Source organism: Oncorhynchus keta, chromosome 17, assembly GCF_023373465.1.
Source record: "Oncorhynchus keta strain PuntledgeMale-10-30-2019 chromosome 17, Oket_V2, whole genome shotgun sequence".
Taxonomy (NCBI): domain Eukaryota; kingdom Metazoa; phylum Chordata; class Actinopteri; order Salmoniformes; family Salmonidae; genus Oncorhynchus; species Oncorhynchus keta.
The window spans coordinates 41,361,204-42,416,731 of NC_068437.1; the positions used below are offsets into that span (position 1 = coordinate 41,361,204).

The 1,055,528-nt window shown below is 43.9% G+C and overlaps 25 protein-coding genes, 5 long non-coding RNA genes, 42 other non-coding genes and 2 pseudogenes across 167 annotated transcripts; 53 read left to right on the forward strand and 21 right to left on the reverse strand.

The window, feature by feature from the left end:
- Nucleotides 1-11,184: 11,184 nt before the first annotated feature.
- LOC118395850 (RAD51-associated protein 1-like) lies at nucleotides 11,185-45,490 on the reverse strand. Of its 9 annotated transcripts, none has more exons than XR_004828073.2 (6): nucleotides 15,998-16,199; nucleotides 15,702-15,748; nucleotides 15,470-15,593; nucleotides 14,960-15,127; nucleotides 14,700-14,834; nucleotides 11,185-12,007 (listed from the first exon to the last, which is right to left on the reverse strand). XR_004828073.2 is itself a non-coding variant. In XM_052466071.1 (6 exons), exons 1-6 carry the CDS (start codon nucleotides 44,992-44,994, stop codon nucleotides 11,880-11,882), a joined length of 717 nt encoding a protein of 238 aa, XP_052322031.1. In that variant the 5' UTR covers nucleotides 44,995-45,490; the 3' UTR covers nucleotides 11,185-11,879. The 9 variants fall into 9 exon arrangements, 5 of the variants coding, with proteins under 5 accessions (XP_052322031.1, XP_035645727.1, XP_035645725.1 ...); XM_052466071.1 differs by lacking the exon at nucleotides 15,998-16,199 and adding an exon at nucleotides 44,861-45,490 and having other exon boundaries at nucleotides 15,489-15,593; XM_035789834.2 differs by having other exon boundaries at nucleotides 15,489-15,593.
- On the forward strand, nucleotides 16,428-30,157 carry LOC118395855 (protein C12orf4 homolog). The gene is made up of 7 exons (XM_052466072.1): nucleotides 16,428-16,524; nucleotides 24,707-24,892; nucleotides 25,025-25,170; nucleotides 28,673-28,854; nucleotides 28,978-29,077; nucleotides 29,832-29,938; nucleotides 30,139-30,157. Exons 2-6 carry the CDS (start codon nucleotides 24,715-24,717, stop codon nucleotides 29,832-29,834), a joined length of 609 nt encoding a protein of 202 aa, XP_052322032.1. The 5' UTR covers nucleotides 16,428-16,524; nucleotides 24,707-24,714; the 3' UTR covers nucleotides 29,835-29,938; nucleotides 30,139-30,157.
- LOC118395849 (solute carrier family 45 member 3-like) lies at nucleotides 44,911-119,327 on the forward strand. Its single transcript, XM_035789831.2, has 5 exons — nucleotides 44,911-45,046; nucleotides 84,625-84,973; nucleotides 95,296-96,102; nucleotides 107,274-107,539; nucleotides 117,049-119,327. Exons 2-5 carry the CDS (start codon nucleotides 84,826-84,828, stop codon nucleotides 117,481-117,483), a joined length of 1,656 nt encoding a protein of 551 aa, XP_035645724.1. The 5' UTR covers nucleotides 44,911-45,046; nucleotides 84,625-84,825; the 3' UTR covers nucleotides 117,484-119,327.
- Nucleotides 119,328-122,776: 3,449 nt separating this feature from the next.
- LOC118395857 (fibroblast growth factor 6-like) lies at nucleotides 122,777-132,770 on the forward strand. Its single transcript, XM_035789838.2, has 3 exons — nucleotides 122,777-123,544; nucleotides 124,077-124,180; nucleotides 128,879-132,770. Exons 1-3 carry the CDS (start codon nucleotides 123,235-123,237, stop codon nucleotides 129,053-129,055), a joined length of 591 nt encoding a protein of 196 aa, XP_035645731.1. The 5' UTR covers nucleotides 122,777-123,234; the 3' UTR covers nucleotides 129,056-132,770.
- Nucleotides 132,771-133,175: 405 nt separating this feature from the next.
- Nucleotides 133,176-143,799, forward strand: LOC118395856 (fibroblast growth factor 23-like). The gene is made up of 3 exons (XM_035789837.2): nucleotides 133,176-133,711; nucleotides 139,478-139,581; nucleotides 139,743-143,799. The coding sequence occupies exons 1-3, from the start codon at nucleotides 133,504-133,506 to the stop codon at nucleotides 140,118-140,120; spliced, it is 690 nt and encodes a 229-aa protein (XP_035645730.1). The 5' UTR covers nucleotides 133,176-133,503; the 3' UTR covers nucleotides 140,121-143,799.
- Nucleotides 143,800-144,728: 929 nt separating this feature from the next.
- Nucleotides 144,729-150,246, reverse strand: tigara (TP53 induced glycolysis regulatory phosphatase a). Of its 2 annotated transcripts, none has more exons than XM_035789839.2 (6): nucleotides 150,113-150,246; nucleotides 149,404-149,441; nucleotides 148,908-149,029; nucleotides 148,663-148,740; nucleotides 148,376-148,486; nucleotides 144,729-147,802 (listed from the first exon to the last, which is right to left on the reverse strand). In XM_035789839.2, the coding sequence occupies exons 1-6, from the start codon at nucleotides 150,142-150,144 to the stop codon at nucleotides 147,434-147,436; spliced, it is 750 nt and encodes a 249-aa protein (XP_035645732.1). In that variant the 5' UTR covers nucleotides 150,145-150,246; the 3' UTR covers nucleotides 144,729-147,433. The 2 variants fall into 2 exon arrangements, with proteins under 2 accessions (XP_035645732.1, XP_035645733.1); XM_035789840.2 differs by having other exon boundaries at nucleotides 149,820-150,242.
- A 4,929-nt stretch (nucleotides 150,247-155,175) lies between these two features.
- Nucleotides 155,176-437,186, reverse strand: LOC118395861 (G1/S-specific cyclin-D2-like). 5 transcript variants are annotated; one of them, XM_052466070.1, is made up of 7 exons: nucleotides 437,083-437,177; nucleotides 319,645-319,788; nucleotides 279,482-279,532; nucleotides 187,773-187,988; nucleotides 183,367-183,526; nucleotides 169,773-169,921; nucleotides 155,176-159,040 (listed from the first exon to the last, which is right to left on the reverse strand). In XM_052466070.1, the coding sequence occupies exons 3-7, from the start codon at nucleotides 279,509-279,511 to the stop codon at nucleotides 158,855-158,857; spliced, it is 741 nt and encodes a 246-aa protein (XP_052322030.1). In that variant the 5' UTR covers nucleotides 279,512-279,532; nucleotides 319,645-319,788; nucleotides 437,083-437,177; the 3' UTR covers nucleotides 155,176-158,854. The 5 variants fall into 5 exon arrangements, with proteins under 5 accessions (XP_052322030.1, XP_035645736.1, XP_035645737.1 ...); XM_035789843.2 differs by lacking the exon at nucleotides 319,645-319,788 and having other exon boundaries at nucleotides 437,083-437,186; XM_035789844.2 differs by lacking the exons at nucleotides 279,482-279,532; nucleotides 319,645-319,788; nucleotides 437,083-437,177 and adding an exon at nucleotides 227,466-227,858.
- LOC127908285 (uncharacterized) lies at nucleotides 162,894-166,486 on the forward strand. The gene is made up of 2 exons (XR_008066624.1): nucleotides 162,894-165,078; nucleotides 165,900-166,486. It is a non-coding gene; the product is annotated as an uncharacterized LOC127908285 (long non-coding RNA).
- A 2,908-nt stretch (nucleotides 437,187-440,094) lies between the features above and the next one.
- Nucleotides 440,095-490,877, forward strand: LOC118395862 (lysine-specific demethylase 7B-like). Of its 6 annotated transcripts, none has more exons than XM_035789845.2 (21): nucleotides 440,096-440,624; nucleotides 458,664-458,749; nucleotides 461,264-461,381; nucleotides 467,439-467,599; nucleotides 473,068-473,209; nucleotides 474,113-474,299; nucleotides 474,519-474,681; nucleotides 474,966-475,100; nucleotides 477,619-477,706; nucleotides 480,951-481,057; nucleotides 481,153-481,244; nucleotides 481,496-481,582; nucleotides 481,852-482,097; nucleotides 482,310-482,434; nucleotides 482,726-482,934; nucleotides 483,019-483,113; nucleotides 483,207-483,349; nucleotides 483,524-483,672; nucleotides 483,791-483,849; nucleotides 488,072-488,360; nucleotides 488,491-490,877. In XM_035789845.2, exons 1-21 carry the CDS (start codon nucleotides 440,521-440,523, stop codon nucleotides 488,568-488,570), a joined length of 2,865 nt encoding a protein of 954 aa, XP_035645738.1. In that variant the 5' UTR covers nucleotides 440,096-440,520; the 3' UTR covers nucleotides 488,571-490,877. The 6 variants fall into 6 exon arrangements, with proteins under 6 accessions (XP_035645743.1, XP_035645738.1, XP_035645739.1 ...); XM_035789846.2 differs by having other exon boundaries at nucleotides 481,855-482,097; XM_035789847.2 differs by having other exon boundaries at nucleotides 481,861-482,097.
- Nucleotides 490,878-498,167: 7,290 nt separating this feature from the next.
- Nucleotides 498,168-528,436, forward strand: LOC118395864 (CCR4-NOT transcription complex subunit 1-like). 20 transcript variants are annotated; one of them, XM_052466049.1, is made up of 48 exons: nucleotides 498,168-498,366; nucleotides 499,213-499,320; nucleotides 499,535-499,633; nucleotides 499,800-499,868; nucleotides 499,985-500,039; nucleotides 504,479-504,682; nucleotides 504,817-504,985; nucleotides 505,105-505,231; nucleotides 505,339-505,449; nucleotides 505,540-505,710; nucleotides 505,850-505,977; nucleotides 506,089-506,449; nucleotides 508,418-508,549; nucleotides 508,660-508,811; nucleotides 510,491-510,662; nucleotides 510,832-511,033; nucleotides 511,124-511,261; nucleotides 511,839-511,963; nucleotides 513,162-513,448; nucleotides 513,573-513,650; nucleotides 513,811-514,048; nucleotides 514,464-514,604; nucleotides 514,735-514,914; nucleotides 515,017-515,133; nucleotides 515,277-515,387; nucleotides 515,984-516,061; nucleotides 516,154-516,367; nucleotides 516,635-516,786; nucleotides 516,857-517,153; nucleotides 517,249-517,389; nucleotides 517,505-517,609; nucleotides 517,746-517,865; nucleotides 518,004-518,198; nucleotides 518,337-518,479; nucleotides 518,593-518,701; nucleotides 518,868-519,037; nucleotides 519,428-519,659; nucleotides 524,435-524,569; nucleotides 524,912-525,160; nucleotides 525,378-525,541; nucleotides 525,655-525,772; nucleotides 525,870-525,971; nucleotides 526,060-526,233; nucleotides 526,340-526,552; nucleotides 526,751-526,931; nucleotides 527,024-527,156; nucleotides 527,277-527,411; nucleotides 527,617-528,436. In XM_052466049.1, exons 1-48 carry the CDS (start codon nucleotides 498,265-498,267, stop codon nucleotides 527,693-527,695), a joined length of 7,416 nt encoding a protein of 2,471 aa, XP_052322009.1. In that variant the 5' UTR covers nucleotides 498,168-498,264; the 3' UTR covers nucleotides 527,696-528,436. The 20 variants fall into 20 exon arrangements, with proteins under 20 accessions (XP_052322009.1, XP_052322019.1, XP_052322016.1 ...); XM_052466059.1 differs by having other exon boundaries at nucleotides 526,340-526,489; XM_052466056.1 differs by having other exon boundaries at nucleotides 516,656-516,786.
- A 28-nt stretch (nucleotides 528,437-528,464) lies between these two features.
- Nucleotides 528,465-533,815, reverse strand: LOC118395865 (N-lysine methyltransferase setd6). Of its 2 annotated transcripts, none has more exons than XM_035789870.2 (9): nucleotides 533,755-533,815; nucleotides 533,276-533,347; nucleotides 532,975-533,119; nucleotides 532,756-532,897; nucleotides 532,463-532,657; nucleotides 530,026-530,149; nucleotides 529,745-529,925; nucleotides 529,481-529,623; nucleotides 528,465-529,108 (listed from the first exon to the last, which is right to left on the reverse strand). In XM_035789870.2, the coding sequence occupies exons 3-9, from the start codon at nucleotides 533,078-533,080 to the stop codon at nucleotides 528,788-528,790; spliced, it is 1,212 nt and encodes a 403-aa protein (XP_035645763.1). In that variant the 5' UTR covers nucleotides 533,081-533,119; nucleotides 533,276-533,347; nucleotides 533,755-533,815; the 3' UTR covers nucleotides 528,465-528,787. The 2 variants fall into 2 exon arrangements, with proteins under 2 accessions (XP_035645763.1, XP_035645762.1); XM_035789869.2 differs by having other exon boundaries at nucleotides 533,640-533,808.
- Nucleotides 533,816-534,880: 1,065 nt separating this feature from the next.
- On the reverse strand, nucleotides 534,881-551,509 carry LOC118396040 (cytochrome P450 2D6-like). Its single transcript, XM_052467013.1, is given in 4 exon segments — nucleotides 534,881-535,687; nucleotides 535,775-535,916; nucleotides 548,922-549,023; nucleotides 551,489-551,509. Coding segments are annotated over 4 exon segments (438 nt in total). The 3' UTR covers nucleotides 534,881-535,514.
- Nucleotides 551,510-557,383: 5,874 nt separating this feature from the next.
- Nucleotides 557,384-566,407, forward strand: LOC118395866 (transcription factor E2F4-like). Of its 2 annotated transcripts, XR_008066627.1 has the most exons (11): nucleotides 557,384-557,822; nucleotides 558,620-558,729; nucleotides 559,130-559,290; nucleotides 559,712-559,756; nucleotides 559,878-559,942; nucleotides 560,600-560,897; nucleotides 560,995-561,150; nucleotides 561,345-561,392; nucleotides 561,600-561,644; nucleotides 564,379-564,454; nucleotides 564,923-566,407. XR_008066627.1 is itself a non-coding variant. In XM_052466074.1 (10 exons), exons 1-10 carry the CDS (start codon nucleotides 557,667-557,669, stop codon nucleotides 565,036-565,038), a joined length of 1,200 nt encoding a protein of 399 aa, XP_052322034.1. In that variant the 5' UTR covers nucleotides 557,385-557,666; the 3' UTR covers nucleotides 565,039-566,407. The 2 variants fall into 2 exon arrangements, 1 of the variants encoding a protein (XP_052322034.1); XM_052466074.1 differs by lacking the exon at nucleotides 564,379-564,454 and having other exon boundaries at nucleotides 557,385-557,822.
- Nucleotides 566,408-576,909: 10,502 nt separating this feature from the next.
- LOC118395867 (engulfment and cell motility protein 3-like) lies at nucleotides 576,910-624,603 on the forward strand. 2 transcript variants are annotated; one of them, XM_035789873.2, is made up of 21 exons: nucleotides 576,910-577,116; nucleotides 579,440-579,548; nucleotides 580,490-580,530; nucleotides 580,628-580,700; nucleotides 585,754-585,804; nucleotides 585,990-586,159; nucleotides 586,959-587,058; nucleotides 587,386-587,537; nucleotides 587,789-587,867; nucleotides 591,134-591,184; nucleotides 591,378-591,500; nucleotides 591,709-591,831; nucleotides 592,018-592,122; nucleotides 592,306-592,414; nucleotides 596,586-596,722; nucleotides 610,945-611,108; nucleotides 616,321-616,433; nucleotides 616,627-616,731; nucleotides 616,882-616,961; nucleotides 619,027-619,107; nucleotides 619,351-624,603. In XM_035789873.2, exons 2-21 carry the CDS (start codon nucleotides 579,474-579,476, stop codon nucleotides 619,561-619,563), a joined length of 2,145 nt encoding a protein of 714 aa, XP_035645766.1. In that variant the 5' UTR covers nucleotides 576,910-577,116; nucleotides 579,440-579,473; the 3' UTR covers nucleotides 619,564-624,603. The 2 variants fall into 2 exon arrangements, with proteins under 2 accessions (XP_035645766.1, XP_035645767.1); XM_035789874.2 differs by lacking the exons at nucleotides 576,910-577,116; nucleotides 579,440-579,548; nucleotides 580,490-580,530; ... (10 more) ...; nucleotides 592,306-592,414; nucleotides 596,586-596,722 and adding an exon at nucleotides 607,752-608,048.
- Nucleotides 624,604-634,975: 10,372 nt separating this feature from the next.
- Nucleotides 634,976-636,856, reverse strand: LOC127908286 (putative nuclease HARBI1). 2 transcript variants are annotated; one of them, XM_052466080.1, is made up of 3 exons: nucleotides 636,220-636,368; nucleotides 635,829-635,940; nucleotides 634,976-635,734 (listed from the first exon to the last, which is right to left on the reverse strand). In XM_052466080.1, the coding sequence occupies exons 1-3, from the start codon at nucleotides 636,286-636,288 to the stop codon at nucleotides 635,430-635,432; spliced, it is 486 nt and encodes a 161-aa protein (XP_052322040.1). In that variant the 5' UTR covers nucleotides 636,289-636,368; the 3' UTR covers nucleotides 634,976-635,429. The 2 variants fall into 2 exon arrangements, with proteins under 2 accessions (XP_052322040.1, XP_052322039.1); XM_052466079.1 differs by lacking the exons at nucleotides 634,976-635,734; nucleotides 635,829-635,940 and adding an exon at nucleotides 636,002-636,150 and having other exon boundaries at nucleotides 636,220-636,856.
- On the reverse strand, nucleotides 636,625-639,094 carry LOC118389112 (uncharacterized). 3 transcript variants are annotated; one of them, XM_052466077.1, is made up of 8 exons: nucleotides 638,922-639,094; nucleotides 637,942-638,012; nucleotides 637,678-637,854; nucleotides 637,526-637,587; nucleotides 637,343-637,443; nucleotides 636,988-637,271; nucleotides 636,873-636,908; nucleotides 636,625-636,774 (listed from the first exon to the last, which is right to left on the reverse strand). In XM_052466077.1, the coding sequence occupies exons 1-6, from the start codon at nucleotides 639,077-639,079 to the stop codon at nucleotides 637,229-637,231; spliced, it is 612 nt and encodes a 203-aa protein (XP_052322037.1). In that variant the 5' UTR covers nucleotides 639,080-639,094; the 3' UTR covers nucleotides 636,625-636,774; nucleotides 636,873-636,908; nucleotides 636,988-637,228. The 3 variants fall into 3 exon arrangements, with proteins under 3 accessions (XP_052322037.1, XP_052322036.1, XP_052322038.1); XM_052466076.1 differs by having other exon boundaries at nucleotides 636,873-637,271; XM_052466078.1 differs by lacking the exon at nucleotides 637,942-638,012 and having other exon boundaries at nucleotides 636,873-637,271; nucleotides 638,922-639,070.
- A 4,778-nt stretch (nucleotides 639,095-643,872) lies between these two features.
- On the reverse strand, nucleotides 643,873-666,747 carry LOC118395868 (cyclic nucleotide-gated cation channel beta-1-like). Of its 11 annotated transcripts, XM_035789876.2 has the most exons (23): nucleotides 662,733-662,931; nucleotides 659,813-660,100; nucleotides 657,023-657,056; nucleotides 655,984-656,710; nucleotides 654,826-655,003; nucleotides 654,684-654,701; nucleotides 654,148-654,180; nucleotides 653,365-653,463; nucleotides 652,873-653,027; nucleotides 650,898-651,065; nucleotides 650,214-650,422; nucleotides 649,999-650,049; nucleotides 649,508-649,594; nucleotides 649,175-649,239; nucleotides 648,840-648,962; nucleotides 648,609-648,750; nucleotides 648,238-648,397; nucleotides 648,034-648,131; nucleotides 647,848-647,931; nucleotides 647,562-647,680; nucleotides 647,302-647,448; nucleotides 647,039-647,216; nucleotides 643,873-646,941 (listed from the first exon to the last, which is right to left on the reverse strand). In XM_035789876.2, the coding sequence occupies exons 4-23, from the start codon at nucleotides 656,222-656,224 to the stop codon at nucleotides 646,717-646,719; spliced, it is 2,580 nt and encodes an 859-aa protein (XP_035645769.1). In that variant the 5' UTR covers nucleotides 656,225-656,710; nucleotides 657,023-657,056; nucleotides 659,813-660,100; nucleotides 662,733-662,931; the 3' UTR covers nucleotides 643,873-646,716. The 11 variants fall into 11 exon arrangements, with proteins under 11 accessions (XP_035645769.1, XP_052322033.1, XP_035645768.1 ...); XM_052466073.1 differs by lacking the exon at nucleotides 662,733-662,931 and adding an exon at nucleotides 666,728-666,747 and having other exon boundaries at nucleotides 655,984-657,056; XM_035789875.2 differs by having other exon boundaries at nucleotides 655,984-657,056; nucleotides 662,733-662,936.
- Nucleotides 666,748-667,723: 976 nt separating this feature from the next.
- Nucleotides 667,724-691,020, reverse strand: LOC118396180 (uncharacterized). 2 transcript variants are annotated; one of them, XM_052466075.1, is made up of 13 exons: nucleotides 690,965-691,020; nucleotides 688,094-688,178; nucleotides 687,912-687,942; nucleotides 687,723-687,771; nucleotides 687,508-687,610; nucleotides 687,358-687,377; nucleotides 687,094-687,196; nucleotides 672,813-672,837; nucleotides 672,610-672,694; nucleotides 672,281-672,372; nucleotides 670,060-670,114; nucleotides 669,861-669,949; nucleotides 667,724-669,507 (listed from the first exon to the last, which is right to left on the reverse strand). In XM_052466075.1, the coding sequence occupies exons 2-13, from the start codon at nucleotides 688,175-688,177 to the stop codon at nucleotides 669,479-669,481; spliced, it is 765 nt and encodes a 254-aa protein (XP_052322035.1). In that variant the 5' UTR covers nucleotide 688,178; nucleotides 690,965-691,020; the 3' UTR covers nucleotides 667,724-669,478. The 2 variants fall into 2 exon arrangements, with proteins under 2 accessions (XP_052322035.1, XP_035646182.1); XM_035790289.2 differs by having other exon boundaries at nucleotides 688,094-688,212; nucleotides 690,965-691,019.
- A 52,652-nt stretch (nucleotides 691,021-743,672) lies between these two features.
- LOC127908525 (matrix metalloproteinase-16-like) lies at nucleotides 743,673-744,644 on the reverse strand. The gene has a single exon (XM_052467068.1). The coding sequence runs from the start codon at nucleotides 744,220-744,222 to the stop codon at nucleotides 743,854-743,856; it is 369 nt and encodes a 122-aa protein (XP_052323028.1). The 5' UTR covers nucleotides 744,223-744,644; the 3' UTR covers nucleotides 743,673-743,853.
- A 3,912-nt stretch (nucleotides 744,645-748,556) lies between these two features.
- Nucleotides 748,557-752,378, reverse strand: LOC118377949 (uromodulin). The gene is given in 10 exon segments (XM_035764879.2): nucleotides 748,557-748,723; nucleotides 749,043-749,148; nucleotides 749,690-749,864; nucleotides 750,068-750,116; nucleotides 750,119-750,309; nucleotides 751,202-751,359; nucleotides 751,578-751,786; nucleotides 751,868-751,975; nucleotides 752,068-752,110; nucleotides 752,229-752,378. Coding segments are annotated over 10 exon segments (1,182 nt in total). The 5' UTR covers nucleotides 752,253-752,378; the 3' UTR covers nucleotides 748,557-748,604.
- A 466-nt stretch (nucleotides 752,379-752,844) lies between these two features.
- Nucleotides 752,845-761,267, reverse strand: LOC127908462 (matrix metalloproteinase-14-like; annotated as a pseudogene).
- Nucleotides 761,268-765,491: 4,224 nt separating this feature from the next.
- Nucleotides 765,492-769,332, reverse strand: LOC127908289 (uromodulin-like; annotated as a pseudogene).
- Nucleotides 769,333-782,418: 13,086 nt separating this feature from the next.
- LOC127908287 (uromodulin-like) lies at nucleotides 782,419-786,248 on the reverse strand. The gene is made up of 9 exons (XM_052466081.1): nucleotides 786,101-786,248; nucleotides 785,940-785,982; nucleotides 785,740-785,847; nucleotides 785,450-785,658; nucleotides 785,074-785,231; nucleotides 783,944-784,186; nucleotides 783,566-783,740; nucleotides 782,919-783,024; nucleotides 782,419-782,597 (listed from the first exon to the last, which is right to left on the reverse strand). Exons 1-9 carry the CDS (start codon nucleotides 786,122-786,124, stop codon nucleotides 782,479-782,481), a joined length of 1,185 nt encoding a protein of 394 aa, XP_052322041.1. The 5' UTR covers nucleotides 786,125-786,248; the 3' UTR covers nucleotides 782,419-782,478.
- A 6,351-nt stretch (nucleotides 786,249-792,599) lies between these two features.
- On the reverse strand, nucleotides 792,600-795,148 carry LOC118377950 (matrix metalloproteinase-14-like). Its single transcript, XM_052467014.1, has 3 exons — nucleotides 794,785-795,148; nucleotides 792,944-793,449; nucleotides 792,600-792,815 (listed from the first exon to the last, which is right to left on the reverse strand). Exons 1-3 carry the CDS (start codon nucleotides 795,146-795,148, stop codon nucleotides 792,624-792,626), a joined length of 1,062 nt encoding a protein of 353 aa, XP_052322974.1. The 3' UTR covers nucleotides 792,600-792,623.
- Nucleotides 795,149-799,377: 4,229 nt separating this feature from the next.
- Nucleotides 799,378-803,200, reverse strand: LOC127908290 (uromodulin-like). The gene is made up of 9 exons (XM_052466082.1): nucleotides 803,074-803,200; nucleotides 802,913-802,955; nucleotides 802,714-802,821; nucleotides 802,424-802,632; nucleotides 802,048-802,205; nucleotides 800,913-801,155; nucleotides 800,535-800,709; nucleotides 799,878-799,983; nucleotides 799,378-799,556 (listed from the first exon to the last, which is right to left on the reverse strand). Exons 1-9 carry the CDS (start codon nucleotides 803,095-803,097, stop codon nucleotides 799,438-799,440), a joined length of 1,185 nt encoding a protein of 394 aa, XP_052322042.1. The 5' UTR covers nucleotides 803,098-803,200; the 3' UTR covers nucleotides 799,378-799,437.
- Nucleotides 803,201-809,063: 5,863 nt separating this feature from the next.
- Nucleotides 809,064-809,134, forward strand: trnag-gcc (transfer RNA glycine (anticodon GCC)). Its single transcript has one exon. It is a non-coding gene; the product is annotated as a tRNA-Gly (tRNA).
- Nucleotides 809,135-810,200: 1,066 nt separating this feature from the next.
- On the forward strand, nucleotides 810,201-810,271 carry trnag-gcc (transfer RNA glycine (anticodon GCC)). Its single transcript has one exon. It is a non-coding gene; the product is annotated as a tRNA-Gly (tRNA).
- Nucleotides 810,272-812,781: 2,510 nt separating this feature from the next.
- On the forward strand, nucleotides 812,782-812,852 carry trnag-gcc (transfer RNA glycine (anticodon GCC)). Its single transcript has one exon. It is a non-coding gene; the product is annotated as a tRNA-Gly (tRNA).
- A 1,014-nt stretch (nucleotides 812,853-813,866) lies between these two features.
- Nucleotides 813,867-813,937, forward strand: trnag-gcc (transfer RNA glycine (anticodon GCC)). The gene has a single exon. It is a non-coding gene; the product is annotated as a tRNA-Gly (tRNA).
- A 1,435-nt stretch (nucleotides 813,938-815,372) lies between these two features.
- Nucleotides 815,373-815,442, forward strand: trnag-gcc (transfer RNA glycine (anticodon GCC)). Its single transcript has one exon. It is a non-coding gene; the product is annotated as a tRNA-Gly (tRNA).
- Nucleotides 815,443-816,041: 599 nt separating this feature from the next.
- trnag-gcc (transfer RNA glycine (anticodon GCC)) lies at nucleotides 816,042-816,111 on the forward strand. Its single transcript has one exon. It is a non-coding gene; the product is annotated as a tRNA-Gly (tRNA).
- A 682-nt stretch (nucleotides 816,112-816,793) lies between these two features.
- trnag-gcc (transfer RNA glycine (anticodon GCC)) lies at nucleotides 816,794-816,863 on the forward strand. Its single transcript has one exon. It is a non-coding gene; the product is annotated as a tRNA-Gly (tRNA).
- Nucleotides 816,864-817,868: 1,005 nt separating this feature from the next.
- Nucleotides 817,869-817,939, forward strand: trnag-gcc (transfer RNA glycine (anticodon GCC)). The gene has a single exon. It is a non-coding gene; the product is annotated as a tRNA-Gly (tRNA).
- A 1,711-nt stretch (nucleotides 817,940-819,650) lies between these two features.
- Nucleotides 819,651-819,721, forward strand: trnag-gcc (transfer RNA glycine (anticodon GCC)). Its single transcript has one exon. It is a non-coding gene; the product is annotated as a tRNA-Gly (tRNA).
- A 675-nt stretch (nucleotides 819,722-820,396) lies between these two features.
- trnag-gcc (transfer RNA glycine (anticodon GCC)) lies at nucleotides 820,397-820,467 on the forward strand. The gene has a single exon. It is a non-coding gene; the product is annotated as a tRNA-Gly (tRNA).
- Nucleotides 820,468-821,484: 1,017 nt separating this feature from the next.
- trnag-gcc (transfer RNA glycine (anticodon GCC)) lies at nucleotides 821,485-821,555 on the forward strand. The gene has a single exon. It is a non-coding gene; the product is annotated as a tRNA-Gly (tRNA).
- Nucleotides 821,556-823,254: 1,699 nt separating this feature from the next.
- trnag-gcc (transfer RNA glycine (anticodon GCC)) lies at nucleotides 823,255-823,325 on the forward strand. Its single transcript has one exon. It is a non-coding gene; the product is annotated as a tRNA-Gly (tRNA).
- A 1,637-nt stretch (nucleotides 823,326-824,962) lies between these two features.
- trnag-gcc (transfer RNA glycine (anticodon GCC)) lies at nucleotides 824,963-825,033 on the forward strand. The gene has a single exon. It is a non-coding gene; the product is annotated as a tRNA-Gly (tRNA).
- Nucleotides 825,034-826,689: 1,656 nt separating this feature from the next.
- trnag-gcc (transfer RNA glycine (anticodon GCC)) lies at nucleotides 826,690-826,759 on the forward strand. Its single transcript has one exon. It is a non-coding gene; the product is annotated as a tRNA-Gly (tRNA).
- Nucleotides 826,760-828,398: 1,639 nt separating this feature from the next.
- On the forward strand, nucleotides 828,399-828,469 carry trnag-gcc (transfer RNA glycine (anticodon GCC)). Its single transcript has one exon. It is a non-coding gene; the product is annotated as a tRNA-Gly (tRNA).
- Nucleotides 828,470-829,799: 1,330 nt separating this feature from the next.
- On the forward strand, nucleotides 829,800-829,870 carry trnag-gcc (transfer RNA glycine (anticodon GCC)). The gene has a single exon. It is a non-coding gene; the product is annotated as a tRNA-Gly (tRNA).
- A 949-nt stretch (nucleotides 829,871-830,819) lies between these two features.
- On the forward strand, nucleotides 830,820-830,890 carry trnag-gcc (transfer RNA glycine (anticodon GCC)). The gene has a single exon. It is a non-coding gene; the product is annotated as a tRNA-Gly (tRNA).
- A 936-nt stretch (nucleotides 830,891-831,826) lies between these two features.
- On the forward strand, nucleotides 831,827-831,897 carry trnag-gcc (transfer RNA glycine (anticodon GCC)). The gene has a single exon. It is a non-coding gene; the product is annotated as a tRNA-Gly (tRNA).
- A 935-nt stretch (nucleotides 831,898-832,832) lies between these two features.
- trnag-gcc (transfer RNA glycine (anticodon GCC)) lies at nucleotides 832,833-832,903 on the forward strand. The gene has a single exon. It is a non-coding gene; the product is annotated as a tRNA-Gly (tRNA).
- Nucleotides 832,904-834,423: 1,520 nt separating this feature from the next.
- On the forward strand, nucleotides 834,424-834,494 carry trnag-gcc (transfer RNA glycine (anticodon GCC)). Its single transcript has one exon. It is a non-coding gene; the product is annotated as a tRNA-Gly (tRNA).
- A 935-nt stretch (nucleotides 834,495-835,429) lies between these two features.
- On the forward strand, nucleotides 835,430-835,500 carry trnag-gcc (transfer RNA glycine (anticodon GCC)). Its single transcript has one exon. It is a non-coding gene; the product is annotated as a tRNA-Gly (tRNA).
- A 1,331-nt stretch (nucleotides 835,501-836,831) lies between these two features.
- trnag-gcc (transfer RNA glycine (anticodon GCC)) lies at nucleotides 836,832-836,902 on the forward strand. Its single transcript has one exon. It is a non-coding gene; the product is annotated as a tRNA-Gly (tRNA).
- Nucleotides 836,903-838,371: 1,469 nt separating this feature from the next.
- trnag-gcc (transfer RNA glycine (anticodon GCC)) lies at nucleotides 838,372-838,442 on the forward strand. Its single transcript has one exon. It is a non-coding gene; the product is annotated as a tRNA-Gly (tRNA).
- Nucleotides 838,443-839,395: 953 nt separating this feature from the next.
- On the forward strand, nucleotides 839,396-839,466 carry trnag-gcc (transfer RNA glycine (anticodon GCC)). The gene has a single exon. It is a non-coding gene; the product is annotated as a tRNA-Gly (tRNA).
- Nucleotides 839,467-840,781: 1,315 nt separating this feature from the next.
- On the forward strand, nucleotides 840,782-840,852 carry trnag-gcc (transfer RNA glycine (anticodon GCC)). The gene has a single exon. It is a non-coding gene; the product is annotated as a tRNA-Gly (tRNA).
- Nucleotides 840,853-841,781: 929 nt separating this feature from the next.
- trnag-gcc (transfer RNA glycine (anticodon GCC)) lies at nucleotides 841,782-841,852 on the forward strand. Its single transcript has one exon. It is a non-coding gene; the product is annotated as a tRNA-Gly (tRNA).
- A 936-nt stretch (nucleotides 841,853-842,788) lies between these two features.
- trnag-gcc (transfer RNA glycine (anticodon GCC)) lies at nucleotides 842,789-842,859 on the forward strand. Its single transcript has one exon. It is a non-coding gene; the product is annotated as a tRNA-Gly (tRNA).
- Nucleotides 842,860-843,793: 934 nt separating this feature from the next.
- On the forward strand, nucleotides 843,794-843,864 carry trnag-gcc (transfer RNA glycine (anticodon GCC)). Its single transcript has one exon. It is a non-coding gene; the product is annotated as a tRNA-Gly (tRNA).
- Nucleotides 843,865-844,482: 618 nt separating this feature from the next.
- On the forward strand, nucleotides 844,483-844,553 carry trnag-gcc (transfer RNA glycine (anticodon GCC)). Its single transcript has one exon. It is a non-coding gene; the product is annotated as a tRNA-Gly (tRNA).
- Nucleotides 844,554-845,171: 618 nt separating this feature from the next.
- trnag-gcc (transfer RNA glycine (anticodon GCC)) lies at nucleotides 845,172-845,242 on the forward strand. The gene has a single exon. It is a non-coding gene; the product is annotated as a tRNA-Gly (tRNA).
- A 618-nt stretch (nucleotides 845,243-845,860) lies between these two features.
- Nucleotides 845,861-845,931, forward strand: trnag-gcc (transfer RNA glycine (anticodon GCC)). The gene has a single exon. It is a non-coding gene; the product is annotated as a tRNA-Gly (tRNA).
- A 935-nt stretch (nucleotides 845,932-846,866) lies between these two features.
- Nucleotides 846,867-846,937, forward strand: trnag-gcc (transfer RNA glycine (anticodon GCC)). The gene has a single exon. It is a non-coding gene; the product is annotated as a tRNA-Gly (tRNA).
- Nucleotides 846,938-847,555: 618 nt separating this feature from the next.
- trnag-gcc (transfer RNA glycine (anticodon GCC)) lies at nucleotides 847,556-847,626 on the forward strand. Its single transcript has one exon. It is a non-coding gene; the product is annotated as a tRNA-Gly (tRNA).
- A 1,314-nt stretch (nucleotides 847,627-848,940) lies between these two features.
- Nucleotides 848,941-849,011, forward strand: trnag-gcc (transfer RNA glycine (anticodon GCC)). Its single transcript has one exon. It is a non-coding gene; the product is annotated as a tRNA-Gly (tRNA).
- A 935-nt stretch (nucleotides 849,012-849,946) lies between these two features.
- trnag-gcc (transfer RNA glycine (anticodon GCC)) lies at nucleotides 849,947-850,017 on the forward strand. The gene has a single exon. It is a non-coding gene; the product is annotated as a tRNA-Gly (tRNA).
- Nucleotides 850,018-851,888: 1,871 nt separating this feature from the next.
- On the reverse strand, nucleotides 851,889-854,783 carry LOC118377947 (uncharacterized). Its single transcript, XR_004824364.2, has 3 exons — nucleotides 854,452-854,783; nucleotides 852,421-853,349; nucleotides 851,889-852,327 (listed from the first exon to the last, which is right to left on the reverse strand). It is a non-coding gene; the product is annotated as an uncharacterized LOC118377947 (long non-coding RNA).
- Nucleotides 854,784-865,416: 10,633 nt separating this feature from the next.
- Nucleotides 865,417-869,221, reverse strand: LOC118377948 (uncharacterized). Its single transcript, XR_004824365.2, has 3 exons — nucleotides 869,076-869,221; nucleotides 868,927-868,980; nucleotides 865,417-868,508 (listed from the first exon to the last, which is right to left on the reverse strand). It is a non-coding gene; the product is annotated as an uncharacterized LOC118377948 (long non-coding RNA).
- A 76,060-nt stretch (nucleotides 869,222-945,281) lies between these two features.
- c17h15orf61 (chromosome 17 C15orf61 homolog) lies at nucleotides 945,282-946,742 on the reverse strand. Of its 2 annotated transcripts, XM_035767753.2 has the most exons (3): nucleotides 945,956-946,742; nucleotides 945,626-945,663; nucleotides 945,282-945,462 (listed from the first exon to the last, which is right to left on the reverse strand). In XM_035767753.2, the coding sequence occupies exons 1-3, from the start codon at nucleotides 946,311-946,313 to the stop codon at nucleotides 945,442-945,444; spliced, it is 417 nt and encodes a 138-aa protein (XP_035623646.1). In that variant the 5' UTR covers nucleotides 946,314-946,742; the 3' UTR covers nucleotides 945,282-945,441. The 2 variants fall into 2 exon arrangements, with proteins under 2 accessions (XP_035623646.1, XP_035623645.1); XM_035767752.2 differs by having other exon boundaries at nucleotides 945,282-945,663.
- Nucleotides 946,743-999,244: 52,502 nt separating this feature from the next.
- Nucleotides 999,245-1,005,706, forward strand: LOC118379421 (60S ribosomal protein L4-B-like). 2 transcript variants are annotated; one of them, XM_035766446.2, is made up of 10 exons: nucleotides 999,245-999,411; nucleotides 1,000,045-1,000,216; nucleotides 1,000,427-1,000,533; nucleotides 1,001,023-1,001,161; nucleotides 1,001,507-1,001,631; nucleotides 1,001,846-1,001,975; nucleotides 1,002,365-1,002,521; nucleotides 1,004,378-1,004,461; nucleotides 1,004,803-1,004,923; nucleotides 1,005,500-1,005,706. In XM_035766446.2, the coding sequence occupies exons 1-10, from the start codon at nucleotides 999,409-999,411 to the stop codon at nucleotides 1,005,635-1,005,637; spliced, it is 1,176 nt and encodes a 391-aa protein (XP_035622339.1). In that variant the 5' UTR covers nucleotides 999,245-999,408; the 3' UTR covers nucleotides 1,005,638-1,005,706. The 2 variants fall into 2 exon arrangements, with proteins under 2 accessions (XP_035622339.1, XP_035622340.1); XM_035766447.2 differs by lacking the exon at nucleotides 999,245-999,411 and adding an exon at nucleotides 999,437-999,652.
- On the forward strand, nucleotides 999,809-999,907 carry LOC118379425 (small nucleolar RNA SNORD16). The gene has a single exon (XR_004824624.2). It is a non-coding gene; the product is annotated as a small nucleolar RNA SNORD16 (small nucleolar RNA).
- LOC118379428 (small nucleolar RNA SNORD18) lies at nucleotides 1,000,281-1,000,349 on the forward strand. The gene has a single exon (XR_004824627.1). It is a non-coding gene; the product is annotated as a small nucleolar RNA SNORD18 (small nucleolar RNA).
- LOC118379424 (small nucleolar RNA SNORD16) lies at nucleotides 1,000,783-1,000,881 on the forward strand. Its single transcript, XR_004824623.1, has one exon. It is a non-coding gene; the product is annotated as a small nucleolar RNA SNORD16 (small nucleolar RNA).
- LOC118379426 (small nucleolar RNA SNORD18) lies at nucleotides 1,001,704-1,001,773 on the forward strand. The gene has a single exon (XR_004824625.1). It is a non-coding gene; the product is annotated as a small nucleolar RNA SNORD18 (small nucleolar RNA).
- On the forward strand, nucleotides 1,004,201-1,004,268 carry LOC118379427 (small nucleolar RNA SNORD18). Its single transcript, XR_004824626.1, has one exon. It is a non-coding gene; the product is annotated as a small nucleolar RNA SNORD18 (small nucleolar RNA).
- Nucleotides 1,004,542-1,004,609, forward strand: LOC118379423 (small nucleolar RNA SNORD18). Its single transcript, XR_004824622.1, has one exon. It is a non-coding gene; the product is annotated as a small nucleolar RNA SNORD18 (small nucleolar RNA).
- A 1,133-nt stretch (nucleotides 1,005,707-1,006,839) lies between the features above and the next one.
- LOC127908292 (uncharacterized) lies at nucleotides 1,006,840-1,008,085 on the reverse strand. 23 transcript variants are annotated; one of them, XR_008066655.1, is made up of 5 exons: nucleotides 1,007,839-1,008,085; nucleotides 1,007,635-1,007,694; nucleotides 1,007,349-1,007,408; nucleotides 1,007,221-1,007,280; nucleotides 1,006,870-1,007,068 (listed from the first exon to the last, which is right to left on the reverse strand). It is a non-coding gene; the product is annotated as an uncharacterized LOC127908292 (long non-coding RNA). The 23 variants fall into 23 exon arrangements; XR_008066653.1 differs by having other exon boundaries at nucleotides 1,007,779-1,008,085; XR_008066663.1 differs by having other exon boundaries at nucleotides 1,007,221-1,007,260; nucleotides 1,007,369-1,007,428; nucleotides 1,007,615-1,007,694; nucleotides 1,007,779-1,008,085.
- Nucleotides 1,008,086-1,015,099: 7,014 nt separating this feature from the next.
- rab11a (RAB11a, member RAS oncogene family) lies at nucleotides 1,015,100-1,042,729 on the reverse strand. Of its 18 annotated transcripts, none has more exons than XM_052466087.1 (8): nucleotides 1,042,547-1,042,729; nucleotides 1,037,141-1,037,336; nucleotides 1,028,700-1,028,893; nucleotides 1,027,915-1,027,995; nucleotides 1,023,278-1,024,089; nucleotides 1,021,584-1,021,736; nucleotides 1,017,043-1,021,484; nucleotides 1,015,100-1,016,658 (listed from the first exon to the last, which is right to left on the reverse strand). In XM_052466087.1, exons 1-5 carry the CDS (start codon nucleotides 1,042,584-1,042,586, stop codon nucleotides 1,023,953-1,023,955), a joined length of 648 nt encoding a protein of 215 aa, XP_052322047.1. In that variant the 5' UTR covers nucleotides 1,042,587-1,042,729; the 3' UTR covers nucleotides 1,015,100-1,016,658; nucleotides 1,017,043-1,021,484; nucleotides 1,021,584-1,021,736; nucleotides 1,023,278-1,023,952. The 18 variants fall into 18 exon arrangements, 13 of the variants coding, with proteins under 13 accessions (XP_052322047.1, XP_052322048.1, XP_052322045.1 ...); XM_052466088.1 differs by lacking the exon at nucleotides 1,021,584-1,021,736 and adding an exon at nucleotides 1,022,911-1,023,112; XM_052466085.1 differs by lacking the exon at nucleotides 1,021,584-1,021,736.
- Nucleotides 1,021,243-1,022,689, forward strand: LOC127908293 (uncharacterized). Its single transcript, XR_008066664.1, has 3 exons — nucleotides 1,021,243-1,021,391; nucleotides 1,022,354-1,022,535; nucleotides 1,022,609-1,022,689. It is a non-coding gene; the product is annotated as an uncharacterized LOC127908293 (long non-coding RNA).
- A 224-nt stretch (nucleotides 1,042,730-1,042,953) lies between the features above and the next one.
- Nucleotides 1,042,954-1,043,025, forward strand: trnaq-cug (transfer RNA glutamine (anticodon CUG)). Its single transcript has one exon. It is a non-coding gene; the product is annotated as a tRNA-Gln (tRNA).
- The last annotated feature ends 12,503 nt before the right edge of the window (nucleotides 1,043,026-1,055,528 follow it).

Consider the following 1,055,528-nt stretch of genomic DNA (forward strand, 5'->3'; position numbering starts at 1 on the left):
ATATTCAAGGTCGGAACCATCCAGTGTGGTGATGCTCATCGGGCATGCTGGTGCAGGCAGCGATCGGTTGAAAAGCATGCATTTGGTTTTACTAGCGTTTAAGAGCAGTTGGAGGCCACGGAAGGAGTGTTGTATGGCATTGAAGCTCGTTTGGAGGTTAGATAGCACAGTGTCCAATGACGGGCCGAAAGTATATAGAATGGTGTCGTCTGCGTAGAGGTGGATCAGGGAATCGCCCTCAGCAAGACCAACATCATTCATATATACAGAGAAAAGAGTCGGCCCGAGAATTGAACCCTGTGGCACCCCCATAGAGACTGCCAGAGGACCGGACAGCATGCCCTCCGGTTTGACACACTGAACTCTGTCTGCAAAGTAATTGGTGAACCAGGCAAGGCAGTCATCCGAAAAACCGAGGCTACTGAGTCTGCCGATAAGAATCTGGTGATTGACAGAGTCGAAAGCCTTGGCAAGGTCGATGAAGACGGCTGCACAGTACTGTCTTTTATCGATGGCGGTTATGATGTCGTTTAGTACCTTGAGTGTGGCTGAGGTGCACCCGTGACCGGCTCGGAAACCAGATTGCATAGCGGAGAAGGTACGGTGGGATTAGAGATGGTCAGTGACCTGTTTGTTGACTTGGCTTTCGAAGACCTTAGATAGGCAGGGCAGAATGGATATAGGTCTGTAACAGTTTGGGTCCAGGGTGTCTCCCCCTTTGAAGAGGGGGATGACTGCAGCAGCTTTCCAATCCTTGGGGATCTCAGACGATATGAAAGAGAGGTTGAACAGGCTGGTAATAGGGGTTGCGACAATGGCGGCGGATAGTTTCAGAAATAGAGGGTCCAGATTGTCAAGCCCAGCTGATTTATACGGGTCCAGGTTTTGCAGCTCTTTCAGAACATCTGTTATCTGGATTTGGGTAAAGGAGAACCTGGAGAGGCTTGGGCGAGGAGCTGCGGGGGGGCCGGAGCTGTTGGCCGAGGTAGGAGTAGCCAGGCGGAAGGCATGGCCAGCCGTTGAGAAATGCTTGTTGAAGTTTTCGATAATCATGGATTTGTCGGTGGTGACCGTGTTCCCTAGCCTCAGTGCAGTGGGCAGCTGGGAGGAGGTGCTCTCGTTCTCCATGGACTTCAGAGTGTCCCAGAACTTTTTGGAGTTGGAGCTACAGGATGCAAACTTCTGCCTGAAGAAGCTGGCCTTAGCTTTCCTGACTGACTGCGTGTATTGGTTCCTGACTTCCCTGAACAGTTGCATATCGTGGGGACTGTTCGATGCTATTGCAGTCCGCCACAGGATGTTTTTGTGCTGGTCGAGGGCTGTCAGGTCTGGAGTGAACCAAGGGCTGTATCTGTTCTTAGTTCTGTATTTTTTGAACGGAGCATGCTTATCTAAAATGGTGAGGAAGTTACTCTTAAAGAATGACCAGGCATCCTCAACTGACGGGATGAGGTCAATGTCCTTCCAGGATACCCGGGCCAGGTCGATTAGAAAGGCCTGCTCACAGAAGTGTTTTAGGGAGCGTTTGACAGTGATGAGGGGTGGTCGTTTGACTGCGGCACCGTAGCGGATACAGGCAATGAGGCAGTGGTCGCTGAGATCCTGGTTGAAGACAGCGGAGGTGTATTTGGAGGGCCAGTTGGTCAGGATGACGTCTATGAGGGTGCCCTTGCTTACAGAGTTAGGGTTGTACCTGGTGGGTTCCTTGATGATTTGTGTGAGATTGAGGGCATCGAGCTTAGATTGTAGGACTGCCGGGGTGTTAAGCATATCCCAGTTTAGGTCACCTAACAGAACAAACTCTGAAGCTAGATGGGGGGCAATCAATTCACAAATGGTGTCCAGGGCACAGCTGGGAGCTGAGGGGGGTCGGTAGCAGGCGGCAACAGTGAGAGACTTATTTCTGGAGAGAGTAATTTTCAGAATTAGTAGCTCGAACTGTTCGGGTATGGACCTGGAAAGTATGACATTACTTTGCAGGCTATCTCTGCAGTAGACTGCAACTCCTCCCCCTTTGGCAGTTCTATCTTGACGGAAGATGTTATAGTTGGGTATGGAAATCTCTGAATTTTTGGTGGCCTTCCTGAGCCAGGATTCAGACACGGCAAGGACATCAGGGTTAGCAGAGTGTGCTAAAGCAGTGAGTAGGAACAGAGAAGGAGTAGTATGAGGGTGCGGCTAAAGGCTATCAAAACTGGTCGCCTAGAGCGTTGGGGACAGAGAATAAGAGGAGCAGGTTTCTGGGCATGGTAGAATATATTCAGGGCATAATGCGCAGACAGGGGTATGGTGGGGTGCGGGTACGGCGGAGGTAAACCCAGGCACTGGGTGATGATGAGAGAGGTTTTATCTCTGGACATGCTGGTTGTAATGGGTGAGGTCACTGCATATGTGGGAGGTAGAACAAAGGAGGTATCAGGGGTATGAGGAGTGGGACTAGGGGCTCCATTGTGAACTAAAACAATGATAACTAACCTGAGCAACAGTATACAAGGCATATTGACATTTGAGAGAGACATACAGCGAGGCATACAGTAATCACAGGTGTTGAATTGGGAAAGCTAGCTAAAACAGTGGGTGAGACAACAGCTAATCAGCTAGCATAACAACAGCAGGTAAAATGGCATTGACATGGCGACGGGGCCGACAGATAAAACAAACAAGCAGAATGGAGTACCGTGATTTCCCCGGCAGTTCCTCTCGGTGTAAGTTGGTTTTGTGAATGAAGAATTTGTCTAATATATTTATTACAACAGGATTTCTCAAGTAAGCCTACGCCTTCCAATCTGAGTTCTGGATAAACTTTGTGATCATTACCAAATCTGAGTTTTCATTAGTGTAGTTAGACCACTGGGAATGGCTTTGATCACCAAAATAAACTCTCTGAAAGGTATTGGAAACTCTTTCAATGTTATAAATTATTCATACGTGAGAATATTACCCTTGTTGTCGAAAACATCAAGAACAAAGTCAATATTCCTCTCATGCTAGCTGGGGTAGAACTTATTCCTTACAGTTATGTCTGAATTATTCCACAAAATAGCTTTATGTGGGGAAAAATTGTGCAGGAAACATATTTTCCAGGCCATTAAAGCTTGTTGGTGAAACCTAGTCAATTTAGCAGGTAAAGTTTCAGGAATATAATTACATTTCAGTAAAAATTGAAGACCTCCCAACTTATTAAACACATTATTTGGAAAACCATATTGAATCAGTATTGATCAAACATCTTTTCAACCAGTTTATCTGGAAAGTGTTATTTATGTCAAGAAAATCCAACACTTCTAGACCACCTTCAGCTCTTTTGTTAGAAAGGACTGACTTTTTTAGTTTGTGAGACTTATTTTTCCAGATGAAGTCAAGAAAGGTCCTATTGATCTCTTTACAAGTAGCAGGATTTACACATAACAATAATAAGGGGTACACAAAATGAGACAGTCCCTCTACCTTGGACAGAAGTACTCTCCCAAGTATAGAAAGGTCTCTTTGTAGCCAATTATTGAATATATTTTTGGTTTTCTTAATTTTAGGAGAGAAATTCAAATGTTAATCTGACTAAGTGTTTTTTTGACAGATGCATTCCTAAATATTTAACAGTCCTTTACAGGAATATTTTCTATTTCTTTATCATCAGAGTCAAATAAACATAAGATTTCACATTTAGAAACATTCCGTTTTAATGCTGATGCAATAGAAAATGCAGTTATAGCATTAAGGGCATGGGCGACCTAGTCTTTGTCTCTTAATAAAGAAAAGAGTAGCTTCATCAGCCAGTTGGTAAATTTTGATTTCTTTGTTAAAAATGGTTAAGCCAAACAAATGTGCATTATTCACAATATCTAGAGATAGAAGTTCCACAACCAAAATGAATAAAAATGGCGAAATTGGGCATCCCTGTCGTACACTTCTGTTGATGCTGAATCTTTTGGAAGAATTAAGGTTAGTTATTTATCTCCGGTAATGAACATACTATTCTCTGTCTTAAATTTGATCGTTTATTTACATATTAGGGTACCTGAGGATTGATTAGAAACGTTGTTGAATTGTTTGTACGAAGTTTATTAGTAAACTTTGGGATTCATTTGTATGCATTTTGAACGAGGGAAACTGGTGGATTACTGAATCAAGCACGCCAACTAAACAGACTTTTTTGGGGTATAAAGAAGGACTTTATCGAACAAAAAGACCATTGTTATGTGGCTGGGACCCTTGGGATTGCAAAAAGAGGACGATCTTCAAAGGTAAGTGAATTACTTTATCGCTATTTCTGACTTTCGTGATGCCTCTGCATCTTTGGAAAATGTTAGTAATGCTTTTGTACATGGGGCGCTGTCCTCAGATAATCGCATGGTATGCTTTCGCCGTAAAGCCTTTTTGACAAAGCGGCTGGATTAACAAGAAGTTAAGCTTTTAAACAATGTAAGATACTTGTATTTTCATGAATGTTTAATATTACGATTTTGTATTTTGAATTTGGCGCTCTCCGATTTCATCGGATGTTGTCGAATTTGATCCCGGTAACGGAATTTCCGCTCTAAGAGGTTTTACATTTACATTACATTTAAGTCATTTAGCAGACGCTCTTATCCAGAGCGACTTACAAATTGGTTTTAAAGAGCAATTGTCCCTAAAAACCGACTACTCATTTAGAAAACAGCCTATATGGCATTGATATGAGTCAGAAACATTTTTTTCTGTCAAAATTCACTAAAGTGTAAATAATTTTGGTCATAAAGTCAGTCTCGTCCAAAACAGAGTTTTGTAAGACTTGTGGTCTTGACTGCATCACAACATAAATGAAGGTTGGATTTGTTTCAATCCCGCCCACATGCACACGGTTAGGGGCACACAAGTAATCACCAATTCAGAGTGCAGCTGCACGCAACCCAAACATACACTACCAGTGACAGTTTTAGAACACATACTCATTCAAGGATTTTTCTTTATTTTTACTATTTTCTACATTGTAGAATAATAGTGAAGACATCAAAACCATGAAAAAACACATGGTACCATGTAGTATCAAAAAAAGTTTTAAACAAATCAAAATATATTTTAAATTCTTCAAATAGCCACCCTTTGCCTTGATGACAGCTTTGCACACTCTTTGCATTCTCTCAACCAGCTTCACCTGGAATGCTTTTCCAACAGTCTTGAAGGAGTTTGCACTTGTTGGCTGTTTTTCCTTCACTCTGCGGTCCGACTCATCCCAAACCATCTCAATTTGGTTAAGGTCGGGTGATTGTGGAGGCCAGGTCATCTGATGCAGCACTCCATCACTCTCCTTCTTGGACAAATAACCCTTACACAGCCTGGAGATGTGTTGGGTCATTGTCCTGTTGAAAAACAAAGGATAGTCCCACTAAGCCCAAACCAGATGGGATGGTGTATCGCTGCAGAATGCTGTGGTAGCCATGCTGGTTAAGTGTGACTTGAATTCTAAATAAATCACACACAGTGTCACCAGCAAAGCACCCCCACATCATAACACCTCCTCCTCCATGCTTTACGGTGGGAAACACACATGCAGAGATCATCCGTTCACCCACACCATGTATCACAAAGACATGACGGTTGGAACCAAACATCTCAAAGGACAAATGTCAATTTCTTGTGTTTCTTGTCCCAAGCAAGTGTATTCTATTACTGGTGTCCTTTAGTAATGGTTTCTTAGCAGCAATTCGGCCATGAAGACCTGATTCATACAGCCTCCTCTGAACAGTTGATGTTGAGATGCGTCTGTTACTTGAACTCTGTGAAGTATTTATTTGGGCTGCAATTTCTTAGGTGCAGTAAACTCTAATGAACTTATCCTCTGCAGCAAAGGTAACTCTGAGTCTTCCATTCCTGTGGCAGTCCTCATGAGAGCCAGTTTAATGAGAGCCAGTTTCATCATAGCGCTTGATAGTTTTTGCGACTGCACTTGAAGAAACTTCCAAAGTTCTTGAAATGTTCCGTATTGACTGACCTTCATGTCTTAAAGTAATGATGGACTGTCATTTCTCTTTGTTTATTTGAGCTGTTCTTGCCATAATATGGACTTGGTATTTTACCAAATAGGGCTATCTTCTGTATTTCACCCCTACCATGTCACAACAGCTCAAACGCATTAAGAAGGAAAGAAATTCTACAAATGAACTTTTAACAAGGCACACCTGTTAATTGAAATGCATTCCAGGTGACTACCTCATGAAGCTGGTTGAGAGAATGCCAAGAGTGTGCAAAGCTATTTGAAGAATCTCAAATATAAAATATATTTAGATTTGTTCAACACTTTTTTGGTTACTATATGATTCCATATGTATTTTTTCAAAGTTTTGATGTCTTCACTATTATTCTACAATATAGAAAATAGTAAAAATAAAGAAAAACCCTTGAATGAGTAGGTGTTCTAAAACGTTTGACCTGTAGCGTAATACCTGCAGTAATTTTGGGTTGATATCCCTATAGGGTTAGTTAGGGACCATCGGTAAATTACACAATGTATATAGGACAATGTGTTAAAATTCCAATAGCTCCAAATGTCAATGACTTAAAAACCTTAAACCAACTATAAAAAACGTAAACCAACTATAAATGAATATGCAAATAATAAAAGCATTTAATGATAAAACTAAATGGTGTGCAACATGAAAACATTGTCTCAATTACATACATGTAATTTAATGTCGGTCCCTAACTAGCCTCAGTGGTGACAGGCTAGTTAGGGACCAATTTTGTCACGGTCTACAATAGCCAGCTGAAGCTAATTGGCTAAATACTTTGTCTAACTCTTCCCACCTGCGAACACACACAAGAGACACCCATATTAAACCACACCCCAAAACCAAGTCACGTTTTAATTCAGTCATGGTGGCTGGCATTTTTTAATGATCCAAATATTAAACGAGGCCAAATCAGGAAGTGCAGTCACCCTTTAAAGGACTTGACTGTAGCAGCATATTGAAGTTACCATATTTCTTCTGTGCCTTTGGACTTGGTGAATTGTCGTGTCCATGAACACTTGCAATATTCTTTCCATATTGTGGCAATCTGACAGGTTACATTTAATTTATGTTGAGATGGAAATTACATTCTTAACTTAACCACTTTTAAACACTCATCCAAAAGATCTCCTGTCTCTGCTGAAATCATACTTCAGAAGCTACCTCGTCTTCATTTTCCTTCATTCTTCCATGATTACCTTGTTTTCAGTCTAATTCCAGACTGACATCCCGTTGAGGTAGTTATAAATAGACCCAGTCGCAGGTAGCATGGAAGCCACTTCCTGTTCTGTCTCATTTCAAAGGCAATTAGTCATTCCTGCTTGCCGGAGACTGTCAATTCCCATGGCAGTTGAGTGGCCTGTATGAAAAATGTATCAACGGAGAGCGGAACCAGAGGGGCCACACTAATCTCCCTGAGGCCCTGGGAATGGGTCAGCTGGCCCATACTAGGTCACACTCACACCTGCACTGCTGGAGCTCTCAACAGAAAAATGGTAGGCTACTGTACCTAGAGCCCTCTTTTGAAATACTGTAGAAGGCTCTGACTGCACCAATAATGTGGCCCAGATTTGATTGATCCTAATGTTCCTGATTTTATAATAAGTCTAAGTTTAGTCTGACGAATGCATACAGGGTACACCTCTTTCACATTGTCCTTAAGAGCAATGTGATTTTTTTTGTAATAAGAGTTCTATGATCATGTAATAACAGTGTTCAAAAACACATGTCTGGTTTACTTTGGTTTCTGGTGACATGTACACAAGTTGACATTCAAAGAGAGTGCAGAGAGGACCAGTCAGTTGGGCAGCAGGCCTGGGGCACTCCTGATAGCACATGCTCAGTGAGTGTGGAGTGCACAAAAGTCCTGCAACCTTCCTTCCAGCCCAAGGGACCAAGACTCCACAGACACAAACAAAGAATTTGTTCCTGGATAAAGCTAATGGGACCCTTGGAAATAAGTGAAACACCATTTGCTTTGGGGTGCTTTGAGCAGAAACAACCTACTGTACTGAAAAATAGAAATGGCAGACTTACAGGCCAAATTTCTGATAGCGTTTTTGTCCTACCTTTTTCATCAGTGGGAGGGAGGCACCCGTAATCAACTTTATCTAGCTTGTTCTTCATTGCATTCCTGTCAAAAACCCACAATATCATGTGCCATAAGATATTCAGATGGTTTAATAGCCTCGTTTATCTCAGAGAAGTTGATTGTCATGGTTTTCCAATTAGTTTGTTTTAGAAGGGTTGCTGTTTTCTTGGTTTGTCTAGGCTGAGGTACAGAATGGTAAACTACTGACCCTCAATGGCAAAAACCTGCTTCAAAATAAAAAATAAACATGATCCACCTTTCTCTATTCATATTGCTCTGTCACAAAGTTATGCAAAAATAGTGAATTATACTATCAACAAACAAAAGTGAAATATACCTGACATGTAGGCCTAATTCTAGTCAATCACATCATATAACATGTCAAAACATTTTGATAGTGGGCTATTTGTAGGAGAGTGGGCTAGCTAACCTCTTCTCCTCGAAATTCACTATGATAAAAATCAGATTACTATGCTGTCACGATCACGCCTGACTGACCTCCCGGAATACTTTCTCAAAAAACGCTGATAACGACCGTATGGGTCCCGCAGCGTGTTGTAGGCTATCAATATAGCTGATCTGTGGGGAGTTTACGCGCCTACCACGCTTCAACTGTGCAGCACATTTATGACGCTCTCTCAGTAACTAGGGTAATTGCTCAGTACTCTAAAAGCAATGGATCGGATGGCGTCACAGTTACACTAGTTCTCTAACATATATTTGCTCGAATTCGGGTCAGATTCATTCTTGATTTTGTGGTTATCTGGTCTGGACCATGAAGTGTGACCCAAATAAAAAGGGATGTTTTTGTTGTAATTTGCAATCTAACTGTAGCCTAGAAGACCATATATGTATCTACAACTATGTCTGCTGTGATTTTTTTTAATTTTACCTTTATTTAACCAGGTAGGCAAGTTGAGAACAAGTTCTCATTTACAATTGCGACCTGGCCAAGATAAAGCAAAGCCGTTCGACACATATAACAACACAGAGTTACACATGAAGTAAAACAAACATACAGTCAATAATACAGTAGAAAAATAAGTCTATATACAATGTGAGCAAATGAGGTGAGATAAGGGAGGTAAAGGCATTAAATAGGCCATGGTGGCAAAGTAAATACAATATAGCAATTAAAACACTGAAATGGTAGATTTGACAGAAGATGAGTGTGCAAAGGAGCTAAATTAATACATACAGTAGGGGAAGAGGTAGTTGTTTGGGCTATTTATAGACGGGCTATGTAACTTTATGATCTTCACACATTCATGTTTGTTGTTATTAGGAAATGTGCTAATTGTCACTGAGTTTACTCATCATCAGCCAACAGTCGAATAAGCTACTTGAACAATTCCACTGAATGAATCAATACCCTTAAGTTGCAACTCAAGATATTTCCAGATTAAATTCAGTGAAAACCATGTAATGCTTATCATGTTGTCACTGCAATAAATGAAACATCCCAAATAATTCTGGATAATAGTAGGCTATTTGAGAGACTTGCTAAATTCAACCTACATGTGATTTGTGACTGAAAACTGTCATCCAGGAAGGAGAGAAGTGTAAGAAAAGAAAGAAAGAGAAACCTTTGGAAAATAAGACTTTCTTTCACTGAAAGTGACTTCTGTTACTTTTCGCACTACATAACTTAACCATAAAGCTCAAATAGATAGATCAATAAATTGTAAAATGACTAATTGAAGAGCTTACTTATGAAACCTTACCAAAAAAACAAACAAAAAACACTGCAAGATTGCTGATTTGGAAAATTAACCGATCTATAGACATTGGTACACTGACCAAAAACAGTTTTTTTTGTCTCTCAATAACCAGGTTTCTGTCCATAGTTTTTATGCGAGTAAATTCATATTGTATTAAAAAAAATAATGACAACTGTGACGGAAACAGGACATTTCGGTGTAATTTTATGTAAATGCCGACAGATAGTTTGTCATTTGTGTCGGTAAAATTAATTATGCAGGAAATATCGGTGGAAACGCCTTTATGCGCAAATATTGATATAACAAAAAGTACAGTGCATTCGGAAGCTATTCAGACCCCTTGACTTTTTCCGCATTTTATTACATTACAGCCATATTCTCAAATCGATTTTTTTTCCTCATAATGACAAAATGAAAACAGGTTTTTAGATTTTTTTTTGCGAATTCATACATTTTTTAAAACCAGAACTATCTTATTTACATGAGTATTTAGACCCTTTGCTATGAGACTTGAAATTGAGTTCAGGTACATCCTGTTTCCATTGATCATCCTTGAGATGTTGAGTCCACCTATGTTAAATTAAATTGATTGGACATGATTTGGAAAGGCACACACCTGTCTATATATTGTCCCACAGTTGACAATGCTTATCAGAGCAAAAACCAAGCCTTGAGGTTGAAGGAATTGTCCATAGAGCTCCGAGACAGGATTGTGTAGAGGCACAGATCTGGATAAGGGTACCAAAACAGTTCTGCAGCATTGAAGGTCTCCAAGAAGAGTGGTCTCCATCATTATTAAATGGAAGAAGTTTGGAACCACCAACCTAGAGCTGGCCGTCAGGCCAAACCGAGCGATTGTGGGAGAAGGGCCTTGGTCAGGGAGGTGACCAAGAATCCGATGGTCACGCTGTGGAGATGGGAGAACCTTCCAGAAGGACAACCATCTTTGCAGCACTCCACCAATCAGGCCATTATGGTAGAGTGGCCAGACGGAAGCCACTTCTCAGTAAAAGGCACATGACAGCCCACTTGGAGTTTGCCAAAAGGCACCTAAAGGACTCTCAGACCATGGGAAACAAGATTCTCTGGTCTGATGAAACCAAGGTTGAACTATTTGGCCTGAATGCCAAGCGTCACATCTGGAGGAAACCTGGCACCATCCCTACAGTGAAGCATGGTGGGGGCAGCATCATGCTGTGGGGATGCTGCAGGGACTGGGAGACTAGTCAGGATTGAGGGAAAGATGAATGGAGCAAAGTACAGAGAGATACTTGATGAAAATCTGTTCCAGAGCTGGTGTGCCAAGGTTGTAGCGTCATACCCAAGAAGACTCGAGGCTGTAATCACTTCCAAAGGTGCTTCAACAAAGTACTGAGTAAAGGGTATGTAAATGTGATATTTCCATTTTTTATTCAATACATTTGCAAAAAAAATATAAAACCCATTTTTGCTTTGTCATTATGGGATATTGGGTGTAGACTGAGGGAACAAAATCTGTCATCACACGTTTTTTTTTATCCACATCAAGTCCATTTGGTAGAAACATACTGTACCACTGGTGGGTACATTTTCTTTATGCGGATTCTAGAATATTCACATGACAATATCTTGCCAATTGGATGGAAACCTAGCTACTGTTCACAGTTCCAGAAGATTTTGAAATATCCCTTTCTTTATTCCTCAGTGTTTCCTTCAATGGGAAACATTAAATTAATGTTCCAGCAGGGGGATAGCTGGATCAAGCAAACTTCTATAGTCTGAGAATGGAAATAACCATGATGGACATTAGTGAAATCCGAGTTAGAACCAGAGTAAATACCGTACCACCAAAAGAATTACACCTGTATGCAAAGTATCAAACACTTGTTAATTTTTTTTAAAATACTGGACAATTGCAGGCATGGTAAGAAACAAATGTTTAAAAAATAAACATTTTGATGAATAGCAATCACTAGATACAACATTTAAACAAAAATTATTACAGAACTCCAATATTAGCAATGCAACACAAGAGTAACAGGCTAAACACACAGTACACCAAAGAAAAGGAGATTCTGACTTCACTGTTTAATAGGGCAAGAGTCAGTTACCACTAGCAGTGGGGTGCAGAGGTTTGACCCTTGCTAAGCGGGACAATCCCAGTCGCAAGCCTTGTCCCGGAGACTTTGTGGTGAAATTCGGGGTTGAGTTGGGGCTTATTCCACTCTGTGCTAGTGATAAAGAAGAGAGAATTGAATTAAGACCGATAAATATACATATTTGGAGAATCTCAATTGGTTTTCCTCGCCTCTGGCCTCTCCTCGCCTACTTTTGAATAAGTTCAAGGATCGAGGAGCAGAGGCGACGAAACATGGACACAAATGCGCTTGTATGAAATGAGACTCCTCTACTCATGCGCCATCAGGCAAATTACATTTACAGAGGTGGAATCCCCAAATAAATGTGTAAAGTGATCAAATCAAATTGTAGCTTGTTGTGCAATACATTTTACCTTTATTTAACCAGGTAGGCCAGTTGAGAACAAGTTCTCATTTACAACTGCAACCCAGCCAAGATAAAGCAAAGCAGTGCGACAAAAACAACACAGTTACACATAAACAAACATACAGTCAATAACACAGTAGAAAAATCAATGTACAGTGTGTGCAAATGTTGTAAGGTAAGGGGGGGTAAGGCAATAAATAGGCCATAGTGGCGAAATAATGACAATTTAGCATTAACACTGGAGTTATGGATGTGCAGATGATGTGCAAGTAGAGATACTGGGGTGCAAAAGAGCAAAAATAAATAAATAACAATATGGGGATGAGGTAGTTGGGTGTGCTATTTACAGATGGGCTGTGTACAGGTACACTGACCGGTAAGCTGCTCTGACAGCTGATGCTTAAAGTTAGTGAGGGAGATATGTCTCCAGATTAAGTGATTTTTGCAATTCGTTCCAATCATTGGCAGCAGAGAACTGTAAGGAAAGGCGACCAAATGAGGTGTTGGCTTTGGGGATGACCAGTGAAATATACCTGCTGGAGCACGTGCCACAAGTGGGTGTTGCTAAGGTGACCAGTGAGCTGAGATAAGGCGGAGCTTTACCTAGCAAAGACTTATAGATGACCTGGAGGCAGTGGGTTTGGCGACAAAAATGTAGCAAGGTCCAGCCAACGAGAGCATACAGGTCACGGTGGTGGGTAGTATATGGGGCTTTGGTGACAAAACGGATGGCACTGTGATAGACTACATCCAATTTGCTGAGTAGAGTGTTGGAGGCTATTTTGTAAATGACATCGCCGAAGTGAAGGATTGGTAGGATATAGTCAGTTTTACGTGGGTATGTTTGGCAGCATGAGTGAAGGATGCTTTGTTGCGAAATAGGAAGATGACTCTAGAACTCATTTTGGATTGGAGATGCTTAATGTGAGTCTGGAAGGAGAGTTTACTGTCTAACCAGACACCTAGGTATCTGTGGTTGCCCACATATTCTAAGTCACAACTGTCCAGAGTAGTGATGCTGGACTAGCGGTCAGCAATCAGTTGAAGAGCATGCATTTAGTTTTACTAGTATTTAAGAGCAATTGAAGGCCATGGAAGGGGTGTTGTATGGCATTGAAGCTCATTTGGAGGTTTGCTAACAGTGTCCAAGGAAGGGCCAGATGTATAAATAATGTGGTTGTCTGCGTAGAGGTGTATCAAAGAATCACCAGCAGCAAGAGCGATATCATTGATATATACAGAGAAAATAGTAGGTCTGAGAATTTAACCCTGTGGCACCCCCAAAGAGACTGCCAGAGGTCCGGACAACCGGCCCTCCGATTTGACACACTGAACTCTATCGGAGAAGTAGTTGGTGAACCAGACAAGGCAGTCATTTGAGAAACCAAGGCTATTGAGTCTGCATAAGAATGCAGTGATTGACAAGAGCCAAGGATGGATATTGGTCTGTAACAGTTTGGGTCTAGAGGGTCTCCCCTTTTGAAGAGGGGGATGACCGCTGCAACTTTCCAATCTTTGGGGATCTCAGATGATCCGAAAGAGAGGATAAACAGGCTAGTAATAGGGGTTGCTACAATTTTGAAGGATAATTTTAGAAAGAGAGGGTCCAGATTGTCTACCCCTGCTGATTTGTAGGGATCCAGGTTTTGCAGCTCTTTCAGAACATCAGCTATCTGGATTTGGGTGAAGGAGAAGCGGGGGGTGCAGAGCTGTTGGCCGGGTTAGGGGTAGCCAGGTGGAAAGCATGGCCAGCCGTAGAAAAATGCTTACTGAAATTCTCAATTATAGTAGATTTATTGGTGGTGACAGTATTTCCTAGCCTCAGTGCAGTGGGCAGCTGGGAGGAGGTGCTCTTATTCTCCATGGACTTCACGGTGTCCGAAAACTTTTGGAATTAGTGCTACAGGAAGGAATTTCTGCTAGCTAGTCTTAGCTTTCCTAATTGACTGTGTATATTGGTTCCTGACATCCCTGAAAAGTTTCATATCGTGGGGGCTATTAGATGCTAATCAAGGCAGTCATGTCTGCAGTGAACCAAGGGCTATATCTGTTCTTAGTTCTACATTTTTTGAATGGGGCATGCTTATTTAAGATGGTGAGGAAAGCACTTCTAAAGAACAACCTGGCATCCTCTACTGACAGGATGAGGTCAATATCCTTCCAGGATAACTGGGCCAGGTCGATTAGAAAGGCCTGTGTGGCGGATTTTAAAACACTTCCACGCTAGCCACCAGGAAGATACTCTTGTGCATCCTTTGCTGAAGTCTGTAATCGAGGAGGGAAGCATACTCCTCAGTTTGCCTACTAACGAATTGACTCTCCCCTCGACCACTTATCGGTTTCCGGGTCGCGAAGGAGTTAAGTAAAGGGCAGACTTTTGTCCAGTAGAGAATCTCCAATTGTGTCACTGAGCCTCACCTGGTGGATTCCACTTTAGAAGCCTGCCACCTACTGGGCTGATAGGGGATGATCTAACAGGTAAAGTGGGAGTGTAAGCAAGCTTCCTCTGAGTTGACACAGGCTTTGATGTTGCTGGAGTCGGACTACAACTCTCTGTGGTGGGAGTAACAGAGGAAAGCACGGAGAAATGTAATATCAGCATAATATACTTTACATCCATTATAATTGTGTGAACATTTCTTATTGAGGGCATTAACGTGATGACAGATGGTGGTTACGTGGTATGCAGGTAGACTGGTAATCCTTATCCTCCCGCCCACTCTCAACCTGGCTGATCCTCTCCACTTTGAGTATGGATCTCTGTTGATCTTTAGCTTTGACAGCTGCCCATCTTTGGCTGGAGGGGTTGACATTGGATCCTCTCTCACTTGTGACCTCATGAAGTTCTAGGAGAGAGGGAAAATCATTAGAACAAAGAGACTATAGGCAGGGTTTATTGTTAGTGTTGTGATTTACAGCATGTTCAATTATGCCTGAGATGTAATACAGTAGGTTTGGCATGTTTCCCTAAATAATGAATGTTCATTAAGGCTTTATAAAAGGATCTTTGTCATCTAAAGACAATCTGAAACCCATACACACACACACAAAACAGTGACTACCAGCCAACCTGCACACTAATCAAAATAGTGTCGGACTTTGTTGGCAGTGTGTGAAGATGTTTTTCTGATAGCTATAAAACATATGTAACAATAAGTTTTCTATTAAAAAAAAAATGATAGGCCTACGTGTTCTTTGAATCCTGACCGAAAGATTTGCTTGATTGATGCAGACCCTTGTCTCTCTGTGGTTCTTTGACAAGGACCCGAGCTTTCTTGCTGGAAGGCCCTTTCATACAGGCGAAATCTTCATCTGATTGAACAAAAAAAAGACAAAACATTACAAAAAGCAGGCGGATTAACATTATGACAACATGTAAAAGTTGAGAATGTCCAAACAGTTGACATCATCATCACGTACCATCATCAAGCTCCATCAAGTCTGAGTAATTCAATTGGTTCTTGGCTCTTTTGACGAGAACAAATAGTCATCATTCATCACACTAAAACAAAACAGTTATCATGATCTTTGCAGCTACTGTCAGCCTGCTACCTGTAGATCAGTGGAGGCTACTGAGGGGAGAACGGCTCATAATAATGGCTGGAACGAAGCGAATGGAATAATTCTGCTCCAGTCATTACCCTTGAGCCCGTCCTCCTCAATTAAGGTGCCACCAACCTCTTGTGCTGTAGATTAGTTTAAAGAACGTTACACACCTTGTGGGTCGAGCCATAATATCGTATTCAGCCAGCTTGAGAAACCAAACGCTACTAGTAGCTAGTTACTTAATGACGTAAATTAAGTATCTTAACAGTGTCCAAACTAGAAACAAAATGAAATACTGAATAACCTAGATAAACGACCACATTGAAATAAAACAGTACAATTTTGAATGTTGTTTATTTCAAGCTATCCCGCGACAAATTGAATATTTCACATGTATATCTTGGGTTTCTATTTAGGGGATTCGTTCTTTGTGTAACTTTACATTGGCATAATGTTAAAATATGTATTATTAATTACTCAATACCATTATTCTACGAATAAAAATGTACAAATCCACATGCTTCCACTTTACTGTCCTACGTGTAGATTGATTTGATGTATTACTGTTTTGAAAATAAAATCTGACGAAAGTTGTATTTAAAAAGCACAGCTAGCTCAGCTGTGTCCATCAGCTGGTTGTCCAAACAAGGGAATGAACACGGTCGTCCTTTTACATCCACAAAATACGAATGTACAGGTAAAACTAGACTTCTACGATAATCTTTATTATTCTGAAGCAAATGTATCCCGATTGCAGTATGACTAGTGTCAATATTGTTGTTATTGGTTGCACTAAGTAAGCTAGGCAGCGACCACTGCAATATTAGCAACCATTGCTAACAATGCTAAATAACTAGCGATTTAGCTAGTACGGCTGGCTGCCTTCAACGAAACACCGTAAGTTAGTGGAACGTTCAATTAAACCGAAACGGTGCTGTTCTGAACGATCAGGGATGTATTCATTAGTCTGATTCCATTGGAAAACGTTTGGTCTATTGCCAAACGTTTGGCAACAAATTGTTTACTCCAAACAGAAAACGTTTTGCAACGAAAACTATAGTTTATATTGGACAAATGTAGGTGGGCCCCTCTCCGTTCCGTTTGCTTCCATTTGGTTCATATATTAAACTGTGAAAGGTTTCCGTTGCGAAACGTTTTGCCACGGAATCCGACTAATGAACACACGCCGGTTGAAGAAGGCTGTCAGCATAGCGACTTCCATTTAAACATGCCACCCATTGCTTCAAGCCACACCTACCAAATAGAGCAAACCATGAGGTTGGTGGCACCTTATATGGGTATGGGATGGGCTCGTGGTAATGGCTGGAGCGGAATGGTATCAACTACATCAAACATGACTGGTCCTGTATCCCCTGTATATAAGCCTCGCAATTTTTATTTGACTTCTGCTCTAATTATTCGTTACTTTAGTTATTTTGTATTTTTTGGGGGGGTATTTTTCTTAACTGCATCGTTGGTTAAGAGCTTGTGAGTAAGCATTTCACTGTAAGGTCTACCTACACCTGTTGTATTTGGCGCATGTGACAGATAACATTTGATTTAACATGGTTTCCATGTGTTCCATGCCATTCGCTCCTTCCAGACATTATTATGAGCCAGCCTCCTATGGCGCAAACGTACCTCAGTCTGTGCAAAAACGTTGAACATTTAGTTGGAAACGTGTTGTTCAGTAGAAACCGTTATGCAATGTAGCAAACGTTCAATAAAACTGACTGCATCCCAGCCCTCATTGAAGGGACCAATTATTTCCATTAGACAACACAGCCACAAAGTCAGAATTGTCTATATTGTAAAACTGTATGAAAACAAAAATGTGCTTTTTGGTCTTAATTTAAGGTTAGGACCAGGCATTCGTTTAGCAGTGTGGTTAAGGTTTGCATTAGGTGTAAAACCATATTTTTGGAAGAGAAATTGTAGAAATAGGCACATTTATTACTTTCTGGCTAGGTTAACTAGTGATGACCCCACATTTTAATGTCTTGTTTTTAATCTATTCATCTATCTGTCAGCAATAATCTGAACTTCACAAGCCTGGTAGCTAGCTATTAGTAGTAGTCTATTTCCAATTAAAGGCAAACTATGACTATAATTTCTGTAGAAGCTCAGAATGAGATGCACCCGTTCTGCCATTCTGTTAAAGGTCCCCAAAGTACACACATCCCTGGGTTGCTCGTCTTTTCAGTTCGCTGCAGCTCGCGACTGGAACGAGCTGCAACAAACACTGAAACTGGACAGTTTTATCTCAATCTCTTCATTCAAAGACTCAATCATGGACAGTCTTACTGCTGACAGTTGTGGCTGCTTTGTGTGATATTGTTGTCTCTACCTTCTTGCCCTTTGCTGTTGTCTGTGCCCAATAATGTTTGTACCCTGTGCTGCTGCCATGTTCTGTTGCTACCATGTTGTTTTAATACCATGCTGTTGTCTTATAGGTCTCTCTTTATGTTGTGGTGTTTTGTTGTGATGTGTGTTTTGGCCTATATTTTTATGAATGTATTTTAATTTTAATCCCAGCTCCCATCCCCGCAGGAGGCCATTTGCCTTTTGGTACCCCCCCCTGCTCCCGCTCTCCCCCGGTCTTCCTGCTCCCGCTCTCCCTGCTCCTGCTCTCCCCACTTCTGCTACGCTCCCGCTACCCCCCCACTCCTGCTCTCCCCACTTCTGCTACGCTCCCGCTACCCCCCCGCTCCCGCTACCCCCCACTCCCGGTCTCCCCCCACTCCCGGTCTTCCCCCCCCACTCCCGGTCTTCCCCCCACTCCCGGTCTTCCCCCCCACTCCCGGTCTTCCCCCCACTCCCGGTCTTCCCCCCACTCCCGGTCTTCCCCCCACTCCCGGTCTTCCCCCCACTCCCGGTCTTCCCCCCACTCCCGGTCTTCCCCCCCCACTCCCGGTCTTCCCCCCACTCCTGGTCTTCCCCCCACTCCTGGTCTTCCCCCCTCCCGGTCTTCCCCCCCCACTCCCGGTCTTTCCCCCACTCCCGGTCTTTCCCCCACTCCCGGTCTCCCCCCCCACTCCCGGTCTCCCCCCCCCGGTCTCCCGGTCTCCCCACTCCCCCCACTCCCGGTCTTCCCCTGGCACTCGAGGGCGCCAGGCTGCCCAGCATTACTCATTCCTGCCAGCATCATTACGCACACCTGCTTCCCTCGTCACTTGCATCACCAATCATTTGGACTCACCTGGACTCAATCACCTGTTATTTCCTTCCCTTTATCTGTCTGTCCTCCAGTTCTGTTCCCTGCTTCCACATTAACGTTCGTATGTTGTTTTGTTACCCATGTGCTGACGCTGTTCCTGTCTTGTTCCTTATTAAATGTTTGACTCCACGTACCTGCTTCTCGACTCCAGTGTCGGTCCTTACACCCACCATCTGATTGTTCTGAAATCATTTCTGTACTTAGTAACAGATACAATTAGTATTCCTGAAACATTATTTTGTTGAAATATAATTTGATCTCTGAGAAATTAAGCTAAATCATTGCACTGAAATTGGCAATTTGAATGTATAGGATTCAGATTGTATTCAATAAATGTAGTACCCAACATCTGATTTGGGCCAAAGGTTCTTCCTACTAATGAGTAACATGAGAAATCCCCCAAAATATGTCGAAAGCCACCCACGGACCCCCCGCACCCCATGGCAATCCCACCCCAACAACCAGTATACAGTATCAGTTCTCTGTTTGGCAAGTATTATGAAGCTGTGGCTTGGTGTATTGCTTCTCCATACCATGTAACATATTCCCTGTGAATCTGGTGTTTTTTTCCCTCCTTTTCAGATCCATTTTTAATTGAAGTCGCTTCCAGTATTTACCATAAAGTAGTGTGAAAATACCAGGTTTTGACCATTCGATGCCGCTGTTTATGCTATACCGCCACATTCGATTATCCAGTCTCTTGTGTTTATTTAATACAGTACCAGTCAAAAGTTTGTACACACCTACTCATTCAATGGTTTTTGTTTATTTTGACAATTTTTTACATTGTAGAATAATAGTGAAGACATCAAAACTATGAAATAACACATATGGAATTATGGGGGGTGCTTTGCTGGTGACACTGTCTGATTGATTTAGAATTCAAGGCACACCATGACTACCACAGCATTCTGCAGCGATACGCCATCCCAACTAGTTTGGGCTTAGTGGGACTATCATTTGTTTTTCAACAGGGCAATGACCCAACACACCTCCAGGCTGTGTAAGGGCTATTTGACCAAGAAGGAGAGTGATGGAGTGCTGCATCAGATGACCTGGCCTCAACCCAATTGAGATGGTTTGGGATGAGTTGGACCGCAGAGTGAAGGAAAAGCAGCCAACAAGTTCTCAGCATATGTGGGAACTCTTTCAAGACTGTTGAAAAGTCATTCCTCATGAAGCTGGTTGAGAGAATGCCAAGAGTGTGCAAAGCTGTCATCAAGGCAAAGGGTGGCTACTTTGAAGAATCTCAAATAGAAAATTCATAGTTTTGATGTCTTAACTATCATTCTACAATAAAGAAAAACCCAGGAATGTGTAGGTGTGTCCAAACTGTTGACTGGTACTGTATATCACAACATTTCCTTCGCAACTTTGGTTTTCTACCCAATAAATTTGTCTCATCATGAAAATAAATTGTGTGGTCATCCTAACAATTCAAGCCAGTCCTCCATGAAAGCAATTGCGTTTGTCATAATAGTAACCTAATGCTTCAACCCAACTCTGCTTGAATAGTCCAACAAGTGGCCACTCTCTGGGAGAGATATTTCAATGCAAGACTTTTCCTACAAACTTTGATGGAGAAATGGGCTAGGGACTAAAATGTTGTGACAACCCTAATAATATAATGAATTGCATGGCAGTCTTGTGTTTTTCAATACAATTATCAGGAAACAGCTCTCTCTATATGTAATGTGATTGGTGACATTTACTATTAAAACCAAACCAAAACCATTACAATTGCAAAACACTTTACAGTGTGTGGTTGGGACTTTTACTATTGAAGACCATTTGAGACCTTAACATTGAAACCATTAGAACTACTGTAGCCTAATGGTTTGCTTGTTCACCAGGAATGGTCAAACCGTAGCTAATCCAGACTTTTTTTTTTGAAGGGAATGAACCACACACAAAGGGTATGTTACATGGACACAGATTAAGCGTAAAAGAAGGTCAAACTAATCAAATCAAATCAAATGTATTTATATAGCCCTTCGTACATCAGCTGATATCTCAAAGTGCTGTACAGAAACCCAGCCTAAAACCCCAAACAGCAAGCAATGCAGGTGTAGAAGCACCTGATTTGCTTTCATGGAGGACTGACTTGAATTGTGAGGATAACCACTCACTTTATTTTCATCATGAGCCAAATCTATTGATTTTTCTACCCAAAGTTGCATAGAAAATGTTGTGATCTATTTGGTGTCTTCACTGCCATTGTCAACATGTCCCTGATTTAAGTCTGTAATACCAACATGTATCAAGCAGACCACCATAGTCTACTACCGCATGGCAAGCGGTACCGGAGTGCGAAGTCAAGGACAAAAAGTATTCTCAACAGTTTTTACCCCCAAGCCATAAGACTCCTGAACAGGTAATCAAATGGGTACCTGGACTATTTGCATTGTGCCTCCCCCCAGCCCCTCTCTTATGCTGTTGCTGCTCTCTGTTTATCATATATGCACAGTCACTTTAACTATACATTCATGTACATATGTACATATCTCTTCAACACCATTCTGTATACTTCTGGCCCTTCTTTGGACACTGTTTTAACCTCTCTAAGGTAGGTGGGACACTAGCGTCCCACCTGGTCAACATCCAGTGAGATTGCAGAGCGCCAAATTCAAATACAGAAATACTCATAAAAATTCAGAAAAGATACAACTATTTTACATAGGTTTAAAGATTAACTTCTTGTGAATCCAACCACTGTCAGATTTTAAAAATGCTTTATGGTGAAAGCATACGTTACAATTATTTGAGAACATAGCCCAGCAGACAAATCATTACAAACAGTAACCAGACAAGTAGAAGAGTTACACAAGTCAGAAATACAGATAAAATTAATCACTTACCTTTGATGATCTTCATATGTGTGCACTCAAGAAGACATTCATTTATTCAATAAATGTTCCTTTTGGTCGATAAAGTCCCTTTATCTGAAAATCTCAGTTTTGTTTGCGCGTTTTCAGTAATCGACAGGCTCAAACGCAGTCACAACAGGCAGACAAAAAAATCAAAATTGTATCCGTAAAGTTCATAGAAACATGTCAAACGATGTTTATATTCAATCATCAGGTTGTTTTTAGCCTAAATAATCAATAATATTTCAACCGAACAATAACGTTGTCAATATAAAAGGTAAACAAGAAAGGCACTCTCTCGGTCGTGCGCATGAAAAAGCTCTGACACGGCAGGGTCCACTCATTCCGACTGATCTTACTCCCTCATTTTTCAGAATACTAGCCTGAAACAATTTCTAAACACTGACATCTAGTGGAAGGCATAGGAACTGCAATTTGAGTCCTAAGTCAATGGATACTGTAATGGCATTGAATAGAAAAAAATAAAAGATCCTACTTCCTGAAGGGATTTCTCAGGTTTTCGCCTGTCAAATCAGTTCTGTTATACTATTTTAACAGTTTTGGAAACTTGAGTGTTTTCTATCAAATCTACTAATTATATGCATATCCTATCTTCTGAGCCTGAGTAGAAGGCAGTTTAATTTGGGCATGCTTTTCATCCAAAATTCCAAATGCTGCCCCCTACCCTAGAGAAGTTAAAAACCCTCCAGATGAGCTTCAATGCCTTACAACTCTCCTTCCGTGGCCTCCAACTGCTCTTAAATACAAGTAAAACTAAATGCATGCTCTTCAACCGATCGCTGCCTGCACCTGCTGCCCGTCCAGCATCACTACCTTGGACGGTTCTGACTTAGAATATGTGGACAACTACAAATGCCTAGGTGTCTGGTTAGACTGTAAACTCTCCTTCCAGAACATCTTCAAACCAAAGTCAAAACTAGAATTGGCCTCCTATTTCGCAACAAAGTATCCTTCACTCATGCTGCCAAACATACCCTCGTAAAACTGACCATCCTACCGATCCTCGACTTTGGTGATGTCATTTACAAAATAGACTCCAATACCCTACTCAATCAATTGGATGCAGTCTATCACAGTGCCATCCGTTTTGTCACCAAAGCCCCATATACTACCCACCACTGCGACCTGTACGCTTCATACTCGTCGCTAAAACCACTGGCTCCATGTCATCTACAAGACCCTGCTAGGTCAAGTCCCCCCTTATCTCAGCTCGCTGGTCACCATAGCATCACCCACCTGTAGCACGCGCTCCAGCAGGTATATTTCTCTGGTCACCCCCAAAACCAATTCTTCCTTTGGCCGCCTCTCCTTCCAGTTCTCTGCTGCCAATGACTGGAACGAACTACAAAAATCTCTGACACTGGAAACACTTATCTCCCTAACTAGCTTTAAGCACCCGCTGTCAGAGCAGCTCACAGATTACTGCACCTGTACACAGCCCATCTATAATTTAGCCCAAACAACTACCTTTTCCCCTACTGTATTTATTTATTTCATTTATTTATTTATTTTGCTTCTTTGCACCCCATTATTTCTCTCTAATTTGCACATTCTTCCACAGCAAATCTACCATTCCAGTGTTTTACTTGCTATATTGTATTTACTTCACCACCATGGCTTTACCTCCCTTATCTCACCTCATTTGCTCACATTGTATATAGACTTATTTTTATACTGTATTATTGACTGTTTGTTTTACTCTGTGTTGTTTTATGTGTCAAACTGCTTTGCTTTATCTTGGCCAGGTCGCAATTGTAAATGAGAACTTGTTCTCAACTTGCCTACCTGGTTAAATAAAAGGTGAAAATAAAAAACTGGCCCGACCAACCAGTTCTCCCGCACATTGGCTAACCAGGCTATCTGCATTGTGTCCCGCCACCCACCACCCCCTCTTTACGCTACTGCTACTCTCTGTTCATCATGTATGCATAGTCACTTTAACCATATCTACATGTACATACTACCTCAATCAGCCTGACTAACCGGTGTCTGTATGTAGCCTCTCTACTTTTATAGCCTCGCTACTGTTATAGCCTCGCTACTGTTTCTCACTGTCTTTTTACTGTTGCTTTTATTCCTTTACTTCCCTATTGTTCACCTAATAGCTTTTTTGCACTATTTGTTAGAGCCTGTAAGTAAGTATTTCACTGTTGTATTCGGCGCACGTGATTTGATTTAATAACCACGAGACCAGCAAAATAGATGTGTCCGTATAGCAGCAACACCGACATCTAGTGGTCAAACCCCAGTACTCTCACACTACTTTATGGTATATAATGCAAGCAACTTAAATTACACATTTCTCTGAACAGGGGAAAAAAACATTACCAGATTCTGAGGGAATACATTACATGGTATGGAGAAGAAATACTTCAAGCCGCAACTTCATACTACTTGTCAAACAGAGAACTTCTACTGTATACTGGTTTGGGGAAGGATTGGCATGGGGTGTGGGGTCTCCGTGGGTGGCTTTTGACATGTTATTTTTATTCCTCGTGTCTTACTCATTGGTAGGAAAAAGGTTGGTGGAAATCGGATGTTGGGTACTATATTTATTGAATATGATCCAAATACCCTAAATTAAAATGGCCAATTTGGGTGCAATCAATTAGCTTAATTTGTCAGAGATTAAATTAAATTACAGAACAATCTGAGATGGTTGGTGTCATGGCTTGCTGAAATGACATGGAACGATTCGATTGCATTATCATTACTGTACAAGTAGTCAGTATTCAGTATTCTAAGTCAGTATTCAGTATTCTATCTGCTTTCAGCTGAGAAAATGAAGAAAAGCAAGGGAAAGGTGAACACCACTGAGAAGGAGTTTGTGTTTGGGTTCAGGGCAGGGAGGAATGACTGTGTCCTCAAAGTACCTCTGCAATTCCCTGTCCAAGAAAATGTCAGTGACCTTCATGGACGACTTATGCTGCTGCACAATATACCTTGCTTTGTTGAGAATGGTAATGAGATTTCCAATAAACTAAATGTAATTAAATTCAAAACCAAGCACATTGATATATTCAACAACTTTGTCTCTTTTATTCATCCATACATGCCTTTTGGTACAAATACTTTGATGTATCTTGGTTTAGAACTGAGGAGCACACTGTCCATGTTTATTGAGAGCGAAACCATCCAGGATTATGACAGAGAAGCAGATTTGGCCCTACAGAGACTGACAACAGGAGAGGTGGACATCAACCCACTTACAAACACATGGGCCAAGACCTACTCAGAGGTAAAATCATTACTCAAAACCAAAGACCATGTTACAAGCATTTTTTCGTATAAACCTTCGCCCGAAAGCAGAATTTGGCCCGTGGGTGATTTTATTTGCCCGATTCTTGTCATTCTCCTTTGACCTCGCTCATCAACGAGCTGTTTTCGCCCACAGGACTGCCACTGACTGGATGTTTTTTATTTGTTGCACCATTCTCTGTAAACCCTAGACAATGTCGTGTGTGAAAAGCCCTGTTTCTGAGATACTGGATCTGGCGCGCCTGGCACCGACAATCATACCATGTTCAAAGTTGCTTAAGTCAGTTGTTTTGCCCATTCTAACGTTCAATCGAACAGTAACTGACTGTCTCAATGCCTGTCTGCCTGTTTTATATAGTAAGCCACGGCCACGTGTCTCCCTGTCTGTAGGAGCAATCCATTTTCGTGAACCGGATGTTGTACCTAATAAACTGTCAAATCAAATTTTATTTGTCACATACATATGGTTAGCAGATGTTAATGTGAGTGTAGCGAAATGCTTGTCCTTCTTGTTCCGACAATGCAGTAAAACCAACGAGTAATCTAACCTAACAAATTCATAACTACCTTATACACAAGTGTAAAGGAATGAATAGTATGTACATAAAAATATATGAATGAGTGTAGTAGGTGGTATCGAGTACAGTATATACATATGAGTAATGTAGGGTATGTAAACATATAAAAGTAGCATTGTTTAAAGTGGCTAGTGATACATATATTACATCAAGATGGCAAGATGCAGTGGATGGTATAGAGTACAGTATATGCATACAGTGGGGCAAAAAGTATTTAGTCAGCCACCAATTGTGCAAGTTCTCCCACTTAAAAAGACGAGAGCCCTGTAATTTTCATCATACGTACACTTCAACCACGACAGACAAAATTAGAAGAAAGAAAATCCAGAAAATCACATTGTAGGATTTTTAATGAATTTATTAGCAAATTATGGTGGAAAATAAGTATTTGGTCACCTACAAACAAGCAAAATTTCTGGCTCTCACAGACCTGTAACTTCTTCTTTAAGAGGCTCCTCTGTCCTCCACTCGTTACCTGTATTAATGGCACCTGTTTGAACTTGTTATCAGTATAAAAGACACCTGTCCACAACCTCAAACAGTCACACTCCAAACTCCACTATGGCCAAGACCAAAGAGCTGTCAAAGGACACCAGAAACAAAATTGTAGACCTGTACCAGGCTGGGAAGACTGAATCTGCAATAGGTAAGCAGCTTGGTTTGAAGAAATTAACTGTGGGAGCAATTATTAGGAAATGGAAGACATACAAGACCACTGATAATATCCCTCGATCTGGGGCTCCACGCAAGATCTCACCCCGTGGGGTCAAAATGATCACAAGAACGGTGAGCAAAAATCCCAGAACCACATGGGGGGGACCTAGTGAATGACCTGCAGAGACCTGGGACCAAAGTAACAAAGCCTACCATCAGTAACACACTACGCCGCCAGGGACTCAAATCCTGCAGTGCCAGACGTGTCCCCCTGCTTAAGCCAGTACATGTCCAGGCCCGTCTGAAGTTTGCTAGAGAGCATTTGGATGATCCAGAAGAAGATTGGGAGAATGTCATATGGTCAGATGAAACCAAAATATAACTTTTTGGTAAAAACTCAACTCCTCGTGTTTGGAGGACAAAGAATCCTGAGTTGCATCCAAAGAACACCATACCTACTGTGAAGAATGGGGGTGGAAACATCATGCTTTGGGGCTGTTTTTCTGCAATGGGACCAGGACGACTGATCCGTGTAAAGGAAAGAATGAATGGGGCCATGTATCGTGAGATTTTGAGTGAAAACCTCATTCCATCAGCAAGGGCATTGAAGATGAAACGTGGCTGGGTCTTTCAGCATGACAATGATCCCAAACACACCGCAATGAAGGAGTGGCTTCGTAAGAAGCATTTCAAGGTCCTGGAGTGGCCTAGCCAGTCTCCAGATCTCAACCCCATAGAAAATCTTTGGAGGGAATTGAAAGTCCGTGTTGCCCAGCAACAGCCCCAAAACATCACTGCTCTAGAGGAGATCTGCATGGAGGAATGGGCCAAAATACCAGCAACAGTGTGTGAAAACCTTGTGAAGACTTACAGAAAACATTTGACCTCTGTCATTGCCAACAAAGGGTATATAACAAAGTATTGAGATAAACTTTTGTTATTGACCAAATACTTATTTTCCACCATAATTTGCAAATAAATTCATTTAAAAAATCCTACAATGTGATTTTCTGGATTTTTTTTTCAAATTTTGTCTGTCATGGTTGAAGTGTACCTATGATGAAATTTACAGGCCTCATCTTTTTAAGTGGGAGAACTTGCACAATTGGTGGCTGACTAAATACTTTTTTGCCCCACTGTATATGTATGTATGCATTTCGCTACACCCGCAATAACATCTGCTAAGTATGTGTATGCAACCAATAACATTTGATTTATACAGTGCAACCTGTATTCTTATGCTATTGAAAAATCAAATTATCTCAAAGACGAGCTCGAGAAGTGTTAGCATACTGTGCACATTGAGGATATTATCTTCAGTGTCTGAGCTGTAGTCATAGATCATTATGTTGATACAGGAAGTCAGTAAGTCAGACAGTTGACTGCTCCTTAAGTTTGGAACAATGTATTAAACATTTTTTGCCAACAGTTGCCTGGAGTTGCCAAGTTGTAGTGTTTGACTTTGATAAGTTGCAGCTCATCGATTTTTATACACTGCAGGGAATGTTGCAATTCCAGACCTGCATCATCTGTCTGACAGTCTGAAGTGTATATTGTATATCATTAAAACAGCTGTGGTCTGATGAGAGATATTAATAGACATGGCTTTCAATTTAAATGGATCAAAAAGCAGACTCCTCGTGAAAAAAATCCCTTTGAAACAGAATATCTTCCTTATTTTGTTTTTTAAGAAGGTCAACGAGATCATCTGCTTCATGCACTTCAAAGCTCTGGACTTTAAATTCTGCTGCCACTTGCTCAAGCACTTATAAAAAGAAAGAAGGCTGCCCCTCCTATAAAGCTCTGTTGGCTCACTGCTGTGGTGCATAAAGGATTACCATTAACATTTTTCTGCACTAGCACAGAAGTACTCATAGACAATGTCCAGTGTATTTTAAGGAACTCCAAAGGTCTTTTAATGTCTATCATGTTTGTTGCATAAAGATTCCCAGACTTGTATTAATGGAGGAAGTTCACACTCTAAATACTTTTCTATACATTCTAAATATGACAGAAGTATGAGGTCGCTCTCTTAGCTTTGCCTCTATTGGGTTTGTTTAGGGAAACCATATAATGCTTTTCAGTCAAAATAGTTGCCTGTGTCTTTCATACTGTGCTGTGTCACTCACTTCTGCACTTCCTACAATGTCCTGTGATCTACTGAACAACGTCTTCCTGTGATTTTCCTTCGCTCTCAGAAGGTTACTCCCACACCAATGGCATTATTCTCTTTTGCTTGTTACTCTTTAGACTACACTGGAACATGCTCGTCCTGAGGAGCCCAGCTGGGATGAGGACTTTGCAGATGTTTACCACGAGCTCATCCATTCCCCGGCCTCTGACACTCTGCTCAACCTGGAACACAACTACTTTGTCAGTGTCTCAGAGCTCATCAGTGAGAGAGACATGGAGCTGAAGAAGTTACAAGAGAGGTTGGTATGACCATAGAGATGAGTCCTCAAGTGCAAAGTAGCCAATTAAATCATCGTAATTGAAGTTACTGTCATATAACAAATGCCTAAAGTGTTTTGCATTGTTCCCTTTTCAACTCCCAGGCAGGCAACAGAGATGGACAAAGTCATGCAAGAACTAGGAAAGACCATGACTGACCAGGATGTAAATGCAGTTGCATCTCAACACTTCGATGCCCAGCAGGTAAGACACAGAGCCAATCTGGTTGGCCATTTAAGCTACAAGCATTGTAATGCTCTATGTACAAAGATACATAGTCATAGAGATGTACGATTGGTGATTCTTCTGTCTGGTCAGGTGCTGGAGAACAAGTGGGCCAATGAACTGAAACAGGTGACTCATATTCAGAAGCAGGAGTATCAGGAGTGGGTGATCAAACTGCACCAGGACATGCAGAACCCCAATAACAGCACTAGTGTGTGTGTGTGTGTGTGTGTGTGTGTGTGTGTGTGTGTGTGTGTGTGTGTGTGTGTGTGTGTGCGCTTTTGAATGCATGTGTGCAGAAATGTACTCAATTGTTTTCTAGGGGGATGTTCCTTGAAATCTCACTAATCCTTCACCTTCTTACAGTGAAGCAAAATTGGTTAAATCAGATAATGAATAGACGAGTCATGTGCTTAAATGGGAAAGAAAGCTTGCAGACACAGTTGAATGAAATTTGCACACAGCAGCACTTTCAAGAGGCATTGAAATGGCATACAAGCTCAAATAAATGTTTTTTCTTTTGCTATATATGTCTTAATTATTTTTTATGTACAGTGTAGTTTGTCAGTCCCAATGTAATTCATCTGGGGTTGGTTTGTGTCCGTTCATCTTCCAGCCTGGTTCCAGATCTGTTTGTGCTGTCTTGCCAACTTCTATGCTCATTGGCGTGGGCAAGACAGCACAAGGCATCTTGTGAACCGTATCCTTTACAGTGTGATGTTGTGTTTGTCAGTGAGGAGATCAAGGTGCAGCCGAGCCAGCTGACAGAGGAGTCTGAGCCTGGGGTCAGGCTGTATGAGGAGCAGCGACAGCTGGAGGAGAGCTTCACCATCCACTTAGGTACTATACTGTCTGTGTCCCCATGGAAACACTGCTGCCTGGTCCAACATGCCCATGATAAAAATAAACCTTGATGACAGCTAATTAATTTACACTGAACTTCCTGACATCGTAAAATGTAAAGACATCCTGTACATTATATATTTTTGTGTTTGTTTCCGTATGTATTTTGATGGTGTTGTTGCTGTGGTGTTGTCCAGGTGCACAGCTGAAGACAATGCACAACCTGCGACTAGTGCGGGCGGACATACTGGACTTCTGTAAGCACCGTCGCCATGGCAGCAGAGGGACCAAGCTGAGGCGGCTGCAGACTGCTCTGTCGCTCTACTCCTCGTCCCTGTGTGGCCTGGTATTGCTGGTGGACAACAGGGTCAACTCATACAGTGGCATCAAGAGAGGTGAGAGGTCAAGGGCCAAATGTCAGGGGCCAACATAAAGCAGTGGGACCACACTGTTAGACCCTGTTAGTTAAGTGAGAGGATGAAACACATTTAGAATCTTATTGCCATGACCACATTTGAAGGTGTTTTTCTTTGGCTTTATGGCACCAGTGAGTTAGATGTTTTAGCATGATTTAGCATTTTAGCATGACAATAGCTCATAAAGGTTTTGTCACAGTAAAAACATTCTCCAACCCCAAAACCTCCGTAACCATTGTGAGATTATAATTAATCAATGTAATGAATCCTCGTCATCATGTGTTTATATGTTTTCCCCAGACTTTGCCAGTATCTAAAGAGTGTACAGACTTCCACTTCCCTCGGCTGGAGGAGCAGCTGGAGGTTGTCCAGCAAGTGATGCTTTATGCCCGGTCTCAGACCAGCAAGCACAAAGACCAGCCTGGTGAGTCAATCACACACACCAGCAGCCCACCACTGGCGAAAAGTCAATCATACTTCTGAGAGTGTTTTTTAATCATTATACTGTGTATATCCAATAGCTGCAATGAGAAACTGCCAATTTTCCAGCCATTCTCTATATAACTTGCAAAAATGGCCTTGTGGTATCACAGTGAAAACGTCTGAACAAAGATGCGTTAATTCACTTGTATTTCTTCCCCAGACTCTGACTTCAATTACATGATGATTGAGATGAGTGTTCTCTGTAAGAGGACTGGATAGACCATGATAATGTAACTATGAAATACAGGTAACTGCCAAAATAAAGGTAACACCAACATCGTGTCTTAATAGTAGTAGGGCGTTGAGCCACCAGAACAGCTTCAATGCGCCTTAACATAGAATCTACAAGTGTCTGTAACTCTATTAGACGGATGCGACACCCTTCTTCCACAAGAAATTCCATAATTTGGTGTTTCCTTAATTTTGGCAGTTATCTGTATACAAGGTACAGTTAGAACAATGTTAAAGATCCTGCTGGCCCAGTAAAGTAATGTTTGTTCAATGTTCGAGCAAGGGAAAAGTCAGTGGCTTGTTGGGGATTATGTCAGGACGGAAGGGACAATACTTTTTTGACATCATCGCCAACGTGTGTTGTCGGAAACCTCAGTCAAGATCCTTATTACAATGAATCCCCATTGAATGGTTGTTTAAGTGGAGAGAAAAGCTGAGTATAGAAACATTCCTCCTAGCTATCAGGCTTTATACGGATGGACTTATGACCTCTGTTGTAGCTATTGTCATCTATTTCCTCAGGTTATCTTTGCACAAGTTTTGCATACAGGAAATGCAGAAGTCATCTCTTGTTTTCCCATTGACAGAGGTTCCTAGGAATGGAAGTAGTTGTGAAGATAAGAACCAAAATGTGGAAAAGAATTCTTCCAATACCAGGTAAAGTTGACTGAATGTGGTTTTATTTTGGCCTAAGTCTTTAAGGGGCAAATCCTAACTTTGTGCATTGATGTCAATGGGAGACTAGGTGAACATTTGGCTTAAGTGGAAGAAAGGATTCACTCCTAAATGAAACCAACCTTATTAGAAATAGGCTAAGTCATTTCTAAACGTTCTTCTTCTATCATCCTCTCCAGGTGAATTCTACATCTCCCGCCACTCCAACCTGTCTGAGGTCCACATAGTGTTCCACCTGTGTGTGGATGACAACGTCCGCTCAGGTAACATTACGGCCCGGGAACCTGCCATCATGGGCCTGCGCAACATCCTCAAGGTCTGCTGCACGCATGATGTCACCAACATCACCATCCCTCTGCTACTGGTCCACGACATGTCAGAGGTGAGAGAGCCTTATGTTATATATGTGTAAAAGCAGAAGGTAATATATATATATACCTCGAGGTCCCGAGATTCATAATGCATGTACAACAGTACATTATTTACAGGTGAGAGATGACAGTTAGTTATGCTTATGCTATGCTGTATGTGTAATTGGTTCAGGGCTCGACATTAATGCTTCTCCGCTTGCCCAGGGCAAGTAAAACAAATTGTCGGACAAGCAGATTATAGGTTTAAGTTGTCTGACTTGACAAAAACATCTAAATATCAAACAATTAGGCTACTCTGATCAGAATTTGATCAAAGTCTCCTGCGATGTGTTGCGCACTGTCCTCCGAATCTCTGCAGAGCGCATTGGAGTATAATTATTGGAGGCTCGCTTTGACAGGCATGATCGGTCTTTCAATCATGCAGTCGGGAGATGTGTTTTTGAGATAATTGAAAGCGAAAGGGGGATACCTAATCAGTTGTAAAACTGAATGCATTCAACTGAAATGTGTCTACAGAGAGGTGTGGGGGGGCTACCTTAATCGACATCCACATCATCGGCGCCCGGGGAACTGTATGTTAACTGCCTTGCTCAGCGGCAGAACGACAGATTGTTACCTCGTCAGCTCGGGATTCGATTAAGCAACCTTTCTGTTATTGGCCCAACGCTCCTACCCGCCAGGCTACCTGCCGCACAGTGTGCACATTTGTTGATATTAATTGCTAGCTAGTGACTTATTTGCCCAGTTATAGCACATTTTGGGTCAGCAATGAAAATCCTGGAAAAGTCATGGTGTGTGCATCACCTGCATGTGTTCCAGTCCGAGTGGGCTATTTCCAGAGGAGAGAGAGAGAGAGACATTGCGCAGCAGGTAAAACTAGATAACCAGCCAAACTACACTATGTTTTGAATGGCTAGTTAACTATTACCATGTATTAATGTCATTGTCATGTCCGATGTCCTAAAATAACTTTCCACCGGCAAAGTATAACCGCCAATGGCCGACACGTAGCTGAAATGGGTGCGCAAATGCTGCATACGCCGGCTGTACTTGGTACTTCCGGCGCCGACTGAGATGGCCGCCTCGCTTCGCGTTCCTAGGAAACTATGCAGTTTTTTGTTTTTTTACGTGTTATTTCTTACATTAGTACCCCAGGTCATCTTAGGTTTCATTACATACAGTCGAGAAGAACTACTGAATATAAGATCAGCGTCAACTCACCATCAGTACGACCAAGAATATGTTTTCCGCAAAGCGGATCCTGTGTTCAGCCTTACAAACAGGACAACGGAATGGATCGCATGCAGCGACCCAAGGAAACGACTCCGAAAAAGAGGGAAACGAGGCGGTGTTCTGGTCAGACTCCGAAAAAGGGCACATCGCGCACCACTCCCCAGCATTCTTCTTGCCAATGTCCAGTCTCTTGACAACAAGGTTGACGAAATCCGAGCAAGGGTGGCATTCCAGAGGGACATCAGAGACTGCAACGTTCTCTGCTTCACGGAAACATGGCTTACTGGGAAGACGCTATGCGGTGCAGCCAACGGGTTTCTCCACGCATCGCGCCGACAGAAACAAGAGAATTATCTTCCAAGAGAATTCTCTTCGATTATAATCACAGCCGTATATATCCCCCCCAAGCAGACACATCGATGGCTCTGAACAAACTTTATTTAACTCTTTGCAAACTGGAAACCATTTATCCGGAGGCTGCATTCATTGTAGCTGGGGATTTTAACAAAGCTAATCTGAAAACAAGACTCCCTAAATTTTATCAGCATATCGATTGCGCAACCAGGGGTGGTAAAACCTTGGATCAATGTTACTCTAACTTCCGCGACGCATATAAGGCCCTGCCCCGCCCCTTTCGGAAAAGCTGACCACGACTCCATTTTTTCTGATCCCTGCCTACAGGCAGAAACTAAAACAAGAGGCTCCCACGCTGAGGTCTGTCCAACGCTGGTCAGACCAAGCTGACTCCACACTCCAAGACTGCTTCCATCACGTGGACTGGGACATGTTTCAGATTGCGTCAGATGAAAATATTGACGAATACGCTGATTCGGTGTGCGAGTTCATTAGAACGTGCGTCGAAGATGTCGTTCCCATAGCAACGATAAAAACATTCCCAAACCAGAAACCGTGGATTGATGGCAGCATTCGCGTGAAACTGAAAGCGCGAACCACTGCTTTTAATCAGGGCAAGGTGTCTGGTAACATGTCCGAATATAAACAATGCAGCTATTCCCTCCGCAAGGCTATTAACCTCATAGTCCGCCCCATCCCGCATGCGGTCGCGTTACTACAGCCTCAAGCTCATTACCATAACGCAACGTTAGCGATTTCTAAAAATCGCAAATGAAATGAAATAAATATGCCTGCTCTCAAGCTTATCCTTTTCTTAACAATCCTGTCGTCTCAGATTTTCAAAATATGCTTTAGAACCAGAGAAAATCAATAATTTGTGTAAGAGTGGTGATAGCTAGCTTAGCATTTAGCGTTAGCATTTAGCACGCAACATATTCAGAAAAACCAGCAAAGGGATCAAATAAAATAATTTACCTTTGAAGAACTTCAGATGTTTCAATGAGGAGACTCTGTTACATAGCAGATGTCCAGTTTTTCCTGAAAGATTCTTGTGTAGGACACAACGTTCCGTTTTGTTACTATGCATTTGGCTACCGAAACTAACCGAAAATTCAGTCACCTACACGTCAAACTTTTTTCCGAATTAACTCCATAATATCGACTGAAACATGGAAAACGTTGTTTGAATCAATCCTCAAGGTGTTTTGTCATATATCTCTTCATTGAAATGCCGTCCCTGGAAGCCTGCATTCTTCTCTGATTCGGATGGAAAAATACTGGTAGCTGACTTTTGCGCACCAATTTCCACGCAGACACCGTGCGGGACACTTGGCAATTGTAGTCTCTTATGGTCAATCTTCCAATGATATGCCTACAAATACGTCACAATGCTGCAGACACCTTGGGGAAACAAGAGAAAGTGTCCGTTCATTCCTGTCGCATTCACAGCCATATAAGGCGATCATGGAAAACGTAGGCTCAGAAATCCTGTTCATTTCCTGGTCGGTCAAACATCTTGGTTTTGCCTGAAGCATTTGTTCTAGGGCACTCGCAGTGAAAATCTTTGCAGTTCTGGAAACGTAAGAGTGTCTTCTTTCCAAAACTATCAATTATAGTCTACCAAGCATAGTCGAGCATCTTTTCGTGACAAAATATTGCGCTTAAAACAGGCACGTCTTTTTATCCAAAAATGAAATACTGCCCCTATAGGACTAACAGGTTAAACAAGCTAAGCGTCAGTACAGAGACAAAGTGGAATCTCAATTCAATGGCTCAGACACAAGAGGCATGTGGCAGGGTCTACAGTCAATCACGGACTACAAGAAGAAACCCAGCCCAGTCACGGACCAGGATGTCTTGCTCCCAGGCAGACTAAATAACTTGTTTGCCCGCTTTGAGGACAATACAGTGCCACTGACACGGCCTGCAACGAAAACATGCGGTCTCTCCTTCACTGCAGCCGAGGTGAGTAAGACATTTAAACGTGTTAACCCTCGCAAGGCTGCAGGCCCAGACGGCATCCCCAGCCGCGCCCTCAGAGCATGCGCAGACCAGCTGGCCGGTGTGTTTACGGACATATTCAATCAATCCCTATACCAGTCTGCTGTTCCCACATGCTTCAAGAGGGCCACCATTGTTCCTGTTCCCAAGAAAGCTAAGGTAACTGAGCTAAACGACTACCTCACTTCCGTCATCATGAAGTGCTTTGAGAGACTAGTCAAGGACCATATCACCTCCACCCTACCTGACACCCTAGACCCACTCCAATTTGCTTACCGCCCAAATAGGTCCACAGACGATGCAATCTCAACCACACTGCACACGGCCCTAACCCACCTGGACAAGAGGAATACCTATGTGAGAATGCTGTTCATCGACTACAGCTCAGCATTCAACACCATAGTACCCTCCAAGCTCGTCATCAAGCTCGAGACCCTGGGTCTCGACCCCGCCCTGTGCAACTGGGTACTGGACTTCCTGACGGGCCGCCCCCAGGTGGTGAGGGTAGGCAACAACATCTCCTCCCCGCTGATCCTCAACACGGGGGCCCCACAAGGGTGCGTTCTGAGCCCTCTGCTGTACTCCCTGTTCACCCACGACTGCGTGGCCACGCACGCCTCCAACTCAATCATCAAGTTTGCGGACGACACAACAGTGGTAGGCTTGATTACCAACAACGACGAGACGGCCTACAGGGAGGAGGTGAGGGCCCTCGGAGTGTGGTGTCAGGAAAATAACCTCACACTCAACGTCAACAAAACTAAGGAGATGATTGTGGACTTCAGGAAACAGCAGAGGGAACACCCTCCTATCCACATCGATGGAACAGTAGTGGAGAGGGTAGCAAGTTTTAAGTTCCTCGGCATACACATCACAGACAAACTGAATTGGTCCACTCACACTGACAGCGTCGTGAAGAAGGCGCAGCAGCGCCTCTTCAACCTCAGGAGGCTGAAGAAATTCGGCTTGTCACCAAAAGCACTCACAAACTTCTACAGATGCACAATCGAGAGCATCCTGGCGGGCTGTATCACCGCCTGTTACGGCAACTGCTCCGCCCTCAACCGTAAGGCTCTCCAGAGGGTAGTGAGGTCTGCACAACGCATCACCGGGGGCAAACTACCTGCCCTCCAGGACACCTACACAACCCGATGTTACAGGAAGGCCATAAAGATCATCAAGGACATCAACCACCCGAACCACTGCCTGTTCACCCCGCTATCATCCAGAAGGCGAGGTCAGTACAGGTGCATCAAAGCTGGGACCGAGAGACTGAAAAACAGCTTCTATCTCAAGGCCATCAGACTGTTAAACAGCCACCACTAACATTGAGTGGCTGCTGCCAACACACTGTCATTGACACGGACCCAACTCCAGCCACTTTAATAATGGGAATTGATGGGAAATTATGTAAATATATCACTAGCCACTTTAAACAATGCTACCTTATATAATGTTACTTACCCTACATTATTCATCTCATATGCATACGTATATACTGTACTCTACATCATCGACTGCATCCTTATGTAATACATGTGTCACTAGCCACTAACTATGCCACTTTGTTTACTTTGTCTACATACTCATCTCATATGTATATACTGTACTCGATACCATCTACTGTATGCTGCTCTGTACCATCACTCATTCATATATCCTTATGTACATATTCCTTATCCCCTTACACTGTGTATAAGACAGTAGTTTTGGAATTGTTAGTTAGATTACTTGTTGGTTATCACTGCATTGTCGGAACTAGAAGCACAAGCATTTCGCTACACTCGCATTAACATCTGCTAACCATGTGAATGTGACAAATAAATTTGATTTGATTTGTAAAACTGTCACTCAAACACTCAAAATTGTCTGTTGAGAAATAATTCTGACACCGTTGGAAAGGAAGGATTCCCCTCTACTCAATACTGGTCAGGTAATTCTGACAAAGTAAAAAAATATTCTTATAATAGCCTAATTGACAAGTAACTCCTATGCTGTCAAGATCTCCCCTGAACACAGAATATTTTAGCCTTACATAAACATGTCCTTGTTAGCTACCTTGCCCATCTTAGCCATTTGATCACTGTTTCATTGGTTGTAATTGTAATGTTGCAGGGTGGCCAACCATCCTCCAGGAGAGCTACTGAGTGTGCAGGATTTTGCTCCAGCCCTGCATGAACACACCACATTGTAAAGAAAAAAATAGGTGCTCAAGGTGACCTTGATAAGCTGACTGGTGTGTTTGCGCAGGGTTGTATCAAAAGCCTGCATACCCAGTAGCTCTTTGGATGGAGGGTTGACGGACCACATGTGTTTTATACAGTAACCTATAAATGCAGTATTTGACCTTGTTGGGGGTTAAGTACCTTGCTTAAGGCTACAACGGCAGGAGATATAATGCATTGGATCAGAGACCAGGAGTGTTTCATTGTCAATACCAGTGATAATAATGAATGTATTTTATGAAGTGGCTCCTTGCATCATATCATTTTCAGTCATGGTTTTGGCAATGGTGATGTTTTGTAGAAGAAAAGGGGTGTGTGAAAATATTTGATAACTTTGACTGTACAGTTAGATAATAAGTAATCACAAGCTCTAAAAAAAATATCAATGTAGCCTGAAATGATTGAATCACCCAATTTTATATTTAACTTTATGGTGTATGATTCAGTTGTTTTGTGAGTAAACCCAGTGAACTGAACTGACCACTCGTCATTCCATGGTTAGATGATTAGTAGAGAAAGGAGAAATGGATGAAAAATGGACTGACGAAGAAGGAGAGGAGGAGTAATGAATGTGTCCTATTTCCTGCCTTAGGAACTGATTTGTCTTTGAGTGCCGCTATGCCCCGATAGGGCTGTTTACTGCCCCCTCTGGAGTAATTGCGTGCCCATAGTAAACAGAATTTTTTTTGTCAAAAGTTGCTAATATATGCAAATAAAAAATATTATTGAATAGAAAACTCTAAAGCTTCTAAAACCGTTTAAATTATGTCTGTATGTAAAGCAGAACTCTCAGGGCAGTCATTCTCCCAAACTCTCTCTTGTCATCAGAAAAGTTGGCCCAACTTTGACGTCAACTTTGACGTCTTTGACGTTGGCCCCCACCCTTCCAAAGCACTTACAGGTCTGGGAACAGTCTCTTTGTCTTCAGCGCGATGTCTGCTTCCAATGGGGCTTCTCATTGTGAGAATTGCGCACTCACGAGAGTTTTGGCGGTCCGAAACCTTTCGGTCACACGAAAAAACAGGTTACTCTCATGCGCGCTCTGCTCCGGTCCTGTCTTTTTTCCAAGATCGATTAAACAATGCGTGTGTTTCTGTTCGTCCTCACGATTGCTGTACATCTTTATAATATGTTAAAGCTTGATTATGAACATAGTTTGACAAGTTTAGTCGACATATAATATGTAATTTCGACATTTTGGTGCGCATCCACTTGACTTTTGGCTGCATTTCAACCGAAATGTGTCGTGTTTGAGAACTGAAAGACACAGACTGCAAAACTAAATGCTGTTTTTGGTAAGTATAATTCCTTCCAGGTCTTCTGATGGAAGAACAGCAAAGGTAAGGGAATATTTATGTGGTAGCTGACGTTATCTGCCGGAGCTATCGTCATTTCTCAGGACATTTGAGTAGCATTTTTTGAATGATGCATCATTGTAAACAGAGATTTATGGATATATATAGCATATTATTGAAAAAAACATAAATGTACTGTGTAACATGTTATATTACTGTCATCTGATGAAGATTTCAAAAGGTTAGTGAAATTATTTTTCTTTTAATCCTGCGTTTGTTGAGTGCATATTTTTTTCAACTTGGCTATGCAAATTAGCTGTGTCTTCGGTGGTGGTTTGACATAAATATGTGCTATGTTTTCGCCGTAAAACATTTTAGAAATCTGACTTGCTGGGTAGATAAACAAGGTGTTTATCTTTCATTTGAGCCATTGGACTTGTTAATGTGTGGAGGTTAAATATTTTTTGGAATATTTTTGCGTTCCATGCGCCACCTTCCAGCTGAACGTGGGGGGGGGGTTCCCAAATGGGAACCATAACCCCCTTCTGGTTAAACAGTTGTGTTTTTCGTCAGTCTGTTGTCCTCATCCCCAGTGTCATCCTGACATGTTCCTACCCTGTCCCATGGCACATTCACAAGCCTTTGATACTGTGTCCCTTAATGACCTCCTCCTCCACATCTCTACTTGTTCATTCAGTACAACCAAACCTCAGCAGTGCTCTTAGCATTTCCTCCATTCAGGAGTAGAGGAGGGAAAAGTGGAGAGTCTTGAACTGTTGTGTTTACTCAAACTCTGAGTATACAGTGCACGGTACACACAGGGTGGGGGGACAGCGGTAGCATTGATAGACAGCAGCACTCCTGAGTCCACATGGAGGCACCCAGAATTAAAAAACAACCATTACTCAACAAGCTGCTGCCTGATGTAGAGTAGACCTCCTCACTGTAGTCTAGAGAGTGCTCTGTCCTTATCATGCCACAACAATTCAAAGCAGGAGCTCGCTCACAAATGTACTCTGTGTGGTGTTCTCGCTTCCTAAGCTGCAGGAACCAAAGAATCTTAATTATCTGTCATTTTATAATTTAAAAGCATTTCTGTCTGGAGTCTTCTTTTCCAGTGCTTTTTTTCCCAACTGATGGATTGTACTTTTGCCCAACTCAGGCCTATATACAGAAGCATAATGACCAGCATAGTTGGTCAAAGGAGCCATAGAATGCAATGAGCTCTACACCCACAGATTTCTTTCAAGGAACATTACTTTTATTCTCTATGAAAAGCTGTTGTTTGACAATGTCAGGAAGGCAGAAGAGAAGGGAACAGTGAGGGGATGACAGAGGATAGAAGGCTCATGTTCCACCATCCTGTGGCCCGACTGACTCCTTTTATTCTCTCCCTTGCAGGAGATGACTATCCCATGGTGCCTGAGGCGGGCTGAGCTGGTCTTCATTTACATTTACATTTAAGTCATTTAGCAGATGCTCTTATCCAGAGCGACTTACAAATTGGTGCATACACCTTATGACATCCAGTGGAATGTGTCAAAGGTGAGAGAGTAAGATGTACCAGTGTAATTTTCCCCTCTTGTGTTACCTCTGAGACCTCTCAGTCCTAACTTAAGATGTTTCCCTCTACAGGTTTCATGATGGAGATGGCATCGTGGGATGGAGGGATCTCACGGACAGTCCAGTTTCTAGTTCCACAGGTAAGAAAACAGGTCTGGCTGGCTGCTGCTGATCTGGTCAGAACCTAATTGACTCACACATAGTATGCATTGTATTGCGGAATATATATTTTTAGCAACATTATTTAGGTTTAGAACTGTATCACTACAGTTGAATGTACACAACCAGACAGGTTAGATGTCTCTGACAAGGACTCAGAAAACAACACCAAAGCATTGTCAGTATTCACTATTCAGGCCTGATTAGTCTTTGACACCACTCATATAACTAGTATTATAGGTTGATTAAGTGTTGCCTGCCAAATGTGATTTAGTGAAGCCCCAGAATGAACCCTATTTGAAGCAAAAACAAGTACTTGAGGAAAAGATTCTGATCGTATCTTTCGGAACAGGAAGTTATACACACTTTGGAGTTGGAGCTATTGCTTGTCCCAGCCGTTCAGCATCCAACAATAGTACCCCTGTACAGTATGTCTCACAAAGGCACAGCTGGTCTTATGTACTCTCCAAATACACTGCGGAGTGTACACAGTGTACCTACATTCAATTTACCATTACAAAAAAAGATTCCCGGAAGCTCAACATAAAACATATGTAACTTGGTCTCAGTCTATAGTGTCACTGTGTGATGAAAATGTTATGACATTAATTATAATAATAATACGTTGTTTAGGTCAAATAATATTATGCTGACTGCTCCTATATGTATTATTTTGTAAATACATTCTGTTAATAGTTCAGTAAAGTTTAAAAGCAACGTACTGGCAGTCTACATCTCATCCGAGAAATTATATTCTGGAGCACTCTTATTTCTCAATAAAAGCATCCCCCTTCATGGCTCTGTTACAGCTTAGTTATACAAGTCTTTGGTTACAGGCATGGGTGAAATTGTGTCCCTGTAGAGAGGGTCACCTATAGTATGATTATATGTTGACAGTCTCGGGATAAAACCAGAATCAAAGGCCCCTAACAGCATTTACGGCTGCAAAGATTTTACGCTCCAACACCATTCAAAATAGCACCTCTAAAACAGCTTTGTTGTACACCTCAAACAGACACGTAGATCTAAATACACAAGCAGTAGACGAGTTGTGAGGGGAGACATTAATACTTAAAATGCTTATTTGAAGGCCATGCTACCTATTAAAGGGACAGCTGTCAGAGAGCGCATAATTTCAGCATCTTGACTGGTCTCAAGGGAAATGGGGCATTGAGCTAAATGTCCCTGCTTAGGTGGTCGTTAACACTTACTGTTGTACAAGCAAAACAATATATGTTGTGAATTTGAATGTTAATAATTTCCCCCTAATAGATGTCTTACATGTTAGTAGTTTGTGTCTTTGTCTGTGTAGGCTACTCTATCTTGGAAAGCGGCCGTTCCATATGTTCATCCGTTCCAATGTGCATTAAACGTTGATATTTGTCTGTGTTTTATTGACAGAGTATCTCTGAGGAGATGTTCTACCAGTTGAGCAACATGCTGCCTCAGATCTTCCGTGTCTCGTCCACCCTCACACTCACCTCCAAACGCTGACGGAGACACAGGGCCAATCATGGAGGCTTGGCAACTGTCAACATCATGCTGTTTTTAACAGACATATTCTATGGCCTCTTCCTCATCATGCTATAGCAATTAGCATTTTAGTCTTGCAGTCTGTGGTTAAGTCAGAGTTGAGTCTACCATCATGAAAATAAACTAACCAAAGGAGTGACTGTACTCTCAGATTGTTACAGCACTCCAGTCAAAAGTATGAGATTCAGTGCTTTTGTATTGCAATGATTTTACAATATAGAGAGGGGCCTCAAGAGTTTTGATAATTGAGTTCCCTCTAACCTATTTAAATAGTTGCATTTTACAGAGGTTAGTGTGATGGATGACTGTCAATTGATTTAGCGATGCCTGCATAATTGGCAAGGTGAAATCATCTTGGCCCAGCTTCCCAAAAAAGATGGATTGTGTAGTTGCCGAGGCAAGCATTATGCAGGTGTGTGTGTACTGCATTGCAGTGAGAACTTTTTGTCATCATCTCACTCCACCCCAGTAACAGCAGAGGGCACTGTTCTCAGAGATAAAGAAGCACTCTTGATGTTTAATCTACTCTGTGCCAAAACATTGATTTAAACATTTACTATGAGACACAGAAAGTTTGTTTCTTATGTTGTTGCAGCCTAAACTCTATAGCCCATACCCCTGAATGTTTGCCCAACACATTTTCAGCACTTCAACTCATTTTTGATGTGGCATTCCAATTAACTGATCACAACTTACTGTGCACTGATCATAATGTACTGTTTACACACATCTTTACTATATGTTTAGTCGAAATGTATGTAAAAAGTGTTTAAACAATGTGAATATATCCTGAATCTTCTCTTTGTGAAATAATGTTTCAGATTTGACATTTGATAGTTCTTTTTTACTGGGCCTGTAAACATTGGAGTATAGCCTACTCCATATTGCAGTTTGTGCACAATATAATTTACTGTTTGAGTAGTCCACGATCGACTAATCTACCTGAAGCTAATATGACATGGTAATTACATTCTTCCATGTCTGTTTGAAGTAAGTAATTTTAGTTGGATGAAATAATTGATGCTTGTCAGAGGTTTGCCTGCTATGATGAACAGCAACAGTATTAAAATGATTAAACAGATCAAGTGCACCGTGAAAAACAGATGGCTGTGGCCATTCTCCTCAGAGCTCCCAAGTCGGTGTTGCGTTAACCTGCTGTACTGTTTATACCGTACTGCAGTGGTGAGAACCCGCAAAACCCTACGGAAATGTGTGGCATTCTTGGCATTGGTCTCGGTGGCCTTAAGTATTGGGTTCCCTGGGGCAGAGGGACCATGGTGCCGACTCAGCAGCATCATTCCCCGGCCGGACCCCGTGCCTGTCCCCCCTCCCTAGTGTTGTGTGCAGCAAGGCAGCTTGGCCGTCAGAGCAACACACACACACACTCACAGGTCCTTTGACGAGGACAGCAAATCCCTGGAACAGCTGACCCCCTAGGGGGCTGATTGGCTGATCAGGTTCCTGGGTTCAGGTACACACAACAGTGAAACCTACAGTACAGGGCCCTATTCAATCAAAGCTGCAAATAATTGTTTCCGAAGACATGATTCCTCTTGCACAGCAAGAAATGCATGAATCTGAGATTATTTAAGTTTCACACTTGATTGATGGGGAAAGTGGGGCTTCTTCTCTACCAATCAGGATTCATATTTAACTCCTGAGAATGAACTTGTACTGTATCTTGAGCTTATCTTTATTAAAACAATGTAATAATTGCTTTGTTATTGTGTAGAAATTGAGTTTAGGGGTTATTGTTAGTACAAGTTGAATAAGGATCATTCAACAATGTGTTAATACAATGTTATTCCTATTGAATTACTACACAGACATGAGCTACTCAGTGAAGTTGTACCCCCTCTGAATAGCACAATACATTGTCTCCAGAAGAGACTCCTATTGGCTCAAAGAAGCCAACAACAGTGTTTTGTGTTCTGTTACTGTGCCCATGTGGATGCTTGACACAAGCTTATGATGGTCATGCATATAAACTATAAGAAACTAAAACAATTATACAGTGAAAATGAATTTTAATGGAATGTTCCCAACCTCACTAGCTTGTCATTGAAGTCTAGGGAATGGCCTCCAGGGGGCTAGATGTGACTGCATTACACAAAGCATGGAGGTGACCACAAGGCTATTCAACTCTGTCTGCATTGGCTTCCTAGAAAGCCACAAATTCCCTGTTGTGTTCAACACACATTTGACCCTCAAAATAAAGTGATTCAACTGTCCATGTTACATTGAGTCAGTATCTGATAATACATCGTATAATTGATTGTTGATACATCGTGTCATCATATTACAAGTGGAGCGATAAACAAACAGGAGGATACTTTGTAGAAAAAATATCGGCTTCATAAAATCCAGAATGAAGTCTTACCTACCATTGAGCGTCTCGGCATTCCTCCCGAAAACAGTCGCCTCCATCCTCCCATAATCTCTCCTCGCTCCATAGTATTCCCGAACGTCACAGCAGAGTCCCAAGTTCCATAAAGTTGGGAAACGACTGAACATCAAGAATAGTGGACAAGTTGCTGCATAGATTTACGGGAGTTTTATAGAAAAGGTAGGCCGAAAGTATTTCGCTATTCTATCTAATAATTTGCCGTTCTTGTATTTTTTTTGGTGTGCCACATACTTTCCGCTTGTTTCCAAATGTAGCGCCGCAGCTCGCTATAACTGGACTACTAATATGTAAATCGTATTTAATGTATCTTTATAACTTCCGCTTTATACAACGTTAAATGCGCCCACTGCATGAGTTTGCTTTTGAAAAACATAATGATTTGAAGTCCTCTCGCGGTTATGGTCTGTCTATCGTACCTAAATCAATGTGATAATGATGTTCCAGTCGAAATGATCACGACGTTGTGGCTTTTGACGTCCTGATGTTTTATACCGGCTGAGTTGCCATATAGGCTACTTTGATTTATATGAATTGATATTGTGCCATGGTAACAACGATTGCGTACATTTTGTCTTCGCTGTAAACATTTGGCCCTGTTGGTGAGAACCCTGCTGCTTTGACACATTGGTGAGGGGGAGGAGCCATTTGGAATTACACTATGTATACAAAAGTATGTGGACACCCCTTCAAATTAGTGGATTTGGCTATGTCAGCCACACCCGTTGCTGACAGGTGTGCACGAACGAGCACACCGCCATGCAATCGCCATATACCTACATTTACAGTAGAATGGCCTCACTGAAGAGCTCAGTGACTTTCAACGTGGCACCATCATAAGATGCCACTTTTTCCAACAAGTCAGTTCATCAAATTTCTGCCCTACTAGAGCTGCCCCTGTCAGCTGTAAGCGCTGTTATTGTAAAATAGACATTTCTAGGAGCAACACAGGCTCAGCTGTGAAGAACAGAACCACCGAGTGCTAAAGCGCGCAGTACATAAAAAGCGTCTGTCCTTGGTTGCAACTCTCACTACCAAGTTCCAAACTGCCTCTGGAAGCAACGTCAGCACAACAACTGTTTGTCTGGAGCTTCATGTAATGGGTTTCCATGACCGAGTTGCCGCACACAAGCATAAAATCAACATGTGCAATGCAAAGCGTCGACTGGAGTGGTGTACAGCTGCCATTGGACCACGGAGCAGTGGACATGCGTTCTCTAGAGTGATGAATCACGCTTCAACATCTGGCAGTCCGACAGACGAATCTGGGTTTGGTGGATGCCAGAAGAACGCTACCTGCCCCAATTAGAACACGTATGCGGAGTTGAGCGGTTGGAAATCCCGCTCATTGGTCACCTGCGCTCCTTGTCCTTTCCTAAAAACCGCTCCGTGCTCACAGGAAAAAAAACTCCTGCCCCAAATTCGCTCCATTCATTAAAATCACAATTTAACCAACACCCATCTATTTTTGTGACTTCCTGGACCTACCAATTGTTTTTTAAGTATTGATTTTAATTAAACGTATTTTAATAAACATGAAAAGGTGAATGTTAGAAGTGAACATAATTTCAAATAGCCTACATGTCATATTAAACCGCATATAAACACTTTAAATAGATGAGGAGCCAAACAGGGAGCCTGAGAAGGAACGAAAATGAATTATTTATGCTATATTATTTAAATGATTTCAAGACTATACGTTAAAAAGAAATACACTGTGAAGCATTTGCGAGTGCGACACAATAGGCTGGTGTGGACATAAAGAGCTCAGCATTTAATTAAACAACATTTCATTGTATTAAATTATTATAATCTATACATTGCGCATAAAGGTTGTGACTTACTTAGAATTAAATACAAATGAAACATGAAATGACTTAGTGCCTTTGAATTCATTTTTAGAATACATTTTTAGAAAAACGAGTCTGGCCAATCTGTGGCTTCTGGCTCCTGGCTCATGTGATGGTGCCTGGACAGCAGGCCAGAAGCGGAGAATATCCTCTCCACACTTGCAAAGCAACTGGGGATGATAAACACCCCGTTGGCCATTCTTGCCAGGCTGGGCAGAGAGGCAAAGTTTTTTTAAACAATTGGTGTATATAGGTAGATGTTTTTAGGCAAAATATCCCAATCAAAACGGAAAGCTCCTTGAACTTGGGAATATGCCAGGCCTATTGGGCCAAAATCAATTATGGCCCATTGTATAGATAATAAAACGAAGATGAACGAAACTTTTAAAGAGATCAGATTTTTAGTTTATAAATACTTTGCTACAATGACACACTTGGTTAACGACCCACATCGTTACTTTATTTTAGCATGGTGCACGTAGTAAGTACACCATAATGCTTTTGGGATAAGTGTCTTCAGATTCCATAATGATTAGTTGTCGACACTACATCACCGCACTCTTCCTCTTGGTTCTCATCTTTGTAAGTCACCTTGATCTAGTAACTGTGTTTTACCAGTTTCTGTATGAAAATATTTAGCGAACTCCATGACAATAACTAAAGCATGGGGCGGGTATGACCTGAGCTCGTGAAGTGAGCACTACTAGAGAGAAATTGGAACCGGCAAGAAGGCGAAAGCTCCTATACCTTTGAGAATCTCGCTCCACGCTCCAGTCAAATTAGGCACACTCCACTCTTCGCTTCGCTCTGCTCACATGCTCTGGCCACAATGCATAGTGCCAAAAACGTATGGATAAGAGCATCTGCTAAATGACTCAAATGTAAAATGTAAACTGTAAAGTTTGGTGGTGGAGGAATAATGGTCTGGGGCAGTTTTTCATAGTTCGGGCTAGTTAGTTCGAGTGAAGGGAAGTCTTTTACTACAGCATACAATGACATTCTAGACAATCCTGTGCTTCCAACTTTGTGGCACCAGTTTGGGGAAAGCACTTTCCTGTTTCAGCATGAAAATGCCCCGTGCACAAAGCGAGGTCCATACAGAAATGGTTTGTCGAGATCAGTATGGAAGAACTTGACTTGCTTGCGTAGAGCCCTGACCTCAACCCCATTGAACATCTTTTGGATGAATTGGAACGTTGACTGCGAGCCAGGCCTAATCGCCCAACATCAGTGCCCGACCTCACTAATGCTGTTGTGGCTGAATGGAAGCAAGACCCGGCAGCAATGTTCCAACATCTAGTGGAAAGCCTTCCCAGAAGAGTGGAGGCTGTTTTGCAGCAACAGGCAAACCAACTCCATATTAATGCCCATGATTTTGGAATGAGATGTTCCATGAGCAGGTGTCCACATACTTTTAGTCATGTAGTGTATTTTGAGTTCATAGAGATACAACGTTTTCAAACGTCACTCATTGGCAAAGTCAAATACGGTATTCTAACACAGTAGTAGACCTATTATTAGAGTATTTTCCAATTACGAGGAATACTTCTAAACATATTTCCATATAGGCTTAATATAATACAAAATAATTCACCAGGCAAAGTAAATTGTATACCAGTGCCACATGACACAAATGTCCCAAATCAGTTCTACCCCATAAATCTGTAGATAACTTCACATTTGTAATGTTCGACCTGCTGATGCAAGACTGTAGGCTACAGTGTTACCACTTTTTTCTTATTTTATAGTAAGCCACAATAACTGACCTTTTCATACTTATGCCCTCCTATTTTACCTTCATCAAAAGTAATTCTGTCCAATTTCATACGTACCTGGAGATCAAACATAATGTTTTGATGGTGGATCTTAGACATTCAATCCACCTGTTGATGCTTAGGCCTATAGTTTCAACTCAGTGACTGGAGTGACACATTTACTCTGTTTGAGATTTGAGAGAACTGCTCCCATTGCTACATATAGGACTGTAGAGTTATTAGTCAAATGATCTGTGTTTTTTTCTCTGTTTCTATTAAAACTTTCCTGTCCAAAGGACAAAGTAACAAAATAACAGGAACTGGGTTTTCCATTAGGCTCATTCTATAAACAGAGGTTGTCACAATACATGCATACAAATGTCAATTACAGCTAAAAGTTTCCAAGGTTTTTTTCTAGGCTATATCAGATGCTTTGCTCTTACCAGGAACTGAATGGCCAAACCAACAGTAGTTACAAAAAAACTAACAATTTTAAACAGCTTCAAATCATGACAAAGGGACTTTTATTGTCTATGTGGTCATGATTCTACCTACATACAAAGGCCTCTTTCCCTCTGCAAAATTGAGTGTGTTATTAATGTTTCAGCGAAATACAGAATTATTTTTGGTCCTATTGCCAGGGTCTATCTCTCCTCTTCTGTCCTTATCTGTTTTGCTCTGTTCTCGGCTAGTTTCTGTACAGTCCAGTTATAACATCATCAAATTAGCATCTCACTTCCCAACCTATTCTTCCTAACATTTAACAAGTATTGAAATTAACTAGGGTTACGTTTTATGATCCTGTTATTAACGTGTATTAGTCTAAGAATCAACATCCAAGAATCACTCAGCCTGCTCAGTAATAAGCTGATAATCCCTTCGTAATAACACATTGTAAAAAGGGATTTTTATAAATTCCTATTCTGAATATGCCTGCAGGGCCTACACTCTGTATGTATGAAACACATTGGTAGACACTGACAGACACAGTATGTACAGTACCCTGGGCCATGGTTGTTCACTGAGCCTGTAGCAGCCAGTCAGAGAGCCTTGGGTTGATCTCCTTAGGGCCACATCTGCTCCATCCTGGGGCAAAAATGTCCTTCACCCTGAATGCTCCTGCTAGACCAGCTGAAATCTGCTCCCTAATGCTGTAGAGAGCAGAAAAATCACACCCCACCCGGCAAGCTACTTAAAGCTACTCAAGACCTTTAAACACACACATACATATTGGGCTAGCCCTAGGCCTGTATCTTGTGCTACTCCATGATGTTAACTGTAGCCGCATTTATTATTGAAGTCTGGCTCTAAGATAAGTTTAGCATGACCCCTGTGAGGGAAATTAGCTCAACGACTTTCACTAAGAGCACCTGAAAAAGGTGCTGTAGTAGCTAAGAAGCTATTCATCCACTAAGCTCTTCTTCCTGTTTAAAGCCTTGTATGCTATGCTCATATCATACACTAAATTGCCAAAAGTATGTGGACACCTGCTCGTCGAACATCTCATTCTCAAATCATGGGCATTAATATGGAGTTGGTCCCCCTTTGCTTCTACTCTTTTGTGAAGGCTTTCCACTAGATGTTGGAACATTGCTGCTGGGACTTGCTTCCATTCAGTCACAAGAGCATTAGTGAGGCCGGGCACTGATGTTGGTCGATTAGACCTGGCTCGTAGACGTCTTTCCAATTCATCCCAAAGGTGTTCAATGGGGTTGAGGTCAGGGCTCTGTGCAAGCCAGTCAAGTTTTTCCACACCGATCCCGACAAACTATTTCTGGTTGGACCTCGCTTTGTACACAGGGGCATTGTCATGCTGAAACAGGAAAGGGCCTTCCCCAAACTGATGCCACAAAGTTGAAAGCACAGATTAGTCTAGAATGTCATTGTATGCTTTAGCGTTAAGATTTCCCTTCACTGAAACAAAGGGTCTTATCCCAAACCATTATTCCTCCTTCACCAAACTTTAGAGTTGGCACTATGCATTCGGTCAGTAGCGTTCTCCTGGCATCCGCCAAACCCAGATTCATCTGACGGAATGCCAGATGGTGAAGCGTGATTAATCATTCCACAGAACGCATTTCCACTGATCCAGAGTACAATGGTGGCGAGCTTTACACCACTCCAACCAGGGGCAGGTGTTTAAATTATGCAGTATTAGCAATAGCAAAATAAGAGTCTGGTAGTAGTAGTTGTGATGTGTGTAGCGTGAGTGTGTGTGTAGCACCATTTCAAGTAGATGTCCTGGATGGGTGGGATCATGGCCCCAGTAATGTACTGGGCCATCATCACCACCCGACTGGCTCCAAGCAGCAAAGTCTAGGCCTTTATCCTTTGTCAATGTGTGAGTTAAACTCTTAGGCTACATAGCGTGAGTTCATTTCTTTAATCAGTGGAATATTCTTAGTTATCTTTGTCTTTGAGCAAACAGACCAATTAGGCTCCATGCTTTCATTGCTGAGTTGGATGTCCCTTCAGCTGTAATCATAATAAACATAATGACATTATTAAGAGTGGTGAAACGCACTGTAAAAGTTAAATGTTATGGCAAAAACGAAGTGTTGTATTCTCTCGTTATTTCTTGATGTTTTGCCCCTAGAGGGTAACAATCCTCAAACCACTTCCTGCACCGTAATTGAGGAAGCCGTTGTGTTCTGGAATGCACATTATTGGATCACCATCCATAACTCACAGCAGGGTCGTCTGGTCCATGAAATCTCCTACTGGACCATTCATTATGAGGAGCTGATGAGCACAAAAGCATTTCTCAGTCCTCTCCAGTCCTCAAGGTCAGAGTCCACACAGCTTCCCTCTAATAGTCTGCTGTGGCCAGCTGGGATGAGGAAAATGCAGTCTAGCTGTGGCTTCTCTAATCGGCCAAATCAATAAGCCAGATGACAGCTAACCTAGCTTGGAAAGTCTCCTTTGTGTCCCACCTGATAGTTCTACATCGTCTTGTTTTATGTTTTCTCCCTTTTTTTGCTGACTTTTCAGGATTCTTGAAGGTGTTAGAGATAGGAAGAAGAGCTATATGTACATTTTGTGTTTACTCTGGTATCCAGAGGATGAGACACATAAGTGGGGTTTGATGCACATGGGTGAACACCTCACAGCGTGTATGACCTCCGACTGCTTGTATTTGTATTGATTTATTTCACCTTTATTTAACCAGGTAGGCCAGCTGTGACCTGGCCAAGATAAAGCAAAGCAGTGCGACAAAAATAACAACACAGAGTTACACGTAAACAAACGTACAGTCAATAACACAATAGAAAAGAAAAATAGAAAAATCTATGTACAGTGTGTGCAAATGTAGAAGAAGGAGGTAAGGCAATAAATAGGCCATAGAGGCAAAATAATTACAATTTAGCATTAACACTGGAGTGGTAGATGTGCAGATGAGGATGTGCAAGTAGAAATACTGGGGTGAGCAAGATAATTATTTATTTTTTTTACTTTTATTTAACCAGGCAAGTCAGTTAAGAACATATTCTTATTTTCAATGACGGCCTGGGAACAGTGGGTTAAATGCCTGTTCAGGGGCAGAACGACAGATTTGTACCTTGTCAGCTTGGGGGTTTGAACTCGCAACCTTCCGGTTACTAGTCCAACGCTCTAACCACTAGGCTACGCTGCCGAGTTGGGTGTTCTATTTACAGATTGGCTGATTACAGTGATCGGTAAGCTGCTCTGACAGCTGATGCTTAAAGTTAGAGAGGGAAATATAAGACTCCAGTTTCAGAGATTTTTGCAATTCACTCCAGTCATTGACAGTAGAGAACTGGAAGGAAAGGCGGCCAAAGAAAGTGTTGGCTTTGGGGATTACCAGTGCAATATACCTGCTAGAGCACGTGCTACAGTTGGGTGTTGCTATAGTGACCAGTGAGCTGAGATAAGGCTGGGCTTTACCTAGAAAAGACTTATACTTTCTTAGTTCTAAAAAAAGGGTAGAACTAAGAACAGATATAGCCCTTGGTTCACCCCGGACGTGACTGCCCTTGACCAGCACAAAAACACCCTGTGGCGTACTGCACTAGCTTCAAATAGTCCCGCGATATGTAACTTTTCAGGGAAGTCAGGAACCAATATACACAGTCAGTTAGGAAAGCTAAGGCTAGCTTTTTCAAACAAAAAAGTTTTGTGACACTGTAAAGTGTCCCCCCCCCCATTTCTCCATCACCCAAATCCCTACAAATCAGCTGGGCTAGACAATCTGGACCCTCTCTTCCTAAAATTATCCGCCGCCATTGTTGCAACCCCTATTTAACCTCTCTTTCGTATCGTCTGAGATTCCTAAAGATTTTAAAGCTGCAGTCATCCCCCTCTTCAAAGGGGGAGACACTCTGGACCCAAACTGTTACAGACCTATATCCATCCTGCCCTGCCTTTCTAAAGTCTTCGAAAGTCAAGTGAACCAACAGATCACCGACAATTTCGAATCCCGCCGTACCTGCTCCGCTATGCAATCTGTTTTCCGAGCTGGTCACGGGTGCACCTCAGCCACGCTCAAGGTCCTAAACAATATCATAACCGCCATCGATAAAAGACAATACTGTGCAGCCGTCTTCATCGACCTGGCCAAGGCTTTCGACTCTGTCAATCACCACATTCTTTGTGGTCCCTGTGCTTGTGTTAAAAATAACCACCCCGATATGTAATTAATATATATTTTTAGTGGTTGGGTAGCTAGACAATATTTTGATTACACACAGTGGTTAATGATATGGTTCTTCACTAATGTTATAAGCATACATAAGCAGAACCTAATTATGTATCCATTGAAAAGCTATCTGTCTCTCCCTCACGATCCCCCAATGCTTTTGAGAGTAGGCTGAAGTACTCACACAACAATGCTCACTTCCTGGTTGAGAGAGAAATCAAAACCTAACTATTCCTCGTGCCTCATTGCAGTCTTACACCCCCTCTCTCTGCATAATTCAATTTAGTGAATTTACTCAATTTCGCCCACTTGGTAAAGTGTGTTCATGGGCTTGACATCTGAGGAGACTGAAGAGAATGCTGCAGGCATTCTCTCACGGAAGCAGGGAGGGGAGGGTACAAGGCACAAATTCCCCAGTAATGAGAAGCACATCTTCAGTCTGATGCTGTTCAAATCAAACCCCACACCACTGTCATGGCTGTCATGGTGTGTCAAACTGAGACTGGGCCTCATAGCTAGGATAACACAGAGTCTTGTCCTCCGATCTTTTCCCATGGTGATAAGAACTTGGCCAGATGTTTGCAATACACACAAAGCCCCAGCCACACTACTTGAGTGAAGTGTGGTAGAAGGGGCTATACAGTAAGAGTACTAGGGCTGACCCCATTTAGTCGACTGGTAGATTGTTTGGTCGATAGGCTGTTGGTCGACCGAGATTTCTTTAGTCGGGCATTCACAAAAAAAAATTCATGGAGCACAAGACATCTGTCTGATTCACGCCTGTCTCAGTAGACTAATTCATTGCGGAGGCCACGGGGATGGCACAATCCATCACTCTGAGACATGATACTGACTCAATTAATTTGTAACAAATGCGCCTTCTCCTGTGTTGAATATGGTCGCTGTCCGCGGTTCTGAAACATAATCTTCAGTGCTCTGTAGAATTGGCTCCTTTCCCTATGATGCTATGTGCATAATTGCAAAATGAACCAGCATATTGGGATCGAGAACAATGTGGTGGAAGCAGCAGCAGCAGAGACGAGGAAACAGCTCTTGTTTTAAGCCCTTTTCGGATGGGATTAGTTTTACTGGGGGTGGTCAGGTAATATAATTATGTGCACAAGCACAATACACCACATCTGTCAATTTTGTTCCGTCCGAATCTGCCATGTCAGTAATCTGTACATGGCAGGAGAGTAACAATTCCAGACAGAATAACTCCAAGGTCCTCTGATAATACTAGTCCTGTGCAAATCGACATCCCTGTGTTCTGGGAGAAATGTCTATGTTTGGCAGGTGTTGCTCAAGGTTTCAGCACGAAAACAATATCTGATTCGATACATTGAAAGAAGTTTTACGAATAGCCTATATATGAACGGCCTACATGTATCAACTTTCCCAGTGAATGCTTTTGTTCATATGTTTTGTGCGTATGAGTTGAATATTTTCAAATGCATCAGTATAAAACATTGTGCCTATTTATTGTAACCCTTGCTGTTAATAGATCGCAAAGCAGCATACAACTGACCTAAACATTTGGAAATTACAAGCTCACTTTCACATCCATTGCCTTAAAACACATCTCAAGTACAAGTGCACTGTTTAGCTCACATCTGAAGGCTTGGAGGCATTTAGGATGTCTACTGTGGATTGTACACTTCCTCAATTCAAATATTATTGCGACACTATACCAAAGATGGTTAGGTATTGTTTAGAAATTCGGGAACCAAGCTCAAGCCTCCCCAGCTTCTCCTTAAACCAAATCCAGATAGCAGATGTTCTGAAAGAGCTACAAAAACCTGGGCCCATACAAATCAGCTGGGCTAGACAATCTGGACCCTCTCTTTCTAAAACTATCCGCCGCTATTGTTGCAACCCCTGTTACCAGCCTGTTCAACCTCTCTTTCGTATCGTCCGAGATCCCCAAAGATTGGAAAGCTGCCGTGGTCATTCCCCTCTTCAAAGGGGGTGACACTCTAGACCCAGACTGCTATACACCTATATCTATCCTGCCCTGCATCTCTAAAGTCTTCGAAAGCCAAGTTAATAAACAGATCACTGACCATTTCGAATCCCACCTTACCTTCTCTGCTGTGCAATCCGGTTTCCGAGCTGGTCACGGGTGCACCTCAGCCACGCTCAAGGTTCTAAACGATATCTTAACCGCCATCGATACAAGACAGTACTGTGCAGCCGTCTTCATCGACCTGGCCAAGGCTTTCGACTCTGTCAATCACCATATTCTTATCGGCAGACTCAACAGCCTTGGTTTCTCTTAATGACTGCCTCGCCTGGTTCACCAATTACTCTGCAGACAGTGTCAAATCGGAGGGTCTGTTGTCCGGACCTCTGGCAGTCTTTATGGGGGTACCACAGGGTTCAATTCTCGTGCCGACTCTTTTCTCTGTATATATCAATGATGTCGCTTTTGCTGCGGGTGATTCCCTGATCCACCTCTACGCAGACGACACCATTCTGTATACTTCCTTGGACACTGTGCTAACTAACCTCCAAACGAGCTTCAATGCCATACAACACTCCTTCCGTGGCCTTTCAACTGCTCTTAAACGCTAGTAAAACTAAATGCATGCTTTTCAACTTTTCGCTGCCCGCACCCGCCTGCCCGACTAACATCACCACCCTGGACGGTTCTGATCTAGAATATGTGAACTATAAATACCTAGGTGTCTTGCTAGACTGTAAACTCTCCTTCCAGACTCATATTAAACATCTCCAATCCAAATCTAGAATCGGCTTTCTATTTCGCAACAAAGCCTCCTTCACTCACACCACCAAACGTACCCTGGTAAAACTGACTATCCTACTGATCCTCGACTTCGGCGATGTCATCTACAAAATAGCTTCTAATACTCTACTCAGCAAACTGGATGCAGTCTATCACAGTGCCATCCATTTTGTTACCAAATTACCTTATACCACCCACCACTGCGACCTGTATGCTCTTGTCGGCTAGCCATGGCTACACATTCGTCGCCAGACCCACTGGCTCCAGATAATCTATAAGTCTATGCTAGGTAAAGCGCCGCCTTTTCTCAGCTCACTGGTCACGATAACAACACCCACCCGTAGCACACGTCCCAGCAGGTATATCTCACTGATCATCCCCAAAGCCAACTGTCACGCCCTGGTCGAAGTATTTTGTGTTTTTCTTCATGTATTTGGTCAGGCCAGGGTGTGACATGGGTTTTTGTATGTGGTGTGTAGCTTAGTGGGGTCGTAGCTTAGTGGGGTGTTCTAGGAAAGTCTATGGCTGTCTGAAGTGGTTCTCAATCAGAGGCAGGTGTTTATCGTTGTCTCTAATTGGGAACCATATTTAGGCAGCCATATTCTTTGGTTGTATTGTGCGTGATTGTCCTGAGTGTCTTGATGTCCTTGTTAGATGTTAGTTGACACATGTATAGGCTGTTTCGGTTTTCGTTTCGTTTATTGTTTTTGTAGTGTTCGTGTTTAGTCGTGTTTACGTTTGTCTAAATAAACATGGATCGCAATCGACACACTGCAGTTTGGTCCGACTCTTCTTCACCATATGAAAACCGTGACAGAATCACCCACCACAAACGGACCAAGCAGCGTGTCAACAGGCAGGAGCCACAGGAGATGCAACAGAGGCAGGAGCAGCAGCAGCTGCAGTGGGAGAGGCTGCACTACCTGGAGAAATGGACTTGGGAGGAGATTCTAGACGGGAAAGGACCCTGGGAACAGCCTGGAGATTATTGTCGCCCCAAAGCCGAGCTGGAGGCACCAAAAGCAGAAAGGCGGCATTATGAGGAGCTAGCACGGCAGAGCGGATGGAAGCCCGAGAGTCAGACCCAAAAATTTATTGGGGGGGGGCTCACAGGGAGTATGGCTACGCCAGGTAGGAGACCTGAGCCAACTTCCTGTGGTTACCGGGGGGCTAGAGAGACCGGGCAGGCACCGTATTATGCAGTGGTGCGCACGGTGTCCCCAGTGCGGGTGCATAGCCCGGTGCGGTATATTCCTACTCCTCGTATCGGCCGGGCTAGAGTGGGCATCGAGCCAGGTAAGGTTGGGCAGGCTCGGTGCTCAAGAGCTCCAGTGCGCCTGCACGGTCCGGTCTATCCAGTACCACCTCCACACCCCAGCCCTCCGGTAGCAGCTCCCCGCACCAGGCTTCCTGTGCGTGTCCTCGGCCCAGTACCACCAGTGCCAGCACCACGCATCAGGCCTACAGTGCGCCTCGCCTCTCCTGCGCTGTTGGAGCCTCCCGCCAGTTCAGCGCTATCAGAGCCATTCTCCTCTCCTGCGCTACCGGAGTCTCCCGCCTGTCCGGCGCTGCTGCCGGAGTCTCCCGCCTGTCCGGCGCTGCTGCCGGAGTCTCCCGCCTGTCCGGCGCTGCTGCCGGAGTCTCCCGCCTGTCCGGCGCTGCTGCCGGAGTCTCCTGCGCTGTCGGAGCCTTTCTCCTCTCCTGCGCTACCGGAGTCTCCTGTCTGCATGGAGCAGTCAGAGCTGTCAGCCTGCATAGAGCAGCCAGAGCTGCCAGTCTACATGGAGCAGCCAGAGCTGTCAGTCTGCATGAAGCAGCCAGAGCTGCCAGTCTGCAAGGAGCTGCCAGTCTGCAAGGAGCTGCCAGTCTGCAAAGAGCTGCCAGTCTGCAAGGAGCTGTCAGTCTGTAAAGCGCTGTCAGTCTGCAAGGAGCTGTCAGTCTGCAAGGAGCTGCCAGTCTGCAAGGTGCTGCCAGCCTGCATGGAGCAGCCAGAGCTGCCAGCCTGCATGGAGCAGTCAGAGCTGTCAGTCTGCATGAAGCAGCCAGAGGTGTCAGTCTGCAAGGAGTTGCCAGTCTGTAAGGAGCTGCCAGTCTGCAAGGAGCTGCCAGTCTGCAAGGAGCTGCCAGTCTGTAAAGAGCTGTCAGTCTGCAAGGAGCTGTCAGTCTGCAAGGAGCTGTCAGTCTGCAAGGAGCCGCCAGTCTGCCCAGCGCCGCCAGTCTGCCCAGCGCCGCCAGTCTGCCCAGCGCCGCCAGTCTGTCAGGATCAGTTAGATCCGCCAGTCAGCCAGGATCCGCCAGTCTGCCAGGATCCACCAGTCTGCCAGGATCCGCCAGAAGTGCCAGTCAGCCAGGATCTGCCAGAGGTGCCAGTCAGCAAGGATCCGCCAGTCAGCCAGGATCCACCAGTCAGCCAGGATCCGCCAGTCAGCCAGGATCTGCCAGATCCGCTAGTCTGCCAGGATCCGACAGTCAGCCAGACTCTTCCAGATCTGCCAGAACTGCCAGTCAACCAGGCTCTTCCAGATCTGTCAGTCAGCCAGATTCTTCCAGATCTGCCAGTCAGCCAGAATCTTCCAGATCTGCCAGTCAGCCAGAATCTTCCAGATCTGCCAGTCAACCAGGCTCTTCCAGATCTGCCAGTCAGCCAGACTCTTTCAGATCTGTCAGTCAACCAGGCTCTTCCAGATCTGCCAGTCAGCCAGAATCTTCCAGATCTGCCAGTCAACCAGGCTCTTCCAGATCTGCCAGTCAGCCGGGATCTGCCAGAACTGCCAGTCAGCCAGGATCTGTCAGTCGGCCAGGATCTGCCAGTCAGCCAGGATCTGGTAGATCCATCAACCTGCCTGAGCTTCCTCTTACTCCTGAGCTTCCTCTTACTCCTGAGCTTCCTTTCACTCCTGAGCTTCCTTTCACTCATGAGCTTCCTTTCACTCCTGAGCTTCCTTTCACTCCTGAGCTTCCTTTCACTCCTGAGCTTCCTTTCACTCCTGAGCTTCCCCTCAGTCCCGAGCTTCACCTCAGTCCCGAGCTTCACCTCAGTCCCGAGCTTCACCTCAGTCCCGAGCTTCACCTCAGTCCCGATCTGCTCCTCAGTCTAGTGGGGTTCTGGGTGAGGACCATTAGGCCATGGTTGGCGGCGAGGTTGGACTATCCAGGGACGCAAGGAGAGGGGACTAAGACATTAACTGAGTGGGGTCCACGTCCCGCGCCGGAGCCGCCACCATGGACAGACGCCCACCCGGACCCTCCCTATTGATTTGAGGTGCGTTCGGGAGTCAGCACCTTAGGGGGGGTCTGTCACGCCCTGGTCAAAGTATTTTGTGTTTTTCTTCATGTATTTGGTCAGGCCAGGGTGTGACATGGGTTTTTGTATGTGGTGTGTAGCTTAGTGGGGTTGTAGCTTAGTGGGGTGTTCTAGGAAAGTCTATGGCTGTCTGAAGTGGTTCTCAATCAGAGGCAGGTGTTTATTGTCTCTGATTGGGAACCATATTTAGGCAGCCATATTCTTTGGTTGTATTGTGGGTGATTGTCCTGAGTGTCTTGATGTCCTTGTTAGATGTTAGTTGACACATGTATAGGCTGTTTCGGTTTTCGTTTCGTTTATTGTTTTTGTAGTGTTCGTGTTTAGTCGTGTTTACGTTTGTCTAAATAAACATGGATCGCAATCGACACGCTGCAGTTTGGTCCGACTCTTCTTCACCATATGAAAACCGTGACACCAACACCTCATTTGGCCGCCTTTCCTTCCAGTTCTCTGCTGTCAGTGACTGGAACGAAATGCAAAAATTGCTGAAGCTTGAGACTTATATTTCCCTCACCAACTTTAAACATCAGCTATCTGAGCAGCTAACCGATCGCTGCAGCTGTACACAGTCCATCTGTAAATAGCCCACCCAATCTACCTACCTCATCCCCATACTGTTTTTATTTACTTTTCTGCTCTTTTGCACACCAGTATCTCTACTTGCACACCATCATCTGCTCGTTTATCACTCCAGTGTTAATCTGCTAAATTGTAATTCTTCGCTACTATGGCCTATTTATTAACCTACCTCCTCATGCCTTTTGCACACACTGCATATAGACTTTATTTTTTTCTACTGTGTCATTGACTCCCTCTGATTGAGAACCACTTCAGACAGCCATAGACTTTCCTAGAACACCCCACTAAGTTATTGGCTTGTTTATTCCATGTTATTCCATGTGTAACTCTGTGTTGTTGTCTGTGTCACACTGCTTTGCTTTATCTTGGCCAGGTCGCAGTTGTTAATGTGAACTTGTTCTCAACTAGCCTACCTGGTTAAATAAAGGTGAAATGTTTTTAAATCAGTGTAGCCCTGTTATCGCCTGCACTTGTTGAAATATCTTCACGCCTAGAAAAAAACCTCCAGGCTTCCATCATAACTCAATTTATTGGAAAAAAAGAAAGAATTACAGGGGTCAGTTTGGTGCAAACGAAACCCGTCCAAATCGTCCTCAGGTACAGTATAACGAACATTCTGGGGTAACAATTACGTAACCCATGTTCTCTAGTAATACTCGTCCCGTGCGATTAGGGACTTTGCCTAATTGTTTAATAAAATTGCGGAGAGAGCAAACCCCAATTTAATTAGGTCTATAATCAACAGCCTAACTGTTAAATGTGACTGGCTTTATAAATCATCCATATACAGTGCATTTGGACCTCTTGACTTGTTCCACATTTTGTTACATTACTGCTTTATTTTAAAATATATATATATTTTAAAACCTCAGCAATCTACACACAATACCCCATAATGACAAAGCAAAAACAGGTTTTTAAACATTTTTGCAAATGTAGCGATTGCAGCGATTACAACCTCAAGTCTTCTTGGGTATGACTCTACAAGCTTGGCACATCTGTATTTGGGGAGCTTCTCTCATTATTCTCTGCAGATCCTCTCAAATCCTCTCAAACTCTGTCAGGTTGGTTGGGGAGCGTCACTAAACAGCTATTTCCAGGTCTGTCCAGAAATGTTCGATTGGGTTCAAGTTCGGGCTCTGGCTGGGCCAGTGTTGTCTTAGCTGTGGGCTTGGGGTCATTGTCCTGTTGGAAGGTGAACCTTTGCCCCAGTCTCAGGTCTTGAGTTCTCTGGAGCAGGTTTTCATCAAGGATCTCTCTGTACTTTGCTCCGTGCATTTTTCCCTCGATCCTGACTAGTCTCCCTGCCCCTGAAAAACATCCCCACAGCATGATGCTGTCACCACCATGCTTCCACGTAGGCAGGGTGGCAGGTTTCCTACAGACGTGACGCTTGGCTGTCAGGTGAAAAAGACCAGAGAACCAGAGAATCTCAGTTTGGCTGGGCGGCCAACTCTAGGAAGAGTCTTGGTGGTTCCAAACTTCTTCCATTTAAGAATGATGGAGGCCAATTTGTTCTTGGGGACTCTCAATTCTGCAGAAAGTTTTTGGTACCCTTCCCCAGATCTGTGCCTCGACACAATCTTGTCTCGGAGCTCTATGGACAATTCCTTCGACCTCATAGCATGGTTTTTGCTCTGACATGCACTGTCAACTGTGAGACCTTAAATAGACCGGTGTGTGCCTTTCCAAATCATGTCCAATCTATTTCATTTACAATCAAGTCGTAGAAACATCTCAAGGATGATCAATGGAAACAAGATGCACCTGAGCTCAATTTCGCATCTGATAACAAAGGGATACTTATGTAAATACATTTTCTTATTAGCAAAGATTTACAAGAAACAGTTTTCGCTTTTTCATTATGGGGTATTGTGTGTAGATTGAAGAGGTAAACAATTATTTAAACTATTTTAGAATAAGGCTGTAACGTAAAAAAATGTAGAAAAAGTGAAGGGATCTGAATACTTTCTGAATGCACTGTACATCTACAGAAATAAGACAGATCTTGCTTCTGTTGCCTGTTAGAGTGTTTGTTTAACAGCCTACTGATTCCGTGAGCACCCGTTTCGAGTTTGTTTTTCACATCCTCCGCATCCATTTTGCTGTCGATATTACTGTGTTCGGAGTTTGTTATAACCTATTTATTGATGTGATTATGATAGGCTATAGGTTAGGCCCTATTGGTCACATGCATGCGATGCTTACATGTTTCACGTAAAGAGAGCAAGGGTTGAGGGAATAGGGAATGTTTTTTCTAAACAAATTAGGGATTTCGGTAACAGAACTTTTCAGCCAGAAACAAGTTAGAAACTAAATGGCTGTAATGATGTTGCAGCTTCCTCATGGACAGCCCAATAAACGCTTGCAGTGCTGTGGTGCTTTTCCACTGCAGTAGGGTGGAGAGCGAGACAACGTGGGCCAGTCACACGGGCACTCGCTGTAAAAACATTTAACACAGTGTGACCATCGGGCTCTTTCTTGAGTCATTTGTATGTCTTAATAATTTAAACAATCTGTGTGTTTAAAGCATCAGACAAGCTCAGTGCATATGTAGTTGGTTTTATTCAAACACATAGGGTATGTCTGTCTCTATATTTCTATATGTCTGTCTATACATTTAGACCAATCGATTGGTCGAAAGAACCGGACAAATCTCGGTTGACCAAGATTTTTTCTTTAGTCGGGAACAGCCCTAAAGTGTACCAAGTATGGATGCCACTGCTGCCAAGCTAGCTCTTTATGAATGTGCCAGGAAGCTACCAACTAAGTAAAACGTGTGTGATTGTCACGACTTCTACCGAAGTCGTTGCCTCCCCTTGTTCGGGCGGTGCTCGGCAGTCGACGTCACAGCCATCATTGATCCATTTTTCATTTTCCATTGTCTTGTCTTCCCACACACCTGTTTTCAATCCCATTCATTACATGTTGTGTATTTAACCCTCTGTTTCCCCTCATGTCTTTGTCAGAGATTGTTAAATGTCAAGTGTTGTTTTATGCTGTATAGGTGCGCGACGGGTCCTCGTACCCATGTTCGTTTATGTATGTACGTATTTAGTGTTTGGAACATGTTAAGTGAACTTATATTAAAAGACTCCATTTACACTCCGTTTTGACTCTCCTGCGCCTGACTTCCCTGCCACCTATACACACGACTCTGACAGTGATTTAGCTGCACTTCTGTGAGACATTGAAAAGTATGAGATACCACCGTATTGTTTTTCATGCCGTGAGCTGAAAGAGATTCTAGGCCAGTGTTTGAGGGGAGTGTGAGAGACCTTTGATATATGAGAACCATATACCCTCTGAAAGGATCAAGACAAAATGATTTAAGTCAATATATGTGTGACTGCTTTGATGCCTGTTTTAGCTGGAATGGACTCATTTTTTTGTCAGAAATGGTTTCAAACCAAAGGCTTATGGGATCTGCCCTGAATCCGATGATGGGTCAGTAAATGTCTGAAAATAATTGTTTTATATTATATATATACAGTGAGGGAATAAAGTATTTGATCCCCTGCTGATTTTGTACGTTTGCCCACTGACAAAGAAATGACCAGTCTATAATTTTAATGGTATGTTTATTTGAACAGTGAGAGACAGAATAACAACAACAAAATCCAGAGAAACGTATGTCAAAAATGTTATAAATTGATTTGCATTTTAATGAGGGAAATAAGTATTTGACCCCTCTGCAAAACCCTTGTTGGCAATCACAGAGGTCAGACGTTTCTTGTAGTTGGCCACCAGGTTTGCACACATCTCAGGAGGGATTTTATCCCACTCCTCTTTTCAGATTTTCTCCAAGTCATTAAGGTTTCGAGGCTGATGTTTGGCAACTCGAACCTTCAGCTCCCTCGGCGGATTTTCTATGGGATTAAGGTCTGGAGACTGGCTAGGTCCTCTCCAGGACCTTAATGTGCATCTTCTTGAGCCACTCCTTTGTTGCCTTGGCCATGTGTTTTGGGCCATTGTCATGCTGGAATACCCATCCACTACCCATTTTCAATGCCCTGGCTGAGGGAAGGAGGTTCTCACTCAATATTTGACGGTACATGGCCCCGTCCATCGTTCCTTTGATGCGGTGAAGTTGCCCTGTCCCCTTAGCAGAAAAACACCCCCAAAGCATAATGTTTCCACCTCCATGTTTGATGGTGGGGATGGTGTTCTTGGGGTCATAGGCAGCATTCCTCCTCCTCCAAACACGGCGAGTTGAGTTGATGCCAAAGAGCTCCATTTTGAAATCTTTCTGATTGAGAGGGGGTCAAATACTTATTTCCCTCATTAAAATGCAAATCAATTTCTAACATTTTTGACATGCATTTTCTGGATTTTTTGTTGTTATTCTGTCTCGCACTGTTCAAATAAACCTACCATTAAAATGATAGACTGATCATTTCTTTGTCAGTGTACAAAATCAGCAGGGGATCAAATACTTTTTTTCACTGTATATGCATTAAAATTAAAATAATGATGAGCGAGCGTTGCACCTTTTCCTTTTCAGTAAATGTCTGACCAGTGAGTGAATCACCAACATGCATGTGTCAGTATAAATCAACTACACATGCACATACAGTGGGGAGAACAAGTATTTGATACACTCCCGATTTTGCAGGTTTTCCTACTTACAAAGCATGTAGAGGTCTGTAATTTTTTATCAAAGGTACCCTTCAACTGTGAGAGACGGAATCTTAAAGAAAAATCCAGAAAATCACATTGTATGATTTCTAAGTAATTAATTTGCATTTTATTGCATGACATAAGTATTTGATCACCTACCAACCAGTAAGAATTCCGGTTCTCACAGACCTGTTAGTTTTTCTTTAAGAAGCCCTCCTGTTCTCCACTCATTGCCTGTATTAACTGCACCTGTTTGAACTCGTTACCTGTTACATGGTCCTTCTGTAGCTCAGTTGGTAGAGCATGGCGCTTGTAACAACAGGGTAGTGGGTTCGATTCCTGGGACCACCCATACGTAGAATGTATGCACACATGACTGTAAGTCGCTTTGGATAAAAGCGTCTGCTAAATGGCATATTATTAAAAGACACCTCTCCACACACTCAATCAAACAGACTCCAACCTCTCCACAATGGCCAAGACGAGAGAGCTGTGTAAGGACATCAGGGATAAAATTGTAGACCTGCACAAGGCTGGGATGGACTACAGGACAATAGGCAAGCAGCTTGGTGAGACGGCAACAACTGTTGGCGCAATTATTAGAAAATCGAAGAAGTTCAAGATGACGGTCAATCACTCTCAGTCTGGGGCTCTGTGCAAGATCTCACCTCGTGGGGCATCTATGATCATGAGGAAGGTGAGGGATCAGCCCAGAACTACATGGCAGGACTTGGTCAATGACCTGAAGAGAGCTGGGACCACAGTCTCAAAGAAAACCATTAGTAACACACTATGCCGTCATGGATTAAAATCCTGCAGCGCACGCAAGACCCCCCTGCTCAAGCCAGCGCATGTCCAGGCCCGTCTGAAGTTTGCCAATGATGATCCAGAGGAGGAATGGGAGAAGGTCATGTGGCCTGATGAGACAAAAATATAGCTTTTCTGTCTAAACTCCACTCGTCGTGTTTGGAGGAAGAAGAAGGATGAGTACAACCCCAAGAAAACCATCCCAAACGTGAGGCATGGAGGTGGAAACATCATTCTTTGGGGATGCTTTTCTGCAAAGGGGACAGGACGACTGCACCGTATTGAGGGGAGGATGGATGGGGCCATGTATCGCGAGATCTTGGCCAACAACCTCCTTCCCTCAGTAAGAGCATTGAAGATGGGTCGTGGCTGGGTCTTCCAGCATGACAACGACCTGAAACACACAGCCAGGGCAACTAAGGAGTGGCTCCGTAAGAAGCATCTCAAGGTCCTGGAGTGGCCTAGCCAGTCTAAAGACCTGAACCCAATAGAAAATCTTTAGAGCGAACTGAAAGTCCGTATTGCCCAGCGACAGCCCCGAAACCTAAAGGATCTGGAGAAGGTCTGTATGGAGGAGTGGTCCAAAATCCCTGCTGCAGTGTGTGCAAACCTGGTGAAGAACTACAGGAAACGTATGATCTCTGTAATTGCAAACAAAGGTTTCTGCACCAAATATTAAGTTCTGCTTTTCTGATATATCAAATACTTATGTCATGCAATAAAATGCTAATTAATTACTTAAAAATCATACAATGTGATTTTCTGGATTTTTGTTTTAGATTCAGTCTCTCACAGTTGAAGTGTACCTATGATAAAAAATTACAGACCTCTACATGCTTTGTAAGTAGGAAACACTGCCGATTTTGCAGGTTATCAAGTACTTGTTCTCCCCACTGTACCTGGACTTTTTGTTACTTTCACACACAGAAACTAGTTTTGCTACTATAAAAATGATTCATACTCACCATTGATTGTCAGAAAGACCAGTGAATGACAGCGGTTAAGAGTGGAATGCAAAGGAATTATAATAATTTGGTTGTTGTTACATTTTATGTGCTGTGCTGGATTGAGCAAGATCATAGATCTAAAGAAATGTTCTTGCTTACGTGTTCCTGACATGTTTTTCTCCTGTATTAGACCTGTAATTCCCCATCAGAAATTGGATGAATGGCCATTGTGCTCCTGTGACACATGGCTTCTGCTCCTTCTCACATTCTCATGTACCTGAAATGGAAGGGAATTTCTGTACTTGGTGAACCATGAGAGAGGCCTATTTAGTGAGGTGATTTGAAGTCTTTCTTTATAATAAGTTTAGGCCTAGTGATGGGATTTCTGCCAATGCCAGCAATAGACAATTTGATATGAACTTGACCATTTGATGTCTTGTGTAGTGTCTGTTTGAGAGTGTTTATGAGAGGCTAATCAAAGTAAAGGAAGGAAATCTTTAACTTGGTTGCTTTTTCCATTCTGTGGATGTCTTTTGTGTGTTGGAGCTGACGATTGACATGCCTTATGTCCCACCCGACTTTGACTTCTCCGCTGTATCTCTGTTATGGGTTGGGCTCACCATGCCAGTTATGTTTCAAAGGCTTTTTTCTCCTTTTGATTTTGTGTTGTAATGACTTTATGTCTGTATGTGTGTGAGGGAGTGGTGTGATGAGAACGCTGCTGCTAATAAACACACAAAGCAATTGTGTGTCGTCTGTACATGAATATCCATATGGGGCAGAGCATCCGTTCCTGGGTCTCACCATCTGGTTCTGTGTAGCGTTTGACTGAGGCGTTAATCATTGGGTCATAAGGCTCTCTGCAGTCTGACAGCAGCTGGAGACATGGACCTGTGGATGTCCCACCAATATCGAGCCACAGCCAAACTCTGGGTCCCTCTGGTTCTGAAGACAGATCTGTGTGAGGTCGTGGCCCTACACTCCCAGCATACTTAACAGAAACATCTAGAAGGGTTACACATGTGCGCCACGACTCCCAATCCCAGGAAATTCACACAGATCCCGGCAAACACATGTTGAAGTGTTCCCCAATGCATCAGAGATATACAGATTTCATTCAGCAGTGGACTCTTATGAATGCATCTCTGGTATAGGCCCATGAGTGCTGTCTTTTGGGTCTGTTGGGTCTGTAATTGTCACACCCTGACCTTAGAGAGGATTTTTTATTCTCTATTTGGTTAGGTCAGGGTGTGACTTGGGTGGGCAAATCTATGTTTCTATTTCTTTGTTGGCCTAGTATGGTTCCCAATCAGAGGCAGCTGTTTATCGTTGTCTCTGATTGGGGATCATGCTTAGGCAGCCCTTTTTCCCACCTTAAGTTGTGGGATCTTGATTTTGTTAGTTGCTGTATAGCCTGCAGAACTTTACGTTTGTTTATATTTTGTTGTTTTTTGGTGTTCATCAAAATAAAGAAAGATGTGCACTTACCACGCTGCACCAAGGTCTCATTCCAACAACAGACGTAACAGTAATAGGTAGTGAGTTATCAAAATGGTGGCCTATTTTTTCCCAGCAGCTTAACTAATGTCGTGCAGTGAGGCTCCTTTTCACAGAGAAATCACACTAATAAGTGTTGTCTTTCCCTGGGGCCAACAGTACTCCTTCATTGTCACAGTCTCTCATGAGCTCTCCCAAACTAATAAGCTATCTATTTAGAGCAAGCAGAGAACAATATAGCTGGTTACTTGCAAGGAAATCTCTAAGAATGGAAGCCAGGATCTGTGCTTAAGCTAATGAATGTGCAGAGCTGCGTTTTAGCATCAGAATCATGTATTTAACGTAGGTTAATTTGCTATGGGAACACACAATGAGTGATTGATCCTTCATCTGTCCAGCGACTCATCTATAATGTGGGTGAAATGTAAGTTTTATTGGGTCCTTCCTCTCGATGCCAAGAGGAGTAGCTCTTCTAGTCTATTTCTGACATGGTCACCTTTGTCTCCTCCTCAGTTATCAAAGTGCAGAGAAGTCTTATAATGCACTCTCTGGGTTTGGCTTTAAGTCCTGGAGCAGGGTTTGCAGAATACTCAAACCCATGTAGCCTAGCCAGGTGATATGTCATCAGCCAAGACCCGCTGTAATGAACCATGAACAACTTTAATTAGACTAGATTAACATCTACACTTAAAGACCCAGCAACTTGGATGGCGCCAACAGAGATGGTTGCCTCGCTTCGCAGTCTTAGGAAACTATGCAGTACTTTTTTAAATGTATTATTTCTTACACTGTTACCCCAGGAAATCTTAAGTCTTATATCATACAGCCGGGAAGAACTATTGGATATAAGAGCAATGTCAATTTACCAACATTACGACCAGGAATATGACTTTCCCGAAGTGAATTTGGACCACCACCCTGGACAATGGATCGGATCCCAGTAGGCGACCCAAAACAACGGCGCCGCAGAAGGGGCAGACAGAGCGGTCTTTGGTCAGACTCCGTAGACGGGCACTTTGCTCACCTCTCCCGAGTATAATACTCGCCAATGTCCAATCTCTTGACAACAAGGTAGATGAAATCCGAGCAAGGGTTGCCTTCCAGAGAGACGTCAGAGATTGTAACATTCTCTGTTTCACGGAAACATGGCTCACTAGGAATACCTTAAAAGAGTCGGTAGAGCCACCCGGTTTCTTCACACATTGTGCCGACAAAAACAAACATCTCTATGGTAAGAAAAAGGGCGGGGGTGTATGCCTTATGATTAACGACTCATGGTGTGATCATGACAACATACAGGAACTCAAGTCCTTTTGTTCACCTGTCCTAGAATTCCTTCCAATCAAATGCTGACCGCATTATCTACCAAGAGAATGCTCTTCGATTATAATCACAGCCCTATATCCCCCCCAAGCAGACACCTTGATGGCCCTGAAAGAATTTCATTGGACTCTATGTAAACTGGAAACCACATATCCTGAGGCTGCATTTATTGTAGTTGGGGATTTTAATAAGGCTAATCTGAAAACAAGGCTCCATAAATTTGATCAGCATATTGAATGCGTGACCCGGGCTGGCAAAATTCTGGATCATTGCTACTCTAACTTCCGCGACGCATACAAAGCCCTCCCTCGCCCTCCTTTTACGTGGACTGGGATATGTTCTGGATAGCCTCAGACAGCAACATGTTGTAGGCCTGATTACCAACGATGACGAGACGGCCTACAGGGAGGAGGTGAGGGCCCTCGGAGTGGGGTGTCAGGAAAATAACCTTACACTCAACGTCAACAAAACAAAGGAGATGATCGTGGACTTCAGGAAACAGCAGAGGGAGCACCCTCCTATCCACATCGACGGGACAGTAGTGGAGAAGGTGGAAAGTTTTAAGTTCCTCGGCGTACACATCACGGACAAACTGAAATGGTCCACCCACACAGACAGAGTGATGAACAGCGCCTCTTCAACCTCAGGAGGCTGAAGAAATTTGGCTTGTCACCAAAAACACTCAGAAACTTTTACAGATACACAATCGAGAGCATCCTGTCGGGTTGTATCACCACCTGGTACGGCAACTGCTCTGCCCAGAACCATAAGGCTCTCCAGAGGGTAGTGAGTTCTGCACAACGCATCACCGGGGGCAACCTACCTTCCCTCCAAGACACCTACACCACCCGATGTCACAGGAAGGCCGAAAAGATCACCAAGGACATCAACCACCCGAGCCACTGCCTGTTCACCCCGCTATCATCCAGAAAGCGAGGTCAGTACAGGTGCATCAAAGCGGGGACCGAGAGACTGAAAAACAGCTTCTATTTCAAGGCCATCAGACTGTTAAACAGCCATCACTAACATTGAGTGGCTGCTGCCAACATACTGACTCAAATCTCTAGCCACTTTAATAATTAAACATTGGATGTAATAAATGTATCACTAGTCACTTTAATCAATGCCACTTTATATAATGTTGATATACTCTACATTACTCATCTCATATGTATATACTGTACTCTATACCATCTACTGCATCTTGCCTATGCCGTTGGCCATCGCTCATCCATATATTTATATGTACATATTCATATTCATTCCTTTACACTTGTGTGTACTGTATAAGGTAGCTGTTGTGAAATTTTTAAGATTACTTGTTAGATTTTACTGCACGGTCGGAACTAGAAGCACAAGCATTTCGCTACACTCGCATGAACATCTGTTAACCATGTTAATGGGACCAATACATTTTGTTTTGATTTGATATTACAGTGGGGAGAACAAGTATTTGATACACTGCCGATTTTGCAGGTTTTCCTACTTACAAAGCATGTAGAGATCTGTAATTTTTTGATCATAGGTACACTTCAACTGTGAGAGACCGAATCTAAAACAAAAATCCAGAAACTCACATTGTATGATTTTTAAGTAATACATTTTCATTTTATTGCATGACATAAGTATTTGATACATCAGAAAAGCAGAACTTAATATTTGGTACAGAAACCTTTGTTTGCAATTACAGAGATCATACGTTTCCTATAGTTCTTGACCAGGTTTGCACACACTGCGGCAGGGATTTTGGCCCACTCCTCCATACAGACCTTCTCCAGAACCTTCAGGTTTCGGGGCTGTCGCTGGGCAATATGGCTTTTAGCTCCCTCCAAAGATTTTATATTGGGTTCAGGTCTGGAGACTGGCTAGGCTACTCCAGGACCTTGAGATGCTTCTTACGGAGCCACTCCTTAGTTGCCCTGGCTGTGTGTTTCGGGTCGTTGTCATGCTGGAAGACCCAGCCACGACCCATCTTCAATGCTCTTACTGAGGGAAGGAGGTTGTTGGCCAAGATCTCGCGATACATGGCCCCACCCATCCTCCCCTCAATATGGTGACAGTCGTCCTGCCCCCTTTACAGAAAAGCATCCCCAAAGAATGATGTTTCCACCTCCATGCTTCACGGTTGGGATGGGGTTGTACTCATCCTTCTTCTTCCTCCAAACACGGCGAGTGGAGTACCCCCCCCCTCCTAAAAAGATTTAGATGCACTATTGTAAGTGGCTGTTCCACTGGATGTCATAAGGTGTATGCACCAATTTGTAAGTCGCTCTGGATAAGAGCGTCTGCTAAATGACTTAAATGTAAATGTAAATGTGAGTTTAGACCAAAAAACTTTATTTTTGTCTCATCAGACCACATGACATTCTCCCAATTCTCCCCTGGATCATCCAGATGGTTATTGGCAAACTTCAGACGGGCCTGGACATGCGCGGCTTGAGCAGGGGGACCTTGCGTGTGCTGCAGGATTTTAATCCATGATGGCGTAGTGTGTTACTAATGGTTTTCTTTGAGACTGTGGTCCCAGCTATCTTCAGGTCATTGACCAGGTCCTGCCGTGTAGTTCTGGGCTGATCCCTCACCTTCCTCATGATCATTGATGCCCCACGAGGTGAGATCTTGCATGGAGCCCCAGACAGAGGGTGATTGACCGTCATCTTGAACTTCTTCCATTTTCTAATAATTGCGCCAACAGTTGTTGCCTTCTCACCAAGCTGCTTGCCTATTAGTGGCAGGATAGCCTAGTGGTTAGAGCGTTGGACTCGTAACCAGAAGGTTGCAAGTTCAAACCCCTGAGCTGACAAGGTACAAATCTGTCGTTCTGCCCCTGAACAGGCAGTTAACCCACTGTTCCAAGGCCGTCATTGAAAATAAGAATTTGTTCTTAACTGACTTGCCTGGTTAAATAAAGGTAAATAAATAAAATAAACATTTGTCACATCCCAGCCTTGTGCAGGTCTACACAGCTCTCTGGTCTTGGCCATTGTTGAGAGGTTGGAGTCTATTTGATTGAGTGTGTGGACAGGTGTCTTTTATACAGGTAACGAGTTCAAACAGATGCAGGTAATGAGTGGAGAACAGGAGGGCTTCTTAAAGAAAAACTAACAGATTTGTGAGAGCCGGAATTCTTACTGGTTGGTAGGTGATTAAATACTTATGTAATGCAAAAAAATGCAAATGTATTGCTTAAAAATCATACAATGTGATTTTCTGGATTTTTGTTTAAGATTCCGTCTCTCACAGTCGAAGTGTACCTATGATAAAAAATTACAGACCTCTACATGCTTTGTAAGTAGGAAAACCTGCAAAATCGGCAGCGTATCAAATACTTGTTCTCCCCACTGTATGTCTTCTTTAACTCTGTGGCACACTAAAAGTCTTTTACGTTCTGCTTTTACTCTGTTAATGAATAGCAAAAGAGGTGTGTTTAGACTAACTAGCGTTCAGTCGTATAAATATCTCATGCTTATCTCATGACTGGGGACAGAATTATTTTGTTCTGTTGTGTTAGCCCAATGTATCTAAATGGGAAAACGATACTAGAGAAGAGGCTTTTGATAGTCAGGAAACGGTCTTCTAACAAGCTCACATCATTCCCTAAGCTGTGAGCTCTCTAAAGCTCATCTAATTTGATGCAAGCCACTCTTGCGGGAAAAGGGAATTGTTACTAGCAGACAATTGCTGCCCTCTGTCTTCATATTGATCTGCCCCTGGTCCACAGGCTGCAGGGATGGAGATTCCTTAAACTACAGGCATGCTCTAATGAGTTACTGTCTCTGATTCCACTCCACGCAGCTCCACTTCTCTTGTCGTTTATCAAATTAAAAGGTTTCTGTGGGGGGTAGAGCCTGCCTGCAGGCGTGAGGAGCAGACATGTCAGCAGCCAGGGGGTTAGTGGAGTTAGTGTGTGTGAATGGACCTGTGACTGAGGCAGGGGTATGGATTAAGGCTAGGAAGGGGTGAGAGGTACGATCCCTGATAGGCTATTTAACATGATACAGGGCCAGGGGATTTTGTACTAACTTTTTGGGGGGAGGGGAAGTGATTGCATGTGTGTGCGTGTGCGTGTGTGTGTATGTGTGTGTGTGTGTGTGTGTGTGTCGGTTGGTTATTCTATAGAATGTTCCTTGTTTTACTGTCCTTGTGGGGACATTGGGAGATTTTATGTCCCAACAAGGATAGTAAAACAAGGAAAATTCTCCCTCCTGGGGACATTGGAAATGTCCCCATGAGGACAAAGGCTTTTTTAAGGCTTAGGGGCTAGGTTTAGGGTTAGGGTTACACTTACTGTAGGGTTATAATTAGGGTTAGGGTAAGGTGTTACTAATTAGGTTTATCTTAAGGGTTAGGAATAGGTTTAGGGAAAATAGGATTTTGAATGGAAATTAATTGTAGGACCCCACGAGGATAGGTGTGTGTGTGTGTGTGTGTGTGTGTGTGTGTGTGTGTGTGTGTGTGTGTGTGTGTGTGTGTGTGTGTGTGTGTGTGTGTGTGTGTGTGTGTGTGTGTGTGTGTGTGTGTGTGTGTGTGTGTGTGTGTGTGTGCGTGTGTGTGTGCGTGGTGAGTAATGAGTAGGTGTGTGGGTTTTAGGACAAGGACAAGGTTTGAGCCAGTATGTTTTCCACGAGGAGAAGATTCCTGAAGTGCTCTGGGTTTTTCCACCTTACAGGCTGGGACAGAGAGAAAGAGTGAGAGAAAAAGTATGAGAGAGAGAGTGAGAGATAATAGAGGGAGGGGCAGTAAGAAGGCGGAGACATAGGGAGAGAGCAGAAAGTAGATATTCACAGTTTGGCTAGGTACTCAGAAGAGGGATCTATGTAGCTGTCCTCTAGTGGCAGTGGAGTATTGGTAGGATAAGGTGGGCATGCACATATCCAGTGGTCTGTGTGTGTGAATGGCGAGGGGACAAGACTGTGATGGTCAGATAGCGGCAATGCAATTGTCTTGGTCGTCAGCTGTACTACTCTACTTTACATAGTAAGTCAATTTTACTACCCATTACTATGAATTATGATAAAGTTTCCTAATTGAATGCGCTAACTGGTCAGAACCATCAGACTGTGAATTCAAAGATGCAAATACTGTTATTATATGATCCTTTTGTAAGTGTGACAGTTATCAAACAGATATTCACTCAGTTGTGTATGTTAATTGACTTTTGTTTTTTTTACATTATTGTCAGCCATGCATGATGCCAGTCCACGCAGTGCTCATTGTTGTCAGCCATGCATGATGCCAGTCCACGCAGTGCTCATTGTTGTCAGCCATGCATGATGCCAGTCCACGCAGTGCTCAATGTTGTCAGCCATGCATGATGCCAGTCCACGCAGTGCTCATTGTTGTCAGCCATGCATGATGCCAGTCCACGGAGTGCTCATTGTTGTCAGCCATGCATGATGCCAGTCCACGCAGTGCTCATTGTTGTCAGCCATGCATGATGCCAGTCCACGCAGTGCTCATTGTTGTCAGCCATGCATGATGCCAGTCCACGCAGTGCTCATTGTTGTCAGCCATGCATGATGTCAGTCCACGCAGTGCTCATTGTTGTCAGCCATGCATGATGCCAGTCCACGCAGTGCTCATTGTTGTCAGCCATGCATGATGCCAGTCCACACAGTGCCTAAACATTTAGGCTTAAATGCAGGGTTTGACCTCTCAATTAACTTTGTGCAAATACATATGTTGTTGTTCTTTTGAAAGTCATTGAGATGCAATTTACTCATATTAGTCATTGCAGCTTTACATAATAGGCTTTGAGGCACTGAACGGCAGGGGTCCTCAGGGATGTTATCAGGCATTGATTCACAAAAGGCTAAAGGACTGGACTCTGTGGCAATCCATTTTTGTGCTATTTGTATGCCAAGACGGATAAGAGTCCCCTCCCAGATCTCTTACTATCTCCAATCAGAGGGGTTGGGTTAAATGCGGAAAACACATTTCAGTTGAATGCATTCAGTTGTACAACTGACAAGGAATCTCCCTTTCAACAGTTTGAAAGGACTGGGAGAGGTGTTCATCCTCCTCTCCTCACAGATCAGTTATCCCGAGCGTGCATTCTTCTCCTCTGGGTCCACCTGGTAAGTGTCTGTGTGTGAATCCCGTGTCTGTCCATCTGTCTGTCAGATAGGCTAACCAGCGCTGCTTCCCCGGGAGGGTCGTGATAAAATAATTGATATGTTTAAAGGTAATACCCTGAAACGTAACCATTAGGGAGTATAGTTTATGTAGCATGTATAAGGAATAATTAAAGTATTAAACATAAGTTCAATTAGGTTGGACTGGGAGAGAGAGAAATGTCTGTGTGCCTAAGAAAATACCGAAGGACAATTAGGTTGGACTGGGAGAGAGAGAAATGTGTGTGTGCCTAAGAAAATACAGAAGAACAATTCAACTGTTTGAACCGACCTGGCAGGAACTCTGAGGAACCTATGAGAGCATAGGGAGTACTTCTTAAGGTTTCCCTAATCTCGGGGGAATGGAACTGTCGGCTGGGCAGTGATACACAGTGGTGAGAACTCTGGAGAAGGATACAGCTCACCTACTGTTTGGGTGGAAGTATGTGCGTAGGATACCTACTGTTTGTGTGGAAGTATGTGCGTAGGATACCTACTGTTTGTGTGGAAGTATTTGCGCACCTATAAAATGGATGTGTTTGTATAATGGACTTCAGAACGTTCTCTGAATAAACTGTACTATCTTTTTGCATAAGCTGAGTCTTTGACTAATTATTATTAAACCCATGGTCTTACAGATCTCGGGGATTGGTCAGAGCTATTGATTGTCAGTTATTATCATTGGGATTGAAAATTCTCGTGACAGTTGACAGCTCTGCCAGGACTCCGAAAGGAGAGCTGATTGGGTTTCAAGTTCCCTCAAAAGTGTAAAGGACAATTGAATCTGTATTTTCAGAAAAATAAACAAATATATTTTCTTTTATTGTTATTTATTGCGTGAATTGTATATGTTACAACTTCAGTTTCATGACGGACTTAATACACAACCATGGAGAAAGTTTAAAAATAATTAATAGCTCTAATTAATTGCCAAAAATGTTACATTAAGGTTAAACATCAGCTTCATATTCAACTTACTTCTGAGATGAATTGTGCTGAGACATTGGCTTAATTATGTAGATGGAGAGTGCCATGGCCAAATGTATGATTAGACTCTCCAGAAATTAGACTCTCCTCAGACCAGACAGAGGTCTTTCAGTCAACTGATCAACAGCCAGGTAATGTTCACTAAATTTGGTAAATCTGACCACAACTCTATACTCCTGATTCCTGCTTACAAGAAAAAATGAAAGCAGGAAGCACCAGTGACTCGGTCTATAAAAAAGTGGTCAGGTGAAGCAGATGCTAAACTACAGGACTGTTTTGCTATCACAGACTGGAACACGTTCCGGGATTCTTCCGATGGCATTCAGGAATACACCACATCAGTCACTGGCTTTATCAATAAGTGCATTGAGGACGTCATCCTCACAGTAACTGTACGTACATACCCCAACCAGGAGCCATGAATTACAGGCAACATTCACACTGAGCTAAAGGGCAGAGCTGCCGCTTTCAAGGTGCGGGACTCTAACCCGGAAGCTTACAAGAAATCCTGCTATGCCCTGCGACGAACCATCAAACAGGCGAAGCGTCAATACAGGGCTAAGATTGAATCATACTACACCGGCTCCGACGCTCGTCTAATGTGGCAGGGCTTGCAACCTATTACAGACTACAAAGGGAAGCACAGCCGTGAGCTGCCCAGTGACACGAGCCTACCAGACGAGCTAAATCATTTCTATGCTCACTTCGAGGCAAGCAACACTGAGGCATGCATGAGAGCATCAGCTGTTCCGGACAACTGTGTGATCACGCTCTCCGTAGCCGACTTGACCTTTAAGCAGGTCAACATACACAAGGCTGCAGGGCCATACGGATTACCAGGACGTGTGCTCCGGGCATGTGCTGACCAACTGGCAGGTGTCTTCACTGACATTTTCAAAATGTCCCTGATTTAGTCTGTAATACTAACATGTTTCAAGCAGACCACCATAGTCCCTGTGCCCACGAACACAAAGGCAACCTGCCAAAATGACTACAGACCAGTAGCACTCACGTCCGTAGCCATGAAGTGCTTTGAAAGGCTGCTCATGGCTCACATCAACACCATTATCCCAGAAAACCTAGACCCACTCCAATTTGCATACCGCCAAACAGATCGACAGATGATGCAATCTCTATTGCACTCCACACTGCCCTTTCCCACCTGGACAAAAGGAACACTTATGTCAGAATGCTATTCATTGACTATAGCTCAGCATTCAACACCATAGTACCCTCAAAGCTCATCACTAAGCTAAGGATCCTGGGACTAAACACCTCCCTCTGCAACTGGATCCTGGACTTCCTGACTGGCCGCCCCAGGTGGTGAGGGTAGGTAACAACACATCTGCCACACTGATCCTCAACACTGGAGCTCCCCCAGGGGTGCGTGCCAGGCACGACTCCAACACCATCATTAAGTTTGCAGCTGACACCACAGTGGTAGGCCTGATCACAGTCAGCGACTAGACAGCCTATAGGGAGGAGGTCAGAGACCTGGCCGGATGGTGCCAGAATAACCACCTATCCCTCAACGTAACCAAGAGTAAGGAGATGATTGTGGAATACAGGAAAAGGAGGACCGAGTACGCCCCCATTCTCATCGACGGGCTGTAGTGGAGCAGGTTGAGAGCTTCAAGTTCCTTGGTGTCCACATCACCAACAAACTACAATGGTCTGAACACACCAACAGTCAGTCGTGAAGAGGGACCGATAAAGCCTATTCCCCCTCAGGAAACTAAAACGATTTGGCATGGGTCCTGAGATCCTCAAAAGGTTCTACAGCTGCAACATCGAGAGCATCCTGACTCGTTGCATCACTGCCTGGTACGGCAAATGCTCGGCCTCCGACCGCAAGGCACTACAGAGGGTAGTGCGTACGGCCCAGTACATTATTGGGGCTAAGCTGCCTGCCATCCAGGACCTCTACACCAGACGGTGTCAAAGGAAGGCCCTAAAAATAGTCAAAGACCGTTCTCTCTACTAACACATGGTAAGCGGTACCGGAGTGCCAAGTCTAGGACAAAAAGGCTCCTCAACTGTTTTTACCCCCAAGCCATAAGACTCCTGAACAGCCATAAGACTCCCCCCCCCACCCCAACAACCCCTCTTTTACGTCACTTTAACTATACATTCATGTACATACTTCCTCAATTGGCTCAACCAACCAGTGCTCCCGCACATTGGCTAACCGGGCTATCTGCATTGTGTCCCACCACCCGCCAACCCCTTTTTACGCTACTGCTACTCTCTGTTCATCATATATGCATAGTAACTTTAACCATATCTACATGTACATACTAGCTCAATCAGCCTGACTAACCGGTGTCTGTATGTAGCCTCTCTACTGTTATAGCCTCGCTACTGTTTTTCACTGTCTTTTTACTGTTGTTTTTATTTCTTTTCTTACCCATTGTTCACCTAATACTTTTTTTGCACTATTTGTTAGAGCCTGTAAGTAAGCATTTCACTGCTGTATTCGCGCCACGTGACAAATAAACTTGATTTGATTTGATGTGATGGAAGTCCAAGGCTCCGAGCCCAAAGAGAAGGCCTTTCACTTCTGAGTTCCTCCCCAGCCTGCCCAACCTCAACTGGAATCCATCTGGAATTCACTGTCTGGATGACTGGAGGTTAAAGCCACACATGCGGCCTGCTGTTGTGGACACGGCTCTGTTCCTTTAACTCCTGCCAGCAAAATCCCTGAACAGGAACACAGAGGGGGAGAACTACTGTGCTGCAGGCCTGGAGACATTCAGAGTGAGCCAGCACACCACAAGAGTCCTTGTGGTTCTGATGTCATATCGCAGCAATTTTCCTGCTCCTCTCTCTCCAGTTGATGTTTTTTTTTATACCATTTTATATGAACCCCCATATTAATAAAAGCTTAAAAAAATAGATCAAAGCGCTACTACTCAGATTGGCTCAATGTACACAAAGCCGGTTTAGTGTTGTCTGGGCCTGAATGGGCTTGGTAATGGCACAAAGGGAGAGCAGGGCTGTCATGACAATATCACCTCTTCCCCCTCTACCTCCCATCTCTTCTCCCCTCAGCCACTTCTGTGCCCTTGTGCCTAGGCCCAGTGTGTATAATCACTCCAGAAGACTCTGAGATGCTCTGATTAAGTACTGATTATGGCTGACGATCGATGGGCATGACTGGAATATATTGTGGAGCCAGAGGTGTCATTAAACTTGTGTGGAATGGCTGTTGTGTGGGTTGCTGTGTGCACCTTGTCTCCCTCACTCTGCTCCGTCTAGGAGTTTCCCCCTAGAACTCTGCGCCGTGCCATGTTGATGTTATTTTCGAGGAGAGCCAGGTTTGAACCAAACACATTTGTGTTTTATTTTACATATAATTCAGGGTTCGCTAAACCTGCTGATAAATTCTCTGCACAGTAGTCTCTCTAGTCTCTACTCCCTCACATCCCTCCTCACATCCCTCCTCTCATCCCTCCCCACCTCAGGCCAGTGTGGCCACCAATGCTTAGGTCAATACCTCTGCAGCCATTCCATTTTCTAACCCTGGAGTCTGTCTGACCTGCACAAAACAAGATTCTTTATCTGTTCATGTCAAGTGGGACTTGCGGTTTCAGTGAGAAAGTCTGACTGGGACTGGTAAAAGAGGGCATTCAAACTGTGATTGAGAGTCATCAAAAAATAGCCAGTCGTGTGCAGAAATGTCAGAAGTCCTCTTAGAATTCTAAGACTACAGGTCAGCCCTGAAGGTGACCTTGGAGCCAAAGAGTGTGAGGATGGAGAGAGGATGGTTTAGGGAGGGGAAAGAAGACAGGTGTACGGGGGGGGCACTGGGCAGGCACTGGAGGTGCTGACTGGTCTCCTGATGGGCTCTTTTCAGGGTATTTGAGTCTGGTGGGAATGGGATTTGACGAGTGTGAAAGTCCCCTCTCTCCTCCATAGGAGTGACCCAGGACCCTGCTGGCCCCAGGCTGCTAAAGCATTTGCTTTGTCCCCCTTCTACTCTCACGTTGCTCACTGACACTCCGCTCACGTCTGTCTCTCACAGTCCTCTCACGTCTGTCGCTCACAGTCCTCTCACGTCTGTCTCTCACAGTCCTCTCACGTCTGTCTCTCACAGTCCTCTCACGTCTGTCTCTCACAGTCCTCTCACATCTGTCTCTCACAGTCCTCTCACATTGCTCACTGATACTCCGCTCACATCTGTCTCTCACAGTCCGCTCACATCTGTCTCTCACAGTCCTCTCACGTCTGTCTCTCACAGTCCTCTCACGTCTGTCTCTCACAGTCCTCTCACATCTGTCTCTCACAATCCTCTCACGTTTGTCTCTCACAGTCCTCTCACGTTGCTCACTGACACTCCTCTCACGTCTGTCTCTCACAGTCCTCTCACGTTGCTCACTGACACTCCTCTCACGTCTGTCTCTCACAGTCCTCTCACATCTGTCTCTCACAGTCCTCTCACATTGCTCACTGATACTCCGCTCACATCTGTCTCTCACAGTCCGCTCACATCTGTCTCTCACAGTCCTCTCACGTCTGTCTCTCACAGTCCTCTCACGTCTGTCTCTCACAGTCCTCTCACATCTGTCTCTCACAATCCTCTCACGTTTGTCTCTCACAGTCCTCTCACGTTGCTCACTGACACTCCTCTCACGTCTGTCTCTCACAGTCCTCTCACGTTGCTCACTGACACTCCTCTCACGTCTGTCTCTCACAGTCCTCTCACGTCTGTCTCTCACAGTCCTCTCATGTCTGTCTCTCACAGTCCTCTCACGTTGCTCACTGACACTCCTCTCACATCTGTCTCTCACAGTCCTCTCACGTTTGTCTCTCACAGTCCTCTCACGTCTGTCTCTCACAGTCCTCTCATGTCTGTCTCTCACAGTCCTCTCACATCTGTCTCTCACAATCCTCTCATGTCTGTCTCTCACAGTCCTCTCACGTTGCTCACTGACACTCCTCTCACGTCTGTCTCTCACAGTCCTCTCACGTTGCTCACTGACACTCCTCTCACGTCTGTCTCTCACAGTCCTCTCACGTTGCTCACTGACACTCCTCTCACGTCTGTCTCTCACAGTCCTCTCATGTCTGTCTCTCACAGTCCTCTCACATCTGTCTCTCACAATCCTCTCATGTCTGTCTCTCACAGTCCTCTCACGTTGCTCACTGACACTCCTCTCACGTCTGTCTCTCACAGTCCTCTCACATCTGTCTCTCACAATCCTCTCATGTCTGTCTCTCACAGTCCTCTCACGTTGCTCACTGACACTCCTCTCATGTCTGTCTCTCACAGTCCTCTCACGTTGCTCACTGACACTCCTCTCACGTCTGTCTCTCACAGTCCTCTCACGTTGCTCACTGACACTCCTCTCACGTCTGTCTCTCACAGTCCTCTCACGTTGCTCACTGACACTCCTCTCACGTCTGTCTCTCACAGTCCTCTCACGTTTGTCTCTCACAGTCCTCTCACGTCTGTCTCTCACAGTCCTCTCATGTCTGTCTCTCACAGTCCTCTCACATCTGTCTCTCACAATCCTCTCATGTCTGTCTCTCACAGTCCTCTCACGTTGCTCACTGACACTCCTCTCACGTCTGTCTCTCACAGTCCTCTCACGTTGCTCACTGACACTCCTCTCACGTCTGTCTCTCACAGTCCTCTCACGTTGCTCACTGACACTCCAATCGCCTATGATGATGACATCAGTAATGGTATCCAATGCTGAATAGAACATTTTATAGAACTACATTCCCCACTCTACAAATTGGCTTTTGTTTTTCTGTTTCTTCACAACTGATCATTGTTGCTGAACTACTAAATACTCACTACTGAAAATATTTCCTGGAGGAAATAGACCGTCATTGTAAATATGAATTTGTCCTTAACGGACTTGCCTAGTTAAATAACGGTTCAATTTATTTTTATTTTTATAAAACCTTACCATGTAAATGCAGCCAATTAATTCCGTGCACCTGAACAGTAGTTAGTTACTGTGCTCTGTTGTGCTTCATTACTATCTAGTCTATTATTGTAAATGACATACAGTTGAAGACGGGAAGTTTACATACACCTTAGCCAAATACATTTAAACTCAGTTTTCACAATTCCTGACATTTAATCTTAGTAAAAATTCCCTGTCTTAGGTCAGTTAGGATCAGCACTTTATTTTAAGAATGTGAAATGTCAGAATAATAGTAGAGAGAATGATTTATTTAATCTTTTATTTCTTTCATCACATTCCCAGTGGGTCAGAAGTTTACATACACTCAATTAGTATTTGCTAGCATTGCCTTTAAATTGTTTAACTTGGGTCAAACTTTTTGAGTAGCCTTCCACAAGCTTCCCACAATAAGTTGGGTAAATGTTGGTCCATTCCTCCTGACAGAGCTGGTGTAACTGAGTCAGGTTTGTAGGCCTCCTTGCTCGCACACGCTTTTTCAGTTCTGCCCAGAAATGTTCTTTAGGATTGAGGTCAGGGCTTTGTGATGGCCACTCCAATACATTGACTTTGTGGTCCTTAAGCCATTTTGCCACAACTTTGGAAGTATGCTTGCGGTCATTGTCCATTTGGAAGACCCATTTGCGACCAAGTTTTAACTTCCTGACTGATGTCTTGAGATGTTGCTTCAATATATCCACATCATTTTCCTACCTCATGATGCCATCTATTTTGTGAAGTGCACCAGTCCCTCCTGCAGCAAAGCACCCCCACAACATGATGCTGCCACCCCTGTGCTTCACGGTTGGGATGGTGTTCTTCGGCCTGCAAGCCTCCCCCTTTTCCCTCCAACATAACGATGGTCATTATGGCCAAACAGTTCTATGTTTGTGTCATCAGACCAGAGGACTTTTCTCCAAAAAGTATGATCGTCTCGTGCAGTTGCAAACCGTAGTCTGTCTTTTTTTATGGCGGTTTTGGAGCAGTTGCTTCTTCCTTGCTGAGCGACCTTTCAGCTTATGTCGATATAAGACTCGTTTTACTGTGGATATAGATACTATTGTACCTGTTTCCTCTAGCATCTTCACAAGGTCCTTTGCTGTTGTTCTGGGATTGATTTGCACTTTTCGCACCAAAGTATGTTCATCTCTAGGAGACCGAACGAGTCTCCTTCCTGAGCGGTATGACGGCTGTGTGGTCCCATGGTGTTTATACTTGTGTACTATTGTTTGTACAGATGAATGTGTTACGTTCAGGCTTTTAGAAATTGCTCCCAAGGATGAACCAGACTTGCGGAGGTCTACAATTTTCTTTCTGAGGTCTTGGCTAATTTCTTTTGATTTTCCCATAATGTCAAGCAAAGAGACACTGAGTTTGAAGGTAAGCCTTGAAATACATCCACAGGTACACCTCCAATTGACTCTAATGATGTAAATTAGCCTGTCAGAAGCTTCTAAAGCCATAACATGATATTCTGGAATTTTCCAAGCTGTTTAGAGGCACAGTCAACTTAGTGTATGTCAACTTCTGACCCACTGGAATTGTGAAATAATCTGTAAACAATTGGTGGAAAAAATACTTGTGTCACGCACAAAGTACATGCCCTAACCGACTTGCCAAAACTATAGTTTGTTTACAATAAATTTGTGGAGTGGTTGAAAAACAAGTTTTATAATGACTCTAACCTATGTGTATGTAAACGTCCGACTTCAACTGTATGTGGCGACGTGGAAAATGCACCCACTTGGCACTATCTTTCCCTCTCTGTTTTCTTAAGGCGAAGGAGGGAGGGAAGGAGGGAGCTCATAACAAAAGTGGTGGTTGACAAAGAAAGAGAAAGAGCGAGAGAAACAGTCCAGATGAGCTTTCTCTCTCAGCAGGTGGGAGTAGGTGGGGTCTGGGGCCAGCACTCCACATCTGGTGGCTCTGTCATTAAACTCTCCCATCCAGGCCTGATTACACCATACCAAGTCAAGAGGCTCCTAACAAGGAGAACATCACTCTCATTTTCACCCATTGTTCTCCTGGATCGCTGCTAATGAGCCCATTTCTACCAAAGAAATCAGCCAAGACCTCAGAAAGAAAATTGTAGACCTCCACAAGCCTGGTTCATCCTTGGAATCAATTTCAAAACACCTGAAGGTACCACGTTCATCTGTATGAACAATAGTACGCAAGTATAAACACCATGGGACCACGCAGCCGTCATACCGCTCGGGAAGGAGAAGCGTTCTGTCTCCTAGAGATGTAGATGAACATACTTTGGTGCGAAAAGTGCAAATCAATCCCAGAACAACAGCAAAGGACCTTGTGAAGATGCTGGAGGAAAAGTACCTGGATCCACAGTAAGACTTCGGCTCCTGAACTTCGGGTGGCCTTGAGAAGAATGCTGTGTGCCTGAGCTGCCCAAAAAAACTTTTTCGTGCTTAACAGTCCCTGTCCCTGTCTCTACATGTTGGAATCCTCGTCCTTGTCTTGTGAGAAAGGCTGACCACCAGGTGCTTTAGCCTTAGAGGGACCTGTCTCGGCCCTTTTCTCTCCCAGCTTCCCTCCCTCCTCAGGCCGGTCTTAGCTATCAGCCTCCATGCGTTCCAATGTGAGTCAATCTGTTATTTTGTTTTTCTCAACACCTCTCTCCTAGGTTCTCTTCTTTCAGATCCAGAATGCTGAAGCCAGGATGGATCCTACAGGTCATCTGAGATGGTCCGCGTGTTCTCCCTGTGCTCCATCTGCGACGGCCCCCTCATCCCAGAGCCTCGTCCCTCGGGGCCCCATCTGGCTCTCTGTCTTCCGGCAGCAGCCCCCAGTTGCAGAGTAGCAGTGGAAAGGCGACCCTGTAAATATGTGTGGATGGAGGTCTCAATGGCGTCTCGTCCTGCTGAACTCCCTGACCTGCGGCCTGGAGATTTGCGTGGCAGCTGGGATCACGTACGTTCCCCCCCTGTTGCTGGAGGCTGGGGTAGAGGAACAGTACATGACTATGGTACTAGGTAAGCCAGCTCTGATTACTCCCCCCTTGTGCACTCTATCTGACAGGACATTCAATAGACATGAAAGAGTCTTCATCTAAAGGGAAGATGAGAGCCCCCCCCCCCGCCCCATTAGCTATATATCACCCACACACACACACACACACACACATGCACACACACACACACACACACACACACACACACACACACACACACACACACACACACACACACACACACACACACACACACACACACACACACACACACACACACACACACACACACACACACACACACACACACACACATACACACTCCCTTGGGGAGAGAAACTGGAGAATAGGATTCATCCGTCTCTTCTTTTGTTCTCTAGCTGACCACTTGATGGATTGTTGGGTGCCAACTGTTTCCCATTATTTAATACATTAGACACTTCTCTCTTTTCCCAGTGTTTCTGCCGTGCCTTTTTCATGTTTATGGTAGAAAATATGATTACACCCCATCGCATAATTATTATGTCCCTTTTTATTGCAGTTAAACTGTCTGTAGATTGCAGTGTCAATCTAATGTGTAACTCATATGAAAGCCAAACAAGTGGAAATGTATTCTGCAGGTTGATGAACAACTGTATAGCATATGTGAATGATTTATCAGTTGTTGGTGGCTCAGACTTGATATTCAAATTGATTATATCCTCTGTAGGAAGGGTAAAGGATAGGAGACAAACCTCTTATTAAAGTGCATGTGTGTGTGTGCTTGTCTGTTTGCGGGCCTGTGACTGTGTGTGACTGTGTCTGGAAGATAGGGTTGGGCAGGGTCACAGGTCTCTCGTTATTAGTCCGTTTCCCACTGGCCTTGTAGGCGTCATTGAGGCCGTTACCTTAATCAGAGGCCAAATCACCTGTTGCTTTGTTCAGGTCGTAATCAGGTGCTAATTGAAAGGCAGTGGGAGACAGAGAGCTGGAACTGCTGGAGGCAGCAGCCCTCCGTTTCACAGGCCTACTTTTACTCTTTTATGAGTTGCACTTCAGAACGCAAAACTGAAATGAAGCAGGTAATTTCAGATGTGAATATGAACACGTTTCCATTTGCCCTTTCACTTCTCATGCAGTCTCTGTTTTTGTTATGGATGTGTTTGTAATGTCTCTGCTAGTTTGGCTAATTTCTCGGAGCGTTGCTGCATTGTGTTCTATAATGTTTTCATTGCTGTGCAGCTAGGGCTTTTACTGGTGAGGGTTGTCAGAGGGCTTAGTGTGGAGGTACAGAGGCCCAGTGCTCTGGAGGGGTCCTGTCCTAATGGCAGTCGACAGGGCAGTGCCCCAACAGCCCGTTAGAAAATGTATCTACAACAGCTTGCTGGCTGCTGGCCTGCTGGCACAGGACCACATTTCCAAAAACATACTCACTGTCTTGTCCTCCTGATGGAACAGGCTCATTTTTGATCCCCATAGTTGAGTTTCGAATGTGGTTCTGGACTGTGGCTGCGGGTTTGTTCTACACTAACAACAGCAGCCTACTCTTACCAATAGATACAAAGAGGGGTTGTTGTTGTTGTTAGACCTCATTGCCTGCAAACTGTGGCATGCTCTTACATTTGACCTAACATTAATGCTGAATTAAATGTTTAGGTTTAAAATAGACACCACACCACTGGCTCTATGTACAATTGAAGTCAGAAGTTTACATATACTTAGGTTGGAGTCATTAACACTCGTTTTTCAACCACTCCACAAATTTCTTGTGAACAAACTATAGTGTTGGCAAGTCGGATAGGACATCTTCTTTGTGCATGACACAAGTAATTTTTCCAATAATTGTTTACAGACAGATTATTTCACCTTTAATTCACTGTATCACAATTCCAGTGGGTCAGAAGTTTACATACATACACTAAGTTGACTGTGCCTTTAAACAGCTTGGAAAATTCCAGAAAATGATGTCATTGTTTAGAAGCTTCTGTTAGGCTCATTTACATAATTTGAGTCAATTGGAGATGTACCTGTGGATGTATTTCAAGGCCTACCTTCAATCTCAGCCAGGACCTCAAAAAAAATGTGTTGACCTCCACAAGTCTGGTTCATCCTTGGAAGCAATTTCCAAATGCCTGAAGGTACCACGTTCATCTGTACAAACAATCGTACGCAAATAAACACCATGGGACCACGCAGCTGTCATACCACTCAGGAAGGAGACACGTTCTGTCTCCTAGAGATTAACGTACTTTGGTACGAAAAGTGCAAATCAATCCCAGAACAACAGCAAAGAACCTTGTGAAGATGCTGGGGGAAACAGGTAGAACAGTATCTACAGTGGGGAGAACAAGTATTTGATACACTGCCGATTTTGCAGGTTTTCCTATTTAAAGAATGTAGAGGTCTGTAATTTGTATCATAGGTATACTTCAACTGTAAAAGATGGAATCTAAAACAAAAATCCAGAAAATCACATTGTATGATTTTTAAGTAATTAATTTGCATTTTATTGCAAGTATTTGATCACCTACCAACCAGTAAGAATTCCGGCTCTCACAGACCTGTTAGTTTTTCTTTAAGAAGCCCTCCTGTTCTCCACTCATTACCTGTATTAACCTCTAGCGACGAGCAATCCCGTATCCGGGAGCGTAATCATAGCCTCAAGCGCATTACCATAACGCAACGTTTCCTATTCATGAAAATCGCAAATGAAATGAAATAAATATATTGAAACACAAGCTCAGCCTTTTGTTAACAACACTGTCATCTCAGATTTTCAAAATATGCGTTACAGCCAACGCTAGACAAGCATTTGTGTAAGTTTAGCATGGCATAATTCTATGCTAGGCTGTGCTGGCAGCAGGCAACATTTTCACAAAAATAAGAAAAGCAACCAAATTAAATCATTTACCTTTGAAGAACTTCAGATGCTTTCACTCAGGAGACTCCCAGTTAGATAGCAAATGTTCCTTTTTTCCCAAAATAATATTTTTGTAGGCGAAAAACGTTGAAAGTCGACCGAAAATACTTCAACTATAACGCCAAACTTTTTTCATAATTTGCTCCATAATATCGACAGAAACACGGCAAACGTTGTTTAGGATCCATCCTCAAAGTGTTTTTAACATATGATTCAATAATATATCCGTGGAGGCAGTTGGTTTCTCATAAGAAACTATTGGAAAAATGGCTACCTCAGTATTTTATGCAACGTTTTCTCCGGGAGACACCATGCGTCCACTCGCCCTATATGGTCTCTTACAGCCATTCTCCAATGGAAATGCCTAAAAAGACGTCACAATGCTGCAGACACCTTGGGGAAAACGTGGAAAACGTAAGCTGACTCCTAGCTCCTTCACAGCCATATAAGGAGTCATTGGCATGAGGCTGTTTCAAAAAATGCGGCACTTCCTGATAGGATTTTTATCTGGGTTTCGCCTGTATCATCAGTTCTGTGGCACTCACAGACAATATCTTTGCAGTTTTGGAAACGTCAGAGTGTTTTTTTTTCCAAAGCTGTCAATTATATGCATAGTCGAGCATCTTTTCGTGACAAAATATCTTGTTTAAAATGGGAACGTTTTTCATCCAAAAATTAAAATAGCGCCCCTATATCCAAGAAGTTAACTGCACCTGTTTGAACTCGTTACCTGTATAAAAGACACCTGTCCACACACTCAATCAAACAGACTCCAACCTCTCCACAATGGCCAAGACCAGAGAGCTGTGTAAGGACATCAGGGATAAAATTGTAGACCAGCACAAGGCTGGGATGGGCTACAGGACAATAGGCAAGCAGCTTGGTGAGAAGGCAACAACTGTTGGCGCAATTATTAGAAAATGGAAGAAGTTCAAGATGACGGTGAATCACCCTCAGTCTGGGGCTCCATGCAACATCTTACCTCGTGGGGCATCAATGATTATGAGGAAGGTGAGGGATCAGCCCAGAACTACACGGCAGGACCTGATCAATGACCTGAAGAGAGCTGGGACCACAGTCTCAAAGAAAACCATTAGTAACACACTACGCCGTCATGGATTAAAATCCTGCAGCGCACGCAAGGTCCCCCTGCTCAAGCCAGCGCATGTCCAGGCCCGTCTGAAGTTTGCCAATGACCATCTGGATGATACAGAGGAGGAATGGGAGAAGGTCATGTGGTCTGATGAGACAAAAATAAAGCTTTTTGGTCTAAACTCCACTCGCCGTGTTTGGATGAAGAAGAAGGATGAGTACAACCCCATCCCAACCGTGAAGCATGGAGGTGGAAACATCATTCTTTGGGGATGCTTTTCTGTAAAGGGGGCAGGACGACTGCACCATATTGAGGGCTTTTTGGTGTAAACTCCACTCGCCATGTTTGGAGGAAGAAGAAGGATGAGTACAACCCCAAGAAAACCATCCCAAACATGAAGCATGGAGGTGGAAACATAATTCTTTGGGGATGCTTTTCTGCAAAGGGGACAGGATGTATCGCAAGATCTTGGCCAACAACCTCCTTCCCTCAGTAAGAGCATTGAAGATGGGTCGTGGATGGGTCTTCCAGCATGACAACGACCCAAAACACACAGCCAGGGCAACTAAGGAGTGGCGCCGTAAGAAGCATCTCAAGGTCCTGGAGTGGCCTAGCCAGTCTCCAGACCGTAACCCAATAGAAAATCTTTGGAGGGAGCTAAAAGCCATATTGCCCAGCGACAGCCCTGAAACCTGAAGGATCTGGAGAAGGTGTGTATGGAGGAGTGGGCCAAAATCCCTGCTGCAGTGTGTGCAAAACTGGTGAAGAACTACAGGAAACTTATGATCTTTGTAATTGCAAACAAGGTTTCTGTACCAAGTATTAAGTTCTGCTTTTCTGATGTATCAAATACTTATGTCATGCAATAAAATGCTAATTAATTACTTAACAATCATACAATGTGATTTTCTGGATTTTTGTTTTAGATTCCGTCTCTCACAGTTGAAGTGTACCTATGATAAAAATTACAGACCTCTACATGCTTTGTAAGTAGGAAAACATGCAAAATCGGCAGTGTATCAAATACTTGTTCTCCCCACTGTATATCCACAGTTATGGCCAAACAGTTTTTTTTTTGTTTCATCAGACCAGAGGACATTGCTCCAAAAAGTACGATCTTTGTCCCCATGTGCAGTTGCAAACCGTAGTCTGGCTTATTTATGGCGGTTTTGGAGCAGTGGCTTCTTCCATGCTGTGTGGCCTTTCAGGTTATGTCGATATTGGACTCGTTTTACTGTGAATATAGATTATTTTGTACCTGTTTCCTCCAGCATCTTCACAAGGTCCTTTGCTGTTGTTCTGGAATTGATTTGCACTTTTCGCACCAAAGTACATTCATCTCTAGGAGACAGAACTCATCTGATTCCTGAGCGGTATGACGGCAGCGTGGTCCCATGGTGTTTATACTTGCGTACTATTGTTTGTACAGATGAATGTGGTACCTTCAGGCATTTGTAGATTGCTTCCAAGGACGAACCAGACTTGTGGAGGTATACAATTTATTTTCTGAGGTCTTTGCTGATTTCTTTTGATTTTCCCATGATGTCAAGCAAAGAGGCACTGAGTATGAAGGAAGGCCTTGAAATACATCCACAGGTATACCTCCAATTGACTCAAATGATGTCAATTAGCCTGTCAGAAGCCTCTAAAGCCATGACATCATTTTCTGGAATTTTCCAAGCTGTTTAAAGGCACAGTCAGCTTAGTGTATTTAAACTTCTGACCCACTGGAATTTTGATACAGTGAGTTATAATTGAAATAATCTGTCTGTAAACAATTGTTGGAAAAATGACTTGTGTCATGCACAAAGTGGATGTCCTATCCGACTTGCCAAAACTATTGTTCGTAAACAAGACATTTGTGGAGTGGTTGAAAAACGAGTGTTAATGACTCCAACCTAAGTATCTGTAAACCTCCGACTTCAACTGTATATATAGCCACTGTGCTGCACCACTGGCTCTGTGTATATATAGCCACCGTGCTGCACCACTGGCTCTGTGTATATATAGCCACCGTGCTCCACCACTGGCTCTGTGTATATATAGCCACCGTGCTCCACCACTGGCTCTGTGTATATATATCCACCGTGCTGCACCACTGGCTCTGTGTATATATAGCCACCGTGCTGCACCACTGGCTCTGTGTATATATAGCCACCGTGCTGCACCACTGGCTCTGTGTATATATATCCACCGTGCTGCACCACTGGCTCTGTGTATATATAGCCACCGTGCTGCACCACTGGCTCTGTGTATATATATCCACCGTGCTGCACCACTGGCTCTGTGTATATATAGCCACCGTGCTGCACCACTGGCTCTGTGTATATATATCCACCGTGCTGCACCACTGGCTCTGTGTATATATAGCCACCGTGCTGCACCACTGGCTCTGTGTATATATATCCACCGTGCTGCACCACTGGCTCTGTGTATATATAGCCACCGTGCTGCACCACTGGCTCTGTGTATATATAGCCACCGTGCTGCACCACTGGCTCTGTGTATATATAGCCACCGTGCTGCACCACTGGCTCTGTGTGTATATATAGCCACCGTGCTGCACCACTGGCTCTGTGTATATATATCCACCGTGCTGCACCACTGGCTCTGTGTATATATAGCCACCGTGCTGCACCACTGGCTCTGTGTATATATATCCACCGTGCTGCACCACTGGCTCTGTGTATATATAGCCACCGTGCTGCACCACTGGCTCTGTGTATATATATCCACCGTGCTGCACCACTGGCTCTGTGTATATATAGCCACCGTGCTGCACCACTGGCTCTGTGTATATATATCCGCAATGCTGCACCACTGGCTCTGTGTATATATAGCCACCGTGCTGCACCACTGGCTCTGTGTATATATAGCCACCGTGCTGCACCACTGGCTCTGTGTATATATATCCACCGTGCTGCACCACTGGCTCTGTGTATATATAGCCACCGTGCTGCACCACTGGCTCTGTGTATATATATCCACCGTGCTGCACCACTGGCTCTGTGTATATATAGCCACCGTGCTGCACCACTGGCTCTGTGTATATATATCCACCGTGCTGCACCACTGGCTCTGTGTATATATATCCACCGTGCTGCACCACTGGCTCTGTGTATATATAGCCACCGTGCTGCACCACTGGCTCTGTGTATATATATCCACCGTGCTGCACCACTGGCTCTGTGTATATATAGCCACCGTGCTGCACCACTGGCTCTGTGTATATATATCCGCCATGCTGCACCACTGGCTCTGTGTATATATATCCACCGTGCTGCACCACTGGCTCTGTGTATATATCCACCGTGCTCCACCACTGGCTCTGTGTATATATAGCCACCGTGCTGCACCACTGGCACTGTCTGTATATATAGCCACCGTGCTGCACCACTGGCTCTGTGTATATATATCCACCATGCTGCACCACTGGCTCTGTGTATATATATCCACCGTGCTGCACCACTGGCTCTGTGTATATATATCCACCGTGCTGCACCACTGGCTCTGTGTATATATAGCCACCGTGCTGCACCACTGGCTCTGTGTATATATATCCACCATGCTGCACCACTGGCTCTGTGTATATATAGCCACCGTGCTGCACCACTGGCTCTGTGTATATATAGCCACCGTGCTCCACCACTGGCTCTGTGTATATATAGCCACCGTGCTGCACCACTGGCTCTGTGTATATATAGCCACCGTGCTGCACCACTGGCTCTGTGTATATATAGCCACCGTGCTGCACCACTGGCTCTGTGTATATATAGCCACCGTGCTGCACCACTGGCTCTGTGTATATATAGCCACCGTGCTCCACCACTGGCTCTGTGTATATATAGCCACCGTGCTGCACCACTGGCTCTGTGTATATATAGCCACCGTGCTGCACCACTGGCTCTGTGTATATATAGCCACCGTGCTGCACCACTGGCTCTGTGTATATATAGCCACCGTGCTGCACCACTGGCTCTGTGTGTATATATAGCCATCGTTCTGCAGTGGATGTTTTGTGTAGGCGATGTAAATAGTTGCATCATCCTGTTGCCCGCAAATGGCTTCTAGATGGTTTGCTGTAAAAGCATTTCTTCTCTCTCTCAGATTATCTTGTGACCAAACGGATTGAGATTGTCCCTCCAAAATGTGCATATGGCAATTACAGCTCCAGTGGACGGATAATATGAGGTGTCTTAACGTACACTCCCCTCTCCCTCTCTCTAAACAGCTGCACGCAAACAGGAGAAAAAAATGTATTTGTATCGTTCCCACACAACCCGTAAACCTGATCAGGGAATGGCACAAAACCTCATTCACTTTCTGCTTTAGCTTCTTCTAACGGAACGGTCAAGTGTTAAGTGAATGGAGATGGAACTTGTGTCCTGGAGGCTTATGTCTGGTTTTCCTAGCAGTAATGTCAGATTCTCAGATGCAGTCCATCTACTTTATCTAATGGCTACTTCTCTGGATTTATACTTCCCAGTTGCCTCTCTTTAATTCTTTAATCTACTCTTCTACTCTGCTTTCTGTAGTGGCTCAGGGGCATGTCTTATGTTAGAAAAAACACATTATAGTGTGTGTCCTGTATATGAGTGCAAAGCACATGGTGGTGTGTTTATACTGCTAATAAGTTAGAGATCACATGGTGGTGTGTGTATACTGCTTATAAGTTAGAGATCACATGGTGGTGTGTGTATACTGCTTATAAGTTAGAGATCACATGGTGGTGTGTGTATACTGCTTATAAGTTAGAGATCACATGGTGGTGTGTGTATACTGCTTATAAGTTAGAGATCACATGGTGGTGTGTGTATACTGCTTATAAGTTAGAGATCACATGGTGGTGTGTGTATACTGCTTATAAGTTAGAGATCACATGGTGGTGTGTGTATACTGCTTATAAGTTAGAGATCACATGGTGGTGTGTGTATACTGCTTATAAGTTAGAGATCACATGGTGGTGTGTGTATACTGCTTATAAATTAGAGATCACATGGTGGGGTGTGTATACTGCTTATACGTTTGTGATCACGTGGGTGTGTGTGTGTGTGTGTGTGTGTGTGTGTGTGTGTGTGTGTGTGTGTGTGTGTGTGTGTGTGTGTGTACTGTATCAAGTTTAAAAGCACATTGCTGTGTGTGTATTCTATATGAGAAAGTACATTGTGGTGTGCATACATACTGGGATTGTATGTCAAATCATATTGACTGGTCACATACACTTATTTATCAGATGTTATTGCGGGTGTAGCGAAATGCTTGTGGTGTGTGGTAAGGGAAAGAGAGCTCATATTTAGCAGAGTAGGACTGTGTAAGTGAGAGTTCAGACTGTACCATCAGGCTCTACACACTGGATTGTTATGATGGGCTTCCACAGCTGCGGCAGCCAGGCAGAAATGTGAGTGAGGGTCTGACTGCAGTGACCCATTCTGTATGTCTCTGTCCCTGGCCTTCCGTCCGCCTGTCTGTTCGTCCGTCAGTCTGTCTGTAGGGCTGCTCCACCGAGAGCCTGTCAACATGAACTAAACCCCCAACCGACCACATTTTTTTTTACCTCAGGAAATGTTTTCCTGGGAACCATTACACAACTTAATGCCAATAAAATAATATCTGGTTTCTTTCATTTCATTGTGTAACAGTTTCCAACAAAGTGTTGTTGTCAGATATCCATCCAGGTAGAAAAATCCCAAACATAAAAGGTAATTGTCTGGGAATGGAATAATGGAATATTCATTATACACTCCAGTCTCCACACATATTTAATCAGAATGACACTTGTGGCGTCCCTCATGTGGATCTAGTTAATATGTTTTATTTTTTATTTCGATGGAATTTGAACCATGTTTTCAAAAGAAGCATTCCGTACGTGTTCCCACTGTGAAACCAGAGGCATACATCTGGCCATTGTGGGTAATGTGAGCCGAATGTGAGTCGTGTTGCTCCACAAGCAGCCTTTGTCATGAGGTGTTCCAATTAGCCCAAGCTAGCAGTGGGGAGCAGTGTGGAGCAGTGGGGAGGAGAGGGAGGTTGACTGTGAGTTAGCTCGGGGCACAGAACCATCTTTAGGCATCCTTCACAAGCACTCAAAGAGATGGATGTAGCAGTAAAGGGGCCAGTGGCGCCACAGAGCCTACCTCCAAGCCCTGTCAGCACGGGGAAGGTAGTGCAATAGTAAGCTGGAAGATACCAGAAAACATCAGATGCAGCCAGGACATTTGTTGGATTGCACATTTCCCAGTTCACAGGTAAATATTGTGGTAAAACTCATATCCAATAACTATTATGTTGGCTTTGACTTTGATACTGACAACCAATGAATCAACCTCACTACTTCCCTTCTTTCTGTTCCCAGGTATCGGCCCAGTGTTAGGTCTCATCTTCATCCCTCTGATTGGCTCAGCCAGTGACCATTACAACAGCAGCTACGGCCGCCGCCGGCCCTTCATCTGGCTGCTGTCCCTGGGAGTCCTCTTAGCCCTCCTCATCATCCCCCATGCCGACCTGCTGGCTGCCTACTTCTCCTGGGGCGGATGCGCCCTGCAGGTGGCCTTCCTCATCATTGGTGTGGGCCTGCTCGACTTCTGTGGCCAGGTGTGCTTCACGCCGCTGGAGGCGCTCCTGTCTGACCTGTATCGCAATGAGGAGGACTGCAACCAGGCCTTTGCCATGTTCTCCTTTATGGTCAGCCTGGGAGGCTGTGTGGGCTACCTGCTGCCTGCGCTGGACTGGAGCCGGGGCCTGCTGTCAGTCTACCTGGGAGGCCAGGCAGAGTGCCTCTTCTTCATGCTCATCCTCATCTTCGTGACCAGCGTGCTGATCACCATGAGGGTGTCGGAGGAGCCGCCGTGCACCGCGGCCCTGGAGCCTGGTCCTCTCTTGGAGGCAGGTCGCTGTGGTGTGCCGCGCTCCTGCTGCTACCTCCTCAAGTCGGTTCCGCTACAGTGCCTGCTGAGGAAGTGCTGGCCCATGACTCCGGCCATCTACCGCAGCTACTGCCACGTGCCCCGGGTGATGAGGCAGCTGTGCATGGCCCAGCTCTGCAGCTGGATGGCCGTCATGTCCTTCATGCTCTTTTACACAGACTTTATGGGGGAGGGGCTGTACGAAGGCATGCCCAGCGCCGCCCCCGGGACCGCCTCCAGGCAGCGCTACGAGGATGGTAAGTTGACTCTTTTTTTGTAGATATACTGTGTGACTCTATCACTAACTTTGGCAGGGCAAGCTTCAGAGTGCCTCTCAATCTCTCATGTAGACACTATTTGATATTATCACATAAACACTTGGGCTCGGCAAGCTCTGCTTCATTGGGACTATAGATCCTTGATATTTGATGGATTCACAATCAGAGAACCCAAAGTTCTCAAGTGGCCAATAGAGCAATGGTGTAAAGTAACTAAGTAAAACAAAATTGGAGTACTACCTAAGTCTTTTTTTGGGGTACCTGTACTTTACTATTTATATGTTTCACAACTTAAAATTTTACTCCATTACATTCCTAAATAAAATATGTACTTTTTACTCCCATACATTTTCCCTAACACCAAAAAGTACGTGTTGCATTTCGAATGCTCAGGCAGGACAACAATATGGTCCAATTCACGCACCTAGCAATATAACACGTTGTCATCCCTACTGCCTCTTATCTGGCAGACTCAGTGTTTGTAAATTATGTCTGAGTCTTGGAGTGTGACCCTGGCTGTCCATAAAAATAAAAATAAATAACATTGTGCTGTCCGGTTTGCTTAATATAAGGGATTTGATGTATAGCATTTACTTTTACTTTTTACTTTTGCTCAAGTATAAAAATGTACTACTTTTTCCACCACTGTACTTAAGTACATTTCAATCCAGATACTGTATGTGCTGTTACGAAGAAGAAAAAAACATATATGCTATGAAGATTACACGTTTATAGTAGTAGCTACATCCATCGTAACAAGAAATAGTTGACAATGGTGGTAATTTCAGCTCGTTGTATTTTTTTCCAATCTCTATGACTGATTGGTGGCATATTCCAATAAGACAGTTTGCTCATAGTTGTGAGTTTTAGTCCCACGAGGCAGATATATATTTTTCTTCAAATCCTTTCTTTACAATATTCATTCATTTGCCACACACTTCTAATTCTGAAAAGTGAAAGCATACCTGTGAGAGGAGTTGCTCAATGCATTCTTACCTACAACGCTCTTATTTACGGTGACACTGCCTCTGCAGAAGTCAGGGCATTCATACTTCTTGCGCTTCGCAGAGCAGCGCAGAGCTGTTGTGCAGAGCTGTTGTCAAGGAAGTGAGTTTGTGTTTATACAGAACCTCTGAATCACCTACCATCAACCAATCATGTCAATGCAGAGCTATAAGTAGCTATATGGAGCCCTCCGCATTGTTAAAAAATGTGGGAGGCGCGCGGCGATGCAATATGGAGCTCAATTTGGCCTCTGCATGCCTCCAGAGGAGGCCTCCATACTGTAACGGTTTTGACTTGAGGTTATTATTTATAGGGGTGCCAGGTAGGTTGTGCCTACCAGAGAAAACATTGGTTTCTCCTATTAGTTTGGGTGGGAATGAGTCCCATCTGGTCCGTCAAGTCTACACCAATACAAAGGACGTATGTAAAAGTCAGGATGGAAATAAACTTTTCATAAACCCTTAAAACATTGAAAAGAACTTCAAAAACAACTATATTCTGTTGCGTGGGTTGTATTAGCAACAACAATGATTACACACACACATATAATAATATCACAATGAGTTCTGGTTCCTCCAGAAATGTCCTGTACCTCGGGCCTAAAAAGAGTCCTGCCCGGTAGAGTTCAGGGAACTCAAGTGACTTCTGTCACACGAAGTTTGTCCTTTCATTCAGTGTAGCGTAAACCCAGTATTAAACATACCATCAATATAACAATAATTTTACCACAGAACTTTAAAGCGTATCAACTCTTACTAAGTCCTCAACTACAACTAACTCCATAAATCATCACAGTATACCTCACATCAAAACAAATGAAATACCGTATACAAAAAGGTTGTAGTCAGTCGGTCAGTCAGACAATCCAATCCGCCAACAGATCTCCAGCGGAGAAAGGCCACGAAGAACAGAGGTGTAGTCCACGGACGCAAAGAGTGGATCCGATCCTGGGAAAACTTTCTTAGGCTACAAAACACACGTTTAACGGCAACAAAACAAACGGAATAGTGAAGCTTCGGGAACTGAGGGTTGAACACATCCTCAGTCACGTCTCCATCACAACCCCCCTTTCGCGCAGCTGATGCTGGCTATTTAATTGGGAATTAAAGGGAAAGCGCCCTATTGGAAGGAGCTGCACTGAGACGGTTCAGAAAAATTCAGGGCCGTCACACACCCCCTCCCCTGGAAAAAGCCGACCATTGCCCTGGAAGGCACATCTTGGTCGGGGAAACCGAGAAAGGTCTCCTCATCACTTTCCTCTACAAAAATATTCATTACTTTTTGGAGCTCACGCTCCTCAGCTGAGGAGTCACAGGCCTTAAGGTGCGAGACTTCTGGGTCTGGGAATCCGAGAAAAGTCTCCTCACTTTCCTCTTCAAAGATATCCAGGACCTTGCGGCGCTCAATCGCCTCAATTCCTCAGCCGAGGGTAACAGGCCTTAAGGCGTGAGACATGAACAACGCGCATATCTTCACCTGTGTCCTCTTTCACCACTCGGTAGTTCAAAGGGCCCATCTGCTCCACAATCCTATATGGTCCTTGCCATTTAGGAGCGAGCTTGGCCGAGAAGAATTGTTCAGCTTTCGAGTAAGGATGAGAGCGAAGCCACACCCGATCACGAAGCTGGAACTGCATGTCTCGTCTGTTCTTATCATAATTTCTCTTCTGCTTGAGTCGAGCCTGGATCATGTTCTTTGAGACAAGAGCTCTCAAGTCATGGAGATGTACTACCTGGTCATAGCAAGCAGAGTCTGGAGTAAGCTGCTGGGGCTGTAGCACCATATCCAAGGGTCCTCGGAGAGGACGACTTAGGTTCAGCTCTGCAGGTGTGACTCCAGTGGACTCTTGCACAGCAGAATTCAGGGCAAATCGAAACTCGTGAAGGTGCTTGTCCCAGTGTTTGTGCTGGGTCCCTACATAGGAAGCAATCATTGTCTTCAAGGTTCGATTTACTCTCTCAGTGAGATTGGTCTGTGGGTGATAGGCCATGGTCAACTTCTGTCTCAGGTTCCATCTTTGGCAGGTCTCCTCAAAGAGATCAGAGACAAATTGGGAACCTCGATCAGACAGGATGTAATCAGGCACTCCCCAGCGAGTCAGGATCTCTTTCGTAAGGATGTTAGAGACGGTCCTTGCTGTGGCCTGACGCAGGGAAAAGAGCTCCACCCACTTTGAATAATAATCAACAAAAACAAGCATGTACACATTCTGATTGGAGCTTCTAGGAAATGGACCCATCAAATCCACTCCTAACATTTCCCAAGGTCGGGTAACCACCGTTTGCTGCAACTTGCCAGCAGGCTTTCTACCTTCTGGTTTGTACATTTGACAAACCTGACAATTTCGGATGTGTGACTTCACATCCATGCTCAGATGTGGCCAGTAGAGTAACGCTTGCAACCGCTTGTAGGTTTTGAACCTGCCCAAATGACCAGCTAATGGGTCTTCATGGAAATGTTGAAGCAGTTGTAGGCGTAGAGTGTCCGGTATGTACATTTGGTAGAGTGTTCTGTGAGGTAGTTGTACGACTCGGTAGACTTTATCTTCAATGATGGTCAGCTTTGTGGTAGGATTGAACATCTTTTCTCCATCTTCCAGGATAGTCTGGTACAAAGCCTGTACTTCTGGATCATCCTGTTGAGCTTTCCATATGGCCTCATCAGAGATGGGAAAGTCCGTTTTGGGCGAGTCTCAACTGCTTGACCGGACAGTAGCACATGGAAGATGAGGGCCACCGTTATCACAAGTAGGAGCTCTGGACAAGGCATCTGGAACAGTGTTGTATTTTCCTTTCCTGTATTCTACTGCAAATGTGAACTCTTGCAACCGTAGAGCCCATCTTATGAGTCTGGTGCTTGGTTTGTTGGTCTTGAACACCCACACAAGGGAGGAATGGTCAGTGACCACAGTGAAGTGTCTTCCCTCCAAGTAGTACCTCCACTTTTCCAAAGCCCAGACCACTGCAAGGCACTCTTGCTCTGTTGTGGAGTAGTTCCGTTCTGCTCCATTCAATGTCCGACTGGCGAACGCTAGCACTTCTTCAGTGCCAAGTCCAGGATGTTGGACTAGGACAGCACCAAGTCCAACATCACTTGCATCAGTGTAAACAACAAAAGGGCAATCAAAGTTGGGATGACCTAAAATGGGAGGTGTGACGAGATGTCGTTTCAGGGTTTCAAAGGAAGTCTGGCACTCTGCCGTCCATTGGAATTTCGCTCCTTTTCGCTTCAACGCGTTGAGGGGTTCTGCCACCTGGGAGAAGTTCGACACAAACCGATGGTACCATCCAGCCATACCAAGGAACCGTTGAAGGGCCTTGAGTGTGGTTGGCACAGGGAAGTCTTGTACAGCCTTTGTCTTTTCAGGATCCACATGAATGCCGTCGAAAGACACAATATGGCCAAGGAACTTCAGGGAGGTTTGGCAGAAGTTGCTCTTCTTCATATTTAAGGTCAGACCAGCTTCTCTTAGCTTGTCCAACACTGCTTGAAGATCTTGAAAGTGTCTTTCTCTGTTCTGAGAGTAGATAATTATATCGTCCAGGTAGACGAAACAGATCTTCCCTTTGAGCTCACCTAACGCAATCTCCATGAGTCTTTGGAAAGTGGCAGGGGCATTCTTTAATCCAAAGGGCATCACCTTAAAGGAAAACAAGCACTCGGCACAGACAAACGCAGTCTTGTCATTGCTTTCCTGGTCCATCTCAACCTGCCAATAACCACTATTGAGGTCAAGGGTAGTGAACACAACAGCGCCAGACAATGACTCCAGGATCTCATGGATGGTGGGAAGAGGATAGGCATCAGTCTGGGAAACATTGTTGGTCTTCCTATAGTCCACACAAAATCTAAGACCACCAGTCTTTTTTGGGATGAGGACAACAGGAGCAGCCCAGGGAGAGGAGGAACGTTCTATTATATCTTGGGTTAACATATCATTTATGAGTCCCTTTTGGATGATTAGCTTCGCTGGGGACAAACGATATGGCTTTTGCTTGATCGGCATTCCCTGTGTAAGGAATATTTTGTGCTTCAGGAGCCCGGTGCGTCCTATCCTTGAAGTACATACATCAGCATTATTCTGCAGCTGCTCCAACAGCCTTAACTCCTCTGGCTGTTCCAGCTGAGCTCTTCTCACAGCCTGTAAAAGGAGATCATCAGAAGGATTATCAAGGGTTAGTGGTACCGGAGCAACGGCAGAGAAGAGTGCCACATTTGAACCCCAATCATGTAACTTTTTAGCTTCTGATTGGTGCGGTATTAACTGAAAGGAAGGGGATGTCGATGGGGGGGGGGGGCGTAGGCAGTGACTCTTGGGGTTTCAGCTCTGGTTAAAGCACCCAGAGAAGGATGGTCATTCCTGCGAAGAGAGTTAGGTGTGTTGGCCTGTTGTGATTTGTGGTTTCTGGAAGGGTTTACTTGATACGGTCTTGGACATGTAGCTGAAGAATGTCCCTTTTGGCTACATCTCCAACAGAACATGAGAGGGGTCTTGGCTGGAGACTCTGGCTGTTGTTGATGGTCTGTCTTGGGTAACTGTTTGGGTGTCTTTCTTTCTCTGGTCATATTGCTGTTGGCATTCTCTGTCCTTCTCAAACTGCTGTCCCAAGCGAACCAGTCCATGGACAGTGGTGACTCGTTCTCGGAGTTGACTGGCTAGTAGTGGGTTGATGTTCTTCAAGATCAATTTAATGACCTCTTCCTCCTCAATGCCAGGTTTCCACCTTCTGCACAGGGAGTGGTAACCGTATGCAAAGTCACGGATACTCTCTTTCTCTCCTTGTACTCGATTTCTGACTCTGTCTGCCAGCTCATCGGAGTAGTCCTCAGACAGAAATGCAGAGGAAAACTTGGCCTCAAAGTCAGCTCAGGAGGTAGTGGTGAGACGTGCCACATCCCACCAGTCTCGAGCTGTTCCATGCAACACATTCCTCAATGTGGCAAGGAGTTCTTCGTCAGCCAGGGGATTGAGGGCAAGAAAGTCACGACATCTTTCTAGATACATTATCGGATCAGGACTGTCATCTTTTTTTCCCAAAGGTGGGAAATTGCAATTTAATGGGCATCGCCCCCACATGACGTCTACTCAAATCACTATGAACAAACGAGCTAGGAGGGATTGAGGAAGTAGAGGGGGAGGGAGTTATCGGACCATGAAAATGACCACCAGGATGCATGGTGGATTGCATCCTGCAAGGGGTGGCTGTAGCATGGCCTGGTCTTGGCTGTTCAGAGGTGCCAGCTTGGCCCTCAGTGGTCTGAACAGAAGTGGACACCAGAGCAACTCTGTGTAAGGAGTTGTGCCTAATGGAGGCCATGTCCACAGACACGTCATCCAACATTTTAACACAATTAGAGAGTTCTGTCTGCAAGTGGCCTACAGTGTTAACCATGGGAGAAAAAACAGAATTAACGTCCTTGAGGACCTCAGTGTGGTGATGTTGCAGGCACCATTGGAGAGTGGCAGTGAGTTGGTTTCGTTGGTAGTCAAACTGCCTGTCCATGGCACCAGTCATTTCCCGTCTTCCACTCTCACTGAGCTCTGTCAGCGTGTGGGTTAGAGTGCTCAGTGAGTTTCTGAATTCCATGGCACTCTGTTGTTGCTCTTCCCTCAGACATTGGAAATTATGGTGGATAAGAGTTTGGAGATGTTGTTGAGTCTGACGAATATCAAGGATGTCACCTTGAAGTTGTAAGACTACAACCTCTGGAGATAAACCAGACAATGGAGGAAGGTTGGGTGTCAGAGGGAGGGCTAGCTCAGTACTTCCACACAGATCCATGTCAATAAGTGAGTAACTGGTTAGACCTCCTGTGGCCTGTGGCTCAGGCCGAGCATTCCGATTCCCAGGGCTCTGGCCCAAATCAACTCCATTATCTCCATTCACATTATGATTTGTATTGTCAGCTTGATGGTCAGAATGGCCCTGTGTATTCCCATTGACAGGTATGACATGGATGAGCACATTATCTTGTGGTGAATCCATTGTTTTAATTCCACACAAAATATTTGCTTTGGTTAGTTCTCAATGTTGAGCTGTCCCATCTGGGGTGCCATTTTTTATGTAACGGTTTTGACTTGAGGTTATTATTTATAGGGGTGCCAGGTAGGTTGTGCCTACCAGAGAAAACATTGGTTTCTCCTATTAGTTTGGGTGGGAATGAGTCCCATCTGGTCCGCCAAGTCTACACCAATACAAAGGACGTATGTAAAAGTCAGGATGGAAATAAACTTTTCATAAACCCTTAAAACATTGAAAAGAACTTCAAAAACAACTATATTCTGTTGCGTGGGTTGTATTAGCAACAACAATGATTACACACACACATATAATAATATCACAATGAGTTCTGGTTCCTCCAGAAATGTCCTGTACCTCGGGCCTAAAAAGAGTCCTGCCCGGTAGAGTTCAGGGAACTCAAGTGACTTCTGTCACGCAATGTTTGTCCTTTCATTCAGTGTAGCGTAAACCCAGTATTAAACATACCATCAATATAACAATAATTTTACCACAGAACTTTAAAGCGTATCAACTCTTACTAAGTTCTCAACTACAACTAACTACATAAATCATCACAGTATACCTCACATCAAAACAAATGAAATACCGTATACAAAAAGGTTGTAGTCAGTCGGTCAGTCAGACAATCCAATCTGCCAATAGATCTCCAGCGGAGAAAGGCCACGAAGAACAGAGGTGTAGTCCACGGACGCAAAGAGTGGATCCGATCCTGGGAAAACTTTCTTAGGCTCCAAAACACACGTTTAACGGCAACAAAACAAACGGAATAGAGAAGCTTCGGGAACTGAGGGTTGAACACATCCTCAGTCACGTCTCCATCACAACCCCCCTTTCGCGCAGCTGATGCTGGCTATTTAATTGGGAATTAAAGGGAACGCGCCCTATTGGAAGGAGCTGCACTGAGACGTTCAGAAAAATTCAGGGCCGTCACAATACCACATTTTCAGTTCAAGCATAAATTGGCTTTTACCCTTTAATAGTGTGGTTCCTAATCCCCTACACTCTTAGAAAAAAGATTGATTGCAGATAGAACCCTTTTTGGTTCCAGGTAGAACCCTCTGCGGAAAGGGTTCTACATTGAACCCAAAAGGGTTCTACCTGGAACCAAAAATGGTTCTTCAAAGGGTTCTCCTATGGCAGGGATCTGCAACAGGCAGCCGGTGGGCCAAAACCAGCCCGCAAGCCAATTTTTTATGACTAGAAAGATTACTAAAATCGAAGGAATTCAGCAAAAAGAAATCTGTTCCTAAGTAAACCCACAAATAAAAAAAAGAGATGTGATTGTGTCTCAATGTAATCAACGTGTTAAATTATTGTTATTTTCAAATACAACCTTTTGTTGGTCTGTGTACAAATTATAATATTTATTCTCCGTCCCCCCGACCATTCACGCCAACAAAAATCGTCCTGCGGCTGAATCTAGTTGCCTAATAGCCGAAAAACTCTTTTAGGTTCTTGATAGCACCATTTTCTCTAAGCGTGTAGAAGATTGCATAGCTTTATTGGATGAGAAGGGGAAGGTCACTGTAAAAGGAGAAGAGCATTGTCAGTGTCTTTGACCTTCAAACTACATTAAATCTAAATGGCGGATCACACAGCAGCCTTGGTTGGGGGTGACCTGTGTGAGACAGGCATAGTATCCCAGACTCCCAGCAGAGAGAGGTGAGAGACAAAGAGAGACAGACCCAGAGCAAAAGAGACAAAGTGAGAGAGAAACCGAGAGTGAGCGCCCTCCAGGTCTCTTCTCTGTGTGTAGTGGAGCTTTGCAATGCTTCCTGCTTCTACCTCCCTCTCTCTCTCCCATGCCTGCAGGACCAGGAGGAATGTCACACTCACAGTGCATTAATGTCATAATCAGTGCACAAAGAGCATGTTCATTCAAGTTCAGGACAGGCCAAGCACAAATGTCTGAAGCCTGACATCATATTTATTGAAGTTATAACAAAGCATGTATTATTAAATCAAATCAAACTTTATTTGTCACATGCGCCGAATACAACAAGTGTAAACCTTACCGTGAAATGCTTACTTACAATACAAGCCCTTAACCAAGAAGAAGAGTTAAGAAAATATTTAAAGTAAAAAATAATCAAAAGTAACACAATAAAATAACAATAACGAGGCTATATACAGGGGGTACCGGTGTTTGGCCACGCAGTCTTGGGTGAACAGGGAGTTGAGAAAAAGTTCTCATTTACAACAGCGACCTGGCCAAGATAAAGCAAAGCAGGGCGACACAAACAACAACACAGAGTTACACATGGAATAAACAAACATACAGTCAATAACACAATAGAAAAAAAGTATATATACAGTGTGTGGAAATGAGGTAAGATAAGGGAGGTAAGACAATAAATAGGCCATAGTGGCGAAATAATTACAATTGAATATTAACACTGGAGTGATTGATGTGCAAAAGATGAAGATAGTTGAATTCTTTGGAGCATTTGCAATATCCTACCTGGAGTGCCAGACAGGCAGGGTTTTCAGTTTTGGGACTATTCTATTAGTCCATTAAGCCAGGCAAGTTCAATCAAGCACATATTAAGTATTTGAAAAGATATCAAATAGTTTTTTTTAACCCAGATCTGGTAGAACTTGAGCAAGAGCTACCACCTCAGCAAACATGTCAATTTGGTCTGTGATGGTTTCCGATACAGTCCAGTCAAACTGTTTGCTGACTAAACTGTTTCCTGGTCTTTAAATTCCTCACTGAGCAGATATCTTCTGTGTGTTGATGGCGTATGCAAACAGAATTACAAAACACATAAAGAACCATTAATGCAGCTATAGGTTAATCTGTGGTAAAGTGTATTTAGACGGGTTGAAAGTATGGCGTGAAATGGAAAAAACACACTTAGAACACAGATCATAACCTGGATCCTACAGTTGTAGTTTTGAATACTTAGTGTCCGGATGAGGCTACTGGGTGTATTTTACATTTGCAACCACTGCAGGTTGTGGTGTATTAGTATTGTGTTTGACCTTGGGTTGTTCCTGTTTGTGTATTGTCACACCCTGATCTGTTTCACCTGTCTTTGTGATTGTCTCCACCCCCCTCCAGGTGTCACCCATCATCCCCATTATCCCCTGTGTATGTATACCTGTGTTCTCTGTTTGTCTGTTGCCAGTTCGTCTTGTTTGTTCAAGTCAAACAGCGTTTTGTGTCTCAGCTCCTGCTTTTTCCAGTCTCTCTTTTCTCGCACTCCTGGTTTTGACCCTTGCCTGTCCTGACTCTGAGCCAACCTGCCTGACCAGTCTGCCTGCCCCTGACACTGAGCCTGCCTGCCGACCTGTACCTTTGCCCCCCTCTGGATTACCGACCTCTGCCTTACCCTGACCCTGACCCTGTGCCTGCCTGCCGCCCGGTACCGTTGCCCCACCTCTGGTTTACAGACCCCTGCCTTCCCTGACCTGTCTATTGCCTGCCCCTGTTGGAATATTAAACTATTGTTTATTTGATGTCGTCTGCATCTGGGTCTTACCTTTATACCTGAGGCGATTAGCAATCTAATGGCTAGCTTACTAACTAAAATTAGAATAATGAAGAATTACTGTAACCAATAACCATTTTTTATATATATGTATATATTTTTTAATTGAACCTTTATCTCACTAGGCAAGTCAGTTAAGAGCAACTTCTTATTTACAATGACGGCCTACCAAAAGGCAAAAGGCCTCCTGCGGGGACAGGGGCCTGGGATTAAAAATAAAATAAATAAAATATAAATATAGGACAAAACACACATCACAACAAGAGAGGCAACACAACACTACATAAAGAGAGATCTAAGATAACAACATAGCAATGCAGCAACACATGACAACACAGCATGGTAGCAACACAACATGACAACAACTTGGTAGCAACACAACATGGTAGCAGCACAAAACATGGTACAAACATTATTGGGCACAGACAACAGCACAGAGCAAGGGCAAGAAGGTAGAGACAACAATACATCACACAAAGCAGCCACAACTGTCAGTAACTGTCCATGATTGAGTCTTTGAATAAAGAGATTGAGATAAAACTGTCCAGTTTGAGTGTTAGGGCATAGAATTAATATAACATAATATTTTATCTTAATTTGTTGCCACAATTTCAATCCTGTCTTGCAGGCATCCGTATGGGCAGCCTGGGCCTGTTCTTTCAGTGTGCTACCTCAACCGTCTTCTCCCTGCTCATGAGCCGACTGGTTCGCCATTTTGGCTCGCGCCGGGTCTACCTGAGCAGCATGGTGAGCTTCACCATCTCTGCCCTGGTCATATGTATGTCCAAGAGCGTGGTCCTGGTCAGCCTGATGTCAGCTCTGACAGGCTTTGCCTATGCCACGCTGCAGACGCTGCCCTACACCCTCACATGTCACTACCACAAGGAAATGGAGGTAAGGACTGAAAGGCACACTTACATACAGGACTCTGCACTGTGAAGAGTGTATATGGGTCTTTCTATAAATTAGGGAACCAGTGAGGATTTCTTACAATTAACAGCTTGTTACAGCTGTTGATAAGTCATTGATAATGCATTTTTCCTGTTATTACATTGATATAAGGGGGGTCATAGCTATATTCAATCAAATTAACAAGTTTATATTTTACCCTTTATCATTGTTGGTGTCTTGACAGATTTGCCCAAAATCATGTGACATAAAACATAACTTTTCTGTTCTTGCATTTATGGCAATGTAAGTTGTTCTTATATACAGTGCCTTGCGAAAGTATTCGGCCCCCTTGAACTTTGCGACCTTTTGCCACATTTCAGGCTTCAAACATATAGATATAAAACTGTATTTTTTGGTGAAGAATCAACAACAAGTGGGACACAATCATGAAGTGGAACGACATTTATTGGATATTTCAAACATTTTTAACAAATCAAAAACGGAAAAATTGGGCGTGCAAAATTATTCAGCCCCTTTACTTTCAGTGCAGCAAGGATCTCTGAATGATCTCTGAATGAGATAGAAACTCTGGAGAGAGTTTTATATATTTCTGTTTGAAGCCTGAAATGTGGCAAAAGGTCGCAAAGTTCAAGGGGGCCGAATACTTTCGCAAGGCACTGTATGTTAAGCATTAGTCAGTTAAATTAGACATTGAACTTGAACCCTGTAAGAATCCTGGATCGAGCTGTCGGAACATGCAGTGTAAGTACAGGTACATTTAGGGTCTGCTTATGTTACTGGTGAAAACAGTATTCATGGGCACACAAATTCCAAATAATGTATGCATTGCAAAATCGAATGCTTCTAATCGATAGAGTCACCTTACCTTGATAGTTAACACCTAAATTGATATTGTTATTAACGTGGTTCTTCAATAATTATGCACAATACTTGTTGGATGAGCATTTGGTGTCCAGCTGATTAGTTATGCCGTGATATTTTCACACATAATCTGATCCAGGAAGGAATTTTACGAATGACAGTCAAGTGAGGAACAGCTGTTGTGATAGCACATGCCATGCAACAGCTGTTGTGATAGCACATGCCATGCAACAGCTGTTGTGATAGCACATGCCATGCAACAGCTGTTGTGATAGCACATGCCATGCAACAGCTGTTGTGATAGCACATGCCATGCAACAGCTGTTGTGATAGCACATGCCATGCAACAGCTGTTGTGATAGCACATGCCATGCAACAGCTGTTGTGATAGCACATGCCATGCAACAGCTGTTGTGATAGCACATGCCATGCAACAGCTGTTGTGATAGCACATGCCATGCAACAGCTGTTGTGATAGCACATGCCATGCAACAGCTGTTGTGATAGCACATGCCATGCAACAGCTGTTGTGATAGCACATGCCATGCAACAGCTGTTGTGATAGCACATGCCATGCAACAGCTGTTGTGATAGCACATGCCATGCAACAGCTGTTGTGATAGCACATGCCATGCAACAGCTGTTGTGATAGCACATGCCATGCAACAGCTGTTGTGATAGCACATGCCATGCAACAGCTGTTGTGATAGCACATGCCATGCAACAGCTGTTGTGATAGCACATGCCATGCAACAGCTGTTGTGATAGCACATGCCATGCAACAGCTGTTGTGATAGCACATGCCATGCAACAGCTGTTGTGATAGCACATGCCATGCAACAGCTGTTGTGATAGCACATGCCATGCAACAGCTGTTGTGATAGCACATGCCATGCAACAGCTGTTGTGATAGCACATGCCATGCAACAGCTGTTGTGATAGCACATGCCATGCAACAGCTGTTGTGATAGCACATGCCATGCAACAGCTGTTGTGATAGCACATGCCATGCAACAGCTGTTGTGATAGCACATGCCATGCAACAGCTGTTGTGATAGCACATGCCATGCAACAGCTGTTGTGATAGCACATGCCATGCAACAGCTGTTGTGATAGCACATGCCATGCAACAGCTGTTGTGATAGCACATGCCATGCAACAGCTGTTGTGATAGCACATGCCATGCAACAGCTGTTGTGATAGCACATGCCATGCAACAGCTGTTGTGATAGCACATGCCATGCAACAGCTGTTGTGATAGCACATGCCATGCAACAGCTGTTGTGATAGCACATGCCATGCAACAGCTGTTGTGATAGCACATGCCATGCAACAGCTGTTGTGATAGCACATGCCATGCAACAGCTGTTGTGATAGCACATGCCATGCAACAGCTGTTGTGATAGCACATGCCATGCAACAGCTGTTGTGATAGCACATGCCATGCAACAGCTGTTGTGATAGCACATGCCATGCAACAGCTGTTGTGATAGCACATGCCATGCAACAGCTGTTGTGATAGCACATGCCATGCAACAGCTGTTGTGATAGCACATGCCATGCAACAGCTGTTGTGATAGCACATGCCATGCAACAGCTGTTGTGATAGCACATGCCATGCAACAGCTGTTGTGATAGCACATGCCATGCAACAGCTCAAGTGCTGGAAAAAGAAATGCAAGGAATGTCCAGAATATTTTGGTGCCTCGTTCATTTCACCGGTGAAGACCGTTGTGCCTGCATCCATATTGGATCTAATATCCCTAGCGAATTGATGTTGATCATCTGTTGTTGTCTGCTTGATTTCCAGCAGGGTCTCCTTAGATTTAAGAGAAAGAATCAAGGTAATGAGTTCATGTTTTCATGTGTTTTTGTGCCTCGGATTGGACACAGCCTACAATTGTGTACAACACCCAATGCTCTTCTATAAATTATTTAAGATATAATGAAAACAAATTACATAGACTAGTGGGTTTATTCACAATATAACCTGGTAAATAAATAACATGACAAAAGCATTTTGTTTTCCATTTAGACCTGCAATTTTAAAGAATATACAAGGGACTTGAAGTAGCTTACTTGAACTGGGAGCTCAGAAATTCAAGTACTGGAATCAGCCTACCTTGAAAATCAGACATGTCCTCAATTTGGTACATGAAAAGTTATTGTAGCCAATTTATGTTTTCCTGCTCCCTTAAAAAATGTTGTGAGAGATGCCGCCACTCGTTTATTTCCCTCCACTTCAATTGAAGGGTGTTGCGCTACTCTGTTGCTGTAAAACCACATGCGGTTATTATGAGGACGACATCTAATCTTGGCTTTCCATACAAATCCTTCCATTAGAAAAGGAACCTGTTTTTGGGTCACTTTCTCATTACTTAAACAGTGATGGTGAGATGAACGCTAAAGCTATTCATTACTTTGTGGGACTCTGTCTGCCCAAAAATCACCATTCATGGATCCAGTCTATTCAAATCAGGAATTGTCCTAATTATTCACACATATTTTAGAATGTAATAATACTTTGAATATCAATGCATTGGCAAGGCCTAAAATATAAATTATTCTGCAAGGGGTAATGACCACTTTTTTGCATGCTATTTGGGGGGATGAGTGGTTCTACAGTGGGGCAAAAAAGTATTTAGTCAGCCACCAATTGTGCAAGTTCTCCCACTTAAAAAGATGAGAGGCCTGTAATTTTCATCATAGGTACACTTCAACTATGACAGACAAAATTAGGAAAAAAATTCAGAAAATCACATTGTAGGATTTTTTATGAATTTATTTGCAAATTATGGTGGAAAATAAGTATTTGGTCAATAACAAAAGTTTAACTCAATACATTGTTATATACCCTGTACGGGTATATAACATATTTTTAAGTGGGAGAACTTGCACAATTGGTGGCTGACTAAATACTTTTTTGCCTCACTGTATATTAGGCGCAGGGTCTAATATACAGTGATGTACAATTATATATGTACAATTATATAACTTTGAGATCCTTGGAAAATTACAATGAAGTGCTTGAAAAAGTCCCTGAAAGTCCTTGAATTTGACTTGCCAATGTTTGTATGAACCCTAATGAAAGGATGTATAGTCCCAGACCTATGTTGTTGTGTAGGTGGAGTCATGAACTGGCTCGAAGTTCGTGACAAAAAAAGGGAGACAACGTAGAGATAAGGAATAACAATATATTAATTAATTAACTAATATATTAATTAACTGAACTAAATACAATTAACAATGGTGTGTGTGTAGGCAGTAGTGTAAGTGAGTGGTTGCGTGCATAAATGTGATAATGAGGGGTATTGAAAAGGTGCCAAAGCAAACAAAACAGCCACAACCAAAATCTAACAGTGTCTGCATGGAGAGATTCTCCTCAATGAATGGGGAAGAGGTGTATTTATCCCGGAACACAACCGAGCCCAGGTGTCCAATTTCACTGACAAGCCTCCCAGCTCTACCCACTGACATCCTCTTAAGGAAAACAAGAGCAAAGAGAGAGAATTTGGCAGACAGAGTGGGAGGGTCATCACCCCCCTCCATAAAACTGGGGACCAACAAGGACCTCAGAACATCATACCAGTCACAAACAAAATATTGACCTGGATCCTAATAGAAGACCCAGCCTGCGTCCCAAATGACGCAGCCTGCGTCTCAAATCCATGGGGGCACATGTTCAAACTTTCACTTGCCCCAACCAACCTCGTCCTCCCCAGACCTCAGCAACCGTTACGCACAGGAAGCAACCTTTAAGAGGAAAGAAGAAAATGAGACCAGAAGGGAACAGACAGGGGCGATAGAACAGGACAACACAAAACAGTGGTCAGTCACGTGGACATTCAGGAACAGGGCGCACAAGAGAGCAACGACATTGTCAATCCCCCTGATGTGCCGCACATCCAGATGGTTTTTATTTTTACAAGCATTCCATCTCATTATCCTCTGGTTAGGACACATCATGGACCTCAAGGTGAGAGGGTTATGGTCGGTGTAGACCACAATAGGTACTACTCCCCGACATACACCTCAAAGTGTTGTAGCGCCCATGTGTGTGCTAGCACTTCTTTTTCCATGACCGAGTAGTTCAACTGATAATGGTTAAACTTTTTGGAAAGGAAACTAATAGGTCTCAACACCAAACACATCTGCACCCGCCCCCACATGACTAACATCCACCAGCAAAGTAAATGAAAAATCCACACAAGAAGCAGCCAGCACTGGAGTTGAGGTAAGCAACCTCTTTGCATCTTCAAAAGCTTGTTGACAACAAGACCAGACGTAAACAGCCTTAGCGTTCAGCAAATCTGTCAAGGGAATGACCACAGTAGAGAAGTCCAATAGCATCAAAAAAAGCATAAATAGCTACCACCTTAGCCCAAACAGGACGCACTTCATCCTGCTCAACCACCTTTCCAAGGTATGTAACGGTCGCCTGAGCAAACTCACATTTAGCCAGATTGCTCGTGAGGCGACCAGCAGCTAGGTGGTCAAACAAGGCTTGAATACGGGACAGATGTTCCTCCCAAGTATCTGTATATATCACTACATCGTCCAGATAAACAGCGCACCTGGCCAGACCGGAGACAACCCTGTTCATAAGTCGCTGAAAAGTGTCAGGTATTTTACACAGGCCGATACTCATAACCGAATGCGAGTACAGACAAGAGGGTGTAATAAAGGTAGAGATTTCACATGCCCTACTCGTCAGTGGCACCTGCCAATAGCCCTTTAACCGGTCAAATATGCTCACAAACTTAGATGATCAACGCAGTCCTCCATCCGAGGAAGAGGATATGAATCTGGCTTAGTGACACTGTTTACCTTACCGTAGTCCGTACAAAATCTGTTTGTCTCATCCAGTTTACTGACCAAGATACAGGGAGAAGCCCAACTGGAGAAAGCTCTGCTATATCTCTCCAGCATGTACCTGACCTCAGCATCCAGACAACGCTGTTTCTCTGAAGAAACTCTATAGAACCTGACGAATGGGGTCAGCATCCAACGTCAATATCGTGTTCTATTAAGTTTGTAGGTGTAGGCGTATAAGAAAACAAACCTGGAAATCTCAGAATCAGACCGACCATCTCTTCCCGCCCATCAACAGGTAGATGACTGAGAAGGCTGTCTAAAACATCCAGTGTCTGAATTTTTTCAATCTACCCTGCAGTATGCAATCATCGGGACCAGGAACATCTTCCTCCCCATGCACGGACCTAGCATGACAAGAACCCAGCTAAAATAACGGTTTCAGACAAAATGACAGGTTCTACCGTCCTCTGTAGACTCCCCCTGTTCAGCCTCAGAGGAACATGCATAATAGAGATAACAGATTCACATGGCACAGTTGGTGTGCTTTTGTCCGTTCTGGAGTGGCAACTAGATAGTTTTGCTCAGTGCACTGGCGCACAACCGTATATGAACCTTGAAACTTAGCTTGAAAAGGAGAACCAACAATTGGCAGCAGAGCAAGAACCTGGTCACCTGGACTAAAGTGACGAGGCTCAGTTCACCGATCAAATATGCCCTTCCTCCTCTCCTGTGAAGATGATAGCTTCTCTTTAGCCATCTCACCAGCGGCGTACAGGCGTCGCCGGAAATTACACATAAAATAACAGGGACTGAGGGGCTCGGGAGACAGTGATTCCAAACAGTGAGGAACTGAGTCAAAGCTTTTAGCACAGACTTAGTCGTGATAGACCGGAGGGGATGGGCAGCATAGTGGTCTGACATCACAGTGAACAGGTAACTACTACCGTTTTTAGAGCGAGGCAGAGGACCAACAGTCAATAATCAGATACTCAAAAGGTTGGCTGAGTAAAGGAATAGAAAACAGTGGTACCTGCTTAATAGCTTGACCAGTTATTTTTTTTTTTACATTTTATACCTTTATTTAACTAGGCAAGTCAGTTAAGAACAAATTCTTATGTTCAATGACGGTCTAGGAACAGTGGGTTAAATGCCCGTTCAGGGGCAGAACGACAGATAATGTCTCAGGGTCCTTCTCATTAAATTTTGGCAACTAAGTTTCCAACCATATCAAATGTGTCCGGGGCACGACCGAAAGAGGAGCGACTCCGAGGTAAATATGGGTCACCTTCCCAGAGCACACTCTCCCCTGAGAGCTTTCCTTCCCTAACCAACTCTAGCCGCTCTTGTTGCAGCTTGATTTTAGCATGCTCCAAATCCTGTTTAAATTCCAATTCCTTTTCATACTCTAGCTGTAACAGAAACAGTTCTTTCTGCTGTTCAAAAAGAAGACTACTAGGGCTAACAGATGGAGCATCTATTGTAACGAAACGGGGAGATGGCGAGTCCTCAGCAGAAGCTGCCCCCGTGGTAACGTCTATATCACTCTCCATCAGATTAGCCTTCAAGACCAACCTAACATTTTTTTTTTAACGTTTATCACTAATTTCAACCTTGTAGTGTTCGGCCATCTTCAACAGCTCTTCTTTAGTACATAAATCTAATCGTTCCTCTGATGGAAAACGAATTAACTCATGTACGTAGACGCCATAGTCAAAAGTAAATACAAAAAAAGAAAATCTCGCTCTTCCCCTCTGCTGAGCACACCAGACCACAACCAGAGAAATGACAATCACACTGGGCATCACAAGAGAGATGATATATGTGGAGCTTCCCCAATACCTAAAATAACTCAACCCTAGTCTTCGTGCGGATTTGCGGGAGGTAATTACGCACTGTAGCCCGCTGGCAAGGGAAGGGGGCACACTGGCAGAATCCCCTAAGCCACAGATGTGCTTTAAGCGTCAGCTATCTGAGCAGCTTACCGATCGCTGCAGCTGTACACAGCCCATCTGTAAATAGCCCATCCAACTACCTACCTTATCTCCATATTGTTTTTAAATTAAATTTTTGCACATCTATCACTCCAATGTTAATTTGCTAAATTGTAATTACTTCACTACTATGGCCTATTTATTGCCTTACCTCCTCACGCCATTTGCACACACTGTAATAGACTTCTATTGTGTTCTTGACTGTACATTTGTTTATTCCATGTGTAACGGTTGTTTGTGTCACACTGCTTTGCTTTATCTTGCCCAGGTCGCAGTTGTAGGCCAGTTGAGAACAAGTTCTCATTTACCTGGTTCATTTTTTTGTTTTTTTTAAGTGCCCCCGAGACAACTGCTCAGTCCAGACACCATAAAAATAACAAAACAAAGTAACCATGCCCAACATATTCCAAAGTGAAACACATCGCTAAGTCTAACAGGGGAAAAAGAAAGGCTATAGCTCCGGGTAGCAAGTTTCACTACCGTACCCAAATCTCCCACTGAGGTACACAGCCGACTGTACTCACCTCAGACCGATGTCCCAACAGCGAGTAGAGCAAGTGTCTCCAGCCTGGGCAGGGGCCTGGAAACTAACCAATGTACTCTCTCCAATGCAGCGCACAACCAACTATCCACCGCAGTGGCAAGTTTACCAAACAAAGGCAACCAACTCTGGGCACCAAACATTACAACTCAAAAAAGCTGTAACAAAAGATGCAAACAAAGCACCTACAGAGTTTAACATGAACTCCAACACAATACACATACTAGTAAGCCAAACGATACTAGTATTAGACCTTCATAATGCAACAAAGTGCTATACACCAAAATCTCTAGGAACCAACCTTATGATCCCGGACAAGCCCCCACTTGTCATGAACCGGCTCGAAGTTCATGACAAAAAGAGAGACAATGTGGAGATGGGGAGTAACAAAATATATTTATTATCTGAAGTAAACTAAATACAATTAACAATGGTGTGTGTGTGTGTGTGTGTGTGTGTGTGTGTGTGTGTGTGTGTGGTCAGTAGTGTAAGTGAGTGGTTGCATGCATAAATGTGATAATGAGGGGTGTTGAAAGGTGCCAAAGCAAACAAATAAAATGGCCACAAACAAACTCTAACAGTATGTCTACATGGAGAGAGTATCCTCAATGAATGGGGAAGAGGTGTATTTATCCCTGACCACACCCGAGCCCAGGTGTGTCCCATTTCGCTGACGACCCTCCCGGCTCCGCCCACCGACATCATATAAAGGAAAACAAGAGCAAAGAGAAAGAATTCGGCAGACAGAGTGGGAGAGTCGTCACTGTGGAGTTATGGGCCAATTTGCATATTATGGGCCAACTGTGCAACTGCATGAAAATCATTTTTATTTTTGTTTCAAATAATTTTGACATTTTTGGATCCCAATGTCACACATTGGCCCCATTATTTATAGAAAGACCCATATGGGATCATATTCTAACCCTGATACATTTCTGTTGACTCCTTTCGACGCTATAGGATTCAACAGCCATGTATCGGCTGAGTCAACAGCCATGTATCGGCTGAGTCAACAGCCATGTATCGGCTGAGTCAACAGCCATGTATCGGCTGAGTCAACAGCCATGTATCGGCTGAGTCAACAGCCATGTATCGGCTGAGTCAACAGCCATGTATCTTACTCATATTCCAATACAAAAACAAACGCTCACATCTTGCGCATAATTTTTCTAGCTCTCTCCTGACACATATTCATATCTGGCCCTACACACACAAACTCCCTTGCACACACTGCCTAGGCCTAGACTGTATATTGAATGTACTTGTATCTCTCTGCATTTCAGGTATACATGCCAAATAAGAACACCAAAAAGAATGGGATTGCGGCCAAGCGGGACTCGATCACTCATTTGACAGCCATGGACGAGGAGGGGGGGCTGACCCACAAACTGGGGGACACCAACGGGCATGCCATCTTCAGCCAGGAAGACTCAGACTACTACCCCCCTCCCCACGACCAGAATGGATCATCCCTCAGCGCCACGGCCCCCGAGCAGGATGAACCGGAGGGCTACGAGAAGCGCGGTGTAGGGTTGGACTTTGCCATCCTGGACAGCACCTTCCTCCTCTCTCAGGTCTTTCCCACTCTTTTCATGGGCATGATCGTTCAGTTCACAAAGTCCGTCACTGCCTATATGGCCTCCTCCGCCATCTTCGGCATCATCGCCATTTATCTGGCCAACCAGATCATCTTTGACCAAAAGGACCTCAATAGCTGAAAAATTCAGTAACCAGGAGTGAAGGAATGCACGACTGCTTCCAGCATGCAACACTCCAGTGTCATCGCTGGCCGTTGCTATGGCTTTACCAACACATTGCAATGAGGCAGCCTGTCTGTACGTTTGTATGTATGTGTGCTGCAGAATTAAAAGAAAATGTAAACCTGTGACAATTGTTACCTCCAGAGATTACTGCAGGCAGTTACTATGGCTACAAGAGAGAGACGCTGGCATTAGCTGGTCTGTTGACACTGTCTGTATACTTAAGAATGTTTCTCACCTTGTTCCCCTCAGTCACATAGAAGACCGCTCAGATAGGTCCCTTCACCTTCTCCTCAGGTACAACTAGCTACACAGCTTGATCAGACTCCATCAGACCTTAGACAACTGAAATTATGTATTACCATTTTACTCTCATCTATGTGTGAAGTGGTGGAGTTTGTCAATGCTATATCTTTAAAATAGTCTGCTTTTAGTCGAAGTCAACAGGAGATTATTGGTCAGTTCTCATGCAGACTGGTCGCGGGAGATAGGAACAAGTTAATCTGGAGAGCCCATTACCTGCCTGGGAAATAATTTCTGTCTGTTTGTTGTTATCAGCCAAGTTGAAATATTGGGAATGTTAAGTGTCACTGGCCCCAATGTTGGATGTTTTTTGGGAATTAACGGGTTTATCATATATATTTTGTATATGAATACAGTACATATATGTATATCCCTATGGGAATTTATTATGCGACCTGTTTGGGAGAGGTCATCTCTGAGGTAATCTGTGTAACTGCATTGTTGTTAGGATGAAGTGGTTCAAAGCTTTCATTGGAATTTTTTTCTCCCTCTTTTCAAGAAATATCAGACAGTGCCATATAGTGCCATTCATTACATAATATCTACTGCCATTATCATCCCATGTTCAACCTCATGACAATCTAGGAAAGTAAATGAGGTGAATTATCCAACACTTTAAAAATCCAGGTACACTTATTTTCGGAACTCAAATTAATATTCCAATGAGAAAAATAGCAAAAAGTCATATTAGCAACACTGCAGTGATACTGTGAACTGGGTTCCTGAAAATAGTTTTAGTATGATGACAGTTCTCTGTGTTCTGTTACATTTTTTATACTTTACTCTGTGTACCATAAGTGTGTGTGTGTGCATGTGCGTGTGTGCGTGCGTGCGTGCGTGCGAGAGAGAGAGAGAGAGAAAATTTCAAAGTGCAAGTGTGAGTGCCGTGAAGAGAGCAGGGCAACATGGTATGACTTTGGATAAGTGCATTCTCTCCTCACCTAAGAGAATACTGCAGTCTTTCTATATCTCATCTGTTACTGTATATTTAAATAATAGTTTACGTTTTAGCAGACACTCTTACCCAGAGTGACTTAAAGTAGTGAGTGAGTGCATACATTTTCATAATCAAAATATAATAACCAAACATCATTGCATAAATGGACTATTCAATTATGAGGTTGCTAAATACAGTTGGCACTATTGGATATACAGTGCATTCGGAAAGTATTCAGACCCTTGACTTTTTCCACATTTTGTTACGTTACATCCTTATTCTAAAATTGATTGAATTGTTTTTTCCTCTCATCAATCTACACACAATACCCCATAATGACAAAGCAAAAACAGTTTTTTAGAAATTTTAAAAATGTATTAAAAATATATTTTTTAATGTAAATATCACATTAACATAAGTATTCAGCTCCTTAACTTAGTCCTTTTTTGAAACATATTTGGCAGTGATTACAGCCTTGAGTCTTCTTGGGTATGACGCTACAAGCTTGACACATCTGTATTTGGGCAGTTTCTCACATTTATCTCTGCAGATCCTCCCAAGCTCTGTCAGGTTGGATGGTTGGATGGAGAGCGTTTCCGCACAGCTAGATGTTCAATCAGGTTTAAGTCCGGGCTCTGGCTGGGCCACTCAAGAACATTCAGAGGCTTGTCTGGAAGCCACTCCTGCGTTGTCTTGGCTGTGTGCTTAGGGTCGTTGTCCCAGTCTGAGGTCCTGAGCACTCTGTATTTTGCTACGTTCATCTTTCCCTCAATTCTCACTAGTCTCCCAGTCCCTGCCGCTGATAAACATCTCCAAAGCAAGATGCTGCCACTACCATACTTCACTGTAGGGATGGTGCCAGGTTTCCCTCAGACGTGATGCTTGGCTTTCAGGCCAAAGAGTTCAATCTTGGTTTCATCAGACCAGAGAATCTCGTTTCTCATGGTCTGAGAGTCTTTAGGTGCCTATTGGCAAACTCCAAGCGGGCTGTCATGTGCCTTTTACTGAGGAATGGCTTCCGTCTGGCCACTCTACCATAAAGGCCTGATTGGTGGAGTGCTGCAGAGATGGTTGTCCTTCTGGAGGTTCTCCCATCTCCACAGAGGAACTCTGAAGCTCTCTCAGAGTGAACATCGGGTTCTTGGTCACCTCCCTGACCAAGGCCCTTCTCCCTCGATGGCTCAGTTTGGCCAGGCGGCCAGCTCTAGGAAGAGTCTTGGTGGTTCCAAACTTTTTCATTTTATAATGATGGAGGCCACTGTGCTCTTGGGGACCTTCAATGGTGCAGACATTTTTTGGTAACCTTCCCGAGATCTGTGCCTCAACACAAATCTGTCTCGGAGCTCTACGGACAATTCCTTCGACCTCATGACTTGGTTTTTGCTCTGGCATGCACTGTCAACTGTGGGACCTTATATAGACAGGTGTGTGCCTTTCCAAATCATGTCCAATCAATTGAATATAGCACAGGTGGATTCCAATCAAGTTGTAGAAACAACGCAAGGATGATCAATGGAAACAGGATGCACCTGAGCTCAATATCGAGTCTCATAGCAAAGTTTCTGAAAACATACACTACCGTTCAAAAGTTTGGGGTCACTGAGAAATGTCCTTGTTTTTGAAAGAAAAGCAAAAAAATTGGTCCATTAAAATAACATAAAATTGATCAGAAATACAGTGTAGACATTGTTAATGTTGTAAATGACAATTGTTGTTGGAAACAGCTGACTTTTAATGGAATATCTACATAGGCGTACAGAGGTCCATTATCAGCAACCATCACTCCTGTGTTTCAATGGCACATTGTGTTAGCTAATAAAAGTTTATCATTTTAAAAGGCTAATTGATCATTAGAAAACCCTTTTGCAATTATGTTAGCACAGCTGAAAACTGTTGTGCTGGCCTTCTTTAGACTAGTTGAGTATCTGGAGCATCAGCATTTGTGGTTTCGATTACAGGTTCAAAATGGCTAGAAACAAATAGCTTTCTTCTAAAACTCGTCAGTCAGTCTATTCTTGTTCTGAGAAGTGAAGGCTATGCCATGTGAGAAATTGCCAAGAAACGGAAGATCTTGTACAATGCTGTGTACTACTCCCTTCACAGAACAGCGCAAGCTGGCTCTAACCAGAATAGAAAGAGTGGGAGGCCCCGGGGCACAACTGAGCAAGAGGACAAGTACATTAAAGTGTCTAGTTTGAAAAACAGATGCCTCACAAGTCCACAACTGGCAGCTTCATTAATTAAATAGTACCTGCAAAACACCAGTCTCAACGTCAACAGTGACGAGGCGACTCCGGGATGCTGGCCTTCTAGGCAGAGTTGCAAAGAAAAAGCCATATATTGGACTGGCCAATAAAAAGAAAAGATGAAGATGGGCAAAAGAATACAGACACTGGTTAACTTTTTAAAAATAACAGATTTACTTTTTGGAAATTCCCCCCACACTCAGAAAATACTCATCTGAGTTACTGTAGAACATAAGGACATACTGCCAGACCGCTTGGAAAAATAAGTCAATTTTGCAAGTGCCTCTCTTAAAAATGTCAGTATTTTTTGTACATATGTCGGTAGTTATTGTTCTTTTAAAAATCATAAGCACATATTAAAGTATTTTGCCTTCTTTTCATTGCATCTGTCAAAGGTGTAAGGTGCAAAAGCTATTTTTGTGAAAAAAATGATGAATTATTATTTAGTATAGATGTGGTATAAAGACATCTTCTGCTCTATAATTTATTGGGATATTCTTCCATCCCACTCTTTCATCATTGGCTGCTTACTTTCAGATAGTTTATTGATCTCGACTGCTGTCACAAAGTTAATGATTTCCTGGTTGATCATGCAGAATAGTACACTCATGATATTTAAAAATATGGTTTTGTTTGCTTTAAAGTTAAATATATATATTCATTCCTCCTGACCATTTCCTGTATTAGTTCTGGTTTTAAAAGAGCAACTTTGCTGAATGTGCATTTCCTGATGATGACTAATGCCTGTGCAGAATATGGTAAACGCATCGTGTATCATTATTTATTTGTAAATAGGAAGTAGTCAATACTGTTGCATCTGGGTCAACTATAACCATTGTTCCTCTGTTTTGAGTTCCCCCCATATTTAGTTTTGTTGATATTTCATAGACATAAGTAACCATTGAATTTCAACAAGTTAACAAATGTTTTCGTCCTTTATTTGTCCAAATGCCCAGTGTTTGGGTTAGTTGTGCTTCATGATAGCAAGTGCCAAGGACCTTCACATTGGGCCTATTTGCCGATGACTGTATGATTATGAATCTGCTATTATGTCCTCAGTTTTCACTGATGCTCCGAATGTGTTGTCCTTGGTATTTTCAGCCTTCATAGAAATCGAATCATTTTTATTATAAATCCAGATTGGGTATCAATGTGCAGTCACCAAATATATTTGTATACAAATAAATGTACTGCATTGTAAAATGCTTGTCTGAGATGTTGTATGTCACTAAGAACAACTTTGTACAATTTGTGAAAATGATTTGAACTATGGTCAATGGCGGTTGCGTATGAAGCACAGTTATTAAAACCTTTGGAAATAGCGCCTTCCATCGGAATTTCCAACCAAATGGATGACGTGTTAAGGGGTCCGGTGGAAGCGCGCAACTGTATATAATCAATTGACGTATAGGCATGCTCCGTGGTGGCATTACAAAGAAAATATGATATGCTTTTATGTTTCAGGCAAGGGGAAGGAATAGGCTATGAGAGACGTTTCGGGGTAACCGAATTGCGCACTAGGCCCAGCCTTAATAAACAAGCAGCATAGGATGTGGCCTGCAAGGGTGCCATTGCTCTCCGGTGACAAGTGGACTGTTTTTACACCTTCCTTCTAAATAAGGAAGCAGCCTGTCAGACATATGACCGCCGACCCAATTTGGGAGCTGCCAAAGTGTCCACCATGTCCCGCAGTTGCTTAACGCCACCCAATGAGGTCTCTCCCTTCCTTGGTTTCACGGGCGCTGTGACAGTGTTCCGTTGAACTCTCCACAGACAAGGCACTGCAGTTCAGCGAATCTTTTCTTGCTTGCTCGCAACTTCACTCTCTCCATCCTCGGCCCTTGTATTGTTCGACCGGGCAGCGGTGAAGTCAGCATGACGTCATCTAGATATGCGATAGCCTGGCAAGGTGAAACAGAGTTTTGGTGAGTGGTTTTCTCCACGGCCTGCGTTGCCTACAGAGAGAGAGAGGCGCGGAGCTGCAAAACATGGTAATCATCACCGCCACCACCTCAAGCTCTGCCGCGCACTCTCCTATTTCTACCCCTCTGCACCGGGGCTCTTGTTTCATACCCAAAGTTCAGACTTGCGTTCCAAAAATAATCCACTGCCAGCATGCCGAAGGAAGAAAAACAAGAAGAGTGGTATTTTTAGGGCCATTAATTTTGACCACGTGCCCCGAAGGTAAACCGGAAGGCCATTACCCAAAGGCTCCTCATCAGTATGTCCTACGAGGCCAGCACGCACTGGACGTTGACTGCGATTGTTCTCTTGGGGTACCTAGTCGGGATTGTGTCATCATATCCTATTCCAAGCAGGACAAATGCAACTTTATTGGAGAAAAGATGGGAGACCCTCTTCTCCCGCTCCATTCTGGGCATCTCGGGGGAGAGATCGGACCTGAACTGGGAGAGTGACTATTTGCTAGGTATCAAAAGAGTGCGGAGGCTCTACTGCAACGTGGGCATCGGGTTTCACCTCCAGGTCCTCCCAGACGGCAGGATAAATGGTGTACATAATGAAAACCAGTACAGTGAGTTGCTTCCACAGATGTAATGCAATAGACATCACATAAAGGGGTCGTCAATAATTATGCATCTAACAGAGCCTATAGCCCATATTTTGCATGATGTGTCATAAGACGCGAAGGGAACATTGGATGACTTCTAGAGCAAAGACAGATCTATTAAAAACACTATCCACCAGTGCTAAATATCTCCCTAAGCTCAAACATGACATGAATGTATGGACGTATTTAGACAACAACTTATTTTTACACTGGCTCCTACAGCGGCCCAGAAACGAACAGTCACCGACACCGCACACGTCCAGAAGGGACTATTATTACACTATAGCCTAAACTGAGCAAATATCGAACATTGAATGTGGGAATGTATATAGAACAAAGACTCAGCATCATGCGTAGCAACCTGCAAGGTTACACCCACAGACGTAGAGCACATCCTAGCTATAGCCTAGCCTACAACCATTTCGAAACATATTTTGTGCCAATCTGATCGGATGTGTTTTTCCAATATCTAATATTTGGTATTTTGTTCAATTAGGTCTATTAGAGATCTCAACGGTAGAGCGAGGAGTGGTTAGCTTGTATGGTGTGAGAAGTGAGCTGTTTGTCGCAATGAATGGCCGAGGAAGGTTATACGGAACGGTAGGTATGCTCAGTATTACATTTATTGTCCTGCAATATCTGTTTGAATGGTTCCGCGTGGCATTTGCTATTTTGACTGATCGGGTTTTATTTGCATGTAATTTAAAGATATTGGGTGTGCCTATCTTAACATGTGCTGTGAATTATGTGATAAGACATATGCTTGTGGAATGCTATTGGTAATGGTATTTTTTATGGTTAATTATATATATGTTTACCCTTATTATGCGTTCGTATTTAATTGTAGGCAGCAAATGAGCTAGGGGCCTGTTCATGGTCGACTTGCCTTGGGCAATAATGATGAGGTTAACAGACGCATCATTTTGTCACGCTCTGTAATATGGCCCTGCGTGCGGGGGAAAGCCCCCAGACACTCCATAACCTGCCATCGTGACTTGGGACCATATGAAATTCGTCCATTAAATATGAATATTATTTACATGTTAGGTTACATTTGTAGGTTATGCCTATCACTGAAGCCCCGTTTATACCTGGTGCTAATATGGGACCTTTGTCCTGATCTTATATACATTCTGATTGTGCCCACATTTCCAGAAATGTGTGTACACATTATATTAAAATGTGTCTTATCTGTCCACTGTGTCTGCATTGTGACCAGATTTGCTGGTCCCTTCACTTATGCAAATGATTTCACAGCTATTATTTCAAAATAATATTTCTTTATTTTTAAGACACATATTGATGTAATCAGTTAATGGTGCCTCCTGTCAATGATTTTAGAGGGCAAAATAATTAGGATTTAAAATGGTTTCTCTGTCCAGATCTGTCTACACTTGTAAGATATCCAGACACAATGTGTGACTGACTACCTCCGGAGGTGGGCAGGATGATCTGACCACAATCAGATCACAATGTGTCTTTTGATTGTCTACACCTGTCTACAAATGTGGGCAAAATCAGGACAAAAAATGCAAATTAGAACCAGGTATAAATGGGGCTTGAGTGAAGTGCATCCTCTGACTATGGATGTTGAACAAATAGTTTTGAGTTAGGCTTGAGTTAGTCTCCAACAGGTCAATCAAGAGCTACCAGTAGCTCACTGCCCACCTGTGAGTAGCTCACCAAACAATTCTGAAACTACACTCAACAAAAACATATGCTAGAATTTCAAAGATTTTACTGAGTTACAGTTCATTTAAGGAAATCAGTCAATTTAAATAAATTCATTAGGCCATAATCTATGGATTTCACATGACTGGGAATACAGATATGCCTCTGTAGGTGACAGAAAGGTAGGGGTGTGGATCAGAAAATCATTCAATATATGGTGTGACCACCATTTGCCTCATGCAGCGCAACACATTGCCTTCGCATAGAGTTGATCAGGCTGTGGATTGTGGCCTATGGAATGTTGTCCAGCTCCTCTTCAATGGCTGTGCGAAGTTGCTGGATATTTTCCTGGAACTGGAACACGATGTCGTACATGTCGATCCAGGGCATCCCAAAGTGCTCAATGGGTGACATGTCTTGTGAGTATGCAGGCCATGGGAGAACTGGGACTTTTTCAGCTTCCAGGAATTGTGTACAGACACTTGCTACATGGGGCCATGCATTATCATGCTGAAACATGAGGTGATTGCGGCGGATGAATGGCACGACAATGTCCTCAGAGTATTGTGGTGGTATCTCTGTGCGTTCAAATTGCCATATATAAAATGCAATTGTGTTCATTGTCCAGTAGCTTCACCCTGCCCATACCATAACCTAACCGGTTATGATGCCGAACTGCAGTCAGGACAATAAGCACCCAGATTAGCTTCCCTGAGATGGATTTTGACAGTTTGTGCAGAAATTCTTTGGTTGTGCAAACCCACAGTTTCATCAGCTGTCAGATGGCTGGTCTCAGACAATCCTACAGATGAATAAACCAGATGTGGAGGTCCAGGGCTGGCATGGTTGCACGTGGTCTGTGGTTGGAGACCTGTTGGATATACTACCAAATTTTCTAAAATGATGTTGGAGGCGGCTAATGGTAGAGAAATTAACACTCAGTTCTCTGGCAACAGCTCTGGTGGACATTCCTGCAATCAGCATGCCAATTGCACGCTCTCGCAAAACTTGAGACATCTGTGGCATTGTGTTATGTGACAAAACTGAGTGGTCTTTTATTGTTCCCAGCACAAGGTACACCTGTGTAATGATCTTGCTGTTTAATCAGCTTCTTGACATGCCACACCTGTCAGGTGGATGGATTATCTAGGCAAAGGAGAAATGCTCACTAACAGGGATGTAAACAAATTAGTGTACAACATTTGAGAAGAAGATTTTTATGTGTATGAAAAATGTCTGAGATCTTTTATTTCAGCTCATGAAACATGGAAAAAAGACTTTCCATGTTGCGTTTATATTTTTGTTAAGTATACATGCAATTTTCACGTGTTCTCACAAGTATCAGACACCGCAAGCTCCCAGCTAGCCTACTATCTAATCAACGCAACATTGACATTATCCCACCCCAGGTTAGCCACTATTGGCCAAATCTAACACAATATCTGCCAATTAATTTCCAGCAATATTGCCCCTGTCTGTCTGTGGTGCGCGCGTTTGTCTATCACTCCGTGTGTAGCCAGTTGACGTGATTTTGACAGAAATACTTTCCCCAAAACCTTCTCAATTAAATGTTAACGGCAAAGTAGAATTATCTGGTAGAAGTATATCATGAGTAAGTATTTGTATCTATTATGTGTTATTTGCAAACTTTGCAGCAGCAGTACATAACCATGCTAGACCGGCTCGTTAGATGACACATCCCTCGCTTGCCAGATGCGTAATTAAAGGGGCCAGATGCGCAATTAAAGGGGAATTACACTCGAATCAAAATGTGTTCGTTTTCTACTAGACCCCCCCAAAATTGTCTTCTGATGTGATTCAAGCATTAACATGGACTCAGAACGTTCCAATTTTGTTGGTTCTCTATGAACAATTGTACATTTGAGAGTTAAAAACAAAAAACATCGAAAACCAGGAAAAAGAAAACTGAGAAAAGATAATTTGGAAAAATATAAAGCAGAATTGGAGAAAAAAAATACAGATTTTATAGGGCCCCCTTAGAGTTGTTGATGAACTATTATTCTTCCAGGTATATTGACAGAAAACAATGCACTACTTTCTCTTGTACCCCAAGGACCCAGAAAGAGTTGCAGAGAGAAGGAAAGAATGTGCCTATTTGAAAGCTAGACATTTTTTATTTTTATTAGCTCTTGAAGGTTGGAGACCACTGTAATTAGGGTATCTGACGGACTTCATCAGCTCCCCGTCTTGTCGATAGTCCCAGCACATGCTATCTTTTCACAACTTATTATTGCAGAAATTGTCAGAAAAATAATACTCTGAAAAAGATTATTTGTGAAATGTTTATCAGGATAGACAAATACGATTCACAATGAACAACTTGCAAGGTGAGCAAAAGAAGGTCCATACAGCTTTCCAATTGCGCATCAATGAGCATCACCAAAAGGATACAGTTACATAGTGCATGCAATTAACAACACAATTACATTTAAGACATACTCTGGTATTTTGGTAACTAATAAAGTATTTTTTACACCTCTCGCTTTGGGCTGGATGTGTCAATGTGTAGTTCATGCATGCATAATCTATGATCAGAATTACTGCCTTACCTCAATTAGCCACGAAATCCCTAGTTTGAAAGTAACTGTTTTCTTGAAGCTGTGTTGTGCCATTTTCCCTACATTTCATGCAATGTAGGCCAGCCCCCCAGCAATTCGAGTTTTAACCAATGAGCTTCAGCCCCTCAAGCATTTGATTGACAGCTAGCAAGAGGACTGCCCAGCGTTATCCAATGAGGTTGCACAGCCCAGTGGACACAGTAGAGAGAGAGAGCGCAATTACATGGTGCACATGTGTGACGTAGTACGCAATTTTAAGGGACCACTTTTGGTTCGTGAGTGATACATTCAGAACTACTGGCTAAAAAGTATACAAAAGTACTAGATAATTTCTTTAATTATTGCACTAATAATTCATTGGTTAATAGGCTAATTAATTACCCCATATGGGTGAGAAATCAGTTGTACAGCAGTGCTACCTGTGTGTGATACACATTCATTGATGTTTTAAAAGGCTAGTTCACATTTACTTATTACTACACATAAATAAGTCTATAGACCTGTAGTCTATAAGAGTTAGTAAACCAACATTTGTTTTTGTTCAGTTAGCTGCAGCTTAGTATTGTCTTCATCAGCACAAACTATGGGAGTGGTAGGTAAGGTCCCTGTTAGCATGCTCCCTCCAAAACAGCAACATGCACAGTGCATTTTTTGTTGTCTGATTCTGATATTTCAGGATTATATCAGTCAATTTCAATTTTTTTATTGTAGTTTTCAATAAAAAAGAGAACATGCTGCAATTTTGGTTAGATATCCCCTCAAGAACATACATGATAAACAATTTAGTTTATTATGAATTTTGGATGGAGCAAGATATGTGCTAGTCTTCAGAGACAAAGGTTTACAGGTTCTTCCATCAACCCCAAATTTGCTACAATATGTTAGTGCATGGCTCCCCTACTATACATGTGAACTAATTCTGGGTGAGGATGAAATGTATGCATGGCATGTATTTTTCAGTGCAACTTGTACAACTGGATAAAACTGGTAACTGAAACTTAACTTGGCCATACATTTTCTTTGACCTTTTCTCCTTTGTTATTTTCAGACAGTCTTCCATGATGAGTGCAAGTTCAGAGAGAGCATGCTTCCAAACAACTACAACGCCTATGAGTCTTCCGTTTACAGAGGCTCCTACATTGCTCTCAGCAAACATGGCCGTCTGAAGAGAGGCAAAAAGGCCACCACTGCCATGACTGTGACACACTTCCTCCCCCGAATATGAGCAAAACTGGCAGGCAATAACTCACTTATTTGCACATGTGGATTGTTGTCCAGGTAACATTATACTGTATACACCAATACAAATGGATTGAAAAAGAGAGAAATACCACTATATGATAGTATTTATTCAGTCTTTATATGTATATTTCGGTAGCTTACTTTGTATTAGAACTTACGGATATGCCATTAATTGCTGCTTATTATTTTATCAGTATTATATAAGGGGTGGAGAAGCTTCATCTGTCCCCTTCACTTTGAATGGGTGCTTGCCATACATAAATGGTGGAGACCTTGCCCTGTCAGTAGATGACAGCTCATCTCAGCATCTAGAAGTGAAATGGATACTTTTTTATTACCTCAAAGCGCCATTTCCCAAATGAAATAATGTGTGCATGATATTTCTACTGAGAAGAATGCCTGTTTACTTTGAACTTTTGTCATTATCCATCAAGAACTAAACATTTTCCATAATCTGTGTCAACATTATATCATTGTCTAGTGAGGGCAACTAGAGCACTCACCAAATATTTGTTTCCTTGCTTTGTGATGAGGGGGTGGTTGCCTTTGATTCCTACTTGTGGCTTCTTCCCTTGCATGTGAGAAACGCTCCCCTCAGTCAGAAATAGGGATGACACGCAAGTCATCACTCCCTCAGTGACTCCGGGGGGCTTTAGCCCAATTCCTAGAGGGCCAAAAGTATCTTCAGTTTATTTTCTTTCCAAATTTAGATCAGTTAAGTAATTGAGACTGTGTTGGACAGGACGGACCCCTCAGGAGCTCACAGCCATTGATGTGGGAAGCTAGAACTGGAGACCCACCATGCTAGGAGAACTTTGACAATCCTGTTTTTTATGAGGCTGGAGGGTTTTATGAGGCTGAGTGTGAAATGGCTGGATGTTTAGACCAGATTGAAATGTGTGTGTGTCTGGTCTGGACTAACTGGGAGACTGCTGTATCGATCGATCAAACAGTTTGATTCGTTTTTTAAACTGATGAGGGTTGAAACCTTAACTTATCTGCCGGTTTGAATTTTTTTTTTAGCACTTTTACAGTATCTCCATTTCTGCAGTAAATGTTGAGCTGCATAAATAGTGCTTGTTTTCACGTTCAATCTGTAAATGAGGGTCTGCTACATTAATTCGAAAAATATGTAAATATTCCTATTACATTTTTTGAGAAGGGATCATTATTTCACGCAATTAAGATGTGCTAACAACATTTCAGGTATCACAATCTGGCTATTATGTCTAATATCTGATATTTAGATAATAATAAGGATTGTACTCATATGTACCTGTTTCTCTCTTTTATTGTTTAAACTGGTTATTAATTTGTAAGATCTTGTGTGGAAGAAAAACAGAAGCAATGTCTCAAAGCAATTCACCAAAGGCTTACAGTAGTGATGTTTGAAGTCAATGCTTGCTTGCTCTCCTCCTCGAATACTGTACCTGAGCAGACCCCCCTTGGCCAGTTGACACTGTAAAACCCTTTGTTCAACAACAGTCTTGAGATTCCAAAAGTATCCTTCCTCTCCCACCCGAAGCCATTTTAGTACAAGGTCAGAGTCATAGACCTCTTTCACTGTGTCTAAGCACATGGTGTTCAGGTTCACCAGTGTCACTTTGCCCCTTTGACGCCTCTTTGCCCTACGTTCGCTCCGTTATTCCTTTATTTATTTATGAATGGTGTGTAGCTCAATGAAAACCTTGCATGAATGATATAAGGTGATTTTTGGTTGTAAGTGGTTTGATTCTGTATCTCTCTTTGACTGGTCGCCAATGAGCATGGATTTATTGGGAATGGAGTGGCATAATCTGATTTAAAGATTTACCTTTGGCTATTACAATGCTATAAGTATGTTTGGTGTGTCTGAGTAAAATACACAGGAAAGGTCATCTTTGACCTCTTTTACCAAACTTTAACTTCACGCCTGTTAAATTCTACTTCCAACACAGCATTGGTAGCCCACTGTAAAATGGATGTGAGATGGTACTTACCCACACACAAGTACTTACAGTAGTAAGGAGACAGGCTGAGGCTTGACGCAGTGTCTGGTTGTGATGGAACACAGGAAGCATCTGTGTCAAATCAAATCAAATTGTATTGGTCACATACGTGTTTAGCAGATGTTATTGTGGGTGTAGCGAAATGCTTGTGCTTCTAGCTCCGACAGTGCAGTAATATCTAACAAGTAATATTTGACAGTTTCACAACATATACCCAAAATACACGTAAATCTAAGTAAGGAATGGATTAAGAATATATATACATATATGTCAGTGAGGCATTGGACTAAGATACAGTGGCATAGTATAGAGTACAGTATAAACATATTTACAAACATTTACAAACATATTTACAAACAAAGTGACTAAGATACCGTAAAATAGTATAGAGTACAGTTTACACATATGAGATGAGTAATGCAAGATAAGGAGACATCATTAAAGTGGCTAGTGTTTCATTTCATTGTCAACAGTCATCATACTCCATATTTGCCACAGCCAAAGAGAAAGCAAAGTTCCAATCACATCAATTCACCAAGCTGAAATTGTATTGATGTGCTAGCTAGGCGCTATTTCAATCAAGGAGGATGGCAGACAATGAAAATATGTAACACAAAGGCTGTTTTGGATTTAAACCGTTATGAGACAAAACACGATTTTATATGGATAACTAGTAGTGCTGTTGCTTGAACAATCGTGCTCCCAGGAGATATAGCTACTGCAAGTTAAAAGTGTTTTTCAGTCTGCCAAGTAGAATCATCTCTACAGCTAGCACCAGATCAAGCCCACTTTCATTGTCACAATGGAACTGAAAAATGTCTTCACCACCACCTACCTATTCAGGATGATGATCAGTAATTGAGGAATGAATGAAAACAAGCTTTTCCACTGTCTTGCATGTGTTCGTCTGGGATGATAACAGCAGGATTCATGGTTTATTGAATTTGGATGGTGCAACATCTTATCTTCCATCCTTTCTTCTCCCCACAATGTCGTCATAATAAGACATGAAATGTGAATGTTCATGAAGGTGAATAATATTTGTTTTGATAAAAACATCCTTATCATTCTTTTTTTTCATATGGGCAACAGGACACTATCATGACAACATGCAAATACGTGAACTGAAATAGATATTTGGAAGTGTGAGAATTGTGCCTCTGTCACAATGGCTTCTCATGTCATGACTGGCACCTAGTTCAGTGTCCACCTGTTAGTCCTGACCATAGGTCTTTGTACCAAATGTATTAAAGCTGCTTAAAGAGTGTTAGATACTCAAATGGTGTTCAAGCCTACAGTAACTTACAATACAGTGCGTTGCAGGCTCTCCAACTTGTGAAAAGGTGCTATGGGTGGTAGTGGATAAGGGAGTGGTGGTAGCGATTCAGTGTGTGTCCCTGTGTATCGGCAGCCTAAGTTTGAGTTCTCTCAGTTTTCTATTCCTGCACTGAGGGGAGTGTGCTTCCTTCTGAATCCCCCTCCTCTTTTTTAACATATACCTCACCTTCTGCCTTAGTTCCGATTTATTGAAATGATTGTAAATTAGTTTGAAATAACAGACTTCTCCAATCATTTGTTTCTTAAAAAAATATGATGACGAGTAAGAATGCTAATATACTAAAAATGGTTTTCCTTTTATTTTTGTACGTATGTGCTGTGCACAGCAGTCAACTGTATTCCTGAATGAATAATAAAACATGTTTTATATGGGTTGTTATTGTTGTTGTTATTTTATGCCTGTGGTGTATATCAATTGTGAACTGGATTTAGAATGATTTAACCTCCTATGTGTTGATTTGGTCAAGGCCACCCTGAGTATTTTATATTGAGAAGTAGGTAGGTAATACAGTACTCAATACAAAATATGCCAGCGGTTTACATGTTTATTTGTGGCAGTTGATAAATAAATGTAACTATTTCAACGACTATACTGCAATTCTCAACATACTCAAATTCCTTTGATATATGTGAAGCTGGGGCTCCCCCTTCTGGCAAAAAAATAACTATGGCCACGTTTTGGGAAGAATATGGTTCACCCAAACCACCGTGAAGGCGATTATCAGAGAGCTGGAATGGCATATGGGCCAGTTACCTTTAACCTTTAAAGTGAGGGGCGGTGGTGAAATTCCCTGGAAATGTAGGCTACACGATTATATAATACATACATAATTTCCCGCACATACAATATTCTGTAGAGCTTGACACCTGTTTTTTGTATAGGTTAGAGCGAGCATAATGTATTGTTAGCCGTGTTATTTAACCTCAAACTTTTCATGAAACTCAATTTCACATCCGGTCAGCCAAAAAAGTCTCGACAGGGTTGGGCCAGTTACGGAGCTGTCAGTCTTCAAATTTAATCTGTGGCCTCTGTTCCCGTCAATTGTGTTTAACACTGCACCTTGAGCACCTCAGGATTACCGTGTGAACCGGCACATTTCCCAACATGCAACCGGCTCTCGTCGTGATCTGGCTGGCCGCTCTACAACAATCCATTCCGGTCAATTGTTTCCCTGTACACCTAGACCTGTCGCCGCCGCACAGGACAATCAAAGGAATCCTCGCGCGCTCCCAGTCTGTCGATACAGGACATTATTTATGGAATGTGAATTTGAATGGACATGTAAAGAAAGCCATCTTCACAAACTCTCTCGGTAAGTGTATTTTTCTTTAACTATTTTCATACTACCCAGCTAGCACATTTGGTTCCTTGGAAGTTGTGGGAATGTACATTTTTGGTTCAGATGTAGCACCATCGGTTCTAAAGTGGTGTGACAAAAGTATTGCGTGTCTTTTCAGGGGCCTGGAGTTTTTCCTGATCTCATGACTTGGGCCTGGTTTCCCGATAGTGATAAAACATTAGTAAGCCTAGGTTTCAACAATGCATATTTCCTACTGCATGCGTTTCCCAAAACACCACGCAGAGAGCATGTTCGCTAAATGTGTTGATACTGATAGGATCAGAAGAACGAACACTGCTCTCGGATCTCCCTTTCCAATCTTAGCTCAATATTTGAGTTTTCCACAATACTGATGACATAACAGCTCCTAGAGATATCACATATGACTACAAATATTGAGGCGGCCTTATTCTTATGCTTTCCCTATAACAATGCACTACATCCAGATTTGGCACACGTTACACCATTAAATATATGCAGGCCAACATTACAGAAAGTAGTGTACAAATAGTTAAATGAAACTACATTTCATTAACATAAAATGGATTTCAATATTATTCAAATACATAGGTCTATGTAGCCTATACTTTATTACTTTTAATACAGCCATCTGGGTTTTCATTTAAAGTGTCTTTATGTCCTTCACTTGTTTTGCAAAGAAATGGGCAGCTTTGTATTTGTAGTCACTGTCACATTCATTCTAAAGTTAATCGGCAATCACATAAAGACAAACATCTTGATTTTGTGTTTAACTGAGATCTTGTGTATAAAGAGACGCAGAAAGGCAAAAAGGCATTCACAACGTACTTAGCTGTTCGAGTAGTCTGAGGCGGTCATTAAATAACGAGTGTTTTTCAAGAGCAACTTTAGTAACGTTGGTTTTAGGAAACGGCTCAGAGATCTAAGGATGCTCCTATGACGGTTCTAATGATGAACGTAGCCTTTAAATGCGTTTGGGAAACTGGGCCCAAGTCAGGTAAAATTATGGGTCCTATTCGTAGGTTATGTCAAAATATTATTATTATAGATGACGTATCTTCCCAATTAATCTGTGCTTTGACTATGGGACTGTGCCATACACATTTAGCTAGCTGAATGCATTCCACCGAAATGTGTCTTCTGCATTTAACCTAACCCCCCCTGAATCAGAGAGGGGCGGGAAGCCTGCCTTAATCGAAGTCCATGTCAAATCAAAAGTTATTTGTCACCTACAGATGTTAATGCAGTGTAGCGAAATGCTTGTGCTTCTAGTTCCGACAGTCCAGTAATATCTCACAAGTTATCTAACAATTCCCCAACAACGACCTAATACACACACATCTTAAGGGGTGAATGAGAATATGTACATATAAGTATATGGATGAGCGATGGCCGAGCGTCATAGGCAAGGTGCAATAGATGGTATAAAATACAGTATATACATGTGATATCGGTAATGTAAGATATTTAAACATGATTAAAGTGGCATTATTTAGAGTGCATTGTATAAATTGACTAGTGATTAATTTATTAAAGTGGCCAGTGATTGGGTCTCAGTGTAGGCAGCAGCCTCTCTGAGTTAGTGATTGCTGTTTAGCAGTCTGATGGCCTTGAGATAGAAGCTGTTTTTCAGTCTCTCGGTCCCAGCTTTTTACTGACCTCACCTTCTGGATAGTAGTGGTGTGAACAGGCAGTGGCCCGGGTGGTTGATGTCCTTGATTATCTTTTTGGCCTTCCTGTGACATCGGGAGGTGTAGGTGTCATGGAGGGCAGGTAGTTTGCCCCCGGTGATGAGGTGTGCAGACCGCACCACCCTCGGGAGAGCCTTGCGGTTGAAGGCGGTGCAGTTGCTGTACCAGGCTGTGATACAGCCCGACAGGATGTTCTTGATTGTGCATCTGTAAAAGTTTCAGGGTTTTGGGTGACAAGCCAAATTTCTTAAGCATCCTGAGGTTGAAGAGGCGCTGTTGCGCCTTCTTCACCACACTGTCTGTGTGAGTGGGCCATTTCAGTTTGTCTGTGATGTGTACGCCAAGGAACTTAAAACTTTCCACCTTCTCCACCACCCGGGGAGCAGTTGTTGTTGGGGGTTAACTTCCTTGCTTAAGGGCTTGCTAGGCTACTAAAGCTACTAGTTTTTACATTTACATTTAAGTCATTTAGCAGACGCTCTTATCCAGAGCGACTTACAAATTGGTGCATTCACCTTATGACATCCAGTGGAACAGCCACTTTACAATAGTGCATCTAAATCTTTTAAGGGGGGTGAGAAGGATTACTTTATCCTATCCTAGGTATTCCTTAAAGAGGTGGGGTTTCAGGTGTCTCCGGAAGGTGGTGATTGACTCTGCTGTCCTGGCGTCGTGAGGGAGTGTGTTCCACCATTGGGGAGCCAGAGCAGCGAACAGTTTTGACTGGGCTGAGCGGGAACTGTACTTCCTCAGTGGTAGGGAGGCGAGCAGGCCAGAGGTGGATGAACGCAGTGCCCTTGTTTGGGTGTAGGGCCTAATCAGAGCCTGGAGGTACTGAGGTGCCGTTCCCCTCACAGCTCCGTAGGCAAGCACCATGGTCTTGTAGCGGATGCGAGCATCAACTGGAAGCCAGTGGAGAGAGCGGAGGAGCGGGGTGACGTGAGAGAACTTGGGAAGGTTGAACACCAGACGGGCTGCGGCATTCTGGATGAGTTGTAGGGGTTTAATGGCACAGGCAGGGAGCCCAGCCAACAGCGAGTTGCAGTAATCCAGACGGGAGATGACAAGTGCCTGGATTAGGACCTGCGCCGCTTCCTGTGTGAGGCAGGGTCGTACTCTGCGGATGTTGTAGAGCATGAACCTACAGGAACGGGCCACCGCCTTGATGTTAGTTGAGAACGACAGGGTGTTGTCCAGGATCACGCCAAGGTTCTTAGCGCTCTGGGAGGAGGACACAATGGAGTTGTCAACCGTGATGGCGAGATCATGGAACGGGCAGTCCTTCCCCGGGAGGAAGAGCAGCTCCGTCTTGCCGAGGTTCAGCTTGAGGTGGTGATCCGTCATCCACATTGATATGTCTGCCAGACATGCAGAGATGCGATTCGCCACCTGGTCATCAGAAGGGGGAAAGGAGAAGATTAATTGTGTGTCGTCTGCATAGCAATGATAGGAGAGACCATGTGAGGTTATGACAGAGCCAAGTGACTTGGTGTATAGCGAGAATAGGAGAGGGCCTAGAACAGAGCCCTGGGGGACACCAGTGGTGAGAGCGCGTGGTGAGGAGACAGATTCTCGCCACGCCACCTGGTAGGAGCGACCTGTCAGGTAGGACGCAATCCAAGCGTGGGCCGCGCCGGAGATGCCCAACTCGGAGAGGGTGGAGAGGAGGATCTGATGGTTCACAGTATTGAAGGCAGCCGATAGGTCTAGAAGGATGAGAGCAGAGGAGAGAGAGTTAGCTTTAGCAGTGCGGAGCGCCTCCGTGATACAGAGAAGAGCAGTCTCAGTTGAATGACTAGTCTTGAAACCTGACTGATTTGGATCAAGAAGATCATTCTGAGAGAGATAGCGGGAGAGCTGGCCAAGGACGGCACGTTCAAGAGTTTTGGAGTTTTTTGTTAGCTAGCTATAGATTGGATCATTCTAGCTAGTTTTGGAGGATGACTAAACTGCTTTTATTAACACATACCTTGATTTCCATGAACATTTGTGTTCGTTCATGAGGCAGGCAGGAGAGGGACAGTCATAAGTTAACACAGCCAGAAAGTTATAAACTCCGCCTATTTCAAAAATGTCTCATCTTAAATCAGATTTTAAACCTAACCACACTGCTAACCTTGTGCCTAACCTTAAATGAAGACCAAGAAGCACATTTTTGTTTTCATAAATTTTTATGATATAGACAATTTTGACTTTGACAGTATTATCTAGTGAAAGCCCAGGAGAGGAGCGAAGGAAGAAATCAAGTGCTGGTGTAATCAAATGTAGTTGTCGGGAGACATGGTTGATGAGACGCTGTAGCTAGGAGACCACTGTGACTGAACCCACCTGTTGCCGAGAGTGTGGGGGTTACCACGTGAAATCTCAGTGAAATCTCAGTGAAATCTCAGGGACATCTCAGGGACACTTGACAAAACCAAGGAAAACAGGCTTTAATTAGGGGTGGTACTATGTCAACTTGTCCAATAAGAAACGCCTGCTTTCTTTTCCGTTGCAAAACATTTTCTACTTTTTTCTATGGCGTGAACAAAAGAATATGGTAAACTTGTTCGGTGCTGCTGCTTTGAAAGTGTTGCCCCACCAGATTGAAAAGGCAAATGCTGTCTCGCCACATGTTTTCGGGCAGCTCTGTTTGTTTCACAGGAACGAAGCCATATGTTTTCTGACCGGTAAAACACTTTTTTTTTTACATTCTGAGAGCAGAAGTAAAAATGGACTGTTCTGGGAACGTTTATTTTTAAGTTGCAGGAAGGTTCTGAGAACGTTTTACTCTTGTTCCTTAAACCTTTTCCTGGGAGGTTTTATTAACGCTCTGAGAACGGAAATTATAGGTTAATTAGGAGTTTTCTTAATGTTTCAATAAGACCATAACACTGCTAGCTTATTTGGGGTTTTAAAAAAAGCACAAGATAGGACAATGGAAATTCCTTTCCTTAAGCATTAATCATGCAAACACATAATTTTTTTTTGTTGTGACAAGGCAGCTGTGAGATTCTAACCTATAATCTTCTGTTCAATATCCATGGAATTAGTTCACTACGCCACCAGGATGGAGCTAGAATGTCGTGTTTTCTTACCAATATAAAGCTGTTATTTTTAGTCTATTCAAACAGACCCTATTTCAAAGGAAACAAGCACTCATTAAGATCAGGTGTTGCCAATTTAGTGGGCATGGCCAACACACTTAAGATAGAGGATGGAGAGTTGTGTTGATGCTGAGAACGGAGTGTATGTTTTTCAATAACAATCTTAGAATGGTCTCTCTGAACATTACTAAAGTTTGCTTGCGGTTTTTATGGAAAGTTTTCTTGACCTTCTCGGAACAATTTGAGAACATGATTTTAAATAGAACCATTAGGAAACCTGTAGGAAACTTTATCCTTAAGTTCTGAAATCCCCACAGAAGAATGTTGTTTCTGAACTGTTAGAGTATATTCCAAGTGTGTGTGTTGAGAATGTTCCAAAGGGAAGCAACTATCCTGTAGGGGTTGATACCAGTATTGTGACACTCATTACTATCGCGTCAAGGACACAAAACACGAAGCGTCTTTAACTTATTTAGGAAAACTGCCCTAATGTTGGAAAAAAACATTATGTTGTCATCCAGAGGCACATTTTTATATTTTCAAGCCATAGCACACAGTATTTTACATACAGCAGGTTTTTAAAGAGTGTTGCTCTGCGTTTTCATTTTTGCCATGGAAAAATAAATATTATGATACTGGTATCATCCCGGCCTTACTATCCTGCACCATTCTCAGAAAGTTGTGGGAATGTTGTATGCAAAATAACCATAGGACAGCCACGCTCTCACCAAGCTCTAAGAAACATATGGTTCTCAGAACGTTATGTGCTAGCTGGGTATGCTTTATTTTATAGTTAATTTCACATGCAGATTTCATTCAAGTTTTCACACTCAAACTAAAGCAACTGTACAGATAATGTCAAAATCAACTAATTCAACAAAGTGCCTTATTTAGGATTGTTTAATCATTTACCAAAAGGAATCCATTGTCTGTCTCTATGTACAGTATGAAATTGTGACATGTTTTTTTTTATTTTTCCATAGTTGTCCTCCCAATAAGAACAGAAACAAGTGACTTTGTGTCAATATTGGACTTGAAAAGTAAACGTTTCTTATGTGTCGACGTCGAGGATAAGTGGTTCAGTTCTGTAGGTATTGCATGGCAAGTCATCCATGGATGGCCACTCTGGGAACAGTCAAATCTGCTCTCCCAAATCACTTCACATTCATTGTGTAATTAATTTCCGTAGAATCACTTTACCTATTCATGTGACATTCAAGTTGTGTTTCTGTTGTCACTCCCTACCAGATGATGTTCAGCAGGAAAGAGTGCCTTTTCCAGCACAGGCGGATGGAGAACCATGTTGACGTGTTCTATTCATCCAGCAATGGACTGTTGCTCCTACTGGAAGGGGCTGAGATCCCTGTGAAAGGGTATGACTTGTTAAAGAGACTCATGGTTTACAGAAGAAAGAGGAGCCAACAGGAGAACCCAAATGTAGACTCCATGGAGGATCAGGACCTGGCTATGCAACAGGACCAAGAACGAGCTGGAGCCATTTCCAAGGAGACCATCACTTCTTGTGACGACCCTTTGCGGGTGTTGCATTCCAATAGCCCAGGCAGTCCTACCAAAATGGCTGTGCAAAAGGCAGACAAAGTGGCCCAGGGTGGTCTAGCGGTCTAAGCAGATGCCTCCGGCACACATCTACGGTGTTGTCAGGTTTGAATCCAACCTACTGCCTTCTCTCTTTCCCTACTATCTTCCCTACTATCATCCTCTCTCTTTATCTTAGGGGTAAGCAACCTTGTTCCTGGAGTGCTTGCAGGATTTTGCCCCAACTTGGCATCACACCAGACCAAATGAGCAAATTGACTAAATTCAACACACCTGGTCTTCCAAGTTGGTTATATCAAAAACAAGTCCTTGCGTCACTCCAGAACCAAGGTTGCCTAGTCCTGCTCTAACTGTTCAATAAAGTCAGAAAATAGCTTAAAAATATATTTAAAAAATGGAAAATGCAGATAAAGAGTGAAGCATTGGCCAATGGCTTGACTCGTAAGGCCAGAGAAATGAGCTTTGAATTTGAAGCTTGTCTGGAAAATGTTTAAACTTTTTGCTAGATAACATTAAGGGATATACAGTAATGCCATGCACCAGTCAAATCAAATTCAAATCAAATCAAATGTATTTATATAGCCCTTCGTACATCAGCTGATATCTCAAAGTGCTGTACAGAAACCCAGCCTAAAACCCCAAACAGCAAGCAATGCAGGTGTAGAAGCACCAGTGCCTCAATCCTCATGAGTTTGTGGTTTTGCAATCGTAGTCTGGATGTAGGGGTCACAATACAACTTCAGAAGGAGCACGTTAGATTGAAACAAGGAGGTGAATTAGAAAGCTGATCAGTGAGCATCATGAGAAACAGTCTTACATGCTTCTATGCTGAGGTAGTGCTTCTTAAGGTCATTAATGAGTGGATGAGAATGGGTAGATGAGACCATGTGTATAGTGCAGTGAGAAGCCAACCCTTTGGTTATGCAAGGGTGTGATGCACTTTTTCACTGGGACCAGAAATCAGCCCTGGCATTTGTAACACACCGGCCCATTTCTTTCCTCAAGGCCCAGACAGCGACCATTTTTTTTTTCTCCCCCTTGTGGCCCCCATTCTTAGCCTGATGATGATGATGATCATTTTGCACAACAAAAAAAACAAGTTAGGCAGGCCCACGAGGTAAACAATCAACCCGGCCCATCTGGAATTTTTCACGAAATGCCTGATGGCCAGTCCGCCCCTGCACTTTTTAAATATTTACATTACAAAACACTTTCAAACAGTTTGGACTTTCATCCTTGACACAGAGAAAACCAATCAAATCATCCTGAAAATATGCAGACTCATTATGAAATGGGCACTTCTTGTTTTTATAACAGCGAATAAAAAGTTGAGTCACCCATTTCCTTTTCTACATTACTTAGAATCATATATCAATTCATACAGAGAGACGTTTGAGTAGCAGTTGATGAGGGGCCTGTTTGGCAACATTAAACATAATTTGTCCTTTTTGGGTAACGCCTGGGTTGAACCAGTGTCATGTTGTCCTTTTAACTCCCTTTAAAAAGTACCATTTTAAACTGGTTTGGCATTGAGCCTGATGTTGCAATAATTTGTTTGCATGAGATTTTGCTATGTATGTCAAAATGGACCAACATTTCTGTATGAATTATTGTAATTGACAAGTAAATATTAATTGATACAATATTGCATTAATGCATTGTAACTTCTATTAATTGAAGACCATTTTTCAATGGATGTGTTATGGTATTACTATATGTTGTCAATCTATAGGTTGTGGTGGATGTTCACAATGTTTAAATATGGTAAATACACTATATATAAAAAAGTAAGTGGACACCCCTTCAAATTAGTGGGTTCGGCTATTTCAGCCACACCCGTTGCTGGCATGTGTATAAAATCGAGCACACAGCCATGCAATCTCCATAGACAAACATTTGCAGTAGAATGGCCTTACTGAAGAGCTCAGTGACATTCAACATGGCACTGTCATAGGATGCCACCTTCCTAACAAGTCAGTTCATCACATTTCTGCCCTGCTGGAGCTTCCCCGGTCAACTGTAAGTGCTGTTATTGTGAAGTGGAAACGTCTAGGAGCAGCAATGGCTGAGCCGCGAAGTGGTAGGCCCCACAAGCTCACAGAACAGGACCGCTGAAATGCGTAGCGAATAAAAATTGCATGTCCTCGGTTACAACACTCACTACCGAGTTACAAACTGCCTCTGGAAGCAACGTCAGCACAATAACTGTTCATCGGGAGATTCATGAAATGGGTTTCTATGGCTGAGCAGCTGCATGCAAGCCTAAGTTTACCATGCCAAGTGTCGGCTGGAGTGGTGTAAAGCTTGCCGTCATTGGACTCTGGAGCAGTGGAAACGCATTCTCTGGAGTGATGAATCACACTTCACCATCTGGCAGTCCGACAAACTAATCTGGCTTTGGCAGATGCCAGGAGAATGCTACTTGCCCCAATGCATAGTGCCAACTGTAATGTTTGGTGTAGGAGGAATAATGGTCTGGGATGGTTTTTCACGGTTCGGGCTTGGTCCCTTAGTTCCAGTGAAGGGAAATCTTAACACTACAGCATTTTGTATTTTTATTTATTTATCCTTTATTTAACTAGGCAAGTTCGTTAAGAACAAATTTTTATTTACAATGACGGCCTACTCCGGCCAAACCCTAACGACACTGGGCAGAATGTGCGCCGTCCTATGGGGCTCCTAATCACAGCCGGTTGTGTTACAGCCTAGAATCGAAACAGGGTCTGTAGTGTCGCCTCTAGCATTGAGATGCAGTGCCGTAGACCGCTGCGTCACTCGGGAGCCCATACAATGACATTCTAGACAATTCTGTGCTTCCAACTTTGTGGTAACAGTGTGGGGAAGGCCCTTTCCTGTTTTCAGCATGACAATGCCCCTGTATACAAGGCGAGGTCCATACAGAAATGGTTTGTCGAGATCAGTATGGAAAAACTTGACTGGCCTACACAGTGCCCCGACCTCAACCCTATCAAACACCTTTGGGCTGAATTGGAACGCCGACTGCGAGCCAGGCCTAATTACCCCACATCAGTGCCCGACCTCACTAATGCTCTTGTGGCTGAATGGAAACAAGTTCCCACAGCAATGATCCAACATCTAGTGGAAAGCCTTCCCAAAAGAGTGGAGGCTGTTTATAGCAGCAAAGGGGGGGGACCAACTTTATATTAATGCCCATGATTTTGGAATGAGATGTTTGACGAGCAGGTGTCCACATACCTTTGGTCATGTAGTGTATATCAATGTTGTGTTTTGCTGTCATTTGAAACTATACCAAATGTTAGCTGGTGCTGGACACCATTAGGAAAAAGCAATGAGCCATCACAATATAATATGTATTTATTCAAATGTATTCACATATTGTTATTTATAATGTGTAATATTTTGTATGGATGCTTATTGTCTTATCATAAAATATATACACTGAACAAAAATATAAACAACATGCAACATTTTCAAAGATTTTACTGAGTTATGGTTCAAAAAGTAAATCGGTCAATTGAAATAAATAAATTAGGCCCTAATCTATGGATTTCACATGACTGTGAATACAAATGTGCATCTGGTCACAGATACCTTTAAAAAAGGTGGTGGTGTGGATCAGAAAACCAGTCAGTATCTGGTGTGACCACCATTTGCCTCATGTAGCGTGACAACTCCTTCACATAGAGTTGATCAGGCTGTTGTGGCCTGTAGAATGTTTTCTCATCCTCTTCAATGGTTGTGTGAAGTTGCTGCATAATTAAATCACATTTTATTTGTCACATACACATGTTTAGCAGATGATATTGCGGGTGTAGCGAAATGCTTGTGCTGAAACATGAGGTGCTGGCAGCGGATGAATGGCACGACAATGGGCCTCGATCTCGTCACGGTATCTCTGTGCATTCAAATTGCCATCGATAAAATGCAATTGTGTTTGCTTTCAGTAGCTTATTCCTGCCCATACCATAACCCCACCGCCACCATGGGGCACTCTGTTCACAACGTTGACATCAGCAAACCACTCGCCCACACGACGCCATACACGCGGTCTGCCGTCTGCCTGGTACAGTTGAACCGGGATTCATCCACGAAGAGCACACTTCTCCAGCATGCCAGTGGCCATCGAAGGTGAGAATTTGTACACTGAAGTCGGTTACGACACCTAACTTCAGGTCAAGACCCTGGTGAGGATGACGCGCAAGCAGATGAGCTTCCCTGAGATGGTTTCTGAAATTCTTTAGTTGTGCAAACCCAGTTTCATCAGCAGTCCGGGTGGCTGATCTCAGAAGTTCCCGCAGATGAAACCAGATGTGGAGGACCTGGGCTGGCATGGTGACATGGTGACGTGGTCTGCGGTTGTGAAACCTATTGGATGGACTGCCAAATTCTCTAAAATAATGTTGGAGGCAGCTTATGGTAGAGAAATTAACATTAAATTATCTGGCAACAGCTCTGGTGGATATTCCTGCAGTCAGCATGCCAATTGCACGCTCCCTCAAAGCTTGAGACATCTGTGACAAAACTGCACATTTTAGAGTGGCCTTTTATTGTCCCCACCACAAGGTGCACCTGTGTAATGATCGTGGCATTTAATTAGCTTCTTGATATGCCACACCTGTTCGGTGGATGGATTATCATGGCAAAGGAGAAATGCTCACTAACAGGGATGTAAACAAATTTGACATAAATATGCTGTTTGTGCATATGGAACATTTCTGGGATGTTTTATTTCAGTTCATGAAACATCGTACCAAAACTTTACATTTATATTTTTGTTTAGTGTAAACGGAAACAGATCTAAATATGACTAATTCTGACATATTACTAATGTACATAGCATTTGAAAGAATTGTTTCACACTAGGTTCATAATCACACCTTGTTCGTACTGCTTTCAATGCAGCTCTAGGTAACACTTTACATTAGTAGTAATGCTGTAATTACTACAGTCACAACATTGTTGTTTTCTAATAGCATAGTAATGGGGTTGAGTGGTTTTCGTTATTACGCCAGTGGAAGGAAGAACGGTCCATCTCCCTCTTTTGTAAAGGCAAAAACTCAATTACTATGCAATTAAAATGCAATTATCCTACTCTCCTGCCTACTATGTATTACTGGTATAATTACAGTATTATTACATATGTTTAGACAACTTAATATAAAGTGTTACCCAGCATTCATTCATTAACATTGTGGTTGGATTCCAAGAGGTAAAACTGGTCAATCACAAATAGCCTTTCATGAGCATGAAGTTCTGTTTTTCAAGACAACAACTGATAGAACATGATATGAGTAGTTGCAAGAAGGAGATGTGATGTTATAAGATGTATAAAGAAATACATTAAACCAGCCAAAAGTTTAAGTAATAAGAAATGGCATTGTGCCTGGATAAACAAGTCTGTTTTTAAAATGTTTCTTAAAGAGTGTTCTTTATTTATCAGCATTTTTTTTATTTGAACATTTATTCTACATAAGCCAAACGTCCACATTTCACTCACCAAATCAAACTACCGGTAACATAGAGAACATTTAGATGGTGTCAAAGAATATTAAATTTGAATTTCAAAGACAGTGCTGTAGGTTTTTAACAAGTCAGCTGGTTATGCACGGTGCAGTGATGCGAGGGAATAGGAGAGCTTCAAAATATGATTGTTTATTTTCTCAATCTTCATTGTGTTGCATAATGTACATTAAAATACTATCAGACAAATACATATACACTACCGGTCCAAAATTATTTTAGAACACCTACTCATTCAAGGGCTTTTCTTTATTTTTGATATTTTCTACATTGTATAATAATAGTGAAGACAAAAGCACGATGAAATAACACATATGGAATCATGTAGTAACCAAAAAAAGTTTTAAACAAATCAAAATATATTTTATATTTGAGATTCTTCAAATAGCCACCCTTTGCCTTGATGATGATAGCTTTGCACAATCTTGGCATTATCTCAACCAGCTTCCCCTGGAATGCTTTTCCCGCCAGTCTTGAAGGAGTTCCCACATATGCTGAGCCCTTGTTGGCTGCTTTTCCTTCACTCTGTGGTCCGACTCATCCCAAACCATCTCAATTTGGTTGAGATCGGGAGATTGTGGAGACCAGGTCATCTGATGCAGCACTCCATCACTCTCCTTCTTGGCTAAATTAATCACAGACAATGTCACCAGCAAAGCACCCCTACACCATAACACCTCCTCCTCCATGCTTTACGGTGGGATATACACATTTGGAGATCATCCGTTCACCCACGCCGGGTTTCACAAAGACACAAAAATCTCCAATTTGGACAAATTTCCACGGGTATAATGTCCATTACTCGTGTTTCTTGGCCCAAGCAAGTCTCTTCTTATTATTGGTGTCCTTTAGTTGTGGTTTCTTTGCGGCAATTCGACCATGAAGGCCTGATTCACACAGTCTCCTCTGAACAGTTGATGTTGAGATGTGTCTGTTACTTGAACTCTTTGAAGCATTTATTTGGGCTGCATTTTCTGAGGCTGGTAACTCTAATGAACTTATCCTCTGCAGCAGAGGTATCTCTGGGTCTTCCATTCCAGTGATGGTACTCATGAGAGCCAGTTTCATCATAGCGCTTGATGGTTTTTGCGACTGCACTTGAAGAAATTTTCAAAGTTCGTGAAATTTTCCGTATTGACTGACCTTCATGTCTTAAAGTAATGATGGACTGTCATTTCTCTTTGCTTATTTGAGCTGTTCTTGCCATAATATGGACTTGGTCTTTTACTAAATAGGGCTATCTTCTGTATACCACCCCTACCTTGTCACAACACAACTAATAGGCTCAAACGCATTAAGAAGGAAAGAAATTCCACTAATTAACTTTGAAGAAGGCACATCTGTTAATTGAAATGCATTCCAGGTGACTACCTCATGAAGCTGGTTGAGAGAATGCCAAACGTGTGCAAAGCTGTCATCAAGGCAAAGGGTGGCTATTTGAAGAATCTCAAATAGAAAATGTTTAACACTTTTTTGGTTACTACATGATTCCATATGTGTTATTTTATAGTTTTGATGTCTTCACTATTATTCTACAATGTAGAAAATTGTTTTTAAAAAAGACAAAAAAATAAAGAAAAACTCTTGAATGTGTAAGTGTTATGAAACTTTAGACCGGTAGTGTATGCCTTTTAAATAACACAACCAGATTCCTATATGGAGTCTGTGTATATCTTAGTCAGCCCGATTCACACTCAAGAGGCCAAGGCGAGTCAGGCCAGCCCAGTACCACTTTGTCTATCTACCATAGTTGCTGGAACCATGCTAGAAAGGACAATGTGAAAAGAAAATATCCTAAACAGCACAATACGGTTCTAGTCGGCCCTATAGTGTGAACCAGGAGATTATTTCCTTCAACCCCCTCCACTCTACCCCTTCTCTTAGATGTGCTCGCACCTGTTGATGAAGACACAGCGGATGGCTGAGAGGGTGACGCCCGCATCCCCTTTTGTCACAGTGAAGATAAACCGACATATGCCCGTGTTGGGACAGAGAGCGATCACATGGGACATGTCCAACCCCTGGGGTAAAGGACACTTTAGCTCATCCACAAGGTAGCGCATGGCCACACGTATTAGGGCCCCATGGCTGACCACCAGGGCATGGGCAGGAACATCTCTGGTCCCATCATCTGGCTTGCCTGCAAGAGCCCCCTCTGGCATCCCTGTCTCCCTCTGTCCTGGTCTGCAGTGGTCAGCCACCATGCGCTGGAACAGGTGCTCCAGAAACTCTTTGATCCGCATCTTCATCTAATACAGAACAAAGCACTCTTATTCACAACACATACTCATCCTTCCCCTTCCCTTCCTCCACCCACACAACAGACTGGTTGACACCATCCTGATGGAGGGGCCAACAGCTTGTCCTGTGTGGCTAGAGTGTTACTGGGCCCGGGGGCCATTCTGTCACATAAACTAGCTGTTGGAACACACTGACACTGAACGTGTGACCTGCAAGCTGAGTCCTAATTGGCAAGTCAATGTACGTTCTTGGTCTCAATGGAACATTCCCCCACACTTTAAATGAGTTTCTCCAGCTGAAGTAGCGGTCATTGTGTGGCACCAAAGGCCTATGTACTTTCATCCCCACTTCAAAAGCATCAAGCAGACAAACCTCAATCAAATTCATTTGATGAAGGGACCTGTTATGCAAAACATGTATTGGACATCTTCAGAGTCAAGGATGGATTACCCTGTGTAAAGCATGCCAAAGGTGCCATCTAGTGTTGCTAAAATGTATTGCATCTGGTCACCCATCAGTAGTATTTCAGAGAGAGTGAGATAGAGAGAGCAATGCCCTCAGGATCCCCCAGAGTGAATCACCTGTTCTATAGTCTCTCCCCCTGGAGGAGTGAAGTCCAGCCACGATTGACCAGCCGCTGTAGCCATGTTCTTCATGTCCACCACCAAGCCCCCCTCGGCACTCCCAAAACTCTGAAAAATAACAGGCTCTTTACTGTATGGCCTTGAGTACAAAAACACACAAGGTCATAGAACAAGGTCATGTATAACACACACACCCTCACGCGCAAACAAACACACACAGAATGAAAACTGCATCTATGGAAATAAGATATTGACAACCTTTAGCCCAGAGAAAGGGTACTCACCCTCTCTTTAAGTGATGGATCGGTGACAATTTCTAGGCCAGAGCAACTACTGTTGTGTTTTACAATTGCTTCGCAAGTCTGTAACAAAACAGACAAAACAACCATTCACATACAGGAGAGATTTTTTTCATAAACTTCTACCTACACAATCAAATCTAATCCGCGGGCCATCCCAACACATAATAATGGGGTCCAATTATATTCTAAAAGATGCTAAGGGGTCTGTGATCATCATCACCACTCACCTGACGGGCACGGGCCATGTCACTGACAAACACGTTGGTGAACTTGACGTCCTTGAGATATTTTCCTGCAGCCTCTGCCTGCTGCATCCCTATGTCTGATAGAGACGAGTCTATCGCCTGGCCTGGGGGATTGGGAAATGCCCAGGATTGGCGTGATACTTTAGGCCACAGTGATATGCCATTGAAACATGAAATCTAGGAAATCTATTGGGATGATCTGTTCCAAAGCTATAACTTTGTGCATTTCATCCAAGAGTCTTTCTAATGCAGTGGTTCCCAACCAGGGGTACTAGGACCACAGGTGTTACTTGAGAAGGCTCATGAGACCATAGGCTTACTGGTAAATGTAAGAGGGGGGGGTATTTCAGGGGTACTCCGGGGAGAGCAAAATTCAGTTGGTGGTACAGTAACCGAAGAAGGTTGGAAACCACTGCTTTAATGTATCCAAAACAGTATCAAAACAAACACACAGATGTGCTTTTACAGTAAATCATACCTTGTAGGAGGCCTTTTTTATTCCATTCTGTTTCACCACTGGGGGGAAAAAACTATGTATAAGCATGTAATAAGACAATAATAACATAGAATACAATTCAATACCGAACTATCTATAAGCATGTAATAAGACAATAACAGAATACAATTCAATATAGAACTATCTATAAGCATGTAATAAGACAATAACAGAATACAATTCAATATAGAACTATCTATAAGCATGTAATAAGACAATAATAACAGACAGCCCCATCTAATGAGAAATATATCTAAATGGATGGTTTAGTTAGTAGTAGGGTATTTCTCTTTAATAAAACTGTATTACTATTGAAGCAGTGATCGACTTGAACAGGACTGCTGTAACTCCTTGACATTTCATGAGAAGCAAGGCTGAAAATTCGCACTCAGTCTGACCTTTTTCTTGACGTTCACTCCAGCCGCTGGAGACTGGAGTAATGCGACACCAGCTCAGCGTAATGCGTCTGTGCGGTGGCCATGCACTGATATCATGCAAGCCATTCAAATTCTAAATTGTACTTTGATAAGCATTTATCCGTTTTTGACGCACAACTTGTCAATAACCATTCACTCACTGTATGTAGCAACAGTATCGGGCTACAGTCTACAGTTGCTTTGCAAATGGAAACACACATACACTGAATAGTAATGAATAGACCGCTAGTATCTTCTGAATAATGCCCACTTACTGTCGAACTATCGTTATGCCAAATGTAAGCATTGTTATCCTTTTAAATTTGAGGTAGTTGATTATCCTTAAATCGCAATTCTTCAATATGAACTTTCTTCCTGTCACCTACAAAACACAGCACGAGCACGTCTGTGTATACGGTAATGACGTAAAGACGTTCTGCAATATGATAGGCCATGTCCCTTCTAGTACAGGAATAACATTAAAATGGTAAGATAGCATTTATATGGTGTATTTAATGTAAAATGCAGTAAAACAAATTGCCTATGCATCATTAGCGTTTCAGCGAAGCTGTGAAACCTATTGTTATTCTTTAAAAAACATATTTTTCCATAGTCAAATCCCTCAAGCATAGATTGGTAACTTTTTTTCTTCTAATTTGGCACACAGAAACCAGAAGCCATGAGAAACTTGGTCAAGATCAACGGCACCGATTGGCCTATAGGTGTCGCTGCTATAAGTGGTCTCACTAGAAACAGTCATATCTGCAGCCCCGTTTACCTCGAGACTTGAAACTTTGTGTGTAGGTGTCTTTCCTCATGCTGAACAAATTTGTCTCAATGACCCAAAAGGTCCGTCAGGATACATTTTCCTCAATTTTGGACATTTTGGAAAACTGCTTCTCATGAACCATAAATCCAAGCTACGCAAACCGGGATTGATTAAGAGATGGCTGAGTTATTGATAAATCAGGATATCTGATGTTACGTGTCCATTTAAATCCTTTCTAAATCCACTTCACAGTGGCCTATCATCTTGTCATTGCTATCATGGACGTACCTAAGATGAACCACACTGATTTTTTAAAAATTAATAATTTTTTAACACAAGGGAACTATTAATAACTTATTCTTTGCATATGTAACGCTAATGCTCAAAATCATCTACTACTTATGAACCATACATCAGATTCACTAATAGGCTAGGGGGCAGTATTTTAATGTTTGGATGAAAAACGTGCCCAAAGTAAACTGCCTATTCCTCTGGCCCAGAAGCGAGAATATGCATATAATTGGGAGATTAGGATAGAAAACACTCTAAAGTTTCCAAAACTGTGAAAATATTGTCCGTGAGTATAACAGAACTGATATTGCAGGCAAAAACCTGAGGAAAATCCATCCAGGAAGTGTTGTTTTTCTGAAACTACTCTTTCCATTGCAAGCTTATCCTCCATTTAAAGGGATATCAACCATATTAATTTCCCTATGGCTTCCACAAGGTGTGAGCAGTCTTTAGACATAGTTTCAGGCTTTTATTCTGAAAAATTAGCGAGAATGATCCCATCGCGTCAGTGGATAGCCAGATGTCCTCAGATTTGTGCATGCGCGCACGCTCTGGAGTGAGACCTTTTCTTTCTCTCTTCTAATGAAAAGGCTACAGTCCGGTTGAAATATTATCGATTATTTATTGTAAAAACAACCTGAGGATTGATTATAGAAAAAGTTTGACATGGTTCTACGAACCTTACGGATACTATTTGGAATTTTTGTCTGCCTGTCGTAACCGCACGAGCCTGTGGATTACTGAACAAAACGCGCCAACCAAATGGAGGTTTTTGGATATAGAGAGTATCTTTATCGAACAAAACAAACATTTATTGTGTAACTGGGAGTCTCGTGAGTGCAAACATACGAAGATCAAAGGTAAGCGATTAACTTCTTGGATATAGGGGGCGCTCTTTTAATTTATGAATAAAAAATGTTCCCGTTTTAAACAAGATATTTTGTCATGAAAAGATGCTCGACTATGCATATAATTGACAGCTTTGGTAAAGAAAACACTCTGACGTTTCCAAAACGGCAAAGATATTGTCTGTGAGTGCCACAGAACTAATGCTACAGGCGAAACCAAGATGAAATTTCATACAGGAAGTGCCCCAGATTTTGAATGTGCTGTGTTCCAATGTCTCCTTATATGGCTGTGTATGGGTCCGTTGCAATTATTGCGTAATCTCCAGCTGCGTGTATTTTTTGTTTGCTTCGAGAAGAAACACAGCTGCCACGAGTGATTTATCATCGAATAGATATGTGAAAAACACCTTGAGGATTGATTCTAAACAACGTTTGCCATGTTTCTGTCGATATTATGGAGTTAATTTGGTAAAAAGTTTGGCGTTGTAGAGACTGCATTTTCAGATTTTTTTCTTAGCCAAACGTGATGAACAAAACGGAGCGATTTCTCCTACACAAGTAATCTTTTTGGAAAAACGGAACATTTGCTATCTAACTGAGAGTCTCTTCATTGAAAACATCCGAAGTTCTTCAAAGGTAAATTATTTTATTTGAATGCTTTTCTTGTTTTTGTGAAAATGTTGCCTGCTGAATGCTAGGCTTAATGCTATGCTAATGCTAGCTATCAATACTCTTACACAAATGCTTGTGTAGCTATGGTTTTTTATTTATTTTATTTTTTATTTCACCTTTATTTAACCAGATAGGCTAGTTGAGAACAAGTTCTCATTTGCAACTGCGACCTTGCCAAGATAAAGCATAGCAGTGTGAGCAGACAACACAGAGTTACACATGGAGTAAACAATTAACAAGTCAATAACACAATAGGAAGAAAAAAAGGGGGAGTCTATATACATTGTGTGCAAAAGGCATGAGGTAGGCGAATAATTACAATTTTGCAGATTAACACTGGAGTGATAAATGATCAGATGGTCATGTACAGGTAGAGATATTGGTGTGCAAAAGAGCAGAAAAGTAAATAAATAAAAACAGTATGGGGATGAGGTAGGTAGAAATGGGTGGGCTATTTGCCGATAGACTATGTACAGCTGCAGCGATCGGTTAGCTGCTCAGATAGCAGATGTTTGAAGTTGGTGAGGGACCTGCTGGAGCGCGTGCTACGGATGGGTGTTGCCATCGTGACCAGTGAACTGAGATAAGGCGGAGCTTTACCTAGCATGGACTTGTAGATGACCTGGAGCCAGTGGGTCTGGCGACGAATATGTAGCGAGGGCCAGCCGACTAGAGCGTACAAGTCGCAGTGGTGGGTGGTATAAGGTGCTTTAGTGACAAAACGCATGGCACAGTGATAAACTGCATCCAGTTTGCTGAGTAGAGTGTTGGAAGCAATTTTGTAGATGACATCGCCGAAGTCGAGGATCGGTAGGATAGTCAGTTTTACTAGGGTAAGTTTGGCGGCGTGAGTGAAGGAGGCTTTGTTGCGGAATAGAAAGTCGACTCTTGATTTGATTTTCGATTGGAGATGTTTGATATGAGTCTGGAAGGAGAGTTTCCATTCTAGCCAGACACCTAGGTACTTATAGATGTCCACATATTCAAGGTTGGAACCATCCAGGGTGGTGATGCTGGTCAGGCGTGCGGGTGCAGGCAGCGAACGGTTGAAAAGCATGCATTTGGTTTTACTAGCGTTTAAGAGCAGTTGGAGGCCACGGAAGGAGTGTTGTATGGCATTGAAGCTCGTTTGGAGGTTAGATAGCACAGTTGAAAAGCATATTTTGAAAATCTGAGATGACAGTGTTAACAAAAGGCTAAGCTTGTGAGTGAATATATTTCTTTAATTTCATTTGCGATTTTCATGAATAGTTAACGTTGCGTTATGGTAATGAGCTTGAGGCTATAATTACGCTCCCGGAAGCCTTTTTGAAATCTGACACGCCTGCTGGATTAACAAGTTAAACTGTGTTTTGGTGTATTGCACTTGTGATTTCATGAAAATGAAATATTTTTAGTAATTTAATTTGAATTTAGCGCTCTGCAATTCACCAGATTTTGACAAAAATGATCCCGCTAAAGGGATCTGAGCGGAAAGAGGTTTTAAGAGAGAATTCCGATATGATAGAGTGCCTGCTTTGTTATCCAACTCATCCTGTGAACCATGTTTATATCTGCTTAAAAAATGTTTTGCTTTAAAGGCCCAATGCAGACCTTGGTATTTAAATATAAAATCATTTATGGGTAACAATTAAGTATATTACTGTTGTTTTTGTCAATATAAATAGTCAAAAAGAAACAGAGAAGCAATTTCTCAATCAAGAATTTAGTTAAGACTGTCTGGGAGTAGTCTACGTGACCTAATTGGACAAGCCTAATAGGAGGGATATTTAACCTGAAAACCATCTATTATTGGCAGAGAGGTTCAAAACTCTTTTATTGGTCTATTAACTTATATTGCCTGGTGATGTCGCCAGGCAGGCCATCCCACCAAAACATGCTGAAATTTCAGGTGGTCTTTTCAAACAGCTCTTACACAAAAAAATGGCATTATCATAACTTTTCACAATTTCGCAGTATTATTCCAACTTCAGTGTGGAAATACATATAATCACGTTTTTGACTGTACTGGGCCTTTAACAGTTTGCAATAAAAAGGTCCCTAAAGAGTGAGTCAGAGAAGATTTTATTAGTAAGATAAAGCAATTTGTCAAAATCATAAAAAGAGCAGGGACAATGGATTTCATTCATGGTGAGTTTATTGATCATACAGCGTGCCTTGATCCTTAACAACACTTTAACTGATCCTTTCAAACAGACCAATATAGAGCTGATTAATCATGAACAGAAGTTGTCAATACAGAACTTTGAAACCAACTTATTCACTTACTAGGCCTACATGATCCAGCCCCAAAAAAAAAAAAACAGCCTCACAAGCTGTATAAGAGTGCCTTAGGGTCCCAGAGTAAGAGGACAAACTCAGACACAAATCCCCCACTTGCCTGAAACTGGACTGATTAGAGTGTGTTTAAAAGGATGTCATACAGGGGAAGCAATAGAAATAACCACAATCACCTCATTTGTTTGTCTACCATCCAATTGATTTAAGCCGTCTACGTTCTTAATGGGAGATTTTGGTTCAAGCAGGGGGTAAACATGATGTCCGTCATCTTAGCTTTTGTTTTTAAAACAAGACTGCGGCCTGCCACACAATCTCAGCTCCACTCCACTAACATCTCCCCAGTCCTCTTGGTTTCATGACTACAGCAACCTCTAATGTTCACCTCACTGTCTGTTCACAATCACATCTCACAATCTGCTCCACTAACCATAATGACATACAAAAAGAAAACAGAAGTGAGAATAACATTGGACTGATATGGTGTCACACTCTTTAAAGCAGAAGTTTATTGAACAGCGGTTGTGCAACAGACATTTCTGAGGTACATGATGTAATTTATAGTGGATGGGGACAACTAAAAACAAATCCACGCTGTTGAAACACACTTCCTCATGTCAGATACAGTATGTGGTGAGGTGTTTGATTGATTGGTTTAGCCATTTTGTATACGTTTTCCAGACAATAGAACCTGGCACATACCAACCAGATCAACTAAGCTCATCAAATTAAGTTTAGGAACAGAAATCTATTGACATTCAATGTAATTGGTACAAGCCATATACTCAAGACATTTTCACATTTGTCTTTGTAATGAATGTCACATTTAGCACCACAATGAACATGGTATCACTTTAAACTGACCGAGGAAGTGGTGACTGGTTGTTGTGTCCCATCCACTAGGGTTTAAGTCCAGGTGGGAGCCTTGCATGTGTGCCACCCAACACGGTCAGTACATTTCACAACAGACAAACTACTGTGCTTCCTACTGTACTGTTACCCTTCCCAGGCTCCCTAAAAACTGTAGAGTTGTGAGGTATTGAGATATTATTTTTTTTGTCCAGTAAACCTGAGGTATAGAGATACCGCATTTGCAGAATGTGACAGAGAAAGAGAGCAAAATAGATCAAAATGAAAAGAAAACATGCTATCTAAGCAACCTGTACAAAGAACATTTCCAGTCGAATACTTATTTCATGTTCTTCTATTACCATCTACTTCAGTATTCTGAATGTATCTCTTAAGCGGTAAAATAATTATATTATAATACAAATGTTTATAAAATAGCAGCACACTCAAGTGACATCACAACTAAGTCATGTTATTTTTTTATATATAAGAATGAAACAAAATCATAGCTTTTAGCAGCGCAAAAAGACAATAATAATAACTCAATACAAATATTGACACTTTATGATGTCTTCACACCACCTCCATCTCTCTTCACTTTGGAATACAGTATCTAACCCCTTACAAACACTCCACAAACTCCATTAGGTCTGGACACCCCATAAAATAAAACAAACACAACTTTGAGGTGTATTTACAAATTCAAACCTAACAGTCCAAAAACTAAACAAATCATAATCTTTGCTCAGAATAGAGCTTGCAAAAAAAACAAAAAAAGGCTGACATTCTTGGCAATGATGAACAGGGGCTAGTTTTGTTGAGAGGTTGAAGATGGCCTGGTTTATAAGATTTGTTTCTTGAAAACATTAGCCTGCTAAAACACTGAATCCTCAACTTCCCCTCATACCTACCTACCACACACATACTCACGTACACACAAACAAACACTCAAGCACACACATGCGCACACACACCAAAGCCCCCTTTAAATGTAGCATTGAGAATTTTGTGTGAGTCAAAGGAAAGCTACCTTGTGTTGGCGATGTACGCTGTTGTCAGTCTTGGAAGTGAATTTGTTGAATTCTGACGTTTGGGTAACTGATTGAACCCCATGCCAATGAAGTGACTGAAGCAGCAATCACTCGGAAGGAGAGGGGTTCACACAGAGACAGCTACACAGGGGTTTCCCCATAGACAATAGGCCAGGTTCTACGAGTAAAACTATCAATAAGGTAGCCTTGAATATAGACTAATTAATTTGTTTGAAAGAAAACCTCAATTGCCCTCAGAACATGTGCAAAAATCTGATGTTATGGTGACATTTTCTTTATAGTTCATCACCCATTTGACTTTTTTTGTTGCTGTGAAGCAGATCAAATAGAAAATTCAAGTATAACAAATATTTCATAATGTGATAACTTCTAAAACAAAATTATAAAACTGAAATCAATAAAGGTCTCTAGAATCTTTGAAATTGGCATTAATTATTTGCTAAAACACATGAAATGGTCAGATGGCCCTTTCATCTTGCACTTTTCGGAATGTTTTTAGATCGGAATGTCCTCATATCGTAAGGTGTTAGGCCTCAATGTGGGGAAACCAGCCCTACAAATTAAATCAAAGAAAAAGATCACAAGAAAACAGAAAACATCCATAGACTCCCACACCGTAACCATTTAATTTGTCCCTTGGGGAGCATGTTTTCTAAGTGCATTGCTGTTGAAATCATAGGCGTGTTGAAACAACTATGAGGGACTACAGATGCAATGATCACAAATCGTCCCCTGCTCCAATACATTTCTCTGTCCTCTAATGAACCAATAAAGTTAATTCTCAAATAATGAGCTGGCAGCGTAGTCTGGTATTCATCCTAATTCGTCATCCGTGGCCTCGATCTGCCCAAAACGCAGAAATCTGATAGATATCATTTGAGGCCATTAGACTCCTCTGCTGTATCTTACAGCAACTCACCTACATTTCCTCCCTCTACACAGCAGCTTGCTTCTGCAGCGCAACAAACCCTTTCTACACCTGTTCACCCCCAACCCCTTCCATCCACCACAGGGATCCCTCCTCTCCTCTCATCTGAGATACTAGGGCACCTCTTAGAGAGGCACACACTCCTTACCGACACTAAGCAGCCTGAAGCTCCTTCCATAACTCCAAAAGAACAAAACAATAACATGAAAATACAAACGCTATCTGGCAATATTTGATTGGTATGTTGGCAGTGAAAAACAAACACCTCAAAATGAAACTTCTAAACAGAGGGTCCACGGCTGACTCTTCTAGACAAAACGAAGGAGCACAGCCACCCCTCTCTCCATCCCTTTCACCGTTCCGCAACCCACTAAGTGGACTCAGATCCCCAGATTTTTGTTGGCCGACAACACATATTAACTGACGGCAGTGATATAACATAGATGCCCTGCAAATAATCCCTGTCTCCTGCCTGTTCCATAGTTTATCACCAGTCTAGTCTTCCCACTCAAGTGCCAAGCCATATAACGCTCCAACACACACACACGCACACACACACACACACACACGGCAATCACACCAACCCACTCATACACACAGAGATGCATGCCCACACCCATACGAACAAGCAGCCTGACAAAAAGAGCTTATTGACGTCTATTACTCTTCATTCACGAACATGTTTCTTAATAATAATAATAATGTAATTCACTATTATATACTTGGCTGTTCCCTGGATTTGGGACCCTTCTTGTCTCTTTCTTAGCACAATACTCTGCAATTCATGCAAAGTGCTCCCCTTATCACCAACACACAGCCAAACCATGTCATATTGAGCCCTGCCATTCACGGTCAGTGTAGCCCATATGGGGCTCCTATCTCAGGCAGACCAACATTTACCAAAACAAAAAATACAAAACAAAACAGAAAAATCTTGCCCCAAATGTGATCCCATATATGCAAGCCTTGAATGGACTCACCACTACTTTTTAAAAAGCCTTATTTAGCTATTGGTTTCTTATTCAATATAACTTTATTATGATTAAACAATCAAAAACAGAACTCAAAATATGATTGGCTTCCCTTCTGTATATCTGAGGCACCATTGAGCTTTCATGTATCAAGTCAGAGCTTTTAAAGGATATCTATTTTATATCTAAAAATAGCTTTGATTTCGTAAAATACATGGGCGTATGTTTTTGTGTTATAAAATAAAAAATCTCTACAAAAACTCTCTACAAAAGCCCTTTTTTCAAGGGGTAGTTTGTTTTTTGTTGTTTTTTTATGTTGATTTGTTGCTTATTTCTGATGCGCTACTGCTTCTTGCAGGCTCACAAGTTGATGTCGCGAACGTCTGTTGGGGTGCTTGACTGATCCAGCTCGTCCATGGTCTTACTGCTGGGGCCATGCTGGACCTGCTGCTGATGCTGCTGCTGTTGTTGTTGCTGCTGTCGCCCCTCGCGCAGGCTGCTCACCAAGACCCTCTCAATCTGCTCCTGACACTCCTTCAGACAGTCCTGCAACACACAACCAAACAGACATGTCCATAAATATAGGAAGAGTGCACAGTACACAAGGAGATGGAAATAAACATGTAAATAAAGTCAGACTCTGAGAAAATGACACGTGTGTATTTACATATACACATACATAAATATTACATTTTTTTTACATTTACATTTGAGTAATTTAGCAGACGCTTTTATCCAGAGCAATTTACAGTTAGAGCACTCATCTTAAAATAGCGAGGTAAGACAACCACATATCATAGTTGTAAGTATAAGAAGTTATCAACAGAGGAGGGGGGGGATGACTGAGATGTCAGTATACATTTAATACCTTCCAAGTTACAGCCAAAGCAAACAATGGAATGTTTTCTAGATTACTGGATTGATATATTGTGTCACAGCCACTTACCTGCCTGATATTTGATAAGGTTACATATCCTTTCCATAATCCATAACCCCAGACCAGTTTTTTTGGTCCCCCATATATGCATTTATTTTTTGGTTAGAAAATACTGTAAAATCACCAGGAATTAAGCAAAAAAAATGTTTAATTGAGGAAATCTGAGATATGTGAACATGTCTCAGTGTAATCAAGGTATTAAATTATTATTTAAAAAATACAATCTCTTTTCAGGCTTAGTTGTGGTCAATTTGCAGTGTACAATTAAATGATAATGCCCTCGAAGCCAGTGTTTGGAAGATATATTGGCACGTGTGTTGGGAAACCGTGCCGATATATCCTCCAAACACCGGCTTCGAGGGCATTATCATTTTTGTACAACATGTTACCAACATATTCAAATAACGATTGAAATATTTTCATTCCAAAAAATATTTTGATGAATTTATTCATACTTTCCACAAGTGTAGTCCCAACACAAATCTAGGGTTTCTACTCAAGCCGGCTGATCGTTCTATCGTTTCAGTTGCCAGAGACGAGACCCAGTCATTCAATCTTTTTGTTCTCTATATATGGATGCGACCCAGTCGTTCTTTCTAAATGTTCCATTGCCATACTGGCTGGCAACATTCTTATCCCTTGCTTGGTAGCTAGCCAACTACGGATAACTTACTTGTGTTCCACCCCCCCCACAACCATCAGCTCCGATTCTATAGTTGCCTACCCCTGATGTATATAAACCCTGGATTTATGATGCTATGTAATGGCCAATGAGAGGCTGTGAAGCCACCGATCGGCCATATTGGCACTACTCAGAAAAAGCAGTCCTCTATAGGAATGAATGGAATTTTACAGTATTTTAATTAAACGTTTTTTTTTTTAAATAAAATAAAATATCTATTTAAGTATTCATTTTTTATATTGGGGACAGTAACATTAGAACTTTCAAAAAAGTATACTTTAAGGAAAAAGTTGTATTTTTTCAATTTTTATATATTTACATTTACATTTAAGTCATTTAGCAGACGCTCTTATCCAGAGCGACTTACAAATTGGTGCATTCACCTTATGACATCCAGTGGAACAGCCACTTTACAATAGTGCATCTAAATCTTTTAGGGGGGTGAGAAGGATTACTTATCCTATCCTAGGTATTCCTTAAAGAGGTGGGGTTTCAGGTGTCTCCGGAAGGTGGTGATTGACTCCGCTGTCCTGGCGTCGTGAGGGAGTTTGTTCCACCATTGGGGGCCAGAGCAGCGAACAGTTTTGACTGGGCTGAGCGGGAACTGTACTTCCTCAGTGGTAGGGAGGCGAGCAGGCCAGAGGTGGATGAACGCAGTGCCCTTGTTTGGGTGTAGGGCCTGATCAGAGCCTGGAGGTACTGAGGTGCCGTTCCCCTCACAGCTCCGTAGGCAAGCACCATGGTCTTGTAGCGGATGCGAGCTTCAACTGGAAGCCAGTGGAGAGAGCGGAGGAGCGGGGTGACGTGAGAGAACTTGGGAAGGTTGAACACCAGACGGGCTGCGGCGTTCTGGATGAGTTGTAGGGGTTTAATGGCACAGACAGGGAGCCCAGCCAACAGCGAGTTGCAGTAATCCAGACGGGAGATGACAAGTGCCTGGATTAGGACCTGCACCGCTTCCTGTGTGAGGCAGGGTCGTACTCTGCGGATGTTGTAGAGCATGAACCTACAGGAACGGGCCACCGCCTTGATGTTAGTTGAGAACGACAGGGTGTTGTCCAGGATCACGCCAAGGTTCTTAGCGCTCTGAGAGGAGGACACAATGGAGTTGTCAACCGTGATGGCGAGATCATGGAACGGGCAGTCCTTCCCCGGGAGGAAGAGCAGCTCCGTCTTGCCGAGGTTCAGCTTGAGGTGGTGATCCGTCATCCACACTGATATGTCTGCCAGACATGCAGAGATGCGATTCGCCACCTGGTCATCAGAAGGGGGAAAGGAGAAGATTAATTGTGTGTCGTCTGCATAGCAATGATAGGAGAGACCATGTGAGGTTATGACAGGGCCAAGTGACTTGGTGTATAGCGAGAATAGGAGAGGGCCTAGAACAGAGCCCTGGGGGACACCAGTGGTGAGAGCGCGTGGTGAGGAGACAGATTCTCGCCACGCCACCTGGTAGGAGCGACCTGTCAGGTAGGACGCAATCCAAGCGTGGGCCGCGCCGGAGATGCCCAACTCGGAGAGGGTGGAGAGGAGGATCTGATGGTTCACAGTATCGAAGGCAGCCGATAGGTCTAGAAGGATGAGAGCAGAGGAGAGAGAGTTAGCTTTAGCAGTGCGGAGCGCCTCCGTGATACAGAGAAGAGCAGTCTCAGTTGAATGACTAGTCTTGAAACCTGACTGATTTGGATCAAGAAGGTCATTCTGAGAGAGATAGCGGGAGAGCTGGCCAAGGATGGCACGTTCAAGAGTTTTGGAGAGAAAAGAAAGAAGGGATACTGGTCTGTAGTTGTTGACATCGGAGGGATCGAGTGTAGGATTTTTCAGAAGGGGTGCAACTCTCGCTCTCTTGAAGACGGAAGGGACGTAGCCAGCGGTCAGGGAAGAGTTGATGAGCGAGGTGAGGTAAGGGAGAAGGTCTCCGGAAATGGTCTGGAGAAGAGAGGAGGGGATAGGGTCAAGCGGGCAGGTTGTTGGGCGGCCGGCCGTCACAAGACGCGAGATTTCATCTGGAAAGAGAGGGGAGAAAGAGGTCAGAGCACAGGGTAGGGCAGTGTGAGCAGAACCAGCGGTGTCGTTTGACTTAGCAAACGAGGATCGGATGTCGTCGACCTTCTTTTCAAAATGGTTGACGAAGTCATCTGCAGAGAGGGAGGAGGGGGGGGGGGGAAGGAGGATTCAGGAGGGAGGAGAAGGTGGCAAAGAGCTTCCTAGGGTTAGAGGCAGATGCTTGGAATTTAGAGTGGTAGAAAGTGGCTTTAGCAGCAGAGACAGAGGAGGAAAATGTAGAGAGGAGGGAGTGAAAGGATGCCAGGTCCGCAGGGAGGCGAGTTTTCCTCCATTTCCGCTCGGCTGCCCGGAACCCTGTTCTGTGAGCTCGCAATGAGTCGTCGAGCCACGGAGCGGGAGGAGAGGACCGAGCCGGCCTGGAGGATAGGGGACATAGAGAGTCAAAGGATGCAGAAAGGGAGGAGAGGAGGGTTGAGGAGGCAGAATCAGGAGATAGGTTGGAGAAGGTTTGAGCAGAGGGAAGAAATGATAGGATGGAAGAGGAGAGAGTAGCGGGGGAGAGAGAGCGAAGGTTGGGACGGCGCGATACCATCCGAGTAGGGGCAGTGTGGGAAGTGTTGGATGAGAGCGAGAGGGAAAAGGATACAAGGTAGTGGTCGGAGACTTGGAGGGGAGTTGCAATGAGGTTAGTGGAAGAACAGCATCTAGTAAAGATGTGGTCGAGCGTATTGCCTGCCTTGTGAGTAGGGGGAAGGTGAGAGGGTGAGGTCAAAAGAGGAGAGGAGTGGAAAGAAGGAGGCAGAGAGGAATGAGTCAAAGGTAGACGTGGGGAGGTTAAAGTCGCCCAGAACTGTGAGAGGTGAGCCGTCCTCAGGAAAGGAGCTTATCAAGGCATCAAGCTCATTGATGAACTCTCCGAGGGAACCTGGAGGGCGATAAATGATAAGGATGTTAAGCTTGAAAGGGCTGGTAACTGTGACAGCATGGAATTCAAAGGAGGCGATAGACAGATGGGTAAGGGGAGAAAGAGAGAATGACCACTTGGGAGAGATGAGGATCCCGGTGCCACCACCCCGCTGACCAGAAGCTCTCGGGGTGTGCGAGAACACGTGGGCGGACGAAGAGAGAGCAGTAGGAGTAGCAGTGTTATCTGTGGTGATCCATGTTTCCGTCAGTGCCAAGAAGTCGAGGGACTGGAGGGAGGCATAGGCTGAGATGAACTCTGCCTTGTTGGCCGCAGATCGGCAGTTCCAGAGGCTACCGGAGACCTGGAACTCCACGTGGGTCGTGCGCGCTGGGACCACCAGATTAGGGTGTCCGCGGCCACGCGGTGTGGAGCGTTTGTATGGTCTGTGCAGAGAGGAGAGAACAGGGATAGACAGACACATAGTTGACAGGCTACAGAAGAGGCTACGCTAATGCAAGGAGATTGGAATGACAAGTGGACTACACGTCTCGAATGTTCAGAAAGTTAAGCTTATGTAGCAAGAATCTTATTGACTAAAATGATTCAAATGATACAGTACTGCTGAAGTAGGCTAGCTGGCAGTGGCTGCGTTGTTGACACTACACTAATCAAGTCGTTCCGTTGAGTGTAATAGTTTCTACAGTGCAGCTATTCGGGGGCTAGCTGGCTAGCTAGCAGTGTTGATTACGTTACGTTGCGTTAAAAGAACGACAATAGCTGGCTAGCTAACCTAGAAAATCGCTCTAGACTACACAATTATCTTTGATACAAAGACGGCTATGTAGCTAGCTATGTAGCTAGCTACGATCAAACAAATGAAACCGTTGTGCTGTAATGAAATGAAATGAAAATGTGATACTACCTGTGGAGCGAAGCGGAATGCGACCGGGTTGTTGTGGGAAGTGGGAAGTTATATTCGGTAGACGTTGGCTAGCTGTTGGCTAGCTAGCAGTGTCTCCTACGTTAAGGACGACAAATAGCTGGCTAGCTAACCTGTATAGCTTAATTTAAAAGTATGCATTAAGGTGTCTGTGATATAATAAATGTGGCAAAAACAACTGTAGACATTTAACAAATTCATTTCTATAGCTTCCAAAATATTATTTCACGTGGCTTCAACACAGCTCCCCTGTCAGTCATCTAGTGTATATATAATTTTGCACGCCCAATTTTTCAGTTTTTGATTTGTTAAAAAAGTTTGAAATATCCAATAAATGTCGTTCCACTTCATGATTGTGTCCCACTTGTTGTTGATTCTTCACAAAAAAATACAGTTTTATATCTTCATGTTTGAAGCCTGAAATGTGGCAAAAGGTCAAAGTTCAAGGGGGCCGAATACTTTCGCAAGGCACTGTAAATCATTGGCTCTGACACAGACCTGCAGTTTCCTGACTGTACTGTGCTTTTCTATGGGAACAGCGCCCATGCAGAATTTGGATGACCGCTACCCTGACTGCCACCCCCACAGACAGAGAGCTACGGCTGAGCGGTGATTAGGACCAGGTCAAGCATTACCTCAGCACTAGGGCCCAGCACTGAACACCCCCCGCACTCACACACCTCACCAGTAGCCTTGACAACAGTGAAAACACAGGTATAGGCCCTAGTACTGAAGCTAAGCTATGTTAATTACATCCACGTCCTGTGGGAACACAAAGGTGGTGCTTTTTTAACGAGCCAGTCTCTGCCTGTAGGGAATCCACCTGAGAGCGGGCCGATCGGGTTTCAGCATCAAAGAGAGCTGGAAGTACCTGAGAATCTTCCGGAGAAAGCAACCTCTCAACACCCCTAAGCCTCCCCGTCTCAGACCTTGTATCCGCCACGATGGGGAGATGATGTAGGGGACATGAGGAGACGAAAGGAAAGGAAGAGAGGAGGACTGACTGATTTGTTTTTACACGATTGGGATTTAGGAATCTGCCTCAAAGGGTGTGGGACAGAGGAAATATCCTGTAGTTCAGCCTGCTGTGGCCCCAAGATTCATTTCTCAGGTTGGAAGTATTAGAGAGGAAGAGTTCTGATCTGACTATTTTAATTTTATTTTTTTATTTTACCTGTATTTTACTAGGCAAGTCAGTCATGAACAAATTCTTATTTTCAATGACGGCCTAGGAACAGTGGGTTAACTGCCTGTTCAGGGGCAGAACGACAGATTTGTACCTTGTTAGCTCGGGGATTCAAACTTACAACCTTTTGGTTACTAGTCCAACGCTCTAACCACTAGGCTAAATATTAGTGCCCTGTAATAACTATGCTTATGGCTTGCAGTGTATGACAGTGCAGCCTTCTGGTGGTATACAACAGTAATTCACCCTTAGCTCTGTTGGAACAGCCGGGCGGCTGTGGGAAATAAGAAAGAGAGCCCTCAAGCCAGAAGCTTTAGTCTTGTGAGGAGGGGAACATTCCTTAGACATTTACAGCTAATTTAAACCTGATGGGCCATGGTTTGAACCTGTGTAATGGCTTCTGGGCAAGTGTTGCCTGCTGCATTGGTGAAATGAGAACAGAGGCCTATCACATAGGAATTGCTCCTTAGGAGTTGAACTGAGCAGAGTTATGAAAGGTCACTGTGTCAAAGGTCACAATATAAAAATCTCCAGGAAAAGCCTTGAAATGAATACTAAATAAGAAATGCACTACTTAGGCTAGATATATGATCCTAGTGAATTACTCTGTAAATGAATTAATTAATTACTAATTCAATCATTCAAATTCTGTATTTGGGCTCAATCGAGGACGAGCCAAATGTATCTGATAAATGGACTCACTTCATATTAAATAACTCAATATTTATTCTGTATTCTACCTATAGTGGCCCTGGATGTGGACAGATGTGAGAAGGCTGTGTGAGGGTTAGGGGGCCTAGGAATAGGGCTGGAAGAGCACTAACATGTGGAGGAGCCTCAGGGAGGGCGTCTCCCATGGTCGCTAACTGGCTGCGCTGACGTGGAGTAAACACGACCGTCGCCCAGCGTCCCAATTTTCTGCTTCAGAGGTCCCCAACTTCCCACCAACATGTGCCATGTGCTCCAAAAATCTACTCCTCTGAGATTAACTAAAGCACAAAACATGTAAAGGAACTGCCAGTGTCTTACCGCAAGAATGCAGGCCGTAACATCTTAAAAGACATTCCCCTGTACGCTGCTCTTTATAACTTCAGTTTGGATCCCATGCCAAGGCCCACAGGCTTAATTTGAGAACCTTTAATGGCTTCAATATGACTATTGAATACACCAATATGGTTTTCAGATAGGGTTTTTGGTACTTAGATACTACGGAAGGCAGCACTTGGAATACACTGGGAATGAAGTTTGGGAATTTTGTATCCAATCCTGAGTCCCCATTCCCCCACTCTTACATCTTAAAAACTCTACCCAAATAAATAAAAATGTATTACAATTATTTTGACAATTCAATCAACAGTATGAGGAGTAACCACAAGACAAACACTGCATCCATTGTTACATCATAGAGCCTCAAGAAGGAAGTTGAGCAGACAGACAAAACCATGGAATTCTTTAACTACTGTACCACATGGCAGTGCTACTCTGTGCAGACAGCATGGTCTGTCAGTGTGTGTGCGCGTGTGTGTGAGTGTGTAAAAGCGTCTGCTAAATGGCATATATTATATATTAAGTGTGCGCGTGTTCATGTGCGTCTGTGTTTAGGAGGGGGATCATGCCATACCCTGGAGTTGGTCAGAGCAACCCATGACCCCATGTACACAAGCTCAATGTGAGCTCAAATGTGATGCGTCTATGTCTCTCTGCTTTGAGCAATGTCATGTTTGAGCATCACAAGGAGCTATACCATTCCCTTTGGCTATATTTCTGTGTTACACCCAGATTATTACACACATCATTGCTCAATAGACTAAACTTCCAGATGAAATTAGAAACAACTTTGGCTAAAAGAAGATCTCAATGTGAGTAAGGAGGGGTGGATGATGAGTGGAGGGATGCAGGAAGGGAAGAAAAGGGAGAGAGGGTCAGGGGAGGAATGAAGGGGGTGTGGAGGACAGGGGCGTGTGTATCTGGTGTCCTGTGAGCTACTCCGAGAGTAAAGATGAACGGGAGAGAGTGAGAGTGTAAGCTCGCCAAGCAAAGCAGACAAAAACGTGGAAACAGTCTTCTAGCCCCTTCCTCTCTTCCTGTTTCAGCCTGATCTGTGTTATAACAGCGAAGGACCTTCTGCGCAGTTAGCTTCAATGGAAGGTTTCACATTTGAGGAGCTACATTACTTTTTATGTCAATCCACTTTCTATCGTCCTACCTTTCGCTGGCAATGCTTTTGGCTTCTTGGATGTTGAGAATCAAAACAGAAGCAGCAAACAACCAACAGTAGCCCAGCAACAGAGAATCCCTTTGGTCTTACAGGAATCACAACCAATCGAAACCTCCTCGTAACAAAGTTTTAATTCTTCCTCAGCGCCAGCCTCTCCCATCATGGCTTGGCCTGAAGGCTCACTGACCGGGCTGCTGTACCTGACTGACCACTCTCTGTGCCACACCAGGTGTATCTAAGGCTATATACACATTCCCCGGGGCGGCGTGAGACGGTGACTTGGCCCTATCACATGTCCTCTCTGAAAACCACACACTCTGGATACCAAATATGCCAGCGGGATGCCAGGGGTTGGTGTTGGCATCAGCAGCCGGGCTGGCAAGAGTTTACTTTACTTCATATTTTGCCTGGCCATCTCCATCCCAGCTCCGTGTCAACTCCCCAGCCGGAGCAACAAACCAAATGTGTGTATACTCTCACTCTGTTTCATACCAAATTGACGACTGCGTTCAAACTGATATAATTGAGGTGGTTGTAGCCATTAGGTGTGGGATTGACATTAAGTGGCTGAGCTTTGAATTTTTGTAATTCATTATTACAATTTCATTAAACCTATATTTAACTAGACAAGTCAGTTAAGAACAAATTCTTATTTACAATGACAGCCTTTCACACTTACCCTTCCTTTTCCAGGAAGGGTAAGTGTGAAATGACACACCAATTCCTCTTTTGCTTTTATAGCGAGAAAATAGACAGAGCAGTGCTAACCCACTGGGCACAGACGTCATTTCAACATCTAGTTTTGATTTACATTTGGTTGAGTTATCAACTAACGTGAATACAATGTGAAATCAACAAAACATTTATTTGGATTTAGATTAAAAGTTTTGTGGGAAAAAATGACAAAATTCCCTTGTTGTTGACGACTTTTAGCAAATCCAATCAGTTTTCCATGTTGATTCAATGTCAACACAGATTTTTCTGTTGTTGAAATGACATGGAAACAACACCGATTCAACCAGTTTTCGCCCGGTGGGAAGTAATCATCAAGCATCCTCTTCACAAAAATTCTGCTCTGGCAGGCAAGTTTACTGTAGCAGAGGGCCTGTGCTGCTCAGGCCAGCCATTTGTTGTTTATCGGCTATGGAGCACAACGTCACACACCACACACAGAGGAGGGAGCCTCTCCAGCAGAGATGCATTATGGGGCATGAGAGCGAGAGGGGGTAACCATCACAAAAGTGAGGCGGGATACTGGCTATGCTCCCCTGGTGTCCCTTTTCACACTTCAACAGCTTTCTCCCACCTCTCCTATCCTCACCCACAGCGGGACAGGCTTTGTGAAGCTCGGAGTCTGTCTCTTGCTCTGTCTGGCAGTAAGTTTAGCAGGAGAGAGCCAGAACAGAGGCCAATGTAGCTCAGGCAGCCTCAGCCCCCCACCCTCATGCCCCCAGGTCTCCTCTCCCCGCCAGCCACAGCAGGGTCGACTGGCCTTACAGGTCAAAGGACTCTGGTCAGGCCAGGAAGCCCTCAGGTCACACAGTCCTGCCTCAAATGAGGAGGAATGCACATGACCAAGGAATATTAGGAATCTACCAACAGAATGGAGGTTAGCGCCTGCCACCAGGGAATTTTAAATGACAGCACTATTACCACACCCCTGTACACCCGCGCTCCTTCACCTACCCCACCCCTGCTCCCCTCCTGATGAAAGCCAGGTGTGGGAACCAGCTGTGGCCCAGCCTGCCTGCCTGTGTTTGGACTGAGCTGAGCACCCCTCCACCTCGCCACTGCACTGCTCTACCCCCCAGAACCACACAGAAGGGCCGCCTGGCCTGGCTCTGCTTCCTCAGTTTGCATTTGAGCACCACATTCTGCCTGGATTAACAGATATTTTATGTCGGGGACCTGCAAGGCCCTGGGATGCTGACTGGGCTGTGGGAAACTAACCTGGGTTGAAGGGGGAAATCACAGGATGATATTTCACTACCTTTGCATAGCAGCTCCACGCAAATGTTAGGTGGAATATACTGCCACAGGGCAGTAGGGAACTATGGAAGGGTTGGAAAAGAGACATTGAGCTACATTTAGATTGACAGACCCAGTCAAATGCTGTCTATCAATCATAATCAGTGGTTGAGGTATTTTTGTATGGGCTGGTTTTTCCAGATAGGCTGACTGACTCACATACAGGCCTTGACTCAAATATTTTAAATGAACTTTACTGCAAGTGCAGGTACTCAGATATACCTAAATTAATAATGCTTCTGTGAAAGATTCTGTGTAGACATCAACCTCTGCTCTTACTCATACTGATTAGGCTGAGAAAATAACCAGAAAAAAAAACATTTGAAGGAGTTCTCTCTCAAGTCAGAATTGACCAGAAAGACAGGTCACTCACCACTTCTGTGTTTGTGATTTTGGCCAGCAGGTCTGTAAGACTGTCCCCCCACTGAGACTGGTCACCCGAGTCCAGCTGAAGCCCACAGATAGCCGCTCCAACACTGCCCGTGGCGATCATCGATGGGGGGTACATTGCGAAATTGAAGTCTGTGGGAGGACAAAAAACATGCTGAAGTCATATGACTTTCTAAGACTACATGGCTGTAATGGAGGACACACTTGTCTGTCTGATCAGTCAAACTGATTTTAAAAAGGTACCCAGCAATAAAGCTATAAAACATGTCAATTTTCATGAGCATATATATATATATATATATATATATATATATATATATATGCTCAACAGCAAAGGCCTCTACATTTAGTGAGTGAGTGAGATGTGAATAGTTTTCTTATGTTCACAATTGACACAATAGGGGTACAGACAGACACGTTCCCCCTAGAGACAATCTCATAGGCTAATCTGGTGGTCATAAATAATCGCCTTTAGCACTGGCTCCCACTAATGACTAGGACCCTGGGTAATGAGGGTTCACTTGGCTTGTAAAGGAGCTGAAAGGCAAACCCTTCCACCCCGCTGCCCCTCTACCCCCCTGTCCCAGTCAACCTCCCGGTCCGGCCCCTTTTCTTCCAGCTCCTGAGTAAACCGTGTGCTGTCTGAAAAAAGCCCCATAGCGCTTGGAAAGGGTGGAATAAAGAGCCACAGTCCCTCTGCCAATGCTCACTGCTGTAGGTCCTTTTCCACGTGTGGTCGCAGGCGTGCGTCTCAAAGACCAATAACCTTGTTAGCTCCCCTCACTGTCATTCATAATGCAAATAAGATAGCTTGTGAACAGGCCACTGGCCACCAGGAAGGCCACTGGCAGAGAGGAAAAGATTTTAAAAACTCCTAGGTTAAGACTCCTTCAGGGTCATTCCACGAAAAGAGTGCCTTTTGCATCCCTTTGATATTTTAAGTAGAAATGGTGCACCAATATTTCATTTTAAAAGCCTGTTATATTAAACAAAGATTCCTTTAAAGTGGAACTGACAGCATTTTAGCAACATGAAAGATGATTACAATCTGTTCATATACACCCCCTGGAAGACTAACACTTTTTGAAAATATTTTCTGACATGTGACCACTTAGATATGGTCATTTTCCCATTTTCATCAATTCTTAGAATGTTTTGCAATTACGTATAGTTAAGGCATTTGTGAAAATACTATAGCAATATAGAGTGGGAAAGTAACCATGTGTTTGGACAATTAATAGACACTGCAGTAAATAAAACCTAATAAAAACATCTGTCTCGTCCTGGACCGGAGTCTACGCAGATCGCTGCGCTATAGCCAATCAAAAATACACTCTTAGAAAAAAGGGATCCAAAAGGGTTCTTTGGCTGTCCCCGTAGGAGAACCTTTTTTGGTTCCAGGTAGAACCCTGTTGGGTTCCATGTAGAACACTCTGTGGAAAGGGTTTTTACATGGAACGGAAAAGGGTTCTTTAAAAGGGTGTCCAATGGGGAGAGCCAAAGAACACTTTTTTTTTTTTTTTTTTTTACAAGAGTGTACAAACAACCATGAAAAGGTAAGCGCTCTCTCCCTCAGTTATGCACATCAACAACAAGATCAACAACTAATGCTCGCCAGAGCAAGATGATCTAACATCTAATGGAACATTAGATAAACCCTCTCAAACTTTTTCTGCTCGTTGGCCATCAAAATTGCACTGATAAATGATAGGGAATAGTAACTTCATTGCCCTTACAGAGCTGGTTAGGCAGTTTGCATGTTATCTAGAGTGTTCGTGACTAACTATTACTTTTTTGCCTTGGTTTACTGAGACCGGTCCTATTCAGCAGGTGTTGCATGTTCATTAAGTGATTTTGTGCTCTGGCACACTCAGACGAGAGTGCTCTGAAATCAGAGTAGATAGCCTGAGCGAATTTGTAAATGCAAGAGATATGCTAACTGGATAACAGTTGCTAGCTAACCAAATGACACTTGTGTCTCTAGCTGTGTAGCCACCAAAAAAAGTAAGTTACTCACCTACTCTTCCAATGACATGATATCATGACATGATAACATTAGGCTTTGTACTTTTAGCTTGCCCCCTAAATAAATACGCTAGCCTACTAGCAACGTTATGACTGACTTGTGATCATTGACCTTGCTAGTTTGAATGTATTGACATTCCTAGTCTTCGTTACATTCGTCCGGTTTTGTAAAAAATATTGTGTAATTGAAACTGAAACAAATGTATTGTTGAATTATATGAATCATGCATTGAACAGCATCTATCTATTCTGACAACAATGCCTTAATGAACGTCATGGAATGTTGAGTCAACCGATTTTAAAAGCTCTTATAAAGTTGGTTTTGTAGCATAAACTGGGAGTTTGATATTTTTGACTGATATGAATGACTTTTTCCAAGTTGTTAGATGCTATTTCAATTTTAATATAGACCACATGGAGAATTCAATAAATCAGATGTTTTATATGAATAAAGACTTTCTAAAGTCCAACAATTGTGCATTTTGACATGGCTCTCTGTGCACCCCTCTGTGCACCCCTCTGTGCCTTCTAGGAAGATTTCAACCCACTTTACCCCAGAATGTCTCCAAGTTTTCACCATCATTTTAAAGCCCTAGTTATTTTGTTGCTTTGACAAAGTTATTTCTGAAGATGATTAATTATTTCATATGATTAGTGATTAATATACGTCTGTCCCTCATTTTAAGGTCAACCCAGTTATGTGAACTGAATTCTCGTTTTGTGGTAAAGCATAATAATAATAATAATAATAATATATGCCATTTAGCAGACGCTTTTATCCAAAGCGACTTACAGTCATGTGTGCATACATTCTACGTATGGGTGGTCCCGGGGATCGAACCCACTACCCTGGCGTTACAAGCGCCATGCTCTACCAACTGAGCTACAGAAGGACCATAACACTGTTACCCATATATAGACTAGAAATGTTTTAACAATTAACATTTTCCTGTGAAGCTTGGGTTCAATTTTCACTCCCTGTTGCACAAGAAGCTTTCATTCCCCATGTAACAAGGGGATTAATGGCTGATTTAAGATTAAATCGTCAACCCTGTTGCAGCCAACCCTGTTACTTTAACAGCCACTTACTATAGTAATATTCTGAGATGGGAAAACAAGTTTTTTTTATGATGAATGTGTGCTCTTTATGGCAGAATGTAAAAATGAGGTGAAATCAACCGTTGTTTCTTTTACCAAGTTACACTTCTCAGAAGTCCCTGAATTGCTTAAACAACTGTTCTACTCCTTTAATTTGTCTGTCTGCTCTCTGCCCCCCCTTTCCACATTTTCAATACCTTCCCCCTATTGCTCCACTCCCCCTGTCTCTCTCTGTCTCTCTCACTAATCTTTTACCATATTTTTTAATATATATATATATATTTTTAGAAACAAGCTCCTCTGAATGGCACAGATGCCCAGCTCTTTGTTGCAGCCAGTGATTTGTATTTGCGACAATTTTTTGTGTGCATATTAATTGGGTGCAGCCAGTAGCTGAGAGAGGATAAGCAGGAGAGTGTGGCTCCATTGTCTGAAGTCATCACCTCATTTCACCCAATTGAGAGACCCGGCAACAGACCCTCTCCGCTGATACCAATTCAATCCGACAACTGTACAAAGAGCAGTAGAGGGGGGGACTGTGGTTCTGGGGAGAGTAGGGACAAGGGGGCGAGAAGGGACAAGGGGGAGAGTTGTGGGTGGGGGGCATTGCTCTGCTGCACATCGCTCTCTAGTCTGTGTCCAGACCCTTCTGAGTTTTTGGAAGAAGAAAAGAGTCGGTCTCCCTCCCACGTCCTCACACCTCCATCCACAGCTATTCCTCTGTAGCTGTGCCACCTTTGGGCTTGAGGAGTGGACAGAGCCATAGAGAAACAGCCGATGCATTAACATATTGCCATATTCAATAGCAAAAGCAAACTGTGTGTGCAATGGCTCTGAAGGGGAGTTTCTCTTTTTCTCTCTCCAAATCAAAGAGGTAGGTCCTTTGAGAGCTGCTGGAGCAGCCCCTCGCTGCCTTTTTAACATGCAGAGCCAGAAGCGTTCTCATCTTGTGGCTCAGTGTTGACAAATAAATGAACTTATTATACACCCCTGTGTTAGCTGCTGGTCGACTGCCACGGGCTGATTTATTAATGACAACCTCCACAAAACAGGAAAGAGGGCACAGAGCCCTGAGCACCACATCAGCACTTTACCAGCACAGCTTTTTATAGTGAAAAAGGGACAAAGACATATATGTGTATACACACACACACACACACTAAGCCTAAGTTGAGCAGTAAGCTGAATTTTGGCCCCGGAGGACAAGACAGGTCTGTTGCAGAACAAGGGTCATCGACGGAGGCTGCCACTCTGGGGCTGGTGGGCCAGTGGTGAGTGCTGTGTATGGGGGGGAAGAATGGCTGTATTTCAGGCTAGCCTAATTGATATTCATGCTGAGGATAAAATGTGTATGTAGCCGAGTGGGGACGCCTGCAATGGAAAGCTCACTGTGAGTAGCGGCTGACTGGCCCTGCCTGCAGGTCTCTCACCCCCTTCAATGCCCCCCCCCATCCCCTCCAGAACATCCATCCCCAGGCCTCCACTCCACTCTGCTCACCCAGCCTGCCTGCCTGCCATGCTCACCAGGGCCAACTCCTGGGTGGGTGAGATACACTGTATACACATTTAACTTGTAAATTTATAAAAGCTGGAAACTTGAGTTTTTTTTCTTGTGCAATAAATCAATAGACTGTTCTATACAGATGCAAAGTTTGTGTGTTTTTCACTGGGTTCCATTTTGAGGACCTGGGCCGTGTTGATTGATTAAGGTCATAGACAAACATCATTTTGAGACTGGCATTATGCTGTTTCTCACCACTAATGGAGTGGACCAGGTAGTCAAAAAACAACATTTACAGACGTAGCTTACAGTCTGGCTAAACCGCTCTCGGTCAGAGAGGAGAGGCACTACAAACATCTGTGAACCTCCTGACTTTTATTGCAGTATGTCTTACTACTGTTGCATAGAAAGTGAGAGTTAATTTTCTAGGAAAGAATCATCTGACATTCTTATCTTGGCAGGTTTCTTAACTTTGCTTATTCCATAAGAACACATCTACTCCAATTTTTTAGAAGAAATGGTTTGGGTCACCACGGCACAGCCTCAAAGGCACATTGATTTGCCAGAAGCAAAAACAGGAATCCTCCTTAACGGTTGGATCCTGTAACAACTTGCTTCAGTGTTGCACCACCGAGACCCAGAGACTTGAGCAACAGCACTCAGGCCTGGCGTGGGAGGAAGCAGACCCCTCTGAACTGGAAGAACATGAATTGGCAGCTTTAGTTTGGAGCCCAGTTAGAATCCCTCATCCATGACTTTCTGTAGTTGAGTTTCGTTTCCAGACAGTATTTGACCGATAAAATTGTATAAACAGCTGAGGAATAGCCGACCGACGCATCTTTACCTAGAAACTCCAGCTGTGCTCAGGGAGACTTCTTGTGTTATGAGAACATCATTCATGTCAAACTCAAAACCCACCAGCCACTAACATTTACTTTACTTCCAAACCTCAGATGTTATTTTCAGTGGTTAATCTGTGCCCTTAGAAAATCACTTCCTGTTGAGACAACTGCAACGTCCACACATTCATTGTTTGGCTTTATGGTGGATGTTAAAAAGGCCAGCCCTTACGGTATGTTTCGACCAGAAGTGGTGCCTCCGCTTGACATCACTACAACTCCAAAAATTGGCAGCTTCGTGGGCGTGGGTCTAGGCGTGAATCTATTCAAGTAAATAATTATTAAAAATGTATTAGCTAGCTACATGAGACCACAGTGTGTAGGCTAATGAACTGATCGTTAGCTAGCTAACCAACTTTACATACTACAGCTAGTTAACTTCATATTAGCTTGTTATCATGGTGTAAGCCTATTTATCATTGTAAATTAAAAACTTGTGCTCCAAATGTGTTTGTAGATAACAGCAATGGAAGAGGGTGAAAGGATTTTCTGCTCCAGCTTTCAGAAAAGGGAGTAGGTATACTAGTTAGATAGGGCAGGTTGTGCGATGAGATCATTTTTTATTTTACCTTTATTTAACCAGGCAAGTCAGTTAAGAACAAATTCTTATTTTCTATGACGGCCTAGGAACAGTGGGTTAACTGCCTGTTCAGGGGCAGAACGACAGATTTGTACCTTGTCAGCTCGGGGGTTTGAACTTGCAACCTTACGGTTACTAGTCCAACGCTCTAACTACTAGGCTACCCTGCCGCCCCGGCAAATATCTCTAGTTGATGCAAATATCTCTAGTTTTAATCCCTAGACAGGAAAACTATGAAAACAGAAAGAGATAATAGTCAGGGCTATCTAATTGTAATACAATTATGCCTTTTTCTTTGTGATGTCTGTCCTCAGATAAGGAGAGCTGTGAAAGCCTGTCTGCAGATGAGGTCCCAGTGAATGTCCCAAGAGACTGCTGGCACATCCTTGTATGTCAGGGGCTGAATGTGTACTTATGTTAACAAATGTTGTATACAACAATACAGTTAAAAGTCACACACAAATTATAGGCTACAAACATATTACAACTGTAGCAGGCCAATCCTTCTTCTGCAGGTACACTGTATGCTGGGTGTGCAGACTTCTGTTACAGCCCGACACTAACACACCTGATTAAACTAATCAAACCTAATGAATTGATCATGTGTATTATTGATGGGCTGAAATAGAAGCCTGCTCACCCAGTTGATCAGGGAGTAGAGCAAGGTTGCCAACTCTGGTATAAACATTTTGGTTCACCTGAAATTATGCTTGTGTCATAATAGCCTACTTACTAAGATATCTAACATTTCCAAAAGTTAGATTATTTGTACATTGAAATTATATTTTGATTCACTCAATGTTGATTCATGGAAGTGAAGTGTTTAAACTTGTTTAAAACATTATTCAAGATGAACTAGTGTCAATGTTCATTCATCACAGATCACAATTCTGCAATAAAAAGGTATGAAGGGGATCTGTCTCTAATTTGTGTTTCTATGTTGCTTTCTCAAATGAACATTACATTCTTGTCCAGTTGTGAGCCCTCTAATTTAAAATGGTACCAGTAGATAATGTATATGAGGCTAACCACAAGACAGATTTTCTACCACATTCTGACATGAAATTGTTTAGTGCAAATCCAACCCTTCCATTTTAGGTACTGTAAATGAAAATACAGAGCTGACAGTTTGTAGGCTACTTAAACTAAAAAAGTTAACTAATGTGGAGTGTTGTAATTCTACCTTGTGTATTTGCTGAGAATGATTTTGAAATACAGAGACAAAATCAGAATGTCAATGGGATGGAGGAGGATCGCAGAGATGTTGGTGTTGATGGTGGGTAAAAGAGAGATTTGCACGACAATGTTGGCAAGTCAACGCCACAATTTCCTTTTCCCAAAGTACCCATTCATGTGCATTTAGGCCTATGTATTTTACAGGAGGTGAGCTAATCATAATTGTCATGACACCAGTATAATTAAAGAGCCATAAACTATACTATATGAGAATCAGAATGTTAAGATACCATAATCCAATTGGTAGCATATTACATGGGACATTCATGCTTAGTGTATCATTTACAATGTTATAATGTGTGCTACTGGTGAGTTCTAACCTTTGGTAGGCACATTTCACAATACAATTTACTCAACACATTTACAAAATGGTGGCTTTGATCACAGTTTTGAGGTTTGGGTTGCTTCATGTTCATAGCTAGCTTAGCTAGCAGCACAAGCACACATCGTTGGGCAAATCTCTCTTCACCTACCATTAACACGAACAATTCACTACAATCCTCCATGCCATTGACCTTATTTTGTCTCTGTATTCGAGCAAAGTAAAATCATATTGAATTGGAAAAACAGACAGCGATGATTGGCTTTCCTACACCTTTTTTTGGTTGTACTTGCCCGGAACTAATGACAGACGCAACAGTGTTTCATGAAAGGAAGATTTTCCTCACATGATTGGTTAACGGCAGTGGTGGCCGCATGCAATTTGCATAAAGTAGAGCAGAGCTGAACCTTTTCTATAGCTCCGCTCACCTTCCCACAATCCTCTGCGCATTGCTCCACGTGCTCCCATTGAAAAGGAATGGGGTGGAACTTCGTCTGGTGAATTGGGAAGTGGTGGAAACCCTACCTTCGTCTGCAGTTTCAGCACCCCTGAACAAGGAGTTTGTTGTACTTACCCAACACCGCTTGTTTTCTTATTAGTGGTAGCTACAAGCCCCCCCCACTTGTATCAGCCAATCACAGTTTGCCGAAGCCCTGTGTAGCTCACTAAACCCCGCTTCTGCCGTCAGAGTGAGACAGACAGTGGTCAGAAGAGAATTAACTGTTTCTTAAAAGCATATGTATTTGACCTGTGTTTAGTGCGTGCATCTAAGTGTAAGTACTGTGACATGTCATGCTAGCCCGTTATGTTGTTTACCACATGCAGTGGCCACCCGTCATTCAGGGCAAAGCCTACAGCGCTCTGCTAGTGCCCTGTTCTACATGGCCCTCCCGGATCAGCCTGGAGTATTTTTCAGTGGAAGTCTGGCCGCCCCCAGGTTCTGATGTGGTGTTGATAACCACAGTGAGGTGAGGCTAGTTCAGGACATACCATTCTATGACACACCGTGTATCACATTCCTGTGTGCACACTGTGAGGAAGCTTCCTCTAGCCTCATGGATGGATGCTGCAGATTAATCAGACATCAATGGAGTTGGAGCGGACGGAGAGAGGAGGTTCATTAGTTGGAAGAGGAGGAGGAATCATTTGTGGAAGCTCTGACTAATCAAATCAGAAGCTTTCTCTGTCAACAAACACGGGTATAGAATTAAAGACCTACGCCATGCAGTCCCAGTGGATTCTGATTCCCACCTCTAGTAAAGTAGTCAGATGGAGCTGATTATTAGACAGGTTCAGGCCTATCTGCTTCGTTCCCTAACTAGTGATGCGCGGGTTGACTCATAACCCGCAGTACCCACGGTTATATCCATGTGGATGAAGGGAAAGTGGGTGAAGGGCGGGTTGAATACAGAGAAAACAATACCTTAAAAAAGCCATAAATGTCATTCTTGTGCAATTTATATCTATAGGCTACATTGAGGTTTTCTTTAATTATTTTAGGCTGTCTGGCATTAGTGCATAAGCTTAAGATTTAGCGCCGAAAAGACTGCACGCCAATCGCCCAAAGGTTTTGGGAACGGGCAGATAAAGTTCCCATCAATCCACAGAGGCAAAAATAACAATGTCGGAAAAGCTGTGAAAGGAGGGTTGAAAATAAATGTTTGGGCTTTCCCATTTGGCTATGTTATGTGTGATGATTGTGAGGAGCTTTGCAAATTTGACAGTCACAAAACCGGGACATGTCAAGGGAACTGTAACCTACTGTTCAGATGGGTTAAATGGCAAATGAAATCTGGACACTGACTGTAGGTCTATAACCTCTCACATAGCCTTAATATTAACTTCAAAATACACAAAATGTGGGCAAGATTTTGACCTGGGAACTGGTGTGGAGAAATATGATTTTTCTTTCAGCCTCTTGAGAATTTGAATGCCACAGAGGTACTATCTTTATCAGCATCATAAAACTGATAGTATTTCAACCACATAAAATATGCATCCAAGCCGAACTGAAAACTTACCAGAAACATGTTGGGTTGTTTTCACAGCTTTATATTTCCTTAAAGGTAAAGGCTAGGTAAAGTCCCCCTTATCTCAGCTTGCTGGTCACCATAGCATCACCCACCTGTAGCACGCGCTCCAGCAGGTATATCTCTCTGGTCACCCCCAAAACCAATTCTTTCTTTGGCCGCCTCTCCTTCCAGTTCTCTGCTGCCAATGACTGGAACGAACTACAAAAATCTCTGAAACTGGAAAGACTTATCTCCCTCACTAGCTTTAAGCACCAACTGTCAGAGCAGCTCACAGATTACTGCACCTGTACATAGCCCAAACAACTACCTCTTTCCCTACTGTATTTATTTTATTTATTTATTTTGCGCCTTTGCACCCCATTATTTTTTATCTCTACTTTGCACATTCTTCCACTGCAAATCTACCATTCCAGTGTTTTACTTGCTATATTGTATTTACTTTGCCACCATGGCCTTTTTTTGCCTTTATCTCACCTCATTTGCTCACATCGTATATAAACTTGTTTATACTGTATTATTGACTGTATGTTCGTTTTTACTCCATGTGTAACTCTGTCGTTGTATGTGTCGAACTGCTTTGCTTTGTCTTGGCCAGGTCGCAATTGTAAATGAGAACTTGTTCTCAACTTGCCTACCTGGTTAAATAAAGGTGAAATATATATATTTTTTAAACGGTCAAATTGATCGTTCCAGTCTTGTTTTGTTTTCGAATTGCATTTTCTCCCTGGCCGCTAAACATCTTTGCTCCCTGAAAGAAGATGACAGAAAAGTTTACCGATGTCAACTAGATTGAAGCATTCATTCTATCGATGTATGACATTCTGGTGAGCAAGGGTTTATTTAGTCTTCTTAGGGTAACATGCACTGAGTATACCAAACATTAGGAACACCTTCCTAATTCGTTGGGATATGGACTCCACAAGATTTTGAATGTGTTCCACAGGGGTGCTGGCCCATATTGACTCCAATGCTTCCCACAGTTGTGTCAAGTTGGCTGGATGTCCTTTGGGTGGTGGACCATTCTTGATACACACAAGAAACTGTTGAGCATGAAAAACCCAGCAGCATTGCAGTTCTTGACACAAACCGGTGCACCTGGCACCTACTACCATACCACGTTCAAAGCTACTTAAATATTTTGTCTTGCCCATTCACCCTCTGAATGGCACACATACACAATCCATGTCTCAATTGTCTCAAGACTTAAAAATAATTTTTTAACCTGTCTCCTCCCCTTCATCTACACAGATTGATGTGGATTTAACAAGTGACATCAATAAGGGATCATAGCTTTCACCTGATCTTTGTACACTCGGTGTATAATGACAGAAGAGAAGCTGCATATATCTAATTATAGACAAGGGGACTAAGAAATAGTCTACCAAAATGTTGCAAATTATAAGCAGAAACATATCTAAAAAAAGAGAACAAAAAATCCTGCACCCTCACTCAAAAAATCGTTCCACCGTCTTTGACTGTAGCCCAAAAATGTTTTCATTTTTGTAGGTTTGGGTCGGGTGTGGGCCTTTCACTTTATCACAAGTCGGGCAGTTGCGGATTGGTTATTAGGAATTACGGGCTGGTGCGGGTGAACCAACAGCTGACCCGCGCACCACTATCCCCAACCCCTCCTTTACCTCTATTGAAAGAACGGGACAGGAGACCAGGGGGAAACAAGTGGACAAGAAGTGCTTGATGTCTCTGTGGAAGAAGGAGGCCATAATCTCCCTTAATGGGCTTGTTTCTCCACCATTATCCTGTAGGCTTCCCTGGGGAGACGTTGGTGATTCCTATGGAGTGCCCCCGCTGTGCTGACCCTTACATGCCTCTGCATATGAAATGTAGAGCAGGCTCTTTGTCTCCTTTCTCCCAGCCTGTAGCCGAGCCCTAGACCATTTGCATAGTGCTGAATGGACCCTCCCTCATTATTAATTAATACTAAACCAGCCTGCGCCTCCAGGCCCACAGCCACCTGACCAAATCCCCACAAAGTGCCTCAAACAGAACTTTTCCATCAAAAGAGAGGAACCATTAAAAATTAGAGCCTTTTTTTCTCTCCACCTCTCCTCTCTCTCACTTAATCAAATACAGAAGGGTTGGTTTATGCACATTTTCCAAGAAGAGGTTGTGGAGGTGGGGGTGAGTTGAATCACTTCTATGCATGAAATACTGAGACCCCAGGAGATCTGTTGTCAACTGTCTTGCAAATAGCAAAGCCCTAGAAACTTCCTCCTCCAGCTTCACCTTCTAAGCATGTCTGGAGGGAGATTCTCAGGGAGGAATCTCACAAGATAGTTGAGTTGATTTATGTCTGGGAACATTGCACAAAATGGGTTTTGAATTCCCAGAGATCTTCAGATGCACCAAATTGTTCAACATGCTCTTTGCCTACATATGAATCTGAAATCTGAGGAGTATGAAGACAAAATAGCCTGCTGCTTATCCTAGTTATCTGCAACAAGGCTTCCTTCTACAAGACATCTCCCTCCACAAGACTCATAAATGTATATCCACTGCCTCACTGAAGCAATTGTGGACCAAGTGCACTGGGAGCATTGTGCAATGTTGCTTTGGGAATAGGTCTAATCACTGACACAGTCGTTCCCTTACATTCATCTCTCCAATGGCACAGAACATAAAGGAGAGCATGAAGAGAGAGCAAAAAAGGGAGAAAGAAAAAGAGAGGCACAGAGAGACAAATGGAGAACAATGGGGCCAGTTCCCATGGAGACCATCAATGTGCTCTGTCTTTCACAACATACAATATCAATTGCACAATCAGAAAATGGATTCTACATCAAAAGTAGCAGTGTTTAGAGACCTGTCACCGTAACTCCCATCCATCCATACACACACACACACACTTCTACCACCACATGGATCTCACCCATAAGGGAGTGTAGGGGGCATTCCTGTGGGGCCAGAGGTGGGACCCTGGGGTGGAGTCCAGAGGAGCCAGGGAGGGAGGGGGGGCCTTGCTGCAGCTCTGGATCCCATTACCCCCCATACTGCTGGGCTGTGTGCTGGGAGAACCTGCCCCACAAACACACCCTGAACATGGGAAAGTCATCATGCCCTCAAGCAGTAGGGAGGCGTAAGAGAGGGAAACGGACAGATATGAAAACATGACAGGCCTCACTATGCGGGACTGCAGGAACAATATACTCCTCCTCATCTCTTTCTTTCTTTCTTTCTTTCTTTGCTCTCACCCTCTTCCAGATTTTCAGATCATATTTAGAGAATCTCCTCTCACAACTTGATTTTTTTGTTTGATCTTGAAGAAACAATCCACCCTGGAGAGCGGAGGGGACAATGCCCAGTCCCACCCCCATCAGGTCCTCCCTTGGTCCCAGAGCACACAGGAACACAGGAATGTCCTTTAAACCAGGCTTCTGTCCTTTGAAGCGTCACTCTATTCCCAGATAGCCACTGATATGCCTCCAGAACATGACCGTACCAGCCGCCACAGCTGGGGGAAACATGATGGACGTGGACATGACTCTCACAGAGAGACGTCCTTCCATGACACATGCTTTTCTAAGCCCCACATATTTTCACATTGAGGCCCACAAAGCTACCTGAATGGGGTCTCCGCCAGTCATTGTTGCTCAGAAAGGATATTTTGATTTTGTGTCGAAAGAAGGGGAGACAAGGATATTTTGATTTTGTGTCGAAAGAAGGGGAGACAAGGATATTTTGCAACTATGTTGACGCAAGACATCAGCACCTAATTGACTTGGCAGCACATCCATTATCGTTTTGACTTACAAAATCCGGCATGGGAGCCAAAAGTGATATCAGATGGCAACCCACATTGGCTCATCTTCTGATGACATAAACATCCACCAGTGAGACTTTAGTATCAATAAAGGATGCAACATACCTGTGGCACAGAGGGCGATGAAGGTCTGCACATGTTTACGTATGAGCGCCAGCTTGTCCTCGGGCAACGGCAGCTTCCTCACAATGTGTTCGATGAAGTCGTTTGGTGTGACAGCCGCCAGGTTCCACTTCAACTTCCCCAACACCACCAGCTCCCACTCCTGAAACAGAAAGCGAGAGAAAGAGAGAGAAAGAGAGCGAGAGAGCAAAAGAGAAGGCAAAAGAGAGAGAGGAGCGAGAGCGACTGTTTTAGGATGAGAGCGGCAACAAGGCTAAACATACTGTATATACATGGCACCAGCCTAGCTGAGACTGAGCCAGGTTGGATGGGGGAGGAGGGGGAGATAGGGACTCTAAAACTAGCTCTCACTAACATGCTCAAGCCAACAGAGGCAATGAATAGGTTCTTATATGGTTGATCATTTGGTCAACAATCTATTTAGATTTTTTTTTTAATAATTATAATACATTTACATTTAATAATTTAGCACATGCTCTTTATCCACAGCAACTTACAGTTAGTGTATTCATCTTAAGATAACTAGGTGGGACAACCACATATCACAGCAAGTACTTTTTTCCTCAATAAAGTGGCGGTCAGCAAAGTCAGCTAGTAAGAGGAAAATTAGTCAAGTGCGTGTGTTAGTTCACAAAATGCTTATTTATTTATGGGGGCGATTATCTAAAATAGAGGGCAGGGTTTCAGATGTTTTTGGGAGATAGGCAGGGACTCTGCTGTCCTATCTTCAGGGGGAAGCTGGTTCCATCATCGGGGTGCCAGGACAGAGAAGCTGCCCTTTGGCAGGGGTGGTAGAGCCAGGAGACAAGAGGTGGCAGAACGGAGTACTCGGGTAGACAGGGGCAATTTCTCTTGCTGCTCCGTAGGCAGCAAGAAGTACCATGGTCTTATACACAGTATCGATTATACAAGTACAAATGCAAGACAAAATGCACCGGAAATAGGTTAGCACAGGATAGCATAATTTAACCTTTGTCATAACCTGTTGGAAGCTATTAAGTTACCACAGTTAGGACCTGTTTTGCTACTTTGAGCACCTAGCTAAATTCAAATTGACACCTTCTCTGAAATTCGATCGATAATGTTAAACAGATCTAATTTACAACGATTTTACAGCTCACCTGGCACACAGACAAAACAAGTGTATACCTAATGTTTGATGTGAACAGCATAAAAGGAGGCTAATAAAAAATATCCCCACCAAGCAAAACTATAAACAAAATGACAGTTTCACTAAAACTATTCAACTTGAACTTGTTCAATCGTGAGCAGTATCCTCAACTGCACAATCCCAATGTCTATCAGCAATAGCCAATGACATTTAGGCCTATCTTAAATCACATGGTTTTATTTTTCTTGGGGGGTGGGAGGTTGTGTTTGAGTTATACGGTTGTCCATGTTTCTTTGAGAAGAAAGGATGAGTAACGGAAGGAGCTGGTGACTAATTTGGGAGGAATTTTGTGGATTGCGACTGTCCTTGTGCATAGGACCTGGGATGCTAGTGATTTCCCCTACAGAGAGTCACATGGTTCTTAGTCATGAGACAACGCAGGTCCAGTATGGCAGGCATTAGCTGCCTTTAAAACAGGTGAACTGCATCTCTCTCTCTGACCACACACTATGATACATCCCTATGATATCCCCACTTCAGTTTCACAGGGTGTTGTGTTTCCCTATCAACTTACAAAAACAGTAAAACAAATAAAATATACTGCTAAGGTTCAGTGAGTCACTCCTTAAGAATGCCACAGATACCGCTGAGAAATAGGCCGTTGACAAATGTGATGCTGCGGTTAGAATTCAAGGAATCAATGAGGAATCGTATAGATAGATGGCCCTAACTCTTGTCCACACTCTGCAGTGTTTCCCCTCTATCATTAGAGGTCTGCTTTCTACTGTAGAGAGCGAGAGAGAGAGAGAGCGAGAGCGAGAGCGCGAGAGAGAGCGAGAGCGAGAGCGAGAGCGAGAGCGAGAGCGAGAGCGAGAGCGAGAGCGAGAGCGAGAGCGAGAGAGAGAGCGAGAGAGAGAGAGAGAGAGAGAGAGAGAGAGAGAGAGAGAGAGAGAGAGAGAGAGAGAGAGAGAGAGAGAGAGAGAGAGAGAGAGAGAGAGAGAGAGAGAGAGAGAGAGAGAGAGAGAGAGAGAGAGAGAGAGAGAGAGAGAGAGAGAGAGAGAGAGAGAGAGAGAGAGAGAGAGAGAGAGAGAGAGAGAGAGAGAGAGAGAGAGAGAGAGAGAGAGAGAGAGAGAGAGAGAGAGAGAGAGAGAGAGAGAGAGAGAGAGAGAGAGAGAGAGAGAGAGAGAGAGAGAGAGAGAGAGAGAGAGAGAGAGAGAGAGAGAGAGAGAGAGAGAGAGAGAGAGAGAGAGAGAGAGAGAGAGCGAGAGCGAGAGCGAGAGCGAGAGCGAGAGAGAGCTGTGGCAAAACCTTGCAACACACCCTCCATGCAGGCACCCACTTCCTTCTGCTGGTGCCTCCGGTCCCACCTTCTGGGTGACATTGTGGTTTATTTTACAAGAAATTGTTACCAAAGATGGGGACAAAAAAACGATCACATGGGCCGAGCAGCTGATCTCCTGTTTCCAGTATCTGTCAGCCAAAAGATTGCCTTAAAGAGAAGCTATTTGTGAACACGACCAGGCAACCCTCATGAAACCATCTCAGAAACATGGTACTCCTCTGACCCATGCCTAAACAGCATGTATGGGTGGATACAGCTCAGCCCAGTCCAGCCCAGTTCCCAGCTAAATATGAATCTTCACCTGATGTTGATCATGCTTCTGTCAGCAAGTAATACAATAACAACCAATGAGAGATAGGAGGAGGGACAGACTCAGCCCCCAAGACCACTGATGCAGGACCTGTCATCACAGGGAATGGCTGGCCTCTCCAACCCATACATATTTAGTACCACAGCATTGGGATCAGCAATCAACTGAGGAGGTGGGTCAGGCCCAGACAGCCCAAGCTCTCAGCTGAATAATATGCAGCCTCTTTCACAACATGGGTGGGATTGACTATTGTTTACTAAAGAATGTTTATGTTGGGTCGCAGAGGAAATACATTTGATGTGAGAAACTGACTATTTAAATGTTCACCACTACTTGGGTCCACCATGACCCTATGAGATTGCCAAAGGCTCTAACTTTGGGGTACCAATGACTGCAGCAAAAACCCTAACCAAGACAAGCAGAATGTACCCACACCAGGTCAAGTGAAACCTCGTTGTGAGCGCCTACAACCAAGACATCCAATTAGTGAACTAATCCAATGCAAAATTGTAATGTACTGTATGCAAGTAATAAGCATTGTTTTCTAACACATTGGAAAAAGTACTTTTTGAAGCAGGATCTACAAAAACCTGTAAGTGTCCATTCTTTGAGGACATCTATGTCAAACCTTGAGTGGAGCAAACTGGAGGTCAAAGACACAATTTTGTTTGCCAGGACCATCAATATGGGAGACTTCCTTTCTGTAGACTGAAGTCTCTAAAGATCAATCACTCCACGGATCTAAACCTTGGCTTCAGTTCAACGGCTGACCTCGTTCTACTACAAATATTTGCCACTAGATGGTGATGGAGACCACTGTACAAAAACCTACTGTACAGTCAAATATACAGTTAACTGCCAAAATAAAGGAAACACTTGAGTAAATCAAAAATACAAAGTATAGTGAAAGCAGGTGCTTCCACACAGGTATGGTTCCTGAGTTAATTAAGCAATTAACACCCCATCATGCCATAATTTTGACTACCATGGCTAGAAGAGTTCAGTGACCTTGAAAGAGGAGTCTCAAAAGACCATAGGGGGTTTAAAGGGTGTGTGTGTGTCTCAGTCACCAGATCTCAACACAATTGGACACTTATGGGAGATTCTGGAGCGGCACCTGAGACAGCATTTTCCACCACAATCAACAAATCACCAAATTATATAATTTTTGTGGAAGAATTGTGTCTCATCCCTCCAATAGAGTTCCAGACACTTGTAGAATCTATGCCAAGGTGCATTGAAGCTGTGCTGGCAGCTTGTGGTGGCTCAACGCTCTATTAACACATTTAATGTGGGTGTTTCCTTTATTTTGGCTGTTACCTGTAGTACAGTATAACTCTTGGGGGACAAAGCACTCTGGGTCATTCCTAGAGTGATGGGGCCAAACATTTAATCTAGGTTGGCTGATGATTTCAGTAAATTATATTCCATAATAGTTTATCCTTAGAGAAAATGGACAGTAGCATATATAATATGAATAAATATAAAACATATATATGTAGGTGGCTTTTGGCCCATAACATAAACATTGACAAATAGCCATGAGTTTCATATTTGACAAAGCCAACAATAACAATCTGAAATGTAACTGGTCATTTTGCTGGCAGAAACCAACTGTTGCTTACCAGCAGCTCCTGTGGTCTGATGGAGTTATCAGTGTAGATGCAGAGTTTGTCTGCAGTTAATGGACGAGTTTCTTTCAACTTGGATGCAAGGAACATGCAAACTGCTCCAAGAAGTTGCAGATCACACTTTCTGGTTGGAACCACAGCTAAAAATCTGTCTAAGTAGTTCATTGCCAAGGGAAAAACCTCTTCCTCACACTTCTGTTCTTCACAAACCTAGAGAGAGAGGTGACATGTGACAATGTGCAGAAATTGGCATCATCAAATTCCAGTTATTTCAATTACCTATAATGTGTTCAATACATGTGAAACATAAACATGATAACGAAATTAAGGAAATAATGTAACAGCCAGATATGCATATACATTCGTCGAAACCCTTTGGGACCTGGCCAATAATTGAGCCCCACCCAGAGTTGTTGCGACATCATCAATAAATTCTAAATAAGATTATTTTAATGTTTGAAAAAGCTCTCAGGCACAGGCTGTCAATAGAATCACATTCCTTCAGTAAGAAATGAATTCAAGACACAATTACCCCAGCCAAAAAACACCCATGCAGCACAGTACGGAACCTCTTTTTTTCCTTCGTCATATTTTCCTAAAATATTTAAAAATATAAATAAATTGTCTACACCTATAATTTTCACATCATAATGAACACCAATGTCTTTCACATCAGACCCGACAATTGATAAACATGTAATTTGAAGATAAATGCAAAATAATGGTCAAATATAAAACGAAGTAGCATGTGGCTGTTCTCGAGTGCGTCACCGCAAGGTCGAAATATATTTTCAAAAATTAATATAAAATATTTCATGAATGTCAGTAAAATAACTCTTCCATGAAAATAAAGCTCTGGCGGTCAGGTTTCTATTCAGACAATTCCCAACATATTATGTCAAACAAATTGTAAAAAATCTAACTTAATTCCTGGGTGACGGATTTCAATGAGGAGACCAGAGGGACAAAGGCCCGCACCCCTTCCGCGATCCAATATTTAAAAAATAAATAGAAAATGTTTGATCAATATTTCGCATTAATTTCAATGATGACTATGTAGTTTAGACACTGTTCTTTCATTTCTGCCACGTATCAACAACAGGTATAACGTTTATGATCTGTAAAATCGTCAGAAAAACTGCAACAGTTCCTGAAAAAACAACATGGCGTTAGAATATAGGCTAGAATAGGGCTAGCATTGAACTGCATACGTGTGCATGGACATATTTAGGCAATTTTAAAATATATAACAAATAATCCCGTGCACCTTTCCTAGATCCGACCTATGCAAAGAAAAGCTTTATCTGGTGAAAGACTACACCACTGTAACCACCTGTCAATGTATCTGAGACGTAATCGTCAGTGACTTGGTTCAAAAAAATCAAACCATATTAATAAAATAAACGAATAATAGGCTATCAGGATTGTATATTCGGAAATGTGATGTGCAACCCTCCTCTTTCTCACACCATGCAAACTGGACAAAATGACAGAGCGATAGGTCCGATTTGAGTGTGTTTTGATATGAGTCGTGAGCCTACAGAGTATTTCGGTACAAACCTCCAGCATCCAAGTAGCAACCATCCTCCGCATAAATGGCTGAATATCTTTCTGAACGCACTTGAAATAAGAACATTGGGGAATAAATCGTTCTTCAATGGTCAACAGGCTTTGTAATACCCTATCATCACACAGAATATTCGGATCAGGACGAGCTCTTAAAATGGTGTCCATTTCGAGGCAAAGCAGCTCCATGGTCGTTTCAGTTTTTACAAAGCCGGATTATTCTTGTGATAATACTAAACAATATTGCTAGATGCAAAGAAACTGGAAGGAAAGTATTTTGGAGGCATAAAAGTGAGACTGCAGGGCTCCCAAGAGTAGTCCTGCCTCTCCTTGCGAACTTTTTCCTCTCCCCCTCAGTTCGCTTCTACTTTCTTCTGGCGTTACATTTTAAGCCTGCCTTTTCCGACCAAAGTGACGCGAGCAGCAGCGCAGACCACACTATGTTGAGCAGTTACTCAAACATTTGTTCCTCTTTTCTCTCCACTTTTAGATGACAACTTCATACTTCATATTAATTTTATTTTATCATGGCAATATTACCACAATTAAAACCCCAACCATGCGTCACAGGAACAAATTGGGAAAATGTACTCGGATAATATAGGCTATATAACTGGAACAATTTATCCATTTAGCAAGTGTTAGGGATGTAGCCTAGGGCTAGGCTATGAATGCAGGAATAGCAATGTACCCAAGTTGACAACTTCATAAACATGCATTAGGCTAATTTTATTTCTGTATTCCAGTTTATCAACAAAACAACGTATCCTTGTTGATTTGCTTGCTCCCCCACACACACACACACACACAACAAAGGTCTACCATAACTATCTTTTATATAGCAACAGCTCGCTTGTGGTTGAATGAGATAGCTTTCTAGGAAATGCAATGCAGCATAAAAAAGCTGTTGCGACAAACTTCTCTTATAGATAACACCACGATGACAGCCTATGCTCTGTATTGGACAACTGCATGTATTCATATATAAATATAATCCATGTGGTTGAGGTTGTGATCATTACACTCATATGCAGAACGATACACATAGGACCCATGTCCAATATTTAATTCTAGGTATTATGCCTTGATAAAGGTCTCTTAAATATGCTACAGTGTAATGTTGGAGGAGCTTAAAGCCGAACTAATAGTTTGCCAAAAAAGCTTAGTCTCTAATAATATTCTACCCCCAAAGATGAGTCAACTAGACTATCCTGCATGGATTGTCTTTCATATGCAGAGGGGGCAGTCTTCCGCTGCGCTCAAAGTTGTTAAATTCCATTCGAGTGGGCGTCTCTATCGTTCTGAATGGCAACACCTTTGTTCTTGTACTTGTGAGAGAAGTGGGAAATGTCTCTTTAAAGCATTTTTTGTCTGAAGATAGTTTCCTCCCCATGTCACAATTTGCATATAGCCAATAGGTCTTCTGCGCGTGACCGAGGCTTGCCGATTGTTACTGGGCAGAATTCTATTGCATAGGCTATATTCGGAGAACCAGGGCGGTCCAACTCCTACAATAACCAACTATTTATCAATTCACACGATTAGCTGATGTTATTCCCCCCTAGCATAGATAGAAATCGTAAAATTGCATCCAACAACAAGCAATTAAGACATGGCAAAGCAACACATTCCAAATGGATGAAACCTCCACATCACACACGTTTTTAAGTTTTAACTAAAAAACAGTTAGACTTTTAAAAGTAAGAAGTTCGACAAGCAGACTAAGCTACTACAATAAAGATCAACATTCCTATAACTTGTTTATTATACGCAAAAATGTGAGAAATATAGCCTAGGCTGAGGCTATAACTGCTTCTTAATTGGTTCCATGATAACCTAATATGTTGTTATGACAACCACAAATATTACAACTACATGAATGAGGCACTGAGTGATTACCCCCCTTCTGTCAGAATGTTTTGGACGACAAGAACGACTACATCAAAGACAATAAGGGATGTTTTTCAACGAACAATAGTATAGACTACTAGCCTACACATCCAGAAAGTTGCTCGTTTTGTGGCAGTGTATTGGGGGAGTTCCCCCAGATATTTATCGTGTCCCTGACGCATTTCAATGAATTATTTTGGGATAAATAATTTCCCTCAGAGAAACAGAATAAACAATCAACATTCTACAATAGTGCAAACCCATCTGTGCCATAATGACTGATCTTAAAGGCTCACACATAGAATGCATAAAACGATGCAGTAGTAGACTACATTGAGCCAACATGCGCACAATCATGTCCAATTGAAGTTTCTACTTTGCCAGACAGATACGCTTGTGAAGCGCCTTGATGGCCATGCTTCTCCACCACCTCCTCGGGTGTCAATGTGCATTTGTTATAATATCCATTAATTCATATTTCAACCTATATATCATATTTCGGCTTTCAAAATGGGGACTTATTTTAGGCTGTTCGTGTTCTGATTGCCTCTGCATCTCGTGACTTGCTCATGCACCTGTCACTGCCATCAGAAAGGACTTTTTTATGTCCATTTCTTGGACAGCATGTTAAACAAAGTGAAAAATAAAGACAGCCCAATAAGCCCATTTGTGTTCTTACCACCAACAAAGACAATCGTTTTGCTGCAGATATTATCAAATGTTTAAACTCTCTTGGGAACACAACACAACACTTTGAACATTAAGATCCCCAATCCCCAAGTTATGGTAGATTTCTTATGATGCTAAGGTTAAAGTTTACAATGTCATCGAACAAATGCAAAAATCTAATCAGCAAACACATACCATTCGAGAATCATTCTAAGACTACAGTAGCGGCTCAGCACTGTAGCCTGAAAGAACCATGCTGTATTTTCGCGGAATAATGACGTCACCGCAGGCTCTGAGGAGAGTCAAACGCAGCAGAGGCGCTACATTATTTCCCAGATGCACGCAATTAACATGATATCCAATGGGACACAAACTAAAGAATATTGCAACATTTGTTTCAAACTTTATTTTGATTTGATAGGGAAGTTTGAAAAGTTATCTCACCTCATATCTGACTCGTGACTGCAATGGTTTGTCTCAAAGTTTACTCAAAGTGGTATGAAACAGCCTACATAAGGTTTTGAAATAACGGGAAGATAATGCAAGTGTGGGGTAAGCAAGGCAGCATACTTAAGGCACAAGTAGGTTGCTGACATCAAAAAACGAATTATGATGTTTTCAAAATGTGTCAAATTAACAGAGATGGGAATTTTGGAAGGAACTTTATGAGTTTAACGTTTCAATGTTCTACAAATGACAGCAATAGACTATAAACAATATAAAGAAAAATAAACCTTTTAACATTCTAAATTCTGAAAATGTACATATTTGAACTGAAAACCATCTAGAATGTCTATACCAACAAACATAGCTGGTACTTTCAAATTCATAAATGTTGATAATTTCCCAACAACTGTTCATAGTATATTTCTGAGAAATATTGTTTATCCTCCCTTTGAGCATGTTTACATATACATTATACATCAAATTAAACAACCATAATGTGTTCATTGGGCTGCTACATGGAACTGTATTTGAAACTATTACAAAATAATTATCAAAGAGGTTCAAAAAGGAATTCTGAAAATATGCCATTTCCATAATGTTACTAAATTAGGTTGTTTGAATGTTGGCTGATTTCTAGATAAACCCAATTATGGCAGGTGATAGAAGTATGCTTTGAAAACACATGGAATGTTGCTTCCTATAGATCATTCTAACACACCTGCAGCCGAGTGCCACAGCTGCAAGCTGGTATTAGGGCAGTTCTGCAATGAAATAATAACATCTTTCTAACCAGATAATTAACATAGGCCTAGATGAAAACACAAAAACACAGTTTGTTATTCACTTACACATTAAAAATCTAATGAACAAGTAACTAGATGTCTCACAGACCATATTAGAGGGCAAAAGGTAGAAAGAGGCAAATCCACTCTGTAGGTTCTTGGTTTGAATGACTTCATATAATTTCAGACTGTATGCACCAATATATATTATGTTTGTCCTTTTATTAAGGTTTATATTTGAAATTATTTTTAAAAGACTGTTAACAATAACCTTGTTAATAGTGTTTAAAGAATGGGTTGATTAAATATAATCAAATTAAACCATTCAATTATTTATACCATAACAACATTAATAAAGTTCACTATTTCATTTCCTAAATTAATATATATACACTAATGTTATTTATAGAAATAGCGTTTGTTCTCTTATTCCATACTTTTCACCTGGGGGTGAACATTTTAAAAGCAGCAATTGAAACCCAAAGAGTGTTGTGTTAGATGTGATAACTGTGAAAAGCGGAGGAAATATTCCTTAAAAATGACCAAATAAATACAACATATTCTTGACGTAATAAAACATTAGAATAAATCAACCATGACAGGATCAGAAGTTTTGTATGACAAAAAACATGTGCATACAGTGTTAATGACAATTGATAGGAGGTCAAACTAGTGACTCCACCCCACTCTGTGTTTACATGTGTTCACCATTCACTAACTGCCTCATTGGCTGACTCCAAACACTGCAAAGTAATGTACTGGTGTAACAAACTCACCATTCACTAACTGCCTCATTGGCTGACTCCAAACACTGCAAAGTAATGTACTGGTGTAACAAACTCACCATTCACTCTTACGGTAATTCAAAGAGTCAATTAAGACGTTTTAACATTAAGAACTCCCCTGACATTGTCATCAAAAAATATATTCTATGGAGTATAAAGCAGAACCTTGTCAGGCAAGTTATGTGGTTGACACTTACAAAGCAATGCAAACTCTATTTCCTGCATTACCCTGAGCTTGGACATCTGTTGTAACTCACAAGTCTCCTTAGCTTGTCACACACAAGCATAAAAGAGATTACGTTACTACTCCATGTAGTAACAACCATGTAGTAAGACTGAACATTAGGCAGTCATGAGAGATCAGTTGCTACCATATATGCTATCAATAATATACACTAAATGTTTCCGTTCAAAACATCTTATGCATGTTTATAATTTGCTTATTTCACACATGCTCATAGCCTATAACAGCATTTCTGTTATTTTGTTGTGGTTGAACAACTGCAGATGTCTGAGTAAAACAATAACAAAACAGAATTAACTTGTCCATCCATATCACAATACCAGGCTGTTTGTAATGCTCCATTGGTTAGACTTATTTACATAACAGTAATGTTTTAGCTGATATCAACAAAGAAGTGCAAATACAACGGTGTAATAATAGTGTCCTGTATCCCTCCTAATCAAAGAGTGCAGACACAGTACAGTCTGTTGGCTATCTGGACAATAGAGAGAACCAGAAAGCCAGTTAGCCATAGCTTAGTCTGCATAACCACCAAACACTGCGTATTTCACACAATCCAAATTGTCTGCTTGAAACACAACACGTTAGATTAGGAACACATACATCCATGTTTTATTCAGCCAAACAGATTCATTTGATTCGATTATAATATGTTTCGACCACATTTCTCAAAGGTGAAGTGAATAATATCACAGCAAAAGAGACCTGAGTTTGGTCTACACTCTTAGAAAAAAAGTGTTCTCCTACGGCTGTCCCCATAGGAAAACCCTGTGAGGAACCCTTTTTGGTTCCAGGTAAAACACTATCGGGTTCCATGAAGAAATCTTTTGACAGAGGGTTCTACATGGAACCAAAAAGCGTTCTCCTATAGGGACAGTCGAAAAACCCTTTGGAACCCTTTTTTCTAAGAGTGTACAGAGAGCAATGGATAGTAAAAAGCTATCCAGTAAAAGCTATTGTAAACCACACACATGGAAAGATAATAGGAGGGATATCTAGGTAGCCAGCTCATTTGACTATTTAGTTAAAGTAACTATGTGTAATGGGCTGATTAAAAATAATCTAATCAAAGTTTATTGCTCGAATACACAGATTTGCAGATGTTATCGCAGGTGCAGCGAAGTGCTTGTCTTTCTAGTTCCAACAATGCAGTAAAAATACAGAGCAATACACAACAATATGCACATAATCCAAAAGGTAAAAATAAAGAAATTAAGAATAAATTAAGAATAATTGAATGCTACAGGCTACATTCTAACCCCCTTTCCATTCTCTGATATGTTTTAGAAACAAACTTACTAAATTCACGAGGGTTGTCCCTGGAAGCTCATGCACCTGTGGGATGTTTTTATTCTTTATTCTCACCATTCTATTATTGATGTTACAATGCAAATTTGGCACCAATGACCAGGGCTGTGGACTCACAGCCAAACTCCCTCAGACATTTTGTATGCAAAGATGTCCTCTTGCAATTTCTGTAAACTTGTTTTTATCTCATTAAGTCCAAAAACAAGGGAGAGAGCAAAATATCTATGTTTAATGGTCATCTCCCAACATTTCGGGGGGCGAGGGGTGGGCGTCTGAGGGAGCAAGGTGAATACCCTCCCTGTTAGAGAGATGAATTGATGATGCCGACAAGAGGTACGTACGTACGTACATGCTTCACACAATCTCATATGCTATGTGAGGGTGGTTACAATCAGTTACAAAGTTGCAATAGTCTTGTATCATATGACTGATATTACAGTATTTGCAGGTGCATGCCACAAAAACCTTGGGAACAGATGTGATCTAGACACAGACAAAGATAAATTAATAACACATAGCTGTATTCTGGTTGTCATGCAACACATCTTAAAAACACCAACTTCAGCCACATTTCTTCCCATATGTTTTTGAAGCAAATCAGTAGAATCAATCCAAGAAATAGCTCTTGAAAAGTAAAACAAAAATACAAGTTGAAGCATTTATAACTAAAAGCAATCTATCAAAGGGGTTGCTAATAGCACATTGAGAGATGTATGGGTCTCTCCACAGAGAGGACATAGTTGATGTTGTTCTACCTGCATGGGACATACAATAAGGATGTCTGTAGAGTACCAACGAGACAAACCCTCCCTCTGCCAACAGAGAAGAGCCAGTCTGCTATTCATTTACCTTTATTTACTCTTCCCTCCTCTCTCACATGCTTGACCCTGCCTTTTGAACTCTACCAACAATCTTTCATGAACTCATCAGAGGAGAGGAAATGAGAGGAGAGGGAAGATCTGGGGCACAGCTTGCCAAGGATAGGAACTATTCCCTTGCCCATCCGGAGGATACTTAATGTAGGTTTTCCTTTCTTCTCACATTTGTCGGATAACACAACTGCACATTTTTGAGCAGAGCAGGTCAGCTGCTGTTGTGTCTTCACCCCACTGCTTCTCTAGGATTTTCCAATGTTCTTATCGGTAGCCCTTAAGTTTGTCACTCATGCAACAACTGCTTACCAATATCATACCAGAGCCTAAGATTTTTCCCCTTCCTTTCCTTTGCAACCGACAAGTAAAAACAAAGGTATTGTTGGTCCAAGGGGCTTTGCAAGGACTCTCGGGGGGCAGGTTGTGTCCTCATGGTGTAATTCTGCACAAAAGGCACTCCTGATTCCTGGTCATTTGAAACGTTGATCCAGAGGGAGCAAAGACACCCTGAAGACTTCCACCCACATGTCCAGACCAAATGTGCATCATCACAACCTTTTATTGTACTGCAAGACAGTCCAGTGGGCAGTGTTCATAAGGCACCAAACAGAAGAAATCTGACCCAAACAGGGAGAGACCACCTGGACCTTAAAAACATTTGATGTTGTGTGCCCTAATGAACTGATGACTCTGATGGCTAGTTCCTAAAGAATGTGTTCCCTTCATCGAAAACATTGTATGGGCTTCAAACTTCAGACTTTAATTTATCCTCAATATGTTCTCTCAGACAGATGACAGTTTGAGACAGATAGAGAGACAGATGGAAGTCAACCTATCCCCTGGGATGTTCAATGACATTTTGTCTCTGAAGATCAAGACATAGAGTCATGTCCAAAATGATTGTCACCCTTGACTAAGATTAAATCAAATAATTAAAATACTAATACAAAAATATTACATATTATATTATATGCTCAGATTTTTTTTATTATTATATTATTTTATACTTGGAACTGTATATTAAACAATAAAGTACTTTGGCATTCATTGACGGGAATGCTTCAGAATCATCCAAAGGAACAAATACATGGATTGATATTTGTCTACACGTCAACTGTAATCGCCCAGAGAAAGAAACACTGCCTCTGAGTGAGGCATTCATACAAATCATGCTTAATGTATGATTCATGCACCTCTCCCTGTTGGGAACAAAGAAAATGTTGCCTTTTTATTTTTTTATTTTATTTCACCTTTATTTAACCAGGTAGGCTAGTTGAGAACAAGTTCTCATTTGCAACTGCGACCTGGCCAAGATAAAGCATAGCAGTGTGAACAGACAACACAGAGTTACACATGGAGTAAACAATTAACAAGTCAATAACACAGTAGAAAAAAAGGGGAGTCTATATACAATGTGTGCAAAAGGCATGAGGAGGTAGGCGAATAATTACAATATTGCAGATTAACACTGGAGTGATAAATGATCAGATGATCATGTACAGGTAGAGAGAGATATTGGTGTGCAAAAGAGCAGAAAAGTAAATAAATAAAAACTGTGGGGATGAGGTAGGTGAAAATGGGTGGGCTATTTACCAATAGGTTATGTACAGCTGCAGCGATCGGTTAGCTGCTCAGATAGCTGATGTTTGAAGTTGGTGAGGAGATAAAAGTCTCCAACTTCAGCGATTTTGCAATTCGTTCCAGTCACAGGCAGCAGAGTACTGGAACGAAAGGCGGCCGAATGAGGTGTTGGCTTTAGGGATGATCAGTGAGATACACCTGCTGGAGCGTGTGCTACGGATGGGTGTTGCCATCGTGACCAGTGAACTGAGATAAGGCGGAGCTTTACCTAGCATGGCCTTGTAGATGACCTGGAGCCAGTGGGTCTGGCGACGAATATGTAGCGAGGGCCAGCCGACTAGAGCATACAAGTCGCAGTGGTGGGTAGTATGAGGTGCTTTAGTGACAAAACGGATGGCACTGTGATAAACTGCATCCAGTTTGCTGAGTAGAGTGTTGGAAGCAATTTTGTAGATGACATCGCCGAAGTCGAGGATCGGTAGGATAGTCAGTTTTACTAGGGTAAGCTTGGCAGCGTGAGTGAAGGAGGCTTTGTTGCGGAATAGAAAGCCGACTCTTGATTTGATTTTCGATGGGAGATGTTTGATATGGGTCTGGAAGGAGAGTTTGCAGTCTAGCCAGACACCTAGGTACTTATAGGTGTCCACATATTCGAGGTCGGAACCATCCAGTGTGGTGATGCTCGTCGGGCATGCGGGTGCAGGCAGCGATCGGTTGAAAAGCATGCATTTGGTTTTACTAGCGTTTAAGAGCAGTTGGAGGCCACGGAAGGAGTGTTGTATGGCATTGAAGCTCGTTTGGAGGTTAGATAGCACAGTGTCCAATGACGGGCCGAAAGTATATAGAATGGTGTCGTCTGCGTAGAGGTGGATCAGGGAATCGCCCGCAGCAAGACCAACATCATTGATATATACAGAGAAAAGAGTCGGCCCGAGAATTGAACCCTGTGGCACCCCCATAGAGACTGCCAGAGGACCGGACAGCATGCCCTCCGATTTGACACACTGAACTCTGTCTGCAAAGTAATTGGTGAACCAGGCAAGGCAGTCATCCGAAAAACCGAGGCTACTGAGTCTGCCGATAAGAATCTGGTGATTGACAGAGTCGAAAGCCTTGGCAAGGTCGATGAAGACGGCTGCACAGTACTGTCTTTTATCGATGGCGGTTATGATGTCGTTTAGTACCTTGAGTGTGGCTGAGGTGCACCCGTGACCGGCTCGGAAACCAGATTGCATAGCGGAGAAGGTACGGTGGGATTCGAGATGGTCAGTGACCTGTTTGTTGTCTTGGCTTTCGAAGACTGTAACAGTTTGGGTCCAGGGTGTCTCCCCATTTGAAGAGGGGGATGACTGCAGCAGCTTTCCAATCCTTGGGGATCTCAGACGATATGAAAGAGAGGTTGAACAGGCTGGTAATAGGGGTTGCGACAATGGCGGCGGATAGTTTCAGAAATAGAGGGTCCAGATTGTCAAGCCCAGCTGATTTATACGGGTCCAGGTTTTGCAGCTCTTTCAGAACATCTGTTATCTGGATTTGGGTAAAGGAGAACCTGGAGGGGCTTGGGCGAGGAGCTGCAGGGGGGGCCGGAGCTGTTGGCCGAGGTAGGAGTAGCCAGGCGGAAGGCATGGCCAGCCGTTGAGAAATGCTTGTTGAAGTTTTCGATAATCATGGATTTGTCGGTGGTGACCGTGTTCCCTAGCCTCAGTGCAGTGGGCAGCTGGGAGGAGGTGCTCTTGTTCTCCATGGACTTCACAGTGTCCCAGAACTTTTTGGAGTTGGAGCTACAGGATGCAAACTTCTGCCTGAAGAAGCTGGCCTTAGCTTTCCTGACTGACTGCGTGTATTGGTTCCTGACTTCCCTGAACAGTTGCATATCGCGGGGACTGTTCGATGCTATTGCAGTCCACCACAGGATGTTTTTGTGCTGGTCGAGGGCAGTCAGGTCTGGAGTGAACCAAGGGCTGTATCTGTTCTTAGTTCTGCATTTTTTGAACGGAGCATGCTTATCTAAAATGGTGAGGAAGTTACTCTTAAAGAATGACCAGGCATCCTCAACTGACGGGATGAGGTCAATGTCCTTCCAGGATACCCGGGCCAGGTCGATTAGAAAGGCCTGCTCACAGAAGTGTTTTAGGGAGCGTTTGACAGTGATGAGGGTGGTCGTTTGACTGCGGCACCGTAGCGGATACAGGCAATGAGGCAGTGGTCGCTGAGATCCTGGTTGAAGACAGCAGAGGTGTATTTGGAGGGCCAGTTGGTCAGGATGACGTCTACGAGGGTGCCCTTGCTTACAGAGTTAGGGTTGTACCTGGTGGGTTCCTTGATGATTTGTGTGAGATTGAGGGCATCTAGCTTAGATTGTAGGACTGCCGGGGTGTTAAGCATATCCCAGTTTAGGTCACTTAACAGAACAAACTCTGAAGCTAGATGGGGGGCAATCAATTCACAAATGGTGTCCAGGGCACAGCTGGGAGCTGAGGGGGGTCGGTAGCAGGCGGCAACAGTGAGAGACTTATTTCTGGAGAGAGTAATTTTCAGAATTAGTAGTTCGAACTGTTTGGGTATGGACCTGGAAAGTATGACATTACTTTGCAGGCTATCTCTGCAGTAGACTGCAACTCCTCCTCCTTTGGCAGTTCTATCTTGACGGAAGATGTTATAGTTGGGTATGGAAATCTCTGAATTTTTGGTGGCCTTCCTGAGCCAGGATTCAGACACGGCAAGGACATCAGGGTTAGCAGAGTGTGCTAAAGCAGTGAGTAAAACAAACTTAGGGAGGAGGCTTCTGATGTTGACATGCATGAAACCAAGGCTTTTTCGATCACAGAAGTCGACAAATGAGGGTGCCTGGGGATATGCAGGGCCTGGGTTTACCTCCACATCACCCGCGGAACAGAGAAGGAGTAGTATGAGGGTGCGGCTAAAGGCTATCAAAACTGGTCGCCTAGAGCGTTGGGGACAGAGAATAAGAGGAGCAGGTTTCTGGGCATTGTAGAATATATTCAGGGCATAATGCGCAGACAGGGGTATGGTGGGGTGCGGGTACGGCGGAGGTAAGCCCAGGCACTGGGTGATGATGAGAGAGGTTTTATCTCTGGACATGCTGGTTGTAATGGGTGAGGTCACCGCATATGTGGGAGGTGGGACAAAGGAGGTATCAGGGGTATGAGGAGTGGGACTAGGGGCTCCATTGTGAACTAAAACAATGATAACTAACCTGAGCAACAGTATACAAGGCATATTGACATTTGAGAGAGACATACAGCGAGGCATACAGTAATCACAGGTGTTGAATTGGGAAAGCTAGCTAAAACAGTGGGTGAGACAACAGCTAATCAGCTAGCATAACAACAGCAGGTAAAATGGCATTGACTAGGCAACGGGGCCGACAGATAAAACAAACAAGCAGAATGGAGTACCGTGATTAATGGACAGTCCAGCGTGCATCAGCTATGTAGCCAAGTGATCAGAGTCCAGGGGCAGCGGTGGATGGGGCAGGGGGGCTGGACTGGCGAGTGTTATCCAGGTTAAAAAAAAATAACAATGACTAAATAGCTTGTAGCTAGTTAGCTGGTTAGCTTCTGGAGGTTCTCAAGTGTGTTCTAAAAATTAAAAATAATAGCGATTCCGTATCACATTGGGTGAGGCAGGTTTCCGGAAGTTATAAACAAATTTTAAAAATAGGGAAGAGATAGAAAGTACATATGGGCCACTGCGATGCAGACGGTTAGCAGGCCTGTGCTAACAAGCTAACAGATTAGCAGGCCGGGGTAAACAACGTAGTAGTTAGCGGACCTGGGCTAAACAAGCTAGCAGTTAGCATGCCGAATTAGCAAGCAAGGAGATAGCGAGGGCTAGAGAGTTAGCCTTTGGAGGACGTCGCGATGGGGTGAGTCTGTTTATTCCTCTTCATGCAGTGATATCGATAGACCGGTCGTGGATCCGGGTATAGAAGCCCAGGAGTATGCTAGGAACACAGGAGCTCTGGCCGGGCTATCTTCAAGCTACGTGGGTGGAAACGCTAGCCAGGAGTAATCAACCAGGGTTGCGGTTTAGCTCGATAGCTAGTTGTGAAGATCCAGCTGAAAAAAATGTTCCGTTTGCGGAGGGAATCCGGGGATAAAAAATAAATAGGTCCGTTATGCTCTGGTTAGCGTCGCGTTGTTCGAACTGGCGAGAGCTTTCCGAGCTAAAGGTTAGCTGATGACCGGTTAGCTGAAGACCGCTAGCATAGCTGGTGGTTAGCTGGCTAGCTTCAGTTGAGGGGTTCCGGTTCCGAAGTAAATATAAATACTTTAGGAAAAGTAGCTACATTGGGTGAGGCGGATTGCAGGAGAGTATTTAGAAGCTTAGGTTTAGCAAAATGTTTTTAAAGATATGCGAAGAAAAATATCTTAAACGAAAAAGAGACGATATTTACAGATATTTACAGAGAGACGATACCACAGGATGACTTACTGCTACGCCATCTTGGATCTTGGAATCTATTGACATTATGTTTGTCAAACAGAGACCTTTCTGCCTGCAGCTGTATTTAAGATGCTCTTCTACTGACTTTGAAACCCAGAAAAATGGACAGGGTTTCAAGGCTTGATGTGCTCATTGTTGTGTCATTGCAAACACCTGCATTTTGCACGCGCACATGCACAGTGCGTAAGGGCTCCATATTCCCTGCAGTGTGTGTGGTTAGGTCAGGGCCCCGAAGGTCTCCAGCACAAACAGATGTTACATGAGATCAGAATCTGGGTATAGTAAAGATAAACTAGATTACTTAAACAATTATACCACTCTAATATTCCATCCATACCCATCAGGTGTTGACTCATCTGGTATATCTAATATTAACATGGAACAGTGTTAAAAAAGGACCATAAAACACATGTTGCTGGTTGAACACAAACTGACACAGATGTAGAGTTGACACACACACACACACACACACACACACACACACACACACACACACACACACACACACACACACACACACACACACACACACACACACACACACACACACACACACACACACACACATGTCTAGCAACTCAAATGAATGTCAAGCAACTCAAAGGTTGTGAGTTCGAATCTCATAACAGACAACTTCAGCATTTTACTTAATTGGCTACTTTTTAACTTTTTAACTACTTAATTATTTTTAGCCACTTCAAATCAAATCAAATTTTATTTGTCACATACACATGGTTAGCAGATGTTAATGCGAGTGTAGCGAAATGCTTGTGCTTCTAGTTCCGACAATGCAGTGATAACCAACAAGTAATCTAACTAACAATTCCAAAACTACTGTCTTATACACAGTGTAAGGGGATAAGGAATATGTACATAAGGATATATGAATGAGTGATGGTACAGAGCAGCATACAGTAGATGGTATCGAGTACAGTATATACATATGAGATGAGTGTGTAGACAAAGTAAACAAAGTGGCATAGTTAAAGTGGCTAGTGATACATGTATTACATAAGGATGCAGTCGATGATGTAGAGTACAGTATATACGTATGCATATGAGATGAATAATGTAGGGTAAGTAACATTATAAGGTAGCATTGTTTAAAGTGGCTAGTGATATATTTACATAATTTCCCATCAATTCCCATTATTAAAGTGGCTGGAGTTGGGTCAGTGTCAATGACAGTGTGTTGGCAGCAGCCACTCAATGTTAGTGGTGGCTGTTTAACAGTCTGATGGCCTTGAGATAGAAGCTGTTTTTCAGTCTCTCGGTCCCAGCTTTGATGCACCTGTACTGACCTCGCCTTCTGGATGATAGCGGGGTGAACAGGCAGTGGTTCGGGTGGTTGATGTCCTTGATGATCTTTATGGCCTTCCTGTAACATCGGGTGGTGTAGGTGTCCTGGAGGGCAGGTAGTTTGCCCCCGGTAATGCGTTGTGCAGTCCTCACTACCCTCTGGAGAGCCTTACGGTTGAGGGCGGAGCAGTTGCCGTACCAGGCGGTGATACAGCCCGCCAGGATGCTCTCGATTGTGCATCTGTAGAAGTTTGTGAGTGCTTTTGGTGACAAGCCGAATTTCTTCAGCCTCCTGAGGTTGAAGAGGCGCTGCTGCGCCTTCTTCACGACGCTGTCAGTGTGAGTGGACCAATTCAGTTTGTCTGTGATGTGTATGCCGAGGAACTTAAAACTAGCTACCCTCTCCACTACTGTTCCATCGATGTGGATAGGGGGTGTTCCCTCTGCTGTTTCCTGAAGTCCACAATCATCTCCTTAGTTTTGTTGACGTTGAGTGTGAGGTTATTTTCCTGACACCACACTCCGAGGGCCCTCACCTCCTCCCTGTAGGCCGTCTCGTCGTTGTTGGTAATCAAGCCTACCACTGTTGTGTTGTCCGCAAACTTGATGATTGAGTTGGAGGCGTGCGTGGCCACGCAGTCGTGGGTGAACAGGGAGTACAGGAGAGGGCTCAGAACGCACCCTTGTGGGGCCCCGTGTTGAGGATCAGCGGGGAGGAGATGTTGTTGCCTACCCTCACCACCTGGGGGCGGCCCGTCAGGAAGTCCAGTACGCAGTTGCACAGGGCGGGGTCGAGACCCAGGGTCTCGAGCTTGATGACGAGCTTGGAGGGTACTATGGTGTTGAATGCCGAGCTGTAGTCGATGAACAGCATTCTCACATAGGTATTCCTCTTGTCCAGGTGGGTTAGGGCAGTGTGCAGTGTGGTTGAGATTGCATCGTCTGTGGACCTATTTGGGCGGTAAGCAAATTGGAGTGGGTCTAGGGTGTCAGGTAGGGTGGAGGTGATATGGTCCTTGACTAGTCTCTCAAAGCACTTCATGATGACGGAAGTGAGTGCTACGGGGCGGTAGTCGTTTAGCTCAGTTACCTTAGCTTTCTTGGGAACAGGAACAATGGTGGCCCTCTTGAAGCATGTGGGAACAGCAGACTGGTATAGGGATTGATTGAATATGTCCGTAAACACACCGGCCGGCCAGCTGGTCTGCGCATGCTCTGAGGGCGCGGCTGGGGATGCCGTCTAGGCCTGCAGCCTTGCTAGGGTTAACACGTTTAAATGTCTTACTCACCTCGGCTGCAGTGAAGGAGAGTCCGCATGTTTTCGTTGCAGGCCGTGTCAGTGGCACTGTATTGTCCTCAAAGCGGGCAAAAAAGTTATTTAGTCTGCCTGGGAGCAAGACATCCTGGTCCGTGACTGGGCTGGGTTTCTTCTTGTAGTCCGTGATTGACTGTAGACCCTGCCACATGCCTCTTGTGTCTGAGCCATTGAATTGAGATTCCACTTTGTCTCTGTACTGACGCTTAGCTTGTTTAATAGCCTTGCGGAGGGAATAGCTGCATTGTTTATATTCGGACATGTTACCAGACACCTTGCCCTGATTAAAAGCAGTGGTTCGCGCTTTCAGTTTCACGCGAATGCTGCCATCAATCCACGGTTTCTGGTTTGGGAATGTTTTTATCGTTGCTATGGGAACGACATCTTCGACGCACGTTCTAATGAACTCGCACACCGAATCAGCGTATTCGTCAATATTTCCATCTGACGCAATACGAAACATGTCCCAGTCCACGTGATGGAAGCAGTCTTGGAGTGTAGAGTCAGCTTGGTCTGACCAGCGTTGGACAGACCTCAGCGTGGGAGCCTCTTGTTTTAGCTTCTGCCTGTAGGCAGGGATCAGCAAAATGGAGTCGTGGTCAGCTTTCCCGAAAGGGGGCGGGGCAGGGCCTTATATGCGTCGCAGAAGTTAGAGTAACAATGATCCAAGGTTTTACCACCCCTGGTTGCACAATCGATATGCTGATAAAATTTAGGGAGTCTTGTTTTCAGATTAGCTTTGTTAAAATCCCCAGCTACAATGAATGCAGCCTCCGGATAAATGGTTTCCAGTTTGCAAAGAGTTAAATAAAGTTCGTTCAGAGCCATCGATGTGTCTGCTTGGGGGGGGGGGGATATATACGGCTGTGATTATAATCGAAGAGAATTCTCTTTGCAACTAAACTCAGCAGAAAAAGAAACATCCTGTCACTGTCAACTGCATTTATTTTTAGCAAACTTAACTTGTGTAAATATTTGTATGAACATAACAAGATTCAACAACTGAGACATAAACTGAACAAGTTCCACAGACACGTGACTAACAGAAATTGAATAATGTGTCCCTGAACAAAGGGGGGTCAAAATCAAAAGTAACAGTCAGTATCTGGTGTGGCCACCAGCTGCAATAAGTACTGCAGTGCATCTCCTCCTCATCGACAGCACCAGATTACACCAATCTTCCACCAAGGCACCTGCACATTCCCGGACATTTCTGGGGGGAATGGCCCTAGCCCTCAACCTGCGATCCAACAGGTACCAGACGTGCTCAATGGGTTTGAGATCTGGGCTCTTCGCTGGCGATGGCAGAACACTGACATTCCTGTCTTGCAGGAAATCACGCACAGAACGAGCAGTATGGCTGGTGGCATTGTCACGCTGGAGGGTCATGTCAGGATAAGCAGGAAGGGTACCACATGAGGGAGGAGGATGTCTTCCTTGTAACGCACAACATTGAGATTGCCTGCAATGACAACAAGCTGAGTCCAATGATGCTGTGACACACCGTCCCAGACCATGACAGACCCTCCACCTCCAAATCGATCCCGCTCCACAGTAAAGGCCTCGGAATAACGCTCATTCCTTTGACAATAAACGTGAATCCGACCATCAAAACCCTGACTCGTCAGTGAAGAGAGTTTTTTTCCAGTCCTGTCTGGTCCAGCGACGGTGGGTTTGTGCCCATAGGCGATGTTGTTGCCGGTGATGTCTGGTGAGGTCCTGCTTTACAACAGGCCTACAAGTCCAGCATCTCTCAGCCTATTGCGGACAGTCTGAGCACTGATGAAGTGATTGTGTGTTCCTGGTGTAACTCGGCAGTTGTTGTTGCCATCCTGTACCTGTCCCACAGGTGTGATGTTCGGATGTACCGATCCTGTGCAGGTGTTGTTATGCGTGGTCTGCCACTGCGAGGACCATCAGCTGTCCATCCTGTCTCACTGTAGTGCTGTCTTAGGCGTCTCACAGTACGGACATTGCAATTTATTGCCCTGGCCACATCTGAAGTCCTCATGCCTCCTTGCAGCATGCCTAAGGCTTGTTTACGCAGATGAGCAGGGACCCTGGGCATCTTTCTATTGGTGTTTTTCAGAGTCCGTAGAAAGGCCTCTTTAGTGTCCTAAGTTTTCATAATTGTGACCTTAATTGCCACAGGTGCATGTTCATTAATTCTTTATGCTTCATTGAACAAGCATGGGAAACAGTGTTTAAACCCTTTACAATGAAGATCTGTATAGTTATTTTTAGGAATTATCTTTGAAAGATAGGGTCTTGAAAAAGGGCCGTTTCTTTTTTTGCTGAGTTTACTTAGCATGTAAGCAAACCAATCCCCCAATCATAACATTAACCCCTTTAGCTAACCCTTCCCCTAACCCTAACCCTTTAACCTAACTCCTAAACTTAACCCTAATCTTAAACGTAACTTAAACCCTAACCCTAACCCCTAGCCTAAATAAAGTTAGTCAGCTAGCTAACATTAGCCACCTAGCCTCCTAGCTAGAATTCGTAACATATCATACATATTGCAAATTCATAACATATAGTACATTGCCAAATGTGTAACATATTGTATGTTTTGCTCATTCGTAACATATCATATAAATTCTAATACGTAACATAAGACACGAAATGGGTGATGGAATCCACAAATTATTACATACAGTGGGGCAAAAAAGTATTTAGTCAGCCACCAATTGTGCAAGTTCTCCCACTTAAAAAGATGAGAGAGGTCTGTAATTTTCATCAGGTACACTTCAACTATGACAAACAAAATGAGAAAAAAAATCCAGAAAATCACATTGTAGGATTTTTTATGAATTTATTTGTAAATTATGGTGGAAATTAAGTATTTGGCCACCTACAAACAAGCAAGATTTCTGGCTCTCACAAACCTGTAACTTCTTCTTTAAGAGGCTCCTCTGTCCTCCACTCATTACCTATATTAATGGCACCTGTTTGAACTTGTTATCAGTATAAAAGATACCTGTCCACAACCTCAAACAGTCACACTCCAAACTCCACTATGGCCAAGACCAAACAGCTGTCAAAAGACACCAGAAACAAAATTGTAGACCTGCCCCATGCTGGGAAGACTGAATCTGCAATAGGTAAGCAGCTTGGTTTGAAGAAATCAACTGTGGGAGCAATTGTTAGGAAATGGAAGACATACAAAACCACTGATAATCTCCCTCGATCTGGGGCTCCACGCAAGATCTCACCCCGTGGGGTCAAAATGATCACATGAACGGTGAGCAAAAATCACAGAACCACATGGGGGGGACCTAGTGAATGACCTGCAGAGAGCTGGGACCAAAGTAACAAAGCCTACCATCAGTAACACACTACGCCGCCAGGGACTCAAATCCTGTAGTGCCAGACGTGTCCCCCTGCTTAAGCCAGTACATGTCCAGGCCCGTCTGAAGTTTGCTAGAGAGCATTTGGATGATCCAGAAGAAGATTGGGAGAATGTCATATGGTCAGATGAAACCAAAATATAACTTTTTGGTAAAAACTCAACTCGTCGTGTTTGGAGGACAAAGAATGCTGAGTTGCATCCAAAGAACACCATACCTACTGTGAACGATGGGGGTGGAAACATCATGCTTTGGGGCTGTTTTTCTACAAAGGGACCAGGATGACTGATCTGTGTAAAGGAAAGAATGAATGGGGCCATGTATCGTGAGATTTTGAGTGAAAACCTCCTTCCATCAGCAAGAGCATTGAAGATGAAACGTGGCTTGGTCTTTCAGCATGACAATGATCCCAAACACACCGCCCGGGCAACGAAGGTGTGGCTTCGTAAGAAGCATTTCAAGGTCCTGGAGTGGCCTTGCCAGTCTCCAGATCTCAACCCCATAGAAAATCTTTGGAGGGAGTTGAAAGCCCGTGTTGCCCAGCAACAGCCCCAAAACATCATTGCTCTAGAGGAGATCTGTATGGAGGAATGGGCCAAAATACCAGCAACAGTGTGTGAAAACCTTGTGAAGACTTACAGAAAACGTTTGACCTCTGTCATTGCCAACAAAGGGTATATAACAAAGTATTGAGTTAAACTTTTGTTATTGACCAAATACTTATTTTCCACCATAATTTGCAAAATAAATTCATTAAAAATCCTACAATGTGATTTTCTGGATTTTTTTCTAATTTTGTCTGTCATAGTTGAAGTGTACCTATGATGAAAATTACAGGCCTCTCTCATTTTTTTAAGTGGGTGAACTTGCACAATTGGTGGCTGACTAAATACTTATTTGCCCCACTGTACCTTACGAAATGTAACATGGCATACTAAATTGAGAGTCACCGGATTTACGTACAGAGTCATACGAAATGCTTTGAGACCAGGTTGGCACATCAGGGGTTGGAACTTAATTATACCTATGGAGGAGCTGCTTCTATGGAGGAACTTTTTTCAATTGTAATATTAAAACATACAATCTACTTGTAGTGAAGCTGCTCAACATTTACATTACATTCAGTCATCTAACAGACCCCCATCCAGAGCGACCCATAGAAGCAACCAGGATCAACGCCCTGCTCAAGGTCAAAAACGGGGACCCGAACAAGCAACCTATCAGCCCCCAACTATCCAAGCCCCCAAAAAAAAAAAAATATATAATAATTAAAAAATAAATAAGAAATCCACGTGCCTTGTTAAAAGTTAATATGTGGAATTTCTTTCATTCTTAATGCGTTTGAGCCAATCAGTTGTAACAGGTGCGTGTTGGTGGTAGGGAAGTCAGGCACAGGAGAACTAATTTGGTATAAACGGAGTCGTTTAAAACTCACAAAGCTCACAAAACTTAGAAAACCAAAATATACAAAATAATAAAAGTGGGTACAAAACCCATCGCACACCAAAACATAACTTGCACATACACACAATCAAACATTCTCCGACAAGGACATGAGGGGAAACAGAGGGTTAAATACACAATATGTAATTGATGGGATTGGAACCAGGTGTGACAAAAGACAAAACCAATGGAAAATGAAAAATGGATCAGTGATGGCTAGAAGGTCGGTGACGTTGACCGCCGAACACCGACCGAACAAGGGGAGAGGGACCGACTTCGGCAGAAGTTGTGACATCAGTTATGTTGTGACAAGGTAGGGGTGGTATGCAGATGATAGCCCTATTTGGTAAAAGACCAAGTCCATACTATGGCAAGAACAGCTCAAATAAGCAAAGAGAAATGATAGTCCATCATTACTTTAAGACATGAAGGTCAGTCAATACGGAACATTTCAAGAACTTTGAAAGTTTCTTCAAGTGCAGTCGCAAAAACCAAGTGCTATGATGAAACTGGCTCCCATGAGGACCGCCACAGGAAAGGAACCCCAGAGATACCTCTGCTGCAGAGGATAAGTTCATTAGAGTTATGTCATGACGTGGCCCTCTTTGGGTACAGCGAGCACCATCCCCCTCTCTCTCACCACCGCTCTCTTCGCCCTACACCCAGGCTCTGTTAGGCAGGTCATAAATTCCTAGAGGAGTTTCTCTCCTCATGGCCAGAGTATATAGAGAGAGCGTTTCACAGGAGAACAAAGGAACCTCTTCCACATCACAGAACTTGAGAACTGAACAATGTCCATGTTTTGGAGAATGTGTACACTGTCGGGAAAGAATCAAGCTACGACTGGTCCATTTAGTGTAACCTCTTGCGACGAGCAAACCCGTATCCGGGAGCTTAATCATAGCCTAAAATGCATTAGCATAACGCAGCGGACATAAACTTTTCCTATTCATGAAAATCGCAAATGAAATGAAATAAATTTATTCAAACACAAGCTTAGCCTTTTGTTAACAACACTGTCATCTCAGATTTTCAAAATATGCGTTACAGCCAACGCTAGACAAGCATTTGTGTAAGTTTATCATGGCATAATGCTATGCTAGGCTCTGCTGGCAGCAGGCAACATTTTCACGAAAATAAGAAAAGCAACCAAATTAAATCATTTACCTTTGAAGAACTTCAGATGCTTTCACTCAGGAGACTCCCAGTTAGATAGCAAATGTTCCCTTTTTCCAAAAATATTATTTTTGTAGGCGAAAAAGCTCCCGTTTCTTCATCATGGTTGGCTGAGAAATCGACCGGAAAATGCTGCAACTATAACGGCAAACCTTTTTCAAAATTTGCTCCATAATATCGACAGAAACATGGCAAACGTTGTTTAGGATCCATCCTCAAGGTGTTTTTAACATATATATTCGATAATATATCCGTCGAGGCAATTGGTTTCTCATAAGAAGCGAATGGTAAAATGGCTACCTCAGTATTTTACGCGAGATTTTCTGCAGGAGCCACCCGGCGGTGATACAATCTTCGGCAAAATCATTCGCAAGGAGATTCCTGCAAAAATATTATTTGAAGATGAATGCTATATTCATCTTCATGCTATATATGGTCCCTTACAGCCATTCTTCAATGGAAATGCCTAAAAAAATGTCATAATGCTGTAGACACCTTGGGGAAAACGTGGAAAACGTAAGCTCATTCGTAGCTCATTCACAGCCATATAAGGAGTCATTGGCATGAGGCGGTTTAAAAAAATACCGCACTTCCTGGCCTGTAACATCAGTTCTGTGGCACTCACAGACAATATCTTTTCCGTTTTGGAAATGTCAGAGTGTCTTCTTTCCATAGCTGTCAATTATATGCATAGTCGAGCATCTGTTTGTGACAAAATATCTTGTTTAAAACGGGAACGTTTTTCATCCAGAAATTAAAATAGCGCCCCCTAAATCCAAGAGGTTAATGTTTGTGAAACTCATGAGAGACAATACAGCCACATTACCATAACTCTGTTTATACAAGAGTCTCAGTTGTGAGGCTTGCATCTAATTGTTCTATAAAATGAATGAGTAAAGATGAAACAATTTGTGAAATGATGTAATGTGATTATAAACTGTTTAATGAAGGAAACTCCAATTCCCTTTGGAGTTTAAATAGGTCATATGCCTGCCCCAAGAACACAGGCATTGACCTGGCATCATGGGACAGCCCTCTTCTGCTGATACGAATATAACCCCCACCTGAAGGATTTCCCTTCAGACCAGCTTACCTCGATTACCACGAGAGGGCAAAGGTTTGAGACCAGACCAGTACCTCTTCACAGAGGGAGCTACGGTTTGAGTAGATTGCTGAATCTTTTAACCATACCACGTGGTTAAACTCTGAGACTATCGATCCGACAGAATAAAAGCAAATCTTTGATACTAATTACTAGTCTGCAGCTAGGAATTCTATACCATTGAATGAGAAAGTTGACAACACCTATTCTATAACAACATTTCTGAATGTTACTCTGAAGTAGCCATTCTAATGAAAGACTCCAGGGACGCAGAGAGAGGTGCGGATGATCTTCCAACAGAGATCACAATGACACACTGAGCATAATGATTGCAATTATTCCCGAATGAGTGAGCGTTCATGTGCAAAGGATTAGCATTTCCATGGTTATAATTATCAACTTTGTAGTGTCTTTTATCTTTCGCACCCTTCTCAGTCCCTTTGTCTACCAAGCCGCGATATCGGTATAGCACACCAGGGCACATCCCCTATCATTTCCATGTAACCATATCTACTTTGTTTGTTTGTGCATTTCTGTGATTATTTAGTTAGTTAATAAATAAATGATTGAGACAATTGATGTATGGATGATTCTTAGTGAAGACTGGGTTCGTGCAGATAACCAACACTTTACGACGTTTGGAATGTGACTAACATGAGGTAAAGAATAATTCAATAATTAGAAGACGAATTGATCAGATATTAAAACATCTGAAAGTTATATTCGGAAAATTATAACTTTGTAATCTGAATATTTTCCTTGGTGCCCTGACCTCCTGGTTAATTATATTGACATGATTAGAATAATCACGTAATAATAATTAAATAGAATTGATTTTAAAAACGAACAGTCCTCAGTTTTAATGATGCCAAAGACACGACAGTTAACAGACTAAGAAATTGCAGCCCAAATAAATGCTTCACAGAGTTCAAGCAACAGACACATCTCAACATCAACTGTTGAGGAGACTGCCTGAATCAAGGCTTCACGGTCAAATTGTTGCAAAGAAACCACTACTAAAGGACACCAATAAGAAGAAGAGACTTGCTTGGGCCAAGAAACATGAGCAATGGACGTTAGACCGGTGGAAATCTGTCCTTTGGTCTGATGAGTCCAAATTTGAGTTTTTGGTTCCAACCGTCATGTCTTTGTGAGATGCAGAGTAGGTGAACGGATGATCTCTGCATGTGTAGTTCCCACTGTGAAGCATGGCAGAGGAGGTGTGATGGTGCTTTGCTGGTGACACTGTCTGTGATTTATTTAGAATCCAAGGCACACTTGACCAGCATGACCAGCATGGCTACCTACACCACCCGATGTTACAGGAAAGCCATAAAGATCATCAAGGACATCAACCACCCGAACCACTGCCTGTTCACCCCAGGTCAGTACAGGTGCATCAAAGCTGGGACCGAGAGACTGAAAAACAGCTTCTATCTCAAGGCTATCAGACTGTTAAACAGCCACCACTAACATTGAGTGGCTGCTGCCAACACACTGTCATTGACACTGACCCAACTCCAGCCACTTTAATAATGGGAATTGATGGGAAATGATGTAAATATATCACTAGCCACTTTAAACAATGCTACCTTATATAATGTTACTTACCCTACATTATTCATCTCATATGCATACGTATATACTGTACTCTACATCATCGACTGCATCCTTATGTAATACATGTATCACTAGCCACTTTAACTATGCCACTTTGTTTACTTTGTCTACATACTCATCTCATATGTATATACTGTACTCGATACCATCTACTGTATGCTGCTCTGTACCATCACTCATTCATATATCCTTATGTACATATTCCTTATCCCCTTACACTGTGTATAAGACAGTAGTTTTGGAATTGTTAGTTAGATTACTTGTTGGTTATCACTGCATTGTCGGAACTAGAAGCACAAGCATTTCGCTACACTCGCATTAACATCTGCTAACCATGTGTATGTGACAAATAAAATTTGATTGGATTTGATTTGATTACCACAGCATTCTGCAGCAACACGCCATCCCATCTTGTTTGCGCTTAGTGGGACCAGCATTTGTTTTCAAACAGGACAATGACCCAACACACCTCCAGGCTGTGTAATGTTTATTTGACCAAGAAGGAGAGTGATGGAGTGCTCCATCAGATGACCTGGGCTCCACAATCACCTGACCTCAACCCAATTGAGATGGTTTGGGATGAGTTGGACCACAGAGTGAAAGAAAAGCAGCCAACAAGTGCTCAGCATTGACTGGTACTGTACACTGAACCAAAAATATAAAATGCAACATGTAAAGTGTTGGTCCCATGTTTCATGAGCTGAAATAAAAGATCCTAGAAATGTTCTATTGGAACAAAATTATTATTTCTCTCAAATTTTGGGCCCAAATGTGTTTGCATTCCTATTAGTGAGCATTTGTCCTTTACCAAGATAATCCATCCACCTGACAGGTGTGGGCACATCAAGAAGCAGATTAAACAGCATCTTCTGTTCTTTCGACCAATCGACTGGTCAAATATTGTTTTTCCATATATAGACACACCCAATGTGTTTCAATAAAAGCAATTACTGTATATGTAGGCTACTGAGCTTGTCTGATGCTTTAAACACACTGTGAATAAATTAATAAGACACACAAATGACTCAAGAGAGACAGAGATCAAGATAGCCTAACCAGAAGAAAAAAACCTGTTCCTGAACCTTCTACCACTGCTGCTGGCCTTCGCAGATTCTGCCATTACGTTCCCGAAGTTGCCAATAATAGGCTACTCCAGGGGTCGGCAACCTTTTCCATTTGGAGTGCCAATTTATTTGACTATTTCTACCGATCTGCGTGCCAGTTTTTATTTACATATGCACATTTTTCTGGAACAGTTTCATTTATTTTACAATAAAGTCCTCGTATCTCAAAGTATTGTCATGATCATTTTTGTTATTCTATCTAAATCTAAATGAAAATTATATAAATCTAAAAGTAAGTTATATTGCCATTGCCAACTATGTAAAACTAGCCTACATTAAGCCAACAAATAAAAACATTGCAGCCTGGAGGTAGAATATACACTGATAACAAAAATCACATTGGCTACGCATAGATTGTCTGCAATGAACTTGAAACATTTGAACAACTATCAACCTCATCCAGCCCAAAGCTTGAGCTAATAAAATATTCTGGACCCTCAGAGTTTCACGTGCCAGTGAGTTCTGGACAGACACAGACAGCTGTAGACTATTTGCGCAAGGGATAAGAAGTAATCAGGTACAGTAGGCGTATTTTATGATGTTTCCACCAGATCAGAGCATTTCCTTTTTTTCCCTTTCACACTGAGTGGTTATTGAAAGGGAGAGAGCTGGAAAGATTTTTCAAATAGGTTACATTGAGGAACCATTGTCATTCTCAATGGATGTAAAAACAGACTTTACTTGCTGTTTGAGTTGAAGAATTTTTTTATTTGAGAAGCTCCACAGCTCATTAGTGGTGGTGAGTTAAGACAATCTGAAATACTATCAGATCCCCAAATGGTACATTTATTAGCTTACATTTGCGCACAGGCCAGGTAGCCTAGGCCTACTTCTATGCGTAATCAGGTACCTGTCTTTACTCAACATTGACAGGAGCGCCCCAAAGAAAAAGCTATTAATAAATGGACAATTTGTAAATGGAGTAAAATAAACCAAAACTTGTTTCTCACAAGTGTAGCCTAGGTTGTGCACTGCAAACATCATGTCCACTCCGACAATGAGAACTGTAAAACTGTTCGCTGCTCTGGCCCCCCAATGGTGGAACAAACTCCCTCACGACGCCAGGACAGCGGAGTCAATCACCACCTTCCGGAGACACCTGAAACCCCACCTCTTTAAGGAATACCTAGGATAGGATAAGTAATCCTTCTCACCCCCCTTTTAGATTTAGATGCACTATTGTAAAGTGACTGTTCTACTGGATGTCATAAGGTGAATGCACCAATTTGTAAGTCGCTCTGGATAAGAGCGTCTGCTAAATGACTTAAATGTAAATGTAAACTGTAAAAGACAGTAATAATAATATATTGAATGCATTAATAGAAATTACGATAACCAAACAAACATTGTAGATTAGAAATTATGGGAATTAATTAATGGTAAATGTACTACTGATGATACTTATGTGCCACCCCCGTGCCCTTCGCAATGGATTAGTCCACTGAGGCAGGCATCAATCAAGACGTGCCATATTTATTTATTTATTTTGCAACTGCCTGACCAAACAATTGACCAGTCGACTAAATGGGGTCAGCACTACAAAGAACACAATTGCATTTTATTGATGGCAATTTGAATGCACAAAGATACCGTGACAAGATCCTGAGGCAAATTGTTGTGACATTCATCCACCGCCATCACCTCATGTTTCAGCATGATAATGCATGGCCCCATGTCTCAAGGATCTGGAAGCTGAAAATTGCCCAGTTCTTTCATGGCCTGCATACTTACCAGACAAGTCACCCATTGAGCATGTTTGGGATGCTCTGGATCGATGTGTACAACAGCGTGTTCTAGTTCCCGCCAATATCCAGCAACTTTGCACAGCCATTGAAAAGGAGTGGGACAACATTCCACGGGAAACAATAAATAGCCTGATCAACTCCGTGTGAAGGATATGTGTCGAGCTTGCGTGAGGCAAACAGTGGTCACACCAGATACGGACTGTTTTTCTAATCCACACCCCTACCTGTTTTTTTAGAAGTATCTGTGACTAAAATATGGATATCTCTATTCCTAGTCATATGAAATCCATAGATTAGGGTCTAATGAATTGACTGATTTCCTTATATGAACTGTAACTCAGTAAAATCTTTGACATTTTTGCATGTTGCGTTTCTTCAGTATAATAAGAACACACCTTCTTATCTTCATTGTATCTGATCAGGACAAACGTGAGGCCCATTGCCTGGCCTCCCTCCCAAAACTCTGGACCTCTGCAATGACAAATCAAACTCCCTTCATCATAATTACAGCACCACCCATCAATTCACTGCACCATCCCACACTTGGATCAGCCTGCAATAATCAAATCCTTTTGGAAAACTGGAGTGTCAGATGGTAATTTCTAAACAATATCTATCAAGTTGTTCTTTTGACCCGCTGGTGAAGTCAGCTCTGTGGGCTGCAGAGCTGCTGTGTGTGTTTAATGGCAACATGTGTTGCTCACTATCTCGTTCTCCAAGTGGCACAAAGGTAAAGGGAAGGTTAACAGCGTGGGAAAATGCTGAACAGTGTGAAATTACCTTGATCCAAAGATTCCTGCCGCATACCAGCACAACGAATCCGTAACAGCACAGGCACTAACTCAGTCAGCCTGGCCGAGAAAAGAACAGCTGAGAGAGAGAAGTTGAGAGAGATAGAGGGAAAAAAGAGAGAAAGAGAAAAAGAAAGAAAGAAAGAGGCCTCTCGGGTAATATCCTGCAACAGCCAGAAGTCTATATGTATATCCCATATTATAATTTTTTTCTTAACCTTTATTTAACTAGGCAAGTCAGTTAAGAACAAATTCTTATTTACAATGACAGCCTATCGGGAACAGTGGGTTAACTGCCTTGTTCAGGGGCAGAACAACTGATTTTTACCTTGTCAACTTGGGGATTCGATCCAGCAAACTTTTGGTTACTGCCCCAATGCTCTAACCACTAAAGTTGTATATTATAGGTCTACATCCAATTCTAATTTTTTAAAACATTTTTATTTAACCTTTATTTAAGTAGGCGAAAGGGGTATCTATCTACTACAGTGCATTTGGAAAGTATTCAGACCCCTTGACTTTTTCCAGATTTTATTAGGTTACAGCCTTATTTTTAAATTGATTAAATCATTTTTTCCCGCATCAATCTACACACAATACCCCATAACGACAAAGCAAAAATTGGTTAAGACAATTTTGCTAATTTATTAAAAATAAAAAACAGAAATATCATATTACATAAGTATTCAGACCCTTTACGAGGTACTTTGTATATGCACCTCTGGCAGCGATTACAGCCTTGAGTCTTCTGTGGTATGATGCTACAAGCTTAGCACACCTGTATTTGGGGAGTTTCTAAAATTCTTCTCTGCAGATCCTCTCAAGCTCTATCAGGTTGGATGGGGAGCGTTGGTGCACAGCTATTTTCAGGTCTCTCCAGAGATGTTAGATTGGGTTCAGATTCTGGCTCTGACTGGGCCACTCAAGGACATTCAGAGACTTGTCCCAAAGCCACTCCTGCATTGTCTTGGCTGTGTGCATAGGGTCGTTGTTCAGTTGGAAGGTGAACCTTCGCCCCAGTCTGAGGTCTTCAGCTCTCTGGAGCAGGTTTTCATCAATGATCTCTCTGTACCTTGCTTTGTTCCTCTTTCTCTCGTTCCTGACTAGTCTCCCAGTTCCTGCCGCTGAAAAACATCACCACAGCATGATGCTGCCAACACCATGCTTCAACATAGGGATGGTGCCAGGTTTCCTCCAGACGTGATGCTTGGCATTCAGGCCAAAGAGTTCAATCTTGGTTTCATCAGACCGGTCTGTGAGTCTTTAAGTGCCTTTTGGCCTTTTACTGAGGAGTGTCTTCCATCTGGCCATTCCACCATAAAGGCCTGATTGGTGGAGTGCTGCAGAGATGATTGTCCTTTTGGAAGGTTCTCCCATCTCCACAGAGGAACTCTCGAGTTCTGTCAGAGTGACATTGGGTTCTTGGTCCCCTTCCTGACCAAGACCCTTCTCCCCCGATTGCTGAATTTGGCCGGACGGACAGCTCTAGGAAGAGTCTTGGTGGTTCCAAACTTCTTCCATTTAAGAATGATGGAGGCCACTGTGTACTTGGGGACCTTCAATGCTACAGAAATGTTTTGGTACCCTTCCTCAGGTTTGTGCCTTGACAATCCTGTCTTGTAGCTCTACGGAAAATTGTAGCTCTACGGATAATTTCAACTGTCGGACCTTGGGCCTCCCAAGTGGCGCAGCTGTCTAAGGCACTGCATCACAGTGCTAGAAGCGTCACTACAGACCCGGGTTTGATCTGTGAAGACCCATGAGGCGACGCACAATTGGCCCAGCATTGTCTGGGTTAGGGGTGGGTTTGGCCGGCCGGGATATCCTTGTCCTATCACACTCTAGTAACTCCTTGTGGCTGGCCGGGCGCATGCACGCTGACTTCGGTCAACAGTTGTACGGTGTTTTCTCCAACACATTGGTGTGGCTGGTTTCTGGGTTAAGTGAGGATGCATGGCTCTTGACCTTCGCCTTTCCCAAGTCCGTATGGGATTTGCATCAATGGGATAAGACTGTAACTACCAATTGGGGAGAAAAAGGGGTAAAAAGTAAAGAATATATGTACGTACGTACATATACCTTAGCCAAATACATTTAATACTCAGTTTTTCACAATTCCTGACATTTAATCCCAGTAAAAATTCCCTGTCTTAGGTCAGTTAGGATCACAACTTTATTTTAAGAATGTGAAATGTCAGAATAATAGTAGAGAATTATTTATTTCAGCTTTTATTTCTTTCATCACATTCCCAGTGGGTCAGAAGTTTACATACACTCAATTAGTATTTGGTAGCATTGCCTTTAAATTGGTTAACTTGTGTCAAACGTTTCGGGTAGCCACAAGGTTCCCACAATAAGTTGGGTGAATTTTGACCTACAATGTAAAATATACCATGTAAAAAATAGTAAAAATAAAGAAAAACCCTTGAATGAGTAGGTGTTCTAAAACGTATGACCTTTAGTGTGTATACACTTCTTGTAAATGACTATTGTAACTGGAAATGGCAGATTTTTGATTGAAAATCTACATAGGCGTACATAGGCCCAATATCAGCAACCATCACTCCTGTGTTTCAATGGCACGTTGTGTTAGCTATTTCTTTTCTTTTTTTTCTTGAATTTTATTTAACCAGGTAGGCCAGTTGAGAACAAATTCTCATTTACAACTGCGACCTGACCAAGATAAAGCAAAGCAGTGCGACAAAAACAACAACACAGAGTTACACATGGGATAAACAAACGTACAGTCAATAACACAATGGAAAAATATATATACAGTGTGTGCAAATGTAGTACGATTAGGGAGGTAAGGCCATAAATAGGCCATAGTGGTGAAATCATTTCAATTTAGCATTAACACTGGAGTGATAGATGTGCAGTTGATGATGTGCAAGTAGAGATACTGGGGTGCAAAAGAGCAAAACTAAATAACAATATGGGATGAGGTAGTTGGGTGGGCTATTTACAGATGGGCTGTGTACAAGTGCAGTGATCGATAAGCTGCTCTGACAGCTGATGCTTAAAGTTAGTGAGGGAGATATAAGACTCCAGCATCAGTGATTTTTGCAATTCATTCCAGTCATTGGCAGCAGAGAACTGGAAGGAAAGGCGTCCAAAGGAGGAGTTGGCTTTGGGGATGACCAGTGAAATATACCTGCTGGAGCACGTGCTACGGGTGGGTGTTGTTATGGTGACCAGTGAGCCGTAATAAGGCGGGGCTTTACCTAGCAAAGACTTATAGATGACGTAGAGCCAGTGGGTTTGGCGACAACTATGAAGCAATGGCCAGCCAACGAGAGCATACAGGTCGCAGTGGTGGGTAGTACATGGGGCTTTGGTGACAAAACAGATGGCACTGTGATAAACTACATCCAATTTGCTGAGCAGAGTGTTGGAGGCTATTTTGTAAATGACATCGCCGAAGTCAAGGATCGGAGGATGGTCAGTTTTACGAGGGTATGTTTAGCAGCATGAGTGAAGGAGGCTTGTTGCGAAATAGGAAGCTGACTAGATTTAATTTTGGATTGGAGATCATTTTTTAAGGCTAATTGATCATTCGAAAACCCTTTTGCAATTATGTTAGACATTTACATTTGTCATTTAGCAGACGCTCTTATCCAGAGCGACTTACAAATTGGTGCATTCACCTTATGGCATCCAGTAGAATAGTCACTTTACAATAGTGCATCTAAATCTTAAAGGGGGGGGGGGTGAGAAGGATTACTTATCCTATCCTAGGTTAGCACAGCTGAAAACTGTTGTTCTGATTAAACTGATTAAAGAAGCAATAAAACTGGCCTTCTTTAGACTAGTTGAGTATCTGGAGCATCAGCAGTTGTGGGTTCGATTACAGGCTCAAAATGGCCAGAACCAAAGAACTCCTTCTTCTGAAACTCGTCAGTCTATTCTTGTTCTGAGAAATTAAGGCTATTCCATGCGAGAAATTGCAAGAAACTGAGGATCTCGTACAACGCTGTGTACTACTCCCTTCACAGAACAGCGCAAGCTGGCGCTAACCAGAATAGAAAGAGTGGGAGGCCCCGGGGCACAACTGAGCAAGAGGACAAGTACATTAAAGTGTCTAGTTTGAAAAACAGACGCCTCACAAGTCCTCAACTGGCAGCTTAATTAAATAGTACCCGCAAAACACCAGTCTCAGCATCAACAGTGAAGAGGCGACTCCGGGATGCTGGCCTTCTAAGCAGAGTTGCATAGAAAAATACATATCTCAGACTGGCCAATAAAAAGTAAAGATTAAGATGGGCAAAATAACACAGACACTGGACAGAGGAAGATTGGAAAAAAGTGTTATGGACAGACAAATCTAAGTTTCAGGTGTTCAGATCACAAAGAAGGACATTCATGAGACGCAGAATAAAAAATGATGCTGGTGGAGTTTTTGACTCCATCTGTCAAGCATGGTGGAGGCAACGTGATGGTCTGGGTGTGCTTTGGTGGTGGTAAAGTGGGAGATGTGTACAGTGTAAAACGGATATTGAAGAAGGAAGGCTATCACTTAATTTTGCAACGCCATGCCATACCCTGTGGACGGCACTTAATTGGAGCCAATTTCCTCTTACAACAATACAATGACCCAAACCACAGCTCCAAACTATGCAAGAACTATTTAGGGAAGAAGCAGTCAGCTTGTATTCTGTCTATAATGGAGTGGCCAGCACAGTCACTGGATCTCAACTCCATTGAGCTGTTGTGGGAGCAGCTTGACCGTATGGTACGGAGAAGTGCCCATCAAACCAATCCAACTTGTGGGAGGTGTTTCAGGAAGCATGGGGTGAAATCTCTTGAATGAGAAAGGTCTGTAAAGGCTGTAATTTCTGCAAATGGAGGATTCTTTGACGAAAGCAAAGTTTGAAGGACACAATTATTATTTCAATAAAAAAACATTATTTATAACCTTTTCAACGTCTTGGCTATATTTCCTATTCATTTTGCAACTCATTTCATGTATGTTTTCATGGAAAACAAGGACATTTCTAAGTGATCCCAAACGTTTGAATTGTGGTGTATATATAAATAAATACATGTAGACAGATGTGTGCCTTTCCAAATCATGTCCAATCAATTGAATTCCCCACAGGTGGACTCCTATCAAGTTGTAGAAACATCTCAAGGATGATCAATGGAAACAGGATGCACCTGAGCTCAATTTCGTCTCATAGCAAATGGTCTGAATATGTATATAAATAAGGTATTTCAGTTTTTTGTTTATAATACGTTTGCAAAAAATTCTAAAAACCTGTTTTTCCTTTGTCATTATGGAGTATTGTGTGTATTTTGCTGAGGAAATTGTTTTATTTATTCCATTTTAGAATAAGGCCATAACGTACCAAAATGTGGAAAAGGGAAAGGGGTCTGAATACTGCATCTACAAATAAAGTAAAGAGCTCTTCCGCAAAGTGAGTGAATCGATTGGCGTGTCCACAGCCAGGCCTGTGACGTGGGTTCATTTCCAGGGGAGGACAGGTCGTTATGGTTGGAATGCTGTTGTGTGAACGATGAAGAGAGCATTCAGGTGGGGTGATTGCTGCCTGTACTTCAGTCACAACAGCAAGGGGCTAACTGCAACAATAGCGGATGTAATCTGTAGGCCGGAGCAGAGCAGAGAGTCAAACAATCCTCCCTGCTGCCTGCATTTCCTCTCTGCCACCTACTGCCTTCTGAGATGCCATTTTGATAAGTAAATCTTTAACCTTCACAAAACTAACTGCTGTGTATGTATGTGTATGCTTTTGGTTTGTTTTGTCACTCTGCAAACACAAAGTCTTCAATGATTCAATGTACAATACCCGTTTATCTTATGTATGAGAATAGGGTTCTATTTAGTATATTTTTTTATTTATAAGACAATTCCCTTCACCAAAGAAAAAGTTAAATGCAAAACTGCAGATGAACAAATGCCTTGAAGTGCAATGCCGCGCACATGAAATGCACCTCTACAGTTCTTGCTGCACCCTATAAAAACATCAAACATTGATCACAGACCGAGGGCCACACACACACACACACACACACACACACACACACACACACACACACACACACACACACACACACACACACACTTCCATGTCCCATTTTCACCTAACGTGCCTGAATAAGTTTCTGTGGCCCAGAGGGATGTATTGTCTTTGGTCCCCTGCCAAGTGTCAGTAGATATTTATCAAAGGATACCTACATTCACAGGGATGCAGTACTGTTTTCTCTACCTCTTTTTTCCTGGGAACATTCTCTTTGCATTGCTTCATCAAGATACTACAGAACATGGAGGCGGTGTAGGCAGAGGTGGATAGGGTCTCCTCACACCTGCCATACTGTAGCTTCACCAGACAACTGTCTCAGCCATGACAAAAAGGCATTCAGCCCAGCTCCCAGGCTGCCTTTCACAATGAGTCCAACATAGCTCAGTTCTATGCCATGCTGATCATGCTGGGTTCATGCAGTCCTCTCTATGAGCAGACACTCAGCAACCAGGCTGACAGTTCAGCACAGCATGCTTAGCAGACCAGTCATGCAACACTACAGGGACAGAGTTCATCACGGTGCAGTATCGGTATCTCACACAAGAACAGGCATCAGAACCGGATCCAATGTCGGAGAGGTTTTAAATGCAACACAATCTATCAATGATTGTGATCATCTACAAAAACATACAGTTGTTTTCCCGGGAGAACTGATATGTGTCACGAGAATTTTCACTATAAGGGAGAATGGTAGAGATGCCAGTTTACTGAATCAGATTTGTAAATGGGGGATGATCTGATCCCCTGCATGGCTCTGTTGAGAAGTGACTCTGGTGACATTGGGTCTGTGTTGATTGACTTGGAACCATTTCAATCACTATCTGGATGCTTCACAACTTCTCCCCTCACCTTGGGAAAACACTAACTGGCATTTATAATTTACCAAGAACGGTCATAATTAGTTTGATTGGCCCACTGACAACTATATTTGTTATTATTCGATCAAATGCCTGTGTCTTGAGGTTGAGGGACAGGGACAGGCAGGATGATAGAGGAGAATGGGTAAGATGAGCCAAAAGGGAAAGTTGAGACACTCTTGTTTCTAGGAAACCATACACAACATGTATAATTTGTTCTAAATATTCAGGGAGAGGTCATCATTTCATGGTGATAAAGACAAAGGAGATGATTGTGGACTACAGGAAAAGGAGGACCGAGCACGCCCGCATTCTCATCGACAGGGCTGTAGTGGAGCAGGATGAGAGCTTCAAGTTCTGTGGTGTCCACATCACCAACAAACTAACATGGTCTAAACACACCAAGACAGTCGTGAAGAGGGTACGACAAAACCTATTCCCCTCAGGAGGCTGAAAAGATTTTGCATGGGTACTGAGAACCTCAAAAAGGTCTACAGCTGCACCATCGAGAGCATCCTGACTGGTTGCATCACTGCCTGGTATGGCAACTGCTCGGCCTCCGACCGCAAGGCACTACAGAGGGTACATCACTGGGGCCAATTTTCCTGCCATCCCTAAACATTGTCAAAGACTCCGGCCACCCTAGTCATAGACTGTTCTCTCTGCCACCGCACGGCGAGCGGTACCGGAGCGCCAAGTCTAGGTCCAAAAGGCTTCTTAACAGCACATATTACCTCAATTACCTCAACTAACCGGTGTCCCCGCACATTGACTCTGTACCGGTACACCCTGTATATAGCCTCGCTATTGTTATTTTACGGCTGCCGTTTAATTATTTGTTAGTTTTATTTTCCATTTTTTACTTAACACTTATTTTTCTTAAAACTTCTTAAAGCATTGTTGGTTAAGGGCTTTTAAGTAAGCATTTCACTGTAAGGTCTACCTCTTGTACTTGAAGGAAGAAACCACATGAAAAAAGTGGTAAGCAAGTTAGGTTCAAAAAACGAATATATTGTGTTAGAAGTTTCATGATGCTTGCTTCTAAACTAAAGTAGATCATTTAAAGATTGTTCTATACATCAGTTGTAATCTCAATAAACCTATCATAAAAGTCCTTGTAGCCTTGTGGGCTAATATACACTGCTCAAAAAAATAAAGGGAACACAATGTAACTCCAAGTCAATCACACTTCTGTGAAATCAAACTGTCCACTTAGGAAGCAACACTGATTGACAATAAATTTCACATGCTGTTGTGCAAATGGAATAGACAACAGGTGGAAATTATAGGCAATTAGCAAGACACCCCCAATAAAGGAGTGGTTCTGCAGGTGATAACCACAGACCACTTCTCAGTTCCTATGCTTCCTGGCTGATGTTTTGGTCACTTTTGAATGCTGGCGGTGCTTTCACTCTAGTGGTAGCATGAGACGGAGTCTACAACCCACACAAGTGGCTCAGGTAGTGCAGCTCATCCAGGATAGCACATCAATGCGAGCTGTGGCAAGAAGGTTTGCTGTGTCTGTCAGCGTAGTGTCCAGTGCATGGAGAAGCTACCAGGAGACAGGCCAGTACATCAGGAGACGTGGAGTAGGCCGTCGGAGGGCAACAACCCAGCAGCAGGACCGCTACCTCCTCCTTTGTGAAAGGAGGAGCAGGAGGAGCACTGCCAGAGCCCTGCAAAATGACCTCCAGCAGACCACAAATGTGCATGTGTCTGCTCAAACGGTCAGAAACAGACTCCATGAGGGTGGTATGAGGGCCCGACGTCCACAGGTAGGGGTTGTGCTTACAGCCCAACACCGTGTAGAGAACACCAAGATTGGCAAATTCGCCACTGGCGCCCTGTGCTCTTCACAGATGAAAGCAGGTTCACACTGAGCACATGTGACAGACGTGACAGTCTGGAGACGCTGTGGAGAATGTTCTGCTGCCTGCAACATCCTCCAGCTTGACCGGTTTGGCGTTGGGTCAGTCATGGTGTGGGGTGGCATTTATTCGGGGGGCCGCACAGCCCTCCATGTGCTCGCCAGAGGTAGCCTGACTGCCATTAGGTACCGAGATGAGATCCTCAGACCCCTTGTGAGACCATATGCTGGTGTGTTTGGCCCTGGGTTCCTCCTAATGCAAGACAATGCTAGACCTCATGTGGCTGGAGTGTGTCAGCAGTTCCTGCAAGAGGAAGGCATTGATGCTATGGACTGGCCCGCCCGTTCCCCAGACCTGAATCCAATTGAGCACACCTGGGACATCATGTCTCGCTCCATCCACCAACGCCACGTTGCACCACAGACTGTCCAGGAGTTGGCGGATGCTTTAGTCCAGGTCTGGGAGGAGATCCCTCAGGAGACCATCCGCCACCTCATCAGGAGCATGCCCAGGCGTTGTAGGGAGGTCATACAGGCACGTGGAGGCCACACACACTACTGAACCTCATTCTGACTGGTTTTAAGGACATTACATCAAAGTTGGATCAGCCTGTAGTGTGGTTTTCCACTTTAATTTTGAGTGTGACTCCAAATCCAGACCTCCATGGGTTGATAAATTTGATTTCCATTGATAATTGTTGTGTGATTTTGTTGTCAGCACATTCAACTATGTAAAGAAAAAAGTATTTAATAAGAATATTTAATTCATTCAGATCTAGGATGTGTTATTTTAGTGTTCCCGTTTTTTTGAGCAGTGTAGTACAAATGTTTGCCTAGGGGTAGTTTAGCCAATGGCAAGTTGAACAAATTGAAGTGTTTTCTTCCCAGGCATAATGCAAGGCATTATCTCTGGGATATGAGGTAACTACAGTGTCTGGCCTATGTTAAAAGTGTTTTAAAAACTACAAAGTGTTTGTTAGGCGTTAAGCCTTTGTTAAAAGTTGCTTAAAATTATTAAAAAGCTAAACGTGATTGTGATTGTGCTGAATTGTTTTGGGGAAATAAAGATCGACATGGTATTACAAATGAGGTGGTAATATTTAATTCTGTACAGATATTTGTAGGCTGCTTAATTTACCATACCATACCGTTAATTGTGCCAAGAGACCACTTTTCTTTGGACAGGTTTTGTGTTTTCAAAACTGTAATGTTTACATGAATTGAATTCTGATTATTTCCAGGGATACAGAACATCCTGAAATATATGTAGATATCTTTGTTAGAAAGAAAACTATATTTCCCTTGACGGAATGATGGTTAATGTAAAAAATGGTTCAACATACCCCACTCTCCCCTAACTGGTTCTTTGCAGCGTCCCATTATAACACTGAGGAAGAGGTGAGGTGGGTGCTCTGGCTCCACCTAGATCCTCCTGCCCTGCTCCTGCCCCGTCATGGCCGCCCAGTCCACCGCCTGTCTCCATCTACTGAAGAGGCTTCCATTAATGATCCTTTACCTGTGGAATTCCAGCAGCGGAACAAGGGAGCAGGGCCACATCACAGACCTGCATTCACCTTTCAATCACAGGGGCCGCTGTAATCATGTTAACTCATATATAATCGTCTTTCAAGTACTGACAGGAGTGTGACCCGTGCCGTCCACCAGACTAATCTAATACATATGTTTCCTCAAAGATAGAGGGACGGGTTGTTTTGGGGGGAAGGGAAAAAAGCAAAGAAGAGAGATCTACCTACCATTCTGTGTCATGCCATGGCTATAAAAAGGGATGCTGGCATTCAGGATTAATCAGCCTGTGAACTAAACATCTATTTTTAGCCTATGTAAAGAGCAAAGAGTACTACGTGTAAACAGTCCCCAGGGCTTGGAGCTGCTCTGAGCTCGGGGGGAGACAGAAGGAGAGGGGGGTGACTAAAAGGCCCTTCTGGGTGCTTGTCTGTCTGTCTGTCTGTCTGTTGGGGCTGAGCTGCCTGCTGCTGAGGGGCCTCTGGAATCCTACCCTCACAGGGGCTCCAGGGTCAGCAGAGTGGGGAGAAAACACCAGCATCGCTCTCTCTAGGTTGTAAATCCATCTCTCCCTTCCTTCCTTCCTCCCTCCCTCCACCCATCCCTTTTCCCTCCCTAATCCCCTGCTGTATCTCTTGCTCTCTCTCTCTGCCCCCCTCTCCCCCTCTCTCTCTGTTCTTAGCAGGCTCACTCTGTGCTGCTTGGTTATATGCTGTGCCTGTGCCATTTTTACAGGGCAATTCGTGTACATGCTAGCATCCCATTCATCATGGAGAAAGGCTGTGTCCCAGGATCTTAAATGCCTAGGACCTCACAGGTTCACCATGGTGGCATCCTGCTCTCTCCCAGCAGGTCAGAGGTCAGAACCCTAGATCTCCTGATTGATCACTACCCCTCTTCTGTTGCCATTTCCCTCTCCCCTCTTCAAGATTCCTTCCCTCCTCCTCATGCCTATCTCTTCTCCTCCCTCCTGCCACCTCGTCAAGATCCACTCTCTCTCCCCTTTCCCTTCTCTCACTGCTTCAAGATCCCATCTCCCCTTATTCCACCCCCTTCTCCTCTCCCTCTCCCTACCTCCCACCTCCCTCCTCCATCCCCCCACTATCCCACTTCACATTAATGGCTAACAGCCTTGACTTTCCCTAAGCAGCCATACAATGCGGGTTGTGAGAATGAACTATCCAGAGGAAAAAGTGCATTCCTAGCATAGGGTGGTGAAAGGAAGCAGCTGGTTGGTCAATTCATGTCAAGCTGTGTTTTATGTCTTTGTTCTCCATACAGGAATAGCACATTTCCAGGAGATGATATAGTGGAAGGTAATGAATTTTGGTGCTCCCTCTGTCATGCCACCTGAGGTTGTCCTCAGTGAATCAGAGCTTCTCTGGTCCACCGTGGACCAGCACAAAGGAGGGATTGAAGACTCAGGTCAGGGCAAGAGGTCACTGAAGGAGCATCCACTCTGGGTCAAACAGTATTTTCTTAAACTCCTTTCACATGTCCAATCAAAAGCATCTCACAGATAATGTGGTTACATGTACGTAACCGATTGGTGAAATTAATTAGCCAGCTTGCTGCCATGGGGTTCACGTAAACAGCCGACCATGGGTTTACTATAGCATGGCTAAGCATTTGTGGCATAGGAGTGCCGTGGGGAACTCCAAACAAGTACATCATGTAAGCAGTCAAGACAACACACCAACAAACATACCAACCTTTACGATACTAAACAAACAAACAAAATTTTCGGATTTAATTTTAGCCAATATTTTCAGAAGCCATATCAACCTAAGGGTTAAAAACTAAGTTTCCCCTGCTTCATGTTTAGAGGCAGTATATTTTTGTAAATATCTTGGCTCCAGGGAGCCACCAGCCAGGCAGGCGAGGTGAGGGGAGCATGAAGCCAGGAAGGCAGGGGAAAGTAAGGCATGTACAGGCCCTCCGTTCTGCTAGTTCCTAATTACTCCCAATTACACCTTGAACACAAATGGGCTGCTGTGGACGTTTCTCAGGGTGTGAGGCCAAGCATTTCCTGAGTCTGGGAATGGCTCACGTCGGGGATATTGTCTTGCAGACGAGGCTCCCTCCCTCTCCCTCTCTTCTTCTCTCCCCCTCCACCACCAAACGTCCACCATTCATTCCAAAGGATGATAGGATTTTAAAACCTTGGACACTCTTGCTGGACCTCTCTCTCTGGCTGCAAAACACACATACAAAATATGCATGTTGCTATGTATTAATATGCATGTTGTTGATTTGTATTAAAGCGTTCACACACAATTCTAATATATTCATTCAAGTATTGGGGTTGTGATTAACTGGTCCCAGTTTTACAAAAGTAATCTATCTGGATTTCGCCTATCGGATAGGATTAACTTCTTCGAGATAGGGGGCGCTCTTTTAATTTGTGGATAAAAAACATTCCCGTTTTAAACAAGATATTTTGTCACGAAAAGATGCTCGACTATGCATGTAATTGACAGCTTTGGAAAGAAAAAACTTTGACGTTTCCAAAACTGCAAAGATATTATCTGTGAGTGCCCCAGAACTAATGCTACAGGCGAAACCAAGATGAAATTTCATACAGGAAATGGTCCAGATTTTGAATGCGCTGTGTTCCAATGTCTCCTTATATGGCTGTGAATGCGCCAGGAATGAGCCTGCACTTTCTGTCGTTTCCCCAAGGTGTCTGCAGCATTGTGACGTATTTGTAGGCATATCATTGGAAGATTGACCATAAGAGACTACATTTACCAGGTGTCCGCCCGGTGTCCTCCGTCGAAATTATTGCGTAATCTCCAGCTCCATGCGCGTTTCCATTTTCTTCAGAGGAGAAATTCAACTGCCATGAATGATTTATCATCGATAGATATGTGAAAAACTCATTGAGGATTGATTCAAAACAACGTTGGCCATGTTTCTGTCGATATTATGGAGTTAATTTGGAAAAAAGTTTGCGTTGTAATGACTTAATTTTCGGGTTTTTTTCTTACCCAAACGTGATGAACAAAACGGAGCGATTTGTCCTACACAAATAATATTTTTGGAAAAACTGAACATTTGCTATCCAACTGAGAGTCTCCTCATTGAAAACATCTGAAGTTCTTCAAAGGTAAATTATTTTATTTGAATGCTTTTCTTGTTTTTGTGAAAATGTTGCATGCTGAATGCTAGGTTTAATGCTATGCTAGCTATCAATACTCTTACACAAATGCTTGTTTAGCTATGGTTCAAAAGCATATTTTGAAAATCTGAGATGACAGTGTTGTTAACAAAAGGCTAAGCTTGAGAGCTAATATATTTATTTCATTTAATTTGCGATTTTCATGAATAGTTAATGTTGCGTTATGCTAATGAGCTTGCAGCTATAATTACACTCCTGGATACAGGTTTTTTTCGTAGCCAAACGTGATGAACAAAACGGAGCGATTTCTCCTACACAAATAATATTTTTGGAAAAACTGAACATTTGCTATCTGAGAGTCTCCTCATTGAAAACATCTGAAGTTCTTCAAAGGTAAATTATTTTATTTGAATGCTTTTCTTGTTTTTGTGAAAATGTTGCCTGCTGAATTCTAGGCTTAATGCTATGCTAGCTATCAATACTCTTACACAAATGCTTGTTTAGCTATGGTTCAAAAGCATGTTTTGAAAATCTGAGATGACAGTGTTGTTAACAAAAGGCTAAGCTTGAGAGCAAATATATTTATTTCATTTCATTTGCGATTTTCATGAATAGTTAACGTTGCGTAATGGTAATGAGCTTGAGGCTATAAATAGGATCCCGGATACGGGATTGCTTGTCGCAAGAGGTTAAATGCATATAAATATAATGATCTGTCAATTCCATTGATTCTATTTCTATGCATTAATCCTATCCGATAGGCGAACTCTGAAATTTGTATTCATTATTTTCTTTTATTACTGTATCCTATTTCATCTCCTCCAAGTATCCTATTGGCACACAACCCATCTATACAAACAAGGTGGTTCTGTCTGTGTCCGGTTTGTTAAGGATGTTCCCTCTTGTGTGCCAAATAGGTTTTCCCTTTTTATGCATTGTTTCCTCTTATTAATTATAATACACCTTAAGCTTGATCTAGTTCCTATATTTGTTAATTGGAGATGTAATCTTCAAGTCTAGTGAGAACAGTGTGAGGCACTACTTCCCCCAGCAGAGAATCACCCCTGCTGAGCTGAACCAGAAAGCAGCCTCAGTCACAATGGTAGTGTACCAATAGGCTCTGTTCCCACACCCAGTAGAACAAATAAATACTCCATAATCACTGCCTATCACAACACGCAACACAGGCTAAACCGAAAATGTGCATTCCATGGGAAATCCATAGCGGACAAGTACATGCTCGCTCCTCCACACTGACATTTCAGAGACACAAGGGAGAGATTTGCGGCACATATGGGACGGTCAGAAAGCAGGATGAAAGACGGTCTGGGGAGATGGGGTTTAGGTCCCTTTTAAGAGAAGAATAGGTGGCCATTTTAGATCAGCTAATTTAAGTGAAGCAAGCGTTTAAGTAAAAATATATTCTGGTGTAGAGTGCAGTCAAATAATGTGTTGTTTTCTGGTAAGTATAGTTGTTTTTGTGTGCGTGGTCTGAGTTCAGTCAATTGTCCAGCTATTTTCATATTTCCAGAGTGATGTAACAAGGGACAACTGTTCCATGAAGGATGCAGCAGTTGTCTCTAATAAAAAAATACATGTTTTATTGTCACATAGGTGCAGTGAAATGTGTTGTTTACAAGGTCAGCCATAGTAGTACAGTGTCCCTGGAACAAATTAGGGTTACGTGGCTTGCTCAAGGGCACATGGACAGATTTTTCACATTGTCGACTCAGGTATTTTAACCAGTGACGTGACCTTCCGGTTACTCCTCCAACGCTCCAACCGCTAGGCTACCTGCCACCCTACTCACCTTCACTTTCAAAACACAAGAAGAGAAATGTATCCTCAAGTAGATAAACAAAGGAAATCCTCTGAAAGGGAGTCTCATTGTTTTTAGGTGAACAGAGAAGCTCATTGGCTGAGAGGTGTACTTTGAACACCCCTTTTTCTGCCTTCCAGACGCCACCCCCCGCCCACCCACTCGCCCACACATGGTCTGCAATAGCCCCCGTGGCCACCCGCCCTCCCCACCAGAGGAGATTGAGTTACAGTTATGATCTTGCAGTCTGCCCTGCCAGAAAGACAGGAGTGGAAATAAATACAAAAAAGGGAAAAGAAAAAGGACCAGGGAAAACTTGCTATTTTAAATGCTGAGTGGAGGAGTTTGGATAATATTGTAAAAAAACAACAAAGAGCCCAGATATGAGAAAACTGAAACAGTCCTGGACACTGTGCCAAGTCCTGTCTCAGCTCAGCTGTTGTTCCAGCCCCTGCATCTATCATGCAGGCATTTCCCCAGCAAGAGAATACTTAGGATGCATCCAAAAAGGCACCCCATTCCCTATATAGTGCACTACTTTTGAACAGAGCCTTGTGGACCGTGCTCAAAAGTAGTGCACTATAAACGGAAAGGGAGTAAGATGCCGTTTGGGATCAAATCAAATCAAAGTTTATTTGTCACGTGCACCGAATTCAACAGGTGTAGACTTTACAGTGAAATGCTTACTTACAGGCTCTAACCAATAGTGCGGAGAAAAAAAGTATGTGTATATGTGTGTGTTTGTAGGTAAGTAAAGAAATAGAACAACAGTAAAAAGACATTTGAAAATAAGAGTAGCAAGGCTATATACAGACACCGGTTAGTCAGGCTAACCGGATGTAGCCTTTCACAGTCACTCAGAGGCAGTATGTCCGTCAAGCCAACTTTCCAGACAACCCTAACTGCCGGGGAAGTGCAGGTCCGGGTCCCAGAATGGGATGAAAGGGAACCTTGTCCAGTGGGCTGTCTAAGTGTGGCTCTAAGTGGCATCTCAGTTCAGGTAGAGCGAATCCTAAAGAGAGACAAACTACCTGGCAAATATTTGTGTATTGAATTCGCATTCAGGGCCACATCAAGGAGGAGAAAGTGAACTTGGTGGAATATGGCCTAAAGCTATCCCACACACTACTTTTCCTCCTTTACTTTTCCTTCCTTCTTTACCTTGGAAAGAAAATGAGAGAGGGAGAAAGACGGAGAGACCAAGCTAAGGTCTTGTGTTCAACATGTCAATAGCTAACAATTATAAAAAAGCTTTTCCAGATTTTCACCATTTCTCACTTTTATGAACAGCAGAGTAGGAAATTGGGTATTTTCGGTTGTTTGGCCAGATAATAAGCTTACTGAAAATTGTTTCATTGTTTCAGATGACCTCTCAGCACCATCCTCATATGGACACAATCGAGCCGCACTCCGCCAGCTCCTAACAACCCAAAATCAATCGATGAAATGGGAAAAGGGGGAGGGAGCACAGGAGTCTGGATACAAGGTAACGACATCCGCTGTCTGGATACAAGGTAACGACATCCGCTGTCTGGATACAAGGTAATGACATCCGCTGTCTGGATACAAGGTAACGACATCCGCTGTCTGGATACAAGGTAAGGACATCCGCTGTCTGGATACAAGGTAAGGACATCCGCTGTCTGGATACAAGGTAACGACATCCGCTGTCTGGATACAAGGTAACGACATCCGCTGTCTGGATACAAGGTAAGGACATCCGCTGTCTGGATACAAGGTAACGACATCCGCTGTCTGGATACAAGGTAATGATATCCTCTGTCTGGATACAAGGTAACGACATCCGCTGTCTTAATACAAGGTAACGACATCCGCTGTCTTAATACAAGGTAACGACATCCGCTGTCTGGATACAAGGTAACGATATCTGCAGTTCCAGCATGAAAGTGCTGGAACTGCTCTCAACCAATCAGAATGTAGGGCTGAGAAGGGGGTGGAGGGAAAGAGAGTCACAGTCTGGCGCCTGTTATCAGCCCATAACGTTCAGCTCAGACCCTTATTTCAGCAACATGGGATTCAAGTCATATGTAAATGTAGGCTTTGTTTTGGAAGTGGGGGACTGGATGCCCCTAAGACAAAATACTAGATAAAACTGATTGGGAGACACATTCCTTCATAGGACGATGAATATCCAATGAAATGCCATTGAGGGCACTCTACCAGTGTAACGATGTGCGCTGAGAGTCGGGAAGCAAGTTCAGGGAGTGAGTGTTTTAATAAATAAACATAATACAAAAATAAGAAACATGAACAATGTACAGAACTGACACAGGAACATAAACAATGACACCTGGGGAAGGAACCAAAAGGAGTGACATATAATCCCTCTTTCCACTGGGATTCTCTGCCTCTAACCCTGTCACAGGGGCTGAGTCACTGGCTTACTGGGGCTCTCTCATGCCGTCCCTGGAGGGGGTGCGTCACCTGAGTGGGTTGATTCACTGTTGTGGTCATCCTGTCTGGGTTGGCGCCCCCCCCCCCCTTGGGTTGTGCCGTGGCGGAGATCTTTGTGGGCTATACTCAGCCTTGTCTCAGGATGGTAAGTTGGTGGTTGAAGATATCCCTCTAGTGGTGTGGGGGCTTTGCTTTGGCAAAGTGGGTGGGGTTATATCCTTCCTGTTTGGCCCTGTCCGGGGGTGTCCTCGGATGGGGCCACAGTGTCTCCTGACCCCTCCTGTCTCAGCTTCCAGTATTTATGCTGCAGTAGTTTGTGTCGGGGGGCTAGGGTCAGTTTGTTATATCTGGAGTACTTCTCTTGTCCTATTCGGTGTCCTGTGTGAATCTAAGTGTGCGTTCTCTAATTCTCTCCTTCTTTCTTTCTCTCTCTCGGAGGACCTGAGCCCTAGGACCATGCCCCAGGACTACCTGACATGATGACTCCTTGCTGTCCCCAGTCCACCTGGCCATGCTGCTGCTCCAGTTTCAACTGTTCTGCCTTACTATTATTCGACCATGCTGGTCATTTATGAACATTTGAACATCTTGGCCATGTTCTGTTATAATCTCCACCCGGCACAGACAGAAGAGGACTGGCCACCCCACATATGCTCTCTCTAATTCTCTCTTTCTTTCTCTCTCTCGGAGGACCTGAGCCCTAGGACCGTGCCCCAGGACTACCTGACATGATGACTCCTTGCTGTCCCCAGTCCACCTGACTGTGCTGCTGCTCCAGTTTCAACTGTTCTGCCTTATTATTATTCGACCATGCTGGTCATTTATGAACATTTGAACATCTTGGCCATGTTCTGTTATAATCTCCACCCGGCACAGACAGAAGAGGACTGGCCACCCCACATATGCTCTCTCTAATTCTCTCTTTCTTTCTCTCTCTCGGAGGACCTGAGCCCTAGGACCGTGCCCCAGGACTACCTGACATGATGACTCCTTGCTGTCCCCAGTCCACCTGACTGTGCTGCTGCTCCAGTTTCAACTGTTCTGCCTTATTATTATTCGACCATGCTGGTCATTTATGAACATTTTAACATCTTGGCCATGTTCTGTTATAATCTCCAGCCGGCACAGCCAGAAGAGGACTGGCCACCCCACATAGCCTGGTAGCCATAGGTGGTGGCACAGAATTCAAATAGTCCGGGTAGCCATTTTATTACCTGTTCAGGAGTCTTATGGCTTGGGGGTAAAAACTGTTGAGAAGCCTTTTTGTCCTAGACTTGGCACTCTGGTACCGCTTGCCAATGTGGTAGTAGAGAGAACAGTCTATGACTGGGGTGGCTCGCTCGGGTCTTTGACAATTTTTATGGCCTTCCTCTGACATCGCCTGGTGTAGAGGTCCTGGATGGCAGGCAGCTTTGCCCCAGTGATGTACTGGGCAGTACGCACTACCCGTTCTAGTGCCTTGCGGTCGGAGGCCGAGCAATTGCCGTACCAGGCATTGATGCAACCAGTCAGGATGCCCTCGATGTTGCAGCTGTAGAACCTTCTGAGGATCTGAGGACCCATGCCAAATATTTTTAGTTTCCTGAGGGGGAATAGGCTTTCTTCACGACTGTCTTGGTGTGTTTGGACCATTCTAGTTTGTTGGTGATCTGGACACCAAGGAACTTGAAGCTCTCAACCTGCTCCACTACAGTCCAGTCGATGAGAATGGGGGCGTGCTCGGTCCTCCTTTTCCTGTAGTCCACAATCATCTCCTTAGTCTTGGTTACGTTGAGGGATAGGTTGTTATTCTGACACCACCAAGCCAGGTCTCTGGCCTCCTCCCTATAGGTTGTCTCGTCGTTGTCAGTGATCAGGCCTACCAGTGTTGTGTGATCTGCAAACTTGATGATGGTGTTGGAGTCATGCCTGGCCATGCAGTCGTGGGTAAACAGGGAGTACAGGAAGGGACTGAGCTCGCACCCCCGAGGGGCTCCAGTGTGGAGGATCAGCGTGGCAGATGTGTTGCTACCTACCCTCACCACCTGGGGGTGGCCCATCAGGAAGTCCAGGATCCTGTTGCAGAGGGAGGTGTTTAGTCCCAGGATCCTTCGCTTAGTCTTCACAAGGTCCTTTGCTGTTGTTCTGGGATTGATTTGCACTTTTCGCACCAAAGTACGTTCATCTCTAGGAGACAGAATGTGTCACCTTCCTGAGCAGTATGCCGGCTGCGTGGTTCCATGGTATTTATACTTGCGTACTATTGTTTGTTCAGATGAACGTGGAACCTTCAGGCATTTGGAAATTGCTCCCAAGGAGGAACCAGACTTGTGGAGGTCTACTATTTTTCTTCTGAGGTCTTGGCTGATTTTTTTTGATTATCCCATTATGTCAAGCAAACAGGCACTGAGTTTGAAGGTAGGCCTTGAAATACATCCACAGGTACACCTCCAATTTACTCACATTATGTCAATTAGCCAATCCAAAGCTTCTAAAGCCAGGACATCATTTTCTGGAATTATCCAAGCTGTTTAACCTCTCTGGGATAGGGGGCGGTATTTTCATGTCTGGATGAAAAGCGTGCCCAAAGTAAACTGCCTACTACTCAGGCCCAGAAGCTAGGATATGCATATTATTAGTATAGAAAACACCCTGAAGTTTCTAAAACTGTTTGAATAATGTCTGTAAGTATAACAGAACTGATTTGGCAGGTGAAACCCCGAGCACAATCCATCCAGGGATTTTTTTTTTTTAGGCCAATCTGTTTTCCATTGGATTCCTATGGCAAGCCCGTTTTAATAGAAATATGCTTACAGTTCCTATAGCTTCCACTAGATGTCAACAGTCTTTAGAAATTGGTTGATGTTTCTCTTTTGAGAAATGAAGAAGTAGCCATTTCCTTTCTGGGTGTATAGCAAAGTGTGCTCTTTTGTTTGGGGTGCGGGACCTGAAGCTCGCTCCACTTTCATTTTATCCTGTCTTAAAATGTAGCGGTTATTTTCGTTTTAAAATACTTAACGTTGGATTAGGAAAGTTGTTTGACATGTTTGGATTAAGTTTACAGGTAACTTATTAGATATTTTGTAGTCATGCTGGGTGAGTTGGAACTGATTTTTTTCTGAATCAAACGCGCCAAATAAATTTACATTTTGGGGATATAACGACAGAATTATTCGGACAAAAGGACCATTTGTGATGTTTATGGGACATGTTGGAGTGCCAACAGAAGAAGCTCTTCAAAGGTAAGGCATGAATTATATCGTTATTACGGAGTTTTGTGTCGCGCCTGGCGGGTTGAAATATGATTGTCATGTGTTTGTTTGATGGGGTGCTGTCCTCAGATAATCACATGGTTTGCTTTCACCATAAATCCTTTTTGAAATCTGACACGGTGGCTAGATTAACAAGAAGTTAAACTTTAATTTGGTGTATTGCACTTGTGAATGTATGAAACCTAAATATTTCTAATATATATATTTTTTCATTTGGCGCTCTGCCATTTCACCGGATGTTGTCAAATCGATCCGATTAACGGGATTTGATGCATAATAACTTTTAAAGGCACAGTCAACTTAGTGTATGTACACTTCCGACTTCAACTGTATATACAGTCACCTTTACGGTGGGTACTTACACTTAATGCAGCATGCAGGTAATGTTTTCACATACAATTTAAGCAAAGAAGAAAGAATAAGATAGTCAGCTCTCTGGGTGCAGCATGCATGTTTTAGAGAATAACCCAAAACAGAGAGCTAATAGGTAGAATGGGCATTCCACCAAATGAGTACCTTTTGCATCCCTTTGATATTTTAGGTAGAAATTGTGCACCAATATTGAATTTTAAAAGACTGTATTAAGTGAAGTGCCCTTTAATACAGATCGCATGAAAAATTCAATAAATCTGATTTGTTTATATGAATAAAGACTTGCTTGCTAAAGTGCCAAAATTCAGGATTTTGACATATCCCTCTGTGCACTCTAGGAAGATTTGACCCCACTCTTCCCCAAAATTTCTCCAAGTTTTCACGATCATTGTAAAGCCCTAGTTATTTTGTTGCTTTGACAAAGTCAAGTCTGAAGATGATTATTTATTTCATGCGATTGTTGATTAATCTAATCACATAAAACGTCTGTCCCTCATTTTAAGGTTAACCCTGTTATGAGAACTGAACTCTCTTTTTAATATGGTGAAACTATTATTTTTTAATTATGTATTTCAAAAGAAACATTGAACATCTAATAATCAAATCATAGTGTTAAATCAGGTGAGCTGGTTCTATACTTTTTGGCCATTTTCAGGTGTTTTGTGGTGTAAAACTAAGCGGGTCAAGCATAACACAGCAACCCTGTTACCCATAGACAGACAGGCTAAAGCAGTTCTCCTTTGCCAAGATAATCCATCCACCTGGCATGTGTGGCATATCAAGAAGATGATTAAACAGCATAATCACTACACAGGTGCACCTTGTGCTGTGGACAATAAAAGGCAACTCTAAAATGTGCAGTTTTGTCACAACACAATGACACAGATGTCTCAAGTTTTGATGGATTGTGCAATTGGCATGCTGACTGCAGGAATATCTACCAGAGTTGTTGCCAGATAATTTAATGTTCATTTCTCTACCCTAAGCCACCTGCAACGTCATTTTAGAGAATGTATCATTCCATAGGCCACATTCCACAGGCCACAACAGCCTGATCAACTCTATGCGAGTGAGATGTGTCGCATTGCACGAGGCAAATGGTGGTCACACCAGATACTGACTGGTTATTAAGGTATCTGTGACCAACAGATACCTTATTCACAGTCATGTCAAATCCATAGATTAGGGCCTAATGAATTTATTTCAGTTGACTGATTACCTTATATGAATTGTAACTCAGTAAAATCTTTGAATCAATCTACACTTTGATATATGCAAACAATAACATAGTTGTCATATTTTACCAGTCCTGAGACAGTGATTCCCATATCATTCACTATTACTAACCCCATAGACAGTATACTGTACATATACAACCCTGAATTAACCCCACATCCAATCCTCCCGTTCCCTCTCATCTTTTGGTTTCTTTATCTTTACAACATCCTCCTGATCAGTTTCCTCCTCCGTTCTTTTATGGTAACCTGCACCCTTCTTCCCTGTCTTGTAAACTCTCACCCACAGGGGGATCCTCCAGGCAGCAGACTACTACACCCCCACTAGGGGGTGAGGTGGGGGGAGTGCACGGCTGGTTTGGGGGGAGAGCTGGAAGTTGGAGTCGGTCCCCGCCACTGGAGGTGTTGGGCCCCAGATGTCTCTGTCTGGTGCATCTGCTACACCATATATCTGTGACCCAAGCTGACTGACAGAGCCTCTTTGCCCCTAAGCCAGGAAACACAAGCTAGCGTACCACATCCCAGCAGTGCTATCCCTCTCTTTGTGGTCTTGAGTTATGACGTGCCACAATCATTTGCCACTCGCAGACAGCTGCCCTGACAATTGGTGACAAGTGAGGCAGTGTATGAAGGGTTGGCATGGCTGGTCATCACTGGACAGACCAGAGTGTGGGGTCACTGGAGGCAGATAGAAGAGAGTCAGACAGACACAGCACGTTGGTTAAGTCTGTAGAAAATAACAGTTAACCATGAAACAAAGACTACTGAGTGTTGGGCACTTGTTCTGTCAGCAGTCTTCTGTACTAGAGCTCAGAGCTGTCCCATTTGTGAAACGAGGCATATGTCGCACGTCACTACTTTGCAGGAGAGGAATTTCTAGGTTTTTAAAAATGTATTTTTAATCAAAAGGTCCCTCGCCTCTCCTGAGCCCGTTAGGGATTTGCAGCGATGAGACAAGATCTTAACTACCAATTGGATATCACGAAATTGGGGAGAAAAAGGGGGTAAAATTAAAAACTAAGGCCTCTCCAGAGGGAGAAGAGTTCATCTATGTTCATCTAAGGTAGACTCTTGTGTAAATAAGTCTACCTACATTTTCAGATATTATACGTTTCTAATTTTGTCCAAAAGTCATTTTCATTGCAAGTTAAAGTGTACAAATAGCTAACTAGCTAACATTACGTGTATGATCTGTGTAGTAATATTATTTGTATCTCAGAAAGCAATTTGCATGGCTAGTTATAGCCTAATGTTAACTAGCTAGCAAACATTAAACCTAGTTGGTTAGCTATTGCTTCCTGCAGATTCATGCATGGTAGAATTGCCCCATTCAAAACGGCTGGGAACGACTGGGAAAATACGAGGTCAAATCATGACGTCAGTGATCTTCAGGTCGGAAAGTCGGCGCTCTAGAAAGAGGCCAGAGTTCCCGAGTTGGAATTCCGAGTTGGATGACCGTTGAAATCGATTTCTCCCAGTCGGAGCTCATTGTTCTTTTTTTTCCGAGTTCCCAGTTCTTTTGAAAGCTCGGAAGTCAGAGATTTCCTAGTTCTCAGTTGTTTTGAATTGTTTTTGCATTAGAGTTGGGATTATGGTTAATTGTTTAGCTAGGTAGCTAATGCACCCTAGCCTTGTAGCATAGCATTACTACGCTAATACTGAATAAAAAGCATTAGCAAAATGTTCAATGCAAAAAGTACTAATCACACAATGCACAATTTATGTTCTTTGCATATGAGGACTCCACATCTTGTATAAGAAACAACCAATTAAAAACAATAACAGATAATCGATCCAAGAAATTAGTTGGTCTAGTAAGTTTGCGTGACTGTAAACAACTTGGTTTACCAAGTTTAGTTTAATGAATGATGAACTGCATGCTGTCCAATGCAATTAGGGTAATTAGTCAATCAGAGACACTTGAGCCCCTACTAGCCTGTTACTTTGTTACAGTACATAGCTGGGAGAGTGAAGGTCACATAATAACTGCAGCTTACTCTCTTCAATACCAGCAAGGGGCCCCTGCAGCTTACTCTCTTCAATACCAGCAAGGGGCCACTGCAGACAGGAACTAGAAAAAGAGGCAGCGAGGGAGGAAGAGAGAGTTGAAGAGAGAGAGAGAGCAGGAGAGAGACAGGGAGTAAGGAAGTGGGAGAAGAGAGAGGAGGGTTCTCTGCACAAAAGAGAAGCCTGAATTAAGTCATGAGCAGCAAGCGACATAGGTTGAATTTTTAATGAATGAGATCACATCCTCTTCCCTAAATAGTAGAGGAACTCATTCTCAGTCGGACAGTGGTGCGCCAAGCAACAAAGGCTGTGGACATCCACAGTGGCATGCAGACGTGCAGCAAGCAGGGCGGTCAGATCCACCACACGTCAGCAGTCAGTACAAGTGGGACAGACATCCATTGTGCAAGAGAAAGACAGAGTTTGTGTGTTTGTATTTGTGCATGCATGTGTCTACACATGCATGCATGTGCGTGTGCGTGGATGCACGTGTATGTGTTTGTGCGTGTGAGTGTGTGAGACTGAGTAGGTGGGTGATGGGTGTTTAACCTGTGGGGGTCTCAAGGTTACATCACTGAGAAGAGGGGCCCCCTGCACTGTTCCATATGGGGGCACCAAAGCTTTCTCTCTCTTTCAACAAATCCCACCTTGAGACCAATACGCCATTGTTGATTCATATGGACGGAACACTAAGGACAGATTCCAGGGAGAACGCAAAGTAGCATGATATTGCAGAATGTTTTGGTGTGTCAAGGCTTCCTTATAATCTATAGATCATAACATAACTAACTACTATTTCATGATATCATTAGATCACAGAAACAATCTTGATGACGCAAATCAAATTTGATACATTCTGAAGTTGCATTCCGTTGCCTATTTTTTTAGAATAAGTAATTTCAATTTAAAGATGCATTATAAAAGTTTTGTATCATTTCAGCCAGTAGTTTTAAAAGTAGCACTCACAAGCCAAAATAAAATTTCCCGGAAAATTGCCAATCACCGAAAATTGTGCACAGTTGTGTACAGCGTCATCTGTTTCGAGATGCTATGAATTCCAATTCGTACAATATGTTACTAATTTGCAAGTGCTTAAGATCCCGTTCGATCTCTTTAAGGATGAAAGTACCGATTTGGATCAGGTGAATAATATTGATCCAAATAGTATTCCTTTATCACACTTTGTGAGAATTGAATAAGGAAACAAAAAATGAAGTTAAGTCTCTGGAACAGAAGTGGAATGCAGTTCTAATCGAGATCGATGTTGAGGAAATCAAGGGAAGGAGGGAGGGGTTTGACAACTTGTGTGATAATTCAAGCACGGTGAAAGTGTTGACCCACTGTTCACCTGTCTAGGAATACCTGATGTTCAAATGCCAACCCTTCTACCCAGGGACAGACTGGGAGTAAAAAACGGCCATGAACTTTGATCCAGACCTGGCCACTAGAACCGGCCCATAAACTCCACAACAGCCTCCCTGCTAATGCACACACGCACACACACGGCCAGCCCCTAATACAACCAGCTAGTGTACTTCCGGCCCCGACACAGATGACCGCCTCGCTTCGCGTTCCTAGGAAACAATGCAGTTTTTTGTTTGCTTACGTGTTATTTCTTACATTAGTACCCCAGGTCATCTTAGGTTTCATTACATACAGTCGAGAAGAACTACTAACTGATAAGATCAGCGTCAACTCACCATCAGTACGACCAAGAATATGATTTTCGCGAAGCAGATCCTGTGCTCTGCCTTTCAACCAGGACAACGGAATGGATCCCAGCCGGCGACCCAAAAAAACGACTCCGTAAAAGAGGGAAACGAGGCGGTCTTCTGGTCATACTCCGGAGACTCGTGCACCACTCCTTAGCATTCTTCTCGCCAATGTCCAGTCTCTTGACAACAAGGTTGATGAAATCCGAGCAATGGTAGCATTCCAGAGGGACATCAGAGACTGTAACGTTCTTTGCTTCACGGAAACATGGCTCACTGGAGAGACGCTATCGGAGGCGGTGCAGCCAGCGGGTTTCTCCACGCATCGCGCCGACAGAAACAAACATCTTTCTGGTAAGAAGAGGGGTGGGGGCGTATGCCTTATGGCTAACGAGACGTGGTGTGATCACAGAAACACACAGGAACTCAAATCCTTCTGTTCACCTGATTTAGAATTCCTCACAATCAAATGTCGACCGCATTATCTACCAAGAGAATTCTCTTCGATTATAATCACAGCCGTATATATTCCCCCCCAAGCAGACACATCGATGGCTCTGAACGAACTTTATTTGACTCTTTGCAAACTGGAATCCATACATCCTGAGGCTGCATTCATTGTAGCTGGGGATTTTAACAAGGCTAATCTGAAAACAAGACTCCCTAAATTGTATCAGCATATCGATTGCGCAACCAGGGCTGGAAAAACCTTGGATCATTGTTATTCTAACTTCCGCGACGCGTATAAGGCCCTGCCCCGCCCTCCTTTCGGAAAAGCTGACCACGACTCCATTTTGCTGATCCCTGCCTACAGACAGAAACTAAAACAAGAAGCTCCCAAACTGAGGTCTGTCCAACGCTGGTCCGACCAAGCTGATTCCACACTCCAAGACTGCTTCCATCACGTGGACTGGGATATGTTTCGTATTGCGTCAGATAACATTGACGAATACGCTGATTCGGTGTGCGAGTTCATTAGAACGTGCGTTGAAGATGTCGTTCCCATAGCAACGTTTAAACATTCCCTAACCAGAAACCGTGGATTGATGGCAGCATTCGCGTGAAACTGAAAGCGCAAACCACTGCTTTTAATCAGGGCAAGGTGACTGGTAATATGACCGAATACAAACAGTGCAGCTATTCCCTCCGCAAGGCAATCAAACAAGCTAAGCGTCAGTATAGAGACAAAGTAGAATCTCAATTCAACGGCTCAGACACAAGAGGTATGTGGCAGGGTCTACAGTCAATCACGGACTACAAGAAGAAAACCAGCCCAGTCACGGACCAGGATGTCTTGCTCCCAGGCAGACTAAATAACTTTTTTGCCCGCTTTGAGGACAATACAGTGCCACTGACACGGCCTGCAACGAAAACATGCGGACTCTCCTTCACTGCAGCCGAGGTGAGTAAAACATTTAAACGTGTTAACCCTCGCAAAGGCTGCAGGCCCAGACGGCATCCCCAGCCGCGCCCTCAGAGCATGCGCAGACCAGCTGGCCGGTGTATTTACGGACATATTCAATCAATCCCTATACCAGTCTGCTGTTCCCACATGCTTCAAGAGGGCCACCATTGTTCCTGTTCCCAAGAAAGCTAAGGTAACTGAGCTAAACGACTACCGCCCCGTAGCACTCACTTCCGTCATCATGAAGTGCTTTGAGAGACTAGTCAAGGACCATATCACCTCCACCCTACCTGACACCCTAGACCCACTCCAATTTGCTTACCGCCCAAATAGGTCCACAGACCATGCAATCTCAACCACACTGCACACTGCCCTAACCCATCTGGACAAGAGGAATACCTATGTGAGAATGCTGTTCATCGACTACAGCGCGGCATTCAACACCATAGTACCCTCCAAGCTCGTCATCAAGCTCGAGACCCTGGGTCTCGACCCCACCCTGTGCAACTGGGTACTGGACTTCCTGACGGGCCGCCCCCAGGTGGTGAGGGTAGGCACCTCTCCAAACATAGAAGGTAACCTGTAAGTGAACAGCACAAGCCATCATGAGTCATGATTCATCTACATCACATGAAGCCTGGAGTGTAAAAGAGATGCTATAATATCCACAATGCTCACTGAAACAGAACTGTCTAACTGCTGATCAGGGTCAGCTGGATGGCTTCAATCTGTCAAAGTACTGGACAGAAATATTACAGACAGGAAAAAGAGACATTATAAATATAGGAGTAAAATAATGGTAAGTAAGCATATTATATCAAATAGGTCGCAACTACCTTATTGGAGGAGCAATTTTCTCAACAACTCTATCAATCACCATGTCAGTATCCAGGGCCATTATGATGTCCTCCTCGGTAACCATGTCAGTATCCAGGGCCATTATGATGTCCTCCTCGGTAACAATGTCAGTATCCAGGGCCATTATGATGTCCTCCTCGGTAACAATGTCAGTATCTAGTGCCATTAGGATGTCCTCCTTGGTAACCATGTCAGTATCCAGGGCCATTAGGATGTCCTTCTCAGTAACCATGTCAGTATCCAGGGCCATTAAGATGTCCTCCTCGGTAACCATGTCAGTATCCAGGGCCATTAGGATGTCCTTCTTGGTAACCATGTCAGTATCCAGGGCCATTAGGATGTCCTCCTCAGTAACCATGTCAGTATCCAGGGCCATTAGGATGTCCTCCTTTGTAACCATGTCAGTATCCAGGGCCATTAGGATGTCCTTCTCGGTAACCATGTCAGTATCCAGGGCCATTAGGATGTCCTCCTCGGTAACCATGTCAGTATCCAGGGCCATTAGGATGTCCTCCTTGGTAACCATGTCAGTATCCAGGGCCATTAGGATGTCCTTCTCGGTAACCATGTCAGTATCCAGGGCCATTAAGATGTCCTCCTCGGTAACAATGTCAGTATCCAGGGCCATTATGATGTCCTCCTCGGTAACCATGTCAGTATCCAGGGCCATTAAGATGTCCTCCTCAGTAACCATGTCAGTATCCAGGGCCATTATGATGTCCTCCTCGGTAACCATGTCAGTATCCAGGGCCATTAAGATGTCCTCCTCGGTAACCATGTCAGTATCCAGGGCCATTAGGATGTCCTTCTCGGTAACCATGTCAGTATCCAGGGCCATTAGGATGTCCTCCTCGGTAACCATGTCAGTATCCAGGGCCATTAGGATGTCCTCCTCTGTAACCATGTCAGTATCCAGGGCCATTAGGATGTCCTTCTCGGTGGCCATCAGCATCAGCAAGGCCTCTAGGTGTTCTGTGAGAGAGTGCTCCTGAGTCTGCTCTTGATATACTTTAAAGTAGAGAAACTTGGCTCACAAGCTACGGTACCTGGGTAACTGAGAGGGTGAGTAGGAACTTGTATCTAAGGCCAAGGATATGGTATGCATCAGTTAGCAGGTTGTACCGTCTCAGCATCTGGTAACAACACAGTGGACATTCTCTGTAGGATGATCAGCATTTATTCTTAATTTCCACCTCATCTTTATCTCTATCAGAGCCATCCTTCACTGTTCTGGTCATGTATTCCTCCAATCCTGAACTTTTCAGTCTTTTCCACTGTACAGCGAGGCTCTTCAGCTCACACTGCAAATTGTCAACAGTTGCTCCGCTATCAAATCAAAGCAAACATTTACTGAGCTCTTGAAGGGCTGTCTCTGGAAGACCCTTGGATGTTATTTGGGAGAAGTTTCTAGGGTCCAGAAGGGCAAGGTCAGCATATAGAGTGCCATGAGACAGTATCCACAGGCGATTTCTATCTGTGAATGTATACATAATTTGATTGTAGACTTGAACTTTATAGGCACTCTGCCTCTTTCAAAGCTTCATCTTGAGCAGTCTTTCCAAACATGATTTTCTTCTTTCTTGCCCTTTTCTGTGGCAGAGTGGCTTCCACCTCCTCCCGCTCTGTGTCATCCTGTTCTTTGATCTTCTTATTTGCAAACTAAACAAATGTTTCTGTAGTTGCCTTAATGGTGTCAGTCTCTTGACATGCCATTAAGTGTTTCCTGTGTAGCCACAACCATTCGATGGGCAGACAGGATGTCCATCCCACTTGTCTGCAGGTATTTGGACAGGGGTGACGGGTTCTCAAATATCCGAAGAAATATTTGAGCTGTCAGTATCGTCTCATAACGGAGAAGAGCCTCTGTAAATCCTGTTGTGTGAGGAGTACTTCAACATAGAGATCCTGGTCTGGTTTTCCAAAGGATCCAAAGACCTTCTTCAAAGCACTATCCTTAGCACACCAGTGTGTTTCTCCGATTGGAAATGTCCTGGCTCTTCTTCTCCCACATCCATCCTTTGGTAGGATTCACGGAGTAACACAGCTATGTTGTTAAGGAGAGCAAACAGTGACCCACTTTCTAAGACAACTTCAGTTGTTGTCAGACAAACCAGATTAAGGACATGTGCATAGCACCATACATGTACTTGATTGGGGGACTTTGAGGATAACAGAGTAGAGAAGCCCTTATATTTGCCCAGCATATTAGATCCATCCGTAGCATTGCCAATGCACTTGCTCATGTCTAATTTTAGTTGATCCACGACATCTGTCAACAACTGGACAAAGTACTGTCCAGTGGATGCCTCACACTTCACAGTCACAAGCCTCTCTTGTACGTCTGTCACGTCTCACAATGACAGAGCACTGGTCTTGAGAAGTAATTTCCTGAGTTGTGCCGATCTGGACAGAGAACATTCCAGCTTGCTCAATTTCATTTGACATGGTCTCTTGGATAATGCTCTGAATTGTGTGAATGACGGTGATGACAGAATGTTTTCAGAGGAGTGTGATTAGAGAACCTTTGCCACAATATTATCATCTCCAAGAAATGACCGTGATGGATACTGGTGTCCTCTAATGTATACCCATCCTCAGACTGCATCCCCCTGTAACTGAGCCCCCTCTTGTCAATGACTTTCACTCTATGATACGTTCCAGCACCTGCCTTCCCCTGCGTACCTGCTCTGTGTGGGCAGACACCTGCCTTCCCCTGCGTACCTGCTCTGTGTGGGCAGACACCTGCCTTCTCCTGCGTACCTGCTCTGTGTGGGCAGACACCTGCCTTCTCCTGCGTACCTGCTCTGTGTGGGCAGACACCTGCCTTCTCCTGCGTACCTGCTCTGTGTGGGCAGACACCTGCCTTCTCCTGCGTACCTGCTCTGTGTGGGCAGACACCTGAGGACCTTAAAAAGTATGCCTCAGCACTACTTCTGTGCATGTTGCTCTTCTCGTGCTCTTCTCCCCTTTGGTGAACATGTTTCCAATCCGTCATTCCACTCATAAAAGTACTGCTGTCAGTAGGCTTTGCAAATGCCATACAAATTGAACAGTATTACACAAGGCTTTCTTTATTGTATGACAGCCATTTCCGATTGGTGCCGTCTTTAAAACAGAAGCCCCTCTGTACCACAGTTTTTTTTTGTTATTCCTGCATAGGGTAGAAGCCCTCTTTTAATTTTTTAATTTTTTTTTAGGTCATCTGACTTCGGTCTCTTGAAATAACCAAAAGTTGTTCTCTCTTCTACTGAAACTGGACTGGGCCTGTCATCAACCCCAAAGATCCTCACTTCTACTGAAACTGGACTGGGCCTGTCATCAACCCCAAAGATCCTCACTTCTACTGAAACTGGACTGGGCCTGTCATCAACCCCAAAGATCCTCACTTCTACTGAAACTGGACTGGGCCTGTCATCAACCCCAAAGATCCTCACTTCTACTGAAACTGGACTGGGCCTGTCATCAACCCCAAAGATCCTCACTTCTACTGAAACTGGACTGGGCCTGTCATCAACCCCAAAGATCCTCACTTCTACTGAAACTGGACTGGGCCTGTCATCAACCCCAAAGATCCTCACTTCTACTGAAACTGGACTGGGCCTGTCATCAACCCCAATGCTCAATTCCACTGGTTTAGCACTTCAATGTTAGCGTCGGTGGCACTGGTACTACTACTACCGAATAAGTCATTTAGTTTTTTACATTTACTTGCATTTGAGGGAAAGACTTTTGACTATTTTGTCTCTTAACTTTTCAGCCACTCTTACGTTTTTTTACTCTGCTTTTCCATTTTCTATTGTAGCTAGTTTTCGAGCTGTCAGTGTCAATGTGTGTGTGAGTGAGACAAAGGGGGTGGGGTGAAGGGTTGAATAGACGTTCGTTTGGAATAGACCAACATGCCTGGGTGGAAAGAGGGGGTTGGCCCGTGTCGCTCAACCTTCTGCAACTTTTTTATTAGTAGTAAAAAATGTATAAGGCAGGCGGCCCACCGGCCCACAGGTTGACCAGCCCACTGGGAATTCTCCTGGTGCTCCCGGTGGGCAGTCTGCTACTGCTTCTACCTCCCGAGGGAGTTTTCAGCTGTTATCGTGACTGCTGTATACATTCCACCAAAGGACAATAAAAATAACAAGCTGGCACTTAACGAACTATACAAGGGTATAAACAAGCGGGAAACCCTACACCCAGAGGTTGCCTTTCTGGTTGCCGGCAATTTAAATTTGTCGTCACTAAGACACTTGATGCCCAACTTCCATCAACACATCTCCAACGCCACTAGGGGCGATAGTCTACCCACAAGCAAGCATACCCACAAGCAAGCATACAAGGGCAAGGCCCTCCCTCTTCCACCATTCAGCAAATCAGATCATGACTCCATACTCCTGCTTCCTGTTTACAAGCAGAAGCTGAAACAAGAAGTACCCACGATTCACTCGGGTGAGAAATGGTCACCAGAATCAGAGGGTATGCTACAAGACTGCTTTGCTAGCGCTGACTGGAATATGTTTTGAGACTCCACCGATAACATCCGATGAGCTAACCACCTCCGTTACCGGCTTCATTAGAAAATGCATCAGCGGCATTATACCCACAGTGAGGGTTCGCTGCTTCCCCAAACAAAAGCCCTGGATTAACACAGAAGTTGGCGCTAAACTAAAGAGCAGGGCTACCGCACACAGAGCTATCGTAGACAACCCTAATGCTAAGGCCGAATACAGGAATAAGTACAAGAAGACCCACTATGACCGCGGCAGAGTCATCAAATGAGCAAAAGGAAGACCCAACCATGATCTGCCCAACAATACCCTCTATCAGATGAACTCAATGCATTTTATGGACTCTTTGATAACAACTACATTGAGCTGGGTGTGATGGCCGTCACCGACCCAGAGGACTGGGTGATCTCGCTCCTCGAGGCCGACGTGAGAAGGATCTTTAATCAGGTCAACACCGGCAAGGCCGCGGCCCCCGACGGTATTCCAGGATGCGTTCTCAGAGCATGTGCAGAACAGCTGGCAGGCATATTCACGGTAATTTTAAACCTCCCCTTGTCCCAGTCTGTAATCCCCAGATGTTTAAGACAGCCACAATCATTCCTGTTCCTAAGAACTCTAAGGCATCATGCCACAATGACAACCGCCCTGTAGCACTGACTTCTGTAATCATGAAGTGCTTTGAGAGGCTGGTTTTAGCACACATTAAATCCACCATCCCATCCACCATAGAACTACTTCAATTTGCATACCACCCTAACAGATCCATAGACAACGCAACCTCAATTGCTCTCCCCATTGCCCTCACCCACCTAGATAAGAGGAATAGGGCTCCGGGCAGCCGAGCGGAAATGGAGGAAAACTCGCCTCCCTGCGGACCTGGCATCCTTTCACTCCCTCCTCTCTACATTTTCCTCCTCTGTCTCTGCTGCTAAAGCCACTTTCTACCATTCTAAATTCCAAGCATCTGCCTCTAACCCTAGGAAGCTCTTTGCCACCTTCTCCTCCCTCCTGAATCCTCCCCCCCCCTCCCTCCTCCCTCTCTGCAGATGACTTCGTCAACCATTTTGAAAAGAAGGTCGATGACATCCGATCCTCGTTTGCTAAGTCAAACGACACCGCTGGTTCTGCTCACACTGCCCTACCCTATGCTCTAACCTCTTTCTCCCCTCTCTCTCCAGATGAAATCTTGCGTCTTGTGACGGCCGGCCGCCCAACAACCTGCCCGCTTGACCCTATCCCCTCCTCTCTTCTCCAGACCATTTCCGGAGACCTTCTCCCTTACCTCACCTCGCTCATCAACTCATCCCTGACCGCTGGCTACGTCCCTCCCGTCTTCAAGAGAGCGAGAGTTGCACCCCTTCTGAAAAAACCTACACTCGATCCCTCCGATGTCAACAACTACAGACCAGTATCCCTTCTCTCTTTTCTCTCCAAAACTCTTGAGCGTGCCGTCCTTGGCCAGCTCTACCGCTATCTCTCTCAGAATGACCTTCTTGATCCAAATCAGTCAGGTTTCAAGACTAGTCATTCAACTGAGACTGCTCTTCTCTGTATCACGGAGGCGCTCCGCACTGCTAAAGCTAACTCTCTCTCCTCTGCTCTCATCCTTCTAGACCTATCGGCTGCCTTCGATACTGTGAACCATCAGATCCTCCTCTCCACCCTCTCCGAGTTGGGCATCTCCGGCGCGGCCCACGCTTGGATTGCGTGCGTCCTACCTGACAGGTCGCTCCTACCAGGTGGCGTGGCGAGAATCTGTCTCCTCACCACGCGCTCTCACCACTGGTGTCCCCCAGGGCTCTGTTCTAGGCCCTCTCTTATTCTCGCTATACACCAAGTCACTTGGCTCTGTCATAACCTCACATGGTCTCTCCTATCATTGCTATGCAGACGACACACAATTAATCTTCTCCTTTCCCCCTTCTGATGACCAGGTGGCGAATCGCATCTCTGCATGTCTGGCAGACATATCAGTGTGGATGACGGATCACCACCTCAAGCTGAACCTCAGCAAGACGGAGCTCCTCTTCCTCCCGGGGAAGGACTGCCCGTTCCATGATCTCGCCATCACGGTTGACAACTCCATTGTGTCCTCCTCCCAGAGCGCTAAGAACCTTGGCGTGATCCTGGACAACACCCTGACGTTCTCAACTAACATCAAGGCGGTGTCCCGTTCCTGTAGGTTCATGCTCTACAACATCCGCAGAGTACGACCCTGCCTCACACAGGAAGCGGCGCAGGTCCTAATCCAGGCACTTGTCATCTCCCGTCTTGATTACTGCAACTCGCTGTTGGCTGGGCTCCCTGCCTGTGCCATTAAACCCCTACAACTCATCCAGAACGCCGCAGCCCGTCTGGTGTTCAACCTTCCCAAGTTCTCTCACGTCACCCCGCTCCTCCGCTCTCTCCACTGGCTTCCAGTTGAAGCTCGCATCCGCTACAAGACCATGGTGCTCGCCTACGGAGCTGTGAGGGGAACGGCACCTCAGTACCTCCAGGCTCTGATCAGGCCCTACACCCAAACAAGGGCACTGCGTTCATCCACCTCTGGCCTGCTCGCCTCCCTACCACTGAGGAAGTACAGTTCCCGCTCAGCCCAGTCAAAACTGTTCGCTGCTCTGGCCCCCAATGGTGGAACAAACTCCCTCACGACGCCAGGACAGCGGAGTCAATCACCACCTTCCGGAGACACCTGAAACCCCACCTCTTCAAGGAATACCTAGGATAGGGTAAGTAAGGGTAAGTAATCCTTCTCACCCCCCTTCTCCCACCCCCCAACAAGATTTAGATGCAAGTGGCTGTTCCACTGGTTGTCATAAGGTGTATGCACCAATTTGTAAGTCGCTCTGGATAAGAGCGTCTGCTAAATGACTTAAATGTAATGTAAATGTAAATGAATAACTACAGTTGAAGTCAGAAGTTGGAGTCATTAAAACTCATTTTTCAACCACTAATTTTTCAACCACTCCGCAATTGTCTTAACAAACTATAGTTTTGCCAAGTCGGTTAGGACATCTACTTTGTGCATGACACAAGTAATTTTTCCAACAATGGTTTACAGACAGATTATTTCACTTATAATTCACTGTATTAAAGGTCTACAAAAAATTGCAGACCTTCACAAGTCTGGTTCATCCTTGGGAGCAATTTCCAAACGCCTGTACAGATGTTTGTACAGATGAACCAAGTTCATCTGTACAAACAATAGTACGTAAGTATAAACACCATGGGACCACGCAGTCCGTCATACCGCTCAGGAAGGAGACGCGTTCGGTCTCCTAGAGATGAACGTACTTTGGTGCGAAAAGTCCAAATCAATCCCAGAACAACAGAAAAGGACCCTGTGAAGATGCTGGAGATAACAGGTAGAAAAGTATCTATATCCACAAAACGAGTCCTATATCGACATAACCTGAAAGGCAGCTCAGAAAGGAAGAAGCCACTGCTCCAAAATTGCCATAAAAAAAGCCTGACTACGGTTTGCAACTGCACATGGGGACAAAGATCGTACTTTTGGGGAAATGTCCTCTGGTCTGATGAAACAAAAATAGAACTGTTTGGCCATAATGACCATCGTTATTATTAGGAAAAAGGGAGAGGCTTGCAAGCCAAAGAACACCATCCCAACCGTGAAGCACGGGGGTGGCAGCATCATGTTGTTGGGGTGCTTTGCTGCAGGAGGGACTGGTGCACTTCACAAAATAAATGGCATCAAGAGGTAGGAAAATTATGTGGATATATTGAAGCAACATCTCAAGACATCAGTCAGGAAGTTAAAGCTTGGCCGCAAATGGGTCTTCCAAATGGACAATGACCCCAAGCATACTTCCAAAGTTGTGGCAAAATGGCTTAAGGACAACAAAGTTAAGGTATTGAAGTGGCCATCTCAAAGCCCTGACCTCAATCCTATAAAAAATGTGTGGGCAGAACTGAAAAAGCGTGTGCGAGCAAGGAGGCCTACAAACCTGACTCAGTTACACCAGCTCTGTCAGGAGGAATGGGCCAAAATTCCCCCAACTTATTGTGGGAAGCTTGTGGAAGGCTACCCAAAACGTTTGACCCAGGTTAAACAATTTAAAGGCAATGCTACCAAATACGAATTGAGTGTATGTAAACTTCCGACCCACTGGGAATGTGATGAAAGAAATAAAAGCTGAAATAAATCACTCTCTAATATTATTCTGACGTTTCACAGTCTTAAAATAAAGTGGTGATTCTAACTGACCTAAAACATGGAATTGTTACTAGGATTAAATGTCAGGAATTGGGAAAAACTGAGTTTAAATGTATTTGGTGTATGTAAACTTCCAACTTCAACTGTAATTGAAAATGCTGTTCATTGACTACAGCTCAGCATTCAACGCCATTATCATTTCCAAGCTCGTCACCAAGCTTAGGACTCTGGTTCTAAACACCTCCCTCTGCAACTGGATCCTGGACTTCCTGACGGCCAACCCCAGGTGGTGAGGGTAGGTAGCAACACCTTCACCATGCTGACCCTTAACAATGTGTGCTTAGTCCCCTCCTGTACTCCCTGTTCACCCACGACTGTGTGGCCACGCACGACTCCAACACCATTATCAAGTACGCTGATGACACGACGGTGGTAGGCCTGATCACCGGCGATGATGAGTCAGCCTACAGGAAGTCAGTAACAGGAGGTTGAAAAAGTTTGGCAATGGGCCCTCAAATCCTGAAAAGGTTCTACAGCTGTACCATTGAGAGCATATTGACTGGCTGTATAACTGCTTGGTATGGCAATAGCACCACCCTTGATTGTATGGTGCTACAGAGGGTTGTGCGGACAGCCCAGTACATCAATGGGGCCGAGCTCCCTGCCATCCAGGACCTCTCTATCAGGTAGTGTGAAAAGAACTCAACCACCCAAACTATAGACTATTTTCTCTGATGCCGCACGGCAAGAGGTACCAGTGCATCAAGTCTGACACCAAAAGGATCCCCAAGCAATACGACTGATAAATAGCTCACAAAATAGATACACGGACTGAGTTGACCTTGTATCTTTTTTTACCGTTAATTTCAAGATTTGCACACTCATAGGGCCCTACACACTCACACACACTGTCACTCCAACACACACTCCATCATTTGTTCACTCACACATAATATGCACATACATTTATACTGACTCTACAAACCCGCACACCCACTCACATACAAGCTACTACTACTCTGTTTATCTTATATCCTGTTGCCTACTCCCCTTACTTCCTATTACATATCTACATCCATCACTCCAGTATCCCTGCACATCCAAATCTGGTATATTTCTTGTATATAGTGTGCTTACTTACTTATTGTGTTCTTCATATTTCTTGTGAGTTTTTTTCTAGTATTACATTGCTATTGATTATTGCATTGTTTGGTTTTGAGTTAGCAAGAAAGGCATTTCACTGTACTTGTGCATGTGACATTAAAACTTGAAACTACGTAAAAAATTCTAACACTTAAGGATGGTGTCCCAGATCCAGTTTAAGCCTATTCCTGTACTAAAAACGTACTTTTACAAAACTAAGATGATCAAATGAGCATATGTTGACACAGGTAGGCTTAATCTGGGTCTAGAAAACTGGCTCTTAAAGAACAGCAAGACCTTGGATTGTGTGCAGCAGAACTGTGCTTTTTCGCCCCTCCCATCTCGTCCCCAGACACAGACATGACCCTATGTCTAGAGCCTAAAGGGTGGGGTAGTGAAATTCTGGACTGGTGAGCTGAGTGGAGATGGTGCACAGATGGAGATACTCTCCTCTTACAGACTCAACACCGTAAAGAAATTAAAGATCCAAAGAAAAAATGAAGGGGGATAGCCCCCCAAAAAAGACCACAGTGTGTTATGGGAATTTTCCTTCCTTCCTCAAATATTTCCTACATGGACCAGTTGCCTGTTATTCATTCATTCTCTCTCTCCCTCTCTTTCTCAGCCCCCCAGCCTCTCCTCTCCAGACTGGCTTTCACTTTGGGGGGCCCTCAGCCTCCCTGTACTGACCAGGGAGCTTTCAAGATACCCTGATGGATGCTAATGCCAGACTCTTTCAGATCGTTTTACAGGGAGACCCTTTGATGTGCCAGCAGGCCTCTCTCCCTCTCTTCTCCCTTCTCTCTCTTTTTCTCTCACCCTCTCTCTCCCTATCTTTCTCACAAAAAAGACATGTTGATTCCAAACGGGGTATAACTTTCGATGAGGAAGTGTTGAAGAGAGAGTGAGAGGAGGAGAGACCAAGTGAACAACAAAGAGAGAAAAGGAGATAGAGACCGATAAAACAGAAACATTGAGGACATGCAGAAGAATGGAGGAGGTGGGGGAAAGGTTAAAATGATAAAGAGAGAAATAGAGAGGCAGAAAGAGGAAATAGAGAGGGGAGGGGGGAAAATTAGAGGAGGCAGGGTAGAGCACTTTGGGGAGGAACAATGTTGGCGAGGCAGTTTGGTCACAGCCAGGGGCGGATGTGTCTGTGCAGTTGAGAATTTAGGAAGGAAGAATTGAAGAAGAAAGTCCGGTGAAGGATCTCCAGTCAGTAGCAGCAGTGGCCACAACAGAACTCTGAATGGTGAGGGTGCCGGGCGGACAGCTGGAGGAAGCTGATTGGCTAAGAGGCTGTGGAACTCAGGGCTGCTGCTGCTTGCTGCGGCCAGCTGCTGTGCACAGGGCTTCCAATGACAAGGCTTATAATTGATAACTAGCTGGCAGTTCAATGAGGTGGCCCGAGTGCACAGCACAGAGACAATAAAGTACTGTACAGAGGGACTCACTGTATCCTCTTTTCAGGAAAACAAAGAGAGTGAGAGAGTGAGAGATTCCTCGTCGGCCCTCTGTGAGATCACTCTCTCTGGCTGCTCCGGTAGCTTGGCCATGCATGTGCTCAGACCGCTCTCAGCCAGGCAGGCTTTTTTCTTCCTCGTTCCCTTCCTTCACCACGCCAGTGTTTTTCTCCCTCATTCTTTACCTCCAGAAAACGATATGAAAGTGCATTGAAAAGTGCTTGACATCAAAGCTGCTCAGTGAAGGTATATGAATGGCTTGCAGGTATTGCAAACAGAGAAGGTTTGCATTGCTGGAGAATGTAGAGCTTCCTGTGTGCAGCCAGCAGCGCATGCTGCTAGCCCTGGGCCCCATACTTACTGCAGCCAGATATAAAGAGCTCTTGTGAGGCAAATTCAGCTCAGGCCCTAATTAACTTTATTAGTTTCATCGTTTGTAAAGGGGGAAAGTATCATGTGTGTTTCTAAAATAAAAAATATAAATATTTCCTGGAGGCAGAGCAGACGGACAGGCTGATTATAGCATTCTGGAGGCCCAAGGCTGGCCTGACTAAGGGAATGCACCTCTGCTGGGGTAATTCTCCTGTCTATTTCCTTCTCTTACCCTCTCCCGCTCTTCTTCCATCCCTCCCTCCCTCCCCTCTCCCTCCCTCCCCTCTCCCTCCTTGACACACAGGCATGACATCATCACTGTGGTTCCAGGAGGAGAGCAGGAAGCAGAGCGGTCCTCCTCCTTGTTGCTTTTATACAGTAGCAGCATCCCCCTCTCTTCCCCTCTCCAGGACAGATCCGGCCCCCAGGGGCCTCTCACTATATCAGGGGGAAGGAAGCAGCATCTCCAGTCTCTAGCCACCGGAGAGGAAAATAAGTATCAAAGGCTTGTCTGAGCTGGAGCTGATCCACTTCACTGAAGCCTCTCACTATAGAGAGACTGATTGTGTGAGAGGTGACACAGTCAAGCAGGAGGAGTGAGTGGGTATGTGTGGCTCCACACAAACAACCGCAAAGAACAGTAGAGGACAGATAAACATGTTCATGTTAGAAAAAGTGCTAGCTACTGTTTGTTTGAAAAATGTCCAGTCCATCAAATAAAACATTTTGTTCAGTACATTGAATGTGTTGTGTTATGATTGTGACTGACACACTGTTTCTGTGGCTGAAATATCCTCTCAGGGCTCCTGCTCCATAAGTCAAATGTTAGCCAGACAGTAACAGCTTACCTCAGTGGAAATTTCTGAGTCATCTGAGTCATCACTTTGAATGGCAGCGTTGAACAGGGACGTTTTCTTCGAACAAAGCCCTGTCTCCACCTACACCTATGTAATGTAGCGATCTCAAACTAGGCTTTGCACCCGCACCTCCTGAAATGAGGTAAGCATAAATACATCACATGTTATGTTTGCTTCTCAAGAAGTTGCTACCTAGGCGACAACACAGGAAACACTTCTAACACACTGTGTAGCTTTGTCGATTTGAAGTAACACCTCTAAAACAAAAATGAACACATTCAAAAGCTTGCGTCTGTCTGTCACAATTCTCCACTTCTGCAAAATGAGAAAGTAAGAGAGAGAGAAAAGACTGTGGTCAAGAATGTATCTATTTTCTTTCCCTTGGCTTTGTCGTTGAAGTGCACAGATGAGTAAGTGAATTGGAGAATAAGCTGGAAAAAGGAGTTTCCTAGTGAGAGGCAGTGGCTATGTCCCAAATGGCACCCTATTCCCATATAGTGCACTACTTTGACCAGAGCCATACCATATAGAGCCTTATGGGCCCTAGTCAAAAGTAGTGTGCAATAAAGGGAATAAGATTCCATTTGGAACGCACTCTCAGTGAGAACAAAGGGCAGGTTGTGCATTCACTGCCAGGCCGAAAGATGCATGCTTAGCCTCGGTCCATAGGCCAGATCTGTTTCTATAGGCATGGTGTTTGCAGGCTGCAGCTGAAGGTACTCCTGCTGGAAGGAGTCCAGGTAGGGAACACTCCCATCTTGCATGCTGCAGAACCTGGCCCTCCCCACTCCATGGTCTTGGGCCCCATTGCAAGACAATACAGATACTGCATACAGTACTTCAAAAGAATGGAGCCGTCTATGAGGGATAAGTCATATTGATCACATCCAACTACTAGCTCTATAACACCACTCTCCCATATGTCTCAAACCTGTTTCTACATAGGAATATCCCATAGTAAAAGTTGACAAGTAACATTGGTTCCATACCAAGAATGCCAGATAATCTGTGCTGTAAGAGAGAGAGACAGCATTCTTTCCCTATACTATAGTCTGCCAGTTACAGTTAATGTGAGGCTACATCATTCCATCACTTCCTATATTGAGTCATTACCGTTTTATTTATTATTTTTTCCTTTTTTTGTGTGTGGTATTTTCTGCTGATAAGACATGGTTTTACAGAGGCACACCCTTGCCTGCTCTTGTTCTGCGACTAAAAATAAGCAGGGAAGTAATGTGAAAAACTCTATTTGCATTCTGGTGAGTTTGGGCTGCAGAAGTGCCGTCTCTGTTGAGACGTAGAATCTGTGCTAGATGACTTTGAAAGAATTGCACTCTGGCTGCACTGTGCAAGCAAGCAGGCAAGAGACACAGAGAAAGAAAAAGAGAGAGAGAGACACAAATAAACCTTGAGAAGACAGAAAGAGGAACACAGAGAGAAACGGAGAGAGAGAGAGAACGAGAGGAACACATACGGAAAGAGAGAGAAAGAGAAACACAGAGACAAACAAAAAAGATAAATAAAATACATTTGTATTTGTCACATGCGCCGAATACAAGAGTTGTAGACTTTACTGTGAAATGCATCTTACGTGCCCTTTCCCAACAATGCAGAGTTAAAAGTAAGAACAATTAGCTAAAATAAAAAAATAAATTGTAATACAATAAAATAATAAACAATAAACAGACTTTATACAAGGAGTACTGGTACCGAGTCAATGTGCAGGGGTACGAGGAAGTTGAGGTAATTGAGGTAATATTTACATGTAGGTAGTGATAAAAGTGACTAGGCAATCAGGATAGATAATAAACAAAGTAGCAGCAGCATGTGTGAAGAGTGTGAAATTGTGTGTGTCTGTGTGTGGCGTCAATATGTGTGTGTGTGTGTGTGTGGGAGTGTCAGTGTGTGTGTGAGTGTGTGGGTAAGTCCAGTGAGTGTGCATAGTGCCAGTGCAAAATAGTCAATGCAAATAGTCCGATTAGCCATTTTATTAACTCCGCAGTCTTATGGCTTGGGGGTAGAAGCTGTTCAGGAGACTTTTGGTCACAGACTTGACGCTCTGGTATCGCTTGCCATGGGGTAACAGAGAGAACAGTCTATGACTTGGGTGACTGGAGTCATTGACAATTTTTAGGGCCTTCCTCTGACACCGCTGGGTATAGAGTTCCTGGATGGCTGGAAGCTTGGCCCCAGTGATGTACTGACCCTCTGTCAGATGCCAAGCAGTTGCCAGTCAAGATGCAGCCAGTCAAGATGCTCTGAACGGTGCAGCTGTAGGAATTTTGAGGATCTGAGGGCCCATGCCAAATCTTTTCAGCCTCCTGAAGGGGAAGAGGCATTGTTGTGCCCTCTTCACGTCTGTGTTGGTGTGTTTGGAGCATGATAGGTCCTTAGTGATGTGGACAGCTAGGAACTTGAAGCTCTCAACCCGCTCAACTACAGCCCCATCAATGTGAATGAGGGCATACTCGGCCCTCCGTTTCCTGTCATCTACGATCAGCTCCATTGTCTTGCTGACATTGAGGTAGAGGTTTTTCTCCTGGCACCCCACTGCCAGGTCTCTGACCTCCTCCCTATAGGCTGTCTCATCGTTGTCGATGATCTGGCCTACCATCGTCATAATGATGGTGTTGGAGTTGTGTGCAGCCACGCAGTCGTGGGTGAAAAGGGAGTACAGGAAGGGACTATTCTCGCACCCCTGAGAGCACCCCGTATTGAGGGTCAACGTGACCCTGGGGAGGCCTGTCAGGAGTTCCACGATCCAGGTGCAGAGGAAGGTGTTTAGTCCCAGGGTCCTTAGCTTATTGATGAGCTTGGAGAGCAATATGGAGTTGAACACTGAGCTGTAGTCAAGGAACAGCATTCTTACGTAAATAATAATAATATAATAAATAATAACGTAGGTGTTCCTTTGAATCCAAATGCCGATATACGTAGGTATAAAATCTGTCTCACAGGGAATTAATCACGTACCCCCCTCCACCAAACACACACACTCAAAAACATAAAAGGGGCATGTTTGTGCATATCTACAGGGAGATAACTAAAATTGGACTCTGGGGCCGGGCATGAAAGGGATGGTATTGCCCAGGAGATCATTAGCGCTGTCCCCCGACACGCAGCCTGCCCCTGCTGGGCCCTGGTGGAATGCGGAAGGTGGGCATGGAAGGCACACTGCCCTGGGTGGGATCCCCGTTTGGACCTCGCACTGGGACTGGCCCCCATCAGCCTGGTATGTCAGTATGCATGAGGAAGATGCTCCTAGGTCCATATGAGGGGACTCTGCCCAGCGAGCCAGCTGAATGCACATTTGTCTGAAGGAAATCAAGCAAACACAACTAAATGTAAACTAGTCCTGGGGAACTGGGACTGCAGCTGGTCCTGTTGGCCTGGTTAAGTCTCTGTGTTTTGTGTCTGTTCCTCCATGTTTCCTTTTCACCGGGTGGGTAGTCAGCCAAAACACTCTCAGTCCCTCTCTCACAATGCCCTGCCCCACTACCAGTGGCGTCCGTCTCTCAATATTTTCCCAGCATATGTTTTTTTCCCCCATGGTCACTTTTCAGGGAATCTACAGTATTTAGGCAGTCTATCAAACAAGGCTGAAAAAAGTATTTCAGAAAATCTGCAATAGGTCATTTTCACTGGTGTAAATCAGTCATCGATTAAGCCCACCCTAATTTGACATATTAATGAGTTGATTCTAAATCTGCACAATGGTTCTCCACTTCCTCAATGGTTCCGCTTTCAGCAAGTATTATTATCCAACTCATATATTGTTATGAATAGGACATTGAACCGAGTCAACTCACCATTTACATGATGAGTGCTACAGTATTTCCTGTGCATTCAGGGACAATAGGCAGTTTGCACATCCTTTCGTGACCAGTGTATTGGAACAATGGTAGATGTCAAGTAATGTACAGTACCAGTCAAAAGTTTGGACAAACCTACTTATTCAACGGTTGTTCTTGATTTGGACTATTTTCTACATTGTAGAATAATAGTGAAGACATAAAAACTATCAAATAACACATATAACACACACATACAAAAAAGTGTTAAACAAATCAAACATTTTATATTAGAGATTCCTACAAGTAGCCAAGTAACACTCTTGGTATTCTCTCAACCAGCTTCATGAGGTAGTCACCTGGAATGCATTTCAATTAACAGGTGGACTTTGTTAAAAGATAATTTGTGGAATTTATTTTCTTTTTAATGCATTTGAGCTAATCAGCTGTGTTGTGACAAGGGAGGGTATACAGAAGATAGCCCTATTTGGTCAAATACCAAGTCCATATTATGGCAAGAACAGCTCAAATTAGCAAAGAAACAACAGTCCATCATTACTTTAAGACATGAAGGTCAGTCAATACGGAACATTTCAAGAACTACAAGGAAGACCCAGAGTTACCTCTGAAGCAGAGGATAAGTGCATTAGAGTTACCAACCTCAGAAATGGCAGCCCAAATAAATGCTTCACAGAGTTCAAGTAACAGACACATCTCAACATCAACTGCTCAGAGGAGACTCCATGAATCAGGCCTTCATGGTCGAATTGCTGCAAAGAAACCACTACTAAAGGACACCAACAAGAAGAAGAGACTTGGTTGGGCCAAGAAACACGAGCAATGGACATTAGACAGATGGAAATCTGTCCTTTGGTCTGATGAGTCCAAATATGAGATTTTTGGTTTCAACCTCTATGTCTTTGTGAGAACCAGAGTAGGTGGAACAGATGATCTCCGCATGTGTGGTTCCCACCATGAAGGATGAAGGAGGCGTGGTGATGTGGCGGAGCTTAGCTGGTGACAATGTCAGTGATTTATTTAGAATTAAAGGCACACTTAAACAGCATGGCTACCACAGCATTCTGCAGCGATCCCATCTGGTATGCGCTTAGTGGGACCTTCAATTTGTTTTCCAACAGGACAATGACCCGACACACCTCCAGGCTGTGTAAGCGCTATTTGACTGTATATCTGAGACAGGTTCCTCACCCTGGCTCCCATCGTGTCATTTAGTGTCAGAAATTGTCCCAGAGCTGCAGGGCTCGATGTGACGTCACAGCCCAACACAAACCCACAGACACATGTTAAAGGTCCGGTGTCCGTTTGTCCCTGATATAGGCTACAACTTATGTGTGTCACACATTGTCAACACATACTCACATAGTGTGGTACGAGCAACATGATGTACAGCTCACTGGGCTGCACAGAAAAGGAAGGAGACAGGGAAATGTATTGTCGCTAAGATCTCTTTGATTATGTATCAAGAGGTTCTCACAACAACTCAAATGCTGTAACACCGCTGGCTTATCAGAGGCAATATTAATACTATGGGACCTCAGGGAACAACGACTCTGTCCCCCTTCCTTGAGAAAGAAGAAGGAAGTCATTTATTCTATGGACTTTATCCATCATATTACTGGGACCACCCATAACCGTGGCTATATTCTGGACCTGGTTATTACCAAGGGCCTTCTATTGACATCCTCTGTTGTTGATGTTGTTTAATCTGATCACCACCGTGTATTTTTTACTACCTTGTTGCCCATATCACAGGATAATACTGACCACATTATTAAGAAATGCTATCTGACCTCTGAAATTGTTACATATTTTATTGAGTGTATGAACAATATTCCATCACCTATTCTGCCTTCCTCTTGAGAGGATTTAGTTGATAGCTTTAATAGCAAATTAAAGGCAACCATTGATACCATAGCTCCAGTAAAAGTTTAAAAAAGACCACATCCAAACAGAGAGCCCCTTGGATTGAGGAAACTAATCAATTTAAGTGAAATTGCAGGAAGGCAGAGCGGAAGTGTAGAAAGTCAAAGTTGCAGGTTCATTATGATATTCTGAGAGAGCAACTTGGCATATCTAACAAGGCAATTAGAAATGCCAGACAGGCACATTATTCTAACTTGATCACTATTAATCTGAAAAATTCGACATTGCTCATCTCGACCATTGATGGCCTGATAAATCCTACCCCTGAAAACCTACAGTATGTGAACTTTCCTCCACATCTAAATGGGATGAGGTTGCGGCATATTTCAGAGATTAAATAACAAACATTAGGCTGGGTATCAGTCAAGCAAGCCTTCTGCCTGCTTTCTCGATCTTATCCCCACCACCTTCTTTAAAATAGTTTGTAATTGCATATCTGAAGAAGTGTCTCACTCTGTTCACAGGCACTTTCCCTACTGCACTAAAAACTGCTAAGGTGAAACCCCTTCTGATGACAAGTGTACCATGTTATGTACTGGAACATTAAAAAAAGAGTGTTTACACTACATTGTAGTTTACCAATAAAATGGGCGGATGGTGAAGTGGACATTCTTTGTCTTCACATCTCAAAAAATATTAATTAATTCTTTAGAAAGTTTGCAAAAATAGATAACATTCTGCAACCATGGAGAGGTAAATACTTGTTTATTTATGGAAAAATCCAATTGATTAACTCTGGTTGTATCACAGTTTACCTACGGCACTGCCTACTCCAGACGGATCTCTGGAATGCTCAGCCAGACAAAATTAAACGTGCCTATTTAGGAATGGAAATGGAATTTATAGAATATGAGTTTGGGGGGCTAAAATGATTAAATATTAAAGCTTTAAACCTCTCACTAAAAGGTTCACTCATAAGTTATACTTAATAATTTACTGGGGAACCATTTTGGGTTAAAGCTCATCCTTTTGTCACGGGCGTCCTCCTCTTCATCTGAAGAGGAGAAGCGAGAAGGATCGGAGGACCAAAATGCGGCGTGGTATGTGTTCATGATGAAATTTAATAAAGAAAACACTGAAAACTGAAACACACTATACAAAAACAAACATGAAGCTAATGAGAACTGTGCTGACACAAGCAATCAACATAGACAATCACCCACAAACAAACAGTGAAACCCAGGCTACCTAAGTATGATTCTCAATCAGAGACAACTAATGACACCTGCCTCTGATTGAGAACCATACTAGGCCGAAACATACACATCCCCAAATCATAGAAAAACAAACATAGACTGCCCACCCCAACTCACGCCCTGACCATACTAAATAAATACAAAACATAGACTGCCCACCCCAACTCACGCCCTGACCATACTAAATAAATACAAAACATAGACTGCCCACCCCAACTCACGCCCTGACCATACTAAATAAATACAAAACATAGACTGCCCACCCAAACTCACGCCCTGACCATACTAAATAAATACAAAACATAGACTGCCCACCCCAACTCACGCTCTGACCATACTAAATAAATACAAAACATAGACTGCCCACCCAACTCACGTCCTGACCATACTAAATAAATACAAAACATAGACTGCCCACCCAACTCACGCCCTGACCATACTAAATAAATACAAAACATAGACTGCCCACCCCAACTCACGCCCTGACCATACTAAATAAATACAAAACATAGACTGCCCACCCAACTCACGCCCTGACCATACTAAATAAATACAAAACATAGACTGCCCACCCAACTCACGCCCTGACCATACTAAATAAATACAAAACATAGACTGCCCACCCAACTCACGCCCTGACCATACTAAATAAATACAAAACATAGACTGCCCACCCAACTCACGCCCTGACGATACTAAATAAATACAAAACATAGACTGCCCACCCCAACTCACGCCCTGACCATACTAAATAAATACAAAACATAGACTGCCCACCCAACTCACGCCCTGACCATACTAAATAAATACAAAACATAGACTGCCCACCCAACTCACGCCCTGACCATACTAAATAAATACAAAACATAGACTGCCCACCCCAACTCACGCCCTGACCATACTAAATAAATACAAAACATAGACTGCCCACCCCAACTCACGCCCTGACCATACTAAATAAATACAAAACATAGACTGCCCACCCAACTCACGCCCTGACCATACTAAATAAATACAAAACATAGACTGCCCACCCCAACTCACGCCCTGACCATACTAAATAAATACAAAACATAGACTGCCCACCCAACTCACGCCCTGACCATACTAAATAAATACAAAACATAGACTGCCCACCCAACTCACGCCCTGACCATACTAAATAAATACAAAACATAGACTGCCCACCCCAACTCACGCCCTGACCATACTAAATAAATACAAAACATAGACTGCCCACCCAACTCACGCCCTGACCATACTAAATAAATACAAAACATAGACTGCCCACCCAACTCACGCCCTGACCATACTAAATAAATACAAAACATAGACTGCCCACCCAACTCACGCCCTGACCATACTAAATAAATACAAAACATAGACTGCCCACCCCAACTCACGCCCTGACCATACTAAATAAATACAAAACATAGACTGCCCACCCCAACTCACGCCCTGACCATACTAAATAAATACAAAACATAGACTGCCCACCCAACTCACGCCCTGACCATACTAAATAAATACAAAACATAGACTGCCCACCCCAACTCACGCCCTGACCATACTAAATAAATACAAAACATAGACTGCCCACCCAACTCACGCCCTGACCATACTAAATAAATACAAAACATAGACTGCCCACCCAACTCACGCCCTGACCATACTAAATAAATACAAAACATAGACTGCCCACCCCAACTCACGCCCTGACCATACTAAATAAATACAAAACATAGACTGCCCACCCAACTCACGCCCTGACCATACTAAATAAATACAAAACATAGACTGCCCACCCAACTCACGCCCTGACCATACTAAATAAATACAAAACATAGACTGCCCACCCCAACTCACGCCCTGACCATACTAAATAAATACAAAACATAGACTGCCCACCCCAACTCACGCCCTGACCATACTAAATAAATACAAAACAAAGGAAATAAAGGTCAGAACAAAAATTGACATCCAAATAAGGAAAACCAGAGCAAAGAGAGAGAATACGGCAGACAGAGTGGGAGGGTCGTCACACTTTATACAGATTATAACTTCTAATTTCCGACTATTTGAAAATGAAATTATGTTTAAAGTATCGGCCTTTCTTTAACAAGCCATACTGTCACGCCCTGATCTGTTTCACCTGTCCTTGTGATTGTCTCCACCCCCTCCAGGTGTCGCTTGTTTTCCCCAGTGTATTTATCCCTGTGTTTCCTGTCTAAACCAGCGAATTTCCCGTTCCCCTGCTTTGTACTTTGTACCCGCCTGCCTGACCATTCTGCCTGCATTGACCACGGGCCTGTCTGCCAATCTGTACCTCCTGGACTCTGGTCTGGTTTTGACGTTTTGCCTGTCCATGACCATTCTCTTGCCTACCCCTTTGGATTAATAAACATTGTAGGACTCCAACCATCTGCCTCCTGTGTCTGCATTTGTGTCTCGCCTTGTGCCTTGATACAAAGCTGGTTACAATTTCAGTTTTATCCTCCAGAAAAGATATAACAAATGTTATGGTTAAACTAAAATTTACTGATTAATAAAAAAACATTCTTTATGGAATAATAAAAACAAAATGTGTTAATGATATTATGAATAGAAACGGAGGAGTTATGTCATATATGCAGCTATTGAAAATATGGGAATATCTGCTCAATCCAAATTTACAACCAACTGATTGCAGCATTACCACAAAAATGGAGGAGGCAAGTGGAAAAGGGAGAAGGTAGGGAACATCTTTGCCTGCCATATATTAAAGATACAAATTGGCTGAAAGGAATTGGAATAAATAGAAAAAATATACCAGTTTCATTTGAGGACAAATATGTTGAAAGCTGCACCATACAGGTAAAAAAAAAATGGGAAGAGGCCTAGAAGGCCAGCATCCTGGAGTCGCCTCTTCACTGTTGACGTAGAGACTGGTGTTTTGCAGGTACTATTTAATGAATCTGCCAGTTGAGGACTTGTGAGGTGTCTGTTTCTCAAACTAGACACTCTAATGTACTTGTCCTCTTGCTCAGGTGTGCACTGGGGCCTCCTACTCCTCTTTCTATTCTGGTTAGCGCCAGTTTGCGCTGTTCTGTGAAGGGAGTAGTACACAGCGTTGTACGAGATCTTCCGTTTTTTGGCAATTTCTCGCATGGAATAGCCTTCATTTCTTAGAACAAGAATAGGCTGACGAGTTTCACAAGAAAGTCCTTTGTTTCTGGCCATTTGAACCTGTAATTGAACCCACAAATGCTGATGCTCCAGATACTCAACTAGCCTAAAGGACAGTTTTATTGATTCTTTAATCAGAACAACAGTTTTCAGCAGTGCTAACAGTTTTCAGCTGTGCTAACATAATTGCAAAAGGGTTTCCTAATGAACAGAATTTGTTCTTAACTGACTTGCCTAGTTAAATAAAGGTTAAAAAAAAAGAAGTGTGATAAATGTCAGGCTGCGCAGGGTACACTACTCCACTGCTTTGCCCTATGCTCTAGCTTGCATGGTTATTGGTGTGGAATTTTTGGGATCCCCTCTGAAGTTTTGGAGACTTCAATAGACCCAGACCCGCTTCTGATAATCCTGGGAGTGTCTGAGTCCCTAAACGGATTAACCAACCCCCAAAAACAACTCATCTCTTACGGTCTCATTTCAGCAAAAAAAACTAATCTTGTTGTTTTGGAAAATGAGGGAAGCGCCCTCTACCAATTTATGGCTCAGTGAATTGGCAAACACTGTACACTTAGAAAGAATTAGATATATTCTGAACAATAAATTATCAACATCTGATCAAATCTGGCAGCCTTTCCTCTCCTACTTGGACGAGTCGGAGCTGTGAATTTGTACTTATTAACGCACTCTCAATTGTAATATTTTAATCTACCTTTGGGCAGCATGTGCTGGCCCTGCCACCTGAGCAGTTGGGAGGGGGGGATAAGTGTGGGGGGGGGGTGACATCTACCCTCTTTCTTTCTACATGTCTTTGTTCTGTATGTCGTGTTTTGTATTATTTGTTCTGCACCCAGAACTCTGGGTCTTCTTGTTCCTGTCTGCTCTTTTATGTTTAGATAAGAATTGTATACCTGTCTTGTATACCTATACACCATTCTTGTGTGTGTTCAATAAAAAATATTTGAAACTGAAAAAGCTAGCCTTAGCTGTCCTAACTGCCTGTGTATATTGGTTCCTAACTTCCCTGAAAAGTTGCATATCACGGGGGCTGTTCGATGCTAATGCAGAATGCCACAGGATGTTTTTGTGCTGGTCAAGGGCAGACAGGTCTGGAGTGAACCCGAGGGTTATATCGGTTCCTGGTTAAAAAAAATGAATGGAGCGTGCTTATTTAAGATGGTGAGGAAGGCACTTTTAAAGAATAACCTTTTAAAGAATAACATTTTAAAGAATAACAGGATACCCCAGCCAGGTCGATTAGAAGGGCCTGTTCGCTGAAGTGTTTTACGGAGCGTTTGACAGTGATGAGGGGTGGTCATTTCACCGCAGACCCATTACGGATGCAGGCAATGAGGCAGTGATCACTGAGATCTTGGTTGAAAACAGCAGAGATGTATTTGGAGGGCAAGTTAGTTAGGATGATATCTATGAGTGTGCCCGTGTTTACGGATTTGGAGTTGTACCTGGTAGATTCATAGATAATTTGTGTGAGATTGAGGGTTTCAAGCGTAGATTGTAGGATGGGGTGTTAAGCATGTCCCAGTTTAGGTCACCTAGCAGCACGAGCCCAGAAGATAGATGGGGGCAATCAATTCACATACGGTGTCCAGGGCACAGCTGGGGGCAGAGGGTGGTCTATAGCCAGCGGCAACGGTGAGAGACTTTTTTACGGAAAGGTGAATTTTTAGAAGTAGAAGCTCAAATTGTTTTGGTACAGACCTGGATAGTAAGATATAACTCTGCAGGCTATCTCTGTAGTAGATTGCAACACCGTCCCCTTTGGCAGTTCTAGCTTGGTGGAAAATTTTATATTTAGGGATTTTTGGTGGTTTTCCTAAGCCAGGATTCAGACATGGCTAGGACATCCGGGTTGGCAGAATGTGCTAAAGCAATGAATAAAGCAAACTTAGGGAGTAGGCTTCTGATGTTAACATGCATGAAACCAAGGCTTTTACGGTTACAGAAGTCAACAAATGAGAGCACCTGCGGAGTAGGAGTGGAGGCACTGCAGGTCCTGGATTAACCTCTACATCACCAGAGGAACAGAGGAGAAGTAGGATAAGGGTACGGCTAAATGGCCGTCGAGCACGTTCGGAACAGAGAGTAAAGGGAGCAGGTTTCTGGGCACGATAGCATAAATTCAAGGCATAATGTACAGACAAAGGTATGGTAGGAAAAGAGTACATTGGAGGTAAAACTAGGCATTGAGTAATGATGAGAGCGATTTAGTCTCTAGAGACTTTTAAACCAGGTGATGTCATCACATATGTGGGAGGTGGAACACCATGGTTGGTTAAGGCATATTGATATTAGGGAGAGGCATGCGTAGCCAAGTGATCGTATGGGTCCAGTGAGTGGTTAGGCTGGCTGGGGACACGGCGATTCAGACAGTTAGCAGGCAAGGCTAGAAAGCTAGCAGTTAGCAGGCCGGGGCGAGCAAGCTAGCACAAGGGCCTTCGTGATGGGGGAAAATCTGTTCATGCCTCCTCGTGCGGTGATGTCGATAGACCAGTCATGGAATTAGTAGGGTTCCAAGTAGCAGAGGGGTCCAAGTCCAATTGGCAAAATGGGTATAGTGGTCCAAGAAACTGGCCGATGGATCAGCTAACAGTCCAATATGCTCTAGATAGCTAGCAGGCCGCTGTTAGCAGAATGGGACTTCAGGGGACGTCGCGCCTGAGGGGCCTGTTGGGATCCTTGGGCAGATTATGTCGTTATTCCAGTCGTGAAGGATCTTCGGGGTTCCGTGCCCCATACCGGCAGTAGAAGGGGTCCGGATATTGTAGCCGAGGAGTGGGCTTCAGGAGTAGCCCAGGAGCCCTAGCTGGGAGATGGGTCTAGCATGGGCTAGCTCCAGGCTAGTTGGTGCTAGCTCCGGGACGGAAACGTTAGCCAGGAGTAGTCAACCCGGGTTGAGGTTAGCTAGCTGTGATGATCCAGGAATCCGGGGATATGGAGAGAAAAATATGTCCGGTATGCTCTGGTTTGAAACGCGTTGTAAGAACTGGCGAGAGATTTCTGAGCTAAAGGTTAGCTGATGACCGCTAGCAGTGGTTAGCTGACTGATAGCTGATAGCTGGTAGCTAGTTAGCTAGCTAGCTTCAGTTGATGTATTCCAGTTTGGAGGTAAATAGAAATAGTTTAGAAAAAAAACAGATCCACAACACATTAGGTGAGGTGGGTTGCAGCAGAGTATTTTAAAGTTGAGGTTGAGGAAAAATATTAAAAAGAATGCGAAGAAAAATATATTAAAAGATATATACATGGGACAAGACAAGACAAAGACAAATACGTCTGACTGCTACGCCATCTTGGGTTCGAAAATGTGTAGCAGAAAAGCGTTCCACAAGGTTCTTGGGTCCTTTACTGTTCAGTATATATTGTATATGTTACCCCTTGGCAGCGTTATCAGACAGCACAGCATTGATTTTTACTGCTACGCAGACGATACACAACTTTACATTTCAGTGTCTCTAGAGGATTTTAGCTCCACAGATCAATTATTAGACTGTATTAGTGATTTAAATAATTGGATGGCTCACAACTACCTCCAGCTAAATCAAGACAAAACCAAGGTACTTATTGTTGGAGCCAAAGCACAGAGAGAATCTAGCTGCACATTTTAATTCACAGGCAATAAGACAAAACAACAGGTAAGAAACATAGGTGTTATTTTAAATTCTGAAGTAAATATCAAATCTCACATTAGGAATGTGACCAAAATACCTTTTTACCACCTGAGGAACATTGCCAAGGTGTAGACGTTTCTCTCTCAGGCTGATACAGAGAGACTCAACCATGCTTTTATTACAAGCAGGCTTGACTACAGTAATGCTCTCCTGTCTGGTCTACCCATAAAGTCATTGGTCAACTGTAAAACATACAGAATGCTGCAGCACGGGTACTGACCAAGACCAGACGGAGAGCACAGATTACACAGATTTCATGGTCTCTGCACTGGCTGCCTGTGAGTTTTAGAATTCATTTTAAGATTCTTCCATTGGTTTTTAAATCGATCCACGATTGTGCACCCCAATACATGTCAGACATGCTTTTAAGTTATGTACTCTGTAGGTCCCTCAGGTCCTCTGGCACTGGCCTTTTAACTATCCCAAAGCCTAGGACTAAGAGGCATGGAGGCAGTCTTTAGTTATTATGCCCCCAGCCTCTGGAATAGCCAGAGAACCCGAGGGTGGCCGAAATTGTGGACATATTTAAAAGAGATCTTAAAACACATATATGAACTTTTCCTTACGGTGCTTTTTATTTGTTCAGTTTGTGTCATTCTTTTGTTTTTTTATCTTATGTTTGTTGTGTAGTAAATATTTTTGCTTTTTTATTAGTTTTTTCCTGTAAAGCACATTACGTTGCATTCCATGTCTGAAATTAGCTATATAAATAAAACTTGATTTGATTCCCACCACAATCTCTGGGAAGGACAGATCTTGCTTTTCCCTTTTGGTTGACAGGTCTATTATTTTAAAGTCTGCGAGAGAGAGTGCTAGTTAACCCACACTAGTCTATTTCTGTGTCTGTCTGGATGAGGAGACAGCATAGGTCCAAGAGAGGCCTCTTTTATGGCCATTCTTTCCCGGTATCGTGACCTCTTCCCTGGGGATCATTCTCACAAACGCTGTTTCTGTGCTCGATACCTCCATAGCCCCAGGATGTAATGTATAGAACAGCCCAGTGACCTATATGTTCTGCTTCACCCAGGTCATGTGGAAGACATGTCATATTCATGAGCTAGACGTTTATTATTAGCTATGACATGTTACAGATATCCATGACAAGGATCTGTGACAACAATAGCTGATCTATGGTTAGGGAAAGGGGGAGAGGGATACCTAGTCAGCTGTACAACTGAATGCCTTCAACTGAAAAATCTCTTCGGCATTTAACCCAATCCCTATGAATCAGAGAGGTGCGGGGGACTGCCTTAATCAACATGCACATCTTCGGCGCCCGAGGAACAGTGGGTTAACTGCCTTGCTCAGGGGCAGAACGACTGATTTTTACATTGTCAGCTCGGGGATTCGATCAAGCAACCTTTCGGTTACTAGCCCAACGTTCTAACCGCTAGTTAGTTATCTATCTGAAGTCACAGCTTGACAGGTTTGGGTAATGGCTCTATGTTTGAGATGTATGTTTAACTAACCAATTAGCCTCCTGAAAGCTTGTGGAACTGTCTCAATACAGCTGTACTGTAATTCTGCTATTGCAGAATATTCTAGTGTCCAGTTCAAATCTGTGAGCGCTTCCCTCTGTCAGTCTACCTGTATCTTAGCTCCCTGTCCAAGGTGCACTGGGATGAGTCAGCATTATCTACCCCTTCTTCTCTCATTCTCTCCTCACACTCATTGAATGGGGGATTTCCGCTGTGAGAACCAATGTTTGATGGGAGCCCCCCTAACAATTCAAGATACACACCAAAACCCGCACTCACTTAAATGTATGCACGCAAGCACAGCTGAGTGAGCACAACCGCTTGGGCTAGGGTTAACAGTAGTACACATATGAGGCACATCTTTGCTGAGAGAGAGAGAGAGAGAGAGAGAGAGAGAGAGAGAGAGAGAGAGAGAGAGAGAGAGAGAGAGAGAGAGAGAGAGAGAGAGAGAGAGAGAGAGAGAGAGAGAGAGAGAGAGAGAGAGAGAGAGAGAGAGAGAATTGATCCAGGTGCGGCAGCTGTTATGGTGGGGGGCAGAGAGACTGAGGGGGTGGTGGTGCTGGAGGCTGAGACGGAATGAGGGGGAGACCGCAGCTGAGCGACGTGCACAACGAGCTGCTCTTCCTCCTCCAGCCCAGGGCCAGTCTGTCTGGATCTAGTGCAGCCAGCAGCGCTGCAGAGGAGCAGATGTTTCCTTTATTTAGCAACCGAGCTACAGACAAACTGGGGGCTAACAGCGACTCACTGCACAGAGGGGCCTTTGCTGTGGAAGCCCTAAACAACAGAAAGTACTCTGAGTGGAACACTGGATCCCAGAGACATGAGTGAGATAACCAGAGAAAGATAGACAGTGAGGGAGACAGTCAGGCACAGTGGACTGGGGGGGTTCCAGCACCCTGAGCTCCACCTCTGTTCTTGAGCCCCGGTCGGTCAGCTGTGGGGAGGCAGCTGCTACAGAGACTAATCCAAAAATGAAACGTATCTGAGCACAAGTGTGCTAGCACATGTTAAAAGTGTCGAGTCACCCTGAGCAGATCCACTTCACTGAGGAATGCCCTGACACACTGGGTGCCTGTGCTGTGCCTCCATCCATATTCCCTTCCTCTTCGCGAACAAGATACATCTGGTGGAAAAGACTCAGGCAAAGGTGTGATACTAGGAAAGTGTCTGTCTCTGATGTAATGAGCCTCAATTTACTCAGTTTACTGCCTATCAGTTTGACACGAGTGAATTATTTTGTGAGTTAATTATTTTATTTTTGACAGTTAAGTGGATGGTCCTTGATACATTGAAAATACTCTACAGTTGTTTAAAATAAGTTAAAATCATCATGAGATATGAGAGTGCTGGATGGGAGAGAAACCACCTGACCACCATTTACAGGAATTTAAGCCTGTGGAATTTCGGTGGTAGAGAAAGAAAGACACAGTGCTGGTATCAGATCATTTGTTATGGTGAAAATGACAGTAACATATGTGACCACTAATAGATTCACATACGACCTTTACCTTCAAGGTGGTCACCGGCTCCAATACAGCCTTGATGAATCTGTGTACTGTCATTGATCAATTTACCAAAAATAATAGAGTATGTGTAATTTTCTGCAATGGTTTGATATTTATTTTTATTTAACCTTTATTTAACTAGGCAAGTCAGTTAAGAACAAATTATTATTTACAATGATGGCCTACACTGGCCAAACCCAGACGACACTGGGCCAATTGTGCGCTGCCCTATGGGACTCCCAATCACAGCTGGTTGTGATACAGTCTGGATTTGAACCAGGGACTGTAGTGACACCTCAAGCACTGAGATACAGTGCCTTAGACCACTGCACCACTTGGGAGCACTGGTATAGTTACGAGAATTAGATACCAGTTGGTAGATTGATTGTGTTGAAATATTGTTGTTGACCCATTTACAGTTCATAATACAACATTTTGCAAACAGCCCCCACCACCTCACAGAGAAGTACATAGACATGTGAAATAGATATCTACTAACAGTGACACCTGATGCACAGTGACTATGAGACTCGAAATTGAACTCAGGTGCATCCTGTTTCCATTGATAGTCCTTGAGATGTTTCTACAACTTGATTGGAGTCCACCTGTGGTAAATTCAATTGATTGGATATGATGTGGACTGGCACACAGTTGACAGCGCATGTCAGAGCAAATATGAAGCCATGAGATTGAAGAAATTGTCCGTAGAGCTCCGAGACAGGATTTTGTCAGATCTGGGGAAGGGTACCAAAAACATTCTGCAGCATTGAAGGTCCCCAAGAACACAGTGGCCTCGATCATTCTTAAATGGAAGAAGTTTGGAACCACCACAACCTCCTAGAGCTGGCAGCCTGGCCAAACTGAGCAATCAGGGGAGAAGGGCCTTGGTCAGGGAGGTGACCAAGAACCTGATGGTCACTCTGACAGAGCTCTAGAGTTTCTCTGTGGAGATGGAAGAACCTTCCAGAAGGACAACCATCTCTGCAGCACTCCACCAATCAGGCCTTTATGGTAGAATGGCCTGATGGAAGTCACTCCTCAGGACAAGGCATGACAGCCCACTTGGAGTTTGCCAAAAGGAACCTAAAGACTCTCAGACTGGTCTGATGAAACCAAGATTGAACTCTTTGGCCTGAGTGCCAAGCATCACATCTGGAGGAAACCTGGCACCATCCTTACGGTGAAGCATGGTGGTGGCAGCATCATGCTGTGGGGATGTTTTTCAGCGACTGGGACAGGTCAGGATCGAGGCAAAGATGAATGGAGCAAATTACAGAGAGATCCTTGATGAAAACCTACTCTGGAGCACTCAGGACCTCAGACTGGGGTGAAGGTGCAACCTTCCAACAGGACAATGACCTAAAGCACACACCTAAGACAATGCAAGAGTGACTTCGGGACAAGTCTCTGAATGTCCTTGAGTGGCCAAGCCAGAGCCCGGACTTGAACCCGATCGAACATCTCTGAAGAGACCTGAAAATAGCTGTGCAGCAACGCTCCCCATCCAACCTGACAAAGCTTGAGAGGATCTGCAGAGAAAAATTGGAAAAACTCCCCGGGTACAGGTGTGCCAAGCTTGCAGCATCATACCCAAGCAGGCTCGAGGCTATAATCACTGCTAAAGATGCTTCAACAAAGTACTGAGCAAAGGGTCTGACTACTTATGCAAATGTGATATTTCCAGGTAAATTAGCAAACATTTCTAAAAGCCTAGTTCTGCTTTGTCATTATGGGGTATTGTGTGTAGATTGATGAGAAAAAAACTAAAATGTGATACATTTCTTGACAAACAGAAGGAAAAGCAGTCTTAGAAAACATCCACCAGAAAAAGTCTTAAAGGCATTACAAATACATCAAAAAACAATAATGTTGAACTAAAGACCCCCGCCAACTAATATCAACACTTATATTTAGTTTTGCTAGGAAAAACATTAGCACCATTAGATGCAGGAACTCGACATACCCAGTTGCGACTCACTTTTTGGAAGCGAACCACTCAATTTCATCCCTACGTTATATCGGCATCGAACACGTCACCCTCCCTAGGAGAGGTGAACTCGACGATTTATTGTTCAAATGAGAGGCTGTCTGGATCTTTAATTTAAAGACCCTTTTTTCCTTCGGTCTCAACGTAGACTTTGATCTGAAGCCATTCTTGTGATGATTGTGATTTTGCTGTTCATAGTAAATGTTTGTAGGCCTATGTAGCCAAATTGTATCTTTGATCGTACGCTATCATTCATGTTTTTTGTATGTTCTTTTTATATCTAAGAATTAACCATTGATATCAGGCCAAACCCGGCCATGATTACAGACCCCTGTGTGAGTTCTTTGACACTATATAAACTAGTGACCCACAGTGTTTGTCATTATACCCTGATGAAGACAGCTTGTCTATCGAAACGTTGGATATTAGGTTATTCAATTAGGTTATTGGATATTAGGTTATTCAATTATTTATTTTTCAAGGAAAAACAATTCTGTCTTCTGTAAGTTTTCAAGAAACATTGCCTTGTGGATTGAAATTCTGTTACCAAAAACCCATATATCTTTAAGATATTTTCTAATTTCTCTACCTCATGAGGAGGGAGGATAATGAACGTTCACAGAAGTAACAAGTAAAGGTTAACCTCTTGAAACTAGGGGGCACTATTTTCATTTTTGGAAAAATAACGTTCCCAAAGTAAACAGGCTATTTCGCAGGACCATATGCTAGAATATGCATATAATTGACAGCTTAGGATAGAAAACACTCTAACGTTTCCAAAACTGTAAAAGATATTGTCTGTGAGTATAACAGAACTGATATTGCAGGCGAAAGCCCGAGAAAAATCCAATCAGGAAGTGACCCTTATTTTGAAACCCCTGTCTTTCTATGCATCCCTATTGCCCATTGAAAGGGATATCAACTAGATTCCTTTTCTATTGCTTCCCTAGTGTGTCTACAGCCACTAGACATAGTATCAGGCTTTTATTTTGAAAAATGAGCGTGAACGACAACATTGCGTCAGTGGTCAGGTTGTGGCTCTCAGAGTGATTTGTAGACAAAGGTGGCCATTGTTCCTCTCGCTCCTACTGAAAAGCCAATTGTCCCGGTTGATATATTATCGAATAGATATTTGAAAAACACCTTGAGGATTGATTATAAAAAACGTTTGCCATGTTTCTGTCGATATTATGGATCTTATTTGTTTTTTTTGGCATTGTCGTGACCGCAATTTCCGATGGATTTCTCAACAAAACGTGGACAAGAAACGGCGGTATTTCGGCTATAAAAATAATCTTTATGGAACAAAAGGAACATTTGCTGTCTAACTGGGAGTCTCGTCAGAGAAAACATCCGAAGATCATCAAAGGTAAATTATTTAAGTTGATTGCTTTTCTGATTTTCGTGACCAAGCTTCCTGCTGCTAGCTGGACATAATGCTATGCTAGGCTATCGATAAACTTACACAAACGCTTGTCTTGCTTTGACTGTAAAGCATAATTTCAAAATCTGAGATGACAGGGTGATTAACAAAAGGCTAAGCTGTGTTTCATTATATTTCACTTGTGATTTCATGAATATGAATATTTTCTAGTAAAAAATTTTGACCTTGCACTATGCTAATTAGTGTAGTTGATGACAATTCTCCCGGATCCGGGATGGATAGTTCTAAGATTAACCTATAACTGATTTATAGTGTTCTTACTGATATACATTTTGTTAATTCATTATTAAGTGACTAAAACTTAAAATTCTGATACCAAATCAGTAACAGACTTCTGAAAAATCTGTTATGAAATTTCTGCAATTGAGTTGGCTAGTAGTAGTAGTCACAAATCACTGCTGGGTCACTTACTACTGTCCTGCCTTCCACTGGCATACTTTTATGTTCAAAGCAAGAGTGTGAAATTCTGGACAACCCCTCCCTCTCTCTCTCTCCAATTAATGCCAACTCTCCGGGCTGTTATCCATGAGCCCCCTCTCTTTCCATTTACTGTAACCATTATCCTCACCCACTGAGCACTGACTGAAACTGTTAGATGGACGTTGAAAAGTAGGTGCAATTCCGTTCTGTTTACAGGGAATAGCCACTATTCTTTATCATTTACACATCTTGTATAATAGAACAGCCTATTGTTTCAGGATATTCTATTTCTCAAATGCTAATCAAATCACCAGAGGGAATCTGCAGGGACAGGGAATGTCTTCTATTCCTTCCTTACAGTACAACACATGCAAATCTACAGTAATCTGTTTTAAAAAGCCCAAGCTCTTGCTGTGGTAAAATTTCTTCATTGATAACAAAGAGGGGAATTCAGTAGCCTTCCCATGTGAAAACAGCAGCTCACATGTACAAAGTAAACCACGGTAGCTAAAGTCTTACCTGAGATGAGCCATGCCCAGCCAAGACCATTCCTGAAACGCTCAGATGCTCCTAGAACAACAAAAACAAAGACACAATTAAATAAACTGAGTGATTGATAGCCATCTTATCAACTCAAAGAAAGTACTGCTCAAACGTAGTTTACTGTTCTCAAGATGATGATGATGATGATGATGATGATTGCATGGAAAGTACTATTCCTCTTCAATAAAATTTACCTTTCTAACTGGAATTCCCCTGACAGTAGTTTCCTGACAATTCTGATATGAGATAAAAACAAATGCAACTTCAATTGAACAGTCACTTATCCTACAGACTTGTAAATTCCCTCTGTGGGTGACTGGGAGCCAACTGCTTCGTGTGTTCACAAAATCACACAATCTCGATCTGAAGAATAATAGTTTGATCATGTGTTACTGTGATATGGCTGAAAGCTCAAATCTAACCCATCTGGTTTAGTTTTTAAATGAGCCATCAATTTATGCAAGAATGGGGGGGGGTATTCACAAGGTGGCAGATAGTCTACCGGTTACGTTGGGCCAGTAATGGAAAGGTCGCTGGTTCAAATCACCGAGCTGATGTGCCCTTGAGCAAGGCATATAAACCTAATTGCTCGCTGTGGGTAAGGTTTACTAAATGACAAAAAAAATTAAAATGTAAGCAACAAAATGAACTGAAACTACCTGAACTTATAAGAAATGCTTATTTTCATTTTACATTAGTGCCCTATATGAATTTGATCCTGATTCAGAAGAACAAGCCATCACACAAGCCATACCTTCAGTTGAAATCATAGTAAAGCTCATGACGTAACAGGTAACAAAGAAGCGAAGGATACAATTCAGAGGTTCCTTGAGCTGTTATCACTCACAATTATAAGGATGAGAGGGGTGATTATTCCACAAAAGCATGTGTCAGTGAGAGTTAAGTCTTCTATCAAGACTTCCCCAGAGAGATCAGTTTATCTGGGCCAGCGAGGCCTCAGGCCCTCCAACCAAAACAAGTCTGAGAGCTAACGTTACTTCCTAAAGTTAATGCCCCCAATCCATCGCAGGAGGAGGAGGAGTATGAGGAGGAGCAGCTTCATTTAACAGTAAGACAAGGTTCAATTCACCTGGAAGGAATGCAAGTGGGAGAGGATTTCTTACGGAAGGAGGGAAGAAGGGAAGTGAGGGAGGGAGGGGCGCTGTATCATGAAAGTCAGTGAGATGTGAAGTTGTCAAAACACACATTTATTTTCAAACAAAGTAAAAGTAGTGTGAATACAAAGCACTTCAATGTGCAACTGTCACAAGTAGATCCCACAAGTCAGGAAATGGGATAAGATAAATGTTGAGGGGGACATCTAGGATTTAAGTCCCTCCATTGTCCCAAATCTCTTTTTAAAACGTCTTCTATTATTTAGAAATTTCTTTGAAATCTGAGCACTTGGCAAAGCAGCCCATTGTTTATCATGCACCTGTCTGTCTTCCCCATTTCTGTTAAGCCGTGACTGTAAGGATTCTCTTGATAGGCAAATAACAAATAGAAAAAAATCATTATTAAAATCAATGGAGTACGCATATTATCTGATCCATTATTTATTCTGCATTATGGCAATACAAGCCTAAGTTGTTAAATTAAATCATACAGGTTTCAAGACATTCATCATGCCCATAGATATTAAAAACAAAAATGATGTATTATGTGAGAAGTAGGCATTGGTTTGAAGCCGAAAAAGAAAGGAAATACGCATGAGCACCACAATGCCTATTCACCCATGCTCTACTAAGGTTTTGACCTACTACAGTAGCTATGTTGGTCTATTGTACTTCAAACAATATCGTTTGCAGGTTGCTTAGAATTCAAACCTTCAGGTGCTCCCATAATAATGTGATTTGTACCGCATACAAGATGAAGTATTGGATTCTTGTCATGACTTCCGCCGAAGTCGGCCCCTCTCCTTGCTTGAGCGGTGTTCGGCGGTCGACGTCACCGATCTTCTAGCCGTCACTGATCCATTTTTCATTTTCCATTGGTTTTGTCTTGTCTTCCATCACAACTGGTTCCAATCCCATCAATTACATGTTGTGTATTTAACCCTCTGTTTCCCCTCATGTCCTTGTCGGTGATTGTTTGATTGTATGTTTGTGCAAGTTATGTGCTGGTGCGCAACGGGTTTTGTACCCACTGATTATTTTATGTATTTTGGTTTTTGGAGTTTTGTTAACTTTTATTAAATGACTCTGTTTATACGAAGTTCATTCTCCTGCGCCTGACTTCCCTGCCACCAACACGCACCCATTACAGAATCACAGACCCTTCTATGGAATCAGCAGGAGAAGGTACCCTGGCCATAGAGGTGGAAGAGCGCGTCCAGGAGCATGCAGTGATACTTTATCATCTTGGTGCCGCTATGGACCGCATTGTCCAGACAATGGACCACTGGGAGATGACAGGGAGTTCTTCCAGCGCCTCCACCAGCACAACCAGGGTCTCCCCTGAGCGCCCCTTTCCCGCCTGAACCCAGTGGGATCCATCTCTCCTTGCCCCAGGAGTACGACGGGAGTGCTGCCAACTGCCAGGGGTTCCTCCTTCAATTAAACCTCTATCTGGCCACGGTCCACCCAACTCCATCGGACCGTGAGAGGGTGTCCACCCTCGTCTCGTGCCTCGCCGGGAAAGCTCTGGAGTGGGCCAACACCGTATGGAGAGAGGGAGATGCGGCGTTGGACCCGTTTGAGGAATTCACCCGCAATTTCCGGGCATTGACTATTTGAAGGTTGTATAACTCAGCCATGACAGGAGGTTGGTGGCACCTTTATTGGGGAGAATGGACTTGTGTTAATGACTGGAGCAGAATAAGTGGAATTGTATCAAATACATCAAACATGGTTTCCAGGTGTTTGATGCCATTCCATTTGCTCCGTTCTTAGCTTTATTATGAGCCGTTCTCCCCTCAGCAGCCTCCTGTGTCAGTAATAGATACTAAACAAAGATATCCCATGTACACTGGAGCCACATCTTTATTGTGCCTTTTACAGCTTGTTACTAGCCTGAAGCGTTGCAGAGTTATGCATCCTATACATTTGTATAATCCGGTATTGGGGGGTCATTAGCCCCCTCCCCCCACCCCTAGTGCAGTGCCAGTGGAATGGCCGTTCACAGAGGTTGTTGACAAATATCCAACAGATAGGCTAGTCCAGCATCCAGATCGGAGATGTAAAATACAGTCAAGATGGTCAAATGGCAGAGTTTGGCACTGTTGATTCGCACACATTTCGATTAAAATGTCAAGAAAACAGAAGGAGGATTGGTCGAAATGTTTACACTTGATTGAATTTCAATACATGGATGTCTCATATGCTGTGAGATGGCATGAACGAATGAATGATTGATTGACTGATGTAGTAGCCTATATATTGAAATATAGGCCTAAATAAATGACGGTATTAAGACTAAACAGGAGGCACTCCTAGGCCTACAGCTCAATGGTGGTTATACAGGATACTGTACAAAGACTACTAATGATAACGACATTACTTATTATCATAATTATCATAAAAATAATTGTAATAATAACAATAAGAAGGAGATCAAGAAAAAGGAGGGTATAGGAGCGAGAGCTGCGGACATATTGTGTGAGACAAACAGGTGCTATTAAATCAAATCAAATCAAAGTTTATTTGTCACGCACGCCGAATTCAACAGGTGTAGACCTTACAGTGAAATGCTTACTTATAGGCTCTAAACAATAGACAATAGTGCGGAGAAAAAAAAGTGTGTGTGTGTGTGTAGGTAAGTAAAGAAAGAAAACAACAGTAAAAAGACATTTGAAAATAAGAGTAGCAAGGCTATATACAGACACCGGTTAGTTAGGCTTATTGAGGTAGTATGTACATGTGGGTATGGTTAAAGTGACTATGCATATATGATGAACAGAGAGTAGCAGTAGCGTAAAAAGAGGGGTTGGCGGGTGGTGGGACACAATGCAGATAGCCCAGTTAGCCAATGTGCGGGAGCACTGGTTCGTAGGGCCAATTGAGGTAGTATGTACATGAATGTATAGTTAAAGTGACTATGCATATAAGATAAACAGAGAGTAGCAGCAGCATAAAAGAGGGGTTGGGGGGGCACACAATGCAAATAGTCCATGTAACCATTTGGTTACCTGTTCAGGAGTCTTATGGCTTGGGGGTAAAAAACTGTTGAGAAGCCTTTTTTGTGCTAACTTGGCACTCCGGTACCGCATGCCATGCGGTAGTAGAGAGAACGGTCTATGACTGGGGTGGCTGTGGTCTCTGACAATTTTCAGGTTGGGTTTTGAACTGTTGTTGCTAGCTAGCTTCTTATGTTTTGTGCAAAAATGTAGGACTGGCATTTGGACATGAGCTAGATACCGTTAGCTAGCTAGCTACCTACCCCAACCCCGGCACACAGCTCTGCACCCCCTGCAGCAAAATAGCCTCCAAAACTCTACTCAGCCCCACCTTATCTCAGCTCACTCGTCACCATAGCAACACCCACCCGTAGCACACGCTCCAGCAGGTATATTTCACTGGTCATCCCAAAGCCAACACCTCCATTGGCCGCTTTTCCTTGCAGTTCTCTGCTGCCAATGATTGGAACAAATTGCAAAAATCACTGAAGCTGGAGACTTAAATCTCCCTCTCTAACTTTAAGCATCAGCTGTCAGAGCAGCTTACCGATCACTGTACACAGCCAATCTGTAAATAGCACACCCAACTACCTATTAATCTTTTTGCTCTTTTGCACCCAAGTATCTCTACTTGCACATCATCATCTGCACATCTATCACTCCAGTGTTAATGCTAAATTGTAATTATTTCACCTCTATGGCCAATTTATTGCCTTACCTCCCTAATCTTCTACATCTGCACACACTGTACATAGATTTTTCTATTGTGTTATTGACTGTACGTTTGTTTATGTGTAACTCTGTGTTGTTGTGTTTGCTTCATCTTGGCCAGGTCACAGTTGTAAATGAGAACCTACCTGGTTAAATAAATAAAGGTGAAATTTAAAAAAGAACAAAACCTAGGTAATCAAAATATATGTTTGCACCTATTGATTAACCTCAGGTTGAATACCACCATATAGCTAGCTTTGTTAAAACCACATTCCAGCCGGTGTCTATTCCACAAGTTACCACTGGCTAAATCTATGACGTTAAAATGCCTATTTACTCTGTTTCATTTGACTGCGCACTGTCCACTGTCTCATCAGCCCAGTCAGACATCTCACATTTCTTTTAGACCAACATTGGTTTTCAACTGCAGAGATTTGTATAAACCCTGCTGTCTGTCTCTCCAGCATTTGCAACATTGTTTCAATATTCAAATTCGTTCTCCAGCTGAAACATAGTAATGAACGTGTAATGAGTAGGGACAAGACAAACAGTTTGACGTTATTGTTGGCTAGCTCCTCCGAACAACAATGTTCTGATGAGAAAGCACATTTTCTATTCCAGACGAAATCACGCCTCATTAGCTCATTGTTAGGTTAGGGATGCATCCAAATAATTGTCACTAGAAAATCAAATCAAATCAAATGATATTTGTCACATGCGCCAAATACAACAGTGAAATGCTTACCTACATTGACTTAACTAACAACGCAGTTTAAGGAAAATACCTAAAAAAAGTAGGAGATAAGAATAACAAATCATTAAAGAGCAGCTGTAAATAACAATTGTGGGGCTATATACAGGGGGTCCCGTTACAGACTCAATGTGTCAATGTGCGGGGGCACCGATGTCGAGGTAATTGAGGTAATTATGTACATGTAGGTAGGGTTATTAAAGTGGCTATGTATGGATAATAACAGAAAGTAGCAGCAGTGTGTGTGTGGGGAGGAAATGCAAATAGTCTGGGTAGCCATTTCATTAGCTGTACAGGAGTCTTATGGCCTGGGGGTAGAAGCTGTTTAGAAGCCTCTTGGACCTAGACTTGGCGCTCCGGTCCCGAATGTCTTGCGGTAGCAGAGAGAACAGTCTATGACTAGGGTGGCTGGAGTCTTTGCCAATCTTTAGGGCCTTCCTCTGACACCGCCTGGTATAGAGGTCCTGTATGGCAGGAAGCTTGGCCCCGGTGATGTACTGGGTGGTACGCACTACCCTTTGGAGGCCAAGCAGTTGCCATACCAGGCATTGATGCAACCCGTCAGCATGCTCTCCATGGTGAAGCTGTAAAATCTTTTGAGGATCTGAGGACCCATGCCAAATCTTTTCAGTCTCCTGAGCGGAAATAGGTTTTGTCGTGCCCTCTTCACGACTGTCTTGGTGTGCTTGGTCCACGTTAGTTTGTTGGTGATGTGGACACCAAGGAACTTGAAGCTCTCAACCTGCTACACTACAGCCCCGTCGGTGAGAATGCGGGTGTGCTCGGTCCTCCTTTTCTACAATCATCTCCTTAGTCTTGATCACGTTGAGAGAGAGATTGTTGTCATTGCACCACATGGCCAGGTCTCTGACCTCCTCCCTATATGCTGTCTCATCGTTGTTCGTGATCAGGCCTACCACTGTTGTGTCATCAGCAAACTTAATGATGGTGTTTGAGTCGTGCCTGGCCGTGCAGTCATGAGTGAACAGGCAGTACAGGAGGGGACTGAGCACGCACCCTTGAGGGGTCCCAATGTTGATGATCAGCGTGGTGGATGTTTTGTTACCTACCCTTACCATCTGGAGGCGGCCCGTCAGGAAGTCCAGGATCCAGTTGCAGAGGGAGGTGTTTAGTCCCAGGGTCCTTAGCTTAGTGATGAGCTTTGAGGGCACTTGAACACTGAGCTGTAGTCAATGAATAGCATTCTCACATAGGTGTTCCTTTTGTCCAGGTGGGAAAGGGCAGTGTGGAGTGCAATAGAGATTGCATCATCTGTGGATCTGTTGGTGCGGTATGCACATTGGAGTGGGTCTAGGGTTTCTGGGATAATGGGGTTGATATGAGCCATGACCAGCCTTTCAAAGCATTTCATGGCTACAGACGTGAGTGCTACGGGTCGCTAGTCATTTAGGCAGGTTACCTTAGTGTTCTTGAGCACAGGGACTATGGTGGTCTGCTTTAAACATGTTGGTATTACAGACTCAGACAGGGAGAGGTTGAAAATGTCAGTGAAGACGCTTGCCAGTTGGTCAGCGCATGCTCGCAGTACACATCCTGGTAATCCATCTGGCCCAGCGGCCTTGTGAATGTGGACCTGTTTAAAGGTCTTACGCACATCGGTTGTGGAGAGCATGATCACACAGTCGCCCGGGAACAGCTGATGCTCTCATGCAGCTGATGCTCTCAGTGTTACTTGCCTCAAAGCAAGCATAGAAGTTATTTAGCTCGTCTGGTAGGCTTGTGTCATTGGGCAGCTCTCGGCTGTGTTTCCCTTTGTAGTCTGTAATAGTTTGCAAGCGCTGCCACATCCGAAGAGTGTTGGAGCTGGTGTAGTACGATTTGATCTTATTCCTGTATTGACGCTTTGCCTGTTTGATGGCATAGCGGGATTTCTTATAAGCTTCCGGGTTAGAGTCCCGCTCCTTGAAAGCGGCAGCTCTACCCTTTAGCTCAGTGCAAATGTTACCTGTAAACCATGGCTTCTGGTTGGGCTATGTACGTACAGTCACTGTGGGGACATAGTCCTCGATGCACAGCTTTAACAAATGCAAATGCAGCTACTATTGTTATTATGTCTGCACTGTTTGATATGACTGTAAGTTAGCCGTAGTTGGCTAGCTAACAAGCAAGGGATAAGAACATTGCCAGCCAGTATGGCAATGGAACATTTAGAACGAACGACTGGGTTTCGTCCATAGATACTGAACAAAAAGACTAAAATGACTGGGTCGCATCTCTGGCAACCGAACCAATAGAACGAATGATCAGCTGGCTTGGGTAGGAACCCTAGATGTGTGTTGGGACTATATCTTGTGGATGGATGAAATAGTATGAATAAATGCATCAAAATAAAGTTTTTCATTCAAGTATGTAAATTATTATTTGAATGTGTTGGTAACCCGCTGTTTAAAAGTGATAATTCCCTCGAAGCTGGTGTTTGGAGGATATATTGGCACGGTTTGCTGGCCGTCGACGGCCCCCGTCTCGGGGCTAAAAACACCCGTGCCAATATATCCACCAAACATCGGCTTCTCCGACATTATCACTTAAATCTGCAATTGCCTAGGTTTGTTCTCCATTTCCTATAGACTGGCAGTAGCAGCTGTTTGGTTGCCGAGTAACCAAGTTGCTCGACCCCTTTAGATAGAACTCTGAGATTCGGCTAAAAAGATGTTAGCATTGTCGTTGGTTCTTAATGGTCGTAAATGTGTACGTGACAGCGATAAATTATACATTTAATAAAAACTGTTGCACCTACAAATTTAGTCAATCTGAAATGTTTTTAGTCCAATGGTCACTTTATGGAGTCTGTAGTCTCGTTTTAAACCAACGTCTAGAGTTTGAGCTAGGTAGCATAGAAAATATATATCCGGGATGCAGTGGTGGAAAAAGTATCCAATTTTCATACTTGAGTAAAAGTAAAGATACCTTAAAAGAAAATGACTCAAGTAAAAGTGAAAGTCACCCAGTAAAATACTACTTGAGTAAAAGTCTAAAAGTATTTGGTTTAAATGTACTTAAGTATCGAAAGTAAACGTACACATCATTTAAAATGCCTTATATTAAGCAAACCAGACGACACAATTTTTTTATATGTTTTTTAAAATTTACGGATAGCCAGGGGCACAGACATAACACTGAGACATAATTTACAAATGAAGCATTTGTGTTTAGTGAGTCTGCCAGATCAGAGGCAGTAGGGATGATCAGGGATGTTCTCTTGATAAGAGCTTCAGCCAACACATACAATATAATACAGTATCATGCACTATGATGTTTTGCTTGTATCACTCTATGCACATAACAATCTGGGAAGCCTAAGAAAGTGCACAATCTCTCTCTCTCTCTCTAGCTCTCTCGTTCTCCCCTCCTCTCTGTTTCTCCCCTAGGTGTGTGTGAAAGTTCTGCTCGTTTTTCCGCAGGTGCTATCGCTTTTCAGGTCCCTGTCATGTCATGAAACGCAGGCCTCTGCAGGGACAAGTCACCATGAAAGCAGAGGAATTCCTTAGTGCGAGGAGACAACACAGGAAAGAGAAGCTAGCATTGTGAACAATGCTATACTCATCCCCAATCCTCCTTCTCTGGGCCCCTCATCTCTAAAGGACAAGATAAAGACAGCTCTATTTTATCAGTGTGACCGGAATGTCGTTATTTATTGTTTTGTGTGTGTGTGTCTAACGCAATGCCAACATGTTACCCAGGTGGATGTCAATAAAAAACCCAAGCTACAGGTAGAACACCCCACCCTTTCTGGGACCTAATCTCTCCATTGAAGCAGCTGCTTTGATTTGTGATTAATACAAAGGTTGAGCAAACAGCCTGGCCAACGGCACCAAAAGAAGGACTGGAAGTGACTTCCCAGTCAAGTACTTTAGTCTCCTTTAGGATTTGTTTGGAGGAGGGTTTACCTATCCATTCAGCCCTAGCTAACTGGCTGCATCAGTGGATTAACAGAGTTCTGGATCCCCTCTCTATCTTTGTTTCGGCCCTGTTAGAATTCCCCCTCTGTGTTTGTCCCTGTCCGCCGTTGTCAAGCAGATGTTCTCTCACTGTGATCAGGAGACACACTGAGACAAACACACTGACGCACAAAAAGGCACACACAAACACACAAAGACACACACACAAAGACACACACAGACACACTAAGACACCCATTAAGACACACATACACACTGAGACCACATTGATGGAGAGGTTTCAGCACATCAAGGAGAAAAACAGATGGATGACAAAACAAATGACAGGAGAAAGAGAAAGGTAGATTAAGGTAGAGGGAGGTAGATTAAGGTAGAGGGAGGTAGATTAAGGTAGAGGAAGACAGAGGAAGGTAGAGGAATATAGAGATAGTCAATGAGGATAGGCCACATTCTTTTCCTGATTTTGCAGTCTCTTATAGTTCTGGAGGAGTGAGCAGTGAGCGTTGACCCTGGGTGAGAGGAGCCACATGTTCTGGTCAGTCAGAGAAAAGGGGGAGAGATAGAGAGACAGTGGGTGTATAGAGAGAGAGAGAATAGAAGAGATAGAGAGAGCACTGATCGGAAAGAGAGAGTGGAGGTGTGGAGTTCTGATCTCTGGCCTCACAGAGAGTGCCAGGCCTCCACTAAACCATGCAGCCATCAACATCCCTCACAGCCCACTTAGGCTGGCACCTGCACTGACAGCTCTTTCAACTAACTACACCCCTGAGGGTGGGAACACAGGCAGAGACAAGAAGTGGACTGTCAGACAGGTCAGGGGGTCAACGGAGGTTAGCAGATACAATGTCTATGAATATGTCTCAGTGCATGAAACATAGGTGGGTATTGAGTTATTTAAGATGTTTTGACAGGCATCAGGTTGGAACACTTGTTGGGTTGGGTTCATTTGTCCCTCATTATTTCCATGCTTTTACATACTGTCACACACATCTGTACATCAGCAGGCAGGTGCAAGGTAACCAAGATGATACTACTTCACAACTACTGATATGTTAGATACTTCAAAAATGTTTTATTGCATAATAGGACTGAGCATGACCCTCCAGCGCCTGCAGTACATACTACAGGCTATTACTTCCGGGTTGGAGTGAGCTGTCGCATCCGCATTTCGGTCCGCAGGTAGTATAACTTTTTCATTACATTTCATTATAGTACAACGGTTTGATTTGTCTAATCTTAGCAATTTCTTCTTAGCTAGCTACATAGCCGTCTTTGTATCAAAGATAATTGCGTAATTATCGTATTTCGTCGTCCTAACGTAGTCTTCACTGCTCTGCCCAGCAGCTAGCCAGCTAGCAAACGTCCACCGATTAGCAGCACTGTAGAAACTATTACACTCAACTGAACGACTTGATTAGTGTAGTGTTAGCTAGCTACATAGCTGTCTTTGCTGTCTTCGTATCCAAGATAATTGTGTAGTCTTAGAGTGATTATCTTAATTTACCGAGGTTAGCTAGCCAGCTATTTGTCGTCCTTAACGTAGGAGACACTGCTAGCTAGCCAACAGCTAGCCAACGTCTTCCGAATAGAACTCAACAACCCGGTCGCATTCCGCTTCGCTCCACAGGTAGTATCACATTTTCATTTAATTTCATTACAGTACAACGGTTTGATTTGTTTGATCGTAGCTAGCTACATAGCTAGCTACATAGCCGTCTTTGTATCAAAGATAATTGTGTAGTTTAGAGCGATTTTCTAGGTTAGCTAGCCAGCTATTGTCGTTCTTTTAACGCAACGTAACGTAATCAACACTGCTAGCTAGCCAGCTAGCCCCGAATAGCAGCACTGTAGAAACTATTACACTCAACGGAACGACTTGATTAGTGTAGTGTCAACAACGCAGCCACTGCCAGCTAGCCTACAAAGTCAACAACGCAGCCACTGCCAGCTAGCCTACTTCAGCAGTACTGTATCATTTTAATCATTTTAGTCAATAAGATTCTTGCTATGTAAGCTTAACTTTCTGAACATTCGAGACGTGTAGTCCACTTGTCATTCAATCTCCTTTGCATTAGCGTAGCCTCTTCTGTAGCCTGTCAACTATGTGTCTGTCTATCCCTGTTCTCTCCTCTCTGCACAGACCATACAAACGCTCCACACCGCGTGGGCGGCCACCCTAATCTGGTGGTCCCAGCGCGCACGACCCACGTGGAGTTCCAGGTCTCCGGTAGCCTCTGGAACTGCCGATCTGCGGCCAACAAGGCAGAGTTCATCTCAGCCTATGCCTCCCTCCAGTCCCTCGACTTCTTGGCACTGACGGAAACATGGATCACCACAGATAACACTGCCACTCCTACTGCTCTCTCTTCGTCCGCCCACGTGTTCTCGCACACCCGAGAGCTTCTGGTCAGCGGGGTGGTGGCACCGGGATCCTCATCTCTCCCAAGTGGTCATTCTCTCTTTCTCCCCTTACCCATCTGTCTATCGCCTCCTTTGAATTCCATGCTGTCACAGTTACCAGCCCTTTCAAGCTTAACATCCTTATCATTTATCGCCCTCCAGGTTCCCTCGGAGAGTTCATCAATGAGCTTGATGCCTTGATAAGCTCCTTTCCTGAGGACGGCTCACCTCTCACAGTTCTGGGCGACTTTAACCTCCCCACGTCTACCTTTGACTCATTCCTCTCTGCCTCCTTCTTTCCCTCCTCTCCTCTTTTGACCTCACCCTCTCACCTTCCCCCTACTCACAAGGCAGGCAATACGCTCGACCTCATCTTTACTAGATGCTGTTCTTCCACTAACCTCATTGCAACTCCCCTCCAAGTCTCCGACCACTACCTTGTATCCTTTTCCCTCTCGCTCTCATCCAACACTTCCCACACTGCCCCTACTCGGATGGTATCGCGCCGTCCCAACCTTCGCTCTCTCTCCCCCGCTACTCTCTCCTCTTCCATCCTATCATCTCTCCCCTCTGCTCAAACCTTCTCCAACCTATCTCCTGATTCTGCCTCCTCAACCCTCCTCTCCTCCCTTTCTGCATCCTTTGACTCTCTATGCCCCCTATCCTCCAGGCCGGCTCGGTCCTCCCCTCCCGCTCCGTGGCTCGACGACTCATTGCGAGCACACAGAACAGGGTTCCGGGCAGCCGAGCGGAAATGGAGGAAAACTCGCCTCCCTGCGGACCTGGCATCCTTTCGCTCCCTCCTCTCTACATTTTCCTCTTCTGTCTCTGCTGCTAAAGCCACTTTCTACCACTCTAAATTCCAAGCTTCTGCCTCTAACCCTAGGAAGCTCTTTGCCACCTTCTCCTCCCTCCTGAATCCTCCTCCCCCTCCCCCCCCTCCTCCCTCTCTGCAGATGACTTCGTCAACCATTTTGAAAAGAAGGTCGACGACATCCGATCCTCGTTTGCTAAGTCAAACGACACCGCTGGTTCTGCTCACACTGCCCTACCCTGTGTTCTGACCTCTTTCTCCCCTCTCTCTCCAGATGAAATCTCGCGTCTTGTGACGGCCGGCCGCCCAACAACCTGCCCGCTTGACCCTATCCCCTCCTCTCTTCTCCAAACCATTTCCGGAGACCTTCTCCCTTACCTCACCTCGCTCATCAACTCATCCCTGACCGCTGGCTACGTCCCTTCCGTCTTCAAGACAGCGAGAGTTGCACCCCTTCTGAAAAAACCTACACTCGATCCCTCCGATGTCAACAACTACAGACCAGTATCCCTTCTTTCTTTTCTCTCCAAAACTCTTGAACGTGCCGTCCTTGGCCAGCTCTCCCGCTATCTCTCTCAGAATGACCTTCTTGATCCAAATCAGTCAGGTTTCAAGACTAGTCATTCAACTGAGACTGCTCTTCTCTGTATCACGGAGGCGCTCCGCACCGCTAAAGCTAACTCTCTCTCCTCTGCTCTCATCCTTCTAGACCTATCGGCTGCCTTCGATACTGTGAACCATCAGATCCTCCTCTCCACCCTCTCCGAGTTGGGCATCTCCGGCGCGGCCCACGCTTGGATTGCGTCCTACCTGACAGGTCGCTCCTACCAGGTGGCGTGGCGAGAATCTGTCTCCTCACCACGCGCTCTCACCACTGGTGTCCCCCAGGGCTCTGTTCTAGGCCCTCTCCTATTCTCGCTATACACCAAGTCACTTGGCTCTGTCATAACCTCACATGGTCTCTCCTATCATTGCTATGCAGACGACACACAATTAATCTTCTCCTTTCCCCCTTCTGATGACCAGGTGGCGAATCGCATCTCTGCATGTCTGGCAGACATATCAGTGTGGATGACGGATCACCACCTCAAGCTGAACCTCGGCAAGACGGAGCTGCTCTTCCTCCCGGGGAAGGACTGCCCGTTCCATGATCTCGCCATCACGGTTGACAACTCCACTGTGTCCTCCTCCCAGAGCGCTAAGAACCTTGGCGTGATCCTGGACAACACCCTGTCGTTCTCAACTAACATCAAGGCGGTGGCCCGTTCCTGTAGGTTCATGCTCTACAACATCCGCAGAGTTCGACCCTGCCTCACACAGGAAGCGCCGCAGGTCCTAATCCAGGCACTTGTCATCTCCCGTCTGGATTACTGCAACTCGCTGTTGGCTGGGCTCCCTGCCTGTGCCATTAAACCCCTACAACTCATCCAGAACGCCGCAGCCCGTCTGGTGTTCAACCTTCCCAAGTTCTCTCCACGTCACCCCGCTCCTCCGCTCTCTCCACTGGCTTCCAGTTGAAGCTCGCATCCGCTACAAGACCATGGTGCTTGCCTACGGAGCTGTGAGGGGAACGGCACCTCAGTACCTCCAGGCTCTGATCAGGCCCTACACCCAAACAAGGGCACTGCATTCATCCACCTCTGGCCTGCTCGCCTCCCTACCACTGAGGAAGTACAGTTCCCGCTCAGCCCAGTCAAAACTGTTCGCTGCTCTGGCCCCCAATGGTGGAACAAACTCCCTCACGACGCCAGGACAGCGGAGTCAATCACCACCTTCCGGAGACACCTGAAACCCCACCTCTTTAAGGAATACCTAGGATAGGATAAGTAATCCTTCTCACCCCCCCCCCCCTTTTAAGATTTAGATGCACTATTGTAAAGTGACTGTTCCACTGGATGTCATAAGGTGAATGCACCAATTTGTAAGTCGCTCTGGATAAGAGCGTCTGCTAAATGACTTAAATGTAAATGTAATTCAGAATGTATTCAGACCCTTTGACTTTTTCCACATTTTGTTACATTACAGCCTTCTTTTTTCTACATTCCCTCATCAATCTACACACAATACCTCATAATGACAAACATAATGACAAAAAATATATATATATATCACATATACATAAGTATTCAGACCCTTAACTCAGTACTTTGATGAAGCATCTTTGCCAGCGATTACAGCTGTCACATTGGTATGAATAATTTGGGAGACAGACGCCGGAATGCGTAACAGTTTTTTTTATTGTACCCAAATTACGGCGTGCCGTGTAAAGGCAAGGGGACGAAAACCAAACAAACACATAACAAAACACAGGATAGAAACCCAAAACAAAAGAGCCAGGAGTACCTCAAATAAATACACAAACACACAATGATTATCACACTGGACGAGTGATCATCTGCGCAAAGACAAAGGACACTAAAGGGCACACTTATACAGGTACTAATCCGTGGGAATAGGGGACAGGTGTGCGTGATGAAAGTTCCAGAGGGATCCGTGACAACAGCCTTGAGTCTGCTTGGGTATGACGCTACAAGCTTGGCACACCTGTATTTGGGAAGTTTCTCCCAATCTTTTCTGCAGATCCTCTCAATCTCTGTCAGGTTAGATGGGGAGCGTTGCTGCACAGCTATTTTCAGGTCTCTCCAGAGATATTAGATCGGGTTCAAGTCCGGGCTCTGGCTGGGCCACTCAAGGATATTTAGAGACTTGTCCCAAAGCCACTCCTAAGTTGTCTTGGCTGTTTTATTTATTTATTTATGTTTCACCTTTATTTAACCATGTAGGCCAGTTGAGAACAAGTTCTCATTTACAACTGCAACCTGGCCAAGACAAAGCAAAGCAGTGCGACAAAAACAACAACACAGAGTTACACATAAACAAATGTACAGAAAAATCGATGTACAATGTGTGCAAATGTAGAAGATTAGGTAGGGAAGGCAATAAATAGGCCATAGAGGCAAAATAATTACAATTTAGCATTAACACTGGAGTGATAGATGTGCAGATGATGATGTGCAAGTAGAGATACTGGGGTGCAAAAGAGCAAGAAGATAAATAACAATATGGGGATGAGGTAGTTGGGTGTGCTATTTACAGATTGGCTGTGTACAAGTACAGTGATCGGTAAGCTGCTCTGACAGCTGATGCTTAAATTTAGAGAGGGAGATTTAAGTCTTCAGCTTCAGTGATTTTTGCAATTAGTTCCAGTCATTGGCAGCAGAGAACTGGAATGAAAGGCAGCCAAAGTATGTGTTGGCTTTGGAGATGACCAGTGAAATACAGTGGGGGGAAAAGTATTTAGTCAGCCACCAATTGTGCAAGTTCTCCCACTTAAAAAGATGAGAGAGGCCTGTAATTTCCATCATAGGTACACTTCAACTATGACAGACAAAATTCGGGGAAAAAATCCAGAAAATAACATTGTAGGAATTTTAATGAATTTATTTGCAAATTATGGTGGAAAATAAGTATTTGGTCAATAACAAAAGTTTCTCAATACTTTGTCATATACCCTTTGTTGGCAATGACAGAGGTCAAACGTTTTCTGTAAGTCTTCACAAGGTTTTCACACACTGTTGCTGGTATTTTGGCCCATTCTTCCATGAAGATCTCCTCTAGAGCAGTGATGTTTTGGGGCTGTTGCTGGGCAACACGGACTTTCGTCTCCCTCCAAAGATTTTCTATGGGGTTGAGATCTGGAGACTGGCTAGGCCACTCCAGGACCATGAAATGCTTCTTACGAAGCCACTCCTTCGTTGCCCGGGCGGTGTGTTTGGGATCATTGTCATGCTGAAAGACCCAGCCTTGTTTCATCTTCAATCCCTTGCTGATGGTAGGCTTTGTTACTTTGGTCCCAGCTCTCTGCAGGTCATTCACTAGGTCCCCCCTTGTGGTTCTGGGATTTTTGCTCACCGTTAATGTGATAATTTTGACCCCACGGGGTGAGATCTTGCGTGGAGCCCCAGATCGAGGGAGATTATCAGTGGTCTTGTATGTCTTCCATTTCCTAATAATTACTCCCACAGTTGATTTCTTCAAACCAAGCTGCTTACCTATTGCAGATTCAGTCTTCCCAGCATGGTGCAGGTTTACAATTTTGTTTCTGGTGTTCTTTGACAGCTCTTTGGTCTTGGCCATAGTGGAGTTTGGAGTGTGACTGTTTGAGGTTGTGGAAGGTGTCTTTTATACTGATAACAAGTTCAAACAGGTGCCATTAATACAGGTAACGAGTGGAGGACAGAGGAGCCTCTTAAAGAAGAAGTTACAGGTCTGTGAGAGCCAGAAATCTTGCTTGTTTGTAGGTGACCAAATACTTATTTTCCACCATAATTTGCAAATAAATTCATTAAAAATCCTACAATGTGATTTTCTGGATTTCTTTTCTCATTTTGTCTGTCATAGTTGAAGTGTACCTATGATGAAAATTACAGGCCTCTCTCATCTTTTTAAGTGGGAGAACTTGCACAATTGTTGGCTGACTAAATACTTTTTTGCCCTACTGTATACTGTACCTGCTGGAGCGTGTGCTATGGGTGGGTGTTGCTATGGTGACCAGTGAGCTGACATAAGGTGGGGCTTTACCTAGCAAAGACTTATAGATGACCTGGATCCAGTGGGTTTGGCGACGAATATGTAGCGAGGGCCAGCCAACGAGAGCATACAGGTCACAGTGGTGGGTAGTATATGGGGCTTTGGTGATAAAACGGATGGCACTGTGATAGACTACATCCAGTTTGCTGAATAGAGTGTTGGAGGCTATTTTGTAAATGACATCGCTAAAGTCAAGGATCGGTAGGATAGTCATTTTTACGAGGGTATGTTTGGCAACATGAGTGAAGGAGGCTTTGTTGCGAAATAGGAAGCCGATTCTAGATTTAATTTTGGATTGGAGATGTGAGTCTGGAAGGAGAGTTTACAGTCTAACCAAACACCTAGGTATTTGTGTTGTCCACATATTCTAAGTCAGAACTGTCCAGAGTAGTGATGCTACTGAATGTATTTCGGTGTAAAAATGTTAATACATGTGCAAAAATGTCTAAAAACCTGTTTTTGGGGCCTCCCGGGTGGCGTGGTGGTAAAGGGCGCTGTACTGCAGCGCCAGCTGTGCCACCAGAGACCCTGGGTTTGCGCCCAGGCTCTGTCGTAACCGGCCGCGACCGGGAGGTCCGTGGGGCGACGCACAATTGGCCTAGCGTCGTCCGGGTAAGGGAGGGCTTGGCCAGTAGTGATATCCTTGTCTCATCGTGCACCATTGACTCCTGTGGCGTTCCGGGCACAGTGCACGCTAACCAAGGTTGCGAGGTCACAGTGTTTCCTCCGACACATTGGTGCGGCTGGCTTCCGGGTTGGATGCGCGCTGTGTTAAGAAGCGGCTTGGTTGGGTTGTGTATCGGAGGACACATGACTTTCAACCTTCGTCTCTCCCAAGCCCGTACGGGAGTTGTAGCGATGAGACAAGATAGTAGCTACTAACAATTGGATACCACGAAATAGGTGAGAAAAAGGGGTAAAAATTCGAAACAAAAAAAATACCTTTGCTTTGTCATTATGTAGTATTGTGTGTAGATTGATGAGTAAAAAAAATTATGTGATCAATTTTAGAATAAGGCTGTAATGTAACAAAATGTGGAAAAAGTCAAGGGGTCTGAATACTTTCCGAATGCACTGCATATCTTACAGTCTTTTAATCAAGATGCATCCATTCCATCCACACACAGGCATGCACCCCCACATACAAACACATGAGATGAGCAAGCATACACACACACACACACACAAGTTCAAACACAAACACACACACAGACACACAGAACTAATTATAAGCGAGCACACACATTTTTTTAAAGCACCAAAGCTTTTGCGTCAACATGAGGAGTAAGCTAACTAGCCAAGTCTGGGGGTGTACATTCTTGCCGTCTCCTCACTCACTGTGAGCACAGCACATGGCCCTCATTGCATGTGCTTCCCTCACCGACTGCTCCTTTTAAGAGTGTTTAATGGGTCACATAGTACTTTCTGTTACAGAGCAGTGAACCTCCTGTGAGGGGAGCTGCCGTGTCACCTCAGATTCAGGTGGAGGGGTATGAGGTGATACCCAGGATGGATTTGGGGTAATGGGTCGACAGGGCAGGTCCGAGCAGGCCCCCCTGTCCCCTCTGACTGGGCTGGGGCCACAAAGAGTCTGATCCTCTCAGACCCGGCCCCTATTCATTCGGGGATCATGGAGGATGTGACGGGAGAGGACAGGGCTCATTCACAAGGTCAAACACTCCACAAACACATGAAAGAGGCATTGTCGGTTCAGGCCCCACCACCACCGTCACCCCCAACACTGAACCAATGCACAGTCCAGCACTACATAGCATGCCTTGGCCTCCCTCTCCCCCTTCCCCACGCCCCCTCCTTAGTTCTCCCTCTTCCCTCTCTCTCTCCAGCTCTGAACACCCTGAGTAGCCCTGGCCTCCAGGCCCCAGCACACACGGCCCCAGCCAAGCAGGCAGCACACTGAGGGTCACCCAACAAGGAAATGTCCTACAGTGGGGAACAGCTGCATGGGCTGGCCTGGACTGGCCCCAGCCACCCCTCAGTCACAAAGGGCTGCTTGTGCCCCGACAGGGTGGAACATAAAACATCAGAGATAAGCTTAGCGACAGTGTTTGTCAGGACCAGTAGACCTCCCCAAACAGGAACCGAGTGCAAGTGACTGACACACACACAGAGCAGGGTCACAGAGGGGCACAAACAGGCTCGCCCCCTATAACCCCTGAGAAAGGAGTTGCACTCGTGTCTTTGTCTGGGGCTTCCAGTGGGAGCTCCATGGAAGGGGTCAGGGGTGATGGTGCGAAGGGGGTTAAGAATTGAGGAAAGAGGGATGTGGAGATGTGTAAAAGGAGTTGAGGTCTGCTTTCCCATGATCATCCTTTCTTTGAAAAGCCGTCCTTCTTCAAGTTCCTAAAAAGTTACTCCTTCTACCACAAATCACTTATTATAAAGAGTACATTAGTTGGAGAAGACAGGCTAGTGTCACTCTCTGGCAGCAATGTTTGTCACTGTGCGTAGCACTGAGTCATCCTCAGTCCGTCTGCGTCGCTCATCACACACAACCATGACACAGCACTGGCTGTGTGTCCAGTCAGTCCGGGCTCAAGGTCCAACCAGTGTGGGAGGGGAATCCTCGCAGAACATGACTGCTCTTTGTCTTAATCTCTGCCCTTCTTGCCCACCAAATTTATGTCCCTATCCCCCTCTCTCTCAATTTCTGGCTCAATCTCTTTCTTGCTCTCTGTAAATACAGCATTGTGTGCATGATACAACACATTCATAAAAGTCAGATCCCTCATATTCTTCCGGGGCTGATTGCATGAATCAACTTGGCGACCTTTGCTGTTTTAAATATTTATGTCCATTACGTCAACAGGGTGTGCTTCTCTGAGGCCAGATGTGTGAGGCGCGACTAGAGTCCTGCAGAATAAATGGAGCATCACACGCAGTTTATTTTAATAATTTCCCCCTCATCCTTCAGCTGTCTGTGCTGACCACTCGGCCACACAGCTGTAGGCCATTCATAACCCTAACCCCCCCCCTCTCCTTCTCCCCACACTGCTTGGCTCACCCACACCGACCCGGAACTGACCCCTCTCTGCAGGGCACCACAACACACAACCCTACTGCTAGATAGATACAGAGCTCCAACATGAATGAAGGTGCTTACACAACACAGACAGGGACACATACACACAGCCACACAAAGACACACACACAGACACACAAGCACACAGAGTCACACAGACACACACACCATACTCCAATCTGAGGAACAGTGTCAAGCAGATGATGTGACAACAGGACCTTTAAGGGTGTTGTCACATATAGTTCTCTTTAAAACAACCAATCTCAGTCCTCTTTAAAGTGAACTCTGGGGTAAAAAAAAAAGCTAAAGAACTCAGTTCACTTTTTGTATCCACACCGCCCTTACCTTTGAATGAGGATTCAACTCTTTTGCCAGTTCACTTCACCTATTTTGTAGTCCAAGCCCTCTTTGCATTCACATTGCAATGATAAGAAAGTAACCAGTATATTTTTCCAACATTCACTAATGCACTTTTACAAAGTGCAGGACACGCCATTCCATCAGAACATGTTATCGGACAGCTAGACAATATACCTACTTACATATTAGAAGCAAATAGGTTGCATTTATTTAAAAGATGAGACATAATAATTGTAATTAGAACATAATATTAACATGTAAATATTATTGGTAACAGAATGAATAGAATGTTATTGGTAACAGAATGAATAACTGCAGATGAAATAATGCTGTAATTGAAAATTGTACACCCAATGTAGGCGACTGCCCCTTTAAGAGCTATAATTGATTTTGTACCCTTTGTTGTGATTCTTACTAAACATGTTGTTTTCTTCTCCCACTATTTAAATCACACCATCGAACAGTGCATGAAGCTCTCTTAACCTATATATCACATATTGCAAACAAATCATCTGAACAAAGTATTTAGGAATTTCTGTGCATCCAATCGCTAATCAATATCCAAAAACAGCACGACGGTGTTGCAGTCGTCAATGTGAGGGGTTATGGCAGGGAAAACGGTGTTGCAGTCGTCAATGTGAGGGGTTATGGCAGGGAAAACGGTGTTGCAGTCGTCAATGTGAGGGGTTATGGCAGGGGAAATGATGTTGCAGTAGTCTAGTGTGAGGGGTTATGGCAGGGAAAACGGTGTTGCAGTCATCAATGTGAGGGGTTATGGCAGGGGAAACGGTGTTGCAGTCGTCAATGTGAGGGGTTATGGCAGGGGAAATGATGTTGCAGTCGTCAATGTGAGGGGTTATGGCAGGGAAAACGGTGTTGCAGTCATCAATGTGAGGGGTTATGGCAGGGAAAACGGTGTTGCAGTCGTCAATGTGAGGGGTTATGGCAGGGAAAACGGTGTTGCAGTCATCAATGTGAGGGGTTATGGCAGGGGAAACGGTGTTGCAGTCGTCAATGTGAGGGGTTATGGCAGGGAAAACGGTGTTGCAGTCATCAATGTGAGGGGTTATGGCAGGGAAAACGGTGTTGCAGTCGTCAATGTGAGGGGTTATGGCAGGAAAACGGTGTTGCAGTCGTCAATGTGAGGGGTTATGGCAGGGAAAACGGTGTTGCAGTCGTCAATGTGAGGGGTTATGGCAGGGAAAACGGTGTTGCAGTCATCAATGTGAGGGGTTATGGCAGGGGAAACGGTGTTGCAGTCATCAATGTGAGGGGTTATGGCAGGAAAACGGTGTTGCAGTCGTCAATGTGGGGGTTATGGCAGGGAAAACGGTGTTGCAGTCGTCAATGTGAGGGGTTATGGCAGGGAAAACGGTGTTGCAGTCGTCAATGTGAGGGGTTATGGCAGGGAAAACGGTGTTGCAGTCGTCAATGTGAGGGGTTATGGCAGGGAAAACGGTGTTGCAGTCGTCAATGTGAGGGGTTATGGCAGGGAAAACGGTGTTGCAGTCGTCAATGTGGGGGGTTATGGCAGGGAAAACGGTGTTGCAGTCGTCAATGTGGGGGTTATGGCAGGGAAAACGGTGTTGCAGTCGTCAATGTGAGGGGTTATGGCAGGGAAAACGGTGTTGCAGTCGTCAATGTGAGGGGTTATGGCAGGGAAAACGGTGTTGCAGTCGTCAATGTGAGGGGTTATGGCAGGGAAAATGATGTTGCAGTAGTCTAGTGTGAGGGGTTATGGCAGGGGAAATTATGTTGCAGTAGTCTAGTGTGAGAGATTATGGCAGGGAAAACGGTGTTGCAGTCGTCAATGTGAGGGGTTATGGCAGGAAAACGGTGTTGCAGTCGTCAATGTGAGGGGTTATGGCAGGGAAAACGGTGTTGCAGTCGTCAATGTGAGGGGTTATGGCAGGGAAAACGGTGTTGCAGTCGTCAATGTGGGGGTTATGGCAGGGGAAACGGTGTTGCAGTCGTCAATGTGGGGGTTATGGCAGGGAAAACGGTGTTGCAGTCGTCAATGTGGGGGTTATGGCAGGGGAAACGGTGTTGCAGTCGTCAATGTGAGGGGTTATGGCAGGGAAAATGATGTTGCAGTAGTCTAGTGTGAGGGGTTATGGCAGGGGAAATGATGTTGCAGTAGTCTAGTGTGAGAGATTATGGCAGGGAAAACGGTGTTGCAGTAGTCTAGTGTGAGGGATTATGGCAGGAAAACGGTGTTGCTGTAGTCTAGTGTGAGGGGTTATGGCAGGGGAAACGGTGTTGCAGTCATCAATGTGAGGGGTTACGGCAGGCGAAATAATGTTGCAGTAGTCTAGTGTGAGGGTTTATGGCAGGGGAAATGATGTTGCAGTAGTCAATGTGAGGGGTTATGGCAGGGGAAATGATGTTGCAGTAGTCTAGTGTGAGGGGTTATGGCAGGGGGAATGATGTTGCAGTAGTCTAGTGTGAGGGGTTATGGCAGGGGAAATTATGTTGCAGTCGTCAATGTGGGGGGTTATGGTAGGGAAAACGGTGTTGCAGTCGTCAATGTGAGGGGTTATGGCAGGGAAAACGGTGTTGCAGTCGTCAATGTGGGGGGTTATGGCAGGGAAAACGGTGTTGCAGTCGTCAATGTGAGGGGTTATGGCAGGGAAAATGGTGTTGCATTCGTCAATGTGGGGGGTTATGGCAGGGAAAACGGTGTTGCAGTCGTCAATGTGAGGGATTATGGCAGGGAAAACGGTGTTGCAGTAGTCTGGTGTGAGGGATTATGGCAGGGGAAACGGTGTTGCAGTAGTCTAGTGTGAGGGATTATGGCCGGGAAAACGGTGTTGCAGTAGTCAATGTGAGGGGTTATGGCAGGGGAAACGGTGTTGCAGTCATCAATGTGAGGGGTTATGGCAGGCGAAATAATGTTGCAGTAGTCTAGTGTGAGGGTTTATGGCAGGGGAAATGATGTTGCAGTAGTCAATGTGAGGGGTTATGGCAGGGGAAATGATGTTACAGTAGTCTAGTGTGAGGGGTTATGGCAGGGGAAATGATGTTGCAGTAGTCTAGTGTGAGGGGTTATGGCAGGGGAAATGATGTTGCAGTCGTCAATGTGAGGGGTTATGGCAGGGAAAACGGTGTTGCAGTCGTCAATGTGAGGGGTTATGGCAGGGGAAATGATGTTGCAGTCGTCAATGTGAGGGGTTATGGCAGGGAAAACGGTGTTGCAGTCATCAATGTGAGGGGTTATGGCAGGGGAAATGATGTTGCAGTAGTCAATGTGAGGGGTTATGGCAGGGAAAACGGTGTTGCAGTAGTCAATGTGAGGGGTTATGGCAGGGAAAACGGTGTTGCAGTCGTCAATGTGAGGGGTTATGGCAGGGGAAATGATGTTGCAGTCGTCAATGTGAGGGGTTATGGCAGGGAAAACGGTGTTGCAGTAGTCAATGTGAGGGGTTATGGCAGGGAAAACGGTGTTGCAGTCATCAATGTGAGGGGTTATGGCAGGGAAAACGGTGTTGCAGTCGTCAATGTGAGGGGTTATGGCAGGGAAAATGGTGTTGCAGTCGTCAATGTGAGGGGTTATGGCAGGGAAAACGGTGTTGCAGTCATCAATGTGGGGGGTTATGGCAGGGAAAACGGTGTTGCAGTCGTCAATGTGAGGGGTTATGGCAGGGGAAACGGTGTTGCAGTCATCAATGTGAGGGGTTATGGCAGGGAAAACGGTGTTGCAGTCGTCAATGTGGGGGGTTATGGCAGGGAAAACGGTGTTGCAGTCGTCAATGTGAGGGGTTATGGCAGGGAAAACGGTGTTGCAGTCGTCAATGTGAGGGGTTATGGCAGGGAAAACGGTGTTGCAGTCGTCAATGTGAGGGTTATGGCAGGAAAACGGTGTTGCAGTCGTCAATGTGGGGGTTATGGCAGGAAAACGGTGTTGCAGTCGTCAATGTGGGGGTTATGGCAGGAAAACGGTGTTGCAGTCGTCAATGTGAGGGGTTATGGCAGGGAAAACGGTGTTGCAGTCGTCAATGTGAGGGGTTATGGCAGGGAAAACGGTGTTGCAGTCGTCAATGTGAGGGGTTATGGCAGGGAAAATGATGTTGCAGTAGTCTAGTGTGAGGGGTTATGGCAGGGGAAATGATGTTGCAGTAGTCTAGTGTGAGAGATTATGGCAGGGAAAACGGTGTTGCAGTCGTCAATGTGAGGGGTTATGGCAGGGAAAACGGTGTTGCAGTCGTCAATGTGAGGGGTTATGGCAGGGAAAACGGTGTTGCAGTCGTCAATGTGAGGGGTTATGGCAGGGAAAACGGTGTTGCAGTCGTCAATGTGGGGGTTATGGCAGGGGAAACGGTGTTGCAGTCGTCAATGTGGGGGGTTATGGCAGGGAAAACGGTGTTGCAGTCGTCAATGTGGGGGGTTATGGCAGGGAAAACGGTGTTGCAGTCGTCAATGTGAGGGGTTATGGCAGGGAAAATGATGTTGCAGTAGTCTAGTGTGAGGGGTTATGGCAGGGGAAATGATGTTGCAGTAGTCTAGTGTGAGAGATTATGGCAGGGAAAACGGTGTTGCAGTAGTCTAGTGTGAGGGATTATGGCAGGGAAAACGGTGTTGCTGTAGTCTAGTGTGAGGGGTTATGGCAGGGGAAACGGTGTTGCAGTCATCAATGTGAGGGGTTACGGCAGGCGAAATAATGTTGCAGTAGTCTAGTGTGAGGGTTTATGGCAGGGGAAATGATGTTGCAGTAGTCAATGTGAGGGGTTATGGCAGGGGAAATGATGTTGCAGTAGTCTAGTGTGAGGGGTTATGGCAGGGGAATGATGTTGCAGTAGTCTAGTGTGAGGGGTTATGGCAGGGGAAATTATGTTGCAGTCGTCAATGTGGGGGGTTATGGTAGGGAAAACGGTGTTGCAGTCGTCAATGTGAGGGGTTATGGCAGGGAAAACGGTGTTGCAGTCGTCAATGTGGGGGGTTATGGCAGGGAAAACGGTGTTGCAGTCGTCAATGTGAGGGGTTATGGCAGGGAAAATGGTGTTGCATTCGTCAATGTGGGCGGTTATGGCAGGGGAAATGATGTTGCAGTAGTCTAGTGTGAGGGTTTATGGCAGGGGAAATGATGTTGCAGTAGTCAATGTGAGGGGTTATGGCAGGGGAAATGATGTTACAGTAGTCTAGTGTGAGGGGTTATGGCAGGGGGAATGATGTTGCAGTTGTCTAGTGTGAGGGGTTATGGCATGGGAAATGATGTTGCAGTCGTCAATGTGAGGGGTTATGGCAGGGAAAACAGTGTTGCAGTCGTCAATGTGAGGGGTTATGGCAGGGGAAATGATGTTGCAGTCGTCAATGTGAGGGGTTATGGCAGGAAAACGGTGTTGCAGTCATCAATGTGAGGGGTTATGGCAGGGGAAATGATGTTGCAGTAGTCAATGTGAGGGGTTATGGCAGGAAAACGGTGTTGCAGTAGTCAATGTGAGGGGTTATGGCAGGGAAAACGGTGTTGCAGTCGTCAATGTGAGGGGTTATGGCAGGGAAATGATGTTGCAGTCGTCAATGTGAGGGGTTATGGCAGGAAAACGGTGTTGCAGTAGTCAATGTGAGGGGTTATGGCAGGAAAACGGTGTTGCAGTCATCAATGTGAGGGGTTATGGCAGGGAAAACGGTGTTGCAGTCGTCAATGTGAGGGGTTATGGCAGGAAAACGGTGTTGCAGTCGTCAATGTGAGGGGTTATGGCAGGGAAAACGGTGTTGCAGTAGTCAATGTGAGGGGTTATGGCAGGGAAAACGGTGTTGCAGTCGTCAATGTGAGGGGTTATGGCAGGGGAAACGATGTTGCAGTCGTCAATGTGAGGGGTTATGGCAGGGAAAACGGTGTTGCAGTCGTCAATGTGAGGGGTTATGGCAGGGAAAACGGTGTTGCAGTCGTCAATGTGAGGGGTTATGGCAGGGAAAACGGTGTTGCAGTAGTCAATGTGAGGGGTTATGGCAGGGGAAATGATGTTGCAGTAGTCAATGTGAGGGGTTATGGCAGGGGAAATGATGTTGCAGTAGTCAATGTGAGGGGTTATGGCAGGGGAAACGGTGTTGCAGTCGTCAATGTGAGGGGTTATGGCAGGGAAAACGTTGTTGCAGTAGTCAATGTGAGGGGTTATGGCAGGGGAAACGGTGTTGCAGTCGTCAATGTGAGGGGTTATGGCAGGAAAACGGTGTTGCAGTAGTCTAGTGTGAGGGGTTATGGCAGGGGGAATGATGTTGCAGTAGTCAATGTGAGGGGTTATGGCAGGGGAAACGGTGTTGCAGTCGTCAATGTGAGGGGTTATGGCAGGGGAAATGATGTTGCAGTAGTCAATGTGAGGGGTTATGGCAGGAAAACGGTGTTGCAGTAGTCAATGTGAGGGGTTATGGCAGGAAAACGGTGTTGCAGTCGTCAATGTGAGGGGTTATGGCAGGAAAACGGTGTTGCAGTAGTCAATGTGAGGGGTTATGGCAGGAAAACGGTGTTGCAGTCGTCAATGTGGGGGGTTATGGCAGGAAAACGGTGTTGCAGTCGTCAATGTGAGGGGTTATGGCAGGGAAAACGGTGTTGCAGTAGTCAATGTGAGGGGTTATGGCAGGGAAAACGGTGTTGCAGTAGTCAATGTGAGGGGTTATGGCAGGGGGAATGATGTTGCAGTCGTCAATGTGGGGGGTTATGGCAGGGAAAACGGTGTTGCAGTCGTCAATGTGAGGGGTTATGGCAGGGAAAACGGTGTTGCAGTCATCAATGTGAGGGGTTATGGCAGGGGAAATGATGTTGCAGTAGTCTAGTGTGAGGGGTTATGGCAGGGAAAACGGTGTTGCAGTCATCAATGTGAGGGGTTATGGCAGGGGAAATGATGTTGCAGTAGTCAATGTGGGGGGTTATGGCAGGGGAAATGATGTTGCAGTCGTCAATGTGGGGGGTTATGGCAGGGGAAATGATGTTGCAGTAGTCTAGTGTGAGGGGTTATGGCAAGGGAAATGATGTTGCAGTAGTCTAGTGTGAGGGGTTATGGCAGGGGAAACGGTGTTGCAGTCGTCAATGTGAGGGGTTATGGCAGGAAAACGGTGTTGCAGTCGTCAATGTGGGGGGTTATGGCAGGAAAACGGTGTTGCAGTCGTCAATGTGGGGGTTATGGCAGGGAAAACGGTGTTGCAGTCGTCAATGTGAGGGGTTATGGCAGGAAAACGGTGTTGCAGTCGTCAATGTGAGGGGTTATGGCAGGAAAACGGTGTTGCAGTCGTCAATGTGAGGGGTTATGGCAGGGAAAATGATGTTGCAGTAGTCTAGTGTGAGGGGTTATGGCAGGGGAAATGATGTTGCAGTAGTCTAGTGTGAGAGATTATGGCAGGAAAACGGTGTTGCAGTCGTCAATGTGAGGGGTTATGGCAGGGAAAACGGTGTTGCAGTCGTCAATGTGAGGGGTTATGGCAGGAAAACGGTGTTGCAGTCGTCAATGTGAGGGGTTATGGCAGGAAAACGGTGTTGCAGTCGTCAATGTGGGGGGTTATGGCAGGGAAACGGTGTTGCAGTCGTCAATGTGGGGGGTTATGGCAGGAAAACGGTGTTGCAGTCGTCAATGTGGGGGTTATGGCAGGAAAACGGTGTTGCAGTCGTCAATGTGAGGGGTTATGGCAGGGAAAATGATGTTGCAGTAGTCTAGTGTGAGGGTTATGGCAGGGGAAATGATGTTGCAGTAGTCTAGTGTGAGAGATTATGGCAGGGAAAACGGTGTTGCAGTAGTCTAGTGTGAGGATTATGGCAGGAAAACGGTGTTGCTGTAGTCTAGTGTGAGGGGTTATGGCAGGGGAAACGGTGTTGCAGTCATCAATGTGAGGGGTTACGGCAGGCGAAATAATGTTGCAGTAGTCTAGTGTGAGGGTTTATGGCAGGGAAATGATGTTGCAGTAGTCAATGTGAGGGGTTATGGCAGGGGAAATGATGTTGCAGTAGTCTAGTGTGAGGGGTTATGGCAGGGGAATGATGTTGCAGTAGTCTAGTGTGAGGGTTATGGCAGGGGAAATTATGTTGCAGTCGTCAATGTGGGGGTTATGGTAGGGAAAACGGTGTTGCAGTCGTCAATGTGAGGGGTTATGGCAGGAAAACGGTGTTGCAGTCGTCAATGTGGGGGTTATGGCAGGAAAACGGTGTTGCAGTCGTCAATGTGAGGGGTTATGGCAGGGAAAATGGTGTTGCATTCGTCAATGTGGGCGGTTATGGCTGGGGAAATGATGTTGCAGTAGTCTAGTGTGAGGGTTTATGGCAGGGAAATGATGTTGCAGTAGTCAATGTGAGGGGTTATGGCAGGGGAAATGATGTTACAGTAGTCTAGTGTGAGGGGTTATGGCAGGGGAATGATGTTGCAGTTGTCTAGTGTGAGGGTTATGGCAGGGGAAATGATGTTGCAGTCGTCAATGTGAGGGGTTATGGCAGGAAAACAGTGTTGCAGTCGTCAATGTGAGGGGTTATGGCAGGGGAAATGATGTTGCAGTCGTCAATGTGAGGGGTTATGGCAGGAAAACGGTGTTGCAGTCATCAATGTGAGGGGTTATGGCAGGGGAAATGATGTTGCAGTAGTCAATGTGAGGGGTTATGGCAGGGAAAACGGTGTTGCAGTAGTCAATGTGAGGGGTTATGGCAGGAAAACGGTGTTGCAGTCGTCAATGTGAGGGGTTATGGCAGGGGAAATGATGTTGCAGTCGTCAATGTGAGGGGTTATGGCAGGGAAAACGGTGTTGCAGTAGTCAATGAGGGGTTATGGCAGGGAAAACGGTGTTGCAGTCATCAATGTGAGGGGTTATGGCAGGGAAAACGGTGTTGCAGTCGTCAATGTGAGGGGTTATGGCAGGAAAACGGTGTTGCAGTCGTCAATGTGAGGGGTTATGGCAGGGAAAACGGTGTTGCAGTAGTCAATGTGAGGGGTTATGGCAGGGGAAATGATGTTGCAGTAGTCAATGTGAGGGGTTATGGCAGGGGAAACGATGTTGCAGTCGTCAATGTGAGGGGTTATGGCAGGAAAACGGTGTTGCAGTCGTCAATGTGAGGGGTTATGGCAGGAAAACGGTGTTGCAGTCGTCAATGTGAGGGGTTATGGCAGGGAAAACGGTGTTGCAGTAGTCAATGTGAGGGGTTATGGCAGGGGAAATGATGTTGCAGTAGTCAATGTGAGGGGTTATGGCAGGGGAAATGATGTTGCAGTAGTCAATGTGAGGGGTTATGGCAGGGGAAACGGTGTTGCAGTCGTCAATGTGAGGGGTTATGGCAGGGAAAACGTTGTTGCAGTAGTCAATGTGAGGGGTTATGGCAGGGGAAACGGTGTTGCAGTCGTCAATGTGAGGGGTTATGGCAGGGAAAACGGTGTTGCAGTAGTCTAGTGTGAGGGGTTATGGCAGGGGGAATGATGTTGCAGTAGTCAATGTGAGGGGTTATGGCAGGGGAAACGGTGTTGCAGTCGTCAATGTGAGGGGTTATGGCAGGGGAAATGATGTTGCAGTAGTCAATGTGAGGGGTTATGGCAGGGAAAACGGTGTTGCAGTAGTCAATGTGAGGGGTTATGGCAGGGAAAACGGTGTTGCAGTCGTCAATGTGAGGGGTTATGGCAGGGAAAACGGTGTTGCAGTAGTCAATGTGAGGGGTTATGGCAGGGAAAACGGTGTTGCAGTCGTCAATGTGGGGGGTTATGGCAGGGAAAACGGTGTTGCAGTCGTCAATGTGAGGGGTTATGGCAGGGAAAACGGTGTTGCAGTAGTCAATGTGAGGGGTTATGGCAGGGAAAACGGTGTTGCAGTAGTCAATGTGAGGGGTTATGGCAGGGGGAATGATGTTGCAGTCGTCAATGTGGGGGTTATGGCAGGAAAACGGTGTTGCAGTCGTCAATGTGAGGGGTTATGGCAGGAAAACGGTGTTGCAGTCATCAATGTGAGGGGTTATGGCAGGGGAAATGATGTTGCAGTAGTCTAGTGTGAGGGGTTATGGCAGGGAAAACGGTGTTGCAGTCATCAATGTGAGGGGTTATGGCAGGGGAAATGATGTTGCAGTAGTCAATGTGGGGGGTTATGGCAGGGGAAATGATGTTGCAGTCGTCAATGTGGGGGGTTATGGCAGGGGAAATGATGTTGCAGTAGTCTAGTGTGAGGGGTTATGGCAAGGGAAATGATGTTGCAGTAGTCTAGTGTGAGGGGTTATGGCAGGGGAAACGGTGTTGCAGTCGTCAATGTGAGGGGTTATGGCAGGGGAAATGATGTTGCAGTAGTCTAGTGTGAGGGGTTATGGCAAGGGAAATGATGTTGCAGTAGTCTAGTGTGAGGGGTTATGGCAGGGGGAATGATGTTGCAGTAGTCAATGTGAGGGGTTATGGCAGGGGAAATGATGTTGCAGTAGTCAATGTGAGGGGTTATGGCAGGGAAAATGATGTTGCAGTAGTCAATGTGAGGGGTTATGGCAGGGGAAATAATGTTGCAGTAGTCAATGTGAGGGGTTATGGCAGGGGAAATTATGTTGCAGTAGTCAATGTGAGGGGTTATGGCAGGGAAAATGATGTTGCAGTAGTCAATGTGAGGGGTTATGGCAGGGGAAATAATGTTGCAGTAGTCAATGTGAGGGGTTATGGCAGGGGAAACGGTGTTGCAGTCATCAATGTGAGGGGTTATGGCAGGGAAAATGATGTTGCAGTAGTCAATGTGAGGGGTTATGGCAGGGGAAATAATGTTGCAGTAGTCAATGTGAGGGGTTATGGCAGGGGAAATTATGTTGCAGTAGTCTAGTGTGAGGGGTTATGGCAGGGGGAATGATGTTGCAGTAGTCTAGTGTGAGGGGTTATGGCAGGGGAAATGATGTTGCAGTAGTCAATGTGAGGGGTTATGGCAGGGGAAATGATGTTGCAGTAGTCTAGTGTGAGGGGTTATGGCAGGGAAAACGGTGTTGCAGTCGTCAATGGTGTGGGAAAAATGACAAGCAAACCTGGGGAGCTTTGTGTTCACATTGATTATGGCAGGGGAAATGATGTTGCAGTAGTCTAGTGTGAGGGGTTATGGCAGGGGGGATGATGTTGCAGTAGTCTAGTGTGAGGGGTTATGGCAGGGGAAATGATGTTGCAGTAGTCAATGTGAGGGGTTATGGCAGGGGAAATGATGTTGCAGTAGTCTAGTGTGAGGGGTTATGGCAGGGAAAACGGTGTTGCAGTCATCAATGTGAGGGGTTATGGCAGGGGGAATGATGTTGCAGTAGTCAATGTGAGGGGTTATGGCAGGGGGAATGGTGTTGCCGTAGTCTAGTGTGAGGGGTTATGGCAGGGGAAATAATGTTGCAGTAGTCTAGTGTGAGGGGTTATGGCAGGGAAAACGGTGTTGCAGTAGTCAATGTGAGGGGTTATGGCAGAGGAAACAGTGTTGCAGTAGTAAAAGTGAGGGGTTATGGCAGAGGAAACAGTGTTGCAATAGTCAATGTGAGGGGTTATGACAGGGGAAATAGTGTTGCAATAGTCAATGTGAGGGGTTATGGCAGGGGAAACAGTGTTGCAGTAGTAAAAGTGAGGGGTTATGGCAGGGGAAATAGTGTTGCAGTCGTCAATGTGAGGGGTAATGGCAGAGGAAATAGTGTTGCAGTCGTCAATGTGAGGGGTAATGGCAGGGGAAATAGTGTTGCAGTCGTCAATGTGAGGGGTAATGGCAGAGGAAATAGTGTTGCAGTCGTCAATGTGAGGGGTAATGGCAGGGGAAATAGTGTTGCAGTCGTCAATGTGAGGGGTAATGGCAGGGGAAATAGTGTTGCAGTCGTCAATGTGAGGGGTAATGGCAGGGGAAATAGTGTTGCAGTCGTCAATGTGAGGGGTAATGGCAGAGGAAATAGTGTTGCAGTAGTCAATTTGAGGGGTAATGGCAGGGGAAATAGTGTTGCAGTGGTGTGGGAAAAATGACAAGCAAACCTGGGGAGCTTTGTGTTCACATTGACCAGGCCGCAGAATTTCACCTCCTGAGATGGTTAAACATGTTTTTAGAAAGTTGAACATGTGCTCTTTATGACAGAATGTTAAAGTTAGGTGAAATCAAACGTTTTTTGGACCAAGTTACACTTCTCAAAAGGCACTGAATTGGTGGAACGACCCAACTCTCAAAATTGAAGCGACTAGCTCTATTTCAAAATGTAACTTTTTTCAAGAATAAACACTGTTCCATGAGCTCCACATGTGAGCATGCTGCAGACTGAATAAAAAAACATATATAATTATTCTCACCCTTCTATTACACACAATACCCCATAATGACAATGAGAAAACATGTTTTTAGAAATGGTTACTCGTTTATTGAAAATGAAACAGAAATATCTCATTTACATAAGTATTCACACCACTGAGTCAACAATTTGTAGAATCACCTTTGGCAGCTAGCCAGTGACCAAAAATTTCAATTTAATCCATTTTAAAGTCAGGCTGAAACGCAACAAAATGTGTAAAAGGTCAAGGGGTGTGAATAGTTTCTGAAGGCATTGTAGCTTACAGCAGGGATGGCGAACTCCAGTCCTCGGAGGCTGGAGTGGTATCACTCTGTTTCCCCACCCCTTGCAAACACAGCTGATTAAACTAATTGCATTCTAAACTGAAAATCATGATTGGTTGGTTATTGGAGTCGGGTGCGTTAGCTGGGGCTGGGGCAAACGTGTGACACCTATCAGGCCGCGGAGGACTAGAGTTGGCCATCCTTACCTACAGTAACGTAAACAAATGAAAATCCTATTGTGTTCTTTGAAAAAAATATTTTTCGTATTGTAATGTTACCCAAGACCTTCATAAACACAACCGAAGGATTATTTTCCCATAGCATATATGACATGTATTTATTAGACTGTTACAACTTTGCAGTCAAAAAGGCTGCTCAGTGGAGTAGTAAGGGGGTCGCAAGGCCCGGCCGTTTAAATATTAAACATCTGTCTATGCAAATGGACTGAGAGGAGGACACTATGATGTGAAACACCTGGCACCTGTTCCCTTCCACTTCCACAGCATGGTCATGCAGCCTTACTAACATACATTGCTTTGAATGCCTTATCTACATCCACAATCAAACATTATGGGTGCAAAGAACCCACATTTTTTAGCAGTCAGAGTACAGATTATTGTAATTGGTGCAATTTGAATGGTATTCTTATAAAAATGTGCACACACACACAATCAGGTGACCATTCAAAATGAAGGCTGCTGCCTCAGAAGTTTCTGGTATTTGGCATGCATCACAACAGCCTGGTGACATCCCTCCATCCCTCCTCCTTACTGGTTGATCTCAATACAGGGTTATTTTTGATGGATAACTGGCATTCATATCAGTCAGCAGACTAGACATATTTATGAGGCTTCTCAATAGACAGTATTACTGAAAGTTGCATTCCGACACTGCACCAATTCTGACAGTATCTAAAGCTTCAACAAAGGGTCTACAATGAAGGGGTCTGCCAAGCTTCCTGCCATCCAGGACCTATATAATAGGCGGTGTCAGAGGAAAGCCCCAACAATTGTCAGAGACTCCAGTCACCCTAGTCATAGACTGTTTTCTCTGCTACCGCATGGAAAGCGGTATCGGAGCGCCAAGTCTAGGACCAAAAGGATACTTAACAGCTTCTACCCCCAAGCCATAATACTGCTGAACAATTAATCAAATGGGTACCTTAATATTTACATTGACCCCCCCTCCATTTGTTTTGTGCACTGCTGTTACTCAAAGTTTATTATCTATGCATAGTCACTTCACCCCTACATACATGTACAAATTACCTCAACTAACCTGTACCCCCGCACACTGACTCAGTACAGGTACCCCCTGGATATAGCCTCGTTATTGATATTTTATTGTGTTAATTTTTTTGAATTTTTTACTTTAGTTTATTTGGTAAATATTTTCTTAACTCTTCTTGAACTGCACTGTTGGTTAACGGCTTGTAAGTAAGCATTTCACGGTAAGGTCTACACTTGTTGTATTCGCACATGTGACAAATAAAGTTTGATTTAATTTGATTTTACATGACTGGCATAACCATGTGTAAACTATTATGGAGGAAATGCTACCATAAGTTTGTTAAATTGATCAACATCAGCTGTTTGTAACAGAAATTGTCAAGCGAAGATATGAATCCATGAATTGCAATATACATAATTCCATAAGTGACCTGTTATAATTATATATGGAAGCAAATGCAGTGTTCAGTAGGCACGCGGATGGTGAAATCATGTGATGATAAACCATAAACCTGTACTGAAAAATGAGATTGAGTGAGATTGCTTTATATAGGACTGTGATACTGATGAATGGACTTGAGGTTGGGTCAAATGTGTACTTTCAGATTACACTCATTCATGTTGTTTAAAGTAGAGAAGTTCAAAAATGGGAAGTTGTACCAAAAGGGAATGCACCACTGATGCTGCACTGATCTGTTCCCTAAAGTTAACTTTTAGAACATAGCCCTTAATGTTTGAGCCATAATGTCATTACTAATGGAGTGAGTCTGGGCTGGGACACACTGGGAGAAAGCAACAACATTCTCTAAACGACTTTCTGATTAAAGCTAATTCAGATGTCACCGCTCTGTGTCCTAAAATACCACAAGTTCCCTGGTTCTTTTGGAGGAGGTATTTGCCTGATTTCTCTCCATTTAGCCCGAAAAGGCCCGTGATTAGTCTAAGTGGAAGGTCCTTGCAAGAATTCAACTCCACTCCAGCCATGCTGCTTTCACTCAGTGAGATCTGACTTTACTTGAACTGTTGCCAGGCAAAAAAGAAGAAGCGCACATGACAGTAGGAGTCATTCCCATGTGATTGGTTGATAATTGCCATGTTTGGAATGATGGGAAATTCTTTGGGATCTGTGCCGGTCAGTGCTATCCGGGATCCATGGGAAGTTGCTACTATAAACCTTCAATTTAAACTCTACACTTACCCTAACCATAACCATAACTATTATCTAACCCTAACGTTAACCCTTACCTTAACCATTTTAAACGTCAACTTCAATGAGGTAGGGACGTCCCCAGTGGCTGGCTTACCATTAAGCAGAAGAGGCAGTTGCCTCAGGCCTCACATCATTAAGGAGCCTCATAAGCTGGGCATAAAAAAAAACAATTTAAAAAACTGCTGTACAGTTATGACTGTGGTTTACCATTCCAATGCAACACCAACACGTAGGCAATGTTCTTAAAATGGTATGTCCTCGAGGGCAACACATTTTAGAAACTGTTACAGTATACTGCTATCAATAGCTGAAAAACAATGTTGCTATAGTTATGGTACATCATGCTCCTCCCATGTTCTAACAAACAGAATTTTTCAGTGATGCTGACTCAAATGATGAGGAGGAAATGAAAAGTGTGACCTATAACCCACCCCTCCCCCTACCTGGCCCCTACCCCCCACTGCCCCCCCTCCCCTCCCCTACCCCCTCCCTTGCCCCTGTTGCCCCTGTCCTTGGCCCTGCTCCTGCACAGGTCTGTGTAGCTGAACAGCGGGAGAGTATCTACTTCCTGACTCAGCTCCTCTGTCTGTCTGTGTCCTACCAGGCAGCCCTGACAGCGTTCAATAGAGAGCTCCAAAGGCAGGCTGCAGCTCTGTGGTCGGGGCGCTCCCCTGCATCTGTTTCTGCCTTGCTTATGAACAAACTTGGTCCTGGGGCCCCCCCGGTGAACGTTTTGTTTTTGCTCTAGCACTACACAGCTGATTAAAATAAGGAAAGCTTGATGATGAGGTGGTTGTTTGAATCCGATGTGTAGTGCTAGGGGAAAAACTAAACGTCCTGGGCAATGTTCACTCAAATCTTCTGCTCAATGGACTGCTTCACCAGCAGCTGCAGCAGCAGTGCTGCCCCCTTTAAACAGCTGCTCTGCTATACCACTACTATACTGACAAACAAAACTACACAGGAGTTCAGTTTGTCATTATCATTAATTCAGTCATATAACCTTTTGATTTAAGTTCTAATGTAGCTTGGCGAGTTTATGATCATTCATGATATACAGCAGATAAATGCAACTTTATAATTTGTAAATTGATGGTAAATGGTTTGTGATTAATGCTACTTTTTTATTAATATATCAAATAAACTCAGTGAGCAGACCATGGGCTTCACTCACACGATTTAAACCAAAACTTCACTTTTTACAAATGTCATCTTCCCTTCGGTATTGTTTGTGTGTGTGTGTGTGTGTGTGTGTGCGTGTGTGTGTGTGTGTGTGTGTGTGTGTGTGTGTGTGTGTGTGTGTGTGTGTGTGTGTGTGTGTGTGTGTGTGTGTGTGTGTGTGTGTGTGTGTGTGTGTGATCGGCTCACCACTTGTATAGTGGAGCTAAAAGGTAATTGTCAGTCAGCTGTAGGCTCCAAATAGGTTCCGCATCTCTCCAAAAGTACAGCAACACACAAAGACTGACGCCAATTCATTTGAATACTAAAAAGTGAATTCAAACTTCCATACCACCTTTCTGGGCTAGATGAATATACAAATCACCTTATGAGAGGATAAACACAGTCTAGTAGGTGGGGAAAGTCACAAAACAACTCTCTTCATATAAATTTGCTCATTGTGAAACCTGATCGTTTTGGAAATGTAATTGTATATGCATGATTGCACATTTATGGGACAATATGAAGGACAATCTTAAGTGTTACCATGAGTGTTAAATCATGGTATTTAGGCAAGTATTTATAGCTTGGTGATAGTATGAAGAATCTTGAAAGAGTCAAAAATGTCCAGAAAGCCCCTTGTTATTACAAGTAATAACTTTGAAGATCAACTATGACTTTCCAAAGATGATCCAATAACATGAGTTAAATAAGTCTTCAATATGGGACATGGAAATCACAAGGCTTGTATCAACATGACTGTCCCAGAGTCTGTCACGTAACAAGCCACTCATATCTCCATCTCCCTCTTCACTCTCCTTCACATGAAAACCGGCTCACTTGGTCCATTATCTCAACCTTTCTGACTGACAGTCTGATATAAACCTGTCAGTATCCCCTTTAAATCCCCCACATGCTCTCTACCTCTAATAATAGTTCTAACATGAGAGCCAGAGCAGTGTGGTTGTTTTGTGGAGAGATGGTTGGTGGTGGTAGGGCTGGAGATGGCTGGGGCAGTGTCCTCTATCTCCTTTGCCTCCTGGACAGGGCTCAGTGTTTGGCTGGGCCAGCCAGGCCAGATAAAAATTAGGGCTAGTCTAATCTTATCAGCGTCAGCGTTGGTGTTATTTCCGTTGGCACCCGGTAACACTGCTGTTTGCTCTGGAATGGCCTCTCTGCTACCACACGGCTGGGGGGCCACTTATCAGTGTGAATAAAGTGCTTCAAACGAGAACGTGACCACCCAGCTGTCCGGTCGCCTCCATGAAAAACATGGAGACAGCAAAAAAATCCCCCCTCAACAGTGCCAGAGCGACTGCCGGGCGGCATAAAAAAATATTTTAAAAATGTGCTCATTGTCACATTAGTGCAGAGAAATGTGTTGTTTTACAGGGTCAGCAATAGTAGTATGGCGCCCCTGGAGAAAGTTAAGGTTAAGTGCTTTGCTCAAGGTCACATCCACACATTTTTCACCTTGTCAGCTAGGTTACTCGAACCAGCGACCTTTCAGGTAACTGGCCCAACGCTCTAACCACTAGGCTACCTGCATCACCAGAGCATGACATTACTGTACAACAGTACAGTACAGACATTACACACAGTTAATGAACTGTCATGTAGAAAGAGAGGGAGTGCCTATAGTTTATAGACCTTTCCGTTCTCTCCTTCTTGGAACTACAGTAGATTTATACAAGACACTAGAGAGCAGGACATAGATTCATTTTATTTAATAGAGTGATAAAGCAAAAATGTCTAATTCATCAAGCATATGTAAAATATAGTTATATCACATATAATCATACATGACATAGCTTTACTTCAAAAGTCAAACCACCCCTGAAAAATGACCAACCCAACTCAACAGTATTGTTGGCCAAGCGGATCCTAACAGTTGACAGGCTGACTGCTGTGTTCCCCCGATGTGAGTCATTCTTCATGCGTGCCTCAATAGCCTCCACAGAACCCCAGTCCCCAGTCCGGCCCCAGACCCAGACGTCTGCTCTAGGCTTCTTCTCCTCTCTCTGACTAACGGCAGCCAGGGTTCAATTGAAACAAGGGAAAACAAGCAGTCCTGTGTCTGTAACAGGTACCATCTGCCTTTGGTTACCCAGCAGTGGGGGCTGTGCAAGGGATGCAGACCAACCTCCCCTCCAACCTCCAAATAAGGGGTCAGGAACAGCCTCCAAGAGCTGAGAGTCCAACACATAAGCATGCACGTGCATACGCACAGTCTGGAAGTGTGACTGTCTCATGTTTCTGCCACCTTGAAGTTTGAATTATACTGTTAGGTTACTTGAGCTTGAGTTTCCAATAAAATCTCTCAGAATCCATCAGTAGAATGGCTATGACAATCAGTAGATCAACATAGTGGATCAGATCAATCAACCAGTAAATAGTGTGTTTTTAAGTTTGTAACAAAGGAATTAGAAAATGTTGAGACTGTCTCCAATCACCATCTTGTTGTAGCTGGAATTTGGAAGCTATTACAATCACAGTGAGTGCTTGGAGTCATGGTCAGCAAATGTCTATCAAGTTGATGGATTTTGACAATATGGCTTGTTTAGCAATTCTAACCGCACTTCACATTTCTGTGACCTGTTTTCATTCCTGCTTTGATTTTGCACAGACCCCGGGCGGGTTTCAGATTGTATGTAGACAAACATTTGTTGACCATTGCAAAAGTCAGTCGGTCTTTACACATGTATACAAGTTCTGCCTCATTATCATGCTTTGACAGAACTCTGCATTGAAACAAAAAGAGAGAGAGAGAGGAGTGGCTATCCTGGCCACCACAGCAAAAATGTTTCAGTCTCCCTGATTAGAGAACATGTCCAATGCTGCAGCACCTTATCTCCAAGTCATGTTACTGGGTGACCTACTGTATGAGGAATGGCCTGGAAAAAAGTGATAACACATTCCCTCATGCTGAGGTTATTTCCTGGCCCCATCATGCAGCAGGGTCTGGATCTGCCTATGGACCAGTTTAGGGGAGATGGGAGATGGGCTTGAAACATACCGCTATGGTAACACAATGGCAGTCAAGAGCATTATCACACAGAATGATCCACTCTAGAAAGGAACTGTGCCATGGATCTTCTCACATGACCCTAAAGGCACAGTGCTATCAAAACCGTGATTTCCTGTGTTTTTTTATATATATATAACTTTTCCAACAATTTTTTACAGACAGATTATTTCAATTATAATTCACTGTATCACAATTCCAGTGGGTCAGAAGTTTACATACACTAAACAGCTTGGAAAAAGCTTCCAGAAAATTATGTCATGGCTTTAGAAGCATCTGATAGGCTAATTGATATAATTTGAGTCAATTAAAGGTGTACCTGTGGATGTATTTCAAGGCTTACCTTCAAACTCAGTGCCTATTTTGCTTGACATGATAGGAAAATCAAAAGAAATCAGCCAAGACCTCAGCAAAAAAATTGTAGACCTCCACAAGCCTGGTTTATCCTTGGGAGCAATTTCCAAATGCCTGAAGGTACCACGTTCATCTGTAAAAACAATAGAACGCAAGTATAAACACCATGGGACCACGCAGCCGTCATACCGCTCAGAAAAGAAAAGTGCAAATCAATCCCAGAACAACAGCAAAGGACCTTGTGAAGATGCTGGAGGAAACAGGTACAAAAGTATCTATATCCACAGTAAAACGAGTCCGATATCAACATAACCTGAAAGGCCGCTAAGCAAGGAAAAAGCCACTGCTCCAAAACCACCATAAAAAAAGCAGACTACAGTTTGCAACTGCACATGGGGACAAAGATCGTACTTTTTGGAGAAATGTCCTCTGGTCTGATGAAACAAAAATATAACTGTTTGGCCATAATGACCATTGTTATGTTTGGAGGAAAAAGGGGGAGGCTTCCAAGCCAAAGAACACCATCCCAACCGTGAAGCACGGGCATGCAGCATCATGTTGTGGGGGTGCTTTGCTGCAGGAGGGACTACTGCACTTCACAAAATAGATGGCATCATGAAAATGATGTGCATATATTGAAGCTACATCTTCATGAAGTTAAAGCTTGGTCGCAAATGGGTCTTCCAAATGGACAATGACAGAAAGCATACTTCCAAAGTTGTGGAAAATGGCTTAAGGACAACAAAGTCAAGGTATTGGAGTGGCCATCACAACGCCCTGACCTCAATCCCATAGAAAACTTGTGGGCAGAACTGAAAAAGCGTGTGCGAGCAAGGAGGCCTACAAACCTGCTTCAGTTACACCAATTCTGTCAGACTTAAACAGTATATACGCATAAAATACCAGTCAAAAGTTTGGACACACCTACAAATTCCAGGGTTTTTCTTTATTTTTACTATTTTCTACATTGTAGAATAATAGTGAAGACATCAAAACTATGAAATAACACACATGGAATTATGTAGTAACCAAAAACGTGTTAAACAAATTAAAATCTATTTTATATTTGAGATTCTTCAAAGTAGCCACCCTTTGTCTTGATGACCACATATTGTGAAATGCTTACTTACAAGCCATTAACCAACAATGCAGTTCAAGAAAGAGTTAATAAAAGATTGACTAAATAAAATAAAGTAAAAAATAAAATAAAAAAGTAACACAATAAAATAACAATAACGAGGCTATAGACAGGGAGTACCGGTACCGAGTCAATGTGCGGGGGTACGGGTTACTTGAGGTCATTTGTACATGTAGGTATGAGTGACTACGCATAGATAATAGTCAGCGCATAGCAGCAGTGTAAAAACAGGGGGGGTCAATGTAAATAGTCCAAAAGGCCTTTTGATTAATTGTTCAGCAATCTTATGGCTTGAGGCTAGAAGCTGTTGAGGAGCCTTTTGGTTCTGGACTTGGTGCTCTGGTACCGCTTGCCGTGCGGTAGCAAAGAGAACAGTCTATGACTGGGTGACTGGAGTCTTGACAATTTTTGGGGCCTTCCTTTGACACTGTAAATAGGTTCTGGATGGCAGGAAGCTTGGCCCCAGTGATGTTCTGGGCTATATGCACTATCCTCAGTAGCGCCTTATGGTCAGATGCCGATCAGTTGCCATACCAGGCGGTGTTGCAACTGATCAGGATACTCTCGATGGTGTAGCTGTATAACTTTCTGAGGATCTGGGGACCCATGACAAATATTTTCAGTCTCCTGAGGGGGAAAAGTTGTTGTCGTGCCCTTTACGTAACTGTCTTGGTGTCTTTAGACCATGATAGTTCATTGGTGATGTGGACACCAAGGAACTTGAAGCTCTCGACATGGTCCACTATACGCCTTTTCCTATAGTCCACGATCAGCTCCTTTGTTGCTCACATTGAGGGAGAGGTTGTTGTCCTGGCACTGGTCTCTGACCTCCTCCCTGTAGGCTGTCTCATCGTTGTTGGTGATCAGGCCTGCAACTGTTGTGTCATCAGTCGTGGGTGAACAGGGAGTACAGGACAGAACTAAGAATGCACCCCTGAGGGGTCCCAGTGTTGAGGATCAGTGTGGCAGATGTGTTGTTGCAAGGGGGCTGCCCATAAGGAAGTCCAGGATCCAGTTGCAGAGGGAGCTGTTTAGTCCCAGGGTCCTTAGCTTAGTGATGAGCTTTGTGGGCACTATGGTGTTGAACGCTGAGCTGTAGTCAATGAACAGCATTCTCACATAGGTGTTCCTTTTGTCTAGGTGGGAAAGGGCAGTGTGGAGTGCAATTGAGATTGTGACGTCTGTGGATCTGTTGGGGCAGTATGCAAATTGGAGTGGGTCTAGGGTTTCCGGGATGATGGTGTTGATGTGAGCCATGACTAGCTTTCAAAGCACTTCATGGTTATTGACGTGAATGCTATGGGGTGGTAATCATTTAGGCAGGTTACCTTCACTTCCTTGGGCACAGGAATTATGGTGGTCTGCTTGAAACACGTAGGTATTACAGACTCGGTCAGGGGAAGGTTGAAAATGTCAGTGAAGACACTTGGCAGTTGGTCGTGGAATGCTTTGAGTACACGTCCTGGTAATCCGTCTGGCACTCTTTTAATCACTGCATTCGTATCGGCAGACTCAACAGCCTTGGCCTCACCTGGTTCACCAACTACTTCTCATATAGTTCAGTGTGTCAAATCGGAGGGCCTGTTGTCTGGACCTCTGGCAGTCTCTATGGGGGTGCAGCAGGGTTCAATTTTCGGCCTGCTCTTGCTGCTGGTGATTCTCTGATCTATCTCTACGCAGACGACACCATTCTGTATACATCTGGCCCTTCTTTGGACACTGTGCTAACAAACTTCCAAACAAGCTTCAACTCCATACAACTCTCCTTCTGTGGCCTCCAACTGCTTTTAAATGCTAGTAAAACTAAGTGCATGCTCTTCAAACGATTGCTGCCCGCACCCTCCTGCCCGACTAGCATCACTACTCTGGACGGTTCTGACCTAGAATATGTGGACAAATACCTAGGTGTCTGGTTAGACTATAAACTCTCCTTCCAGACTCACATTAAGCATCTCTCTAAAATTAAATCTAGAATCAGCTTCCTTTTTCGCAACAAAGCCTCCTTCACTCATGCTGCCAAACATACCCTCGGAAAACTGACTATCCTACCGATCCTTGACTTCGGCGACGTCATTTACAAAATAGCCCCCAACACTCTACTCAGCAAACTGGATGTTGTCTATCACAGTGTCATCCGTTTTATCACCAAAGCCCCATATACTACCCACCACTGCGACCTCTATGCTCTTGTTGGCTGGCCCTCACTAAATATCCGTCACCAAACCCACTGGCTCCAGGTCATCTCTAAGTCTTTGCTAGGTAAAGCCCCACCTTATGTCAGCTCACTGGTCACCATAGCAACATCCACCCGTAGCACGGGCTCCAGCAGGTATTTTGCACTGGTCATCCCCAAAGCCAACACTTCCTTTGGCTGAATTTCCATCCAGTTCTCTGCTGCCAATGACTGTAATGACTTGCAAAAATCTCTGAAGCTGGAGTCTTATATCTCCCTCTACGGAGAGTGTGATCACACAGTCGTCCGGAACAGCTGATGCTCTCATGCATGCTTCAATGTTGCTTGCCTCGAAGCGAGCATAAACCAATAATAAAGATTGTTCCAAACCTCTCTGCCAATAACAGCTCATTTTCATTTTTCCCCTCCCCACTCAAAACACTGAGTATGTTTACATGCACACTAATAGTTCGATATTATACTGAATATGGAAGAAGGCCGAGTATGGCATTAGTCATGTATAGGGTTGCAAAGGGTCGGAAACATTCCGGTAAATTTTCCATGGGAAGTTAAGCCTGGGAATTTGGGGAATTTTGCTCGAATTCATCAAAAAAGTTAGATTATAACAGTGCACCTTTTTTTGTGGGATACACATAAGGCAATTCTAGGTCTTGTGGCATATTTTGGTTAAACTATCCCCAATTCAATGGAATTGCAACCCTCTGCATGCACAGTGCACTCTTCCATCACATGTACAGCTGATTCTCAAGACCATGCACCCTAATGAGATGCTATTGAGCCTACACTACTACACTGTCTGAGCCAAGGACTACATGCTTTCTGGTAAGTTTTGATTACAATACTGGGTGGGGTGAATATTTTTTAAATGACATACATGATTTCTTGTTAACTTGTAAATAGTAGACAACAGCAAAGTGGGTTTAAATAATTTGTAACTTGTTAACAATTTCTTCTAGTTAGTTTTTGCTACCATGTGGGTTTTAGCTTGCTTGAGCCTGCTAACCGAGTGTTAATTCACCTGTTCCCATACATGTTTCATTTAAAAAATGCTTAACTATTTATCTGTACATGGAATTTTATTTTTATTTTTTTTACAAAAGAAATTTGAATCTTCACAGGAAAATGCCAGGGCAACTATCTGATGTGTGGAGACATTTCACTGCAGATAATGTAGAAGGAAAAGCTGTGTACATTTGCAACAAAAAGCTGTGAAGAATGCAACAAAAATGCAGAATCACCTGGCCAAGTTCGTAAAGTTCCCTCAGTCCTCACAACAAGCAACCTCTGACAAAAGTCCCTCTGATTCAACATGTTCACATCTAATTAAAGTAGACACCTTATTGATAGCAACAGCTTATGCTCCCCCTGGAATCAGAAGTTTTTTTTGACTCAATGGAGGAACATAGTCAGAGAAATGTAAATTAATGTCTTGCTCGAGCTGTGTATGCAACTGGTTCACCACTGATGATCACAAACAATGTGTATTGGAAGAGATTTTTGAATGTTCTTCGCCCAGCATACTCCCTTCCATCCAGACATGCTTTATCTACTCATTTGCTGGATGCAGAGTTCAACAGAGTTCAGGTGAAGGTCAAGCAAATCATAGAGAAAGCAGACTGTATTGCAATCATCTCTGATGGGTGGTCGAATGTTCGTGGGCAAGGAATAATTAAGAACATCATCTCCACCCCTCAACCAGTATTCTACAAGAGCACAGACACAAGGGACAACAGACACACCGGTCTCTACATTGTAGATGAGCTGAAAGCAGTCATCAGTGATCTTGGACCACAGAAGGTATTTGCACTGGTGACAGACAATGCTGCAAACATGAAGGCTGCTTGGTCTAAAGTGGAGGAGTCCTACCCTCACATCCCACCGATTGGCTGTGGTGCTCATGCATTGAATCTGCTCCTCAAGGACATCATGGCACTGACAACAATGGATACACTCTACAAGAGAGCCAAGGAAATGGTTAGGTATGTGAAGGGTCTAGGTGAAGAGTATAGCAGAAATCTACCTCACCAAGCCAAGTGAGAAGAATAAGAGCACCACATTGAAGCTGCCCAGCAACACCTGTTGGGGTGGTGTTGTCATCATGTTTGACAGAATCCTGGAGGGGAAGGAGTCTCTCCAAGAAATGGCAATATCACAGTCTGATGATATGGACAGCCCCATCAAGAGGATCCTCCTGGATGATGTATTTTGGGAGAGAGTGGTAAGCAGCCTGAAACTTCTGAAACCTATAGCAGTAGCCATTGTACGGATTTCAGGAGACAATGCCATCCTGTCTGATGTTCAGACTGCTTGCAGAGACAAGAAATCCGTACTGCCCTGCCCACTTCACTGCTGCTCCATGCAGAGGAAACTGCAGATCTGAAATACATCAAAAAGCATGAAGAATTCTGTCTGAAGGCCATACACGCCACAGCATACATGTTAGGCCCCAAGTATGCTGTCTCGCCACCTTGGCCTGGATGAGGGCAAGGTTCTTGGCAGTCTGGCGAAGTACACTTCCAAGCAAGGGCTTTGGGATGGAGAAGAAATATGACAGTTGTGCCAACATATCTCATCAGCCACCTGGTGGAAGGGACTTTGTGGACAGGAGGCTCTTTCCTCTGTTGCTTCCATCATCCTCCAAATCCCGCCAACATCAGCCACCTCAGAGCGCAACTTGTCCTTGTTTGGGAACACACACACCAAAGCACGCAACAGGCTGACCAATAAAAGGGTTGAAAGTTTGGTGGCCAGCTGGGCAAATTTGAGGCTTTTTGAGCCTGACAATGAGCCATCTCAACAAGGTTGGAAAGTGACAGTGAAGATGAGCCCTCAGTCTGATGTTCAAGAGGTGGACATTGAGGAGGTCCAGGGAGAAGACATGGAAGCCTGAGAGGAAGACAACTAAAGCCTTTGTTTCTAGACTACCGTAATTTCTGGACTATTAAGAGCACCTGAATATAAGCCGCACCCACTGAATTTAAAAGAAATATGTATTTTGTACATAAATATGCCGCACATGTCTATAAGCCGCAGGTGCCTACCGGTAGATTGAAACAAATTAACTTTACACAGCCTTTAAACGAAACACGGCTTGTAACAAAAATAAATAGGCTTTTAAACGAAACACGGCTTGTAACAAAAATAAATAGGCTTTTAAACGAAACACGGCTTGTAACAAAAATAAATAGGCTTTTAAACGAAACACGGCTTGTTACAAAAATTAATAGGCCTTTAAACGAAACCTGGCTTGTAACAAAAACAAATAGGTTTTAAAAGAAACACGGCTTGTAACAAAAATAAATAGGCTTTAACGAAACACGGCTTGTAACAAAAATAAATAGGTTTTAAAAGAAACACGGCTTGTAACAAAAATAAATAGGCTTTAACGAAACACGGCTTGTAACAAAAATAAATAGGCTTTTAAACAAAACACGGCTTGTAAGAAAAATAAATAGGCTTTAACAAAACACGGTTTGTAACAAAAATGTAAAAAATAGCAGTAAACAGTAGCCTACCAAGAAAGTCATTGGTCACTATCTTCCTCCTCCTGTGCACTGAAACCACTGAAGTCATCTCCTTCGGTGTCGGAGTTGAATAGCCTCAGAATTGCTTCATCCGATGTTGGATCGTTTTCATTGTCGCTCTCGTCACTTTCATCCGGAGGCAAATTCCCCGCTGAGCTCATGCTGCCCTCTTCAACACGCAGCAGTCCAGCCTTTCGAAACCCGTTGATGATAGTGGATTTTTTGACAATGCTCCACGCTGTCAGGACCCACTGGCAGACTTGACCATAAGTTGCTCTTCGCACGCGGCCCGTTTTAGTGAAGGATTTCTCCCCACTTGTCATCCAAGCCTCCCACTGAACACGGAGCGCCACCTTAAATGCACGATTTACACTGATGTCCAGTGGCTGCAAATACTTTGTTGTGCCCCCAGGAATCACAGCTGGAATTGAGTTTGTCCTCTTGATGGCTTCTTTCACAGAATCTGTTATGTGGGCCCTCATGCTGTCCAACACGAGCAATGCCTTGTTCTTGTGAAAGAATCCTCCCGGTCGCTTGCCGTAACACTCCGTATGCCATTCATGCATTAGGCCTTCCGTCATCCATCCTTTCTTGTTGACTTTCATAACAATTCCTCTCTGGAAGTTTTCTTTTGGCATCGTCATGTGTTTAAAAGGAAGCTTTTCTCCCGATGCCGTGCAGCTCAGAACACAGGTGAAGTGCGTTTTTTCATGCCCAGTTGTTTTCAGCGTGACGGATGATTCGCCTTTCCTGTTGACAGTCCGAGTGAGAGGCAGGTCAAACGTCAGAGGAATCTCATCCATATTTATGATGTCGTGCGGGCCGATGGAATGCATCAGTGAATTTGCGGAAGTTTGAAACTTTTTCCTCGTAGTCGGGAGGGAGCTGCTGACACAGACTCGTCCATACCCTGATGGACAGGCCTTTACGTATCATAAATCTTAGACACCACGATGGTCCACCTCTAAAGTCCTCAAACTTCATTGCGGTGGCGATTGTTTTGTCGTTCAGCCGGATCTGCACAGTTGAAACACCTCGGCCGTCTGCTCTCCCAGTCTTCAAGCTCATTTTCTAGTTTGGGCCATCTGCTTTTCTTTGCCATGATGAGGGTGACAAAATGACTACCGTAATCAGAATGATGGGAAGTTTGAGCGCACTCGATTTACGTCACATTATGTGACAGTGCTCAGTTTTTTAGCGGCATGAATCTTGTGAAAGCGGGAAAAATCCATAAATTAGCCGCGTCATTGTATAAACCGCGAGGTTCAAAGCGTGGGAAAACAGTAGCGGCTTATAGTCCGTAATTTACGGTATCATTTTATAGATGTATGTTTAAAACATTTTTAGGAGATGCGATGGATCATTGGGGATCATTCAATATTCCCAATATTCCCCAATACTCCCTCTTTTGTTGTTCAGTGAAATCATCCCATGTTTAGAGTCAACTCATTTTAATAAAGTAACTCAATTGTTTTGTTGGAAGGATTTAATAATTTGCAATTATGTCTACTTATGATAAGGTAAAAGATGTATGTTTCTGTCTCCACATGGTAAAAATATCCAATGCAAAAAACATCTACATTTAAATGGTATTAATATAAATGTGCATATATTCCTGTTAATTCCCATATTCCCATTAATTCCCACTAAAAGTTTCCACCTCTGAATATTCCCCAAAATGTGCAACCCTAGTCATGTAAACACCTTACTCTACTTATCTTAAATCAGTGCAAGGTCATAATTGTAGTAACCATACGCTGATTAAAACACCTGGTTTTCTGAGCAATCTTTTAAATTATTAGGACAAATGATTCAACAGCTAAATCGGTATTCCAGCTATGTATTTGATCTGTGCATGTTCCAGCAGTGAGTTCGGAACAACTGAAAGTATGCATCATATAAATAGCTTTCACATACAAACTTTATATTTCCGAACTCAGAATCAAAAAGTATTCGCAAAAATAAAATGTTCACTGTGGTAAAACGTTTATTTTCATTGGGTATTTTCTGCATTTAACAAACGTCCCATCAGTAGCCTGATTATAGATGTGTCCATGTAAACAGTATTGATTATTAGGAGAAACTTTCTTCTTACAAAGCATGTAAATGTTTAAACAAACTATTATATTAAACTGACTATCCACTCTCAGAAAGTCCTAGAAAAATTATTGCTTGAGAAATTGCTAAAGTTATTTTTATTAATTTTTGACCATTTTAATCAAAAACAATAAGGTAACAGTAAGGTACTTAATTGTTACACCGAAATATTGATTGATATTGAGATGAACCTTTAAGACACCTACAGTACCTGAGACATTTTACACTGTCTGATATGCAAAATAAATCTAAATAAGTAGAGGTGCAGCGGGGAGAGGAAAGGAGTTATTCCATTCTCTTATAATAATTAGGTGCGAGATTGAATGAAATGGCAAGACAGAGAGAAAATCTCCCAATCAGAAACACAATAAGTAAAATAATATCTACTGTCTTTTTGGGTTCAACTCTCTCTTCACTTGCGTAATGGGAAGGGAACACACTAGTGTTTATATTTGTTTTGGGCAAAGAATGTAATCAATCATGGTGAATTTACTTGTTGTATAGCAGCAAGTGTTTTTAATTTGACTGAAATTGGGTAACTGGATTTATATTCATTATTCAGGAATGCAACATAATAACCCAGAAGTCCTTGGGAATCTTAGGAATCGCCAAACCGTGAGAACCCCCTCAGTGATCTTCCAGCAGAGAATCTGCTGGGTAGCAGAAATGTAATGGTGGATTCTAAATAGAAACTGTTTAAGACTATGTCTAAGATTTTTTTAAACACTGTCTAGAGCCGGATCAAGAGCTACAATTTAATACAACTTCAGGCACTTATAAACCACACTCACAGCATCATTGTTTCCATCTTTTTAAAGGCAGTGCAGCATAATAAAAAATAAAAAAAAATAAAATGTATTTATATGGCCCTTCGTACATCAGCTGATATCTCAAAGTGCTGTACAGAAACCCAGTCTAAAACCCCAAACAGCAAGCAATGCAGGTGTAGAAGCACGGTGGCTAGGAAAAACTCCCTAGAAAGGCCAAAACCTAGGAAGAAACCAAGAGAGGAACCAGGCTATGTGGGGTGGCCAGTCCTCTTCTGGCTGTGCCGGGTGGAGATTATAACAGAACATGGCCAAGATGTTAAAATGTTCATAAATGACCAGCATGGTCGAATAATAATAAGGCAGAACAGTTGAAACTGGAGCAGCAGCACGGCCAGGTGGACTGGGGACAGCAAGGAGTCATCATGTCAGGTAGTCCTGGGAGCATAACTGCCCTTTGCCCAAGGCTGATGACTAGCAGTTTGCCTCTTGCAATGTCTGCAAACACATTCCCACTTGCAGAACTCTCCTCTCATTCAACCATGTGGGTCAGTCTTTTCAGTGAGAAGAGGGAGGGCCTGCTACTGGCTGAGCTCAAGCAGACAGGCACAAATAGGACCACACTTCCTGACACAGCCTTGCCTCTTCTCTTTGACCATCATATGGTATTGCATCACATGCCGCGCCACACAACACACGAATCAACAGCCTCCATCCACTGTTACCACAGATCCCAGGGATCGCAGGGCCCCGGGTAAAACAACAATAACACATCATCATGTGTCTGGTTACTCATTTGCAGAAAGCAAGGCAGTCAGAGGGCTACATTTAGTTGATGTAAAAAACAAAGCCTCGTGAGGATTTTTTGTCTTTACTCATGCTGAGCCAAGCAGACAGGAGGCCTGGCACTTATTTTCACAATGGACCTTTGGTATAAGAGATTGGACTCACATGATGTTGGAGTGTTGTTGTTTTTCATAACAGCAATAACACCTTTGATTGATTTTGATTAGGCCTATAGAGTGTGATCTCTCTTGATCCCCTAAACATTTACCATTCAAGTTCTATTGCTGAGCTCCTACATACCTTTCCATGGTGGAGTGCTTTCAGAAAGTACTCACACCCTTTGACTTTTTCCATATTTTGCTGTGTTCCAGCCTGAATTTAAAATGGGTTACATTTATATTTTTTGTCACTGGCCTACACACAATACCTCAAAATGTCAAATTTGATTTATGTTTTTCAAAATCTTGACAAATTATTTACAAATTAAAAGCTGAAATGTCTTGAGTCATTAAGTATTCAACCCCTTGTTCAGAAGCAAAAATTAGCTTAACAAGTCGCATAAGTTGCACGGACTCAGTCTAATGACTACCTCATCTCTATACCCCACACATACAATTATATGTAAGGTCCCTCAGTTGAGCAATGAATTTCAAACACCGATTCAACCACAAAGACCAGGGAGGATTTCCAATGCCTCGCAAAGAAGGATATCTATTGGTAGATGGGTAAAAATAAAAAAGCAGACACTGAATATCCCTTTGAACATGGTGAAGATATTAATTACACTTTGGATGGTGTATCAATACATCCAGTCCCTACAAAGATACTTGCATCCTTCCTAACTCAGTTGCCGGAGAGGAAGGAAAACGCTTGGGGATTTCATAATGAGGCCAATGGTGACTTTTAAACAGTTACTGTACAGAGTTCAATGGCTATGATAAGATAAAACTGAGGATGGATCAACAACATTGTAGTTACACCACAATAGTAATCTAATTGACACAGTGAAAAGAAGAAAGCCTGTACAGAATAACATATTCCAAAACATGCATCCTGTTCGCAGCAAGGCACTAAAGTAATACTGCAGCAATGTGGTAAAGCAATTAACTTTTTGTCCTGAATACAAAATGCAATACAACACATTACTGAGTAGCAATCTCCATATTTTCAAGCATGATGGTGGCTGCATAATGTTATGTGCAGGGTTGGGTAGGTTACTTTCTAAATATAATCCATTATAGTTACTAGTTACCTGTCCAAAATTATAATCAGTAACGTAACTTTTGGATTACCCAAACTCAGTAATGTAATCTGATTACATTCCGTTACTTTTAGATTACTTTCCCCTTGAGGCATTAGAAGAAGACAAAAATGTACGTTACCAATTGAATGACATCTATTGGAGAATAAATCAATGTTAAAGTTTACATAGCTGGCCATATATATGGGTGTTCAATTTTACTTAATGGGTTGGTTATGTAGGCTTCTTCTAACCCATCTCTTTCTACTACATATAATAATATGATATCTTTACATTAAAATCAAAGTATATGATAATTCCAGTCATTGCAATAAATGTTATACCTCTTAATCTTCAAGAATAGGACTTGGAAATATGGAAGTATAGATTAGTCAAATTGTTTACCTGAGCATGACCCCAAAACTAAGGATTTAATAGCCAGCCCTACTCTGTTGTTTATGATTTTGTTGTCATGGAGGACTGATCGGACTCATTGATTCGAGATGAAAAGTAAATGCTGAGCTCATGGAATGGCATGCTTTGAGCACTACTAAAAAGTGCTATTTACATGTGAAAAAGGAATGCCATATGCTGCATTTACCTTCCTTTTCGTGACACTTTGATATCCTGATAATATGCAGCTGTTTAAAGAGCAAATCCACAGATGAAACAATAACAAAATGGGCGCCCGCTTCTGTTTTGGTAAAAAAGCTGAGGGATAGGCCTGGAGAAATATAACCACTCACATATTAATAGACAGAGCTATAGGTGCAAGGATTGACCATCCATGATATCAGCCATTGAAAAATGTGCTCTTGCAACATCTGCATAGTGCGGATCCAAGCCTTTGGAATAAAAGTGGGGCTTTCATTGTTCAAACTAATTCATGCTGATGTAAAATATTATCATATGCCTAATGGACACATGCTCAAACTTACACACTTTTGTTAGACTTAAAGGGCAGCAGGTAGCCTAGTGGTTAGAGTGTTGGGCGAGTAAAGTTGCTGGATCGAATCCCCGAGCTGACAAGGTAAGAAACTGTTGTTCTGCCCCTGAACAACTGTTCCCCGGTAGGCCGTCATTGTAAATAAGAATTTGTTCTTAACTGCCTTGCTTAATAAAAAAAAGGGTCAATCTGTAGTTGCTACATCCATTTTTGCTGGCCTTCTACGCAGTGTTGCAAAGAAAACGCCATATCTCAGACTGGCCAATGAAAAGAAAAGATTAAGGTGGGCAAAAGAACAAAGACACTGGACAGAGGAACTCTGCCTAGAAGGCCAGGATCCCGGAGTCGCCTCTTCACTGTTGACGTTGAGACTGGTGTTTTGCAGGTACTATTTAATGAAGCTGCCAGTTGAGGACTTGTGAAGAGTCTGTTTCTCAAACTAGACACTAATGGACTTGTCCTCTTGCTCAGTTGTGCACTGGGGCCTCCCACTCCTCTTTCTATTCTGGTTAGAGCCAGTTTGAGCTGTTTTGTGAAGGGAGTATTACACAGTGTTGTACGAGATCTTCAGTTTCTTGCCAATTTCTCACATGGAATAGTCTTCCTTTCTCAGAACAAGAATAGACTGATGAGTTTCAAAATACATTTCTTTGTTTCTGGACATTTTGAGCCTGTAATCGAACCCACAACTGCAGATGCTCCAGATACTCAACTAGTCTAAAGAAGGCCAGTTTTATTGCTTCTTTAATCAGAACCACCGTTTTCAGCTGTGCTAACATTATTGCAAAAGCGTTTTCTAGTGATAAATTATCCTTTTAAAATTATAAACTTGGATTAGCTATCACAACGTGCCATTTTAACACAGGAGTGATGGTTACTGATAATGGGCCTCTGTACGCCTTTGTAGATATTCCATAAACAATCTGCCGTTTCCAGCTACAATAGTCATTTACAACATTATCAATGACTACACTGTATTTCTGATCAATTTGATATTATTTTACTGGACAAAAAATTTGCTTTTCTTTCAAAAACAAGGAAATTTCTAAGTGACACCAAACTTTTGAACGGTAGTGTGTAAATATATATATTTTTTACAAATGTTAGAATTCTTCTTCCACTTTGCTATTACAGAGGATTCTGTGTAGATAGTTGACAAAAAAAATACAATTACATCAATTTAAATCCTACTAGTGTAACACAACAACATTTTGAAAAAGTCAAGGGGTGTGAATATGTTGCACTGTACCTTGGGACACTGCAACGTGAAGCAACACAACAGGGTGAGACGTCCAATGTTCAGACATGAATGGCCGTGATTGGCTTAAAAGAGAAAAGGGCACTAAGGAGGGTGAGGATGATTCCTCTTTTGTTCCTTCTCTGTCACCTAATCAATTTTCTTTGGCATGTGCTAAATAAAGTCATAAAGTGGTACTAATGTTTTAATACAGTGCCATGTGTCTGTGGCACGATTATGTCCCCCGTCCCTGGTATCCCCCGCTGGCACCCCTCATCAGCCAGGCAGAGGACAAACAGTTTCTCCAGAAAGAGTAGAGAAGAGACAAAAAAGAGAAGGGGAAGGAGGAGGGAAGGGCAGGTGGCGGCAGAGAAGAAGAGACAAGAAAGGAGGACAACATGGCAGAAAGACCCTTCAGTCAAACACTTCTCCCAAGGTGCCTCTATAACAGCCACACTCTCCCCTTTTAAATCCCCAACGCCACAAGAAAGCATCCTGGAGGAAAGAAGAAGAAACAGAAGAAGAAGAAGAAGGGGTGTTAAAAGTCTCCCCAACTGAAGGACTGCTGGGCTCAGCAAGTTAGAGATTACTGATTAGCCAATTGGATCCTGCAGTGTGGGGAGGCCTGCCTGTCTGTCTTTGACTTGGGAAAACAACATGAAAGGGAGCTGGCTGTTTTGTGAGAGGGACTTGAAAGCACGCTAGCTATCGGAAACAATAGCCTTATCAATGGCTGGTGCACAAGAACCAAGCTATATGAAGCAACAAGGGCACAGGGTTCCTAGCAGGGAGATGACACATTATATGGTCAGGAGGAGGGGCAATATGGAATCATAATAAAAAAAGAGTTTCAAACTAGCTGAGCAGGGCGAGTGCCAGGCGAGCTCCAAATGCCAGCCAGTCACTATGGCCTGCCTATCTGGTGGGACGGGCACAGGACTGCTGTGACTGGTGATACAGATCTGTCACATCTGCTAAGCCGGGCTGTCCTTGGGCGGCACAACAGATCCTCTCCAGGAAAATAACTTGCTAACTCTGACTGCATCACTTGGTATACAGCCTGGTCAGAAGCTCTCTCACTCTCTTTGTCTCTTGAGCTCTCTCTAACTGAAACATGAACATGACACGTCTATCTTTTACAGTTTATACACTCACTGCTGATCGGGGTAGGGGCTTGGGTCAATAAGTGCAAATAGATCTTTCAATCATTTAAGAGACCACCATGATACTGTGGGATAAATCCTGTGTCGGGGAGTTAAGGGAGAGTTTTCCATTGGGCTCAAACCACCCGGCTAATCTGGTTAACTTGGGTCAAAAAGTCAGGTCTACAGGGGAGAGAGAATGAGAGTGCATTTTGATAGCGACAGAGTGACACATGCAACAACATTCTGAAAAGCCCTGTTACTTGATAGATTTAATTTATTTAACAATTTGTCAAATAAATACATAAGGGAACTCCAGCTGGTGACTCCTCCACATACAATTTAAGAAAATCATCAAGGGTAACACAATAAATCTTAACAGCTTATATCCATTGTGGTCCTTTTGAAGAGGGAAGGGGGAAGGGGTACCATTCCTTATCATGTGTTCTGTACAGCCAGGAGAGGCAAAGTCAGTCACTAGCATGGTAGCCTGTAAACACTGTCCATGTGCTATTAAACTATGACACTGTATCACAGTCACCTGGCCATGACATAACATACTGTACAGTCACTTCTCTGTTGCAACCACATAACATCAAAGCAGTCAATGCTATGGCTTGCTACTGTACATGTACACAAATGGGGCTAGGATAACCTGAGAGAAAATTAGCTCATGTAAAGCAAGGTAAAAGGTCGCTTGAACAGCTTAAAACTGATTGGAACAACAGACTTTATTCACATCAGGAGTTTTGAGCACCGCTACACATCTTGTGCCACTATTTTTCTTATGTTAGTCAACATATTCTCAGAAATTGAATTTTTGAAATAAATGTAAAGGTTGAACTTGAGGAGAGTTTTTTGGTTTTCCGTAATCAGTTGAACATTTCCATGAGGTCCCGCCACTTAAATAAAGATCAATAAGATCAAAAAGGAACAACATCTGCCATGAATTCCCTGGTCACTGAAAACAATGTCTTAATCACAATGTCACACTGAGATCCACAGGTTGCCTGTGATGTTTGCTGTATTTGCAGTGCACAAACATCTGGATCAAAGTGCAACAAATGAGCAGAACTCCTCTCCTCTCTTGCCATCACCACCTTCAGCGCTTTTTCTCTCTCTCAGCTGACTAGTTGGTACACCTTAGAGGGTCCAAAGTCCAGAAGCAGAAGAAAAACACATCCAAGGTCCTAGACTGCAGTACCTTCTAACCATACAACTGAAAAGCTCTTCTCTGAGCATGAGAAAACAAGTGAGGGCACTCAGCAGCCTTTGATTGCCTTGGACCTACAACGGGATCATATCCACATCCTGTACTAGGTGACTCAGTAGAAACAAAGTATTGGCAGTAGGAGTCAGACCTATTTATGCTCTCATTATCAAAGGCATGTATTTAAAAAATAACTGCCTGGCCATCCTAGAGCTCCAACCTCTCCTACTGTACTCCCTCTCTTTGAGGCCCTCATTCACTTATTTGCACATGATTTGGATTTGTCTTAAAATGTGGATTTGTCTTAAAATGTGGATTTGTCTTAAAATTACATCATGAAATGATAAACAGAGAGAAATACCTCCACATCATGTGGTCCTGATTCGATTTGACGCCAGTCAGTTACGTTGTACAGTATGAGAAGTACAGCTATACTGAGTGCTGAGTGTGGTGTTGGGAGGGACCGGGGCAGGCAGGGAATAGGGGGATCAGAGATAGGAGTTCAAAGCAGACGTCGCCATCCCTCCATCCCTGAAGGGGAAACGAGAACACTTTGTTTGTCATTGATGTCATCGCAAGTCACCGCACTTAACTTGTTTTAGGCAGAGGAGATGCACTCCACAGTGATTTATTTGTTCAAGCCGTGCACCCCACGTGTGCCTCTCCGCTGACACTGTGCGCTAATGGCTCCCATATCAGGCGCATGCACTCAGTCGCCTCGGTCACATATGACTGCCATGCTTCCCCATCCATGTGGCCTGGCCTCCACAGGGCCAGTCAATTAGTAACTAACTAGCAGGGGAAAGGAGAACAGGCTTCCGAGGGGCTCCCAGCAGGGTGCCTCTAACAGATTGGCTAGGGAAATGGATCTGTATTTACTAAAAGGTACATTCGGCAAGCACTGATGGCAATCTGACTTTAATTGAAGTGGTAAAGTGGGGATGTATGGGCTGGTTGGTGTGTGCGGGGGGAGTAGAGGAGCGGGGATGGGGGGGTCGTAATTGAGACCATATTTCAGAAGCAGACCCATATCTTGACTCAATCACTTCGTTCACTCCAGAGTATCAGGCCCCAGATCATTATTTCACTGTTTAGTACAGCTTTGTGTTCAGGGGGCGTTCACATGGATACCAGAGGAAAGAAAGGAAACTAGAAATGTTATTAGAGGGAAAAATAAATGAATACAACTGTTGGACCAGGCATTGTGTATGGCTGTGGATCGTACATTGGTGAGATGCCATCCTCCTCATTCCTCAAATTCTCTCCCAATCTGATGTTCTCTGGTTGGAGATGGAAGTGTTTGATAAGCAATTAGCTAGCCATATAGGTATATACCAGATAGATATCAGTAGATGGATTTGTTACTACCCCTCACTAAAATGATTAATCTGTGATCTCTCTCTGTGATTTAGGCTATACTGTATTTGATAAACTAACACTCCCACAGATCTAATCTGAGTAACACATTACAGTCCTGCAAATGCACTTCTATGGTTTCTCGAGACAATGTGCAATGAGCAGCATATGGAGTTGAGATATGGACATTTGGAAAAGCACAGCAGGAAATGTGATGAGGAAGTATTCTATTGAGCCCCATTCTCCGCCGTGGGGGGCCACATGGAAGAGGATATCAATGGTGGTCCGCTCAGCTCAGCTTCAGTCTACAACCACAGTCGTTTGGCTGCCTTCATCCCTTACAGGCACAAACATCAAATTGTACTTAGTACAGTCAAACCGCTAATACCGTAACTTACACAGAATGTATTTTTTATGATTGTTTTCTCTTAATGTAAAACAGCCTGTCGACTTTATTGCCTTCCTGCGCATTTTATTTATTTTTAAATTTTATTTTACCTTTATTTTACGGGTCCAACGCTCTAAACACTAGGCTACCCTGCTGCATTGACGTCTATTTATGTTTCCTATAGCATTCTTGCTAAATTACATGATTACCTTATCTGTCTTTTTGACATTGTTCAAAAACAAAGACCCACAAACTTCTCTGTTCCAGCCATGTTTTCCAATAGCATTCACAATAGCATGTTCAAATGGAATTTGGGTAACACTTGACTTAAAGCCTGCATGTATTGCATGTATAATACTTTCTGACTTGTTACAATACTGTATGAGCCTTTATAATACGGTATAGTAAAGTGTTACCGGGATGTGCAAATACTGTAGAACACTGTAAGTATGTAGCCTATGTACATATCCACTCTGGTAACAGCTACAGCTGTATCTATCCACAGGAGTAGCCCTACCACAAGTGGAAAAAATAAACACATATTGTATTTCAAAAGCCAAATATTTGAGTCTTTTTTAATACTCTATTTGGTCTAAGATGTCCCCACATGTTGCTAAATCTGTGAAAGTAATGTGCATGTTTTTTCTCATCTTGATTCCCATAGACCTGTAATTTGGAATGCTCCATCCGCTACCAGAAACATCCGGGGGAGGAAGGCCATGAGATGAGCCCAAAAAAGAGAGACAACAAGTGCCAAATGCTCTAAATGGTTGGAATGAAGTTCAACCTCAAAGAAAGCACCTTTACCAGAACAGTCTGTATTGACTTTTGTTAAGAGCCTTACAGTGCATGGGAGACGGCCTTGAATTCCAATTCCATGTACCTAGGTCACCAAGACTGTCTGTTGAGTGACAAGTCTGAAATAAGAGGGGCTAACCAGACAGAATTCCAAATATTATGTTGTGGTATTGTGTCAGTGTTAAGGCTGGTCCTGAAACATTGGAAAAGCTCTAATGAGGCAGTGCTCACAGAGTGGATGAAAATGTTGGTTAAAAACAACAAGGTATGAAATAATGTTAACAAAGAGGCTGGAGAAAAATAATACGGACTCCAAAAACATATGGGAACAATTCTTGTGTTTCCTTAAGGCCACATACAATTATATCATGTCCATGAAATAGAATATCATTTGTATTTATTTGTGTTTTCTATTTCTGTGTTTTTGTTCACAATGTTGGTTGTTGTTTTTTGTTAAAATAATAAATCATTCAATAAATTGTCAATCCATACAACAATATATTAATCATTTCATTCTCACCCAGTAGTCTGCGCTGGACAGAGTCCACATGGGAGTAGACTTTGACAGTGGATTTCACACATTATAAGTCTAGGAGGTGTGGTGGGGAAACGATTATAGAGCCTGGGAGCTTCGAAAAACCTTTAAAATGCAGAAAAGTAACATATTCAACAATCATAAAAGTGCAAATGCTGAAGCTACTGTTCAAGTCTCACCAACCATGCTGAGCACTTGAGCAGTGAAACATGGAAGTTTCTCCTGCCGCCATACTTGTGTGTGTCTAGTTAGTCTGTGGACTACTGCTGCTGTACAATAAATGGCTAAGGACCGAAAAAAGTGAGGAGAAAATGAACTGCAAATCAACTCAAACTCATCCCAGAAACCTGCTTGCCGGTTTCAATTGAATAGGCCATCCAGCCCTAAACATTTTACAGGACATCCAAAAAGCCTACAGAAAAACACCTGAATATAAGATCTATGTTTTTCATGTCAATGAACACATGAAAATATATATTAGCAAATGGCCATAACGTCAGATTCTGAGTGAAAATAGAGTAACATCCTAGATACAGTGCCTTCAGAAAGTATTCAGACCCCTTGACTTTTTCCACATTTTGTTACGTTATAGCCGTACTCTAAAATGTATTAAATAAACACAATTCCTCAGCAATCTGTACACAACACCCCATAATGACAAAGCGAAAACAGGTTTTATTAATGTTTGTAAGAAACATTTATGAAAAATAAATGTCTGGAGGAAACCTGGCACCATCCCTACGGTGAAGCATAATGGTGGCAGCATCATGCTGTGGGGATGTTTTTCAGCATCAGGGACTGGGAGACCAGGCACGATCAAGGCAGATATGAACAGAGAAAAGTACAGAGAGATTCTTAATGAATCTCAATTCTTAATGAATCTCCAGAGCACTCAGGACCTTAGACTGGGGCAAAGGTTCACCTCCAACAGGACAACGACCCTAAGCACACAGCCAAGACAACGCAGGAGTGGTTTTGGGACAAGATCTCTGAATGTCCTTGAGTGGCCTAGCTAGAGCCCGGACTTGAACCTGATTGAACATCTCTGGAAAGACCTGAATATAGCTGTGCAGCAACACTCCCCATCCAACCTGACAGACCTTGAGAGGATCTGCAGAGAGGAATGGGAGAAACTCCCCAAATATACAGTCCCAGTCAAAAGTTTGGAAACACCTACTCATTCAAGTTTTTTTTACTATTATCTACATTGTACAATAATAGTGAAGACACTAAAACTATTAAATAACACATATGGAATCATGTAGTAATGATGACAGTTTTGCACTGTCATCATAAAAATAAAGAAAAGGCCCGGAATGAGTAGGTGTGTCCAAACCTTTGACTGGTACTGTAGGTATGGCAAGCTTGTAGTGTCATACCCAAGAAGACTTGAGGCTGTAATCACTGCCAAAGGTGCTTCAACAAAGTACTGAGTAAAGGGTTCGGATACTTCTGTAAATGTGATATTTCCGTTTTAAATTTTTAATACATTTGCAAAAATATCTAAAAACCTGTTTTTGCTTTGTCATTAAGGGATATTGTGTGTAGATTGATTAGAGGGGAAAACAAATCAATCAATTACAGAATAAGGCTGTAACGTAACAAAATGTGGAAAAAGTCAAGGGGTCTGAATACTTTCCGAATGCACAGTATGCCATGCTCTTTACTCTCTCTCAAGACCTTGACAGCAGTAGAGAACGAGGTGTAGATCAAACGCGGTGGCCTGTGGTGGATTATATCAGATTCCACTTTGTTACGAAGGCCTGGATTCATTTTGTAACATTTACAGTCGAGGCCCAGCCCTTGTTGAGGCCCCTCAGGCTCAGGCTCTCGCAAACCTATCAGCCGACGGGAAAAAAACTCAAACTGAGAGCATCTGACTTCCATTGCCCAGCTCGGCGTGTGTGTTCCACTTAGCCACTGGTATTTCGAGGAGGCACACGGCGCAGTTTCCAAATCCTGCGCTGAAAGGCACATGATGTCATTGAGGTTCAATCATTACAAGCAGCATATGATTCGCCTCTGGATGGGCCGGGTCAGTTCCCACGCTAGTTTGGCAAAGTGCACTTTGGGAGTAATAATGCAAAGAAGCTTCTGGACAAGATTAAAGATTGGAGAGGGGGACGAAAGGAGGAAACCATAGAGAGGAAGAGAGAGACAGAGAGAGTGAGAGGACTTTTACTGAGGACTTCCTGTTTTTTTTAATGGCTCTCGTGTTACATTCCATATTGAGCATCTGTCTAAGAGGCCCTCTGCACTCAGTCCTCAGAGAAGTCCCAAAGGCAGAAGGAAAACAAAGACCAAATGAACTAGTTCCTGTGGAGTCTCTGCCAAAAGAGTGAGTTCTTTGGTGACAGCCCACATTTCCTTATACTTCAACATTTGCTGCAGTAATGAAAGGTGAAGGACACATGTCTTTGCGTTTTAATTATGGTTGATCGAAGACAGAGATATGGAGAGCAAATTTTCAACTCTGTTCGTGATGATGGTAATCTGACAAATTGTGTGTGGTGATCAGCCCTGCTGGTTTTTACTGCATGGCATACTCTCTATGACAGGTTTCGTGTGTGGATGTTACTGTGCATTCAGATACTCTACTGCTGTACAACGTGGATGAGGAGTATCTTACTTAACACATCAGAGAGCTTTTTTGAAAGGAATTCTTCTGTGACTAGGGTGGGCATTCTAGTTTCTTTATTTCTATGTTTTCTGTTTCTATGTTTTGGCCGGGTATGTTTCTCAATCAGGGACAGCTGTCTATCGTTGTCTCTGATTGGGAATCAAACTTAGGCAGCCTGTTTTGCCTACTTAGTTGTGGGTATTAGACTTTGTTAGTTGCATGTATAGCCCTAGTAAGCCGCACTGTCGTTTTTGTTGTTTCTTGTTTTTGTTGGCGACATTTATAAATAAAAAGAAATGTACGCTCACCACGCTGCACCTTTCCCGGATGACGTTCGTGACAGAACTACCCACGACAAAACGGACCAAACGGCGTGGCCGGGAGGAGCAGCATTTTCTGGAAGAATGGACATGGGAGGACATCCTGAATGGGAAATGATCCTGGACGTGGGAGGAGATCCTGGCAGGAAAGGATCGCCTGCCGTGGGAGCAGGTGGAAGCAGCGAGGAAGGCGGAGGCAGCGAGAAAAAGGGCCCAGGATTACACAGGGTCACGGCTGGCACGAAAGCCCGGGAGGCCACTCCAAAAGTTTTTTTGGGGGCGGCACATGGGGAGTGTGGCAGAGTCCGGATTCAGACCTGAGCCAACTCCACGTGCTTACCGCAAGGAGCGTGGTACTGGTCAGGCACCGTGTTATGCGGTGGAGCGTACGGTGTCTCCAGTGCGCATTCACAGTCTGGTGCGCTACATTCCAGCTCCCTGCATCGGCTGGGCTAGACTGGGCATCCAGCCAGGACGGATGGTGCCGGCTCAGCGCATCTGGCCGCCAGTGCATCTGCACAGCCCAGTTCGTCCTGTGCCAGCGCCCCGCCTTTGCCGGGCGAAGGTAACCCTCCAGCCAGGACGGGTTGTGCAAGCTCTACGCTCAAGACCTCCAGTGCACCTCCACGGCCCAGTGTATCCGGTGCCTGCTCCAAGAACCAGACCTCCAGTATGTCTCCCCAGCCTGGTGAGTCCTGTGCCTGCTCCCAGAACCAGGCCTCCTGTATGTCTCCCCAGCCTGGTGAGTCCTGTGCCTGCTCCCAGAACGAAGCCTCCAGTGATGATCCATGGCACGAAGCCTCCAATGATGATCCATGGCACGAAGCCTCCAGTGATGATCCATGGCATGAAGCCTCCAGTGATGATCCATGGCACGAAGCCTCCAGTGATGATCCATGGCACGAAGCCTCCAGTGATGATCCATGGCACGAAGCCTCCAATGATGATCCATGGCACGAAGCCTCCAATGATGATCCATGGCACGAAGCCTCCAGTGATGATCCATGGCACGAAGCCTCCAGTGATGATCCATGGCACGAAGCCTCCAGTGATGATCCATGGCACGAAGCCTCCAGTGATGATCCATGGCACGAAGCCTCCAGTGATGATTCAGGACACGAAGCCTCCAGTGATGGTCCATGGCCTGGAGCCTGCAGTGAGGATCCATGGCACGAAGGATCCATGGCACGAAGCCTCCAGTATTGATCCGCGGTCCGGAGCCTGCAGCGACGGTCTCCAGTCAGGAGCCTCCAACGAAGGTCTCCAGTCAGGAGCCTCCAACGACGGTCTCCAGTCCGGAGCTTCCAACTACGGTCTCCAGTCCTAAGCATCCAGCGACGGCCTCCAGTCCGGAACCTCCAGCGACGGCCTCCAGTCCGGAGCATCCAGCGATGGTCCGGAGCCGCCAGCGAGGGCCCCCAGTCCGGGGCCTGCAGCGAGGGTCCCCAGTCCGGGGCCTGCAGCGAGGGTCCCCAGTCCAGAGGCGACACCAAAGTGGGGGGAGCCAGAGGTGGACCCGCACCAGAGCCGCCACCGAAGTAGATGCCCACCCGGACCCTCCCCTATAGGGTCAGGTTTTGCGGCCGATGTCCGCGCCTTTGGGGGGGGTACTGTCACACCCTGGCCATAGAGAGGCTTTTATTCTCTATTTTGGTTAGGCCAGGGTGTGACTTGGGTGGGCATTCTAGTTTCTTTATTTCCATGTTTTCTGTTTCTATGTTTTGGCCAGGTGTGGTTCTCAATCAGGGACAGCTGTTTATCGTTGTCGGAATCATACTTAGGCAGTCTGTTTTTCCACCTTAGTTGTGGGTAGTTGACATATGCCCCGTTCCCACCACCACTCACACAGTGAATAATAAATACAAAGCGTCCAATCAAATTGTACAAAGTCAGAGGAGATAAAGAGAAGCAATAAAAAAAGGAAACAATCTGGAACTTTGACACCACAAGTGCTGCAGAGGCAGGAATGTGCTCTTTGAACAAGCTTTATTTAACGTTGGAGCAGCATGCACACGCTCAGCACGCCCTACCTCTGCCTCATAACAGACCCATAGACCCATTCACCCCCGGCCTGGGCACGTCAGACTAGGGCCACCGGGTCAGGGAGCTGGCATCTCACCCCTGGCACAACTCGTTTCCCTCAGGGGCGAGACGCTGACACTGCGCTCACGGGCAGCCCCAGACAGACAGGGGCCTACCAAACAGCTTGTGACCATAACCAACAGTGGCAGGAACAATGAATGCAATTATTTACCAGAACACAGTCCAAGTCTCAGAGTCCTCTCCAGTCCCATCAAGTCTGTTAACTCTGAGTCTTTCATGGCGGGGCACTGACCTCCAGAGTCAGCAGGCCTTTTCAACTCTTGAGTCCAGCTGGACTCTTATTAACCAAAAGTTCACTTTTTTCCAACGAACTCCATCAAAATAAGTCAAGGCGAGAATAAGGCCAATTGTGTTCAAATAAGCCCCAGTCAAGGGGTTTTCTAAAGCACAATGCTGAGGTAAAACGGAAAGATTTGCCATGGTTCAAACAATATGTGGTGAATCGCTGCTTTCATGGGCCAGTCAAAACTGGGCCAGTCAAAACTGTTCGCTGCTCTGGCCCCCCAATGGTGGAACAAACTCCCTCACGACGCCAGGACAGCGGAGTCAATCACCACCTTCCGGAGACACCTGAAACCCCACCTCTTCAAGGAATACCTAGGATAGGGTAAGTAAGGGTAAGTAATCCTTCTCACCCCCCTTCTCCCCCAACAAGATTTAGATGCAAGTGGCTGTTCCACTGGTTGTCATAAGGTGTATGCACCAATTTGTAAGTCGCTCTGGATAAGAGCGTCTGCTAAATGACTTAAATGTAATGTAAATGGAATGTATTTCTACTGCCTTTAACTGCAGAGAACCCGGGGTGAGCCTGGAGAGACACGAGAACCCGTGGTGAGCTATGAGAACCCGGGGTGAGCCATGAGAAGCTGTCAGCGGTGGCGTCTTAAGAGTTGGGGTGTGGCCTAGTGTATATCATTACCTGTTTAGTCAGAGCCAGTGCCACCAGGCTCACCTACAGGTGCGTCCCCACTACAACACCTCTCCCCTAGGGAAAGACTGCTCTGAACCCTCCTTCCCCTGTGCGCTCCAGCTGAGCAAACAACAATGTGGAAGTTACTGTGGACCAGTGGGTGTAATATACTAGAAAATATCTCCAGTTACTCCAGCACAGGTCTTACATGCTCTTTCGCCTCCACTCTATTGATAGGCAAGACAGCACCTGTAACTCCTTAAATCCGGAGCCTCAAAGCCCTTGACTGTCCTCTTTTCAGGAAGATGAAGAGAGCATGAGTGTGGTGAAGAGTCTTGCCATAAACAATAAACAGATATCTTGTGTGCGTTTGTCTGTGTCAAGTGGCACACAAAGCCTAGCTGAGCATCTGAGAGGAGTCTGCTACTTTCTTCCGCCTTTGGTCTCCTGTCTCTGAATTGCATTTGCATTTGAAAAATCTGTGTGTGTGTTTGTCTGTGTGTGCAGCAGGACTCCACTGTATTGTGTTCTGGAGCTGAATTAAAAGGCACAATTAAGAGTGGCGGGGGAGTGGGGCAGAACTGCGGGGAGGGCGCTCTCCCAGATCCCAGCTGCCCAAGTCTGGCCGAGAGCTCCAAGCGAGTGCCAGCCTTCCATGGCCCTCATGGAGGAGGGCCAAGAAGAGTGGGAGGAGTGTAAGGTAAAATGCCAAAAATAATGTCTGGGCTTATATAAAGCAAACCTCATGAGACGGACAATGCTGAGTCATACAAAAGGAAAACACATATGCAGGGGAAACTTTCATAGGGCAAAAAATATATACATTTTTCATAAAGAACAACAAAGCAAGTGTTCAAATAATAATTTGTTCTATAAGTTGTTCCTTTTATGATACACTGGAATTCACTAGCAAGAGACTTCCTGCATCACCTAGTGAAGTGGTCTTTAGCATCTTTGTCCAAAGGCCTATCTCTAGTAGTGTATAAGGGCCAGCAGCACTGAGCAGAATCCAGTTTATATGGAACTGTTCAATGCATTATTTGTCTAACAATCAAGAGGGAGAGTTTATTTTGCAGATAATCATAGCTTTTGTTGAGTTCGATGGCCAAGATAAGCCAGAGTTCCGAACCATTAAGTAGTGTGCTTATTCTGGCAAGGTCTAGCTCAGAGTTTTCAACGCAGTGCGCACCCAAAATGCTGACTGCTAGAGAACCCTGACACAAAGGGATAAGACTTTGTACAGTGCCCTTCGAAACCTGTTCAAGCAACACAGTTTGGGGCTTCAAACTGATCTACACTCATATTCCTGGCTAGACCCATTCCATTCATACAGTACTCATCCTTTCATGCTATGCAAAAATGCAACAATTCAATTTCAAATACAGGACTGTGAATGGTGACATTGCTACCCTACTCTATACCTTTGTACAGTTTCCAAACCAGAGCCTAGTGAGTGAGGATTATAAAGTGATAATGCTGTTAGTAATAATAGCCCTGCCTGGCTGATGCCTGTGGCATTCCCCCTACTGCCCTTGGTGTTGACCCAGGAATGGGCCGGGCTGGTGATAATCATGGCCCCTTGGCAGAGCCCAGTGCATTTCCAGAGGTCCAGGGAGAATGGCCTGCCTTCCTCTGGAGCCAGGTAATCACAACAAGAATGCATCCAGCTGCAGCCAGTGCTGCTCTGTCCACTTCAGAGAGAGAAACTATTTCAGGTTGTGTGCTCCGGCAACAACCAGTGTGTCACCCTGCGCAGTGCTAATGCACTGTCCTAATGTGGGCCGTTTGTTCCCACCCAGGTCCCAGGGACAGGAAATTTGACTCACTATGACGAGGGACCAACTAATTTAAATCTACAAGCTGACCCCCCTATAATATTATCAGCATACATACAATGCAGAAAACAATTGCATCAAGAGCAAGGTGGGCTTTAAATATTTTTCTTAGAATTCTATAATGTGTCCAATCATAATGTTCCTAGATTATACTTTAGTACAGTAGTACCACGTGCAGAGAGCTTCCTACTTTAATGGGGCCCAGACGAGCTGGCCGTGAGGTCTATCTGTCTATCTGTCTGTCTGTCTGACCTGCAGGGCTCTACCTCTCCCAGAGTTTTTCAAAGGCTATCTATCTGGATGTCGCCTATTTGATAGGGTTAAATGCATAGATATAGAATGAATAGAATGGACGAATAATTGACTTGAATGGGGACTCCCGTTCTATTAATTCTATATATATGCATTTAATCCTATCCCATAGGCAAAATCCAGATAGATTACCTCTGGTAGAGGTAGGGCCCTGCCTGCTCCTCTATAACCTTAATTTCCTGGGCCTCACATTCACAACTGGACCTTTGACAAGCAGGTCTCCACGTTCACTTCCTGCATCAGAGTTATGACGTATTCCACCCCTGTGTATTTCTGTGATTGGATCTTTCCTTTGAACACCTGGACTCTATTTGTCAGGCAGTATGTGTCCACGGACGGCCATTTGGAATATATTAATTACAATTAATGACATACTGTCACCCTAGTATTACCCCTACTAGCTTCATTAGAGACTGGTGCAGTGGGATGTCTAGATGTGTTGGCGTCAGGTAGCCTAAGAGCATTGGGCGAGTAACTGAAAAGCCGCTGGTTCGAATCCTCGAGCCAACTTGAGCAAGGCACTTAACCCTAATTGCTCATGTAAATCGCTCTGGATAAGAGTGTCCAAAATGTAACGTGTTGTACTGAAGAACAGAAGTACTTCACTGTCAAAACACTGGAGAAGTATCTCTATAATCATGACTACATTTCTGGCACAGAAGCAATGGAGTGAGTGATTTCCCTGTACTCTCCACATTAGATCAGATCATACTATTGTGATATTAGGATAAGGTGAAACTGCCTGTGACTATGAACCATTAACGTGATTAGATCTGCAAATTGAAACAGGGAGCCACTTCAGTGCAGCTAGCGTTTGTAAGGGGACATGGGTATCCTGCCTTCAAGGTAGAGTGCCTTCAAGGTAGAGTACTGGTGGACAAATGTGTGTAATTCTCATCTCAGACCAACCATTGCATCACTGATAGCAGACATTTGATCACTTTCATCTTTTACCCCTACCTTTATAATGATCTTTTCGGCAGTTGTGTATGAAAACAAGTGTTTCAAAACTCAGTTATCATGTTGTTTATTGTCATGTGTTCAGTGTGGTTTTATATGATACGAAGGCTCCTTCGTATCACATAAAACCGCACTGAACACATGACAATAAACAACATGATAACTGAGTTTTGAAACACTTGTCTACATACACAACTGCCATTCATTGACTGTCATAGCAGTGTGTGGCCAGACCTAGGCCAGAGGGCTGACCGTCTCTTCCATTTCACAGCTTCTAATGCTCTCCTCCTCTCTTCAGAGAGAGAGGGTAGACCTTGGCACCATGGTCTGGCCTGTGTATGGTATTTGATCATCTCCCTCATTATTAATGATCTCTGCAAGATAAGAACATGAAAACCATTTGGGGAAAAGGAAGAGAACATTGTTTGGATAGAAAAGTGAATAGTTTTTGCCCTGAGTAACATTTTCTAGTTAGAAAAGATCAATCCAATGTATTTTCAATATTATTTTTGTGAATGTATCAATAAGACTGTGTTTTTCATTAGCGCCTGCTTTCGCGTAATTAGCCGGTTACAGAATAATTTTCAGCCAGCTACATTTTCCACTTCATATTAACTAGGCTAATTTTCATTTAAAAGCTTCAATTCGCCAGTCCGTCGAGCCCTCCGGCTAGAATGGACGACATGCATATTCTAGCCAGAAACTGATAGGATAGGTGCCTGTCAGTCACAAGAGAGAAGACTGGGAAACGCAGCAGAGAGGAAGAGGCAAAGCAAGAGGTTTCACTCTCATCAAAATCTGTCCAAAGTACGTTTCTATGGGCCTTTTTTGGACCTAAACTTGTCGCCTGCCTCCCATTGTTAGGGTGGAGACATGAGCATCTCGTCATTATATACAGATCTTGGTTGCTGTCGAACTTATTCACACCGAGGAGGGAGAGTGCATGCTGTTTGTGAGTTTGCACGTCCCATGTAATGTGGTAACAATAAATCGAAGTCCACGATTTAGGCTAATTATTGTTTTCTGACAGATTACATGAATTTTCTTTCGCATGTTTCACATAGCCAGCCAGGCGGAGTCGGGGCGCACAGTAGACTATTGACAACTAAAACAAGTGTTTACTAGTTTATAAAAGGTGTCAAACTGACTGAATTAAAGTCGACCTATATCGCTTTGTAATTCATTAATCATGCCACGTGATTATATGTCCATGGTATCACATTGGGCCATGTAAAACAAAGGATTTCCTAGGTTTCCTTTCGTAGGATGTCGGAGCTTGCCAGACAGTGACGCTGAAGTGAGTGACTCATCTCGTCAATCAGTAGCGACAGTGCATTCGGAAAATATTCAGACACCTTTTACTTTTTAAAATCATTTTATTACATTACAGCTTTATTGCAAAATGGATGAAATGTGTTTTTTCCCTCATCAATCTACACGCAATACCCCATAATGACACAATGAAAACAGGTTTTGAGGAATGTTAGAAAATGTATTTTTAAAAAACAACGAAATACCTTATGTACATAGGTATTCAGACCCTTTGCTATGAGATTAGAAATTGAGCTCAGGTGCATCCTGTTTCAAATCAAATGTTATTTGTCACATGCACTGAATACAACAGGTGTAGTAGACCTTACTATGAAATGCTACTTATAAGCCCTTAACCAACAATGCAGTTTTAAGAAAATATTTACTAAAAAAACTAAAGTTAAAAAAATAAAATAATTACACAATAAAAAAACAATAATGAGGCTATATACAGGGGGTGCCAGTACAGAGTCAATGTGCAGGGGTACAGGTTAGTCGGGGTCATTTGTACATGTAGATAATAAACAGTGAGTAGCAGCAGTGTAAAAACATAGGGGAGGGGACCCTAAATGCAAATAGTCCAGGTGGCCATTTGATTGAATTGTTCAGCAGTTTTATGGCTTGTGGGTAGAACCTGTTAAAGGATAATAAAACATTTAGCAGATTTTCCAGAGACCTCAAAAGTGGTGTCCTGATGTGGTTGAAGCATTGTTGTGGACTTAGAACATTAAATTGTGTTGTTCTTCTCTTTAAAAAGTGATTTTGATCATGAAAACAAAACCTTTAATTTTTCAAGATAATGTGGGCTATTTACTTCATTTTTCTTTTTTAATAAAAAAATATTTGAAGAACAAACATTGTGGCAATTCATAACTTCCAGTAAAACTCTAAATAAGACTTTAATCTCAAGACCGGTTAAATGGTTTAATGTTATCTTACTTAGAAAATAACCCTGATCATATAGGCTTAGACAATATCCAAAACAACTAAAAATACACTGAATTTATACATTTTCAGTTATTTAAATTGTTAAGTCATGTCTTTCAACACAATTTCACAACCAATTTTTCCAATCCGGGAGGTAAACTCTATAAAGTATTCAATAAATTCACTGTGTATTTCAGATAGAAACAAGGCATTATAATGTACCAGAGGCCACCAAAATAGAGCGCCTTCGACAAAACATTTCCAACCCAAGGGGGGAAACCCCCCGGCCCACCTGGCTATTTTTTCTATTCCGCTGGTATACTTGTGAAAAACAATGAACATTATCTACACTGATCCAAAGTAACACTAAGTGATCCAGTATGCCAGGTACTGTAGAGACAATTGATATTACTCTGAGCCAGACATGGGCTGGCCCAGCTGGCCTGAGCCCCAGGTAGGGGAGATGCTCATGATCATGTTATTTCAAGGCTGTTCAGGATTAAAATGAGAGCGGGAGAACATTGCCCCTTCCTGTACCCAAGGGCACTCCAGGGAGCCTCCTGCATGGCCACAGCAGAATGTGGCATAAATAATTTGGCCTGGCAAGGCTTTCACTGGTATAGGCAATACATAAGTCTCTCAAACACGTATTTACCGTCACGCCCAAGTATTGTTCAATGTTCATTTCACTTTCCTTTAGGAATAGATTGAGGTTGAAATGACTTATTTGAAAATTAGAAGACTATACATACCTAACAAAATAATTTTGTTTTTTTCAATGTCTCTGTATTCAGAACTTGAGCCATATCATTGCATCAGCAGTGATGGAAACCTCTTTGCACCATCACTGTGTCTCAAGTTACTAATTGTGAAATACAATGTTAATGAAATGTCATTGTTGCTGTGTGTGTGTTTGTGTCTCTGTGGGAGTGGGTGTGTGTCTACTTAGTGCCCCTCTCCTTCTGTGTTGTGGACTGTTGACTCCCAGCATGTTGCAGGCTCTCTGAGCCAGACCCACCAAGCCTTTGCCCACCGTGCTGCTGTCACTGGCACAGCAAAGCTGAACATTATTATTTACCTCACTGCTCTTACTAGCAAGCTGACGAGCTGGGCAACATGTCTGGCTAATTTGCTCACTGAAGAGAAAAAAGTTGTGGGGACATCCCTGTATACCTCCAGATGATGCAGAGAAACAGCAGAATAAGAGCCAAGTTCAACATTAAAATAGAAACTGACGATTGTTTGCTTTGTACTTTTTAAAACTAAAAGAATATACTTCAAAATCAAAACGGTATCATCAGCCCTGTCAGAGATGTGGATCAAACGAGTCAACAATAACATTTCCAATCAGTAGATCTCCAGAGCAGAGAAATTATGACTAAGCTCCCAGTTTGGGGCAAGCTCGTCACCAACAGTGTCCCCGACTCCTCCCACGATCATGATGTGGTCTCCTCATATACATGTAACGCCATCCTAAACACTGACTGTTATTCACCCACTGGCATCGTCACTAGCAGGCTGGCTGCACCTTTCCTTCGTGACTCATCTCAGACTGATGTTGTGGATAGGGAGTGCCTGTAAATGGCTTCTGAAAGCAACAAGATGCAGATAATGAGAGCTGTAACACAGATGGTGCTGTTAGGTTAACCTCTTGGGGTTGTTTTGCTCCCTTAACCATGAGTTTCCCTCAACAACTCCATCAGCTGTTGGTCTCTACTCTTGACTACTGCTGTACAATTGAACCAAAATAGCTTGTACTGTACTCAAATAACACTAGTTGTACCCAAACATCTAAAACCGGCCTAATGTTCTTTGAAAGACCTGACAATAAGTCTAGTTAACAGTTTCGTTCTCTGGTGAGAACTGAGTGGCTCTGTCTTGACCTCCATTAATTTCAGTCCGATAACTCATAGGAGGATGTACAAAGTGACAACATCCCACACAGACAAAGGTCAGGCCAGCCGACACAGACTAATGGAACTGAGACAAGACCTGTTCAGGGGCCATCCATCCACAGCAAGAGAGCATTCTGGGTGAGGACAGAGGGACGTGCATTGGGGCAATGGAGAGAAAGTGCTGGGGAAGAGAGGAGCAGCTGGAGAATTGTAGAGGGACTCCAGTACACAGCGTAGGATAGGGAGTCAACAACAGACCATTCAATCTCTATCCAAAAATAATGCGGCCATTTTGACATGGTGCACAGTTAGGTCAGGTCTAAACTGGGAAAACTCTGGAAGAACTTCTGTCTCGATGGTGTCATGGAACACATTCCAGTGAGTAGTATCCATTGATCCAACAAACTACCCTTAGGGATGGACCAATGTAGCCCACTGCCCAAGGTTTGCCAATGCAATGGAATGGTCAATAAAAAAATGCCCACAATACATAAAGGGGCCAGAGGATTTGATAACCCATGTAATCTCCAGTAAGAATCTCTTAGTTTAGACATCAAAGCATTCAAAGTCCCACTTGACTCGGCTTGGACCAAATCCTAGAACTTTTCAATGTCAACAAGACAGGCTGCTCATTGAAACAAACACTTTCCCCTTCATGGCTCAAGTCTCATGTTCACACAATAACCAATACATGTGTAGCAAAACAGTGGACAGCAATTAAGAGGATCAGACCCATGAACGGGAATCATTCATGAATTATCAAAGGGGTTCCATGATGCAAAACATCCAAATGAAATAACTCGAAGTTGTCAAATACTGAAATATTTGGGAGTATTTCTCTCTTCCATTTATGCCCTTCTGAACTTAAATCACATTCTTAATAAGAGAAGCAACAAGAGAAGCAATTCAGAACATCTGATGATACGAAAAGCATCTTCTTCGTAAAAAACTAAAGCCTGTGGATGAGTTGGAGGGGTTAATGGTGGGTTGTATAACAGAGGTCTCCTGCTGTGGGGTGTTGGTCAGTACACAGGCTGTTCTCCCCTGACTCACCCCTCTGTGGACATGGGGTGCAGCGGCACCAGCCATGGCTTAGACCTGTAGGGCACCTCGGTCCCACTGACCATTTCTAAACTCATCCCATAGCCAGAGCACTGGAGGCTATCCACTTGGCTAGCTACCTCCCATATAGAATATTAAAACAAGCCCTCTTCCTCTCGGCAGTGGCAGCATTGTCAGCTGTTGTCCTGATAACTCTCAATCACTGCTAGCTACATCCCCTCAGTGGCAGTGTTGTCAGCTGTTGTCCTGATAACTCTTAATCACTGCTAGCTACATCCCCTCAGTGGCAGTGTTGTCAGCTGTTGTCCTGATAACTCTCAATCACTGCTAGCTACATCCCCTCAGTGGCAGCGCTGTCAGCTGTTGTCCTGATAACTCTCAATCACTGCTAGCTACATCCCCTCAGTGGCAGCGTTGTCAGCTGTTGTCCTGATAACTCTCAATCACTGCTAGCTACATCCCCTCAGTGGCAGCGCTGTCAGCTGTTGTCCCGGCAACCCTCAACCACTGCTAGCTACATTCCCTTGAGTGGCAGCGCTCTCAGCTGTTGTCGTGACAACCCTCAACCACTGCTCACTACATCCCCTCAGGTGGCAAAGCAGAGTAATCCTATTTACTCTCTCTCTATCCTTATCACTATTTCTATCGCTCTCCTTCTATTGATCTTCCTCTTTCTATTGATTTTCCTCTCTCTTTCAATCGTTCATTCCATCTTTCTATCGCTCTTTACATATTTGTATTGCCCTTTTTCTCTTTCTTTCCTGCGCTCTTTCTCTCTTTCCATCACTCTTTCTCTCTATTACTCTTTCTATCACTCCCTCTCACTCTCTCTCTCCTTGGCCCACAACACCATCATTAATGGGTGTCATGACGATTTGGTCACATGACAAGCCTGGATTGTCTTTGATAAACTAGAAGTACAAAGGGACAAGGAGAGGAAGAAGAAAGGATTAGGGATTAATGCAGTATTGCGCAGTAAGGTGTCAGGTTGGGGGCGGACACAACACAAATATGTCACCATATTTGTACAGGTCCCAAATACCTAAACTGAGAACAATTGGGAAATGATGGCATTTCAAAACAAATGTATTTATATAGCCCTTCTTACATCAGCTGATATCTCAAAGTGCTGTACAGAAACCCAGCCTAAAACCCCAAACAGCAAGCAATGCAAGTGTAGAAGCACGGTGGCTAGGGAAAAACTCCCTAGAAAGGCCAAAACCTAGGAAGAAACCTAGAGAGGAACCAGGCTGTGAGGGGTGGCCAGTCCTCTTCTGGCTGTGCTGGGTGGAGATTATAACAGAACATGGCCAAGATGTTCAAATGTTCATAAATGACCAGCATGGTCAAATAATAATAATCACAGTAGTTGTCGAGGGTGCAGCAAGTCAGCACCTCAGGAGTAAATTAAATTGTAATTCAAAAGGCTGAAACAGGAAATATGTGGTCTGAATCAGGCTAAAAGCATCCTCCTAAATAGATAAGCCAACCTGTACATTTTACATCCCAAAATTGTGTGATTTGCATAAAAGAAGGGCATTTTAAATCTGTCTTCGCTTTGCAAATGGATGATCTTTTTGTTTTGCCACTCCTTAGAGCACATTTTCCCTTGCAGTTAAAACTGTGGTGGGAGAGGACGTACATTAATATGATTTAGTGTCTGTCTCCTCTCCATGGATTCCTTCTTAAACAGTTAAAATGCAAGGCAAGCGTATTCCAAGCCCAGTCAATAAGAGTCTGTTCTAAATCATCAACAGCGTTAGTTAATTTGTCAGGGAGCTGCATTGTTTTCTGTAATCACATAATGAGGGAACCCAGTATGAAATTTGGGGATAATTTTCCTTTGTTTATATATATATTTTTCTGCTCATATTATTTTGGCTCGTTCTACAAATGCTGCCTCACTGCATCACACATGAAACACAGAAAAATAGGAAACAGTGACTTCTTTATTTAGTCCCCCTTCGACTTCTCCAACTTTCCTACAAGCACTGGAGACAAAGCCTAGTGCATAAACCAGAGCCATTGACTACTTGCTTGTATGCACAGGACCAGATGTCCAGGTCTAAATGTGAGCCGTTTTACAGTGGTTTGCGAAAGTATTCACCCCCTTGGCATTTTCCTATTTTGTTGCCATACAACCTGGAATTAAAATATATATTTTTTTGGGGGGGGGGGGTTCTATCATTTGATTTACACAGCATGCCTACAACCTTGAAGATGCAAAATATTTTTTCTTGTGAAACAAACAAGAAATAAGACAACTTGAGCGTGCATAACAGCAATGACAGATGCAAGTCTCTTGGGGTATGTCTCTATAAGCTTGCCAAATCTAGCCACTGTGATTTTGCCCATTCTTCAAGGCAAAACTGCTCCAGCTTCATCAAGTTGGATGGGTTCCACTGGAGTACACTAATCTTTAAGTCATACCACAGATTCTGAATTGGATTTAGGTCTGGTCTTTGACTAGGCTATTCCAAGACTTTTAAATGTTTCCCCTTAAACCACTCGAGTGTTGCTTTAGCAGTATGCTTACTGTCATTGTCCTGCTGGAAGGTAAACCTCTGTCCCGTCTCAAATCTCTGGAAGACTGAAACAGGTTTCCCTCAAGAATTTCCCTGTATTTAGCGCCATCCATCATTCCTTCAATTCTGACCAGTTTCCCAGTCCCTGCCGATGGAAAAACATCCTATCTGCATGATGCTGCCACCATCATTGCCTCACTGTGGTCATGTTGTTCTCGGGGCAATGAGAGGTGTTGGGTTTGCGCCAGACATAGTCTAGTCAGATGAGACTAAAATTGAGCTATCTTCTTCCATATGTTTGGGGAGTCTCCCACATGCCTTTTGGTGAACACCAAACGTGTTTGCTTATTCTTTTCTTTAAGCAATGGCTTTTTCTGTCCACTCTTCTTAGATAAGCATGCTCTGTTCAAAAAATGCAGAACTAAGAACAGATATAGCCCTTGGTTCACTCCAGACCTGACTGCCCTCGACCAGCACAAAAACATCCTGTGGCGGACTGCAATAGCATCGAATAGTCCCCGCGATATGCAACTGTTATGGGAAGTCAGGATCCAATACACGCAGTCAGTCAGGAAAGCTAAGGCCAGCTTCTTCAGGCAGAAATTTGCATCCTGTAGCTCCAACTCCAAAAAGTTCTGGGACACTGTGAAGTCCATGGAGAACAAGAGCACCTCCTCCCAGCTGCCCACTGCACCGAGGCTAGGTAACACGGTCACCACCGATAAATCCATGATTATCGAAAACTTCAACAAGCATTTCTCAACGGCTGGCCATGCCTTCCGCCTGGCTACTCCAACCTCGGCCAACCCCCCCCCGCAGCTACTCACCCAAGCCTCTCCAGGTTCTCCTTTACCCAAATCCAGATAGCAGATGTTCTGAAAGCGCTGCAAAGTCTGGACCCATACAAATCAGCTGGGCTTGACAATCTGGACCCTCTATTTCTGAAACTATCCGCCGCCATTGTCGCAACCCCTATCACCAGCCTGTTCAATCTCTCTTTCATATCGTCTGAGATCCCCAAGGATTGGAAAGCTGCCGCAGTCATCCCCCTCTTCAAAGGGGGAGACACCCTGGACCCAAACTGTTACAGACCTATATCTATTCTGCCCTGCCTATCTAAGGTCTTCGAAAGCCAAGTCAACAAACAGGTCACTGACCATCTCGAATCCCACCGTACCTTCTCCGCTGTGCAATCTGGTTTCCGAGCCGGTCACGGGTGCACCTCAGCCACGCTCAAGGTACTAAACGATATCATAACCGCCATCGATAAAAGACAGTACTGTGCTGCCGTCTTCATCGACCTTGCCAAGGCTTTCAACTCTGTCAATCACCATATTCTTATCGGCAGACTCAGTAGCCTTGGTTTTTCTGATTACTGCCTTGCCTGGTTCACCAACTACTTTGCAGACAGAGTTCAGTGTGTCAAATCGGAGGGCATGCTGTCCGGTCCTCTGGCAGTCTCTATGGGGGTGCCACAGGGTTCAATTCTCGGGCCGACTCTTTTCTCTGTATATATCAATGATGTTGCTCTTGCTGCGGGCGATTCCCTGATCCACCTCTACGCAGACGACACCATTCTGTATACTTCCGGCCCGTCCTTGGACACTGTGCTATCTAACCTCCAAACGAGCTTCAATGCCATACAACACTCCTTCCGTGGCCTCCAACTGCTCTTAAACGCTAGTAAAACCAAATGCATGCTTTTCAACCGTTCGCTGCCTGCACCCGCACGCCCGACTAGCATCACCACCCTGGATGGTTCTGACCTTGAATATGTGGACATCTATAAGTACCTAGGTGTCTGGCTAGACTGTAAACTCTCCTTCCAGACTCATATCAAACATCTCCAATCGAAAATCAAATCTAGAGTCGGCTTTCTATTCCGCAACAAAGCCTCCTTCACTCACGCCGCCAAACTTACCGTAGTAAAACTGACTATCCTACCGATCCTCGACTTCGGCGATGTCATCTACAAAATAGATTCCAACACTCTACTCATCAAACTGGATGCAGTCACTAAAGCACCTTATACCATCCACCACTGCGACCTGTATGCTCTAATCGGCTAGCCCTCGCTACATATTCGTCGCCAGACCCACTGGCTCCAGGTCATCTACAAGTCCATGCTAGGTAAAGCTCCGCCTTATCTCAGTTCACTGGTCACGATGGTAACACCCACCCATAGCACGCGCTCCAGCAGGTGTATCTCACCGATCATCCCTAAAGCCAACACCTCATTTGGCCGCCTTTCATTCCAGTTCTCTGCTGCCTGTGACTGGAAGGAATTGCAAAAATCGCTGAAGTTGGAGACTTTAATCTCCCTCACCAACTTTGAGCTTTGCAGCTCCTTCAGGGTTATCTTTGGTCTCTTTGTTGCCTCTGATTAATGCCCTCCTTGCCTGGTCCGTAAGTTTTGGTGGGCGGTCCTCTCTTGGCAGGTTTGTTGTGGTGCCATATTCTTTAAATTTGTTAAATAATAGATTTAATGGTGCTCCGTGGGATGTTCAAAGTTTCAGATATTTATTTATAACCCAACCCTGATCTGTACCTCTCCACAACTCTGTCCCTGACCTGTTTCAAAGAGCTCCTTGGTCATTATGGTGCCACTTGCTTGGTGTTGCAGACTCTGGGGCCTTTCAGAACAGGTGTATATATACTGAGATCATGTGACAGATCTTGTGACACTTAGATTGCACACAGGTGGACTATATTTAACTAATTATGTGACTTCTGAAGGTATTTGGTTGCACCAGATCTTATTTAGGGGCTTCATAGCAAAGGGGGTGAATACATATGTACGCACCACTTCTCCGTTTTATTTGTTTTTGAATTTTTTTAATTTCACTTCACCAATTTGGACTATTTTGTGTATGTCCATTATATGAAATCCAAATAAACATCTATTTAAATTACAGGTTGTAATGCAACAAAACAGGAAAAACCCCAAGAGGGATGAATACTTCTGCAAGGCACTGTACCTCCCAATAACATGTTTACATGATGCAAAGCTCTCTTAGTCAATATGCCCAGACTTGCCATACTCTGTCCTCAGCCACACTAGGGGCAGATGGGAGAGATTTGTGCATTTATGTAAGGCCTTGGCAATGAAGACTATATAACGGGTAGGCAACTAGATTCAGCCGTGGACTGATTTTTGTCGGAGCGGATGGTCGGGGGTCCAGAACATAATTAGTACACTGCAAAATGACTACAACAAAGCCCAAAGAAAGATTGTATTTGAAAATTACAATCATGTCATACCTTGATTACACAGAGACGTTCATATCTCTTTTTATTTGTGGGAATTCTTTGAAATAGATTTTCGAAATATATGTATATTGTTGCTGAATTCCTGGTGATTTTACAGACTTTTATTTTATTTTTTACTTTGGAGGGCCCAAAGAAAATCACTTGCCAGCCGGCCCGGTTTTGGCCTGTGGGCCGGCTGTTGTCGAGCCCTGCTATATAAGGGCGTTGTGTACAGACACGCTAGCCAAAATGAGATTTAAAAAAAAATTGTCAGGTCTAATCGGTAGGTACCTGAAACTGACGAGGGTCAAATTTTCGAAATGATTAACAGGCCAAAGAAGACATTACACCTACAAGTACACAAGCTAACCTAAGCACATAAGTACTAGGTTTGATAGAATTTAACATAGCTTCTATGTCGGTGTGTTGCAGTGAGCAGCTGCTTGTCAAAGTGTGCCAACAGAAATGCATCACACATCCACTGTCTCCAGAGCGGTCCGTGAGCTTAGCTAACTCTAGGCAAAGTGTCCACATCACGTCTAAGCTGACAGGCTCGGTCCCTGTCCCCACAGTCCAGACACTGAGGCCTGCAGGATTGGCATTGCAGGCTTTGTTCTCCCTGTTACCCCCAGAGCAGCAACTCATCTGGCCCTGCTGTCAGGGAAGAGAAGAAACCCCTGGTCACAGACAAAGACCTCCACATACACTCTGCTGCTGTCTCAGCTCGCAGCCCCTGCATCTGCCCTGCCCCACACACAGGAGTCTGAGGGAAACGGCAGTACACCAAGCTCACAAAGAACAGAGATGGTTGAAACATGCTCTACAATCTGCACCAAATCTGCCCGGTCAGCTTTTTCTGTCTTTTGTTATCAGCGTTGGGACTGGTGAATGACGAGGGGTTACAAGGGTAAGACTTATTTTCCTGCATCTCTTCAAAGGGGGTTGAGAGCATGGTGAAGCCCGGGGGCACCCCCCCCATTGATATTTTTAGAGTATTATTTTTATATATTCTTTACTTTTCCACTTTCACTTTCCTCTAAAACACCTCCCCCATCAATCCCTCTTGTCGGAGGGAGGCCAAACCTCTTCACAGACCTCCAGAGTACCCTGTACTTTCAGCAACACATGCACACAACTCCCCTATAGTCACACCAACCTCTGCCCACTAGCCCACAGAGAGCTGATTTCAAACAAAACAATGTAAAATTGCCATAACCCAGACAGGTAGGAGAGTGAATAAAAATTGTGAACGCAGGGAAAGGATAGAGGGTAAAGAAGGAGCATGCAGAAACAAGACACCAAATGGTCCTGGGTGGCTGTGGCAGAACAGAGTGATCTACAAAGTCCCCGACTGTGGTAGGTTCTCTTTCTCCTTTGTATTTGTGCGCACCAGTACCAGCAAGAGGATGCCGTTATCAGAAGCAGCGAAAAGACACGGAAGTAGATTAGTAACAACACGTTTTTTAATAGAACCAAGAAACGCATGTGCACGCAGGTAAGCACACACACATAAGGAACAGAAAGGGAGCAATCCTGCAGGATACCACAGTGGGAAGGGGTTACTCTACTGGTTCAGACTTGAGTAATGAACAGTTTATTCAGTCCTTGTATTGTTCTATTGCATAAGTGACCATGACTAGACAAACACTGTGGACAAACAATGAAGAGCACATGTAAGAACCAAACAGCATTGGGTCGTCCCTTCATGGTCACCATCAAAAACAGCAAGACAAACAACAACAGATAACCACAATAAAACAGCTGTGAAATGAGACAGTTCTACAGTATGAGCATGATACAAAAGTATAACAATTATAACAAACAACAATTTACCATATGTTTTGGAGGGAAAGGTACAGAATAATCAAGACCACAGTAAAGGGCTCTCTATTTTGGTCTGTTTTGGCAGCTAAGTGAATTTCTCAGAACTCTGACTACAACCTGGTGATACTGCCATTCTATGAGAAATCCTCAGCCAGCCCAAGACTGGAGAGATAGATGTGGGCTTGGAAAACATGTACAGTTGGACCCACCCATTAATTGGGAGTGCCAAATGGAGCTGTATCTCAGGCTGATCAGAGGCCCAGGGGGAAACCTGCCACTTGCACTGGGTGACTGGGTGTGTGATCTGCATATGGCTGAGGTTTTGATGCATCTGGAAACGGACGTAGAGTCACTAGAATTGGGCTCTCTCAGTGATTCAGAACCCTTCCAACCCACAGGCTCATTAGAGTGTGCTCATTCGCAACCTCTGTAGACAAATGCTCTGGAAGTTCATTTGAACTCTGGCCAAACCAGGGCAATCAGACTTCAGACAAGATGGGTGGATGGTCTGAAGGTCTGGAGTTATGGGGATTGTTGATGTTGGGATGTTGTTGTTGTTCCTGTGGGGCAGACAGAAGTTTCCTGTATGACTCTACACATTGTCTACATTGGTGTAGGGCAGTCTGCTCTGGGCTGACGAAAGCCCCAATCGGAAGCAGGACATGGGGGATTCATCCACAGGGTATCAGCCAAATGTAGACCCAATGAAAGAGAATCACTTGGGCACAGAAAGAAATGAGAGAAATAAGCAAACAGAAAGCGGCTAACAGCTGCAAGCATTTTCCATTTGAAGTTCAACATTCCAGTGCGCGGCCCTCTCCACTCTAGCGGGTTTCCTCTCGTTTCCATGTGGTATTTGTCCCAAGCTGAGATCCAGATACTGAGAGCCGAGTTGCAAACTTTCCCAAGGATACCATCCAACCACACGCCGCTGCTCTCCCCCTTATACCATCCAACCACACGCCACCGCTCTCCCCCTTGGCTGGCTGCTCTGCCCAGTCCCGCACCTTCTGAGCTGGAACCCTCCCTCACCGACAACACTCTGCATTTGTCTCTGAAATGTCAGACAACTGTTCGCGTTTCCCTCAAGAACATTTAGCCATTTGTGGTCCTTGTCCTTATCCAAACTTATCCAAACGTAAGTCACTTCTGCCCTGTGTCACCTCCACCTCTTTCAGTAAGATCACTGCATTGTTTTTACTGTGTTGGTCTATTTCCGGTCATTGACATAAGCCCAGCTTTTACATGTTATTGAGCGGCAGCATCATGTGTTTATATTTGTACCTGTCAAACGTTTGAACACACCTACTCATTACAGGGTTTTTCTTTATTTTTACTATTTTCTACATTGTAGAATAAGAGCGAAGACATCTAAACTATTAAATAACACATATGGAATCATGTAGTAACCAAAAAAGTGCTAAACAAATCAAAATATATTTGAGATTCTTCAAAGACGAGCCGGCTGAGGCACGGAAGCCCGATGAGCCAACGTTTGGAAACCTGTCGAGCCATTTGAGGCATGGGAACCTGACGAGCCAACCGAGGCGTGGACACCTGTCGAGCCAGCTGAAGCTTGGGAGCCTGAAGAGCCAGCTAAAGCATCCCCGGTTGCGTCGGCAGCGGGAAGTACAGGGAGTGAATTTAATAAATAAACGAACATGGAACAAAACAAGAAACACGAGTAGAGTACAGAAATGAAACAGAAGCAGAAACAATATCGCCTGAGTAAAGAACCAAAGGGAGTGACAGATATAGGGGAGGTAATCAGGTGGAGTCCAGGTGAATCTCATGAGGCGCAGGTGCGCGTAATGATGGTGGCAGGTGTGCGTAATAATCTGGAGATGTCAAGCGCCGGGGAGGGGGAGCGGGGGAAGGTGTGACATATTTTGAATTGTTTAACACTTTTTGGGTTACTACATAATTCCATATGTGTTATTGCATAGTTGTGATGTCTTAACTCTATTATTCTGTATTGTAGAAAATAGTACAAATAAAGAAAACCCTGGAATGAGTAGGTGTGTCCAAACGTTTGACTGGTACTGTATATATATATATACAGTGCCTTGCGAAAGTATTCGGCCCCCTTGAACTTTGCGACCTTTTGCCACATTTCAGGCTTCAAACATAAAGATATAAAACTGTATTTTTTTTGTGAAGAATCAACAACAAGTGGGACACAATCATGAAGTGGAACGACATTTATTGGATATTTCAAACTTTTTTAACAAATTAAAAACGGAAAAATTGGGCGTGCAAAATTATTCAGCCCATTCTAGTGGGTCAGAAGTTTACATACACTAAGTTGACTGTGCCTTTAAACAGCTTGGACAATTCCAGAAAATGTCTGAAAATGGTCATGGCTTTAGAAGCTTCTGATAGGCTAATTGCTATCCTTTGAGTCAATTGGAGGTGTACCTAACTTCAAACTCAGGAAAAAATCTAAAGAAATCAGCCAAGACCTCAGAAGAAAAATTGTAGACGTCCATAAGTCTGGTTCATCATTGGGAGCAATTTCCAAACGCCTGAAAGTACCACATACATCTGTACAAACAATAGTACGCAAGTATAAACCCCGTGGGACCACGCAGCCATCATACCGCTCAGGAAGGAGACACGTTCTGTCTCCTAGAGATGAACATACTTTGGTATGAAAAGTGCAAATCAATCCCAGAACAACAGCAAAGGACCTTGTGAAGATGCTGGAGGAAACAGGTACAAAAGTATCTATATCCACAGTAAAACGAGTCCTATATCGACATAACCTAGGCCGCTCAGCAAGGAAGAGTCCACTGATCCAAAACTGCCATAAAAAAGCCAGACTACGGTTTGCAACTGCACATGGGGACAAAGATCGTACTTTTTGGAGAAATGTCCCAGAACCGGGCTCTGATGAAACAAAAATAGAACTGTTTGGCCATAATGACCATCATTATGTTTGGAGGAAAAGGGGAGAGGCTTGCAAGCCGAAGAACACCATCCCAATCATGAAGCATGGGGGTGCAGCATGATGTTGTGGGGGTGCTTTGCTGCAGGAGGCACTGGTGCACAAAATAGATGGCATCATGAGGATGGGAAATTATGTGTATATATTGAAGCAAAATCTCAAGACATCAGTCGGGAGTTAAAGCTTGGTCGCAAATGGGTCTTCCAAATGGACAATGACCCAAAGCATACTTACAAAGTTGTAGTAAAATGGCTTAAGGAAAGTCAAGGTATTGGAGCCCTGACCTCAATCCCATATAAAATTTGTGGACAGAACTGAAAAAGCGTGTGCGAGCAAGGAGGCCTATAAACCTGATTCAGTTACACCAGCTCTATCAGGAGGAATGGGCCAAAATTCACCCAACCTATTGTGGGAAGCTTGTGGAAGGCTACCCAAAACGTTTGACTCAAGTTCAACAATTTAAAGGCAATTCTACCAAATACTAATTGAGTGTATGTAAACTTCTGACCCACTGGGAATGTGATGAAAGAAATAAAAGCTGAAAGAAATCATTCTCTCTACTATTATTCTGACATTTCACATTCTTAAAATAAAGTGGTAATCTTACTGACCTAAAACAGGGAATTTTTACTCTGATTAAATGTCAGGAATTGTGAAAAACTGAGTTTAAATGTATTTGGCTAAGGTGTATGTAAACTTCCGACTTCAACTGTATATATATATAAAAAATATAAAAAAAAGGGAACACTAAAATAACACATCCTAGATATGAATGAATGAAATATTATTATTAAATACTTTTTTCTTTACATAGTTGAATGTGCTGACAACAAAATCACACAACAATTATCAATGGAAATCAAATGTATCAACCCATGGAGGTCTGGATTTGGAGTCACACTCAAAATTAAAGTGGAAAACCACACTACAGGCTGATCCAACTTTGATGTAATGTCCTTAAAACAAGTCAAAATGAGGCTCAGTAGTGTGTATGGCCTCCACGTGCCTGTATGACCTCCCTACAACGCCTGGGCATGCTCCTGATGAGGTGGTGGATGGTCTCCTGAGGGATCTCCTCCCAGACCTGGACTAAAGCATCCGCCAACTCCTGGACAGTCTGTGGTGCAACGTGGCGTTGGTGGATGGAGCGAGACATGATGTCCCAGATGTGCTCAATTGGATTCAAGTCTGGGGAACGGGTGGGCCAGTCCATAGCATCAATGCCTTCCTCTTGCAGGAACTGCTGACACACTCCAGCCACATGAGGTCTAGCATTGTCTTGCATTAGGAGGAACCCAGGGCCAACCGCACCAGCATATGGTCTCACAAGGGGTCTGAGGATCTCATCTCGGTACCTAATGGCAGTCAGGCTACCTCTGGCGAGCACATGGAGGGCTGTGCGTCCCCCCAAAGAAATGTCACCCAACACCATGACTGACCCACCGCCAAACAGGTCATGCTGGAGGATGTTGCAGGCAGCAGAACGTTCTCCACGGCGTCTCCAGACTGTTACGTCTGTCACATGTGCTCAGTGTGAACCTGCTTTCATCTGCGAATTTGCCAATCTTGGTGTTCTCTGGCAAATGCCAAACGTCCTGCACGGTGTTGGGCTGTAAGCACAACCCCCACCTGTGGACGTCGGGCCCTCATACCACCCTCATGGAGTCTGTTTCTGACCGTTTGAGCAGACACATGCACATTTGTGGCCTGCTGGAGGTCATTTTGCAGGGCTCTGGTAGTGATCCTCCTTGCACAAAGGCGGAGGTAGCGGTCCTGCTGCTGGGTTGTTGCCCTCCTAGGTCCTCCTCCACGTCTCCTGATGTACTGGCCTGTCTCCTGGTAGCGCCTCCATGCTCTGGACACTACGCTGACAGACACAGCAAACCTTCTTGCCACAGCTCGCATTGATGTGCTATCCTGGATGAGCTGCACTACCTGAGCCGTCTCATGCTACCACTAGAGTGAAAGCACCGCCAGCATTCAAAAGTGACCAAAACATCAGCCAGGAAGCATAGGAACTGAGAAGTGGTCTTTAGTCACCACCTGCAGAACCACTCCTTTATTGGGGGTGTCTTGCTAATTGCCTATCATTTCCACCTGTTGTCTATTCCATTTGCACAACAGCATGTGCAATTTATTGTCAATCAGTGTTGCTTCCTAAGTGGACAGGTTGATTTCACAGAAGTGTGATTGACTTGGAGTTACATTGTGTTGTTTAAGTGTTCCCTTTATTTTTTTGAGCAGTGTATATACTGTATATAAAACAGATAACAATTCAGCAACAATTGATTACATTTCAGTGATACAAGTAATTCTGCCTCTGATACCCTCTACTAACCAAGTACAGGTAACTTCCAAAATAAAGGAAACACCAACATAGTGTCTTAACAGGGTGTTGGGCCACCACGAGCAAGAACAGCTTCAATGCACCTTGGCATGGATTCAACAAGTGTCTGGAACTCTATTGGAGGGATGCTACACGATACTTACAGAAATTCCATAATTTGATGTTTTGTTGATGGAAAACGCTGTTTCAGACGCCGATCCTGAATCTCCCATAAGTGTTCATTTGGGTTGAGATCTGGTGACTGAGACGACCATGGCATAAGGTTTACATCGTTTTAATGCTCATCAAACCATTCAGTGACCACTCGTGTACTGGGGATGGGAGCATTGTCATCCTACGGAGGCATAGCCATGAAGCACCTGCTTTCACCCACTATCCCTCATTTACCCAAGTGATTCCATTATTACCTGTATGTTTTCAGCTGGATATCAAATCAAATGTTATTTATCACATGCACCGTATACACCAGGTGTAGACCTTACTGTGAAATGCTTACTTACAAACTTAACCAACAATGCAGTTTTAAGAAAATAGTGTTAAGAAAATATTTACTAAATAAACACAATAATAACACAATAAAATAACAATAATGAGGATATATACAGGGGATTGGCTCTCCATTGTGAGTGTAATGTAATGCCTTTGACTCAGCCAGGTGCTACACATTGAACAGCACAATCGCAGACACAAAATGGGAGAGTAGGAAGTGCTTGTGTCACCAGCTGGCTCTATGGCTGGGCTAGAGCGATCGCTGAGACAGGAACCCGTGGGTGTACATGTGAGCTGGGGTGGCTGCACTGCGCTCTGTGCTGAGGCCCATGGAGTGTGAGGCCTTTTATTCTCCCAGACAGCACATGAACTACCTCCACTGTTAGGCATTTATGACCTACAGCTTGTTTGTTTGTTTGCTTTGCCTTCCGGGCGGACACCGCCGCCAGAGGACAGCTCTACACTTGTTGTTGTGTTGTCTTTGGTCTGATATGTCTCCTGTGCCAATGTTACACCCATTGGAGAACCATCAGCCGTGTGAAGAGGTAAATACTTTGCTGAGCCGCGTCTCAAAACGACCTCCGCTTATTTGTCTAGTCGTCTCTAGAGGATTTAGAGAACCTAGGAGTGGGGGGCTTTTCAGTTGAGGATACGACCATGAGAGTTGCAGACCCAGTAATACTAAACTGAAAACACACAATTCCCGTAAAGTACATGAATTCCCCTCACAGTTGTTGTGTGAGGCCTTGTGGTGTTAGTGAGGTCACAACTCACACGTTTGACTGCGGCATCTCTAAACTGTTACATATAAACATTGAAAGAGAAAGTTGAATATTACAAAACCTTGAAAATGTTTACGGTTAGCACTTCTAAGAACTGCATGAATAACCTTTTACTGCAGTGGGATCAATCAGGCTCACACAAAGTGTTTGTTGGTTGTCTTAAACACCTCACACACATGGTTATGAGCTTACAAAAACAAGACACATGTACCATGTCAGACATAAGAGTTGAAATGTATTTCATTTTAAGTTTGCACAATATTACACATCACAGGAAACTGAAATATAACACAACTGTTGGACATAGAAACACTGGAGTTTCAGCATAAAATAAATAAATCCTATTTATTAATTATGAAATTATCATTTTTTTTTATAACATTCCACCCATGATGCCACTAGTACTTTGACTGCAGAAAAGGTCTACAGATATGTTTGAGAACACATTTCCTGAGCTCGGCTTTTTAAATGATTTTCTACTGTATATATATTCAAATCTGGGTCCATAAAAAGTACAAGGCCTAACCTTCTCTTCATCAACCCTCCCTCTCTTGGCAGGAGGTATTGTTTTTTAAAACAGCATGATTGTGACAAGGCAGACAAACAAACGGCCATGTTCTGAAAATCTGCCATCGGCGCTTCCTCTTTTATTGGCCTTATGATCTTCAAGTTTGGTCATGCCACGCCACACTGCATCATGGCTAGGAGGAATACAGATCTTGTCAAATTAATTTAATTTCTTCATTTTAGCTAACCCTTACCCTTTTCCTAACCTTAAACAAATTATCCTAAACCTGCTATGTTAACTATCCTAACCTGCTAGTTCTCCTAACCTGCTTTGAAAAGTCAAATCTGACAAAAGCTGTATCTAGTCAAAAACCCTTTAAGACGGGGCAGCTCTCTCCAGCAGTCACTGAAGACGAGTTATATAACACGCCCCCCTCTCCTCTGCACATGTCTCAGAGTGTGACTGCCATGATGTAGTCACAGAAGAGGGGACAGAGGGACCCTCTGAATGTAGAACACTGGAGGGAGTGGTAGGGGAGAGGAGCCATGCTGCCTCACAAGAACATCACTCTCTCCCACCCCCAGCCTCCCGTCGCTACATCATAGACAATGGGACTGTTCACCCAAAATAGTACCTTCCTTCACTGAGGCTTCCTGCCTGTATCCTGGGTTTGCTATATTTATTGCCTGGTATCAAAAGGGGATTCCAGTGGATTTATATCTCCATATGGAAAACCTCTGCTTCTGCCTTTGACCAAGTTGACAAGGCATGCTCAGTTGAGGTTCTTTCTCAGGCACCTGCAGGCACTGCTCAGAGGGGCTGTGGAGCTGTTGAGATATGGGCCTAATCGTGACAGAGACAACTATCAGTGACTATCGGATCACAGCCACCAGAGCAGTATCTACATCACCCTGCAGACCTCAGAGCAGAGAGAGAGAGAAAGGAAGAACAAGAGAGTGAGAGAATGAGAGAGAGAAAACACAAGAGAATAAGAAAGAGAGAGTGTGTGAGTGAGAGAGAGAGTGAGAGAAAGAGACAGTGAGAGAGAGAAAGAGAGAGAGAGTGGGTGAGAAAAAGTGAGGGGGGGGCTGAGAGTAACAGAGTCGGCACACCAGGTCTCTGTTCACCAGCCCAGTCTGTGTGTCCGGGTGCACGTGAAAGCTGAAATCTGAGGGACAAACTGACTTTGTCTTGCTCTGTCAATTCACACAGCTGGCCAACAGACAATAAAAGATTAGTCGAGTTGAACAGAAGAAGACTACATGGGCAGGCATCTATGTGGCAAGATAGCAATCAATCGACAAAACAACAATCGACAAACACCCCAACAACCATACAAACACAAACATCTTTAAATAGGCTTGGTGATTCAGAATTCCCCTAAAACTTTTGCTTGAAGTGAAAAGGAAGTACAGCCTATATTCAAAAGGACTGAAAAAATAACATTTGCATATGCTCTACAAGTACGTTGAGCAAACAGTGAAAGCTCACTTAAACAGACATTAACTGAATTTATTAAAATCATCATAAAACACTAGAAAACTTAGCTTAGAATATGGACAATAACTATTGCTTCCACTTTAAGAAATGCTACATGACTACAACAAATGGTAAGGACCATTACCTTGCAAAGAAATTCTCATTATTGCTTTGACATTTAGATAATAATATTTCTATTGATATTGCTACATTATTATTAGCTGGAAGACCATCGCTATCTATGAATTATTAACATGATAATGTGTACATGTCCCTCATTGCTCTTTTTTCCATTTAATAACAATTGAGGTATGAGAGCTGTTCACTTCAGGAAAATGTCCTAAGAAAAACAAATGATGTGCTCATGAATTCAATATCAAATAATTACCTCCATGTTGACTTGGGAAAATAAAACACTTAAAACAACTTATCTAGTTCACAAATCAGACTTATTTATGTATTTACTTCTAATAATTGAAACATTGAGTTGGTCTATATCAGTGTAATTGCAATGTCTGGATATGTTATCGTTTAAAAAAACAGTGATTTGTTTTTACTCAATAGTCATATTTGCGTAATTTGGCTCGCAGCTAAAGGTTTAATTGCAGACATAGAACAGTCCAAATTCCCCCCCATTACTGTTCTGTATGGAGCAATTGTTATAAGCACTCCATTGTATTAGTTCTTATCTGACATGGCTCTGTATGATCGCCGCCCCAGCGCCAGTCATTTGAAGTGTTCTGAGTGGACAATTGACCTTTTCAACCCTATTTAGTAGTAACTAATTGGAGCTTTTCATTGGTCAACATCATTCTCATCCACTTCCATCATGCAGTTATGGTCCTAACAAAGCATATCCTGAATGAGTGTCTAAGGTTTGAACACAAGACATAATTTGTTTCAAACCTTCACAATTGCTTCCTGATTCACATTCAAAACATATGATAAAACAGTGGCATATAAAAGGCAGCGATGGGAGTCATTTCTGTTGCAAAAATTATGCAAACAATATATAAAAAGCTATAAAAACCACATAAAGGCAACAGTATGGCATCACTCTGAAGGATTCTTAGAACAACAGGCCCTGTCCTCTACAACATATTTCTGTAGAAATACCAAAAGAAACGGGGGGGCTCAGTTGGGGTATCAACTTACTGTTGAGTGTTAGAATAGTACAATACACAAGGTGCAATTTCCACATTTGGATGTGCACCAGCAGATTTTCTCTTGTTACATTGGATAAGTCTAGCGGCTAGCTATCTAAACTTGCGGTCATCATTGTCGAATGACCAACCGAGGGGAGCCCCATTGAATTGTTAGTTACTCTCAGATATCACATTAAAAACTGTAAACATTTCTCTCCACCCCATGGCAAAATAAATAGAATTGCATGAAATGATTCATAATATTGCAAAATCTTATCTCCGCCCCATGGCAAAATGTGTAGATTTGCAGCAAACTTGCTTTAAAACGGCAAAATGTTCTCTATGCCCCATGGGAAAATGTATAGAATTGCAGGAAATTAACTCTTATAACATACATCTGTTTTCTCCTCTGTCAAGGGGGGGGCCACTAAAACATTTTGGTCGCAAGGTGGGGGAATCAACATTTTGCTTAGGGCCATCAAAAGGCTAGAGCCTGACTACATGTGTGGGTATGGATGCAGACCGGTGAGCCACTGCAGCATCCCATGAGGAGTTCTGATTATTTTGTGGCCCACACCCCCATCAGAGTTGCATATTCCTGGTATAGACTATGTTAGAGTTGTCTAGCTCTGTGTTACTGTCAGTTCCTGCTTGAGGGCCTCATTCATGGGGCTGGAAATATGACGTGGTAAGGAGAGGTGAGCCAGTACATATGGAGTTGTACGTATAGCCCTGTTCCCGGTATCTGAAGTGCATTCAAACAACGTCTTGCAGAGAGACTTATTTTTCTGCACTCAGATTTTTCACTTTAAAATGTATGTCACACAAAATTCATTGATTTCAAAATTTAACAAACCATACAACTCTATGCACAAGGACTACGTTTAACAATTTACACAGAAAATTGTACAAAAACACATTTACGGCACCAACAGCACAAACCGTCATTCTGTTACCAAACTTTGCATCTGCACTGTTCTTCAAGAAAATGTGTTTTTGTAAAATGTTCTGTCTATATTGTTAAAATTAGTCCTTGTGCATAGAGTTTTATGGTTTGTTAAAGTGAAAAATCTGAGTATCAGCCTAATTCTGTAATCATAAAATTGCCCTGTAGCATTGTTGAATACAGAAACAGTCCGGTAACACAGACTACTGGCCTATACTGTACAACACTTCCTGCAGACAATGTCCAAATCGGTGGGATTTGAATATGCAGGCTGAAAACACATGATCAGCTAACATCAGCTGACAGATCAGCTAACATCAGCTGACAGATCAGCTAACATCAGCTGACAGATCAGCTAACATCAGCTGACAGATCAGCTTCTCACATGTGAGGTTCCCAGAAAAAACTATGAAAAAGGAAAAGAAAGAAAGTGTTACGTAAGTGTTACGCTTATCTTGAATCAATAACAAGTAACACCTAGCTACCTGTTGCACTTGGATAGAATGCGGGTCCATATAGCCACAACAACTGAGTGCATTCCCAGAAGGATTCACAGACAAAAGTGCCTCCCGTATCAATATTGTCCTGTGAATACCCCCTGAATACCTCCCCCGCCTGCAGTGGTGCAGTATTATATTTGTGTCTCTTTGTGCGGAGGGGGATTTCCAGGCGGTGAAACAGTGAGCTGGTTGGGAACGCTGGGAATGGGCACCTTTCCTCTGGGCAGTGTTACCGTGGCTCTGTGGGAACCAGGGGAGAGTAGACCCAGTGTGGGATGGATTGTAAAATAGGTGACATGCTGGATGAGTCGGACACAGCTGGTTGATTATGTGAAGGGGAAGATAGATTCTTCCTCAGTGACATCAGGGAACGGTGGCTCCTGTTTTCTTGTCCCACTTCTAGCCATCAGTCAGGGGGACACTGTCTCCCTTTTGGGGGTGACGGGCCGAACAGGTATGTGAGATATAGGCCTATTGTGTGCTAATTATGGGTACAGCTAAAAGACAAGGGCAGGCACTCGAAAGCATTACATAAGAAGAGCTTCTTGTCAAAGAGTAACTTACATATAGAAAACCCACCGTCACATTCAGAATCAACTGAGAATGAATCTAGTTAAAGCAGCGAGCACCATCTGTGGTGTGGAAAATCTATCTTACAGTGGGAGAATGTGGTAGTTACTATTCACGTGTGTCTGTTTGTCAATGTGTCTCTATGAATGTGTGTGTGTGTGTGTGTGTGTGTGTGTGTGTGTGTGTGTGTGTGTGTGTGTGTGTGTGTGTGTGTGTGTGTGTGTGTGTGTGTGTGTGTGTGTGTGTATGCTTGTGTGTGTTTTGAATGTACTGCCATTACAACACAGAGCATCTTTCACATATGTGTAACTTTTCAACACTGGCCTTAACACATTGCTGATTTATGTCCTGTGTCTATAAACACGCCTCTTCACAGACGCCACACAAAGAAACAGGGACGCCTTGTAGTGTCTGGAGTTCAGGGAGAATGACAGAGAGGGTCCTGCTCTGCCTGGTGAATCTGCAGTCTGTCTGTATGGCTGTTCATGAACACTGTGGGACTTTGGGACTGATTCAAGTACAACACTAACAGCAGGGAGCCAATAGAGGCTGACATGTCCTTCTCACCATCTCAAAAACCAGACCCCCCAGGCCCAGAGCCCTTGTCTTCTAACTTGACTGAACGTTTAACTACACACGCACGCACGCACACACACACGCACACACACACACACACGCACACACACACACACACACACAGGAGGTGAATAGCGGTGTTTCCTCCAACACATTGGTCCAGCTGGCTTCCGGTTTAAGCGGGTGGTTATTTATTAAGGACCGCGGTTCTCCCCAGCTCGTTGGGGAGTTGCAGCGATGAGACAAGATCATAATTGAAATTGGGAGAAAAAAATAGATAAAATACAAAAAAATATTCTAGATGAATTATTGTTATCATTACGACTCACCTGCGCGTCATCAGACTCACCTGGACTCCATCACTTCCCTGATTACCTTCCCTATATATGTCACTGCCTTTGGTTCCTTCCCCAGGCGTTGTTTGTTTCAGTTTCATGTCTGTGCGTTGTTCGTGTTTCTTGTTTTGTGTTATGTTTTGTTCATTCATTATGTATTCACTCCCTGAATTTGCTTCCCGACTCCCAGCGCACATGTTACAATTATACTATAATGTGACAAATTCTTCACATTCTTTAATATAGGTGGGAGTTAGAATATACTGTGTTTGCATAGACAGAGAGTGATAAATCATAAACTAATGGGTCTTAAAATCTTGGTTTGATATGTAGATTTGGGAGTGTATGACGACCACCCATTTGATATGGAAAACATGATATACATTACCGTGTGAACGCCCTCCGTTACCGTGTGAACGCCCTCCGTCATACTGACTAGGCCAGACCATATCAACTTTTTCAATCATTCAAGCAGAGAGAGATAGGGACCATTCTGACAACAAAATACTCAGGTGGTGACATACTTAGGCTATAACACAAACGTTATTTGTATATCACTGAAAAAGTAACGTCTGGCCAGCAGTAAGCAGACATTATGCTAATTAGATCTCCCCGATAAACTTAGGGATTGGGAACCCAGTGAAATAGACCCATTCTTCCTTAACAGAGTTTTATTGAACTGAAAGAATTCATGTTTGCGTGTACAGTACTCCAGATTAATGGCTTTTGTTCAGGTTGCATGGAGTCTTGTTCAGTCTCAATGCTACTCAGACAGGACAAAGAGCGGCCAATGTACAAAACATTAGGTGCACCTTCCTAATATTGAGTTGCACCCCCTTTTGCCCTCAGAACAGACTCAATCTGTTGGGGCATGGTCTACAAGCTGTCAAAAGTGTTCCACATGTTTCTAATGTTTTGTACACTCAGTGTATATCTCCATGTTTTTCACACTGACTCCACTGGGCTATGAGGACTCTGTGAGACAGGTCAGTAATGCCCCTGTACTTCTATGGAGCCTGTGGTCTTTAGCAGCACCCTACAGCATTCTCCAGACAGATAAAATGCCAGACTGTGCCCTCTGTGACTCTGAAGTCAGTACTGTTGGGGCTGTACTGCAGGACTGCAGCTCATTGGCTTGCCTTTGACAGGTAAGCCTGCTGCAATCTGCTCTGGACTGTCACCCTTCAGCCAGACTTGTCATGAGATCAAGACCGGCCTCCCACCTTTCACTTTGCGTCAGCCTCCCGGCTTGTGGACGTCCAATTGCCTCAGCCCTTTTTAGAGCAGCCGCCGAATGAAAAGCTCTCTAAATATGCCACTATCCACATGACTTTCGGCTGACTTTCTCACAGAACTTAAACCCTATTTTCTTTGAATGAGAGTCTTCCTTTGTTGTGTGAATTGTCCATCCAGACCCTAGCAACTTCCCCAAATCGGAATGCCACTGGAATTCCAGGCTCGGCTGCCAACTCTGGCTACCTGGTAAAAGGGATTAGAGCAGCTTTATCCCTTAGTCAGGAATGTGGAATGGCCGAACTTCTGACCAAGTCAGACAAGGTTGACATTTAATGCGCCCATTCCAAGGGGATGCTCCAGCTTCTCGTGCTTAACTGCCGGCAGATTGATAAGATTGATCAAAGTATCAATGCATTTGTCACTTGTCAACACAAACAACCCTTGGCAAATAATGTAGTGGCAAATTCCATTGTAAATGCTGGCTCTTGTCTTAACACAGCAACGTTTTGGCAATGGACCCTGACCTTTGGAGGAAACAAATACAGTTCCAGTGAATAACTATTAATCGAGTACACACTATTCTTACGTGTCTCATGCCTCCGTTTATCCTTCAGGCTATAATTTGGAAATAGCATTTGTTCGATAACACTTGAATGAGTAAGTGTCCACACTTTTTACTTGTACTGTAAATAACAGGTCAACCTTACAATAAGAGCATGCCATGTTGCTAGACCATCAAATCATTAAAAAGGTAAATGGGGAAGAAATTACATGAATATGAAATATTCTATTAGTATGTCTATGTTACTGCTTTATGACATTAACGTCACATGGACACATCAAATACACTTTACATGAATTCCTGTATGAATGCAGCTTTTCAATGTGAGTGACATTTGTTGGGGGGGATAACTAAAAGTGGCATGGCATAGTGAGCGAGTCATAGGAAGTGGCACATACTTTGTTGCATGCCAGAGCAGGAGTGTACACAGGCCGTGCTGCAGCTTGTAACAGGGCCCTTTCCTCACCCCATAACCCAATGCTTACACTGTATAGTCAGACCTCTGGGAGGGAGTACAGGTTAGTCTGGACTTCTTGTTCTTCTGTAATTTGCTGTAAGTGTTCAAACTCGAAAGTGCTTTTTTAACAATTAACATGGCTGAGCTCTTATCCTACGATACATGTGAGGTTATTGAATGTCTAAAAGACATTTATGACAGGATAAAGCAATATCATTATCACATAAGCTGAGACAAGGGTAAGTCAAACCAAGAGTTAAGTCAAAGCCACTGATATAACTTTCATACAGAGGATGATGCTTACGGAAAGTCAAGTGAAATTCTAAGAAATTGTTGTAAGGCCACAGCCCAAAATAAGAACAAAAGCAAACCATCATAGGTGTGTACACATTTTGTGTTTATATCCTAAGTCAAAGCCGATAGGTGCTTTTCAAGGCGTACCGTTTGTCTCATGCCACATGAGAGAAAAGCAAACACATGAGAAAATGAAGAAATCTCAGAAAATAAGGTGTGACTGCAACAAAGTCTTAAAGCACCCTAAAATGCACCAGTTACATTTCTATCGGTCTTTGTGTTATGTGAGAAGGACAGAAAACTCTAAATACTAAGTAAGAATAAAGCATCATTTACACACAGTACAGTATTGTGAAGATCAGTTTGTACATTTACAGTGGGGCAAAAAGTATTTAGTCAGCCACCAATTGTGCAAGTTCTCCCACTTAAAAAGATGAGAGAGGTCTGTAATTTTCATCATAGGTACACTTCAACTATGACAGACAAAATGAGAAAAAAATCCAGAAAATCACATTGTAGGATTTTTAATTTATTTATTTGCAAATTATGGTGGAAAATAAGTATTTGGTCAATAACAAAAGTGTATCTCAATTCTTTGTTATATACCCTTTGTTGGCAATGACAGATGTCAAATGTTTTCTGTAAGTCTTCACAAGGTTTTCACACACTGTTACTGGTATTTTGTCCCATTCCTCCATGCAGATCTCCTCTAGAGCAGTGATGTTTTGGGGCTGTTGCTGGGCAACATGGACTTTCAACTCCCTCCAAAGATTTTCTATGGGGTTGAGATCTGGAGAATGACTAGGCCACTCCAGGACCTTGAAATGCTTCTTACGAAGCCACTCCTTCTTGCCCGGGCGGTGTGTTTGGGATCATTGTCATGCTGAAAGACCCAGCCACGTTTCATCTTCAATGCTCTTGCTGATGGAAGGAGGTTTTCACTCAAAATCTCACGATACATGGCCCCATTCATTCTTTCCTTTACAAGGATCAGTCGTCCTGGTCCCTCTGCAGAAAAACAGCTCCAAAGCATGATGTTTCCACCCCCATGCTTCACAGTAGGTATGGTGTTCTTTGGATGCAACTCAGCATTCTTTGTCCTCCAAACACGACGAGTTGAGTTTTTACCAAAAATTTATATTTTGGTTTCATCTGACCATATGACATTCTCCCAATCTTCTTCTGGATCATCCAAATGCTCTCTAGCAAACTTCAGACAGGCCTGGACATGTACTGGCTTAAGCAGGGGGACACGTCTAGCACTGCAGGATTTGAGTCCCTGGCGGCGTAGGCTTTGTTACTTTGGTCCCAGCTCTCTGCAGGTCATTCACTAGGTCCCCCAGTGTGGTTCTGGGATTTTTGCTCACCGTTCTTGTGATCATTTTGACCCCATGGGGTGAGATCTTGCGTGGAGCCCCAGATCGAGGGAGATTATCAGTGGTCTTGTATGTCTTCCATTTCCTAATAATTGCTCCCACAGTTGATTTCTTTAAACCAAGCTGCTTACCTATTGCAGATTCAGTCTTCCCAGACTGGTGCAGGTCTACAAGTTTGTTTCTGGTGTCCTTTGACAGCTCTTTGGTCTTGGCCATAGTGGAGTTTGGAGTGTGACTGTTTGAGGTTGTGGACAGGTGTCTTTTATACTGATAACAAGTTCAAACAGGTGCCATTAATACAGGTAATGAGTGGAGGACAGAGGAGCCTCTTAAAGAGGAAGTTACAGATCTGTGAGAGCCAGAAATCTTGCTTGTTTGTAGGTGACCAAATACTTATTTTCCACAATAATTTGCAAATAAATTCATTAAAAATCCTACAATGTGATTTTCTGGATTTTTTTTCTTCTCATTTTGTCTGTCATAGTTGAAGTGTACCTATGATGAAAATTACAGGCCTCTCTCATCTTTTTAATTGGGAGAACTTGCACAATTGGTGGCTGATTAAATAATTTTTTGCCCCACTGTATGTTGTACATAAATTGGCATATTTCATCGTGAGAGAGGAGCTAGCCAGAGCAGGGGTGGGGTGGGCTGGGGAGCTGGTGCTGTTATGCCCTTCACTGGGGGAAGAGAGGCACCTGTGAGGGGGTTGCTGCTGTCGGCCTTGCCGGCCTTGCTCTCAGCTACAGAGCCCAGCTATGTCTTCTCACAGGGCCAAGCTAGCAAGGTTAATAACGGCCAGGCATGCCAAAGTGGAGAATGGATTTCAACCTCCTCGGTTCAAACACTTTGCAACACATACTCTATAGTTGCTTCCTAACACACCACTCCCCCTTCTCTGCCAAATAAATATTGTTGAGTGGCACATAAGTCAGTTTTCACCCGCTGCCATCTCACTCTTGATTCAGTCAAGGATGTCTTACTTGCGTGCTCTTTCCTAGAAGACGCAGAGTCAAGCAATGGGGGGAGGGATCAAGCTTGATGTCGGCTTCCCCTGGCACCAAGAGCCACTGAAAGATTCCTTATGACTCTGAAAGCAGCCGGCAGCCCGGAAAGTTCAAAGATTCCGGAATTCCAGACCAGCTCTCAAAGGAGGGTTAATTTATGGACTACCACACAGGGCCAAAAAGCTTGAGGTCTAAAGTTCAATATCAATGAAGATATTTCAGATGCTAGTGAAGGTAAAAACAATGTGAATGTAAAACCAATAGATGCCTCTTTAAACTGGCAAAGTTTTTAATTACAGAAGTAAAAAGCGGAAGCAAACAAAGGTAGCCTAAAGTAACTGGGACAAAGTTGGTGTGGCAGGGTAGGGGGGGCTGTCCAGATGGACTCAGGTTTGGTGAGTACAGAGCAGGGTCATAACAGAAACCAGAGAATCAAAGGAGAGAGGCCTGCTTCCCGAAATTTGGCACCTTCAAGTAGCACTTATCTGGGGGTATCAGATAAACGTAACCCTGCTGTCAGAATGGCTGCTCGCAAGGAAATGAGGTGAAGGTCAGGACCTGGAAAGCACAGGTCAAACGTCGCAAGGCCGCCACTCACACATATTCACAAGGTAAAGCCGCACTGCCTCTGCAATGGGCGACCAGATGGCCATAAAATCTGACCTGACGACTGATGGAAAAGCAGGCCAATCTCTGAAGACCAATGTCTCGGCCGTCTGAAGCAGAAGGATACATAAGTAACTGGGAAACTGTCACAGTGGGACCACACACTGCTGAGGCCCAAATTTCTACTAAATCCCAAAACTCATAAATGTCCAAATTAAAAAGAAAGAGAGAAGAGAACAAAACTTAGTTAACAGAAACATTGAGCCATATGTTTTCTTACAGCTGAGAAGGGTTTTTTAACAGTAGCTTTTTCTCGCCTTTTATATCCTATTGGTTTTGGGGGGGGTTTGTTAACTTTTTTTTCTTGGTGACACACATTGTTCATAAAAATGGAACCAGAAGCTTGGTAGATAGTTCCATTGTGTTTTTTATATTTGGTAGAAAAGCCCCATTCAGCACTGGGATAAATAGTGTTTAATTCTAATATATAGATATACTATAAATTAGATTTCAGAATACCCTGATCAGTAAAGATCAGTGGTTTTCATTCCCATGTCAGAGATTAAACTTCATATGTTTCTCTCTCAAACCTAAAACCAATCTGCGTAGGCTATATAACACCCTGTGGAGGCAGAATTATGTCATTAACCACAATGAACATTACCATGACTTGTGAGGCATCTACAGGTGCTGCACTAGTGAAGTAAAAAAGCAAATGATAATTTTCAGATTACAAAAGATTGTCATGCCCTGACCTTAGAGATCCTTTCACATCTCTATTTTGGTTTGGTCAGGGCGTGAGTTGGAGTGGGCGTTCTGTTGTGGGTTCATGTTTTCTATTTCTGTGTGTTTGGCCGGGTGTAGTTCTCAATCAGAGGCAGCTGTCTATCGTTGTCTCTGATTGAGAACCATACTTAGGTAGCCTTTTCCCACCTGTATGGGTAGTTGTTTTCTGTTTTGTGTCTTTCTGCACCAGACAGAACTGTTTCGTTGTTGTTTTTTTGTTAATCAGTGTTCAGTTCAAGTAATAAAGATGAACACCTACCACGCTGCACCTTGGTCCTCCACTCCTTCCAACAGCCGTTACAGAACTACCCACCACCAAAGGACCAAGCAGCTTGGTGAAAGGGACTCCTGGACAGGTGAGCAGCGCTATTTGGACTATGAGACAACCTGGGAGGAGGTAGAAAGGTGGTCGGTCGACCCAGGGAGAGTGCCGGAGCCCACCTGGGATTCTCTGGAACAGTGCGAGGAGGGATACCAGAAAATGGAGTTGGCAACATGATCACGGCTGACAAGGAAGCCCGAGAGGCAGCCCCCCAAATTTTTGGTGGGGTGCACACAGGGAGTGTGGCAGAGTCAGGTTGGAGACCTGAGCCCACTCCCCGTGCTTACCGTGGCGAGCATGGGATTGGTCAGGCCCCGTGCTATGGGGTGATACGCACTGTGTCTCGGCCGAGTATTCACAGGCCGGTGTGCTCGGTGCCAGCATCCCGCATTTGCCGGGTGGAAGCTGGCATCCAGCCAGAACGGGTGGGGCCAGCTCTGCGCTCGAGACCGCCAGTGCACCTCCACAGCCCAGTGTCCGGTGCCTCGGCCAAGGAGGAGGCCGCCTGTATGTCTCCCCAGCCTGTTGCCAGAGTCTCCCGCCTGTCTGGTGCTGCCAGAGTCTCCCGCCCGTCCGGAGCTGCCAGAGTCTCCCGCCCGTCCGGAGCTGCCAGAGTCTCCCGCCTGTCCGGAGCAGCCAGAGTCTCCCGCCTGTCCGTAGCAGCCAGAGTCTCCCGCCTGTCCGGAGCAGCAAGAGTCTCCCGCCTGTCCGGAGCAGCCAGAGTCTCCCGCCTGTCCGGAGCAGCCAGAGTCTCCCGCCTGTCCGGAGCAGCCAGAGTCTCCCGCCTGTCCGGAGCAGCCAGAGTCTCCCGCCTGTCCGGAGCTGCCAGAGTCTCCCGCCTGTCCGGGGCCACGTCCCGCACCAGAACCGCCACCGCGGATAGATGCCCACCCAGACCCCCCCTATAGGTTTAGATTTTGCGGCCCGGAGTCCGCACCTTTGGGGGGGATACTGTCACACCCTGACCTTAGATCCTTTTATGTCTCTATTTTGGTTTGGTCAGGGCGTGAGTTGGAGTGGGCATTCTATGTTGTGGGTTGTGTTTTCTATTTCTGTGTGTTTGCCCGGGTGTGGTCCTCAATCAGAGGAAGCTGTCTATCGTTCTCTGATTGAGAACCATACTTAGGTAGCCTTTTTCCACCTGTGTGGTGTGGGTAGTTGTTTTCTGTTGTGTCTTTCTGCACCAGACAGAACTGTTTTGGTTTTGTTCGTGCTCTTCGTTGTTTTTTTGTTAATCAGTGTTCAGTTCAAATAATAAAGATGAACACGTACCACGCTGTACCTTGGTCCTCCACTCCTTCCAACAGCCATTAAAGATTTAATGAACACTTCAGAAGTGTAAATAACATTTTAATTTATTCATATTTTCCAAATGTCAATAACTAACCTAAATACAGTAGGATTGAAATAGCCTCCAAGAAAAAGAGCTGTTGAGTGTTATTTTTTTTAAATCCCTCAAAGTTTAAATGTTTCTTTATTACAAATGACTACATCATTTATCTTCTGTAGATCAGGTGAGTGGTTTCTGTACGCAATTCGTTTTTACTGAGAGCCTTCGCAATTGAGAGTAAATGACTTTTAATTACTGTTTTTGTTAGGTCCCTGAGTGACATGTAAGGATTACAGGGTGCTCTGACATCACCTGTTCAAATTCTAGGCTGAGATTGGAATGGGTCAGACTGTCTTAAGGACGGAGCAATAATGTTGTCACAGAGAAAAGCCACCTTTCCCTATATTTTTCGGAACTGTCTATTAACCACCACAAACCGATGCTGGTACTAAGACCGCACTAGGCGAGCTGTATAGGGGCCATAAGCAAACAAGAAAATGCAGGGAAAATGAAATATTTTTTACCACACTTTTATCAGCATGTCACCTGTGCAACTAGAAGCAATAAAACTCTAGATCACCTTTACTCCACACACACACAAACTCATACAAGGCTCTCCCTCGCCCTCCCTTTGGCAAATCGGACCATAACACTATCCTCATGATTCCTGCTTACAAGCAAAAACTCAAACAGGAAGTACCAATACGGAAGTGGTCCAATGAAGCAGATGCTAAACTACAGGACTGTTTCACTAGCACTGGAATATGTTCCGGGATTCATCCGATAACATTGAGAAGTTTATCACATCAGTCACTGGCTTCGTTAATAAGTGCATAACTGACGTCGCCCCACAGTGACCATACGTACATATCAAATCAAATTGTATTTGTCACATACGCCGAATACAACGTGTGTAGACCTTACAGTGAAATGATTACTTTCAAGCCCTAACCAACAATGCAGTTTAAAAAGGTTTAAATATATATTTTTAAAGAAGAATAAGAAATACAAGTAAGAATAAGAAATAAAAGTAACACATAATTAAAGAGCAGCAGTAAAATAACAATAGTGAAGCTATATACAGCGGGTACTGGTACAGAGTCAATGTGCGAGGGCACCGGTTAGTCGAGGTAATTGAGGTAATATGTACATGTAGGTAGAGTTATTAAAGTGACCATGCATAGATAACAACAGAGAGTAGCAGCAGTGTAAAAGAGGGTGGGGGAACGCAATGCAAATAGTCTGGGTAACCATGTGATTAGATGTATTTAGATTAGAAGCTATTTAGAAGGCTCTTGGACCTAGACTTGGTGCTCCGGTACCACTTGCCATGCGGTAGCAGAGAGAACAGTCTATGACTAGGGTGGCTGGAGTCTTAGGGCATTCCTCTGACATCGCCTGGTATAGAGGTCCTGGATGGCAGGAAGCTTGGCCCCAGTGATGTACCCTCTGTAGGGCGGTCGGTTGGAGGCCAAGCAGTTGCCATATCAGGCAGTGATGCAACCAGTCAGGATGCTCTCCATGGTGCAGCTATAGAACATTTTGAGGATCTGACAACCAATGCCAAATCTTTTCAGTCACCTGAGGGAGGATAGGTTTTGTCGTGCCCTCTTCATGACTGTCTTGGTGTGCTTGGACCATGTTAGTTTGTTGTTGATGGGGAAACCATGGAACTTGAAGCTCTCAACCTGCTCCACTACAGCCCTGTCGATGAGAATGGGGGCGTGCTCAGTCCTCCTTTTCCTGTAGTTCACAATCATCTCCTTTGTCTTGATCACGATGAGGGAAACGTTGTTGTCCTGGCACCACACGGCCAGGTCTCTGTCCTCTGTCCTCCTGCATTGAAGTCCACAAGCGATGGGACAAGATGAGAAGAGGAGAGCGCACACATGCGAGAAGGTATACAACGTGGCCGCTATGAAAGTGAACTGTTTATGCGTGATCAGGGCTGTATTCATTCCGGCAATTCTGTTGAAAAACGTTTCTTCAATGGAAGCAAACAGAACAAAATGGGGAAAAGCATACCTGAATTTGTCGAATTGAAATTGCAACTGTTGGACTAATGATTACACCCGATATCAGATAGATGCAGGCAAGAGTTTGCAAGGTGGTATTGAATATAAACACTCTCACCTCAAATTTCTCTCAACCTGTGTGCGCCTACATTCTAAACTTTCATTCATAGGCTAGGTTGTAGCAACCTCATGATGGGTATAGGGAAAATTTGAGTATCATGTAATAGCCTAAACCTATCGCTGTTACATTGAACTGGGTGAATGGAATATGAATGACAATCATCCAATATGCTGTAATAGAAATAAGTCCATGTTCTAGGCCCTCTCTTATTCTCGCTATACACCAAGTCACTTGGCTCTGTCATAACCTCACATGGTCTCTCCTATCATTGCTATGCAGACGACACACAATTAATCTTCTCCTTTCCCCCTTCTGATGACCAGGTGGCGAATCGCATCTCTGCATGTCTGGCAGACATATCAGTGTGGATGACGGATCACCACCTCAAGCTGAACCTCAGCAAGACGGAGCTCCTCTTCCTCCCGGGAAGGACTGCCCGCTCCATGATCTCGCCATCACGGTTGACAACTCCATTGTGTCCTCCTCCCAGAGCGCTAAGAACCTTGGCGTGATCCTGGACAACACCCTGACGTTCTCAACTAACATCAAGGCGGTGTCCCGTTCCTGTAGGTTCATGCTCTACAACATCCGCAGAGTACGACCCTGCCTCACACAGGAAGCGGCGCAGGTCCTAATCCAGGCACTTGTCATCTCCCGTCTTGATTACTGCAACTCGCTGTTGGCTGGGCTCCCTGCCTGTGCCATTAAACCCCTACAACTCATCCAGAACGCCGCAGCCCGTCTGGTGTTCAACCTTCCCAAGTTCTCTCACGTCACCCCGCTCCTCCGCTCTCTCCACTGGCTTCCAGTTGAAGCTCGCATCCGTTACAAGACCATGGTGCTCGCCACGGAGCTGTGAGGGGAACGGCACCTCAGTACCTCCAGGCTCTGATCAGGCCCTACACCCAAACAAGGGCACTGCGTTCATCCACCTCTGGCCTGCTCGCCTCCCTACCACTGAGGAAGTACAGTTCCCGCTCAGCCCAGTCAAAACTGTTCGCTGCTCTGGCTCCCCAATGGTGGAACAAACTCCCTCACGACGCCAGGACAGCGGAGTCAATCACCACCTTCCGGAGACACCTGAAACCCCACCTCTTCAAGGAATACCTAGGATAGGGTAAGTAAGGGTAAGTAATCCTTCTCACCCCCCTTCTCCCCCAACAAGATTTAGATGCAAGTGGCTGTTCCACTGGTTGTCATAGGTGTTTGCACCAATTTGTAAGTCGCTCTGGATAAGAGCGTCTGCTAAATGACTTAAATGTAAATGTAAATGTAACAATATCAATAAATAACATTGTAGTTAAAAAATAAAAAATTTGAAAAAAAAATAGATTTATTTTAATTTTATTTCACCTTTATTTAACCAGGTAGGCTAGTTGATGAACAAGTTCTCATTTACAACGGTGACCTGGCCAAGATAAAGCAAAGCAGTGCGACACAAACAACAACACAGAGTTACACATGGAATAAACAAGCGTACAGTCAATAACACAATAGAAAAAAAGAAAGTCTATATACAGTGTGAATGGCGTGAGGAGGTACGGCAATAAATATGCCATAGTAGCAGAGCAATTACAATTTAGCAGATTAACACTGTAGTGATAGCTGATGTTTAAAGTTAGTGAGGGAAATATAAGCTTCAGCGATTTTTGCAATTCGTTCCAGTCATTGGCAGCAGAGAACTGGAAGGAAAGGCGGCCAAAGAAGGTGTTGGCTTTGTGGATGACCAGTGAGATTGTTACGTTCCCCAGTTTATGTGTTGTAGTTTGTGTATTTGCATGTGTTTATTTCAGGAAATGGCTTCCTGAAATCCCTCAAGCAGCTGATTAGTCGACTCCATGGCTAATTGGAGAGCTGACCCCGCCCCCTCGTCAAGACTCAGCTGTCTCCAGTTACACATTCATTCTGAAGCTATATAAAAGCCAGTGTTCTGTTCAGGAGAGAGATTTTGCTGGAGGTAGATTTGCTAGAGATTTTGGAGGTAGGGATTGCTGAGAGAGATTTTTGCTGGGAGTTTTGCATAGAGTCATTGCATAGAGATGGCTGGGAGGTCATTGCAGAGAGATTTTGCTAGAGGTTGATTTTGCTGGGAGTTCATTGCTGGGAAGTTGGTATGTTCAGTGAGTTTGTTTGCTCAGATAGAGCTTATTTGATGTCCTTTGTTTCTTAGTTTGTTTGAGAAATTATTTGTTCTCCTGTTTCATTTGTTCCCAGGGGAGAAGGGGAAGGCACCTAGGGAGTGCTTAGGCAAGAGGCCCGCGGGCATACATATACCCGTAGCATATACGCTGTCTAGGCACATTAGGTAAGACCTGGGCGGACCACCCCCTGTATTTTGGTTAGGGCACCAGGTGGTGCTAAATTAGGTAAGTAGTGGGTAGGCAGGTAAGATAGGAGAGGGGGGGGGGCTTTGAGATTTACTTTCTTTGCTTTGGTTCTGTCCAGCCCCTTTTCCCCATATTACTGTGTAAAGGAATAAAGTCCTTGTAAACGGTACCACATTCTGCCTGTTGTCATTCTTACTTGCACCTACAGTCCATACCTTTTTCACTTCACGGAGAGTTTAGTTGTAGCAGGGTGTTGCGTTCCCTCTTCATAGAGGCGTGCGTAACAGAGATATACAGTGAACGGTTGAAAAGCATGCATTTGGTTTTACTAGTGTTTAAGAGCAGTTGGAGGCTACGGAAGGAGTGTTGTATGGCATTGAAGCTCGTTTGGAGGTCAGTTAACACAGTGTCCAAAGAAGGGCCAGATGTATACAGAATGGTGTCATCTGTGTAGAGGTGGATCATGGAATCACCCGCAGCAAGAGCGGCATCGTGGATAAATACAGAGAAAAGAGTCGGCCCGAGAATTGAACCCTGTGGTACCCCCATAGAGACTGCCAGAGGTCCGGACAACAGGCCCTCCGATTTGACATACTGAACTCTGCCTGAGTAGTTGGTGAACCAGGTGACGCAGTCATTTGAGAAACCAAGGCTATTGAGTCTGCCAATAAGAATACGGTGATTGACAGAGTCAAAAGCCTTGGCCAGGTCGATGAAGACGGCTGCACAGTACTGTCTTGTATTGATGGCGGTTAAGATATCGTTTAGAACCTTGAGCGTGGCTGAGGTGCACCCGTGACCAGCTCGGAAACCGGATTGCACAGCGGAGAAGGTACGGTGGGATTCAAAATGGTCAGTGATCTGTTTATTAACTTGGCTTTCGAAGACTTTAGATTTGCAGGGCAGGATAAATATAGGTCTATAGCAGTTTGGGTCTAGAGTGTCACCCCCTTTGAAGAGGGGGATGACTGCGGCAGCCTTCCAATCTTTAGGGATCTCGGGCGATACGGAAGAGAGGTTGAACAGGCTGGTACTAGGGGTTGCAACAATGGCGGCGGATAGTTTTAGAAAGAGAGGGTCCAGATTGTCTAGCCCAGCTGATTTGTACGGGTCCAGGTTTTGCAGCTCTTTCAGAACATCTGCTATCTGGATTTGGGCGAAGGAGAAGCTGGAGAGGCTTGAGCAAGTAGCTGCGATGGGTGCGGAGCTGTTGGTTGGGGTAGCCAGGAGGAAAGATTGAATTTAATGTTATTAAACATAAAACAACAATTACAGTTACTATGCCATTCACACTGTCACTCGGCATTAGTTAGACCAGGGATTTGCAAACATTTTCCTGGAGAGCAACTGTCTTGTAAGTTCTCACTCCAACAGGTGAGCTTGATTAGGGTTCAGTTGGATTAATAACATATAGGATGGTAGCTCTCTAGGTCCAGGCTTTGAGAACCATGGGTTATGCATAACACAGGGAAGATCCCAATTGCATACTCTTTGCCTCCTCATATCCTTCTCCTCTGGCTTTCTCATCCAATCGGTTTTGAGAAGGAGCTGAGTGTGGACGCGAGGAGTCTGCATTTAAGATCTTCTGACAGAATCCTACTCATTACTCCATGTGCTGGCTCACACTGGGGAGGCAGCCCAGTTCCAAAACTTCACCCGGTGTAAAACACGCCTACTCCGGGAGCCCGGGCAAGATTAATCGAATCCCTCATTGAATAGAAATGGTGTTCCCATTCAAGACAGTGATGGCATAATGTGTGGACTGCCGGCCATTGCAAGTGTACCCATAGGAGCAAAGCAGCAAGTAAAAGCATAAAGTTAAAGCAGGAAGTGTACCCATCAATCTGTGCTGTGATGTGTTGAATCAACTCAAATTACAAAAATACATTCCATTGGATGAGCGACATCAGTTAGCATAATTTGAATGAACATTACCATGGAAATGATTGCATGATGCACGGCAAGAAGTACCGATGCACCAAGTCTGGAACCAACAGGACCCCGAACAGCTTCTACCCCAAGCCATAAGACCGCTAAATAGTTAACAAAATAGCTACCCGGACTATCAGACGCAGCAGATGTGAAACCCTCTGTCATGGCATTGAAAAGCCTGCTCAACAAAACTGCCGACACGTACCGTGGGGTTAAAACTTGCGAAAGTACTCTACAAGAGGCTGAACAAGCAAGTCGGTGGCATTCTCTCTGAGCCTCTTTTTTATGTCGCCACCATGCTCGATGCTAGGTACAAGGACCACTACTTGGATGCAGACAAGAAACAGGGTTTACGTGAAATGTTACAGACACAGCTGGACAAGACAGACGGAGTTGAATCTTCACTGCTTGACATATATGATGAAATCCTGGTTGAGACTGAACAAATGAACAACGAAACAGCACAGCAAGTAAGTGAAAGAAATAGGCTTTAATTATGTTTTACTGGGAATGGGGACATACGTAAATGCCAACAAAATAACTTTTTGGTCAGTATGTGTGTGTGTGTAACTATTTATATCAAGGCACAAGGTGAGACCCAGATGCAGACACAGGACGCAGATGGTTGGAGTCTTACAATGTGTATTAATCCAAAAGGGGTAGGCAAGAGAATGGTCGTGTACATGCAAAAGGTCAAAACCAGTTCAATAGGTACTGAAGACTAAACATACAAGATGAACTGGCACAGAGAGACAGGAAACACAGGGATAAATAAGCGACACCTGGGAGGAGGTGGAGACAATCACAGGAACAGGTGAAATAGATCAGGGTATGACCCCCCCCTCACTGTGGTTACCAGAAACCCGTAATTGAACGGGCACAGTACGAGAGCAGCCGTCCAGTGCCCTAGCATCCATGGGAACAGAGAGAGGCTGAGTGGGAATACCGAGCTCCGAAGCAATAGTGGCATCCATAAGACATTCATCAGTCCCAGAGTCCATGAGCACTCGGAGAGACTTAGATTGGTCTCCCCTCAGCACAAAAAAGGGTGTGCGGGTGATGGGAATTAGGGAACTCCCAGTCTGACTCACCATAGTACTGGTACCCACTAGAGACAAGGGTTTCCTAATAGGGCAGGTAGGTATAAAATGTCCTGCTCCTCCACAGTACAGACGACAGATACTATTCATCCTACGTGAGCGTTCCCCAACTGATGACCTAGCTCTTCCCGACTGTATAGGCTCTGGAGTATGCAACTCACCCGTCGTAGATTCATGAGAGTGCTCGAGTGGCTTCGAATCCTCTCGCAAAAGCTTCCTTTGGAAACTTCCGGATTCCGTCGGAGGTGAACGAACCATAGCGGGTGTATGAGTGTGCCCGAGACCAGACCTCCTCTCACTCCTGCGTTCTCTTAGGCGTCCATCGGTTTTAATGGTCAGAGAAATAAGGGAGTCAAGGTCCACCGGCAGTTCCAGAGCAACTAGCTCATCCTTTACCTCCTCAGATAATCTGTGCAGAAAAGTATCGAAAAGAGACCTCTGATTCCAGGGACTCTCGGTGACCAACGTGCGAAAATCAACCGCTGCCACACAATGGGACTTTTGATGTAAGTCAAGCAGTTTACTGGCCTCCTTTCTCCCAGATACCGGAGATTCAAATATATTCTCACCTCTGCCATGAATTCCTACAGATGACCACAAATGGCAGATTGTTGCTCTCCTATAACTGCAGTAGCCCAGGAGAGTGCCCTTCCTGACATTAACGTAATAATATACGCCAGCTTCGATCGGTCTGAAGGAAACGAAGATAGCTGTAGCTCATAAATAAGCGTGCACTGAGAAAGAAAACCCTGGCAGGTACCAGGATTCCCCAAATATCGCTCCAGAAGAGGTAAGCAGGGCTCTCGGGGAGCTGGGATAGGCTGTACAAACTCACCACAGATAGAGAAAAAGTTACTGGGTGATTGGGTTTTTTCAGAGGTGGCAGGCAGCCTCTGAGCTAACTCCTTGATTTGCTCCATAATAGCCTTTAACCCATGGCTGTGGCGTTCCGTCAAGGAACTGAGCCCTTCCTAAAGGCTCTGTAACAACTCCTCATGTCTCCCAATGGTGGCGCCATGCAGGGAGACAGCGTGGCGGAGATGGTCCAAGTCTGCTGGGTCTGTCATGGCCAGTTCGAACTATCAAGGCACAAGGCGAGACCCAGATGCAGACACAGGAGGCAGATGGTTGGAGTCTTAAAATGTTTATTAATCCAAAAGGGGTAGGCAAGAGAATGGTCGTGTTCAGGCAAAAGGTCAAAACAAGTTCAGAGTCCAATAGGTACCGAAGGGCAGGCAGATTCAAGGTCAGGGTAGGCAGGATGATCAGGCAGTTGGGAAAGTAGTCCAGAGTTAGGCAGTGGTTAAAAACGGGAGGACTAGCAAAAGACAATAGAAAAGGAGTACAGGGAAAACACGCTGGTTGACTTGACTAAACATAAAAGACGAAATGGCACAGGGAGACAGGATAAATACACTGGGGACAATAAGCGACACCTGGAGGGGGTGGAGACAATCACAGGGACAGGTGAAACAGATCAGGGCCTGACAATTTAACTGTACTAGAATGCTTAAAAGGCCGCAAAAAATGTAAATATCGGTTATCTGTATCGTGTTTTTTGTCAAGGAAAATATCGGATATGGATATCGAGCAAAAATGGCATATCGGTGCATCCCTACTTTGTTTACTTCCTTTCTTGAAGACCAATAGTAAGAGTGATCATTCGTCTCGCATCCTGTAATTATAATTATTAATTTTAGAGGCACGAAGAAGAGTATCTACTGGATTACAGACTATATGGAAGACCATTGCGCTAGCACAAAGTATTTTTTATTATTTTTATTTTTTACATTAAACAACACATTTGTTTGGCAATTCAATGCAGAGACACCAAGTGTTGTTTATGTAACAATAAATACACATTGTTTAATACATTTTAGGTAATATCGGACATTTTGCCTTTTGATATAAAAGTACAGAAATCTAAATATACAAACAATAGACCTAAAAACGGGCTGACAAACAGCCAGACAGGTGGTCAAAAAGGGCCCCGAAGTGTTTTTGGGTGAACTTCCCCTTTAAGTGCCCTGTGTGCTCTGCTGAAATACCTGGAAGAGGTAAAGAGGGGCATGTTTACCGAGTCACCTCTCCAGTTCTGGCAGGCAAGGATGACTGTTTATCCAAAGCTGTTTCCTGTGTCACTGGATCTGGTTTCTGCCCCTGCATCCCAAGCGCTCGTGGGGAGAATATTCTCTGTCTGTGCACAACTGTCATCAGGCTTGAGAAACCGAACTAACACCTCTCTGGAACATTGAGTCTTCTTGAAGATAAACCAGAAAATCTTGTTTGGTTGAACAGAAACACACACACAAGCTGGCTGTGAACTGATAGATTTGTGAAGAACTGATGTATTGCTTATATTTTTTTCTGTTGTTGCAGCTGTTTTTATTAACTGTATTTGAAGGGGTTAGTCAATGATACATGTTTAATATGACATAAACATAACAGGTCAAATGTGCCATGACTTCATCTGTTGTTTTTCCCTCTCTCTTTCTGTCAAATAAAGGTAAAGGTACTTGATTCTTCTTACAACTATTACTAAAGTTAAAAAACATTGGATTGGTGTAAAAATGGGCAAGAGTTTCCTCCTTATTTCTTGCACCAGTCTAGGCGCATATCCTTTAAATCCAAGTCACATTAGGCTCGATTAATAATTGAAACCTAACCAAACCTATATCATGGGCATGGAGTTATATGGAGTCCTCTAGTGGCCAAAAGCCTGTGTTTGCATGGGCAGCGCCATTGAGGACTTTCGCCATTTTGACAACACATAAATCGCTCCTAGCCTCCCACGCATAGGCTACTTTCTGTCCCTAACACTAAAACTAAAATTGAAACTAACTAATATAAAAATTTAAAGGTTTTTAGTAAATCATGTCTGAAAAATAACAAAAACTAAACTGAATTTCAAATACAAATCTACAAATTAATAGAAATAAACACTAATATTAAATCACAAAACGGTAATAAGTTTGCTTATACCGAAGTTGTTTCACTGCATTTTTGGACAAAGGCTCTTAGAAATGTAAAGGGAAAGGAATGGATAGACAGTACTGTAGGTGCTCTAACTGGCAAAGTGCAGAGGCAGACATGAACACACACACACACACACACACACACACACACACACACACACACACACACACACACACACACACACACACACACACACACACACACACACACACACTGTATACATCAGCCAAACCCTTTCATCACATACTGAATACCATAGTTTTGATTGGACTGCATAAACCCTCAATATGTTTGAGCTAATTAAGACCAAAGATTTATAACAAAATAAGATTGGTCTGATGCCCAAAATAACTTGATATATACGTGCTTGTATCACAACTTCCTATCTGATTCAAGGAAAATTGGTGTAAAATGGACAGAAGAAGATGAGCAATAAGGACACTAGGACAGGTTTTCCCTAGTTAGATTACTTTGGGATTGCGGTTGATTAACAAGAATGAAACAATTCAACAATTCCTGTGTTTCTGACCTCCAGGTTTTAGTTTCTAAGTAAGAAAAAATATAAATGCAGGACAATCACAAAACAGGCTAATTTATATGTAATTATAATTAATTTTCTTCTTTCAAAAGTCCTTTAAGATGTAAAGGACTAACAAAATTATCAGAAAGTAACACAAGACAATATCACTATTGTCAACAACTTTGTCATGAATAGGAACTATAATTGAAATAATTTTGTTTGCAAACAATTTCCTGTGTAACCTATTTTTGTGTCCTCTGTTCTGAATATTTCAGATTATAATAAAAGCAAATTCTATCCTGTCAAACAATTACCTCCAACAGTCAACAGACATTGATTCGCTGTTTTCCATTCTGGCTACTAGATTAGCATGTTAATATTGACCTGTTTTAGTGACTGACAGTTCCAATACAAACAGCCTGAAATCTGAGTCATGAAATTCACATAAATTCATCCTTCCAGATTAGGGATAAAGATCTCATCCTTCAATAGAGATAAACATAGGATCCCACACCTGCTCTGCTACTCAGATTTAACATCTGCTCTCTGCCGGAAGTAGTGGGCTAGCTAACTCCTGTCCTGTAAAATGTTCTGTTAACAAAAGCCAGTTAGGGACACACTGTTGCTTAACAGGTTTATTGTGACATGCTCTGTGCAGGACAAAGTGCGATAATGACAGAGTGTGTAGTATGGTGGTACTTAGTTGTTCACCGAATAAAGAGAACAAAAAAAGAGAATGTTAAGCAGGAACTTTTAAAAAAACACAAAAAAGAACTGTCTAAACATAGATTGCCTCCCATTCCTAAAACTCTTCTCAAGAAAGAAACATAGAATACCAAGAACCAGACGAGCATGCAACATTTGGTTCAATCACTGTGTCAGCCAATTCTAAATAGGAATGTAAATGCCACTCAGGTATCGCACTATAGAGCTGAGGTGCAAATGATTGTGGGTAGGCTACCTGTGGAGGTCAAAAAATGGTAAATGATTGATTATGCCCTGAGAATGCTGTGGCAGCTGTGTCTGGTCTGAATACATTTATGTGACCTGTTTAGCTGCAACATTAATAAGATGGAGAACTGTCAACAATGAGTAGTATCCCATTAGCTGGTTGGTGAAGACATACGGTACAATCATCATTAGTGTTACTCTCGAGCCTTCAAAGGATCTGTAGCCGTGGCACAAATCATGTTAGCACTTGACAATGTGCGTTCTAATGAAATGTGTGGTTTATAAAAAGGAAACTAGCTTGCTCTGCACCTAGCCCTGCAGTATGGATGATTGTACATCCAAACAAATGCAGTTTAGAAAAAGTCTGTGTTTAATAGCAGGAGTTGCCCCTCCTCCAGAAGTCTGAGAATTGTGAATTTTTCAAACACCTGAAGCAGCTTTTTCCTGCAATCTAGAGCCATAATCATTATGCATAGATTATCTAAGCATACATCTTTACCTGTTCAACTGCCATTTTAATTAATGATGCACATATTCGTTAAAAACTGTTATCCCTTATGAATTTAGTACAACTTCCACACTGGTATACAGTGTTGCACAGTATACCGAAACTTCAGTACTTTTCGATACTAGAACATGAAAAACGTTTCGGTACTAGAATTTTTGTAACTTTTGGTACTTCTATCATATGTGTCTCATGGATCAAGCCTGTCTTGCAGCACAGCCGACCCTTTATTATAGTGGGCACCGTGACTGCTCCACTTACTCACTGCCATCCTACACTGGGAGTCTGGGCTGCATCATGTTAGTTCCTTACTCATGCTTCAGTGAAGATAAAACACTTGAATAATAAGACACTAAATGTAGAAATGTTGAAACTTAATTCCTGTTCTCAAAACAATGTCCATACAGGCTATAACACAATTCTATCGAAGAAGATACAGGTAGCTTCCAGCTTTGTAGGCTGCTCTGCTAGATTACAGCTGAAGCTAACATCAATGCACTACCCTAGTACTTTGTTGTGGAAGGCAAACCATAATTCAAAAAGGGAGACAGATTGTTTGTGATCTGTAGCACCATGAAATCAGCCAAAACAAGCTCAATAAATCAATGCATGCACAAACTCCTATTGAATATGCATTCACCTGTATTGTGGATACATTTTTTGCATTATGTTATGTAGTTAGAATGGTAAAAACAAAGTCAAATTGATTGTATAATTAATTAATTAATGCATTCATGGCTGTCTATGATAAATGTTTAATGTAAAAGCAATTCAAATGTAATGATATTGAACTCAAAAGATGCCCAACGATTGAACAAAGCAGTAACTGTGTTTATCTGTCTGAATCAAGTGCCATTCTGTGACTTTGGCTAGCATACCTTATTTTTTTGCCATGGTATCGAGTATAGTGATGGTATCAAGTATAGTGATACTAAATCTGGTATCGAAGTCAAACTTCTGGTATCATGAAAACACTACTGGTATATAGTATCATAAAGTATTTTAGCAACCTTGCCAACAGGCATGCCAGCTAAAATAGACAAGCTACTCTAACTTGATTGACAGCCTGAAAAGGCTTGGTAGCTAGTTATGAGTTTGGGAGATTGAAAACCTATCTAGCTGGCTAGCTTTTTATTTTTATTTCACATTTATTGAACCAGGTAGGCCAGTTGAGCACAAGTTCTCATTTACAACTGCCACCTGGCCAAGATAAAGCAAAGCAGTGTGACAAAAACAACAACACAGTTACACATGGAATAAACAAACGTACAGTCAATAACACAATAGAAACATCTGTATACAGTGTGAGCAAATGGAGTAAGGAGGTAAGGCAATAAATAGGCCAATAGTGGTTAAGTAATTACAATTTAGCCATTTACACTGGAGTGATAGATGTGCAGATGAGGATGTGCAAGTAGAAATACTGGTGTGCAAAAGAGTAGAAAAACAAAAACAAATATGGGGATGAGGTAGGAAGTTGGTTGGATGGGCTATTTACAAATGGGCTGTGTACAGCTGCAGCGATTGGTAAGCTGCTCTGACAATTGATGCTTAAATTTCGTGAGGGAGATATAAGTCTCCAACTTCAGTGATTTTTGTAATTCGTTCCAGTCATTGGCAGTAGAGAACTGGAAGGAAAGGCGACCAAAGTAGGTGTTGGCTTTGGGGATGACCAGCTAAAGCCAACTTCATAAGATTTACAGAGAAACAAGAAGGAATCAATAGGCTACATAGCTTGATCAAATTAATTTACAAACATACCTCCTGCTTGTCCTGCTACAATCAACTCAACACTCTCTCTGCTCCTCCATTGACGATACTGTCTGCACACACTAGAGTATTTAGCGTCTTGCCTAGCATATCTTTACATCGTGGTCATCTTGCAAGGAACCACTTAGGGATGGATTGAAATTCACAGAATGGTTACCTGGAGGAAAATGGGGGAGGGTCATGCTTTTCAATTTCAGTCAAAGGGAGTGTTGAGTAGAATTTAAATCTAGTCCAGGGGAGTCTCATGTGATATGTAGTTGATGAAATGTCAATGTTGTTTAGAATTACTTGCTTATTAGTTGCTATATACTTGCTATATATTGATGTGTGCCTGATGCTGCCCCTGCTGTGTAGTGCTAAGGTGGCAGTTAAGGAGGAGATCAAATGCTTTCTTCAGATGTATTTAATTTATTAGGCCTAGTCCAAAAACATTCACGATCTTGCGTGTGACCTAGCCTATGTTTTGTTCAATTTGAGAAGGAGCAAGCGAAGAAGGAGGACCGGAGGTCAACTGATCGCTTGCGACCATTATAATTGATTTTATTCAAAACAAGATGTTCCTTGCCCATAATGTAGTTTTTGACCTCACAATAACCCAGATTTTTAGTAATTTACATTGTGGTCCTGAAACTTGAAGCAACAGCCGCTGCGAAATCAATCGGAAAAGGACAGCTCATGGTTCTGAAAGTAGGAACATTTGAGTAGGCATAATTAATTTCAACCATCATTTTAATTAGACTTTACTAAAAACAAGAGGACATTGTGTTGGAGCCTATTTCTTCCTATTTAAGAAATAAGAGGTAGGTCTACCTGTTTGACAGATTAAATTAGGTCATAGGCTGCTATATCAATAGATTTTAGTAAATAAAATGGGAAAACATATTTGAAAGAAAATAAAACGGATCTGATTATATAAAGTGATCTATAACAGCGCTTTGGTCCGCAAAGCTTAATGCTAGAAACAAGCTGTAAAATATCCGGGAAAGACATGACACATGCATATGGGGATATCATTATTTAGTTTCTTTGACATTCAGAGGCTTACTTTGCTTGGGCAGTAATTGAATTCTGTCACTATCAACTGATTATGCTATTCACTTTCTGTACAATACAAGATGTTAAAACCTAGACAGTTTTTAGGGAAACACTTGTGACCTCCTCTCGTTTGATTAAGCAACAAGAAGAAGAATAGCCAGGAGATAAAGCTTACATTTTTCTGCGTCGGTAGGCCTGCTCTTTTGGTAGGCCTAACTTTTCAAAGTACCATGCTCAGATTCCTAATGACTTCTCAGATTTAATTATTTGCAAACAGGGTTAGTTTCATTGCAAACAGTACACACTGATTTGGCATTAGAGAAATATGATAAGATGAACACATATGCCTATTTCTCCATTCATTCTTAGCCTATAATATCAGTCATTTGTGTGGTATAAAAAAACAAATCTGGTATGTAAAATGACATAGAACTGCATCAAATGTTTATAAAAGGCAGTCGGGGTGCCAGGCAAAGAGTGGCAGGTAGCCTAGCACTTAAGAACGTTGGGCCAGTAACTGAATGGTCGGCAGTTTGAATCACCCAGCAGACTAGGTGAAAAATCTGTCAATATGCCCTTGAGCAAAGCCCTTAACCCTAATTGCTCTGGATAAGAGTGTTTGCTAAATTACTCAAATGTAAATCCCTCTGCAAAATACTTATATTATTTTTTAAATAATTATGATATATGATTTATAAAAAGGGTTTAAAAATTAAGTTCAGTAATTCATTTAATAACAGAACATATCTGAGGAGGCACGTGCCCTTGTGCCCCCTATGGGCATGACGCCTCTGTAAACAAGCACATGCGCACGTGCGTACACACACACACACACACACACACACACACACACACACACACACACACAAACACACAAACACACACACAATTCTATACCCGCATCACCATACCTGTGGTACACAGCAACACTAAGTCTCACAGACACTGCCAACTGTCTCCACTTTCAAACAAAGTGAAAGAGAGAGATAGAGAGGGATGCCACCAGATCAAAGTGTGTGATTGGTTTGCTGACAGCCTGTTATCTAGGAAGTTGGTTCAACGGTTGGGACTCCAGATGGCAGCACACCTGTAGGGCTCAGCTCAGACAGACAACCCTCCAGGCCTCTACAAGCATCCACATTTCCTTGCCTCTCTCCCTGAATGGCGTCCCCTCTAACAATGTCTCCAACTGTTCAGACCACTTCCTCTGACAGACAGATGTGCCACTACCAACTTCAATGTGTTCTTAATTATTAGTTAGGCCTACTATAAAAATGTAGTCCAAGTTTTTTTGTAGCTATTATAAATTGGGATTCATTTCAAAAAGTTAATTAAAAAAATTGGCAATAACGCAGGTGTTCAAGTTGATGAAATATAATATAAAATATAAATATAGGACAAAACACACATCACGACAAGAGAGACAACACTACATAAAGAGACCTAAGACAACAACATAGCAAGGCAGCAACACATGACAACACATCATGGTAGCAAAACAACAAGACTCAGCCACGTTTCATCTTCAATGCCCTTGCTGATGGAAGGAGGTTTTCACTCAAAATCTCATGATACATGGCCCCATTCATTCTTTCCTTTACACGGATCAGTCGTCCTGGTCCCTTTGCAGAAAAACAGCCCCAAAGCATGATGTTTCCACCCCCATACTTCACAGTAGGTATGGTGTTCTTTGGATGCAACTCAGCATTCTTTGTCCTCCAAACACGACGAGTTGAGTTTTTACCAAAAAGTTATATTTTGGTTTCATCTGACCATATGACATTCTCCCAATCTGCTTCTGGATCATCCAAATGCTCTCTAGCAAACTTCAGACGGGCCTGGACATGTACTGGCTTAAGCAGGGGGACACTGCAGGATTTGAGTCCCTGGCGGCGTAGTGTGTTACTGATGGTAGGCTTTGTTACTTTGGTCCCAGCTCTCTGCAGGTCATTCACTAGGTCCCCCCGTGTGGTTCTGGGATTTTTGCTCACCGTTATTGTGATCATTTTGACCCCACGGGGTGAGATCTTGCGTGGAGCCCCAGATCGAGGGAGATTATCAGTGGTCTTGTATGTCTTCCATTTCCTAATAATTGCTCCCACAGTTGATTTATTCAAACCAAGCTGGTTTCCTATTGCGGATTCAGTATTCCCAGCCTGGTGCAGGTCTACAATTTTGTTTCTGGTGTCCTTTGACAGCTCTTTGGTCTTGGCCATAGTGGAGTTTGGAGTGTGACTGTTTGAGGTTGTGGACAGGTGTCTTTTATACTGATAACAAGTTCAAGCAGGTGCCATTAATACAGGTAACGAGTGGAGGACAGAGGAGCCTCTTAAAGAAGAAGTTACAGGTCTGTGAGAGCCAGAAATCTTGCTTGTTTGTAGGTGACCAAATACTTATTTTCCACCATAATTTGCAAATAAATTCATAAAAAATCCTACAATGTGATTTTCTGGATTTTTTTTCTCATTTTGTCTGTCATAGTTGAAGTGTACCTATGATGAAAATTACAGGCCTCTCTCATCTTTTTCAGTGGGAGAATTTGCACAATTGGTGGCTGACTAAATACTTTTTTCCCCCACTGTATATGTACCGACATTGGTTGTTTCTCTAAAATCTGCGATCGTGACACAAGGGGCTGTATGAATTACAACTGTCTCATTGACAGAACGCCGATCCCTAAGAAGTCCTATAAGGCAAATCTGAATGGTAAAAAAACAGTTAGCCGCTCGAGAGCACCCGTACCAATCTATAAATGATGTCTCCATTATCTAGCATGGGTAGGATGGTCATCTGAATCAGGGTTAGTTTGGCAGCTGGGGGTGAAAGAGGAGCGATTACGATAGAGGAAACCAAGTCTAAATTTAAATTTAGCCTGAAGCTTTGATATTTGTTTTGATATGTGTGCTGAGAGAAGGATACTGTAATGTCTAGCCATACTCCTAAATACTTGTATGAGGTGACTACCTCAAGCTCTAAACCCTCAGAGGTAGTAATCACACCTGTGGGGAGAGGGGCATTCTTCTTACCAAACCACATGACCTTTGTTTTGGAGGTGTTCAGAACATGGTTAAGGGTAGAGAAAGCTTGTTGGACACTAAGAAATGTTGTAGAGCATTTAACACAAAATACAGGGAGGGGCCAGCTGAGTATAAGACTGTATCACCTGCATATAAATGGATGAGAGCACGTCCTACTGCCTGAGCTATGTTGTTGATATAAATTGAGAAGAGTGTGGGGCATAGGACTGAGCCTTGGGGTACTCCCTTGGTGACAGGCAGTGGCTGAGACAGCAGATTTTCTGATTTTATAAACTGCACTCTTTGAGAGAGCTAGTTAGCAAACCAGGCCAAAGACACCAATACTCCTTAGCCGGCCCACAATAATGGAATGGTCTACAGTATCAAAAGCTTTGGCCAAGTCAATAAAAATAGCAGCATCAGTATTCAAAACACTCTTCCTTAACCACACTTTCAATTGATCCATTTGAGCTAATAAGCTTCTAATGTGCAGAAAAACCCAGGCTTTTACGAAAGCAAAAATCAGTGAAGCAGATATCAAAGCACAAGTCAGAATTGGGGCTAGCTATAGTAGATGTGCCAGGGTGTACATGCACATTTCCAGATATCATCAACAGTAATACAATCAAGGCACGGCATAGGACAAGGAGAGCTCTGCAGTGCTGATTTATGACATCTGAATGTGCATCAAATGGCAACAAGATCCTATTGTACAGCAATTTCATCAGGTAACATGAATACAAAGCCGGCAAGAGGTGATTAGAATGGAATGGGAGGCCAAAAGTCTGTGTAACCAATAGAGAGTCAGAGTCCCGAGTGTGGGTACAAAAAGTCTGTCCCACGGTTGGGTAAAGAAAGTTTGTAGTCAACATGCAGGAGTCATGAGGCAAATAGCAAAATGCACAAGAAAAAAATAAAATATATAACGACTTGGGGTTAGCCATTGTAAGATCAGAGTCACTCGCCCCAACAGTGCCTGTGCGGCGGAGGCAAGCGATGGAGTAGGTGTCACACCCACTTGGGAGAAGCTTTTATTTCTGGAGGCAGATTTCTTGTAGAAAATGCCAGTGGCTGGTCTCTGAACAGCAGGCGCCGGCTTCAAGACCTGTGGATTTGGGTGGGGTAGCCTGTCAATTGTTGGGCTCAAAGGCTTCGACACGTCAGTGCTAATTGAAGTTGTATCTCTTTGTCCCAGCAAGCTTGGTAGCCTTAGCAATCAGTCCTTAAAAAAGTCTAATGTATCATTGAAATGTATTTTTCTTCTCTTCAGACTAAGCATTACTCACTCAGTTCCAGGTTGGATGGTGTTTTCAGGTTTCTGTTTGTTTGCCAGAGCATTTGCTGTATAGTTTGGGAATAATAATCCTTGGGTGTAGGAAGCATTCTAGGTAATTCCAAGTAATTCCGTCCAAAATCAGGTAGCAGGTTTGCAGTTTTGATTAGGAGTGAAGGTTATGTTATGTTGTTTTGGGTAGCATCCTGTAAAAACAAATCTTAGTTTGTCTAACTCTAAATCTATCTATTTTTTTTAAAGATGCTGAAAAATGTGGGAGCTCATCTGCTCATGACCTCTCTGTAATGAATTTCCTCCTCTTCTTCCGAAGAGGAGAGGCGAAACGGATCAGAGGACCAATACGCGGCGTGGTAATTGTCCATGGTTCTTTTTTAATGCGTAAAGGTACACATGAACAAACTAACAAAAAAACAAGAAATGTGAAAACTCAAAACAGTCCTATCTGGTGCACACACAGAGACAGGAACAATCACCCACAAACACACAGTGAAACCCAGGCCACCTAAGTATGATTCTCAATCAGAGACAACTAATGACACCTGCCTCTGATTGAGAACCATACTAGGCCGAAACATAGAAATAACCAAAACATAGAAAAACAAACATAGACTGCCCACCCAACTCACGCCCTGACCATACTAACTAAATACAAAACACAGGAAATAAAGGTCAGAACGTGACAGTACCCCCCCCCAAAGGTGCGGACTCCGGCCGCAAAACCTTGACCTATAGGGGAGGGTCTGGGTGGGCGTCTGTCCGCGGTGGCGGTTCTGGCGCGGGACGCGGACCCCACTTCACCATTGTCTTAGTCCGCTTTATTGTCCGCCTCCGTGGCTTTCTCACCATGGCAACCCCTCTCAATGACCCCACTGGACAGAGGGGCAGCTCGGGACAGAGGGGCAGAAGCTCTGGACAGAGGGGCAGGGGCTCTGGCGCCTCTGGGCTGAGGGGCTCTGGCGCCTCTGGGCTGAGGGGCTCCGGCGCCTCTGGGCTGAGGGGCTCCGGCGCCTCTGGGCTGAGGGGCTCCGGCACCGGACAGGCGTGACGCTCCGGCAGCGGCGCCGGACAGGCGGGAGGCTCCGGCAGCGGCGCAGGACAGGCGGGAGCACCTGCAGGGAGGAGACAGAGAGACAGCCTGGTGCGTGGAGCTGCCACAGGAGGCAGCGGCGCCGGACAGGCGGGGACGCTCCGGCAGCGGCGCCGGACAGGCGGGAGGCTCCGGCAGCGGCGCCGGACAGGCGGGAGGCTCCGGCAGTGGCGCCGGACAGGCGGGACGCTCCGGCAGCGGCGCCGGACAGGTGGGACGCTCCGGCAGCGGCGCCGGACAGGCGGGAGCACCTGCAGGGAGGAGACTGAGAGACAGCCTGGTGCGTGGGGCTGCCACAGGAACCACCAGGCTGGGGAGACCTTCAGGAGGCTTGGTGTTAGGAGGAGCCTGAAAGACCGGGCTGTGGGGAGCACTGGAGCTCTGGTGCGCAACCTTGGCACCACTTCCCCAGGCTGGACAACTACTCTAGCCCGGACCCTCCAGAGTGCAGGCACAGGTTGAACCGGGCTGTGGGTAAGCACGGGAGATCTAGTGCTTACTACACGCACCTCTCCCCTTGGCTCCACTCCCACAGTTGCCCGGTACGAGCGGAGCGCAGGCAGAGGACGCACTGCACCCTCCCAGCGCCCCGGAGACACAGCACGCAGAGCCGGCGCAGGATAACCTGGACCAAGACTGCGTACCGGCGACCAGACCCGCTGAGCAGGCACCATACGCCCTGGCTCAATGCCCACACTCGCATGGCACTTTCGAGGGGCTGCCCTATAGCGCACCGGGCTATGGACACGCACTGGCGACACCGTGCGCTTAACCGCATAACACGGTGCCTGACCAGTAATGCACTGCTTATCATAAGCACGAGGAGTGAGCTCAGGTCTGCTACCTGGCTTAGTACCACACCTTGTGTGCCCCCCCCCAAAAAAAAAATTTGGGGCTGCCTCTCGTACCTGTCGCACTGCCGTGCTGGCTCCTCATATTGCCGCCGCTCAGCTTTCGCTGCCTCCAGCTCTGCTTTGGGGCTGCGATTTTCCCCAGCCCGTGCCCAGGGTCCCTCTCCGTTCAGTATCTCCTCCCATGTCCAGGAGTCCTGTGATGGTGGCCTCTGTTGTTGATGCTGCTGCTGCTGTCGTCGCTGTCCTTTACCACGCCGCTTGGTCCGATTTTGGTGGGTGATTCTGTAATGAATTTCCTCCTCTTCTTCCGAAGAGGAGAGGCGAAACGGATCAGAGGACCAATACGCGGCGTGGTAATTGTCCATGGTTCTTTTTTAATGCGTAAAGGTACACATGAACAAACTAACCAAAAAAAAAACAAGAACTGTGAAAACTCAAAACAGTCCTATCTGGTGCACACACAGAGACAGGAACAATCACCCACAAACACACAGTGAAACCCAGGCCACCTAAGTATGATTCTCAATCAGAGACAACTAATGACACCTGCCTCTGATTGAGAACCATACTAGGCCGAAACATAGAAATAACCAAAACATAGAAAAACAAACATAGACTGCCCACCCAACTCACGCCCTGACCATACTAACTAAATACAAAACACAGGAAATAAAGGTCAGAACGTGACACTCTCCCTCTGGGTAATACTAATAACTTCCTAGTATTTCCAACCATTTATTGAATGGAAGAAACACGGAAAGAGAAAGTAATTTAAAGCATTTATCTCCCAGCAGCAAGAGCAGTCACTCAGTGCTTTACTCATGAGGCATGAGTGTACAGTAAAGTGTCATAGTGTTCTAGTGATAGCCATCTATTGTCTATTTGCTGAGTGCAGAGGCCTCCACTCAGATTTTGTGGCATGTGATAGTCTGCCAGCCAGCCCCGGAGATTGTCATGGTGAAATGTAGGGTTAATTATTTTCCCGGTATTTTACAAATGTTGCATCCCGAGAATAAATCACTTTGTTTCTGAAATATAATAGAGCCTATTTGTATAATTAGTAGGCTTACACATATATACTTTCCAGAATATTTCCCCTAGTGTTATCAGCCTACCTCCTCTTCCTCTCTGTTGCTTCATTCCTTCTTCGCTTTCAACAGTTAAATAAAAAAAGTTTCATTGTCCTTATCATCATCATTCTAATGTCATCCTTGAATTATATACGACTAGAATTAGATACAGATGGCTTTCACTTCTCTTTACGAATATTGAATAGTTACGGGTCTGAATAAATAACTGATACAGCCTACTGCCATCACGCATTCACTCTTCTTTCAAACTACCCAGGACCTCTATTGGCTGCTGTATTTAACATTGAGCAAACAAGAGCTTGCGTCTCTCTTCAAATAGTATATTGGTATATTATAGTCTAGCTTTTCCTGCATGGGACTCCAAGAGCTAAGGGGCATTTCTTGAGGAGAGCGGCCAGCGGAGCAGAAGGAAGTTTACATACACTTTGGCCAAATACATTTAAACTCAGTTTTTCACAATTCCTGACATTTAATCCTAGTAAAAATTCCTTTTCTTAGGTCAGTTAGGATCACCACTTTATTTTAAGAATGTGAAATGTCAGAATAATAACAGAGAGAATGATTTATTTAAGCTTTTATTTCTTTCATCTCATTCCCAGTGGGTCAGAATTTTACATACACTCAATTCGTATTTGGTAGCATTGCCTTTAAATTGTTTAACTTGGGTCAAACGTTTCGGGTAGCCTTCCACAAGCTTTCCACAATAAGTCGGGTGATTTTTGGCCCATTCCTTCTGCCAGAGCTGGTGTAACTAAATCAGGTTGGTAGGCCTTCTTGCTCGCACATGCTTTTTCAGTTCTGCCCAACCATTTTCTATAGGATTGAGGTCAGGGCTTTGTGATGGCCACTCCAATACCTTGACTTTGTTGTCTTTTTTGCCACAACTTTGGAAGTATGCTTGGGGTCATTGTCCATTTGGAAGACCCATTTGTGACCAAGCTTTAACTTCCTGACTGTAGTCTTGAGATGTTGCTTCAATATATCCTCATAATTTTATTTCCTCATGATGCCATCTATTTTGTGAAGTGCACCAGTCCCTCCTGCAGCAAAGCATCCCCACAACATGATGCTGCCACCCCCATGCTTCACGGTTGGGATGGTGTTCTTTGGCTTGCAAGCTTCCCCCTTTTTCCTCCAAACATAATGATGGTCATTATGGCCAAACAGTTCTATTTTTGTTTCATCAGAGCCCGGTTCTGGGACATTTCTCCAAAAAGTACGATCTTTGTCCCCATGTGCAGTTGCAAACCGTAGTCTGGCTTTTTTATGACGGTTTTGGAGCAGTGGCTTCTTCCTTGCTGAGGGGCCTTTCAAGTTATGTCGATATAGGACTCATTTTACTGTGGATATAGATACTTTTCTACCTGTTTCCTCCAGCATCTTCACAAGGTCCTTTGCTGTTGTTCTGGGTTTGATTTGCACTTTTCGCACCAAAGTATGTTCATCTCTAGGAGACAGAACGTCTCTCCTTCCTGAGCGGTATGACGGCTGCGTGGTCCCATGGTGTTTATACTTGCGTACTATTGTTTGTACATATGTACGTGGTACCTTCAGGCGTTTGGAAATTGCTCCCAAGGATGAACCAGACTTGTGGAGGTCCACAATTTTTTTCTGAGGTCTTGGCTGATTTCTTTTGATTTTCCCATCATGTCAAGCAAAGAGGCACTGGGATACATCCACAGGACATCCACACATCCACATACATCCACAATTAGCCTATCAGAAGCTTCTAAAGCCATGACATTATTTTCTGGAATTTTCTAAGCTGTTTAAAGGCACAGTCAACTTAGTGTATGTAAACTTCTGACCCACTGGAATTGTGATACAGTGAATTATAAGTGAAATAATCTGTCTGTCAACAATTATTGGAAAAATGATTTGTGTCATGCGCAAAGTAGATGTCCTGACCGACTTGGCAAAACTATAGTTTGTTAACAAGAAATGTGTGGAGTGATTCAAAAACTAGTTATAATGACGCCAACCTAAGTGTATGTAAACTTCCGACTTCAACTATATATAGTTGAAGTCGTAAGTTTACATATATATATAAATATATAAATATATTTATATAAATAAATCTAGAATAGGCTGATCTATTTTGGATGCAATTTGAATGGAGTTGATGGAGAGAGAGAAATCAAAATCTATTCAAATTGTATTTGTTACATCTGACGAATACAACAGGTACAACAGGTAACCTGACCATGAAATACTTATTTACAAGCCCTTAACCAACAATGAAGTTCAAGAAATAGAGTTAAGAAAATATTTACTAAATAACCTAAAGTAAAAAAATGGAATAAAAAAATAATTAATGTACAGGGGGTACCGGTAACGAGTCAATGTGCGGGGGCACAAGTTAGTAAAGGTAATTTGTAAAGCAACTCTGCGTAGAGTTGGGGGTCAAGGTAAATAGTCCAGGTGGCCATTTGATTAGTTGTTCAGTAGTTTTATGGCTTGGGGGTAGAAGTTGTTAAGGAGCCTTTTGGTCCTAGACTTGGCGCTCCGGTACCGCTTGCCATGCGGTAGCAGAGAGAAGAGTCTATGATTTGGGTGACTGGAGCCTTGACAATATTTTTGGGCCTTCTTCTGACACCGTCAAGTATATACACTGCTCAAAAAAATAAAGGGAACGCTTAAACAACACAATGTAACTCCAAGTCAATCACACTTCTGTGAAATCAAACTGTCCACTTAGGAAGCAAATTGACAATAAATTTCACATGCTGTTGTGCAAATGGAATAGACAACAGGTGGACATTATAGGCAATTAGCAAGACACCCCCAATAAAGGAGTGGTTCTGCAGGTGGTGACCACAGACCACTTCTCAGTTCCTATGTTTCCTGGCTGATGTGTTGGTCACTTTTGAATGCTGGCGGTGCTTTCTCTCTAGTGGTAGCATGAGACGGAGTCTACAACCCACACAAGTGGCTCAGGTAGTGCAGCTCATCCAGGATGGCACATCAATGCGAGCTGTGGCAAGAAGGTTTGCTGTGTCTGTCAGCGTAGTGTCTAGAGCATGGAGGCGCTACCAGGAGATAGGCCAGTGCATCAGGAGACGTGTACGTATGGTCACTGTGGGGACGGCGTCGTCGATGCACTTATTGATGAAGCCGGTGACAGAGGTGGTACACCTCATTTCCATGGGATGAATCCTGAACATATTCCAGTCTGTGCTGGTGAAACAGTCCTGTAGTGTAGCATCCGCGTCATCGGACCACTTCCGTATTGAGCGAGTCACTGGTACTTCCTGCTTTAATTTTTGCTTGTAAGCCGGAATCAGGACGATAGAATTATGCTCAGATTTGCCAAATTGAGGGTGAGGGAGAGCTTTGTATGTGTCTCTGTGTGTGAAATAAAGGTGGTCTAAAGTTTTTTTTCCTCTGGTTACACATGCTGGTACAAATGAGGTGAAACATATTTAAGTTTGCCTACATTAAAGTCCCTGGCCACTAGGAGCGCCGCTTCTGGATGAGCATTTTCTTGTTTGCTTATGGTGATATACAGCTCGAAGAGTGCGGTCTTAGTGCTAACTTTGTGGTGGTAAGTAGACGGCAACAAAAAATATCGATGAAAACTTTATTGGTAGATGGTGTGGACTACAGCTTATCATGAGGAGTATTTCTGTCTGTAATAAAACCCTTTTGTGGGGAAAAACTCACTCTGATTGGCTGGGCCTGTGTCCCCATTTTGTTCAGTATAATGTATTATAATTTACCGGTTTCTCACAGTTAATTATCCCGGGAGTGTTTTTGCGCTGTAAATTCCAGTAAATCTCAGTAACTGGGTTCCCGCCATTCAACCCGAGTGCTGTCATTGTAGCATGGTACAAATGATAACCTTTAGACCATGTTACTAATGTAACACCAGATCATGCATGTCTCATTAGTGTTCGTGCCTTCAGGTGACTGGAATTTATTTTTCTATCTTGTATTATTAGTATGGCTTCTCCACTCTAATTCTGGTAGACAGTGTATGTGCCCACCACGCTGTGTGTATACGACCACAGAGAGATGCGGCAAACCAGAAAGAGCTGTCTAAAAAATGCATCAGTTCCATCTGAAGGTCATGCAGGGTACTGCATATCCAACAGACATTTTGCACAGGCTTCTCTCTTCGTCATTGTGTGGACATACTCCTTTGTTCCAACAAGAGGACATTCATTAAATGTTGCACTGTATCCTCAGTGGAATGATAGAGAAGTATGTCGTTATACTTAGAAAATCCCCATCAATGACTGACCATTCAGAGACTTGTCCTCAGAGGAATTTAAAAAGGGCTGCATGTCATTGACCAGAGGTCCTCCGTGCTATGAATCCAGTTTGTTTGTTGTGAATAGAATTTTTGGTTTGAGAAGCAGCTTTGTTGTTGGCGGACACGTCTTTCACATGCACACACATGCGGCACCAGTTGGGGTGGATGTTCAAAGTGCCTGGCACCTGATCAGATTGATTCAGACTGATTTTCCCATGAAGCCAATTGTGAGGTAAAGTGACTTGAATTGATTGTCGGGTGATAAGTAGCCTAAGCAAATAGCCGTTTCACTGTAACAAGGAAAAGAGAGCAATTACAACAGACTGGAGGTCTTCAATACCATAACCCCAGATAAAGCATGTTGATAAGAGCTGAAAACAGGTCTTTCTTGAATGCCATGCCATTCTACAGAAATGGGGCAGAATAACATGCAAGGCTGGCATGTGTCCTGGGGTTCAGCAAGTCAAACCCAGCTCCATGGAAAACTATGACAATCACCCACATCTCCTTCAGACATATTTTCTGTAAATGTTATAACCTTGTATTGCCACCACTGTATCATCAAATATATTATCTAAGTGAGTTTCAGAGATAGTCAGAATATGATTGTCATCCATTACTAGATTTCATTAACCTTGTTTCTTAAGCTACATATGTTAATGTGGGCTATTTTGAGCACTTTTATTCTGGGATGCTTACTTGTTTTCATTGCATAATAACTGGGAGGTTTAAGAGAAGTAGATATGCTCATATAATTTATGTTATTGCCAGGTGAGCTGCACACAGTGGACTTCAGTGCTCAGTGCTAACAGTACAAATCTGGTTCATAGGCACATTATTACTGCATACAATAGCTGTTGGATCAGCAGAGGACAGTTAGAGTGTCACGATCATTGGAATAAATGGACCAAGGCGCAGCGTGCGTAGAGTTCCACATGTTTTAATAAATGAAACTCACCAAAAACAATACAGAACAAACGAAACGTGAAGTAAATGCAGTGTTCACAGGCACTACACAAAAACAAGATCCCACAAACCCCCCGTGGGAAAAAGCTGCCTAAATATGATCCCCAATCAGAGACAACGATAAACAGCTGCCTCTGATTGGGAACCATACAGGGCAACATAGAAAACAAAAAACACCTAGATAGGAACACCACCCCCCCTCCCTAGTCACACCCCGACCTAACCAAAATAGTGAATAGAAAAGGCTCTCTATGGTCAGGGTGTGACATAGAGGGACATAAATTAGGTTACTTACATCTACCAACGCCCCTGGAGTAATGTGTATTTGCTGAAGCATTATAACAACTCTGCTTCACGATGGTAGGGATTAGCTAAACTGGGCTTGGGTCATTCTGTACAAACCGTGAGGCATTCTGAGAGAGAGTTTGCTGTGCAATCCACATGCATTTCTTCCAGTTGAAATTGGGAGCAGGAGAGTGTAGTTGGGGAGGGAGAGGTGCAGTACAGTACATCCCAATGTTCCAACAGCTGACAGCTTTACAGTTCACAATGCACAGTATGTAAAACAGCCTTCCGCACCAGTTAATGGAGGATGCCTGGGACACCACTGCCAGCAAACAGCCACCTCTCCACACAGACACTGGGCCATCGTGTGTACAGTAACAGGATTCAACAGGGGAGAGATACTGAGCACAGCACAACAAGCTTGTCTATTTTTTCACCATGACAGGAGCTTTAGAGGTTTCAACTCAACTGTTCCAATATGTCTGAACTACAAAGCTCCCTTGAAAAGAGGGAATGTGAGGCCCAGGGGCTGCAAGGGACTCTGGAACAGCTGGCCTGGTGATGGGGCCTCCTGTTCCCTTGCTCTGAAGAGCTAGTAGGGACAAGACAGATATGTCTGGCTGCAGGGAAATGGGTGGGGGGAGGAGTGTGTGCTGGGGCTGGCTGGCTGGAAGTTCTCAGCTCTGGGAAGCAGCAGCTCCACTTTGCCTTGATGACATAGTTTCAAAGTTTCTGGTTTCTTGGATGATGGCGGAGCGTTACACAACATCTCCAATAGGGAATGGAGCAGGTCCGAGCCCTTCCGGGAAATAGGAAGTGAAGACAAAATTCATAATGCTATGGATTATATAACAGAACAGTCATATCTCTATCTGCTTGAGTTGTGCCCTTGGAGAAATGGAAAATTACAGAGCAAAAATAAAGTTGGCTTCTATCCAGACTTTGGTTTCAAAGAACCGTGACTTTAAAGGAAGGGGGAAAAGGCACAAAACTATTTTTGAAAACACTCAGAACAGCCCTGAAAAAGAGAAGAAAAATATAACAATGAAGGATGCCTATGTGAATCCCAAATGTATCTATTGGATCTAACTGTTTCCTGGTCATATGCACAAATATGACACTGAGTTTTCCCAACAACATTCAACAGGCATCTAGGAAGAAACAGGAGTAATATGAGAAAATATTTTATAGATATGAGCAGTATTCCCTTGTCTGTGAATCTATTCACTAGAAGAGCCACACACACACAGGGATGGAAATGAGTGCTTGGTTCTCCTTTCCAATGCCATGCAGTACCCTGGCATCATACAGGCGATTGAAAGGGACATTAAACAGCTACATATGGATATAGAAGAACCCAAATTACTAGCTGCAATGGAAATCTAACAGAATTCAAAGAGCAAAATCAAGGCTAACATTCAATGTAAACCACCATACAGTAAATGTAACCAAATGACGCAGAGGATTCCATGGAGGGTTCTGTTGTTCATTGGGCAATGCTCGAGAATCTCAATGTAAATTGTATTGTTACCCTTTTATTGGTGTTTGTTTTGTTCCACGCTTTCAGGGTATTTTCATCAGCATTAATCGGACACATATGAACTGCAGCACCCTTTGCAGACACGCACAGGCATCATTCCTGTTTGAAAACACCAAGTCAACTCTCAAACAGCAAAGTCAAAGAAAAGCATCCCCAGTCAAGGAAAAGCATCCCCAGTCAAGGAAAAGCATCCCCAGTCAAGGAAAAGCATCCCCAGTCAAGGAAAAGCATTTAAGGAGAGACTGTTTTACAGGAGTTTCCAACGACTGCCGTCTGGAGCACTGACCCAGTCTGTGTGCTTTTAAAACATCATAAAGCTCATTCTTTGGCCGGTCTAAAAAGGCACCCGACTAAGATTAGAGGGGGTCTCAAAATGGGATCATAATTGTGTCGAGTTGTAATTATACAAAGGCTGAATGGCCCTCTTCTCTTATACTAGGCATCTGCTCGTCAAAGCCGCAATTAAATATGACATACAACATAGGTATGTTGATGAGGAAAGTGTAGCAGTCTGTATTGTTATCATATCCTTCACATTTGCCACCTGGGGTAAAGGGTGACTATGGTGTCATTATTCACATGGCTGTACTCTATGACAAGGTCCCCCCCCCTGAAAATCAGGTGTGTCAGATTAGGGTAAAATGTGAAACTGAAGTCCCATATGGGATAACCATGGTGGTTACATTTTATGGTCCTTGCTATCCTTGGGATGTCCCAAGTCTGAAGTCGCCCTATTGAAGTTGACCTTTAAATGGTTAAGGAAAGGGTTAAGGTTAGGGCTAGGTAAGGGTTATGGTTATGTTTAAGGGTAGTGAGATCCCAAGGATCCCTGATAGCACTGACCACAACATGTGCACTGTACATGTCGTAATTCTAATCAAACCGGAATATAGGCTACAGTACTAATGTAACACATTTCCATTATACATACAGTACTTGAACATTCCAATTTCATACATCATGTTACAGTTAAATGTATGATCAAAAATACACTTACAGGTCAAATTCTACATTGAGATCACACATTGGTCTACTGTAGATCACCCACTTTTTGTAATTCTTTGTTAAAACCTCATGTGGGGTGGCAGGTAGCCTAGTGGTTAGAGCATAGGACTTGTAACCGAAAGGTTGCAAGATCAAATCCCCGAGCTGACAAGGAAAAAAAATCTGTCGTTCTGCCCCTGAACAAGGTAGTTAACCTAATCCTAGGCTGTCATTTAAAATAAGACTTTGTTCTTAACTGTGCCTAGTTAAATAAAGGTAAAGTAAATTTGTACATATAGGCTGCTAGTATTTTTTTAAAAATGCAAATAAGTGTGTATTCAAAGTCAAGCAGCAAGATAAAAATGACATTTTCATTAGGGGAATGAAAATACATATATTTTGTGTTGTCGTGATTGGCATAATGGTATGGAAATACCTCAATCATCTCTCCTGTGGATACGTTCAAAATGGTCCCTTTAAAACTCAAGACGCAAGTAATGTACTTACTCCTGATATGTATAATGTGAACATTAAGTGGGACAAAAGTATTCATTTCCTACGTTTATTATTACACACAAACTTACAAAAAGAGAGTAATCTTCCACAATTTAGTTATGTGGGAGAAAAAAGGCCCTCGGAATGGAAAAGGACATTTAGAGAATCACAGGAGTAGTGCAGTGGTTGCTAATGGAAGCCATCTCTGTAATAACAGCTGTCCCTTTTCATTAGATTTCTAGCTGGAACGTCAAGATGAAAAATAAAGACTCTACACAGTTTAGGTTTCCAGCTTGGAGACTGAAGGAGCTATGGGCATGAAACGGGAATGAGACAGGGAAGGAAGAGTCATTCTGTCGGGATCCTATTGGGGGTTATGGGAACCAAATGTGCCAAGCAGTACTCAACATATCAATGGATGGAGGAAACTAAGAACCATGTCTTCATAGGTATTGAAATAAAAGGTCTTAATGATTCATGTGATTGTAAGCAATTACATGAAGATTATAATGAAGGTGAGAGCATCCAACAACTCCAATGACCCCCCCTCCCCCATCTGCTGATGCTTACAGAAACAGTATAAGAGTATAAGAGTGAGGTCTCAGAGAACGCACCGAATGATTGCAAACTGCTTTCAATAGATCTACAGTTTCATCCAAGAGTCATATAGGCCTACATTTACCTAGTGACTGGAGTAACAGAGACATTTGGTAACCCCAAAATCATCTCCAGAGAAAACAGGAATAACATGACAATCCAAGCCTAAGTGCAATGTCTGTTAAACATTATCCTTAAAAGTTCTCCTTGATATTCTCTCAACAACCCAACATTTCTGAATCTTTTGGCCTTATGTCTTCCCAGCAGACAGTTGTTCATCACAGGACAAGTAAACACAAGCTTAATGCATGGAATTCTAAAAATTAACTAAATACCCCATGCCTCTGTGTGTGTGTGTGTGTGTGTGTGTGTGTGTGTGTGTGTGTGTGTGTGTGTGTGTGTGTGTGTGTGTGTGTGTGTGTGTGTGTGTGTGTGTGTGTGTGTGTGTGTGTGTGTGTGTGTGTGTGTGTGTGTGTGTGTTTCCTTTGGCTAGTCAGCCTGACTGTAACCTGTGGCACACGCCAGCCATTCCTGGTCAGATGACTCACATGACGTGACATGTGCTTGGTGTTTGCCACATTGTTACTGAGCAGGGGTGACCTAACAGTTACAATAATGGAAGGAAAAGGGACAAAAGAGAAAACCATGGAAAAACAATACCATAACATTAGGCGTGTGTGTTCTGTGTTTTTCCTTTCAACACAATGGAACGACCTCTAACACCAGCTAAGGACAACTCTGACAACTTCCTGGGCTGCTTCACCTGAGGAATAGGCTTAGGAACGTCATATAAACAAAAATAGAAATTAAATGTTGAGGGAGGACATTACTACAGCTAGTATTGTCTGCAGTTGCGCATTCATTACAGGGAGAGAGAGACACTTGAAGAGTTCCACCTCCCAACACGGAACAGCCTCAGGAATGCTTTTCTTCAGCCCGTAGCCCCACAGTACTGTAGACGCCCTCTCTGCGGGGTGTGTTTAGCATGCAAAGCAGGGCGCAGATGCTGTCCATGGCTGGAGGTGGTGATGGGGACACGAGGCCCATAGACCGGCCGCCCAGCATCGATTGCCCCTCGGCTGCCCCTCCATCGCCGGCCGCCCCTCCACCCTCCAGCCACACGCAGCACTTGTGTCCCGGGAAACCAGCGCTAGCCATATGCAGGGCAGGGGCCCCGCTGCTGCACTCACAAGACCCCCCTCCAGCACTGTCTGCAGTCTTTCACACAAAACATTGCAAATGAAATAGGCCAGGGATAGAGAGCTTTTGTACTGTCTATACAGGAGTGTGGATGTGTTTCAGTGAGAAAGAGTGTGTGTGTGCTAATTTCTGATAGGACAGCCAAAGTTCCCATTGTACACAAATAAATATATTTTCGATGAGAAGAAGAATGATGAACGAGTCTAGAAGATATGATGATACCGCACGAGAAGACAAGCAGGTGGCTGGGACTGTCATGGAGAGCCGAGAGAGAAAACAATGATGATCAATAAACAAACAACATGCTACAGGAACACATCAGGCAGCCTGAGCCGGCCTGCTACAGTAACTTCTCCTGCATCCTCTTCTTCGCAACTAGAATGACACAATGCCCTTTTCCATTCTAGCCACTGGGCCCGGCCTGCCTGCCTGAGTGTGGTGGCGTGGGGCCCTGCAGGGTGTTGTTGTTGCTTTTATAAGGTCTGGCAGAGAGAAATTAGTCTGGCTGACACTGAACTCGAAGTCCTCCTGACTTCAGAGTCTGGAAAGGCTATTTTGATAATTAAGGGGATATGCTTTTTTTACTGATTGAGTGAGAAAGACACAGAGGAGAACCAAACACCCACCTGGACAACCCCACACAGCTCCTGAGCGCCACCCCCTTCCAAACAACGTGAGGACTCAACCCCCCTCAGAAAGAAAAAAAAACATTTGAGAGAACCAATCAAAGCTCAGTACATTCAGGAGCACATTTCTGTGCAAATACTGCATTTTCAACGATATCCTGTCCAGACCAGTGTGTCACAGCTATCTCTCCCTGTGAGTCACATCAGCCAGGCTAGAGAGAAATGGGCCCACTTTGGATTGTGACATTTTTCATTTTGTGTTGTTCTCCCTCGGAGAAGTTGCCAGGCAGGTTTTGGGTGAAGGCCTTTGATAAAATGATTATGTGGCCTTTAAGCGTGCTAGAAATTGTTAATATGTCAGGGATTACAGAAATTAGAGTACATGTGCAAACCCTGGATTATTCCAAACACATTTCTGCTAAAACAATCCTGCATCTAGCAGAGCTATCCTCATCTAATAGCTGTTGAAGTATGTAAAGACGTGCCATGTTCAGCAGGGACCAAAACAGGAGTTCTAGTCAGTTTGAAGTGGTCCTGCACTTCAAACTGGGGTAGTGGATAGGGGTAGTGGATTTCACATGGTGATACTGTGTGGTCAGTTGTACAGTAATCTGTTAGCTACACAGTCACATGGTTGTGGTGGCATCATCCATTTGGTTCCAACTTCACAAAGTGTCAGGAGTACAGTAAAACTCATCATCATGTTCTGCTCACAAATTTGAAAGATGCATAAACATGCATTTCCATGTGGAAGGAAACAAAAGCCCTAAACAAATTCAAGGCTGATGCTTTCAGTGAGAGAATACGTCCCTGAGGCCGGCAGATGGAGATTGATGTGTGGTCAATGCAGGAGTCCGTGTGGGCCTCCCTGTCTCGCCTCCCTTGATGTAAACAAAGCCGCTGTGCTGTGCCTGCTCTGCTCTGTGTGGCTAGTGGGCCTGAAGCAAACACACGGGTCAGGAGGCATTAAGCGCTGGAAGTCTCCACGCTCCACTCCGGCATTTGGAACCACTCTGAACCTATCACAAATTCCTCAGTCTTGGCAGCCATTCAGTTTTACCCTGCGCTCTCTCTCTTTCTCCAGCTCTCCCTCTCCCTTCTCTCTTTTCATCAGAGCTGGCAGTAGAACTGTAGTCTGCATTCTGCACTAATTAACAACCTTCAGAAGAAGACCACCAAACTGGTGAACTGGCACACTCTAAGCACACTTAGATTTCTTTCTCCATCCCTCCCCCTTCTTCCAAGCCCCTTATAAAGTGTATATCAGACAGACTGGACAGCCTCAGAGGAGACGGAACTCCACATACACTAAATCCCCACACACACAGCTCTCTGTGCTTTCTAGAGTCACCACACCGCTGCTAACTCTTAAAGCTGGGTGGAAAAGCCACGGACGTCAGAGAGGTGAGCCAGCTCACATCAGAAGTACCCAGTGTGTGTCAGCCAATCAGGAGTGCTCATTGTGTAAGGTTGAGCTAGATAGCATCTCTCCTGACGAGCCATTAGGTCTGTGAACTTAAATGGAGTCCCAGTCCGAGGTCACCTGAGAGAAGAGCATAAGGCGACTGTGGGAATGAACTTGGACCAGGGACATAATGCATCCATGGACAACGTGTTGCTCATTAAAATAATCCATCTCAATTTCTCAGGCCGTTGACAATCAGCTTCTTTTCACATCGATGACATGTGAGGCCCTATAGGGTGCCCCCTCTGAATGGATCCATCACCTTTTCCATGTCTATCCCAGTCAGACACATGTGTCCCTGCAGGACACGTCCATCTCCCTGCATCATCCATCATCCCAGAAAAACAGCCATACAGACGGGAGACACGGGGGCTCGTCCAACAGACCCCTGGTCTCCATGGTGACACGTTCCAGAACACGTACATATTCATTAGCATAATTATTTTGTCTAATTGGCCAGGGCGCCATGCAGCCACTACCAAAGGGGACATCTGAGAGGTGGAAAGACTGGGGAGGAAGAAGAGTGATGGAGTTGGTCTTTTCCATTACGCATTGTCCCATGCCGACCAGTGTCTCCTGCATGCACAAACCACAAGACACACACTAACCCTTACATGGAAGCTCTGAGGTCTGTGGGATCAATCAAGGCTCTGTTCACTCACCCCATCCCTGCTGCCTTCCATCCTTAACTACCAGCATTCACACCACATAATGTCATACAAGAACAGAATTCAGACCAGAGCTCTTCAAAGAACCAGGCATTAAAATTAGCATTTCCATCACCAACCAACCAACCAAGCAAGCATACTTCTCTCACTCTCAGGGAGCCAGTAGGCACAGAGAGGGCATTTCATATGCTCTTTGTGACTCTTTATAAAGTTAATGTATCCAACTCCCAGGCTGGAGTGGACATGTACAGTAGCATTAATTCATGCTCTGTGCTAGTGTTTTCTCAGGATCTCAGTAAAAGTGAACAGCATGGAGAAGCTGCAGAGTAACTGGTCACTCTCAACTCTCCCCTGATTTATTTATTAGGGATGACCATACCATTTAATGATCACGAGGAACCCGGCATGAAATGCACATAATTAATCAGTCATAACAGCCAAACTATGGAAGGTAACATCTCCAGCTGTAAATATAATTCCCCTTAAAGAAGCTGAAAGATATTGATACAGGAGGTATGAAGGAATGCCAAGTAGACAATCAGTAAGAGCTGTTTGCCTTGTATCCCTTTCAGATGATACAGGCGACGAGCCACTGCAAATTTACTTTGAAAAGTCTGCGGTAGGGAGAATAGGACAAGATGGGACAACAACAAGTGTGTTGGAGTGGAGCTGGGTAAGTGGACCGGGACGGTGCATTATTTTAGAGGTGGGCAGCAGGAGGCTATCTGGAGCTGCTGGGCACGAGGCGAACCGCTAGCCACGTGCACCTCGCAGAGGCCGCCATTAATTATTACATTTCATTCTAATATCGTGGGCATGCTTCATTATGCCCCAGGGGTCCGGGACCGCCTCACACCCGCAGATGCAGAGAGAGAGAGAGACCCCGGCTCCCGCACTCTTCACTGAAAAGCAGGATGAGGGACAAAAACACATTGTGCGTGGCTTTAAAAAGGGGCTTACAGCTGCTATGGAAGAAAAAAATCGCGCTTTTGGGGAAGAAAATAATGAATCCGCCTGCTGATACACCCTCAATGAGATCAAGAAGAGCACTGTACGCCAGCGCACCAATAGAAAGAGGAGAGGAAGAAAGGGATGAAATCAGAGGCAAATGACACTTGAGTGTTTGAAATAACGGACAGCTGCACAATAGAATAGCAAAAGCGACTACAATCTGCACGCGGATAACTGAGTGAATAGACGGTTGAAAAGGACTAAATACATACACACGGATACAGTCAGTAAAAAAAAAATATATATATATATACACTGCTCAAAAAATAAAGGGAACACTAAAATAACACATCCTAGATCTGAATGAATGAAATATTCTTATTAAATACTTTTTTCTTTACATAGTTGAATGTGCTGACAACAAAATCACACAAAAATTATCAATGGAAATCAAATTTATCAACCCATGGAGGTCTGGATTTGGAGTCACACTCAAAGTTAAAGTGGAAAACCACACGACAGGCTGATCCAACTTTGATGTAATGTCCTTAAAACAAGTCAAAATGAGGCTCAGGAGTGTGTGTGTCCTCCACGTGCCTGTATGAACTCCCCACAACGCCTGGGCATGCTCCTGATGAGGTGGCGGATGGTCACCTGAGGGATCTCCTCCCAGACCTGGACGAAAGCATCCGCCAACTCCTGGACAGTCTGTGGTGCAACGTGGCGTTGGTGGATGGAGCGAGACATGATGTCCCAGATGTGCTCAATTGGATTCAGGTCTGGGGAATGGGCGGGCCAGTCCATAGCATCAATGCCTTCCTCTTGCAGGAACTGCTGACACACTCCAGCCACATGAGGTCTAGCATTGTCTTGCATTAGGAGGAACCCAGGGCCAACCGCACCAGCACATGGTCTCACAAGGGGTCTGAGGATCTCATCTTGGTACCTGATGGCAGTCAGGCTACCTCTGGCGAGCACATGGCTGTGCGGCCCCCAAAAGAAATGCCACCCCACACCATGACTGACCCACCGCCAAACCGGTCATGCTGGAGGATGTTGCAGGCAGCAGAACGTTCTCCACGGCGTCTCCAGACTCTGTCACGTCTGTCACATGTGCTCAGTGTGAACCTGCTTTCATCTGTGAAGAGCACAGGGCAACAGTGGCTAGTTTTCCAAACTTGGTGTTCTCTGGCAAATGCCAAACGTCCTGCACGGTGTTGGGCTGTAAGCACAACCCCCACCTGTGGACGTCGGGCCCTCATACCACCCTCATGGAGTCTGTTTCTGACTGTTTGAGCAGACACATGCACATTTGTGGCCTGCTGGAGGTCATTTTGCAGGGCTCTGGCAGTGCTCCTCCTGCTCCTCCTTGCACAAAGGCAGAGGTAGCTGTCCTGCTGCTGGGTTGTTGCCCTCCTACGGACTCCTCCACGTCTCCTGATGTACTGGCCTGTCTCCTGGTAGCGCCTCCATGCTCTGGACACTACGCTGACAGACACAGCAAACCTTCTTGTCACAGCTCGTATTGATGTGCCATCCTGGATGAGCTGCACTACCTGAGCCACTTGTGTGGGTTGTAGACTCCGTCTCATGCTACCACTAGAGTGAAAGCACCGCCAGCATTCAAAAGTGACCAAAACATCAGCCAGGAAGCATAGGAACTGAGAAGTGGTCTGTGGTCACCACCTGCAGAACCACTCCTTTATTGGGGGTGTCTTGCTAATTGCCTATATTTTCCACCTGTTGTCTATTCCATTTGCACACCAGCATGTGAAATGTATTGTCAATCAGTGTTGCTTCCGAAGTGGACAGTTTGATTTCACAGAAGTGTGATTGACTTGGAGTTACATTGTGTTGTTTAAGTGGTCCCTTTATTTTTTTGAGCAGTGTATACACACACACACACACACACACACACACACACACACACACACACACACACACACACACACACACACACACACACACACACACACACAAATGACATGAAAAGATAAAGCTGTGCACAGATAAACAATCTAACAAAGAGATCACTGGAGCCATATACTTGCCTATGAGCAGGCCTACTATGATTGACTAGGGACATAACTGCCAACAATGCCAAACAAAATCAACACAAGGCATTCTTTGAAACTTCACCATGAAGGGAATGTTGTAGCTGTTGAGTTGAGTAGAAACATTGTGTTATTATTCAGTGTTCAGGTTGTACGCTCAGGTTTGGAGCATGATGCTTCAGCAGCTGCTGAGCCAATTTTCAGCCACTGATGTAGGGCTTACGGTGACAGTCGGGAGCATTCCACAGTACAGTAACCGATAACCACGCAGCCTCAGGTCTACATACAATACCCCATAATAACAAAGTGAAAACAGGTTAAAGACATTTTTGCAAATTTATAAAAAATGTAAAACTGAAATAGCTTATTTACATAAGTACTCAGACCTTTTGCTATGAGACTCGAAATTGAGCTCAGGTGCATCCTATACCATTGATCACCATTGATCATCCTTGAGATGTTTCTACAACTTGATTGGAGTCCACCTGTGGCAAATTCAATTGATTGGACATGATTTGGAATGGCACTCCCCTGTCCATATAAGGTCCCACAGTTGACAGTGCATGTCAGAACAATAACCAAGCCATGAGGTCGAAGGAATTGTCCGTAGAGACACAGATGAGGGGAAAAAGTAATTTAATCCAATCTGATTCACGCAGTGTCCTCTGAACAGATGTTGAGATGTGTCTACTTGAACTCTGAAGCATTTATTTGGGCTGCAATTTCTGAGGCTGGTAACTCTATTGAACTTATCCTCTGCAGTAGTGGTAACTCTGGGTCTTCCTTTCCTGTGGCGGTCCATAAGAAAAACCTTGGTGTAGGTGTGTCCAAACTTGACCGGTACTGTGTGTGTGTGTGTGTGTGTGTGTGTGTGTGTGTGTGTGTGTGTGTGTGTGTGTGTGTGCACGCACAAGTGTGCCTGTGCATATTGCTGCAGCTCCGTCCAGGCTGTACGTGTGCTATAGGTGGCTGGGGAGCAGATGCTCCTTGGTCTGAATGTGTTTCTTGTGCTCGGCGGTGTGGAGGTGACTGGGTATCAGGACACACTCCTCCTGCTGCTCGCTACATAGCGCAGACATTTTCCATTCTGTCAGAGCGAGCACACTGGCTTCTTCCAAACTCAGCGCCACTTCATTAAATGACTTCAGACTCTTGGCAGAGGCAGTGGGAAAAGTCTATGTTAACTGTGTGTGAGATCCACTGGGCGGCCAACAAAGGCCATAGTTGTTCCCCTGCACTGGGTGCTGCTGAGGGGGGATTTCTGGGACTAGCGCAGGGTAAACCTGGGCCTTGCACCACGGGCGACTCTGCTTCCCCACACCCCTGTCCTATCTCGCCGGAAGCATGGTCAGAGCTGTGACCTAGTAAAGTGATTCTGTGCAACACCTGGTCCAGCTATGTATTGGGGGGCGCAATGGCTGTGTTGAGAATCTTGCCGATTAATTGCACCATTTACTCAGCTCATTTAGACGATTGGGGCATTAAAAAGAGGTCTGCAGAAAACATGCTGTAGGTACAGAATGGGCCGCACGGGTAAGTCAGCATCAGCTGCTCTATACGTGTTTCTATAGCCAATTCATATACATCTGCAACCACATTGTTTTCCCTTAAATAAAAGACTACATAAATATTTTATATTACTGCATTACTCAGATTATCAGTGTATTAATTCCAGTCTGGATCATAAATGACATTAATGCCCATTATTAACCAGCTCAGCCCATACATGTAAGTGTATTAGCATGCTGATGTAAGAAGTGTACACTTGATGATGATGGATCTATGAGCCTTACACACCTGAAACCTTACACACCTGAGTCCCATTGCAAAATGTAAAGAAATTTAGTCATTCTTATTCTTCGAGGGCATACTTTTAACCCTCTCTCGGCTGGAGGTCGACCGATTATGATTTTTCAACGCTGCTACCGATTATTGGAGGACAAAAAAAAGCCGATACTGATTAATCAGCCAATTAAAAAAAAAAATGTATTTGTAATAATGACAATTACAACAATACTGAATGGACACTTATTTTAACTTAATATAATACTCAAATAAATAATGAAACATGTTCAATTTGTTTTAAATAATGCAAAGACAAAGTGTTGGAGAAGAAAGTAAAAGTGCAATATGTGCCATGTAAGAAAGTTAACGTTTAAGATCCTTGCTCAGAACATGAGAATATATGAAAGCTGGTGGTTCATTTTAACATGAGTCTTCAATATTCCCAGGTAAGAAGTTTTAGGTTGTAGTTAATATAGTATTTATACAACTATTTCTCTCTATACCATTTGTATTTCATATACCATGCAGAGCAAGGGGAACAACTACTCCAAGTCTCAGAGTGAGTAACGTTTGAAACGCTATTAGCGCGCAGCCCGCTAATTTTGACATAACATTGAAGGTTGTGCAATGTAACAGCAATACTTAAATAAAGGTGTAAAAAAATAATAATTGGGGGGCAAAATCGGCATCCGAAAATACCGATTTCCGAATGTTATGAAAACTTGAAATCGGCCCTAATTAATCGGCCATTCGATTAATTGGTCAACCTCTACTCTCGGCCATATATCATGGATTGGGGGCTAGACTAAGCTACTTCAACAAATCCTAGTTATACAATGGTAACCTTCTATTGCAAAGTCGACATCAAGGGCATTTACATTTTATTTTTCAATGCAGAAAAGCAACTGTGGTGTCATGATTTACTGCTTGTTTGGAAGAGGTACTGTAAAAGTGAAATGAGGAGTGTTGCGGTGCAAGGCGGTCAAGGCAGCCAGGCCGCAGACAGGCCGGGGGCAGCAGTGAGAGATAGAGCTCTCCTGGGTCAGGTATCCATCACTTTCCACAGGTTCCCAGTCTGCCCTGTGGTTCCCACACCCCTCCTCCTCCCCCCACTACCTGGCATCTCACACTGAGCAGGCACTCTCTGAACATAAACACACACACACACACACACCAGAATGGAAACATTGGCGTTAAGAAGAGATGCAGCCTCTCCTAATGCACTACACAGCTCAGCGTCACAGCCCAAGTGTTGAGAGAAGGGGTGAAGAGAGAAAAACGAGAGAGACACAAAAATGTTGGACAGAGAGAGGTGTTCCCCTCTAGCAGCCGTCATGTTGTGTGAGTTTTTGAAGGCTCCATGTGACAGCTGTCCTGTGCCGTGACCTTTCCCCAATCGAGTCAATTTATTTGTTCTAATTAACCTAGGTTGGGCCCAAATTCCTTCACTAATTATGCTATTCATCTTCCTGTGTCAAGGCAAAAAGGCAAGGCAACTTATCCACAGGAAGGTTTCTGGTCCCCTCAATGCAGGAAGGTGAGGGGTATCTCAGTGAGGGTTAACAGAGAGCACACACACACAGAGCGAGAGAGAGAGGGAGACACGCACACAGAGGGCCAGGGTGTGGGATTACGGAGGAGAAATAATCAGAGTTCCTTGCCCTCTTTTTCCAGGCTGGCGGAGAAGCCCTTTCAATGAGCTGGTTCAGCCCAGACAAGCTCCAGCCAGCTCCAGCGTCTGTTTATGTAGACATTGTGGACTAATTTCAAGCCCTGAGCCATGCAGTATTTTGCTGGGATTTATTTTCACAGGGAATGTGTACATCACGAGCTTACAGACCTGAGCTCCACACTCTGGGGTTGTTTCGGCCAGGAAGACAAGCGGGCAGAGAACTAACCAAACTCCCTACCTGGAGTCACACAGAAGGATTAAGAGCAAATAATGAAGGATAACACAACAACAAGAGCACAGTTCTTCTCACAGTATAGTTTTCGCAAATTATTTCAATATGTCGCATGGGAGAAAATAATGAAGCAGTGGCAAATGACTGACTCACAATCATTACTTATTAAGTGTCAAATGGTGCTCGCCACACTTCTTCAGAATTTGAAAACATAAATTGTTGCATCAGTGCCTATCAAAGTCCGCAATAATCGTTGATAAAGTTGCAAAGCGGTGAAATTACATAGTGTGGTTGGTAATAGATAAAGAGATTATACTTTACTCAGTGTTAAGTAAACATGCTTGAGGTTCATATCTTTTCACAGCCATCAATATATTTAGACTGCATTATGTTGTGTATTGGTAGAACTTTGCTGCCACCCAGTGGTAATGAGTATGCATGTTTGAAAGAGAACTGAATACAGTTTAAGTGATGTCCTATCCTTTCAAGAAGGCTAACAAACAGCTGAGGAAAGAGAAGTGCAAACATACAATGACACTGTCTGCTGTGTAACATGCATTACCAATAATAATCACTTTCACATGGACATTAAACACCATTAATTACCTTACATAAAGATATACATGTAACTGCCAAAATAATGCAAACACTTGAGTAAATGAGGGATACAAAGTGTATTGAAATCAGGTGCTTCCTAAGTTAATTAAGCAATTAACCTCTACGGGATCGGTGTCGTCGTCCTGTGGCAAGTAGTTTTGTGGTTGTGGACATTAGTTTTTGTCAGTAGTTGTGTGGTTGTGGTCAGAAGGTTTGTGGTTCAGTAACTGTGATCAGTAGTTGTGTGGTTGTGGTTAGTAGTAGTGGTCAGTAGTTTTATAGTTCAGGTCATTAGTTGTGTAGTTCAGTAGTTGTGGTCAGAAGTTGTGGCCATTAGTTGTGTGGTTCAGCAGTTGTGTAGTTCAGTAGTTATGTTGAGTTATGTGGTTGTGGTCAGTGGTTGTGGTCACTTAATCCTCATCATCATTTTTGCCTACACTGCCACATGTGCTCCTCTGCATTTAAAAAATATATACAATATTTTACCTTTATTTAACTAGGCAAGACAGTTAAAAACAAATTCTTATTTTCAATGACGGCCTAGGAACAGTGCGTTAACTGCCTTGTTCAGGGGCAGAACGACAGATTTGTACCTTGTCATCTGTGAGCATCCATAACAACGGCTCCATTTGGGCTGCTCAATGATGAGACACTTAGCTAACTTTTTATCAATCTAAATTCTGAGAAACAGCTGTAAACTTTTATTGGTAGAAGATATCTGTTCCAATTTTTTATTTGAAAAGCAGAGAAATAGAGGAAGGTTTCATACGCTCTAAGGTTCTGTCTTGCTGGGAAAGTGGTACAAATGTCCATTGTTTATAAATAAAGTTACAGAAAATGTTGATGCAGTTATTAAAACAGCTGTAATTTTGTATCAGAATGAGATATTTTTGTTCAAATGAAAGATTTGAATAGCAGAGAAGCTGATTTGTGTCAAAAGTTACAATGTTGCATTTGCAGTGAATGGAATGTCGGAAGTGATGCTATCACAATGGGGCATTTATAATCTTGAGGAAATGCCATGAAAGTGAATGAAGATGGATTTAAAAAATGACAAAGTTTAATATTTTAAAAAGTAAAAAAGATGAAAAAGTTGTATTCGAGCACATTATTCCAGACCATTTATGACTTTTCTAGCTTAAATGTTGAAGGAGGAGTAGCGTTACAAATAATAATAATACTATTTAGAATGGGACGTATGACAAACGTTTGCCTCGCAAGTCCCATTAATAATTTATCTTGAATTAAATCCCATCTGGGCTATGTTTTAGCACTGCTTCAACACACAAGAGAAATACTAAATAGACAGTTGAAGGCATTGGTCAAAATATCAGCTAAGGAAACAAAATAAACAAGACTACTGTTACAAGTTTACAAAAAAATCAGCACAGGATGGTTTTGAGTTTTGATAGAATTACCAAAGACTATCTCTGAGTAAACCACAACCATCTGAAAAATGACATGACAAGAGGTTAGGGGAATTGGCTGGGCTTACACCACATACATACAGACGGGCAAAAAAGTATTTAGTCAGCCACCAGTTGTGGAAGTTCTCCCACTTAAAAATATGAGAGAGGCCTGTAATTTTCATCATAGGTACACTTCAACTATGACAGACAAAATGAGAAGAAAAAAAATCCAGAAAATCACATTGTAGGATTTTTTATGAATTTATTTGCAAATTATGGTAGAAAATCACCTTCCACAATAAGTTGGGTGAATTTTGGCCCATTCCTCCTGACAGAGCTGGTATAACTGAGTCAGGTTTGTAGGCCCCCTTGCTCACACACGCTTTTTCAGTTCTGCCCACAAATATTCTATGGGATTGAGGTCAGGGCTTTGTGATGGTAACTCCAATACCTTGACTTTGTTGTCGTTAAGCTATTTTTCTTACAACTTTGTAAGTATGATCGGGGTCATTGTCCATTTGGAAGACCCATTTGCAATCAAGCATTAACTTCCTGACTTATGTCTTGAGATGTTGTTTGAATTTATCCACATAATTGTCCTCCCTCATGATGCCCTCTTTTGTGAAGTGCACCAGTCCCTCCTGCAGCAAAACACCCCCACAACATGATGCTGCCACCCCCGAGCTTCATAGTTGTAATGGTGTTCTTCGGGTTGCAAACCTTTTTCCTCCAAACATACTGGTTATTATGGCCAAACAGGTCTATTTTGTTTCATCAGACCAGAGTACAGATCTCCAAAAAGTACGATCTTTGTCCCCATGTGCAGTTGCAAACCGTAGTCTGGCTTTCTTATGGCGGTTTTGGAGCAGTGGCTTCTTCCTTGCTCAGCGGCCTTTCGGGTTATGTCGATATAGGACTCTTTTCACTGTGAATATAGATACGTTTGTACCTGTTTCCTCCAGCATCTTCACAAGGTCCTTTGCTGTTGTTCTGGGATTGATTTGCACTTTTCACACCAAAGAACGTTCATCTCTAGAAGACAGACTGCGTCTCCTTCCTGAGCGGTATGACGTCTGCGTGGTCCCATTGTGTTTATACTTGCGTACTATTCTTTGTACAGATGAACATGGTACCTTCAGGCGTTTGGAAATTGCTCCCACGGATGAATCAGACTTGTGGAGGTCTACAATTGTTTTTTCTGAGGTCTTGGCTTATTTCTTTAGATTTTCTCATGATGTCAAGCAAAGAGGCACTGAATTTGAAGGTAGGCTTTGAAATACATCCACAGGCACACCTCCAATTGACTCAAATGATGTCAATTAGCCTATCCAAAGCTTCTAAAGCCATGACATCATTTTCTGGAATTTTCCAAGCTGTTTAAAGGCACAGTCAACTTAGTGTATGTAAACTTCTGACCCACTGGAATTGTGATACAGTGAGTTAAAAGTGAAATAATCTGTCTGTAAATAATTGTTGGAAAAATCACTTGTGTCATGCACACAGTAGATGGCCTAACCGACTTGCTAAAACTATAGTTTGTTAACAAGAAATTTGCTGAGTGGTTGAAAAACGAGTTTTAATGACTCCAACCTAAGTGCATATAAACTTCCGACTTCAACTGAGATATATATATATATATATATATATTGGTAGAATATATATACGAGAGTTGAAGTCGTATGTATATATACATGCACACGCGCACACACACACACACACACACACACACACACACACACACACACACACACACACACACACACACACACACACACACACACACACACACACACACACACACACACAGTACCGGTCAAGTTTGGACACACCTACACCAAGGTTTTTCTTATTTGGACCGCCACAGGAAAGGAAGACCCAGAGTTACCACTACTGCAGAGTATAAGTTCAATAGAGTTACCAGCCTCAGAAATTGCAGCCCAAATAAATGCTTCTGAGTTCAAGTAGACACATCTAAACATCTGAAGTCATTCAATGAAGTGGTGCTCAGTTTGGAAGAAGCCAGTGTGCTCGCTCTGACAGAATGGAAAATGTCTGCGCTATGTAGCGAGCAGCAGGAGGAGTGTGTCCTGATACCCAGTCACCTCCACACCGCCGAGCACAAGAAACACATTCAGACCAAGGAGCATCTGCTCCCCAGCCACCTATAGCACACGTACAGCCTGGACGGAGCTGCAGCAATATGCACAGGCACACTTGTGCGTGCACACACACACACACACACACACACACACACACACACACACACACACACACACACACACACACACACACACACACACACACACACACACACACACACACACACACACACACACACACACACACACACACACACACACACACACAGTACCGGTCAAGTTTGGACACACCTACACCAAGGTTTTTCTTATTTGGACCGCCACAGGAAAGGAAGACCCAGAGTTACCACTACTGCAGAGGATAAGTTCAATAGAGTTACCAGCCTCAGAAATTGCAGCCCAAATAAATGCTTCAGAGTTCAAGTAGACACATCTCAACATCTGTTCAGAGGACACTGCGTGAATCAGATTGGATTAAATTATTTTTTCCCCTCATCTACACACAATACCCCATAATGACAAAGCAAAAACAGGTTTAGAAAGTTTTGCAAATATATATTGGGGAATTCTCAGCACTACCACATACGCATCAGTAGCATTTACAAGAAAGAGAAAAAAAACTATGAGCCACTCCTTAAAGCAGCTGCGATGACTGCCACACACACACACAAACATTTACTGATCACTTCACAACTTACTGTACCCTGTCAAAAAGCTTTCTGGCGTATTGCTCTGAACAAATGAAAATATGAGTATTTTAGGCTATGTTACAAATTATAACTTGAAGCTGTCACAAGTACAACATGTATAAAAAAAATAAAAGACCCTTTAATGTTTGAATACTTATTTCTGTGTCACTGCGGTGATATCTCTTTGTTGGGATTTGAGATACGACAGGAAATGGTGACGTCAATCTGTTTCTACTAAAGCAGTTTGATATCTGAAGGGCAATTACACAATAACAGACGAGACTCAGATTATTCACTTCAAAATGTATACACATTTACTTGAAGAACTGTGTAGATGCAGAGTTTGGTAACAGAATGACAGCACAAACCGTCACTCTGTTACCAAACTTTGAATCTGCACTGTTGTTCAAGTAAATTTGTTTTTGAAAGGTTTTAGATTGTTAAAAGTAGTCTTTGGTTTTGTAATCATTGGTTTTTGTTTGACAAACATTTTAAATGGAAGATCTGAGTCTCAGCATCATTCTGTTACCATGGAATTGCCCAACATTGACTTATGAAAGTGAAAAAATGTGTCATTTCCTTCTTGAAAAAAAGATTCCAGATAATGCCATTTCTGTTTGCATCACTGCAAAGTTGTGATTTCACACAAAGAAAAAACATTCCTGTGAATGATAATTTTTGGGTTCGAGCTGCTGAACAAGTATAACAAAGGCATTCTAAGGGAAATTATTTTGGTGATTGTAAAATAGAAAAATATATTCTCCACATAGCGTTGTATGAGATCTTCAGTTTCTTGGCAATAGCCTTCATTTCTCAGAACAAGAATAGACTGACGAATTTCAGAAGAAGGTTATTTGTTTCTGGCCATTTTGAGCCGGTAATCGAACCAACCAATGCTGATGCTCCAGATACTCAACTAGTCTAAAGAAGACCAGTTTTATTGCTTCTTCAATCACAACAGTTTTCAGCTGTGCTAACATAATTGCAAAATGATTTTCTAATGATCAATTAACCTTTTTGAACTGATAAACTTGGATTAGCTAACACAATGTACCATTGGAACACAGGAGTGATGGTTGCTGTTAATGGGCCTCTGTACGCCTATGTAGATATTCCATAGAAAATATGCAGTTTCCAGCTACAGTAGTCATTTACAACATTAACAATGTCTACACTGTATTTCTGATCAATTTGATGTTATTTTAATGGACAAATAAAATGTGCTTTTCTTTCAAAAACAAGGACATTTCTAAGTTACCTCAAACTTTTGAATGGTAGTGTATATATATTCCAGACTGACATTGCTTGTTCAGATGATTTTTTATTATTTTGGGGATTTGTGGGTATTGTTTTGTATTGTTAGTGTATTCTCATCGATGGGCTGTAGTGGAGCAGGTTGAGAGCTTCAACTTCCTTGGTGTCCACATCACCAACAAACTATTATTGTCCAAACACACCAAGACAGTTGTGAAAAGGGCCAGGCAGGGACACGTCATGTCCCCAGCCCCCGCTGGTCCTCAGAATACCGCACTGCTAGAAACATAAGTATATCACTGCATCTTCAAATACATCTGCAAAATATGTGTTCGCATCCATTCAAATTTGATATAATCTACTGTATATACTAGAATCTCAGACACACCTCTCACTGTATTCTGGCTCTAATATATAGTTGAAGTCGGAAGTTTACAAACACTTGTTTGTAAACTTGTTTTTCAACAATTTCACAAATTTCTTGTTAACAAACTATAGTTTTGGCAAGTCGGTTAGGACATCTACTTTGTGCATGACACAAGTAATTTTTCCAACAATTGTTTACAGACAGATTATTTCACTGTATCACAATTCCATTGGGTCAGAAGTTTACATACACTAATTTGACTGTGCCTTTAAACAGCTTGGAAAATTCCAGAAAATGATGTCATGGCTTTAGAAGCTTTGGATAGGCTAATTGACATCATTTGAGTCAATTGGAGGTGTACTTGTTGATGTTTTTCAAGGCCTACATTCAAACTCAGTGCCTCATTGCTTGACATCATGGGAAAATCAAAAGAAATCAGCCAAGACCTCAGAAAAAACATTGTAGACCTCCACAAGTATGGCTCATCCTTGGGAGCAATTGCCAAATGTCAGAAGGTACCACATTCAACTGTACAAACAATAGTAAGCAAGTATAAACACCATGGCAACACGCAGCCGGCATACTGCTCAGGACGGAGACGCGTTCTGTCTCCTAGAGATGAACGTTCTTTGGTGTGAAAAGTGCAAATCAATCCCAGAACAACAGCAAAGGACCTTGTGAAGATGCTGGAGGAAATGGGTACAAAAGTGTCTATATCCACAGTGAAATGAGTACTATATCGACATAACCTGAAAGGCCGCTCAGCAAGGAAGAAGCTACTGCTCCAAAACCGCCATAAGAAAGCCAGACTACGGTTTGCAACTGCACATGGGGACAAAGATTGTACTTTATGGAGAACTGTACTCTGGTCTGATGATACAAATATAGAACTGTTTGGCCATAACGACCATCAGTATTTTTGGAGGAAAAAGGGGGAGGCTTGCAAGCTGAAGAACACCTATCCCAACCGTGAAGCACGGGTGTGGCAGCATCATGTTGTGGGGGTGTTTTGCTGCAGGAGGGACTGGTGCACTTCATAAAATAGACGGCATCATGAGGGAGGAAAATTACGTGAATATAATGAAGCAACATCTCAAGACATCAGTCGGGAAGTTAAAGCTTGATCAAAATTGGGTCTTCCAGAAGAACAATGTCCAAAGTTGTGGCAAAATAGCTAAAGGACAACAAAGTCAAGGTATTGGAGTGCCCATCACAAAGCCCTGACCTCAATCCCATAGAAAATTTGTGGGCAGAACTGAAAAAGCGTGTGCGAGCAAGGAGGCCTACAAACCTGACTTAGTGACACCAGCTCTGTCAGGAGGAATGGGTGAAAATTCACCCAACTTATTGTGGGAAGCTTGTGGAAGGCTACCTGAAAAGTTTGACCCAAGTTAAACAATTTAAAGGCAATGCTACCAAATACTAATTGAGTGTATGTAAACTTCTGATCCACTGGGAATGTGATGAAAGAAATAAAAGCTGAAACAAATCATTCTCTCTACTATTATTCTGACATTTCACATTCTAAAAATAAAGTGGTGATCCTAACTGACCTAAGACAGGGACTTTTTACTAGGATTAAATGTCAGGAATTGTGAAAAACTGAGTTTAAATATATTTGGCTAAGGTGTATGTAAACTCCCAACCTCAACTGTAATTCTACAGGGGACACCAGTCAAAAGTACCCGTCAAAAGTACTTAAAACTACTTATTCAAGGGTATTTAATCAAAACTATTAAATCATACATATGGAATCACGTAGTTACCAAAAAAAGTGTTAAACAAATTCAAATATATTTTATATTAGAGATTCTTACAAGTAGCCACCCTTTGCCTTGATGACAGCTTTGCACACTCTTAGCATTCTCTCAAACAGCTTCATGAGGTTGTCACCTGGAATATATTTCAATTAACAGGTGTGCCTTGTAAAAAATTGTCATTTTAATCCATAGAGACGTGAAGGAGAAGCTCGTCGGATGTTGATCTCTTCTCGGCTGGGTCCTCATTGGGACCAAAGTTCCTTGTTGTTAAGAGACTCTTTCTGCTCTTGCAGTCGCTAAATACAGAGGCCAACAAGGCAGAGTTAAAAAGTTAATTTGTAGAATTTATTTCCTTCTTAATGTGTTTGAGACAATCAGTTCTGTTGTGACAGGGTAGGGGTGATATACAGAAGATAGTCCTATTTGGTAAAATGTCAAGTCCATATTATGGTAAAATACCAAGTCCACGGCTCAAATAAGAGAAATGACAGTCCATCATTATTTTCAGACATGGTCAGTCAATGCGGAACATTTTAAAAACTATGAATGTTTCTTCAAGTGCAGTCACAAAACCGTCAAGCGCTATGATGAAACTGGCTCTCATGAGGACCACCACAGGAATGGAAGACCCAGAGTTACCTCTGCTGCAAAGGATAACTTTTAGAGTTACCAGCCTCAGAAACGCAGCCCAAATAAATGCTTCACAGAGTTAAAGAAACAGACACATAACAACATTAACTGTTCAGAGGAGACTGCGTGAATCAGGCCTTCATGGTTGAATTGCTGCAAAGAAACCATTACTTAAGGACACCAATAAGAAGAAGAGACTTGCTTGGGCCAGGAAACATGAACAATTGACTTTAGATCTGTCCTTTGGTCTGATGGGTCCAAATTTGAGTTTTTGGTTCCAACCTCCGTGTCTTTGTGAGATGCAGAGAAGGTGAACGGATTATCTCTGCATGTGAGGTTCCTTCCGTGAAGCATGGAGGAGGCGGCGTGATGGTGCTTTGCTGGTGACACTGTCAGTGATTTATTTAGAATTCAAGGCACACTTAACCAGCATGGCTACCACAGCATTCTGCAGCGATACGCCATCCCATCTGGTTTGCGCTTAGTGGGACAATCATCTGTTTTTCAACAGGACAATGACCCAACACACCTCCAGGCTGTTTCAGGGATAATTGACCAAGAAGCATAGTGATGTAGTCGATCAGATGACTTGGCCTCCAAAATCACCCGACCTTGACCAAATTGAGATGGTTTGGGATAAGTTGGACTGCAGAGTGAAGGAAAAGCAGCCAACAAGTACTCAGATATACAGTTGAAGTCCGAAGTGTACCGTAGCCAAATATATTTAAACTCAGTTTTTCACAATTCCTGACATTTAATCCTAGTAAAAATTCCCTGTCTTAAGTCAGTTAGGATCACCAATTTATTTTTAGGATGTGAAATGTCAGAATAATAGTAGAGAGAATAATTTCTTTCAGCTTTTATTGCTTTCGTCACATTCCCAGTGGATCAGAAGTTTACATACACTCAATTAGTATTTGGTAGCATTGCCTTTAAATTGTTTAACTTGGGTCAAACGTTTCGGGTAGCCTTCCACAAGCTTCCCACAATAAGTTGGGTGAGTTCTGTCCCATTCCTCCTGACAGAGCTGGTGTAACAGAGTCAGGTTTGTAGGCCTCCTTGCTCGCACACGCTTTCTCAGTTCTGCTCACAAATGTTCTATGGGATTGAGGTCAGGGCTTTGTGATGCCCGCTCCAATACCTTGACTGTGTTGTTCGTAAGCAATTTTGCCACAACTTTGGAAGTACGCTTGGGGTCATTGTCCATTTGGAAGAACCATTTGCGACCAATCTTTAACTTCCTGACTGATGTCTTGAGATGTTGCTTCAATATATCGACATAATTTCCCATCCTCATGAAGCCATCGATTTTGTGACGTGCACCAGTCTCTCCTGCAGCAAAGTACCCACACAACATGATGCTGCCACCCCGTGTTTCACGGTTGGGATGGTGTTCTTCGGCTTGCAAGCCTCCCCCTTTTTCATCCAAACATAACGATGGTCATTATAGCCAAACAGTTCTATTTTTGTTTCATCATTTGTTTCATCAGAGGAAAATTTCTCCAAAAAGTACAATCTTTGTCCCCATGTGCAGTTGCAAACCGTAGTCTGGCTTTTTTATGTCGGTTTTGGAACAGTGGCTTCCTCCAGCATCTTCACAAGGCCCTCTGCTGTTGTTCTGGGATTGATTTGCACTTTTCACACCAAAGTACGTTCATCTCTAGGAGACAGAACGCGTCTCCTTCCTGAGCGGTATAACAGCTGCGTGGTCCCATGGTGTTTATGCTTGCGTAATATTCTTTGTACAGATGAACGTGGTACCTTCAGGTGTTTGGAAATTGTTCCCAAGGATGAGCCAGACTTGTGGAGGTCTACTATTATTTTTCTGAAGTCCAGGCTGATTTCTTTAGATTTTCCCATGATGTCAAGCAAAGAGGCACTGAGTATGAAGGTAGGCCTTGAAATACATCCACAGGTACACCTCCAATTGACTCAAACGATGTCAATTTGCCCATCAGAAGCTTCAAAAGCCATGACATAATTTTCTGGAATTTTCCAAGCTGTTTAAAGGCACAGTCAACTTAGTGTATGTAAACTTCTGACCCACTGGAATTGTGATAGAGTGAATTATATTTGAAACAATTGCCTATAAACAACTGTTGGAAAAATCACTTGTGTCATGCACAAGGTAGATATCCTAACTCACTTGCCAAAACTATAGTTTGTTAACAAGACATTTGTGGAGTGGTTGAAAAACTAGTTTTAATGACTCCAATCTAAGTGCATATAAACTTCCGACTTCAACTGTATGTGCAAACTCCTTCAGGACTTTTGGAAAAGCATTCTTCATGAAGCTGGTTGAGAGATTGCCAAGAGTGTGCAAAGCTGTCATCATGGCAAAGGGTGGCTACTTTGAAGAATCTCAAATATAAAATATATTTTGATTTTTTGGTTACTACAGGATTTCATATGTGTTATTTCATAGTTTTTATTTGTTCACTATTATTCTACAGTGTAGAAAATAGTAAAAATAAGTCTCCTGCAAGATAGACACTACTATATAACTATAAATAACTAGGCCTACACACAGACCTCTCCCTCCCTGCCAGAAGACAAAGTGTTCCAATCCTGAGCCCTTCTGACAGGAAGCTTTAGCCCTCCCCCCAAAATCCCCCGTCCTTCACTAGATGTGGCGTACCGAATATGTACAGTGCCTACAGACGTCACGTTGTACAATGAAGGCTGTGCCCACATCCTTTGTTCTAGCCCCAGACCTAAGATGGCTTCTACATCTTCCCAACTCCCCACTGGTGTCTGTAGCAGAGTAACGACAGGAAGAACAATTACCTACTAGAGCTTTTCTGTTCTGAACTAATAACTTGAAGTAGAAAATCACACCAAGTTTTCCTTTGGTATTTTACATCTTTGAACTGTGGAGTTGTTGTACAAATCTCTCCTCTGGGACCCCCAGCTGTTCCATGTGTTTTGACTATTCCACATCTAGCACGCCTGATTCAACTTGTCAGTTGAGGTTTCTAACTTGCAAATGTTCTACATAGTTTGAGCAGAAAACTTGGTAATTAACTAGAATTACCATAATCTATTGCATGGTAACTTGTCTGGTCTGTGTTTCTTTTAAGCCTGCTATGTAAGAGAGAAGAATGCTTGATCAGGAGGGGAGACATACATATAGCAGTTTCTTCGCAAGGTATCTCTACCTGAAAATACATGACCTAAGTGAGTGATAGCTGGTATTCAGCAGTCATAAAAGTATGCCTTATTTACTTTGAAAAACTACTAAAATAGTGATTTTGTCAGACAGCATAATAAAGTCATCAAATAAAACAAATGTAATATACATATCAACTGAAATATTTTCTTAAAGTAATATGAATAACTGATCATTAATAAATGATAAGCTGTCATGGGCAGTCACTACCATAATGGGCCTTTTATTAATTGTTTTATTCTGTCATTACAACATTCAACATAGTGCATTTATTGTTGAAAAAAATAATTGAAAATCATGATTATTTTTTAATAATTGAACCAAACCTGAAGCACTACTAATAGCCTCCCTATTGTTCCTTCCATTTGTTAACTATGAATTCCATCAAGAAATATATTAGGGAAATAGACACATCCAAGTAGCCTAAGTCAGTCTCCATTCAAGCAAGACTCCATTCAAGTAAGACTCCATTCAAGTAAGACTCAGATGTTCAAGTCCATCTTTTTTATTTATTTAATAAAGTAAGTTAAGAATAAATTGTTATTTACAATGACGGCAGTAGGTTAACTGCCTTGTTCAGGAGCATTACACCAGCTCTATTGTCACGCGCATCATTTGGACTATGCAGGCTGGTTCACACAATCTGAACACATCTGGAACAGACCCACAAACTTTCTCAATTTCGAAAAGCATTTAACGCTGCATTGGATTAATGGTAAAGTAACTTTTATATTGTTACAAAAAGCGCCGTGGCTGATGAGCAGCAATGGACTTGTGTGAGCCACAGCTGTAGCGGACACCTACTGTACAGCCACACATTTGACAGTCGTAACAAAGCAGCGAGATGCAGAATCTTGCGTAGCCTCTTCCCTCCAGCAGCGGGAGAACTACAGATTTGCGCAACAATGGGCTGGCGATTATCGCGACAGTTTTGTGGTTGGTTGTTATTGAAGAACAATCACAGCTGAAAATGTAGCTTTGGGACACAACATCGAGAGTCTGTGCTCCCGATGTTGTATCCCAAAGCTACTGAAAACATGTTTTTTTTTGTGTTACAATAGTGAAAAAGGGGACATTAATTGAGTAATTTATGCTGTTCACGGAATTTGTTAACTCTCACCGGATGTCTGCCAAAAATTGTACTTGCGCTCGAGCTCAATCCATCAACAGCCAAACGTTATTACTATCAGCCTACGATTGATGTAGAAAGATATATATTTTGTAGAAAAATGTTTTGTGACAAAATATACCCTCGTTTTCCCTTAGTCTTACCTTAGTGAAGTCTTCAAGTCCTGCGTTGTTTCCAACGATAAATCTCTTTTGTAATGATAAAATAAATTGTTTTTCACACAACGTGCAAGACTTGTTTACAAAGTTTCTGCCAGATCTCCGATTGGTCCCCGTAATATAAAGGCAACGCCCCAACTCCGTCACTGTCGGAGAATTACTATAGCCTAAACTGTTTCATCAAAATTACGCTAGGTGGTGGTCTTTACCCAAAATTGAAGAACAGTATAGTGGGATACCGTTAATGGTTTATAAATATAGCCTAAATCCACTTACAAATAGTTGTGCATCCCAATATTGCAACCTAACGCCCCCTATCTGAGATATCTACTGCAGCCCTTATCCTCCACATGCAACACGTGTTCTGACAGTCACATTCTGTTAAAGGTCCCGAAAGCAAACACATTCCTGGGTCGCTCATCTTTTCAGTTCGCTGCAGCTAGCGACTGGAACGAGCTGCAACAAACACTCACACTGGACAGTTTCAGCTCAGTCTCTTCATTCAAAGACGCAATCATGTACACTCTTACTGACAGTTGTGGATGCTTTTGCGTGATGTACTGTTGTCTTTACCTTCTTGCCCCTTGTGCTGTTGTCTGTGCCCAATAATGTTTGTACCCTGTTTTTTTGTGCTCCTACCATGCTATGTTGTTGTCTTTAGGTATCTCCTTATATGTAGTGTTGTGTTGTCTCGCTTGTAGTAATGTGTGTTTTGTCCTATATTTTGAATCATGTATTTTTATTTTTAAACCCAGACACCGTCTCGCAGGAGGCCTTTTGCTAGGTGTCATTGTAGGTAAGAATGTGTTCTTAAATTACATGCGTAGTTAAATAAAGTTTAAATAAATCAAACATAATAAAGGAATGCTAATATAACGACCTGCTTTATATGTACATTAGTTGTATCCTGCCATAGCCATATCTTTAAAGCAATCTGCAATATTGTGGCCTAATTTGGGGCGGCAGTTAGCCTAGTGGTTAGAGCGTTGGACTGGTAACCGAAAGGTTGCAAAATTTCATCCCGAACGAACAAGGCAGTTAACCCACTGTTCCTAGGCCGTCATTGAAGATAGGAAGTTGTCCTTAACTGATTTGCCTAGTTAAATAAAGGTAAAATATATGTATGTGCAAATATATTAGCTGTTGCTCAATGGTTATTTAAATAAAATAATACATATTTTACCCTCATAACCTAGACTAAGATGTGTTTTTACAAACAATGTAAAACATTGTATATTGTAACTTCAAAGTGAAAAGCCATGGATCATTCATTGCACCCCTGAACCCCTCTATTACATTTCTCTAGCCCCATCCTCAGCAGTTGGTGGGGCTGCCATTTGGCAGAACATTTGATTAAAGAGATTCTCTGGTACTTTTGTATACTTTTTAGCCAGTAGTTCAGAAGTAGTGCTCCTGAGCCAGTGCTCATGAGCCAGGTCCCTGAAAATTGGTATTACATCACATAAACTACATTACCAAATGTATGTGGACACTTGCTTGTCAAACATCTCATTCCAAAATCATGGGCATTAATATGGAGTTGTTTCCGGGAAGGCTTTCCACTAGATGTTGGAACATTGCTGCAAGGATATGCTTCCATTCAGCCACAAGAGCATTACTGAGGTCGGGCACTGCTGTTAGGCGATTAGGCCTGGCTCACAGTCAGTGTTCCAGTTCATCCCAAAGGTGTTAGATGGGGTAGAGGTCAGGGCTCTGTGTACGCCAGTTAAGTTCTTCCACACCGATCTCGACAAACCATGAAAAACAGCCCCAAACCATTATTCCCCCCCCACCAAACTTTTTGTCCGTCAGACTGGCAAATTATGTTATTCTCTATGCATAGTCACTTTAATAACTCTACCTACATGTACATATTACCTCAATTATATCGACTAACTGGTGCACTCGCACATTGAATCTGTACCTGTACCCCCTGTATATAGCCTCGTTATTGTTAATGTTATAAGGCATTTTTAAAAAATTGTTTTTTTTTTTACTGTACTGTCAGAGTGACAGATGGTGAAGAGTGAATCATCACTATTTCCACTACTTAGAGTCCAATGGTGGAAAGCTTTACACCACTCCAGCTGATGTTTGTCATTGCACATGGTGATCTAATGTGACACAACAGAGCAACTACATGCTCTGCCATGTAAACCCATTTCATGAAGCTCCTGACAAACAGTTCTTGTGCTGACACTGCTTCCAGAGGCAGTTTGGAACTTGATAGTGAGTGTTGCAACCGAGGGCAGACAAAACAAAATGGACTTGCTACGGGGCTTCAGCACTCAGTGGTTCCATTCTGTGAGCTTGTGTGGCCAACGATTTTGTGACTGAGCCATTGTTGCTCCTATACGTTTCCACTTCACAATAACAGCACTTACAGTTGACTGCGGCAGCTCGAGTAGGGCAGAAATTTGACGAACTGACTTGTTGGAATCCTATGACGGTGCCACGTTGAAAGTCACTGAGCTCTTCAGTAAGGCCATTCTACTGCTAATGTTCGTCTATGGAGAGTACATGGCTGTGTGCTCGATTTTATACACCTGTCAGCAATGGGTGTGGCTGAAATAGCTGAATCACTCATTTGAATAGGTGTCCACATACTTTTGTATATGTAGTGAATCTTGTCATGGCCCCCATATCATCCCGTTGCTGAGGTGATCTCAAGACTGAATAGATCTGAATAGGTCTACCATGCCATTAAAGGTATACTCAGCGAAATGATGTTGCTACAAGCAACACCACAGATATTGGTTGTGTTCCCCTGCTCAGACTTTGCGTGCATCAACCAATGGTTGCGTGCCACATCATAAACTGTGTAATCGACTGACATGTTGCTATAGCATATTACGTGGTTAGCTGATATGTAAAATACCTATCCAGGCTTTGTAAGATCTGTCAGGCGTCAGCAACGCCTGGGCATAGGAACGTGCCCATTCATGCGCGCCATACAAGACTTCGCCCTTACACAGTATCTGTACATGTGTATGGGTTCGCTTCACCCTGTTAACGAGTGGTAGCCAGGGGACCAAGACCGAAATTGACCCATTATGCTGTTTACGTCCTGCATCTATGTCTTATCGATGAGTCTACCTTTAATTTACAATTTGGAGCACCTGGGGCCAATAGCTCTGGCATGTTACACTATGAAGCAAACAAAATACTTTCTTAAAGTTTAGGACAACATATAAAGTGCATGCACGTGTATACATCCGACATTATGGTGTTGCATTCGTAATTTGGGTTTAATAGTATTATTATAGATGACTGATTGTCATAAACACATGACGTTTTAGACTGAGTGGTTATTTTTTTGTCTTCTGAAACGTTTTCGTAATTTATCGTTTCGCATTCGGCTTTTTCCGTGTGTGGTGGACATAGTCCCCGCCCAACTTTCTGCCTGCGTTGTTTGGGGACACTATGAAGATGGCGGCAGCCTCGCTGTATTGTGTCTGCCAGCAGTCGTATGATGTTAGCCGGTTTATGATTGAATGCGACATTTGTAAGGACTGGTTTCATGGCAGGTAAGGAGCCGACATATTCCTTAATTACATGTACGAAAATTACATAAGTACGTGAAGTTGTATTGCGATGTCAGTCTGTGGTTCAATCAAGACAGCGCAGCGCGAGCACCCAGTGTGAGCGAACGGATCTCCGCGGAGGTCCAACTCGGTTACTCTTACCCTTAACCCCAGCCAGTTTCTTGTATGCCTACAAACGACGATTCGGTAGTTGACATCGGAGTAATGAGATTGCTAGCTATTTCATAGTCTTTGATTAAGAGTTGGACAGTTGGTTTGTTAGCCAATTGTACTTTATTAGCCATAGATGAAGCTTTGTCAGAAACTTTCAATCAAGCATAACTACTGTTAGTTGCTCTGTTGTCAGTAACTAGTGCTTGTCGAGTTGGCAGCCACCCTGAACCTTCACCAGCTGTAGTTCTGGCGCGACGATGTCAGATTATCCTGATTACCCTTTTTCAGAGAAGGTTGACTTTCGGTGGTTTGGGGGGGGGGGGGGGGCAATAAACAATTGGCGAAATAATGAGTTTTGCTGTCTACTCTTTGCCAGTAGAGGAAGTAGCCTGAATTATAGTGACATTATTTTGCTGTTGGGCAATGTTCGTCTCATCAGTGAGAAATGGACCAAAAAGGAGTGTAATGTTAAAGTCGAGGACAGGAAATTTAAATGACCCAAATGAACAAATACGTGCACATGGTGAGAGCCATCTAGGGTTAGAAAGAAGAAACACATTTTAAAGGAAAATGCACATGTTTGACATCCCTCAAACATCACATTTTTTTCTAAATAGGAAAGTTGACATCCTCAAACTCATAGTTCCCAATGGGGCAAGGATAAGACATTGCAATAAATTATTTCAGCCAAACTGCTTGGTTCATGCCAATGAGGCCACTCATCATGCATATCAGAGGTGGTCCACAGTACACCCATATCAGTGTGCATTCTGTGATGTTTAGCTTTACAGAAAACAACATAACATTTTGGGCTTATGCAACTATGAAGTGTGGTGCCAGAAACTGAGCAAGGAATTCAAGGTGTCTGTCTGCTCCCTAAAATGGATCAAGGCATGAATGCTGCACTACAACTAGAGTGTTTGTGTGTGTGTATGAAAATGTGTTTACTGAAGGCTCTCTCAACAAAGGGATCGTAGTCAGGGGCTTGTCTGTTACGCCCTCCATTCCTCTGTGCCCCCAGGTCTGGATGGCTCCCCAGCATGGTAGATTATGTGGGCCCAGCCGCATCCCTTTTTGGTGGGGTTACCTTGCCTGAGCCTGTGTGTTGTCTCTATTGTTGGGAGCCCTCTCTTCCTCTGTAGTGTTGCCTGTCCCAATAGGATTATTCTGTCTAGCCGGTAGGCTGTGTTATTATCAGGCACTGAGCACACGCCAGTTGGGGAGCTGCAGGGGCGAGTGCTCAGGGGTGTGTTTTTTATATTCATGCCAGACATTAATCTTAAACTCTTACTGATTTGTACCATGCTTTACCCATTCCTGGATCTTTCTTCAGAGTTTCTCTCTCCTGGAGAATGTTGCTTTCCTGCTTCCTTCAGTCAGTGCCATCGAAGATACAAGTATTTAGATGGCTTCCTAGAATTCTGACTCTCAAAAGTGTGTGTGTGACTGACTGACTGACGAAGACTGATAGCACCTCCATTGGCCTTAGGCAAGTTCAGTGTTCCATTTATCAATGTCCCTCCAGGATGAAAACACCAGGGAGAGATGTATGGCCCATGTGATTAAATCCTTAAGTGTTTTAGTATGATTGGTCTGGTGGTTTACTCTATGTAGGCCACTACTATGTCATTATGATAGCTCTGGGATGAGTGATATTATTTTAATGGTGTGTGTCTGTCCACATGTGCGAGAGGCTGACATATCATGTAGATGTTATTGCTTTACCTCTAATCATCCAGTGTTGCGCAGCCTTTCAACTCCAGTAATTGGTTTTGTGAGTCCATGTTTTATAGTAGCTATTGGAATGGTTTCAGTGTTAGTCAAATTATATTAATCAAGACCATATCAATGGTTATTAAATAGGGAATATAAATCAATCTGAATTAGGCTTACTGCCCATTACATTTTATGAATGAAGCACTGGGAGTAGATTGTCACTGGCTGTAGTCAATTTCAGTATGGGCTTGGATAATACACATTTTAAAAGACTTGATGGCCTTCATTCAGTGACACTCATGAGAACTGTATTTTTTTCCTTCTCACTAAATGCATTGTAGCCCACTTGGTGTCTGCCTTGGGTTGTTTATGAAAATAGGACATTGAAGAAGCCTTGTTGAAGCATAACTTGTAAATGATGGGACACACCATCTATGAAATACTTTATACATGTGGTTCTGGAGTTTATCCTGCTCAGGTCACAGGGTGAGGAATAACACCTGCCATCAATCATGTTTAGGCTGTAGTTGGGTCCAGGATTTCTGACCAATGGGCACTGACCTATAAAAACTCAGGGCCCAATAGGCTAATCATACAAGGGGTTTGTTGTGTGTAGCCTATGTTCTCGACTTGCATCCTGTCACAGGAAGTTGGCCCTGAGAGGCAGGCAGGACAGTGGCCTTGTCAGCATAGGTGGCCAGAGGGGGCTGCTTCCTCTGACGTGGGGACTACACTTCCTACAATAATTATTCTTCATGGCCCTTAAGTAGTCTCTCTGCTGAGAAAGGCTGCAGCCTGGCATGGTTCAAACAAAGAGTGACACAAACCGGGGATGAGGGGGAAGACTTACTTTATTTTTCCTGTCCTTCTCTTCGCTACGTTTCCTGCCTCCCGGCTATGTGTTGAGTGAAGTCTTTTGTGAGAGGTTGTTCTCCCAGACTCCTGTCCCGCGGCAAGTCTTTGTTTCTGAATAACGTTAAAGTTGGTGACTGGTGAACTCTGAGTTCATAGCCAGGTGCCTATCTTGACTCCCAGCTCAAATTCAAATAAAATCCATCAAATTGCATTTGTCACATGGGTTGAATGTGTAGACTTTACCGTGAAATGCAGTTAAAAACCTCATAAGGATTGGACTCTTCATCTCAATTTCTGCCTAAAATGACACCCAACTCTAACTGCCTGTAGCTCAGGACCTTATCCAAGGATATGCATATTCTTGATACTATTTGAAAGGAAACACTTTGAAGTTTGGAGATGTGAAATTAATGTAGGAGAATAACACATTAGATCTGGTAAAATATTTTTTGAAACATGCGTTTCTTATTTTTGTTGCATCACCTTTTGAAATGCAAAAGAAAGGCCAAACATTGAGATAGGAAGCTGGTGATCATTTAGAAGTTGTCCACAACATGGAAACAGTGTGTGTGAAAAGTTTCAGACTGATACATTCAAGAATGAGAGAGATACTAAATATTATGTATGACGTCTCCCGGGTGTCGCTTACGAGTTTGTCCAAATGTACCCAAGTGGCCGACTTGGTCAATTGATACATTTTCAAGTACGTAACTATAGAGAACATACATTTTTTATTACCATAGCTTTTGTGTAAGTTTACACACCCATAAAAGGTACTAACCTTCACACCTCTAGATGACCGGGTGGGGGTGGAGCCAGAGATGGCAGAGGGGTCAGACTGGAGTAACCAGTTCCTATATTTGAATGCGTGGGGGATGGATGACTTGAATGTTGTCTCTATGGAGTTTGCTCCAAAGGTCACCTGACTCTCTACCACTTTTGAGGATTTAAAAAAAATTCAGAACTCAAGTTTACTATTACTTACATTATTTAACCTTTACTTTAGCATGGGGTGAACCCTGCATCAATACATCAAATACACATACAGTACCAGTCAAGAGTTTGGACACAGCTACTCATTCAAGGCTTTTTATTTATTTGTACTATTTTCTACATTGTAGAATAATAGTGAAGACCCTGTGGCACCCCCATAGAGACTGCCAGAGGTCTGGACAACAGGCCCTCCGATTTGACACACTGAACTCTACCGGAGAAGTAGTTGGTGAACCAAGCGAGGCAATCATTTGAGAAACCAAGGCTGTTGAGTCTGCCAATAAGAATGTGATGATTGACAAAGTCGAAGCCTTAGCCAGGTCGATGAATACGGTTGCACAGTAATGTCTCTTATCGATGGTGGTTATGATATCGTTTAGGACCTTGAGCGTGGCTGAGGTGCACCCATGACCAGCTCTGAAACCAGCGGAGAAGGTACGGTGAGATTCGAAATGGTCGATAATCTGTTTGTTAACTTGGCTTTCAAAGACCTTGGAAAGGCAGGGTAGAATAGATATAGGTCTGTAGCATTATGAGTCTAGAGTGTATCCCCCTTTTGAAGAGGCGGATGACTGCTTCAGCCTTCCAATCTATGGGAATCTCAGACGGTACGAAAGAGGTTGAACAGGCTAGTAATAGGGGTTGCAACAATTTCGGCAGATCATTTTAGAACGAGAGGGTCCAGGTTGTCTAGCCCAACTGATTTGTAGGGGTCCAGATTTTGCAGATCTTTCAGAACATCAGCTATCTGGATTTGGGTGAAGGAGAAGTGGGGGAGGTTTAGGCGAGTTGCTGTGGGGAGCGAAGGGCTGTTGACCAGGGTAGGGGTAGCCAGGTGGAAAGTAAGGCCAGCCATAGAAAAAAGCTTCTCGAAATTCTCCAATTATTGTGGATTTATCCATAGTGACAGTATTTCCTAGCCTCAGTGCAGTGGTTGATATATTATCGAATAGATATTTGAAAAACACCTTGAGGATTGATTATAAAAAAAACATTTGCCATATTTCTGTCGATATTATGGACATAATTAGGATTTTTTTTCCGGCGTTGTCGTGACCGCAATTTCCGGTGGATTTCGCAACATAACGTGACCAACAAAAGGAGGTATTTTGGGTATAAAAATAATCTTTATGGAACAAAAGGAATATTTGCTGTCTAACTGGGAGTCTCGTCAGTGAAAACATCCGAAGATCATCAAAGGTAAACGGTTAATTTGATTGCTTTTCTGATTTTCGTGACCAAGCTTCCTGCTGCTAGCTGGACATAATGCTATGCTAGGCTGTCGATAAACTTACACAAACGCTTATCTTGCTTTGGCTGTAAAGCATCATTTCAAAATCTGAGATGACAGGGTGATTAACAAAAGGCTGTGAAGCAGCTGTGTTTCACTATATTTCACTTGTGATTTCATGAATATGAATAATTTCTAGTAATATTTTTTGACCGTTGCGCTATGCTAATTAGTGTAGTTGATGACGATTCTCCCGGATCCGGGATGGGTAGTTCCAAGTTAATTAAGTGTGCCTTGAATTCAAAATAATTCACTGATAGTGTCACCAGCAAAGCACCCCCACACCATCGCTCCTTCTCCATGCTTCACGGTGGGAACCGCACATGCAGAGATCATCCGTTCGCCTACTCTGCATCTCACAAAGACAATGTTGGAACCAAAAATCTCAAATTTGGACTCATCAAACCAAAGGACATATTTACTCCGGTCTAATGTCCATTGCTCGTGTATCTTGTCCCAAGCAAGTCTCTTTTTCTTATTGGTGTCCTTTAGTAGTGGCTTCTTTGGAGCAATTTGACCATGAAGGTCTTCACGCAGTCTCCTCTGAATAGTTAATTTTGAGATGTCTGTTACCTTTCCTGTGTCGGTCCTCATGAGAGCCAGTTTCATCGTAGCACTTGATGGCTTTTGCGACTGCACTTGAAGAAACTATCAAAGTTCTTGAAGTGTTCCGTATTGACTGACCTTAATGTCTTATTTTTTTATGGCTGCAGGGACAGTATTGAGTAGCTTGGATGAAAAGGTGCCCATTGTAAATGGCCAGCTCCTCAGTCGCTAATATATGCATATTATTATTATTAGTATTGGATAGAAAATACTCCGATGTTTCTAAAGCTGTTTGAATTATGTCTGTCTGAGTATAACAGAACTCATATTGCAGGTAAAAACCTGAGAAATTCCACTTCCTGTTTGTATTTTTTCTGGGGATGGAAGATTTTCAACCAAGCTCTCATTGAAATTACAGCGAGATATGGATGAGTTTTCATTTCCTACGCCTTCCACTAGATGTCAATAGAACGTTGTCTGATGACTAATGTGAAGGGGAGTCGAATGAGACAGGAAATAGTCACCAGTGCCACAAGTTGACCATTCTTTCACCATGCGCGTTCACAGGGGAAGGACCTGCGTCCCACCGGTCATCTGAAGTCATTCTAATTCTCCGGTTGGAACGTTATTCAAGATGTATGTAAACAACGTTGATTCATACATTGATGTATGTAAACACATTGATTCAGTACATTGTTTGACTGTTATGGAACTTTTGGACATTTCATCACGTTATTTATTTTATTTTTATTTTATCTTTATTTAACTAGGTAAGTCAGTTAATTACAAATTCTTATTTTCAATGACTGCCTAGGAACAGTGGGTTAACTGCCTGTTCAGGGGCAGAACGACAGTGGAAAATCACTTGATATTTTTGGAACTAGTGAATCTAATACGCCAATGTAAACTCCGATTTCTTTATATAAATATGAACTTCATCAAACAAAACATGCATGTATTGTGTAACATGATGTCCTATGAGTGTCATTCCATATATGGAATCATTTCATAGATGTGATGTCTTATTCTACAATGTAGAAAATAGTACAAAAAAAGAAAAACCCTTGAATGAGTTGGTGTGTCCAGACTTTTTATGGGTACTATCTATACACATTTTATAGTATATAGAGTATGAGGAACACAATCACTATAATATGTGGACCAATAGGCAATAAGACACTCAAAAGCCACATCATGTGGTCCTGAATGATGTCATCATTGCCCTTGATTCTAAGCAATATTGTGCTGCTATTTTTATTGACTTGGCCAAAGCTTTTGATACGGTAGACCATTACATTCTTGTGGGCCGGCTAAGGAGTATTGGTGTCTTTGAGGGGTCTTTGGCCTGGTTTGCTAACTACCCCTCTGAGTGCAGTGTATAAAGTAAGACAATCTGCTGTCTCAGCCACTGCCTGTCACCAAGGGAGTACCCCAAGGCTCAATCCTATGCTCCACGCTCTTCTCAATTTACATCAACAATATAGCTCAGGCAGTAGGAAGTTCTCTCATCCATTTATATGCAGATGATACAGTCTTATACTCAGCTGGCCCTCCCCAGATTTTGTGCTTGACGCCACCCATCCCGGTACCGGGATAATTGTCATCAGCAACCGCTGAATAGCATAGCGCCACAGTCAAATAATATTACTAAAAAAGATTCATATTCATGAAATTACAAGTGCAATATTGCAAAACACAGCTTAGCCTTTTGTTAATCCACCTGTCTCAGATTTTGAAATTATGTTTTACAGCGAAAGCAATCCAAGCGTTTGTGTAAGTTTATCGATAGCATAACATTATGTACACTAACCATTAAGTAGCTAGGTCACGAAAATCAGAAAAGCAATCAATAAAATCGTTTACCTTTTGTTCTTTGGATGTTTTCACTCATGAGACTCCCAGTTACACAACAAATGTTCCCTTTGTTACATAAAGATGATTTTTATACCCAAAATACCGAAGTTTGTTTGTCGCGTTATGTTCAGAAATCCACAGGAAAGAGTGGTCACGACAACGCAGACATATATTCCAAATAATATCCATAATGTCCACAGAAACATGTCAAAAGTTTTTTTATAATTAATCCTCAAGTTTTTTAAAAAATATATTCAATAATATATCAACCGAGTGTGTAGCTTTTTCAATAACAGCGGGAGAATCAATGGCCGCTTTACTCAGTTGCGCAAAACTCACTCCGAGAGCCCCCACCTATCCACTTACGCAATGTGATCCTTCACGCTCATCTTTTTCAAAGTAAAAGCCTGAAACTATGTCTAAAGGCTGACACCTTAGGGAAGCCATAGAAAAAGGAATCTGGTTGATATCCCTTTAAATGGAGGATAGGCATGCATAGGAACAGAGGTTTCAAAATAAGAGGCACTTCCTGATTGGATTTTCCTCAGGCTTTCGCCTGCAATATCAGTTCTGTTATACTCGCAGACAATATTTTTACAGTTTTGGAAGTGTTTTTTTTATCCTAATCTGACAATTATATGCATGTTCTAGTTTCTGGGGCTGAGAAATAGGCCGTTTCAAATGGGTATGTTTTTTTAGACACAAACTAAAATCCTGCACCCTACACGCAAAAGGTTAAATGCTCTACAACAAAGCTTTCTTAGTGTCCAACAATCTTTCTCTACCCTTAACCTTGTTCTGAACACCTACAAAACAAAGGTCATGTGGTTTGGTAAGAAGAATGCCCCTCTTCCCACAGGTGTTATTACTACCTCTGAGGGTTTAGAGCTTGCGGTAGTCACCTCGTACAAGTACTTGGGAGTATGGCTAGACGATACACTGTCCTTCTCTCAGCACATATCAAAGCTTCAGTCTAAAGTTAAATATAGACTTGCTTTCCTCTATCGTAATAGCTCCCCTTTCACCCCAGCTTCCAAGCTAACCCTGATTCCAATGACCATCCTACCCACGCTAGATTATGGAGACATAATTTATAGATTGGCAGTTAAGGGTGCTCTCGAGCAGCTAGATGTCCTTTACCATTCGGCCATCAGATTTGCCACCAATGCTCCTTATAGGACACATCACTGCACTCTATACTCCTCTGTAAACTGGTCATCTCTGTATTCCCATCGCAAGATCCACTGGTTGATGCTTATTTATAAAACCCTCTTAAACCTCACTCCCCCCTATCTGAGATATCTACTGCAGCCCTTATTCTTCACATGCAACACCTGTTCTGCCAGTCACATTCTGATGAAGGTTCCCAAAGCACACACATCCCTGGGTCGCTTGTCTCTTCAGTTCGCTGGAATGAGCTGCAACAAACACTCAAACTGGACAGTTTTATCTCAATCTCTTCATTCAAAGACTCAAACATGGACATTCTTATTGACAGTTGTGGCTGCTTTGCGTGATGTATTGTGTTGTCTACCTTCTTGACCTTTGTGCTGTTGACTGTACCCAATAATGTTTGTACCATGTTTTGTGCTGCTACCATGTTCTGATGTCATGTGTTCCTGCCTTGCTATGTTGTTGTCTTAGGTTTCTCTTTATGTAGTGTTGTCTCTCTTATTGTGATATGTGTTTTGTCTTATATTTATTTATTTTAATCCCAGGCCCCCACCCCCGGAAGAGGCCTTTTGGTAGGCCGTCATTGTAAATAAGAATTTGTTCTTAACTGACTTGCCTAATTAAATAAATAATAATATAATAATAATATATGCCATTTAGCAGACGCTTTTATCCAAAGCGACTTACAGTCATGTGTGCATACATTCTACGTATGGGTGGTCCCGGGAATCGAACCCACTACCCTGGCGTTACAAGCGCCATGCTCTACCAACTGAGCTACAGAAGGACCACAAAAATAAAAATGTCATAGCCAACATACTGTAACTGCATTAGCATGAAGAGCAAAAACATGTTTGACTTACTTTAATATAATTATGTTTTCCTTCCAAAAATCTTTGTTGAGCGCTGGAATCCAAACGCCTAATGTATTTGTTCTGTGTCACTCTCCCGGTCAATTTCTGCAATTTCATCCAAGACTTCGATTTAGCCATGTTGTACTTTTTCAGTTTTGAGAAGTTTATATTAGGCAGTGAACCGCTGTGTAACGTAAACGTCCTGCCGATTTTTTTAATTTATTTTTAAAAAAAAATATGTTTTTTAAATCCTCCAAATTGGGAATGAACCGTGTTACGCAGAGATCCAGCATAACAGCCGTTTGTCATACAAATGGCGATCACATAGCCAATGAGCTTGGCTTTTCATGAGTATCTAGCTAACTGTGTTTCAAAACGATAGGTGGTCATTGGACCACGACACTGTCAATCAAGTGATCACCACCCGTCTCATTGGTGATGGTGCCGACAGATATGGTCGCCTCGCTTCGAGTCCTTAGGAAACTATGCACTATTATAAATAAATAAATTGTTATTTCTTACATTGTTAGCCCAGAAAATCTTAAGTCTTATTACATACAGCTGGGAAGAACTATTGGATATAAGAGCGACGTCAACTTACCAACATTACGACCAGGAATACGTTTTTCCAGAAGTGGATCCTTTGTTCGGTCCACCAACCAGGACATTGGATCTAAATCCAGAGGCCGACCCAAAACAACGTCGCCGCAGACGAAGCAGCCACCTGGTCAGGCTTCGAAGGCGTGCACACCTCCCACCGCTTCCGAGTATACTACTCGCCAATGTCCAGTATCTAGACAACAGGGTGGATGAAATTAGGGCAAGGGTTGCCTTCCAGAAAGACATCAGAGAATGTAATATTCTTCATGCTTCGCGCTGACAGAAATAAACCTCTCTCTGGGAAGAAGGGCGGGGGTGTATGCTTCATGATTAATGACTCATGGTGTAACCATAACAACATACAAGAACTCAAGTCCTCTGTTCACTCGACTTAGCATTCCTTACAATCAAATGCCGACCATATTATCTCCCAAGAGAATTCTCGTCAGATATCGTCACAGCTGTGTATATACTAGAGGTCAACCGATTAAAACCTGTTAAGCCTACCCCCTACTTTTTCGAACATTCTGTTTAAAAATCGTGCAACATTTCAGCGTCCTGCTACTCGTGCCAGGAATATAGTATATGCATATGATTAGTATGTGTGGATAGAAAACACTCGGATGATTCTAAAACTGGTTAAATCACGGCTGTGACTATAACAGAACGTGTGTTTCATCGAAAAGCGGAAGAAAAACTGATCACCAAAATCTGGAAAAAATATCAATCCGCCACTTGCATGTATTGTCTTTGGGAAAGCAAATTACATGGGGCTGAGATTGCAAGTCCTACAGCTTCCACACGATGTCGCCAGTCTTGTCAATTGCCTGGGCTTTGTTTCTTGGTCAAACGAGTAAGAGAGAGCCCATTCCTTCCGGTCTCCGACAGGATGTTTTGGAGGAGAAATTTACGAACATGATTTGAAGACGTGGAGCTATTCAATACACATCACCCCGTGATCAATTTGATAGATTATTAACGTTTACTACTACCTAAAGTTGGATTACAAAAGTATTTCGAAGTGTTTTGTGAAAGTTTATCGTAGACTTTTTTTAATAAAAAAAAATGACGTTGCGTTTTTTAACGCTGTTTTATTCCTGGATCACACACTTTTCATAGATCGATATTTAGGGTATATATGGACCGATTTAATCCGAAAAAAGACCCAATAGTGATGTTTATGGGACATCTAGGAGTGCCAACAAAGAAGCTTGTCGAAGGTAATGAATGTTTTATATTTTATTTCTGCGTTTTGTGTAGCGCCGGCTATGCTAATGATTTTGTTTACATCCCCTTCAGGTATTTCGGGGTGTTGCATGCTATCAGATAATAGCTTCTCATGCTTTCGCCGAAAAGCATTTTAAAAATCTGACTTGGCTGGATTCACAACGAGTGTAGCTTTAATGTGTGTGTGTTTTAATGAGTGTGTGTTTTAATGAACGTTTGAGTTTTAACGAGTGCTATTAGCATTTAGCGTAGCGCATTTGCATTTCCAGATGGCTAGATGGCACGCCTGCGTGTCGGGTGCGCTTAAGAGGTTAATCGGAATGGCCGATTTAACCTCTTACCTCTGGCTCATCCTTGGGAGCAATTTCCAAACGCCTGAAGGTACCATAATAGAGGGACACCTGTATTATTATTTTTCTCATTCTTTTGTTTTTTACAACGCATTTGACAAATCACATTTGATTTAAATTGTTTTTGACATAATTGAATTTGAACATTTTTGAATTGTCCACTAGCTTTATCCACCAACATTCAGCTTTCTCTAGAATACTGGTATGGTGCAGCGGAATGGGGCTGCAGCTTCAGTCAGCCTGTATAGGTGTGTGAGCAGAGGTGTTGTACAGTAAGACTCTGAACGCTGCCAGTGTGTCTGCTGTCACCATGGAGACATCTTTGTTGTGCCACCATAAGGCTAGGTGATGCACAGGGCAGCCTTCTGCCTCTGACTGATTTATTTGTTTAGACTCGCTTCTCAATGCGGAAGCCAGGGGGAAATATGCAGTGAAAATGTTTTGACATCAGGCCAGCGGGGGCTGGATTAGGGTGGCCATTGGTGCTTCATAAGTGAACCCACCCAGGTGTGTGCACATTCACAATGCTAACCTGATGACCCCCACTAACCCTGCTCTCCAAGACTCTCTTGTGCACCATCTGACACAAACCCGTTTCTTCGAGCTGAATTTTGGAACCATTTCCTCATGGTTACTACTAATAAAGACAGACACAATGAACCTCTGGCTGCACATCTGACTAATGAACTACACCACTCACACAACGGCAGGTCTCTTTAGTGTGGAGGCAATGAGGCGACGGATTGTCATTCTATCAGTGGGCTCTTGTGCAGAAGAAGAGGATTTCACCCTCATTGGCTCCCTATCTATCTCTGGAGTGCTGCTTAGTTATGTACCTTGCTAGGGCTGCTTGAATCCACCCTCTCTTGGCAGGCAGTCCCCCATTATCTCCTTTTCATGCACCGACCATCACACTCTGGAGGGATTTAGGCATTTTAAGGCATGACTCGTGTAGCCAGGGGTCAACAGTAATGCACTTGTTTCTGTTTTCTCTCTGGCTAAGATTGCTATACATGAGTGTTTCTTGAAATGTAATCTTTATCCTTGGTATTTCATCAGTATTTTAATTTTATTTTAATGTGATCATCCACTAGAACACCCCTGCTTCTCATTCAATTCAAAATAATACTGATGCGCAGCCAGGACTGTTTTTGTGTCATCTCTAGTCTTTGTTTTTGCCAAAGATGATCTCTCCCTCCCACAACCACAATGGTGCAATACAACTGCAACCACCATGCAAGGTGCAAATCCAACAGACTGTAAGTGGGAGTAAGAAGTATCTGTGTTTATAAAGGATATTCAAATCCTGTTTTGTACCTGGTGCGTCTCTCACGATGATGATGAAGATGATGATGATGAGCAGGCTAGACTCCCAGGAATGATCATATATTGAGGGTTTAATGAACGGGAGAGACTGGGGGTAACCATGGCGCCAGAAAAGAGCAGAGCTCACCACTGGATCCCCATCACATGCTCATTGCTCCCATCATGCTCCATGCTTTGTCTGCCTATGTAAGCTCTCTGATTACTCCCTCTGACTGAGGTAGTGATCTAGCTGTGTGTTTGGCTTCCTGCCGCTAGAGCATCCCAGCCACAGGAGTGATCTGCATGTCCTCACTGAGAAAGTTTGCATAATGTTACTCCATATCCGAAGAGGAGATGAGAACAAAGGTGGAATGGTATAGCCTAGTAACAGAAGCACCTCACTAGCTCTGGTTGGTGGTGAGCCAGACAGGGTGTTGAGTACAGTATTGTCTGTGGTTGCGGTTTATTTATTCGCCCCTTACGGTGGGAAACCATATATCCTATTTTGATTTGTTCTGTTGCTCTTCTTGTAGGATATAGGTCTACTCTTTCTACTCTGTTGCTTAGCCAAACTGCCTTGTCTTCTCCCCTTTCATAGTACAGTAAAATTGTTAGTTTTCCTCTTATGCCCAGCCTAATACTTACTCATTGGGAGTAAGATCCCCACTTCCTCCATTGAACCAGCCTGAATGTCCTACACTAAGTCAGGAATTCCTTTCACTGTGACATACATACCTACTGGTGGCCTGGTGACTTGTGCGTTTCCTGAGAGAGTGGTGGTTATCATTAGCCTGCTCCGCAAACAATCTGAGCTGTGAATTGTTAATAGCTCTGTGTCTTTCTCAATCAAAGTGTATTTGTCACGTGGGAAAAAAGGTATATGTGTGTGTGTGTGTGTGTGTGTGGGGGGGGAAGTAAAGAAATAAAACGACAGTAAAAAGACATTTGAAAAAAGAGTAGAAAGGCTATATACAGACACCTGTTAGTCAGGCTTATTGAGGTAGTATGTACATGTAGGTATCGTTAAAGTGACTATGCATATATAATGAGAGAGTAGGAGAAGCGTAAAAAGAGTGGTTGGCGGGTGGTGGGACACAATGCAGATAGCCCGGTTAGCCAATGTGCAGGAGCACTGGTTGGTCCTCTAACACCTCCTAGAGGTCCTGGATGGCAGGCAGCTTTGTCCCAGTGATGTACTGGGCCTTATGCACTACTCTCTGAAGTGCCTTGCGGTCGGAGGCTGAGCAATTGCCGTACCAGGCAGTGACGCAACCGGTCAGGATGCTCTCAATGTTGCAGCTGTAGAACCTTTTTAGGATCTCAGGACCCATGCCAAATCTTTTTAGTTTCCTGAGGGGGAATAGGCTTTGTCGTGCCCTCTTCACAACTGTCTTGGTGTGTTTGGACCATTCTAGTTTGTTGATGTGGACACCAAGGAATTTGAAGCTCTCAACCTGCTCCACTACAGCCCTGTCGATGAGAATGGGTATGTGCTCGGTGCTCCTTTTCCTGTAGTCCACAATCGTCTCCTTAGTCTTGGTTACGTTAAGGGATAGGTTGTTATTCTGGCACCACCCGGCCAGGTCTCTGACCTCTTCCCTATAGGCTGTCTCGAAGTTGTCGGTGATCAGGCCTACCACTGTTCTGTCGTCAGCAAACTTAATGATGGTATTTGAGTCGTGCCTGGCCATGCAGTCATGGGTGAACAGGGAGTACCGGAGGGGACTGAGCACGCACCCCTGGGGAGCTCCGCAATAGAGTGATTGGAAGTAGTGGAATGAAAAATATAGGGCCCACTGTTCTGATGCATGACTGCAGTCATAACGTAAGGAGAAGGGGTGTGGGTCAACAACACACACTGTCACTGTATGATTAGTTACCCGTGTTCAGGGGGCAAGATGTGGACTAGCTGAAATAAGATGACAAATTAGTGGTGTTGTCAAGACACTCACTCTCTCTTTTTATAGCATCGTTAAAACACACTAAATCAAGTTTATTTGTCACGTGCGCCGAATACAACAGGTGTAGTAGACCTTACAGTGAAATACTTACTTACAGGCTATAACCAATAGTGCAAAAAAGGAGTTAGGTAAACAGTTAGGTAAACAGTAAAAAGACAGGCTATATACAGTAGCGAGGCTACATACAGACACCGGTTAGTCAGGCTGATTTGAGGTAGTATGTACATCTAGATATGGTTTAAGTGACTATGCATATATGATTGACAGAGTAGCAGTAGCGTAAAAGAGGGGTTGGCGGGTGGTGGATGGGACACAATGCAGGTAGCCCGGTTAGCCAATGTGCGGCAGCACTGGTAACCTTTATTGATATTACAGGTGAAGTGGGTTAAAAAAAAGCGTGGGTGAGGCCTAAATCCTATGGCCATCCCAGAGGCAGGCTGCTTTTCTGACATAATGGTTCTGATTTGTTTACAGCTTCCCTTGTTTCCTGCAATCTTGCAATCATGCTCAGATCAAAGCAGATATCAGCTAGAGCTGCTCCCAGGCCCTCTCTTCTCGGGCGCTGCTCCCAGGCCCTCTCTTCTCGGGCGCTGCTCCCAGGCCCTCTCTTCTCGGGCGCTGCTCCCAGGCCCTCTCTTTTCGGGCGCTGCTCCCAGGCCCTCTCTTCTCGGGCGCTGCTCCCAGGCCCTCTCTTCTCGGGCGCTGCTCCCAGGCCCTCTCTTCTCGGGCGCTGCTCCCAGGCCCTCTCTTCTCGGGCGCTGCTCCCAGGCCCTCTCTTCTCGGGCGCTGCTCCCAGGCCCTCTCTTCTCGGGCGCTGCTCCCAGGCCCTCTCTTCTCGGGCGCTGCTCCAAGGCCCTCTCTTCTCGGGTGCTGCTCCCATGCCCTCTCTTCTCGGGCGCTGAGCAGAAGCTGTTTGTTTTCAGCCTGTCGGCCGGTCCTCTTCTCCCCCCTAACCTGTGCTCCACTCTCGGTGGCTTCATGGATGCCCCCTTACCACCATTGCCCCAGGCTATGCCAAACACAGCCCTCAAACATCTGGAGCCACAACTCAGCCCGTGTCTGAGGTTAAACCACAACACCATGTGGAGGACCACTCCGTTATTCCCAGAGCATAGGAAGGTAACTCCCGTCTAAACTCAACGATTCACGATGGAGTTGAGCGGTGACTAGAGTGGACGTCACAACTTCATTTTATCAAAAATGACTGATTTCAGCACCCAAAGAATAGCCTGTAATTACACACATTGTCGCTATGACGTCAGAGCTCCAGTCCGCCCACACTAGTCGCCGCTCAACAAATTTTTTTGTTTTGTGACTTTTCAATGTCCATATATTCCTGCTATTTTAGGTTGACGGGGCTCAGGGGGCCTGCCTGTGTTGCCCTCAGCGTTGTGAATGAAAGTCTTCCGTTCTGTTCGTTTCATGCTTGCTGCATTGCATAGCGCTGCTCTGGAAGTGATGGAAATTCTTCAGCTGAGTGAGTGGCATAGATCTAGGTCTCACTTTGCACTGAGGGGGTTGAAGTTATCTTTAACTTCCCCTTGGCAACCGTTTCCATAGCTGAAGCCAGTGGAACCCTCTGGAAATCATTACTCTGCAGGCTTATGAGGCTCTGAGGCAAGCTGGTTTAACACTTAAAACGGCTCATTTCTTTTGAATGGTGCCTAAGGTAGCCTAGTCAAAATGACTTGAGGAATATGATGTCCTTATGTGACATTGGATTGGGATGACAGTATATGCATATGAAAGGAAGTGAGCTGAAACCTTTTTTTTTTAATTGATTCTCTTTATGTGATTTGGAGAAAGCCCTGTTAGATTTGGATTCCCTGCATTCCTGAAGCAAAACACAGCTCACAAGTTCAAATAAGACAACTTTGACACTTCCCCTTCGTCCCTCTCCCTGCCTACTACAGATGGCTGTTGATGTGTTTCGTAGTTGGTTGACCACTCGGCTGGATCCCTTTTTTAGGGGAAGTATTCATAATTTGCAACAGTTATGTATTTACAATATCAAAGGGACAGCTAATGACAAAGAATAATAGGAGTGTTGAGGGTGATGTTGGATCCCTTCCTAACTTTAAACTATACTTAACATAAATATAAACGCAACATGGAAAGTGTTGGTCCCATGTTTCGTGAGCTCAAATAAAAGATCCCAGAAATGTTTCATATGCACAAAAGCCTTATTTCTTTAAAATGTTATGCACATATTTGTTTACATCCCTGTTAGTGAGCATTTCTCATTTTCCAAGATAATCCATCCATCTGACAGCTGTGGCATATCAAGAAGCAGATTTAAACAGCGTTATGATTACACAGGTGCACTTTGTGCTGGGGACAATTAAAGGCCACTCTAAATGTGCAGTTTTATCACACAACACAATGCCACAGATGTCTCAAGCTTTGAGGGAGCGTGGAATTGGCATGCTGACTGCAGGAATGTTCACCAGAGCTGTTGGCAGAGAATTTAATGTTCATTTCTCTACCATAAGCCGCCTCAAGTTTTTTTGGGAGAGTTTGGTAGTATATCCAACCGGCCTCACAACCGCAGACCACATGTAACCACGCCAGCCCAGGACCTCCACATCCGGCTTCTTCAATTGCGGGATCGCCTGAGACCAGCCGATGAAACTGAGGAGTATTTTTGTCTGTGGGGAGAGACTCCATTCTGATTGGCTGGACCAGGTCACCCGTGGGCGGGCCTATGCCCGCCCATGGATGTGAAATCTGTAGATTAGGGTTTTATTTCAATTTACTGATTTCTGATAGGGCTCCTGAGTTGCGCAGCGGTCTAAGGCACTGCATCTCAGTGCTAGGGGCTTCACTACAGACACCCTGGTTCGCTTCCAGGCTGTATCACAACCGGCCGTGATTGGGTGTCCCATAGGGCGGCGCACAATTGGCCCGGCGTCATTCGGGTTTGGCCTGCTGCAGGCCGTCATTGTAAATAAGAATTTGTTCTTAACTGGCTTGCTTGGTTAAATAAATTAAAAATAACTCAGTAAAATCTTATAAATTGTTGCATGTTGCGTTTTATCTTTGTTCAGTAAATGTTTTCTAGAGATGTGGAATTTTGTGTTGAGTATGTGCTTATTTCCTTTTAACTGAGTCTAAAATGTCTCCTTTTTCTCTTCTTGCCCCAGCTGTGTCCAAGTGGAAGAGCACCATGCCGTCGACATCGATGTTTATCATTGTCCCAACTGTGATGTCCAACACGGACCCTGCTTGAGTAAGTACCACCCCACTAGAGGTCGACCGATTTAATCGGAGGGGCAGATTTCAAGTTTTCATAACAATCGGAAATCTGTATTTTTGGACACCGATTTGGCCTATTTATTTATTTATTTTTTTACACCTTATATTTATCCTTTATTTAACTAGGCAAGCCAGTTAAGAACACATTCTTATTTTCAATGACGGCCTAGGAACAGTGACTTAACTGCCTTGTTCAGGGGCAGAACAACAGATTTTTACCTTGTCAGCTCGAGGATTCAATCTTGCAACCTTACAGTTAACTAGTCCAACGCTCTAACCACCTGCCTCACATTGCACTCCACGAGGAGCCAGCCTGTTACGCAAATGCAGTAAGAAGCCAAGGTAAGTTGCTAGCTAGTATTAAACTTATCTTATAAAAAACAATCAATCAATCATAATCACTAGTTAACTACACATGGTTGATGATATTACTAGTTTATCTAGCGTGTCCTGCGTTGCATATAATCAATGCGGTGCGCATTCACGAAAAAGGACTGTCGTTGCTCCAACGTGTACCTGACCATAAACATCAATGCCTTTCTTAAAATCAATACACAAGTATATATTTTTAAACCTGCATATTTAGTTAATATGCCTGCTAACATTAATTTATTTTAACTAGGTAAATAGTGTCACTTCTCTTGCAACAGAGTACGGGTATATGCAGCAGTTTGGGCCGCCTGGATCGTTGCGAACTGTGTGAAGACTATTTCTTCCTAACAAAGACAGCCAACTTCGCCAAACGGGGGATTATTTAACAAAAGCGCATTTGCGAAAAAAGCACAATCGTTGCACGACTGTACCTAACCATAAACACCAATGCCTTTCTTAAAATCAATACACAGAATTATATATTTTTAAACCTGCATATTTAGCTAAAAGAAATCCAGGTTAGCAGGCAATATTAACCAGGTGAAATTGTGTCACTTCTCTTGCGTTCATTGCACGCAGAGTCAGGGTATATGCAACCGTTTGGGCCGCCTGGCTCGTTGCAAACTAGTTTGCCAGAATTTTGCGTAACTATGACAACATTGAAGGTTGTACAATGTAACAGCAATATTTAGACTTAGGGATGCCACCCATTTGATAAAATACGGAACGGTTCCGTATTTCACTGAAATAATAAACGTTTTGTTTTCGAAATGATAGTTTCCGGATTCGACCATACTAATGACCAAACGCTCGTATTTCTGTGTGTTATAATTAAGTCTATGATTTGATATTTGATTGAGCAGTGGTAAGCAGCAGCAGGCTCGTAAGCATTCATTCAAACAGCACTTTGGTGTGTTTTGCCAGCAGCTCTTCGCTGTGCTTCAAGCATTGAGCTGTTTGACTTCAAGCCTATCAGCTCCCGAGATTAGGCTGGTGTAACCGATGTGAAATGGCTAGCTAGTTAGCGGGGTGCGCGCTAATAGCATTTCAAACGTCACTCGCTCTGAGACTTGGAGTCGTTGTTCCTTTTGCTCTGCAAGGGCCGTGGCTTTTGTGGAGTGATGGGTAACGATGCTTTGAGGGTAGCTGTTGTCGATGTGTTCCTGGTTCGAGTCCAGGTAGGGGTGAGGAGAGGGACGGAAGCTATACTGTTACACTGGCAATACTAAAGTGCCTATAAGAACATCCAATAGTCAAAGTTATATGAAATACAAATGGTATAGAGAGAAATAGTCCTATAAATACTATATTAACTACAACCTAAAACCTCTTACCTTGGAATATTGAAGTCTCATGTTAAAAGGAACCACCAGCTTTCATATGTTCTCATGTTCTGAGCAAGGAACTGAAACGTTAGCTTTCTTACATGGCACATATTGCACTTTTACTTTCTTCTCCAACACTTTGTTTTTGCATTATTTAAACCAATTTGAACATGTTTCATTGTTTATTTGAGGCTAAATTGATTTTTATTGATGTATTAAGTTAAAATAAGTGTTCATTCAGTATTGTTGTAATTGTCATTATTACAAATACATTAAAAAAATTGGCCGATATAATCGGTATCGCCTTTTTTCGGTCCTCCAATAATCAGTATCGGCATTGAGAAATCAAAATCGGTCGACCTCTACACCCTATCACCACGCACTCTCACCACGCACTCTGTCTCTCTCTGTATTACTCCAGCACGGTTGATTTTAATTGCTATTTGGGGAATAGTTGGCTGTCAAGTAGACGTCTACCCTTTTTTCTCTTTATGGTCTAAAGTGGGTCTGACCTCCCAGAGCATACTGATGGGGGCATTATTAAGGTAATTCAATGGTGGGGTAATCATCAAATTGAGATTGAACATGGCCCTCGTTCGTCTGCGGAGGACGTGGGCTTTATGGGCTTGTGAAACGGTTTATGGAGACGATCCATAACTCACGGCTTTCATGTTCCTCAGACACTTAAGTAGCTGGTCTAGCCCTGCTAGGTCTGTGTAGTATTTACTGTGATCACGGAGTCTCTGAATGTTCAAGAGTTTACCAATTATTTGTTTGCCTTATCTTTACAGTGAAAAAGCGTATCAACTGGCACCGGCACGACTACACAGAGCCTGACGATGGCAGCAGGCTGGTGCAGGCGGGGACCTCTGTGTTTGTACGAGAGCTGCAGAACAGGCCCTTTCCCAGGTACTGAAGGAGCCAAGATACCAGCCACCAGCAGGCCTGACACCCCTGTGACCAAGCCACAGATGCACACACAAGTCACCACATAGCAGTGAGTCCCAGGTTCACACCCTGAGTTGAAAACCAGTGTTTTCCTGGGGTGGTCTGGGCATTGCACTGAACCACCATGAACTGGGCTCTTGCCCCTTAGTGACACATTTCAAATACAAACTCAACTCTTACAAAAAATGCAAGAGGCTACGGATCTGTAGTTAACTTCTTGACACACCCAACCCCTTAGCAGAATCATTTTCATCAACACCTGCTGAATTGGTTACGTGTCAAATTAAATTACTAAAAATATTTAATTTTCATGAAATCACAAGTGCAATATAGCAAAACATAGCTTAGCTGTTTGTTAATCCACCTGGCATTTCAGATTTCAATACAGCTTTTCGGCGAAAGCATAACAAGCGTTTATGTAAGAACATCTCTCTCAGTAGACAAAATATTACAAACACTAGCAACCAAGTAGATTGGTCACGAAAGTCAGAAAAGCAATAGATTAAATCGCTTACCTTTGATGATCTTCGGATGTTTGCACTCACGAGACTCCCAGTTACACAATAAATGTTCCTTTTGTTCCATAAAGATTATTTTTATATCCAAAATACCTCAATTTGTTTGGCGCGTTATGTTGAGAAATCCACAGGCTCGAGCGGTCACGACATCGCAGACAAATTCCAAATGGTATCCGTAATGTCCACAGAAACATGTCAAACGTTTTTTATAATCTATCCTCAGGTTGTTATATATATATATATATATATAGATATCTCAACCGGGACTGTCGCTTTTTCAATGGGAGAGGGAGAGACGATGGCTGCCCCACTGTTGCGCAAGCAAAACTCTGCGAACACCCAGCTATCCACTGACGCAATGTTATCTTTCTCGCTCATTTTTCAAAATAAAAGCCTGAAACTATGTCTAAAGACTGACACCTTGAGGACGCCATAGGAAAAGGAATCTGGTTGATATCCCTTTAAATGGAGGCAAGGCATCCAATGGAACAGAGAGCTTTCAGGAAAAACAGCACTTCCTAGTTTGATTTTCCTTAGGTTTTTGCCTGCAATATCAGTTATGTTATACTCACAGACAATATTTGGACAGTTGTGGAAACTTTAGAGTGTTCTCTATCCTAATCTGACAATTATGCATGCATATTCTAGTTTCTGGGCCTGAGAAATAGGCCGTTTCAAATGGGTAAGTTTTTTTTCGCCAAAAACGAAAATCCTGCCCCCTACACTCAAGTTAAACACCCCCGTCCCACCACCCTGGATTCCTTTTCCCCAGAGCCAAAGATCCAAATCCCGTTCTGCCCATGTGTTTCTTTACCTCGACTTTACGCACACATTTTTGTGGTCACGGTCCCTTCACGTTTCTCACTGTCAATCGTGATTGATAATTCTTTACGTTTTTTACCAGTGAAACGTCCATGCAGTATGCATGCCAACCATGCAATCATATTCATATGCATTTTAGATCTTCTTGTGTCTTAGTGGTGTTTGGAATTATGTACAGTGAGAGAATTTAAGGGCAGATGGTGATAACAAACTGTAGCATAGCCTACCTGTGTTTAGTTTCGAAGCACATATTTTGGCTAGTGGTGCGCACTGTTGGGTTTTGGCTACGAGAGAGAAATGTGACCATTATAACAATCATCCTAAAATCTCAAAAGGAATGAGGTGGTGTTTTTTGGTCTTCAAGTAACATACTATATGCTATTATATTCGGTTTTATTGTGTAGAATACTATCATTGTGATCTTGCAGACATTGATTCAGCTTTGATCAAACTTTATTAAGCAAGCACCATTCACCAGAGTAGCCTGTTCTCTATGAGTAGAGCAGAGACTGAATCCTGCACATGCGCAGAAGCTTCGGGACCTTTAGCTGTAGGGAAGAGGGCTCCAGAAAAGTTGGATCCTCAGCTGCATCTAATGTTGTGTTCGTAACCAAGTGGGAGGTGGGAATTTACCAGTTGGATGCATTTACGTTATTTTTAAACTCGTTGAGAAATGCCTCAAGCTGCATAAACCATGAACTGAAAGTACAACAATCATGCTTGTTTACAAATTAGTGTTCAACATATTAATAGATTGCTTTTTATAAATAATGTTTTGTTGCATTTAACTGCCGAAGATGCTATTATCGAGGTAATTTCCTTAGTAGGTGAGGTCAGAGGTCAGCATGTGGGAGCTCAGGATGATGGACAAGTTTTCCACTAGTAATTACCTGTTGGAGGGCTGTTCAAGTGGATTTTTCAGTCGTATGTGGTAAATTCCCACTTCTCACTTGGTTATGAGCGCAGCATAAACACTGCAGTGGTGCCTACTTTGACAGCTGTAATAGGTCATAAAAAACTATGACAACAGACCAACCATCAACAGAGACTACCTTCATGTATTCAGCCTGTGACCCTTGAATGTGAATACATGAAGGATGATTGGTCAACACACTCCACGAATGCATCTACTTAAAAAGAGTCAAATCAGGCTGTACCGGAGCGCAAAGTCTGTGAACAAAATGCACCTGAACAGCTTCTTCCCCCAAGCCATAAGACTGCTGACAGTGAATCAAATGGCTACCCGGACTATTTGCATTTACCCCCTTTTTATTTGCACTGACTCTCTCTTGCACCGGCTTTATGCACACTCACTGGACTTAGCCACACACTCACACATACTACACTGACACTCCAACACACACGTGTGTAAATATATACCCACACACTCTTACACACACACATGCATATTGATGGCCCCCCCCCACACACACTTTCACACTCTTCACATGCTGCTACTGTTTATTATCTATCCTGATTGCCTAGTCACTTTTACCCCTACTTACAGTGCCTTTGGAAAGTATTCAGACCTCAACTTTTTCCACATTTTGTTACGTTACAGCCTTATTTTAAAATGGATTAAATTGTTTTTTTTTTCCCTCATCAATCTACACACAAGACCACATGACAAATCAAAAATAGTTTTTTAGAAATTGTTGCTCATTTAAAATGATCACATTTACCTAAGTATTCAGATCCTTTACTCAGTATTTTGTTGAAGCACCTTTGGCAGCAATTACAACATCAAGTCTTCTTGGGTATGATGCTACAAGCTTGGCACACCTGTATTTGGGGAGTTTCTCCCATTCCTCTCTGCAGATACTCTTAAGCTCTGTCCGGTTGGATGGGGAGCGTCGCTGTACAGCTTTTTTCAGGTCTCTCCAGAGATGTTCGATCGGGTGCAAGACCGAGCTATCGCTGGGCCACTCAAGGACATTCAGAGACTTGTCCCGAAGCCACTCCTGCATTGTCTTGGCTGTGTGCTTAGGGTCGTTGTCCTGTAGGAAGGTAAACGTTCACCCCGGTCTGAGGTCTTGAGCACTCTGGAGCAGGTTTTCATCAAGGATCTCTCTGTACTTTGCTCCGTTCATCTTTCCCTCAATCCTGACTAGTCTCCCAGTCCCTGCTGCTGAAAAACATCCCCACAGCATGATGCTGCTACCACACTTCACTGTAGGGAGGGTGCCAGGTTTCCTCCAGATGTGATGCTTGGCATTCAGGCTAAAGAGTTCAATCTTGGTTTCATCAGACCAGAGAATCTTGTTGCTCATGGTCTGAGAGTCTTTAGGTGCCTTTTGGCCTACTCCAAGCATGCTGTTGTCTTTTACTGAGGAGTGGCTTCCGTATGGCCACTCTACAATAATGGCCTTATTGGTGGAGTGTTGCAGCGATGGTTGTCCTTCTAGGAAGTCTTGGTGGTTACAAACTTATTCCATTTTAAGAATGATGAAGGCCACTGTGTTCTTGGGGACCTTCAATGCTGTAGACATGTTTTGGTACCCTTCCCCAGTTCTGTGCCTCGACACAATCCTGTCTCTGAGCTCTACAGACAATTCATTCGACCTCATGGCTTGGTTTTTGCTCCGACATGTACTGTCAACTGTGGGACCTTCCATAGATGTGGACATGATTTGGAAATGCACACAATCATTTGAATTTACCACAGGTGGTCTCCAATCAAGTTGTAGAAACATCTCAAGGATGATCAATGGAAACAGGATTCATCTGACCTCAAAGGGAATACTTATGTAAATAATGTATTTCTGTTTTTAACCTGTTTTCGCTTTGTCATTATGGGGTATTGTGTGTAGATTGAGGATTTGTATTTATTTATTTATTTATTATATTTTAGAATAAGACTAACTTAACAAAATGTCGAAAAAGTCAAGGAGTCTGAATACTTTCCAAAGACACTGTAATTATCTCAAGTTACAAATGCTGGTAAACACTGAAATATATTTAACTTACATTTTTTCACAAAAATATTAGTCGTGGCCAAAAGTTTTGAGAATGCCACAAATATAAATTTTCACAAAGTGCTGCCTCAGTTTGTATGATGGCAATTTGCACGTACTCCAGAATGTTATGAAGAGTGATCAGATGAATTGCAATTAATTGCAAAGTCCCTCTTGAACTGAACTGAATTTCCACTGCATTTCAGCCCTGCCACAAAAGGACCAGCTGACATCATGTCAGTGATTCTCTCGTTAACACAGGTGTGTTGAGTTCAAATAACAGACTGGAAGCTTCAAAAGGAGGCTGGTGCTTGGAATCATTGCTCTTCCTCTGTCAACCATGGTTACCTGCAAGGAAACATGTGCCGTCATCATTGCTTTGGACAAAAAGGGCTTCACAGGCAAGGATATTGCTGTCAGTAAGATTGCACCTAAATCAACCATTTTATCAGATCATCAAGAACTTCAAGGAGAGCAGTTCAATTGTTGTGAAGAAGGCTTCAGGGCGCACAAGAAAGTCCAGCAAGCACCAGGACCGTCTCCTAAAGTTGATTCAGCTGCGGAATCGGGTTACCACCAGTACAGAGCTTGCTCAGAAATGGCAGCAGGTAAGTGTGAGTGCATCTGCACGCACAATATTCTGCAAAAGGTACAGGGATTGGACTGCTGAGGACTGGAGTAAAGTCATTTTCTCTGGTGAATTCCCTTTCAGATTGTTTGGGGCATCTGGAAAAAAGCTTGTCCTGAGAAGACAAGGTGAGCGCTACCATCAGTCCTGTGTCATGCCAACAGTAAAGCATCCTGAGACCATTCATGTGTGGGGTTGCTTCTCAGCCAAGGGAGTGGGCTCACTCACAATTTTGCCTAAGAACACAGCCATGAATAAAGAATGGTACCAACACATCCTCCGAGAGCAACTTCTCCCAACCATCCAGGAACAGTTTGGTGACGAACAATGCCTTTTCCAGTAAAAGTGATAACTAAGTGGCTCGGGGAACAAAACATCAATATTTTGGGTCCATGGTCAGGAAACTCCCCAGACCTTAATCCTATTGAGAACGTGTGGTCAATCCTCAAGAGGCGGGTGGACAAACAAAAACCCACACATTCTGACAAACTCCAAGCATTGATTTATGCAAGAATGGGCTGCCATCAGTCAGGATGTGGCCCAGAAGTTAATTTGACAGCATGCCATGGCGGATTGTAGAGGTCTTGAAAAAGAAGGGTCAACACTGCAAATATTGACTCTTTGCATCAACTTCATATAATTGTCAATAAAAGCCTTTGACACTTATGAAATGCTTGTAATTATACTTCTGTATTCCATAGTAACATCTGACAAAATTATCTAAAGACACTGAATCAGCAAACTTTGTGGAAATTAATATTTGTGTCATTCTCAAAACTTTTGGCCACGACTGTACATTGGGCCTTTACTGTATTAGCGGACCGATTATAGACATCTCCATCGCGGGCACAAAAAAACATCTGCAAAAATTGCAACACCCCCACCCCAACTACTTCCTGCAGACATGGTTATTGTTATTTTATTGTGTTAACATTTTTTTTCATGTAATAGTATTTTTCACTTTGGTTGGTTAAGGGCTCGTGTTGTAAGCATTTCACGGTAAAGGCTACACCTGTTGCATTTGGCGCATGTGACCAATAAAATGTTTTTTGATCAGATGTATTCTTATATATGACCCCTCTTTCCTTTGTTGCAGTGCGGCTGAGATCCTGGTGCAGATGCAGGGACATCAGGTAACACAGAAGTACCTGGAGAAGCAGGGCTTCAACTACCCCATCGCCGTTCCCCAACTAGGCGGACTGGGTCTCAAGCTGCCCCCCTCCAGCTTCTCTGTCAGGGATGTGGAGGAGTATGTTGGTAAGAAAACATTTTAAGAATCAATCAGTATGTGCTGTTTAGATCACTCGGTCAGTGTGCTGTTTTGGTGCCTTTGTTTGCTTTGTGTACATTAACTGTACCATATTTCAAAACTGGCCCATTTTCAAAGGAATTGGGTCAGTGTGCTAATATATTGTAGCGACCCGCACAGACAGCTGTGTGTTGTGTGTTAGGCTTGTAGGTGGTTGTTGTACTTACCAGTACCCAGTGTTCGCGGGGTCCGATATGCCAATCAACCTGCTATCTGCCAATCACGGGAATGCCTGGAATGTTCTGATGCCGGGCATCTTGGCGGAGTGGTGTGGAGGGGGGTTGGGCAGGGGGATGGAGCATTGGAAGTTAAGACCATGTTTAGCCTTTGTTCTCTCTCTTACGTCTGGCCTTCACAAGAGAAGCTCACGGTTGGTTTGTGGGGTATCTTTCATTTATTTGGTGTGGGCTACGGCCAAACAGTAGCCTGTGTAAAGTTGGGTTAATAAACCGTCAATTCGTAAACTCAAGCCTCAGTCTGGACAATTGTTCCTTTATGATCTAGTCAGGTCATTACATTGGTGTCAGAAGTAAAAACCATTGATAAAAGTTAGTCAGCTAGCTACCATAGGTGAGAACGGGGTTGAAAATGCGTCGAGGGAATCCGAAAGTGAAGGTGGAGGTAGGGGACGATTATGGCCAAGGAGGTGCGTGTGCATGGACATCGTAGGATCTGGCTGAGGAGAGCGCCAGGGCGTCGGAGCCTAGAGGCCGCTTGAGGGAGGACGTTAGAGTGATGGCAGCTGAAGCGGGCATGTATGCCCCGTCGACTGTGCTTCGCACGGATTCTTTGTGGGCGGACCGAAGGGGTGACGTCGAACGCGGCAAGACGAGGAATCTGGGGCTCAGGATGTAAACAAACATGGCGGCGCCCAGTCCCGGCTGCGTCCTTATCTGTTAAGACCCTGAAGTATTCCGGTAAGGCGGATTGGGACGCTTTTCATGCTCAGTTTGAACTGAACATTTTAGGGGGTGGTTGAATGAAGATCGGGCACTGCAGTTGGCTTTATGCCTCACGGATGATGCTCTGGACTGTTTGATATTGATTAGCCCCGAGGACCGATGTGATTATGGTGCTTTAGTGGGAGCGCTGAGGAGGCGCTATGGACAGTGTGTACAGCCCGGGCTACTGCGCTCCGAACTGAGTAATAGACGCAGGCAGCCTGGGGAGCCTCTACGGGTGCTAGCTAATGACATTGAGAGCCTCTCTCGGCGGGCATATGCTCACATGCCCCCCTCTGTGCAGAGCGAGCTAGCACGGGACCAGCTCATACAGGCGCTCTCTCCTACGGAGCTGCGCATACAGACCCAGCTGGCTCATCCTGAGTCATTTCAGATAGCCTTGAAGATGGCTTTGGAGAGGGAGCTGGTGTGTGCTGGGGCTTCAGCTGGGGCTTTGGTGGGGGTGCAGGGTGACAGACCCTCTGTGTGGGCTGATGGGCAGAGCAGCCCAGAGCTGGAAAAGCCTGCATGGGTGGCTGAAATGACAAAACTCATTCGTGCTGTGTCGCTACCGGCGGCACAAAACACACACCCTGGTCCCAGAATCTGCTGGGGTTGTGGCCAGCCAGGCCATCTGCGCCGGGATTGCCCATGTCCCCCAGAGCTCAGGGAAACGGCTCGGGGTCCGCATAGACCTGGTAGTGCGGACCCCTGGTTTTCTATCCCAACCACCATCTTCTTCAGGACGAGCCCACCGGTACAAGTGAAGCAAGGCTCCACTTCCCACAGAAGCAGACGAGGGCAAGCGGATTGAGCCTGTTGTGGTGGGGCGGACCTGTGTTGGGGACTTTTGTCACGTCACTGTGGAGGGGGTGCCCTGCTCTGCCCTGGTGGACACTGGGTCCACAGTAACCCTGGTGAGGCCAGATATTGTGCCAGGTTGGACTCAGTGTGAGCCCACAACTGTGCAGCTCCACGCAGTCACAGGTGAGCTGGCACCCATGAAAGGGAAGGGAATAATGACTGACAGTAGGGGGCAGGTCTGTGCGTCATCCTGTGTGGGTGGCGGCTGTGCAGGACCCTTGTATCCTGGGGTTGGACTTTTCTAGGAACACAGGCTGCCAGTTAGACCTAAATGGGGGCACACTGAGCTTCCAGGGAGGGCCGGCAGTCACCATGGTCCCCCCTAATGTCACATTCCCTCAGCTCATCAAACCCTTTAATCCAACAGTTGAAGCAGCAGAGACTCATGGCTGCCCCCCCTCCCCCACATCTGTGTGTGTGACTTTTCCCCAGCCCCCCTGTCACCTACGGCTGTGTGTTACATTCCCCCAGCTACCTCCATGACACAGCCCTCTGTGAGCCCGGGCCGCGCCCAAAGCCCAGCTACCCCAGACGGGAGAGGAGGACACTGTCTGCAGTGAGGGAGATATGGGGGAGGAACTGTGTTGGCCTTGACTCTGAGCAGCAGGAACGGTTGTGGCAGTTGCTGTTTGAGTTCAGAGACAGCTTTGCACTGAGTGAGGAAGAGGTGGGTCAGACTCATCTGGTGCAGCATGAGATCGATACAGGTGATGCTCGACCCATCAAGATGCGTCCCCGCCGTATCCCGCTGGCACGCCAGGAGGCGGCAGACAAGGCTGTGTTGGAGATGCAGCGGTCAGACTTCATCGAGCCCTCAGACAGTCCCTGGGTGGTGCCAGTCGTCATGGTTCCTAAGAAGGGGGCAAGCTGAGGTTCTGTGCGGACTACAGGCGTCTGATTGAGGTAACCAGGAAGGACTCATACCACGTATCGATGAGTCGCTGGACCTGGTTAGGGGGTCCTCCTGGTTCTCCTCACTAGACCTCCGCCGTGGCTACTGGCAGGTGCCCCTCTCCCCAGAGGCCAGAGCCAAAACTGCATTCTCCACTAACAGAGGACACTGGCAGTTCAAGGTCCTGTGCTTCGGCCTGTGCAACGCTCCAGCTACTTTTGAGCGTTTGATGGACAGGGTGTTGGATGGCATCCCCTGACAGCAGTCTGGTATACCTCGATGACATCCTGGCCCATGGCAGCTCCTTCCAGTCAGCCCTGGGGGCGCTACGGCGTGTGCTGGAGAGGGTGGCTACCGCAGGTCTGAAGATCCACCACGAGAAGTGCCACTTCATGAGGAGAGAGGTGTCGTCCTTAGGCCACCGAGTGGGGAAGGAGGAGATCAGCACCATGGAGGACAAGGTGGGGGCTGTCAGAGACTGGCCCACCGACCAGCGTCAGCTGAAGAGCATCCTGGGCCTGGCCTCGTACTACAGGAGGTTTGTACGGGGCTTCTCAAGTGTCGCTGCTCCCCTGAACCGCCTGCTGCCGAAGGACAAGGATTTCACTTGGACAGTGGAGTGTGAGGCATTCAACACCCTCAAACGTGCACTGATCGAGGCCCCCGTGCTCCCCCCCCTGACCAACACACATTTCATTCTCATTGAACGTCAGTCTAAGAAGCTGTATATCTGTTCTATGTGCGTTATTCTATGCTTCCCATTCTTAAGTTTTGTTTTTGCATCTTTTACTTTTGGTTTTGTACACCAGCTGAAAATACAATATTTTTGGTTAAAGAAAATATATTTCACAGCGGTTTAAATGGTACAATGATTGTCTACACTATACTTGATTGTTTTGTTTCACATAAACTGCATTTAGGTGAACTATTAAAATTTTAGCAATCAGGAAATGGCGGTGCGATTTCTGCATAGTGCATCTTTTAAGCTAAGGTTGTGGTGTTAAGGTGTCAACCTGACAGTCAAATCCAAATGTTCCAGTCAATGAATGGCCGTATTCATGTGTGGGTCTCTTTGGGGGTAGATTAGTCCCAAAAAAAATTCTGACATTGTTCATATTGACATATATATCTTTTTTTAAAGAGACTTTGAGATTCTGTTTAATGAAAAGCGCTATATACATGTATTATTATATTCACATGAATGTTTAAATGCTTCACAACAACCCAAGCATTCACTAATCAATTTAGCTCAGTGGGCACTCTGACTGCTAACCTGTAAGTTATTGTATTGAAAAATGTGTTTTGCATGCCATCTCTCCATTTTAGCGTAATGGCAAACCTGTTGTAAATCAGCTATTGCCCTTTTCGGAGCATGGTTGTTACATCACACTATCCACGCACTTCAGACCTGGAACTAAGAAAGACCCATCTATTCTCCAGGAAACCTGTGCTTCTGGTCCCTGACTGTCACTGGATGGAAAGATTGATGAAAGGGATTATAATTGCTTATATGAGGACCATAAATATTTGCCTAGGACATTTGTGGCTGGAGAGATTTATTGCCCCCACTTGTCGTTGGTCATACTACGCCCAGGCAGCGCCCTTCCCCATTTGTACACAAGTGTTCTCCTGGCTGTTCTGTATGTGAGGCTGCTCTGCCTTTAGCTGTTCCCTGACATCAGGAGGTGGCCAGTGGGTCCAAATGGGGATGGGCTTGCACAACCACCAGCTGTCCTGGTACTGCCCCATGTTAATGGCAGGTCTGTTCACCCCTCCGCCATTTTCTATTTGCCGTTTGCCAGTTGTATACAGGTGAGGTTATTTACACACATGAAAGACATTAACCAACTCTTACTAGGTCCCCTCCAAGCCTTCCCTCCTCCTGTTGCTGCCTTCATCACTGAGAGTACAGTAATTGGATCTGGAGAGATTGCTTTGGATGTTTCAATGCACCTCCTCCAGTGGGGAGACTGCAGCAGCACTGAGGTTTCCATCAGAAGTAGTAGGGGGGTTATGAAAGTGTCAGCAAGCTTAACACCTTGCAACCTTCATCAAATCAAATGTATTTATATAGCCCTTCTTACATCAGCTGATATCTTAAAGTGCTGTACAGAAACCCAGCCTAAAACCGGATAAAGTACTCCAGATATAACAGACTGACCCTAGCCCCCCGACACAAACTACTGCAGCATAAATACTGGAGGCTGAGATGGGACGGGTCAGCCGAGATACTGTGGCCCCATCCAATGATGCCCCCGGATGGGGCCAAACAGGCAGGAAATAACCCCACCCGCTTTGCCAAAGCACAGCCCCCACACCAGTAGAGGGATATCTTCAACCACCAACTTACCATCCTGAGACAAGGACAACTACGCTTGAGAACTCTAGTGGCTCTGACTGGCCCCGTGGCTGGGCTGGGGGAGAGGGCAGGGATTGGACTGGTTTGATTATGTTATACCTGGTATAATTCAAAATGTTCTTTTTTTAATTAATTGTTTTAAAGCAGAGCTTAGCATTTATCAGTCTGCTGTTCTGTGATATTCCATCATGAGTCACACCTAATAATATGGCTGTAATATAATTTAAAATCCATCTGTCACCTGTCCTTGCCTAACATTCTACATTCAAGTGTTAATGCATGTCCTTTCCTAAACTGCCCTTTAGGCTGAACTCCCTCCCACATGGCATAAATCATCTGATCTGACACATTCTCTTGCAGGTGGTGACAAAATCGTGGATGTCATTGATGTTGCCAGACAGGCAGACAGCAAAATGAAGCTTCGAGAGTTTGTCAAGTATTACTACAAACCTCATAGGCCAAAGGTGCTGAACGTGATCAGTCTGGAGTTTTCAGACACCAAGTAAGTATTGGTTACTTTTCGCAGTTAACACATGTCCTGTTGCTGCTTTGATCAATGTATAATTTGGATTGACTTTAATGTTTTCTGGCTTCACTAAATATTCACCATTATAATTATAATATTTGTAGCTAAAAGCACTTAATTGTTATAGATTACCTGCTATAATTTAGTGAATACTCCTGTGATTCAGTGAAATTGTAGGACTATAATTGGGTCTAAATGTATATTCCCCATGCTTGCAAATATAGAAGTGAGATGAGCATTGCACTCCAAACAGCAGGGATGCAAATTCTTGCTGAGTTCAGAAGTACAGCGTTGACGGCACTATTGAAGATATGCTGTCTACTACAGACAAGCAGAAGGGATCCACTGCCAACAGGCACTTTGCTTACAGCCTATTTAGAGAGACGGAAAGGTTTAGAAAAAAATAAGAGACTGAGCTTTGATCCTTCATAACTGAGCATCAATGTTCTACCAGGCTTCACAGTGGAAATGATCATTTGAACGGCTGTATTGTTTTTAGAAAATGTGTATTGTCATCTGAAAAGTTGTCCTCTGGAGGAACCCTATTAGGGCCGACTGATTTAGAACCATCAGCTCTGCCTGATTAGCAGGCAGGGGACGATGAAGCCAATCCCCCTACGATAAGACGAGGCCTCAACTGTTGGTGGGCGATCTGTAAAACAGAAAGTGAAAACGGCAAAGAGGTCGGGAGAAATGCATTATTTTAAATGAATCTCATTGGTCAATGCCTGGCTGAACAGTGATCTGAAGGTGCCGCATGACGGAACGATTTAGCCTTATTAGTGCGCAATGATGGATGTATTGAAAGATGAGTTGTGTGACAAACGACTCTGCCTTACTGGTAGAACATCACTAAACTCTCATTTTGTATTCTCTCAGGATGGCAGAGCTGGTGGTGGTGCCTGATATCGCTCAGAATATGTCCTGGGTGGAGAACTACTGGCCAGAGGACTCCTTCTTCCCCAAGCCCTTTGTTCAGAAGTACTGCCTGATGGGGGTGAAGGACAGCTACACAGACTTCCACATAGACTTCGGAGGCACATCTGTGTGGTACCATGTACTCTGGGTAAACTGTGGAATTGCTGTGCTCAGCATATTGTATATCTTCAGACCGCAGCATATCCCTTTTGAAATATGTGCTACGGTTAGGCTTCAGAGTTGTTCAAGTCTGTTTGCTTTGGCTATGTTGTCTGACAGCCCAGCATGATTAACCACAAATATTCCCCTCAGATACGCTACTGTACATTTATGTTAGTAATTCAAATGTTTAATATTTGTCCTGAAGGGAGAGAAGATTTTCTACTTGATCAAACCGACACAGGATAATCTTACACTATACGAGGTGTGGAGTTCGTCCCCCAACCAGAGCGAGGTGTTCTTCGGGGACAAGGTGGACCAGTGCTACAAGTGTGTGGTGCCGCAGGGAACCACCGTCCTCATCCCCACAGGTGAGGAGAGACTATGTTTCTGCAACTGTCTCTGTTCACACCTCAGGACAAAATGTGTTAATTTTTTATAAGGAACTTGTCTGAGTTCAAAGTGTTCAAATTTCTCTACTGTTTCAAAATGCCTCATATACAGCACTATATTTCCAAAGTTCTGCTTCAGGGCATTAAAAAACACAAGAGCCATAATGAGCTGTAGAGCTGTTTTTCTACTTGACACTGAGCGGGCCAGCTAGCCTTTGATGGTGTCTCACAGGAAGGCCTATGTGATTGTGTCTTCAACTAAGCGCCGAAGGGCCTGAGTGAACCACTTTGTCACCGTGGACACCAGAACCACATGCCATCTTCCTTCCGTCAACTGTGGTTCACAGAACTTCCTCACGTCATATGGTCCTCACCACATCATATGGCAAGTCAAATAGGTGATGCTTTATTTATATACATACATGCATACACACACACACACACACACACACACACACACACAGTGGCTTGCGAAAGTATTCACCCCCTTGGTATTTTTCTTATTTTGTTGCCTTACAACCTGGAACTAAAATGTATTTTTTTATTAGGGGGTTTCTGTCGTTTTGATTTACACAACATGCCTTCCACTTTTTTGTGAAACAAGCAAGATATAAGACCAAAAAAAAACAGATCTTGAGCGTGCATAACTATTCACCCCCCCAAAGGCAATACTTTGTACAGCCACCTTTTTACAGCAATTACAGCTGCAAGTCTCTTGGGGTATGTCTCTATAGGCTTGGCACATCTAGCCACTGGAATTTTTGCCCATGATTCAAGGCAAAACTTCTCCAGCTCCTTCAAGTTGGATGGGTTCTGCAGGTGTACAGCAATCTTTAAGTCATACCACCGATTCTCAATTAGATTGAGTTCTGGGCTTTGACTAGGCCATTCCAAGACATTTAAATGTTTCCCCTTAAACCTCTCGAGTGTTGCTTTAGCAGTATGCTTAAGTTCATTGTCCTGCTGGAAGGTGACCCTCCATCGCAGTCTCAAATCTCTGGAAGACAAACAGGTTTCCTTTAAGAATTTCCCTGTATTTAGCACCTTCCATCATTCCTTCAATTTTGACCAGTTTCCCAGTCCCTGCCGATGGAAAAACATCCCCATAGCATGATGCTGACAACACCATGCTTCACTGTGGGGATGTGTTCTTAGGGTGATGAGAGGTGTTGGGTTTGCAACAGACAGCTTTTTCCTTGATGGCCAAAAAGCTCAATTTTAGTCTCATCTGACCAGAGTTCCTTCTTCCATATTTTTGGAACAACAAAATAGGAAAAATGCTAAGGGGGATGAATACTTTTGCAAGGCACTGTGTATGATTTTGTATGTGTGTATGTATGTATGTATGTATGTGTTTTTCACTAGATGGAAACCGCATGGCTTCCCAGTTGGTGGGCTGGGGCGTGTGAAAGCTCTCTGGGCTGATGATGCTAGCAGACACTAAGATTACGAGTGGCTCCCTGCTGGGAGAGCTGCCCGGCCCTGGTCTATATTGGGTCACGCTCATGGTCCCTCTACACCAACCTGTCAAATCGCTCCCACAGGCCTCCAGTACACACACACGGGCCCTCCATATATAAACGGACACAAACAGCATTCTTTAATATGCAAACAATGTTAATCCCCATGTAAAGACATTGTTTATCAATGACACTCATAAATAAGGTAGCCATGAGGCAGCAGGTAGCCTAGCACTTAAGAGCGTTGAGCCAGTAACTGAAAGGTTGCTGTTTCGGATCCCCGAGCCGGCAATGTGGAAAATCTGTCTTTCTACCCTTGAGCAAGGCATTTAACCCCCAACAACTGCTCCCCGGGTGCTGACGATGTGGACGTCGATTAAGGCAGCCCCCCGCACCTTTCAATTTTAGAGGGGTTGGGTTAAATGCCGCGGATGCAACTGACTAGGTTTTCCCTTTCCCAATCTCGATGTGCATTTGGGTGGGCTTTCCAGGGTGTTGCAAGGTAAGGATGCTTCACAATTTTTTTCACAATTTTCCCCAGGGAACAATAATGTGTTTCTAAGTGCATAGAAATATATTTGTTGTATTAGTCTATCTCCTGACATTGTAGATGAATGTAACTGAAAGAACAGTTCAGCTAAAAATAATTTTAAGAGTGGGGGATTGTGCCAAGAGTGTGCAAAGCTGTGATCAAGGCAAAGGGTGGCTATTTGAAGAATCTCAAATATAAAATATATTTAGATTTGTATAACACATTTTTTGGTTACTAGATGATTCCATATGTGTTATTTCATAGTTTTGATGTCTTCACTATTATTCTACAATGTAGAAAATAGTAAAAATAAAGAAAAACCCTTGAAGGTGTTCTAAAACTTTTGACCGGTAATGTATGTTGTAACATAAACCATTTCAGACACTTTAATTGTCACGGGAAGCCAAAGGTCCCCTGGTAAGTAAGGTCAGTGTTGGGCTATTGAAGGCTGGTATGTAGACGACCTGCAGACGGGCAGTGGTTGAGAGAGAACCCCATCTGGTTTCAGCCATCCATATAATCTCTTGAGCGCCTACCATCCTCTCTGCTGGGGGCACAGCAGCTCCATGTTCACCCTCCATGACAGAGCATTTATTATGTTTAGGGTCCACCGGCACAGCATTGGCACACCTGTTTGGCTGCACTGCTGCCAGATGGAAGGATATATCCTCTGGTGTAATAATACAATCCTTTCCTAAACCCTTTGTGTCTTAAACATATACAGCTGTAAAACAAGAATTCCAAAATGTTCCAAAAGTAAATGTTTAAATATATTGCATGCCAAGCAGAGTTCAGAGAAACTTGAAACTGGAGAGGGTGATGGATTGATTTTCAGTTGGCAGGCTGTTTTTGCCTCGTGCTTACTAGCCTTTTGCTCCACATCGGTAGCCGTTGATTTGGTCCATCATCCTCTGTGTTCCCCAGGATGGATCCATGCTGTTCTCACCTCTCAGGATTGCATGGCGTTCGGTGGGAACTTTCTCCACAACCTCAACATAGGCATGCAGCTCAGGTGAGCACCTGAAAAACTGCCCCACCTGGCCTATGCGTATTTTATTAACTGTCCTTATTGGTATTAACCTAAGTAATAACATTATGAAATTAATGGCCAAATACACCGCTGTTATCTTATTTTTAATGGCCAGTGATGAAGTAGTGGTAGAATGTCTGTATGGTTTGACCGTGATCCCACTTGGCACAAACTAGATGAAACAATGTTTCCACTTCATTTTAACAACAACAAGAAAATGTGTTGAATCAATGTGAAAAACTGATTGGATTTCAGGAATGTGTGTGTGTACTGAACAAAAATATAAACTCAACATGCAACAATTTCAACATCCATATAAGGAAAATATGTCGATTTTAAATACAATCATTAGGCCCTAATCTATGGATTTCAAATGACTGGGCAGGGGCGCAGCTTTAGGTGGGCCTGGGAGGGCATATGCTCACCCACTTGGGAGCGAGGCCCAGCCAATCAGAATTTGTTTTTTTCCCCACCTAAAGGGCTTTATTACAGACAGATACTCCTCGGTTTCATCAGCTGTCCGGGTGGCTTGTCTCAGATGATCCCGCAGATGAAGAAGCCGGCTGTGGAGGTCCCGGGCTGGCATGGTTACACGTGGTCTGCGGTTGTGAGGCTGGTTGGATGTACTGCCAAATTCTCTAAAACAACGTAGGAGGCTGCTTATGGTAGCGAAATTAACATTCAAGTCTCTGGCAACAGCTCTGGGGGACATTCCTGCAGTCAGCATGTCAATTGCGTGCTCCCTCAAAATTGAGACATCTGTGGTGTTGTGGGACAAAACTGCACAATTTAGAGTGGCCTTTTTTTGTTCCCAGCACAAAGTGCAACTGTGTAATGATCATGCTGTTTTATCAGCTTCTTGATATGCCACACCTGTCAGGTGGATGGATTGTCTTGGCAAAGGAGAAATGCTCACTAACAGGGATGTGAAGAATTTTGGGATTTGGGATGAGTTGGACCGCAGACCAACAAGTGCTCAGCATATGTGGGAAATCCTTAGACTGTTGGAAAAGCATTCCAGGTGAAGCTAGTTGGGAGAATGCCAAGAGTGTGCAAAGCTGTCATCAAGGCAAAGGGTGGCTACTTTGAAGAATCTAAAATATATTTTGATTTGTTTAACACATTTTTGTAGAAAATAGTAAAATAAAGAAAAACCCTTGAATGAGTAGGTATGTCCAATCTTTTGACTGGTACTGTATATTCTCAACATAACCAAACGTTTGTGGACATTTGCTCGTTGAACATCTCATTCCAAAATCATTGGCATTAATATGGAGGTGGTCCCCTTTGCTGCTATAACAGCCTTCACTCTTCTGGGAAGGCTTTCCACTAGATGTTGGAACATTGCTGCGGGGTCTTGCTTCCATTCACCCACGAGCAATAGTGAGGTCAGGCACTGATGTTGGGGCGATTAAGCCTGGCTCGCAGTCGGTGTTCCAATTCATCCCAAAGGTGTTTGATGGGGTTGAGGTCAGGGCTCTGTGCAAGCCAGTCAAGTTCTTCTACACCGATCTCAACAAACTATTTCTGTATGGACTTCGTTTTGTGTTCCACACTGCCCCTGTGCAATCTGCAGAATTCACTGCAGTTAGATGTGTTAGTGCCACTCAGGCAGTTTAAATGATTGATTGAGGACCTCTATGCAGTTGAATGTGATTGTTTTTATTAAATATGTTTATTGTGTGCTGAATTATATTGTTTTATACATGTATGTTCTATTCTGTTTTTATTGTAATGTTATACAAGGCAAAATATATATATATTTTTTAATCTGTGTGACTCCCTGTTTAAATAAAGGCTGAAACAGGGAAAGGGCCTGTCACCACAAAGTTAGAAGCACCGATTTGTCTAGAATGTCGCTGTAGCATTGATTCCCTTCACTGTAACTGAGAGACCTAGTCCTAACCATGAGACAGCCCCAGACTATTATTATTCCTCCACCAAACTTTACAGTTGGCACTATGCATTGGGGCAGGTAGCGTTCTCCTGGCATCCGACAAAGCCAGATTCATCGGTCAGACTGCCAGATGGTGAAGCAGTCACTCCAGAGAACACGTTTCCACTGCTCCAGAGTCCAATCGCGGTGAGCTTTACACCACTCCAGCCAACGCTTGGAATTGTGCATAGTGATAGTCAGTTATGAACAAATTCTTATTTTCAATGACTGCCTAGGAACAGTGGGTTAAGTGCCTTGTTCAGAGGCAGATTTCTACCTTGCCAGCTCGGGGATTCGATCTTGCAACCTTTCGGTTACAAGTCCAATGCTCTAACCACTGCCGTCTACCTGTGCGGCAGCTCGGCCATGGAAACCAATTTTCAAGTTACTGCCAAAGTTCTTGTGCTGATGTTGCTTTCAAACTTGGTAGTTAGTATTGCAACTGAGGACAGGCAACAACAAAAATTTAGGCACTTCAGCACTCTCAGTCCTTTTCTATGAGCTTGTGTGTCCTACCACTTCGCAGCTGAGCTGTTGTTGCTCCTAGACATTTCCACTTACAGTTGACCATGGCAGTTCAAGCTGGGCAGAAATTTGATGAACTGACTTGTTGAAAAGGTGTCTTCCTATGACGGTGCCACGTTGAACGTCACTGCGTTATTCAGTATGGTTCATTCTACTGCCAATGCTTGTCTATGGCGATTGCATGTCTGTGCACAAGATTTTATACACCTGTCAGCAACGGATGTGGCTGAAATAGCCGAATCCACTAATTTGAAGGGGTGTCCACATGTAGTGTATAATTTTTTCTTTTTTAAAATCTAAACTAGACATTGAACTGACATCTGTGCCCAGTGGGATGGGTCTCTGTTAGGGTGACCACATGTTCTGGACAGTCCCACATTTAGTCCCGAATTTAAAATGCCACTAATTTACAAAAATAGTTTGTTTTGTCATATATTTCAGTCAGAATTCCTATTAATTTTATGTGAATTGACATTCCAACCCGCTTATGACAAGACATATAACATAGGAATGTGTTACTGGTGATGTTAAACACTTTTAAAATCGTTGTTGAGATCTGATATTCTGCGCAGTGCAAGAAAAGACATAGGTCAATGTCTTATCGTCAACCAATCACGTACTTAAAAATATTAATGGAGGCTAGCTACTAAACTGTCCCGTAAAATCATCCCGTTGTCCTGCATTTGAGTATATTAAATGTGTTCAGCCTAGGTCTCAGCCCTGTGGAGCTGTGTTTGATCTCCATTGCTGCATCCTCAACTACAGGTGTTATGAAATGGAGTGGCGGTTAAAGACTCCGGACCTCTTCAAATTCCCTTACTTTGAGGCAATCTGCTGGTATGTGGCCAATAATCTACTGGAGACTCTAAAAGGTGAGAGAAATACCACTCAGCGGAGGAGTTTGTTGATGTTTTGGTGATGTGACTTTCTGTCCTTTTTTTCAACATCCTTCTCATATGATTCTCAGAGTTACGAGAGGATAACTGCCAGCCCCCAGTCTACCTAACAGATGGAGTGAAAGCCTTGATTAATGCACTGAAAAACTGGCTGAAACGAGAGGTAGGATACTACAGAAAAACAGATTCTCGATGGCAAATTGGCTTCTTTTGTCTGTGCAACATCTGACTCTACAGAATTGGACATTTGGTCACAATATCTACATTCTAATGTAATCTACATTGGGCTCCTTCAAGGCCAATGGTGGGCAGGTTGTATCCGGTGTGATGGTATGATCTGTCTGGGAAACTAACCACCATCTGCAGACAAGACAGTACAAGCCCCTCATTGTCCCCCTGCTTTCTGCCTCTCAGGTCACAGAGCAGGCCAGCGATGTCCCGGACCATATCAGACCCAACCATCTGATTAAAGAACTCACAAAGGAAATCCGCTACCTGGAGGTAAGGCCCAGCGTGGAGACAGGAAGGGGAGAGAGGGCATCAGGCTGTTATGTGAGAACATAAAGGAGAAGAAATTCTCTGACTCACAAGGACACTGACGCTTCCTACTTGGAGCTGGTTGTAAACATTTGTGCTCATTGAGTAAAAGTTGGCTGTCCCTGAATATTTTCCTTTCTCTTTTTATAAATACCAGGTCAAAAGCACTGTTTCTTTGAAGCTGGATATTGTAGCATTGTGGTTCTGTACTAACTAGCATCTCTTGACCACAGGAGGAGGAGGAGGAGGAGGAGCAGCAGAGTGGAGGTAGCAAGCCAGTGAAATCTCAGGGATGTGGACCATGCCCACTGACGCGGTCGACTCTTGACAAGGCTGGACATCATGCTCGCAGGACAGCCAGACGGCTACGGCACCACCACCACCATCACCATGCGCCCAAGACCCCCTCCAACCTGGAGATCCTGGAGCTGCACACGCGACAAGTGCTCAAGAGGCTGGAGGTGGGACCCTTTGAGGAGGTGAGGGCATTGACACACGACCCTCTCCCCCATGATGCTTGTGTAACCCATAGTTTTTAAAAATTATTTTATTTAACTAGGCAAGTCAGTTAATAAATTCTTATTTACAATGACTACATTTCTCCTGGTTTATCCATGTCTTGGAGGACATGCACTGAGGCTAGGTTAATTATACATTTTTGTTAAAGTAAATCTCTTTTCCCTTTTCTCAGGATGTTCCATTCAGCTCCACGGTGATGGCCAAGTTCAACAAGACGTCCATGGCGTCTGCTGCAGCGGTGGAGAGGAGCCTGGACAACAACCTCCTTCTGGTGATGTGCAATGGCAGGATTATTAGGTGAACTGGAAGAACTCACCACCTACTCAACACCCAACACCTCCAACTGGCTTTAACGATGCTCTGCACTGCTCTACTTATTGGCTGGAGCGGTTTCATGTTACAACTCAGAGCTGCCGTTGTAACAACCTTAACATGTTAGGATGTACCACCTGCGCTATGCGATCTTTACATGTTTCAACTCATCACTTAAATAAACTTGAACCTAAATAATAACCTAAATGCCATATGCTGTAATTTGTTTGCCTCTAGGCTTTTTCTCCTCTTACTATTGTGTGTATGTGTGCACAGAGATGAGCGTCGTCATATAAGTGTGAAGAGTAGTCCGGTGCGGGACGGTAAAAGGACTGGCGACCACCAGAGGGAAGGGGTCCTGGTGAAGACCGAGCTCAATGACAGCAAGCTGGAACAGCACCAAGACCACGAGAGAGAGGAGAAACCCAGCCCCCTCAGCAGTGAGTCTAACTGGTCAAGTCACCAGCTGTCAATCAACTGTTTAGGTGGGCTCATCTTTGAATGCACCAGAATTTCACCTAACATTTAGGTGCAGATATTTAATTCATCCTTCTCTTGTTCCTACTCAGACTATTTCGAAAGAGTGAATTCCGATCTCAGGAAAGGAGCCGTAGTGTACTCCGACATTTCAGACTCTGAGTCCGAAGAACGTTGCTCTTTGCAGGTAGCTAATCCCACTTCCTCCCCAAGGCCCTGTCTCTCCTTCACACAGAACTGTTTAAGTTATAAATGCTGACACATCTGTGTGACTGTGCAGACAAAGGACTCCTCGGGGGAAGATTCGGGGAGCTCCGAGGAGGAAAGGGAGGATAAGGAGCATTGCAGGATGGCGCGAGGCAGTGTGAAGGACCTACACCAGGCCAGCCAGGCCCTTCACCACTTTCACGAACTACTCAAAGGGTACAGGAAGCATGGATGAATGGACCAAGTGGCATTCTTGTTCTAAGGATTCTGTATGCATCAATCCAATGCATTACAAATACAATGGGGGAAATTAGTTCATACAGTGCATGATTAATTCATTATCCAGTTGAGTTAAGAGATTCATTAAGTTGTTCCTACACTTGTTTGCAGACAACGCCCTACCTCTCCAACCACAGAAGAGGAGGCTGTTGAGGGCATGCTGTCCATGGCAGGGCTGCTTTATCCTCAGCGACCAGAGGAGAGCGGCACTGCCCAGGAGCCCTGGTGGTCCAGCCTGGCTCATCAGTCCCCCGACAGTGGTACACTCCAGTCCTGAAATGCTTATAAACTTCAAGATTTCAATTTGACTAAGCCCCTAATTCAATCAATTTCAGATTGATTCAGATTCAGTCAAATTTCTCTGTGTTTGTCCTGTAGGTGGAAAAGAGCCTGTATCAGGGGATGATTCAGACAGCAACTCCACACTGACCCGTCAGGTAATAATTATAATCAAGAGTGAATGGGTCATGCCTGCACATGCTGAGACTGAGTCTGATGTCTCTAATTTGAGACTACATCAGAATCACTCTCTGTATTCCTGCTGATCCGTCCGCTGGGTCCAAGATGGCGTAGCAGTCAGATGTATTTGTCCTTTGTTTTGTCGTGTCCCATGTATATATATTTGTATATATTTTTCTTCGCATATCTTTAAAAAAAAATCTAAACCCTTACTTCAAAATACTCTCCTGCAACCCGCCTCACCCAATGTGGTGTGGACCTGCTTTTTCTCTAACGTATTTTTCTTTGCCTCTATTACTGGAATCTCTCCAACATAAACTAGCCAGCTAACGGTCATCAGCTAACGGTCATCAGCTAACCTTTAGCTCAGAAAGCTCTCGCCAGTTTGAACAATGCGATTCAACCAGAGCATACCGGACCTATTTTTCTCTCCATATCCCCGGATTCCTATCGCAAGCTCTGAACCTTCTCATCTTCCGACCTTTGCAGCTAAGGTCCCCTGAATGCTAGCTGTCTAGAGCACAACGGACTGTTGGCTTACGAGGCCCATCGAATACATTCCGAAGCCACTAGCTAGCAGTCAGCTATCCTTTGCTAGCGGTCATCAGCTACCTTTATCCCGGACAACTCTCGCCAGTCTGTACAGCGCGACTCAAACCAGAGCTAGTCGGACTTATTCTTCTCCATATCTCCGGATTCCTACCGCAAGCTCTGAACCTATTTTTTAAAATATATTTTACATTTTTTTAATGATTATTATTATTTTTTTCACCTGGAATTATAGCAGCTAATGACCCCTGAACGCACAGCTGCTTATCTGCGGCCTGCTAGCTATCTAAAGCATATTGGACTGCTGGCTTAAGAGGCCCTTCGGACATACGTCTTCGGCCACTATACATATTTTGCCAATTGGCCTGGTTTACCTCACGGAGCCCTGCTGGTCTGTCCGTTGATGTAACTGCACGAGGGGACCACAACAGACTTCCCTACATCGCGTCATCCCTCTAAGGCCTTTCTGTTATCCTGCTAGCCCCGTGCCGCTAGCTGCCTGAAGCCACGCACTGGACTTGTATGATCACCCGGCTATGCATGCATTTCCCTAACGTCACCATGCCGTGTCGATTGCTGTTCTGGTTTGTAACTATTGTTTTATTTCACTGTAGAGCCTCTATCACTGCTCAACACGCCTCAGCTAACAATTTAGTTCCACCCCCCACACATGCAGTGACATCACCTGGTTTAAATGGTATTTCTAGAGACAATATCTCTTTCATTATCACAATATGCACAGGTTTACCCCCACTGTATTCACATCCTACTATACCTTTGTCTGTACATTATGCCTTGAATATATTCTACCGTGCCCAGAAATCTGCTCCTTTTACTCTCTGTTCTGAACGTACTAGGCGTCCACTTCTGTTAGCCTGTAGCCGTACCCTTATCCTACTCCTCCTCTGTTCCTCTGGTGATGTAGAGGTTAATCCAGGCCCTGCAGTGTCTACCTCCACTCCCATTCCCCAGGCTCTCTCATTTGTTGACTTCTGCAACCGTAAAAGCCTTGGTTTCATGCATGTTAACATTAGAAGCTTCCTCCCTAAGTTTGTTTTATTCACTGCCCTAGCACACTCAACCAATCTGGATGTCCTAGCAGTGTCTGAATCCTGGCTTAGGAAGACTACCAAAAACCTTAATTTCCATTCCTAACTATAACATTTTCCGACAAGATAGAACTGCCAAAGGGGCGGTGTTGCAATTTACTGCAAAGATAACCTGCAGAGTTCTGTCTTTACTATCCAGATCTGTACCCAAACAATTTGAGCTTCTACTTCTAAAAATTAACCTTTCCAGAAACAAGTCTCTCACTGTTGCCGCTTGCTATAGACCTCCCTCTGCCCCCAGCTGTACCCTCGATACCATATGTGAATTAATTTCCCCCCATCTATCTTCTGAGCTCGTGCTACAAGGTGACCTAAACTGGGACATGCTTAACACCCCCCGGTCATTCTACAATCTAAGCTTGATGCCCTCAATCTCACACAACTTATCAATGAACCTACCAGATTTAACCCCAAATCCATAAACACGGGCACCCTCATAGATATCATCCTAACTAACTCACCCTCCAAATACACCTCTGCTGTTTTCAACCAAGATCTTAGCGATCACTGCCTGCATCCATAATGGGTCTGCGAGCAAACGAACACCCCTCATCACTGTCAAACGCTCCCTAAAACACTTCTGCAAGCAGGTCTTTCTAATCGACCTGGCCGGGGTATCCTGGAACGACATTGACCTCATCCCGACAGTAGAGGATACCTGGTTATTCTTTAAAAGTGCCTCCCTCGCCATCTTAAATATGCATGCCCCGTTCAAAAAATGTAGAACCAGGAATAGATATAGCCCTTGACCAGCACAAGAACATCCTGTGGCGTTCTGCATTAGCATTGAATAGCCCCTGTGATATGCAACTTTTCAGGGAAGTTAGGAACCAATATACACAGACAGTTAGGAAAGCTAAGGCTAGCTTTTTTAAACAGAATTTTGCATCCTGCAGTACAAACTCAAAAAAGTTCTGGGACACTGAAGTCCATTGAGAATAAGAGCACTTCATCCAAGCTACCCACTGCTCTGAGGCTAAAAAACACTGTTACAACTGACAAATCCACTATAATTGATCATTTCAATAAGCATTTCTCTATGGCTGGCCATGCTTTCCACCTGGCTACCCTTACCCCGGTCAACTGCCCGGCACCCTCCACAGCAACCCGCCCAAGCCCCCACCATTTCTCCCTCACCCATATCCAGATAGCTGATGTTCTGAAAGAGCTGCAAAATCTGGACCCCTACAAATCAGCCGGGCTAGACAATCTGGACCCTCTCTTTCTTAAATTATCTGCCAAAATTGTTGCAACCCCTATTACTAGCCTGTTCAACCTCTCTTTCATATCGTCTGAGATTCCCAAAGATTGGAAAGCTGCCGCGGTCATCCCCCTCTTCAAAGAGGGAGACACTCTAGACCTAAACTGCTACAGACCTATATACATTCTACCCTGCATCTCTAAGGTCTTCGAAAGCCAAGTTAACAAACAGATTACTGACCATTTTGAATCACATCATACCTTCTCCGCTACGCAATCTGGTTTCCGAGCTGGTCATGGGTGCACCTCAGCCACGCTCAAGGTCCTTAACGATATCATAACCGCCATCGATAAGAGACATTACTGTGCAGCTGTATTCATCGACCTGGCCAAGGCTTTCAACTCTGTCAATCAACACATTCTGATTGGCAGACTCAACAGCCTTGGTTTCTCAAATGATTGCCTCACCTGGTTCACCAACTACTTCTCTGATAGAGCTCAGTATGTCAAATCGGAGGGCCTGTTGTCCGGACCTCTGGCAGTCTCTATGGGGGTGCCACAGGGTTCAATTCTCGGGCCGACTCTCTTCTCTGTATACATCAATGATGTCGCTCTTGCTGTTGGTGTTTCTCTGATCTACCTCTACGCAGACGACACCATTCTGTATACTTCTGTCTCTTCTTTGGACACTGTGTTAACTAACCTCCAGACGAGCTTCAATGCCATATAACTCTCCTTCCGTGGCCTCCAACTGCTCTTAAACGCAAATAAAACTAAATGCATGCTATTCAACCGATCATTGCCCGCACCTGCCCGCCCATCCAGCATCACTAATCTGGACGGCTCTGACTTAGAATACATGGATAACTACAAATACCTAAGTGTCTGGCTAGACTGTAAATTCTCCTTCCAGACTCACATTAAGCATCAAAAATGTCATCTTGAATCGGCTTCCTATTTCGCAACAAAGCTTCCTTCACTCATGCTGCCAAACATACCCTCGTAAAACTGACCATCCTACCGATCCTAGACTTCGGCGATGTCATCTATAAAATAGCCACCAACCCTCTACTCAGCAAACTGGATGTAGTCTATCACAGTGCCATCCGTTTTGTCACCAAAGCCCCATACACTACCCACCACTGCGACCTGTACGCTCTCATTGGCTGGCCCTCGCTTCATACTCGTCGCCAAACTTGTTCTCAACTAGCTTACCTGGTTAAATAAAGGTGAAATAAAATTAAAACAATTGAATTACTAATATTCCTCTTTAGGTAACAAGTTGGGATTTTGTTCAAAGAACAGCAGATCCAATGTAAAGTATAGTCTCCCCTTCCTTTAGGATGAGCGGAGGGCACAGCAGCATGTGCGTAAGGAGTGTCGAGCCGAGCTTAGCCAGAGGATCCAGGAGAACAAGAACTTCATGGCCAATCAGAGCAGTGGGAGTAACAGTAACAGCAGCGAGGCCTGGGGTGACCAAAGCCCCTCTCAGGCTGCCTCTAGCCCCCTCCGCCTGGACCCCAGCTCAGGGACTGACAACCAGTACAGTGAGACTTCCCTGTCACCCCCCCGGCACCCCTCCAAGAGGCCCGCACCAAACACCCCACCCATCAGTAATCAAGCTACTAAAGGTTTGACTCCATATTTATATATTTTATCTAGCTAATCTATTGGAGTAGTAGCTGGAATTAGCATAGCTTTATTCCTCTCTCGCTCATCCTTTTTTTTTTATTGATCTCTGTGCAATGTTTTTCTCCTCAGGAAAACATCCTAAGGCCACCGCTAAGCAGAGACTAAGGAAGATTCTCAAGCTGAGCAGGAACAACCACTTCTTGCTATAGCACCCAAGACCCTGATGTCTACAGAAATAACTTTGAGAAGGGACAACTCGCCCCCCTGACCATATACTCTTTCGGTTGTGACTCACATTTTACAAGAATCATTGCTTGGATGGATTGACCTGACACATTAATGGCCACATGCTTGATGTGGAAGTATTGGATGGAGGGCTTTCAGAGTTAATCAGTTAACCTGAGTTAATTTTAGTGCGCTCATTTTATTACATTTTTTTGTGTGATTAATCGCATTGTCTGAAAGCGTTCAAAATAAACTGAAACATACAAAATACATAATCTATACAGATAAAAACAACGATGCAATGTCCAAACAAGTTGACATTTAGGTTAAAGAAAGTGTGCTTTATCAATTTACCTGATTTGGCTAACCGTTACTTTGGACAAATTCAAGACTTCAATATTCTTGTAATGCTTTTCATGTAAAAAAATATAAAATTACAGCTCAATTTGAGCATATTCTGAATTTGCGATTTTAATCATGATTAATCACAGTAAATCCTGGAATTAACTCAATTTATTTTATCGTTTGACAGCCCTATAATTGGATAACAAGATAATTGATTTACAGAAGAAAGCACACAGTTTCCCATGGTGAAGTGATGGTGCGCTGTAAAAAGAAAAAAGAAACTGCATGGATCCTCAGCAATGACATTTGATTGTATATGATCTGGCCATCGAGCTATACAGTAAATATGGCTTTGTTTCAGAATTGAAGCACCGCAACAACACAAGATTGTACAAAGACGCATGACATTGGGAATTTAAATGGCGTTTGATAGAACAACATTTGCATCTGAGCCACGTGCTGTCGTATCTATTTTGGCTGTTGCTTTTTACTTTATGCTTGCACTAGCCCTTCCAACCAACACTAGTTATTATGCCACAACAAGCAAATGTTGTTGTTTAAGCCAAGAATTTAAGCCCATTTTTTTCTACTGTGTTATTGACTTGCTAAATTGTTTACTCCATGTGTAACTCTGTGTTGTCTGTTCACACTGCTATGCTTTATCTTGGCCAGGTCGCAGTTGCAAATGAGAACTTGTTCTCAACTAGCCTACCTGGTTAAATAAAGGTGAAATAAAAAAAATAAAAATAAAAATAAAAAAAAAGAATGGCAAGTGAAGAGGCTGCTTTCTGCTTACCAGAGTTTATCACCACTCTTTGGGACATTGTCATGTGTTGGTTTGGTCTGACTTGAGATCAAGAATGACGCTATGGTGTTTGAACTCATTTTAAATGGTGCTGAAGTGCATATTCATGTTATCCTTTTGTCTACCCTCTTGTTACAATCACCAGTGATTGAATTTGAGAGGGGGGTATATTTTGATGCAGCACTCCAGGCACCTCAGCCTCGCAGTATGTAAAAGCTATCTGTCGCTAATGCATTAAGCCATTCCAAGAATACCTCTCCCAACGCATTAAGTTTACTAGTTCTGTTTACTGAAGGGGTTATGACTCCTCATTGCTCTATAGTTGGATCACTGACCATATCAAATGTGTTCCTTTGGTGCCACCTATTGGTCAAATGAGGGCAGGACCTTGAAAGTGCTGTTATTATGAAAGGCTTTTGAAATTGCAAAAATATATAAAGTTGCAAATGTACAGAATGTATTTACAGAAAATATATGTTATTGTTAATTTATTTAACTTTCTCTTTTGGTGTTTGTGTTTTATTGTTTTTCTTTTGCTGGTATTGAATTATGTATTGTGAAAAAAGTTAATGGCTTTGATATGACAATCTTGTTACAATGGTTGATGTAACGGGTGTGTGATTTATTTTTTATATATTCGCAAACCGGTTGTATTTGTTGCCTCTATCACATTTGTATTGGGTGGATTTAAGCCAAAATCTACTAACAAGTGGACCTAAATTAGATTTTAAATGTTTGGGAGATCTTCTAGGTCGGCAAAGATTGATATTATCAAAGAATATTTGTCTTACTCGTTAGTATGAATTTGATTTTTTTATATAAATGTGTCTTAAGTGAAACTGATCATTTTATAATTGTACAAAGTGTAATTATGGCTACTAATCTAGTTAATGTATGTTTATTTTCCCTATCACTATATCCTTGGCTTGAAAGACCTCAGTTGGAATTGGTCTTTTTTTGTTGGTGATAATGCCAAAAATGAATGGGTGAAGTGAGAGATTGCTCCTGTTGGTGTCTTTCTCAGGGACACATTCTCTTTCTTAAATGTTTTTTTTTTCATAAGCAACATGAAATGACCCATCATCGTTGACACTTTCTGATCATTGATTTTATTTACATTAAAAAAAAAGGTGCATTGGTATTACGAGTGTTACTAGGAAACCCCTTTAGTTGTGAGCTTGACTCCTGCCTGTCTTCCCAACTTTTATTGGGAAGTTTGTTCATACATGTTGTCAATCGTCGTCACTTCAATAAGTGAATGGTGGACTGCGGTACTATATTACAACTGCTCAGGGCTCTTTGGTGGTGGCTGTTTCTAGACTAAGAACTTTGAAATATTTATTTTGTGGACATTGTGCTACAGAGTGGTTCTGTAGAGTGGTTCAAAAGAAGCAACCGCTTGAATACAAATCCTATTTCTGCATTTAGTAGAAATGCAGATCCTATAATACAAATCCTATTTCTGCATTTAGCAAAGAGCATGCCAACAGAGGTGACCCCACGTGATGTTGAACCATCTACTAAATCCTCACCATTCTTATATGCTATCTGCCAAGGCATATTGCACTAACTTTCAGATTTAAGCATATCAAATAGCTTTAGATGCCCCCCTTCAAGTATTTGTGACAACTGAGTTCCCATCATGAATTGACTTTTAATCCACACCCTCATGCTCATGGTGCCATCTGCCTGGCTCCCTACTGTATTTAGCCATTGTGCTTGAGCTCCAAAAGTATTCGGACAGTGAATTGTTTTTCTTTGTTTTGGCTCTGTACTCCATCACTTTGGATTTGAAATGATACAGTAACTGAGGTTAGTCAGCTTTAATTTGATGGTATTTTCATCCATATCGGGTGAACCGTTTAGAAATTACAGCACTTTGTGTACATGGTCCCCCCCCCACCCACCCACACACACACACACACATTTTTAGGGGATCAAAAGTATTGGAACTAATTCACTTGTGTATTAAAGTAGTCTCAAGTTTATTTAGTCCCATATTGATAGCATGCAATGATTACATCAAGCTTGTGACTACAAACTTGTTGGATGCATTTGCTGTTTGTTGTTTGTGTTTCAGATTATTTTGTGCCCAATAGAAACTAATGCTAAATAATGTACTGTCATTTTGGAGTCACTTTTATTGTAAATAAGAATAGGATATTTCCAAACACTTCTACATTAATGTGGACGTTACCATGATTACGGATAATTTTGAATGAGTGTGAAAGTCAGACGCACATATCATTTACCCATTAAGATGGTGAAAGGTTAGCATGTCTTGAGGGTATATTATTTGTGCATCTAACTTTCTCACTCTTCATAATTCACAATTCATTCAGGAATATCCGTAATCGGGGTAGCATCCACATTAATGTCCCATGTTTCATGAGCTGAAATATAAAATCACAGAAATGTTCCATACGCACAAAAAGCTTATTTCTCTCAAATGTGGACCACAAACCTGTTTGCATCCCTGTTAGTGAGCATTTCTCCTTTACCAAGATAATCCATCCACCTGAAAGGTGTAACCACACCAGCCCAGGACCTTCACATCCGGCTTCTTCTCCTGCAGGATTGTCTGAGTGGGTGATGAGTATTTTTGTCTGTAATAAAGGCCTTTGTAGGGAAAAGCAAATACTTATTGGCTGAGCATGGCTCCCAAGTGCGTGGGCCTATACCCTCCCAGGCACATCCATGGCTGCGCCCAGTCATGTGAAATCCATAAATAAGGGCCTAATGAATTTATTTCAATTTACTGATTTCCTTATATGAACTGTAACTCAGTAAAATCTTTGACATTGTTTTGTGTTATTTTTGTTCGGTATGGAAGTGTTTAGAAACGGTCAATTCTTATTTACAATCAAATGTATTCTAAAATGACACTACATGATTTACCATTCATTTCTTTTGGGCACAAAATAATCTGAAACATAAACAAACAGTAAAAACATCCAACAAGTTTGTAGATTCACAAGCTTGATTTAATCATTGTGTGCTAGGAATATGGGAGCAAATACTAAACTTTTGACTTCTTTAAAACATGTGAATTTGTCCCAATAGTTTTGGTCCCCTAAAAATGGGTGGACTATACACAGAAAGTGCTGTAATTTCTAAATGGTTCACCCGATATTGATGGAAATACCCTAAAATGAAAGCTGACAGTCTGCACTTTAACCTCAGTCATTGTATCATTTCTGGAGTATAGAGCCACAAGATGCTGAGGAGAGATTCATTCAGAGAAGCTTGACTTCCAATTCTATTCCCAGGCCCTGTAAAACCACAATAACAAAAAGTCTAAGCTTCTGAAAGGGTGAAGCTCATGAGTTGCTTTTTAGTTACTCTCAACAAAACAGTTTCACTTTTCATCGTCCCAACATGTTTGATCATGCATGGCATTACTGGCCTTCTGGCAAAGTCTTGTTCTCCAGTAGACTACTGTTAATTGTACAGTATTTAACTGAATTTTAGACTATTTTTACATTTGTGGGAAGTGTTGGTTATGGGGTCTATTTCCAGTCTGCTGTTTGGTTGAATGTCTATAATAGTTTATTTCAATCATTGAAAACATTAAGCTTGTCTTGACACTAACCCATTGCAATGACTCTTTGAATGTTTATTTCTGTATCCCAATGTGGCTTGTAAATAATGACATATTTTAAAGTGATGTTTTCCTTATTCTCAACCACTAACCTGCATCATTAAGACTGGGTAAGATATTTCCTTGACAAAGGCCTTTGGTGCGGTAGCTAGGCTTGGATCACATGAATGAACGTCTGTCACCAATGACTACTGTGAGAGCTAATGTAAAGCAAGAATTTTTTAACATTTTATTTCCATCTACAATGTTACAATGTGCTTGGAGATCAAACAGTGCTAGAGGTTTTCATAGTACCAAACTTACATATAGCAGGTTGGTCATCATTACGCAACAGTGCACAAATGTAATGTGCCTTGTGTTGGAGTTCCATATTTCAGCAGTAGGGGGACACAGAGACCCAAGACACTAAATTGTTGCTGTGCCCCTTTTCTCAATCTCTTCCGTGCTCACTGATTTGAAAGGCATGGAGTCTGGACAGCCTTAAAACAGTTCATGACTGGTGTAAGCAATATGTCAGAAGCTGTTCTCAGCCCAACCAAATGGGGCCATCTCCAACCCATCTGTAATTTCAGAGCTGTGAACAGTGACACTGACGGAGTATGAACTAGGGGGGCCTGGAAACCAAACAATATACTGTTATTATAGTCCTCTTTTAGAAAAGATCATCGTGAAACTAAATATACAGAGATTACAATGAAGTTGCCATATGATCAGAATCAGCCCTATGGGTATATCTACATTGACTGTTGTTACATTCAAACTATTTTTGGTGGATGGTATTAGGTGCATGGCCCAAGTACATTTAGGATAAATGTATTATCAATTGATCTCGTTTTCTATTTAGCTCATGTGGAAGGAAGCATGGCATGCACAATTATAGTGACGCGAGCCCGGGCTCGAGCACTAAAGTGAAAACTGCACTGTGTGCGCGCGGGGATGACAGTCGCCATTTTATTTTGAAAAATCAAACCGTACTGGAAGGCGAGCAACCCAAAAGGAATGAATATCACAAATACATTTTGGGAACCATGGTACGTTTTTTTTAACATATTGCAAAGAATCGGCGATATTTAAAAAATATTTAGGACACATTAGTAAGCTAAAAAGTGTGCGACTACCCGTTAGGCGTCGTAGTTTACGTGAGCAAAGACAAGCTAGCGTACTTACTACAAGGAACAGTTGGATGGTCCCATCTCAAAGTAGAGTTGGTTAGTGAAAATGACCATCTAACGTTTAACATGGCTTACTCATTTCGAGTTTGTGGATGCTGTAATCCGAGAACATTGTCATGCTAACGTTTTTATATGAACTAGTCAACGTTAACTAACACTAGTTGGCTAGTTACGGTACCTGGTCATTCATTCACACACACACACATAGTTAAATTACCTAGCAGTTAGGTTAGCTAACGTTAGCTAGTTACTTTGTTGACAATGTATTTCCATTGACAACGTGACTAATCGATCGCTAGTCCCTTGACCAGCTTACTAGTGTTTATATAATTGTTGGCTTTGTAACGTAAACAAATGTAACTAACGTTAGCTTGTTTTTCTGTCGTTGGCTAACTAACATATGGCCTTCTGAGCGTTGACGTTAGCTAACATTAGCTGGCTGACGTTTGCCACATCTGCTAATTAAGCTAGCTAGCTGGTGTTGGCAAACGCAATGTGCTTGCTTATCCGGCTAGCTAACGTTAGCTGGCTAGCTCTTTGTCTCAATGGATAAGATAAATGTAAATGTAAATAAGTTGACTTGTAACAAGTAACTTCATGTCAGATGATTAACGTTATGTAACTAACGTTAACGGACCAAGTTGGTCAGTTGTGTTCTGTATCTAGCAAACATAGCTATCGTTGATATTATTAGCTAACGTAAGCGAAGTTTGCTAACTAACAAGATGTTACCGAAGATTGAGTGAACAGATGCTAACGAAGTAGGTTTACGTGGACTATAACACATTTAATGGTTTTTTAGATGAGACACACACAACAAATATGCGAACGTTAACTTAGTTGCCGTTAGCTAACTAACTATAGTGAGAATACTAACGTATAATTTGCATTATTACTGGGACACTGAAATCATAGCTAGCTACCTACGTGAGAAATTAATATAACTCGCTTTAAGTATCTAAACGACTTTGGCTTGGTTATTAATTGATAAACCACGTGTTGTCAGTGTAGAAGGGAAATATAGGTAATCATCCGTATTATCAGCGCACACGATGCTGATTGGACTGGTAGTAAATGTTAAAGGGTGTGTGTGCATCAAGTCAAGGCCCAATTTGGTAGTTTTACTAGACCGACGTTGTGGACATTGATAACATCGATAATTTGTTTGGGCAAACGTATAATTTGTTTGGGCAAACTTAAACTTAGTTCTCATTTACAACTGCGACCCGGCTAAGATAAACCAAAGCAGTACGACAAAAACAAGAGTTACAAACGTGCAGTCAATAACACAAAATAAAAATCTACAAGTTAGTGTGTGCGAATGTAGGAAGTGACCATCGTTATAACTCGGTCATGGTGACTTTCTACCTGTAAATTGCGAAGTAGCTGATTAACTAGCTAGCAAGTTGTTGCTGTTTTTTAGTTCGCCTACTACCCTACTCGTCTACATTTGCACACACTGTAACTTACATAGATGTTTATATTTTTATTTTGTGTTATTGACTGTACGTTTGTTTGTAACTCTTGTTGTTGTCGCACTGCTTTGCGTTATCTTGGCCGGGTCGCAGTTGTAAATGAGAACTTGTTCATATTACATTTAAAGTGTTTTGTTCTTTTGTATTGCGGTGGTGTGTGAATCAGGATTATACCAGGCGAGTAGTAGGCCTACCCCTTTATTTTTTGTGGGCAATGAGGCTCTCTTCCCATGGCAGTTGTGTTGTACACTGCACTTTTGGTATTTACAATCCCAGTTTATCATATATATATATATTGCTCAAAAAAATAAAGGGAGCACTTAAACAACACAATGAAACTCCAAGTCATCACACTTCTGTGAAATCAAACTGTCCACTTAGGAAGCAACACTGATTGACAGTAAATTTCACATGCTGTTGTGCAAATGGAATAGACAACAGGTGGAAATTATAGGCAATTAGCAAGACACTCCCAATAAAGGAGTGGTTCTGTAGGTGGTGACCACAGACCACCTCTCAGTTCCTATGCTTCCTGGCTGATGTTTTAGTCACTTTTGAATGCTGGCGGTGCTTTCACTCTAGTGGTAGCATGAGACTGTGTCTACAAACCACACAAGTGGCTCAGGTAGTGCAGCTCATCCAGGATGGCACATCAATGCGAGCTGTGGCAAGAAGGTTTGCTGTGTCTGTCAGCGTAGTGTCCAGAGCATGGAGGCGCTACCATGAGACAGGCCGGTACATCAGGAGACGTGGAGGAGGCCGTAGGAGGGTAACAACCCAGCAGCAGGACCGCTACCTCCGCCTTTGTGCAAGGAGGAGCACTGCCAGAGCCCTGCAAAATGACCTCCAGCAGGCCACAAATGTGCATGTGTCTGCTCAAACGGTCAGAAACAGACTCCATTAGGGTGGTATGAGGGCCCGGCGTCCACAGGTGGGGTTGTGCTTACAGCCCAACACCGTGCAGGACGTTTGGCATTTGCCAGAGAACACCAAGTTTGGCAAATTCGCCACTGGCGCCCTGTGCTCTTCACAGGTGAAAGCAGGTTCACACTGAGCACATGTGACAGTCTGGAGACGCAGTGGAGAACGTTCTGCTGCCTGCAACATCCTCCAGCATGACCTGTTTGGCGGTGGGTCAGTCATGGTGTGGGGTGGAATTTCTTTGGGGGGCCGTACAGCCCTCCATGTGCTCGCCAGAGGTAGCCTGACTGCCATTAGGTACCGAGATGAGATCCTCAGACCCCTTGTAAGTCCATATGCTGGTGCGGTTGGCCCTGGGTTCCTCCTAATGCAAGACAATGCTAGAACTCATGTGGCTGGAGTGTGTCAGCAGTTCCTGCAAGAGGAAGGCATTGACGCTATGGACTGGCCCGCCCGTTCCCCAGACCTGAATCCAATTGAGCACATCTGGAACATCATGTCTCGCTCCATCCACCAACGCCACGTTGCACCACAGACTGTCCAGGAGTTGGCGGATGCTTTAGTCCAGGTCTGGGAGGAGATCCCTCAGGAGACCATCCACCACATCAGGAGCATGCCCAGGTGTTGTAGGGAGGTCATACTGGCACATGGAGGCCACACACACTACTGAGCCTAATTTTGACTTGTTTTAAGGACATTACATCAAAGTTGGATCAGCCTGTAGTGTGGTTTTCCACTTTAATTTTGAGTGTGACTCCAAATCCAGACCTCCATGGGTTGATAAATTTGATTTCCATTGATCATTTTTGTGTGATTTTGTTGTCAGCACATTCAACTATGTAAAGAGAAAAGTATTTCATAAGAATATTTAATTCATTCAGATCTGGGATGTGTTATTTTAGTGTTCCTTTATTTTTTTGAGCAGTGTACTTTAAAACATTTTATTTAACTAGGCAAGTCAGTTAAGAACATTAAGAACATTCTTATTCACTCCCTTGTTCAGGGGCAGAACGAAAGATTTTTACCATGTCAGCTCGTGGATTCGATCTAGCAACCTTTTGGTTACTGGCCCAATGCTCTAACCACTAGGCTACCTACTATATAGTATTTGCTCAATGAGCTTGTACTGTTTTCATGTGCATCTGTGTTAACTAGTTTTCTCTCTTGGTTATTTTCAGATTCTGAACTTGATGTCGCACTGAGGGACTTTACCTTGTATCAAGATCCACTGATAGAAGTAGCTTGCTGTAAAACATTTTCACACCTTGGGGGCAGAAGTAACTTATCACTGAAGTGACTAAAGGGGAATAATGGTGATTTTGCGCCGGGCACGGCCGCCTGCTTCCGCCCCGACCAGCAATGAATCTTGACTCGCTCTCGCTGGCTTTGTCTCAAATCAGCTACTTGGTGGACAATTTAACTAAGAAAAACTACAGAGCCAGCCAGCAGGATATACAACATGTGAGTAGCATGTGGTATTATGCTCACGAATGGTCTTTTTTTTTCTAGTTTTGCCACAAAAGCAGTACACACACTTTCAGACGTTTGAAGGGCTAAAGCTAAGTAGATTTTGAAACGTATATTCATTCAAAATTATCTTTTTTATTTTACCTTTTATATAACTAGGCAAGTGAGTTAAGAACAAATTCTTATTTTCAATGGCGGCCTAGGTACAGTGGGTAAACTGCCTTGTTCAGGGGCAGAACGACAAATTTTTACCTTGTCAGCTCGGGGACTATCACAAAAGGATTGTAAAAACGAATATGATTCTAGTTTTCATAGGCTTTTTCTGTATAATAAATGGGCATAAATGGTGGGGGTGGCAGGGTGTGTAGCAATGTCGGGATGGCTGAATTTAGTTAGGGTCTTGGTTAAAACATTTTTTGAAGGCAGATGGCTTAAACTGCAAAATGTTAATATTTTGCAGTTTAAGCTAATTTCCTGCAATTAAAAAAAAAATGTTCTTATGATCAGTTATTGTAACAATCAATACTCCCGAATTCATAGTTTTTGTCTAGCTTTTATTTTAGTGATAGTTCTCAAATATTTAACAATATATAGATCATCTTTTTTACGTTCTTTATATCTGGTTTTAGTAGTTTAAGTTTACACTGAAAATATTTTTCCACCCCGAAAAATGTATTTCACTAAAAACAATGTTTGGATATAGGTGGCCTGAATAAAAAATATGTTTCTATGCGGAAAAAAACCCTGGGTTTAGAATTGCATTAGGTCTGACAATTATATTGTGGCTCTCACTGCTGACCTGTTATTTGTTCTTTTGTTGAATGTGTTCTGTCCCAACAGATTGTGAATCGTCACGGCCCTGAGGCAGACAGGCATTTGTTACGCTGTCTTTTCTCCCATGTGGATTTCAGTGGCGATGGTAAAAGCAGTGGCAAAGATTTCCATCAGGTAATTTCTGATTAATAATACTCATTTACACCAGTTGCTAAACAGATTTTAGCAATGAGGATTAAGGGTTTCTTTAAATTTCCTTATCATCATTGGTATTGTCTATCTTGCCTTTATTATTTTAGAAAGTGACTCTGCTTTCCTATTTTGTCCTTAACCTGTTCTGTTATGTTCCCTCTTCTCCCTTTTACCTTCGTTTGCCCACTTGACCAAGACACAGTTTCTGATCCAGGAGTGTGTTTCGCTGATTTCAAAGCCAAATTTTATTTCAACACTCTGCTACACAATCGACAATCCCTTGCACTACCAGAAGGTAGGAGACATGTTTATTTTCATATCTTTGTAAAATAATTTTGTAATTATAAATATTATTGTACCTTTTCTGCAGTAATGAAGTGGGTCCACGTTAGACCTCTCATGTGCCAAAATTACTGTTTGCATCAGAATAACTAATGTTTTCTAACCTTTATCATTTTCAGAGTTTGAAGCCTTCCACCCACTTGTTTACTCAGTTGAGTAAAGTTCTCAAGCTAAGCAAGGTTCAAGAAGTAAGTAAAGTAATGTAGAAATGTATGTTGTCAGATGGTGGTTTTTATTGTAGTGTTTAAAAATAATATGCCAAACAATTTGAGATTCTACATAAATCTTTATTTTTTTCCCTAAGGTTATATTTGGCCTTGCTTTGCTGAATTCGTGCAACGCAGACCTTCGTGGTTTTGGTAAACTCAGTTTTATATTTAATCATTTGACTATACCTGCTGATTTGAAACCACGCAATGTTTTATCTGTATGGGGGGTCACATGAGCTATTCTATTATCAATGTGTCCAAGTGTAGCACATGGAAATGTGTGAAACTCACTCCATAGCCTGTGTCCCTACATAGGCTGAAAAATAGCTAGCTTTTCGCGTGTCACAACTGTTAAAAAGATGCTTCGCAAGGGCCAGTCACGTGTGCTAAAAAGGCAGAGGTCCTGTGTTCAAGCCTCTGAGCTGAATCAGGAGGAAGCTGTTTTCTCTAAGAAAGAAACTTGACATCCGTTATACAAGTCTAGAGATGAAACGGTATGAACATTTCATATCACAATTATAGTGACCAAAATTATCACGGTATTGTTAAAATGTGCTGGTAATGTTCAAAAAGTACTGATACACATACTGAAATCATTTCACCAAGTTTTATATTGAAAACAACAAATACAATTAGCAGGACTGTACTTTTTGTGTCCATAAACTTTAAAAGAATAACATTAAAGATGGCACCATGTGGCGATGAAGTAAGCTTCCCTAGTGCAGGTTTAAATGAACACAACCTTAAGTAAGCAAATCAAATAAACAACCAAATTAGCAGCACTCACTTTGTAGTCAGGCACGGCAACCTTTATCAGCCTCCGTAAGCCAAGCCTCTCAACAATTTGAAGTGGCACCATGTCCTTGGCAATGTAATATGAAAGGGCTGGAGTGAGGTCTTGAGCATTTTTTGATGTGGGTGCATAAGCACCCTGCCTTTTTTAAATGCTTGCTTGATTGTCTTTGTCACAACTAGATGAGGGACCAGGTGCATCACTGGGTTTGCCTGCGGCACGCCCACTCTGTAAACAAGGGAATAGTAAATGTAGTCTTATTATTATTATTGGCATTTTATTATTATTCACTTAAGACTGTATATCTTCTGTGTTGCATTTGAGTATATGCAATGGCCCCATGCGCAATTTACAGAAATACAAATGAGTCTTAACTTTGGCATAGGGGGTGGTATTTTGACATCCGGATGAAAAACTACCTGCTACTCAGGCCCAGAAGCTAGGATATGAATATAATTGGTAGATGTGGATATAAAACTGTTCTAAAGCTGTTAAATAACATCTGTGAGTATAACAGAACTGAAATGGCAGGCTAAACCCAGAGGACAAACCTTAAAAATAAAACAAATTCAGCATACCACTGATGTCAATGTCTGGCACTTTTATAATAGTGCGAAATCGTCCCCGATTGCAGTTCCTAGGGCTTCCACTAGATGTTAACCTCATAGTCCGCCCCATCCCGCATGCTGTCGCGTTACTACAGCCTCAAGCTCATTACCATAACGCAACGTTAGCGATTTCTAAAAATCGCAAATGAAATGGAATAAATATGCCTGCTCTCAAGCTTATCCTTTTCTTAACAATCCTGTCGTCTCAGATTTTCAAAATATGCTTTAGAACCAGAGAAAATCAATCATTTGTGTAAGAGTGGTGATAGCTAGCTTAGCATTTAGCTTTAGCATTTAGCACGCAACATATTCACAAAAACCAGCAAAGGGATCAAATAAAATAATTTACCTTTGAAGAACTTCAGATGTTTCAATGAGGAGACTCTCAGTTACATAGCAGATGTCCAGTTTTTCCTGAAAGATTCTTGTGTAGGACACATCGTTCCGTTTGTTACTATGCATTTGGCTACCGAAACTAACCGAAAATTCAGTCACCTACACGTCAAACTTTTTCCGAATTAACTCCATAATATCGACTGAAACATGGAAAACGTTGTTTGAATCAATCCTCAAGGTGTTTTGTCATATCTCTTCATTGAAATGGCAGTCCTAGAAGCCTTCTTTGTTCTCTGATTCGGATGGAAAAATACTGGTAGCTGACTTTTGCGCACCAATTTCCACGCAGACACCGTGCGGGACACTTGGCAATTGTAGTCTCTTATGGTCAATCTTCCAATGATATGCCTACAAATACGTCACAATGCTGCAGACACCTTGGGGAAACGCTAGAAAGTGTCCGTTCATTCCTGTCGCATTCACAGCCACATAAGGCGATCATGGAAAACGTACCTTCAGAAATCCTGTTCATTTCCTGGTCGCTCAAACAACTTGGTTTTGCCTGAAGCTTTTGTTATAAGGCACTCACAGTGAAAATCTTTGCAGTTCTGGAAACGTCAGTGTCTTCTTTACAAAACTATCAATTCCAAGCATAGTCGAGCATCTTTTCGTGACAAAATATTGCGCTTAAAACGGGCACGTCTTTTTATCCAAAAATGAAATAATGCCCCTAGAGGACTAACAGGTTAAGAGTCTTTCGAAAGAGTTTCGTGCTGTTATTTTTTTGGAAAAATGAGGGAGAAGTTGTAGTTTTTCTAAGTGGCTCCCATTTTGTCTAGTGTTTCCAAGCGCATGGCCGAGAGAGTGCGTTCTTTTTTTTTATCTCCGGTAAAGACTAATGATTCTCAGTCTTAAATTTAATTGTTTATTTGCGTATTAGGGTACCTAAGGATAGATTACAAACGTTGATTGACTTGTTTGGATAAGTTTATTGGTAACGCTTGGGATTCATTTTGTATGCATTTTGACGGAGGGAAACGAGTGTATTGACTGAAGCGCGTCAGCTAAACTGAGTTGTGGATATAAAGAAGGAATTTATCGAACAAAAGGACCATTTGTAATGTAACTGACTTTTTGGAGTGCCAACAGAAGATCTTTAACGGTAAGGCATATATTATATCGCTATTTCTGACTTTTGTGTCGCAACTCCCTGGTTGAAAATGATTGATGCATTTGTGCTGGACGCTGTCTTCAGATAATAGCATGGTTTGCTTTTGCCGTAAAGCCTTTTTGAAATCTGACACCTTGGCTGGATTAACAAGTTACGCTTTATTTTGATGTATTGCAGTTGTGATTTCATGAAAGATTAATATTTATAGTAATTTGAATTTGGCACGCTGCCATTTTACCAGATGTTGGCCAGGTGGGACACTACCATCCCACCTATCCATAAGAAGTTAAGACGGTGATGGTAATTGCAATGAGCCCAACATTTGACAGAAATAGTACAGTCTTTTATAGGAGTGTAAAGTGTTTCTCCTGTTGGAACACCTTTACAACCAAGTCGACAACTGCCAGATTTTAAATGAACAAAATAGATTGGTTGTGTGACTAAACTACATAACATGTTATCGTGTGCAATGGACGAGTAGTCTGCAGACACATGACACATACAGCAGCAGAACGTGTAGTGTTTTTACAAGGGTAGTGAACACTGAAAGCTTCAGTTTACATTATTGACAAGCTATTAGCAAGTTACAGACAAACCATGACGTTTTCCCCCACATCATGCATTGAGCTAAAAGTTAACTTCGCTTGTATTCGCGCTATAAAGTAGTGGTTGGTGGTCATGAAGATGACTCAAAAGTTTTGAAGTGTTAATGTAAAGGAGTACCTGGTATTGTGTAGGTCAGGAGAACTGTTTTACATACCAGGTGGCTATCTCTCGGTTATTGTCCTCAAATGGGGCCTTCAGTATGTCAATTGCTACGGTGTGGCAGGGGTAGTCAGCAAAGCAGAACACATCTGGGCTCATGAGGGAGTGCTGGATGAATGACAGCTGGAAGAGAGTGATAATGGTCAAGAGGGCTGAGGAGAGGAGTTCATTGATGTGAATGAAGGAGTTTGTTACCTCTGGAAATAAGACCAAAGTGTTGTGTCTTGACATAAACCTGGCCCAATCTCCTCCTAACCTGACCCATTCTCCTCCTTACCTGTCCTTCAGCATGCTTCCAGGGCCGGTAGATTAGGTCGACAGGGAACACCTCCATGCCCAGGCCCCTCTGGATCCCATACACCACCATCTGGTCTACCTGGTCATTAGCTCAGTTGGTAGAGCATGGCGCTTGTAACGCCAGGGTAGTGGGTTCGATTCCCGGGACCACCCATACGTAGAATGTATGCACACATGACTGTAAGTCGCTTTGGATAAAAGCGTCTGCTAAATGGCATATATTATCTGCAGTCCCTTGCATGTTCTGCAGACAGTGTGACCATCTTCGATTAAGCTTTCCGCAGCACTCTTGTGAAACCCAAAATACTACCACACTTCAGATTTGGTCCTCTTAGAAGGCTGAAAAATCTCCCGAGCGCTGTCACTGCATTCTGCCATGTTTTCACACAAAACAAAACCCATGCTGCATGCTGTGCCTGCATCAGACTGTTGCTAACTTTGGTCGATGCAGGACAGTATTTACTATGAATTCTTCAATCCGTGGTAATCAAACATGGTTTTAATGATTAAAATGGTAATACTAATCGTTGGGTATTTTACAGTGGTTTATTGTGAAACCGGTGACCGTTTCATCCTTTATACAAGTATTTATTTGAAATATTTCCCCATTTGTCTTTAGCCGCGCAGTTCGTCAAACAAAGGCTCCCGGACCTCCTCCGCTCGTACGTGGACGCGGACCTTGGAGGAAACCAGGAAGGTGGCTTCCAAGATATTGCCATAGAGGTCCTGCACCTGCTCCTCTCTCATCTTCTTTTTGGACAGAAGGGAGCCAGCGGGGTCGGACAAGAGCAGATTGACGCGTTCCTCAGGACCCTGTGCAGAGGTGAGGGGCATAGACACACTACTTGAAAGGAAATGTTAATTATTTCTAGAAGTAACACAAACTCTGATTCCTTCATTCACAACAATCTGGTCGTTTTGTACATGTTGCCCCATCAATTAAATATTCTGGTTCAGATTTCCCGCAGGAGCGCTGCCCTGTGGTGCTCTCACCACTGCTATACCCTGAAAAACGGGACATTCTGATGGACAGGATTCTGCCAGACTCGGGAGAGTTAGCCAAGACCATGATGGAGAGTTCTCTCGCAGAGTTCATGCAGGAAGTTGGCTATGGCTTTTGTGCAAGGTGACTGTTATTTAGCAATTGAAGTGCAAATTACAAATCGTTTTTGATGTCATGCTTGACCACTAAGGAATTCAATGTCCGTTACCCCTGTTAATGTATTGTCTGTCTTTCATTCTAAGTCTCGATGAATGCCGCAACATAATCCTACAGTATGGGGTGCGAGAGGTTACTGCCAGCCAGGTGGCCAGGGTCCTGGGGATGATGGCTCGCACCCACTCTGGCTTGTCTGATGGAATCCCCCTACAGGTGAGGGTTGACCTGATGGTAACTTACTGAAGCTCTGTTAAAAAAATACATGTAAAAAATGACATTGCGCTCTAAGTATACTATTGTTTTTCTTTTTTCTTCCACAGTCCATCTCGGCTCCGGGCAGTGGCATTTGGAGCGATGGAAAGGACAAAGGTGATGGCTCTCAGGCGCACACCTGGAATGTAGAAGTTCTAATTGATGTGGTCAAAGAAGTTGTAAGTTATAGTGGAATTACATGTTATTCCCCTTCAGTTTGCCATTCATGTCTTGCACTTTGTACAGAAAATGTCCTTTTTATATTTTAGAACCCCAATCTGAACTTTAAAGAGGTGACCTATGAGCTTGACCACCCTGGCTTCATAATCCGGGACAGCAAGGGACTGCAGATGGTGGTGTATGGGATCCAGAGGGGCCTGGGCATGGAGGTGTTCCCTGTCGACCTAATCTACCGTCCCTGGAAGCATGCTGAAGGACAGGTAAGGAGGAGAATGGGTCAGGTTTATGTAAATTTGAAGACACAACACTTTGGTCTTATTTCCGGTGGTAACAAACTCCTTCATTCACATCAATGAACTCCTTTCCTCAGCCCTCATGACCATTATCACTCTCTTCCAGCTGTCATTCATCCAGCACTCCCTCATGAGCCCAGATGTGTTCTGCTTTGCTGACTACCCCTGCCACACCGTAGCAATTGACATACTGAAGGCCCCACCTGAGGATGATAACCGAGAGATAGCCACCTGGTACGTAAAACAGTTCTCCTGACCTCCACAATACCAGGTACTCCTTTACATTAATTATTAGAACAATGTCATGCCATTTGATATCATTTATTTGTGATTATCGCCTCACAGGAAGAGCCTAGACCTGGTGGAAAGCCTCCTGCGCCTCTCTGAGGTGGGCCAGTACGAGCAGGTAAAGCAGCTCTTCAGCTTCCCCATCAAGCACTGTCCTGACATGCTGGTGCTGGCGCTGCTGCAGATAAGCACCTCCTGGCACACCCTGCGCCACGAGCTCATCTCCACCCTCATGCCAATCTTCCTGGGCAACCACCCCAACTCTGCTATCATTTTACACTACGCCTGGCATGGACAGGGCCAGTCCCCCTCTATCCGTCAGCTGATCATGCACTCAATGGCTGAGTGGTACATGAGAGGGGAGCAGTACGACCAGGCCAAGCTCTCCCGCATCCTGGATGTGGCCCAGGACTTGAAGGTAGGGAGGGGTTCATGTTTTTTTGTTTTTTTCAGGAAATGTGGTTTCGTTTTGTGAAGGTATGGTGTTCACCCATTCTGCCCAGTGGGTTAAAATGCATTTTGTTGATGGCATTTCACTTCCTTATGTTATAAAATACATATTTACCAAGACAATTGATTCTTCATGTTCTGAATTGTTCAGCCTGGTGTTTCTCTAACATATCGTTAGCATTATATTTAAAAAGTCGGGTATTGTAACCTAATACATCCGACAATAAGCACCAATCTCTGTTGAAGGAGCGGTGCAGCTTTATCGCCTAAACGTTTGAGGATTTTATATTTTGTGGTCCTCGTCTTCCAAGTTGTTTCTGTGGGTCGCAAAATTAGCATGACCCGAGCTGAAATAAATGTAAAGGTTTTGAAAATAAAAAGCTTGGGGTACACTCAGTGCTCTGGTGACATTTCATAGATACTCTTTGTGAGAAGTCTTAAAATGACAGGAACTTCGCATGAAAAGGAACAGTGTATATTAAAATAGGAAAATACTACATGTCATGCCATGTCTAAAAATGAATGTCTCTTACCTCAATTGTTTTTACACTTGTAGGATGGTTGAAATTAGGGTGACTAAATCAGTGGAGACTGGGGGTCAGGAAAATAGCACTGTCAGCTCGCAGATACAATGTCATTGTGCTAACACTAGTTAGCCTAGGCTTGCGAAACTACTTCAAACTTTCTTCATACTGGACACGGACATATACAAATGGTATCCACAAGTTCATCTGATTGGGGTAGTATACTGAACAAAAATATAAATGCAACAATTTCAAAGATTTGCGGCGTTACTTTTCATTCATATGAGGAAATCAATCAACTGAAACAAATTCATTAGGCTCTAATCTATAAATGTCATGGGTGGGCCTGGGAGGACATAGGTCCCATCAGTTTCATTCGGTTGCTGGTCTGACTATCCCGCATGTGAAGAAGCTGGATGTGGAGGTCCTGGACTGGCGTGGTAACACGTGGTCTGCGGTTGTGAGGCCAGTTGGGCATACTGCCATATTCTCAAATTATGGGGATGGGTTATGGTAGAGAAATTAACATTCAATTCTCTGACAACACCTCTGGTGGACATTATAGCCTCCAATACCCTACTCAACAAATTGGATGCAGTCTATCACAGTGCAATCCGTTTTGTCACCAAAGCCCCATATACTACCCACCATTGCGACCTGTGCGCTCTCGTTGGCTGGCCCTCGCTTCATACTCGTCGCCAAACCCACTGGCTCCATGTCATCTACAAGAAAGACCCTGCTAGGTCAAGGCCCCCCTTATCTCAGCTCGCTGGTCACCATAGCATCACCCACCTGTAGCACCTGCTCCAGCAGGTATATCTCTCTGGTCACCCCCAAAACCAATTCTTTCTTTGGCCGCCTCTCCTTCCAGTTCTCTGCTGCCAATGACTGGAACGAACTGGAAACGCTTATCTCCCTCACTAGCTTTAAGCACCAACTATCTGAGCAGCTCACAGATTACTGCACCTGTACATAGCCCACCTATAATTTAGCCCAAACAACTACCTCTTTCCCTACTGTATTTATTTTATTTATTTATTTTGCTCCTTTGCACCCCATTATTTTTATTTCTACTTTGCACATTCTTCCACTGCAAATCTACCATTCCAGTGTTTTACTTGCTATATTGTATTTACTTTGTCACCATGGCCTTTTTTTGCCTTTACCTCCCTTATCTCACCTCATTTGCTCACATTGTATATAGACTTGTTTCTACTATATTATTGACTGTTTGTTTTACTCCATGTGTAACTGTGTCGTTGTATGTGTCGAACTGCTTTGCTTTATCTTGGCCAGGTCGCAATTGTATATCAGAACTTGTTCTCAACTTGCCTACCTGGTGAAATAAATAAATAAAATACTTTGCAAATATTTTTTTTTGCCATATCCAAACTGTTCCTCTTGTTTTTCAGTCTCTATCTATGCTGCTTAATGGTACTCCATTTGCCTTCGTTATCGACCTTGCTGCACTTGCCTCTCGCCGTGAATACCTCAAACTTGACAAATGGCTGACTGACAAAATCCGAGAGCATGGGGTGAGTGGTGTGAGTTGAGCCTTTAATTTACAGAAATTTCAACCACTACATACATACACTTTGCTATAAGAAGTTATAGGGATCTAGTACATGAGTCATTGACCTGTTTGCTGTTCTAGGAGCCCTTCATCCAGGCGTGTGTTACGTTCCTGAAGAGACGTTGTCCCTCTATCATTGGTGGTCTGGCCCTAGAAAAAGACCAGCCCAAAAGCGCCCTCCTTCCCCCGGAAACGATGGCTACCATGCTGGGTTGTCTGCAGTCCTGTGCAGGGTGGGTTTACCTATCAGAGCTCAAATCATGGGGCCTATGATCAAATTAGCTCTTTCATTACTCAGTCATGTTGTATGGTGCTTTAAGGTCTAGTTTCATAATTCATTTAATTTCAACTTATTTTGTATTATCTACAAAGATCATATTCATCTAGAAATGTTTGTTTTTATTTTTTATAAAACTCAGCCAAGAAAGAAACATCCTCTCACTGTCAACTGCATTTATTTTCAGCAAACTTAACATGTGTAAATATTTCAATGAACATAAGATTCAACAACTGAGAAATAAACTGAACAAGTTCTACAGACATGTGATTAACATAAATTGAATGTGTCCCTGAACAAAGGGGGTGGGGGGGTCAAAATAAAAAGTAAGTCAGTATCTGGTGTGGCCACCAGCTGCATTAAGTAATGCAGTGCATCTCCACCTCATAGATTGTACCAGGTTTGCCAGTTCTTGCTGTGTGATGTTACCCCACTCTTCCACCAAGGCACCTGCAAGTTCCCGGACATTTCTGGGGGGAACGGCTCTGATCCAACAGGTCCCAGGCGTGCTCAATGGGATTGAGCTCCGTGCTCTTCGCTGGCCGTGGCAGAACACTGACATTCTTATCTTGCAGGAAGTCACGCACAGAATGAGCAGTATGGCTGGTGACATTGTCATGCTGGAGGGTCATGTCAGGATGAGCCTGCAGGAAGGGTACCACATGAGGGAGGAGGATGTCTTCCCTGTAACGCATTGCGTTGAGATTGCCTGCAATGACCACAAGCTCAGTTCGAGGATGCTGTGACAACACCGCCCCAGACCATGATGGACCCTCCACCTCCAAATCGATCCCGCCCCAGAATACAGGCCTCAGTGTAACGCTCATTCCTTCGACGATAAATGGGAGTCTGACCATCACCCCTGGTGAGACAAAACCGCAACTCGTCAGTGAAGAGCACTTTTTGCCAGTCCTGTCTGGTCCAGCGACGGTGGGTTTGTGCCCTGTAGGCGACGTTGTTGCCGGTGATGTCTGGTAAGGACCTGCCTTACTACAGGCCTACAAGCCCTCAGTCCAGCATCTCTCAGCCTATTGCGGACAGTCTGAGCACTGATGAAGGGATTGTGTTCCTGGGGTAACTTGGGCAGTTGTTGCCATTCTGTACCTGTCCCGCAGGTGTGATGTTCGGATGTACCGATCCTCTGTAGGTGTTGTTACATGTGGTCTGCCATTGCGAGGGCCATCAGCTGTCCGTCCTGTCTCCCTGTAGTGCTGTCTTTAGCATCTCACAGTATGGACGTTGCAATTTATTGCCCTGGCCACATCTGCAGTCCTCATGCCTCCTTGCAGCATTCCTAAGGCATGTTCACGCAGATGAGCAGGAACCCTGGGCATCTTTATTTTGGTGTTTTTCAGAGTCAGTAGAAAGGCCTCTTTAGTGTCCTAAGTTTTCATAACTGTGACCTTAATTGCCTACCGTCTGTAAGCTGTTAGTCTTAATGACCGTTCCACAGGTGGATGTTCATTCATTGTTTATGGTTCATTGAACAAGCATTGGAAACCGTGTTTAAACCCTTTACAATGAAGATCTGTGTGAAGTTATTTGTATTTTTACAAATGATGTTTGAAAGACGTGGTCCTGAGAAGGGGAAGTTTCTTTATTTGGTGTATGTATATGTTAAATGTTTTTTTTCAGGAGCGTCACTCAAGAGCTCTCCGAGACTATCTTGACCATGGCTGCCAACTGTAGCAACGTCATGAACAAAGCCCGCCAGCCACCACCAGGGGTCATGCCAAAGGGACGTGCTCCCAGCACCAGCAGCCTAGATGCAATTTCCCCTGTGCAAGTGTCGGTGTCTCCTCTCCAGGTGAAGAGCGTTTTATCGAACACTGTTTATTTGGGGGAATGTGTATCAGCTAGAAGCATTACTTTCATCATCCCCTAAATTTGATTCAATTGTTTTGTCTTATAACACAATTGTGAACATTAGCCTGAAAGACAGGTTTCTCAACCTGGTGCTCCATTCTGTGTGTTAGATGGATCCCCTGACAGCCATGGGCTCCCTCAACCTGGGCAGCTCTGCCACCTCTCACACACAGAGTATGCAGGGCTTTCCCACCCCGCTGGGCTCTGCTTTCAGCAACCCCCAGTCCCCAGCTAAGGCCTTCCCTCCACTGTCTAACCCCAGCACACCATTTGGGGGGATTGGAAGTCTCTCTTCACAGCTAGGTAACCCAGGTATGAGGAGAGAACGTGCCATAGATATTTGCATAGTGTTTTGATTACACTATATGGAGGACTGAAGTGGGATGTTTTTCTTTTGTCTAGGTCCGCTGGGATCAGGCATTTGCTCTGGTATTGGTTCTGGTCTTGGAATGCCAGCGGTGAGCAGTGATCCGTTTGGGACAAGGAAGATGAGCACACCAGGCCTGAATCCGCCCACCTTTCAGCAGAGTAAGATGGCCTGTAAGTGGTGGTGTGACTGAGTGTATTTCCTCTGAAAATGTTCTTAGTATCTCCTAATAGCCTCTTGAAGTAATGAGGGTTTACTTGACTCAAATGCTTTAACAGTTTTCATCTAAAAAAAATATTGAGTACGAGCTGGGAAGAAACTGTCTTTCACACATTGAATCAGAGGAAATACAGGTTAGTCATCCATTAAATGCAAATTATTATGCTTCTAATTGAATGTTTATTTGTCTGTTTATTGCTTTGATAGTGTAAAGTCTTAAGGTGAAATTGCACTATAAATAGTTAGCCTAGTGGTTAGAGCATTGGACTCGTAACCGAAAGGTTGCAAGTTCAAATCCCCGAGCTGACAAGGTACAAAATCTGTCGTTCTGCCCCTGAACAGGCAGTTAACCCACTGTTCCTAGGCCGTCATTGAAAATAAGAATTTGTTCTTAACTGACTTGCCTTGTAAAATACATTTAAAAATTTGCTGCAGTCCATCACAAAACCCTTCAGAATCATTTCAAAAATGATTCTGAGGGGCTTTCTTCGGCAGTATTGTTTGATTTGGTCTATCGCCTTTTTTTCCCAGCTGACCTATCTCAGGTGTGGCCAGAGGCTAACCAGCACTTTAGTAAGGAGATTGATGATGAGGCTAACAGCTACTTCCAGCGCATCTACAACCACCCCCCACACCCCACCATGTCTGTGGATGAGGTTAGTTTCTGAATAAAATGGTCTGCAGTAGTGTTGCACGGTACACTGAAACTTTGGGCATTTTTCGGTACTATAACATGAAAAACAGTTTAGTTCCAAATGTTTGGTTCTTTGGTTAAATGTGTCGTACACTGACTGACAGGATAATGTCTGGTAATTTGTCGACTGGGCCAGTAACTCCTCAGCGCATTGATTGCGTTTATATGCTCTGTTGCAGTCTGCTGTAGAAAACTGCTGGTGTCATAGTGAGTTTACCCGCACAAAACTCATGCTATATTTGAGCAATATGATTGGCCGTTCATTCAAGCACCCACTCTTCACTTGACCGAGCTGATGCATTCACACAGCACACACGAGCTGTGCAAACTATTAAAAAGCTCTCATCAATCCACTTGCTGAGCTTATTTTTTTCTTTTAGGGAAATTTATTTGCTAAAGTCAACTTTCAATAGTGAAAATAGTAGCAAATTAGCAATAGGCTACTGTTGATAGTTTACAAAAAGAAAGCTCTACAAAAAGACATCTAGCATTCGTATTGGCTACTGTAGCCGGAACTTTCTCAAAAGAGGCTAGCTTAAAGGGTCAACATTCTATTTTTAACATTGATATAATTTGGCCATAGATAAACACATTTATTCTATGTATCCAATTTTATTGTATTATTTTGTATGCTGTCTTATATGGTTTTGTAGAAGGATTTTAGGCTGTCCACATTTGTTATTTGTTTCTCTTATTTTAACTACAGAAGTCAAGTGGCTAATACGCTATATTCTTTTGCATCTGTATCGTTTTGTGATTAGAGTTGTCGCGATATGACAACCTGATTTTCCATGTCAAAAAGGAAAACACAAAGCAGGCTGAACTCCATTGTCCTTTATTAAATCTAATGTATGCAAAATAGTGGTGCTATAGCTTGGATAAGAAATGTGATTTTGGTTGACAACATAAGGCTGCTTGTTATCAACGTTAGGACTGTTTTCCTCAATTTGTCTGCTTTATGTTGTTTCCTTACCACAACACCGCTGAGTGTCAATACTGGTGTCGTGAAAACCCTAATTGTGATACTAAACCTGGTATTAAAGTCAACATTCTGGTATTGTGACATTTCTAGTCTGCAGGGTGTTGCAGGCACTTATCCAGTGACCGTGTTTGTCAAACTTGCAGATGCTAAATCCTTGGCGCCTGTCTCTCTCTGGCAGGTGCTGGAGATGCTGCAAAGGTTCAAGGACTCCACCATCAAGCGAGAGCGTGAGGTCTTTAACTGTATGTTGAGGAACTTGTTTGAGGAGTACCGCTTCTTCCCCCAGTACCCTGACAAGGAGCTACACATCACCGCCTGCCTGTTCGGGGGGATCATTGAGAAAGGCCTTGTCACCTACATGGCCCTCGGACTGGCCCTTCGATATGTACTCGAAGCCTTGAGGAAGCCATTTGGGTCCAAAATGTATTACTTTGGAATCGCTGCTCTAGATAGATTCAAAAATAGGTATGGACTATTATCTGTCTTCGAGTGCTTAATGGAATTCCACACTGAATATTTGCATGTTGCGCATGTGTGATTCAAATGATCTGTGACTGCTGTAGGGCTAATTTGATCTTTCCCTCTCTAGACTGAAGGACTATCCCCAATATTGTCAGCACTTGGCCTCAATCGGCCACTTCCTGCAATTCCCCCATCATTTACAAGAGGTAATTGGATTTCCTGTATATTTGTGACACAATCGGTCATTCTTCATCTGTACATGTATCTTCCTTGTTTTTATACTGATATCCGTAACATCTTAGCCAGAGGTGCGGATCCTACTTCACGATAAATAAGTCTCTCGCTCTGGCACTTTCGAATATCCTGTGCGTGCAGTATATTGAGTATGGCCAACAGTCACGGGACCCTCCGGTGAAGATGCAGGGATCCATCACCACCCCAGGAAGCCTGGCGCTGGCGCAAGTTCAGGCCTTGTCTCAGCCTCCCAAAGCCCCCCAGCCTGGACAGCCCAGCACCCTGGTCACCACAGCTACCACCACCACCACTGTCGCCAAAAACACTACCATCACCCGGCCTACCCCTGGCTTCAAGAAGGATGTGCCGGTGAGTACCTGGGGAAAACATCAAGGACTTGCACCATATATATGCCAACGTTTTTCTCTGGTCATGTAAAATGACTCTTGCAAACCAGTGCATCAGTTTTCCTGCGTTGCCATAGTTTGTGTCAATGGCAACATTCTGAACCTTTCTATGAGGAACGCTCTCTGGTTTTCACATTTGAAATGCTCATTTTAGTTTACAAAGACTAAAGGAATGTAAACACCAGGAAATATTTAGATTTTTAACAAATGTGTGACAAGCCTAAAATAATGAGTTGGTTGAAGCTATGTCACTGAAGAAATTCTCCAGTAGTGGAGTTGTTTGGCAAATATGCGCTCACTAAGAATTGAAGTTTCCCAAGAAGAGCTTATAATATAGAATTGCAGCATTTTGTTTTGAATGTATATTGTAATTTCAGCCTTCCATCAACACCACAAACATCGACACACTTCTAGTAGCAACAGACCAAACCGAGAGGATTGTGGAACCCCCAGAAAATGTTCAAGAGAAAATTGCTTTCATCTTCAATAACCTGTCACAATCCAACATGACACAGAAGGTCAGTCATAGATATATTTTTGTTTACTACCTGGTGTTGCAAAAGCATGCTATATTGAGGATCTTGGTTTTGGCCAAGGTTTCTACTATTACTTCTACTAATACTTGTGTACTTTCATCTTACTCTCAAGGTTGAGGAGTTAAAGGAGACTGTCAAAGAGGAGTTCATGCCCTGGGTCTCTCAGTATCTGGTCATGAAGAGGGTCAGCATTGAGCCCAACTTCCACAGCCTGTACTCCAACTTCTTGGACACCCTGAAGAACCCAGAGTTTGTCAAAATGGCCCTGAATGAAACTTACAGAAACATCAAGGTGAAGAGTTATTCACTTAATCAATTTTTATGGACAATAGTTTGTAAACTCATCAGATAAAGATATATTTCATTGCTAACCTTTTCTCTCTCCCTGTGACAGGTTCTCCTTACCTCTGATAAGGCAGCTGCAAACTTCTCTGATCGATCCCTACTGAAGAATTTGGGTCACTGGCTTGGTATGATCACTCTGGCTAAAAACAAGCCCATCCTGTACACAGTGCGTAGATTTCCTCATTTTTAAATGTTGGCCTGTATTAAACTTTCCATTTTGTTTTCCTCCCAACAATTAACCAAATGTTCGTAATTGTGCCCCAAGATGATATTTTGTGTTTAACCTGTTTTTAATTTTTTTCCTGTTAGGATTTGGAGGTGAAATCCCTGTTGTTGGAAGCGTATGTCAAGGGGCAGCAGGAGCTACTCTATGTGGTCCCGTTTGTGGCCAAAGTCCTGGAATCCAGTTTACGTAGCGTGGTAAAGCCACATTCTCACCAACATTTTTAAGTATATCAATATGCATCTGGATTCACATTTTAATTTCTAGGAAAACTTTTACATTGTTGACAGTGCGAATTGTTCAGTGAGCTTGAGCCCAGCACAGACTGAGCCATCCCCGGCAGGCAGGAATAGCGAGACGGCCAACACAACAGACAATATTTGGGCCTGGAGTATTTCCCCTGACTACGGCCTGCCTATTACTAGACTAGTTTTTCTTGGGCAGGTCGCATGGTCAAGAGAAATAATGGGCCCTAAGACTGATCCACAGAAAACGAAAGTGAGCCAGTTCCATCAGGCAGAGTACCTACAGCAGCAGACAGGGAGCCAGTCAGAGCTAGATGACGTAGACAAGTATAGACCGCATTAAAGCCCACCTCCAGAGGAAGCAAAGAGGTGCAGAGTATGTGCGCAATATTTTTGTTTAAAAAACGTTTTGGTTAGGAGCCAATAGCTCTCTAGGTAATTTATTTTGACTTGTTAGCACTGGGTTTGTGTATTGGCACATTTCCTATCTATTATGCCTTCAATGTTTTTAAGAGCAGGTTGACTTAAAAGCCATTTAATATCCTCAGATTTTTCGACCCCAGAATCCCTGGACGATGGCCATCATGAATGTTCTGGCAGAGCTGCATACAGAGCATGGCCTCAAGGTCAGGGAACCCCTTCTCTTTCATCTACCAGTCACATCATGTTTCTAAAAGTTTTCAGGTACTGATTTGTCATTGTGCTTTTCTCACTACAGCTGAACTTGAAGTTTGAGATTGAGGTGCTGTGTAAGAACTTATCATTGGACATCAATGACCTGAAGCCTGGCACCCTTCTGAAGGACAAAGACAAGTTGAAGAGCCTGGAGGAACAGCTCTCTGCACCAAAGAAAGAGGCCAAGCCCCCTGAAGAAATGCTCCCTGTTGTTAGCACAGGTATCCAGCACTTTCAAATTGGGATGCCCCTTGTCGGTGTGTGAATATCTTTCTAACAAATGTATTTGAATGTTTGTTTCATCTGATTGTGATGTTGGTCCCCATGTGTATATTGAAATGGAAATATTTCATAATTTATTGAATGATTTTAGCTCATAATACGATCATTTCAATTTCAATAACCTACATTTGTTCAAGTGTTTTGCCAAGAACATTTAACCCATTGCTTTTTTTTATTTGTTCTGTTCATCGAGCTGCTGCTCGGGCTGTATTTTAATCAAAATAGCATTTTGTAACCAACAGGAGACTTTCTTCCATTTGCAGCTGCGCCATCCACTCCTGCCGCAACCACCACTTGCTCAGCTACTGGTCCCCCTACCCCACAGTTTAGCTATCATGACATCAATGTGTACGCCCTTGCAGGGCTAGCCCCTCACATCAATATCAACATCAATGTAAGTAGCACTCTCACTCAAACACCTGGGTTGTGACCTACACATGGTACTAAGACTTCTCTCCCTGCAGATCCCCTTGCTCCAAGCCCACCCTCAGCTTAAGCAGTGTGTGAGACAGTCCATTGAGCGGGCCGTGCAGGAGCTCGTCCACCCTGTGGTGGACCGTTCCATCAAGATCGCCATGACTACCTGCGAGCAGATTGTCAGGAAGGACTTTGCCCTGGACTCCGAGGAGTCGCGCATGCGTGTGGCTGCCCATCACATGATGCGTAACCTGACCGCCGGCATGGCCATGATCACCTGCCGGGAGCCCCTGCTCATGAGTATCGCTACCAACCTGAAGAACAGCTTTGCCGCAGCCCTCAGAGTACAGTCGCCTTCATTCACATCCACAAAGCACTATATAAAATAAGTCTTATTAGTGTTCCTTTTGCTTATAGCTTTGGTCCTGTCTCCCTCCAGGCCCCCACCCCCCAGCAGAGAGAGATGATGGAGGAGGCTGCTGCTAGGGTTGCCCAGGACAACTGTGAGCTGGCCTGCTGCTTCATTCAGAAGACTGCAGTGGAGAAGGCTGGCCCAGAGATGGACAAGAGACTGGCCACGGTTAGTGGTTATGGGCTCATCACCATATTGGCACTGGGATGCTGCTCTTGTCTGTATACTGTCCACAACTTTTGTATGATGGCTGACTTGTACCTTTACGCTTTCTCTCCTGTAGGAGTTTGAGCTGAGGAAGCACGCCCGTCAGGAGGGTCGTCGCTACTGCGACCCTGTGGTGCTGACCTACCAGGCAGAGCGCATGCCAGAGCAGATCAGACTCAAGGTGAGCACACCTAGTTTTTGGCACTCTACTTTCTCTCCTATTATCGATATAGTCAAGAAAACGTAAATTAAAAAATGTTTTTATCAAAGACTGCGTTTGCATCTGGACTATTTAATGAGCTAAATTTCTACCATAGGTTGGAGGAGTAGACCCCAAACAGCTGGCGGTGTACGAGGAGTTTGCCAGGAATGTTCCAGGCTTCCTACCCAGCAACGACCTGTCTCAGCCCACTGGATTCCTTGCCCAGCCCATGAAGGTAGACTCTCATACCACTGGAAGAGAGAACTCCCTGAAATTGCATTTTCTGCTGTCTTTGACATAACCCAATCTGATTTTAAGCTTAAGAACTTTACTCAAGTACCATATAAATGTCTCTGTCCTGTGTTTATTACAGCAACAGGCATGGGCCACAGACGATGTGGCTCAGATTTATGACAAGTGCATGGCGGACCTGGAGCAGCACCTCCATGCCATCCCCCCAGCGCTGGCCATGAACCCCCAGACTCAAGCCCTGCGCAGTCTGCTGGAGGCAGTGGCCCTGGCCAGGAACTCCCGGGATGGCATTGCTGCTCTGGGCCTGCTGCAGAAGGTTAGGGACTACTCCGCACACAACAACACTAGGAAAACATACATGGATAGAAAAGTTGTTTAGTTGTCTTTATGAATACACCGGTCTCAGTAGAAAAGATCTCTTCCAGTGTCCCTCATCTCTCCTTCCTTGTTCTAGGCTGTGGAGGGTCTGCTCGATGCCACCAGTGGTGCCGATGCTGACCTGCTCCTGCGGTACAGAGAGTGTCACCTGCTGGTGCTCAAAGCCCTCCAGGACGGACGGGCATACGGACCACAATGGTGCAACAAACAGATTACCAGGTTGGTATCCCCTTAACTTTCCTGTTGGTTGGGTTAAGTTTTTTGCTCGAATGAAGAGGGGAAACTAAATCCACTCGTTAATTTAATGTTTGTGATATCTTTACTTGTTCCAGGTGCCTGATTGAGTGCCGTGATGAGTACAAGTACAATGTGGAGGCTGTGGAGCTGTTGATCAGAAACCACCTGGTCAACATGCAGCAGTACGACCTGCACCTGGCACAGGTAAACACCACTACACACCTTTTATTAAGCATTGAGATATTCTAGTGTGAGCAATGCCATCTGTCAATAGTCCATCTTGATTCTATACAACGGAATAATGGGCATGTGGTGTATTCCGTCCCTTTGTCACTATCTTAACCCCTGTGTGTATGTTTCTCTTGTCTAGTCTATGGAGAACGGTCTGCACTACATGGCAGTGGCATTTGCCATGCAGCTGGTAAAGCTGCTGCTGGTGGATGAGCGCAGTGTGAGCCACATCACAGAGGCCGACCTGTTCCACACCATCGAGACTCTGATGAGAACCAGCGCACACTCTAGGGCCAATGCACCCGAGGGGTGAGTCCTTTTCTGTCCTAATTTAATTAGGATTTTGGGTTGTGTTCATTAAGACACACTGTAAAATGGGTGTTAATATACTGAACAAAAACATGAACGCAACCATTTCAAAGATTTTACTGCGTTGGTTCACATGAGGAAATCAGTCAATTGAAATACATTTATTATGCCCTAATCTATGGGATCTTTTTTTAATATCAGCTCATAAAACATGGGACTAACACTTTACATGTGGCGTATTTATATTTTGTAGTTTAGGCTGTCGTTATTTTCAGTTCGTTGTCTTCCATTTGGTGCACAATGAATAACACCTTGGAGATGTGGAGTTTATTGGGGTGTTGGTGTACATATGTTTCGTTTTCTAACTGATTTGTGTCCTGTGATCCCCAGGCTTCCTCAGCTGATGGATGTGGTCCGCTCTAACTACGAGGCCATGATCGACCGGGCCCATGGAGGACCCAACTTTATGATGCACTCTGGCATCTCCCAAGCGTCTGAGTACGACGACCCGCCGGGCCTGAGGGAGAAGGCGGAGTACTTGCTGAGGGAATGGGTCAACCTGTACCACTCTGCAGCCGCTGGCCGGGACAGCACCAAGGCCTTTTCTGCTTTTGTGGGCCAGGTACAGCACACACACTTGTCTTTTAACCGTCTTTGCCTTATGATAGGTTCCTCCAAGGCAGTTACTTGGTTTGCCTTAAAATACACAGCACAAGTCATGACCTTGACAGAGTGGGTCTTAGTGCTCATGGTAGCAACCCCATTATTTTGGAACCCACTGCTGTGCTTACCAAGCAGCAGTGTTACTTATGAAACTGGACATTTATACTAAAATCTTAGTAATTTGTGTTCCTGGATCCATTCACAGCATTACAAGGCTATGTTGAGACAATGACTTATCAATGACCCAAGCCCAGCTCAGCTAACCCCTACCATTTTGACGCTGAGTTGACATTATGCTTCAGCAAATGAACATTACACGGTGTTGGTAGACACAATTTAACTTAATTTATGTCCCTCTGAATGCCTCTGCTGATCCTACAGCTATTGTATGCAGTAATCATGTGCCTATGAACCAGAGTTATAACTGTTCCCACGTTAACATATGTAGTAGCTTATGACACAAGGTTCATGAAATTTAATAACTCGCTAGTAACAGATATTCATATTCTATCTCTGAAACTCACTTGAATAATACCTTTGATACAGTGGTAGCAATACATGGTTATAAAATCTACTGAAAAGACAAATGCCAATGGCTGAGATGTTGTTTTTATATTCAGAACCACATTCCTAAAAAGCTTTGAAGATCTCATGTTAAATACTGTTGAAGGAATACGGCTACAGGTTCATCTGCCTCACCTATAGCCCATTCTGGTGGCAAGCTGCTATAGACCACCATGTGCTAACATTATCTGGATAACGTGTGAAATGCTTGATAATGTACAGTCGTGGTCAAAAGTTGAGAATGACACAACTATTAATTTCCACAAAGTTTGCTGCTTCAGTGTCTTTAGATATTTTTATCAGATGTTACTATGGAATACTGAAGTATAATTACAAGCATTTCATAAGTTTCAAAGGCTTTTATTGACAATTACATGAAGTTGATGTAAAGAGTCAATATTTGCAGTGTTGACCCTTCTTTTTCAAGTCCTCTGCAATCCACCCTGGCATGCTGTCAAATTAACTTCTGGGCCACATCCTGACTTATAGCAGCCCATTCTTGCATAATCAATGCTTGGAGTAAGTCAGAATTTGTGGGGTTTTGTTTGGGATTAAGGTCTGTGGAGTTTCCTGGCCATGGACCTAAAATATCAGTGTTTTGTTCCCCGAGCCACTTAGTTATCACTTTTGCCTTATGGCAAGGTGCTCCATCATGCTGGAAAAGGCATTGTTCATCACCAAACTGTTCCTGGATGGTTGGGAGAAGTTGCTCTTGGAGGATGTGTTGGTACCATTCTTTATTCATGGCTGTGTTCTTAGGTAAAATTGTGAGTGAGCCCACTCCCTTGGCTGAGAAGCAACCCCACACATGAATGGTCTCAGGATTCTTTACTGTTGGTAGTGCTCACCTTGTCTTCTCCGTACAGGGTTTTATCCGGATGCCCCAAACAATCGGAAAGGGGATTCATCAGAGAAAATGACTTTACCCCAGTCCTCAGCAGTCCAATCCCTGTACCTTTTGCAGAATATCAGTCTGTCCCTGATGTTGTTCCTGGAGAGAAGTGGCTTCTTTGCTGCCCTCGACACCAGGCCATCAAATTCTTCGCCTCCCTGTGCGTGCAGATGCACCCACACCTGCCTGCTGCCATTCCTGAGCCAGCTCTGTACTGGTGGTGCCCCGATCCCGCAGCTGAATCAACTTTAGGAGATGGTCCTGGCGCTTGCTGGACATTTTTGGGCGCCCTGAAGCCTTCTTCACAACAATTGAACCACTCCTTGATGATCTAATAAATGGTTGATTCAGGTGCAATATCCTTGCCTGTGAAGCCTTTTTTTTGTGCAAAGCAATGACTGCACGTGTTTCCTTGCAGGTAGCCATGGCTGACAGAGGAAGAACTATGATTCCAAGCACCACCCTCCTTTTGAAGCTTCCAGTCTGTTATTTGAACTCAATCCGCATGACCGTGATCTCCAGCCTTGTCCCTGTCAACAGTCACACCAGTGTTAACGAGAGAATCACTGACATGTCAGCTGGTCCTTTTGTGGAAGGGCTGAAATGCAGTGGAAATGTTTTTAGGGATTCAGTTCATTTGCATGGGGAAGAGGGACTTGGCAATTAATTGCAATTCATCTGATCACTCTTCATAACATTCTGGAGTATATGCAAATTGCCATCATACAAACTGAGGCAGCAGTGAAACTTCTCAACTTTTGGCCATGACTGTATGTGATATCAACAGCTGTATATTTTCTGGGTGATTTTAAATATTGACTGGCTTTCATCAAGTTGCCCACTCAAGAAAAAGATTCAAACTGTAACCAGTGCCTGCAACCTGGTTCAGGTTATCGGTCAACCTACCAGGGTAGTTACCAACAGGAATGAAATCATCATATATTGATCACATCTTTACTAATGCTGCAGAAATTTGCTTGAAAGCAGTATCTGGATGTAGTGATCACAATATAGTAGCCATATCTAGGATAACCAAAGTTCTAAAGGCTGGGTCTAATATAGTGTATGAGGTCATACAATACATTTTGTAGCGATTCCTATGTTGATGTAAAGAGTATTTGTTGGTCTGTGGTGCCGCTGGACACATTTATGAAATTGCTTATTCCAATTACTAATAAGCATTCACCCATTTAAGAAAACGACTAAAAATGGTTAAATCCCTGTTGATTGAGGAATTGAAAAATTGTATGGTTGGGAGGGATGAGGCAAAAGGAATGGCAAATAAGTCTGCCTGCACAACCAATTGGCAATGGTATTGAGAAATAATGATTAAACAATCAAATAAACTGTACTTTTCCAAGTAAAACTGACCAAATTATGAAAGACAAGCGGTGTAATTTTGAATTCTGTGAAGTGAGTGTGGAAGAGGAACAAATTGTCTATCAATAATGACAGGATACCGGGGTCAGACAACTTGGATGGAGAAGTACTGTGGATATTAAGACGATATTGCCACTCCTATTTGCCATATTTTCAATTTAAGACTACTAGAAATTGTGTGCCCTCAGGCCTGTAGGGAAGCGTAAGTCATTCCGCTACCTAAGAATAGTAAAGCCCCCTTTACTGGCTCAAATAGCAGACCAATCAGCCTATTACCAACCATTAGTTAACTTTTGGGAAAAAATGGTTTGACCAGATACATTATTTTACAGTAAACAAACTTTCAGCTGCTTATAGGAAAGGACATTCAACAAGCACAGCTGTTACACAAATTACTGTTTGGCTGAGAAATTGATAAGATTTTTTATTTTTATTTTACCTTAATTTAACTAGGCTAGTCAGTTAAAGAACAAATTCTTATTTTCAATGACAGCGGGTTAACTCCCTGTTCAGGGGCAGAACGACAGATTTGTACCTTTTCAGCTCGGGAGTTTGAACTTGCAACCTTCCGGTTACTAGTCCAATGCTCTAACCACTAGGCTACCCTGCCGCCCTGTTAAATTTCAGTGTCGCTTTTGACATTATCGATCATAGTCTGCTTGTGGGGACTTTATTTGTATTTTTTATGGCTTACACCCCTGCTATATTGTGGGTAAGGAGTTACCTGTCTAACAGAACACAAGGTGTACTTTAATAGATGCCTTTCTAACATAATCCAGGTAGAATCAGGAATTCCCCAGGGCAGCTGTCTAGGCCTCTTTTTTCCTAATGAGTAAAGCCAGTGTCTGTATGCAGATTTTTTTCTTTATTATTTATCTGTTATTTTACCAGGTAAGTTGACTGAGAACACGTTCTCATTTGCAGCAACGACCTGGGGAATAGTTACAGGGGAGAGGGGGATGAATGAGCCAATTGTAAACTGGGGATTATTAGGTGACTGATGGTTTGAGGGCCAGATTGGGAATTTAGCCAGGACACCGGGGTTAACACCCCTACTCTTACGATAAGTGCCATGGGATCTTTAATGACCTCAGAGTCAGGAGACCCGTTTAACGTCCCATCCGAAAGACGGCACCCTACACTGGGCATTGGGATATTTTTTTAGACCAGAGGAAAGAGTGCCTCCTACTGGCCCTCCAACACCACTTCTAGCAGCATCTGGTCTCCCATCCAAGAACTGACCAGGACCAACCCTGCTTAGCTTCAGAAGCAAGCAAGCAGTGGTATGCAGGGTGGTATGCTGCTGGATGACCTCACCTATACTCGTCAGCGACTGAAATGACTGCACCACTTAACAAAAAGCTACAGTTTCAGAATGGGTGGCAAGGAATAAGTTAGCCCTAAATATTTCTAAAACTAAAAGCATTGTATTTGGGACAAATCATTCACTTTAACTTCAAATAAATATTGTAATGAATGTGGAAATTGAGAATGTTGAGGTGACTAAACTGCTTGGAGTAACCCTGGATTGTAAACTGTCATGGTCAAAACATGTTGATACAACAGTAGCTAAGATGGGGAGAAGTCTGTCCATAATAAAGCGCTCCTCTGCCTTAACAACACTAAACAAGGCAGGTCCTACAGGCCCTAGTTTTGTCGCACCTGGTCTACTGTTCAGTCTTGTGGTCCGGTGCCACAAGGAGGGACTTAGGAAAATTGCAATTGGCTCAGAACAGGGCAACACGACTGGCCCTTAAATGTACACGGAGAGCTAACATTAATGATATGCTTGTCAATCTTTCCTGGCTCAGTGGTAGAGAGTGACTTCATGACTACTTGTTTTTGTAAGACGTGTTGACAAGCTGAATACACCGAGCTGTCTGTCTTTAAACTACTAGCACACAGCTTGGACACCAACGCATACCCCACAAGACATTCCAGAGGTTTCTTCACAATCCCCAAGTCCAGAACAGACTGGGAGGCGCACAGTACTACATAGAGCCATGACTACATTGATCTCTATTCCACATCAGGTAACTGATGCAAGCAGTAGAATCTGATAAAAATACACCTTATGGAACAGCGGGAACTGTGAAAAGATTCACAGCTACCGACACATGTGCAAGCACATTGTGTTATCATACATTTTGTGTTGTGGATATGTGGTGTTCTATGATGTAATGTAAGTGTCTTGGTGTGTTTGGACCCCAGGAAGAGTAGCTGCTTCCTTGGGATCAGATAATGAATCCCTAATAAAATTAAAATACACAGTAGCTGTTAATTTCAGGAAAAAATAAACAACAATTCTAACTACATTATGGAAGACGGTAGAAGCGAATGGCAATTCTCACTACTGTACTTACTGTCCTCCCCAGATGCACCAGCAGGGCATTCTGAAGACCGATGACCTGATCACACGTTTCTTCCGGCTGTGCACAGAGATGTGTGTTGAGATCAGCTACCGCGCCCAGGCCGAGCAGCAGCACAATCCTGCGGCCAGTGCCGCCATCATCAGAGCCAAGTGCTACCACAACCTGGACGCCTTTGTTCGCCTCATCGCTCTGCTGGTCAAGCACTCTGGAGAGGCCACCAACACAGTCACCAAGATCAACCTGCTCAACAAGGTAAGAATTAGGAGGATGCTCACCATGGAGGCTGAATAATAAGCTTTCTGCTTTGTAAAGATCTCTCAAAGACAATCTTACATTTGAAAACCTCAAACTGCAATATCAACTAAATGTTTTTTTTGTTGTTTTTTTCATACACCTCAGATTTAAGATAAGAAATGCTCTTGATGTCATGATTACTGTGCTCATTTGAATGCCCCTTGACTGGTCTCAGGTTCTAGGTATTGTGGTTGGAGTGCTGATCCAGGACCATGATGTAAGACAGACAGAGTTTCAGCAGTTGCCTTACCACCGCATCTTCATCATGCTGCTGCTTGAGCTCAATGCCCCCGAGCATGTGCTGGAGACCATCAACTTCCAGACCCTCACCGCCTTCTGGTAAATGCTGCCATGTCTTGACAATCAGTGATCAATATTGTCTAACAGACATCTTAAAGGTTACTTTCCTCAACTCCGTATGATGTATATTTATTTTCCCCTTATATCCACAGCAACACTTTCCACATCCTGAGGCCTACCAAAGCCCCTGGCTTTGTCTACGCTTGGCTGGAGTTGATCTCTCACCGGATCTTCATCGCCAGGATGCTGGCACACACCCCACAGCAGAAGGCAAGGACAAGTCACTAACGTGTTAATGCAATGTCTGGGTGGGTGTTTTTGCTGCTTAAAAGCAACCATTGATAACCTTTGCTTTCTTTTCTCTTAGGGTTGGCCCATGTATGCCCAGCTACTCATTGATCTTTTCAAATACCTAGCGCCCTTCCTGCGGAATGTTGAGCTCAACAAACCTATGCAAATCCTCTATAAGGTATGTAAACTGCTCTGAATGTTTTTGTTTTTTTTCCCCCTTGAAATGACTAGTAACCTGACTGACTGGATTTTTCTCCTGTCCTCAGGGTACCCTGCGTGTCCTGCTTGTCTTGCTGCATGACTTCCCAGAGTTCCTGTGTGACTACCACTATGGCTTCTGTGATGTCATCCCGCCCAACTGCATCCAGCTCCGCAACCTGATCCTGAGTGCCTTCCCACGCAATATGAGACTTCCAGACCCCTTCACTCCCAATCTGAAGGTAAAGCTGAATGACAGACCCTAAATACATTATTACACAGGAAATGGTCTTCTGTAACTTTTAAGGTTTAGTCAATATTTTTTTTGTTTTACTTTTTCTTTACTAGGTTGACATGCTCAGCGAGATCAACATTGCTCCACGCATCCTCACTAACTTCACCGGAGTGATGCCCTCTCAGTTCAAGAAGGATCTGGACTCGTACCTGAAGACGCGCTCCCCTGTCACCTTCCTCTCTGAGCTCCGCAGCAATCTGCAGGTAGGGGGCGCCACTCTGGGTCCCTGGAAGTATTTGCAGCACAACGACACATCTTTAGACCAGGTTAAGTTTTGACTGAGTGAATATTCAAATGTGGATTTTTGTCATGTGTTGTTTCTGAAGTATCATCATACATGGGGGTTTCATTGCGTGTCTGTAGATCTAAGCAATGCTATCTGGAAACAAAACTAGTCTCCTTCCATTGCGTAGTGTTGGTTTTACATTTTTGTTCTCCCTTTTTACCCAACAACCCTCTTCTAGGTGTCAAATGAGCCAGGCAATCGTTACAACATCCAGCTGATCAATGCACTGGTGCTGTATGTGGGGACCCAGGCCATCGCACACATCCACAACAAGGGCAGCACTCCCTCCATGAGCACCATCACTCACTCAGCCCACATGGACATCTTCCAGAACCTGGCTGTGGACCTGGACACTGAGGGTAAGACACACACACACACACACACACACACGAAAGCAAACTTTTTTTTGTTTTTTGTATACAGTGGTATTCTCTCATTCCTTTGTTCCCAGGGCGCTATCTCTTCCTGAATGCGATTGCTAATCAGCTGCGCTACCCAAACAGCCACACCCATTACTTCAGCTGCACCATGCTCTACCTGTTTGCTGAGGCCAACACGGAGGCAATCCAGGAGCAGATCACCAGGTAAATGTTCTCTACAAAAAGTTATTGCATCTGAAAACCAGGCATTGCAGAACTACCTGCATTTCACGGATCTGTTTCCTTTCCAAGTGTATTTTAAGTAGCTTTTGCTCCTGTCTGCAGGGTTCTTCTGGAGAGGCTGATTGTGAACAGGCCTCACCCCTGGGGACTGCTCATCACGTTCATCGAGCTCATCAAGAACCCTGCCTTCAAGTTCTGGAGCCACGACTTTGTGCACTGTGCCCCGGAGATCGAAAAGTATGTGCTCATTCACTCTCTACCAGAGTTGGCTTCTAACTCAGCTGAGATGACTTCACCTGCAGAGTAGATGCTGGAGGATAACCAGTTAGCAGCATGTTGTGTTCATGCTCTGCTTTATTCAACAACAAAGAAATATCATTCTAAGATAAGATGCAATGGAAGGACTTGGATTAAAAGCCCTCCGCTGTCTTCTCTCTCTCAGGTTGTTCCAGTCAGTGGCTCAGTGCTGCATGGGGCAAAAGCAGGCTCAGCAGGTGATGGAGGGCACTGGTGCCAGTTAGTCAGCCAGCCTGCAGGAGAGATGCTAGGGCCAAACCCTCAATCCCTGGACCTACCCCACAGATTGCCCCCCTCCCCTCCCCTCCCCTCCATTACTGCTAGCACTGGATGAACTGGAAATGCTGATTTGAAGTTTAAGGACTGCTGCTCATGGATCTGAGTTTTTTGGGGGGAGGGGGCCTGGATATGGAGAAGTTGAATGCTGTTTAATATAATTTTGATGTAAATATTAAAAGGGAGAGAGCTCCATGTCTGAAAGGAGTGTCCAACAAATGATCTAACGTGTAAAGATACGTGTACAGACACATTCACTCACTACCAAAGCCCTGTTTTGTCTCCCTCCTACATTGTTCGTTTTACATATTTCTTGACTGATTTATTTGCGTTGAGGCTTAATGGATAGTGGATTTAATAAAAAGCAGCCTAATTTGATTTGAGTGTGAAGAAAGGCAGTGCACTAGATTCTCCTGGGTTCACTCCTTTATCTGCTTGGGGTGTGGTGGGGGTCAATGGTCTTTCCATTTTAAAGTGTGTTAGGTTCTCCCCAGCACTTGGAAAATTTGAAATGACTAATTGAACCTTAATTTGTACAAAGATCCAAATTGTGGACCAATACAGCCCATTTTGTAAGGATTTTGAATGTTTTGTAAATGTATTGGTCTGTGTATTTTGTAGTCCTTTAGTTCTTGCTACTTATTTCCTGTATGCATACTGTAGTTAACTCATTAAACAATTCAACTGCATTTGTTTCCCTCAGTGATAACAAATGGAGACTGCTGTTTGTTTTATTATGCAAAACATGATAGCAGTGTACATTACGATCAAGCAGTTCAACTCGACAGCTGCAGCCACCGGTTTGGGTCCATTGCCGGTTTGGGTAACTTATAGTGACTCATGAAGGACCTTGTATGGCGCAGTACTTCAGTCTCAAAGAAGCCATTGATCATCAGTCACATACAAATTCACAAGGATATACAGTTAAATCAGTTTTCCAAATATGTTCAGTTACAATAGGCCTAAAGCTGGCCACTGGCTCTAACCCTTTAGGCTTGTTTTGAGTGGAGATCATAAATCTGTGTGCTTTTTGTGGCAACTTATGGTTTGGTGAGCTCCAGAAGCTGATGCAGGATAGTCTTCTGTCCGTAGCGGACCTGGAGTGCTCTCCTCTGCCGGCTGCTCAGTTTTGCATAGCCATCTTCATCCTCCAGCAGCACCTTGTCTTTCAGCATGTCCTCCCCATAAGAGTCCAATGTGAAGCGGACTGCAGCGTGCACCAGATGCCTCCAGAGAGGGGGCAGACTAGGCAGGCCCTCGTTGGAGAGTGCCTGCAACATTTTCTCCTCGTCATCATCTGCCTCCTCCCAGCCTTCGTTCTCTCTGAAGTCCTCAAACTCCTCTACTGACATGCACAGGATCTAGGGAGAGGCATACAATGTATTTTTTAAATTTTACCAGGCAAGTCAGTTAAGAAAAAATTCTTATTTTCAATGATGGCCTAGTAACAGTGGGTTAACTGCCTGTTCAGGGGCAGATTTGTACCTTGTCAGCTCAGGGGTTCTCTAACTACTAGTCTACCCTGCCGCCCCAGTAGTATACTGGATAGTCTTGATTATGAACTGGGTGGTTCGAGCCCTGATATATCGGACCACATACCACTTTTTTACAGCAATTAAGGCACCTTGGGGTTTTTGATCTGGCCAATATACCACGACTAAGAACAGCCGTGGTGTAAATACCCCACCCCCTCATTGCTTAAATATTCAATTATGAGCTCTTAATATGGTTACCTTGAGTGTTGTGTACATCTCTGTGTCAGTGAGGGACCCTGACTTTCCGAAGATAAACACTCCCTTGTCTCCAACCATCTCCATCTCACACAAAAGACTCCACTTCTCCACAAGGAGGCGCTGTTCGGCTTCAGACCGAGTCACTGAGATGTGGAAGAGGATGGAACGGACGTGAATTTGTCAAAACCATAAGGACAATTTAGAAATCTGGTCTCTAATTTGGGTTGATTCAGTGTGTGTATTAGTTGTCGGATCAGTAATCACCTTGCACAGCTGCTTTGTATACATTGGACATGGGTATGTCTGCCGTGTCGTTGCTATTACTTTGATATGGCTCGGCAAAGCCATACATGTGTAGGAGCTGCCAGTTGGCCATCTGACCATATGTGTTGAACACTTCCTCTCCTTTCTGGATACTTCGCACTGACACCATCTTCAAACACTCCTGTGAATGCAGAGAGAAAAAGGACATATTATATTCTTGCTATACACCCACTATATAGGATTAGTGAACAGAATGTCAACTGTAGGGGGGTTTTACTCACGGGTGTGTATTCCAGATTGGCGTTGTGATTTGACACATGGTTCAACATGTCCGCAATGGGCACCATCATGGGAGGATTGGGGTCCTTCTCATCCTCATCCTCCTCATCCAGGGGCTCCTGGAAACTGCAGAGGAAATGAGAAATAGAGTGGATTATGGGATTGTATTCAGAGCCAAACAGCAAACTGATCAGCACTTGAGTATCAGTAGCACTACAAAAGCGTCAAACACTCCAGCCGTTCCATCAAAATGGACAACATACTGAAGAAAGACAAATCCTTGACAGGTAAATCACCTCCAAAGCTTGATGGACCATGAAGCTGGACACAAGTAATGAGGGAGAAGCTGGACACAAGTAATGAGGGAGAAGGTGAATGTTTAAACAGCCATGAAGTTTTTCCTTATAGTACTGTATAGTAAGACACTGGTCTCACCTGGGGTGTAGCCTCTGCCGAGTCCCCAACAACCGGATGTTCCGGTTTTCAGGGGAAATGGGAAAAGAGCCTGTGATGAGTCACGCGACTTCCACTTTTGGATTGTAACACTCCACTCCATCTTAACTCCTCCACATTTACTGAATTGGTTGAACAGTGCAGAAGAGAACCCCTCGACAGTGTTTTTTCTTCTCGTCAAGAACAGTATGTAGGGGAACTAGTTTTGTGTGTTTCTTTCACACCTGCTATGTTAGGTCACCTGGGATGTGGTGTGTGTAAATCATCCAATCACACAAGAGGGGTGTGTTGTGTGGAAATCATCACCCAATCACAGGAGTGGCTTTTGAAGGAATATTGCAGAGAATCTGGGTTGAACGTATGCTGCCAGAAACAAACCTGGTTCCCCAAAACACATCAGCAACATTTTAATTTGCTGTTCCTTAGCTTGGTTATCCAGTTACACTTCAGCTTTATCAATGATTTGTGTGAAATGAACAATACAAATATGGGCTTAAATTGTAAATACAAAGATATTGACTTATACATAGAAGTACTATCAACTTCTGTAACTGTTCAATTATGCACCTTTGAAGTGTAAGCGATTGCTTTGCAGTAGCGGTCTTCACGGGTCCAACAATTTTCTAACTTGTATTTATTATCATTTGTTTTATCATCATCATTATTATTATTGTAGGCATATTTAAACATCTAAGCCAGTTCTTTATATATGCAAAAAGTATAGTTTCATTTTGTTGATACATTTAAAAAAAATTGTGTTCGAAATGTCTTTTTAATTTTGTTCTAAGTATTTAGTTGAAGGTTGGTTAAAAAAAATAGACCTGTTGTAAAATAAATAGCATTAGCCTATTGATGTAATTTGTTGGGTAGGTCTGCGGTAGGCACCTGCTTTGTTGGTAATTTCAGCAAGCTAGGCCTGTACAAAACTTTTGTTTAGGTTTAAACCAGTTCTTTAAATAGGATATGCAACACGTGTTTTGTTTAATTCTGTTGAGACAGAATGCAATATAATAACCTGTTCATATTTTCCCAATAACATGACTCAGGCCTACTTTTGATATTACCCTAATAAAGATACGAAACGTTTGTGAAGGTTTAGTGTGTTATGGCTATTATTAGGCTTAGCTATGAAGGCAGTGCACATCAGCATTTCAACTGACTCCTGAACTTGAGGTGCGGAAGACTGTTTTAGGCCCACCAGTTACTCCTTTAAATCTAACAATATTATGCTTATCTTTGTAAAAAAAAATATTCTGATGGAAAATGAACAAATTTGCCCCCTTCTTTACGACTATATCTCTATAGCGGTAGTTAACTATCTGACAAGCATAAAGAAATGCATGTCGATGTTGGGAACATGGCGCTGGCACTCCTCGATCTTTCTCTTGGTCTCTCTTGAGCTAGGTTTCTCTTGCTTTATATTTTAAATATTAATATCATACAGTGGCGCTGAGGCCTATATAAATACAATGCTTGATGTATTTAGCACTCAAATTTCTGACAGCTGAACATTGAGGTGGACAAACAATAGGATAACATTTTGAATATGCTACACATCGATGATTTTTGTATATATTTTTTTATTGGGTTATAGGCAGTTAAGGACACACAACTGTGTATCATTTGGCCAATATCGCTCATTTATTGATGGCACTGGTAGCGGCCGGTCAGAGGTTTCTTTCTCGCTCTTTCTTCTCCCGGATCCGAAACGGCACGGTCTATTTGGATCTGTTTTTCCACAGGCCTTTTTGGGAACTGGTCTGATTGTTCTCAGGTCCATTCGGAACAGGTCTTGGTTTTAAAATGTTTTAATTTATGCACATCTGGTCAGGTGGGAAAGCCATGGACCCAGTTCGGAACAGGTCTAACTTTTTGAACCCGTGAAGACCTCTACAATATGTTCCAAATGTACAAGCAGCTTAGTAGAAAGCCTGTCACCCCACTCCTCCTCATGCTTTCCTTGGTGCCTGAGCCATACAACCTCACCTGTAAGCCATGACAAAAGCCACCAGGCTTCTGTAGAGGTCCAGTGTATGTCTCTCTGGGTCCCACAGGTCAGGGTGTAACGTAATGAAAGGTAGGACGATGTCTTTGTACTCTTTCTGGATGTTGGTGAGGTCAGTATCCACCGCCTCTGGGATCCCTGTCCCCTTCAGGAGTCTGTCCCGCTCATCCTTTGGCCTACAAATCACATCCACAAAATACAACTCAGAATACTCAAATGCAACAGTTTACTCAACTCAAGAATATTAGAACATACTGTATGTGTTTGCACTTACCAGAACATGGGGTGATCCAGAGCTGTGAAGTCAGACCAGAGGGATAGGTAAGGCCTCCAGTGGGACTGGGAAGATGTGTACTCATACATCAGTGCCAGGAGGAGGGGCACCCATCCAGACGTGTTCTCCAGAGATGCTTTACCTAGGGAGGAACAGATGTTTTCTTTGGGGGCCTCCAACAAGAGGTAGGTGTGTGTGTGTGCGTGTGTGTGGTCTCACCCTCCTCAAGCACAGCCAGGACTTTGGTGGTGCCTTGGTGCAGAAGAGCCATTCTGGGTATAGTAAAGAGCAACTCTCCTTCATCTATGTCCTCCTTAGCCAGCATGCCATACTCTGCCACTGTGCCCTCATTGCTGATGTACACCTTGGAGAATGAATACAACTGAATGACCATTAACACAGAACCCACAGCAATAGTCTGGTGAGTTCCACCCCCAATACTCCTGTAGGTATGTGAAATACATGGCATTTTACAAATTGCAGACAATGTCTTTGTACGCTTTCTGATTGTTGTGATTACCTTGTTGTTGAGTTTCAGCCCCACTCCTTCACACCACTGTAGGAAGCTCTGGAGAGGGTCGCTGCCCTCTGTCTACACAGGAAACAAGGATCATCATACCATCAGACTCCCATGACCAAACAATAATCAATGATGCAGACTGGTAAGATTAAACATATTGACACGTGCAAAAAAAACACCACTATCAAAGATTCTTATTCGCATGGTTTGCTAGTTATTCCTACGGGTTGGTAACTTTCAAGCTAGCTAGCATTCATAACTTGAAATCGTGAACCCATGAGCTAGCTAGCTAGTCGCATCACTAACAACAACGCGTTTTCCAACATACAAGTATGAAGCTTAGCAAAATAAACCATATCTCTACCTTGAGTCTTTTAGCATCGGTTGCCATGCTGTGCAAGAAATTGTGCTGTTGTACAACTCAAATATTAGTGCAATTCACGAATAATTTAATACAAAGTAGATTCCAGAAAGCTTACGCTATTGGTATGTGTTCATTTCCGCAAACCACGTGTGTCGCATCTTTGACGTCATGTCGCAGTACTACATGGTCATGTCAAAACATAATACAATATTTATTTCATTTTTAAAAGTTTCTTTCGGTATGGTTGGTCATTGTGATTACATTTTAATTTCCCCCTTAATTTTTAAAATAATTCTGGCTGTGTTTATTATTGAAATACACTGCTCAAAAAAATAAAGGGAACACTTAAACAACACAATGTAACTCCCAAGTCAATCACACTTCTGTGAAATCAAACTGTCCACTTAGGAAGCAACACTGATTGACAATACATTTCACATGATGTTGTGCAAATGTAATAGACAACAGGTGGAAATTATAGGCAATTAGCAAGACACCCCCAATAAAGTAGTGGTTCTGCAGGTGGTGACCACAGACCACTTCTCAGTTCCTATGCTTCCTGGCTGATGTTTTGGACACTTTTGAATGCTGGCGGTGCTTTCACTCTAGTGATAGCATGAGACGGAGTCTACAACCCACACAAGTGGCTCAGGTAGTGCAGCTCATCCAGGATGGCACATCAATGCGAGCTGTGGCAAGAAGGTTTGCTGTGTCTGTCAGCGTAGTGTCCAGAGCATGGAGGCGCTACCAGGAGACAGGCCAGTACACCAGGAGACGTGGAGGAGGCCGTAGGAGGGCAACAACCCAGCAGCAGGACCGCTACCTCCGCCAGCAGCAGGACCGCTACGTCCACAGGTTGGGGTTGTGCTTACAGCCCAACACCGTGCAGGACGTTTGGCATTTGCCAGAGAACACCAAGATTGGCAAATTCGCCACTGGCGCCCTGTGCTCTTTACAGATGAAAGCAGGTTCACACTGAGCACATGTGACAGAAGTGACAGAGTCTGGAGACGCCGCGGAGAACGTTCTGCTGCCTGCAACATCCTCCAGCATGACCGGTTTGGCGGTGGGTCAGTCATGGTGTGGGGTGGCATTTATTTTGGGGGCCGCACAGCCCTCCATGTGCTCGCCAGAGGTAGCCTGACTGCCATTAGGTACCGAGATGAGATCCTCAGACCCCTCGTGAGACCATATGCTGGTGCGCTTGGCCCTGGGTTCCTCATCATGCAAGACAATGCTAGACCTCATGTGGCTGGAGTGTGTCAGCAGTTCCTGCAAGAGGAAGGCATTGATGCTATGGACTGGCCCGCCCGTTCCCCAGACCTGAATCCAATTGAGCACATCTGGGACATCATGTCTCGCTCCATCCACCAACGCCACGTTGCACCACAGACTGTCCAGGAGTTGGCGGATGCTTTAGTCAAGGTCTGGGAGGAGATCCCTCAGGAGACCATCCACCACCTCATCAGGAGCATGCCCAGGCGTTGTAGGGAGGTCATACAGGCACGTGGAGGCCACACACACTACTGAGCCTCATTTTGACTTGTTTTAAGGACATTACATCAAAGTTGGATCAGCCTGTAGTGTGGTTTTCCACTTTAATTTTGAGTGTGACTCCAAATCCAGACCTCCATGGGTTGATAAATTTGATTTAATTGATAATTTTTGTGTGATTTTGTTGTCAGCACATTCAACTATGTAAAGAAGAAAGTATTTAATAAGAATATTTCATTCATTCAGATCTAGGATGTGTTATTTTAGTGTTCCCTTTATTTTTTTGAGCAGTGTACATTATTTTATCATTTTTATATTGGTCAAATATTTGGGGAAGCCTGGCTTCCCTTGGCATCCATGAAAACATGCCACTGCTCCTAACTAGTTCCTTACATCAAGTCTGTAGGGTTTGGGGGACAGAGTAATACCAAACACAGGGGTATAGTCAGGTACCCCTGCGTCCTCAGGCCAGACCAACTTGAACCATCACAGTAGAGTAACCGTGATGAGGAAGAGCTCCATGCGAGCGAGTCCTCCAAGATACATTTGTGGCCCTGCAACAACAACAAACTGCATTACCTCTTTACTTCCTATGCAGTCAACAACATCAGTGATGCACCTTGTGTTGTTCTATCCCTCACCTGCAGAGAACGGCATGAAGGCCTCAGGCTTCTCAAACTCTCCCTGCTCGTTCAGGAAGTTTAAGGAGTTGAACTCATGGGGGAACTTCCACTGTCCCTCTTCGTACAGCACAGACGTGAGGTTTGTAATGATAAGAGTGCCCTAAAATAAGAGAAGAAAGAAGAAAGTGCAAAGCTGTCATCAAGGCAAAGGGTGGCTACTTTGAAGAATCTCAAGTCTAAAATATATTTTGATTTGTTTAACACTTTTGTTACCCTTGAATGAGTAGGTGTGTTCAAACTTTTGACTGGTACTGTATTTTCATGATTTTTAAATAAAATAAAAATGAACTAGAATCATAGTTTCAGGTGGTCTTCACAGAAAATCAAAGATTCATAATTGCTAAATTACTGAAATGTGTTTTCTTGATTCCAACAATAGTATAGTTTTTGATGCTATTTCTTCCTTGTAAGGCATGGCAAAGTCCACACCCTTGGTGAAGTAATGACAATGTTTGGAACAAATAATGTAACTGATTTGAACACTGACGCCATTGATTCTTGATGCTATTTGATGCATAAAAATTGTACCATCTCAAGAGCTATCAAAGGATTCCCCAAACTCAGATGCAGCAGATTCCCAAATATTGGAATGGGTTGTGGACCAGGAGAAAAGCTTTTGGGTCTATTAATCTTCAGGATGAAGAAGAGGCAGATGCCTATGCACAGCAGAACGAACGAGCCAAATCAAGTCAAATTTTATTAGTCACATGCACCGAATACAACAGGTGTAGTAAACCTTACAGTAAAATGCTTAATTTCAAGCCCCTAACCGGCAGTGCAGTTTCAAAAAATATGGATAAGAATAGTAGATAAAAGTAACAAGTAATTAAAGATGATGATCTGTTGTTCTGTTCCACACTGCACACTGCTCTTCATACACACACAGGACATTCACACACGGGTCTACAACTGTTTACACACTGGCTATTGTGTAATAAAGTAATTGCCATTGCGGGATGTAGGCCTATGCTTCTCGGTATGATAAACATTTGTGAACAAAAATAAGAAAACAAAACAGGCTGCTGAATTGAAGTTATATGCGACAATATAAGTTTGTATCATTCTTGTTATTCTCTAACTATAAATGTATGTACTAATAAAACCTTTTGGTAAAGGCTTTATTAGGTATATGCACTTTAAGACTTGTCATAAGCATGTATGACCACTTTATGTCTTATCATCTCACAATGATCTTGATTAAATAACAGCCATTTTGAGCCAGTTATGAATTAGAGGTATAACTTGGTCCTTGGCACGCAACCCTGGCCATTTCCACATTTCCGTCTCTATTAGGGCTTCAAGACCTATTGGCCTGCACAGAAGAACAATGTCTGGATATTGAAATCATGTCATGTTTTACTTACAGTTGAAGTCGGAAGTTTACATACACCTTAGCCAAATACATTTCAACTCAGTTTCACAATTGCTGACGTTTAATCCTAGTTAAAATTCCCTGTCAGTTAGGATCACCACTTTATTTTTAGAATGTGAAATGTGAGAATAATAGTAGAGAGAAAGATATATTTCAGGTTTTATTTATTTCATCACATCCCCAGTGGGTCAGAAGTTTACATACACTCAATCAGTATTTGGTAGCATTGCCTTTAAATTGTTTAACTTGGGTCAAACGTTTCGGGCAGCCTTCCACAAGCTTCCCACAATAAGTTAATATATATTATTATTATTATTATTATATTATTATTATTATATTATATTATATTATTATTCCCACAATAAGTTGGGTGAATTTTGGTCCATTCCTCCTGACAGAGCTGGTGTAACTGCTGGAGTCAGGTTTGTAGGCCTCCTTGCTTGCACACACTTTTTCAGTTCTGCCCACAAATTTTCTACAGGATTGAGGTCAGGGCTTTGTGATACCTTAACTTTGTTGTCATTAAGCCATTTTGCAACAACTTTGGAAGTATGCTTGGGGTCATTGTCCATTTGGAAGACCCATTTGCGACCAAGCTTTAACTTCCTGACTGATGTCTTGAGATGTTGCTTCAATATATCCACATAATTTTCCTACCTCATGATGCCATTGATTTTGTGAAGTGCACCAGTCCCTCCTGCAGCAAAGCACCCCCACAACATGATGCTGCCACCCCCGTGCTTCATGGTTGGGATAGTGTTCTTTGGCTTGCAAGCCTCCCTGTTTTTCCTCCAAACATAACGATGATCATTATGGCCAAACAGTTCTATTTTTGTATCATCAGACCACAAGACTTTCTCCAAAAAGTATGATCTTTGTCCCCATGGGCAGTTGCAAACCGTAGTCTGTTTTTTTATGGCGGTTTTGGAGCAGTGGCTTCTTCCTTGCTGAGCGGCCTTTCAGGTTATGTCGATATAGGACTCGTTTTACTGTGGATATAGATACTTTTGTACCTGTTTCCTCCAGCATCTTAACAAGGTCCTTTGCTGTTGTTCTGGGATTGATTTGCACTTTTCGCACCAAAGTACGTTCATCTTTAGGAGACCGAACGAGTCTCCTTCCTGCGCGGTATGACGGCTGCGTGGTTCCATGGTGTTTATACTTGTGTACTATTGTTTGTACAGATGAACGTGTTACCTTCAGGCCTACAATTTACCTACAATACCTAAAAAAAAATTCTGAGGTCTGGCTTATTTCTTTTGATTTTCCCATGATGTCAAGCAAAGTTTGAAGGTACGCCTTGAATTACATCCACAGGCACACCTCCAATTGACTCAAATGATGTCAATTAGCCCATCAGATGCTTCTAAAGCCATGACATTATTTTCTGTAATTTTCCAAGCTGTTTAAAGGCACAGTCAACTTAGTGTATGTAAACTTCTGACCCACTGGAATTGTGATACAGTGAATTATTAGTGAAATAATCTGTCTGTAAAGAGTTGTTGGAAAAATTACTTGTGTCATGCAGAAAGTAGATGTCCTAACTGACTTGCCAAAACAAGACATTTGTGGAGTGGTTGAAAAACAAGTTTTAATGACTCCAATATAATAAATATAATATAATAATACAACCTATGTGTATGTAAACTTCCGACTTCAACTGTACTTTCAACAGTGTCATCATTATGTCAATATTTACAGGTCTGATAAAAGCCTATCAGGCTTATTGGAAGTTATGTTGTCCTATTATTAACTGACCATGAACTGTGTGGATGGAATGTGTGTCATGACTCCTACCGAAGGTGGCTCCCCTTCCTGTTCGGGTGGCACTCGGCAGTTGTTGTTACTAGCTGCCACTGATCCCTTTTCCCCCTTTTCTGTTTATTGGTTGCACCTGTGTTTAGTTTAGGTTAATTGGTTGGGCTTTATTTACCAGCCGGCCCGCCTGCTGGTTGTGCAGGATTATTTTCAGTGTACATGTGTACACGGCTGTATGTCACGGTTGTCCGTGTGTTTGGATTTTGCTGGACTGTTTAAGTGCCCCATGTTTGGGACATTTGTTTGGGTTGGCGTCTGTTCACCGTTGTGGTATATTAAAAAGTAGCGCTACCCTGAACTCTCTGCTTCCTGCGCCTGACTTCTTCACCCCGGGCGTTACAGAATCCCGCACCCTTAAAAAATGGAGTCAGCAGGAGCAGCAGCCAACCCCCTCCCATCGATGGAGGAACGTGTCCTCCACCATACCAGCGTCATCCATCAGATAGGATCGGCGATGGACCAGATGATGGAGAGAATGGACCGATGGGAGAGGAGTGGTCTCCTCTCTCCACCTTCGGTTCCTCCAGCTCTGGATCCCCCTTCTCCTCCCTCCCCCTCCAGCTCCGGCGCTCTCCGTCTTGCGCTCCCAAGGGACTATGATGGAGCGGCGGCGGGGTGTCAGGGGTTCTTGCTCCAACTGGAACTGTACCTGGCGACCGTGAGGCCCACTCCCTCGGGAGCGGAGAGGGTGAGTTTCCTCGTCTCCTGCCTGATGGGTCGTGCTCTGGAGTGGGCAAACGCGGTCTGGAATGGCCCAGACTCGGCGAAGGAGCACTACGCTTTTGTGCCTTGTTTGATCACCCTCCAGAGGGCCGAGCGGCGGGTGAGCGACTGTTCCACCTTAGGCAGGAGAAGAGGAGAGCACAGGATTACGCGTTGGAGTTCCGGACCTTGGCCGCTGGGGCTGGGTGGAACGACAGGGCCCTGATAGACCACTACCGGTGTAGTCTCCGGGAGTACGTCCACAGGGTGCTAGCGTGTCGGGACACCACTCTCTCCCTTGATGAACTCATCGACATGTCTATCTGGCTGGACAATTTGCTGGCTGCCCGCGGGCGTTCGGAGAGGGTCCTGTTCGTTCCACCACCCAGCACTCCCGCTCCCATTCCTATGAAGTTAGGGGGGACCGTGCCGAGGGGTACCGGATGAGGAGGCTCCCCCTGCACCAGCTGTGGTCAGAGAGGACACACGGCCGATCAGTGCTGGGGGGGCCCGTCTGGGAGTCGATGGCAGGCGGAACGCTTCTCGGTCACCCCAGGTGAGTCGGCACCAAACTCACCCAGAACCCCCTGTTGGTCACATGTTTGACTTGATTTTGTTTCTTGATTTTTTCCCCCCTCTTCCCAGCATAAGGCGCTAGTCGATTCAGGTGCAGCTGGGAACTTTATGGATCGTGGACTCTCTATCAAACTGGGTGTTCCGCTCGTGCCGATTAATTCTCCCTTCCCCGTGCACTCCCTAGATAGACGGTCATTAGGGTCAGGGTTGGTCAGGGAGGCCACGGTTCCACTGGACATGGTGACGCAGGGGAATCATAAGGAGCGGATTAGTCTCTTCATTATCGATTTGCCTGCGTTTCCAGTTCCAGTGCTGGGGATTCCCTGGCTGGCTAGTCATAATCCTAAGATTTTGTGGAGACAGAGTGTTCTCCAGGGGTGGTCAGAGGAGTCTGGGAGTTTCGGTGCCACATCGGTGGAGAGTCCAGACCAGGGTTCCACGGTGCGCATCCCCCCCTGAATATGCCGATTTGGCATTCGCTTTTAGTAAGAAGAGAGCGACTACATTACCACATCATCGACAGGGGGATTGTGCGATAAATCTCCAGGTAAACGCTGCGCTTCCCAAGAGTCACGTGTACCCATATTCCCAGGAGGAGACGTTGGCTATGGAGACATATGTCACGGAATCTCTGGGGCAGGGGTACATTTGGCCCTCCATCTCACCCATCTCCTCGAGTTTCTTTTTTGTGAAGAAAAAGGAGGGAGGTATGCATCCATGCATTGATTATAGAGGTCTAAATGCCATCACAGTGGGGTTTAGTTACCCACTACCTCTCATCGCTACGGCGGTGGAATAATTTCACAGAGCACAGTTTTTCACAAAACTGGACCTCAGGAGTGTGTATAGTCTGGTGCATATTCGGGATGGAGACGAGTGGAAAACCGCGTTTAGTACCACATCGGGCCACTATGAGTACCTTGTCATGCCGTATGGGTTAAAGAATGCTCCAACCGTCTTTCAATCCTTGGTAGACGAGATTCTTAGGGACCTGCACGGGCAGGGCGTGGTTGTCTATATCGATGATATTCTGATCTATTCCGCCACCTGCGCCGCGCATGTGTCTCTGGTACCCAAGGTGCTTGGTAGACTGCTGGAGCATGACCTATACGTCAAGGCTGAGAAGTGTGTGTTCTCCAAATGAGCAGTCTCCTTCCTGAGTTATCGCATTTCCACATCAGGGTGGTGATGGAGTGTGACCTCATTAAGGCCGTGCGTAATTGGCCGACTCCTACCACGGTGAAGGAGGTGCAGTGGTTTTTGGGGTTTGTCAAGTACTACTGGAGGTTTATCCGGGTTTTGGCCAGGTAGCGGCCCCCATTACCTCACTTCTGAAGGGGGGGGCGGTGCGTTTGCGGTGGTCGGCAGAGGGACCCCTCTCTAGCATTCATAGTGGAGGTGGACTCGTCTCAGGCTGGGGTGGGTGCCTTGCTATCACAGCGCTAGGATACGCCAACAAAACTCCGCCCCTGCGCTTTCTTTTCGAGGAAGCTCAGTCCGGTGGAGCTTAACTATGATGTGGGGGACCTGGAGTTGTTAGCAGTGGTCAAGGCCCTGAGGGTGTGTGTAATGAGTCATATGTTACAAATCATTGGAGGTCGGTGACGTTTAAGATGAGGGAGGATAATAATAATAATAATAATAATATATGCCATTTAGCTGACGCTTTTATCCAAAGCGACTTACAGTCATGTGTGCATACATTCTACGTATGGGTGGTCCCGGGAATCGAACCCACTACCCTGATTATTTCTTTTTGTAGAATGGCCTTATTTCAATTACAGCATATTGGATGAATGTCATTCATATTCCGTTCACCCAGCTCAGTGTAACATCGATAGGTTTAGGCTACTACATGATACTGTAATTTTCCCTATACCCTTCATAAGGTTGCTACTACCTAGCCTATAAGTGCACAGGTTGAGAGAATTGTTTTATTAATCCAGGTGTCAGAACGTGACACATTCAATACTGCCTAGCACACTCTTCAATGCATCTAGCTGATCTAGGCTGTAATAGAGGTTGACCGATTAGGATTTTTTTTTAGCGCCGATACCGATTATTGGAGGGCCAAAAAAAAACAATACCGATTAATCGGACAATTTTTATATATATATATTTGTAATAATGACAATTACAACAATACTGAATGAACACTTTTATTTTAACTTAAAATAATATATAAATAATATCTATTTAGTCTCAAATAAATAATGAAACATGCTCAATTTGGTTTAAATAATGCAAAAACACAGGGTTGGAGAAGAAAGTAAAAGTGCAATATGTGCCATGTAAAAAAGATAACGTTTAAATTCCTTGCTCAGAACATATGAAAGCTGGTGGTTCAATATTCCCAGTTCTTCAATATTCCCAGTTAAGAAGTTTTTATGTTGTAGTTATTATAGTAATTATGATGCGTCGACTATTTCTCTCTATACCATTTGTATTTGATATACCTTTGACTATTGGATGTTCTAATGGGCACTTTAGTATTGCCAGCCTAATCTCAGGAGTTGATAGGCTTGAAGTCATGCACAGTGCTGTGCTTCAAGTATTGCTAAGAGCTGCTGGCAAACACAGTAAAGTTTCAATGAATGCTTACGAGCCTGCTACTCAGTCAGACTGCTCTATCAAATATCAAATCATAGACTTAATTAGAATATAATAAACACAGAAATACGAGGCTTTGGTCATTAATATGGTCATATCTGTAAACTATCATTTTGAAAACAAAACTTTTATTCTTTCAGTGAAATAAGGAACTGTTCCGTATTTTATCGAATGGGTGGCAACCCGGTCTTCTAGCCATCGTCAGCAGGAGCAAGTACCCCGGTTACAAGAGTCGAGTAGCGCGTCAGAGAACATGCGGCGATGCTACAACATCTTGGCATCGCGATGGACTGCGTCGTTCAGACCATGGACCTCTGGAAGAGACAGGGAGTCACTCCAGCGCCTCCACCAGCACAACATGGATTCCCACTACTCGTCCTTCCTGTACCCGGTCCCAGTGGGATGCGTCTCTCCCCTCCCGGGGAGTATGCTGGGACGACGGCACAGTGCCAGGGGTTCCTGCTACAGCTGGACCTATACCTGGGCACCGTTTACCCGGCTCCCTCGGGAAGAGAGAGGGTGTCCGCCCTCGTCTCATGCCTCTCAGGGAGAGCTCTGGAGTGGGCTAACGCCGTGTGGGGAGAAGGAGATGCGGCGTTGGACGACTTCACGGAGTAGTCTTCGACCACCCGCCCAAGGGTAGAGCGGCGGGTGAAAGTCTTTTCCAGCTGAGGCAGGGGGCGAGGAGCGGGCAGGAGTTCGCCCTGGAATTTCGGACCCTGGCCGCAAGAGCGGGATGGAACGACAGGGCCCTTATCGACCACTACCGTTGCAGCCTGCGCGAGGATGTCTGTCGGGAGTTGGCCTGCAAGGATACCACCCTCACCTTCGACCAGCTGGTGGACCTGTCCATTTGGTTGGATAACCTCCTGGTCACCCGCGGACGTCCAGAGAGGGCTCTGTCGATTCCCTCTCCCAGCACCACCGCTCCGGTGCCTATGGAGCTGGGAGGTGCTGCGCTTAGGGTGGCCGGAGGAGGGGCTTTCACGTGTACCATCTGTGGCCGCAGAGGTCACACTGCTGGTCGGTGCCGGGTTGGTTCCTCTAGGGCTCGAGGCAGCATGCACCACTCTCATCCAGAGCCCTCTGTTGTACACCTGTTTGTGCATGTTTACTTTCCTGAGTTTTCCCCGCATTCCCAGCATACGGCACTCGTCGATTCAGGCACGGCTGGGAATGGTATCGACAGAGCATTCGCCCATAGGTTAGGGAACCCTACTGTTCCAGTGGTTAGGCCTTTCCCAGTTCACGCTCTGGACAGTCGACCATTAGGGTCCGGGGTAATTGGGGAAGCTACCATCCCCCTGGGCATGGTGACACAGGGGATCATGAGGAGAGAATCATTCTCTTCCTCATTGACTCTGCTGCGTTTCCCGTGGTACTAGGCCTTCCCTGGTTAGCTGGTCATGACCCCGCCATTTCATGGCAACAGAGGGCTCTCACGGGGTGGTCAAGAGAGTGCTCAGGGAGGTCTTTAGGGGTTTCCGTTGGTGCTACTACGGTGGAAAGTCCAGACCAGGTCTCCACCGTGCGCATCCCCCCGAATATGTCGATTTGGCTCTCGATAAATCTCCTGGTAGACGCTGCACTTCCCATGAGTCACGTGTATCCCCTGTCACAGGCGGAGACGGCGGCTATGGAAACATATGTCTTCGAATCCCTGCGTCAGGGGTACATTTTTTGTGAAGAAGGAGGAGGGAGGTCTGTGCCCGCGTATTGACTACCGAGGCCTAAATCAGATCATGGTGAGGTACAGTTACCCGCTATCTCTTATCGCCACGGCGATTGAGTCAATGCACAGGGTGCACTTCTTCAACAAACTAGATCTCAGGAGCGCTTACAACCTGGTGCGTATCAGGGAAGGAGACGAGTGGAAGACGGCGTTCAGTACGACCTCAGGGCATTATGAGTACCTCGTCATGCCGTACGGGTTGAGGAATGCTACATCAGTCTTCCAAACCTTTGTAGACGAGATTTTCAGGGACCTGCACGGGCAGGGTGTAGTGGTGTATATTGATGACATTATGATATACTCCGCAACACGCGCCGAGCATGTGTCCCTGGTGCGCAGGGTGCTTGGTCGACTGTTGGAGCATGACCTGTACTTCAAGGCTGAGAAATGCCTGTTCTTAAACAGTCCGTATCCTTCCTAGCGTACCGCATTTCCACCGCAGGGGTGAAGATTTAGAGTAAACGCATTTCAGCCGTGCTTAATTGGCCAACTCCCACCACGATAAAGGAGGTGTAGCGGTTTCTATGGTTTTGGCTCCAATTACCTCACTGCTAAAGGGGGGACCGGTGCGTTTGCAGAGGTCGGCTGAGGTGGACAGGGCTTTTGGTCACCTGAGGGCTCTGTTTACCTCGGCTCCCGTGCTGGCCCATCCAGATCCTTCTTTGGCGTTCATAGTGGAGGTGGACACGTCCGAGGCTGGGATAGGAGCCGTGCTCTCTCAGCGCCCGGGTATTCCACCGAAGCTCCACCCCTGTGCCTTCTTCTCGAGGAAGCTCAGCCCGGCGGAGCGAAACTATGACGTGGGGAACCGGGAGCTGTTGGCTGTCGTCATGGCTCTGAAGGCGTGGAGACATTGGCTTGAGGGGGCTAAACACCCTTTTCTCATCTGGACTGACCACTGCAATCTGGAGTACATCCGGACAGCGAGGAGACTGAACCTCGCCAGTCAAGATGGGCCATGTTATTCACCTGTTTTGTTTTCACACTTTCTTACAGACCAGGTTCGCAGAACGTGAAGGCAGACGCACTGTCCTGGCTGTATGACACAGAGGAGCGTCCCATGGATCCAACCCCCATACTCCTGGCCTCCTGCCTGTTGGCACCAGTAGTATGGGAGCTGGACGCGGACATTGAGCAGGCATTACGTGCAGAGCCCGCTCCCCTCCAGTGTCCTGCTGGGCGTCTGTATGTTACGTCTGCTGTCCGTGATCGGCTGACCTATTGGGCCCACACGTCACCTTCCTCTGGTCATCCAGGCATCGTCGGTCGGACGGTGCGCTGTCTGATTGGGAAGTACTAGTGGCCTACTTTGGCCAAGGACGTGAGGGTTTATGTTTCAGTGTGCGCTCAGTGTAAGGCTCCTGGGCACCTGTAAGGCTCTTGGCATCAGAGTCAGACCGAGGCTCCTGCGGTGGACGACTGGTTCAGTCGCCGCTCATGTTCACCTTCAGCGTGCCGTGCTGCGCCAGAAAGCCAGTGCAGACCGTCACCACAGTGAGGCCACCGGGTCTGGCTCTCGACCCGAGACCTGCCTCTCTGCCTGCCCTGCTGGAAGCTGGGTCCACGCTTTGTGGGGCCATTTAAAGTCCTGAGGAGACTGAACGAGTTACAGGTTACAGCTTCCCCCGATTAACTGCTCATTCCATGTGTCTCTCCTCAGGCCGGTGGTGGCTGGCCCACTCCAGGCGTTTGAGGTGATCCATACTGGATTCGAGGCGTCGGGAGAAATGCTGTGTTCCGGTGGAGGACGTGTTGGACCCTTCTATGCTGCTGAAGTTCCGGATTGGATCCGTCCGGATCACCCTGCACCTCCCCCTCCAGGTCGTCCTCGAGGCCGGTGTTAGCACGCTGCTGGAGCCGCGCATCACCTAGTTAATATTGCCTGCTAACATGAATTTCTTTTAACTAAATATGCAGGTTTAAAAATACATACTTCGGTGTATAGATTTTAAGAAAGGCATTGAGGTTTATGGTTAGGAACATTTGTGCAGATTGTGCTTTTTTTCGGCAATGAGCTTTTGTTAAATTATCACCTGTTTGGCAAAGTTGAAGTAGGCTATGATTCAGTGATAAATTAACAGCCACCACATTGATTATATGCAACGCAGGACAAGCTAGTTAACCTAGTAATATCATCAACCATGTGTAGTTAACTATTGATTATGTGAAGATTGATTGCTTTTTAATAAGATAAGTTTAATGCTAGCTAGCAACTTACCTTGGCTCCTTGCTGTACTTGCGTAACAGGTGGTCAGCCTGCCATGCAGTTTCCTCGTGGATTGCAATGTAATCGGCCACAATCGCTGTCCCAAAATGCCGATTACCGATTGTTATGAAAACTTGAACTCGGCTATGCCGATTAATCAGTCGACCTCTAGGGTGTAATCATTAGTCCAAAATAAAAGGTTTCCAACAGAATCGGCTGAATGAATCCACCCCTGGTCATACGCAAACACAGTTCAATTTCATAGCAGCCACATACAAACAGCATGATAATTTTGCTCATTGTAGAATTTCTTCTCACATCTACTTGCTCTCCTCCTCTCACCTTTTCCCTTCACTTGTAGACTTCAGTGCACAACACATCAGCTGTCTGTGACCAGGCGGGAAAAAAACGTTCCAAGCCAAACCTTCGTATCATTACCGCTACACACAGCCTACCTACATCGTCGTAGCTACAAGAACTAATGCATCAGCAAGCAGTTTATTAGTTACAAAAGCATGGAAGAGTTCCAGTGTTGGATAGCCATAGCCAGATAGCTAAAATAGCATCCCACTGTGTTTGAGTCGGGTGTTTGAGAAGGCTAAACTACCTAGCTGCATTCGCTAGCTATGTAAAAAATACAATGAAATATAGCTAGCTCCCTCTTGCCTCTCCTTCATGTTTAAAGAAATTAATTTGTTCAAAACTGTTCACAATTGTCTTTCTCTGTTTGAGTCAACTACTCACCAAATATTATGCACTGCAGTGGTAGCTAGTACTGAAGCTCATGCTTTCAGTACTATATTCATTCTCTGATCCTTTGACCGAGTGGACAACATGTCAGTTCATGATGCAAGAGCTCTGATAGGTTGGAGGACATCCTCCTGAAGTTGTCATAATTACTTTGTAAGTATATGGAAGGGGGTGAAAACCATGAGCCCCATAGGTTTTGTATTAAAGGCAATATACCCAGAGGAGGACAGAAACTAGCTGTCCCCGGCTACACCTTGGCGCTACCCTACCAGGTGCTGTTGAGGCTACTGTAGACCTTCATAGCAAAACAGTGTGTTTTAATCAATTATTTGGTGACGTGAATACATTTAGTATAGTTTTATCTCAAAAGGATAACTTTCACTATTTTTATGAAATTTACTGAGGAGGATGGTCCTCCCTTTCCTGTTACATATACGCAAATCAAAAATAAATAAATATGTAAACCCAAATTTACATATTAGATTACATCAATCCGATTGAACCTCTGTCTAGAATATCCCCTTAACTTGTTTTCTCTGTCAGGGTGTGATTAGGGTGGGCATTCTAGTTTTTCGTTTCTATGATGGCCTGGTATGGTTCCCAATCAGAGGCAGTTGTCTATCTTTGTCTCTGATTGGGGATCATGTTTAGGCAGACTTTTCCCACCTGTTTATGGGATCTTGTTTTTTGTGTAGTGTCTGTGAGCACTACATTTGCGTCACGGTTCGTTACTGTTTTTTGTGAGTTTCATTTAATAAACATGTGGAACTCTATGCACGCTGCGCCTTCGTTTGTTAATTCTTTAGGCGATCGTGACAGTATGGTTTTGGGGACATGGTTGCACCAAACACAAGGGTGTAGTCAGGTTCCCCTGCGTCCTCAGGCCAGACCAACTTGAACCATCACAGTAGAGTAACCGTGATGAGGAAGAGCTCCATGCGAGCGAGTCCTCCAAGATACATTTGTGGCCCTGCAACAACAACAAACTGCATTACCTCTTTACTTCCTATGCAGTCAACAACATCAGTGATGCACCTTGTGTTGTTCTATCCCTCACCTGCAGAGAACGGCATGAAGGCCTCAGGCTTCTCAAACTCTCCCTGCTCGTTCAGGAAGTTTAAGGAGTTGAACTCATGGGGGAACTTCCACTGACCCTTTTCAGACAGTACAGAGGTGAGGTTTGGAATGATCATAGTACCCTACAAGTTAAAAATGGAGAGAGATAATGAAACAGATAAGGTGAAGAAGAAAGAACATTAGGTAAGAGATTTTGAACACATTTTAGATACATTTGAGATGTATGTAAATACATAATCTCAAATGTATTTCCACTTCTCACCTTTGGGATACTGTAGCCCATCACCTCAGTGTCTCTGTTGGTGCTATGAAACACACTGAGAGGGACAGTACTGGCAATGCGCTGAGCCTCGTGGGTCACTGCCTGTCCTCAAAGAGGCATGTAGTATCTTTCCCTCCAGAACCGTGTCAATTTCCTGCTGAAACCTCTTTGAGAAGAGCAAAGGAGGGGGGGGGGTGTACTTGGCAAAGTTTGTGGGGTTATATCCTTCCTGTTTGGCCCTGTCCGGGGGTATCGTCGGCCGGGGCCACAGTGTCTCCCGACCCCTCCTGTCTCAGCCTCCAGTATTTATGCTGCAGTAGTTTGTGTCGGGGGGCTAGGGTCAGTCTGTTATATCTGGAGTATTTCTCCTGTCTTATCAAATCAAATGTATTTATATAGCCTTTCGTACATGAGCTGATATCTCAAAGTGCTGTACAGAAACCCAGCCTAAAACCCCCAACAGCAAGCAATGCAGGTGAAGAAGCACGGTGGCTAGGAAAAACTCCCTAGAAAGGACAAAACCTAGGAAGAAACCTAGAGAGGAACCAGGCTATGAGGGGTGGCCACTCCTCTTCTGGCTGTGCCGGGTGGAGATTATAACAGAACATAAACTACTGCAGCATAAATACTGGAGGCTGAGACAGGAGGGGTCAGGAGACACTGTGGCCCCATCCGGTGATACCCCCAGACAGGGCCAAACTGGAAGGATATAACCCCACCCACTTTGCCAAAGCACAGCCCCCAGACCACTAGAGGGATATCTTCAACCACCAACTTACCATCCTGAGACAAGGCCGAGTATAGCCCACAAAGATCTCCGCCACGGCACAACCCAAGGGGGGGCGCCAACCCAGACAGGAAGATCACGTCAGTGACTCAACCCACTCAAGTGACGCACCCCTCCTAGGGACGGCATGAAAGAGCACCAGTAAGCCAGTGACTCAGCCCCTGTAATAGGGTTAGAGGCCGAGAATCCCAGTGGAGAGAGGGGAACCGGCCAGGCAGAGACAGCATTGGCGGTTCATTACTCCAGAGCCTTTCCGGTCACCTTCACACTCCTGGGCCAGACTACACTCAATCATATGACCTACTGAAGAGATGAGTCTTCAGTTAAGACTTAAAGGTTGAGACCGAGGCTGCGTCTCTCACATGGGTAGGCAGACCATTCCATAAAAATTGAGCTCTATAGGAGAAAGCCCTGCCTCCAGCTGTTTGCTTAGGAATTCTAGGGACAATTAGGAGGCCTGCGTCTTGTGACCAGAGCGTACGTGTAGGTATGTACGGCAGGACCAAATCAGAAAGATAGGTAGGAGCAAGCCCATGTAATGCTTTGTAGGTTAGCAGTAAAATCTTGAAATCAGTCCTTGCCTTAACAGGAAGCCAGTGTAGGGAGGCTAGCACTGGAGTAATATGATCAATTTCTTTGGTTCTAGTCAGGATTCTAGCAGCCGTATTTATCACTAACTGAAGTTTATGTAGTGCTTTATCCAGGTAGCCAAAAAGTAGAGCATTGCAGTAGTCTAACCTAGAATTAACAAAAGCATGGATTCATTTTTCTGCATCATTTTTGGACAGAAAGTTTCTGATTTTTGCAATGTTACGTAGATAGAAAAAAGCTGTCCTTGAAACAGTCTTGATATGTTCGTCAAAAGAGAGATCAGGGTCCAGAGTAACGCCGAGGTCCTTCACAGTTTTATTTGAGACGACTGTACAACCATCAAGATCAATTGTCAGATTCAACAGAATATCTCTTTGTTTCTTGGGACCTAGAACAAGCATCTCTGTTTTGTCCGAGTTTAAAAGTAGAAAGTTTGCAGCCATCCACTTCCTTATGTCTGAAACACAGGCTTTTAGCGAGGGCAATTTTGGGGCTTCACCATGTTTCATTGAAATGTACAGCTGTGTGTCATCTGCATAGCAGTGAAAGTTAACATTATGTTTTCGAATTACATCCCCAAGAGGTAAAATATATAGTGAAAACAATAGTGGTCCTAAAACGGAACCTTGAGGAACACCGAAATGTACAGTTGATTTTTCAGAGGACAAACCATTCACAGAGACAAACTGATATCTTTCCGACAGATAAGATCTAAACAAGGCCAGAACTTGTCCATGTAGACCAATTTGGTTTTCCAATCTCTCCAAAAGAATGTGGTGATTGATGGTATCAAAATCAGCACTAAGGTCTAGGAGCACGAGGACAGATGCAGAGCCTTAGTCGGATGCCATTAACATGTAATTTACCACCTTCACAAGTGCAGTCTCAGTGCTATGATGGGGTCTAAAACCAGACTGAAGCATTTCGTATACATTGTTTGTCTTCAGGAAGGCAGTGAGTTGCTGTGCAACAACTTTTCTAAAAATTTTGAGAGGAATGGAAGATTCGATATAGGCCGATATCTGGTGTTCTGTGTGATTTTAAGTATGCTCTCTCTAATTCTCTTTCTCTCTTTCTCTCTCATTCTTTCTTTATTTCTTTCTCTCTCTCTCTCTCTCGGAGGACCTGAGCCCTAGGACCATGCCTCATGACTACCTGACCTGATGACTCCTTGCTGTCCCCAGTCCACCTGGCCCTGCTGCTTCTCCATTTTCAACTGTTCTGCCTGCGGCTATGGAACCCTGACCTGTTCACCGGACGTGCTACCTATCCCCAGACCTGCTGTTTTCAACGCTCTAGAGACAGCAGGAGTGGTAGAGATACTCTGAATGATTGGCTATGAAAAGCCAACTGACATTTACCCCTGAGGTGCTGACCTGTTGCACCCTTGACAACCACTGTGATTATTATTATTTGACCCTGCTGGTCATCTATGAACATTTGAACATCTTGGCCATGTTCTGTTATATTCCCCACCCGGCACAGCCAGAAGAGGACTGGCCACCCCTCATAGCCTGGTTCCTCTCTAGGTTTCTTCCTAGGTTCTGGCTTTTCTAGGGAGTTTTTCATAGCCACTGTGCTTCTACACCTGCATTGCTTGCTGTTTGGGGTTTTAGGATGGGTTTCTGTACAACACTTTGTGACATCAGCTGATGTAAGAAGGGCTCTATAAAAAGTGCTAAAATCAAAAGGGATTATCAAAATTGCCTGACACCTTTGTTCTTGCAAAATAATCTACAACAACTGTAGAAGTAGAAAGACACAATTTGAATGTAAACATTCAATGGGTCATAAGGTAGAGGAATACAGTGAGCAGTGTCTTGGAGGTGGTGTCTGTTCCAGCAAAGTGAAAGTTCAGGAGGTAAAAGATGAGTTGGGCCTCTGAAAAATATCCATCATCTCCTCTCTGCTGGGGAGAGTACAGCTGTGACAGTGATTTTGAAGACATGGTACTAACTTATCATAACAATAGATGATGTGGTCTATACCTCTCGTCCCTCTCGTCGCACTTAAACTCCCATAAGCAAAACTGACACTTTTTCTAGTTCATCCAGGTAGCAGTCAATTAAGTCTCTTGGCTCCCCAGGAATCCTGGTTTCTTTATGCTGAGTGATAAGTCATCTGAGGGATAAGACATCTGTTTGTAACTAACTACATTTTTAAAGTCCTTCTGGAATGGCAAGGGAATGTGTTGCAGCATGGGCACTGTGTCGTAAAGCTGTGGAGAAACTCCCAAGTGAAGAGTCAGAACTACTATTTCACCAATCAGTGATCTAACACCCATATCTGTTTCATGGATTTTTCTGTGGAAAAATAACAATATTACCCTTTTTTATAAGAAATATGTTAGTTCTCTTTGAGAAAAGGGGTAATCTGTATAAGGACATCAGTAAAAAAGGCTAATATGTTACTTTCTTACAAAAAAAAAATTTTCTGTTCCACTTTCGTACCAATGCTTTTCTCCAAGGGTGCAATGATGTGTGATATCACACCAAGAATCCTCTCCTCCATGGACTGCTTTCCCAGTCCAACGTTTCTCAAGGTTATCAGGGCGAAGCGACGATGCTCTTTCCAGCAGGAGCTGTAGTCCATAAGAATGACACCGAGGTGAGTTTATTAGAGTCGGTGAGTATTTATTGACATATCAAATTATTGTTATGTTTTTAAGGGAGAAAAACTGTTATAGAAAGAAAATATACACTACATGACCAAAAGTATGTAGACACCTGCTCGTTGAACATCTCGATCCAAAATCATGAGCATTAATATGGAGTTGGTCCCCCCTCTGGTCCTATAACAGCCTTCACTCTTCTGGAAAAGTTAACCACTAGATGTTGGAACATTGCTCCGGGGATTGCTTCCATTCAGCCACAAGAGTGAACTCAGGCAATGGTGTTGGGAGATTAGGCCTGGCTCGCAGTCGGCGTTCTAATTCATCCCAAAGTTGTTCGATTGGGTTGAGGGCAATGCTCTGTGTAGGCCAGTCAAGTTCTTCCTCACCGATCTCGACAAACCATTTCTGTATGGACCTCGCTTTGTGGACGGGGACATTGCCATCCTGAAACAGAAAAGTGTCTTCCCCAGACTGTTGCCACAAAGTTGGAAGCATAGAATCGTCTAGAATGTTGCTGTAGTGTTAAGATTTCCCTTCACTGGAACTAAGGGGCCTAGCCCGAACCATGAACAACAGTCACAGACCAGTATTCCTCCTCCACCAAACTTTACAGGTGGCACTATGCATTCAGGCAGGTAGCGTTGTCCTGGCATCCACCAAACCCAGATTAGTCCGTTGGACTTCCAGGTGGTGAAGCGTGATTCATCACTCCAGAGAACACGTTTCCACTGCTCCAGAGTCCATTGTTGATATATATGCATTATAAGGTTTAAAATGGTTCGACAGTTATTTTCAGTCTCCTCCTCTTATAAAGAAACAGTCTGAGAGATGTGTGAGTTATTGCAGTCAAAACAGGGTGTCTGTGAGAAAGCGCCTCAAGGCTAAAAGAGATTCATAGACACAGAACCCTGCAGGGGAGTGAAAGAGATAAGAGACTAGTCAGACATACCACTATAAAGCAACTTGGGGAGTGGAAAATTACTGCTGAGCCCTAGAAAACACTGGAACTATTGTCTCTCCTGCAAGTGTGTAAAACTGTATATGCATGGTGTGACGGCCCTGAATTTTTCTGAACGTCTTAGTGCTTCTCCTTCCAATAGGGTGCTTTCCCTTTAATTCCCAATTAAATAGCAAGCATCAGCTGCGCAAAAGTGGGGTTGTGATGGAGACGTGAATGAGGATGTGTTCAACACTCAGTTCCGAAGCTTCTCTATTCCGTTTGTTTTGTAGCCTAATAGAGTTTACCCGGGATCGGATCCACTCTTTGTGTCCGTGGACTAGACCTCTCTATTCTTCGTGCCCTTTCGCCGCTGGAGATCTGTTGGCGGATTTGATTGTCTGACTGACCGACTGACTACAACCTTTTTATATACGGTATTTCATTTGTTTTGATGTGATGTATACTGTAGTTAGTTGTAGTTGAGGACTTAGTAAGAGTTGATACGCTTTATAGCTGTGTGGTGAAATAATTGTTATATTGATTGTATGATTAATACTGGGTTTACGCTACACTTGAATGAACAGACAAACATTGTGTGACAAAGGTCACTTGAGTACAGGACATTTCTGGAGGAACCAGAACTCATTGTGTTATAATAGTATATGTGTGTGTAATCATTTATGTTGGTAATACAACCCACGCAAAAGAATAGTTGTTGTTGAAGTTCTTTCCAATGTTTTGAGGGTTTATGAAAAGTGTATTTCCATCCTGACTTTTACATAAATCCTTTATTGGTGTAGACTTGACGGACCAGGTGGGACTCCTTCCCTCCCAAACCAAAAGGAGAAACCAATGTTTTCTCTGGTAGGCACAACCTACCTGTCACCCCTATAAACAATAACCTCAAGTCAAAACCGTTACAATGGGCTTGGTCTCATGAGCAGAAGGTATGTAGGCAGTTACATCACTAGGGGTTGACTGCAAGCATATTAAAAGCAACTTGGACTTTTGCTATTTTGCAGTACTCAGGAGAGACATCAGTTGTATGTTTGATGAATGATATTTGACTTCTGTCTACAGCTGTATGTTGATTTAAAATTGTTATGATTTATAAGTGCACATTTAGAGTATTCCTTATTTGTTAAGTAAATAACGGAGCCCAGAAAAGTGGAACCAACACAACCGAGGACAGGCGTCTTTTACACGTTACGCGCTTCAGCACTTTGCGGTCCTGTTCTTGTGTGGCTGAGTTGTTGTTGCTCTGATACTCACATTTTAAAATGTTTATTTATATTTTATTTAACTAGGCAAGAACAAATTCATATTTACAGTGACGGCCTACCCCGGACAACGCTGGGCCAATTGTGCACCACTTTATGGGACTCCCAATCACGGCCAGATGTGATACAGCCTGGATTCAAACCAGGGACTGTAGTGACGCATCCTGCACTGAGATGCAGTACCTTAGACCGCTGCGCCACTCGGGAGCCTGAAGGGCCATGTTCGAGATCATCAAAACGACTATAGGCGACTGCCGACTGACTGATCTACAAATCACCTTGCATCACAAATAACAACCCATTGCTATATCAGTCAGAATTTACGCATGATACATTGCGATGTTGATCCTCTCAGACACAGCCATTGACTTGATCTTAGAAGGCAGTGTGACAAAAAACACATCTAATGACCGAAGGAAATGAATTTAAACCTGATTTGACATTTTGTGATATTTATTTGAGATGCTTTGTTTTCGGTGGATAAAATACCCAATTGTCATACTTGAGTAAACGTGAAAGTAACTCAGTAAAATACTACTTGATTAAAAGTCTAAAAGCATTTTGTTTTAAATATACTTATTAAGTATCACAAGTAAAAGTATAAATAATTTCTAATTGCTTATATTAAGCCATTTTTAAAAATGACATTTTTTAAAATGTGTAAGGGGCAAACTCCACCACTCAAATCATTTACAAACGAAACATTTGTGTTTAGTGATTCCACCAGATCAGAAGCAGTACGGATGTTCTCTGGATAAGTGCATAATTTTGACCATTTTCCTGACCTGCTAAGCATTCAAAATGTAACAAGTACTTTTGGGTTTCAGGGAAAATGTATGGAGTAAAAAGTACATGATTATCTTTAGGAATGTGGTGAAGTAAAAGTAGTCAAAAATATAAATAGTAAAGTACAGATACCCCCCCAAAAATAATTAAGTAGTACTTTAAAACCCTGGAAATTGGGCGAACTATTAGAAATTTAGCTGCCAGGAAATGGCGGAGCGATTTCTGCATATTGCACCTTTCAATGATGATCACATTTTTTGGTTGCACCTCAACTCAAATTGGTTTGAGTTTTAGCAACATTTAATCTTAAGAAAATTGCTTTATTAGTGGTTGTACCTATCTTTTTTTACACAGTTCCTTTGGAGAATGACCGCCATCCCTGCAGTTAAATTCTTACACACACATATGTATATGTAAAAAAATATATATATTTTTTCATCTGGCCCATTTAAGAATATAGTTTAATAGCCCGGGCCTAGAGATTACATGCGACATAAACCTTTCATGTCCAAGAGACATGTTACTCAATTTTAGGTTTATGTGCAAAGGTTGCTTTGAGGAAAGTATTTCATAGATGCTTCATATTGCAAGGAAGACTTACAGTAGGCTATGGTTTTTTAATCTGACACATCAAGTATTTATTGATTATTAATGAAAGTTAGAAGAATAGCATAATAATAGAGTTGTATACAAGACCTACCATCTCCAGGTCTTTCACAAGATTCCCAAATATTAGAATGGGTTGTGGACCAGGAGGAAAGTTTTTGGGTCTATTAACCTTTCGGAAGAAGATGAGGAGGTAGATGCATATTCACACAGAACAATTGAACACACCATACATGTTGTTCAGATCCAACCATAGTGACAGCACTCTGCGCTCCTCTTCTCCAAAGTGACAGACATAGGCGTACACGCATGCGCACATTTGCACAAACAGTGTTCTGGTAAATATAATTTGCCATCTATAATTCTCTATTTATTACACAGTCATTGTCACTAGCGTGACCATAGCTTTTTTGTCATTACCACTGAGATTTTCTTCATGTATGCGATATAATGAGTATGCAATGAAAGAAAAGTAGTAATATCAGACAAAATAGGCACCACATATTCTCATTTTTAATTTCCTGGTACATGAATTGCAATTGATTAAGCATTTCTCAAACTGTAAAATCCTAAAGATTTAGCCTAAGCATATCCTCGAAAAATGTATTATATTATTTGACTGTAAAGTGAAAATAGTTAGGGCATGTAGAAAATAGAACTGTCCCTAAAGGGCCACATTTGCAGTCCAATCTATAATAAACAAACATTTAATGATCTTGTGATTTAGCATATGTGATGAGGTAATATCTAATATTGCGAAATGCTTTACTAGCAACAGATGACTTTCTTGTCAAGTAAAACGATTACAATTTATAGTGTACGCTTTTCATAGTATCTCATGTTTTGCAGGTGGCCCCTTGGCTTCACAAACCAAACCATCCCAGCATACCTCGTGTGTCCAACTGCTTCGGACCGTATGCTCGTTGAAATATTTTGCAGGCCTGTTTAAAAAAAATTATCAGGTCAATAATCTGGACCGGACCATATTGGATTATCCTACAATTGGTACCATGCAAAGTATTTTATATAGGTAAATTGCACTTTAGCACGGCGAATGTAAAGGGGTTTCTAGCTAGCAAGTGAGTTTGGGGCCGGCTAGCTAACGTTACTGTTGTACGGATTCGAACAATAATTCCTAATCATGGAGCTGGAGTCGGAAAGAACCGAATTTGGAGCTATGGGAGACTCGCTTCAACCTCAAACCCCAAGTCGACACGAGAAGAGTCTAGGATTGCTTACAACCAAATTTGTATCTTTGCTACAAGAGGCCAAGGATGGAGTTCTAGACCTGAAAGCAGTAAGCATGCCTTACTCTTTGTTGTTGGCACGCGGATGTAAATGTAGCTTGTGGCTTGCTACTGGTAGTAAATCTAATTCAAGGTTTTCGCTAGCTAACATTAGCCATCAGCGTGATACGTTGGGTCAAGTGTTTTTTTTCTTCTGTTTATGTGTTTGAATAGTTCAATTAACTCCCTCGTTTGTTACAATTTGCCCGTACACTGAATGTAGGAAAAGTTGGCTAGCCAGTTGCCAAGTAACGTTACTTCAACTCCTCTGTTGAGGTCATACAGTCATTGGTTGAGGTACTAAGCAGCAAGCTAGCCAGCTAACTTTATATATTCTGCCCCCTGCAGCCGCAATGAAGACAAGCACGGAAGGCTGCACATTGTTGTTATGAACTGGATCTGGCAAAACAGTTAAAACCCGAACCCGGTTCAGAGTCACACACCCTTTTATGTAGCTAGAAAATAAATAAATCCGCAAGTCAAAATTATTTATTGGTTAAATTATGCTGACAATATGTTAGGTTTTGTTTAGGCTGGGCGTGACTGACCACAATAGAATATATGTCATCCCATTGCAGTAATGAGGATTAACCCATCGTAGTTATCAGCACTAGCCATATGTTTATTGCTGTAAGTGCTTGTTGAAGACTCAGTTATGTGTAACTTTGAAGCCCATGAATAGCTAAGCTTCCTCAACGTTATAGAATCTACCAAGCTATTTGTTTTTAGCTGTGGATTTGTTCAATGGACCCCCAAACTGCTCTACACCAATGTATAAATAACATTGACCACTCTTTCTCTCCCACAGGCAGCAGACACCCTAGCTGTAAGACAGAAGCGGCGCATCTACGACATCACCAATGTGCTTGAGGGCATCGGACTGATCGAGAAGAAGTCTAAGAACAGTATTCAGTGGAAGTAAGTGAAGGGCATGGCGTTATGGGCTCTGTTAGTAAATCTTGGGTGACACCCTCTCGCCATTCAGAAACTACAAGTGTGCTAGCTGTCTGTTATGTAAGTGAGGTCAGATAAGGAGAGGTGTCTTAACTGTGTTCCTACCAATGCCTTGCCGTTGACTGTTGTGTGTTATCCAGAGTCATATATTTAGAGAGTTGGGTCAATGGGGTTTCTGTCTGAACATTCCGAGAGCGCCACTTTTTCCTCCATAGCCGTTCCTAAGTGATAACACTTCCTGTGTTGTGCTCCATTTCTGAAATAGATTTTGAAAACTATAAACATTTCCTGTGAAAGTAGATATGCAAATTGTTGATACCACAACACGGTACATTTCTTTGTGATACCTGTTTCCTGTCCCCAGGGGTGTTGGTCCTGGCTGTAACACACAGGAGATAGCCGATAAACTCATTGATCTGAAGGCAGAACTGGATGATCTGGACAAGCGGGAGCACGAGTTGGATCAGCAGAGGGTCTGGGTCCAGCAGAGCATCATGAACGTCACAGACGACTCACAGAACAGCCCATATCCTCAACTACAATCCCTCTGTCTAGTAGTCACTAAGCTTAGCAGATCTAGCGTGTTAGTTACTAGATATTTGTATTTATTTATTTCACCTTTATTTAACTAGGAACGTCAGTTTAAGAACAAATTCTTATTTACAATGACGGCCTACCCTGGCCAAACCCGGACGACGCTGGGCCAATTGTACGCTGCCCTATGGGACTCCCAATCACGGCCAGATGTGATACCGCCTGAATTCGAACCAGGGACTGTAGTGACTTCTCTTGCACTGAGATGCAGTGCCGTAGACCGCTGCGCCAAAATGGGTTAAGGTCACCCCAAGATGCTTTAGATGGTAGTGATCAGATTTTTAACTCAATGCTTAGTTCTTAAATTCATGTTGCAGTAGTAAATAAACTCTTGACCCTTAACACAAGCACACTATGGCTTATGTAAAACATGAAGACCTCTGTAGTGCTTTCAAAGGTACGTTTCTCTCTTATATTTTTCTGTGTTCTTCAATTACCTGTTGGTTCTACCTATTTAAAAAAATAAATTATAATAATAGTTTAAAAAATCCCACTCACCCCATCTCTGGCCTCCATAGGTGACACTCTCCTAGCGATCCGCGCTCCCACAGGCACACAACTGGAGGTGCCCATACCTGAGTCGGTAAGTGTTTGTACTGTTAGACCCAACTACTCTCCCCTTTCTATCTCACCATCCTCAGACCAGGGGTCTCCAACTTGGATTCTGGCGAGCTGTTGGTTGTGCATGGCCTGACGACACACCCTGAATTTAATTCCTCTTCTCTATCGATTGCTACATACATTCAGTCTGAATCAGCAATCCTAGAGATCGTTTGTGTGACTTCAAAATGGGCGTTGTACAAAATAAATCAATCAGCGATTGGATCGTCTGAAACAAATTTAACCAATCAGAATAGCAAAGTTGATAAGGTCATTATGTAGGCTGGCTCTTGCCCAACCCTTCGGTATCTGGGACCAATCAGAACGGTCAGAATGTGTTCGTATTCTAGAAATCATAGCGAGAGGAAGGCAAATCTAGACTCACTGTGAAGAAGAAACTTCAGTTTGGCTGGAGCGATGTGGATGGTAGCCAGTCACGGTTGTGCAGGCTTCTGTTCCAGCCTAGCACTAATTCTACTTTTAAAAATAAACGAATCGCAGTCTGGACAACGATTTATACAATTATATGAATCAACTGTGTCAGTGCTGGGTTGAGACCAAGGCCTACACGCAGCAGCTCTACAGAATCTGAGTTGGACTTCCCTGTGCCATGACCGTCTGACTGAGTGATTGTTGGCAGGTACTGATTGGACAGAAGAAGTATCAGATCCGTCTCAAGAGCTCAGCAGGACCCATTGAGGTTCTCCTTGTGAACAAGGACCCATCCAGCCCGTCTCCAGTGGTGCTGTCCGTCCCCCCACCCGAGGACATGCTCCAGAGCCTTCCAGTGCCTGCTGCTGCTGCTGCTGCCAACACAAAACAGACACCTACTGCCCCCTCACAGCCCAGCCAGCCTCTGGCCCATTCCTCCAACCCCAGTCCTGCCACACTCTTACCTGCCTGCACAGCTACTTCGAATCAGGCAGTCACCACTGCAGGTACGATTTTGGTCTTTATCTGAGCAGCGTAGTTATTACGTGATGAAATGAAATTGCAGAAAAAGATGTCACTTATATCACCATCCTTCTTTTACAGTGTCCAGCACACTGACTGTTTCCACACCCACTACAAACACAAATGCCCAATCGACTCCCCTGTTGGACACCCAGCCTCTCCAGTCCTCTGCCTCATTGGATGGCTGCTGTTCTTCTTCAGCAGTCTTTGAACCAATCAAGGCTGACCCCTCAGAATGTAAGTGTCATCTGCTCTTTCCCTAAGATCATGATGCTTCTCTATCCTGGTACAAATTCATACAAGGGGGATACCGCATAACTATTAAATTTACATCAGTCTAGGTTTATTTAGTGTGTTTAGATACTCTTTGTATCAATCGTTTTTGGGAGTTGTTGAGTGAGTGACTAATGTTTTCTGTCTTCTGTTTGTAGTGCTGTATTTCCCCAAAGAACTTTCTGACATGTTTGACCCGACTAAAGGTAAAGATCACCTCAAAATAGTATGAAGTCTATTGAAGGAGTTGACATGTGTAACCACTGTATGAACATGCTATTACAGATTATATCAATGTATAGACAATAATTTGAAATTATAGATACCAGAATAGATGTTGTATATCTTTATTCTAACCCCTCATCCTCATTTCCCATATCTCTCCCTCTCTTTCACACCATTTCTCTGAGTAGAGATCATGAGTGCAGACCTGTTGGAGGAGTTGATGTCTTCCGAGGGTAAGTTGACATTTATAAACTGGGTGGTTCGAGCCTTGAATGCTGATTCCCTGACAGCCGTGGTATATCAGACCATATACCACGGGTATGACAAAACAAAACTAATTACATTGATAACCAGTTTATAATAGCAATAAGGCACCTCTGGGGTTTGTGGTATATGGCTAATATACCACGGCTATGGGCTGTATCCTGGCACTCTGCGTTGTGACGTGCATAAGAACAGTCCTTAGCTGTGGTATATTGGCCATATACCACACCACACAACAGGCCTTCTTGCTTAAGTATACAGTTCTGCTGACGTGGATCAGCAAAGATTTAGTTAACCTATCACAACTAAAAGAGGATTGTCTTTTAATTTTAATTAGGAATGCACAATATATCGGTGAACATCGGCCGATATTAGCTAAAAATGCCAACATTGGTATCGGCCCAATGTCTAGTTTAACGCCGATGTCAAAACTGACGTGCATACCTATATAACGTAATGACGCCATGTAAAATGTTGCGCTACATGTGTAACACAGCATTCCTAACCTAGCCCACAATGTCTGCTGTGTGGATCGAGCAGTCATTTGAAAGAGTAAGAACAATTCAGCGAGACAACTCAAAGGCAAAATCCATTAACGCCAATATAATGGAATTCATTGCCCTTGACAATCAACTATTCTCTGTCATGGGTGATGTTGGTTTTCGCCGACTGGTCGAGCACAGTACACACAACCAGATGTTGCCCTACCGGAAGTTACACAGTAATAGCGTCCCTGCTATTAGCTTCACGACATACGATGGAATGCCGTTTGGGTCTTTGCGTGTCAAAAAAGATACACGTCAAATAACACTTCAACGTTAAATAAAGCTTTTAATTTGACATGTAAAATAACAGTATAATAATATAAGAGTTCTATTATAGAATGTTGTGTGTTTTGAATTTGCATGTGCACGCCAAGTGCCACCACTACTATCAGTAGCACTGTCAAAGCTGTACAAAAAAGGTCTGCAAACACCGGCCACAAACGACGTGTTTACAATACCGCGTTGGTAATAAAGCATTATTTGTCCGACCGCAACTTCTGGGGTAGCTTGGTACCTTGCTAGCACCAATACAACCAGCCTACAACTGCAGTCATTTTCATTATTATTAGAAATGATTTAGGAATCCTTGTGAGTAAGTATTAGCTAGGTAGCCACTTATTGTTCGCCCATTGAAATTGAATTTACCGTAAGTAGCTAGCCAGCTAGTTAAACCTGTTGCCCAAAGCTAACATTATAAGCAGCCAGCTAGCTTCATCTGGCTAGTGAGGCTCGACCAGACTGGGTTATGTGTTGTGAAGCAAGCCACAATAAGGATTTGACACAATAGTGGAATTTGCGGTTTGCCTTCAAAATAAAAGTACCTCTTTGAAAGTGATGTAAAAGGTTAATTGGTGGAATCTTGCCATATTTAGACTAGATAATGTTAATGGAATGGATTGGAATGTGAAGCAATGAAATTGGGTATCTGTCTACTCGGTGACACCCACAGAACACAACTGAAGAGTTTATGCAAATATTAACATTGTAGCTCTTATCGCAGGACTGTGACTGTGTGAAAGCACCTTCCCAGTTAGCCTATTGTGTGTATTGACATTCATATTGCACTGTACAGCTTTACCTAAGGATTAGGGATCAATGAAATGGGGTATCAGTCTACTCAATACTCAAGATATTTTTTATCAGACTCCAAAACATCCACGTAGTATTGTTTTTCCTCAGGAATAGTGTTCAATACACACAGGTTGACAATACATTTGTCTCAATTAACATGTTTCAGAGTCCTGCAATAAGAGCTATGATGCTAATGTTCTCTGGGTGTCACTGAGTAGACTGATACCCCATGTCATTGATCCACAATCCATAGGTAAGGTACATCCAGTGTGATTTCAACAGATTTTTGTCACATTAACAAATTATTGTCTTTTGTTGATTTTCTATAACATTCCAACCTCATTTAGCATGATCTATTCAATACTGGCAGAATTATATTATTTGTATTCATTTGCATCACTGTCAATTACAAACTCTTATTTTGAAGGCTAACCGCAAAGTCAACAATTGTGGCTAATCCTTATTGTGGCTAGCTTATAATATAATAATATATGCCATTTAGCAGACGCTTTTATCCAAAGCGACTTACAGTCATGTGTGCATACATTCTACGTATGGGTGGTCCCGGGAATCGAACCCACTACCCTGGCGTTACAAGCGCCATGCTCTACCAACTGTGCCACAGAAGGACCAGCTTCACATAGATGGGTCCGACCACCATTAATCAAATAAGAACTGTCTTATAAAGTAGGGTTATTTTAGATGATGACGCCTAGCTATATAATTAGCTAGCTAACTATAGCTACTGAAACAGATTGTCGTTTTGCTATACTTTTGGGGAAGAACATTGTTTGCATCCATGAGCGAGCTAGCTAGCTTTTTTTTATGACCAGCACTGTAGGTGCGCGAGACAACTTTACCAGCATCATAGCATATGTATTGATGAATCGTTGTGATATATGAAATACGAGTGATATATGAAATACGAGTGATAGTGTAATCAATGTGTAATAACTACGTACAAAAATTATGAATGCGTTAAATTATTATGTGACGTGCAGTCATATTCAGGTCCTGATTGTTCAACAAGCTTATTTAACACGTCAAATAGTGTTATTTGACGTGTATCTTTTTTTGACACGCAAAGACCCAAACGGCGTTCCATAGAAATCCTGGTTAAGAACGAAACGACTGAACAAATGAACAACGAAACAGCGCAGCAAGTAAGTGAAATAAATAGGTTTTGATTGTTTTACTGGTAATGGGGACATACGTTAATGCCTACAAAATAACTTTTTGGTCAGTGTGGTGTGTGTGTGTATGTATGTGTGTGTGTGTGTAACCTTTATTTAACTAGGAAAGTCGGTTAAGAACAAATTCTTATTTACAATGACGGCCTATCCCGGACGAAGCTGGTCCTGTTGTGCACCGCCCTATAGGACTCCCAATCACAGCCGGGTGTGATACAGCCTGGATTCGAACCAGTGACTTATGTGACGCCTCTTGCACTGAGATGCAGTGTTTTAGATCTCTGCGTTCGTGTGTGTTAACTGTACTAGAATGCTTGTACATTTTTCTTATATCGGTTATCGGTATCGGGTATTTGACAAGGAAAATATCGGGTATCAGCCAAAAATGGCATATCGGTGCATCACTACTTTTAATCTCTTATGTCCCTCTCTTTTTCCTAGTGTTCTCTCCACTCCTCCGTCTATCTCCTCCTCCGGGTGACCACGACTACATATATAACCTGGACGAAACCGAAGGCCTGTGTGACCTCTTTGATGTCCCGATTCTTAACCTTTGACCTCTGAGCTGAGTTCCCAAAAATGTATTATGTAAGGAAATTGAAGAATCATTTTTACCATTTTCTATGGAAAAAAACAAATGTGTGATTCTATTTTTGGATCCTGGTGTATCATAAGATTTTTCTGTGTAAACAATTAAGTGTTTTGATGTCGTACCCAAATATTTCCACTAAACATTGGCAGCAAATGTTTGAGGGCATAGTGGCTTTAGGTTAGATAAAAAGGGGTATAGTCCTCTCCAATCTCAACGGATGATCTCTCAGGTGAAATACCTCGCATTCATGCTGACCTGTGATTAACTCTATTCCCTCATTTATCTATGTTTGAAATATATATGTAACAAACTGGCAACAGCAGTCATCATCACACTCTGATCCTCATCAACTCGGTGTCAACAGATTCAAAGACACCTAGGCAGCTGCATACACTCGGACAGTACGCACGAATGTGTACAGATACACAGCTGATCAAAGTTATGCGCTTTTGTTCTGTATATAGAGAATATTTATATTTTGTATTAAGAGCCTTTGTGGAGTTGTGTATAATGAACTACATGTGAAATACATTGAGACAGCAGTAGTGAACTAGGGTGCCAAACAAAGACAGAGAAAATTGAAGTGTTTCAGATGTAGCTCGCATTGAATCAACTGCTACACTTTGGTCCCCTTGCGTTGTTTTATTTCTTACTCATTTCATTCACTTTTCAACATGGTCTGTGGCTCTCTTGTTTTTTCTTGCAATTATGTATATGAATATTATTTTATTCAGTCTGTTTGTAAAGATTTTTTTTTTTTTTTTACAGATACAGTAATTAGTTCCTATGAAGTAGGGGTTAGTGCTTTGAGAGCTGGTCTGTATATGTCGCTCAGATCTGTGTTCAATACAAAAACGTTCCCCAACATGCTTTCACCGTGACTATGGAAACACAAATGTTGACTTTGTTCTTTTTGTGAGAGAATATTTATTTAAATTTTCCTTCAGTTTTCATTCATTCCCAGAATACATTGTTTCCCTTGTATTATAGAAGTATATATAAAAAATGCTCATCACTATACAACACTACCGTTCAAAAGTTTGGGGTCACTTAGAAATGTCCTTGTTTTTGAAAGAAAAGCACATTTTCTGTCCATTAAAATAACATCAAGTTGATCAGAAATACAGTGTAGACATTGTTAATGTTGTAAATTACCATTGTAGCTGGAAATGGCAGGATTTTATGGATTATCTACAGAGGCCCATTATCAGCAACCATCACTCCTGTGTTCCAATGGCTAATTGATCATTAGCAATTATGTTAGCGCAGCTGAAAACTGTTGTCCTGATTAAAGAAGCAATAAATCTGGTCTTTAGACTAGTTGAGTATCTGGAGCATCAGCATTTGTTGGTTTGATTACAGACTCAAGATTTCTTCTGAAACTCGTCAGTCTATTCTTGTTCTGAGAAATTAAAGCTATTCCATGCGAAAAATCGCCAAGAAACTGAAGATTTCATACAACGCTCTGTACTACTCCCTTCACAGAACAGAGAAAACGGCCTTTGACCAGAATAGAAAGAGGAGTGGGAGGCCCCGGTGCACAACTGAGCAAGAGGACAAGTACATTAGTGTCTAGTTTGAGAAACAGATGCCTGAGTCTGGCCAACAAAAACAGAAGATTAAGATGGGCAAAGTAACACAGACACTGGACAGAGGAACTCTGCCTAAAAGGCCAACATCCCGGAGTCGCCTCTTCACTTTTGACGTCAAGATTGGTGTTTTGCAGGTACTATTTAATGAAGCTGCCAAAGATAATCATGAAAGCGCTGCAAAGCTCCACAGCGGAGATTGGAGTAGCTGTCCATAGAACCACTTTAAGCTGTACACTCCACAGAGTGGGGCTTTACGGAAGAGTGGCCAGAAAAAAATAAGCAAACTTGTTTGGCGTTCGCCAAAAGGCATGTGGAAGACTCCCCAAACATATGGAAGAAGGTACTCTGGTCAGATGAGACTAAAATGTAGCTTTTTGTCCATCAAGGAAAACACTGGTGCAAACCCAACACCTTTCATCACCCCAAGAACACCATCCCATGTTTTTCATCGGCGGGGACTGGGAAACTGGTCAGAACTGGAGGAATGATGGATGGCGCTAAATACAGGGAAATTGTTCGTGGAAACTGGGACGGAGGTTCACCTTCCAGCAGGACAATTACCCTAAGCATACTGCTAAAGCAACACTCAAGTGGTTTAAGGGGAAACATTTAAATGTCTTGGAATGGCCTAGTGAAAGCCCAGACCCCAATCCAAGAATCTGTGGTATGAATTAAAGATTGCTGTACACCAACGTAACCCATCCAACTTGAAGGAGCTGGAGCAGTTTTGCCTTGAAGAATGGGGAAAAAACCCAGTGGCTAGATGTGCCAAGCTTATAGAGACTTGCAGCTGTAATTGCTGCAAAAGGTGGCTCTACAAAGTACTGACTTTGGGGGGGGGGGTGAATAGTTATGCACGCCCAAGTTCAGTTATTTTGTCTTATTTCTTGTTTGTTTCACAATAAAAAAAAATATTTTGCATCTTCAAAGTTGTAGGCATGTTATGTAAATCAAATGATACAAACCCCCCAAAAATCTATTTTAATTCCAGGTTGTAAGGCAACAAAATAGGAAAAATGTCAAGGGGAGTGAATACTTTCACTAGCCACTGTGTGTGTGTGTGTGTGTGTGTGTGTGTGTATATATGCGTGTGTGTTGAAAGCGTTCCACAGTGATGATGGTCCATGTTGACTCAAGCTTCCCAAAGTTTTGTCAAGTTGGCTGGATGTCCTGTGGGTGGTGGACCATTCTTGATACACGTGGGAAACTGTTGAGCGTGAAAATACCAAGCAGCGTTGCAGTACTTGACCCAAACCGCTGTGCCTGGCACCTACTACCTACTCCTAAACTAGTGTTTTATTGCCCCCCCACACAGGTTTTCTGAGCAAAAGAAAAAGTTGAATTTCCATTGTTTTCTATTAAAAAATGAAAAAACACCAGGAAATCAGCTCCAATTTATGTTAATTTGGGAAATCTGTTCCTATGTATTTCCAAACATAATAGAGCGACACGTGATCATATACAAATGTAAGCAAGGTTTGAAATAATCTTTTAATAAAATATGTCTGGGCTTCTTGTCAATTTGTAGGCTACAAATGATTAGTTATTATGTTCCGGCCCCCGACCATCCGCTCAAGAAAAGAAATCAACCCGTGGCTGAATCTAGTTGATGATCCCTGCCCTACACTGATCGAAGTTGATTTAAGAAGTTACAATAAGGCATCATAGCATTCACCTGGTCAGTCTTTGTCATGGAAAGAGCAGGTGTTCTTAATGTTTCTATACTCAGTGTATATCTGTCAGATATATTACTAATTTGTGGTTATGGTGTATGAAATATATTGACAAAACTAGCATCTGTATCAAACTTCTCTCACATCATTGCACTTTACATCACTCCAACCCGTTAAGATTGCACCATCCGTCTGGGTTGGGTGGTGTTGCCAGTTCACTGAAGCCTTCATTGTCCAGGGAATTGAAGCTAAGTCTGCTTACATGTAACATTGGATGTGTTAAGAGGCTCAGAGGATCTACAGTATCATTCCATTTGTAATAATAGGATCATGATGACTAAACTTGAGTTACATCACACATGAAAGGAATATATATATTTTTTAATATGTATTTGTAACTTTGCATAGTTTTTTTATATATATTTTTTAATATGTATTTGTAACTTTGCATAGTTTTTTTATATATATTTTTTAATATGTATTTGTAACTTTGCATAGTTTTTTTCCGTTTTTGTGTTGTCTTATTGTTGGCAGAGAAGGCCAAATTGCAGGTAATGCAATGTTAGAACTTACTATGGCTAAAGAACCCGATATACAACTGTGATGACTGCATGAATTGGATTGCAAAACATGTAGCATTGGCTGCTGCACAGCTCTGTAGGTAGGTTATCCAAAATCAAGATAATATAATCTGACAATATTTATCAGACCAGATTCATATTTATGGATTAGTAGTAGCCTATATAATTGTAATACCATATATATTTGAATGCGGACAAGGATCACATCATTCCCCCCCAAAATGTATTACATTTTTAAATACTGAATGTGGAAAATAATATGTGCCATATTTTAGTGTATTCTAAACCCACCTATACTAATTTTGAGCACTCTGTAGGTGTTTCACTGAATTTCCCCTTGAAATGAAGACCTACTGTAATGTTGGAAAAGTTGGGACAGGTCTATGGTCTACAACAGGGTGGCGGGTGGCCTAGCGGTTAAGATCGTTGGGCCAGTAACTGAAAGTTCACTGGTTCGAAAATCAGCTGATTAGATTAAAAAAACTCTGCCCTTGAGCAAGGCACTTAACCCTAATTGCTCATGTAAATAGCTCTGGATAAGAGTGTCTGCAAAATACCTAACATGTAACATGGATGGGCAACTCCAGTCCTTCGGGACATGATTGTCACACTTTTTCCCCAGCTAACACCTGAGTCCAATAATCAAGTAATCATGATCTTCAGTTTAGACTGCAATTAGTTTAATCATCTGTAATTGCTAAGGATGGGGGAAATGTGACACCTTTCTAGGTCTACAACAATGATTTATATATACTCACACTAACTCTTTAGACCCCAATAGAATGATGCTGTAGATTACTGAGAATCTTCACGCATTTCAAACAAAGACATAGCTAAAAAAAAAGACAATTACAAGTTAACTTAATTGTAATGAGCACCACCTTTTCTTTAATATGACACTGCATTCATTGTACATAGGAATAACACTCATTTTGTGTAGACAATCACTATCAAAAAATACTATCTCTCAACACAACAAAGAACCCTAGAGTATTTCAATTGACATATATTTGACTAAATTACTCACTCAAAATATATACAGTACAGTCAAAAGTTTGGACACACCTACTCATTCAAGGGTTTTTATTTATTTTTACTATCTTCTACATTGTAGAGTAATTATATACACTGCTCAAAAAAATGAAGGGAAACCCTAAAATAACACATTCTAGATCTGAATGAATGAAATATTCTTATTAAATACTTTTTTCTTTACATAGTTGAATGTGCTGACAACAAAATCACACAAAAATGATCAATGGAAATCAAATTTATCCACCCATGGAGGTCTGGATTTGGAGTCACACTCAAAATTAAAGTGGAAAACCACACTACAGGCTGATCCAACTTTGATGTAATGTCCTTAAAACAAGTCAAAATGAGGCTCAGTAGTGTGTGTGGCCTCCACGTGCCTGTATGACCTCCCTACAACGCCTGGGCATGCTCCTGATGAGGTGGTGGATGGTCTCCTGAGGGATCTCCTCCCAGACCTGGACTAAAGCATCCGCCAACACCTGGACAGTCTGTGGTGCAACGTGGCGTTGGTGGATGGAGCGTGATATAATGTCCCAGATGTGCTCAATTGGATTCAGGTCAGATTCCTCTTGCAGGAACTACTGACACACTCCAGCCACATGAGGTCCAGCATTGTCTTGCATTAGGAGGAACCCAGGGCCAACCGCACCAGCATATGGTCTCACAAAGGGTCTGAGGATCTCATCTCGGTACCTAATGGCAGTCATGCTACCTCTGGCGAGCACATGGAGGGCTGTGCGGCCCCCCAAAGAAATGCCACGCCACACCATGACTGACCCACCGCCAAACCGGTCATGCTGGAGGATGTTGCAGGCAGCAGAATGTTCTCCACGGCGTCTCCAGACTGTGACGTCTGTCACATGTGCTCAGTGTGAACCTGCTTTCATCTGTGAAGAGCACAGGGCGCCAGTGGCGAATTTGCCAATCTTGGTGTTCTCTGGCAAATGCCAAGCGTCCTGCACGGTGTTGGGCTGTAAGCACAACCCCCACCTTTCGATGTCGGGCCCTCATACCACCCTCATGGAGTCTGTTTCTGACCGTTTGAGCAGACACATGCACATTTGTGGCCTGCTGGAGGTCATTTTGCAGGGCTCTGGCAGTGCTCCTCCTGCTCCTCCTTGCACAAAGGCGGAGGTAGCGGTCCTGCTGCTGGGTTGTTGCCCTCCTACGGCCTCCTCCGCGTCTCCTGATGTACTGGCCTGTCTCCTGGTAGCGCCTCCATGCTCTGGACACTACGCTGACAGACACAGCAAACCGTCTTGCCACAGCTCGCATTGATGTCTCATCCTGGACGAGCTGCACTACCTGAGCCACTTGTGTGGGTTGTAGACTCTGTCTCATGCTACAACTAGAGTGAAAGCACCGCCAGCATTCAAAAGTGACCAAAACATCAGCTAGGAACTAAGAAGTGGTCTGTGGTCACCACCTGCAGAACCACTCCTTTATTGGGGGTGTCTTGCTAATTGCCTATAATTTCCACCTTATGTCTATTCCATTTGCACAAAAGCATGTGACATTTATTGTCAATCAGTGTTGCTTCATAAGTGGACAGTTTGATTTCACAGAAGTGTGATTGACTTGAAGTTACATTGTGTTGTTTAAGTGTTCCCTTTATTTTTTTGAGCATTGTATATTTGAGATTCTTCAAAGTAGCCACCTTCTGCCTAGATGACAGCTTTGTACACTCTTGACATTCTCTCAACCAGCTTCATGAGATAGTCACCTGGAATGCATTGCAATTAACAGGTGTGCCATGTTAAAATTTAATTTGTGGAATTTGTAGGGGTGGTATAGAGAAGTTAGCACTATTTGGTAAAAGACCAAGTCTTATTATTGGTGTCTTTTAGTAGTGGTTTCTTTGCAGTAAGTCAACCATGAAGGCCTGATTCACGCAGTCTCCTCTGAACAGTTGCGATGTGTCTGTTACTTGAACTCTGTGAAGCATTTACTTGGGCTGCAATTTCTGAGGCTGGTAACTCTAATGAACTTATCCTCTGCAGCAGAGGTAACTCTGGGTCTTCCTTTCCTGTGGCGGTCCTCATGAGACGCAGTTTCATCATAGCACTTGATGGTGTTTGCGACTGCACTTGAAGAAACTTTCAAAATTCTTGAAATCATCCGTATTGACTGATCTTCATGTCTTAAAATGGACTGTTGTTTCTCTTTGCTTATTTGAGCTGTTCTTAATATGAACTTAGTATTTTACCAAATGGGGCTATCTTCTATACCACTCCTAACTTGTCACAACACAACTGATTGGCTCAATGCATTAAGAGGGAAAGAAATTCCACAAATTAACTTTTAACAAGGCACACCTGTTCATTTAAATGAATTCCAGGTGACTACTTCATGAAGCGGGTTGAGAGAATGCCAAGAGTGTGCAAAGCTGTCATCAAGCCAAAGGGTGGCTACTTTGAAGAATCTCAAATATAAAATATATTTTGATTTGTTCAACACTTCTTTGGTTACTACATGATTCCAAATGTGTTATTTCATAGTTTTGATGTCTTCCCTATTATTCTACAATGTAGAAAATAGTAAATATAAAGAAAAGCCCTTGAAAGAGTATTTTACTACCTTTCAAACGTTTCAGTAATTTTATTTATTTATTGGCCAGTCTGAGATATGGCTTTTTCTTTGCAACTCTGCCTAGAAGGCCAGTATCAAACAGAAGGGGAAATTAACAAAGATTCACTGACAACAACCAAAACAAAACAGATGGGTTCTGAAAGTTAACTAGCAACAACAACTGGGACCTAAAAGACATCCACCATGAGCGTCCCCTAAATTTGCCCACTGAGATACAAACAAAAGAAAAACCCATACTAAACTTAAAAACAGAATGCAAACCAAAAAGTTGAACAAAACAAAAACAGGGAAGATCAGACAAAGGAATGTTTTTCTAGAAATCTACGGGTCAACTAATGGTGTTGACTCTTCGCATCTCTCAAGACAACTGGAGCACTGGGCCAGCCACTCTTAAATATCACTTGGGCCAGCACTGGTGAAACTCCTTCTGAATAACTATATAGACAAGCCAGCACAGGTGTAACACATATTGACTAATGAGGTGACACAAATCGGTGCTCCCTACGAACTAATGTGCTATACGTGCTAAAAGTCCAACCTCATGCACAGACAGAAAATGGTGTACGTGCTGTATTTCCACCATTTTCTGCCAGTGCGTCCAACATTATAGTTGCTCCTGAGCTGGTCAAGATGGTCATCCCCGACCATTTTCTTGTTGTAATTCATTACAAACTCTGCAAAAGATATACATTTGTTCTGCCTGAACTTAAGACAATGGTTTGAGGATGTCCTTCACTGAGCTGTTTGTGGACAGAAAATACACGTCTCTTTTGTCCCTCCAGCGACATGATCTACTGACCATTTCACACTGACCTCTCTGGAGCTTGCCCTCCATAATGGCCTTGGGGAAGTTCTTACGATTGGGCCTTACTGTGCCACAATAATATGTGTTGGTGTCAAGCAAGTCTCTCACCAGAGGAATGGATTTGAAAAAGTTGTCTGCGTAAAGATGGTGGTGTGACAATAAGTAGCCTCTCATGAGCTCCATTACTAGGTCAGTTGCTTCACCCTACCCCACCCCCACCCTCCCGACCTGTGTGCACATTGAAAACAAGGCAGTAACCAGTCAATGAGTCACACAGACACCATATTTTAAACCCCCACTTCATTGGGTTCTTCAGCATGACCTGTTTCCATAAAGAGTCTACTGTCAAATTGGATCATTGCCTCATCCACAGAGAGGGCTTGCAAGGGATGAAATCGTTTGGGGAAGTTGTGTTGCAAAATGTGGATGAAAGGCCTAACTTTCTACAATTTGTCTGTCTCATTTGTTAAATTTGGATCCAAAAAGTGCATGTACCTACATAGCTGCGCAATGCGTTTGCGTGCCATTTTACTAGCTATGTATGTGTACACTGAGGGCTGCATCAATGGACCAGTACCGATGAGAGAGGGTAGGCGGTGGATTCCCATGAGAGTATTGATGCCTATGAAACTTTTCAATTACATATTCAGACTCAGGGGAGGATGGCCAAAAATCCACAGTTTTATTTTATAGTATTTAGTTTTTTATTTCAATCTTCAATGCTGTTACACAAAGCGTACAATGAGTATGAAAATGATATATTCTGAATTGGGGAAGGATGGACAAAAATCCACGGCTTGTTTTTGTTATCTAGATTTTTTTGTTGCTTTCAGTCTTCTAAGGCTCTTTCTGTTTAAGGAGCAGGTTGTTGGGGTGGGAGGAGGGTGATTAATGACCTGACAAAGATTCAACTCAGATCAAGCTACCCAGAAAAAGGGCTGAAAATAGCCCATATTATGACATCTATAGCAATGTGTGGTTTTGGTCATGAGGTTAGGTGAAACACGAACAAAGTAGAATAAATATGTGTGTATCACAGTTTAGTGTGAACCCTTTTTACTCCACTCAACACAGGATTTAATATTATCCAGCACACAATCCCAACAAAGAAGACCAGGACAGGTAAGTATGCTCAAGGTAAGTTTTATTTTAAATTCAGGGGTTAACATGGATCGGACCCCAATCCCACATCGGGCATGCAAAGGTGACACACTGCACACTGATATGGCACTGCAACAATGTGGTGAAAGGCACCACAAATCTCACTCTAATGCACACTGTGAATTATTCTGATATGGCACTGCAACAATGTGGTGAAAGGCACCACAAATCTCACTCTAATGCACACTGTGAATTATTCTGATATGGCACTGCAACAAGATAGTTATTCAAAGGGATGGCACTGCAAACAATATGGTGAAAGGCACTACAATCTCGCTCTAATGCTGCACACAATATAGGACCCACCCGTTGCACACAATATGGGGCCCACCCTTGACCCTGCTCTACTCTGCCAACCCTCTAACGGACTCTACTGCTACGGGACAAAATATGGAGGGGGAAAGACAGACAAGACAACATATAGAAAGGGTGGGGATCGGTTCATTTTCGAACCCGAGTGTAAATAGAGATGAATATACTGATAAAAGTCACCTTGTCCAAGAGAGATTTAAATGGTTATCAAAACGCCACGCCAGGGTAAGCCTACATGAAATACAGGCCTTATTTTAAGTTTATAAAATGATGGAAAAACAATTGGAACCATTTCCCTGTTTGAAAACTAGGTTTTAAGGGTATTATGACCTCTCCACTGTGGGGCTCTATTGGCCAGTACAGAGAATAAAGTAAACCCACAAGTCCAAATCCTTATCTCCATCCATAGCTAATTTTTGTCAATTACACTTTGCTCATGATGTGAGGTGAATACAGGCGAAAATATTGAGAGATTTATACCGTCATCAAAACGGCATGCCTACATGAATCACAGCCCATACTTTAAGTGTTTCTAAAATCCACAATGGATCAAACTATTAGCGGAAAAATTATTGGAACCATTTCCATGTTTGACCTCGAGGTGAAAGATTTTTATAACTATCCCAAGATAGACCTGGGTTTTATGAGCATTATGACTCATACACAGTGGTGTAAAGTACTTTTAAAAAATACTTGAAAGTGCTACATAAGTCGTTTTTTGGGGTGTCTGTACTTTACCATTTCTATTTTTGACAACTATGACTTCACTACATTCCTAAAGAAAATGATGTACTTTTTACTCCATACATTTCCCCTGACACCCAAAAGTGCTTGTTACATTTTGAATGCTTAGCAGGACATGAAAATGGTCTAATTCACACACTTATGAAGAGAACATCCCTGGTCATCCCTTCTGCCTCTGATCTGGCGGATTCACTAAACACATGATTCATACTGTGGTAGACTATGGAGGACTGCTCCTTCTGGGAGTGCCAATACGGCCGACCGGTGTCTCCATAGCACTGAGGTATAAGCCTCTCACTACATAGCTCAGCATTCCAGGGTTTATATCCAGCTCCACGGTGGAGGTGTCATAATACCTGAGGCTCCCGAATGGCGCAGCGGTCTAAGGCATTGCATCTCAGTGCTGGAGGCGTCACTACAAACACCCTGGTTTGAATCCAGGCTCTATCACAACCGGCTGTGATCGGGGGTTCTATAGGGCTGCGCGCAATTGGTCCGGCGTTGGCCAGTGTAGGGCGTCATTGTAAATAAGAATTTGTTCTTAACTGACTTACCGAGTTAAATAAAGGTTAAATACTTGTTGTTTTTCAATATTTTTGTTTGACATAAAGCCAAGTGGTCAAACAGGGAAATGGTTCCAATCATTTTCCACCATTCATTTTAGAAACACTTAAAATAGCTTACACTGGCGTGACGTTTTGATAACCATGTAAGTCTCTATCTGACAAGGTGACTTTTATCAATATATTCGACTCTATTTACTCTCAGATTCGAAAATGCTAATTTTCATTAAAGTAGACATCATGCAAAACTATACATCCCTGCAAGCTCCTGCATTTCATCTCTAGCTGACACCTTTGCTAACAGGAATTGTGTCAATTTAAAACTTGCACAAGACAGTTCACCGAATTGTCAATTTAAAGAAATGTTGCACATTTATTCATAACTACATTTAGATAACATAGTTAATCCAGATATGTTTTTACTTTTGCCTCGATTCGGCAGTCTCGTCCAAATCATCATGGCATTTGTATTTCTTTATGATAGCCATATTAGCAGCTAATTAGCATTTACATTTTTGGGGGTAAATACAGGCGAATATATTGATAAAAGTTACCTTGTCCAAGAGGGATTTACATGGTTATCAAAACGTAACAGCACAGTAAGCCTACACAGCCCTTATTTTAAGTGTTTCTAAAATCTTCTACGGGAAAAATGAATGGTGTAAAAACGATTGGAACCATTTCCCTGTTTGACCACTAGGTTTTATGGGTGTTATGATTCATACTGTGGTACTCCATACCTTCTTTTCACTGTCTATGGTCGACACACAGTGCTTCCTACAGGGGGCGGGTGACTAAACTCAACCCGGAACTTTGCATGGTCAATAATTTTGGGAAACCTCTCCACCTAGGCACATAGGTTCTCCAAAATAGTTGAAAATATAATTCACTCTCGGATTATTGTCGTCCTCTCTAGGGAGAGATTTCAAATGCTTCCAGTCCCGATCTCGGCGCTTTCGCGAGGACAGTAACTTTTCTTTTCAAACAGGTAGGAGCCAAATAAAAGTGCAACTCAACCAGATATTTTCTTTGATTGTTCGCGATTGTTGCGATCGAGAATGAACAAATCTGTTTCGTGAACCTGATACAAATGGCCCCCGGGTCTCAAGTTCAGCATTACCTGTCTCTTTTTAACGTTACCTGTTTCGTCCTTTTTGTTGTGTCTATGGCGAACTAGTAGGATACACGGGCTGAGGAGCGTTGACATCATCAATAGTCAGTCACCCTAACTTTTATATATGAATGAAACAACAACTCGAATCAACCTACATAATGAATAGTTTAATTCATTGGTTGGTCTTTTTTAAGTCGTTTTCAGTGTATGCTAGCTGTGAACTGTGAAATGGCTTACTGCAAAGAAAATAGTTTCCATTCCATTTTTGTAAAGTGTCAGGTAACAAGCAATCCTCAATGTTTCGACATACATTTGCAATTAATCACGACAGAAAAGGGCTGGCTCTCGAGACATGGATCAATTTCACTAGTGTGTCGACAACTGCCATTAACAAAGTTCTACTCAGCACCCAGAATGTAAAGCCTCAGGCACTAATAACCCCTCTCAAGTGGTGGTGCAGATGACAACAGACTTCAAAGTGTGTGTGTTTGTATGTGTGTGTGTGTGTTTGTGGTGGCAGTTGTAGGTGGTCTGTCAGGATTGGAATTCCAGGGAGCCGAAGGACAGCTCCTCCCCACCCCCTAAGGGGACAGGCGGTGGGATGGTTATTACAGCGTCAAGGGGCATGGCACAGTGTTAGTTCTGCAGGCTAACAGAAGGGATACGGGAGGATACACATTTATGCGTAGCCCTATATGGTCATGGGCACTATTACTATATGGTTCACTGTAATCAAATCAAGCTTTATTTATACAGCACATTTCCAACATGGAATGCAACGCAATGTGCTTCACAGGAAAAAACAAAAAATTATGAAACTAAAAAGTAAAATATTTACTACACAACAACCATAAGAGGAATGAACAGTAGTTATACCATTCATATACAGGATTTACAAATTCAGAGACACTGATTCACACTTTACCTCTACACTCATACAACACATTATTATTATTATATTATATTATTATTATTATTACATTCTCTTTTTCTCTCTCTCGCACCTCTTCCTCTTGCAGTAGTAGCAGCGAGAGGGTGCAGCCCAATGCATGCTGGGACAGGCAGGGGAGAGAGCCTAGGAAACCCAAACACTGCTCTCCCTGCCAGCATGTCATATAGCCTACATTTAGCATTTTAGTAATTTAGCAGACACTCTTATCCGGTGCGACTTACAGTTAGTGGATTCATCTTAAGATAGCTAGGTGGTACAACCAAATATCTCAGTCATAATAAGTAGCATTGTCCTCAATAAAGTAGCTATCAGCAAAGTCACTACTAGTAAGAGGGAAAAAAGTAAAGTGCGAGTGTTAGTTCACAAAAGGATTATTATTATAATTGCCTTGCATTAATAGTAGGCTAGTATAGTAATGTTTGGGTCGAAGGAGCATTCTCTTTCACAAGGCTTCAAGAGTATTAGTATATGAAGTGAGTGAGAACATTTTCAGGTTAGAGTTTCCATCTGTTCTGCTTTAAATGTGTCTTAACAAAATAGCAAGGCTGAAGAGTTTATGACATTCCAGTAATTACAGTGTTATGTGATCAGCTATCAATGTAGGCTACAAGTTAACATCTATTGACCTACTTGGGATGACATAGGGCTACTGAAATGGAAGGGTTCTAGAAAACTATGTGTAGTTTGTCAGGTGAAAGAGGAAGTGTCCATGTTTTGAAGAAATGGCACTTAAACACTAATAATAAAACATAACATATTTTTTGTAGGTTCGTTCCATTGACCTATTAATGGGAGACACACACACATATATTTCCCTTTTCATCAAGTGAAGCATGTGCAGAATTGTTTAAAAAACTTTAGTGTTTCCATATGTGCTGGAGAGAGTATGAAAAGAGCTTGACTGTCCTCTCCTCTGGGACTCCCATCTGTGAGCTGAGGAGGAAATGGATGTCTATGTGTGCCATGGAGGTTGTGTATGCATGTCTGTCTTTGTCTGGCCTTGTATTTAATTGTATGTAGTCCTATGCACAGAAAGGGCTATGTTTCTGTACACACTGAAGCAAATGTAGACATAGTACCTTAAAAGAGGAAGATATAAGTTCAGCAAATTCATTTGGAAAATGAAAGCTCCAATGACTCGAGGGCAGGGCCAATCTGGTCAGGCAAGAAACGTACAGAAAAATACTAATTTACTGTCTGAATTATTTGATAGTGATATTAACCTCATTTGACCTTATCTCTCAGAGTCTTAGGAGGACACACATAAACACACTTCAAGATGCCCCAACAGGATATTGTGAAGATTGCCATCCAGATGCCAGGAGCATACCCTCAGCTCATTCAACTGGACCAGGTAAGCATCAGAACACAGGAGTGGAGCCTGAGTCAGAGAGTTTAGAAAATCTACTGTACTATCAACGCCTAAGTGGAAAGTTACAATAGGAATCCGTATTGCAGCCTGTGGGTTGTAATAGAGCTGTGGTATATGTAGCAATACTGAGCGGCGATGGGCAGGATAATAATGTTTTATATGAAGGGCTGATGCACCTCGGCATTACAATGACGGCCCACCCCGGCCAAATACTAACCCAGACGATGCTGGGACAATTGTGTGCCGCCCTATGGGACTCCCAATCACATCCGGGTGTGATACAGCCTGCAATCGAACCAGGGTCTGTAGTGACGCCTCTAGCATTGAGATGCAGTACCTTAGACCGTTGCGCCACTCGGGAGCTAATGTGCTGGGTGTTTAGGATGTCAAACTGTTAATAGACCAAGGCCATAATTAAATAAAAGGTTTTAGTTCGATATGAGTGCCTGTGAAGTTTGAACAAGCTGCTTCTGTAGACATTTCATGGGAGAAAAAAACTACCGGCAAGTCCCTCAGAAGCACTCCTATTGGACTACCAGACCTCACCAAAAACCTCTGATTGGTTGACCCCCTACAGACCACAAATTACAGGGCAGTGATAGATCTACCACAGTACACAAACACTTTTGATTGGTTGACCACCATGTATACCACAAATGACAGGGCAATTGAAGTGTAGACATTAAAGTAGTTTGTCTCAGTTTGTCTTATTTATTCACTCTACCGAATGTCCCTGTTGCCTCATAAGTCAACAGCATAGAGGAAGTAAAAGCTTTGAGTTTATCTTGGATCAGCAGTCTCAGGGTCATAGGACCAGTGTACTATAGTTAATCCACCATGGTTTCCAAAATGAAAGCATGATATCTAAATCAGTTCTTACCTTCTGCTGCTTATTGACCACAACTATGTTTTTCTCCCGACAGAAAAAGCCCCTTTCTGCTGTAATAAAGGAGGTTTGTGATGGGTAAGTGTCTGTGTGTGTTCATGTTATCCTTGTAGAGTTCAAGCAAATACTTTGTCCACTTGCAGTAGTTACAGTGCCTATGATGACTGGGTTTTAGGTGGAATCTTCCAGGCCCTGATAACTATGCCCTCCAGTATGCCGACGGTGTTCAGACCTACATCACTGAATCTGTGAGTTGATTATCTTTCTTTTCAGTGAACATGGAGGCTGTCATAGGTCTTTCTGTCTGTCCAGTGTGTGACTTCAATACTTTAAGTTGACAGTAGAGGGTGTGGTGTCCCTGTCATGCCAGTGATGTCTGAAATGTCATCAACGCCAGTGGCCTTGGTCTGGGTAGCTGTTGGAGCTAAACTAAGCTTGTGACTTTTGAAAAGGCCAAACACAAACCTCTACCAAGGGGTATGCTGTGGCTGTGTTCATTGTTATTCCACTGCGTGTGTGATGAGCATGGGGTAATAGGAGGGCTGGTTGGCACTGTTACAGTTGTGTGTCTGAGGAGAGATTCCAGCTATTTCCTGGGCCAGTGCAGGCATGAATGACAAATTAAACTAAACCAACTTAATTTCTTGCTCTCTCTCGCTCTCTCTCTCTCGTCCCCCTCTCTCCTTTCCCCCCTTCTCTCTCTCCCTCACTCTCTTTCTTTCCCCCCTCTCTAATTCTACTGAACAAAAATATAAACACAATATTAAGCAGATCTACTGTATATAGTTATAGCGTACCTACTGTATATAGAATGCCTACTGTATATATTTATAGCAGACCGAATGTATATAGCTATTGTAGACCTACGGTATGTAGTTTTAGCAGACCTAATGTATATAGCTAATGTAGACCTACTGCATATAGTTATAGCAGATCTACTGTATAAAGTTATAGCAGACCTACTGTATATAGAATGCCTACTGTATATAGTTATAGTAGACCTACTGTATATAGTTATAGCAGACCTACTGTATGTAGAATGCCTACTGTATATAGTTATAGTAGACCTACTGTATATAGTTATAGCAGACCTACTGTATATAGTTATAGTATACCTACTGTATATAGTTATAGCAGACCTACTGTATATAGAATGCCTAATGCATTTAGTTATAGCAGACCTACTGTATATAGAATGCCTAATGCATTTAGTTATAGCAGACCTACTGTATATAGTTATAATAGACCTACTGTGTATAGTTATAGTAGACCTACTGTATATAGTTATAGCAGACCTACTGTATGTAGAATGCCTACTCTATATAGTTATAGTAGACCTACTGTATATAGTTATAGTAGACCTACTGTATATAGTTATAGCAGACCTACTGTATATAGTTATAGTAGACCTACTGTATATATAATGCCTAATGCATTTGGTTATAGCAGACCTACTGTATATAGAATGCCTACTCTGTATAGTTATAGTAGACCTACTGTATATAGTTATAGTAGACCTACTGTATATAGTTATAGCAGACCTACTGTATATAGTTATAGCAGACCTACTGTATATATAATGCCTAATGCATTTGGTTATAGCAGACCTACTGTATATATAATGCCTAATGCATTTAGTTATAGCAGACCTACTGTATATAGTTATAATAGACCTACTGTATATAGTTATAGTAGATCTACTGTATATAGTTATAGCAGACCTACTGTATATAGAATGCCTAATGCATTTAGTTATAGCAGACCTACTGTATATAGAATGCCTTATGCATTTAGTTATAGCAGACCTACTGTATATATTTATAGTAGATCTACTGTATATAGTTATAATATACCTACTGTATATAGTTATAGCAGACCTACTGTATATAGTTATAGTAGACCTACGGTATATAGTTATAATATACCTACTGTATATAGTTATAGTATACCTACTGTATATAGTTATAGCAGACCTACTGTATATAGAATGCCTAATGCATTTAGTTATAGCAGACCTACTGTATATAGAATGCCTAATGCATTTAGTTATAGCAGACCTACTGTATATAGTTATAATAGACCTACTGTATATAGTTATAGTAGACCTACTGTATATAGTTATAGCAGACCTACTGTATGTAGAATGCCTACTCTATATAGTTATCGTAGACCTACTGTATATAGTTATAGTAGACCTACTGTATATAGTTATAGCAGACCTACTGTATATAGTTATAGTAGACCTACTGTATATAGTTATAGCAGACCTACTGTATATATAATGCCTAATGCATTTGGTTATAGCAGACCTACTGTATATAGAATGCCTAATGCATTTAGTTATAGCAGACCTACTGTATATAGAATGCCTAATGCATTTAGTTATAGCAGACCTACTGTATATAGAATGCCTTATGCATTTAGTTATAGCAGACCTACTGTATATATTTATAGCAGACCTACTGTATATAGTTATATTAGACCTACTGTATATAGTTATAGTAGACCTCCTGTATATAGTTATAGTAGATATACATTATATAGCTATTGTAGACCTACTGTATATAGTTATAGTAGACCTACTGTATATAGTTATTATAGACCTACTGTATATAGTTATAGCAGACATAGTGTATATAGCTATAGCAGACCTACTGTATATTGTTTTTGTAGACTTGCTGTATATAGTATAGTATACCTATTGTATATAGTTATAGTAGATCTACTGTATATAGTTATTGTAGACCTACTGTGTATAGTAATCGCAGACCTACTGTATATAGTTATAGTAGACCTACTGTATATAGTTATAGTAGATCTACTGTATATAGTTATTGTAGACCTACTGTATATAGTAATCGCAGACCTTATGTTTATAGGATGCCGACTGCATATAGTCATAGCAGACCTACTGTATGTAGTTATAGTAGATATACTGTATATCGTTATAGTATACCTGCTGTATATAGTTATAATATACCTACTTTTTATAGAATTCCTGCTGCATATAGTTATAGCAGATCTACTGTATATAGTTATAGCAGACATACTGTATATTGTTATAATAGACTTACCGTATGTAGTTATACCAGACCTACTGTATATAGAATGCCTAATGCATTTAGTTATAGCAGACCTACTGTATATATTTATAGTAGATCTACTGTATATAGTTATAATAGACCTACTGTATATAGTTATAGCAGACCTCTGTATATAGTTATAGCAGACCTACTGTATATAGTTATAGCAGACCTACTGTATATACTTATAGCAGACCTCTGTATATAGTTATAGCAGACCTACTGTATATAGTTATAGCAGGCCTACTGTATATAGTTATAGCAGACCTACTGTATAGGGTTATAGCAGACCTACTGTATATAGTTATAGCAGACCTACTGTATATGGTTATAGTAGACCTACTGTATATGGTTATACTAGACCTACTGTATATAGTTATAGCAGACTTACTGTATATGGTTATACTAGACCTACTGTATATCGTTATACTAGACCTACTGTATATAGTTATAGCAGACCTACTGTATATAGTTATAGCAGACCTACTGTATATAGTTATAGCAGACCTACTGTATATGGTTATAGTAGACCTACTGTATATGGTTATACTAGACCTACTGTATATAGTTATAGCAGACTTACTGTATATGGTTATACTAGACCTACTGTATATCGTTATACTAGACCTACTGTATATGGTTATACTAGACCTACTGTATATAGTTATAGCAGACCTACTGTATATAGTTATAGCAGACCTACTGTATATAGTTATAGCAGACCTACTGTATATGGTTATAGTAGACCTACTGTATATGGTTATACTAGACCTACTGTATATAGTTACAGCAGACTTACTGTATATGGTTATACTAGACCTACTGTATATCGTTATAGCAGACCTACTGTATATAGTTATAGCAGACCTACTGTATATGGTTATAGTAGACCTACTGTATATGGTTATACTAGACCTACTGTATATAGTTATAGCAGACTTACTGTATATGGTTATACTAGACCTACTGTATATCGTTATACTAGACCTACTGTATATGGTTATACTAGACCTACTGTATATAGTTATAGCAGACCTACTGTATATAGTTATAGCAGACCTACTGTATATGGTTATAGTAGACCTACTGTATATGGTTATACTAGACCTACTGTATATAGTTACAGCAGACTTACTGTATATGGTTATACTAGACCTACTGTATATCGTTATACTAGACCTACTGTATATGGTTATACTAGACCTACTGTATATAGTTATAGCAGACCTACTGTATATAGTTATAGCAGACCTACTGTATATGGTTATAGTAGACCTACTGTATATGGTTATACTAGACCTACTGTATATAGTTACAGCAGACTTACTGTATATGGTTATACTAGACCTACTGTATATCGTTATAGCAGACCTACTGTATATAGTTATAGCAGACCTACTGTATATGGTTATAGTAGACCTACTGTATATGGTTATAGTAGACCTACTGTATATGGTTATACTAGACCTACTGTATATAGTTACAGCAGACTTACTGTATATGGTTATACTAGACCTACTGTATATCGTTATAGCAGACCTACTGTATATAGTTATAGCAGACCTACTGTATATGGTTATAGTAGACCTACTGTATATGGTTATACTAGACCTACTGTATATCGTTATAGCAGACCTACTGTATATAGTTATAGCAGACCTACTGTATATGGTTATAGTAGACCTACTGTATATCGTTATACTAGACCTACTGTATATGGTTATACTAGACCTACTGTATATAGTTATAGCAGACCTACTGTATATAGTTATAGCAGACTTACTGTATATGGTTATACTAGACCTACTGTATATCGTTATACTAGACCTACAGTTTATGGTTATACTAGACCTACTGTATATAGTTATAGCAGACCTACTGTATATAGTTATAGCAGACTTACTGTATATAGTTATAGCAGACCTACTGTATATAGTTATAGCAGACTTACTGTATATGGTTATACTAGACCTACTGTATATAGTTATGAGTTATCTGTGACCAACAAATACATATCCATAGATTAGGGGCTAATGAATTTTTTTCAATTGACTTATTTCCTTATTTGAACTGTAACTCAGTAAAATCTTTGAAATTGTTGCATGTTGCATTTATATGTTTGTTCAGTACATGTTCCTCAGTGGAGTGTGAAATTAGTAATCATTGTGTGTATGACTATATTTGTTATTGTGTCTGCTCTGTGGTCTTCATGTTCTAGAACCGTCTGGACATTAAGAATGGCTGCATTCTCCGTCTGACCAAGGCACCGGTGAGTTTGCAAACAAGAGCCTAACAAACCAACCATGCATGCTCTGTTCCTTACATAATCCCCTCTTGGCTCTGTGTGTGTGTGTGTCTGCACGCTATGTAGGCCTATTGTAATTGTATTACATAATGGGTATATCTACTTCATCCATCCTCTGTCTGTGTGTTTTTATGCTGTGTGTGTTGTAGGGCCGTTGTGCCGAGGACCTCTACAAGGGCATCCAGAGCTCAGACTCAGGTGTGCGCTGTGATTCGCTGAAGCAGCTGGCCTGCGTGTCCACTGACGTCACTTTTGCCCAAGAGTTTATCAGCCGTGATGGCCACTCTCTGCTGGTGAAGATCGTAGAGGACGCTGACGAGTCAGTTCCCTTCTCTGTATCTCTCTATATGTCTATGTGTCTCTCATAATGTCACTATGTCTTTGTGTGTGTCTCTGTCTCTCTCTACTCTCTCTTCAACTAACCTTATATAGCAGAGACAGCAGACTCACATAAGTGAGCGCTTCTCTGTCTGTCCTGTTCTCCTAGCAGACTGTGTGGTTATTTTGGGGGATGGGGGAAATGCAGTGCAGTAGTGCATATTTCTGCTGGCTGCAGTTGAAAGCTGTGCTTTGATAGATGCTGCTGCAGAGATATGAGACGATTACCTCACGTGGGAACACGTCCCTGGGTGAAGTATGGGCTGAGTCTGGCCTTCCACTCATACTGTTAGCATAGTTACTGTGGAGGAATTCAAGGATGCTGTAGTTGGGTTCGTCTGTTGAATTCTAGAATAACATTGAGTTGGCATGGAGAATTGGCTAGGAAGAATATGCAGCTGTGTTGCGTAGTTAGTGATTTGGTTAGTTTGATCAAAATCAACATGGGATGGAGAGATCCAAGGATATGAGTCTGACCTCATGCTTTTGAAGATGTAACATGTCTTATAGTCCCAAATCAATTATACCTCTATTATACCACTTGAATCCCAGGGAAGGCATGAAACACATTCCTACCAAACCTGAGAACATTTCAGCCTGGTATAGTCTAGTCTCTCCTAATCTCGCCACATAGAACCAAATCAGTGGAAATACTCAGTGGCGTCTGTGGTTTTCTTTGTCAATGTTGTATTTGCTGAAGTTGTAATATTCTGTTCTGAGTTGTGTGTATTGTCTGTTAGGGCCCCTCTGATCATGACCCACACACTGACAGGCTTCATGGAGTTGATGGACCATGGGATTGTATCATGGGAGAATCTCTCTGCTGTCTTCATCAAGAAGGTAGGTTCCTAAACTATTGGCTTCTTTAACCTAAGTGGAGGAGGAGAAATAAAAATATGTCAGGAGTAAGAAAGTAAGGCATTAGACATGTAGGGTTGGTTCCAAGGACTAGGCTTAATCTTTGTCTGGGAAACCGTCCCATAATGTTAATGTGTGTAATGTTTGACCATGAGAAATGTCTGATAGGAGCTCTGGTGACCACTAGTCATGGGACTGACTCTCCGCACTCAGTTTCAACCTATTATATCCCCATCGCATTCTATCCCTCTGCTATCTGTGCTCTTCTATACTAACTGTATCCTGTGTCTTTTTCCTGGTACCTGTCAGATTGCTAACTTCGTCAATGCCAAGGTGCTGGACGCGTCCATCCAGCAGGTGTCCCTGGCCATCCTGGAGAGCATGGTGCTGAGCAGCAGCAGCCTCTTCCAGCAGGTCAAGCAGGAGGTCACTCTGGAGAGACTCCTCTCACATCTGCAGGTGTAAGTGTGTGTCATCTATGGATAGAATTGTGGGAAAAACCTGCATTACCTCCAATGAATGAGTGTGCTTATACCTGCTTACACACATAGACCCTCATCTCTAAATCATATTACGGTTAAATGTACCTCAGGAAAATGTCATGATAAGCTTGTCCAGGGTCTGAAGTCTACAGTTCATCTAAGAAATACACACACATACTACTCTCTCCCATCTCTCATTATGCCCACCCATACGCTCTCTTTTATTCCAGGACAAACCAACAGATTCAAACCAAAGCCATGGCCCTCCTCATGGCTCTGCTACAGACTGCTGGAGATGCAGACAGACAGGTAAGAATGGTCTCTATTTCCCCACTCTCTCTCTCTCTCTCTCTCAATTTAATTTAATTCAATTTGCTGTCTAACAATGTACATATTGCTTACTTTGGAGATGTACAATATTAACATAATTAATAATAATAATCAATATTCTCAACGGGACAACAGTAACAACAATAACCAAGGGTCAAAATAACCAGACATTGGACAATAACAATAAACATAGAGGACATGTGCAGGTTGGTTGGTCTGTCAGACACTGTCCCTCATCTTATGGCAAGCAGCAATGTAGTGTGCTGCCATCCCACAGCTCTCTGCGTTCTCCCCCAACAGGACAGATAGCCTATCCTCATCAGAGAGGTCTTTGAAACCTTGAATACAGGTTTTTGTCAGGAATTGCATCTCTGTCTTGGGTTCTGCTGTGGTGCAGTGGTTGCACAGCCTTTCCTCTACAGGGAGCCATGTTTTCCTGTGTCTACCCTTCTCAATGGCAAGGCTGTGCTCACTGAGCCTGTACTTTCTCAAGGTTTTTCCAAGGTTTTGATCACTAACCATGGTTGCATAGTTTGCCATGGTGTACTGTCGATTTAGGACCAGATAGCACTGCATTTTGCTTTGTGCTTGTGTTTGCATTTCCCAATAGGTAATGTAGTTTTGTTTTGACTGTGTTGTAATTTGGTTTGATCTGATTGATTGGATGTTCTGGTCCTGATGCTTCAGTGTGTTAGTAGAGGCTTGAGTGTGTTAGTAGAACAGGTTTGTGAACTCAGCCCCAGGACCAGCTGGATGAGGGGACTCTTTTCTTTGCTCAGCTCTTGGTATTGAAGGGTGTGGTAATGATATGAGAGGGGATCACTGTATTTGAGATGTTTCCAAAACTTAATTGCTTTTTAAAAAGTTTTTATTATTAGTGGATATTGGCTTAATTTTGCCCTACATGCACTGTTTGTAGTTTTCTTCTGGACATGTAGGAGAATCTTACAGAACTCGGAATGCAGGGTTTCAATGGGGGGTTTGTCCCATTGGGTGAAATCTTGTTTTTCAAGTGGCCCGCACTCCTCGCTGCCATAAAGTGCAATTGGTTCAATGACACATTCGATTAGGTATTTCAATTTGAATTTGTTTTTTAATGGCGTAGAATGCCCTGCTTTCTCTCTCTGTCTCTGTCTCTGTCTCTGTCTCTGTCTCTGTCTCTGTCTCTGTCTCTGTCTCTGTCTCTGTCTCTCTCTCTCTCTCTCTCTCTCGCTCTCTCTCGCTCTCTCTCTCGCTCTCTGTGTATCGCTCTCTCTCTCTGTCTCTTCTCTGTGTATCGCTCTGTCTTCTCTGTGTATCGCTCTCTCTCTCTCTCTCTCTCTCTCTCTCTCTCTCTCTCTCTCTCTCTCTCTCTCTCTCTCTCTCTCTATCTCTCTCTGTGTATTGCTCTCTCTCTCTTTGTCTCTTCTCTGTGTATCACTCTGTCTGTCTGTCTGTCTGTCTGTCTGTCTGTCTGTCTGTCTGTCTGTCTGTCTGTCTGTCTCTCTCTCTCTCTCTCTCACTCTCTCTCTGTGTATTGCTCTCTCTCTCTTTGTCTCTTCTCTGTGTATCACTCTGTCTGTCTGTCTGTCTGTCTGTCTGTCTGTCTGTCTGTCTGTCTGTCTGTCTGTCTGTCTGTCTGTCTGTCTGTCTGTCTGTCTCTCTCTCTCTCTCTCTCTCTCTCTCTCTCTCTCTCTCTCTCTCTCTCTCTCTCTCTCTCTCTCTTTCTCTCTGTGTATTTCGCTCTTTCTGTCAATTCAATTCAAGGGCTTTATTGGCATGGCAAACATGTGTTAACATTGCCAAAGCAAGTGAGGTAGACAACATACAATGTGAATATATAAAGTGAAAAACAACAAAAATGAACAGTAAACATTACACATACAGAAGTTTCAAAACAGTAAAGACATTACAAATGTCATATTATATATATATATATATATATATATATATATACAATGTACAAATAGTTAAAGGACACAAGATAAAATAAATAAGCATAAATATGGGTTGTATTTACAATGGTGTTTGTTCTTCACTGGTTGCCCTTTTCTCGTGGCAACGGGTCACAAATCTTGCTGCTGTGATGGCACACTGTGGAATTTCACCCAGTAGATATGGGAGTTTTTCAAAATTGGATTTGTTTTCGAATTCTTTGTGGATTTGTGTGATCTGGGGGAAATATGTATCTCTAATATGGTCATACATTGGGCTGAAGTGCAGCTCAGTTTCCACCTCATTTTGTGGGCAGTGAGCACATAGCCTGTCTTCTCTTGAGAGCCATGTCTGCCTACGGCGGCCTTTCTCAATAGCAAGGCTATGCTCACTGAGTCTGTACATAGTCAAAGCTTTCCTTAATTTTGGGTCAGTCACAGTGGTCAGGTATTCTGCCGCTGTGTACTCTCTGTGTAGGGCCAAATAGCATTCTAGTTTGCTCTGTTTTTTTGTTAATTCTTTCCAATGTGTTAAGTAATTATCTTTTTGTTTTCTCATGATTTGGTTGGGTCTAATTGTGCTGTTGTCCTGGGGCTCTGTAGGGTGTGTTTGTGTTTGTGAACAGAGCCCCAGGACCAGCTTGCTTAGGGACTCTTCTCCAGGTTCATCTCTCTGTAGGTGATGGCTTTGTTATCGAAGGTTTGTGAATCGCTTCCTTTTAGGTGGTTGTAGAATTTAATGGCTCTTTTCTGGATTTTGATAATTAGTGGGTATCGGCCTAATTCTGCTCTGCATGCATTATTTGGTGTTTTACGTTGTACACGGGAGGATATTTTTGCAGAATTCTGCGTGCAGAGTCTCAATTTGGTGTTTGTCCCATTTTGTGAAGTCTTGGTTGGTGAGCGGACCCCAGACCTCACAACCATAAAGGGCAATGGGCTCTATGACTGATTCAAGTATTTTTAGCCAAATCCTAATTGGTATGTTGAAATTTATGTTTCTTTTGATGGCATAGAATGCCCTTCTTGCCTTGTCTCTCTCTCTGTCTCCCACTCTCTGTCTGTCTCTTTCTTTCTTCTCTCCCTCGCCTGCTCTGTTTTCCAGAGGGAGGTACACGTTAATCAGTTTAACCAGCCTGAGTGAGTCTGTTCAAAACAAAGGGTTTTGTTCAGATTTATGTGACCATTACTGGTGGCAGAGTCCTGACCTGATTTGTGACTGTATCGCTTTTACCGCCTACTTATGGGGAAGTAGTGTCACTGCATTTCAGTAATAACTGATATAGCCAGTGGTAGTTATTTGGTGATGACACACATGATATTGGTTTTCAGGAGCTGTTTGCCTTCTTAGGAATGAAGAATCTTCGACAGTACATCTATAAGGTAAACCATCTTGAATGTTCAAGATTGAGGTACAAGGGCACCTTACTGTCATTGCATCCAGTAGAATGTCAAATTGGGGAAATGCAATTGTCTTTCATTAAATGTAGCAATTTTTTGGTCTTCCAGTCATTTTATCCATAGTAAATACTCTACTGTCTTGAACCTATGTCTCATGGTTTGTTGTGACCCACAGAACATTATCCATAGTTCTGCCTCCGTGGGGGATGAGATGGCCCACTACCTGTATGTCCTCCAGTCTGTCACTCTGAACCACCTGGAGCCTCGCATGAGGATGCCCCTGGACTCCTACAACCAGGTGAGATAGATGACCTCCCTGACTTCTGACCCCTCCCACACCTGGAAACCACTGCCTCTTCGCACCCCAGGAGAGAGTGCTGACTAGTGCTTACTAAGTATCCTTGAAATCCACTTAGTCATATAGTACCATACTCCCTTATATTGGACCATTGTGTCTATCTACTGTTATCTTTCCATCCTTCCCCTTCCTCCCTCTCCTCCCACAGGACCAGAGGGAGATTCTACACGGCCTGCGGCAGGCAGCCTTCGAGACGGAGAGTGAGAACAGCTTGAGTCATGAGCGACGGCGCTCTCTCTGTGCCAAGGAGTTCAAGAAGCTGGGCTTCTCTGTGAGTCTACTCTATGGGATTCTACTTACCACCACCTCAATCAGTCACTCTCATTCGGCCTCTGTGTGTCCTACATATACTGTACATATTAATAAACTTCTCTGAGTCTTGCTCTTGTCTATCCAAACCATTGTCTCCCTCCATACAGAGTGTGTTTAATTCCTGTTCTGTCTTCTCTCTCTAAAGAACAACAGTAACCCAGGTCAGGACCTGCTGCGGGCCCCTCCTGGCCTGCTGGCTCTGGACACCATGGCCTACTTCGCCTCCCGCTACCCCGATGCCTACAGCAGGGTGAGCAGAGGGAGGGGAAAGGGAAGAACGGGGAGGAACAGAGGGCGGGAGGGAGTTAAAGGGACAATCGTGAGTTTTTGTTCGGGAGAGGGTTAAGTATTTGTCATCCTCTGACTATTTATTTCTCTCTCGTTTTATTTCTCTCTCTGTCTCTCTCTCTCTCTGTCTGTCTCTTTCTCTCAGTTTGTTCTAGAAAACAGCAGTAGGGAGGATAAGCACGAGTGTCCATTCGCCCGCAGCAGCATCCAGCTGACTCTAATCTTGTGTGAGATCCTACGCATCGGAGAGCCCCGTAAGTCAACCTGAGCTCGTACATGTAGGCCTACATGTATTTAAGACAGGTTAAGCCAGGTCTGGCTTTTTTCCCCCACTGATGTCAGGCATGTTTCCTCTACTTATGACTTTCAGCTGTTAGTTGTCTACATGCTGGTGTGAGTTCACACAGTATGGATACGTCTGTGTATGGGTGCATTGGGTCTGTACTGGAAACATACAGTACCAGTCATGAATTTGGACACACCTACTCATTCAAGGGTTTTTCTTTATTTGTACTATTTTCTACATTGAAGAATAATAGTGACGACATCAAAACTATGAAATAACACATATGGAATTATGTAGTAAACAAAAAAGTGTTAAACAAATCCAAATATATTTTGTATTTTATATTCTTCAAAGTAGCCACCATTTGCCTTGATGACAGAATGCACACTCTTGGCATTCTCTCAACCAGCTTCACCTGGAATGCTTTTCCAACAGTCTTGAAGGAGTTCCCACATATGCTGAGCACTTGTTGGCTGCTTTTCCTTCACTCCAACTCATCCCAAAACATCTCAATTGAGTTGAGGTCGGGTCATTGTGGAGACAGGTCATCTGATGCGGCACTCCATCACTCTCCTTCTTGGTCAACTAGCCCGTACACAGTCTGGACGTGTGTTGGGTAACTATTTGTTAACCTCTCTGGGATATTCGGGACGGTAGCGTCCCACCTCAACAACAGCCAGTGAAAGTGCAGGGCGCCAAATTCAAAACAACAGAAATCCCATAATTCAAATTCCTCAAACATACAAGTATTTCACACCATTTTAAATATAAACTTGTTGTATATCCAGCCACAGTGTCTGTTTTCAAAAAGGCTTTATGACAAAAGCACACCAAACGATTATGTTAGGTCAGTACCTAGTCACAGAAAAACACAGCCATTTTTCCAGCCGAAGAGAGGAGTCATAAAAAGCAGAAATAGAGATAAAATTAATCACTAACCTTTGATGATCTTCATCGGATGACACTCATAGGACTTCATGTTACACAATACATGTATGTTTTGTTTGATAAAGTTCATATTTATCAAAAAATCTCAGTTTACATTGGCGCGTTACGTTCAGCAGTTCCAAAACATCCGGTGATTTTGCAGAGAGCCACATCAATTTACAGAAATACTCATAATAAACATTGCTAAAAGATACAAGTGTTATGTGTAGCATTTTAGATCCACTTCTCCTTAATGCAACCACTGTGTCAGATTTCAAAAAAGCTTTACCGAAAAAGCACACCATGCAATAATCTGAGTACAGCGCTCAGACAACAAAGCAAGCCATACAGATATCCACCATGTTGTGGAGTCAACAAAGTCAGAAATAGCATTATAAATATTCACTTATCTTTGATGATCTTCATCAGAATGCACTCCCAGGAATCCCAGTTCCACAATAAATGTTTGATTTGTTCGATAAAGTCCATAATTTATGTCCAAATACCTCCTTTTTGTTCACGCTTTTAGCCCAGTAATCCAAATTCATGAGGCGCGAGCAGATGAAAAGTCAAAAAGTTCTGTTACAGTCCATAGAAACATGTCAAACAATGTATAGAATCAATCTTTAGGATTGCCAGCAAAGCACCCCCACACCATCACACCTACTCCTCCAATGCTTCACGGTGGGAACCACCTACTCTGCGACTCACAAACGGTTCGAATCAAAAATCTCAAATTCGGACTCATCAGACCAAAGGACAGATGAGTAGGCCCTCATTGTGAGTAGGCCGGAGTAGGCCCTCATTGTAATTAAGAATTTGTTCTTAATTAACTGACTTGCCTAGTTAAATAAAGGTTAAAATATTTTCCATTGCTCGTGTTTCTTGGCCGAAGCACGTCTCTTCTTCTTGTTGTTGTCCTTTAGTAGAGTGTTGAATGAAGGCTTGATTCACACAGTCTCCTCTGAACAGTTGATGTGGAGATGTTTCTGTTACTTGAACTCTGTGAAGCATTTATTTGGGCTGCAATTTCTGATGTTGGTGACTGTAATGAATTTATCCTCTGCAGCATAGGTAACACTGGGTCTTCCATTCTTGTGGCGGTCCTCATGAGAGCCAGTTTCATCATAGCACTTGATGGTTTTTGCGACTGCACTTTCATTGATTATTTGAGCTGTTCTTGCCATAATATGTACTTGGTCTTTTACCAAATAGGGGTATCTTCTGTATACCACCCCTAGCTTGTCACAACTGACTGGCTCAAACATATTAAGAAGGAAATAAATGCCACTTTTGAACTTTTAACCTTTCTAGCTCAGGCGTTCCACTAGCAGAACCCCTCGACAACATTCCGCTGGAAAGGCAGTGCGAGAAATTCAAAAATATATTTTTGAAATATATAACTTTCACACATTAACAAGTCCAATACAGCAAATGAAAGATAAACATCTTGTTAATCTACCCATCGTGTCCGATTAAAAAATGCTTTACTGTGAAAGCACAACATATGATTATGTTAGGTCATAGCCAAGTCAAAAAAACACAGCCATTTTCCCAGCCAAAGATAGTCATAAAAGCAGAAATATAGATCAAATTAATCACTAACCTTTGATGATCTTCATCAGATGACACTCATAGGACATCATGTTACACAATACATGTATGTTTTGTTCGATAATGTGCATATTTATATCCAAAAATCTCAGTTTACATTGGCGCGTTACGTGCAGTAATGTTTTGATTCCAAAACATCCGGTGATTTTGCAGAAATACTCATAATAAACATTGATAAAAGATACAGCTGTTATTCACATAATTAAAGATAGACTTCTCCTTAATGCAACCGCTGTGTCATATTTCCCAAAAACTTTATGGAAAAAGCATAATCTGAGAACGGCGCTCAGAGCCCAATCCAGCTAGAGAAATATCCGCCATTTTGGAGTCAACAGAAGTTAGAAATAACACTAGAAATATTCACTTACCTTTGATGATCTTCATCAGAAGGCACTCCCAGGAATCCCAGTTCGACAATAAATGACTGATTTGTTCCATAAAGTTTAATAAAGTACATCATTTATGTCCAAATAGCCACTTGTTGGTAGCGTGTTCAGCCCAGTAATCCATCTTCATGAGGCGCGAGCACTTCGTTCAGACAAAAACTCGAAAGGTTCCGTTACAGGTCGTAGAAACAAGTCAAACGATATATGGAATCAATCTTTAGGATGTTTTTAACATAAAACGTCCATAAGCTTCCAACCGGAGAATTCCTATGTCTGAAGAAAAGCACTGGGACAAGAGCAAACTCTGTCGGGAGCGCACGTCACGAGCCTGAGATACTCTGCCAGACCACTGACTCAAACAGGTCTCATGAGCCCCTCCTTTATCGTAGAATCCTCAAACCAGTTTCTAAAGATGGTTGACATCTAGTGGAAGCCGTAGGAAGTGCAACTTGACTCCATAGACACTGTGTATTCGGTAGGCCAAGCTTTGAAAAACTACAACCCTCAGATATCCCACTTCCTGGTTGGATTTTTCTCAGGTTTTCGCCTGCCATATGAGTTCTGTTATACTCACAGACATCATACAAAGAGTTTTAGAAACTTTAGAGTGTTTTCTATCCAATAATAATAATAATATGCATATATTAGCATCTGGGACAGAGTAGGAGGCAGTTCACTATGGGCATGCTATTCATCCAAAAGTGAAAATGCTGCCCTCTATCCCAAAAAGGTTAACAAGGCACACCTGTTAATTGAAATGCATTCCAGGTGACGACCTCATGAATCTGGTTGAGAGAATGCCAAGAGTGTGCAAAGCTTTCATCAAGCCAAAGGGGGGCTACTTTGAAGAATATAAAATATGTTTTGATTTGTTTAACACTTTCCTGATTACTACATGATTCTATTTCTAAATATTCTAAATATGTGCTATTTCATAGTTTTGATGTCTTCACTATTATTCTACAATGTAGAAAATAGTAAGAATAAAGAAAAACCCTTATGCATATGTATATGTGTACAGTATACAGTATGTCTTAAACTACTGATTAAGAATATACTGAAGCTATGTGTAGCTCTATAAAGTTACACTGATACAGGGTTGTGTTTATTAGGGTTTGCAACGGAAAACATTTAAAAACATTTTGCAACAAAAAACTCAAATTAACGTTTCTTAAAGGTCTCATATTGTTCCTCTCGCTCTCTCTCCCCTAGCCTCAGAGACTGGTTCAAACTACCACCCCATCTTCTTCTCTCAGGACCGGCTGCTAGAGGAGCTTTTCTGCGTCTGCATCCAGCTGATCAACAAGACCTGGAAGGAGATGAGAGCCACGCAGGAGGACTTTGACAAGGTAACACAGCCTGTGTTACCCATCATACACCTGTCTGTGTCTCACAGCAACTTTTTTCTCACTCTTTCCCCATATCTAACTTTCATCTATGAGTACAAGCAACCGCTTCTTAGATAGTAAGAATTTGTGTGGCAAAGCAGTAATCTAATTTAGAAAATCTAACTTCAAAGCAGTCCATGGCATCTGGAGTGGACACTGTCTATTTGACTGCATACACTACACTGAAAACAATAACAAGCGCTCTGTGTCCTATGAGCCACCATAAGCCACTACAGTATCCAAGAACAGTATACAGGACAGTGACAGGCAACCCACTGGGGTATATTAGTCAGACGGAAATGTTAGAACGGAACATTGATTAGTCAACGTTTAGATAGTAGACACGGATGTAGAGCTATAGCCTTTGAAGCGTTTTTATTTCCCAATAACCATCCCTAGGTGATGGCCATCTCCTTTCTAATACTAACTGCACTGGGCTCCCTCAGACAGAACCATTCAAGAACACTCAACAACAACAAAACAGCCTCACAACAGGGCCATGTTTTACAAAGGAGTCATTCCATGTCATTTGAGCAAGCCATGACACCCACCATCTCAGATTGTTCTTAAATTGTTTCTGTAGTTAGAAACAGGTAAGATTGTCATTCCTGAAACATTATTTTGTTTAAATGTTATTTTATATATGAGAAATTAAGCTAATTGATTGCACCCAAATGGGCCATTTTAATTTATAGGATTCAGATCATATTCAACAAATATAGTACCCAACGTCTGACATTTCCTAGCCAAAGATTAAGCGTAAAAGAAGGCCAAACTGATTTGCTTTCATAGAGGACTAGCTTGAATTAAGAGGATGACCACAAAATATATTTTCATAATGAGCCAAATCTATTGGTTTTCTACCCAAAGTATAGCATGAACTGTGGCATCTAGTGGTCAAAACCTGATACTTTCACTCTACTTTATGGTAAATAATACAAGTAACTTCAATGACTAATTTCTCTGAAAAGTTCCATTTAAATTGTTTTAATTACCTGGATTTCTGCATAAAAATCATGAAATTTGATCTCATCTTCATCTAAGTCACAACAATAGACAAACACAGTCTGCTAAAACTAATAACACACAAACAATTATGCGTTTTCATGTCTTTATTGAACACACCATGTAAACATTCACAGTGCAGGGTGGGAAAAGTATGTGAACCCTTGGATTTAATAACTGCTTGACCTTCCTTTGGCAGCAATAACCTCAAACAAACATTTTCTGTAGTTGCGGATCAGACCTGCACAACAGTCAAGAGGAGTTTTGGACCATTCCTCTGTACAAACTGTTTCAGTTCAGCAATATTCTTGGGATGTTTGGTGTGAACCGCTCTCTTGAGGTCATGCCACAGCATCTCAATCGGGTTGAGGTCAGGACTCTGACTGGGCCACTCCAGAAGGCATTCTGTTGTTGATTTACTTCTGTGTTTTGGGTCATTGTCCTGTTGCATCACCCAACTTCTGTTGAGCTTCAATTGGCGGACAGATAGCCTTACATTCTCCTGCAAAACGTCTTGATAAACTTGAGAATTCATTTTTCTATTGATGATAGTAAGCTTTCCAGGCCCTGAGGCAGCAAAACTGCCCCAAACCATGATGCTCCCTCCACCATACATTACAGTTGGGATGAGGTTTTGATGTTGTTGTGCTGTGGATTTTTTTCTCCACACATAGTGTTGTGTGTTCCTTCCTTCCAAACAACCCAACTTTAGTTTAATCTGTCCACAGAATATTTTGCCAGTAGCGCACCTGGAACATCCAGGTGCTCTTTTGCAAACTTCAGATGTGCAGTGTTTTTTTTGGACAACAGTGGCTTCTTCTGTGGTGTCCTTCCTGAACACCATTCTTGTTTAGTGTTTTATGCATCGTAGACTCGTCAACAGAGATGTTAGCATGTTCTAGAGATTTCTGTAAGTCTTTAGCTGACACTCTAGGATTCTTCTTAACCTCAGTGAGCATTCTGCTCTGAGCTCTTGCAGTCATCTTTTTTTTGTGTTAATTAATATAAACATTTTTTTTTTTTTGGATTTTTACATTTGCAAAAATATATATATATAATTTACCCCTCCACCATGTTGCTTGTGAGCTCAATATAATATTCTATATATTTTCAAAAAAGTTGTGGATCATCATTATTTGGCCCATATAGATGATTTAGCCAGATCTGTTTTTGGTCCAATAGCATATTTAAAATAATCCATCTTCCTTGAGGATCTGTTTGCACAGTTTGCACAATCGGATCAGAATGTGTATTAATTAGTATAATCACTCCTTTTGAGTTTCTTTGACCATGACAAAAATATACATTCTCCCTCCCAGTACTTTTTCCACCCAACCCGATCTATTTTTGTAGAATGAATTTCCTGTAGACAATATATATTATATTCTTTCTCTTTTAACCATGTAAAAATGTATATTCTTTTTTATGATCTGCTAAGCCATTACAATTATATCTTGCTATACTTATTTCCCCACTTACCATAATGATACCCAAGTTTCAATTATACTTACCACAACCAATGTTTGTAAACTTATCATTATAAAGCACCATGATGATTAAGTGTCCATATACAGTGGGGCAAAAAAGTATTTAGTCAGCCACCAATTGTGCAAGTTCTCCCAATTTAAAAGATGAGAGAGGCCTGTAATGTTCATCAGAGCACCGTCTGAACAGGGAGAGGAGCCACCTTCGGTGGAAGTCGTGACAGTACCCCCCGACGCGCGGCTCCCACATTGCTCCGACGCCGGCCTCGAGGACGACCCGGAGGACGAGGCTCAGGGTGATCCGGATGGATGAGGTGAAACACACTCAGCATGGTTCCAAGATGTCCTCCACCGGCATCTCTCCTCCGGACCGTACCCCTCCCTATCCACGAGGTACTGCAGGCCCCTCACCCGACGCCTGGAATCCAGTATGGACTGTGTACGCCGGGGCCCCTTCGATGTCCAGGGGGGCGGAGGGACCTCCCGCACCTCAGCTCCTTGAAGCGGACCAGCTACCACCGGCCTGAGGAGAGACACATGAAACGAGGGTTTAATACGGTAATAAGGGGGAGCTGTAACTTATAACACACCTTGTTCATTCTCCTAAGGACTTTAAATGGCCCCACAAACCGCAGACCCAGCTTCCGGCAGGGTAGGCGAAGGGGCAGGTTTCGGGTCGAGAGCCAGACCCGGTCCCTCGGTGCGAACACCGGTGCCTCACTGCGGTGGCGGTCAGCGCTCGCTTTCTGCTGCCCTTCGGCCCATTTCAGGTGTCCGTGGACGGCCTCCCAGGTCTCCTTCGAGCGCTTCACCCATTCCTCCACCACAGGAGCCTCAGTCTGGCTCGGATGTCACTGTACCAGGACAGGCTGATATGCACTGAAAGGGCGAAAGGTTAGTTGAGGAGTGGCAGAGTGAGTTCTGGGCCATCTCTGCCCACGGAAGTACCTCACCCACTCACCTGGCCGGTCCTGGCAATACGACCGCAGAAACCTACACACATCCTGGTTTACTCTCTCCACCTTCCCATTACTCTCGGGGGGAAAACCAGAGGTCAGGCTGACCGAGACCCCCAGACGCTCCATGAACACCCGCTAAACCCGGGATGTGAACTGGGGACCCCGATCAGAAACTATGTCCTCAGGCACCCCGTAGTGTCGGAAGACGTGCGTAAACAGGGCCTCCGCAGTCTGTAGGGCCGTAGGGAGACCTGGCAAAGGGAGGAGACGACAGGACATAGAAAACCGATCCACAATGACCAGGATCGGGGTGTTACCCTGGGATGGAGGAAGATTGGTCAGGAAGTCTACCGACAGGTGTGACCAAGGCCGTTGTGTAACGGGGAGCGGTTGTAACTTCCTTCTGGGCAGGTGTCGAGGAGCCTTGCACCGAGCGCACACTGAGCAGGAGGAGACATAAACCCTCATGTCCTTAGCTAAAGTGGGCCACCAGTACTTCCCCCTAAGGCTTCGCACCGTCCTATCGATACCCGGGTGACCAGAGGAGGGTAACGTGTGCGCTCACCAAATCAACCTATCACGGACACCAAGCGGGACGTACCTCCGTCTAGCTGGACACTGAGGTTCAGTAGGCTCTGACCGAGATGCCCGCTCGCTGTCCGTGTCCACCTCCCACACCACCGGCGCCACCAGAAAAGAGGCCGGAAGTATGGGGGTGGGATCGATGGACCGCTCCTCTGTATCATACAGACGGGACAATGCGTCTGCTTTAGCGTTCTGGGAACCTGGTCTATACAATATCGTAAATCTGAATCTGGTGAAAAACATGGCCCACCTTGCCTGGCGAGGGTTCAGTCTCCTCGCCGCCCGGATGTACTCCAGATTACGGTGGTCAGTCCAGATGAGGAAAGGGTGTTGAGCCCCCTCAAGCCAATGTCTCCACACCTTCAAAGCTTTTACGACAGCCAGCAACTCCCGGTCCTCACGTCATAGTTTCGCTCAGCCGGGCTGCGCTTTCCCGAATAGAAAGCGCAGGGGCGGAAGCTTCAATGGTGCGGCCGAGAGCTGTGAGAGCACGGCACCAATCCCAGCCTCGGATGCGTCCACCTCCACTATGAACGCCAAAGAGGGATCCGGATGAGCCAACACGGGATCCTCGGTAAACAGAGTCCTCAAGCGACAAAACGCTCTGTCCGGCCTCAGCCGACCACCGCAGACGCACCGGTCCCCCCTTCAGCAGTGAGGTAATGGGAGCAGCTACCTGCCCAAAACCCCGGATAAACCTCCGGTAGTAATTGGCAAACCCTAAAAACCGCCGCACCTCCTTTACTGTGGTGGGAGTCGGCTTATTACGCACGGCTGCAATGCGGTCACACTCCATCACCAACCCTGATGTGGAAATGCGATAACCCAGGAAGGAGACGGCCTGTTGGGAGAATGCGCATTTCTCAGCCTTGACGTACAGGTCATGCTCCAACAGTCGCCCAAGTACTCTACGCTCCAGAGACACATGCGCGGCGCGTGTAGCGGAATACATTGGGGAGAACATGTATTTGATACACTGCCGATTTTGCAGGTTTTCCTACTTACAAAGCATGTAGAGGTCTGTCATTTTTATCATAGGTACACTTCAACTGTGAGAGACGGAATCTAAAGCACAAATCCAGAAAATCAAATTGTACGATTTTTAAGTAATTCATTTGCATTTTATTGCATGACATAAGTATTTGATCACCTACCAACCAGTAAGAATTCCAGCTCTCACAGACCTTAGTTTTTCTTCAAGAAGCCCTCCTGTTCTCCACTCATTACCTGTATTAACTGCACCTGTTTGAACTCATTACCTGTGTAAAAGACACCTGTCCACACACTCAATCAAACAGACTCCAACCTCTCCAAGACCAGGATGCTGTGTAAGGACATCAGGGATAAAACTGTAGACCTGCACAAGGCTGGGACCGGCTACAGGACAATAGGCAAGCAGCTTGGTGAGAAGGCAACAACTGTTGGCGCAATTATTCGAAAATGGAAGAGGGTCAAGATGACGGTCAATCACCCTCGGTCTGGGCCTCCATGCAAGATCTCACCTCGTGATTGCAAACAAAGGTTTTTGTACCAAATATTAAGTTCTGCTTTTCTGATGTGTCAAATACTTATGTCATGCAATAAAATGTAAATAAATTACTTAAAAATCATACAATACAAACCTGCAAAATCGGCAGTCTATTAAATACTTGTTCTCCCCACTGTATATCAGAATGCCATCGATATACACCACCACACCCTGCCCATGCAGGTCCCTGAGAATCTTGTCTACAAAGGATTGGAAGACTGCTGGGGCATTCTTCAACCCATACGGCATGACGAGGTACTCATAATGGCCGGATGTGGTACTAAACGCTGTCTTCCACTCATCTCCCTCCCGGATACGCACCAAGTTATACGCGCTCCTGAGATCCAGTTTTGTGAAGAAGCGTGCTCCGTGAAATGACTCAGTCGCCATAGCGATGAGAGGTAGTGGGTAACTGTACCCCACCATAATAGAACTTAGACCTCTATAGTCAATGCACGGACGCAGACCTCCCTCCTTCTTCTTCACAAAAAATAAACTTGAGGAGGTGGGTGACGTGGAAGGCCGAATGTACCCCTGCCTCAGAGATTCAGAGACATATGTTTCCATAGCCACCGTCTCCTCCTGTGACAGGGGATACACGTGACTCCTGGAAAGTCCTGCGTTTACCTGGAGGTTTATCGCACAATCCCCTCGTCGATGGGGTGGTAATTGGGTCACCCTGTTTTTACAGAAGGCGATAGCCAAATCGGCATATTCGGGGTGAATGCGTGTAACGGATGTGAAACGGCTAGTTTAGTTAGCGGTGCGCGCTAAATAGCGTTTCAATCGGTGACCTCACTTTCTCTGAGACCTTGAAGTAGTGGTTCCCCTTGCTCTACAAGGGCCGTGGCTTTTGTGGAGCGATGGGTAACGATGCTTCGTGGGTGACTGTTGTTGATGTGTGCAGAGGGTCCTTGGTTCGCGCCCGGGTATGGGCGAGGAGACGGTCTAAAGTTATACTGTTACATGCGCACGGTGGAGATTTGGTCTGGACTCTCCACCGTCATTGCACCGATGGAACCTACCTGAGCACTCCTCTGACCACCCCTTTAGAGCCCTCTGTTGCCACAAAATAGTGGGGTTGTGAAAGGCCAACCAGGGAATCCCCAACACCACTGGAAACGCAGGAGAATCTATGAGGAAGAGACTAATTCTCTCCTCATGACCCCCTTGAGTAACCTTCTCCAGTGGAGCTGTGGCCTCCCTGACCACCCCTGACCCTAATGGTTGACTATCTAGGGAGTGCACAGGGAAGGGTTTGTCCATCTGAACAAGGGGAATCCCTAACCTATGCGTGAAACTGCGGTCCATAAAATTCCCCGCTGCGCCTGAATCTACTAGCGCTTTATGCTGGGAATGGGGGAATGAAATGAACACATACATGTGACCAACAGGGGGCTCTGGGTGAACTTGACATCAGTCAAGTTAAATCTTGGTAGCAAATGGGTCTTCCAAATAGAAAATTACCTCAAGGATACTTCCAAAGTTGTGGCAACATGGCTTATGGACAACAAGGTATTGTTGAGGTATTGAAGTCAAGGTATTGGAGTGTCCATCACAAAGCCCTGACCTCAATCCTATAGAAAATTTGTGGGCAGAACTGAAAAAATGCGTGCAAGCAAGGAGGCCTACAAACCTGACTCAGTTACACCAGCTCTGTCAGGGGGAATGGGCCAAAATTCACCCAACTTATTGTGGGAAGCTTGTGGAAGGCTACTCAAAACATTTGACCCAAGTTAATCAATTTAAAGGCAATGCTACCAAATACTAATTGAGCGTATGTAAACATCTGACCCACTGGGAATGTGATGAAAGAAATACAAGCTGAAATAAATCTTTCTCTCTACTATTATTCTGACATTTCACATTCTTAAAATAAAGTGGTGATCCTAACTGACCTAAGACAGGGAATCTTTTCTAGGATTAAATGTCAGGAACTGTGAAAAACTGATTTTGGTGTATGTAAACTTCCTACTTCAACTGTATGTTATTAAACAAACAAAAAACGACCTTGATATTTCTAATGTACAATCTTCAAATTAAATACATAAAAAATCATAAAGAAAAAAAAGGTCAGCCTTACCCATCCTCGCCTTCCCCTGTATCAAAACTTGATATTACGTCCATATAGTTCAAAGTTCCATATTGCCTAGATAGAAAAATGCTAAGTTCATCATACCCATTCTGCATTACCATAAATCCAACCTTATTTCAAGTCCACATAGTCCACGGTTCCATAGTGCATGAAACATTTTTGTTGTTGTTGTAAAAACACAATAAATCCATATTTGTACTGTGTAATGCAGTGCAAATATGTATTGGGGACTACTTCAACAGGAGGTAGCTACACTCACAACCACGTTGTAATCTTCCAGTCCTTGAACATTTGATTATTTACATGTAATTTATCGACCACTAGACGAACATTCTGCTTCTCTGCTCAGAGCCTTTTGAAAGTGGGGTACAGGGCACGTCGTCTCTCCACTATTTCATGAGGAAATTGTTCATTAATTCTTCAATTCCCTACCCTGTTGTAAGAAGGCAATTTTCATTTCGTAGTGGGTTAGCATAGCTACGACCGGACAGGGCCTTCCCAAAACGGTGAGCTCTTTGAAAATCAATTGTTTCTACCTGTTTGTCCGTCATCTTGAGATTACGTTTCATGAACACTGACTTTTTCCTCCGTTGACTGATAGATTTAGTTTTCATCCTCCTTTATTCCCATTATAACAATATTATTTCTCATACTTCTGCACTTTAGATCAAGTAATTCTGCTTTCATTGTTTTATTATCATACCGTAGCCTCTCTGTAGTGTCTTTTAGGGAGTCCAATATTTTCAATATTTTATTTTCCGCTCGTATTTCTTCCATATTTTTATTACTGTAATCCATTCCTGTTTTTAAAGCCTCAACCTCCCCCAGTAGCCCAGGCAATAGATCCAGTTTTTGTTAACTGATCGCTCATGCTTGTAAGCAATGCTCTATCTTCTGGAGACATAGTTATAAAAACATCCCCCTCCAATGTTAAGTTTGGAATTTTTGAAGGCAGCTTTCCTCCCGTTTGGCTCGCAGAACTCGAGGAAAGATCTTCTCTTGTTCGATTCGATGTATCCGTTTCTTTTTCGAGCATATCAAAATGCTGATCAATAAATAGTTCCAGATTCACTATAGTATCCAGAATGTTTGTTTCGTAGTTATCAGCTATTTTTTTGTGATTAATTCTGGGACAAGCTGTGCTACCATGCCGCCACCTGCCACATCATCTGGGGCGGCAGGGTAGCCTAGTGGTTAGAGTGTTGGACTAGTAAACGGAAGGTTGTGAGTTCAAACCCCCGAGCTGACAAGGTATAAGGTATATCTGTTGTTCTGCCCCTGAACAGGCAGTTAACCCACTGTTCCTAGGCCGTCATTGAAAATAAGAATTTGTTCTTAACTGACTTGCCTGGTTAAATAAAGGTAAAATAAAATTAAAATAAACCCCCCTTGCAGTCATCTTTGCAGGACGGTCACTCCTAGGGAGAGTAGTAACAGTGCTAACTTTCTCCATTTATAGACAATTTGTCTTACTGTGGACTGATCAACATCAACGCTTTTAAAGATACTTTTGTAACCCTTTCCAGATTTTGCAAGTAAATAATTCTTAATCTTAGGTCTTCTGAGATCTCCTTTGTTTGAGGCATGGTTCACATCAGGCAATGCTTCTTGTGAGTAGCAAACTCAAATTTTGTGAGCGTTTTTTATAGGTCAGGGCAGCTCTAACCAACATCTCGTCTCATTGATTGTACTCCAGGTTAGCTGACTCCTGACTCCAATTAGCTTTTGGAGAAGTCATTAGCCTTACATACTTTTTCCAACCTACACTGTGAGTGTTTAACGTATGTATTTTATGTGGACAAGAAAAATACAATAGTTTGTGTGCAATTAGTTTAAGCACAATGTGTTTGTCTATTGTTGTTACTTAGATGAAGATCAGATCAAATTTTATGACCCGTTTATGCAGAAATCCAGGTATTTCCAAAGGGTTCACATACTTTTTCTTGCCACTGTAGTATGGAGAAGCAATACTTCAAGCCACAGCTTCATACTACTTGGTGTGGGGGGTACATGGGCGGTTTTTGACAATTTTGGGGGATTCCTCATGTCTTACTCATTCGTATGAAGAAGTTTGGTTCACATTGGATGTTGGGTACTATATTTTGGTCATAAGTCCCTAACCTTGTGTAACGATCTTCTTCATCTGAGGAGTATGAAAGATCGGACCAAAACACAGCGTGGTAAGTGTCCATTTTAATGAAATATAACTGAACACTGAAATACAAAATAACCAAAGTGAAACAATGAAAATCGAAACAGTTCTGTATGGTGAAACACAGACACAGAAAACAACTACCCACAAACCATAGTGGGAAAACAGGCTGCCTAAGTATGGTTCTCAATCAGAGACAACGATTGACAGCTGCCTCTGATTGGGAACCATACCAGGCCAAACACATAGAACTATGACACACACATAGAACAAAAACATAGAATGCCCACCCCAACTCACACCCTGACCAAACTAAAATAGAGACATAAAAAAGGAACTAAGGTCAGGATGTGACACCTTGTGTCATTGTGTTGCACAGCTTGTGCCCACAACTCCCTTCCACAGTCCCGTGGGGCAGGGACAATGGGGCATTAGAAGCACAAAGAGAATCCCACTCCATAGCAGAATCATAGCAAGGGATAAAGGCCCCACACAATCGCTTGTTTCCATCAGCAGTAATTACACAAGAGAAAAACCTATGGACGCCGACAATGGAGAGATGGACAGTGGTCACCCATGTTAGAAAGAGAGACAGAGAGAGGGGGGATACAAAACTAAGGCATCTTCCTATGTTGATTGTGTTATTCTTCTCTCCGCTTCAGATTAGTTCACCCTTTAGTCAGATACTTGTTAGGTCTGATGAGAAATATTAAGGGAATGAATGCAGACTACTGGTGCTGAGCGAATGTGTTGTTTACTGCTTGAAGAGTGACTGGTGTCTGTCCCGTCCATGCTTGTCTCACAGGAGCAAATTCAACACCTCAGTTCGACTGTCAACAAGCCATAATGAGAGTCTATATTTGGCTTTTACTACCATGTACCTCAGACTCACCTCTCATCCTCTACCGCTCTGTTGCAGTCTCGCTGTTTCTCGTCTCATTCAATCACAAACCCTGTCTCTCCATCTCTTTCTCTCTCTCCCCCTTCTCTCCAATAAACCCCTAACTGTGCTGTCGATTTCAGCCGTTAATCGCTACCGGCAACACGCTGCTGCCAGCTGGGGGCCTCCAACTAGCTCTGTGTGTGTATGTGTGTGTGACGACCCCCCCCCCCACCACACACACACACACACACTTTTCCCGTGCACACACACACTGCTGGGTTGTAAGGGAACAGAGACAGCTGCTCCTCACTATGGCTGAGGTAACAGTCTCCTGTACTAGGGTTCTCTTTCTATTGGCTAAATCAGAGGAGTGACGGCAGGGGAGAGAGGCACCGGACGGGAGTGTTTGTGACTATGTGTTTACAAAATAACCTTAGCTCTGGACTATGATGCCATAAAGGTGCTACTCTCTCTTATTCCCCCCTCGGCTGTCCTCTCCTCCATTTCTCTCCTCTCATATCTCCCTTTCTCTCTCTCTTGACCCTGGAACTAACATTGTTGGCCTCTGGGTTGTACTTGAAGGACACACTATGGAGGTGAGATACTGTATTTTTGTTAATTTATCATTTATAGGTGGTATGTACACAGAATGTGGGTAATGTTGTTACACAGGGTGGAGCTTGGGGGCATTTAAGCAAGGTGTCAATTATAGCTTTGTTTTGTTCAAGTATTTATCAGAATATAAAATTACTGTCTGAATTTTGGTTACAGTTTTAGTGCCATTGTCCTTGGATGTGTTGTTATAAAGATATTTTTGTGCCTACATGGATTCATTAAGTAATAAGGCCTGAGGAGGTGTGATATATGGCCAAGGACTGTTCATATGCATGACCAAATCTGGAGTGCCTGGACACAGCCCTTAGAACCCCGAGGTGCCTTATTGCTATTATAAACTGGTTTCCAACGTAATTAGACAAGTAAAATTAAATGTTTCGTCATACTTGTGGTATACGGTCTCATATACCACAGCTGTCAGCCAATCAGCATTCAGGGCTCAAACCACCCAGTTTATAATACATATTATATTACATGGCTATTACATATTAGTACAATTCTGGGCTTTAAAAAAAAAATGTTTTTAGAATTGTGTGATTTCTATACCATAAAGTGCTGTGTATGTAATGTACAGTAGTGTAGCCTTGTCCAATTCTGTGTTTAACACAGGATATTTGTTTAACGGTCACTGGCTGTAAAGTTATATTGTTTTTAGTAATATGTATTTTGTTACAGGTGTTGCATTCTATTTCCTTTCATTTCTGTTATTGAGGCTTGATTATTTTGGATTTAACATCAGCACGACAGGCATTGGGATGAATTGGTCCAATAGACTTGCTGCTGACAAATACAACTATGTGCCTCATGAGTACTGTATGCACAGCAGATAGATGATGAGTGCCCCATTGCTATACACTGTTTGCTCCTTGCTTCTTACTCCATAGATACTGGGGTCTCTATGGACACTCTGTAACTTAGAGCCTGTCATCCTTCATGGGTCATGGTTATTGTGCCCTTCACATATCCGTACACATTATTTCATAAAAGGGCTCCATACTGTGGTGATGTGGAGCTTTTGAGAGGGCAGGTTACCATGACGCACAGAAAAATGACATTCCCATGTCGACGGCTGCTTGGGGTCAAGAGCAGTGTTGAGACACTTTCCAAGTAGGGACACGCTGAGAGGAAGAGAGATGAAGATAAAGTGAGAGAGACAGAGGAGGGGAGGAAAGAGGGAGATTGAATTCAATTGTGTTGGGTTTGGTGTGTTCTCATAGATTTCTGTAATGAATTTTTAAACTGTGGCCACAATGGTAGAGAGAAACATAGATTTTCCTCTCTCACATACAGACACACACCAGCGGCGGTCGGTGCCATTTAAGATGATGGAGGACAAACTTTTTTTTAATGAGCTTGGCCTTATTTCTATTAAAGCATATTGGATGACTGTCATTCATATTCCATTCACCCAGATACATGTGACATTGATAGTTTTAGGCTACTACATGATACTCAACATGTTCCCTATACCCATCATGATGTTGCTACAACCTAGCCTATAAATGAAAGTTTACAACGTAGGTCCACAGGTTGAGAGAAGAATTTGAGTAATCAAGGTGACAGACAGTGACACATTCAATACTGCATTGCACACTCTTGCCTGCATCTAGTTGATCTAGGCCCTAGAGTGTAATCATTAGTCCAACAGTGGCAAACTACAGTTTCTATTGGACAAATTCAGGTATGTTTATCCCTGTTTCGTTCCGTTTAAGAAACGTTTTTCAACAGAATTGGGGGAAGAATACACCCATGATCACACGCAAACACAGTTCACTTTCATAGCAGCCACATACAAACAGCATGTACACTTTGCTCATTGTATATTCCTCCTCTCACCTTTTCCCTTCACTTGTGGACTTCAATGTACAACACATCAGCTGTCTGTGACCAGGCTAAAAAAGCTTTCCAAGCCAAACCTTCATATCACAACCGCTAACCGCTACACACAGCCTACATCATTGTCACCAAATGAGCTAATGTCATAGTCAACATAGCTACTAGAACTAACACCTTAGTAAACTCGCTACAATCATGCAGTACAGTGTACAATCGGCAAGCATGTTATGCAGTTACACCGGCAGGCCCCGGTGGCAATACATTAATACAATCAAAAGCTTACCTTGACTTGGAAAGGTTCCAATGTTGGATAACCATAGCCAGCTAGGTAACATAGCATCCCTCTCTGTTTGAGCTGGGTGTTTGAATAGGCTAAACTAGCTAGCTGCATTCACTAGATAAGTGTAAATAAATATAATACAACAAAATATAGCTAGCTCTCTCTCGCTTCTCTTTCTTTTTTGAATAAAAGTATTTGTTCAAAACTAGGCTAGCTAGCTGTAGCTTATGCTTTCAGTACTAGATTCATTCTCTGATCATTTGATTGGTTGGACAACATGTCAGTCCTCCAGAAGCTGTCATAATTACTGTGTAAGTCTATGGAAGGGGGTGAGAACCATGAGCCTCCTAGATTTTGTATTGAAGTCAATGTACCCAGAGGAGGACGGAAACTAGCTGTCCTCCGGCTACCCCATGGTGCTACCATACAGAGTGTTGTTAAGGTTACTGTTGACCTTCGCTGCAAAACAGTGTGTTTTAATCAATTATTTGGTGACGTGAATTTATTTAGCATAGTTTTATCTAAAAGGTGTGTAAAGCCTTGTGTAAGCATCACTGTGTCCAGCTCTCTCTCAACTCATACCCACATTCACTCAAATTGCTAGCTACTGAAATATATTCAAACATACATAAACTATGATATACAGTACTGCATACTTTTGAATAGTGTAACCCACCAGAGAAACCATTTCTACAGCCATAACATAGCTGGTATTTTTTCCATTTAAATAATCATTGTTGACTCTCTCTGTACATCTTTAGGTAATGCAGGTTGTGCGTGAGCAGATCACTAGGACTCTGTCCAGTAAGCCCACGTCTCTGGAGCTGTTTAAGAACAAGGTGAATGCTCTGAACTACAGTGAGATCCTCAAACTACGCCAGACAGAGCGGCTGCACCAAGAGGAGACCCTCGCCCCGCCTGTATTGTGAGTCCTTTAACTGTTTGAGCAGAATTTTTTTCTCTCTATCTCGCTCTCTCACTCTCTCACTCTCTCTATGACACACACACACACACACACACACACAACCCCTTGTCAGCCTGTACTTCCCCCAAAGGCCTCTAGAGGGCAGCGATCAGCCCCCGTAGTGTGTGTATGTGTGTATACCTCAGTGTGTATCAAAATCAAATCAAATCAAATTGTATTTGTCACATGCACCGAATACAACAATGCTTTAAAACCTTAACCAACAATGCTTTAAAACATTAGAGAAAAATAACTGATAAGTTAAAAATAGATAAGTAAAAAAGTAAGAAATAATTTACTATTGTAAAGTGGCTGTTCCACTGGATGTCATAAGGTGTATGCACCAATTTGTAAGTCGCTCTGGATAAGAGCGTCTGCTAAATGACTTAAATGTAATTAAACAGCAGCAGTAAAATAACAATAGCGAGGCTATATACAGGGGGTACCGGTACAGATACAATGTGCGAGGGCACCGGTTCGTTGAGATAAATGAGGTAATATGTACATGTAGGTAGAGTTATTAAAGTGACTATGCATAAATAATAAATAGAGAGTAGCAGCAGCGTAAGGGGGGATTAGATGTTCAGGAGTCTTATGGCTTGGAGGTAGAAGCTGTTAAGAAGCCTTTCGGACCTAGACTTGGCGCTCCGGTACTGCTTGCCATGTGGTAGCAGAGAGAAAGGTCTATGACTAGGGTTGTCTTCTACCATTTTTAGGGCATTCCTCTCACCGCCTGGTATAGAGGTCCTGGATGGCAGCAAGCTTGGCCCCAGTGATGTACTGCACCGTACGCACTACCCTCTGTAGTGCCTTGCGGTCAGAGGCCGAGCAGTTGCCATACCAGGCAGTGATGCAACCAGTCAGGATGCTCACGATGTTGCAGCTATAGAACCTTTTGAGGATCTGAGGACCCATGCCAAATCTTTTCAGTCTCCAGAGGGGGAATAGGCTTTGTTGTGCCCTCTTCACGACTGTCTTAGTGTGTTTGGACCATGATAGTTTGTTGGTGATGTGGACACCAAGGAACTCTCAACCTGCTCCACTACAGCCCCGTTGATGAGAAGGGGGCGTGCTCGGTCCTCCTTTTCCTGTAGTCCACAATCATCTCCTTTGTCTTGATCACTTTGAGGGAGAGGTTGTTGTCCTGGCACCACACGACCAACTCTCTGACTTCCACCATAAAGGCCAGGGGTGCACAATTAGAATTCAAAGAGGCCCAGTGACTAACATTTTCTCCCCCCAAAGGTCCAAACCATTAAAATGTCTAACATGCGCTATGATTTGAGTTTGAGTTTATTTTATTTTTACAGGGACAGTGCACATTAATCAACGTTTCAGTAAAAGTGACGGTTTTAGCCAGCCGGCTAATTTTCAACCGCAGTCCCTGGGCAGGTTATTAAAAACAATTACAATATAGACAATCATTGAGCAGTGAGCACATGCAGAGCAACATAGGACAAGCAAGACGTAGCATACAGACAGAGCAACATAGGACAAAAAGCAACAAGACAAAATTCATAAAAGCAACAAAGTGTTTCCACACCTCACAAGCTACAGACAACAGACAACATGGAAAGTGGCAATACACAGCTAGGGATTATGGTCACAAATCTGATTGACCTTTAGCCATGTATTCATACATTTTGTGAATGTTGATAGGTGTGTCTGATGGCAGTGTATTCCAGACATGGGAAGCTCTCACAGAGAAAGCGGATTTACTAAAGGTGCTTTTCCTTAAGGGAACTATACAGTCACCTCATACAGTCAACTATACTGTCATTTGGGGGCATATGTAGTTCTTGAATATGTATAGCTAATAAACAAAGTAGTGCATTTCAATAACATTTCAACAATATTTATTGCACATTTTCAATGCAGACACATTAAACATGAGGTAAAAAATAAATATGCAGCCAAATCATAAATAAAAGTAGGCCTATCACAAATGTTCTCATTTCAAGTTAAACAAGACTGCATCTTCACACAAATAACAAAAGTGAAAAAAGTGCTTTGATTTTTGAACAAATAAGAAACCACAGGTTTAATATTCATCTTTCTTTCTCTCTCACACTTCACTTCTCCATATCTCTTCTTTAGTGAGAGAAATGAGCTTTTGCTTTCCCTGCCAGTATTTGAACCTTGGCTGGAATGGAGTCAGTGCCATTCTTATGTACATATGTAGGTGCTCATTGGTGAGTCTAGAATGGTACTTATTTTGAATGATGTTCATAGTGGAGATAAAAGACTCACAACTGTATGTGGAGCCAAACATGGTCAAGGTATGTAGTGATACTTTGGTTAGACCAGGGAAAACAGTCTCAGACACAGTCTGCAGCCAGAAAGGGTCATGATCAGTTAGTTGAAAGTGCTCTTGCAGTGCAACATTTGCTTGCAGATCAATCAGTTCCATCTGTAGAGATCCAGCATGTGCCCACTTGAAGGTCTTTGTCACCTTCTTTAAAAATCCCCTGACATCTATGATGAGGAATTGATTCTCAATTAGAAGAAGGAGCTGCTGTCCAAGGCTGAAGCTGTCAAAGCGATTTCTGAAGTTTCCAATCAGCTTATCTATGAATTCAACATGAGGAGGAACATCTCTCTCACCCTGAATCTGTTCCTGGACTTTTGGGAAGTGTGCACAGTCTCCTTGAAGATCTTCCTTGAACACTTCCAGTCTCCTCTGGAAGGACCAGACAGATGTCATCAAATCACAAACTGAATTGTTCTTTCCCTGTAGTCTCACGTTGAGCTCATTAAGGTGTGATGTCTACCAAAAAAGCAACAATATCCATTTAGCTCTTGTCTTGCAAAAATAGTGAAAACTATGTTGCCTTCTGACTCCTGAGCTGTACTAGGAAAGCTGTTATTTCCTTTCGAATGGACCAAAAGCGTTCCAACACCCTGCCTTTACTGAGCCATCTTACGTTGTTGTGCAGCAGTTGGTCATTTGCATTTGCCTCAACTCCTTTCAGGAATTCTCTTAGCAGGCGATGTTGATGAGATGAGGATGCCCTGAGGAAGTTGATGAGTTTCATCATTGTATTCATCACTTCAGCATACTCTTCTGATAGATTGGTGCACAGGACAGACTGATGAATGCAGTGGTAAGCAGTGAGATCACTTGTTTTAGATCTATCCCCCTCTTTCTCAACTTCTCCTTTATGGCTTTGTGTATGTGTCCTTTCCTCTTGTATGTGTCTCGAGTGGTGTTACACCTAACAGGTCTTCACAGAATTCCTTCTTCTCTGTGTGGTAAAATCTAACATACACCAGAAGCTGGGCCTTATCACTCAAATCAGTAGGTTTGCGTAGGTTCATCAACAGCTAATGCTCTACATGATGCACTCAGAATAGCTTCATCACGCTGTGTTAATACATCCTCTGTTAGTATTTCACTCTTTCTTGCTGTTGTTGTACGTGGCATTGGGATTTGCTTGATCTTTTCACATAGCTCGTCTTTTTGTTTACCATCAAGTAAAGTTTCAGCAACAGCATTCATGCACTCCATCACCACTCCCCTGTCAGTAAATGGCTTTTGGTGTTGACCCAAAATCCAAGCAATTTTTTGTGAACATTCATTTGCACGTTGTTGGGCAGTGAATGCATGGGAGAGGACCGATCATACTGGGCTTTGAGTTCATTTATTTTGCGTGCCCTCACCTCAGAATGATGTGGATATGTTTGCTCAAAAGATCTGTGATTTGTCACGTAATGGCGCTTCACTTTGACACGTTACATTAGAGCCACGGTCTCTGAACACATCAGGCAGAGTGATTTGACACTCGCTGAGGGAAGGATAAATGCATATTTGTCTGTCCACTCCTCTAAGAAAGATACATTTTCTGGATCGACTTTCCTGACTTTTTCGCATGCCATTCTATAAGTTCTCCCCTCGCTTCTGCTTTTGCGTCTCTCGCTGTCTCTCTCTCTGACTACATCAGTCTCCTAACATGCATTGTAAACATTCACTTTGATTGGCTGAGTTTTGTGAAGTGATTTAAATAGCACACGTGATTGGACAACACACAGTAGTATGGGACGCTGTCTGGATGTTTAGCTCAGTGTGGATGTTGCCTGTAATCCATGGTTTCTGGTTGGGGTATGTACGTACGGTCACTGTTCGGACGACGTCATCGATGCACTTGTTGATGAAGCCTGTGACTGATGTGGTGTACTCAATGCCATCGGAAGAATCCCGTAACATATTCCATTTTGTGCTTGCAAAATAGTTTGGTTTAGCATTTGCTTCATCTGACCAATATGCAAGTGTGAATGAATGACCACCATTCTTCTCTGGTCCAGAATGCTTTCAACCCCTATGAAATCAGGGGTGTTGCTATATTCTGTCCTTGCTTTAGCAATGCAAGATACTCACTTATCAGTATCAGGTCAAATAAAGCTAATTGAAATGAATAGAATGATGTTAAGTGTGTTATGGGTATGGGAGAACTGGGACAAAAGTAACACAGTTTTCTTCCTAAATACTCAGCGATCGATAGAGCTAGAGAGACCATATTTTATGACAAACAACGTATATATCTCCTCTGCCATTAGTAACTGTAATTTAAATTCTAGGGTAAATGAGTTGAAATTAAATAGACAGAGAAAGGAACTACCGCAATGTTACTTTTGTACCTGCCGGCGGGGCAGGAGTAACAGCCTTGGAACGGAAGTAACAGTTTGCGAGAAGCGCACAATATCTGTCTTATCTCCATGTTTCTGGTTTGTAATGCTCGTTACATTCAACAAATGTACTATCAGCCATCATTTTATGTTTGTGTCGATTTGAATAATTAATTAACTATGCATCAACATCACAATGTTGTGCAACCACAATATTTTGCCTTACAATATTAATCAGACTAAAATGGATGACATAATAGCTGTATTAACCATCCTTTTCTCGTCTCACTTTAATGGGAATGTAGAAGGATATGTTTCTCACCATTTTCAATGACTATTCATGCTTAGCCATAGCTCGGCAAAACATTGTAGGACTTTTTTTTGCAGAGAGCTCGTCCTATGCATTAGGAACATACTGACTTCACTACATCATTCCAGCTTCTATCTTATCTGAGAAATTGAGTGCATTACTTTAGACCCGTAGTACTTTCATCCTGGCTCTCCCCTACTTGCAGTGTGTGTGACTCTTTCTTTGTCTCTGCCCCTGCAGAGAGCTGAAGGAGCGTCTGAAACCTGAGCTGTTGGAGCTGATTCGCCAGCAGAGACTGAACCGCCTGTGTCAGGGAACACTCTTCCGCAAGATCAGCAGTCGACGAAGACAGGGTGAGACTCCGCGCACCTCTGTGAGGGGTGGACAGGCATTTACATTATGAAGAGAGTGAAAAGTAAAAGGGGAAGCTACCAGGAGAGCCCAACTCCCAGTGAAAAATAGGGAGACGAATGAAGGATGGGAGATGAAGAGACAGATGCCCTTTCTTTAATCATGCTGATGATTTGTTATTATTGGTCATTTCAGATAAGTTGTGGTACTGTCGTTTGTCACCCAATCACAAAGTCCTGCACTTTGGCGATGTGGAGGAGGACACAGAAACACCCCCCATCGAGAGTCTCCAGGAAAAGAGTGAGTTTTTAACAACAGCAACACTATGAGTGACTCTGTAACCTTCCATTGTAGCCTTGACACTCCTTTGACATCACCCTCTTGTCATTGGCCCTGTGTTCAACACTGAAGTGTGCCGCTAAACATGCTTTTCCTATTTTCCTCTCTCAGTTCCTGTTGCAGATATCAAAGCACTGCTGACAGGGAAAGACTGCCCTCACATGAAGGAGAATAAGGGCAAACAGACCAAGGTTTGTACGATAAGACATAAGGAATGGATATGTGTCTTCTGCTTTTATCCAACCCCCTCCCCCGATATATACACCTACACACGCATGGTTGAAGAGGCTGGAGCAGAGGGCAGCGCAGTGCCCAATGAGAAATTTAGGGGGTTAAATTGAACATCAGCAGAAGGTGGAAACTGGGATATTGATCCCAGCAACCCTCCAGTTGCCTGCTCACTGCCCGCTAGATCCCCCCCACCCATCAGCATTTGCTACCACTGCCCCTACTGACAACGTCCCCTGAACACACCTTTGGCCCTACAGCTAATTTCCTCTTTCACACTATGTACAGTCAAAACTGTTCGCTGCTCTGGCCCCCCAATGGTGGAACAAACTCCCTCATGACGCCAGGACAGAGGAGTCAATCACCACCTTCCGGAGACACCTGAAACCCCACCTCTTTAAGGAATACCTAGGATAGGATAAAGTAATCCTTCTCACCCCCCTTAAAAGATTTAGATGCACTATTGTAAAGTGGCTGTTCCACTGGATGTCATAAGGTGAATGCACCAATTTGTAAGTCGCTCTGGATAAGAGCGTCTGCTAAATGACTTAAATGTAAATGTAATGTAAATGGGACAAAAAAGTATTTAGTCAGCCACCAATTGTGCAAGTTCTCCCACTTAAAAAGATGAGAGAGGCCTGTAATTTTCATCATAGGTACACTTCAACCATGACAGACAAAATTAGAAAAAAAATCCAGAAAATCACACTGTAGGATTTTTAATGAATTTATTTGCAAATTATGGTGGAAAATAAGTATTTGGTCACCTACAAACAAGCAAGATTTCTGGCTCTCACAGACCTGTAACTTCTTCTTTAAGAGGCTCCTCTGTCCTCCACTCGTTACCTGTATTAATGGCACCTGTTTGAACTTGTTATCAGTATAAAAGACACCTGTCCACAACCTCAAACAGTCACACTCCAAACTCCATTATGGCCAAAGAGCTGTCAAAGGACACCAGAAACAAAATTGTAGACCTGCATCAGGCTGGGAAGACTGAATCTGCAATAGGTAAGCAGCTTGATTTGAAGAAATCAACTGTGGGAGCAATTATTAGGAAATGGAAGACATACAAGACCAATGATAATCTCCCTCGATCTGGGGCTCCACGCAAGATCTCACCCCGTGGGGTCAAAAATGATCACAAGAACGGTGAGCAAAAATCCCAAACCACACGGGGGGACCTGGTGAATGACCTGCAGAGAGCTGGGACCAAAGTAACAAAGCCTACCATCAGTAACACACTACGCCGCCAGGGCCTCAAATCCTGCAGTGTCAGACGTGTCCCCCTGCTTAAGCCAGTACATGTCCAGGCCCGTCTGAAGTTTGCTAGAGAGCATTTGGATGATCCAGAAGAAGATTGGGAGAATGTCATATGGTCAGATGAAACCAAAATAGAACTTTTTGGTAAAAACTCAACTCGTCGTGTTTGGAGGACAAAGAATGCTGAGTTGCATCCAAAGAACACCATACCTACTGTGAAGCATGGGGGTGTAAACATCATGCTTTGGGGCTGTTTTTCTGCAAAGGGACCAGGACGACTGATCCGTGTAAAGGAAAGAATGAATGGGGCCATGTATCGTGAGATTTTGAGTGAAAACCTCCTTCCATCAGCAAGGGCATTGAAGATGAAACGTGGCTGGGTCTTTCAGCATGACAATGATCCCAAACACACCGCCCGGGCAACGAAGGAGTGGCTTCGTAAGAAGCATTTCAAGGTCCTGGAGTGGCCGAGCCAGTCTCCAGATCTCAACCCCATAGAAAATCTTTGGAGGGAGTTGAAAGTCCGTGTTGCCCAGCAACAGCCCCAAAACGTCACTGCTCTAGAGGAGATCTGCATGGAAGAATCCTACAATGTGATTTTCTGGATTTTTTCCCCTAACTTTGTCTGTCATAGTTGAAGTGTACCTATGATTAAAATTACAGGCCTCTCTCATCTTTTCAAGTGGGAGAACTTGTACCATTGGTGACTTTTTTTGCCCCACTGTACCTGGCCCTCCATAAACCATGTTGTGCTGTGTCCTGCAGGAAGGGTTGGACCTGGCTTTCAGCATCACTTATGACGTGGAGGAGTACAGCCTCAACTTTATCGCCTCATCCAGAACAGACGTGAGTAGTCATGTCACAGGAGCTAGTGTCTGTATTGTCCACATCCTTCTCCCACTCTCTTTTCCCGGAGTTAAATCACACAACTCTCTTTCTCTCTCTCTCTCTCTCTTTATCTTTCTCTCTCAATTCAATAACTTAATTGGTGTGGAAATTTAAAGCATTTACAGTACATTGCCAAAGTAAACATAAAGTATAACAAAGATGGTCAAATAACAAGATGATATCTCTGTCTCCCTCCTTCAGTTCTGCCTGTGGACAGATGGACTGAGCGTGCTCCTGGGGCGGGACATGAGTAGTGAATGCATGAGGAGTGAGCTGGATATCCTACTTTCCATGGAGATCAAGCTTCGCCTCCTGGACCTGGAGAACGTGCCCATCCCAGACTGCGCCCCCCCGGTGCCCAAACCCCCCAGCAACTTCAACTTCTGCTACGACTTAAGCCAGGCTGAGCAGTAGGCCTGGAGAGAGGTCAAGGCATGGTAGAGGAGGAGACCTGGGGCTTGTTCAGGAGGATGTAACGTTACAGAATGTTCGGATCGAAATGCATGAAGTAGAACATACATGATCATCTGTCCTATGGAATAGGGGCGTATGTCAGTTCTATTCATTCTATTTCTATCTGCAACGTTCAGAATGTTTCATGTCACTGAATGTACCCCAATAACGACCAAGCATGTGGACATAGCTAGATACACAGGAGGAACAGTGGCAACATGGAGGCCTGGATGGATATAAAGATGATCTAAAGCAGAGGCAAAGATGTCTTCTTATATGGGCGGAGTAATGTGGAAGACGAGAGGCTGAACGTGATTCCTTAGGTACTATTAGAGTGGTCATCTTTATGGGTGTGGTCTGGGAACACAAGTGTATTGTAACTGTAGAAATGAAAAACAGAAAGGAAAACGCTGCACACTGCTGCTCCCAGGTGATATTTATTTATAACAACGTTTCAACCCTTAGGTCTTCATCAGGCATCCATATCCCAGGTGGGGGTGGAAGGTCCTATATATAGGGGCAGTTCTCAGTGACATCACTTCCTGAAACAGGAGGTAAAAAATATATAACAGGTTGACAATATTAACATTCAATGTATCAAAATATATGATCATACACAATGTGATCAATATTTACAGTAATATATATATATATATATATATATATATATATATATATATATATATATATACAATACAATACAATATTGAATTAGGATGAAAAAACACAATCATTTGGACATTTTGAAACTATAAAAACGGTTTTCAAGAAATTACCGATAAAATGACAAGTGGCTAATTCTATAGTTGAATGCTTCATACTTTAGCATTACTTGTCTTCAGCGTTTCTCCCATTCTTACTTCGGGCATCACCTCTTCATGGCTCCAGTCCACAGTCCTCTGTGTATTGTGTTTGGGCAGAGTTCGTGTTTCGTTTTGGTCATATCTGGTTTTTCTAGTTTTTCAACTTTTTGGGGGTTTTCTATAAACTGATACCTTTGTGAAACAGGCAGCATGACAGCTCTTCTGAACGTACTGAACCAAAGGATTGAAACAGAACAAAACAATACATATATATTTTTGTATATATATATATGCCTCTGAGACAGAATCACTTGTTTTGACGTTTACATTTTACATTTCAGTAATTTAGCAGACGCTCTTATCCAGAGCGACTTACAGGAGCAATTACAGTTAAGTGCCTTGCTCAAGGGCACATCGACCCTTGAGCACCTAGTTGACATGGTACTTAACAACTTGACCTCCTACACCAACAGAATCCTATCTAGCAGATTGTAACGGGCTTTATTAGTCTTTACAGGATAGGTACAGTTTGGCGTAGCACATAGCATTTTCCACCAACCTTAAAGGGATTCTCTGGTACTTTTCTATACTTTGTAGACAGTAGTTCTGAAAGTAGCACCCATGAGCCAAAAGTGGTCCCCGAATATTGCGTAATACATCACATGTGCAGATATGTGTACCACGTCATTGCTCTCTCTCTCTCACTCTGCTGTGTATGATTCTTGCTAGTGGTCACTCAAGTGGCTAGGGGGTCAATCTCATTAGCTGGAACTGGAATTGCTAGGGGACTGGCCCACAAAGGGGAAAATGGTGCAGATAGTATCGCCAAGTTAAGGTTGGTCGAATATTCTCTGTGCTATGCCTAACAGTACTTATTCTGTAATGGCTAATGGAGCATCACATTAGCCCGTTACAATCTGCTAGCTAGCAGAATCCTAACTCCCTGTTCTAAAGTGGTACTTTAATAATTTGAAGACAGAAACAAGAAAATAGAGGTAACCAAGATAATCAGGCTCCAAGCCTGGTAGAATCCCTATTTATAATATATGAAATATCCTTTATATGTACAGTGCCTTCGGAAAGTATTCAGACCCAGTGACTTTTTCCACATTTTGTTATGTTACAGACTTATTCTAAAATGAATTTAAAAAAATAATAATCTCAGCAATCTACACACAATACCCCATAATGACAATGTGAAAACAAGGTTTTAGACATTTCTGCAAATGTATTAAAAATAAAAAACAGAAATGTGCATAAGTATTCAGATCCTTTGCTATGAGACTCGAAATTGATCTCCGGTGCATCCTGTTTCCATTGATCATTGTTTCTACAACTTGATTGGAGTCCACCTGTGATAAATTAAATTGCTTGGACATGATTTGGAAAGGCACACACCTGTCTATATAAGGTCCCACAGTTGACAGTGCATGTCAGAGCAAAAACCAAACCATGAGGTTGAAGGAATTATCCGTAGAGCTCCAAGACAGGATTGTGTCGAGGCACTGATCTGGGGAAGGGTACCAAAAAATGTCTGCCACATTGAAGGTTCCCAAGTACACAGTGGCCTCCATCATTCTTAAATGGAAGAGGTTTGGAACCACCAAGACTCTTCCTAGAACTGAGTAATCAGGGCACAAGGGCCTTGGTCAGGGTGGTGACCAAGAACCCGATGGTCACTCTGTGGAGATGGGAGAACCTTCCAGAAGGACAACCATCTCTGCAGCACTCCACCAGTCAGGCCTTTATGGTAGAGTGGCCAGACGGAAGCCACTCCTCAGTAAAAGTATATGACAGCCTGCTTGGGTGTTTGCCAAAAGGCACCTAAAGACTCTCAGACGATGAGAAACAAGATTCTCTGGTCTGATGAAACCAAGATTGAACTCTTTGGCCTGAATACCAAGTGTCACATCTGGAGGAAACCTTGCACCATCCCTACGATGAAGCATGGTGGTGGCAGCATCATGCTGTGGGGATGTTTTTCAGCGGCAGGGACTGGGAGACTAGTCGGGATCAAGGCAAAGATGAACGGAGCAAAGTACAGACAGATCCTTGAAGACCTGCTCCAGACCTCAGACTGGGGTGAAGGTTCAGCTTCCAACAGGACAACGACCCTAATTATACAGCCAACACAACGCAGGAGTGGCTTCGGGACAAGTCTCTGAATGTCCTTGAGTGCCCCAGCTAGAGCCCAATCTAACATCTCTGGAAACCTGAAAATAGCTGTGCAGCAACACTCCCCATCCAACCTGACAGAGCTTGAGAGGATCTGCAGAAAAGAATGGTAGAACCTCCCCAAATACAGGTGTACCAAGCTTGTAGCGTCATACCCAAGAAGACTTGATTCTGTAATCGTTGCCAAAGGTGTTTCAACAAAGTACTGAGAAAAGGGTCTGAATACCTCCTCCCAGAGTGCTAAGAACCTTGGCGTGATCCTGGACAACACCCTGTCGTTCTCAACTAACATCAAGGCGGTGGCCCGTTCCTGTAGGTTCATGCTCTACAACATCCGCAGAGTACGACCCTGCCTCACACAGGAAGCGGCGCAGGTCCTAATCCAGGCACTTGTCATCTCCCGTCTGGATTACTGCAACTCGCTGTTGGCTGGGCTCCCTGCCTGTGCCATTAAACCCCTACAACTCATCCAGAACGCCGCAGCCCGTCTGGTGTTCAACCTTCCCAAGTTCTCTCACGTCACCCCGCTCCTCCGCTCTCTCCACTGGCTTCCAGTTGAAGCTCGCATCCGCTACAAGACCATGGTGCTTGCCTACGGAGCTGTGAGGGGAACGGCACCTCAGTACCTCCAGGCTCTGATCAGGCCCTACACCCAAACAAGGGCACTGCGTTCATCCACCTCTGGCCTGCTCGCCTCCCTACCACTGAGGAAGTACAGTCCCCGCTCAGCCCAGTCAAAACTGTTCGCTGCTCTGGCCCCCCAATGGTGGAACAAACTCCCCCACGACGCCAGGACAGCGGAGTCAATCACCACCTTCCGGAGACACCTGAAACCCCACCTCTTTAAGGAATACCTAGGATAGGATAAAGTAATCCTTCTCACCCCCCTTAAAAGATTTAGATGCACTGTTGTAAAGTGGCTGTTCCACTGGATGTCATAAGGTGAATGCACCAATTTGTAAGTCGCTCTGGATAAGAGCGTCTGCTAAATGACTTAAATGTAAATGTAATGTACTTATGTAAATGTGATATTTCAATTTTAAATTGTTAAACTGTTTTTTATTTGTCATTATGTGGTATTGTGTGTAGATTGATGAAGAAAAAAATGATTTATTCAATTTTAGAGTAAGGTGTAACAAAATGTGAAAAAAGTCAAGGGGTCTGAACACTTTCCGAAGGCACTGTATGTGCAGATAGCATTTTAATTAGTTCCATTTGCTTATGAGCCCTTTGATGAGAATACCTCAGAGATACTCACATGGGCTGATGATCTTGATTGATCTTCTGTACGTTTTATTTAAGGTTGTCCTAAGGTTTGATGGCTAACATTCAAACGGTTCTGTCTTAGGCAATGGGCTTTTGTGCTTTTATTGGTGTTGAGAGCTTGATCAACGATACAGTCACCTTCCATATGCTCTTTATTGTAGGTACTATTCAAGCTACAGATAAGGTAGCTTAAGATACAGATAATGTAGCTAAGGTACAGATAAGTATTTTGTATCACTGACAAATGATTTAGCTTCAAGCACCATATATTTATCTCTGCTATTAATTAATTTTGCCTGGTAACCATTTTTGCTCTGGAGCTGAGAGCAAATGCTCTAAAAGGTCCACTATGAATTTCAGTCCATACTAAATGGATATTAGTTCAACATTGATATTGTTGTAGGGTACTTATTTTCATGACAATATGAATGATTCTGATAAATAAATCTGACCTCATCAAATCTGACTGTAATATATTGTAAAACAGTAAACAAATGTCCTATTAGTATGGTGGACCTTCGACTTTACATATTCAAAATCTCAATGGCCTGTGAGACGGGTGAAAAGGTCAACTCATGATAATGGATTTTTGTAGCCAGTTCCTTAGCCAGTGATCTGGGCTTCTCTGAAATTGGTGGTGATTTTGCTGTTCATTGCAAGTGTGTTCATGTTAAACACACAATAATCTCCATAGTAACCCCTAATTTATGCTTTACTAAGATTAGGGTTGACATGAATAAATATGATTTATACAGATTGTCTTTGTCTAGCTTGGTTCATGGTCTGGTGGAATTGTAGAATAAACAAATCTACTCCAACTCATTGATGATTCCAAGCAACAGATAAAGAGATAAATGTACATTTATTGATATAATTAAATATTCAATAAATACATATATAATTTTACACAAAGAAACATTTGAACTAGTTTGCTTCCTTCAGTGGCAGTGTTAAATTAAGTTGAATACAAAATGACTTAAGCCTGCTCAACTAAAAACATGATGATTAAGGGCCAGGGTCCTCAGACACAGTTTAATTATGTTCCTAGACTAGATAAAATACTTCATTAGTCCATACAGGATGGAAATGTGCCTTCTGCTTTCCCCCCCAACCTCTCCCACACATACTCATTAGTTTGGAGGGGCTGGAGCAGACTACGGCCAGGATGTAATCTGATCGTGCTTTGTCTGCTAAGCACCTTTTGAAGGCAATGTTCCCGCATTCGCAAGAACACATTCACGGTAAATACTCCATATGTCGGCTCAACCGTGAATTACTTGGAAATTGCACATAGCCTACAAAGCGCTATCAGAATGAATCCTGGCCTAAAATGCATTTACATGGGAGATTCTCCAATGAGAAGGATTTTTAATCCAGCACTAGACAATTTGACTCTAAGAAATTGGCTCTGAGTCCTAGTAAGTGTCTAACTGCTGGAACCTGCTAGTTTTAGAGTTCACATGGGTTTGAAACTAAAATAAACTACTGAATTCTCACGGTTTTCATAAGGTGAAGGAGAGTCGGACCAAACTGCAGCGTGTATATTGTGATCCATGTATAATAAAACAAACGTAACACGAATCCAAAACACAAACTCTACAAAACGTAATGAAAACCGAAACAGCCTAAACTGGTGCAAACTAACACAGAATAAGGACATCAAGACAATCACCCACAATACAACCAAAGTATATGGCTGCCTAAATATGGTTCCCAATCAGAGACAACGATAAGCACCTGCCTCTGATTGAGAACCACTCCAGACAGCCATAGACTTTGCTAGATAACCCCACTAGCTACAATCCCAAATACATACACACCAAAACAAAACACACCACAATACAAAAACTCCATGCCACACCCTGGCCTGACCCAATACATGAAGAAAAACACAAAATACTTAGACCAGGGCGTGACATGAATCTATTACAAATAAACTCTGGATAATAGGAGCAAGTAGGTGGGTAATGCAATTACTGAAATGTGATTCAAGCAGCTGGGGAGAGAAAAAATCAGAGTAGGAGGGTCAGGTCAGCTCCACCCACAAAGCGGCAGTGGACGTTCTCTATGAATGGAAGCTATGATTGAAGGAGCTCAACCATTGTTAGGGAGATGTATTTACACATGGAGATGTCCAGTGTCCGCAGTCTCTTACAGTGTTGGACGAGCATGGATAGAGAGACCTGTGGGAGCATAAGTTTACTGCTGTCACACACTGATATACAGATAACATAATTTATTTATCACAGTCTAGTTCTAGTTACTCAACTTAAACAATGCTTCACTGTTTCATAGTACTGGCTTAGTTTCACATTCTGTCTGTGTGTATGTTGGTGTGTGTCTCACCTATCTGTGAGTGCATTGCAGCAGGACAGGTAGAGGTGCTGCAGCCTGGCGAGGTAAGGGGCGATACCCTGGTCACTAATGCGGGGGCAGTGGCTGAATTCCAGGCTGGTGAGGCTGCGGCAGTGGTAGGCCACCGACGCCAAGCTGTCATCACTGATCTCAGGCAGCATGGAGAGAGAGAGGCGTTGGAGGTCTGGATAACGCAGCACATGCTCACAACAACAAAGGCCCGGTTAACTAGGGTTCCCCATTCAATGGTCATCAACCACTCAATCACTTTATGGAGTTTTTCCCAACATGACCAGGAAAAACTATTGGCATTGATAATAACCTAAAACTAGGGCCAATAGTTAATCCTGCCTCATCAGGAAAAACTCCTAGGCTTAACCATAGCCTGTATATATACAGTGGGGCAAAAAAGTATTTAGTCAGCCACCAATTGTGCAAGTTCTCCCACTTAAAAAGATGAGAGAGGCCTGTAATTTTCATCATAGGAACACTTCAACCATGACAGACAAGATGAGAAAAAAAATCCAGAAAATCACATTGTAGGATTTTTAATGAATCTATTTGCAAATTATGGTGGAAAATAAGCATTTGGTCACCTACAAACAAGCAAAACGTCTGGCTCTCACAGATCTGTAACTTCTTCTTTAAGAGGCTCCTCTGTCCTCCACTCGTTACCTGTATTAATGGCACCTGTTTGAACTTGTTATCAGTATAAAAGACACCTGTCCACAACCTCAAACAGTCACACTCCAAACTCCACTATGGCGCTGACCAAAGAGCTGTCAAAGGACACCAGAAACAAAATTGTAGACCTGCACCAGGCTGGGAAGACTGAAGACTGAAATGGAAGACATACAAGACCACTGATAATCTCCCTCGATCTGGGGCTCCACGCAAGAGCTCACCCCGTGGGGTCAAAATGATCACAGGAACGGTGAGCAAAATCCCAGAACCACACGGAGGGACCTAGTGAATGACCTGCAGAGAGCTAGGACCAAAGTAACAAAGCCTACCATCAGTAACACACTACGCCGCCAGGGACTCAAATCCTGCAGTGCCAGACGTGTCCCCCTGCTTAAGCCAGTACATGTCCAGGCCCGTCTGAAGTTTGCTAGAGAGCATTTGGATGATCCAGAAGAAGATCATATGGTCAGATGAAACCAAAATAGACGTTTTTGGTAAAAACTCAACTCGTCGTGTTTGGAGGACAAAGAATGCTGAGTTGCATCCAAAGAACACCATACCTACTGTGAAGCATGGGGGTGTAAACATCATTCTTTGGGGCTGTTTTTCTGCAAAGGGACCAGGACGACTGATCCGTGTAAAGGAAAGAATGAATGGGGCCATGTATCGTGAGATTTTGAGTGAAAACCTTCTTCCATCAGCAAGGGCATTGAAGATGAAACGTGGCTGGTTCTTTCAGCATGACAATGATCCCAAACACACCGCCCAGGCAACGAAGGAGTGGCTTCGTAAGAAGCATTTCAAGGTCCTGGAGTGGCTGAGCCAGTCTCCAGATCTCAACCCCATAGAAAATCTTTGGAGGGAGTTGAAAATCTGTGTTGCCCAGCAACAGCCCCAAAACATCACTGCTCTAGAGGAGATCTGCATGGAGGAATGGGCCAAAATACCAGCAACAGTGTGTGAAAACCTTGGGAAGACAGAAAATGTTTGACCTCTGTCATTGCCAACAAAGGGTATATAACAAAGTATTGATAAACTTTTGTTATTGACCAAATACTTGTTTTCCACCATAATTTGCAAATAAATTAAAAATTAAAAATCCTACAATGTGATTTTCTGGATTTCTTTTCTAATTTTGTCTGTCATAGTTGAAGTGTACCTATGATGAAAATTACAGACCTCTCTCTCATCTAGTATTTGCATATTTTACTTTCAGTTTTGTACACCATCTTCAAAAAGCTGAAAATTCAATATTTTTGCTTATTGAAAATATATTTCACAGTAGTTTAGATTGTACAATGATTCTCTACACTATGCATTGCTTGTTTTGTCACATGAGCTGAAATTAGGCCAACAATTAGAATTTTTGAAACCAGGAAATAGAGAAGAGATTTCTGCATATTGAACCTTTAAGGGTTGCCTGTCTTCCTAGTAGCCGATTTGGTGTGTGAACTGCTGACTCCTCATGACCTGTAGATTATTGTTGACACATCAACCAGGATAAAGGGGCAGGGCAATTTGTGACTGTTGTTGTTTTGGTAATTAGTGGCTGTTAGAAGGGGAGTGGTTGCTCCTCTCCTACACAATCAGCAATTAGTACCGGGAGACGTGCTTTCCTTGGCTCATTACGTTCTTGTAACTCCTTGTGGCGGGCTGGGCACATGCACGTTGACTTTGGTCGTCAGTCAAATGGTATTTCCTCTGACACATTGGTGTGGCTGAATTCTGGGTTAAGCAAACAGTGTGTTAACTTCTTATGGCTGCAGGGGCAGTATTGAGTAGCTTGGATGAAAAGGTGCCCAGAGTAAACCGCCTGCTCCTCAGTGCAAGTTGCTAATATAGGCATATTATTATTATTAGTATTGGATAGAAAACACTCTGAAGTTTCTAAAACTGTTTGAATGATGTCTGTGTATACCAGAACTCATATGGCAGGCAATAACCTGAGAAGAAATCCAACCAGGAAGTGGGAAATCTGAGGTTGGTCGATTTTCCACTCAGCCCCTATTGAAGTTACAGTGGGATATTGGTCATCTCTCACTTCCTAAGGCTTCCACTAGATGTCAACTGTCTTTAGAAACTTGTTTGAGGCTTCTTTTGTGAAGTGGGGCCAAATGAGAGTGGATTGAGTCAGAGGTCTGGCAGCAGTCACGGGCTGGTCACGAGCATTTTACATGAGAGGTAGCTCTCGTTCCATTGCTTTTCTACAGACAATGGAATTCTCCGGTTGGAATATTATTGAAGATATATGTTAAAAACATCCGAAAGATTGATTCCATGCATCGTTTGACACGTTTCTAAGGTCTGTAATGGAACTTTTTGACATTTCGTATGCAACTAGTGAACGTGCTTCGTGAGTTTTGATTTGTTTACCAAACGCGCTAACAAATGTAGCTATATGGACATAAATGATGTATGTACATTATCGAACAAATCAAACATTTATTGTGGACCTGGGATTCCTGGGAGTGCATTCTGATGAAGATCATCAAAGGTAAGTGAATATTTACAATGTTATTTCTGACTTCTGTTGACTCCAACATGGCGGATATATGTATTTGTTCTCTGAGCGCTGTTCTCAGATTATAGCATGGTTTGCTTTTTCCATAAAGCTTTTTTGAAATCTGACACAGCGGTTGCATTAAGGAGAAGTACAGTGCCTTGCGAAAGTATTCGGCCCCCTTGAACTTTGCGACCTTTTGCAACATTTCAGGCTTCAAACATAAAGATATAAAACTGTATTTTTTTGTGAAGAATCAACAACAAGTGGGACACAATCATGAAGTGGAACGACATTTATTGGATATTTCAAACTTTTTTAACAAATCAAAAACTGAAAAATTGGGCGTTCTGTCTCCTAGAGATTAATGTACTTTTGTGTGAAAAGTGCAAATCAATCCCAGAACAACTGCAAAGGACCTTGTGAAGATGCTGGAATAAATAGGTAAAAAAGTATCTATATCCACAGTAAAAACGAGTCCAATATTGACATAACCTGAAAGACCGCTCAGCAAGGAAGAAGCCACTGCTCAAAAACCGCCATAAAAAGCCAGACTACGGTTTGCAACTGCACATGGGGAGTTTGAGAAATATCCTCTGGTCTGATGAAACAAAAATAGAACTGCTTGGCCATAATGACCATCGTTATTTATACAGTGTATATACAGTGTGTGCAAATGTAGTAAGATTAGGGATGTAAGGCAATAAATAGGCCATAGTGGCAAAATAATTACAATTTAGCAATTAAACACTGGAGTGATAGATGTGCAAGTAGAGATACTGGGGTGCAAAGGAGCAAAAAAATAAACAACAATACAGGGATGAGGTAGTTGGGTGGGCTATTTACAGATGGGCTGTGTACGGGTGCAATGATCGGTAAGCTGCTCTGACAGCTGCAGATGCTTAAAGTTAGTGAGGGAGATATAAGACTTCAATGATTTTTGCAATTTGTTCCAGTCATTGGCAGCAGAGAACTGTAAGGAAAGGCTGCCAAAGTATGTGTTGGCTTTGGAGATGACCAGTGAAATATACCTGCTGGAGCGTGTGTTACAGGTGGGTGCTGCTATGGTGACCAGTGAGCTGAGATAAGGCGGGGCTTTACCTAGCATAGACTTATAGATGACCTGGAGCCAGTGGGTTTGGCGACGGATATGAAGCGAGGGCCAGCCAGTGAGAGCATACAGGTCGCAGTGGTGGGTAGTATATGGGGCTTTGGTGACAAAACGGATGGCACTGTGACCCACTACATCTAATTTGCTGAGTAGAGTGTTGGAGGCTATTTTGTAAATGACATTGTCGAAGTCAAGGATCGGTAGGATAGTCCATTTTGCGAGGGTATGTTTTGCAACATAAGTGAAGTATGCTTTGTTGCGAAATAGGAAGCCGATTCTAGATGTAATTTTGGATTGGAGATGCTTAATGTGAGTCTGGACAGAGAGTTTACAGTCTAACCAGATACCTAGGTATTTGTAGTTGTCCACATATTCTAGCGTCCAGAGTAGTGACGCTAGACGGGCGGGCAGGTGGGGGCAGCGATCGGTTGAAGACCATGTATTTAGTTTTACTTGTATTTAAGAGCAGTTGGAGGCCACGGAAGGAGTGTTGTATGGTATTGAAGCTCGTCTGGAGGTTTGTTGTCACAGTGTCCAAAGAAGGACCGACATTAACTGAGTTATAAAATAGCAATTTTAGCAATGAAGTAGGCTACTAGCCTATTAGTCTTACCTCGAGGTAACTCAGGCGTTTCCATGGTTAATTCACTGATCCCAATTCATATCCTTGGATTACACGATTGAGTTTAGTCTTTTATAGCTACAACATCAAGATGACCTCCGTTGATGCATTTCAAATATTGTTTACACTTCAACAATAGTCATTTAATTTAGAGCACGAAGAAGATGTCATCACCCTCTTTACTTTGCAATTTACAGATGGTCCATCAGCTGACTGCAGATCAAAACGAACCCTCTGATGTCACACTAAAACCGAGGGGCTCTCTGGGTGACGTAGTTGTTCACTGCTTTATTATTTTATTTTCTCTGCAACATTTAAAGACTCACATCAAATATTGTCTATTGTATTGACAAGATAGTCAAGTGACTGAAATACATGTCCTCCATAGAGATCCTATTAAACTACTAGAGGGGCTATGTCTTAAACCCTCAAAGGTCCAGAATGGTGTGAAAATTGCACCCATAGAAATCCAAACCAGACAAATATGGGAGGTGCATAAAGATGGCGGCCCCTGTTTGTGGGTGCCTTCAGGACAATGCCTGACAATTGCAGGTGGATAGTGGGGAACTGCCATTGAGGATAAGGCGGGACAAACTTGTGTACTGGGTGAGGTTGAAAGGGAGTTCAGAAGGACATCCTGCAGTCATGGCGAAGAGGGGGTAAGCAGAGGGCGTACTGGTGGACAATCGGACAGAAGGTGGTATAATATGGACTGGGGGAGAGAGAGATAGGGCTGGCTGTTTCTGAAACCAAGTGTAGATGTGGACATGATTGAGGGCAGGAGGCTGAAGAAATTTGGCTTGTCACTGAAAACACTCACAAACTTTTACAGATGCACAATCATCCTGAGAGCATCCTGTTGGGCTGTATCACCTACTGGTACGGCAACTGCTCCGCCCACGACCGTAAGGCTCTGCAGAGGGTAGTGAGGTCTGCACAACGCATCACTGGGGGCAAACTACCTGCCCTCATGGACACCTAGAGCACCCGATGTCACAGGAAGGCCAAAAATATCATCAAGGACAACAACCACCCGAGCCACTGCCTGTTCACCCCTCTATCATCCAGAAGGCGAGGTCAGTACAGGTGCATCAAAGCTGGGACTGAGAGACAGAAAAACAGCTTCTATCTCAAGGCCCTCAGACTGTTAAACAGCCATTGAGTGGCTGCTGCCAACATACTGACTCAAATCTCTAGCCACTTTAATAATAAAAAATTGGATGTAATAAATGTAATCACTAGTCACTTTAAACAATGCCACTTTATATAATGTTGATATACCCTACATTACTCATCTCATATACATATATTGTATTCTATACCATCTACTGCATCTTGCCTATGCCGCACGGCCATCGCTAATCCATATATTTATATGTACATATTCATTCCTTTACACTTGTGTGTATAAGGTAGTTGTTGTGAACATGTTAGATTACTTGTTAGATATTACTGCACGGTCAAAACTAGAAGCACCAGCATTTCACTACACTCACATTAACATCTGCTAACCATGTGTGTGACCAATGAGATTTTATTTGAGAGAATGGGTTGAGGACGTGAGACGGAGTATGGAGAGATATATCATCTATTTATTCATTTTTAAGAATATATGCATATGGTTCAAAGGATCCAGTCAGTGGTAGGGTAGGGGCAGGGGTGTATATCTCAGATTTAGGGGAGACTTGTTTGTGGAGGGGAGACTTGTTTGTGGAGATGATGGTGTTGTTAATGGGATTGGAGAGGATGGGAGTGGTGGTAAGATTTTGCAGGATTCTCGCCCATATGGATGTAGAGGGTAATAAGAAGGCTGATTTGGTGGCTAAGAGTGCTGTGAGGAGAGAGGGGGTAGATATTAAGATACCGCTGGGCCATATGGAAGTCAAGTCCTTGATCTGGGGAAAAGGGCTTGATCTTTGGCAGTGGGATGCTAGTAGTAAGGGGAGGCAATTTTAACACGTGCACCGGTCAGTAAAGGAAGAAGTGGGGAGTATGGGATGTAGGAGAGAAGAAGTTGGGTGGAGTAGACTACAGTTTGGGCACACAGGTTTGAATGCCATGTGGTGGATGATAGGGAGACATGAAACAGGTCTGTGTGATGAGCATTTAGTGGAGGAAACGGTGGAGCATGTGTTTTGATATTTTGTGAACTGTATGACGTAGATAGGGAGAGATTGACGATGAGACGGCCTATAGGGAGGAGGTCAGAGAACTGGCCATGTGGTGCCAGGACAACAACCTCTCTTTCAATGTGAGCAAGACAAAGGAGCTGATCGTGGACTACAGGAAAAGGCGAGCCGAAGAGGCCCCCATTAACATCGACGGGGCTGTAGTGGAGCGGGTCAAGAGTTTCAAGTTCCTTGGTGTTCACATCACCAATTAACTCTCATGGTCCAAACATACCAAGACAGTCGTGAAGAGGGCACAACAAAACCTTTTCCCCCTCAGGAGACTGAAAAGATTTGGCATGGGTCGCCAGATCCTCAAAAGGTTCTACAGCTGCACCATTGAGAGAATCTTGACCGGTTGCATCACCGCATGGTATGGCGCTACAGAGGGTAGTGCGAACGGCCCAGTACATCACTGGGGTCAAGCTCCCTGCCAAGCTCCCTGCCATCCAGGACCTATACAATAGGCGTGTCAGAGGAAAGCCCATAAAACTCCAGTCACCCAAGTTATAGACTGTTTTCTCTGCTACCGCACAGCAAGCTGTACCGGAGCGCCACGTCTAGGACCAAAAGGTTCCTCAACAGCTTCTACCCCCAAGCCATAATACTGCTGAACAATCCATAAAATCGCCACCCGACAATTTACATTTACCCCTCCCTTTTGTACACTGCTGCAACTCGCTGTTAACTATTTATGCATAGTCACTTCACCCCCACCTACATGTACAAATTACCTCAACTAACCTGTACCCCCAAACACTGACTCAGTACCGGTGCCCCCTGTATATAGCCTTGTTATTCTTGTGATACTTTTTATTATTACTTTTTATTTTAAATATTTTCTTAACACTTCTTGAACTGCACTGTTGGTTAAGGGCTTGTAAGTAAGCATTTCACGTTAAAGTCTACACTTGTATTTGGCGCATGTGTCACTCCCTGGTCGAAGTATTTTGTGTTTTTCTTTATGTATTTGGTCAGGCCAGGGGCCTGTTGCACAAAACTAGGATAAGGGATTAAGCCAGGATATCTTGGTGATCCTGGCTCAATTGATCCGTAATCCAGTTGCACTAAAGATGGATAGGGGGCAGGAGGATATGTTATGGTATAAATTACCATGGAGATTTATTCTGTGGAGCTAGCCTGCTCCAGACCAGGCTAAATTCCAGGATCTATTTAATCTCATCCCTAATGTCAGTCAGCAGTCACCACAAATGGAAACCAATAGTTATTTCACTGCTCACTATACATTGTTATCACATATAACTAGACCCACTGTCATTATTTAAACGTTTGTGATCATTAATTTCAATGATTTTGGATAAAAAATGATTTTTAGATGTTGCTATCATTAGATAATTTACAGTTTCCCATAGACTATATATAAAATGATAGAATATTAGGACCACAGAGGGAAAAAAAAGACAAGTCATAATATTGTAACCAGTTGTTTTAAAGGAGGACAGTTGTTAAAATGACAGATGCGGGGCATTTCGTGAAATTGTACTTCAGTATGGTTTCATAAACAAAGACATGCTGATGTGCCAGAATATTAAGTATCACATTGTCATAAGTATCAAAACAATATGTAGCTTTTCTGCAGAAAGAACCAGCCTCATAAATTTATGAATTTATCCTTTTTCTTCAGTGTGGCCCTAGTACTCTGTCATATAAACAAATACACATTCCATATGAATATAAAAACACAATGTGTAACATTATGTTCCTTTATTGAATAAGGACAAAACAAAGCAGGTAAACCATCAGCTCCTTTCGAAACTGAAGTCAGTGACTCTACAAGATGGAAAGCACAGAATCCAAGCATATTATACAAAATGATACATACACATTCAAAGGTCTGTATATAACACACCCTGCATGTCTGCACACTAAAATAAATGCAGGACAAATCCATACACATCAACTGAACAGACAAATGAATGGATGCAGTAGCCTCCCTGCAGCCTTGTATTACACACAGTATACCGCACAAACATCATAAGAGGCCAAATTCGTAAAAAACGAACCCAAAAAAAACCAAATTCCTCTGCCACCGCAGGACATATTTAACCAAAATTGAAAGCACACATACTAACTAAAATAATTCAACACATATTGGTCCCTCAGCAGCCGACCACTGTCGTCATCAGGGAAGATTGCCGGATTGTCCCAGTCCATGGCTGGTGGCCCTCTCCTTCCTCAGGCAGGCCACATTGTGGAGGACAGCACAAGCCACAGTAATATCACATGCCCTAACAGGGCTGACCCTTAATTTGTGAAGGCAGTGAAAGCGTGCCTTCAGGAGGCCAAAGGTCATTTCAACTCTGGCCCTGGTCCTGGCATGGGCATGGTTGTAGGCCTGCTGTGCTTCCTGGGGGTCTGTGAAAGGTGTCAGGAGAAAAGGCTGGCAGCCATACCCCCTGTCTCCCAGCAACACACCAGACAATTCACCTGTCAACACAAAATCTCATCATTACTACCTCATAAACACAGTGATATTCTTGACACAGCCATGATGGTTATAAATAGGGGTTGTGTGGCTTACCTTGTGATAGGCACTGATAGATTTCAGAGGCCCGAAAGATTCTGGAGTCATGGACTGAGCCAGGCCATTTTGCCACAACATTGCTGATCACACAGTCAGCATTGCAGACCATCTGAAATCATAAGATGAGGAATATTACACCAATCAATGCACATCACTGGCAATGCAGTGTTCGTCAATGGACAATATCAAAAAGTTATGTTCACCTGAACATTAATGCTGTGAAAGGATTTCCTATTCACAAAATCAGCCTCATGGGCACCTGAGGGGGCTTTTATCCTTATGTGTGTGCAGTCCACTGCACCAATGACATTGGGGAAACCTGTCACACAAAGTAATGAGTATCCTACTATGTGTTAACAGTTGTCCTGTAATTTGTAGATCCTCTTACCTGCAATCCTATAGAACTCCTCTTTGATGTCACAGAGTCTTCTGTGGCCAGGGAAGGAGATGAAGACATCTGCTAATGCTTTGATAGCCAGACACACACTCCTTATTGTGCGGCAAATTGTGGCCTTGTTCAGCTGTTCTGCATCCCCCACTGAGTACAGGAAGGCTCCACTAGCAAAAAAGCGCAAGGCCACACAAACCATTTGCTCCACACTCAGTGCATGGCTCCGTGCAGTGCGGTGCTTAATCCTGGGACCCAGTAGTCTGCATAGATACCTGATGCCATCTGCAGAAAACCTGTATCTTTCATATAGATGGTCGTCAGGGAAGGCCAGTGGGTCCAACCGGTCCCTGAAGACCCTTTCTCGCCTGAAGGCTCTCCTCAGCACAAGTGCTTCTTCATCCACCACATCTCGCACGAATGGGCATGCCATTGTCAGAGCAGAAAGGAACACACAATTTTGGGCCTTCATATAGGCTAGTGGCCACACCTGGTGCTGGGGGGGTGGGCAAAAGAGGGCGATGCCTTATAACGATGACTTGGTTGTACTGATTGCTGGGAAAATAAAAAAAACCTTAGAAAGATGCCACCGTCCTGTGTGCTCACAATAAGAGCTCATATGTCATGGCTCACTTGACTTTATGAGAATATACCTAATTTTTATTTTGAGCTGTGTCATCTTCTTGGAGCTGGGGGAGGAAATACAAATAATGATTAATACATTTGTGTTACAGTTAGCATACAGTGTACATTGAAGGCATATCTCACCTCCCTTTCAAGTTTTTTTATTTCAAGGTCCAGTTTCCTAATTGTCCTCTTTTTTATTTCGGACTCCAGTGCAAGATTTTCCATCTTTTTCTTCTTGTACTGAATGTCTATGTCTGCCAGTTCTATTTGGCGCCGGAGGTGGTTGCCATACAACTTTCTGATAGCTTGTGAGCTCTGTGAACACAATACAATTAGCGCAGCTGGAATTTGGCAGGATGTGGTGTCCTTTTATTAATACGCACTATGTTGCCAAGCTGGTTTTCCCACTGTATAGCATCTGGGTCCTGTAAAAGAAATTAGATTTTGATGAGGACTCCTCACCATTGTAGAGTAAATAGTACTTTCACAGTCTTACCATGATACCTCATGCCTTCTGGAATCCAGAGAGATGGTCTCCTCCTCATCATCATCATCGTCTCCATCATGTGCTGTTGCTGCTGCACTGGGGCCTTCACCCTATCACATTTAATCGGATTCATATTGAAGCTAGTAGACAAGACATGCCAGGCCTACAGTATGCCTTTGATGGAGTACTCACTGGATCAGCATCGTCTGGTGCTTGTGCTGGTGGCTCTAACAGGAACACAGTGCTGCCAGACACTGCAAGGCAATAGGTAAACCAAAGTCAGACAGTCCAAATTGATTCAATATGAATGTGGTTGTATCCCATGTAGAGATGGAAGGACATACCTTGAATGAAGCGGGTGGCATCTTGGGAGGAACCTATGCTCGTCTCTTTCCCCCCAGGGATCCCCTCTAAGACGGGCCTGCCTTTATTTAGCTCCAAGGCCATGTCCTCTGCTGGGGTAAGGTCAGCCTTTGGTGACCCACCACCCGTGCCTCGTCTGTGGGTATTCTTTTTCACTGCTAAAACAGTACAGACAATGTGTGAGCAGGCACCTTCTGGGTACAATATATGCTTGTGCTTTGTTAAATATTAGTCAGGGACCATACCATTCTGCAGAATGTTCTTGTATTTGATTTTGACCTGCTGCCATGTCCGTTTTGGCCCGTTCATGTTTAATCTATACACACACACACACACGCACGCGCACACGCACACGCACACGCACACACACACACATTTAATGGAGTCACACTGCAAAAAAGTACTTGGTATTTTTGTCTTGTTTTCAGTAAAAATATAAAATAAAAAAAAACTTAAATAAAGATGTATTTTCTTGATTTGCTAAATGACCTAGCAAAATAAGTATAGTTTAGACAAAAAATATAAACTTTAAGTAAATGTGTGCTTAAAACAAGCAAATAAAAAAATCTGTCAATATAATAAAAATTCTCTTGAAATAAGTTCACTTTTTCCATAAACACTTAATTTTAGAAAAGTTCTCGTTTCACTGGCAGATTTTTTTGCTTATTTTCCTAGGTAATTTTGCTCAAGAAAATATTCAAGATGTTTTTTAGATATTTTTTTTTTACTGAAAACAAGACAAAAATACTAAGTAAGAAAGACATTTTTGCAGTGCAGTGAGCAACCGGGTCCTTTGAAAGGCGCTATATAAATTAAAGTGATTATTATTATAGCTCATCTATTTATTCAATTAAATTTTATTTATATAGCACTTTTCACAATTGTTTCATTCTGTCAAAGCAGCTTTACATTAATGAAAGCAGGAGAAACACAAAAAAACGGTGGACAACATAAGAAGCAGAGTACAACGGCTAAGATTAAACCGTACTGAGCGTAGTAACGTTAAATAATAATGTAAGGCTTTAATAATAATTTATCATAGCTTTATACAGTGTGATGGACTTACTTTACACAATTTCACTCATATCTGCAGTGCATTTCAATTAAAAATTTAACCGTTTCATAATTACAGTACAACTGCGTTTTTGGAGATGTGAATTAAATATTTGAATTGTAATTGTGATGTTTCAGCGGAGCGGTGAGTGTGTAATTGTGCACTACTTACGCATTCAGGCGGTCTGCAATACTTTGCCACGCTTTTTCTCTTTGCTTTATCACTGTGGCGGTGTTGCCTTTCTTCTTAATGATATCTTTTACCTCCTCGTATGCCTCCATGAGGATTTGTGCTTCCGACGGGGAAAAGTACGCGGCTCTAGTTGCCATGGTAAATCAGTTAATCTGTGATCTGTGGCGGGGTCTATTTGAGTGAGCCGTGAGCGCGCACCTATCAAGGATTGGTTTCACCTGGTTTAATGAATCCGTGTCTGCTCATCCTGGCTTGGTCTTTCTGCAACCAATTAAGCCTGGACGCACATGTTTTGGCTTCATTGAGCTCAGCTGAGTCATTTATCCCGGATGTCTTAATTCTACTTTTGTGCAACAGGCCCCAGGGTGTGACATGGGTTTTTGTATGTGGTGTGTAGTTTAGTGGGATTGTAGCTTAGTGGGGTGTTCTAGGAGAGTCTATGGCTGTCTGAAGTGGTTCTCAATCAGAGGCAGGTGTTTATCGTTGTCTCTGATTGGGAGCCATATTTAGGCAGCCATATTCTTTGGTTGTATTGTGGGTGATTGTCCTGAGTGTTTTGACGTCCTTATTCTGTGTTAGTGTGCACCAGTTTAAGCTGTTGCGGTTTTCATTACGTTTATTGTTTTGTAGAGTTTGTGTTTTGGATTCGTGTTACGTTGTGTGATTAAACATGGATCGCAATATACACGCTGCAGTTTGGTTCGACTCTCCTTCACCTTATGAAAACCGTGACAGCATGTGACAAAGTTTGATTTGATATTGATTTGATTGTGTGAAAGGGTTAGAGACGGGGTTGGGGTTTGGGTGGTGTAGTGGGGGTTGGGAAGTGGTGTCTGAGGCTCTTTCACATTCTTAGAGGAACAGGACTAATGAAGTCAATTTTATCTATTGTCGTGGCCAAAAGTTGAGAATGACACAAATATTAATTTTCACAAAGTCTGCTGCCTCAGTTTGTATGATGGCAATTTGCATATACTCCAGAATGTTATGAAGAGTGATCAGATGAATTGCAATTAATTGCAAAGTTCCTCTTTGCCATGCAAATGAACTGAATCCCCCCAAAAACATTTCCACTGCATTTCAGCCCTGCCACAAAAGGACCAGCTGACATCATGTCAGTGATTCTCTCGTTAACACAGGTGTGAGTGTTGACGAGGACAAGATTGGAGATCACTCTGTCATGCTAATTGTGTTCGAATAACAGACTGGAAGCTTCAAAAGGAGTGTGGTGCTTGGAATCATTGTTCTTCCTCTGTCAATCATAGTTACCTGCAAGGAAACATGTGCCGTCATCATTGCTTTGCACAAAAAGGGCTTCACAGGCAAGGATATTACTGCCAGTAAGATTGCACCTAAATCAACCATTTATCGGATCATCAAGAACTTCAAGGAGAGCGGTTCAATTGTTGTGAAGAAGGCTTCAGGGTGCCCAAGAAAGTCCAGCCAGCGCCAGGACGGTCTCCTAAAGTTGATTCAGCTGCGGGATCGGAGCACCACCAGTACAGAGCTTGCTCAGGAATGGCAGCAGGCAGGTGTGAGTGCATCTGCACGCACAGGGAGGCGAGGACTTTTGGAGGATGGCCTGGTGTCAAGAAGGGCAGCAAAGAAGCCACTTCTCTCCAAGAAAAACATCAGGGACAGACTGATATTCTGCAAAAGGTACAGGGATTGGACTGCTGAGGACGGAGGTAAAGTCATTTTCTCTGATGAATCCCCTTTCAGATTGTTTGGGGCATCCGGGAAAAAGTTTGTCCCTAGAAGACAAGGTGAGCATTACCATCAGCCCCGTGTCATGCCAACAGTAAAGCATCCTGAGACCATTCATGTGCGTGGTTGCTTCTCAGCCAAGGGAGTGTGCTCACTCACAATTTTGCCTAAGAACACAGCCATGAATAAAGAATGGTACCAACACATCCTCCGAGAGCAACTTCTCCCAACCATCCAGAAACAGTTTGGTGACGAACAATGCCTTTTCCAGCATGATGGAGCACCTTTCCATCAGGCAAACATGATAACTAAGTGGTTCGGGGAACAAAACATTGATATTTTGGGTCCATGGCCAGGAAACTCCCCAGACCTTAATCCCATTGAGAACGTGTGGTCAATCCTCAAGAGGACAAAAACAAAAACTCACAAATTCTGACAAACTCCAAGCATTGATTATGCAAGAATGGGCTGCCATCAGTCAGGATGTGGCCCAGAAGTTAATTGACACCATGCCAGGGCGGATTGCAGAGGTCTTCAAAAAGAAGGGTCAACACTGCAAATATTTACTCTTTGAATCAACTTTATATCATTGTCAATAAAAAAGCCGTTGACACTTGTGAAATGCTTGTAATTATAATTCAGTATTCCATAGTAACATCTGACAAGAATATCTAAAGACACTGAAGCAGCAAACTTTGTGGAAATTAATATTTATGTCATTCTCAACTTTTTGCCACGACTGTAGATAGGCCATGATTGGCCTCACACTCCAGTACAGTAGGTGGCAGTGTATGCACATTAAAAATTGGAGGCGATCCACCAACCCAATCCCAAAGAAGGAGCCCCCCCCTCCCCATGCATTTACCATAAATTCCTTGTTTTGCTGTATTGTACATTGCTCTGTTACTCTTGTTTGTATGTTCATTAGCACAGTATACATGATGCCAATAGCTAGGTTTCCATCCAACTGGCGACAGATTTTCTTGCAAATATTCTAAAATCCATATACAAACAATATGCCCACTTTCCCAGCAGATATTTTTCTATTAAATTGACTTGTTGATAAAAGGCTGTGCATGTTGATGTAGTGCACATAAAAATACCTTTTGCGGAATAAATGTACCAAATTAAAAATACAAGTTAAATGGGTTTCCATCGCATTTTCAACTCTCCTGGTGATTTACTCACAAAATGGTTTCATTATATAGCGAGTGTGCTCACTCTAGCATTGGCGCCCGCACTCCACCTAACAGCTCGTAGATACAGTTCCTAGCCTACATGATGAGATTATCATGGACAAAAGAGCAAATCATTCGATGATCCTGACACCAGAATAAGACCGTCAACATTTATTGTAAAGGAGCATCAAGCTCATCACCTCATTTATTTAAAATCAAATTCAAATCAAATGTATTTATATAGCCCTTCGTACATCAGCTGATATCTCAGTGCTGTACAGAAACCCAGCCTAAAACCCCAAACAGCAAGCAATGCAGGTGTAGAAGCACAGTGGCTAGGAAAAACTCCCTAGAAAGGCCAAAACCTAGGAAGAAACCTAGAGAGGAACCAGGCTATGTGGGGTGGCCAGTCCTCTTCTGGCTGTGCCGGGTGGAGATTATAACAGAACATGGCCAAGATGTTAAAATGTTGTACATTTTTTTGATTTTGATTTGATTTGATCATTTATTTCAGCTGTAGCCGTATAAACTGCACTCTTTCCTGTTGAGTCCCAGTGGGAGGACCACACGTCATCACGTGACTCCAAGTTTACTTCTAAACTCAGCAAACAAAGAAATGTCACTTTTTCAGGATCCTGTCTTTCAAAGATAATTAGTAAAAATCCAAATAACTTCACAGATCTTCATTGTAAAGGGTTTAAACACCCATTTCCCATGCTTGTTCAATGAACTATGAACAATTAATGAACATGCACCGATGGAACGGTCGTTAAGACACTAACAGCTTACAGATGGTAGGCAATTAAGGTCATAGTTATGAAAGCGTAGGACACTAAAGAGGCCTTTCTACTGACTCTGAAAAACACAAAAAGAAAGATGCCCAGAGTCCCTGCTCATCTGCATGAAAATGCCTTAGGCATGCGGCAAGGAGGCATGAGAACTGCAGATGTGGTCAGGGCAATAAATTGCAATGTCCGTACTGTGAGACGCCTAGGACAGCGCTACAGGGAGACAGGACGGATAGCTGATCATCCTCGCAGAGGCAGACCATGTGTAACACCTGGACAGGATCGGTACATCCGAACATCACACCTGCGGGACAGGTACAGGATGGCAACAACTGCCCGAGGTATACCAGGAACACACAATCCCTCCATCAGTGTTCAGACTGTCCGCAATAGGCTGAGAGAGGCTGGACTGAGGGCTTGTAGGCCTGTTGTAAGGCAGGTCCTCACCAGACATCACCGGTAACAACATCGCCTATGGGCACAATTCCACCGTCGCTGGACCAGACAGGACTGGCAAAAAGTGCTCTTCACTGACGAGTCACGGTTTTGTCTCACCAGGTGTGATGGTCAGATTCGCATTTATCATCGAAGGAATGAGTGTTACACCGAGGCCTGTACTCTGTAGCGGGATCGATTTGGAGGTGGAGGGTCCGTCATGGTCTGGAGTGGTATGTCACAGCATCATAGGACTGAGCTTGTTGTCATTGCAGGCAATCTCATTACAGGGAAGACATCCTCCTCCCTCATGTGGTACCCTTCCTGCAGGCTCATTCTAACATGACCCTCCAGCATGACAATGCCACCAGCGATACTGCTCGTTCTGTGGGTGATTTCCTGCAAGACAGGAATGTCAGTGTTCTGCCATGGCCAGCTAAGAGCCCTGTTCTCAATTCCATTGAGCACGTCTGGGACCCGTTGGATCGGAGGGTTAGAGCAAGGGCCATTCCCCCCAGTAATGTCCAGGAACTTGCAGGTGCCTTGGTGGAAGAATGGGGTAACATCTCACAGCAAGAACAGGCAAATCTGGTGCAGTCCATGAGGAGATGCACTGCAGTACTTAATGTAGTTGGTGGCAACACCAGATACTGACTGTTACTTTTGATTTTGATCCCCCCTTTGATCCCCCCTTTATTCCATTTCTGTTAGTCACATGTCTGTGGAACTTATTCAGTTTATGTCTCAGTTGATGAATCTTATGTTCATACAAATATTTACACATGTTAAGTTTGCTGAAAATAAATACAGTTGACAGTGAAAGGATGTCTTATATTATTATATTTATTAAATCAATATTCATATCAAGTGTTTCCACCAACATTTATCTCATTATTTTTTACCAATACAATAAGATCCCACCCTGTCTAGCATATTTTTTATTTTAAACATTTGGAAAGCTAGCATCCACAATTCCCCGACCTCAACCAAATTGAGATGGTTTGGGATGAATTGGACCGCAGAGTGAAGGACAACCAGTCAACAAGTGCTCAGCATATGTGGGAACTCCATCAAGACGGTTGGAAAAAACATTCCAGGTGAAGCTGGTTGAGAGAATGCCAAGTGTGCAAAGCTGTCAAGGAAAAGGGTGGCTATTTGAAGAATATAAAATATAAAATATATTTGGTTACTATATGATTCCACGTGTTATTTCATAGGTTTGATGTCTTCACTATTATTCTACAATGTAGAAATAGTAAACAATCCAAAGTGTTAATCCCTCGAAGCTGATGTTCTGAGGATATATTGGCACGGTTTGTCAGCCCTCAACTTTATCTCGGGCCTAACAACACCGTGCCAATATATCCTCCAAACGCCGGCTTCTCGGGCATTATCACTTAAACAAAATCAACTCCTGCGCAACTATGAGGCAAAACAGACGCGGTTGGCTTAAATTGTTGACAATGTAAACTATATTGTCTCCAATGTTTATTGAAAACATAAATATATTTGCACAATGAGCATTTGATAACTGTTGTTGGTTAGCTAGGTAGTGAATTTGAGCCATATTAGCATTGACATGAAATCAGCCAAAACAAGGCATCAAGAACAAGATGAAACAGGTCACTTGCGATACCCCACATGGCAGTTTCTTGTCATTGTTGGTGGCTACATGGCGATCCAGAATCACAACAACTCATGGACTTCTGCCCCATTGAAGCGTGAACATCGTTAGCTAACCCATCTATTAAAAGCAGGTGTATCACAAAAGTTTTTTTCTCAGCATCTGTTGCATGACAGCTTTTGTCACCTACACTATATACACAAAGAAGGTAATCAACAACCAACATAACAATATTCACATACAAGCTACACATTGTCTGGCAGTTTCGGTAGCTGGTTTATAGACCCCATGTATTCCATTGGTGAATTTAGGATCTATACAATTATGTTACACCTTGCATTGCTTCCTGAAAAACTACATTTAGGGGTTTAAGTATTTTCCTATTTACAACATTTTGAAAACAGCATTTGGTTAACAGTATGATTAAAAAGTATATCCAACAGATAAGAAAACCTCTAACTTAAAAACATGTACTGTTCATGTATAAATTGTGGACATGAGTCGTCTTCTGATCTGTCAAGTTAGTATTTTTTTAAATAAACAGTCATTTTAAACATACGTGTTATTTTAAACATACCAATCAGTGTCAAAAGCTGTTGTAACTCATTTGTTCAGCTAAATTCAAAATGATTTTGTAAGGTATAGATGCCGACTAAAAGTAAATCTTTGATTGTCTGGCATGGTGAACTCATGATTGACAGTTTACCAGTCTTGATTAAATTATTAGCTGCACTTCTACCTTTCTGCATACATAACAATATGTACATTGACAAGCTGACCGTTATAACAATTGTACACTCATTTCAACATTTTCAGATGAAAAATATATACATCATTGACCCATTCACCCCAGAAACACTATCAAGGGCCATGATAAATAAGGCAATAATAACATTCCATTGAACAAAACTATAAATAACTGGTCATCTTTACAAAACGTAAACATTTCAAAATATTTCCTCAGATTCCAACATTTTTATAGTATTTCCCATTCACACCCCCCGCTCACTGAATGAATACATTTTAAAAAAGGAATAAAATGAACAAAAACTAGGGTTTAGAAGGCATTTGTTTTTCTGAAAACAGGCAGAACAGAAGACTTGGAGAGGACCTCCCCCACACACACAGCTGTACCCTGGGTGACCACCTTGTCATACCCCTGATGAGATGATGTCTGTGTCAATTATTGCTGATTGGTACATTTACCTCTGGGATTGTAAACACAAACATATACTGCAATATCAAAGACATCAGTTTAGCACCCGTTTCTCCATCCCTGTGGAATTAGGTCGCCTAGGCCCTATACACTGAGTATACACAACAACATTAAGAACACCTGCTCTTTGCATTACATAAACTGACCAGGTGAATCCAGGTGAAAGCTATGATCCCTTATTAAATCCACTTCAATCAGTGTAGATGAAGAGGAGGCAACAAACAGGTTCAAGGATTTTTAAGCCTTGAGACAATTGAGAAATGGATTGTGTATGTGTGCCTTTCAGATTGTGAATCGGCAAGACAACATATTTAAGTGCCTTTGAACGGGATATGGTAGTAGGTGCTGGGCGCACCGGTTTGTGTCAAGAACTGCAACACTGGGTTTCACACAACAGTTTCCTGTGTGTATCAAGAATCGTCCACCACCCAAAAGACATCCAGCCAACTTGACACAACTGTGGGAAGCATTGGAGTCAACAGTGGCCAGTATCCCTGTGGAATGCTTTCGACACCTTGTAGAGTCCATGCCATGAGAAATTGAGTCTGTTCTGAGGGTGAAAGGGAGCGGTTGAACTCAATATTAGATAGGTGTTCCAAATTTGGTAATCTCAGTGTACTGAGTATCAAAGGGTTAGCTAAAAGAAGAGTCTATGGGTATAAAGGAACAGAAACGGAGTCTGTGACTCCTGAGACATAATTGGATGATCTTTAGGAACCATGGCTCTTCTCTCTCTGGTCTCCCTCTCTGCAGTAAAGTACAGAGGGACAAAAAAGTGCATCCCTTTCTCCACATGAAGACAGCTTTTAAAGCTTTTGGAGAAAACTCATGCCTTTCTCTTTTCTTTCTTCTTCCCACTCTCTCCTGCAACTTCTCCCTCCACTTGGCCCTGCTCCTTGGAGAGTGTCTCATCTCCGTGACAATGGGAGACGGGGCAGAGCAGCGTGGAGCTGTCTAAGGTTGGTGACGTGGCGTCAGCCTTGCGCTCTGGGTCCAGACTGGAGACTGGAGAGACTGGGGACAAGGGAGGCAGGGAGGAGGACATGGAGGGCTGTGGGGAAACTGGGAGGTTAGCTCATTCAGAGCATAAAAGTGTGTGTGTAGATAATGTGGGTGTTTTATTTATTTTTTTACAGCAAATGCCAAACCTGTAGAGAAACGCTGGATTTGTTGATCTTCTCCTTAATCTTGCCGAGGGTCCCTTTGAGGCCTGTTTTCTGATGCGCCACATCCAGAGCAGCTTTGAATAGCTTGGGCGTGACCGTTCGAGGAGGGATCACCTGGGCCGGCTCCTTCGGAGGCTTCTTATCTTTCGTGAGCATCTTCCTGATTCCGGAAACAACAAACAATCACAAATTCTTATACACGAAAAATGGTGAACTGAATAGTAGTCTTTATTCCCCTGTCTAACCTGGCCTTCTTGCGGAGCAGCTTCTGGGACTCGGGGTAATGCACTAGAATCTCATTGAGGTCCTTCTTGTCCAGGATGAACAGGTTGGCGAAGCCATGAGCCACTACGTTTGCTGTTCTCCTGTTCCCTCCACCAACTGCCAGCAAGCTTTCAACCCAAAGAGAAGAAATCCAACTAGAAAAAGTACATTTCCTGAAGAAAATGTGTGTGCTTGCTTCAGTGAAACAAAGAGCATACGTCAGACCTGACATCATGCTCACCTGATTTCCCCAAACACTGACCCCGCCCTCAGTGTGACAAACACAGTCTTCCCGTCTGGCCCGCCCACCACCTGCACCTCTCCGGCTTTGATGATGTACATTTCCCGCCCAACTTCACCCTGAAACACACAGCGACAGTCAGACATCTCCTGCTCTTAACAGTTTACTTTACACAAAGAAGATGCAGAGTGCATACAAACTACACATTAAATACATTCAAACAGAGAAGCACGCTCGCGCATGCACGTGGACACAAACAAGCTAGATAGGCGGCTTTAACCTTTACCTTTTTGCAGACATAGTCCCCTGGGAGGTAAACAACAGACCTCAGTCTCTTCAGCATGTCAAAGATCATCTGTCTATCGCAACCCTGAGAGGGAGAAGTAGGGCTGAGTGAGAACTACAGAGAGATAGAGCTCGTCAAATCTTCTGTGTTCTGAGACAGCCTGGAGAGGCCCTAAGACTTACGCACCTGGAAGAGAGACACTTTACTGACAATGTCATAGTTGACATCCACAGCGATGTCCAGCCTCATCTTGTCTGGGAGCTGAACCAGAAGCTCCTGTTCATCTGTATAGAGACAGACACAAATAGAGAGTAAACACAACGCAACACAAGGCAATGCAGCACAATGGAACAAAACAACACAACACAGCACAAAGTGACATGTGCCTACCCAGCATGCCCTGGGACTGCCAGGTGTAGTTGTACCAGGTTTTAACCCGGTTCTGCACGTCTTTAGGGATACGGTAGGAGGCCATGTAGTTGACAGTGTTGTCCATGCATGCTCTGTAGTACGTCTGTCCTGCTGTGGCTGCACCAACCACATCTCTCATCTGAAAGAAACGGTCATTGGCCAATCAGGAGTTGACACTAATCACAACAGCCAACACAATAATTAGCTTATAATAGAACAGATGTTCAGATAATGATTCAGAGCTAGATAACAAGTAGTAGTCTTGTCAATCAACAAATCTAGATATTTCATCCTTAAACACATTATCATATTTTACATTATACACAGATATTGGTAATGTGGTAACCAACCTGTCCAATCATGATGGAAAAGGCAAACACTCCAACAAAGTAGTTTATGAGCTGAAAGATGATTTCAAAGAGCGTTGTGGGGTCCGGCAGTCCACCAATGGTGATTAGGGTCTTCACAGCAAAGTAGTAGCAGCGGATGTAACTGAAAAACATGATTGCAGGGACAGTTCAATGATAGTGTGAAGGTATGATTATGATGAATACAAGTTCATTGAAGGTGAATCCTCACACCTGTTGCCCTGTCCGTCATAGACCCACTGCGTGGAGCCCAGACCTTCATACGCAGAGCCCCAGTAGTACAGACAGGCATTACAGTGCAGGCAGTACAGCAGGTAGGTGGTGGTCCGGATCACTCTGATCAAACCAGACAGAAGGAGAGAGAGAGTGGCTTTTACATACTGAGCTGCTCCTCATGTCCCTAAGAAAGATCAGGGCCTGAGTCTCAGAATAGGAGTGCTTATCTAGGATCAGGTCCCCCTGCCCATATAATCCTATTCATTGTGACCTGAGCATGATGATGCAGATAAAATACTGTGCTAAAAATTTAACAAGTTGATTGTGCTCACCTGTAAACGTAGGCTTTGGTAAGGATGCCCTCAAGACGGTCGTTGAACTCAAAGAAAGACATTATCTGGAGAATGGAGGAAAGATGACATTTTAATTTCTGTCTGAATAACATGATGGTATGTTTCACAGTAGCCATCAATTGTCCGATTAACAAATCACCCTTATTAGTGAACTTATTTCATTTCAAACTTTCTAGTATAGGCTACTTATTGTAATGAACGATATCGGCAAAATGCCTGCGATAAGTGATCAGTGTCGATCATTTTTGGTTCATCTCAGCTCTATATCACAGTCAACCCAGGTAGACCACACAGGTGGCAGGTAAGCTTTACCTTTAGTAGTCGTGGGAAGCGGAGGAGTGGGTTGATCCCAGTTTTAAAATACAACAACTCCAGTGGAACAAGACTGATGACATCCATCTGTAACCCAGAGAAACACAGTCAGAAACATGGTCTGTAAATAAACTGACATCATCACATGGCTAAAAAACATGATCTTTCTCAAAGCTATTCAGTAGTAAGTATATAGCCTTGCACAAGCCGGAAAGGTAGGCCCTGTTTCTGTAGCGTGAGGCAGCTTAATGTACAAGTACACACCCTGGGCAGGACGCTAGTCTATCACAGGGCCTTACCCCAAAACTATCTCCTTAATGCCGAGTGCCAAGCAGAGACTCACCAGGTCCCATATTTACAGTCTTTGGTATGACTCAGCCAGGGATTGAACTCACAACCTTCCAATCTCAGGGCATACATTCTGACTAGAAGTCCACGGAGTAGTCATTCTGTAGTGAACACTGCAAAATCATTTTCAAGTGAAACCTTACCTTGAACCGGAAGGTTTTCATGTAATTCACTCTCATGTCCTTTTTGTCAAACTGCAATGAGAACAAACAAAAAACACATACATCAATGATTTTGACACGTGTATTTCTGTGTGTGTATCTGGAAAATCTATTTCAGATGTAACCCCTCGTCTGGCAACATGGTCTCTTTAGAATGCCAAAATAGGGACATTTCACAATTGTAGTCTCAATCTCACCACTATGTCTCCACTGCGGACAAACTGCAGGCGGGGCTGGAAGACCAGGATGTCCAGGATGTAGATGAGGTCACACAGATAGTCAGTGAGTAGCCACAGGTAGATGTTACTGGGGGTCTGGTAGGGGAAGGCCCAGCGCACCGGGATAAGCCACATGTTCCAGTTCCACGCCAAGGTGACGAAAAACAGCCACAGCACATAGACCAGATCTAGAGGGAGAGATGCATCATCCCCATAAAGCAAAAAAAACAGCAGGTATGACAAAGATCAACCAATTAGGTCACGAACGTAGCCAAACTAACGTTCAGATCAAAGCAGGAGGTTGTGACTAGTTACCACAGCCACAAAGTCATAATTATGGCTAAACCCTGCCTATTTCTACAATTTCTCTTCTTAAAATTTGATTTAAAAAAAACCTAACCTTAACCACACTGCTAACCTTGTCTATTCTTAACCTTAAATTAAGACCAAAAAGCAAATGTCTGTGGAATTTTTACAATGTAGCCAATATTGACTGTGGGTGTGGTAACTAGTGACAACCATCAGGAGATGACAAAATTGGAGTAGAAAAAGTAATAGAGAAGGAGGAGGGATTAATACAAGAATCGGAGGAGGAAAGCAGGAGGAAGAGAGGAGGGTTAAAGGAGGAGGAGATAGTGAATGCTAGGCGGAGGGGGAGCTCACTGGTGAAGGGGTCGATGCTAGCGGGGAAGCGGTAGTGCAGCAGAGCTCTGATCCAGCGAGGAGGCATCACCTTGCAGCATAATGTAGGCTTGGGTTGCTGCTCCTTTATCTCCTCCTCCTTCGGCTCCTCTGGAGGAGCAGGAGGTGGTGTTGGAGCTCTCGCAGGGGCTGCAGGTGAAAGAGCAGAGGAGAGTCACGGGTCAGAGGTGAAAGGTCGGGTTAAAGAGGTCGTTGGCCACAGCTGTGCTGATGCAGCTCACCTGTATGTGAGCGGACGGTCAGAGTTTTGATATGTTTGGCTGTGCGTTTGCACTTGGCAATAAAAGGTACTGTAACCCTTCACTTGAAAAATAAAAAGGAGAGCCTCACACTCTAGGAGCTCAGATGCAATAATTTTATAACCAAAACTTCGACAGCCAAGCTGTTTTCACTGTACAATGACAAACACTGCGGGTCACTAGTTTATATATACTGAACAAAAATATAAACGCAACATGTAAAGTGTTGGTCCCATGTTTCATGAGCTGAAATAAAATATGTTCCATATGCACAAAAAGCTTATTTCTCTCAAATTTTGGGCACAACTTTGTTTACATCCCTGTTAGTGAGCATTTCTCCTTTGCCATGATAATCCATCCACCTGACAGGTGTGGCATATCAAGAAGCTGATTAAACAGCATGGTCATTACACAGGTACACCTTGTGGTGGGGACAATAAAAGGCAGTTTTGTCACAACACAATGCCACAGATGTCTCAAGTTAAGGGAACGTGCAATTGGCATGCTGACTGCAGGAATGTCCACTAGAATTGTTGCCAGATAATTTAATGTTAATTTATCTACCATAAGCCGCCTCCAATGTCGTTTTAGAGAGTTTGACCGTACGTCCAACCAGTCTCACAACCGCAGATCACGCGCAGCCACGCCAGCCCAGGACCTTCACTTCCGGCTTCTTCACCTACAGGATTGTCTGTGACCAGCCACACGGATAGCTGATGAAACTGATGAGTATTTCTGTCTGTAATAAAGCCCTTTTGTGGAGAATAACTCATTCTGATTGGCTGGGCCTGGCTCCCCAGTGGGTGGGCCTGTGCCCACCCATGGCTGCACCCCTTCTCAGTCATGTGAAATCCATAGATTAGGGCCTAAAGAATTTATTTGACTTATTTCCTTATGTGAACTGTAACTCATTTAAATTGTTGTATGTTGTGTTTATATTTTTGTTCAGTATAGTTTGAAAGGAACACACACAGGTGTCTGTAATCATGGCTGGCTGTTGCTTGATTTCATTGGTTGATTTAGAAATATAAATAGAACATATAAAAAAGCATGAATGGTTAACATAAGATTATAGATACCATTTGGCTACATAGGCCTACAAACATTATTTACAATGGATAGCAAAAACACAATCACAAGAATGGCTTCAGATCAAAGTCTACGCCGAGACCGAAGGGAGCAAGGGTCTTTAAATTAAAGATCCAGGCGGCCTCTCGTTTTAACAATAAATTGTCAAGGTCACCCCCTCTTCTAGGAAGGGTGACGTATTAGATGCCGAAATAGCGAAGGGACAAAATATAGAGTGGTTAGCTTCCAAAAAGTGGTCCGCAACTGGGTACGTCAAGTTCTTGCACCTAACTGTAACCCTTCACTACATGTGTCTTTCTTAGTCATGGAATTAATGAGGTTGCTTTGTAATTCAAGACAACTGATACACAAGGGACTGAATTGTATCTACTGTGTTGCATTCTAACAGTGTGCAGATTACTGCTGCCTGTCAGGTTTTTAAGAAAATGTAACTACAAGTATTGGGAGTATTAGTATTTCTTCTTTTTTTTGCTCACTTGTTGCTAGCATTGTCAAAATCAGGCCCATTGTCTGTAAGCCATGTGTGTTTGTAACTGTATTTGTGGCATGTGTACATTGGACATTGAGCACATGACCAGACCTGAGTGTAACTGTTATGTGTTACCCACAGGCAGTTGGACTGTCATCATCAGAGTGATCTGGGTCTATGAGTTTCTCTTTGGCCCTTTCTGTCCTCTCCTTAAACATCTTGACCAGCTCCTGTAGGCGCTCGTTCACCACGTAGCTGGCCTGGCTAGCGGAAGACGCAGGGCGCTCCTTTAGCCTTCAAACACAAAACATCCATAGGTAATTAACACACACACACACCAAACAGTTTCTCGGAAACCACACATCAATGTTATTTTGAAGTGAATATAACAACACTTGTGTTGGTGTGAATAAAAGCACAGTGAAAATGGAAAATGTCTCCCGTACACACATTTTTATCTCTGCACCATTATTGTGCCTGAATTTCAGTCAATATGACCTTTCTCAAGACATTCACTGATAGTATGAGAGGCTATTCTGACCACATTGTCGATACCCAACGACTAACACATTTTGTGCAGTAGACATATGTAGCTAGCTAACAGTTGTGATGTGGAGGTATCCGTATTCACCCATCGTCTCCACTGAGGATGCTGGACTGGCTAGGCCATGCCCTCACTGCGATCTCCATCTCCTCTTCATCCTCCTCACTCTGAGAGTACAACTTCTTTCTGTGGAGGGGAGGCAGGGAATAACACTGTAGCAGTGCCTGATACACAGACCGATGGAAAAACTATGGCTGCTATCATTTGGAACCTGCTCTGTTATTAGAGTGCTCCCTGCAGTCTTGGCCTTACCACGGGGCATTACGGTTTACACAGGAAGGGAATGGCAGTATAGGGAATACAGTATGTGGAACATGGTGAAATGATGTTGTCTGAACATTCAACACAAATCTCATGTACACTGAATGAGGCCCTGAACAATCTTGAGCATCAGCTTTTTCAAGCAGTATACATTTGAACAGAAAACCACACAGGTTAGGAAGGGGTGAAGGAGTGAGGATGCAGTAAGGGTGATGTAACGATGTACGCTGAGAGTCGGGAAGCAAGTTCAGGGAGTTAATGCATTTAATTAATAAATGAACAAAACAATAAACACAAACAGCACACGGACATGAAACAGCAACAATGATGACTGGGGAAGAAACCAAAGGGAGTGACATATAAAGGACAGGTAAATCAAGGAGGTGATGGAGTCCAGGTGAGTGTCATTATGCGCGTAAACGCTGGTGACGAGCAGCCTGGTCACCTAAAGGCCAGAGAGGGAGCACATGTGACAGGTGAATTTCTGATGATGGGATGAATGTTGATGGTTGGATGGATCCTTGATGTGACAATGATTACACATCTTACATATTGGTCCAGATATTCTTGGGTTTCTTCTCACTAGGTCAGTCCATGGTTCCATCAACAGGGGCAGGGAAGTATGTGTGTGTGTGTGAGAAACAGAATGAGATGGGAGAGGTAGAGAATCACAATGACAACAACAATCACTAACAGCATTCATACAATTAGTCACAGACGGAACACACAACCAGATGACAGGTTGAAGATAGTGCAAGATACTCTTGTTGTACTTACTTATCCATTTATTGCACTTACTGTTGACATGACTCGCAGCGGTATCAGACTACAGAACAGACACATAACAATAGAAAACAGCACAAGATAGAACAGCACAGCAACACAACACAATAAAACAGAGCAGAACAAAAGACTACAAACATAGATGAACATGCTATTGAGAGACAGACAGTAGACGGACAAGTAAAGGGACACTAAACACTGTCTAAAGAGGTTGGGGGTGTGGGGAGGGGGGGGCTTAAATAGAATGAAATAGAAATAGAAACTAAGATGCACTGTATTTTATAGACGTTCTCCATTCTTACTCTTTTTCAGCAACTTTACTGTTGACCAAAGCAATATAGAAGGAAAAAAGAAAACACCAATTTAGAGGATATCAGAGGTTGGGAAATAAATTTGGACAATATCTTTATGTGGAGGCAATTTCATTTGGGAGTATGCGCTCACCACTGACGGCTAGTTTTGGACACTCCGGGTACGGTCAGGGTCTTGAAGTTGGGGTCCTGTAGGGTAAGGATTTGGGGAATGTGGTGGTGGTGGTGCTCCCCCCCGCCACCCCCTCCCTCTCCGCCGGAATCCACATCCTCCACACTGACAGCTGGGTGCACACTGAGCCTGGAGCTCACTGGGGAAGCAACAGGAACACATTGAGTGACTCAACTGTTCTCCAGTGGAACACAGCTAGTAATAAGGCTTATGTACTGTGGTACTCTACACACATATACTAGACCAGTGGTATTCAAATTTGGGGACTTGACCCCTAGTGAACTGCAGTGGGGTTGACAAAACCTTTAAAAATATAGATTTTTTTTTAGAGGGGTGGACAAAAAAAATACAGATTATTGTATGGGTTATTGGTTTCCTTTCATTTTGATAAGAGATTAAAATGCAATGAATTTAAGGTTATTTGTTGACGTAAAAATCCAAATTTACAGATGTTAAGGCTGTGACATTAGATTTGCTATGGGGTGGGGTCGCGAGAAATTCTTGGGGAAAAAATGGGGTCCCCATTGAAAAGGTTTGAATACCACTGTACTAGACGCTTCGACGCTCTAAGTGTCAACACAAAATAGGACACTAAGTGTCAAATACTCTTGGCGGCAGGTAGCCAAACGGTTAAGAGCGTTGGGCCAGTAACCGCTGGTTCGAATCCCCAAGCTGACTCGGTGAAAAATCTGTTGATGTACCCTTGAGCAAGGCACTTAACTCTAATTGCTCTGGATAAGAGTGTCTGCAAAATGACAAATGTACTCTCTCTTCAATTTTTGTCAGCGCTTCAAGTGTCACTTGAAGGCTTGCCTATCACAAAACAGACAGCTGAAACTATTATATAACAAACAAACATACAGAGAACAAACAGACCATTTAAAGCAAGAGCTTCCTGAAACCACAAGATCCTAAGCTTCTAGGTTTCTCTGAGAAACATGCTACAGTACATACAAAACAGACATGTCACAGACAGAAACAACAACAAAGAACAACTGACTGCAACACAAGCCCAGCAAAACACAGCACAGCATCATAGCAAAGTATCACAGCACAGGACAGCAACACAGCACAGCACTGAACAGAGCAGGATGTCTGTGTGGGCTGCTGCTGAATCACCTGAGGGTAGAGCGGACGTGGGGTCGTCCTCAATGTGGAAGGTGGGGTTGAAAAGCCCTGACAGTTGCCTGGACAGGCTAATGGGTGGCAGGCGGGGGTAGGAGGGCACGTTGGGCAGCTCTAGGGTCCTGTTGGGGGAGGACGGTGAGGGGCTGCGAGTCGGAGGGTGGTGTTGGAGAGGGACCTGGCGGACCAGGCGGTCCAACTCCAGGTCCCGGTTTTGCTGCTGCTGCTTAGGCATACTGGAGCTTAAGGCTGTTCAGGCGGTTCTGCACGTTGGCGTAGGACTGTCCCACTCGCTGAGGTAAGTTGTATATCTGGCTGGGAAGATTGGCCAGGGTTTGGGGTATGCTGGATAACTGCTGGAGTAGGTTAGTGGGTAGACCAGGTAACTGCAGAGGTATTTAAACTTGGAGCTGGTGGGGCAGTTGGGACATCTGTTGGGGCAGTTGAGAGATCTGTTGGGGCAGTTGGGAGACACGCTGGGACATTTGGGTGAATGGCCGAGAGTACTGGAAGAACTCTTGGGAGAGTTCTGGGGGGAGAGAGGGCATTAGCTGGGTGACCTGGGAGGTGAACTGGGAGAGGTTGGTGGGGAGCTGGGGCATGGGGGGAAGTTTAGGAGCGGTGATGTACTCTTTCAGCAGGTTATTGAAGCTGTTGAGGCACACAGGCGCGTGAGGGATATGCATGAGACAGCTCTTTACTGCATCGCAGCTGGCATGGACTGGGAGGAGAGCAGAGCACCGTCAGTCAGGCAGCACAAGACAACACTCATCCAAATGAACACTCTGACGTGAGCTTCTTCAGTCACATTGTCTGTCACCAGATAGCACTGCGAGAAAGCATGAATGCACGCACCCAAGCAAAATTCAGGCACACACACGTTGTGGTCACTGCATTCTCCGAAGAGAAAAGATTGGCTAGGTCCATCATGGGACTTACAAACCAAGATAGAAGATATGCATTCAAATGTGATTACAATATTATCCTTTCAAACATAAAAACAGTTGTATTATAATGAGCAAATACTTAATACCACAGTCGCCCTCCTCTACAGTCTTCCACTCCTCCTGCAGAGCCATAGAAGCAGCAGAGGAACAGGAACAGCCATGAGTGACAGAACAACAGCAGGGAATAGCATTTAGTGACAGGTAGTTACCACAGTTGCACAAGCCTCAAGAGAGACAGATAAATGTTGAGTCTTCCCATATGGAAAAGATATAGAAGAACCTAACACAATTGTTCTATGTTCTACCTGGAACTTGTAAGTAATGCATTTGGCAGCAAATACAAATAGAACATTCATAGAATATTCTTGTAATATCTGACTTACAGTTGAAGTTGGAAGTTTACATACACCTTAGCCAAATAAAATCAGTTTTTCACAATTCCTGACATTTAATCCTAGTAAAAATTCCCTGTCTTAGGTCAGTTAGGCTCACCACTTTATTTTAAGAATGTGAAATGTCAGAATAGGAGAGAATGATTTATTTCAGCTTTTATTTCTTTCATTACATTCCCAGTGGGTCAGAAGTTTACATACACTCAATTAGTATTTGGTAGCATTGCCTTTAAATTGTTTAACTTGGGTCAAATGTTTTGGGTAGCCTTCCACAAGCTTCCCACAATAATTTCTCCTGACAGAGCTGGTGTAACTGAGTCGGGTTTGTAGGCCTCCTTGCTTGCACACGCTTTTCAGTTCTGCCCACAAATTGTCTATGGGATTGAGGTCAGGGCTTTGTGATGGCCACTCCATTACCTTGACTTTGTTGTCCTTAAGCCATTTTGCCACAACTTTGGAAGTATGCTTGGGGCCATTGTCCATTTGGAAAACCCATTTGCGACCAAGCTTTAACTTCCTGACTGATGTCTTTAGATGTTGCTTCAATATATACACAGAATTGTCTATTCTTATGATGCCATCTATTTTGAAGTGCACCAGTCCCTCCTACCGCAAAGCACCCCCAAACATGATGCTGCCACCCCCGTGCTTCACGGTTGGGATGGTATTCTTCAGCTTGCAAGCATTTCCCATTTTTCCTCCAAACATAACGATGGTCATTCTGGTCAAACAGTTCCATTTCTGTTTCATCAGACCCGAGGACATTTCTCCAAAAAGTACAATCTTTGTCCCCATGTGCAGTTGCAAACCGTAGTCTGGCTTTTTTGTGGTGGTTTTGGAGCAGTGGCTTCTTCCTTGCTGAGCAGCCTTTCAGGTTATGTCAATATAGGACCCGTTTTTACTGTGGATATAGATACTTTTGTACCAGTTTCCTCCAGCATCTTCACAAGATCCTTTGCTGTTGTTCTGGGAATGATTTGCACTTTACGTACCGAAGTACGTTAATCTCTAGGAGACAGAACGCGTCTCCTTCCTGAGCGGTATGACGGCTGTGTGGTCCCATGGTGTTTATACTTGCATACTATTGTTTGTACATATGAACGTGGTACCTAGGAAATTGCTCCCAAGGATGAACCAGACTTGTGGAGGTCTATAATTGTTTTTCTGAGTTCTTGGCTGATTTCGTTTGATTTTCCCATGATGTCAAGCAAAGAGGCACTGTGTTTGAAGGTAGGCCTTGAAATATATCCACAGGTACACCTCTAATTGACTCAAATTATGTCAATTAGCCTACCAAAAGCTTCTAAAGCCATTGCATAATTTTCTGGAATTTCCCAAGTTGTAAGTTGTAAGGCAGTCAACATTGAGTGAATTATAAGTGAAATAATCTGTCTGTAAACAATTGTTGGAAAAATGACTTGTGTCATGCACAAAGTAGATGTCCTAACCGTCTTGCCAAAACTATAGTTTGTTAACAAGAAATTTGTGAAGTGGTTGAAAAACGAGTTTTAATGATTCCAAACTAAGTGTATGTAAACTTCTGACTTCAACTGTATGTGGGTGGGTAACATTTAGAAATAACAGAAATGTTACATGTACTATATAAAAACTGTGAAGGGGGATATTTTCCCACCTTGGGGATTCGAACCAGCGACCTTTCAGTTACTGGCCCAATGCTCTTAACCGCTAGGCTACCTGCCGCCCCCAAAACATACAAGAGACATGTAAGCTAAGCCTTCTACGGTCTCATATACATGAGACATACATATTTTAAAGCACTTGCATATAACTCTGACGCCATTAACGCACGCAAAGTCACACTTATTGAACAAAGAAGCAAAGTCTGCCGCGAGGAGCAGGAAGGGGGAAAGCAGAAAGAAGAGAAGAGGTAGAAGTGGGGAGGACAGGAAGAGGAGGAGAGGGAGGACAGGAGGAAGACTGGAGAAGGAAGAAGAATATATTTTTGATAGCAGCAGTGACTCTATTTAGGTATTAAGTTGAGATCGCTCAACAATCATTCTCTTCGATAGCACATTGGTAGTAATCAGTGACAAATATCAAAGATAAGCTGGGCTTGGTTAAAATCCTGGATAGTTTGCCCAAAGGCATAGCTGTAGATACAGTATATCAACTGTCCAGTAGGAGCCCAGCATTAATTTTGTATTTTTCTTACGGTAATTGTCATGTTTTTGTTTTATAATAGTCATAGATGACTCATACTCATGTATTTTGTCACATATGTCATACAATGTCCATGTAGGAAAGTGGCCACTCATGTATTTGATTGTGTTTGTCATACAAAGCCAAACATACACCATTTCAATGTTGATATAGAAGATACATGTACAAATCATTATTTGTATCTTACCTGATTCTTACTAGATTTTTGTACAAATAATCTACTTCTGCCATACAAGGTTATTATTTTAATTTCATGATTCTTTTCCATATGCGTTATGACGAAAACCATGGCTTTGACATTACCTTGGTAGTGGTGTTAGGTTTGTTGCAGTCCTCTGCTTTCTGTGGTTGTTGGGTCACCGGTTCAGGTGCTACTTTGGCGTCCTGGGCCTTTGGTTTAGGTTCAGGCTCTACTGTCTTTAATCGCTCTGGCTCTGGGCTTGAACGAGGGGATGAGCGGCCCTCTGGGGCTCTGGCTCCTCCTGCGGTTCTGGTTCAATGTCGGGTGATGCAGCCTCTCTGGGCTCTGTCTGAGGGGTACTCTCTGCTGCCTCCACTGGGTCCTCCTCAGCAGGACACACCTGGCACCTACTGTATAGTACAGGTGCAGTTAGGGGCCACATCAAAGAAATGTGCATACAGTGATATGAACAAATAAAAATGAACACCGCATGGGGGAAAAAAGTGATTTGATTGCGTCATGGTTGCCCCATTATTACAGTGAAAACGGATTTCTTCTAGCCCAACCAGGTCAAAAGATCTGACCTATATATTTCCTACAGAATCTTTTTAATCTTCCTATAGCGGATCGCCGGGTTGTCATTAGTTACCACAGCCACAAAATAAAAATAGTCTATATCATAACAGTTCATGTGCTTTTTGGTCTTCATTGAAAGATGCCCTTAGCAGAAATCGCTCCGGCATTTCCTGGTCGCTGAAATTGTAATAGTTTGCCTAATTTCAGTTTATATGACAAAACAAGCAAGTATGTGTAAAGAATCATTGTGCCATCTAAACCATTGTAAAATATATAGTCCATAATCAAAAATATTGTACTTTCAGCTGTTTGAAGCTGGTATACAAAACCGAAAGGGAAGGACGCAAAAACGGAACTTAAGCATGGGAAGCATTAGGTGGCGTACAGCAGGTCAGCCACCAGGGGGAGACTCGTCGAGGCCTGATGGCAGACAAGAGTACACATCACGAGGCGATGGTTCCATCTGCTGGACGTGCCAGATCTCGACGGATCTCCGGACAGGACTAATTGGGGCTGATTGGGGATTGTTGAGTAATCAAGGGCCGATTCCTCACCAGCTATACAAGTCCCATAAAGCTGCCAGAAGGGCAACACACAGGGGAGAGACTGGGGGAGGAAAGGACTGACGTAAAGTTGGGGACGGTACCAGAGTTAACAGGAGGGAGTTTAATTTTAATCCCCACAGGACACAGCAAGACCCGGAACACCAAGGACGGTATCCCGGAGAGGGTCTCTTGGGGGAGACTACTTCTTTTAGATTATTATTTTAATAAACACCTTTGAAATGAGCTAATTCTACTCTGTCCGTGTCTGATCTGTGTAAACGTTTTGACTCAACCCCTTGGTCTGCCACAATATAAATAACTTTGATTTTCTTTCAGTGAGAAAGACATATCTATAACTCATATTTCTATGTGAATTTGGTCGAGTCACGCAAAAAGTTACATATTGCAGCTTTAAGGTTAGGCGTAAGGTTAACAGTGTGGTTACGGTTAAAGTTAGGTTAAAATCAGATTTTAAGAAAATAAATGGGCAAGGTTTAGTCATTTGAGACTGTGGTAACTAGTGACGAACGGATCGCCATGTTGTGGGTTGTTCTAAAACTACTCAGTCATGTTACCTCATTGGCTAGCTAGCTAACAGCCTGTTAACTTTACCAGTATATCCAAACATTTGGGGCATAGAAATTAGATCAATACTCATAGCAATGCATGATGCTGCGTTCACATCCTAGTCGGAACTAAGAAACTCAGACATTTCAGACTTGCTAACTGGTTGTAGTTATAGAGTACGAGTCATAATACCCATATAACCTAGCGGTCAAACAGGGAAGTGGTTCCAATTGTTTTCCACCATTTTTCCCATAGGGGCACTTCAAATAAGAGCTGTGTACAGTAGGGTTACCCTGGCATGACATTGTGATAACTGTGTAAATCTCTCTAGGACAACGTGACTTTCAATATATTCGCCTGTATTTACCCCCCAAAAATTAATCTGGATGTAAATGAAGCCGAATATATTGATAAAAGTCACCTTATCCAAGAGAGATTTACATGGTTAGTAAAACGTCACACCAGGTTCAGCCTACACAAAACACAGCCCTTATTTAATCCCCTATGACGAAAATGAATGGTGGAAAAACTACTGGAACCATTTCCATCCAACTGCTGGGTTTTATGGATATTATGACGCCTCCACTGTGGGGCTCTATACACATGCTGATTTTAACCAGTTAGCAAATCAGACATTTCCGAGTTCCTAGTTCTGACTAGGATGTGAACACGGCATGAATGACAGATCTCTTGCATGTTGTCATCGCAATACTTTTTAAAGAGACAGTGTACAGTGTAATGCGGTGTAGTATGATTAAATTTTAGTCCTGTATTGACGCTTTGCCTGTTTGATGATTCATCAGAGGGCATAGTGGGATTTCTTATAAGCTTCCGGGTTAGAGTTCCGCTCCTTCAAAGCGGCAGCTCTACCCTTTAGTTCAGTGCGGATGCTGCCTGTAATCCATGACTTCTAGTTGTGATATGTACGTACAGTCACTGTGGGGACGACGTCATCGATGCACTTATTGATGAAGCCAGTGACTGATGTGGTGTACTCCTCAATCAATCAACAACAAAAAATGAAATCGTATTTTCAGATCCTCCTACATTTCATGTGATGCTCCTAACTTTTTAACCGCCTGACACTACTGCATAGATAGAACAACTTGCCAATCTTACTAATACCGTGCATTATCTAATCAACCTAGCTACCAGTTTAGTAGCCAATCAAGAAAATTCAATAGAAAAAATAAGTGTAAAGTTAAACATAAACAAAATATATTTTTCAGATATTTAGTTTGTTGCCAGTAAACAGTTAGCAGCGGGTGTATTCAAAGTGTTACATCTGATAGAGTACGCATGGTCAAAAACAATTCGCTTGCAATATGGACAAGGCAGGCTTGAAGCTACTCACTTGAACACTCAAGAGATTTCGAGTGCATTCGGTAATAGTTTACCTCCCAAGACTCATCTTTGCGACATGAACGAATCTGTTGTCAAGTCAACGAACGTTTTGCTGCGTTTTAAAGTTTTGAAATAGAGAGAGAATCGTCTACCTCTCAATGGATTCGCTCGAGCCCAAACCTTAGCCACCCTTCACCCGCGTAGAAGCGAATAACAGGAAACCCGCTCAGTTACTACGCAACCGTCGAGAGGGGACCAGCGGTTGCCAGGGGAAGCGATGTCGTGGTTATGATTACATCAAATGTTTTGATTAGATGTGTATTTTGTCACATGCACAGGTTCGTTGATGAAGTTGCAGTGTACAGTGAAATACTTAAGCTCCGAGCTCCAACAGTGTGAATAGGTGTGAATGAAACAATAAAACAACTATGATAATATAGACATATTTACAACTGTGACAATGATACATATAAATAAATGTCTATTAGGGTGTAGGCAGGGTAATTGTACGTTGAGGAGGGGGGAGAAACATTTAAATGTCCATGGGGGAGCAGCAGGAAGAGGTGGGTGCGTGGGGGGTTAGGAGTAGTGGTGGCTATTCAGAAGGATGTCTGTTGGGGAGGGGGCAAAGGGGGCAGGCCACATTTCTTCAGCCTCCTGTGGTTAAAGAGTCACTGTAGTGCCTTCTTCACATCTGTGTCCTTGTGATTTAACCATTTCAGCTCCTCGGAAATGTGTACACCAAGGAACTTTAAGTTTTTGACCATCTCTACATCGGCCATGTTGATGAGAATGGGGGCGTGCCCAGCCTGATTCCTCCTGAAGTCCACTATCAGCTCCTTTGTTTTGCTGACTGAGGGAGAGGTTGTTTACCTGACACCACAACGTTAGCATTCCTACCTCAGGCTGTCTCATTGTTTTTGGTAATCAAATCAAATGTTATTTGTCACATGCTCATTTATCTAATAAACTCAAGTAAAAAAATGAATAAATAAATAACACAATAAAATAACAATACCGAGGCTATATACAGGAGGCACCGGTACTGAGTCAATGTGCAGGTGGTACAGGTTAGTCAAGGTCATTTGTACATGTAGGCAGGGGGAAATGGACTATGCATTGATAATAAACAGCGAATCACAGCAGTTTAAAAACAAAGGGGGGGGGGGGTTATCAATGTAAATAGTCCGGGTGACCTGCGATCAGGCCTACCATTTTTGTGTCGTCAGCAAACTTAATGACGGTGTTGGAGTCGTGCTTGGCCACGCAGTGAACAGGAGTACAGGTGGTCTGCTTAAAACATGTAGGTATTACAGACTTGGTAATCCGTCTGGCCCCGCAGCCTTGTGAATGTTGACCTGTTTAAAGGTCTTGTTCACATCGGCTATCGAGAGCGTGTGTCCCTTATACTCCCTCTCCGGCGTTTAGTTCATCTGGTAGGCCTGTGTCACTGGGCAGCTCGCGGCTGGTTTTCCCTTCGTTGTCCGTTAATAGTTTGCAAGCCCTGCCACATCCGGCGAGCGTCAGAGCCGGTGGAGGAGGATTCAATCTTAGTCCTGTATGACGCTTTGCCTGTTTGACGGTTCGTCGGAAGGCATAGCGGGAATGCTTATAAGCGTCCTGATTAGTGTCCCGCTCCTTGAAACCGGCAACTCTAGCCTTTAGCTCGGTGCAGATGTTGCCTGTAATCCATGGCTTCTGGATGGGATATGTACGTACGGCCACTGTGGGGACGATGTCGTCGATGCACTTATTAATGAAACCGGTGACTGAGGTGGTATACTCCTCAATGCAATTGGATGAATACCTGAACATATTCCAATCTGTGCTAACAAAACAGTCCTGTACCGTAGCATCCGCGTCATATGGCCACTTCCGTATTGAGCAAGTCACTGGTACTTCCTGCTTAAGTTTTTTCTTGTAAGCAGGAATCAGGAGGATATAATTATGGTCAGATTTGCCAAATGGATGGTGAGGGAGAGCTTTGTATGTGTCTCTGTGTGTGGAGTAAAGGTGGCCTAGAGTTTTTTCCCCCTCTGGTTGCACATGTGACATGCTGGTAGAAATGAGATAAGTTTGCCTGCATTAAAGTTCTCTGCCACTAGGAGCGCTGCTTCTGGATGAGCATTTTTTTGTTTGCTTATGGCCTTATACAGCTCGTTGAGTGCAGTGTTAGTGCAGGCATCGGTTTGTGGTGTTAAATGGACGGCTACAAAAACTATAGATGAAAACTCTTTGGTAGATAGTGTGGTCTACAGTTTATCATGAGGAACTATACCTCAGGAAAGCATTACCTTAATACCTTGCGCACCAGCTGTTATTGACAAATAGACACACAGCCGCACCCCTCATGTTACCAGACGTAGCTGTACTGTTCTGCCAATGTACAGAAAACCCAACCAGCTGAATATTATCAGAGTCATCGAAACATAAGATATTACAGTTAATGTCCCATTGGTAGGATAGTCTTGAGCGGAAATCATCCAATTTATTTTCCAGTAGAACGGATGGTAGAGGCAGGTTGCCCACTCGCCAACATATTCTCACAAGGCACCCCGATCTCTGCCCCCTGTATTTCTGTCTTTTCTTCACATGAATGACGGAGATTTGGGCATGGTCTCGGAGAAGCAGTATATCCTTCGTTTCGGACTCATTAAAGAAATAATCGTTGCCAGTTTGAGGTGTGTAATCGCTGTTCTGATATCCAGAAGCTCTTTTTGGTCATAAGAGACGGTAGCAGCAATATTATTTACAAAATAAGTTACAAACAATGCAAAAAAATACTAAATAGCACAGTTGGTTAGCAGCCCGTAAAATGGCAGCGATCCCCATTGGCGCCATTGTATCAGGCCTGCTACTGTCGTGTCGTCAGGGAACTTGATGATGTAGTTGGAACTATGTGAGGCCGCACAGTCATGGGTATACATAAGGCGACTGAGGACGCACCCTTGTGGAGCCCCCATGTTGAGGATCAGTGTGGAGGAGGTAATGTTGCCTACCTTCACCCCCTGGGGGCAGCCCGTCAGGAAGTCCAGGACCCAGTTGCATAGTGAGGAGTTCAGTCCCAGGGCTGTAAGCTTTGTGGTGAGCTTAGAGAGTGGTAGGCGAATTGGAGGGTTGAGTGTGTAGGGAAGGGAGGAAGTGATGTCTTTGAATAGCATTTCAAAGCACTTCATGATGACGGAATTTAGTGCTATGGGTCAGTAGTCATTCAATTCAGTAACTTCCCTTTTCTTTGGCAGGGGATGATAGTGGACATCTTGACGCAGCGGTGTCAGAGGAAGGCCCTAAAAATTGTCATAGACTGTTCTCTCTATTACCGCATGGCATGAGGTACCGGAGTGCCAAGTCTAGGACAAAAAGGCTTCTTGACAGTTTTTACCCCCAAGCCATAAGACTCCTGAACAGGTAATCAAATGGCTACCCAGACTATTTGCATTGTGTCCCACAACCCGCCAACCCCTCTTTTCACGCTACTGCTACTCTCTGTTCATTATATATGCATGGTCACTTTAACCATATCTACATGTACATACTACCTCAAGAAGCCTGACTAACCGGTGTCTGTATATAGCCTTGCTACTCTTATTTTCAAATGTCTTTTTACTGTTGTTTTATTTCTTTGCTTAGCCACACACACACACACACATACCTTTTTCGCACTATTGGTTAGAGCCTGTAAGTAAGCACACTGTAAGGTTTACACCTGTTGTATTCAGCGCACGTGACAAATGAACTTCACACTTGATTTGATTTGATGTGTAACCTGTTCAGGGCATGACAGGGATGAGACAGCCTTACCTCCCCTCCCACACATGTACAGGCATGTGTAGGAGGGGAGGGACTTCACACGTTTATGGCCAGTTGTCTCTTAAACCATGACCCCAATAAATGTTACATTTAAAATGCTATACAAGTGTAGGGCAGGTGGTTGGAGATAGCCTATGCATTTGTTCTGGAGTAGGCAGGGGACTCTGAGGATGTTAAGCCTGAGTGAAAACTTACTCTGAGTCTTTGTCTTCCTCCAGAATGGCTTCCTGGCTTTGAATGGACAGTTTGATTGATTGGGCATCTTGCATCTGCCTGATGGCCGTCTCAGCTGTGTGTCTGGCCACCTCCTCCGCCATTCGCACCAAATCCACGCAGCCCTGGGTCATCCTGCAGAGATGTGCACATTGCTGGGATATTACTAGTATGTCATATTAAGCTAACTTTATTTAGCCAACTTTATTTCTCATTTAACTTACTCCTTTAGACTGAAGGGGGAAAAAGTCTGGTTAACCCAATGAGAAGATATGCAACTTCTGTTGGATCACCATAACCAGACAATGTGTAAAATAGTGACTGTGTGTAGACTGCTGTGATATTCTACATAAATTACTTTGAGATATTTGATCTTGTCTGACTCCTTGCTTACCGTTCCTCCATGGTAGCCATAGCTATGCCTTCAGCCTCTCTCTTGATGCTCTCTATGAAGGGTGTCCACCTGCCTGTCGGGGTCTCAGCAACCTCCAGCGATGGGGTTGTTGACTCTGGCACATTTGGAAGATTCGGTTCAGGCTCATCTGGTTTCAATGGCTGTTTTTGCTGTGCCGGCTGTGCCAGAGCCATCTCTGTTGGTAATGTCATCTGTGTTGGCACCTCCAGATCCTTCATGTCTGCTTCTACTACTTCCTCCAGAACCAGGTCCACTGCTTTGGGTCTTTTAGAGACTTTGGGACAAGCAGTCATACACTATGTCACTGTCTGTGTCTGGACTGTTACAACTGATAAGACAGCCAGAGTCAACATGGTAATGTGAACAATCAATTGTGTTTGATGTGTAGCATTTGATTTGAGAGGAAAATCTTTGAAATCAACAATTCAAATATGACATGCTCTTATTTTATTTTTCAATTATAAGCAATATGCTTAAATGAATACTATATACAAAATGTTTTGTAAGAATTTAATATCATCATCTCTTAACACAAAATATTTCAGATGATATCTTTATTATTATTGTTTATTTAGTTATTTTAAACTTTTTTTAACCCCCTTTTCTCCCCAATTTTTTGTGGTATCCAAATGTTAGTAGTTACTATCTTGTCTCATTGCTACAACTCCCGTACGGGCTCGGGAGAGACGAAGGTCGAAAGCCATGCGTCCTCCGCCAGGCCCACCACAGGAGTCGCTGGTGCGCGATGAGACAAGGATATCACTACCGGCCAAACCCTCCCTAACCCGGACGACGCTAGGCCAATTGTGCATCGCCCCATGGACGTCCCGGTCGCAGCCGGCTGAGTCTCTGGTGGCACAGCTAGCACTGCAGTGCCCTAGACCACTGTGCCACCCGGGAGGCCATCTTTATTTTTATTTTTTTATATTTCACAACACGTTATTATAATGTCAGGGATACTTTTTAGGCATGATGCCATCATTTATCAACTTATTTGTAATAACTTGACTCCCTTGACTCTGTTTGTCAAATCCTCTTTTGTGGATTTCATTCCAAAAATTATCAAAATAAACATAATTACAACTTTAGGCCACATTCATAGTTCAAGGCGATAAGAATAGGTCACGAGGGAAAACATGTACAATATGATTAAGTGGTTTTTGTGTTAGCTTTTCAGGGCAGCAATAATCTTTACCTTCAAAAAAGTAGTTTAATATGGTATATTTAATGTACACAAACTATGAGTCACAATGTTGCCTCATAGCTCTTTGTGTCTGTATGTATTTTCTAATATACTTAATCTCTTAATGCATCCAAATGACTTCAAATATTACTACAATGAAGACAAGACCCATTTCTTGCTACATATCGACAAGAGTTGAACAACTGTTGTGGAATTATCAGAATTAGTTGAGTAACATAGATAAGATGTGTTATTTTCATGATATGCTTATGAGTTATTTCTCATAAGAATGTATTTTGTTGTACTATAGTGGTGGCCATTGGCAGTTATCTGTTCTATGTCAGGACTAAGTTGCATGGGCTACATAGAGGGGAGACCATGAAAGTGTCATCATGTGTAAACATATCTTTTACTCCCTACCTTTTTCTAGTGGGGAAAAAAGGGTTGCAGTGTCTGGAATCATTCTATGCTCCCTCTAATGTTGCTTTTATCTTAACCTATAGCCTCATTCTCCTCTCCGTGAGTTTGTCCAGGAGTTTGTATTTAGAGTGGGTTGTATCTAAATGACAATTTGATATATGCCTGTTGATTTGGAGGATTGGTTTATGGTTCTGGGGTTTGGGAAAGGAGACAAAGCTGAACGATGAATTATGTCTATGTTGTCTGACTATGTGTGTCTTTGCTATTAAAGGAACTCAGTTGCATTGTAAGGGGTCTCTCAGAGAATTCACTGGGAGACACTGAATTTATCTGAGAGTCACAGGATTGTGATAGAGTTCATATAATTAAAGATGGATTTTTATAACTAACTCTGACGTGTGTGTGTGTGTGTTTGCTCCCATGATTTGGTAAATAGAGGACATTTCAACGACACAACTGACATTAACTGACAAACAGTTCCTTTTAATACATTGACTAAACACAATTAAAATCAAACAAAAATATCTGCATTCCATAAAGAGTAAGGTAAATTAAACATATTTTTTAAGCGGTGTCTCACAGCTGCCAGGTTGCTCAGTGGAGCTGTATAAATGTCGACAATCATCTATGTCGGTAAGTCTGTTTTTCTGCCTCTATCTCTTTGCTCTCAGTGTCAGTCTCTCTCATGGTTCCTCAGTCTTCTTTCTCCTTTTGTTTAAGGGGATCTCAGCGCTCCTACCCCCCCTGAAACAGAAGGAGAAGATGGACTGAGTTAGGGTGTCTCTAAACCGGACCAACAGAAGGAGAGGGTTACAGTCTCTTCTGTGACTGCAACACTTTATGGAATATATAAGAAATAGTACAAAATAAAAGAGAAATAGTAGGTCCCAGGCCTACACTTACTGCATGGCATAACATCTCAATTAACCTGAATTTGTCAAAATTGCTGATGGGGTCTAACTGTGTCTAACTGACTCTGTAGTGAGTCCATTGTGTGATTTTAGATCTGCTTGTATTTTGAACTGAGAATGAGGCCTCGGTTTGAAGGTAAGAGGAAGAGAAAATGTGAAAAACAAACAAAAATAAATGTCACATACCATTCGGCAGAACTTCAACATCATCTCTGGATCTCGCGACAGGCTGTGGCAACTTGAGGCCGAGGCCCGTCACGAACCAGCCCACGACACTGTGGGACACATAGAGAAACACCTTACTAACGGGCCAAAGGGAACACAGAAACATACAGGCATACATTCTAACGGCTGTAGCATAGTGCTGTCTGTGGGTTAAATTTACTTTGAGTTCTGTGAGTCCTCATCTCCTTTGAGGGACTCCGGAGATGGTGAGAGAACTGAGAGAAAATGAGAAGACAGGTGTACAACATTAGCATACACGCATAGCTAGTAGATTTGTATTATTGGGTGCAGGTTTTTGGACACAGATTAAGAGTCCGGGACAGGGCCTGCAAACCATTACAGACTATAAATGAAGCACAGCCGAGAGCTGCCCAGGGACACAAGCCTACCAGACAAGCTAAACTACTTCTATGCTCGCTTCGAGGCAAATAACACTGAAACATGCATGAGAGCACTAACTGTACCGGAAGATTGTGTGATCAAGCTCTCCGCAGCCGATGTGAGTAAGACCTTTAGACAGGTCAACATTCACAAGGCCACAGGGCCAGATGGATTACCAGGATGTGTACTGCGAGCATGCGCTGACCAATTAGCAAGTGTCTTCACTGACATTTTCAACCTCTCCCTGTCCGAGTTTGTAATACCAACATTTTAAGCAGACCATCATAGTGCCTGTGCCCAAGAACACTAAGGTAACCTGCGTAAATGACTACCGACCCATAGCACTCAGGTCTGTAGCCATGATGTGCTTTGAAAGGCTGGTCATGGCTCACATCAACAGCATCATCCCAGAAACCCTAGACCCACTCCAACTTGCATACTGCCCCAATAGATCCACAGATGATGCAGTCTCTATTGCACTCCACATTTCCCTTTCCCACCTGGATAAAAGGAACCCCTATGTGAGAATGCTATTCATTGACTACAGCTCAGCGTTCAAGTGCCTTCAAAGCTCATCACTAAGCTAAGGACCATGGGACTAAACACCTCCCTCTGCAACTGGATCCTGGACTTCCTGACGGGCCGCCCCCAGGTGGTAAGGGTAGGTAAAAACACATCCGCCAAGCTGATCCTTAACACAGGGGCCCCTCAGGGGTGCGTGCTCAGCCCCCTCCTGTACTCCCTCTTCACTCATGACTGCACAGCCAGGTACGACTCCAACACCATCATTGCATTTGCCGATGACACAACAGTGGTAGGCCTGATCACCAACAACGACGAGACAGCCTATAGGGAGCAGGTCAAAGACCTGGCTGTGTGGTGCCAGGACAACAACCTCTTCCTCAATGTGATCAAGACAAAGGAGATGATTGTGGACTACAGGAAAAAGAGGACCGAGCACGCCCCCATTCTCATCGACGGGGCTGCAGTGGAGCAGGTTGAGAGCTTCAAGTTCCTTGGTGTCCACATCACCAACAAACTAACATGGTCTAAGCACACCATGATAGTCGTGAAGTGGGCACGACAAAATATTTGGCATGGGTCCTCAGATCCTCAAAAGGTTCTACAGCTGCACCATCGAGAGCATCCTGACTGGTTGCATTACTGCCTGGTATGGCAACTGTTTGGCCTCCGACCGCAAGACACTACAGAGGTTAATGCGAACGGCCCAGTACATCACTGGGGACAAGCTTTCTGCCATCCAGGACAAATATACCAGGCGGTGTCAGAGGAAGGCCTTAAAAAGTGTCAAAGACCCTAGCCACCCTAGTCATAGACTGTTCTTTCTGCTACCACACAGCAAGCAGTACCGGAGCATGAAATCTAGGTCCAAGAGGCTTCTTAACAGCTTTAACCCCCCCACACACACACCACTGCCACTCTCTGTTGTCATCGATGCATAGTCACTTTAATTAACTCTACCTACATGCTACCTCAACTAACCGGTGCCCCCGTATATTGACTCTGTACCGGCACACTGTATATATTGATATTTTTTACTGCTGCTCTTTAATTACTTGTTACTATTATCTCTTATTCATATTTTCTGAAACTGCACTGTCGGTGAGGGGCTCGTAAGTAAGCCTGTGTATTCGGCGCATGTGACTAATACAATTGGATTTGCTTTTGATTTGACTAACAAGTTATTTCAATTGAAATCCTCCATTGAGTAGGCTTCATACTCCAGGACTAGGCTTAATCTATGTTGAGGTAACTGACCTCAAACGTTTAAACTTACATTTTACATTTAAGTCATTTAGCAGACGCTCTTATCCAGAGCGACTTACAAATTGGTGCATTCACCTTATGACATCCAGTGGAACAGCCACTTTACAATAGTGCATCTAAATATTTTAAAGGGGGGGTGAGAAGGATTACTTTATCCTATCCTAGGTATTCCTAAACTCTGCTTCTACCTTTGTCAAGAGATGACCTCTTACCCTGGGCCTGTTGCGCCTTACTTAGGGCCTCTATGTAGCCTGCAGGGAGCATCACAGGCTGAGGAATAGCATTCTTAATCCAGTTAACCACACTGCAATGCAAGACAGATGGGAAGAAAACAGACAGAGAGGAATAAAGAGATGAGGGGTAGAAGCCAAGGGGTAGAGAGAGAGGGGGGGATTAGGATTATGATGCATTTTGTCAGCGTGATGGGGTGAAAGTAAAGTTACTGAAGTTGAATTTGGCTGTGTATATGTGTCTGTTCAGGTGGCAGAGGAGTGGGAGGGGGCTGTACAGTGGGGGGGAGGCGTGTCTCTGTGTGACTCACTTGCGGGGGAACTGTGGTATCTGATCCTCTTCCTCATATTCTGAAAACATCTCCACCACAGGTATATGTGGGAGAGGCTCTGCGTCTAGAAAGAAAATAGACCAATCAGTGACCACATCAATAGTGAGTCAAAGCAGTTATAACATTTGTGACATACCGGTACACACAAATGGGATTGCTGTGTGACAAATTTAAACACATACCCGGCACATCTTTCATGTTATAAACCTGAAAAAGAGAAGTCAGCATTTGATTTACAGCAACATAATGTGAATAACTCAGCATCACAAACTTTTGTTTTTTACATTGGGTATATTAAATATTTACCATATAGTTGTTTTGATCATTTTATGTTATTACATTACAATAGTTTAAAATGCTCATCTACTGTCCAATTATACATATATCCAAGATGGCGTAGCAGTAAGTCGTCCTGTCGTATCGTCTCTCTGTAAATCTCTGTAAATATCGTCTCTTTTTCGTTTTAGATATTTTTCTTCGCATATCTTTAAAAACATTTTGCTAAACCTAAGCTTCCAAATACTCTCCTGCAATCCGCCTCACCCAATGTAGCTACTTTTCCTAAAGTATTTATATTTACTTCGGAACCGGAACCCCTCAACTGAAGATAGCCAGCTAACCACCAGCTATGCTAGCGGTCATCAGATAACCAGATCAGATAATCTCATCAGCTAACCTTTAGCTCGGAAAGCTCTCGCCAGTTCGAACAACGCGACGCTAACCAGAGCATAACGGACCTATTTTTTTTTATCCCCGGATTCCCTCCGCAAACGGAACACTTTTTTCAGCTGGATCTTCACAACTAGCTATCGAGCTAAACCGCAACTCTGGTTGTTTACTCCTGGCTAGCGTTTCCACCCACGTAGCTTGAAGCTAGCCCGGCCAGAGCTCCTGTGTTCCTAGCATACTCCTGGGCTTCTATACCCGGATCCACGACCGGTCTATTGATGTCACTGCATGAAGAGGAATAAACAGACTCACCCCATCGCGACGTCCTCCAAAGGCTAACTCTCTAGCCCTCGCTATCTCCTTGCTTGCTAATTCGGCATGCTAACTGCTAGCTTGTTTAGCCCAGGTCCGCTAACTACTACCTTGTTTACCCCGGCCTGCTAATCTGTTAGCTTGTTAGCACAGGCCTGCTAACCGTCTGCATCGCAGTGGCCCATATGTACTTTCTATCTCTTCCCGATTTTTTAAATTTGTTTAAACCTTCCGGAAACCTGCCTCACCCAATGTGATACGGAATCGCTATTATTTTTTAATTTTTAGAACACACTCAAGAACCTCCAGAAGCGAACCAGCTAACTAGCTACAAGCTACTTAGTCCTTGTTAGTTTTTTTTAACCTGGACAACACTCGCCAGTCCAGCCCCCCTGCCCCATCCACCGCTGCCCCTGGACTCTGATCACTTGGCTACATAGCTGATGCACGCTGGACTGTCCATTAATCACGGTACTCCATTCTGCTTGTTTGATTTATCTGTCGGCCCCGTTGCCTAGTCAATGCCATTTTACCTGCTGTTGTTATGCTAGCTGATTAGCTGTTGTCTCACCCACTGTTTTAGCTAGCTTTCCCAATTCAACACCTGTGATTACTGTATGCCTCGCTGTATGTCTCTCTCAAATGTTAATATGCCTTGTATACTGTTGCTCAGGTTAGTTATCATTGTTTTAGTTCACAGTGGAGCCCCTAGTCCCACTCCTCATACCCCTGATACCTCCTTTGTCCCACCTCCCACATATGCGGTGATCTCACCCATTACAACCAGCATGTCCAGAGATAAAACCTCTCTCATCATCACCCAGTGCCTGGGCTTACCTCCGCCGTACCCGCACCCCACCATACCCCTGTCTGCGCATTATGCCCTGAATATATTCTACCATGCCCAGAAACCTGCTCCTCTTATTCTCTGTCCCCAACGCTCTAGGCGACCAGTTTTGATAGCCTTTAGCCGCACCCTCATACTACTCCTTCTCTGTTCCGCGGGTGATGTGGAGGTAAACCCAGGCCCTGCATGTCCCCAGGCACCCTCATTTGTTGACTTCTGTGATTGAAAAAGCCTTGGTTTCATGCATGTCAACATCAGAAGCCTCCTCCCTAAGTTTGTTTTACTCACTGCTTTAGCACACTCTGCTAACCCTGATGTCCTTGCCGTGTCTGAATCCTGGCTCAGGAAGGCCACCAAAAATTCAGAGATTTCCATACCCAACTATAACATCTTCCGTCAAGATAGAACTGCCAAAGGGGGAGGAGTTGCAGTCTACTGCAGAGATAGCCTGCAAAGTAATGTCATACTTTCCAGGTCCATACCGAAACAGTTCGAACTACTAATTCTGAAAATTACTCTCTCCAGAAATAAGTCTCTCACTGTTGCCGCCTGCTACCGACCCCCCTCAGCTCCCAGCTGTGGCCTGGACACCATTTGTGAATTGATTGCCCCCCATCTGGCCTCAGAGTTTGTTCTGTTAGGTGACCTAAACTGGGATATGCTTAACACCCCGGCAGTCCTACAATCTAAGCTAGATGCCCTCAATCTCACACAAATCATCAATGAACCCACCAGGTACAACCCTAACTCTGTAAGCAAGGGCACCCTCATAGACGTCATCCTGACCAACTGGCCCTCCAAATACACCTCCGCTGTCTTCAACCAGGATCTCAGCGACCACTGCCTCATTGCCTGTATCCGCTACGGTGCTGCAGTCAAACGACCACCCCTCATCACTGTCAAACGTTCCCTAAAACACTTCTGTGAGCAGGCCTTTCTAATCGACCTGGCCCGGGTATCCTGGAAGGACATTGACCTCATCCCGTCAGTTGAGGATGCCTGGTCATTCTTTAAGAGTAACTTCCTCACCATTTTAGATAAGCATGCTCCGTTCAAAAAATGCAGAACTAAGAACAGATACAGCCCTTGGTTCACTCCAGACCTGACTGCCCTCGACCAGCACAAAAACATCCTGTGGCGGACTGCAATAGCATCGAACAGTCCCCGCGATATGCAACTGTTCAGGGAAGTCAGGAACCAATACACGCAGTCAGTCAGGAAAGCTAAGGCCAGCTTCTTCAGGCAGAAGTTTGCATCCTGTAGCTCCAACTCCAAAAAGTTCTGGGACACTGTGAAGTCCATGGAGAACAAGAGCACCTCCTCCCAGCTGCCCACTGCACTGAGGCTAGGGAACACGGTCACCACCGACAAATCCATGATTATTGAAAACTTCAACAAGCATTTCTCAACGGCTGGCCATGACTTCCGCCTGGCCACTCCTACCTCGGCCAACAGCTCCGGCCCCCCCGCAGCTCCTCGCCCAAGCCTCTCCAGGTTCTCCTTTACCCAAATCCAGATAACAGATATTCTGAAAGAGCTGCAAAACCTGGACCCGTATAAATCAGCTGGGCTTGACAATCTGGACCCTCTATTTCTGTAACTATCCGCCGCCATTGTCGCAACCCCTATTACCAGCCTGTTCAACCTCACTTTCATATCGTCTGAGATCCCCAAGGATTGGAAAGCTGCTGCAGTCATCCCCCTCTTCAAAGGGGGAGACACCCTGGACCCAAACTGTTACAGACCTATATCCATTCTGCCCTGCCTATCTAAGGTCTTCGAAAGCCAAGTCAACAAACAGGTCACTGACCATCTCGAATCCCACCGTACCTTCTCCGCTATGCAATCTGGTTTCCGAGCCGGTCACGGGTGCACCTCAGCCACACTCAAGGTACTAAACGACATCATAACAGCCATCGATAAAAGACAGTACTGTGCAGCCGTCTTCATCGACCTTGCCAAGGCTTTCGACTCTGTCAATCACCAGATTCTTATCGGCAGACTCAGTAGCCTCGGTTTTTCGGATGACTGCCTTGCCTGGTTCACCAATTACTTTGCAGACAGAGTTCAGTGTGTCAAATCGGAGGGCATGCTGTCCGGTCCTCTGGCAGTCTCTATGGGGGTGCCACAGGGTTCAATTCTCGGGCCGACTCTTTTCTCTGTATATATCAATGATGTTGGTCTTGCTGTGGGCGATTCCCTGATCCACCTCTACGCAGACGACACCATTCTATATACTTTCGGCCCGTCATTGGACACTGTGCTATCTAACCTCCAAACGAGCTTCAATGCCATACAACACTCCTTCAGTGGCCACCAACTGCTCTTAAACGCTAGTAAAACCAAATGCATGCTTTTCAACCGATCGCTGCCTGCACCCACATGCCCGACGAGCATCACCACACTGGATGGTTCCGACCTTGAATATGTGGACAACTATAAGTACCTAGGTGTCTGGCTAGACTGCAAACTCTCCTTCCAGACCCATATCAAACATCTCCAATCGAAAATCAAATCAAGAGTCGGCTTTCTATTCCGCAACAAAGCCTCCTTCACTCACGCTGCCAAGCTTACCCTAGTAAAACTGACTATCCTACCGATCCTAGACTTCGGCGATGTCATCTACAAAATCGCTTCCAACACGCTACTCAGCAAACTGGATGCAGTTTATCACAGTGCCGTCTGTTTTGTCACTAAAGCACCTTATACTACCCACCACTGCGACTTGTATGCTCTAGTCGGCTGGCCCTCGCTACATATTCGTCGCCAGACCCACTGGCTCCAGGTCATCTACAAGGCCATGCTAGGTAAAGCTCCGCCTTATCTCAGTTCACTGGTCATGATGGCAACACCCATCCGTAGCACGCGCTCCAGCAGGTGTATTTCACTGATCATCCCTAAAGCCAACACCTCATTCGGCCGCCTTTCGTTCCAGTACTCTGCTGCCTGTGACTGGAACGAATTGCAAAAATCGCTGAAGTTGGAGACTTTTATCTCCCTCACCAACTTCAAACATCAGCTATCTGAGCAGCTAACCGATCGCTGCAGCTGTACATTTACATTTACATTTAAGTCATTTAGCAGACGCTCTTATACAGAGCGACTTACAAATTGGTGCATTCACCTTATGACATCCAGTGGAACAGCCACTTTACAATAGTGCATCTAAATCTTTTAAGGGGGGGGGGGGTGAGAAGGATTACTTTATCCTATCCCATAATCTATTGGTAAATAGCCCACCCATTTTCACCTACCTCATCCCCACAGTTTTTATTTATTTACTTTTCTGCTCTTTTGCACACCAATATCTCTACCTGTACATGATCATGTGATCATTTATCACTCCAGTGTTAATCTGCAATATTGTAATTATTCCCCTACCTCTTCATGCCTTTTGCACACATTGTATATAGACTCCCCTTTTTTTCTACTGTGTTATTGACTTGTTAATTGTTTACTCCATGTGTAACTCTGTGTTGTCTGTTCACACTGCTATGCTTTATCTTGGCCAGGTCGCAGTTGCAAATGAGAACTTGTTCTCAACTAGCCTACCTGGTTAAATAAAGGTGAAATAAATAAATAAATAAAATAAATACATTTATTTTTAAATGGGCTATTTGGTTATGAAAGGGTGCTGTTTTAAAGGAATTATGAATCTATTTATATAAATTGTTAAACAATTTACAATTTGAACCGTATCTATATCTGTCAAAGCAATGATTTTAAAGTTTTCAGAAAAGAAAATTCAAACCCAAATCATCAAATGTACACTGAGTATACAAAACATTGAGAACACCTGTTCTTTCCATGATATGACTAACCAACGAACTAACCTGGTCAATCCAGGTGAAAGCTATGATCCCTTATTGATGTCACTTGTTAAGCTTAAAGCCATTTCACTCAGTGTAGATGAAGGGGAGGCGACAGGTTAAAGAAGGATTTTAATCCTTGAGACAATTGACACATGGTATGTGTGCCATTCAGAGGGTGAAGGGGCAAGACAAAAGATTTAAGTGTCTTTGAACAGGGTATGGTAGTAGGTGCCAGGCGCACCGGTTTGTGTCAAGAACTGCAATGCTGCTGGGTTTTCACTCTCAACAGTTTCCCGTGTGTATAAAAAAAATGTCCACCGCCGAAAGGACATCCAGCCAACTTGACAACTGGGGGAAGCATTGGAGTCAACATGGGCCAGCATCCCTGTGAAATGCTTTCGACACCTTGTAGAGTCCATGCCCCGTAGAATTGAGGCTGTTCTGATGGCGAAAGGATGGGGTGCAACTAGGGCTGTGGCGGTCATGAAATTTTGTCAGCCGGCGATTGTCAAGCAAGTATCTGCCGGTCTCACAGTAATTGACCGTTAATTAGCATAAAGACGTTTGGCATCTCCTGGCTTCCACACATAGCCTACAAGCCATCAATGCAGACTTTTGGAACATCTACATTTTAAAAAGTGTAATAAATCCATTTAGTATAGCCTACACCAGTGGTTCTTAACCTTGTTGTAGGTACTGAACCCCACCAGTTTCATATGCGCATTCACAGAACCCTTCTTAAATTGGAAAAATAAAATATGATTTTTTTCAAATTCAAAACATAGGTATATATTTTACTGGTGCACAAAATGAACCGTGCATCAACATCACTGTGTTCAAAGAACAAAATCATCAAAACATGATTTTCACACAAAAACAAAAACATAAAAATGAATATTTACTGCAAGTCAGTGTGACTTCTGCTGTTGCCTTTCAGAGACCAGTTCAGAAATGCGCGGCTTCACCTTGGCAAGTGCCACTCTCATGTCATTTTCACAAATGAGTCTGTTCCTTTTCTTCGTTTTTATGTCCAGCATCCTCGAAAAGGATTGCTCGCAAAGATATGTTGTAACAAACGGTATGAAAATCTCCAGAGCTTTCTTAGCAATAACAGGGTACGTTACCATTTGTTGACACCAAAATGTTAAAAGCATTGTTGTTCTGAAGTGTTGCTATTGAACCTGGCTCTGCTGAATTTCAATGATTTCATCGAGGTATTCATCATTGACATCTGTTGTCTCAACACTAAACGTGAACGGCTGTCTCACCCATGCTGGATATGACTCTCGTAGGGAAGTATCCGTCGAGAGACTTTGCAAGCTCACCTAAGTGCGTGGCAATTGCTTGCTTCAGTTCCACGGGTACAGAAATGTCTCCGATTCCAGATACATGTTCGATCTTACTTACAGTCGTCCAGCAGGGGAAAGTTTGCGAAGTTATCGTTCTCTGTTCGTCGTTTCCATAACGGTAGCTTTTTTTTAAAAGCCTTCAGGTTTTCCTCCTCTTCGATGATGTTGACTCCACCGCCCTGCATCTTTTGATTGAGATGATTGAGAGCTGCGAAGATATCAGCCATGTACGCTAAAATGAGAAGGACCTCAGAATTTTTTAAGCAATCTGCATGAGAATGTTGGTTCTCTTGCAAAAAGGCAAAAACACGATTCAGCACCTGTCCCCGGGATAACCACCGAACGTTAGAATGGTACAGAAGTAGCTCGAATTCAGAGCCCATTTCTTTACATAGCTCACTGAAGATGCAGTGCCTCAGAGCACTAGTTGGCACATAGTTCACGCATTCCACTACAATTTGTAATACTTCTACCAGTTTTGGAGGCAAGGTTTTTGTTGCCAACGCATGCCTGTGCAGAATACAATGCGTAACAATGATGTGTGGTGCATCGGCTATCACTAGCGCACCAAAACCAGACTTTCTTCCCAGCATGACTGGAGCTCCGTCCGAACAAACTGCAGAAACCATATCCCACGAAAGATTGTTGTCTTTGAAGAATTCATCCACAAGTTTCTTCACATCGGCTGCCTTAGTTGTTATTGTAAGAGGCTTACAAAATAAAAAAAATCTTCCTTTATCACGTCGTCTTTCACATAGCGCACGAATACAGCAAGCTGGCTTACATTGGAAACGTCTGTGGTCTCGTCGAGTTGAAGGCTGAATTTTGCCGGGCTTGAAATCAGATCTGCAACTACTTGAGCCAAGATGTCTTTGCTAATGTCCTCTATTCTGTCGCTGATGGTGTCATTTGAAAGAGGAATTTGGGATAACTTAAGTTCAGCCCCTTTTCCCAGCATGATATTCTCCATCTTCAACACAGCTGGTTTTATGAGTGTTTCACCAATGGTGTGTGGTTTGCCCTGCTTTGCGATCAGGTAAGCAACTTCGGACGATGCCGTGAGGATCGGTTTGTTGATGGGTACAAAGCCGAGAACAGGCAGAGTAGCCTTTTCATCGAATTCAGCGAGCATTGTGTTCTTGTATTTTCCATCTCCATGTAGCTTAAGGAAGTGTTCTCTTAGTTTTGCCGGTGCTAGACTAGAATTGCTCAACTTTTTGGCATCGCAAATCATGCAGTTAGGACGCTGACTCCCAACTTGGCATCGCAAATCATGCCCAGTTCTGACTCCCACGTTCCGTTATACATGTGAATCCATATTGTACATATTCGTCCGACCACTTTCTTTTTTTGCTCGACATAGTAAGTATGAAGGGATTAAAATAAATAAAGATATCACAAGACGTACCATCACGACAGTCACAAGTCGACTACTGAGCGCACCAAATTCCCTGCAGCAGAGATAGGCCAAGCGATGTAGCGTGATCACCTGCAGCCAATGATGGCCAAGAGAGGCATGTCATCACAAATCATATGAGTCGGATGTGTGTCTTGACCTCCGCCGAACCCCTGAGACTGACTCACCGAACCCCTGGGGTTCAATCGAACCCAGGTTAAAAACCACTGGCCTACACCATCACAATAAATCCATTATTTATTTTAGACAGGTCTAAAGAAACATGATATGAAGAAAATGTAGTCTATTTCAGAAGAACAGAATAGCATACTCTGAGTTGTCCTTATGTTAGGCCCTGATATGGCTGTGCCATATGGCTGTAGGCTACACTAGTTCATTATTATTATTATTTAGCAGACAAGATTTGTTTAGAATTCCGTGACATTCTTTTTTATTATTTTATAGTATGAAGAATACAATTGAACATATACAGTGGGGCAAAAAAGTATTTAGTCAGCCACCAATTGTGCAAGTTCTCCCACTTAAAAAATGAGAGAGGCCTGTAATTTTCATCATAGGTACATTTCAACTATGACAGACAAAATGAGAAAAAAAATCCAGGAAAATCACATACAAAAGTGTATCTCAATACTTTGTTATATACCCTTTGTTGGCAATGACAGAGGTCGAACGTTTTCTGTAAGTCTTCACAAGGTTTTCACACACTGTTGCTGGTATTTTGGCCCATTCCTCCATGCAGATCTCCTCTAGAGCAGTGCTATTTTGGGGCTGTTGCTGGGCAACGGACTTTCAACTCCCTCCAAAGATTTTCTATGGGGTTGAGATCTGGAGACTAGCTAGGCCACTCCAGGACCTTGAAATGCTTCTTACGAAGCATTCTCCTTCGTTGCCCGGGCGGTGTGTTTGGGATCATTGTCATGCTGAAAGACCCAGCCACGTTTCATCTTCAATGCCCTTGCTTATGGAAGGAGGTTTTCACTCAAAATCTCACGATACATGGCCCCATTCATTCTTTCCTTTACACGGATCAGTCATCCTGATTGATCCCTTTGCAGAAAAACAGCCCCAAAGCATGATGTTTCCACCCCCATGCTTCACAGTAGGTATGGTGTTCTTTGGATGCAACTCAGCATTCTTTGTCCTCCAAACACGACGAGTTGAGTTTTTACCAAAAAGTTCTATTTTGGTTTCATCTAACCATATGACATTCCCCCAATCTTCTTCTGGATCATCCAAATGCTCTCTAGCAAACTTCAGACGGGCCTGGACATGTACTGGCTTAAGCAGGGGGACACGTCTGGCACTGCAGGATTTAAGTCCCTGGCCGCGTAGTGTGTTACTGATGGTAGGTTTTGTTACTTTGGTCCCAGCTCTCTGCAGGTCATTCACCAGGTCCCCTCGTGTGGTTCTGGGATTTTTGCTCACCATTCTTGTGATCATTTTGACCCCACGGGGTGAGATCTTGCGTGGAGCCCCAGATCGAGGGAGATTATCAGTGGTCTTGTATGTCTTCCATTTCCTAATAATTGCTCCCACAGTTGATTTCTTCAAACCAAGCTGCTTACCTATTGCAGATTCTGTCTTCCCAGCCTGGTGCAGGTCTACAATTTTGTTTCTGGTGGCAGCTCTTTGGTCTTGGCCATAGTGAAGTTTGGAGTGTGACTGTTTGAGGTTGTGGACAGGAGTCTTTTATACTGATAACAAGTTCAAACAGGTGCCATTAATACAGGTAACGAGTGGAGGACAGAGGAGCCTCTTAAATAAGGTCTGTGAGAGCCATAAATCTTGCTTTTTTGTAGGTGACCAAATACTTATTTTCCACCATAATTTGCAAATAAATTCATTAAAAATCCTACAATGTGATTTTCTGGATTTGAGTGTACCCCTGATGAAAATTACAAGCCTCTCTCGTCTTTTTAAGTGGGAGAACTTGCACAATTGGTGGCTGACTAAATACTTTTTTGCCCCACTGTAAAATAGAAAGGATATTTTCTCCAAACGATTTCAAAAGGAAGTGTGCACATGCGACTATTCTGTGTTGAGCGGTTATGTCACGTTGTCTAATGATTGGAGACAGGTGCAGGAATACGTAATAGGGTTTTTTATTCACTCCACCCAAACAAAATACTGAGGTGTAAACCTCTAAATAATACACAGGACGAGGCCCGTAAAACAAGTGCACAATAGCACGTAGCATGGAAGCCGATACAACAGAACAGGTACTCTCAGGACCAACGGACATGGTAACAATAACCGACAAGGACAATGAGGAACAGAGTGCACATATATACCATACTAATCACGGGGAATGGGAACCAGGTGTGCATAATAAGACAATAAGACAGTCCGTGGTAGTGAATCCAGTTCAGTGACGGCTAGAAAGCCGGTGACGTAGATCTCCGGAGCTGGTGAACGGAATGAGCAGCAGTACCGTGGGATCCGTGACAGGTTACCAAAGAAACTGGTCCTATATGCTCAATTTAGAGTGATTTATGCAACTTTAGTTGTGATACAAACGTTGGTCTATATGTTTAGATTTCTACTACATTCTAAGGCTGCATGATGGTACTCTAATGATGATTTGAAAACAATTGCAAGATGCACACACTTCATCAGTCTCTCATTCACAATTTGACAAGCACTTGATAAATAATCTCACCAGACCTCGCATTTCCCAGTGGCATTCCCCTTGTGTGGCCATAATGCCCCCTAAAGAAATCCATGACTTTTGCGGCCAAAGTGGCCATTGTGCCCTTTAGCTGAATATAATAGGCTAATCTTAATTCCCTCTTCCCAGCTGCGGTGCCCTGAAGCACTTCTCACTTACATGGCTCTCTCAGATGTAGTCAATGCCCGTCATGTGATCGGGTCCTACTCACAGACATTTCAGCTAAGAAGAAGGCTACAAGTGAATAAAGACAGACACATCGGGGACGCACTGTCAGAACTGTCCACATTTACCTACTTTTAGTCAGCCAACAAGATGAGTAGGCCTAACGATCAACAAAAGCACAAGCCTATGTCAATCTACTATCCCTCATACAAAAGTTGACCTATTCTATTGGTCAACTTGTCCTTCTGTGCAAGAAATAAATATTCCAAACATACTCCCAAACAGCTTAAAATGTTGATAAACTATTAGGCTATTTTTTCACATTATAAGTGCAGAAATGCACACATTGTAGTGGGATTTTTGCTCAAATGTTCCAAAATGCAATCAAACACTGTTCTCGAAAGTGACGGCAAATGTGATTACGCATGTAATGCTTTATTATAAAGGTGCATTTTTATGGTGAAAATGATCTTCCCCAAACGTAAAACTCACACACAGCCTATGTATGCCAATTGGGCTCTACAGTACACTGGTTATAAAGCGGATTAATGTGCTTAATTTTAATAAGTTATTTGGATACAAACCTTACCAAAAAATATAGAACCATGGGCTAGGCTACATGAGGTGTGCGACTATGATTTGAAAAAGTCACAAAAGAAGGTATGCACTGTTTCTTGCCTTATGCTGGGCATAATTCACAAGTGATAGGCTAATATTGTCACCCATCAGACTATTCTTAATTTACTGTTGTCTTTACATATACTAAATAAAATATGTGTGAAATGAGTTTTGATTTAGAAAGGACCATTATCTTGCACCTGAGTCATGGGAGAAGAAGAAAAATGTAATCTATGCACTTAAATAGCGAATGGAGGAAGCTTTTCCTGTGGTTCATTTTCATGCAAGACAGGAGGTAGGCTGTACTCCTGTTGCAAAGAGAAGCAATGTGCTTAAAACCTGTTGAGTGTAGGGGGCAGTATTTTGATGTTTGGATGAAAAACGTACCCAAATTCAACTGCCTATTTCTCAGGCCCAGAAGCAAGAATTTGCATATACCTGTCAGATTAGGATAGAAAACACTCTAAAGTTTCCAAAACGGTCAACATATTGTCTGTGAGTATAACAGAACTGATATTGCAGGCGAAAACCTGAGGAAAATCCAAATGGTTAGTGCCTCTTATTTTGAAAGCTCCCTGTTCCACTGCATGCCTTCCCTCCATTTAAAGGGATATCAACCAGATTTATTTTCCTATGGCTTCCACATGATCTGAACAGTCTTTAGACATAGTTTCAGACTTTTATTGAGAAAAATGAGCGAGAAAGATCACATCGCATCAGTAGATGGCTGGGTCCCAGCAGCGTTTTGCATGCGCCAACAGAGTGGAGCAGACATTTTGTCTCTCAATCCTATTGAAAATGCTAAGGTCCGGTTGAAATATTATCGATTATATATTGTAAAAACAACCTGAGGATTGATTATAAAAAACGTTTGACATGTTTCTACAAACTTTGTGGATATTATTTGGAATTTTCGTCTGCCCCGTCGTGACCGCTTGAGCGTGTGGATTTCTGAACGCGCCAACCAAATGGAGGTATTTTGGATATAAAATAATCTTTATGGAACAAAAGGAACATTTATTGTGTAACTGGGAGTATCATGAGTGCAAACATCTGAAGATCATCAAAGGTAAGCGATTCATTTTATTGCTTTTCTGACTTTCGTGACCAATCTACTTTGCTGCTAGCTGTTTGTAATGTTTTGTCTGCTGGGAGAGATGTCCTTACATAAACACTTGGTATGCTTTCGCCGAAAAGCTTTTTTGAAATCTGATATGCCAGGTGGATTATCAACAAGCTAAACTGTGTTTTGCTATATTGCACTTTTGATTTCATGAAAATTAAATATTTTTAGTAATTTCATTTGAATTGGGCGCTCTGCAATTCAGCGGATGTTGACGAAAATGATCCCGCTAACGGGATGGGTGCATCAAAAAGTTAATATTAGGAAAGTTGAGAAATAAATATACTAGGTCTAGCCGAAAGCACCAGCACCAAGTCCTCCTCTTTTTAATAGAGGCCATCAAAACTATGTTTTCTCACGCGATTGCATAGCCTATAGAAATGTTGCACAATTTGAGCTCATGGGCTCTCATGAAGTGTTTGATGAGATTTTCAATTACATTTGCATTGATGTCAGAGAGATTAGTGGCGGTTTCTAATGTTTGGTATACTCTGTGTATTGCACATCTCTAAGATAAAGAGTACGTTTCATCAATAATTTATATAATTTGTCCTTGATTTCTATCCTTTCATTAAAATAAGTGGTTGATGAAATGTGAAGCTTTAGAGCAAATACTATTCTGGATTTATTGAAGGTGTTTGTAAGACTACTCAGACCACTAAGGGGGTGGGTGGGTGTCTGGCCCAGATACAGCCCATTACCTAGCTGTACTTACACATGGCTCTGCGATATACTCCTCATGCGTTTTAAGCAGATGGAGGAACATAAAGGGGAAAAGATGAATTACCGGTATTAGAAAATGAAACTCCAGCACAATGGAATTCTTGTTAGACAACTGGACTTTCTTTAACTGGACTTTTTTTTGTCTAATCAGCACCACCCTGCTGATTTCCAAAAGCTGAACTAGAATACAATTCAAACTACAGTAGGCGGACCTGGGGAGAGACTGGTAAACCATAACCACTCAATGCTTTTAAAAGGGTTCAATGCTTTTACAACTAACAGTTGGCATACTATAAAATAATCATTAAACGTTACTTGATGAGATGAAATCTATAGTGTCTTAACATCCTTGATATTATCACAGACTATTTGTTTATAAACCTCTCTCATTTGTAGATCTCTGAAAGTCCTGTGAACAATTTTCTTTGATTAAGCTAGTTATTGAAAAGTTTGTTCTAACATTATATAGACCATCTCCGGTTATTCATCAAGCAGGGAGCAGAATTATTTTACAAAAGGATTTTAAGTGAGAATATTCAGTTATCATGGGGAGGTAAGGGTTTAATGTAGCATTAATGTAGTAATCATGTTTTAATGCAACTGGAGCACTTTTAAAGTTATTATACTGTTTAAAAGCCTTGAGGCAACCTGAAAAACATGATTTTTATAATCGCTTTTTAAGAACAAAGTCTTTTAACTCATTGAGCACCACGTGCTCTCCTGAAAACAAAGCTACCATGACATGATGGTGTCACCTCACCTCTGTTTCATCCTCCTCCTCTCGATTATCCTCTCTGTACTTTTCATCTGGCTGGGGTACCACTTTACTCAGTCCATCTGCAATCCACTTAATCACCCCATTCCTGTTGGAAAGAGGACTCTTCAGTCAATTTTTAGAACTATCAAACGTCTTTCTTTTTGTTTTATATATTTCCACATTTCAACATACCTTGTATATTACTTCAAGAAAAAAATTATACAGAATAAACCAATTCAACACTTTGATAAAGTCCTCCCTTCATACCTTTCATCATCCTGCAGTGACTGATGGATTGAAGCAGAAAGTGGAGGGAGAGAATGAAAGTCACACATTAACCCTTTATACAGCAACAAAAAACATTCCACTGATGAAATCACAGGCTGGTTGATACAGGTAGTGTTGTCTGCCACTCACCTTGGATACAGAGTTGGATCTGCTGAGGTTAGGTGTGCCTGCTGGTTGAGGAAGAGCACTTGTGAATCCATTGGAGAGCCAGGACATCACTCCACTCTGAATACTGAGAGAGAGAGAAATTACATCAATAAAATCATCACTTTCATCATCATCATTGGTTGAATACTGTATGCAAGCAGACCAACCAGCTCACAGGTCCAATTTAACACACATACCTGTTCTCAGAAATATCATCTTCCTTCTGTTTGGCTGGTTGTGCCTTGACTGTTGAGAAGCATTTACATAAAACAGAAGTGAAGAAGAGGATCAAAAAATTGCATAAGCAATTATAAAACACACTTATTCACAGTTCTTTCATGGTGTTACAAAGCTACGATACAACGTTTGTAGAACAGGAGCATTACCTTTTTTCACGTCATCTTTAGACACGTTTCTCTTTGGGGGAGAAAGATTAAGAGAGACAATCAGTTAATGTGAAAAGGACAAAAGTCATAAAGAAAAAAACATATCTTTGGTAATGTCATGAGAGTTTTTCACATATACATGTGAGTTGATCTGTGAGCAGGCATAATTAGTGTGGTCTTACTGGTGCGGGATTGGCCGTCTCCTCTCCCAGAGAACCAGGGGCGTCAGGGGGCTGAGGAACCACCTTCACCATCCAGTGAAACATCCTGAGACAGGATCAGGAAAACAGCTCAGTAACACCTGCCGAGGTGACCATTCCATAATATGAATAAACCAGATTTGTTACTATGGTACCTTGAGGTCAGACAAAGTCAGAATGTCAGATAAGCTATAATGGAACATAAAACTATTGAGGGTTAATCTAGTCAATCCAGAGACCATAATGATTATAATAGTCACGATCACATACAGTTGAAGTCGGAAGTTTACATACACCTTAGCCAAATACATTTAAACTCAGTTCTTCACAATTCCTGACATTTAATCCAAGTAAAAAGTCCCTGTCTTAGGTCAGTTAGGATCACCACTTTATTTTTAGAATGTGAAATGTCAGAATAATAGTAGAGAGAAAGATTTATTTCAGCTTTTATTTCTTTCATCACATTCCCAGTGGGTCAGAAGTTTACATACACTCAATTAGTATTTGGTAGGATTGCCTTTAAATTGTTTAACTTGGGTCAAATGTTTTGGGTAGCATTCCACAAGCTTCCCACAATAAGTTGGGTGAATTTTGTCCCATTCCTCCTGACAGAGCTGGTGTAACTGAATCAGGTTTGTAGGCCTCCTTTCTCACACACACTTTTTCAGTTCCTCCAGCATCTTCACAATGTCCTTTGCTGTTGTTCTGGGATTGACTTGCACTTTTCGCACCAAAGTACATTCATCTCTAGGAGACAGAACGCGTCTCCTTCCTGAGCGGTTTGACGGCTGCGTGGTTCCATGGTGTTTCTACTTGCCTACTATTGTTTGCACAGATGAATGTGGTACCTTCAGGCGTTTGGAAATTGCTCCCAAGGATGAACCAGACTTGTGGAAGTCCACAATTTATTTTTCTGAGGTCTTGGCTGATTTCTTTTGATTTTCCCATGATGTCAAGCAAATAGGTACTGAGTTTGAAGGTAAGCCTTGAAATACATCCACATGTACACCTCCAATTGACTCAAACAATGTGTGGAGAGGGGAGGGGGGCAATGCAAATGGCCTGGGCAGCCATTTGACTAGATGTTCAGGAGTCTTATGGCTTGGGAGTAAGAAGCTGTTTAGAACCCTCTTGGACCTAGACTTTGCACTCCGGTACCACTTGCTGTGTGGTAGCAGAGAGAACAGTCTATGACTAGGGTGGCTGGAGTGTTTGACAATTTTTAGGGCCTTCCTCTGACACCGCCTGGTATAGAGGTCCTGGATGGCAGGAAGCGTGGCCCCAGTGATGTACTCGGCCGTTCGCAATACCCTCTGTAGTGCCTTGCGTTCGGAGACCGAGCAATTGCCATACCAGGCAGTAATGCAACCAGTCAGTATGCTCTCAATGGTGCAGCTGTAGAACCTTTTGAGGATCTCAGGACCCATGCTAAATCTTTTCAGTCTCCTGAGGGGGAATAGGTTTTGTCGTGCCCTTTTCACGACTGTCATGGTGTGCTTGGACCATGTTAGTATGTTGGTGATGTGGACACCAAGGAACTTGAAGCTCTCAACCTGCTCCACTGCAGCCCCGTCGATGTGTATAGTGTATATTACTAAAAACTCGCCTGTTGCCGACCCCTGATTTACAATGTCATGTCAGATCTTGTGGGGAGCTTTGACTTTGGCTCTTGCTGGTAGCAATTATGTTGTCAATAAACACTCTCCAAATGCTGCTTCAAGATAATAGTTGCCAGTGCTTGAGCCTGTGATCAATACAGCACAGCTACTTTAATATTTTTACGGAAATCAAGATCAATGAAGCGTCAGCCACCTTGTTAGGCAAAACCTGACTTTGACTGTTAAAGAGATGTTTAAATAGAATAGCATGTTGCAGGGCATAACATTCAACACCACACCACTAATAAGCTGCTTTAGAGGACAAGCAAGTTAACACAGAACAGAAGATGGGAACAAGAGCAAGAAAACATATTTAAATCAAAAGTGAGAGAACATGCAGAAAACATCATTATCCTGGTGTGTTTCTTCTGCCTTTTGTTTTTCTCTAAAACAACCATATATTATAATGAATATAATTCAATTCAACAACAATTTATTCTGTAACATGTCATCCCATGTACAGGTCAAATGAATTAATGTTGCACCTACAAAACCTACACTCTGCCACACTGGTATACCTGTAGAGAACCTGTGCATGCTGGCCATTTAATCCCAGGCTAATTTCTAACTAAATTTCTCAATCTTGAAAGATTATCCATTGCCACCTGATTTTTGGCCTAATCTGAGGATCATAGCTCAATCATAGCTTTGATTTCTTTGAATTGAAGCAGGCACCAGTAAATTATTATACTATGAAGTCACAAAAACACGCTCCACTGGTGCAGCCTAAACATGCTATGCAAAAGCAGAGGATTTTATCCTGCTGACAATAGTGCTAGCAGTGGTCTGTACAAACTTCTCTGTAACCAACAACCTCGCAAACATAATCAAAATGAACTATTCCAAACTTGTCTGTACAGCACTTGTCTGTACAGCACTTGTCTGTACAGCACTTGTCTGTACAGCACTTTGAGATATCAGCTGATGTACGAAGGGCTATATAAATAAATTTTATTTGATTTGATTTGACTTGCATTATCTCAACTACTAAGTATTATACATTTGCACAACACCACTATAACTACTCTTAAATAATAACATATACCTGTAAAATATTTACACATAAGCATCACAATTTCAGTTTACAAGATCAGCACACCACAACACTGACATCTCAGCAGAAAATGTGAAAATAAACCCATTAGTAAATCCATTCAGAAATATTAGGTGAAGAGTTAGTATGAATATATCTTACCTGTATGTTCAGCGGTGGTGCAGCTGCATACCTGAGGGAGCCCAGGATGGACAGCAGTGTTCTGTCTGGATTAGGATGGAGCGAGGCGCTGCTAAAGGGATTATGGACCTGAAGGACGGCACTACTTTGCTGAGATTAGCAATAAAAACCTCAGGCCATACATGAACCCCAAAGCCTCAGGCCCAAACTGACAAGATTCTCTGTAGAAATTTAAGCTGTTTAAATAAATGTAGTTGTTTGAGCATGAATAAAATCAGGGCTCACTGAGGAATGAAGGGTCACTGTGAGTGGAGTCTTTTGGCGGGTACTTATGACAAAATACTGTATGTAAATCATAGATAGCAAGATATAGTACAAATTACACACTATACAATAAAAACAAAATCACAATCAAACATATTCTATACTTTCTCACCCTCTCTTAAAATACCGGTGCTCCAACCTTTTAGCCCGTAATTTCTCTCTTTGTATGTTTTTGTGTGCCCCCGTCATGGAGCGGCTCACTTCCTGAAAGATTATCTTGGCAGTTAGCTAAAACTGTTGCTATTACAGTATGTAAAGTAGAATTGTCTATAACTGTCTTTCAGATTGTTGCTAGTATATCTGTTTATTCTCATTATTGTTAAATGTGCATAGCAACAGACAGCAGCACTTGTTGACATAACTGTTGTTGTGGTGTGTGGTCACCGAAAGGCCAAAAAAAGGTGTCCTTGCAGTACCCAGTGGTAGGCAGTCCTTAAGCTAATTACTGAATCTGAGAATCAGCGATCCCTGTACTTATCCCTGTATTACACGCCAGGGGATCATTACTTGTGATGCATGTCTGTCAGGGACAGTCAGGGATGGGACCACTGCCAGGAATGGGACTTGCACTCAACACGACATTACACTAGGTTTGCCTTAGGCAAATGAAAGGCCATTGGTCCCTGAGTTTAATACTGTGTTTCCAGGAAGATTACCATGGAATGAGTCTGTCACGACGTGGCCCTTTAAGGGTGTATATCGTGGCTCCCCCCCTCTCCCCACCACAAGTTTGATGACTTTACGACAGGTCATAAATACCCAATGCTGGAACTAGAGTTTTATACATGGGGTGGCCAAGGCTACTTCAGGGGGTCCATAGAGCATGACAGAAAAGGAGTGTGTAACCCTAACCTGGCATCTAAGGAGCATGAATGAATCCTATGATTGCTGATTAGAAGTAGAAGTGATAATTAACTTAACCCAGAGTTCTTCAATGTGGCAGATAGTGTGGTCCAAAAGGGTTACTTCACTAGAATTCTTTAACATACTATGAAGTCAGTGTCTGTACCTCGGAACTGCAGCTCAATTTCTTTCTCTCACACACACACACAGGAGATATTGGGTCACTCTGTTTTCATTAATATATAATCTGGGTCTATAAGTGTTGAACATCCAAATTATTTTCAGAAAATAAAGCTCAAGCACCAAGGAGATAAGATAGCATGTGTGTTACATAAATTGCATAGTTTATTTACAAAAAATGTAATTTACAAAAAATAAACACTGCAATTTGACATACAAGGTATCAAGCAGAAATGGACTTGAAAAATAAAAAATATTTTGGTACCCATCAATATTACAAAGACTATGATATTTATTCTCATATATATTATGTTAACTAATCGCAAATAAACGTTAGTACACAGTGCAGGTTTTAATCATGACCAGAGGGGCAGCCTAAGTGCCAAATTATCCTAGGTAGATTTAAAACAACATAATTCTGCAGATCTGGTGAGAACTGGCTAAATGTTTCAATCTCATCCATGTTGAGGGAGCATGCCCTCCTTGACTTAACCTGTCATCAACCATTGTTGTCCTAAGGTGGGTTTTAATCCGTTTTAAAGCTGAGAAGCTTCTCTCGCAAGAAGCACTGCTGATTGGTGTAACAACAGAAATCTTACAAAGTCGAAATAGCTCATGGAAGATCTCTTTATAAGGTTCTAGAAACAAAACAAAGTCAGGGAGAGTAGACAGTCTGTCCCTTTCACTTTTCTCTCTCCTATGAAGAAGCCTCTTGGTTTGATGAACCTCATGTTTGCGGTCCTCTAAATCGGACTCAAAGTTCTGAGCAAAGGCATACAGAGGCTCCTCATTCAAGAAGGTTGTGCTCTTTGTGTTTTAAGAGACTGGATCCCTTGAATTATCTCGCAATTCTTTGAAAAACACCTCTGCAGCTCAGCTGTGAGACTGTCAAGCACCTGATAAAGGATAGCTCTTTGGAAGCTCTCACCATCACTTTGGTCACTATTTTCTGTCCTACAGTGCTCATCATCAATGAGTCATGAGGTCTTAAGCTTGTTTTAGGCTGTCTTTCACGCACTGTTTGTACACTTATTTTTCAGTGCTCTGCAATCTCTTCAACCTCTTTCCATAGTTCTCAAAAGTAACCCTCACTTCTGTAGTCCTGTAATGTGTCTGTAAGTGTAACAGGGTTATATTGGTGATTCCCCTTGCCACTTTATTGTTAAGCCAATGGGTTTTTGGTTTGAGTTTGTCTTGCCTTCACCTACTCAACATGGCATCTTATTGGCTGGTTTGCGTAGCTTGCTTACGAGGGGGGATGTTCCAGTTAGAATCGTCCCAGTGAACAAGCACCAAACCAGCGGTAAGTTGTTGGTTGCAAAGCACCGTACATCAAAAGTGATTTTATGCTCTCAAGTGATTATTTAAATGTACAATTCATATCAAATAGTTCGTAAATGTTATTCAAACATCACACATAAGATGCAGGGGTTTTTGGAGAATATTTGTTGTGCATTTTGTTGTAGAGAATTCACGCCAGTATTAGCTAGCAACTTACTGTGTCTGGTGGGGGGGGTTCATATATTTTGTACAGTGCGTGAGTGCAGAGTTGGATGGTGAGACGGGCATTGCATGACGTGCAATCTTGTGTCGTTCTTATCAGGTACATTGTTAAAGATATTATATTGTAATTGTATTATTTTGGTAACTGCCCAGTGAACAAGCACCAAACCAGCGTGCGTGAGTGCAGAGTTGGATGGTGAGACGGGCATTGCATGACGTGCAATCTTGTGTCGTTCTTATCAGAATAAAGCTACATGATTGGTGCTACATATTGGAGTTCCGTGTCGATGACTGATGTACACAACGCCAGAAGAGTACTGTTACAGTGGTGCCGTGACTGTTCTTCTGGATCGGATCATCCTTCGTTGGATTTCCATCCCAGAACTTCGCCGTGGTTGCTGTTGAAGAATCAGATAAGACGTTGCTGGTGCAGTTTGGCGATATCGCATTTCGCCACAAGATGGTGCCACTAGACCGTTTTATTATTGCAATTGATAATTTCTCTGTCTGAGGCTCTTCACAGACAAAGGATAACTTTTGTGTTACTTGTTTATTTGCAATTCTGATGTATATCTGATATAAGTAGGGTGAGTTTTACCAGTGTACTAGATATAGGTGAGATTTAGGTGATATATTTATACATGTTTTGCTGTTTACATTTTCATTAGGGTGTTGATTTCCCATTGTTAAAATGGAAGGTGTTGGGAGAGGTAGGGGTTTCCTGTCATTTAATCTGTCACCATCTGTGGGTAGGGGTTCAGCCAAAATTCCAGTTGCTTCTACACCTATGCCCAAACTGGAGGGTTTTGATGATAGTTTATCCATGGACACGCCCAAGGATGTGTATGAAAGAGGTTTGCCAAATACAGGGAGTGGGGAGGTCTCCATGGATTTCATAGCAGACATAGTACAGCAGATTGGTCATTCCATTGGGGAGAACATTGCCTCCTGTTTGGAGTCAAAGGCAATTGCTGGACATGTTGGAGACAATGTTATGGGGAGTGTATGCAGCTCGAGGGGTATGGATGTGTCAGGCCTGAACCTGGTATTGAAGTCTGATATCAGGGAACCGGTGTATTTTCGGGGGGATGGCTCTGAAAAGTGCACAGTGCATGAGTGGGAGGATATGGTCATGGTTTACATGCGTAAGAGGGGCGTGTCTGTGATGGACCAAGCAGTTGAGGTTATATGGGCAGGCTTATGGGAAGGGCCCGCGATGTTGTTAAAGTTGGCATACGCAGCAATCCCTCCATTGATTTATCTAAAGGCCCGAGTCCCATCTTTGACACACTGAAACAACATTTTAGCGACGCTGTTTTTTCAAGCATGCCCCTTGCTGACTTTTATGCCACATTACCTCTGACTGATGAACAACCATTTGAATATTGGCTCAGACTGAACAGGGCTATGGAGGTTGCAGAAGATTGTCTAAAGAGACAGAAAAAAAGTGTTGAAGACCCATCTCGTGAGCTCACAGTCATGTTCATCAGACATTGCCCTAACGCTGAACTGTCCCTTATCTTTAAGTGCAAGCCATTACAGCAATGGACCGCTGCAGATGTTCATGAGAGGCTGGATGAATACAGGAGGGAGCGGAGGTACTCTCACTTATCTAAGGTGACCCCAGCCATCGCAACAATGAAGCAGGAAGTTGGTGCTGTCATGCCGATCACCATGCCTGCTGTGAGGTCCCACATGGAAGTACCCAATACGTTGCCTTACCCAGCCCAGCCTATTCAGGGCTCAGCTGAGCCCATGGAACGTATCCTTGCCATGCTGGAGCGTGTGCTGGAGCAGAGGCCACAACAGTCTGACCATAAGTTCCAAAAAGGGAATAGGAGCAAAGTGAAGTCTAATGGGCCATGTAACGTGTGCGGGGATGCTGGACATGATACTTACTTTCACTGCAGGACCAATCACCTCTGCTTTCTTTGTCATGTAGCTGGCCACGCACGCTCTCAGTGCCCCAAGGCCGCAGCTCTGAGCACAGCTAGTGGAGTCCCTACAGTAATCACTGCTCAGCTTCCGGAAAACTAGTAGGCCTGCATGTAGAAGGGGAGAGTGTTGGGCCTTTTGTAGAGTCCCCATCAGTGAGAGCTGTTGATTTGGAGTCTGTATATAAAAGTGTTTGTGACGAAATGGAGACTGAGAAGAGTATCATAATGCAGAACACACAGAGACTTTCCCCATATGATTGATTTATTCTATGCCAAGGTGTTAATAGGAGGAGAAGTGGAAGTGAGAGCTATGCTTGACAGTGGGTCCATGGCTTGTACCTTGAGCTCTAGGGTCTTACCTGAACTGTTGCATGCAGGAGTGTTGAAAAGTCCATCATTGAGTCCTACAGAGGTAGTCTTGGTTGGTTGTGGTGGGTTGAAGACGAGGCCTTTGGGAGTATGTGAGCTGGAGATGGAGGTGTACGGATGTAGAGTCGCTGTGCCTACACTGGTGGTTGAAGGCCAGAGTGATGACCTCATCTTGGGCAGCAATCTCCTAAAGCACTTGATTCGCCACCTGAAGACGGATGGAGATCTCTGGAAGAGGGTTTACACTCCTGTGTGTGACGGGGTGAGGAGAGCAAGCTAATCGAGATGATGGCTAATGTGGAGAGATGGAGAGACAGTGAAGTACCTGACAAAGTTGGAACTGTGAGACTAAAAGGGGCTGTGACTCTAGAGCCTATGCAGGAGCACTTAGTCTGGGGCAGACTACGAAACACTCAGAATCTATCAGCTGGCAGTGCTGTTGTCATTGAGCCCAGCAGTTCAAGGTCAACACCAAGGTCAATACTGGTAGGGAGGACAGTAGCTCTATTGCGGGGGATGGGTGGCTCCCTGTTAGAGTGATAAACCCTTCTCAGAAGACAGTGACATTGAGACGAAACGCCACCCTAGCCGATGTCTTTCCTTGCATGGCTCTAGAGGACTTTGACTGTTCGGGTGTGAATGATGGTTCATCAGCAGCTTTACAGCAGCAAGTGCAGAGAACGGCTGATATACTCACTGACTGCCAAGATGACTTGACACTGACTGACGGTTCCAGCCAACTTCACGATACTGACGGACCTGACAGTTCAAGCGAGCCTGAGGTCTTACGTGACTTAGGTTTGACTGATATTGATGTCTCCTCCTGTCAAGCGTCTCCTGCTGGTAAGAAGAAACTCACCCAGCTCATAGCTGAGTACCAGTCTATTTTTTCCAGGCACAAGTTGGATTGTGGAAAAGCTTCCGGATGTCTTCACCGCATTCAACTGAGTGATGAGAAACCCTTTCGGATGCCCTACCGACGCCTTTCACCAAATAATTATGAGAAGCTCAAACAAGCATTGAATGAGATGGAAGAACGTGATATCATAAGGAAGTCTAGTAGTGAGTTCGCCTCTCCCCTTGTCCTTGTATGGAAGAAGTCTGGAGACCTGAGACTCTGTACTGATTTTCGTTTGCTCAATGCCCGTCTCACCATCCTGAAGTTGGCGCCAAAAAAGTGTAACTTTCTGCAGAGGTCTGTGAAGTTTCTGGGGCATATCATTAGTGCGGATGGTGTAGCTACAGACCCTGAGAAGGTGAGGGCCATTACAGGAGTAACAGAAGATGATCTGATGAAAGATGGCACTGACATTCCATCTCAGAAGAAATTGAGGTCATTCCTTGGGATGGTGGTGTATTATCAACAGTTCATTGAAGGTTGCTCGACCATTGCAAAGCCTCTCTTTGGATTGACTACTGGACACAAGGCTCCACGCTGGAAAAAGAAGCGAAGCTCACCTGTCAGGAAGTTGACGGCTGCCGACTGGACAACAGAATGCAGACAGGCCTTATTCCAGCTAAAGCAAGCCTTGCTGGACCAGGTTTTGTTGGCCCACCCCAACTTCGAAAAACCCTTTCTACTCTCGGTGGATGCATCCAGCAATGGCTTAGGTGCTGTGCTATCTCAGGTGCAAGAACCGGGAGCTACAGCGAGACCTATAGCCTTCGCGAGCAAGTCCCTCAGTTATGCACAGTCAAGGTATCCTGCGCACAGGCTCGAGTTCTTTGCCATGAAATGGGCTATCTGTGACAAGTTCCACCACTGGCTACGGGGACAGCAGTTCACGGTATGGACGGATAATAATCCCTTGACATACATTCTGACCAAAGCAAAGCTTGATGCTTGTGAACAGAGATGGGTTGCCAAGCTGGCACCGTACGAGTTTGACATTAAATACATCCCTGGAAAAATGAATGTTGTTGCAGATGCTTTGAGCAGAGAGCCCTTCGTACGACCCAGTGCACTCCATCGCCTGACATGGGTCCCGTACGAGACCTTACTAGCTGAAGCCGACGCTGTGCGCACAGACAGAGTGCAAGATGTGTTTCGCTGGTCCAGCCACCCCTTTGACAAAGCCTCTGACTCCAACGAAGTGGTCATTAGCTGTCAGGCTACTGTTGACCCCCCATCTGGTGCTTTATCAAGACATGAAGTTGCAGCTGTTCTTCATTCACATAGGTGCTGGGTGGGTGAAGTGGGCTCACATGCACTGCTGTTGCCACAGCTCCCACAGGCTGTTATGCCATCAGAGCAGACCAATGTCGATGTTCTGCCACACGACCTACTGATGAGTAAGCAGCGTGATGACAACGTGATCAGCAAAGTCATCTTCTTTGTTGAGAGGGGGAGAAGACCATCCCAGAGAGAGCGTGCCCATGAGAGTGTTGAGGTTTTGGGTCTTCTCAGAAGTTGGGACAAGTTGACCATGAAGATGGGTGTACTGTATCGTGTTTCAAAGAATGTGGTTACAAAGAGGAAAATGTATCTGTATGTGGTTCCAGCCTCCATGAAAGCAATGGTGTTGAAGGGTGTCCATGATGAAGCTGGCCACCAGGGCCAACAGAGAACAGTCTACCTGACAAGACAGAGATTCTTCTGGCATGGCCTGGAGAGGGAGGTAAAAGCCTATGTGAAGTGCTGCAGGAGATGCGTGGTGAGCAAGACTCCTGATCCGGAAGCAAGAGCTCCTCTTGAGAGCATAATAACAACTGAGCCTCTTGAACTAGTGTGCATAGACTTCTGGTCTGCAGAAGATTCTTCAAACAAATCCTTGGATGTGCTCGTTGTTACTGACCACTTTACCAAATTAGCTCATGCCTTCTTGTGTCCGAACCAGTCTGCTAAGTCAGTAGCTCATCAGTTGTGGAATAACTATTTCTGTGTCTACGGGATGCCTCGCCGTATACACTCAGACCAGGAGCCAACTTTGAGAGCGCTTTAATAGCCGAACTGTTGAGTGTTGCAGGCGTTCAGAAGTCTCACACCACGCCGTACCATCCGATGGGGAACGGGTCCTGCGAAAGGATGAATAGGACTTTGGGAAACATGATCCGGGCCCTGCCAACGAGAGCTAAGCACAGATGGCCTCAGGCGCTGAAGTCCCTTACGTTTGCATACAATTGTACAATCCACGAGACCACAGGCTTTGCCCCTTTCCTGCTAATGTTTGGGAGGACGCCAAGACTGCCTGTTGACATAGTCTTTGGCTCGGTCATAGAGAACCCAGAAGTTGTCGACTATGACCAGTTTGTTCAGTCTTTGAGGAGAGATCTGAAAGAAGCCATGAATGCAGCACAGGCATCTGCAGCGAAGCAGTTGAAGAGGCATGCTGACCTTTATGACAGAAGAGTCAGAGGAGCACCAGTGGAGATTGGGGATCGTGTATTGCTGGCTAACAAGGGGGAGCGGGGAAAGCGGAAGCTCGCTGACCGTTGGGAGGATACTGTCTACCTTGTCACTGGATTGAATGCTGACAGTCACACTTTTAAGATTCAGAACAGCTCCACTGGACGGGAGAAGACGGTACATCGCAATCTGATAATGCCAGTCAACTTTCTTCCTCTTCCCCATGCTGCTGTTGAGGAGGGAACAGACATGTCTGGATTAACAGAGTCTGAGGACATGAATGACAGCCTAGTGGTCTCAGCTGCCATGGACACTGCAGTGGATGATGGTGCTGAGTACAGAACCAGAGTGTGGGTGTCAGAGTTGTCTTCTGAAGGAACAGGTGACACAAGCCTGGAGGGTGATGGAATGGATCGCTTGCAGCGACCCAAGGAAACGACTACGAAAAAGAGGGAAACGCGGCGGTGTTCTGGTCAGACTCCGAAAAAGGGCACATCGCGCACCACTTCCCAGTATTCTTCTTGCCAATGTCCAGTCTCTCGACAACAAGGTTGATGAAATCCGAGCAAGGGTGGCATTCCAGAGGGACATCAGAGACTGCAACGTTCTCTGCTTTACGGAAACATGGCTTACTGGGAAGACGCTATCCAGGGCGGTGCAGCCAACGGGTTTCTCCACGCATGGCGCCGACAGAAACAAACATCTCTCTGGTAAGAAGAGTGGCGGGGGCGTATGCCTCATGACTAACGGGACATGGTGTGATGAAGGAAACATACAGGAACTCAAATCCTTCTGTTCACCTGATTTAGAATTCCTCACAATCAAATGTAGACCGCATTATCTTCCAAGAGAATTCTCTTCGATTATAATCACAGCCGTATATATCCCCCCCCCAAGCAGACACATCGATGGCTCTGAACGAACTTTATTTAACTCTTTGCAAACTGGAAAACATTTATCCGGAGGCTGCATTCATTGTAGCTGGGGATTTTAACAAAGCCAATCTGAAAACAAGACTCCCTAAATTTTATCAGCATATCGATTGCGCAACCAGGGGTGGTAAAACCTTGGATCATTGTTACTCTAACTTCCGCGACGCATATAAGGCCCTGTCCCACCCCCCTTTCGGAAAAGCTGACCACGACTCCATTTTGCTGATCCCTGCCTACAGGCAGAAATTAAAACAAGAGGCTCCCACGCTGAGGTCTGTCCAACGCTGGTCCGACCAAGCTGACTCTACACTCCAAGACTGCTTCCATCACGTGGACTGGGACATGTTTCGTATTGCGTCAGATGGGAATATTGACGAATACGCTGATTCGGTGTGCGAGTTCATTAGAACGTGCGTCGAAGATGTCGTTCCCATAGCAACGATAAAAACATTCCCTAACCAGAAACCGTGGATTGATGGCAGCATTCGCGTGAAACTGAAAGCGCGAACCACTGCTTTTAATCAGGGCAAGGTGTCTGGCAACATGACTGAATACAAACAGTGCAGCTATTCCCTCCGCAAGGCTATTAAACAAGCTAAGCGTCAGTACAGAGACAAAGTGGAATCTCAATTCAATGGCTCAGACACAAGAGGCATGTGGCAGGGTCTACAGTCAATCACGGACTACAAGATGAAATCCAGCCCAGTCACGGACCAGGATGTCTTGCTCCCAGGCAGACTAAATAACTTTTTTGCCCGCTTTGAGGACAATACAGTGCCACTGACACGGCCTGCAACGGAAACATGCGGTCTCTCCTTCACTGCAGCCGAGGTGAGTAAGACATTTAAACGTGTTAACCCTCGCAAGGCTGCAGGCCCAGACGGCATCCCCAGCCGCGCCCTCAGAGCATGCGCAGACCAGCTGGCCGGTGTGTTTACGGACATATTCAATCAATCCCTATACCAGTCTGCTGTTCCCACATGCTTCAAGAGGGCCACCATTGTTCCTGTTCCCAAGAAAGCTAAGGTAACTGAGCTAAACGACTACCGCCCGTAGCACTCACTTCCGTCATCATGAAGTGCTTTGAGAGACTAGTCAAGGACCATATCACCTCCATCCTACCTGACACCCTAGACCCACTCCAATTTGCTTACCGCCCAAATAGGTCCACAGACGATGCAATCTCAACCACACTGCACACTGCCCTAACCCACCTGGACAAGAGGAATACCTATGTGAGAATGCTGTTCATCGACTACAGCTCGGCATTCAACACCATAGTACCCTCCAAGCTCGTCATCAAGCTCGAGACCCTGGGTCTCGACCCCGCCCTGTGCAACTGGGTACTGGACTTCCTGACGGGCCGCCCCAGGTTGTGAGGGTAGGCAACAACATCTCCTCCCCGCTGATCCTCAACACGGGGCCCCACAAGGGTGCGTTCTGAGCCCTCTCCTGTACTCCCCTGTTCACCCACGACTGCGTGGCCACGCACGCCTCCAACTCAATCATTAAGTTTGCGGACGACACAACAGTGGTAGGCTTGATTACCAACAACGACGAGACGGCCTACAGGGAGGAGGTAAGGGCCCTCGGAGTGTGGTGTCAGGAAAATAACCTCACACTCAACGTCAACAAAACTAAGGAGATGATTGTGGACTTCAGGAAACAGCAGAGGGAACACCCCCTATCCACATCGATGGAACAGTAGTGGAGAGGGTAGCTAGTTTTAAGTTCCTCGGCATACACATCACAGACAAACTGAATTGGTCCACTCACACTGACAGCGTCGTGAAGAAGGCGCAGCAGCGCCTATTCAACCTCAGGAGGCTGAAGAAATTCGGCTTGTCACCAAAAGCACTCACAAACTTCTACAGATGCACAATCGAGAGCATCCTGGCGGGCTGTATCACCGCCTGGTACGGCAACTGCTCCGCCCTCAACCGTAAGGCTCTCCAGAGGGTAGTGAGGACTGCACAACGCATCACCGGGGGCAAACTACCTGCCCTCCAGGACACCTACACCACCCGTTGTTACAGGAAGGCCATAAAGATCATCAAGGACATCAACCACCCGAACCACTGCCTGTTCACCCCGCTATCATCCAGAAGGCGAGGTCAGTACAGGTGCATCAAAGCTGGGACCGAGAGACTGAAAAACAGCTTCCATCTCAAGGCCATCAGACTGTTAAACAGCCACCACTAACAGTGAGTGGCTGCTGCCAACACACTGTCATTGACACTGACCCAACTCCAGCCATTTTAATAATGGGAATTGATGGGAATTATGTAAATATATCACTAGCCACTTTAAACAATGCTACCTTATATAATGTTACTTACCCTACATTATTCATCTCATATGCATATGTATATACTGTACTCTACATCATCGACTGCATCCTTATGTAACACATGTATCACTAGCCACTTTAACTATGCCACTTTGTTTACTTTGTCTACACACTCATCTCATATGTATATACTGTACTCGATACCATCTACTGTATGCTGCTCTGTACCATCACTCATTCATATATCCTTATGTACATGTTCCTTATCCCCTTACACTGTGTATAAGACAGTAGTTTTGGAATTGTTAGTTAGATTACTTGTTGGTTATCACTGCATTGTCGGAACTAGAAGCACAAGCATTTCGCTACACTCGCATTTAACATCTGCTAACCATGTGTATGTGACAAATAAAATTTGATTTGATTTAAAATTTGATTTGATTTGATGTGCGATCCTTGGATGCTCAGGATATTCCACCTTTGGTTTCCGTGGATGATATACTGCAGCTGGAAGGTCTGCCTCGATCAGAGAGTCTTCAAGAATCTGACCGAGACTGTAACAGTGTAGTGAGTGAGCTAATTGACCAGTCTGCTTACGATATCCGTACTGACCTACCAAACGCGGACCATTCCTTACCTGATCAGTTAAGTACTGACTGTGTTGATGGACACACTATTGCAACAGTGCACAACACTGTTACCCCTTATGCAGTTGAAGGTAGTCAGGGTCATATTAGGTCAAGGGCAGGAAGGCTATTTAAACCAGTGTCAAGACTGATTGAGATTATGAATCAGCAGAAAGTTAGCTCTTGAAGGTAAAATATGTGAATAGAGGGTCAATGGTATTGACATCTTTTATTTGTGTTGCTTTTACATCATTGTGACCATAATTAGAGGTTGCAGGATGGTAATGTGACATATGATAAAGTCTCTTATGGTGGTTTATTTTATTACTTGGATGTTTTAAAGTCACAGAGTGTACTTAACATGTGACAGGGCATGTTTACCTATGAGGGCTAAGGGGTTTGATCAACCGCTTTTCACTCTAATTCTCAAGGAGAATAGTCTAATGACTGGAATATTTAGTGACTGATTTAAAGCAGGGTCTGCATCCTTGATATACACAGCGTTACCTTTTAGTTTTCTCTATTAGGTAGTACATTTTTTTTTCTCTGGATTATTCTGTACATATGTTGAGTGTCTCTGTATCTGGTATGTTTGCACAGTGCCGTTTTGTATTTTGTTATTTTTCTTGGCAAGTGGAATTCAGTAGGGGGGAGTGTAACAGGGTTATATTGGTGATTCCCCTTGCCACTTTATTGTTAAGCCAATGGGTTTTTGGTTTGAGTTTGTCTTGCCTTCACCTACTCAACATGGCATCTTATTGGCTGGTTTGCGTAGCTTGCTTACGAGGGGGGATGTTCCAGTTAGAATCGTCCCAGTGAACAAGCACCAAACCAGCGGTAAGTTGTTGGTTGCAAAGCACCGTACGTCAAAAGTGATTTTATGCTCTCAAGTGATTATTTAAATGTACAATTTATATCAAATAGTTCGTAAATGTTATTCAAACATCACACATAAGATGCAGGGGTTTTTGGAGAATATTTGTTGTGCATTTTGTTGTAGAGAATTCACGCCAGTATTAGCTAGCAACTTACTGTGTCTGGTGGGGGGGGTTCATATATTTTGTACAGTGCGTGAGTGCAGAGTTGGATGGTGAGACGGGCATTGCATGACGTGCAATCTTGTGTCGTTCTTATCAGGTACATTGTTAAAGATATTATATTGTAATTGTATTATTTTGGTAACTGCCCAGTGAACAAGCACCAAACCAGCGTGCGTGAGTGCAGAGTTGGATGGTGAGACGGGCATTGCATGACGTGCAATCTTGTGTCGTTCTTATCAGAATAAAGCTACATGATTGGTGCTACATATTGGAGTTCCGTGTCGATGACTGATGTACACAACGCCAGAAGAGTACTGTTACATAAGGGCACCTACTAGATCCACAGCCATTCCTGTAATGTGTCTGTAACCTTGCTAGGTTAAGAGAGCTTGATTGGAGCATGTCAGAAAGACATTTGGCATCACCAAGCACTTTACAAAAGGTAACCAAAAGCCCTATGACATGTAAATCTGAGAAAGAAGGCCCCATGCATTCATCCTTTTCTCTATGAGAGGAAGATTGTCAAAAAATGACCCTGGTTGTGAGTCATCAAAGAGTCATCAGACTCTCGATGACCTCTCTATGCTATATTTTGAGTGGCAGTTAATAGGAGCACATCTGCAATTGTTTTAATGTAAGTACAGTTTACATCCACTTTCTTTTTCTGGTCCTCATTTATGACATCTAACATTGATGAGTTGCTGTCAATAGCCCTTTTATGCTGATTCCAAGCATACATAGCATAATGCTCTGCCTTCGAATGGAGCTTAAACCCAGAATCTTTAAACAACGCCTTTTTCCAGTAACAAAAACCTGACTGTGATGTGAAGGCAGATTCAGGTGTATTGGGCAGAGAAAAGTGCCTACTGGCGAAACATTGAGTCGAATCTTGACTTACAGAATATTCAAGCCATGAATTGTCCTTACATCATCAGGAGCTGTTGAAAGCCCTTTTCCTATTACCATGCTGAGTTCTGGGATTTTTTTTTAAACACGGCTGTACAGGACCCTCTTCTCTGGATCATGAAATGTCTGAAATACACATTAAATAATGTGTCATATCTCTATGGAAATTTATAATTAAGGGATCCACAAGATTAGATACTAACAGCTGCTAACTAAAATGTGTAGTTTAAGGTATACGCCTGGCCTACCATTGGGTCCTTTTGGAACTGCATATCTGGTGTTTGATGCAGTTGGGAGGGGCTAGATGACATCTCCTGGCAGCTCTGGCTCACTGTCTAGCTCAGAGCCAGAGGTCTCGGTGTCATCCTTTGATACATCTACTACATTAAAATAACACAAGAACCATTAGTGTATAATCAAAATGAAAATGCCACAGCCATCAAAACAAGAACACACATGAATCAACAACGAACATTTTAAGATGCAAGGGCTGGGGTCTGTTTTCACCTGATCTGCCTGGTTGTGCTTCTTTAAAAAGAAGTCTGATATCTCTCCCTTTCTTTTCATTTTTGTATAGGGTCAATTAAACATAAGACAGTCTATGGTTACATCTAAGCATGCAATTAACCACAATTTAGTCCAATCTCAATCACAAATCTCCATTATCATAACTGTGCCTTAAAATTACCAGCTTAAGTTACTAGTTAGATCATGGCTAGCCCTACTCTGCAGTAAGTAACTTAGCTAGCTAAAATTTTGTACACCTATATGATAGCAAACAGGCTATCTGCAACTTGTAGTAATCTTTGGAGTAACGTTAACAGATTGATAATAACAATTGTTTTGTTTTGAGTTCAAGTACGAAAATCTAACTGAATTAATGGATTTCAAATGGCTGAATGTTAACCTTGCCGAACACTGACAGCTGTAGCCTACTAGTTACCCCACATAAGCTAAACATTCGTATACTGTAACTTACGACACTGCACTGTATGTGTGTATTACTAGCACAGATGTAAACATAATGTTAGGATAAATTGGGAACCGATCTCTCTTATCTGATTAACTGTCTGTTAATGGAGCCAAAGGTCTAACGTTAACTTACACAGCGACTCAACTTTCGTAAAGTTTTTCAGGAAACCTAAACCCAATGCTAAACCTTAAAACTTACTTTAAATATGATGCTTTTGCCAATCGTGAAAAGAGCTTGTGGAGTTGTGGAAATATGATATTTTCTTCTTCTATATGTTCTTCTCATTCTTCTGTATCTCGCTACCAACGTTAATATTCTATCTTCCTCGTTCTCGATTTGAAAACGTCTAAGTAAATGCTTCTTTCAACAAGAGTTGAAATGTGATGTCAATCTCCTGGAGTGGCTAATCAGATGTCAGGGTTATCTAGTGCCACCCCGGACACCCCTCTGGCTCCGCCCCTGTAAATACCTGGTATAAACTGCCATGCAGTAGAGGGAGAGAGTCTACCAGAACAAAGAGCTTCTCTTAGTTCAAAACTCCCGATTCCCAAAATGGGAGAACTAAACAATATTTCTACTTCAGAATGTGGGAATGGGCCGTAGACACTTAAGGGACATTCATGACGAGTGTGTTTCATTTGGTGATCTCATGAAGGACAGGAAAGACACAAAACGGTATCTCTTAAAGTGTACATTTCCCAGCTGTCAGGTTTACATCTAAATATATTGAAACTTATGTGATTAAACATGAAACTATTTGTGAAAAGATGTCATGTGATATTAACCTTCTAAATGAGAGTATGGATTTTCATATAAAGATTAACTAGTCAGTTGCCACACCCCCGTGAGCCCAGACATCACATTAGGCCTCATAGAACAGCCCCTTCTTCCACAAGTTTAAAAAACAATCCTACAAAAAATACATTAAGTCAGAGATCGCCGGGACAGAGTCCCCACGTTAGAATGGCTGCAAATCTATAGGCCACGGAGACCATACAACTGTAGTTTTGGCTACACGGCCGGAAATGGTTCAACTCTGAGACTATCGATCACTATAGAATAAGAGTAAATCTTGGACGTATAATTACTAGTCTGCAGCTAGAAATTACGTAAGTCTAGAACAAGAATGCCGACAACCGCTGAAGCATCTATTCTATGACAACATTTTCGAATGGTACTGAAGTATTGTTATATAAATAATCTAATATCAAGCATTACTAGCAGACCAAAGCTCTGGTTAAACCGGATGCCCTCAGATAACTCTGGGCGCAGTGCCCTCAGTCAAGTCTAGAGCCTGTGTGCAATAACATAAATATCCTCGCACAAAACAGTTCAAGGGAAGGACACACAGCTGCCATCACGCAAATATACTCCCCTGTAAAACTACAAAGAGCATCCTGCAACACTAACGAGTTTAGAGTGCCAAACTATCTCACTGACATTGAACCCTTCATGCACTCCTGCATAAACAGGAAACACCTGCACCTAAAGCAGACACTGCTAGTTTTCCCCTATCTTTCGTTCCTTGACACACAAACATCTCATGAAGCACTGTACACTCACACTCTACCCCCCTCTATTGGTCGGGTGCCAACAGCAGAGGACTCTGCTCTGCACCAATGGGGCGCCCGCTCTGGCTAGAGCAGGCCCGCCTCCAACTCTTCAGGACCAGTCAGAAGACCAACACGACGAGACTCCACCTACATTATTCTGTGTATACATTCTGTTGTAAACTCTGTCGAGGTAGCCTAATTATTCTGACTTCTCACAGAGTCACATTGCTTAGGTCCGTGCACAATAAACGGCAGGACAAGATATCTTTGACTCAATAAACTGTCTTTTTGATACACCTGATTCCACTCTGTCCAGCGTCGTTGTTTTGCATTCCCTCTCCAGTATGCAACACTAACAGTATTCATTCTAACCACCTACAACCACAAAAGACATTGTGACTCCTGGGAAAGTTAACCAGAGACCATGATGAACTCTACAGGACAATTGAGGATTCCAACAGAGAAGACAACAAGACATACGGGTGGAAATTCAGTTGAAGTCGGTAGTTTACATTCACTTAGGTTGGAGTCATTAAAACTTGTTTTTCAATCACTCCACAAATTTCTTGTTAACAAACTATAGTTTTGGCAAGTCGGTTAGGACATCTACTTTGTGCATGACACAAGTAATTTTTCCAATAATTGTTTACAGACAGATTATTTCATAATTATCTGTATCACAATTCCAGTGGGTCAGAAGTTTACAAATACTAACATGCTGACCAGATAGGACACGTTGTGTGCGTCGCAAAATACATTTAGAAATCCATGTTATTCAATTATTGCACCCACACTGCTCGCGAGCATCTGCATTGCCAAGGGCTAGAATAGAAGTCCTTCCTATTTCTGACACAGATCACGTTACAAGTCCTGCCTCTCCCATCTCCTCATTAGTTTATAGAAGCAGGTACCCACGTGCTATCTCCTCATTGGTTATACCCACGTGGGTGATTGAAAGACTAAATGTTTTGCCAGTCGTCGTGGTAATACTATGAAAATGTAGATGCCAATCACCATATAAGTTCAAATATGAAAAAGCCTGGAAGGAGGAGATGACTAGAAACGATTCGGTTTACCATTTTATGTGTGGATTAATTGTCGGAGTAGAGGGCCTTGTGCATTTCAGGTAAAATAACATCTCAATGTTTATATCCCAGGACAAATTAGCTAGCAACAGCAAGCTAGCTAAATAGGAGAAATTAGCTAGCAAGTGCAAGCTAACTAGCTAAATTTCCATAAATATTTAATGCTTTTCGACCTGTGCCCAAATTAATGTCATTGGTTCATAGTTTGTTTTGATATTTTAAGGGGGACAAAATAAATGTATGCACGATAGCGTGCGCGCAACCGGTTTGGGTTCCGTGTAAGTTGACTGTGCTTTTAAACAGCTTAGAAAATTCCAGAAAAAATGTCATGGCTTTAGAAGCTTCTGATAGGCTAATTGACATAATTGGAGTCAATTGGAGGTGTACCTGTGGATGTATTTCAAGGCCTACCTTCAAACTCAGTGGCTCTTTGCTTGACGTCATGGGAAAATCAAACGAAATCAGCCAAGACCTCAGAAAAAAATTGTAGACCTCCACAAGTCTGGTTCATCATTGGGAGCAATTTCCAAATGCCTGAAGGTTCATCTGTACAAACAATAGTACGCAAGTATAAACACCATGGGACCACGCAGCCGTCAAACCGCTCAGGAAGGAGACGCGTTCTGTCTCCTAGAGATGAACGTCCTTTGGTGCGAAAAGTTCAAATCAATCCCAGAACAACAGCAAAGGACCTTGTCAAGATGCTGGAGGAAACAGGTACAAAAGTATCTATATCCACAGTAAAAACGCGTCCTATTTCGACATAACCTGAAAGGCCGCTCAGCAAGAAAGCCACTGCTCAAAAACCGCCATAAAAAAGCCAGACTACGGTTTGCAACTGCACATGGGGACAAAGATCATACTTTTTGGAGAAATGTCCTCTGGTCTGATGAAACAAAAATAGAACTGGTTGGCCATAATGACCATCGTTATGATTGGAGGAAAAAGGGAGAGGCTTGCAAGCCGAAGAACACCACCCAACTGTGAAGCACGCGGGTGGCGGCATTATGTTGTGGGGGTGCTTTGCTGCAGGAGGGACTGGTGCACATCACAAAATAGATAGCATCATGATGAGGGAAATTATGTGGAAGTAACATCTCAAGACATCAGTCAGGAAGTTAAAGCTTGGTCGCAAATGAGACTTCCAAATGGACTTTGACGCCAAGCATAATTCCAAAGTTGTGGCAAAATGGCTTAAGGACAACACAGTCAAGGTAGGACAACACAGCAATCTTGGAGTGGCCATCACAAAACCCTGACCTCAATCCTATAGAAAATTTGTAGACAGAACTGAAAAAGCGTATGCGAGCAAGGAGGCCTACAAACCTGACTCAGTTACACCAGCTCTGTCAGGAGAAATTGGCCAAAATTCACCCAACATATTGTGGGAAGCTTGTGGAAGACTATCTGCAAAGTTTGACCCAAGTTAAACAATTTAAAGGCAATACTACCAAATAATAATTGAGTGTAAATGTATTTGGTTAAGGTGTATGTAAACTTCCGACTTCAACTGTATATACTGTACATTGCAATTATTCTCTAATGAGCGTCCGTTCATGTGCAAAGGATTAGCATTTCAATGAATATAATTATAGACTGTGTGTAGTGAATCCATATTGTCTTTCCCGCTCTCTCAGTCCCCTCCCCTTTCCTTTTTCTACCATGCCGTCATATCGGCTTAGCCCGCTAGGGACTTTTCTATCATTGTTAGTAACCAATATCTACTGTTTGTTTTGTATTTCTGTGATTAGTTAGTAAATAATTAAGCCAATTTGTATATTGCTGATTCATTATGGAAACTAGGGTTCGTGCAGATAACCAAGAATTTTACAACGTTTGGAATGAGACTAACGAAGGTAACAATTAATAATCATTAATGGAAGACTGTAATTGAAAAAAATATAAAAATATCTGAAGAGTTATAGTTGGGAAAACATAACTCTGTAACTCTAAACATTTGCCCATGGTTCCCCGATTTACTATAATAATTAAACCTAGAGAACTGATTTGATATGAATAAGTCTTCACATTTAATGATAAACCAGACACGACAAGTCACAGGTGCATTACGAGGGAACCTTCAGCATCAGCAGAACAGGGGATTGAGCAGCCAGGTTAAACCCAGAACAATCTAGAACATCCAAGACAGGGGTGTCAAACTAATTTTTTTAAATGCATTTTATTTCACCTTTATTTAACCAGGTAGGCTAGTTGAGAACAAGTTCTCATTTGCAACTGCAACCTGACCAAGATAAAGCAAAGCAGTTCGACACATACAACAACTGAGTTACACATGGAATAAACAAACATACAGTCAATAATACAGTAGAAAATGTCTATATACAATACGTACAAATGAGGTAGAATAAGGGAGGTAAGGCAATAAATAGGCCATGGTGGCAAATTAATGACAATATAGCAGTTAAACACTGTAAAGGTAGATGTGCAAGTTGAGATTCTGGGGTGCAAAGGAGCAAGATAAATAAATAAATACCGTATGGAGATGAGGTAGTTGGATGGGCTTTTTACAAATGGGCTATGTACAGGTGCAGTGATCTGTGAGCTGCACTGACAGCTGGTGCTTAAAGCTAGTGAGGGAGATGTGAGTCTCCAGCTTCAGAGATCTTTGCAGTTCTTCCAGTCATTGGCGGCAGAGAACTGGTAGGAAAGGGGGCCAAAGGAAGAATTGGCTTTGGGGGTGACCAGTGAGAGATACCTGCTGGAGCGTGTGCTACAGGTGGGTGTTGCTATAGCGACCAGTGAGCTGAGATAAGGTGGGGATTTACCTAGCAGAGACTTGTAGATGACCTGGAGCCAGTGGGTTTGGCGACGAGTATGAAGCGAGGGCCATCCAACGAGATTATACAGGTCGCAGTGGTGGGTATTGTTTGGGGCTTTGGTGACAAAATGGATGGCACTGTGATAGACTGCATCCAATTTGCTGAGTAGGGTGTTGAAGGGTATTTTGTAAATGACATCGCCGAAGTCGAGGGTCGGTAGGATGGTCAGTTTTACGAGGGTATGTTTGGCAATATGACGGAAGGATGCTTTGTTGCGAAATAGGAAGCCGTGTCTAGATTGAATTTTGGATTCCAGATGCTTAATGTGAGTCTGGAAGGAGAGTTTACAGTCTAACCAGACACACAGGTATTTGTAGTTGTCCACATATTCTAAGTCAGAACTGTCCAGAGTAGTGATGCTGGATGGGCGGGCGGGTGCGGGCAGCAATCGGTTGAAGAGCATATGTTTAGTTTTACATGCATTTAAGAGCTGTTGGAGGCCACAGAAGGAGAGTTGTATGGCATTGAAGCTCGTCTGGAGGTCAGTTAAAACCTGTTAGAGATAGGGGGCAGTATTTCCCCTTTGGATGAATTGCGTGCCCATAGTGAACTGCATCAAAATCTGTCCTAAATTGCTAATATATGCATATTATTAATAATATTGGATAGAAAACACTCTGAAGTTTCTAAAAACCGTTTGAATTATGCCTGTGAGTATAACAGAACTCACAGGGCAGGCAATCTTCCAAACTAGTTTTGAAATCCTGAAAGTTGGGGCGACATTGACGTCATCGCCCCCTCCCTTCCCAACAAGTTATGGATCTGGAAACACTTCCTATGTCTTCCACTAGATGTCCTCATTCAGTAGAAAGTGTAATGGAGCATTTGCTGTGAACTTTGACCTAATGGGAAGGAAAGTAGTAAGTGTCGCAAAAGATTTCCATGTGCTTGAAGCGCGTTTGCGTTCGAGTGCTTCGGCTGTTCCAATCAGCCCCAGATGAACATGAGTGGTCCGGTTGGAATGCTATTCGATCTGTATGATTATAACATCCTGAAGATTGATTCTGCACTTAGTTTGACCAGTTTAGTCGACCTGTAATATGTAATTTGGAAGTTTTGATGCAAAGTTATCCTGGACCAGAAGTCATTTTTTGGGCATTTGAGCTGAAAGTGGTAGCAAATGCTGCTACTTGGACTCTAGAATTGAACATTATGAAACAAAACAATTTATTGTTGAACTAGGACTAGGAGAATATTTATGTTGTAATTTTGTATTTCTGTTGACTCCAACATAGCGGAGAAATATTGTTACGTCTGAGCGCCGTCTCAGATTATTGCAATGCTAGGCTTTTTCCGTAACGTAAAAAAAAATGTGACACAGCGGTTGCATTAAGAACCAGTGTATCTTTTTAATTATATGTAGAACATGTATCTTTAGTCAAAGTTTATGATGAGTATTTCTGTTATCTGGCGTAGCTTTCTATAATTCCTCCGGACATTTTGGAGAATTTTCTGAACATGGCGTCAATGTAAACCGAGATTTATGGATATAAAATGCTTATTATCGAACAAACCATAAATGTACTGTGTAACATGTAATATGACTGTCATCTGATGAAGATTTTCAAGAGGTTAGTGATTTTTTAATTTTTTAAATCCTGCTTTTGTCAATTTATATTTTGCTGGACAAAATGGCTACAATTTTTCTTTGTTTTGGTGGTGGTCTAACATAAATATATGCTGTGTTTTCGCCGTAAAACATTTTAAAAATCTGACACGCTGGGTAGATGAACAAGGTGTTTATCTTTCATTTGAGGTATTGGACTTGTTAACCTGTTGCGACGAGCAATCCCGTATACGGGATCCTATTTATAGCCTCAAGCTCATTACCATAATGCAACATTAACAATTCATGAAAATTGCAAATGAAATGAAATAAATATATTTGCTCTCAAGCTTAGCCTTTTGTTAACAACACTGTCATCTCAGATTTTCAAAATATGCTTTTGAACCATAGCTAAACAAGCATTTGTGTAAGAGTATTGATAGCCTAGCATAGCATTAAGCCTAGCATTCAGCATGCAACATTTTCACAAAAACAAGAAAAGCATTCAAATAAAATAATTTACCTTTGAAGAACTTCAGATGTTTTCAATGAGGAGACTCTTAGTTAGATAGCAAATGTTCAGTTTTTCCAAAAAGATTATTTGTGTAGACAAATCGCTCCGTTTTGTTCATCACGTTTGGGTAAGAAAAAAACAGAAAATTAAGTCATTACAACGCAAACTTTTTTCCAAATTAACTCCATAATATCGACAGAAACATGGCAAACGTTGTTTAGAATCAATCCTCAAGGTGTTTTTCACATATCTATCGATGATAAATCATTCGTGGCAGTTTGGTTTCTCCTCTGAAGAAATGGAATGCGCATGGACCTGGAGATTACGCAATAATTTCGACGCAGGACACCGGGCGGACACCTGGTAAATGTAGTCTCTTATGGTCAATCTTCCAATGATATGCCTACAAATACGTCACAATGCTGCAGACACCTTGGGGAAACGACAGAAAGTGCAGGCCCATTCCTGGTGCATTCACAGCCATATAAGGAGCCATTGGAACACAGCGCCTTCAGAATCTGGGGCATTTCCTGTATGAAATTTCATCTTGGTTTCGCCTGTAGCATTAGTTCTGGGGCACTCACAGATAATATCTTTGCAGTTTTGGAAACGTCAGAGTTTTTTCTTTCCAAAGCTGTCAATTACATGCATAGTCGAGCATCTTTTCGTGACGAAATATCTTGTTTAAAACGGGAACGTTTTTTATCCAAAAATTAAAAGAGCTCCCTATCTCGAAGAAGTTAATGTGTGGAGGTTAACTATTTCTAAGAATATTTTTGCATTCCCTGCGCCACCGTTTCAGCTGAACGGGGAGGGGGGGGGGGTGGAGTTCCTGTAGGGGAACCTATAGCCTTAAGAAGTTTTAAGACAGTGTCCAAAGAAGGGCGAGAGGTATACAGAATGGTGTTGTCTGCGTAGCGGTGGATCAGAGATTCACCAGCAGCAAGAGCGACATCATTAATGTATACAGAGAAGAGAGTCGGCCCGAGAATTGAACCCTGTGGTACCCCCATAGAGACTGCCAGAGGTCCGGACCACAAGCCCTCCGATTTGACAAATTGAACTCTATCAGAGAAGTAGCTGGTGAACCAGGTGAGGCAATAATTTGAGAAACCAAGGCTGTTGTGTCTGCCGATAAGAATGTGGTGATTGACAGAGTCGAAAGTCTTGGCCAGGTCGAAAGCCTTGGCCAGGTCGAGGAATACGGCTGCACAGTAATGTCTCTTATCGATGACGGTTATGATATCGTTTAGGACCTTGAGCTTGGTTGAGGTGCACCCCTGACCTGACCAACTCTGAAACCAGATTGCATAGTGGAGAAGGTATGGTTGGATTCGAAATGGTCGGTAATCTGTTAACTTGGCTTTCGAATACCTTAGAAAGGCCGGGTAGGATAGATATTGGTCTGTAGCAGTTTGGGTCTAGAGTGTCTCCCCCTTTGAAGACCGCGGCCGCTTTCCAATCTTTGTGGATGTTAAGAGAATATGTTCTCAATGTTCATAAACCCAATTCAATTAACTACTCAGCCTGAAACCAAGAATTGTGAGAAACTGGTTGGAATGAATCAGACGGAGGCCCAGCTACGAATGTATTTACGAGAGCTCGCTCCTCTATTGTACAAAACAATTCATTTTATTCTGGCTTCACACACACACATTCACACTAACATAAGCACACACATTCACACTAACATTAGTGCACATTGTCCTGCTACCCAGCCGACAAAGATTGGGGGATTCCGGGAGACTTACTCCCCATCCTCCCTCAAGATAGGGAGACGCTGGGAAGTACTCTGTGGCCCCAGCCAAGGTCGGCACTGAATCTTGCTCAGACAGTCAAATAAGGTTATTCAAATAAGGTTTATAGACATATTGTACAGACTATGGTTATACATAATTCTAATCAATTTCATACTCATGGTGGATCGGGTTCATGGTGGATTATTCTAGTCATTCATATAAATTACATCAACACATCCACCCTTAATGACTAAATAATACACACTGATACCTCATTTACTATATGGAAATGGTATCCAAGAATAATTATGTACATTCGATATTCATCAATGACTGTTAAAGGCCTATTTAATCATAACGCTTCCTGTTCGGATTTTTATTAAAATCTTCATAAAAAACAGTGTTATCCCTCAAAAACTGTCTCATCCAACATGGACTCATCGTAGTTAAAAGAAACGGACCCATCGCCTAGGCCTGGAGGCCCGTATTCATCATCACACTGGCCGGAGCTCGGAATCGGTCCGTACCTCACCATCTGTTGCATCATTGACCTCTCCAGAGTCCTGGTAATCAAACCTCTCACACAGGGGACCAAACAACATCCACACAGAACCAAAACACTCATACAAGTGAAAGTTGCCCATAACACAGTGATTATGAAATGTTTCAATTTTCCAAACACACTATCAAACCAATTTGTTAGAGCATTATCCACTCCAGAGTTCTCTGCCAATTCCTGAGCTAATGTGGTTAAACCAGCCAGGGCCTTGGTCACTGATCCGTCTGGAGCTGTGTTATCGGGATGAAAGTACAACATTCTGCTCCGAATATCACACACACACACCACCCTTTTCAGCCAGTAACATATCCAATGCTATCCTGTTTGGCCACACCATGAAACTAGTCGATGCGGATTGTTCTGCCAACCCTTTTATTGCGTCTCTAATATAGTTGATGAAACGCTGTTGGTAAAAATCTACATTTTTATTGAGAGTTGACCACTAGAAGATGCTTGATTTCAAGCCAGCCCATATCTGATTCCTAGCTTTGAACTCATCAGGCAACCCCCTTTAAACTCCAATGCTATCAATGTAAACTCTAGGATCAAAAGATCCTGACGGAGCACTCCTTCTTACTCTTCTACCTGGCACTAGGTCTTTGTGTCAGATAAGGGTGAAGGGCATGCCTAACTGCACTAGTGTGCAAATACCAGTCCAATTTGTTGGCAGGTTAGGCCACAGCTTCATACCTCCACACAACCACCAAACATCCGCTCAAGGCCTTTTTATCTTACTAAAGTCCTCGGAACTCAGTCACCCAGTCAGGTTCCTCATTGTCTTGTCGGTTGTAACATTCTCTGTCCTATTACATGTCCTTACTTCCCCTACGTCCCATCCGTGTGTGATGTATAGAGCCATACAATAATAATGTCCTCCTGTAACTGTGAAAGGGGGAAGTCTGGATGTAATGGGCACATGGGGATACAGATAATGCAGATCAATGCAACTGTCATTATCTGGCTTCCCTGCCTTCATGAACAGATTTACCATACAGGCTATTCCCCTGGGTGTATCAATTCCATCAAATGGAAAGGGAATGGTTGTCAACTGAGGTTTTGCTGTGGCGCAGGCATACCATTCTTCTTTCGCTACTGATCTGGCTGTATACTGAATCCATTCTAACCATAGGTTAGAATCCCCATAACCAGTTTCCACCTCAATCACTTCCTTGAGATCTTTCGTCTGAACTATCCGCTCCGGCACTCGGCTCTGGACGACTCCACGGTCAGTATCTGTTTTGTCAGGGGCTCTGCTTGTATTCTGGCTGGCTATAGAACTATCACCTGCCCTAACCTCTTCTACCTGGAATGGTACTATAATGTCAATCGAAACCTGGTCAAAACCAACATACCATAGCCCTAGATCCTTCTTCCTTACGTTTTTAATGGTAATTTGTACCTTTAAGCAATACTTCTCTCGCTCCGGATTGCAGTCAAAAACCCTCACCTTCACTATACTCCACCTCCTTCCATACTGGGAAAGTGGATTTATATAGCCCTCTCTCTCTGTGTGGGCTATGACCTGTTTCCATGAACTACACGGGGACCTGCACAGATACCTTCCATAATGGCTCAAAGTTTTAGACTGCCAAGGGTTCAGAGACCCCATTTGGTCTACATAGAACTCCACTGAGACATCCTTCCCGATCTCCACTCTCACTTCCTGTTTATCCAGATCAAGTGATCTTTTATGCTTGGTTAATACAAAATCCTCATTGTCTAAACTATGGGTCAAGTTACAACCTTCTGTATTCTCGGATGGGTCATGGTATATTAGGAATATGGCTCCCACAATAAGACAGCTCAGACAAATCAGCACTCCTGTACAGCCCCACCCTTTCCTGGAGAACATATCATTAGCTGAAGACCAGCCCATAGTTTCAGTTCTATGAACGCACACAGGGAGGATAGGGCGGGGTCAGGGAATCTTCGTTAGACAGGTAACCTCCGAACCCTATTTGTATTTGGTTCTTCTCCTAACTCTGTGATTGTTCGACAGTGTTAACGTGTCTTACCCTCTTGCAATGTGCGATATGAACCCAGGTAGCTCTTTCAGCTATTCTCACCGCGAAGGCTGTCAGCGGGAGTACGTGGTATGGCCCCTCCCACTGTGGCTGCTTCCAGTCCTTTTCTTTAGTGATTGGACCCAGACCCAGTCTCCTGGCCCAATCTGGTGTGTAATCTCCTTCTGTGGTTCTCCTGTAGAGCATAAAACCTTGGACATACGGGTTTGGTTAATGAACAGTCTTCTCATGTGTTCTGCTAGTATATCTTCAACTTCTATGTCTACTTGTTCTGGTCCCTAACTCTGGCCTTCTATTCGTGCTACCTGATTAGCTAAACTACCACCCATTATTTAAAGAAATAGATCCTAGTAAACCAATTCTAGGGATAATATCTTGACCTAATATTTCAGTTACCATAATCGTGTCGGCCAAGTAAGTTGGGAACGCTATACAATTTTTAATTATTAATATTTTTGGTTTATTATCCAATAGGCCACCAAGTGTCCTATCCTAGGCTAGGCCACAAAGTGTCCTTTCCTACCTATCCCCCCTTTGATACATGGCTCTCCCCATGTATCAACATTGCCGCATATCTAAACAATGACTTAGGTAAGATTAGTAAATTATCCTTATGTCTGCCATTATCTTGTAGGAGCGCCCCTTTCATTCTCTACATGTCCAATTCTCCCTGGGGCGTTCGGTCATGGCCATCCTGTAACAATTCTCTGTCAAGTGTCTTATCTACTTTAACTTCCTGTTCAATTTCACTGGTGTTACCTAAACAATCAAACCAAAAATCAAAACTATCACAAAACTTTTACGATTAAACTATTCAGACCTGAATCCCTTACAGACAAATATAGCCCAGCGCGCACTAGATTTAGCATCTTATCAGACTACCCTGACAAATTTAGCCACTTTTAAAAATGTATTTGGAACATTTAGCAACTTTTGAAAGTGACTCAAAGCTATAATGCACACATTTCTCTCTAAATGACACCAACAATTTTCTCTGTCACGCTCTCAGTCACAACATCATTGCCTGGCTGCAAAAGTGCATTATGAGTGACGTCAGCCCGTGCCCAGGCAGCAGCAATTTCAGAGAATTGCAAATCATTGTTGGCTGACTGCAGCAGCATTAGTACGGGTTCGACAAGCCAAACCCAATGAATATAGTTGGTTTGATCTTGAACAGAACTTACAACATCAATCAACATCTCTCAATCAAAATTGTACTGCCAGAAGTACAGAAAAGAGTGGGAGTCTGTACCTGAACAACTGTCAAATCAATTTGAGTAACGTTATTGTGTATTCTACGTAATGACGCAGTTTCACGTAATCGCGCAATGATATCACAACGTCATTTAGCAACAAATCAACCTGCCTCCAGCAACTTACCCTGAAAATTAGTTGGCAACACTGCAACCAACTCTCTTATTCCTGCCTCTAGGCTAAAATATACCCCCTACTCAAACTGAGTTCTGCTTAAATTCTATTGTAAGAGTAAAACCAAACTTTCCAACTTTCTCTACTCCAAAATGTAAAAGTACCATGTACTTCGCAAAATGTATAACGTATGTCAGTCAATCCAAAATAATTAATTAGATTTAGGTAACTGTCTCTTCTATGATTCAGCCGTTTAACCTCTTGCTCCTACCTGACACGCAGGCGTCCCATCTAGACATCTGGAAATGCAAATGCGCTACGCTAAATGCTAATAGCACTCGTTAAAACTCAAATGTTCATTAAAATACACATGCAGGCTATTGAATTAAAGCTACACTCGTTGTGAATCCAGGCAACAAGTCAGATGATTTTTAAAATGCTTTTCGGCGAAAGCATGAGAAGCTATTATCTGATAGCATGTAACACCCCAAAAGACCCGCAGGGAACGTAAACAAAATAATTAGCATAGTCGGCGCTACACAAAACGCACAAATAAAATTTAAAACATTCATTACCTTTGACCATCTTCTTTGTTGGCACTCCTAGATGTCCCATAAACACTATTGGGCCTTTTTTTCGATTAAATCGGTCCATATATAGCCTAGATATCGATCTATGAAGACTGTGTGATCAACAAAAAAAATAGCGTTTTATAACGTAACGTCATTTTTTAAAATTAAAAAAGTTGACGATAAACTTTCACAAAACACTTCGAAATACTTTTGTAATGCAACTTTAGGTATTAGTAAATGTTAACAAGCGATCAAATTGATCACGAGGCGATGTATATTCTATAGTTGTACGTCTGTAAATAATGTCCGGGTAAATCTCAACCAAAATATCCGGTCGGAGACCGGAAGAACTGCGCTGCCAAGTTTCTGTTTGACCAAGAAACAAATAGCAGGCAAATGACAAGACTGTTGACATAGTGTGGAAGCTGTAGGTATTGCAACCTCGGCCCCATTTAATTTGGTTCACGTTTAACAAATGGTTGAAGTTGCGCATGGATATATTTTCCCATTTTCAGTGATCAGATTTTCCTGCACTTTTCGATGAAACGCACATTCTGTTATAGTCACAGCCGTGATTTAACCAGTTTTATAAACGTCTGAGTGTTTTCTATCCACACATACTAATCATATGCATATACTATATTCCTGGCATGAGTAGCAGGGTGCTGAAATGCGATTTTTAACAGAATGTTCGAAAAAGTAGTGGGTAGGTGTAACAGGTTAAATACGACTCCATTCTCAATACGTTAGTCCAGAGGACCATTTTAGGCAAGACAACGTATTACATCGAAATCGCCTCGCTATTATTTAGAATGAATTAGTCCTTCAATTGAACATAAACAAGCTATTAAAACGTTCAGCTTATATCTTAAACAAACACTAACAACCGTATCTCTCCCGGCAAAACATATCAATATTTGAATAACAATCAGAATAAATTGTAGTCTATCGATGCATAGGCTGAGATACAAACCCAAGTCTCCTGCGTTGTAGGCAAGAATTTTACCGCTGGGCCACCATCACTATTGGAATGACAACGCCTCCCCGCAAACAACCCTATTATTATAATTGTCTGTAGTCGCAAACTCCGTCGCATACTACCCGAGACAATTCCCAGAAAATAGCCCTAATTTAAAGGTCCAAGCGTTTCCCCAGCGAGGATTCTCCTTACTCTCTCTCTCTCTCGTTGTCTCTGCCTCGCTCTTTTTCCCTGTATGTCCCCTTATGTTTAAAATCTTTCCTGTTCTTTCCCCAAGAGTGGCGATGAAACATTCTGCTCCTGTCTGTTCTTTCTTCCTTTTCCTTAAAGCCTCCTTTATGCTTATCTACAATTATCTCGAGGTGATCTGCTTCTTTCTTTTCCTCCTCTGGGTCTGGCTGTAGGTGCCTGACCTTTTTCTCTCTGTTCTTGCCTTTGACCCTCTCTATGTCTGCCTCATCTCCACATGCCTTATGTAATCTGTCTCATTCTCACAATCTATGTGTATGTATTTCTATGATCTATGTATGTACTCTTTAATTATATCCAATTACTATAGTTGCTCTCCTGCCTGACTATGTGTGTGGTCTCTTTAATCTCTTAATCTATGTGGGTCTCTCCTTTCGTGGAATAAATAGTCAGACCTATTTTGCACCTATGTTGCTAAATTCCTTACTTGAAACTTTATCTATAGAGGTGTCGATTGGACATTAGGTCTCACCCGTATTCAACTATAAGGTATTTTCCATGGATCGTAAATCCCTAGTCAGCAGCCTATTTTTCTGTTGTGCTTGTTCTTTTGACGTTAATATCTCATATCTCCCTCCGCTATATCAGGCTTCCCTTCTTCGTTGGATGATCTGGCCTAGATGTGCATAGCTCTGACTCTCACCTTTCTGCTAATATACTCCAGATCAATTGCTGTTAGATCTTAGTATGTTAGACCGGCTAATGTATCTTGACCAATTTAGCGGTTAGGTCTCAACATTAGATAGTTTATTGGTAGTGGCCACAGATACCTTGGGTCGTTACGGACCCCCTTCTCCTGCTGTCTAGGTGGCTCTACACCCAATTCCTATTTTCCAATTGCCTAGAATACTACCTATATCAGGGTTCTTGACACAAAATTCTAAAAATAGGTCACCAGGTAAGAATACCCTGTGGGATTTTTAAAATCAACACTTAAACTACACAAAAACAATGAAATATATTTCTGAATGTAGCCCGAGTGTCAATTCCCCAAATTCGTGAATAAAGATTTACTGACATTCTCGTAGACTGGGAAAAGCAATGTTGGTTGGATCTCGTCACCCCCTCTGTCGTGTACCAGTTCACCACTGGCCTGAAATAAACCCTCAATTCAGAGGTCAGGTCTTTGTTTTACGGATCCTGGATCCGCCCGCGCACGGTTTTCAGCAGTTCCTTGGGACGATAGAGGCAGGTATTGAGATCCGGCTCGAAGGACCAATTGTTAAGAGAATATGTTCTCAATGTTCATAAACCCAATTCAATTAACTATGCCTAAACTGGTTGGTATGTATCAGACGGAGGCCCAGCTACAACAGTCAGAAAATGTATTTAGTAGAGCGAGCTCCTCTATTGTACAAAACAATTCATTTTATACTGGCTTCTCACGCACACACATTCACACAAACACACGCACACACATTCACACTAACATACGCACACACATTCACACTAACATTAGTGCACAATGTCCTGCTACCCATCCGACAAAGATTAGGGGATTCCGGGAGACTTTACTCCCCATCCTCCCTCAAGATAGGGAGACGCTGGGAAGTACTCTCAGTGGCCCCAGCCAAGGTCGGCACTGAATCTTGCTCAGACAGTCTGTCTGTTATTCAAATAACGTTTATAGACATATTGTATAGACTATGGTTATACATCATTCTAATACATTTCATACTCATACGATTATACGGATTCAGGGTTCAGGGTGGATTATTCTAGTCATTCATATAAATTCCATCAACAGGGAATCTCAGATGATACGAAAGAGAGGTTGAACAGACTAGTAACAGGGGTTGCAACAATTTCGGCAGATCATTTTAGAAAGAGAGGGTCCAGATTGTCTAGCACGGCTGATTTGTAGGGGTCCAGATTTTGCAGCTCTTTCAGAACATCAGCTATCTGGATTTAGTTGAAGGAGAAATGGGGGAAGCTTTGGCGAGTTGCTGTGGGGGGTGGAGGACTGTTGATCGGGGTATGGGTAGCCAGGTGGAAAGCATGTCCAGCTGTAGGAAAATGCTTATTCAAATTCTCAATTATAGTGGATTTATTTCTGCTTGAAAAAGCTAGCCTTAGCTTTCCTAACTGCCTATGTATATTAGTTCCTAACTTCCCTGAAAAGTTACATATCACGGGGGCTATTTGATACTAATGCAGAACACCAAAGGATGTTTTTGTGCTGGTCAAGGGCAGTCAGGTCTGGAGAGAACCAAGGGCTATATCTGTTCCTGGTTCATTTTTTTGAATGGGGCATGCTTATTTAAGATGGTGAGGAAGGCACTTTTAAAGAATAACCAGGCATCCTCTCCTGACGGGATGAGGTCAATGTCCTTCCAGGATACCCGGGCCAGGTCGATTAGAAAGGCCTGCTCGCTGAAGTGTTTTAGGGAGTGTTTGACAGTGATGAGGGGTGATCGTTTGACTGCAGACCCATTACAGATGCAGGCAATGAGGCAGTGATCGCTGAGATCTTGGTTGAAAACAGCAGAGATGTATTTGGAGGGCAAGTTGGTTAGGATGATATCTATGAGGATGCCCGTGTTTATGGATTCGGGGTTGTACCTGGTGGGTTCATTGATCATTTGTGTGAGATTGAGGGCATCAAGCTTAGATTGTAGGATGGCCGGGGTGTTAAGCATGTCCCCGTTTAGGTCACCTAGCAGCACAAGCTCTGAAGATAGATGGGGGGCAATCAATTCACATATGGTGTCCAGGGCACAGCTGGGGGCAGAGGGTGGTCTATAGCAAGCGGCAACGGTGAGAGACTTGTTTCTGGAAAGGTGGATTTTTTAAAGTAGAAGCTTGAATTGTTTGGGTACAGACCTGGATAGTAAGACAGAACTAGAAGGGCCTTAGAGGGACGTAGAGGAAAGTCTGTTTAAGCCTCCGCGTGCGGTGACGTCGATAGACCAGTCGTGGTGGATTAGTAGGGTTCCGAGTAGCAGAGGGGTCCAAGTCTAATTGGCAAAATAGATATAGTGGCTCAAGAAATTGGCCGATGGATCTATTCAGCGAACAGTCCAATATGCTCTACACAGTTAGCGGGCTGCGGCTAGCAGGCTAGCAGATTGGCATTCAGGGGACGTTGCGATTTAGGGGCCAGTTGAGTACCCCCTTGAGCAGATTACGTTGTAATCCAGTCGTGAAGGATCGGTAGGGTTCCGTGCCCCGTACTGGCAGTAGAAGGGGTCCAGGTATTGTAGCCCAGGAGTGGCTGATGGGCCTCTTCAGCTAGCTGGGAGAATGGGCATAGCATGGGCTAGCTCCAGGCTAATTGGTGCTTGCTTCGGGACAGATGATTGATGACAGCTGCGATGATCCAGGTGAAAAGGCTCAGCGCTTGCGGTTGGAATCCGGGGACATGGAGAGAAAATAGGTCCGGTATGTTCTGGTTTGAGTTGCATTGTACAAACTGGCGAGACCTTTCCGAGCTAAAGGTGGTTAGCAGTGGTTAGCTGACTACTAGCTAGTAGCTAGTGAGCTGGCTAGCTTCTGTTGGGGGATTCCGGTTCCGAGGTGAATAAAAATACTTCAGAAAAAACAGATCCACAACACATTGGGTGAGGAGAATATTTTGAAGTTGAGGTTCTACGGAGGGCAGAGTGTCTGCAGGTTTTTGTTTTTTCCTTTCAATTAAGACCTAGACAATCAGATGAGAGGAGTTTCTTACTAGTTAGTGACCTTAATTCATCAATCAAGTACAAAGGTGGAGCGAAAACCCACAGACACTCTGCTGTCCGTGGAATGAGTTTGACACAGTAATCTCAAATGGCTGCATCTTTTCCAGAAACCTGTGGATGGTTTATATCATCTGCAGAAGTCAATTAATAGTCCCTGTCTACAGGGGCCTTTTGTAGGGTCTGTTAGATCCTCTATAACTCCGGTCCTCGAGTACCCCCAAGTTTGCACATTTATTTTTCTATCCCCACATAGGCAAATCTGATTCAACTACTCAACTAATCATGAAGCCATTGGGTTTGTGGAATCAGCTGTGCATGTGTGGTGCTAGAAAAACAATGTGCAAACTTGCAGAGTATCCATAAGTGGAGAAAATTAAAAACTATTTTCTATGGCTCTGTCCCTAGGTGGAGTTGGATAGGACTGAGCAGCTAAAAGGCAGGAGATCCCATAAAGAGATAAAGAAAGGATAAGCCAGGAGGAATAAGGCTATGACACAACCTCTGGGTCATGACCAGAATGGAAGAACGAACATGTTGGTGCAATTACTGCCCTTGCATGGGAGAAATAACGGAGGAAAGCTGCTTCAAGTAACATTTCAGGAAATTTGTCAGATAGTTGTCCGATTCCCAGAGAAGACAATATGAAACTAAATGCTTCCAATTAGGACATGGAAAAATTATGTTTGGAAAAATAAGCATGCCAGAAGGGACTCCTGAGAGAGAGAGAGAGAGAGAGAGAGAGAGAGAGAGAGAGAGAGAGAGAGAGCGAGAGAGCGAGAGAGAGAGAGAGGACAGCAGAGAGCAAGAGAGAGAGAGAGAGAGAGAGAGAGAGAGAGAGAGAGAGAGAGAGAGAGAGAGAGAGAGAGAGTAAAATGACAGCAGAGAGCAAGAGAGAGAGAGAGCGAGAGAAAGTGCATATGTGATCTGTAAAGTACGGAAAGAGAAAGAGGCTGGCGCGCCTGAGCTTGGTGATTTGTGAGATCGAAGCAAATCCTGATTCACTGTGGCATTAAAGAGATTATCCGCTACTTTTGTATACTTTTTAGCGAGTAATTCTGAAAGTAGCGCTCACAAGCCAAAAGTGGTCCTGGAAAATTGCATACTATGTCACATATGTGCAGATTCACTACATTACCAAAAGTATGTGAACATCTGCCTGTCTAACATCTCATTCCAAAATCATGGGCATTAATATGGAGTTGGTCCCCACTTTGCTGCTATATCAGTCTCCACTCTTCTGGGAAGGCTTTCCACTAGACGTGGAACATTGCTGCAGGGATTTGCTTCCATTCAATCACAAGAGCATGAGTGGGGTCGGGCACTGATGTTGGGCGATTAGGCCTGGTTCTAGTAAGGCAGAAATTTGACAAACTGACTTGTTGGAAAGGTGGCATCCTATGACAGTGCCACGTTGAAAGACACTGAGCTCTTCAGGAAGGCCATTCTTCTGCAAATGTTTGTCTAAGGAGATTGCATGGCGTTGTGCTCGATTTTATACATGTGACTGAAATAGCCGACTCCACTAATTTGAAGGGGTGTCCACATACTTTTGTATATACACTATATATACACCACGTCATTGCTCTCTCGCACTCGTTCTGCTCTGTGTCGCCTTTCTAGCGTTCACTCAAATGGCGAGGGGCTGAACCTCATTGGCTGGAACTAGGGCTGTTACGGTGACCATATTACCGCCACACCGGCAGTCGCTAATGGCCAGTACTAAAGCTGTATTGTCCCTCTAATCACTCTGACATCAAAGCAAATGCAATTGAAAATCAAACACTTCATGAGAAACCTGGCATTTAGAGTTTGAGCGGAATAGGATCACCTGTTGCGCAGTGAGAGCCAGCTCCTCATAGCTGGTTGATGCATGGAATAAAATAAGTGTTCCTGTTGAGCAATATTTCTATAGGCTATGCTATGGAATTGTATGGGAAAACTGAGTTTTGATGGCCTCTATTAAAAAGAGGAGGATCCAGTCAGATTTCTATAGGCTTATAATATTTATTTACCAATTTTACATATATTAAGTGCATTGCTTTGCTTACAGTAGCCTACCTGGCTGGCATGAAAATGAGCTGCGGGAAAAGTGTCCTCCATTTGGTATTCGTCTTTTTTTTTTACCGTGCTCCTGTTCCGACAGGTTCAGGATAATGGCCCATTCTAAATTCAAACTAATTTAACACATATTATTTAGTATATGACCAGTGCTTAATTTGTAAATCAGGAGGTGCTGGAACAAAAAGTAAGCTTGAGAGGGGTGTAACCTGGGGAGTTGTGCAGCACCTAGAAAAAAATAAATACTTAAAAAAATAAATCCCCTTTATAATTAAGCCTTGCATGCATATCATTGCATTTGCTTAGTGGCATATAGAAGTTGAGGTACTTACACGAAGTTCCATACATTGGGAACATTTTTAGTAGCCTAGGATCCCGGGAAAAATGTGTCCTTTTATAAAGCCACTTCATGCAATTCCTATATATATATATATAAAAAAATGTTACCTCCTTTTTCTCCCCAATTTTTTGATATTCAATTGGCAGTTACAGTCTTGTCCCATCGCTGCAACTCCCATACGGACTCGGGAGAGGCGAAGGTTGAAAGCTGTGGGATCTCTGAAACACGAACCCGCCCTGCTTCTTGACACAATGCTCACTTAACCCGGAAGCCAGCCGCACCAATGTGTTGGAGGAAACACCGTACACCTGGCGACTTGTGTCCATCCCGCAACAGGAGTCGCTAGAGCACGATGGACAAGGATAACCCGTCCGGCCAAACCCTTCCCTCACCCGAACGACGCTGGGCCAATTGTGTGCTGCCTCATGGGTCTCCCGCTCGCAGCCGGCTGCGACACAGCCTAGTGATTGAACCAGGATCTGTATTGACATAGACCGCTGTGCCATTCAAGAGGCCACTTCATGCAATTATGCAGTTATTTTACATGACTGGAGACTGGCAGAATAATTTTTAATACAGCACAAATTATCGAAATGACAGGCTACTTTGACACGGGTAATCTGAGATAAATAAAACGACCTTGTCTTGAATCCAACAATAACCTCGACCTAGGTGTGTGGAGACGCACATATTGTACAATATGAGGAAATTATAGTCCTAAAAATGTTTCCAGTGTCACTGACTCACCCAATGATGCACAGCTCACTCGCTGGTGATGACCGATGTGCTTGTGCCAAAAGCCTCTTTTTCGCAATATTATATTTGGAATTGAAGCAAATATATGTATTAGACTCTTCTCTTTTCATCAGGAGCCATTTGCTTTCCAACCTGTGTTTTCCCGTGGTTGTATTTTAAATACTGCGAAAGGCCTGATTTGTCTGTGCGTTCCCAATTGTAGGTTATTCCTTGTTATTGGGCTACACACAATCCACAGGTAGGCAATTTCTTTAACTTCATAAGGATGTAGCAGAATACAGTTCCCTGGCAGGAACATCACTCAGCAGAGTTTCAGAGCGCCACCTATAGTTTTTGATAAAACTCAAACTGTCATTAAACTTTCATTAAAATACACATTCAAGGTAGTGAATTAAAGCTACACTGGTTGTGAATCTATCCACCAAGTCAGATTTGTAAAATGCTTTTCGGCGAAAGCATGAGAAGCTATTATCTGATAGCATGTAACACCCCAAAAGACCCGCAGGGGACGTAAACAAAATAATTAGCATAGTCGGCGCTACACAAACCGCACAAATAAAATATAAAACATTCATTACCTTTGACCATCTTCTTTGTTGGCACTCCTAGATGTCCCATAATCACTATTGGGTCTTTTTTTCGATTAAATCGGTCCATATATAGCCTTCCGGCGCCGACAGAGATGGCCGCCTCGCTTCGCGTTCCTAGGAAACTATGCAGTTTTTTGTTTTTTTACGTGTTATTTCTTACATTAGTACCCCAGGTCATCTTAGGTTTCATTACATACAGTCGAGAAGAACTACTGAATATAAGATCAGTGTCAACTCACCATCAGTACGACCAAGAATATGTTTTCCGCGACGCGGACCCTGTGTTCTGCCTTACAAACCGGTCAACGGAATTGATTCCATGCAGCGACCCCAAAAAACGACTTCGTAAAAGAGGGAAACGTAGCGGTCTTCTGGTCAGACTCCGGACACGGGCACATCGTGCACCACTCCCTAGCATTCTTCTTGCCAATGTCCAGTCTCTTGACAACAAGGTTGATGAAATCCGAGCAAGGGTAGCATTCCAGAGGGACATCAGAGACTGTAACGTTCTCTGCTTCACGGAAACATGGCTCACTGGAGAGACGCAATCCGGGGCGGTGCAGCCAACGGGTTTCTCCACGCATCGCGCCGACAGAAACAAACATCTTTCTGGTAAGAAGAGTGGCGGGGGCGTATGCCTCATGACTAACGAGACATGGTGTGATGAAAGAAACATACAGGAACTCAAATCCTTCTGTTCACCTGATTTAGAATTCCTCACAATCAAATGTAGACCGCATTATCTACCAAGAGAATTCTCTTCGATTATAAATACAGCCGTATATATCCCCCCCAAGCAGACACATCGATGGCTCTGAATGAACTTTATTTAACTCTTTGCAAACTGGAAACCATTTATCCGGAGGCTGCATTCATTGTAGCTGGGGATTTTAACAAAGCTAATCTGAAAACAAGACTCCCTAAATTTTATCAGCATATCGATTGCGCAACCAGGGGTGGTAAAACCTTGGATCATTGTTACTCTAACTTCCGCGGCGCATATAAGGCCCTGCCCCACCCCCCTTTCGGAAAAGCTGACCGCGACTCCATTTTGTTGATCCCTGCCTACAGACAGAAACTTAAACAAGAGGCTCCCACGCTGAGGTCTGTCCAACGCTGGTCCGACCAAGCTGACTCCACACTCCAAGACGTATTGCGTCAGATAAAAATATTGACGAATATGCTGATTCGGTGTGCGAGTTCATTAGAACGTGCGTTGAAGATGTCGTTCCCATAGCAACGATAAAAACATTCCCTAACCAGAAACCATGGATTGATGGCAGCATTTGCGTGAAACTGAAAGCGCGAACCACTGCTTTTAATCAGGGCAAGGTGTCTGGTAACATGACCGAATACAAACAGTGCAGCTATTCCCTCCGCAAGGCTATTAAACAAGCTAAGCGTCAGTACAGAGACAAAGTAGAATCTCAATTCAACGGCTCAGACACAAGAGGCATGTGGCAGGGTCTACAGTCAATCACGCACTACAAGAAGAAACCCAGCCCAGTCACGGACCAGGATGTCTTGCTCCCAGGCAGACTAAACCGCTACTCTCTCCTCTTCCATCCTATCATCTCTTCCCTCTGCTCAAACCTTCTCCAACCAATCTCCTGATTCTGCCTCCTCAACCCTCCTCTCCTCCCTTTCTGCATCCTTTGACTCTCTATGTCCCCTATCCTCCAGGCCGACTCGGTCCTCCCCTCCCGCTCCGTGGCTCGACGACTCATTGCGAGCTCACAGAACAGGGCTCCGGGCAGCCGAGCGGAAATGGAGGAAAACTCGCCTCCCTGCGGACCTGGCATCCTTTCACTCCCTCCTCTCTACATTTTCCTCTTCTGTCTCTGCTGCTAAAGCCACTTTCTACCACTCTAAATTCCAAGCATCTGCCTCTAACCCTAGGAAGCTCTTTGCCACCTTCCCCTCCCTCCTGAATCCTCCTCCCCCTCCCCCCTCCTCCCTCTCTGCAGATGACTTCGTCAACCATTTTGAAAAGAAGGTCGACGACATCCGATCCTCGTTTGCTAAGTCAAACGACACCGCTGGTTCTGCTCACACTGCCCTACCCTGTGCTCTGACCTCTTTCTCCCCTCTCTCTCCAGATGAAATCTTGCGTCTTGTGACGGCCGGCCGCCCAACAACCTGCCCGCTTGACCCTATCCCCTCCTCTCTTCTCCAGACCATTTCCGGAGATCTTCTCCCTTACCTCACCTCGCCCATCAACTCATCCCTGACCGCTGGCTACGTCCCTTCCGTCATCAAGAGAGCGAGAGTTGCACCCCTTCTGAAAAAACCTACACTCGATCCCTCCGATGTCAACAACTACAGAACAGTATCCCTTCTTTCTTTTCTCTCCAAAACTCTTGAACGTGCCGTCCTTGGCCAGCTCTCCCGCTATCTCTCTCAGAATGACCTTCTTGATCCAAATCAGTCAGGTTTCAAGACTAGTCATTCAACTGAGACTGCTCTTCTCTGTATCACGGAGGCGCTCCACACTGCTAAAGCTAACTCTCTCTCCTCTGCTCTCATCCTTCTAGACCTATCGGCTGCCTTCGGTACTGTGAACCATCAGATCCTCCTCTCCACCCTCTCCGAGTTGGGCATCTCCGGCGCGGCCCACGCTTGGATTGCGTCCTACCTGACAGGTCGCTCCTACCAGGTGGCGTGGCGAGAATCAGTCTCCTCACCACGCGCTCTCACCACTGGTGTCCCCCAGGGCTCTGTTCTAGGCCCTCTCCTATTCTCGCTATACACCAAGTCACTTGGCTCTGTCATAACCTCACATGGTCTCTCCTATCATTGCTATGCAGACGATACACAATTAATCTTCTCCTTTCCCCCTTCTGATGACCAGGTGGTGAATCGCATCTCTGCATGTCTGGCAGACATATCAGTGTGGATGACGGATCACCACCTCAAGCTGAACCTCTGCAAGACGGAGCTGCTCTTCCTCCCGGGGAAGGACTGCCCGTTCCATGATCTCGCCATCACGGTTGACAACTCCATTGTGTCCTCCTCTCAGAGCGCTAAGAACCTTGGCGTGATCCTGGACAACACCCTGTCGTTCTCAACTAACATCAAGGCGGTGGCCCGTTCCTGTAGGTTCATGCTCTACAACATCCGCAGAGTACGACCCTGCCTCACACAGGAAGGTCCTAATCCAGGCACTTGTCATCTCCCGTCTGGATTACTGGAACTCGCTGTTGGCTGGGCTCCCTGCCTGTGCCATTAAACCCCTACAACTCATCCAGAACGCCGCAGCCCGTCTGGTGTTCAACCTTCCCAAGTTCTCTCACGTCACCCCGCTCCTCCGCTCTCTCCACTGGCTTCCAGTTGAAGCTCGCATCCGCTACAAGACCATGGTGCTTGCCTACGGAGCTGTGAGGGGAACGGCACCTGAGTACCTCCAGGCTCTGATCAGGCCCTACACCCAAACAAGGGCACTGCGTTCATCCACCTCTGGCCTGCTCGCCTCCCTACCACTGAGGAAGTACAGTTCCCGCTCAGCCCAGTCAAAACTGTTCGCTGCTCTGGCCCCCCAATGGTGGAACAAACTCCCTCACGACGCCAGGACAGCGGAGTCAATCACCACCTTCCGGAGACACCTGAAACCCCACCTCTTTAAGGAATACCTAGGATAGGATAAAGTAATCCTTCTCACCCCCCCCTCCCCTTAAAAGATTTAGATGCACTATTGTAAAGTGGCTGTTCCACTGGATGTCATCAGGTGAATGCACCAATTTGTAAGTCGCTCTGGATAAGAGCGTCTGCTAAATGACTTAAATGTAAATGTAAATGTAACTAAATAACTTTTTTGCCCGCTTTGAGGACAATACAGTGCCACTGACACGGCCTGCAACGAAAACATGCGGTCTCTTCTTCACTGCAGCAGAGGTGAGTAAGACATTTAAACTTGTTAACCCTCGCAAGGCTGCAGGCTCAGACGGCATCCCCAGCCGCAACCTCAGAGCATGCGCAGACCAGCTGGCCGGTGTGTTTACGGACATATTCAATCAATCCCTATACCAGTCTGCTGTTCCCACGTGCTTCAAGAGGGCCACCATTGTTCCTGTTCCCAAGAAAGCTAAGGTAACTGAGCTAAACGACTACCGCCCCGTAGCACTCACTTCAGTCATCATGAAGTGCTTTGAGAGGCTAGTCAAGGACCATATCACCTCCACCCTACCTGACACCCTAGACCCACTCCAATTTGCTTACCGCCCAAATAGGTCCACAGACGATGCAATCTCAACCACACTGCACACTGCCCTAACCCACCTGGACAAGAGGAATACCTATGTGAGAATGCTGTTCATCGACTACAGCTCGGCATTCAACACCATACTACCCTCCAAGCTCGTCATCAAGCTCGAGACCCTGGGTCTCGACCCCGCCCTGTGCAACTGGGTACTGGACTTCCTGACGGGCCGCCCCCAGGTGGTGAGGGTAGGCAACAACATCTCCTCCCCGCTGATCCTCAACACGGGGGCCCCACAAGGGTGTGTTCTGAGCCCTCTCCTGTACTCCCTGTTCACCCACGACTGCGTGGCCACGCACGCCTCCAACTCAATCATCAAGTTTGCGGACGACACAACAGTGGTAGGCTTGATTACCAACAACGACGAGACGGCCTACAGGGAGGAGGTGAGGGCCCTCGGAGTGTGGTGTCAGGAAAATAACCTCACACTCAACGTCAACAAAACTAAGGAGATGATTGTGGACTTCAGGAAACAGCAGAGGGAACACCCCCCTATCCACATCGATGGAACAGTAGTGGAGAGGGTAGACTACCTGCCCTCCAGGACACCTACACCACCCGATGTTACAGGAAGGCCATAAAGATCATCAAGGACATCAACCACCCGAGCCACTGCCTGTTCACCCCGCTATCATCCAGAAGGCGAGGTCAGTACAGGTGCATCAAAGCTGGGACCGAGAGACTGAAAAACAGCTTCTATCTCAAGGCCATCAGACTGTTAAACAGCCACCACTAACATTGAGTGGCTGCTGCCAACACACTGACATTGACACTGACCCAACTCCAGCCACTTTAATAATGGGAATTGATGGGAAATGATGTAAATATATCACTAGCCACTTTAAACAATGCTACCGTATATAATGTTACTTACCCTACATTATTCATCTCATATGCATACGTATATACTGTACTCTATATCATCGACTGCATCCTTATGTAATACATGTATCACTAGCCACTTTGTTTACTTTGTCTACATACTCATCTCATATGTATATACTGTACTCGATACCATCTACTGTATGCTGCCCTGTACCATCACTCATTCATATATCCTTATGTACATATTCTTTATCCCCTTACACTGTGTGTAAGACAGTAGTTTTGGAATTGTTAGTTAGATTACTTGTTGGTTATCACTGCATTGTCGGAACTAGAAGCACAAGCATTTCGCTACACTCGCATTAACATCTGCTAACCATGTGTATGTGACAAATAAAATGTGATTTGATTTGATTTGATATCGAGTGTGTGATCAACGAAAAAAATAGTGTTTTTTAACGTAACGTCATTTTTTAAAATAAAAAAAATTGACGATAAACTTTCACAAAACACTTCGAAATACTTTTGTAATGCAACTTTAGGTATTAGTAAACGTTAATAAGCGATCAAATTGATCACGAGGCGAATTATATTCTATAGCTGTGCGTCTGGAAATAATGTCCGGGTAAATCTCAACCAAAATATCCGGTCGGAGACCGGAAGAACTGCTCTGCCCTGTGTCTGTTTGACCAAGAAACAAATAGTAGGCAAATGACAAGACTGTTGACATCGTGTGGAAGCTGTAGGTATTGCAACCTCGGCTCCATTTAATGGGGGTCACTTTTAACAAATGGTTGAAGTTGCGCATGGATATATTTTTCCATTTTCAGTGATCAGATTTTCCTGCACTTTTCGATGAAACGCACATTCTGTTATAGTCACAGCCGTGATTTAACCCGTTTTAGAAACGTCTGAGTGTTTTCTATCCACACATACTAATCATATGCATATACTATATTCCTGGCATGAGTAGCAGGGCGCTGAAATGTTGCGCGATTTTTAACAAAAAGCTGTGAAAATTCGCAGCTTCCTTAATTAAAGAAGCTATTGATCCTCTGTGGCTAAATTATAGGCCTTCTCATGGTGTAGTAGGATATTCAGAATTATTTAATTTCTTTCTGAACAGACAGCAGTAATCCTATAACGTTGGCAAATTTTTTCAATTTATAAGCCCAGTCATTGAGCAATTGCGTGTGAAAGCAGAGTTTTGACTGGCCAATATATAATAAAAGTGGATACCAACTTTCTTGTGCTGCTAAATGTATTGCTCAATTGTTAAAAAATTAAGCACATTAATCCGCTTTACAAACGGTGTAGCATACCTGGCATTTAAAAAAAGTAACTGCACATGAACTCCATTCGCTATTCCAGTGCAGGCTATGGATGACGTTTTTTTGTGGGCCATTCTAAATAAAAAAAATAATTACACACATATATTAGTAGGCCATTTGTAAAGACCAGATTAAATTGAGAATAATGCGTGAGCATTATATCAAGTGCTTGTCGAATTGTGAATGAGAGACTGATGAAGTGGTTGCAGCCTGCACATGACACAGAGCAGAGCGCTACCCTTTCATGCAACTTTTTCAAATCATCATTGGTCGCATCATGCAGCCTTAGAATGTAGGCCTACTAGAAATCAAAACATATAGCCAGCCTACTGTTTGTACTACAACTAAAGTTGCATAAATGTGTTCCAATTAAGCATATAGGAGGCCCTGTTTCATTGTTAACCTCTCAACAAATCAAATCAAATGTGATTCAAATCAAATTGTAATTGGTCGCACACGTGTTTAGCAGATGTTATTGTGGGTGTAGCGAAATGCTTGTTACAGAATAGCCACATGTGCGCACTCCCACAAAAATCTTTTTGGGAAAAATATACTATTTTATTCAGCCATGTTCAATTGTATTGTTCTTACTATAAAATAATGCCACAGGAATTATAAGCAAATCTTGCCTGCTAAATCAACTAGTGTAGCCCACTGCCTAACCTAAGGACGATCCGGAAAATGCTAAACTGTTCTTCTAAAATAGGCTACATTTTCTTCATATCATGTCTCTTTAGACCTGCATAAAATAAATTATTGATTTATTGTGATGGTGTATGCTATATTAAATTTATTTATTAGACTTTTTAAAATGTAGGCGTTCCAAATGTCAGCATAAGTGGCTTGTAGGCAATGCATGGAAGCTGGAGATGCTAAAAGTGTTTATGTTAATTAAGGTAAATTACCGTGAGAAGCAGTTGTTTGAATGACAATCACCAGCTGACAACATTTCATGACTACCACAGCCCTAACTGGAACTTGGGTCCAAGTGTGCCAGCTTGGGGGCTGGCACACTTGGGGGAAAATGTAAGGAAAATTGCGCTGCACAGCTTCCAGTAAACAGCTGCTTTCAAACTAGGGATTTGGTGGCTAATTGAGGTAAGACAGTAATTCTGCTCCTCGAGTAAGGATATACACTGCTCAAAAAAATAAAGGGAACACTAAAATAACACATCCTAGATCTGAATGAATGAAATATTCTTATTAAATACTTTTTTCTTTACATAGTTGAATGTGCTGACAACAAAATCACACAAAAATGATCAATGGAAATCAAATTTATCAACCCATGGAGGTCTGGAAGTGGAAAACCACACTACAGGCTGATCCAACATTGATGTAATGTCCTTAAAACAAGTCAAAATGAGGCTCAGTAGTGTGTGTGGCCTCCACGTGCCTGTATGACCTCCCTACAACGCCTGGGCATGCTCCTGATGAGGTGGCGGATGGTCTCCTGAGGGATCTCCTCCCAGACCTGGACTAAAGCATCCACCAACTCCTGGACAGTCTGTGGTGCAACGTGGCGTTGGTGGATGGAGCGAGACATGATGTCCCAGATGTGCTCAATTGGATTCAGGTCTGGGGAACGGGTGGGCCAGTCCATAGCATCAATGCCTTCTTCTTGCAGGAACTGCTGACACACTCCAGCCACATGAGGTCTAGCATTGTCTTGCATTAGGAGGAACCAATGGCCAACCGCACCAGCATATGGTCTCACAAGGGGTCTGAGGATCTCATCTCGGTACCTAATGGCAGTCAGGCTACCTCTGGCGAGCACATGGAGGGCTGTGTGGCCACCCAAAGAAATGCCACCCCACACCATGACTGACCCACCGCCAAACCGGTCATGCTAGAGGATGTTGCAGGCAGCAGAACGTTCTCCACGGTGTCTCCAGACTCTGTCACATGTGCTCAGTGTGAACCTGCTTTCATCTTTGGGGCGGCAGGGTAGCCTAGTGGTTAGAGTGTTGGACTAGTAACCGGAAGGTTGCAAGTTCAAACCCCCGAGCTGACATGGTACAAATCTGTCGTTCTGCCCCTGAACAGGCAGTTAACCCACTGTTCCTAGGCCGTCATTGAAAATAAGAATTTGTTCTTAACTGACTTGCCTAGGTAAATAAAGGTAAAATAAAATAAAAAAAGAGCACAGGGCGCCAGTGGCTAATTTGTCAATCTTGGTGTTCTCTGGCAAATGCCAAACGTCCTGCACGGTGTTGGGCTGTAAGCACAATCCCCACCTGTGGACGTCGGGCCCTCATACCACCCTCATGAAATCTGTTTCTGACCGTTTGAGCAGACACATGCACATTTGTGGCCTGCTGGAGGTCATTTTGCAGGGCTCTGGCAGTGCTCCTCCTGCTCCTCCTTGCACAAAGGCGGAGGTAGCGGTCCTGCTGCTGGGTTGTTGCCCTCCTACGGCCTCCTCCACATCTCCTGATGTACTGGCCTGTCTCCTGGTAGTGCCTCCATGCTCTGGACACTACGCTGACAGACACAGCAAACCTTCTTGCCACAGCTCGCATTGATGTTCCATCCTGGATTAGCTGCACTACCTGAGCCACTTGTGTGTTGTTATAGACTCCGTCTCATGCTACCACTAGAGTGAAAGCACCGCCAGCATTCAAAAGTGACCAAAACATCAGCCAGGAAGCATAGGAACTGAGAAGTGGTCTGTGGTCACCACCTGCAGAACCACTCCTTTATTGGGGGTGTCTTGCTAATTGCCTATAATTTCCACCTGTTGTCTATTCCATTTGCACAACAGCATGTGAAATGTATTGTCAATCAGTGTTGCTTCTTAAGTGGACAGTTTGATTTCACAGACGTGTGGATTGACTTGGAGTTACATTGTGTTGTTTAAGTGTTCCCTTTATTTTTTTGAGCAGGGTATATTGATTGCAATTATTACCAAATGAGTGAGCGTTCATTGTGCAAAGGATTAGCATTTCAATTGTTAGAATTATCAACTGTGTAGTGTCTTTTGTCTTTCGTGCCCTTCAGTCCCTTTGTCTACCAAGCCACCATACCGGTTTAGCCCACTAGGGCACATTCCCTATAATTTCCCTGTGACCATATCTACTTTGTTTGTTTGTTTATGCATTTATATGATTATTTAGTTAGTTAGTAAATAAATGATTGAGACAATTGATTTATTGATGATTCATAGTGAAGACTGGGTTTGTGCAGATAACCAACAATTTACGGCGTTTGGAATGAGACTAACGTCAGGTATAGAATAATTCATTAATTAGAAGACTAATTGATCAGATATTAAAATATCTGAAAGTTATATTAGGAAAATGATAACTTTGTCATCTGAATATTTTCCTTGGTGTCCAAACTTCCTAGTTAATTACATTTACGTGATTAGTTTAACTTCTTATGGGCAGGTGGGACGGTAGCCTCCCACTTGGCCAACATCCGGTGAAATTGCAGTGTGCGAAATTCAAACTAACGTATTATAAATATTTAACTTTCATAAAATCACAAGTGTAATACATCAAAATAAAGCTTAACTTCTTGTTAATCCCGCCGTTGTGTCAGATTTCAAAAAGGCTTTACAGCGAACGCACACCATGCGATTATCTGAGGACAGCGCCCCACATACAAACACATGAAAAACATATTTCTACCAGGGAGATGCGAGACGAAAGTCAGAAATAGCGATTTAAAAAATGCCTTTGATGATCTTCTAATGTTGACACTCCAAAAGGTCCCAGTTACATTACAAATGGTCCTTTTGTTCGATAATGTCCTTTATATCCATAAAAACTCAGCTCAAAATGCATACAAAATGAATCCCAAACGTTACTAATAAAAACTTTTCCAAACAAGTCAAACAACGTTTATAATCAAACCGTAGGTACTCTAATACGTAAATAAACGATAAAATATAAGACAGAGAATCGTTATTGTCATTACCAGAGAAAAATACTAAAGAACGCGCTCTCTTCCACTCGCGTGGAAACACTACAGCCAAAATGGGAGCCACCATTTTAGAAAAACTACAATTTCTGGCTCATTTTTCCAAAAACCAGCCTGAAACTCTTTCTAAAGACTGTTGACATCTAGTGGAAGCCCTAGGAACTGCAATCTGGGAGGACTTGGCCTTATAATAAAAGTGATAGCCATTGAAAATAGTTGTGGGCCCAAACTTTTTTTGGGGGGGGTGGGTGGTTTGTCCTCTGGGTTTCAACTGCCATATCAGTTATGTTATACTCACAGACATAATTTTAACAGTTTTAGAAACTTTGTGTTTCCTATCCAAATCTATCAATTATATGCATATCCTAGCTTCTGGGCCTGAGTAACAGTTAGTTTACATTTACATTTACATTTAAGTCATTTAGCAGACGCTCTTATCCAGAGCGACTAACAAATTGTTTGGGCCCACAACTATTTTCAATGGCTATCACTTTTATTATAAGGCCAAGTCCTCCCAGATTGCAGTTCCTAGGGCTTCCACTAGATGTCAACAGTCTTTAGAAAGAGTTTCAGGCTGTTTTTTGGAAAAATGAGCCAGAAATTGTAGTTTTTTAAAACTTTGGGAACGGTTTTCATCCAGAGGTCAAAATACTGCCCCCTACCAAAGAGAGGTTAATCATGTAATAAGAGTTACAGAGTTTTTGATTTGATAAAATAACAGTCTTCAGTTTAATGACGCCAAAAACACGACATGGCGGTTTTGGAGCAGTGGCTTCTTCCTTGCTGAGCGGCCTTTCAGGTTATGACGATATAGGACTCGTTTTACTGTGGATATAGATACTTTTGTACCTGTTTCCTCCAGCATCTTGACAAGGTCCTTTGCTGTTGTTCTGGGATTGATTTGCACTTTTTGCACCAAAGTATGTTCATCTCTAGGAGACAGAACGCGTCTCCTTCCTGAGCGGTATGACGGCTGCGTGGTCCCATGGTGTTTATACTTGCCTACTATTGTTTGTACAGATGAACGTGGTACCTTCAGGCGTTTGGAAATTGCTCCCAAGGATGAACCAGACTTGTGGAGGTCTACAATTGTTTTTCTGAGGTCTTGGCTGATTTCCCCATAATGTTTTTTTCCCAAAGAGGCACTGAGTATGAAGGTAGGCCTTGAAATACATCCACAGGTACACCTCCAATTGACTCAAATTATGTAAATTAGCCTATCAGAAGCTTCTAAAGCCATGATATCATTTTCTGGAATTTCCAAGCTGTTTAAAGGCACAGTCAACTTGGTGTATGTTAACTTCTGACCCAATGGAATTGTGATACAGTGAATTATAAGTGAAATAATCTGTCTGTAAACAATTGTTGGAAAAATTACTTGTGTCATGTACAAAGTAAACAGACTTGCCAAACTATAGTTTGTTAACCAGAAATTTGTGGAGTGGTTGAAAAACGAGGAGTGGTTAATGGAGTGGTTAATGACTCCAAACTAAGTGTATGTAAACTTCCGACTTCAACTGTATATATAAATACATTGAATACACTATAGTCTGCCTACTCCTAATAGCATTTTCACCCAATATTGCATGCAAAGACTGGTTTGCCTTAATTCATGTTTTATTGCAAAATCTTTATATATTTGTGTAAAAGCTTTACAGAGCATGTCCTGCACGCATCATTTAACTCTGCTAACGGACAGAGAGCACAATACAAATGTACCACCTCCTTCCCTCCTCGTCTCCCCTTGCCTCCCTCCTAAGAAAAGAGAACTCTAACTCGGGCAAAGGAAATGCTGGCAGGCCTCCTAACCCCTCCCTGGCTCTGCACCCAAAACAACTAAATTAGCAGCATCTGGGAAATGTAACCCAGACCCAGCTCTGTTCTAGCAGGCTTTAACCCTTCCTAAATATGTGCACGATGTATATGATAATAACCCCTGCATTTAATCTCGCCCGAGGGAGTCTATCAAACTTTTCCCCTTTGTGGATAAAGTCTGGGCTGTTGTGGTCGAGGGGGTAGACTAGAGGAAAGACACAGTGGGAGACGGTGGTCTTGTGTTTACAGCACACACAACTGTTAGACATTCACGCACCACCACTCTGTTTTATAAGGACATTCACGGAAATCTTTAGCAAAACACGCTTAAAACTACAACCGCAACTAACAAAAATCTAAACACGGGACGTTAAAAGTGCATATTATCTGTTATAAACAGGCTTAAATCAAGATTGGGTAAAGCACCATGGAGGAAAGATAGGGAAACTGTGTGCTTGTATTTTTATGTAATGCTTGTGTGTATATATGTGTTCAAATGGAATGTGCCTATGTATGGTGTGTGTATGTGTTTGCGTGTGTGTGAATCCATTTATGGAGCAGATCAAACCCACTCCTGCAGGGATCGTTTGCAGTGGACCAAAAGTCTGGGCGCCTCTTTCTTCTGCAGGGTGTTGATAATAGCATAGATCAATAGTAGGATGAACAGCACCAGGACTAGGGGCACGGTCACTATGATCAGGGTCATAACCTTGGCCTCGTTCTCAGCCGTCCTCACCACCACATCCACCCCTTTGTCCTTCGCATCAGGTTCATAATCCACATCGTTGGTGTAATCCTAATTGGTCTCTCTGTCCACCTCATCTGGGACTGAGCCAACTGGTGGTTGTGGTTTTGGCTGGTCCACTGTTGGCCACTTGCGGCCTGTAACTGTGTCATCTGTATCTGGGTCCACGCTGGGGATATGGGGTAGTCTGGGTCAACCTTCATCTTCTGGTATCAAACCTCCAGTACTTGGAGCCCTTGTAGAAGTATGTGTAAGAGAGGTTGAACAGGGAATTTACTGTGGAAATGCTATTTGTTCATTTTTTTCAAGTTTGAGTCATTAGTCTGTTAACCTTCTTTGGGTATGCATCTTCTGCTCCAACTCTTGACAAGTTCATCACACTTCACAGGATACTGTCATTGCAGACCTGTGCTAGTCCTGTTCACCATTAGTAATAGTTACAGCACTGTGAAGGAGAAGCCTTCACTTGGACTAGAAACTATTTTTAATTCTCCTTCACAAGTACCTATCCCTTTTGATGAAAATGGAAAAATGAAAAACGACTTATCTGGAAGACATTTGACCATCATAGTTGTTTATTCACTATAGGAAACAGCTTTGAAAAGCATTATCTGGGGTGGGACTTTGGTGGGAGAGGAGGAATTATGAGATACCTGCATTAGACAACCTTTGCCAGGCATTCCATGTGTCCAAAACCTTTCCCCTCTCAACTCAGTATCTATAGCCTCCCTCCATTTTTTACAGCCATTATCCCCTATAACAACTCACTCGCCGCCATCATCGCTGAGGAAGGCTCCTTTATTTATTTCACCTTTATTTAACCAGGTAGGCTAGTTGAGAACAAGTTCCCATTTGCAACTGCGACCTGGCCAAGATAAAGCGTAGCAATTCGACACATACAACAACACACATGGAATGGAAGGAAAGACGACCAAAGGAGGAATTGGCTTTGGGGGTGACCAGTGAAATATACCCGCTGGAGCGCGTGCTACGAGTGGGTGCTGCTATGGTGACCAGTGAGCTGAGATAAGGCGGGGCTTTACCTAGCAGAGACTTGTAGATAACCTGTAGCCAGTGGGTTTGGCGACGAGTATGAAGCGAGGGCCAACCAACGAGAGCGTACAGGTCGCAATGGTGGGTAGTGTATGGGGCTTTGGTGACCAAACGGATGGCACTGTGATAGACTGCATCCAGTTTGTTGAGTAGAGTGTCGGAGGCTATTTTATAGATGACATAACAGAAGTCGAGGATCGGTAGGATGGTCAGTTTTACGAGGGTATGTTTGGCAACATGAGTGAAGGATGCTTTTTTTGCGATATAGGAAGCCGATTCTAGATTTAATTTTGGATTGGAGATGCTTAATATAAGTCTGGAAGGAGAGTTTACAGTCTAACCAGACGCCCAGGTATTTGTAGTTGTCCACGTATTCTAAGTCAGAGCCGTCTAGAGTAGTGATGCTGGACGGGCGAGCAGGTGCGGGCAGTGATCGATTGAATAGCATGCATTTAGTTTTACTTGCATTTAAGAGCAGTTGGAGGCCACGGAATGACAGTTGTATGGCATTGAAGCTCGTCTGGAGGTTAGTTAACACAGTATCCAAGGAGGGGCCAGAAGTATACAGAATGGTGTCGTCTGTGTAGAGGTGGATCAGAGAATCACCAGCAGCAAGATAAACATCATTGATGTATACAAAAAAGAGAGTCGGCATGAGAATTGAACCCTGTGGCACACCCATAGAGACCGTCAGAGGTTTGACACACTGGGGCGGCAGGGTAGCCTAGTGCAACCAGAAGGTTGCAAGTTCAAACCCCTGAGCTGACAAGGTACAAATCTGTCGTTCTGCCCCCGAACAGGCAGTTAACCCACTGTTCCTAGACAGTCATTGAAAATAAGTATTTGTTCTTAACTTACTTGCCTAGTTAAATAAAGGTTAAAAAAATAGCTGCCAATTGAGGACTTGTGAGGCATCTGTTTCTCAAACTAGACACTCGAATGTACATGCCCTCTTGGTCAGTTGTGCACCCGAGCCTCCCACTCCTCTTTGTATTCTGGTTAGAGTCCGTTTGCGCTGTTCTGTGAAGGGAGATCTTCAGTTTCTTGGCAATATCTCACATGGAATAATAATAATTCTCAGAACAAGAATAGACTAATGACTTTCAGAAGAAAGTTATTTGTTTCTGGCTATTTTGAGCCTGTAGTCGAACCCACAAATGCTGATGCTCCAGATACTCAACTAGTCTAAAGAAGGACAGTTTTATTGCTTCTTTAAATCAGGACAACAGTTTTCAGCTGTGCTAACATAATTGCAAAAGGGTTTTTCTTCTAGTAGCGGTAATAGTGATTGAGGGGGAAATGGGGGCAAACGGGACGTGGTTGTCAAGGATCCAGAGTTCATCAGCGTCAAAGTGCGTGTCTCCGCCCATCCCGGACCCTGGGTAGTAGGCATGAGCCAGAGACCACCCCTCGCCCTCAAACAGAGACATGTCTCCATGGAAACCAGATGCAAACAACAGCATGATCTCTAGCGTGTCCTGGCTGCTGTTAGTGATGTCTTGGAAAGCGACATCTTCAAAGCTCAGTGGAGTCACGCGCTCCCACACCTCGAAAGCTCTGTGGATGGCCTCCAGTGTCCGAACCTCACCAACCTTTGGGGTGGTGTTCATAATGCTGGGAGAGGGGGTTGAGGATTAGACTAAATATTCTTAGCACATACACTACCGGTCAAAAGTTTTAGAACACCTACTAATTCAAGGGTTTTTCTTTATTTTTACTATTTTCTACATTGTAGAATAATAGTAAAGACATCAAAACTATGAAATAACACATATCTAGCTAAACCGCAACCCCGGATGATTACTCCTGGCTAGCGTTTCCACCCACTTAGCTTGAAGCTAGCCCGGCCAGAGCACCTGTGCTACCACCGTAGCATACTCCTGGGCTACAATACCCGGGCCCACGACCAGTCTATCGATGTCACCGCATGAAGAGGAATAAACAGACTCACCCCATCGCGACGTCCCCCAAAGGCTAACTCTCTAGCCCTTGCTATCTCCTTGCTTGCTAATTCGGCCTGCTAACTGCTAGCTTGTTTAGCTCCGGTCCGCTAACTGCTACCTTGTTTAGCCTCGGCCTACGAACTGTTAGCTTGTTAGCACAGACCTGCGCATTATGCATTTACATTTACATTTAAGTCATTTAGCATTATCCAGAGCCCTGCATACAATATATTCTAAATCTTCATGCCCAGAAACTATCATGCCCAGAAACCTCCTCTTATTCTCTGCCCCCAACGCTCTAGGCGACCAGTTTTGATAGCCTTTAGCCGCAGCCTCATACTACTCCTTCTCTGTTCCGCGGGTGATGTGGAGGTAAACCCAGGCCCTGCATGTCCCCAGGCACCCTCATTTGTTGACTTCTATGATCGAAAAAGCCTTGGTTTCATGCATGTCAACATCAGAAGCCTCCTCCCTAAGTTTGTTTTACTCACTGCTTTAGCACACTCTGCTAACCCTGATGTCCTTGCCGTGTCTGAATCCTGGCTCAGGAAGGCCACCAAAAATTCAGAGATTTTCATACCCAACTATAACATCTTCCGTCAAGATAGAACTGCCAAAGGGGGAGGAGTTGCAGTCTACTGCAGAGATAGCCTGCAAAGTAATGTCATACTTTCCAGGTCCATACCCAAACAGTTCGAACTACTAATTCTGAAAATTACTCTCTCCAGAAATAAGTCTCTCACTGTTGCCGCCTGCTACCGACCCCCTCAGCTCCCAGCTGTGCCCTGGACACCATTTGTGAATTGATCGCCCCCATCTAGCCTCAGAGTTTGTTCTGTTAGGTGACCTAAACTGAGATATGCTTAACACCCCGGCAGTCCTACAATCTAAGCTAGATGCCCTCAATCTCACACAAATCATCAAGGAACCCACCAGGTACAACCCTAACTCTGTAAACAAGGGCACCCTCATAGACGTCATCCTGACCAACTGGCCCTCCAAATACACCTCCGCTGTCTTCAACCAGGATCTCAGCGACCACTGCCTCATTGCCTGTATCCGCTACGGAGCCGCAGTCAAATGACCACCCTCATCACTGTCAAACGCTCCCTAAAACACTTCTGTGAGCAGGCCTTTCTAATCGACCTGGCCCGGGTATCCTGGAAGGACATTGACCTCATCCCGTCAGTTGAGGATGCCTGGTCATTCTTTAAAAGTAACTTCCTCACCATTTTAGATAAGCATGCTCCGTTCAAAAAATTCAGAACTAAGAACAGATACAGCCCTTGGTTCACTCCAGACCTGACTGCCCTCGACCAGCACAAAAACATCCTGTGGCGGACTGCAATAGCATCGAATAGTCCCCGCGATATGCAACTGTTCAGGGAAGTCAGAACCAATACACGCAGTCAGTCAGGAAAGCTAAGGCCAGCTTCTTCAGGCAGAAGTTTGCATCCTGTAGCTCCAACTCCAAAAAGTTCTGGGACACTGTGAAGTCCATGGAGAACAAGAGCACCTCCTCCCAGCTGCCCACTGCACTGAGGCTAGGTAACACGGTCACCACCGATAAATCCATGATTATCGAAAACTTCAATAAGCATTTCTCAACGGCTGGCCATGCCTTCCACCTAGCTACTCCAACCTCGGCCAACAGCTCCGCCCCCCCCGCAGCTCCTCGCCCAAGCCTCTCCAGGTTCTCCTTTACCCAAATCCAGATAGCAGATGTTCTGAAAGAGCTGCAAAACCTGGACCCATACAAATCAGCTGGGCTTGACAATCTGGACCCTCTATTTCTGTAACTATCCGCCGCCATTGTCGCAACCCCTATTACCAGCCTGTTCAACCTCTCTTTCATATCGTCTGAGATCCCCAAGGATTGGAAAGCTGCCGCAGTCATCCCCTCTTCAAAGGGGGAGACACCCTGGACCCAAACTGTTACAGACCTATATCCATCCTGCCCTGCTTATCTAAGGTCTTCGAAAGCCAAGTCAACAAACAGGTCACTGACCATCTCGAATCCCACCGTCCATTCTCCGCTGTGCAATCTGGTTTCCGAGCCGGTCACGGGTGCACCTCAGCCACACTCAAGGTACTAAACGATATCATAACCTGCCATCGATAAAAGACAGTACTGTGCAGCCGTCTTCATCGACCTTGCGATGACAAGGCTTTCGACTCTGTCAATCACCATATTCTTATCGGCAGACTCAGTAGCCTCGGTTTTTCGGATGACTGCCTTGCCTGGTTCACCAATTACTTTGCAGACAGAGTTCAGTGTGTCAAATCGGAGGGCATGCTGTCCGGTCCTCTGGCAGTCTCTATGGGGGTGCCACAGGGTTCAATTCTGGCGTGGCCGACTCTTTTCTCTGTATATATCAATGATGTTGCTCTTGCTGCGGGCGATTCCCTGATCCACCTCTACGCACACGACACCATTCTATATACTTTCGGCCCGTCATTGGACACTGTGCTATCTAACCTCCCAACGAGCTTCAATGCCATACAACACTCCTTCCGTGGCCTCCAACTGCTCTTAAACGCTCGTAAAGCCAAATGCATGCTTTTCAACTGACCGCTGCCTGTCATCACCCGCATGCCCGACTAGCATCACCACCCTGGATGGTTCCGACCTTGAAAATGTGGACATCTATAAGTACCTAGGTGTCTGGCTGGAATGCAAACTCTCCTTCCAGACTCATATCAAACATCTCCAATCGAAAATCAAATCAAGAGTCCGCTTTCTATTCCGCAACAAAGCCTCCTTCACTCACGCCGCCAAGCTTACCCTAGTAAAACTGACTATCCTACCGATCCTCGACTCAGTAGCCTCGGTTTTTCGGATGATGTCATCTACAAAATGGCTTCCAACACTCTACTCAGCAAACTGGATGCAGTTTATCACAGTGCCATCCGTTGTGTCACTAAAGCACCTTATACCACCCACCACTGCGACTTGTATGCTCTAGTCGGCTGGCCCTCGCTACATATTCGTCGCCAGACCCACTGGCTCCAGGTCATCTACAAGTCCATGCTAGGTAAAGCTCCGCCTTATCTCAGTTCACGATGGCAACACCCATCCATAGCACGTGTATCTCACTGATCATCCCTAAAGCCAACACCTCATTTGGCCGCCTTTCGTTGCAGTACTCTGCTGCCTGTTACTGGAACGAATTGCAAAAATCGCTGAAGTTGGAGACTTTTATCTCCTCACCAACTTCAAACAGCAGCTAACCGATCGCTGCAGCTGCACATAGTCTATTGGTAAATAGCCCACCCATTTTCACCTACCTCATCCCCATACTGTTTTTGACTTTTGCACACCAATATCTCTACATGACCATCTGATCATTTATCACGTGTTAATCTGCAAAATTGTAATTATTCACCTAACTCATGCCTTTTGCACACATTGTATATAGACTCCCCTTTTTTCTACTGTGTTAATCGTTTACTCCATGTGTAACTCTGTTGTCTGTTCACACTGCTATGCTTTATCTTGGCCAGGTCGCAGTTGCAAATGAGAACTTGTTCTCAACTAGCCTACCTGGTTAAATAAAGGTGAAATAAGCCACCGCATGCCATCCTGGATTACATTTATAGTCCAATAAACTCACTGCCTTCTGAGAATACAAACAGAGCAGTGACTGCTAGAGAGATCGGGAGGAAAATTAATGTAGCCTACATACTGTGGGAAGTCTATTAGACAAAGCAATTTCTCTTGAAAATAAACTCCCCTCCCCCTGGGGATGAATTATAGACCGAACCCTCAGTTGGCTCCTATTGCCATCTGCTGATAACTAAGAATCACTTCACTATTTGATCAAATCGAGTGACACTATAATAGGAGTTGGTGTTTGATGAGACCAGTCATGATTTAAACCAGTAACTCATGTTTGAACTTGTTTGTAACCCACAGCCACATTGAACTACAGGGCTGAATGCTCAGTGCTCTGTGGTAAGTCATGCTTATAAAATGTCAAAGGCACAACATTTCTGCAGAGAGACTCATTTAATTGTCATAGAAATTATTATTTTTATTCAAGTTGATGTCAGCGGTTTGCTAGCTGTGACAGTCGTCGGTTTCCTGCCTTAGCGATGGTGATTAGGGCGAGGAGGAAGAGGCCCAGGACCCATATGCCAGCCACAGGAATCATCAGCAGCAGCAGATCTGGAACAAAGTAAAGACTATTGAAAACACCTCACACCACCCTGCCTCTAGCTGCAACATGAGCCCAGAGGGGTATACTACAATGTAGGATCAATGATTTAGCCAGCTAACGTGCCTAGTCTTACATAACCATTTTGAAAACTGAAAGAATGGCTCAACCAAAAACATATACCCATGTTGAGCTTTTGTAGTATAGCCCTCTGGTCTACGTCACAATCATAAAAAAAAAATGCAGGCAAGTAGAGTGAGCAAGGGCAATATTTGAGCCCGGCAAGAATATATTTTAATCTTATTTAGATAACGAAACACAAATCCTTACTAGATTGGGGTCGGTCTGGTATGTCAATCCTGATTGGTCCATATGACAGTAGACCATGAGTTGGGTCTCCACGCACTGCTGCCCTCTTGGTTATAGATTTGCACTCCTGTAGCAGTAAAGCATTAATAAAAGACAATCTTGTATGCCATGCCAACTTCTGAAAAGGCATTTTCTTCATGAATAGAAATAATATTTGAGCATTTTTAACTCCTTTTGTCATCCCAATTTCATTGTATCCAAGTGGTAGTTAGTCTAGTCCCATTGCTGCGACTCCCGTACAGACTGGAGATGCGAAGGGCGAGAGCTGTGCGTCCTCCGAAACACAACCCCGCCGAACCGCACTGCTTCTTGACAATGCTTACTTAACCCGGAAGTCAGCCGCACCAACGTGTCGAAGGAAACACCGTACACCTGGCGACCGTGTCAGTGTGCATTGCGCCTGGCCTGCCACAGGAGTCGCTAGAGCACGATGGGATAAGGACAACCCGGCCAGCCAAATCCTCCCCTAACCCGGACAACACTGGGCCAATTGTGCGCCGCCTCATGGGTCTCCCGTTCGCAGCGACTAAACCTGGAATCGAACCAGGATCTGTAGTGACACAGCTAGCACCGCCTTAGCCCGCTGCACCAAAGGCCAGTGAACTTACAGGAATGCAGGGTTCGTCATCGTCCAGGGAGCACAAGCGCACTGCGCAGTGCAGGTACAGGTCATGAGGCTCCACAACAAAGCGGAACATGTCAAAGCTGTACCGGATGGTTGAAGCCTCGCCATTGGCGCCCATTGTCGTATTGAGAAAGGTGACAGTTTCGTCATTCACACACCTGTGAGGGGGATGTTTTGGGTTGAGTAAATCCAAGACCTTCATCAAATTTAACACTATTCTGCCACAATTAGTCAGACATGCCAAATTGACCTCAGCTCAACTTAATTGCGCACAGCATGCTAAATGAATTGTTCATGCCATGATTCAAGAGCAGAAGTAGGCGTACATGTTCCCAGGGATAAATGTTGATTGTCCACTCACCCATTGCGCAGCAGGGTGTGAACAGAGCTGTCTGTCTGGTTGGGTTTGGGGACTGTGTGGCCCAGCATTCATTCACCCTCAAGTGGAAGACGTCCTCCAGCTCCACGACCTTGATCTCCACATACACCCTGTCCCGGAGGTGGATCAGCGGTGAGCTTTGGAACGCCTCTGTGTAGGTGTGATCTGTGAAGAGGGCCATCTCCACCTTGGCATCCAACTCACCCATCCGCATCACAGTCTCACTGAACCAAAACAGCACAGGATTACTGTGAGAGAAATGCTTGTCATATCCACATTACCTGAACCGGAAGAACTCCTGCTTATAAATCAGTGGTTAGTCCGACATTACTCGCTGCCCCAGATGGCGGATAGCGGTTGCTACCTAGGTAGTATTAATAAAGGTAAAAATGAAACAAATTAAGGGTAAGCAAAATATTCTACCAACACTCACTAAGTGAATATCCCTCAATGCCCCACTTGAAAGCCACAACTGTCTTCTAAAGGTTCACAGCTAGGTGCAGGTGGTTTGTTGGAATTTAGAAAATGCCCAGTTAGTCAATACATTATCCTCAAGGAAGTAATGCAACAACGGTGTATGCCACTATCTTCCCCATTTCAAATCTTCTCCCATTGAGACAGACAAGTAAGTGTCATTCAACACAGCTTTATTTCTGAGTCACACTCATGACATGCAGCACTTGTGGACACCCACCTGTCTCAATGAGAATCATTGAAATCAAGATTGCGTCACATGGCAAAAGTGAAATAAACAGCATTTTCTCAATTCCAACCAACCACCTACAACTAGCCATGGAGGGTTACAAAACAGTGGTGGCTTTCACGAAGGGAATTGAGAAATAACCAAGATTAGTATAACATTTACCTTTAACACCATCAACAGCTGGAACATCAGTAATGTCAGACTAGCAAGAATAACTCCTGGACCTATTCTACAGGCTCAAACTAGAGCCCAGAATTGTTCCTGGAGAGGAAACCCGAGTATCAAATAATAAGGCAATGTGACAAATTGCATCTCAAGTGAGTCGACTTGTTAGGTCGTTCCAGTAATAGACCAAGACAAACTTCAAGTACATTAAGTTGTGATCAAAACAATTTTTAGAGAGTGGGCCTTACCTAGAGAAGGGGATGATGGGGTACGCCAAACTGACAGTGCGGATGTATGGGTAGATACACGTGTACTCAATTTTTATCATTGGGTCTCTTATTATATTTCCATAGACTTGAGGGGCCGACATGAGAGTTAAGGCGTATGCAATGTGAGTGATGTTTTTCTGTTGTAAAAAGAGAGAGCACAATGCCAGTAAAAACAAACTTCCAGCTTCATAAATAAGTCACCACTTGGACTTGCTGCGATAACAAGGGTAAAAACCTCTGCCCTCAAAATCAGCACATGACAACTATAGATCAGTGTGTTGAGCCTTGAGATTAGGCCTTTTCTGAGACAGGATTATCAAAGGATAATATGAAGTGTGGGATGAATCATACTTACCTCCAGTGGTTTACCGCCACAGGAAACGTACTGATCCTTTGATATCCGCACAATGTAGTATGGGACATCAGACATGACCTCCTTTTGGGCACGACAAGACTCATTCTTCAAGTGCAGAGATTCCATAGGTACTTTGTAGTACTGGAAAAAGTCCTCATTCACCATGATAGTAATGTAGTCTTTGCCACACATGACATTGATGGTAGCAACTAAAATAAATTAAAACACAGTTTAAGAACAAATGCCAATAGAACTATTGTAGTTATTCTGGTCTACCAAAATGTTTAAACCTTTGTCACACAGGTCTCCATAGTAGCCAACAGCACATTTGCAGTTGCTTTTGTCGAGGGATAGCAAACACTTGGTTGTGTCAGTGCAGTGTGTGACAGTGCATATTCCTGAGAGAAAACATGACATCAATGGAGGCCACTCATGAAATTATCAAGTAAATACTCGCAAGCTATAGAAATCAGACAAATGTGTTTCTCACCAAGGACACGGTCACAGCAGAAAATGACAAGGACCAAAAATACCTGGTAAATTCCACAGCAATTAACATACATGACATTTAACAGGTTTAATTAATTTTCTACATTGTAGTTTCTAAACGTGTCCTTTTGTTTCAATACAAGCATAACAGTATCTACACACCTTCAAGTTGAATTTGAGCGCCATTGGTTATTTGCAATCTGTTCCCAAAATATATATTTATTTTTGTACTGACTTGAATTACTGGAAGGTCAAAGTAACATAGCCCTGTCTGAAGAATACAAAAAAAAAAACATAGCCTTATATACTCAACAGATCCAAAGGCCTGGAGCTGTAATTACCATAGACCTAGGTGATTACCTGAATGTAAAACACCTGTTTATTTGTATCTGAACAATAAGCCTACCCCCAGTCACACACCTTAATTTCCCTCGGAGTGCCCCAACTTCCTTCGAGTAACCTCATTGGCCAAGCACAGAAATGAAGTCACCCCATCTTTCCCAGCCTATCAGCAACCTAATTGCACCAGTCAATTGCAGAACCCCTCCTATCCAGAAAAACAAACATTTCAGGGAGAGACATGGCTTTATAGAGAGGTTGATAATTTAGGGAATTTTAATTTCACAATGTTCGTCTCAATTTTTTATGGTCTTCCAATGGAGATGGCCTAGGCCTACTAGTCTGCATAGGCTATAGCTCTGCTAGGGTACTACCCCCTAGAGGAAAGACACAGTGGGAGACGGTGGTCTTGTGTTAACAGAACACAGCACACACAACAGTTAAACATTCACGCACCACCACTCTGTTTTATAAGGACATTCACAGAAATCTGTAGCTAAACACGCTTAAAACTACAACCGCAACTAACAAAAATCTAAACACGGGACGTTAAAAGTGCATATTATCTGTTATAAACAGGCTTAAATCAAGATTGGGTAAAGCACCATGGAGGAAAGATGGGGAAACTGTGTGCTTGTATTTTTATGTAATGCTTGTGTGTATATATGTGTTCAAATGGAATGTGCCTATGTATGGTGTGTGTATGTGTTTGCGTGTGTGTGAATCCATTTATGGAGCAGATCAAACCCACTCCTGCAGGGATCGTTTGCAGTGGACCAAAAGTCTGGCCGCTTCTTTCTTCTGCAGGGTGTTGATAATAGCATAGATCAATAGTAGGATGAACAGCACCAGGACCAGGGGCACGGTCACTATGATCAGGGTCATAACCACATCCACCCCTTTGTCCTTCGCATCAGGTTCATAATCCACATCGTTGGTGTAATCCTAATTGGTCTCTCTGTCCACCTCATCTGGGACTGAGCCAACTGGTGGTTGTGGTTTTGGCTGGTCCACTGTTGGCCACTTGCGGCCTGTAACTGTGTCATCTGTATCTGGGTCCACGCTGGGGATATGGGGTAGTCTGGGTCAACCTTCATCTTCTGGTTTCAAACCTCCAGTACTTGGAGCCCTTGTAGAAGTATGTGTAAGCTGGGTAGGGAAGACAAATATTGTTGATGCAAATGTTGAAAAGCACAGAGGGAATTTACTGTGGAAATGCTATTTGTTCATTTTTTCAAGTTTGAGTCATTAGTCTGTTAACCTTCTTTGGGTATGCATCTTCTGCTCCAACTCTTGACAAGTTCATCACACTTCACAGGATACTGTCATTGCAGACCTGTGCTAGTCCTGTTCACCATTAGTAATAGTTACAGCACTGTGAAGGAGAAGCCTTCACTTGGACTAGAGACTATTTTTAATTCTCCTTCACAAGTACCTATCCCTTTTGATGAAAATTGAAAAATGAAAAACTACTTATCTGGAAGACATTTGACCATCATAGTTGTTTATTCACTATAGGAAACAGCTTTGAAAAGCATTAGCTGGGGTGGGACTTTGGTGGGAGAGGAGGAATTATGAGATACCTGCATTAGACAACCTTTGCCAGGCATTCCATGTGTCCAAACCCTTTCCCCTCTCAGCTCAGTATCCATAGCCTCCCTCTATTTTTTATAGCCATTATCCCCTATAACAACTCACTCACCGCCATCATCGCTGAGGAAGGCTTCTTTATTTATTTATTTATTTATTTCACCTTTATTTAACCAGGTAGGCTAGTTGAGAACAAGTTCCCATTTGCAACTGCGACCTGGCCAAGATAAAGCGTAGCAATTCGACACATACAACAACACAGAGTTACACTTGGAATAAACAAAACATAGTCAATAATACAGTAAATCAAAAGAAAACAAAAAGTATATATACAGTGAATGCAAAATGAGGTAAGTTAAGGAAATAAATAGGCCATGGTGGCGAAGTAATTACAATATAGCAATTAAACACTGGAATGGTAGATCGGCAGAAGATGAATGTGCAGGTAGAGATACTGGGGTGCAAATGAGCAAAATAAATAAATACCAGTATGGGGATGAGGTAGGTAGATAGATGGGCTGTTTACAGATGGGCTATGTACAGGTGCAGTGATCTGTAAGCTGCTCTGACAGCTGGTGCTTAAAGCTAGTGAGGGAGATGTGAGTCTCCAGCTTCAGAGATTTTTGCAATTCGTTCCAGTCATGGGCAGCAGAGAACTGGAAGGAAAGACGACCAAAGGAGGAATTGGCTTTGGGGGCGACCAGTGAAATATACCTGCTGGAGCGCGTGCTATGAGTGGGTGCTGCTATGGTGACCAGTGAGCTGAGATAAGGCGGGGCTTTACCTAGCAGAGACTTGTAGATAACCTGTAGCCAGTGGGTTTGGCGACGAGTATGAAGCGAGGGCCATTCAACGAGAGCGTACAGGTCGCAATGGTGGGTAGTGTATGGGGCTTTGGTGACCAAACGGATGGCACTGTGATAGACTGCATCCAGTTTGTTGAGTAGAGTGTCGGAGGCTATTTTATAGATGACATCACCAAAGTTGAGGATTGGTAGGATGGTCAGTTTTACGAGGGTATGTTTGGCAACATCAAATCAAATCAAATCAAAATCAAATCAAATCATGAGTGAAGGATGCTTTTTGTGATATAGGAGGCCGATTCTAGATTTAATTTTGGATTGGAGATGCTTAATATAAGTCTGGAAGGAGAGTTTACAGTCTAACCAGACACCCAGGTATTTGTAGTTGTCCACGTATTCTAAGTCAGAGCCGTCTAGAGTAGTGATGCTGGACGGGCGAGCAGTTGTGGGCAGTGATCGATTGAATAGCATGCATTTAGTTTTACTTGCATTTAAGAGCAGTTGGAGGCCACGGAAGTTGTATGGCATTGAAGCTCGTCTGGAAGTTAGTTAACACAGTATCCAAGGAGGGGCCAGAAGTATACAGAATGGTGTTGTCTGGCCCGAGAATTGAACCCTGTGGCACACCCATATAGACTGTCAGAGGTCCGGACAACAGGCCCTCCGATTTGACACACTGAACTCTATCAGAGAAGTTGTTGGTAAACCAGGCGAGGCAATCATTTGAGAAACCAAGGCTGTCGAGTCTGCCAATAAGAATGTTGTGATTGACAGAGTCGGAGCCTTGGCCAGGTCGATGAATACGGCTGCAGAGTAATGTCTCTTATCGATGGCGGTTATGATTTAGAACCTTGAGCGTGGCTGAGGTGCACCCACGACCAGCTCTGAAACCAGATTGCATAGCGGAGAAGGTATGGTGGGATTCTAAATGGTCAGTAATCTGTTTGTTAACTTGACCTTTGAAGACCTTAGAAAGACAGGGTAGGATAGATATAGGTCTGTAGCAGTTTGGGTCTAGAGTGTCACCCCCTTTGAAGAGGGGGATGACCGCGCAGCCTTCCAATCTTTGGGAATCTCAGAAGATACGAAAGAGAGGTTGAACAGGCTAGTAATAGGGGTTGCAACAATTTCGGCAGATAATTTTAGAAAGAGAGGGTCCAGATAGTCTAGCCCGGCTGATTTGTAGGGGCCCAGGTTTTGCAGCTCTTTCAGAACATCAGCTATCTGGATTTGGATAAAGGAGAAATCGTGGGGGTGCCGGGCAGTTGACCGGGGTAGGGGTAGCCATATGGAAAGCATGGCCAGTCGTAGAGAAATGCTTAGTGAAATTCTCAATTATAGTGGATTTATCGGTGGTGACAGTGTTTCCTAGCCTCAGAGCAGTGGGCAGCTGGGAGGAGGTGCTCTTATTCTCCATGGACTTTACAGTGTCCCAGAACTTTTTTGAGTTTGTACTACAGGATGCAAATTTCTGTTTGAAAAAGCTTGCCTTAGCTTTTCTAACTGCCTGTGTATATTTGTTACTAACTTCCCTGAAAAGTTGCATATCACGGGGCTATTCGATGCTAATGCAGAACGCCACAGGATGTTTTTGTGCTGGTCAAGGGCAGACAGGTCTGGAGTGAACCAAGGACTGTATCTATTCCTAGTTCTACATTTTTTGAGAGGGGGATGCTTATTTAAGATGGTGAGGAAGGCACTTTTAAAGAATATCCAGGCATCCTCTGCTGACGGGATGAGGTCTATGTCATTCCAGGATACCCCGGCCAGGTCGATTAGAAAGGCCTGCTCGCAGAAGTGTTTCAGGGGCGTTTGACAGTGATGAGGGGTGGTCGTTTGGTCGCAGACCCATTACGGATGCAGGCAATGAGGCAGTGATAGCTGATATCTTGATTGAAAACAGCAGAGGTGTATTTGGAGGGCGAATTAGTTAGGATGACATCTATGAGGGTGCCCGTGTTTACTGATTTGGGGTTGTACCTGGTAGGTTCATTGATCATTTGTGTGAGATTGAGGGCATCAAGCTTAGTTTGTATGTGATGTCATCGCATATGTAGGAGGTGGAACAACATGGTTGGTTAAGGCATATTGAGCAGGGCTAGAGGCTCTACAGTGAAATAAGACAGTAATCACTAACCATGACAGTAATGGACAAGGCATATTGATATTAGAGAGAGGCATGCGTAGCCAAGTGAACATATATGGGTCCAGCGAGTGGTTGGGCTGGATGGGGACATGGCGATTCAGACAGTTAGCAGGCCGATGCTAACAAGCTAACAGTTAGTAGGCAGGGGCTAAACAAGCTAGCAGCTAGTAGACCGGGGCAAGCTAGCAGTTAGCAGGCCGGGTTAGCAAGCAAGCAGTTAGCATGGGCTAGCAGTTACATACCGGGCAGGTAAGCTATCAGTTAGCAGGCTGGGGCCGGCAGCTAGCAGTTAGTAGACCGGGGCAAGCTAGCAGTTAGCAGGCCAGGTTAGCAAGCAGTTAGCCAGGGCTAGCAGTTAGCAGACCGGGCCCGGCAGGCGAGCAGTTAGCAGACCGGGTTAGCAAGTAAGCAGATAGCAGGGGCTAGAAAATTAGCCTTTACTCCCTTTTCTTCAGTTCTCGGTCTTTCAACACTCAGGGCCAAATCTGTTTCCCTTGACTAGAGAAATGATATTTATCAATAACATTTCAGATGTAAAAAGATATCCCATCAGTCAGTCAGTTGAGATCAGTTATGGTAGGGTAAATAAAATGAAATAAAATGGTTTTGAAATTCTGTGTTGCCCAGCAACAGCCCCAAAACATCACTGCTCTAGAGGAGATCTGCATGGAGGAATGGGCCAAAATACCAGCAACAGTGTGTGAAAACCTTGTGAACACTTACAGAAAACGTTCGACCTCTGTCATTGCCAACAAAGGGTATATAACAAAGTATTGAGATAAACTTTTGTTATTGACCAAATACTTATTTTCTACCATAATTTGCAAATAAATTCATTAAAATCCAACAGTGTGATTTTCTGGATTTTTTCCCCCTCATTTTGTCTGTCATAGTTGAAGTGTACCTATGATGAAAATTACAGGGCTCTCTCATCTTTTTAAGTGGGAGAACTTGCACAATTGGTGGCTGACTAAATACTTTTTTGCCCCACTGTACATCCTAGACGTCAAGTTAGCAGCGGCAGCTGTAAACGTGGGCTAGGAAAGGACGGACAATCTCCTCAGAAAGACAGGGTACTACAACGAATCAGTTTAACCACAAGACATATTCTTCAAAGGACAAGAGCGATCTCTGCTGGGCAACCCACCATTCCATCTACGGCCAATCTCTCGAAGCGGAGCTCAGAGTAAATATTTATTGCATTTTCCTTTTTCAAATGGGCGACTATTTAGAATGCATAAGACTCTGTATTTACGATAGCATAGCTTCATAAGGTCCGATAGAGACCCAATCCTTTTGTTCCTCAGTCTTCCCGCGCTTTCATTCAAACCCATCCCCTTTTCTTTGTGTAACCAGCTGTAATATCGGTTCCTTCCATAAGGGACGTTTTCTTGTATGACATAATTAGTAATCAATGTATGATCCAGCCTGTGTATATGTCATTCTGTGTGATTATTTAGGTATGTAGTAAATAAATAATTAAACCAAAATTTGTATTGCTGATTCAACTTGTTAGCCAGGGTTCGTGAAGATAACCAAGAATTTTACGACGTTCAGATGAGACTGAATAAGGTGACGATTAATAATTGACTGCTATTGATATAAAAGATTACCAGGTCTTTAAGAGTTTATTCGGAAGACAACGGCTCTATGAACATTCTTCCGTGGTCCCCCTACTTTCTAGTTAATTACATTTACATCATTAGTTTAATCAGGTAATATTAATTACAGAGAAATTATTTAATAAAATAGCATGTCATATCATTTAATCCGGCATAGCAAAGACACAACAGCACCCATTAAATGTAAACTATTACACATAAAATAAACTTAATATATGAGAATAAAATAAAATACACACTTTTGAAAAAGACACATTTTCCATCATAACCAGAGTCTATATCATCAGGTAGTCCAACCCAGAAGACCGAGATAGGCATTGGGTAGTTGTCCAGGACAAGGTTCCTTCTAACTCTCCAGAACCAGCGACCCTGGCAAAGACAGGAGATACCATCAGAACATAATCACCTACGTCATCCTCTTTTGGGAGATTAGAATGGAGTATGAAGTAATACAACTATACAAAACAGTGTATTCTTAGACTAGCCCTGCTTCTCACCTTGAAGACGAACATCTCCCCTCGCAGCATGGTGACTGTATCAAAGTCCCCGTCACAGATATTGGGGGCAGTGTGGTCTGGCTGCTTTGGGGGGCGACGAGGTTCATCCCTCCTGATGTAAGGGGTCACCGGCACTGGATCAGGCCAGGGGATGGTGGGGTCTGGGTCGGGTATCAGAGGGAGGGAGGTGCGTAGGTGGGATCTGGTTCTTGTTGGTCTGGGGTATAGGTAGGGCTGAAGGGGTCTGTCTCAAGGGGACTATCAGGGGTGGTGATGGGGGCTCGGTCTAGAGGAGCAGTGGTGGAGGATTCTAGTTCTGGAGGAGCAGTGGTGGTGGGGTTTTGGTTTGGGGCAGTGTCATCACCAGCGGTGGTGGGTGGGTCCTGAGTGGGAGCATTGTCTGGAGATCCTGCACAATCCAAGATGATGACATTATAAATGCTATGGGTTTGACAATGAACCTCACATATATCCCTACATGCTTTCTCTGACCCCACCCCTCTCCCTTTTCAAATTGTATTAGTCGTATGTACAGGATACGCATGGTATACACAGTTCAATGAAATGCTTACTTGCAGGTTCCTTCTCGACCATGCAACGACAATAAGAAATTATAAAAGATAACAAAGTAAATGGCTCAGTAGAATAGCGCCTTCTCTTGTTAGGTTGCTCTCTCTCATGACCCTGTGAGGGAGGACATCAATTAAACGGGTTCTACTATGCATGTTCACTACCGTTCAAAAGTTTGGGGTCACTTAGAAATGTCCTTGATGGTCAGAATCAAATCACTTTCTTCTGAAACTCATCAGTCTGTTCATGTTCTGAGAAATGAAGGGTATTCCATGCGAGAAAATGCCAAGAAACTGAAGATCTCATACAGCGCTGTGTACTACTCCCTTCACAGAACAGCGCAAACTGGCCCTAACCAGATTGGAAAGAGGAGTGGGAGGCCCCGGTGCACAAATGAGCAAGAGGACAAGTACATTAGAGTGTCTAGTTTGAGAAACAGACGCCTCAAAAGTCCTCAACTGGCAGCTTCATTAAGTAGTACCCGCAAAACACCTGTCTCAACATCAACAATGAAGAGGCGACTCCAGGATGCTGGCCGTCTAGGCAGAGTTGCAAAGAAAAGCCATATCTCAGACTGGCCAATAAAAACAAAAGATTAAGATGGGCAAAAGAACATAGACACTGGACAGAGGAACTCTGCCTAGAAGGCCAGCATCCCGGAGTTGCCTCTTCACTGTTGACGTTGATACTGGTGTTTTGCGGGTACTATTTTAATGAAGCTAGGCTACCCTGGGGCGGCAGGGTAGCCTAGTGCAACCAGAAGGTTGCAAGTTCAAACCCCTGAGCTGACAAGGTACAAATCTGTCGTTCTGCCCCCGAACAGGCAGTTAACCCACTGTTCCTAGACAGTCATTGAAAATAAGTATTTGTTCTTAACTTACTTGCCTAGTTAAATAAAGGTTAAAAAAATAGCTGCCAATTGAGGACTTGTGAGGCATCTGTTTCTCAAACTAGACACTCGAATGTACATGCCCTCTTGGTCAGTTGTGCACCCGAGCCTCCCACTCCTCTTTGTATTCTGGTTAGAGTCCGTTTGCGCTGTTCTGTGAAGGGAGATCTTCAGTTTCTTGGCAATATCTCACATGGAATAATAATAATTCTCAGAACAAGAATAGACTAATGACTTTCAGAAGAAAGTTATTTGTTTCTGGCTATTTTGAGCCTGTAGTCGAACCCACAAATGCTGATGCTCCAGATACTCAACTAGTCTAAAGAAGGACAGTTTTATTGCTTCTTTAAATCAGGACAACAGTTTTCAGCTGTGCTAACATAATTGCAAAAGGGTTTTTCTTCTAGTAGCGGTAATAGTGATTGAGGGGGAAATGGGGGCAAACGGGACGTGGTTGTCAAGGATCCAGAGTTCATCAGCGTCAAAGTGCGTGTCTCCGCCCATCCCGGACCCTGGGTAGTAGGCATGAGCCAGAGACCACCCCCTCGCCCTCAAACAGAGACATGTCTCCATGGAAACCAGATGCAAACAACAGCATGATCTCTAGCGTGTCCTGGCTGCTGTTAGTGATGTCTTGGAAAGCGACATCTTCAAAGCTCAGTGGAGTCACGCGCTCCCACACCTCGAAAGCTCTGTGGATGGCCTCCAGTGTCCGAACCTCACCAACCTTTGGGGTGGTGTTCATAATGCTGGGAGAGGGGGTTGAGGATTAGACTAAATATTCTTAGCACATACACTACCGGTCAAAAGTTTTAGAACACCTACTAATTCAAGGGTTTTCTTTATTTTTACTATTTTCTACATTGTAGAATAATAGTAAAGACATCAAAACTATGAAATAACACATATCTAGCTAAACCGCAACCCCGGATGATTACTCCTGGCTAGCGTTTCCACCCACTTAGCTTGAAGCTAGCCCGGCCAGAGCACCTGTGCTACCACCGTAGCATACTCCTGGGCTACAATACCCGGGCCCACGACCAGTCTATCGATGTCACCGCATGAAGAGGAATAAACAGACTCACCCCATCGCGACGTCCCCCAAAGGCTAACTCTCTAGCCCTTGCTATCTCCTTGCTTGCTAATTCGGCCTGCTAACTGCTAGCTTGTTTAGCTCCGGTCCGCTAACTGCTACCTTGTTTAGCCTCGGCCTACGAACTGTTAGCTTGTTAGCACAGACCTGCGCATTATGCCCTGAATATATTCTATCATGCCCAGAAACCTGCTCCTCTTATTCTCTGCCCCCAACGCTCTAGGCGACCAGTTTTGATAGCCTTTAGCCGCACCCTCATACTACTCCTTCTCTGTTCCGCGGGTGATGTGGAGGTAAACCCAGGCCCTGCATGTCCCCAGGCACCCTCATTTGTTGACTTCTATGATCGAAAAAGCCTTGGTTTCATGCATGTCAACATCAGAAGCCTCCTCCCTAAGTTTGTTTTACTCACTGCTTTAGCACACTCTGCTAACCCTGATGTCCTTGCCGTGTCTGAATCCTGGCTCAGGAAGGCCACCAAAAATTCAGAGATTTTCATACCCAACTATAACATCTTCCGTCAAGATAGAACTGCCAAAGGGGGAGGAGTTGCAGTCTACTGCAGAGATAGCCTGCAAAGTAATGTCATACTTTCCAGGTCCATACCCAAACAGTTCGAACTACTAATTCTGAAAATTACTCTCTCCAGAAATAAGTCTCTCACTGTTGCCGCCTGCTACCGACCCCCCTCAGCTCCCAGCTGTGCCCTGGACACCATTTGTGAATTGATCGCCCCCCATCTAGCCTCAGAGTTTGTTCTGTTAGGTGACCTAAACTGAGATATGCTTAACACCCCGGCAGTCCTACAATCTAAGCTAGATGCCCTCAATCTCACACAAATCATCAAGGAACCCACCAGGTACAACCCTAACTCTGTAAACAAGGGCACCCTCATAGACGTCATCCTGACCAACTGGCCCTCCAAATACACCTCCGCTGTCTTCAACCAGGATCTCAGCGACCACTGCCTCATTGCCTGTATCCGCTACGGAGCCGCAGTCAAATGACCACCCCTCATCACTGTCAAACGCTCCCTAAAACACTTCTGTGAGCAGGCCTTTCTAATCGACCTGGCCCGGGTATCCTGGAAGGACATTGACCTCATCCCGTCAGTTGAGGATGCCTGGTCATTCTTTAAAAGTAACTTCCTCACCATTTTAGATAAGCATGCTCCGTTCAAAAAATTCAGAACTAAGAACAGATACAGCCCTTGGTTCACTCCAGACCTGACTGCCCTCGACCAGCACAAAAACATCCTGTGGCGGACTGCAATAGCATCGAATAGTCCCCGCGATATGCAACTGTTCAGGGAAGTCAGGAACCAATACACGCAGTCAGTCAGGAAAGCTAAGGCCAGCTTCTTCAGGCAGAAGTTTGCATCCTGTAGCTCCAACTCCAAAAAGTTCTGGGACACTGTGAAGTCCATGGAGAACAAGAGCACCTCCTCCCAGCTGCCCACTGCACTGAGGCTAGGTAACACGGTCACCACCGATAAATCCATGATTATCGAAAACTTCAATAAGCATTTCTCAACGGCTGGCCATGCCTTCCACCTAGCTACTCCAACCTCGGCCAACAGCTCCGCCCCCCGCAGCTCCTCGCCCAAGCCTCTCCAGGTTCTCCTTTACCCAAATCCAGATAGCAGATGTTCTGAAAGAGCTGCAAAACCTGGACCCATACAAATCAGCTGGGCTTGACAATCTGGACCCTCTATTTCTGTAACTATCCGCCGCCATTGTCGCAACCCCTATTACCAGCCTGTTCAACCTCTCTTTCATATCGTCTGAGATCCCCAAGGATTGGAAAGCTGCCGCAGTCATCCCCCTCTTCAAAGGGGGAGACACCCTGGACCCAAACTGTTACAGACCTATATCCATCCTGCCCTGCTTATCTAAGGTCTTCGAAAGCCAAGTCAACAAACAGGTCACTGACCATCTCGAATCCCACCGTACATTCTCCGCTGTGCAATCTGGTTTCCGAGCCGGTCACGGGTGCACCTCAGCCACACTCAAGGTACTAAACGATATCATAACCGCCATCGATAAAAGACAGTACTGTGCAGCCGTCTTCATCGACCTTGCCAAGGCTTTCGACTCTGTCAATCACCATATTCTTATCGGCAGACTCAGTAGCCTCGGTTTTTCGGATGACTGCCTTGCCTGGTTCACCAATTACTTTGCAGACAGAGTTCAGTGTGTCAAATCGGAGGGCATGCTGTCCGGTCCTCTGGCAGTCTCTATGGGGTGCCACAGGGTTCAATTCTCGGGCCGACTCTTTTCTCTGTATATATCAATGATGTTGCTCTTGCTGCGGGCGATTCCCTGATCCACCTCTACGCACACGACACCATTCTATATACTTTCGGCCCGTCATTGGACACTGTGCTATCTAACCTCCCAACGAGCTTCAATGCCATACAACACTCCTTCCGTGGCCTCCAACTGCTCTTAAACGCTAGTAAAGCCAAATGCATGCTTTTCAACTGATCGCTGCCTGCACCCGCATGCCCGACTAGCATCACCACCCTGGATGGTTCCGACCTTGAAAATGTGGACATCTATAAGTACCTAGGTGTCTGGCTGGAATGCAAACTCTCCTTCCAGACTCATATCAAACATCTCCAATCGAAAATCAAATCAAGAGTCCGCTTTCTATTCCGCAACAAAGCCTCCTTCACTCACGCCGCCAAGCTTACCCTAGTAAAACTGACTATCCTACCGATCCTCGACTTCGGCGATGTCATCTACAAAATGGCTTCCAACACTCTACTCAGCAAACTGGATGCAGTTTATCACAGTGCCATCCGTTGTGTCACTAAAGCACCTTATACCACCCACCACTGCGACTTGTATGCTCTAGTCGGCTGGCCCTCGCTACATATTCGTCGCCAGACCCACTGGCTCCAGGTCATCTACAAGTCCATGCTAGGTAAAGCTCCGCCTTATCTCAGTTCACGATGGCAACACCCATCCATAGCACGTGTATCTCACTGATCATCCCTAAAGCCAACACCTCATTTGGCCGCCTTTCGTTGCAGTACTCTGCTGCCTGTTACTGGAACGAATTGCAAAAATCGCTGAAGTTGGAGACTTTTATCTCCCTCACCAACTTCAAACAGCAGCTAACCGATCGCTGCAGCTGCACATAGTCTATTGGTAAATAGCCCACCCATTTTCACCTACCTCATCCCCATACTGTTTTTGACTTTTGCACACCAATATCTCTACATGACCATCTGATCATTTATCACTCGTGTTAATCTGCAAAATTGTAATTATTCACCTAACTCATGCCTTTTGCACACATTGTATATAGACTCCCTTTTTTCTACTGTGTTAATCGTTTACTCCATGTGTAACTCTGTGTTGTCTGTTCACACTGCTATGCTTTATCTTGGCCAGGTCGCAGTTGCAAATGAGAACTTGTTCTCAACTAGCCTACCTGGTTAAATAAGCCACCGCATGCCATCCTGGATTACATTGATAGTCCAATAAACTCACTGCCTTCTGAGAATACAAACAGAGCAGTGACTGCTAGAGAGATCGGGAGGAAAATTAATGTAGCCTACATACTGTGGGAAGTCTATTAGACAAAGCAATTTCTCTTGAAAATAAACTCCCCTCCCCCTGGGGATGAATTATAGACCGAACCCTCAGTTGGCTCCTATTGCCATCTGCTGATAACTAAGAATCACTTCACTATTTGATCAAATCGAGTGACACTATAATAGGAGTTGGTGTTTGATGAGACCAGTCATGATTTAAACCAGTAACTCATGTTTGAACTTGTTTGTAACCCACAGCCACATTGAACTACAGGGCTGAATGCTCAGTGCTCTGTGGTAAGTCATGCTTATAAAATGTCAAAGGCACAACATTTCTGCAGAGAGACTCATTTAATTGTCATAGAAATTATTATTTTTATTCAAGTTGGATGTCAGCGGTTTGCTAGCTGTGACAGTCGTCGGTTTCCTGCCTTAGCGATGGTGATTAGGGCGAGGAGGAAGAGGCCCAGGACCCATATGCCAGCCACAGGAATCATCAGCAGCAGCAGATCTGGAACAAAGTAAAGACTATTGAAAACACCTCACACCACCCTGCCTCTAGCTGCAACATGAGCCCAGAGGGGTATACTACAATGTAGGATCAATGATTTAGCCAGCTAACGTGCCTAGTCTTACATAACCATTTTGAAAACTGAAAGAATGGCTCAACCAAAAACATATACCCATGTTGAGCTTTTGTAGTATAGCCCTCTGGTCTACGTCACAATCATAAAAAAAAAAATGCAGGCAAGTAGAGTGAGCAAGGGCAATATTTGAGCCCGGCAAGAATATATTTTAATCTTATTTAGATAACGAAACACAAATCCTTACTAGATTGGGGTCGGTCTGGTATGTCAATCCTGATTGGTCCATATGACAGTAGACCATGAGTTGGGTCTCCACGCACTGCTGCCCTCTTGGTTATAGATTTGCACTCCTGTAGCAGTAAAGCATTAATAAAAGACAATCTTGTATGCCATGCCAACTTCTGAAAAGGCATTTTCTTCATGAATAGAAATAATATTTGAGCATTTTTAACTCCTTTTGTCATCCCAATTTCATTGTATCCAAGTGGTAGTTAGTCTAGTCCCATTGCTGCGACTCCCGTACAGACTGGAGATGCGAAGGGCGAGAGCTGTGCGTCCTCCGAAACACAACCCCGCCGAACCGCACTGCTTCTTGACAATGCTTACTTAACCCGGAAGTCAGCCGCACCAACGTGTCGAAGGAAACACCGTACACCTGGCGACCGTGTCAGTGTGCATTGCGCCTGGCCTGCCACAGGAGTCGCTAGAGCACGATGGGATAAGGACAACCCGGCCAGCCAAATCCTCCCCTAACCCGGACAACACTGGGCCAATTGTGCGCCGCCTCATGGGTCTCCCGTTCGCAGCGACTAAACCTGGAATCGAACCAGGATCTGTAGTGACACAGCTAGCACCGCCTTAGCCCGCTGCACCAAAGGCCAGTGAACTTACAGGAATGCAGGGTTCGTCATCGTCCAGGGAGCACAAGCGCACTGCGCAGTGCAGGTACAGGTCATGAGGCTCCACAACAAAGCGGAACATGTCAAAGCTGTACCGGATGGTTGAAGCCTCGCCATTGGCGCCCATTGTCGTATTGAGAAAGGTGACAGTTTCGTCATTCACACACCTGTGAGGGGGATGTTTTGGGTTGAGTAAATCCAAGACCTTCATCAAATTTAACACTATTCTGCCACAATTAGTCAGACATGCCAAATTGACCTCAGCTCAACTTAATTGCGCACAGCATGCTAAATGAATTGTTCATGCCATGATTCAAGAGCAGAAGTAGGCGTACATGTTCCCAGGGATAAATGTTGATTGTCCACTCACCCATTGCGCAGCAGGGTGTGAACAGAGCTGTCTGTCTGGTTGGGTTTGGGGGACTGTGTGGCCCAGCATTCATTCACCCTCAAGTGGAAGACGTCCTCCAGCTCCACGACCTTGATCTCCACATACACCCTGTCCCGGGAGGTGGATCAGCGGTGAGCTTTGGAACGCCTCTGTGTAGGTGTGATCTGTGAAGAGGGCCATCTCCACCTTGGCATCCAACTCACCCATCCGCATCACAGTCTCACTGAACCAAAACAGCACAGGATTACTGTGAGAGAAATGCTTGTCATATCCACATTACCTGAACCGGAAGAACTCCTGCTTATAAATCAGTGGTTAGTCCGACATTACTCGCTGCCCCAGATGGCGGATAGCGGTTGCTACCTAGGTAGTATTAATAAAGGTAAAAATGAAACAAATTAAGGGTAAGCAAAATATTCTACCAACACTCACTAAGTGAATATCCCTCAATGCCCCACTTGAAAGCCACAACTGTCTTCTAAAGGTTCACAGCTAGGTGCAGGTGGTTTGTTGGAATTTAGAAAATGCCCAGTTAGTCAATACATTATCCTCAAGGAAGTAATGCAACAACGGTGTATGCCACTATCTTCCCCATTTCAAATCTTCTCCCATTGAGACAGACAAGTAAGTGTCATTCAACACAGCTTTATTTCTGAGTCACACTCATGACATGCAGCACTTGTGGACACCCACCTGTCTCAATGAGAATCATTGAAATCAAGATTGCGTCACATGGCAAAAGTGAAATAAACAGCATTTTCTCAATTCCAACCAACCACCTACAACTAGCCATGGAGGGTTACAAAACAGTGGTGGCTTTCACGAAGGGAATTGAGAAATAACCAAGATTAGTATAACATTTACCTTTAACACCATCAACAGCTGGAACATCAGTAATGTCAGACTAGCAAGAATAACTCCTGGACCTATTCTACAGGCTCAAACTAGAGCCCAGAATTGTTCCTGGAGAGGAAACCCAGTATCAAATAATAAGGCAATGTGACAAATTGCATCTCAAGTGAGTCGACTTGTTAGGTCGTTCCAGTAATAGACCAAGACAAACTTCAAGTACATTAAGTTGTGATCAAAACAATTTTTAGAGAGTGGGCCTTACCTAGAGAAGGGGATGATGGGGTACGCCAAACTGACAGTGCGGATGTATGGGTAGATACACGTGTACTCAATTTTTATCATTGGGTCTCTTATTATATTTCCATAGACTTGAGGGGCCGACATGAGAGTTAAGGCGTATGCAATGTGAGTGATGTTTTTCTGTTGTAAAAAGAGAGAGCACAATGCCAGTAAAAACAAACTTCCAGCTTCATAAATAAGTCACCACTTGGACTTGCTGCGATAACAAGGGTAAAAACCTCTGCCCTCAAAATCAGCACATGACAACTATAGATCAGTGTGTTGAGCCTTGAGATTAGGCCTTTTCTGAGACAGGATTATCAAAGGATAATATGAAGTGTGGGATGAATCATACTTACCTCCAGTGGTTTACCGCCACAGGAAACGTACTGATCCTTTGATATCCGCACAATGTAGTATGGGACATCAGACATGACCTCCTTTTGGGCACGACAAGACTCATTCTTCAAGTGCAGAGATTCCATAGGTACTTTGTAGTACTGGAAAAAGTCCTCATTCACCATGATAGTAATGTAGTCTTTGCCACACATGACATTGATGGTAGCAACTAAAATAAATTAAAACACAGTTTAAGAACAAATGCCAATAGAACTATTGTAGTTATTCTGGTCTACCAAAATGTTTAAACCTTTGTCACACAGGTCTCCATAGTAGCCAACAGCACATTTGCAGTTGCTTTTGTCGAGGGATAGCAAACACTTGGTTGTGTCAGTGCAGTGTGTGACAGTGCATATTCCTGAGAGAAAACATGACATCAATGGAGGCCACTCATGAAATTATCAAGTAAATACTCGCAAGCTATAGAAATCAGACAAATGTGTTTCTCACCAAGGACACGGTCACAGCAGAAAATGACAAGGACCAAAAATACCTGGTAAATTCCACAGCAATTAACATACATGACATTTAACAGGTTTAATTAATTTTCTACATTGTAGTTTCTAAACGTGTCCTTTTGTTTCAATACAAGCATAACAGTATCTACACACCTTCAAGTTGAATTTGAGCGCCATTGGTTATTTGCAATCTGTTCCCAAAATATATATTTATTTTTGTACTGACTTGAATTACTGGAAGGTCAAAGTAACATAGCCCTGTCTGAAGAATACAAAAAAAAAACATAGCCTTATATACTCAACAGATCCAAAGGCCTGGAGCTGTAATTACCATAGACCTAGGTGATTACCTGAATGTAAAACACCTGTTTATTTGTATCTGAACAATAAGCCTACCCCCAGTCACACACCTTAATTTCCCTCGGAGTGCCCCAACTTCCTTCGAGTAACCTCATTGGCCAAGCACAGAAATGAAGTCACCCCATCTTTCCCAGCCTATCAGCAACCTAATTGCACCAGTCAATTGCAGAACCCCTCCTATCCAGAAAAACAAACATTTCAGGGAGAGACATGGCTTTATAGAGAGGTTGATAATTTAGGGAATTTTAATTTCACAATGTTCGTCTCAATTTTTTATGGTCTTCCAATGGAGATGGCCTAGGCCTACTAGTCTGCATAGGCTATAGCTCTGCTAGGGTACTACCCCCCCTAGAGGAAAGACACAGTGGGAGACGGTGGTCTTGTGTTAACAGAACACAGCACACACAACAGTTAAACATTCACGCACCACCACTCTGTTTTATAAGGACATTCACAGAAATCTGTAGCTAAACACGCTTAAAACTACAACCGCAACTAACAAAAATCTAAACACGGGACGTTAAAAGTGCATATTATCTGTTATAAACAGGCTTAAATCAAGATTGGGTAAAGCACCATGGAGGAAAGATGGGGAAACTGTGTGCTTGTATTTTTATGTAATGCTTGTGTGTATATATGTGTTCAAATGGAATGTGCCTATGTATGGTGTGTGTATGTGTTTGCGTGTGTGTGAATCCATTTATGGAGCAGATCAAACCCACTCCTGCAGGGATCGTTTGCAGTGGACCAAAAGTCTGGCCGCTTCTTTCTTCTGCAGGGTGTTGATAATAGCATAGATCAATAGTAGGATGAACAGCACCAGGACCAGGGGCACGGTCACTATGATCAGGGTCATAACCACATCCACCCCTTTGTCCTTCGCATCAGGTTCATAATCCACATCGTTGGTGTAATCCTAATTGGTCTCTCTGTCCACCTCATCTGGGACTGAGCCAACTGGTGGTTGTGGTTTTGGCTGGTCCACTGTTGGCCACTTGCGGCCTGTAACTGTGTCATCTGTATCTGGGTCCACGCTGGGGATATGGGGTAGTCTGGGTCAACCTTCATCTTCTGGTTTCAAACCTCCAGTACTTGGAGCCCTTGTAGAAGTATGTGTAAGCTGGGTAGGGAAGACAAATATTGTTGATGCAAATGTTGAAAAGCACAGAGGGAATTTACTGTGGAAATGCTATTTGTTCATTTTTTTCAAGTTTGAGTCATTAGTCTGTTAACCTTCTTTGGGTATGCATCTTCTGCTCCAACTCTTGACAAGTTCATCACACTTCACAGGATACTGTCATTGCAGACCTGTGCTAGTCCTGTTCACCATTAGTAATAGTTACAGCACTGTGAAGGAGAAGCCTTCACTTGGACTAGAGACTATTTTTAATTCTCCTTCACAAGTACCTATCCCTTTTGATGAAAATTGAAAAATGAAAAACTACTTATCTGGAAGACATTTGACCATCATAGTTGTTTATTCACTATAGGAAACAGCTTTGAAAAGCATTAGCTGGGGTGGGACTTTGGTGGGAGAGGAGGAATTATGAGATACCTGCATTAGACAACCTTTGCCAGGCATTCCATGTGTCCAAACCCTTTCCCCTCTCAGCTCAGTATCCATAGCCTCCCTCTATTTTTTATAGCCATTATCCCCTATAACAACTCACTCACCGCCATCATCGCTGAGGAAGGCTTCTTTATTTATTTATTTATTTATTTCACCTTTATTTAACCAGGTAGGCTAGTTGAGAACAAGTTCCCATTTGCAACTGCGACCTGGCCAAGATAAAGCGTAGCAATTCGACACATACAACAACACAGAGTTACACTTGGAATAAACAAAACATAGTCAATAATACAGTAAATCAAAAGAAAACAAAAAGTATATATACAGTGAATGCAAAATGAGGTAAGTTAAGGAAATAAATAGGCCATGGTGGCGAAGTAATTACAATATAGCAATTAAACACTGGAATGGTAGATCGGCAGAAGATGAATGTGCAGGTAGAGATACTGGGGTGCAAATGAGCAAAATAAATAAATACCAGTATGGGGATGAGGTAGGTAGATAGATGGGCTGTTTACAGATGGGCTATGTACAGGTGCAGTGATCTGTAAGCTGCTCTGACAGCTGGTGCTTAAAGCTAGTGAGGGAGATGTGAGTCTCCAGCTTCAGAGATTTTTGCAATTCGTTCCAGTCATGGGCAGCAGAGAACTGGAAGGAAAGACGACCAAAGGAGGAATTGGCTTTGGGGGCGACCAGTGAAATATACCTGCTGGAGCGCGTGCTATGAGTGGGTGCTGCTATGGTGACCAGTGAGCTGAGATAAGGCGGGGCTTTACCTAGCAGAGACTTGTAGATAACCTGTAGCCAGTGGGTTTGGCGACGAGTATGAAGCGAGGGCCATTCAACGAGAGCGTACAGGTCGCAATGGTGGGTAGTGTATGGGGCTTTGGTGACCAAACGGATGGCACTGTGATAGACTGCATCCAGTTTGTTGAGTAGAGTGTCGGAGGCTATTTTATAGATGACATCACCAAAGTTGAGGATTGGTAGGATGGTCAGTTTTACGAGGGTATGTTTGGCAACATGAGTGAAGGATGCTTTTTTGTGATATAGGAGGCCGATTCTAGATTTAATTTTGGATTGGAGATGCTTAATATAAGTCTGGAAGGAGAGTTTACAGTCTAACCAGACACCCAGGTATTTGTAGTTGTCCACGTATTCTAAGTCAGAGCCGTCTAGAGTAGTGATGCTGGACGGGCGAGCAGTTGTGGGCAGTGATCGATTGAATAGCATGCATTTAGTTTTACTTGCATTTAAGAGCAGTTGGAGGCCACGGAAGTTGTATGGCATTGAAGCTCGTCTGGAAGTTAGTTAACACAGTATCCAAGGAGGGGCCAGAAGTATACAGAATGGTGTTGTCTGGCCCGAGAATTGAACCCTGTGGCACACCCATATAGACTGTCAGAGGTCCGGACAACAGGCCCTCCGATTTGACACACTGAACTCTATCAGAGAAGTTGTTGGTAAACCAGGCGAGGCAATCATTTGAGAAACCAAGGCTGTCGAGTCTGCCAATAAGAATGTTGTGATTGACAGAGTCGGAGCCTTGGCCAGGTCGATGAATACGGCTGCAGAGTAATGTCTCTTATCGATGGCGGTTATGATTTAGAACCTTGAGCGTGGCTGAGGTGCACCCACGACCAGCTCTGAAACCAGATTGCATAGCGGAGAAGGTATGGTGGGATTCTAAATGGTCAGTAATCTGTTTGTTAACTTGACCTTCGAAGACCTTAGAAAGACAGGGTAGGATAGATATAGGTCTGTAGCAGTTTGGGTCTAGAGTGTCACCCCCTTTGAAGAGGGGGATGACCGCGCAGCCTTCCAATCTTTGGGAATCTCAGAAGATACGAAAGAGAGGTTGAACAGGCTAGTAATAGGGGTTGCAACAATTTCGGCAGATAATTTTAGAAAGAGAGGGTCCAGATAGTCTAGCCCGGCTGATTTGTAGGGGCCCAGGTTTTGCAGCTCTTTCAGAACATCAGCTATCTGGATTTGGATAAAGGAGAAATCGTGGGGGTGCCGGGCAGTTGACCGGGGTAGGGGTAGCCATATGGAAAGCATGGCCAGTCGTAGAGAAATGCTTAGTGAAATTCTCAATTATAGTGGATTTATCGGTGGTGACAGTGTTTCCTAGCCTCAGAGCAGTGGGCAGCTGGGAGGAGGTGCTCTTATTCTCCATGGACTTTACAGTGTCCCAGAACTTTTTTGAGTTTGTACTACAGGATGCAAATTTCTGTTTGAAAAAGCTTGCCTTAGCTTTTCTAACTGCCTGTGTATATTTGTTACTAACTTCCCTGAAAAGTTGCATATCACGGGGGCTATTCGATGCTAATGCAGAACGCCACAGGATGTTTTTGTGCTGGTCAAGGGCAGACAGGTCTGGAGTGAACCAAGGACTGTATCTATTCCTAGTTCTACATTTTTTGAGAGGGGGATGCTTATTTAAGATGGTGAGGAAGGCACTTTTAAAGAATATCCAGGCATCCTCTGCTGACGGGATGAGGTCTATGTCATTCCAGGATACCCCGGCCAGGTCGATTAGAAAGGCCTGCTCGCAGAAGTGTTTCAGGGGGCGTTTGACAGTGATGAGGGGTGGTCGTTTGGTCGCAGACCCATTACGGATGCAGGCAATGAGGCAGTGATAGCTGATATCTTGATTGAAAACAGCAGAGGTGTATTTGGAGGGCGAATTAGTTAGGATGACATCTATGAGGGTGCCCGTGTTTACTGATTTGGGGTTGTACCTGGTAGGTTCATTGATCATTTGTGTGAGATTGAGGGCATCAAGCTTAGTTTGTATGTGATGTCATCGCATATGTAGGAGGTGGAACAACATGGTTGGTTAAGGCATATTGAGCAGGGCTAGAGGCTCTACAGTGAAATAAGACAGTAATCACTAACCATGACAGTAATGGACAAGGCATATTGATATTAGAGAGAGGCATGCGTAGCCAAGTGAACATATATGGGTCCAGCGAGTGGTTGGGCTGGATGGGGACATGGCGATTCAGACAGTTAGCAGGCCGATGCTAACAAGCTAACAGTTAGTAGGCAGGGGCTAAACAAGCTAGCAGCTAGTAGACCGGGGCAAGCTAGCAGTTAGCAGGCCGGGTTAGCAAGCAAGCAGTTAGCATGGGCTAGCAGTTACATACCGGGCAGGTAAGCTATCAGTTAGCAGGCTGGGGCCGGCAGCTAGCAGTTAGTAGACCGGGGCAAGCTAGCAGTTAGCAGGCCAGGTTAGCAAGCAGTTAGCCAGGGCTAGCAGTTAGCAGACCGGGCCCGGCAGGCGAGCAGTTAGCAGACCGGGTTAGCAAGTAAGCAGATAGCAGGGGCTAGAAAATTAGCCTTTTACTCCCTTTTCTTCAGTTCTCGGTCTTTCAACACTCAGGGCCAAATCTGTTTCCCTTGACTAGAGAAATGATATTTATCAATAACATTTCAGATGTAAAAAGATATCCCATCAGTCAGTCAGTTGAGATCAGTTATGGTAGGGTAAATAAAATGAAATAAAATGGTTTTGAAAGTCTGTGTTGCCCAGCAACAGCCCCAAAACATCACTGCTCTAGAGGAGATCTGCATGGAGGAATGGGCCAAAATACCAGCAACAGTGTGTGAAAACCTTGTGAACACTTACAGAAAACGTTCGACCTCTGTCATTGCCAACAAAGGGTATATAACAAAGTATTGAGATAAACTTTTGTTATTGACCAAATACTTATTTTCTACCATAATTTGCAAATAAATTCATTAAAATCCAACAGTGTGATTTTCTGGATTTTTTCCCCCTCATTTTGTCTGTCATAGTTGAAGTGTACCTATGATGAAAATTACAGGGCTCTCTCATCTTTTTAAGTGGGAGAACTTGCACAATTGGTGGCTGACTAAATACTTTTTGCCCCACTGTACATCCTAGACGTCAAGTTAGCAGCGGCAGCTGTAAACGTGGGCTAGGAAAGGACGGACAATCTCCTCAGAAAGACAGGGTACTACAACGAATCAGTTTAACCACAAGACATATTCTTCAAAGGACAAGAGCGATCTCTGCTGGGCAACCCACCATTCCATCTACGGCCAATCTCTCGAAGCGGAGCTCAGAGTAAATATTTATTGCATTTTCCTTTTTCAAATGGGCGACTATTTAGAATGCATAAGACTCTGTATTTACGATAGCATAGCTTCATAAGGTCCGATAGAGACCCAATCCTTTTGTTCCTCAGTCTTCCGCGCTTTCATTCAAACCCATCCCCTTTTCTTTGTGTAACCAGCTGTAATATCGGTTCCTTCCATAAGGGACATTTTCTTGTATGACATAATTAGTAATCAATGTATGATCCATCCCGTGTTATATATCATTCTCTGATTATTTAGTAAATAAATAATTAAAACACATTTTCTATTGCCGATTCAACTTGTTGGGTTCGTGAAGATAACCAAGAATTTTACAACGTTCAGATAAGACTGAATAAGGTGACGATAAATAATTGACTGCTATTGCTACAAAAGATATTACCAGGTATTTAAGAGTTTATTCGGAAGACAACAGATCTATAAACATTCTTCCGTGCTGCCCTGACTTTCTAGTTAATTACATTTACATGATTAGTTAATCAGGTAATATTAATTACAGAGAAATTATTTTATAAAATGGCATGTCATATCACTTAATCTGGCATAGCAAAGACACAACAGCACCCATTAAATGTAAACTATTACACATAAAATAAACTTAATATATGAGAATAAAATAAAATACACACTTTTGAAAAAGACACATTTTCCATCATAACCAGAGTCTATATCATCAGGTAGTCCAACCCAGAAGACCGAGATAGGCATTGGGTAGTTGTCCAGGACAAGGTTCCTTCTAACTCTCCAGAACCAGCGACCCTGGCAAAGACAGGAGATACCATCAGAACATAATCACCTACGTCATCCTCTTTTGGGAGATTAGAATGGAGTATGAAGTAATACAACTATACAAAACAGTGTATTCTTAGACTAGCCCTGCTTCTCACCTTGAAGACGAACATCTCCCCTCGCAGCATGGTGACTGTATCAAAGTCCCCGTCACAGATATTGGGGGCAGTGTGGTCTGGCTGCTTTGGGGGGCGACGAGGTTCATCCCTCCTGATGTAAGGGGTCACCGGCACTGGATCAGGCCAGGGGATGGTGGGGTCTGGGTCGGGTATCAGAGGGAGGGGAGGTGCGTAGGTGGGATCTGGTTCTTGTTGGTCTGGGGTATAGGTAGGGCTGAAGGGGTCTGTCTCAAGGGGACTATCAGGGGTGGTGATGGGGGCTCGGTCTAGAGGAGCAGTGGTGGAGGATTCTAGTTCTGGAGGAGCAGTGGTGGTGGGGTTTTGGTTTGGGGCAGTGTCATCACCAGCGGTGGTGGGTGGGTCCTGAGTGGGAGCATTGTCTGGAGATCCTGCACAATCCAAGATGATGACATTATAAATGCTATGGGTTTGACAATGAACCTCACATATATCCCTACATGCTTTCTCTGACCCCACCCCTCTCCCTTTTCAAATTGTATTAGTCGTATGTACAGGATACGCATGGTATACACAGTTCAATGAAATGCTTACTTGCAGGTTCCTTCTCGACCATGCAACGACAATAAGAAATTATAAAAGATAACAAAGTAAATGGCTCAGTAGAATAGCGCCTTCTCTTGTTAGGTTGCTCTCTCTCATGACCCTGTGAGGGAGGACATCAATTAAACGGGTTCTACTATGCATGTTCACTACCGTTCAAAAGTTTGGGGTCACTTAGAAATGTCCTTGATGGTCAGAATCAAATCACTTTCTTCTGAAACTCATCAGTCTGTTCATGTTCTGAGAAATGAAGGGTATTCCATGCGAGAAAATGCCAAGAAACTGAAGATCTCATACAGCGCTGTGTACTACTCCCTTCACAGAACAGCGCAAACTGGCCCTAACCAGATTGGAAAGAGGAGTGGGAGGCCCCCGGTGCACAAATGAGCAAGAGGACAAGTACATTAGAGTGTCTAGTTTGAGAAACAGACGCCTCAAAAGTCCTCAACTGGCAGCTTCATTAAGTAGTACCCGCAAAACACCTGTCTCAACATCAACAATGAAGAGGCGACTCCAGGATGCTGGCCGTCTAGGCAGAGTTGCAAAGAAAAAGCCATATCTCAGACTGGCCAATAAAAACAAAAGATTAAGATGGGCAAAAGAACATAGACACTGGACAGAGGAACTCTGCCTAGAAGGCCAGCATCCCGGAGTTGCCTCTTCACTGTTGACGTTGATACTGGTGTTTTGCGGGTACTATTTTAATGAAGCTAGGCTACCCTGGGGCGGCAGGGTAGCCTAGTGCAACCAGAAGGTTGCAAGTTCAAACCCCTGAGCTGACAAGGTACAAATCTGTCGTTCTGCCCCCGAACAGGCAGTTAACCCACTGTTCCTAGACAGTCATTGAAAATAAGTATTTGTTCTTAACTTACTTGCCTAGTTAAATAAAGGTTAAAAAAATAGCTGCCAATTGAGGACTTGTGAGGCATCTGTTTCTCAAACTAGACACTCGAATGTACATGCCCTCTTGGTCAGTTGTGCACCCGAGCCTCCCACTCCTCTTTGTATTCTGGTTAGAGTCCGTTTGCGCTGTTCTGTGAAGGGAGATCTTCAGTTTCTTGGCAATATCTCACATGGAATAATAATAATTCTCAGAACAAGAATAGACTAATGACTTTCAGAAGAAAGTTATTTGTTTCTGGCTATTTTGAGCCTGTAGTCGAACCCACAAATGCTGATGCTCCAGATACTCAACTAGTCTAAAGAAGGACAGTTTTATTGCTTCTTTAAATCAGGACAACAGTTTTCAGCTGTGCTAACATAATTGCAAAAGGGTTTTTCTTCTAGTAGCGGTAATAGTGATTGAGGGGGAAATGGGGGCAAACGGGACGTGGTTGTCAAGGATCCAGAGTTCATCAGCGTCAAAGTGCGTGTCTCCGCCCATCCCGGACCCTGGGTAGTAGGCATGAGCCAGAGACCACCCCCTCGCCCTCAAACAGAGACATGTCTCCATGGAAACCAGATGCAAACAACAGCATGATCTCTAGCGTGTCCTGGCTGCTGTTAGTGATGTCTTGGAAAGCGACATCTTCAAAGCTCAGTGGAGTCACGCGCTCCCACACCTCGAAAGCTCTGTGGATGGCCTCCAGTGTCCGAACCTCACCAACCTTTGGGGTGGTGTTCATAATGCTGGGAGAGGGGGTTGAGGATTAGACTAAATATTCTTAGCACATACACTACCGGTCAAAAGTTTTAGAACACCTACTAATTCAAGGGTTTTTCTTTATTTTTACTATTTTCTACATTGTAGAATAATAGTAAAGACATCAAAACTATGAAATAACACATATCTAGCTAAACCGCAACCCCGGATGATTACTCCTGGCTAGCGTTTCCACCCACTTAGCTTGAAGCTAGCCCGGCCAGAGCACCTGTGCTACCACCGTAGCATACTCCTGGGCTACAATACCCGGGCCCACGACCAGTCTATCGATGTCACCGCATGAAGAGGAATAAACAGACTCACCCCATCGCGACGTCCCCCAAAGGCTAACTCTCTAGCCCTTGCTATCTCCTTGCTTGCTAATTCGGCCTGCTAACTGCTAGCTTGTTTAGCTCCGGTCCGCTAACTGCTACCTTGTTTAGCCTCGGCCTACGAACTGTTAGCTTGTTAGCACAGACCTGCGCATTATGCCCTGAATATATTCTATCATGCCCAGAAACCTGCTCCTCTTATTCTCTGCCCCCAACGCTCTAGGCGACCAGTTTTGATAGCCTTTAGCCGCACCCTCATACTACTCCTTCTCTGTTCCGCGGGTGATGTGGAGGTAAACCCAGGCCCTGCATGTCCCCAGGCACCCTCATTTGTTGACTTCTATGATCGAAAAAGCCTTGGTTTCATGCATGTCAACATCAGAAGCCTCCTCCCTAAGTTTGTTTTACTCACTGCTTTAGCACACTCTGCTAACCCTGATGTCCTTGCCGTGTCTGAATCCTGGCTCAGGAAGGCCACCAAAAATTCAGAGATTTTCATACCCAACTATAACATCTTCCGTCAAGATAGAACTGCCAAAGGGGGAGGAGTTGCAGTCTACTGCAGAGATAGCCTGCAAAGTAATGTCATACTTTCCAGGTCCATACCCAAACAGTTCGAACTACTAATTCTGAAAATTACTCTCTCCAGAAATAAGTCTCTCACTGTTGCCGCCTGCTACCGACCCCCTCAGCTCCCAGCTGTGCCCTGGACACCATTTGTGAATTGATCGCCCCCATCTAGCCTCAGAGTTTGTTCTGTTAGGTGACCTAAACTGAGATATGCTTAACACCCCGGCAGTCCTACAATCTAAGCTAGATGCCCTCAATCTCACACAAATCATCAAGGAACCCACCAGGTACAACCCTAACTCTGTAAACAAGGGCACCCTCATAGACGTCATCCTGACCAACTGGCCCTCCAAATACACCTCCGCTGTCTTCAACCAGGATCTCAGCGACCACTGCCTCATTGCCTGTATCCGCTACGGAGCCGCAGTCAAATGACCACCCTCATCACTGTCAAACGCTCCCTAAAACACTTCTGTGAGCAGGCCTTTCTAATCGACCTGGCCCGGGTATCCTGGAAGGACATTGACCTCATCCCGTCAGTTGAGGATGCCTGGTCATTCTTTAAAAGTAACTTCCTCACCATTTTAGATAAGCATGCTCCGTTCAAAAAATTCAGAACTAAGAACAGATACAGCCCTTGGTTCACTCCAGACCTGACTGCCCTCGACCAGCACAAAAACATCCTGTGGCGGACTGCAATAGCATCGAATAGTCCCCGCGATATGCAACTGTTCAGGGAAGTCAGGAACCAATACACGCAGTCAGTCAGGAAAGCTAAGGCCAGCTTCTTCAGGCAGAAGTTTGCATCCTGTAGCTCCAACTCCAAAAAGTTCTGGGACACTGTGAAGTCCATGGAGAACAAGAGCACCTCCTCCCAGCTGCCCACTGCACTGAGGCTAGGTAACACGGTCACCACCGATAAATCCATGATTATCGAAAACTTCAATAAGCATTTCTCAACGGCTGGCCATGCCTTCCACCTAGCTACTCCAACCTCGGCCAACAGCTCCGCCCCCCCCCCCCGCAGCTCCTCGCCCAAGCCTCTCCAGGTTCTCCTTTACCCAAATCCAGATAGCAGATGTTCTGAAAGAGCTGCAAAACCTGGACCCATACAAATCAGCTGGGCTTGACAATCTGGACCCTCTATTTCTGTAACTATCCGCCGCCATTGTCGCAACCCCTATTACCAGCCTGTTCAACCTCTCTTTCATATCGTCTGAGATCCCCAAGGATTGGAAAGCTGCCGCAGTCATCCCCCTCTTCAAAGGGGGAGACACCCTGGACCCAAACTGTTACAGACCTATATCCATCCTGCCCTGCTTATCTAAGGTCTTCGAAAGCCAAGTCAACAAACAGGTCACTGACCATCTCGAATCCCACCGTACATTCTCCGCTGTGCAATCTGGTTTCCGAGCCGGTCACGGGTGCACCTCAGCCACACTCAAGGTACTAAACGATATCATAACCGCCATCGATAAAAGACAGTACTGTGCAGCCGTCTTCATCGACCTTGCCAAGGCTTTCGACTCTGTCAATCACCATATTCTTATCGGCAGACTCAGTAGCCTCGGTTTTTCGGATGACTGCCTTGCCTGGTTCACCAATTACTTTGCAGACAGAGTTCAGTGTGTCAAATCGGAGGGCATGCTGTCCGGTCCTCTGGCAGTCTCTATGGGGGTGCCACAGGGTTCAATTCTCGGGCCGACTCTTTTCTCTGTATATATCAATGATGTTGCTCTTGCTGCGGGCGATTCCCTGATCCACCTCTACGCACACGACACCATTCTATATACTTTCGGCCCGTCATTGGACACTGTGCTATCTAACCTCCCAACGAGCTTCAATGCCATACAACACTCCTTCCGTGGCCTCCAACTGCTCTTAAACGCTAGTAAAGCCAAATGCATGCTTTTCAACTGATCGCTGCCTGCACCCGCATGCCCGACTAGCATCACCACCCTGGATGGTTCCGACCTTGAAAATGTGGACATCTATAAGTACCTAGGTGTCTGGCTGGAATGCAAACTCTCCTTCCAGACTCATATCAAACATCTCCAATCGAAAATCAAATCAAGAGTCCGCTTTCTATTCCGCAACAAAGCCTCCTTCACTCACGCCGCCAAGCTTACCCTAGTAAAACTGACTATCCTACCGATCCTCGACTTCGGCGATGTCATCTACAAAATGGCTTCCAACACTCTACTCAGCAAACTGGATGCAGTTTATCACAGTGCCATCCGTTGTGTCACTAAAGCACCTTATACCACCCACCACTGCGACTTGTATGCTCTAGTCGGCTGGCCCTCGCTACATATTCGTCGCCAGACCCACTGGCTCCAGGTCATCTACAAGTCCATGCTAGGTAAAGCTCCGCCTTATCTCAGTTCACGATGGCAACACCCATCCATAGCACGTGTATCTCACTGATCATCCCTAAAGCCAACACCTCATTTGGCCGCCTTTCGTTGCAGTACTCTGCTGCCTGTTACTGGAACGAATTGCAAAAATCGCTGAAGTTGGAGACTTTTATCTCCCTCACCAACTTCAAACAGCAGCTAACCGATCGCTGCAGCTGCACATAGTCTATTGGTAAATAGCCCACCCATTTTCACCTACCTCATCCCCATACTGTTTTTGACTTTTGCACACCAATATCTCTACATGACCATCTGATCATTTATCACTCGTGTTAATCTGCAAAATTGTAATTATTCACCTAACTCATGCCTTTTGCACACATTGTATATAGACTCCCCTTTTTTTCTACTGTGTTAATCGTTTACTCCATGTGTAACTCTGTGTTGTCTGTTCACACTGCTATGCTTTATCTTGGCCAGGTCGCAGTTGCAAATGAGAACTTGTTCTCAACTAGCCTACCTGGTTAAATAAAGGTGAAATAAGCCACCGCATGCCATCCTGGATTACATTTATAGTCCAATAAACTCACTGCCTTCTGAGAATACAAACAGAGCAGTGACTGCTAGAGAGATCGGGAGGAAAATTAATGTAGCCTACATACTGTGGGAAGTCTATTAGACAAAGCAATTTCTCTTGAAAATAAACTCCCCTCCCCCTGGGGATGAATTATAGACCGAACCCTCAGTTGGCTCCTATTGCCATCTGCTGATAACTAAGAATCACTTCACTATTTGATCAAATCGAGTGACACTATAATAGGAGTTGGTGTTTGATGAGACCAGTCATGATTTAAACCAGTAACTCATGTTTGAACTTGTTTGTAACCCACAGCCACATTGAACTACAGGGCTGAATGCTCAGTGCTCTGTGGTAAGTCATGCTTATAAAATGTCAAAGGCACAACATTTCTGCAGAGAGACTCATTTAATTGTCATAGAAATTATTATTTTTATTCAAGTTGGATGTCAGCGGTTTGCTAGCTGTGACAGTCGTCGGTTTCCTGCCTTAGCGATGGTGATTAGGGCGAGGAGGAAGAGGCCCAGGACCCATATGCCAGCCACAGGAATCATCAGCAGCAGCAGATCTGGAACAAAGTAAAGACTATTGAAAACACCTCACACCACCCTGCCTCTAGCTGCAACATGAGCCCAGAGGGGTATACTACAATGTAGGATCAATGATTTAGCCAGCTAACGTGCCTAGTCTTACATAACCATTTTGAAAACTGAAAGAATGGCTCAACCAAAAACATATACCCATGTTGAGCTTTTGTAGTATAGCCCTCTGGTCTACGTCACAATCATAAAAAAAAAAAATGCAGGCAAGTAGAGTGAGCAAGGGCAATATTTGAGCCCGGCAAGAATATATTTTAATCTTATTTAGATAACGAAACACAAATCCTTACTAGATTGGGGTCGGTCTGGTATGTCAATCCTGATTGGTCCATATGACAGTAGACCATGAGTTGGGTCTCCACGCACTGCTGCCCTCTTGGTTATAGATTTGCACTCCTGTAGCAGTAAAGCATTAATAAAAGACAATCTTGTATGCCATGCCAACTTCTGAAAAGGCATTTTCTTCATGAATAGAAATAAATATTTGAGCATTTTTAACTCCTTTTGTCATCCCAATTTCATTGTATCCAAGTGGTAGTTAGTCTAGTCCCATTGCTGCGACTCCCGTACAGACTGGAGATGCGAAGGGCGAGAGCTGTGCGTCCTCCGAAACACAACCCCGCCGAACCGCACTGCTTCTTGACAATGCTTACTTAACCCGGAAGTCAGCCGCACCAACGTGTCGAAGGAAACACCGTACACCTGGCGACCGTGTCAGTGTGCATTGCGCCTGGCCTGCCACAGGAGTCGCTAGAGCACGATGGGATAAGGACAACCCGGCCAGCCAAATCCTCCCTAACCCGGACAACACTGGGCCAATTGTGCGCCGCCTCATGGGTCTCCCGTTCGCAGCGACTAAACCTGGAATCGAACCAGGATCTGTAGTGACACAGCTAGCACCGCCTTAGCCCGCTGCACCAAAGGCCAGTGAACTTACAGGAATGCAGGGTTCGTCATCGTCCAGGGAGCACAAGCGCACTGCGCAGTGCAGGTACAGGTCATGAGGCTCCACAACAAAGCGGAACATGTCAAAGCTGTACCGGATGGTTGAAGCCTCGCCATTGGCGCCCATTGTCGTATTGAGAAAGGTGACAGTTTCGTCATTCACACACCTGTGAGGGGGATGTTTTGGGTTGAGTAAATCCAAGACCTTCATCAAATTTAACACTATTCTGCCACAATTAGTCAGACATGCCAAATTGACCTCAGCTCAACTTAATTGCGCACAGCATGCTAAATGAATTGTTCATGCCATGATTCAAGAGCAGAAGTAGGCGTACATGTTCCCAGGGATAAATGTTGATTGTCCACTCACCCATTGCGCAGCAGGGTGTGAACAGAGCTGTCTGTCTGGTTGGGTTTGGGGGACTGTGTGGCCCAGCATTCATTCACCCTCAAGTGGAAGACGTCCTCCAGCTCCACGACCTTGATCTCCACATACACCCTGTCCCGGAGGTGGATCAGCGGTGAGCTTTGGAACGCCTCTGTGTAGGTGTGATCTGTGAAGAGGGCCATCTCCACCTTGGCATCCAACTCACCCATCCGCATCACAGTCTCACTGAACCAAAACAGCACAGGATTACTGTGAGAGAAATGCTTGTCATATCCACATTACCTGAACCGGAAGAACTCCTGCTTATAAATCAGTGGTTAGTCCGACATTACTCGCTGCCCCAGATGGCGGATAGCGGTTGCTACCTAGGTAGTATTAATAAAGGTAAAAATGAAACAAATTAAGGGTAAGCAAAATATTCTACCAACACTCACTAAGTGAATATCCCTCAATGCCCCACTTGAAAGCCACAACTGTCTTCTAAAGGTTCACAGCTAGGTGCAGGTGGTTTGTTGGAATTTAGAAAATGCCCAGTTAGTCAATACATTATCCTCAAGGAAGTAATGCAACAACGGTGTATGCCACTATCTTCCCCATTTCAAATCTTCTCCCATTGAGACAGACAAGTGTCATTCAACACAGCTTTATTTCTGAGTCACACTCATGACATGCAGCACTTGTGGACACCCACCTGTCTCAATGAGAATCATTGAAATCAAGATTGCGTCACATGGCAAAAGTGAAATAAACAGCATTTTCTCAATTCCAACCAACCACCTACAACTAGCCATGGAGGGTTACAAAACAGTGGTGGCTTTCACGAAGGGAATTGAGAAATAACCAAGATTAGTATAACATTTACCTTTAACACCATCAACAGCTGGAACATCAGTAATGTCAGACTAGCAAGAATAACTCCTGGACCTATTCTACAGGCTCAAACTAGAGCCCAGAATTGTTCCTGGAGAGGAAACCCAGTATCAAATAATAAGGCAATGTGACAAATTGCATCTCAAGTGAGTCGACTTGTTAGGTCGTTCCAGTAATAGACCAAGACAAACTTCAAGTACATTAAGTTGTGATCAAAACAATTTTTAGAGAGTGGGCCTTACCTAGAGAAGGGGATGATGGGGTACGCCAAACTGACAGTGCGGATGTATGGGTAGATACACGTGTACTCAATTTTTATCATTGGGTCTCTTATTATATTTCCATAGACTTGAGGGGCCGACATGAGAGTTAAGGCGTATGCAATGTGAGTGATGTTTTTCTGTTGTAAAAAGAGAGAGCACAATGCCAGTAAAAACAAACTTCCAGCTTCATAAATAAGTCACCACTTGGACTTGCTGCGATAACAAGGGTAAAAACCTCTGCCCTCAAAATCAGCACATGACAACTATAGATCAGTGTGTTGAGCCTTGAGATTAGGCCTTTTCTGAGACAGGATTATCAAAGGATAATATGAAGTGTGGGATGAATCATACTTACCTCCAGTGGTTTACCGCCACAGGAAACGTACTGATCCTTTGATATCCGCACAATGTAGTATGGGACATCAGACATGACCTCCTTTTGGGCACGACAAGACTCATTCTTCAAGTGCAGAGATTCCATAGGTACTTTGTAGTACTGGAAAAAGTCCTCATTCACCATGATAGTAATGTAGTCTTTGCCACACATGACATTGATGGTAGCAACTAAAATAAATTAAAACACAGTTTAAGAACAAATGCCAATAGAACTATTGTAGTTATTCTGGTCTACCAAAATGTTTAAACCTTTGTCACACAGGTCTCCATAGTAGCCAACAGCACATTTGCAGTTGCTTTTGTCGAGGGATAGCAAACACTTGGTTGTGTCAGTGCAGTGTGTGACAGTGCATATTCCTGAGAGAAAACATGACATCAATGGAGGCCACTCATGAAATTATCAAGTAAATACTCGCAAGCTATAGAAATCAGACAAATGTGTTTCTCACCAAGGACACGGTCACAGCAGAAAATGACAAGGACCAAAAATACCTGGTAAATTCCACAGCAATTAACATACATGACATTTAACAGGTTTAATTAATTTTCTACATTGTAGTTTCTAAACGTGTCCTTTTGTTTCAATACAAGCATAACAGTATCTACACACCTTCAAGTTGAATTTGAGCGCCATTGGTTATTTGCAATCTGTTCCCAAAATATATATTTATTTTTGTACTGACTTGAATTACTGGAAGGTCAAAGTAACATAGCCCTGTCTGAAGAATACAAAAAAAAAACATAGCCTTATATACTCAACAGATCCAAAGGCCTGGAGCTGTAATTACCATAGACCTAGGTGATTACCTGAATGTAAAACACCTGTTTATTTGTATCTGAACAATAAGCCTACCCCCAGTCACACACCTTAATTTCCCTCGGAGTGCCCCAACTTCCTTCGAGTAACCTCATTGGCCAAGCACAGAAATGAAGTCACCCCATCTTTCCCAGCCTATCAGCAACCTAATTGCACCAGTCAATTGCAGAACCCCTCCTATCCAGAAAAACAAACATTTCAGGGAGAGACATGGCTTTATAGAGAGGTTGATAATTTAGGGAATTTTAATTTCACAATGTTCGTCTCAATTTTTTATGGTCTTCCAATGGAGATGGCCTAGGCCTACTAGTCTGCATAGGCTATAGCTCTGCTAGGGTACTACCCCCTAGAGGAAAGACACAGTGGGAGACGGTGGTCTTGTGTTAACAGAACACAGCACACACAACAGTTAAACATTCACGCACCACCACTCTGTTTTATAAGGACATTCACAGAAATCTGTAGCTAAACACGCTTAAAACTACAACCGCAACTAACAAAAATCTAAACACGGGACGTTAAAAGTGCATATTATCTGTTATAAACAGGCTTAAATCAAGATTGGGTAAAGCACCATGGAGGAAAGATGGGGAAACTGTGTGCTTGTATTTTTATGTAATGCTTGTGTGTATATATGTGTTCAAATGGAATGTGCCTATGTATGGTGTGTGTATGTGTTTGCGTGTGTGTGAATCCATTTATGGAGCAGATCAAACCCACTCCTGCAGGGATCGTTTGCAGTGGACCAAAAGTCTGGCCGCTTCTTTCTTCTGCAGGGTGTTGATAATAGCATAGATCAATAGTAGGATGAACAGCACCAGGACCAGGGGCACGGTCACTATGATCAGGGTCATAACCACATCCACCCCTTTGTCCTTCGCATCAGGTTCATAATCCACATCGTTGGTGTAATCCTAATTGGTCTCTCTGTCCACCTCATCTGGGACTGAGCCAACTGGTGGTTGTGGTTTTGGCTGGTCCACTGTTGGCCACTTGCGGCCTGTAACTGTGTCATCTGTATCTGGGTCCACGCTGGGGATATGGGGTAGTCTGGGTCAACCTTCATCTTCTGGTTTCAAACCTCCAGTACTTGGAGCCCTTGTAGAAGTATGTGTAAGCTGGGTAGGGAAGACAAATATTGTTGATGCAAATGTTGAAAAGCACAGAGGGAATTTACTGTGGAAATGCTATTTGTTCATTTTTTTCAAGTTTGAGTCATTAGTCTGTTAACCTTCTTTGGGTATGCATCTTCTGCTCCAACTCTTGACAAGTTCATCACACTTCACAGGATACTGTCATTGCAGACCTGTGCTAGTCCTGTTCACCATTAGTAATAGTTACAGCACTGTGAAGGAGAAGCCTTCACTTGGACTAGAGACTATTTTTAATTCTCCTTCACAAGTACCTATCCCTTTTGATGAAAATTGAAAAATGAAAAACTACTTATCTGGAAGACATTTGACCATCATAGTTGTTTATTCACTATAGGAAACAGCTTTGAAAAGCATTAGCTGGGGTGGGACTTTGGTGGGAGAGGAGGAATTATGAGATACCTGCATTAGACAACCTTTGCCAGGCATTCCATGTGTCCAAACCCTTTCCCCTCTCAGCTCAGTATCCATAGCCTCCCTCTATTTTTTATAGCCATTATCCCCTATAACAACTCACTCACCGCCATCATCGCTGAGGAAGGCTTCTTTATTTATTTATTTATTTATTTCACCTTTATTTAACCAGGTAGGCTAGTTGAGAACAAGTTCCCATTTGCAACTGCGACCTGGCCAAGATAAAGCGTAGCAATTCGACACATACAACAACACAGAGTTACACTTGGAATAAACAAAACATAGTCAATAATACAGTAAATCAAAAGAAAACAAAAAGTATATATACAGTGAATGCAAAATGAGGTAAGTTAAGGAAATAAATAGGCCATGGTGGCGAAGTAATTACAATATAGCAATTAAACACTGGAATGGTAGATCGGCAGAAGATGAATGTGCAGGTAGAGATACTGGGGTGCAAATGAGCAAAATAAATAAATACCAGTATGGGGATGAGGTAGGTAGATAGATGGGCTGTTTACAGATGGGCTATGTACAGGTGCAGTGATCTGTAAGCTGCTCTGACAGCTGGTGCTTAAAGCTAGTGAGGGAGATGTGAGTCTCCAGCTTCAGAGATTTTTGCAATTCGTTCCAGTCATGGGCAGCAGAGAACTGGAAGGAAAGACGACCAAAGGAGGAATTGGCTTTGGGGGCGACCAGTGAAATATACCTGCTGGAGCGCGTGCTATGAGTGGGTGCTGCTATGGTGACCAGTGAGCTGAGATAAGGCGGGGCTTTACCTAGCAGAGACTTGTAGATAACCTGTAGCCAGTGGGTTTGGCGACGAGTATGAAGCGAGGGCCATTCAACGAGAGCGTACAGGTCGCAATGGTGGGTAGTGTATGGGGCTTTGGTGACCAAACGGATGGCACTGTGATAGACTGCATCCAGTTTGTTGAGTAGAGTGTCGGAGGCTATTTTATAGATGACATCACCAAAGTTGAGGATTGGTAGGATGGTCAGTTTTACGAGGGTATGTTTGGCAACATCAAATCAAATCAAATCAAAATCAAATCAAATCAAATCAAATCATGAGTGAAGGATGCTTTTTTGTGATATAGGAGGCCGATTCTAGATTTAATTTTGGATTGGAGATGCTTAATATAAGTCTGGAAGGAGAGTTTACAGTCTAACCAGACACCCAGGTATTTGTAGTTGTCCACGTATTCTAAGTCAGAGCCGTCTAGAGTAGTGATGCTGGACGGGCGAGCAGTTGTGGGCAGTGATCGATTGAATAGCATGCATTTAGTTTTACTTGCATTTAAGAGCAGTTGGAGGCCACGGAAGTTGTATGGCATTGAAGCTCGTCTGGAAGTTAGTTAACACAGTATCCAAGGAGGGGCCAGAAGTATACAGAATGGTGTTGTCTGGCCCGAGAATTGAACCCTGTGGCACACCCATATAGACTGTCAGAGGTCCGGACAACAGGCCCTCCGATTTGACACACTGAACTCTATCAGAGAAGTTGTTGGTAAACCAGGCGAGGCAATCATTTGAGAAACCAAGGCTGTCGAGTCTGCCAATAAGAATGTTGTGATTGACAGAGTCGGAGCCTTGGCCAGGTCGATGAATACGGCTGCAGAGTAATGTCTCTTATCGATGGCGGTTATGATTTAGAACCTTGAGCGTGGCTGAGGTGCACCCACGACCAGCTCTGAAACCAGATTGCATAGCGGAGAAGGTATGGTGGGATTCTAAATGGTCAGTAATCTGTTTGTTAACTTGACCTTGAAGACCTTAGAAAGACAGGGTAGGATAGATATAGGTCTGTAGCAGTTTGGGTCTAGAGTGTCACCCCCTTTGAAGAGGGGGATGACCGCGCAGCCTTCCAATCTTTGGGAATCTCAGAAGATACGAAAGAGAGGTTGAACAGGCTAGTAATAGGGGTTGCAACAATTTCGGCAGATAATTTTAGAAAGAGAGGGTCCAGATAGTCTAGCCCGGCTGATTTGTAGGGGCCCAGGTTTTGCAGCTCTTTCAGAACATCAGCTATCTGGATTTGGATAAAGGAGAAATCGTGGGGGTGCCGGGCAGTTGACCGGGGTAGGGGTAGCCATATGGAAAGCATGGCCAGTCGTAGAGAAATGCTTAGTGAAATTCTCAATTATAGTGGATTTATCGGTGGTGACAGTGTTTCCTAGCCTCAGAGCAGTGGGCAGCTGGGAGGAGGTGCTCTTATTCTCCATGGACTTTACAGTGTCCCAGAACTTTTTTGAGTTTGTACTACAGGATGCAAATTTCTGTTTGAAAAAGCTTGCCTTAGCTTTTCTAACTGCCTGTGTATATTTGTTACTAACTTCCCTGAAAAGTTGCATATCACGGGGCTATTCGATGCTAATGCAGAACGCCACAGGATGTTTTTGTGCTGGTCAAGGGCAGACAGGTCTGGAGTGAACCAAGGACTGTATCTATTCCTAGTTCTACATTTTTTGAGAGGGGATGCTTATTTAAGATGGTGAGGAAGGCACTTTTAAAGAATATCCAGGCATCCTCTGCTGACGGGATGAGGTCTATGTCATTCCAGGATACCCGGCCAGGTCGATTAGAAAGGCCTGCTCGCAGAAGTGTTTCAGGGGGCGTTTGACAGTGATGAGGGGTGGTCGTTTGGTCGCAGACCCATTACGGATGCAGGCAATGAGGCAGTGATAGCTGATATCTTGATTGAAAACAGCAGAGGTGTATTTGGAGGGCGAATTAGTTAGGATGACATCTATGAGGGTGCCCGTGTTTACTGATTTGGGGTTGTACCTGGTAGGTTCATTGATCATTTGTGTGAGATTGAGGGCATCAAGCTTAGTTTGTATGTGATGTCATCGCATATGTAGGAGGTGGAACAACATGGTTGGTTAAGGCATATTGAGCAGGGCTAGAGGCTCTACAGTGAAATAAGACAGTAATCACTAACCATGACAGTAATGGACAAGGCATATTGATATTAGAGAGAGGCATGCGTAGCCAAGTGAACATATATGGGTCCAGCGAGTGGTTGGGCTGGATGGGGACATGGCGATTCAGACAGTTAGCAGGCCGATGCTAACAAGCTAACAGTTAGTAGGCAGGGGCTAAACAAGCTAGCAGCTAGTAGACCGGGGCAAGCTAGCAGTTAGCAGGCCGGGTTAGCAAGCAAGCAGTTAGCATGGGCTAGCAGTTACATACCGGGCAGGTAAGCTATCAGTTAGCAGGCTGGGGCCGGCAGCTAGCAGTTAGTAGACCGGGGCAAGCTAGCAGTTAGCAGGCCAGGTTAGCAAGCAGTTAGCCAGGGCTAGCAGTTAGCAGACCGGGCCCGGCAGGCGAGCAGTTAGCAGACCGGGTTAGCAAGTAAGCAGATAGCAGGGGCTAGAAAATTAGCCTTTTACTCCCTTTTCTTCAGTTCTCGGTCTTTCAACACTCAGGGCCAAATCTGTTTCCCCTTGACTAGAGAAATGATATTTATCAATAACATTTCAGATGTAAAAAGATATCCCATCAGTCAGTCAGTTGAGATCAGTTATGGTAGGGTAAATAAAATGAAATAAAATGGTTTTGAAAGTCTGTGTTGCCCAGCAACAGCCCCAAAACATCACTGCTCTAGAGGAGATCTGCATGGAGGAATGGGCCAAAATACCAGCAACAGTGTGTGAAAACCTTGTGAACACTTACAGAAAACGTTCGACCTCTGTCATTGCCAACAAAGGGTATATAACAAAGTATTGAGATAAACTTTTGTTATTGACCAAATACTTATTTTCTACCATAATTTGCAAATAAATTCATTAAAATCCAACAGTGTGATTTTCTGGATTTTTTCCCCTCATTTTGTCTGTCATAGTTGAAGTGTACCTATGATGAAAATTACAGGGCTCTCTCATCTTTTTAAGTGGGAGAACTTGCACAATTGGTGGCTGACTAAATACTTTTTTGCCCCACTGTACATCCTAGACGTCAAGTTAGCAGCGGCAGCTGTAAACGTGGGCTAGGAAAGGACGGACAATCTCCTCAGAAAGACAGGGTACTACAACGAATCAGTTTAACCACAAGACATATTCTTCAAAGGACAAGAGCGATCTCTGCTGGGCAACCCACCATTCCATCTACGGCCAATCTCTCGAAGCGGAGCTCAGAGTAAATATTTATTGCATTTTCCTTTTTCAAATGGGCGACTATTTAGAATGCATAAGACTCTGTATTTACGATAGCATAGCTTCATAAGGTCCGATAGAGACCCAATCCTTTTGTTCCTCAGTCTTCCCGCTTTCATTCAAACCCATCCCCTTTTCTTTGTGTAACCAGCTGTAATATCGGTTCCTTCCATAAGGGACGTTTTCTTGTATGACATAATTAGTAATCAATGTATGATCCAGCCTGTGTATATGTCATTCTGTGTGATTATTTAGGTATGTAGTAAATAAATAATTAAACCAAAATTTGTATTGCTGATTCAACTTGTTAGCCAGGGTTCGTGAAGATAACCAAGAATTTTACGACGTTCAGATGAGACTGAATAAGGTGACGATTAATAATTGACTGCTATTGATATAAAAGATTACCAGGTCTTTAAGAGTTTATTCGGAAGACAACGGCTCTATGAACATTCTTCCGTGGTCCCCCTACTTTCTAGTTAATTACATTTACATCATTAGTTTAATCAGGTAATATTAATTACAGAGAAATTATTTAATAAAATAGCATGTCATATCATTTAATCCGGCATAGCAAAGACACAACAGCACCCATTAAATGTAAACTATTACACATAAAATAAACTTAATATATGAGAATAAAATAAAATACACACTTTTGAAAAAGACACATTTTCCATCATAACCAGAGTCTATATCATCAGGTAGTCCAACCCAGAAGACCGAGATAGGCATTGGGTAGTTGTCCAGGACAAGGTTCCTTCTAACTCTCCAGAACCAGCGACCCTGGCAAAGACAGGAGATACCATCAGAACATAATCACCTACGTCATCCTCTTTTGGGAGATTAGAATGGAGTATGAAGTAATACAACTATACAAAACAGTGTATTCTTAGACTAGCCCTGCTTCTCACCTTGAAGACGAACATCTCCCCTCGCAGCATGGTGACTGTATCAAAGTCCCCGTCACAGATATTGGGGGCAGTGTGGTCTGGCTGCTTTGGGGGGCGACGAGGTTCATCCCTCCTGATGTAAGGGGTCACCGGCACTGGATCAGGCCAGGGGATGGTGGGGTCTGGGTCGGGTATCAGAGGGAGGGGAGGTGCGTAGGTGGGATCTGGTTCTTGTTGGTCTGGGGTATAGGTAGGGCTGAAGGGGTCTGTCTCAAGGGGACTATCAGGGGTGGTGATGGGGGCTCGGTCTAGAGGAGCAGTGGTGGAGGATTCTAGTTCTGGAGGAGCAGTGGTGGTGGGGTTTTGGTTTGGGGCAGTGTCATCACCAGCGGTGGTGGGTGGGTCCTGAGTGGGAGCATTGTCTGGAGATCCTGCACAATCCAAGATGATGACATTATAAATGCTATGGGTTTGACAATGAACCTCACATATATCCCTACATGCTTTCTCTGACCCCACCCCTCTCCCTTTTCAAATTGTATTAGTCGTATGTACAGGATACGCATGGTATACACAGTTCAATGAAATGCTTACTTGCAGGTTCCTTCTCGACCATGCAACGACAATAAGAAATTATAAAAGATAACAAAGTAAATGGCTCAGTAGAATAGCGCCTTCTCTTGTTAGGTTGCTCTCTCTCATGACCCTGTGAGGGAGGACATCAATTAAACGGGTTCTACTATGCATGTTCACTACCGTTCAAAAGTTTGGGGTCACTTAGAAATGTCCTTGATGGTCAGAATCAAATCACTTTCTTCTGAAACTCATCAGTCTGTTCATGTTCTGAGAAATGAAGGGTATTCCATGCGAGAAAATGCCAAGAAACTGAAGATCTCATACAGCGCTGTGTACTACTCCCTTCACAGAACAGCGCAAACTGGCCCTAACCAGATTGGAAAGAGGAGTGGGAGGCCCCGGTGCACAAATGAGCAAGAGGACAAGTACATTAGAGTGTCTAGTTTGAGAAACAGACGCCTCAAAAGTCCTCAACTGGCAGCTTCATTAAGTAGTACCCGCAAAACACCTGTCTCAACATCAACAATGAAGAGGCGACTCCAGGATGCTGGCCGTCTAGGCAGAGTTGCAAAGAAAAAGCCATATCTCAGACTGGCCAATAAAAACAAAAGATTAAGATGGGCAAAAGAACATAGACACTGGACAGAGGAACTCTGCCTAGAAGGCCAGCATCCCGGAGTTGCCTCTTCACTGTTGACGTTGATACTGGTGTTTTGCGGGTACTATTTTAATGAAGCTAGGCTACCCTGGGGCGGCAGGGTAGCCTAGTGCAACCAGAAGGTTGCAAGTTCAAACCCCTGAGCTGACAAGGTACAAATCTGTCGTTCTGCCCCCGAACAGGCAGTTAACCCACTGTTCCTAGACAGTCATTGAAAATAAGTATTTGTTCTTAACTTACTTGCCTAGTTAAATAAAGGTTAAAAAAATAGCTGCCAATTGAGGACTTGTGAGGCATCTGTATCTCAAACTAGACACTCGAATGTACATGCCCTCTTGGTCAGTTGTGCACCCGAGCCTCCCACTCCTCTTTGTATTCTGGTTAGAGTCCGTTTGCGCTGTTCTGTGAAGGGAGATCTTCAGTTTCTTGGCAATATCTCACATGGAATAATAATAATTCTCAGAACAAGAATAGACTAATGACTTTCAGAAGAAAGTTATTTGTTTCTGGCTATTTTGAGCCTGTAGTCGAACCCACAAATGCTGATGCTCCAGATACTCAACTAGTCTAAAGAAGGACAGTTTTATTGCTTCTTTAAATCAGGACAACAGTTTTCAGCTGTGCTAACATAATTGCAAAAGGGTTTTTCTTCTAGTAGCGGTAATAGTGATTGAGGGGGAAATGGGGGCAAACGGGACGTGGTTGTCAAGGATCCAGAGTTCATCAGCGTCAAAGTGCGTGTCTCCGCCCATCCCGGACCCTGGGTAGTAGGCATGAGCCAGAGACCACCCCTCGCCCTCAAACAGAGACATGTCTCCATGGAAACCAGATGCAAACAACAGCATGATCTCTAGCGTGTCCTGGCTGCTGTTAGTGATGTCTTGGAAAGCGACATCTTCAAAGCTCAGTGGAGTCACGCGCTCCCACACCTCGAAAGCTCTGTGGATGGCCTCCAGTGTCCGAACCTCACCAACCTTTGGGGTGGTGTTCATAATGCTGGGAGAGGGGTTGAGGATTAGACTAAATATTCTTAGCACATACACTACCGGTCAAAAGTTTTAGAACACCTACTAATTCAAGGGTTTTCTTTATTTTTACTATTTTCTACATTGTAGAATAATAGTAAAGACATCAAAACTATGAAATAACACATATCTAGCTAAACCGCAACCCCGGATGATTACTCCTGGCTAGCGTTTCCACCCACTTAGCTTGAAGCTAGCCCGGCCAGAGCACCTGTGCTACCACCGTAGCATACTCCTGGGCTACAATACCCGGGCCCACGACCAGTCTATCGATGTCACCGCATGAAGAGGAATAAACAGACTCACCCCATCGCGACGTCCCCAAAGGCTAACTCTCTAGCCCTTGCTATCTCCTTGCTTGCTAATTCGGCCTGCTAACTGCTAGCTTGTTTAGCTCCGGTCCGCTAACTGCTACCTTGTTTAGCCTCGGCCTACGAACTGTTAGCTTGTTAGCACAGACCTGCGCATTATGCCCTGAATATATTCTATCATGCCCAGAAACCTGCTCCTCTTATTCTCTGCCCCCAACGCTCTAGGCGACCAGTTTTGATAGCCTTTAGCCGCACCCTCATACTACTCCTTCTCTGTTCCGCGGGTGATGTGGAGGTAAACCCAGGCCCTGCATGTCCCCAGGCACCCTCATTTGTTGACTTCTATGATCGAAAAAGCCTTGGTTTCATGCATGTCAACATCAGAAGCCTCCTCCCTAAGTTTGTTTTACTCACTGCTTTAGCACACTCTGCTAACCCTGATGTCCTTGCCGTGTCTGAATCCTGGCTCAGGAAGGCCACCAAAAATTCAGAGATTTTCATACCCAACTATAACATCTTCCGTCAAGATAGAACTGCCAAAGGGGGAGGAGTTGCAGTCTACTGCAGAGATAGCCTGCAAAGTAATGTCATACTTTCCAGGTCCATACCCAAACAGTTCGAACTACTAATTCTGAAAATTACTCTCTCCAGAAATAAGTCTCTCACTGTTGCCGCCTGCTACCGACCCCCTCAGCTCCCAGCTGTGCCCTGGACACCATTTGTGAATTGATCGCCCCCATCTAGCCTCAGAGTTTGTTCTGTTAGGTGACCTAAACTGAGATATGCTTAACACCCCGGCAGTCCTACAATCTAAGCTAGATGCCCTCAATCTCACACAAATCATCAAGGAACCCACCAGGTACAACCCTAACTCTGTAAACAAGGGCACCCTCATAGACGTCATCCTGACCAACTGGCCCTCCAAATACACCTCCGCTGTCTTCAACCAGGATCTCAGCGACCACTGCCTCATTGCCTGTATCCGCTACGGAGCCGCAGTCAAATGACCACCCTCATCACTGTCAAACGCTCCCTAAAACACTTCTGTGAGCAGGCCTTTCTAATCGACCTGGCCCGGGTATCCTGGAAGGACATTGACCTCATCCCGTCAGTTGAGGATGCCTGGTCATTCTTTAAAAGTAACTTCCTCACCATTTTAGATAAGCATGCTCCGTTCAAAAAATTCAGAACTAAGAACAGATACAGCCCTTGGTTCACTCCAGACCTGACTGCCCTCGACCAGCACAAAAACATCCTGTGGCGGACTGCAATAGCATCGAATAGTCCCCGCGATATGCAACTGTTCAGGGAAGTCAGGAACCAATACACGCAGTCAGTCAGGAAAGCTAAGGCCAGCTTCTTCAGGCAGAAGTTTGCATCCTGTAGCTCCAACTCCAAAAAGTTCTGGGACACTGTGAAGTCCATGGAGAACAAGAGCACCTCCTCCCAGCTGCCCACTGCACTGAGGCTAGGTAACACGGTCACCACCGATAAATCCATGATTATCGAAAACTTCAATAAGCATTTCTCAACGGCTGGCCATGCCTTCCACCTAGCTACTCCAACCTCGGCCAACAGCTCCGCCCCCCGCAGCTCCTCGCCCAAGCCTCTCCAGGTTCTCCTTTACCCAAATCCAGATAGCAGATGTTCTGAAAGAGCTGCAAAACCTGGACCCATACAAATCAGCTGGGCTTGACAATCTGGACCCTCTATTTCTGTAACTATCCGCCGCCATTGTCGCAACCCCTATTACCAGCCTGTTCAACCTCTCTTTCATATCGTCTGAGATCCCCAAGGATTGAAAGCTGCCGCAGTCATCCCCTCTTCAAAGGGGGAGACACCCTGGACCCAAACTGTTACAGACCTATATCCATCCTGCCCTGCTTATCTAAGGTCTTCGAAAGCCAAGTCAACAAACAGGTCACTGACCATCTCGAATCCCACCGTACATTCTCCGCTGTGCAATCTGGTTTCCGAGCCGGTCACGGGTGCACCTCAGCCACACTCAAGGTACTAAACGATATCATAACCGCCATCGATAAAAGACAGTACTGTGCAGCCGTCTTCATCGACCTTGCCAAGGCTTTCGACTCTGTCAATCACCATATTCTTATCGGCAGACTCAGTAGCCTCGGTTTTTCGGATGACTGCCTTGCCTGGTTCACCAATTACTTTGCAGACAGAGTTCAGTGTGTCAAATCGGAGGGCATGCTGTCCGGTCCTCTGGCAGTCTCTATGGGGGTGCCACAGGGTTCAATTCTCGGGCCGACTCTTTTCTCTGTATATATCAATGATGTTGCTCTTGCTGCGGGCGATTCCCTGATCCACCTCTACGCACACGACACCATTCTATATACTTTCGGCCCGTCATTGGACACTGTGCTATCTAACCTCCCAACGAGCTTCAATGCCATACAACACTCCTTCCGTGGCCTCCAACTGCTCTTAAACGCTCGTAAAGCCAAATGCATGCTTTTCAACTGATCGCTGCCTGCACCCGCATGCCCGACTAGCATCACCACCCTGGATGGTTCCGACCTTGAAAATGTGGACATCTATAAGTACCTAGGTGTCTGGCTGGAATGCAAACTCTCCTTCCAGACTCATATCAAACATCTCCAATCGAAAATCAAATCAAGAGTCCGCTTTCTATTCCGCAACAAAGCCTCCTTCACTCACGCCGCCAAGCTTACCCTAGTAAAACTGACTATCCTACCGATCCTCGACTTCGGCGATGTCATCTACAAAATGGCTTCCAACACTCTACTCAGCAAACTGGATGCAGTTTATCACAGTGCCATCCGTTGTGTCACTAAAGCACCTTATACCACCCACCACTGCGACTTGTATGCTCTAGTCGGCTGGCCCTCGCTACATATTCGTCGCCAGACCCACTGGCTCCAGGTCATCTACAAGTCCATGCTAGGTAAAGCTCCGCCTTATCTCAGTTCACGATGGCAACACCCATCCATAGCACGTGTATCTCACTGATCATCCCTAAAGCCAACACCTCATTTGGCCGCCTTTCGTTGCAGTACTCTGCTGCCTGTTACTGGAACGAATTGCAAAATCGCTGAAGTTGGAGACTTTTATCTCCCTCACCAACTTCAAACAGCAGCTAACCGATCGCTGCAGCTGCACATAGTCTATTGGTAAATAGCCCACCCATTTTCACCTACCTCATCCCCATACTGTTTTTGACTTTTGCACACCAATATCTCTACATGACCATCTGATCATTTATCACTCGTGTTAATCTGCAAAATTGTAATTATTCACCTAACTCATGCCTTTTGCACACATTGTATATAGACTCCCTTTTTTTCTACTGTGTTAATCGTTTACTCCATGTGTAACTCTGTGTTGTCTGTTCACACTGCTATGCTTTATCTTGGCCAGGTCGCAGTTGCAAATGAGAACTTGTTCTCAACTAGCCTACCTGGTTAAATAAAGGTGAAATAAGCCACCGCATGCCATCCTGGATTACATTTATAGTCCAATAAACTCACTGCCTTCTGAGAATACAAACAGAGCAGTGACTGCTAGAGAGATCGGGAGGAAAATTAATGTAGCCTACATACTGTGGGAAGTCTATTAGACAAAGCAATTTCTCTTGAAAATAAACTCCCCTCCCCCTGGGGATGAATTATAGACCGAACCCTCAGTTGGCTCCTATTGCCATCTGCTGATAACTAAGAATCACTTCACTATTTGATCAAATCGAGTGACACTATAATAGGAGTTGGTGTTTGATGAGACCAGTCATGATTTAAACCAGTAACTCATGTTTGAACTTGTTTGTAACCCACAGCCACATTGAACTACAGGGCTGAATGCTCAGTGCTCTGTGGTAAGTCATGCTTATAAAATGTCAAAGGCACAACATTTCTGCAGAGAGACTCATTTAATTGTCATAGAAATTATTATTTTTATTCAAGTTGGATGTCAGCGGTTTGCTAGCTGTGACAGTCGTCGGTTTCCTGCCTTAGCGATGGTGATTAGGGCGAGGAGGAAGAGGCCCAGGACCCATATGCCAGCCACAGGAATCATCAGCAGCAGCAGATCTGGAACAAAGTAAAGACTATTGAAAACACCTCACACCACCCTGCCTCTAGCTGCAACATGAGCCCAGAGGGGTATACTACAATGTAGGATCAATGATTTAGCCAGCTAACGTGCCTAGTCTTACATAACCATTTTGAAAACTGAAAGAATGGCTCAACCAAAAACATATACCCATGTTGAGCTTTTGTAGTATAGCCCTCTGGTCTACGTCACAATCATAAAAAAAAAAAATGCAGGCAAGTAGAGTGAGCAAGGGCAATATTTGAGCCCGGCAAGAATATATTTTAATCTTATTTAGATAACGAAACACAAATCCTTACTAGATTGGGGTCGGTCTGGTATGTCAATCCTGATTGGTCCATATGACAGTAGACCATGAGTTGGGTCTCCACGCACTGCTGCCCTCTTGGTTATAGATTTGCACTCCTGTAGCAGTAAAGCATTAATAAAAGACAATCTTGTATGCCATGCCAACTTCTGAAAAGGCATTTTCTTCATGAATAGAAATAATATTTGAGCATTTTTAACTCCTTTTGTCATCCCAATTTCATTGTATCCAAGTGGTAGTTAGTCTAGTCCCATTGCTGCGACTCCCGTACAGACTGGAGATGCGAAGGGCGAGAGCTGTGCGTCCTCCGAAACACAACCCCGCCGAACCGCACTGCTTCTTGACAATGCTTACTTAACCCGGAAGTCAGCCGCACCAACGTGTCGAAGGAAACACCGTACACCTGGCGACCGTGTCAGTGTGCATTGCGCCTGGCCTGCCACAGGAGTCGCTAGAGCACGATGGGACAAGGACAACCCGGCCAGCCAAATCCTCCCCTAACCCGGACAACACTGGGCCAATTGTGCGCCGCCTCATGGGTCTCCCGTTCGCAGCGACTAAATCTGGAATCGAACCAGGATCTGTAGTGACACAGCTAGCACCGCTATGCAGTGCCTTAGCCCGCTGCACCAAAGGCCAGTGAACTTACAGGAATGCAGGGTTCGTCATCGTCCAGGGAGCACAAGCGCACTGCGCAGTGCAGGTACAGGTCATGAGGCTCCACAACAAAGCGGAACATGTCAAAGCTGTACCGGATGGTTGAAGCCTCGCCATTGGCGCCCATTGTCGTATTGAGAAAGGTGACAGTTTCGTCATTCACACACCTGTGAGGGGGATGTTTTGGGTTGAGTAAATCCAAGACCTTCATCAAATTTAACACTATTCTGCCACAATTAGTCAGACATGCCAAATTGACCTCAGCTCAACTTAATTGCGCACAGCATGCTAAATGAATTGTTCATGCCATGATTCAAGAGCAGAAGTAGGCGTACATGTTCCCAGGGATAAATGTTGATTGTCCACTCACCCATTGCGCAGCAGGGTGTGAACAGAGCTGTCTGTCTGGTTGGGTTTGGGGGACTGTGTGGCCCAGCATTCATTCACCCTCAAGTGGAAGACGTCCTCCAGCTCCACGACCTTGATCTCCACATACACCCTGTCCCGGAGGTGGATCAGCGGTGAGCTTTGGAACGCCTCTGTGTAGGTGTGATCTGTGAAGAGGGCCATCTCCACCTTGGCATCCAACTCACCCATCCGCATCACAGTCTCACTGAACCAAAACAGCACAGGATTACTGTGAGAGAAATGCTTGTCATATCCACATTACCTGAACCGGAAGAACTCCTGCTTATAAATCAGTGGTTAGTCCGACATTACTCGCTGCCCCAGATGGCGGATAGCGGTTGCTACCTAGGTAGTATTAATAAAGGTAAAAATGAAACAAATTAAGGGTAAGCAAAATATTCTACCAACACTCACTAAGTGAATATCCCTCAATGCCCCACTTGAAAGCCACAACTGTCTTCTAAAGGTTCACAGCTAGGTGCAGGTGGTTTGTTGGAATTTAGAAAATGCCCAGTTAGTCAATACATTATCCTCAAGGAAGTAATGCAACAACGGTGTATGCCACTATCTTCCCCATTTCAAATCTTCTCCCATTGAGACAGACAAGTAAGTGTCATTCAACACAGCTTTATTTCTGAGTCACACTCATGACATGCAGCACTTGTGGACACCCACCTGTCTCAATGAGAATCATTGAAATCAAGATTGCGTCACATGGCAAAAGTGAAATAAACAGCATTTTCTCAATTCCAACCAACCACCTACAACTAGCCATGGAGGGTTACAAAACAGTGGTGGCTTTCACGAAGGGAATTGAGAAATAACCAAGATTAGTATAACATTTACCTTTAACACCATCAACAGCTGGAACATCAGTAATGTCAGACTAGCAAGAATAACTCCTGGACCTATTCTACAGGCTCAAACTAGAGCCCAGAATTGTTCCTGGAGAGGAAACCCGAGTATCAAATAATAAGGCAATGTGACAAATTGCATCTCAAGTGAGTCGACTTGTTAGGTCGTTCCAGTAATAGACCAAGACAAACTTCAAGTACATTAAGTTGTGATCAAAACAATTTTTAGAGAGTGGGCCTTACCTAGAGAAGGGGATGATGGGGTACGCCAAACTGACAGTGCGGATGTATGGGTAGATACACGTGTACTCAATTTTTATCATTGGGTCTCTTATTATATTTCCATAGACTTGAGGGGCCGACATGAGAGTTAAGGCGTATGCAATGTGAGTGATGTTTTTCTGTTGTAAAAAGAGAGAGCACAATGCCAGTAAAAACAAACTTCCAGCTTCATAAATAAGTCACCACTTGGACTTGCTGCGATAACAAGGGTAAAAACCTCTGCCCTCAAAATCAGCACATGACAACTATAGATCAGTGTGTTGAGCCTTGAGATTAGGCCTTTTCTGAGACAGGATTATCAAAGGATAATATGAAGTGTGGGATGAATCATACTTACCTCCAGTGGTTTACCGCCACAGGAAACGTACTGATCCTTTGATATCCGCACAATGTAGTATGGGACATCAGACATGACCTCCTTTTGGGCACGACAAGACTCATTCTTCAAGTGCAGAGATTCCATAGGTACTTTGTAGTACTGGAAAAAGTCCTCATTCACCATGATAGTAATGTAGTCTTTGCCACACATGACATTGATGGTAGCAACTAAAATAAATTAAAACACAGTTTAAGAACAAATGCCAATAGAACTATTGTAGTTATTCTGGTCTACCAAAATGTTTAAACCTTTGTCACACAGGTCTCCATAGTAGCCAACAGCACATTTGCAGTTGCTTTTGTCGAGGGATAGCAAACACTTGGTTGTGTCAGTGCAGTGTGTGACAGTGCATATTCCTGAGAGAAAACATGACATCAATGGAGGCCACTCATGAAATTATCAAGTAAATACTGCAAGCTATAGAAATCAGACAAATGTGTTTCTCACCAAGGACACGGTCACAGCAGAAAATGACAAGGACCAAAAATACCTGGTAAATTCCACAGCAATTAACATACATGACATTTAACAGGTTTAATTAATTTTCTACATTGTAGTTTCTAAACGTGTCCTTTTGTTTCAATACAAGCATAACAGTATCTACACACCTTCAAGTTGAATTTGAGCGCCATTGGTTATTTGCAATCTGTTCCCAAAATATATATTTATTTTTGTACTGACTTGAATTACTGGAAGGTCAAAGTAACATAGCCCTGTCTGAAGAATACAAAAAAACATAGCCTTATATACTCAACAGATCCAAAGGCCTGGAGCTGTAATTACCATAGACCTAGGTGATTACCTGAATGTAAAACACCTGTTTATTTGTATCTGAACAATAAGCCTACCCCAGTCACACACCTTAATTTCCCTCGGAGTGCCCCAACTTCCTTCGAGTAACCTCATTGGCCAAGCACAGAAATGAAGTCACCCCATCTTTCCCAGCCTATCAGCAACCTAATTGCACCAGTCAATTGCAGAACCCCTCCTATCCAGAAAAACAAACATTTCAGGGAGAGACATGGCTTTATAGAGAGGTTGATAATTTAGGGAATTTTAATTTCACAATGTTCGTCTCAATTTTTTATGGTCTTCCAATGGAGATGGCCTAGGCCTACTAGTCTGCATAGGCTATAGCTCTGCTAGGGTACTACCCCCTAGAGGAAAGACACAGTGGGAGACGGTGGTCTTGTGTTAACAGAACACAGCACACACAACAGTTAAACATTCACGCACCACCACTCTGTTTTATAAGGACATTCACAGAAATCTGTAGCTAAACACGCTTAAAACTACAACCGCAACTAACAAAAATCTAAACACGGGACGTTAAAAGTGCATATTATCTGTTATAAACAGGCTTAAATCAAGATTGGGTAAAGCACCATGGAGGAAAGATGGGGAAACTGTGTGCTTGTATTTTTATGTAATGCTTGTGTGTATATATGTGTTCAAATGGAATGTGCCTATGTATGGTGTGTGTATGTGTTTGCGTGTGTGTGAATCCATTTATGGAGCAGATCAAACCCACTCCTGCAGGGATCGTTTGCAGTGGACCAAAAGTCTGGCCGCTTCTTTCTTCTGCAGGGTGTTGATAATAGCATAGATCAATAGTAGGATGAACAGCACCAGGACCAGGGGCACGGTCACTATGATCAGGGTCATAACCACATCCACCCCTTTGTCCTTCGCATCAGGTTCATAATCCACATCGTTGGTGTAATCCTAATTGGTCTCTCTGTCCACCTCATCTGGGACTGAGCCAACTGGTGGTTGTGGTTTTGGCTGGTCCACTGTTGGCCACTTGCGGCCTGTAACTGTGTCATCTGTATCTGGGTCCACGCTGGGGATATGGGGTAGTCTGGGTCAACCTTCATCTTCTGGTTTCAAACCTCCAGTACTTGGAGCCCTTGTAGAAGTATGTGTAAGCTGGGTAGGGAAGACAAATATTGTTGATGCAAATGTTGAAAAGCACAGAGGGAATTTACTGTGGAAATGCTATTTGTTCATTTTTTCAAGTTTGAGTCATTAGTCTGTTAACCTTCTTTGGGTATGCATCTTCTGCTCCAACTCTTGACAAGTTCATCACACTTCACAGGATACTGTCATTGCAGACCTGTGCTAGTCCTGTTCACCATTAGTAATAGTTACAGCACTGTGAAGGAGAAGCCTTCACTTGGACTAGAGACTATTTTTAATTCTCCTTCACAAGTACCTATCCCTTTTGATGAAAATTGAAAAATGAAAAACTACTTATCTGGAAGACATTTGACCATCATAGTTGTTTATTCACTATAGGAAACAGCTTTGAAAAGCATTAGCTGGGGTGGGACTTTGGTGGGAGAGGAGGAATTATGAGATACCTGCATTAGACAACCTTTGCCAGGCATTCCATGTGTCCAAACCCTTGATAATTTAGGGAATTTTAATTTCACAATGTTCGTCTCAATTTTTTATGGTCTTCCAATGGAGATGGCCTTGGCCTACTAGTCGGACGGGCCGCTCCCAGGTGGTGAGGGTAGATAGGAACACTTATGTGAGAATGGTGTTCATTGACTACAGCTCAGCGTTCAACACCATAGTACCCTCAAAGCTCAACACTAAGCTAAGGACCCTGGGACTAAACACCTCCCTCTGCAACTGGATCCTGGACTTCCTGACGGGCCACCCCCAGGTGGTGAGGGTAGGTAGCAACACATCTGCCATGCTGATCCTCAACACAGCTCCGCAGGGGTGTGTGCTCAGTCCCCTCCTGTACTCCCTGTTCACCCATGACTGCATGGCCAGGCACGACTCCAATACCATCATTAAGTTTGCAGATGACACAACAGTGTCTGATCACCGACAACGACGAGACAGCATATAGGGAGGAGGTCCAGAGACCTGGCCGGGTGGTGCCAGAATAACAACCTAACCCTCAACGTAACCAAGACTAAGGAGTTGATTGTGGACTACAGGAAAAGGAGGACCGAGCACGCCCCCATACTCATCGACAGGGCTGTAGTGGAGCAGGTTGAGAGCTTCAAGTTCTTTGGTGTCCACATCAACAACAAACTAGAATGGTCCAAACACACCAAGACAGTTGTGAAGAGGGCACGACAAAGCCTATTCCCCCTCAGGAAACTAAAAGGATTTGGCATGAGTCCTGAGATCCTCAAAAGGTTCTACAGCTGCAACATCGAGAGCATCCTGACTCGTTGAATCACTGCCTGGTATGGCAATTGCTCGGCCTCTGACCTTAAGGCACTACAGAGGGTAGTGCGTACGGCCCATTACATCACTGGGGCTAAGCTGCCTGCCATCCAGGACCTCTACACCAGGCGGTGTCAGAGGAAGGCTATAAAAATGGTCAAAGACCCCAGCCACCCAAGTCATAGACTGTTCTCTCTATACCGCATGGCAAGCGGTACCGGAGTGCCAAGTCTAGTACAAAAAGGTTTCTCAACAGTTTTTACCCCCAAGCCATAAGACTCCTGAACAGGTAATCAAATGTCTACCCGGACTATTTGCATTGTGTGCCCCCACCAACCCCTATTGTTACGCTGCTGTTACTCTGTTTATCATATATGCATAGTCACTTTAACTATACATTCATGTACATACTACCTCAATTGGACCGACCATCCAGTGCTCCCGCACATTGGCTAACCGGGCTATCTGCATTGTGTAATGGATATTGCTCTTATATGTCATTTCATAATGTAGTTAACCTGTCCGAACTGTATTTGCCAGCTGTTGTCTGGAGCGCACGTGCCAAGACCCCATTTGCTATATAACAGATTTTGTGACAAAACCATCGATGGAAACCCATTTAACTTGTATTTTTCAAACGTACAATGGGAATTTAACCACAAATGTAATTGTTATGTCCACTACACCATCGCTCACAGACTTCTATCCTCAATAAATCCGATTGGTAGAAATGCATTTCTGGTGGGAAATACAATTTTTTTTAAAGCACATTTTAGAATATTCGCATGAAAATATGTCGCAAATTAGATGGAAACCTCGCTAGTGATTACGTGTATTGCACACAAGTGGCATCCAATTTCAAATGTAAACGTGGGGGGAAACTATTTTTGAGTTGTCTACTCTAGATAACCTAGTGAAACGTTTCGGTGCGTGTGTCGGCGTTGCCTATGTGAGATGTCATACCACAGATTTGACAGTGCTTCCATTTATTTGCACGTGCTGTTCAAAACAGATCTCCAGACGCACCGCTATTCTTAGTTTGGGTATCGCCGGGTTATAGGGTGAATTTAACTAGCAAGTACACTTCCATCACCTAAACCAGTTCACCTACCCTACCCCCTGCTCGCTAAAAATGCTGTCTACAACGGGCGTTTCTTTGTATCGTTGTGTATTCAATTTGGCTTGTGTTCTATTTGGAGGAGGAAATGCGCTTCATTTTTTACGAAAGCAGAATATGTATGAAACGTCTGCGTGATATCATCATAAGACTAACGTTATATACAATTAAAAAATACGATTTTAAATGATTGTATTCGCTATTTTCATTACTTAAGTGACCTGTATCTTTATTAAATACATTCAGGGTGAGTTTCTGAAAACGTGCACCTGATTATTAACCGAGCTGTCAAGTTCCCATTTAACAACTCTGAAAATGGTCACAAACTTCTCGCCTTTGCCTCCAGACGAGCTCTCTGAAAAGAGTGAAAATAGGAAGATGGCACATTTTATGGCTTATAAAAGTGTTGAATACAAAGTGTTGACAGTGCTGAGTAAGAACTTAAACATGAACTCTTTCATAAAAACAGCAGCTCTTTGCTATATTCCCGGGTTCGATTCCCGGCCAATGCATGTCCCATTTTAGGGCGGCAGGTAGTGTTTTCAGACCTCGCCAGTGACTGTCACTTGTAAAAGAGTCTTAGGGCTAGAGCGGAAGCCAAATTCCTTTTGGACCTTGTGTACATTTTTACTAAGGACATGGCACTGACTTTGAGTAAAGCCATGTGTATGCGGATGACTCTACACTATACACGTCAGCTACTACAGCGACTGAAATGACTGCAACACTCAACAAAGAGCTGCAGTTAGTTTCAGAGTGGGTAGCAAGGAGTAAGTTAGCCCTAAATATTTATGAAACTAAAAGCATTGTATTTGGAACAAAACACTCACTAAACCCTTAAGCTCAACTAAATCTTGTAATAAGTCATGTGGAAATTGAGCAAGTTGAGATGACTAAACTCTTTGGAGTAACCCTAGATTGTAAACTGTCATGGTTTTCAGACCCCGCCAGTGACTGTCACTTGTAAAAGAGTCTTAGGGCTAGAGCGGAAGCCAAATTCCTTTTGGACCTTGTGTACATTTTTACTAAGAACATGCCACTGACTTTGACTAAAGCCATGTGTATGCGGATGACTCTACACTATACACGTCAGCTACTACAGCGACTGAAATGACTGAAAGCATTGTATTTGGAACAAAACACTCACTAAACCCTAAAGCTCAACTAAATCTTGTAATAAGTTACGTGGAAATTGTGCAAGTTGAGATGACTAAACTGCTTGGAGTAACATGAGATTGTAAACTGTCATGGTCAAAACATATTGACGCAGTAGTAGCTAAGACAGGGAGAAGTCTGTCTATAATAAAGCGAGGCTCTACCTTCTTAACAACACTATCAACAAGGCAGGTCCTACAGTTTTGTGGCACCTTGACTACTGTTTGAGGAGTACTGTCTTACCGGAAAATCGGGCACAACGGAGTTTGAGAAATTCCTTTTTCCCTGACAATGGTGTTCTTCTGTTTTTAGTCACTCCACTCTACTCGCATTGTATGAGGCTGGGAACCCCTTTTAGTAGTCTGTCTAAGCGTTGGTCGTTCAGTGGTAGAATTCTCGCCTGCCACGCAGGAGGCCCGGGTTTGATTCCTGGCCAATGCATGTTCAATTTTAGGGCGGCAGGTAGTGTTTTCAGACCTCGCCAGTGACTGTTACTTGTAAAAGAGTCTTAGGGCTAGAGTGGAAGCCAATTTCCTTTTGGACCTTGTGTACATTTTTACTAACGACATGGCACTGACTTTGAGTAAAGCCATGTGTATGCGGATGACTCTACACTATACACGTCAGCTACTACAGCAACTGAAATGACTGCAACACTCAACAAAGAGCTGCAGTTAGTTTCAGAGTGGGTAGCAAGGTAAGTTAGCCCTAAATATTTATACAACTAAAAGCATTGTATTTGGAACAAAACACTCACTAAACCCTAAAGCTCAACTAAATCTTGTAATAAGTCACGTGGAAATTGTGCAAGTTGAGATGACTAAACTATTTGGAGTAACCGAGATTGTAAACTGTCATGGTCAAAACATATTGACGCAGTAGTAGCTAAGACAGGGAGAAGTCTGTCTATAATAAAGCGAGGCTCTACCTTCTTAACAACACTATCAACAAGGCAGGTCCTACAGTTTTGTGGCACCTTGACTACTGTTTGAGGAGTACTGTCTTACCGGAAAATCGGGCACAACAGAGTTTGAGAAATTCCTTGTTCCCTGACAATGGTGTTCTTCTGTTTTTAGTCACTCCACTCTACTCGCATTGTATGAGGCTGGGAACCCCTTTTAGTAGTCTGTTTAAGCATTGGTGGTTCAGTGGTAGAATTCTCGCCTGCCACGCGGGAGGCCCGGGTTTGATTCCCGGCCAATGCATGTTCCATTTTAGGGCGGCAGGTAGTGTTTTCAGACCTCGCCAGTGACTGTCACTTGTAAAAGAGTCTTAGGGCTAGAGCGGAAGCCAAATTCCTTTTGGACCTTGTGTACATTTTTACTAACGACATGGCACTGACTTCGAGTAAAGCCATGTGTATGCGGATGACTCTACACTATACACGTCAGCTACTACAGCGACTGAAATGACTGCAACACTCAACAAAGAGCTGCAGTTAGTTTCAGAGTGGGTAGCAAGGAGTAAGTTAGCCCTAAATATTTATACAACTAAAAGCATTGTATTTGGAACAAAACACTCACTAAACCCTTAAGCTCAACTAAATCTTGTAATAAGTCATGTGGAAATTGAGCAAGTTGAGATGACTAAACTATTTGGAGTAACCCTAGATTGTAAACTGTCATGGTTTTCAGACCCCGCCAGTGACTGTCACTTGTAAAAGAGTCTTAGGGCTAGAGCGGAAGCCAAATTCCTTTTGGACCTTGTGTACATTTTTACTAAGAACATGCCACTGACTTTGACTAAAGCCATGTGTATGCGGATGACTCTACACTATACACGTCAGCTACTACAGCAACTGAAATGACTGCAACACTCAACAAAGACAGTTGAAAGCATTAGCCCTAAATATTTATACAACTAAAAGCATTGTATTTGGAACAAAACACTCACTAAACCCTAAAGCTCAACTAAATCTTGTAATAAGTCACGTGGAAATTGTGCAAGTTGAGATGACTAAACTATTTGGAGTAACCCGAGATTGTAAACTGTCATGGTCAAAACATATTGACGCAGTAGTAGCTAAGACAGGGAGAAGTCTGTCTATAATAAAGCGAGGCTCTACCTTCTTAACAACACTATCAACAAGGCAGGTCCTACAGTTTTGTGGCACCTTGACTACTGTTTGAGGAGTACTGTCTTACCGGAAAATCGGGCACAACAGAGTTTGAGAAATTCCTTGTTCCCTGACAATGGTGTTCTTCTGTTTTTAGTCACTCCACTCTACTCGCATTGTATGAGGCTGGGAACCCCTTTTAGTACTCTGTTTAAGCATTGGTGGTTCAGTGGTAGAATTCTCGCCTGCCACGCGGGAGGCCCGGGTTTGATTCCCGGCCAATGCATGTTCCATTTTAGGGCGGCAGGTAGTGTTTTCAGACCTCGCCAGTGACTGTCACTTGTAAAAGAGTCTTAGGGCTAGAGCGGAAGCCAAATTCCTTTTGGACCTTGTGTACATTTTTACTAACGACATGGCACTGACTTCGAGTAAAGCCATGTGTATGCGGATGACTCTACACTATACACGTCAGCTACTACAGCGACTGAAATGACTGCAACACTCAACAAAGAGCTGCAGTTAGTTTCAGAGTGGGTAGCAAGGAGTAAGTTAGCCCTAAATATTTATACAACTAAAAGCATTGTATTTGGAACAAAACACTCACTAAACCCTTAAGCTCAACTAAATCTTGTAATAAGTCATGTGGAAATTGAGCAAGTTGAGATGACTAAACTATTTGGAGTAACCCTAGATTGTAAACTGTCATGGTTTTCAGACCCCGCCAGTGACTGTCACTTGTAAAAGAGTCTTAGGGCTAGAGCGGAAGCCAAATTCCTTTTGGACCTTGTGTACATTTTTACTAAGAACATGCCACTGACTTTGACTAAAGCCATGTGTATGCGGATGACTCTACACTATACACGTCAGCTACTACAGCGACTGAAATGACTGAAAGCATTGTATTTGGAACAAAACACTCACTAAACCCTAAAGCTCAACTAAATCTTGTAATAAGTTACGTGGAAATTGTGCAAGTTGAGATGACTAAACTGCTTGGAGTAACCCGAGATTGTAAACTGTCATGGTCAAAACATATTGACGCAGTAGTAGCTAAGACAGGGAGAAGTCTGTCTATAATAAAGCGAGGCTCTACCTTCTTAACAACACTATCAACAAGGCAGGTCCTACAGTTTTGTGGCACCTTGACTACTGTTTGAGGAGTACTGTCTTACCGGAAAATCGGGCACAACGGAGTTTGAGAAATTCCTTTTTCCCTGACAATGGTGTTCTTCTGTTTTTAGTCACTCCACTCTACTCGCATTGTATGAGGCTGGGAACCCCTTTTAGTAGTCTGTCTAAGCGTTGGTCGTTCAGTGGTAGAATTCTCGCCTGCCACGCAGGAGGCCCGGGTTTGATTCCTGGCCAATGCATGTTCAATTTTAGGGCGGCAGGTAGTGTTTTCAGACCTCGCCAGTGACTGTTACTTGTAAAAGAGTCTTAGGGCTAGAGTGGAAGCCAATTTCCTTTTGGACCTTGTGTACATTTTTACTAACGACATGGCACTGACTTTGAGTAAAGCCATGTGTATGCGGATGACTCTACACTATACACGTCAGCTACTACAGCAACTGAAATGACTGCAACACTCAACAAAGAGCTGCAGTTAGTTTCAGAGTGGGTAGCAAGGAGTAAGTTAGCCCTAAATATTTATACAACTAAAAGCATTGTATTTGGAACAAAACACTCACTAAACCCTAAAGCTCAACTAAATCTTGTAATAAGTCACGTGGAAATTGTGCAAGTTGAGATGACTAAACTATTTGGAGTAACCCGAGATTGTAAACTGTCATGGTCAAAACATATTGACGCAGTAGTAGTTAAGACAGGGAGAAGTCTGTCTATAATAAAGCGAGGCTCTACCTTCTTAACAACACTATCAACAAGGCAGGTCCTACAGTTTTGTGGCACCTTGACTACTGTTTGACGAGTACTGTCTTACCGGAAAATCGGGCACAACAGAGTTTGAGAAATTCCTTGTTCCCTGACAATGGTGTTCTTCTGTTTTTAGTCACTCCACTCTACTCGCATTGTATGAGGCTGGGAACCCCTTTTAGTAGTCTGTCTAAGCATTGGTGGTTCAGTGGTAGAATTCTCACCTGCCACGCGGGAGGCCGGTTCGATTCCCGGCAGGTAGTGTTTTCAGACCTCGCCAGTGACTGTCACTTGTAAAAGAGTCTTAGGGCTAGAGTGGAAGCCAATTTCCTTTTGGACCTTGTGTACATTTTTACTAACGACATGGCACTGACTTTGAGTAAAGCCATGTGTATGCGGATGACTCTACACTATACACGTCAGCTACTACAGCAACTGAAATGACTGCAACACTCAACAAAGAGCTGCAGTTAAATGGGACAAGGAGTAAGTTAGCCCTAAATATTTATACAACTAAAAGCATTGTATTTGGAACAAAACACTCACTAAACCCTAAAGCTCAACTAAATCTTGTAATAAGTCACGTGGAAATTGTGCAAGTTGAGATGACTAAACTATTTGGAGTAACCCGAGATTGTAAACTGTCATGGTCAAAACATATTGACGCAGTAGTAGCTAAGACAGGGAGAAGTCTGTCTATAATAAAGCGAGGCTCTACCTTCTTAACAACACTATCAACAAGGCAGGTCCTACAGTTTTGTGGCACCTTGACTACTGTTTGAGGAGTACTGTCTTACCGGAAAATCGGGCACAACAGAGTTTGAGAAATTCCTTGTTCCCTGACAATGGTGTTCTTCTGTTTTTAGTCACTCCACTCTACTGGCATTGTATGAGGCTGGGAACCCCTTTTAGTAGTCTGTCTAAGCATTGGTGGTTCAGTGGTAGAATTCTCGCCTGCCACGCGGGAGGCCCGGGTTCGATTCCCAGCCAATGCATGTTCCATTTTAGGGCGGCAGGTAGTGTTTTCAGACCTCGCCAGTGACTGTCACTTGTAAAAGAGTCTTAGGGCTAGAGTGGAAGCCGATTTCCTTTTGGACCTTGTGTACATTTTTACTAACGACATGAGTAACGACTTTGAGTAAAGCCATGTGTATGCGGATGACTCTACACTATACACGTCAGCTACTACAGCGACTGAAATGACTGCAACACTCAACAAAGAGCTGCAGTTAGTTTCAGAGTGGGTAGCAAGGAGTAAGTTAGCCCTAAATATTTATACAACTAAAAGCATTGTATTTGGAACAAAACACTCACTAAACCCTAAAGCTCAACTAAATCTTGTAATAAGTCATGTGGAAATTGAGCAAGTTGAGATGACTAAACTCTTTGGAGTAACCCTAGATTGTAAACTGTCATGGTTTTCAGACCCCGCCAGTGACTGTCACTTGTAAAAGAGTCTTAGGGCTAGAGCGGAAGCCAAATTCCTTTTGGACCTTGTGTACATTTTTACTAAGAACATGCCACTGACTTTGACTAAAGCCATGTGTATGCGGATGACTCTACACTATACACGTCAGCTACTACAGCGACTGAAATGACTGAAAGCATTGTATTTGGAACAAAACACTCACTAAACCCTAAAGCTCAACTAAATCTTGTAATAAGTTACGTGGAAATTGTGCAAGTTGAGATGACTAAACTGCTTGGAGTAACATGAGATTGTAAACTGTCATGGTCAAAACATATTGACGCAGTAGTAGCTAAGACAGGGAGAAGTCTGTCTATAATAAAGCGAGGCTCTACCTTCTTAACAACACTATCAACAAGGCAGGTCCTACAGTTTTGTGGCACCTTGACTACTGTTTGAGGAGTACTGTCTTACCGGAAAATCGGGCACAACAGAGTTTGAGAAATTCCTTGTTCCCTGACAATGGTGTTCTTCTGTTTTTAGTCACTCCACTCTACTCGCATTGTATGAGGCTGGGAACCCCTTTTAGTACTGTTTTTAAGCATTGGTGGTTCAGTGGTAGAATTCTCGCCTGCCACGCAGGAGGCCCGGGTTTGATTCCTGGCCAATGCATGTTCAATTTTAGGGCGGCAGGTAGTGTTTTCAGACCTCGCCAGTGACTGTTACTTGTAAAAGAGTCTTAGGGCTAGAGTGGAAGCCAATTTCCTTTTGGACCTTGTGTACATTTTTACTAACGACATGGCACTGACTTTGAGTAAAGCCATGTGTATGCGGATGACTCTACACTATACACGTCAGCTACTACAGCGACTGAAATGACTGCAACACTCAACAAAGAGCTGCAGTTAGTTTCAGAGTGGGTAGCAAGGGTAAGTTAGCCCTAAAATTTATACAACTAAAAGCATTGTATTTGGAACAAAACACTCACTAAACCCTAAAGCTCAACTAAATCTTGTAATAAGTCACGTGGAAATTGTGCAAGTTGAGATGACTAAACTATTTGGAGTAACCCGAGATTGTAAACTGTCATGGTCAAAACATATTGACGCAGTAGTAGTTAAGACAGGGAGAAGTCTGTCTATAATAAAGCGAGGCTCTACCTTCTTAACAACACTATCAACAAGGCAGGTCCTACAGTTTTGTGGCACCTTGACTACTGTTTGACGAGTACTGTCTTACCGGAAAATCGGGCACAACAGAGTTTGAGAAATTCCTTGTTCCCTGACAATGGTGTTCTTCTGTTTTTAGTCACTCCACTCTACTCGCATTGTATGAGGCTGGGAACCCCTTTTAGTAGTCTGTCTAAGCATTGGTGGTTCAGTGGTAGAATTCTCACCTGCCACGCGGGAGGCCCGGGTTCGATTCCCGGCAGGTAGTGTTTTCAGACCTCGCCAGTGACTGTCACTTGTAAAAGAGTCTTAGGGCTAGAGTGGAAGCCAAATTCCTTTTGGACCTTGTGTACATTTTTTCTAAGGACATGCCACTGACTTTGAGTAAAGCCATGTGTATGCTGATGACTCTACACTATACACGTCAGCTACTACAGCGACTGAAATGACTGCAACACTCAACAAAGAGCTGCAGTTAGTTTCAGAGTGGGTAGCAAGGAGTAAGTTAGCCCTAAATATTTATACAACTAAAAGCATTGTATTTGGAACAAAACACTCACTAAACCCTAAAGCTCAACTAAATCTTGTAATAAGTCACGTGGAAATTGTGCAAGTTGAGATGACTAAACTATTTGGAGTAACCCGAGATTGTAAACTGTCATGGTCAAAACATATTGACGCAGTAGTAGCTAAGACAGGGAGAAGTCTGTCTATAATAAAGCGAGGCTCTACCTTCTTAACAACACTATCAACAAGGCAGGTCCTACAGTTTTGTGGCACCTTGACTACTGTTTGACTAGTACTGTCTTACCGGAAAATCGGGCACAACGGAGTTTGAGAAATTCCTTGTTCCCTGACAATGGTGTTCTTCTGTTTTTAGTCACTCCACTCTACTCGCATTGTATGAGGCTGGGAACCCCTTTTAGTAGTCTGTCTAAGCATTGGTGGTTCAGTGGTAGAATTTCGCCTGCCACGCGGGAGGCCCGGGTTTGATTCCCGGCCAATGCATGTTCCATTTTACAGGTAGTGTTTTCAGACAGTGACTGTAAAAGAGTCTTAGGGCTAGAGCGGAAGCCAAATTCCTTTTGGACCTTGTGTACATTTTTACTAAGGACATGCCACTGACTTTGAGTAAAGCCATGTGTATGCGGATGACTCTACACTATACACGTCAGCTACTACAGCGACTGAAATGACTGAAAGCATTGTATTTGGAACAAAACACTCACTAAACCCTAAAGCTCAACTAAATCTTGTAATAAGTCACGTGGAAATTGTGCAAGTTGAGATGACTAAACTATTTGGAGTAACCCGAGATTGTAAACTGTCATGGTCAAAACATATTGACGCAGTAGTAGCTAAGACAGGGAGAAGTCTGTCTATAATAAAGCGAGGCTCTACCTTCTTAACAACACTATCAACAAGGCAGGTCCTACAGTTTTGTGGCACCTTGACTACTGTTTGATGAGTACTGTCTTACCGGAAAATCGGGCACAACAGAGTTTGAGAAATTCCTTGTTCCCTGACAATGGTGTTCTTCTGTTTTTAGTCACTCCACTCTACTCGCATTGTATGAGGCTGGGAACCCCTTTTAGTAGTCTGTCTAAGCATTGGTGGTTCAGTGGTAGAATTCTCGCCTGCCACGCGGGAGGCCCGGTTTGATTCCCGGCCAATGCATGTTCCATTTTAGGGCGGCAGGTAGTGTTTTCAGACCTCGCCAGTGACTGTCACTTGTAAAAGAGTCTTAGGGCTAGAGTGGAAGCCAAATTCCTTTTGGACCTTGTGTACATTTTTACTAACGACATGGCACTGACTTTGAGTAAAGCCATGTGTATGCGGATGACTCTACACTATACACGTCAGCTACTACAGCAACTGAAATGACTGCAAATCAACAAAGACAGTTAGTTTCAGAGTGGGTAGCAGTTAGCCCTAAATATTTATACAACTAAAAGCATTGTATTTGGAACAAAACACTCACTAAACCCTAAAGCTCAACTAAATCTTGTAATAAGTCACGTGGAAATTGTGCAAGTTGAGATGACTAAACTATTTGGAGTAACCCGAGATTGTAAACTGTCATGGTCAAAACATATTGACGCAGTAGTAGCTAAGACAGGGAGAAGTCTGTCTATAATAAAGCGAGGCTCTACCTTCTTAACAACACTATCAACAAGGCAGGTCCTACAGTTTTGTGGCACCTTGACTACTGTTTGACTAGTACTGTCTTACCGGAAAATCGGGCACAACAGAGTTTGAGAAATTCCTTGTTCCCTGACAATGGTGTTCTTCTGTTTTTAGTCACTCCACTCTACTCGCATTGTATGAGGCTGGGAACCCCTTTTAGTAGTCTGTTTAAGCATTGGTGGTTCAGTGGTAGAATTCTCGCCTGCCACGCGGGAGGCCCGGGTTGATTCCCGGCCAATGCATGTTCCATTTTAGGGCGGCAGGTAGTGTTTTCAGACCTCGCCAGTGACTGTCACTTGTAAAAGAGTCTTAGGGCTAGAGTGGAAGCCAATTTCCTTTTGGACCTTGTGTACATTTTTACTAAGGACATGGCACTGACTTTGAGTAAAGCCATGTGTATGCGGATGACTCTACACTATACACGTCAGCTACTACAGCGACTGAAATGACTGCAACACTCAACAAAGAGCTGCAGTTAGTTTGAGTGAACAAAACAGTTAGCCCTAAATATTTATACAACTAAAAGCATTGTATTTGGAACAAAACACTCACTAAACCCTAAAGCTCAACTAAATCTTGTAATAAGTCATGTGGAAATTGAGCAAGTTGAGATGACTAAACTATTTGGAGTAACCCTAGATTGTAAACTGTCATGGTTTTCAGACCCCGCCAGTGACTGTCACTTGTAAAAGAGTCTTAGGGCTAGAGCGGAAGCCAAATTCCTTTTGGACCTTGTGTACATTTTTACTAAGGACATGCCACTGACTTTGAGTAAAGCCATGTGTATGCGGATGACTCTACACTATACACGTCAGCTACTACAGCGACTGAAATGACTGAAAGCATTGTATTTGGAACAAAACACTCACTAAACCCTAAAGCTCAACTAAATCTTGTAATAAGTCACGTGGAAATTGTGCAAGTTGAGATGACTAAACTATTTGGAGTAACATGAGATTGTAAACTGTCATGGTCAAAACATATTGACGCAGTAGTAGCTAAGACAGGGAGAAGTCTGTCTATAATAAAGCGAGGCTCTACCTTCTTAACAACACTATCAACAAGGCAGGTCCTACAGTTTTGTGGCACCTTGACTACTGTTTGAGGAGTACTGTCTTACCGGAAAATCGGGCACAACGGAGTTTGAGAAATTCCTTGTTCCCTGACAATGGTGTTCTTCTGTTTTTAGTCACTCCACTCTACTCGCATTGTATGAGGCTGGGAACCCCTTTTAGTAGTCTGTCTAAGCATTGGTGGTTCAGTGGTAGAATTCTCGCCTGCCACGCAGGAGGCCCGGGTTTGATTCCTGGCCAATGCATGTTCAATTTTAGGGCGGCAGGTAGTGTTTTCAGACCGCGCCAGTGACTGTTACTTGTAAAAGAGTCTTAGGGCTAGAGTGGAAGCCAAATTCCTTTTGGACCTTGTGTACATTTTTACTAAGGACATGCCACTGACTTTGAGTAAAGCCATGTGTATGCGGATGACTCTACACTATACACGTCAGCTACTACAGCGACTGAAATGCAACACTGAAAGCCCTAAATATTTATACAACTAAAAGCATTGTATTTGGAACAAAACACTCACTAAACCCTAAAGCTCAACTAAATCTTGTAATAAGTCACGTGGAAATTGTGCAAGTTGAGATGACTAAACTATTTGGAGTAACCCGAGATTGTAAACTGTCATGGTCAAAACATATTGACGCAGTAGTAGCTAAGACAGGGAGAAGTCTGTCTATAATAAAGCGAGGCTCTACCTTCTTAACAACACTATCAACAAGGCAGGTCCTACAGTTTTGTGGCACACTACTGTTTGACTAGTACTGTCTTACCGGAAAATCGGGCACAACAGAGTTTGAGAAATTCCTTGTTCCCTGACAATGGTGTTCTTCTGTTTTTAGTCACTCCACTCTACTCGCATTGTATGAGGCTGGGAACCCCTTTTAGTAGTCTGTCTAAGCATTGGTGGTTCAGTGGTAGAATTCTCGCCTGCCACGCGGGAGGCCCGGGGTTCCCGCCAATGCATTCCCGGCAGGTAGTGTTTTCAGACCTCGCCAGTGACTGTCACTTGTAAAAGAGTCTTAGGGCTAGAGTGGAAGCCGATTTCCTTTTGGACCTTGTGTACATTTTTACTAACGACATGGCACTGACTTTGAGTAAAGCCATGTGTATGCGGATGACTCTACACTATACACGTCAGCTACTACAGCGACTGAAATGACTGCAACACTCAACAAAGAGCTGCAGTTAGTTTCAGAGTGGGTAGCAAGGAGTAAGTTAGCCCTAAATATTTATACAACTAAAAGCATTGTATTTGGAACAAAACACTCACTAAACCCTAAAGCTCAACTAAATCTTGTAATAAGTCATGTGGAAATTGAGCAAGTTGAGATGACTAAACTCTTTGGAGTAACCCTAGATTGTAAACTGTCATGGTTTTCAGACCCCGCCAGTGACTGTCACTTGTAAAAGAGTCTTAGGGCTAGAGCGGAAGCCAAATTCCTTTTGGACCTTGTGTACATTTTTACTAAGGACATGCCACTGACTTTGACTAAAGCCATGTGTATGCGGATGACTCTACACTATACACGTCAGCTACTACAGCGACTGAAATGACTGAAAGCATTGTATTTGGAACAAAACACTCACTAAACCCTAAAGCTCAACTAAATCTTGTAATAAGTCACGTGGAAATTGTGCAAGTTGAGATGACTAAACTATTTGGAGTAACCAGAGATTGTAAACTGTCATGGTCAAAACATATTGTCACAGTAGTAGCTAAGACAGGGAGAAGTCTGTCTATAATAAAGCGATGCTCTACCTTCTTAACAACACTATCAACAAGGCAGGTCCTACAGTTTTGTGGCACCTTGACTACTGTTTGACTAGTACTGTCTTACCGGAAAATCGGGCACAACGGAGTTTGAGAAATTCCTTGTTCCCTGACAATGGTGTCCTTCTGTTTTAAGTCACTCCACTCTACTCGCATTGTATGAGGCTGGGAACCCCTTTTAGTAGCCTGTCTAAGCATTGGTGGTTCAGTGGTAGAATTCTTGCCTGCCATGCGGGAGGCCCGGGTTTGATTCCTGGCCAATGCATGTTCCATTTTAGGGCGGCAGGTAGTGTTTTCAGACCTCGCCAGTGACTGTTACTTGTAAAAGAGTCTTAGGGCTAGAGCGGAAGCCAAATTCCTTTTGGACCTTGTGTACATTTTTACTAAGGACATGCCACTGACTTTGAGTAAAGCCATGTGTATGCGGATGACTCTACACTATACACGTCAGCTACTACACTGAAATGACTGCAACACTCAACAAAGACTGCATTGTTAGTTTTGGTAAGTTAGCCCTAAATATTTAAAACTAAAAGCATTGTATTTGGAACAAAACACTCACTAAACCCTAAAGCTCAACTAAATCTTGTAATAAGTCACGTGGAAATTGTGCAAGTTGAGATGACTAAACTATTTGGAGTAACCCGAGATTGTAAACTGTCATGGTCAAAACATATTGACGCAGTAGTAGCTAAGACAGGGAGAAGTCTGTCTATAATAAAGCGAGGCTCTACCTTCTTAACAACACTATCAACAAGGCAGGTCCTACAGTTTTGTGGCACCTTGACTACTGTTTGACTAGTACTGTCTTACCGGAAAATCGGGCACAACAGAGTTTGAGAAATTCCTTGTTCCCTGACAATGGTGTTCTTCTGTTTTTAGTCACTCCACTCTACTGGCATTGTATGAGGCTGGGAACCCCTTTTAGTAGTCTGTCTAAGCATTGGTGGTTCAGTGGTAGAATTCTCGCCTGCCACGCGGGAGGCCCGGGTTCGATTCCCAGCCAATGCATGTTCCATTTTAGGGCGGCAGGTAGTGTTTTCAGACCTCGCCAGTGACTGTCACTTGTAAAAGAGTCTTAGGGCTAGAGTGGAAGCCGATTTCCTTTTGGACCTTGTGTACATTTTTACTAAGGACATGCCACTGACTTTGACTAAAGCCATGTGTATGCGGATGACTCTACACTATACACGTCAGCTACTACAGCGACTGAAATGACTGCAACACTCAACAAAGAGCTGCAGTTAGTTTCAGAGTGGGTAGGTAGCAAGGAGTAAGTTAGCCCTAAATATTTATACAACTAAAAGCATTGTATTTGGAACAAAACACTCACTAAACCCTAAAGCTCAACTAAATCTTGTAATAAGTCACGTGGAAATTGTGCAGGTTGAGATGACTAAACTATTTGGAGTAACCCGAGATTGTAAACTGTCATGGTTTTCAGACCCCGCCAGTGACTGTCACTTGTAAAAGAGTCTTAGGGCTAGAGCGGAAGCCAAATTCCTTTTGGACCTTGTGTACATTTTTACTAAGGACATGCCACTGACTTTGAGTAAAGCCATGTGTATGCGGATGACTCTACACTATACACGTCAGCTACTACAGCGACTGAAATGACTGAAAGCATTGTATTTGGAACAAAACACTCACTAAACCCTAAAGCTCAACTAAATCTTGTAATAAGTCACGTGGAAATTGTGCAAGTTGAGATGACTAAACTATTTGGAGTAACCCGAGATTGTAAACTGTCATGGTCAAAACATATTGACGCAGTAGTAGCTAAGACAGGGAGAAGTCTGTCTATAATAAAGCGAGGCTCTACCTTCTTAACAACACTATCAACAAGGCAGGTCCTACAGTTTTGTGGCACCTTGACTACTGTTTGACTAGTACTGTCTTACCGGAAAATCGGGCACAACGGAGTTTGAGAAATTCCTTGTTCCCTGACAATGGTGTTCTTCTGTTTTTAGTCACTCCACTCTACTCGCATTGTATGAGGCTGGGAACCCCTTTTAGTAGTCTGTCTAAGCATTGGTGGTTCAGTGGTAGAATTCTCGCCTGCCACGCGGGAGGCCCGGGTTTGATTCCTGGCCAATGCATGTTCCATTTTAGGGCGGCAGGTAGTGTTTTCAGACCGCGCCAGTGACTGTTACTTGTAAAAGAGTCTTAGGGCTAGAGTGGAAGCCAAATTCCTTTTGGACCTTGTGTACATTTTTACTAAGGACATGGCACTGACTTTGAGTAAAGCCATGTGTATGCGGATGACTCTACACTATACACGTCAGCTACTACAGCGACTGAAATGACTGCAACACTCAACAAAAGCATTGTATTTGGAACTAAATATTTAAAACTAAAAGCATTGTATTTGGAACAAAACACTCACTAAACCCTAAAGCTCAACTAAATCTTGTAATAAGTCACGTGGAAATTGTGCAAGTTGAGATGACTAAACTATTTGGAGTAACCCGAGATTGTAAACTGTCATGGTCAAAACATATTGACGCAGTAGTAGTTAAGACAGGGAGAAGTCTGTCTATAATAAAGCGAGGCTCTACCTTCTTAACAACACTATCAACAAGGCAGGTCCTACAGTTTTGTGGCACCTTGACTACTGTTTGACGAGTACTGTCTTACCGGAAAATCGGGCACAACAGAGTTTGAGAAATTCCTTGTTCCCTGACAATGGTGTTCTTCTGTTTTTAGTCACTCCACTCTACTCGCATTGTATGAGGCTGGGAACCCCTTTTAGTAGTCTGTCTAAGCATTGGTGGTTCAGTGGTAGAATTCTCACCTGCCACGCGGGAGGCCCGGGTTCGATTCCCGGCAGGTAGTGTTTTCAGACCTCGCCAGTGACTGTCACTTGTAAAAGAGTCTTAGGGCTAGAGTGGAAGCCGATTTCCTTTTGGACCTTGTGTACATTTTTACTAACGACATGGCACTGACTTTGAGTAAAGCCATGTGTATGCGGATGACTCTACACTATACACGTCAGCTACTACAGCGACTGAAATGACTGCAACACTCAACAAAGAGCTGCAGTTAGTTTCAGAGTGGGTAGCAAGGAGTAAGTTAGCCCTAAATATTTATACAACTAAAAGCATTGTATTTGGAACAAAACACTCACTAAACCCTAAAGCTCAACTAAATCTTGTAATAAGTCACGTGGAAATTGTGCAAGTTGAGATGACTAAACTATTTGGAGTAACCCGAGATTGTAAACTGTCATGGTTTTCAGACCCCGCCAGTGACTGTCACTTGTAAAAGAGTCTTAGGGCTAAAGCGGAAGCCAAATTCCTTTTGGACCTTGTGTACATTTTTACTAAGGACATGTGTATGCGGATGACTCTACACTATACACGTCAGCTACCACAGCGACTGAAATGACTGAAAGCATTGTATTTGGAACAAAACACTCACTAAACCCTAAAGCTCAACTAAATCTTGTAATAAGTCACGTGGAAATTGTGCAAGTTGAGATGACTAAACTATTTGGAGTAACCCGAGATTGTAAACTGTCATGGTCAAAACATATTGACGCAGTAGTAGCTAAGACAGGGAGAAGTCTGTCTATAATAAAGCGAGGCTCTACCTTCTTAACAACACTATCAACAAGGCAGGTCCTACAGTTTTGTGGCACCTTGACTACTGTTTGACTAGTACTGTCTTACCGGAAAATCGGGCACAACGGAGTTTGAGAAATTCCTTGTTCCCTGACAATGGTGTTCTTCTGTTTTTAGTCACTCCACTCTACTCGCATTGTATGAGGCTGGGAACCCCTTTTAGTAGTCTGTTTAAGCATTGGTGGTTCAGTGGTAGAATTCTCGCCTGCCACGCGGGAGGCCCGGGTTTGATTCCCGGCCAATGCATGTTCCATTTTAGGGCGGCAGGTAGTGTTTTCAGACCGCGCCAGTGACTGTCACTTGTAAAAGAGTCTTAGGGCTAGAGTGGAAGCCAAATTCCTTTTGGACCTTGTGTACATTTTTACTAAGGACATGCCACTGACTTTGAGTAAAGCCATGTGTATGCGGATGACTCTACACTATACACGTCAGCTACTACTGAAAGACTGCAACACTCAACAAAATGACTGAAAGCATTGTATTTGGAACAAAACACTCACTAAACCCTAAAGCTCAACTAAATCTTGTAATAAGTCACGTGGAAATTGTGCAGGTTGAGATGACTAAACTATTTGGAGTAACCCGAGATTGTAAACTGTCATGGTTTTCAGACCCCGCCAGTGACTGTCACTTGTAAAAGAGTCTTAGGGCTAGAGCGGAAGCCAAATTCCTTTTGGACCTTGTGTACATTTTTACTAAGGACATGTGTATGCGGATGACTCTACACTATACACGTCAGCTACCACAGCGACTGAAATGACTGAAAGCATTGTATTTGGAACAAAACACTCACTAAACCCTAAAGCTCAACTAAATCTTGTAATAAGTCACGTGGAAATTGTGCAAGTTGAGATGACTAAACTATTTGGAGTAACCCGAGATTGTAAACTGTCATGGTTTTCAGACCCTGCCAGTGACTGTCACTTGTAAAAGAGTCTTAGGGCTAGAGCGGAAGCCAAATTCCTTTTGGACCTTGTGTACATTTTTACTAAGGACATGCCACTGACTTTGAGTAAAGCCATGTGTATGCTGATGACTCTACACTATACACGTCAGCTACTACAGTGACTGAAATGACTGCAACACTCAACAAAGAGCTGCAGTTAGTTTCAGAGTGGGTAGCAAGGAGTAAGTTAGCCCTAAATATTTATACAACTAAAAGCATTGTATTTGGAACAAAACACTCACTAAACCCTTAAGCTCAACTAAATCTTGTAATAAGTCATGTGGAAATTGAGCAAGTTGAGATGACTAAACTGTTTGGAGTAACCCTAGATTGTAAACTGTCATGGTTTTCAGACCCCGCCAGTGACTGTCACTTGTAAAAGAGTCTTAGGGCTAGAGCGGAAGCCAAATTCCTTTTGGACCTTGTGTACATTTTTACTAAGGACATGCCACTGACTTTGAGTAAAGCCATGTGTATGCGGATGACTCTACACTATACACGTCAGCTACTACAGCGACTGAAATGACTGAAAGCATTGTATTTGGAACAAAACACTCACTAAACCCTAAAGCTCAACTAAATCTTGTAATAAGTCACGTGGAAATTGTGCAAGTTGAGATGACTAAACTATTTGGAGTAACCCGAGATTGTAAACTGTCATGGTCAAAACATATTGACGCAGTAGTAGCTAAGACAGGGAGAAGTCTGTCTATAATAAAGCGAGGCTCTACCTTCTTAACAACACTATCAACAAGGCAGGTCCTACAGTTTTGTGGCACCTTGACTACTGTTTGACTAGTACTGTCTTACCGGAAAATCGGGCACAACGGAGTTTGAGAAATTCCTTGTTCCCTGACAATGGTGTTCTTCTGTTTTTAGTCACTCCACTCTACTCGCATTGTATGAGGCTGGGAACCCCTTTTAGTAGTCTGTCTAAGCATTGGTGGTTCAGTGGTAGAATTCTCGCCTGCCACGCGGGAGGCCCGGGTTCGATTCCCGGCCAATGCATGTTCCATTTTAGGGCGGCAGGTAGTGTTTTCAGACCGCGCCAGTGACTGTTACTTGTAAAAGAGTCTTAGGGCTAGAGTGGAAGCCAAATTCCTTTTGGACCTTGTGTACATTTTTACTAAGGACATGCCACTGACTTTGACTAAAGCCATGTGTTTGCGGATGACTCTACACTATACACGTCAGCTACTACAGCGACTGAAATGACTGAAAGCATTGTATTTGGAACAAAACACTCACTAAACCCTAAAGCTCAACTAAATCTTGTAATAAGTCACGTGGAAATTGTGCAAGTTGAGATGACTAAACTATTTGGAGTAACCCGAGATTGTAAACTGTCATGGTTTTCAGACCCCGCCAGTGACTGTCACTTGTAAAACAGTCTTAGGGCTAGAGCGGAAGCCAAATTCCTTTTGGACCTTGTGTACATTTTTACTAAGGACATGCCACTGACTTTGACTAAAGCCATGTGTATGCGGATGACTCTACACTATACACGTCAGCTACTACAGCGACTGAAATGACTGCAACACTCAACAAAGAGCTGCAGTTAGTTTCAGAGTTTTAAGTTAGCCCTAAATATTTATACAACTAAAAGCATTGTATTTGGAACAAAACACTCACTAAACCCTAAAGCTCAACTAAATCTTGTAATAAGTCACGTGGAAATTGTGCAGGTTGAGATGACTAAACTATTTGGAGTAACCCGAGATTGTAAACTGTCATGGTTTTCAGACCCCGCCAGTGACTGTCACTTGTAAAAGAGTCTTAGGGCTAGAGCGGAAGCCAAATTCCTTTTGGACCTTGTGTACATTTTTACTAAGGACATGTGTATGCGGATGACTCTACACTATACACGTCAGCTACCACAGCGACTGAAATGACTGAAAGCATTGTATTTGGAACAAAACACTCACTAAACCCTAAAGCTCAACTAAATCTTGTAATAAGTCACGTGGAAATTGTGCAAGTTGAGATGACTAAACTATTTGGAGTAACCCGAGATTGTAAACTGTCATGGTTTTCAGACCCTGCCAGTGACTGTCACTTGTAAAAGAGTCTTAGGGCTAGAGCGGAAGCCAAATTCCTTTTGGACCTTGTGTACATTTTTTCTAAGGACATGCCACTGACTTTGAGTAAAGCCATGTGTATGCTGATGACTCTACACTATACACGTCAGCTACTACAGCGACTGAAATGACTGCAAAAGCAAAGAGCTGCAGTTCGTTTCAGAGTGGGTTAAGTTAGCCTAAATATTTATTGGAACAAAACACTCACTAAACCCTAAAGCTCAACTAAATCTTGTAATAAGTCACGTGGAAATTGTGCAAGTTGAGATGACTAAACTATTTGGAGTAACCCGAGATTGTAAACTGTCATGGTCAAAACATATTGACGCAGTAGTAGCTAAGACAGGGAGAAGTCTGTCTATAATAAAGCGAGGCTCTACCTTCTTAACAACACTATCAACAAGGCAGGTCCTACAGTTTTGTGGCACCTTGACTACTGTTTGACTAGTACTGTCTTACCGGAAAATCGGGCACAACGGAGTTTGAGAAATTCCTTGTTCCCTGACAATGGTGTTCTTCTGTTTTTAGTCACTCCACTCTACTCGCATTGTATGAGGCTGGGAACCCCTTTTAGTAGTCTGTCTAAGCATTGGTGGTTCAGTGGTAGAATTCTCGCCTGCCACGCGGGAGGCCGGGTTCGATTCCCGGCCAATGCATGTTCCATTTTAGGGCGGCAGGTAGTGTTTTCAGACCGCGCCAGTGACTGTTACTTGTAAAAGAGTCTTAGGGCTAGAGTGGAAGCCAAATTCCTTTTGGACCTTGTGTACATTTTTACTAAGGACATGCCACTGACTTTGACTAAAGCCATGTGTTTGCGGATGACTCTACACTATACACGTCAGCTACTACAGCGACTGAAATGACTGAAAGCATTGTATTTGGAACAAAACACTCACTAAACCCTAAAGCTCAACTAAATCTTGTAATAAGTCACGTGGAAATTGTGCAAGTTGAGATGACTAAACTATTTGGAGTAACCCGAGATTGTAAACTGTCATGGTTTTCAGACCCCGCCAGTGACTGTCACTTGTAAAACAGTCTTAGGGCTAGAGCGGAAGCCAAATTCCTTTTGGACCTTGTGTACATTTTTACTAAGGACATGCCACTGACTTTGACTAAAGCCATGTGTATGCGGATGACTCTACACTATACACGTCAGCTACTACAGCGACTGAAATGACTGCAACACTCAACAAAGAGCTGCAGTTAGTTTCAGAGTGGGTAGGTAGCAAGGAGTAAGTTAGCCCTAAATATTTATACAACTAAAAGCATTGTATTTGGAACAAAACACTCACTAAACCCTTAAGCTCAACTAAATCTTGTAATAAGTCATGTGGAAATTGAGCAAGTTGAGATGACTAAACTGTTTGGAGTAATAGATTGTAAACTGTCATGGTTTTCAGACCCCGCCAGTGACTGTCACTTGTAAAAGAGTCTTAGGGCTAGAGCGGAAGCCAAATTCCTTTTGGACCTTGTGTACATTTTTACTAAGGACATGCCACTTGTAAAGCCATGTGTATCGGATGACTCTACACTATACACGTCAGCTACTACAGCGACTGAAATGACTGAAAGCATTGTATTTGGAACAAAACACTCACTAAACCCTAAAGCTCAACTAAATCTTGTAATAAGTCACGTGGAAATTGTGCAAGTTGAGATGACTAAACTATTTGGAGTAACCCAGATTGTAAACTGTCATGGTTTTCAGACCCCGCCAGTGACTGTCACTTGTAAAACAGTCTTAGGGCTAGAGCGGAAGCCAAATTCCTTTTGGACCTTGTGTACATTTTTACTAAGGACATGCCACTGACTTTGAGTAAAGCCATGTGTATGCGGATGACTCTACACTATACACGTCAGCTACTACAGCGACTGAAATGACTGAAAGCATTGTATTTGGAACAAAACACTCACTAAACCCTAAAGCTCAACTAAATCTTGTAATAAGTCACGTGGAAATTGTGCAAGTTGAGATGACTAAACTATTTGGAGTAACCCGAGATTGTAAACTGTCATGGTCAAAACATATTGACGCAGTAGTAGCTAAGACAGGGAGAAGTCTGTCTATAATAAAGCGAGGCTCTACCTTCTTAACAACACTATCAACAAGGCAGGTCCTACAGTTTTGTGGCACCTTGACTACTGTTTGACTAGTACTGTCTTACCGGAAAATCGGGCACAACGGAGTTTGAGAAATTCCTTGTTCCCTGACAATGGTGTTCTTCTGTTTTTAGTCACTCCACTCTACTCGCATTGTATGAGGCTGGGAACCCCTTTTAGTAGTCTGTCTAAGCATTGGTGGTTCAGTGGTAGAATTCTCGCCTGCCACGCGGGAGGCCCGGGTTCGATTCCCGGCCAATGCATGTTCCATTTTAGGGCGGCAGGTAGTGTTTTCAGACCGCGCCAGTGACTGTTACTTGTAAAAGAGTCTTAGGGCTAGAGTGGAAGCCAAATTCCTTTTGGACCTTGTGTGCATTTTTACTAAGGACATGCCACTGACTTTGACTAAAGCCATGTGTTTGCGGATGACTCTACACTATACACGTCAGCTACTACAGCGACTGAAATGACTGAAAGCATTGTATTTGGAACAAAACACTCACTAAACCCTAAAGCTCAACTAAATCTTGTAATAAGTCACGTGGAAATTGTGCAAGTTGAGATGACTAAACTATTTGGAGTAACCCGAGATTGTAAACTGTCATGGTTTTCAGACCCTGCCAGTGACTGTCACTTGTAAAAGAGTCTTAGGGCTAGAGCGGAAGCCAAATTCCTTTTGGACCTTGTGTACATTTTTACTAAGGACATGCCACTGACTTTGAGTAAAGCCATGTGTATGCTGATGACTCTACACTATACACGTCAGCTACTACAGTGACTGAAATGACTGCAACACTCAACAAAGAGCTGCAGTTAGTTTCAGAGTGGGTAGCAAGGAGTAAGTTAGCCCTAAATATTTATACAACTAAAAGCATTGTATTTGGAACAAAACACTCACTAAACCCTTAAGCTCAACTAAATCTTGTAATAAGTCATGTGGAAATTGAGCAAGTTGAGATGACTAAACTGTTTGGAGTAACCCTAGATTGTAAACTGTCATGGTTTTCAGACCCCGCCAGTGACTGTCACTTGTAAAAGAGTCTTAGGGCTAGAGCGGAAGCCAAATTCCTTTTGGACCTTGTGTACATTTTTACTAAGGACATGCCACTGACTTTGAGTAAAGCCATGTGTATGTGGATGACTCTACACTATACACGTCAGCTACTACAGCGACTGAAATGACTGAAAGCATTGTATTTGGAACAAAACACTCACTAAACCCTAAAGCTCAACTAAATCTTGTAATAAGTCACGTGGAAATTGTGCAAGTTGAGATGACTAAACTATTTGGAGTAACCCGAGATTGTAAACTGTCATGGTCAAAACATATTGACGCAGTAGTAGCTAAGACAGGGAGAAGTCTGTCTATAATAAAGCGAGGCTCTACCTTCTTAACAACACTATCAACAAGGCAGGTCCTACAGTTTTGTGGCACCTTGACTACTGTTTGACTAGTACTGTCTTACCGGAAAATCGGGCACAACGGAGTTTGAGAAATTCCTTGTTCCCTGACAATGGTGTTCTTCTGTTTTTAGTCACTCCACTCTACTCGCATTGTATGAGGCTGGGAACCCCTTTTAGTAGTCTGTCTAAGCATTGGTGGTTCAGTGGTAGAATTCTCGCCTGCCACGCGGGAGGCCCGGGTTCGATTCCCGGCCAATGCATGTTCCATTTTAGGGCGGCAGGTAGTGTTTTCAGACCGCGCCAGTGACTGTTACTTGTAAAAGAGTCTTAGGGCTAGAGTGGAAGCCAAATTCCTTTTGGACCTTGTGTACATTTTTACTAAGGACATGCCACTGACTTTGACTAAAGCCATGTGTTTGCGGATGACTCTACACTATACACGTCAGCTACTACAGCGACTGAAATGACTGAAAGCATTGTATTTGGAACAAAACACTCACTAAACCCTAAAGCTCAACTAAATCTTGTAATAAGTCACGTGGAAATTGTGCAAGTTGAGATGACTAAACTATTTGGAGTAACCCGAGATTGTAAACTGTCATGGTTTTCAGACCCCGCCAGTGACTGTCACTTGTAAACTGTCACTTGTAAAACAGTCTTAGGGCTAGAGCGGAAGCCAAATTCCTTTTGGACCTTGTGTACATTTTTACTAAGGACATGCCACTGACTTTGAGTAAAGCCATGTGTATGCTGATGACTCTACACTATACACGTCAGCTACTACAGCGACTGAAATGACTGAAAGCATTGTATTTGGAACAAAACACTCACTAAACCCTAAAGCTCAACTAAATCTTGTAATAAGTCACGTGGAAATTGTGCAAGTTGAGATGACTAAACTATTTGGAGTAACCCGAGATTGTAAACTGTCATGGTCAAAACATATTGACGCAGTAGTAGCTAAGACAGGGAGAAGTCTGTCTATAATAAAGCGATGCTCTACCGTCTTAACAACACTATCAACAAGGCAGGTCCTACAGTTTTGTGGCACCTTGACTACTGTTTGACTAGTACTGTCTTAACGGAAAATCGGGCACAACGGAGTTTGAGAAAATCCTTGTTCCCTGACAATGGTGTTCTTCTGTTTTTAGTCACTCCACTTTACTCGCATTGTATGAGGATGGGAACCCCTTTTAGTAGTCTGTCTAAGCATTGGTGGTTCAGTGGTAGAATTCTCGCCTGCCACGCGGGAGGCCCGGGTTCGATTCCCGGCCAATGCATGTTACATTTTAGGGCGGCAGGTAGTGTTTTCAGACCTCGCCAGTGACTGTCACTTGTAAAAGAGTCTTAGGGCTAGAGTGGAAGCCAAATTCCTTTTGGACCTTGTGTACATTTTTACTAAGGACATGCCACTGACTTTGAGTAAAGCCATGTGTATGCGGATGACTCTACACTATACACGTCAGCTACTACAGCGACTGAAATGACTGAAAGCATTGTATTTGGAACAAAACACTCACTAAACCCTAAAGCTCAACTAAATCTTGTAATAAGTCACGTGGAAATTGTGCAAGTTGAGATGACTAAACTATTTGGAGTAACCCGAGATTGTAAACTGTCATGGTTTTCAGACCCCGCCAGTGACTGTCACTTGTAAAACAGTCTTAGGGCTAGAGCGGAAGCCAAATTCCTTTTGGACCTTGTGTACATTTTTACTAAGGACATGCCACTGACTTTGAGTAAAGCCATGTGTATGCGGATGACTCTACACTATACACGTCAGCTACTACAGCGACTGAAATGACTGAAAGCATTGTATTTGGAACAAAACACTCACTAAAACCCTAAAGCTCAACTAAATCTTGTAATAAGTCACGTGGAAATTGTGCAAGTTGAGATGACTAAACTATTTGGAGTAACCCGAGATTGTAAACTGTCATGGTCAAAACATATTGACGCAGTAGTAGCTAAGACAGGGAGAAGTCTGTCTATAATAAAGCGAGGCTCTACCTTCTTAACAACACTATCAACAAGGCAGGTCCTACAGTTTTGTGGCACCTTGACTACTGTTTGACTAGTACTGTCTTACCGGAAAATCGGGCACAACGGAGTTTGAGAAATTCCTTGTTCCCTGACAATGGTGTTCTTCTGTTTTTAGTCACTCCACTCTACTCGCATTGTATGAGGCTGGGAACCCCTTTTAGTAGTCTGTCTAAGCATTGGTGGTTCAGTGGTAGAATTCTCGCCTGCCACGCGGGAGGCCTGGGTTCGATTCCCGGCCAATGCATGTTCCATTTTAGGGCGGCAGGTAGTGTTTTCAGACCGCGCCAGTGACTGTTACTTGTAAAAGAGTCTTAGGGCTAGAGTGGAAGCCAAATTCCTTTTGGACCTTGTGTATATTTTTACTAAGGACATGCCACTGACTTTGACTAAAGCCATGTGTATGCGGATGACTCTACACTATACACGTCAGCTACTACAGCGACTGAAATGACTGAAAGCATTGTATTTGGAACAAAACACTCACTAAACCCTAAAGCTCAACTAAATCTTGTAATAAGTCACGTGGAAATTGTGCAAGTTGAGATGACTAAACTATTTGGAGTAACCCGAGATTGTAAACTGTCATGGTTTTCAGACCCCGCCAGTGACTGTCACTTGTAAAACAGTCTTAGGGCTAGAGCGGAAGCCAAATTCCTTTTGGACCTTGTGTACATTTTTACTAAGGACATGCCACTGACTTTGAGTAAAGCCATGTGTATGCGGATGACTCTACACTATACACGTCAGCTACTACAGCGACTGAAATGACTGAAAGCATTGTATTTGGAACAAAACACTCACTAAACCCTAAAGCTCAACTAAATCTTGTAATAAGTCACGTGGAAATTGTGCAAGTTGAGATGACTAAACTATTTGGAGTAACCCGAGATTGTAAACTGTCATGGTCAAAACATATTGACGCAGTAGTAGCTAAGACAGGGAGAAGTCTGTCTATAATAAAGCGAGGCTCTACCTTCTTAACAACACTATCAACAAGGCAGGTCCTACAGTTTTGTGGCACCTTGACTACTGTTTGACTAGTACTGTCTTACCGGAAAATCGGGCACAACGGAGTTTGAGAAATTCCTTGTTCCCTGACAATGGTGTTCTTCTGTTTTTAGTCACTCCACTCTACTCGCATTGTATGAGGCTGGGAACCCCTTTTAGTAGTCTGTCTAAGCATTGGTGGTTCAGTGGTAGAATTCTCGCCTGCCACGCGGGAGGCCCGGGTTCGATTCCCGGCCAATGCATGTTCCATTTTAGGGCGGCAGGTAGTGTTTTCAGACCGCGCCAGTGACTGTTACTTGTAAAAGAGTCTTAGGGCTAGAGTGGAAGCCAAATTCCTTTTGGACCTTGTGTACATTTTTACTAAGGACATGCCACTGACTTTGAGTAAAGCCATGTGTATGCGGATGACTCTACACTATACACGTCAGCTACTACAGCGACTGAAATGACTGAAAGCATTGTATTTGGAACAAAACACTCACTAAACCCTAAAGCTCAACTAAATCTTGTAATAAGTCACGTGGAAATTGTGCAAGTTGAGATGACTAAACTATTTGGAGTAACCCGAGATTGTAAACTGTCATGGTCAAAACATAGTGACTGTCACTTGTAAAAGAGTCTTAAGACAGCGGAGCCAAAGACCTTGTGTCATTTTTACTAAGGACATGCCACTGACTTTTAAAGCCAACATGACTCACACAAGGCAGGTCCTACAGTTTTGTGGCACCTTGACTACTGTTTGACTAGTACTGTCTTACCGGAAAATTTCGGGCTAAAAGCATTGTATTTGGAACAAAACACTCACTAAACCCTTAAGCTCAACTAAATCTTGTAATAAGTCATGTGGAAATGCAAGTTGAGATTAAACTGTTTGGAGTAACCCTAGATTTTTCATGGTTTTCACCCCGCCAGTGACTGTCATTGTAGTCTTAGGCTGGGAAGCCAAATTCCTTTTGGACCTTGTGTAGTTTTTACTAAGGACATGGTGACTTTGAGTAAAGCCATGTGTATGCGGATGACTCTACACTATACACGTCAGCTACTACAGCGACTGAAATGACTGAAAGCATTGTATTTGGAACAAAACACTCACTAAACCCTAAAGCTCAACTAAATCTTGTAATAAGTCACGTGGAAATTGTGCAAGTTGAGATGACTAAACTATTTTAACCCGAGAGACCGCGCCAGTGACTGTCACTTGTAAAAGAGTCTTAGGGCTAGAGTGGAAGCCAAATTCCTTTTGGACCTTGTGTACATTTTTACTAAGGACATGCCACTGACTTTGAGTAAAGCCATGTGTATGCGGATGACTCTACACTATACACGTCAGCTACTACAGCGACTGAAATGACTGAAAGCATTGTATTTGGAACAAAACACTCACTAAACCCTAAAGCTCAACTAAATCTTGTAATAAGTCACGTGGAAATTGTGCAAGTTGAGATGACTAAACTATTTGGAGTAACCCGAGATTGTAAACTGTCATGGTCAAAACATATTGACGCAGTAGTAGCTAAGACAGGGAGAAGTCTGTCTATAATAAAGCGAGGCTCTACCTTCTTAACAACACTATCAACAAGGCAGGTCCTACAGTTTTGTGGCACCTTGACTACTGTTTGACTAGTACTGTCTTACCGGAAAATCGGGCACAACGGAGTTTGAGAAATTCCTTGTTCCCTGACAATGGTGTTCTTCTGTTTTTAGTCACTCCACTCTACTCGCATTGTATGAGGCTGGGAACCCCTTTTAGTAGTCTGTCTAAGCATTGGTGGTTCAGTGGTAGAATTCTCGCCTGCCACGCGGGAGGCCCGGGTTCGATTCCCGGCCAATGCATGTTCCATTTTAGGGCGGCAGGTAGTGTTTTCAGACCGCGCCAGTGACTGTTACTTGTAAAAGAGTCTTAGGGCTAGAGTGGAAGCCAAATTCCTTTTGGACCTTGTGTATATTTTTACTAAGGACATGCCACTGACTTTGACTAAAGCCATGTGTTTGCGGATGACTCTACACTATACACGTCAGCTACTACAGCGACTGAAATGACTGAAAGCATTGTATTTGGAACAAAACACTCACTAAACCCTAAAGCTCAACTAAATCTTGTAATAAGTCACGTGGAAATTGTGCAAGTTGAGATGACTAAACTATTTGGAGTAACCCGAGATTGTAAACTGTCATGGTTTTCAGACCCCGCCAGTGACTGTCACTTGTAAAACAGTCTTAGGGCTAGAGCGGAAGCCAAATTCCTTTTGGACCTTGTGTACATTTTTACTAAGGACATGCCACTGACTTTGAGTAAAGCCATGTGTATGCGGATGACTCTACACTATACACGTCAGCTACTACAGCGACTGAAATGACTGAAAGCATTGTATTTGGAACAAAACACTCACTAAACCCTAAAGCTCAACTAAATCTTGTAATAAGTCACGTGGAAATTGTGCAAGTTGAGATGACTAAACTATTTGGAGTAACCCGAGATTGTAAACTGTCATGGTCAAAACATATTGACGCAGTAGTAGCTAAGACAGGGAGAAGTCTGTCTATAATAAAGCGAGGCTCTACCTTCTTAACAACACTATCAACAAGGCAGGTCCTACAGTTTTGTGGCACCTTGACTACTGTTTGACTAGTACTGTCTTACCGGAAAATCGGGCACAACGGAGTTTGAGAAATTCCTTGTTCCCTGACAATGGTGTTCTTCTGTTTTTAGTCACTCCACTCTACTCGCATTGTATGAGGCTGGGAACCCCTTTTAGTAGTCTGTCTAAGCATTGGTGGTTCAGTGGTAGAATTCTCGCCTGCCACGCGGGAGGCCCGGGTTCGATTCCCGGCCAATGCATGTTCCATTTTAGGGCGGCAGGTAGTGTTTTCAGACCGCGCCAGTGACTGTTACTTGTAAAAGAGTCTTAGGGCTAGAGTGGAAGCCAAATTCCTTTTGGACCTTGTGTACATTTTTACTAAGGACATGCCACTGACTTTGACTAAAGCCATGTGTTTGCGGATGACTCTACACTATACACGTCAGCTACTACAGCGACTGAAATGACTGAAAGCATTGTATTTGGAACAAAACACTCACTAAACCCTAAAGCTCAACTAAATCTTGTAATAAGTCACGTGGAAATTGTGCAAGTTGAGATGACTAAACTATTTGGAGTAACCCGAGATTGTAAACTGTCATGGTTTTCAGACCCTGCCAGTGACTGTCACTTGTAAAAGAGTCTTAGGGCTAGAGTCTGGAAGCCAAATTCCTTTTGGACCTTGTGTACATTTTTACTAAGGACATGCCACTGACTTTGAGTAAAGCCATGTGTATGCGGATGACTCTACACTATACACGTCAGCTACTACAGTGACTGAAATGACTGCAACACTCAACAAAGAGCTGCAGTTAGTTTCAGAGTGGGTAGCAAGGAGTGTTAGCTTCTAAATATTTATACAACTAAAAGCATTGTATTTGGAACAAAACACTCACTAAACCCTAAAGCTCAACTAAATCTTGTAATAAGTCACGTGGAAATTGTGCAAGTTGAGATGACTAAACTGTTTGGAGTAACCCTAGATTGTAAACTGTCATGGTTTTCAGACCCCGCCAGTGACTGTTACTTGTAAAAGAGTCTTAGGGCTAGAGTGGAAGCCAAATTCCTTTTGGACCTTGTGTACATTTTTACTAAGGACATGCCACTGACTTTGAGTAAAGCCATGTGTATGCGGATGACTCTACACTATACACGTCAGCTACTACAGCGACTGAAATGACTGAAAGCATTGTATTTGGAACAAAACACTCACTAAACCCTAAAGCTCAACTAAATCTTGTAATAAGTCACGTGGAAATTGTGCAAGTTGAGATGACTAAACTATTTGGAGTAACCCGAGATTGTAAACTGTCATGGTCAAAACATATTGACGCAGTAGTAGCTAAGACAGGGAGAAGTCTGTCTATAATAAAGCGAGGCTCTACCTTCTTAACAACACTATCAACAAGGCAGGTCCTACAGTTTTGTGGCACCTTGACTACTGTTTGACTAGTACTGTCTTACCGGAAAATCGGGCACAACGGAGTTTGAGAAATTCCTTGTTCCCTGACAATGGTGTTCTTCTGTTTTTAGTCACTCCACTCTACTCGCATTGTATGAGGCTGGGAACCCCTTTTAGTAGTCTGTCTAAGCATTGGTGGTTCAGTGGTAGAATTCTCGCCTGCCACGCGGGAGGCCCGGGTTCGATTCCCGGCCAATGCATGTTCCATTTTAGGGCGGCAGGTAGTGTTTTCAGACCGCGCCAGTGACTGTTACTTGTAAAAGAGTCTTAGGGCTAGAGTGGAAGCCAAATTCCTTTTGGACCTTGTGTACATTTTTACTAAGGACATGCCACTGACTTTGACTAAAGCCATGTGTTTGCGGATGACTCTACACTATACACGTCAGCTACTACAGCGACTGAAATGACTGAAAGCATTGTATTTGGAACAAAACACTCACTAAACCCTAAAGCTCAACTAAATCTTGTAATAAGTCACGTGGAAATTGTGCAAGTTGAGATGACTAAACTATTTGGAGTAACCCGAGATTGTAAACTGTCATGGTCAAAACATATTGACTGTCACTTGTAAAAGTAGCTAAGACTAGGGAGAAGTCTGTCATTTTTATAACATGCCACTGACGTAAAGCCATCTACCGGATCTCTAACAACACTATCAACAAGGCAGGTCCTGAAACAGTTTTGGAACAAAACACCTTGACTCAACTAAATCTTGACTAAGTACTGTCTTGAGATGACTAAACTCGAGTAACGAGATTGTAAACTGTCAGTTTCAGAAATTGACTTGTTGTAAAAGAGTCTTAGGGCTACAATGCCAAATTCCTTTTGGACCTTGTGTACATTTTTACTAAGGACATGCCACTGACTTTGAGTAAAGCCATGTGTATGCTGATGACTCTACACTATACACGTCAGCTACTACAGTGACTGAAATGCACTTGTACTAAAAGCATTGGGAACAAAACACTCACTTTTAAGCTCAACTAAATCTTGCATTGGTGGTTCAGTGGAAATTGCCTGCAAGTTGAGAGGACTAAACTGTTTGGCCAGTGCATGTTCCATTGTAAACTGTCATGTGTTTTCAGACCGCGCCAGTGACTGTTACTTGTAAAAGAGTCTTAGGGCTAGAGTGGAAGCCAAATTCCTTTTGGACCTTGTGTACATTTTTACTAAGGACATGCCACTGACTTTGAGTAAAGCCATGTGTATGTGGATGACTCTACACTATACACGTCAGCTACTACAGCGACTGAAATGACTGAAAGCATTGTATTTGGAACAAAACACTCACTAAACCCTAAAGCTCAACTAAATCTTGTAATAAGTCACGTGGAAATTGTGCAAGTTGAGATGACTAAACTATTTGGAGTAACCCGAGATTGTAAACTGTCATGGTCAAAACATATTGACGCAGTAGTAGCTAAGACAGGGAGAAGTCTGTCTATAATAAAGCGAGGCTCTACCTTCTTAACAACACTATCAACAAGGCAGGTCCTACAGTTTTGTGGCACCTTGACTACTGTTTGACTAGTACTGTCTTACCGGAAAATCGGGCACAACGGAGTTTGAGAAATTCCTTGTTCCCTGACAATGGTGTTCTTCTGTTTTTAGTCACTCCACTCTACTCGCATTGTATGAGGCTGGGAACCCCTTTTAGTAGTCTGTCTAAGCATTGGTGGTTCAGTGGTAGAATTCTCGCCTGCCACGCGGGAGGCCCGGGTTCGATTCCCGGCCAATGCATGTTCCATTTTAGGGCGGCAGGTAGTGTTTTCAGACCGCGCCAGTGACTGTTACTTGTAAAAGAGTCTTAGGGCTAGAGTGGAAGCCAAATTCCTTTTGGACCTTGTGTACATTTTTACTAAGGACATGCCACTGACTTTGTAAAGCCATGTGTATGCGGATGACTCTACACTATACACGTCAGCTACTACAGCGACTGAAATGACTGAAAGCATTGTATTTGGAACAAAACACTCACTAAACCCTAAAGCTCAACTAAATCTTGTAATAAGTCACGTGGAAATTGTGCAAGTTGAGATGACTAAACTGTTTGGAGTAAAGATTGTAAACTGTCATGGTTTTCAGACCCCGCCAGTGACTGTCACTTGTAAAACAGTCTTAGGGCTAGAGCGGAAGCCAAATTCCTTTTGGACCTTGTGTACATTTTTACTAAGGACATGCCACTGACTTTGAGTAAAGCCATGTGTATGCGGATGACTCTACACTATACACGTCAGCTACTACAGCGACTGTATTTGGGACAAAACACTCACTAAAAATGACTGAAAGCATTGTATTTGGAACAAAACACTCACTAAACCCTAAAGCTCAACTAAATCTTGTAATAAGTCACGTGGAAATTGTGCAAGTTGAGATGACTAAACTATTTGGAGTAACCCGAGATTGTAAACTGTCATGGTCAAAACATATTGACGCAGTAGTAGCTAAGACAGGGAGAAGTCTGTCTATAATAAAGCGAGGCTCTACCTTCTTAACAACACTATCAACAAGGCAGGTCCTACAGTTTTGTGGCACCTTGACTACTGTTTGACTAGTACTGTCTTACCGGAAAATCGGGCACAACGGAGTTTGAGAAATTCCTTGTTCCCTGACAATGGTGTTCTTCTGTTTTTAGTCACTCCACTCTACTCGCATTGTATGAGGCTGGGAACCCCTTTTAGTAGTCTGTCTAAGCATTGGTGGTTCAGTGGTAGAATTCTCGCCTGCCACGCGGGAGGCCCGGGTTCGATTCCCGGCCAATGCATGTTCCATTTTAGGGCGGCAGGTAGTGTTTTCAGACCGCGCCAGTGACTGTTACTTGTAAAAGAGTCTTAGGGCTAGAGTGGAAGCCAAATTCCTTTTGGACCTTGTGTACATTTTTACTAAGGACATGCCACTGACTTTGAGTAAAGCCATGTGTATGCGGATGACTCTACACTATACACGTCAGCTACTACAGCGACTGAAATGACTGAAAGCATTGTATTTGGAACAAAACACTCACTAAACCCTAAAGCTCAACTAAATCTTGTAATAAGTCACGTGGAAATTGTGCAAGTTGAGATGACTAAACTATTTGGAGTAACCCGAGATTGTAAACTGTCATGGTTTTCAAAACCAGTGACTGTCACTTGTAAAAGAGTCTTAGGGCTAGACAGGAAGCCAAATTCCTTTTGGACCTTGTGTACAATAAGGACATGCCACTGACTTTGACTAAAGCCATGTGTATGCAGATGACTCTACACTATTTGTGGCAGCTACTGTTTGACTAGTAGTCTTAGGACTGAAATGACTGCAACACTCAACAAAGATGTTTCCTTGTTCCCTGACAATGGTGTTCTTCTAAATATTTATACAACTAAAAGCATTGTATTTGGAACAAAACACTCACTTTTAAGCTCAACTAAATCTTGTAATAAGTCAGTGGAAATTGAGCAAGTTGAGATGACTAAACTGTTTGGAGTATGTTAGATTGTAAACTGTCATGGTTTTCAGACCCCGCCAGTGACTGTCACTTGTAAAAGAGTCTTAGGGCTAGAGCGGAAGCCAAATTCCTTTTGGACCTTGTGTACATTTTTACTAAGGACATGCCACTGACTTTGAGTAAAGCCATGTGTATGTGGATGACTCTACACTATACACGTCAGCTACTACAGCGACTGAAATGACTGAAAGCATTGTATTTGGAACAAAACACTCACTAAACCCTAAAGCTCAACTAAATCTTGTAATAAGTCACGTGGAAATTGTGCAAGTTGAGATGACTAAACTATTTGGAGTAACCCGAGATTGTAAACTGTCATGGTCAAAACATATTGACGCAGTAGTAGCTAAGACAGGGAGAAGTCTGTCTATAATAAAGCGAGGCTCTACCTTCTTAACAACACTATCAACAAGGCAGGTCCTACAGTTTTGTGGCACCTTGACTACTGTTTGACTAGTACTGTCTTACCGGAAAATCGGGCACAACGGAGTTTGAGAAATTCCTTGTTCCCTGACAATGGTGTTCTTCTGTTTTTAGTCACTCCACTCTACTCGCATTGTATGAGGCTGGGAACCCCTTTTAGTAGTCTGTCTAAGCATTGGTGGTTCAGTGGTAGAATTCTCGCCTGCCACGCGGGAGGCCCGGGTTCGATTCCCGGCCAATGCATGTTCCATTTTAGGGCGGCAGGTAGTGTTTTCAGACCGCGCCAGTGACTGTTACTTGTAAAAGAGTCTTAGGGCTAGAGTGGAAGCCAAATTCCTTTTGGACCTTGTGTACATTTTTACTAAGGACATGCCACTGACTTTGAGTAAAGCCATGTGTATGCGGATGACTCTACACTATACACGTCAGCTACTACAGCGACTGAAATGACTGAAAGCATTGTATTTGGAACAAAACACTCACTAAACCCTAAAGCTCAACTAAATCTTGTGATAAGTCACGTGGAAATTGTGCAAGTTGAGATGACTAAACTATTTGGAGTAACCCGAGATTGTAAACTGTCATGGTTTTCAGACCCCGCCAGTGACTGTCACTTGTAAAAGAGTCTTAGGGCTAGAGCGGAAGCCAAATTCCTTTTGGACCTTGTGTACATTTTTACTAAGGACATGCCACTGACTTTGAGTAAAGCCATGTGTATGCGGATGAACACTATACACGTCAGCTACTAGCGACTGAAATGACTGAAAGCATTGTATTTGGAACAAAACACTCACTAAACCCTAAAGCTCAACTAAATCTTGTAATAAGTCACGTGGAAATTGTGCAAGTTGAGATGACTAAACTATTTGGAGTAACCCGAGATTGTAAACTGTCATGGTCAAAACATATTGACGCAGTAGTAGCTAAGACAGGGAGAAGTCTGTCTATAATAAAGCGAGGCTCTACCTTCTTAACAACACTATCAACAAGGCAGGTCCTACAGTTTTGTGGCACCTTGACTACTGTTTGACTAGTACTGTCTTACCGGAAAATCGGGCACAACGGAGTTTGAGAAATTCCTTGTTCCCTGACAATGGTGTTCTTCTGTTTTTAGTCACTCCACTCTACTCGCATTGTATGAGGCTGGGAACCCCTTTTAGTAGTCTGTCTAAGCATTGGTGGTTCAGTGGTAGAATTCTCGCCTGCCACGCGGGAGGCCCGGGTTCGATTCCCGGCCAATGCATGTTCCATTTTAGGGCGGCAGGTAGTGTTTTCAGACCGCGCCAGTGACTGTTACTTGTAAAAGAGTCTTAGGGCTAGAGTGGAAGCCAAATTCCTTTTGGACCTTGTGTACATTTTTACTAAGGACATGCCACTGACTTTGAGTAAAGCCATGTGTATGCGGATGACTCTACACTATACACGTCAGCTACTACAGCGACTGAAATGACTGAAAGCATTGTATTTGGAACAAAACACTCACTAAACCCTAAAGCTCAACTAAATCTTGTAATAAGTCACGTGGAAATTGTGCAAGTTGAGATGACTAAACTATTTGGAGTAACCCGAGATTGTAAACTGTCATGGTTTTCAGACCCCGCCAGTGACTGTCACTTGTAAAAACAGTCTTAGGGCTAGAGCGGAAGCCAAATTCCTTTTGGACCTTGTGTACATTTTTACTAAGGACATGCCACTGACTTTGAGTAAAGCCATGTGTATGCGGATGACTCTACACTATACACGTCAGCTACTACAGCGACTGAAATGACTGAAAGCATTGTATTTGGAACAAAACACTCACTAAACCCTAAAGCTCAACTAAATCTTGTAATAAGTCACGTGGAAATTGTGCAAGTTGAGATGACTAAACTATTTGGAGTAACCCGAGATTGTAAACTGTCATGGTCAAAACATATTGACGCAGTAGTAGCTAAGACAGGGAGAAGTCTGTCTATAATAAAGCGAGGCTCTACCTTCTTAACAACACTATCAACAAGGCAGGTCCTACAGTTTTGTGGCACCTTGACTACTGTTTGACTAGTACTGTCTTACCGGAAAATCGGGCACAACGGAGTTTGAGAAATTCCTTGTTCCCTGACAATGGTGTTCTTCTGTTTTTAGTCACTCCACTCTACTCGCATTGTATGAGGCTGGGAACCCCTTTTAGTAGTCTGTCTAAGCATTGGTGGTTCAGTGGTAGAATTCTCGCCTGCCACGCGGGAGGCCCGGGTTCGATTCCCGGCCAATGCATGTTCCATTTTAGGGCGGCAGGTAGTGTTTTCAGACCGCGCCAGTGACTGTTACTTGTAAAAGAGTCTTAGGGCTAGAGTGGAAGCCAAATTCCTTTTGGACCTTGTGTACATTTTTACTAAGGACATGCCACTGACTTTGAGTAAAGCCATGTGTATGCGGATGACTCTACACTATACACGTCAGCTACTACAGCGACTGAAATGACTGAAAGCATTGTATTTGGAACAAAACACTCACTAAACCCTAAAGCTCAACTAAATCTTGTAATAAGTCACGTGGAATTGTGCAAGTTGAGATGACTAAACTATTTGGAGTAACCCGAGATTGTAAACTGTCATGGTTTTCAGACCCCGCCAGTGACTGTCACTTGTAAAAGAGTCTTAGGGCTAGAGCGGAAGCCAAATTCCTTTTGGACCTTGTGTACATTTTTACTAAGGACATGCCACTGACTTTGAGTAAAGCCATGTGTATGCGGATGACTCTACACTATACACGTCAGCTACTACAGCGACTGAAATGACTGAAAGCATTGTATTTGGAACAAAACACTCACTAAACCCTAAAGCTCAACTAAATCTTGTAATAAGTCACGTGGAAATTGTGCAAGTTGAGATGACTAAACTATTTGGAGTAACCCGAGATTGTAAACTGTCATGGTCAAAACATATTGACGCAGTAGTAGCTAAGACAGGGAGAAGTCTGTCTATAATAAAGCGAGGCTCTACCTTCTTAACAACACTATCAACAAGGCAGGTCCTACAGTTTTGTGGCACCTTGACTACTGTTTGACTAGTACTGTCTTACCGGAAAATCGGGCACAACGGAGTTTGAGAAATTCCTTGTTCCCTGACAATGGTGTTCTTCTGTTTTTAGTCACTCCACTCTACTCGCATTGTATGAGGCTGGGAACCCCTTTTAGTAGTCTGTCTAAGCATTGGTGGTTCAGTGGTAGAATTCTCGCCTGCCACGCGGGAGGCCCGGGTTCGATTCCCGGCCAATGCATGTTCCATTTTAGGGCGGCAGGTAGTGTTTTCAGACCGCGCCAGTGACTGTTACTTGTAAAAGAGTCTTAGGGCTAGAGTGGAAGCCAAATTCCTTTTGGACCTTGTGTACATTTTTACTAAGGACATGCCACTGACTTTGAGTAAAGCCATGTGTATGCGGATGACTCTACACTATACACGTCAGCTACTACAGCGACTGAAATGACTGAAAGCATTGTATTTGGAACAAAACACTCACTAAACCCTAAAGCTCAACTAAATCTTGTAATAAGTCACGTGGAAATTGTGCAAGTTGAGATGACTAAACTATTTGGAGTAACCCGAGATTGTAAACTGTCATGGTCAAAACATATTGACGCAGTAGTAGCTAAGACAGGGAGAAGTCTGTCTATAATAAAGCGAGGCTCTACCTTCTTAACAACACTATCAACAAGGCAGGTCCTACAGTTTTGTGGCACCTTGACTACTGTTTGACTAGTACTGTCTTACCGGAAAATCGGGCACAACGGAGTTTGAGAAATTCCTTGTTCCCTGACAATGGTGTTCTTCTGTTTTTAGTCACTCCACTCTACTCGCATTGTATGAGGCTGGGAACCCCTTTTAGTAGTCTGTCTAAGCATTGGTGGTTCAGTGGTAGAATTCTCGCCTGCCACGCGGGAGGCCCGGGTTCGATTCCCGGCCAATGCATGTTCCATTTTAGGGCGGCAGGTAGTGTTTTCAGACCGCGCCAGTGACTGTTACTTGTAAAAGAGTCTTAGGGCTAGAGTGGAAGCCAAATTCCTTTTGGACCTTGTGTACATTTTTACTAAGGACATGCCACTGACTTTGAGTAAAGCCATGTGTATGCGGATGACTCTACACTATACACGTCAGCTACTACAGCGACTGAAATGACTGAAAGCATTGTATTTGGAACAAAACACTCACTAAACCCTAAAGCTCAACTAAATCTTGTAATAAGTCACGTGGAAATTGTGCAAGTTGAGATGACTAAACTATTTGGAGTAACCCGAGATTGTAAACTGTCATGGTCAAAACATATTGACGCAGTAGTAGCTAAGACAGGGAGAAGTCTGTCTATAATAAAGCGAGGCTCTACCTTCTTAACAACACTATCAACAAGGCAGGTCCTACAGTTTTGTGGCACCTTGACTACTGTTTGACTAGTACTGTCTTACCGGAAAATCGGGCACAACGGAGTTTGAGAAATTCCTTGTTCCCTGACAATGGTGTTCTTCTGTTTTTAGTCACTCCACTCTACTCGCATTGTATGAGGCTGGGAACCCCTTTTAGTAGTCTGTCTAAGCATTGGTGGTTCAGTGGTAGAATTCTCGCCTGCCACGCGGGAGGCCCGGGTTCGATTCCCGGCCAATGCATGTTCCATTTTAGGGCGGCAGGTAGTGTTTTCAGACCGCGCCAGTGACTGTTACTTGTAAAAGAGTCTTAGGGCTAGAGTGGAAGCCAAATTCCTTTTGGACCTTGTGTACATTTTTACTAAGGACATGCCACTGACTTTGAGTAAAGCCATGTGTATGCGGATGACTCTACACTATACACGTCAGCTACTACAGCGACTGAAATGACTGAAAGCATTGTATTTGGAACAAAACACTCACTAAACCCTAAAGCTCAACTAAATCTTGTAATAAGTCACGTGGAAATTGTGCAAGTTGAGATGACTAAACTATTTGGAGTAACCCGAGATTGTAAACTGTCATGGTCAAAACATATTGACGCAGTAGTAGCTAAGACAGGGAGAAGTCTGTCTATAATAAAGCGAGGCTCTACCTTCTTAACAACACTATCAACAAGGCAGGTCCTACAGTTTTGTGGCACCTTGACTACTGTTTGACTAGTACTGTCTTACCGGAAAATCGGGCACAACGGAGTTTGAGAAATTCCTTGTTCCCTGACAATGGTGTTCTTCTGTTTTTAGTCACTCCACTCTACTCGCATTGTATGAGGCTGGGAACCCCTTTTAGTAGTCTGTCTAAGCATTGGTGGTTCAGTGGTAGAATTCTCGCCTGCCACGCGGGAGGCCCGGGTTCGATTCCCGGCCAATGCATGTTCCATTTTAGGGCGGCAGGTAGTGTTTTCAGACCGCGCCAGTGACTGTTACTTGTAAAAGAGTCTTAGGGCTAGAGTGGAAGCCAAATTCCTTTTGGACCTTGTGTACATTTTTACTAAGGACATGCCACTGACTTTGACTAAAGCCATGTGTTTGCGGATGACTCTACACTATACACGTCAGCTACTACAGCGACTGAAATGACTGAAAGCATTGTATTTGGAACAAAACACTCACTAAACCCTAAAGCTCAACTAAATCTTGTAATAAGTCACGTGGAAATTGTGCAAGTTGAGATGACTAAACTATTTGGAGTAACCCGAGATTGTAAACTGTCATGGTTTTCAGACCCCGCCAGTGACTGTCACTTGTAAAAGAGTCTTAGGGCTAGAGCGGAAGCCAAATTCCTTTTGGACCTTGTGTACATTTTTACTAAGGACATGCCACTGACTTTGAGTAAAGCCATGTGTATGCGGATGACTCTACACTATACACGTCAGCTACTACAGCGACTGAAATGACTGAAAGCATTGTATTTGGAACAAAACACTCACTAAACCCTAAAGCTCAACTAAATCTTGTAATAAGTCACGTGGAAATTGTGCAAGTTGAGATGACTAAACTATTTGGAGTAACCCGAGATTGTAAACTGTCATGGTCAAAACATATTGACGCAGTAGTAGCTAAGACAGGGAGAAGTCTGTCTATAATAAAGCGAGGCTCTACCTTCTTAACAACACTATCAACAAGGCAGGTCCTACAGTTTTGTGGCACCTTGACTACTGTTTGACTAGTACTGTCTTACCGGAAAATCGGGCACAACGGAGTTTGAGAAATTCCTTGTTCCCTGACAATGGTGTTCTTCTGTTTTTAGTCACTCCACTCTACTCGCATTGTATGAGGCTGGGAACCCCTTTTAGTAGTCTGTCTAAGCATTGGTGGTTCAGTGGTAGAATTCTCGCCTGCCACGCGGGAGGCCCGGGTTCGATTCCCGGCCAATGCATGTTCCATTTTAGGGCGGCAGGTAGTGTTTTCAGACCGCGCCAGTGACTGTTACTTGTAAAAGAGTCTTAGGGCTAGAGTGGAAGCCAAATTCCTTTTGGACCTTGTGTACATTTTTACTAAGGACATGCCACTGACTTTGAGTAAAGCCATGTGTATGCGGATGACTCTACACTATACACGTCAGCTACTACAGCGACTGAAATGACTGAAAGCATTGTATTTGGAACAAAACACTCACTAAACCCTAAAGCTCAACTAAATCTTGTAATAAGTCACGTGGAAATTGTGCAAGTTGAGATGACTAAACTATTTGGAGTAACCCGAGATTGTAAACTGTCATGGTCAAAACATATTGACGCAGTAGTAGCTAAGACAGGGAGAAGTCTGTCTATAATAAAGCGAGGCTCTACCTTCTTAACAACACTATCAACAAGGCAGGTCCTACAGTTTTGTGGCACCTTGACTACTGTTTGACTAGTACTGTCTTACCGGAAAATCGGGCACAACGGAGTTTGAGAAATTCCTTGTTCCCTGACAATGGTGTTCTTCTGTTTTTAGTCACTCCACTCTACTCGCATTGTATGAGGCTGGGAACCCCTTTTAGTAGTCTGTCTAAGCATTGGTGGTTCAGTGGTAGAATTCTCGCCTGCCACGCGGGAGGCCCGGGTTCGATTCCCGGCCAATGCATGTTCCATTTTAGGGCGGCAGGTAGTGTTTTCAGACCTTGCCAGTGACTGTCACTTGTAAAAGAGTCTTAGGGCTAGAGCGGAAGCCAAATTCCTTTTGGACCTTGTGTACATTTTTACTAAGGACATGCCACTGACTTTGACTAAAGCCATGTGTTTGCGGATGACTCTACACTATACACGTCAGCTACTACAGCGACTGAAATGACTGAAAGCATTGTATTTGGAACAAAACACTCACTAAACCCTAAAGCTCAACTAAATCTTGTAATAAGTCACGTGGAAATTGTGCAAGTTGAGATGACTAAACTATTTGGAGTAACCCGAGATTGTAAACTGTCATGGTCAAAACCCCGCAGTAGTAGCTAAGACAGGGAGAAGTCTGTCTATAAAAGCGAGCTCTACCTTCTTAACAACACTATCAACAAGGCAGGTCCTACAGTTTTGTGGCACCTTGACTACTGTTTGACTAGTACTGTCTTACACGGAAAATCGGGCTACAACGCAACACTCAACAAAGAGTTTGAGAAATTCCTTGTTCCCTGACAATGGTGTTCTTCTGTTTTTAGTCACTCCACTCTACTCGCATTGTATGAGGCTGGGAACACCCTTTTAGTAGTCTGTCTAAGCATTGGTGGTTCAGTGGTAGAATTTGCCTGCCAGTTGAGAGGCCCGGGTTCGATTCCCGGCCAATGCATGTTCCATTTTAGATTGGCAGGTAGTGTTTTCAGACCGCGCCAGTGACTGTCACTTGTAAAAGAGTCTTAGGGCTAGAGCGGAAGCCAAATTCCTTTTGGACCTTGTGTACATTTTTACTAAGGACATGCCACTGACTTTGAGTAAAGCCATGTGTATGTGGATGACTCTACACTATACACGTCAGCTACTACAGCGACTGAAATGACTGAAAGCATTGTATTTGGAACAAAACACTCACTAAACCCTAAAGCTCAACTAAATCTTGTAATAAGTCACGTGGAAATTGTGCAAGTTGACATGACTAAACTGCTTGGAGTAACCATAGATTGTAAACTGTCATGGTCAAAACATATTGACGCAGTAGTAGCTAAGACAGGGAGAAGTCTGTCTATAATAAAGCGATGCTCTACCTTCTTAACAACACTATCAACAAGGCAGGTCCTACAGTTTTGTGGCACCTTGACTACTGTTTGACTAGTACTGTCTTACCGGAAAATCGGGCACAACGGAGTTTGAGAAATCCCTTGTTCCCTGACAATGGTGTTCTTCTGTTTTTAGTCACTCCACTCTACTCGCATTGTATGAGGCTGGGAACCCCTTTTAGTAGTCTGTCTAAGCATTGGTGGTTCAGTGGTAGAATTCTCGCCTGCCACGCGGGAGGCCCGGGTTCGATTCCCGGCCAATGCATGTTCCATTTTAGGGCGGCAGGTAGTGTTTTCAGACCGCGCCAGTGACTGTTACTTGTAAAAGAGTCTTAGGGCTAGAGTGGAAGCCAAATTCCTTTTGGACCTTGTGTACATTTTTACTAAGGACATGCCACTGACTTTGAGTAAAGCCATGTGTATGCGGATGACTCTACACTATACACGTCAGCTACTACAGCGACTGAAATGACTGAAAGCATTGTATTTGGAACAAAACACTCACTAAACCCTAAAGCTCAACTAAATCTTGTAATAAGTCACGTGGAAATTGTGCAAGTTGAGATGACTAAACTATTTGGAGTAACCCGAGATTGTAAACTGTCATGGTTTTCAGACCCTGCCAGTGACTGTCACTTGTAAAAGAGTCTTAGGGCTAGAGCGGAAGCCAAATTCCTTTTGGACCTTGTGTACATTTTTACTAAGGACATGCCACTGACTTTGAGTAAAGCCATGTGTATGCTGATGACTCTACACTATACACGTCAGCTACTACAGCGACTGAAATGACTGAAAGCATTGTATTTGGAACAAAACACTCACTAAACCCTAAAGCTCAACTAAATCTTGTAATAAGTCACGTGGAAATTGTGCAAGTTGAGATGACTAAACTATTTGGAGTAACCCGAGATTGTAAACTGTCATGGTCAAAACATATTGACGCAGTAGTAGCTAAGACAGGGAGAAGTCTGTCTATAATAAAGCGAGGCTCTACCTTCTTAACAACACTATCAACAAGGCAGGTCCTACAGTTTTGTGGCACCTTGACTACTGTTTGACTAGTACTGTCTTACCGGAAAATCGGGCACAACGGAGTTTGAGAAATCCCTTGTTCCCTGACAATGGTGTTCTTCTGTTTTTAGTCACTCCACTCTACTGGCATTGTATGAGGCTGGGAACCCCTTTTAGTAGTCTGTCTAAGCATTGGTGGTTCAGTGGTAGAATTCTCGCCTGCCACGCGGGAGGCCCGGGTTCGATTCCCAGCCAATGCATGTTCCATTTTAGGGCGGCAGGTAGTGTTTTCAGACCTCGCCAGTGACTGTCACTTGTAAAAGAGTCTTAGGGCTAGAGCGGAAGCCAAATTCCTTTTGGACCTTGTGTACATTTTTACTAAGGACATGCCACTGACTTTGACTAAAGCCATGTGTATGCGGATGACTCTACACTATACACGTCAGCTACTACAGCGACTGAAATGACTGAAAGCATTGTATTTGGAACAAAACACTCACTAAACCCTAAAGCTCAACTAAATCTTGTAATAAGTCACGTGGAAATTGTGCAAGTTGAGATGACTAAACTATTTGGAGTAACCCGAGATTGTAAACTGTCATGGTTTTCAGACCCCGCCAGTGACTGTCACTTGTAAAAGAGTCTTAGGGCTAGAGCGGAAGCCAAATTCCTTTTGGACCTTGTGTACATTTTTACTAAGGACATGCCACTGACTTTGAGTAAAGCCATGTGTATGCGGATGACTCTACACTATACACGTCAGCTACTACAGCGACTGAAATGACTGAAAGCATTGTATTTGGAACAAAACACTCACTAAACCCTAAAGCTCAACTAAATCTTGTAATAAGTCACGTGGAAATTGTGCAAGTTGAGATGACTAAACTATTTGGAGTAACCCGAGATTGTAAACTGTCATGGTCAAAACATATTGACAGTAGTAGCTAAGACAGGGAGAAGTCTGTCTATAATAATTTGGCTCTACCTTCTTAACAACACTATCAACAAGGCAGGTCCTACAGTTTTGTGGCACCTTGACTACTGTTTGACTAGTACTGTCTTACCGGAAAATCGGGCACAACGGAGTTTGAGAAATTCCTTGTTCCCTGACAATGGTGTTCTTCTGTTTTTAGTCACTCCATTTATCTACTCGCATTGTATGAGGCTGGGAACCCCTTTTAGTAGTCTGTCTAAGCATTGGTGGTTCAGTGGTAAATTGAGCAAGTTGAGATGACCGGGTTTGATTTGGCCAATGCATGTTCCATTGTAGGGCTGTCAGGTAGTGTTTTCAGACCGCGCCAGTGACTGTTACTTGTAAAAGAGTCTTAGGGCTAGAGCGGAAGCCAAATTCCTTTTGGACCTTGTGTACATTTTTACTAACGACATGGCACTGACTTTGAGTAAAGCCATGTGTATGCTGATGACTCTACACTATACACGTCAGCTACTACAGCGACTGAAATGACTGAAAGCATTGTATTTGGAACAAAACACTCACTAAACCCTAAAGCTCAACTAAATCTTGTAATAAGTCAGTGGAAATTGTGCAAGTTGAGATGACTAAACTATTTATGGAGTAACTAAAAGCATTGTAAACTGTCATGGAACAAAACTGTCACTAAACCCTAAAGCTCATTTTTACTAAATCTTGTAATAAGTCACTATCAACAAGGCAAATTCAAAGAGCTGCAGTTAGTTTGAGATGACTAATATTTATGACTAAAAGCTATAATAAAGCGATGCTCTACCTTCTTAACAACACTATCAACAAGGCAGGTCCTACAGTTGTCACACCTTGACTACTGTTCATAGAGGGGAGGGGGTAAGACGGAATCAATCAACAACAGCTTTTGAGACACGATTTGATCCCTCCTTGGGGCACTACTTGATTGAGTAACTATAACACTAAACAATCACAATATAGTGACTTTTGGTCAATTATAACATGTATTAATTATAGAATTGTGTCAGTTTTTAATGATAAACCTCTAAACTGCAATCTCTCCTCACCACTCTATTTTTAAGCTCCAGATGACAAAACCTGCACACAGCCCAAGGGTTACAGGTCTGCTGACTTCCTTCTGGTCACACATTGTATTAGGAGAAATATCCAATAAACCAAAGAGATTGCTTTAACTGTAAATGTACTTTATTGAAGATATTTTTCTCAAATATAATGGAGCATACATAAAATAAACAAGTTATTACAATTGATTTACATTGGGTCTAGTGTGTGTGTGAGAGAGGGAAGCATGTTTTATAAATCAGAAAAAAAGTACACAGAATTTCCTAAAACTGTACACACAAGTCTTTTACAATATTATCAATCACACGTTGATTTGATAGATACTTAGAGCAGATATTGATAATGGATATATAGGAGTAGATATCTCCAATCCTAAAATAAAATGTAGCAAATATTACAAATAGTTTACATTGTGGATAATGTATGTGCATGTTTTTTTTATTTTTCCTTGTCAGCCACCAATCTCTGCTTTGTCAGTCTTGATAGGCCCAGTGTATGCACTTCTGGGTGAAGCTGTCAGGCAGTGGTGGAGAGCATGGCAGATCTGAAAGACAGAGGCACAAAGTGACAGTAAGTATACAGCTCAACAACATGTCTGTTGGTGTGGGTGAGCATATGTAATATAATTCTGAATTACCTGTATCCATCTGGTAATCCTTAAAAGTTTCTCCCTTCACGGCCAGTGTAGTAGGAACTGGTGCAGCTGGTAAACTAAATACCACACCAGTGGACTGATGTGTCTGCAGCTGAACTGCTAAGCATGGCAGATCTAAAATAGAGAGGCACAATTTTCTTAACTGACAATAATCATACAACTAAATAGACTGAATGAGTGTAAGGCCTAGATTCAATCAGATCAAGCGTTAACCAACACCCGCATAACTGATGTTTTGGCGGTGTCTGAGGTGTAACTGCGTTGGATCTGTCAAATCGGTAGTTCTTGATCATTGTCACAAAACTACACCAGTCCTACTCGCATTAAGTTCAAAACTAGAAAGTATAGGTTATATAGAAACAATGACGCTCAAATTCAAAATCATTAAACTAAATCATGAGGATTTCAATCGGCCTAATCGGGGTGTAGATTACATCTCAAATTCCAGTGTTCTAACTTGTAAACAGGGCTGCATGAGATTTCTGTTAATGCGACTCTCTGTTAGGTATAATGCCAGGAGCCGCTTGTGAATTTGACAGCTCTAACACAGTTCCACCTCAGACACCGCCAAAACGACCTCTATGTGGATGTAGGCTAAAGCAGACGTGATTGAATAGAGCCCCAAGTAAGGGAGTGTGCATGTGTGTATACATGCCGGTGTAGCAGATGCAGGGGCAAACGACTGCAGCTGTGAAGACTGTGGTTGTCAGATTTAAAAGAAGAACAATTTTCTTAAATTAAAATAATTATACAAAACAGATTGAGTGATTGAGTGTGTATATGTGTGTTTGATAAATACATCACACTGCTTCAGGTCTACAAGCATCTGGAAGTTCCAGCGTGCCACTCCAGGCCTGGAACAGCTTGGTGGAAAGACGGTTACCAGTCACCCACCGATCAGGTTGGAAGATCTGAAAAATAGGCACAATATAATTTTAATGACAAAGCCTTGACGACACACTAACCTAAACAGTAATTAGTGTCCACATTTATGAATGAATTAAATTCAATAAGAGTTAGTTGTGTATCTCATCTGATTGAGAATAGCTGATTGTTAAGGGATTTTTATGAATAATGACTAAATTATGTATACATTTAAATCAGAACTATAACTAAACAGAATACTACTATGTTACTGTATGGATGTGTGAATCTTATTATAATACTGAATGTAATGTGTGTAGTTTTCGGCAAGAATTAGAAGGGCTTTCTGTTGCTTGTTGGAAACGAATGGATCTATTATCAGACTGGCTGGAATGCTGTGTTCCTTACAGGACATCCTGTCTCTACCCAGGGAGGGGAGAGACCTTGGGCTTGTAGTAGATTATTTATCAGGTGGTCGACAATGTGTGAAGGCTTGTGAACTATACTGCCATTGTATCCGAGTGGAGGAAGGACCTTTTAAAACCTATGGCGTCATTTTTAGTATATAACCTGATGTAAATTGTACTATGATGAGTACTCCCGAGAATAAACGCTATTGGTTGATTTTGAGACTGGTCCCTGTCTATTTTATGCAAATACGTTTCTTACAAATTCTTAGAAATGGGTAGTGTTTTAATTGAATTGGTTGAACATATAGGAATTTAATTCCTTTAACACTGATATACTGCATGTCTATTTTCTTTCGAAAATCTGCCAACAAATCACGCAATTGTCTAGTCAGAGTGCACACAACCATTAGCTTATTTTAACAAGTCAAAAATAACGTTTTGTCAAGGGACCCAACGAATAACAACGACGCTAGCCTACTACTGCACCCCATAATCAACCAACTTGCCAAATAGTAGTGACAAGGCTATATTGTTGTCATTCAGTAACGTTAATGTACTGTAGCTTAACTTACTGTACATCACATTATTACCCACCTAGCTAGCTAGTGATAGCATAGCTAGCTCCAAAGAAAGAACGAATGACAACAGGCTTTTAAACTAAATATATATCTAGCTTGTAAGATTGCATGTAAAACAACTTTACAGATGATTACAAAGTTTGAAAGCAAAGTTGACTTACCAGTATGCTGCTCTCTCAGGGACTAGAGTGAGTCATCCAGATATGAGGTCAGCTGGCGTCGTTAGCATTAGCTAGCTAGCAGCGCCAGTATGTCAGAAATTAAAGAATATATATCCAGCAACTATGTCAAGGTCAAAAACGAAAGAAACTATGCCATGCTGACTTCGTAAGATAAATCAAATCGGACTGAAATAATTAAGAGGCTGAACGTACATTTCTGTGACTAACTAGCTAACTTTAGCTTGCCAGCTCAGTGACCAGTGAATCACCTATTCCTGTTTAGAGTGGGCGTCCCTCTCCCCTCCCACGTGCTGCATGGAGAAGCACTAATGAGTCAACATGTGCCCAGAATTATATTACATTCGGGTTGGTTTACAAGCCACATTGACAATGCATTGGAAACTGTTCAGGGCGTTTTAACAAAATAATCCCCACGTGAGGCCCGGGTTTGATTCACGGCCAATGCATGCACACTTTTTGCTCTGGTACTGGATTTGTGTACATGGATTACACATTTGGCATTGCTGTGTCTTGTACCATGAACAGATTCAATAAACCGTTTCTACTGTATCCCCCCTCCCCCCAAATGTTATATTTTAGTTTATTGTCCTCTGATGGTTTTCCAGTACACAATATTTCCAGTAATCACATTGCTCTGTTTCATTCAATGAGATCACTGGCAATAATCAATTCATCATTTACACCTAGAGGTGCACCCAGCTCTAACATTAGCTACTATTTTGCTTGAAAGAGTTTTCTGATAGCTCTGATTTTAAACAACCTCTGTTTGATTTTAGATTTGCTCTGCATCACAGGAGTCTGGGTTTCAGCAACATCTGCTTCTCACTCCCACAAGGTAAGTGCTAAGTGATTTTGAATGGTGCATTTAGTCATTAGATCAGTTTCATTAAGAAACAAAAAAAATAAGATATAAATTAAAGTGCTGTTTGATTGTCCACAGCCTAACCTTTGGAACATCTACATTTTAAAAAGTCTAATAAATCCATTTAGTATAGCCTACACCTTCACAATAAATCCATTTAGTATAGCCTACACCTTCACAATAAATCCATTTAGTATAGCCTACACCTTCACAATAAATCCATTTAGTATAGCCTACACCTTCACAATAAATCCATTTAGTATAGCCTACACCTTCACAATAAATCCATTTAGTATAGCCTACACCTTCACAATAAATCCATTTAGTATAGCCTACACCTTCACAATAAATCCATTTAGTATAGCCTACACCTTCACAATAAATCCATTTAGTATAGCCTACACCTTCACAATAAATCAATTTAGTATAGCCTACACCTTCACAATAAATCCATTTAGTATAGCCTACACCTTCACAATAAATCCATTTAGTATAGCCTACACCTTCACAATAAATCCATTTAGTATAGCCTACACCTTCACAATAAATCCTTAGCCTACAATAAATCCATTTAGTATAGCCTACATCTTCACAATAAATCCATTTAGTATAGCCTACACCTTCACAATAAATCCATTTAGTATAGCCTACACCTTCACAATAAATCCATGTAGTATAGCCTACACCTTCACAATAAATCCATTTAGTATAGCCTACACCTTCACAATAAATCCATTTAGTATAGCCTACACCTTCACAATAAATCCATTTAGTATAGCCTACACCTTCACAATAAATCCATTTAGTATAGCCTACACCTTCACAATAAATCCATTTAGTATAGCCTACACCTTCACAATAAATCCATTTAGTATAGCCTACACCTTCACAATAAATCCATTTAGTATAGCCTACACCTTCACAATAAATCCATTTAGTATAGCCTACACCTTCACAATAAATCCATTTAGTATAGCCTACACCTTCACAATAAATCCATTTAGTATAGCCTACACCTTCACAATAAATCCATTTAGTATAGCCTACACCTTCACAATAAATCCATTTAGTATAGCCTACACCTTCACAATAAATCCATTTAGTATAGCCTACACCTTCACAATAAATCCATTTAGTATAGCCTGCACCTTCACAATAAATCCATTTAGTATAGCCTACACCTTCACAATAAATCCATTTAGTATAGCCTACACCTTCACAATAAATCCATTTAGTATAGCCTACACCTTCACAATAAATCCATTATTTATTTTAGACGGGTCTAAAGAAACATTATATGAAGAAAATGTAGTCTATTTCAGAAGAACAGAATAGCATACTCTGAGTTGTCCTTATGGTAATGGTATGATGGCAACTTTGCGTGTTTTTCTTCTTCTGTTATTTCTTACATTATTAGCCCAGAAAATGTTGAGTTATTACATTCACTACCGTTAGAAAGTTTGGGGTCACTTAGAAATGTCCTTGTTTTTGAAAGAAAAGCACATTTCCCATTAAAATAACATACAATTGATCAGAAATACAGTGTAGACATTGTTAATACTGTAAATGAGTATTGTAGCTGAAAACAGCTGATTTTTAGTGGAATATCTACACAGGCATAACGAGGACCATTATCAGCAACCATCACTCCTTTGTTCCAATGACACGTTGTGTTAGGTAACCCAAGTGTATCATTTTAAAAGGCTAATTGATCATTAGAGAACCCTTTTGCAATTCAAATCAAATCAAATCAAATCAAATTGTATTTGTCACATACACATGGTTAGCAGATGTTAGTGCGAGTGTAGCGAAATGCTTGTGCTTCTAGTTCCGACAATGCAGTAATAACCAACAAGTAATCTAGCTAACAATTCCAAAACTACTACCTTATAGACACAAGTGTAAGGGGATAAAGAATATGTACATAAAGATATATGAATGAGTGATGGTACAGAGCGGCATAGGCAAGATACAGTAGATGGTATTGAGTGCAGTATATACATATGAGATGAGTATGTAAACAAAGTGGCTAGTGATACATGTATTACATAAGGATGCAGTAGATGATATAGAGTACAGTATATACGTATACATATGAGATTAATAATGTAGGGTATGTAAACATTATATTAGGTATTGTTTAAAGTGGCTAGTGATATATTTTACATAATTTCCCATCAATTCCCATTATTAAAGTGGCTGGAGTTGAGTTAGTGTGTTGGCAGCAGCCACTCAATGTTAGTGGTGGCTGTTTAACAGTCTGATGGCCTTGAGATATAAGCTGTTTTTCAGTCTCTCGGTCCCAGCTTTGATGCACCTGTACTGACCTCGCCTTCTGGATGATAGCGGGGTGAACAGGCAGTGGCTCGGGTGATTGTTGTCCTTGATGATCTTTATGGCCTTCCTGTGACATCGGGTGGTGTTGTTAGCACAGCTGAAAACTGTTGTTCGGATTAAAGAAGCAATAAAACTGGCCTTCTTTAGACTAGTTGTGTATCTGCAGCATCACTATTTGCGGGTTCGATTACAGGCTCAAAATCGCTAGAAACAAATAACTTTCTTCTGAAACTCATCAGTCTGTTCTTGTTCTGAGAAATTAAGACTATTCCAAATTGCCAAGAAACTGAAGATCTTGTACAACGCTGTGTACTACTCCCTTCACAGAACAGTGTAAACTGGCTCTAACTATAATAGAATGAGGAGTGGGAGGCCCCGGTGCAAAACTGAGCAAGAGGACAAGTACATTCGAGTGTCTAGTTTGAGAAACAGACACCTCACAAGTCCTCAACTGGCAGCTTCATTAAATAGTACCTGCAAAACACCAGTCTCAATGTCAACAGTGAGGTGCTGACTCCGGGATACTGGTCTTCTAAGCAGAGTTGCAAAGAAAAAGCCATACCTCAGACTGACCAATAAAAATAAAAGATTAAGACGGGCAAAATAACACAGACACTGGACAGAGGAACTCTGCCAGCATCCCGGAGTTGCCTCTTCACTGCTGACATTGAGACTGGTGTTTTGCGACCAGATGAGGACTTGTATGCACACATGACTGTAAGTCGCTTTGGATAAAAGCGTCTGCTAAATGGCATATATTATTATTATTATTATTTGTGAGGCGTCTGTTTCTCAAACTAGACACTCTAATGAACTTGTCTTCTTGCTGAGTTTTGCCCTGGGGCCTCCCAATCAAAATCAAGTCAAATGTATTTATTTATATAGCCCTTCTTACATCAGCTGATATATCAAAGTGCTGTACAGAAACCCAGCCTAAAACCCCAAATTATAGCAGAACATGGCCAAGATGTTCACTCCTCTTTCTATTCTGGCAGAACAGCGCCAGTTTGCACTGTTCGGTGAAGGGAGCAGTATACAGTGTTGTACGAGATCTTCAGTTTCTTGGCAAGTTATCGCATGGAATTGCCTTCATTTCTCAGTACAAAAAGAAGAAAGTTTTCAGAAGAAAGTTCTTTGTTTCTGGCCATTTTATGATGGGCAAAAGAACACAGACATTGCCAAATTGGCCAGCATACCAGAGTTGCCTCTTTGCTGTTGATGTTGTTGTTTTGCGGGTACTATTTAAAAGTTGAGGACTTATGACGTGTCTGTTTCTCAAACTACTTGTCCTCCATACAGCCATCTGGAGAAAAATGGACCAAATTCTTTCTCAATTTTCAATATAGAAATGCTACCAATGTCACGCCCTGACCACAGAGAGCTGTTTATTCTCTGTTGGTTGGGGCATGATAGTGACTAGGGTGGGTTATCTAGGTGATTAATGGTTTATGTCTGCCTGCTATGGTTCCCAATCAGAGACAGCTGTTTATTGTTGTCTTTGATTGGGGATCATATTTAGGCAGCCATTTCCTCATTGTGCTTTGTGGGATCTTGTCTACAGATAGTTGCCTGTGTGCACACCAGTAGCTTTTATTTTATTACCTTTATTTAACTAGGCAAGTCAGTTAAGAACAAATTCTTATTTTCAATGACAGCCTAGGAACAGTGGGTTAACTGCCTTGTTCAGGGGCAGAACGACAGATTTGTACCTTGTCAGCTCAGGGATTTGAACTTCAACCTTTCGGTTACTAGCCCAACGCTCTAACCTTTAGGCTCCACCCCTTCACGGTTTGTTTGTGCTTGTTTGTTTTGTTTGGTGAGTTTCGATTAATTAAAATATGTGGAACTCTACGCACGCTGCACCTTGGTCCAATCATTATGACGAGCGTGACAGAAGATCCCACCAACAAAGGACCAAGCAGCGTGGTCAGGAGGAGCAGGGATCCTGGGCCCAGGAGAAAAGTGAGTGGAGGACATCATGGACATGGGAGGAAGGGGACAAGACCCTGCCATGGAAGCAGACAGAGGCAACGAAGGAGGATCAACGGCGACTCCGAAGTTCATGACCACGACGGAAGCCAGAGAGACAGCCCCCCCAAAATTTGGAGGGGGGCACACGGGCTGGTTGGCGAAACCGAGGGGCGAGTCTGATAGCGAAGAGGAATATTGGGATAGACTGAGCGAATAGAATTGTGACATAGTTGAGGGGAGTGATGAGGTAGAGTGGATGGTTTGGTGTCTGGAGCAAGACAGTCACCGTGAGGAGCGTGGGACTAGTCAGGCACCACGTTTTGCGGAGATACGCAATGTGTCTCCAGTGCGCATCCACAGCCTGGTGCGTTCTGTGCCAGCTCCTCGCACTTGCTGTGTGAAAGAGAGCATCCAGCCAGGACGGGTTGTGCCGGCTCGGCGCTCCTGGTCTCCAGTACGTCTCCTCGGTCCAGGATATCCTGCGCCGGCTCTACGCACTGTATCGCCAGTGCGCCTTCACAGCCCAGTGCGTCCTGTACCAGCACCCCACACTTTCTGGGCTAAAGTGAGCATCCAGTCAGGACGCGTTGTGCCAGCTCTACGCTCCAGACCTCCAGTGTGCCTCCACGGCCCAGTATAACCTGCGTCGGCCATACGTACTGTGTCTCCAGTGCGCCTTCACAGTCCAGTACGTCCTGTGCCTCCTCTCCGCAGTTGTCCTGAGGTACGTGTCACCAGCCCGGTGGCACCTGTACCGGTCCCATGCATCAGGCCTCCAGTGCGCCTCCACAGTCCAGAGCTTCTGGCGACAGTTCCCAGTCCAGAGCTTCCAGCGACAGTTCCCAGTCCAGATCTTCCAGTGACAGTTCCCAGTCCAGAGCTTCCGGCGAGAGTTCCCAGTCCAGAGCTTCCGGCAACGCTTCCGGGCGAAATTCCCGGTCCAGAGCTTTCGGTGACAATTCACAGTCCGGAACCTCCTGAGACGTTTCACGGTCCAGAACCTCCTGAGACGGTCCATGGTCCGGAACCTCCTGAGACGGTCTTACGGTCCAGAACCTCCAGTGACAGTTTGCAGTCCCGAGCCTTCAGCAGGGTTTCTCAGTCCAGAGCCTCCTGCGACAATCTACAGTCCGGTTCCTCCAGCCACGATCCACTGTCTGGAGCCTCCGGCGATGATCCACGGTCCGGAGTTTCTGGCGATGATCCCCGCACCAGAGCCTCCATGGAGGAAGACATCGTATCTGCGAGCAGAGTGGGTACTACGCCCCGCACCGGAGCTGCCCCCAACAGTAGATGCCCACCCGGACCCTCCCCTATTGAGTCAGGTTTTGCGGTCGGAGTCCAGGGGGGGTACTGTCATGCCCTGACCATAGAGAGCTGTTTATTCTCTGTTGGTTGGGGCATGATAGTGACTAGGGTGGGTCATCTAGGTGATTAATGGTTTATGTTGGCCTGTTATGGGGTTCCCAGTCAGGGACAGCTGTTTATCGTTGTCTCTGATTGGGGATCATATTTAGGTAGCCATTTCCTCATTGTGCTTTGTGGGATCTCATCTACGGATAGTTGCCTGTGTGCACACAAGTAGCTTCACGTTTTGTTTGTGATTGTTTGTTTTGTTTGGTGAGTTTCGATTAATTAAAATATGTGGAACTCTACGCACGCGCGCCTTGGTCCAATCATTAGGACGAGCGTGACAACCAAAAAAAATGTATTGATGGAGTCACGCATGATTCATCAAATGCTATTTTGAAAGAGGAAGTAAAGTACTTTAAGAATATGTTTTCGTTTCAGTCTCCTCCATCTCCACTAACTGAAATTAATTGTATGTTTTTTTTTCTCCTAATAATAATTTAAAATTAACATCTGTACAGAAAGACTCATGTGAAGGCCAAATTACAGAGGAACTTCTTGATGCAATTGGGGCCTTTAAGGATGGGAAAACTCCAGGGCTGAATGGCATACCAGTGGAAGCATACAAAACTTTTTTTGAGATGCTCATTATTAGCATGTTTTAACCACTCCTATATAAACGGTAGATTATCAGACACACAACAAGAAGGTCTGATATCATTATTACCAAAACAGGACCCAAATGGTATATATAAAGATCCAGTCCATTTAAAAAACTGGAGACCTCTTTACACTTCAGTGTTGTGATGCAAAAATCATAGAAAAATGCTTGGCGCATAGAATTTTAAAAGTATTGTCATATGGACAATACATTGGAGATCATTTAAGACAAGTACTGTAAACAATGGAATACTATGAAATACCGGGGACACCAGGCCTGGTTTTCATAGCTGATTTTGAAAAGGCTTTTGAATAAGTACAAGCTTCTCAAGAGAACACTGATAAAAATAGTTTTGGAAAATCACTTGGCTCAAAAATCACTTGGAAAATTGCAATTGGCTCAGAACAGGGCAGTACGGCTGGCCCTTGGATGTACCCAGAGAGCTAATATTAATAATATGCATGTCAATCTCTCCTGGCTGAAAGTGGAGGAGAGATTGACTTCATCACTACTTTTATTTATGAGAGTTTGTTGAATGCAAACTCTGTCTAAACTACTGCCACACAGCTCGGACACCCATGCATACCCCACAAGACATGCCGCAAGACATCTCTTCACAGTTCCCAAGTCCAGAACAGACTATGGGAGGCACACAGTACTACATTGAGCCATGACTACATGGAACTCTATTCCACATGAAGTAACTGACGCAAGCAGTAAAATTAGATTAAAAAAAAAACACCTTCTGGAACAGCGGGACTGTGAAGCAACACAAACATTGGCATAGACACAGGCATACACACACACACACACACACACACACACACACACACACACACACACACACACACACACACACACACACACACACACACACACACACACACACACACACACACACACACACACACACACGATAACATACACACTATACATACACATGGATTTAGTACTGTAGATATGTGGTAGTGGTGGAGTAGGGGTCTGAGGGCACACAAGTGTGTTGTGAAATCTGTGAATGTATTGTAATGTTTTTAAACTTCCTTAATTTTGCTGGACCCCAGGAAGAGTAGCTTCTGCTTTGGCAGCAGCTAATGGGCATCCATAAATACAAATACAAAATACAGTCCCGTCGATGAGAATGGGGGCATGCTCGGCCCTCCTTTTCCTGTAGTCCATGATATTCTCCTTTGTCTTGATCACGTTGAGGGAGAGGTTGTTGTCCTAGCACCACATGGCCAGGTCTCTGACCTCCTCCCTATAGGCCGTCTCATTGTTGTCGGTGATCAGGCCTACCACTGTTGTGTCATCGGCAAACTTAATGATGGTGTTGAAGTCGTGCTTGGCCATGCAGTTATGGGTGAACAGGGAGTAGAGGACGGGACTGAGCACGCACCCATGAGGGGCCCCAGTGTTGAGGATCAGCGTGGCAGATGTGTTATTACCTCCCCTTACCACCTGGGGGCTGCCCGTCAGGAAGTCCAGGATCAAGTTGCAGAGGGAGGTGTTTAGAGCCATGGTTCTTACCTTAGGGATGAGCTTTGAGGGCACTATGGTGTTGAAAGCAGAGCTGTAATATCTGAGTGGATGATGCTGTATGGCTGGCCACCTGGATATGGGTAATTTTCAATTCAGGAAGTTTCCAAATAAAACAAATTAAGAATTGGGAAAAAGTGACAGAGGACTTGAATTTCAATGAACTTATTGAATGGATTGAGTTGTAATGTGTGTCTGGTGCCCTTGTGTGTGTCTGGCGCCCTCTGCAGGAGAGCAATGCCCTGTTCTGCTGCCTGTACCGCTCGCTCCTGGTGTTACAACCCTGTGGCCACCTTGTCCCACTGCTTCCTGACAAAGAACTATCGCCATGCCTACGACCTCATCCAGAAGTTTTATCCTTTCTGCGTGTCTTTGATATACATTTTGCATATCAGTATTATTACACCTCATAGTGTATTTCTATTGGTGTGTATATTATACTATATTTCCTTTATGTTAGCCATGTAGTGGTGACTTGGAGGTGACTGTGGAATTCCTCATGGAAGTGGACAAGCTTGTTCAGTTGATCAAGAGCTCCATCGTTACCTGTGAGTCTCACAGCACCAATATTAGACCTGAACACACACACTGAACGGCATCACACAGCACTACACACACACCTGTCTCTCATCTTTCTGTGTTTGTCTAGACTTACATCTTCAGCTGCTGGAGGTGGAGAACAATCCATACCTGATCAAGGCCCTGTCTGGCCTGCTGATGATGCTACTGCTTCAGAGCCTTGCAGCTTCTCTCTCTCACCGCCTGCGCTGTACGCCTAACCCAGAGCTCACGAGGACAGTGTGGGTAGTACTAATGATTGTGTTAATTCGGTGTGCCTACAGTGTGCAGCATTCCATTGCCATGGCCACTGCCACTACAATATTATTCCCTATACAGTAATTTATTTCATCCCCATGTTTTTGGTTTCAGGGATAAGTCGAAGTACATTGAGTCTAAGACTGTTAGCATCAAGCTTCCGGCATATGCTTACATGGATTACAATGAGCAAACACCTGGAGGTGCGCCACCAGCAGTGGGACAAACTTTGACCCCTGAGGCAGGGCACTGCGTCAAGCCTTCACCCACGGATGGAGACGCAAACACCCCAACCAACCACAAACTTAAAGGACTGATTGAAGACTGCTCACCACTCATATAGGAGCACCTTTGTGTGAAGAACATTGAGTGGATTTTCTTTTTTAAACAATCGTTTTTTTAACTTTGGGATTTTGACACAGAAGTCCTTTATCTACTTCCCCAGAGTCAGATGAACCCGTGGACACCATTTAAGAATTGTAAGCATGCTAGCAGATAACTATAGACTTTCAGACATTGCGCTAATGCTAGTTAGCATTGGCTCGCAAAACTACCCCTAACTTCCTTCATACTGGACACACACATAAAAATTGTATCCACGAGTTCATCTGACTCTGGGGAAGTAGATAAAGGCCTCATTTCCAAAATCCAGAAGCATCCCTTTAAGTGCTTTTTTGTTGAGTTGCATACATAAACTCTCATGCAGACACTGCACATACCTTCCTGTTTAACCCTGCTGGGACATTAGTTTAGGCCCACCCAAACCTAGTTGTGAGAAGTGAGAGGACCTTATTGTGACTGGAGGACAATCCAAACTTGAATTCAGGGCAGGGGGAACCGCTTGCATCGTTTGTTTTAAAAACAAACACTTTTTTTTCTTACTATTTAAAAGGCTTATTACTTGGCAAGCTCATATTCCGCAATGGTCCCAAAAGCCCTGTACAATGGAGACAGCACGATTATGCTCCTCAGACTAATTTTATGCTCTTTCTGTTGCTCAAAGCTTAACTGGACATGCTTCTTGAACAGTGTTAAAACCTCTCTTTTGCCCCCCAATCCATCCTTCCCCTCTCTCACATTCTAATTTCATACTCCTCTCTTCAGCCAGTCTCTTCCCCTCACTGACAGCCTTTTTATCTTTCGAACCCTTGTTACCTTCCTCTTCTTATTGCTAACATCTGCTTCCTGGGCAACCCTGCTGCAGACAGATGTCTTATCAAGTGAAACTTTAAAAAATAAAGTTGACCATGTGTAATAATTTTACTTTCCATTAGCTCGTATACTCTATGCATCAGTTTCTGAACAGTAGGTGGCGTCAGTCATACTTTTATGGATAGTGATTGATCTGTGGTAGGTGTTATGTAGATTCCCAATAAATAATTTACACAACTACACTTTTAGCCCATTTAAGATACAAGCAATTAGAAGCAAGTTTTATTCAGATCGCCATTAGCTTTTGCCGAAGCGATTCCTCCTGGGGTCCACAAAACAAAACACTGAAACAGTTAGTCAAAATACCACTAATACCACTAATCACTATTTGTCATACAGTAGCTAGCAGCCAGAGCAGTAACAAGTGTGGCAGGACTAAATAGGTGGGGGCTCATGTTAAACAAGAATGATGACATGGTATGTCAGTTCCTATGAATATGCAGGGTTTGTTTACAGCTGATGTGCTTCAGTGATGCCGCCCAGACCTATTGCAACAAGCAAAGGAAGAGCTCCAACTCGTTAGTCTTTGAAGTTAACGTGTCTCCTGTGAGACTCCCCAATAAAAGAGCATTTCTTTGATCTGGAGTTCTTTTGAACACACCCTCTATGCAATGTCGGCAACTGCGCAGTGCGACATCTTATCACATAAATGCCATACACGTGACAAGTCAAATTACCACACCTGCCACCCACAGCTACAACTCATTGAGTGACAAAAATCATACATGGTTGAATAGACAATATCCACATTTGTAATGGTGCCAAAGGTTTCTAGCAGCTGATATGGACCATAGAGCAAGGCACCTCATGACAACTTTTGACATCCATTGTATTTCAAACCTGTGAATTCCAGTTGATATGTACAGAATGTAATTGCAGTGTAAGCTTAAGCCCTGTGGAGTTACTTCTAGTCCTCATTATAAAGATGTAATCCCAGAAATGTTAAGGATGTTTGAACAAAAATCAAATGGTATTTCCTCACACCTAGTGCATTCAAGCTTATGCCATTCTTTCAAGGTCCAATGCAGCAGTTTACCTCAATATAAAATAATTCAGGGAACAATGAAGTACCTTCATACTGTTATTTTCAATTGATATGGTCAGAAATGAGTTTTTAAAAGCTTCTTAGCAAAGAGCAATTTCTCAAGCAAGAATTTTGCAAGGACTGAGTGAAGGGCCTTATTAGGAGGGATCTGTAACCTAAAATCGATCCATTATTGACATAGGTTTGAAAGTAATTGGTCTAACTTCCAAAACTCAATCCCACCAAAACAGGCTGAAATTTCAGGTGTTCTTTTCAAAAATGAAAAAAAGTTAGAAATATCCAATAAATGTCGTTCCACTTCATGATTGTGTCCCACTTGTTGTTGATTCTTCACAAAAAATATACAGTTTTATATCTTTATGTTTGAAGCCTGAAATGTGGAAAAAGGTCGCAAAGTTCAAGGGGGCCGAATACTTTCGCAAGGCACTGTATACTTTGTGCAGAGGAACATTGGCTGGAGGAATGTTTTGTTCAATATAACTAACTGGTAGAAGGGTTTTCCTGACCTGAGTAGTAGTAGCTAATAGGCACTCCTCCATTCTGGCTATAGCCAATATTGGATGGCACAAGGTAGTAGTCTGTTTGGGCAGTTACTGGCCTTGGGGCACCTGTGCTTTAAGATGGGGCTATAAGTAGGGGGCACAGGCCTGCTGTATTTGCGGGTTGGGGAACAATGTTCACTACCTTGGGACTCAATGATAGTCTGTTTTGTCAGGATTGACTGGCCTTCGGCGGTTATATTGGCTACCAACACTATAAGGAGCATTGTAGGTGGGGGTATAACTCTGCGGTGCAGGTTTGCTGTCTGAACTTCCTGTGATGGAATGATTGAGCGCAGAAACAGGGCCAGAAATTGGTCCAGGAGAGAGTTTACCATCCTGGTCTCTTCCTGAATGGGAGGTGGAGGGGTTTTTCTGACGGGGGGTTTGAATGTATATTGGCTATCCATACTGTAAGGAGAGCCATAGCTGGGGTATAATTCTGGGGGGGCAGGTCTTATTTGGGGGCTTGGTGGACCAAGTTCACTACCTTTCTGGACTGAAGGTTTCTTACCAGCCTGGCCTATTCCTGAATTTGAGATGGAAGGTTTAGTTTGAACTAGAAAATATTTTCCATAGTGGATAGGATCAGAGGTATTGGATACAGGATCAACAGTAGGTTTTGGAGGCATAGTTTGTTCAGTCAGTCTTTTGCCAAAATAACCTGGGGAGAGGTTTTCCTGACCCGGGTAGTAGTAACCACTAGGAGCTCCTCCATTTTGGCCATAGCCAACATTGGTGGGCACAGGGTCAGGTTTTATTGGAGTTGGGGGTTTATATTTATACTGACCTACACTATAAGGAGGGCCATAGCTGGGGGTATAATCGCTGGAGTGCAGGTTTTGAGAGCTTTCCATTCTGGAGGAATTAGGTTTATTTCCTGTCTGGACAGGCGAGGATTTCTTATCAGCCTGTCCTCCTCCAGTCTAGGGTGTCCCAAATTGGGTAGTAGTGGGGTTCTTCAGACCTTGGTAATGTCCACTGGGAACATTTCCAGGCTGAGGGGGGGTACTTGAGCCAACCGGTGCAGGACCAGCTGCAGTGATTGGTTTGGGAGAAATGGTCCTTTGTCAAAGTTTGTGGGAGGCTTCACCTGGCCTGGGTTATAACCACTTAACATCCTGAGTGGGACCATACCACATTGGAACAGGGTAAAATGAAGAAGTTGGGTTTGAATAATACATGGGGAAAGATGTGGTATGCAAGTAATAGCCACTGGGATTTGTCTCATACTGGGGGGGACCAATGGCTAAGGGAATAGGGTAAATGGCACAGCTGGTCTTTCCAGTTTGGGGTTTGGTCAAATCCGTTAGCTCCATCTTATCTGGGATAAAAAAAAAACAACAACTGCCCTTTACACCTTGGATCTTTCCAATGGGGCTATGGGAAACCTCTCTCTGGGTGTCAGATCCATTGGGGGCAGACTAATCTTGGTTTGGGTCTGGGCCCCAGCACAAGGGGTGCCGCCTTTCTGATTAGAGCCAGGACTACTGGTAGAGGTTGTCGGTGGACTTGAGAGGCGTTGGAAGGATATAGTCAGGCGGAAATCTACTGGAGCACTTTTTGACCTGAGGTCAGCAGGAAAAGTGCTACTCCAGGCTGAGGAACTGTGGACCTGGTCATGCTGGCTGGGATAATGTGCAGCTCTGTAGTACTGGGGCTCCACAGTGAGACGCTGTCCACTCTCAGCATAGCCATAACTGCAGCCTGAAATAAATGAACACTTTTAGTATAACATACAGGAGATTCAAATAAATACAGATGTTCTAAGATTATGTGCAATCTCCTAGTGGTTAAAAAGGCTCATCCTGGGATGACATTTTTCTAAAGCCATTCCACCACTTGTTACATTAATCAACTGAGGAATGACGCTAGGAAAATGTAATCCCTCAAATTCATAGACTGTAGTCTAGATGCAGGGATTGAAAGTCCATGAGATCAAAATTTAAATTAACCATGTTAACGCTTTACATAAAATAATTGTAAACAAATTGTTTACAAACATCAATTATATTTTGGTTTCAGATGGGGTTAACAGAATAATAATTATTTTTCATGGATGTGACAATCCCAGACTGTAGATTTTTTTACATTTATTTTGATTGACAATTGAACATTCCCATACCTCTTGGAAAAGATCCAGTTTACTGCTACATTTAACAGGCAAAACAGAACCATGCTGCAAAAGAGAACAGAAATCACTTCAAAATAATTACTAGGTTACCGAAATGAAATTTCGAAGTGAAGAAAAAAATAAAATAGAAACATAATTACCTTAAAAGGTAGACAGACACAGCCATCATGAATGAGCTGCAGCACAGAAGCTATGCTGGTGTGTCGTTATCTGTTTCCAAAAATGTGTGTTTAACACCACAGATTATTGTGATGACAGAAACATTTGGTTGGTGTCATGGAAAGTATATTTGTCAAATTCTCAAGCAGCTTAACCTGGTGGTAATCAAAACCAGCAAGGTGGAACTTACTCAGGTGCAACCATTTGAGATAATCCTTCAATGATTGGTGGAGAAAACTAGGGCAGATAAGTCTCTGGAGCAGGATGTTCAGATGTTTCCAGAGTAGAAAATATTAGGATGCAATTACAGTTCTGAATTTTTGACAAGACACACAAAAAAGTAATGGCTTGTATGGTTCTACAAACTACACAGGCTATGTTTACATAGGCAGCCCAATTGTGATTTGTTTTCTCCAGTAATCACATCAGAGGTGTTTCAGAGAAAATCTGATTGGTCAAAATACCAAATAGTGAGAAAAAAAACTGAATTGGGCTGCATGTGTAAACGCAGTCAGTGTTTTCCTATCCATTTCTTCACATTTGAAGATCTTAGGCTGCTCAGAGGCAGCCCAATTCTGATTTCTAAAAAATATCTGATTTGAAAAAATATCAGTTAGTGGAGGGGAAAAAATATTAATTGTCTGCCTGTGTAAATGCAGGCCGATAAAAACACAAACTGTGTTTAACATGCCAAACAGATTTTAGAGCAATTAAAAGTTTTGCTGTATTAATAGAAGGGGAAGGGCTATGGGACCCCTCCTCCTCTACATTTATAGGGTCCTAGACTACAGATTAACAATATATATATTCATTGTAAGATTTTATAATTATTCCACAGTCTTTTCTAAGTCTCTGCCTCTAATTTTAAAAAATGATCTGAGAAATGTGTGAATTATGGCATGGGGTGGACATATAAATCAACTTGGGGGAGTGGACATTTACTGCTGAGCCTTAGAAAACACTGGAACTATTGTATCTCTTGCAAGTTTGTATAGCTGTGTATGCATGGGCTTGGTCTGAGGAGTAGCAGGTAACGACGTATGCAGTGACATCACAGGGGGTTGACTACAAGCATGATAAAAGCAACTTGGACTTTTCCTATGGGGCAGCTCATGAGAGACATCAGTTGTATGTGTGATGTTTGATCTTTGACATCTGTCTACAGCTGTATTTTGAGTAAAATTGATATGATTTATAAGTGCACGTTTAGAGTATTCCTTATTTGTTAAGTAAATAAAACAGAGCACAGAAAAACGGAACCAACATACGTAAGGCAATTTATACTGTATGGTCCATTTCCAATAAACTAAGCCATCTAATCATCAGAGTACAGGTGCTCTGGAGTCTTGAGCCCTGCTGAATTCATTAATTAAACTTTATTTGACCATAGCTTTGGTGGTGAAGTTTATAATGGGAGGAGGTACAATATGATCCAGTAAATTAATTTTAAACTATATGCAGTTATTCATGCATTTAATAGAACATATACCACTAATTTATACATTTTGTGTCATCCTATTTGACATTCATGTCTCTTTATTATTCAAACCAAATACTCTCAACTCCTTACATGCCTTACCCCAGAAGATATAACACTGTATGTCAATGTTACTGAAGCATTTCCATTTCATGGATATTAGTTTTAGGATATTTGGCAGTTCTAATAATACAAGAAACATCTCTATTCATTCAGATGCTCTTGTGCTTTGATCAAATGTGGTCAGAGTGAAGAACGCTTTTCATGTGAACACTGATGTTTTCCTCCGGGATATTGATGATATGGAATTAAATATGGATTGTGTGTGGTGAAGAGCTTTGATATGCAGTGTGCAGATGCTCTCTTTCCCCCTGTACACTGTACAAGCAGAGTCTGAAGGCCCACTGCTTTGGTAGAACAGAACAAATTCAGTATTCCTAGTTCCCCTCCTCTCTGGTTGGATCCTTACTGTATTGTACAGAACTCTACACAGTCCATGGTTTTAGTTGGTTCACTGCCAGTTTATACTTTATGCAATACTTTTGATTTGATAACTCGAAAAATGTCCCATGGACATACAGTACATGTGTATGATCATTCTCTGACCCTCACTTACATAGATAGACAGGGATTACAGTTTTTGTTCTGTACTTTACCCTAAACTAAATGGGAATTTAAATGCTCACCTTTGTCTTTGTAACATTTTGTTTCTCACATTACCCCCTACAGCTATTACACACAGAACACATTGCTGACTAAAGACCGTTTCTGTACAAGTAAAATTAAAAAATAATAATGTCTCTTGCTAAAGCTTGGCTTTCCCAACCAGTTCTAATAAGTTAATCAAGAAATCACAAGTAAAGTATTTGTCTCACTTGACTGGCTCATATAGCTAAACCAATTTATTTTCTCATAGACTGTTTTCTGAATCAATACACTGTAATTTAAAAAGTTATGAAACATCAAATTGCAGCAAACAGCTGCTGTTTGATCCAGGACATTCCCCTACAACAGTACCTCCAGAAATATCATGAAATATCAAGTCCTTATGGTTAGTACTGAACAAAAATATAAGCGCACTATGTAACAATTTTAACATTTTTACTGAGTTTACGGTTCATATAAGGAAATCAGTCCATTGAAACAAATTAATTAGCCCCTAATCTATTGATTTCACTTGACTGGGAATCAGATATGCATCTGTTGGTCAGAGATACCTTTACAAAAAAAGTAGGGGCGTGGATCAGAAAACTAGCATGTATCTGGTGTGATCAACATTTGCCTCAGGCAGCGCGACACATCTCCTTCACATAGAATTGATCAGGCTGTTGATTGTGGCCTGTGGAATGTTGTCCCACTCCTCTTCAATGGCTGTGCGACGTTGCTGGATATTTGCAGGAACTGGAACACGCTGTCGTACACGTCGATACAGAGTATCCAAAACATGCTCAATGGATGACATGTCTGGTGAGTATGCAGGCCATGGAAGAACTGGGACATGGAGCCTTGCATTATCATGCTGAAACATGAGGTGATGGAGGGGGATGAATGGCACGACATTGGCCTCAGGATCTCGTCACGGTATATCTGTACATTCAAATTGCCATCGATAAAATGCAATTGTGTTTGTTGTCAGCTTATGCCTGCCTATACCATAACCCCACCGCCACCATGGGGCAACGTTCACAATGGTGGCCTTTTATTGTCCCCAGCACAAAGTGCACTTGTGTAATGTTCATGCTGTTTAATCAGCTTCTTGATATGCCACATCTATCAGGTGAATGGATTATCTCGGCAAAGGGGAAATGCTCACTAACAGGTATGTCAACAAATTTGTGAACAACATTTGAGAGAAATAAGCTTCTTGTGCATATTGGACATTTCTGGAATCTTTTATTTCAGCTCATGAAACATGGGACCAACACTTTACATCTTGCGTTTATATGTTTTCTGTGTACATACAGTCATTCACTACTCTCAGACATACAGTATGTCTTGTCCTTGGTCTCAAGTATAAACTACTGACCTCTAGTCATGTGGAAGTCTATAGAACTAGGAATAGAACATCAGACTCCACATGTATCAACTAGCATAAGCAGTGTTTCCCCTATATGCATTAAGCAGCAGCGCACTGCCTCTGCTAAATTGTGGCCACCACTGCAAAAATATATATATTTGGGGCTGGTAAAATGTTTTCAGTGTAAACTTAAATGATTAAAACCAGATATAAAGTATGTAGTAAAGATAATGGAGCAATATATTTTAAAATAAGATCATCTTTGAGAATGAACCATTACCAAAATAAAAACTTGACAGTTAGGGAGAATCTAAAATGTAAAAAAAAAAATGTTATTGAATGGGCCATGTTTGAGTCACTCAGGTAGCATAAGAACATGGTATAAGCCATGGAAAAATGTGCATAATTGCAGGAAATTTGTTTAGGACTGCAAATTCTTTCTCAGCCACATGGCAAAATGTGTATAATTGCAGTAAATTACACTGAACAAAAATATAAACGTAACATGTAAAGTGTTGGTCCAATCTTTCATGAGCTGAAATAAAATATCTCAGAAATGTTCCATGCGAACAAAAAGCTTTACATCCCTGTTAGTCACTATTTCTCCTTTCACCACCTGACTGGTGTGTCATATCAAGAAGCTGATTAAACAGCATGATCATTACACAGCTGCACCTTGTGCTCGGGACAATTAACGGCCACTCTAAAATTTGCAGTTTTGTCACACAACACATTGCCACAGATTTCTTAAGTTTTGAGGGGCATGCAATTGGCATGCTGACTGCAGGAATGTCCACCAGAGCTGTTGCCAGAGAAGTTAATTTTAACTTCTCTACCTCCAATGTCGTTTTTAGAGAATTTGGCAGTACATCCAACCGGCCTCACAACAGCAGACCACGTGTAACCACTCTAGCCCCTCCACATCTGACTTCTTCACCTGCAGGATCGTCTGAGAACAGTCACTCAGACAGCTGATGAAACTAAGGAGTATTTATGTCTGTAATAAAGCCCTTTTGTTAGGAAAAACTCATTCTGATTGGCTCATTTGGGAGGGGGCCTATGCCCCCCCAGGCCCACCCATGGCTGCGCCCCTGCCTACTCATGTGAAATCCATAGATTAGGGCCTAATGAATGTATTTCAAATGACTGATTTATTTTAATGAACTGTATGTAATTCAGTAAAATTGTTGAAATTGTTGCAAGTTCAGTTTATAATTTTGTTCAGTATAGCTTTGAAACGTCAATGTTTCTCTCTGCATAAGAATTGTGACACTCTGGTCTATTGTCCGTTGTAATCTCATAAGTCTGATATTGTTTTGAGATGCCTAAATAAATCAAATACTCAATGTTACAACACACTGACATCTGCTCAGTGCTCATGTAGTTCACTTTCTCCAAATCTTCATCAACTTCTTGTTGCACTTGGTCGTGGTCTTACTGAGGTGTACTGAGGTATTTGATAGTAATGATGACAGATCTCTTCATGATGTTTTTCTATCTTTGCCCTCCCAGAAGGGGAGAGGAAAATGGGCTCTTTAACGAGTCTGTGTCACTACCCCAGCAGGAGCAGCTCAGTGTGACCCCGGTCTAATAACGATTGAGTAGACGACAAGACAATAAACCACAGATGTAGTCCAGTCTGTCCACAGTACCTTCATCTCATCTCATCACTTTCCACTTCACTGTGGACAAAACAAGGGGGCATTTGCTTGGCTGGCATTCTGTCTGAAATGGATCCCCTTCGTGCAGCTCGGTGGAAATGAATGATTTTGCCGGCTTTTCTGACATCCAGTCAAAATATTTCCTTTGTTTCTCCCCCACTGTGAAATCGTGGAGGGGACTGTTGATCAGTGTCCGTCTGTTATGGCGTTAGTATGTTAGTACGTTTGTTCGTATGTTAGTCACACGCGAAATCTCAGACAGAACTGGGTGAATGATGCACCTGTTTGACCAAATGTTGGAGCTATAATAAAAGTTTGAAAATGCAAACTTTGAAAGGTCACACCCCTCATTTTCCACCATTTTGTGATAAAACACTTAAAATGCCACTTTTCTTTCACCGAATGACCGATCTGCACAACACTTGATATGTGGTATCTATGGACAAAGGTCTCTCAACACAATATTTTCCATACTAGTACCTAAAACAACATGGCCGTTATTGACCAATAAACATTCACGTTTGCGTGGTCTGGCACATAAATGCATATAAATCCGTCAATGATATTCGTATTGTAACAAAATTTGATACACATATTGTAAACACTGCCATGATTCAACATATGCAAGAACATTCATATCGACCTCACGGTGGAGCTATGACAGGCACATGTTTATCTCTTGGTCTGTTTGACTCAGAGTGATGACATTTGGCACACATGCTCAGGGATATGAGTCTAGCTAACCCACGTGATATATCAGATACCACTGGACCGATTTTGATGAAACTTGGGTGAATGATGTGTTTAGCCATAGAGCACCGTAATTTACAAAATGTCCCAAGGCCCATAGGGGTACCGCATCATTCGTGGGGGATGACATGTTTACTGTTGCCTTGTTTTATTTTCAGGTGACTCTGGCAGAGAAGCGGTACACCTTTGACTTATGGCTCGGCTCAGTGCACTATAGGCGATGGTGGTTGTTCTCATCAGCTGCACAGTATGTAACAGAGTACTACCGGATAATTTGCATCATTTCTTCTTCATTACATTGCACTATAGAAATAATCCTTAATGGCGAACCACAGGACTTCTAAGAAAACATACTCAACCAAGATTTAAATAATCTGTGTGTGTGTGTGTGTGGTACTTGCCAGATTATGAACTGAGTTGACAGCACTTCATAACAGCAAGGTGTTGCCTACTAACTGTCTGTAGCGTTCACTGCCTTCATTGAATGCCATTTTTGTTGTGTTGTTTAACAAAAGCCTATTTAATGAACATCATTCAATTACAAAAATGAGGATAGCAGCTACAGTATGTACCTGTGCCATGCTGTGCTGTGCTACCAGTGTGCCAATGAACCTATCCTCCTATTGCTTATGTGATATTCATAACCTCTCACCCAAGCCCAAGGTGAACTATGTCTCAGTTGGTAAGCCCTTTGAACAACACACCATCTACTGTGAGGACTTATTCGATTAAACTACTGTCTATGTGTAGGATCTATATTCATCAGCCCAAATTTTAATCTCTTTGTAAAATTCCTGGGGCTGGTTGGAGTCTTACAGACAGAATATATCAAGATTTTATTTAAAAAATTACTATTTTGACTTTTAGAATTTAATGTTATTAACAGAATACAAAGACAAAATAATCCTCCCATTTCAACATTAAAAAAGCCATTTCCTGCCCTAATGTTTATAAAGGCTTTGATTTATTAGTGATGCACTGCAGGGAAAAATACTTACTGTTTTGCACAATGACCGATTTATCCTACAGTACATCATTATCTGAACACTATTATTAGTTTTATACTGCAATGTATAGGAATAAAAACAACGTTTTTATAGAAAAGTAAGGGTTTCTCTATACCTGGTCAAATACCATATCAAGTATTGCGTTTTTCCTTTCCTCAGCATTGTCACTGCCTTTGTGGTCTAAAGTGCTATAGAAACTAGCTGTGCCCAGGCTCTCAACCGAGATGTCAAATCCCGCATCCAATCTCACATCCATCAAACATACTCTGGTTTCATAACACTGTTGCCCTGGCTACATTGTATTTAAAACTTGTCGTACTTACCTGACCATCACAGTAGTCTGCTTTAGCAAAGAAGCAATGCCTACTCAGTATTACATCGCTGTCCTTGTTTTTCTAACTAATTAGCTGTATTAAGGGAATTTGGCCTGTCAATGTCAATATAACATGGGAACTCTAGTGCGTAGTGAAGTATGAACAGACAAAACTGAATGTGAGATTGAGAGCAGGGTAGTAAATTCAAGTCAAGCAGAATCGGATTGTTTGTGTTTACAAGTATGTTTTTAAAAAGGCTGATGTTTTTGCAAGTTGTTCCAGACTGCCAAGGACTTCCACTGTTAGATTGTATTTATTGAATTTATCGTGCTGTCCAACATGAGCTGATCATTGGATGTACACATTCACAAACATGTTTACGTTCTAGAGGGATACTCTTACACAAGATATTGATCAGGACTAGACTTGCGTAGGGATATACCTTATGTCAGGTGCCCTCATCTTTAACTAAACGTAGTCCTTCTCATTCTGGAGATACAATCTAGAAGTCCTTGGAACAGAGTAATCCTCTTGGCTGCGCTGGAAAATCTATAGACAATCTTTGCTAATCCCAACTCTGCTATCTGATGTTGTGCCTGTAGGCTCCTCAACCATCTAAGGACCAGTATTAGTTGCAAATTTACTGAAATAAAAATATTTCAATTTTTGTCCAGCTAAATCCCAGCAGCAAACCTTCACTTGTGGAGATTTCCGTTCAACATTTGGAAGCACAGGACAAGTGTCAAGCAGACCAGTGAAAATCTCATGAATAGAGCCGGCCAGAGCAACATGAGTTGGTATTTATGCTCAGAAAGATTACAGAAGCATGGAGTGTAAATGCAGGGCACCGCTAGGCCACTTACTCTTAATTAAAGACTGGGGTAAGAGGCTCTGCCAAGTTTTCTACAAGATTCACATAGGAGCAAATTAGGCACCTGACAGCCACACAGACACATCCAACTGTCTCATTTCCCCTTCCTGTTACAGTCTGCCCAGTGGCCTTCTCCTCTTCTTTAGATACAACTTCCTCTCTCATTAAAGGGATGGAAACACTCTTGGTGCTCCCAAATCAAATACATTAACGACTGATTAAGGGATAGCATTGCTAGTATAATTTCTGTCTTCTTTCTTTTGCAAAGTGCTGTGCTGTAGCCAGTAGCCACTCCTATCGGGATTAGGTGAAAAACACCACAAACACACTCAAAACTGTTGGGTTTATAGTTTATCTTACAGATCTTATTCAGGTTTAGGTTTAGGTATTGTAGCCATCACATTGGAATGGAAGACATCCAAATGTAGATATAATAGCATTTCATCCCTATCTTACTAATTAGCAACTTTGACTTAGTGTTCCATTGCAAAAATAAATTACCGTTAAGTCGTGGGTGCTTGGGTAACACTTGGCGGCCAAGGCACAGCTCAGAATAACAACATTCATATAAATTCAAGCTTATGATGAATTGAGAGCCATAAAATGAAGAATACACACATCGCCAGATGCCAGGGGTTGTCCGCTGTGGCTTGGTATCCTTCATATTGCTTTATTACATTTCACTCAGCTGAATAATTCTTCTGACATATTTTCATCATTTCTCAGGCTCACTGGCACATTTATATTTACTACGCCAGAGCCATCTAGGCAGCCCAATGTAATTTCTTACCAGGCAGACTATAGCCTGAGTACCAGTCTCTTTAGCTAACATTCCACTCTGTAGAAAGGAACCGTAATTATTTATGCCTAAGACATCCTAGGCATTAGATCACCTTGTGCCTCCAGTTGGTGGCCATGGCGACCTGGAAACTCGGGATCAACAGGGCAATGTCATATACCGAATGCTAACGTATTCATGGTTTATTTTACAAATCTATTTCACTGTCTAACTAATATTCTGTTGAAATACCAATCCCTCTCCTCCTGTCTCTCTCATGATCTAACTTTTAATTGGAACTCTAGGGCTACTATAGGTCAAATGGTATATATCAGTGTATCACTTAACATGTTAAAGGCCCAATGCAGCCATTCTTATCTCAATATCAAATAATTTTGTAAAAGAGTAAAAGTTAAGTAGCTTACTGTGATTGCTTTCAATTAAAATGGTTAAATAGAAACAAAAATATATTCTTAGTAAAGAGCAATTTCTCAAGCAAGAATTTTGCTAGGACTATCTGGGAGTGGTCTGAGTGAGGAGGGGAAACTGAAAACTTGCTGTTGTTGGCAGAGAGTTATGGAACTCTTTCTTATTGGTCTATTAACTAATTTACCACATTGTGATGTCACCAGGCAGGCCAAAACTCCATCCCACTAAAACAGGCTGAGATTTCAAGCATTCTTTTCAAACGTATCTTACACTAAAAGGGCATTATTATAATTTTCACAGTTCACAGTATTATTCCAACCTCGTAGTGTGAAAATATATATAAAACACAGGAAGATCAGGTTTTTGACTGCACTGGGCCTTTAACATAGGTTTACATGATTGCATGTATCACATGCAATAACAGGGTTTGTTTACTTATCTGTTTGTATATACACTGAGTGTACAAAACATTATGAACACTGGATGAATCCAAATCAAATCAGGTGAAAGCTATGATCCCTTATTGATGTCACTTCTTAAATCCACTTCAATCACTGTTGATGAAGGTGGCAAAGACAATTTAAAAAATAATTTTTAAGCCTTGAGACAATTGAGACATGGATTGGGTGTGTGCCCTTCAGAGGGTGAATGGGGAAGACAAAAGATTTAAGTGCCTTTGAAAGCGATATGGTAGTAGATGTCAGGCACACCGGTTTGTGTCAATAACTGCAATGCTGCTGGGTGTTTCACACTCAACAGTTTCCCATGTATATCAAGAATGGTCCACCACCCAGCCAACTTGACACAACTGTCGGAAGCACTGGAGTCAACATGGGCCAGCATCACTGTGGAACGCTTTCGACACTTTGTATAGTCCATGCCCCGACAAATTGCGTCTGTTCTAGTGCCTCCCGGGTGGCGCAGTGGTTAAGGGTGCTGTATTGTAGTGGCAGCTGTGCCACCAGAGACTCTGGGTTCACGCCCAGGCTCTGTCGTAACTGCCCGCGACTGGGAGGTCTGTGGGGCGACGCACAATTGGCCTAGAGTTGTCCAGGTTAGGGAGGGTTTGGCTGGTGGGGAAATCCTTGTCTCATCGCGACTCCTGTGGCAGTTCGCGCTAACCAAGGTTGCCAGGTGTTTCATCCGACACATTGGTGCGGCTGGCTTCTTGGTTGGATGGCGCTGTGTTAAAACAAGGCGTATCGGAGGACGCATGACTTTCAACCTTCGGGAGTTGTAGCGATGAGACAAGAATAGTAGCTACTAAAACAATTGGATACCACGAAATTGGGGATAAAAAGGGGTAAAATTCACACACAAAAAAAACAAAAAAAACAGCCAACGTATTCAGAGAAACTTGCGATGCAAGAATCTTTGGCGGTTTATCCTAAAACATTTGACAGATTCTTCTGTCCGTTTAACGTTACAAGAGAGAACAATATTGTATGTAAGGCAAGGAATCATGGTGTAATACTGTCAGACCTTAAACACCATAGATCTAATTTAGCGGAGCAAAGCATCACCTTATGCTTACTGTAAAGGGTTGTGAGTGTTAAAAGATGTACCACACCATCACCTCACCATCATCACATCATCACCTCACCATCACCTCACCAACATCATCACACCATCACCACACCATCACCACACCATCACCACATCATCACACCATCACCACACCATCACCACACCATCACCATCACCACACCATCATCACACCATCATCACCACCATCACATCATCACCTCACCATCACATCATCACCACCAACCTCACCATCACCACACCATCACCATCACCACCACCACACCATCACCCTCACCACACCATCACCACCATCACCATCCAATATGATAATAATAATAAGGTGGTGCTTATATTTGTTCTATATTGCCTCCCGAGTGGCTCAGTGGTCTAAGGCACTGCATCGCAGTGCTAGCTGTGCCACTAGAGATCCTGGTTTGAGTCCAGGCTCTGTCGCAGCCGGCGTACTAGCAACTCCTGTGGCAGGCCAAGTGCAATGCATGCTGACACGGTCGCCAGGTGTTCGGTGTTTCCTCTGACACATTGGTGCTTCTGAGTTAAGCGTGCGTTGTGTCAAGAAACAGTTTTGCTTGGCTGGGTTGTGTTTCGGTGGACGCACAACTCTCGACCTTCGCGTCTCCCGAGTCCGTACGAGAGTTGCAGCAATGGGACAAGATTATAACTACCAATTGGATACCACAAAATTAGGGAGAAAAAGGGTAAAAAAAAATTTTTAAGTAATATTTGTCCTATATTACTCATGTACAAGTCAGCATTATACACGTGTGAATTGGAAATTTGTTTTTTGGCATATCCCAACTGCCCCGATACACACTCGGAGAGTGGGGTCACGGCCAGCCATTATCAATAGCAACCCTGGAGCAATTAAGTTAAGTGCCTTGCTCAAGGGCACATCACACCATCACCATCACACCATTACCACACAGTAACCTCACCATCACCACACCAACACCACATCATCATCACACCACCATCACCACACCATCATCACACCATCACCATCACCACACCATCATCACACCATCACCACACCATCACCACACCATCACCTCACCATCATCACATCATCACCTCACCATCACCTCACCAACATCATCACACCATCACCACACCATCACCACACCATCACCACATCATCACACCATCACCACACCATCACCACACCATCACCATCACCACACCATCATCACACCATCACCACCATCACATCATCACCTCACCATCACATCATCACCACCAACCTCACCATCACCACACCATCACCATCACCACCACCACACCATCACCCTCACCACACCATCACCACCATCACCATCACACCATCACCTCACCTTCACCACACCATCATCACATCATCACCTCACCATCATCACATCATCACATCACAATCACCACACCGTCACCACACCATCAAACCACCAACATCATCACACCATCACCTCACCATCACCACACCATCATCACACCATCACCTCATCATCACACCATCACCTAAGCATCACCACACCATCATCACACCATCATCACACCATCACCACCATCACACCATCACCATCACCATCACCACACCATCATCACACTATCATCACAACATCACCATCATCACACAGTAACCTCACCATCACCACACCATCATCACACCATCATCATACCATCACCATCACACCATCACCACACCATCACCATCATCACACCATCACCACACAGTAACCTCACCATCACCATCACCATCACCACACCAGCAAACCATCACCACACCATCATCACACCATCACCACACTATCATCACACCATCACCACACCATCACCACACTATCATCACAACATCACCACACAGTAACCTCACCATCACCACACCATCACCACACAGTAACCTCACCATCACCACACCATCACCACACTATCATCACAACATCACCACACAGTAACCTCACGATCACCACACCATCACCACACCATCACCTCACCATCACCACACCATCACACCATCACATCATCGCCACACCATAGCCACACCATCACCACCAACCTCACCATCACCACATCATCACCTCACCATCATCACACCATCACCTCACCATCATCACATCATCACCTCACCATCACCTCACCAACATCATCACACCATCACCACACCATCACCATCACCCTCACCACACCATCACCACCATCACCATCACACCATCACCTCACCTTCACCACACCATCATCACATCATCACCTCACCATCATCACATCATCACATCACAATCACCACACCGTCACCACACCATCAAACCACCAATATCATCACACCATCACCAACATCATCACACCATCACCACACCATCAAACATCACCATCGCCACACCATCACATCATCACACCATCGTCACACCATCGCCACACCATCACCACCAACCTCACCACACCATCACCATCACCACACCATCATCACACCATCATCACCACCATCACATCATCACCTCACCATCACATCATCACCACCAACCTCACCATCACCACACCATCACCATCACCACCACCACACCATCACTCTCACCACACCATCACCACCATCACCATCACACCATCACCTCACCTTCACCACACCATCATCACATCATCACCTCACCATCATCACATCATCACATCACAATCACCACACCGTCACCACACCATCAAACCACCAACATCATCACACCATCACCTCACCATCACCACACCATCATCACACCATCACCTCATCATCACACCATCACCTAAGCATCACCACACCATCATCACACCATCATCACACCATCACCACCATCACACCATCACCACACCATCACCATCACCACACCATCATCACACTATCATCACAACATCACCATCATCACACAGTAACCTCACCATCACCACACCATCATCACACCATCATCATACCATCACCATCACACCATCACCACACCATCACCATCATCACACCATCACCACACAGTAACCTCACCATCACCATCACCACACCATCAAACCATCACCACACTATCATCACACCATCACCACACTATCATCACACCATCACCACACCATCACCACACTATCATCACAACATCACCACACAGTAACCTCACCATCACCACACCATCATCACATCACCACACCATCACCACACTATCATCACAACATCACCACACAGTAACCTCACGATCACCACACCATTGCCACACCATAGCCACACCATCACCACCAACCTCACCATCACCACACCATCACCACACCATCACCACATCATCACCTCGCCATCATCACACCATCACCTCACCATCATCACATCATCACCTCACCATCACCTCACCAACATCATCACACCATCACCTCACCATCACCACCAACCTCACCATCACCACACCATCACCATCACCCTCACCACACCATCACCACCATCACCATCACACCATCACCTCACCTTCACCACACCATCATCACATCATCACCTCACCATCATCACATCATCACATCACAATCACCACACCGTCACCACACCATCAAACCACCAACATCATCACACCATCACCACACCATCAAACCATCACCATCGCCACACCATCACATCATCACATCATCACACCATCGCCACACCATCGCCACACCATCACCACCAACCTCACCACACCATCACCATCACCACACCATCACCTCACCATCACCACACCATCACCACACCATCACCACACCATCACCATCACCACACCATCATCACACCATCACCACCATCACATCATCACCTCACCATCACATCATCACATCACACCATCACCATACAATCACCACAACATCACCACACCATCACCACACCATCATCACACCATCACCCACACCATCACCACACCATCACCACACAGAAACCTCACCATCACCACACCACACCACACCACCATCATCACACCATCACCACACAGTAACCTCACCATCACCACACCATCACCATCACTATCATCACACCATTACCACACAGTAACCTCACCAACACCACACCATCACCATCACTATCATCACACCATCACCACACTATCATCACACCATTACCACACAGTAACCTCACCATCACCACACCAACACCACACCATCACCTCACCATCACCACACCATCATCACACCATCACCTCATCATCACACCATCACCTAAGCATCACCACACCATCATCACACCATCATCACACCATCACCACCATCACACCATCACCATCACCATCACCATCACCACACCATCATCACACTATCATCACAACATCACCATCATCACACAGTAACCTCACCATCACCACACCATCATCACCATCATCATACCATCACCATCACACCATCACCACACCATCACCATCATCACACCATCACCACACAGTAACCTCACCATCACCATCACCACACCATCAAACCATCACCACACTATCATCACACCATCACCACACTATCATCACAACATCACCACACAGTAACCTCACCATCACCACACCATCATCACATCACCACACCATCACCACACTATCATCACAACATCACCACACAGTAACCTCACGATCACCACACCATCACCTCACCATCACCATACCATCATCACACCATCACCATACCATCACCACAACATCATCACACCATCACCACCACATCACACAGTAACCTCACCATCACCATCATCACACCATCACCACACCATCACCACACCATCACCACACAGAAACCTCACCATCACCACACCATCACCACACCACCATCATCACACCATTACCACACAGTAACCTCACATTCACCATCACCACACCATCACCTCACCATCACCACACCATCACCACACCATCACCATCATCACACCATCATCACACCATCACCACACCATCACCTCACCATCACCTCACCAACATCATCACACCATCACCTCACCATCACCATCACCACACCATCACCACAACATCATCACACCATCACACCATCACCACAACATCATCACACCATCACCACACCATCACCACACCATCATCACACCATCACCTCATCACCACACCATCATCACACAGTAACCTCACCTCACCATCACCATCATCACACCATCACCACACCATCATCACACCATTACCACACAGTAACCTCACCATCACCACACCAACACCACACCATCACCTCACCATCACCACACCATCACACCATCACATCATCACACCATCGCCACACCATAGCCACACCATCACCACCAACCTCACCATCACCACATCATCACCTCACCATCATCACACCATCACCTCACCATCATCACATCATCACCTCACCATCACCTCACCAACATCATCACACCATCACCACCATCACCCTCACCACACCATCACCACCATCACCATCACACCATCACCTCACCTTCACCACACCATCATCACATCATCACCTCACCATCATCACATCATCACATCACAATCACCACACCGTCACCACACCATCAAACCACCAATATCATCACACCATCACCAACATCATCACACCATCACCACACCATCAAACATCACCATCGCCACACCATCACATCATCACACCATCGTCACACCATCGCCACACCATCACCACCAACCTCACCACACCATCACCATCACCACACCATCATCACACCATCATCACCACCATCACATCATCACCTCACCATCACATCATCACCACCAACCTCACCATCACCACACCATCACCATCACCACCACCACACCATCACCCTCACCACACCATCACCACCATCACCATCACACCATCACCTCACCTTCACCACACCATCACCACATCATCACCTCACCATCATCACATCATCACATCACAATCACCACACCATCACCATCACCACACCATCAAACCACCAACATCATCACACCATCACCACACCATCACCACACCATCATCACACCATCACCACACCATCACCTAAGCATCACCACACCATCATCACACCATCACCACCATCACACCATCACCACACCATCACCATCACCACACCATCATCACACTATCATCACAACATCACCATCATCACACAGTAACCTCACCATCACCACACCATCATCACACCATCATCATACCATCACCATCACACCATCACCACACCATCACCATCACCACACCATCACCACACAGTAACCTCACCATCACCACACCATCACCACACCATCACCTCACCATCACCACACCATCATCACACCATCACCACACCATCACCACCATCATCACACCATCACCACACAGTAACCTCACCATCACACACACCACCATCACCATCACCACACCATCACCACACCATCATCACACCATCACCACACAGTAACCTCACCATCACCACACCATCACCACACCATCACCTCACCATCACCGCACCATCACCACACCATCACCACACCATCACCACATCATCACCTCACCATCATCACACCATCACCACACCATCATCACATCATCACCTCACCATCATCACACCATCACCACACCATCACCACCAACCTCACCATCACCACACCATCACCATCACCCTCACCACACCATCACCACCATCACCATCACACCATCACCTCACCTTCACCACACCATCACCACACCATCACCTCACCATCATCACCATCACCATCACAATCACCACACCATCACCACACCATCAAACCACCAACATCATCACACCATCACCACACCATCACCAACATCACCATCACCACACCATCATCATCACATCATCACACCATCGCCACACCATCGCCACACCATCACCACACAACCTCACCACACCATCACCATCACCACACCATCACCTCACCATCATCACACCATCACCACACCATCACCACACCATCACCACACCATCACCATCACCATCATCACACCATCACCACCATCACATCATCACCTCACCATCACATCATCACATCACACCATCACCACACCATCACCACCATCACCACACCATCACCACACCATCACCACACCATCACCACACCATCACCACACCATCACCACACAGAAACCTCACCATCACCACACCACACCACCATCATCACACCATCACCACACAGTAACCTCACCATCACCACACCATCACCATCACTATCATCACACCATTACCACACAGTAACCTCACCATCACCACACCATCACCATCACTATCATCACACCATCATCACACCATCACCACACAGTCACCTCACCATCACCACACCAACACCACACCATCACCTCACCATCACCACACCATCATCCTACCATCACCTCATCATCACACCATCACCTAAGCATCACCACACCATCATCACACCATCACCACCATCACACCATCACCACACCATCACCACACCATCATCACACTATCATCACAACATCACCATCATCACACAGTAACCTCAGTACCATCACCATCACCACACCATCATCACACCATCATCATACCATCACCATCACACCATCACCACACCATCACCATCATCACACCATCACCACACAGTAACCTCACCATCACCATCACCACACCATCATCAACCATCACCACACCATCACCACACCATCACCACACTATCATCACAACATCACCACACAGTAACCTCACCATCACCACACCATCACACATCACCACACCATCACCACACTATCATCACAACATCACCACACAGTAACCTCACCATCACCACACCATCACCTCACCATCACCATACCATCACCACACCATCACCATACCATCACCACAACATCATCACACCATCACCACACCATCATCACACAGTAACCTCACCATCACCATCATCACACCATCACCCACACCATCACCACACCATCACCACACAGAAACCTCACCATCACCACACCATCACCACACCACCATCATCACACCATCACCACACAGTAACCTCACATTCACCACACCACACCATCACCTCACCATCACCACACCATCATCACACCATCACCATCATCACACCATCACCACACCATAGCCACACCATCACCACCAACCTCACCATCACCACACCATCACCACACCATCACCACATCATCACCTCGCCATCATCACACCATCACCTCACCATCATCACATCATCACCTCACCATCACCTCACCAACATCATCACACCATCACCATCACCACACCATCACCACACCATCACCACACCATCACCACACCATCACCACACCATCACCATCATCACACCATCACCACCATCACCTCACCTTCACCACACCATCATCACATCATATCATCACATCATCACATCACAATCACCACACCGTCACCACACCATCAAACCACCAACATCATCACACCATCACCACACCATCAAACCATCACCATCGCCACACCATCACATCATCACATCATCACACCATCGCCACACCATCGCCACACCATCACCACCAACCTCACCACACCATCACCACACCATCACCATCATCACACCATCACCACCATCACATCACCACACCATCACCACACCATCACCACACCATCACCATCACCACACCATCATCACACCATCACCACCATCACCTCATCATCACCACACCATCATCACATCATCACATCACACCATCACCATACATCACCACAACATCACCACACCATCACCACACCATCATCACACCATCACCACACCATCACCACACCATCACCACACAGAAACCTCACCATCACCACCACACACACCACCATCATCACACCATCACCACACAGTAACCTCACCATCACCACACCATCACCATCACATCATCACACCATCACCACACAGTAACCTCACCACACCACACCATCACCATCACATCATCACACCATCATCACACCATTACCACACAGTAACCTCACCATCACCACACCATCACCACACCATCACCTCACCATCACCACACCATCATCACACCATCACCTCATCATCACACCATCACCCATCACCACACCATCATCACACCATCACCACCATCACACCATCACCACACCATCACCACACCATCATCACACTATCATCACCATCACCATCATCACACAGTAACCTCACCATCACCACACCATCATCACACCATCATCATCACCATCACCATCACACCATCACCACACCATCACCATCATCACACCATCACCACACAGTAACCTCACCATCACCATCACCACACCATCAAACCATCACCACACCATCATCACACCATCACCACACTATCATCACAACATCACCACACAGTAACCTCACCATCACCACACCATCACCACATCACCACACCATCACCACACTATCATCTCACCATCACCACACAGTCACCTCACCATCACCACACATCACCTCACCATCACCATACCATCATCACACCATCACCATCACCATCATCCACACCATCATCACACCATCACCACACCATCACCACACAGAAATCACCATCACATCATCACACCATCACCACACCATCACCACACCATCACCACACAGAAATCACCATCACCACACCATCACCATCACCACCATCATCACACCATCACCACACAGTAACCTCACATCACCACACCACCATCACCTCACCATCACCATCACATCATCACCATCACCACCATCACACCATCATCACACCATCACCACACCATCACTCACCATCACCTCACCATCATCACACCATCACATCACCATCACCACCATCATCACCATCACCACACCATCATCACACCATCACCATCACCACACATCATCACACCATCACCATCACCATCACCACACCATCACCACCATCATCATCACCACACCACACCATCACCATCACCATCATCATCACACCATCACCACACCATAACCTCACCATCACCACACCACACCACACCATCATCACCATCACCACACCATCACCACACCATCACCACACCATCACCATCACCATCACCACACAGAATCATCACATCACATCATCACACACATCATCACACCATTACCACACAGTAACCTCACCATCACCACACCAACACCACACCATCACCTCACCATCACCACACCATCACCACACCATCACCTCACCATCACCACACCATCATCACACCATCACCACACCATCATCACACCATCACACCATCACCTCACCATCACCACACAGTAACCTCACCATCACCATCACCATCATCACACCATCACCACACCATCACCACACCATCACCACACCATCATCACACCATCACCATCACCATCACCACACCATCACCACACCATCATCACACCATCACCATCACACCATCACCATCACCACCATCACCATCACCATCATCACACATCATCACACCATCACCCTCACCACACCATCACCATCACCACACCATCACCTCACCATCACCACACCATCACCACACAGTAACCTCACCATCACCATCACCACACCATCACCACACCATCACCACACCATCACCACACCATCATCATCACCATCACCACACCATCACCACACCATCATCACACCATCACCATCACCACACTATCATCACAACATCACCACACAGTAACCTCACCATCACCACACCATCACCACACCATCACCTCACCATCACCATACCATCATCACACCATCACCATACCATCACCACCATCATCACACCATCACCACACCATCATCACACCATCACCACCATCATCACAACATCACCACACAGTAACCTCACCATCACCATCACCATCACCATCATCACACCATCACCACACCAGATCACCTCACCATCACCACACCATCACCACATCACCACACCATCAAACCACCACCATCATCACACCATCACCACACCATCACCATCACCATCACCACACCATCACCATCACCACACCATCACCACCATCACCACACCATCACCACACCATCATCACACCATCACCACCATCACCACAACATCATCACACCATCACCACACCATCACCACACCATCATCACACCATCATCACACCATCACCACACCATCACCACACCATCACCACACCATCACCGCACCCACCATCACCACACCATCACCATCACCATCACCACACCATCACCACACCATCACATCATCACCATCACCATCACATCACACCAATCACCATCACCACACCATCACCACCCACCATCATCACACCATCACCACACCTCACCATCACCATCACCCATCACACCACACATCATCATCACCATCACCATCATCACACCATCCTCACCATCATCACCATCACCACACCATCACCACACCATCATCACATCACCACATCACCATCACCACCATCACCACACCATCACCATCACCATCACCATCACCACACCATCATCACACCATCACCATCACCATCACACCATCACCTCACCAACATCATCATCACCATCACCACACCATCACCATCACCACACCATCACCACAACATCATCACACCATCACCATACCATCACCACACCATCACCACACCATCACCATCACCATCACCATCACCACCATCACACACATCACCTTCATCACCACCACCATCATCACACAGTAACCACACCTCACCATCACACCATCCACACCATCACCATCACCATCACACATCACCACACACCTCACCATCACCACACCATCACCACCATCACCATCACATCATCACCATCATCACACCATCACCACACCATCACCATCAGAAACATCACCATCATCATCACACCATCATCACACCATACCACACATCACCTCACCATCACCACACCATCACCATCATCACACACCATCACCATCACCATCACCATCACCTCACCATCACCATCATCACCATCACCATCATCACCATCACCATCACAAACCATCACCATCACCATCACCACACCATCATCACACATCACCACACCATCACCACACCATCACCACACAGAAACATCTCACCATCAAATCAAATCATCAAATTTTATTTGTCACATCACACATGGTTAGCAGATGTACAAATGCAGTGTAGCAAATGCTTGTGCTTCACATCACAATGCACCATCACTAACACCAAAACACTGTCTTATACACATCAGGGGATAAGGAATATGTACATAAGGATATATGAATGAGTGATGGTACAGAGCAGCATACAGTAGATGGTATGGAGTACAGTATATACATATGAGATGAGTGTGTAGACAAAGTAAACAGTGGCATAGTTAAAGTGGCTAGTGATACATGTGTTACATAAGGATGCATCACCATATGCATATGAGATGAATAATGTAGGGTAAGTAACATTATATAAGGTAGCATTGTTTAAAGTGGCTAGTGATATATTTACATAATTCCCATCACCATTATTAAAATGGCTGGAGTTGGGTCAGTGTCAATGACAGTGTGTTGGCAGCAGCCACTCACTGTTAGTGGTGGCTGTTTAACAGTCTGATGGCCTTGAGATAGAAGCTGTTTTTCAGTCTCTCGGTCCCAGCTTTGATGCACCTGTCATCACCACCTGGATGATAGGGGTGAACAGGCAGTGGTTCGGGTGGTTGATGTCCTTGATGATCTTTATGGCCTTCCTGTAACAACGGGTGGTGTAGGTGTCCTGGAGGGCAGGTAGTCACACCATCACCGGTGATGCGTTGTGCAGTCCTCACTACCCTCTGGAGAGCCTTACGGTTGAGGGCGGAGCAGTTGCCATCACCAGGCGGTGATACAGCCCACCAGGATCTCTCACATCTGTAGAAGTTTGTGAGTGCTTTTGGTGACAAGCCGAATTTCTTCAGCCATCCTGAGGTTGAATAGGCGCTCTTCTTCACGACGCTGTCAGTGTGAGTGGACCATTCAGTTTGTCTGTGATGTGTATGCCAGGAACTTAAAATAGCTACCTCTCCACTACTGTTCCATCGATGTGGATAGGGGGTGTTCCTCTGCTGTTTCCTGAAGTCCACAATCATCTCCTTAGTTTTGTTGACGTTGAGTGTGAGGTTATTTTCCTGACACCACACTCGAGGGCCCTCACCTCCTCCCTGTAGGCCGTCTCGCCGTTGTTGGTAATCACCTACCAGCCTACCACTGTTGTGTCGTCCGCAAACTTGATGATTGAGTTGGAGGCGTGCGTGGCCACGCAGTCGTGGGTGAACAGGGAGTACAGGAGAGGGCTCAGAACGCACTTGTGGGGCCCCCGTGTTGAGGATCAGCGGGGAGGAGATGTTGTTGCCACCCTCACCACCTGGGGCGGCCTGTCAGGAAGTCCAGTACCAGTTGCACAGGGCCGAGACCCAGGGTCTCGATCTTGATGACGAGCTTGGAGGGTACTATGGTGTTGAATGCCGAGCTGTAGTCGATGAACAGCATTCTCACATAGGTATTCCTCTTGTCCAGGTGGGTTAGGGCAGTGTGCAGTGTGGTTGAGATTGCATCGTCTGTGGACCTATTTGGGCGGTAAGCAAATTGGAGTGGGTCTAGGGTGTCAGGTAGGGTGGAGGTGATATGGTCCTTGATAGTCTCTCACTTCATGATGACCAGTGAGTGCTACGGGGCGGTAGTCATCAGTTACCTTAGCTTTCTTGGGAACAGGAACAATGGTGGCCCTCTTGAACCATGTGGGAACAGCAGACTGGTATAGGGATTGATTGAATATGTCCGTAAACACATGCCACACCATCACCGCATGCTCTGAGGGCGCGGCTGGGGATGCATCTGGGCCTGCAGCCTTGCAGGGTCAACACGTTTAAATGTCTTACTCACCTCGGCTGCAGTGAAGGAGAGACCGCACGTTGCAGGCCGTGTCAGTGGCACTGTATTGTCCTCAAAGCGGGCAAAAAGTTATTTAGTCACCTGGGAGCAAGACATCCTGGTCCGTGACTCACCATTTCATCTTGTACCGTGATTGACTGTAGACCCTGCCACATGCCCTTGTGTCAGCAGTTGAATTGAGATTCTTGAGATCACCACACCCATCACCATCATCACACCATCACCACACAGTAACCTCACCATCACCACACCATCACCATCACTATCATCACACCATCACCACACAGTATCCTCACCATCACCACACCACACCACAAAATCATCACCATCACCATCACCACACCATCATCACACCATCACCACACCATCACCACACAGAAACATCACCATCACATCATCACACCATCATCACACCATCACACACCATCACCACACAGTAACCTCACCATCACCACACAACACCACACCATCACCTCACCATCACCACACCATCATCACACCATCACCACACATCACCTCACCATCACCACACATCATCACACCATCACACCATCACACCATCACCATCACCATCACCACACCATCATCACACCATCACCATCACATCATCACACATCACCATCACCATCACCACACCATCATCATACCATCACCATCACACATCACCATCATCACACCATCACCACACAGTCAACCTCACCATCACCATCATCACACCATCATCACACCATCACCATCACCACACACCATCACACACCATCACCATCACCATCATCACACCATCACCACATCACCATAACATCATCACACCATCACCACACCATCACCACACCATCACCACACCATCACCATCACCATCACCACCAGAAACCTCACCATCACCACACCATCACCACATCATCACACCATCACCACACAGTAACATCACCATCACCACACCATCACCATCATCACACCATCACCACACCATCACCACACCATCACCACACCATCACCACACCATCACCACACCATCACCACACCATCATCACACCATCACCACACCATCACCACACCATCACCACACAGAAACCTCACCATCACCACACCACACCACCATCATCACACCATCACCACACAGTAACCACACCATCACCACACCATCACCACACAGAAACCTCACCATCACCACACACCACCATCATCACACCATCACCACACAGTAACCTCACCATCACCACACCAACACCACACCATCACCTCACCATCACCACACCATCACCACACCACCATCATCACACCATCACCACACCATCACCACACCATCATCACACCATCACCACACATCACCACACCATCACCACACCATCACCACACCATCACCATCACCACACCATCACCACACCATCATCACACCATCACCACACCATCACCACACCATCATCACACCATCACCACACCATCACCTCACCATCACCACACCATCACCACACCATCACCTCACCATCACCACACCATCATCACACCATCATCACACCACCACACCATCAACACACCATCACCACACCATCACCATACCATCACCACACCATCATCATCACCATCACACACCATCACCATCACCACAACACACCATCATCACACCATCACCATCATCACACAGTAACCTCACCCACCACCATCACCATCACCACACCATCACCACCATCACCATCACCATCACCATCACCACACCATCACCATCACATCATCATCACATCACCATCACCATCACCATCACCACACAGTAATCACCATCACCATCACCATCACCACATCACCACACCATCACCACACATCACCATCACCAACCATCACCACCATCACACCATCACCACACCATCACCTCACCATCACCATACCATCATCACACCATCACCATACCATCATCACCATCATCACACCATCACCACACCATCATCACACCATCATCATCACCATCACCACACCATCACACAGTAACCATCACCACCATCACCATCACACCATCACCATCACCACACCATCACCACATCACCACACCATCACCACACCATCACCACACCATCACCACACCATCACCACACCATCACACCATCACCACACCATCACCATCACATCGCCACACACACCATCACATCATCACATCATCACCATCACCACCATCACCACACCATCACCACACCATCACCATCCCATCACCATCACCATCACCATCATCACCATCACACCATCACCACACATCATCACCATCACCACACCATCACCATCACCATCACCATCACCATCACACACACATCATCACACCATCACCATCACCATCACCACACCATCACCATCACCATCATCACACCATCACCACACCATCACCACACACCATCACCTCACCATCACCACACCATCACACCATCACTCACCATCACCACACCATCACCACACAGTAATCACCATCATCACCATCACCACACCATCATCATCACCATCACCATCACACACCATCCTCACCATCACACACCACCATCACCATCACCATCACCATCACCACCACACCATCACCATCACCATCACCACACCATCATCACACCATCATCACAACATCACCATCACCACACAGTAACCTCACCATCACCATCACCATCACCATCACCATCACCATCATCACCATCACCATCACCACACCATCACCATCACCATCACCATCACCACCATCATCACCATCACCACACCATCATCACCATCACCATCACCATCATCACACACATCATCACACCATCACCACACCATCACCACACCATCATCACACCATCACCACACCATCACCATCACCATCATCATCACCATCACCATCACCATCATTATCATCATCACCATCACCACACCATCACCTCACCATCACCACACCATCACCACCACCATCACCATCACCACACCATCACCATCACCACACCATCATCACACATCATCACACCATCACATCATCACCATCACCACACCATCACCACACCATCATCACCATCACCATCACCATCACCATCACCACACATCATCATCACCATCACCACACAGTCACACCATCACCATCACCACACCATCACCATCACCACACCATCACCACACAGTAACATCACCATCACACCATCACCACACCATCACACACATCATCACAACATCACCACACATCACCATCACCACACCACACCATCACCATCACCACCACCATCACCATCACCATCACCATCACATCACCATCACCACAACATCATCACACCATCACCACACCATCACCACACCATCACCACACCATCACCACACCATCACCACACCATCACCACACCATCACCATCACACACCACCACCACCATCATCACACCATCACCACACAGTAACCTCACCATCACCACACCATCACCATCACCATCACCACACCATCACCACACAGTAACCTCACCATCACCACACCACCACCACACCATCACCTCACCATCACCACACCATCACCACACCATCACCACACCATCATCACACCATCACCACACCATCACCACCATCATCACACCATCACCACACAGTAACCTCACCATCAATCACCACACACACCAGTTTTCACCATCATCACACCATCACCACACATCATCACACCATCATCACACCATCTCACACATCATCACACCATTACCACACAGTAACCTCACCATCACCACACCATCACCACACAGTCTCACCATCACCATCACCATCACACACCATCACCACACCATCACTCACATCACACCATCACACCATCACCACACCATCATCACACCATCATCACACCATCACCATCATCACCATCACCACCACCATCATCACACATCAATCATCACCACACCATCATAACCTCACCATCACCACACCATCATCACCCATCACCATCACACCATCACCATCACCATCACCATCACCACACCATCATCACCATCACCACCATCACCACACCATCACCATCACCATCACCACACCATCACCACACCATCACCACACAGAAACATCACCATCACATCACCATCACCATCACCACACCATCACCACACCATCACCACACAGTAACCTCACCATCACCACACCATCACCACACCATCACCACCATCACCATCATCATCACCATCACCACACCATCACCACCATCACATCACCACACCATCACACCATCATCACCATCACCATCATCACACCATCACCACCACACAGTAACCTCACCATCACCACACCATCACCACACCATCACCATCACCATCACACACCATCACCATCACCATCACCACCATCACATCACACCATCACCTCATCACCACACCATCATCACATCATCACCTCACCATCATCACACACATCACCACATCACCACACCATCACCACCACATCACCATCACCATCACCACACCATCATCAACCATCACCATCACCATCACCATCACATCATCACACCATCATCACACCATCACCACACATCACCTCACCATCACCACACCATCACCACACCATCACCATCATCACACCATCACCACACCATCATCACACATCATCACACCATCACCATCACACAACATAACCATCACCATCACCCACCATCATCATCACCATCACCATCACCATCACCACACCATCACCATCATCACACCATCACCATCACCATCACCATCACCATCACCACACCATCATCACCATCACCACACCATCACCACACACCTCACCATCACCACACCATCACCACACCATCACCACACATCATCACACATCACACACTCACCATCATCACCTCACCATCACCACACCATCACTCACCATCACCATACCATCACCATCACCATCACCATCACCATCACCATCAACATCATCACACCATCACACACCATCACCACACCATCATCACACCATCACCACACCATCACCACACCATCACCACACAGAAACCTCACCATCACACCATCACCCACCACCATCATCACACCATCACCACACAGTAACCTCACCATCACCACACCATCACCACACCATCACCACACAGTAACCTCACCATCACCACACCATCACCACACCATCACCACACCATCACCACACCATCACCACACCATCACCACACCATCACCACACCATCACCACACCATCACACATATCATCACACCATTACCACACAGTAACCTCACCATCACCACACCAACACCACACCATCACCACACCATCACCACACCATCACCATCATCATCACACCATCACCACACCATTCACACATCATCACACCATCACCACACAGTAAACCTCACCATCACCACACCAACACCACACCATCATCACCATCACCACCATCATCACCATCACCATCATCACACCATCACCACACCATCACCACACCATCATCACACCATCACCACACCATCATCACACCATCACCACCATCACACCATCACCACACCATCATCACAACATCACCATCATCACACAGTAACCTCACCATCACCACACCATCATCACACCATCACCATCACACCATCACCACACCATCACCATCACCATCACATCACCATCACCACCATCATCACACCATCACCACACCATCACCACACAGTAACCTCACCATCACCATCATCACCATCACCACACCATCATCACACTATCATCACAATCACCATCACCTAACCATCACCACACCATCACCACACCATCACACCATCACCATACCATCATCACACCATCACCATACCATCACCACAACATCATCACACCATCACCACACCATCACCACACCATCACCTCATCACCACACCATCATCACACAGTAACCTCACCATCACCATCACCACACCATCACCACACAGAAACCTCACCATCACCACACCATCACCACACCAACATCACACCATCATCACCTCACCATCACCTCATCACCATCACCACCATCATCACCATCATCACCACCACACCATCCACCATCACCATACCATCACATCATCAACCATCACCACACCATCACCACACCATCACCACACCATCATAACACCATCACCACACCATCACCACACCATCACCACACAGATCATCACCTTCACCACACCACACCACCATCATCACACCATCACCACACAGTACACCACACCATCACCACACCATCACCACACACCATTCATCACCATCACACACCACCATCATCACACCATCACCACACATAACCTCACCATCACCACACCATCACCACACATCATCACCATCATCACACCATCACCACACCATCACCACCATCATCAAACCATCACCATCACCATCACCACACATCATCACACCATCACCACACATAACCTCACCATCACCACACCATCACACCACACACATCACCATCACCATCACCACACCATCACCACACCATCACCACACCATCACCACACCATTACACACATCATCACACCATCACACACATAACCTCACCATCACCACCAACACCACACCATCACCTCACCATCACCACACCATCATCACACCATCATCACACCATTACACCATCACCACACCATCACCATCATCACACAGTAACCTCACCATCACCACACCATCATCATACCATCACCATCACACCATCACCACCATCACCACACAGTAACCTCACCATCACCACACCATCATCACACCATCACCACACCATCACCACACCATCACCATCACCACACCATCAAACCATCACCACACATCATCACACCATCACCACACCATCACCACACAGTAACCTCACCATCACCACACCATCATCACATCACCACACCATCACCCACTATCATCACAACATCACCACACAGTAACCTCACCATCACCACACCATCACCACACCATCACCACCATCATCACACCATCACCATACCATCACCACAACATCATCACACCATCACCACACCATCATCACACCATCACCTCATCACCACACCATCATCACACAGTCACCTCACCATCACCATCACCACACCATCACCACACCATCACCACACAGAAACCTCACCATCACCACACCATCACCACACCATCACCACACCATCACACACATCATCACACCATCACCACACATCAAACCATCACCATCACCATCACCATCACATCATCACATCATCACACCATCACCACACCATCACCACACCATCACCACACATCACCTCACCATCACCACACCATCATCACCATCACACACCATCACCACACCATCATCACCATCACCACACCATCACCACCATCACATCACACCATCACCATCACCATCACCACACATCATCACCATCACCACACACCATCACCACACCATCACCATCACCATCATCACCATCACCACACCATCACCACACCATCACCATCACCATCACACCATCACACACCATCACCACACCATTACCACACAGTAACCTCACCATCACCACACCAACACCACCATCACCACCATCACCACACCATCATCACACCATCACACACCATCACCTCACCATCACCACACCATCATCACACCATCCACACCATCACACCATCACCCACACCATCACCACACCATCATCACACATCATCACACACATCACCATCACCACACATCACCATCACCACACCATCATCACCATCACCATCACCATCACCATCACCATTTCACACCATCACCATCACCATCACACCATCACCATCACCATCACACACCATCACCACATCATCACCACACCATCACCATCACCACACCATCACCATCACCACACCATCAAACCACACATCATCACACATCATCACCACACCATCACCATCACCATCACCACACCATCATCACACCATCACCATCACACACATCACATCACACCATCATTCACCATCACCATCACTACACCCAATCATCACACCATCACCACACCATCATCACCATCACCATCACCATCATCACCATCACCACACCATCACCACACCATCACCATACCATCACCATCACACCATCACCACACCATCATCCACACCATCACCACACCATCACCATCACCATCACCACACCATCACCATCACCACACCATCACCACACAGTAACCTCACCATCACACCATCACCACACCATCACCACACTATCATCACAACATCACCACACCATCACCACGATCACCACACCATCACCTCACCATCACCATACCATCATCACACCATCACCATACCATCACCATAACATCATCACACCATCACCACACCATCACCACACCATCATCACACCATCACCACACCATCACCACACCATCACCACACATCACCTCACCATCACCACACCACACCACCATCATCACACCATCACCACACAGTAACCTCACCATCACCACACCTCACCATCATCACACCATCACCACACAGTAACCTCACCATCACCACACCACACATCATCACCATCACCACACCATCATCACCATCACCATCACCATCACCACACCATCACCACACCATCATCACACACACCATCACCATTACCACACAGTCACCTCACCATCACCACACCATCACCACACCATCACCTCACCATCATCACACCATCACCATCACATCATCACACCATCACCACACCATCACACACACCACCATTACCACACAGTAACCTCACCATCACCACACCACCACACCACACCATCACCATCACCACACCATCATCACACCACACCATCATCACACCATCACCACACACCATCACCACACCATCACACCATCATCACACCATCACCATCATCACACCATCACCATCACACCATCACATCACCATCACATTCATCACACACACCTCACCATCACCACACCATCATCACACCATCACCATCACACCATCACCACATCACCATCACCACACCATCACCACACCATCACCACACCATCACCACACCATCACCACACCATCACCACACCATCTCACCATCACCACCATCACACCATCACCATCACCACACCATCACCACACTATCATCACCATCACCACACACACCATCACCATCACCATCACCACACCATCATCACCATCACCACACCATCATCACACCATCACCATACCATCACCACAACATCATCACACCATCACCACACCATCACCATCACCATCACCACACCATCATCACACATCACCATCACCATCACCACACCATCACCACACCATCATCACCATCACCATCACCATCACCACACCATCATCACACCATCACCACCATCACACACATCACACATCACATCACCACACCATCATCACACCATCATCATCACCATCACCATCATCACACCATCACCATCACCATCACCACACACCATCACCATCACCACACCATCATCACACAGTAACCTCACCATCACCACACCATCATCACCATCACCATCACCACACCATCACACATATCACCATCACCACACATCAAACCATCACCACACATCATCACACCATCACCACACCATCACCACCATCACCACACCATCACCACACCATCATCACATCACCACACTATCATCACAACATCACCACACAGTAACCTCACGATCACCACACCATCACCACACCATCACCTCACCATCACCATACCATCATCACACCATCACCATACCATCACCACAACATCATCACACCATCACCACACCATCATCACACCATCACCTCATCACCACACCATCATCACACAGTAACCTCACCATCACCATCACCACACCATCACCACACCATCACCACACAGAAACCTCACCATCACCTCACCATCACCACACCATCACCACACCATCAAACCACCAACATCATCACACCATCACCACACCATCAAACCATCACCATCGCCACACCATCACATCATCACACACCACACCATCACCATCACCATCACCATCACCATCACCACACCATCACCATCACCATCACCACCATCATCACACATCACCATCACCATCACCACACCACATCATCACACCATCACCATCACCATCACCACACCATCATCATCACCATCACCATCACCATCACACCATCATCACACCATCACCACCACCATCACCTCACCATCACCATCACCATCATCACACCATCACCACACCATCACCACCACACACCATCACCATCACATCATCACCATCACACACCATCACATCACCACCACCACACATCACCACACCATCACCATCATCACACCACACCATCACCATCACCACACATCATCACCATCACCATTTTTCACCATCACCACACCATCATCACACCATCACACCATCACCATCACACCATCACCACACCATCACCACACCATCATCACACCATCATCACATTATCACCATCACCACACACAGTAATCACCATCACCACACCATCACCACCATCACCACACCATCACCACACCATCACCTCACCATCATCACCACACCACACCATCACCTCACCATTCACCACCATCACACATCACACCTCACCATCACCACACCATCACCACACATTATCACCACACCATCACCACACCATCACCATCAACATCATCACCATCACCACACCATCACCACACCATCACCATCACATCATCACACCATCACCATCACATCACCACACATCATCAACATCATCACACCATCATCACCACACATCATCACACCATCACCACCACCATCATCACCATCATCACACCATCACCATCATCACCACACCATCACCATCTCACCATCATCACATCATCACCATCACCATCACCATCACCATCATCACACCATCACCACCATAACCTCACCATCACCACACCACACCATCACACCATCACCACACCATCACCACACAGTAACCTCACCATCACCACACCATCATCACACCATCACCACACATCACCACACCATCACCACACAGTCACCTCACCATCACCACACCATCACCATCACCATCACCACACCATCATCATACCATCACCACACCATCACCACACCATCATCACACCATCACCACACCATCACCACACCATCACCCACACCATCACCACACCATCACCACACAGAAACCTCACCATCACCACACCACCATCACACCATCACCACACAGTAACCTCACCATCACCACACCATCACCATCATCACACCATTACCACACAGTAACCTCACCATCACCACACCAACACCACACCATCACCTCACCATCACCACACCATCACCACACCATCACCACACCATCACCTCACCATCACCATCATCACCACACATCATCACACCATCACCACACCATCACCACACCATCACCACACCATCACCACACCATCACCTCACCATCACCACACCATCATCACACCATCACCACACCATCACCACACCATCATCACACCATCATCACACCATCACCACACAGTAACCTCACCATCACCACCACACCACCACACCATCATCACCATCACCATCACCATCACCATCACACCATCACCACACCATCACCATCATCATCACCACACACATCATCACCATCATCACACCATCACCACACCATCACCATCACCATCACACACATCACCACACCATCATCACACATCACCTCACCATCACCACACCATCATCATCACCATCACCATCACACCATCACCACACCATCACCATCACCATCACCATCACCATCACCACACTATCACACACCATCACCACACCATCACCACACAGTCACACCATCATCACACCATCACCATCACCATCACCACACTATCATCACAACATCACCACACAGTACTCCTCACATCACCACACCATCACCACACCATCATCACCATCACCATCATCACCACACCATCACCATACCATCACACCATCACCACACCATCACCACACCATCATCACACCATCACCTCATCACACACATCATCACCATCACCATCACCATCACCACACCATCACCACACCATCACCACACAGAAACACCATCACCATCACCACACCATCACCACACCATCATCACACCATCACCACACCATCACACCACACCACACCATCATCACACCATCACCATCACCACACCATCACCACACCATCACATCACCATCACCACACCATCACCTCACATCATCACACCATCACCACACCATCACACCATCACCACACCATCACCACATCATCATCACCATCACATCATCACCATCACCATCACCACCATCATCACACCATCACCACACCATCACCACACCATCATCACACCATCACCACACATCACCACACAATCACCACACAGAAACCTCACCATCACACACCATCACCACACCATCAAACCATCACCACACATCATCACACCATCACACATTTATCATCACACCATCACCATCACACACCATCACCATCACCATCACCACACCATCACCACATTACATCACTTCACCATCACCATACCATCACCATCACATCACACCATCACCACACCATCACCACACCATCATCACACCATCACCACACCATCACCACCATCACCACACCATCACCACACCACACCACCATCACACAGTAACCTCACACCATCACCATCACCACACCATCACCACACATCACCACACCATCACCACACAGAAACCTCACCATCACCATCACCATCACCACACCATCATCACACCATCACCACACATCACCACACCATCACCACACAGTAACCTCACCATCACCACACCATCACCACACCATCACAACCATCACCACACCATCATCACACCATCACCACACCATCACCACCATCACACCATCACCACACCATCACCACACCATCACCACACCATCATCACACAGTAACCTCACCATCACCACACCATCAAACCATCACCACACTATCATCACACCATCACCACACCATCACCACACCATCATCAACACCAAACAGTGACCAACACCATCACCATACCATCATCACACCATCAATTACCATCACCACACATCATCACCATCACCACACCATCACCATCACCATCACCATCACCACACCATCACCACACATCACCACCATCACCCATCACCATCACCCACCATCACCACACCATCACCACACATCACCACACCATCACCACACCATCACCATCACCATCACCATCACCACACCATCATCACACCATCACCACACATCACCTCACCATCACCACACCATCACCATCACCATCACCACACCATCATCACACCATCATCACACCATCACCACCATCACACCATCACCATCACCATCATCACACCATCACCCATCACCATCATCACACCATCACCACACCATCACCATCACCATCACCACACAGTAACCTCACCATCACCACACCATCAAACCATCACCACACCATCACCACACATCACCACCATCACCAACATCACCACACAGTAACCTCACCATCACCACACCATCACACATCACCACACCATCACCACACCATCACCACAACATCACCACACATCATCACCTCACCATCACCACACCATCACCACACCATCACCACACCATCACCATCACCATCACCATCACCATCATCACCACACATCACCACACCATCACCACACCATCACCACACCATCACCTCATCACCACACCATCATCACACATCACCATCACCACACCACCATCACCACACAGTAACCTCACCATCACCACACCATCACCATCACCATCATCACACCATCACCACCAGTAACCTCACCATCACCACACCATCACCATCACCATCACCATCACCACACATCATCACACCATCACCATCATCACACCATCACCACACCATCACCACACCATCACCACATCACCATCACCATCATCACACCATCACCACACCATCACCACACCATCACCACACCTCACCATCATCACCATCACCACACACACCATCATCACACCATCACCACACAGTAACCTCACCATCACCACACCATCACCACATCACCACACCATCACCATCACCATCACCACACCACCATCACCATCACCATCACCACACCATCACCACACCATCATCACACCATCACCACACCATCACCATCATCATCATCACCATCACCACACCATCACCACACCATCACCACACCATCACCACACCATCATCACCATCACCACCACCATCACCACACCATCATCACCATCCTCACCATCACCATCACCATCACCACACCATCACCACACCATCACACCATCACATCATCACCATCACCCACCATCACCATCACCATCACATCATCATCACATCATCACCATCACCATCACCACCATCATCACCACACCATCACCACACCATCACCACACCATCATCACACCATCACCACCATCACCATCATCACCACCATCACACCACACCATCATCACCTCACCATCACCATCACACATCATCACCTCACCATCACACCACACCATCACCATCATCACACCATCACCACCATCACCATCACCACACCATCACCCATCATCACCATCACCATCACCATCACCATCACCACACCATCACCACCATCACCATCCACCATCACCATCACCACACCATCATCACCATCACCTACCATCACCATCATCACACCATCACCACACAGTAACCACACCATCACCACAACATCATCACACCATCACCACACCATCAAACCATCACCATATTCACCATCACATCATCACATCATCACACCATCACCATCACCACACCATCACCACCATTCACCACACCATCACCATCACCATCACCACACCATCACCATCACCATCACCACACCATCACCACACCATCACCATCATCACACCATCACCACCATCACATCATCACCATCACCATCACCATCATCACATCACACCATCACCATATTTATTATCACCACAACATCACCACACCATCACCACACCATCACCACACCATCACCACACCATCACCCACACCATCACCACACCATCACCACACAGAAACCTCACCATCACCACACCACACCACCATCATCACACCATCACCACACAGTAACCTCACCATCACCACACCATCACCATCACCATCATCACACCATTACCACACAGTAACCTCACCATCACCACACCAACACCACACCATCACACACCCTCACCATCACCACACCATCATCACACCATCACCACACCATCACCACACAGAATCATCACCATCCATCACCACACCATCATCACACCATCACCACACCATCACCACACAGTCATCACCATCATCACCATCACCACACCATCACCACACATCATCACCATCACACACCACCATCACCATCACCATCACACACCATCACACACATCACCCTCACCATCATCACCATCACCACATCATCACCATCACACCATCACCACACCATCACCACACCATCATCACCATCACCACACCATCATTCACCATCACCACACCATCACCACCATCACCACACCATCATCACCATCACATCACATCATCACCACCATCACCACACCATCACCACACCATCACCACACCATCACCACACCATCACCACACCACACCATCACCACACCATCATCACACCATCTCACCATCATCACACCATCACCACACCATCACCACACCATCAAACCACCAACATCATCACACCATCACCACACCATCAAACCATCACCATCATCATCACATCATCACACCATCACCACACCATACCACACCATCACCACCAACTATCACCACACCATCACCATCACCATCACCATCACCATCATCACACACATCACCACCATCACCACCATCACCATCACCATCACCATCACACCATCACCACACCATCACCACAACATCACCATCACCATCACCACACCATCACCACACCATCACCACACCATCACCACCACCATCACACCATCACCTCACCATCACCACACCATCACCACACCATCATCACACCATCACCACACATCATCATCACTCACCATCACCATCACCATCACACCATCACCACACATCATCACACCACCACACCATCACCTCACCATCACCACACCATCATCACATCATCACCTCACCATCATCACATCATCACACACAATCACCACACCATCACCACACCATCACCACCAACATCACCACACCATCACCACACCATCACCATCACCATCACCACATCATCACATCATCACACCATCACCACACCATCACCACACCATCACCACACCATCACCACACCATCACCATCACCATCACCATCACCATCATCACACCATCACCACACCATCACCATCACCATCACCACACCACACCATCACCACCATCACCATCACCACCATCACATCATCACCACACCATCATCACACCATCACCACACCATCACCACACCATCACCACACCATCATCACACCATCACCACACCATCACCACACCATCACCACCATCACCTCACCATCACCACACCATCACCACACCATCACACCATCACCACACAGTAACCTCACCATCACCACACCATCACCATCACCATCATCACACCATCACCACACAGTAACCTCACCATCACCATCACCACACCACACATCACCACACCATCACCATCATCACCACACCATCATCACACCATCACCACACCATCACCACACCATCACCATCACATCATCACACCATCACCACACCATCACACACCATTACCACACAGTAACCTCACCATCACCATCACCATCACCACACCATCACCTCACCATCACCACACCATCATCACACCATCATCACACCATCACACCATCACCACACCATCATCACCATCACACCATCACACCATCACATCACACCATCACCACACCATCATCACACATCATCACCATCACCATCATCACACACCAACCTCACCATCACCACACATCATCACCATCACCATCACCACCATCACCACACCATCACCATCATCACACCATCACCACACAGTAACCTCACCATCACCATCACCACACCATCAACACCATCACCACACCATCACCACACAGTAACCTCACCATCACCACACCATCACCACACCATCATCACACCATCACCACACTATCATCAACATCACCCACACCATCACCACACCATCACCACACCATCACCATCACCACCATCATCACACCATCACCATCACCATCACCACACATCATCACACCATCACCACACCATCACCACACCATCATCACCATCACCACACCATCACCACACAGAAACCTCACCACCATCACCACACACCACATCACACCATCACCACACAGTAACCTCACCATCACCACACCATCACCACATCACACCATCACCATACCATCACCATAACATCATCACACCATCACCACACCATCACCACACCATCACCACACCATCACCATCACCATCACCACACCATCACCACACAGAAACCTCACCATCACCACACCATCACCACCATCATCACACCATCACCACACAGTAACCACACCATCACCACACCATCACCACACAGAAACCTCACTATCACCACACCATCACCACCATCATCACACCATCACCACACAGTAATCACCATCACCACACCACACCACACCATCACCTCACCATCACCACACCATCACCACACCATCACCACACCATCACCATCACCATCACCACACCATCACCATCACCATCACATCATCACCATCACACCATCACCACACCATCACCACACATCATCACACCATCACCTCACCATCATCACACCATCACCACACCATCACCATCACCATCACCACACCATCATCACACCATCACTATCATCACCATTATCACCATCACCACACATCATCACATCATCACCATCACCATCACCACACATCATCAAACCATCACCACACCATCATCACACCATCACCACACCATCATCACCCACACCATCACCACACCATCACCACACAGAAACCTCACCATCACCACACCACACCACCATCATCACACCATCACCACACAGTAACCTCACCATCACCACACCATCATCACACCATTACCACACAGTAACCTCACCATCACCACACCACACCACCATCACCACACCATCACCATCACCACACCATCATCACACCATCACCACACCATCACCACACAGAAACATCACTCATCACATCATCACACATCATCACACCATCACCACACCATTACCACACAGTAACCTCACCATCACCACACCAACACCACACCATCACCTCACCATCACCACACCATCATCACACCATCACCACACCATCACCACATCACCACACCAGTAACATCACCATCACCATCACCATCACCATCACCACATCATCACATTTATCACCACACCATCACCATCATCACACAGTAACCTCACCATCACCACACCATCACATACCATCACCATCACCATCACCACACCACACCATCACCATCACCACACCATCATCACCATCACCATCACCATCACCACACCATCATCACATCATCACCTCACCATCACCATCACCACACATCACCACACCATCACCACACCATCACCACACCATCAACACCATCACCATCACCACACCATCACCATCACATCATCACACCATCGCCACACCATCACCACACCATCACCACCACCTCACCACACCATCACCACACCATCATCACCATCACCATCACCATCACCACACCATCACCACACCATCACCATCATCACACCATCACCCACCATCACATCATCACCATCACCATCACACATCACATCACCATCACCATACAATCACCACACATCATCAAACCATCACCACACCATCACCACACCATCACCACACATCACCACACCATCACCATCACCACACCATCACCATCACCATCACCACACCATCACCACACCATCATCATCATCACCTCACCATCATCACATCATCACATCACAATCACCACACCATCACCACACCATCAAACCACCACATCATCACACCATCACCACACCATCACCACACCATCACACACATCATCACATCATCACACCATCACCACACCACCACACCATCACCACCAACCTCACCACACCATCACCACACCATCACCACACCATCATTCACACCATCACCACACCATCACCACATCATCACCTCACCATCATCACACCATCACCACACCATCACCACACCATCACCACACCATCATCACCATCACCACCACCATCACCATCACCACACCATCATCACCATCACCATCACCATCATCACCATCACCATCACCACACCATCACCACACCATCACCACCCATCATCACACCATCACCACACCATCAAACCATCACCATCACCACATCATCACATCATCACACCATCACCACACCCATCACACACCATCACCACACCATCACACCATCACCACACCATCACCACACATCATCACCATCACCACCATCACCATCATCACACCATCACACACCATCACCCTCACATCACCATCACCACACATCATCACCATCACCATCACCATCACCACACCATCACCACCACCATCACCATCACCACCATCATCACACCATCACCACCATCACATCATCACCTCACCATCACCATCATCATCACCTCACCATCACACATCACCACCAACCTCACCATCACCATCACCACCACCACACCATCACCCTCACACATCACCACCATCACCATCACACCATCACCTCACCATCACCACACCATCACACATCATCACCTCACCATCACACATCATCACATCACATCACCACACACATCATCACCACACCATCAAACCACCAACATCATCACACCATCACCACACCATCAAACCATCACCATCACCACACCATCACATCATCACATCACCACACCATCACCACACCATCGCCACACCACCACCCACACACACCATCACCATCACCATCACCACACCATCACCACACCATCACCACACCATCACCACACCATCACCATCACCATCACCACACCATCACCATCATCACACCATCACCACACCATCACATCATCACCTCACACCATCACCATACAATCACCACAACATCATCACACCATCACCATACCATCACCACAACATCATCACACCATCACCCACACCATCACCACACCATCACCATACAGAAACCTCACCATCACCACACCATCACCACCATCATCACACCATTACCACACAGTAACCTCACCATCACCACACCATCACCACACCATCATCACACCATCACCACACAGTAACCTCACCATCACCACACCATCACCACACCATCACCACACCATCACCATCACCACACCATCATCACACCATCACCACACCATCACCACACAGAAACATCACCATCACCATCATCACACCATCACCACACCATCACCACACCATCACCACACCATCACCATCACACATCACACCATCATCACCATCACCACCATCATCACACCATCATCACACCATCACCACACCATCACCATCACCATCATCACACCACACACCATCACACCATCACCACACCATCATCACCATTACATCACCATCACCATCATCACACAGTAACCTCACCATCACCACACCATCATCACCATCACCACACCATCATCACACCATCACCATCATCACACCATCACCTCACAGTAACCTCACCATCACCATCACCACACCATCACCACCATCACCACACCATCACCACACCATCACCACACCATCACCACCACATCATCACACCATCACCATACCATCATCACACCATCATCATCACCACACCATCACCACACCATCACCATCACCATCACCACACCATCATCACACCATCACCCACACCATCACCCACCATCACCACACACCATCACCATCACCATCACCACACCACCATCATCACACCATCACCACATCACCTCACCATCACCACACCATCACCATCACCACACCATCACCACACCATCACCACACCATCACCACACCATCACCATCACCACCACACCATCATAACACCATCACCCACACCATCACCACACCATCACCACACAGAAACCTCACCATCACCACACCATCACCTCACACCATCATCACACCATCACCACACAGTAACCTCACCATCACCACACCATCACCACACAGAAACTCATCACCACACCACACCACCATCATCACACCATCACCACACAGTAACCTCACCATCACCACACCATCACCACACCATCACCTCACCATCACCACACCATCACCACACCATCACCACACCATCACCACACCATCACCACACCATCATCACACATCACCACACCACCACACAGTAACCACACCATCACCACACCACACCACACCATCACCACACCATCACCACACCATCATCACACCATCATCACACATCACCACACCATCACCACACATCATCACACCATCACCACACAGTAACCTCACCATCACCACACCAACACCACACCATCACCATCACCATCACCACACCATCATCACACCATCATCACACCATCACCATCACCATCACCATCACCACACCATCACCACACCATCATCACACCATCATCACACCATCACCCACCATCACACCACCACCTATCATCACAACATCACATCATCACACAGTAACATCACCATCACCACACCATCATCACACCATCACATCACACCATCACCACACCATCACCATCACCATCACCATCACATCACCACACCATCACACCATCACCACACCATCACCACACATACCATCACCACACCATCACCACACACCATCACACCATCACCACACAGTATCACCATCACCATCATCACACCATCATCACACCATCACCATCACCATCACCATACCACATCACACCATCACCATACCATCACCACAACATCACCACACCATCACCACACCATCATCACACCATCACCATCACCACACCATCATCACACAGTAACCTCACCATCACATCATCACCATCACCACACCATCACACACATCACCATTTCACCATCACCACACACATTTCACCACACCATCAAACCACTAACATCATCACACCATCACCACACATCAAACCATCACCATCACCACACCATCACATCACCATCATTCACACCATCACCACACCATCACCACACCATCACCACACCATCACCACACCATCACCACCATCATCACACCATCACCATCACCATCACCACACCATCACCATCATCACACCATCACCACACCATCACACACCATCACCATCACCATCATCATCACATCATCACCATCACCACACCATCATCATTATCACCATCACCACACATCACCACACCATCACCATCACCATCACCACACCATCACACACCATCACCACACCATCACCATCACATACCATCACCATCACATCATCACCATCACCACACCATTCACCACACATAACCTCACCATCACCACACCATCACCACACCATCACCACACCATCACCACACCATCATCACACCATCACCATCACCATCACCACACCATCACCATCACCATCACCATCACCATCATCACACCATCACCACACCATTATCACCATTCACATATTTATCATCACATTTCACATCACCATCATCACACATAACCACCACCATCACCACACCATTCACACCATCACCATCACCACCATCACCTCACCATCACCATCACACACACCATCACCACATCATCACCATCACCATCACCACACCATCACCATCACCACACCATCACCACACCATTAACCTCACCATCACCATCACCACACCATCACACACACCATCACCACACACACAGTAACCTCACCATCACCACACCATCATCACCATCACCATCACCATCATCACACCATCACCATCACCATCACCACACATCATCACACCATCACCACACCATCACCATCATCATAACACCATCACCACACCATCACCACACCATACCACACAGAAACATCACCTTCACCACACCATCACCACCATCATCACACCATCACCACACATCACCTCACCATCACCACACCATCACCATCATCACACCATTACCACACAGTAACCTCACCATCACCACACCATCACCACACCATCACCTCACCATCACCACACCATCACCACACCATCACCACACCATCATCACACCATCACCACACCATCACCACACTATCATCACCACACCATCACCACACATAACCACACCATCACCACACCAACACCATCACCATCACCATCACCATCATCACCATCACACCATCACCATCACCATCACCACACCATCATCACACACCATCACCACACCATACCACACAGTAACCTCACCATCACCACACCATCACCACACCATCACCAAACCATCACCACACCATCATCACACCATCATCATCACCATCACCATCATCACACCATCACTATACCATCACCATTTATCATCACACCATCACCACCATCACACCATCACCACACATCATTCATCATCACCATCACCATCATCACACAGTAACCTCACCATCACCACACCATCATCACACCATCACCATCACACCATCACCACACCATCACCATCACACCATCAAACCATCACCACACATCACCACACCATCACCACACCATCACCACATTTATTAACCTCACCATCACCACACCATCACCACACCATCACCACACCATCATCACAACCACCACACATTACACATCACCACACCATCACCACACCATCATTTATCACCATCACCATACCATCATCACACCATCACCATACCATCACCACAACATCATCACACCATCACCACACCATCATCACACCATCACCATCATCACCACACCATCATCACACACCACACCATCACCATCACCATCACCCACACTCACCATCACCACACCATCACCACACAGAAACCTCACCATCACCACACCATCACCACACCATCATCACACCATCAAACCACTAACATCATCACACCATCACCACATCACCATCACCACACCATCACCATCACATCATCACATCATCACACCTCACCATCACCATCGCCACACCATCACCACCATCACCACACCATCACCACCATCACACACCATCACCATCACATCACCACATCATCACCACACCATCATCACCATCACCATCACCATCACCACCATCACCATCACCACACCATCACCACCATCATCACACCATCACCACACCATCACCACACCATCACCACACCATCACCACACCATCACCACACAATCACCACACAGAAATCACCATCACCACACCATCACCACACCACCATCACACACCATCACCACCATAACCTCACCATCACCACACCATCACCACACCATCACCACACCATCACCACACCATCACCATCACCACACCATCATCACATCATCATCACCATCACATCATCACCACCAACCTCACCATCATCACACCATCACCATCACCACCACACATCACCTCACCCACCATCACCACCATCACCACACATAACCTCACCATCACCACACCATCATCACACCATCACCATCATCAACCATCACCACACCATCACCACACATAATCACCATCACCATCACCACACCATCATCATCACACCATCACCATCACCCACCATCATCACACCATCACCACACCATCACCACACAGTAACCTCACCATCACCATCACCACACCATCATCACATCACCACACCATCACACCATCACCACACCATCACCACACCATCACCACACTATCATCACAACATCACCACACCATCACCACACCATCACCACACCATTCACATCATCACATTCACCACATCATCACCACCATACCATCACCATCACCATCACCATCACCATCACCACACCATCACCCTCACCATCACCATCACACCATCACCACACCATCACCATCACCATCACCATCACCATCATCACACCATCACCATCACCACACCATCACCACATCATCACCACACAGTAACATCACCATCACCATCACCACACCATCACATACCATCACCATCACCACACCATCATCACATCACCACACCATCAAACCATCACCACACCATCATACATTACACCACATCATCACAACATCACCACACAGTAACCTCACCATCACCACACCATCATCACACACACCATCACCATCACCATCACCATCACCACAACATCACCACACCATCACCATCACCATCACCACACATCATCACACCATCACCACACCACCATCACACCATCACCACACCATCACCATCACCATCACCACCATCACACAGTAACCTCACCTCACCATCACCATCACCTCACCATCACCACACCATCACCACACCATCACCACACAGAAACCTCACCATCACCACACCATCACCACACCATCACCACACCATCACCTCACCCTCACCATCACCCACACCATCACCACACCATTCACCACACAGTAATTCACCATCACCATCACCACACCACACCATCACATTCACATCACCACACCATCATCACACATTCACCATCACCATCACCATCATCACACTATCATCACAACATCACCATCACCACACAGTAACCTCACCATCACCACACCATCAAACCATCACCACACTATCATCACACCATCACCACACCATCACCACACTATCATCACAACATCACCACACAGTAACCTCACCATCACCATACCATCATCACACCATCACCACACCATCACCACAACATCATCACACCATCACCTCATCACCACACCATCATCACACCATCACCCATCACCACACCATCATCACACAGTAACCTCACCATCACCATCATCACACCATCACCACACCATCACCACACCATCACCACACAGAAACCTCACCATCACCACACCATCACCACACAGTAACCTCACGATCACCACACCATCACCACACCATCATCACACCATCACCTCACAGTAACCTCACCATCACCACACCATCATCACACAGCAACCTCACCATCACCATACCATCACCACACCATCATCACACCATCACCACACAGTAACCTCACCATCACCACACCATCACCTAAGCATCACCACACCATCATCACACCATCACCACCATCACACCATCACCATCACCATCATCACACCATCACCACACCATCATCACACTATCATCACAACATCACCATCACCACACAGTAACCTCACCATCACCACACCATCAAACCATCACCACACTATCATCACACCATCACCACACTATCATCACAACATCACCACACAGTAACCTCACGATCACCACACCATCACCTCACCATCACCATACCATTATCACACCATCACCATACCATCACCACAACATCATCACACCATCACCACACCATCACCACACCATCACCTCATCACCACACCATCATCACACAGAAACCTCACCATCACCACACCACCATCATCACACCATCACCACACAGTAACCTCACCATCACCACACCATCACCATCACTATCATCACACCATTACCACACAGTAACCTCACCATCACCACACCAACACCACACCATCACCTCACCACACCATCATCACACCATCACCATCATCACACCATCACCACACCATCACCACATCATCACCTCACCATCATCACACCATCACCACACCATCACCACACCATCACCACACAGAAACCTCACCATCACCACACCACCATCACCACACCACCATCATCACACCATCACCACACAGTAACCTCACCATCACCATCACCACACCATCACCACACCATCATCACACCATCACCACCATCACATCATCACCTCACCATCACATCATCACCACCAACCTCATCATCACCACACCATCACCATCACCACCACCACACCATCACCACCATCACCATCACACCTTCACCACACCATCATCACATCACAATCACCACACCGTCACCACACCATCAAACCACCAACATCATCACACCATCACCACACCATCAAACCATCACCATCACATCATCACACCATCGCCACACCATCGCCACACCATCACCACCAACCTCACCACACCATCACCACACCATCACCACACCATCACCACCATCACATCATCACCTCACCATCACATCATCACATCACACCATCACCATACAATCACCACACCATCATCACACCACCAACCTCACCACACCATCACCATCACCACCACATCACCCTCACCACACCATCACCACCATCACCTCACAGTAACCTCACCATCACCACACCATCATCACACCATCACCATCATCACACCATCACCACACCATCACCACACAGTAACCTCACCATCACCATCACCACACCATCATCATACCATCACCATCACCACACCATCATCACACCATCACCACACCATCACCACACAGTAACCTCACCATCACCATCACCACACCATCATCACATCACCACACCATCAAACCATCACCACACCATCACCACACCATCACCACACTATCATCACAACATCACCACATCATCACCACACCATCACCACACCATCATCACATCATCACCTCACCATCACATCATCACCACCAACCTCACCATCACCACACCATCACCACCACCACACCATCACCCTCACCACACCATCACCACCATCACCTCACAGTAACCCCACCATCACCACACCATCATCACACCATCACCATCATCACACCATCACCACACCATCACCACACAGTAACCTCACCATCACCATCACCACACCATCATCATACCATCACCATCACCACACCATCATCACATCACCACACCATCAAACCATCACCACACTATCATCACACCATCACCACACTATCATCACAACATCACCACACAGCAACCTCACCATCACCACACCATCATCACATCACCACCTCACCATCACCATACCATCACCACAACATCATCACACCATCACCATACCATCACCACAACATCATCACACCATCACCACACCATCATCACACCATCACCACACCATCATCACATCACCACACCACCATCACACAGTAACCTCACCTCACCATCACCATCATCACACCATCACCACACCATCATCACACCATCACCACACAGAAACCTCACCATCACCATCACTATCATCACACCATCATCACACCATCACCACACTATCATCACACCATTACCACACAGTAACCTCACCATCACCACACCAACACCACACCATCACCTAAGCATCACACTATCATCACAACATCACCATCACCACACAGTAACCTCACCATCACCACACCATCAAACCATCACCACACTATCATCACACCATCACCACACCATCACCACACTATCATCACAACATCACCACACAGTAACCTCACCATCACCACACCATCATCACACCATCACCATACCATCACCACAACATCATCACACCATCACCACACCATCATCACACCATCACCTCATCACCACACCATCATCACACAGTAACCTCACCATCACCATCATCACACCATCACCACACCATCACCACACCATCACCACACAGAAACCTCACCATCACCACACCACCATCACCACACCACATCACCATCATCACACCATCACCACACCATCATCACACCACCATCACACAGTAACCTAACCACACCATCACCACACCATCACCACACAGAAACCTCACCATCACCATCACTATCATCACACCATCATCACACCATCACCACACAGTAACCTCACCATCACCACACCAACACCACACCATCACCTAAGCATCACCACACCATCATCACACCATCACCACCATCACACCATCACCATCACCATCATCACACCATCACCACACCATCATCACACTATCATCACAACATCACCATCACCACACAGTAACCTCACCATCACCACACCATCAAACCATCACCACACTATCATCACACCATCACCACACTATCATCACAACATCACCACACAGTAACCTCACGATCACCACACCATCACCACACCATCACCTCACCATCACCATACCATCATCACACCATCACCATACCATCACCACAACATCATCACACCATCACCACACCATCACCACACCATCACCTCATCACCACACCATCATCACACAGTAACCTCACCATCACCACACCACCATCATCACACCATCACCACACAGTAACCTCACCATCACCACACCATCACCACACTATCATCACACACACACCATCACCACACCATCACCATCATCACCACCATCACCATCACCATCACCACACCATCACCACACCATCATCACACCATCACCACACCATCACCACACCATCACCACACAGAAACCTCACCATCACCACACCATCACCACACACAACCCTCCCCATCACCACACCACCATCATCACACCATCACCACACAGTAACCTCACCATCATCACACCATCACCACACCATCACCACACCATCATCACACCATCACCACCATCACATCATCACCTCACCATCACATCATCACCACCAACCTCACCATCACCACACCATCACCACACCATCAAACCATCACCACCATCACCATCACACCTTCACCACACCATCATCATATCACAATCACCACACCGTCACCACACCATCAAACCACCAACATCATCACACCATCACCACACCATCAAACCATCACCATCACATCATCACACCATCGCCACACCATCGCCACACCATCACCACCAACCTCACCACACCATCACCACACCATCACCACACCATCACCACCATCACATCATCACCTCACCATCACATCACACATTCACCATACAATCACCACAACCATCATCACACCACCATCACACAGTAACCTCACCACACCATCACCACACCATCACCACACAGAAACCTCACCATCACCATCACTATCATCACACCATCATCACACCATCACCACACCATCACCACCATCACATCATCACCTCACAATCACATCATCACCACCAACCTCATCATCACCACCACCACCACACCATCACCATCACCACCACCACACCATCACCACCATCACCATCACACCTTCACCACACCATCACCTAAGCATCACCACACCATCATCACACCATCACCACACCATCATCACAACATCACCATCACCATCACCTAAGCATCACCACACCATCATCACACCATCACCACCATCACCACACCATCACCACACCATCACCTCACCATCACCACACCATCACCACACCATCACCATTACCACACCATCATCACACCATCACATCATCACATCACACATTCACCATACAATCACCACAACATCATCACATCACACATTCACCATACAATCACCACAACATCATCACACCATCACCACACCATAAAACCATCACCACACCATCACCACACCATCACCACACCATCACCACACCATCACCTAAGCATCACCACACCATCATCACACCATCATCACACCATCACCACCATCACACCATCACCACCATCACACCATCACACCATCATCACACCATCACCACACCATCATCACACTATCATCACAACATCACCATCACCACACAGTAACCTCACCATCACCACACCATCAAACCATCACCACACTATCATCACACCATCACCACACTATCATCACAACATCACCACACAGTAACCTCACCATCACCACACCATCATCACATCACCACACCATCACCACACTATCATCACAACATCACCACACAGTAACCTCACGATCACCACACCATCACCACACCATCACCTCACCATCACCATACCATCATCACACCATCACCACAACATCATCACACCATCACCACACCATCACCACACCATCACCTCATCACCACACCATCATCACACAGTAACCTCACCATCACCATCATCACACCATCACCACACCATCACCACACCATCACCACACAGAAACCTCACCATCACCACACCATCACTATCATCACACCATTACCACACAGTAACCTCACCATCACCACACCAACACCATCACCTCACCACACCATCATCACACCATCATCACACCATCACCATCACCACACCATCATCACACCATCACCTCACCATCACCACACCATCACCACACCATCACCTCACCACACCATCATCACACCATCACCATCACCACACCATCACCACACCATCACCACACCATCACCACACCATCACCTCACCATCATCACACCATCATCACACCATCACCACACCATCACCACACCATCATCACACCATCACCACACCATCACCACACCATCATCACCTCACCATCACCTCACCATCATCACACCATCACCTCACCATCACCATCACCACACAGAAACCTCACCATCACCATCACTATCATCACACCATCATCACACCATTACCACACAGTAACCTCACCATCACCACACCAACACCACACCATCACCTAAGCATCACCACACCATCATCACACCATCACCACCATCACACCATCACCATCATCACACCATCACCACACCATCATCACACTATCATCACAACATCACCATCACCACACAGTAACCTCACCATCACCACACCATCAAACCATCACCACACTATCATCACACCATCACCACACTATCATCACAACATCACCACACAGTAACCTCACCATCACCACACCATCATCACATCACCACACCATCACCACACTATCATCACAACATCACCACACAGTAACCTCACGATCACCACACCATCACCACACCATCACCTCACCATCACCATACCATTATCACACCATCACCATACCATCACCACAACATCATCACACCATCACCACACCATCACCACACCATCACCTCATCACCACACCATCATCACACAGTAACCTCACCATCACCATCATCACACCATCACCACACCATCACCACACCATCACCACACAGAAACCTCACCATCACCACACCATCACTATCATCACACCATTACCACACAGTAACCTCACCATCACCACACCAACACCACACCATCACCTCACCACACCATCATCACACCATCATCACACCATCACCATCACCACACCATCATCACACCATCACCACACCATCACCACACCATCACCTCACCATCATCACATCATCACCTCACCATCACCTCACCAACATCATCACACCATCACCACACCATCACCACACCATCACCTCACCATCATCACACCATCATCACACCATCACCACACCATCACCACACCATCACCACACCATCACCTCACCATCATCACCTCACCATCACCACACCAACATCATCACACCATCACCTCACCACCACCATCACCACACCATCATCACACCATCACCACACCATCACCATCACCTCACCATCATCACATCATCACCTCACCATCACCTCACCAACATCATCACACCATCACCACACCATCACCACATCATCACCTCACCATCACCACACCATCACCACACCATCACCATCACCACACCATCATCACACCATCACATCATCACCTCACCATCACATCATCACCACCAACCTCACCATCACCACCACCACACCATCACCCTCACCACACCATCACCACCATCACCATCACACCATCACCTCACCTTCACCACACCATCATCACATCATCACCTCACCATCATCACATCATCACATCACAATCACCACACCGTCACCACACCATCAAACCACCAACATCATCACACCATCACCACACCATCAAACCATCACCATCGCCACATCATCACACCATCACCACCAACCTCACCACACCATCACCACACCATCACCACACCATCACCACACCATACCACTATATACACCATACCACCTGTACCACTACATACACCATATCACCTGTACCACTATATACACCATACCACCTGTATCACTATATACACCATATCACCTGTGCCAACCTGTACCACTATATACACCATACCACTATATACACCATATCACCTGTATCACTATATTCATCATATCACCTGTACCAATATATACACCATATCACCTGTGCCATTATATACACCATATCACCTGTACCACTATATACACCATATCACCTGTACCAATATAAACACCTGTACCACGATATACACCATACCACTATATACACCATATCACCTGTACCACTATATACACCATATCACCTGTACCAATATATATACTTGTACCACTATATACACCATATCACCTGTACCAATATATACACCTGTTTCACTATATACACCATATCACCTGTACCAATATATACACCTGTTTCACTATATACACCATATCACCTGTACCACTATATACATCATATCACCTGTACCAATATATACACCATATCACCTGTGCCATTATATACACCATATCACCTGTACCACTATATACACCATATCACCTGTACCACTATATACACCAAAACACCTGTACCACTATATACACCATACCACCTGTGCCAATATAAACACCTGTACCACTATATACACCATACCACTATATACACCATATCACCTGTATCACTATATTCACCATATCACCTGTACCAATATATACACCATATCACCTGTGCCATTATATACACCATATCACCTGTACCACTATATACACCATATCACCTGTACCACTATATACACCATATCACCTGTACCAATATAAACACCTGTACCACGATATACACCATACCACTATATACACCATATCACCTGTACCACTATATACACCATATCACCTGTACCAATATATACACCATATCACCTGTGCCATTATATACACCATATCACCTGTACCATTATATACACCATACCACCTGTACCAATATATATACTTGTACCACTATATACACCATATCACCTGTACCAATATATACACCTGTTTCACTATATACACCATATCACCTGTACCACTATATACACCATATCACCTGTACCAATATATACACCATATCACCTGTACCAATATATACACCATATCACCTGTACCACTATATACACCATATCACCTGTACCAATATATACACCATATCACCTGTGCCATTATATACACCATATCACCTGTACCACTATATACACCATATCACCTGTACCAATATATACACCATATCACCTGTTTCACTATATACACCATATCACCTGTACCACTATATACACCATATCACCTGTACCAATATATACACCATATCACCTGTACCAATATATACACCATATCACCTGTACCACTATATACACCATATCACCTGTGCCACTATATACACCATATCACCTGTACCAATATATACACCATATCACCTGTGCCACTATATACACCATATCACCTGTACCACTATATACACCATATCACCTGTACCACTATATACACCATATCACCTGTACCACTATATACACCATATCACCTGTACCACTATATACACCATATCACCTGTACTAATATAAACACCTGTACCACGATAACACCTGTGCCAATACACCATACCACTATATACACCATATCACCTGTATCACTATATTCATCATATCACCTGTACCACTATATACACCATATCACTTGTACCACTATATACACCATATCACCTGTACCACTATATACACCATATCACCTGTGCCAATATAAACACCTGTGCCAATACACCATACCACTATATACATCATATTACCTGTACCAATATATACACCATACCACTATATACACCATATCACCTGTACCACTATATACACCATATCACCTGTACCACTATATACACCATATCACCTGTACCAATATATACACCTGTTTCACTATATACACCATATCACCTGTACCACTATATACACCATATCACCTGTACCAATATATACACCTGTACCAATATATACACCATATCACCTGTACCACTATATACACCATATCACCTGTACCAATATATACACCTGTACCACTATATACACCATATCACCTGTGTGTGTGAGAGTGTGTGTGTGTTTTGTACTTTACTTATTTGTAGTTATATTTTCTTATTTTGTGTGACTTTCTTCTGGCAGCTATTTTAAAGATTGGTCAGAATGTGTGTTTTTGGACGGTTCAATATATACACCATATCACCTGTACCAATATATACACCATATCACCTGTGCCATTATGTACACCATATCACCTGTACCACTATATACACCATATCACCTGTTTCACTATATACACCATATCACCTGCACCACTATATACACCATATCACCTGTACCACTATATACACCATATCACCTGTACCACTATATACACCATAACACTTGTACCACTATATACACCATATCACCTGTACCACTATATACACCATATCACCTGTACCACTATATACACCATATCACTTGTACCACTATATACACCATATCACCTGTACCACTATATACACCATATCACCTGTGCCAATATAAACACCTGTACCACTATATACACCATACCACTATATACACCATATCACCTGTATCACTATATTCATCATATCACCTGTACCACTATATACACCATATCACCTGTACCACTATATACACCATATCACCTGTACCACTATATACACCATATCACCTGTACCAATATATACACCATATCACCTGTGCCATTATATACACCATATCACCTGTACCACTATATACACCATATCACCTGTATCACTATATACACCATATCACCTGTACCACTATATACACCATATCACCTGTACCACTATATACACCATATCACCTGTACCACTATATACACCATATCACCTGTACCACTATATACACCATATCACCTGTACCACTATATACACCATATCACCTGTGCCAATATAAACACCTGTGCCAATACACCATACCACTATATACACCATATCACCTGTATCACTATATTCATCATATCACCTGTACCACTATATACACCATATCACTTGTACCACTATATACACCATATCACCTGTACCACTATATACACCATATCACCTGTGCCAATATAAACACCTGTGCCAATACACCATACCACTATATACATCATATCACCTGTACCAATATATACACCATATCACCTGTGCCATTATATACACCACTATATACATACCACTATATACACCATATCACCTGTATCACTATATTCATCATATCACCTGTACCAATATATACACCATATCACCTGTGCCATTATATACACCATATCACCTGTACCACTATATACACCATATCACCTGTACCACTATATACACCATATCACCTGTACCAATATATACACCATATCACCTGTACCAATATATACACCATATCACCTGTACCACTATATACACCATATCACCTGTACCACTATATACACCATATCACCTGTACCACTATATACACCATATCACCTGTACCACTATATACACCATATCACCTGTGCCACTATATACACCATATCACCTGTGCCACTATATACACCATACCACTATATACACCATATCACCTGTACCAATATATACACCATATCACCTGTACCACTATATACACCATATCACCTGTACCACTATATACACCATATCACCTGTACCACTATATCACCTGTACCAATATATACACCATATCACCTGTACCACTATATACACCATATCACCTGTACCACTATATCACCTGTACCAATATATACACCATATCACCTGTACCACTATATACACCATATCACCTGTACCACTATATCACCTGTACCACTATATTCATCATATCACCTGTACCACTATATACATAATATCACCTGTACCACTATATACACCATATCACCTGTAGTAGTGATGAATAAATACATTTTCCATTGGGGTTGAGGCAGAGTAAAGACTGTTGAGGGAGTGGGGGTATGACGATAAGGGGAACAGCGTGACCATTGAGAGGGTGGGGGTATGACGATAAGGGGAACAGTGTGTCCATTGATGGGGTGGGGGGTGTGACGATAGGGGGAACAGCGTGACCATTGAGAGGGTGGGGGTATGACGATAGGGGGAACAGCGTGTCCATTGATGGGGTGGGGGGTATGACGATAAGGGGAACAGCGTGACCATTGAGGGGGTGGGGGGTATGACGATAGGGGGAACAGCGTGACCATTGAGAGGGTGGGGGTGGGGGGTATGACGATAGGGGAACAGCGTGACCATTGAGGGGGTGGGTGGGGGGGTATGACGATAAGGGGAACAGCGTGTCCATTGATGGGGTGGGTGGGGGGGTATGACGATAGGGGGAACAGCGTGTCCATTGAGGGGGTGGGGGGTGGGGGTATGACGATAAGGGGAACAGCGTGTCCATTGATGGGGTGGGTGGGGGGTATGACGATAGGGGGAACAGCGTGTCCATTGAGGGGGGGGGGGGGTATGACGATAGGGGAACAGCGTGTCCATTGAGAGGGTGGGGGGTATGACGATAGGGGGAACAGCGTGTCCATTGAGGGGGGGGGGGGTATGACGATAGGGGGAACAGCGTGACCATTGAGAGGGTGGGGGTATGACGATAAGGGGAACAGTGTGTCCATTGAGGGGGTGGGGGGTATGACGATAGGGGAACAGCGTGACCATTGAGAGGGTGGGGGGTGTGACGATAGGGGAACAGCGTGACCATTGAGAGGGTGGGGGTGTGACGATAGGGGGAACAGCGTGTCCATTGAGGGGGTGGGGGGTATGACGATAGGTGGAACAGCGTGTCCATTGAGAGGGTGGGGGGTATGACGATAGGGGAACAGCGTGTCCATTGAGGGGTGGGGGGTATGACGATAGGGGGAACAGCGTGACCATTGAGAGGGTGGGGGGTGTGACGATAGGGGGAACAGCGTGACCATTGAGAGGGTGGGGGGGGTATGACGATAGGGGAACAGCGTGACCATTGAGAGGGTGGGGGGTATGACGATAGGGGAACAGCGTGACCATTGAGAGGGTGGGGGGTATGACGATAGGGGGAACAGCGTGTCCATTGAGAGGGTGGGGGGTATGACGATAGGGGGAACAGCGTGACCATTGAGAGGGTGGGGGGTATGACGATAGGGGAACAGCGTGTCCATTGAGGGGGTGGGGGGGGGGTATGACGATAGGGGGAACAGCGTGACCATTGAGAGGGTGGGGGAGGGTATGACGATAAGGGGAACAGCGTGTCCATTGATGGGGTGGGGGGTATGACGATAGGGGTTAAAGAAGGATTTTTAAGCCTTGACATATTTGCGACATGGATTGCGTATGTGTACCCTTCAGAGGGTGAATGGGCAAGACAAAACATTTTGTACAGGGTATGGTAGTAGATGTCAAGAACTACAATGCTGCTGGGTTTTTCACGCTCAAACGTTTCCTGTGTGTATCAAGAATGGTCCACCACCCAAAGGACATTCAGCCAACATAAATTTGACATTCAGCCAACTTAAACTTGACATTCAGCCAACTTAAACTTGACACATCTGTGGGAATCATTGGAGTCAACATGGGCCAGCATCCATGTGAAATGCAGTCGACACCTTGTCGAGTCCACGCCCCAATGAATTGAGGCTGTTCTGACAACAAAAGGGGCTCCAACTCAATATTTGGAAGGTGTTCCTAGTGTTCTGTATACTCAGTACATTTCTGCAATGAGAAGTAATAATATGTAGCTGTTTTAGTTCAAACATGCCTACCACTACTCCACAAGACATGTTGTCTTTCTGTCCAATCAGAAATAACTACGCAGTTCTCCGGCCTTCCAGCCAGTCGTCTCCAGAGCCCTGCTGTCTAGCTGTTCAGAGCTGGTAGATATAGGTGTGCTGCCTGGTGGTGGATCTGTGTAGAGCCTAGTTAGAGGCTGTTAAGAAGTTAAAAGTAGGGAATGGGGTGTCATTTGCGACCCTGTCTCAGTGACCAAAACCCCACGTCTAGCTGCGAAGGTCGTTCATACAATAATTGTTTCTGCCAACACCATACATCTCTGTGTCAGAGGGAAATGAATGTGATTTTTCCTCCTAAATAATAGATTTGATAAGACAGACTAGGACTGATTGCCTGCATACATAAACCACCACCGAGTCAATGAAGCTGACATCTAGTTATATATTATTATACAGACGTTTCTTTTTTCTCCAAGAATTCAATTGGCACAAACTAGGCTATACTGTAGAAATGAGTTGGACATTCTCAGTTTTTAAAAAACTGAGTTATACAGAGGAAATATAAACCTTATTAACCACTAATTACAAGACAATTATAAGACGTTACTAGTTCATTGCAATTTGAATGGTTTTACATCAACAGATCTCTAGCAACAGACTCCCTTTACTTACCTAAAACATAAATAGTATTTAAAGATGTCACCTTGGAACAACTTATCACCAGCAAGCAATGCAATTAAAGTGGCTAAAACAAGTATGTAATCATGTGTTGACATGTGGGGTAATATCGTGACTCGATTACGGACAGCATGCTAGATTGCACCACTGACCTTTTTGGGGAAATAAAGGCATAGATACATTTTTCAACCGTTTCCCATCTTAAAAATTAAGCATAAGTAAAGGCTTCGATTCAAATCAAATCAAATGTTATTTGTCACATGCGCCGAATACAACTGGACCTTACAGTGAAATGCTTACTTTACAAGTCCTTAACAAACAATGCAGTTGAGAAAATATTTCCTAAATATTTTTACAAAAGTAAAAAAAGAAAAGTAACACAATAAATAATAATGAGGCTGTATACAGGCAGTACCGGTACCGAGTCAATGTGCGGGGCTACAGGTTAATTGAGGTCATTTGTTCATGTAGGTAGGGGTGACTATGCAGAGATAATAAACAGCGAGTAGCAGCAGTGTAAAAACAAAGCGGGGGTGTCAATGTCAATAGTCCAGGTGGCCATTTCAGTCAGGGTGGTCATTTCAGTCCAGGTGGCCATTTCAGTCAGGGTGGCCATTTCAGTCAGGGTCGCCATTTCAGTCAGGGTGGCCATTTCAGTCCAGGTGGCCATTTCAGTCAGGGTGGTCATTTCAGTCCAGGTGGCCATTTCAGTCCAGGTGGCCATTTCAGTCAGGGTGGCCATTTCAGTCAGGGTGGCCATTTCAGTCCAGGTGGCCATTTCAGTCAGGGTGGTCATTTCAGTCCGGGTGGCCATTTCAGTCCAGGTGGCCATTTCAGTCCAGGTGGCCATTTCAGTCCAGGTGGCCATTTCAGTCCAGGTGGCCATTTCAGTCCAGGTGGCCATTTCAGTCCGGGTGGCCATTTCAGTCCAGGTGGCCATTTCAGTCCGGGTGGCCATTTCAGTCCAGGTGGCCATTTCAGTCCAGGTGGCCATTTCAGTCAGGGTGGCCATTTCAGTCCAGGTGGCCATTTCAGTCAGGGTGGTCATTTCAGTCCGGGTGGCCATTTCAGTCCGGATGGCCATTTCAGTCCGGGTGGTCATTTCAGTCCAGGTGGCCATTTCAGTCAGGGTGGCCATTTCAGTCAGGGTGGCCATTTCAGTCAGGGTGGCCATTTCAGTCAGGGTGGTCATTTCAGTCAGGGTGGCCATTTCTGTCAGGGTGGCCATTTCAGTCAGGGTGGCCATTTCAGTCAGGGTGGCCATTTCAGTCCGGGTGGCCATTTCAGTCCGGGTGGCCATTTCAGTAAGGGTGGCCATTTCAGTCCGGGTGGCCATTTCAGTCCAGGTGGCCATTTCAGTCAGGGGGTCATTTCAGTCCAGGTGGCCATTTCAGTCAGGGTGGTCATTTCAGTCCAGGTGGCCATTTCAGCCAGGGTGGCCATTTCAGTCAGGGTGGTCATTTCAGTCCAGGTGGCCATTTCAGTCAGGGTGGCCATTTCAGTCAGGGTGGCCATTTCAGTCAGGGTGGCCATTTCAGTCCGGGTGGCCATTTCAGTCCGGGTGGCCATTTCAGTCCAGGTGGCCATTTCAGTCAGGGTGGTCATTTCAGTCCAGGTGGCCATTTCAGTCAGGGTGGCCATTTCAGTCAGGGTGGCCATTTCAGTCAGGGTGGTAATTTCAGTCCAGGTGGCCATTTCAGTCAGGGTGGCCATTTCAGTCCAGGTGGCCATTTCAGTCAGGGTGGTCATTTCAGTCCAGGTGGCCATTTCAGTCAGGGTGGCCATTTCAGTCAGGGTGGCCATTTCAGTCATGGTGGCCATTTCAGTCAGGGTGGTCATTTCAGTCCAGGTGGCCATTTCAGTCAGGGTGGCCATTTCAGTCAGGGTGGCCATTTCAGTCAGGGTGGTCATTTCAGTCCAGGTGGCCATTTCAGTCAGGGTGGCCATTTCAGTCCAGGTGGCCATTTCAGTCAGGGTGGTCATTTCAGTCCAGGTGGCCATTTCAGTCAGGGTGGCCATTTCAGTCCAGGTGGCCATTTCAGTCAGGGTGGTCATTTCAGTCCAGGTGGCCATTTCAGTCCAGGTGGCCATTTCAGTCAGGGTGGCCATTTCAGTCAGGGTGGCCATTTCAGTCAGGGTGGCCATTTCAGTCCAGGTGGCCATTTCAGTCCAGGTGGCCATTTCAGTCCAGGTGGCCATTTCAGTCCAGGTGGCCATTTCAGTCAGGGTGGCCATTTCAGTCAGGGTGGCCATTTCAGTCCAGGTGGCCATTTCAGTCCAGGTGGCCATTTCAGTCCAGGTGGCCATTTCAGTCAGGGTGGCCATTTCAGTCCAGGTGGCCATTTCAGTCAGGGTGGCCATTTCAGTCAGGGTGGCCATTTCAGTCAGGGTGGCCATTTCAGTCCGGGTGGCCATTTCAGTCAGGGTGGCCATTTCAGTCAGGGTGGCCATTTCAGTCCGGGTGGCCATTTCAGTCAGGGTGGCCATTTCAGTCCGGGTGGCCATTTCAGTCCGGGTGGCCATTTCAGTCCGGGTGGCCATTTCAGTCCAGGTGGCCATTTCAGTCAGGGTGGCCATTTCAGTCCAGGTGGCCATTTCAGTCAGGGTGGCCATTTCAGTCAGGGTGGCCATTTCAGTCCAGGTGGCCATTTCAGTCCAGGTGGCCATTTCAGTCCAGGTGGCCATTTCAGTCAGGGTGGTCATTTCAGTCCAGGTGGCCATTTCAGTCCGGGTGGTCATTTCAGTCCAGGTGGCCATTTCAGTCAGGGTGGCCATTTCAGTCAGGGTGGCCATTTCAGTCAGGGTGGTCATTTCAGTCAGGGTGGCCATTTCAGTCAGGGTGGCCATTTCAGTCAGAGTGGCCATTTCAGTCTGGGTGGCCATTTCAGTCCGGGTGGCCATTTCAGTCCAGGTGGCCATTTCAGTCCGGGTGGCCATTTCAGTCCGGGTGGCCATTTCAGTCAGGGTGGTCATTTCAGTCCAGGTGGCCATTTCAGTCAGGGTGGTCATTTCAGTCCAGGTGGCCATTTCAGTCAGGGTGGCCATTTCAGTCAGGGTGGCCATTTCAGTCAGGGTGGTCATTTCAGTCAGGGTGGCCATTTCAGTCAGGGTGGCCATTTCAGTCCGGGTGGCCATTTCAGTCCGGGTGGCCATTTCAGTCCAGGTGGCCATTTCAGTCCGGGTGGCCATTTCAGTCCGGGTGGCCATTTCAGTCCAGGTGGCCATTTCAGTCAGGGTGGTCATTTCAGTCCAGGTGGCCATTTCAGTCAGGGTGGCCATTTCAGTCAGGGTGGCCATTTCAGTCAGGGTGGTCATTTCAGTCCAGGTGGCCATTTCAGCCAGGGTGGCCATTTCAGTCAGGGTGGTCATTTCAGTCCAGGTGGCCATTTCAGTCAGGGTGGCCATTTCAGTCAGGGTGGCCATTTCAGTCAGGGTGGCCATTTCAGTCCGGGTGGCCATTTCAGTCCGGGTGGCCATTTCAGTCCAGGTGGCCATTTCAGTCAGGGTGGTCATTTCAGTCCAGGTGGCCATTTCAGTCAGGGTGGCCATTTCAGTCAGGGTGGCCATTTCAGTCAGGGTGGTCATTTCAGTCCAGGTGGCCATTTCAGTCAGGGTGGCCATTTCAGTCCAGGTGGCCATTTCAGTCAGGGTGGTCATTTCAGTCCAGGTGGCCATTTCAGTCAGGGTGGCCATTTCAGTCAGGGTGGCCATTTCAGTCCAGGTGGCCATTTCAGTCAGGGTGGCCATTTCAGTCCAGGTGGCCATTTCAGTCAGGGTGGCCATTTCAGTCCAGGTGGCCATTTCAGTCCGGGTGGCCATTTCAGTCCAGGTGGCCATTTCAGTCCGGGTGGCCATTTCAGTCCAGGTGGCCATTTCAGTCAGGGTGGCCATTTCAGTCCAGGTGGCCATTTCAGTCAGGGTGGCCATTTCAGTCAGGGTGGCCATTTCAGTCAGGGTGGTCATTTCAGTCCAGGTGGCCATTTCAGTCAGGGTGGTCATTTCAGTCCGGGTGGCCATTTCAGTCCAGGTGGCCATTTCAGTCCGGGTGGCCATTTCAGTCAGGGTGGCCATTTCAGTCCAGGTGGCCATTTCAGTCAGGGTGGTCATTTCAGTCCAGGTGGCCATTTCAGTCCAGGTGGCCATTTCAGTCAGGGTGGCCATTTCAGTCAGGGTGGCCATTCAGCAGTCTTATGGCTTGGGGGTAGAAGCTGTTAAGGAGCCTATTGGACCTAGACTTGGTGGTCCGGTACCCCTTGCCGTGCAGTAGCAGAGAGAACAGTCTACGACTTTGGTGACTGGAGTCTGAGAATGTTTTGGCCTTCCTCTGACACCGCCTGGTATAAGGGTCCTGGATGGCAGGAAGCTTGTCCCCAGTGATGTACTAGGCTGTACGCACCACACTCTGTAGCACCTTACGGTCGGATGCCAAGCAGTTGCCATACCAGGCGGTGATGCAACCGGCCAGGATGCTCTTGCTGGTGCAGCTGTAGAACTTTTTGAGGATCTGGGGAACCATGCCAAATCGTTTCAGTCTCCTGAGGGGAAAAAGGCATTGTTGTACCCTCTTCACAACTTTCTTGGTGTGTTTGGACCATGATAGTGTGTGGACTCCAAGGAATTTGAAACTCTAGACCCACTTCACTACAGTCCTGTCGATGTGTATTCGGCCCTCCTTTTCCTGTAGTCCACAATCAGCTCCTTTTGTCTTGCTCACGTTGAGGGAGAGGTTGTTATCCTGTCACCACACTGCCAGGTCTCTGACCTCCTCCCTATAGGCTGTCTCATCGTTGTCGGTGATCAGGCCTAGCACTGTTGTGTCATCAGCAAACTTAATGATGGTGTTGGAGTTGTGCTTGGCCATGCAGTCATGGGTGAACAGTGAATACAGGAGTGGACTGAGCACGCACTCGTGAGGGGACCCTGTGTTGATGATCAGTGTGGCAGATGTGTTGTTACCTACCCTTACCACCTGGGGGTGGCCTGTCAAGGAAGTCCAGGATCCAGTTGCAGAGGGAGGTGTTTAGTCCCAGGGTCCTTAGCTCAGTGATGAGCTTTGTGTGCACATTGGCATTGAACGCTGAGCTGTAGTCAATGAACTTGTCACATACAGTAGGTGTTCCTTTTGTCCATGTGAGAAAGGGTATTGCAATTGAGATTGCATCATCTGTTGATCTGTTGGGGCGGTATGTGAATTGGAGTGGGTCTAGGGTTTCTGGGATGATGCAGTTGATATAAGCCATGACCAGCCTTTCAAAGCACTTCATGGCTACAGATGTGAGTGCTATGGGGCGGTAGTCATTTAGGCAGGTTTCCTTGGTGTTCTTGAGCACAGGGACTATGGTGGTCTGCTTGAAACATGTTGTTATTACAGACACGGTCAGGAAGAGGTTGAAAATGTCAGTGAAGACACTTGCCAGTTGATCCTCGCATGCTCTGAGCACACATCCTGGTAATCCGTCTGGCCTCGCGGCTTTGTGAATGTTGACCTTTTTAACCTCTAGCATCGAGCAATCCCGTATCCGGGAGAGTAATCATAGCCTCATGCTCATTACCATAACGCAACGTTTCCTATTCATGAAAATCGCAAATGAAATGAAAGAAATATATTGAAACACAAGCTTAGCCTTTTGTTAACAACACTGTCATCTCAGATTTTCAAAATATGCTTTAACCAAAGCTACACAAGCATTTGTGTAAGAGTATTGATAGCCTAGCATAGCATTAAGCCTAGCATTCAGCAGGCAACATTTTCACAAAAACAAGAAAAGCATTAAAATAAAATAATTTACCTTTGAAGAACTTCAGATGTTTTCAATGACGAGACTCTCAGTTAGATAGCAAATCTTCATTTCTTCCCAAAAGATTATTTGTGTAAGAGAAATAGCTCCGTTTTGTTCATCACGTTTGGCTAAGGAAAAAAAACGAAAATGCAGTCAACACAACGCCAAACTTTTTCCCAAATTAGCTCCATAATATTGACAGAAACATGGCAAACGTTGTTTAGAATCAATCCTCAAGGTGTTTTTCACAATTCTATTCGATGAAAAATCATTCCTGGCAGTCGGTTTCTCATCCGAGGCAAACGGAAAAATACTGCAGCTGGAGATTACGCAATAATTGCGACGGAGGACACCAAGCGACCACCTGGTAGTAGTGTAGTGTCTTATGGTCAATCTTCCAATGATATACGTCACAATGCTGCAGACACCTTGGGGAAAACGTGGAAAAGGTATGCTGACTCCTAGCTCCTCCACAGCCATATAAGGAGTCATTGCCATGAGGTGGTTTCAAAAAATGAGGCACTTCCTGATTGGATTTTTATCTGTTTTTTTTTTCTGTAACATCAGTTCTGTGGCACTCACAGACAATATCTTTGCAGTTTTGGAAACGTCAGAGTGTTTTCTTTCCAAAGCTGTCAATTATATGCATAGTCGAGCATCTTTTCGTGACAAAATATCTTGTTTAAAACGGGAACGTTTTTTCATCCAAAAATTAAAATAGCGCCCCCTATATCCAAGACGTTAAAGGTCTTGCTCACATCGGCTACGGTGAGCGTTATCACACAGTCGACCGGAACAGCTGGTGCTCTAATGCATGCTTCAGCGTTGCTTGCCCCGAAGCGGGCATGAAAGGCATTTAGCTCGTCTGGTAGGGTCGCATCACTGAGGCAGCTCGCGGCTGGGTTTCCCTTTGTAGTCCGTAATAGTTTTCAAGCCCTGCCACATCCGACGAGTGTCAGAGCCGGTGTAGTAGGATTCAATCTTAGTCCGGTATTGAACAGGGTTTGGCGGTTTGTCTGAGGGCTTTATGGGATTTCTTATAAGTGTCCGGATTAGTGTCCCGCTCATTGAAAGCGGCAGCTCTAGCCTTTAGCTCGGTGAGGATGTTGCCTGTAATCCATGGCTTCTTTTTTGGGATACATACGTATATGAACAAGGCAAAGTTGAAACCAAACAGGTGATCAGTAACAATCATGTAACAATATCACTGTGTTGTTATGTAACTGGTTAACAATACATGGGGGGTAGAGGTTGAAGTTCATCTGACAAAACATGGGAGCACTATCTCACAGAAGAAAACTGTGGGGATGATGTCGTCGATGCACTTATTGATGAAGCCGCTGACTGTGGTAGTGTTTTTCCAAATGCCATTGGATGAATCTCGTAACATATTCCAGTCTGTGCTAGCCAAACAGTCCTGTAGCGTAGCATCCGCGTCATCTGACCACTTCCGTATTGAGCCAGTCACTGGTACTTCCTGCTTTAGTTTTTACTTGTAGATGAACACTCTCTTCGTAGATAGTGTGGTCTACAGCTTATCATGAGGTACTCTACTTCAGGCGAGCAATACCTCAACCTACCTTAATATTAGACATTGTGCACCAGCTGTTATTGACAAATAGACACACCCCCACCCCTCGTCTTACCTGATGTAGCTGTTTTGTCCTGCTGATGCACGGAAAACACAGCCAACTGTATATTATCCGGTCGTAGTCCAGTGTGTGGGTAGAATCTAGTGTGTGGGTAGAGTCCCGGTGTGTGGGTAGAGTCCCGTGTGTGGGTAGAGTCCAGTGTGTGGGGTAGAGTCCAGTGTGTGCGTAGAGTCCAGTGTGGGGGTAAAGTCCAGTGTGTGGGTAGAGTCCAGTGTTAGTGGGTAAGTCCAGTGTGTGGGTAGAGACCAGTGTGTGGGTAGAGTCCAGTGTGTGGGTAGAGTCCAGTGTGTGGGTAGAGTCCAGTGTGTGGGGTAGAGTCCAGTGTTAGTGGGTAAGTCCAGTGTGCGGGTAGAGTCCAGTGTGCGGGTAGAGTCCAGTGTGTGGGTAGAGACCAGTGTGTGGGTAGAGTCCAGTGTGTGGGTAGAGTCCAGTGTGTGGGTAGAGTCCAGTGTGTGGGTAGAGTCCCGGTGTGTGGGTAGAGTCCCGTGTGTGGGTAGAGTCCAGTGTGTGGGTAGGTTCCAGTGTGTGGGTAGAGTCCAGTGTGTGGGTAGAGTCCAGTGTGTGGGTAGAGTCCAGTGTGTGGGTAGAGTCCAGTGTGTGGGTAGAGTCCCGGTGTGTGGGTAGAGTCCAGTGTGTGGGTAGAGTCCCGTGTGTGGGTAGAGTCCAGTGTTAGTGGGTAGATCCAGTGTGCGGGTAGAGACCAGTGAGACATACATAATATTAGGCAAGATAGATAGATACATTATATTTGACTACATATATACAGACACATTACATTAGGCTACATAGACACATATACATTATATTAGACTACATAAATACAGATACATTACAACATAATTTGTACAATCTATGAGAACAGAAAGGTTCAGAACTTTTGTGAAACATTACAGCACAGTTGAAAAGTATATGGCAAAAATATATCAAAACTTGATCGTGTTCATAGATAGATGGGAGGGGTTGAGAGGAGATCACCAAGCACAACATAGCTTCAGCTAGAAAGATGTGTCGGCATCGAGTAATTGTCTCTGGCCCCCTCCCAGTTAGGGGGAGTGATGAGCTCTACAGCAGAGTCTCACAACTCAATCGCTGGTTGAAAACTGTTTTCTGCTCCTCCCAAAAGAGAAGAATTTGTAGATAATTGTCCCTCTTTCTGGGACTCACCCACAAACAGGACCAAGCCTGGCCTGCTGAGGAGTGACGGACTCTTTCCTAGCTGGAGGGGTGCTCTCATCTTATCTACGAACATAGACAGGGCTCTAACTCCTCTAGCGCCACAATGAAATAGGGTGCAGGCCAGGCAGCAGGCGGTTAGCCAGCCAGCATAGTCGAGTCTGCCACGAGCACAGTCAGTGTAGCACAGTCAGCTATCCCCATTGAGACCGTGTCTGTGCCTCCGCTCTCTCCACTGGCTTCCAGTTGAAGCTCGCATCCGCTACAAGACCATGGTGCTTGCCTACGGAGCTGTGAGGGGAACGGCACCTCAGTACCTCCAGGCTCTGATCAGGCACTACACCCAAACAAGGGCACTGCGTTCATCCACCTCTGGCCTGCTCGCCTCCCTACCACTGAGGAAGTACAGTTCCCGCTCAGCTCAGTCAAAACTGTTCGCTGCTCTGGCCCCCCAATGGTGGAACAAACTCCCTCACGACGCCAGGACAGCGGAGTCAATCACCACCTTCCGGAGACACCTGAAACCCCACCTCTTTAAGGAATACCTAGGATAGGATAAGTAATCCTTCTCACCCCCCCCCCCTAAAAGATTTAGATGCACTATTGTAAAGTGGCTGTTCCACTGGATGTCATAGGTGAATGCACCAATTTGTAAGTCGCTCTGGATAAGAGCTAAATGACTTAAATGTAAATGTAAATGTAATAGGTTGAGCACTTAACTGAGGAGCTTAATTTAACCTTGCATAATACCATAGATGCAGTCGGACCACTAAAAACAAAAAACATTTGTCATAAGAAACTAGCTCCCTGGTACAAAAAATACCCGAGCCCTGAAACAAGCTTCCAGAAAATGGTTTAGGTAATGGCTCTCCACCAAACTGGAAGTCTTCCGACTAGCTTGGAAAGACAGTACCGTGCAGTATCGAAGAGCCCTCACTGGTGATTGGCCTGACTGAAACATGGCTTAAGCCTGATGAATGTACTGTGTTAAATGAGGCCTCACCTCCTGGCTACACTAGTGACCATATCCCCCGTGCATCCCGCAAAGGCGGAGGTGTTGCTAACATTTACGATAGCAAATTTCAATTTACAAAAAAAAAAAATGACATTTTCGTCTTTTGAGCTTCTAGTCATGAAATCTATGCAGCCTACTCAATCACTTTTTATAGCTACTGTTTACAGGCCTCCTGGGCCATATACAGCGTTTCTCACTGAGTTCCCTGAATTCCTATCGGACCTTGTAGTCATAGCAGATAATATTCTAATCTTTGGTGATTTTAATATTCACATGGAAAAGTCCACAGACCCACTCCAAAAAGGCTTTCGGGGCCATCATCGACTCAGTGGGTTTTGTCCAACATGTCTCTGGACCCACTCACTGTCACAGTCATACGCTGGACCTAGTTTTGTCCCATGGAATAAATGTTGTGGATCTTAATGTTTTTCCTCATAATCCTGGACTATCGGACCACCATTTTATTACGTTTGCAATTGCAACAAATAATCTGCTCAGACCCCAACCAAGGACCATCAAAAGTCGTGCTATAAATTCACAGACAACACAAAGATTCCTTGATGCCCTTCCAGACTCCCTCTGCCTACCCAAGGACGCCAGAGGACAAAAATCAGTTAACCACCTAACTGAGGATCTCGATTTAACATTGCACAATACCCTAGATGCAGTTGCACCCCTAAAAACTAAAAACATTTCTCATAAGAAACTAGCTCCCTGGTACACAGAAAATACCCGAGCTCTGAAGCAAGCTTCCAGAATACCTATCCTAGGTATTCCTTGAAGAGGTGGGGTTTCAGGTGTCTCCGGAAGGTGGTGATTGACTTATCCGGTGTTCTGTGTGAATTTAAGTATGCTCTCTCTCGGAAGACTTGAGCCCTAGGACCGTGCCTCAGGACTACCTGGCATGAGGACTCCTTGCTGTCCCCAGTCCACCTGACCGTGCTGCTGCTCCAGTTTCAACTGTTCAGCACCTGAGGTGCTACTCAGCAAACTGGATGCAGTCACAGTGCCATCCGTTTTGCCACCAAAGCCCCATATACGACCCACCACTGCGACCTGTATGCGCTCGTTGGCTGGTCCTCGCTACATATTCGCCGCCAAACCCACTAGCTCCGCCTTACCTCAGCTCACTGGTCACGATAACAACACCCACCCGTAGCACGCGCTCCAGCAGGTATATCTCACTGGTCATCCCCAAAGCCAACACCTCCTTTGGCCGCCTTTCCTTCCAGTTCTCTGCTGCCAATGACTGGAACGAATTGCAAAAATCACTTAAGTTGGAGACTTATATCTCTCTCACTAACTTCAAGCATCGGCTGTCAGAGCAGCTTACCGATCGATGTACCTGTACACAGCCCATCTGTAAATAGCCCATCCAACCAACTACCTACCTCATCCCCATATTTGTTTTTTCTGCTCTTTGCACAACAGTACTTCTACTTGCACATCCTCATCTGCACATATATCACTCCATGTTAATTGCTAAATTGTAATTACTTCACAACTATTGGTCTATTTATTGCCTGATCTCCTTACTTAATGTACACACGCTGTATAAAGATTTTCTATTGTGTTATTGACTGTACGTTTGATTATTCCATGTGTTGTTGTTTGTGTCGCACTGCTTTGCTTTATCTTGGCCAGGTCGCAGTTGTAAATGGTTAAATAAAGGTAAAATATAATGTTTTAAAAAGTCTGGTTTAAGATCCCATCATAGCACTCATAGCACTGAGACTGCACTCATGAAGGTGGTGAATTAAATTTTAATGGCTTTCGGACTGTTCTGCTCTGTATCTGTCCTCAAAATTGCCTACCCTGGAAGCCTTTGTTTCAGGCATAAGGAAGTGGATGGAGGTAAATGTTTTACTTTTAAACTCGAACAAAACAGAGATTCTAGTTCTAGGTCCCAAGAAACAAAGATGTCTACGGTTGGATCTGACAATTAATCTTGATGGTTGTACAGTCGTCTCAAATAAAACTGTGAAGGACCTCGGCGTTACTCTGGACCCTGATCTCTTTTGACAGACAGCTTTTTTCCATCTATGTAACATTGCATCTCAACATCAACTCTTCAGAGGAGACTGCGTGAATCAGGCCTCCATGGTCAAATTGCTGCAAATAAACCACTACTAAAGGACACCAATAAGAAGAAGAGACTAGATTGGGCTAAGAAACGCGAGAAATGGACATTAGACCGGTGGAAATCTGTCCTTTGGTCGGATGAGTCCAAATGTGAGATTTTTGGTTCAAACCGCCGTGTCTTTGTAAGACGCAGAGTAGGTGAACGGATGATCTCCGTATGTGTGGTTCCCACCGTGAAGCATGGAGGAGGTGGTGTGATGGTGTGGGGGTGCTCTGCTGGTGACACTGTGATTTATTTAGAATTAAAGGCACACTTAACCAGCATGGCTAACACAGCATTCTGCAGCGATACACCATCCTATCTGGTTTGCACTTCTTTGTTTTTCAACAGGACAATGACCCAGAAGGAGAGTGATGGGAGTGCTGCGTCAGATGACCTGGCCTCCACAATCACCCGACCTCAACCCAATTGAGATGGTTTGGGATGAGTGGGACCGCAGAGTGAAGGAAAATCAGCCAAAAAGTGCTCAGCATATGTGGGAACTACTTCAAGACTGTTGGAAAAGCATTCCAGGTGAAGCTGGTTGAGAATGCCAAGCGTGTGCAAAGCTGTCATCAAGGCAAAGGGTGGCTATAAAATGTATTTTGATTTGTTTAACACTTTCTTTGGTTACTCCATGATTCCATGTGTTATTTCATGGTTTTGATGTCTTCACTATTATTCTACAATGTAGAAAACAGTAAAAATAAAGAAAAACCCTGGAATGAGTAGGTGTCCCCAAACTTTTGACTGGTACTGTATATTTACACTTTTTTTAATAGGGGATTGGAAATTCTACAGACGACAATGACATTGATGGACGCCACAATCTATATGAAATATTAAAGCTGAAGCCCCCCCCCCCAAAAAAAAAAAAATAGGGATCTGATGAACATTACAGAAGACAAGTTCATCGGGAGCAGAGTTGATGCAGTATAACAAATCATCACTGGAGACGTCTATTTCAATTATTTGCAGATTTATTCCCTAATATTTACAATTTTAAGGGATTGAAATCAATATGGCAGAACAGTCTTGGGGAGCATTCCCCTTCAGGCGTCTTACAGCTGTCCACTGCCCTGTGGTGCTGAAATATCAGGTCGTATTAGGATTTGCTTGTTGTCACCACAGGCACAGTTCAATCTAAACAGGACAGTTCAAAATGTCTCAATATTAACACTGAAAATAAACTAGCTTCCAAGCACATAAATAGATCGTTTTAATAGTGTGTGTCTTTCTCTTTGAAGGCAAAATATACAGTGACAGGTCCAGCACTAGTCTGTACAGTCTCTGTAGCTGTTATTACCATCAGACAGCCCATGCCATAGGCGAAACACGGGATACCTGCAAGACAGGGGAAGAAAACATGGAACAATTAAATGTGTTTTGTGTTGCACTCTGCTTGCAGTAGAATGTACAGTTTAAGGTCTATAGTGTGACATGCTTACGGTTCATGACATGTACAATTCTGGGACAACAACAAAAACATACATGATGAGAGTAAGAAGTTATTCTCAAAATGAGGGGAAACGACTAGTTAACTGTCTACTAAATCAATATGAATCATGTGAAGGCCAGGTTGAGGTTCAAGAGACACAATTAAATACTAGTCTCCCCTTGGCTTTTTTTCACTGACCTAGATTGATGACTTTTAACATGCTGAAAAACGTGTCTTCGTAGTCTAAGTTCTGTGCTGGTGCTTTGGAACAGTGATACTTGATAAAGGGGAAACACCCCGTCCTCAGTATCTGGTAATTGGCTCCCTGTACCGACCAGTTGAAGTTGGACCTCCCGAACTGGTCGTTATTGACGACGCTGTAGCGGACACAGAAGGAGGTCCAGGGAGGGAGGTTCCGCTGTAGCAGGTGACATGTCAACACCTCCGAGGCTGCGGGACGCGGCCGTCCTTTCCTCCGCAGTGCGCTCGGAAACAGAGCGACTTTGAGGAATATGTTGTGTATCCGCCGGAGTACTTCTCTCATGCTATGGATCATAGCTTATTGATTGACAGGTGGTTTTACCAGTAAAATGGCTAGCTTATGACACCAGTATAATGTTAGTGCAGAGGGGATAAAGTGTGGACGTTGTTCAAAGCACAAATACCTTCTAATTTGTGTCTTATTCATTAATGTCATGTTTTATAAGCAATGTCACTTGCTAGCTATGAAGCTAGCTGTAAAGACCACCACGCCAACTAGTTATCTAGCTGTGTTAGAGTTCAACACAGGAGTACGAGCCGAACAGATCTGTGTATTATTTGGCAAACAGTCTCCTCTTAAGCGCAAGACAGCATGCTCCATTAAATGTCATCTCAAGTCCGTTGTTGTTCATTCAAACCTTTTTATCAATCAACTTTTAACTCACCGTCGAAACTAAACCGGAAACGTGTTCCGTCCGTCTAGCAACACAGCACATCAAACTGTAGTTCCTAGCTAAAGGCTGCGCCTTCCCCCATAGTGATCTAAATAGATCGCTCTTTACATTAAATGTATATTTTAATCTATAATAACGTTTTATCTTCTTAATAACTTGAGTTGTTCTAAATAAATACAGGTAGATCTTTCATACTGTAGCCTAGTGGTTAGAGCTTTGGGTAAGTAACCAAAAGGTTGCTGGATCGAATCCCGAGCTGACATGGTAAAATCTGTCATTCTGCCCCTGAACAAGGCAGCACTGTTCCCCGGTAGACCGTCATTGTAGGTAATAATTTGTTCTAACTGACTTGCCTATTTAAATAAAGGTTCAATTTAAAAATCCTAAACATAATCACACAGTAACACACTATACAATGTAGCTACAACCTCTGGAAGGTAAGGTATACCATCCGTGGTCCCTGGGCTTTATTCTGGACTGTCATTCCCTGGTCTCTGGACTTTATTCTGGACTGTCATTCCCTGGTCTCTGGGCTTTATTCTGGACTGTCATTCCCTGGGCTTTATTCTGGACTGTCATTCCCTGGGCTTTATTATGGACTGTCATTCCCTGGTCCCTGGGCTTTATTATGGACTGTCATTCCCTGGGCTTTATTATGGACTGTCATTCCCTGGTCCCTGGGCTTTATTATGGACTGTCATTCCCTGGGCTTTATTCTGGACTGTCATTCCCTGGTCCCTGGGCTTTATTATGGACTGTCATTCCCTGGGCTTTATTATGGACTGTCATTCCCTGGTCCCTGGGCTTTATTATGGACTGTCATTCCCTGGTCCCTGGGCTTTATTATGGACTGTCATTCCCTGGGCTTTATTATGGACTGTCATTCCCTGGGCTTTATTATGGACTGTCATTCCCTGGTCCCTCGGCTTTATTATGGACTGTCATTCCCTGGTCCCTGGGCTTTATTATGGACTGTCATTCCCCGGTCCCTGGGCTTTATTATGGACTGTCATTCCCAGGTCCCTGGGCTTTATTCTGGACTGTCATTCCCTGGTCCCTGGGCTTTATTCTGGACTGTCATTCCCTGGTCCCTGGGCTTTATTCTGGACTGTCATTCCCTGGTCCCTGGGCTTTATTCTGGACTGTCATTACCTGGGCTTTATTCTGGACTGTCATTACCTGGTCCCTGGGCTTTATTCTGGACTGTCATTCCCTGGTCCCTGGGCTTTATTATGGACTGTCATTCCCTGGGCTTTATTCTGGACTGTCATTACCTGGTCCCTGGGCTTTATTCTGGACTGTCATTCCCTGGGCTTTATTCTGGGACTGTCATTCCCTGGTCCCTGGGCTTTATTATGGACTGTCATTCCCTGGTCCCTGTGCTTTTTTCTGGAATGTCATTCCCTGGGCTTTATTATGGACTGTCATTCCCAGGTCCCTGTGCTTTTTTCTGGAATGTCATTCCCTGGGCTTTATTATGGACTGTCATTCCCTGGTCCCTGGGCTTAATTCTGGACTGTCATTCCCTGGGCTTTATTATGGACTGTCATTCCCTGGTCCCTGGGCTTAATTCTGGACTGTCATTCCCTGGACTTTATTATGGACTGTCATTCCCTGGTCCCTGGGCTTAATTCTGGACTGTCATTTCCTGGTCCCTGGGCTTTATTATGGACTGTCATTCCCTGGTCCCTGGGCTTTATTATGGACTGTCATTTCCTGGTCCCTGGGCTTCATTATGGACTGTCATTCCCTGGTCCCTGGGCTTTATTATGGACTGCCATTCCCTGGGCATTATTATGGACTGTCATTCCCTGGGCTTTATTCTGGACTGTCATTCCCTGGTCCCTGGGCTTTATTACGATCTGCCATTCCCTGGGCTTTATTCTGGACTGTCATTCCCTGGTCCCTGGGCTTTATTATGGACTGTCATTCCCTGGTCCCTGGGCTTCATTATGGACTGTCATTCCCTGGGCTTTATTATGGACTGTCATTCCCTGGTCCCTGGGCTTCATTATGGACTGTCATTCCCTGGGCTTTATTCTGGACTGTCATTCCCTGGTCCCTGGGCTTTATTATGGACTGTCATTCCCTGGTCTTTATTCTGGACTGTCATTCCCTGGTCCCTGGTCTTTATTCCGGACTGTCATTCCCTGGTCCCTGGGCTTTATTCTGGACTGTCATTCCCTGGTCCCTGGGCTTTATTCTGGACTGTCATTCCCTGGTCCCTGGGCTTTATTCTGGACTGTCATTCCCTGGTCCCTAGGCTTTATTCTGGACTGTCATTCCCTGGGATTTTTTTCTGGAATGTAATTCCCAACACATCTATGTCCCTAATCTGGTCCTGCAGTGGATACAGCTTCATAACTCAGGAATACACTGAACATTCACTTCACTGTTAAGTTGTTCATCAAGTCATAATAGGACCCTTATATCATAACACCACACATTGGCTGTAACTTCTTTTTGAGATTGTTAGCTCATTAAAAGCGTACCTTAAAGTGGAACTGACACCATTTTAGAAACATGAAATCTGTTCATATACACCTCCAGGAAGAAAATTACAATTAAAAAAAAAACACATTCTGTCAAGTGACCACTTAGATACACTACCTTTCAAAAGTTTGTGGTCACTGAGGAATGTCCTTATTTTGTCCATTAAAATAACATCAAATTGATCAGAAATACAGTGTAGACATTGTTCATGTTGTAAATTACTATTGTAGCTGGAAACAGCAGATTTTTTACGGAATATCTACATTTATTTTTTTATTTTACCAAGCAAGTAGACGGAGAATACGTTCTCATTTACAGCAACAACCTGGGGAATAGTTAGAGGGCAGAGGAGGGGGATGAATGAGCCAATTGTAAGCGTACAGAGGCCTATTATCAGCAACCATCACTCCTGTGTTCCAATGGCACGTTGTGTTAGCTAATCCACTTCCACGCTGCCAGATCGTAACTGCTGCTCAGGCAGTCTGTTGTTGTTGTTGTTGTTGTTGCCTTTTGTTCCTGCTTAGATCTTGTTTTTGTGTTGTGCCTGTTTTCCCTTGCCTGACGCTGTTTTCCTCTCCTCTACAGTTCTGCCCGCTCTGACTTTGGCCCGTCTCCAGTCCCACATCTCGTCAGTCCTGCTACTCCGTCCTGAACCCCCCCCCAACTCCCCTCGCTCCAGCCTCAGCCTCTGGACCTGCTAGCCCAGTCCCAACTCCCCTCGCTCCAGCCTCAGCCTCTGGACCTGCTAGCCCAGTCCCAACTCCCCTCGCTAGCCCAGCCTCAGCCTCTGGACCTGCTAGCCCAGTCCCAACTCCCCTCGCTCCAGCCTCAGCCCTGGACCTGCTAGCCCAGCCTCCAGCCTCTGGACCTGCTAGCCCAGTCCCAACTCCCTCGCTCCAGCCTCAGCCTCTGGACCTGCTAGCCCAGTCTCAACTCCCCTCCTCCAGCCTCTGGACCTGCTAGCCCAGTCCCAACTCCCCTCGCTCCAGCCTCAGCCTCTGGACCTGCTAGCCCAGTCCCAACTCCCCTCGCTCCAGCCTCAGCCTCTGGACCTGCTAGCCCAGTCTCAACTCCCCTCGCTCCAGCCTCAGCCTCTGCACCGGGCTTCCTGCAGCCCGCCCAAGCTTCCCCTGGCCACCCCCACATACATACATACACACACCTGTTCTGAAAGACCCCAGAGTCTGCAACACCACCAAGCGGCACCATGAAGACCAAGGAGCTCTCCAAACAGGTCAGGGACAAAGTTGTGGAGAAGTATAGATCAGTGTTGGGTTAAAGAAAAATATCAGAAACTTTGAACATCCCACGGAGCACCATTAAATCCATTATTAAAACATGGAAAGAATATGGCACCACAACAAACCTGCCAAATTTTTTAAAACATTGAACTTCTATTGGAGGTATTGTATCGAATCTTTTCCACGATCTGCTGCTACTCTGTGCTGTACTCCACTCAATATGTATTTTTGGCTTAACTACACTGCTTGGTTTAACTACACTGCTTGTAATGACTATATGCTGTTTTATACATACCACCTAATAGGATTTAGTTTTATTTTGTGTATGTGTGAGTTTAGAGGACAAAACAAAACTTAATTGGCCATCCCATTCAACAGTACAATGAATGTCATTGTTAGTATTGCTGTCTTTTTTATTTGATTTCTTATTGTAAAATAATAAACATATATATATATTTTTTAAATCACAAAAAAAACCTGCCAAGAGAGGGACACCCACCAAAACTCACAGACCAGGCAAGGTGGGCATTAAATCACAGAGGCAACAAAGAGACCAAAGATAACCCTAATGGAGCTGCAAAGCTCCACAGCAGAGATTGGAGTATCTGTCCATAGGACCACTTTAAGCCGTACACTCCACAGAGCTGGGCTTTAGGGAAGTGTGGCCAGAAAAAAAGACATTGCTTAACATCATTAGGTTAGGGGGCAGTATTTTCATTCCGGATGAAAAGCGTGCCCAAAGTAAACTGCCTGTTTCTCAGGCCCAGAAGCTAGGATATGCATATAATTGGTAGATTTAGATAACAGTTTTAGAACACACTCTAAAGTTTCTAAGATGATGTCTTTGAGTGTAACAGAACTTATTTGGCAGGCGAAACTACGAGGACAAACCATCCAGGAAAAAAGAAAACACAACTGAAATTTATATTAGTTTCTATGCGAAACTAGATTTATGAGGCACCTGGTTGCAGTTCCTATGGCTTCCACTAGATGTCAACAGTCTTTAGAAATTGGTTGATGTTTTTCCCTTTGAGAAATGAAGAAGTAGGGCTTTTCAGACTGAGTGTCAAGCCAAGTGGACTCTTCTGTGTGGCACGCGTGAACTGGAGCTCGCTCCACGTTGTTTTTATCCATTATTGAACACAGTATATTCAGTCTTAAATTTGATTGTTTATTTTCATTTTAGGATATCTAAGGTTGGATTAGGAAAGTTGTTTTAAATGTTTGAACCTTGTTTACAGGTAACCTATTAGATACTTTGTTGGGCGAGTTGGAACCGGTGTATTTCTGAATCAAACGCACCAAATAAATTGACATTTTGGGGATATAAAGAAAGAATTTATCGAACAAAAAGGACCATTTGATGTTTCTGGGACATTTGAGTGCCAACAGAAGAAGATCTTCAAAGGTAATGCATTTATTATTGTCACGCCCTGACCTTAGAGAGCCTTTTGTTGTCTCTATTTGGTTTGGTCAGGGTGTGATTTGGGTGGGCAATCTATGTTCTGATTTCTATGTTTTGTGTTTCTATGTTTTGGCCGGGTATGGTTCTCAAATCAGGAACAGCTGTCTATCATTGTCTCTGATGAGGCAGACTTTTTTCCTTTTGGTATTTGTGGGTAATTATTTTTGTTAGTGGCACTCGTAAGCTTCACGGTCATTTCTTTGTTTCTTGTTTTGTTGGCGACATTTTACAAAATAAAATAAAATATATGCTCACCACGCTGCGCTTTGGTCCACTTCTTCAGACGTCCGTTATATCACTATTTCTGACTTTTGTGCCGCACCTGCCTGGTTTAAATGCTTTTTATGTGTTGGTATGCGGGGCCTAAGATAATCGCATGGTTTGCTTTCTCCGTAAAGCCTTTTTGAAATCTGGCGGCTGGATTAACAAGAAGTTAAACTTTATTTTTATGTATTGCACTTGTGATTTTATGAAAGTTCACTATTTATAGTATTTTCTTAGTGAAAGTGAAAGTGCAGGGTGCCAAATTCAAAACAACAGAAATCTCATAATTAAAATTCCTCAAGCATACAAGTATTTTATACCATTTTAAAGGTAATCTTGTTGTTAATCCCACCACAGTGTCCGATTTCAAATAGACATTACAGCGAAAGCACCACAAACAATTGTTAGGTCAGAGCCAAGTCACAGAAAAACCCAGCCAAAGAGTGGAGTCACAAAAATCAGAAATAGAGAGAGAATTCATCACTAACCTTTGATGATCTTCATCAGATGACACTCATAGGACTTCATGTTACACAATACATGTATGTTTTGTTCGATAAAGTTTGCATTATGTTCAGTAGTTACAAAAACATAGAGTGATTTTGCAGAGAGCCACATCAATTTACAGAAATACTCATTATAAATGTTGATGAAAATACAAGTGTTATACATGGAAATATAGACACACTTCTCCTTTAATGCAACCGCTGTATCAGATTTCATAAAAGCTTTATGGAAAAAGCAAACCATGCAATAATCTGAGTACGGCGCTCAGAGACCCAACAAGCCAAAAATATATGCACCATATTGTGCAGTCAACAGAAGTCAGAAATAACATTATAAATATTCACTTACCTTTGATGATCATCAGAATGCACTCCCGGGAATCCCAGTTCCACAATAAATGTTTGATTTGTTCAATAAGGTCCATTTAGCTATTTTTGTTAGCGCGTTTGGTAAACAAATCAACTCACTAGTTGTAGACAAAATGACAAAACGTTCCGTTACAGTCCGTAGAAACATGTCAAATTATGTATAGAATCAATCTTTAGGATGTTTTTAACATAAATCTTCAATAAGTTTCCAACCGGAGAATTCCTTTGTCTTCAGAAAAGCAATGGAACGGGAGCTACCTCATGTGAATGCGCGTGACAAGCTCGTGGCTGCTGGCAGATCTCTGACTCATTCCCCTCTCATTCAGCCCCCCTTCACAGTAGAAGCCTCAAACAAGTTTCTAACGGCAGTTGACATCTAGTGGAAGCCTTAGGAAGTGCAACATGACCAATATCCCACTGTATCCTCAATAGGGGCTGAGTTGAAAATCGACCAACCTCAGATTCCCCACTTCCTGGTTGGATTTTTTTCTCAGGTTTTTGCCTGCCATATGAGTTCTGTTATGCTCACAGACATCATTCAAACAGTTTTAGAAACTTCAGAGTGATTTCTATCAAAATATACTAATACTGTGCATATATTAGCAACTGGGACTGAGGAGCAGGCAGTTTACTCTGGGTACCTTATTCATCCAAGCCACTCAATACTGCCCCCAGCCATAAGAAGTGAAATATTTATAGTAGCGGACGCTAGCGTCCCAATGATCCGAAAGAATTTAAAGGGCAAAAAATTGCAAACACGTTTAGTGTTCGCCAAAAGGCATGATGTGGGAGACTCCCCAAACATATGGAAGAAGGTACTCTGGTCAGATTAGACTAAAATTTAGCTTTTTGGCCATCAAGAAAACGCTATGTCTGGCTCAAACCCAACACCTCACATCACCCTGAGAACACCATCCCCACAGTGAAGCATGGTGGTGGCAGCATCATGCTATGGAGATGTTTTTCCATCAACAGGGACTGGGAAACTGATCAGAATTGAAGGAAAGATGGATGGCGCTGAATACAGGGAAATTATTGATGGAAACCTGTTTCAGTCTTCCAGAGATTTGAGACTGGGATGTAGGTTCACCTTCCAGCAGGACAATGACCCTAAACATACTGATAAAGCAACACTTGAGTGGTTTAAGGGGAAACATTTAAATGTCATAGTCAAAGCCCAGACCTCACTCCAATTGAGAATCTGTGGTATGACTTAAAGATTGCTGTACGCCAGTGGAACCTATCCAACTTGAAGGAGCTGGAGCAGTTTTGCCTTGAAGAATGAAGAAAATCCCAGTGGCTAGATGTGCCAAGCTTATAGAGACATACCCCAAGAGACTTGCAGCTGTAATTGTTGCAAAAGGCGGCTCTACAGAGTATTGACTTTGGGGGAGGTGGATAATTATGCACGCTCAAGTTGTTTTTGTCTTATTTCTTGTTTGTTTCACAATAAAACATATTTTGCATCTTCAAAGTGGTAGGCATATTGTGTAAATCAAATGACACACACACACACACACACACACACACACACACACACACACACACACACAAATGTTGAATAAGTTGAACACTCGAGATAAAACAATTACTCACTCATTGTCTCGGTCAGCAATTCTCTGCCACGCCAGCTCACGTTCATTTGCTGCTGCTACTAGATTGCTTTTTTTCATAAATATATACTCATATTCTACATACACATTCATTCATATTTCATAAATATATAGTCATATTCTACATACACATTCATTCATTTTTCTAACTCCACTGGGGAGGAGTCGGAGGTTCGAGCCCTTTTCTCCTGTTGCCATGATGAATCATGTTATCTGTGTTCCATTGATGAGGGCTTTTTATCTCCTCATGCAAGTGGTTAACTTAACAATTAATTCAATCAACTCTGAGTTATCACCTGTTCTGAAACAGAAAACTCGGAGTTTGACAGCTCAGACTTAGTTAAACCAGAGTTCAGATTTAAATTCAGAGTTTGTGAAAGGTCGGTGAGGTGACCACAGGTGGGTGATTTTACTTGTTTGAACAACATCAAAACTATGACCTACTGTACTGCATCTGTACTTGCAGGAAATAAAGAAGACTTATTTGAAAGGACCTGAAGAGCAGCAGGTACGGGGAGTAGAACATGTAATCAGGAACAGACATCAACCAGGACCGTGTCAGAACCAGGTAGACATTCATCCTGACAGGGAACAGACATCAACCAGGACAGTGTCAGAACCAGGTAGACATTCATCCTGACAGGGAACAGACATCAACCAGGACAGTGTCAGAACCAGGTAGACATTCATCCTGACAGAGAACAGACATCAACCAGTGTCAGAACCAGGTAGACATTCATCCTGACAGAGAACAGACATCAACCAGTGTCAGAACCGGGTAGACATTCATCCTGACAGGGAACAGACATCAACCAGGACAGTGTCAGAACCAGGTAGACATTCATCCTGACAGGGAACAGACATCAACCAGTGTCAGAACCAGGTAGACATTCATCCTGACAGGGAACAGACATCAACCAGGACAGTGTCAGAACCAGGTAGACATTCATCCTGACAGGAACAGACATCAACCAGGACAGTGTCAGAACCAGGTAGACATTCATCCTGACAGGAACAGACATCAACCAGGACAGTGTCAGAACCAGGTAGACATTCATCCTGACAGGGAACAGACATCAACCAGGACAGTGTCAGAACCAGGTAGACATTCATCCTGACAGGGAACAGACATCAACCAGTGTCAGAACCAGGTAGACATTCATCCTGACAGAGAACAGACATCAACCAGGACAGTGTCAGAACCAGGTAGACATTCATCCTGACAGGGAACAGACATCAACCAGGACAGTGTCAGAACCAGGTAGACATTCATCCTGACAGGGAACAGACATCAACCAGGACAGTGTCAGAACCAGGTCATTCATCCCAGAGAACAGACATCAACACAGTGTCAGAACCAGGTAGACATTCATCCTGACAGGGAACAGACATCAACCAGGACAGTGTCAGAACCAGGTAGACATTCATCCTGACAGGGAACAGACATCAACCAGGACAGTGTCAGAACCAGGTAGACATTCATTGACAGGGAACAGACATCAACCAGTGTCAGAACCAGGTAGACATTCATCCTGACAGGGAACAGACATCAACCAGGACAGTGTCAGAACCAGGTAGACATTCATCCTGACAGGAACAGACATCAACCAGGACAGTGTCAGAACCAGGTAGACATTCATCCTGACAGAGAACAGACATCAACCAGGACAGTGTCAGAACCAGGTAGACATTCATCCTGACAGGGAACAGACATCAACCAGGACAGTGTCAGAACCAGGTAGACATTCATGACAGGAACAGACATCAACCAGGACAGTGTCAGAACCAGGTAGACATTCATCCTGACAGAGAACAGACATCAACAGTGTCAGAACCAGGTAGACATTCATCCTGACAGGAACAGACATCAACCCAGTGTCAGAACCAGGTAGACATTCATCCTGACAGGGGAACAGACATCAACCAGGACAGTGTCAGAACCAGGTAGACATTCATCCTGACAGGGAACAGACATCAACCAGGACAGTGTCAGAACCAGGTAGACATTCATCCTGACAGGGAACAGACATCAACCAGGACAGTGTCAGAACCAGGTAGACATTCATCCTGACAGGAACAGACATCAACCCAGTGTCAGAACCAGGTAGACATTCATCCTGACAGGAACAGACATCAACCAGGACAGTGTCAGAACCAGGTAGACATTCATCCTGACAGGGAACAGACATCAACCAGGACAGTGTCAGAACCAGGTAGACATTCATCCTGAACAGAACCCAGAACCAGGTAGACATTCATCCTGACAGGGAACAGACATCAACCAGGACAGTGTCAGAACCAGGTAGACATTCATCCTGACAGGGAACAGACATCAACCAGGACAGTGTCAGAACCAGGTAGACATTCATCCTGACAGAGAACAGACATAAACCAGTGTCAGAACCAGGTAGACATTCATCCTGACAGGGAACAGACATCAACCAGGACAGTGTCAGAACCAGGTAGACATTCATCCTGACAGGGAACAGACATCAACCAGGACAGTGTCAGAACCAGGTAGACATTCATCCTGACAGAGAACAGACATCAACCAGTGTCAGAACCAGGTAGACATTCATCCTGACAGGGAACAGACATCAACCAGGACAGTGTCAGAACCAGGTAGACATTCATCCTGACAGGGAACAGACATCAACCAGGACAGTGTCAGAACCAGGTAGACATTCATCCTGACAGAGAACAGACATCAACCAGGACAGTGTCAGAACCAGGTAGACATTCATCCTGACAGGGAACAGACATCAACCAGGACAGTGTCAGAACCAGGTAGACATTCATCCTGACAGGGAACAGACATAAACCAGTGTCAGAACCAGGTAGACATTCATCCTGACAGGGAACAGACATCAACCAGGACAGTGTCAGAACCAGGTAGACATTCATCCTGACAGGGAACAGACATCAACCAGGACAGTGTCAGAACCAGGTAGACATTCATCCTGACAGAGAACAGACATAAACCAGTGTCAGAACCAGGTAGACATTCATCCTGACAGGGAACAGACATCAACCAGGACAGTGTCAGAACCAGGTAGACATTCATCCTGACAGGGAACAGACATCAACCAGGACAGTGTCAGAACCAGGTAGACATTCATCCTGACAGGGAACAGACATCAACCAGTGTCAGAACCAGGTAGACATTCATCCTGACAGGGAACAGACATCAACCAGGACAGTGTCAGAACCAGGTAGACATTCATCCTGACAGGGAACAGACATCAACCAGGACAGTGTCAGAACCAGGTAGACATTCATCCTGACAGGGAACAGACATCAACCAGGACAGTGTCAGAACCAGGTAGACATTCATCCTGACAGGGAACAGACATCAACCAGGACAGTGTCAGAACCAGGTAGACATTCATCCTGACAGGGAACAGACATCAACCAGGACAGTGTCAGAACCAGGTAGACATTCATCCTGACAGGGAACAGACATCAACCAGTGTCAGAACCAGGTAGACATTCATCCTGACAGGGAACAGACATCAACCAGGACAGTGTCAGAACCAGGTAGACATTCATCCTGACAGGGAACAGACATCAACCAGGACAGTGTCAGAACCAGGTAGACATTCATCCTGACAGGGAACAGACATCAACCAGGACAGTGTCAGAACCAGGTAGACATTCATCCTGACAGGGAACAGACATCAACCAGGACAGTGTCAGAACCAGGTAGACATTCATCCTGACAGGGAACAGACATCAACCCAGTGTCAGAACCAGGTAGACATTCATCCTGACAGGGAACAGACATCAACCAGGACAGTGTCAGAACCAGGTAGACATTCATCCTGACAGGGAACAGACATCAACCAGGACAGTGTCAGAACCAGGTAGACATTCATCCTGACAGGGAACAGACATCAACCAGGACAGTGTCAGAACCAGGTAGACATTCATCCTGACAGGGAACAGACATCAACCAGTGTCAGAACCAGGTAGACATTCATCCTGACAGGGAACAGACATCAACCAGGACAGTGTCAGAACCAGGTAGACATTCATCCTGACAGGGAACAGACATCAACCAGGACAGTGTCAGAACCAGGTAGACATTCATCCTGACAGGGAACAGACATCAACCAGTGTCAGAACCAGGTAGACATTCATCCTGACAGGGAACAGACATCAACCAGGACAGTGTCAGAACCAGGTAGACATTCATCCTGACAGGGAACAGACATCAACCAGGACAGTGTCAGAACCAGGTAGACATTCATCCTGACAGGGAACAGACATCAACCAGGACAGTGTCAGAACCAGGTAGACATTCATCCTGACAGGAACAGAACAGACAGGTAGACAACAGGAACAGACATGACAGTGTCAGAACCAGGTAGACATTCATCCTGACAGGGAACAGACATCAACCAGTGTCAGAACCAGGTAGACATTCATCCTGACAGGGAACAGACATCAACCAGGACAGTGTCAGAACCAGGTAGACATTCATCCTGACAGGGACAGGGAACAGACATCAACAGGACATCAACCAGTGTCAGAACCAGGTAGACATTCATCCTGACAGGGAACAGACATCAACCAGGACAGTGTCAGAACCAGGTAGACATTCATCCTGACAGGGAACAGACATCAACCAGGACAGTGTCAGAACCAGGTAGACATTCATCCTGACAGGGAACAGACATCAACCATCGACAGTGTCAGAACCAGGTAGACATTCATCCTGACAGGGAACAGACATCAACCATCGACAGTGTCAGAACCAGGTAGACATTCATCCTGACAGGGAACAGACATCAACCAGTGTCAGAACCAGGTAGACATTCATCCTGACAGAGAACAGACATCAACCAGGACAGTGTCAGAACCAGGTAGACATTCATCCTGACAGGGAACAGACATCAACCAGGACAGTGTCAGAACCAGGTAGACATTCATCCTGACAGGGAACAGACATCAACCAGTGTCAGAACCAGGTAGACATTCATCCTGACAGGGAACAGACATCAACCAGGACAGTGTCAGAACCAGGTAGACATTCATCCTGACAGGGAACAGACATCAACCAGGACAGTGTCAGAACCAGGTAGACATTCATCCTGACAGGGATCAGACATCAACCAGGACAGTGTCAGAACCAGGTAGACATTCATCCTGACAGGGAACAGACATCAACCAGGACAGTGTCAGAACCAGGTAGACATTCATCCTGACAGGGAACAGACATCAACCAGGACAGTGTCAGAACCAGGTAGACATTCATCCTGACAGGGAACAGACATCAACCAGTGTCAGAACCAGGTAGACATTCATCCTGACAGAGAACAGACATCAACCAGGACAGTGTCAGAACCAGGTAGACATTCATCCTGACAGGGAACAGACATCAACCAGTGTCAGAACCAGGTAGACATTCATCCTGACAGGGAACAGACATCAACCAGGACAGTGTCAGAACCAGGTAGACATTCATCCTGACAGGGAACAGACATCAACCAGGACAGTGTCAGAACCAGGTAGACATTCATCCTGACAGGGAACAGACATCAACCAGGACAGTGTCAGAACCAGGTAGACATTCATCCTGACAGGGAACAGACATCAACCAGGACAGTGTCAGAACCAGGTAGACATTCATCCTGACAGAGAACAGACATCAACCAGGACAGTGTCAGAACCAGGTAGACATTCATCCTGACAGAGAACAGACATCAACCAGTGTCAGAACCAGGTAGACATTCATCCTGACAGGGAACAGACATCAACCAGGACAGTGTCAGAACCAGGTAGACATTCATCCTGACAGAGAACAGACATAAACCAGTGTCAGAACCAGGTAGACATTCATCCTGACAGGGAACAGACATCAACCAGGACAGTGTCAGAACCAGGTAGACATTCATCCTGACAGGGAACAGACATCAACCAGGACAGTGTCAGAACCAGGTAGACATTCATCCTGACAGGGAACAGACATCAACCAGTGTCAGAACCAGGTAGACATTCATCCTGACAGGGAACAGACATCAACCAGGACAGTGTCAGAACCAGGTAGACATTCATCCTGACAGGGAACAGACATCAACCAGGACAGTGTCAGAACCAGGTAGACATTCATCCTGACAGGGAACAGACATCAACCAGGACAGTGTCAGAACCAGGTAGACATTCATCCTGACAGGGAACAGACATCAACCAGGACAGTGTCAGAACCAGGTAGACATTCATCCTGACAGAGAACAGACATCAACCAGGACAGTGTCAGAACCAGGTAGACATTCATCCTGACAGGGAACAGACATCAACCAGTGTCAGAACCAGGTAGACATTCATCCTGACAGGGAACAGACATCAACCAGGACAGTGTCAGAACCAGGTAGACATTCATCCTGACAGGGAACAGACATCAACCAGGACAGTGTCAGAACCAGGTAGACATTCATCCTGACAGGGAACAGACATCAACCAGGACAGTGTCAGAACCAGGTAGACATTCATCCTGACAGGGAACAGACATCAACCAGTGTCAGAACCAGGTAGACATTCATCCTGACAGGGAACAGACATCAACCAGGACAGTGTCAGAACCAGGTAGACATTCATCCTGACAGGGAACAGACATCAACCATCGACAGTGTCAGAACCAGGTAGACATTCATCCTGACAGGGAACAGACATCAACCAGTGTCAGAACCAGGTAGACATTCATCCTGACAGGGAACAGACATCAACCAGGACAGTGTCAGAACCAGGTAGACATTCATCCTGACAGGGAACAGACATCAACCAGTGTCAGAACCAGGTAGACATTCATCCTGACAGGGAACAGACATCAACCAGGACAGTGTCAGAACCAGGTAGACATTCATCCTGACAGGGAACAGACATCAACCAGTGTCAGAACCAGGTAGACATTCATCCTGACAGGGAACAGACATCAACCAGTGTCAGAACCAGGTAGACATTCATCCTGACAGGGAACAGACATCAACCAGGACAGTGTCAGAACCAGGTAGACATTCATCCTGACAGAGAACAGACATCAACCAGTGTCAGAACCAGGTAGACATTCATCCTGACAGGGAACAGACATCAACCAGGACAGTGTCAGAACCAGGTAGACATTCATCCTGACAGGGAACAGACATCAACCAGGACAGTGTCAGAACCAGGTAGACATTCATCCTGACAGGGAACAGACATCAACCAGGACAGTGTCAGAACCAGGTAGACATTCATCCTGACAGGGAACAGACATCAACCAGGACAGTGTCAGAACCAGGTAGACATTCATCCTGACAGGGAACAGACATCAACCAGTGTCAGAACCAGGTAGACATTCATCCTGACAGGGAACAGACATCAACCAGGACAGTGTCAGAACCAGGTAGACATTCATCCTGACAGGGAACAGACATCAACCAGTGTCAGAACCAGGTAGACATTCATCCTGACAGGGAACAGACATTAACCAGGACAGTGTCAGAACCAGGTAGACATTCATCCTGACAGGGAACAGACATCAACCAGGACAGTGTCAGAACCAGGTAGACATTCATCCTGACAGGGAACAGACATCAACCAGTGTCAGAACCGGGTAGACATTCATCCTGACAGGGAACAGACATCAACCAGTGTCAGAACCAGGTAGACATTCATCCTGACAGGGAACAGACATCAACCAGGACAGTGTCAGAACCAGGTAGACATTCATCCTGACAGGGAACAGACATCAACCAGGACAGTGTCAGAACCAGGTAGACATTCATCCTGACAGGGAACAGACATCAACCAGGACAGTGTCAGAACCAGGTAGACATTCATCCTGACAGGGAACAGACATCAACCAGTGTCAGAACCGGGTAGACATTCATCCTGACAGAGAACAGACATCAACCAGGACAGTGTCAGAACCAGGTAGACATTCATCCTGACAGGGAACAGACATCAACCAGGACAGTGTCAGAACCAGGTAGACATTCATCCTGACAGGGAACAGACATCAACCAGGACAGTGTCAGAACCAGGTAGACATTCATCCTGACAGGGATCAGACATCAACCAGGACAGTGTCAGAACCAGGTAGACATTCATCCTGACAGGGAACAGACATCAACCAGGACAGTGTCAGAACCAGGTAGACATTCATCCTGACAGGGAACAGACATCAACCAGGACAGTGTCAGAACCAGGTAGACATTCATCCTGACAGAGAACAGACATAAACCAGGACAGTGTCAGAACCAGGTAGACATTCATCCTGACAGAGAACAGACATCAACCATCGACAGTGTCAGAACCAGGTAGACATTCATCCTGACAGGGAACAGACATCAACCAGTGTCAGAACCAGGTAGACATTCATCCTGACAGAGATCAGACATCAACCAGGACAGTGTCAGAACCAGGTAGACATTCATCCTGACAGGGAACAGACATCAACCAGTGTCAGAACCAGGTAGACATTCATCCTGACAGGGAACAGACATCAACCAGGACAGTGTCAGAACCAGGTAGACATTCATCCTGACAGGGAACAGACATCAACCAGGACAGTGTCAGAACCAGGTAGACATTCATCCTGACAGAGAACAGACATCAACCAGTGTCAGAACCAGGTAGACATTCATCCTGACAGGGAACAGACATCAACCAGGACAGTGTCAGAACCAGGTAGACATTCATCCTGACAGAGAATAGACATCAACCAGGACAGTGTCAGAACCAGGTAGACATTCATCCTGACAGGGAACAGACATCAACCAGGACAGTGTCAGAACCAGGTAGACATTCATCCTGACAGGGAACAGACATCAACCAGGACAGTGTCAGAACCAGGTAGACATTCATCCTGACAGGGAACAGACATCAACCAGGACAGTGTCAGAACCAGGTAGACATTCATCCTGACAGGGAACAGACATCAACCAGGACAGTGTCAGAACCAGGTAGACATTCATCCTGACAGGGAACAGACATCAACCAGGACAGTGTCAGAACCAGGTAGACATTCATCCTGACAGAGAACAGACATCAACCAGTGTCAGAACCAGGTAGACATTCATCCTGACAGAGAACAGACATCAACCAGGACAGTGTCAGAACCAGGTAGACATTCATCCTGACAGGGAACAGACATCAACCATCGACAGTGTCAGAACCAGGTAGACATTCATCCTGACAGGGAACAGACATCAACCAGTGTCAGAACCAGGTAGACATTCATCCTGACAGGGAACAGACATCAACCAGGACAGTGTCAGAACCAGGTAGACATTCATCCTGAAGCGGGGACCAGAGTTTGGGAGCAGAGAGATATAGGGGAGGTAATGACAGAGGTGACAGAGTCCAGGTGAGTCCAATAATTGCTGATGTGCGTAACGGGGGAAAGGCAGGTGTGTGTACTGATGGTGGCAGGAGTACGTAATGCTGGGAACCTGGCGCCTTCGAGTGCCCGGGAGTGGGAGCGGGCGTGACAATATTGTCTTTATTTGACACTGGGGAGGTGATGGGTCAATCAGAAATGATGGTAGCATATTGTCTTTATTTGACACTTGGGAGGTGATGGGTCAATCAGAAATGATGGTAGCATATTGTCTTTATTTGACACTTGGGAGGTGATGGGTCAATCAACCTGGACAAAAGGAACACCCATGTAAGAATGACTACAGCTCAGCATTCAACACCATAGTCCCCTCCAAGCTCATCACCAAGTTTAGGACCCTAGGACTGAACACCTCCCTCTGCAACTGGATCCTGGACTTCCTGACAGACCGCCCCCAGGTGGTGAGGGTAGGCAACAACACATCCACCATGCTGACCTTCAACATGGGGGGTCCTCCCTGTTCTCCACTGTGTGGCCACGACTCAAACACCATTAAGTCTGCTGACGATACAACGGTGATAGTACTGATCACTGACGACGATGAGGCAGCAGTGTTGTGCCAGGACAACAACCTCCCTCTCAGCGTCAGCAAGACAAAGGAGCTGATCGTGGACTGCAAGAAACGGAGGGCCGAGTATGCCCCCATTCACAACAACGGGGCTGTAGTCGAGTGGGGCGAGAGTTTCAAGTTCCTTGGTGTCCACATCACTAAGGATCTATCATGGTCCACACACACCAACACAGCCATGAAGAGGGTATTTCAAAAAATAAAAAGGCAACCAAAAGCAAGGTGATTACAGAGGGTGGTGAGTACGGCCCAGTACACCACTGGGGCCGAGCTCCCTGCCATCCAGGACCTGGCGGTGTCAGAGGGAGGCCCTAAAAATGGTCAAATACTCCAGCCAATCAAGTCATAGACTGTTCTCTTTGCTACTGCACTGCAAGCGGTACTGATGCAGCAATTCTGGAACAGCTTCTACCCAATGCCTGAAGACTGCTAAATAGTTAGTGCAAAAAGGGGTCAATGCAGCTAACTTTGTCTCATCACATACAGTTAGCTGCATTGACCCCTTTTTGCACTAACTTTGTCTCATCACATACACTTCTGCTACTGTTTACTATCTTTCGGAGGAGGAGACTGAGGGAGGGAGGGAGGGAGGGAGAGGCTGTCTTCTACAACTACCATACAGTTTGTCTTAATTAGATAAGATATATCCATGGTCTTTCATTTGTATGTCTGTGAAATCGAAAGTCTGTCTGAAACAGAAGGCTAAGAGAGGTTACTGTATCAGTAATCTGTCTGAAACAGAAGGCTAAGAGAGGTTACTGTATCAGTCATCTGTCTGAAACAGAAGGCTAAGAGAGGTTACTGTATCAGTAATCTGTCTGAAACAGAAGGCTAAGAGAGGTTACTGTATCAGTAATCTGTCTGAAACAGAAGGCTAAGAGAGGTTACTGTATCAGTAATCTGTCTGAAACAGAAGGCTAAGAGAGGTTACTGTATCAGTAATCTGTCTGAAACAGAAGGCTAAGAGAGGTTACTGTATCAGTAATCTGTCTGAAACAGAAGGCTAAGAGAGGTTACTGTATCAGTAATCTGTCTGAAACAGAAGGCTAAGACAGGTTACTGTATCAGTAATCTGTCTGAAACAGAAGTACACATTATCTTCCATTTCTATAACTGGTATAGATTACAATTGGATTAGATCCACCGTTTTGTAATGTTTTCACATTCTCTTACTTTGACATTCCCTGTGTCCACCACATTTAAATGGGCTTTCTATGTGAGTGGCAGTTTATGATCAGAGGGCCTGACAGGCCAGTCTAATGGTTTTCATTCTTAATCACCAGGACAGCACCTTCCCTCAATAACAACCTCCCTGTGTCCGTGTGCGTCTCTGTGTCCGTTGGCCAGCCCTCCACCATCTATCAGGCTGTTTCTAATCAATACCTCCTGTAGTTTATATCAGGAGATCAATCAGGCTGTTTCTAATCAATACCTCCTGTAGTTTATATGAGGGGATCAATCAGGCTGTTTCGAATCAATACCTCCTGTAGTTTATATCAGGGGATCAATCAGGCTGTATCTAATCAATACCTCCTGTAGTTTATATCAGGAGATCAATCAGGCTGTTTCTAATCAATACCTCCTGTAGTTTATATCAGGAGATCAATCAGGCTGTTTCTAATCAATACCTCCTGTAGTTTATATGAGGGGATCAATCAGGCTGTTTCTAATCAATACCTCCTGTAGTTTATATCAGGAGATCAATCAGGCTGTTTCTAATCAATACCTCCTGTAGTTTATATCAGGAGATCAATCAGGCTAGTTTCTGTAACTAGGAGAAGCCATCATGATGACTCTGACACTTCATTCAAAGGAGGCTGCTGAGGGGAGGAGGGCTCATAATAATGGCTGGAACCGAGCAAATGGAATCCCATTCCATAATTCCACTCCAGGCATTACCACGAGCCTGTCCTCCCCAACCTCCTGTGACTTCATTATAATGGTAATTGCCACGTTTCACTTTCAGTGAATGTATCCCCTTAAAACAGTTTAGCAAATGATTGTATTCTGATTGTCCCACCTGCCCACCGTGCTAATGTAGTTATTAACAGCTGCAATAATAACTGCTTAAATGCTTAACTGCTACATAACTGCCTATACCTTCACGTTGATATGCAATTTAATTGACTTGGTCACAAGAAAATAAAAATGTTTATAGGTATATTTCATGCTCATGTAAACAGGATTATAAAACGTATTTGAATGAGAAAGAGCTTCATTGTTTTTTAATTGTATAGTCTCCCAGTACAATACACATATTTATAATAAACATTAAAAGTGCACTATAAAAATGTTTATAGTTAATGGGAGAACATTATGGCTAGAATACAAGTGTTTTGTTTTCTATGCTTGTACAATTATCAAAGGGTTATTTTATTAACTCCAACCAAAACAGCCAGGGCCAGCCAGGGGAGACCGGGGCCAGCCAGGGGAAGCCAGGGCCAGCCAGGGGAGACCGGGGCCAGCCAGGGGAGACCAGGGCCAGCCACGGGAGACCAGGGCCAGCCACGGGAGACCAGGGCCAGCCACGGGAGACCAGGGCCAGCCACGGGAGACCAGGGCCAGCCACAGGAGACCAGGGCCAGCCAGGGGAGACCAGGGCCAGCCAGGGGAGACCGGGGCCAGCCAGGGGAGACCAGGGCCAGCCACGGCAGACCAGGGCCAGCCACGGGAGACCAGGGCCAGCCACGGGAGACCAGGGCCAGCCACGGGAGACCAGGGCCAGCCACAGGAGACCAGGGCCAGCCAGGGGAGACCAGGGCCAGCCAGGGGAAGCCAGGGCCAGCCAGGGGAAGCCAGGGCCAGCCAGGGGAGACCGGGGCCAGCCAGGGGAGACCAGGGCCAGCCACGGGAGACCAGGGCCAGCCACGGGAGACCAGGGCCAGCCACGGGAGACCAGGGCCAGCCACGGGAGACCAGGGCCAGCCACGGGAGACCAGGGCCAGCCAGGGGAGACCAGGGCCAGCCACGGGAGACCAGGGCCAGCCAGGGGAAGCCAGGGCCAGCCAGGTGAGACCAGGGCCAGCCAGGGGAGACCAGGGCCAGCCATGGGAGACCAGGGCCAGCCAGGGGAGACCAGGGCCAGCCAGGGGAGACCAGGGCCAGACAGGGGAGACCAGGGCCAGCCAGGGGAGACCAGGGCCAGCCAGGGGAGACCAGGGGAAGCCAGGGCCAACCAGGGGAGACCAGGGCCAGTCAGGGGAGACCAGGGCCAGCCAGGGGAGACCAGGGGAGACCAGGGCCAGCCAGGGGAGACCAGGGGGAGCCAGGGGAGACCAGGGCCAACCAGGGGGAGCCAGGGGAGATCAGGGGGAGCCAGAGGAGACCAAGGCCAGCCAGGGGAAGCCAGGGGAGACCAGGGCCAGCCAGGGGAAGCCAGGGCCAGCCAGGTGAGACCAGGGGAGACCAGGGCCAGCCAGGGGAGACCAGGGGAGACCAGGGCCAGCCAGGGGAAGCCAGGGGAGACCAGGGGGAGCCAGAGGAGACCAAGGCCAGCCAGGGGAAGCCAGGGGAGACCAGGGCCAGCCAGGGGAAGCCAGGGGAGACCAGAGTCAGCCAGGGGAGACCAGGGGAGACCAGGGGAGGCCAGGGGAGACCAGGGCCAGCCAGGGGGAGCCAGGGGAGATCAGGGGGAGCCAGCGGAGACCAAGGCCAGCCAGGGGAAGCCAGGGGAGACCAGGGCCAGCCAGGGGAAGCCAGGGCCAGCCAGGGGAGACCAGGGGAGACAAGGGCCAGCCAGGGGAGACCAGGGCCAGCCAGGGGAAGCCAGGGGAGACCAGAGTCAGCCAGGGGAGACCAGGGGAGGCCAGGGGAGACCAGGGCCAGCCAGGGGGAGCCAGGGGAGATCAGGGGGAGCCAGCGGAGACCAAGGCCAGCCAGGGGAAGCCAGGGGAGACCAGGGCCAGCCAGGGGAAGCCAGGGCCAGCCAGGGGAGACCAGGGGAGACAAGGGCCAGCCAGGGGAGACCAGGGCCAGCCAGGGGAGACCAGGGGAGGCCAGGGCCAGCCGGGGGAAGCCAGGGCCAACCACGGGAGACCAGGGGAGGCCAGGGCCAGCCGGGGGAGACCAGGAGAGGCCAGGGCCAGCCAGGGGAGACCAGGGGAGGCCAGGGCCAGCCGGGGGAAGCCAGGGCCAACCACGGGAGACCAGGGCCAGCCAGGGGAGACCAGGGCCAGCCAGGGGAGACCAGGGGAGGCCAGGGCCAGCCAGGGGAGACCAGGGGAGGCCAGGGCCAGCCGGGGGAAGCCAGGGCCAACCACGGGAGACCAGGGCCAGCCAGGGGAGACCGGGGCCAGCCAGGGGAGACCAGGGGAGACCAGGGCCAGCCAGGGGAGACCAGGGGAGACCAGGGGGAGCCAGGGGAGACCAGGGCCAACCAGGGGGAGCCAGGGGAGATCAGGGGGAGCCAGCGGAGACCAAGGCCAGCCAGGGGAAGCCAAGGGAGACCAGGGCCAGCCAGGGGAAGCCAGGGCCAGCCAGGGGAGACCAGGGGAGACAAGGGCCAGCCAGGGGAGACCAGGGCCAGCCAGGGGAGACCAGGGGAGGCCAGGGCCAGCCGGGGGAAGCCAGGGGAGACCAGTGCCAGCGCTGTTCCACTGTGAGTGGACATGAGACATCAGACAGGAGCAGAGAGACTAGGATATCAGACCTGCTCGTTAGTTTGCTCCAGCCTGTCCTTAAATTATTTAGAATAGTATTTCAACACAGTTCTGATGTTGATCTTTCTATCATGCACCAGTCATCATCATCATATTCCAGAACTGTGTGTGTGCGTGCGTGTGCATGTGTGTGCGTGTGTGTGCGTGTGTGTGCGCGTGTACTAAGATCCCAGGGTCAACAACAGGCTGCCATGGTGATTCCGCCCAACCACACACCATAAAGCACACAATGGTGCTGCAAAAATATGTAAGGAAGGGAAGCTTGTCGTTAGTTCTCAACGGAAGAGCGACCTCATCCTCCGACTTTGACTATAGATGCACTTCACAAAGGGACAGGGGGACAGGGAGCTGCGAGCAACACTATGTGAGGGCCTTTGTTTGGTTGTGTGTCCACATAAAGAGGGGATATCTGGCCAAAAATAAAACAGATCGCTACTACTTCAGCTCAGAGACATGAATGTAAATCTGTGTATGGCTGTGCTTCAGCTGTTTGATTGATGTTTGATCGGACCATTAGGCACTAAAACAGCTGAGGGACGCCTCATGTTCCAGCCTCAGGTTATGTCCCAGTCTGACACTAGACACTGAGGAGTCTCAGGTTACGTCTCAAATGGAACCCGAGTGCATGTCTTTTGAACAGGGTCTTCTGGGTCGTGCACTATGTCGTGACATGACTATCATTAATGTGATATTTCAAGAATGTGAAATGTCAGAATAATAGTAGAGAGAATTATTTATTTCAGCTTTAATTTCTTTCATCACATTCCCAGTGGGTCAGAAGTTTACATACACTCAATTAGTATTTGGTAGAATTGCCTTTTAAATTGTTTAACTTGGGTCAAACGTTTCAGGTAACCTTCCACAAGCTTCCCACAATAAGTTGGGTGAATTTTGGCCCATTCCTCCTGACAGAGCTGGTGTAACTGAGTCAGGTTTGTAGGCCTCCTTGCTCGCACAAGCTTTTTCATTTCTGCCCACACATTTTCTGTAGGATTGAGGTCAGGGCTTTGTGATGGCCACTCAAATACCTTGACTTTGTTGTCCATAAGCCATTTTGCCACAAATTTGGAAGTATGCTTGGGGTCATTGTCCAGTTGGAAGACCCATTTGTGACCAAGCTTTAACTTCCTGATGACTGGTGTCTTGAAATGTTGCTTCAATATATCCACATAATTTCCCGTCCTCATGATGCCATCTATTTTGGGAAGTGCACCAGTCCCTCCTGCAGCAAAGCACCTCCACAACATGTGCTGCCACCCCCATGCTTCACGGTTGGGATGGTGTTCTTCGGCTTGCAAGCCTCTCCCTTTTTTCCTTCAAATATAACGATGGTCATTATGGCCAAACAGTTCTGTTTTTGTTTCATCAGACCAGAGGACATTTCTCCAAAAAGTACGATCTTTGTCCCCATGTGCAGTTAAAATCGAACAAAATTAACATTTATTGAGTAAATGAGAGTCTTGTGAGTGCAAACATATGAAGATCATCAAAGGTAAGTGATTACTTTTATCACTATTTCAGATTTGTGTAACTCCTCCACTTGGCTTGTTACTGTTTGTAATGATTTGTCTGCTGGGCGCTTTTCTCAGATAATCGCATGGTATGCTTTCGCCGTAAAGCCTTTTTGAAATCTGACACCTTGGTTGGATCAACAAGAAGTTACTTTTCAAACCCATGTATAACACTTGTATGTTTCATGATTTTGTATAATGAGTATTTCTATTTTGACGCTCTGCAATTTCACTGGATGTTGGCCAGGTGGGACGTTAACCACACCCCTTAGTGAGGTTAACATGATGTACACCGTATGAAAACTCTTCAAATTACAATGTTTTTGTTATAACATCTTCATGCAACTTTTAATGACATCACAAAATAGACAACAATTTCCCATATTTCCCATGTTTGTCTTTGTCCCTCACGTTGTCCCCAGGTTGGAGTTCAAGTTGTTTCTTGTTCCTCACGTTGTGCCCAGGTTGGAGTTCAGGTTGTTTCTTGTTCCTCACGTTGTGCCCAGGTTGGAGTTCAGGTCATTTCTTGTTCCTCACGTTGTCCCCAGGTTGGAGTTCAGGTAGGTTTCTTGTTCCTCACGTTGTCCCCAGGTTGGAGTTCAGGTAGGTTTCTTGTTCCTCACGTTGTCCCCAGGTTGGAGTTCAGGTCAGGTTTCTTGTTCCTCACGTTGTCCCCAGGTTGGAGTTCAGGTCATTTCTTGTTCCTCACGTTGTCCCCAGGTTGGAGTTCAGGTTGTTTCTTGTTCCTCACGTTGTGCCCAGGTTGGAGTTCAGGTCATTTCTTGTTCCTCACGTTGTGCCCAGGTTGGAGTTCAGGTTGTTTCTTGTTCCTCACGTTGTCCCCAGGTTGGAGATCAGGTCGTTTCTTGTTCCTCACGTTGTCCCCAGGTTGGAGTTCAGGTAGGTTTCTTGTCCCTCACGTTGTCCCCAGGTTGGAGTTCAGTTAGGTTTCTTGTTCCTCACGTTGTCCCCAGGTTGGAGTTCAGTTAGGTTTCTTGTTCCTCACGTTGTCCCCAGGTTGGAGTTCAGTTAGGTTTCTTGTCCCTCACATGGATTTCATACAGGTTATCACAGCGTCTGAGGTGGTGATGCTCAGCCTACAGGGAGTAGGAGCCTGTGACATTACATGTGAAAAGGTCAGCTCCTAGCTTTTGGTCTGGTCTCTCAGGTGCAGGGTGGGGTTTTATTAATGGCTCTGCAGGATTGCTTGCTTGGTATTTCAGACATGTACTACAGTTTGATACTTTGTCACATCTTGGTTAATTCTGGGCCAATACATTACTTTACGTGCTCTCTTCTGTCACATCTTGGTTAATTCTGGGCCAATCCATTACTTTGCGTGCTCTCTTCTGTCACATCTTGGTTCATTCTGGGCCAATACATTACTTTACGTGCTCTCTTCTGTCACATCTTGGTTCATTCTGGGCCAATACATTACTTTACGTGCTCTCTTCTGTCACATCTTGGTTAATTCTGGGCCAATACATTACTTTACGTGCTCTCTTCTGTCACATCTTGGTTAATTCTGGGCCAATACATTACTTTACGTGCTCTCTTCTGTTACATCTTGGTTAATTCTGGGCCAATACATTACTTTACGTGCTCTCTTCTGTCACATCTTGGTTAATTCTGGGCCAATACATTACTTTACGTGCTCTCTTCTGTCACATCTTGGTTAATTCTGGGCCAATACATTACTTTACGTGCTCTCTTCTGTCACATCTTGCTTCCTAGGTGAATCTTTATTAACATGAAACTTTATCAACAACTTTGAAAGTTTCATCAGTCACAAAAACCATCAAACACTGTGATGAAACTAGCTCTCATGAGGACCGCTACAGGAAAGGAAGACCCAAATGTACCTCTGCTGCAGAGAATAAGTTCATTGGAGTTTCCAGCTTGAGATTACAGCCCAAATAAATCCTTCACAGAGTTCAAGTAATAGACACATCTCAACATCAACTGTTCAGAGGAGACTGAGTGAATCAGGCCTTCATGGTTAAATTGCTGCAAAGGAACCACTACTAAAGGACACCAATAATAAGAAGAGACATGCTTGGGACAAGAAACACGAGCAATGGACATTAGACCGCTGGAAATCTGTCCTTTGGTCTGATTAGATTTTTGGTTACAACCGCCTTGTCTTTGTGAGATGCATTGTAGGTGAACGGATGATCTCTGCATGTGTGGTTCCCACTGAGAAGCATGGAGGAGGAGGTGTGATGGTGTGGGGGTTCTTTGCTAGCGACACCGATTTATTTAGAATTCAAGACACAATCAAGAAGGAGAGTGATGGAGTGCTGCATCAGATGACCTGGCCTCCACAATCACCCGACCTCAACCCAATTAAGATGGTTTGGGATGAGTTGGACCGCAGTGACGGAAACACAGCCAACAAGTGCTCAGCATATGTGGGAACTCCTTCAAGACTGTTGGAAAAACAATCCAGGTGAATCTGGTTGAGAGTGTGCAAAGCTGTCATCAAGGAAAAGGGTGGCTACTTTTAAGAATCTAAAATATATTTTAATTTGTTACACTTTTTTGGTTACTACAGGATTCCATATGTTTTATTTCATAGTTTTAATGTCTTCACTATTAGTCTACAATGTAGACATTATTTTAAATAAAGAAAACCCCTTGAATGAGTACGTGTGTCTAAACATTTGACTGGTACTGTACATATGATCGAAAAATCTTTGCTTTTTAACTAGCTAGTACATACTGTACGTTTTTTAAACAATAACTCTTTGTCAATCCAAATGCCGAGACATTTATAGGCGGGAACCTGATCAATGGGGGAATAAATATGTAGTTCATCTGAAACATTCTTGCTAGAACTAAAGAACAACACGTATTTAGGTCTTGCCCACATTAAAACCTGTTATGGCTGCAATCCCGATACTGGGATCGATTTGACAACTACCAGTGAAAATAGAGGGCGCCAGATTCAAACCACAGAAATCTCATAATTACAATTCCTAAAACATACATGTGTCTTATATCATTTTAAAGCTATTCTCGTTGTTAATCCCACCAAAGTGTCCGATTTCAAATAGGCTATTCAGTGAAAAAAAAGCACTACAAACGATTGTTAAGTCTCCACCAAACCACAATAAGCACAGCCATTTTCCAGCAAAATAGAGCATTCACAAAAACTAGAAATAAAGATCAAATTAATCACTAACCTTGAATTATCTTCATCAGATGACACTCATAGGACTTCATGTTAGACAATACATGCATGTTGTTTGATAAAGTTCATATTTATATAAAAAAATCTGAGTTTACATTGGCGCGTTAGATTCACTTCTTCCAAAAACATCCAGTGATTTTGCATAGCCACATCATTCAACAGAAATACTCATCGTAAATGTAGATGATAATACACATGGAATTATAGATATACCTCTCCTTAATAAGGAAGCTGCGAATTTTCACAGCTTTTTGTTAAAAATCGCGCAACATTTCAAAGTCCTGCTACTCATGTTTGGAATATAGTACATGCAAATGATACGTATGTGTGTATAGAAAACACTCTGAAGTCTCTAAAACTGGATAAATCGTGTCTGTGGCTATAACACAACGTGTTTAGCAGTAAAAATCCCTCCAAAAACTGTTCTCCAAAAACACAAAAAATATATTACTCCGCCAGTCAATGTATTGTTGAAGACGAATGCAAATACATGAAGCAGTAATGTAAACGCCTATAGCTTCTACACGATGTCGCCAGTGCTGGCATTTTGAGCAGACTTAATCCTTGGTTCTATTACGTTTGACCCGTTTCAGTTTGTCAACAGGAAGTTATTAAAATGGCCGTTGATTTCCAGACGAGCTGCTATCGAATACAAATCGTCCCGTGATGAATTGTATAGCTAATTAACGTTTATTAATACCTAAAGTTGGTTTAGAAAGTAGTTTGAAGTGTTTTGTGAAAGTATATAGGCACCTTTTGTCATTTTAAAAAGTGACGTTGCGTCTTGTAAACTGGAATATTCAGACCGATCTAAGGAAAACGACATTTTGGCTATACAATGATGGATTTAATCGGGAAAAAGACCCAATTGTGATGTTTATGGGATATATAAGAGTGCCAAGAAAGAAGCTCGTCAAAGGTAATGAATGTTTTATATTTTATTTCAGCGATTTGGGAAGCGCCGGGCTATCGCAAAATCTGTCGTTAGGTGACGTTGAAGTATTTTGGGGGATACATGCTATCAGATAATAGCTTCTCATGCTTTCGCCGAAAAGCATTTTACAAATCTGACTTGGTGGATAGATTCACAACGAGTGTAGCTTTAAGTCAGTACCTTGTATGTGCATTTTAATGAAAGTTTGAGTTTTATCAAAAACTATACGTGGCGCACTTGAAATTTCCGCTGATTGATGTTCCCACAGCGGGAGCACTTCCCCAACAAGTTAATGCAACCGCTGTGTCAGATTTCAAAAAAACTTTACGGAAAAAGAAACGCATGCAATAATCTGAGACGGCGCTCAAAAGTAAAAACACCACAGCCGCAAAGGTGGCGTCAACATAAACAAGAAATTACATGGTAAATATTCCCTTACCTTTGATGATCTACATCAGAAAGCACTCCAGGAATCCCAGGTCCACAATAAGTGTTTGTTTTGTTCGAAAATGTCCGTTATTTATGTCCAAATGCCTTCTTTTGTTAGCGCGTTTGGTATACATATCCAAACGCTAATTCTGGTCAGCGTTACATCGGACAAAAACCTCAAGAAGTGATATTACCGGTGGAAGAAACAGTTCAAACTAAGTACAGAATCAATCATTAGGATGTTAACATATAGCTTCAATAAAGTTCCAACCAGAGTATTCCTTCTTGTCTTCGTGAGCAATGGAACGCAAGTAACTACCATGAGGACAAAGTGCTATCACAAAATTGCTGCCTGATGGACATCTGATATATTCTGCTCTCATTCACTCCCACAACATAGAAGCCTCATTATAATTTCTATTGATGGTTGACATCTAGTGTAACCCCTAGGCAGTGCAGCATCATTCATATCTCAAAGGGATTTCATTGGGGACTGGTGAAGCTCAGATTTCTGACTTCCTGTTTTGATTTCAACTCAGGATTTTGCCTGCCAATATGAGTTCTGTTGTACTCACAGACATCATTCAAACAGTTTTAGAAACTTCAGAGTGTTTTCTATCCAATAATAATAATAATATGCAAATATTAGCAACTATGACTGAGGAGCAGGACGTTTGATATGGGAACCTTTCATCCAAGCTACTCAATACGGCCCTGCAGCCATAAAAAGTTAATGATATACATAACAATGTAATCTATACTTCTGGCGCCGACATAGATGGCCGCCCCGCTTCGCGTTCCTAGGAAACTATGTAGTATTTTGTTTGTTTTTTACGTGTTATTTCTTACATTGGTACCCCAGGTAATCTTAGGTTTTATTACATACAGTCGGGAGGAACTACTGAATATAAGAGCAACGTCACCATCATTACGACCATGAATATGACTCTCCCGAAGCAGATCCTGTGTTTTGCCTTCCACCCAGGACAATGGATCGGATCCCAGCCTACGACCCAAAACAACGATGCCGTAAAAGGGGCAAAAGAAGCGGTCTTCTGGTCAGACTCCGGAGACGGGCACATCGCGCACCACTCCCTAGTATACTACTTGCCAATGTCTCTTGACAACAAGGTTGATGAAATCCGAGCAAGGGTAGCATTCCAGAGAGACATCAGAGACTAACGTTCTTTGCTTCATGGAAACATGGCTCACTCGAGACACGCTAACGGAGTCGGTGCAGCCAGCTGGTTTCTTCACGCATCGCGCTGACAGAAACAACCATCTTTCTGGTAAGAAGAGGGGCGGGGGGGTATGCCTTATGATTAACGAGACGTGGTGTGATCATAACATACAGGAACTCAAGTCCTTCTGTTCATCTGACTTCCTCACAATCAAATGTCGACCGCATTATCTACCAAGAGAATTCTCTTCGATTATAATCACAGCCGTATATATTCCCCCCCAAGCAGACACATCGATGGCCCTGAATGAACTTTATTTGACTATGTAAACTGGAAACCACATATCCTGAGGCTGCATTCATTGTAACAAGGCTAATCAAGACTAAATTCTATCAGCATATCGATTGTGCTACCAGGGCTGGTAAAACCCTGGATCATTGTTATTCTAACTTCCGCGACGCATATAAGGCCCTCCCCCGCCCTCCTTTCGGAAAAGCTGACCACGACTCCATTTTGTTGCTTCCAGCCTACAGACAGAAACTAAAAACAAGAAGCTCCCGCGCTCAGGTCTGTTCAATGCTGGTCTGACCAATCTGATTCCACGCTTCAAGACTGCTTCGATCACGTGGATTGGGATATGTTCCGCATTGTGTCCAACAACAACATTGACGAATACGCTGAGTCAGTGAGCGAGTTCATCGGCGACGTTATACCCACAGCAACGATTAAAACATTCAATCAATCCTTATCCCACTCTGCTGTCCCCATATGCTTCAAGAGGGCCACCATTGTTCCTGTTCCCAAGAAAGATAAGGTAACTGAGCTAAACGACTACCGCCCCGTAGCACTCAATTCCGTCATCATGAAGTGCTTTGAGAGACTAATCAAATCAAATTTATTTATATAGCCCTTCGTACATCAGCTGATATCTCAAAGTGCTGTACAGAAACCCAGCCTAAAACCCCAAACAGCAAGCAATGCAGGTGTAGAAGCACGGTGGCTAGGAAAAACTCCCTAGAAAGGCCAAAACCTAGGAAGAAACCTAGAGAGGAACCAGGATATGTGGGGTGGCCAGTCCTCTTCTGGCTGTGCCGGGTGGAGATTATAACAGAACATGGCCAAGATGTTCAAATGTTCATAAATGACCAGCATGGTCGAATAATAGTAAGGCAGAACAGTTGAAACTGGAGCAGCAGCATGGCCAGGTGGACTGGGGACAGCAAGGAGTCATCATGTCAGGTAGTCCTGGGGCATGGTCCTAGGGCTCAGGTCCTCCGAGAGAGAGAAAGAAAGAAGGAGAGAATTAGAGAACGCACACTTAGATTCACACCGGACACCGAATAGGACAGGAGAAGTACTCCAGATATAACAAACTGACCCTAGCCCCCCGACACAAACTACTGCAGCATAAATACTGGAGGCTGAGACAGGAGGGGACAGGAGACACTGTGGCCCCATCCGAGGACACCCCCGGACAGGGCCAAACAGGAAGGATAAAACCCCACCCACTTTGCCAAAGCACAGCCCCCACACCACTAGAGGGATATCTTCAACCACCGACTGACTAGTCAAGGACCATATCACCTCCACCCTAACTAACACCCTAGACCCACTCCAATTTGGGGCGGCAGGGTAGCCTAGTGGTTAGAGCGTTGGACTAGTAACCGAAAGGTTGCAAGTTCGAATCCCCGAGCTGACAAGGTACAAATCTGTCGTTCTGCCCCTGAACAGGCAGTTAACCCACTTTGTTCTTAACTGACTTGCCTAGTAAAATAAAGGTAAAATAAAAAAATAAAAATAAAATAATTTGCTTACCGCCCCAATAGGTCCACAGATGACGCAATCGCAACCACACTGCACACTGCCCTAACCTATCTGGACAAGAGGAATACCTAGGTGAGAATGCTGTTCATCGACTACTATTAACACCATAGTACCCTCCAAACTCGTCATCAAGCTCGAGACCCTGGGTCTCGACCCCGCCCTGTGCAACTGGGTACTGGACCTCCTGACGGGCCGCCCCCAGGTGGTGAGGGTAGGTAACATCTCCCCCCCCGCTGATCCTCAACACTGGGGCACCACAAGGGTGCGTTCTGAGCCCTCTCCTGTACTCCCTGTGCACCCACAACTGCGTCGCCACGCACGCCTCCAACTCAATCATCAAGTTTGCGGACGACACTACAGTTGTAGGCTTGATTACCAACAATGACGAGACGACCTACAGGGAGGAGGTGAGGGCCCTCGGAGTGTGGTGTCAGGAAAATAACCTCACACTCAACGTCAACAAAACAAAGGAGATGGTTGTGGACTTCAGGAAACAGCAGAGGCTATGGACCTCCCCACACAGCTCACCTACTAGACCAACAATAGCAGGTTGTGGTATATCAGGCTATGGACCTCCCCACACAGCTCACCTACCAGACATTACATTACATTTACATTTAAGTCATTTAGCAGACGCTCTTATCCAGAGCGACTTACAAATTGGTGCATTCACCTTATGACATCCAGTGGAACAGCCACTTTACAATAGTGCATCTAAATCTTTTAGGGGGGGGGTGAGAAGGATTACTTATCCTATCCTAGGTATTCCTTAAAGAGGTGGGGTTTCAGGTGTCTCCGGAAGGTGGTGATTGACTCCGCTGTCCTGGCGTCGTGAGGGAGTTTGTTCCACCATTGGGGGGCCAGAGCAGCGAACAGTTTTGACTGGGCTGAGCGGGAACTGTATTTCCTCAGTGGTAGGGAGGCGAGCAGGCCAGAGGTGGATGAACGCAGTGCCCTTGTTTGGGTGTAGGACCTGATCAGAGCCTGGAGGTACTGAGGTGCCGTTCCCCTCACAGCTCCGTAGGCAAGCACCATGGTCTTGTAGCGGATGCGAGCTTCAACTGGAAGCCAGTGGAGAGAGCGGAGGAGCGGGGTGACGTGAGAGAACTTGGGAAGGTTGAACACCAGACGGGCTGCGGCGTTCTGGATGAGTTGTAGGGGTTTAATGGCACAGGCAGGGAGCCCAGCCAACAGCGAGTTGCAGTAATCCAGATGGGAGATGACAAGTGCCTGGATTAGGACCTGCGCCGCTTCCTGTGTGAGGCAGGGTCGTACTCTGCGGATGTTGTAGAGCATGAACCTACAGGAACGGGCCACCGCCTTGATGTTAGTTGAGAACGACAGGGTGTTGTCCAGGATCACGCCAAGGTTCTTAGCGCTCTGGGAGGAGGACACAATGGAGTTGTCAACCGTGATGGCGAGATCATGGAACGGGCAGTCCTTCCCCGGGAGGAAGAGCAGCTCCGTCTTGCCGAGGTTCAGCTTGAGGTGGTGATCCGTCATCCACACTGATATGTCTGCCAGACATGCAGAGATGCGATTCGCCACCTGGTCATCAGAAGGGGGAAAGGAGAAGATTAATTGTGTGTCGTCTGCATAGCAATGATAGGAGAGACCATGTGAGGTTATGACAGAGCCAAGTGACTTGGTGTATAGCGAGAATAGGAGAGGGCCTAGAACAGAGCCCTGGGGGACACCAGTGGTGAGAGCGCGTGGTGAGGAGACAGATTCTCGCCACGCCACCTGGTAGGAGCGACCTGTCAGGTAGGACGCAATCCAAGCGTGGGCCGCGCCGGAGATGCCCAACTCGGAGAGGGTGGAGAGGAGGATCTGATGGTTCACAGTATCGAAGGCAGCCGATAGGTCTAGAAGGATGAGAGCAGAGGAGAGAGAGTTGATTTGATTTACTTATTTCAACAATTTAAGGGTTTTCTGTATAGTTGTCTAATGTTGGAGGGGCATATTAAACTGTTTTAATGATACTCCTGAATCACTATGATAAATAAAAGATCAAGCACAGCCTTTTATCTGCAACAAGTCAATTAGATGGAAACACATCTGTTACGGATACAGTTATCCTGTGTGTGTGTATCCTGTGTGTGTTTCTTTTCTCTCCTTCTCCCCTCACAGGTGAAAACCATCACTCCCCAATCAGTCAACAATCAATCATCAATCAGAAGACACACCTCCTCCCATTTCCTGACCTATCACAGTTCCTTCCCCATGGTTTAAAAACCCCATCATTTGTTTGTTCTAGAGCTCAGCTCAGCTCAATCTCTAGCGCAATCTCTCTGTAAATGCCATGTCTGTAGGTCTCTGTGTTTCACTCTCGCTTTGTGTCTTAAACCTTTCTTTTGTTTAAAGCACTTCATAGCACTTTGTCATCACCTGTGAGTATTATTTTTGGTTATGGTATTTGTTTGTTGCTGGTGGGAAAAGGGGGAAACCAAGACAAGTTGCCCATGGGCATACACTACCCGTAGGTGAACTTTGTTAAATACACTAGTTAGAACTGGGCGGACCACCCACTGTATTTTTGGTTAGTTAGTTAGCTGTTGTTAAAGTAGGCTAGTCTAGCTTAGGGGTGTGTTTTTGTATACTTATTGTTTCTTTCCTTGGGTCCAGCTCAGCCCCTTTTCCTGCTCCCCCCCATTACCGTGTGTTTATAAATAAACCTAGAGTTTAATATAATAATATATGCCATTTAGCAGACGCTTTTATCCAAAGCGACTTACAGTCATGTGTGCATACATTCTACGTATGGGTGGTCCTGGGAATCGAACCCACTACCCTGGCGTTACAAGCGCCATGCTCTACCAACTGAGCTACAGAAGGACCAGAGACATACAGTACCAGTCAAATGTGTGGACACCCCCACTCATTCCAGGGTATACCTTAATTCGACTATTCTCTACAACAAAACTACGAAATCACATATATGGAATCGTGTAGTAACCAAAAAAATGTGTTAAAAAAATCTTAATATGTTATATTTGAGATTCTTCAAAGTAGCCATCCTTTGCCTTGATGACAGCTTTGCACTCTTAGCATTCTCTCAACCAGCTTCACCTGGAATGCTTTTCTAACAGTTTTGAAGGAGTTCCCACATATACTGAGCATTTGTTGGCTGCTTTTCCTTCACTCTGTGGTCCAACTCATCTCAACTGGGTTGAGGTCAGGTGATTGTGGAAGCCAGATCATCTGATACAGCATTCAATCAGTCTCCTTGGTCAAATAGCCCTTACACAGCCTGGAAGTGTGTTTTGGGTCATTGCCCTGTTGAAAAACAAATGATTGTCCCACTAAGCGCAAACCAAATGGGATTGTGTATCGCTGCAGAATGCTGTGGTAGCCATGCTGGTAAAGTGTGCCTTGAATTCTAAATAAATCACTGACAGTGTCACCAGCAAAGCACCCCCACACCATCACACCTCCATGCTTCACGGTGGGAACCACACTCTGCATCTCACAAAGCCACAGCGGTTAGAACCAATAATCTGAAATTTGGACTCAGACCAAACGATTTCCACCAGTCTAATGTCTGTTACACGTGTTTCTTGGCCCAAGCAAGTCTCTTCTTATTATTGGTGTCCTTTAGTAGTGGTTTCTTTGCAGCAATTCAACCATGAAGGCCTGATTCACGCAGTCTCCTCTGAACAGTTCATGTTGAGATGTGTCTGTTACTTGAACTCTGAAACATTTATTTGGGCTGCAATTTCATTGATCATCAAGGCAAATGGTGGCCACTTTGAAGAATCTCAAATATAAAATATATTTATATTTTTTGATTATTGGTTAACACTGTTTTGGTTATTACATGATTCCATATGTGTTATTTCATAGTTATAGTTATTCTACAATACAGAAAATAGTAAAAATTAAGATAACCCTGGAATGAGTAGGTGTGTCCAAACCTTTGACCGGTACTGTACATGGTTTATACAACTACAACGTACTGTAGGCTACTAGTTTCTAGAAGAACCAACAACAACCTACTAAGTTTGACGGTAGTTTTCTGTTGTCGTGGTTATTTCGTTCACACTTTTACTTTGTCACAATAATAATTTGCATGAGTTATGTTACGGGTCTCATTACCATCCCCCCTAGACCGTCGGGCCAAAAGGGATTCGTAACATCTCTGATGGAAAGCATGCTGTTTTTAATGCAGATTTTAGAATATTCGTATGTAAATCTGTCACCAATGGAAACCTAGCGAAAGATACTCCTGAATAACTACTATCAAAACGTGTTGTTCTTGTGTACTATTAACGAGATGAGATTCACTTCAAAGTGCATTTCCCCTATTGATTAGACCAAGTTGTTTCAGATCTATACAACTGACTAGGGAGGAGGAGTTAGGGGTTATTCAGGGCAGGACCTAACTATACTGTGGAGGAGGAGTTAGGGGTTATTCAGGGCAGGACCTAACTATACTGGGGAGGAGGAGTTAGGGGTTATTCAGGACAGGGCCTAACTATACTGGGGAGGAGGAGTTAGGGGTTATTCAGGACAGGGCCTAACTATACTGGGGAGGAGGAGTTAGGGGTTATTCAGGGCAGGACCTAACTATACTGGGGAGGAGGGGTTAGGGGTTATTCAGGACAGGGCCTAACTATACTGGGGAGGAGGGGTTAGGGGTTATTCAGGACAGGGCCTAACTATACTGGGGAGGAGGGGTTAGGGGTTATTCAGGGCAGGACCTAACTATACTGGGGAGGAGGGGTTAGGGGTTATTCAGGACAGGGCCTAACTATACTGGGGAGGAGGGGTTAGGGGTTATTCAGGACAGGGGGGAGGAGGGTTAGGGGTTATTCAGGGCTTAACTATACCGTGGAGGAGGGGTTAGGGGTTATTCAGGGCCTAACTATACTGGGGAGGAGGGGTTTGGGGTTATTCAGGACAGGGCCTAACTATACTGGGGAGGAGGGGTTATTTAGGACAGGGCCTAACTATACTGTGGAAGAGGGGTTAGGGGTTATTCAGGGCCTAACTATACTGGAGGGGTTAGGGGTTATTCAGGACAGGGCCTAACTATACTGGGGAGGAGGGGTTAGGGGTTATTCAGGACAGGGCGTAACTATACTGGGGAGGAGGAGTTAGGGGTTATTCAGGGCAGGACCTAACTATACTGAGGAGGAGGAGTTAGGGGTTATTCAGGGCAGGACCTAACTATACTGGGGAGGAGGGGTTAGGGGTTATTCAGGACAGGGCCTAACTATACTGGGGAGGAGGGGTTAGGGGTTATTCAGGGCAGGACCTAACTATACTGGGGAGGAGGGGTTAGGGGTTATTCAGGACAGGGCCTAACTATACTGGGGAGGAGGGGTTAGGGGTTATTCAGGGCAGGACCTAACTATACTGGGGAGGAGGGGTTAGGGGTTATTCAGGGCAGGACCTAACTATACTGGGGAGGAGGGGTTAGGGGTTATTCAGGGCAGGACCTAACTATACTGGGGAGGAGGGGTTAGGGGTTATTCAGGACAGGGCCTAACTATACTGGGGAGGAGGAGTTAGGGGTTATTCAGGACAGGGCCTAACTATACTGGGGAGGAGGGGTTAGGGGTTATTCAGGACAGGGCCTAACTATACTGGGGAGGAGGGGTTAGGGGTTATTCAGGACAGGGCCTAACTATACTGGGGAGGAGGGGTTAGGGGTTATTCAGGACAGGGCCTAACTATACTGGGGAGGAGGAGTTAGGGGTTATTCAGGGCAGGACCTAACTATACTGGGGAGGAGGGGTTAGGGGTTATTCAGGACAGGGCCTAACTATACTGGGGAGGAGGGGTTAGGGGTTATTCAGGGCAGGACCTAACTATACTGGGGAGGAGGGGTTAGGGGTTATTCAGGACAGGGCCTAACTATACTGGGGAGGAGGGGTTAGGGGTTATTCAGGACAGGGCCTAACTATACTGGGGAGGAGGGGTTAGGGGTTATTCAGGGCAGGACCTAACTATACTGGGGAGGAGGGGTTAGGGGTTATTCAGGACAGGGCCTAACTATACTGGGGAGGAGGGGTTAGGGGTTATTCAGGACAGGGCCTAACTATACTGGGGAGGAGGGGTTAGGGGTTATTCAGGGCTTAACTATACCGTGGAGGAGGGGTTAGGGGTTATTCAGGGCCTAACTATACTGGGGAGGAGGGGTTTGGGGTTATTCAGGACAGGGCCTAACTATACTGGGGAGGAGGGGTTAGGGGTTATTTAGGACAGGGCCTAACTATACTGTGGAAGAGGGGTTAGGGGTTATTCAGGGCCTAACTATACTGGAGGGGTTAGGGGTTATTCAGGACAGGGCCTAACTATACTGGGGAGGAGGGGTTAGGGGTTATTCAGGACAACTATACTGGGGAAGAGGGGTTAGGGGTTATTCAGGACAGGGCCTAACTATACTGGGGAGGAGGGGTTAGGGGTTATTCAGGACAGGGCGTAACTATACTGGGGAGGAGGGGTTAGGGGTTATTCAGGACAGGGCCTAACTATACTGGGGAGGAGGGATTAGGGGTCATTCAGGACAGGGCCTAACTATACTGGGGAGGAGGGATTAGGGGTCATTCGGGACCTAACTATACTGGGGAGGAGGGGTTAGGGGTCATTCAGGACCTAACTATACTGGGGAGGAGGGGTTAGGGGTCATTCAGGACATGCCCTAACTATACTGGCCCAATAAGCACATGTCATAGAGATATCCCTTATTGGGACAGTGTGTAGGGCATTTGTCATTGGTGCTCGTGGCCTGGGTTTGAGACCCGGTAGGAAAGACACCCTTCTCTCACATTCTAAGCAATATCTGTTCATGTAATTATTTCAGGCAACAGTTACACTTATCTGATATAATTCAAATGAGTTTCTCATTGAAAGATGGGAATTGGTAGAATTCTAGCTGAGCATCTGAAGGAGAACTCTTCCGTGGTTTTGAAATCCACACCACATACAGTATAAACAAACATGTCAGGGCTGCTGCTTATAGAGACACAGTCTCAGAATATCAGAAAGGTGTATATTTCCAGTAGCATGTCTGTACTTTCTTACATTTGTCATTTAACGAATGATGGTGCCAGTTATACCAAAACAGCAGACAACACGGAGATCTCCAAGTTGTAATGTTGAACCAACGGACAAATGGCAACAGAATACTAATAATAATAATAATAATGAACAGAATATCTTGGGACCAGTGTTGTAATATATGTAGCCTGTATAGCTACATGTTCATTATTAGTCTGCATGGATGTGGAGGTTCTATCCACCACCTTTGAACATGAACAAGACAAGAACCTTGGTGTTCTTTTCCTTTTTGATAGCCTGTATATTACTTTCAGAAGCATATCTCTTGTGTATTTTTTTAAAGCCTTGTCTCACGTGCTAATGGGATTTATGCCGCAGGCAAAAGCTGAAAAGATCGTAAAAGCTGAGAAAGATCGTAAAGCTCGTAAAGCTGAGAAAGATGGCAGCTGGGTTTTTACCCCGCTTATAATATTTTTCTCAGAGAAATGCTCCCATTATTTTTTTTGTTATTCGAGGAGATAGAGAACAACATTTCAGTCAAATCCAAACTACAAAAAGGCAGCATTGATCTCTTGGTCCAGAAACCACATCAAGCCTGAAGAAGCATCTGGAGTTTCTGCACAAAGCGTGAAAGAGGAGAATCTAAACACGCTATAATAAACAAAGATGTATACATATTACGTCTAACAAAATGTCCAAGTTAACAATTGAAATGTCTGAAATGCAGTTCAAAACAGAAATAATGACATTAACATGCTAAGAATGTGAGAGTATAGTCTCGAACCCACCAGAATGTTTGGTGAATGTGAGAGTAGGGTCTCGAACCCACCAGAATGTTTGGTGAATGTGAGAGTAGGGTCTCGAACCCACCAGAATGTTTGGTGAATGTGAGAGTAGGGTCTTGAACCCACAAGAATGTTTGGTGAATGTGAGAGTATAGTCTCGAACCCACAAGAATGTTTGGTGAATGTGAGAGTAGGGTCTCGAACCCACCAGCATGTTTGGTGAATGTGAGAGTAGGGTCTCGAACCCACCAGAATGTTTGGTGAATGTGAGAGTAGGGTCTCGAACCCTCCAGAATGTTTGATGAATGTGAGAGTAGGGTCTCGAACCCACCAGAATGTTTGGTGAATGTGAGAGTAGGGTCTCGAACCCACCAGAATGTTTGGTGAATGTGAGAGTAGGGTCTCGAACCCACCAGAATGTTTCTTGAATGTGAGAGTAGGGTCTCGAACCCACCAGAATGTTTGGTGAATGTGAGAGTAGGGTCTCGAACCCACCAGAATGTTTGGTGAATGTGAGAGTAGGGTCTCGAACCCACCAGAATGTTTCTTGAATGTGAGAGTAGGGTCTCGAACCCACCAGAATGTTTGGTGAATGTGAGAGTAGGGTCTCGAACCCACCAGAATGTTTGGTGAATGTGAGAGTAGGGTCTCGAACCCACCAGAATGTTTGGTGAATGTGAGAGTAGGGTCTCGAACCCACCAGAATGTTTGGTGAATGTGAGAGTAGGGTCTCGAACCCACCAGAATGTTTGGTGAATGTGAGAGTAGGGTCTCGAACCCACCAGCATGTTTGGTGAATGTGAGAGTAGGGTATCGAACCCACCAAAATGTTTGGTGAATGTGAGAGTAGGGTCTCGAACCCACCAGAATGTTTGGTGAATGTGAGAGTAGGGTCTCGAACCCACCAGAATGTTTCTTGAATGTGAGAGTAGGGTCTCGAACCCACCAGAATGTTTGGTGAATGTGAGAGTAGGTTCTTGAACCCACCAGAATGTTTGGTGAATGTGAGAGTAGGTTCTTGAACCCACCAGAATGTTTGGTGAATGTGAGAGTAGGGTCTCGAACCCACCAGAATGTTTGGTGAATGTGAGAGTAGGGTCTCGAACCCACCAGAATGTTTGGTGAATGTGAGAGTAGGTTCTTGAACCCACCAGAATGTTTGGTGAATGTGAGAGTAGGTTCTCGAACCCACCAGAATGTTTGGTGAATGTGAGAGTAGGGTCTCGAACCCACCAGAATGTTTGGTGAATGTGAGAGCAGGGTCTCGAACCCACCAGAATGTTTGGTGAATGTGAGAGTAGGGTCTCGAACCCACCAGAATGTTTGGTGAATGTTGATGGAATATTCTCCTAACTCGCAGAAACTGGACACATTCATTTCTTTGCAATGTTCCCATGAAGTGTGTCTAGAACATTATTATTTTAAGTTCTAAGAACATTGTAACCATGTTCTGGGTAAGTTCTATGTGACATTAAGTGAATGGTCTCTTGGAAACATTCCTTGCACATCACGAGAACATTCCTATGAAAACGTTAGTTAATGAACTAAACTCTTAAGGGAACTTTCTCACATTGTGGGAATGTTTGTTGTTAGCTGGGTTCTGTTATGTTCATACTCTCTTTCTCTCTCCCTCTCCCCATCTGTGGTTGTTGGCTAGATAACTTCAGCAACATTGTATATGTTTGTCAAGAAAAGTGTAAAAATAGGGAAAAACTGTAGAAATGTATTTTAGGCTGAAATTCCATTTCGGAATATGAGTCACCATACTAGAACATTAACAGGTTCTGAGAACATGGTAACCACTTTCTGGGTAAGTTATATTTGACATTAAGTGAATGGTCTCTTGAAGCGTTCCTTGCACATCACCGGAACATTCCTATCAACGACCTAATGAGACTCTTAAAAGGGAACATTCTCTAAAGTTGTGGGAACGTTTATTGTTAGCTGGGAAGTGCCTTTTTAACTTCAAATAATTTGTAAGACATTACAATTACATTCTGTCTTTTCAACTTCTCTGATTGTTAAAGAGCTAAATAAATGATCAGTCATCTCATTAACTGTCTGTTTTATTATATTACAATGGCAGCACCACATTTTTGAAAATTATTAATATTATTTTTTTAAACACTGGCATATTAACAGACAACTTGGTTTCTTTCTGCCCAAAATGAAGAAAATCTGTTCAAAATTTTAGGATCAGAGCCCACTGTAAGTTTGTGGCAAATGGTATTATAATATAGAGGTTGACATCTCCACACGCTTTCCAGAAAGATTGTCATTAACTCTCCTTTAAAGGGGTTGGTGTAGATATTGCATCTGGACAAAAAAAGAAAAAGTTGTTTATTTATTTAATTACATTTTATTAAAAGTTGATGACAAAACAGAGATCATTACAATAATAACTCTGCTTCCACAATCACACAAAACAGTAACACAAGGAAAAAACACATTTATATGAGAGAATAAGGGATAGAAAGCGCATCAGTTTAAGAGTAGAAAGGGAAAATATGTACTGACACTTAAAACAACTCATATTACCTCAGTCATTTAATCTACTGTCGACATAATCTACTGGAGAGAGAACCAACCAACCACTCTTAGGAAGTGTTTAAAGTAGAACCGCTTTGAAATAGAAGACTTGGCTTCTCCTTTTGAAACGGGCCAGTTTCCAGGAACCGGATTACTCCTGGACGACGATAAAGCATGCTCAATGGAAACTCCAGGACGAGGCTTAATGGTGTACTCAGCCCTGTCTCACGGTAGTAAATTGGTGGTCTGTTGATATCCCTCTAGTGGTGTACTTCATTCAGTGTAGATGAAGGGGAGGAGACGGGTTAAAGAAGGATTCTTCAGCCTTGAGACAATTGAGACATGGATTGTGTATTTGTGCCATTCAGAGGGTGAATGGGCAAGACAAGATATTTCAGTGCCTTTGAACGGGGAATGGTAGTAGGTGCCAGGTGCACCGGTTTGGGTCAAGAACTGCAGCGCTGCTGGGTTTTTCACACTCAACAGTTTCCTGTGTGTATCAAGAATGGTCCACCACACAAAGGACCTCCAGCCATCTTGACACAACTGTGGGAAGCATTGGAGTCAACATGGGCCAGCATCCATGTGAAATGCTTTCCACACCTTGTAGAGTCCAGGCCCCCGACGAATTGAGGTTGTTCTGAGAGCAAAAGGGGTCGCACCTCAATATTAGGAAGGTGTTCCTAATGTTTTGTTCACTGTGTATACAGTGCATTCGGAAAGTATTCAGTATTTTTACGTTACAACCTTATTCTAAAAAATATTTATTTATTTATTCTACAAAGCGAAAACAGATTTTTCAAAATGTTTCCAAATGTATTCAAAATAACAGAAATACCTTATTTACACAAGTATTCAGACCCTTTGTTATGAGACTCGAAATTGAGCTCTGGTGCATCCTGTTTCCATTGATCATTCTTGAGATGTTTCTACAACTTGATTGGAGTTCACCTGTGGTAAATTAAATTGATTGGACATTTTACATTTACATTTAAGTCATTTAGCAGACGCTCTTATCCAGAGCGACTTATTAACGGTCCCAAAGTTGACAAAGAATTGTCCGAAGATCTCTGAGACAGGATTGTGTCGAGGCACAGATCTGGGGAAGGGTACCAACAAATGTCTGCAGTATTGAAGGTCCCCAAGAACACAGTGGCCTCACTCATTCTTAAATGGAAAGAAGTTTGGAACCACCAAGACTCTTCCTAGAGAACCTTCCAGAAGCACAACCATCTCTGCAGCACTCCACCAATCAGGCCTTTATGTTAGTGGTCAGACGTTAGCCACTCCTCAGGAAAAGGCACATGAGAACCTGTTTGGAGTTTGCCAAAAAAAAACACCTAAAGGACTCAGACCATGAGAAATAAGATTCTCTGATCTGGTGAAACCAAGATTGAACTATTTGGCCTGAATGCCAAGTGTCACGTCTGGAGGAAACCTGGCACCATCCCTACGGTGAAGCATGGTGGTGGCAGCATCATGCTGTGCGGATGTTTTTCAGTGGCAGGAACTGGAAGTCAGGATCGAGGGAAAGATGGACGGAGCAAAGTACAGAGAGATCCTTGATGAAAACCTGCTCCAGAGTGCTCAGGACCTCAGACTGGGGCCAAGGTTCTGAATGTCCTTGCGTGGCCCAGCCTGATCGAACATCTCTGGAGTGACCTGAAAATGACTGTGCAGCAACACTCCTTATTCAACCTGACAGAGCTTGAGAGGATCAGCAGAGAGGAATGGGAGGAACTCTCCAAATACAGGTGTGCCAAGCTTGTAGCATCATATCCAAGACTTAAGGCTGTAATCGCTGCCAAAGGTGCTTCAACAAAGTACTGAGTAAAGGGTCTGAATACTTACGTAAAATGTGATATTTCCGTTTTTATTTTTAAATTAATAAATCTAAAGGCCTGTGTTTGCTGTGTCATCATGGGCTATTGTGTGTAGATTGAGGGGGGGAAAACGATTTAATACATTTTAGAATAAGGTCGTAACGTAATGAAATTTGGGGAAATGAAAGGGGTCTGAATACCTTTGGAATGCATTGTATATACAGTGAGCTTCAAAAAATATTGGGACAGCGACATTTTTGTTGTTGCTTTGACTCTGTACTCCGGCACTTTGGATTTGAAACAATACAATGGGGTTAAAGTAGAGACTGTCAGCTTTAATTTCAGGTGAACCGTTTAGAAGTTACAGCACTTTTTGGACATAGTCCCCCCATTTTAGGGGCCCAAAAGTATTGGGACAAATTCACTTCTGTATTAAAATAGTCAAAAGTTTAGTATTGGTCCCATATTCATAGCACACATCAAGCTTGTGACTCTACAAAGCTGTTGGATGCATTTGCTGTTTGTTTTGGTTGTGTTTCAGATCGTTGTGCCAAATAGAAATTACTGATGAACAATGTATTGTGCCATTTTGGAGTCACTTTGAATGTCAATAAGAACACTATGTTTCTAAACACTTCTAGATCAATGTGGATGTTACCATGGTTCAGGATAATCCTGAATGAATCGTGAATAATGATGAGTGAGAAAGTTAGACGCACAAATATGCTAACCTCCCGTTATTGTAATGGTGAGATGTTATGAGAGTCTTGAGAGTATGATATTTGTGCGTAACATTAGCAGCAGTAACCCAGTTGTAGCCTCAGTAACCCAGTTGTAGCCTCAGTAACCCAGTTGTAGCCTCAGTAACCCAGTAGTAGCCCCAGTAACCCAGTTGTAGCCTCAGTAACCCAGTTGTAGCCTCAGTAACCCAGTTGTAGCCTCAGTAACCCAGTTGTAGCCTCAGTAACCCAGTTGTAGCCTCAGTAACCCAGTTGTAGCCTCAGTAACCCAGTTGTAGCCTCAGTAACCCAGTTGTAGCCACAGTAACCCAGTTGTAGCCACAGTAACCCAGTTGTAGCCACAGTAACCCAGTTTAGCCGCAGTAACCCAGTTGTAGCACCAGTAACCCAGGTGTTGCCCCAGTAACCCAGTTGTTGCCCCAGTAACCCAGTTGTTGCCCCAGTAACCCAGTTCTAGCCCCAGTAACCCAGTTGTTGCCGCAGTAATCCAGTTCTAGCCCCAGTAACCCAGTTGTTGCCTCAGTAACCCAGTTGTTGCCTCAGTAACCCAGTTGTTGCCGCAGTAACCCAGTTGTAGCACCAGTAACCCAGGTGTTGCCCCAGTAACCCAGTTGTTGCCCCAGTAACCCAGTTCTAGCCCCAGTAACCCAGTTGTTGCCCCAGTAACCCAGTTCTAGCCCCAGTAACCCAGTTGTTGCCGCAGTAACCCAGTTCTAGCCCCAGTAACCCAGTTGTTGCCCCAGTAACCCAGTTGTTGCCCCAGTAACCCAGTTGTTGCCCCAGTAACCCAGTTGTTGCCCCAGTAACCCAGTTGTTGCCCCAGTAACCCAGTTGTAGCCACAGTAACCCCGTTGTAGCCACAGTAACCCCGTTGTAGCCACAGTAACCCAGTTGTAGCCACAGTAACCCAGTTGTAACCCAGTTGTAGCACCAGTAACCCAGGTGTTGCCCCAGTAACCCAGTTGTAGCCACAGTAACCCCGTTGTAGCCACAGTAACCCCGTTGTAGCCACAGTAACCCAGTTGTAGCCACAGTAACCCAGTTGTAACCCAGTTGTAGCACCAGTAACCCAGGTGTTGCCCCAGTAACCCCGTTGTAGCCACAGTAACCCTGTTGTAGCCACAGTAACCCAGTTGTAGCCCAGTTGTAGCCACAGTAACCCCGTTGTTGCCCCAGTAACCCCGTTGTTGCCACAGTAACCCCGTTGTAGCCACAGTAACCCCGTTGTAGCCACAGTAACCCCGTTGTAGCCACAGTAACCCAGTTGTTGCCCCAGTAACCCCGTTGTAGCCACAGTAACCCCGTTGTAGCCACAGTAACCCCGTTGTAGCCACAGTAACCCAGTTGTTGCCCCAGTAACCCAGTTGTAGCCACAGTAACCCTGTTGTAGCCACAGTAACCCCGTTGTAGCCACAGTAACCCCGTTGTAGCCCCAGTAACCCAGTTGTTGCCCCAGTAACCCCGTTGTAGCCACAGTAACCCCGTTGTAGCCACAGTAACCCCGTTGTAGCCACAGTAACCCAGTTGTTGCCCCAGTAACCCAGTTGTAGCCACAGTAACCCCGTTGTAGCCACAGTAACCCAGTTGTAGCCACAGTAACCCAGTTGTAGCCACAGTAACCCCGTTGTAGCCACAGTAACCCCGTTGTAGCCACAGTAACCCCGTTGTAGCCACAGTAACCCCGTTGTAGCCACAGTAACCCCGTTGTAGCCACAGTAACCCAGTTGTAGCCACAGTAACCCCGTTGTAGCCACAGTAACCCCTTTGTAGCCACAGTAACCCCGTTGTAGCCACAGTAACCCAGTTGTTGCCCCAGTAACCCCGTTGTAGCCACAGTAACCCCGTTGTAGCCACAGTAACCCCGTTGTAGCCACAGTAACCCCGTTGTAGCCCCGTAACCCCAGTTGTAGCCACAGTAACCCCAGTTGTTGTAGCCACAGTAACCCAGTTGTTGCCACAGTAACCCAGTTGTAGCCACAGTAACCTCGTTGTAGCCACAGTAACCCCGTTGTAGCCACAGTAACCCCAGTTGTAGCCACAGTAACCCCAGTTGTAGCCACAGTAACCCCAGTTGTTGTAGCCCCAGTAACCCAGTTGTTGCCCCAGTAACCCCGTTGTAGCCACAGTAACCCAGTTGTAGCCACAGTAACCCCGTTGTAGCCACAGTAACCCCGTTGTAGCCACAGTAACCCCTTTGTAGCCACAGTAACCCCAGTTGTAGCCACAGTAACCCCGTTGTAGCCACAGTAACCCTTTGTAGCAGTTGTAGCACCAGTAACCCCTTTGTTGCCACAGTAACCCAGTTGTAGCCACAGTAACCCCGTTGTAGCCACAGTAACCCCGTTGTAGCCACAGTAACCCCGTTGTAGCCACAGTAACCCCGTTGTAGCCACAGTAACCCCTTTGTAGCCACAGTAACCCCGTTGTAGCCACAGTAACCCCGTTGTAGCCACAGTAACCCCGTTGTAGCCACAGTAACCCCTTTGTAGCCACAGTAACCCAGTTGTAGCCACAGTAACCCAGTTGTAGCCACAGTAACCCCGTTGTAGCCACAGTAACCCCGTTGTAGCCACAGTAACCCCGTTGTAGCCACAGTAACCCCGTTGTAGCCACAGTAACCCAGTTGTAGCCACAGTAACCCCGTTGTAGCCACAGTAACCCCGTTGTAGCCACAGTAACCCCGTTGTAGCCACAGTAACCCCGTTGTAGCCACAGTAACCCAGTTGTTGCCCCAGTAACCCCGTTGTAGCCACAGTAACCCAGTTGTAGCCACAGTAACCCAGTTGTAGCCACAGTAACCCGTTGTAGCCACAGTAACCCCGTTGTAGCCACAGTAACCCCGTTGTAGCCACAGTAACCCCGTTGTAGCCACAGTAACCCCGTTGTAGCCACAGTAACCCCGTTGTAGCCACAGTAACCCCTTTGTAGCCACAGTAACCCAGTTGTAGCCACAGTAACCCAGTTGTAGCCACAGTAACCCCTTTGTAGCTTACTGTTCTACTGTTAGTTGGATAGTCATAAACCCTGCCTAGTTCTACTATTCCTCCTCTACTTAAAATGTGATTTGAAACCCAACCTTAACCCTAATTATCATGACTATAATTTATCATGACATTGTATTATACAGGAATATGTGGCTGTGGAAACCGCAGGTGTGGGGGGAAATCCCACTTCAATTCAGAAAGTGAACTGAGATTTCAATTCCAAATGGTCTTTATTAGAAAGGCATGACTTTACTTCCTGAATTGAAATGGCCCTAACTGTGGGAGCCAGAGGGCCAAAGGAACTGCATATGTCTATTTAACAGAACATGAAAACATGCATGGCTGGGCCATCCCAAATGGCCAGCGAGGGCCCATAGTGCTCTGGTCAAAAGTAGTGCACTATATAGGGAATAGTGTGCAATAGTGCTCTGGTCTAAAGTAGTGCACTATATAGGGAATAGGGTGCAATAGGGCTCTGGTCTAAAGTAGTGCACTATATAGGGAATAGGGTTCCATTCAGGACAGTGAGGGGAGGCTGCAGGAGTCTAATGTGACCGTGATAACGACAGTGAGGGGAGGCTGCAGGAGTCTGTAATGTGACCGTGATAACGACAGTGAGGGGAGGCTGCAGGAGTCTGTAATGTGACCGTGATAACGACAGTGAGGGGAGGCTGCAGGAGTCTGTAATGTGACCGTGATAACGACAGTGAGGGGAGGCTGCAGGAGTCTGTAATGTGACCGTGATAACGACAGTGAGGGGAGGCTGCAGGAGTCTGTAATGTGACCGTGATGACGACAGTGAGGGGAGGCTGCAGGAGTCTGTAATGTGACCGTGATAACGACAGTGAGGGGAGGCTGCAGGAGTCTTTAATGTGACCGTGATAACGACAGTGAGGGGAGGATGCAGGAGTCTGTAATGTGACCGTGATAACGACAGTGAGGGGAGGCTGCAGGAGTCTGTAATGTGACCGTGATAACGACAGTGAGGGGAGGCTGCAGGAGTCTGTAATGTGACCGTGATGACGACAGTGAGGGGAGGCTGCAGGAGTCTGTAATGTGACCGTGATAACGACAGTGAGGGGAGGCTGCAGGAGTCTTTAATGTGACCGTGATAACGACAGTGAGGGGAGGCTGCAGGAGTCTGTAATGTGACCGTGATAACTGCAGTGAGGGGAGGCTGCAGGAGTCTGTAATGTGACCGTGATAACGACAGTGAGGGGAGGCTGCAGGAGTCTGTAATGTGACCGTGATAACGACAGTGAGGGGAGGCTGCAGGAGTCTGTAATGTGACCGTGATAACGACAGTGAGGGGAGGCTGCAGGAGTCTGTAATGTGACCGTGATAACGACAGTGAGGGGAGGCTGCAGGAGTCTTTAATGTGACCGTGATAACGACAGTGAGGGGAGGCTGCAGGAGTCTGTAATGTGACCGTGATAACGACAGTGAGGGGAGGCTGCAGGAGTCTGTAATGTGACCGTGATAACTGCAGTGAGGGGAGGCTGCAGGAGTCTGTAATGTGACCGTGATAACGACAGTGAGGGGAGGCTGCAGGAGTCTGTAATGTGACCGTGATAACGACAGTGAGGGGAGGCTGCAGTAGTCTGTAATGTGACCGTGATAACGACAGTGAGGGGAGGCTGCAGGAGTCTGTAATGTGACCGTGATAACGACAGTGAGGGGAGGCTGCAGGAGTCTGTAATGTGATGTGATAACTGCAGCACTACACATAATGAGGATTCTCTAAATAAAGAACTTAATGCCAAGATGGTAGATGATCCTTCTAATTTTACTTTTCTCCCACAAAACTAAATGTAGCATCCCCAGTCCAATCTACTCCAGTCTATCTGGTTATCTGTGTTTGAACTATTCCTCTTCTCCTAAATTGAAGAGGAATTGACCTGCACCAATGTTTGTTTGTAAATTCATGATAACACAGCCTACTAACATATCTACTGTCCTCTCCTAGAGACATAATAACACAGCCTACTAACATAACTACTGTCCTCTCCTAGAGACATAATAACACAGACTACTAACATAACTACTGTCCTCTCCTGGAGACATAATAACACATCCTACTAACATATCTACTGTCCTCTCCTAGAGACATGATAATACAGCCTACTAACATAACTACTGTCCTCTCCTAGAGACATAATAACACAGACTACTAACATAACTACTGTCCTCTCCTAGAGACATAATAACACAGCCTACTAACATAACTACTGTCCTCTCCTAGAGACATAATAACACAGCCTACTAACATATCTACTGTCCTCTCCTAGAGACATAATAACACAGCCTACTAACATAACTACTGTCCTCTCCTAGAGACATAATAACACAGCCTACTAACATAACTACTGTCCTCTCCTAGAGACATAATAACACAGCCTACTAACATAACTACTGTCCTCTCCTAGAGACATAATAACACAGACTACTAACATAACTACTGTCCTCTCCTAGAGACATAATAACACAGCCTACTAACATAACTACTGTCCTCTCCTAGAGACATAATAACACAGCCTACTAACATAACTACTGTCCTCTCCTAGAGACATAATAACACAGCCTACTAACATAACTACTGTCCTCTCCTAGAGACATAATAACACAGCCTACTAACATAACTACTGTCCTCTCCTAGAGACATAATAACACAGACTACTAACATAACTACTGTCCTCTCCTAGAGACATAATAACACAGCCTACTAACATAACTACTGTCCTCTCCTAGAGACATAATAACACAGACTACTAACATAACTACTGTCCTCTCCTAGAGACATAATAACACAGCCTACTAACATAACTACTGTCCTCTCCTAGAGACATAATAACACAGACTACTAACATAACTACTGTCCTCTCCTAGAGACATAATAACACAGCCTACTAACATAACTACTGTCCTCTCCTAGAGACATAATAACACAGCCTACTAACATAACTACTGTCCTCTCCTAGAGACATAATAACACAGCCTACTAACATAACTACTGTCCTCTCCTAGAGACATAATAACACAGCCTACTAACATAACTACTGTCCTCTCCTAGAGACATAATAACACAGCCTACTAACATATCTACTGTCCTCTCCTAGAGACATAATAACACAGCCTACTAACATAACTACTGTCCTCTCCTAGAGACATAATAACACAGCCTACTAACATAACTACTGTCCTCTCCTAGAGACATAATAACACAGACTACTAACATAACTACTGTCCTCTCCTAGAGACATAATAACACAGCCTACTAACATAACTACTGTCCTCTCCTAGAGACATAATAACACAGCCTACTAACATATCTACTGTCCTCTCCTAGAGACATAATAACACAGCCTACTAACATATCTACTGTCCTCTCCTAGAGACATAATAACACAGCCTACTAACATAACTACTGTCCTCTCCTAGAGACATAATACCACAGCTTCCATGGAGGGGGGCTGGAGAGAAGACAGGGGCAATAGGCTCTAGCAGATACCTTCTCAAGCCACAGATGCTGCAAGACATATGAGATCAGACAGGATGTGGAACGATGACTAGCTAGCTGCACAAGCAACAGTGGTTAACATAACGCATTGGACCAGAAATAGTGTGCCAACGTGTATGTGCGTAGCATACTGACGCCATGGACCAGAGCTACTGACTCACTCAATACATGAGACCAACAAACGTCTACAGGTAACACGGACATATCATGAGACTTGCAGACCACATAGCTTCAACACGCATAATCTGCAGCCCACCAAGGCCAGCCCAACCTGGGTTGGAAAATGGGGTTTCATAGCTCTAGAACGAGGCCGAGTTCCTGACTTGGAATTCCGAGTTGCATGACCATTCAAAACGATTTTTCCCAAAGGGAGCTCGTTTTTTGAGTTGCCAGTTGTCTTGCCAGTTGTCTTGAACGCACTGAAGTTGGAGATTTCTGAGTTGCCAGTTGTCTTGAACTGGACACTAAGACGTCTCAGGACATGGTGATGCTTGGCTGGATATATACATGTAAACTAATTATGGAAATATCTGTATAAATAGGGTGGATTGATTGATTAAAGCAAGCAAGCAAAAACACGTAGTTTTCTCACAGATGAAGACTGGTCTGTTGCCACTGTAGATGTCAGGTAACGTTGATGGATTCCCTCTCAGTGTCTGGATATCTTCCTCATAAATACTGGATTATATGCATTCATCTTGAAGATTTCTGAATTCAAAAGCATTGGTCCTTCTGTGGCTCAGTTGGTAGAGCATGGCGCTTGTAACGCCAGGGTAGTGGGTTCGATTCCCGGGACCACCCATACGTAGAATGTATGCACACATGACTGTAAGTCGCTTTGGATAAAAGCGTCAGCTAAATGGCATATATATTATTATTATTATATTATTATTATTAAAACATTGCTTAGCTTGCTAACTAGATACATATGTCTGTCGTTAGTAAACGTTAACCTACTAAGCTAGTTAGTTACAAAACGATAACAGGCAAAGATTGAAAAGAGACAGATTACTTATGTTAGTTAACAAGCTAGACAAACATTTGAAGACATTACCTCACCGAAGAATACTCTTTTTTTTAAACTGTAAAGCTTTGTTGATTATCCTCTAGCACATTTCATTAGGTAGATAGTTAGCATAGTTAAATACATAAAAATATGTTTTTAAATCTTAAAATCCTAAATAAAAGTTGGAAAACGGTGACGGCAGTTGACGATTTCACTTGATGTTGGCGCGAAAACAGCCAGTGAATTTTTAACGTCATGATATCAGTCAGCACAACGAACACCATTTATTTTTTATTTGTATCAATAACTATTTTCCTCTTAAGACAAAATAAGTATTTTGGAACATGTGGTAACTACATTTAATTATGAAAAATAAATAATTATCGTGAAACTAGTCCGGTCACCACCCTTGTTTCCTCCGCCGTATTGCACAGTAGAGACCTAGATTGTCCCATTTATAAGTTGTTTTCGCCGTTGTATAGTATTTCAATATCAGTATTTAACTGGATAAATATATATTGACTTAGAATATAAACATTTGCCTCTATAGTATTGCATTTATTTAACGTTTAAGTTGCCGGAAGTGTGACGACGTCGGAAGCATATATCGTGTGAGTTGCATTGCCAACTTCCTTTTCTACTGTATCTTCCATTGAGTGAGGAGCGTGGTTCTCGGGGAGCCGAAACACAAATATAAAAATGGTGAGAATCCTAGCTAATCTGTTTCAATTGTATACACCATTTGGCGTCAGCGTTAGTGAGCAGGGTATAGTCGCAAACCGAACACTTGTCTCGCTACAGTCTTTACAAGGCAATGCCATTTAACTCATTCCATGTCGAAGCTGAACGAAGCTGACACGAGGCGACATTTTGGATGGGCACGGTTCTAGCCAAGTCACATGTACTTTCCTTGCAACCACAGGCCGGGTTTGCTCAATTATAGGTGAGATTCGTAAACCAGTATACCTTCATTAACCTGTTCTGAATATGTACTTAGTAAACCATAGCTCAGTTAGACCTTTGCCAGGTGTGCTACCTACAAACATGCCATTGTCGTGATTTTACTTTTAATATATTGCAGTACTTAACTACATTTACTTGCTATGATGGTGTAATTTGCGTCCTACTTTGCGATCAGTCGACAGATGCCTACTGTCATATGCTGGCGCAAGTGAATGACGACAGCTGAATCTGAGCAAGATTGCAAACTAGCTATATTAGCCAAAAGTTAACCAACGGAGTCCCATCTGAAATGTTTAACTATCAACATGCAATTGGGTAAATTGTAACCTACTGCAAGATTTATCAGATTTCCCTGACCTTTGTCTTCCTCAGGCTTGTGCCCGGCCTTTAATCTCTATCTACTCCGAGAAAGGAGAGAGTTCAGGCAAAAATGTCGTTATGCCTGCGGTGTTCAAGGCTCCCATCCGCCCGGACATTGTCAACTTTGTACACACCAACATGCGCAAGAACAACCGTCAGCCCTATGCTGTCAGCAAACTGGCCGGTGAGTGACTATTTAAGCATGTATTCAATCAAATAAACATGGCTTTTTGGCGACAGGTTGCAAGCTTTAATGATTAGTTTCCACTTCGGTCCGTGTTTCTGAAAGCAGTGATTATACTAGAAGTACTGAAGGGCTTTGTCTGTACCATCAAACCAATAGCAGCCAATTTTGGTGTATAGAGGACAGGTTCTAATGCACTCTGGGTTCCAGGTCATCAGACAAGCGCGGAGTCCTGGGGTACAGGCCGAGCCGTGGCTCGTATTCCTCGTGTGAGGGGAGGCGGTACCCACCGCTCCGGCCAGGGAGCCTTCGGAAATGTATCCTTCTCTGACAGACTAAATTAAACATTTCCTATTAATCTTGCCACGTCCATCGGGTACAAATGTGCTACCAGGGTTCTGTTCATTATGGCTCATTGTGACTTTGTTTCTATTAATTTGAGTTAATTAGTTTCTGATTGTACAAGTACAGGTGGCACCTCTGTTTTAGTGTTCATCTGTTTGTTGCCTAATGAACAAAGCCCTGGTGGTAATGCATACTGAGGTGGACTAGACATTCAAGTGCCTTGCAGTGATGGTGTAATTTGCGTCCTACACTGTGAACAGTGACATTATGCCTGATGTCGTATGCTGGCACAAGTGGCTGACGAACATTGAGTCTGAGCAACGCACCTAAATTCATTTAGGGCCGGTTTCTGAGACACAGACTAGTCCTAGACTAAAGACCACTTAATGTTGATAAACCCGCGACTTAATGTAACTGTCTTAATGCTTTGTTTAGCCGTTCCTTGACCCCTCTGACTGTAGATGTGTCGTGGAGGTCGCATGTTTGCACCCACCAAGACGTGGCGCCGCTGGCACCGCAGGATCAACACTACCCAGAAGCGTTACGCCATATGCTCTGCCCTGGCCGCCTCCGCCCTGCCCGCACTTGTCATGTCCAAAGGTATGCCGCCCACCGTGCTCTGTTGTACTCACTGCATAGCTTAGTCTTCTTACCAGTGTAAATATATATTTAACCTTTATACAAGGTCTCATTTTTAGGTAAGACTCTTGTTGCTAGACGCCTGTTGTGTATTTAAGAAATCACAGGCTCTTAAAGAGTTCAGAATTTTGGCAAGGGGCCCCTTTTTTTAATTTAACTAGGCAAGTCAGTTAAGAACAAGAGGTGTAGGGTGATGATGCTGCCACTTTTGATCCCCCAACTTCAGTGTCTCGCTCCCTTCACAAGATGATACTTGTGGAGCTAGGTGGCTGTAAATCTCTAACTACAGGGCCTCCCCTCCTCCAGGACACCGCATTGAGGAGATCCCAGAGGTTCCCCTGGTAGTTGATGATAAAGTGGAGGGTTACAAGAAGACTAAAGAGGCCGTGCTGCTGCTGAAGAAACTCAAGGCCTGGAACGACATCAAAAAGGTCCATATATAGCTAGTTAATACCGTCTCACTGGTCAGTGTTCCTTCTTCCTCTTCTTTATGAGTGACCATGAGGCAATGATGAGGTTTCACTTCAGGTCCGTGTTTCTGAATCCTGATTTGAATATGGAAGTCCTGAGCCGTGGTGTGATCGTGGAATTGAGTGTTCTTGAATGAGATTAATGTGTCCCCTGGGGGGGTGTGTGTGTGTGCAGGTGTACGCATCACAACGCATGCGAGCTGGCAAAGGTAAGATGAGGAATCGCAGGCGTATCCAGCGCAAAGGACCGTGCATCATCTACAACCAGGACCAAGGTGTCACCAAGGCCTTCAGAAACATCCCTGGTATGTACTGGCTAGAGGGGACCCTGGGGGGGGGGGGGCTCTGGTCCCTGTTTCTGAACACAATGATTTCAGTGTTCTGAAACCTCATTATCAGTTGTCCTTTTTTTTTGCCATGATTTGAAAGAGAGAAAAAAACGTTTTTCATTACAACAAAACATGAATAATGGATAGGGGTTTTCTGTAAAAGGATAATGGCGAATGTCGTTCTGTACTAAAGAGCATCTGAATGACCAATGTAGACCCTCATCTTTTCAAAGGAAACTGTCTCGCTGTAGATGCCACTGTGTAGAAAATGGAGTTTGAGTCTCTTTAAAAAAAATATTTTTTAATGTCTCCTAAGTGCCTCTTCTCAATACTAAAATGTAACTGTCATCCCATCCCTCTACCAGGCATCACCCTACAGAACGTGAACAAGCTGAACCTGCTGAGGCTCGCCCCTGGTGGTCATGTCGGCCGCTTCTGTATCTGGACCGAATCCGCCTTCCGTAAGCTGGACCAGCTCTACGGGACCTGGCGCAAGTCTGCCTCTCTCAAGGTGGACTACAAGTCAGTAAAACGAGGGTTACGTGGGCCTAATCCTAATTGGACTCTGCTCTTGTGGAGTTCTGTTGATTTGATAGAAATTTGACCAGGTTACTTAAACCAGTCTAGCCTATCAAGGTTGGGCTACTACTAGTGTTAGGTGACGCGACAATGTCCACTAGGACAGAATTCTACAGGAACACACTAAAGAAATGTTTTATTAAATGTCAATATAATCATCAAAATAAATAATTAGATAACATGAATGTGGCTGTGAACAGTGTCGGTCAGGCTAGGTGGGTGGGGCGTGCCGGTCGGTCAGGCTAGGTGGGTGGGGCGTGCCGGTCGGTCAGGCTAGGTGGGGGTGGGGCGTGCCGGTCGGTCAGGCTAGGTGGGTGGGGGGGCGTCAGGCTAGGTGGGGCGGCTAGGTGGGTCGGTCAGGCTAGGTGGGGGTGCCGGGGCTAGGTGGGTGGGGCGAGCCGGTCGGTCAGGCTAGGTGGGTGGGGCGGAGCCGGTCGGTCAGGCTAGGTGGGTGGGGCGGAGCGTGCCGGTCGGGCTAGGTGGGTGGCGTCCTGCCCTCAGGAGAGGGGCGGGACAGCGGAAGTAGCACTAGTTGCTGCCACAGCTTGTAACGTCAGTTTGTCTAAAGAGTTTCTACCGTACCATGTGGTCCTGCCTGTCTTGACTGAATCAAGTCGTTCTAAAGCTAGCTACAGTATCATGGCTATTTTACTGCGCTCTTTTGTCTATAACAACTAAGTATGAAACCCCTGACCTGTTGGTTGGATCATTGTAGCCTACTCCTTCTCATTGAGCCAATTCAGTCATTTTGTTGTATTGATTAGAAATCTCCCACTTCACTTGTTACACATGGAGGAGCCTCTGACTGTAAACACAGCTTTGACGTACAATAACAACCAGCTCTGTAAATGTGTGACGACTATCATCAAATCAAATGTATTTATAAAGCCCTTCGTACATCAGCTGATATCTCAAAGTGCTGTACAGAAACCCAGCCTAAAACCCCAAACAGCAGGCAATGCATGGGTGTCTTTAATGAGATTCACTCATTAAAACTGTTGAATGTAGTTGTCTTTGTTAAAATACTTTGTCTCTAAAGAATACTCTCCCAAGTAATAGATATTGTTTGTTGGGATGGTGGAATGGCCGCTTTCTTTTTACGCAATTCCTTTTTGGGGTAAACTGCCTTCATAGTTATAAATAAATAATCTGTCACCGGTTATGGCAGACGAGTCTCGTGTGGTTCGGGATGTTCTTCCCCTTTCCGCCGTGGGGTTCGGTAGCTTCCGAGCGGTGTGGGCTACAAACAAACGTTGGCACATCGGCAGTTCTGACTTGGTAATGTCCTAAGATCTCCCAGTGTATGGGGTGTACTTACTATTGGGCTTTAACTTACCAGTTTGTTGAAAATTGAAGTTTGTCGTTTCAACTACTTAGTGATGTTAACCAGTTGGGCATTATGTTGTAGTGTTTACCCCAGCTCAGTCATCCAGAACCCCCCAACAAAGCACTTTTTTTAGTGTGTAGCCCTGAACAAACTTCACTGATTCAACTCTGCGGGCTTGGTTACTTGACCAGCTGAATCAGGTGTGCTTGTCCGGGTCAACAGCGATGTGTTGGAGTTGCTCAAGGACGGGCCTTTAGTGTGTTGGTTAGTAACAGATTTGAGAGCTATTTAATTTCTACAGTGATGAGCTTCCACTTCGGTCCGTGTTTCTGAATCCTGATATCTACCAGAAGTTCTGAGTTTTAATGAAATGCTCTAATGGTCTGTTGCTAAACCACACGCCCCCCTAACCTTAGAGGTACTGCCAGTTGTATTCTGACCTCTGTCATGTCTCCGTCTGTCCCACCTCCAGTCTGCCCATGCACAAGATGACCAACACAGATCTGAGCAGGATTCTGAAGAGTGAGGAGATCCAGAAAGCACTTCGTGCACCAAAGTAAGCCCCGCTCACTTTCTATTGTGCAGAGCATTATGGGTACACTAGTATGATGTTGCATTATCCTCCATTGTGACATGAAGCCTTGATGAGGTTCCACTTCAGGTCCGTGTTTCTGAATCCTGATTTGAATGGAAGTCCTGAGCTATTCCAATAGGTTGCATCCCGAATGACCCGTTCCCCATAATGCACTACTGTTGATCGGGGCCAATTGGGCTCAGGTCTAAAGTAGTGCACTGTGTAACAGTGTTCCATTTGGTAATGTTACCATTAACAACATGAAGGTTCACTCAATGCTGCTAGATTTGATCCCCTCCTGAACCTGTCTGGCCTCCTCACAGCAAGAAGATCAGGCGCAGAGTCTTGAAGAAGAACCCCCTGAAGAACCTGAGAATAATGATGAAGCTGAACCCCTACGCCAAGACAGCCAGACGTCAAGCCATCCTGCTGCATGACCCGGCTGTGAGTAGAACACCAAAATGGCCGACTAGGGCTCTCAGTTGCATTTGAAGGCTTGTATAATAGGGAATACTGGTTAACCATTGGGCATACTCCTGGAGTCTTAGTCTAGGCTTAATCTGTGGTGGAACCACTCCAAATTATCAATGTTTGGTGTGGGAGTGGTGAGTAACAGAATGAGCTATTTAATTCTACACGGAGCTTCCACTGTTCTTCTGAATCCTGATATCTAGCTGAAGTTCTGAAATGAAGCCTGTGAAATACTCTCCATTGCACCTAAACGATGTGACATAGGAGTACTAGTAGAACAACCTTCCGGATCATCAAATCTCTGCTTCTGGTTTGCCTAGTTAAATAAATACAATTCTATCACCTCCATTCATACATTGAAATTGACCCAGCCCTTCATCAATATCCTATATTGTCCTAATGACAAGTCTCTCTCCCGCGGCCCCTGCGCTCTCAATTCAATTTAAGAGCTTTATTGGAAACATGTTTAAAAATTGCCAAAGCAAGTGAAGTAGATGATAAACAGTATACATGAACACTAAACATTACCTTCCTGCTCTTTCTTCCCAGATCAAGGCCAAGATGCTGAAGCCTAAGAAGAAGCTGGCCAAGGCGGCCCCGTCCAAGGCGGCCCCGTCCAAGGCGGCCCCGTCCAAGGCGGCCCCGTCCAAGGCGGCCCCAGCCAAGGCGGCCCCAGCCAAGGCATAGAGCAGCTCGTTTCTTCTAACAGACTTTGGGGTTCGGAGATGGTTTCAAATAAAATATGTAGAAAAACCATTTATTTCTGCAGTCTTGATAACTCTTGGATTTGGCATAACCTGTCAGGGACCCTTAAAATGAATGAGTGCTACCAAGTAGGAAGTTTACATACACCTTAGCCAAATACATTTCAACTCTGTTTTTCATGATTCCTCACATGAAATTCTAGTAAAGATTTCCTCTCTTAGGTCAGTTCGGATCACCACTTTATTATAAGAATGTGAAATGTCAGAATAATAGAGAATGATTTATTTCAGCTTTAATTTCTTTCATCCCATTCCCAGTGGGTCAGAAGTCTACATACACTCAATTAGTATTTGGTAGCGTTGCCTTTAAATTGTTTAACTTGGGTCAAACGTTTTGGGTAGCCTTCCACAAGCTTCCCACAATAAGTTGGGTGAATTTTGGCCCATTCCTCCTGACAGAGCTGGTGTAACTGAGTCAGGTTTGTAGGCCTCCTTGCTCGCACACGCTTTTTCAATTCTGCCCACAAATGTTCTATAGGCTTGAGGTCAGGGCTTTGTGATGGCCACTCCAATACCTTGACTTGGTTGTCCTCAAGCCATTTTGCCACAACTTTCGCAGTATGCATGGGGTCATTGTCCATTTGAAAGCCCCATTTGCGACCATGTTTTGACTTCTTGACTGGTGTCTTGAGATGTTGCTTCAATACACATTAGTTTCTGACCTCTGTGATGCCATCTATTTTGAAGTGCACCAGTCCCTCTGCAGCAAAGCACCTCCACAACATGATGCTGCCACCCCCGTGCTTCACGGTTGGGATGGTGTTTTTCGGCTTGCAAGCCTCCCCCTTTTTCCTCCAAACATAACGATGGCCATTATGGCCAAACAGTTCTATTTTTGTTTCTCCAAAAAGTATGATCTTTGTCCCCATGTGCAGTTGAAAACCTCTGGCTTTTTTTATGGTGGTTTTGGCGCGGTGGCTTCTTCCTTGCTGAGCGGCCTTTCAGGTTATGTCGATATAAGGCTTGTTTTACTGTGGATATAGATACTTTTGGACCTGTTTTCTCCATCTTAACAGGGTCCTTTGCTGTTCTTGGATTGACTTGCACTTTTCGCACCAAGTACGTTCATCTTTAGGAGACAGAACGCGTCTCCTTCCTGAGCGGTGTGACTGCTGCGTGGTCCCATGGTGTTTATACTTGTGTACTATTGTTTGTACAGATGAACGTGGTGCCTTCAGGGATTTGGAAATGGCTGCCAATTACACTGTTGTATTGTATTACTGGACCTGTACACCTAGCTGTGTTGTAGTGCACCTAGCTGGGTTGTAGTGCACCTAGCTGGGTTGTAGTGCACCTAGCTGGGTTGTAGTGCACCTAGCTGGGTTGTAGTGCACCTAGCTGGGTTGTAGTGCACCTAGCTGGGTTGTAGTGGACCTGTACACCTAGCTGGGTTGTAGTGGACCTAGCTGGGTTGTAGTGCACCTAGCTGGGTTGTAGTAGACCTGTGCACCTAGCTGGGTTGTAGTGGACCTGTGGACCTAGCTGTGTTGTAGTAGACCTGTGCACCTAGCTGGGTTGTAGTGCACCTAGCTGGGTTGTAGTGGACCTAGCTGGGTTGTAGTGGACCTGTACACCTAGCTGGGTTGTAGTGGACCTAGCTGGGTTGTAGTGCACCTAGCTGGGTTGTAGTGCACCTAGCTGGGTTGTAGTGCACCTAGCTGGGTTGTAGTGGACCTAGCTGGGTTGTAGTGCACCTAGCTGGGTTGTAGTGCACCTAGCTGGGTTGTAGTGCACCTAGCTGGGTTGTAGTGCACCTGTAGTGCACCTAGCTGGGTTGTAGTGCACCTGTAGTGCACCTAGCTGGGTTGTAGTAGACCTGTGCACCTAGCTGGGTTGTAGTGCACCTGTGCACCTAGCTGGGTTGTAGTGGACCTAGCTGGGTTGTAGTGGACCTGTACACCTAGCTGGGTTGTAGTGGACCTAGCTGGGTTGTAGTGGACCTAGCTGGGTTGTAGTGGACCTAGCTGGGTTGTAGTGCACCTAGCTGGGTTGTAGTAGACCTGTGCACCTAGCTGGGTTGTAGTGGACCTGTGGACCTAGCTGTGTTGTAGTAGACCTGTGCACCTAGCTGGGTTGTAGTGCACCTAGCTGGGTTGTAGTGCACCTAGCTGGGTTGTAGTGGACCTAGCTGGGTTGTAGTGCACCTAGCTGGGTTGTAGTGCACCTAGCTGGGTTGTAGTGCACCTAGCTGGGTTGTAGTGCACCTAGCTGGGTTGTAGTGCACCTAGCTGGGTTGTAGTGCACCTAGCTGGGTTGTAGTGCACCTAGCTGGGTTGTAGTGCACCTAGCTGGGTTGTAGTGCACCTAGCTGGGTTGTAGTGCACCTAGCTGGGTTAAGACCGTTTACTTTCTTCATAGTAGTCGTGCGGCCCTTTCAAGTGTGCAACACATGTAAAAGCGTAGTCTTGGAGGCATTACTGGGAGATTCCACCATGTTGTACCAGTCCTTTTCAAAGCAGTGAAGGGAAGTGAACCGGTGAACAGTTGGTAGTCTCGGCCCTAGTCACATGACAACACTGGGACAGACTTTCTAGTTGAGTCCTAAGGCGCTACACAGAGAGGGAGAGAGAAAGGGTGTATCTAACGTATGTACATGTGGAAATGGTAAGATGTCAATTACATACTCCTTGCGTCAGATGGTCGTGGGTTAGGGAGCGTCTGCCATAGATAGCTCAGCATTGATTCAGATGGTCGCGGGTTGATGTCATGATTAGGGAGCGTCTGCCATAGATAGCTCAGCATTGATTCAGATGGTCGCGGGTTGATGTTTAGGGAGCGTCTGCCATAGATGGCTCAGCGTTGATTCAGATGGTCGCGGGTTGATGTTTAGGGAGCGTCTGCCATAGATAGCTCAGCATTGATTCAGATGGTCGCGGGTTGATGTTTAGGGAGCGTCTGCCATAGATGGCTCAGCATTGATTCAGATGGTCGCGGGTTGATGTTTAGGGAGCGTCTGCCATAGATAGCTCAGCATTGATTCAGATGGTCGCGGGTTGATGTTTAGGGAGCGTCTGCCATAGATGGCTCAGCATTGATTCAGATGGTCGTGGGTTGATGACAAATAATCTTTTAAACTTGTTTATTTATTTGTAGAAAAAAATGTATGATTTTCAAGCAGAAAATAACGTGTTATTATCTATAGAGTAAAACAACTAAAGTATATATTATACACAGACAAAAATATAAACCATTTCTAAACTTCTACCAAGTTACAATTAATTTAAGGACAAATAATTTCAAATAAATCCATTGGGCCCTAATCTAGGTGGATGGATTATTTTGTCAAAGGAGAAATGCTCACTAACAGCAATGTAAACAAATTTGTGCTCAACATTTTAGAGAAATAAGCTTTTTGTACTTAAGGAACATGTCTGGGATCTTTTATTTCAGCTGGGACCAAACGTTACATGTTGCGTTTATGTTCAGTCTAATTGTAGAAGTAAAATAAGAAATAGCTTATTTTAAATAAAACCAGATGACTCCATAATATTGTTTATTTAATTTATAGAAAGCCAGAGGCACACTCAGACATAATTTGCAAACGAAGCATGTGTGTTTAGTGAGTCCTCCAGATCAGAGGCCGTAGGGAGGACCAGGGATGTTCTCTGTTTAGTGAGTCCTCCAGATCAGAAGCAGTAGGGATGATCAGGGATGTTCTCTGTTTAGTGAGTCCTCCAGATCAGAGGCGGTAGGGATGACCAGGGATGTTCTCTGTTTAGTGAGTCCTCCAGATCAGAGGCGGTAAGGATGACCAGGGATGTTCTCTGTTTAGTGAGTCCTCCAGATCAGAGGCGGTAGGGATGACCTCTGTTTAGTGAGTCCTCCAGATCAGAGACAGTAGGGATGACCAGGGATGTTCTCTGTTTAGTGAGTCCTCCAGATCAGAGACAGTAGGGATGACCAGGGATGTTCTCTGTTTAGTGAGTCCTCCAGATCAGAGGCGGTAAGGATGACCAGGGATGTTCTCTGTTTAGTGAGTCCTCCAGATCAGAGGCGGTAGGGATGACCTCTGTTTAGTGAGTCCTCCAGATCAGAGGCGGTAGGGATGACCAGGGATGTTCTCTGTTTAGTGAGTCCTCCAGATCAGAGGCAGTAGGGATGACCAGGGATGTTCTCTTGATAAGGGTGAATTGGACCATTTTCCTGTCCTGTTAAGCATTCAAAATGTATCTTTTGGGTGTCAGGAAAAATGTATGGAGTAAAGTAAATTATTTTCTTTCGGAATGTAGTGAAGTAAAAGTTATAAATAGTAGAGTACAGATACCCCAAATAACGATTTAAGTTCAACTTGAAAGTGTTTTTACTTAAGTACTTTACACCACTGATGATGGAAGATCAGCACTCCTACTCTGAGAGGCTTTGTGAGCGCAGAGATCCTCTATGTGGAACCAGCAAAGGAGCAACTGGAGGAGGAGATAATGTCCCCAATGGAGGACAGGAAGCTCCGCAGGACCAACTTTTCATTTTGATCTACAGACGGGATTTAGAGAATCTAACCCTGTCAATCTGATTGGTAAAATCATGGGGAGAATCATAGAAATAAAATCTAGTTTCTACACCTCTGCTTTTCATCCAGTGGATTCCAGACGACCCGATGGTGCATCATCTTGACAAGGGCCCATAGGTCTACATCCTAGTGCACTATGGGATACCCTATATTATATTATATAGGACTACATCCTAGTGCACTGGGATACTGTAATTTTTATAGGTACACTTCAACTGTGAGAGACGGAATCTAAAACAAAAATCCAGAGAATCACATTGTATGATTTTTAAGTAATTAATTAGGATTTTTTTGTATGACAAGTATTTGACACATCAGAAAAGTAGAACTTAATATTTGGTACAGAAACCTTTGTTTGCAATTACAGAGATCATACGTTTCCAGTAGTTCTTGACCAGGTTTGCACACACTGCAACAGGGATTTTGACCCAGTCCTCCATACAGACCTTCTCCAGATCCTTCGGGTTTCGGGGCTGTCGCTGGGCAATACGGACTTTCAGCTCCCTCCAAAGATTTTCTATTGGGTTCAGGTCTGGAGACTGGCTAAGCCACTCCAGGAACTTGAGATGCTTCTTACGGAGCCACTCCTTAGTTGCCCTGGCTGTGTGTTTCGGGTCATTGTCATGCTGGAAGACTCAGCCACGACCCATCTTCAGTGCTCTTACTGAGGGAAGGAGGTTGTTGGCCAAGATCTCGCGATACATGGCCCCATGCATCCTCCCCTCAATACGGTGCAGTCGTCCTGTCCCCTTTGCAGAAAAGCATCCCCAAATAATGATGTTTCCACCTCCATGCTTCACGGTTGGGATGGTGTTCTTGGGGTTGTACTCATCCTTCTTCCTCCAAACACGGCGAGTGGAGTTTAGACCAAAAAGCTCTATTTTTGTCTCATCAGACCACATGACCTTCTCCCATTCCTCCTCTGGATCATCCAGATGGTCATTGGCAAACTTCAGACGGACATGCGCTGGCTTGAGCAGGGAGACATCCTAGTGCACTATGGGATACTGTATATTATATAGGGCTACATTCTAGTGCATAATGGAATACAGTATATTATACAGGACTACATCCTAGTGCACTATGGGATACTGTATATTATATAGGGCTACATCCTAGTGCACTATGGGATACTGTATATTATATAGGGCTACATCCTAGTGCACTATGGGATACTGTATATTATATAGGGCTACATCCTAGTGCACTATGGGATACTGTATATTATACAGGACTACATCCTAGTGCACTATGGGATACTGTATATTATATAGGGCTACATCCTAGTGCACTATGGGATACTGTATATTATATATATATATAGGACTACATCCTAGTGCACTATGGGATACTGTATATTATATATATAGGACTACATCCTAGTGCACTATGGGATACTGTATATTATATATATAGGACTACATCCTAGTGCACTATGGGATACTGTATATTATATAGGACTACATCCTAGTGCACTATGGGATACTGTATAATATATAGGACTACATCCTAGTGCACTATGGGATACTGTATATTATATAGGACTACATCCTAGTGCACTATGGGATACTGTATATTATATATATATAGGACTACATCCTAGTGCACTATGGGATACTGTATATTATATAGGACTACATCCTAGTGCACTATGGGATACTGTATATTATATATATAGGACTACATCCTAGTGCACTATGGGATACTGTATATTATATATACAGGACTACATCCTAGTGCACTATGGGATACTGTATATTATATATACAGGACTACATCCTAGTGCACTATGGGATACTGTATATTATATATATAGGACTACATCCTAGTGCACTATGGGATACTGTATAATATATATATAGGACTACATCCTAGTGCACTATGGGATACTGTATAATATATAGGACTACATCCTAGTGCACTATGGGATACTGTATAATATACAGGACTACATCCTAGTGCACTATGGGATACTGTATATTATATATATAGGACTACATCCTAGTGCACTATGGGATACTGTATATTATATAGGACTGCATCCTAGTGCACTATGGGATACTGTATATTATATAGGGCTACATCCTAGTGCACTATGGGATACTGTATATTATATAGGACTGCATCCTAGTGCACTATGGGATACTGTATATTATACAGGACTAGGGTATATCATTATCTCCAGCCAGTGGGTTGAAGGTTGATTATATTATGACCAGGGGTTGAAACCTAAATTATTTTACAATCGTTTCATTCTGAACAGAACCATTATTTTATTTGTTCTGTTCCGACAGGTTCCAACCAAAATAGCACCAGTTTATATTGTTCCTTTATGTTCCTTTTTAAACCTCTTTAATATTATAATTTTTTTTACTTTTAGCTCGACATGAAATTACTTCACCAATCAGAGCGGCTTCCTATAGAGCGGGGGCAAGCTATTGCTCAGTGAGTCGTTTACATGGAGAGGACAAGCTATTGCTCAGTGAGTCATTTACATGGAGAGGACAAGCTATTGCTCAGTGAGTCATTTACATGGAGAGGACAAGCTATTGCTCAGTGAGTCATTTACATGGAGAGGACAAGCTATCGCTCAGTGAGTTGTTTACATGGAGAGGACAAGCTATCGCTCAGTGAGTCGTTTACATGGAGAGGACAAGCTATTGCTCAGTGAGTCATTTACATGGAGAGGACAAGCTATCGCTCAGTGAGTTGTTTACATGGAGAGGACAAGCTATCGCTCAGTGAGTCATTTACATGGAGAGGGCAAGCTATCGCTCAGTGAGTTGTTTACATGGAGAGGGCAAGCTATCGCTCAGTGAGTCATTTACATGGAGAGGACAAGCTATCGCTCAGTGAGTCGTTTACATGGAGAGGGCAAGCTATTGCTCAGTGAGTTGTTTACATGGAGAGGGCAAGCTGTCGCTCAGTGAGTTGTTTACATGGAGAGGACAAGCTATCGCTCAGTGAGTTGTTTACATGGAGAGGACAAGCTATCGCTCAGTGAGTTGTTTACATGGAGAGGACAAGCTATCGCTCAGTGAGTCATTTACATGGAGAGGACAAGCTATCGCTCAGTGAGTCGTTTACATGGAGAGGGCAAGCTATTGCTCAGTGAGTCATTTACATGGAGAGGACAAGCTATCGCTCAGTGAGTTGTTTACATGGAGAGGACAAGCTATCGCTCAGTGAGTCATTTACATGGAGAGGGCAAGCTATCGCTCAGTGAGTTGTTTACATGGAGAGGGCAAGCTATCGCCCAGTGAGTCGTTAATATGTGTGATTGACAGAAGTGTAGGGCATGAGACCAAACTGAAATCTTGCAGGTGGGGAGAGAGGGTAGGAGGAGCCTTGAAGCGCTGGTATTCTTATGACGTGCATTATCTGAATTAGGTTTACACAATTATACCTATGGAGGAGCAGCTTCTGTGGAGGACCTCTGAATGTCCTTTGAACTTCAGAGTTGGCTTAATGATGGACCAGAGCTAGCTAGCTATCAAGTTCCTGTGTGCTGAGCGGCACCAGAATTAAAAACCTTCACTTTTTTGTAGTTAATAAATCCAATGTGAAATGTGATAATAATATCCCTAACTGGCCTTGAAAAAGTTCATCCATTCTTGTCTAATTAAAAATATCTCCCCCCATCTTCTGAATCACTCGTGTAACATCAGTAGTTTACAGCTATGCTTCAGAGAGGGAGGGGCTTGTACATCAGTAGTTTACAGCTATGCTTCAGAGAGGGAGGGGCTTGTACATCAGTAGTTTACAGCTATGCTTCAGAGAGGGAGGGGCCACAGTAGGTGGTGCTCCTGAGGGGGAGGGGCAGGTAGCCTACAAACCCCTTGGTAAAGATTTCTAGCTGGCAGGCAGACACTGGAACAAGTTCCTGAGTGACAGAGGGAGGGGCTACAGTGGGCTGTGCTGCGGAGGGGGAGGGGCAGGGAGACACTGGAACAAGTTCCTGAGTGACAGGGGGAGGGGCTACAGTGGGCTGTGCTGCGGAGGGGGAGGGGCAGGCAGACACTGGAACAAGTTCCTGAGTGACAGGGGGAGGGACTACAGTGGGCTGTGCTGCAGAGGGGGAGGGGCAGGCAGACACTGGAACAAGTTCCTGACAGAGGGAGGGGCTACAGTGGGCTGTGCTGGAGGGGGAGGGGCAGGCAGACACTGGAACAAGTTCCTGAGTGACAGAGGGAGGGGCTACAGTGGGCTGTGCTGCAGAGGGGGAGGGGCAGGCAGACACTGGAACAAGTTCCTGAGTGACAGGGGGAGGGGCTACAGTGGGCTGTGCTGCAGAGGGGGAGGGGCAGGCAGACACTGGAACAAGTTCCTGACAGGGGAGGGGCTACAGTGGGCTGTGCTGCAGAGGGGGAGGGGCAGGCAGACACTGGAACAAGTTCCTGAGTGACAGAGGGAGGGGCTACAGTGGGCTGTGCTGCAGAGGGGGAGGGGCAGGCAGACACTGGAACAAGTTCCTGAGTGACAGAGGGAGGGGCTACAGTGGGCTGTGCTGGAGGGGGAGGGGCAGGGAGACACTGGAACAAGTTCCTGAGTGACAGAGGGAGGACTTTGCATGGACACTTTGTTGCGTTTTTTGTGGAACTGAAAAAAGATGCCCAGAACGTAAAATAACATTATGAACCGGTTCCCATGCTTTAAAATAACGGTTCTGTTCCTGAACAGTTCTGATTCAGTTCCTTGAAAACATGTGTTGTTCTCCAGTTATGTTCCCTGAACCGGTTTCAATCCTGATTATGTCTGTTCCTCTAAAGAAGCATCTCCATTTCCTGTTTCGGTATTTCAATAAAACATGTCAAGTCTATGCTGCCATCAGAAAATGACAGATCCCCCCCCCATACACACACAGACACACACATTACCTCAGTTATAATAGTTAATTGTATTTATTTGCACTTTTCAATTGTAAGTAGTGGACAGAGATAACAGTTTAATTATTAAAAAAATACAAATCACAGCGCGAATGAAAAATAAAACAGTGGAGCCGAGGCATAAAGTGATCGTTGACGTAACTAATTACATAACAGTAATAGTAAGGGGATACAGACAGAGCAGACAAGGCTAATTGGAGATGATGACCTCTGTAACCTCCTCATTGGCACTGCAAGCCTGACAGACACAGACTGGGTCATCCTCTCTCTATATAGTGCACTACTATGGGCCCAGGGTCACTCTGTTCCCCTACGGGCCCAGGGTCACTCTATTCCCCTACGGGCCCAGGGTCACTCTATTCCCCTACGGGCCCAGGGTCACTCTATTCCCCTACGGGCCCAGGGTCACTCTATTCCCCTACGGGCCCAGGGTCACTCTATTCCCCTACGGGCCCAGGGTCACTCTATTCCCCTACGGGCCCAGGGTCACTCTATTCCCTACGGGCCCAGGGTCACTCTATTCCCCTACGGGCCCAGGGTCACTCTATTCCCCTACGGGCCCAGGGTCACTCTATTCCCCTACGGGCCCAGGGTCACTCTATTCCCCTACGGGCCCAGGGTCACTCTATTCCCCTACGGGCCCAGGGTCACTCTATTCCCCTACGGGCCCAGGGTCACTCTATTCCCCTACGGGCCCAGGTCCAAAGTAGTGCTCCATATAAGGAATAGGGTGCCATTTGGGATGCACCCAGGGACTACAACCTAAAACAGGGCTGTGTTCAGCAGGGCTGTGTTCAGCAGGGCTAGCATACTAGTTGTTCCTGTGGACTTCCAGTCATTGCACTAACGCGACTTCGCATTGGCTAACTTCCGTCATACTGGACACAAAGACATAAAATGTTTATCCATGAGTTCATCTCTGGGTCAGTACATAAAGGGCCTCATCTGACTCTGGGTCAGTAGTTAAAGGGCCTCATCTGACTCTGGGTTAGTAGATAAAAGGGCTTCATCTGACTCTGGGTCAGTAGATAAAGGGCCTCATCTGACTCTGGGTTAGTAGATAAAGGGCTTCATCTGACTCTGGGTCAGTAGATAAAGGGCCTCATCTGACTCTGGGTTAGTAGATAAAGGGCTTCATCTGACTCTGGGTCAGTAGATAAAGGGCCTCATCTGACTCTGGGTTAGTAGATAAAGGGCTTCATCTGACTCTGGGTCAGTAGATAAAGGGCATCATCTGACTCTGGGTCAGTAGATAAAGGGCTTCATCTGACTCTGGGTCAGTAGATAAAGGGCCTCATCTGACTCTGGGTTAGTAGATAAAAGGGCTTCATCTGACTCTGGGTCAGTAGATAAAGGGCCTCATCTGACTCTGGGTCAGTAGATAAAGGGCCTCATCTGACTCTGGGTTAGTAGATAAAAGGGCTTCATCTGACTCTGGGTCAGTAGATAAAGGGCCTCATCTGACTCTGGGTCAGTAGTTAAAGGGCCTCATCTGACTCTGGGTCAGTAGATAAAGGGCCTCATCTGACTCTGGGTCAGTAGTTAAAGGGCCTCATCTGACTCTGGGTCAGTAGTTAAAGGGCCTCATCTGACTCTGGGTCAGTAGATAAAGGGCCTCATCTGACTCTGGGTCAGTAGTTAAAGGGCCTCATCTGACTCTGGGTCAGTAGATAAAGGGCTTCATCTGACTCTGGGTCAGTAGATAAAGGGCCTCATCTGACTCTGGGTCAGTAGATAAAGGGCCTCATCTGACTCTGGGTCAGTAGATAAAGGGCCTCATCTGACTCTGGGTCAGTAGATAAAGGGCTTCATCTGACTCTGGGTCAGTAGATAAAGGGCTTCATCTGACTCTGGGTCAGTAGATAAAGGGCTTCATCTGACTCTGGGTCAGTAGATAAAGGGCCTCATCTGACTCTGGGTCAGTAGATAAAGGACCTCATCTGACTCTGGGTCAGTAGATAAAGGGCTTCATCTGACTCTGGGTCAGTAGATAAAGGGCCTCATCTGACTCTGGGTCAGTAGATAAAGGGCATTGTTGCCAACATCCAGAAGAATCCCTTTTAATACATGGAAGTAGCAGAGACTTATTTGTAGTGCTCTCAATTTGATAGGGGGCAAGTTTTAAGCTCAATGAGACACACTTTATGTGAAGTGGGATACTAGGCTTTATTAAGTAAATAGACAGTGGCTCCCTCTTATCCACACCTGCAGCTGATCTAAGTCTGTAGACTGCGGTGTGTTCAGTCACTTGGAGGGAACCTGCCAACCAGCCTGATCAACTTCTAAGGCCAGGAACCAGTCCTGTCCACTAACAGTTCACCCTTATCCTTAACTGTTTGAAATGTCCCCTTCAAAGGGCTGACAGAGTTGGACGTCCCAAGGACCCTGTTTAGATCCTTGGGTCCACTAATCCAGAGAGCTAGGTGAGCCGGCCAGGCTTGAAGAGAAGGGGAGGTGGTTTCTGAGAACTCCCAACCAACATGACATTCTACCATAAAGGCACTGAAACACGACTCACTCACAACTTGCAACATAAAAGGAGCCTACAGACATGTCTCAGGGTTACCGTCAGCGTTGGGCCACTTCCATTTTAATTCAGAAAGTAAAACCAAATTCCAATTCCAAATGTTCCTCGTTGAAGATAATTGGAATTTCAGTGTAATTCCTGAATTGACTGGAATTGATCCTAATCCTGGCATAGAGCGTGTTGAAAAACAAAACAAAAGCAGAAATGAATCAGTCTCATAAGACAGTCTGTTAGGCAGTCTAGCTGTAGTCTGGTCTCTCCAGATAGTGGTTATGTATGTGCGATTACTTGTTCCCATTGACACCAAGGTAAACCATGGTTAGCCTGAATCCCAGATCTGTTTGTGCCGTCTTGTCATAACGCCCATGTCCCTCAAGTTGAAATCTGGACCTCAAAGCCAGTTGAACTGCTATGAATCATTCTTCCCCTCTAGTTAGGGACTCGACCTGGGACACCAAGGGTGTATTCATTCCGCCAAACAGGTAGAACAGAAAAGCAGTAGTCTGGACCTCGTAGGGTAATAACCCCGTCTTATGATAATGACAGAGTTGGCAAGACCACACAAACAGAGCTGGGAATCCTGACTCATGAGCAGTGGCATCACTAGACTTTATGCTACCATCCTTCACCATGACAACAAGCTCCACCTGGCTCCCAGGGATTTCTGAAAAACCTGGAAAATGTAGGGACATTTTGCAACCCCTTCAATTGTGATTAAATAGACGACCTGAAGGATCACTGATCCCTAGCCTATCATTAGCATTACTACCACTGATCCCTAGCCTATCATTAGCATTATAGCATTACTACCACTGATCCCTAGCCTATCATTAGCATTACAGCATTACTACCACTGATCCATAGCCTATCATTAGCATTACAGCATTACTACCACTGATCCCTAGCCTATCATTAGCATTACAGCATTACTACCACTGATCCCTAGCCTATCATTAGCATTACAGCATTACTACCACTGATCCATAGCCTATCATTAGCATTACAGCATTACTACCACTGATCCCTAGCCTATCATTAGCATTATAGCATTACTACCACTGATCCCTAGCCTATCATTAGCATTACAGCATTACTACCACTGATCCCTAGCCTATCATTAGCATTATAGCATTACTACCACTGATCCCTAGCCTATCATTAGCATTATAGCATTACTACCACTGATCCCTCGCCTATCATTAGCATTACTACAAGAGAGAAGCCATCATCTATACAGTAGCATCACCAGGCTCCCCACTGCCTGAGTCCCACATGGCCCCCTAATCCCTTCACAGTGCACTCCTTTAACCAGGTTACATTTACATTTAAGTCATTTAGCAGACGCTCTTATCCAGAGCGACTTACAAATTGGTGCATTCACCTTATGACATCCAGTAGAACAGTCACTTTACAATAGTGCATCTAAATCTTTTAGGGGGGTGAGAAGGATTACTTATCCTATCATTTTCAAATGAACAAAAATGAACAAAAACATTCCTCACATTATCCTTGAATAAGTTTTATGTGTACCAATTCAGCGCACCCACACTGCTCAAGTCATAGGCACCTTTTTCTTTATCCAAATGATGTTGGTAGAAGACTGCCTCAGTAGGCATGGTAGTCTATATATTGTTATGGGTACTTGGTAATTGGCTGGTCTTCAGTAGCTAACTAGAAATACGGTCTGATGTACAATCAGGGCTTCTCCCTGGGATTTTCTGCCAAGGTGGTGCGGATGTAGGACTAAGGTTGTGTAGGGGAAGGCCCAGATTGGGTCAGTCGACTTTCCCCTCAGGCTAGAGCTATAAATTAAATCAAACATTGTAGTAAACACAGAAGTATTGTGTTTGATGCTAAATTAAATTGAGGTGTTTTTTTCTAGGTTAAATTGTGGGGTAATGAAGGTGGATCGTCTAGTGAAAATGCAAACTAGCTTCTTCTTAAATTTGTTTGAGGAGAAAGTTCTAAATAATTAAATTAATGGATGCAACGTAGTAGTCTAGTTGACTGTAGGATATATGGAATATGACAAAAATTGAGCTCGGCCTATAGGAGCTGGTTCCAGATCTCTATCCCTGACCTCATCCACCGGCCCTGACCTCATCCACCGGCCCTGACCTCATCCACCAGGTATTTGAAGAGGACAGATCCACAAATGATTCAATGACATAGGCCTGCTAATCTTTAACACTTTAACATAACTTTCAATGAAGGACGGTATTAGCAGAACAGCTCTCTGCCATGTCTGTTTCCATCCTCACAGTGACGCGCACTGAAGTAGCGCAGCGCTGAACTAGCGCAGCGCTGAACTAGCGCAGCGCTGAACTAGCGCAGCGCTGAAGTAGCGCAGCGCTGAACTAGCGCAGCGCTGAACTAGCGCAGCGCTGAAGTAGCGCAGCGCTGAACTAGCGCAGCGCTGAAGTAGCGCAGCGCTGAAGTAGCGCAGCGCTGAACTAGCGCAGCGCTGAAGTAGCGCAGCGCTGAAGTAGCGCAGCACTGAACTAGCGCAGCATTGAACTAGCATAACACTCAGTAACATTGAACTACGGCAACACAGCACATGTTGCTCGTCAATGTGCTTGTGCCTACTACCATTGCAGAGAAATTGTTCTCGCTTAGTTGACTAAACACTGTAGTTAACTACCTTAGTCGTAATGACGCCTTAGCTAAGGAGCTAACTGCTAAATAGTGGTCATGTGCTTGACTAAACACTGTAGTTAACTACCGTAGCTCCTTAGCTAAGGCGTCATTACGACTAACTGCTAAATAGTGGTTATGTGCTTGACTAACACTTACAATTATGGAAAATGTATTTGCCAAATGGTTGGTTCTCCATTTTCCCCCTCACACATCAGTGGTATGAACAGACAAAGTGAAGAGCTGCTATCAAGATGGAGTGAGGAAAACATTACTATGAACACAGGGGGGAGGAGAGCTGGAGATGTTTTCTCCTCAGCCAGTCCTCTGATTGGCTCAGCTCCAACTTCAGCCGGTTGAGTCAAAAACCACAATGTGCCAAATAGAAGCCTATGGTAGGTACAATGCATGTTGGCATGTCTGCTTTATCACCAATAAAACTAGTCCATCATATATGAATACATTTCTGTGCAGATTCTTCCAGCGTCTGTCTGGTTATTAAAACAGCTATATAATCATATAAAAGACGGAAAAAATAAAAAGCTGTGGATCCGTAAGGAACCAATGGGATCAGACACAGCTGTATAGAACCAATGGAATCAGACACAGCTGTATAGAACCAATGGGATCAGACACAGCTGTATAGAACCAATGGAATCAGACACAGCTGTATAGAACAAATGGGATCAGACACAGCTGTATAGAACCAATGGGATCAGACACAGCTGTATAGAACAAATGGGATCAGACACAGCTGTATAGAACCAATGGGATCAGACACAGCTGTATAGAACAAATGGGATCAGACACAGCTGTATAGAACCAATGGGATCAGACACAGCTGTATAGAACAAATGGGATCAGACACAGCTGTATAGAACCAATGGGATCAGACACAGCTGTATAGAACCAATGGGATCAGATTACACAGCTGTATAGAACCAATGGGATCAGACACAGCTGTATAGTCCTGACTGGGGATCCTTAAGGAACCAACGGGCTCAGACACAGCTGTATAGTCCTGACTAGGGATCCTTAAGGAACCAACGGGCTCAGACACAGCTGTATAGTCCTGACTGGGGATCCTTAAGGAACCAACAGGCTCAGACACAGCTGTATAGTCCTGACTGGGGATCCTTAAGGAACCAACGGGCTCAGACACAGCTGTATAGTCCTGACTGGGGATCCTTAAGGAACCAACGGGATCAGACAGCTGTATAGTCCTGACTGGGGATCCTTAAGGAACCAACGGATCAGACACAGCTGTATAGTCCTGACTGGGGATCCGTAAGGAACCAACGGGCTCAGACACAGCTGTATAGTCCTGACTGGGGATCCTTAAGGAACCAACGGGCTCAGACACAGCTGTATAGTCCTGACTGGGGATCCGTAAGGAACCAACGGGCTCAGACACAGCTGTATAGTCCTGACTGGGGATCCTTAAGGAACCAACGGGATCAGACAGCTGTATAGTCCTGACTGGGGATCCTTAAGGAACCAACGGGCTCAGACACAGCTGTATAGTCCTGACTGGGGATCCTTAAGGAACCAACGGGCTCAGACACAGCTGTATAGTCCTGACTGGGGATCCGTAAGGAACCAACGGGCTCAGACACAGCTGTATAGTCCTGATTGGGGATCCTTAAAGAACCAACGGGCTCAGACACAGCTGTATAGTCCTGACTGGGGATCCTTAAGGAACCAACGGGCTCAGACACAGCTGTATAGAACCAACGGGCTCAGACACAGCTGTATAGTCCTGACTGGGGATCCGTAAGGAACCAATGGGATCAGACAGCTGTATAGTCCTGACTGGGGATCCTTAAGGAACCAACGGGCTCGGACACAGCTGTATAGTCCTGACTGGGGATCCTTAAGGAACCAACGGGCTCAGAAACAGCTGTATAGTCCTGACTGGGGATCCTTAAGGAACCAACGGGCTCAGACACAGCTGTATAGTCCTGACTGGGGTTCCTTAAGGAACCAACGGGCTCAGAAACAGCTGTATAGTCCTGACTGGGGATCCTTAAGGAACCAACGGGCTCAGACACAGCTGTATAGTCCTGACTGGGGATCCTTAAGGAACCAACGGGCTCAGACACAGCTGTATAGTCCTGACTGGGGATCCTTAAGGAACCAACAGGATCAGACACAGCTGTATAGTCCTGACTGGGGATCCTTAAGGAACCAACGGGATCAGACACAGCTGTATAGTCCTGACTGGGGATCCTTAAGGAACCAACGGGCTCAGACACAGCTGTATAGTCCTGACTGGGGATCCTTAAGGAACCAACGGGCTCAGACACAGCTGTATAGTCCTGACTGGGGATCCTTAAGGAACCAACGGGCTCAGACACAGCTGTATAGTCCTGACTGGGGATCCTTAAGGAACCAACGGGCTCAGACACAGCTGTATAGAACCAACGGGCTCAGACACAGCTGTATAGTCCTGACTGGGGATCCTTAAGGAACCAACGGGCTCAGACACAGCTGTATAGTCCTGACTGGGGATCCTTAAGGAACCAACAGGCTCAGACACAGCTGTATAGTCCTGACTGGGGATCCTTAAGGAACCAACAGGCTCAGACACAGCTGTATAGTCCTGACTAGGGATCCTTAAGGAACCAACGGGATCAGACAGCTGTATAGTCCTGACTGGGGATCCTTAAGGAACCAACAGGATCAGACACAGCTGTATAGTCCTGACTGGGGATCCGTAAGGAACCAATGGGATCAGACAGCTGTATAGTCCTGACTGGGGATCCTTAAGGAACCAACGGGCTCAGACACAGCTGTATAGTCCTGACTGGGGATCCTTAAGGAACCAATGGGATCAGACAGCTGTATAGTCCTGACTGGGGATCCTTAAGGAACCAGCGGGCTCACAGCTGCACCCTAATTATCCACCCTTTTCTCAAAGTGTTCACTTGAACACTTCCCATCATACATTTAACAATGGTGAAAATAAACCCACACTTTGGGAGGAAGGGTGGAGAATCTGGACACAGCCTCACCCTCTACATGGAAGCATAGAGTCTAGAGCCTGGCCATGCAGCTGTGTGTCAGTCTAGAGCCTGGCCATGCAGCTGTGTGTCAGTCTAGAGCCTGGCCACGCAGCTGTGTCTCAGTCTAGAGCCTGGCCATGCAGCTGTGTGTCAGTCTAGAGCCTGGCCACGCAGCTGTGTGTCAGTCTAGAGCCTGGCCACGCAGCTGTGTGTCAGTCTAGAGCCTGGCCACGCAGCTGTGTCTCAGTCTAGAGCCTGGCCACGCAGCTGTGTCTCAGTCTAGAGCCTGGCCACGCAGCTGTGTCTCAGTCTAGAGCCTGGCCATGCAGCTGTGTCTCAGTCTAGAGCCTGGCCATGCAGCTGTGTCTCAGTCTAGAGCCTGGCCACGCAGCTGTGTGTCAGTCTAGAGCCTGGCCACGCAGCTGTGTCTCAGTCTAGAGCCTGGCCATGCAGCTGTGTCTCAGTCTAGAGCCTGGCCACGCAGCTGTGTCTCAGTCTAGAGCCTGGCCATGCAGCTGTGTCTCAGTCTAGAGCCTGGCCACGCAGCTGTGTGTCAGTCTAGAGCCTGGCCACGCAGCTGTGTCTCAGTCTAGAGCCTGGCCATGCAGCTGTGTCTCAGTCAGATAGGACCAAGCAGTCTTTTAGGGGAGGGGATCAGGTGCTACTGGTGAGGCTGTTAGATGCTCTGACAACACTGCATCTTTGGTTTGTTCTCCGTCGGCTGCACCTGGATGTTGACCACGTTGTTGCTAGGCGACATGTCGTTGTCTCGTCGGTCCGACATCTGTTTCTGAGACACGATGCGATAGATTTCTGCAGCGGGGGGTAGGAAGGGGAGGAGAGGTGGGGAGAGTGAGCAAAGGGGGAGAAGAGAGAGGCAGGGCATTAACATCACTCACGCAGAGAGACAGAACACTAGGGCTCTGTCTCAATTCATCTTTCCTCAATTCCTCCCGTCCCATCTCCACACTGCTTTCTCACAACCCATCGGAAGATACTCCCCTCTGACTTTTGAGGAGGTGGTGAGGAGATGGGGATATATAGTTGAGAACAGGAAAGGGTAAGACAGGGCAGAGCAGGAAAGGGTAAGACAGGGCAGAGCAGGAAAGGGTAAGACAGGGCAGAGCAGGACAGGTCAGAGCAGGACTGGGTCAGACAGGGCAAGAAAGGGTAAGACAGGGCAGAGAAGGAAACGGTAGGACAGGGCAGGAAAGGGTAAGACAGGGCAGAGCAGGAAAGGGTAGGACAGGGCAGAGCAGGAAAGGGTAGGACAGAGCAAGACAGGGCAGAGCAGGAAAGGGTAAGACAGGGCAGAGCAGGAAAGGGTAAGACAGGGCAGAGCAGGACAGGGCAGAGCAGGAAAGGGTAGGACAGAGCAAGACAGGGCAGAGCAGGACAGGGCAGAGCAGGAAAGGGTAGGACAGGGCAGGAAAGGGTAAGACAGGGCAGAGCAGGACAGGGCAGAGCAGGAAAGGGTAGGACAGGGCAGGAAAGGGTAAGACAGGGCAGAGCAGGACAGGGCAGAGCAGGAAAGGGTAGGACAGGGCAGGAAAGGGTAAGACAGGGCAGAGCAGGAAAGGGTAAGACAGGGCAGAGCAGGACAGGGCAGAGCAGGACAGGGTAGGACAGGGCAGGAAAGGGTAAGACAGGGCAGAGCAGGACAGGGTAAGACAGGGCAGAGCAGGACAGGGTAAGACAGGGCAGAGCAGGAAAGGGTAAGACAGGGCAGAGCAGGAAAGGGTAAGACAGGGCAGAGCAGGAAAGGGTAAGACAGGGCAGAGCAGGAAAGGGTAAGACAGGGCAGAGCAGGAAAGGGTAAGACAGGGCAGAGCAGGAAAGGGTAGGACAGGGCAGAGCAGGACAGGGTAAGACAGGGCAGAGCAGGAAAGGGTAAGACAGGGCAGAGCAGGACAGGGTAAGACAGGGCAGAGCAGGACAGGGTAAGACAGGGCAGAGCAGGAAAGGGTAAGACAGGGCAGAGCAGGAAAGGGTAAGACAGGGCAGAGCAGGAAAGGGTAAGACAGGGCAGAGCAGGAAAGGGTAAGACAGGGCAGAGCAGGAAAGGGTAAGACAGGGCAGAGCAGGAAAGGGTAAGACAGGGCAGAGCAGGAAAGGGTAAGACAGGGCAGAGCAGGAAAGGGTAAGACAGGGCAGAGCAGGACAGGGTAAGACAGGGCAGAGCAGGACAGGGTAAGACAGGGCAGAGCAGGAAAGGGTAAGACAGGGCAGAGCAGGAAAGGGTAAGACAGGGCAGAGCAGGAAAGGGTAAGACAGGGCAGAGCAGGAAAGGGTAAGACAGGGAAGAGCAGGAAAGGGTAAGACAGGGCAGAGCAGGAAAGGGTAAGACAGGGCAGAGCAGGACAGGGTAAGACAGGGCAGAGCAGGACAGGGCAGAGCAGGACAGGGTAAGAGAGGACAGAGCAGGAAAGGGTAAGACAGGACAGGGCAGAGCAGGAAAGGGTAAGACAGGGCAGGACAGGGCAGAGCAGGAAAGGGTAAGATAGGGCAGAGCAGGAAAGGGTAAGACAGGGCAGAGCAGGACAGGGTAAGACAGGGCAGAGCAGGACAGGGTAAGACAGGTCAGAGCAGGAAAGGGTAAGACAGGGCAGAGCAGGAAAGGGTAAGACAGGGCAGAGCAGGACAGGGTAAGACAGGGCAGAGCAGGACAGGGTAAGACAGGGCACAGCAGGAAAGGGTAAGACAGGGCAGAGCAGGACAGGGTAAGAGAGGGCAGAGCAGGACAGGGTAAGACAGGGCAGGACAGGGCAGAGCAGGAAAGGGTAAGACAGGGCAGAGCAGGAAAGGGTAAGAGAGGGCAGAGCAGGAAAGGGTAAGACTGGGCAGAGCAGGACAGGGTAAGACAGGGCAGCGCAGGACAGGGTAAGGCAGAGCAGGACAGGGCTGAGCAGGACTGGGCAGAGCAGGACAGGGTAAGACAGGGCAGAGCAGAACAGGGTAAGACAGGGCAGAGCAGGAAAGGGTAAGACAGGGCAGAGCAGGAAAGGGTAAGAGAGGGCAGAGCAGGAAAGGGTAAGACAGGGCAGAGCAGGACAGGGTAAGACAGGGCAGAGCAGGACAGGGTAAGACAGGGCAGAGCAGGACAGGGCAGAGCAGGACAGGGTAAGACAGGGCAGAGCAGGACAGGGTAAGACAGGTCAGAGCAGGACAGGGTAAGACAGGTCAGAGCAGGAAATGGTAAGACAGGACAGGGCAGAGCAGGACAGGGTAAGACAGGGCAGAGCAGGAAAGGGTAAGACAGGTCAGAGCAGGAAAGGGTAAGACAGGGCAGAGCAGGAAAGGGGAAGACAGGACAGGTCAGAGCAGGAAAGGGTAAGACAGGGCAGAGCAGGACAGGGTAAGACAGGGCAGAGCAGGACAGGGTAAGGCAGAGCAGGACAGGGCAGAGCAGGACAGGGTAAGACAGGGCAGAGCAGGAAAGGGTAAGACAGGACAGGGCAGAGCAGGAAAGGGTAAGACAGGTCAGAGCAGGAAAGGGTAAGACAGGGCAGAGCAGGAAAGGGTAAGACAGGTCAGAGCAGGAAAGGGTAAGACAGGACAGGGCAGAGCAGGAAAGGGTAAGACAGGACAGGTCAGAGCAGGAAAGGGTAAAGACAGGGCAGAGCAGGAAAGGGTAAGACAGGGCAGAGCAGGACAGGGTAAGACAGGGCAGAGCAGGACAGGGTAAGACAGGGCAGAGCAGGACAGGGTAAGACAGGTCAGAGCAGGACAGGGCTGAGCAGGACTGGGCAGAGCAGGGACAGGGTAGGAGAGGGCAGAGCAGGACAGGGTAAGACAGGGCAGAGCAGGAAAGGGTAAGACAGGGCAGAGCAGGACAGGGTAAGACAGGGCAGAGCAGAACAGGGCTGAGCAGGACTGGGCAGAGCAGGACAGGGTAAGACAGGGCAGAGCAGGACAGGTTAAGACAGGGCAGAGCAGGACAGGGTAAGACAGGGCAGAGCAGGACAGGGTAAGACAGGTCAGAGCAGGACAGGGTAAGACAGGTCAGAGCAGGAAATGGTAAGACAGGACAGGGCAGAGCAGGACAGGGTAAGACAGGGCAGAGCAGGACAGGGTAAGACAGGGCAGAGCAGGAAATGGTAAGACAGGACAGGGCAGAGCAGGACAGGGTAAGACAGGTCAGAGCAGGAAAGGGTAAGACAGGGCAGAGCAGGAAATAGTAAGACAGGACAGGGCAGAGCAGGACAGGGTAAGACAGGGCAGAGCAGGACAGGGTAAGACAGGGCAGAGCAGGACAGGGTAAGACAGGGCAGAGCAGGAAAGGGTAAGACAGGGCAGAGCAGGAAAGGGTAAGACAGGGCAGAGCAGGAAAGGGTAAGACAGGGCAGAGCAGGACAGGGTAAGACAGGGCAGAGCAGGACAGGGTAAGACAGGGCAGAGCAGGACAGGGCAGGGCAGAGCAGGACAGGGTAAGACAGGGCAGAGCAGGACAGGGCAGAGCAGGACAGGGCAGAGCAGGACAGGGCAGAGCAGGACAGGGTAAGACAGGGCAGAGCAGGAAAGGTCCAGAGGTTATATTCATTAGGGCACACAGTGGAAAACAAGCATTTGTTATTGGAATCCGAGTTGTCTTCAGATACAGATCAATGCTGTAGAGAGCATAGAGAGACAGCCCCTCACCAGTCAGAATGGTCTGGAAGGATGTCTCCACGTTAGTAGAATCCAGGGCTGAGGTCTCCAGGAAAGACAAACCGTTCTTCTCTGAGGAATAGAGGGAAACAGTAAACCATGTCAATCACCACTGTGTTAAGGTCTCTACCATTATGCAAATCTCTATGACATCACAGAGACGTCTTCCTATTTGAATAAGTAAAACCATGAAAACCATCAGCCACTCATGGGTAAGGAAAGTAAAGAAACTGTTCACCCCACTACTCCTAGACCTCTTCCTGTGTGAGTTGGTACTGCACTGACCTGCGTCGTCGGTGGGCCCTGAGCTGGCGCAGATCACTCTTATTACCTGCCCCATGCCACACACTGTATACAGACAATTTTCTATCTTGTTATTGACTGTATGTTTGTTTATTCCATGTGTAACTCTGTGTTGTTGTTTTTGTCACACTGCTTTGCTTTATCTTGGCCAGGTTGCAGTTGTAAATGAGAACTGGTTCTCAACTTGCCTACCTGGTTAAATAAAGGTGATCTCAACTTGCCTACCTGGTTAAATAAAGGTGATCTCAACTTGCCTACCTGGTTAAATAAAGGTGTTCTCAACTTGCCTACCTGGTTAAATAAAGGTGTTCTCAACTGGCCTACCTGGTTAAATAAAGGTGATCTCAACTTGCCTACCTGGTTAAATAAAGGTGTTCTCAACTGGCCTACCTGGTTAAATAAAGGTGTTCTCAACTGGCCTACCTGGTTAAATAAAGGTGAAATAAAATGAAATGTAAAAAACACACACTGACCTGCGAATGTCCGTGCCTCGTCGGTGGGCACGGCCCTGAGGTGGCGCAGGTCACTCTTGTTGCCGACCAGCATAATTACGATGTTGCTGTCTGCATGGTCTCTCAGCTCCTTCAGCCAACGCTCCACGTTTTCATAGGTCAGGTGCTTGGCGATGTCATAGACCAACAAGGCCCCCACTGCCCCACGGTAATACCTGTGGACCAGAGGAAACAGAGTTAGGATCAAAGGTGACAAGCAGAGATAGCCTACATAGTGTTGTTAGAAACTTAAAGTAAACCTTGTAACAGGCTTTCAAATTGCCTAAATACATTGGTCTATGTGTTGAACTGACTCCCCATCTAAATGCATTGGTCTATGTGTTGAACTGACTCCCCATCTAAATGCATTAGGTCTGTGTTGAACTGACTCCCCATCTAAATGCATTAAGGTCTATGTGTTGAACTGACTCCTCAACTAAATGCATTAGGTCTATGTGTTGAACTGACTCCCCATCTAAATGCATTAGGTCTGTGTTGAACTGACTCCCCATCTAAATGCATTGGTCTGTGTGTTGAACTGACTCCCCATCTAAATGCATTAGGTCTATGTGTTGAACTGACTCCCCAACTAAATGCATTAAGTCTGTGTTGAACTGACTCCCCAACTAAATGCATTAGGTCTGTGTTGAACTGACTCCCCAACTAAATGCATTAGGTCTGTGTTGAACTGACTCCCCATCTAAATGCATTAGGTCTATGTGTTGAACTGACTCCCCATCTAAATGCATTAGGTCTGTGTTGAACTGACTCCCCATCTAAATGCATTGGTCTATGTGTTGAACTGACTCCCCATCTAAATGCATTAGGTCTGTGTTGAACTGACTCCCCAACTAAATGCATTAGGTCTATGTGTTGAACTGACTCTCCATCTAAATGCATTAGGTCTGTGTTGAACTGACTCTCCATCTAAATGCATTAGGTCTATGTGTTGAACTGACTCCCCATCTAAATGCATTAGGTCTATGTTGAACTGACTCCCCATCTAAATGCATTAGGTCTGTGTTGAACTGACTCTCCATCTAAATGCATTAGGTCTATGTGTTGAACTGACTCCCCATCTAAATGCATTAGGTCTATGTGTTGAACTGACTCCCCATCTAAATGCATTGGTCTATGTGTTGAACTGACTCCCCATCTAAATGCATTGGTCTATGTGTTGAACTGACTCCCCATCTAAATGCATTAGGTCTATGTGTTGAACTGACTCCCCATCTAAATGCATTAGGTCTGTGTTGAACTGACTCCCCATCTAAATGCATTAGGTCTATGTGTTGAACTGACTCCCCATCTAAATGCATTAGGTCTATGTGTTGAACTGACTCCCCATCTAAATGCATTAGGTCTGTGTTGAACTGACTCCCCATCTAAATGCATTGGTCTGTGTGTTGGACTGACTCCCCAACTAAATGCATTAGGTCTGTGTTGGACTGACTCCCCAACTAAATGCATTAGGTCTGTGTTGAACTGACTCCCCATCTAAATGTATTGGTCTATGTGTTGAACTGACTCCCCATCTAAATGCATTAGGTCTATGTTGAACTGACTCCCCATCTAAATGCATTAGGTCTATGTGTTGAACTGACTCCCCATCTAAATGCATTAGGTCTATGTTGAACTGACTCCCCAACTAAATGCATTAGATCTGTGTTGAACTGACTAAATGCATTAGGTCTGTGTTGAAACCAACTAAATGCATTAGGTCTGTGTTGAACTGACTCCCCAACTAAATGCATTAGGTCTATGTGTTGAACTGACTACCCAACTAAATGCATTAGGTCTAAATGCATTAGGTCTGTGTTGAACTGACTCCCCAACTAAATGCATTAGGTCTGTGTTGAACTGACTCCCCAACTAAATGCATTAGATCTGTGTTGAACTGACTCCCCAACTAAATGCATTAGGTCTATGTGTTGAACTGACTACCCAACTAAATGCATTAGGTCTATGTGTTGAACTGACTCCCCAACTAAATGCATTAGGTCTATGTGTTGAACTGACTACCCAACTAAATGCATTAGGTCTGAGTTGAACTGACTCCCCAACTAAATGCATTAGATCTGTGTTGAACTGACTCCCCAACTAAATGCATTAGGTCTGTGTTGAACTGACTCCCCAACTAAATGCATTAGATCTGTGTTGAACTGACTCCCCATCTAAATGTATTGGTCTATGTGTTGAACTGACTCCCCATCTAAATGCATTAGGTCTATGTTGAACTGACTCCCATCTAAATGCATTAGGTCTATGTGTTGAACTGACTCCCCATCTAAATGCATTAGGTCTGTGTTGAACTGACTCCCCATCTAAATGCATTAGGTCTATGTGTTGAACTGACTACCCAACTAAATGCATTAGGTCTGTGTTGAACTGACTCCCCAACTAAATGCATTAGATCTGTGTTGAACTGACTCCCCATCTAAATGTATTGGTCTATGTGTTGAACTGACTCCCCAACTAAATGCATTAAGTCTGTGTTGAACTGACTCCCCAACTAAATGCATTAGGTCTGTGTTGAACTGACTCCCCATCTAAATGCATTAGATCTGTGTTGAACTGACTCCCCATCTAAATGCATTAGGTCTATGTGTTGAACTGACTCCCCATCTAAATGCATTAGGTCTGTGTTGAACTGACTCCCCATCTAAATGCATTAGGTCTATGTGTTGAACTGACTCCCCATCTAAATGCATTAGGTCTGTGTTGAACTGACTCCCCATCTAAATGCATTAGGTCTGTGTTGAACTGACTCCCCATCTAAATGCATTAGGTCTGTGTTGAACTGACTCCCCATCTAAATGCATTGGTCTATGTGTTGAACTGACTCCCCATCTAAATGCATTAGGTCTATGTGTTGAACTGACTCCCCAACTAAATGCATTAGGTCTGTGTTGAACTGACTCCCCATCTAAATGTATTGGTCTATGTGTTGAACTGACTCCCCATCTAAATGCATTAGGTCTGTGTTGAACTGACTCCCCAACTAAATGCATTAGGTCTGTGTGTTGAACTGACTCCCCATCTAAATGCATTAGGTCTATGTGTTGAACTGACTCCCCAACTAAATGCATTAGGTCTGTGTTGAACTGACTCCCCAACTAAATGCATTAGATCTGTGTTGAACTGACTCCCCATCTAAATGTATTGGTCTATGTGTTGGACTGACTCCCCATCTAAATGCATTAGGTCTGTGTTGAACTGACTCCCCATCTAAATGCATTGGTCTGTGTTGAACTGACTCCCCATCTAAATGCATTAGGTCTATGTGTTGAACTGACTCCCCAACTAAATGCATTAGGTCTGTGTTGAACTGACTCCCCAACTAAATGCATTAGGTCTGTGTTGAACTGACTCCCCATCTAAATGCATTAGGTCTATGTGTCAGCTAAATGGCATATATTATTATTATATTATTATGTGTTGAACTGACTCTCCATCTAAATGCATTAGGTCTATGTTGAACTGACTCCCCATCTAAATGCATTAGGTCTGTGTTGAACTGACTCCCCATCTAAATGCATTAGGTCTATGTGTTGAACTGACTCCCCATCTAAATGCATTAGGTCTGTGTTGAACTGACTCCCCATCTAAATGCATTAGGTCTATGTGTTGAACTGACTCCCCATCTAAATGCATTAGGTCTGTGTTGAACTGACTCCCCATCTAAATGCATTAGGTCTATGTGTTGAACTGACTCCCCATCTAAATGCATTGGTCTATGTGTTGAACTGACTCCCCATCTAAATGCATTAGGTCTGTGTTGAACTGACTCCCCATCTAAATGCATTAGGTCTATGTGTTGAACTGACTCCCCATCTAAATGCATTAGGTCTGTGTTGAACTGACTCCCCATCTAAATGCATTAGGTCTATGTGTTGAACTGACTCCCCATCTAAATGCATTAGGTCTGTGTTGAACTGACTCCCCATCTAAATGCATTAGGTCTATGTGTTGAACTGACTCCCCATCTAAATGCATTGGTCTATGTGTTGAACTGACTCCCCAACTAAATGCATTAGGTCTGTGTTGAACTGACTCCCCATCTAAATGCATTAGGTCTGTGTTGAACTGACTCCCCATCTAAATGCATTAGGTCTATGTGTTGAACTGACTCCCCATCTAAATGCATTAGGTCTGTGTTGAACTGACTCCCCATCTAAATGCATTAGGTCTATGTGTTGAACTGACTCCCCATCTAAATGCATTAGGTCTATGTTGAACTGACTCTCCATCTAAATGCATTAGGTCTGTGTTGAACTGACTCCCCATCTAAATGCATTAGGTCTGTGTTGAACTGACTCCCCATCTAAATGCATTAGGTCTGTGTTGAACTGACTCCCCATCTAAATGCATTAGGTCTGTGTTGAACTGACTCCCCATCTAAATGCATTAGGTCTATGTGTTGAACTGACTCCCCATCTAAATGCATTAGGTCTATGTGTTGAACTGACTCCCCATCTAAATGCATTAGGTCTGTGTTGAACTGACTCCCCATCTAAATGCATTAGATCTGTGTTGAACTGACTCCCCATCTAAATGCATTGGTCTATGTGTTGAACTGACTCCCCATCTAAATGCATTAGGTCTGTGTTGAACTGACTCCCTATCTAAATGCATTAGGTCTATGTGTTGAACTGACTCTCCATCTAAATGCATTAGGTCTGTGTTGAACTGACTCTCCATCTAAATGCATTAGGTCTGTGTTGAACTGACTCTCCATCTAAATGCATTAGGTCTGTGTTGAACTGACTCTCCATCTAAATGCATTAGGTCTATGTGTTGAACTGACTCCCCATCTAAATGCATTAGGTCTATGTGTTGAACTGACTCCCCATCTAAATGCATTGGTCTGTGTGTTGAACTGACTCCCCATCTAAATGCATTGGTCTATGTGTTGAACTGACTCCCCATCTAAATGCATTGGTCTATGTGTTGAACTGACTCCCCATCTAAATGCATTAGGTCTGTGTTGAACTGACTCCCCATCTAAATGCATTAGGTCTATGTGTTGAACTGACTCTCCATCTAAATGCATTAGGTCTGTGTTGAACTGACTCCCCATCTAAATGCATTAGGTCTGTGTTGAACTGACTACCCAACTAAATGCATTAGGTCTGTGTTGAACTGACTCCCCAACTAAATGCATTGGTCTATGTGTTGAACTGACTCCCCAACTAAATGCATTGGTCTATGTGTTGAACTGACTCCCCAACTAAATGCATTAGGTCTGTGTTGAACTGACTCCCCAACTAAATGCATTAGATCTGTGTTGAACTGACTCCCCATCTAAATGTATTGGTCTATGTGTTGAACTGACTCCCCATCTAAATGCATTAGGTCTATGTGTTGAACTGACTCCCCATCTAAATGCATTAGGTCTATGTTGAACTGACTCCCCATCTAAATGCATTAGGTCTATGTGTTGAACTGACTACCCAACTAAATGCATTAGGTCTGTGTTGAACTGACTCCCCAACTAAATGCATTAGATCTGTGTTGAACTGACTCCCCAACTAAATGCATTAGGTCTGTGTTGAACTGACTCCCCAACTAAATGCATTAGGTCTATGTGTTGAACTGACTACCCAACTAAATGCATTAGGTCTATGTGTTGAACTGACTCCCCAACTAAATGCATTAGGTCTATGTGTTGAACTGACTACCCAACTAAATGCATTAGGTCTATGTGTTGAACTGACTACCCAACTAAATGCATTAGGTCTGTGTTGAACTGACTCCCCATCTAAATGCATTAGATCTGTGTGTTGAACTGACTCCCCATCTAAATGCATTAGGTCTATGTGTTGAACTGACTCCCCATCTAAATGCATTAGGTCTGTGTTGAACTGACTCCCCATCTAAATGCATTAGGTCTGTGTTGAACTGACTCCCCAACTAAATGCATTAGGTCTATGTGTTGAACTGACTCTCCATCTAAATGCATTAGGTCTATGTGTTGAACTGACTCCCCATCTAAATGCATTAGGTCTGTGTTGAACTGACTCCCCATCTAAATGCATTAGGTCTATGTGTTGAACTGACTCCCCATCTAAATGCATGAGGTCTGTGTTGAACTGACTCCCCATCTAAATGTATTGGTCTATGTGTTGAACTGACTCCCCAACTAAATGCATTAGGTCTGTGTTGAACTGACTCCCCATCTAAATGTATTGGTCTATGTGTTGAACTGACTCCCCATCTAAATGCATTAGGTCTGTGTTGAACTGACTCCCCAACTAAATGCATTAGGTCTATGTGTTGAACTGACTCCCCATCTAAATGTATTGGTCTATGTGTTGAACTGACTCCCCATCTAAATGCATTAGGTCTGTGTTGAACTGACTCCCCAACTAAATGCATTAGGTCTGTGTGTTGAACTGACTCCCCATCTAAATGCATTAGGTCTATGTGTTGAACTGACTCCCCAACTAAATGCATTAGGTCTGTGTGTTGAACTGACTCCCCATCTAAATGTATTGGTCTATGTGTTGAACTGACTCCCCATCTAAATGCATTAGGTCTGTGTTGAACTGACTCCCCATCTAAATGCATTAAGGTCTATGTGTTGAACTGACTCCTCAACTAAATGCATTAGGTCTATGTTGAACTGACTCCCCATCTAAATGCATTAGGTCTGTGTTGAACTGACTCCCCATCTAAATGCATTAGGTCTATGTTGAACTGACTCCCCATCTAAATGCATTAGGTCTGTGTTGAACTGACTCCCCATCTAAATGCATTAGGTCTATGTGTTGAACTGACTCCCCATCTAAATGCATTAGGTCTATGTGTTGAACTGACTCCCCATCTAAATGCATTAGGTCTATGTGTTGAACTGACTCCCCATCTAAATGCATTAGGTCTATGTGTTGAACTGACTCCCCATCTAAATGCATTAGGTCTGTGTTGAACTGACTCCCCAACTAAATGCATTAGGTCTATGTGTTGAACTGACTCCCCATCTAAATGCATTAGGTCTATGTGTTGAACTGACTCCCCATCTAAATGCATTAGGTCTATGTGTTGAACTGACTCCCCATCTAAATGCATTAGGTCTGTGTTGAACTGACTCCCCAACTAAATGCATTAGGTCTATGTGTTGAACTGACTCCCCATCTAAATGCATTAAGTCTATGTGTTGAACTGACTCCTCAACTAAATGCATTAGGTCTATGTTGAACTGACTCCCCATCTAAATGCATTAGGTCTGTGTTGAACTGACTCCCCATCTAAATGCATTAGGTCTATGTGTTGAACTGACTCCCCATCTAAATGCATTAGGTCTGTGTTGAACTGACTCCCCAACTAAATGCATTAGGTCTATGTGTTGAACTGACTCCCCATCTAAATGCATTAGGTCTGTGTTGAACTGACTCTCCATCTAAATGCATTAAGTCTGTGTTGAACTGACTCCCCATCTAAATGCATTAGGTCTATGTGTTGAACTGACTCTCCATCTCAATGCATTAGGTCTATGTGTTGAACTGACTCCCCAACTAAATGCATTAGGTCTATGTGTTGAACTGACTCCCCATCTAAATGCATTAGGTCTGTGTTGAACTGACTCCCCATCTAAATGCATTAGGTCTGTGTTGAACTGACTCCCCATCTAAATGCATTAGGTCTATGTGTTGAACTGACTCTCCATCTAAATGCATTAGGTCTATGTGTTGAACTGACTCCCCAACTAAATGCATTAGGTCTATGTGTTGAACTGACTCCCCATCTAAATGCATTAGGTCTATGTGTTGAACTGACTCCCCATCTAAATGCATTAGGTCTATGTGTTGAACTGACTCCCCATCTAAATGCATTAGGTCTGTGTTGAACTGACTCCCCATCTAAATGCATTAGGTCTATGTGTTGAACTGACTCCCCATCTAAATGCATTGGTCTATGTGTTGAACTGACTCCCCATCTAAATGCATTAGGTCTGTGTTGAACTGACTCCCCATCTAAATGCATTAGGTCTATGTGTTGAACTGACTCCCCATCTAAATGCATTAGGTCTGTGTTGAACTGACTCCCCAACTAAATGCATTAGGTCTGTGTTGAACTGACTCCCCATCTAAATGCATTAGGTCTGTGTTGAACTGACTCCCCATCTAAATGCATTAGGTCTATGTGTTGAACTGACTCCCCATCTAAATGCATTAGGTCTATGTGTTGAACTGACTCCCCATCTAAATGCATTAGGTCTGTGCATGATACTCTCATACGATATTTGATACATACGTTTACTATGCAACATTTCAGAAGGCAGTATTTCCATGAAAAAGAGGGTGTTTCCAAAATGGCCACAATCCCGAGTGCTCATGCTGAGGTGATGGCTCGTATCGCTCCTGTCCAGTCGTGTCAGAAGTGTTTTCTAAACAGTGTGTTTGTTTGTGTGTGTTTTTACTCACGCTGATGTAATAGCCCGGTATCTCTCCTGGCCAGCTGTGTCCCAGATCTGAGCCTTCACGGTCTTCCCATCCACCTGGATACTGCGGGTGGCAAACTCCACCCCGATGGTGCTCTTACTCTCCAGGTTAAACTCATTCCGGGTGAAACGAGACAACAGGTTACTCTTCCCCACACCGGAGTCTCCTATCAACACCACTGGGCCAGAGAGAGAGAGATGGGTTAGAGTCTCCTATCAACACCACTGGGCCAGAGAGAGAGACGGGTTAGAGTCTCCTATCAACACCACTGGGCCAGAGAGAGACAGGTTAGAGTCTCCTATCAACAGCACTGGGCCAGAGAGAGAGACGTGTTAGAGTCTCCTATCAACACCACTGGGCCAGAGAGAGAGACAGGTTAGAGTCCCCTATCAACACCACTGGGCCAGAGAGAGAGACAGGTTAGAGTATCCTATCAACACCACTGGGCCAGAGAGAGAGACAGGTTAGAGTCTCCTATCAACACCACTGGGCCAGAGAGAGAGACGGGTTAGAGTCACCTATCAACACCACTGGGCCAGAGAGAGAGAGAGAGAGACAGGTTAGAGTCTCCTATCAACACCACTGGGCCAGAGAGAGACGGGTTAGAGTCCCTATCAACACCACTGGGCCAGAGAGAGAGACAGGTTAGAGTATCCTATCAACACCACTGGGCCAGAGAGAGAGATGGGTTAGAGTCTCCTATCAACACCACTGGGCCAGAGAGAGAGACGGGTTAGAGTCCCCTATCAACACCACTGGGCCAGAGAGAGAAAGACAGGTTAGAGTCCCCTATCAACACCACTGGGCCAGAGAGAGAGGAATGGGTTAGAGTCTCCTATCAACACCACTGGGCCAGAGAGAGAGACGGGTTAGAGTCCCCTATCAACACCACTGGGCCAGAGAGAGAGACAGGTTAGAGTCCCCTATCAACACCACTGGGCCAGAGAGAGAGACAGGTTAGAGTCTCCTATCAACACCACTGGGCCAGAGAGAGAGACAGGTTAGAGTCTCCTATCAACACCACTGGGCCAGAGAGAGGGACGGGTTAGAGTCCCCTATCAACACCACTGGGCCAGAGAGAGAGACAGGTTAGAGTCTCCTATCAACACCACTGGGCCAGAGAGAGAGACAGGTTAGAGTCTCCTATCAACACCACTGGGCCAGAGAGAGAGACAGGTTAGAGTCTCCTATCAACACCACTGGGCCAGAGAGAGGGACGGGTTAGAGTCCCCTATCAACACCACTGGGCCAGAGAGAGAGAGACAGGTTAGAGTCTCCTATCAACACCACTGGGCCAGAGAGAGAGACAGGTTAGAGTCTCCTATCAACACCACTGGGCCAGAGAGAGAGACGGGTTAGAGTCCCCTATCAACACCACTGGGCCAGAGAGAGAGACAGGTTAGAGTCTCCTATCAACACCACTGGGCCAGAGAGAGGGACGGGTTAGAGTCCCCTATCAACACCACTGGGCCAGAGAGAGAGACAGGTTAGAGTCTCCTATCAACACCACTGGGCCAGAGAGAGACAGGTTAGAGTCTCCTATCAACACCACTGGGCCAGAGAGAAAGAGACGGGTTAGAGTCCCCTATCAACACCACTGGGCCAGAGAGAGAGACAGGTTAGAGTCTCCTATCAACACCACTGGGCCAGAGAGAGAGACAGGTTAGAGTCTCCTATCAACACCACTGGGCCAGAGAGAGAGACGGGTTAGAGTCTCCTATCAACACCACTGGGCCAGAGAGAGAGACAGGTTAGAGTCCCCTATCAACACCACTGGGCCAGAGAGAGAGACAGGTTAGAGTCTCCTATCAACACCACTGGGCCAGAGAGAGAGACAGGTTAGAGTCTCCTATCAACACCACTGGGCCAGAGAGAGAGACGGGTTAGAGTCACCTATCAACACCACTGGGCCAGAGAGAGAGAGAGAGAGACAGGTTAGAGTCTCCTATCAACACCACTGGGCCAGAGAGAGAGACGGGTTAGAGTCCCCTATCAACACCACTGGGCCAGAGAGAGAGACAGGTTAGAGTCTCCTATCAACACCACTGGGCCAGAGAGAGAGACGGGTTAGAGTCCCCTATCAACACCACTGGGCCAGAGAGAGAAAGACAGGTTAGAGTCCCCTATCAACACCACTGGGCCAGAGAGAGAGGAATGGGTTAGAGTCTTCTATCAACACCACTGGGCCAGAGAGAGAGACGGGTTAGAGTCTCCTATCAACACCACTGGGCCAGAGAGAGAGACAGGTTAGAGTCTCCTATCAACACCACTGGGCCAGAGAGAGACAGGTTAGAGTCACCTATCAACACCACTGGGCCAGAGAGAGAGAGAGAGACACAGGTTAGAGTCTCCTATCAACACCACTGGGCCAGAGAGAGAGACGGGTTAGAGTCCCCTATCAACACCACTGGGCCAGAGAGAGAGACAGGTTAGAGTATCCTATCAACACCACTGGGCCAGAGAGAGACGGGTTAGAGTCCCCTATCAACACCACTGGGCCAGAGAGAGAAAGACAGGTTAGAGTCCCCTATCAACACCACTGGGCCAGAGAGAGAGGAATGGGTTAGAGTCTCCTATCAACACCACTGGGCCAGAGAGAGAGACGGGTTAGAGTCTCCTATCAACACCACTGGGCCAGAGAGAGAGACAGGTTAGAGTCTCCTATCAACACCACTGGGCCAGAGAGAGAGACAGGTTAGAGTCCCCTATCAACACCACTGGGCCAGAGAGAGAGACAGGTTAGAGTCTCCTATCAACACCACTGGGCCAGAGAGAGAGACAGGTTAGAGTCTCCTATCAACACCACTGGGCCAGAGAGAGGGACGGGTTAGAGTCCCCTATCAACACCACTGGGCCAGAGAGAGAGACAGGTTAGAGTCTCCTATCAACACCACTGGGCCAGAGAGAGAGACGGGTTAGAATCAATTCAAAACAACTTGATGCATCTCCTGATTAGGAATATACACATACTGTAGATATTACAGTAGGAATAAACACATACTGTAGATATTACAGTAGGAATATACACATCCTGTAGATATTACAGTAGGAATAAACACATACTGTAGATATTACAGTAGGAATAAACACATCCTGTAGATATTACAGTAGGAATATACACATCCTGTAGATATTACAGTAGGAATATACACATCCTGTAGATATTACAGTAGGAATATACACATCCTGTAGATATTACAGTAGGAATATACACATACTGTAGATATTACAGTATGAATATACACATCCTGTAGATATTACAGTATGAATATACACATCCTGTAGATATTACAGTAGGAATATACACATCCTGTAGATATTACAGTAGGAATATACACATCCTGTAGATATTACAGTAGGAATATACACATCCTGTAGATATTACAGTAGGAATATACACATCCTGTAGATATTACAGTAGGAATATACACATCATGTAGATATTACAGTAGGAATATACACATCCTGTAGATATTACAGTAGGAATATACACATCCTGTAGATATTACAGTAGGAATATACACATACTGTAGATATTACAGTAGGAATATACACATCATGTAGATATTACAGTAGGAATATACACATCCTGTAGATATTACAGTAGGAATATACACATCCTGTAGATATTACAGTAGGAATATACACATCCTGTAGATATTACAGTAGGAATATACACATCATGTAGATATTACAGTAGGAATATACACATCCTGTAGATATTACAGTAGGAATATAAACATACTGTAGATATTACAGTAGGAATATACACATACTGTAGATATTACAGTAGGAATATACACATCATGTAGATATTACAGTAGGAATATACACATCCTGTAGATATTACAGTAGGAATATACACATCCTGTAGATATTACAGTAGGAATATACACATCATGTAGATATTACAGTAGGAATATACACATCCTGTAGATATTACAGTAGGAATATACACATCCTGTAGATATTACAGTAGGAATATAAAACAATATACATCATATACATCAATAAACCCCCTTATTGTACAATAAAGAAAAAGTCCATCTGAATGTGACATGTGCTTTGACCAGATTCCCATCACATGCTAACAGCTAACAAGCAGGAGCCCATTCATTATGATGTAGAATAGGAAGATGTTGATTTGGGGAGACAAAATATCTAAAAAGGAGCGTAATTACTAAACAGACTTTCCAAACAATGGGTCTGTTGTAGATCCACTTCCTCTGCCACAGGGCGGCGCACAATTGGCCCAGCGTCGTCCGGGTTTGGCCAGGGTAGGCCGCCATTGTAAATAAGATTTTGTTCCACAACGACTTGCCTAGTTAAATAAAGGTTAAATACAAGGTAATAACAATCACATGTGGGGTGCTTATATTACAAGTGTGTAATTAATATTTTTATTTGCATATCCCAACTCCCGGAGACACCAGCAGAAAGAGGGGTCCCCGTTGTTCTGCATCCTGGAGCAACAGATGTTTGACCTTGTCACATCTGCTATTCGATTACTGGCCCAAAGCTCTAACCTCAAGGTGACCTGCTGCCCTCAGCAGAGAGCAGAGAGCAGAGGGCAGAGAGCAGAGAGCAAGTGGGTCTGCAACAGAGCCTCGGTTGGGACGTCTTTAATAATGACCATTGTTAAGCTATTTCGTCAAATAGTCCCCCTGTTTAACCGGCACAGCATATTCAAATGAAATTATATTTAACTTCTGGCCTTCCACTGACAGTTTTGGTGCAACCTAATACAATTGAAAGCAACGTTAAGTGGACCTAGGAATAACCCATCATCATCAGATGGCATGATGATGATGAGCATTTTGCTGAAGCCACTATATTTCACAAACAGGATATGGCACATAAACTAGGTAGATATGATTTGTCATCCATCCTCTCTTAAGACATGTGTTTAAATGAATGACATAACGTTAGATAGCTATAAAATAAATCCATTGTGTAGCTGGAGCAACTACCCATATGGTTTCAGTAGCTGGTTAACTAAGTTAACGTTAGATATGTGGTCATTTGACATATTAGCTGGTTAACTAAGTGGCTGTTACTAGTAACCTAACTAACGTTAGTTGTACATTTCCTGACGGTAACGTTTTCCGCACCGGTCCATCAGAGACATGCGCTATCGAGCCATCAAGACAAAGACAAAGGATCAACTGCTATTACTTAGCATTATTGAGAATATCAAAACCAAAATCAATCGCTATATTTATATCCAAAATGACCTCTTTTAAATTCGCAGGATATCAGGCTAAAGTGATCAGGCTGCAAATGCGTAGCGTTAGCTAGGAGCTAACTCGGTTAGCCAGGCGACCACTCCTATAATAAAACCACGATGACATCACCTTTTACGGACAGGTACATTGAGGTCACATTTACCTTTAAACAAGTAATCATACTCGTCGTCTCTATTCCCCATTCTGAATCTAAATTAAGGCGAGGTTCGATGTCTTTGAATCCAAGTGGCACCGTCCCTTTCCTTTCCTTCCCCGGTCCTATCCGGTTATTATACCTTCTTATCCTGCCCGTCCCCGCAATGCACTGCAGTTCGAGCCTTGTCATTGAACCTCAGCAGCAGGAAAACCAACCGCTATATTTAATGCCCACTTCCGGATCAACCATCTGCATTGATAAGACTTCTCATATGATTTATTTAATGTAACTACATGAAATTAATTTACCGGAGTAATACATGCATTGTGTTAACAGCTGGTAATGAATGAAGAAGAGGCGAAAGAATCAGAGTTACATCAGACTAGTGTCGAACGTATGCGGTAGAAATATATGGTTCTATGGTGTAATGGTTAGCACTCAGGACTCTGAATCCTGCGATCCGAGTTCAAATCTCGGTAGGACCTAAATTTTTGAACTTCTTAGCTGCGAGTCAAAGCAGTTGTAAATTGCTAGTAGATGAAATATACTGAACAACAATATAAATGCAAGATGTAAAGTGTTGTTCTCATGTTTCATCCGCAGATATTAAAGATCACAGACACTTTACAGATGCGTAGAAGGCATTCTCTCAAATGTTGTGCACAAATTTATTTAACCTTAAACAAGTAATCATACTCCTCTCAATTTCCCATTCTCCTTTTTCCAAGATAATCCATCCACCTGACAGGTGTGGCATATAAAGAATATGATTAAACAGCATGATCATTACACAGGTGCACCTTGTGCTGGGGTCAACAAATGGTCACTGTAAAATTTTGTCACAACACAGATGTCTCAAGTTTTGACGGAGTGTGTATTTGGCATGCTGACTGCAGGAATGTCCACCAGAGCTGTTGCCAGAGAATTGAATGTTAATTTCTCTACCATAAGCCTCCTCCAACGTTGTTTCAGAGAATTTGGCAGTACATCCAACCCGCCTCACAACCGCAAACCACGTGTATGGTGTCGCGTGGTCAAGTGGTTTGCCTCTGTCAACGTTGGTGGCGGTGGGGTATGGGCAGTCATAAACTATGTACAACAAACATAATTACATTTTGTGGATGGTATTTTGAATGCACAGAGATACCGTGACGAGATCCTGAGGCCCATTGTTGTGCCATTCATCCTCCACCATCACCTCATGTTTCAGCATGATAAAGCACAGCTCCATGTCGCAAGACTCTGTACACAATTCCTGGAAGCTGAAAATGTCCCAGTTCTTCCATGTCCTGCATACTCACCAGACATGCCACCCATTGAGCATGTTTGGGATGCTCTGGATTGACATGTACTACAATGTGTTCCAGTTCCAGCAAATATTCAACATTCCACAGGAAACAATCAACAGACTGATCAGATGGACATCCGGACTATTTACACCCCCCCCACTCAATGTTTATTATCTATGCATAGTCACACTTTACCCTTACCTACATGTACAAATTACCTTTACTAACCTGTACCCTAGTACATTGACTCTGTACAGGTCAGTACCCCCTGTATATAGCTTCGTTATTATTTTATCGTGTCATTTTTTATTATTTTTGTATATTATATTTGTTTTAATACATATATATTTTCTTTACTTTAGTTTATTTAGTAAATATTTTCTTAACTCCATTTCTTGAACTGCATTATTGGTTAAGGGCTTGTAACTAAGCATTTCATGGTAAGGTATTGCCTAGTTAAATAAGTTAAATAAAATACAAATAAATAATATATTCCGCGCATGTGACGAATACAATTTGATTTGATTCAATAGGAAGGAGGTGTCGCGATGATTGAGGCAAACGGTGGTCACACCCGATACTGACTGGATTTCTGATCCTGAGTACTGCTCCGGGATTCTCTTCCAACATGTCACCGGTGACGTCCGTGAGCGTTCGTGTGGTTTGTGCGCGGTCACGTGAATGACTGGTGTGGGATCAAGCACTGCTCGCGCCAAGTCGATTTATTTCATTGGATGCATGTTATGTTGGTCGACCTGAGACACATTATTCTCTTATACAACAGAAGTAGGAAAAATAATCCAACTGTCCAAAAATGTTCATGAATTTTAGGTTTATTTTGATAGTATAGCAATGTCTAGTTCAGTGACCGTTTGACAACAATCGTCGTGTGATCCTGGGATGTGAGTAGAGGAACTTCACCATTTCATTGGATGGACATGCCATGTTTTTGATCGTTATAACATATATACAACCATCCTTTAGTGGTTGAATGCCACCCATCAATAAATCGACTCCATGCCTTACGGAACAAAAGTCAGGCAGATCCAGTGTTATGCCATATTCTGTTACTTACTAGTAGGCGATATATTGTAGCCTAGAGGCAAAAGAAACGCACACCTATTTTGGCGAGGTGCTGGCTAGCGGAGTAGAACGCAAAAATGAACGGAGGAGTTCAAATGCAATCATTTAATAACCAACGTTTCAACAGACCAGCTGTCTTCATCAGGGTATAATGACAAACACTGCGGGGTGACTCGTTTATATAGTGTCAAAGGACACACACAGTTGTCTGTAATCAATGGTCGGATGTGGCCTGATATCATTGGTTAATTCTCAGATATAAAAAAATAACATACCAAAAACATGAATGAATAACGTATGATTATAGAAGCAATTTGGCTACATAAGCCTACAGACATTTACAATATCAAAATCACAATAATCACAAGAATGGCTTCAGATCAAAGTCTACCTTGAGACCGAGACGAGCAAAGGTTTTTAAATTAAAGATCCAGGCAGCCTCTCGTTTTAACAATAAATCTTAGCGGCCACCCCCTCTCCTAGGGAGGGTGACATGTTCGATGCCGATATAACGTATGAACGAAATCGGGTGGTTCACTTCCAAAAAGTGGGCCGCAACTGGGTAAATCGGGTTTTGCACTTAATGGTGCTACGATGCTTTGTTTTACCCACATATTTGTTTTACCACAAGGACAAGTTATAAGATAAATAACTTCCGTAGTGGACCAAGTGATACCACCTTTGATTGGGATCTGCTTCCCTGTATTCCCAGAGAATACCACCAAGGGAGGGTCCGAAAACACATTACCGAGACTGTCATCGGATGTTAGAATATGCCAATGTTTGTGAACGATTCTCTTAATTTGTTCAGAGGACTTTGAATAGCGGGTAGTTAGAACGCAAGAATTATGATTTTTGCGGGACTGACCTTTTGTTTAGAATTTTCTCAACTGCTGTATTAATCTGACCATATTTGTAGCCCCACTCCTTTAATTTTCTCAACTGCTGTATTAATCTGACCATATTTGTAGCCCCACTCCTTTAATTTTCTCAACTGCTGTATTAATCTGACCATATTTGTAGCCCCACTCCTTTAATTTTCTTTGCTTCTCAGCCATATTTCTGTCGAAATGTAATTGTTTTTTGCAAATTCTTTTGATTCAGTAGTATTGGCTGTAGTGCAAACTGTTTTTCAGGGGAAGCTGGTGACAACTATCAGCCCTCAACAAACTGTTACGATCAGTAGGCTTCCTGTAAAGATCAGTGTATAGAACATTATCTTCACACAAGATCAGAAGATCAAGAAAACTGATTTGACATGTGTCAGATTGCATAGTAATAATAATATATGCCATTTAGCAGACGCTTTTATCCAAAGCAACTTACAGTCATGTGTGCATACATTCTACGTATGGGTGGTCCCGGGAATCGAACCCACTACCCTGGCGTTACAAGCGCCATGCTCTACCAACTGAGCTACAGAAGGATATAGTAAATCTCAGATGCTCAGAACAGGAGTTAAGAAAAGCATAAAACGCCTGGAGCTGTTTTGCATCACCCCTCCATAGAACACAAATATCATCAATATACCGTTTCCACATAATGATGTTAGGCAATATTTTTTTGATTGAGAGGATTGTAAATGGACTGTTTCTCCATGTAACCCACATACACATCAGCATAGTTAGGAGCCATGGGGGATCTCATAGTAGTACCCTTCGCTTGAATAAAGAAATCATTTAGAAACATGAAGTAGTTGTGTGTGAGTACTATTTCAGCCAATGTTATAATGCAGCACTGGAAGGTAGTTCATTAGGGTCACGTTGCAGAAGAAAATGTTCCATAGCTTCAATACCGCCCTCGTGTGGAATATTAGTGTATAACGACTCAACATCAGACGTAACTAACAAGGTATTCTCAGGGAGAGGATCAAGATATTCAATAATATAGTTCATACTGCTGGTGTCCTTTACAAATCAGGGGAGCTGTTCTGAGACCATACTGCTGGTGTCCTTTAGGAGGGGAGCTGTTCTGAGACCATACTGCTGGTGTCCTTTAGGAGGGGAGCTGTTCTGAGACCATACTGCTGGTGTCCTTTAGGAGGGGAGCTGTTCTGATACCATACTGCTGGTGTCCTTTAGGGGGAGCTGTTCTGAGACCATACTGCTGGTGTCCTTTAGGAGGGAGCTGTTCTGAGACCAGACTGCTGGTGTCCTTTAGGAGGGAGCTGGTCTGAGACCATACTGCTGGTGTCCTTTACAAAGGAGGGGAGCTGTTCTGAGACCATACTGCTGGTGTCCTTTAGGAGGGAGCTGTTCTGAGACCATACTGCTGGTGTCCTTTAGGAGGGGAGCTGTTCTGAGACCAGACTGCTGGTGTCCTTTAGGAGGGGAGCTGTTCTGAGACCATACTGCTGGTGTCCTTTAGGAGGGGAGCTGTTCTGAGACCAGACTGCTGGTGTCCTTTAGGAGGAAGCTGTTCTGAGACCATACTGCTGGTGTCCTTTAGGAGGAGCTGGTCTGAGACCATACTGCTGGTGTCCTTTATAAAGGAGGGGAGCTGTTCTGAGACCATACTGCTGGTGTCCTTTAGGAGGGGAGCTGTTCTGAGACCATACTGCTGGTGTCCTTTAGGATGGAAGCTGTTCTGAGACCATACTGCTGGTGTCCTTTATAAAGGAGGGGAGCTGTTCTGAGACCATACTGCTGGTGTCCTTTACAAAGGAGGGGAGCTGTTCTGAGATCATACTGCATCAATGATAGAGGTCCGTTACTGCATCAATGATAGAGGTCCGTTACTGCACCAATGATAGAGGGGCCGTTACTGCACCAATGATAGAGGGGCCGTTACTGCACCAATGATAGAGGGGCCGTTACTGCACCAATGATAGAGGGGCCGTTACTGCACCAATGATAGAGGGGCCGTTACTGCACCAATGATAGAGGGGCCATTACTGCACCAATGATAAAGGGGCCGTTACTGCATCAATGATAGAGGGGCCGTTACTGCACCAATGATAGAGGGGTCGTTACTGCATCAATGATAGAGGGGCCGTTACTGCACCAATGATAGAGGGGCCGTTACTGCACCAATGATAGAGGGGCCGTTACTGCACCAATGATAGAGGGGCCGTTACTGCACCAATGATAGAGGGGCCGTTACTGCACCAATGATAGAGGGGCGTTACTGCACCAATGATAGAGGGGCCGTTTTCTGCACCAATGATAGAGGGCCGTTTTCTGCACCAATGATAGGGGGCCGTTACTGCACCAATGATAGAGGGACCGTTACTGCACCAATGATAGAGGGCGTTACTGCATCAATGATAGAGGGGCCGTTACTGCACCAATGATAGAGGGTCGTTACTGCATCAATGATAGAGCACCAATGGGCCGTTACTGCACCAATGATAGAGGGGCCGTTACTGCACCAATGATAGAGGGGCCGTTACTGCACCAATGATAGAGGGGCCGTTTTCTGCACCAATGATAGAGGGCCGTTTTCTGCACCAATGATAGAGGGCCGTTACTGCACCAATGATAGAGGGACCGTTACTGCACCAATGATAGAGGGCCGTTTTCTGCACCAATGATAGAGGGCCGTTACTGCACCAATGATAGAGGGACCGTTACTGCACCAATGCCCGCTACAATAGGACGCCCTAGAGGTTTTGTAACATTCTTGATTAATTTCGGCTAAGTATAAAAAGTGGCAATTTTAGGGTGTTAAATAGCCAAAAAGTCATGTTATTTTTTGGTGATTTGACCAGAACTTAAAAACCCATCTAGGACAGTAAAGATCGTCTTCTGAAATTGGGCAGTGGGGCCACTTCTGAGTGGTGTTATAGCCTGAATTCAAAATGGATTAAGTCTGTTTTTTTTCTCACCCATCTACTCAAAATATGTTTAAAAAATATTTGCAAATGTTTTAAAAATGTAATACAGAAACATCTACTTGACATAAGTATTCACACCCCTGAGTCAATACATGTTAGAATCACCTTTGGAAAGGATTACAGCTGTGAGTCTTTCTGGGTAAATCTTTATCACCTGGATTGTACAATATTTACAGATTATTATTATTATTTTAAATGTCAAGCTCTGTCAAGTTGGTTGTTGATCATTGTTAGACAACCATTTTCAAGGTCTTGCCATAGATTTTCAAGACAATTTAATGTTGAAACTGTAACTAGAACACTCAGGAATATTCAGTGTTGTCTTGGTAAGCAACTCCAGTGTATATTTGGCCTTGTGTTTTAGGTTATTGTCCTGCTGAAAGGGGAATTTGTCTCCCAGTGTCTGTTGGAAAGCAGACTGAACCAGGTTATTGTCCTGCTGAAAGGGGAATTTGTCTCCCAGTGTCTGTTGGAAAGCAGACTGAACCAGGTTATTGTCCTGCTGAAAGGGGAATTTGTCTCCCAGTGTCTGTTGGAAAGCAGACTGAACCAGGTTATTGTCCTGCTGAAAGGGGAATTTGTCTCCCAGTGTCTGTTGGAAAGCAGACTGAACCAGGTTATTGTCCTGCTGAAAGGTGAATTTGTCTCCCAGTGTCTGTTGGAAAGCAGACTGAACCAGGTTATTGTCCTGCTGAAAGGGGAATTTGTCTCCCAGTGTCTGTTGGAAAGCAGACTGAACCAGGTTATTGTCCTGCTGAAAGGGGAATTTGTCTCCCAGTGTCTGTTGGAAAGCAGACTGAACCAGGTTATTGTCCTGCTGAAAGGGGAATTTGTCTCCCAGTGTCTGTAGGAAAGCAGACTGAACCAGGTTATTGTCCTGCTGAAAGGGGAATTTGTCTCCCAGTGTCTGTAGGAAAGCAGACTGAACCAGGTTATTGTCCTGCTGAAAGGGGAATTTGTCTCCCAGTGTCTGTTGGAAAGCAGACTGAACCAGGTTATCTCTAGGATTTTTGCTGTGCTTAGCTCCATTCCATTTCTTTTTACCCTAAACAAACTCTGTAGTCCTTGCCAATGGCAATCATACCCATAACATGATGCAGCTACCAGCATGCGGAGAGTGGTACTCAGTAATGTGGTACCAATGGTCCTTCTGTAGCACAGTTGGTAGAGCATGGCGCTTGTAACGCCAGGGTAGTGGGTTTGATTCCCGGGACCACCCATACGTAGAATGTATGCACACATGACTGTAAGTCGCTTTGGATAAAAGCGTCTGCTAAATGGCATATTATTATTTTTTTTTATGTTTTGGATTTTCCCCAAACATAACACTTTGTATTCGGGAAATAAAATGTATTTCTTTGCCACATTTTTTGCAGTTTTACTTTAGTGCCTTATTGTAAACAGAATGCATCTTTTAGAATATGTGTATTCTGTACAGGCTTCCTTCTTTTCACTGTCCTTTAGGTTAGTATTGTGGAGTAACTACCATGTTGTTGATCCATCCTCAGTTTTCTCCTATCACAGCCATTAAACTCTGTCATGGTTTTTAAATCACCATTGGCCTCATGGTGAAATCCCTGAGTGGTTTCCTTCCTCTCCAGCAACTGAGTTAGGAAGGACGCCTGTATCTTTATAGTAAATGGATGTACAGTGCCTTGCGAAAGTATTCGGCCCCCTTGAACTTTGCAACCTTTTGCCACATTTCAGGCTTCAAACATAAAGATATAAAACTGTATTTTTTTGTGAAGAATCAACAACAAGTGGGACACAATCATGAAGTGGAACAACATTTATTGGATATTTCAACATTTTTTAACAAATCAAAAACTGAAAAATTGGGCGTGCAAAATGATTCAGCCCCCTTAAGTTAATACTTTGTAGCGCCACCTTTTGCTGCGATTACAGCTGTAAGTCGCTTGGGGTATGTCTCTATCAGTTTTGCACATCGAGAGACTGACATTTTTTCCCATTCCTCCTTGCAAAACAGCTCGAGCTCAGTGAGGTTGGATGGAGAGCATTTGAACAGCAGTTTTCATGATGTGTAGGTCAGTTACACACATCTCAATCCATTTTAAATTCAGGCTGTAAACACAACAAAATGTGAAAATAATCAAGGAGTGTGACGACTTTTGAAGCAACCTTTCTCTCCTTTCTGGTCCAGTAACATTGCCTTCAGTTAGAAATACATTTTAATTTTACAATTAAATTTTTGTGATTTAGCAGATGTTCATAATAACCAGAGTGACTTACAGTAGTGAGGGCATTAATGTTCATACTGGTCCCCTGTGGGAATCGAACTCTCAACACTTGTGTTGCAAATTGCTAAGCTCTACCAACTAAGCCATACAGGACCCCCAATTACTATGGAGATAAATATGTAGCCTAGTAACTGGTTATGAGGCTATCTTATTGGTTTTTGATAGAGGCTACTTGAAAGGTAAGCCTACCTATTAGGAACTTGGTCCACCAGTGACTTATGTCTCTCTAGGCTTGTTGGTACTCCATCACAGGGAGTCTCTCCCTGATTGAGAACTATAATGTACAGTGCTTTCGGAAAGTACTCAGGTCCCTTGACCTTTTCCACATGTTGTTATGTTACAGCCTTATTCTAAAATGGATCAAATAAAAATAAATTCCACGTCAATCTACACACAATACCACATAATGACAAAGCGAAAACAGGTTTTTAGAGATTTCAGATTTCATTTATTAAGTATTCAGACCCTTTGCTATGAGACTAGAAATTGAGCTCAGGTGCATCCTGTTTCCGTTGATCATCCTTGAGATGTTTCTACAACTTGATTGGAGTCCACCTGTGATAAATTCAATTGATTGGACATGATTTGGAAAGGCACACACCTGTCTATATAAGGTCTCACAGTTGACAGTGCACATCAGAGCAAAAACCAAACCATGAGGTTGAAGGAATTGTCCGTAGAGCTCAGAGACAGGATTGTGTCGAGGCACACAGTGGCCTCCATTATTCTTTAATGGAAAAAGTTTGGAAACACCAAGACTCTTCCTAGAGCTGGCCGCCCGACCAAACTGAGCAATTGGGGGGAAAGTATGTTTTTACCTGCTATGTTTACACTATCTGTATGAATATTGATAGCTACTAATCCTGTGCTTCTGTAAAGGGATTATTCTCCTCTAGCTCCCTGCAGCTGGTCTGGGTGTATAGCCAAGGACATGGTGTGACCCGAGATGGAGAGAGCCTGGAGGAGTAGAACAAACCCCTATTTGTTCCTAATCATTTTTGCTTCTGAGAAACTAAGCCAGGGAGGGGTAAACAACACCTGGTGCACATAACCACAAGATGAACCCAAGGTGGCTTATGATGCCCCGATCTGCATGGGAGGGGTCCCTGAGGACCTGGGTTAACCGTGCACAGGGGCGCCTGAGGACCTGGGTTAACCGTGCACAGGGGCGCCTGAGGACCTGGGTTAACCGTGCACAGGGGCCCCTGAGGATCTGGGTTAACCGTGCACAGGGGCCCCTGAGGACCTGGGTTAACCGTGCACAGGGGCCCCTGAGGACCTGGGTTAACCGTGCACAGGGGCCCCTGAGGACCTGGGTTAACCGTGCACAGGGGCCCCTGAGGACCTGGGTTAACCGTGCACAGGGGCCCCTGAGGACCTGGGTTAACCGTGCACAGGGGCCCCTGAGGACCTGGGTTAACCGTGCACAGGGGCCCCTGAGGACCTGGGTTAACCGTGCACAGGGGCGCCTGAGGACCTGGGTTAACCGTGCACAGGGGCCCCTGAGGACCTGGGTTAACCGTGCACAGGGGCCCCTGAGGATCTGGGTTAACCGTGCACAGGGGCCCCTGAGGACCTGGGTTAACCGTGCACAGGGGCCCCTGAGGACCTGGGTTAACCGTGCACAGGGGCCCCTGAGGATCTGGGTTAACCGTGCACAGGGGCCCCTGAGGATCTGGGTTAACCGTGCACAGGGGCCCCTGAGGATCTGGGTTAACCGTGCACAGGGGCCCCTGAGGATCTGGGTTAACCGTGCACAGGGGCCCCTGAGGATCTGGGTTAACCGTGCACAGGGGCGCCTGAGGATCTGGGTTAACCGTGCACAGGGGCGCCTGAGGACCTGGGTTAACCGTGCACAGGGGCCCCTGAGGATCTGGGTTAACCGTGCACAGGGGCCCCTGAGGACCTGGGTTAACCGTGCACAGGGGCCCCTGAGGATCTGGGTTAACCGTGCACAGGGGCCCCTGAGGATCTGGGTTAACCGTGCACAGGGGCCCCTGAGGATCTGGGTTAACCGTGCACAGGGGCCCCTGAGGATCTGGGTTAACCGTGCACAGGGGCCCCTGAGGACCTGGGTTAACTGTGCACAGGGGCCCCTGAGGACCTGGGTTAACCGTGCACAGGGGCCCCTGAGGACCTGGGTTAACCGTGCACAGGGGCCACCAAGTGGCTCAAGGAAACCCGCCCTCCACTGAAGGAGAAGCCCGAACTGAGACAGATATATAGGGTGAGTTCCAAGCAAACTGCAGACCTGCCAACATGCAGGTATTTTGCATACCAACTACTCAATTCTCTGTCCATGTACACAGGTACGAGATCAAAGTTAAAAGTATGCAGAAATGAATAGGGATTTAAAAAATAAATATTTAAAAACATTTTAATAAAAAATAATTCCACTGAGTAAACCTAACATCCCGATTCTCGAGCTGCAACACACAGACATATACAGAGTTTGTGTCAACAGACATGGAGATGAATATCATCATTATTATTGGACGTAGCTACCCGGTGTCTGCTCCTCCTGTTGTGATGCTGAGTTTGCCGACTGTCAGCTGTACATAAACACATGGACAAATCCCGTTTCGACTCCGTGTGTTGGGGAAAGGTTAACACTAATTGTTTCAAGCTAATGTTAGCGAACATACGATGGACATTCAGTGGGCTCTAAAGTGCCAGCAGTTCACTCGCAATTGCTAGTGAAAGAAATGAAATGCAAATGTGAAAAATAACTGGTCGCATTTGTGCGAGTGTGATTTACATTTAATTCTGCGTCCCATTAGTTGTATTTTCCACGTAACAATACGAGGATCATGCCACCTGAAACTAATTATTATCCACGTCAAAAGCATTACAAAAGTAAAATGATAAATAAACATATTGGCATTAAATGGAGTCGGGACTTTAGAAGACTGCGCGACGAAGAGTGAATGAGTGTCCGGTATTAGCTACAGAGTCAATGTTTCTAAAATGCCTTCTCGCTAGATTTGCGAGTTGAATCTCCAATTTGCCGCGTGCCTCTGGTACTCTAAAAAGTTGGACAGGGTTGGCAGGTCTGGAACTGCCATTAACGTTAACATCCAAACCTGTGTGGACTAAAAACGCCATAGAAACGAAGAGAGTGCATTACAATGATATACTGTATCTACAGTTGAAGTCAGAAGTTTACATACACTTAGGTTGGAGTCATTAAAACTCGTTTTTCAACCACTCCACAAATTTCTTGTTAACAAACTATAGTTTTGGCAAGTCGGTTAGGACATTTACTTTGTGCATGACACAAGTAATTTTTCCAACAATAGTTTACAGACAGATTATTTCACTTAATTCACTGTATCAAAATTCCAGTGGGTCAGAAGATTACATACACTAAGTTTATTGTGCCTTTAAACAGCTTGGAAAATTCCAGAAAATTATGTCATGGCTTTAGAAGCTTCTGATAGGCTAATTGACATCATTTGAGTCAATTGGAGGTGTACCTGTGGATGTATTTCAAGGCCTACCTTCAAACTCAGTGACTCTTTGCTTGACATCATGGGAAATTCAAAAGAAATCAGCCAAGACCTCAGAAAAAAATTGTAGACCTCCACAAGTCTGGTTCATCTTTGGGAGCAATTTCCAAATGCCTGAAGGTACCACGTTCATCTGTACAAACAATAGTACGCAAGTATAAACACCATGGGAGCACGCAGCCGTCATACCGCTCAGGAAGAAGACACGTTCTTTCCTCTAGAGATGAATGTACTTTGGTGCGAAAAGTGCAAATCCATCCCAGAACAGCAGCAAATTACCTTCTGAAGATGCTACCTTTGTGAAGTGCACTGGTGCACTTCACAAAATAGATGACATTATGAGGGAGGGAAATTATGTGGATATATATATATTGAAGCAACATCTCAAGACATCAGTTAAAGCTTGGTCGCAAATGGGGCTTTCAAATGGACAATGACCCCAAGCATACTTCCAAAGTTGTGGCAAAATGGCTTGAGGACAACAAAGTGAAGCTATTTGAGTGTCCATCACAAAGCACTGACCTCAATCCTATAGGAAATGTGTGGGCAGAACTGAAAAAGCATGTGCGAGCAAGGAGGCCTACAAACCTGACTCAGTTACAACAGCTCTGTCAGGAGGAATGGGCCAAAATTCACCCAACTTATTCTGGGAAGCTTGTGGAAGGCTACCCAAAATATTTGTCCCAAGTTAAATAATTTAAAGGCAATGCTACCAAATACTAATTGAGTGTATGTAAACTTCTGACCCACCGGGAATGTGATGAAAGATATTAAAGCTGAAATAAATATTTCTCTCTACTATTATTCTGACATTTCACATTCTTGAAATAAAGTGGTGATCCTAACTGACCTAAAACAGGGACATTTTACTAGGATTAAATGTCAGGAATTGTGAAAAACTGAGTTTAAATGTATTTGGCTATGGTGTATGTAAACTTCCAACTTCAACTGTGTATATTAGTCATGAATCAATTGGACATTTTTAATAAGAAAGGAAGATGTTCCGAACCAAAT

Bases quoted from the DNA above. Each gene is read 5' to 3' on its own strand.
- LOC118395855 (XM_052466072.1), top strand. From the start codon at position 24,715: ATGAAGAAAAGCAAGGGAAAGGTGAACACCACTGAGAAGGAGTTTGTG. The intron at 24,893-25,024 runs GTAATGAGATTT...ATCTTGGTTTAG, and splicing joins ACCTTGCTTTGTTGAGAATG to AACTGAGGAGCACACTGTCC. The intron at 25,171-28,672 runs GTAAAATCATTA...GTTACTCTTTAG, and splicing joins GGGCCAAGACCTACTCAGAG to ACTACACTGGAACATGCTCG.
- LOC118395850 (XM_052466071.1), bottom strand. From the start codon at position 44,994: ATGTTCAGTCGTTTCCCAACTTTATGGAACTTGGGACTCTGCTGTGAC. The intron at 15,749-44,860 runs GTAAGACTTCAT...TCTCGTCAAAAG, and splicing joins GCCGAGACGCTCAATGGTAG to AGCCAAGAACCAATTGAATT. The intron at 12,008-14,699 runs GTGAGGCTCAGT...CTTTATCACTAG, and splicing joins TCTAAAGTGGAATCCACCAG to CACAGAGTGGAATAAGCCCC.
- LOC118395849 (XM_035789831.2), top strand. From the start codon at position 84,826: ATGTGTGGATGGAGGTCTCAATGGCGTCTCGTCCTGCTGAACTCCCTG. The intron at 84,974-95,295 runs GTAAGCCAGCTC...TTCTGTTCCCAG, and splicing joins GTACATGACTATGGTACTAG to GTATCGGCCCAGTGTTAGGT. The intron at 96,103-107,273 runs GTAAGTTGACTC...CCTGTCTTGCAG, and splicing joins CAGGCAGCGCTACGAGGATG to GCATCCGTATGGGCAGCCTG.
- LOC118395857 (XM_035789838.2), top strand. From the start codon at position 123,235: ATGTCCTACGAGGCCAGCACGCACTGGACGTTGACTGCGATTGTTCTC. The intron at 123,545-124,076 runs GTGAGTTGCTTC...TTGTTCAATTAG, and splicing joins ACATAATGAAAACCAGTACA to GTCTATTAGAGATCTCAACG. The intron at 124,181-128,878 runs GTAGGTATGCTC...TGTTATTTTCAG, and splicing joins GAGGAAGGTTATACGGAACG to ACAGTCTTCCATGATGAGTG.
- LOC118395856 (XM_035789837.2), top strand. From the start codon at position 133,504: ATGCAACCGGCTCTCGTCGTGATCTGGCTGGCCGCTCTACAACAATCC. The intron at 133,712-139,477 runs GTAAGTGTATTT...ATTTTTCCATAG, and splicing joins CATCTTCACAAACTCTCTCG to TTGTCCTCCCAATAAGAACA. The intron at 139,582-139,742 runs GTAGGTATTGCA...ACTCCCTACCAG, and splicing joins AGGATAAGTGGTTCAGTTCT to ATGATGTTCAGCAGGAAAGA.
- tigara (XM_035789839.2), bottom strand. From the start codon at position 150,144: ATGCTTACATTTGGCATAACGATAGTTCGACA. The intron at 148,741-148,907 runs GTGAGTGGTGAT...GTTTTGTTACAG, and splicing joins ACATGGCCCGTGCCCGTCAG to ACTTGCGAAGCAATTGTAAA. The intron at 148,487-148,662 runs GTGAGTACCCTT...GTTATTTTTCAG, and splicing joins ATCCATCACTTAAAGAGAGG to AGTTTTGGGAGTGCCGAGGG.
- LOC118395861 (XM_035789841.2), bottom strand. From the start codon at position 189,533: ATGGAGCTGCTTTGCCTCGAAATGGACACCATTTTAAGAGCTCGTCCT. The intron at 183,527-187,772 runs GTAAGCAACAGT...TTTCTGTTTCAG, and splicing joins TCAGACCACAGGAGCTGCTG to GAGTGGGAGCTGGTGGTGTT. The intron at 169,922-183,366 runs GTATGTTGCATC...GTCCTCCCACAG, and splicing joins CATCGCCCTCTGTGCCACAG to ACTTCAATTTCGCAATGTAC.
- LOC118395862 (XM_035789845.2), top strand. From the start codon at position 440,521: ATGAAGATGGCGGCAGCCTCGCTGTATTGTGTCTGCCAGCAGTCGTAT. The intron at 482,098-482,309 runs GTGAGGGCATTG...CCCTTTTCTCAG, and splicing joins AGGTGGGACCCTTTGAGGAG to GATGTTCCATTCAGCTCCAC. The intron at 482,435-482,725 runs GTGAACTGGAAG...ATGTGTGCACAG, and splicing joins TGCAATGGCAGGATTATTAG to AGATGAGCGTCGTCATATAA.
- LOC118395864 (XM_052466049.1), top strand. From the start codon at position 498,265: ATGAATCTTGACTCGCTCTCGCTGGCTTTGTCTCAAATCAGCTACTTG. The intron at 505,711-505,849 runs GTAAGGAGGAGA...ACTCTCTTCCAG, and splicing joins GGAAGCATGCTGAAGGACAG to CTGTCATTCATCCAGCACTC. The intron at 518,199-518,336 runs GTTAGGGACTAC...TCCTTGTTCTAG, and splicing joins CTCTGGGCCTGCTGCAGAAG to GCTGTGGAGGGTCTGCTCGA.
- LOC118395865 (XM_035789869.2), bottom strand. From the start codon at position 533,666: ATGGCAACCGATGCTAAAAGACTCAAG. The intron at 529,926-530,025 runs GTGAGTAAAACC...CTGCATTCACAG, and splicing joins CCAATCTGGAATACACACCC to GAGTGTTTGAAGATGGTGTC. The intron at 529,109-529,480 runs GTAACCATATTA...GCCTCTCCCTAG, and splicing joins AGATGTACACAACACTCAAG to ATCCTGTGCATGTCAGTAGA.
- LOC118395866 (XM_052466074.1), top strand. From the start codon at position 557,667: ATGGAGCTGGAGTCGGAAAGAACCGAATTTGGAGCTATGGGAGACTCG. The intron at 559,757-559,877 runs GTACGTTTCTCT...TGGCCTCCATAG, and splicing joins CCTCTGTAGTGCTTTCAAAG to GTGACACTCTCCTAGCGATC. The intron at 559,943-560,599 runs GTAAGTGTTTGT...GATTGTTGGCAG, and splicing joins AGGTGCCCATACCTGAGTCG to GTACTGATTGGACAGAAGAA.
- LOC118395867 (XM_035789873.2), top strand. From the start codon at position 579,474: ATGCCCCAACAGGATATTGTGAAGATTGCCATCCAGATGCCAGGAGCA. The intron at 591,185-591,377 runs GTAAACCATCTT...TGTGACCCACAG, and splicing joins TTCGACAGTACATCTATAAG to AACATTATCCATAGTTCTGC. The intron at 616,434-616,626 runs GTGAGACTCCGC...TGGTCATTTCAG, and splicing joins CAGCAGTCGACGAAGACAGG to ATAAGTTGTGGTACTGTCGT.
- LOC127908286 (XM_052466079.1), bottom strand. From the start codon at position 636,691: ATGAAGGCCCAAAATTGTGTGTTCCTTTCTGCTCTGACAATGGCATGC. The intron at 636,151-636,219 runs GTAAGAGGATCT...TTTGTGTGACAG, and splicing joins GGAGTTCTATAGGATTGCAG to GTTTCCCCAATGTCATTGGT.
- LOC118389112 (XM_052466077.1), bottom strand. From the start codon at position 639,079: ATGGCAACTAGAGCCGCGTACTTTTCCCCGTCGGAAGCACAAATCCTC. The intron at 638,013-638,921 runs GTAAGTAGTGCA...GTGTGTGTATAG, and splicing joins ATTGCAGACCGCCTGAATGC to ATTAAACATGAACGGGCCAA. The intron at 637,855-637,941 runs GTATGGTCCCTG...GTACTGTTTTAG, and splicing joins CAAGAACATTCTGCAGAATG to CAGTGAAAAAGAATACCCAC.
- LOC118395868 (XM_052466073.1), bottom strand. From the start codon at position 656,224: ATGCCTAAGCAGCAGCAGCAAAACCGGGACCTGGAGTTGGACCGCCTG. The intron at 649,240-649,507 runs GTAAAGCTTACC...TCCATTCTCCAG, and splicing joins GCTTCCCACGACTACTAAAG to ATAATGTCTTTCTTTGAGTT. The intron at 647,681-647,847 runs GTAAAGGTTAAA...TGTGTGTTTCAG, and splicing joins GGGACTATGTCTGCAAAAAG to GGTGAAGTTGGGCGGGAAAT.
- LOC118396180 (XM_052466075.1), bottom strand. From the start codon at position 688,177: ATGTTTCACTGGATGGTGAAGGTGGTTCCTCAGCCCCCTGACGCCCCT. The intron at 672,838-687,093 runs GTGAGGTGACAC...TCTCTTTTTCAG, and splicing joins AGGAGGAGGATGAAACAGAG to GTTTATAACATGAAAGATGT. The intron at 672,373-672,609 runs GTGAGTCACACA...CTTGCATTGCAG, and splicing joins ATACCACAGTTCCCCCGCAA to TGTGGTTAACTGGATTAAGA.
- LOC127908525 (XM_052467068.1), bottom strand. From the start codon at position 744,222: ATGAACACCACCCCAAAGGTTGGTGAGGTTCGGACACTGGAGGCCATC.
- LOC127908287 (XM_052466081.1), bottom strand. From the start codon at position 786,124: ATGGCGCTCAAATTCAACTTGAAG. The intron at 785,659-785,739 runs GTTTAAACATTT...AATTTATTTTAG, and splicing joins TGGAGACCTGTGTGACAAAG to TTGCTACCATCAATGTCATG. The intron at 784,187-785,073 runs GTAAGGCCCACT...GTTTTGGTTCAG, and splicing joins CCCATCATCCCCTTCTCTAG to TGAGACTGTGATGCGGATGG.
- LOC118377950 (XM_052467014.1), bottom strand. From the start codon at position 795,148: ATGAACACCACCCCAAAGGTTGGTGAGGTTCGGACACTGGAGGCCATC. The intron at 793,450-794,784 runs GTTAGCACAGCT...CAATTTGAAAAG, and splicing joins AAAAACCCTTTTGCAATTAT to GGAGAGGGGTGGGGTCAGAG. The intron at 792,816-792,943 runs GTGAGAAGCAGG...TGTCTTTGCCAG, and splicing joins GGGAGATGTTCGTCTTCAAG to GGTCGCTGGTTCTGGAGAGT.
- LOC127908290 (XM_052466082.1), bottom strand. From the start codon at position 803,097: ATGGCGCTCAAATTCAACTTGAAG. The intron at 802,822-802,912 runs GTGAGAAACACA...GTTTTCTCTCAG, and splicing joins CTGCTGTGACCGTGTCCTTG to GAATATGCACTGTCACACAC. The intron at 799,557-799,877 runs GTAAGGATTTGT...ACTTTGTTCCAG, and splicing joins ACCAGACCGACCCCAATCTA to ATCTGCTGCTGCTGATGATT.
- c17h15orf61 (XM_035767752.2), bottom strand. From the start codon at position 946,313: ATGATCCATAGCATGAGAGAAGTACTCCGGCGGATACACAACATATTC. The intron at 945,664-945,955 runs GTCAGTGAAAAA...CCTGTCTTGCAG, and splicing joins GTTAAAAGTCATCAATCTAG to GTATCCCGTGTTTCGCCTAT.
- LOC118379421 (XM_035766446.2), top strand. The intron at 1,001,632-1,001,845 runs GTCCATATATAG...GTGTGTGTGCAG, and splicing joins CCTGGAACGACATCAAAAAG to GTGTACGCATCACAACGCAT. The intron at 1,004,462-1,004,802 runs GTAAGCCCCGCT...GCCTCCTCACAG, and splicing joins AAAGCACTTCGTGCACCAAA to CAAGAAGATCAGGCGCAGAG.
- rab11a (XM_052466085.1), bottom strand. From the start codon at position 1,042,586: ATGGGGAATAGAGACGACGAGTATGATTACTTGTTTAAAG. The intron at 1,027,996-1,028,699 runs GTCAGTGTGTGT...TCTATTCCTCAG, and splicing joins CGAGGCACGGACATTCGCAG to AGAAGAACGGTTTGTCTTTC. The intron at 1,024,090-1,027,914 runs GTGAGGGGCTGT...CCCCCGCTGCAG, and splicing joins CTTCCAGACCATTCTGACTG to AAATCTATCGCATCGTGTCT.